The following is a 1,153,433-nucleotide window of genomic DNA, read 5'->3' on the forward strand; positions in this document are numbered from 1 at the left end:
GACTTCACAATCTCAGGCAGAAATAATCTGGGAAGCAGAGGATGCATTTCAGATAAGTAAGAGTACACATCAGCAATTCTAAATAGCAATAAAAATTTCTTAGTCTTAAGCAAAAGCTTAAGCAGTTAAGGTTAAAGGAGGTAAAGGCTGGGGCTTGGTTTATTCTTGGGGAAGGCAAATCCATTAGGGACAAGCTTAGAGGGAAGGGATCTGCTGGCAGACAGCCCTTTGCTGGGGTGATACAGGTTCCCTTCAGATGTAACATATGCTCTTCTATTCCCTAAAGTTTCCTGCAGCCTCAACCAGGGTCCCAGAAGAGCAAGGAACCAGTTATGGAGACTGTGCTTTGGACCTCCCTCCCTAAGTCATCCCACAAGAATTAAACTGAATTGTCCTTCAAGCAGGGCTGCTATGTTCAATTGTGCAAGGTTTTTCACTGCACAGATCCACTGGGTGATAGGCAAGTGGCATCTGAATTCCTCCCCACTTTATGATGACCAAGCTGTATCCCCTCACATGGGGCTGTGCCCCCTGCAAGAAGGGACACCTTAAGGGCTGGTGTTTAGGACAACCTAAGAACGAACTAAGTAGACATAGTAGAGAATCTAAGCCCTTTAAAGTGAGAAAATGCCTTTTCTTATTGGAAAAAAAATTATTTCCAATTAGCTCTAAAAATAAAAACATTTTGAGTTAATTTCAGCGTGCATGAGTACTGGTTAAAGTAGAATGGTAAGAGTAGTGATTCTTCACTTTTTGGTAAGATTGTGGTGTGTGAAGAGCCAGAGCCTTTATATGAGTTGGAGGACAGGGAATGGGAGAAGTGGATGCAGGATGAAATAGATAGTGTTTTTCACCACTTTGGCTTTGATTTAGGTACCATCTTCTAGGGGTATTTGTTAATCAAAATATTACTTGTATGGAATTCCCTGAAGGTCCAGTGGTTAGGACTCCACTGCTGAGGGCCTGGGTTCAATCCCTGGTCGGGGAACTAGGATCCCACTAGCCATGTGGTGCAGCCAAAAAAAATAAAATAAAATAAAAAAGAAATATTACTTGTATATGTTAATTGAAGTGCTATTTGATTTGAGAGTAATATTCTCTGAGTTTTTCTTATCCGTTAGGTATCAGAGAAAGTATATTTGTATTTCCTTGTTAAAACGGATAAAAACATGTAAAATCATATATGAACACATGGAAGAATACACACTGATAAATGAGATACCATTTTTGTTATAGCAAAATGAGAACAAGTTAATTTCCATTGAAGATAAAATAATGAGCACATTTGTGATTTGTGCTGCTTGCTCATCATCATTATGAGACATGACATTTAAGCACATATAAAATGAGACTTAGCCTGCACTTTCACATTTAAAACACTAGTTATTGTCTAGGTGGAATCTTACGCTTGCATGGCTGTACTAGCTGGAGTATTCTTCCTCCTTGACACTATCGGGCTTGACTTCCTCTCCACAAAATACGTCAGGTGTTTGCTGTGTGCCCAGCATGGTGCTAGAGGATATGCAACCAAAAACCCCCAGGGTTGCAGTATAATTAGTACATGGTATGATTAAAGCCTGTCCTCGATTTTTCTCCCTTTGTTACTGCAGTCCTCAATACTTTCCGAGATGCACCTTTCAACCACTGTCGCAAGGCTCCATATCTTGGGAAAATCATGGGCTTCTCTCTTTTGCTCTCTTTTCTGTGAAATCTTTGCCCATTCCCCTATTTGGAGCTAATTACTTCATCCCAAGTGTTTTCCAGGGCACTTCATATTTTACTTTTCTATCATAGTTATTTCTATTCATGTGTTTATTCCCCACTAGATTTCAAGTTCCCTGATGTCATGGATTCAAATGAATCCTCAACTCTCTATTCCTCATGATGTTAGCAAAATGCCTTTCTCATAGTTGGTGCTCAAAAAAAGTTTATAACATGAAATCAGATTGGATTAAAATAATGTTTTATCTGCTAACTGTTCAGGGACACAGATATATGCTGTAGAGCCAAGTTGAATTCTTGTCAGCATTCTTAATTTGTTTTCATTGTGCAGTGGAAAATTTAATGCCCGATCTCCTATTCCTGAACAAATAAACTATTATCATCATTTTCTGTTGCCTTTTCCAGTCTTGTATGTTTATAAACATAATTTCTATGAATCTATGAGCATAGGCTCATAATATATATTCAGTTTTGAGTTCTGTATTCTTTCAGATATGTAGGAGACTTAATTAAACTAAAGAGACAAGGACTTTTGGTCAATAAGTGTAAAAGTTTTGAGATTGTTGCCCCAAATCAGCCTTTTAATTCTAGTAGAAGCATGCAGAGAGGCTTATCAAGCTTCAGAAAGTACATCCTTTCAAACCTTTCTAATGGCAGTATCATAAATTATGGCCACATATATCAGGGGATCACCCCAGACTGGGATTCTTCTCCAATGAAACAGCAGTGCCTAATAATTCGAGATGAAATTCTAATTATTTCAATGGGATTATTTTGCTTCTTGGCATATCAAGCAATTTGTTTTACACCTTTACTCGTTATTGTTCATCTTTAAAGACTTAAATAGAGGAGACATGGCAGAATAGGAGTCCTGTTTCATCTCTTGTACCATTAATTATGCGATGGTAGTTTCACTGCTGATGAGACACTGAGACAAATGAATCTTGTTGGGTCTTACTCTGGTAGCAGATTTCATTCTTTATACTTCAAACAAGTTTTCTTAGAAAATCATTAATCACTAAACTGTGGATTAAATAGTGACAATAATGGAAATATGACCAACAACCAATTGTTCATGGTTGGCTTCTCCAAGGATTTGACAGCTAATTTATAAAACAAGTTATTTTTATATAGTAAGACTTCTGTGACTAAAGTAAAATTGCTTTGACAAAAATGCTCAGCATTATTCTGTAGTCTGTGGGGGAATGCTTACACAGACCTTCATCCTTCTTTCTTGATCCCCTTTTCTTGCCATTTTTTAACAAGATTTCAGTTGGTCCTGACTCATTGCCAGCATGTGCCCTTGAAACAGTTACGAAGTTTGCTAATATAAAAGACCGAAATCTCTTTTATCTTCTCAACCCAGGGTCCACAGTGGTGAGCTCTCAAGCCATATTGTGGGAAACTTGGCAAATAGGTCCAACAAAATTGCAAGGATTCTGTTGCAGGAGAGTGATGGTGTCTTCTCAATTCAGGACAGGCATACATTGGGGAGCAGTTGGAGATGGGGAGAAGGGATTTTGTGACCAGGTGGTAGAGGATTTAAAAGCCAGAATGTGGGGTTTATGTTTCATCAACAGCTCTACATGTCATCTTAAGACCACCTGTTTGGGATGCCCCTAGAGCTTGGAAAAAAAATACCCCTTCCGGATCCTTCCTCAGACTCTTGTTCAGATTCTTAGGGGTAGGGCCCTGAAATCTGCATTTTAAACAAGTGCCCCAGATGATTCTTATCCCACTTTAGGTTGAAAATTTCAGGTAAAGGAGAGAATTTGGTAACACACCATATTTGTATATATTTTAATATGTTTTGTTTAGATTATAAGATTTTTGTGTGGTATAAAGGAGAAAAGAAAGTATATTTTTATCACTTTATCAAAAACTAACACTGGAAAGATACCTATCAAAGGCCCAGTATGTCCTATAAACAGTGATATGCAGGTAAATGTTTAAGAACTAGCTCTCTGAAAGTAAACAGCCCAACTGCACGCAAGTCCAAACATGGAGTTGGAAACAAGAATGTCTATCCTTGGTTGATTGAATGCACAGATACGGAGCCCATGGACACAGAGGATGGACTAAAACATTTTATATAAGGGACTTGAGCATCTGCAGATTTTGGTATGGGAAGAGGGTCCTGGTACCAATCCCGTACGGATACCGAGGGATGACTATCCAGTGTTTATAAGGGTAACTGTATAGGCTGATGGGAAGTTATGTACACGATAACAGATATCTTACCTTAAATATAACCATTAATTATTTTCAAAGCATGTTCTCAAACATTACCTTTGAGTCCTGCAAATATTCTGTGAGATTGCCATAGAAAGGAAGATAATATCAGCTTTATTCTATAGTTGAGAAAACTGAGAGCTGGTAAATGTAAAGACTTTTCCAAGGTTACATGGCTATTAAAATGCAAAGCCTGATTTAGAAGTTTTGGACTACTGCTCAAATCATTTTCCCATACTCTGCGCTTCTACTACTTAAGCTACAGGATGCATCCAAGGGTGGCTACGTGTAAATGCTGACAGAATGATACTATGGATGTAACAAAAGGATAATTCTGAGATATTAGTTGAAGTACTTCTACAACCCAAAGTGTCCCAAGAATAGACAGGTAAAGCATTCATTCCACCCTCACTAACAATTGTTTTCTAGCCACAAGGAAAGATTAAAAGCTCAAGGAAAACAATTCAGAGAGTGGAAGAAAACTAATGAGGCACTAAAGTCACCTAGAAGAACTCTAAACATATGCCAGTAGCTCTCAAAGTGTGGTGCCTGAGACCAACAGCATCAGCGTCACCAGGAAACTTGTAGGCAATGCAAATTCTTGGACCTCCCACCACAGACCTACTGAATCTGAAACTGGGGCTGATGTCAGTGATCTGTAATCAACAAGCCCTCCTGGTGATTCTCATGCTTGCTGAAATTTGACAGGAGCCCTAGGTCTTCCCCCTCCCCAGACCCAGGAACCCTAGAGAGGTTGGAGGATCTTAAAGAAGAGAAGACCTGGGTGTCTCATTGCAAGCTGACAGTTTAAATTAGAAATAACTGAGTAATCACTAATATGATTTCATTTACTTGAAGTGACTCAATTAAGTTGTCTGCTCTTAGCTGGAATTGGGGATTTAAGATAGAAATTAAGTTTAATTTAAGGGAAATTAAATTAAACTGCATACACACCTGGGTTTGTGGCTTATAAAAATCGAGTTTTCTACCTACACTTTGGATGCGCTTGGAATTCTGTGCTGGAATGAACCAAACAGTTGAAGTGAACATACAGACCTTGGTACATCATATAGTGTCAGATTGCAGTTCATACTGAATTAAGACTCATTATGTACAGCTGTGGGGTGGGGAGGTAAAGCATATGAAATAGTAAGCCATGGCAAAATATGATCCATGTCACTTTTCCTTGGCCTTTGCACTGTCACTCTGCCCCCAGCCCCCTGGCTTTGACTTCCCTGACCTGATTGTGCTTTGTGCTTCTCCTTCAGCGTGGCATCTCACCACGGTCTTAACTAGAGTGACCAACTCATCCCAGAGTGCGTGAGATTTTCTCAGTTTTGAAATGGAAAGTCCCATGTCCCTGGAACCTCCTAGTCCTGGCCAAACTGAGACAGTTGGTCACCCTAATCTTAACCCTCTTAATTTAAGACCACGACTGGGCATTTCCTTTGCTTTTTTCACTGGCGCGGGTTGATCCCACGTCTCTGACAGGCTGGTGATCCCAGGTTTTGCTGCTCTTGGGGAACTACAGGGCAACTGGCTATTGAGAATCCCTGTGAAACAGTCACTTACTTCTTGAACTCGTAACTAATATTTGTAGAGGGCGTGAGTAGTACTTACTTTTAGCGCCATGTGAAATATCTCTTACTGTTTTGAAGATATCTAGTCATATATTACTGACAAAGCCAGGTTACTAACTGCAATGTATTAAAGCTTGGAAACATCTTCTTGCTGTTGAGTGACTTCAATTAAGGAAAATCACTAAGACTGGAATTTAAAAGCTTGGCCTGGCACTGGGGTATTGATTGTTTGGCTGATACCTGAAAGTGGGATTTTAAGAAAATTAATCCTGCCATTTGTGGAGTAGAATACAGGGGTTCTGAGGTGAAGAGGCATATAAAGGAAACAGATCTGTTATGTCAGGACTGAGATGATAAAGGCACAATAGGGAGTTAATGGTCAGAATAAAAGAAAATAATTATTGAAATATATTTTGAATAAAGAATGCATGAAGTACTAACCTGGGTGATTGAGACATTGATGATGCCATTGATTAAAAAAAATAGGCAAGTCTGAATTTAGACAATTGAACTCAGTTTTTGTATTGGTAACTGTCGGGAACTCAGATCATTCCAAGCAGTTCGAGGTTTGGGGTTAAGGCCTCAGGGAAGAGTGGGCTGCATATGCCCCTTTGTGTTCTTTTATCAAAGGTCATGGTTGAAGCCTTGGAGGTATCATAGTATCAAGAGCAGGCAGCTGAGATGAGTCACGTCAATGGCCATAAATCTTTTGGTTATTCCTCAGTATATTTTGATGCTATGTAATTAACATCTATTCAGGATTTTATTGTTGTTCCTTCCACATTATTTTATTTTATTTTCTGGCCATGCCGTGTTGCATTCGGGATATTATTTCCCCGACCAGTGATCGAACCCGTGCCCCCCTGCAGTGGAAGCTTGGATTCTTAATCACTGGACCACCAGGGAAGTCCCCCATCCATGTTATTTTAAGAGCAGAAATTTTTTTTCCTTTTAACATCTTTACTGGAGTATAATTTCTTTAAAATGGTGACTTAGTTTCTGCTTTATAACAAAGTGAATCAGCTATACATATACATATATCCCCATATCTCCTCCCTCTTGCGTCTCCCTCCCACCCTCCTTATCCCACCCCTCTAAGTGGTCACAAAGCACTGAGCTGATCTCCCTGTGCTATGCGGCTGCTTCCCACTAGCTATCTATTTGACATTTGGTAATGTATATATGTCCATGCCACTCTCTCACTTCGTCCCAGCTTACCCTTCCCCCTCCCCGTGTCCTCAAGTCCATTCTCTACGTCTGCATCTTTATTCCCGACCTATCCCTAGGTTCTTCATAACCATTTTTTTTTTTTTTTAGATTCCATATATATGTGTTAGCATACGGTATTTGTTTTTCTCTTTCTGACTTACTTCACTCTGTATGACAGACTCTAGGTCCATCCACCTCACTACAAATAACTCCATTTCTTTTTATAGCTGAGTAATATTCCATTGTATATATGTGCCACATCTTCTTTATCCATTCATCTATCGGTGGACACTTAGGTTGCTTCCATGTCCTGGCTATTGTAAACAGAGCTGCAATGAACATTGTGGTATGTGACTCTTTTTGAATTATGGTTTTCTCAGGGTATATCCCCAGTACTTGGATTTCTGGGTCATATGGTAGTTCTATTTTTAGTTTTTTAAGGAACCTCCATAGTGTTCTCCATAGTGGCTGTATCAATTTACATTCCCACCAACAGTGCAAGAGGGTTCCCTTTTCTCCACCACCCTCTCCAGCATTTATGTTTGTAGATTTTTTGATGATGGCCATTCTGAATGATGTGATGTGAAACCTCATTGTAGTTTTGATTTGCATTTCTCTAATGATTAGTGATGTTGAGCTTCCTTTTATGTGTTTGTTGGCAATCTGTATATATTCTTCGGAGAAATGTCTGTTTAGATCTTCTGCCCATTTTTGGATTGGGTTGTTTATTTTTCTGATATTGAGCTGCATGAGCTGCTTGTAAATTTTGGAGACTAATCCTTTGTCAGTTGCTTCATTTGCAAATATTTTCTCCCATTCTGAGGGTTGTCTTTTCATCTTGTTTGTGATTTCCTTTGCTGTGCAAAAGCTTTTAAGTTTCATTAGGTCCCATTTGTTTATTTTTGTATTTATTTCCATTTCTCTAGGAGGTGGGTCGAAAAGTATCCTGCTGTGATTTATGTCATAGAGTGTTCTGCCTATGTTTTCCTCTAAAACTTTTATAGTGTCCGGTCTTACATTTAGGTCTTTAATTCATTTTGAGTTTATTTTTGTGTATGGTGTTAGGGAGTGTTCTAATTTCATTCTTTTACATGTAGCTGTCCAGTTTTCCCAGCACCGCTTATTGAAGAGGCTGTCTTTTCTCCATTGTATATTCTTGCCTCCTTTTTCAAAGATAAGGTGGCCATATGTTTGTGGGTTTATCTCTGGGCTTTCTATCCTGTTCCATTGATCTATATTTCTGTTATTGTGCCAGTACCATACTGTCTGGATTACTGTAGCTTTGTAGTATAGTCTGAAGTCCGGGAGCCTGATTCCTCCAGCTTTGTTTTTCTTTCTCAAGATTGCTTTGGCTACTCGGGGTCTTTTGTGTTTCCATACAATTGTGAAATTTTTTGTTCTAGTTCTGTGAAAAATGCCATTGGTAGATTGACAGGGATTGCACTGAATCTGTAGATAGCTTTGGGTAGTATAGTCATTTTCACAATGTTGATTCTTCCAATCCAAGAACATGGTATATCTCTCCATCTGTTTGTATCATCTTTAATTTCTTTCATCAGCATCTTATAGTTTTCTGCAACAGGTCTTTGTCTCCTTAGGTAGGTTGACTCCTAGGTATTTTATTCTTTTTGTCGCAGTGGTAAATGGGAGTGTTTCCTTAATTTTGCTTTCAGATTTTTCATCATTAGTGTATAGGAATTCAAGAGATTTCTGTGCATTATTTTGTATCCTTCTACTTTACCAAATTCATTGATTAGCTCTAGTAGTTTTCTGCTAGCATCTTTAGGATTCTCTATGTATAGTACCATGTCATCTGCAAACAGTGACAGCTTTACTTCTTCTTTTTTGATTTGGATTCCTTTTATTTCTTTTTCTTCTCTGATTGCTGTGGCTAAAATGTCCACAACTATGTTGAATAATAGTGGTGAGAGTGGACAACCTTGTCTTGTTCCTCATCTTAGGGGAAATGGTTTCAGTTTTGCACCACTGAGAATGATGTTGGTTGTGGGTTTGTCATATGTGGCCTTTATTATGTTGAGGTAAGTTCCCTCTTTGCCTATTTTCTGGAGGGTTTTATCATATATGGGTGTTGAATATTGTCAAAAGCTTTTTCTGCATCTGTTGAGAAGGTCATATGGTTTTTCTCCTTCAATTTGTTAATATGGTGTATCACATTGATTTGCATATATTGAAGAATCCTTGCGTTCCTGGGATAAACCCCACTTGATCATGGTGTATGATCCTTTTAATGTGCTGTTGGATTCTGTTTGCTAGTATTTTGTTGAGGATTTTTGCATCTATGTTCATCAGTGATATTGGCCTGTAGCTTTCTTTCTTTGTGACACCTTTGGTTTTGGTATCAGGGTGATGGTGGCCTCGTAGAAGGAGTTTGGGAGTGTTCCTCCCTCTGCTATATTTTGGAAGAGTTTGAGAAGGATGCGTGTTAGCTCTTCTATAAATGTTTTATAGAATTCGCCTGTGAAACCATCTAGTCCTGGGCTTTTGTTTGTTGGAAGATTTTTTTTTTTTTTAAAGTACTTGAACTGCGTTTTTTTTATTTTTTTAATTTATTTTTATTTATTTATTTATTTATTTATGGTTGTGTTGGGTCTTCGTTTCTGTGTGAGGGCTTTCTCTAGTTGTGGCAAGTGGGGGCCACTCTTCATTGCGGTGCGCGGGCCTCTCACTATCGCGGCCTCTACTTCTTGTGGAGCACAGGCTCCAGACGCGCAGGCTCAGTAGTTGTGGCTCACGGGCCTAGTTGCTCCGCGGCATGTGGGATCTTCCCAGACCAGGGCTCGAACCCATGTCCCCTGCAGTAGCAGGCAGATTCTCAACCACTGCGCCACCAGGGAAGCCCATGTTGGAAGATTTTTAATCACAGTTTCAATTTCAGTGCTTGTGATTGGTCTGTTTATATTTTCTATTTCTTCCTGGTTGAGTCTTGGAAGGTTGTGCTTTTCTAAGAATTTGTCCATTTCTTCCCGGTTGTTCTTTTTTTTTTTTTTTTTAATTTTATTTATTTATTTATGGCTGTGTTGGGTCTTCGTTTCTGTGCGAGGGCTTTGTCTAGTTGCGGCAAGTGGGGGCCACTCTTCATCGCGGTGCACGGGCCTCTCACTATCGCGGTCTCTCTTGTTGCGGAGCACAGGCTCCAGACGCGCAGGCTCAGCAATTGTGGCTCACAGGCCTAGTCACTCCGCGGCACGTGGGATCTTCCCAGACCAGGGCTCGAACCCGTGTCCCCTGCATTGGCAGGTAGATTCTCAACCACTGCGCCACCAGGGAAGCCCCAGGTTGTTCATTTTATTGGCATATACTTGATTGTAGTAATCTCTCATGATCCTTTGTATTTCTGCTGTGTCAGTTGTTACTTCTCCTTTTTCATTGCTAATTCTATATTGATTTGAGTCTTCTCCCTTTTTTTCTTGATGAGTCTGGCTAATGGTTTATCAATTTTGCTTATCCTCTCAAAGAACAAGCTTTTAGTTTTATTCATCTTTGCTATTGTTTCCGTCATTTCTTTTTCATTTATTTCTGATCTGATTTTTATGATTTCTTTCCTTCTGCTAATTTTGGGGTTTTTTTGTTCTTTCTCTAATTGCTTTAAGTGTAAGGTTAGGTTGTTTATTTGAGATGTTTCTTGTCTCTTAAGGTAGGATTGTATTGCTATAAAATTCCCTCTTGGAACTGCTTTTGCTGCATCCCATAGGTTTTGGATCGTCGTGTTTTCATTGTCATTTGTTTCTAGGAATTTTTTGATTTCCTCTTTGATTTCTTCAGTGATGTCTTGGTTATTTAGTAGTGTATTGTTTAGCCTCCATGTCTTTGTATTTTTTACAGATTTTTTCCGGTAATTGATATCTAGTCTCATAGCATTGTGGTCGGAAAAGATACTTGATACAATTTCAATTTTCTTAAATTTACCAAGGCTGGATTTGTGACCCAAGATATGATCTATCCTGGAGAATGTCCCATGAGCACTTGAGAAGAAAGTGTATTCTGTTGTTTTTGGATGGAATGTCCTATAAATATCAATTAAGTCCATCTTAATGTATCATTTAAAGCTTGTGTTTCCTTATTTAGTTTCATTTTGGATGATCTGTCCATTGGGGAAAGTGGGGTGTTAAAGTCCCCTAGTATGATTGTGTTGCTGTCGATTTCCCCTTTTATGGCTGTTAGTATTTGCCTTATGTATTGAGGTGCTCCTATGTTGGGTGCATAAATATTTACAATTGTATATCTTCCTCTTGGATTGATCCCTTGATCATCATGTAGTGTCCTTCTTTGTCTCTTGTAATAGTCTTTATTTTAAAGTCTATTTTATCTGATATGAGAATTGCTACTCCAGCTTTCTTTTCATTTCCATTTGCATGGACTATCTTTTTCCATCCCCTCACTTTCAGTCTGTATGTGTCCTAGGTCTGAAGTGGGTCTCTTGTAGACAGCATATATATGGGTCTTGATTTTGTATCCATTCAGCCAGTCTGTGCCTTTTGGTGGGAGCATTTAATCCATTTACGTTTAAGGTAATTATCAATATGTATGTTCTTATTACCATTTTCTTAATTGTTTTCAGTTTGTTATTGTACGTCTTTTCCTTCTCTTGTGTTTCCTGCCTAGAGAAGTTCCTTTAGCATTTGTTGTAAAGCTGGTTTGGTGGTGCTGAATTCTCTTAGCTTTTGCTTGTCTGTAAAGGTTTTTAATTTCTTCACTGAATCTGAATGAGATCCTTGCTGGGTAGAGTAATCTTAGTTGTAGGTTTTTCCCTTTCATCACTTTAAATGTGTCCTGCCACTCCCTTCTGGCTTGCAGAGTTTCTGCTGAAAAATCAGCTGTTAACCTTATGGGGATTCCCTTGTATGTTATTTGTTGCTTTTCCCTTGCTGCTTTTAATATTTTTCCTTTATATTTAATTTTTGATAGTTTGATTAATATGTGTCTAGGCATGTTTCTCCTTGGATTTATCCTGTATGGGCCTCTCTGTGCTTCCTGGACTTGATTGACTATTTCTTTTCCCATATTAGTGAAGTTTTTGGCTATAATGTCTTCAAATATTTTCTCAGTCCCTTTCTTTTTCTCTTCTTCTTCTGGGACCCCTACAATTCGAATGTTGGTACATTTAATGTTGTCCCAGAGGTCTCTGAGACTGTCCTCAATTCTTTTCATTCTTTTTGCTTTATTCTCCTCTATGGTAGTTATTTCCACTATTTTATCTTCCAGGTCACTTATCCGTTCTTCTGCCTCAGTTATTCTGTAATTGATTCTTTCTAGAGAATTTTAAATTTCATTAATTGTGTTGTTCATCATTGTTTGTTTGCTCTTTAGTTCTTCTAGGTCCTTGTTAAACGTTTCTTGTATTTTCTCCATTCTAGTTCCAAGATTTTGGATCATCTTTACTATCATTACTCTGAATTCTTTTTCAGATAGACTGCCTATTTCCTCTTCATTTGTTTGGTCTAGTGGGTGTTTACCTTGCTCCTTCATCTGCTGTGTGTTTCTCTGTCTTCTCATTTTTCTTAACTTACTGTGTTTGGGGTCTCCTTTTCACAGGCTGTAGGTTCATAGCTCCGCTTGTTTTTGGTGTCTGCCCCCAGTGGCTAAGGTTGGTTCAGTGCGTTTTGTAGGCTTCCTGGTGGAGAGGATTGGTGCCTGTGTTCTGGTGGATGAGGCTGGATCTTGTCTTTCTGTTGGGCAGGACCACGTCTGATGGTGTGTTTTGGGGTGCCTATGACCTTATTATGATTTTAGGCAGCCTCTCTGCTGATGGGTGGGGTTGTGTTCCTGTCTTGCTAGTTGTTTGGCATAGGGTGTCCAGCACTGTAGCTTGCTGGTCGTTGAGTGGAGCTGGGTCTTAGCGTTGAGATGGAGATCTCTGGGAGAGCTTTCACTGTTTGATATTACGTGGAGCCAGGAGGTCTGTGGTGGACCAATGTCCTGATCTTGGCTCTCCCACTTCAGAGGCACAGGCCTGATACCTGGCCGAAGAACCAAGACCCTGTCAGCCACACAGCTCAGAAGAAAAGGGAGAAAAAAAGAAAGAAAGAAAGAAAATAAATAAGTAAAATAAAATAAGGTTATAAAAATAAAAAAAAATTATTAAAAATTGAAAAGTAATGGAAAAAAAAGGAAAAGAAGAAAGAAGAGAGCAACCAAACCAAAAAACAAATCCACCAATGAAAATAAGAGCTGAAAACTATACTGAAAAAAAAAAAAAAGAAACAGACATACAGAACCCTAGGACAAATGGTAAAAGCAAAGCTATACAGACAAAATCATACAAAGAAGCATACACATACACACTCACAAAAAGAGAAAAAGGAAAAAAATATATGTATCTATATATATTAAAAAGGAAGAGCAACCAAATCAAGAAACAAATCTACCAATGATAATAAACTGTAGATACTAAACTAAGATAAACATAAATCCAGAAAAAAATTTGATGCAGACAGCAAACCCGAAGTCTACAGTTGCTCCGAAAGTTCACTGCCTCAATTTTGGGATGATTTGTTGTCTATTCAGGTATTCCAGAGATTCAGGGTACATCAAGTTGATTGTGGAGATTTAATCCACTGCTGGGAGAAATTTCCTTTTCTCTTCTTTGTTCGCACAACTCCTGGGGTTCAGCTTTGGATTTGGCCCTGCCTCTGCGTGTAGGTCGCCTGAGGGCAACTGTTCTTTGCTCAGACAGGACGGGATTAAAGGAGCAGCTGACTCGGGGGCTCTGGCTCATTCAGGCTGGGGGGAGGGAAGGGTACAGAATGCGGGGTGAGCCTGTGGCGGCAGAGGCCGGCGTGACGTTGCACCAGCCTGAGGCGCGCCGTGTGTTCTCCCAGGGAAGTTGTCCCTGGATCACGGGACCCTGGCAGTGGCGGGCTGCACAGGCTCCCGGGAGGGGGAGGTGTGGATGGTGACCTGTGCTCTCACACAGGCTTCTTGTTGGCTGCAGAAGCAGCCTTAGCATTTCATGCCCGTCTCTGGTGTCCGCGCTGGTAGCTGAGGCTCGCACTCATCTCTGGAGCTCATGTAGGCATCGCTCTTAATCCTCTCTCCTTGCGCACCCCGAAACAATGGTCTCTTGCCTCTTGGGCAGGTCCAGACTTTTTCCCAGACTCCCTCCCTGCCAGCTGTGGTGCACTAGCCCCCTTCAGGCTGTGTTCACACAGCCAACCCCAGTCCTCTCCCTGGGATCTGACCTCAGAAGCCCAAGCCTCAGCTCCCAGCCCTCACCCACCCTGGCAGGTGAGCAGACAAGCCTCTCAGGCTGGTGAGTGCTGGTAGGGACCGATCCTCTGTTCAGGAATCTCTCCGCTTTGCCTTCTGCACTCCTGTTGCTGCGCTCTCCTCCGTGGCTCCGAAGCTGCCCCCACGCCATCCCCCGTCTCCACCAGTGAAGGGACTTCCTAGTGTGTGGAAACTTTTCCTCCTTCACAGCTCCTTCCCAGAGTTGCAGGTCCTATCCCTATTCTTTTGTCTCTGTTTTTTCTTTTTTTTTTGCCCTACCCAGGTATGTGGGGGAGCTTCTTGCCGTTTGGGAAGCCTGAGGTCTTCTGCCAGCATTCAGTAGGTGTTCTGTAGGCATTGTTCCACATGTAGATGTATTTCTGATGTATTTGTGGGGAGGAAGTTGATCTCCACGTCTTACTCCTCCATCATCTTGAAGGTCTCCCAAAATCAGGAGTAGAAATTTTAGTGATTAGAATAGTGAACTTGTTTGCAATTAGAATAGTGAACTTGTTTGCACATTAGAATAGTGAACTTGTTTGCACATGCTAATGAAGGTCTTTTAAATTAACTTTTTAATAATAAAAACATCATCAAGTTCTCAAGAGCTATTTACTGCCACAATGATAAGGAAATTAGGCTTTGAGAATACCAATGATTGTTTATTCCCTTAATTTCTATAGCATTCATAATTGGCAAAGCATTTGACCATTTATTATTTCATTTATCTCTGACTGAAACCTGTTGAGATAGGTGGTTTCATCCCGGATTTACAGGTGAGTAAACTGACGCTGAGAGTGATGGCATTGCCTGCGAAGACATAGGTGAAGTTAACTGCACCCAAGGCAGGTCTTGTGGTTCCTTGACCCGTGTGCTTTCCACAGGGCCAGATATGCACGCTGCTGATCACAGCTACATAACTCTGGTGTAGTGAGTGTTTCTTCCAGTTTTTCGCTAGCACAGTGTAGACTTCAGAAGCTTGCAGAAATGTGCCTTCATTAATCATAGAAAGACCCTCTCATTGTAGAAATTTTAGATGAATACCTTTATCTAACACTGCTGTAAGACCTTGGCACCATAATTTTCAGATTCAGTCATCTTCACTGGGAACCCATGAATAAAATCAGGCTGACTGAGGGCGGAAGAAGGCTGAGCCAATTAGAGAAAAACCCTGGGAAGCCTGGATTAAGTAGCACAAAGACGCAGATGAGTGAGCTGATGAAATTGCAACCATCACTGAAAAGCAGCACACTTGCAGTAAAACCATAGAATGTTCTGCTAACTTCAAGCAGTGGGAGTTACATAATCTAATAATTAATTGTCTGTAACTTCCAGGCCTATTAGGGAGGTAGGGAACAGACTCCAGAAGCAAATCACCAGCTTTTGAGGTGGTCAGGAATATTGCCTTAGGCATTCAGCTTTGTAATGGTAATGCTTACAAGTTGTTTTCCCTGTTAATTTTTAACCGTGGGTACAGTCCTTCTCCTACTAATGGGTATTTTAAGTGTATCTTAAAGATTTTTCACTGGTTTTTCACTCACAGTTGGAAATTGCCTAGTTTACCACAGTACTTTCAAGTGTCAAATTTGGCTTTTTTTTTTTTTTTTTTCCCCCCGAAAGACAAAGCCCAAAATAAAAGGTGACAGAATATCCCCAGCAGGCTGGAGAAAAATTAGGATCATGTGCAGACAGAAGGACACATCCTTTTAAAATAGTTTAAACTGCCATGAGAAGTAGAAGGAACCCCATTTTATGTGGATTGCTTTGAACAGACCTTACTCTCACAAAGGAGGAATATGAATTCTGTCTTGGAAAGGAAGAGGCCCTGCAACCACACAGCGTGAAGGGGAGGTTCGAGAGAGGCTGTGAGTGGATGAAGGCTTTCAGTCACCAGGGGCCATAGGTTTCATTTTGATGTACATAAAAGCTGACCAAGGACTTTGTGAAAACTTTGAGCTGCCTTCCTGACCACCTTGGTTTCTCTCCTTCACCCATAGATCAGCGTCATTGACGACCCTGTTCTTTTCAAGTGGTAAAAGAAGTTAAAAATAAAGTTCTATTTTAGATGTACCTTTGATTTTCTTCAAAAACATTTCAGATGATAGGAAAGAGAAATAGAGTGATAAATTTTAGCAGAGACCTGGCAGTCTTCTTATAGTTTAATCAAAAATGGGCTCAGCTTCAAATATATTAAGTTGCCACAGGATAATGGGAGTGCCTTTTGGGAACAGTTAATAGTTCCCGGAACTTTAATCTACTTTTATCATAATACAGGGTAAAAGTTCCAAGGTAAATAAAGACAAATAACATTTAAAGGAATATTGCATGATATGTAAGAGGCAACATATTTAAATGGATGTAATCATTCCTTGTACGGCTTGCCTTTTCTATGACATGTGCTGCATGTTTTCTCTGGATAATTTGGACTTCATCCAAGACGGCAAATTCCAGTGTTCCTTATGCATGTGGTCCTTCTCATCTCCTTGACAATGTCAGAAGAGATCTTTTAACTTGGAAATTTATAAAGGTAATAGAAAATACTATTTGGGATCTAAATGCAAGCACTTTAGAGTAAATTATTTTAAAAACGTCAAGTTATTTGTAGGTTTGTACCTGCAAATACTATACAATTAAAACTACCATGGTACTCCTCATGATTCTTCCCACTGGAATATTGATGAAAGCCTTAAGCAGAAGTGGCTAGGTTATACTCTTAGATTTCAGTTGTGATTTGGGTCTTATCTTTTGTTGTGCTGGACTTGCGTTGTCTGATGATTTCCCATTCTATACTGCATTTTCCCCTACTGAAAAAGTGCCTCCCTTATAATTATTTTCTCTTTAATCTGTGTTTCAGAGTAACATCAGAGTAAAATTTTCTTAATTTGTGTGCTAATAATAGCTTTTTATATTTTTATTTTTTGCCTTCTACTTTTTCCCTATATTCTCACTTCAGATTCTTTTCTCACATTTTCCTTAAATGTTTCTGTTGGCTGCAGTCTATACAGCACAGTTCCTATGAATCTCTTGGTCTGTTTATGTACCTTTAGAATATGAGTCTCGGTAGAAAACATAAATTTGTCTGTTTCATATTTATTGACAGAGAAGACCTTCATGCTCTATTGTTAAGTGGAATAAAGGAGCACACAAAAATACATGTTGGGTGATTCAATTTTTTGGAAAATAAATATTTAAGTATGAAAAGATGTAGAAGGTTAGATACCAAAATATTAACTGTGATTGTTTGAGAATAGTTGGAATTTTGGTGATTATAGTTTTCTTTTTATTTTCCCACTATTTCATTAATTCATCCTTTAAATGTTTATTTTTATTTTTGAATTTTCTGTATTATTTGTGTTAAAAACAAACACTAAGTGGAAAGCATATAAAAAAAGAGAAGTTCTATGGACATAAATAAATGTGAACTCTGATTATTTTATTTGACTGATGGGGCTATAAAATTTTCTTAACTTTCTTTTCTTTGGTTGTGAGGACTAAAAGTCTAATGCCTACTTCTTTTAAACTTCGGAGGGCATGGATTATATCTTTTTCATAAAGTTAGAATGGCCCATTTTTTGCCAAAGTGATCAAGGAAGGAATTCACTTTGGATATCAATTGTGACTTTACATGGGCCTGGAGAAGGCATAATTAAACAGTGATGACTTCTAGCCTCTGAGTAAATCTCAGTAGAATGGCAGTGCCTCTTCCAAACTCCACTCAGGGTGGGGACAATTCTGTTGCTGACTGAGGAGTCCCCACTTGGGAGTGTCATATTGAATCTGTCCTAAATAATATGACAAAAGCCAGAAAGATGAGATTGGGGAAGAAGACATAGAGCTAGGCTAAGATCAACCCTCACTGCTACCCACATATTTGTTTTGTTTACTTGAATGAAATATGGAGCTATTTTAAATTCCTATATAACACAATGGTATCAATAGAATGCAGCTTGGTTAAAAAATATATTTTATTTTTCTGTTTGTGATTACATTAAGCTTCCGTGAAAATGGAACACACCAGTTTCACAGCAGGAGAGGATAGATATAGCAAGACTAGAGAGGCGAGACGTTCAGGATTAGAAGAATCTGTATGGCTGAAAGTGAGGTAATGATAATGATTATGTGATAATAGTACTGTTGTGCTGTTTTATGAGGCAGTAATCCAGCTCCCAAAGCAGATAAGCTATGGGGGTGAAGGCTGAGTTTATCCCATGGAGGGCAATAGATTCTTGCTGGATAACCCAGCATGACAGTAAGGCTTTTTCTTTTTTGAAGCAAGGTCTTAAAAGTAAGTTTTAAAATAAAATGAGTAACTTCCCAAATATGAGCAAGTGAACAGCTGAGCAACAGTAAAAGAAAAGCAAATTGTGCAGGAGAGTGGGGGGCTAAGGGGGTGGAGATGGGATTCTTTTTATGCAATGAAAACTAGAGTTCTAGTAATAGGAGACAAAATTTCCAGGAACCAAAATAAAAACAAAAACAAAACCTCACTACCATACATATTGGCAGCTGAATTGAAGTGTTATTCTTTTTTTTTTTTTTTTTTTTAAATTAATTAATTTATTTATTTATTTTTGGCTGTGTTGGGTCTTCGTTTCTGTGCGAGGGCTTTCTCTGGTTGTGGCAAGTGGGGGCCATTCTTCATCGCGCTGCGCAGGCCTCTCACCATCGCGGCCTCTCCCGCTGCGGAGCACAGGCTCCAGACGCGCAGGCTCAGCAACTGTGGCTCACGGGCCCAGCCGCTCCGCGGCACGTGGGATCTTCCCAGGCCAGGGCCCGAACCTGCGTCTCCTGCATTAGCAGGCAGGTTCTCAACCACTGCGCCACCAGGGAAGCCCCTGAAGTGTTATTCTTCTAAAGAAGTATTAAACCACTGCAAAATGCAAACAGATTCCCATTCATCTTATTTTAAGTCATTGTTCATTCGTGGCTTGACAGTTGCTATATGGAAGGGGCTACATTAGTTACAACAGCAGTTATAGACAAATGGCATGTTATCCTCGGTTTCGGTGAGCTTACAGATCAGTACTGCTTAATGAGATGTTGAAAGAGCTTAATCTTCAGTTTTTCTCTCTTTTTTTAGTTTTTATTTTTTATTGTGGTATAGTTGCTTTACAGTGTTGTGTTAGTTTCTGCTGTGCAGTGAAGTGAATCAGCTCTACGTATACATATATCCCCTCTCTTTTGGATTTCCTTCCCGTTTAGGTCACCACAGAGCACTGAGCAGAGTTCCCTGTACTATACAGTAGGTTTTCATTAGTTATCTATTTTATACAAAAGTATGTCAGTTTTTCTCATGTAGCCAAGATAGACCAGAAAAAAAATCTCACTCCGTCTTGATTCCTCCTGCTTCGCACATGTATATAAGCATGTGAAGGCTTGTTTGGTTCTAGAGGAGGGATGGGATTCAATCCTCAGTCCATGTTGGTCATTCCTCCTGGGCTCTTCGCTTAGGCATGTGGTGTCAGTTCAATTTGGGTGGCTCCACTGGCTGCTGGCTTCACTCTGGGACAGCTGGGAAAATGTTGCTTCAGCTCTCAAAGCTTTAGTGTTCAGTACAAATTATTTCCCCCTCATAGGCTGCCAGCAGGCATCCTCCTGTGGTACTGTCACCTCAGAAGCCATAGTATCAGATGGGCTCATGCATCTTACACCCTGTAGAACTGCAATCCCTATCTTTTCTAAGTACCTGGAAACTATTAGACCTCCCCAAGGGATGAGGTCTCACTTCGAACACTGAGCCTCATCCACTCCTCCATTTGCACACAAAACTCTAGCTCAGTAGCTTTTGCCTTACAATGAAGAGGCCCAGTTGGGATTTGTCTTGGGGGCAACCACCCATCTGGACCATCTTTTCAGACTAATTCAAAATAACCAACTTCAAGGAGACTGAGGTTGCTTTTATGGTTACCTTCTGGGAGATGTGAAGATGCAAAAAAATATTTACAGAGTGCTTATGTGTACCAGGCACTATCTGGGCACTTGGAATCTATCACTGAACACAACAGACAAGGACCCGTGCCCTCAATGAGCTTTTGTTTGAGCAAAGGAGACGATAACCAGGACCTGTATTGAAAAGTTATCAAGTATGTTAGAGACTAGGTGTTGTGGGAAAAAAATAAAAAGTTTGAGTGGTGTGAGGGAGATACAGAGTAAAGAGCGGTTTGCCGTATTAAATAGGGTGGTCAGAGTGGGCCTTATTGAGCATGCGGTATTGAACAACCACGTATAGGCAGAAGGGAGTTAGTCGAGTGGGTATTTGGAGCAAGAACACTCTCTGGGCAGAGGAAAAACAACTAGAGCAAAGGTTGGAAGTGTGTTTGGTATTTTTAAAAATTGTGGCAAAATGCATATAACATAAAATTCACCATTTTAACCATTTTAAGTGTATAATTCAGTGGCATTGTACATTCACAGTGTGCAACCATCACTACTATGTAGTTCAAGAACGTTTTCATCACCCCAGAAGGAGACTCCATACTCATTAAGCAGTCACCCCCATCCTCCCCTCCGACCAAGTCTCTGACAACCACTAATCTGCTTTCTGCTTCTGTTGATGTGCATGTTGGCATTTTGAAGAAGACCGAGAAGCTAACGTGGGCTGGAGCATAGTAAGTGGAAGGGAGCTTAGGAGGGGAGAAAGTCAGTTAAGTAATGAAGAGCTGAATCCCCTTTCAGCCATTTTAAGTATATGCTTTTTACTCTGAATAAAAGAGAACCATTCCAGAATTTTAAACTGAGGGGTAAAAAAGCTCCATGGGAGAGTAGATTGAGGGGAGTGTGTGTGTGTGACAAGGTTGGAAGGAAGAAGATTGACTAAAGGGTGAGAGAAGATAATGGCTCTGGCAAGGTTGGAGGGGATTAGGAGGGGATTCAGAATATTAGAAATATTCTGAAGCTAACGCCAATAGGACTTGCTGATGACCTGGATTTGGGGTGTGATAGAAGAGTGACATCAAGGATTGCTCCAGTGAGTCTGACCTTTGTGATTAAAAGGATGAAGTTGCCATCAACTGAGATGGGGAAGTTGCAGCTGGAGCAGGTTTCAGGGGTGGGGGGTATCAGGGAAACAGTTCCGGCAGAGTGAGTCTGAGATGTCTGTTCATCCAAATGAAAAAGTCAAGTAGATGGTTAGATGCGTGTGTCTGGAGTTCTGGAAAGTGGCCTGGAGTGGAGATAAAAACTGGGGAGTCATTAGCACAGACATGGTATTTAATGCCATGAGAGTGGAAGAAGTCACCGGGGAACTGAATGTGAACAGATAATGAGAAGAAGCCAGTTGCTGACCACTGGGGTGCATCCTCCTTAAATGATGAGGGATACAGAAGGAACCAGAAAGGAGGAACCAAGGTAGGAGGAAGATCATGGGTATGTAGTGTTGTGGAAGCCAAGTGAAGAAAGTGAACCAAGTAGAGAGTCGTTAACTGAATGAAATGCTGTTGAATTGACTGACTATTGGATCTAGCAGTTTGTGAGGCCGTTTCAGTTGTGTGATTAGCTTGTAAGTCAGATTGGAATGGGTTTAAGGGAAAATAGGAAAAGAGGGACTGGAATAGTGAATAGAGACAAATATTTGGAGGATTTTCTTGGAAAAGAGCTGAAAGAAATGGAGGTGTACCCCCTTCTTCAGCTCCTCACTTTTACAAGAAATCATCCTCTCTTATTTTGTATATAACATAATTATATAGTTAATTCATGGGAGTGATACTTTTCTTTGCAAAGTTTCATTTCATTTTCTTCCTCACAGATCCTCAGGACAATCCCTATCATTTAAAAAGAAACATATAAATTTATGAGCAGATAGTGAGGGGTAAGAAACAGATCTGAGGGAAGAGAAAGATTCTCTTTCTGAATCACTAATCTTTTTCTGAATCACCTAGTGTTTTACAGAATAAAATCCTTTTAAAAAACTATCCAGTAAAGATTTTGTTCATGTACTTCTTATAGGTAGTTTGTAAATATTTCCACAAAAAATAAGAAAATTTGGAAAATGTAAAAGTCATGGAGGAAAACTGAATTGTCTTTCCTCCAAGCCCCTTGGGAAAAAAGGAAATTATATGCAAAGCTTATTTTAAGGCCTTTACAATGCTTAATTTATTTATAACTTAGCTAATAAAGTTTTGTCTGGGATAATTAAATTTTTAAAATATGGTAGATTAAGAAAGCAATTGCAAATTTATTAACTGAATTTGCTATTTGATGTTTCTAATTTTTTAAAATCATAAATAGGGTTCTAAAGTTGCTGAGGTTAAAATAATTTAACTTTTCGTATATGTTCTAGTAACTGAAAAGCAGATGAACCCTGGATAACCATCAACACTAGTATTACAAAAACTCATGCTGTTTTAACTAGTTTCTTCCTCTTATGAAGTTAAACATTTTTAGTTTTCTGAAAAGTAGCTATACAGTAAAGGGGAGGGAACCCTTACGTTCACTGGACTTGCTATTTTGACATGCAACTTGGTTGAACTGTTTGCAGTTTTTGACCCATCACCTTCCACAGTATCGTCTGGTGCATTGTTTCATGCCAAGCTTGTTCATTTACCCACTTAAGTGCCCAATGAGTGTTTATAAATGCTAACGGATAATTTTATGGGTGCTTGGGAACTGAGGATTTTACTGGATTGAGGCATGCTACTCTACTCTTTCATTTGATAATTGTTTTCTAACCTGAATATTTCCAAATGAAGGTCAGTTTCTTTAATCCACTACGTGAGATGGAGGAGGCCAAAATATGAGATTCAAGAGAAGTCTTAGAGAAATGGTTCTGCAAAAGTTGTCTCACCAGGCTGTGGGAGGGAGAGTCCATTTTATTGAACATTTATTGGGTACAAGTAGTTATGTGCCAAACATTGTATTCAATGTTGTGATGCAAAGATGAGAGCTAGATTTATTCATTCAGTAATTATTTATTCATTCAGTCAACATATATTCAGCATCGTTTGGATTATTCAAACAGCTATCCAAAGGCAGTCATTCTGCAGCAATTGAAAATAGAAATAAGACATTTTTTGCATTGTAATTTAATCAAATAAACTGCTATGCTACCCGATATCACTTACATTTCTAGTTTTAATCTAAGATTCAAACTTATTGCAGCTGGAATCTTAGTGATACAGTTGGGGGAAAAGCTATTACATCTGTTTTCATAAAACTCAGAAGAAAAATCTTAATTTATTTTTAATATTTCATGTTCTTTATATTTCCCTATTTCAGAATATATTTTTTAAAACAGGCAAAAATTTAATAGATTTTAAGTAGAAAACAATATTTTCATAAAATCTTTCTAAAGTATCTGTTTTTTAAGTGGGTAGTTTTACAGGTGAGGGGTTATTTCTTAAAGTTCCTTGAAGTGGGCAAACCTGTCAGTGTTTGCAGCTGCTTAAACCATCTACCCTCCCACCCCCAAATTAACTCTTCCTTATTGATGAATAATCTTTCTATTTTTCGGAGAGGAAACACCAATTAAGTAGGTAATTAGGTACTAGTGTCTTTAAGATTTCTTTTTAATACATGTAATCTTCCTTTTAAAAAATAGGTTATACCCCCTGTGCAGATGAGATGTTGTAAATATTTTTAAAGTAAGGATTTAATCCATTATAAATATGCCTGCTAATTTTAGGCAAAATTCTGCCCTAGGAGCTGAAGAAATCCAAAGAAAACTAATGTTTTTCCAGCTCTGAAGGAGGTAACAATCTAGTGGGAATGTAGAAGCACACATTATTTAGGTGGAATTGCCAATAAGATTTTAAAAATGGGAGCAGTGATGGACTATTGAAATAGAGAGGAAAATTCATTCCGTGTTTAGATGTGATACTTCTGTAAAGTTGTGAAAATGCTTTTATCTCTCTGAATTATCATATTATTGAAGTTGGGATGGACCTGTGTAAGATAAATAAGAAGGATCGTAAGAGAAAACAGCATTGAGTTTAGAGGCAACATCTAGAAGGAAGTGATTATTTGCTCCCAACTAGTTTCTTAGTAAAAGAGAATACATTTCCTGGGTGACTAAAAACACACCTTGCATGTTCTTCCAGTACAGTCTGAATCCTCAGCAAAAGGCAAAGAGGATGATTCTCACTCAGCAACCTCTCAGCTTTTATGTACCTGAAACCTTCAGTTGCTATTTGTGGTTAACACTTGCCTTTCCATCATCTCACTTTCCTCACTCCTAATTATGAGCTTAATGTGCACCTTCCTTGATAATTTGTCTCCAACAGGAAGGCAAGATTAGTAGACTACTCTGTACCTTTAGTACTTAGCTGAGGGCCTGGCATATAGTCAGTGCTCAATAAATATTTTTTAGTGAATGAATTACCACCCAGATATCAAAGCCTTTACATATTAAGCTCTAGGGCAGAATTTGGGGCAAGTAGAGGGCAGAAGGTTCTAAGAACAAATTTTTGTTATACTAGTATAAACAAATGGAAGCTACATTAGCAATTGATACTTCGAACCTTTTCTGATAGGACTTTACTTGCAATTAAAAAAAATGATGGCCAGCTTTTAATATTGTGTCAAGTCAGTGCTGTCACCTTCATTCATGAAATTTCCATTTAATGTATGGGCTTTAACAATTTGAGTGATAACAGGTGAATGACTTTGTATTTATGTGTCTGTGCCTTGCAGGTTTAGATATTTACCAATTCTGCAAACTACTATGAAGTTAGCATCAGAAACATACTTTGTTATAGTTGAGGTATGAGTTAAAAGAAATTATGTACATTGTATATACTTATGTCCCTTGAGAGTACACTTTCCAAAAATGATTCGTTGCATTTTTATATTCTATATTTTCACTTCTATCATGGTCATACAGGAAAATATCTACAAATTGTTTTATATGACAGTGAGCTGGTCTTGCCGAACACTCAGTATTTACCAGCACAGAGCAGTATAAAATAAGTAAAAAATAGTCTCTGCCTTCATGAAGTTAATGTTTCAATAAAGAAGTTGGACCCCCCAAAATTGTGAAATATATGAGGTCGTCAACAAGAGAAATGTGTAACTACAACCAGTTGCAGTGATCCTCAAATCCAGAGGGGTGGCTTCGGGCAGTGCAATCGCTGATTCCAAAAGTGGTTTGGAGAGTCATAGATCAGCTATCTGAAAGCTGAGGACTATGTCAGCCTTCTCTTCATGGGTGACATATAGTATTTGCTGTCTCATTAAAATGTGAACATCATACATCTAAATATTAGACTCAATATAATGATACAAGAGTAGTTTAACTATATGTCCTATGAAATGAACCTACCCTATCCTATTTATAGGACATTTATTCATATGTATATATATCCTGTATATATCCTAAGGTGCATGAAACATAGGAATGACTTTAAAAATACCAAAATTAAGAATAATTTACTATTGCCATGTTTTGAAGGTGCTGTATAATCCACTGCTTAACACTTTGAACTTATTTGTCTCAAGCCTGCTTAATACCAAAACAAACTCATAAAACCACTTAACTGATTATGGAAGGTAATAATATCTGGGGAATTTGTACCAGAAATCACATGCTTGGTTTATAAAATATTTATTAAAAGAGAAATTAAATTATTCATGTTTAAATTAGGGTAGGTGGGTATAACTGAGAAGTCCCAAATCTTGATGGTTTAATACAATAAAGGATTATTTCTCACCATGTCATCATCCAATTCAAGTTAGTGTTGGTGGTAGTGGGGCAGTTATCGGGAGGCTTTACTGTCCTCAGTCATTTAGGAATTCTGGCTTCTTCCACTGAGTGGCTTTGGTGTCAGGGAAGGCCTTGGAGTCCCCAGTGGATCATCTGCATCTGGCCTGTAAACAAGAGAGGAGAATGTGGAGCATTGCATTGAAGGGAATACCTTTTTAGTCCAGACGTGGAAGTGCTAGCCATCACTTTTAACTACCTTTCCTGGCCATAATTTAAGCGCATGGTTCCACCGAACTTAAGGGAGCCTGGGATATGTAACCTAGTGCTATGCCCTGGAAGAAAAGGAAACAGGATTTGGAAACACAGCATGGTCTCAGCCAGAGTGTTTAAACATGCTGCACTGACTTAAAACTTTCTGTACACACTGCTATGTTTGAAAGCGATAACCAATAACCAGCAAGGACCTACTGTAAAAACCTAATTAATTAATTAATTAAAAAACAGAACAAAACTTTCTGATCAGTTGAAATACTTCAGAATTTTCCAACTTAACATGAAGTCAGTAGATCATATGAAAGAGGAGTGACCAAAAATGTAACAAGAAGGAAGACATATCAAATTAATCGGCCAATTTGGAAGCAGCTATATTTAAAGAGATGACTATCCAAAGACAGTTCAAACAGAAATGAAAGGTGACGAATTCAGTGCCTCAACTCTTAAACTAAGTGTGATACTGTAAAGAGGTAGATATATGGGTATCGCCATTAACTGGACACGTATCCTGGGCCATTCACTTAATCGCTCTGACTTGATTGCATCCTCTGAAAAATGGAGATGATACTGATATTTGTTTTCATCCTTGCTTTGAAGCAAACAAAATCATGTATATGAGGGGGTTTATAAAATATTAATTGCTAAACAAGTTTTATTTGAGGCTACTTGCATTAAGGAAAAATTACCTCCAAGACTGCTCCTGTCATTCACCTGTGACTCATGAATTTTCAGTTGGCATAGAGTAGCAGAGGAAAGTCTTTCAAATATTGTAAAATCTAGGTTTATCTGAGGTAAACTTTGCTGCTTGTAGGAAGTATGTGGCTGAGTAATAGTTCAAAAATAGCATGTTATTTTGAGGAAGAAAATATGTTCTTCAACAAATAAAATAAGTGTTCCGAAGAATAATTTTATAGCATATTTAATCACACATCTAAAATAATTTGAATCCTGTAGTTCAGAGCACTCTGTACTTTGATATGAATTTTGAAGTGCTTTATTAACTGCGGTAGTACCAAGGCAAGTACTATTATGTAGAGTTGAATTTTTTTTTTTTTTTTATAAATTTATTTATTTATTTATTTATTTTTGGCTGTGTTGGGTCTTCGTTTCTGTGCGAGGGCTTTCTCCAGTTGTGGCAAGCGGGGCCCGCTCTTCATCGCGGTGCGCGGGCCTCTCACTGTCGCGGCCTCTCCCGTTGCGGAGCACAGGCTCCAGACGCGCAGGCTCAGTAGTTGTGGCTCAGGGGCCTAGCCGCTGCGCGGCATGTGGGATCTTCCCGGACCGGGGCACGAAACCGCGTCTCCTGCATTGGCAGGCAGATTCCCAACCACTGTGCCACCAGGGAAGCCCTGTAGAGTTGCTTTATTAGTAGCTCTTACCAACCTCTGTGAAGGAACCTGTGCCGTGAATAATCAAAACTGGAATACACAGATGAAACAATTTATATATTTAACATGCATTTTGACAAATTATGAATGTATGCTTACACACACACACACATACACATAAAAGGTAGCTGTGATTAAAAGAGGCTTGTTTCATAAGTCAAACAAATAGACAGTCCTCTCTTTGCTTTATGATGACCTGCTGATGCATGTCTACCAGGAGTTCATTGATGGGTTCATTCAATGGACATTTGAAGACTAAGTTGTAGGGATTAAGGTAAGTGTTTTCAGGATATTAACAAAAAGTACCTGTAAGTTTCTTCAGGGTTTGCAGATATTATATACAGGAAAAAAAAATGTAGTCAAAGGCAGTATTATTTTTTAAGGAGTCAGGAGGCAGATTATAAGTGGTATAAATGTGGCAGAGTGAGGTTCCTTTCAGGTTGGAGAACAGGGAAAGACAACGTCAGGAGGAAGGAACGTTTTCATTGGTTCTCGGAGGATGGATAAGATTTAGCTGTGTGACAGGCATGAGTAGTACTTCAGGCAGGGAATATGGCATGAGCAAGTCAAGGGGATGATAGAGGAGCCATTGGCAATGAGTAAAATGATTGATTTGGCTGGAGAATTAGATACATAAAAGAATTTGGGGAAATCATTCAGCTTGGAAACAGGTTGTGGCCATACCCTAGATAGCTTTAAAAGCCAGGCAGCTTTATGGACAGCTTTGATGAGACATTGATGAGTTTCTACAATGATGTGAAGTGATTAAGAGAGCTTTGAAAGCATTATTTAAAAACTCTTAATTGCCTAGGTGACTTCAAAATTATACTTGACTCTTCAGAAACCTTGTCATCTTAGCAAATTGAGGGCTTTTTTTCTCTTAATAACTTGAAGGGCTATTTTTTTTTGCCCCAGATTTTTAGATTTTTATTTCTTACTACTGTGTTGAGTGTCCAAGATTCTTATGCAATGCCACCTATTGTAAGGTTCCTATATAGAAATAGTAATGTGTTACTTAGTAAGCAGAAAGTAATATTGATTCTGACTGCATGGAAAGTAGGGTGCTAGGTGAAGTGAGGCACACACAAAAATATAAAAATATGATGTTAAAATAACAACACTGCATAGCATTTGGGAGATAGCAAAAAATAGTATAGAAAATAAATTCTTTGGGAGTTTAGAGTTGTGATTAGATTTCAGAGAAGACAGGTGGGAGAATTGCAAGGACTCTTAACCCCCAGACTGAGTGATGAGATTGATGGTTTATCATCAGAGAGTTTCAAGTAAATCAGGCAGCCAATGACAAGCCACTTCTACCTTTCCAACCAGCATTCTGTATTATGGCTCTAAGATAATCCATTGCCATCAGTAATGGGAATGATAGTGATGACTTTTGGGACCCTGATTTTCTTAAAAGTAATTTTAAGTCAGCTAATAAAAATTTAGTTAGCTGATTTATAGTTTTTATAATAGATAATAGCGGAATGTTTAAGAACTGTGTTGCATGTGTTTTCTGCTTCTTAAAATATGTCCTTTTTTCCCTTTCTACTTCCATTCCTCTCTCATTTTGAACAGGATTTTAAGTCTGTTTAAAATATATAAAAATAACAATACAAAAGCCAAAATTTAGGGAAATAAGGGCCAGTAAAAAATAAGGAAAGAAAAAGATGGATGAATTATTTAAGATGAGGTTATACATAAAATCCAAGTGCTAAGGTACTACCCATTTTCTATAAATAAAGAGCCCACATAGCTGTCTCTGAGTTTTCTAGCCGCCACAGAAAAGGGGAAAGGCCATAGTTTTATAAGATTGATATTGTCTGCAGTATAAGAACAGGCCAGTTTCTCAGAAGAAGCACCACTCTTCCTAATGCCAAGTGCAGGGAGAAATCTCTGTGACTGGTCCTCCAAGAGAAGCTCCACAGAAGTAATAAATAATGAATGTCCTCTTAAACATCCTTACAAGTAAATAGGACAAAGGTTGTCTTAAGACTTTTAAAAGTATGCTTTTATAATGATTTTGGCTGATTGTTTAATGCCTTAAATAGTGTGTGGGAAAACACTTCTATAGAGTCCGAAAAATGAACACCAGGCACAGACCGGGGGTAATTTTGAGCCAGGGCAATAAGAGTGTGATTTGCTGACCAGCAGCTTCGGCATCACCTGGGGGCTTGTTAGATATGCAGAGTTTCACACATCTCAGATCTACTGAGAATCTTCAGGGGGTTTTTGAGGAATACTGATTTCAGGTATCTCAGGTGACTTACTGGATGTTTAGATAATCTTTAATGGATCAAAGGGCACAAACTTTCAGCTATAAGATGAATAAATTCTGGAGATCTAATGTACACCATGGTAAGCATAGTTAGTAATAATGTAGTGTATACTTGAAATTTGCTAAGAGAGTAGATCTCAAGTGTTCTCATCACTCACACACATATAAAGTGGTAACTATGGGAGGTGATAGATTTGTTAATTAATTTGATTGTGGTAATTATTTTACAATGTATATGTATATCAAACCATCATGTTGTACACCTTAAATATATACAATTTTTGTCGAAAATTAAGAAGTAAAAAAATTTAAAAATATTCTCTTAAATGAGTTTTAGTTAGACCTTATATAGCAGTGGATTTGGAGATTGCCTCCCTGACAAAATACATGGAATAAAAATATATTATTTTACTGGTTAAGGGTAGATCTGATTTTTTTACATCATCCAAGTAGGGGGAAAGGTTTTAGACATTTAGATAATTAGTTATTGCCTAATATGTGTGAAGCACTATGTTTAGGTACTTTAGAGTTGTAAAGATGAACAAGACGTGGTAACTGTTTCTAAGAAGCAATCTAGCAGGGAGACTTAGTTGTAAACAAGTTGCCCTAATGAAATAAGAATCACAAGGTACAAACAAGGTGCTGTGATAGTTATTCCTATTCTACAAATTTTTACAGATGAGAAAACTTGGCTCAGAGAAATAACTTGTCTTAGCTAACAGTTGAACTCAAGCTCTGTGTGATCTTAAATGCAGTTTACACTTTTAAAATACAGCTTCTTAAAGAAAAGAAAAAAAGAAGGGAAACCCATTTTAAAAGTGAGAAAATAGTCATAAATCAGTAGGCTTCTACATTCAAGTTCACTATTCAGAGAATGTAATAATTTTGATGCACATCTTTAAGAGCAAGTGCTGTTTTTATTTAATGTAAACTGAAATGAATCCTGAAGTTTTCCTCAAGTAGGAATTAAAATTTTGCCAAAATAGAGTGTCATGATTGCAGGGGTTTTTTTCCTGAAATAAACATAAGATTTTATTGATATAGGAAGACAAGCTATTTTTATCCCTGAGTGCTGTGTGAGATTTAGTGGATTGAAGTATTTAGCAGATAGTACGTCCTCAATAAATATTGATTAAATAAAAGAATTTAATATTTACCCTTGAAATCTTCTTTGGAGCCCAATTTTACCAGGCAAGTGGAATCAAAGGAATATATTCATAATTTTTAAAATCTTACCTTCTTTAGAAATATTTCATAGTTCCATAATCCTTTTTTACCAGATATGGGCTCCCCACCTCTAAGCACTTTATATTTCAGTTGACATTGGCTATAATTTCCCCCATGTTATACTGATGTGTGTATTTGTATTTCTGCAGTAATGTAAGCCTTTCAGAGAATTTGTCGTATTTTTCTTTCCTGCGTAGAATTTAGTTAGCACTCAGGAGGCACTTAGTAAATATTTGAATGAACAATGAATGATGATCACTACAATAATTATTAGTCAAATTTATTCTAGCAACCTATGCCTCTAATCAGTTCCCAATAGCTGCCTTTTAAACCTGGTCAAAGCTTTGCTAATCGAAGGTGTTCTTTGACAGTGTTTTTGAGTATTTACAGTACTGCTGTTGAGAAGGCTAGCATTTATTGGGTGCTTATTCTTTCTCAGGTACTATTTTTAAAGCTTTTTCTTTTAAATTTTAATTTTATTGGAGTATAGTTGATTTACAGTGTTGTGTTAGTTTCAGGTGTACGGCTAAGTGATTCAGTTATACATATACATATATTTATTCTTTTTTATATTCTTTTCTCATATAGGTTATCACAGAATGTTGAGTAGAGTTCCCTGTGCTCAACAGTAGGGTCCTTGTTGGTTATCTATCTTATATATAGTAGCGTTTATATGTTAGAGCTTTAAAAACATTATATCTCAATTGGTCAGTACAGCAGTCTCAGGAGAAATTCTTATTTTCTCTTCTTTGGAGATAAGAAAACTGAGGTTTATAAGGAATTAACAATTTATGCAAAGTCATGGAGCTAGTAAGTGGTGGAGCTGGGATTTAGATTTGCTTTTAAAGCTCTGCTTACTGTACAAGGGTAGGAGTAAAGGAGTGACTAGGAGGTAACGAATGACCAGTCCATTTATTCTCAAAGAGCATAAATATACAAAATAGGCTGATTTGGGACATTATAGTCCTGTCTTCCTAGAAATTGACTTTGGCTAGGCTTATGCTTGGGAAATCATCGTCATCCAGAGCTAGATCAACATCTGTGTACAGAGAAGGTAAGAGTCAGTCCGTTAAATAAACTGAATCAGCCTTAGGATGGGTACGTTATGGCTCTAAAACATAAGTGGACATGTTGGACAACTTCATAGCTGTTTCTGACCTAACAAAATGTGTGCTAATGGGAACCCTACTCCAGTTCTCTGAATCTGGCACTGCCATTCTCTCCTACTTATTTAGGAATAGATTCTAAAGGATCACAATGTAGGCATCACAGTCCAGTCCACTGGATCAGTCTCTCACAGGATAATCACATAAGTCCAGGAACTCTCAGGCTGTAACTCCATGGGACTAATGGGTAGGATTCTCATCTTCATTCCCCTTATAAAATAAGGTATACCCTCGGTATCTAAGACACAATAGAGAGCACAAACAAAAAGGTTGCTGGCTTATAAAGAAAACAAGCATGACAATGCAAGCATGGGATTAAAATGGGTTTCCTAGGGCATACTCTTTTCATAAACACCAGGGAGGGAACTTTGTTCTTTTTCTGCTGGTGTTTAGAAGTTTTGTGGAGTGAAGGCAGTGAAGTCAGAGGTGTACTCCCTTAGTTTTTTTTGTTCTTCTTGCTGAAGTAAATGAGTGGGGACACTAAGGATTTCATGTGTGCACTGTGGCTACTTATTCTAAAAATAAAATAATACAAACTAAGCAATTATTTCTTTTGATTCACTTTAACATAGTGATTTGCTGCTTATTCATACAATCTGACAAAAAACCCCGAAATGATCTCTAGGCAAGCAGGTTGGCCCTAGCAAAGATATAAACACATCCTCTAGTGTATTCCCTTTAATAAGGTATTATTTTTAAAACCAACAAGAACCAACATGAATAATACTAAATACTGTCAGTTATAATAGTAAATAATACTAAATACTGTCAGTTGCTTTATTATTTTCTTCTTAAAATAAAACTAAGACAAAGCAATTAACTGCAAAGGGCTATATTAACCCAACTCAAAGGTTGCATTTTTAAACATGGGAGAGTGAGGAAGTGTAAAAGTTAAATTCTCATAGAAAACATTAACTCCTCTGCATTTCACCTGTGGCACATTAAAATGCATATTTAATAGCCTAATTAAACATGTACTAAGTTTAACATAACTGAATGGTTGTTAACCTGAAGCCCTTAACTTTTCCCTATCTTGGCTCTTTTGTTTATAAATTTGCACTTTACATTTCATTAGTAGATTTTCTCACTTATGAAACTTTTTTCCTTTCCAAAGAGTTAAAAATAGAGTAGTATTGTAATGATCTCTTGCTAAAACTATGTATCATTTGATAAGAGTCAATTTACTTATTTCAGAAATTTAAAATTTTTAATTAAAAAATAAAATTAATTTTATTTCAGAAAGTTAAACCTGTTGAGGTTTAATAAAATTTAGAAAGACCTATTGTATCCAACTTTGATCATCAGTCAGCTAAATTTAAGCCAGATATTATTTATTAACTAAAAGCTTTCATATGAAAAATATCACACATTAATTTTCATCATCATAACATGAAATCCAATGACTCATCTTAAAAGCAGACTCTCATTTTATAGGAATTTAGTCAAGTGGAAGTTCTGAAATGTGTGAATTGATTTTGATATGCCAATCTCCAAACATAATAATTTTCTTATTTGGCTGACCCCTTCTTATCTAGCTATATCTGGGGACAAAATGGAAAGATGACTGAAACATCCCAGAAATATCCTAGTACAGAGTCTCTGATGACTTTTAGCAAAAGAATTAGGTGTGTTTGATGTACCTCTGTGCTCTTTCTCATCCTCATGGAGAGCACTCTTAAGATGGTCTCTGAATAAGAAAGCAGCACTGGAAAGATTAAGTTATCATTTCAGAGGAAGGTCACTGAACAAGCCTGTGAAGTCAAAGACTTTGGTAATATAAGTCCTTTTCTAAATAAGCTGTGTGTGCTAAGCATGTGTGAAAACCATAAAACTTCTGGTGGGGGAGCAGGCTACAGGAGGAGATGCTGATCTTGGGAGCTTTAGAATTTTAATTTGAAGAAAGAAGCACTTTGGCATTTTCTGGACACTGTCATCTTCAAGGTTTTGTTGAAATATGCAAACTTTGTAACATTCTGACTTTTGATGCTTGGACTGGGTTCTCTGTTTTTAAAATCATCTATAAAATATGCAGAGAGAAATTTGTTCTGATGAGCATATGACCATGATTCATTCAGAGCCAGCCAGAAAAATATTAGCTACTCGAAAAAGGACAGATCCACAGTAAATTTAGTTCTGTGTCATTTAATAAGAATTCATATAGTGGATACTTCAGTGTCTTGCTTTATACGAAAATGGAACTTTTGTCAGGGCCTACTTTAGGAGAATGTGTAGAGCTGTACACATGTTCAGGAAAGGCCTGAGATGGACTTAATCTCTCACATCTACCTGACCTTGAGCTTCTGTACAAGCAGGAAGTGAAGGCTAAGGCAGAGTTGTAAACTGTCTGCCAAAGCAGGGAATCCATGCCCCAAAATGCACACAGAGCCCCTTGGCTAAGGCTGGGAGACATATTTGTTCAAGTTATTTAAATAAATCTTTTTCTAATCATTAGGTGATCACAAATCTAACTGCGTAGTGACTTCAGTGGCCACACATGACAAAATACAAACTTCAGAGAATTCAGAAAAGTCACTAAGCAAACAACAGCAGAAGCAGCAGCAGCAGTAACAACAACAAACAACCAAAACAACAAACCCTGGGGGTGAGAGAGAAATCTGATTTCCAGAGTTACCACATTCTATTATTTAACATGTCTAGTTTTCAACAAAAGAAGTATAAGATATGCAAAAAAAAAAAAAAAAGAAGAAAAATATGGCCCATACACAGGGAAAAAAGTCAGTAAAAACTGACCTTGAGGTAGCCCAGACATTGGAGTTGCTAGACAAAGAAATTAAATCAGATATTTATAAATATGTTTAAAAAATAATGGAAATCATGTTTAAAGAATTAAAGTATGACAACTATTTGTCACCAAATAGAGAATATCAATAAACAGCTAGACATTATTAAAAAGTAGAAATTCTGGAGTTGAAAAGTATAATCACAGAAATGAAGAATTTACTAAAGGAGCTTAACATCACATTTGAGCTGGCAGAAGGAAAAAATAGTGAACTTGAAGATATGTCAATTGAGATTATTCATTCTGAGGAACAGAGAAGTAAAAGAATGAGGAATAATGAACAGAGCTTCAGAGAGCTGTGGGACCCCATCAACTGTACAAACATGTGCATGATGGAAGTCCCAAAAGGACAGGAGAGAAAGAAAGGAGCAGAAAGAATACTTTAAGAAATAATGGCTGAAAACTCCCCCAAATTTGATAATAAACAATTAATGTACACATCCAAGAAGCTCAAAAAAACCACATAGTACATACTTGAAGAGAACCACACTTAGACACTTCATAATCAAACTAATGAAGCAAAAAACAGAATCTTGTAAGCAGCGAAAGGTAAGTGACTCATCAAATCAAGGAATCCTCAATAAAATTGACAACTGATTTCACTTCAGAAACCATGGAAACCAGAAGGCAGTGGGTTACATATTCAAAGTACTGAAAGACAAATTAGCCAAAAATTTTATATCCAGCAAAACTGTCCTTCAAAAATGAAGGAGAAATTAAGATATTCCAAGATAAACAAAAACTGGGAAAACTTGTCACTAGTAGACCTGCCCTATAAGACATACTGAAAAAAAATTCCTTCAGGCTGAAATGAAAGCATGCTAGACCACAATTCATATCCGCCTAATGTAATAAAGAACACTAGTAAAGGTAACTATATAAGTAAATATAAAAGACAGTATAAATTTATTTTTGTTTATAACCCTTTTTTTCTCCTGATTTGAAAGACGACTGCATAGACTATAAAATCAAGTTAATGGGCTTATAGTCTATAAAGAAATAATTTCTTTGACAATGTTAACACAAAAAAGAGGGGAAGGAACAAAGCTATATAGTAGCAGGAGTTTCATATGCTATTGAAATTAAGTTAGTATTAGTCTGAATTAGATTGTAAAATAAGATAATTTTAATCCCCAGAGATTAAGGAAACAAAAAATATTTTAAAAGAAACAACAATGGAATTAAAATGGTACACTATAAAATATCTGTCTAACATAAAAGAAGCCAGTAATGGTAGAAGAGAAGAATAAAAGAGACATGACATAGAAAACAAATAACAAAATGGTAGACATAAATCTTATCAGTAATTTATTCAGTGTAAATGGATTAAATAATCCAATCAAAAGGGAGATGTCGGCAGAATGGATAAGAAAACATCATCTATCTCTATCCTGTATATAAGAAATATAAGTTAGATACAAAGACAAATTGGTTGAAAGTAAAAGGACGGAAAAAGATACACCATGCAAACAATAACCAAAAGAGAGCTGAAGTAGCGATACTAATATCAGACACGATAGACTTTAAAACAAAAATTGTTCCTAGAAACAAAAAAGGACTTCTCATAATGAAAAAAGGGTCAATCCATGAAGAAGACATAGTGATTATAAACATTTATGTTCCAAATAATGAGCCTCAAAATACATGAAGCAAAAACTGACAGAAGTAAAGTGAGAAATAGAAAATTCAGCAATAGTAGTTGGAGACTTTTCCACTCCATTTTTAATAATGGATGGAGGAATTAGACAGATGATCTACAAGAAAATAGCAGATTTTAATAGCACAAACATCCATAAAACATTCCACCCAAGAGCAGCAGGGTATACTTTCTTCTCAAGTGGACGAAGACTATTCTCTAGGGTAGACCATATATGCTAGGCCATAAAACAAGTTTCAACAAATTTTAAAAGATTGAAATGCAAGGTATATTCTCCAACCACAAAAGAATAAAATTAGAAATCAAAAACAGAAAGAAATTTGGTAACTTCACAAATAGGTGGGAATTAAACAACACATTCCTAAATAACCAGTGGGTCAAAGAAGAACAAAAAAGGGATAAACTACATATATAAATATTAATGAATTAATTTTAAAGAAACTGTAGACATATCAGGGTTTTAAAAAAATGTATTGTGTTATTGTACTAGCAGAGTACTTTGTTTACAGCCATGGTAAAATTAGGTATGAGAGATTTTAGCTTGCTAAAAATGACTGTACGTGCTCGCTTCGGCAGCACATATACTAAAAATGACTGTACATATACTCTTGTAAGAGGGGCATGAATGTAGAGGCCGGCAATTCATTTTGAAGGATTAACCTATTTCTATTTTAGAAAAGATGATTTATTTTGAGACAGTCTTACCTATGTATGCCTGATATATGACTTAGTTCTTATGGGGAAGAATAATTTACTCTTTCACTGACATCTCAAAGCCTTTGCTTCAAATCTTGGCTTTAATTAGACAAAATTTTAAGTTGTAAGAGAAAGCTGTTTATGTAAGTGAATTTACAAATTTAGCTAAGTATGCTTTTTAAAATTTTTTTTGGTTATGTGTCCTTAAAAATTGTTGACTCTATCTAAATGGTGTTAGGCCACATCTTTTACATTTACTTTTTGCTGTATACTTTAGTGCCATTAAGGGAAAACTAGTTACTCTAGAGATACTCAAACATTGTGCATAGTAGTGTCTATGCATGTCCATTATAATGCATCATTAAGTTCCAAGCACATGTGTTTGAGTCTTGATGCTTATTGAAGAACAGCAAGAACTTTTTTTTAAACATCTTTATTGGAATATAATTGCTTTACAATGGTGTGTTAGTTTCTGCTTTATAACAAAGTGAATCAGCTATACGTATACATAGCTGATTCACTTTTATAAATAGTGAGTTTGATTTAATTTCAGTCTGTCAGGTGGTGAAAAAATGCATCCTGCAAAATTATTCAGAGAAAATTTACTCTTTCTTCAGAACAAGGAGAAATCAATATTGGGTGTTTGAGTTGAATGGTGTTTTACTTTCAATTAATAATCTCTGTGATTGTTGAAACAGGAGACCAAAGCAAAAATCACAATATGCACAAAAAGGTTGCTGGAAGCAATATTTTATGAGCTATCTGCCCATGCTATTTTCTTTCAAAGAATTTTAAGTTTGGAGATCAGACATTATTTTTTTAAAAAATCTAAATAATCATCCAAGAGGAATATTGTATCCATTTACAAATAGTTTTGTTTTTTGACAAAACTATTGTGGTATGGCTGATAAACACCCAGAAGTTTTAGTTGAGTCAGAAAGAGAGTCTATGCATATTTCTTTAGCCTGGGGGCTTGTTTCCCTCATGATATCCACCATATTCCTATTAAAAGCTCTTCTGTCATTTGTTTCCTCAACTGGAAATATTTTGTGCTTCTGGTTCTGTCTTTACATAGCTGTGTACATGGTAGACAATAAGTATTAGGTGGATACATAAATACTATGAAAACCTCAAAAAAACCCTATGAAGACAGTCTTATAGTATATTTCCAATTTTACTATTCTTCTCTTAGAACTTGATAAAATGCTGAGCACCATGAATGAACACAGTCAATCTTAATTGATGTTGGTGCTACTCTCGGCTACTGCAGTAATTTAAAATGTACATTTCTTGATCAATTAATATTTTCATGAGAACTTGGATATTTAAAAGAGCTAATAAAAACACTAAACCTATTAGAATATTCAGAAATCAAAGAGAACAGTAGAAAATCTTTTAAAATATTCTTACAAAATATCAATTATATTGTGTACTTTATAGTTATTTTTTAAGAACTTGTTACCAATTTCCGTGTTTCATTAACAAACATATAATTGATGTATAAATTGCTTGAGCTGATACTTTCTTTGATGACTATGTGTTATTTATCATGTACCTATAGAACTCAGCGCATTGAATTTTCTCCACAAAAGTTTGTTGCATAGCTTGAATTTTGTATCTTCCTTTATGGATGTTTGAGTTATAAGAATTGTGTTTCCAACTGAGTTGAAGAATTTTCACGTGTCAGAGAGGTTGTCAGAACTAAAGTTAAAAAATTTTTTTGTTGCTGAAAATCTTTGTTAGGTTTAGGCTCTTCAATTTTTAAATGTAGTTGATTTTAATTAAAGTGTAAAGAGAAAAAGAAACCATTGGAAAGATATTGGAACTAAATAATTCACTTCTGGTGAATAGGGAGTTTGCAGTTTGAGTTAATGGTATTCATTACACTAATTAAAAGCAGTGAGCCATTTTGCCCTTATTTTCCCAACCAGTGTTTTCAGTAATGGGGGGATGGGGTGGTTGGCATTTGATGTTTTATGTGATGAGGTATTTACTGATGGGCTGCTTTGACTTCTTCCTTAAATTGACAACCACTTGAAAGGAATTTATCAGACAAAAGAACAACTTCTTTTCTAGAGCTGGACCATTTATTCCAAGTTTGGGCAGTGAGAAGACAATTGAGTAGCTTTCACTGCCACCAGCTGTGCTATGGTTATTTGAACAAATAGAAGACTAAAGGAATTGTACAATCTCTTTATATACAGCATTATACAAAATCGGGACTCTTTTGCCTATTAAATATTGCATTTGTAGTTGAAAAACTTATAATTACTTAGATTTCCATTGCTGTAATGAGTTTGCTGCCCTTTGAAAGCTCACATAGGTCTATCAAAATTGAGTCTTGTAGAATTTGAGAAGGTGCTGCTGCAGGGTTTGCAGCAAATTCATGATTATTTGTCTTGCAGATGGGCATCTGTATCTATAGCTATATCTATCCCAAAGTAAACAGCTTGAAAACAAAACAGATTGTCCTAACTACTTTAAAAAATCACATTTCCTAATCAAGGAATTCCAGCGATTAATATCACTTGGCTACTCTAGGGCTTTGGAAAAAACGAGAAGTGGGTGTTTAAATGTTTTAAGAGGTAATTTTCCAAGCAATTGAGCAGGTAGTTAAAAATATGTTGTTTTCATTTCCTTGCCTGAGAAAATCCTAAAGTCTAAAGGTTTAGAAGAGAGTGGAAGAAGTTATACTGAATAGAGCCTGAAGCGTATGCTCCAGACGTGAAATCCTCACACCTGCCAATCTCCAGAGTTCATTGATCAGTATATGGAGTGATAAGAGTAGTAGTGTTTGAAGTGTGAGTACGGGAACTGTGCCATTCTGTTAACCTAAATATGTAGTTTCTTGGAGATTATTGGTGTACTCATTGATTTTTATAACTTATTAAATATTACTGTTGGGGTGAGAAGGTATCTTGAGTTTGATAGAGGTAGGCAGACTACAGGAAAGGGTAGGTCAGAGTTTCTCAACCTCAGCACCTTTTTTATTGACCTCTTGGACTGGATAATTCCTTGCTGTGGGGGCCTATCCTGTGCACTGCAGGATGTTTAGCAGCGTCTCCGCCATCTACCAACTAAATGCCAATAGTGCCCTCCCCACATGTTGTGACAACCAAAACTGTCTCCAAGCATTGCCAGATGTCCCCTGTGGAGCAAAGTCATCCCAGTTGAGAACCACTGTGCTAGATAGAGGGCTCCTGGCAAGTGATATTGGTTCTTACTCCTCTCTGTATCCTCAGTACTTATCAAGGTGCCTGGCATAGAGCTGGACCTCAGTAAATGTTTGCATAAATTTTTAAAAAGATAACTTAGAGAAGAAAGGTAACTTATTTTACTATCACCTTCTCTGCCATTGATTTCCCACATTATTAGTAGAATAGCATAGAATAAAAAAGCTCAATGCTGCATTATTTATAAAGAGCAAAAAGAAAAAATCAGAAAAATATCTGAATGCCTACTAATGTAGAAAATGGCCAAGTTAATATGGTGCATTTCTGCTATGGAATATTACACATTCATAGAATAGGTTATCTAGCAAACCTTTTAAATAATATTATTTTTGTAAAAAGTAGGTTATAAAGTTAAAGAATGATTTTTGTGTGTGTGTGTGTGTGTGTATGTGTATATATATATATATATATATATATATATATATATATATATATATAATTTTTAGGTGAAAAAACAACAGGAGGATAAATGCTAAATTATTAGTCTTGGTTGCTTCTGGCATTATGATTAGATTTTCTGTGCACCTTCTGAGTCATTATTGACAAGATGCCTTCTTTTTCTTTGGTCTTTAGAAAATCCAAATGAAAGGAATAGAAAACCAGCTAAGTCTGAGTGGATCTTATGTAGTCATTTGAAATGGCATTTTCTTCATTTTTTAATGAAAAGCTAAGAATGAATTGCAAGCTCTACTTACCATTTCTGAAATTGTTACCCAAATTTTCCTATAATTATGTTATTTGATTTTTGTTGTAACATTGTTATTTGGCAAGAACACATGTAGCATTAAAACTGATTTGGCATACTAAACATAACTGGGAAAAAATACCCAGTGTATTTCGTAAGTATTGTATAGAAGTTCCTTAAAATGTAGAAATGTAGAAGAAACAATTTCTACATAGTTTGTCTGAATTGCAAACATCCCTGTGTAATATTGATCATCTCTTACCATTATTCCTGTCATTATTTTACAGTAAAATATTCTTGTAGAAACTATAATTACGGGAGGAAATGTAGATGCTGCAAGTACACAATGTGTGACTTTTAAAAGAATTACACATTCTCAATTATTAGAGAGATTCACTTATGTGGCAATCTAGCTGCACATATACTGTAGGTATAGATGTGTACGTTTAAGTGAGATTGTACTGGAGCTATTGTGAATTAATCCAAGCTCTGTTGTCGAAGGACCTTTTAGGTATTTGCTTATTTCTTAGAAAGATCCACAGCTTAGAACATTTGGAGTTCCCAGTTCTGACTCCTCATCATCATGTTGAACCTGAAAGTTCATGTATTTCAGGCTGCCATATGTTTGAATAAGAAGTCAAAAATCAAACATTTGGCACTAGTTTCGCTCTTGCTTTCCTTTACCCAACTGTATAGACTAAGTTTGGATCCTAGAGTTCCTGTGATCTCGCATTTCGTGCACCCCATGCCTTTCCCTCAGCCTGAACACTTTTTTCTCTCTAATTCTTAAGCTTACTTCAAGCCTTAGTTTGAACAGCACTTTCTCAAGATTCTCTCTTGGGACCCTAACTGTGCTCATAGCACCCTGTATGTCCCTTGTCACAGCACTTTAATACAGGGTGATGAGTCTCTTTTTTAATGTCTGTCTTCTCCAGGAGCCTGTAAGCTTCTGTGAAAGTAGAAGTCAGGAACATTCCATTCACCACTTTAGCATCTACGAAAGTGCCCAGCACATAGGTAAAATTTAATAAGTGTTTTATGAATCAGTGCATGCCTGAATGAAGAAATCATAATTCCAGCCTCTTTAAGAGGAAAGAGTAAGACGCATCAGAGGCAATTCCCAAATAATGTAGAGTAGTACAACATTTGCTCAACAATGAGAGGGCATCAAATGCTCAGTTTTTCTTTTACTACTAAGTGTTTTGATTTGGATTATATGGAACTTTGGAAATGTGTGAATTCTAGTTGCACAATAAATTGTTATAGAATAGTAATATTCCAAATGTTTATTTATTATTTTTTTGTAGGATGAATTCTAGCTATACTAAGAATTGTAGTTTTCACGTTCGGATCAAAAATTCTCTGTTAAAAGAAACGTTATTTTTAAATCTTAACAGTGTTGGATGAGTGCTTTTTCTCATCTGGAAAGTAACACATCTTTGAGTCTCCTGATTATATTTTAACCATCTAAACGTATTAATTCTTTCTTGACAGGGACATAGTTAAGATTAAAATACATACATACATACACACACACACACACATATACACACATATACATATATTGTGTGTCTCTGTGTGTTATACTAAAATACCTTCAAGGAGTAAGAGTAATTTTTTTCTCTGGTAAATAATACTAGACCCTTTATTATGAGTCAGATTTTAAAAATGTTTGAATTTTTTCTCCCTTGGTTTTAGCTTTCTCTTCTTCATATTGTCTGAAAGGCAGCCTTCTGCAACATTTTCTTCCCCTCCTTAGACAGTTTGTCTTGAAGTCATCTCTAAAATTTTGGGTAATTCTTGGCTGAATCTTTTTCGTATGTTAATCTTAGATTAATTGAAGTTAAAACAAAATTATACCCAATAGTATGTTTATAGTTCACCATTATTATAGAATTTTACTTCTCACTTAAATGTCACAACATTTTATAGAGAAGGGGGTTAGTTTGCCATTCATTTACTCATAATCCATACACATATAAGGAGGACTAAATATATAATGAGATATGGATACAGGTATCAAGAAGATGTATTTCCATAATCAGAAAATACAATTGAAGATAACTCTAATGTTAGCCATAGAAATAAAAGGAACGTAGGAATAAATGTAATAAAACTTACAAAATATCTTCATGTACAAAAATGATCTTTAATGAAAGTCATTTGAGAAGATTTAAGTAAATGGAAAGAGATACTGTTCTCATGGATTGGAATACTCAGTGTTGTTAAGTTGTTAATTCTCCCCCAAATGAGCTATGGATTCAATCAAATTCTAATCAAGACCCTAACGGAAGTTTTAATGGAATTCGACAAGCTAATTCTCAAATTTATGTGGAAGAGTAAAGGGCTAAGGAGAGAAAAAATAATGTTGAATAAAAAGGACAAAGTAGGAAGAATGGCATTATAACATACTTAGACGTCTTATGAAATCATAATATTGTACATTGGACCAAATGTACAAGGCCAATTGGACAAGACTGGATAGCCCAGAAAGCACCAATTTATACATGGAAACTAGATATATGACAGAGGTGACATCATTGATCATCAAAGGGATGAGTTATTTAATAAATGGCACTGGGACAAAAAGTTGAAATTGTATTCCTACCTCATAAAAGCACAAAAGCAATTCCAGATTAATTAAGGATTTACATTTGAAATGCAAATTGGAGAATATCTTTATGACGTAGAGAATGAGAGAATTTTCTAAACAAAATACAAAAAACGCACTAATCTCAAAGGAAGGGGTTGATAATTATGAGCAATAAGTATAAATATTAAATTTAAAATTTGTACAATGAAAGAGAAAAGAAATTAATGAAAGACCAGGGAAAGATATGTGTCACATAAATATGACAAAGGACTAGCATTCAGGATATCAAAAGAAAAAAGGCAAAAACCCACTGGAAAACAAGACAAATGAGAATTCAATTCTATTCAGTTCTGATAAAGTGAACTTCAAATGGCCGCTAAAAGCCAAAATAGGGATCAGGGAAATGCAAATTAAAACTATATACTGTTCAATTTCATACACCTATCAGACTGACAGATAAAAAGTTCACCAGCACCAAGTGTTGGTGAGGATATGGAGCAGTATAAAATTTCACAATACTGGGGAGTATAAGTTAGTACCACTTAAGAGAGTCATTTATTCGTACATACGTATTCAATTTGTGTATTTCATAAGGGTCCAGCAATTCCTATGGGAAGTATAATCCCATAGAGATACACTTTCATTTTGTACACAAAGAGACGTGTACAGGAGTGTTTATTTCATCATTGTTTATAATATTGAAAAACTGGAATCAAACTACATATCCATCAATAGGAAATTGGATAAATGAGGTATTTTCATGCAATGGAATATTATGTGGCTTTAATAATGAATGAACTAGGCATATTATATACATGCATATATGTATTCATAATCACAGATGAGTCTCAAAAATATGTTTAGACTGCTCTGTATTGTTTAGGGTTACATACATATGAAATAAAATCAAAGACATGCTTAAGAGTAATAAATAGTAAATGCTTTATGAAACTAGAAATGGAATTAATGATAGGTAAGGTGTGTATATTGAATGGATAGCTCAGAGCAAAGTAGGGTAAGGCAAGGGGGAGCTCACCCAATAGCAAGTATGAACCTTGGCACAATAATTCCTCTAACAAAACATTTTATTTTATTTATTTATTTATTTATTTTATTTTTTAAACATCTTTATTGGAGTATAATTGCTTTACAATGGTGTGTTAGTTTCTGCTTTATAACAAAGTGAATCAGCTATACATATACATATATCCCCATATCTCTTCCCTCTTGTGTCTCCCTCCCTCCCACCCTCCCTATCCCACCCCTCCAGGTGGTCACAAAGCACTGAGCTGATCTCCCTGTGCTATGCTGCTTCTTCCCACTAGCTATCGATTTTACATTTGGTAGTGTATATATGTCCATGCCACTCTCTCACTTTGTCCCAGCTTACCCTTCCCCCTCCCCATGTCCTCAAGTCCATTCTCTACATCTGCGTCTTTATTCCTGTCCTGCCCCTAGGTTCTTCATAACCTTTTTATTTTTAGATTCCATACATATGTGTTAGCATATGGTATTTGTTTTTCTCTTTCTGACTTACTTCACTCTGTATGACAGACTGTAGGTCCATCCACCTCACTACAAATAACTCAATTTCGTTTCCTTTTATGGCTGAGTAATATTCCATTGTATATATGTGCCACATCTTCTTTATCCATTCATCTGTCGATGGACACTTAGGTTGCTTCCATGTCCTGGCTATTGTAAATAGAGCTGTAATGGTACGACTGTACCAAAGAGTTGTGGTACGACTCTTTTTGAATTATGGTTTTCTCAGGGTATATGCCCAGTAGTGGGATTGCTGGGTCATATGGTAGTTCTATTTTTAGTTTTTTAAGGAACCTCCATACTGTTCTCCATAGTGGCTGTATCAATTTACATTCCCACCAACAGTGCAAGAGGGTTCCCTTTTCTCCACACCCTCTCCAGCATTTATAACAATACATTTTAAACTTCTACATAGAACCTCAGCAAAACACGAAATCCTCTCGTTCTGCAAATACTCTTTTGAATTTCTTGGGTGATGCATTCAGCCTATATCAGCTTCTTCATATTATTTTAACATGTCTTTCTGTAATTGTTTTTTAAGTGTGGCACTTGAGTTTTCAGGACTGTTCTGAGTTGTAATTGATCACCGTACATGCATTTTGAATAGGGACATTTGTCAATGCAGCATATTATGTCTACTGACATGCCATTTCTCAGCTTGACAAAGCACCTCTAGAGGGCATAGGTTTTAATAAGAGAGAATGTATGATTTTTTTCTTCCATAGAAAGTGGGTGGTGTTACATTTTATAATGAAATAATGAATAGTTGAAATGACAGCTTATCCACCTTACTATTTTTATAAGCCAAATATAAAACTAGAAATAATGCTTATTAGCTTAGGCTTTATAATACTCACTTCAAGATAAATTCTAATAGGAGAATATTTACTAAATAAGTTTGCTTGTAGTCATAGTAAACAGTAACAAAAGTGGCTTCTTTGTCTTTTTCATCTAAATTTTTCTTTCTATATCCTTTCCACTTTTCTTCATACTCTAAATTTCTTCTTGCATTCAGTTGTATGAGCAAACCTACATTTTGAAACATGTAATTTTTGAAAACATGTAGTTTTTTATTACTCATTTTCAATTCATTTTGATACCATTATTCCTAGTTATTCAGTAATTATAGCACAGTTCTAAAATAAATGGAGGTACAAAGATGAATGAATGCATTTTCTGTAGATTCTGCCCTAGAGGAGGCCCACTTTAGTGTGAGAACTAGACAAAACACTTCGTAATGGCAAGATGTGAGCACTCAGGAAGAAGTAGGAATGATGGCGTCTGGCGTTGAGGAAACAGCAACAAGCTCTGCTTGAATGGGAGACAGTAGGCAGGGGACAAAGACAGCTGATCCCAAAAAGTGAGTGTGAGCTTGCTAGCAAAAAAGGATGGGAGAAGTGGTTGCTAGGTGGAGCATCAAGTGCAGATGAGTAGAAGAGTGAAAGGTCTTGGCCAGTTGAAAGAAAAATGAGAAATGCCATGTACGTGGAGTAGTGGGTGTTGGGAGAAAATGACAGATGAAACTGGAGAAGTGGAATTTTCATTAGTACATAGGATTTATAGTTCTTTTCTTCCATTTTGATCATTTCTGCCTGGTTCTAATATCTTGTCTCACACCACCCCTCACCCCAAACATTTCTCGGTCATTTGAACGACTCACTGGTGGTTAGTTTTCCTACTTCATTTTCTCCTTTCCTAAGAACTCCTTTTGACTGTCTTGGTCATTTCCAAATATGGGAATTCATTTCAGTTACTTAGTTCAAAAGATTTTATTAAAACGTCTTACCTTCGGTTCAACTAAATGGTTAGACAATTTACTAATTAAAAGGAAACTTTTTGTATAGTTCAACATGTTAAGAATTTAAATCAAATTGATTAATTCATCTTCTTGCTTGGTTAATTTAACCATTCCAGAGGGAAGTTTAGTGAAGAAAATTTTGTGATGTGTAAATTCATGGAACTAGTTGACTTTAGTCCTTTTCCAGGTCTGTGTCACTGCACTTGCTTCGTCCTACAATCAGGAAGGAACATCATCTTGAACTTTTCTTTGAAAAGTTCTCCTTTGAAGGAGTCTAGTTATCACTTAACCAGCCATTTCCCATTTCTGGATATTTTGGTAAATTTTCAGAGCATTTAGAAATCATACGCCATTTCTTTCAGCTTCAGGAAATTATCCTTTTATTTCAGAATTCTGTGATCTGTGAAATGGGTATTCAGTTACTTAAAACACTTCCAGTTGTTAGTTTTATGTCCAGAATGTTTGCCCTAAACAGTTCAAAGCTAAGTTTTGTTTGTTCACATTTAGCAAAATTTTTTTAAAAAACTTTGAATGGACTGCTTTATTAAAATAATGGAAGAACTTGGTAGAGGAAGAACTCCCAGAGAAGAAGTTAAATAATATAAATAGCTCTGCTGAGAATGCAACAAAGTTCTCTATTGTGCTGTTGCCACGGCAACACCAATAATTCAAAACAAGGAAATGGAGTCTCATGTTTAATATAATACAGACCTTTCCCTAGAACCTCTGTGGTCTAGGGTTTTTCAAGGATTGGAATGTTTATCTACATATGTCTAAATTTAGATATGCCCTTTATGTAATGTGGTAAAAGTGAAGTACTTAAATTCTATATGATGCAGTTATTTCTTTAGCATTTTTTAAAATTGACTTTAGAACATCAGGAATTTTCCTTGGGCATTGTGAATATGTGCTTACGGAGAGAGACATAATCTTTTATGCATTTCACATTCTATTTTAAAAGGTCACTTTGAAAGGTATGAAAGAGGTGTTTGGTAATTCAAGAAAGAAAAATGATTTTTTTTCTATTGAACGTTTAACCACTGTAACAAGAGCTGCCTCTGCTATGGAAGTAGATGTTCTATTCTGAAAGTCCAAATCTGGAACTCAAAAACATGGATGTGGAATTTTGGGAGTTTTAAAATAAACTTTGTCATTTTAGAAATAAATTAGAAAAATATTGAACTCCAATCTCAGGCATGTATCAAATTTAACTCACCATTCAATAAAGCACAACTAAACTGCAACAACAAAAAAAAGAGAGAAATTGTCAACGTTAAAACATAACACACTTTTTCCTTAACGTATTTGACCCAGCATAGTCTAGATAGAGACCTTCTTTGGACTTTAAAATTTTGTTCTCCTTTGTTAGTTACTTTGTCTTGCTGCCTGCCTGCCTGGCTTTCACACCACCAATTTTACCCTTGTTCTTACTAAAAAGTAGGCGTGTAGACAATTTTGATTGTTATAATTATAAATGAAGTGATTAGGGAAATTTTCATGCTCTGATCTTTTCTACCCAGTTACTTCATCACGAGGTTGATGCCAAATATATATCCAGTATGTGTGTATGTTCACATTTCACCCATTTAATAAGGACAGTTGTTGCCTAGAAACTAGTTTTCTCAAAGGCTTAATTCATGTACTATGTGTAAATTGGTCAAATATTATTTCTTGCATGAAACTTTTATTAAGGAATTATGACTTCATTTTTCACTTATCTCTTCCGCCTAGTGTTGAAAGGGGAATTCTGAGTGTTGAAAGGGGAATTCTCAGAGGTTCAGGAGAATAATTGTGAATCAGCCTTAAAAATGATTGAAAGGTTAGAAGGGAAATAAAAATAAAATGAAAATGTATTCATCCATTCTGCAAATATTTGTTAAGGAACTACCTCTGTCAAATATGTTTCTAGGCACTGGAGATAAAGTATTGAAAAAGACAGACTAGCCTCATGAAACTTACATATAATAAATATTTAAAGAAGGGATTTGGATAATAAAATAACCTATTGGGATTTTGTAATACTGTTATGACTCTTTCCATTCAATCATTCATTCATGCAGTATTTGCTTATGAGCAGATCACAAATTTTGTTATGTACTCTAATCTCCCTTTCTTCATCCAATTTTATCTTTTCCAATTTTTCAAAAGGAATAACATTTTAAAAATTAAGTGGACTTCACATGTCACTTGAAAGCAGAGTCAGGATTATCCATTTCAGGCCTTTGTTTTATTTTGCCATTCCCATCTGGACCTTCTTGATACTTTACTTTCAGGAAGATACGCCTGAGGAAGACCAAATTTGAGGTTCTAGATGGAACAGAGCTTTGTCTGTTAGTCTGAAACAGGATCAAGCAATGATACATGTTTCCTGAAGGATAATGAACTTTTTAAATGGTGGCCGTGCGTTTTTGTGTTATTAGTAAGCATTATAACTATTCACTGACTTCTATTAATAGATTTTTCTTAAGATGAGGAAAATATTGCATGGGTTTTTGTGGCCATTCTTCTTGTTCAGACTTACGCTTTGTGGAGCATGCTTTTATTGGTACTCTATTTGAGAGAGAGGCCGACAAAGGCTTCCATGACTTCCAGTCTTCAAATGATGAAAACTGAGCACCTGGTGAAGGATTTCAGGAAACCACTTACTTAATTGACTCTCTTTTCAAGTAAAATGTATTTCAAAGGATAATAGCCTAAGATTTGACTCCAAAGCTTCAGTGGAGATGAGAAATTCTTCTGGCTGAACTGTATAGCTAATGCTCAATTACCTTAGCTTCTATTGAACTATATTCTAAACACCTTCCTTTGTAACCATCACCTTGTGCAGAAGTCTATCTTTTTAGCCTTTAAGCAGAGCTCAAGCACTGTATTTAGACATCTGACTTGAAGACTAAAATTTGCTCAGTGAGCAGAACAAATGTTCAGAAAATAACATTTCAAGGTTAGAGTTAGTGTCCTGAATAAAATTTCTTTTCTTCTTTTTCTCCCTATTGAATATAATATAAATAATGTACCCTGACTGGCTTTCAAGATTAAAAAAATCAGAGAATAACAGTGAACTTGGAGAGGGAAGAAGGAGTAATTAAAAATTGAAGGGGCTACTGTTGAAGAATTGTTTCCCTGAATCTAAGTACATGTTTTATTCCTGATTCAATAGGATTATGAATCCTAAAAGGCTTTTAAAAACTGTATAGTAAAGCTTCTAGAAAAAGGGCCAAAATGAGCCTATAGCCACCTTAAAAACATTGAAAGAATACACACATACACAACGAAGAGGCATTATAATATCCCTCTCAGAATGGGGAGGAGAAAAGTATTTAAATATTGTTTTTGACTAGTTATAGTAATTGTAGGTTTCAATTTTTGGCCATTTACAATGTGCTAGTCATGGCATGAAGGCCTTTTATGTAATTGACCTTATTGAATATTCACAGCAATTCTATGAAATAGGCATTATAAGCCCCATTTTATAAATGAGAAAATAAAAGCCAGAGTGTTTCATAACATTCCTAAGACAGTATAGTTAGTGAGTGATAGTATGTTATGGATATTTCTCAGGAAAATCCCGAAATGGTGGCCAAGGCTCCCTAGTGTTGAGAAATGAAAATATTTCACTTCTTATGGGAATAGATGAGACTGATACATCATGATTATTATTCTTAAACAAGGCATTGCAAGGTCCCAGGACCCCTTCCAAAAAGGGAAGTCACATATTTGCACTGAGGGAAAGGGATTATCACTTGGTGAAAACTTCTTGAAGATTTCAATTCACTTGGATTGTATGTGACTTGATGAGAAACTTATCCCTTTATATCCCACAAGGCAAAAGGATGTTGTAACTGCATTGCACAGTGGGTCTATGAATCGGCCTGGGCACTCCCTCTTCTTTGTTGCCTGGTTGAGGGCATGTGTTCACTTAGTGTAGCCCAGTCTCCTTGTGGACAGCACCAGGACTGTTTAAATGATCAAATTTTCTCACCCTTGGAATTAGAGCTGAAAGAATTGTTGGAAATTCTGGATAATTTTTAGGCACTACTTTTAGAAAGGAATAAAGAATATGTGAAACCCTTTGACCTTTTTCTGATCCTTGGTGTCCAAATGCTCAAAATACATTTCAACCCAGCATAGGGAGACATTTCATAGTAGGACATAGTAAGGAGAGAGAGAGTAAATCAAAGGTGAGTTAGAGATTTATTTATTTATTTATTTTAATTTTATTTATTTATTTACTTATTATTATTTTTGGCTCTGTTGGGTCTCCGTTTCTGCGCGAGGGCTTCCTCCAGTTGCGGCGAGCAGGGGCCACTCCTCATCGCGGTGCGCGGGCCTCTCACTGTCGCGGCCTCTCTTGTTGCGGAGCACAGGCTCCAGACGCGCAGGCTCAGTAATTGTGGCGCACGGGCCCAGTCGCTCCGCGGCATGTGGGATCTTCCCAGACCAGGGCTCGAACCCGTGTCCCCTGCATTGGCAGGCAGACTCTCAACCACCGCGCCACCAGGGAAGCCCAGAGATTTATTTTTAAACTGGGTGGAATACCAAGTTTGTGTAGCAGAAAGTATAACAGCTGACTGTTATTTGGTGAAATGATTATCTTTCTTCTTTGCAGAATGGATTGTCAGTACACATCACCCAAATGGTATCTTAATTCTTTATTTACAGTTCCAAAGAATAACACTAAATTTTTATGTGAAGTATGTTGTATTGCTCTAAAACAGAGATTTTTAAGTACTAAGATATAATTCCATTTAGTCACGGAGTCAGACTTTTTTCAGAACTTCTGGAGGTTATCACCATTATTTATTGATGGGAACATTCAGCCTGGGGGATTAAATGATTTGTTCAAAGGGAAACAGTAGTAAATGGCAGGATCAGCCATATAATACTTTGAATTTTGGAAAAGTATTAAAAACAAATCCAAACAAATCTCTCAATTCCCACGTTTGTGGAGTATTCCACCTACCCCTCCACCATCCCAGGCAAAATGAGGAGGCAGAAAACCATTACTGTGGGAGTTAGACAGATATCTGTTCAAACTCTGCCTCATGTCACTCACTATACAGCTTGGCCAATTTACCCAATCTTTGTTTTCTTAAGTGCTACTATGATCTTATGAACACGAATAGAAAGAATTCTGGGAAGCTGCCACTTAGCTACTAAATATTTTTGCAGTGTAGGATTATGGGGCAGTTCTTACTTTTGTCCTCATATACTTTTTGTATTATTTGATTTTGTGATCAAATTGTTATTTGTAGAACAATTAAAACTTTCTCCCTTTAAAGTCAATAAAAATAATTTTGAATTTTATTTAGTATTTACAAATAATATGTTAAGATGTCAGTTTACACACACACACACACACACACACACATTACTCCTATTTCATATGTTTAGATCTTGTGTCCTGACTCCTGGTTTGGAAAAGATGGCCACCGTTATGTATTCAATTGCATAGTTTTTCCCATTATTTATTAACTCTTATTTAATCTTTCACTATAGTCACTGTAGAGGAGTAAAGCATGTTTATTTCTCATTTTTAATCTCCTTAATTTCATGATCCTCAAGGATTTTGTTCTTCAAGTTGTCTGTAATTTTAAGACTACCACAGTAGGTGAACTGTCTGGATTCCAAAAGAAACCTCTCTCTATAGAGCTGGACCTTGGCACTACAGAATTATCTGTAGTCAATTCTGGTCCTCCATTTACCAAATATGAAGACTTAGTAAATTTACTTAGTCTTTGGGTAAATTAGTCTCTTCATCTGTAAAATAAATGTAAGAAAACTGAACCCTCAGGATTGTTGTGATAATTAAATGAGTTAAAAATTTCAAGCATCTGGTATTATGGAGACTAGATAAAGATAAATTACTTTCCCTTTCACTTGGTTTAAATCTAGTACTCAGTATTGCTGTTGTCCCAGGTAAAATTTTGCTTATTAGTTTTGTGATAAATTGGATGTGAACTTTAGCCATCTGCTAATTTTAAGAGTAATTGAATCTCTTGTGGAGTAACTAAAAAGATGACCAGCTGATTTCAGCCTAAATATTCTGGGTTGTCAGGCAGCCTTCACTTTATCAAGGGAGAAAATAAAAATCCACAATGCTAAAGTAACAGTAAAATAAAATTGGTCCAAGAGATCAATTAAAGGGCACTGTGATACATAAGATTCTAGCACTCATGAAAAGTACAAATATTTTTGCAAATATTTTTGATGTCTTCAGATTTATTTATTTATTTTTTGCCCTGGTGTTCAAAGTAGAAAACCTGCTTTTAAAAAAAGGTAAAAAGAAGAATATAAAATTTATCTATAATCATACCATTCAGAGATAATCCTTCTTCACATTTTGGGCTTTTAAAAAAATTCTGTTTTCTATCTAATATGTGGATACATTTTACATGTGAAGTTTGAAGGTTTGGGTGGTGTGTGTGTTTGTGTTCCAAGATATGGATAATAATACATACATGTTTTTGTATCTTTTTTCCTTACTTAACATTGTATTATGAACGTTTTTAGTGTCATTAAATATTTTTAGTGTCATGATTTATAGAAGTTGTATTATAACCCAACCTATAATTATACCATAATTTCCTTTATTATTCCCCTTATATTCAGGATATAGACGGTTTGCAGTTGTTCAAATTTTAAAATAACAGTGTGATAGACATTCACTTACATAAATCCACATCTTTAATTTTTTTTCTTCAGAAATGATTCCTAGAAATACAGTCACTCTCAAAGAGTGTGACTTTTAAAAAGATTCTTGATATACTGTGACAGTTTTTTTGTCCAGGAAAGGTGTACCAATTTACACTCCCATCAGTAGTATATGAGAGTCCTTTTCACATCATATGTTGTCATCATCATGCATTAGCATCAATTGATAGGTAAAAACGTTAATCTTTAATAATTTGCATTTATTTGATTACTAGTGAAGTTGAATACTATATGTTATATTACTGAGGAAGACACACACACACACACAGACCCGAGGATGGTTTCCCTTTCTTTTTAGCAAGTATTAGATATGTTGTATTCTTATGGCAATTATAAAAATTATTTGAATATATGTCAAGAAGCGAAATCTTGGCTAAAAATAATCACTTTAGCAGCAAGTTTAATCAAAGGCTTAAAGCATTTAAAAGAGACTACATTTGGGATGCTTCCCTCAGAAAGATGTGTTGCATGATACTAGGCTTATGAGATAGCTTTTCTTATCTCCTTTTATGCTGGGCAATTGGTAATTTTGTTGTGTTTACCCTGGGTTCCCCAAAAATGTTGAACTAGCAACTTTTGAACCTGCAGACATCTGCTTTTGTCATCGAAATTGAAAGATATAACTGAAAGGAAAGATTTACTTCACAAACTGTATAGTCTTCTGATTCTGCAGAATTGAAATGAATAAACTTGAAAACATGTTTAAGGACTGAAGCTTCAGTAAACATAGAGCTTAAGACTGGAGAAAGGGTGAATTTGCTTTCAAAGTAAGCACCCGCAGGACTGTGCTCCCTAACAAAAAATAAGGTAACATCTCCAAATTATATCATCACTTCCACACCAATTACTATGATTCTAACAGTTACTTTCTATACAGTCAGTGATACATTTTTATAATTTGCAAAAAATCAGTAGTAATTGCAGACTTTTTAGTGTGTATAGAGCATGCTTTAAATGGTCTTATTAGGTATGATTTTTAAAAAGACGTTAGCTTATTTTTCCAGGATGTCAATCTTGAGGCCTAGGAGGATCACCTTTGAAACATTTCTAATTAAATAAGTCTAATTTGGGGGAAAATAAGTTTTTAAAGGAGTAAAATGTGACCCAAGTCTTCAGCAGACTGAAGGATAAAACTGGCTTATAAAGAAGAGAGGTCTTACAAGGTATTTCTTAAGCCTTAGAGGAAATTAATAAAATAATTTTATTGAATTCAAACATGACTCAGCTTCTAATATTAATTTTGTAAATAGGAAAAAGCTAATTAAATTATTCAAGACCATTTTAAAGGTTAAATTGTTATTTAGCTCATAGGGAAATTTATTTTTACCTCTTTTAAAGCCCTAGATCGACACACAATTATTTAAGTGCTTTCTGTGTTATTCATTCAGTCTTAAATCCTGCCTGTGTGAGCTCTGGCTATCTAATAAAGGAGATAAAATAATGACCTATATATCTGGAACACAAGATAATGAATCCTATTACTTGGGTACATCCCTCTTCTGATTTGCAGACAGCTTAATTTTTACATCTGATCTTTAGCCGGTGCTCGAGATGGAGCAGAATTGAGTATTTGAGAGATACTTCATTTGTTTATGCATTTCAACTGTGGTCCTTTCTGAATATCTTCAAAGAGTTTTCATAGTTACTTTCCTCTGATTTTTTAAAAAATTAAAAACTCTCTAGCATTTATTTCTTACTGTAAAACCTTAGTTCATTTTGGGAAAATTAGAAAATACTGAAGAGTAAACTAGAAAAAAAAACCATATTCATGGAGAATTCCTGTTAATTGGCATTGGCAGCTACTCCAGAGTCTATTCTATATCATTCATCTATGAATGTTTTTACAAGATGAGACCAAAGTCTTGGTCACCTGCATGTTACACTGAATATCATATCTTTGATCATATATATTTTGTAAATGTCATTACAGTGTTTTTTATTGAGCAGCTAATACCTAAAGCAGAGATCATGTCAGCCTGCAGACAAATTTTATGTAATCTGAAGAGTGTTTGCCAGTCTTTTGGAAAAGGAGATTTCACATAAAAATCCAGTTATTTATTTTCTCTTGAAAAATGGGAAGCCCTGCAGTGCTCAAAATCTGCTTGCCTGAAGTCAGTGGGAGCCAGATAGGGCTGCTGATGGTTCTTGGGTGACAGCATTTTGTACGTTGCAATCTTTTGGAGTTGGATCAACAGATAAAAAGTATTTTATTTCATTAAAACGTGTCTTACGTCCTGCACTTTCTTCTCATTTATTGCAGATATTTACACCTAGAAAACTGTTTATAGCTTCCTCAGAGGACATTAAATTTTCCCTCATCCAGAGGCACATATCTACTACTTTGTCATGTGTTTTAATTGCTAAACTCCAGAGGAAGAGAATCATCCGGGCCAGGGCCTCACATTGTGGAAGTATCTATATCCGGTAAACTGGCTCCATTCCAGACAGAATAATTTATCAACAAGTGAAACACCAGCTACTTCCCACACATCCTCTGATTGCATTAAAAATCACTCCCTTTCCCACCCAACTGATGGAGTTTGCGTAGAGTATGGAACTGACATACATTCTCTCTTCTCCTCCTCTTAATTTTGTTGAATCAATGGTTTCTGTCATCTGTTAGGTTTCTTATTAATACTAATAAAATGTTCATTCATTAACTGTCTCATGTCTATGAACTAGATATCATCACTGTCTTTCCCCTCAAGTTATGCTGTTTTTATGAAGTCGTGCTGTAGCAGGGAAGTGAGCTGGAAAACTGATTTTGTGTCTGTAGCATCAGGTACTATTTAACCAGTGGGAGGGACTGATAAAATTAGTAAGTTGACTAACCACTTCCCTTCCTTGTGGTTCTTTAATATTATAACGGATACAGAAAAGTTCAGAAGGACTGGGCTAGCTTTCGAAACCACAGCACACTTTGGCAAAGAGGGAATGCACAATAGAACGGGTAAGTTTCTTTCTTTTAATCTTTTAAGAGAACTGTGAAAAGGATATTGGGGTGGAAGTTTTAAAGTTTGATTATGCAAATAGTCTTTAGTGATTTCTGTGGAAAGATAAAGCTGTTAGGAGGAGGGAAGCAAAAGGTTTTCCAATCAGCAGCCGTAGCTCTAACAACAATAGACATTCAAGTGAGCAAAAGATTCAACTCCAGGAATGTCTTAATTGTTCCAGATAGACAAGACTGAAATATTCTGAGGGGAGGATTCTTGTATTCATAAAAGTTTTGACAAGTAAGTTCCTGCATCCTCAGTTTTTGAAATCCAGACTTTGGAATTGTCAGCAGAGGCATTGACTTACTGAGCTCAAATGTCCTTCTGGATCCTGTAACAGCTTAAGATCTTAGGTTATCTTCTCTGTGGTTGAAATGTATATTGCTTTTAACTTTTTATTTTGGTAAATCTCAAGCACAAACAAAAGCAGAGTGAACAGTGTATAGATACCCCGTGCACCTATCACACAGCTTCAAGAGTTATGAAGTCAGCACCCATGCTGTTTCATCCACACCTCTGTGGCACTTTAGTCTAGCTGAATTGCAATATTTGAAATGTGCCATTGTGAACATTGAATGAAAGAGGCCAAGAATCTCCTGAAGGCTTATACCAGTTCAGTAATGTGAGTTTTAGAGAAATATTTTTATAGAAAATTCAATTATGAGTCAGAGAAAGCAAAACCAATTTTCCAGTGGCTGCTTTACCAGTGGGATTGGGAGTAGAGGATAGTACTTCAGATCATGGACTCTGGAGCTAGACTGTTTGGGGTTCAAATTTTGGTTCCATTGCAATTCAGTGTCCTTGTGGAAGTTTCACAATGTTTTTAATGCCCCGGTTGGTTTCCTCACCTGACAAATGAAGATAATAGTAGTACTGATCTTTTCAGGTTAGAAAACAATGAGACAGTGCCTGTAAAGACTTTGCAAATTGCTGAGAGCAGAGAATGCTCAGTGTAGGTTAGTCCCACAGCTGTTTGCTGAAATTATTAGAGGGATAGTAGGAATGAGATTCATTCAAATAGGAAGCAAACGCATGCTTGAGTATACTTGGTTGTCTTCTGACCATTGTTTTTCTCCTGGTTATTTGATGATGTGAGGCTAAGAAAAATCTCCACTGAGATGTCTTTCTAGCTCCTGGGTCCAGAAAACTCTTCCCCACCAACTCTGAGTTAGTTCTGTCTGAAAAGAATGTCAAAGCTGGTCTTGTCCGTCCTCTCACTTTGAAGATGAGGGGGTAGCAATTTGTCTGAGCTCACAGAGCAAGGAGTAGTCAATCTGAGGGAAGAGTCATGGGCTTCTCTAATCCCTGAAAGGGGGTGTGTTGTAGTTTGGTTTAGGCAGCCCTGCTGAGCCTGGGAGGCTGCCTCACATCTGAGCTCATGTCCTTTCCTCTCAGAGACAGAGCTCTCCAGGCTTGACTCCACCTTCCAAAGCCGCAAGCTGCCCAGATACTGTTTTCTTAGTAATGAGGATGGAGAAGTTCTAAAGATGGCAACAGATGGGAAGTGAGGACCTTCCCTACTCTGTTCCTTCTCCATAATATTAATACAGTTACTAATAGCTGCTATTTCTTTATTTTATTTATTTTTGGCTGCATTGGGTCTTTGTTGCTGAGCGTGGCCTTTCTCTAGTTGCGGTGAGTAGGGGCTACTCTTCGTTGCGGTGTGCAGGCTTCTCATTGCGGTGGCTTCTCTTGTTGCGGAGCATGGGCCGGGCTCTAGGCATGCGGGCTTCAGTAGTTGTGGCTCACGGGCTGTAGAGCACAGGCTCAGTAGTTGTGGCATACGGGCTTAGTTGCTCCGCGGCATGTGGGATCTTCCCAGACCAGGGCTCAAACCCGTGTCCCCTGCATTGGCAGGTGGATTCTTAACCACTGCACCACCAGCGAAGCCCCTAATGCCTGCTATTTATTAAGCATTTACTATGTGCTTGATACTGCACTGGGTGATGTTTTCATAGATAACATATATAATATAGATAAGGGAACTGAGGCATGGAGAGATAAAGCAATTTACTTTGATTACCCAGCTACTAAGAGACAACCAGGATTTTGTTCCAGTTCTGTCTGACTTAACCACTTCTTAGAGCATTTGTCCATAAGAATCAGTTTACTCATACGTGTGCAATCAAAAGGCATCCACGATTTTGCTTGTAGCCTTCCTGAAGGTGAAAGTCATCAATAATCCTTTAAAGCAAATTGAATGGAAAAGCTTTTGTCTAGCAATAGACAAAATTTTTTCCCACAGTGAATTTTCATAATGCCTAATTATAAGCTGGAAATTTGTCAGAAATCTTGACAAATACAGAGGCTAGTGGGGGTGGGCGTGGAATTACCACTGTAATGAAGTAAATATTGAACTGAGAGGGTAAAAAAAGAAATGCTCTTTTAGTAAATTAACCATGCCTCAGTGGTGGATTTTGTTTATAAGATCACCATTTGTCTCTCTTGAGTTTTTGTAAACGATGGGTGAAATTCATCTAAGTCAATTTTCTAGAACATTCAGTGCTGTTGTAAAACAAATGATAAACACTGATGTGCTTCAGAAATAAAAATTGGCCGAATCTTTTGGGAGGTGCTGCAGAGAACTGGGACATGCACAGTCAGACATTTTAGAGACCTGGAATTAACTTTCAGTGCTTTTTCTTTTAGATTACTGGTACAACTGTAAAAATAGAACTAAATGTGTGAATGAAGGGAGAGGTTAATTTCACAACTTGGGAGAATTTTTTTTTTCCCTTCAGTGGAGTAATGGTGTTTAAAGAAAATTTCCTTCACTGAAAGGGACACTGTCTGGAATTTCCAGCTAAAAATGAAAACATCAGATATAAAATGACTGACTTCTCTTATCAGCAATTGGATACATTCAGCAATCTTTCATCTTGACTTTTATCTTTCCTTCATTGACTACAGTGCTTTTGTCATCTTGATAGAATCGGCCAAGCTTTCCTTATAGAAACATTGGAAGAGGTTTGAAATCCTGCTATCTTTTTACAGAGAAGTGGGGGAATAAGTGGAGTTGAGGCTGCCGGTGGGGGAGGGAGTGAAGTGGGAAGGATCATTGTTATAAAGTGTCCTTGGATTCTTAAACCTTGGAGAAAGCAAAGACGCAGTTTAGTACTGGCGACTGCAAACCATTCTTTCCAGAATTGTTCCATTAACTGTGTGTGTGTGTTTTTTTCCTCTGATATCTTTATCTCATAAGAACACATGATTCACACGAGAAAAGTAGGATTCTGGGTTGGAAATTTCCGTATCCATCTATGGTTAGAAACAGGTTCAGAAGTACCATTTAGCTTGTCAGGGTCCCCTGAGTCTTTATGCACTAATGTAATTTCTGATGGGCTTGGTCATCCCCACTGGATGACAATACCAGTGCCTTATGCTCCCAAATCCTCCATTTCTGTCCTAATATTTAACATTTGTCCTGCTTTTATGTTACTGCTGTTTGGGGATTAAAAGTTTTATTAAAAGTCTTAAATAACTAAAACATTGTTTTTCCTTGAGATGAGTTCTCTCTTTTTTGTTCTTTCAGCCATTTAGTCACAATTTTTTAGTGTCACCTGTCCTGCAGTTTCAGAGATCAATAATCACAGCTCTTACCCTCAGAAAGCTTACAGACCAGTAGGTGAAACAAAGTTGTATGAAGTGAATGAAGCTATAGTTCATAAAATATTTTCTATCTTCCTTGGACCAACTACACTGGGAAGGCAGTGTGTGCGTGGATAAGAGATAAGAGAGCCATGGTTCAAATCCTGTTACTCTGTGATTTTGGGTATCTTACTAACTTTCCTAAGCCTTGATTTCTTTACCTGCAAAATGATACCGAGCTCCTAGGAGTGTTGTATGAATCATATGATATGATACATGTTAAATATTTATATAACATGTCATATATAATTTTGGGGTTCAGGGAGATTCTCTCTTAAAAGCGGTTCACTTTAAGATGAGTCTGAATGACATAGAAAGATCCTTCTAATCACAGGGGAGCTACATGTGCCAAAATGGTAAAGAGTTTGGCCGCTGTGAGAAAGAGAGTAAAGGCCAGTGTGGTTGAAACATGTAAAAGGGGGAAAGTTGCTTGGAGGTGTAAGGAGTCCAGATTGTTCAGGGCCTAGTACTTCATGGCAGGGAGGTTGCATATTATTCTAAGTGCAATCAGAAGTGATTGAAAGTTTATGCAGGAAGTTGCATGATCTGAATACTATTTTAAAATTAGTTACAGAGTGGAGAACACAGTCTCAAGAAGCAAGACTAAGACACATGAAAACAGGTTAGAAGACTCTTAGAGTAGCCTAGTCTAGAGATGATAGTAGCCTGGAATAAGTAGTGCCAGTGGACAGAGCTGAGAGATCCAGTATAATCAATAGGATTTGGTAAGGAATTGGATGTGAAAGTAAGAATGAGGAAAATGGCAATTATGATTCTGTGGCATGAGCATCTGGGTCAAGGGAGCTGTCATATATGAAGATGGGGCAAACTGGAAGAAGAGCAGTCTTGGACATCTCAATTGAAATGCTTTTGAAAGATTCAAGGGAATATGTCAAGTGGCATGTAGATGGTATGTGAAACCATAGAAATAGATGTGATCACCTAGGGAGATGGTATGAAGTGAGAAAAGCTGAGGGCTCAGTACTCAACCATGGAAAACTCCAAAATTTAGCAGACATGTAGAGGAGAAGTAAACAGTAAAGGAATGAGTAAGTAGTAGCCAGAGAAAAGAGAAAACCAGAAAGCATAGAATATTCAGGAGAACTGAATGGTTACCCATATCCAATGCTAATTAAAGAGCTAATAAATTATCAAAAAACATCATGGAATTTGGTAATGTGAAGCTCATTGGCATACAATAAGTAGACAGAACATTTAATTTCTTTAAGATGTTATTACATTTTGACATACTGACTAATCAGTTTTACTATTGACTAATTCAATAAATATATAAGATTAATTCTATTTAAGAGTCATGTTATTTCCCTAAGTGGCAATATATTTATGTTTCCTTATTTTATTTTCATGTAACTGTACAGTATTCAGGGAATAATAATAAACTATTTATGCCAGTCTAAATTTATTTCCCCCAAAGTGTAAATTGCTTGAACTCAGCACGTTCTTCATATTTGTATTTTCAGTGTCAAGGCAGCTAGGTACTGTTGCGGAGGGCACCTCTAGGGGGTGCCATTCACATAGTCAGGTGGTTCTCAACTGTGGACAATTTTATCTTCTGGGGATATTTGGCAAAGTCTGGGGACATTTTTTAATGTCACATTTGGGACCAAATATGCTACTAGGTTTTAGTGGGAAGAGGCCAGGGACGCTGCTAAATATCCTACAATACACAGGGCATCCTCACAAAACAAAGAATTACTTGGTCCAAAATGTCAGTAGTGCTGAGGTTGAGAAACCTGACATTGACTATGATGCAGACCTGCTCAGTGCCTACCATGAGGTGTTGGCAATCATAGTTCTTGACTTGAGTTTTTCTGCAAAAGAGTAGGGATCTCTTACTGTGTTTTTCGTGGTCTACCAGTAAGTTTGTATAGTAATTAATCTTGGAATTTCATTTTTATCCTGAGACTTGGTAGAAAGAAGTGAATCAATAAAAGTAAAGTACGTTTGTATGAACTGCCTCTGCAGAATTAATTTTTAACAGAATTTGTCTGTACGGTTAGAAGTAGAAGACAGTGCTCCACCCAATGGATATTAGAATTTTACATCAGAGCTGGAACCTCTAAGTAGAGTTAGTTCCTATGCTAAAGTGTATATTAAGGAAGTCTTAATGTTAAAAAATAATTTTGAAAGTTATTAGATTCATTTTTAAAAACCCTAAAAGGTCCCATCCCTTTCTTTAAAAATAAACATTTTTTGCTTTTAGTTTATTATAAAATAGTTCATATATCTAAAATTGTGTGGAAGTATATATAAATATAATAAACTACTAGGGACACATAACCAATTTAGGAATTTGAATATGACCATTACCAATGAAGCTTCCTGTGTGACTCCTCATTCCCTTTACTCACCCAAAGGTAAACACGACTCTGAATTTTTGTTTATTGTTTCTTTAATTCGTATTAAAGTTTTACTACATATATATGTACATGTATATAAACAGGGTATGAAATTGGAGTTTTTTAAATGCTTATGTCTATGAAATTAGACCATTATCTTACACCATACACAAAAATCAACTCAAAATGGACTAAAGACCTACGCATAATACCTAAAACTATAAAGCTCTAAAGAAATAATATAGGGGGAAAGCTTCATATATCGGCCTTGGCAATGATTTGTTGGATATGACACCAAAAGCACAGGCAACAAAAGCAAAAATAGGCAAGTGGGACTACCTCAAACTAAACAGCTTCTGCACAGCAAAGAAAACCATCAACAGAGTGAAAAGGCAGCTTATGGAATGGGAGAAAATATTTGCAAGCTCTGATAAGGAGTTAATATCCAAAAAATATAAGGACCTCCTACAACTCAATAGCAAAAAAGCCAAGTAACCTGATTAAAATGGGCAAAGGACTTAAATAGATATTTCTCTAAAGAAGACATACAAATGGCTAGCAAGTATATGAAAAGATCCTCACTCTTGCTAATTATCGGGAAAATACAAATCAAAACAATGATATATCACCTCACACTTGTTAGATGGACACTAAAAAAACAAAATAACAAGTGTTGATGGCGTTGCGGAGAGATTGGAACCCTTACGCACTATTGGTGAGAATGTAAAATGGTGCAGCGCTATCTAAAACAATATGGAAGTTTCTCAAAAGTTAAAAAATAGAACTAACATGTGATTCAGCCGTCCTATTTCCGGGTATTTATCCAGAAGAATTGAAATACTGTAGTGTAGTATTACACTTAAAAAATTGTTAAGAGAGTAGATCCCATGTTAAGGGTTTTTTCCACAATTTAAAAAATAGTCTATGCCTGTAGGATGGATTGGCAAGGGGAAGAGTGGAAAGAATAAAACAAGGTCAAGGACTGTTTTAGAAATGTAGACATGTGGCTGTGAGGCTTCGCACCAAGGGTGAGAACAGTGGCACTATTAGAAAGGATTAGACATCTTTTGTGACTGTATCCATGGGAAAAGGATGAGCCTAAGATCAAAATGACTGTTTTAAACATGGTGGTAGAATGGAGGTTTTATTAACAGAAGTACAGAAAGAGACAGGGGACAAGAAACATACAGAGTGAGATTGATTTTTGTACTCTTTGCCTTCCTTCAAGAAGATCGAAGTACCATGTTCATTATCTGGACCTCTCTTTGCCATGGCAACAGGACATCTAAGAGTTTGCTCTCTCAGAGCAATTCCAGGTAGGGATATAGTCGTTGTTGAGATGGCAGAACTGGAGACAGATATTTGAGAGTCTTCAGTGTGGGATGCAAGTTGAAGCCATATGAAAGGAAAAGTAGGGACAGAAGGGATTTTACGCTTGGTGAATGTCCATAGGTAATGGTGGGATTAGAAAAAACAAAAACTATGAGCTTTTCTATTGTTTTTTGCTTATTTTTGTTTTAAAATCCTTTATCAATTTATTTCTATTCCATATGCTTCCTCTGTCTTTCTCTCTTCACAATATGCATTCTTGTAGTGGATTAACATTCAAAACTAGGTTGGATTCTTGTGACGAGAAATATGATATGGTTTGATTTGGAATTCTTATATTACTTGGAACAAGTTGTTAATCCTGTTCGAAAAGGAGTGTAATTTATCGGAAGAACCAGAAGTGGCATCAGTGCTAGGTAAAATTGTGACATCAGCAATATTTGTTTCTGGGGCTGCCATTCCCGTTTTTATTGGTTTCTTTTATCCTAAAATTTTACCTCTTCAAAATAAGAAGTTGATCTAAATAATGTGTAAAATCATTTAAAGACATTTTTTCTACCTTTTGAGCTTTTCTCTTTTTATGAACCTTCTTCCTACCTGTTAGGGCCTAAGCCTAAGGGGTTCACTCTGCTCTTTCCTCTCTCACACCCAGTTTAAAAGTTGCAGTGCTACATTCCCTTTTCTCAGAGGTCTGCTAGTTACTAATGCTAATGTGTCAAGTCTGTATTATTCACAGTAATTCACAATAGCTATTATTGGCCTAATGTCTTCACTCCCAGATGGCATCTTCACTGGGGGCTTCATGTCTGCACCTAAAGTGGAGCTTAATGGAGGACTATTCAGGAGCTGTGGCTGATGTAAGCCAAACAGGTCTATATTAGTATTATTTATTTGTACAAGTACCTTTTTGGTCCATATTTATCTAACCTTTATCAACATAACGATAGAAATTTAAGAAAGACCTAAATTTTTACATCTTTCTTACCTGACATGCTTTTCAGAAGAAATTTTTACTTTGAAAGTGGTTAACTTTCTTTTATTCAACTTATACTTGAATTAATGAACTAGGTTATTAAGTCAATTTTTATGTTTATTATGTTCCCGCATAGGACAGGCTTAGGCATATGCTACAGCTGCTGGGTGTTTTAACTATTCCCATATGAAAAGTTATACAAAAAAATAGTAAACCTGCTATTTTAGATTTATCTATAAGAAAACTAAAATTTTATTAAAAATATTACACCAGAATTTTGTGGTTTTGTAAAAACACCATGAGTGAAAACCCAGTAGATAGGAGAAATAGTATTTTATATTTACAGTTAGAACTGAATCTGTTTGGTTCAAAATGATAAGAGTTAGATTTTTAAACTTTTTTGGAGCCTAACATTTCTTAAGTTTCCAAAAGAATAAAGATATTTAAATAATTAAAATCAGTTTATTATTAAAAACTGAATTAAGATGACAGTGAAAGAACAGCCTCAGGTATGTGACTCTGCATTTTAAAGTGGTACATTTAATGTTTATGCAAGAGTAAGAGTTTTTTTAAAAAATTTATTTTAAAAAGTGATTAGCACCTTGGATGTACAGCTCCTAAGTTTTTTTTTTTTTTTTTTGTAACACTGCATAAAATTTAAAGCGTTTTTTGCTTCAAAATTTGACCTACTTAGAAAAGTTCTGGTAATTCCAATGTAATATATTCCCTCAGTTTTGTAAGCGCCTTGGGTAATGCATTGGAGAGGCAAGTAATCTCATCAAGAAGCGTAATGGACCCTATCGAATTTCAAGATATATTTTTTTCTACTACTTCTGCTTCAAATTTAGTTCTGTGTTTAATGATACCACACTCTACTGGTAAGGGTACTTTTCCAAGTAGTTTAACTCTCTTTGCATACAAATGGTGTTTTGGTCTGGCTGTCATTGCAGATCTTTTCCTTGAAATGAGGTGACATAATTTGATTTTACAGTCAGAAAAAAAAGTATTTGTTCATCTTGAGAGATTAGAGAAAGAAAGATTGTCACTGAATAAAATGCATGGCCTGACACAATTCGAAAAATGGGTTTGTGCCAGCTAGAGAAAGCTGGAAGGAACTCTTACTTGGTTGAAAAGTACAATTAGTCTGGTAGTAAAGGAAAATCTCCAGGATCAGTCATGTGGGGATTTGTAATGGAGAGGAAAGGATCCCAATTCACCTTCACCTTAGCAAACACTTTTCCCTGCTGGATTCCAGTGAGCTGCATGTTTTAGTCATAGGTGTTAAATTTTGAAGGCTTCTCAAGAGACTCTCTTGACAAGTAAAATGTCTTTATTATGTAGACTTTTATAGATAAAATACTTCAGGTCCTGAGAGATATTAAGTAACTTTCCCAGGAGCTCAGATATCACCACCCTAAAATTTGAGTCTTCTTCCTTCTACTGCTGTCTCTCTCTAGATGCTATACTGACTTTTCCAAGGAATGTCAAAAATAGGATCTGATTTTAACAAGTGGAAAGTATCCTTCTGTAAATGTCAGGTTTGCTTTGACTTACATATACCTTAATGAAGAAACACAATGAACTGAAGGATGATTTAAAAGCAGCTTGGATAAGCCACTACAAAAATATATTTAATAGTATATAAAATATTTTTCTGTGCTAAGTAGAATAAATCAGATTATAAAGCAACATATTAATTATATATGGAGGATTTTTTTTTCCAAAATAAAATTAAGACATCCACAAGAACAAACTCATTCAGTTTTTTAGTTTGCAAATATCATCTTAAGTAAATATAAGTAAATATTTTAATAAATACATATTTTAAAGTTCTTGAACTATATACAACACAAAGTATTCCAAGTAAACATGTAGTTAAAGTTAGGCAAAGCCTTATCTTGGCTATACTTGCCAGAAAGAAAAATTTCCTTCATAGTTTGGAAGACAAACATGATTTCATATATGTAATTGACAAAAAATTACTTTTAGGAGAAACACAATCATTTTACTAATGGTTATGAAACAGTTGAAAACTCTGAAATCATGGATTCTAGGTAATAATAATAAAGAATTGCTTGCACAGTTCTTCATGACCCATGCTGAGAAAAATACTGTCAAGAAAGAATTCAGTACAGTTAAATAATTTAATTTGGTTTTTAAAACTGAAGTTAAGAAATGCAAACATTTTTGTCCTTTAGGTAAAAACACTTTCCCTGCAATCAGTTTTTAAAAAATAAACTGTTTATTGCATATGCATCTGAAGACCACATCATACTCATTTTCTGTAAAATTACTTAAAGAAATACTACCTCAAGTTAAATGTTCAGTTGGAACTTGCCAGCTTCTCAACATAAGGTATCAGAATGTCTTAAGGTCATATTGTCATGAGCTATTGTCTAAGTGGATAGATATAATGTCTATATACTCAAATGGAACAAGTTAATTTAAGTGTGGTAGTTGAAATTGTGTTTTATGATAGAACATGAAATTGTCTTTATTTTGAATTTACACTAAATATAATTATAGGAAAAAACAATCCAGACACATTAGATTTTTTTTTCGCATGAAGTGCTTTAATCCTCTATTTTATTCCAGAGACATTAATTTTCATTTAGTATCCCACTGAGATAGTAAATAGCTTAATACTTTCTTTCATATTACTATCTAAGCATTTAAATGTAGAAAGAGACCAAAACTTTGACTCCTACTGCATTTGAATATATGAATTTATATATACGTGTGTATAAATATACAACAATAAACGTGTATAGAATGCGTCACCATATTATTTTTATTTGTAACTCATGAAATACAAAATAAAGAAATCAAAATTATCTGCTCGCAAGTGAGGAGTGCCATCCCCTTCTCACATTTCTCTACCAGGTATTCTTGTTCAGTAATGAGGGTGAGAGAATGATGCAATAGGAAAAGTCTACCTTGTTATTTAGGTGTTCTCAGGTGATAAGGTCTTAGCATATGTATGTTTTCCTATTCCCTCTCAACTGCCACAGAGTTCAGTACTTAAGAAGATGGATTTTGTATAAAGCTTCTACTTTAGTATTTTTGTGCATGTGCATTTGATTAAGTGATTCACTTTAATGTTTCGATGACTCTGAAGTCATATGTGTAGGTCTCTGAAATCTACAGTACTCAGATATTAAGAACAGAGGTGTCACCATCAGTTGGCAGTTTCCTTAAGTGGAAATTTCTCTTCTAACTTTAAGAGCTCAAGTTGCAATTAAGTAGACAATGTGCATGTGATTAATAGTACTCCCCAGTCTCCTTGTTTGTTTACACTCTTGGGTCAGTGCTGCTGATTTTATGCACTTAATTGCCACTTGTGACGTATGCCCATGTACACAGTTCACTAATAATGGTTCCGATGGGGACTCACTTGGCATATGTAATTTTTATGCATCATTTCAGTCAGCACATGAGAAAAAATCCAGATGATGATATCAAGTATGTGATTTTTTTTTTTTTTTTTGTTAAGTCATTGCTAATGTGTGGTGTGATTGGAGCTGGGGGTTGAGACATCATGGAAAGGACATTGGTCTTGACGTCAAGATGATCTGGGTTTTAACATAAACAATATCATTGACTAGCTCAGTGACATTTGCAAATTGAGTTTACCATTCTGAGTCTCAGTTTCCTAATCTATAACATCTACTTTGTAAGGTAGTAGTGAAGGTAAAATGAAATACTTTATATAAAGCTGGAGCCTAACCTTCCAGAAGACATAGGTAAATTGACTTTATGAGTCTCAGTTCCCTCATCTACAGTGTCCACTCTATAAGGTGATAGTAAAGGTAAAATGAAATAATTATGTAAAACTAGAAACTAACCTTCTGGAAGGCATAGACAGTGTCTAGTCTCTAGTACAGTGTTTGGGGCATTAATAAGTACTCAGTAATTCTTTGTTTGAATTAATTAAGGCACTTAGAACGGTAGGTGTTGAAGAAATATTAGTTCCATGCTTTTCTGTTTTCGGAGTTCTATATCTCAATTTATTAGCTAACAATAGTCAAAGACTTCAGTTCAGTAACTTTTTTTGGTGGTGGGGGTCCTAATTTCCCACATAATACAATATTAAGTGTGATTTTGTCAATTGGTCTTTTCATGGCTTTTCCTAAAGGCATATGATTTCACTGGATGCAGTGGCAAAAATTAGCCACTAAGAGGTTGATAATTTTTCATAGAAAGGGCAGAACATGAGTTAATGTAATTAAGTGTGTGGTAAATTTATCCCCACTGTAACATAGTCAAGTAACTAGCATAATAAGCTGTTAAGTTTTCAGAGACGGCAAAAGCGTAGCTGTGGAGTGAGACCTTAGATTCTTTTCATTGAAAACATAGGTGTTGGAGTCTACTGCAGAAAATGTTAGCTTTCTAAATCCTTTTTGTTTTTTTCAAAATGCTTTCCCCCTTGTTCCATGGAAATAAAATTGTAGCTGAGCACATGACTGACCAACTAGGCACTACAATTCTCATTCCCCATTTGAGGTAGGTATGGCCATGTGACTAAGTTCTTATGAACAGAATGTGAGTGATGTGTGTCACTTCTGGATCTGTGCTTTAAGACTTTTGTTTGTCACTCTCCATGCTCTTTCTCTCTCCTGGTGGCTGAAACCTCAAATGGTTTTGAGCCAGCTTCAACCACACATTGACAAAAGTGCTCTCAGTCTTCCAAGCCATATATTTCCAGAGAACCATATCTAAACTCTAAGCTAGAGAAAGTGTGACTCCCCTTTTATCAGCAGGTTTTCTGATCTGTAAGCCAACAGAGAGAAGTAGTTATCAACAGTCATTTGAATGACATAAAGCTCTGCTTTACCCCATGGAGGGTGCAGAGAAGCAAAGTTTCTGATCTTTGGGTGGAGGTCTAGTCAATGAGAGGATAAGACATACACATAACACACCATGTGATGTAGAACAAATAAAAGGCAATGACAATAATTGCTTAGAAGTTCAGGAAAGGGAGCTGGCACAATGGGCTGGGCTGATCAGGGAGGCTTGGAGTAGGGGTGGAGGGAGGTATTTTCTGGGTCTTGAGAGACTATTAGAGCAAGGAAAGTAACTTGAGCCAAGGTGAGTGGGCTGAAAGACCATGATGTGTTTTAGTTTGGGTTCATCCCAACCCTAAGCAGACCCTGAGGCAAGGAATCAAGTTTAAGTCCTTTATTAGGGAGGAGATTCCAGGAAACTCTTAATAAGGGAAATGAGCAAGGGAATGGAAAGCAGCCCCCAAGATAATATGATATCAAGTAAGTTGCTACCCTGAATAACTAAGGCTTAATTCTACTTGGGGAACTGAGGGAAACAGTGTACAACAGTGTACATGGTCGCCAGAGATTTTCCACCCAGAGGTAAGGGAGCAGAGGTATTTATATGCCAACTCATGACCCTAGTCATTGGTTGAGGGCTGCTGATCAGAACTTAGGGTGAATGTGGGAGTGTTCTGTCCCCAGCACTTCTGGCCACTGGAAAAGAAATACAGGTGCAGGCCGTTGGAAATCAAAGTCTAGCCAGTGTATACTGTAATGGTAAAGGCAAATAGGTATGGAGGGACCATCAACAGCATCTGCTACAGCACGTTTTCAGAAGCAAATCTGAGTGAAGTAGCTTTAGACATGTTCCCAAACTGTGTTCATGTGGTTCTGAGGTAGCAGCATTTGTAAAGAAATAAAAGATGATAGTAAGACAAGTTTAACTAACACTGAGTAATGTGGGAGTAGTTTGAAATTGACCAGTAGATTCTGGTCCTTCCACACACAGCTTTGGTGCCTCCTCATATACTGTTCTAATCATTGCTACTGCTGAATACTTTTCCCATATGCCTTTGATCAAGGCACTTCCCTGCTCACAATCCTTGGATGGATACCAATGCTGGTACGATTAAGTCTTAACTCTAGACTTAAATTCAAGACTTCCACAATCTTTTCAACTGCTTCACCAACATTTTTCAGTATAAATTCTTCACTCCAATCAGGTTGTTTACTCACCTTCCTCCTGTTATTATGGACATGTGAAACACCTCCCACTTACTAATATTCTTCCCATTCTCCTTATCCATTTCAGCAATCCTCTTTCATAGCCATCTGTCCTGGCCATATGAGCCAGCAGTGGCCTCACTCCTTATCCCTACTGCACAGATCACATTGTGATATGTCTTCTGTTTATTAACTTGAATTGTTATTTCTCACCTTTATTATTCAATTTATTTGTGTGCTTATGTCTTGGCTCCCCAGCTGGATTGTATACTCTTTGAGAGAGATAGTTCTATCCTTTTTGGGGTGGAGGAGTTTTGCTTTGAAACTGTACTGCCTGGGTTCAAATCCAGGTTCCACCATTTATGAGTTTTATGTCTGTGGGCAAGTAATTGATGCCTCAAAAGCATGGGCATTTACAGTGATCAATCCAGGAGTATAAAAAATACACATAGGTGAAACATCTGACTGATATGTATTAGAAAAGTCTCTTATTGTGAGAATCGTCTTGAACGTTGACTTTTGTGAAATGAAGGTTATTATTTAGGGCCATTAAAAGAAAGCCAAAGTCATTCTTGTTATATTATATCATCTTCTCAAATTAAGTGCTTAGCCATCCTTAGATTCTAAAAATATTTTCTAATATTATAAAATCATAACAATCAAAATCATAGTGATATTTTAAAAACAGTAATCACATACATAAGAGCAATATATATCATTGTTTATTGATATATAAAAGATATATAAAAAATATATATCTTTTCCCCCAATGATCTTGAACACCAAAGATCATTGTGGGAAAAGAAAGCTATGCATCTGTGATTCTCCATCTCACCAGATGTGCTTTCTAGGTAATGAAAATACTTGAAGTCCTGCAAAAAGCAGGAGAGAAATATTTCAGAAACTAGCAAAGTACGTATATATGAAAATGTTACAAACAAGTTAGATTCTTCGTTGAAAGTTATCCTATGATTCTGAAGAGTAATGAAAAAATTCTTTATGTATGCATAGACAACTTCTTCAATTTAAATTAAAATTTCAGCTCGTTGTCTTAGTTTATGTTTACATTCCTGACCAGCTTAACATTTTAACAGTGTTGTGAACCAGTTTTGGTTGTTAAAGACTTCTAATGAACTTGGTTCTGGTCAACTAGATTACTTAGAATGTGAAATTTGCAAAACCAAGCCTACATAGAATATTGTAAACATTAAAGAGGAAAAAATGTCACTGTTTTAGCCCTGTTTCCTTCATAGTCATGTGGGTTTGTTTGAACACATACAAGAAAGGAAAACTTTTCCTGTAAGGAAAAAGATAAACTTGAGCTCTGATCTGTAATTATTTAACCTGTTAAAAGTTCACAGCCTTATTGTTGGCTATGAATACAACCTACTTCCCCCTAAAGTGATATTTGATTTGCATTTAGTACTTGATAGTGGATTTTAAACATTCTGAAGATTTAAAAGTTTTAGTAGCCTCTGTAGATGATTGAAGATATACTACTTTGTGAGGAAAACGTGTTAGGTCTGACCTGGAGAGATGTTCTGTTAATCTTTTTCTTGTGCTAGGTTTATAACAAAAAGTAGATACTGTCTAAAGCCAGAATATGTTATGTATATTGTTGATATGAAAAGTTGCTAGCCATTATTTTCCCTCTTATTCATACTGGTCCCCAGTTTAAACTCAAATTCTGGGGATTAATGTGAGTTTTTATGGATGAACATGAAGGCAAGAAAACAGCCTATCAAATGCCGTCTTGGTGCTGTATCTTAAGGCCACTTCATAAGGCAGGTTTTACCTGTGTGTGCAGATGTAGAAACTGAGGTCCAGAAACCTCAGGAAACCTGTCCAAAGTCACACATCTGGTGAGGGGAGAATTAGCATCAACTCCAGATCCCATGCTCTTGTTTATGTGTGTTGATGTCTCTACATCAATCCACATTGCCTGTATTTTATTGCACAATTTTAAGTTTACTGAGACTGACCAGAGTTATTTGTAAGGCTGTAAGGCTGGGCTTGTTTTATACTGTTTGGGAAGAATTGAAGTGTGTCATTTCTAGGACAATGAAATGCTCAGTCCTTTAGGCAGTATTCATTTTTTCCTACCCACTGGACATTTATCCTTGGTTTAAACACCCATTTCCTTCAAGATCTTTCTAATGAGAATTTGTGGATTTTCCAAAAAATATATTGTGTCAGTGACAGTTTATTCACCTTACTTGCATAGTTCAAGGAACTGCTTGTTTAAATTTAGATACTGTTTCTGATGAAATGTTTTGACAAAGTGATACCAGCTTGATACTATTTAAAATATTTTGACAGATGGGAAAATTGTTTCAGTCTGAGTTGAGCAATACTTTATTGCAGTATTTTGCCAGTTAGAAAAAAAAAAAAAAATGGTAAAGGTAGCCTTACTGTTCCCGAAAATAACATCCTTCCATTCTCCCTGAGAAAAGAAAGGGCTCCATTCAGTCATAGATTACAATATGTGTACCGCGTATGTTAAGAATTCAGGCAGTTAAAACAAGAGGGAACATTTGGGGATTATTTCCAAACAGGGAACATTTATTGTTCTGTAAGCAAACAGCACCTAAAGAACTTTTAGGAAGGTTTGTTGCTATAGCACTTTATCAGAGCTTTCTCGTGCTCTGGAGAGTGCGCTCTCAATTAATGATGCTGAATCACTAGGATTTAAAAACTGGTTGAAAAAAATCCTCAAATCCAATTACTTTTATATCTTGAATTTTTAGAATGCTAATGTAATAAAAATATTTAAATTTCTCAAATCAGTGGCAAAGGAATAAAATACAAGTGATCTTTGCATTTTCATTATTTTAAGCAAATGTGTTAAAGAGATAGGATAAGGCAGTGGTTCTCAAAATGTAGTTGCTGAACCAGTGGCATCAGCAATACCTGGAAAACTTGGAAGAAATGCAGATCGTTAGGCTTCACACCAGGCCTTTGGAATCAGACAGTGGTGGAGTCCAGCCATCTGGGTTCTATCAAGCCTTCCTGATGGTTCTGATGCACACTGTAATTTGAGAACTACAGAGATAGAATAGAGGAGCTATTCTAGGTCTTCTTCAAATGATCCCACGGAGCTTCTTCAACGTCTGCGATGTGGAAAGAGAAGGGATTGGTGGGGAATGATGAGGGAAGTTTTCCAGGCTCCTTCCAACCCCTGACCTGTGTCAGCTCAGAGAGTCTTGGTTTTCTATCACAAGGTTTTAGGTGGGTTCTGCCACTAAACAATGTCTTGAAAACCACTGGGATACATCTTTCTTTGGAGGCCAGTGTTTGGTGGCTCAGAAAGACTTCTCAGGGTGATAGTATCTCTTTACTGTGCTCATATTATTCTATCCATGTGGTCTTGAAACTGGGTTTGGCTAGTAAAGAAAGAATTGCTGTGTGTCTCAGCAATAGCTTCATGCTCACCAGACTCCTAAGGAACATATGTGCAAATCAGAATGCCAGTTTTATTTTTCAAATTACAATGAGGAGCATAAAAATAAAAATTATACAATACTCATGTTTAACTCCTCTAGTTTATTCTTACTGTGCACAAGTTAACATTTAGAGTTGGGGATATATTTGTCCAGTGATTGGTGAAACTGATTCACTCCCCTACCTTCAGCAGAGTGCTGCAGGTGAGATGTAGAATTAATAACGGATTGTTCCTTTGAAACATGGAATCAAAGGCAAGAAAATCTGATATTTTCTCCAGGTCATCATGAACCTGTATAAATCTCCTTCTCTCTCTCTCTCTCTCTCTCTCACACACACACACACACACACACACACACACTTATTATTTACTAGATTGCTGAGGGCCCCTAAATTCAGTATCTCTCTTACTTGAAGCCATGTTATATAAACTTACTATATTATTTCTGTCTATTTTCTGTTTTTAAACATTTTCCAAATTATCATTGACAATTATTTCTGTAGATATTTTAATATTATTAATTAAACTTTAATAAGATCTATGTTTCTATGTAATTTTTTGCTACCATCAATTATATTATGATTTTACTTGTTTACTTTTCTGAGTTCTGCAGATGATAATGATGATGATGACAAAATAGGTTATCATTATTACAACAAAGATCACAGAAGGTAACAGAGTGCTTACTAAGTGCTAAGCAGTGTACTAAATACTTGGTATTTATTAATACATTTTTTCTCTCATAGTCAACCTATAACGGAGGCTTTTAAACTTTTGAACATGACCCCCAGAGAGAAATTGAGACTTAGTAGTATGTGATCCCTCTATGTGTATATTGTATATGAATGGAAAAATTCATGATAAACTTTTAGTATGTTTAAAACTCATTTTTTTCTATTCTATTTTATTTTATTCTGTCTCGTTCAATTAAAGACATGCCAGTTGTGACCCAGCAAATTGATTTTATTGCTCACACTAATGGGTTGCAACCTGCAGAATGAAAAACTGTGCTATCAGATTAGATAGTATTATTAATCCCTATTTTACATATGAGGAGGTAGACATAACAGAGTTTATGTCAGTTACCGAAATTTACTAAGTAGCAAATCCAGAGTTCAAACTTGGGCAGTCTGTCTTCAAAGCCCTTACTCATAACACTACGTCTGTCGTCTGTCGTGCCTACTAAGAACCTTTAGATTGTGGTACAATCAAGGAGGACTGTACCAAAGTAGAAGGGCTTAGAGCGGAAGGATAAACATTGGCTAGGGCGTGGCTTTGGATCCGCCTTTCCATTGAAGACAACTTTTTTTTTTTTAACATCTTTATTGGAGTACAATTGCTTTACAATGGTGAGTTATAACAAAGTGAATCAGCAATACATATACATATATCCCCATATCTCCTCCCTCTTGCGGCTGCCTCCCACCCTCCCTCTCCTGAAGACACCTTTTTTTTTTTATTTTAACATCTTTATTGGAGTATAATTGCTTTACAATGGTGTGTTAGTTTCTGCTTTATAGCAAAGTGAATCAGTTATACATATACATATGTTCCCATATCTCTTCCCTCTTGCATCTCCCTCCCTCCCACCCTCCCTATCCCACCCCTCTAGGTGGTCACAAACCACTGAGCTGATCTCCTTAAAACTTAGAATATGTGTTTGTTTGGGGAAGCTTTTGTAAAGAGGCTGATGGAGATTAATATGGAAGGGAAGTGGCTATTGCCACCAAACCACCTTCTTTGTGCTACCTCGGTAAATTTAAATAATTCAGGAAACAGTTGGTAGAAAAGATGTTTACTCAAAATTAAAACAGTCTTTGGTATGTGGAGTTTCCTGGTGAGTGAAGAGAAGATGAAATGGAAATTATTTGCATAGTTGTCAGGCTTTTTGTCCTGACTCCTCCTAGGGCATATAGTTAAATGTGAAAGACTGCTAACTTGCCTGAATATTCTTGGACACAGACATTATTCTTTCCCTAGTGTTACTAGATATGATTTTAAAATATGTATTAGATATCCAGGTACAAAATGCTAAGATAGAAAAGCTATAGAGTGAAAAGTCTGTGTCTCTCCCCCTTTTTCCTTGGTTGTTCCTCTTCTCTCTCCTGAATCAGTCACTGCTACCTGTTTCTTGTATGGTCCTTCAGAATCTTGTGCTGCGTGTGTGTGTGTGTGTGTGTGTGTGCATTAAATGCAAACATATTTTAACACATTTTCTGTGCCTTGCTTTTATTCCCCTTATAGTACTTCTCAGAGTTTGTTCCATGTGTAGAAGTGCCACCCTGCCTTCTCCTTTTTCACAGCTGCATAGTATTTCCTGGAATGGATTTTCTAAAATTTAACAGGTTTTCTATGAACAGGCATTAGGTAATTTCTAAGCTTTTGCAAGCCTCACTATTTTACATGCAAATTGCCCTTAGGGCTCAGAGTCCTCTTTGTGGTCTTTTATTCCTAGAAGAAGATTCACAGTCCTCTACATCTTCAACAGGGACTGATAGAGTTCAGACTGTTGAATAAGGTCAGGTTTGTGTCAGGAAGTTGCTTGATCTCAGTTTTCTTCACTATCTATTTTTAGCTTCTGAACAGTAATCGTGGTAAGAAATCTTCATATCTTGCCCTAGATAATTTTCTCTTGGAAGATAAAGTGGTCCCTGTGAAAGGGTTCAAAGAACACAATTTGCTAACAGTTTAGTGGGTTGATTAGGGAGGTTGTGTGTTTATTTCTAAAAGGACAAAATGTTTGTGCACTGAAAGTTCTATCTGCTTTATTCTTCACAACCACTGAAACTTTTTCAGATTTATTTTCTTATTATTCATGGACATTTGGAAAATTATGTGAAAGATGTATTTTCTTAAATGCATGATTACCTATTGCTTTGTCCTACTCTTTGAAGACTGTTCCATGAACTGCTCAAGTTTGCAAAGAAAACGTATCTTCACTCTCTGAGTTTTCTGTCATCCGTGTATTTTAAGAATGTTTTAGCCAGTTTCAGACAAAGAATATTCAATATTAGTGATAATTATATGAGAAATAGGCCAGCAAGGCAATAAAGTGGAAAGTTAGTAGAAATGTATGGATGAGTGATTTGGTCCATCCTACGTTTTTCTGACTCGATTATATTCACACTAACTCATAGATAACAAAATTGGTGCTATGTAACACATACTCTGAAGAAAACAATGCTGCAAATTCTTTGAGAAGTGATTTCAGAATTTAATATTTTCCTGTCAGGAGATTTATGACCTGACATTGAAAATTATTAAGGCTCAGATCCAAATACTTAGTTCATTTCCTCTTGCTCAGCATTTAGTAAAGATGTAGAACACACTAACCAGATATTGGTTAGCCAAGCTTGGGATTCAAGATTTGATATCCTTGTCACCATGTGTGAACTTTGGAATATTTGGATTTTAATATATGCAAATGATTTTATAATGTGTTATGTGTTAGGTGAAAAATTATTACACATGCCAACAATTTAAAATGCTACTCCTGAATATTTTATAAATCTCTGGAATAATAACATACCCTTAATGAGCATTAGAAAGTTTCTGCTTTCTTTGTTTGCTAAATCATATGGCCTCCACTATACTTAATACACTGCCTCAATTTATCCTTTTTGTGCTAGGAATTTCATGTTAAAATAGAAAATAATCAACAATCCAGATTGGACTGCAATCACCTTCACATGCAAAGTTTGATTTAGAGATATTTGATACATTTTTGGAGACGTTCCAGGGACCTATATTGGTTAATTTGAACCTATAGTTTGGTTGTATATAAAAGTAAAGTTAATCTAAGTGGACAGAATCAATACCCTTCTGAATTTAATTAGATGGCCAGCCTCCAAGCAAGAGATTATTCTTTTTAGTATCTTTCTATCCTCTTTTCTTACAGGGTGAAGTAACTCCTTTGCCAAATTATGTTGGACAGTTCCCTGGTGACAGGTACTATAGAAACTCGTAGCTGTGCTGTTAGCGGATGAGACAGGGGGGAAGGGAATGTGGGCAAGGAAGCCATTGTATTCTGGAGACAGTAATGTGCCTGCCCTATCTCCACATCACAGCCCAGCCAAGGAAACAATGTCCCATTTGCAGTGGATCTGCAGTGACTGTTTCTAAACCAAACTTGTAAATCATGATATGGTGCTTCTTTCATGCTGAAGCATTCCAGGACAGAGAGACAGGAAGAGTAGGGAAATGAATCATAAATTAGAATGGACTTGCAGTTTGAGGATACTATTTATAGTTATGTTTGATAAGGGATGCCTGGAAATGTGGCAATAAATTGAAGCTGAGGTTTTATTTCAGGTAATAACTTTCTTTTTATCTCTGTTGGAGCATGAGTAAAACAACCTAAAGGAGTTTTAGAAGGGCTAGATGGTATAACCTTCATCAGTCTTTATTTATGTTCAATGCCATCAACGGGTTTTTATGTCATTGAGAAGTAGGTTGTTTACAATGTTTAAAGAAGGTGATTTGACTCTAGCTCCATGAAACAACTGAGTTGAGTTGTTACAGTTGATACTATTGAAATTACTTGATGGGTAGATGCCTTTTTAGCAATAAATTTAAAATAAGTTTAGTAATATTTAAGTTACATGAATATATTTCTAATTTTGTGGCTGTCTTTTTAAAAATAAATGAATTGTGACATCTGCATTTTGTAATTCATATTTTCACTGTTCATGTCGTATCATCACAGATAAATATGTGTTAGGCAGCTGTTATGAGGAAGGCACAGTGGAGGATTCAAGGAAACATAAGAAAGGCCTTTGTCCTCAATGGTTCTCAGAAATCTGGTTGAAAACAACCTGGCAAAAGTACATGAAACGATTAAGTAACAATAACCATACAAAGGTTGTGGTCTTATTGTAGATGTCACGCAGAATATCAAAACATAAGGTATTTGTCTAAACCCCTGTGTTAAAGGAAATGGATTCCTTTTTATAACACTAACAAAGATAGAAGAAACCAACATTTTTGTTCTGTTTCATGTACCTTCTTAAAATGAACATTTACTGAGCATTTACCAGCTATCAGGCACTGTTTTATGTGTTCTACATGTATGAATTCCTTTAATCTTTGACATCTTATGAGATGGGTACTACTATTATTATCCCGTTGGAGTAGATAAAGGAGCTGGGGCAAACGATGATTCATTAGTTGCTCAAGGTCACAGAGCTCATAACTGAGGGAGCTGGGTTAGGAAACAGGCAGCAGGAGTTCACAATCAACACTCTTCACCTCCATGCTTTATACTGTCTCGCATTTTGCTTCTTATTAGTTGACACCTCTCTGCTTTAAGCTTAAATAGGTGTTCAGTTTGCCCTAGTAAAATACAGGCCTTAAGCTAGGATCAGATGCTTGAAATTTATTTCTGTAGAAAATGATGATATGTTATTTTGATGCCAGTGTTCACAGCACTACATAATTTAGTGATTAAATTAATCCCCTTTGGTGAGGTGGGGGCAGTTCTAGGAGGATAACCCCCTAACTCTAGGAAGTTGAGAGCTGCGTATTTATGCAAATGTGCATTTCCTCTGCCTCCTCAGTCTCCTCTCTTCCTGGGAAGATCTTTATGATTACATGTGTCACAGATCACAAGAGATTTAATCACAGCCTTGGGTGACCACACACTAACCAGGGACGTTTAGAGACTGCATGGAGGTATATTTGCTTTCAGCAGTGGTCCTTGCCCAGTGCTCCTTTTCATCTGTACCAGCGAGTCTCCAAGTTCAGCATGCATCAGAGTCAGCTGAAGGACTTGCAAAATAACCCAGATGACTGGTCCTGCCTCCAGAGTTTTGGTTTTAGTAGGTTTGAGGAGGGACCAGAGAATTGGATTTCTAAGAAGTACCCAGTCAAGGTGAAGCTGTTGGTCTGGAGACCAGACTTTGAGGGCTACTGATTCACCCTAAAATTGTAACTGAAAGGAGTTTAGGATCCTCCTCCCCTTCCTTCTCTTTGCTTTTAGGCCAGTGTTCACTCCTTGAGTGCCCAACCTTTTATTTACAAAGATTAGAAAACCTCATGAACAGCTTTCGTGGACCCTAGAAAAATTCTGGTAAGTCTCTTAATAATATAACAATCATGGATAAGATACAGCACTTTTAATAATAACTGACTGCATTTAGTGAGTGCCCACTACATTGCCAGGCACTTTACTAGGGCCCACTGTCTATGTTATCTCACGTAATAAAACAGCAAGCGTAGGGATCAGTACTATTCTTATCTTCATTTTGCGTTTGGAAACTAAGGTTTAGAAAACCACCTGACTTTCTCAAGATTACATATACAGCATGAGGTAGAGCTAAAATTGCAACTCAAATAATGGATGAATTCTAAAAGCTATGCTTTTGACCACCATGCTTTTTAAAACCCGTAGTGATGAGCTGAATTCCAGTTAGGCTTAAAGTTTCAGCACAAAGTGTCCTTCATTCTCGTTTCTCCTTTTATTTAAGCTCTTAAGCATCCTTAAATCAGCAGGGGAAAAGATTGCATGACCACAGATTTTTCAGAGGAAATGTAAAAATGAAAATTGCTGCTTGGGATATGACTTTGTCATTTATAGTGGTTCTCTTCAAATTTCCAGGACTAAAGGATTAATGTTAAGAAAATAAATTTTTGCGGTTTGCCTTTCAGTTGTTTGTTTGCTTCTGTGCCTATTTACAAGAATTTCAAGAAGAGAGTATTAAACTTTTGGGGGATATAGACTCCTTTGAAGGTCGGTTGAAAACTCTGAGCCTTCTCCTGAGAAAGGTGCACTAAACTTTGCATACTATTATTCAACATCTGTAGGCTCTGTGTGAAGACATTCACCTTAAAGACAGCACAGCAGAGAAACAAGTTGGGCTTTTGTATCTGGTAGCCCTGGGTTTGCTTCTGTCCCTTCCTATTTATGTGACCTTTGGAAAGTTATTACTGAGTCTTGTTTCTTCATCCATAAAATGGTAGTGATAAAAAGAATAATATCTAGCTAATATAAAATGCCTAGCTGGATAACTGCTACACCAGTGTTTCTCAAGCTTTAAGGTGCCCATGAGTCACCTGGGTATCTTGTTAAAATGCAGACACTGATTCAGTAGGTCTGAGGTGAGGCCTGAAATTTTGCATTTCTAACAAGCTCTCCAGGGGCCACACTTCAAATATTTTCTCTGCAAAATATGCAGAGATGTTTCTATTAATAAGTACTGTTAGGTGTGTCATATTAACAGAATATTTTCATTGATAACTTTGAGCTCAGTTTGGGGTTATCTGCTAAAATATGTACATAAAATACATATATAGTGAGAATTATGTCATTTGGAATGTTCTCATTGGGAGGTAATGCATTGTGGACTGGTATTGTGCTGCATTGTACCCCCCAAAATCAATATGGAGTCCTCTTTGGAATAAGAGTCCCTTTAAAATTTACCCATGTTAAAATATTTCTGTGTGTGTAATAGTGAATTAAAGACGTGATTGGAGGCCTTTGTGTCATGTATTTCCTTCTGACAGCTAGATTTTTTTTGAGTACAGCAATAATTTGCCATGAATTTATGATTATTCTAAAAAATAGCTTTATTATCTTCTCTCAAGAGCATTGCTCTTTATACACTTTGAATCAGGAACTGCTAACATTAAGTATGCTTGATTTCTGTCTGGTAAAGTTGAGTTTTAAAGCAGACTTTTAAACATGTTTTTTTAATTTATTTTGTTTATTTATTTTTGGCTGCTTTGGGTCTTCGTTGCTGCGCGTGGGCCCTCTCTAGTTGCGGTGAGCAGGGGCTACTCTTCATTGCAGTGCGCAAGCTTCTCATTGCGGTGGCCTCTCCCATTGCGGAGCACAGGCTCCAGGCCCGTGGGCTTCAGTAGTTGTGGCACACGGGCTCCAGAGCGCAGGCTCAGCAGCTGTGGTGCGTGGGCCTAGTTGCTCTGCGGCATGTGGGATCTTCCCGGACCAGGGCTCGAACCCGTGTCCCCTGCATTGGCAGGCAGATTCTTAACCACTGTACCACCAGGGAAGTCCCTAAAGCAGACTTTTGAAGACACAAAAAGAAAGACTATATATGAATATCTAACATTAACAAAATAGTAGAATCTCTGACTTACATGTATCTTTTCCAAGCATGTGTCTACTAACTGGTTCCAGTTTATCACTAATGACATGCAACCCTGCTGCTGATTCTGTTTTCTCTGATAACTACTGAATCAACCACTGCCTAAAAGTAATGATGAGACAGGTGAAAAGCTTCTGGCAACCTGGGGAATTGTTGTGAAGTCTGGCAGAACTTTCGTTTTTTAATTTTTATTTTATATTGGAGTATAGTTGATTAACAATGATGTGTTATTTAAGAACTTTCTACTTTAGGGAAAATCTATGGTGTAAGGCCCCACTCTGTGTTTCATTTCTTTTCATTAAACTATACTTTTGTGTTGCTGAGATTTCTTCATAAATGTTATTGTTCCACCTTGCACAAATGGCTTAGTGTAAAAGTCCTTTAAAATGATTGGTTCTACTGAAAAATTTGCCTGTAAAAGTGGAAATGGAGAGAGAAGACTGCTGCCCTATTTAACCCTAGGAAATATGATAATGGTCATCAAGAGGGGCTGTCACAAATCATGTATTTTCTTTTTTTATAAATTTATTTATTTATTTATTTATTTTATTTTTGGCTGTGTTGGGTCTTCGTTTCTGTGCGAGGGCTTTCTCTAGTTGCGGTGAGCGGGGTCCGCTCTTCATCGCGTTGCGCGGGCCCCTCACTGTCGCGGCCTCTCTTGTTGCGGAGCACAGGCTCCAGACGCTCAGGCTCAGTAGTTGTGGCTCACGGGCCGAGTTGCTCCGCGGCATGTGGGATCTTCCCAGACCAGGGCTCGAACCCGTGTCCCCTGCATTGGCAGGCGGATTCTCAACCACTGCGCCACCAGGGAAGCCCAAATCATGTATTTTCTGAAGGAATGTGCCTGCTTCAAAATAGCATGAAACTAGGAAAAGAACCGCATCCTAGCCAGCTTCATTCCAATGTCCTGGCCTTCTTGGGAGTTGTTAGAATAGAATGGTTGTCTACATACAACACTGATGTGCCAGCATCTTTTGGATCAGAGCCTTTCATGAAATAAGGGAGAATTTGAAAGGACTGTAGTGCAGGTCTAGGGATTAATTGAAAGATTACACTTTGTGTCTCATCCAATATAAAATGCTAAATAAACATCTAACCTTTTCTAAAGGTGAAATGTTTTCCCTCAAGCCAACATACTTGATCTACGCCAACACTTTATACTTGCCATGATTAGTAACAACTGGAATGTAGATGGCATTTATTGCAGTGAGTTTTTTTATTCAGACGGAATAACGAATAACTTTAGCGATTCCAAGAGTCACCTGGGGAGATGCATAGAGATTTAGACTTCCCAATTCTCACCACATTTTATTGAAAAAGAAGTATATTGCCGTGGAGCCTAAGCAGGTGGACTTTTAAACTGCTCTACCATTGATTTGAAAAAATTCATTCTGAGTTAGAAGGTTGTTTGTAGATAGCATTAACTACTAATAATTAGAAATTCTTTTCTTGAGAAAGAAGGAGGTGAAATATTGGTATTATAGACCAGGGGCTTTGACTTCAAAGAGACCTGGGTTCATATTTTGCTTCTGTCACCTACTGGTTGTTCAAAGTCTCTCTTTTACTCAGTCTCTCCTCGTGCGATAGGTGGAAATAATACTACCTGTATCACAGGGTGGTTAAAAAGGTTAAATGTAAAAACATATGCCTAACATGGTGCTTAGTACGTAATAGACTTTTTTTTTTAAACATCTTTATTGAAGTATAATTGCTTTACAATGGTGTGTTAGCTTCTGCTTTATAACCAAGTGAATCAGCTATACTTTACATATATCCCCATGTCTCCCCCTTTTGTGTCTCCCTCCCAACCTCGCTATCCCACCCCTCTAGGTGGACACAAAGCACGGAGCGGATCTCCCTGTGCTATGCGGCTGCTTCCCACTAGCTATCTGTTTTACATTTGGTAGTGTATATATGTCCATGCCACTCTCTCACTTCATCCCAGCTTACCCTTCCCCCTCCCCGTGTCCTCAAGTCCATTCTCTACATCTGTGTCTTTATTCATGTCCTGCCCCTAGGTTCTTCAGAACCATTTTTTTTTTTTTTTTAGATTCCATATATATGTGTTACCATATGGTATTTGTTTTTCTCTCTCTGACTTACTTCACTCTGTATGACAGACTCTAGGTCCATCCACCTCGCTACAAATAACTCAATTTCGTTTCTTTCTATGGCTGAGTAATATTCCACTGTATATATGTGCCACATCTTCTCTATCCATTCATCTGTCGATGGACACTTGGGTTGCTTCCATGTCCTGGCTATTGTAAATAGAACTGCAATGAATATTGTGGTACATGACTCTTTTTGAATTATGGTTTTCTCAGGGTATATGCCCAGTAGTGGGATTGCCAGGTCGTATGGTGGTTCTATTTTTAGTTTCTTAAGGAACCTCCATACTGTTCTCCATAGTGGCTGTATCAATTTACATTCCCACCAACAGTGCAAGAGGGTTCCCTTTTCTCCACACCCTCTCCAGCATTTATTGTTTGTAGATTTTTTGATGATGGCCATTCTGACCGGTGTGAGGTGATACTCACTGTAGTTTTGATTTGCATCTCTCTAATGGTTAGTGATGTTAAGCATCCTTTCATGTGTTTCTTGGTAATCTGTATATCTTCTCTGGAGAAATGTCTATTTAGGTCTTCTGTGCATTTTTGGATTGGGTTGTTTGTTTTTTTGATATTGAGCTGCATGAGCTGCTTGTATATTTTGGAGATTGATACTTTGTCAGTTGCTTCATTTGCAAATATTTTCTCCCATTCTGAGGGTTGTCTTTGCATCTTGTTTGTGTTTTCCTTTGCTGTGCAAAAGCTTTAAAGTTTCATTAGGTCCCATTTGTTTATTTTTGTTTTTATTTCCGTTTCTCTAGGAGGTGGGTCAAAAAGGATCTTGCTGTGATTTATGTCATAGAGTGTTTGCCTATATTTTCCTCTAAGAGTTTGATAGTGTCTGGCCTTACATTTAGGTCTTTAATCCATTTTGAGTTTACTTTTGTGTATGGTGTTAGGGAGTGTTCTAATTTCATTCTTTTACATGTACCTGTCCAGTTTTCCAGCACCACTTATTGAAGAGGCTGTCTTTTCTCCATTGTATATTCTTGCCTCCTTTATCAAAGATAAGGTGACCGTATGTGTGTGGGTTCATCTCTGGGCTTTCTATGTGTTCCATTGATCTATATTTCTGTTTTTGTGCCAGTACCATACTATCTGAATTGCTGTAGCTTTGTAGTATAGTCTGAAGTCTGGGAGCCTGATTCCTCCAGCTCCATTTTTCTTTCTCAAGATTGCTTTGGCTATTTGGGGTCTTTTGTGTTTCCATACAAATTGTGAAATTTTTTGTTCTAGTTCTGTGAAAAATGCCATTGGTTGTTTGATAGGGATTGCATTGAAGCTGTAGATTACTTTGGGTAGTAGAGTCATTTTCACAGTGTTGATTCTTCCAATCCAAGAACATGGTATATCTCTCCATCTGTTTGTATCATCTTTAATTTCTTTCATCAATGTCTTATAGTTTTCTGCATACAGGTCTTTTGTCTCCTTAGGTAGGTTGATTCCTAGGTATTTTATTCTTTTTGTTGCAGTGATAAATGGGAGTGTTTCCTTAATTTCTATTTCAGATTTTTCATCATTAAGGTATAGGAATGCAAGAGATTTCTGTGCATTATTTTGTATCCTGCTACTTTACCAAATTCATTGATTAGTCCTAATAATTTTCTGCTAGCATCTTTAGGATTCTCTTTGTATAGTATCATGTCATCTGCAAACAGTAACAGCTTTACTGCTTCTTTTCCAATTTGGATTCCTTTTATTTCTTTTTCTTCTCTGATTGCTGTGGCTAAAACTTCCAAAACTATGTTGAATAATAGTGGTGAGAGGGGGCAACGATGTCTTGTTCCTGATCTTAGTGGAAATGGTTTCAGTTTTTAACCATTGAGAATGATGTTGGCTGTGGGTTTGTCATATATGGCCTTTATTATGTTGAGGAAAGTTCCCTCTATGCCCACTTTCTGGAGGGTTTTTATCAAAAATGGGTGTTGAATTTTGTCAAAAGCTTTTTCTGAATCTATTGAGATGATCATATGGTTTTTATCCTTCAATTTGTTAATATGGTGTATCACATTGATTGATTTGAGTATATTGAAGAATCCTTGCATTCTTGGGATAAACCCCACTTGCTCATGATGTATGATCCTTTTAATATGCTGTTGGAGTCCGTTTGCTGGTATTTTGTTGAGGATTTTTGCATCTGTGTTCATTGGTGATATTGGCCTGTAGTTTTCCTTTTTTGTGACATCTTTGTCTGGCTTTGGTGTCAGGGTGATGGGATGGTGGCTTTGTAGAATGAGTCGGGGAGTGTTCCTTCCCTCTGCTCTACTTTGGAAGAGTTTGAGAAGGATAGATGTTAGCTCTTCTCTAAATGTTTGATAGATTTCGCCTGTGAAGCCATCTGGTCCTGGGGTTTTGTTTATTGGAAGATTTTTAATCACAGTTTCAATTTCAGTGTTTGTGATTGGTCTTTTAATATTTTCTATTTCTTCCTGGTTGAGTTGCAGAAGATTGTGCTTTTCTAAGAATTTGTCCATTTCTCCCAGGTTGTCCATTTTATTGGCATAGAGTTGCTTGTAGTAATCTCTTATGATCTTTTGTATTTCTGCAGTGTCAGTTGTTACTTCTCCTTATTCATTTCTAATTTTATTGATTTGTCTTCTCCTTTTTTTCTTGATGAATCTGGCTAATGGTCTATCAATTTTGTTTATCTTGTCAACAAGAACCAGCTTTTAGTTTTATTGATCTTTGCTATCATTTCCTTCATTTCCCTTTCATTTATTTCTGATCTGATCTTTATGATTTCTTTCCTTCTGCTAATTTTGGGGGTTTTTTGTTCTTCTTTCTCTAATTGCTTTAAGTTTAAGGTTAGGTTGTGTATTTGAGATGTTTCTTTTTTCTTGAGGTAGGATTGTATTGCTATAAACTTCCTCTTAAAACTGCTTTTGTTGCATATCATAGATTTTGGGTCATTGTTTTTCACGGTCATTTGTTCCTAGGAATTTTTTGATTTCCTCTTTGATTTCCTCAGTAATCTCTTGGTTATTTATTAGTGTATTGTTTAGCCTCCATGTGTTTTTATTATTTACAGATTTTTTCCTGTAATTGATAACTAGTCTCATAGCATTGTGGTCGGAAAAGATACTTGATGCGATTTCAATTTTTTAAAATTTACCAAGGCTTGATTTGTGACCCAAGATATGACATATCCTGGAGAATGTTCCATGCGCACTTGAGAAGAACGTGTATTTTGTTGTTTTTGGATGGAAGGTCCTATAAATATCAGTTAAGCCCATATTGTTTAATGTATCATTTAAAGCTTGTGTTTCCTTATTTATTATCATTTTGGATGATCTGTCGATCGGTGAAAGTGGGGTGTTAAAGTCCCCTACTATGATTGTGTTGCTGTTGATTTCCCCTTTAGGGCTGTTAACATTTGCCTTATGTATTGAGTTGCTCCTATGTTGGGTGCATAAATATTTACAATTGTTTTATCTTCTTCTTGGATTGATCCCTTGATCATTATGTAGTGTCATTCTTTGTCTCTTGTAGTAGTCTTTATTTTAAAGTCTCTTTTGTGTGATATGAGAATTGCTACTCCAGCTTTCTTTTGATTTCCATTTGCCTGGAATATCTTTTTCCATCCTCACTTTCATCCTCCTCCATCCATCCTCACTTTCAGTCTGTATGTCTCCCTACGTCTGAAGTGGGTCTCTTGTAGACAGGATATTTATGGGTCTTGTTTTTGTATCCATTCAGCCAGTCTATGTCTTTTGGTTGGAGCATTTAATCCATTTACATTTAAGGTAGTTATTGATGTGTATATTCCTATTACCATTTTTTTCATTGTTTTGGGTTTGTTATTGTAGGTCTTTTCCTTCTCTTGTGTTTCATGCCGAGAGAAGTTCCTTTAGCATTTGTTTTAAAGCTGGTTTGGTGGTGCTGAATTCCCTTAGCTTTTGCTTGTCTGCCAAGGTTTTAATTTCTCCGTCGAATCTAAATGAGATCCTTGCTGGGTAGAGTAATCTTGGTTGTAGGTTTATCTCTTTCATCACTTTAAATATGTCCTGCCCCTCCCTTCTGGCTTGTAGAGTTTCTGCTGAAAGATCAGCTATTAACCTTATGGGGATTCCTTTGTATATTATTTGTTGCTTTTCCCTTGCTACTTTTAACTTTTTTTTTTGAATTTATTTTTTGATAGTTTGATTAACATGTGTCTTGCCATGTTTCTCCTTGGATTTATCCTGTATGGGACTCTCTGCACTTCCTGGACTTGTTTCCTTTCCCATATTAGCGAAGTTTTAAACTATAATCTCTTCAAATATTTTCTTAGTCCCTTTCTTTTTCTCTTCTTCTTCTGGGACCCCTATAATTCAAATGTTGGTGTGTGTAATTTTGTCCCAGAGGTGTATGAGAGTGTCCTCAATTCTTTTCATTCTTTGTTCTTTATTCTGCTCTGCAGTAGTTATTTCCACTATTTTACCTTCAAAGTCACTTAACCATTTTTCTGCCTCCGTTATTCTGCTATTGATTCCTTTTAGAGAATTTTAAATTTCATTTATTGTGTTGTTCATCATTATTTGTTTTTTCTTTAGTTCTTCTAGGTCCTTGTTAAATGTTTCATGTATATCTCCATTGTATTTCCAATATTTTGGATCATCTTTACTGTCATTATTCTGTATTCTTTTTCAGGTAGACTGCCTATTTCCTCTTCATTTGTTTGGTCTGGTGGGTTTTTACCTTGCTCACTCATCTGCTGTGTATTTCTCAGTCTTCTCATTTTGCTTAACTTAACTGTGTTTGGGGTCTCCTTTTCGCAGGCTGCAGGTTTGTAGTTCCTGTTGTTTTTGGTGTCTGCCCTCAGTAGCTGAGGTTGCTTCAGTGGGTTGTGTAGGCTTCCTGGTGGAGAGGACTCGTGCCTATGTTCTGGTGGATGAGGCTGGATCTTGTTGTTCTGGTGGGCAGGACTGAGTCCGGTGGTGTGTTTGGGGGTGTCTGTGACCTTATTATGATTTTAGGCAGCCTCTGTGCCATGGATGGGGTTGTGTTCCTATCTTGCTAGTTGTTTGGCCTAGGGTGTCCAGCACTGTAGCTTGCTGGTCATTGAGTGGAGCTGGGTCGTAGCGTTGAGATGGGGATCTCTGGGAGAGCTTTCAACATTTGATATTATGGGGGGCTCGGAGGTCTCTGGTGGACCAATGTCCTGATCTCGTCTTTCCCACCTCAGATGGTCAGGCATGAAACCCAGCTGGTGCACCAAGACCCTGTCAGCCACATGGCTCAGAAGAAAAGAAAGAAAGGAAGGAAGAAAGGAAGGGGTGGGGGAAGGAAGGAGTGAAGAGAAAATAAAGTTATTAAAATAAAAAAAAATTATTGTTAAAAATAAAAAATAAAAAAAGTTAAAAAAAGCGAAAACAAGAAAGAAAGAAAGAAAGAATAGAGCAACCAAACTAAAAAACCAATCCACCAATGATAACAAGCACTAAAAACTATAGTAAAAACAAAGAAAAAAACGGATAGACAGAACCCTAGGACAAATGGTAAAAGCAAAGCTTTTGGGAAGTCTGAGGTCTTCTGCCAGTGTTCAGTAGGTGTTCTGTGGGAGTTGTTCCACATGTAGATGTATTTTTGATGTATTTGTGGGGAGGAAGGTGATCTCCACATCTTACTCCTCCGCCATGCTGAAGCTCCCCACCGTAATAGACTTCTGAAACTCAAAGTCTGGCCTTTGGATCAGAAGCAACCGCATCACACCAGGAAGATGCTGGAAATGCAGAATCTCAGGCCCCTCCTACACCTTCTCAATCAGGGAGAAGTGGTAGAGATTCCGTTGTTTAAGTATGACAAGTGCTCATAATAGACGAACATTAAATGTTAGTAGTGGTTGTCGTAAATGTTGGGTGCTTTACAGTTCTAAGCTAATAACGTTAAAAACACTTCATGGTTGAAACAAAAATATTTTATGTGTTTTTTTTTTTGTGATACTTTCTCTTTATTATTCTTTACTAACAGGAGTTTCTGTTGCTGGTGAAGATTAGTTTGGGGTTCAGTGAAACTTTCAAAATTGCCTCTCAGATCTTAAAATAGCATTTAGTTATTTCATTTTTATGTTTGTGCATTTAAACATAAATTCTAAAGCCAAAGAAGCAGTTTAAAAGTAGACACAGTGTATTTACAAATAAAAGTTCATGTAGCAACCAATAAAATGGAAATTTGTGAATATTTTAAGCAAATTGCCAGGAAGATTTTTAAAAATCAGATCAAATAAAATATTTGCAAATTATGCTATTTGTTGATACCCATAAGTTTAAAAATAAGTCTAACAAATCTGCTATATTTGCACAGCTTAAATTTTTATGGGTTCCCAATATTATGGAATGAGAAATCACCAATGTAAACACTGTGCTAAATTTAATTTATTTATTTGACTTTTACAAGTCACCAATATAGTACTTGCAGTTTAACCCTGGCAAAAACATAGAAAAGACTAAATTTAAGAGGCACTTCTATTGTGTTCCTCAGAAAAGTTTTTAGTCATCCAACTTTGAAAAAAAAAGGTAAAGATGTATTTGCAATCTAGAGCTAGGGTTAAAAATTATTGAAACGATTATTGAAGGCTTTTAAAAATCTTTGCAATTATTTAAAATAATAACGTTGCCATTTAGCATTGCCATTAACAGCAGAAAGTTGCAACATTCACCAAATATTTTGTGTTTTGTATCTTGGAACACAAACTGAGCGAGAAAAGTAATTTTCTTTTTCACATATAGAATCTATTTTAGTTATTGCAGCAGATTTTTGTTGTTGTTGACTGATTTTCAGCTCCAAGTTTTATAACCTTAACAACTCATGGTGGTGGGAACAAAAGATTTTCTCTCGCTCTACAGCCCAAGTTATTTCAGCACCTGCTGCTCACCACAGGCAGCCTGGCTTTTCATCAGCTTTTAACAGGCTCATCAGCAAAGCTGGGGGAGAAAAGTCTTGAGGACATTCAACCACATTGAGGTGCCCACTGATCATCAAGGATACTTACAGTAACAGCCTAATACATTTAATTAGCAAGTTTGAGTCTATTAAGAGAACTGTGAAGGGCGGAGTCAAGATGGCAGTGTGGGAAGATGCAGGGTTAGCATCTCCCCACAACTAGGGCACCTGCCGGCCGCTGATGGGGGACTCTGATGCCCAAGGAGTTGGGAGGAACCCCAAAGTGAACTGGCAGCTTGTGGGATCTTGGTTCATGAGCCCAGGGTTGGGCCAAAGCTCTTGTGGTGGGAGCTCTGAGTCCAAACCACTAGACTAACAGAGAACCTCAGACCCCGGGTAATATTCTTCAGAGTGAGGTCTCATGGAGTTCCTCATCTCAGCACCAAAACCCAGCTCTACCCAATAGCCTACAAACCCCAGTGTTGGAAGTCTCAGGCCAAACAACCAGTAAGTCAGGAACATAATACCACTCATTAAAAAAAAGAAAAAGTGAGACAGCAAAAAAATATGTCACAGATGAAGGAGCAAGGTAAAAACCTACAAGACCAAATAAATGAAGAGGAAATAGGCAATCCACCTGAAAAAGAATTCAGAGTAATGATAGTAAAGATAATCCAGAATCTTGGAAATAGAATGGAGGCACAGATTGAGAAAATTGAATAAATGTTTAACAAAGATCTAGAAGAACTAAAGAACAAACAAACAGAGATGAACAACACAATAACTGAAATGAAAAATACACTAGAAGGAATGAATAACAGAAGAACTGAGTCAGAAGAACGAATATGTGAGCTGGAAGACAAAATGGTGGAAATAACTGCCAAGGATCAGAATAAGGAAAAAAGAATGAAAAGAATTGAAGACAATCTCAGAGACCTCTGGGACAACACTAAACACACCAGCATTCGAATTACACTGGTCCCAGAAGAAGAAGAGAAAAAGAAACGGTCTGAGAAAATATTTGAAGAGATTATAGTTGAAAACTTCCCTAACATGGGAAAGGAAATTGTCACCCAAGTCCAAGAAACACAGAGAGTTCCCATACAGGATAAACCCTAGGAAAAACACACCAAGACACATATTAATCAAACTATCAAAAGTTAAATTCAAAGGAAAAATATTAAAAGCAGCAAGGGAAAAACAAAAAATAACATACAAAGGAATCCCCATAAGGTTATCAGCTGATTTTTCAGTGGAAACTCTGCAGGCCAGAAGGGAGTGGCAGGATATACTTAAAGTGATGAAAGAGATAAACCTACAACCAAGATTACTCTACCCAGCAAGGGTCTCATTCAGATTCAATAGAGAAGTCAAAAGCTTTTCAGACAAGCAGAAGCTAAGGGAATTCAGCACCACCAAACCAGCTTTACAACAAATGCTAAAGGAACTTCTCTCAGCATGAAACACAAGAGAAGGAAAAGACCTACAATAACAAACCCAAAACAATTAAGAAAATGGTAATAGGAACATACATATCAATAACTACCTTAAATGTAAATGGATTAAATGCTCCAACCAAAAAAAAATAGACTGGCTGAATGGATACAAAAACAAGACCCATATATATGCTGTCTACAAGAGACCCACTTCAGACGTAGGGAGACATACAGACTGAAAGTGAGGGGATGGAAAAAGATATTCCATGCAAATGGAAATCAAAAGAAAGCTGGAGTAACAATTCTCATATCAGACAAAATAGATTTTAAGATAAAGACTATTGTAAGAGACAAAGAAGGACACTACATAATGATCAAGGGATCAATCCAAGAAGATATAACAATTACAAATGTTTATGCACCCAACGTACGAGCACCTCAATACATAAGGCAAATGCTAACAACCATGAAAGCAGAAATGAACAGTAACACAATAATAGTAGGGGACTTTAGCACCCCACTTACAGCAATGGACAGGTCATCCAAACAGAAAATAAAAAAGGAAACACAAGCTCTAAATGACACAATAGATCAGATAGATCTAATTGATATTTATAGAACATTCCACCCAAAAGTGGCAGAATACACTTTCTTCTCAAGTGCACATGGAACATTCTCAAGGATAGATCACATCTTGGGTCACAAATCAAGCCTCAGAAAATTTAAGAAAATTGAAATTGTATCAAGCATCCTTTCTGACCACAGTGTTATGAGATTGGAAGCCAATTACAGGAAAAAAACTGTGAAAAACACAAATATATTGAGACTACACAGTGAACTACTAAATAACCAAGAGAGCACTGAAGAAATCAAAGAAGAAATAAAAAGTACCTAGAAACAAATGACAACGTAAACATGACAACCCAAAACCTATGGGATGCAGCAAAAGAAGTTCTAAGAGGGAAGTTTATAGCAATGCAATCCTACCTCAAGAAACAAGAAAAATCTCAAATAAGCAATCTAACCCTACACTTAAAACAACTAGAGAAAGAAGAACAAAGAAAACGCGAAGTCAGTAGAAGGAAAGAAATCATAAAGATGAGAGCAGAAATAAATGAAATAGAAACGAAGAAAACAATAGCAAAGATCAATAAAACTAATAGCTGGTTCTTTGAGAAGATAAACAAAAGTGATAAACCCTTAGCAGCACTCATGAAGAAAAAAGGGAGAGAACTCAAATCAATAAAATTAGAAATGAAAAAGGAGAAATCACAACTGACACTGCAGAAATACAAAGGATTATAAGAGACTACTACAAAAAACTATATGCCAGTATAATGGACAACCATGAAGAAATGGACAAATTCTTGGAAAGGTACAATTCTCCAAGACTGAACGTGGAAGAAATAGAAAATATAAACAGACCTATCACAAGTAATGAAACTGAAACCATAATTAAAAATCTTCCAACAAACAAAAGTCCAGGACCAGATGGCTTCACAGGCAAATTCTATCAAACATTTAGAGAAGGGCTAACACCGATCCTTCTCAAACTCTTCCAAAAAATTGCAGAGGGAGAAACATTCCCAAATTCAATCTACAAAGCCATCATCACCCTGATACCAAAACCAGAAAAAGATATCACAAAAAAAGAAAATTATAGACCAATATCACTGATGAACATAGATACAGAAATCCTGAACAAAATACTAGCAAACAGAATCCAATAGCACATTAAAAGGATCATACACCATGATCAAGTGGGATTTACCCCACTGATGCAAGGTTTCTTCAATATACGCAAATCAATCAATGTGATACACCACATTAACAAATTAAGAAATAAAAACCATATGATCATCACAATAGTTGCAGAAAAAGCTTTGGACAAAATTGAACACCCATTTATGATAAAAACTCTCCAGAAAATGGGCACAGAGGGAACCTATCTCAACATAATAAAGGCCATATATGACAAACCCAGAGCAAGCGTCATACTCAATGGTGAAAAACTGAAAGCATTTCCACTAAGATTAGGAACAAGACAAGGATGTCCACTCTTGCTACTCTTATTCAACATAGTTTTGGAAGTTCTTGCCACAGCAATCAGAGAAGAAAAAGAAAGAAAAGGAATACAAATTGGAAAAGAAGAAGTAAAGCTGTCACTGTCTGCTGATGACATGATACTACACATAGAAAATCCTAAAGATGCCACCAGAAAACTACTAGAACTTATCAATGAATTTGGTTAGGTTGCAGGATACAAAAGTAATGCATGGAAATCTCTGGCATTCCTATACACCAACAATGAAAAATCAGAAAGAGAAATTAAGGAAACACTCCCATTTACCATTGCAACAAAACAAATAAAATACCTAGGAATAAACCTGCCTATGGAGGTGAAAGACTTGTACACAGAAAACTATAAAACACTGATGAAAGAAACCAAGATGACATAAACAGATGAAGAAATATACCATGTTCTTGGATTGGAAGAATCAATGTTGTGAAAATGACTATACTACCCAAAGTAATCTACAGATTCAGTGCAATCCCTATCAAACTATCATTGGCATTCTTCACAGAATTAGAACAAAAAGTTTTCAATTTGTATGGAAACACAAAAGACCCCGAATAGCCAAAGCAATCTTGAGAAAGAAAAATGGAGCTGGAGGAATGAGGCTCCCCGACTTCAACTATACCACAAAGCTACAGTAATCAAAAGAGTATGGTACTGGCACAAAAACAGAAATATAGATCAATGGTACAAGATAGAATGCCCAGAGATAAACCCATGCACATATGGGCACTTAATTTACAACAAAGGAGGCAAGAACATACAATGGAGAAAAGACAACCTCTTCAGTAAGTGGTGCTGGGAAAACTGGACAGCAACATGTAAAAGAATGAAATTTGAACACTTCCTAACACCATACACAAATATAAACTCAAAATGGATTAAAGACCTAACTGTAAGACCAGCCGCTCTAAAACTCTTAGAGGAAAACATAGGAAAAACACTCTGACATAAATCCCAGCAAGATCTTTTTAGATCCACCTCCTAGATTAATGGAAATAAAAACAAAAATAAACAAATGGGACTTAATTAAACTTAAAAGCTTTTGCACAACAAAGGAAACCATAAACAAGACGAAAAGACAGTGCTCAAAATGGGAGAAAATACTTGCAAAGGAAGCAATTGACAAAGGATTAATCTCCAAAATATACAAACAGCTCATGGAAATCAATATCAAAAGAACAATCTAGTTAAAAAATGCCCAGAAGACCTATATAGACATTTCACCCAGGAAGACATACAGATGGCCATTAGGCACATGAAAAGATGCTCAACATCACTAATTATTTGAGAAATGCAAATCAAAACTACAATGAGGTATCACCTCACGCCTGTCAGAATTGCCATTATCAAAAAATCTAGAAACAATAAATGCTGGAGAGGGTGTGGTGAAAAGGCAACCCTCCTGCACTGTTGGTGGGAATGTAAATTGATACAACCACTATGGAAAAGAGTATGGAGGTTCCTTAAAAAACTAACTACCATATGACCCAGCAATCCCACTCCTGGGCATATACCCTGAGAAAACCATAATTCAAAAAGAGTCATGTACCATAATGCTCATTGCAGCAGTATTTACAATAGTCAGGACATGGAACCAACCTAAATGTCCATCGAGAGATGAATGGATGAAGAAGATGTGGCACATATATACAATGGAATATTTCTCAGCCATAAAAAGAAACAAAATTGTGTTATTTGTAGTGAGGTGGATGGACCTAGAGTCTGTCATACGGAATGAAGTAAGTCAGAAAGAGAAAAACAAATACTGTATGCTAACACATATATATGGAATCTAAAAAAAAAAAACGTGGTACTGATGAACCTAGTTGCAGGGCAGGAATAAAGAGGTAGACATAGAAAATGGACTCAGGGACAAGGTGGGGGAGGGCAAAGCTGGGGCGAAGTGAGAGTAGCATCAACAGATATACACTAGAGAATGTGAAATAGTTGGCTGGTGGGAAGCAGCCGCATAGCACAGGGAGGTCAGCTCGGTGTTTTGCGATGACCTAGAGGGGTGGGATAGGGAGGATGGGAGGAAGGCTACAGAGGGAGGGGGTATGGGGACATGTATATGCATATGGCTGATGCACTTTGTTTTGCAACAGAAACTAACACAGTATTGTGAAGCAATTATACTCCAACAAAGATCTATTTTTAAAAAAGTGAGAGAGATCTGTGAAGATCTTTCAAATCAGCTTTGAACACACCCCCACCCCCACCCCACCCGCAGCCCATATTATGTGCTTCTGTGAGTAGTTTGGGTTGATCAGATACTTGACTATATTCTTTATCTTCTCTCCTCCATATGCTCCATGGTTGATCTCTCATTAAATCTGCTAGTGACACTTCCATGGAAGTTGGAAATCTGTCTTTAACTCCCAGGTAAAAGAGGAGCTGTATTGTGAATGTTATGAACTCTTATTTTTCAGGACAGCAATAATGGCTGAGAATATAAAATTTTTCAGGACAGCAATAATGGCTGAGAATATAAAATTCTTTGCACTGGCTCTCCTATCCAACCTGAAAGATGTGTCATGGCAGGACCGTAACTCTTTAAAGCATCCCTTATTGTCAGTCACTTTGACTAATCACCAATGGAGGACTCTTGAATTTGGCAAACTTGGAATTTACTCTAAAAAATGACTTTTCCACTAAGTCATGGAAATTAAGGGAACTGTCATTCCTTCTGCTGACTCATTTTTATTCCCTCATTGTTCTCTGGTGCATGAGGAGGAAGGGTGCTCTATTTTGGTAGCTGTAATTTTGTCCCTCAGTGAAATTCTGAGTGGCAGCTAAGTGTGACATTTGCTCTTCCTTTCACTTTGTTTCTCTCTTTGGACCATCTCACTGTCAAAATGGTGTTGTGGGGCTTCCCTGGTGGCGCAGTGGTTGAGAATCTGCCTGCTAATGCAGGGGACACGGGTTCGAGCCCTGGTCTGGGAAGATCCCACATGCCACGGAGCGGCTGGGCCCGTGAGCCACAATTGCTGAGCCTGCGCGTCTGGAGCCTGTGCCCCGCGACGGGAGGGGCCGCGATAGAGAAAGGCCCGCGCACCGCGATGAAGAGCGGTCCCCGCACCGCGATGAAGAGTGGCCCCCGCTTGCCGCAACTGGAGAAAGCCCTCGCACGAACCGAAGACCCAACACAGCCAAAAATAAATAAATAAATAAATAAATAAATAAATAAATAAGAAAATCCTTTAAAAAAAAAAAAAAAATGGTGTTGTGGAAGGAGCACTGGGCTAGAGGTAAACCCTGATTGTTGGTCCCTGCTCTGCCTGTAGCTAGCAGTGTGATCTCAAGCAGTCCCATAACCTCTTTAGAGGAACTTTCCAATTTCCCAATTCCTGGCATATTTATCTAAGTCATGGTTGGGAGGAGGAGAGAGGATAGATAATTAGCATTGACTATAAAAATATTTATCTTAGGTTGAACCATATGCAAGGCCATTTTTGTAGGTCAGGCAGTTTCATATGGTTTAAACTACATTTGACCCTTGAACAATGCGGGGGTGAGGGGCACAGCTGAAAATCCACCTGTAAATTTACAATAGGTGCTTTATATCTGCGGTTCCACATCCTAGGATTCAACCAGGCTAGGATCGTGTACTACTATAGGATATATTTATTGGAAAAAAATCCACATATAAGTGGATCCGCTCAGTTCAAACCCATGTTGTTCAGGGGTGAACTGTAATAGATTCTACTATCCACACTTCAAGGCCTAGGGTTATATATATATATATATATATATATATATATATATATATATATACACATATATATATACACACACATACATATATATATGTATGTGTATATATTTATAACAAGTTCTACAGATTTCTTAGTGATTTTCCTACTGTCACAGTCAGATCTGACTTGAGTCTACATTGTGAACCAGATGGAAATTGTTCTTAGTATCTACAACTATTTTCTTACGTTTCTTCCCTTTCATATTATTGTCTTTTTTCCCAGGTTAAATCCAGGCCTTCAAAACCTTCATGATCTTCCCATCTTATCCATTCATCATCAGTCCATCTACCTCATTCATCTCCTTTCATGTCTCACATGTGTTTTCAACATTTATCATATTCCATGCACTATGTGAGATACAACAAGAAGAGCTCAAAACTGATGATAAACTCAATAACATGCCATATGAAATAGATGGTTTGCCTTAATGTTGCTAAAAAGAATTCCAGTTTAACCACTGAATCACTTTGTCAGCTTTTAAAGACTGTGTGTGTGTGATTGTGGAATTACAGGGTTAAGGAAATTAAATGGAAAGTGGTTGCTTGATTTGGTTCAGAGAGCACTCTTAAAATGGTAGGTATTGGTGAGTTCCAGAATGGAGAGTCCTTCTGAGAGTAACTTTATATACTGTGGCTTTTTTCAAGGTTCACATTCCTGTCTGATTTTAGGTAGCACATGAATAATGGCCTTATTAACTTCTCCTTCCTGAACTAAGCCAAGTTCCAATCAAATTTTGTGGTGAGCCTCAGGTGAGATGCACCCTGATTACAATAGAACCATATAAATGTTGGTATCCATTTTTTTAAAATTGGAGCGCTGTAACTCTTTTACAGCTTTGAATATTTCATTTAGAATTTATATCAAAAGTAGGGCAAAAATGGAAGTATTTCTGCATTCCATTATGTATTACCCTCAATTTCAAAGGGATACTTAACATTTCAAACCAGTTAAATTTATTTCACTCTTCTTTTAGGTGAGAATTCCTTTGAGATTTCTAGTGGAAGAAATGTATATCTTCCAAATCACTAAGCCTCCCAAGGTCCTTTCTCTTTTATTTGAAACATCTTCTAACAATGGCATGTTAAAAAAAAAAAAAAAACTCATCTATAAGTAAAACTAACAGAAAATCATCCCTTCTTTTCTGTAGATTTAGCAGCATTAAACACTGTTCTCCTGTAAAGTCGAATAATCAAAAAAAATTATTTTTTTGCAGTCCAGTTCTTCAGGATTTGAATATTTAAGCATTATAATTTGGATTACTTAGCTTGTTTCTTTATCATAATCACAGGTTTTGGGTATAGCAAAAAGTGTTTTGGGATATTGAGGAGGGGGTATGGAGTGTAATTTTCATGAACATAAATTATCACAGAGTAGCTAATTTTTGTGGATTACCACATTAGATACCACAGAGTCCAATTTCCTTCCAGGAGTGTAGTTAGAGACGTGTTTGGTTGTCAAGGAAAATAATTTTCAGGGTTTACTTAATGTGAGCCTATCACTTTGTATACACAGCAGGTCTTATCTCCGACTTAACAAGAGATTATATTTTCATATTGAAAATGTTTAATTCTTTAAACAGAGGCAGAGTGGTTTTTGTTTGTTTTTACCTTGACAGTATGCTGGTGTGGAATCTGCTGATTGCTGATTCCTCAGGGGCAAAGCTGCTTTTCTAGTTAGGGGCACAAGGAGAAGAAAACAGACAGATACGGATACAGGCGTACCTCGGAGATATTGTTGGTTCAGTTCCAGACCACCACTATAAAGCAAATATGGCAAGAAAATGAGTCACACAAATTTTTTTGTTTCCCAGTGCATATAAAAGTTATGTTTACATTATACTGTAGTCTATTAAGAGTGCAGTAGCATTATGTCTAATAAACAATGTACATACCTTAAGTAAAACATACTGTGTTGCTAAAAACTATCTGAGCCTTTAGCGAACTGTAATCTTTTTGCTAGAGGAGGGTCTTGCCTCCCTGTTGATGGCTGCTGACTGATCAGGGTGGTGGCTGCTGAAGGGTGGGGAGGCTGTGGCAGTTTCTTAAAATAAGACAACAGTGGAGTTTGCTGCATCGATGGACTCTTCCATTCATGAGTAATTTCTCTGTAGCATGCAATGCTGTTTGGTAACATCTATCTACAGTAGAATTTCTTTCAAACTTGGAGTCAGCCCTCTCCAATACTGCTGCTGCTTTATCAACTAAGTTTATGTAATTTTCTAAGTTCTTTGTTATCATTTCAACAATCTTCATGGCATCTGCACCAGGGATAGATTCCATTTTAAGAAACTACTTTCCTTGCTCATCCACCAGAAGCAACTCCTCATCTGTGAAAGTTTTATCATGAGACTGCAGAAATTCAGGCACATCTTCAGGCTCCACTTCTAATTCTAGTTTTCTTGCTATTTCCACGACATCTGCAGTTGTTCCTCCACTGAAGTCTTGAACCCCTCAAAGTCATCCAGGAGGGTTGGAATCAATTTCTTCCAAACTCCTGTTAATATTGATATTTTGACCTCTTCCCAGGAATCACAAATGTTCTTAATGACATCTAGAATAGTGAATTATTTCCAGAATGTTTTCAATTTACTTTGCCCAGATTCATCAGAGGAATCACTGTCTATGGCAGCTATAGCCTTATGAAATGTATGTCTTAAATAATAAGACTTGAAAGTCAAAATTACTCTTTGATCCATAGGCTGCAGAATGGATGTTGTGTTAGTAAGCATGAAGAGAACATTAATCTCATTGCACATTTTCATCAGAGTACTTGGGTGACCAGATGCATTGTCAATGAGCAGTCATATTTTTAAAGGATTCTTTTTTACTGAGCAGTAGGTCTCAACTGTGGGCTTAAAATATTCAGTAAACTATGTTGTAAACAGATGTGCTGTCATCCAAGCTTTGTTGTTCCTTTTATAGAGCACAGGCAGATTAGATTTAGCATAATTCTTAAGGGCCCTAGGATTTTTAGAATGGTAAATGAGCATTGACTTCAACTTAAAGTCACCAGCTGCATTAGCCTCTAACAAGAGAGAGTCAGCCTATCCTTTGAAGCTTTGAAGCCAGACATTGACTTTTCCTCTCTAGCTATGAAAGTCCTAGATGGCATCTTCTTCCAATATAAGGCTGTTTTGTCTACACTGAAAATATGTTATTTAGCGTAACTACTTTCATTAATTATCTTAGCTAGATCTTCTTGTAATTTGCTGTAGCTTCTATATCAACACTTGCTGTTTCACCTTGCACTTTTATGTTATGGAGATGGTTTCTTTCCTTAAATCTTATAAACCAACTTCTACTACCTTTGGACATTTTTTCCACAGCTTCCTCACCTCTGTCAGCCTTCATAGAATTGAAGAGAGTTAGGGCCTTGCTCTGGATTAGGCTTTGGATATGGGAATGTTGTGTCTTGTTTGATCTTCTCTCCAGACCACTAGAACTTTCTCCATATCAGCAATAAGGCTGTTTTGATTTCTTATCATTTGTGTGTTCACTGGAGCAGCACTTTTAATTTCCTTCAAGAACTTCTCCTTTGCATTCATGACTTGGGTAAGCTTTTCATGAGGCCTAGCTTTTGGCCTGTCTCGGCTTTTGACGTACCTTCCTTGCTAAGCTTAATCATTTTTAGCTTTTGACTTAAATGGAGAGATGTGTTACTCTTCCTTTTGCTTGAACACTTAGAAGCCATAATAAATTGGCCTAATTTCAAAATTGTTTTGTCTCAGGGAATAGGGAGGCCAGGGGAGAGGGAGAAAGACAGGGGAACAGACAAACAGTGAAGCAGTCAAAACAAACACAACTTTTATTGAATTTGATGTCTTATGTGAGTGTGGTTCATGGTGACCCAAAACAATTACAGTAGTAACATCATAGATCATTGGTCACAGGCCACCGTAACAAATATAATAATAATGAAAACGTTGGAAATATTGCAAGAATTACCAAAATGCTGATACCTAGGCTGTAACCCAGACCAGACAAATTTGAATCCCTGGGAGTGGTGCCTGGGCCTTGTATCTTCCAAAAGCTTTCATGCTCCAAGTTTTTGGGTATCAACAATGAGTAAGACCATGTTTCAACTCTCAAGCTTTTGACACCTGACGGGGAAGACCAGAGTACCCCACCATGAGGCAAGTGCTACACTTATAAGGTGAACAAATTTCTGGGGAAGCCCAGAGGAAGCCAGAAAATTATGCACAGTGGAAGGATGTCAAAGAAGTGGCATCCTGCTGGGCCTAGAAGGGTGGAAGATTTTCCCTGAGAGAGAAGGGGAGAGAGTGTGCCCAGGACAATCTCCTTTATTATGGCTCTGAGATGCTAAGAGAAAATGTGTTGATGTGATTAAAACCTGAGGTCTTTGAATCAGGCAAAACTGTGTTCAATTAGTAATTTCACCTCTTAGTGCTCTATTTTTATGTCTGTAAAATGGAGATACCCACCTCATAAGGATGAGAATTACCAACTGTATTTGGTACATTGTTGGTGCTCAGTAATGTTAACTTCCTACCAAAGCTAACCTTTAAGTGGTTCATGGTTGTGTAGGGGGCTGTATACCCTTGCTACTCACAGGGTGGTTTTCAGAATAGCGGGATCAGCATAAGCTTGCAACTGGTCACAATCGCAAGGCTTCAGGCCTCATCCCAGAACAACTGAACAGAGTCTGCATGCTAGTAAGAACCCCAGGTGATCTGTGTGCACCTCAAGTTTGAGGAGCATTTTTGTAAAGCATAAAAAGATGAATAAGAAATAGCTCTTGCCCTTATGCAGCTTAGAGGTCCCTAAAACAACTTTAGTATTTACAGAAATAATTATAATGCAGGGTATAATGTGATAAGTGACATGAGGCATCCACGCCAAATGCTAAAATACCACAGATTGTTGCAGCTCAAATTGAAAATAGTATAAAGTTCCTTTTCTGACTGATAAAGCCTGAAAGTTCTTAAAGTTACAATGAGCCCTTTTCCTTTTCTGCCATCCTCCAAATGCTATAAACTGGAAAGCTTAACATATATGTAAGTAGAAAGCTACATTTGTTTATGCTTGTTAGGACATTTGACCTACAAGTTGAGTCACTGCCTGAGAGGAAAGGAACAAAAATGCCAAAAGGTAATAAAAATGACCCACTAATGTTAAGTCTCAGAGCTGAAATAGACTCCCCAGAGAGAGATCAAGGTTAAGACAAAGCAGGTGAATGGAAATAGTACAGTTACCTTAATTTTTGATGCTCAGTGCTTTTGAAAATAAAACCCTACTTTTTAAATTCAAGAGCAGTGAATAAAACAGCAAAAATGGCCTATAATTTCCCCTGTTGACCTTAAGAATGAAACATTGATTTATTAATTATTCTCCTTTTGATAGTACTGATTTCATCTCGTCAAGTTTACCATTGCAAGTTACCAGAACAGTCAGAAGTAAAGAAATTTAGTGAAAGAATGTGATTAAACTCTGTATAATCACTACAATGTACTTATTATTGAAAGTATTAGCAAAATGAATTAGAGTGATTTATCAAAATATAGAAGGAGATGGGCATCATTTAGTATATCTGAGGCAGAGATGTGTTATGTGTGGGATTTAAGAAAAACTGCAGTCATTATCCTACTCTTGTCACCTCCAAAAAAAAACCAAAGGAGACACAGGCTAAGTTAAGACAGAAAAAATAATTTCCATCACTTGCAATGATTCAGTCCCTTCCCCTGATGAAATGGAAATTGAGTTTATGCAGAAGCAGATATCTTTGAATTTGAAGGCTATTTCAGTAATATTAACTATATCATTACATTTTATTGAATTTATAGCACATATGTTTTGCTTCTTTAAGTGAGCATATAAAATTTTAAAGTCTGGGGATATTTCACTTCAATTTGTGGTGAAACCACATGGCCTAGTATAATATAAAGCAGAAATAATAATTTGAAATAACTGTTTAACTTTTTGTCACTAACAGTTGACCCTTGAACAATGCGGGATAGTTTAGAGGCACCGACCCTCCCTGCAGTGGAAAATCTGTGCATAATTTATAGTTGGCCCTTTGTATAGGTGCCTCCTCCTTATCTAGAGTTCTGGATCTGTGGATTCCACCAAGCATGGATCATGTAGTACTATTTTACTTACTACTGGAAAAAATCTGAGTATGAGTGGACCCATGCAGCTCAAACTTGTGATGTTCAACGGTCAACTGTAATTAATGGTGTTTGATGAAAGTGAATCAATTCAGCTGGGTTTAGTTCTCAATACAGAGATGTTGTAAATAGTGAAAGTAATTTTCAGGTGACACGTTAGACCAATGGACTTCTGATATAGCGGAAGTGAAAATGTTCATGGTTAATTTTATTTAATATTATTTTTGTTATTAGTAAACGTAAAGACCTGTTATTGTCTTATTTCAAATTGCATTTTTGTCTGGTAATGGTTTTACTTTCCAGAACTTATTTCAAATTGAAATTTCCCACGTACAGTCTTCAAATAATGTATATTTGAATCAAATTTCCTGAAATAATATATTTGTCTTAGAGATAACAACATTCTTAGGATTTTTTTTTTTTACAAATTATTTTGGTTAAGGGAAGCTTGATAACAGATATTGAAAAGTATATTATTTTCTTGGCTATTTTATGCATATTCAGTGGATGCTTCACTTTCTCCTTAGGAATTACAGATTCTCAATTCCTCTTCGCCACTTATATATTTCTGACTTTGTATCAAACAATAAAATATGCTGGTATGTTTTTGGTACCTGGAACAAAGGGTCTAATTAGGAAGAGGAACATGTTCACAATGCGTGTGGTCCATCTGTCACCACCAAAATGAATATATATTTTGGATTTTTCAGCACTTTTATTAAATTGTTTAGATTTTTAAAAACTCTGTTAGAAGGGCTAGTTAAAAGTTGTATTAAGTGTGGACCATGTGTTTTTGATGGAAGTTCATCTTGGCAAGCCATTTCTTTCTAAACTTTCGTCGAGTATGGACATTTTGTGGAATGCTGAGGTCTTCACAGTTGGAATCTAGAGGAGAGCTGATGTTAGATAGTTAATTGAATGCTTAAGTCATGCAAGATATTCAGGTAAACAGATCTTTCCCTTCAATGTCCTATTTTTCATCATTTCACCAGTTTCTTATGATTTTGGATACCTCAAGACATCTATGAAAACAATTAAGAGTTGAGGGACTTTTCTTCCCCAAATTTCCCATGTGTTGATGACCCATTAATATAGATAGGTCACAATATATCTATGTTTATTTTAACTCATTTTACATTTGACTTGTTATTTATTAGACTGACTTTAGTAAAAAAACAGCTCTTTCATTTTTGATTAGTACATGAAGCTCTTATATGATTACAAATCGTTGTTTTTAGGAAAATATACTTATTTCTTAGGATAACAGAGTTATTTGCTATAAATTAAATTTAATCTGGTAACTAAAATTTTACTATTTTTGATTTCTGTATGAGACCCTAGATATAATTGGTAAAAATATTATGCTAATCATATAGATAATCTGCAGTGAAAGCTATATTTTTTCAGTAAATATTAGTTTGAGCCATGTGAAATATCTGATATTTGACCATTTTTGACTTACAGAGATGGCAGTTGCATATGGTTCAGTCTAATACTAAAAGCCAAAACTTAGGATGTTACACTAATTAAAATAATAACAAAACAAAACATGGAATGGACAGCACCTCACTCTTGGGGTACACATTTTTATGCTTAAAAAACAAAAGCTAAAGGAAAAACACATATTTCTGAGGAAATTGCTGTTTTTATTATCATCACGTAAATGTGAAAAGGCTAACTAAAACTATTAATAACCAGAAAATTGAAGGTAAAGTTGAAAAGCCTATATCAACAAAAGTTGGATACACGTAAAAAAATACATATGAGTTTCTCTCAAATAATTTTTTGTTTCCTAGCTAACATCAAACTAACTAAACTTCTTGATTTTAATTAGTGTGGAATAACTTACTGGTTATTTTAATCTACTTTGGTACTTATTTCCTTTTTTTAATTGTTACAGAATTAGATGAAATAATTTTTTGCTGCTTTGTAAAAGAGGAGATTTTGTTAGAAGAATTCTAAGGTGCCTTTCAGCAATAGGATGTCATACAAAGAGGAAAAAATCTAACATGGTTTAAGGACTATTTATTTAAGCAGTAATTATGACTGGAAAACATCAGAGTGGAAATGAGGTGTGGTTTAGAAGCCGTTTTGCTTTTTTCTGGAGTTCATTAAAATGAAATTGTAAAAACTTAAACCATGACTATTTTTCATTTTGAACTTTAGTTCCTGTTGAAATTGGAGAGAAAACCACACAGCAATTTGCGCATGCTACTAGGAGAGGTTGGCTACCCTGCAGGGCTTTCACAATGTGTCTCACTGCCTTTACTCGTTCATTTATTAAGTGCCTGTTATGTGTCATGGCTGGTCTCACAGATTCTAGGATGTGGACCTTAGCAGTGGAGATCTAGACACTTATTTGGTTAGCATATTTGGACTAGAGCACTCATGCAGAGACAGGCTTGCATTAACCAAACTCACAAGATGTTAAGGTATAAACCAAAATGCAAATATATTGGTTTACAAACAGTGGGTCTTTGCTACATATGATTTAGCATGCACATATGAACCTACTCAGCACTGTCTCACTGAAAGTTACTCTACAGGGAAAATCAACTTATAACCAGAAGGCTGCTTGGTAGTAAGGCCCTAAGAGGGAATGGAATGAATTGCATGATTCAGTGTTTGATATTGGTCTCTGACATTCTGATGCCTCCAATTCCACCATAACGATGCACCTGCCAGAGGGACCAGATTGCTCAAGATTTTGGACAAGATTATGCTTCCCTTAAACAGCGCTTGCATGCAGATTACTTCTTTAGAAGAATTCCCTTACTTTTCTCAATTTCACATTACACTTTCCTCCCTGCCTCAGTATTTTATATAAGCTTACTAACCTAAGACCTAGTACCTGGCCCCCAAAAGCACCTCAAGTTTAATAAATTGATACTACCATTTAGCTACCTACAAGATTCTCATTATTTTTGCTTTAGTAATAGTACATATTTTACTTCTGAGCTACTTTGGGTATAGTTTATCGCTTCATTCTAAGGGGTGTGTGTGTGTGTGTGTGTGTGTGAGTGTGTGTGTGTACACGCGTCTAATGGGAAGGGCATGATACCTTCCATGCCTTGATGCTTTGAGAAAATAAAAGTTTTCTGATTTTATTATTTTGCAAAAGTTCTGGATATGCTTATGCTTTTTTTTTTTTTTTTTTTTTTACTTTCTAAATAAAGATTTAGATCATGAAGTTTCTTTCTAGAGACATAACTTCAAAACTAAATGAAACTCCGAGTATCCCTAAGTCATCCCAGTTTAGTGAAGCTCTTTATGATGATAGTGAGTATGTGTGTTTTGCGGAGATAGGTAGAGAGAAACTACATTTGAACTCTTGAAAGTCATACTTCAGATTCTTAGTCATTTTTCAGGGACCTGAAACTTATTGTTGATCCTAGTTTAATCTTCACTAAATGGATGATTTTTTTCTCCTAAAACCACTGTCCAATTATTGAAATTAATGCATGTACAAGATATCTGACATGTAAATAGAACCGATAATTTTAGTATTTTGCCATAATCCCTCAAGGCAGGAGTTGGCAGTGTAGACTAATGGGTTGAAAAAGATACCCGCTTCAGAAAAACCCAAGAGAATTAATCTTTCAGAATTCTTCTGAAACCATCAACTTCCATTTTCTATTTTATATTTCTATACCTCAAGAAAAGCCAACCAAAAAGCTATTTCCCCTCCACCCTCTCCCCCCTTTCTAAAAGTAAGTCACTTTTGGTTTGTCACCCTATATAACACATACCAAAATTCAGCCCCGAATGAATTTTTGTAGCCAACTTAGAACCCCAAAATAGAAACTGCTGACAGTTCCTTAAATACAGTAACACTGGCAGGTGCCTTGGTAATAAATTCACAAGCTTAGAATCCACAAAACAATACAGTTATGCAAATTGGAGCATGTAGGAAGAATAATCTGAAATAAAAGGCAGAAGAGTAAGTTTAGCCCTGTGGCATCCTGTTTTACTAACACAGGGCAGATCACTCTGAGGAGAATCATAGGGAAATTTAAGATCAAGGAGGGAGAGATATGGACATAATAAGTAAATGAGTACAGCTTAAGCTGACCAACTAACAATTGATTTCCCTATTACCACAACCATAAACAGAAATGAGAAACTGACCATAAAGTTTCACATTGCAGGTATAAATAACAAAAGGCAAATGGAAAATAAAAAGAGACCTAACGTGATTGAAGTTATCAAAGTTGCTTTGCTTTAATTGTTCCTTCAGCATCATGCCTATCAGTCATATTCAGATTAGTTGTTTAATTTTAGTCAAATAATCAAGCATGTGATACATTTTGAATCCCATTTATTTTAAATACCCCTGCTTAATTATCTTTTACTTTTGTTATTAATCGCTGACACTTTGGTCATAATGGAAAGTTTTTTTTTTTAATGACAAGAAAAGGCAACATGTTCAGTTAACTTATTTTTAGGAAATATACATTTTCAATTAAAATTTAAAATCGCTCTAATAATCACAGACAGAAGTGGAGCTGAGGACTATGCCTGTTGTAAGGTGTGTGGTAAAATGTAACCTTTTGGACCTGTACTATGGCTTGTAGGATGTAAAGGAAATATTTAACTTTTTCTCCTTTTTGTTTTTATCACCTTTAAGTAACTCCCAAAGAAGTACAAAATGGCTGTTGTGTGCCCAAGAAAAACCCATTAGAATAATGATTATAAATTAATCATCCTATTCAAGGTGAAGACATAGTGGATGACTTAGTACAAGTTCACTGGAGATGGCACCATAACTACCCTTTATCACACCATATTCCACTACCTAGCTCTTTTGTCTGGCACTTGACTCTTAATAAATATCACCTGAAATAAAGAACAATATCATTTGCAAATTTAGTAGGCTCACAAAAATTGAGTTCAGCAGTGTGGTGGGGACCGTCATTGCAAAGTGTCTCAGGAAAGGAGGGTCTAGAGAAACCTCTAGAGTTAGATGCTAACTAAGGTCAGAGAGCCAGGACTGGAACACACATAACAGAGTTCTGTCAGCCTCAGTGTACCTTTCGTGACCACATTTTCCACGCATTCAAAAGTTTAAGCTTATTTAAAAATGGTGTCGTTTATTTTCTTTAAAGTTTTCACTAAAATTCTTTCTGGGAGAGGAGTAAGGACTTTATACAGATACGAAATAATTTTCCTGATTATTCCCTTACTTAAACATTTTCAAACTAACAACCACAGTATTCTCGTGGAAACAAAGCTGACCAGTAAATATTATAACATGGCCTGAGTGACCAGAGTTCCCCTGAGAGACTTCCTCTTTCCAGCTAAAAGACAATGTTTCATTTTTTCAGAAGTCTGTAATTTATAGCTGTGTGTGTATGTATGATTTTTCTAAAAATCCCCTCCCTAGTCACTTAAACTTGATTGTTGCTTTTCTTCTGGCATATAATTTTTCTAAGCAAATTAATGAAAAATACTTAAAATTAGTGAATACATCCCATAACTGGGCCAATTAAACCTGGGAGAATGTTGGAAGGGGACTATGGTGGCAGAATCCAAAAAAAAAGTTCTGCCCCGGCTACCCTGTCCAGGGAGTGAGACAGTATGCAAATCATTGAACATATGTAGATTTCAATTAATGTGTCTGTAAAATACTTTTTGAAAAGTTAAGGTGAGGGGCTTCCCTGGTGGCGCAGTGGCTGAGAGTCTGCCTGCCAATGCAGGGGACACGGGTTCGAGCCCTGGTCTGGGAAGATCCCACATGCCACGGAGCAATTGGGCCCGTGAGCCACAACTACTGAGCCTGCGCCTCTGGAGCCTGTGCCCCGCAACGGGAGGGGCCGCGATAGTGAAAGGCCCGCGCACCGCGATGAAGAGCGGCCCCCGCACCGCGATGAAGAGTGGCCCCCACTTGCCGCAACTAGAGAAAGCCCTCACACGAAAACTAAGAGACCCAACACAGTCATAAATAAATAAATAAAATAAATAAATAAAGTATTAAAAACTATTACATCAGGGTTCAATTTAAAAAAAAAAAAAAGTTAAGGTGATGGTTATTTAAGTGGTTGAAAAATAACACTTCTCATTTTGGCTGCTTTTTATGTCGAAGCTAAAGGAAGTTATCCCTTTTCATGTACAATAGACTGTGAGCTAATAATTTCGTTATGGGCAGAGAAATCAACATGTGCCTTGTAACACTGAGAAAGTAGAGACCTGCTCTTTATTTCAGAAGTGGAGGACCCTTTAACAAAACATCCAATGTGAGGAGATAAACTTACACAAAGATCCTGACACAAAATGTTTACTGTAGAGTGAGAAGTCTGTTTATCATGTCAAATTTAGTTGCTTATATTGTTAGGTATTAAATTATGTGCCAAAAGATACTACCACAATTTTCTCTGATCACAGTGTAATAAAACCAAAAATTATTAACAAGGTATAACACAAAAATAAACAGTTACTTGGAAGAAATAAGCCGTTAAAACCTATTGGGTCAGATGCAATTAAAACTGCAATCGTGAGTCATTTAGAAAATAATAACACTATTCAGGGGAAAAAAACCCTCCTGAAATACAGGAAAACTGTACTCACAGGCAAATATATAGTGTTAAATAATTTCACTTTAAACTATAAAATATAAAAAATATTTTAGGAACTTTTAAAAAATATGAAACTTAACATGAAATATAAAGGGGAATTGGATGAGATAAAAAACAAAATTTGAAAAAACAGTGAAAGGTTGAGTTTGTATATACAAGAACTGGTTCTTAAAAATAATACTTTAAAAACTCTGGAAATAAAACTAAGGGAAAATATGAACCGCGGTTATTTTTTAAATGAATGAAGAGGTTGAAATAAAATATAAATTTTAATAAAAATAGAAATTATAAGCTAATTCTCTGTGAAACTTGATAGCAAGAAAAATTCAGTGGATGGCCACTTATAATTTTGGAGTAAAAATGGGCAATATCTGAAATGGAAGAAATTTTTAAAAACCTTATTTAAGAATTACTCCTCAAAGTGTTTTTACCAGTAAGTTTTTCAAATTTTTAAAAAAGTAAATTCTTGTTTGTGTGAATAGAACTTGATAGAAAGTATTCCAATTAAAAATTTGAAGGTCACATAATCCTGAATCTAAAACCTAACAGAAATTATCACAAAAAATATATCTGAATTTTGAATAAATATATAGGCCAAAAGTCTAAGTAAAGTATGGCAAATTAAATTTAGCAATATCTTGAAAGAATAATTCACTTCAACCAGGATGGCTTCGTGTCAGGAATTCAACAATAATTAATTACAGAAATATATCAAAAGAAAAAAATCTTACTAGAGATGAGTAAAAAGCATGAAAAAAGTCAATACCTATTCCTAGGTGAAAATATTAATAAACTAGAAATAAAATAACCTTCATGATATAAGAAAATGTATCTAAATCAGACAGCATCATAGAGGGAAATGCCAGAGGCATTCTTGCCAAAATCCGGGTATTTTTATATTTGATGACATATTAAAGATTATTGGCGATAGTTACTTTTTCAAAGTATCAAATAGGTTTTTTTCCAGTGTATAAATGAAAACATCTGTCTCCATTATTTCCAGAAACCCGATTAAAGTAGCAATAAAAATCTAAAAGTATAAACTCACAGAAGGGAGAGAATAGGAGAGGAGTAATTGTGGAGAAGGGAGGCCAACAAATTTTGGAAGATAGGAGGATGGTAAAGGAGTGGTGACTAACTTAGAACCATGGAGGAAGCCCAAACTCAGTGTCTACAGGGAGGGTGACATTAAGAAGAAAGATATTTTGTTCCCCTAAAGGATCAAGGATTATAGGTGGGGGATGAGGCAAAGGGGTGAATATAATGGTTGGTTGAAAGTTAATATTTAAGTAGCAGGTCACCAGTTCACTCCTCTCTCTTCTTGGCCTCACCACCCTACATAGTCAGGAGACTACCCATCTACTTGCCCAGCAGGGTTTGGGGAAGTTGATTATTTGAAGAAATTAATCCATAGAGTCTTGAGACTTTGGGGCACCAGGGTTATGGAAAGCTGGGGAGAGGAAAGGCATTGATAAATAGGGGATTAAGTGAAACTATATATACTAAGTGTGAGAATTGTCCACCTACTTCCCACCTGCTGGCCAGAAGGTCTGATCTTTCAAAAGAACTTTGAACTTTAAAGAAAGAAAGAAAACCTCACAAACAGGAAAGAAAAAAAAAAAACCTCAAAAATATATTTAATGCAGGGAACAGAAGAAAATTAAAACAATTTAATAGTCTCAGAGAGATAAGAAATACATTCATTAAACAAGAAAAGGATGCTATTTTTATCCTACCATAGATCCTTTTTTCTTTTTCTTTCTTTCTTTGACTCTTTTCAAATCTTTCCACTTCTTAGTACTACATAGTCTTTATGCCACCAACAATCCTAGGTTCCAGTCTTGTGGCTTCTTCAGCTGGGAGGACTGAGACTGAGAGATCCCATCTTCTGAGTCCTCCTGGATTGTTCAAGGATGTGTTCTAAGAGTAGATCAGATGCAAGATAGTCTTGTTATAGATGGATTTGCTGAAAACCCTAGTCCAATGCAGAACGGCTGTTTTTCATTGCCTTAGCCTCTAAGATATTACTGGAGGCTGGGAGAAGAAAAGGGTAAGAATTAGACATTTCTAATTTCAAAAATGTAGGAGAAACATTATGGAAGAGATTAATGGGGAAAGTAGACATTCTCAGGTAAGGAGTGGGGATAAATGCTGAGCTGTTTATCTTTCTATTAATGCTTAGAACATCCTTCTCATAGGAGGAGGTCAAGAGAATAGGGCAGGACTACAAGCCATGCTGTATATAGAATGATTCCAATTCACCACATTCCTATCTATCAGCAGAAGTGATGAGAGGGGAAGGGATCATGGCAGATGCAATGACGGGGAGGGAATTTTTTATGTTTGGGAAGCTAATCCAAATGTAAGGGGCAAGTGTTGGTCAGTTGTGAATTAGTATAATTCAAAAAGCTGTTCAGCCACACAAACGTTTTGGGTTTGCAGTTTTTTCACTTGTTTATTTTATTGTTCATGATGTCATACAAATGATATAAATTATATAATTTTAAAAAATATGTAGCTCAAAACAGTTTCAAGTTATTTTAGGAAAGTTGGGAATTCACCTTCTCTAGTCAGAGTGCCTGGGATGGCATTTTCACCCAACTACTTGCTAACTACTGGACCTTGGATAGTGTTTTAACTGCTTGTGCCTCAGTTTCCTCACCTGTAAAACTGAGATAATAATAGTACATAGCGCATGTGGTATCAGGATAAAATATTATTATTTTTATAATAAACATTTTGGTCTCCTCATTTTATCTTCCCCTTGAGATGTTGCCTAGCTCTGATTATTCATTTGTTGTATCTTAACCTCTCTTTTTACTTCTCATGTTTTAATATGCAAACATTGATGTAAATGCAGTCCATGTATATAAGTACATACCAGCAGACAAGGCACTGTGAGATGAATTCTGTAAACAGAAGCTTGTTAACATATCATCCTATATATAGTAAATAATAATATCTTCATTTCAACGTAGGTAATTTTCACTATGAATATATGTAAAATTCTTCTCGCCGTATTTTAAGGAATTACACCGGTAGAAATTTGGTTGCAATCCTAGCCATTTGGGAGAGATTTAATTATTATTGCTAGGTTAATCTCATGCTAAAGATTTGTAGAAAGTCTCTCTCCAAGTTGAGGATGGTATGGATGTAGATGGTTAAGACTGATGATGAGTGAAATCTGAACTTTTACCATGATAATTTCATGTTTCATAAGCTGGCAAACGATTCCACTGTTTATTCCTCATCTATTTCCTTCTGAGGAAGCCAATGGAACATTAGGTTCTTGTGGATGTACTTCTTTAAAAAGTAGTGGTGCCATTCCACGTACTGTCATTATTTAAAAACTGTGACATTCTGACAGTGTGTCAGAAAGAGTGGTGGCTGTATGAAATTTACATGCCTAAGTTTGTAACTAAAACGAATTAGTCAGAGAATATTTTATAATTACCAAATTAAAGAACTGTATAATTAAAGTAAAATGAGCTCTGCATGTGCCTAGAAACATAATCTCTTAATGCTTTTGTTAGTTTTTCTCCAATGATATTACTTGTAATATATGTGTGTATATATATATATATATATAATTTATTTCAGAAATAGTGACAGAGTAAGGTTGTTTTCCAGAGATATGCAACCATTTGGAGAAATTCATGAGCAACTTACTATGCTGAATTATTTTCACATGCAATTTAGTGACTTTTAAAAGAGGAAGAGCAAATCAACCAACTTCAAATGCCCCTCTCCTTCTCATACTTCTGTATTTTATTTATAGCAGAGGAAAAACTTTCTTCATTTGTTCCTGTCAGCTGTGCAGAGGCAGTTTTACTGAAAATTGGGTAAAGAGTATCCAGAACACTTTTTAGCACTTTGAGTTAGTCTCTGGTAAATACATTAAGATGATGATTTTTCTAGCTAAGATGATATGGAGCAGCTTATTTTTTAAAGCACTCCTAAATAAAACTTTAAAAATTCCTTCAGTAAAGGGAATTTATTTTAATGGATTAATTTTGTGGAAGTGCAATGAATATTATTTATATTTTGGATTCTAATGTTATGATACTGTGAATTCTCAGTTCTCTGATCTAGAGTTTTACTCACATGGGCACTTGCTCACTCTTTAGATGGTCTGATCATGTAGCATTGTAAGACTTTAGGAGTGTGTACATTCTATGATGGACTTTATTACTACTGGGCAGAAAGCTTAGTAACCATATTAGAAGTGTTTCATTATTGGGTGTATTTGAAGGAGACTATTTAGGAAATAATTGGGCATGTGCAACTACATTCAAGAAAGATGGTGTATATTTATGAAATCATCTCTCTTTCTGAAACTTAAAGGAGATGGAAAAATACCATCTATGTTTGTGTAGAAATTATATAGCAATAAGTGATGGATAAATCACTTAACTTCTTTGGATCTCAGTTTTCTAATTTATAAAATGAAGATATTATTACCCTCTCTAGTGAGCTCACAGAGTTTTCCAAATCAGACCATGGTAAAATCAATGTGAAATGCTTGGAAAAGTGTAAAGCATTTTGCAAGTATAAGGGATTATGATTTTTCATTATTGTTTTGTTATCTAGAACTACACTAGAGTTAAGTGCCTTTATTTTATTCTGCTAAATAAGAAGGAAAAGAGAAAATTATTGTGTTTAAGGTAGTTCAGGTTTAAGAAATTAGAAATACAATGTGCACAGGTCTGTATTGAGACAAAGTAAGCTATACATAATCAATTGGATATGCAGCTTACTATGTGGCAAGTCAAAATGGGTGGTAGAGCGCCATTGCTGTTCAAAGAAAGATTACCCGACAATGTAAAAGTAATGACAATGACATTGCAGTGATAATGACAACAATAAAGATATAAGCAACAAGGGAGACCTTCAAGATGGCGGAGGAGTAAGGTGTGGAGATCACCTTCCTCCCCACAAATACATCAGAAATACATCTACATGTGGAACAACTCCTACAGAACACCTAGTGAACACTGACAGAAGACCTCAGACTTCTCAAAAGGGGAGAAACTCCCACATACCTGGGTAGGGCAAAAGAAAAAACAAACAGAGACAAAAGAATAGGGATAGGACCTGCACCTCTGGGAGGGAGCTGTGAAGGAGGAAAGGTTTCCACACACTAGGAAGCCCCTTTGCGGGCGGAGACGGGGGGTGGTGGAGGGGTGAAGCTTCGGAGCCATGGAGGAGAGCACAGCCACAGGGGTGCGGAGGGCAAAACGGAGAGATTCCCACACAGAGGATTGCTGCCGACCAGCACTCACCAGCCCGAGAGGCTTGTCTGCTCACCCGCCGGGGCAGGTGGAGGCTGGGAGCTGAGTCTCAGGCTTCAGTTGGATCCCAGGGAGAGGACTGGGGTTGGCAGCGTGAACACAGCCTGAAGAGGGCTAGTGTGCCACAGCTAGCCGGGAGGGAGTCCGGGGAAAAGTCCGGACCTGCCTAAGAGGCAAGAGACCATTGTTTCGGGATGCGCAAGGAGAGGGGATTCAGAGCACCACCTAAACGAGCTCCAGAGACAGACGCGAGGTGCGGCTATCAGTGTGGACCCCAGAGACAGGCATGAGATGCTAAGGCTGCTGCTGCAGCCACCAAGAAGCCTGTGTGCAAACACAGGTCACTCTCCACACCTCCCCTCCTGGAAGCCTATGCAGCCCGCCACTGCCAGAGTCCCATGATCCAGGGACAACTTCCCCGGGAAAACACACGGCGCGCCGCAGGCTGTTGCAACATCACGCTGGCCTCTGCCGCTGCAGGCTCGCCCCACATTCTGTACCCCTCCCTCCCACCAGCCTGAGGGAGCCAGAGCCCCCGAATCAGCTGCTACTTTAACCCTGTCTTGTCCGAGCTGGAACAGATGCCCTCAGGCAACCTACACACAGAGGCGGGGCCGAATACAAAGCTGAATCCCAGGAGCTGTGCGAACACAGAAGAGAAAGGGAAATCTCTCCCAGCAGCCTTAGGAGCAGCGGATTAAATCTCCACAATCAACTGGATGTACCCTGCATCTCTGGAATACCTGAACGGACAACGAATCATCCCAAAATTGCAGTGGTGGACTTTGGGAGAAACTGTAGACTTGGGGTTTGCTTTCTACATCTAATTTGTTTCTGGTCTTATGTTTATCTTAGTTTAGTATTGAGAGTTTATTATCATTGGTAGACTTGTTTATTCATTTGGTTCCTCTCTTCCTTTGTTTTTCTCATATATATATATATGTTTTTCCTTTTTGTCTTTTTGTGAGTGTGTATCTGTATGCTTCTCTGTGTGATTTTGTCTGTATAGCTTTGCTTTTACCATTTGTCCTAGGATTCTGTCTGTCCGTTATTTTTGTTTTTTGGTTTTTTTTTTTTTAGTATAGTTTTTAGCGCTTGTTATCATTAGTGGATTTGTTCTTTGGTTTGTTTGCGCTCTTCTTCTTTCTTTTTTTTACTATTTAATTTTTTATTTTTAATAATTAAAAAAATTTTTATTTTATAACTTTATTTTATTTTATTATTTTTTTTTCTTTCGTTCTTTTTTTCTCCCTTTTTTTCTGAGCTGTGTGGCTGACAGGGTCCTTGGCTCCGGCTGGGTGTCAGACCTGTGCCTCTGAGGAGGGAAAGCCGAGTTCAGGACATCGGTCCACCACAGACCTACTGACTCCACATAATATCAAACAGTGAAAGCTCTTGCAGAGATCACCATCTCAATGCTAAGACCCAGCCCACTCAACGACCAGCAAGCTCCAGTGCTGGACACCCTATGCCAAACAACTAGCAAGACAGGAACTCACCCCACCCATTAGCAGAGAAGCTGTCTAAAATCATAATAAGGTCACAGACACCCCAAAGCACAACACCGGACACAGTCCTGCCCACCAGAAAGACAAGATCCAGCCTCATCCACCAGAACACAGGCACCAGTCCCCTCCACCAGGAAGCCTACACAACCCACTGAACCAACCTTAGCCACTGGGTGCAGACACCAAAAACAACGGGAATTACAAACCTGCAGCCTGCGAAAAGGAGGCCCCAAACACAGTAAGTTAAGCAAAATGAGAAGACAGAGAAACACACAGCAGATGAAGGAGCAAGGTAAAAACCCACCAGACCAAACAAATGAAAAGGAAAAAGGCAGTTCACCTGAAAGACAATTCAGAGTAATGATAGTAAATAGGATCCAAAATCTTGGAAATAGAATAGAGAAAATACAAAAAAACGTTTAACAAGGGCCTAGAAGAATTAAAGAGCAAACAAACAATGGTGAACGACCTAATAAATGAAATAAAAAATTCTCTACAAGGAATCAATAACAGAATAACTGAGGCAGAAGAATGGATAAGTGACCTGGAAGATAAAATAGTGGGAATAACTACCGCAGAGCAGAGTAAAGAAAAAGGAATGAAAAGAATTGAAGACAGTCTCAGAGACCTCTGGGACAACATTAAATGCACCAACATTCGAATTATAGGGGTCCCAGAAGACACAAAGAAAACGAAAGGGACTGAGAAAATATTTGAAGAGACTATAGTTGAAAACTCCCCTAATATGGGAAAGGAAATAGTCAATCAAGTCCAGGAAGTGCAGAGAGTCCCATACAGGATAAATCCAAGGAGAAACATGCCAAGACACATATTAATCAAACTATCAAAAATTAAATACAAAGAAAAAATTTAAAAGCAGCAAAGGAAACACAACAAATAACATACAAGGGAATCCCCATAAGGTTAACAGCTGATTTTTCAGCAGAAACTCTGCAAGCCAGAAGGGAGTGGCAGGACATATTTAAAGTAATGAAAGGGAAGAACCTACAACCAAGATTACTCTACCCAGCAAGGATCTCATTCAGATTCAATGGAGAAATTAAAACCTTGGCAGAGAAGCAAAAGCTAACAGAATTCAACACCACCAAACCAACAAATGCTAAAGGAACTTCTCTAGGCAGGAAACACAAGAGAAGGAAAACACCTACAAAAACAAACCCAAAACAATTAAGAAAATGGTAATAGGAACATACATATCAATAATTACCTTAGATGTAAATGGATTAAATGCTCCAACCAAAAGACATAGACTGGCTGAATGGATACAAAAACATGACCCGTATATATGCTGTCAACAAGAGACCTACTTCAGACCTAGGGATTCATACAGCCTGAAAGTGAGGGGATGGAAAAAGATATTCCATGCAAGTGGAAATCAAAAGAAAGCTGGAGTAGCAATTCTCATATCAGACAAAATAGACTTTAAAATAAAGACTAGGGCTTCCCTGGTGGCGCAGTGGTTGAGAATCTGCCTGCCAGTGCAGGGGACACGGGTTCGAGCCCTGGTCTGGGAAGATCCCACATGCCGCAGAGCAGCTGGGCCCGTGAGCCACAACTACTGAGCCTGAGCGTCTGGAGCCTCTGCTCCGCAACAAGAGAGGCCGCGATAGTGACAGGCCCGCGCACCGCGATGAAGAGTGGCCCCCACTCGCTGCAACTGGAGAAAGCCCTCACACAGAAACGAAGACCCAACACAGCCAAAAATAAACATAATAAATAAATAATAAATAAAAATTAAAAAAAAAATAAAGACTATTACAAGAGACGAAGAAGGACACTACATAATGATCAAGGGATCAATCTAAGAAGAAGATATAACAATTGTAAATATTCATGCACCCAAAAGAGGAGCACCACAATATATAAAGAAAATACTAACAGCCATAAAAGAGGAAATCAACAGTAACACACTCACAGTAGGGGACTTTAACACCCCACTTTCACCAATGGACAGATCATCCAAAATGAAAATAAATAAGGAAACACAAGCTTTAAATGATACATTAAACAAGATGAACTTAATTGATATTTATTGGACATTCCATTCAAAAACAACAGGATACACTTCTCAAGTCCTCGTGGAACATTCTCGAGGATAGATCATATTTTGGGTCACAGTCAAGCCTTGGTAAATTTAAGAAAATTGAAATCGTATCAAGTATCTTTTCTGACCACAACGCTATGAGACTAGCTATCAATTACAGGAAAATATCTGTAAATAATACAAACACTGGGAGGCTAAACAATACAGTACTAAATAACCAAGAGACTACTAAGGAAATCAAAGAGGAAATCAAAAACTTCCAAGAAACAAATGACCGTGAAAAACAATGACCCAAAATCTATGGGATGCAACAAAAGCAGTTTTAAAAGGAAGTTTATAGCAATACAATCCTACCTCAAGAAAAATGAAACATCTCAAATAAACAACCTAACCTTACACTTAAAGCAATTAGAGAAAGAAGAACAATATAACCCCAAAGTTAGCAGAAGGAAAGAAATCATAAAGATCAGATCAGAAATAAAAAGAAATGAAGGAAACGATAGCAAAGATCAATAAAACTAAAAGCTGGTTCTTTGAGAAGATAAAAAAAATTGAAAAACCATTAGCCAGACTCATCAAGAAAAAAAGGGAGAAGACTCAAATCAATAGAATTAGAAATGAAAAAGAAGTAACAACTGACACTGCAGAAATACAAAGGATCATGAGAGATTACTACAAGCAACTATATGCCAATAAAATGGACAACCTGGAAGAAATGGACAAATTCTTAGAAAATCACAACCTTCCAAGACTCAACCAGGAAGAAATAGAAAATATAAACAGACCAGTCAAAAGCACTGAAATTGAAACTGTGATTAAAAATCTTTCAACAAACAAAAACCCAGGACCAGATGGCTTCACAGGTGAATTCTATCAAACATTTAGAGAAGAGCTAACACCTATCCTTCTCAAACTCTTACAAAATATAGCAGAGAGAGGAACACTCCCAAACTCCTTCTACGAGACCACCATCACCCTGATACCAAAAACCAGACAAAGACGTCACAAAGAAAGAAAACTACAGGCCAATATCACTGATGAACATAGATGCAAAAATCCACAACAAGATACTGGGAAACAGAATCGAACAGCACATTAAAAGGATCATACACCATGATCAAGTGAGATTTATCCCAGGGATGCAAGGATACTTCAACATATGCAAATCAATCAATGTGGTACACCATATTAACAAATTAAAGAATAAAAACCATATGATCATCTCAATAGATTCAGAAAAATCTTTTGAGAATATTCAATACCCATTTATGATAAATATCCTCCAGAAAGTAGGCATAGAGGGAACTTACCTCAACATAATAAAGGCCACATATGACAAACCCACAGCCAACATCTTCTCAATGGTGAAAAACTGATACCATTCCTTCTAAGATCAGGAGCAAGACAAGGTTGTCCATTCTCACCACTATTATTCAACATAGTTTTGGAAGTTTTAGCCACAGCAAACAGAGAAGAAAAAGAAATAAAAGGAATCCAAATCGGAAAAGAAGAAGTAAAGCTCTCACTGTTTGCAGATGACATGATACTATACATAGAGAATCCTAAAGATGCTACCAGAAAACTATTAGGACTAATCAATGAATTTGGTAAAGTAGCAGGATACAAAATTAATGCACAGAAATCTCTTGCATTCCTATATCTTAATGATGAAAAATCTGAAAGAGAAATTAAGGAAACACTCCCATTTACCATTGCAACAAAAAGAATAAAATACCTAGGAATCAACCTACCTAAGGAGACAAAAGACCTGTATGCAGAAAACTATAAGACACTGATGAAGGAAATTAAAGAAAATACAAACAGATGGAGAGGTATACCATGTTCTTGGATTGGAAGAATCAACATTGGGAAAATGTACTACCCAAAGCAATCTACAGATTCAGTGCAATCCCTGTCAAACTACCAATGGCATTTTTCACAGAACTAGAACAAAAAATTTCACAATTTGTATAGAAACACAAAAGGCCCCGAATAGCCAAGGCAATCTTGAGAAAGAAAAACGGAGCTGGAGGAATCAGGCTCCCTGACTTCAGACTATACTACAAAGCTACAATAATGAAGACAGTATGGTACTGGCTCAAAAACAGAAATATAGATCAATGGAACAGGATAGAAATCCCAGAGATAAACCCATACACATATGGTCACCTTAGTTTTGATGAAAGAGGCAAGTATATACCATGGAGAAAAGACAGCCTCTTCAATAAGTGGTGGTGGGAAAACTGGGCAGCTACATGTAAAATTATGAAATTAGAGCACTCCTTAACACCATACACAAAAATAAACTCAAAATGGATTTAAGAACTAAACATAAGACTGGACACTATTAAAGTCTTAGAACAAAACATAGGAAGAACACTCTTTAACATAAATCACAGCAAGATCCGTTTTGACCCACCTCCTAGGGAAATGGAAATAAAAAGAAACAAATGGGACCTAATGAAACTTAAAAGCTTTGGCACAGCAAAGGAAACCATAAACAAGACGAAAAGATAACCCTCAGAATGGGAGAAAATATTTGCAAATGAAACAACGGACAAAGGATTAATCTCCAAAATTTACAAGCAGCTCATGCAGCTCACTATCAAAAAAACAAACAACCCAATCCAAAAATGGGCAGAAGACCTAAATAGACATTTCTCCAAAGAAGATATACAGATTGCCAACAAACCCATGAAAGGATTCTCAACATCATTAGAGAAATGCAAATCAAAACTACAATGAGGTATCACCTCACACCAGTCAGAATGGCCATCATCAAAAAATCTACAAACGATAAATGCTGGAGTGGGTGTGGAGAAAAGGGAATCCTCTTGCACTGTTGGTGGGAATGTAAATTGATACAGCCACTATGGAGAACAGTATGGAGGTTCCTTTAAAAAGTAAAAATAGAACTACCATATGACTCAGCAATCCTACTACTGGGCATATACCCTGAGAAAACCGTAATTCAAAAAGAGTCATATACCACAATGTTCACTGCAGCTCTACTAATGGTAGCCGGGAAATGGAAGCAACCTAAGTGTGTGTCGACAGATGAATAAATAAAGAAGATGTGGCACATATATACAATGGAATATTACTCAGCCATAAAAAGAAACGAAACTGAGTTATTTGTAGTGAGGTGGATGGACCTAGAGACTGTCATACAGAGTGAAGTAAGGAAGAGAAAAACAAATACCGTATGCTCACACATATATATGGAATCTAAAAAAAAAAAAAGAAAAAAAGGTTCTGAAGAACCTAGGGGCTGGACAAGAATAAAGACGCAGACGTAGAGAATGGACTTGAGGACACAGGGATGGGGGAGGGTAAGCTGGGTTGAAGTGAGAGAGTGGCATGGACATATATACACTACCAAATGTAAAATAGATAGCTAGTGGGAAGCAGCTGCATAGCACAGGAATATCAGCTTGGTGCTTTGTGACCACCTAGAGTGGTGGGGTAGGGAGTGAGGGAGGGAGGCTCAAGAGGGAGGGGACATGGAGATATGTGTATACATGTAGCTGATTCACTTTGTTATGAAGCAGAAACTAATACACCATTTTAAAGTAATTATACTCCAATAAAGTTGTTAAAAAAAAAGATATAAGCAACAAAGATATGAGAGAAGGTTCTATTTTTTCCTGTTGTGTTCTGAGCTAAGAATTAGGCTCAGGTACCTAGTAGGTATTAATGAATATTTGATGATATTACTGAATGAATAGCATTTACTATTAGATACATCCAAAACTTGCACTTCTTTCCATGTAGCTTATGAAGAATTTATTTAGTATTTTTCTGCTTCTAGGAGATGATCATGTGTTTTTTTGTCATTTATTCTGTTAATATGTTGTCTTTCATAATTGATTTTCAGATGGTAAACCAATCTAGCATTACTGGGATAAACTCCACTTGGTTGAGGTATATAATACTTCTTATATATTGATGGGTTCTGTTTGAGGAACATTGGTTTATAGTTTTTTTTCTTGTAATATCAGATTTTGGTATCAGGGTAATGTTGGTCTCATATAATGCATTGGGAAGGAGTCACTTGCCTTCAGTTTTATGAAAGAGTTTGCATTATTTTTCTCCTTAAATATTCGGTAGAGTTCAATAGTGAACTCCATCTGGCCTGGAGCTTCCTTTGTGGGGAGATTTTTTACTACAAATGCAAATTCTTTAATAGGTATAGTACTATTCATACTACCCATTTCTTCTTGAATTTGTTAATTTGTATTTTTCAAGGAATTTGTCCATTTCATCTAAATTTTCACGTGTATAGGCAGAAAGTTTTTGGTAATATTCTCTTATAATCCTTTGAATATCTGTAAAATTGTAGTCATGTCACAAATTTGATTCCTGATATTCGTAATTATTATCTATTCTCTATTTTTCATGATCAGTTTGACTAGAACTTTACCAGTATTATAGATTTTCTTAAATAACTATTTAGTTTTCTGTATTATCTTTCTGTTTTCTATTTCATTGATTTCCACTCTGATCTTCATTATTGCCTTTCTTGTGCTTGTTTCAGGTTTCATTTGCTCCCCTATTTCTAGTTTCTTAAGGTGGAAGCTGAGATAATTGATTTGAGACCTTCCTTCTTTTCTAATATATTTATTTAGTACTGTAAAATTTCCCTTAAATACTGCTTTAGTTATATCTCACAGATATTGATGTTGTTTTCATTTTCACTTAGTTTAGAATAGTGTGTTTTTTAAAAAACGTGTATAATGTCATGCTCTGATATGTATACATTATGAAAGGAATTCCCCCATCAAGGTAATTAAAACATCTATCACCTCACACATTTAGTGTGTGTGTGTGTGTGTGTGTGTGTGTGTGTGTGTGTGTGTGTGTGTGAGTGAGTGAACAGTTAAGTTCTATTCTCTAGGCAAATTTCAACTATACCATACAGTGTTACCAGCTGTGGTCATCATGTTATACATTAGATCCTCAGACCTTATTCATCTTATAGTTTGTACCCTATTCCCAACCTCTTCCTATTCCCCCCCATCCCCCAGCTCCTGGTGACCACTTTTCTACTCTCCGTTTCTATGAGTCCAACTTCTTAAAATAGATTACACATATAAGTGATACCATGCATTATTTGCCTTTCTATGTCTGGCTTATTTCACTTAGAATCATGCCCTTCAGGTTCAACTTCATCCATATTGTCACCAATGACAGGATTTTCTTTTTCTTAGTGCTGAATAATATTCCATACACACACACATACACTCACACACACACACACACACACACACATCACATATTAGTGATCCATTCATCCGATGGCAGACAGGTTGTTTCCATACCTTGACTACTGTAAATATTGCTGCAATGAACATGGAGTACAGATATCTCTTCAAGATAATGGTTTCTTGGATATATACCCAGAAATGAGATTGCTGGATCCTATGGTTGTTCTATTTTTAGTTATTTGAAGAGCCTACATACTGTTTTTCATAGTGGCTATACCAGTTTACATTCCCACCAGCAGTGTACAAGACATGCCTTTTCTATATATTTTTTACAGAATGTGTTCTCTCTTGTCTTTTTGATAATAACTACCCTAACAGATGTGAGACAACGCCTCATTGTAGTTTGGATTTGAATTTCCCTGATTGTTAGTGATGCTGAGCACCTTTTTATGTACCTGTTGGCCATTTGCATGTCTTCTTTGGAAAAATGTCTATTCAGGTTATTTGCCCATTTTTTAATTAGGTAGGTTTTGTTTGTTTTGCTGTTGAGTTGTATGAGCTCCATATATATTTTGGATATTAACCCTTTATCGGATATGTGGTTTGCAAATATTTTCTTCCATTTGATAGGTTGCCTTTTCATTTTTTTTTGATGATTTCGTTTGCTGAGCAGAAGCTTTTTAGAATAGTTTGATGTAGTTAGTCCCACTTGTTTATTTTTGCTTTTGTTGTCTTTGATTTTGTATCATAAAATACTTTCTAATTTCCCTTTTGATTTGTTCTTTTACCCATGGACCATATAGAAATATGTTATTTGTTTTTCAAATACTTGAGGATTTTCCTAGATATTTTCCTGTTAGTGACTTCTGATTTATTACATTTGGGTCAGAAAACCTAACTTGTATGAACTGAATCCTTTTAAAATTACTGAGACTTGTTTTATAACACAGAATATGGTACCACATTCCTAGATAAATGTCCCATGTGCACTTTTAAAATGTGCATTCTGCTGTTGTTTCCTATAAATGTTAATAAGATCAGGTTTGTTGATAGTGCTATTCAACTTACTGATTTTCTATGTGCTTTTTCTGTCAATTATTTTATATCCTTTCTGATTTTCTATCTACTTTTTCTACCAATTATTGAAGGAAGAATATTACAATCTCCTACAACTGTGGATTTGTCTATTTCTCCTTGTAATTTTATTACTTTTTGGTTCATATATTTGGAAGCTCTTTTATTAGGTGTATAAACATTTAGGATTGGTATATCATATTGATAAAATGATCCTTTTATCATTATGAAATGGTGATCTTTTTCTTTAATAATATTCTTTGCTCCGGAACCTACTTTTTTCTCAAGGTCTCTTTCTATTAGTGTTAGCGTGGTATGTAGTTTTCAATTCTTTTACTTTAAACCATTTGTGTCATTTTATTTATAGTGAATATATTGAAGGCAGCATAGAGTTGAATCTTGCTTTGGTATCGAATCTGGCTATCTCTGCCTTTTAATTGGAATGCTGGACCTTTTACGTTTCACGTGGCTATTGATATGTTTAGGTTAAATCTATCACCTTGCTATTTATTTCCTACTTTTCCTATCTGTTCTTTGTCTCCTTTTTTCCTTTTGTACCTTCTTTTTGATTAATTGATTTTTACAAAATGAATCTATTTTATCTCATTTTGTTAGCCTACCATCTACAACTTTTTGTTTTGTTATTTAGTTGTTATGTTAGGGTCTATAGATACATCTTTAATTTGTCATAGTCTGTCTTCAAGTGATATTATACTGCTTCGTGTATGTAGTATGAGAGAGTTACCAAAAGTATACTTGCAATTTCCCCTTCCTGACCATTGATTGTTATTGTCATAGGTTTTTTTTTTTTACATTATTGATTGATAAACCCTACACTGTATTGTGATGAGTTTTGTTTAAACATTAGAAAAATTTTAAAAGAGATTTAAATAATAAGAAAAATTTCTGTTTTCCCACAGAGTTGTTTCAGGTGCTTTTCATTTCTTTGTGTAGATTCATCAGATTTTTCCATGTGATATTATTTTCCTTCTGTTTGAAGGACTTTTTTTCAACATTTCTTGAAGTACAGATCTGCTGGTGATGAATTCTTCTGGCTTCTCTATGTCTAAAGAAATCTTTGTTTCACTTTCATTATTGAAATATATTTTGGCTGGGTATAGCATTCCATATTGACATTTTTTTCTATCAGTACTTTAAAGATATTACTCCACTATCTGTTTCTGACATAAAATATGCTGTCATTCTTTATCTGTGTTTCTCTATACTTAAAGTTTGTCTTCCCCCACTCCCACCCCTTGGGCTGCTTTTAATATCCGCCCCCCACCTTATTTCTGTTCTGTTGAGCTTGTTGGATCTCTGAGCATATTCTTTCCATTAAATTTGGAAATTTTGGAGCCATTATTTCTTCAAATATTCCCCACCCTTTTGAGGCTTCAAATATATGTATTTTAGGCCACTTGAAATGGTTCCATATCTTGACAGTGCTCTGCTTTTTTAAAAAATTCTTTTTTCTCTGTGTTTATTTCCATAGTTTCTGCTGCTATTTCTTCAAGTCCACTAATCTCTTTTTCTGAAATGTCTAATGGGCTGTTAGTCTTATCCAAATGTATTTTTCATCTGACACATTGCAGTTTCTATCTCTAAAACTTTCATTTGGTTTTTAAAAATAATATCTTTCATGCCACTACTTAACTTTTTCAACATATGGGATACTGTTTCATAACTTTTACTTTTCTTTCCTTGTTAACTGTAGAGTTTATCAGTTTTGGATCTGTTTTGATTGATTGATTTTTCTCCTTAGCTGGGGTCATATTTTTGTCCTTTGCATGCCTGGTAATTTTTATTATGTGCCAAACATTGTAAATTTTACCTTCTGGAGTGATGAATATTTTTCGTTTTTCTATAAATATTCTTGAGCTTTATTCAAGGACACAGTCAAGTTATTGAAAGCAGTTTTATTCTTTTGGTTCCAGTTAGGCATGACTGGAGTAATGCTCTCTAGGCCTTACTATTTCTCACTATTGTGAGAAGCCCCTTGCATTTGCTGTATCCAATGTCTCTGATGATTCATGAGATATACCACTCTGGTTGGTGGAAATAAGCACTATTTCCAGCCCTTTGTGACTGTTGCACACTCTTACCTCTAATGTTGTGGTTTCCTTATACATATACTGATGAGTACTCTTGCCGATCACTCCTTCTGTATATAGCTCTGGAGTTCTCTTTATCACTTCGTGCTGCCTTCTTCTCTCTAGTACCCTCTTCTGTGAAACTTTGGTGTTCCCAGACTTTCAGCTTTTTCTCTTCAAATATGTGAGCTGGCTGCATTATTCCTGGGTTTTCACTCGCTGTACCATCACTAGCAAATCTTTCAAGTCAATAAACTAGAGTAATTTTTAGGCTTACCTTGTATATTTCACGTCTCTCAGGAATCACTATACTTTGTTGCCTGATGTCCAGTGTCTTAAAACAATTGCTCCAAATGTTTTGTCCACTTTTGGTTGTTTCAGATGAGAGAGTAAATCTAGTCCATTACTGCATCTTGACAGGAGATGGAAGTTTCTGATGCATAGTCATTTTTACGTTACTTATTTTCCTCCTTTGTATTAAGAAGCCTATTTTCTTGACTTCTATATGCCTCACTTTCCTAATCCATAAAATTAGAATTATAGTTTTGCCTACTTTCTAGGTTGTTGAGAGATTTAAATGAGATAGTATTGTAAAACATTTGATAAGCGTGTGGAAAGCCCCCAATAACTTACTTATTTTATTGTTATCATTATTTTTGTTACAAATCACATGAAACAGTTCACTTTCGATTTGTGTTAAACAAGCTTAATATTTATATTATACACAAGCAAGGGTTAAATGAATCTACTGAATGAGAGAGAAGAATCATATGTCTTGAAAGACAGGTGGTAACTTAATATAATCAGTTGGGTAAAGTTTCTTGGGAGAAATGTTGTCAAGAACCCTTAATATGGTGCTCAGAATATTCTTATGAGAATGAAAGTCTCTATGCAGACAAAAGATTCTCAGTAACAATTCACCAAGTCATTTATTTGTGATTTGGATCATCTCTGTACCCTACTTGCATTAAATCTCCTCCTGTAAAGATGTACATTTAATCCTATCTTTCTCAATTAAAGCTGGGCTCTTTAACCAAAACAAACTCAGTATCATGGGATTTTTAATGTATCTCTATTACTCATCAGGGTTTTTTATGCTTACGTCATTGGGAAACATTTCAGCATTCCCAAAGGTGAAATATAGAAGATATTTAATAGTAAATACTTCATGTCTCATGAACTTTTGGCAAGAGAGGTAATTAGTAACTTGCTATTAAAAACCTCCAAGGGAATTTATGGTATATAAATTATTAATAAACAGTTATAATATATTAGACATAATTTAATGGAAATAGTATTAGGCACAGTTCAAATCATTGTAGCATTCAGATTATCTACAGAAAAAGTTGCCTATGTGTATGGTGTGTGCAGCTCGGATGTGTCTGCAGAATGTGGATGACGAGGAGAAGGAGGTATTCCTTATATCAAAATTAAAACAAAAAATCAAATTCATACTTTCATGTTTTTGTTTTTAAATAGAATATAGTTTAAAAGACAGCAAAATATAAAACACAAAATACAAAGTTCTGTTTTGGTCCTAGCTAGAAGACTCTTTTGTTTTCTCCACTTTTCTTGGATTCGGTAAAATAAAGATGATTTTAGCATAGATTTAATCTATACTAATCTGCATTTCCTCAAAAGAATTATTTCCATTTTAGTAAATTCACCTTTATACATGTATTTATTTCCACCAAAAGGAATCATGGTGTTCTTTTATCAAAAAGTAGGAACAGATAATATTTATCACTAAAGTAATAGTCTAATATAATCTCAAAATAGTTTGGGGAAACTTTATTTTTTCAGTAACTCACCTCTGTTGGATCCTGACCAAATTATATCTACTTTTACTAGAATTTCTTTTGTAGTGGGCAATTCAATAGGAAGGTCCTTTAGCAAGGTCTTAATGAGTAATTGTTTGAGGGGGAGGGAATGGTATACTTGACAGAAAATATTCAGTTTTTTACAGAGTTCTCTTATTAAGACACTGTCCAAAATAAGGGTGTTTCAGATTATAAGTGAAAGCTAGAAATACCTTTTAAAAAATTGTTTTCCTTTTACAAGTCCATGATTAGTGTCTTGAACCCATAGGTGCAAATGTCTAATCGGATATCAGAGTAGGGACATCATTTATTCATTAGCTACTATTAGGAGCTAGGTTAGGTACTTTACATTTATTATATCATTAACTCCTTCCAACAGGCCTATAAAGTATTAATAGCCCCATCTGACAGATAAAGAAATTGAGGCTGAGAGATTATGGATATTGGCCAAGTAGCAAAGAAGGAATTCTAGTAAAGTTGTCTAGTTTCAAGCCAGATGATGGTAGTGACAATTTCAGGATATCTGTGTTCACATGTGACCTCCAGAAATAGTTCAGGTAGTTTTAGGTACTAAAATAGCAAGTCAAATTAATCTATCATTCTGTTGGTCTTAAAAGCATTTTTCTTTGCATCCAAAATTACCATTGTAAAGTTTTCAAGGAAGACAGAATCTGCATATTTTGAGCTTTTGTTTTGGCAGAAAAAAATAGGAGTTAAAAATGTGCAATTTGTTCAAAGTGCAAATATGCTGTGGCATTTTGGCAATGTTCCAAGGGCACAGATTTAACTTGGAATTTTGGTGGCTGTTACTGGGAATGTACTGTTTATCAAATTCAGTGTTAACTGCACAGTTGACGATTTTCTAGCAAAACTCTTTCTCTTTTTAACTTAAAAAATTCTTTCACCAACTTCTGAGGGTTGATAAGTAAAATCCATAAGGAGCTATGGTGTTTGATGAACAAAGTCTTTTATTAAAGGATAATCAGTGAGGTCATTCCACAGAGAGTTTGTATAATCAGAGTTTGGATGATCTGGCATCTCTCCTAAAACCACATGCCCTCACATCTTAAGGGGAATAAGAGAGGATGGAGTTTATAGCCCGTCACCGCCTTAGTGAGTGAAATAACCAGCCAGCAAACACCTGTCAGATGGTAGTAGGTGCTCCTGAGAGGTTTGACAGGTAGTATTTTAATCAGATGCATTGGTAATTCTGTAACCTGAAAGGGTTATTGTTTCCAAAGGCCAAGGTTTCCTTTCTTCTAGATAATGTTGTGTCCTTATGGATAAAATGACTTCCAATGAAACATTATGAACAACGGAATATATTTTAACCTATTGCTGAAAATTTTCTCCTGGCTTATTTCTTCATAGATTTTAGAAATTTCTCCCTCCTCTGTGCTTCAGGAGTTGTTAATTCATACAGATCATGTTAAGCATCATTTTCACTCATGTGCTAGAAAAATGTCTGATTAAAAGATCATTGACAATAGGAATTATGATCCTCCTAGCTAATCACACAGTGGAATTCTATAAATTGTTCATTTAATAAATTCTTGTTTAATAAAAGCGTATGATAGGTGAACCTAAAACTGCTCTAAAATTGTCATAATAGAAAAAGTACATGACTGTCCTCTAGTAGATTATTATCTTTATTAGTCAACAGAAGATGAAAAAAAAGACAATTCTTTGAATATTAGTAGACTAATGAAGAAATTCCAATTAGCTTATTTTGCTACCCATAATATATAGTTGAGGTATAATTCAACTTTATTTTATCTCTAGGCTAAGGCGCTAAAGAGCCTATTTATTATTCTTATTTGATTGGGTGACTGATTCTTTCCAGGTTGGTGCTGTCTATACCTTCATTCAGCATATTTCTTTTATTTTACCTATATTTTGGGGATTTTACTCCCCCTGCTGGCCCCTGGCATGCATTAGTTTTGACTCCTTTCCAAGGAATCTGGTTAAGTTGTTCCTATCTGTTTCATGCCTTATGTATAGTAATATTTATGTTCCAAACACAGCAGCAACCCCAGAAGTTTAAGGGTAGATTTTAAAGTTTTTAGGCACCGTTTTTTCTTAAAAATTTCCTAGAGAGACTAGAGTACATTGATGCTAATTTAGAAAATATAGAAAAGACATTCTGAATTTCCGATTGCAAGATGTAATTGGTTTAATTAAAAGTCTTTTGCTAAAGAAAGGTTATGTTTTTGTTCATAATGAAGAAAGTTTCTTCCTTTTAAGATAGCAGTAATTGTGCTGCAAAAAAGAAAACTGTTTGCACTTTAAAAGATTCATAAAACCTTTGAAATAGATAGCTTGATATGAGTAAATGGAGCTAGATGATTTCAAAGTACATTTACTTTGACAATGCTTTGATACAAGTACCACCCACTGTCATTAAATCTTTATGACTATTTCTTTATGAGAGAATTTGGATAATCTAAATCTCAAACATCGTTACATGCTATTGTAGCCTCTGTAGTTTTGCTTTTGTTGGATGCCTCAACCTTCATTACACAGCTTACTTTTTTTCCTTTTATTTTTGTTGGACTAAAAGATGAATATGAATATTTCCTGAGAGATATTTCTTTTAGGTTGAAGAGAAGAGCTGCACTTTTCACATCGTTCTTTTGTTGTTATTAAAAAAAAAAAATCATCTGACCAGGAAATCATATTTTTTAGGAAAAATACTCTCAGAATCTTCTTCCCATCTTGAAATCTGTAGGATGTTGCTGCTTTTGATAGGTAATGGTCAATAGGATTGGAAGATACTTTTATCTTGTACATTTATAATAGACATCCATATGTTTGATTAGTGACTCTCATCATTAATAGTCGCTGAAATCTTAAAGCAGGAGAAGATAGGCATGTCTCACTATTTGCTTGGGAGCCAGAGGATGACAGTTCAGATCATTTTTCTTGGTCCAAATAGAATTAAATAGCCAGTCTGTCACTTTACTTTGTTTCCTCTGTCTAAAGTTTTTCCTAATTCATGGGTGTGGCATTCATAGGAGGGTCTGGTGGCACACAAAGATAATATGGTACCTACCAGTCAATTTTCTTACATCATACAATGGATTGAGAGTTTTTAAAACTTCTCTTGTTTGTTCTCTGCATCACGGCGAATGAATATTTTATAGCACTTCTTTTTAGAACACAGAACTTTGTAGGAAAAAAAATACTAATTCACCATTTTAATGTAATGCCATCCACTCCTGGTTACCAGCACTGCAAAATACATACCACTCAGCAGTTGCCAAATATACAGCAATGTGTATTTTTAAAACATATTAAAAACTTTCCAAATGCAGTCTGTTTTTCCCACTCTTACCAGAAAGTGGAGAGGAAAATGAGCACTTTTTCAGCAACACTCTTAATTACGTTACCAAGAAATAAAACATGAAGAAAAGTTTCTAAATATTGTGAGACCTTGATCACAACCCCCTGCAGGGGGTTAGGAGGGGATGCTGTTTATAATGAACTCTATATAAAAACTTCCAGTATTAGAAAATAGTTTCTTAGACATTTGCTTGGATTTGTAGCTCATAAAGGGAAAACAAAACTAAAAAGAAATCCCATGTACATTGTTTTATTGCTATTCAGTTAAAATCAACAAAGGGATCTTTGACATAGTTGATACATTGCAACGTTTTTAAAATCTGTATATCAGACCCCTGTAACTTTACGAAGTAGGAAGATAAGTATTGGGTTTTGAAATGGGTAGAGAGTTGAAAGGGACATGTATTCTTCCCCTTTTTATTTTTTTTAAATTTTTAAAAATTTTTATTGGAACATAGTTGATTTACAATGTTGTTAGTTTCAGGTATACAGCAAAGTAGATAAGTTATACATATATTTACATATATCTGCTCTTTTTTAGATTCTTTTTCCACATAGGTCATTGCAGAGTATTGAGTAGAGTTCCCTGTGCTATACAGTAGGTCCTTATTAGTAATCTGTTTTATATATAGTAGTGTGTATATGTCACTCCTAATCTCCCAATTTATCCCTCTCTCCCCCTTTCTAAAAGAAAGTCTGGGTAGCAGTAATGGAATTGAATGGAGCGTGGTACAGTAACTATCCAGTGATTCTCAAAATTCCTTAGTCATACGAATCCTCTGGATTGCCTTGTTTAAAATATCTATTTCTTGGCTGTTCCACAGAAGATTCTGGGTCCTGCAGTGGGACATAGGAAAAAACACAAGCACCCCAGATGATTCTTATAATCAGGAGAATTTGGGAAACTTTTACCTGGTTTAATGAATTGTAGCAGCAATATCAGGAACTTAGACCTGAGATTCGGAGTAAAGATTCATATATTCATTTAAGAAACATTCATTGAGCACTTACTATGGACTGGGTTTGAGCACACTTTACTAGATGTGTAATTTTTCTAGATGTGTAGTTTAATCTTCACAATAGTACAGCAATATAGGTATTATGACCATTTAAATGGAGGCTGAGAAATGCAGTAATTAAAACAGAGTCTTGGGCTTCCCTGGTGGTGCAGTGGTTGAGAATCTGCTTGCTAATGTAGGGGACACGGGTTCAAGCCCTGGTCTGGGAAGATCCCACATGCTGCGGAGCAACTAGGCCCGTGAGCCACAGCTACTGAGCCTGTGCGTCTGGAGCCTGTGCTCCGCAACGAGAGAGGCCAAGATAGTGAGAGGCCCGCGCACCGCGATGAAGAGTGGCCCCCGCTTGCCGCAACTAGAGAAAGCCCTCGCACAGAAACGAAGACCCAACACAGCCAAAAATAAATAAATAAATAATAAATTAAGACAGAGTCTTATAGCTATGACAGTGAAAAAGAGAAATTATTTTAACCCAGATACATCTGTCTTCAAGCTCAAGTTCTGGCTACTAAGCCATATAAACTACTTCTGTAAGTTGAGTACAATTATTTTTCCCCAAGATTGGAGTATACAGTTCTCACATTGGCTTCTCGTTGGCTTTCTTCTCACTCGGACTGAAATTCAGAGTTCTTACCGGGGCCCACCAAGCACTAAACGATATGCCTTATGTGTTCAAGAACCTCTGCACTTCCTTTGTCTGGAACTAACTTCCCCTAGATAGACCGCACAGCTCTGCCTCATCTCACCAGAGATGCCTTCCCAGATCACCTTATGTAAGAGAGCTTCTGCTGACATACACACACAGCTATTGCCCCTTCTCCTTGCTGGCTGATTTTTCCTCTGCAGCAGGAATCAATAGCTAATATGTGCTATGCACTTTAAAATTTATTTTGTATTTTGTATTTCTCCTCAGTATAAGTCCTCAAGAACAGTGGCTTTATGTTCACTGCTGCATCCCCAGTGCCTAGCATATAGCAGGGAAATATTTGAATACTGAACATTGAATTGGAGGATGTATTTGATATTCATTATATTAGTAATTTTATAATCTTCACAGCATTACAGCTTCACAGATGATGTCTTGGTAATTATCCTAATATCATCTGTATTAGCTTTACTTTTCATAACAGAGTTCCTGACCAAAAAATATATCGTTGGATTTCACTTTTTGTACCAACAGGAATATCACTATGAAGAAAATAAAATATATTTTTCTAGATAGAATATCTGGAATGAAAGAGTTTTCTTGTAAGACTTCCTACTCAAGTAACTTAGTCGCTCTTCAGTATTAATACTCAATACATTTTCCTTACTCTTTCCTTTAGAAGCTAGAGCATTAGAATGTATGTGAGGATTAAGCATTATCCCAGTATTAGGAGGTACTCTGCGTGCTGAGGGAAAGTTCCTATGTGCTAGCTTGGGTCATTATTCATTATTATTAGTAGCATTATCATATATGTGTGGTAACGCTAATTCAATGGGTTTCTAGGGATTTTTTAACTGTCATTACTTTATCTTTTACTCTGAAGTTTGCCCTATGACAAACTGGATATATAGGTGTCCAGAACTATTGTACATGTAACTTAGTGATTTAAGGATAATTAGCCACCTTGTCTTTTCTCAAGTTCTAACAACATCATTTCATTGATATCTCAAGTAGTGTTAATGCTAATTTTTGAAAAATAATTTATTTTAGGGAGGCAGTAGTTTTGAGTATTTGAATTCCATGAAACAAACAAAAAAGAGAACTCAGGAGCTAACTGTGCACCAGGCTCATTGGCATTTGTGCAAAGCAATGTTTAGCAACTGTCAGTGGCAACATCCATCTGGCTTCCCTTTATCCCTACCTGGTCAGTTATGTGTCTTCATCGATACTGGTATTTTAATTTCTTCTTTCAGGTATCTTTTTGTTTTTCTTTCCTTCTCACTCTCCCTTTTCTCCTCACTCTAAGCTACTTTAAAAAATAATAATTTAGTGATATTTAAGATGCAAATCACTTTGGAAGTGAGAAGGTGTAAATTCATACATGTGTTTGGTGACAGGGGTTTCTAAGTCTGTCCCACTGGGGATGGTTAGTGCATTCCATAGCTATAAGGGAAAAATCCAAGTTTCCCAGAAATAAAGGTCAAGAGACATGGAACAACTCTTTTATTATTTGCTTTCAAAACAGAGGGGTTATGATTTATGTAGGATATAAGCTTATGTTATAGCTGTGCAGGTGCCGCAGCGAAGCCGTGACCCTGGTCTAATCCCCATAACGACACTGGGCATTGACCACATTTGCTTTGTTGTTACCGAGCTGCTTTCCCAGAGGCCTTTAAGTTTCTGAACCCAGCTGCTGAGTAGCTAGCTGGCCAGCTCGTGCTTCGTGCAAGAACACTGTTTTTAAGTGCAATCTGAAGTATATTTTATAATCCTTGTCTGCGTTAAATGACTGTCGGTTTGTGATGCTGGCTACGTGATTGAGTCTAAAGCCTCATATTAACGCTCTCTTTTTTAAAAAATGGGTTTAGTATTTGCTTATAAATTATGTGTTTTCTACATTTCTTTCTCGTTATAATGCAGAAAATAATCACAGTTACTTATTTTGAAAAATAGTAAGCAGTTGCTTGATATTTATAGGATAAAATATATCTTTGATATTGACTGATAAGTCAATGGCTGATTTACTTATATAATTTATTTTTACTGTGAGAAGATAGTTATTTTTTCCATAATGTTTCAATATTTTCTTCATTTCTTACCTTCCCCCTAAGATTAATGACTTAGTAAATATTTGCAAGTCATCACAAAAAAATGATTTACAATTTCGTTCTACCTTCCAGTATTTCCATCTACTAGGGTTTTAATATTTTTAAAGCTTTCTATGTGCCTTAGATTTTTAAAAACCTAAAAAGTATTACCTTTATTTTAAATCTTATTAATGCTTTTTATGATGTGAGGGGAAAATGTATATATGTAAGTTACCATTTGAATTAAGTTAAATTCAAGAAATTAAGAATCAGGACTCTGGAGGCAAAGTACTTGAGCTTGAATCTCAGCTCCATCACATCCCAGCTCATGACCTTGAGCAGTTAGTTAACCTTTCTGTGTCTCATCTGTAAAAGTTAGATGGTAATAATAATGCCGATCTCTTAGGTGTTATGATAACTAAAAAAGTTAATATTTTCAAGGCCCTACACAAATTTGTTATGTAGAGAGGTAAAGTTTAAATTTCCCAACTAAATACTTGTGATTTGATACTTTTCATTAATGTGTTTTGAGTCATTCGTACTGGTTATCACAATTTTATTATGAAGTTATTAGCTTTGTCTTAAATCTTGAAAATTTTGAATTGATAGGGAATAAAGGGAAGGTGACAATCCACAAAATTGTTCCTTATTTGAGGTGGCATGTGGGGCAGAAATAGTTTACATACCTTTGGAGAACAAAAGCTCAAGAAGAAAAGAGTTCAGAATAAATTTATGTTTTTCTCACAATAGCTGCGGGTACCCTTCAAGTCTTAGTTAAGTGATGACAACATAATTCGACTGTAAAATAGTCAATTCAAGTGTTCCTTTGTCATCTCTGAGGCTTCTGAGTTTTGTTAAAGTTTCCTTAGGCTACCTATTTAATCTGATTTCTCTGAAAATATGTACATGAATAAATAGGCTCTGCTAAACAATAACAACAAAATTAATATTTAGCATTTAGCAAAAGCTGAGGCAAATATTACTTTTGAACAGGACAAAAGGAAATGAGGTAAGATGGAAGAGCCAAGAAAATGTAATATTCTTCTTAGGGGAAAACAGTAAGTTGATTTTTAGATGTATATTTTAAAAAATATTTGAGACGGCAGGAGTAAAATTATAACGCGGATTACCTCAGCATTTGGTCCTCATATTAACTGATTAAAAGTATTTGCCAAAGAGTCACCTCTGGAGGGCAGTGCAGTCTTATATTTGTTGCAGGAGCTTCAGGTAGTTTGAAACTTTTCCTGAAGTTCACTTCAAAGATTCCTGGCCTTGTAAGACCCGAATCACTCTCTTTTAAACACGCAAAGGAGACATAAACGTGAAAGTAAAGTCTTTTCTGCTAAGATGGTTAGCCTGTTAGATTGCGGGAGGGGACGTTACCTGAAAAAGGACTTTAAAATCCCATATGAAAAGTGTTTCAGCATTGTTTACACCAAACTGGTAAAGCTGGGTGTATAAATAAGGGGCCAACTGATATTTGTCTTTTTTTCTGCTTGGTTCAAATACCTGTGAACCTCAACTTAATTATCCTTTTTTGGTCTCTTCCTTACTCAGAAATAGAAATCTGACCTTCTGTGGAAATCTGTTGACAGCCTAGACAGATGACACTGCTTAGTTGTCAAATCTTTTGACACTATATAGTGTCCTGGAGAAGGTCAGCCCCACAGGCATCAAAATATCTCCCAGTACCTTAACAAATCAGCAAAATATTTTGAGAAATGCTTTACTTTTATGAACAAAATACCCTGGTAGTTATTGGATTTGTCACAGCATCTAAGGTTTCTCTCATAACCATACTGACCTTCACGTGCTATTAAATTACAAAACCAACTCTTTATGTAATCAAACTAAAGGAAGAATGCTTAATTAGCTATACATGACCCTATGTTACAATATAGGCATACAAAAGTTATTTTCTTCAGCACTATCTAACTATTGTATAAAGAAATGTCTTTATACAATAAAGCCTGGGCTATTTGAAGTCTCAGGAGTAAAGTAATATCAGGATTTTCTTTTTCCTCTGAAGGCGATTTGAGAGCCTTCAGCAGGGGGATACCGCATGTAAAGGTTGCCTAAGATCTCATAACTTGAAGTGTCACAAAAAATATGTAGATTATGACTTTCCTCGTGAGCACAACAAATGTGCTTTTCAACCCTAAATCATGACACAGTCTTGTTATACCACAAAGAATTAAAGAATGTTAAGTAAATGACTTTTTTCCCTCCCTCTGTGCCTCTGAGGATAGTTATTAATGTCGATTCTTGCTGCTGAGTGATCCTGAAGCTACTGTCACAACCTTTTTATTCCCTGAGTGCAAATGAATCCTTTATGAGGTAATTGAAGGAAATTGATGACATTATTTTCTGTATCTTGGGTATCAACAGCATATAAATGAAAAACACAGTTATCACACTGACCAACACGTTTGGATAGAAAGGTCTCAAGCTGTTTCCTGCCTAAGCAGACTTTACACTTTTGCATTTTATGTGAAGTAGTAGGTACAAAACTTTTAAAATTACTAATACCTGGTATTAGTTTACCATCACCCAGTATAAGGGATAAGCTTTTTAGAAACACAAAGAGCCTGGACTTATTCTTTTTATTTTGTTCCTCTTTGTTTATTTTAATGTATTCACATTCAGAACAGTGACCAGTTTCATATTATTTTATTTTGACTGTTAGTATATGCACATTCTAAGCCAACGATGGCTTTAACGTTTAAGTTAAATCTCACCATTTGGGCCACAGCAAATTCTGGATTGTGTGTTTTAAGAGGGGGGAGGGAAAGCACTAAAAAGAAATTTTTTAGAAATTTTATTATAATACAGACTATAGGTGAATGATTTAAATAGAAAAGCTATTTTAAATCAGCACTACTGAATGAGTGACACTAAAAGAATGCTCATTTACTTAGCTAGGGAAAAAAAATCATCTTAAATATGGTCTCTAGTTATTTTTCTTCTCAGTTATTGCATTTGCCACTTCATTGTGACCTTACTGTGACCTTGTAGTTTATGGGCTAAAGGTAACCATTATGCAATAATGAAAATATGCAGACCAAGCTTTACCACCTAGAAAGAACTAGTTTTTTATATTTTGTTTAAATTAAAACACTTTGCTGTTTATACAACTCTGCTCCACAGTGCTTAAAAGAGGAGAGAAGCATTAATCGCAATTAATGTGCAGATTTGGGCTTTTAGAAACTGTGTTCAGTGGAGGTGAGTCAGCAGGCATTGTTATATTAATTATAGTGGTTGATTCTGCCCTGGTCTTGATTCACAAAGATACATACTGTTCCTAACTTAATGCCTTAAAGTATAAATTGCTTAGAAAAAAGGGAACCTAAAAATCAAACTATTAATACCCATCTTTGCTTTCTTGTTTGCTTTGATTTATTTTATTTTACTTATCCAGACCTGAATTTATTCTACTTCCGCCTTGCTATGATCCCGTAATCTGACCTTTGTGAAATAGGCAATTTACCATTTGGATGAGGCGAGGGAAAAGCTCTTAGGAAGGCAATAAAAAACAGAGAATACAAAAAGTATTAGAGGAGGTAAGCACGTACTTGGCACATAGGCCCCGAAATGAATTGTTACCTTCTTTGAGATCAGCCTTTGAATTTCTCCTGGTTTGCTCCTTAGGCTTGGAAATGAACTGAAACCACAGCTTGGCCTTGCAGATCCACAAAGCATATGATATAAGTAATTGTAAATGAATGGTGAAAAATCCTCAGTCTGCCTATTGCCAGTCATAATATTACCAATCACAAGTGCTTTCTTTACTCTTAAACAGAAGTGATGATAATTATCCTTGGTAGAATAACTTTCAGATAACACTGATTGCAGTCACTGTGAGCTATGTTCCAGGCACACATCTCAGAACTTTTACATCTGAAATAAACTCTTATTATCACCATTGTATGGATGAGGAAACTGAGGTTCAGAAACTTAAGTGCTTTCCCCAGGGCAATCTGATAAATTTGAGAGCAGCATGCCTGCTCCAAAGGACAGTCTGGGGCTCCAGGACCTAATCTCCAGAGAATCTGAGCTCTTGAGAGAATCTTTATTTTCAGCATGGGGTCTGTGTTGCACCACTAGTATTAAAATGTTCTTGACAGACTCAAAATGGAGATTTTTTTTAAAAACCTCATTAGCAAAGAATACTTAGGGAATAATTTAGGATTTTTGTATAGTCAATTGAAAATTGATTGCTCACACCCAATGAAGGCAAATCTAAAAACTATTAATCCTTTATAAAACCTTGGGATGTGAAACCTTGTTTTGAAATGGACTGTTGACTCATGTGTTAAAAGTACATCCATGGTCAATTTTCCCATAGATATTAGAGACAGATTTAGCATCACTCTCAAAACTGTGGAAGGTTAAATATACACTGTGGGGGACATTTAAAAGTGCGTATTTACTTCTCAAAAGTTTGTTTTGGTAAGGGATTTAACCCCCTTTTCATGACACTGATCAAAGCAGGAGGGTTTGAAGGAGAAGCATTACAAAAAGGAAGACTTGTCTTGATAGTTATGTTATGGAGTATTTAATTCCAGACTTTCATATTTCAAAAATGAAAAGAGAGGCAAATCCGCAGAGATACAAAGTTGGTTAGTGGTTTCCAAGAGCTGGGCGGGGAATGGGTATTAGCTGTAAATTGGCAGGAGGGATATTATTGGGGATGATGGAAATGTTCTGAAACTGGATTATGCTGATAGTTGTACAGCCTGGTTTAAAATTACTAAAAAAGAATCACTGAATTGTGCTCTTAAAATGGGTAAATTTATTGTATGTAACCTTGATAAAATCCTTTAAAAATGCAGGTAGAAATCAAGAAAAAAAGAAAGAAGATCCAGAATTGTTTCCGGAGAGAACTGTTTTTTGCATCGGATTCAGAACTTCCTCCGTATAATATTAATTTACTTCTCAATTTAAAGTCTGACACTAAACGTAATACATTAGGTCAAAAACCAGGAAATATAAACATCAGTGCCTTCTGCCTTCTTTCCTTTCAACTTTTTCCATTTTGGTATTTTCAAGTTGAATCATTTTCCTTGTAGCCTCTAGAGGGCAGCACATGTGTTTTTATTTGAAAGAACAATGTCTTCTCAGAAGTCTTAACTTCTTCAAGCAAACAGTAGTAACTTGCAAGCAGTAGGAGAGCCAGATTGCTTTAGATGAACCTTCTGATTTCAGGAGTTTATCCTAAGGACCTGGACAGTTGAGGGTCTTCGTTCAGCGGCTTGCTGGAATGAGTCATTCCCTCCTTGTCAGCTCTCCTTTCCACCTCTCAGTATTTATGCCCTGGAAACATCTTTTGGCCCAATAGGAGACATTGGGCACGTAGGAGACATTTCACTTGAGACTTTCACAACATTTTTCCATTGTAAGGCTTGGTTTTTAGGTAAAGACAACAAAGAACAAACTCAGTATTTGCACGTAGGGGGAGTGAGAAGATCCAGGAAATTGTGATACAAATCCCTGAACCTTATAAATTTATAAGGTTACATTGGAAGAATGAGCTATGACAAAAGGCAAAAGGCAAAATACTTAAAATTCTGTAAGAATTTTTTGAATTGTGAGACATAAGCATTCTGGGTTTTTTTCCCTGTTCTTTTCATTTAACTATGTACAGTAGAAATCAACAAATAATGATTGAAAGGGTAAATTAGTTAGCATTAAGTTATAAACTTCAGGTCATTTTAAGAAATGACTAGGCTCCTCTTTTGCCACTTGGTGGCATTTTTCCTCTGGTAATTTAATTTTTAAAATACCTACAAAGTTACACCATTCTAGGATCCCATCAACACACAGGATTTATAAGCATTGATTTTGGTGTAGGGATCTGAAACAATTTTAGGCTCCCCTCACTGTGTCTTAACTTTACTTTGGTTCTGAAATTCTTCCTACATATCCAACCCAGTTTATATGTGAAAAAGAATAGACAAAGAAAGAAAGAAGGAAACTTGACAATTGTCTGAACAGACATTCACATTGTCTGAATAAACCTCACAGTCCCATGATAAAAAAATTAGATCTGAGTGAAACTAGCAGTTAATTTTTTCTTCTTCCATTCTTCCTTTTCTCCTTTCCCTCCTCCTGTCTTCATTTCTCTCAGTAAACTTTGATTGCATGCTAAGTGTGTGCTAGGCCTTCTGTTAAGTTCCACCTATACGATGGAGAAAGCACAAGCATAGTTCCTGCCTTCGTGGAATTATAGCCAGTGGAAAAGGCAGACAAAACTACATACAAACAAAAAGTAAATGCGTCATTATGGATTGAAATCAGTTCTGAGAAGGAAAAGTAACAGTGAGAATAACTCGTGGGATCATCTTCAGGCTAAGCAGTCAGGAAAGCTGTTTCTGAGGAGATGAGGCTAGGCGGCCCCAGCCACATGAAGGATTGGGGGAAGAGCTCTTCAGGAAGGGGATCAGAGGATGAGAGGCCCTGGGTCAGGAAAGAGCTCGGCTTGTTCTAGGAGCTGAACAGGTGTCTAGGTATCTCACTGTGAATGAGGAAGGGGGCTGAAATGCAGCTGGAGGGGTGATGGGCCAGGTCAGAAAGGTCTCTGTGAAGAGCCTGGATTTGTTTCTAGGTGCGGTGATGGTTTTTAAAGGGCAAAAGAAAAAACCAGTGGCATCATCATCTGCCTGAGCTTTTGAAAGGCTCATTCCGGCTACTCTATGGAGAAAGGATTGGAGAGGGGCTCAAGTGAATGTGGGAGAAGTTAGTAGGTGGTTGCAGAAATCTAGACACAAATGACTTTGTAATTGACTTTCACTTGCATGTTGGAAGTAGAGGAGAAAGCCTCTTTTTTGTTTCTTTAAAGGTATAGTTTTCAGCTTGTTAAGCGTGGCTACATTGAGAGAGTAATGATTATGGGATATTTAAAAGTACTCTTGGAAACATTAATATCTCGTATTCTAGTTTCATGCAAAATGACATTGATTGTAAAAAGCCGAGGCAATCCAATATCCTCAAATGAGTGTTTTCTCTCTGAGGGCTAGAATTTTTAAAAATTGCTGATGAAATATGGGAACGGATGAGAACCCTAAGAACTTGGTAAGTATGTTTACATGCCGCTTAATATTATTTTGTTAGGAACTTCTCTTTTAATCAAATACACTAATAGATTGCTGAGATATAAAATGTCAAAAAAAGCCAACCCTGTGAATAAAACTAAAAACTCCAAGAAGACTTTATGCATGTGCATCTACAAATGCGTATATACTTATATTCGTGAATGCCTAAAGTACATTTGTGAATACTGCTTAGCTGTTGTATAAGTATATATTGGTGGTCTTGACATGAGCAGAAATGATATGGGAGGTTCCTCCCTGGTGGAGCAGTGGTTAAGAATCCGCCTGCCAATGCAGGGGACACGGGTTCGAGCCCTGGTCCGGGAGGATCCCACATGCCGTGGAGCAACTAAGCCCGTGCACCACAACTACTGAGCCTGTGCTCTAGAGCCTGCGAGCCACAACTACTGAGCCCACGCACCTAGAGCCCATGTTCCGCCACGGGAGAAGACACCACAATGAGAGGCCTGCACGCCACAACGAAGAGTGGCCCCCACTCGCCCCAGTTAGAGAGAGCCTGCGCACAGTAACAAAGACCCAACTCAGACATACATACATACATACATACATACATACATACATAAATAAATAAATTTATTTATTTAAAAAAAAAAAGAAATGATATGGGAAACAACATATGGGATATTTTATACTTACCACACAAGATTCCTTTCTGCTGAGGTGGTTAATGTAACATGTAATGCTAAAAATAAAAGTATCACATATCTCCATTGCAGCACCCCTGAGGACCAGAGGACAAACTCCATCCAGCATCATCCAGCATCATCACCCCCCACCTCCCCCCATTCAAAATCAGGAATATAGTGCTAACAGAGCTGAAGGGCTCAGATTCTGGAGGTGGGATACTTAGGTCCAAATCCTGCCTCTGAAGCTTACTTTGTGACCTTGAGCAAGTTATTTAACCTGTCTGTGTCTCAGTTTTCTGCTCTGTACAATGGGAATAATAAATTCACCTATCTCATACAGTCCTTGGGATGACTAAAAGAGTTGTTAAATGAAAAGCACTTAGAACAGTATCTAGCACATTTGAAGCACTGTATGTTGGTAGTATCCCAGTGGCATCAGTTAGTCACTCAAGGCTATTTGTTAAGCTGAATACAACCCAAAATGTGTCACCAGGTGCTACAGGTTATTTCTTAGGGAACATACGATTTACTGTTTTAGGCACCATCCTTGGACATGCCATTTTCTGGGCATCTTTACCCTTTTCCGGAAACTGCAGGAGTTATGAATAGTATTGCTCTCTTAGTGACCACTAGAGTAAAAGTGGACCTTTGCCTGGTCCTGCTGAGGTTGTGACTCAGCCCTGAGGACATGCATATTTTGTTTACTCTACATACTAGTTTTAGAATACTTTGAATTCGTTGTCAGAGTAAAAATCCTCATTTCCATACTCTTTTGAAAAATTAAAGATCTGTATATAAACCACTATATATAAAATAGATAAACAACAAGTCGTACTGTATAGCACAGAGAACTGTGTTCAATATCATGTAATAAACCGTAATGGAAAAGAATCTGAAAAAGAATGTATATACATATGCATAACAGAATCACTTTGTTGTACACCAGAAACTAACACAACATTGTAAATCAACTATACTTCAATTAACAAAGCAAAAATCAAAAAAATTAAAGATCTGTAAATATGGACCCACTTTTCCACATGGCTGCATTGACTGGTACTGAGCAGTGACTACTTCTCAAACACTATCTCACAGTTGGGGTGAGCTCTGCAGCCCCCTATACTCATGTGTTACCTACCTGGCTCTTGTAGGCATGTGACTTCCACTTTGGGACAACTGTCGATTGAGTGCATGTTAATAAGAGCTGTAGATGCAAAGATCCAGAAGGCACTCTCGTCTTGGGTATGGTACTGATGCTGAGGAACCCAACAAAGAGTACCGTGTAATACATTCTACTCTCAGTTGTTACCTCTCTGGATCATTTAGAGTTATGAACACAGGCTCTAGGATCGACAGAGCTAGTTTTGCTTCTTGGCTTCACCACTTACTATCTATAACTTCAGACACATATACTCTCACGGATCCTCCATGTTATAAGAATGTGAAGATTAAATGAAATAATATATGCAAAGGACCTGTCTCATAGTATTCAAGATCACGTGATTTGCCCCAGAACATCAGCTAACAGGTGGCAGGGCTAATATGTGAACCCACAATGGCACCAAAGCTTGCACCTTAAAGATTACACTGTAGCTATACTTCTTCCTTATATTGGGGCGGTGAGGGGAGATGGAAGAAGAGATATTTACTGTTATTCCTGAACTATCATTCTACTTCTCTTCTTCCTTTCACTTTCATTTCCTTGACTCTTATTCACATTTTCTAAAACTTGAGAAAGAACTTTACAAAATCACAAACAAATAGACAATAGTACAGTGACCCTCCATGTAGCCATAACCCCCACTACCTGCTTTCTGTTTTTAGTGATCTACCAAGGTAGATTTGGTGGTTTCCTAGGAAACCCAAGAGCATTTTCTCAGTCTCATTTTCCTCTCCAGTAGAGGGTCTTGCTGTCCAGCACTCCCTCCTCCTGCTGTAGCAGCACTGTGCTATCCTGTCACTTTCCTCAGTCCTCAGATCCTCCCTTTTCTATCAACTTTTTACTTACTTTGTCACTCTGCTCTTCTTTTTCTAGATTTTTCTAAGAACGTTCTTCTACTTTCTTGGACTCAACTGTAATTCCAATTTAGATGGGGAGACTACTCTTATCTCCAGTCCTGGCCTCCTACCCTGAATATATTTCTACATTTTCAATAACTTTTAAACATTTCTGAACAAACTCATCACCTCTCTCACCAAGTGGACTTCCTTTGTGTTATTATTCTCCTCATTTCCCGTAAGTGAAAGTTTTAAGTTCTTTCTCTCTGCTTTCATATTTCATCAGTCGTTCGGTCCCAGTCTTCATTGGTAACAGTTTTTAGCATCTTCTCCTTACTTATTTCCCTGCTCTATCTAGAAACATGTATGAATATCATGACTGGACTATTAAACTATTATGTTACTATTAACCTCCTGATTGTTATCCCTGCTTTAATCATTTCCCCTACAATTCCTAAAACACTGTGTTAGCCAAAAGTTTCTAGAGCCTCCCCTTTTGCTATGGAAAAAGGAAAAGCTTCAGAATCGCCATTTCCCCCTCTCTGTCCTCTCTCCAATGCCCTTCTTCTCACAGTCACTTCAATGTACTACATTCTGCACTTCTTCCAAGGTTCACTTTAATCTCATCTCCTTCTTGAAGATTTCCATGTTCTTCTCTCAAACAATAATTTTGTCCTTTTCTTTAGTTAGTACAGCACTCTTGGTCCCACTCATTTCAAAGTTATTTCACACTACATTTTTTAGTTATTTGTCTTGCTTTACCAATAAAAGCATATACTTTCCAAGGGCCCAGATGATTGCTTTCTACTTGCTTAGTTACTCCCACAGTGTCTAGCCATTTCTTTGTACATAATTCTTGATTGATTGATTGATGGATTGACTCTCACACCTGAAAAGTGGCAGAAGAATTGTATTTGTCTGATGTCAGTTTTGTAACATGTCACAGTTTCAAGCAATTGCTCAGTTCATTAGGCTTATTCCCAAATAACCTAGTTGCTAGGAGTAAAATGATGTTTCTTCTCTTCTGAGAATTGTAAGAAAGTGTTTTAGTTAGCAAAGTTGTTTTTTCCCCCTAGCTGATTCTTTATCTCTGTACCTTCTAACTATTAACAATAGCGTAATTTATAAAATATACTAAGGTTTCTGAAAGCTGGGGGGATTTATTCTTTTCTCTGGTCAAGAGAAGCAAGGAGAGAAACTGGGTTTTCTTCTCCTAAAATACTAACTTACTAAAATTATAAGTGCTAGTTGAAAATCTCAATGCATAGGCAAGTGCAAGTAGACAATGGCTGATCGCCTCTACTCCAGCCCTGCCTCTCTCTTGAACTTACCCAGACCAGTGCTTTCTACCCCTTTGAAACATCTAGTCTATTGCATGTTGATTTCTTGTTTGCATAACATTTTTTCCCCCAAGAAGAACTTAAACCTTTAAATTAAATTTCAATTTAAACATTCTCATTTTGTACACTTGGTAAATAATTACATTCAGTTATATTACACCAGGGAAACCAAAAGAAACATTCATTTCTCTATTTTGGAAGCACTTTAACTGCCTCAATAGGCATAAAATTTTACTGAGGGTTAGATTTCTGTTGAATATATAGTTAATACTACTTCTGCTTAAGGAAAAGACCTGAACTTTAATTCATAGAGCAATACTGCTGCAAATGTGTAATTTTCCAAATTGTGCATAGTCTATGAAACACTTTAATGTACTGTTTCCTTTATGGCAGAGAGAGAGAGAGAGAGAAAAACATTTTGGCAGAAAGCCAATTTATTACTGATACACTTGGGAGACTCATTGTCAGTACATGATATGCTCTTTTCCTCCAAGTCCTCCTTATTTCTTCCCTGCTCTCCTTTCCAGCTCCCCACCCTTATGGAATTTCTTGGTTCAAGGACAAGTGCTGACTCAGCATGGGCCACCGTCTTGAACTAACTTAGTGCTTTGTGCTGCTCCTGAGGTGTCACTTTGTGGGGAGCAAATGGAGCACCAGCAAATTCCCCAATTCTCTTAGGAGTCGTAGCTCTCCTCACTGATTATGAATTGTTTCTGTGAGAATAGAATGAGCTGTTAGGCTGCAAATGAGCTAACCTTTAATACTTGGCCATGTGGACTTTCAGTATTTATGATGTTCAGTACTCCTTTCCAAATTTTACTACAGAATTGCAGAAAGTAGATTCTGTTGTCACAGAATAGAAATCTGTGATGTTTATGTGTTCAACCCTAGTTTCCCTATATATCTGTGTTAGAGGCAAGTGATAAGTGTTTATACTATGTATGTAGAAGAACCTTGAGTTTTTTTTTTTTAACTGGAGTATAATTGCTTTACAATGTTGTGTTAGTTTCTGCTGTACAACGAAGTGACTCAGCTATATGTATACATATATCCCCATATCCCCTCCCTCTTGGACCTCCCTCCCCTCACCCCATCCCACCTATCTAGGTCATCACAGAGCACCGACCTGAGCTCCCTGTGCTGTACAGCAGATTCCCACTAGCTATCTATTTTACACACGGTAGTGTGTTTATGTCAGATCTAATATCCCAATTCACCCCACTCTCCCCTTCCACTGCATGCCCACACATCTGTTCTCTATGTCTGCATCTCTATTCATGCCCTGCAAATAGGTCCACCTGTACCAGTTTTCTAGGTTCCACATATATGTGTTAATATATGATAATTGTTTTTCTCTTTCTGACTTACTTCACTATGTATGACAGACTCTAGGTCCATCTACCTCATTACAAATAACTCAACTTTGTTCCTTTTTATGGCTGAGTAATATTCCATTGCATATATGTACCACATCTTCTTTATCCATTCATCTGTCTGTGGACATTTAGGTTGTTTCCATGTCCTGGCTATTGTAAATAGTGCTGCAGTGAACACTGGGGTACATGTGTCTTTTTAAATTATGGTTTTCTCAGGGTATAAGCCCAGTAGTGGTATTGCTGGATCATATGATAGTTCTATTTTTAGTTTTCTAAGGAACCTCCATACTGTTCTCCATAGTGGCTGTATCAATTTACATTCCCACCAACAGTGCAAGAGGATTCCCTTTTCTCCATACCCCCTCCAGCATTTATTGTTTGTAAATTTTTTCTTGATGGCCATTCTGACCAGTGTGAGGTGATACCTCATTGTAGTTTTGATTTGCATTTCTCTAATAATTAGTGAATAATTAGTGACGTTGAGCATCTTTTCAAGTGCCTCTAGGCCATCTGTATGTCTTCTTTGGTGAAATGTCTATTTAGGTCTTTTGCCCATTTTTTGATTGTGTTGTTTGCTTTTTTGATATTGAGCTCCATGAGCTGTTTGTATATTTTGGAGATTAATCCTTTGTCAATTGCTTCATTGGCAAATATTTTCTCCCATTCTGAGGGTTGTCTTTTCGTCTTGTTTACGGTTTCCTTTGTTGTGCAAAAGCTTTTGTTTCATTAGGTCCCATTTGTTTATTTTTGTTTTCATTTTCCTTCCTCTAGGAGGTGAGTCATAAAAGATCTTGCTGTGATTTATGTCAAAGAGTGTTCTTCCTATGTTTTCTCCTAAGAGTTTTATAGTGTCCGGTCTTACATTTAGTTCTTTAATCCATTTTGAGTTTATTTTTGTGTATGGTGTTAAGGAGTGTTCTAATTTCATTCTTTTACATGTAGCTGTCCAGTTTTCCCAGAACCACTTATTGAAGAGACTGGCTTTTCTCCATTGTCTGTTCTTGCCTCCTTTGTCATAGATTAGATAACAATAGGTGTGTGGGTTTATCTCTGGGCTTTCTGTCCTGTACCATTGATCTATATTTCTGTTTTTGTGCCAGTACCATACTGTCTTGATTACTGTAGCTTTGTAGTATAGTCTGAAGTCAGGGAGGCTGATTTCTCCAGCTGTGTTTTCCTTTCTCAAGAGTGCTTTGGCTATTCGGGGTCTTTTGTGTTGCCATACAAATTGTAAATTTTTTTGTTCTAATTCTTTGAAAAATGCCATTGGTAATTTGATAGGGATTGCATTGAATCTGTAGGTTGCTTTGGGTAGTATAGTCATTTTCACAATGTTGATTCTTCCAATCCAAGAACATGGTATATATCTCGATCTGTTTGTGTCATCTTTTATTTCTTTCATCAGTGTTTTATAGTTTTCTTCATACCGGTCTTTTGCCTGTAACACAACATACATAGTATCATGTCATTGGCAAACAGTGACAGTTTTACTTCTTCTTTTCCCATCTATATTCCTTTTATTTCTTTTTCTTTGATTGTCGTACTAGGACTCCCAAACCTATGTTGAATAACAGTGGCGAGAGTGGACATCCTTGTCTCGTTCCTGATCTTAGAGGAAATGCTTTCAGTTTTTCACCATTGAAAATAATGTTTGCTGTGGGTTGTCATATATGGCCTTTATTATGTTGAGGTAGGTTCCCTCTGTGCTCACTTTCTGGAGAATTTTTATCATAAATGGGTGTTGAATTTTGTCAAAAGCTTTTTCTACATCTGTGGAGATGATCATATGGTTTTTATTCTTTAATTTGTTAATATGGTTTATCACATTGATTCTTTTGCATATATTGAAGAATCCTTGCATCCCTGGGATAAACCCCACTTGATCATGGTGTATGATCCTTGTAATGTGTTGTTGGATTCTGTTGGCTAGTATTTTGTTGAGGATTCTTGCATCTATGTTCATCAGTGATATTGGTCTGCAATTTTCTTTTTGTGTGATATCTCTGTCTGGTTTTGGTAACAGGGTGACAGTGGCCTCATAGGACAAGTTTGGGAGTGTTCCTCCCTCTGTAATTTTCTGGAAGAGTTTGAGAAGTATAGGTGTTAACTCTTCTTTAAATGTTTGATAGAATTCACCTGTGAAGCCATCTGGTCCTGAACTTTAATTTGTTGGAAATTATTTTTTTTTTAAATTATTCTTTATTTATTTATTTGTCTGTGTTGGGTCTTCGTTTCTGTGCGAGGGCTTCCTCTAGTTGTGGCAAGCGGGGGCCACTCTTCATCACGGTGCGTGGGCCTCTCACTATCGTGGCCTCTCTTATTGCGGAGCACAGGCTCCAGATGCGCAGGCTCAGTAGTTGTGGCTCACGGGCCTAGTTGCTCCGTGGCATGTGGGATCTTCCCAGACCAGGGCTCGAACCCGTGTCCCCTGCATTAGCAGGCAGATTCTCAACCACTGCGCCACCAGGGAAGCCCTGTTGGAAATTTTTTTTTTTTAAGTGAAAGTTATTTTTTTTTTTAACTTTTTTTAAGATTTTTGAATTTATTTATTTATTTATTTATGGCTGTGTTGGGTCTTCGTTTCTGTGCGAGGGCTTTCTCTAGTTGTGGCAAGCGGGCGCCACTCTTCATCACGGTGCGCAGGCCTCTCACTATCGCGGCCTCTCTTGTTGCGGAGCACAGGCTCCAGACGCGCAGGCTCAGTAACTGTGGCTCACGGGCCCAGTTGCTCTGCGGCATGTGGGATCTTCCCATACCAGGGCTCGAACCTGTGTCCCCTGCATTGGCAGGCAGATTCTCAACCACTGCGCCACTAGGGAAGCCCAGAAATTTTTTAATCACAGTTGCAATTTTGTTACTTGTGCTTGGTGTGTTTCTATTTTCTAATTCTTCCTGGTTCAGTCTTGGAAAGTTGTACCTTTCCAAGAATTTGTCCATTTCTTCCAGGTTGTTTATTTTTTTGGTATATGGTTGCTTGTAGTAGTCTCTTATGATCCTTTGTATTTCTGTGGTGTCAGTTGTTACTTCTCCTTTTTCATTTCTAATTTTATTGATTTGAGTCCTCTCCCTCTTTTTCTTGATGAGTCTGGCTAATGGTTTATTAATTTGGTTATCTTCTCAAGGAACCAGCTTTTAGTTTTATTGATCTTTGCTATTGTTTTCTTCATTTCTATTTCATTTATTTCTGCTCTGATCTTTATGATTTCTTTCCTTCTACTAACTTTGGGGGTTTTTTTGTTCTTATTTCTCTAGTTGCTTTAGGTGTAAAGTGAGATTGTTTATTTGAGATTTTTCTTGTTTCTTGTGGTGAGATTGAATTGCTCTAAACTTCCCTCTTAGAACTGCTTTTGCTGTGTCCCATAGGTTTTGGGTTGTCATGTTTTTGTTGTCATTTGTTTCTATGAATTTTTTTATTTCCTCTTTGATTTCTTCAGTGATCTCTTGGTTATTTATTAATGTATTGTTTAGCCTCCATGTGTTTGTGTTTTTTACAGTTGTTTTCCTGTAATTGATCTCTAATCTCATAGCATTGTGGTCAGAAAAGATGCTTGATACGTTTTCAATTTTCTTAAATATTCTGAGGCTGATTTGTGACCCAAGATATGATCTATCCTGAAGAACGTTCTGTGTGCAGTTGAGAAGAAAGTGTATTCTGCCACTTTCGGGTGGAATGTCCTATAAATATCAATGAAATCTATCTGGTCTATTGTGTCATTTAAAGCTTGTGTTTCCTTTTTAATTTTCTGTCTGGATGATCTGTCCATTGGTGTAAGTGGAGTGTTAAAGTCCCTCACTATTACAGCTGTTAACATTTGCCTTATATATTGGGGTGTTCCTTATATGTTGGGTGCATAAATATTTATAATCGTTATATCTTCTTCTTGGATTGATCCCTGATCATTACGTAGTGTCCTTCCTTATCTCTTGTAACATTCTTTATTTTAAAGTCTATTTTGTCTGATATGAGAATTGCTACTCCAGCTTTCTTTTGATTTCCATTTTCATGGAATATCTTTTTCCATCCCTTTACCTTCAGTCTGTATGTGTCCCTAGGTCTGAAGTGGGTCTCTTGTAGACAGCATATAATGGGTCTTGTTTTTCTATCTATTCAGCTAGTCTGTGTCTTTTGGTTGGGGCATTTAATCCATTTACATTCAAGGTTATTATCGATATGTATGTTCCTATTACCATTTTCTTAATTATTTTGTTTTGTTTTTGTGGGTCTTTTCATTCTCTTGTGTTTCCCACCTAGAGAAGGCTCTTTAGCATTTGCTGTAAAGCTGGTTTGGTGGTGCTGAATTCTATTAGCTTTTGCTTGTCTGAAAAGCTTTTGATTTCTCCATCAAATCTAAGTGAGATACTTGCTGGGTAGAGTAATCTTGGTTGTAGGTTTTTCCCTTCCATCACTGTAAATATATCCTGCCACTCCCTTCTGGCCTGCAGAGTTTCTGCTGAAAAATCAGCTAACCTTATGGGGATTCCTCTGTATGTTATTTGTTACTTTTCCCTTGCTGCTTTTAATATTTTTTCTGTGAATTTAATTTTTGCTTGGTTTTTAAAAACATAAATCTTAGTAACTTATGTAGAATGTGGCCTAGTCATCAAAATCATGAAATAGATTCTAAACGTTGAAGAATTTGGAGATTTATCACTCATAGAGGCATGAAAAAGCAGTATGTGAGTGTATATATATACACACACACGCGTATATGTATATATTGATATATAGCTTGGAATTACTATGAGTACAAGTATTAAGTTTAAAAGCAGTGATATTTCTTTAAAAAAATGATTAAAAAGTGACCAATGAATGGTGAATTTTTTTTTGTTCACAACCCTTTTTCACATCATATATCAACTTATCATGCTGATGATTTTAAATTTCATGTACCATTTCTCATGCTGCATTTATCTCTTAGCAAAAATTATTTGTGAGTCTCATATTTGAATGTAGAGCAATCCTGAATAGTGAGAGTTCTGGCTTATGTTTTTAAATGTCAGAAAAATATGCATTGTTATGTTTAGTTTATATCTTTTAGTAAAAATCTATGCCTGACAATTACCAAAAGTGTTGAATTTATGGGGAAAAAATTTTATCGTAGATTGATTAAAGTACACAAAGGTGCCAATTTCTGACATGTGTTGATGAAATGTATTAAAATAGTAAGCTCACTAATAAGCATTTTTGCATTTTGGATTGATTAAAGAATGTTTATGTTAAGAAAAGCACATTATGAAAGTAATTACAACTATTAATTATACTAATTCTATTTATCTTTCTTAAGGAAGGATAGGATTTAATAAGGTGGTTTTTCATAAAACCTTTAATCCATGGCTTTTATTTTAGCCACGGTGGATTTTCATATAATTTCCTTAGCTAGTTTTTCTTAATGTCAAATGAGGTACATATATCTTTTGTAACTTCCTGGTGTCTGATCTCAGATACTTCTAAAGCTAATTGTGAGGATTAATGGGCAAGACTTCTGTCTAGTAATTTTGTGTTTTAGAAGAAACATGTTAATCCTAGAGAAAGAACTGATACATTTTTTCCCATTTTTCAGGTTTTGGTTTACATTAGTGAAAAAAAAAACCAAGAATTTTTGGAGACTCCTGGTTGTTCAATTTCTTAAGAAAGGAAGCATCGTTTTTTGTTTTTGTGTTTTAAAGTTTACATTTGGTGCTATGCTATGTAGATAAATCAGTGGAATCTAAGTTAGGCTTGATTTTGAAGTTCTGTTATTGATTCACTAAGTACCACTAAGTCACTGCATCTGCTTTCTATTTACAAAATGGAGATGTTTTCTGCTTCTGATTTGCCCCTCAGAAGTGCAGTGTTGTAAGGATTAATTAGAGAAGGCCAGTAGACTGAGCATTGAGGAAGGCATAAATACAGACAAAGGCCATATCACCAGGTGTCTCCTCTTCTTTGTATGTGGTTGATCTCAATTCTGAGAGTCTTGCTTTTGCATTTTTATATAAAGGACATCACATTGTGTCAGTTAGTTCCACGATTTGCATTGTAAAGATATGAACTGCCCGAGAGTTTATTTTCCTGGTGATATGCCTTATCATGAATATTTTGTTGAGTCCTACTTTTCATAAAGATTCTTCAGGTTCAGAAATTTAATTCTGAATGGATGGGCTATATCAGATTTCTTTGCAATAGCAATCCGTTCCCCCTCTCATGTTGTTCTATCAGATTTCCTGCAAGAGTATATAATCCCTCTTTTGGCACCTTTCAGTGACTTATTTTCAAGATGCAAGTTGGCATCACTGGCTTGCTCATGGCCTCTTGAACAACACTGGCATGAGGCAGGATTGCCAAAGTTAAGATCCCAGGCTTTCGAGTTAACTTGCTTGGAGCTGAATTCCTGCTCCAAGCTGGCTGTACAGTGTTCGTGATGCGACTTCAATTTACCATCTTTAAATGAAAAAATTTCTCATGGATTTTTCTGAGGATTAATTAAGATAATTCATAAAGTTTGTAGCATAGTGACTGGCACATAATAAATGCTCAAAATAATATTACTATTTGTATTAATATTAGAAATTTAAAAAAATTAGGCACAAGGAAGAATAAAAGAAGTCAGTAAGGAGACAGAAAAAGGGCAATTAGAAAGTGGGGAAAACCAGCCTGGTGTGTGTCTTGGAAGTTAAAAAAAGAATTATTCAAAAATGAGAGAGTTGTATATAGCCTTGCCACTCAGAGTGTGGTCCGTGGACCAGCAACATTGATTTTGCCTGGAAACTTGCTAGAAATTCAGAATTTCAGGCCACAGCAAGGCCCAGGGAATCTAAATCTACACTTTAACAAGATTCCCGAGGGAATGCACTTGAAAACCAGCAGATTGGGATTGAGTGGGATTTAGACTAAACAAACCATTGAATTTGTCTGCTAGATCTTAAGTGGAAAAGAGGAAAGAATGAATAGGTAGCAATTAAAGAGAGAGTTATTGATAATTCTTTCAAGGAGATTAGAAATTAATCAGGGTTGGAAAAAAGTTAAATGAAACTTTCAAAATGCAACAGAGTTGAGGGGAAATTTGTTTATTTTTATGAGCAAGAAAAGGTTGAGCAGTGTTTACACATGGAGTTAGAGTATCAGGTAGTGGGCGAAAGATTTGAAAAGGAATGAATGAATGAAAGCAAGGACAACTAAGAGATGGGACAAGGAGGAAAAACATTGATGACTGGCAAATTTGAGAAAAAATACCTCTTCTTAGGTATGTGCTACAGTGGAAAGAGTTTGAGGTCAAAAAGAGGAAAGACATATGTGTTCTAATTAGATGTCTTCCAGGATTCAAGGCTATTTGCTAGGGGTAAGTAGGGCAGGAATACAATCGATGGGTTTGGATCCATTGTGGTAAGTGAGATAGAACTAGAGTGGTACATAAATTTTAGATTCAGTGCTAACTCTGATTGATTGGTAGTGGCTGCATGGAATATCCTCTTGAGAAGGATTCTAAAGCCGATATAGTATAAAGAGTTAAGAGAGCTGTGCTTGATGAGTGGTTCCTGGCATTCATAATCAGGGAGAAGTAGCAGTGTATGCTCCACACATATGCCAACCCTGGTATAGAGGATCTCCTGGCATTGTATGAAAATTATTAGGTAGAAATGAAGGAATAACTCTAACACTAATGTATCGTAAATCATTTGTGCAGTATTATTTGATCTTTCTCCAATAACTCTTAGCCTAGGAATAGGAAATGCAGTCAAAGGAATAAAGCAATAATGAGTTTATTTTTGAAATGCCTGACTATGAGTTCCATATTTCATGCAGAGACAAATAAAGCCTGAATTTGCACAATTCCACACTCAAGAAATTGTGGCCTAATGGGAAAAACACATACTATGGAATTTGAACACCAGATCAACTACTTATTCGCTGTGTCATTGGTAAATTATAGTTAACCTGTTGCTAAAATGAAAAACTCAGTTTCCTCAACTTTAATATGGGAATAATAATATTAATTTCCAAATAGAGTTCAAGAGAAGTCAAATGAATGTAATATAATGCCTGATGCATTATCTCATGTTAGTTCTTTTTCCCCTTTTGTGTTTTCAGTTGTTTGTTTTTTCTGTCAGTTTCTCCTCTGTTTCTTCTGATTTTCTGCGAGCATCTAAGAGAACCAAGAATCATGAATTAGGATTGAATAATAAAGTGGCAGACTGGTATTCCCATGATCATTCTCCACTACTGTAATTTAATTCTTAATCTCCTTAACTTTCATTGCTTCATGTGTTATATGGAGATAAACTGGAGGAAAATCAATCATGGGTGACATTGTTTTGCAGAATAGTTGTGAGCAAGGCTGCTTCAGAAACTAATAAATTCTTTACCAAGTGCCTCTTAGAAGTAGAGATTCCATCACAGAACATGGGGTCAGTATCTTATAAGTGCTGAGAAGAAAATAATGGCTGACTTAGCCTTGGACCTTGAGAATAAAGGTTTCTAGATCATGGCAGCTGGCTTGGATGTAAAATCTAGAATTTGCTCCAGTGGAAGATCTCTGCCCCCAAATAACTTGCTACAGTGCCAATCAAGATTTGTGCTTACTCTTCCATGGGCTCGGATCTTTCAGTTACACTTGGCTAAGGACCTCCTTGGCTGATGAACTTTCACATGCGTACACTCCAAAGAAGCAGGGCTGAGAGCTAAAGGGTAGTATGCATAAATTCCACAACTACCTTTTTCTTTTTATTCTTCAAGAAAATTTAAGAACATATGATACTGACAGATGATGACATTTTTGGGCTGTTAGGCCCTTGCTACAAGGCAGCTTTCCATCTTTGCAATTGCAAAGTTATAACTTGGTTTCCAAAAGAAATGCTCATAGCTATTCACCTAGCTCATATTCCATTCTCAGTTTGAAATTCCAATGAAATGACTCTCTTATTTTTATGTAAAGGTGATGCTTTTAGTTAAATAGTCATATCGTCTATATTTTGTTTACTTTGCTTAGTTTAATAAGAAAAAAACTATAGAAAATGTTTTGGATTAAAGACGTTTATTAAAATGTCATAAACTTGGCTAGTTTTGTTAACATGCAATTCTCAACGTGTAGAATTGACTACTTTTCTAGATAACTTGTTTCACATTCTCTTCCCATCTGTATAAGATTTCTTCATTTTTCTCTTGGAATATCCATCAAAATAAGGCTTGTGCTTCTTTTTCATAAGTAATAGATATTACTTATGCAGACAAATAAGCACAGATAAGCAAAAAGAAGAAATAAAACCATATTTAATTTCATCGTTCTGAGAGAGCCATTGTTAATTCTAGCGCATTCTAAGGGATTGCAAACTCAGATACTTAGAAGGGCCAGGGTGATAACAAAGGAGCAAATCAAGCTGGATAGGGACGCTGGGACTAGATGGGGCAGTTTTTACTTATAGCTCCACTGCTTTCACACCATGCGAGAACGTGGGCCCAGGGTCACCAGTTATTACCATGTTTCGAGCGAAGAAGAGTACCAGGTTTTTTTAAATAATATTTCTCATTTTGAAGTTTGAATGACATAAAAATTAGTAAAGACCATATTCAAACCAAACAGAACAGGTATGCAGACATTTTTCATTCTTTCTTTTGTATGTATAAAATCTAATGTTAGAAATTGCAGTTATTTTTGTAATTTTTTAGTGTAAGGTTTTATACATACTTTGTGAGTATACAATGTGTAATTTATAATAAAATAAATACCACCACTACACTTAAGAACATTATCAATACATGCACTACTCTTGTGTTTTATACCAATCCAATTCCATGTTAACCACTACCCATCATTCTAATTTCCCATTCCCATTTGCTTTTTTTATAAAAAGGTGCTATATCTGCATGTACGCCAAAACAATCTTTAGTTTTGTTTGTTTTGGAGTTTTGTAAGCATAGCATGAAAATGAATGCAGTCGTCTATAACTTGCTATTTTCATTGTATGTTTTAAAATTCATTCTAAGGTTATTAGCTATAGCTGGAATTTATTAAATTTTTACTGTACTTTAATATTTTATTACACCACGTTTGCTTATCTGTTTTCCTCTTAATAGGCATTTATGTTGTTTTAGGTTTTTGCAATTATAGTCAGTACTTTTCTGAACATGCTGCCAGTGCATGTTTCCTGGTACACATGTAGCTTTTTCTTAGGATATACCTAGAAGTGGAATTACTGAGTCATAAGATGGGTACATCAATTTTTTTTTTAATGTCTTTAATAGAGTATAATTGCTTTACAATGGTGTGTTAGTTTCTGCTTTATAACAAAGTGAATAAGCTGTACGTATACATATATCCCCATATCTCCTCCCTCTGGTGTCTCCCTCCCACCCTCCCTATCCTACCCCTCTAGGTGGTCACAAAGCACCAAGCTGATCTCCCTGTGCTATGTGGCTGCTTCCCACTAGCTATCTATTTTACATTTGGTAGTGTATATATGTCCATGCCTCTCTCACTTCGTCCCAGCTTACCCTTCCCCCCCCCCCACCCTCGTGTCCTCAAGTCCATTCTCTATGTCTGCATCTTTATTCCTGTCCTGCCCCTAGGTTCTTCAGAGCCTTTTTTTTTTTTTTAGATTCCATATATATGTGTTAGCATATGGTATTTGTTTTTCTCTTTCTGACTTACTTCACTCTGTATGACAGACTCTAGGTCCATCCACCTCACTACAAATAGCTCAATTTCATTTCTTTTTATGACTGAGTAATATTCCATTGTATATATGTGCCCCATCTTCTTTATCCATTCATCTGTCGATGGACACTTAGGTTGCTTCCATGTCCTGGCTATTGTAAATAGAGCTGGGCAAATTCTCAGAAAAGCACAACCTTCGAGACTGAAGCAGGAAGAAATAGAAAATATAAACAGACCAATTGCAAGCACTGAAATTGAGACTGTGATTAAAAATCTTCCAACAAACAAAAGCCCAGGACCAGATGGCTTCACAGGTGAATTCTATCAAACATTTAGAGAAGAGCTAACACCTATCCTTCCTAAACTCTTCCAAAATATAGCAGAGGGAGGAACACTTCCAAACTCATTCTACTAGGCCACCATCACCCTGATACCAAAACCAGACAAAGATGTCACAAAAAAAGGAAACTATAGGCCAATAGCACTGATGAACATAGATGCAAAACTCCTTAACAGAATACTAGCAAATAGAATCCAACAGCACATTAAAAGGATCATACACCATGAACAAGTGGGGTTTATCCCAGTAATGCAAGGATTCTTCAATATACGCAAATCGATCAATGCGATACACCATATTAACAAATTGAAGGAGAAAAGCCATATGATCATCTCAATAGATGCAGAAAAACTTTTCGACAGAATTCAACACACATTTATGATAAAAACCCTCCAGGAAGTAGGCATAGAGGGAACTTACGTCAACATAATAAAGGCTATATATGACAAACCCACAGCCAACATCATTCTCAGTGGTGAAAAACTGAAACCATTTCCTCGAAGATCAGGAACAAGACAAGGTTGTCCACTCTCACCACTATCAGGAACAAGACAAGGTTGCCCACTCTCACCACTATTATTCAACATAGTTTTGGAAGTTTTAGCCACAGCAATCAGAGAAGAAAAAGAAATAAAAGGAATCCAAATCAGAAAAGAAGATGTAAAGCTGTCACTGTTTGCAGATGACATGATACTATACATAGAGAATCCTAAAGATGCTACCAGAAAACAACTAGAGCTAACCAATGAACTTGGTAAAGTAGCAGGATACAAAATTAATGGGTACATCAAATTTTATGAGATGATTTCAAATCATTTTCAAAAATGGTTGGAACCAGTTTATTTATACACTCATCATCAGTGACTGAGAGTTCCTGTTGCTTCACACTTTCCCCCAAAACTTATATATTCAGATTTCTTAATTTTTGTTGTCTGGAGGGTGTTAATGTGATCTTAATTTTACACTTCCCTGATTAGTATGGGATTGAGCATCTTTGCATGTGTTTATACAACATAGCGTTTCTTTTCATGAAAAATGCCTCTTTTGTCTACTTTGTCTACTTTTCTTTTGTTTGTTGTTTCTATCTCTCACTGACTTATTGAAGTCATTAGAACAGTCTGATATTAATCCTGTGTCAATTTTATGCTGCCAATATCTCTTCCCAGGTTGTAGGTTGTCTTTTCCCTTTATCATTTCCTTTGGTAAACAGAAGTTTTTAATTTTAATGAATTCAAACTTATTATTTTTTATTTAATGGTTAATAGTCTTTTATGTCTTGTTTAAACATTCTTTGATTTGAAAGGTCATAAAGATATCTTCCTGTATTTTACTCTAAAATTTAAGTTGCCTATTATATTTTACCTTTAAATCCACCTGGGATTTTTTTGTTTGGTATGAGGTAGCGATCCCATTTCTTTTTTGTGTTGCATAGGTTAACCGAGTGTCCCAGACTAATTAGGGATCTGCAGTGGTACCATTGCCATATATCAAATTTGTCACACATCAATCACATGGTTCTGTTTCTGAACTCCATTTGATTTCATTGATGAGAACATACACTCTTTGTTTATAAAGCAAAACATACTGTTTTGTTAAAATGTGTTTTATTTTCTGAAAAATAAGTTTTAATTAATTTTAGGGAAAAAAAGGCCTTCAGTTTAATTTCATGCCTGTTCTCTTCTTTCCCCTTTGTTTTTTGGTTATAAGGATTCACTCTTTCTACTGTCTGAGCTTCATGGTGATACACTTGAGTTCTGTTGAGGAAGAAAGAACATATCCAGGTTTCAGACTTGTATTCAAGGCAAGAAAACTGAACACGGAAGCCTTCACATATCCAGTGCCCATGCCAAGGAGAGACGTGCCTCTCTGTGGCTCCTGTGAGCAGGAACCGGGCTTCCAATTGTTGAATTCACTCTGCAGGCACAGCCTTATGCTTGAATATATTGCTGACACAAATCCTTATAAATACCTAGACACAGTGATTATAAATTATCTTTTTTTCCATCTGCTATGAGTTTAAAAATCTACTAGACCCATTTTTCACCCCTGAAAATCTACCACCTGGCTAAGTGCTTTCACACTACTTATATATGTGATATTTAGCGTTTTCTTTATTTTTTTCCTTGGTTCTACTTTAGCATCCTTTATGTGTTCAAAGTGAAAAGTACTCCAATATTTCCCATATCTCAGACTATAAAAAAATTGACTAGATCATGCTATGTGTCCTCTACTTTTCTGAATTAAAAAAGAAGTGAAATCCTGTTAGTGAACTATTTTAAGAGTCTGTTCTGTCTCATGGAACAGTAGAATATTGAGATGCTTACCTAAACCATTTTTTTTTGCACTTTAAAAAATTCCCTTTTAGTGAGCCCAAATTCAGGAAAAAATAATTAACAGCCTATGACATTATATTCTATAGGAGTATTTAGACTATTGTAATGATATGCTTATCATGTTATCTGAAAATTAACCAAGAGGGTTTGATTACAGATCTAGCCTCTCTTTTTTTTTTCCTTTCCCTTTTCTCTTTCCTTTCCTTTTTTTTTTTCCTTTTAAAAATATCTTTGAGTTTGCGTCCTTACCTTGAAATCTTGAGAATACTTTATCTCAAGCTTTATATCCAGTCTTTATAACTATAATGACTCCTTCAGTGGATTTTCTAATTATGAGTGGAATAAATATCCCCTAAATGCTGTGGGCTTTGCAGTAAAGGAAGCTGTACACTAGAACAATTAACTCAAGATAGCTAGTATGTTATTCTAAAAAAAATTTTTTGGAATGCTGCAGAGCAGGTCTTGAAAAGTGTTTCATGGTCAGTCAGGGAGAGACTCAGAGGAATGACTGAGGAAGTGTGCCTCTCACTGAGTCTGTCCCTCCATTATCCCAAAATGGGATTGTTTGCATCAGTGTAACTGTTGCTCTGAGGGGAAAACAAGGTTTATAGAGAATCTTTAAATCATTCTAGGGTAGAAGGAATTATAAGGTCAACTTTCCCACCACCTGCCAATGCAATAATTTTTTTTGTAGGTTCAAAGCATATTCAAGAAGAGGTTTTTGGTTTTTTTTTTTAAGATCAAGACTTGCTTTTTCAGTTCCCTTTTTTTTTTGTATCTACAATATAACTTGTCCACAGAGATAATGATACTGAAATGGAAAAAAAGTATGAATTTTAATAGATTGGAGCACAAGCTATCAAGAAAGTAATTTATTCCTGCAAACCATTGTGCATGTAGTCCTGTAGGTTCTTCAAGCCCCAAGTGGGTTACCTTCTGCCTGTTCTCACTAGCAAGGCAGTCAGTGTGGTTCTAGTTAGAATCCCATAAATCTGCAATATAATTAATTGCATATCCTTTCAAGCTAGCAGTGAAAGGAGTAACACGGGCCAGGATTTTGATGTGTTCCCATATTCTGAAATCAGCATGATGGTATACGACACTGCTGAAAACATTAATTTAGAGGGTGGCTGGAAATTGCTGAAAATATTGAACTCCAGCTTGTGAACCCAAACAGTCTCCTTTTTTTTCTACCCCTAGATCAGAGAAGTCTATGTAGTTAAAACTTCACTGCTAATCGAATTCTTTATTTCGAGTAGATATGCATAAAACCATATTTTTTTGTTTAGCAAGCTCAACACTGCTTCTTATAAGTCTGTAAATCATAAGTGTGAGGCAGTTGGATCATTCTGCTCTATAAGAAGCATATTCCACAATAGTCAGTTTTTTTATTTAACTTTTATCTAGCCCTTGCTGGCAATATACTGGATTCTGTGTGATGCATTTTGCATAAGGGTTCTATTTGGTCCATAATGGTTGGTGTAATGAACTATTTGTCCTCTTCTAGATGACAGCCAGTTGCTTAAAACCTATAATGAGATGTCAGGTGAATTGCACTGATTGGCATTGATGGATGAGCTTGTTGAAATATTGCAGGGTTTCCTGTAGGGGCATAGAGGAAAATTGCTGTTTAGAGCTTTGGGTCTCCTAAGCATTGAAACTGTAATCACATAAACAGAACCACTTCTGCAGGTCCGAGGTGTCATCGTGAATTTTCTGGCTAATCCATCCATTCATCTCAAAGGTCCAGAACTCGCGCTTCATGTCACTCTTTGCCTTTGTTCTGCACTTTGATCTTTCAAGATGTCTGTCAGAAGAAAAGTGTTTATATTGAATTATGTGTGGAAAGGGGTAGGGTGCATACTTCAGAAACTTGGCATGAAATTTGCTAAACAAACCTTGCCAGTTGCTCTGCAGCAATAATCGAGGTGTGGATTTCAGTTTAACAATACGTAGATATACATTTTTTACCTTCAAAAACAACTTTAATGTAGATGTTTAGGTGCAGAAGATTTTATTTTATTTGCTTATTCTGTAGAGTGCATCTAGCACCTTTATTAACTGTTAAACTTAATGTTAAGGAAGATTAATGAATTTTTTTTAATGAAATTTTTTTCTAAAATTCTGATGAAAGGAGTTAACTAAATGAATGCTTGGGATGAATTATCTTTTTGAGTGTGTATTTTATCTCATTGACTTCTGTATTCTAGTATAAGGTAAGATAGTAAGATACTAGTATCTAGTATAAGATAGTAAGATACTATTTAAGTATACAGTATACTATTTATACTGTATTCTAGTATAAGATAGTAAGATAAATAGGTACTATTTTAGTATCTATTATGTCTATTATAATATATGTTAGGACACACTAGGAATTCCACAACAGAATCACAAACAAACAAAATTAGGAACTAATTATGTTGAAAGTACTATACAGGCACAAACGCAGAATAAATGGGTGAATTGTTAATTGCTGCATCCTTTCACAGTGATCCTTTCTCTCTTCTCTCATATCTTTTTAATAATTATGGAATGAAAGTTGTTTTTTCCTCCTTATTGTGTCTCAATTGGTTTAAAAACTCTGAATCAGTTTCCACTGACATGATGCTATGGTCAAGAAAATATGTATTGGTTCCATTTCCCAGACTAACTTACCTTGTGATGGGCAAAAACAATTCAGAGATCTTTTGACAGCCGTCATATGTCTTTGCTTAATTTGGACACTGAAGTACTGGTGCTATTGTTATGAGATTCTTGAAGTAGGAGCAGATCTTATGCTAACTTTTGGAACCTTTTGAATTGAAATTGAATGGGACCTCCAATGACACTGATTATCTCCTTGAATCAGTTTTCACTGCAGGTGAGGCATTCATGTAATCTGAATGAGCTCAGCCAGCCCAAAGTAACACATGCCTAACAAATTCAGATTTGGTCTTTGGTGAGGCCCAAGCATTAGTATTTCTGAAAGCTTTCCTGGTGATTCCAATATGCAGACGGATTTGAGAACCACTGGGCTAGGAAGATTCAACGCAGTGGTTGCAGCTGTGGGAATATCAGACTGTCCAGCAAGAATGAATTACATGGACACCAGTGAGCCGCACAGAGCAGTAGCTTGCCCTGCTGATCTTCAGAGGGCTTTTCAATCCTGAGACCCAGGACAGGCATGACAGAGCAGTGGCTGAACCTACAGCAGAGAGCTTATGAGGCAAGAGTGATCTGCTTGCCAGGTCTGGGTTTAGACTTAGCTCAAGATCACTTCAGGAGTTAAATAAAAGTTTTGATCCTTTAAAGGCTTTGATTAGTATAGGAACCCCTTCCTTTAAAGGCTTTGATTAGTATAGGCACCCCTTCCTGTATGCCCTAATGACACTCTTAGGGTCATTCTTGAATGGTTGAAAATGTTTTTATAGAAGGGTAAGAGGGACAGAGCTGTAATTATTTCCCGCAAAATTTTAAAGATGACACCAACCTGGACTCAGACCAGACCTAGTCTAGCCCATGACTTACCAGTAATAGAAAAATCTTTCTTGAGCAGCTAAATAGCTTCTGGCCGACTTGGTTTTGTTGGATGGCTCTGGTGATTATGTTGGCAATGCTACGATAGTGGCTAGATATTATGGATTATAAGAAGAGTAAAGCATCTTGTACAGGTAGCCATATAACTAATTATTCTATCCAAAGCTGTGTATTTTAACAAACTAGAAATTTTATATCTGCATAGTCATTTGTTTACTTTGGTTCAAAACATAAATAAATTGGAGCCAAAAGTCTTGAGTTTTTTATCTGCAGTTGTAGTTGAGCTCTACTGAACATGTTACTTTTATAGTATAGTGAGAAAAGGTGGGTGTGTTTGTTTACTTATTTAAAGTTATCATTTATGCAAAGTCCATCTTGTTTCAGAAAATTTTAATGAGAACCTATAGTAAATTTTTTCTAACATGAGAAAGATAAAAGGATCATTTAAGTGTCTCTCTTTCTCAGTTTATTATTCTCATCTCTAAAACGGGAATAATAACAGTGTCTACCTTATGAGGTTATTATGATAAATGAATGGATATATTTGGAGGGTCATAATGCTGATATTAACAACTATTCTGTTGAATATTGTGTCCAAGTAATTCAGAAATTCTGATGCACTTTCTTTTATTTGAAGACATTTTTCTACTTTAATGGGATTTCATAGTAGCTTAGAGATTCCATGCAGGAAATGAGGTGTAAGTGCCACATTTGCAATGCTACTTCCCTTGAAATCCAGGTGAAACTGATGGAGCTTTGAAAGGAACACACCAAAACCTGAACTCTTGAGGTAACCCTTCTTTACAGATCATTGACATTTTTCAGCTCTGCCTTGAAAATTCATTTGTTTTGGAAAAAAACTTACGTATTTTCTCTGGCATTTAAGACATGCTAACTATTAAAGAGAAATACTAGGCTTAACACTTGTGAGCCTTTGAATTACTATTTTTGTGGTTGATACTTGATATTTTTAGAAATATGAAAAGCACTCTATAATTAGGTATTTGAGCTGAGTACTTCTAATAATAATGGCAGATATTAAATTATTGGTGCTGTAAAAAGTTTTAGAATATATGCATTATTTAAATCATAAAATGGAGTTAGAATGTGATTAGTTCTCTGTTAGATATGTTTCTTTTAGTCTGAATGAATGTTTATTCACTAAACTATGTCTCTGTCTCTCTGTCTACCTCTGTCTATCTATATATTGCATGTATATTATACACTAAATCACTATATATATATATATATATATATATATAGATTTCTCGCCCCTGTGGCATATGTAATAGGAGGCAGCAGTGTTCCAAGGAAAGAGAATGGGCATCAAAGTTAAGCAGTCAGGCTTACCCGGTTTTGAGTTTTACTTTTCCATGATTTATTAGCCGTGTGGCCTTGAACAGGATCACTTAACCGCATAGAAGTTTATTTTCCTCCTCTATAAAATGTGTGGGATAATACCTACTATGTAAGGTCGTTTGTGAGAATAAAGTAGATAATTTATATAATGGACTTGGTATATAGCAGGCTTTTAATAAATTGTCCTTTTCCTTTCCCCTTAGTTGAGCCACCACGTAGGTGGTACAGATGGGACCCTGCACATTGGCACCTGGCTAAGGGTTGAGTGGATGCTAAAATCCAGCCTGCCCTCTTTTTAATCAGCCTCAAACCCTGTGTGGAACTGCGTTCACACTAGCATGGGCTGGTGGTGGCCCTGCCCCTTAGAGCTCTGAGATGGGCATCTGAATCCAGGACTGAATCCTGCTTGGTTCTAACCAGCTACATGACCCTAGTCATGTCACTTCACAACTTTGTATCCATTCCTTCAATATATAGAGAAGGCATTAGTATCTGTCCTCTAATGCTAATCCTGATGTCATTTTTTGAAGATGAAATAGCATAATATCTATGAAAAAAATATAAAAGCAATGGTTTATGCAAATTCCTGTGTAACACAGGTTATTTTTTATGAAGAATAGGCAAGATCATACAAATGTTTCAATTATTGATATGGAGAATTATTGTTTAGTTAGCTGGGTAATTTTAAAAAAGAGGCCAAGAGATCTTGGTGACTCTTCTGGGACAGAGCTGCTGTGTGCGAAGATTAAGCCAGGATTGGGAATTAGCCTAAGGAGGAGGTGGTCTAAGAAGTAAGGCCCTCGAGGGAGTGAGAGACATGAGAGGTCGACATGAAGGGCAATGATTAGAGAACATGACATGGATGTTGCTTGGGCCAAAAGACACTGTGAAGGAAGAGGTACTCTGCTCAGTTACAAATTTTATCAAAATAAATTTAGTCTATAAATAGAATTATAGTTTCTCTTCTAAATATGATGTGAAATGTGTACATTCATAATAATTCTGTATCTGAGACATAAGTATTGTAAAAAATAAGGCTAAACTTGCTTTCATGCCATAATTATTCCATAGAATAAATGCATATTTTCCCTCATGCTTCACATGCAGAATGCTTTGATTCATTATATTTGCCATATTGCACACTCTGGCACCCTAAATTGACACATATTTCCATTTTTACCATTAAATTATTGAACAAATTATTGTATATTTCTATTGCTGCGGGATCCTGGAAATCATTAAATAATTTTGGCACCACACTGACAGTAGCTTCTGGCTATTAACCATAATGCTAATGTAATGTTCCCTTCCTTTTGCTTGAATTAAGAAAGAGCTATCAGAGTTGCTGAGGCTAAGATCCAATCAATTGCCTGGAAATTTCTTATGCGGCAAAGCTTTGGTCATCTCTAGCCTAGAACTCCTACTTTACAGGCACTCTAATTCATCAATAATGCTTTCCCTCTTTAAAAAATTGGTATCTTGATTTTCTGGAGGTTTCCTTTAAACTGAGCAGTAGTTTTACCTACAAAATGCTGCAGCTGTTTTACTTGTCAGTAATATTTATTAATTACATTAATTCCTTATTAGGAAAATTTCTTCTATTTTTTTTTTCTTTAAGAATGGAAAATATACTCAATGTCCACAAATATGCATGATTATTTTGGTCAAAGCTTAAGTATAGTAAAGATAATAATTTCAAGTCTTAAATCCTCTTATCAGAGTGAATGTGGTAAAGGTGTTTAGTATGATTTGAAATTTAAATATCAGCCTCCAGATTTCAGATGTATTTTATTCTTTTAGTAAATCAGGCAGGCTGTGGATATATATTGAACAGCTATTCTGATCAGTCTTTTATGTTTCATCCCCCAAGGATAGTAATAATGTAATGATTCATTGTTAAAGATGTCAATACATTAAGCATTTTTAAATCTACAGTTATTCATATAACGAGAAGGATTTTGTTTTTTATTATTTCTCCTGTTGTTCTCTAGATTTAAAGTAGAAACTTGGTCCTTTAAATAGACAAGGGAACATGGAAGTGGTTCAGTTTTACACGTTGAAAAATACGTAACTTTAATTCCAGAAAACCTAAAGAAGTTCTCAGATTCCTTAGTAGCTGGAACAAAACTAGTAAATCTAGAGACTTGAAAAAACAGAGGGACATAATAGCTAAATTAGGTGCCACTCTTTGTCTACTGAGCCCTTACTGGTAACACCTAGGGACTAGCAAATATGACTGGATGATTTAGTGCAGGTTTAGGAAAATATAAAAGAGATTATTAAGGTAACTAGCAGGTGACAGGTCAAAGGAGTTTCAACTGTACGAATGTCAAAGCAAATATAAATGTTCTTTTTAGTTTAAAAAATGCCACAGCTGAATTTCTGAGAGAGTAAGTCATTTAGTGTGCAGATAGATATATATTTGTGTATACATATTTTGTATTTATATTATGTATTCATTTATGTTTAGAAAATATATATTTATTTTATTTCATCGTTGATCATATTATAATATAGTGTTTTTATAATAATGCCAGATAAAAATAGCTAAGAATGGATTATATTCATATTAAGAATAATTAGGGGGCTTCCCTGGTGGTGCACTGGTTAAGAGTCCGCCTGCCAATGCAGGGGACACGGGTTCGAGCCCTGGTCCGGGAAGATCCCACATGCCGCGGAGCAGCTGGGCCTGTGCACCACAACTACTGAGCCTACGCACCTAGAGCCCGTGCTCCGCAACAAGAGAGTCCACCTCAGTGAGAGGCCTGTGCACCCAGTGAGGAGTGGCCCCCACTCAACGCAACTGGGGAAAGCCCGTGCACAGCAACGAAGACCCAATGCTGCCAAAATTAAATAGATTTATAAAAAAAAAAAAGAAGAAGAAGAATTAGGGAGGAAAGGAGCCTAACCATAAGTAGTTGAATTTTAGTAATCTAATTTTTTCCCTGTGGATGTTTACCAGAATAAAGTGAATTTTATATACATCCATATCTAACATAGATATATATTTATTTATGCACATGTGTTTATATACATATAAATATGTTTTTGTAAATGTATAGTCTCTATTTTGGAGTAAACATAGATTTTATAAAAGCAGAGCTCATATGAAAACAAAACAAAATGCCTTCACTTCAATATGTCTGAGCAATTGAAGTGATAAAGCAGATAGCAAAGAGATCTTGTTTTTATTAAATGACATCTGTATTGTTTTTAGTAGAACTAAATATGGAAAGCCTTCTCTTAATTCAATTTTATCTAAAGCTGTAATTGGTTATTTGAGCTAAGGTCACATTAGTTTTTTTCAAATGCCAAAGCGAAACCAAAGCTTGCTTTTTGAAAGATTTATATCTAAAAATCATTATTCTTACTACACATAGGGATCTATGTTTTTACTTGGCGTACAGTTATTGAAATTTATAATTTTATAACTCATAAATGACTTCTCTTTTTAGTAATACTTTTTTGAGAATCACCACTCAGAAATTTGGGTCTCTGAATAATAGAAGATGCCCTTAAGGGAATGAATATAAGAGCTATGTTGTGTTTAGTATGTCATTGATCAGTTTATATTGATTCTTAGATAAGTATAGATTGAAACTGTAACTATATTATCTTCTGTTAGTAGTTGCTGTTTGGTTCCTAGTATTTCTTTCAGTAGAGCAAACATTTAAATTTGCAATGTAGCAAAGAGGTCCCAAATTCATATATACTGGAGAAATAACTGTTCTGTCTTACAACAAGAAACCTGTTTATCTTGTGAACATCTTCTTAGGGAAATCATTTTTTCATGGATCCTTGAACATATGGCAGTATCCTAGCTCTAAATGGCTTTCTGCTCTATATCAGAAATTGAACCGAATTAGGTAAGAAATTGGGTACCCCACCAATTGTGTTTTGTTGAACTCACACACACACGCAAATCTAACTTCACAATCAGTTTTTAAATTTTAAGATTAACCTTAAGTATGCAACTCTTTTCTGTCTTTAGTTTCAGAATCTGTCACAAGGTTACTGATTGTTTTTTAATATTCATTTTTCTATTTTAGTGGGAGGACTGTATTTTTTCATTGTGTAGTTGTTTCTTTGGGACTCACAGTGCATTATTAGTAAATAATTACAGTGTCTCTGTTTCCTGACTCTCACCTGTGGTTTTTTTGAACAGATCTAAGGGCTCTCCATTCCATATAGACTCTGGGGAATAGAGAGGATTAGTTTGAACTGCCTGGACACCCTTGGATTTGTATCTTGTGACTAACTCTTATCCAAGAAAGTCACCAAAAAGTAGAAGTGATGTCCTTCATGCTTTTCCCTACCTGGAGTAGAATGAGTGAAATAACTCATTTTAGTATTGCTCTCAAACCAGTTGAGTTCCTAAAATAAAGTGTTTGATCCCTAGGTAAAATGAGACATATAATTATGCCAATTAATACAAATGCATCAAATTTCCACTTTAAAAGACAAAGGGGATCTCTCAGATTAGGCTTAAAAATAGCCTGTTTCCAAAAGGTCTAAAACAAAATGACACAGTAAGTTGAAAATCAAATAATAGGTTAAAATATATAAGCTAAGTGCAAATAGGGAAAATGATATAATAACTCGTAGAATGTAAGTCAAAAGACATTAAGTGAGAAATAAATGGACTTATTTTATATAATTTAAAGAAGCATCCACAGTGAAAACACAACTGTGACACTTTATATACTAAAAATACAAAGAGCAGCAAATTAAATTGCATTGATTAAGTTGCGTTGCTGCAGTTCGGTGATTCAGAAAAGCTAGGAAGAGACCAAAACGTTAGTTGTAAGTTTGCCAAGGGTTCATGATTAAGCAGAATATAGTTGGCTGAACAGAGAGGAGGGATGCAGCAAATTTGTGCCGGGTTTTTCCTTTGCCCCCAACGCAGTTGCCCTTGACTCTCCTGGCATAGATACAGTCCTCACAGAGACCAAAGGGAGGCTGAATTCTTGCTATGTTGGAATCTGTTTGCACAGGGGGCTTCCATCACCAATCCAGAACACACACTGAACCTCTATAAGCTTCTCTTAAAGGGGCTTTTGTTCTTTAAACAAGTGTGTTATTTGCAAAGCTGCATCCTCATCTGGGGGGAAAGAACACCTAGTATCCTGGGGTCCCCCCCAAATATCTTTACTTCCAACTCTCTGGAGTTCTAGAAAGCTGTCTCTTCATATTTATAAAGTAGAACTTTTGAAAAAGCAGATTAATTGTGTTGGAAACACAATTATTATGGGTCTTTGACAAATGGTTTAGGAAAAAGCTTGGAGGATGTAATTAATGTGGTTGAATAAATATTTCAAGCTAGAAAGAGCACAGTTTACATTATCTTAACACAAAGCAATAAAGTAGAAATTAAAATGAAGGTTTAAATAAAAAATCATGGAGACATGAAAAGAAAACTTCTTTTCTAAATTTTTGGATCAAAATGGAAATCAAAACTGTAATTACTGACAATTAAGAAAATAGTGTTGGGAATTCCCTGGCAGTTCAGTGGTTAGGACTCTGCGCTCTCACTGCCGAGGGCCTGGGTTCGATCCCTGGTCCTGGTCAGGGAACTAGGATTCCACAAGCCACACAGCACGGCCAAAAAAATATAGTGGCAATGATGAGATCATGTATCAAAATGATGGGATGGGATAAAACTACAATTAATAGGCACATTTCAGACCTATGCTTAAAAGGTAAGAAAAAGAAAGTAAACTATACACTAAATACTAAAATTTAGATGAATAATGCTATGGAAAGAATATGAAGGAAATCATTTTCAAAATAAATGTTGATTAGAGACAAATATAGTAGACAAATAAGTTGAAGAGTGCATTTTAGGAAAAATACATCCTGATACTATGTGTCTTATTTGAGGATTTGGCAGTATATTTAATATTAGAAAATATTTTAATGTTTTACATGCTTTTAGGTTGCTTGTTTCATGGGGGTTTTTATTCTTCTTTTTTTCTTTTCTTCTTTTTTTTTCTTTTTTCCTCTTTTTGGCCACGTGGAATATGGGATCTTAGTTCCCCGACCAGGGATCAAACTAGTGCCCCCTGCATTGGGAGCGTGGAGCCTTAACCACTGGACTGCCAGGGAAGTCCCCTGTTTCATGGTTTTTTGACTCTGGTATATGGACTCTTGGATAGTTTATGAAAATATTTAATGCCTTTTCGTTAAAAGACATTAAACTTGTTTTTATACAAATTTTATACAAACTTGTGGATCTCTAAGGTTAAATACAAATTTTTGTGTGGGTGATGTTTTTCTGGGTAGAATCAATATTAACATCTCAAGATGGTCTGGAAACCCCTCCCTCCCAAATTGTTTTCATTGAAACAGTAAATCACCTTGGTAAATGAAAAGAGAAAACCTACATGGTAATCTTCTTTTAGGAAATCTCCAAAATGGAGTCCATGTTAAATCTCTATTTAAAAAAAAAACAAAAAAACAAGAAACAAATTCGTTAGTTAGTTAGTTATAGAAAGATGCTTTGTTAACAGTAACAGGTTATTCCCAAGCTAATATTTAAGCATCAGTCGTATGTAATAGAGAAATACCATTGACATACTTGGTAAAGAACAAGAAAAAATAACTACCTCTACCGTGGTATTCATGAGGTTCTAGTCTCTGTATTAAGTCAGGAATCAAAATTTTGAGATATAACTCTTAGAAATATGAAGAGGACATTGCTGTTATTTTTGGAAGATTATTTTATTTCAAGCAACAGTCATTCAGCAAATATTTATTGAACCTCTGCTATGTGGCAAGCACCGTTCTAGGCACTGGAGAGCAAGTCATGCACAGGACAGGAAAGGCCCCCTTCCATGGAGTGTGTAGTTTAAAGTGGGTAAGTGGAAGATGGCAATAAAGAAGGAAACAAGTGAGAAGATTCCAGATAGAGATCTAATGATTTCAGCTATGATGTCATTGCCTACCTAGAAAGTCAAAATGTGTCAGCAGAAAATTATTAGAAATAACATTAGGGAATAGTAAGTTAGAAGGATGTAACATATGTATAAAAGTGATAGTTTTAAATAATCATATAGAAAATGTAATGAAAAAATATCTCCATTCATGATAGCAACAAATAATATAAAATATATAGGAACAAACTTAACAAAAAAGTACTGGACATATAATGAAAAAATCTAGATATGAATGTGTATGTATATGTATATCATGTATGAATACACACTTTTTTTAATTAAGAGAATGCATGACTAAATAAATAGAGCTACTTATGTTTCTGGCTAGAAGGGCTCATTGTTGTAAAGATAATCTTCATTTTTTTAAATAAATTTACTGCTACTATAATCCTAAAAAAATTCTTTAGGACACTTTTAAAGAGAATATGACAATCATCTGGAATAATAAACATTAAAGACCAGCCATAAGTAATTTGATTAAGAAGGGATATAAAAGTGTACCTGGGCTACAAGATGTTAAAATATATCAAAAAGCTGCAAGGGGATTGAGCTGGAAAATGCAGAAACCAATTAACTAGTGCAAGGATGGCACATTTGTGGGATAGTTACCATCTTCTCCTATCTTCCTCCCCATGGCAATCATTCCGTTATAAGTTACCTGGGCGCCCTTCCCTGCTGGGCCTGGACATGGTCTCAGAATACTCCAGGCAGGCACTGTTAGGCCATCGAAGTTGGTACATGAGTTAAAACATATTGGCACCTTGTTCTTGTTCAAGTATGTGATGAAAGTGGCATTTAAATTAGTAAACAAAGGAAGGATTATTTCAGAAATGATTCTGGAAAAACTGGCTGCCTTTGGAAAGAATATTTAGGCCTTTACTTCACATTATAAAAATAAATTCCAGATGGATCAAAGGATTGAATGTAAAAAAGAAAGCAGGAAAGAGCTTGACGATAACATAGATATTTATCTAACATCAAAGTAATGTAGGTCTCTTTAGCATGAAAGCGAAGGAAGAAATCAATAAAAGAACGGATGGAGAGATGAAAGTACTCCAAAATTTTTCATTTCTGTAAGTCTTAAATGTACTATTTACAAAACATACTTGGAATGTTTTACCATATTTTGTAAAATATTGTTTGAAAATATGTATATATACTCAAACACATACATGCTGAAGAGGTTAGATTGAAACATACAAAAATATTTTCAGCCATTCATTTAAGGTAGCGAAATTATGGATAATTTTATTTTTTTTAAATTTCTACAATAAATATGTTATCCTAAAAAGGAGTATGTATCAAATTTGTGAAGGGAAATGTAGGAAATTCATATTTTAAGAAATCTAATATTCAGTAATTTTCTCATACATCATTTCTGAATTCCCTTAACAACCTCTTGAAGTATGTAGTAATATTCCACTTTTAAACTTCAGGGACCTGAGGTTCAGTGAGATTAAATAAATGCCCCAAGATAACTCAGGTAGGAAGAAGCAGAGTTGTGGTCTGAAGCAAATGTTTATCTGATCTCATAAGCCATTGCCCAGCATCAGTTATGGATGTCTGTTCTGCTTGGTGTCAAAATTAGATAGAAGGAAAAAAAGGTTAAGCTGAAATTCAGGCCTGATCTTTCAACAGCAGAAAGGGGCTTATTTTATCCTACTTTCAGTGCCTGTTCCTAATTCCTTCCACATACCTCCATTTAGTCCTTCAAGGGGGTGTGAGGTAGATGCTTGTCTCCTATAGATGGTGTTAGGCTTTTGGAAACAAAATATCACAGTTGGGTAAAAAGTGAGCTCTTTCTGTTCTTATCTACCATTTGCAAATATGAGTCTATGCTTGAAGATGATCCTTCGATTCTTCTTTTTCTGGCTCAACGAACTTGTAAATCTTGTATTTGAGTTCTTGTGGTTGCAAGAGTGTTAATATTGAAAAAGAGAAAGTTTATTTCCTTATTACAGACATTCTGGAGCCTTTAATTCTATGTTATAGGCACCTTGCTGCAAAAAGCGGCTAAGTGATGGAACCAAATGCATGCATTACAGCTCCAGATAAAAATAAGCACTCTCAAATGCAGAGGTATTATATATAGTTAATTTTACTAGATGGGTGTATCTTCAGTAAATCTTTCTTCTCTCAGCATGCATACTTCTCAAATCCCATCATTTTCTTTTTGGAGAATAAAGAAGTGAATATATTTATGTTATAGTATCCTAGTGAATGTAGCCAGTTTACAGTTTGAGTCTAGGATATGTTAGTCTACTAAGGTAAATTTGCATATATTTTGGAAATAATTTTGTGTGTTTCATGATTGATACGTTTTATTGTTCTCTGGCCTGAGTTTGGGACCTTTTCTGTTCTTCTGTTCACGGGGGAACACTATTTGAAAACATCTAACTAGATATTACAAATTTCAAATTGCTTAAAAAAAGGATCATGGTTATATTTAGGATATTGTTTTTCTGGAACTATTTGCTGATGGCAGTTTTCTTCTAAATTGGCTTTAGAAAATATTTCTAAATAGCATGATTGTGACCACTGTATTTTACAGCCTCCCAACCTGCACAAACAAACCCAATGCACTGAAGCTTCTGATCCTTTTATTTTTAAGTACAGTTTATAACATTGCAGCCATTATTGACATTACAGAGCCTTTTGCTAAGCTCTTTCCTTCCTTCCAAATTTTTAACAGCTTCCCCACTGCTTGTCAAAAAAAGGTCACAATTCATGTAGCCTAAGGCTACCTTTCAAACCACTTTTATTATTTAATGCGCCCTTTGTTCCAGCAAAATTGTACTATTCAATATTCAGCTGATAAGATGTACTCATTTTCTGTTTCCTTTGGTCATTATGATTTTGATTTCCTGGTTTATCTTCTTCCTCCATCTCTCTCTGGTGAGATCTTAACCTGCCTTACTGGCCCGGCTTAACTCATCATGAAGCTTCCTGTCATTCCCAGTTCTGAATTCCCATTCATGGCTTATTTGTACCTCTGATACCATATGCCAGGTTCATACTGTTTGTAAGTTCTCTTTCTGGCCCAGCTAAGCCTGTGACAGCCCCGTGCTGTACACCCTGGGCCCCTACATTGAGTATCTGCAGTTCTCCCACTTCTTTCTCTTTTTCGTTTCATAAGATAATTCCTCCTTCCTTACCTCATTTGGTTTGTATTTTCCATTCACTCCAGTTTTACATCTTTAAATGAGGTCTTATTTTCATTGGAGATCTCATTTTGTAATTCTTATTTAGAAGTGGTCTCTCCAGGACGTCTTTGGCCCTGTGCATGTCATTTATGCCTTTTGGGGCCAGAAGGACCTTGAGACCAAACCATAACTTGAGACCCAGGTAACTCTCACCTTGAACCTGCCCTGCACATGGCCCCACCTACCAGAGGAGGGGAATTAAACACGTATGAGAATATCCCACTTAACACTGCCATTGCGGTATCTGAAGTGCTTCCCCAGTCCTCTTTGTGGAGCCTCATTAGGATAATAGAAGTGCCCTTTTCTAATGAATTCCCAGCTGGAAAGGAGTGTTCAGTCTCTTCAGCTTCAAGCAATCTGTTCCCACTCCTATTCAGTCCCCAGGGTGAAGAAGATTCTAGACTTCCTTCTTTAGCCTTTTCAGCTCTTTTACTGAGTTCTACTCGTGGAATTTAGTCCTAGTCTCTTGAGACACACCACGTGGCCAAATCCATTCTCTGCTTTTGGCAGAGACATCCCTCCTGGGTCCTCTCCCTTTAGCTCTCTCTCCATTTTCCTCCCTTCCCTCAACTCAGCAGTCATCAATCTTTTTATGTCTTTGTACCCTTCTTGTGTCTGGCCTTTTAGGGAGATTGTTAGTCTCAGATTTGTCTCTGCTGATAGATAAGGAGTGGTGACCTTCAGCTTCTGAGGATAAAAGGAGACCTAAAGAGGAAGAGTATCTCCTGCTCAAAAGAGTGCCTGTCTCTACCTTTGCTTTAAAAAGCTCCCTTTTTGTAACTTTAACGTTTTCTATATTTCAGCATGGGGTGGGTCAAGGGGGAAGCCTGCCCTGTCACATCGTTTCTGTTCATAACTAGTCTTGCTATATTCATGTTTATATTTCCAGCTGGTTCCCAATGAGAAGTCTTGCACGTAGAAGGTGCTCAATTAAATGCTGGATTCATAATCTTGTCCATTTCTTTTTAATTCCCACATCTTATTCTCTCCTGCTATTATAGAATCTGAGTATAATTAAATCCTTCTCCAAATTGTCTGTGTTGTATTTCTCAGTCAGAAGCTTGCAAAAAATATTTTAAACAGTTGTCGTGTGGGCTTTTCCTGAAATGCCATGTCACTCCAAAAGTGATACTCTGCTATTTTGACTACTCATAGAAAATGAGGAAGGAGGTAGGCTGAACAGAGCGAAATTCCAACTGAAATTAGTACTTCTAGCCAAATCAGTGGTGTAGGAACATTGCTTCTCTTTAGAATTTTAGAAATAACTAAGGCGATGTGAATTTTTAAAAACCTTTCCTATCAGTGGCAAAAGAAAATGATGAAATGATAATAATGGTAGTTGGTGTATAGGGATAAATTATTGATAAAAGCGTCTCCTGTCTTGGCATTTTTGATACTAATCCCAATAGTATGATGTGGTTATATGCTTTGTTAGAGATTGTGTGTGTGTGAGTAATATAACAAATTATATCAACTCATTATTTGAAAAAAAACTTAATTTTTTTTTGGTTTTAAAATTAGGTTGCTGGGGCAAAAGAAAAAAAAAGCTTTCCATTCACATTATATTGTAGTAACTTAGTGATTTCTGAATTATTTCAGTGCTTACTGAAATTTTAGTTTTAAATTCTAGTAAGAATATTTTAAATTATACATAGGAGGTGTGGGAGTTCATCTTATCCAGGAGAGAAGAATCTGTTTCATTTAACCAACTTAACCATGTGGGATTGTTTTATGAAAACAATATAAATATTCTGACCCAAAAACACCCTGGTGTGTTTGTCTATGTGGCTAAGGTAATCAAATGATACTTCTTCTCAAATTGTCCCCAGCGTATTTTATTTATGTTCTCAATGGCTCCTGCTGCAATCCTCTGGAAAGTTCTGCCTGTTCATGAGCCTCCACGAAAACATCTGCGGTGGGCAAAGGGGAAGGTGCCCAGTGTCAGGGCTACGTAGCTTTCCCAGCCCACTTCCCATTAACATAAGTTTGGAGTCCCAGTATTGTTTCACACAGCTTCCGAGGACTGAAGAGAAATGAAGGAAGAAAAGTTTTTGATGACTAGCGTCAGAGTGCCTTGTAGAAATTCGGATAGCTACTTCTTTTACCAGAGGCTCCTAGTTTCTTTAACAGTTCTCTCAGAAATTTAATCGGCTTCTGATATATTGCTTCCAGTCAGTTCCATGGCCACTCTCAACGTTTTTTTAAACACAGTTAACTCTGCTTTTTATCTTTCCTTCTATCTTCTATGCGTCTTTTTTTTTTTTTTCAAGCCTTGATTTTTTTGGTTAGATTCGACAGATATAAAAGGACTGTGTCAAATTTTTATCAATGTTTCTGTCTCTTGCTCTTAGGTGCTATCCCCCTCTCGTTGCAAACCAGTAACAATTGTTCATTTTTTTTTTTAAACATCTTTATTGGAGTACAATTGCTTTACATTGTTGTATTAGTTTCTGCTGTATAACAAAGTGAATCAGCTATACGTATACATATATCCCCATATCCCCTCCCTCTTGCATCTCCCTCCCACCCTCCCTATCCCACCCCTCTAGGAGGTCACAAAGCACTGAGCTGATCTCCCTGTGCTATGCGGCTGCTTCCCACTAGCTATCTATTTCACACTTGATAGTATATATATGCCCATGCCACTCTCTCACTTCGTCCCAGCTTACCCTTCCCGCTCCCCGTGTCCTCACGTCCATTCTCTATGTATGCGTCTTTATTCTTGTCCTGCCTCTAGGTTCTTCAGAACCACTTTTTTTTTTTTTTTTTAGATTCCATATATATGTTAGCATACGGTATTTCTTTTTCTCTTTCTGACTTACTTCACTCTGTATGACAGACTCTAGGTCCATCCACCTCACTACAAATAGTTCAATTTCATTTCTTTTTATGGCTGAGTAATATTCCGTTGTATATATGTGCCACATCTTCTTTATCCATTCGTCTGTCGATGGACACTTGGGTTGCTTCCAGGTCCTGGCTATTGTAAATAGTGCTTCAATGAACATTGTGGTACATGACTCTTTTTGAATTATGGTTTTCTCAGGGTATATGCCCAGTAGTGGGATTGCTGGGTCATATGGTAGTTCTATTTTTAGTTTTTTAAGGAACCTCCATACTGTTCTCCATAGTGGCTGTATCAACTTACATTCCCACTAACAGTGCAAGAGGGTTCCCTTTTTTCCACACCCTCTCCAGCATTTATTGTTTGTAGATTTTTTGATGATGACCATTCTGACCGGTGTGAGGTGATACCTCATTGTAGTTTTGATTTGCATTTCTCTAATGATTAGTGATGTTGAGCATTCTTTCATGTGTCTGTTGGCAATCTGTATATCTTCTTTGGAGAAATGTCTATTTAGGTCTTCTGCCCATTTTTGGATTGGGTTGTTTGTTTTTTTGATATTGAGCTACATCAGCTGCTTGTATATTATGGTGATTAATCCTTTGTCAGTTGCTTCGTTTGCAAATATTTTCTCCCATTCTGAGGGTTGTCTTTTCGTCTTGTTTATGGTTTCCTTTGCTGTGCAAAAGTAGTTTCATTAGGTCCCATTTGTTTATTTTTCTTTTTATTTCCATTTCTCTAGGAGGTGGGTCAAAAAAGGGTCCTGCTGTGATTTATGTCATAGAGTGTTCTGGCTGTTTTCCTCTTAGAGTTTTATAGTGTCTGGCCTTACATTTAGGTTTTTAATCCATTTTGAGTCTATTTTTGTGTGTGGTATTAAGGAGTGTTCTAATTTCATTATTTTACATGTAGCTGTCCAGTTTTCCCAGCACCATTATTGAGGAGGCTGTCTTTTCTCCATTGTATATTCTTGCCTCCTTTAGCAAAGATAAAGTGACCATATGTGCGTGGGTTTATCTTTGGGCTTTCTATCCTGTTCCATTGAGGTATATTTCTGTTTTTGTGCCAGTACCATACTGTCTGGATTACTGTAGCTTTGTAGTATAGTCTGAAGTCAGGCAACCTGATTCCTCCAGCTCAGTTTTTCGTTCTCAAGAGTGCTTTGGCTATTCGGGGTCTTTTGTGTTTCCATACAAATTGTGAAATTTTTTGTTCTAGCTCTGTGAAAAATGCCATTGGTAGTTTGATAGGGATTGCACTGAATCTGTAGATTGCTTTGGGTAGTATAGTCATTTTCACAATGTTGATTCTTCGAATCCAAGAACATGGTATATCTCTCCATCTGTTTGTATCATCTTTAATTTCTTTCATCAGCGTCTTATATTTTTCTGCATACAGGTCTTTTGTCTCCTTGGGTAGGTTTATTCCTAGGTATTTTATTCTTTTGTTGCAATGATAAATGGGAGTGTTTTCTTAATTTCTTTATCAGATTTTTCATCATTTGTGTATAGGAATGCAAGAGATTTCTGTGCATTATTTTGTATTCTGCTACTTTACCAAATTCATTGATTAGTCCTAGTAGTTTTCTGGGAGCATCTTTAGGATTCTAAAGATCTACATGATAGTATCATGTCATCTGCAAACAGTGACAGTTTTACTTCTTTTCTGATTTGGATTCCTTTTATTTCTTTTTCTTCTCAGATTGCTGTGGCTAAAACGTCCAAAACTATGTTGAACATTAGTGGTGAGAGTGGGCACTGATCTTAGTGGAAATGGTTTCAGTTTTTCACCATTGAGAATGATGTTGGCTGTGGGTTTGTCATATATGGCCTTTATTATGTTGATATAAGTTCCTTCTGTGCCTACTTTCTGGAGGGTTTTTGTCATAAATGGTTGTTGAATTTTGTTGAAAGCTTTTTCTGCTTCTATTGAGATTATCATACGGTTTTTATCCTTTAGTTTGTTAATATGGTGTATCACATTGATTGATTTGCGTATATTGAAGAATCCTTGCATTCCTAGGATAAACCCCACTTGATCATGGTGTATAATCCTTTTAATGTGCTGTTGGAGTCTGTTTGCTAGTATTTTGTTGAGGATTTTTGCATCTATATTCATCAGTGATATTGGTTTGTAATTTTCTTTTTTGTAGTATCTTTGTCTGGTGTTGGTATCAGGGTGATGGTGGCCTCGTAGAATGAGTTTGGGAGTGTTCCTTCCTCTGCAATTTTTTGGAAGAGTTTGAGAAGTATGGGTGTTAGCTCTTCTCTAAATGTTTGATAGAATTCACCTGTGAAGCCATCTGGTCCTGGACGTTTGTTTGTTGGAAGATGTTTAATCACAGACTCAATTTCATTACTTGTGATTGGTCTGTTTATATTTTCTGTTGTCTCCTGGTTCAGTCTTGGAAGGTTGTGCTTTTCTAAGAATTTGTCCATTTCTTCCAGGTTGTCCATTTTATTGGCATATAGTTGCTTGTAGTAATCTCTCATGATCCTTTGTGTTTCTCCAGTGTCAGTTATTACTTCTCTTTTTTTCTTCTAATTCTGTTGATTTGAGTCTTCTCCCTTTTTTTCTTGATGAGTCTGGCTAATGGTTTATTAATTTTGTTTATCTTCTCAAAGAAACAGCTTTTAGCTTTATGATCTTTGCTATTGTTTCCTTCATTTCTTTTTCATTTATTTATGATCTGATCTTTATGATTTCTTTCCTTCTGCTAACTTTGGGGTTTTTTTGTTCTTCTTTCTTTAATTCCTTTAGGTGTAAGGTTAGGTTGTTTATTTGAGATGTTTCTTGAGGTAGTATTCTATGCCTATAAACTTCCTTCTTAGAACTGCTTTGGCTTTTTAGGTTTTGGGTCTTCGTGTTTTCATTGTCATTTGTCTCTAGGTATTTTTTGATTTCCTCTTTGATTTCTTCAGTGATCTCTTGCTTATTTAGGAGTGTATTGTTTAGCCTCCATGTGTTTGTATTTTTTACAGTTTTTTTCCTGTAATTGATATCTAGTTTCATAGCATCGTGGTCAGAAAAGATACTTGATATGATTTCAATTTTCTTAAATTTACCAGGGCTTGATTTGTGACCCAAGATATGATCTATCCTGGAGAATGTTCCTTGCGCACTTGAGAAGAAACTGTAATCTGCCTTTTTTGAATGGAATGTCCTATAAATATCAATTAAGTCCATCTTGTTTAATGTGTCATTTAAAGCTTGTGTTTCGTTATTTATTTTCATTTTGGATGATCTGTCCATTGGTGAAAGCAGGGTGTTAAAGTCCCCTACTATGATTGTTACTGTCGATTTCCCATTTTATGGCTGTTAGCATTTGACGTATGTGTTGAGGTGCTCCTATGTTGGGTGCATAAATATTTACAATTGTTTTATCTTCTTCTTGGATTGATCCCTTGATCATTATGTAGTGTCCTTCTTTGTCTCTTGTAATAGTCTTTATTTTAAAGTCTATTTTGTCTGATACGAGAATTTCTACTCCAGCTTTCTTTTGATTTCCATTTGCATGGAATATCTTTTTCTATCCCCTCACTTTCAGTCTGGATGTGTCCCTAGGTCTGAAGTGGGTCTCTTGTAGACAGTATATATACGGGTCTTGTTTTTGTATCCATTCAGCCAGTCTATGTCTTTTGGTTGGAGCATTTAATCCATTTACATATAAGGTAGTTATTGATATATATTTTCCTATTACCATTTTCTTAATTGTTTTGGGTTTGTTATTGTAGGTCTTTTCCTTGTCTTGTGTTTCCTGCCTGGAGAAGTTCCTTTAGCATTTGTTGTAAAGATGGTTTGGTGCTGAATTCTCTTAGCTTTTGCTTGTCTGTAAGGTTTTAATTTCTCTGTCGAATCTGAATGAGATCCTTGCTGGGTAGCATCATCTTGGTTGTAGGATTTTCCCTTCCATCAGTTTAAATATGTCCTGCCATTCCCTTCTGGCTTACAGAGTTTCTGCTGAAAGATCAGCTGTTAACCTTAGGAGATTCCCTTGTATGTTATTTGTTGCTCTTCCCTTGCTGCTTTTAATATTTTCTCTTTGTATTTAATTTTTGATAGTTTGATTAATATGTGTTTTGGCATGTTTCTCCTTGGATTTATCCTGTATGGGACTCTGTGCTTCCTGGACTTGATTGACTATTTCCTTTCCCATATTAGGGAAGTTTTCAACTATAATCTCTTCAAATATTTTCTCAGTCCCTTTCTTTCTCTCTTCTTCTTCTGCGACCCCTATAATTCGAATGTTGGTGTGTTAATGTTGTCCCAGAGGTCTCTGAGAGTGTCCTCGATTCTTTTCATTCTTTTCTCTTTATTCTGCTCTGCAGTAGTTATTTCCACTATTTTTTCTTCCAGGTCACTTATCCATTCTTTTGCCTCAGTTATTCTGCTATTGATTCCTTCTAGAGAATTTTTAATTTCATTTATTGTGTTGTTCATCATTATTTGTTTTCTCTTTAGTTCTTCTAGGTCATTGTTAAACGTTTCTTGTATTTGCTCCATTGTATTTCCACGATTTTGGATCATCTTTACTATCATTACTCTGAATTGTTTTTCAGGTAGACTGCCTATTTCCTCTTCATTTGTTTGGTCTGGTGGGTTTTTACCTTGCTCCTTCATCTGCTGCTTATTTCTCTGTCTTCCCATTTTGCTTAACTTACTGTGTTTGGGGTCTCCTTTTCGCAGGCTGCAGGTTCATAGTTCCCATTGTTTTTGTTGTCTGTTCCCAGTGGCTAAGGTTGGTTCAGTGGGTTGTGTAAACTTCCTGGTGAAGGGGACTGGTGCCTGTGTTCTGGTGGATGAGGCTGGATCTTGTCTTTCTGGTGGGCAGGTTCAAGTCCGGCAGTGTGTTTTGGGGTGTCTGTGAACTTATTATGATTTTAGGCAGCCTCTCTGCTAGTGGGTGGGGTTGTGTTCCTGTCTTGCTAGTTGTTTGGCATGAGGTGTCCAGCACTGGAGCTTGCTGGCCGTTGGGTGGAGCTGAGTCTTATAGTTGAGACAGAGATCTCTGGGAGAGCTCTCGCCAATTGATATTACTGGGGCCGGGAGGTCTCTGGTGGTCCAATATCCTGAACTTGGCTCTCCCCCCTCAGAGGCACAGACCTGACAGCCAGCCAGAGCACCAAGACCCTGTCAGCCACATGGCTCAGAAGGAAAGGGAGAAAGAAGGAAAGAAAGAGAGAGAGAGAGAGAGAGAGAGAGAGAGAGAGAGAGGGAGGGAGGGAGGGAGGGAGAGAAAGAGAGAGGGAGGGGGGAAGGAAGGAAGGAAGGAAAAGAAAGAGAGAGAGAGAAAGAAGGAAGGAAAGGAGGGAGGGAGGAGGAGGGAAGTAAAAAAATAAAGTTATTAAAATAAAAAAAATTATTAAAATAAAAAAAATTTTAAAGTAACAACAAAAAAGAGAGCAACCAAAGCAATAAACAAATCCCCCAATGATAACAAGAGCTAAAAATATACTAAGATAAACATAAAAATCAGAAACTAGTCAGTCACATACAGCAAACTCCAAGTCTACAGTTGCTCCCAAAGTCCACCGCTTCCATTATGGGATGCACACAGGATTCTTGGTGGCTGCAGCAGCAGCCTTAGCATTTCGTGCCTGTCTCTGGTGTCCACGCTGATAGCCTCAGCTTGCACCCATCTCTGAAGCTCATTTAGGCAGTCTTCTGAATCTCTTCTCCTCACGCACCCCGAAACAATGGTCTCATAGCTCTTAGGCAGTTCCTGGCTTTTTCCTGGATTCCCTCCCGGCTAGCTGTGGCGCACTAGCCCCCTTCAAGCTGTGTTCACGCAGCCAACCCCAGTCCTCTCCCTGGGATCCGACCTCCAAAGCCCGAGCCTCAGCTTCCTGCCCCCGCCTGCCCCGGCAGGTGAGCAGACAAGCCTCTGAGGCTGGTGAGTGCTGGTCGGCACCGATCCTCTGTGCGGGAATCTCTCTGCTTTGCCCTCTGCACCACTGTTGCTGCACTCTCCTCCGTGGCTCCGAAGTTTCCCCCCCACCCACCTCCCGTTTCCACCAGTGAAGGGGCTTCCTAGTGTGTGGAAACTTTTCCTCCTTCACAGCTCCCTCCCAGAGGTTCAGGTCCCATCCCTATTCTTTTGTCTCTGTTTGTTCTTGTTTCTTTTGCCCTACCCAGGTACATGGTGAGTTTCTTTCCTTTTGGGAAGTCTGAGGTCTTCTGTCAGCGTTCAGGAGGTGTTCTCTAGGAGTTGTTCCACCTGTAGATGTATTTCTGATGTATTTGTGGGGAGGAAGGTGATCTCCACGTCTTACTCCTCCGCCATCTTGAAGGTCCTCTATGCATCTTTCTTAATTCAATGGTGGCCATCATGAATCCACCTGAAACAAAGGCTGGGGAAAGTGGCAGGGGTGGCACTAGCTACAGTCTTATTTTCATCACAGCATTAAGTATTTTTGTTTAATTGGGAACTTTTAATTGATTTTTTTGTTTAAAACCTTGTACAGTTATATTTATTTTTGGTATTTGGGGATCAGAAGCAGTCTTATTTTTCAATCCTGTATAGTCCTAAATTTCTGAACTCTCTACGCCCTTTCATTTCTGTCTCCAAAATAGTTAAGTTTTGTCTGAGCTCATCTCTTCCTTGTCATACCTTGCACTAAGCATCAAGGAACAAATAATAGACACCGATGTCATGGCCTTTTGCAGCTTCTTCCTCTAGAACTTCAAGTTCACTAGGCAGTTGCATTGCCTTTTGAGAAACTGTGGGCTTCAGTCTTACTAAATGTTTTTTTGGTGGCATGAACCACCAGCTTTCCAGTTGTTAAATCTGTTTTCTTGCTACTTGATTCTGACCGCTAAGCCAATCTTAAAGTTTTGGGCCTTTGTTATCGTCCCATTCCATTTCCAGTGGTCAATTAATTTCTTCTTGAAGCTAGGCTGGGTGTGATAACAGAGAGACCCCAAAATGTCAGTGGATTACTTCAATAAGATTTTATTTCTCATTGACATCAGAATCTTTGGGTTATAGGAGATTAAATCAGTACAACATCTTTCCTCTCCTATGGACCCATAGTGATGATAGTTTTGAAATCTTTCACACATAGCTTCCAGTGTTACCCAAGCACTGGGAGAGAGACAGCATATGGAGGGCCACTCATGGTCATTCTGTAGAGGCTAGATTTGGAGTAGCCCAGGTCACTTCTGCTCACATTCCATTGGAGAAAATATTGTTGTTTCATGTAACTGCAAGGGAGGCTGGGATGTGTATAGTAGGAGGAGAGAAGTTTTTAGTAATTAGCTGGTAGTCTCTGCCACAAGACGTTGGGAAAGAATTTAAGTGTGTCAAGGATATGCGTAAGAAAAAAGAATACAACTACTGGAATGGCAGTTGGACTTAGTGACTAGATGATACAGGACCAAAAGGCAAAAAAGAAACTGTGACGTAATGATTACTATCATGTGATATTCTGGAAGATATAACTATTCTGATTTTTTTAATCTAGCAAAGGAAAGGGTGGTTAATAAAAGTTAGTCTCTATGTTTATATGCTTTAAAGAGTGTGTGACTTCCTGAGGATATAATGTTTTATTTATTTTGGCATTTTGTGAATATGACTAACATGTTCTCTACACACATCAATTAGTGTAGTTGTTTTGAAAAAGTAAGGTATTTTTAGATCTCAATTGTGCTTGCCCCTGGAGAAAGAAAGACAACACACAGACACACACACACACACACACACACACACACGAATGATTGAGGAGGGAGGCAGTGGGGCATGGGCAAGCATGAGAATGAAAAATTTGTTCAAAGGTTTGACCATGACTTTCCTGGCTTTTGTGGGGAGAGAATATAGCTATATTTAAAAGTCATTCTTAAATAGTGATGAAATGATGTTTGTGTGCCTCTCGGCAGCTGACTACTACCTGGAATAAGCTGCTAGAACTGGAGAGGAGGTCTTAGGTTTCTGCAGAATTTTGTCTATGATCCTAGTAGGTCAGCGTGTTCTGTCTCTCACGGAACCACGAGTTCATAGCAACTCTGAAGGTTTACTTCTGTTCTTAAATGTTTGATTTTATTCTTGCTTCTTGCTGTTTCTTTCTGCCACCTCCCAGTCTAGGCGACTTGGCATGTCATTTCTGAATTCCAGCAGTAGTTTTGTAATGGCAGTTAATGTGTCTCCACTTCAGTATATTCTGTACCCTGCTTTTTCCTGCTCATAAAAGCTGAAATTACTGTACATTTTCCATAGGGTACCTTTCAAGATTTTTCACTCTCTGTGCCTAGACAAGGCATGGCCTAGCAGCCAGAGATCTTCAGTTGTGGCTTCAAGTTCATGGCAATCAGCTGCATGACCATGGAGAAGTCACTTAGGAGACTCTAAGTGTCACCAGCCACTCTGTAAAAAATAACTATTTATCGGTCAAAGAAGTTAGAAAACATTGTGCACTGTATCTTTTTCTTAGTAATAAAAGATTGCATGATAGTATATTTTAAAGGTTCTGAAAAGCCCTGCCACAAAGCGACCTGTTTACCTGGATTTAACCCTGCATCCTCCTCACTGATTGAGCATCAGATCCTTTTATTCACACATCACTATTGATACTACAAGCAAATTAGCATCCCCAGAAGACACACTAGTGAACTACATTTGATGGCATTAAGAACCTTCCAAAAATGTCTCCACTTTGTAAAATGAGGGGAATAGTACCTCATCAGGTTGTTTTCTGGATTATGTGAATTTATCCAAGTTAATGCTCAGAGCCAAGCATGAAGCCCAGCATGAAGTAAGCCGTTCGTGAATGTTGCCTGTTATTTATTATTAGTCACTATTTCCTCCATGTAACTTTTCCTTTCCCATACTTTTACCTTCACTTATGTATTTTCCCTTACAGTAAATGACTTTCTCATCCTCATAATTTAGCTGACACCTTCTTGAACGAGGTAAACAAGATAGAGTGAAAAGAGAGCGGTTGTCAGATGTATGTTCTCATCCCAGCACCACAATTTACAAGTAGTGTCTCCTGAGCGAGTTTCTCAGTCTACCTTGACTGTAGATTCCCTGCAAACTGGGATTATTATCATGACCTACAAGTTTGCTGTGAATCCTCCGTTATACATACACACACTTACACACACACAGAATATGTGTTCTGTGTAGGTAGCACTAATCTCAGTGACTGGCACATATAGGTGTTTGGTAAATGAAGACTGTTGCTATTATTGTAATTTTTATATTATTAATTTAAATCCTAGTCTCATGTTGTCACTTTCCCTGACCACTGTTGTCCAAGTAATGTGATTTTTCTCAGAACTGTAAGAGCTTAACTTCTGTGTGTCACACATCTGCATCATTTTATTATTGGCATTTTTAATATTCTGCCCTATTATCAGTGAAGGCTTTGAAGTTAGGGACCTACATTTCATGCTTTTTATTTTGTTAGAGGACATGGCATTTCACTTTTCACATAGGAGGGCTCAACTGCATGTAGTTTAACCTCAGAAAGAGCCAGAGGAGGGCCAAGGGAAACAGTTGAATATACTTTCCTGCTGACCCTCTTTGTTTGCTGGACTGTGTCATTCAGGGTAAACGGTCCAGTAGAAGGCTCAAAAGGCATGAAAGACGGTAAGTGCTGAATGTAGGTTTAGACATGACTGACAAAAAATAATTGAAAAGAGTAATAAAATAGACAAAATTCTGCCAAGATTTATTTTTTAAAATGTGTGGAGATACATGTAAATAGCATTAGGAAAGGGGTTGGGCATAATAATACTTTGGTAAGGATATTAAAATCATAGGGACATAAAAGCTATGTGTCACTAATTGTAAGAACAGATAAAATTGATTTTTTAAAAAGAAAAACATAAATTGATTCAAGATGAAAGAGAAAACCTGTGAATCAGCAAGCAGTAAAGAAATTAATTCAGGCCAAGGTAGAGAGTGAATTAAACTAGTAAAGTTTATAAGACCTATCCTGGATGAAAGATAAAATGTAGAATTGGTGAAAATTAGAATTAGGAGAAAAAAGAGTTTTGGAGAAGAGATCATTTTGGTGTGAAATGATTAGGGACGTTTCCATAAGATAGATTCGACCTGGATAGTAAAGGAGAAGGGTGGATAACAGAGATTTGAAGAAAATAGGCAAAGTTACTAACCTCTTTTAAATCAGGAATGCTTCTCATATTATTTTCGTTACCTTTCTGGATATTTGAAATATTTCTAAGTTTAAAACTAAGCTTTTAAAAGAATGGATGAAGTGAGGTGGGAATGGGAAGCAGAACACTTCATCTGGGGTAGATTTTTGTTTAGAGGGGCAGGAGGAGAGTAAGCTAAAATTAAAGCCCCCGAATCTTTTAGTATTGTGTGAGCCTTCCATTTCCCATTCCTGCTACTCTGACAGAGCTGCTCTTAATACCCTAGATGCTGAAAGCCTGCAATGTTTTTTTCTGTTTTTTTTTTTTTAAGTGAAATCATTTTGGCCTTGCTTTCCTCGGTTATGGGAAATTGTTTCAGTGAAAATTTCCTACAGGCTGCTTAAAAGCAATGCGTGGAACAATGGGCCTTGTGGGAAGTGAAATGCATGTGGGGAAGTGCTTAGCACTTAATGTGAGTTATTTTTACTTCCATTCATAGACATGTCTCAGTGAAGTTCAAATTATCCCTTGGACAGTAGAAGGCAGTCTGTTAATTTAAAGCTAGACTTTTTTGGTTCCATAAAGCCAAATTTAGGATAGATTTCAAAAGCTAAATAAACAACAGTCTACCTCCCCATTAAAAATGAGTGTGTCAGGTTTCTGTGTACTTAAGTCTTTAAATAATCTCCACTTAGCTTTTCTACAAGGGGCCTTAAATATTTAGGAAGAGGCTATCCTTTCCAATCATACCTTGTTTGTGAAGGGGATGCTGAGAGGTGGGGGCTGTCTTAATTTTATTACTAAAATTCGGTAGGTGTCTTGTTGATTTTAACAAGTTAAAAGGAAGGCTGGGAAAGTTGTGCATATTGGGAGTGGTGTGATTGTGAAATGCTGAGAGGCAGCAAAGGCTGAAATCCTTAAAGATACTGCTCAGCATCATTTTTCTGTAATGCCATAAAATATTATTTTGAAAAATTGTTGGAGGAAATTAATGTTATACTTTATAGCACTGGTTCTCAATCTTGATTCTTAATCAGAATCCCCCTGTGAAGTTCTTAAAAATATGTATATTGCGGCTGGGTTTTGGAAATTCCAATTTAGTAGTTCAAGGGGATGGGGCCCGGGTGTGTGTGCACGTGCATGTGTGTGTGTATCTGTCTGTATCTATGTGTGGAAAATTCCACAGCTTATTCTGAAGCAGATCCAAGGATCAAAGTTTACCAATGTACTAAATTCCTTCTCTGCGGAAATTCATTGTTTCAGAGCTACACTCTGCAGATTTCATGCATGCCAAGTTGTAATAGGACTACTACTTATGTGACTGCAAAGTAAAGGTTTAGCAGAACTGTTAAATATATGAGTGTGTTGATTCTTACATCAAAGGACACTTTACAAATCCATCAATAACATAGTTATTTATGTATTTTTAAATTGTTATGTATTTTAGTTTTTAAAATTTTATTTACCATAATTTAACAAAATTTTAAAAAATCCCTGAGTTAAATATACAAATATTGGGAAATTTAATAATATTCTGATTAACATGATAGTTGACATGATTTACAAGAAAAATTTCTGTAAAAATGATAGTAATTTTACAATGTGGATTTAAATGGATAATTGCACTATGTTTGACATCCTATCAAGAGAGGATTATTTTAGTTAAAATACTGTGGGGTATAGAGGCAGTTACAATAAACTGGACAAACGTGATAGTAGAAGTAAGTTCAGGCCTTGAATCACTGTCCTACCACTAGCTGTGTGACCGGGCAAGTAATTTAACGTTAAAATAGGGCTAATTTTATCAACCTTACAAAGTTATTTTAAAGATTAAATGAGATAATGTATGAACTGCTACATAAGTATGAAGCAGTATCATTAATTATTTGGACTGGGACTCATTTTGTACAGTTTCCATATTGGAAGATGATGTACATATGTATTGGGTGTATCACGTGTATGTAGGTTGTGGAATTGCTGAAGAAATTAATTATACCAGACATTTTCACATTTACATTTTTAGCAACCTAAGCCTTCCAAAAGGGAATTGTTGTAAATATCTCTGCACTCTTTTGGGAAGGAGAGCATTCTTTCTTAGAGCATTCTCAGGTGTGGTTCTCTGAGATTGGATTTCTTCAATATTACTTATGATTACATAAGAGATGGATTCTATGTGTTGGAAACTTGACATTGCCAACACATAGCAGACTTTTTTAACATGAATCTTTCAACCACTGCTTCCCCAAGGCCATTATAATATTTCAGAGAAGACTGAAGCTTCTAATTTTGCTTCACAATTCTAGAATTGTAGAATTTTGTGTTGACACCATAATATTTAATAAAAAATTTTTTAGTGAGAAAACCTTGGGAGAGACCTTCTTTTGAAAATTTATATTTTGGCCTGGTAGTTGATTCTACCTTAGATTATGTTTTCTCACATGATGAATTACAATGTTTTGAATTATACTTTATATTCTGTTAGGAAGGATGTAGGGAAAAGACAATCTTTTAATACTATTACTAGCTAAGTAGATTTTCCTGACAATGACTGTCAAATTGTCATTTCCCCAAATCTCCCTCTCATTCCCCACCCTCCCTTCCTTCCACAAATGTTTATTGAGGGACACTGTGTGCCAGGCACTATACCATGCACTGGGAGTACATACAAATGAAACCACAAAGTTCCTGCTCATATAGAACTTACATTCTCATGAGGGAGACAAACAATAAATAGGTTAAAATTATGTATAAGATGATTGCAGAAATGGTAAGGACTAGGCAGGTACTAGCAGGGTGCTGTTGTAGAGGGAACAGGAATAGTATAGATGGGCTCATGCCATTGCATGAGACCCGGGATGTGCACATAGGTTATCAATATCCCGAACAGCTTAGAATCAAAGAGGATTTGATATTTCCCTCTCTCATACCCTCCCCATACATTCTCCTCTGTAACTTTATTTAGCCTTTGAGGCTTCCCTTGCCTTTTTATTTGAACTTGATTCTATCCCTGTAAGTTGTTTTAAAGGATGGAGGTCAAGGTGTTAATTTTTACCCCTGACCGGCACTCTTCAGAGATGATGCCCTTAACTTTCACACTCCTTTATGGAGACCAGGCTTAAAAGTTCCAGGTGTCTGATTAATGGTGATAATTGTGTTCCGCCAATACAGTAAAGACAGCTAAATACTGGAATTTTACCTGGGAAAAGTACTTCAGTTAGCATGTTCTCCTTGGAAATACAAGCTCTCCTGATTCATTTTTGCTTACTTTGATGGTAGAATTAACTTGGGCTGATGGTTGTCATCTTGTCCTAAAACAAATTCCTTTGGTTTCTTTTTTTTAATCTTATGATGTAATGCCCTCCCTCCCTCATTGACTCCCCCCTCCCTTTTCTAAAGAGAAAAGTCAATGTTATGTTGGGGGAAAAAGCATTTTTGTTTCCTATCTTTGGGCAGAAACAAGAAGGGAACAGAGGGAATAGATTTGGGATGCAGGAAAGTAGGTAATTAAGGGAGATAATGGATATGAATGGAAATAGAAGTATTCAGGTATAAATGGTTGAAGGTGTGTGAAAGAGAATAAGGGCAGAAGGGGTAGTCATTGTATGTTATTGTTCATATAGTTTTCATTTCTCAAGAAAGGAAAATGATACTGAAAGATTAGCACTAAGCTGATTAAGAAATTGGTGGTGAAAACACCGGTGTATTTTCAACTCAGAGTGCACTGAGAGGCGAGCAAATACTTGTTTATTACAGAAAGAAAAACATGTCACAGAATCTGGAAGTGGCAGTCTGAAATCAATAAAGCTCCTCACTAAGTATGATCGCCATAGAGATGATTTCCTAGGTGGATTTTGGACAGGTGGATCATTCATTTTATTTAGTGTTTTAGGAAAATTTAAATACCATCACCTCCTGAGAATACATCAAGGTTCCCCTCCTCTCTATGTTAATCAATGTCTTTGAGAATGCGAGATTCTTTTAATGTTAACCTAAGCCAGACATCATTAAGAAATGCAATATCCTTTTAAAAATTCATGAAATATATGGAAAAATTAAAATATAAGTGATTTTAAACATTCTGCTTTATGGACATACATTCTCTCTGACATTCCCCCTTTATTACTTGATAACAAAAGTTAGTTGTCATGAGGTTTACATCAGAAAAGAAATGACAAAAAATTCCATGTGCCCAATTATTATTGACTCCATATGTAGTACTAAATCAATCAGGAGGGCCAGAGAGGGAGCTTCCTGAGTTGTAATTTTCACAAAGTCACAAAATAGCAAGCCTCCAAACCAGGTATAGTGTAAAATATTTCATCCTGGGATGAGGAAACTGGAAGGGATTTCGATAATAATGAATCCAACTCCATCATCTTACAGGTAAGGAATCTGAAGCCTACTGAGATTAAGTGCTTGTCTAAGGTTACAATACAAAATCTTAAATTCCAAGTTTACTCCAAAGTAAATTTGTATTTCTGAACCGTAATCCTAGAAGATATCCCTTGTGGCTTCAATTTATGACTGTTTTCCACAACTGATTCAAAGAACCGCGCCCTTCAACTAACAGTATTTTAAAGTAAGCAAAAAATACTCAGAACACTATTCAAAAAAGGCATATCACAGATGAGCATTATTTAATAAGGAACTCATCAGATTTTTGATTGATTCAGTATTTTTCACATTTTCAATTGTCTCCTAATTTTCCCTATAGAGAAGAAAGTATTTTCAATGTGAACTTTGATGAAACAAAACAAGATTTTGTTCTTGGAAAACCCCTACTTTAAACCTCAGAAAGTAAAACACTGCCTTAGAGTTGAGTTTATTTTTCTTGTTTTTTTTCTTTTGTCTTTTAACAGCTTAAAATATTTGCCAGCTTCCTTGCTCAGAAGCACTGTGGTGGACTTTATAGATCCTTAGATTTGACAAGTGGAAAGACATAAGATTGAGGGTGTGTTCCTTTGCTCAACTCAATGGTTGAGCTCTGTTAGCCCACTGGATTCTTTAGGATATATTTCAGCCATAATTTTATCATTTAAGTGTGACTGCACTGAGTTTAGCCAATTCTGATACATTTTTAAGAAGAATGTGCTGCTGAGCTAAGACTCTATATGCCATATTTCAGCCTCAAGCAGATTTTTATGACAGAGTAATGAACCCCTGGAAACGGGTTTATAATGGAAAATGCAACTTGACCTTAAATACAGGAGCCCAAGTGCACCTTACAATACCACGCTTTTTGAAACACACAAAATCCTTTTCTCCCAAGGGTGGTGTCACAGGAGGAAGGTGTATAATAATGGTTGTATTTACCATAAATACCTAACATATTTTATGATTATTTGATTCTATTAAAAAATTTCACCTTATAGATTTTATTAAAGCTGCCTATGGGCAAAGTTATTGCAGTTGGATTTCTTTTCCTATGCCTACTGGTCTCAGTGGAAAGAAGCAAGCAACCCTTATAAAAGGCTTTAGTTTTTAGTACGTGGTTAATAAAAAATAATTTCCTCTCCTTTGGACTTGTTCATGAAGCTGAAAAATAACTCCCCAGGTCAGTGGTGTGTGGCAAAGCTAATTTCTATAAGCTTTTTATCAGGTGGTACTGAGTAAAACAATATGGGGAAACCAAAAAACCCACCCTTCTGTACTAAATTTACAAGGGTGAGAGTTATTCCCAGTGTCACAGAAAGGGGGGGAAAATGACACTTTTCTCTTCCAGATTTCTACTACAACCACAAAAAAATTCTGAGATATAAAGAGTACAGAAGGAAAAATTAAAGTGTATGAAAAATTTCAGCTAAATATAGATTTTAAAATCTGACACAAATGGCACTCATTGTTTGAGACACAATAAAACTCAGCTTTCACTTGTTTGTTGACAAGGGAACTTCATAGTAGTAAACGTGAGTGAGGCCACGCATATCATAGCAACCCAGAAAGTGGTTGTCATTCAGCTCTTTCCTCCACAAGGCTCCTTTTCCCCAAGCATCACATTTTCTCAGAGGAGCATCATGAGAACATTCTAATCAACAAAAATCAGGCTTCTTCCCTTTAGGTTCAGCAGAGTGTTTGCTGTGTGTCTTGCAAAGTATGACAGCAAGATACTTCATACCCCTTCTGTCTCTCCAGGATATTCACAGGCCACTTTCCAGGAAAGAAGCTGGGAGCAGGGCTGCGTAACACACCCAGGCACCTGTATAGCAGCCAGCCCCGATCCCAGTAAGTTTGAAGTCCCATTTCTTTCTCTACTTCTTCAGGCTGGGGAATCATAAGAATGAGCAGCAGCAATGTTGCTTAGGGGGTAATGGATCCCCTTTTTTACCATCCTTGTGTAAAAGCACCCAGGGCATCCTTACACTGGCTTATTCCCCTCAGAGCCCAAAGGAAGAATTAGAAACTGCAGGGATTTGGAGAGGTTGTAGGTGAGTCTTTCTTGGATTATTTTTATTTCGATGGTTACTGTGGATATTGGGAAATGACAGTATTCGATAGAAGTAGTAACATGCTACTTTGGAGCCATGTCTTGGATGAAGGTGAAAAAACAAAAACAATTATAAGGTCTTTGGTGGAATGTAACTAAAGAACTTATTTCCCGTTTTAAAATTCAATTTTACAATAAAAAAGTAAAGGCATGTGGTGTGCAATTGTGAGAAGGACTTTTGATCATCATGTTAGAAACATAAATTTCTGAAACACTATTGTCTAGCAGCTATAGACTTGATTGGGATAGTGATTGGCAGGAAGAAGGAGACATCCTTCTACTGATACGGGAGACAAGTGTTAAGGATGGGTGTGGAGTCAGACAAGTGTATTGTTGTGGGAGCCCAAGGTTGGCAGTGTTCCCTCCCATCAGATGACCTCTTAGTTTCTCTGTGAAATAGACATGTGGACATTCACTGAGAGGGTGTCCAAGAGGTGTGAATGGGAACTTGAAAGTTAGTGGATGAGTTTAGTGGACAGTTTCTGCAATGAGGGAGGATGCTGACAGTGAGACAGAGAAAAATCAAGAACCCTGCATCAATTTATACATGGAATAATTTGAGTCAAGTAGAGCAGGATGGAGATGAATTAGGGCTGTGCTGGATAGGTGAGGCAGAGGAAGGAGAACTTAGAAATGTGATGGAAATAATTAGGCCTGGAAAAGGAAGAGTAACCTTCATTGATCAGCTCCTTCAAGAACTGGAGATTGTGTCGTGTAAATCAAGTCTGCATTTTGCAAAAATAACTTTGCCCTTAGGTTTTCTTTCCCTAATGGAGTGGGGCATGAGTGTTTAATTTAAACGATCGGATGTTAAATAAACACAGCAGTCCAATTTGCGTAAGCTAGGCTGAGAAACCTTAGTTGTGGTATGAAAATGATGGGAAATGCTTAAATCTAAACTTAATCATTTTTAGGCTGTTTCTGGCTGTTCTGGGGGAAATAAGTCTTCCTATATTTTGCCCAGCTCTAGTTACTTTTAGTCCTTTTGGCTGTGGCATGTCAAATATTTGCTGTTTGAAAACTACTTGGGATTGGAATTTTTATGAAATATTGTGCATTTATTTAAAGTATGACACAGTTATGATTTTACAGGCTAAAACAAAATGACCTGATGGCCTCTTCCAGGGATGAATCCCTGAAAGGGATTTGTACTCAAAGAAAGGACAGCTCCGTCCTAATCTTTATGCATCTACTGGGCCTGCCTTTTCACCTTTGCATAGTTGCTTTGAAGAATTCTACAGCTGTTTACCTCAATTGGAGATGTAGTTGGGGAGAAGAGGTGGGAGCAAATTGCTGGGGGTTTGGATGGCCTTGTTCTCCTGTAAAAGACCCAGCTCTTCTGGACCTTCTCTCACCTGGGATCTTTGTGCTTTGCATAATAATACTTAGTGTCTCTCTCGTTTAGGCATATTTAAAGTGATAGAGCTGGCGTGGTCGTGATGGTGACAGGAAATAGCTCTAATGCCTCAGCAAGTATTACAAAGGCAATGAACAATGCTCTGTCCTCTTGTCAAAACCATGCTCAACAATCTGCAGTGGTTTTGCCTTACTTGCATCTTAGAAAACTAAACTCATTAAATGCATGAGCCTTCAAAGAACCCCATTGCTCTAACCCTATCCTGTCCTCCTTTGCATTTTTGTTCCTCGCCACCCAGCTCCCTGTACTTCTCTTGGCCAGAGTTACTGCTCATAGTTCACAGTCTGTCATTACCTGCTTCTGGGATTTATTTATACAGGTGTTTCCTCTGACCCTCTTTCCATTTTGCATCCTATCAAGATTTTACCCATTCTGAGAGACCCAATTCAAGAGAACTTTTGTGTAGGAAGGTTTCCTTGATTTTCTCAATCAGTTTCTTCTTTCAACTCCTATCAGCCTTTATCCATACAATCCTTTGTGGCGCTTCTTATATTTATTTCCCAATTTATGACTATATAGTTGTCTAATTCCTCACCTGCCAATCTCTTTTGTAAATTCCTTAAGTATCTTTTTAAGAAAGGGAATGACTAATATTATTAAACACCAATCTTGTATGAAACACCCGTGGCTGATGTGGGTTGGAAGATACAAAAAAATGACATGCTTTCCTGTTCTTCAGTTCTCAAGGATCTTGTAGTCTAGCCAGAAGTATGACAGGTAAGCAGATCATATCAATATAATGTATTATAATAAGTATAACAAGATAGGCATCTCAAATTGTTCTAAGAAACTAAGTCACCTAACCTGGGTAGTAAGCTCAGAAAAGGCCTCCTACAGGAAAGAACTCTTGAAGTAAATCTTAAAGGTTAAATAGGAATACCAGTCAGGACAGGAGCAAGTTCTGGGCTGAGGAAAGAGCCTGAGCAAAGGCACAAAGGCATGAGACATAGTGTGTAAAGGCAGCCATGAACTTTTCAGAATTAGCAGAGTATAAAATGCAAGATTGGGTGAGGTAGGGGGTGAGCCTGAGTGGAAGACAGGAGCCAGTTCATGCAGGCTTTTGTTTGCCTAGCCAAGGAACTTGAATTTTATTCTGAATGTGTTGGAGACCCATCAGAAGGTTTCAGACATGTGAGAGGCATGATAAGATTGTTGGTTTAGAGAACTCACTCTTGCAGCAAGGTGGATAATGGATCTGGAGATGGGGGGACTGGTTCATATTTGTGATTGCTGATGGTTGGAATGAATTTGTAGGTATAACAGCACCTAAAAAAGTTGAATGGAAAGTTGTTTTTCTGCCCGTCTTCATTGGTTAGGCATCTCTTTCAAGAACAAACTCAATAAAGCACCATATACATTGTTAACCTTCAGAGAGAAAATTTGGGGTGGCATAGCTAGTCTAAAATAAAATCCACGGGAAATCTGATGTTCTAAACACAGTGATTATATAAAATGCTGGCTTGTGGCTTAAGCAAACGCAATCATAGAATTGCACAGCTATGAGTCAGAGTCAGCTTGGTCCTTAAAGTCCTTGCTTGATAGCAAATTAGTGGCTTAGGGAAATATATTTACATTTCATTTCTTATTGTACATCTGATTGCATGTTTTGAGAGTTGGATACAAAATTTCTTTATTTACAAATTTGGAGTAGGGAATTATATTGACTGTGTGTGCATACAGACTTAAGTTTCCTAGTTAGGTATGTAAATCCAGTGAGGTATATCCTTACGTGGTAAGAGATTGCTAATTTGCCATTTAATTTCAAATAGAAACATATGCAAGATACAATAACGAAATTTAGTTACTCTTATGGTTAGTTAAATCGTCATTACTGTAGAATGGCATATTAGGTCTTATGATTTGATCAGTAATAATTTATTTGTGGGAAGAAGAACAGACAACTATTTTTTAAGTATTTCTTTCCACGTGTTCCCATGTTTCTATCATAAAGCTTAAGCACCTTATTACACTCATTATTTTCCTGTATCTTTCATCTAGATTGTGTGTACTGTGAAGGCAGGGTCTGCTATATATTTGCTTTTAACCTCAGAGTTTAGCACAGTGTCTCATCAAGTAATTGCTCTCTATATACTTGTTAAAAGTGAATGGCAAAATGAATTGAGTAAATACATATAAATAAATGAATGACTAAGTGAATAAGTAAATGAACTGTATATGAATTGGCTTCACTCATAAACATTTATTGAGTACCTACTATGTCCCAGGCTCTGAGCTGATGCACCAATGGTTCTTACCTTTAGAGTTCTTGCTTTCAAGAGCAACACATCAAATAATTATAGAAGAAACCATGTAATTAAGACGTCCCATAAATGTTGTGAAGGAAAAGAAGAGCTTGCTATGAGGGTACTTAACAGAGACTTGACCCACCCTAAGGAGGTCAGGTAAGCTTTTTTGAAGAAGTAGCCTTCGAGCTGAAACCTGAAGAATGAGTAAGTGTTGGTTAAATAAAGAACGGAGAGACCTTTCAGGCAGAGGAAAAATTTTTTGAAGGTTGAGGACTGTAGGAGTGTGGCATGTTAGGGAAATGGAAAGGCTGATACAGAAAAGGGAATGGAGTTTGATCAGAAAATAATAAGGGCGAGGCACTATATGTGGATACGATTTTCTCTCTCTCTCCCTCATTCTATCTCAATCTCTTTCTTTGTCAGAAATAATACATCAAGAATGACTATCTGCAAATACATGAATTTTAATTGTTTCAAATTATTCACCAGAATAGGCTCCCAGGAATAATACATAAATCTTCTTAGATGAATCAAAAGAAACAGCTTGGTTACATGCCTTAAAAATAGTCATGCAACTATATAAACTATATGTCTGTAAGCAATTAAAGGTACATCAATAAATGTAGGACACAGCTTAGATAGTCTCTTATTGAAATCTCTGATCACTGTATATACTGGGTTGGCCGAAAGGTTTATTCGGGTTTGTCCATAACATCTTACCAAAAAACCGGAATGAACTTTTTGGCCAACCCAATATTTCTGTCTAAATCTCCCAAAGTCCAAGATCTGATTCTTGTTTCTTTTATTTTAGATCTCACTTCCATCTAAATCTGTTGGAGAAGACCCAGCTTTCCTAGTTTTCAGATTTTATTGACTTATATATTAGGTTCTTTGCTCTATTTCTAGAATAACCTCTGAGTTTTACTTGATCATCTCTTTTTGTGACCCAAGAATCATTTCTTCTCTGCAGAAGGAAAGTATACTTTGAATATCCCCTGCAGTATCCTTGGTTTACTAGGGACAAATAACATTGTATGTTAAATTTTTGCTTTTCTTTTGATTCCATTCTGAGGTCTTAAGCTACTGTAACAAATCTAAAAGGGTGACATATATTTAGGCAAAAAAGAACCCCAAAATATGTGACTAACAAGCAGGAACAGGAGATTCAAAGGCAGTGCCCAGCCTTCTGTGATTGGTCAGTTCAGGGAGTAATACTCTGACCAAAAAAAAAAAAAAAAAAAAAGACCCATCGCTCACACAGTCCTAGCACAATGTGTCTAGGCATTTAGTAAATTACATGGGGTTCAAATTCTTGAAACTCTATGAAGCATTCGTGAGTTAAATGTAAGAATATCGGGGATGCCCAATTCCACAGAACAATAGTAAAGCTGGCAAAAGTACTTTTCAGATTTCACCTGGGATGGTGCTCTAGAGATGGTTAAGGAAAAGGATAATGCTATCCTCAGTTGTTAAAGGAAATCTGATTGTGTTTCCTTTTGTCTAGATATATAAATTCTGCAGAAAATTTCTTTATTTGGGTAGATTGAGATCCTCTAAGATTAGACCCTAAATTATTTTTCAGACAGAGATAGTGAAGTCACAAGAACAAATGCTTTGGAGTTTAACAGAAGTGGGTTTGAATTCTGCCATATTCAATTATGTATCGATGGTCAAGTTACTTAACTTCATACTTGCCTAGTATTTGCATCATGAAATTATTGGGAGGATTAAATGAGATTATATATATGTATAATGTATTATATATATAATCTCATTATGTATAATGAGTTATTATTATTTGTGTGTGTGTGGTGTGTGTGTGAATTTAACGCTAGGAAGATGTGAATTCTCTTAAAATCAGCAAATATTGAAAACTAGCCTAATGGTTTGTCCTCACTAGATTAGCAGATACATGAGAGCCAGGTTGTGTTGTCTTTTTTATCACTGTACCTACAGTACCTAGTTCTTGAGTTACAGGAGGCACTCAATAAAATAAGAGTGAATGAAAGAACTACTTCTTAACTTGTGTCTGTCTGTTGGCTTTCACATAAGCAGATATTCTCTCAGCCATAGAAAAATCAGATATCATATAATACCTCTACTAGCTTTCTGGCATAAATCTTTTAATTACCCTCTTATGCGGCTAGTTCACATAAATAAAACACCAGAAAAAGAAAATGGCTCTGCCTGGTATTGTAAGTTCAGAAAAATAACCAATTTCTTAATATGGTAGTAATTCCTAGTATGACTGGCTGGGCTGGGACTGAAACCAAGGACCCTGACACTAATGGGCCTCTTACGAAACTTACATAGCCTGAAGTCATCTTATTGGAATGTCGTTAGTAGCCATCACCATTGTTACAGGCAAAAATTGGGAGGCTATTTCTTTCTTGCAGTGCTTTCTTTAGATTCCTGTATTTTGTGGGCCCCACATTTGAGACCATGGTTTGGATATTTATGTAAGAACGAACAGTCCTAATATATATATAACAATTTCTAATGCAGCCCCTAGGTAAAGAGAATGAAACAAGGCACAGACCTGTAGTACAGTAACACTAGGAAAGGCACAGATTGAGTTTGAAACAAGAGTGACCTAATCCAAGTACAGTCCTTCGGGTGGCAGCTTTTTGGAGATAATCAGATCTGTTTCTAGACCTGCACATTTTCACTAACTTTTTGCCCTCCGTAAGGACATGATTTTTGATATATATTTGTGTGCTTTTACTTCTTGATGACCTGGGTAAGGATTCGGGCTTGGAATATAGTTGCCTTGGAAAAAAAATCCAAAGGAATATTTTCTAGGTTTTGCTGACTGTGCCTCGGAAGCAAACGAATTATGGTACAGGGCTGGAACTTCACCTACTTGTTAATTAGCAGGTTAAACTTTTATGAGTTTCTGGTACCCTGGCAATACATGGCTATTAAAATTTGCAGGTGGTTCAAGGGGAGAGAGATGTAAGTTCCTGTGCTAGTAATATATCATAAAAGTGTGTATTTCATGTGCCTGTTGTGAAAGTGGAGACTTTAATACTCTTTCACAATATAAGCTGATTAAGGAATCTTTATGGTTCTCATTAACTATGGGTCTTTTTTCATAGAAAAGTGGAAAGTGTAATGCTTATAGACAGAAGCATAGAAGAAAATAATTAGCCACAATGGTACCTCTTTGAGACTAACTAAAAGCTTAGTGACACCCTCTGCAGTCACCTCTCAACCCTTGGAAACTGCCCTTGTTTCTGAAGTTGATTCTACTACATGAAGTGCTGTAAATCTCATGCTTTGATTTTTCTCCTCAGAAGACAGTGTTTGCTTAGTTACACTTGTGTTATATTTAAATGTTAGCATACTTCCTTTTTTGACTCCACCTTTTCATCACGAACTGTGGTGAGCGACATGATTCCACACAATAAACTAAATTCTGGAAAAAGTAATGTGATTGTAGTTTTTTGAAAGCTATACTGTCTTATGTTTTACATTTGGTTTTAGGGGAAAAGCCCTCAAATATTTGCTAAATTAGGCATTTCCCCCCCAAACTTAGAAGTAGCTCGTTGTAATTAAGGTTATAGCTTGTTTTAGCACGGGGAAATAGTGAAATGAATTAATTTTAGTTAAGAAAAGGGTAGAAAAATGAACAATAGAAGATATTTGTTTTATTTTTCATTTTTAATTCCACATTTCTCTTTACCCATTGTGGCCAAGGGTGGATTCTGTTTTGTTTCTCTAGGGTTAAATCATCATCTAAAAATAACTCTTTTGGAACATTAGATTATGATTGAGTTTTTTCATTCTGTTGGTGAATATATCAATATAATGTTTTAGTTTGAACGTGCTGCATCCATTTGTATGTGTTGCTGAGAAAGAAAAACAGGCAAGGATGGTAGGATTGGGCAGGGGCAGGGGATGGGGATGTAAGACAGGGCGGCATGCTGTGGGGACGCTGAGGACCAGGACTGCAGTGGGGCATTGGGACGTGTTAATGAAGAAAGAAACTTGTGCTGGATGGACACTCCTGTTGGGGCTTTTAGTTCTGATACCAGTCTTAAGAACCCTGTTTCCAAAGCTCTGTGTGCCAAAGCTTTGTAGTTTGTTTTGACAAAGAATGCTTTCTGAGCATGGCAGTTAAACATACACACACACACACACACACACATATACACACATACACACACGTAACACTGCTAAGATAATATATTTTTATAAGGACTTGAGCATCAATTTTATGGCTTTCTTTAAATTAGCTTAATTTTTAAAACCTCATTTTCAAATGTGTGACAATAGAGTATACACTAAAATTGAAAGGAGTAGAACTCTTTTAAATACTCGTTCCCTTCACTTTTACTTACTTTTATTTTTTGTTTAAGGATATTTCGCTTCAGGAAGGAAGAATTACAGGTTCTTTCGACCTGATGAAATGCAAGAGGATGAGAACAGGGATGCATTTCAAGACTTCTATCTAAAACTTTTTTAAATGAAAAAGTACTCCAAATAATATTCTTATCAAGTTGATAGTCTTAGAACAATGGTAAATATAAGCTTTACAAAAAGTGTCCTCTTTTTGGTGAGGGGTACAGGAAGCAAACTCCCTTTTGTGGGAAAGATGTAAAAAAGAAGTCAGCTTCAGAGAATTAGAATTTAGTCAAGGAAGTATTTGCGAATCAAAGCCTAGTTTTGGAAATCCATCTCTTGCCAAGAGAAAAGGTGCTAAGCTGCTCAGCCAGAAGCAGTCTGCAGCAGAGGCTTGTCTGTCAACGTTTGGGAAGTGCTAATAAGCTAATAAGCCAAGAGTTCCAACGCAGGGTATTTGGTGTATCCACAGAGTGGTGGTGGATACCTCACCTTTGGCAAAGATCCAAGTCAGTCCACAAAAGTTACTGGGGACCTACTTTCAATATATGTATGTTTTTCACTGGGTGCCTGTCTGGGAGAAAAATTTATTTGAAAATAGCTGATAGGGATATGTCTCATCTTACCTTATATATTCTTTATCTCCTAGCCAGGAAAACTAAAAAACAAAAAAATAACTCAATGAGAAAACTGTAATAAATATAAAAGAAATACAGATGGAGTACACCAGTCAGAGGAGGAGACTGAGGCAGGGGTTTCACCGAAAGATGGCTTCCCCGGGGCTCTAAAGGATAGTGGTGGTGATTGCTTGCAGCTTTTTTGGCAGGCTTTGTGCTGTGTGCCTTGTAACGGCTTATTTTCACCACTTAGTCTTATAGGAAACCTATGATGGAGAAATGCTTGTCCTGTTGGATGAGGACCCTGAAGTTCAGTTGAGTGAAGTGGCCTGCTGGGCATTGCATCCCCAAGAGACTCATTCTCATGGCTGACTTGCTGCAAAGCCTGAGCTCTTTACTACGTGGCAGAAAACAAAGCTAATGTTAGGCAAAATTAAAAATATATGCCACATGTGATAGGGACACATATCCTGTGTTTTCATTGTTCAACTGTGAGATTTAAAATTATATACAAATTAGAAGAAATGGCAGTCTGACAAATGAAGACTCTTCATCTAGTGAAAACTTGAAAAAGTTAAAACAACAGAATGATATGGATAATTTTTTATCTGTATTTAAAAGAGTATTGATTTTTAAAAATATTTATTTATTTATTTGGCTGTGCCGGGTCTCAGTTGCGGCACGTGGGACCTTTTTAGTTGCGGCATGTGAACTCTTAGTTGTGGCATGTGGGATCTAGTTCCCTGACCAGGGATCAAACCCGGGCCCCCTGCATTGGGAGCACAGAGTCTTAGCCACTGGACCACCAGGGAAGTCCCTAAAAAAGCATTGATTTGAAAACCTTTAGAAACTAGCATTATATGAAACAGTTTAAACTATGTCAATAACAAATGTCACTTCAAGGTTTTAAAATATGGCCATCGTCAGATTAACTAATGACAAATATGATTTAGCTTAAGAAGCAAATTGTAAAACTTATGGATCAGTAATATATATCTGCTACTGTATCTATCTGAAAGCATTTATTAGGTTTAACTATCAACTTAACTATTAATTATCACCATTATTTGAAGGACATGCAAAATAATAATACCCAGTTTCCACTATGACTTGATATTTCATGCAATGATATCACAAAAAGGAAAGTAGAGCAGGAGGAAGTATAAGCATATCAAACTAACTTGAGGAAAAAGTATATGATAAGTACAATATACTACTAGTTCTCTAGGTTTAATTTAAAAACTTTAGGAAAAAAGAGCAGAATTCCTGGAACTAATGATTGCCACCTGGAGTTCATCTCTGGATCCCTAAGGGTCCACCAACTTAAGATTTTTTGTGTGCTTATTAATGTTTAAAAGTCCTAACATTAATTATTTTACTCCAGTTAGGGCTACACAGGAATTAACCAGTTGAGCTTTTTTACTCTTTATTGTTACATTAACAAAGTATGATAACCTCTGTCATATATGGTAGAAGCTCTGATAGGCTGTTACATGTGTCTTTATTTATAAAACACATAAAACCGTATTAATTCTTACTCCAAAATTTGCTTGCTAGGCAAAATCTTCAAAATAAATGTATACATAGAGGGGTAGATAATAATAAAGGGTATAATGAAAAGGCTGGGGAATCACTCTTCTGTACACTTAGACTTTAAAAGAGTAAAATAACATCGCATATCTCTGTAGAACCGAGCCTGGTGTTTATGCTGCATAAAACTCCAGATATTTAGCATTTGGGTTATTGGTTAATAATCATTAACTCTATAGTAGATGCTGTGTCTTAGTATTAAGCTAAGCATACTTTAATATTCTGCACTTTTTCTTCAATATTGTGTAAGCCACTTGTGATGAGATTTAAGTGACAGGGCTAATAAACTCACTTCAGACTAAGATCACACATGAGAAATTTCAGCTCAAAGGAAATTAGAGGGCCAGAGGGAAGAAATTAGGAGTAAATTAATGATGTTTTAAAACTGAGGTATCATAGCTAGAATGCTGCTAAGATATTAAAATACTTAGGCATTTTAGAAACATGGTTATTTGCTTTTATTTTTTAAATGTATTGAAGTGAAAACTTGAAAAATATTTGAGTTAAGCAGAACTTTCATATTTCCTTAATTTGTTAAAGAAAGAAATTTAATTTCATTGTACTTTCGTAAAGATGTAGCAAGGATATTTACCGTTACGTTACATGGTGTCCCTTTTGTAATATTCGCAGGATAAATTCTTAAATTCAGGATGGGGGGATTTGTTCTATTAAAGGAACTAACAAAAAAAAAAGGAAAGAAAGAAGTAACTTTTGTAGTTTTTTCTTGTCAAATAGTGGGAGATATGTCTTCTCCATCCTTACTCTCCATTTTTTTGTCTTGGCCAAAAATGGTTTGTATAAACTACCTAGAATTGATTGTATAAGCTACTTAAAATATCTTTTATATATGTGTAAGGAATGAATTGTAAGTAAAGAAATGACCTCTGAGATATCACAGATTTTTGCATGTTTTTTTCTTAGTTAAATAGTCTGTAATGAGTAAACAAGTTATTTGGGCAGTATATTAACAATATCAACATTTACTTTTATATACTGAAAAACATTATTACAGTGGATACAAACATTTCTTAGAAGAAATCAAGAAAAAAATATAACAAAGAAAGAAGAAAGGCTATTTGTTATTTCTGGAGACCATCCTGGTTGGATTTATATTTAATGGAGATATAGAGGATAGTTGATATTAATGCTTTTTATCTAAACTTCTTGCTTGCTCCATCATCATTTTAGAGAATAATCTTATTTGAATCCTTTATATTTGATCCTAATTCTATGTTTTTCATGCCTTTCTACCTTGCCTCTTCATCCTATGACCTGTGTGCCTTTCTTTTCTCCTTGCTTTGTAGTTTCCCATCCTTCTCTTTGTTTTCCCATCTCTTTCCTCTAATTTTACAGATGAGAAAACTGATGCTTAGAGGCATTAAGTAGCTTGACAGAGTTTACACAGCTGTTAATTGGTCCAAGCTAGGGAAAGAACTCTGATCTCCTGTCTCCTGGTACTGCTTTTCTTGACTTTCTAATGGAGTTATTGCTTAGATCAGAAGATGATGCTGATAGATTGTGGTGTTTTCCCAATTGCTTACTGTGTATGAGTTTTCCTGTCTAAACGAGAATTCCATAGAGCTAATTTCAGCCAGTTCACAGGGGCACAATTGTACCAGTTGTTAAAATATTGAATTATTTTCACACTGGCTAATAAGTAGCTGCTGAGCAGCCTCTCAATTGTACCTCATTTTGCTTCAGCAGCCCCTGAATATCCTTTAGGGACCACTCCCCAATCTGCAGGACCCTCATACTTTGGCCCAATAGCAATCAAAGTGAGGCATTTAGCTGCTGACAGTTAGATAAAATGATTACTGAGGCACTTCAGGTGTACAGAGCTACACTCGCTAACATATTTGTCTTTTAGGTTTGTTTCATTCTTATAATGATGAGAGGGAAAATTTAATCTGCTAAAAGAATGCTGATTCCAGGTTTTGCTTATTTTGATTCCTCCTCCTCCTCCTCCTTCTTCTTTTCTTTCCTTCTCTTTTTGCAGTGAGAGATGTGAAAGCAGTGTCCAGAGACGTATCATGCTAGATCATTTTAGCAGCTATATCTACTTAAAGTTTTGCAAATGTGTTCCCTTCAAAGATCATTTAAATGTTTTGATTCTGAAGTAACTCAAAGTGTATATATATATGTGATTCTCAGTATCAAAATATTTTTGTCTCTTTAATGTGTTATTGGTGGGGTATTTTTTTGCTTTGTTTTTATTTAGTTTGTCAATAGGGGAATTATATTGATTGATTTTCAAATATTAAACCATCCTTACATTTTTAGTATTAACCCTACTTGATCATGATATATTATTCTTTTTATATATTCTTTAATTCCGCTTGCTAAAATTTTATTTGGAATGTTTGCCATTAAATTCATAAGGGATATTAATCTATACTTTTCTTGTAACGTGCTTGTTAAGTTTTAGTATCAAAGTAATGCTGGCCTCATAGAAGGAGTTGGAAAGTATTACCTCCTCTTTAATTTTCTGGAGGAGTTATGTGGAATTGATATTATATATTCTTTAAATGTTTGATAGCATTCACAAGTGAAGCCCTTTAAGCCTGGAGTTTCCTTTGTGGGAATGTTTTAAACTAAATATTCAATTTCTGTAATAGACGTAGGTTACTCATTTCTTTTTGAGTGAATTTTGTTAGTGTTTCAAGGAATTTCCTTTAAGGTGTCCAATTTATTTGAAACAGGTTGTTCAAAATATTGCCTTATTGTCTTTGTAATAGTTATGGAATCTATAGTGATGTCACCTTTGTATCTTCTTTTTCCAAATTTAAACAACTTGTTCCACTATCTTCTTGTTCATATTGTTTCCAGTGAGCTGTCTGCTTTCATTCTTAGTTACTCTGTATGTTGTGTGTCTTTTCCTCTGGACTTATAAAATATTTTCTCTTTATAATTGATTCTGAGTAATTTGATTATGATGTATTTAGGTGTAGTTTTCTTCATGTTTCTTATACTTGGAGTTCAGTGAGCTTGGATCTCTGGGCTTACAGATTTCATCAGATTTGGATAATTTCCTTCACATATTTTTCTGTCCCCTTCCCATTTCCTTTGGGGATTCCAATTACACATATATTGTATTAGACTGCTTAAAGTTGCCCCATAGCTAATTGATGCTTTATTATTATTATTATTTTATTTCTTTTCTCTCTGTGTTTCCTTTTGGATAATTTCAATTGCTCTGCCTTCAAGTTTACTAATCTTTTCTTCTGCACTGTCTACTCTGCCATTTATTCCATCCAGTGTATTTTTCATCTCACACTTTGTAATTTTCACCTCTAGATGTTCAATTTTTGTCTTTATTATATCTTCCATATTTCCACTTAATTTTTTTAACATGTAGATTACAGTTTTAGTGACTGTCTTAATCACTTATCTGCCAATTTTAACATCTGTTTCAGTGCTTGGGTCACTTCCACTTGATTGGGTTTTCTCCTCACTATAGGTCATACTTTTCTGCTTTTTTGATTGCCTGTAAATTTTTTATTGGAAGCCAGTCATTGTGAATTTTAACTTGTTGGATGGTGAATATTTTTGTATTCCTATAAATCTTGCTTTGTTCTGGGATACAATAAACTGTTACATGTAAACAGTTTTATCCTTTCAAGTATTACTTTTAAGGTTTTTTTGGTAGAGATGGATCAGTGTTTAGTTTTGGACTAATTATTTCACAATACTGACACAACATCATTTTGGGTACTCCTCCCAATGCTCTTTATATTATGAGGTTTTTTGGCCTGGATGATGGGATCAGGCACTATTCCTAGCCTGTGTGTGCTAGTCACTGTTACCTCTAGGTTTTCAAGTGTTCTTTCCTTGACTCAAGCAGTTTCTTCACACATGTGTAGTGATTGGAACTCTGCTGAATACTTAATGGAAACCCTTTGTTGATTTTCAGAGTTCCATCTCTGTGCAGCCCTCCTCCCTCCAATACTCTGTCCTGAAAAGTCTAGCTGCTTTATTCTCCATGGAATCTCAGATCTGTCTTCTCAAGTCTGGTAGTCCATCAGGCTCCTCCTGGGCTTTCCCTCTCTGTGCTGTTGCCTAGAAACTCTCTCATGGCAACAAAATTGGACAGTTATAGGCCTCGCCTCCCTTGTTTTCCATCCCTTAGGATTACTATCCTTTGTTGCCTTGAGCTCAGGATCTTGAAAACCATTGTTTAAGTTTTTGATTTTGTTTGTTTCAGGGTTTTATTTGTTCCAGGCAAAAGGATAAATTCAGTTCCTGTTAATTCATCTAAGTTGAAGTTCTTTGACAATTGATACGGAGCTGAGGTGGGAAAACTTTGGGACTGGATACCAAAGTTTCAGCCTCAGAAAGTAAAACTAGGGAGAATAAATCCTAGTATTTTGGCTGTTGGATAAGTATTTATATTAATTTTTTTTCAGAAAATAAAAGGTTGTTCATTAAAAAATTATAGAAACATACAAAACAAAAAACTACAGCCACATGAACATCTAAAGTTTTCTTCAATAAATTAATGAAATAAAGTGATTGTGGGCAATCTAAAAAATGATGTAGGTGGTTCCCAAAGTCATATTCATGGGTGAGTACTTATCTTTAAGGATGTTTTCACCAGACCGTAGAAGAATAAGAAAAATGTAGAGAGTTTTTCATAAAACTAAATTTATTCCATTTCAAAGACTATTTTTGACTATGTCCTTTCTACCTTTTTTGTGATAAAGTTCCATGCTTTATTTTTTATTTTATTTTATTTATTTATTTATTTTTTAAATAAATTTATTTATTTATTTATTTATTTATGGCTGTGTTGGGTCTTCGTTTCTGTGCGAGGGCTTTCTCTAGTTGTGGCAAGTGGGGGCCACTCTTCATTGCGGTGCGCGGACCTCTCACTGTCGCGGCCTCTCCCGTTGCGGAGCACAGGCTCCAGACGCGCAGGCTCAGTAGTTGTGGCTCACGGGCCCAGTTGCTCCGCGGCATGTGGGATCCTCCCAGACCAGGGCTCGAACCCGTGTCCCCTGCATTGGCAGGCAGACTCTCAACCACTGCGCCACCAGGGAAGCCCTCCATGCTTTATTGACTTTATTATGATAGCAGATGGATGGTAAGGTATTTTGTTTTGTTTTGTTTTGTTTTTAAAGTAATTACTTGGCAAAAGTAGGAGTAGGCCATCCTATGTTCACTCCCCATAAAATTTTCATTTTACTGCTCTGGGTACTCCAATAGTCTGGAAATACCTGTTTGGCTATGCGCAAATACTTTAGCTCTACTCATTTTTATACAAATAGTGATTACCACAAAACTTTATTCAGGAAAGCTGGTAAAGTTTCTCTTTTTGAGCATCCCTTTACTTGAAGATAGTATGTTTTGCTATGTACAGCTCACAGAATCTTTGTGGACAAGGGGACATATTTGAATGGCCAACCTGGGTCATCTTTATATTTCCTTGTTTTTCTTTACTCCATAATGGCTATGCAACTCAATTCTTTCCTCAGTACTTATAAGCAGTATTTAGAGACTGATGATTGATTTTCATTGTTTCCCAGTATTGTTTCTCTTTATTATATGACAAGAAACCAGGAATTGACTTGGTTTCTTCCCTCTCTGACATCAACATATGGCCAGTATATTAGAATTCTCTGGAAAAAGAGAACAAATAGGATACATACAAATATATATAAAGAGATATATACATATATCTATATCCCTATATATCCTATATATCCTATATATATCCTATTTTGTAGGATGAGCCTGGGTCTAAAGGTCTGAGAACCAGGATGTCTGAAGGCAGAAAATGGATGCCCTAGCTGAAGCTAAAAAGAACAAATTCACCTGTTCTCGGCCTTTTTGCTGTACTTGGGCTCTCAACAGATTGTATAATGCCCACTAGTATTTATTTGTTCAGTATACTGATTCAAATGCTACTTTCTTCCGGAAACATCCTCATAGACACACCCAGAAATAATGCTTTACCAGTTAGGTGAGCAACCCTTAGCCCCGTCAAGTTAACACATAAAGTTAATCATCACAGCCGGTGAGAAAAATATCTTTTCAATGATAACAATAATGATAATACTATTTCAATGATGATAATAATAATAAAACAACTTTGTGAGGTGGCCATCATAATTCTTATTTTATAAATAAAGAAGTTAAGTCTTAAGGAAGGTAAGTAACTGCTCAAGATGTCACAGCTAAGATAAAGCTCTAGATAAGACTCCAGCTCTGTGTTGGGAAAAGGCAGTGTCCCACTGCCTTCAAGTGAGGAGATGAGTTTCAGTGTTTTCCAAATTGTGGCAATATGTTCCTCTCCAGACAGTATTCAGAATCTCCAAAGAGGAGCAAATGACTCTATTCTATGCACAAATTATTTATTGCTTCTGTTATTATACAGAGCTTTTTATTTAAAGAGGAGAATGTTGCTAATGATAAATTATACTCTGTTGTTGAAATAAACCTTTTATTTATTTTTTAATTTTTTTAAACTTTTTATTTTATATTGGAGTATAGCCAATTAACAATGTTGTGATAGTTTCAGGTACACAGCAAAACGACTCAGCCATACATATACATGTATCCTGAAAAGGCTTGAAAAGCAAAGGAAACAGACATTCCAAAAGAAGCATGACCACGACCTGTTTTTTTTTTTTAATAAATCTTTTCTTTAACTAAGATCTCCTAAAAATATTTCCATTTTTATAAACGCATTCTGGTTTCTTTGTGAAAATGGCTGCAAGGATATGTCACTGGGTAGTTTCATTAAAAATTACGAGTGTTCACCATTACTGTGAAAAGTTCCTGCAGCCTGTTTCCTGCACTTGGGGAAGGGTGCAGCTTTCCAGTGATGGCTGCCCATGAATCTTGGAGACCTGCACCTGCAGATTCCAGCCACAGGCACAAACAGGCACTGTGAGAACAGCCCCCATTCTGTAAAAACGAAAAGGTCTGCTGTTCTACAGAAATGTTTAGGACAGAGAAGCGAACCTCAATGAGATACACAAAACCCATACACCACTGAGATTAGATAAATTGCTGGAGTTGTTTAGAAGGCCAGGCAGGAATAAACATTCTCTTCCTAAATGTAGTTTCCCCGCACTTGGGACAAGCGTACTATCTGATTACCCGGGATGATTTATTTATCTTTCTAGACTGTTGACATGAAGTCTGAATTCAGGCCCAGGAATAGGTGTACTTCCTGTTGTTATTTTGTTTGCAGAAATCACTGACTTCTCTCGTGTTACTTTTTGTGATTGCTGGAGCTAACAGTATTGAAGTTTATAGTGTGCTATATCATCTGTAATAGTAAAGTCATAGTAAATCACTCTGGATTTGAAGTTTAGGTCACGGCATAATAATCCACAATGAATAGAGTTCCTGCTTTATTTATGGTTTCATCTACAACCTTGTATCAGTGATACTTCAGTTTCTTCTTGATATAGATTTTTCATATAGTTTCATGATAACTTGTAAAATTTATGCTGCAGGATAAGTAAACTCTTTGGAGTACTCGTTCATTTATTTGTTTATTCTTTGACTTCACAAATTTTTATAATATGTCTAATCTCTGCCAGACATTTTTGTGGATCATGGGGACTCAGTGATGGAAAAGAAAGATGAGTCCTGCTCTTGTAGAGCTCATGTTTTAATTGAGGGGTAGAGTGGAGGGGAATAAAACGAACAAGAAAATATCAGGTAGGAATGTTGCTCAGGAGAAATTACGACAAACTGAAGAAGTCAAGTGTGGCCGCAAGCCTGCTTTCAATCAGGCAATCAAGGATGGCCCCTCCAAGGAGGTGGCATTTAAGCTAATGCCTGAATGAGAAATAGACTGCTGTGCAAAGATTTGATGGAGGAGCATTCCAGCCAGATGTAACAGCTAGTATAAGGATATAGCTATACTGTGGACATGGTGAGACACACATCATGTCACCTTGACTTCTTTTTTTTTGTTTTTAATTTGTAATATATTTTATTTAACCTACTATTTAAAATATTATTTCAACATATAGTCAATGTAGCAACTATTGCGATCATGTCCAAAATATTAAGTGGTTAATCAATATAAAATTATTAATGAGATTTTTACATCATTTTTCATACTAAGTTTTCAAACTCTGGTGTGTATTTTACACTTACAGCACTTCTCAATTTGATCAATAGCCATATGTGGCTAGTGGCTACCTTGACTTCTTACTCTGATTTGCTTTCACTTTGACTGTTCAGATGTTCCTTCTGCACTCTGTGCCTTCCCTCTCCCCCTTCAAATTTGTGTATTCTTAATAAAAACTATATTATTAGGGGACTGGAAAAATACTGCTTTAACTAATTGATTCTGTAGTGTTTTCAGGAAATTATTCCACATTTAGAATAGTTTTACAAAATGATTTAATTTAAAAGTAGCTACATAAGAAACAGGTAGATTTCAAAACAGTTCCCCCCAAATCTTTGATCTCCAAACTTTCATTAAAATTGGCAAATGTAATGTCCCTTAAAAACACAAACAAAGAAAAAAATGCAATGCTTTTTCTCTCTGGAAAGATAAAGGGAACTTTTTCCCAAATGAGGTAACTTGGAAGCTGGGAGACAGATTCACACATTCATAACATGAAACTCCCAGGGCATCGTTTCCTAAATTATTTCTTTCACTGCCCTCTTGGTAGCTCAGTGTCACGGATGAGTGAGTTTACCTCACAAGTAAGCAGTTAGCTCCCCAAGAACAGACTCTTAACCTTAGCTCGCCACGTGATTAAACTCAGAGTGAATGCAAAAGATTAATGAGGGCCCTGAGTGAAAACAGTCTCTTGTAAGGACGGCACTAAATCTTGAAAGTCTGGTTGTTATTGTTTGTGGAGGCTGAGTCCTGGACCAACCCCAGAAGGGATCATGGTGGTGGTGGGTCCTGGTTTGAGTATTATCTTTAATGCCTTGACCCTGTTTTTCTGTGGCTGGCATAATGTCATTCTTCTTTGTAATCTATTTTTAGGAGTCACAACATATTCTTGCATTTTCTCAGTGTATCTAAATGTAGATCTTATCAATCTACTTTTACTCCACTTATTTTCCCAGATGATAGAAAGAGGACACATTCTCACATTTGGAAGTGCATGCTTTAGTTCTGGTATATTCTCCCTCCAAGTACACTAAAGACTTTTTTTCCCCTAGTGTCGGTCTTCTAATGGACAATAAAATGGTGAGAAAAGAATCTGTAAACTCTTCCCATTCTCCTCAGTTTTTCCCTATCTTGCCACTTTTTTCAATCCTATGCCATTTTAGTAAAGGAAATATGAAGAGCGATTGTTGGGAAGAAAGGATATTAAGGAGAAGCCATTGACAACTAACAGTCAGCCAAGTAATCACAACAAGAAATTTAATATTGGCAGGTAAGATAGCCTGGTTGGAGATTGCATATGCAAATTGTGAATAGATTATAAACAAATACTTATTATACACATGAGGAAAATCTGAATCGACTCCACTTTACCCAGTTTCCGTCAATTGACTACTAGTGGTGGTCTCCAAAGAGCATTCTAATAGGCCAGAATGAGGCATTGATTTTATAAAACAGAATCTTCAAAGGAGGGGGAAACCAAGCCTGTGGGGAAGGACAGCAAAAGTCTGGCAAGAGGTCATGGGAAAGGAAGGAATCACCGTGGGGTTTGGACTTGGAGAAAGAAGTAGCAGCAGTCCACAGCCCAACCTGTCATTAGCTAAAAAACAAAAACAAAAACAAAAACAAAAAACTGCCACTAACCTCAGAATGGATTAAGTTGAAGGTTATTTTTTCCCCTCTCTAGACTCATTTCCTATCTGGAGTTTATGTTAATAATTTCACTGCTTCTCTACAGTCCTGAGTTTGAGGAGGGAGGGGCTAGATCTTAAAACTTTCAATCTAATAGTACTGTATATGACCCCAAAGTGTAATGTGGAAAGATTTCTACTGAGCTAATAGCTACGAATACATCAGTTTTCTATCAAAAGTTACTTTATAGCAGACTGCTATTGGGTAATTGAGATACACTTTACTAAAATTATAACAGGTTTAAACTAGTGGTTTTTATTAATATTTGTTTTTGTTTTTTACGATCCAATTACCCGGAACACTACAGTTTATTCAGAACCGGTATCTTTTTATTTCAAAAAAGACATTGATCATTTTTATGAATGTTTAAAACTTTTAACAGCTTTGTATGGTTTTGCCGAGTGAAAATTTCAACAAGTGTCTTGATTTTTTTTTTTCTTTTCTGGGTAAGTTGCTGTGCTTCATTTGTACCATAGAAATTTTCTATTCTATATATTTCTCTCTCTCTCTCTCTCTCTCTCTCTGTCTGTCTATATATATATATATATATATATATATATATATATATATACACACACTATATATACACACTATATATTTATATATACTCTATCATATATATTTATATATTCTACCTATGTATTTATATTTATCTATCTATATAAAGAATTTTAGAAAATCAGTAATCTGAATTTATTTCTTCTCTGACAGTATTGAGAGAGTTTACTTTCTAGGTACTAGATGTCCCATTAGGAGAAGGCTTTATTCATGAAATAGTATAAGATGCTTAAAGCAGTTGCTTTAAAGAACAGACTTAATTAACCACTATTTTCATTTTCATATATTACAGTTACTGGGACACTATGCTGGGGTATAGTAGACTTTCCCTTTCCCTACTTTCCTTCAATGTAGTAATTAAATTTCCTATGTAAAAAATTTTTTTGATTATTTTGGAGAAATAGAGCTTTCCTCCATTTTGGCTTTGGTTTTTCTAGTTTCATTTTACAAGGCACAAGTAATAATAGTTTTTCTTTAAATATTTGTTTTCTTTTTTCTCATTTATAAATTTATTTTTTACTGAAGTATAGTTGATTTACAGTATTAGTTTCAGGTGAACAACATAGTGATTCAGTATTTTTATAGATTATACTCCATTAAAAGTTATTACAAAATAATGGCTATAATTTCCTGTGCTGTACAATATATCCTTGTTGCTTATCTATTTTATATATAATAGTTTATATCTCTTAATCCCATACTCCTATCCTGTTGCTCCCCCTACCCTCTCCCCACTGGTAATTAGTTTGTTTTCTAGATCTGTGAGTCTGTTTATGTTTTGCTTTAAATATTTGGAGGACAAAATGAGTAGGAAAATGTAAAGTTTGATATAAATTCTAGAGGTTTTAGTTTTTTATGCTTACTGATATGTAGTGCTTATATGGAGGTTTCATTTTTCAGAGTTCTTTTTCTTTTTCTTTTATAATGACAACATTCCTCAGAAGAGGAAAGCATTTAGCATTATTTCTATTTTGCCTTTACAGATGTTGTATGATTATATGAGTTTTACAAAAAGGTCATCAAAAAATCTAATGTTGTATTCCCCCCCATTAGGCTTTAATAGTTAAATGAAATGATAGCAATGATAGTAAACTATTTTGTGATTTTCCAATTAAGAATGTTTTATTCTGTATTCAGATTACTCATATGTTATATGACAGAGTTATCTGTGGTTTACTTAAGAAAGACTTAATGAAAATATTATTATGAATTTTAGTCTCTAGGGATAGTAAACCCTCTCATTTCTTGTCATAAGACAGCCTTCAGGAAGTTGAACCTTTTTGCTTTTAGTAAAATTAATTGGACAGGAATTTGTAGACAGCTTGTAAGATTGTGTCCAGGTAGATTAAAAAATTTCAGAAACAGGCAAAATTATTATTGACAAAATTATTTTTGCCGAAAATTTTGTTCAAGCAAATATAGAAATAGTTGTAAAATGACAGTTTGCATCCGAGATGTACCACAAGCACTCTATTTTGAAATTGGATAGGAGCTAAGATTATCCAGCAAGTACTCATCTCATCATGAAAGAAAAATGCTGAGTTGAAGGTGGCGTGACACATTTCTCCATTCACAGCTGAGTGGGCAGGTGACACATGTTAGAGAGAGAGCTGCTTTCTGATTTTCCTGATAAAGCTTGTCAACTAAATTGAAGTTTAGATTTTGAAAATATCAAAGTGGATGACCTCTTTGGCATATTTTAACATTTAACTAAGTCTTACACATGGCTCCAGAAGGGGCTCTTCCTTTTCCAGTTAATACTAAATTACCAGTGCTTTGGCAGGAAGAATAAAGTGCTATGTGGGTTATGATTCTGGAGAGTTAACATTTAAATACTCATTATACATTACATTTATAGAAAATACTAAGAGGAAGTTTCTCCCTGGCAAGCTCCATCGAAGGTTGTCTTTTTAGAATCAACTGCAAGTCTCTTTAACACTGTCCTTGTGATCTGTGCATATAGGTTGAATCATCATATGTCTTATAAATGGGTCCTTTTTGTACATTAGTCATTATATCCCCTCCTAATGAATTCATGTCAACTTGCCTTCTACCAGGCCAGCATATGTTTTTCAACTTTGGGAAGAGACAACAAAAGAGAAATACTTTCGCACTCTGGACATGACTGAATAGTTGCCGGCTCTCAGTGGGAAATAGACCCCATATAATTAGCATGGTGATATGTGGATACACAATTGCCGACACGCAGATTCACTTTTTTGCATTTTATTTTAGGTATTAAAACATGTATAATATTTCTTCTGAATAAGTCAGGCATAATTAAGAGCCACATGTGACTAAATCAGGAAGGGTGATTTCAGGGAATTGATTGGCATACATCGAGAGTTTTAGAAAAGAACTGTCAGTGGTTTATATTTATTATCTTTTGTTCATGGGGCCCTCTGAAGCCAGCTGCTGTGCCAAAGTCCTTTGTCATTCTTCCTCTCCAACTTCTAGTTTGCCAAGTGAGTTTCCACATCAGTGGCAGCACTTACACAAATTCTAGTACAGTTTTTTTAATCTTAGTGAGAAGCATAGAATCTGAACATTTTACTAAAGTGCAGTGACAATGGTACTTAATATCAAGCAGCAGCTTTTATCCAGGGATATCTATAGAATTTAAAATTGAATTGGCCCAAATTATTTACAAGCATTAGGGGCACTGGGTTACCATACTTAGACCAGAATTTATTTGACATTTGAACACCCTGAAAGGAAATGTGAATTTTTCATCTAGCATCTTCAAAGAGTATAAAATGACTACCACAGGCCTATAATAACCATACAGTTTATTCACACTCATATACACAATCTTGGAATTACTTTTATTTACCACTCTCATCCTTATTTCAAGTCTAGTTGTATACTTTATGAATCCACAAATGATTGCCTTTATTGAAGGGCTTGTGTTATTCAAGATGACTTGTAAAGTTTACTCAATCCTCCCTAGCAAGGGAAACAGGAAATTCCAGAGAACGCTAGACTCAGCAAACCTATAAAATCTGAGAAAGCAGACCATTATTTCTGGAGACATTTCACATAACACTTTGGGAAGCAATGACTAATTAGTTTTTGGTCTTAACAATAGCACTTTCAGGGGCCTTTTTTTTTTTTTTTTCCTTTCATAGCTTTCATATTAGGAAAAGAAGAAAAGTAGCTCTGAAGGATGAAATATTGGCAATGTATGCACTTGCTTCTCTGTAGGAGCTCAACTCTGATCCTTAGTACAATTACCTTCATTGCCTGGCTGGTATTAGCCGGCTGGAGAGTAACAACCAATTGTTGCAGGCACTACAACATCCTAATATGCTTTCCCTCTAGTAACTGACTGATTATTTCAAATTGAAGGCTCTGTTCTATTCGTAAATTCCTGTTGTAGTAAGTCAAGCCCTTAAAGAAACATAGGTGCTTGTTCATGCCTGGAGTCTCATCTTCTCCAAGGCAGTACCTTGCCTAGCCACCCAGCTACAACTGCCGGTGAATACTTAGTCATTATCAGGGATAGGATTTATTCTGAGTTCTCTCAATGTAAATATTTGCATGCTAAATCTTCCTTCTTCCTGTCTTCCTGCCTCCCTTCTCTACTTAATAATTTACTCATTCATTCTTTTATTCGGTTTAGGATTTCACTTTCCTATATCTACCTTAACTGGGACAGTTTTCCCATTGCACAGCCAGTCTGTCATTGAATCCTATTAGCTCCACCTCTATAATCCTGATCCTGAGCCTGGTCTCTACCATGTCTCTTGCATTACTGCAATACTCTAACTGATCTCTTTGCTTCTATTCTAAATTCCGTGGCCTCCCACCTTGCCCTGGTTTATTCTAAATCTGGCAACCCAAGTGCGCCTTTAGAAGTCATACCATGTCTGTCCTCTGCTCAGAACTCTCTAGTAGCTTCTCATCTTTCTCAGAGTAAAAAGCAAACATGTACCCCAGAGCCTGTAAGAATCTGTGCCTCCCCTCATTCTAATTCATCTCCTGCCACTCTTTCCTACCATGCGGGCTTCCTTGCCATACTGCCAACATGCCAAGCACAACCCACTTTGGTGCCTTTGTATGTGCTACTCCTGCTGGTCAGATAGATAGACCTTATATCCCAGATATCTGTGTGGCTCTCTGCACACATCTTCAGAGCTGTGCTCAATTGTCACCTTCTTAGAGAGACTTTTGCTGACTGCCCTGTATAAAATAGCAGTGCTACCCCTGCCACACCTTACCCCACCCGTACTCCTTTTCCCCACACCCCACATGCATTTATTTGGTTGTTTATAGTCTGTCACCCCTGAGTAGAACATAAACTTCACAGAGGCAGAGACTTCGTTTTGGAACTGCTGTATACCCTATGCCTAGAAAAATATCTGCCATGAAAAAATGAATAATTGATAAGAATTAGTCTACTTTCTCCTCATTTTCTTTCCTTCGTCCTATGCCTCCCACCACCACCTTCCTTAATTCAGCCGCGCGCTCATGGCTCAAGAACATGGTATTTTGTTTCTCGTTAGTTACAAATGCATTATTCATCCTTCCACGCCTGTAGAAAAGTTACTTTTCTTTTTAATGTTATTTATTTTTGGCTGCGTTGGGTCTTCGTTGCTGCACATGGGCTTTCTCTAGTTGCGGCGAGCGGAAGCTACTCTTCCTTGCGGTGCGCGGGCTTCTCATTGCGGTGGCTTCTCTTGTTGCGGAGCATAGGCTCTAGGCGCCCGGGCTTCAGTAGTTGTGGCATACGGGCTCAATAGTTGTGGCTCGTGGGCTCTAGAGCACAGGCTCAGTAGTTGTGGTGCACGGGCTTAGTTGCTCCGTGGCATGTGGGATCTTCCCGGACCAGGGCACGAACCTGTGTCCCCTGCATCGGCAGGCGGATTCTTAACCACTGCACCACCAGGGAAGTCCCGAAAAGTTACTTTTCATTGGATGTTGGTACTTCTTTTCATGTTCTCAATTACAGATGGCCAGTAGAAGTTTGAGTTTGTGTGTGTTTTAAACTTTCTTTACACTGTAATGTTTGTAATAAAAACAAAGAGGAATATAGATTACATGTCTTTGATATTCTTTCCCCATATTGTTGCAAGAAATTCAAGAATGAATGCAAGGCATGTAGTTTAAACTTGGAGAGGCAAAAATTCAAAATTTCTTTGAACCAAATCATGGAATCCCTATGCTATTTGTTGATAGATGCATTTCCCATTGAGTCTGAGAGCTGACATCAAATATAGACTCTTCTAAATACACTAGATTCTTCTTTAAATTATTTTTTCAGTAGTTAATTAAAATATTTGAAGAACTCATTTCAGTTGCATTCAAGTAAAATTTCCTAAGAGATTACTATGTAAAATAATACCGATAATTTATGACTGCTTCTGGGGTGTTAGGAACTCTTATAGGCATTTCACACATTAGTTCATTTAAATTTTAAAAGTTATAACAGTTCTAAAATGTAAAGAATATCATCCTTATTTCACATTAGGAAACTGAGGCTTCTGATCAGTTAGTTTGTCAAAGTCCAAGAGCCAGGAATGCAAAAGCTGGAAGTTGTCTGAGTCTGAATTTAAAGCTTCTTCTCCTAAACTAGTGTTTCTCAAAGTTGTGACCACAACATACAATAATAAACTAATTTTAAATTCTGTTTATTTGCATACATACATATAATTGCAACGTAAGTTTCATTAATATAATACCCTCACCATATGTAATGGACTCTGATATTTTCTATTCTGTTCTAGCCTAGCCTAGCCTCCCCAAGTCATGCCATGCCTTGCCTCTCCTTTTCTCTCCTCTCTTCTTCTGTCCCTTCCATCTCCTCCCCCTTCCTTCCCTTCCTTCCCTTCCATCCCTTCTTATCACATCCCACCCCATTTCATCCTGTCCCACAACCCACTGTATCAGTGTTATGATGCACACACTGTTCTAGAAACTGCTTCTATATTCATGAAGCACTGTGGATACAAGATGCAACAAAATGAAACCTTAAGGAACCTGTAAGAGGATGGAAAGAAATTAATGGTTAGATATAGTAATCATTTAAAATAATATATTAAATTTCAAAGGCCTTTGACTTTTTTACTTCTCTGAGGTTACAAAAGTAGGAGAGATTCCTTGGATTTCTCCTCTCATATTTTTTAAAAAATATTTATTTGGTTGCATTGGGTCTTAGTTGCAGCAGGGGGGCTCCTTAGTTGTGGCTCACTGGCTCCTTAGTTGTGGCATGTGAACTCTTAGTTGTGGCATGCATGTGGGATCTATTTCCTGGACCAGGGATCCAACACGGGCCCCCTGCATTGGGATCGCAGAGTCTTAACCACTGTGCCACCAGGGAAGTCCTGTCTCCTCTCATATTTTTAAGGGTCCCAGCCTGATAAAGCCAGGAGAATTGGGGAAATGACTCCCATAATATGGTCATACCATGGCTATGCAACTTTGCCATTTATTTCTTCCAAGTCCATGACACTCATTTTGATACCTAATCAAAAGCTGTTATTCTTTAATTTTGTGGGTATTTTTAATACCTATGCATTATATCCCCAGTAACACTGTAAACTCCAACTCAAGGAACGACCAAATGAGATACTGTGAATGGGTTTTGAAAACAGAAGGCTAAATACATGCAATGAATCCTTGCTGATGTATAATCATCGCTGCTAGCATTATTATTATTCTCTTCTACCCCTATGATGTCTTAAAAAGTAAATGTTAAATCACTGCCTGTTGTATTGATGAATGAGGGAATTATATACTGGTTTCAATACTGTATGATACATTTGATGGTGAGTGACTGTGAATTACATATCAATTTCTCCATATTTCAGCATTAATTTCTTTATCTATTGTGAGAAAATCATTTATTCAGTTTATTCAACAAAGATTTATTGAGAACTTGGTAGGTATAGAAAGAACACCGTGCTGAATTCCATCTCTGCTGCCTTCATCATAAAATCAGAATTCCTTAGTGTGTCCTTTTTACCTCTTCAGTCTTATCTCTTGTGCATTTCTGCTTACATTCTCGCTGGACAAGTGCTATTTGAAGGGTTCTGAATAAAACATGCATCCAGGCCTTTGTGCCTAAGCGCAACTGTTTAGTCCTATTTGTCTGACACATCTAATTATGTCTTTCACAATCCGTATCTATCAATTGTTGCTTTCTTTCTCCAAGGGAGTGTCAAGCTTCCATTCATCTATCCATCTAGCCACTTAACAAATGCTCACCCACTAGACTCCACCTCTGAGCTGGGTAGTGGTGTTACAGCGGCCATCATGACAGAGTCTCTGCTCTTGGGAAGCACCTTCTTGCTCTCTGCTCCCACTGCCAGCTCCCTCTTCCATTCCTCTGTTGAGTATGTTGTTTTGTAACCATTATACTTATCTGTTTCTTCTGATAGATTATGAACTCCCATGAGGGCACATACGTTAACTTATCTGGGGGGGGAATTTCCAGTGCCTAGTAAGGGGTCTTGCACGTGGTAGACAACCAGTAAATCCTAAATTAATGAATGGAAAAACTTTTGTGAAAATTGGCATAGATTGCTCATCACAAGCCTGGTGATGCAAGCTATCCCCAGCCTCTCAGATTTGGGGCTTTCTGATTTACTTCTGTTTGCATCTTCACCTAGAATTGGGAATAATACTACTTTCCACATACTGAACATTAAGGATTATGTTGGAAATGTGAATGTTCATTTTTTGTGCTTGAAACATCTAGAAGGAAGGGTTCTGCACAAGAGGATCAAAGTCTGTGGTTATATGGATTATGTCAACAAGATTTAAATAAATAATATTTGTGCCACACTAGAAGTACTACTACTAATATATATACAATACTTATTTTGATGGCTATTACATATTTTCTTTGAAGATATTGAAGTGATATATGAGAAGAAGTAAATTTTTAAAAATCTGTTACTGCTGAAGTCCGTATTATTGTTCAGTCACAGTTTGATTGAAATGATATTTTTTAGGAGATTTCTACTCCAGATAAAATTGTGCAAAGATTATTTTTTGGTCACCTATCCCAAATGTTTAGGTAGTGATCTTAATGGAAAAAGTCTGTAGTTGTTGAAAGTTAGTATAAATCTATCAGAAACTCTTGTGAATGATGGTACGGTAAATGGGAAAAGATTCCTCAATTCCATTCATTTTTCATTTAAAAATTCATATGTAGTTGTTTTGTTTTCATACTAATTTCAAGATAGACTGATCTTTAGAAATCCATCTGTCTTAAGTTTAAGTTGTGGAACTATCATGAGGGACTGTTTGATGTTTCACATATACAATAAATAGTTCATTTAACTTCTTTGCAAGGAAAGGGGTATAAAACATTTAACATCTGCTACAAATGGTTGTACCTTGTAAATTGTAAGTTCAATATATAATGTTTTCATAAAAATTTGCATTGCTAAATGAGGCTTTATTTTTATATACAATTTATAGTTCCAAATCATCCATGTGTTAGCAGTAGCCAGATAATGAAATGTAGATGGTGGTTTAGCATTGTTTATTTATTGAGGCAAGAAGTAGATGGATAAGGAATAGATTTGATATGATGCAAATAATAGGATTGATGGTCCTGAAATCCAAACTCTGGTACGTATCATTTACTGATGAATAAATCTAACTATACAAATACCACTTACATACATATTATTAACTGATGATTCTCTATAGGATGAGGCTAATGTGGGCAAGAGGGATTTCTAAGGCTCTCTTCCAGTGGGACTGGAGGTTTTATTTACTAGTTAAAACTCTGTAAATCTCTTCCTAGCACTGGCAATTCAGTATCAGATTTTTTGAGCTGATTTTAATTAAAGTTGATTTTAGCCTCAATGTCACTTCATGTGAAGCTAAAATGGTCTGTGGAAAGTAGTCTTTTATGTATGAGGGTAAAAGAAGAATTTTAAAAGCATTATACGGGTATGTGTGTGTGTGGTATATGTGTATGTTTATATATGTATAATATATTCGAGAACACTAAGATAAAGCCAGCCAAAAATATCATACAGCTTTTTTGTTACTGTAGTTCGTTTGAGCTCCAACCAAAGGAACTCCGGCCAACTGAAGTCAGACCCTCTGAGTCACCAGTGTATACCTATGTGACCATGGACAAATCACTTAAACCCTCGAGTTCCTCTGTGCTCATCTGTAATCTGTTTTTTTTTTTTAAATTCCTACCATCAAAATATATACTTCAAAAGCCATATAGAAAAAGATTACAAATTTGACATGTTGTAGACTGACAGAGAATATATGTAACATATATGTTAGATGCTGGGTAAATATATACCATAAATCTATAAATAACATATAATTTGTTCCTACAGATCACTAGACAAACTCAATGCAAACATGGGCAATGGTTATGCAAACAAAATTCATAGAAGGAGATATGCAAATGGCCATATGACATACACTTAAGAAGAAAACATTACTATGAGATACCTTTCTTCACCCTGAGCATTGGTAAAGCTTTTTAAAAGATTGGTATTACACAGTGTTGGTAATGGTATGGGGAACTGGGCACTCTGATATATTATTAGAAACATTTTGCAGGCCAATTTGTCATTTAAAAATTTAAATATAATACTTGGCAAGCGATTGGACTTTTTAGACTCTACTTATACATCTACATATTTATACATTTGTGCAAACTCATGCACATAGGCTTTTTATTTACAATCACAAGGTGATTGGAGAAGGGTTAAATTATGACATATCTGTAAATTAGGATGTGATAGAGATGTGTATCTAGACATGGAAAGGTCCAAGACATTGCAGAAGTGAACAGAAATTATATGCTACGCCTATTACCTATCTATCTGTCTAGCTATCTATCAATCTATCTGTCTATTTATCTGGTGTGTGTGTATGAACATAAATACTTAGTTGACAGGGGCATCTGGAAGCATACACAGCAAACTTAACAGTTGTTAATCCTGGGAGGGGGGTAATTTCTCTTTTTATTCCCTAAACTTCTAAATTGCTTTAACTTTACAGGGCTAAACTTTTAATAATATTTTAAAAACCAACAGAAGTTCTAAATTATCCCTGCCTATATCCCTGCCTATATGCTATTAAGGTCAAAGGGAATTACTGAATGTAAATTTATTTTTGAACACTGCAAGTACCAAATAGTAGATATAAAGTGTATGCATGTCATGGTATGACTTCATCTTTACTATCTGGACTTATGTAGAATGTGTGTCATGTAATTTTGGATGAATGTGAATAGCCCCCACTTGACAAGCACTTAATTTATACTGCATAGTTCACTACTAATTGGATCTGTTGGTTTTGAATAATGCTAAAATTTCTCTTCTGGTAATTGCAGAGAATTAAAATGGGAAAGTTGCCACATATCGGAGTTTTCAGTCAATCTCTCTGTCTTTTTCATTCTCTCTCTGTCTCACTTTCTCTGTAACTCTGTGCACTCTGTTTCCTCCATTCTGCCTCTTTCTTCGTCTCTTCTCTCATTCTCTTAAATTCTAAAAATATTGATAGCCTTATATAAATACTGGAAGAAAATTGTAATTTGACTTCCTAACAGTAATGCTAAACTTTGAAATGTTTAAAATTGGTTAAATCAAGGCAACAAATTAAACCCTGACTGACTGTCAATCTTATTATAGTCTCTCACTTATATAAAAACTCAAGATCTTTTGCCCATTTCATTTCTACTCCATCAGGTTCCTAAGAGCCTCTGCAGTGAAGATGCTAATATGCCCACTACCACTGTTTCCTCTTCAGTCCTCTAAGAAACCCTGGGCATTTCTTGGTCCAACAACCTGAGAGGTCCTGGCCTTCATTACTGTTGTCTTCTCACTGATGAGGAGACCTATTAGTATTATAGTTTGAGAAATCAATTTACTGGGTTGAGACCATCATTTTTAAACACAGGATCGAAAGTAACAGAGTGCACACAACATGTTGTAAGGGAAGTATTATTTATAAAACTATATTTTCTCTCTCTCACTCTTTTTCTCTCTGAGGCTGATGATTCTCAAAAGCCATAACAACTACATTTGCCATAATAAACAGACATAAAATATGTAAAGCTAGAATCTACTTGATCCTTTTTCTTACTACAGCCTCGTATGTATCTTTTATGAGCCCTGATACTCTTATATGTAAGTGCCATCTTTTATGAAAGCTGCTTGACCTTTGGGCTTCCTTATTAATGTTTTGGAAACCAATTCCATAATAAGAGTTAACGATATAGGCAGTGCCTTAGGAGAAAGATCTGGCTTCTAGTTCCAACTTTACCTCTCTTTGCTCTTGGAGACTTTGGCAACACGATGAACTTCTCTGGACCTTGTCCTTCATATATAGAATGGATAGAGTAATATCAAATGTTAATAAAAACTGAAGGAGTAACCCAGATAATGAATCAAAGGCCTTTCTAGGTCTAACGTTTGTGTGTCTAAGACCATGCCATTCTATTGCACATGAAAATATCATAAGCTCTTTCATATCCAGTGCTATGTAGACATTTGGCCAGTTTTCTTTTTAACCTGTTAGATGACTTCACCCATATCATCTGTCAGCTCTTACTGTAATATTTTACTTGGACATTTGTCATTTTTCTTTCTCTCCATTTTGGATTTACTCTTATCTTTTGTGAGTTTTTTTTAATATAATTTAGCACTTGTGTGCAAAATACTAAATTCTTAAATAAATATATTTAGAAAGATTTAAAAGTACACAAATGTATACGTATATGCACATATAAAATCTATTTTTTAATGTAGTAGTATGACACTTCCTTGGAAATAATGCGTTGTGATTTATTTCATCTTTTACTTTCACACATGCATAATATAGGTTGCAAATTATCTTACATTCCAAAGACATTTTTCAATATTCACCTGTTTTGAGGTGAGCCTCTCAGGAGACTTACATTTTAGAAATCTAAAACAAAAGAAAACAAACTATGTAAGAGCCCTCCTCTTTTACCCATCTTCTATTCAGAGAGGCATTTGTAAGTTTGAAAGGGCAGCAGAGTTACCCAGGGGAAGTTAATTTTCACACAAATTTTCATTTCCCAATGCAGGGACTCTTCAAAATGAGAGCAAATTAAAGGTAATAGATGACCAGTGACTATCCTTATGTACACTGATATTATACACAGGATTTCTTTCCTATCAACATTTAGCATTTTCCACCCCTGTATTAGTTGTTGTGATTGGGTGGGAAGAACTATTTTTTTTCCCTCTGTCACACTCATTTCTCTTACAAGATACATTACTTCATGCAGATTAAGATTCACATTGATGCTTGGAAATAAGAAATATGAAACAATAGAAAAGGCCAAATACACCCCCAAACACACACACCCCCCTCCCCAATTGCTAGATTCACTTTCCTGCAAAGCTGAGACTTACACACAGGTGATCGTGGTACATCCTCCTCTCTGCCCTCCCACTCCTACTTCCCCTAATATATTCCTGTATTCATCTTTATCTTCATTGGGGGGGGTGGTCCACAGTCAGTTAAATACCTTGGATTTTCAATGGGTTTGTAAAAGCCTGCATTATCTGAAATACTGCAATTCTCAGAGTAATAAAACTAAACTATGTTTATAATAGGTTTTATCCTTTTGAGTGGAAGTTTACACCATACTACTACTTTGAAATATCTATTTATAATTTTTTTATGCTGTAGCACCATGGGAAATCTATATTTTTTCCTTCTCTCTAGGGTTTTCAATGGTTGGGTAGTCAAGACAGTGCCTGGTTAATTAGCAGCTGGTTTGTCCACATCCCCAGAGTCTCATTCAGTCCCAGCCCAGACACAAATGTACAGCTTCAAACCAGGGAAGGTGACTTTGATGTGGGGCTGATATGATTCTCAAGGGGGCATATTTGAGGATTCAGCTACAATGTATGCCGCAGACACCCAGGCTGATGGCTGATTGACTCCTAATATCTGAATTATTCTCCTGAACCAGTACAACTCAACGGGAGCCCCTGATTTGCCAGGGTACCACAGATAAAGAATTCACAATAGTCCCTGCCCTGATACAAACTCACATCCATAGAACTGAGGTAGAATCTCAGTAATCACTGACTAGCCGGGGATGATAAAGCCCAACTTCACTTAAAGGGGTTTATTGACTTGAGATTTTTCTGAAGGAAACTCCTCTCATTGCTTTTGATTATAATTTCCACAGGGATCAGATGTTATATTTTAGCATTAATTTTGTGTACTATGACATCAGGGAAAATTATTTAGTAATTTAATGTAACTGTATTTTCTCGAACAGAAAATTAAACTGAAGAAAACCAATGGGTAAATAGTCTCATTTCTTTCATAAAACCAGGTTGGAAACTGTTATATTACAGGGAGCACACACATATACCTCACAGAAGGAAATAGAGTTCAATAAACAGGAAGTAAGCACTAGTGATACACTGAGGATGCATTTTTATTTTTAAGTTTTGGCTTTTCAGGTGTTAGTTATGGTCCATTCTAAAAAAAAACATGTTATGCTTTAATAATAATAATAATAATATTAACCCTGGAAGTAAATATTAGCGAAGCTCTCAAGATACATGTGTAGATAGATAGATAGATATAGATATATATATATTAAGACCAAATGTTTAACTCTTGTGTCAACTAGCAGAACACCACCCTTCATTTATAAAATAGAATGTAGGAACTTAAAAATGCTTTGTATTACAATAGAACCCAGTGTGAATTTGTACACACACACACGCAGATGTTACAATCCATATATATATACATATTTATGCACACACATATATACCCACACACACATATATATGCAAATGTATGTATGTATGTTTGTATGTATGTATGTATCTTATCTAGCAGGAGAAGAAAAGCTTCATTCTGGCTATGGCAGTTACTAAGGAAGATAGTGATTTACTATCAACATCAATAAAGAAATAAGTCTCTGAATAGACGTCTCAGTCTATATTTTCTGCATACTAAGTGGCGTATCTTGTAAATAAAAGGGGAAACTAGATCACTATATTTTTATCCTCCAAGCACTGTATATCCCATACTTATTTGAGTATATTTAAATTGCTATTTCCAAATATATTTATTATTTTTAAGCATATGGGATGAGATGTTGGTTTCCTAGACACAACAGAGTCTGGTTATTTGACTTTGTTGGAACTTCTTTTTTTTCCTTGCATGTTAATAGTTCTTCACTCTACGCCATGCCCAAAGGAAGCACTAGTGAATAAATAAAATAGTGCCAACTGTGATTTTAAGATAAATGTTTGGTACCAAAATATAAGCTGTGAATGATACCACAATTCTGTTGTCATTGTTCAGAAAGTGGGGTTTTACTAACCCCTCCTGTTGTTCATTAGAATCAAGTACTGTTTATCATTTTTGTCATAATACGACTTTCATCCACTTAATTTGTAGGTACTGAGAATAGAACATATTATCTTTCTCATCTCCTTCGTTTAATGATTAAATTTCTCTAGAATATACAACCAATGTAAGATTCAGGACTGGAAATGTTAGTTAAATGTGAGTTTCTCAAATTGTGCAAGAGCTTAATCATTCTCTGACCTAAGAAGGTTATGCCCGCCCCCATCACCAATACAATACACCACTTTTCCAAAGTTCGCTTTTTTCCACTTCGTTATTATAAAAAACTTACATACCTGTTTTCACTAACCAAAAGAAATTTGAAGAGGATTTTCACATTTGTGAAAAAAGGCTAAAAGCTAAAACCAAACAGCGTTCAGCATTTGTTTTGCAGTGAGTCTAAGAAGTGCAGGAGCAGTGAGAGTGGCGCCACCAAGCTCCTTCCCAGGGAACCACACTCAGTGTCTCAGCCTCAATCCGTTATCGCTTTGAACTGTGTCTGTGAGCGTCTGTGCTTGATCTCCACTTAATTTGTGCGTCAGTTAGCAAGATGTGTTCTAAGGTGATTGTTTTTTTGCTTTACGCCATTACAGTTTACTAAAGGTTTCATAGGAACTCTCCACTTTCAGACAGCTGGGAAAAGCTGTACTTGTATTACAGAAAAGCAGGAGGTTGCATTCGCCCTATCAACTGTATAAGAATTCACAGCTGCAGAAAAATGAATTATGCATTTTCTTAAGACAATAATCATATCATGGCAACGGATTACATACTTAACTATAATCAGCTTTCACTAATCATGGAAGGTAAAATTAGCTCTATTAGTTCAAGTCACAACTTTCTTTAAGTAGTAATATAAATCCAATTATATTGAGTTATTTTAACTTTTTTTGGTGATTACTCCATTGTTTTCACTGCAAGCTATTTTGAATGAGTTGTGTAATTTGTTTATATATTTACATTATGTTCTATATGGTGGTGTTAATCGACTTTACATATTTGACATTTTCTGCTCACTAAATGAGTTCCCTATGTTTTTATGGGTATAATTAATGCTAAAAATATATATATATATAAATATATAATATATTATATTATAATATATATTTTAGCATTGCTAAAATATACAATGCTATAATTGTGTTGACATTGCATATTAACATTATTAAAAAAAGAAGTACCTGTGATAATATGAGTTGATGTTCACAGAGCTTTCTGAGCCTTTTTCTAACGAAAATTTAAACTCAATACTGTTCATCAGTGCCAGCAATTGTTTTTTTGTGTGTGTTATAACCAGGCCTATCTCTTCCCAAATGCCTGGAGGCAGAGCTGTTTACAGGGAGTTAGAAATGAAGGCATTGTTTTGAAACTTCAGCCTGCCTGAATCAAATACTCCTTTTATGCATGGATAGTTAAATGGGTAAAAAAGATAGTTGACAGCAATATATGGAAATATCCTGACAAAGTGATTTGACCTTTTCATTAGGTGCTGGAAATAAAAAGAGAGAATAAAAAGAAGACTTTTATTTAACCTTTTGAACAAAAACCTGCTTACAAGTCAGACACATCTTGGGTTTGTGCATGAGCTACTGATGGCATAAAGGCTCATTTGCTCCTTAAATGAACAAAATTTGAGCACAAGGAAAGAGAACCATTCCCTGGTATGAGTAAGCTCTATTTAAAAAGTGTAGCTCTCTACTTAAAGAGAGTAGGCCTGGCAAGGGTCTGTCATTGGGCCAGCCAAGAGGATAATATGCAGAGACATTTAAATTCAGTGGGACAAACACTACCCTTTGTTGGCTCCCACACTCAGACACATACACAGAGCTTCCACTAAAGTTAGAGAACTGTATCTAATTTGGAATTCAGAAGATGGCCAAAAATAGTTTATTGTCATATTCAGATTTTATTCATGGCTTTCTAGGTTGGTGTGTGTAACATCACTTCTCTAAAGCCAGCCATTCATCAGCATTGGTCACTATTCCTTCACATGCCAAGGTTGGGGGTGGGTTTAATAAAGAGATTAAAAAAGAATGTGTTTAGCACAGATTTGACAAGACTCGAAAAAAGAAAAAGGTTAGGGATACATTTTGGAGTCAAATCTTCTCCTTTACTCTAACCCTGCTCTTCATGTAAACCATATTTTAATATTTGGCGTATTTAAATTACAAAAATAATAGATGTGTATTACAAAAAATCATGTTATGAGTAAAAACAAAACTAAACTAAAGCTCTCTTTCTGTCTGTACTTCTACTTCCTTGAGGAAAGCACTGTTAATAATATGGTTCTTTCAAACTTTTTGCTATTCATTTACAAATATACAGTTGTGCTTGTGTGTGTTTGTGTGTGTGTGTGATATGTATATTTTCCTGCAAGATGCTTTTTTTTTTTTAACTCAGTGAAATATCAAGGGCAACCTCATATGTTGAAAGCTGTAAATACTCTGTTTATTGGGCTTCCCTGGTGGCGCAGTGGTTGAGAATCTGCCTGCTAATGCAGGGGACACGGGTTCGAGCCCTGGTCTGGGAAGATCCCACATGCCACGGAGCAGCTGGGCCCGTGAGCCACAATTGCTGAGCCTGCGCGTCTGGAGCCTGTGCCCCGCGACGGGAGGGGCCGCGATAGAGAAAGGCCCGCGCACCGCGATGAAGGGCGGTCCCCGCACCGCGATGAAGAGTGGCCCCCGCTTGCCGCAACTGGAGAAAGCCCTCGCACGAACCGAAGACCCAACACAGCCAAAAATAAATAAATAAATAAATAAATAAAAAATAAGAAAATCCTTAAAAAAAAAAAAAAAAAAAAAAAAAAATACTCTGTTTATTTTAACAGTTGCATGTTACCTATGTGATTAAATTTTTTCCTAATGTTGGGTTTTAGTCTGTCTCCAATTTTTCTCTATTACACACAAAAAATTGCCCCAGTGAATATTAATCAGTGAATGCTTATGAGCACGTGAGCTTTACATTAAAAAAAAAATTCCCAAATGTTTGGATAAATGTTGAATTCCCATGTTGATAGATTATTTCTTGCAACCCTAAAAATAGTATGGGATTATTGATGTATTTAAAATAATGAAAATGTTTATTGACCTTAGTGTATCTACGGCATTGTTGACCTTTTGAAATCCAAATCTAGATATGAGTCAGTGGTATGAAAATAAAAATAGGAGAGAGTTTAAAATGATTTGTGATAAAATATATTGACACCTGAAATAACCTCATGTGAAGAAATACTTCATCGTGCTGTTTATTGTAATATTATTCTTATATTTCACAGAAACATTTCTATCCCTTGCCAAAATCATGGTCTATAATATTACTCTATTTTTTTAACTAGATTTTTGGTTTTGGAGGTAAAAATAAATACTGATAAGCTTATGCTGTTTATAAAACAGAAGAGAATAAGATGTATTGAATTTAATCATTGTAGAACCGTTTGTGTTATTAGTTCATTTGGGAGAAAAACAAATGCAGCTATGCCCACCACTCCGTTTATTCATGTGTAGCATAGAATTTGAAATACATTAAAGCAAACATCAAAGTAATGACTTTATTAGTCTTGCAAATTTAAATTATAAAGTTCAAATTACTTTCATAAATAGGAGAAATGTTTATATTTTCAGTGCTTATAAACTATATTTTATTATCCAGACTGAATATTGTAGCAGGAATTTTATTGTTAATCACCATATACAACTAAAAAAACTACCACACATTTTAGGAAATCCGTAAGTTTGGTTGTTTAAAAGTCTCCATTGGCTTCTATTATGTACATATTTCTATTACAATATATAACTGGAAAAACACAACTAGAGTATGTCCAAAGGAGAGTAGTTACATTACAGAGGGTCCTGAAACTATGTCATAGAAAGAACTGTAGAATGATCTGGAGGTATTTATCCTATGAAGAAGAAACAACCATAACTGTTATAAACTATTTCAAGAGCTCTCACGTGGAAAATAAGCTAAATTTATTCCGTGCAGATGCATAAAGCAGAAAAAAAGACCAATGAGTAGATGTCGAAAGAGAAGCAAATTTCACTTTTAGTCTAATCCTTACGGATATTTTCTGCTTATACAAATAGTATGTATTTATTGTACAAAATGCAAGAAAGTACTAAAATAAAACAGTATTACTTTTGATCTCACCACCAAGAAATAGTTTGGTATATTTTCTTTCAAGATTTTATTTGTGTACAATACTCAAATTAAGTGGTCATTATTAGACTTCTAACAGTTATTAGCTGCATAGGGAAGAAAAGGAAGGTATTATTTCTCAGCAAATTGAATATTCGTAACATTTATTTCCACTCAAAAATTCCCACTTAGCATCACTTTTTTTTAAACTCACCCATTCAGTCAGTTTCCTTCTTAGTCAGTTCTGCTGATTTTTGTATACAAGTTAGAAAGGACTGTTTTCAAAAATATAATGCAAATAGGTGCAAAGTCAAATTATGGTTTTTGGAAAAGATTAAGGATTTTATTAACTCGCTGAGAATGATGTTGGAAAACAGTTTGAACAGCAGAGCTTCTGAAATTCTGGTTGAACTTAACCTGTTGATAGTCCAATAAGAGGACACCTGCAATATTTGTGGCATGGTAGATGCTTAAAAAGAAAAGTGAGGGGCAGGGAGGATAATTTGCTTGTAAGAGGAGTAAGAAAACTCTAGGGGAAGTTGATAGAGCCCTAGAGTATTTTGGCAAAACTGAAAACTTTGTTATGGAACTCACCATGTTTTCTGATACAGTTGAGCTCAAAACAGTTTATACTAAATCTGAACATATGCATACCTTATGACCCAGCATTACACCTTTAGCTACATACCCAGTAGAATTGTGTACACCAAGATGTGTTTACGAAAAATATGTGTACAGTTTATTTATACACTTTATATTACTAATAGCCAACAAGCAGAAACAAACCAATGCTCCTCAAAATTAGAATGGATAAATTGTGATATATTCATGTAGTAAAACATCATGCAGCAATGAAAATGAAGGAGTTATTATCACATACAATAATATTTGATGACCCTTACAAATATAATGTTGAAAAAAGAAGCAAAACACAAAAGTGCCTAGTATATAATTTAAGTTTTACAGTGTTAAGAAACAGGCAAACCCGATCTACGGTGTTAAAAGTCCAGCTAGTAGTTACTTAGAGAGGGTTAGCGACAGAGAGGGCCATGAGAAGGGCTACTGTGGTTTTCAAACTGTTTTATTTCTTGATCTGGCTGGTTTCTTGAGTGTGTTTGCTTTGTGTTAATTCACTGAGATCTACAGGTATGGTTTATTCACTTTTCTGTATGTATGTAGCATTAGAATAAGAGTTTATATTTAAAAAGCTTCATCACATCCCCTCCAGAAAAATCACAACATTTAGTCACTTTTTGTTCGTTATAAGAAGGTGCTCACATATATACAATGGAATATTACTCAGCCATAAAAAGAAACGAAATTGAACTATTTGTAGTGAGGTGGATGGACCTAGAGTCTGTCATACAGAGTGAAGTAAGTCAGAAAGAGAAAAACAAATACCATATGCTAACACATATATATAGAATCTAAAAAAAATAAAAGGTTCTGAAGAACCTAGGGGCAGGACAGGAATAAAGATGCAGATGTAGAGAATGGACTTGAGGACACGGGGAGGGGGGAGGGTAAGCTGGGACAAAGTGAGAGAGTGGCATGGACATATATACACTACCAAATGTAAAATAGATAGCTAGTGGGAAGCAGCCGCATAGCACAGGGAGATCAGCTCGGTGCTTTGTGACCACCTAGAGGGGTGGGATAGGGAGGGTGGGAGAGAGACGCAAGAGGGAAGGGATATGGGTATATATGTATATGTATAGCTGATTCACTTTGTTATAAAGCAGAAACTAACACAGCATTGTAAAGGAATTATACTCCAATAAAGATGTTAAAAAAAAAGAAGGTGCTCAGAGTTATAACTAAATTTTAATGACCATATATTAAAATCAACTTATTTGTGTATTTGTTTATTTTTGAGAGAAGGTCCTTCCCCCTTCCTCCTCCCCATCTTATTGTGAAATTTGTGTTCACTAATCACCTCTGGTATCTCAGATAATTAAAATCTCCAATTTATTCTGCCAATATGTCAAATATCCTACTTTTTATATATAAGTTTCACCTATCATTCTGCTGTTGCCATTTTCCATGATATTAAATATTTCATTGACTGAAAATACCAAAATGTATTGACCATTTCCTTATTTTGGGAAACAAATTATTTCCAGTTGAAAAAATACTTTCTAACAAAGATGTTAACAAATGAAACAGGTATCTCGGAAGAGTGTGGTCCCTTTATTGGAGACGTTCAAGCTGAGGCTAGTGGCCACTTATTGGAAAAAGTAGGGGGAATCACTGACACTCCAGTGCCTAACAAATATTAAGCTTTTCAAAAATGTCTGTGGAATGAATTAATGTTTTTGGAAGTCCTTCCAACTCTGATCGCCTAGGATATGTGAGCAAGCAAAATCAACAAAAATATTGCGAAATATTCACTAACTGAGGCTAATCAGAGTATGACGGTGCCTGATTCTAGTTATGACATCCACATCTATGATTCCTGATTCAACTCCAGTGCTTTGATATGTATTCTTCAACTTTGCCTTTGTTTTAGAGATAGAAGATCAGCACTGTTAATATTGCTGGGAGCCTTTGCTTTTGGCAAATGGTAGATAAGTTGTCTCAAAAATAGCTTTATCTCAGTGGCAGAAGAATGTTTAACAGAGCTTGTACACTTTATTTTTATTCTCCATCACCCTTGCATAGTACTAGTTATAAGGCAGATACTTTTAGTAACCTTCCTTGTATGACCCAAGTATTTTGTAAGAGTAAGCTATGGTTCCATCATTATTGTCATTCTTCACTTAGCCGTGTGTGAATGAACTTAAGACTTTAAGAAGTAAGTGCTTTCTTATTTCAAGAGTGGTTTTTTTTTCTGTTTTACTGAACGTGGAGGTCCAACACTGAACCGTACTTTCATTGTTTCTTCATATTTACAACATAACTAATATTATTATTTAATACAGAACTTTTTATTCTATACTTCTTTTCTTTATATTTTTGAGAAGAAGTAAAGCTCCAGAGATTATAGTCCAATGGGTCAGTTTCTTAATCAGAAGGAAAGGAGGGTTTTGATTACATATCCCTTTGAGTGCAGTGCAACGAGACATACACAATGAAGGGGAAGGTGTCAAGGAGAAAGAAAGCAGTAGAGGTTAAATATGTGTTTCCCTGTGCATTTATGTTAATAGGTGAGCTATGCATACTTGTATATGTATATGTGTATGTTTGGGTGTATACACATATAGACAGACAGGTAGGTAGACATGCATAAATAATGGGGAATCCCAGCTGACCGGAGTAAAGAGTGTACACATCCACATGTGGAGTTCCCAGACAGAACACATTACACATTTCCACATTATTTGTAACCACTGATTTATCTGGATATAGCTATACTTCTTGGGAAAAAATGTCTGCCGTTCAGCCCTGTTGGTGTATTTGGTCAACTGTGTGATATGGGGTGGCTTAGAGAACATAAGGCAAATTTTAGGAAGGACTTTGTGGCCCCAGGAAAGAATTCATCCAAAGGAAGAAGTCTGGATCAGAAACCTGGGTTCAGTGGGGGAGCTGGGCCACTGGAGGGAATTTTGAACTTGGAATCAGTATGGTGGTTTCACTGAATCTGCCCCAATCCAGCAGTCCTTATGGTAGATGCATATCCCTAGTTGTTAAGGTCTGTGTGGAACTGAAAGAGATGTTGCACAAAAGTATTATGTGTTTCTATATGGAATCTTGAAAAAAAATGGTTGTGAAGAACCTAGGGGCAGGACAGGAATAAAGATGCAGATGTAGAGAATGGACTTGAGGACACGGGGAGGGGGAAGGGTAAGCTGGGACGAAGTGAGAGAGTGGCATGGAAATACATACACTACCAAATGTAAAATAGATAGCTAGTGGGAAATAGCTGCATAGCACAGGGAGATCAGCTTGGTGCTTTGTGTCCACCTAGAGGGGTGGGATAGGGAGAGTGGGAGGGAGATGCATGAGGAAGGAGATATGGGGATATATGTATACATTTAGCTGATTCACTTTGTTATACAGCAGAAACTAACACAACACTGTGAAGCAATTATACTCCAATAAAGATGTTAAAAAAAATAAAGTGCATAAAAAAAGTACTATGTGTATTAATACTGATGAATATACCAGAGATATGAAAATACCAGAGATTTACAAAATCAGAGGTTTTTAAAATTTTTTGAGCTAAAGAAAAGCCTTTGAATTAATAATTTGATGAATTGCAGTTCTTCTTGGGCAATGTAATTAACCTCCTAATTTAGGTGGGTCACTATAATTTTTAGATTAAAGCTTTGGAAAATTTTATAATAGCAGTATTTTATGTTTGTGTAATGCTTTACAATTTGCAAAGTGTTCTGTTTTCAGATACTTTACTTCGTAATATAAATAGGTCAAGTATTGCCTCCACTTTCCATTTTAGGCAACTGTGCCTTAGAAAGTTTAAATTAGTTACTCTAGTTCACAAAGCCAGTAAAGTTGGAAGTCAGACCCAAGTATTTGGACTTTTACTTTAAAATTCTTTCTTTATGTTACATTAAGTCCAACATAATACATTCTTGAAAACAGTTAAAAATATACACTTATTACTCGATTGAGAACCTGTGGATAACAGGAAACTTGCTTAATTTCCTAATTAAACAAAATTGTCTTCCACCTTATTATGCAGATGTTATTTTCAGCATTTATCCTAAAAAAGTGCAATTTGATAATTAACTAATTACACAAGTTTTATTTAACAATTCTGTTGATCTCATTACTGGGTTAAATATAATCATTTTTCTTTAACTGTATGAGGTAGAACAGTACAAATTAATTTTCATTGTGGATCTTGGTTCTTGCTGACAACAAATAGTCAAAATAAAAGGTTTCTTTAACCTAAAAATGGAGGAGGATGGCATCAGAATTTACTTTCTTCTTAACTGATTGCTAATTAGTTGTCCCTGAGCACACAGGTTATACATAATTCACGGCCTTCTGGTGTCTGAAGTTTTTGTCTTTCTTTTTCTTCTTCTAAATCTGAGTGTCTATTTGCTTCATTCAAAGCCCAATATTTGGATGATAAAATGGAGTCAGGGATATGGAAGTGAGTATAGGAAAAAGATGAGAACTCTATTGTAAGAAACTTAATATTCTGTAACTCAAGTATAGTCATGTAAAGAAAATAAAAACAAAATAACTCCTGCTTTTTCAAGTTCAAGTTGATATTTAAAATATTTTTTAAAATATTAAGTCTAACTCAATGACTCCTGTAAAACTTGAACTAGAAATACTTATGACTGTGATATCCTGAGTCCTTTTTCCCACTAAATGTGAAATTTTAGCCAGGTCATTGATTTCATTGCACAATCAAAAATTCCTGGTCTATTAAAGCATGTAAACGAAATGAAGACAAACAAAAGAATTTTGGATTGGTGTTTATCTCTTCTTCTCTAAACGCAGAAGGAAAAATTCTGACAATGAGGATCTGCCAGCCAGCTCTGTGCTTTGGCAATAATCAGAATAAAAAATATTATAAATAAGTGTTTTCATGTACTTATTTTCCAAGGGATGGATCTGAGCACAGAATCTATGTAGACCCAGAAGAGAGTGTGAGAAGAAAGGGCCAGGTTGGGGATGTAGCCAGCCGCCTAATTACACTAATAGGTTCACAGCACAGTTGGGTCACAAATTGTGTTTCTAAACTTAGGAGATGAATCTCCACCATAAATTATTGAAAAGCACTCTGTGGTGCTCCACTCTCCATTCCCCACAAATTAGATTACTGAGAGCTATAAAGCATCTTTAGAAAGTATTTTCCTTTCTGTTTTAAAATTTTCCTTCATCATCAATTAGTGTCAACTTTGAAAACATCAGCTATAACCAGAAAACATGAAATCAAAAGATAAAGAAGCAAGGAAATTATTCCTAAAAGAAGCAGAAGCATATTGTTTAACCTGCTAGGGAGAGTTAACTTACTAATGAAATATTTGTGTGTTTCTATATCCCAAACTTCCTTAGGATAGAAATGTAATAACATATTACATACATATAGTCCCCAGATTTCATCTCCATGTTGATATCTGTTGTGAAATAAGCATAGTTGAACTAGAATAAGTTTTGTGAAGACAATTCATTCTGTAACATAAATTAACCAACTTGCATTATCACTCCACATTTAGCTTTTTTTTTTTTTTTTTTTTTCAAACATCTTTATTGAAGTATAATTGCCTTACAATAGTGTGTTAGCATCTGCTTTATAACAAAGTGAATCTGTTATACATACACAATATGTTCCCATTTCTCTTCCCTCTTGCATCTCCCTCCCTCCCACCCTCCCCATCCCACCCCTCTAGGTGGTCACAAAGCACCGAGCTGATCTCCCTGTGCTATGCGGCTGCTTCCCACTAGCTATCTATTTTACATTTGGTAGTGTATATATGTCCATGACACTCTCTTACCCTGTCACATCTCACCCCACCCCCTCCCCATATCCTCAAGTCCATTCTCTAGTAGGTCTGTGTCTTTATTCCCGTCTTGCCACTAGGTTCTTCATGGCCTTTTTTTTTTTTTTCCCTTAGATTCCATATATATGTGTTAGCATACTGTATTTGTTTTTCTCTTTCTGACTTACTTCACTCTGTATGACAGACTCTAACTCCATCCACCTCATTACAAATACCTCCATTTCATTTCTTTTTATGGCTGAGTAATATTCCATTGTATATATGTGCCACATCTTCTTTATCCATTCATCTGTCGATGGACATTTAGGTTGCTTCCATGTCCTGGCTATTGTAAATAGAGCTGCAATGAACATTTTGGTACATGACTCTTTTTGACCTATGGTTTTCTCAGGGTATATGCCCAGTAGTGGGATTGCTGGGTCGTATGGTAGTTCTATTTGTAGTTTTTTAAGGAACCTCCATACTGTTCTCCATAGTGGCTGTATCAATTTACATTCCCACCAACAGTGCAAGAGTGTTCCCTTTCCTCCACACCCTCTCCAGCATTTATTGTTTCTAGATTTTTTGATGATGACCATTCTGACCGGTGTGAGATGATATCTCATTGTAGTTTTGATTTGCATTTCTCTAATGATTAATGATGTTGAGCATTCTTTCATGTGTCTGTAGGCCATCTGTATATCTTCTTTGGAGAAATGTCTATTTAGGTCTTCTGCCCATTTTTGGATTGGGTTGTTCGTTTTTTTGTTATTGAGCTGCATGAGCTGCTTGTAAATCTTGGAGATTAATCCTTTGTCAGTTGCTTCATTTGCAAATATTTTCTCCCATTCTGAGGGTTGTCTTTTGGTCTTGTTTATGGTTTCCTTTGCTGTGCAAAAGCTTTTCAGTTTCATTAGGTCCCATTTGTTTATTTGTGTTCTTATTTCCATTTCTCTGGGAGCTGGGTCAAAAAGAATCTTGCTGTGATGTATGTCATAGAGTGTTCTGCCTATGTTTTCCTCTAAGAGTTTGATAGTGTCTGCCCTTACACTTAGGTCTTTAATCCATTTTGAGTTTATTTTTGTGCATGGTGTCAGGGAGTGTTCTAATTTCATACTTTTACATGTTCCTGTCCAATTTTCCCAGCACCACTTATTGAAGAGGCTGTCTTTTCTCCACTGTATATGCTTGCCTCCTTTATCAAAGATAAGTTGACCATATGTGTGTGGGTTTATCTCTGGGCTTTCTATCCTGTTCCATTGATCTATATTTCTGTTTTTGTGCCAATACCAAACTGTCTTGATTACTGAAGCTTTGTAATATAGTCTGAAGTCAGGGAGCCTGATTCCTCCAGCTCCATTTTTCGTTCTCAAGATTGCTTTGGCTATTCGGGGTCTTTTGTGTTTCCATACAAATTGTGAAATTTTTTGTTCTAGTTCTGTGAAAAATGCCAGTGGTAGTTTGATAGGGATTGCATTGAATCTGTAGATTGCTTTGGGTAGTAGAGACATTTTCACAATGTTGATTCTTCCAATCCAGGAACATGGTATACCTCTCCATCTATTTGTATCATCTTTAATTTCTTTCATCAGTGTCTTGTAATTTTCTGCATACAGGTCTTTTGTCTCCTTAGGTAGGTTTATTCCTAGATATTTTATTCTTTTTGTTGCAATGGTAAATGGGAGTGTTTTCTTAATTTCACTTTCAGATTTTTCGTCATTAGTGTATAGAAATGCAAGAGATTTCTGTGCATTAATTTTGTATCCTGCTACTTTACCAAATTCATTGATTAGCTCTAGGAGTTTTCTGGTAGCATCTTTAGGATTCTCTATGTATAGTATCATGTCATCTGCAAATAGTGACAGCTTTACTTCTTCTTTTCCGATTTGGATTCCTTTTATTTCTTTGTCTTCTCTGATTGCTGTGGCTAGGACTTCCAGAACTATGTTGAATAATAGTGGTGAGAGTGGGCAACCTTGTCTTGTTCCTGATCTTAGTGGAAATGGTTTCAGTTTTTCACCATTGAGGACAATGTTGGCTGTGGGTTTGTCATATATGGCCTTTATTATGTTGAGGAAAGTTCCCTCTATGCCTACTTTCTGCAGGGCTTTTATCATAAATGGGTGTTGAATTTTGTCAAAAGCTTTCTCTGCATCTATTGAGATGATCATATGGTTTTTCTCCTTCAATTTGTTAATATGGTGTATCACATTGATTGATTTGCGTATATTGAAGAATCCTTGCATTCCTGGGATAAACCCCACTTGATCATGGTGTATGATCCTTTTAATGTGCTGTTGGATTCTGTTTGCTAGTATTTTGTTGAGGATTTTTGCATCTATGTTCATCAGTGATATTGGCCTGTAGTTTTCTTTCTTTGTGACATCTTTGTCTGGTTTTGGTATCAGGGTGATGGTGGCCTCGTAGAATGAGTTTGGGAGTGTTCCTCCCTCTGCAATATTTTGGAAGAGTTTGAGAAGGATAGGTGTTAGCTCTTCTCTAAATGTTTGATAGAATTCGCCTGTGAAGCCATCTGGTCCTGGGCTTTTGTTTGTTGGAAGGTTTTTAATCACAGTTTCAATTTCAGTGCTTGTGATTGGTCTGTTCATATTTTCTATTTCTTCCTGGTTCAGTCTCGGCAGTTTGTGCATTTCTAAGAATCTGTCCATTTCTTCCAGGTTGTCCATTTTATTGGCATATAGTTGCTTGTAGTAATCTCTCATGATCTTTTGTATTTCTGCAGTGTCAGTGGTTACTTCTCCTTTTTCATTTCTAATTCTATTGATCTGAGTCTTCTCCCTTTTTCTCTTGATGAGTCTGGCTAATGGTTTATCAATTTTGTTTATCTTCTCAAAGAACCAGCTTTTAGTTTCATTGATTTTTGCTATTGTTTCCTTCATTTCTTTTTCATTTATTTCTGACCTGATCTTTATAATTTCTTTCCTTCTGCTAGCTTTGGGGTTTTTTTGTTCTTCTTTCTCTAATTGCTTTAGGTGCAAGGTTAGGTTGTTTATTCGAGATGTTTCCTGTTTCTTGAGGTAGGCTTGTATTGCTATAAACTTCCCTCTTAGCACTGCTTTTGCTGTGTCCCATAGGTTTTGGGTCGTCGTGTCTCCATTGTCATTTGTTTCTAGGTATTTTTTGATTTCCCCTTTGATTTCTTCAGTAATCACTTCGTTATTAAGTAATGTATTGTGTAGCCTCCATGTGTTTGTATTTTTTACAGATCTTTTCCTGTAATTGATATCTAGTCTCATAGCGTTGTGGTCGGAAAAGATACTTGATACGATTTCAATTTTCTTAAATTTACCAAGGCTTGATTTGTGACCCAAGATATGATCTATCCTGGAGAATGTTCCATGAGCACTTGAGAAAAATGTGTATTCTGTTGTTTTTGGGTGGAATGTCCTATAAATATCAATTAAGTCCATATTGTTTAATGTATCATTTAAAGCTTGTGTTTCCTTATTTATTTTCATTTTGGATGATCTGTCCATTGGTGAAAGTGGGGTGTTAAAGTCCCCTACTATGATTGTGTTGCTGTCAATTTCCCCTTTCATGGCTGTTAGTATTTGCCTTATGTATTGAGGTGCTCCTATGTTGGGTGCATAAATATTTACAATTGTTATACCTTCCTCTTGGATCGATCCCTTGATCATTATATAGTGTCCTTCTTTGTCTCTTGTAATAGTCTTTATTTTAAAGTCTATTTTGTCTGATATGAGAATTGCTACTCCAGCTTTCTTTTGATTTCCATTTGCATGGAATATCTTTTTCCATCCCCTCACTTTCAGTCTGTATGTGTCCCTAGGTCTGAAGTGGGTCTCTTGTAGACAGCATATGTATGGGTCTTGTTTTTGTATCCATTCAGCCAGCCTGTGTCTTTTGGTGGGAGCATTTAATCCATTTACATTCAAGGTAATTATCGATATGTATGTTCCTATTCCCATTTTCTTAAATGTATTGGGTTTGTTATTGTAGGTGTTTTCCTTCTCTTGTGTTTCTTGCCTAGAGAATTTCCTTTAGCATTTGTTGTAAAGCTGGTTTGGTGGTGCTGAACTCTCTCAGCTTTTGCTTGTCTGTAAAGGTTTTAATTTCTCCATCGAATCTGAATGAGATCCTTGCTGGGTAGAGTAATCTTGGTTGTAGGTTTTTCTCCTTCATGACTTTAAGTATATCCTGCCACTCCCTTCTGGCTTGCAGAGTTTCTGCTGAGAGATCAGATGTTAACCTTATGGGGATTCCCTTGTGTGTTATTTGTTTTTTTTCCCTTGCTGCCTTTAATATGTTTTCCTTATATTTAATTTTTGACAGTTTGATTAATATGTGTCTTGGCGTGTTCCTCCTTGGGTTTATCCTGTATGGGACTCTCTGTGCTTCCAGGACTTGATTAACTATTTCCTTTCCCATATTAGGGAAGTTTTCAACTATAATCTCTTCAAAAATTTTCTCAGTCCCTTTCTTTTTCTCTTCTTCTTCTGGTACCCCTATAATTCGAATGTTGGCACGTTTAATGTTGTCCCAGAGGTCCCTGAGACTGTCCTCAGTTCTTTTCATTCTTTTTTCTTTATCCTGCTCTGTAGTAGTTATTTCCACCATTTTATCTTCCAGGTCACTTATCCTTTCTTCTGCCTCAGTTATTCTACTATTGATCCCATCTAGAGTATTTTTAATTTCATTTATTGTGTTTTTCATCATTGCTTGGTTCCTCTTTAGTTCTTCTACATCCTTGTTAAATGTTTCTTGCATTTTGTCTATTCTATTTCCAAGATTTTGGATCATCCTTACTATCATTATTCTGAATTCTTTTTCAGGTAGACTACCTATTTCCTCTTCATTTGTTAAGTCCAGTGTGTTTTGAGCCTGCTCCTTCATCTGCTGTGTGTTTTTCTGTCGTCTCATTTTGCCTATCTTACTGTGTTTGGGGTCTCCTTTTCACAGGCTGCAGGTTCGTAGTTCCCGTTGTTTTTGGTATCTGTCCCCAGCGGCTAAGGTTGGTTCAGTGGGTTGTGTAGGCTTCCTGGTGGAGGGAACTAGTGCCTGAGTTCTGGTGGATGAGGCTAGATCTTGTCTTTCTGGTGGGAACGTCCACGTCTGGTGGTGTATTTTGTGGTGTCTGTGGCCTTATTATGATTTTAGGCAGCCTCTCTGCCAATGGATGGGGTTGTGTTCCTGTCTAGCTAGTTGTTTGGCATAGGATGTCCAGCACTGTAGCTTGCTGGTCGTTGAGTGAAGCTGGGTCTTGATGTTGAGATGGAGATCTCTGGGAGATTTTTGCCGTTTGGTATTACGTGGAGCTGGGAGGTCTCTTGTGGACCAGTGTTCTGAAGTTGGCTCTCCCACCTCAGAGGCACGGCCCTCATGCCTGGCTGGAGCACCAAGAGCCTTTCGTCCACACGGCTCAGAGTAAAAGGGAGAAAAAATAGAAAGAACGAAAGAAAGAAAGAGGCTATAATATAGTGAAGTAAAATAAAGCTATTGTAAAGCAAAGCTATACAGACAAAATCTCACCCAGAAGCATATACATATACACTCACAAAAAAAAGGAAAAGGGGAAAAATTAATATCTCCTGCTCCCGAAGTCCCCCTCCTGAATTTGGGATGATTCGTTGTCTATTCAGGTATTCAACAGATGCAGGCACATCACGTTGTTTGTGGAGCTTTAATCCGCTGCTTCTGAGGCTGCTGGGAGAGATTTCCCCTTCTCTTCCCTGTTCGCACAGCTCCTGGGGTTCAGCTTTGGATTTGGACCCGCCTCTGCGTGTAGGTCGCCTGAGGGCGTCTGTTCCCTTTTTGGAGGTCGGACGTTTTCTGCCAGCGTTCAGTGGGTGTTCTGTAGGAGCAGTTCCACGTGTAGGTGTATTTCTACTGTATCTGTGGGAAGGAATGTGATCTCCGCGTCTTACTCTTCCGCCATCTTCTCTATCCCACATTTAGCTTTTGAGCTATATATATTCACCACTTTCATCAATAAGATTCGTGAACCTGAAATGGAGTTGGTAGAAGATATTAGAAAATAAGATTATGAATGACACTACCCTAAATTTAAGGTTTGGCCACTCTGCTTAGCTTATGATTTTCTTCATGCCCTCTCTTTTTCTGTGTCTATAAAAATGGGAATAACAACTACTTTTCTCTCCTTACTTTAAATGAGATGATCAGTAAGCTGTGAGATCAGTCAAAATTGTTTTTCAGATTCTAAATTGAATATAGAGCAATGTGCCATTTAAGGTCTCTGATTGCAAGTTTAAAACTGTCCAGTGACATACTGTGCTCATGGATTAGAAGAATTAATATTGTTAAAATGACCATACTACCCAAGGCAATCTACAGATTCAGTGCAATCCCTATCAAAATACCAACGGCATTTTTTACAGGACTAGAACGAATAATTCTAAAATTTGTATGGAAACACAAAAGACCCTGAGTAGCCAAAACAATCTTGAGAAAGAAGAACAAGCTGGAGGTATTAAGACCCTTGATTTCAAATTATGCTACAAAGCTAAGTCATCAAAACACTATAGTGCTGGCACAAATACAGACACGTAGATCAATGGAACAGAAATAAAGCTATGCTTGTACAGTCAATCTATGATAAAGGAGGCAAGAATATGCAATGGGGAAAAGAGTTTCTTCAATAAATGGTGTTGGGAAAACAAGACAGCTACTTGCAAAAGAATCAAACTGGACTACTTTCTCATACCATATGCAAAAATAAATTCAAAATAGATTAAAGACTTAAATGTAAGACCTGAAACCATCCATAAAACTTCTAGAAGAAAACATAAGCAGTATGCTCTTTGACATCAGTCTTAGTAATATTTTTTTGGATCTGTCTCAGGCAAGGGAAATAAAAGCAAAACTAAACAAGTGGGGCTACATCAAACTAAGAAGCCTTTACACAGCAGAGGAAACTATCAAGAAAATGAAAAGGCAGCCTACTAAATGGGAGAACATATTTGCAAATGATATATCTGATAAGGGCTAATATCCAAAATATACAACTCATACAACTCAACAAGAACAACAACAAAAAACCCAATTTAAAAATGGGCAGAGGACCCGAATAGGCATTTTTCCAGAAAAGATATATAGATGGCCAACAGACATACGAAAACCTCATTCATCATCAGGGAAATGCAAATCAAAGCCACAGTGAGACATCACCTCACACTTGTCAGAATGGCTATCATCAAAAAGACCACAAATAAGAAGTGTTGGTGAGGATGTGGAGAAGAGGGAACCCTCGTGCACTGTTGGTAGGAATGTAAATTGCTGCAGCCATTATGGAAAACAGTGTGGAGATACTTTAAAAATTTAAAAATAGAACTACCATACAATCCAGCAATTCTACTTCTTTCTGTTTCTGAAGAAAACAAAAAAAAAAATAATTGAAAACATATTTGCACTCCTATGTTCATTGCAGCATTATTTACAATAGCCAAGACATGGAAGCAACCTAAGTGTCTATCTATAAATGAATGGATAAAGATGTGGTATGTATGTGTGTGTGTGTGTGTATATATATATATATATATACATATATATAATATATAATGGAATCTTATTCAGCCATAAAAAAGAATGAAATCTTGCCATTTGTGACAGCATGGATGGACCTAAAGGGTATTATACTAAGTGAAATAAGTCAGAAGGAGAAGGACAAATACCACGATTTCATTTATATGTGGAATCTAGAAAACAAAACAAACAAAAACAGACTCAGAGATACAGAAAACAAACTGGTGGTTGCCTGAGGGGAGGGAGAAGGGGGGAATGAGTGAAATAGGTAGGGGAGACTGAAGTACAAACTTCCAGCTATAAAATAAGTCACAGGGATGTAATGTACAGCATATGGAATATAGTCAATAATACTGTAATAACTTTGTATGGTGACACATGGTAACTAGACTTACCATGGTGATCATTTTGTAATATGTAAAATACCGAGTACTATGCTGTATACCTGAAACTAATATAATATGGTAAGTCAATTATAGTTCAATTCTAAAAAAAGAAAAAACAAACAAACAAAAAGTGTCCAACTCAAACTGGCTAAAGTTAAAAGGATAATTATTGGCTCACATGACCAAAAGCCCTGGACGTGGAAAGTGCTTCACATATAGCTGTATTCAGGGGTCACAAAATGGTTGTTTCCATGCTCAGTTTTGCTACCTGTGGTGTTGGCTTCACACTCAAGTTTTATGTAATAGTAAGGATGCGGTACAACTCAAGTGTCTACACTTTCTGAGATCCTAAGCTAGTAGGAAAAATAAGAATCCCTTTCCCAGGATTCCTTGCAGATGCTCCTGAGTCTCAGAGGTTCTGATGAACTCACATGTCCATTCCTCAACCCTTTTCTAATGAGCAAGAAAAGAATAGTTTTTTCAGATCTTGGAAAATGTGTATGCAGTTCTGCTTTCATTTTTTCTAGTGTTTTTTTTTTGTTGTTGTTTTTTAATTTTTATTTATTTATTTATTTATGGCTGTGTTGGGTCTTCGTTTCTGTGCGAGGGCTTTCTCTAGTTGTGGCAAGTGGGGGCCACTCTTCATCACGGTGCGCGGGCCTCTCACTATCGCGGCCTCTCTTCTTGCGGAGCAAAGGCTCCAGACGTGCAGGCTCAGTAATTGTGGCTCACGGGCCCAGTTGCTCCGCGGCATGTGGGATCTTCCCAGACCAGGGCTCGAACCCGTGTCCCCTGCATTGGCAGGCAGATGCTCAACCACTGCGCCACCAGGGAAACCCCTCTACAGTGTTTTGAGTGAACTATTTAATGTTCATCCCATCCATTTCTACCGCCTTACTCTTTTAATTTAGGGTAAAATAGAAAGAACTGTCATTAAATGAAAGGGAATAGGCTTCTCAGAGAATGTATGAGTTAAGGAATAAAATTTATGGGACAGTAGGAAGGTATTTGCTTTTGAATTTTTAACTTAACTTTTCAAATTAATTGTGATGTATGGTTTTAAGAAGAATAATCTCACTTTTCTTTGGCTTTTAATTGTTTCTTTCTGAATAGTTACTGCCTGCCTCTGCGTAGGTGACCCATCATATTTACCAATTGGTTGACTTTTGCATATGGACCTTAATAGTCTCATAACTATATGAGATAAAAATCTGCTCTAATTAACTTCCTCTTTTACCAACTGAATTTGACATCTTTGTTAAGACATTAGTGAATTCTAAAAATTACTAAGTTTACAAAGAGCACCATTTTTTTGATTGGTCAAGAGTATTATTAAACTGGCTTCACAGTGTTTGAACTCACAAATTTTCAGGTGATAAGAATTTTTAAATTGTTTTTTCTTTGCTCCTGGATGGGTCTTATTCTGCCATATAGGAGCTAGATCTCTGATATTGGAAGAGATCCTACATGTCTAGCTGAACAGGACACATGTATACACAAATGCAAATGCAAATACTGACACTGAGGAATAAGTGCATGTGTTCTTTCTCTCTCTCACTTTGAGGTTGGGTATGGGCACGTATGCCTCAAATGGGGTTGGGTTTTATAAAAATGTTACGGATGAATCACATTTGTTTTGTTGTGACATTTGCTGCCTCACCTTCAAAGAGTAGGTGCAGTTGCACTGACAACTCCTTGGCATTTTGCCCCAGGGAAGTGCTACATTATCAAAAGAAGCAGTGCCAGTGTACTGGCAATTAAAATGTGGACATTTGACCATGATTTTCAGGAGAAAATGATCAAAAGAATACACTGAAGTGAAAACCTTAACTAGGCAGAGTCATCTCTAATGAATAAGAGGGAAGCTCTTTTAGGCTTGGTAACTTAGATGAGCATATGTGAAATATATGGCTAATGTTTCTAAAAGAAAATGGTTACTAGGAAACTATGAAAAGACCCCTAATTATGTTATCTCCAGGCTATACCAATAGATAGAGAATTCAGATCACTTTGTGCTAAAACCAGTACTAAGTAACCTGCTAATATTCTTAATACTCTTGAGGTTTGTTTCTGCAGCAAGTGAGATTTACTGTCCTTTTAAGGATTAGATAGCAATTCGAAAATACTGGATTTAACTCAAAGTTCATAACCAATGCTATTGGCTGAATTTTGGTGTCCTATTGCAGTCTTCTAAAGGTAGCAAAAGAATATCTTGACATAAATATAAGTGTTTGTTGTTTAGTTGGCCAAGACTTCGAATTAATATATGTTAAGCTCTTGACCTCTACCTGAAGCAGTAACAAAGAAAGAACTAAGGATATTGGCTCTGGGCTGCCACTCCCATGGAGGGTGTTTCCTTATTAAACCTGACTGTCCTACTCCGTAATTTAAAATCTTCCCACAAAGAAAATTCCAGGCTTCACCAGTAACCTGTTCCATAAATTTAAGTAAGAAATAACATATTATTCCAGGATCTAGCTCCTACCTGTCAGAGTAAGACCTGTTCAGTGGCAAGAAAAATCAAGTTAGAAGTTCTTATCACCTGAAAATCTGGGATTTCAAACATAGTGAAGTCAGTTTGACAGCACTTTTGATCAATCATTAAAATGGTGTTCTATGTAAATTTAACATTTTTTTAAAAAACACCTCCTATGGGTTCTCGTCTCTCTGTTGTAATTTCTTCCCTAGTAGATGCAGACCTCACCCTGTTTCGTTGGTTGGTTGGGAGTTGAACAGAGCATGAATGGGTGATTTTCTTTCCCAGGCTATTGGTCAAAGCTGTGGTCAGTACCAACTTTGGCCAAGACATGCCTGACCCAGTTCTGCCAAGGGGTTGCTGTTGGAAGCTGGCATGAATCTGAGAAGCAGGGTTACCAACTGGGCAAAACTCTCAGGTTGGTTAGGTGTATTTTAGGGTCTTTTCACCTCTCCTTACTCTTTTTCTTTCTTTATTTACCTCTTACATCAGGCCCTTAGATTCCTTCTTCCCCTTAGTCCCAAGTGCTTGAAATCTGTTACTTCCTACTAAATTTAAACAAACAAGTCAGACAGAGGTAAAACTGCTAAGATGATTTTAAAAAGATACTGTAGAGGGGTAGGAATTGGGTAGGAAAGCAAAAAGTTATAGTAAAATAGTAAGAGTGAGATAAAATAAATTTCTAAGAAAAAGATGAACAAATAAATAAAATTGCTTTTTGGCAATATACATGCTCAAATGTTTGAGCTCAAATATTTTCCCTGTTTTTTTGCGGGGGCTGTTTTCTGGAGAGGCAATTTTTTAAACAGGTAAGATAAGCTTCTTTACTGACTATAATTGACTAATGGTAACCATAGAAAATGGCCCTTGGCCTCCAATTTTTGCTCCCTTGCCAGTGAATCAGTCTGCCTAGGGTGATGATTTAATTTTCATGGTGTTCAAATTACAAATTAACATTTGCAAGTGTAGATTTGGGGGATTGTGCTGAAGCCTAATAAAGTTCTCTTAGGATGGTGTGCCCCCTTGGGCCACATCATATAACTTCCTTATTAAAGTGAAAGGAAATTGCCTTTTAGTTTTCTTTTTTTTTTTTTTTTATATTTTTTTATTCAAATCACATTTATTTTAAATTTATTTATTTATTTATTTATGGCTGTGTTGGGTCTTCGTTTCTGTGCGAGGGCTTCCTCCCGTTGCGGCAAGCGGGGGCCACTCTTCATCGCGGTGCGCGGGCCTCTCACTATCGCGGCCTCTCTTGTTGCGGAGCACAGGCTCCAGACGCGCAGGCTCAGTAGTCGTGGCGCACGGGCCTAGTTGCTCTGCGGCATGTGGGATCTTCCCAGACCAGGGCTCGAACCCGTGTGCCCTGCATTGGCAGGCAGATTCTCAACCACTGCGCCACCAGGGAAGCCCTAGTTTTCTTATAACATAGCAAGTCCTCATATTTGAGAAAGGCATCCGTCTAACCTCTAGAATCTTCAAACCTCATAGATATTCCTGTATCAAAATATTTCAGATCTTCAGTTTGCACAGTGCTTATGGATGAAGTTAACTTAAAATGATTGAGAAGGTCAACAGTATGTTTGCTTCTGATAATCTCAGTTGTTCATGAGTACAATGTATAAATCTAGTCCATCACCATACAGATGATACTTTAGAGTATTACTTGCGCTTGTCCTTGGAGTTTAACTTTTAAGGAATGATAAAAAGGAAACAAAGCTTTGGACAGTGTCCAGGCTTGGTTTCAGGGCAAAATAAACAATTATTTCTTGAATTACGTAAAATTTTGTGGAATTACGGTATATAACAACCACATTTGGAGGGCAAAATTCATAGGTTTCTATATTTTTATGGTTTTCAACTTTATTTTATGGTATCAAGAGTGGATTTTCCTGAACCCTAATAGAAAATATTTAGAGAGAAAGACTACTATCTTTTCCTGTAAGGGAGATTCAGCAGAAAAATTATAAAAACAACCTAATGCTCTACTGTGACTAACATTTGCAACTCAAAATGTTTAATAGACTCTGGAAAATAAACGATGGTTTCTAGAGAAGAGTGAAAAAGCCAAAAAGAGAAAATCTAATTAGTGGCACTCTATCTGTGGGGAACCCTATTAACTGTGGAAAAGAATAACAAAGTCAGACAAAGTCTAGCAAAAAGTCTCACGTGTGTGTGTGTGTGTGTGTGTGTGTGTGTGTGTGTGTCTACGTACATACATACACATACTTCTCTCAGACATACGTGGATTTTGCAGTCAGAATAAATTTGGAGTCCTAAGTATTTGGTTAAATGCTGGAAACTAATACCAAATTGATTTATAGAATGTAAATTAACATTTTTTTGGACACAGATTGATCCTATTACGAAGTTATAAAATTCAAGCAATTTAAAAATAAAAATTTGTTATGCAGTCAGTGCTGAAGTGGATATTGGTAATTTTAGATAAGTTTAAGTGATAAAAGGAGGACTTTGAAAGTTGTTTCTTCTGAAATTGAAGGAATTAAAAATATTTTGCTTGTAATTTTTTAGAAAGACAAAAGATCTCAAAAAGTTTTAAATCTGATATTTCCTAACATGTTTACAAAATTGTAACCTAGTAATATAACATTTGCACATGGTTTTGTTAGCAGCAGTATTATGCTGTCTGCTATCTGATAATAGGATTCCTATTTTTTATTATATAAAAATAACACTTAAATTGGTACTAGGCAAAGCAACTGCTTTTCCTATCATCTTATTTTTATTGGCAAATTTGTAATGAAATTGTCACTTTGTTAACAGTTACATTGCCTACTTGTATCTCCAGGGCAGCATCTGAAGAGCTCCCCCAATTATTTTAAGATCACTTTTACTGCATTACTGTTAAAAGATTTTTTTCATAAACTTTTGGAAGAAATATATTTCCTTGTTTGATATTTGTTCTTCAATCAAGCCAAACTCAAAACTTCTGTTATTTGTTTTGCTTTATTTGGGGAGCTTATCAGTACTGTCTAACCGTAGGATTAAGTGGAATTTAAGCAATTTTAGCAAAAGCAGTCTTTTAGGGGAAATAACTGTCTCTCCTTACCCATTTATTGTTTATAAAGTGCATGTGGCTGGGTAAAGGGTTTATTCAACTGTGGTTAGGATGCTCGGGACTTTGTTTGTTTTGTATAACAAACAAAGTAACAAATTTTGAATACATTGAGTTACTTGATTAAGAAATATTATTTATGATACTATATGTTTAAACTAATATGACTTTAGTCAGTTTTATATGATGATGATGATAATGGCTCACAATAGGCATGCTTATTATGTGCCAGGCACTGTGCTAAACATCTTACATAGATTATCTCATTTATTCCTCCCAAGTGTTATTATATTGGAGTGAGAAAACTGAGGCCTGGAGAAATTGAGTAATGTGCTCATGGTCACTGTATTAGCAAGTGGTCATGCTTTACTAAGTACCTCTTATTATCATTTAATACTGTCTCTCTCCTGGTATTGAATCAGAAACCTCAGAGTTTGAGACTTTTATTCTTAACATTTAAAAAAGAATGGGCTGGAAATTATAAATCTGTCATATAGAGATATATCTTAACCTTTGAAGTAATGATGTTATAGAAATTCCATTTACACAATCACCACCCCCCCCAGAATTTAATCTCTGATATCATCTTTCTTGTATCTAGACTTCCTGTTCTTATCCATTCTTTATGTAACTGCATGATATTACCCTGATGCAGTAGTCTCTCCTTATCTACCGTTTTGCTTTCCACAGTTTCAGTTACCTGTAGTCAACCCCAGTCCAAAAATATTAAATGGAAAATTACAGAAATAAACAATTTGTAAGTCTTAAATTGCAAGCCCTTCTGAGTAGCGTAATGAAATCCCGCCCCGATCCCATCTGTCCCACTCAGGAGATAAATCATCCCTTTGTCTGGCATATACGCCCTGCCTGTATTCCCCACCCTCCCACTAGTATAGGGAAAAACATACAGTTGTCCCTCGGTATCCATGGAGTTGGTTCCAGGACCCCCATCAGATACCAAAATCTGATGCTCAAGTCTCTTTATTTATGTCTGGATTTCACTTCATATATTTTTATAGGATTTTTGCTATTATGTTCATGAATGAGGCTAGTTTATAATTTCCTGTCTTGAAATCCTCTTGTTAGATTTAGTGTCAGGATATATCTGCATAATAAGTTGATAAGTGTTTTCAGAATTTTCTATTTCTAGGATAGTTTAGTGTTATTTCTTCCTTAACACTTTGGTACAGTTAATTGGTGAAGCCTGGAATTTTCTCTATGGGAAGATTTTAAATTGTGGGTTCAGTTTTTTTAGTAGTTATATGACTATTCAGATTTTCTTAGTTATTCATGTGTCAGTTTTCTATGTTTTGCTTTTCTAGTAATTTGCCCATTTTATTTAAATTTTCCATTGTTTTCTTTTTACCAGAAATCCTTTGTATGTTTGAATATTTAGCTATCTGCTTTTTTATTCCTATTTTATTCTTTGTGTTATAACCCAATACTACCTCACTTATTTTCTTGCTCAAATTGTTATAGCTTTAGTCATTGGGAGGTGTAAATTTTTAAAAATCTCTTTTCCTGGTTAGAATATAAACTCTGTGAGGATAGGTATGATGCCCACTTTATCCGAAAAGGTTAGCAAAGAGCCTGGCACCTAGTAGAAATCAGTATTTATTTCTCACAAAATCAGTTCATGACTGATGAATGAATGGAACCCATAAAAATGAAAAAATAAAACCATTAAACTTATCTAGTGTTCAATGATTCCTGAGTTACCTTCATTTTCTAAGTGCTTGGTTATTTTTAAATTCCGCTGAGCTTCCAGGCTACTGTATAGGGGAAAGTCAGATGATACAAAAATTTAAAAAACAAGTAAATCTCTGTATTGTCAGACTATACACGTTTAGAAGGATAAGATCATTGTTTTCTTGGGTATGTCTCATTTTAGATTTTTATTTATACTTCTTAGTCATCCTGCCATTCCTTCAAGTTTTATAGTCACCTACTCTACATTGATTCACACCAAGTATAATTGTGGTAGCCTCAGTGTTCTTCTATAGATGGTTTGGTAACTTTTACTTTTACTTAATTGGCCAGTGTGACAAAATTGGTCACTTCATTGGTTGGTGACTTTGAGAAGAAGCTGAGAAGATATTTCTTTGTGGAGCAATATATATATCCATAGTTGGCTATGTGTTGACAGAGAAATAGTCTTAGCTTATTTACAGTGTTCTGCCACTTTCTCTTCAGGGAAGAGCAGTACATTTTCATGTTCAAATTTGGGAACTTCTATCATTCACCATCAAGTACAGATCTCATAAATCAAAGAGCAGTTTTAAATGTCATATTTGTATGTGCTATTTCTGGGAAACACCAGATACAGTGTTATTTTGGGAAACTGTGGGTTGACCTTGCAAAACTCACATTAACAAGGAAAAAAGCACATTTTAAACAGTGACACATCTAACAGTGGGCTTAAAAGAGCAAGAGAAAGTGTGTAGGTGTTCAATAGTAACAACCTAGTGGTACCACATTGTATTTCATGAATGAGAGCAATTCACAAAGTTCCCACAAATAGGACCTAGTGCAAGGACATAAGTGTCTAGTAGCTTTCTTTATCATTCATTCTACCAACACTGTACAAGTCCCTACTAAGTACCAGGTAGGATCCTGTTTGCTGTGAGTATGGTACAATTCCTTCCTGTGTGTGGCTGAGTTTAATAGGGGAGAACTCAGCTCTTATAGTTGTATCACTCATATTGTTTATTTTAAAACTAATGAGCTGTAGGTAAGATAAACTTTGAGAATAAAGTCATGTCACCTAGATAATGTGTCTTCTTGTATTTAATAAACCACTCACAAAGAGGACTGTAAGGAGACATGTCAGAAACTTAATAGAGCTGATCTCCTGTCTTGCTAATTAGTAGTGATTTTATGTGTTCTATGATTTCTAAAACAAGTACATATTTCTTTTAATTTAAGAAATAAAAAAACAAAACAGAAAGTCACTTAAGTTTCTAAAATTTGCAAGGATATCTTTATGTTTCCTTCAATTTACTTTCACTGTGCTTAGCCAATTATGGATTTTCTGTTTCTTAGTATTACATTTAAATTGATTTTTTTTTTTGAAAAATCATTAAAATGCAGAGGTAGAAGAAACTTTCACAACAAACATTAGATAGCCCGCATGAGAATCTCTTAAGACAGAGGTTGACAGGGGACTTCCCTAGTGGTCCAGTGGTAAAGAATCCGCCTTACAATGCAGGGGATGCAGGTTCAGTCCCTGGTCAGGGAGCTAAGATCCCACATGCCGCAGGGCACCTAAGCCCACACACCACAACTACTAAGCCCGCGCACCTCAACTAGAGAAGAGAAAACCCTCATGCCACAACTAGAAAGAAACCTGTGTGCCTCAAAGAAGACCCGATGCAGCCAAAAATAAATTAAATAAATAAATAAATAGATAATAAATAAATAAATCTTTTAAAAAAAGGAAAGACGGGTTGACAAACTGTATCTATAAACGGCCAGATAGGGCATATTTCAGGCTTTGTGATCCGTACAGTTTCTGTCACAACTGTTCAGCTCTGCTTTTTAGCAGGAAAACAACCATAGACAATATGTAAATGAATGAGTGTAGCTGTGTTTCCATAATACTTTACTTAGAAAAACTGGCAGAGGTGTAGATGTGCTACAGTTTGCCAATCCCCTGACTTAATGGCATTTGTTTAAAATGCAAAGACCTAGTTCTCATACCTCCCTGAATCAGATTCCAGAGAGATAAGCCCTTGGAACCTGCACGTTTACCCAGTTGCCAATATTATTATTGTTTACTATTTACACTTAAGTTTGAGAACTTTCATCTCCTTTACTTCCTGGGATACCTGAGACAGCAGTGTATCTCTGCAGTATCCCTGAGGGACTTCCGTTTAGTTTGACTACTTTGAAGTTTGTGGAGCATATGTTTACCAGGTGGAACCTCTATTTTAAATAATTGACAGAGAAAATATGAAGGGAAAATGTCTGTTGAGTTAAAGCCTAAAAATGGAAACTCTAAGAGAACAAAGATCTTTTCTCCCATTTCCTGCTGTAGGGTCGGTGCCTGGTGTGTGTGAGGGGGGTGTTGGTAAATATATATTTGCAGACTGAACTGAACGCACTTTCCTATTGCTTCACTCTCAGCACACAACGATGCCCTACATCCAAGTGATTTGACTGTCCCTGTATTTGATATCCAGGCAGTCGAGTTCTAGCCATACCTTTCCTTCTTTTTACACCATAGTTCTAGTTCTTATCCAATGTTCCATCTCTTTTGAATAATCCGGGGTTTATGAATCTTGCCCTCCAATATAGTGTTTTTCCAACATTCATGATTCCAAAGCAGGATGACATTTATAAGCAGTGATAATTATATTAAAGATCTTTTGGCTGTGATCAATAGAAATCAATATGGCCAACTTAACCAAAAAGGTATCTATTAGGAAAATGAGTTCGGTGAGATCTCAGCAACAGGGGTCTGTGGACCTTCTCTCTGGAATGCCACCCAACATAATTCAGCTCCCAGCTTTTTCCCACCTCTGGGTCTTTGCACACGCTGTGCTCTAAGCCAGTTTTAAATTCCTGGAGAGAGATCGGGATTGACCCAGCTAAGGTCAGGTACCTGTTATTTAGTTTAATTACTCAGCCACTGGATCAGGGGTACCATTAAGTAATCACCTCTGTGGAGAGAAAATCAAAGACTATTACCAAAAGGATGTGGGAGTGGGATAAAGAGTTGCTAGGAAGACTCAGCTAGTTTAGACAGGCTAATTTTGGTGCCTTTTTAGAAAAACCTGTAAATGACTATTTGGACTCTGGTGTTCTAAAGCCTGTTAAATTCTGCTACTAACCAGGCTGCAGACCTGAGAGAGGTCCATGCCAATATTCTCTCTATACTGCTGCTCTGCTGTGGGCGGTGTTCTTCTGTAATTGCTGTGGACTTCCTCTAGACCTGAAGATTTAATTTGGAGCCCTACTTTAGCTGCCTTTAGCTGGAAAATTTGATTTTCAGTCCTGTTTTTGCTTTTAGATATTTATTTATAGTATCTATCCCTGCCTACTTACAAGAAAAGACTGTTACTGGCAGGTCTCAAATCAAATTCCTTGGTAAGAAATGGCACAGATAATATTCAGACCACTCCCTCCAATCTATTCATCTCAGGTTCTGTCCCTGATTAGCGGCCACCCAGACAGGCACTGCCCCATCAGGGTACTGGACTGCTCTGCACCGTGAGGGCTCTTAGAACAAAGTTCTTTCCTACTTATAGCCCTGTCTGACCCATACCCAACCTCTCAACCTCTCTCTGTTCTGTTGTCGTAATCTGCAAGGATTGACAGATTCTGACTGCTCTCCCCTCCAAAAGCATCTTCTTTACCTCTCCCCACTCCTTTCTGTGCTGTAGTTCCACTGGCCTGCTTTCTGTTGCAGACACACAGAGGTCTATTCTCTCTGCCTGGAATGTGCCTTCCCCACATATTTACAAGGCTGGCTCCTTAATATTTTTCCGATCTCAGTTCGTCACCTACTTTAGGGAGAGATGCCCTCTCCACCACCCTTTCTGAATGGCCCCTGCCTCCTAAGTCACTCTATATCCCATTACCCTCTTTTATTTCAATGTTTCAGTGATCACTATCTGGAATCCCACTTCTTTGTGAACATATTCATTGTTTGCTTCCCCCCAATAGAATATAAGCCCCCTGAAAGCATGAATTTCGTCTCTGGTCTATCTCAGGTGTTTACAACAGTGCCTGGTGTATAGTAAGTGCTCATTGATCAAAAGAACAAATTAAGGCCAATTTGCAATTTCCAAATAATCTTTGATGCAAAACAATCCATGTGCATATGGAATGTATCAAAGCCAGGGAGAGCAAAGTTAAGCAACCAGCACCTTTTAGATTGTGGGGAGCTGAGATCACTGGACTGACTGAATCTCTGGTCCTAGAAACAAACATCCATTCAAAGAAAGATGTTGGGCATTTGCAGCAACTTTTATACCTATGCTCTTGGGTCACCCTTCTCATCATTTGTGCCAGCTCTGTGTTTGCAGAGCTCACCAGAGAATTTTACCAGTCTGGGAAGAAGTAAAATGTGGTAGGTGTGATGGAAACTTAGCACAAGGCATACCTCTGACTAACTAAGAGCACTTATTTTTGGTGCATCCTTTCATAAGACCCAAACATTTCTATTTTCTGCTCGGTTGACAGTACCTATTACACAGCAGCCTCACAGGTCTCTATGGGACAATATTTTTTCCACTCATGTACATGTGCACGTGTGCATGCACACACAGACCAGCAACTGTACCTTTGAAAAATGTTGCACAAGCCTAGCCATGGCTTAAGCCACTAAAATGACCTCTGACCTTATAAGGGGGAATTATTTTGGAAAATTTTGAGCTAAAGGTAAGGACAAAAGATACGTTGAGTTTTCTTTAGCAACCTTGATTTTCCTCCCCCAGTAGCTATTCTTGGGCAGCATGCTTAATTATTCATAGCTATTTCAATGTATAATTTGTTTACTTCTCACTGACTAGAGCCTCGTTATAATGTTTCCCATAGAGCTTCATGCTGATGGATCAACCTGTTGGTGAAATTATTTTAAATAGCTTTAAATGGGTTTAAAATACTTCAGAAATCAAACTCTTTGGCCTGTTTGGAAAGAGTGTAAGAGGGACATTATGCTGTATTAGCCGCACAATAAATAATGTAGAGTAAATAATAAGGCTCGTGTATGAGTTTATGGTGTTCCATACGCATCACTTAAAATGCAGAAATAAAACAACTAGATCTTAACTTGCCAGGCCCAAGTGCTTCTCAGCTTCTTATCCTGTGTTATTTTAGACCTTCTGATGGCATCCCAATTATTTGTCCTGAGAAGACTATTTCTGTCTTTTTGCCCAATACTGATATGAGGCTTGGCTATATCTCACAACTTTTTTGTGTATGCATGTATGGAAATATTCTAAGTAAGCTAAATTAAATGAAAAAAACAGCAATGAAATGAGGTACAATGTTAAAAGGAGTATGAAGTTCTTTGTATTATTCTTGTACCTTTTCTATAAGTTTTAAATGATCTAGATAAGATGTTAAACAAAATGTCAGCGATCTTCAGGGCAGTCAGGGTTGAGCTTTCCCATCTCAGGTATCCACCTGTAGCAGCCCCTGGGGCATCTGTTTTTCCCTGGGAGATCCCCAGCCACAGTAATCTCTCGGGAAGGCTCTGCTAAGCTGATGAAATCAGAGACCTATGGAAATGAAATTTAAAGAAATAAACGTTTGTATCTAATTTTTAGAATGCATCAAAATGATGCAGAGGAAGTAAAATTGTATAACAATAGCATTTTAATATATTCCTCTATTTGTATACATTGTATTATTTTTGACCTACAGTTTTTTCTTTTGGGGGAGGTAGGCAGATTTATTACCAAATTTTAATAAGCTGTTACATTCTCAAATAATTTAAAAGCAAGTTTGAAATAGGTAATGATTATTTTATATGTTTATTTTGAGCTGAAATTCCTATTTTCTAGTTTCAGGATATTAGAGAACTACTTCTTAATAAAGGCAACACTAGAAACCTGAAAGTCAGAGACACAAAAACAGTGAGATTTGAAATGATGCATAACAAGAATCTGGAATACCCAAAGGAAGAAAAGTGAATGAGAATTGCTACTGGAGGAAAGGAGGGAGGGAGAAAGGAGAGAGGAGGGATGGAGAGAGGAGGGGAGGTGGGGAGAGAGAAGCAAGGAAGGAAGGAAACAAGGAGAGCGGGAAGGAGGAAAAAGAGGAAAGAAAGAAGAAATGATCACAAGAAAGAGAAATCCATAAAGACACAGTGTACAAATATTGCTGTCTTCACTTAGTAGGAAGTATATAATGTAATTGAAAGGCAATCAAATAAGTGTTAATAGAATTTTTAAATGATGTTCATCATATGGTGTGAATTTACCCTGCAGGTTTATGGAAGCTCAGGCTGCTAGCAAAGCCAGGGACAGTGTCAGGATCAGTTAAGAGGCCTTTGCCTAACCAAGCTTGGAAGGATCCTGCTTTGGTTAATAGCCAGGCCTTCATCTTCCCACCCAAGGAAGCTGCTGCCTTAGTAACAAATCTCTGAAAATGGACCAAGATCCCTTTCCTCTTCTGGAAGTACCCTTGAACCCACACAAAGTGTCATGTCACAAAATGTTCTGCTTCTGGAACTAGTGTGGAACAGCTCTGTATTTGGAATGAGTGAGTTAAATTCTCTGAGTCATATTTTTAATGGAGATATAAGAGTTAATTTTACAGAAGGTACCATGCTTCTTAGAAGCAAGGCTCTGGATAAATATTTTTAGTTACCATCCCCTCTGTCTCTGGAGATATCCTACTATCATTATAAGAAATTTTTTGGATTATTTTATAGAGAGCTTCATTTTGTAGCTCCACACAAGGCAAAGGTGGCAATTGGACATTAAATCAATGCCTTAGCTGTCAGCATGGAGATGCATTTTTTTTCTAATCTTACTAACACTCTAGCCAGTCACCATGCCTCCCCAGTCCATGCAGCTGCATAATTATACATCAGATCTCCAAAATGAATTAGTTTATTTTTAAAACAGCTAATTGCCTTAGTGGAGTCATGTTTTACCAGAAGCACAAAAGGGCTTTGTTCGTTGCAGGGAAATTTTCTTCTGGAATGACTGTGTTAGGCTCTAGCTTCTGTAAATGTCAGTCATAAACAGCAACATATCAGCAAAATTTACTAAGATCACTAATATTCCAGAGCACCCCATTGTGATTTCAGCATTATTTACTCTACATGTAGCTCTATGTAATCTTCAAATGAAAATATCCTACTTAGGAATGTTCCGGTACAATGATATGCAATGGAGCCCTGTTACGTGTGTGTTTTCTATAGCACAGTTTAGGTCTCGTCTCTTGAAACCCAACTATGTATTTATAAGGCAAACTCTCATTGATTATTTGGTCCCCATTATGGGTGATAGGCCAATTCTTTGAAATCAAGAATTCTCTCTATTATAGTCCCAAACTTAAACTTTTGATTTTGAATGCTATTTTATTTAACTAGAAGCAGGTATATTTCGATTATGTCACTCTGCAAGGGTAATGTTTTTAGAAAACACTGATTAAAGATTGTTTGCCATGGTAGCACTATCAACTACAAGTGTCTGAGGGTATCCCCACAGGGTAGCATTACCCTAGCAGATTCACATCAACAATGCCCACAAAGACAAATGGATTCAACCAGAATGTCACATAAATAATCCCAATATAAAGTATTACACCAGGGAACAGTACCCTCATGACCTCTGACCAGCAAATTCTGGGAAACCGGATTATAATTAGAAGGATGATAGAAGAATGTTGACTGAAACCAATGCCTTTTAGTTATATGGTTTGAATGTTTAATAGCATGAGGCTAAGATGATGGGATGGATCTGCCTCTGTGGAACCCAGATGTGGCAAGACCACCACAGAGAGCCTCGGATTTGGCCCCAAACTCAATATGACTGTTTCCAAACTTCCCTGCATTCCCCAAAAAGGCAAATTTAACTTCTCACACTTTAAAGCATTCGTGAGAATTTCAGACTGCTACAGAGTATGAGAGTAGAGCCTAATGAATACCACACAATAAAACTTCATTTAAAAATCCTTATTAAATATCTTTCTTTCCCTAATATTCCCCTCTAATATTAGCAGCCAGTAACATTATCTCTTTTTTTATGTGTCTTTTCTTTTTTTTTTTTTTTTTCCATTCTCTATCCACACAGCCCCTGGAATATATTGTATTGTCCTAAGCAATTAAGCTCTGGCTCCAGTTTTGTATTCCCACCCAGAAAAGCAAAGCCTACAGTTAGCTAAATCCTCCTTTTGTTTTCAAAGTTTTGCTGTTTAAGTTTGCCACCTGGAGAGTTCATCTTCCACGCCAAATCACTTTTCAAAGTAGTCACCTAATAATTCCTAGGAAAACATTCTGCTGCTAAGAAAAATAGGACTTCCTATTCCTAATTATAAGAATTTACCAGTCTCTGGGACTGAACCCCCTGCCCCAGAGCTGAGCTTAGGTGGGCCCAGACAATGTTCACCTCTGTGTTCCATGTTTTCTCTGACTCCAAAGATAACATAACATCCCTTCTAATGGATCTTTCATTCAGTAGATTAAAGTAATTAATTATATTACAGTCAACTGATACTAACCTGAAGAGTATATTATATATTATCATGTTTGAGTTAGCTCACTAAGAACTTGAATATGAGAGAATACTAGCCTCCAAGAGCTAACTTGGCCCCCATGAACTGACAGTTTAACAATGGACAATAGATGGCTAAAAGCTGTCCAGGAAAGCCTGATATTCAATGTCAAAATTTCTAAATTAAGGCTGGCAGAGGAGGTAATTAGTTCTCCATACATATTAACAAGCAAACAAACACATACATACATATTTATTTCAGGAACCAGAAGACTATATTTACAAAATACAGTTGAGATGGGGTAGTTATTAAGGTCAAACTGTGTACCTATGGAGAAAATACTTTTTTACTAGTAAAATACATTTTTATAATTTAAGAGCTTTTAGATGGTCTCAAAATTCCTTTCCGGTTAGACTTCCTAGCAGTCATGAATCTTTGAAAACTGGTGAGGAGCTTATCACTTGACAGATTACAGGGGTGAGGTTTCCAGAATTTAATGTTATGTTGGTTCTTACTATTTGCCATTATTTTCAAATTGTGTTTATCTCAGACATTCATGAAAATCAAGGCACTTTAGAATAATTATAAATTTTCTTTGATCTATTAATAACCTTTCACAGCATGTTGCTACCTTCTGCCCTTTCTGCCAGTGGTATATTTATTCAGATATTTTAAATAGCAGTTCCAGTTGTTTTTATTTTATTAAGTTAAAATGTGTTTGCCTATCATGGCTGTACCCGCATTTAATAATTCTTGCTTTTGACACTAGAGACAAAGATCAGTCAATACTTTAATTGCCTGAGGGCTAAGCTTTCCTTAAAGTAGTAATCATCTTTGGCAAAGATATTGTACTTTTAAGTGCAATTTATGCATTTACTAATTCTGTGCTGCATTCTCAAGATGATGGGCTGCACATTAGCTCTTTCCTTTTATGTTCCATTATTTAATTTGGGAATCAACTTTTATTTCAGGTGCCATAGTAATTTCTCATTGTTGACAGAATTACAATAAGAAAATCTTGAAAAGAACATATTTAGTTTAAATTAAGCAAAAAAGAAAAGAGAAAGGTAAGCTTAGACAAGATTCAATTTAGGATTTTACCCAGAATATTTAGTTGCCTTAGAAAATACAAAGTTTTGCCACTTCGAATGGAACTTTCTTCAGAAAATCTAGCCTTCATTAGTGTTTGTAACAAAGGTAAACTTTTGCTGTCAATGTGTAAAAGTTCTTATTACTCAGTATTCTTACCAATACTTGGTATTATTATACTCAATTTTTTACCTATCTGCCAGATTTATAATTGTATCTCATTGTGGATTAATTTATTTTCTGATTATTAGTAATCTTGAACATATTTCATACTTAGACTGGGCATCAGAGTTTCCTTTTCAGTGAATGCATCTTTTTATGTTTGCCTACTTTATTACTGGGTTTTGTGTTTTCTAACTGATTTGTAAATATTGTCATTATATTCTAAATACTAATCATTGGTTGATTAAATGCACAATGTTTTCTCCCAATGTGTCATAATTTTTTTTTCTTTTTTAATGGTGTGTTTGCATAACAATTGTATTCTTGTGTCATATTTATGAATCTTTTATGATTTGTGATTTTCTGGGTCTTTTTGGAACAAATGTATTCCTAATCTGAGGATGTGAACAATATTCTTTTATATTTTTTTCTTCTAAAACTTTTAAAGTATGCTCTTTGTATAGATTGTTAATCTACTTGGCGTTGATTTTGTGAGTGTGTGTGTATAGTTTAATTTCACAGGGTTCTAATTTCAAGGGATCTAATAGTTTAACATAGAGAACAAGTTATCTAAGCACCATTTATTGAGGATCTCCACTTATCTATGGTGCTAGCACTGACACGTGTAAAGTTATGTATATGCAGGCCTAATTTTTGTTGGTCTATTATCTTACCTATTTGTTTATGAAGCAATAATATAGTCTCTTTTGTTTATGAAGCAATAATATAGTCTCTTTATCATAACTTAACAGATAAGTCTTGAAGAGTGGTAAGGCACATGTTCTCATTTTGATCTCCTTCAAAATTTTCATGACTCTCCTTGGAGCTTTGCTATTTCATATAAATTTTAGAATTAGCTTGTTGAGTTAAGGATGATATTACTATTCTGTTTATTTTTTTCTCTCCTTGGACATACTCTCACTATTAATTTTTTTATTTCTTGTCCCTCATCTACAACTTTTAAGTGAAGGGCACTTTATCTAATTTAACCATCACTAAGGGCACTTATTAACATTAATATTAATATTTTAATGTTATGTAATATGCTAATGGCTTATTATATTACACAGTCTTGAGTTGGGTAAGTAGGCCTGTATGTGCCAATACTCAGTTATACTGAGTTGCAAGGCTTAGAGAAGTTTTAAATCTGCTAATTTATTATTATAAATCTTCATGATATTCATAAAGATATTTCTTATCCTTTATTTTGTGAATTCATCTCTTTTTTTAAATTGGAAATTATCTGTTTCTAGCAGCACCCTTTTCCTCTTTCTGTTGTTTTCTTTTTTTCTTTTGATCTCTTGTCAACCAACTTGTTAGCATTTTGTCTAAAAGTAAATTGATTTTGAGTAAGGGTTTAAGACATAATAAGTAATTAGTTACTATTCATTAATTAAATATTATGTACCAGCGTTTGTGTTAGACGTTTCATATGCCATCACAGCAACACTCCTGTTAGAGACCTATGGTAATAGCCAATGTGTCAGTAAAACCGAGGACAATTTGCCCCAGCTCACAAAGTCAAAATTCCCTGTAGTCAGGGTTGAATCTGTGTCTTTGCTTTTCTCCCTGTGCCAACCTGCCTCTAATGCATAACAAGGTGTTGAAATTGAAGTTTAATCAGAGACACTGTGATGAAATATTTCTGAAGCCAGACAGCCTGATCCTGAGGAGGGATCAGTACCTTCCCCTGTCCTGTGACCATGGAGTTCCTGATTTGCCAGACAGGTTCTAGGAAGGGTGGGTGAGTAGGAAGGAAAGAGGTACCCTGGGGCTAGATCTGGAGGAGTCTCTCACAGGTGGCTGTGGTGGGCTGGGGACAGCACCCCCATCAGAGCAGTGGACTGAAGGGGAGAAAATAAAGGGAGTTTTAAGATGCTCAGTCTGTTCTGCTACAACTCATGTTCCTGTAACAAAAATTAAATCAAATTTGATCGGTAAATAGGGGATAATAAGAATATAAAGTGATTGTTGGTTCATATGAGATTTTCTTTCCAGGCATAGGGAACTGGAAGAGTAGAAATAGAATAATAACTTGCAGTAAGAAAAGGAAAGGAAAAAGCTATTGACTGGGGGCTACGTTGCCAACAGGAGCCATCGTGACTCTATTTAAGGAAATAAAAACTAGTGCCTGCGTCCCTCACTGCAGATGCACTTGCCGAGCTTCATTCAGCTGGCAGCTCACGGCAGGAGGCTCTTGCCCAGGTGCTCTGCTTCCCTCAGTGCTGGCTCAGTTCCCACCACCCCTCCACGCACATCCCCGTCTATTGTTTTGTGCACTTGTCCACACTGTAGCAGCTTCTGGCCAAGCTGAGCTGTGGTTTTGGTGTTTTCGGGGGGATAGGGTGGGAGGGTCCAACTTATTTCCCCAATTAATAATGATAAATATCAATAATAATATTAGATGATGACAATGATGATAATGAAGTTAGTGGTACATTTACAAAATAACATAGGCTTTGAACAGTTTCCTGATAACCCTATCATCTCATAAACTTGTTATCAAGGGTGCCTATTTAACAGAATATGAATTTTCTCTGGAATTCAATTATTGTGTTATAGCTGATGCATGCATTGTTATGGGCCTGTTGTTCAAAACTTATAAATACAAGGCTTAATTTACTTGGATATTACTCTTGGGTTAATCAAATGCATATCCTTAACCAAACACGGCTGTGAACTACTGAACTCTATGGGACAGTTTTATGTCTAAGGTTTGTACTTGGCTCTGTTTACTTACAGTACCAGAGTTTTTGTCTCCAGTAGTCAGATTTTATCCCCAGCATCCATTACAAAACCTAGAAAATCTCTTTTTAATTCAGGGCTTTAGAAAAATCATAAAATCCTTGAATGTGAGTTGATAAACTGCACAGCGATTTATTTTACTACATAAAGTAAGGAAAATTATATGGGACAAATGATGATTCCTGATAGGAATCTTCAGTTCCTGTCTCACCTTTACCATGTGGAGCCAAAGCCAGGTTAGATTTCTTGTCTTGCACAGTCTGAAGGCTGGTGTTTCTCGTCTGGGTGGGCCACATTATGGCCTGATTTTTGTCTGGTTGTTGCTTCCCCACGTTCAAGACCCTTGCTATTATTTGCAGAAAAATGATTAGTCTCTGTGTCTGTAATTGCCTGTGGGTCACTTTAAGTGCCAACTCTCCACCACTAGCATTTCTAAAAGGGTTTTGTTTTCCTCCAATATGTTCATCAAATGCCTGATTGCAAGTTGAGTATTCCTGAGGCATGATCACGCAGCCAGGAGCCTGTCTAGTTCTGACTGTGCTCTGCATTTTCTCTGTAAAGTTGGGGCAACGAAAAAGATCAGATTCTGTTCTCTCTGGCAAGAAGAGAAAGAGTCTGAATTGAAAACAGGGGCAGAACCATGGCCCCTGATCTTTTGTAATGAATGCCAGCATGCCCTACCACACTGTTAAAGGGTCTCCCTGGCTGTCACATTTCAGGGATACATTTTTAACTATTTCCCCTCTATATGGATATTGCATGTATTGTTACCTTGATCTCAGCTATCTTCCAGCACTAAATACTTAAGATGTTATTCTACTATTCAAATATTAGAAGTTAATGTGACAGAAGAACAAAAAAATAGTATTAGGGGATTAAAAACATGAATTATGAAGGAATACTTTTCCTCCATAATTATGAAGGAATAGTACCCCTTCATAATTCATGTTGAACCCCTATTTATTTATTTTACCTTATTTTTTTTTCTGGGGCTACATGACACATTTTTAAGGACATAGTCTTAGGATTCAAAGGACATGATTTCCATTCCTGGGCCACAAGATCAAACTGTTCCAGAGGGAACACTGGCACCCAGGTCTGCTTGGCTCTGCACCTCATGAACTTTCCCTGTTCTCACTTCTGGTCATGCTCCGTTCGCTTGAACACCTAAGGCCCTACTTCCCAGAAGCCTTTGAAAGAACGAATATTTGTCAAAGGAAACAATATTTATTGTATAAATATAGGAAACTCTTAAAGTTAAAAACAGAACAAAGGCTAATATATGTTTTAAGGCATTGATCAGAAGTGTTATTTTTGCTACTGCTGCAGTTTTCCCAGTAAGAAAATTATACAAAGAAAAAGACACTGAATTATGTGTTTGATATATGCTACAAAGAAAGACGAAAGAAGGGGGAAAGAGTATGGATGCTAATGGGTGAGAAATATGTGCTTAGGTTTGAGGCAAGAAAAAAACTGACTTCTGATTTCTATGTGAGAAAACAAAGGCATCAAAGGGTGGGGTGTGAATGAATGTCCCAAAGAGCAGGCTAAGATTCCTGAAGTGAGGGAGAGATCATTCTATGCAACTAGAAAGGACATTTTAAGAAGCACTGATATAAACTGGTTTGCAGGGCAGAAATAGAGACACAGATGTAGAGAACAGACGTATGGACACCAAGGGGAAAAGTGGCTGGGGGGATGGTGGTGGTGTGATGAATTGGGAGATTGGGATTGACATGTATACACTAATATGTATAAAATAGATAACTAATAAGAACCTGCTGTATAAAAAATAAATAAAATAAAATTCAAAAAAAAAAAAGAAGCATTGATATAATCACTTTTGGGACACAGTGGTTTTGAAGAACCTAATGAAATATGTGACAGGTTTAAAAAAAACAGGAAAATGAATGTTAAAAAGATCTATTTGAAAGTGGATGTGTTCTGATTTAGTCAATAGACATCATCGTTGTCGTGATCCTAGGAAAATCCTGGGAAGAGTGTGCTTGGAAGTAAGAATGTCCATGTTACCTAATGTGTCTTATTCAATTTACCCCTATGTTAAGAAGCTTTATCCTGGAAAATCAAAATTGCTCTTGGATATACATAGCAACTTCTGGGGATTTTATTTTTCTAGAAATAAAATTTAAAATTTTTACAAATCAACTTCTTTCTGTCTTTTCCATCAAATTTTCTAAGACTGATGCTACATTGCTATCTCTTAAAAATTCAAAGTTAATAGATTTTATTATTAGAAAAGAAGATATATCATGAATGTCTATACGTTATACTCAAGGGCACAGATTCAAAGTTTTGAGTATCATCTTAATCTTGCTGTTTCTTATCAACTGATTAGATCATATACATTTGGATGTCTGAAAGCCAATATACTCCACTATTTAATAATTGTGCTAGTTAAACATTCTTGAGATGTCATGATAATCCATGATTCATTTGAAAATAGCAAAAAGACTACTTAAGGTTTACCCTAGACTGGATATTAAAAAATATGACTATAGGTGTCATACCATAAGATGCAAAGGTAGCCTCATTACCATAGCTGTTGAGATTAACTATGGGTTCTCATTTCTCATTCCTTATATTGGTTTAAGGTGGTTTTTTTCTTTTTCTTTTTTTAATGTAATGCTCTACATATGGTTGATCCTGTTGATTTGTTTTTTAAAAATTTTTTTCTTTTTTTCTTTTTTTGAATTTTATTTTATTTATTTTTACATACAGCAGGTTCTTATTAGTTATCCATTTTATACATATTAGTGTATATATGTCATTCCCAATCTCCCAATCATCACACCACCACCTCCACAGCCACTTTACCCCCTTGGTGTCCATACATTTGTTCTCTACATCTGTGTCTCAACTTCTGCCCTGCAAACCGGTTCATCTGTACCATTTTTCTACGTTCCACATATATGTGTTACTATACGATATTCGTTTTTCTCTTTCTGACTTACTTCACTCTGTATAATAGTCTCTAGATACATCCATGTCTCTACAAATGACCCAATTTTGTTCCCTTTTATGGCTGAGTAATATTCCATTGTATATATATACCACATCTTCTTTATCCATTCATCTGTCGATGGGCATTTAGGTTGCTTCCATGTCCTGGCTATTGTAAATAGTGCTGCAATGAACACTGGGGTGCATGTGTCTTTTTGAATTATGGCTTTCTCTGGGTATATGCCCAGTAGTGGGATTGCTGGGTCATATGGTAATTCTATTTTTAGTTTTTTAAGGAAACTCCATGCTGTTCTCCATAGTGGCTGTATCAATTTACATTTCCACCAACAGTGTAAGAGGGTTCCCTTTTCTCCACACCCTCTCCAGCATTTGGTGTTTGTAGATTTTCTGATGATGCCCATTCTAACTGGTGTGAGGTGATACCTCATTGTAGTATTGATTTGCATATCTCTAATAATTAGTGATGTTAAGCAGCTTTTCATGTGCTTCTTGGCCATCTGTATGTCTTCTTTGGAGAAATGTCTGTTTAGGTCTTCTGCCCATTTTTGGATTGGCTTGTTTGTTTTTTTAATATTGAGCTGCATGAGCTGTTTATATATTTTTGAGATTAATCCTTTGTCCATTGATTTGTTTGCAAATATTTTCTCCCATTCTGAGGGCTGTCTTTTCGTCTTGTTTGTAGTTTCCTTTGCTGTGCAAAAACTTTTAAGTTTCATTAGGTCCCATTTCTTTATTTTTCTTTTTATTTCCATTACTCTAGGGGGTGAATCTAAAAAGATCGTGCTGGGATTTATGTCAAAGAGTGTTCTTCCTATGTTTTCCTCTAAGAGTTTTATAGTGTCCAGTCTTACATTTAGGTGTTGAATCCATTTTGAGTTTATTTTTGTGTATGGTGTTAGGGAGTGTTCTAATTTCATTCTTTAACATGTAGCTGTCAGTTTTCCCAGCACCACTTATTGAAGAGACTGTCTTTTCTCCGTTGTATATGTTTGCCTCCTTTGTCATAGATTAGTTGACCATAGGTGCATGGCTTTATCTCTGGGCTTTCTATCCTGTTCCATTGATCTATATTTCTGTTTTTGTGCCAGTACCATATTGTCTTGATTACTGTTGCTTTGTAGTATAGTCTGAAGTCAGGGAGTCTGATTCCTCCAGCTCCGTTTTTTTTCCCTCAAGACTGCTTTGGCTATTCGGGGTCTTTTGGGTCTACATACAAATTTCAATATTTTTTGTTCTGGTTCCGTAAAAAATGCCATTGGTAATTTGATAGGGATTGCATTGAATCTGTAGATTGCTTTGGGTAGTATAGTCATTTTCACAATGTTGATTCTTCCAATCCAGGAACGTGGTATATCTCTCCATCTGTTGGTATCATCTTTAATTTCTTTCATCAGTGTCTTATAGTTTTCTGCATACAGGTCTTTTGTCTCCTTAGGTAGGTTTATTCCTAGGTATTTTATTCTTTTTGTTGCAATGGTAAATGGGAGTGTTTCCATAATTTCTCTTTCAGATTTTTCATCATTAGTGTATAAGAATGCAAGAGATTTCTGTGCATTAATTTTGTATCCTGCAACTTTACTAAATTCATTGACTAGCTCTAGTAGTTTTCTGGTGGCATCTTTAGGATTCTCTATGTATAGTATCATGTCATCTGCAAACAGTGAGTTTTACTTCTTTTCCAATTTGTATTCCTTTTATTTCTTCTTCTTCTCTGATTGCTATGGCTAGGACTTCCAAAACTATGTTGAATAATAGTGGTGACAGTGGACATCCTTGTCTTGTTCCTGATCTTCGAGGAAATGCTTTCAGTTTTTCACCATTGAGAATGATGTTTGCTGTGGGTTTGTCATATATGACCTTTATTATGTTGAGGTAGGTTCCCTCTATGCCCACTTTCTGGAGAGTTTTTATCATAAATGGGTGTTGAATTTTGTCAAAAGATTTTTCTGCATCTATTGAGATAATCATATGGTTTTTCTTTTTCAATTTGTTAATATGGTGTATCACATTGATTTGCGTATATTGAAGAATCCTTGCATCCCTGGGATAAATCCCACTTGATCGTGGTGTATGATCCTTTTAATGTGTTGTTGGATGCTGTTTGCTAGTATTTTGTTGAGGATTTTTGCATCTATATTCATCAGTGATATTGGTCTGTCATTTTCTTTTTTTGTAGTATCTTTGTCTGGTTTTGGTATCAGGGTGATGGTGGCCTCATAGAATGAGTTTGGGAGTGTTCCTTCCTCTGCAATTTTTTGGAAGAGTTTAAGAAGGATGGGTGTTAGCTCTTCTCTAAATGTTTGATAGAATTCACCTGTGAAACCACCTGCTCCTGGACTTTTGTTTGTTGGAAGATTTTTAATCACAGTTTCAATTTCATTACTTGTGATTGGTCTGTTCATGTTTTCTATTTGTTCCTAGTTCAGTTCTGGAAGGTTATACCTTTCTAAGAATTTGTCCATTTCTTCCATGTTGTCCATTTTATTGGCATAGAGTTGCTTGTAGTAGTCTCTTAGTATGCTTTGTATTTTTGCGGTGTCTGTTCTAAATTCTCCTTTTTCATTTCTAATTTTATTGATTTGAGTCCTCTCCCTCTTTTTCTTGATGAGTTTGGCTAATGGTTTATCAATTTTGTTTATCTTCTCAAAGAACCATCTTTTAGTTTTATTGATCTTTGCTATTGTTTTCTTTGTTTCTATTTCATTTATTTCTGCTCTGATCTTTATGATTTCTTTCCTTCTACTAACTTTGGGTTTTGTTTGTTCTTCTTTCTCTAGTTCCTTTAGGTGTGACGTTAGATTGTTTATTTGAGATATTTCCTGTTTCTTGAGGTAAGATTTTTTTGCTGTAGACTTCCCTCTTAGAACTGCTTTTGCTGCATCCCATAGGTTTTGCGTCATCGTGTTTTCATTGTCATTTGTCTCTAGGTATTTTTTTATTTCCTCTTTGATTTCTTCAGGGATCTCTTGGTTATTTAGTAATGTACTGTTTAGCCTCCATGTGTTTGTGTTTTTTATGTTTTTTTCCCTGTAATTGATTTCTAATCTCATAGCATTGTGGTCAGAAAAGATGCTTGATATGATGTCAGTTTTCTTAAATTACTGACGCTTGATTTGTGACCCAAGATGTGATCTGTCCTGGAGAATGTTCTGTGTGCACTTGAGAAGAAAGTGTAATCTGCTGTTTTTGGATGGAATGTCCTATAAATATCAATTAAATCTATTTGGTCTATTGTGTCATTTAAAGCTTGTGTTTCCTTATTAATTTTCTGTTTGGATGATCTGCCCATTGGTGTAAGTGAGGTGTTAAAGTCCCCCACTATTATTGTGTTACTGTCAATTTCCTCTCTTAAAGCTGTTAGCAGTTGCCTTATGTATTGAGGTGCTCCTATGTTGGGTGCATGTATCTTCTTCTTATTATATCTTCTTCTTGGATTGATCCCTTGATCGTTATGTAGTGCCCTTACTTGTCTCTTGTAACATTCTTTATTTTAAAGTCCATTTTATCTGATATGAGTATTGCTACTCCAGCTTTCTTTTGATTTGCAATTGCATGGAATATCTTTTTCCATCCCCTCACTTTCAGTCTGAATGTGTCCCTAGGTCTGAAGTGGGTCTCTTGTAGACAGCATATATATGGGTCTTGTTTTTGTATCCATTCAGCAAGCCTGTGTCTTTTGAGTGGAGCATTTAATCCATTCACGTTTAAGGTAATTATCGATATGTATGTTCCTGTGACCATTTTCTTAATTGTTTTGGGGGTTTGTTTTTGTAGGTCTTTTTCTTCTCTTGTGTTTCCCACTTAGGGAAGTTCCTTTAGCATTTGTTATAGAGCTGGTTTGGTGGTGCTGAATTCTTTTACCTTTTGCCTGTCTCTAAAGCTTTTGATTTCTCCATCAAATCTGAATGAGATCCTTGCTGGTAGAGTAATCTTGGTTGTAGGTTCTTCCCTTTCATCACTTTAAATATGTCAGGCCAGTCCCTTTTGCCTTGTAGAGTTTCTGCTGAGAAATCAGCTGTTAACCTTATGGGAGTTCCCTTGTATGTTATTTGTCATTTTTCCCTTGCTGCTTTCAATAATTTTTCTCTGTCTTTAATTTTTGCCAGTTTGATTACTATGTGTCTTGACGTGTTTCTCCTTGGGTTTATCCTGTATGGGACTCGCTGCACTTCCTGGACTTGGGTGGCTATTTCCTTTCCCATGTTAGGGAAGTTTTCGACTATAATCTCTTCAAATATTTTCTCGGGTCCTTTCTCTCTCTCTTCTCCTTCTGGGACCCCTATAATGAGAATGTTATTGCGTTTAATGTTGTCCCAGAGGTCTCTTAGGCTGTCTTCATTTCTTTTCATTCTTTTTTCTTTATTCTGTTCCGCAGCAGTGAATTCCACCATTCTGTCTTCCAGGTCACCTGTGTTCTTCTGCCTCAGTTATTCTGCTATTGATTCCTTCCAGTGTATTTTTCATTTCAGTTATTTTATTGTTCATCTCTGCTTGTTTGTTCTTTAATTCTTCTAGGTCTTTGTTAAACATTTCTTGCATCTTCTCGATCTTTGCCTCCATTGTTTTTCTGAGGTCCTGGATCATCTTCACTATCATTATTCTGAATTCTTTTTCTGGAAGGTTGCCTATCTCCACTTCATTTAGTTGTTTTTCTGGGGTTTTATCTTGTTCCTTCATCTGGTACGTAGCCCTCTGCCTTTTCATATTGTCTATCTTTCTGTGAATGTGGTTTTTGTTCCACAGGCTGCAGGATTGTAGTTCTTCTTGCTTCTGCTCTCTGCCATCTGGTGGATGAGGCTATCTAAAAGGCTTGTGCAAGTTTCCTGATGGGAGGGACTGGTGGTGGGTAGAGCTGGCTGTTGCTCTGGTGGGCAGAGCTCAGTAAAACTTTAATCTGCTTGTCTGGTGATAGGTGGGGCTGGGTTCCCTCCCTGTTGGTTGTTTGGCCTGAGGCGACCCAACACTGGATCCCACCCAGGCTCTTTGGTGGGGCTAATGGCGGACTCTGGGAGGGCTCACACCCAGGAGTACTTCCCAGAACTTCTGTTGTCAGTGTCCTTGTCCTCAGGGTGAGACACAGCCGCCCCCCGCCACTGCAGGAGACCCTCCAACACTAACAGATAGGTCTGGTTCAGTCTCCTATGGGGTCTGTGCTCCTTCCTCTGAGTCCTGATGCACACACTACTTTGTGTGTGCCCTCCAAGAGTGGAGTCTCTGTTTCCCCCAGTCCTGTAGAAGTCTTGCAATCAAATCCCGCTAGCCTTCAAGGTCTGATTCTCTAGGAATTCCTCTTCCCGTTGACGGACCCCCACGTTACGAGGCCTGACGTGGTGCTCAGAACCTTCACTCCAGTGGGGGGACTTCTGTGGTATTAGTGTTCTCCCGTTTGTGAGTCACTCACCCAGCAGTTATGGGATTTGATTTTATTGTGATTGCGCCCCTCCTACCATCTCATTGTGGCTTCTCCTTTGCCTTTGGATGTGGGCTATCTTTTTGGTGAGTTCCAGTGTCTTCCTGTCAATGATTGTTCAGCAGTTTGTTGTGATTCTGGTGCTCTCACAAGAGGGAGTGAAAGCATGTCCTTCTACTCCACGATCTTGAACCAGTCTCCTCTGGTTGATCCTGTTTTGAGTGATATACATATTTTAAATGAAATGCCTGAAGGTTTTAAATGACATTTCCTACTAATGTTTTCTCCTAGCTTATAAAGGGGAAATACTAACTTATGTTGGAGAATTCCCTATCATTTAGTCCTCAGAATATTAATTGCTCCTAGACTTTAGTTTCCTTTAACTAGGTTTGGGCTCCATCAAGTCAGTACTTAATTATTAATAATTCACATAATCAAAAAGTAGTAAATTTTAATCCAAGTAAGATATTGACTTTAAAATAATTCAGTTTTGCTTCCAAATGGTCCCTTCGGCTTATCAGAAGTACTTTTGAAAATTTCCTTCAGATATAGCCAAAATAAGAAGACAACCATCCCCACTTCATTACCAAAAACAGGTTGTTATAGCTTCAGATGAAATTACTAATATTAGCTTATTGATTTTAAAATACACAGTCACTGCCATCTGGAACAAAAACATTAGCTGGGGGGAATGCATTGTGGATTGAAGGTATTCCTAGGTTTCGATTAAATGACAAGAACAGATGTAATTCAGTGTACCTAGTGAAGGTTCTGTGTTTCATGTGAGTTTTCTTATTAATCTCTGTTCCTTATATTAAAGTATCTGATTTGACCTTACAAAGTAAACATAGAAAATAGCCTGGCATATACCAATCACCCTCTTGTTCGTTATTTCCAGTTCTTATTTTGCAGTTAGGAATCAGTGAGTTTTTGAATACACATGGTTTGTTTAGTCTAGAGAGTTAAATTAATATAATGAGAATTTCCATTCTAATTTTTCTTATCTAGCTTATATATACTCATTATTTTTCCTTTAGGAAACAGAAACTAATGATCTTTATATTCTGTTTTACAGTGTTACAGCTGATCTTGAGAAATAGGAATTATCTTAGTTCAGAATATAGAAATCTAAGTAGGCCCTCAATTATTCACTTCTTTATTAATATAATAATAGTGTGCAATATTAATAATGTGCACTAATAATAATAAGTACAGTGTACCAGGTACCTATTATTTTCTTGTCATAATGGTAGATATTTTATATTCACTATTTCTAAATATTAAAGCAACATTGCAAAGCAGACGTTAATATTCCCATTTTTAAGATGAGGGAATTGTGACTGAGAAATGTTAAGTAACTTATACAAGCTATACAGCTCATGACTGCCTAATAGTGACAGAGCTAGAATTCAAGTCAAATTCTGTCTGAATCCAGAGCTTCTTCTCCATTTAATAAGTCACATGATTTTGAATGTTATGTAGTTGCCCTTCATGTAAAAGAGATTCCATGGTCCTCATGAATCAAATATAAATTAATATCTGAAGCCTAAGTGTCCAGTTTACAGAATATATCTCTCTTTCATTTAGAAAATATGTGAACACAAAGCCCCTCCTTAAAAAGATTTAGACCATGTAGGATCTCTTTAAAACTGAAAAGGAACCCTGCAAGTCAGTGAAAATATAAAGTGGAACTTCTTTTGACTAGAGCTTTGATGCTTTTATTATTTATTTGTTTATTTTATTTATTTTTGGCTGCGTCGGGTCTTAGTTGCGGCACACAGGATCTTCACTGAGGCATGCAGGATCTTTCGTTGTGGTGCGTGGGTTCATTGCAGGCTTCTCTCTAGTTGTGGTGTGCAGATTCCAGGGCACGTGGGCTCTGTAGCTGTGGTGCATGGGTTCCAGAGTGCGTGGGCTCTGTAGTTTGTGGCACGCAGGCTCTCTAGTTGAGGTGCACGAGCTCAGTAGTTGTGGCACGCGGGCTTAGTTGCCCCGCAGAATGTGGGATCTTAGTTCCCTGACCAAGGATTGAACCCGCATCCCCTGCATTGCAGATTCTTTACCACTGGACCACCAGGGAAATCCCGCTTTGATGTTTTTAGAAGAGTCATTTCACTGTGTCCTGTAGAATAATTGCAACAGGATCCAGGCTGGCCATTAGAGCCAAGGAGAGCCTTAAGAGCATAGGAAAAATTGCTAAAATTTCTGAAATTTCATTTCACATATATCCATTTAACCAACACAGGTAGAGTGCTTATCATTAGGTTGGGCAGTGGCTTAGGCATGTAGATGAATGACAGATCTCTATTCTTGACTTTCTGAGGTCTAGTGTGGGGAACAGACATGTAACCAATGTTAAAATATCCAATGATTTATGTTATGGTAGAAGTAAGGACAGAGTTAGGTCCTCTCGTTCATGGCAGCTCAGGTCAGGGAAGGCTTTTCTAAGGAGATAAACTTTGGGCAGAGTTCTGAAGGATGAAATGGATCTACTACTTTTTTGCTCTTGAGAAGATGGTGAACCAGCAAGGGCCACTATCTCCCTTCCATGAACTTAGCAAATATGAGATTTTATGGGATGAGTGGGAAGACAATTCAGAAATACGCTGTCTATTAAAGCCATACTTAAAATAAAAGGATTCAAAGAGTAAAAGTAAAGGGATAGAAAACTGTATATCATAGTAGTTGAGGAGACCAATCAAGGAATCTGGAAGAAATAGAGAGTTTGAACAGACCAATCACTGGTAGTGAAATTCAATTTGTAATTAAAAATACTCCAAGCAAAACAAACTCCAGGACTGGACAGCTTCACAGGGGAATTCTACCAAACATATGAAGAAGATCTAATACCTATCCTTCTCAAACTATTCCAAAAAATTGAAGAAGATGAAACACTCCAAAACTCACTCTATGAGGCCACCATTACTCTGATACCAAAACCAGACAAAGACACTACTAAACATAACTACAGGAAAATATATTTGATGAATATAGATGCAAAAATCCTCAACAAAATATTAGCAAACTGAATCCAGCAATATATAAAAAGGGTCACATACCATGATCAAGTTGGATTTATTCCAGGGACACAGGGATGGTTTAATATTTGCAAATCAATCAGTGTGATACACCACATTCACCAAAGGAAGCATATAAATCACATGATCATCTCAGTAGACACAGAGAAAGCATTTGACAAAATTCAACATCCATTCATGATAAAAACTCTCATCATAATTGCAATAGAGGGAACATATCTCAACATAATAAAGGCTATTTATGGCAAACCCACAGCTAACATCATACTCAATGGTGAGAAATTGAAAGCGTTTCCTCTAAAATCAGGAACAAGACAAGAATGCCCACTCCCACCACTACTATTTAACATAGTATTGGAAGTCCTAGCCACAGTAATCAGACAAGAAAAAGAAATAAAAGCCATCCAGATTGGAAGGGAAGAAGTAAAACAGTCACTATTTTCAGGTGACATGACACTTTATATAGAAAACCCTAACGTCTCCACAAAAAAATTAGGGACTTCCCTGGTGGCACAGTGGTTAAGAATCCACCTGCCAATGCAGGGTACATGGGTTCGAGCCCTGGTCTGGGAAGATCCCACATGCCGTGGAGTGATAAAGCCTGTGTGCCACAACTACTGAGCCTGTGCTCTAGAGCCTGTGAGCCACAACTACTGAGCCTGCATGCCACAAGTACTGAAGACCATGTGCCTAGAGCCCGTGCTCTGCAACAGAGAGAAGCCACTGCAATGAGAAGCCCGCGCACCGCAACGAAGGGTAGCCCCTGCTTGCTGCACCTAGAGAAAGCCCATGCGCAGCAATGAAGACCCAACGCAACCATAAATAAATAAATAAATAAATTTATTTTAAAAAACTATTAGAACTAATAAATGAATTCAGCAAAGTTGCAATATACAGGATTAATGTACAAAAATCTGTTGCTTTTCTCTATGTTAATAATGAGAAAGAGAAAGTAAAAAAACAGTCCCATTTAATACTGTACCAGGAAGAATAAAATACCTAGGAATAACTTAACCAAGGAGGTAAAAGACCTGTACTCTGAAAACTATAAAACATTGATGAAGGAAATTGAAAATGATACAAAGAAATGGAAAGACATCCCATGCCCATGGATTGGAAGAATTAATATTGTTAAAACGGTCATACTACCCAAAGCAATCTACAGATTTAATGCAATTTCTTTCACAACACCTGGGACATTTTTCACAGAACTAGAGCAAATAATCCTAAAATTCATATGGAATCACAAAACACCCCAAACTGCCACAGAAATCTTAACAATAAAGAAAAAAGCTGGAGGTATCACCCTCCCAGACTTCAGACTATACTACAAAGCTACAGTAATCAAAACAGCATGGTACTGGCACAAAAACAGACACAAAGATCAAAGGAGCAGAATAGTGAGCCCAGAAGTAAACACAGGCATCTACTGTGAATTAGTCTACAACAAAGGAGGCAAGAACGTACAACAAAGAAAAGACAGTCTCTTCAGTAAATGGTGCTGGGAAAACTGGACAGCTATATGTAAAACAATGAGGTTAGAACATTTCCTCATACCATATACAAAAATAAACTCAAAATGGATTAAACACCTAAAACCATAAAACTCCTAGAAGAGAACATAGATGGAACACTCTTTGACATAAATCATAGCAATATTTTTTTGGTCTGTCTCTTAAGGCAAAAGAAATAAAAGCAAAACTAAACAAATAGGACCTAATTAAACTTACAAACTTTTGCACAGGAAAGGAAACCATCAACAAAAAGAAAAGACAACCTATGGAATAGGAGATAATAGTTGCCAACGATATGATCGACAGACTTAATATCAAAAACATATAAACAGCTCATATATATAATGGAATATTACTCTGCTGTAAAAAAAAAAATGAAAACCTGCCACTTGAAGCAACATGGATGGACCTAGAGAATATTATGCTTAGTGCAGTAAGTCAGACAGAGAAAGACAAATACTATATTATATCATTTATATGTGGAATCTAAAAACTAAAATGAATGTATGTAACAAAAAAGAAACAGACTCACAGATATAGAAAACAAACTAGTGGTTACCAGTGGGGAGAGGGAAGGGAGGAGGAGCAAGATAGGGGTATGGGATTAAGAGATAACAAAGTACTACATATAAAATAGATAAGCAACAAGGATATATTATATAGCACAAGGAATTATAGCCATTATCTTGTAATAACTTTTAATGGAGTATAATCTGCAAAAAATATTGAAGCACTATGCTATACACATAAAACTAATATGATATTGTAAATCAACTCTACTTCAATTAAAGAAAGAAAAAGGAAAAGCCAGTAGTAGAATGCAACTGATATCACACACACACACACACACACACACACAGGACAATATCAGGCAAATAAATGTGCACTAAAAGAAAGTCTGTTATACTAATTAGAAGCAAAATAGACAAACATTTTAATGAACATAGAAAAATATTATATTCTCTTAAAATGAAAAGGAGGATAGGAAGGAGGAACCAACATGGCAGAGTAGAAGGACGTGCTCTCACTCCCCTCTTGTGAGAACACCAGAATCACAACTAGCTGCTGGGCAATCATCAACAGGAAGACACTGGAACAAAAAAGATATCCCACATCCAGAGACAAAGGAGAAGCCACAATGAGATGGTAGGAGGGGCGCAATCACAGTAAAATCAAATCCCAAAACCAGTGGGTGGGTGACTCACAGACTGGCGGACACCTATACCACAGAAGTCCACCCACTGGAGTGAAGGTTCTGAGCCCCATGTCAGGCTTCCCAACCTGGGGGTCTGGCAACGGGAGGAGGAATTCCTAGAGAATCAGACTTTGAAGCCTAGAGGGAATTGATTGCAGGACTTCAACAGGACTGGGGAAAACAGAGACTCCACTCTTGGAGGGCACACAAAAAGTAGTGTGAGCATCGGGACCAAGGGGAAGGAGCAGTGACCCCAGGGGAGACTAAACCAGACCTACATGCTAGTGTTGGAGGGTCTCCTGCAGGGGGTGGGGGTGGCTCTGTTTCACTGTGGGCACAAGGACACAGGCAGCAGAAGTTCTGGGAAGTACTCCTTCCAGTGAGGCCTCGAAGAGTCTGTTATTAGCCCCACCAAAGAGCCCAGGTAGGCTGCAGTGTTGGGTTGCCTCAGGCCAAACAACCAACAGGGAGGGAACCCAGCCCCACCCATCAACAGTCAAGTGGATTAAAGTTTTACTGACCTCTGCCCACCAGAGCAACAGCCAGCTCTACCCACCACCAGTCCCTCCCATCAAGCCTCTTAGATAGCCTCATCCACCAGATGGCAGACAGCAGAAGCAAGAAGAACTACAATCTTGCAGCCTGTGGAACAAAAACCACATTCAAAGAATGATAGACAAGATGAAAAGGCAGAGGGCTACGTACCAGATGAAGGAACAAGATAAAACCCCAGAAAAACAACTAAGTGAAGTGGAGATAGGCAACCTTCCAGAAAAAGAATTCAGAATAATGATAGTGAAGATGATCCAGGACCTCGGAATAAGAATGGAGGCAAAGATCGAGAAGATGCAAGAAATGTTTAACAGAGACCTAGAAGAATTAAAGAACAAACAAACAGAGATGAACAATACAATAACTGAAATGAAAAATACACTAGAAGGAATCAATAGCAGAATAACTGAGACAGAAGAACGGATAAGTGACCTGGAAGACAGAATGGTGGAATTCACTGCTGCGGAACAGAATAAAGAAAAAAGAATGAAAAGAAATGAAGACAGCCTAAGAGACCTCTGGGACAACATTAAACGCAATAACATTCTCATTATAGGGGTCCCAGAAGGAGAAGAGAGAGAGAAAGGACCCGAGAAAATATTTGAAGAGATTATAGTCGAAAACTTCCCTAACATGGGAAAGGAAATAGCCACCCAAGTCCAGGAAGTGCAGCGAGTCCCATACAGGATAAACCCAAGGAGAAACACGCCGAGACACATAGTAATCAAATTGGCAAAAATTAAAGAAATATTACTGAAAGCAGCAAGGGAAAAATGACAAATAACATACAAGGGAACTCCCATAAGGTTAACAGCTGATTTCTCAGCAGAAACTCCACAAGCCAGAAGGGACTGGCCTGACATATTTAAAGTGATGAAAGGGAAGAACCTACAACCACAATTACTCTACCTGGCAAGGATCTCATTCAGATTCGATGGAGAAATCAAAAGCTTTACAGACAAGCAAAAGCTAAGAGAATTCAGCACCACCAAACCAGCTCTACAACAAATGCTAAAGGAACTTCCCTAAGTGGGAAACACAAGAGAAGAAAAGGACCTACAAAAACAAACCCAAAACAATTAAGAAAATTGTCATAGGAACATACATATCGATAATTACCTTAAACGTGAATGGATTAAATGCTCCATTCAAAAGACATAGGCTTGCTGAATGGATACAAAAACAAGACCCATATATATGCTGTCTACAAGAGACCCACTTCAGACCTAGGGACACATTCAGACTGAAAGTGAGGGGATGGAAAAAGATATTCCATGCAATTGCAAATCAAAAGAAAGCTGGAGTAGCAATACTCATATCAGATAAAATGGGCTTTAAAATAAAAAATGTTACAGGAGACAAAGAAGGACACTACATAATGATCAAGGGATCAATCCAAGAAGAAGATATAATAAGAAGAAGATATATGCACCCAACATAGGAGCACCTCAATACATAAGGCAACTGCTAACACCTATAAAAGAGGAAATTGACAGTAACACAATAATAGTGGAGGACTTTAACACCTCACTTACACCAATGGACAGACCTTCCAAAATGAAAATAAATAAGGAAACAGAAGCTTTAAATGACACAATAGACCAGATAGATTTAATTGATATTTATAGAACATTCCATCCAAAAACAGCAGATTACACTTTCTTCTCAAGTGCACATGGAACATTCTCCAGGATAGATCACATCTTGGGTCACAAATCAAGCTGCAGTAAATTTAAGAAAATTGACATCATATCAAGCATCTTTTCTGACCACAATGCTATGAGATTAGAAATCAATTACAGGGAAAAAGACGTAAAAAACACAAACACATGGAGGCTAAACAGTACGTTACTAAATAACCAAGAGATCACTGAAGAAATCAAAGAGGAAATCAAAAAATACCTAGAGACAAGTGACAATGAAAACACGAAAATCCAAAACCTATGGGATGCAGCAAAAGCAGTTCTAAGAGGGAAGTCTACAGCAAAAAAATCTTACCTCAAGAAACAAAAAAAATCTCAAGTAAACAATCTAACCTTACACCTAAAGGAACTAGAGAAAGAAGAACAAACAAAACCCAAAATTAGTAGAAGGAAAGAAATCAAAAAGATCAGAGCCGAAATAAATGAAATAGAAACAAAGAAAACAATAGCAAAGATCAATAAAACTAAAAGCTGGTTCTTTGAGAAGATAAACAAAATTGATAAACCATTAGCCAGACTCATCAAGAAAAAGAAGGAGAGGACTCAAATCAATAAAATTAGAAATGAAAAATGAGAAGTTACAACAGACACTGCAGAAATACAAAGCATCCTAAGAGACTACTACAAGCAACTCTGTGCCAATAAAATGGATAACCTGGAAGAAATGGACGAATTCTTAGAAAGGTATAACCTTCCAGGACTGAACCAGGAAGAAACAGAAAATATGAACAGACCAGTCACAAGTAATGATATTGAAACTGTGATTAAAAATCTTCCAACAAAAAAAAAAAAAAAAAAAAATCTTCCAGCAAAAAGTCCAGGACCAGATGGCTTCACAGGTGAATTTTATCAAACATTTAGAGAAGAGCTAACACCCATCCCTCTCAAACTCTTCCAAAAAATTGCAGAGGAAGGAACACTCCCAAACTCATTCTATGAGGACACCATCACCCTGATACCAAAACCAAACAAAGATAATACAAAAAAAGAAAATTACAGACCAATATCACTGATGAATATAGATGCAAAAATCCTCAACAAAATACTAGCAAACAGAATCCAACAACCCTTTAAAAGGATCCTACGCCACGATCAAATGGGATTTATCCCAGGGATGCAAGGATTCTTCAATATAAGGATTCTTCAATATACGCAAATCAATCAATGCGATACACCATATTAACAAACTGAAGAATAAAAACCATATGATCATCTCAATAGATGCAGAAAAAGCTGTTGACAAAATTCAGCACCCATTTATGATAAAAACTCTCCAGAAAGTGGGCATAGAGGGAACCTACCTCAACATAATAAAGGCCATATACGACAAACCCACAGCAAACATCATTCTCAATGGTGGAAAACTGAAAGCATTTCCTCTAATATCAGGAACGAGACAAGGATGTCCACTGTCACCACTATTATTCAACATAGTTTTGGAAGTCCTAGCCATAGCAATCAGAGAAGAAAAAGAGATAAAAGGAATACAAATTGGAAAAGAAGTAAAACTGTCACTGTTTGCAGATGACATGATACTATACATAGAGAATCCTAAAACTGCCACCAGAAAACTATTAGAGCTAATCAATGAATTGGTAAAGTTGCAGGATACAAAATTAATGCACAGAAATCTCTTGCATTCCTATACACTAATGATGAAAAACCTGAAAGAGAAATTATGGAAACACTCCCATTTACCACTGCAAAAAGAATAAAATACCTAGGAATAAACCTACCTAGGGAGACAAAAGACCTGTATGCAGAAAACTATAAGACACTGATGAAAGAAATTAAAGATGATACCAACAGATGGAGAGATATACCATGTTCTTGGATTGGAAGAATCATCATTGTGAAAATGACTATACTACCCAAAGCAATCTACAGATTCAATGCAATCCCTATCAAATTACCAATGGCATTTTTTATGGAACTAGAACAAATCATCTTAAAATTTGTATGTAGACACAAAAGACCCCGAATAGCCAAAGCAGTCTTGAGGGAAAAAAACGGAGCTGGAGGAATCAGACTCCCTGACTTCAGACTATACTACAAAGCTACAGTAATCAAGACAATATGGTGCTGGCACAAAAACAGAAATATAGATCAATGGAACAAGATAGAAAGCCCAGAGATAAAGCCATGCACCTATGGTCAACTAATCTATGACAAAGGAGGCAAAGATATACAATGGAGAAAAGACAGTCTCTTCAATAGGTGGTGCTGGGAAAACTGGACAGCTACATGTTAAAGAATGAAATTAGAACACTCCCTAACACCATACACAAAAATAAACTCAAAATGGATTCGAGACCTAAATGTAAGACCGGACACTATAAAACTCTTAGAGGAAAACATAGGAAGAACACTCTTTGACATAAATCTCAGCACGATCTTTTTAGATTCACCTCCTAGAGTAATGGAAATAAAAACAAAAATTAAAAAAATGGGACCTAATGAAACTTCAAAGCTTTTGCACAGCAAAGGAAACCACAAACAAGACGAAAAGACAACCCTCAGAATGGGAGAAAATATTTGCAAATGAATCAATGGACAAAGGATTAATCTCCAAATATATAAGCAGCTCATGCAGCTCAATATTAAAAAAACAAACAAGCCAATCCAAAAATGGGCAGAAGACCTAAATAGACATTTCTCCAAAGAAGACATACAGATGGCCAAGAAGCACATGAAAAGCTGCTCAACATCACTAATTATTAAAGAAATGCAAATCAAAACTACAATGAGGTATCACCTCACACCAGTTAGAATGGGCATCATCAGAAAACCTACAAACAACAAATGCTGGAGAGCGTGCGGAGAAAAGGATACCCTCTTGCACTGTTGGTGGGAATGTAAATTGATACAGCCACTATGGATAACAGTATGGAGGTTCCTTAAAAAACTAAAAATAGAATTACCATATGATCCTGCAATCCCACTACTTGGCGTATTCCCAGAGAAAACCATAATTCCAAAAGACACATGCATGCCAGTGTTCATTGCAGCACTATTTACAATAGCCAGGACATGGAAGCAACCTAAATGCCCATCAACAGATGAATGGATAAAGAAGATGTGGTACATATATACAATGAAATATTACTCAGCCAAAAAAAGGAACGAAATTGAGTCATTTGTTGAGATGTGGACGGATCTAGAGACTGTCATACAGAGTGCGTAAGTCAGAAAGAGAAAAAGAAATATCGTATATTAACGCATGTATGTGGAACCTAGAAAAGTGGTATAGATGAACTGGTTTGCAGGGCAGAAGTTGAGACACAGATGTAGAGAACACACATGTGGACACAAAGGGAGGAAAACCGCGATGGGGTGGGGATGGTGGTGTGCTGAATTGGGCGATTGGGATTGACATGTATACACTGATGTGTATAAATTTGATGCCTAATAAGAACCTGCATTATAAACAAACAAACAAACAAAACAACTAATACTAAACTTTCTTTGGGTTATTTATATGGAAATATGTTAATATAAATGTTTCAGACATTACATGAAATTTCTAAAAATCTTATATGTTCTGGTATAATAGATTATAATTCTAGTTATTACTTTAAAGTGTATATCTCAGAAATAACTAAATTTCCTTGTCAATTGCATTATTATGAACTTTCATCAAATCTTTAACCATGGTCATTTAAAAAAAATAATATGAAAAGGAGTTTCCTAGATGGGAAAGAGTGGAAAAGCATTATGGATTACAAGAACAGCATGTGCAAAGGCATGGAAGAATGAAGGATTTGTGTGGGTAACACCAAGAAATTGTATGTTTGTGAATTTTGAAAAAGAAAGTAAAGGATTAATTTACTAAGTCATGTTGTGGTCAGAACATGAATGGCCTTGGAGGCCATGGTTCTTTGTTCTTGGCACTAATTTAAGGGTCCTTAAATAGGAAAGATTTCATAACCATTGGATGTCTGATGAACTTAGTGATATAGCCAATTGCAAATGTTTGTACTTTAATTATATGCCATTGCTATAAACAGTTTTGATCAGTCAAAAAATAAGTACAGTATATTTTGGCTGCTTGCTATTTCTAAAATTTGGTAGTTGGCACCCAAGTAGATCGAATTATGAAGTCAGAATTTAGTTGCAACATTAAAAGAAAATGTTGTTGCTATTTTCGGAAGCAAGCATCCCAACATTCTCTTGATTTAACTTGGTGATAGGTAATAGTTTGGTATGGTAAATACCACTTGATCTTTGTGGCAAGAAATGGTGTTTCTGGGTTTATTTTCTGATGTCTGCTATACTTTTATTAGCATGTGGAAATTAGTCTTATTACAGCTCTGAAATGTAGTATCCATCCAGGTGCTAACTATGACTATTAATTTTAGGTGATCAGAATCCCATTTATTTCCAAGATGATAAATATTAAAGGTATAGCTACATAATAATGAAACACACTTTGTAGTATAATATAAAATTAAAAATTTGAGGCATACCAAATAGCAAAGATTAGAATGCTAATTTTACTTAATTGGAATTCTCCCAGAATTTTTATTTTCATAGCCGTATAGCCAAAAATAGTGTTTTTGTCTTGAAACTAAGATTTCTACTAAGAGTTTGTGGTCTTATAAATACCTTGCACATACAGAGTTTGGTAAACATAGCATAGGTTAGCCAAGGTTATACAATTTGAAATACAAACCAGTATTTCAAAGTAGATGCTGTTAAAAAGAGAAAATGGTCTTTTCATACCTTGAATATTAAATGGTCCTCTTCAGTCTATTTGCAAGTTTAATTATTCTCATTTTGAAAAAGTATTCTGTAATAATAATGTTTAATTTGAAATTGGACCCCAAATAGATAATTTATTTATACCTTTAGCCATCTAATCATTGCTTTGGAAAGAATGGTCTTATCTACTGGTTCTCAAACTTTACTGTTCCTCAGAATCACTGAGAGGGCTTGTAAAATTCAGATTCCCACCAGAGTTTTTCATTTAGTAGTTCTGGCCCAATAAGTTGCATTTCTAACAAGTTCCCTGATGATCCTGATGCTCTTAATCTGCTAAAAATAGAATAAATCATGGATCAGCACATCCAGTTTGAAGGGAAGAGTTAGAGAAGAAATGATTTTCAACCAAAGCAAGGCCAACAATTCTAGAGGTTTGTTGAAGTTGTTGTTTTGTTTTCTTATGGAACAGTCTCCTGGAATTTCACTGCTGATGTGTTTTCGCAGACCCTTTGGGTCCAGGCAAGATTTCCTTATCTGAAGATCATTTGGTAACCAATTAGGTTGTTATAGTACAGAGGAATCACTCGTAAATTTAGTGTCCACTATTTAATAAGAAACAGAAAATTCAGAAAAATAAGCTACTTAGTTCAAAGTAAAAATTCGTACATTATACTCTCCCTCTCCTTCCTGTTCCTCGGGGGTCTAGGAATCAAGTCAGTTGCCTGCAGGCAAGTGTGTATAACTTTACTGATGTGACAGTACTTTGAGAAATGTGAGGATGGGAGAAACAGCAACATGAGTGAGAAAGAGTGAGCGGGGGACTTACAGCTCTTGGTGAGTAATTTGTAGCTTTCTTGTAAAGCACAATTCAGTACTTCAGGCAAACAAGTTTTAAATCTTACTGCACCTGGATTCTAGAACCATAAGATTTGGTACTGCATGAGAAGTCTGTGCCTGATTACAGATGAACAGAGGATGTATTATTGTGCTGGAATAAATTAGGTTATACTACCTCCTTTGCTTTTTTCCGGTGGAGTCTTCAGTCATGTTATTTGTGGAAATATTTTGATGACATGTAGATTTTTTAAATCTATAATTTAAATTTTTAATTAAAATTGAATTTAAATGTTTATTTTTTTTTGTTTTGCCTATATACCCATAAAAAGAATTGGAATTATCATAATTATTCTTGAATGACATTTTGCATTAGGATTCGATGCCCATTCCCATTTTTTATTAAATTGGGAACCTGGTTTTTTGCCCTATTCTTTTTCACTTATTATTTGAATAAATGTAAAATATAATTAGATCAATTTCCAAAATGTTTATTAAATTGAAGTAAAATTTATTATATTACAATTTCAAAAACTGCCCAGCTATTCTAGGCTGACATTTGTATTAGCTTCCTACTGTTCTTATAATATAAAATTTATTATCTTTTTTCCTAGTCAGTAAAATTGGTTTTATAAATACCTAGAAAGAAACTTAGTCACATTTCTTTACCAACATTGTTGAGATGGTATGAGAAGCATTACCTCAACTTTCTTAATATTTAAATTATTGGATAATAGATGTAATCAATATACTTGGTGGTAGGTATTAATAATGCTATCTTTTCCTCCCAGAAACAAGTGGTATCTATTTTATGATAAGCGTCCAATGTCTTTTCACTCTAAGTTTTCATTATCAAGAGTTGAAAGACAAGACTGCTAATGGCAAAAAATGCTGAAAGAATGCAGGGATGAAACATGAATAAACCTCAAATTAAATAACTTGGTCAAAATGAAGAAGACCCATTATTTATACTGTTCTACGTGGATTGCCCTCTCCTGGTACCTCTGAGAATGGAGAATTACTAACTCTTTTGAGTTTTATTTTATTTTATTTTTTATTATTATAAAAGCTTTGAGACTATTTTTTGTAAATTGAGGGCATAATTTAAATGTAAAACGACAAGAGATGTATATTACGTCAATGCAGATGGTCCCCAGTGTCAATGGTTCTGTTACCGAACCGAGTTCGTCCTGCCCGACACACAGCAAGCCAGAACGCTGAAACACTGGAGATGTGCAGCAAAGAGAGGGCTTATTCGAAAGGCAGCCCAGCGAGGAGACAGCAAAACAAATCTCAGAGGCCAAGGGCTAGGGATATCGATGGAATAAAGAATAAAGAAGCAGAGTCGTCTGAGGCATGGGAGGCATGGGGAGCTTCGGGAGCGTGGGGAGCATGGGAAAGGTGATTGGAAAAAGGTGCGGTAATTGTCTTTAGGTGCTGGTGTAACCAAGCTACAGGCCTCTGCAAGTTCAAAAGGTCACCTCACGGGCCCTCGGCATGCCCACTTGAAGAGTCCGTGGTCTTACCCAGTCTTAACCACCTCGGCTCAAACCACATGCAACTGACTCCAAGTTCCTGGAAAACTACTCAGGCAAACATCTTATTGTGTAGACCACGTGCTCTTGGAGGACATGCAAATCTTAAAACACCTTGATCAGTCCAGGCAGGTGAAATGGATTTGGCTAATCATTACACAGAGTTTCAGTTCCATTTACGATTTTTCAACTTTACTATGGTGCGAAAACAATATGCATTCAGGAGAAACCACAGTTGAAATGTCAATATTCTATGAAGATGCTGGGCAGCAGCAGTGAGCCACAGCTCCTAGTCTGCCACAGTGATCACCGGGTAGATAACTGATACACTTAAAGCCATTCTGTCTTTCACTTTCAGCACAGTATTCAATTACACGAGATAGTCAATACTTTATTATAAAATATGCTTTGTGTTAGATGCTTTAGTCCTCCTGTAGGCTTCTGTAAGTGTTCTGAGCATGTTTTACAGTAGGCTAGGATTAGCTATGATGTTTGGTAGGTTAGGTATATTAAATGCATTTTGACTTAATGATGTTTTTCATTTAGAGGTTTATCGGGAAGCAACCCCATCTTAAGTCAAGGAAGATCTGTACTAGGATTTTTGCTGTCCCTCTTATGTTTATCACTAGTTTTACATATTCTGTTTAAAACCACTCTGAGACAATTAAGAGTGATTCTATTTTTCATAAGTAGATAATATTAAAATTTATTCTCAATATCTCAGATAATTATTTGCATTGTAAGGGACAAGATGGTGGACTGGAGACCATGAATGCTAGACCTACTTGGCTAGAGTACCTGTTAGAAACTAAGCAAGTCTCTTCAGTCATAACTCCATTAATGAGTGCCTTTGCATCTTTCATAACCCTCTAAAAAGTCTCTTTACTTTCTTCATGTGTAAAATAGGGAGATCATTTGTACTAGATGAGTGGATTTCAGTTATTTTTTTCCTTCCTTTCCTTTCTCAGCTTTACTGAGGTATAGTTGACATACAGCACTGTATGTTTAAGGTGTAGAGCATAATGATTTGACTTACATACATCATCAATGACTACCACAATAAGTTTAGTGAGCATTCATCTAATATATCATCTAATATAGGTACAAGATAAATTGAAAAGAAAAAAAATTTTTTCTTGTGATGAGAACTCTTGGGATATACTATGTTAACAACTTTCATATAACACATAGCAGTGTTAATTATATTAATCATATATTAATTATGTATTATATAATAATAATATAACTATTATGTTGTACATTACATTCCTAGTACTTATTTATCTTATAACTGGAACTTTATACTTTTTAACCACCTTCATCCAATTCCCATCCCCCTACCCCTCACCTCTGGTTATCACAAATCTGATCTCTTTTTTTCTTTATGAGTTTATTTGTCTTGGAAGTATGATTGACCTACAACACTGTTAGTTCCTGGTGCACAACATAATGATTGGATATTTCTATACATTACGAAATGATAGCAATGATAAGTCTAGTTACCATCTGTCACCATACCCCATATTTTTTTCTTAATTTTATTCTTAATATAAGAAGTCATTATTCAGAACAAATCTTACATACCCAAATCTAAACAGATGAAAATGAGGCTGCCCTTGTTCAGGGAAGAACGTCTTCTGGAGAACACCGAGTCAACTCCCAGGTACCTTGGCATCCTGGGCGACAGAGAGTTTGGACATCATTATAGACAATCTCTAAATTTCCTCCCAGGTCTAAAATGCTGTGGTTGCTTACATAATCTCTGAGATAAATTGCCAGATCCACAGTATTTCCATCCCTGGAATTTTATACACCAGTTTCTTAATTGAGTGAAAGTTTACTTGCAAAAGCAGATGGAATTAAACAGTTTTTCCCATTGACAGGAACATAAGATTTTCATGTTTAGCTTAAGTCAAATGTAATTTGGAATAACTTTTTTATAAAAATTGTTATAATTTATCTGTTCAAATATAATTGCACAGTAAGTAGGAGTTAATCTATGAAAGTAGGAAAATTCAGTGCCATTTTCTTCAGCTGTGAGTTATCTGCCTAATGACTTAACATGCTTCCTCCTTTTCACCAAAAGTCTGTCTCCGTGTTCTCTTCTGCCCCACATTCTGCTTGACCAAGATCCCTCCTTCACCTGATCATCCTGGGAACCTTGAAATGCTCTGCTGCTTCCCCTTCCTTCTCTGTTGCTACTAATGCTTTAGGAGTTTTATTTTTTTCTTGCTGATCTAGTTTAGAAAAAGGAGAAGAGCTCCTATGACCAGTGGATTTTTCATTTTGGGGTTTGCTCTTGGGAGTGGCTAGATGCTAGCAACCCAGTTTGTGATGCAGAATTTATTTCTCAGATAGAAATGATGTAAACTGTACACCAGAGACCATAGGATTTTTAGTACTAAATACTATAGCTCATTTACAGGTGAATTCCACAATGTGTGTTGGTCTGGGAATCTATCAACTATTACAAATGCTATTTCTATAGAAAAGTGAGGTCTGTGTTTCAGGCAATCAATGTAGAAATGAATGCAGAACATTCATAGTTGGGGACTGACCATATTTATTTATTGATCCACAGGTACATATAATCTGTAATTCTGCACCATCCATAAGAAAGTACCAACATTTTCTTTTACTTTTGCAGGTGAATTGAATTTAGCCTGAGAGGCTGAAATAGAGGGAACGTTTTTAGGTCTAAGCTGAGCTGTGTGCATATATATATACATATATATTTTTTAGATATAATAGAAACTGAATGCAATAAAATTGATAGGTGGTACTAAGATGACATTAAGATTTGTGAAACAGGACAATTGCCTTACAAAAATAGCAAGTAAAAAATCAAGCTAGTCCTTCATAAACATTTTATTCTGGGGTGTGCTTGTTTTCTGAAACTACCTCTACTAAATCTCCTGTCAGTCTTAAAACTAGAAGGCAGAAAAGCTTCTAGTGCTACAGCCAACTGCAGTGTAGCCAGAGAAACAGGCAACAAAAATAGAACACCAGGATTGCTGAGCGTGGGTGAGGCAGAAACCACATTATGAGCAAAAGCTTCCAGTATTATTTTAGAACCAATACAGAGCTCTGCACTTCTCTCCTCTCTCTTCCAAAAACACATACTACAAAAATAAAATGAAATGAAATGTATGTGCATTTGCCCTCTTAGAACTATGATTCTTAATTTTTTTTTTCCCCTTCCTTTCTTTGGAAGCGAATCGCCAGTATGGAAACAGTGTGTAAAGCAAGCTTGGAGGGAGGAAAGAGTTAATTGCTTTTAAGGCCCTGCAATAGAGAATTATGGTTTGAAAGATAGAGGCTGGACAGCTGGGTTTGCTGGGGTATTTTTAAATGCATTAATGCAGGCTCCAATCACTCGGCCATGCTTGACCTATTTTTGGCTCAGGCCGACCATTGTTCTATTTCTGTGCCTGTGGGCCATGCTGTTGTTGATTCATATGCAAATGCATTATCACTAGCTTTAGCCAACTTGAGCTGAGAGAGACCAGAGAGGGGGAAGAGACACACACAAACAGATAGGAGAAGGGCACCGGCTGAAGCCACTTGAAGGACTGACTGACGGTTCTTAACAACGAAACTCTAGCAGCGTGAGGAACTAAAAGCCAGGTTTAATTGGTTTCTTTTTCTCGTGGGTAGAGTTAATATTTTTCTACTTATTTTGACAAAGCAATAACCCCGAAGCACATTCCTAGTTCCCACCTGCTTTTAGTTTCCGGTGTAGCCTAAACTCCAGAGAGCCTTAGCATCCACTCGGTCCTTTCTGCTTTGTACACAGGTTGGTAACGTGGGAAAAGTGCCCAGGTCTTTTGAAAAGTGTGTGTTAACAGAGAGGAAACCATTGTTGAAGCTGATCCTCTGCTTCTTTTCCTCGGGGTGGAGGGAGGACCAGCCAGGGTAACTCCTGGGGCCCGTATACTGAGCAGCGATGAATCTTTCAGTAGCTGAAGTAAGAGTGATTGGAATATGCTGCAGACAATTTACGAGACTGACTCGTGTTTTTCTTCAGATGGGGTGGCTGGACGAGAGCAGCTCTTGGCTCAGCAGAGAATGCACAGTATGATCAGCTCAGGTAAGACCCTTTTTTCATAACTGAGACCTTTTACGTGTGAGAAGGGGCTGACTTGGGAAATGAAGCTCCGGAAAGCACCTCTGTTAAGGGTTTGCTGCTTTTTGGTGTTGATGTTGCTATTTTCTTGGCGTCTGGAGGGTTTTAGATCCCTTCCATTACTGTTTCTGTGAATATTCAGTCTGCTCAGGGACAGGCTGCTTCTGAATGAAATCTCTAAGCTTCTGATGAAGGATGGGACTGAGATAAGTAAAATGTACTTGGGGGTGTTTTGCCTGACTATGCCACTAGAAAAAGGAGATCTGTACTGATTGTAAGCGTATTCTAATGGGACTTTAAAATAATCAGGTAAGTTCATATCGGGGCCGCAGCTTACATTGCAGTCTCCTCTAGACGGATGATTTTATATTTACAGTGTGCCTACAGAAGCACATCTATTTATAGACCTACCTTCTGAAATGTGTTTGCTACAGGAGTTGTGAAGGTAGTTTTAATGTGGCTTTTTCTCCTAAGCCCAAAATGAAACTGCTTAAGGATGAAATAAAATTATTATTAGCAGATGGTTATTTTAAGTTTCTTCAAAACATTTGGGGAGTCTAGCATTGTCAGGCAGATGCGACGGCATAACACACATATAAAGGTGTTATATGCAGGTGCAACGTTTTAAAGAATAACTAACAGATTCCGATTTTTAGTTTCCCCGTGTATGTGCTTGTGCCTTCAAGGAGCTGTGCTGATGGAAGATGAAGCTTGTCAACTTTATCAATTTCTGTTTGTTAAAAGAGCAGACTCTCCAGGCGACGGCACATACTTGTAATTGTTGCTTTTCATATTTATTCCCTACAGCTAGTTCCTAAAGCTTGGGGGACTTTTTGTTTTGGTTCTCTTCTGAGTGCTTCCATCTAAATTGGCTTAAAGTTCTCCCTCACATCTTCTGTGTTCCTATGTGCACTTAATCGTAATTATAGATCACCACCTAGATTTCCATGATAAGAATGCGGCATAAAGCAGCGTTTACTTGTTAGCGCTAGAATGGAAAGAAATATTCCACAGGTTGGCATAATGTCTGTTTTAGTATTGAACACCTTCTCATCTCTGGATCTATGTTTGAAGCAAGTTTTCTTAAACCTTGGTTACTTAGGACGATTTTAAGGTCCTTCTGTTGACCCCAATTTTTCAATGAATCAGAATAAAATATCAATTTTGTGTAATTTGGTGTGTTTACAGTTAAGTAACAGGACTTACATTAATTAGTAGTGCCTGCTTATCGAAAGTAAACGTACCAGAATTTCATTATGGTTTATTATATCTTTGTGGCTGTAAAGTTGACAAAAGCTTGCGGGGGGGTCAGCCGGCATGTCTCTGATGGAACTGGTCACTTAGCATTTTATTTTTTAAATATCCATCAACTCTATGAAAATTACTATTTTAGATGTCTTTTCAGTACTACACTTTTTCCTTTTAGTCCTTACCTCTGTGTTACAAGTTTACTGTTGCTTTCACGTAGTAGAAACAAAGCTGTGCCTTTCAAGCAGATACTGTCTGCTGGCATTGAACCTTGCTACAGGTGTTTGCAAGCTTCCCTGTTTCTCAGCGTCTTTGATAATCATACATAAATTTACTCCAATTTCAGTTGAGATTGCAATTTTCCTGACATTTAATGATTTTTATACAAAGCAACAGTATTTTCAAGCAGGGAAGCGCTTGAGACTGTCTGCGCTATTGTCAGTTTTACAGGAAGCAACATTTAAGCACCAGCTGTTAATCGAAAAGTGATGTCAATTGACATCAACTCCCAAACCTGTCTGATAATAAATAAGGAAACTCCAAGTTCTACTTATTTTTAAAATTTGAAACATAAAAACATTTGCATTCTTCCCACCATGTCCTGTAACATTTGATTTTGTTTAATATATTATTATATGCCCTTAAATTTAATTCCCCTAGTTTTTATTGTATACTTCTGAGACAGTGGCTCTCAAAGGTGGCCTCACCAGGAGTATTTTACAAAATACCGATGTCTGGGTCCACCCCTAGAGTTTCTGATTTAAATGGTATTAGAAACATCCTGGACATTGGGATTTTAAAAATCCTGAGCAATTCTAATATGCAGCAAACTTTGGGTATCACTGATACAGGGGAAGGGGGAGGAGATGGTGATGCTGGTGACCCGTATCAATAGGGTTTGCCCTTTACGTTAATTGCTAAATTAAGGGTGTGTTTGTCCACATTTAGCTACAAATCTTGTTCAACTAGCTTTTGGACCAGTGGCAGGGATGTGATTGATAGGCTTAGAAATGGATGGAGTCTTTGGATCTGAAAGAGAAAAAGATATATTGTAGCAGTGCAGGGTGGAGGGGGCACTGCTCCAGGAGTGGAAAGCTCTGTGTTCCAGCTAGAGCTCTGCTGCTAACCAGTTGTGGAACTGGTTTACTCACCTGTAAACTGAAGAATAATGATGTCCTCCTGCTTACCTCTTGGCATTTCTGTGAAATTCAAAGGTAACATGTCATTAACGTGTGCACTCACTGTTATTATTGCTATTTTTAATGAATGAACCTGGGTTTCTAGCTCTTCAATACCAAGGTCTATCTTGCTCAATGAGCCAGAGGAGCTAGATTGCATGTCACATGGGGAATGACTTTTAGTTTTGATAAATTTTCTTTAGTTATCTTATAAATCAGCTTTTTGTTTTGTTTTTCCCTGCTCTGATAAGAATTAAATTCTTTCCTTGGGCAAATGATGACTTTAAATCAGAGTAGCATGGGTATGTGTGTATTTTCTGTGAAATGTCTTCTTAATAGCCAAAGGCAAAGAAGCTGCAGAATATGTAATTGAACAGTGAGACCCCAACAGCAGATTTCTTGAGATTAATTGTTTAAAAAGCTTTGTTTTGTTGTTAGTCGTTGCTTTAGAGTTCCCATTTGTTTTTCTAGTTGTATCGGATACTATGCATTAAGCTAGATGACTTTTTTCTTCAGAGCTCTTTATATACTATTAAATTGCAAGTGTTTTATATGGTTCCATTTTTTTCCCCTAATATTGACCCAGCCAGGCTAGACATCTAAAGTAGAATTAGGTTCTACAATGTAGTCTGTTAATATCTTTTTAATAAAAAGCTTTGTAATATTGAATCTCGGAATTTGGTACGAGTGACACATTTTGCCAGGTCAGTCTCCACTTTTGTGGCTTGTGTGGGCCAATATAAGTGATACCTGGCAGAAGCTGAAGCATGTGCAAACATTGACTCAGGTCACTCAGCAGTAGCTGGCAGAATTCGGGGTGTTCTGTTGCCAGGCATGTTGCTTAATGCGTTGGACAGCAGAGCTTTCCAGACAATACTGGAATGATTATTATGAAAGAATTTCCTAGAGTTTGTACAGCACCAGTGTAAAATACGTTTACAATAAGGAAAAGTCGTGTTTTCACTCTGCATTCTTATTTTTGGGTACAAAAGAAAAACATTTAAATCCAAATTCTGAATTTCTTTTAAGGAAAATGTTTCTTCACCCTTTCAGAATCCTTTTATCTCCGTGGTGTGTATTGTCGAGGGAAAAGGAACATTTTAGATTCAGTAGTCATTTATGTCTACTTGGAAAGCAGAATCTAATTATGAAAATGTAAGTCTGTGAAATGCTCCTGTCATGTCAAGAATCACTTCTGGTATTCCCCATAATTACTATTTTTGCTGTTCTCTAACTCAGGTTATCTTCACTTACAAGGCTGTTATCAATTGAAATATTTGATACGTAGCAATCAAAAAGCTAGATATAAGTAGGCCCATTGAGAATGGGGACAAGAATGAGTATTTTTTTTTCCTGTGGGTGACACAGGTGGCATAATTGTTGCTATGTGCTTTAAGTAAGAAAATTCAATAAAACCCCTCACAAGAATATAATAAGCCCAAATTCTGAATTTAAAATGGTGAGTTTTGATTTTGGAGATGAGAAATTTGGAAATGTATGACATAATGTCTCACCACAGATAGATGATGAAGTGACCCTAAAATAGTATAAGCCAGCAACCCACCCCCAACCCCATACACAATACTCAGCACTGACTGAGCGAAGAAAATATGACCTAATGCAACATATCTCAGAAACTGGTAGTCAAGGGAAAAAGGGAAGCAGGGATCTTTGATCAGAACAGAGAGACTTAACAGGGCCTGAATCCTGTTCTTCCTTAGAATTTTACTGACAAGAGGACAACTTCCTGAAAATTCTCACTAACGTTCCCGTATCTGGAGAGAAGCAAACTGAGTGGATATCCTCAGCTTTTGGTGGCGGTGGTGTTTTTTCTTGTAACTGAGGAATAGTAGAAAGGATTCTGGAAGAGAAACTGGTGAAATGGAGGAAGGTGAACAAACGCTGCGTCTCCGGAGAAATGAAGACTTCAGAGCAACACTCTAAATTGGAAAAATGACCCATAGCTCTTTGCAATGAAATACCCTTCCCCAGCTAATCTTATAGATCCCACCAAGAAAGAAGAAAATCGACTTCACTGAATCCATGGAATTGTCTAATAACTGCTCCCCACAAATAGAGCACCTTAATAGGAAAATAAATTCCATAAAGTAAGAGTTCAGAGATGAGATGATATTGATAAAACAGTAGAATGGGATGGAAAGGATATTTTAGGTCTAGGGAAACAAATTTAGAATGAAAACATGATAATTATAGAACAGAAATACTCATTAGAAATAGCGGGAAACAATAGGCACCAGTGACAATCTTTACCAACAAAGGGGAAAGGCTGGAGACAGAGGGAATGAAAAAGGAAAATGGATTAAAGCAATTGGAGAGAAGTCCATAATAAGAAAGACAAAGACAATGTAATGAAAAGATTATTTATGTCCTTGAAGTTGATATTCCAAAACGTTGAAATAGAAGATCACTTTGTAAAAATGAAGAAAGATTATTTCACTGAAAAGGAAACAAGAAAAAGAAATCTGCAGATTGAAAGAACTCCCGTCTTTTAGGAAAATTTGCTGCAAGTGCTCAGCACAGAGACATAGCCTAACTGGGCTATTGAATTTCAAATGATAAATAATTCCTCAGGGGTTCAGGCAGGTAAGGCAAAGATCTACGGTGGGGGAGAGGGAGGAGGAAGGGAATGTGTGAAACTCTAGAAGGCTTATCAAACTTATCCAGCACTCAGTGCCAGAAGATAATGGAGAAAAATCTCTGAAGCTGAAAAAGAAGTACAACACAGTGTTCCACCCGGGGCAGATGTTATTAAAGTATAGAGAAAATAGGTAGGCAAGTTCGACATTCTCAAACATGACCTAGACTGCTTGACAGGGAAACCCACTCGATGAAAAAATGAGCTTGAAACAAAAGCAAAAAATGAAATCCAGTCGGAAGTAGAGAAAGCATAGTAAGGTTAATGGGGCAAAAATTGAATCCTTTTTAAACAACTATGAGATTGTGCTTGTAGGAGAGAAAGCAAATTTTATGAAGTAGGGCAATGAAAAAATATTCATAAAGCTCTCATCCATATGAGGCACTGGGGAGAGGTGAAATGCAAGGATGTGTGAAAGTGCTAATATCATCTCCTTTCTGAGCAGGGACAGACTCCCTGCTGCTTAAAATAGAAACACGTGGTTAAAAAAAAAGATCTAAATACTGATTTCTTTTTAGTAGTGTCTTCATTTAATCTTAGAGATATCTTTTTGGAAATAGTACCTCATATAGGAAGGAAGCATTTAGTATGTTTATAGTCCCTTCAGTTACAGTTTTTCATTATTAAATTCATTTAAATTTAATGTTTTTTAAATAAAAGTAACTTTGGTGATATGATCTCATTTTATGAGTATATTTTATTTACCAATATCCCATAATAATTCATATATAAATAGAAGGAAATCAGGAAAAACTGTGTGTGGTGGTGGTCGAGGAGGTGGTCGGAGGGGAGCTTTGGTTTCCATTGTCATAAGTTTTTGCCTTGTGTATGAATTTTTATAATATGCATATATTTTCTAAAGTGTTTCTTACACACCCACACATGAAGCTACTATGCCAAAATACTAACAGTGATTAACTGTAAGTAGTAGGTATATAAGCTAGGTTGTCTCCCATCACGAGTAACAGAAAATCATATTCGAAGTAACAATGACAAGGGAATTTATCATTTAGTGAAATAGCATGGTACTCAGGCAGCACCAGGGTGGTCAGTAATAGCAACAGGTTCTTCAAACTGTTCTCTGCTGGCCTGAGAGTTTGTATCGTCCTAAGTCTGTTTCCTCCAATAGTCTCAGATTGATTGTAGCAGTTCCAGGCATTGTCTACATGCACGGTAAATTCCAGAGACATAGATGAGAAAACTTTGCTTCCTTGGATGTTTTCTTAAGGAAGGAAGTTTCTTACCCCAAATTTCTCTAGCAGGTTTTCCTTCATAACTTATTGACCAAAAGAGCATCATCTGCCCATATATTAGCAAGTCATTGAAAAGAAGAATGAGACCCCTATGATAGCTCCTTAGGACCATGACTGAGCCAGGGAGGGTGGAGGCTACAGCTAATAATCTAGTTTTTATAAGGAAGAAGAAAGGGTGAGCAGAATAGATGTTGGCTAGGCACCACAGTATTTGCTACAGTGTTTGTTGGTGGTTGGAATTTTCTTCTTTGTAATTTTCTTTAGTTTGTAATTTCTCAAAATACAAATAAGTGAAGGAAGTGGGCTATGTAATTTCTCTTTCAGTTGAATTGTTACTTCATTTTCATGAAGATATGCATCCATTTAAACACCAATAAAAATTTTTAATAGTATTGAATAGAAATTAATTGTGGAAGAAGACTGGATGCCTCTAGGTTGCAAGTCATTTTTTTAGAAAGGAGGAAAATCAACATTGTGGACTGGTGCATTACAAGCATTTATTAGAAATTTGAGTAAAATATTCATTTCTTGTTGGCTTTGAGGGATACAGAAAACATTAACAGAAATTTATCTAATAATATGTAAACTTTTCGGTATATTAAGGAGGGTTTTCTTTAAAATATTCAGAATACAATTTCTTTGCCAGTATGTTGTTACAGTTATTACATTTTCAGAGTAATGAACACTTTTAACAATCTGGGATGGTAACTACATTTTAACATTTTTTTTTCCTGAATTGGAATACTTTGAAAACAATTTAATTGGAATAAAAGCCCATGAAAATGACTTTTAAAACAAGCCTACTTTAGATGAAATTCAAAGATATTTTGGCATGTGCTTCAAAACAGTGTGTCAGTGCCATGGTCTATCCCATTCTTCAAAGGAAGTTGAGGTGCTAGTGGTTATTAGCTTGGGAGGCGAAATGCCCTTAAAACGGACAGTTTTCCCTTTTGTAATCTTGGGAGATTGACAGTTGGGATATGAAAGGACAAGAAAATACCTTGTTCCCACTAGTTCCATTCTTCTTCCACTAAGTCAGTTGCACAAAACAAATTTAATTTAAACAAGTGTTTTTACAATACTAAACGAGTATACTTTTAAGTGTTATCAGAGAACATTTTGTTTAGGTGCTTCATGAATACAAAACTAAGTCATTCTTATGTTTTATAAAAATATCAGTTCTATTCATTATTTCCATGCTAAATTTTCCATAGTGATGGGCCTTTTATATATGGTGTTTTAAAAATACCCAATAATTAAATCCAATGAAAACTACGTTGAAGGAAGAAGGAAATTTACCAAACCACAGAGTGTAACTAGTCATTTACTTGTGATTAAACTCTTTGCATGTTGATAAGGTTGGAAATACCCCAGAACTTCACTTTTTTGCTTCTTCCCCTCATGGTCTACCACTTGTGTTTGAGATGTTCAATTCGTAATTTATATTCAGTATTGACACAATTGTAGCCATGTGGATGTCATTTTCAATTATTCGAGGTAAGTTTTGGTGGATGGCTAAGGCACGACATTTCCAAACTCGGTTAAAATATGAGAATGCCATGTAGTTTTTTCAAAATTCGAAATTAAAAGCAAGCAAAAAAAGAAACCTGGGAAAATTTCGCTGAATTTCCATTAAATTACATTGTGGCCTGGGAGTTCTTGCTTTAGTAGAAACATGTTTACCCAGAAAGTTTTCAGGGAACTCCACATGGGGTGAACTAGAAAAGCTCTTGGTGAATTGAACTCGATTTTAAGTTTTATTTGTGGTGATGTTTTTTGAATCTGCTTACAAATAGAATTCAAGTATGTATTTTGAGTCTGTGATTTTATATCAGGAACTACTCATTTTAGATTAGAAATAACAATTATCAGTATTAGTTAACATTTTTGTGGTTTTTCTGCCACATTCCACTCTGATCTGATCCAGTTGTTTAGTCTCAGTTTAGGAGGTCAGTGATTGGACCTATATATTCTCACCTTTTTTTAAAAAAATCATTGTCATTCTTATTATTGATATAATGAGCTAATGTTTCAAAGCTTATTTGTACCAGGCATTGTTTTATCATTTAATACTCTTCACAGCTTGAAGAGGTATACAGTAGTTGTAGCATATTTTGCAGATGAGGACATAGTTTCAGTGAACTTACTGATGGTTTGTCATCATGACTAGGAGCTGGCAGGGTCAGGTATGAACTTATGCTTGTTTACCATGTCCCTGCCACTTTTTCTCAAAGAGAAAAATATTTAGCATAGGATAATGTTTTTCACATCTGTTTGGTGCTAAAAATGTGGAGTCAGCTGTACTTGTAGACAAACATCTAGGTACACTTCTTAGTCCTGGGAGGTTTACAGCACACATAAGCAAATCTGTTGAAAGGTTTTCTGGAACAGCCTTACTTCACAGTTCCAGAGCTTGATAATTAAATTGGAGTAAGTTAACAAGATTCCGAGCTGAGACCAACTTAAGGCAACCTCCAGAATTCCGTGAGATTGATAATACATGGAGTAATGAGCAGACACTGTGGACAGAACCAATATTCCCAATGCAGTTTGCCATTGCTCACAGTAACATCTCACAAAGCATAAAGGTAAGGTTTATACCACTTCAGAAGAACACGATTATTAATGTATTTTAGCTGGAGAAAGTTTTTTTTCCAAATGTTAGCTCCGTGGGGCTCAGTTTCTTTCAACCAAAGTATTTGAATTATACCCACCCTGGTCTTTACCTAGAAATGGGGGCAAGGAGAGGTTAGTAAAGTTTGCGTCTCCACTCAAGTCCTGCTTTCAACATGCAATGTCAGATTTTTGAGCCAAGGAATGATCTAACAAAATTTAGATTCTGCCTATTTTGAATATATATTGGTCCAATTTGGGTCCAATTTGGACATTTTGGGTGAAAATTGGATGGAAGTGTCCAATTTGATATTACATTTTTCTTTATCTTAAGTTAAATTTTATTTCTTTGGATGAATATTGTATGTTCTATAGGTGGCTTATGCATAAAATTCACCAATTAGATGCTAATCCAGATATTCAAGACCCAACTCTTTGGTTTCCATCAACTGATTTTTATAATTGTTTGCTCTGAGGATCTCAAGCCATCTTTATGAATCAATACATTGTAAAAGCATTATTGATTGTCATGTTAATGACCAACATAATTTATTGCCTTCCTAAGGGAAAGAAGCTTTCAGAAGATCATTAAATGCATTAAAATCTGCAAATGCCCACATGTCTGTGGCTCTCTTTAGCAGGCTGACTCCTTTGGGTCAGTTATTCTTAGCTCCGTATTTCTATCTTATGGCATCGCAGGTCTAAGATTAGCTTGTTAGGCGTTATCATGCCATCTGAGTTACCTCCTAATATAACTCTACACTGGAATGATTATTTATAGAAAGAGCATTCTGTCATTTTTGGGTTATTTCTAGTAGTTTAAATAAAGAAGAATAACATTCAAGTGAAACCACAGATTCCTTCCTGCTGCCAAAACAACATGATAACTGTCTGCTTAAGGGGCAATAATGTTTAAATGTGTGCTTAGGGTGATTGCAGAATTCTTTTTATCACTGCCACTCTGACAGAGAGGGGAGGCCTTCGGATAGTGATGTATAATGCTTATGGAAAGGCAGAGAGGCAGCCTTGATGCTTTCTGTCACAGAGCACAGAAGACTCTGGTTGATGATGACAACATGAGACACTCAGGGTTTATTTTTAGAAACAGACATTGCTAAGCTCTCTGTTTGGTGTTAATATGGCTCATAAACAGGGCTCCTTGCTGTTGACCCTTCCAGTGAAAATGGCATTTTATACACCCATACACACACGCACAACCTTTTTTTTTCTTTTTTTACTTTGCAAGAATGACTCTGTTATTAAGAAAAATATTAGAAAATTTTAAAGCTAGTAAGTCTAAATTCTATTAAATTCCTCTAGTAGATATAGATTATTTTTAAAATCCCATGAAGATTGGGTTTAAGAGATGGTTTATGAAAGACAATTGCATGTTTTAAGTACAGTAAATATACAGGTTGGCTATAAGGTGTGGAAAAATAGGTGAATATGCATCCTAAATGACTTTTAATAATACATTACAATGCCTGTAAAATATATCATCTGTGCTTCTGGCTTTATTGTGGCAATATATAAAATAAAGCTATAAAAGATTATAATTACGATGCATTCATGTAAGTTACTGATTTTAAATAGATGAAATAAAATCTTAATATATTTTTTTAAAAGTTGATACAAGCCTCTATTAGTTGTTTTCGTATACCTAACTCTTGATGAGCCCAACAGATTTCATGTACAGTAAAATGTACAGTTTCACATTTGAGAACTATTATCTTACTTAAACTGTGCACTTAATTCAGAACTTAGTAATTGATATTTTGCTTTAAAATTAGAATTGTTATTTTAATCTGTTAAATTTACATTTCGTGTTTCCTGATTATTAACTCATCATTAGATGATGAAAATGTTAAAGTGGTATGTTTCATATTACACCTTAGTCAAAATGCTTTAGAATGAATAATTTAGAGCTCTGTAGGAATATTCATAATTTTGTTACCAATTATTGACTGAAAAAACATATTATCTTTTTAAAAGATAAATATTTTTGTGCTTGTGCTCAATATAAGGAATCCACTGATCATTAAGAATTTGCAAAATGATGGACAAAAACAGGAAACACACAGCAATTCAAGTGTATTCTCAAAGAAGCCAAGATGTAAATAAATTCAGAGGGTGGAAGTAGAAGCAATTATAGGCACCAGTTGCATCCCAACCACTCTTAATTAGCAGGTTGAAGGTTTGGGGAAGGTGATGTAATTGTTTGAAGCTTTGGAAGCTGAGGCAAAACAGTCATTCATCTGTCCATCTTTTCACTCAAAAATATTTGAGAGTCATCCATGAGCCAGGTACTGTTCTAGGAATAGAGACTCTACCTATGAAATAGGACAAGGAGGCACATGGTAGACTGTTCAATTGAGTGATGGATGGATAAGGCTACTTTAGATAGTAATAAGTACTAAGGGAAAACAAAATAGAAAAATGGGGTAGAAAGTGACTGGTAGCAGGGGTGGTATTAGCTATGGTAGTCAAGTAAAGCCTTTTGAGGATGCTAAGATATGAAGGACATCTTCCCAATGAAAGTAGATTTTCCATCAACAATGCATTTGGGCTAAGCCAAATAGAATGAAAGCACAGTTAGAAAAGAACAGAAAATGTTATGGAGCTGTTTTAGCTTCCACTTGCCTTATGTGAAGAATGGGGGAACTTTTATCAGCATGTCAATCAGAAAGCCCCAGGGAAAGGCTGTTGGCTATGATTCTCTCTAGTTTCCAAAGAGACTGTTGAATCAGCTGAGCTCTTCCTAGGATTAATGCTGTTGACTGGAAATTAAGGACCTTGTAGAACTCCTTACCTTTGCTCCTTCCTAAAGATTCATCTTTGCCTCTATTCAAACTCTTACCTCAACTGTGCTGAAACTTCTTACCCAGGCAGTATGAACCATCCTAGTAGTTTAGTGAATAATTCCTCTTCCTTGGGGGCCAAAAAGAAGGGGAACAATATGTCCTCATAGGGAAGAAGAGAAGTCTGAGAACATTTTCTCATGAACACAATATTGCACATTTTTTAAGGGGTATAAAATACAGTATAAATTACAGTATTTATTGAGCGCCTACAGTATGCCAGTTACTTAATTCAGGGAAATCATGGGTCAAATAGCAACCTTGTTAGGTGGCTGTAGAACTGTAACTTACAAACAAAATGTTTGGAATACATAATCTTCCTTGTGTTGGCTAGTGAATAGATTTGTGACAAATTGTTGCAATAGTTGAGCAAGGAAGTACTTCATGGAGGTGATAGACCTATTTTTAAAAAAGAAGAAACAGCAGTGTGCTGGGAGCTGTTTTCCCCACATGTTCTGCTCTCTCATGGATAGGGAACAATGATGGTTACACATAGTAGAATGCACAAACATTTTTGAGGGACTGACACATTATCTCACATGCTTGATGCCTCATGGGGTTTTCCCTCAACATTCCAATTGGTCTAAGTCAAATGGAATGAAAGCACAATTAGAATAGAGCAGGAAGTGTTCTGAGGCTATTTTAAACTCCACTGACATGCCTTGTGGAAAGGATGGGGAAACCTTTATTAGCGGGTAGGTGAGAGAGCCAGGGGAAGGCTGTCAGCTACAATTTTTCTCTAGCCTCAAGAAGACTGGGACTGAGCCAGACTCCTGGCCAACATGCTTTGTTGGATTCACAGTGTAGCTGTGAAAAATAGTTAACAGCTACCTTCTTTTTTTTCTCCAAGGATTGTCTTATTCAGTCAATATTTATTGAGTACTTGACAGCTATATTTTTAAGCTAGATTTCTTGTTTATCTGTTATTATTGTTTATATATTTAATCAGCTCTTTCCTTTTTCTGAAATATCCTTCTGCTTTATTCCACCTAGTATTAACTGGAGAAATTCTAACTCTTGCAAAGCCCAGTTCAAATGTCTCTATATCTCTAAATTTTCCCCAATCCCCTGCAATACTTCCCTAGTCATAATATTAATCTCTCTTCTCTCCTCTCTGTCTTCTCTCTCCTCTCCATCCCCAATAATCCTTTATTACTCCCTTAGAACATGCCCATTTTCTGTCTTATACTGTGGTTATTTATGTACGTGTGTCTCCTTCCCCCCCCCCCAATTAGTTATGTGCTCCAAGAGGAAAAGGATCATGTTTTACCTCTATTTTTATTCCCTGCAGTGCCTAGCACATAATTGATCCCTGAGACTATTTTTAAATGAATGAATGAATGATTAATTAGTACAGTGGTATTGTACACAGTCTGTTTTTGATTTTTTGAAATGTTTCCTTCTTTTATGTAGAAAATAAGTCCTCAGTTATTTGTAAATTTGAAAAATACAGACTTTTGAGGATGTTAGAAACTTTGACTCAAAAATTTAAATTATTCATTATAGAATGTAAGTCAAGAATGATCCCCAGTGCTTCGACAATATGTATATGAACCTTTAAATGTTTCAATTATTCTTAACAAAGGGAATTTTGGAATATTCTTACTTGAGTTGATTTTTCAATGAATAATACCAATAGAAATTTCATAAGATATGTGTCTGCATTCAAAATGTTGTGTGAAATAGCTAATTTAAGACTGCCTGAATGTAAATGCACTCTTTTTTATCTAAGGAGAAGAGTAAATTTGGTTGTGCAGATGATTACAGGTGTACTTTTATATTATTCAAACACCATTTCACATTTAATCCTATTTTTCTCTTTGTGATACTTTTTATGTAAAGACAGTTTTCTTAGATAAAGGACAAAAATGAATGGATTTTTGGGTTAACAACAGTATCAATTTGAAACATTTCTGCACCTTGCATTGCTATTTAGAACTCATCTTCATTTTTTCAGTCACTATTTAATTGGCTATGTTCTTTGAGAAGGGGGCAATGAAAGAAGATTTTTTTTTTTGTAAACACTTTACTGATCAAATTTTGAATGCCAAAGGTATCAGTAATTTTAAAAATTATCTGAAGTAAAATGTCAGAACAGGGAATTCACAGAGTGAGATACTAAGGAAAAACAGATGGAAGGAATGAATCAATCTGTATACAGAGCTATTCAAGGAGAAGAATGAAATAAATATATTTATGTCTTAGTGGGAGAGGAATGATGAAAAGAATAGATATAACATATGTGGGGAAAAGACACATAATTTTTTGTGGTAGTCCTTTTGCCCTGGTTTAGGTGTGAACTCAGCACAAGTTAGGATAAATTAAGGGCATTAAGGCTCAGAAAATTAATTGAGTTGGTTAAAAATATAAATATGAGCCAAAAAAGGAGTTGGATAATAAAACAAAATTTTGCAACCTAGCCATTGAACTCAGCTTAGTAGAGCACAGGGAATGAATGCATGCCCATGTTCTTTCAGTGACTTTGCAAATGCTGCCAATTGTATTTTCTCATCATTAGGAATCCAAGTTAAGTTTCTAAGTGCTGTAATAATCATTTTGAGATGGAAAAAATCAGGGTTGGTTGACCTTGGATTCAGAAGTTTCTCATTCTTATATTAACCATTACCAAGAAATAAGGATTAGTTCAAGCAAATTTCCAAAGGAATATAATTTTAAAGCTATAAACACAGTAAATTGAAAACACTCATTTGTTTTCTTTTCTGAAGATGAACAAAAAATGTTAAAAAAAATTACCTTGTTATCAACTTAACCTAACTTGTATAGTGTAAGAAGGAAAACAGTATAAACAATCTCAGGCAACTGATGATTAAACATAATAAAAACAATGCCCCTAGTTTAAAATCACTTCCTTCAGATTTTAATCGAGTCAACTCTCACTATTCATTATCCCAATAATTAAATGAAAATTACCTCCACATCATTATCCTGGAAAGATTAATGATTCTTTTAAAAAAAAATTTTTTTTCAGCAGATAGTGCTAAACTTGAATATGGATATAACTTTAGAAAACCTTATGAGTTCATTTTTAGATGACTAGAAAATATATTAAATTGCTTTGTAGACAAGGGAAGAGAACATCTTTCTATTTCATTATCTACTGCCCAGTCATGTTCCTTGGGCACTGAATCAAAATGGAGTAGAGATTATTTTTATGCTTCACCAATCATATATGTGAGAACCATTTTTCCCACACCCCTGCCATCACTGAATATTGTCAGATTTTAGATATTTTTACCAAATTGAGAGATGAAAAATGGCACAACATTACTTTTTTATGTGAATTTCACTGATTACTGGTGGAGCTGAATGGTTCTCATATGTTATTAGCCATTTGGATTTTCTTTTATGGAGAAATAATTTCACCAGAATGCTTAAAGGGAAAAAGTCTATGAGTGAATGTCACCTGTCAACAGACTAAAGGAAAAACCAATATGATCATTTCATTAGATGCAGAAAAACATTTGATAAAATGCAGTACCTTTCCAGAATAGAAACTCTACTAAACTAAGAATAGAAGAAAAAAGTGTTATAAACCAAAACCCTATCTGAAACTTTATATTTAATGGTAAGATTAAAACACATTCTCTTTTATGTCAAGAACTTTGTCTTTGGAGGTCCTAGTCGATGTTCTAAAACATAAACATTCAACAAGAGATATAAGATTTTTAAAGGGAAAGAAACTTATTGAACTAATAAAGAGGTCAGTTTAGGTTGCTCAGTACAAGTTCAATACAACATAAAAAATTGAAAAGATTGTTTGATGCCAGAAATAACCAAGCACAAAATGTAATAAAAATGATAGCATTTATAAATACCAACTGAAATTTTTATGGAGAAATTGATAAAATTATTGAGGACATATAAGAAAACCAGAAAAAAATTAAGTTATTCCATGACCATGAATAGGAAGACTACTTTTAAAAATTAGTTATTCCAAAATTCATCTATAAATCTCTTTGTTTTTAAAACAGCTAACTTTAAAAAAAAATAGACCATTCATAATTCAAAAGTCAAATGTACTTAATATGATTATATAGTAAGTAACCTGTGTGTTATTATATAGTCTGTAATTCTCACTTCTTTTCCATTTCCAGCAGCCATTCAGTTCCCTGCTTCAGATAGCCTGATATCAATTTCTTCTGTTTTTTGTATGTTAGTACAAATTCAGATAAAATCCTAACAGGGTCTGTCAGAGAACATGGCATACTAAATTCTAAAATGCTAATGTAAGAGTAAGTGTGGCAATTTTGTAAAACAACAGATTAGGAGAAGAAGGGTAGCTACCAAGTCATACAAAGTTGTATTAATTATGATTGTTTGGTTTGGGCAGGGACACCGTCACATAGATCAAAGGAACAGAATACAGAATTATTTTTAATATCTTGGTAGATGGCAGGCAGAGTTTGCATCACAGATCAATGTCAGAGGACAGACTATTAAGTAACTGTTTTGGGAACAATTAATATATTTAACTTGTAAAATTACAGTCAAATGATGTTATATTCAGTATTCTATTTTTATAATACCATTGTTATCCTGTCCTGTTGGACAGGTTACAACTTAAACTTCTGTAAAGCCAATGTATTGTGTAATGTGTGTAGGGTCTTGCATTTTATGGAGAGATGAGAAGTAATTTTATGAAGATATGGGAAGAATTTTAGTTAATTTAACTAAATTAGGTGAGAGAAGTACTCAGTGTTTATATAGCTCCCCAAGTTTCAAAAGATAATTTAAGATTAAATTAAATAAAAAATTCAGATTTAAGAGTACCATTGAGTGAAATAGAGGGATGGTAATGCAGTCAAGTAAAAAAGGTAGATAGCAGCACTGTCCTGAGGCCTCATCATACAGCAGCTGCTGAGTAGTGCCTAAGAAGACCCATGAGGAAGTGATTTTTTTCCTAGTTTTACTGAGAAATAATTGACATACATCACTGTATAAGTTTAAGGCATATAGCAGGATGCTTTGATTTACATCTGTTGTGACATGAGTACCACAGTAGGTTCAGCTAACATTCACCTTCTCATGTAGATACAAAAAAAGAAAAAAGGAAAGAATAAAGGAAAACAATTTTTTCTCCTTGTGATGAGAACTCTTACGATCTACTCTCTTAACAACTTTCCTGTGTGTCAAGCAGTGATAGCTGAAGCCATCACATTGTACATCACATCCCTAGTACTTACTTATCTTATAACTGAAGTTTGTACCTTTTGACCACCTTCCTGCAATTCCCCCTCTTCCTCCAGAACACTCCCCCCAACCCATGCCACCACCATCTCTGGTAACCACAGGTCTGATCTCTTTTTCTATGAGTTTTTTAAAATTCCACACATAAAAGTGAGATCATACATTATTTGTCTTTCTCTTTCTGACTTATTCACTTAGCATAATGTTGTTGCAAATGGTGGGATTTCCTCATTTCTTATGGCTGAATAATATTCCATTGAATTGGGTTGGCCAAAAAGTTTGTTTGGGTTTTTCTGTAACATCTTACAGAAAAACCCAAATGAACTTTTTCAGCACCCCAAGGTATGTATGTGCAACTTTTTTGTCCATTCATTGTTTGTGGACACTTAGGTTGTTTCCATGTCTTGGCCATTGTAAATAATGCTGTTCTGAACATGAGGGTGCAGATATATTTCTGAGGTAGTGTTTTTGTTACCTTTGAGTGTATTCCCAGAAGTGGAATTGCTGGACATGTGGTTGTTCTATTTTTAATTTTTTGAGGATCTTCTGCACTGTATTCCACAATTTACAATCCCACCAACAACAGTGCAGGAGGGTTTGCTTTTCTCCATATCCTCGCTGGCGTTTGTTATTGCTTGTCTTTTTGATAATAACCATCCTAACAAGTGTGAGGTGATAACCTATGGTGGTTTTAATTTGCAGTTCCTAATGACTGGTGTTGTTGGATGTCTTTTCATGTACCTTTTGTGCTTTCATATATCTCTTTTGGAGAAATGTCTGTTTATGTCCCTTGCCCATTTTTAATTGTTATTTGTTTTTTTGCTGTTGAGTTGTTTGAGTTCTTTATATGTTTTGGATATTAACCTCTTATCAGATATATAGTTTGCAAGTATTTTTTCTCCTATCACAGGTTGTCTTTTCACTTTGATGATGGTTTCTTTCGTTGTGCAGAAGCTTTTTAGTTTGATGTAGTCCAAATTGTTTATTTTTTATTTTGTTGCTTATGCTTTAGGTGTCATATCCAAAAAAATTATTACCAAAACCCATGTCAAGGAACTTTGTTCCTATGTTTTCTTCTAGGAGTTTCATGGATTCAGGTCTTACATTTAAGTCTTTAATCCATTTCAAGTTAATTTTTGTGAAAGGTATAAGATATAGGTACAGTTTCATTCTTTTACATGTGAATATCCAATTATCCCAGCACCATGGAGAGACTTTTCTTCATCAAGTATTCTTTGCTCCCTTGTCAAATATTAGTTGACTGTGTACACTTGGGTTTATTTCTGGCCTCCAGACTCTGTTCCATTGACTTGTCTTTTTTGTTAATGCCAGTACCATACTATTAGTAGTCTTAGATTATAGCTTGAAATCAGGAAGTGTGATACCTCCTGCTTTGTTCTTTCTCAGGATTTCCTTGGCTATTTAGGGTCTTTTGTGGTTCCACATAAATTTTGACTTTTTCTACTTCTGTAAAAATAATGCCATTGGAATCTTGATAAAGATTGCATTGAATCTGTAGATGGCTTTCAGTAGTATTGACATTTTAAAAATATTAATTTCAATCCATAAATGCGGGATACCTTTCCATTAATTTGTGTCTTTTACAGTTTCTTTCATCAATGTCTTGTAGTTTCAGCACAATCATCTTTTACCTCCTTAGTTAAATTTATTCCTAAGTATTTTATTGTCTTTGATGCTATTATAAATGGATCCATTTCTTTATATTCTTTAACAAAATTTTTTTGTTAATGTATAGAAATGATAGTGATTTTTGTATTTTTATTGTGTATCCTGCAACTTTACTGAATTCAGTGATCTAACAGTTTTTCTTGTTGTTGAGTTGAAGATTTCCTATACATAAAACCATTTCATCTGCAAATAGAGACAAATTTTACTTCTTTCTTTCCAATTCTTATACCTTTTATTTCTTTTTCTTGCCTGAGTGTTTTAGTAGGACTTCCAGTACTGTGTTGAATAGAAGCTATGAGAGTGGGCACCCTTTCCTTATTCCTGATCTTAGAGGAAAAACGTTCGACCTTTCATCACTTGTGTATGATGTTACCCATGGATTTGTCATATATGGCCTTTATTATGTTGGGATATATTCCTTCTGTGCCTGATTTGTTAACTGCTTTTATCATCCAAATGGATGTTGGATTTTGTTGAATGATTTTTGCATCTGTTGAGATGATCATGATTCTTTCTCTGTTCAATCAATGTGATTCATCAACATTGCGTATGTTGACCTATTCTTGCATCCCAGAGATAGAACCCATTTAATCATGGTGAATGATCCTCTTAATGTGCTGTTGAATTCAGTTTGCTAGTATTTTATTGAGAATATCTGCATCTATATTCATCAGGAATATGAGCCTATAGTTTTCATTTTTGGTAGTGTACTTTTCTGGTTTTGGTATTTGGATAATGCTGGCCTCTTAAAATGAATTTCAAAATGTTCCCTCCCAAAAAATCCTCTTTGATTTTTTTGGAAGAGTTTGAGAAGGATTGGTGTTAATTCTTCTTTAAATGTTTGGTGAAATTAGGCAGTGAAGCCATTTGGTCCTGCACTTTTCTTTGTTAGGAGATTTTTTCTTACTGATTAAATCTCCTTACTAGTAATTAGTCTATTTAAATTAGTCAGATTTCCTATTTCTTCCTGATTTGGTCTTGATGAGTTGTGTGTTTCTAAAACTATTTCCATTTCTTCTAGGTTGTACAGTTTGTTTGCATATCGCTGTTCATTGTAGGCTCTTATTCTTCTTTGAAGTTCTGTGATATCAATTGTAATGTTTTCTTTTTCATTTATAATATTGTTGATTTAGGTCTTTTCTTTTTTTTTCCTTGCTTAGTCCAGCCAAGGGTTTGCAATTTTGTTTAACTTTTCAAAGAACCAACTCTTAGTCTGGTTAATCTTTTCTATTGTTTTTCTGTTCTCTTTTTCATTTATGTCTGCTCTGATGTTTATTATTTCCTTTCTTCTGTTAACATTGGGCTCAGTTTATTCTTTTTTTTTGGTTCCTTAAGGCATGTAGTTAGGTTATTTATTTGGGATCTTTCTTGCTTCTTAATGTAGGCTTTTATTGCTATGCCCTTCCCTCGTAGAAGTGCTTTTGCTGCATCCCATAAGTTCTCATATGTTGTGTTTCCATTTTCATGTGTCTTGAGAAACTTTTTAGCGTACTCTTCAATTTCTTCTTTGATCCAGTGGTTTTCAGCAGAGTGTTGTTTAATTTCCATGTGTTCATGAATTTTCCAGTTATCCTCTTTTTATTATTTCTAGTTTGATGCTATTGTGCTCAGAGAAGATATTTGTTGTGATTTCAGTCTTCCTGAATTTGCTAAGACTTGTTTTGTGGGCTAACATATGATCTATCCTAGAAAATGTTCCATGTGCACTTGAGAAGTATGTGTATTCTGCTTTTCTTGGATAGACTGTGCTGCATGTGTCTGTTAGGTTCATTTGATCTATAATGCTGTTCAAATCCACTGTTTTCTTACTGATTCTCTGTCTGAATGATCTTTCCATTGTTTAGAGTGGAGTATTAAAGTCTCCAACTATTACTGTCTTGTTTATTTCTCCTTTTAGCTCTGTTAGTTTTTGCTTTATATTTTTAGGTGCTCAGATGTTGGGCAAATAAATATTTACAATCAGTTTGTCTTCTTGATGTATTGACTCTTTTATCATTATATAATGACCTTCTTTTTCTCTTTTTATCATTTGTAGGTTGAAGTCTCTTTTGTCTGATATGAGTATAGCTGCCTCTGAGTTTTTTTTGGTTACCATTTGATTGAAATGTCTTTTTGCATCTCTTCACACTCAGTCTATGTGTGCCTTCAAAGCTAAATTGAATCTCCTGTAGGCAGCATATTGTTGGATCTTGTGTTTTTATCCATTCAGCCACTCTCTGTCTTTTGATTGAAGACTGTAATCTATTTACATTTAAAGTAATTATTGATGGGTAAAAGACTACTGTTTCCATTTTATTATTGATGGGTAAAGACTACTGTTTTCTGGTTGTTTTGTAGATCTATTGTTCCTTGTTTCTTATCCTTCTGTCTTTTTTTGTGTTTTGATGTCTTTTGGTATCAGTGTGCTTTAGCTTTTTTATCCTGTTCTTTTGTGTAGTTACTACAGTATTTTCCCTTGTGGTTACCATGAGGTTTACATTAAACATCTTAAACTTATAATGACTAATTTTAAACTTACAACAACTTAACTTTAATAGGATTCATATACTTTTACTTCTTCTCTCCCTCACATTTTAGGTTATTTCTCTTATAATTTACATGTTTTTTAATTGTCTAAAGACAGATTATTGTTTATGGTTATTTTTGTAACATTCTTTTTTAAACTTTTAAACTAGAGTTGTGAGTTATGCACCATTTTTACCACATTGCAGAATTTAACTATGACTCTATATTTACCATTAGCAGTAAAATTTACTCTACCTTTTTTTTGGTATCATGTTAATTAGCATTCTTCTACTTCTTCTCAAAGAACTCCCTTAAGCATTTCTTATAAGCAAGGTCTGGTGGTAATGTACTCCCTCAGCTTTTGTTTGTTCAAGAAAGTCTTTATCCCTTATTCATTTCTGAAGGACAACACCTTTGCTGGGTATAGAATTCCTGGTTGAGAGTTATTTTCTTTCAGTATTTTTAATATGTCATTCCATTCCCTCCTGGCATGAAAAGACTGTTGAGAAATCTTATGATAGTTTTACAGGGGTTTTCTTGTATGTAACTTCTCTCTTTTCTCTGCTGCTTTTAAAATTCTTTGTCTTAGGCTTTCAAAAATTTAGTTATAATGTGTCTTGGTATAGCCCTATTCAGGTTCGATCTATTTGGGATCCTTTGGAATTCATGGATCTGGATGTCCATTTCTCTCCCCAGGTTCAGGAATTTTCAGCCATTATTGCTTTAAATATATTTTCTGTCACCTTCTCTTTCTCTTCTTCTGGAATTCCCATAATATGAATATTGTTTCTTTTCATTGTGTCCCATAATTCCTGTAGGCTTTCTTCATTCTTTTTCATGTTTTTTCTTTTTGCGTTTCTGACTGGGTAATTTCCAGTCCTATTTTTCAGGACACTGATTCTTCTGAATGGTCAAGTCTACTTTTGAAATGATTGAATTCTTCAGTGATTGTATTTTTCAACTCTAGGATTTCTGGGGGTTTTGTTGTTTTAATCAAACTGCTCGTTTTGTTCATGCATTATTTTCATAATTTCATTTAGTTGTCTATCTGTGCTTTCTTACAGTTCACGAAACTTCCTTAAGAGAATTATTTTGATTTCATTGTCTGACAGTTCATAGATCTCCATTTCTTTAGATTCAGTTATTGGAGCTGTCTTAGTTTCCTTTCGTGGTGTCATATTTACCTGAGTCTTTATAATCCTTGATTCCTTATGTTGGGATTTGCACATTTGAGTAATAGGGCTCATCCCCCAGACTTTACAAGTTTGCTTTGGCAGTCAGTTTTTCACCAGTCAGCTCAGTTTGGTTTCTGGGTGTGTCTGCTGGTAGTGTCTTTGGGCAGGTGGGTCCTGCTATTATGGTCTATTTTGGGGCAAGGCAACTGTTTCAGCTCTGAGGATGGGGATGGGGGCTAAGAACAGTTGGATAGGACTGCTGGCTTGGTTTCCTACCCAAGTGAGTCTGTAGGATGGGCTCCAAGGTGGCATGGGTTCTCATCAGGCTTGCTAGATGTTTGAGGTTGGGTTCTATGTTCAGTAGGAGATGGGACTATGAATTAGCTTGCCTGCCCTGGCAGGGTAGCAGGCCAGGGTCCAGGGGCTGTACAGCTTTGGGGCCTGTATCATGCCTGAGTATATACTGAATTTTCTGTTCAGGTGAGGCCACTAGTTTTGCTCTGCCACAGATCATGCTCTCTGTTCAAGTGCCACTGTATGTAAGGCTATTGAATGGGCTACACTGTATGTAAGGCTATTGAATGGGCTACACTGTATGTAAGGCTATTGAATGGGCTAGGAAGCTTCCCATGTGCTTTTGTTGGACAGGCTGAAGACTGTATTCAGCAATGAGTGGGGCTATGAATTAGATTTCCTGCCTGGGTGCAGTGGAAGAAGCAGCTCTAAAACCGTAAAGCTGTTTGTTGTCTTAACTCAAGCTGACCTTCACCCCAAGTTCCCTAGTGGAACAGGTCCACTGGCTTTGCTATGCAAACTATCACTTCTGTCCACCTTCCTCTTGGTTTGAGTGCCAGTGGACTGCACAGCTTTCAGGTGTTTTCACCAGCTCTTCTGGTCAGATGGGGCCAGAAGACTGACTCCACAGCAAGTGGGGCTATGTCTCAGCCCCCTTGCCTCCGTGTGGGTGGGAGGGGACACTCCAGGCTACTTTCAGTTTCCCAAATGGTTTCTCCAGTTGGGATGGGCTAGGAGCTACCCTCAGCCTTGGTATGAATTAATCCCCCTGCCTGTGCTTAGCACACAGCAACCTTTCATGCCTAGTACTGCCTTTGCCGTGGGGGAGATCAGCTCTGCTTGCCTGCCTCTCAGCTGGAGTGCCACTGGAGCTTCCAGAAGTTGTTACCAGCTCTTATGGTCAGATGGAGCTGGAAGGCACTCCTCACAGTGGATGGAGCTGTGACTCAGCACCTTGCCTGGAAGTTGGCAAACCAAGCTCTAGGGCCTGCAAATCTCTTTGTTTAAGGGCCTGAATGAGGCAGATCTGTACCCCACCAAATACCTGGTCAGATGGCACCACTGACTTGGTTCTGCAGATGAGCAGAGCTGCTGGTTGAGATTACCACTTTGGCACTGCAGGAACGAACTCAGTCTTTCAAGACTCCTGTGCTGGTTGGTGCAAGCCCCTCCCCCATTCTCCATCACATTGAGATTCCCGGTGATTGAGCCCCATAGATTTCCCTGCAGTCATCATGGTGTGAGATCGGAGTAGGGGCTCCCACAAAGTGACTCACAATGTTAAGGGAGGCTCCTTGTCCTCCCTGCATTCTCTTTTCCCACTGGAGGCTCAGGAGGCTCAGGGGAGACTTCTCTGCGTGGTGCTGTGCTAGCCTGTGGGAGGGGCAATGTGGTCAACACGTAGCTGCTTCTCTTACCTTCTCATGCAGTCTGTCTTGGTCTCTGAGGTGCAGAGGGTGTTTCAGCCTCACTCCTGTGCTCTAGAATTCTCTCGGTGCTGTCTTCTTGAATAGATGTTAAGTTTTTTTTCTTCTGACTGGGAGAGGAGTCAGGAATGACTTATGACACCCTCTTGGTAACCATAACTCTCCCCAGGAAGTGACTGTTAAGCTGAGGCATGAATAACTAGAAGAGCCCAACCATACAAAGATCTAAGAAAAGGCATTCCAGGCAGAAGGAAACCAGTGCAAAGGGACCAAGTTTAAAATATATATTTGGCTCTTTTCAGAATGAAGGCTAGCATAGCCACTGCATTTTCAACAAAACAGAGAGGAAGGATGAATGGTTAGGCAGGGGCCACTTGAATAGTGCATCCAAACTGTCTTTTGCAATAGCCATAAAATGACCAATTTTTCATATTCTGAATTCAGAATTTCATAAGCGCTTCAGTGTCCTACACCAATATCTGATAGTTTGTCTTCAGAAAGCACCATTTGCATGCTGAAGGAACAGAAGGTTCTTTATCTTTTATTTTTCCATGCATACTAGAAACGTACTGAATCTAATTCTAGTGCCAGTACATGCAGGAACAATTTAAGTATTGCATGACATAGTAGATATGAAATCGGGAAGACTGGTCTATCTGTTCATTCATATTTTTATGAACCTAGTAAAGGTACTAAAAGATTTCAGGAATAGTAAAACTGATGAAGAAACACCAGTTTCTGGTCTCAGGAGCATATACTTTCTGGGTATTTTATCTCAGGGTCTGCCATTCTTTGTGTGAAGGTAGGTTATTTAGTTGACTGCTCTTGGCATATATAAACCATGAGGGGGTTGCCTAGATTACTGTTAGGGTCTCCACTAGTTCTGAAAATGTCAGAGATTTGCCTTTTTAATTCCCTGAAACAGATCAGACCACAGACAACGTCTTTCTTGTATACCAAAAGTAATTTTGATTCAGCAGGCAAATTGCCACAGTAATGTGTTGGTCTGATACTGTCAGTTTATAATACTTTATATTTTAGGCTTAGAAACTCATTCTGTTCTAGCTTATTTTAATTTTATTCTGAATCTTGTGCTGCGTCCGACAGGTTTTGAATGTCTTACCTTTTCACAAAAGCATTGTGGTCCTGTTTACAAAGAATTATTCATTAATTGTTATGATTTATCTAGCTTAATTTGATACTTTAAAGCATTTGAATTATTTTTTATTTTCCTGTAGCGAGAGTCATGGCATTCTTCTAATAGAAATAGAAGAGAAGGAAAAATATAACTCTGGACTAAACTCTTTGTAGCTTAGAACCAGTTATTATTTCTCTTTTAGTAGTGAAGATTATCATTTTACTGTTAGAAATGTAAGGTTTTATCATCAGTCTTCATTTTTTTCTTTCTGTATCCACCCAGTGACTACATTTGAATTTTCTAGATCTCACTTATAATTTCACTTTTTCACTTTTTAAAGTTAGATCTTATTTTGGATTAATAAATAGAGCAGAAACTTCAGTTTAAATAACACCATAACAAAAATTATTATAAATAAGCAGAAAGTTTGTTAAATACCTCAATAAATATTACCTATTATTGCTGCACATCAGCTGCTAAAAAGATAAGGAACAATTTCCAGTTGTCTTTTTTGCACATTCATTTAAATCAAAATAATTTTCTTAGTAAAAAACAGTATTTTGGACTAAGTGCTACAGAGTCCTTAGGAACTGTTTTACTCATAATTTTTTCTAACCCCAGTTTATAGTTCATAGTGGGTAGACTTTAAAAAGAGAGAGAGATTACATTGGTTATTGGTTCTAAAGTCATATTTTATTGAGTTTTACACCTACTCTGGGTGATATTTAAATGATGCCAAAGCTACATGTTGCATTCAAGATAACAACAGTATTTTTTCTTTCTTTCTCATTCCAATCTTTTGAAATGTAATGCATGGAATTTTTTTTTCATATGTTAAGTGTATCTCATTGCTGAATATAGTGTTCCTCACTGAAGTATTCACTTCTTTGCCAAAAACACATCAGTCATTCACAAATATTCAGTACTCTGAGAATGAAAATTTATTTAGCTACTTGTGTGGTTGGTGAAAGCCAGTTTGCAAAGATTTCTAAAGCCACAGTGTTAGATGTATTATTTGGAATCTAGGACTAAGTATTAGCACCCGGTGTGTGAGGTAACATTCTAGATATGTTGGACCCTGCAGGCTATGATATTCTAGACCAAAATTTGTAGCTGGTTAATGGAATGATGTTAATCAGCCTTCTATTTTGTGGATGAGATAAAAATTCATTATAATTTTGGAGAACAAAATCGGTTCCACCCCTGAACACATTCATTAACATTTGAAGAAAATATCTATAAGATAAAAATAGAATCCCTGAATTAATTGACATGGAAATTCAAATAAGAAAACCTAAGACTTAGAAGAATGCCTCAAAAATAAAAATTACTCAATGAATGTTTGTGGAATGAGTAAATGAATGAATGAATTGAAAATTATCCATTTACAGCAGCTGATATTTAAATTGCACACACACCTTTGAATTTTGTATTGAATATGTTTCTCAGCCCATTATACTGCGTTATCTAAGCATAAAGATATACAAAGAATATATTTTAAGAGTCAATCTTTAATTTAAATGAAATAAGGTAGAGCTTCTCTTCCTTTTCCATGATCTTTTTATTAAGGATACATTATTATTTTTATGAATATTAACTATGTTATACTTAAAATGTGGAGATCCTTCAATAACACATAAGGTTTTGGGGGGCTGTTTCAGTGAAAAGTGGCATTTGCAGCTGTGATTTAAAATCTTTGTCCTCCTGCAGGTCTCCTTCTAGCAGGCCACATTATGTTATCCAAATTTATTATTTATAATATAGTTAGTGAATAAAAAATCAGATGATCACGCTTGTTACGTTAGCTTCTAAAGCAAGTGTTAAAAAGATCCTTTGGAACGATTTCTTTTGTGTGAAATATATTCAGTTAAGTTCATATCCGTAGAAAATGTAGTTTGGCCCATAAGAGGCCAAATGCTTGAGTCTTTAGTATGTTCTGGGTAGCTGAAGTTATTAGAATAGTATCTTTCCAGAAAAGAGAATATTTCCTCACAGTCCTACTCAGTAACCTACTACCTGAAAACACTTAATAGGAGAAGCCCAACTCAACCTTCCTCTACCCCTTCAGAAAAGAGCCCTAGAGAGTGCTTTGTGTGTCAGGTTGAAATTCTAGATTAGTAAATTGAGCATCTGATCTGGCATAGCTGAAAAATGAAACATCTTCTGGCATAATAGTAAAAAATTACATAGAAAGATTATTTTAAAAGACCAACATCAGATTTCAGGCTTCTTTCTCTGAAAAAATATCAGCCAGCATTCTCTATAATTTTGATTTCTCTTTAAATAAACATGAATATATAGTCTGATTCCTAATTTCTTGGCTCAAAATCGATGACTTCACACATGCAAAAATTCACTTTCTAATGTTTAAAGACAAACATATTTGGAAAGGTTATGATGTGAAGAGCACCAAGTGCTTATGAGCATTGATAGGCTTTGCCTTCATGACTGCTTCATTTCACTGCTTTCTGACTGACTGACTTTCTTCCTTCTGCTCGCCCTTCCTCCCTCCCTCTGTCTTCCTTCCTTCCTTCCTTCCTTCCTTCCTTCCTTTCCTTCCTTTCCTTCCTCCCTCCCTCTCTCCCTCCCTTCCTTCTCTCTCTCTCTTTCTTTCTCTCTCTCTTTCTCCCTTCCCTTCCCTTCCTCCCTCTCTTTCTCCTTCCTTCCTTCCACAGCATCAATTTACTGCCTCTCAGTTTCTATAGGTCAGGAGTCTAAGCACAGGTTAGCTGCATCCTCAGAGCTCCCAAGGTTGAAATCTGCATGTTGCCTGGGGCTGCATTATCATCTGGAGTTCAAGACCCTCTTCTTGCTCGTTCAGGTTGTTGGCAGGATTGAGTTCCTTGTGGTTGTAGGACTGAGACCCCTGGCTTTTTGTTGGCTGTCAGCTGGGTTCATTCTCACCTACTAGAGGCTACTCTCAGGTGCTTCCATGTGGCCCCCTCTACCTTAGCAATGAAGAAATTCCCTCTTAAGCATCAAATCTCTCTGATTTATTCTTCTACCAGCAGGAGAAAACTCTCTTCTTTTAAAAAGTCCGATATGATTAGTTTAGGCCCACTTGGGTAGTCCATCTTAAAGTCAACTGATTACTAACCTTAATTACATCTGCTGGTAACCTAACATAATCATGGGAATAACACCAGGTAGGGAATGCCATGTGAACCATCTTACAATTATGCCTTCCACAGTAAGTTTTTAAAAAATTATTATTGTCATATACATTCTTCTGGAGTGATCTCTTCCTTCTACTCAGTTTCAGCTATCAGCTCTATGCTGATAACTCACAAATCTCTAGCTCAAGCCCCAGCCTCACCCCTTAGCCTTTAGATCTAAAGGCTAACAACAACTCCCACTGTCCATTTGGAGGCCCCAATACAGTATTTTAGAGATTGGAAAATGAGCTACCTGCCTTTGTTTCTGTGAATGATAAAAACTCAAAGAACGCATTATGAAAATGAGTTCTGAGGATGTTTTATTTCCTTGCTACTCTCTACTTAGAGGTTCATGTAAAAGTACAATCACTTGCACTTGGTAAGAACCCAGAACTTTGGAAATGAATGAAAGGGCCAGCTCTGTAGATTCAGTGACTGCTTTGAGTGATTTCCTACCATCCATGCCTCCTCTCTGCCACTCGCAGAGTCTAGCACAACTGCTCTTATTGTTCTTCTATACATTTGTTCTAAAGAATTAGCTATTATCCATTAGACATTGTATTCTGCCTTTGGTGTTCTCTTGTTGTCAACCAGGCTTATCTTACTGCTAATTTGATCATTTGTCAACCTCTAGGGACAAGACCTTGCAGGTTGAGGAGTACAAGTGAAACCAGGGTTAATTAAAGAAAAGGCCTTTATTCCTCTTTTCTTCCATTCTTACCCATCTGTTTCCTGCAAGGATTATGACAGCAGGGTGGAAAGTGGGTTTTTAAAGCCGATCTGACAAGAAGCAGGGCAGTGAGGACAAGAATCTTCTTTCACATGCTAAGGAACTCCTGACTATACTTCTGAAGTAGACGTTGGAGTGACAGCTCTTCTGGCTGAAATGCAATTTTTTTGTTTTAAAAATACAAATGATTCTCTTCATTTTCTTTTCTCAGTTCTTATACTCACATGCTCACATTTACAGTGTTATACAGTATATTTTCCATTATGGTATACATATATTTTCCATCTTTTTCCCTTTTGAAATAACATGAGAAAATTTCACCATAGACAAATAGTCACATATTTTTTATGTCTTAATTGAGCATTTAAAAGGGCATTATTCCTTATGATTTCACGTAATCTCTCATTTTATTGGGATCTATCATCTCTATCCACACTGACTTCTATAAATGAGTCACTTTTCTATCTGAACCAAAATCAGGGATTTGAGGTGAATCAAAAAAGGACCTGGAGAGCCCAAGGTTCCATAAATGGGCTTTAGGCAGTCCCTGAATCCTGTGAAATTGTACACACACTAATACATTTGTGTACATGTGCATTTTTCTTGGGAGACTGTCCATTCTTGTGTAATTCTCAAAGAAATTTGTTACCCCAGTAAATGTAAATAATCATTTTTAGAAGGGGTGATAACAAATTTGGCTGTTTGGATTCTCAACCCGAGATCAGAAGACACAGATTAAAAGGCAGGGTAGGGTCCTAGAGCAAGGGGGCTTACCCACAGCCACAAGGCACAATAGCAAGCAAGAAGAACCCACCCCCAACCCAAATATTGAGAAAGAAGAGGTAGAACTAAGCCTAATTCCATGAAGGCCAACCATTGTGCCTAATAAGTCCTAATGGAACCACTGTGTCACAGTGCTGTAACCAATGGGCTCAAAGATGACCCTGTGTCTTCCAAACCGTGGGCATTTTTAAAAGCAGGAATATATCTGATCTATTTTGAAGAGAGTGAAACTGTAAAATGGAATTTTAAAAACTATTGAGTTGGCCAAAAAGTGCCTTCAGGTTTTAAGTAAAAATAAAAGACACATTTTTCATTTTCACCAAGAACTTTATTGAACAACGTATTCACCCTTTTGTTCCACTACCTTCTGCCATTTTTCAGGCAACTTCATAATTCCATCTTCCCCAAACTTTTTATCTTTTTGAGCAGAGAACTGTTCCAGGTGTCTTTTACAGTCTTCCAAGGAATTGCAATTTTTTCCATTAAGAGAATTTTGTAAAGACCTAAATAAATGGAAATCCGAAGGTGCAGTGTCTGGTGAATACGGCAGATGAATCAGAACTTGCCAGCCAAGCTGTAACAGTTTTTGCCTTGTCATCAAAGAAACATGCGGTCTTGCGTTATCCTGATGGAAGATGATGCGTTTTCTATTGACTAATTCTGGATGCTTTTCATCGAGTGCTGCTTTCAGTTGGTCTAATTGGGAGCAGTACTTGTGGAAATTAATCATTGGGTTTTCCGGAAGGAGCTCATAATAGAGGAATCCCTTCCAATCCCACCATATACACAACATCACCCTCTTTGGATGAAGACCAGCCTTTGGTGTGGTTGGTGGTAGTTCATTTCGCTTGCCCCACGATCTCTTCCATTCCACATTATTGTACACTATCCATTTGTCATCGCCCGTCACAATTTGTTTTTAAAAAATGGAACTTTTTTTTACGTTTAAGTAGGGATTCACATGTGGAAAAACGATCAAGAAGGTTTTTTTTGCTTAACTTATGTGGAACCCAAACATCAAAGTGATGAACATAACCAAGCTGGTGCAAATGATTTTCAGTGCTTGATTTGGATATCTTGAGTATGTCAGCTATCTTCTGAGTGGTATAACATTGATTTTTCTCAATTAATGTCTTGATCACTATCAACTTCAACTGGTCTACCTGACCTGGAGCATCATCCAGCGAGAAATCTCCAGAACAAAACTTTGCAAACCACTTTTGACATGTTTGATCAGTCACAGCACCTTCTCCATACACTGCACAAGTTTTTTTTTGCATTTCAGTTGCATTTTTACCTTTCTTGAAATAATAAAGCATAACATGCTGAAAATGTTGCTTTTTTTCTTCCATCTTCAGTATTAAGGTGGCTACAAAAAAAACACCAGTTTTGATGTCTTTTTTTTAAATGCACACTGATATGACAGCTGTCACATACAATCTACCAAAATTGTTTAGAATGAAGTTAAAGACAACTAAGTGCTACTAGAGTCATCTTATGGGAAAAAAATGAATGAACCTTTTGGCCAACCCAATACTTTGAGAGAAACCTTTCAGCCATCTGGAATGCTATTCCCATATGAATTGAGATAGGTATATGAGGTTGAGGAATGTGTCACTTGCCACCTGATGGAAGATGAACCTTTACGGCCAGAAGCCCAGTGCCTGGTTTGTTAGTTTTATACACATTTGTGGGCTCTGTTAAGTGACTGAGAAACACTTTGTGTAGGATGAATCTCAAGCTTAGCTTTGAGGCCCTACTTCATAGACCAAAATGAAAAAGGTGCTAGCAGAAACTATAGTTTAGATATTATGCATTGGGGAAAATATTTCTATCTATATTAATGAGCTTATGAGTGAGGTTATCACAACTCATTCTAGGAAATATCTCTGCCAGTGTAATCCTATCTATAGAGAGTTAAAAAAAAAGAGTGATGTTTGACTTGGCATTAAGTCAGAAACAACTTATATGACAAATGATGCCACTATTTTTCACTAAATGACAGACAGATGGAAATGTATCCATGTATCTAAAACTCAAGAGGTTAAACTGTAAGGTACAAATACAAACTATAAATAAACTTAAAAATATCAACTCAGCAGAAAGATGGTCAAATGTGTGAAGAACACAATCACAGAAAAAGAATAAAAAATGGCCAATAAATAAATGAGAAGATGATCAGTCTAAGTCTTGATTAATACATCAATGAGGTGCCACTTTTGTTTTCATTATATTAGTAAAAATAAAAAGACTCATAATATCCATTAATTAGGGTTTAGAGGAAAAGGACACCCTCATATTAGTGGAAGAGCATACTGGTGAAATTTTGGAGGTACATAAATTGCAGTACTGTCAACGTAAAAAATGTACATATTCTGCAATCCAATAATTCCACTTTAAATGCTGTACTGAAATACTTGTCCAAATGCACAAGAATATGTGTACTAGGGTATTTATGTGCAATGTTATTTAAAGTAATGAAATATTGAAAGTGGGTTAAGTATTGCATAATACAAAAATCAATTGCCTTAATCCATACTCTGAAATGTTAGATGTCATTAAAATTAATAAGTAATGTCTGACTATATTAAGAATGGAAAATTGGAAGAAAGGGCTATTGTTGAGTGGGAAAAACTTCAAAATGTATAGCCATATACATATAGGATTGTAAGCTCAACTAATCTTTGTTGTTGTAGGAGCATAGAAAAGTAGTAAGAGTATTTGAATCTGAATAAAAATTACGAGTTAAAGAGAAATTTTAAAAATCCATGATGTATAAATTTAAAGTAAGAAATTATTTTTATGTCAGTATGTTAACTTAAAATTGAAAGTATTAATAAATTTACCTCAGTAATAAGATTTATACATACCTATGAGAGCCTTTTGATGTACATCAAAATACTAAAGTAATGATGCTAGGTTTTAATTTTCATTCTGAAGACCACCTCTCACAGATTTTTACTTATAGTTTATTATACTATCTTATTCTCCCTTCTTTACTTTAGATAGAGCTCACAATTATAGAAGTGGGTTACCTGTTACTTTCAGAAATGTCACTCATTATTAATATCACTTTCCAGCACAGAAAAAATTTTAGCATAATTAGAGGCAACCAGCCTGCTTAAATAGAATTGGTTAAGTTATAAAATTCTAAGGGAGTGTGATGAACTAAGTAGACATATGTAGTTAGAGCTTTCTGTTCTGCTTTTTTTCTCAACTGCCCTTCTGTTGAATATGGTTTTCAAATTGATGCTAGGAAGTGTAAGTAGTACTCTTTGGACAAATAAGATCTTCATTTCTATAGTGATAATATGTCAACACACATTTTCCAAAATAACGGTCCAACTACCCTCAATGTCTTGGAAAGAGTTACTTGATACCCAGAAAGTGGAGTACAACTTGGTTGGACACCAAGCACTAGGGGCTTTATTAAAGAAGATAGCCGGGAGAGCTGGAGCCCTGCTCTGCTGTGTTGACATGTCTAGAGCTCAGAATAAAATTGAGTTTCCTGCTTTAGCCATAGCTGGGTCTTAAAATAACCTGAAGAAATTATAGTTCTGATTACATAGAAAGTGAAGGACTTAGAACATTCTCCTAATAAAGCCATGAGAATGACACAAAGCTTAGTCATCAGCAGTCCTTCTCTAACAGGCATTTTAGAGAGAAAAATAGAGCTTTGAAATTGGATAATTTGATTTGAAATCTTGCCTAATTATTTTAGGAATGCAGAAAACCTTTCTTTTTGGCCAAAAAAATAATGATCTGGAATCCAAGTATGAAAGAACAGGCTTTTAAAATGTTTGATATCTCCAGTAATGGAAAAAAAAAGCCATATATTTAAAGTTACATTCTGCTAGAAATCTCATTCTTGGATGTCTTGCTTTTTGCATTTTGAATGGAGGAATTTAATGTAATTTCCTTTTGGAAACATGGCATTGGAAAAGTTAGATGAGATGTTTGATTCTGTGTTGGAGCCTATCTACTAGGGCACAGATTTTAGGAGCAAAACACTTCTTGTTTCATTTTAATTCACAAAGGGAGATATCTGACTTAACCAGATGCCTTGAGATTTGTCACAACATGAGATTTTTTTATATGGATTCAGTGCCCAGTCCTCCATCTATTTGATTAGCACACCATGAATAAAATAAGCAAAGTGGATAAAGCCTTTAACAATTGCAGTTTTTCAAAAAATTATCACTATTACTTTTCACTCTTACTATGCTGTCCCCAATGGCATTTATTGCCACACTTCCTCACCACGTATATTTGTATGCCATTGCTTTCGATTCACATAGTGTTTGAGTTGTAGCCGTATCAATAATATAAATGACCATAAACAGTATTCTAGGATTTCCAATTTTAAGGAAAAGGACAATAAAACAAGTTAAAGAAAGCTATAGTAAGATATTTTCTTTTTACTTATAAATTAAAAGAAAAACATAAGATTAATAAAACTTTTTGATTAATATCTTGAAATGGTTCCTGTTATTTTTACTACAAAGTTAGTCGGACCGTCACAGAATTTTTCCATTTTACATGAGATTCAGATTCAGCTAAGCCTTAGCAAAGTGCCTTGAAACAGGAGGTTGAATAAACATTTGTTGAAAGGAAAAATCAGTTATTGAAATATTGTGTCTTCTGTTATCATTCTTGAGAAATGGTGGTGCGACAGCTTAGTAGAAGTGACTAACAACTACATACATACAGAAGACAGGATGTAAGTCTCCAAGGTAATCAAGACCATCAGGAGGATGTTAGACCAAAATTAACACCAAGAGAAATGTGTTATGCATATATTACAGCCCACGTGTGGAAATCTGTTCGTTTATAGAGAGACTGCCTCTCTGTGAATGGCTAAGTTGGCTCCTCCAAGCACAAAGAAACACTTAGGGCCATTCAGAAGTAACAGCCACACACTTAAAGATTTTAAATCATAAAGAGTCTGATCAGTAAGTCCATATTTAAATACAGAGATGGAAATTTTAACAAAGACATGGTAGGAAGGTGAAAAACTTCAGGGGTAAACCTCCAGGCTGAGAAATTCTGAGGATCCAGAACCTTCTAACAATACACTCAGAGCTCATTCCCAGCCGTCTGGCCACATTTTTTCATTTCTTCTCTTGATCCTGAGGATTGATCACCTACTCCTAGTCAGATTCTTCCCAGGCCTACAACAGGACAGGCCATAGTATCTTAGCTTTCACTCAGATGAATCATAAACTTCATTTGCTAATACTGAAAGGAGAAACAGACAGGTTATATACAAACAAACAACATATGTCTGTCATTTCTTGCCCCATCTCATTTTTATTTAGACCTTCTGGTGAAGCAGTTGGAATGAGGACAAGGATGTATCTTAAAAAGTAATAATAACATTCCATGAATATCAGTTAAGCGCTTTGAACTTTAAATGTATGGTATTTCATTTGTTTCTCCCTAGGATCCTTTTTGTAGGCGGTAAAAAAAAAAAAGTGAGGAAACTAAGCTCATAGAGGCTGAACAACTTAAATTAAGAAGTATTTATGGGGTTGCAGAAGGCAGGGAATTGGAGGAAGGTAGTTAAAAGGTACAAACTTCCAGTTATAAGATAAATACTAGGGATGTAATGTACCACATGATGACTGTAGTTAACACTGACGTATGGTATATAGGAAAGTTGCTAAGAGAGTAGATCCTAAGAGTTCTCATTACAAGGAGAATTTTCTTCTTTCTTTTTCTTTTAATTATCTCTATGAGGTGATGGATGTTAACTAAACCTATTGTGGTAATTATTTCACAATATGTGTAGATCAAACCATCATGCTGTACAGCTTAAACTTATACAGTGATGTATGTCAATTATTTCCTAACAAAACCATAAGAAAAAAAGAAGCACTTATGGATGCCCACTGAATTTTTTAAGTGAATGGTGCAATGTCTTGCTTCCAGAGCACACTGTCTAGAATGGAGAAAAAAGGCAAAGTAAACAGAATGCAATAGGTGCCCAAACTAGAATATGCAAGATTGAGAAGACCTGGAAAAGCTTACAAAGAAGATCACTGAAGGGAAGTTCTGTGTGTTTGAGGATGGCTGGAGGGCTTGATCTATATATACTGTTGCTGTGGTAGGAGATGAAGCTGTAAAACAGGCAGGAAAAAGATGATTAAGGACCTTTAATTCCATGCAAAGATGGTGACTGTGAACCTCTAAAGGAGTTTAAGCAGTAGAGCTGCACAATAAGAAATTCTTCTTGGAAATGTAACTTTGGCTGCAGTGTAAAGTGTAGGACACCCCTTAAAATGGGTTGTGTAACTTTCGTTCAGCCTGTTAACTATTAACTATAAGTGTCGGGGCAGAAATAGTGAATGAATAATGAAAGGGAACTGGAAGTCACAGAAATCAAGAAATTGGGAATTGATGCAAAAGGTAGAAGAACAAATCTAGAATGACTCTTAGATTTCTAACATTCGTGACTGGGTAGATGTGGAGCCATTATTCATTTATTTGACAAGTATTTTTTGAGTGCTTTTTATGTGCCAGACATTGTCTCGGTGCCTAAGGTAGACGAGGGAACAAAACAGACTTGTATGTACGCTTGCCCTCATGGAACTTGAAATCTACGGGTGTGTGTGTGTGTGCGTGTGTGTGTGTGTTTCTTCCCATTGCTTGTCTTGCAACCCATCTGGACTGACAGACGTACAGTGGAGGCTGGTGGGAAAAATTGACCGATTTTCACTGAATGAGGGTTGGGGAAGAATGAGAGCAGAAAAACCTTAAGCAGTGAAATCATAGAGGGGAAAGAAGCCCTGTGGAAACTTCAGCATCTGGCTGGGTTCAGCATCTCAGAGTAGTCAAATATGAAAGCTGTGTGGAAATCGGGTTTTGGCATGCACACATATATCTACATGTATACATATATTTACATGTATAGTGCATATGAGAAAGCTAATACATATATAATTAACTGCTGTATTTCTTTGAGGACTGAAAGTTAACAATTTTTTTATGCTTGAAGAGAACTAACTATAGTCTTTAAGAATTGCAGGGATTTTTAACTCAGAATTACTAGTCAGTTGTAAATTTCAGATGCAGACTATTGCTTTTCTCATTGAAGGGAAGTGAAATTGCTTCAGCCATCCATCTACTTTGTGATGAGGCCTGCTATCAGAGCTGTAGTTGAGTGGGGCTCACTCTCTACTATTTTTAGTAGTTTGTCCAAGTTAAGGCAAGTACACAACTTGTACACAGGTTGGATTCAGGATAACAGGTTATTATGTTTTGTGATTTCAAGATATTTCGGCCTCAAACTAATAGGGTAAAATTTTTTTTTTTAAGTATTAATGCAATTGAAGATAAAGTTCAAGCTTGGGGGAGGAGGAAGAGAGTAGGCATGTATATTCTCTCTGTGTGTCTCTCTTGTGATTGAGAGACAGAGGGAGAGATTTAGAGAGTGAATTGGAGTGAACAGACATGAATTATAGCACTGCTTAATAGAATATTACCACCTCAACACCTGGCTTAAAGTATGCATGAAGATTTCTAGTAAAAGATTTTGAGTAAAAGGAGATTGTGATAAAATAGAGGTTTAAATATATATGAAATAAAGATAGAAAAGTATGTATACAGACAGAAGGTTGCTTTTCTAAATATTATGTTATGCTTTTAATACACTACCCAAGAAATCTTAGGAGACTCCAAAATCATTTTGAGATTTAATGATAGTGACATGTACGTTTTTAATGTGTCATTCATTACAAACTAGAAAAGCTTAATAAATCAGCCTGAATCAGTAAAGTGTCATAGGTTTGCATGCCATAGTATGCTTCCTCAATTGTTCTTATAGGACAAAAATTACTAATTATTTGATAAATTTAAGCTCATAAAAAAGGTGTTGACAGCTTGAAAGGACATGTAATGACTTGAACGGAGACCAGATGTAACACTATAGCAAATCATATTGGGGACTTAAAAACCACTGATTAAAAAAATGTCATTGGGGCAGATATTTTAAAGTGACAAAAATACCAAAGCCTTTGTTTCTTTGGTCCTTTCCCTACTTGAAATTTCGTAATCACTTTGGTGATCACAGAAGATGTATCTTTTAAATTACTGAGTTTGAGTATTTAGAAAATAAATCTAATTCTGTCTAAAAAACTGTAATCCTTTAATTCTTTTGCAGTCTTTGGTAAAAATAATTCGTATGGATATTAAATAATGTTCCTTCTTAGCCATTTTGCTCAATTCATGTTTTTGTGAACACTGAATTGTTTTGCAGAATATATTAATGGTGTGATGAAAATAGGATCGCTCGTTGAATATAGGACTGTTTCCTGTAAACTGAGTCTGGCCTCGGAGAGCAGAGTTGGATGCTTACTGCCTATTCTCTAAAGTTTGGATTCTTTGGTCTTGGTTCCATCTCACTTTGAGAACGTATAGCTCCTGGACTGTTTCTCTGCAGGTGTCATTGACTTTCTGCATATGATTTCTGGTTCACCTAAGTCCTAACTGCCAGTCCTGCCTCTCCTGCAATCCATTCTCCCTTGCCACCTAAGACATAATGTTCTGTGGTTGCTCCGTTTTGTCTCTTTGCATATCACTCAAAATTGTTCTGTACCAGATGAAGCTCACTGTTTTAGGCACTATTTAAGGGGCACGTGAAGAATCACTTCCCTCAGGAAGCTGCAGTCTTCACGGGAAAGGTTCACAAAGTATATAATGGATAATTATTATATGAACTTCGTTTTACATAAAATGTTGTTGGAATTATATAGCAATATTTTAAAGTTACTGTTTGAGAATTATTGTGTCCTGAATCATCTTTCTCCTAGACTGATGCATAATTCCTCCCCCTGACCACTCCTCACACTGAAAAGAAGCATGTTGTGAACACTGCAAAGTAAACTATTAGAGTTCAATGGCCATCACGTAAAGGTACTGAAATATTAAAAAGATGGTATTTTATGAGCAGGGGAAAATTTTGTCATAGAAATTTCAACTGACACTGTCTTTATTACTATTCTGTATCTACATCTGAAGACCTAGACTCTAGTAGTTGTAATACAATAGGTGTAAAAGGTGGGGAAAAGCCAATTCTTGTCAACGTGGCACCAAACATTATCAAAGCTAATCTCTTAAGGGTGTCAGAGAAATTAAAGTTGCCTTTGGCTCCATGTTATAAGAACTGACTGAAATTTCAAACTACCCTCAGTAGCTGACTACATACAGCAGCAGGAAGCCTTCAATTAACTGCATCAGTTCTATTTGCAGTACAAAGGATCTGTGGCTTAGGATAGCCTACATAACTTAAACAGAAAAAAACTCAACTAGATCTTAACAGTATCCTGAAGTACAGCCTGAGAGAAAAAGATACAGGGGGTCAGTCAGGAGCATGGGGGATAGTAACTAACTCAAAGGCAAAGAGCTCTTAGGTGGAGCTTTAGAAAATGTTCTATCTAGTCAATAAAAAATTCAGTGAAATTTTGTTTGAAAAAAGATAAGCCAGAATGTAGAGCAACATTCTACATTTTAGAGATTATAACAGTAAAAGTCAGCAATAGTGATATACAATAATTTAGTAGAGAAAAAAGATGAACTTTTAAAGGAATGGGGGTAGAAGAATTCTTGAGGTTATACATAGAAAATCACATGGATTTGATAGTGAGAGATCATTTGCTTTTGATTCTGAGTCTGATTCTGTTTCTAGGACTACAATTAAAATAACGGAGGAACATTAAGAGAAAGAATTAGAGCGTGGTAGTTGTTCTAATCTTTTACTCTTTGAAGCTATAGCTTACACTAATTTTTCAGAAAAACTTGTTGGAGACTTGCATGTCTTTTGCATAATTTTAGTTAAAGCTGAATTATCTAAATTTTGTCATTTTTGTTCTTCCCGTTTTTCTTCCCTCTCCTTCTGCTTTATAGACCATGTCTAATTAAGTAAATTAACATTTTTGAAAAAAACTTTAAGCATTGAGAAAATTTGGGGGAATCTCTGGGTAATGTCACAAAATTAGATTTGAAAGTCACTGAAAGAAATATTGTGGCTCAATAAGGAAGTTGTTAGGTTTGTGATAATACTGAAAAAAATCTGTAGTTTGGTTTTCTCTAAATTAAGGTTCACAATACAAAAGTCATTCTGAGAATTGTAATTAGCATTTTAAAAGTCTGATATTTTGCACAGAATTTGGTAATTATTTTTGGTAAATGATTTTTACAGAAAATGTTCCAGCAAATTAAAATAAAAATCTTTAGGGAGCCAATGTATGATTTTCTGTATTGATATATTTATGTAAAATTTAAATGGTAAAAAATGTAATATATTATTTTTTGAGTTCTGAACTTATTGGGATATTTATGTTATATATGTCTCTGTATAGATGATAATAAAAAATAATTTTGACTAAAAATGGTATTCCAATGATAGTTCATGGAAACTGTCTTCTATACAGATTATAGTTTTCATGACTTATTCTCTATAATAATTTTAAGTCAAAATTTTTTTTCAGAAAGTAGATTTTTGGAGCCGATAAGTAAAAATGATAAATACCAGTGTAGCATATTAGAAGAAGTGTTGTGTAGCATATTAGTGAAGCATCTTATATATAAGTAGAAACAAAAATAATTAAGGTAGACCAATATATTCATAACCCTAATGGAGGAAATGGAATAAATTCTCTTCTGGTTCTTCAGACCATATGGACATTCTGTTTTTTTACTGAAAATTCTGAGACACGATCTGTAAGATTAATGCTTATTCTTCTTTGGCCCTTTACTTGCTTTGTAATAGTCTCCAACTGAGCATTAAAAATGACTTAATGAACTCATAATTATATACTTAGGAGCATTCTCTTTGGTAGGAGTTTCATTCTAGGAAGTCACCTTTAAAAGTGGTACAATGTTTCCAATATATAAGTAATTTTGCACTAATAATATTAATAATAACAGTAAATTTTATGGTAGTGATAGATACACAGAAGATAGGAATCAGTTTACTGGGGGTTTAATATGGAATATAGCTTATCATCTTTCAGCATATGAAGCATTAGAAGATAATATTTTTCCATCTCCTCTGCTCCTCCCTTCAACTTCAGCAATTTCCTGCCCAGTCTAGAGCTCGTATGTTTGGAATGATAGATATTGCCAAAGGAACCACATCAGTAAAAAACCTGAGGTAAAATGGCTATTTCAGTCACAGAGTTTTACTAGGGTACTTGTATGACTTTTCTATTTTCTTGTTTGATGTCTTTTGTCCTTCCATTCTCTGAATCTCTTGAATCCCAAACATTTGTCTGGCTGTAAAGCCTTTTTCCTTATATGACTCAATATAAGAGGACTTTAAACAGCGAAACAAAATAACAATGACTGAAAAATGTCTGTAGCCAAGAAGAAAATTAATAATAGGAGGCAGGAAATAACCAGAGAGGAAAAAAAAAACCGTTTGAGTGGTGGTGAAATGTCTTTGAGGTAACCCTGCAGGGAGAGATACCTCTCACCTCCTCCTCTTTTTTTACCTGCATCACCCTCTGAAGGCCTTCAGTTGATGTAGGACATAAAAGCAAATCAGAAGGTGGTAGGAAATCAGCAAGTGAAGAAGGGGAGGGATGGTCCAGATCAGAATGAGGACAGAGATACTACTTTAGTTGAGTCTGAGTGTAGTTTCCATCAGACACTTAGTTTGGAGGAATCAGTGGTTAACACGTGAATGCTCCTCTAGATTTCCAATATAGAAACCAAAGCAGACTGAGAAACTTAGCAGACCAGTCCCTAGGATTTGTTAAAGGAATTTGAGAATCTTCCACTGATGCCTTTAACTTAACAGAAAAAGAACCGATGATTGTGCATTTTGTGTATTTTTGCTCATACCCAACATGTACTTTGTTTCATAAATAAGCCTATTTTTTTTTTTTTATATTCGCCATGTATTTCTTCTTTAGGTCTTTTTTTTTTTTTAATTTATTTTTATATTTATTTTTGGCTGTGTTGGGTCTTTGTTTCCGTGCGAGGGCTCTCTCCAGTTGCGGCAAGCGGGGGCCACTCCTCATCGTGGTGCGCGGGACTCTCACTATCGCAGCCTCTCGTTGAAGAGCACAGGCTCCAGACGCGCAGGCTCACCAGTTGTGGCTCACGGGCCCAGTTGCTCCGCAGCATGCAGGATCCTCCCAGACTAGGGCTCGAACCCATGTCCCCTGCATTGGCAGGCAGACTCCCAACCACTGCGCCACCAGGGAAGCCTAATAAGCCTATTTTTTTCTCAGTTATTTCTTTAGTTGTTTTTAGAATTTGGAAGAAAGTCCATTCATATATTTTTGAGGAAAGAGACTTGTACTAGTTGGATTGACCAGTTTTTAAAATCCTTACGTGGTTTCCACTGATCTGATGTGGTACATGATTTGCCGTGACATCCATCCTTTTAAAATGAATGATAAATTCAACATTTTGCTCCGTTCGTCACATTACTTATCCATAAATTTTAATCTAATTTCTAATTACTTTTTAAAAAATACACAGTGCTTTCAGAATGGTCCAATGATATAATAATATATATTCTACCTGAAAACAACATTGTTAACATCCTATGGAAGCTGCTCCTGGAATTGAGGGAGACTGGTTCATGTGAGGTTAGCCAGTGCCATGACTGCTTCAGAACATAAATAACATTTTGGGGCTTCCCTGGTGGCGCAGTGGTTGAGAATCTGCCTGCTAATGCAGGGGACACGGGTTCAAGCCCTGGTCTGGGAAGATCCCACATGCCACGGAGCAACTAGGCCCGTGAGCCACAACTACTGAGCCTGCGCGTCTGGAGCCTGTGCTCCGCAACAAGAGAGGCCGCGACAATGAGAGGCCCGCGCACCACGATGAAGAGTGGCCCCACTTGCCACAACTAGAGAAAGCCCTCGCACAGAAACGAAGACCCAACACAGCCATAAAATAAAATAAATAAATAAATTAAAAAAAAAAAATAGTCACAGCAACATTTATTAAAAAAAAAAAAAAAAAAAAGATAACATTTTACATACTAGTAGTGTTGAATGAAAAATGATAACCTTACCGAAAGCCACTTCTACTGCTGTGTGGCTCCAACAAATGATTTGTACATTTAGTGAGATTTTTTTTCAGGGATTTTTTTCAGCTAATGTAAAATCTAGGGAAAAAAAAAAAAAAAAGAAACTCTTGTTGAGCAGTCTCTGAAAGGGTGTGAAGTTTCTTATTTTACACTCGTTAACTTTTTATTTTATTCAAAGTGCAGAAATAGGCTATTGGTCATGCATCATAAACTTACCACCTGGGTCCACCCAGCTTTCTGAGGGATTTTCCCTAATGTCACAAACTTCTGAAGATGTATTTCATGTTTGTAAAGGTATTGGGTGCTTAATTTTATATATATAATGGGCATTTTTGTGTGTGTGTATATAAAATAAAATGTATGTGCATAATACTTGCATAAATATTGAGAGTTTAAAGATGTATATGTATGTATTGATATATGTAGATGTATGTATATAGTTTTAAGAAATCAAATCAATCAGTATTGAAAGCCTTATAATAAAAAGAAACTGTTCTCTCTCCAGTTTCACCTTACTCCTAGTCCATATTGGCCAATTTTAGCAATTTCTGACTTTTATGCTTTGCATGACCTCTATATTCTTAAATAATCTACTTGATTTATTTACTTTAAACGTGTCTGTTGACTTATTGATGGTCATGAGAATAGCTCACTAATTTTCCTCTTCCCTCCCCCACTTCATAATATAGTTATATCGATGTTCTTACTTCTTCTGCTTATTATTACTATTTTAATTTTTTACTGATGCTTTAAACCCAGGAACAATAGGTTCTTCTCAGGTCTTCAGTTGGCTGAGGTTGTATGCAGATTTGAATGATTTGGAATGTAAGGAAAACTACAATGTGGTAGACTAGCAAACTGTAAACACCATATAAATGTGCTTTCTTAAGGAATGCGGTTTCACTCAAATTACTGTTTTAGATAAGAAAAGAATTTAAACCACTTGACATAAACTAGAGGAAATTGTTAAATGATTTATCTTAATTTCTTCAAATTCTTTCCTCTGATGTGCATGTAATTAAGAACCAAATAAGAAATGGACTCTTAAAAAAAACTTTATAAACTTAAAAGAAAGTCACCTTTTTTTCTATGATTGAAAAAAAAGCAAACACCCCTAAAGTTAATGCATGGGCTCTATGTTGCTTTTGACAGTCTTTAGCCAAATTGATGCATTTCTTGTAAGTAAGAAAATGGGGAGGAGAAAAATAAAATCCTCTGTTTCCTTCCTACTTTTCTTCTGATGCATCAACTCTGCACATGTAATTCTGTCTTTATGTGCTTGTGTAAGCACAACTCAATGCCTTTAACCTCCCAGAACTGCCCTTCTGCTCTCTGAATTATATTGAACTCAACTTCAATGCAAACAAGTAAAGGAAATGTTCCAAAAGTTGATTCGTGATAAAGAATGAACTCTGTTTTGTCAAAATTTTGGTGATTCTGAAAGAAAATATTGTAAAATAGAGTTTTTTTGGTCCAAAGCATTTTGTTTGCTATTGTGTTTTTATGTTTGAAGAATTAAAGTATTTCCATACTGAATGATCACATTTCAGCTACTATATCAGAAATTCTGTTGTCTACCATGATATCATGAGTTCTCCTAAATATATATTTCTAAAGCTAGATTAAAATTTTTGATTAGTTCAGAGTATAGGGATGGGAAGAGAAATGGTTTGATTATTTAAAATATACCGATTCTCAAAATTAATTTGTACTTTTAAGTTAAGTAATACACCTTTCATGGAATATCATAAACATTCGTTTTATCCCTCCTCTCTCAGCTCTGATGTTAACCATAGTGAGAGCTGTCCAGGCCTTAACACCAACTTGAATTTCAAGTTCTCCATGAAGTGAGTAAGATTATTAGAATGTGATATATTAATTCTATATAGTTTTTAAAAATCGAAATAAGGCATATATTTAGTTTAAAAAGTAAGAAAACTCTTATAATGAAAATAGCTGTCCTCTCCTCTGCCTCTCTTCAGTTTCTTTCTCCAGTTTACAGGGGTAATTACCTTCAGCAGTTGTTCCTTCTTCTGGTCGGCTACCTTAAAATGTCTACATAATGTGCTCACATAGAAAATTCTTAGTGTATACATTTTAAGCATTATGTATTATTGTTTCCTTGCCCAAGGAGATGAGGAAGTTCCTTCCAATACCCATTTATATATACACCCACGAGTGTCCGCACGCCACATGTCCATGCACATATGCACACACACGTGCGCACACACGCACATTTCTTCTCCACCCTCCCCAGCAGTTGTATCAAAGTGTTAAGTAAAATCAACTAGTGTTTAAACGACTAGTAAAATGTCGCTTATTGCTGAGCCAGCTGTGCCTATTTTCTTTTTCAGTTGTGCCTTTTTCCTGGAGTTCATTGTAAATTTACCCCCTATTTGTCTGATTTTCTGTGCTTGAATACCTCTGCTATGTGCTTATAAAAGATATTTGCCATACCTGCAACATTTCCACTCTGTCTCTTCCTAGAGTTTCCTACCTTTTGTCACTATTGCGAACTGTTTGTTCTCTAGGCGTTGCACCCATCCTGGGTCTTTTCCTCGGCTGTCTGTTTCAGTGATCCCCTCTTTCTTGGATCCTTATGGCTTCTTTATTGGTTTCCCCATTGTTTTTATTTTTGGAAGAACATCTTAAGGTATCTTATATTTATTGAATTCTTACTTGTCTGAAAGTGTCATTTTTCTCTCTTTATAAGTGATAGATTTGTGTGGCTGGGCATAGAATACTAGTTGAAAATCATTGTGAATTCCGATCCCAGTTTGATTCTATTTCTTTATATGTGGCTTCCCCACCCTCTTTGGAAGCTTTTTACAATCTTCTCCTTATCTCTGTTCTAAAATTTCACAATTATGTGCCTTAGTCTTACTTTATTCATTTTGCTGAGTAATTCTGTGGACCCTTTCAGTTTGGAGGCTCATTTTCTTCAGGGTTCTCTCTTTTTTTTTTTTTTTTTTTTTTTTTTGAGAATCATCCTTTTTCCAAGTGTCCTGATCTAATTTTAATGCACGAAGTAACTTCCTTAATTAGATAGAAGATATTATAGTCAATCAAATGTTTATTTTTCTACTTGTACTTTGTGCTTCCCACCCCTGCCCCCGGCTCCCCCAGCGCCCAACTTCACATTTGTTTTGCTCTCTCCTGCACATTGGGAACTATCATATTTATGAGTGAGCATTTGTATACTGCAGTCATTTGTAGACTAGAGGGCTTTCTGTACAGGAGGCCTGAGTGGTTAGCAGTCCTTTGCTTGGGTGTGCGTGTGTCTGTGTAGATGTAGTTAGGGGGAAATACTAACATACAGGTATCTTTCGTTTTCTTCTCCTGAGTTGTTCAGTGTCCCCAGGAAAGAATCTTCCAGGCTTCTGTTTCAGGGGAATATGCCTGGCTACCAGAGCTCAGGGAGTAGATTGGCAAGTAGACTAGGCAGACTTGCGCTCAGTCTGCAGCTTTTCAGCTCTACCTGTGTCCCATGTTTTCTGTTAGGGCTGTGGGACCCCAGCTCAGTTCAGTTCATCCGGAGAATGCCTCTCTAGTGTTGTAGCGGTAATGGGCCTGGTGCATGTGGAGGGTGGAAAGGGGCATGGAGAGGAGGAGAAGTCTCTTGGCTGTGAGAGAGAGGACATGGTAGTTTAAGTGCTCTGTGATCAGACCTGAAACCAATCCCTCTGCATTTGACCCTGCACGTGACCACTCAGCTTCCTTGCTGCCCGTGCCCGCAAGCTCTGAGCCTCTGGGAATTCTCTGGCCTGGGGCTGACGGCTCCTCCCTCCTGCGGTTCCTTCAGTGGTGCCGGCACCATTCAGCTGAGCTCTTAATCAAGCACCGTTCAATTCACTTTCCCCTTTCCACGTTTCGTTGAACTCTCCTGCTCATTTTTGTTATCTCTGCCATTTTCTTTTCCACTGTAAGTTTAAAGAATTTTAATTCTTCCACTGCCATTTTATGGCATTTCTGAAAGGAACAGAAATAAATGTATTTGGTCAATCTGTCATTTTTTATTCAGAAGTCACGCAGTTTTAAATCACCCAAAATTAACATTATTGATATTATAGTTGATGTTCTTCTTCTTATGATTATTGGAAGCATGAGGTATTTTAAGATAATAATACTGGAACGTTTCTAAGAAATCTTCTAAAATCGATTACTGAAGAAGCCTGTTACAGCCATGGACCTTATCAACATCTGTAATTTTAAGGAGGATGTCCTAAGATTAAAGTTTGTGGTGGACATCTGTGATCTCTATCAATAATGCATTCATATCTCCATACATTCATTTCTTTATAAAAGCTCATCCACCCAGAACTCAGCTCTCCAGCAATCTCATTTTACTGGTAACAAATGCCAGAACAAAGAAAGTATCAGAAATGGCTTTGAAACAACACAAGCTTGTATTTGAGTCTGCAAATGTTCCTCTGGGGATAGCCTGTAAGGGCCTTAAGCAAAAAAGCATTTACTTCTATTTCATAACCCGTTATAATAGCTTTTGAAATGTACATTCCAAATACACAGAAGTTAGAAAACAAAATACAAGAAAATGAGAGGAAAGCATTCCAGAAGGCAGAAGGCAAGAAATGATCTATGAAATGCTCAACCACAAAGAGACAGGAGAAATAGAACTGATGAACAGAGGAACTCAGATTCCTATTAGGAGCTTGTAATTGAAGCTCTCGGTGCCCCGCCCAAATCTACCAGGGCTCTACCATTTATGTTAGCTGGTGGGGCTCTTGCCAGCATAGATCTCTCTCTGCCTAAATTCTTTCTCTGGTAGCTTGAGCCTACATCACATGCCTGTTACAGGTGCATGACAGGTCAGAAGTGCCAGAGAATTAATGCCACCAGGAACTAGCTCACAACCAGTGATTGACAGGAGTTGATGTGTAAATATCCTAGCTTCCTTGCCCCTTGGTTGAGTAAGTCTAAAGAATGTGTTGTGCACTGGCAACCAGAGGCCCCCAGAGAGATGAAGCTCCAGTTGTCCACCGTGGTGATTTACTTATTTCTTTGCTGCCCGCCTTTATTGTCCCATTTCCCTTCTCTCCTACTGGCGTTTTGTAGAATCATCTCCCAGATAAACTACTTGCACTACAATTTTTGACTTAGGTTAGGAGAACCCGAAATGAGTAAGGACATTTTAGAGTTGGGGAACAATGATATATTCTTCAGTAGGACAGTGTGATATGTACGAAAAGTAAAATATCTAATTTTCAGATGATGCACAGTCACTGAGGAAATAATCAGTTATATTCAATATGTTTTGTTTAAGAACGTGAGAATTATGTGTATATTTAAGAAAGATTTTCCATTTAAAATAGCTAATCTATTTCAGGTCCAGTGTTTGACTTTTATCTATACAGAAATTTAAATCATCCTGAATGATTCATTTGATTAGAATTCTAGATATCCAAGATGTTATTGTGCTAATTAAAACATGTGTGATGTTAAAGTATTTTAATAAATTGGGGATCGTTAACTTAATAGTGCTCAGTAAAAAGCCTACCTAAGTCTCCAAAAATTCATGGAAATATGCTAGTGAAGGTATTAATGAAGTTAATCATATAGTTGCTACTCGCTACAGAAGCTTCAAAAAAAAGTTTTTTTAAAGTCATACACCTATTATGAAATAAATGCTGACATGAAACACTGTGAGTATATCTGTGTGCACTCTTCCTCAGCTTCTCCTGGAAGTTAGTTTCCTAAAATATCATTATTGCCAACATGTTTCCACATTCTCCTAATCCTCCTGGGATTATCTGAAATATGGGACAAAACATACTTTTGCTCAACTACAGAAATTTAATTAACATGAATAATTGTAGGGCAGACATTTTAAGTGTAACCTGAATAAGTTATCCTCTGTGCTTCTTTTTCCTGATATCTCATCTTCTAACTGAAAAAGGGTGGAAGAGATTGAGGAATAGACTTTTGGGACAAGTAGAGGAGAGAGCCAGTTCTCTCTGCCAGGAGAATGGAGGATATTTATTTGTTGTTGTTATTTCTAGAGGAATGTAAATGAATGAAAAAGGAGAGAAAAAGGCAGAGAGAAGTAATGAGAGAGCGAAACCAATGAACTAAAAATAGACTTGTTGCATATTCATATTTCACAGGGTTTTTCTTCACTCTTTATCCCCAACTCTACAAGAAAATCAGATGCCCACAAAAAGTCCACGAGTGAGTGGGTTTGTTTTTATAGGGATCAAAAGGATAAATGGTTTTTTAAAAATTTATGTTAACAACAGGATCAATGCCAGGGCATGGATGAAAGTGAAAAATGCAGCAGAAAACAATAATTTAGTGGCGACAGGAAGTTAAAGCCAGATGGCCCTGGGAATTCCCTTAAATAGGAGGGAACATCATTGGACTTTGCGTATAGAGGGAAATACAAGTCCAATCCAATCTGACCTAAAAGTTATAGGGGGGAAAAGTTAAGGGTTTGGGAGACGTGGCTAATATCTGAGTGTTTAACCATTCAGTGTCCACAGACTTTACAAGTCTTGAAAATGCTCAAATCCTGAAATTGAGCATTTCATTTTCAGCCACAGGTTGAAGAGGTGGACTATCATCTTTCTTAAGGCCTCAGCTGATGGGCGGGCAACACCTCTAGTCCCTCTGTAACTCTAAGGCTGTGCTTTCAGTGCCTGGAATGATCTCTGCTCTATGCTGTGCTCTGCAAGCTATCAGGCCACTCATTCCCCTATAGCCTTGATTGTACGGAGAGAAAAGAGCTATAATATCTTTTCCCCTGACAGTTCTCTGCTATTATTTTCTGTACTTCTCTGGCATTCACCCTCTGAATTTCTCTTCTGGTCTTCCATTCACTTTCATTCTCCCATGGGATCTCTCTTTCCCCATAGTCCTCCTCTCCCAGGTTTGGTGATGTTTATCTTTGTTGTCTGGTATCCCCATGGATGACAGGTCCTGTCTATCAGTTTGCTGATCACCACATAGCTCAGCCACAGCCTTATGAAATAAACACGCTAGTTCAAGTATGTTGGTATGTTGAGTTGGAAAGGTAAAATATAAGACTTGCATACTTAGTGAAAGGAATAAATTGCTTCACTTTTGTTGACACTTATTTTGGAGTAGATGAAAGGACAGTCTGGTAAGGTCAGAGCATGTGTTTCAGAATCAGATATTCATGGACTTGAATTTTACTTCTACCTCTTACTAATTAAGCACTATTTAATTCCAACAAGCCTCAATTCTCATATAAAATCAGGATGATAGTACTTGTCTGGTGTATGTGGTGAAATGGAAAGCACCTTTCACATGATAGGGTTGTGGATAAATTAGGCTTGCAATAGTTAGTCATAATAAGAATGTTAAATTAGTGACTCAGTGGCTGTCTCAGTGAATGGAGTACAGAAAGGGGAAAAGAGTAATGTTACAGTGGAGAAACCAGGCAGAAACCTCCTTAACCAAGTGATCAAGGTGAACCTCACCAGTGATAAGTACGAGGGTCTCCTATACTTAGGTGGATGTGATGAAAAGGGTATTTCACCTCTTCATGTTCTTCTCCAAAATTCGTATCCTCATTCTAATAATGCAAAAAGAAAAAAAATCAGACAAACTCAATTTGAGGAACAGTCTAGAAAACACTTGAGCAGTAATCTTTAAAAAGCATGAAGATCATGAAAAACCAGGGAAGACTGGACAATGGCACACATCAGAGGAGATTAAGTAGACCCAGCCACTAAATGTAACTTGGGACCTGGACTGGATCTTGAACAGTTAAAAGGATGTTAATGGGAAACTGATGAAATCCAAGTAAAATCTGTAGATTAGTTCATAGTATTGTAGCAATATTAATTTCTTAGTTTTGACAAACATCCTATGGTTATGGAAGATGTTAACATTAGGGGAAGCTGGGAGAAGCATATATGGGAACTCAGTGTATTATCTTGACAAATTTTCTGCACATCTGAAATTATTCCAAAATAAAAAGTTTAAAAAAAATTTTTTTAACATTAAAAAGTAAAACTTCAGTGACAGAGGACGGATCAATGGTTGCCAGTGGTTGGGGTAAGTGGAGCATAAGGGAGTTTTTTGGGGTAATGGACCTATTTTGTATCCTGATTGTGATTATAGTTTTTTTTTTTCATTTAGCAATATGCCCTTAAGATTTTTTAATTAATTTTTTATTGGAGTATAGTTGATTTACTATGTTGTGTTACTTTCTGCTGTACAGCAAAGTGAATCAGTTATACATATATCCACTCGTTTTTAGATTCTTTTCCCATATAGGCCATTACAGAGTATTGAGTAGAGTTCCCTGTGCTATACAGTAGGTTCTTTTTTATTTTTTAGACATTTATTAAAAGCTTCAATTTCATTTATTTATTTTTTATACAGCAGGTTCTTATTAGTTATCTGTCTTATACATAGTAGTGTGTATATGTCAATCCCAATCTCCTATAGTTATATTAATCTATACATGTGCTAAAATTCGTAGACCTACATACCAAAGGAGTCAATTTTACCACATGTCAATTTAAAAAATAAAACAGAAGGAAAGAAAGAAAGAAAATTGAATGGGAAGAATATGCTTTAGGGTACAAGAAAAAAATTATAGATTATAAAGTTAGAGCCTTGTTTCTTATTCTATAACACCAGCATCATCAAACTGATAAAACCTTATTAAATATTTTTGTTCTTTCATTTAACAAATATTCATTGAATCCCAGTGATGTGTTGGACACCGTGCTGAGGCTTGGAGGTACACAAGAACTGGACATGTTCTAGATATTAAAACAGGTCCTTATTCCAAGATAGGCCAACACATATTATAAAAAATTCTTGTGAGGAATCAGGGCATACACTTATGAGGAGTTAAATGGCATACATATTTACAAAATATTTCAAGATAACGTACTATATTAAGCAAAGTGAATTATCATGACATAAGTTCAGAGGAGATGTCAACATCCTTAGATGAATAGGGAATTTTGACGAAGGAGGTACATAGAACTCTGAAAAGAGATTCCTTGTCTGTGGTTTCAGACTATTATATTTAGGAAAGGAACATTTAAACACCATAATTTTTTTTTTTAATTTTATTATTTATTTATTTATTTATGGCTGTGTTGGGTCTTCGTTTCTGTGTGAGGGCTTTCTCCAGTTGCGGCAAGCGGGGGCCACTCTTCATCGCGGTGCGCGGGCCTCTCACTGTCGCGGCCTCCCTTGTTGCGGAGCACAGGCTCCAGACGCGCAGGCTCAGTAATTGTGGCTCACGGGCCCAGTTGCTCCGCGGCATGTGGGATCCTCCCAGACCGGGCTCGAACCCGTGTCCCCTGCATTGGCAGGCAGATTCTCAACCACTGTGCCACCAGGGAAGCCCCCATAATATTTTTTTTGTTTCAAAAATTTATACTACATAGTTTTGTCTCCCTAAATTTATATGTTGAAGGCCTAAAAACCCGCAAGGTAATCTTATTAGAAGGTGGGGCCTTGTGAGGTAATTAGGTTTAGAAGAGGTCATGAGGGTAGGTCCTCATGAAAGGATTAGTGCCCTTGTAAAAGGAGAGCAGGGATTCTGCTCTCTTTCTCTCCACCATGTAAGGGTAAAACAAGAAAGCAGCTGTCTGCAAACCAGGGAGAGAGCTGTCACCAGACACTGGCACCTTGATCTTGGACTTCTCATCCTTCATAACTATAAGAAATAAATGTTTGTTGTTTAAGTCACCCAGTCTGTGGTATTTTGTTACAGCAGTCCAGGCAGACTAAGACAAAAATTATATTAAAATAACCAATATGAATGAGCATTTAGTATAGAAAACTCTTATAAAGACTTTACATGTATTAACAACATGATCCTTACAGGAACCCTAGGAGATAGGTACTATTATTTCCCTCAATTTAGAGAGAAAGAAACTGAGTTGCCAGACAGTGAAATAGCATGCCTAAGATCGTACAGCTGGTAAGTGGCAGAACCAGGATTTGAATCCAGGTGCCTCATGCCAGAGCATACACCCCACCTCACTAAAATACATGGCGTTGATAGTCATGGTTTGTTTCTTTTTTTTTGTTTTAAGCTGGAAATAAGCATGAAATGTTTCAGCTATCCAAGAAACCCTGATTTTTCTGAAAAAAAAACTACTTTAAAATACAACTACTTAGAACACACTTTTTTTTTCTGGAAGCAAATAGCCTTTGCCATGCCCTCCGTTTGGCACCCTGCTCGTTGCTAACGTGCATGGATGAGGGCCTGTTACTTTGCTTCCTGCCAGCAGAACATGACCTTGGCAGCCTGGCGTGCCAGCCAAGATTCCAAATAGCAAAAGTAGCAGTTAAGTTCCTGAAGAAACTCTTTGAACCACTAAGTATGCCTTGCCTTGTCCATAGACACGTCCATAGATACGGCAATAGTCCTTTTACGAGGTGGCTCATTAGCTAACGGTTCTAAGTGTGGCTTAATTGTCTCTTAGTTTGCTCACGATGTGCTTGTAGTTCTAATACATTATTTCCTTAATTTTGTGTTTCTTATTGTTGGAATTGCCTAATTTGTCTAAAATAATTCCATTTTGTGTTACTCAGCAATGACCCATTTGCTTGCAAGCATTTTGGTGACAAACATAACAATTAATTATATGGGATTTTGTTTTGCATTATTTTTGTTGGAACAAAAACAGGAATTCTAATTTCTCTGTACAATTACTGCAAAACAAGGGTGCTCTATAAATGAATTATATGTGGCTAAATGTTCAATTTTTATAGTCTATTTAATTCTGAAAGCTTAATAACAAATTTGATACAAGCTGCCAGTGAACAGAGATGTAGATAACAGGATACGTTCACAGTAATCCATGAAAATATAACCCTTTTATGGTGTGCCTCTATATTGTTTATGCCAAATCTTTCTCTCTGACCTAGACCACTTTTCTGAGTTCCAGACTCCATATTAAATATATCCATTTAGTTGGAGGTTCCCAGCCTCAGTACTACTGACATTTTGGGTTCGCCAGTATTTGTTGTGGGTGGGCTGTCCTCTACATTGCAGGATGTTTAACAGCATTCTGGGCCTCTGTCCATTAGATGCAAGTATCACCCCCGCCTCCTCAATTGTGATAATCAAGAATGTCTCCAGAAATGGCCAGATGTCTCCTAGGGAACAGTATCATCCCCAGTTGAGAACCACCAACTTAAATATTCTAGAGGCTTATGAAAGTAAACATGTACAAAATTCAACGCATTTTCTCCCTCAGATCTTCTCCTCCAGAGGAATTAATAGCATGTGTGAGGCAAATCTTAGCTCTCTCCTTTAATACAACTGTGTTAACTTGATCAAGGTACTAACTTCTCTACACCTTAGTTTCTTCATCTGTAAATATATTCATAAAACCCCCTTCATATGACTGTTGTGATGATTAAATGAATTAATATCAATACATGTAAAACATTTAGAACACTTCCTGACACATAGTATGCTTAAGTTAATAAGTGTTTGCAATAATAAATGAACACTGTTAAGTGTTAGCAATATTTGTACCATACAGTAAACTCTTGATTCTTCTTTCCAAAGGACGTGGGCAGACAATTTAAAAAGGGAGATACTGAAGTGACAATAAATAGATGAAATAATGTTCAACATCATTAATAATCCAGAAAATTTTTAAGAGGCATCCTGATGTACTATTTAAATCTATTAAAGTTGGAAAGCTTTAAAAAATACTCTGTATCGGTAATTGTATAGCAGAAAGACACCTATACACTGTTGGGAAAATGTGTGGCTATATTCTTCCTGGAGGATCACTTGGCAACACATATTAGAGCTTTAAACTATTTATAGCCTTTAACAGTAAATCTAGTTCTAGAAATTTACCCTGAGCGAGTAATGTGCTCAAAAATTAATAAAGAAGTATGTTGATTACTCTGTTATTTATGATGACAAAAATTAGAAGCAACTTTAAAAACTCAATAATAGGGGAATGATGAAATAACTCATCGTGTATTTGTCATATATTAAGTAGGTATCACATTTTCAAATAATATTTATAAAACTGGACAAATGCTGTAGGGCAATTCCTGGTTCAGAATGCCTCCCTCACTTTCAAGATAAGACATTAAAAAATCTTTAGGTGTGCAGTAGCATGCACACATTAAACACTCACCTTTTAAAGTTACTTTTTTGGCACCCCCTCTGCCTACCTATCTAGCCGTTTATTCTCCCTAGGTTTCCTTCCCAGTTTCCCAGCACCCACGCATTATGAAATCCTGATACACCATAAATAGAGGGGCATCATCTGTATTTGAGAACCACAGGGAAGATTCTCGTGGACGTATGAACAGTGAATTTGCATGAGTGGAGACACGAAAGGACTGAGGACTGCTGCCCAGTACCCCAGCTCTGCTGGCCTGCTTACAGTTTCCCGAACAAACCTTGCTGCTTCATTCACCCTGCTGAGCTTTGACCCGCCCACCCATTTTCCTAACTTGGAGAGCTCTTCTTCCCTTTCTCCTTTTGGCTTCTCCTCAAGACCGACGTAAAGCATCAGCTGCTGTAGGAAGCTTTCCCTAAGCCACCACCCCATTCAGACTTACGTGTTTTTTTCCCTCTGTACTCGTGTAGCACAGCATGCAGACCTGTTCATTCATTCATGCATTCCCCTATTCTGCTATTCAGAATTTGAAATCTACCATAACACCCTGTGGGTCCACATGGGAAACTGTAAGTTTGGGAACTGTAGGTTTAGTGCAGAGGTTCTCAACTTTGGCCCTGCAGACATTTGGAGCTGGAGATTTCTTGTTCTAGGGGTTGCTCTGTACATTGCAGAATGTTTAGCAGCGATGCACCCAATAGAAGACAGTAGGATACACCGCTCTCAGTTGTGACAATCAAAAATGTGTCCAGACATTGCCAAATGTCCCTTGGAGTGCAAAATTGCCCCTGTTTGAAATTCACGGGTTTGATGGAAGGAATAAGTGAGTCAGTCAATCAACATTTCCAAATTTGAATGAACACACAAAGACATCTGCCAAACACCACGTGCACTACCAGCTGAAGGTAGGACAGAATCTAATCTGGTTCTAAGGTTTGAGAAGTTGCGCAGAGCCCAAAAGGTGTTAGGTTGTTAGGGCATAAATATTTATTAAGTTGTTTGGAGCTGGCAACTCAGTAAACTCAATCAATAGGTATTTCTTTTGGCTTAGGAGTATAGTTTAAAAAAAATTACTGAAGTGCTAAGAGCACCATGAAGGAGAAAGTTGGGAACTGCTGTGCTAGATTGAAAGTTCCTTGGGAATAGATACCTAAATTAGTACTTTATATCCCCCTCACATAGCACAGTCATGGTTCAAGTGTGATGTGTGAGATGCCAAGTGGACATCCAGTGGAGGTTGTAGGAAATTTAATAAATATAGATTGGCGGGCACGGAATAAATGAATAAAGGGGACACGTGTGCACTGTAATGTCAAGGTAAGGATATGGTAACTAGTGAAATTCTACCTACTGGTTCACTGTATGCTAAGATATAGATATACTAAATATCCCTATATTTATATTTAGTCAAAAACATAGAGGGAAAAAATGCTTGGCTTACTTAACTCTTTGGCCTGTGAATCTCTAGATTATAATTTCTTGATTTTAGTCCTTGTAAGTTTACTTCCTCAGATTACATTGAATTTTTTTTTCTTACCACTACAGAGTTCTATTCTCACTTTCATTATGCATATTGACACAACTGTGATCTTATTCTGTAGGAATATGTAAGAGGGAACAATTTGAATATCTCCTAAATTTTTGGCTGCTTTTCTTCCTGTCCCTTTTTGCCAAGCACTACATGCCCTTGCCTAGTGATTACATAGATGCTGGAAAGAGATGTTCTCCTTAGACTTAGTAATTTTATTTTTTTTCAAGTAAAAAAGAATCTTTTTAGTATAAGAAAAAGATTAAAGACTATAAAATTACAGAAACATCCTTGGTGTAGCAGAAAGAAGTTGGCTTTTGGAAAGGAGTATCAACAGTCCTCTGCATCCCACACTCACTGAGGGACATCTTAAGATGCTCAGCCTCTTTGGTTCATAGTTTTGCCATCTGTAAACTTGGAACAAAAATTCTTACCTCTCAAAGTTGTTGTAAGGATTAAACAAGTCAGCCAATGGCAAGTACCCAGCCCCGAGCCTGACCCCAGAGGAGATACTGAATAGATTTGTAGCTTCTCTCTGTGCTTCAACCTGACCCATCCTGGTACCTTCCTTCTCCTTTCTCTTGTTTGACTTAATCTACGATGAAGCCAATAGAACATGTTACCATTTTAGAATAGACAAGATTTTAATTTTCTTGATATTTGGTGGTGTTTGATGGTATGTTTCCCCTTAACGGAGTGAAACAGTAGTGCATTAGAAAATGTGGACACATCCACAGAACGTCCTCCAGCAGGAGCAGAGCTGGAGAATGGCTGTGTCACCAGGGACTCATTCCAGTTTTCCCCACCTGAGAGCATTCACAGTGAAACTTCTGCCTATTTCTCTATTCCTTGGTCTTGCTCAGTTGTTATAGCTAGTCTGGAAGAATCATAGACCCCCATGGATAGTAATATTCCAAAATCATCAGTAAAGCTAAATTTATATAGTAGGTCTAACTTCTACCAGATCTTTTTACAGAGTTGCTAAAATGCAGCCTGACTGAAATCTGGCTTACTTAACTTCCTCAGAAGAGTTTACCAGGTACTAGCCCTGGTGACAATTCCACTGCCCTTCCCCTGCTCTGCTGTTTTGCTTTGGGCTGATGCTGGCAAACATCATTTCCCAGGCTCCGTTGCCACCTGTTTCCTTCTTAGGTTCAGCCAGTGGGAAGTACTGGGTGGAGATTGAAGGACAGATGGAAGAGTTCCCACCTTGACCCCTTCTCTCTCTCCAAGAAGCTCTTCCCTCCATGGCTCCATATCTGTCCAAATGGCTGCATTTCCTCCATGGTCCCAGATCAAATCTCACAGCTCTGGCCTTGTCCCCACTAAGGGTGGCACCTTGGTGGCCGCCTGGGTTTCTGGTTCCCTTATGCCAAACCCAGCTTCTGGGCTCTAGCGTAACATGTCCTCTCTTTGTCACTTTGATCCTTTGAGGCAGTAGCACTTGTTAAATCTCTGGGTTACCTCACCTTCCTCTGTTTTCTCTTTTGTCTCTTCCAACATTTTTCCAAGTAATTCTGCCATATTACTTTACTGAATTACCTCGCATGGGCTCTGTTTCCCTGAGTGGTCCCTAACTAATACAATGATGATGATAATCTTTCTGCAATTGCTGATAATGAGCAGTGTGATTGAAGGATCAGAAGACCTAACATTCAAAAGAAATTTAGGAATAACACAGAGACTGGAACCTTACTCATAAACACAGGTTTAACTTGCTAAAATAGACGGGTTTTAATTTTGTGACAAAGGATTCATACAAATAAAAAGCTTTTAAATTGTCAAAAAGAATGTGAGGTATTTGTCACAGTGAGAAAGTAACTTTGATTTTCAGTAAAATAGAAACTACTGTTGAACCTTATAAATATATTAACAGAGAATCCATTGGTCCATGTCCTACTGAGCGACAAAAGGAGACGATTTGCCCCTGAAGCTTTTTTGTTCCTTGGATCTAAAAGCCAGAATGATGTGTGGGGTATGTGTGTGTGTGTTGGGGGTAGGTGGATATAATTTTATAATAATATGTACTACATGCATCTACAGAATAAATGTGCATGGATGAAAGTAGGATGTACATTTATGTATACTTTTTATTTAAAATTGTTTTTACTTAAATGTTTTTCTGATGAAGCAGAGAAAGGTTTAAGAGATAAAATAAGTGGATGACAGACTAAAGGCAAAAACAACAAAAAAGAGGGATTTTTATTAGTCATTTCAGTATAGTTATTATCTGTTGTGTAATGAGATCTTGCATTTATTTAATTAATAAATGTGTATAATATGAGAATGTGTGCAAAACGCTGACTATATTAAAAAAACAACACTTTTGCAACTACATGTATGACAAAGGATTCTAGATAGCAAATAGGCACATGAAAAGATGCTAAACATCATTAGCCATTAGCAAAATGAAATTAAAACCACAATGAAATACCATTATACACTTATTAGAACAGCTAAAATTAAAAATAGTGACAATGCCAAATGCTGACAAGGATACAGGGAAATTGGATCACTCAGATATTGCTGATGGGAATGTAAATGATACTGCCACTCTGAAAACCAGTTTGACATTTTCCTAAAAATTATGAAAATATACTTACTGTATGACGCAGCAATTGCCCTTCTGGGAATTTATCCTAGAGAAATTAAAACTCATGTTTACACAATAAAAATTGTACACAATTGATCATAACAGCTTTATTTGTAAATGCTCAAAAGAGTAAACATTCACAATGTCCCTTGACAGGTGAGTGATTAAATAAACTTGTGTGGTAGGTCCATACCATGGAATACTACACTGCAATGAAAAAGAATGAACTAATGATACAGGCAACATCTTGGATTTATCTTAAGGGCATTATGCTGAGTATAAAAAGCAATCCCAAAAGATCAAAACAACACACTGTATGATTCCATTTATATAACATTATATCAGGGTTAACTTCCTGCTTTTGAGGTAACTATGTAAGATATAATCACTGGGGAAAACCGGGTGAAAGGTGCACAGGAATCCTCTCTAGTATTTTTGCAGTTCTCTTTGACTCTAAAATTATTTCAAAATAAAAAGGTTTTTTTTAAAGCCATTCTTTGCACACACACTATTGTTTGTTGGAAAAGGGTTACTTTGAAGTAAATGGGGAGTGTAGTTATTTCACTTATTCTGGCCAAAATTGTTTGTCTGTTTCTGTGTAGGATTTTGAGAGTTCTTCCTTTTCTCATTCAGGAATATGCCCTCACTGGTTCTGGCCTTCTGACTAGTGCCTTTGCTTTCAGAAAGGCAACATTTTTTACCATTAGTTAATTAATTTTATTGTGATTATAATTTGGATATATGGCTCCTTTGAAAACTCTAGACCATTTCAGAGGTATCTCATTGTTCTTTGGGTACTCAGCTGGAGTTTTTTTGTTGTTTCATTTGTTCTTTCACAGATTAGAAACAAAAGCAGAGTCAGTGATATTAGCTGGATTAGATAGTAAAACAGAATAGACAGTTGCCATACCACCCTATTCTGATCCGTTCCATTCCATTCCATTCTCTGATTTCCCAGCCTATTCTGTTCCATTCATGCTATCCTATAAATGTTTATTAAGCATCTGGTATATGCCAGGTATTATTCTAGGTGGCCTGGCATGTAGCAGTGAACAGAGCAAACAAAAAAATGCTCTCCTAAAGCTTATATCCCAAGAAGGGGAGTCAGAAATAAAATACACATAATACATAAATAAACTTTGTAATATGTTATAAGTTAGTAGGTGCTATGGAGAAAAAGAAAAAGCTAAGCAGATGGGAGGTATAGGGTTGGGAGGGAGGGAAGGTTATAATTTCCAAACAGGATAAGTTATGAGAAATTGTGTGAGAGGTAAAGGATTTAGCTGTAAATTGAACTGAGGGAAGAGTTTTCTGGGAAGTAGGATGGGAGGTGTCTGGAATGTTTAAGGAACAGCAGGGAAGCTGTTGTGGCTGGAGCAGAGTCAGGGAGATGAGATAAATTGGAGGCGGAGTCAGAGAGGAAAAGTAAGATCTGATCACACAGGGCTTGTGCGGGTCATGGCTTTTACTCTGAACAAAATGGCCAGCCAGTGTAGGGTTTTCAGAAGAGGATCACGTGCTCTGAATAGTTTAGGACCATGGTAATCTCACTGAGAAAGACACTGGCTTACATCCTACTGTTAGCAGTGGAGTTAGAAAGTGGTCATATTGTTGACACCCACCGCCTCACAAAAAATAAGGATATTTTGAAGGTAGAGCCAATTGAATTTCCTGATTAATGTGATATAGAGAGCATGAGAGAATGGAAAGAAGGAACTCTATCCTTCTTTCACCTGGAAGGATAGAGTTGTCAACACATGTGGAGAACAATAGAAATGGGGTGGTCTGAGGGGAATATCAGGAGTTCACTTTTAAATATGGTAACTCTGAGGTATATTTTAAACATATTGATACAAGAAGACATTGCTTGTCAGCAGGTGGGTATATGAGCCTAGAGTTCAGGAGTGAGGTCCAGACGGAAATATGTAATTTAGTGTTGCCAACACAAAGTGATATTTATGATGAGATTAGATGAGTTTACCAAGGGGTTGCCATAGATTGAGCAAAGAACCAAGGACTAAACCCTGGGAAACTCCAGAATTAAGAGGTCGAGGGGGAGAAAAGGAACCAGTAAATGGGACCAAGAAGAAGCAGCCAGTCCAATAGGAGGAAACCTGAGGGTACAGTGTCCTCTAGGCCAATTGAAGTATGTGTATCAAAAGGCTTCCAAATACTAACGTGTATCTGTTACCATCAGTGTAAACGGGCATGATGTGATTCAGTCTTGCTGTACCCCTACTTTTAAAAAACTCTATTTTTATCCTGGGAAACAAGATCGTTGTTGTGAAAATTTATCATGCTAAATTCTTATTCTTTTATTGCTCAAGTTTCAAACACAGAATCAACATTAATTTAAATTGCTTTAAGAACTGGGTTTGGTGTTAGTAGTTTCTCTATAGTGATTCTGTGTTTATTTGACCCGATATTTACAGTAAATGATGGTGTGATGTCTTGATAAGAAGCCCATTACCCTTATTTTAGGAGGCTAAATTGAAATGTACTCTTTGTGTAATTATTTGAGGAAAAAGAAATTAAGCTTCTTATCTTTATTATGGTCATTTTTGTTATTGTTAGCATCTTTTATAAATAACACTGTTTTTTCATGTTTCATTTTCTCTTGTGCCTGTACATGTTAAAAGATTAAGCATTTGACTTGGAATTATCAAATAATCCTTTGTAATAACTGTGATTTAAAATTATACGGGAATTTATTTCAAGCAGTGACTAATATATGGAAGTTTACATTCTTCTTATTGAATTTCCCATATATTTTATTCAAGGATATCAAGTATTTATATACCAAGTACATGAAGGATGATAGGTGAAAATAGAAATTATTAGTAACGCAATTTTGCTATCTAGGAAAACAGCTAGATTCTCAGGCTTAAAAAAATTTTTTTTGAGCCTGCAGAATATTTTACAATTAATTTGCATGCATTTTGTGTATATTTACGTTGCCTTTGGCTTGTATTCTGCAGTGCAGGCTTCTGAGTTGCCACCTCATGAGCAGGCTTTACACTCCCCACAAATTACTGTAACAAAGTTAAAATTTTTTAAAACCTACAAACCCAATGAACTGGACTGCTGAGAAGAACAGAGCTGAATAAACACAAGCTTCCCTTTTTGCAGTGACTGTTCCAAACTAAGCAGAAGCTGCTTCTTTTTTTCAGGGAAGGGAGAATAATGACCCGGTTTTCTTTATTTTTCCGGTGAGCAGTTTAACTGCTACCTCCGTTTGGTGTATTCTCCCACTCCTTTTATTGGAATGTGGCGTAACTGTAGGTATGGCACTCTTTACCACAATGTATATTTTCTTTACCACAATGTATACTTTGAACCATATTTACCGATGCAAGCTATTTAATTTTTGTCTGAGGTGTAGTCTTGAAGCAGTTGTTCAGAGAGAAATTCGACACTAAAGCTGGAGGTACAACCATTTCCAGGCATTTAAGTGTGTGTATGTGTGCTTGTAGAATTATCATCAAGGAGAAAAGATTATTCTCCCAGATGGCATTACCTTAATAGAAACTGCTAATATGCACATGCTTGAAAACCATTTCTAATCCAAGTGTACTGGCAGCATATTATTTTCAGACGTGGTTGAATGAACTGTTTGAACCTTTTATTTTATTATTTTCTACTTTTGAACTGGACTTTTGGAAAGATAATAGCTCTCCCAAATAAGTTATTTTTTGAGTATTGTATGTGTGTGTGTCCCTTTGTGTGTGTTTGTGTTGTGTATAAACCCTTGTATATTTTGGCATGGCAGAAGTCAGCAGGAAGGCTCCAGGGTTGAGGCTGCTTTCATCCTATGTTATACCCTCACAACCTTCCTGTTTTACGATAATTCTGAAACCTAATGCTCCTGCCACTTTTAACTCAGAACTGTGTTTATTTGCCTGTGGCCTGTTTTATTGTGAAATAAAAATCTTAAGAACCCTATGTTTTAGGGTGTTTTTTCCCCAAGAACAGTACGGTTGTCTTAAAGGCTAAATGATTGTGTTTTAACGGTGTGTAAAGATTCAGTAAAAAATAAATCAAGGCCATTTTGTTTTAAGAAGAAATTTTTAAAGGTCATACATGCTGCAGACTTCAAAAAGTCCAATGACACAATTAAGAACAAACTGTACTTGTGTGAACGAATCGTTTTATTCTGCACTTTCCATAATGTGTTAAGTCTTAAGCTTCAGAAGATTATGCTTCAATTCCAGGTGACCATTGGTAGAGGATTAGAGCCACAATTAGTTAAAAATAAGTTTTCGCAGATCTTGAATGTCTCTAGGAATTTTCCCCCTGTGGCACGTGATAGAGGGAATTATACTGATTTGCTTTCTGTGCCGATGTAAACAGGTGGCTGTCATTGATTTTTTTTTTTTAAACCAGATTTTTTAATATTTTATTCAAATCACATTTATTTTAAATTTATTTATTTATTTATTTATGGCTGTGTTGGGTCTTCGTTTCTGTGCGAGGGCTTTCTCTAGTTGTGGCAAGCGGGGGCCACTCTTCATCGCCATGCGCGGGCCTCTCACTATCGCGGCCTCTCTTGTTGCGGAGCACAGGCTCCAGACGCGCAGGCTCAGTAGTTGGGGCTCACGGGCCTAGTTGCTCCGCGGCATGTGGGATCTTCCCAGACCAGGGCTCGAACCCGTGTCCCCTGCATTGGCAGGCAGATTCTCAACCACTGCGCCACCAGGGAAGCCCGGCTGTCATTGATTTTATTGCACAGGCTGGCAGCTTACAGCCTCATCATTTTCTGGTAGTGCCCCTCATGGTGATGCGTGATAAGTAGTAAATAATGAGACAGTGAAGTGCTTTGAACATTTTAATTGTTTTTGAAATCTTACTACTTTTCATGTTAATCTGTCAAAAGGTATTTACGTTAATTACATATCTAGCATCCATGTGTTCTAGATGTGATGAAGGTAACATGTAAAATACCATTTTTGTCCTCAAGGAACTTCTGGTCTGGCTCAGCATGTCTTAAGAAGGGAGGGTGGAGCGCTACTGGCATTTTAGGTGGAACAATTCTTTCTTTTGTGGGAGTGTTCCTCACAAGTTAAGCCTCCCTGGACCCTGACAAGTGAATGTCAGTGGTACCATTATTCATGGTGACAGTGAAAAATATATTCGTATATTTATCAAATGCCCCCTAAAGAGGCTGTTAACTACACCTCTTCCTCCTGAGAACAGTTGGAGGCGCTAAAGTATACCCTATATGGATAGAACGTGATTATAGAACTCTGTTGTTGAAACTATGTTAAAGGAATGATACAAACCATAAAAGTTTAGAAAAAACAGGGGAAAAGGCTGCACCTATTTATACCAAGTTATATTACCAATTACTCTCGAAGCCCATGATGATCCTTCTGCTATGACTATCCTCTTTTTTTGGTCCTTATTTTTTATTTTCCTGGCAAATTCCTACTCATTCATCAAGATAAACTGCATTGTTATAGCTTCCTAGAAGCCTTTGGTAACTTTCTCTTTTCTCAGATATGAGGTTGGGTGATTCCTGCCTTTATTCTTACAAATCCTTAAGCATATCTCTACCATTGTCTTTGTCATCATTTTGACATCATCTGTTATGGGTCAGTCAGTTCTGGTGGCTCAATAGCGTGTATGCTTATTGTGGGCAGGAACTATGCTATACATCCTTCCTACTGATTTAAATTCTGTGGTGAGTACATGTTTAATGAGCTGACTTGATACTTGACAGGTAAATGATGGAAGCACATAAAGTTGGGTAGTTTCATTGTTTCTTGACATCAAATTTAAATTGTGTTTCAAAGTCTCCTTAATGTTTAACTCTACTCATTTTAAGAAAATTTTCTTGCCTTGCTGTTGGAAATGTAATTTGGTACAATGCTTTCGGAAAGTCATTTGGCAGTAGGTATCAAGAGATTTACAAGTTCATGGCATTTGATTTATTAATTCCATTTCTGGGAACCTCTCCTAAGGAAACAATTGTAATTATAGGAAAAGCCTTTTGCACAAAAGTCTCCATTTCAGCACTGTTACTAATAGCAAAAAATCGGGAAGTCTTTAAGAAGTCTGGCTAATAAAAATGGGACTTTGCTAATTTTCAAAAAAACAATTCTAGTGGACAATTTGGGGGAATTATGTGTGAATATGATCTGGCTTTTAGATGAGATGAAATTATTCTGAAAAAGTAAGATGGAGATTGTTAACCCATAAAAATAATATAGCTATAAAATAATATGCATACATTATCTCATTATAATATACATATACATACACAAATGCATACACACAGATACGTATATACATAAAAGATTCAATAGGATATACTAAGATCTTAACCAGAGTAACCTCTGGGTATTAGAAATTGATGTTTATGTTTTCTGATTTTTTTGTGTGTTTCCTAATTTTCTACAATACCCATTACACAGGTATAATAATAAAAGGATATTTTTTAAAAACAAGGAACTGAAAACAAATAATAGTGCAATAGCTTCACAATGGTTAAATTAATTATTATAGCTCTACGTTCTCGATTATTTCATTATATTTAAAGACAGCATTTATGAGAAGCTTTAGCAGCACGATAAAAATCTTTCTATCATAATATACAGTGAAAAGAGCAAGGTGAAAAAGTTTTTATGTGGTTTGGTCTCATTATGTACATACTACAAAAGTAGATCTCACAGTTATTGTTTCTAGATGGTAAAATGGAGTTTTCTTTTCTTGCATTTTTAATTTTTTATAATATATAATATTTTTATTTGGAGAAAATATATATATATCATCAAAAATTCTATTAGAAGAGCTCTAATATGTGTTTCAAAAGTTTTAGGACATTGTCTTAAGAAGTTCAAAAAAGTTGTAGTTGCAAATCATGACTGTATTTAAATAAAAATAACATTTCATACTAAAACTATATATAGGAGAGAATTATATTATGTCTTTTGTAAGGATAGGGTAAGAATCTACGAACTTTTTATAGGCAAAAATGGTTACAAAGATTTGTATAAATTCAGCATAAAGACAGGTTCCTTAATACTACTTTTCATTAAATCATTCATTCACTCATTCATTCAGCAATTGCTCATAGAACATGGATTTTAGTGCTGGGTATTCAGAAATAAGAAATGTTAAGAGGAGACATAAAATTGAATTGTCTTACCTTTTGCCCCAGAATTGAAAGGTTAAATTTTCTTAGGACAGCAATACTGTATGTGATCAAAAGTCCAAAACACCTTTACTATATCTGAGTAATATTTACTGAATTTCCAGATGTTCTTCTAGCTCTTTAATTAGGTTCCCTGGTTTCTGTCTCATTCCAGTGTTGAAGTCAGCAGCCAAATGCCACATATGGAAAAACGTTCCTCTGGAAGTAAATTGAATATTTTTAAATTTACTGTCACTTATCCTAATATTTAACTCAAGAAAACTTCTGTTTCTCAGTGTTGCTCTACAGATCTTCATGTGTCTGTTAAATTGTTGGTGATGCTACATAATTCAGCAGAAAACTAAATGGATTCTACCTCATTTAGAATGGTTTTAAGGGTAAAGTGATAGATCATTCTTTGGAGTAATTAAATACATCTAATAAGTACCATTTGACTTCTTGTTGGTTTAACCACCTTTATTTGCTTCCCATATGGTAAATTCAGAAACCTATTAATATTACTATTTATTCAGAGGGCTTCTGAATATCTTTTAATGAGAAAAATCTATCTAGGAATAGTAGAAAATTATGGAATCCAGTAGATTCAGGAGGAATTTTTAATGGATCTCATTAACATTTGAGTTTTAAGTTGAGAGAATATTCTGTGCTCATTTCCCAGCTACTTTAGGAATAGTATGATTATGGTTATTTTTAAACCTAGAAGAAGCTATTTTGGAGTCCTTGTTAGTTCAACATTCTAGATCTATTCTCCATGTGATATTGACTTAAAATTTAAAAAGCAGATGTAGGTCAAAGGAGATTCTGCAAACACTTTCAGTGTTTTATCCTGGGGCTTTGACAACTTTAAAGCAATGGCAAGATGATGAGTCTTTTTAATATCGAACCTGGTAAATTTTAAAGTCATCTCTTTCTAAATTTTCTCTATTACAAGTGAAAATAAAAATCTAATTATTATGCTTGTTCTTTATTTCAGCAATGGTTATCTATTTTGTCCATAATACATAGAGACAGAAACTTAACATTTCATGAAAGATAGACCTCATGAAGCATAGACAATAAAATGTTAATAGGGATTTCTTCTAGGAGTGGTAGTGGGAGGTAAGGAGTGAGAAAGAGGGATTTGGACCTTCTACTTTATCTCTTGTACTGTTGATGTATTTTGCCATGAATACACTATTAATTTTATAATTTAAAACAAGAAGACAAAATTTAATTAATTTATTTATATACAAATTATAAGTTTATATTTGGCTTTTGGCATGTTATGAGCTTAATAAATATTTAATTAAATTTCGGCATTTATTTGCATTTATTTTTATTTTTACAAGTGTGCCTACCATCTGCTGAACTTGAAAGGATCTAGCATGAAAAAGTTTTTAACAATATATGAGACCTGGAATAAACAAGCACAAATACTTTAGACATTTAAAAAAGCTGTTTAAAGAATATTCTCATGTTTGTTCAACTTTGGCCTCCAGATGCTGAAAGCATTTCTTTTCATAATAAACCAAAATTACTGGATATAATCTTTGCCATGTAGAATTTCATGTAATCAGTCATCTTTTCTGACCCAGTCATTAATGGTTATTCTTCTCATGTTTTACGTATTTCATTTTCAGAATCCTCAGAAAACACACTCATTTTCCTACTACTAAAAATAAACAAACATAACAATTTATTCCTAAGTATGGTGTATTTCCAGTTATTGGTGTTTCTTTCACAGGCTATGGTAAGTAAAGGAACTGGAGAGATAGAGGGGTAAAAGGTGACAAGAATGATGTCCTGAAACTTTGTTTTGCCAAGGTCACCTAACAGCTATACATCAGGGCTCATTTCAAGACTATTTCAGGACTAATCCCCTGAATTTATACACCATACTCTACAGATATGGAAACTGAGGTTTGTGCCTTACCTAACACACTAATACTTGGTTCTAATAATGCCAAGATCATGTGGGCTAATTTTTTTCCCTCACAACTATTGTAACTTTTACATTAAACACTTGGGATTTGTAGGGTACCAACAGAAAACCAACTTAAATTTCTTTCCCCTCTGCCCATTCAAACTAGAACTGGAGGAGATGTCTGACCCAACACTGGGAATGAACTGTAGGCCCCATGACTTTTCTGTTCATTATCAGATAATTAAAGGTACTCAACACACTTTAGCCTTAGATTGTTTCAGTTCAGTAATTATCAATGTATGGTAACAATCAAACTTTATTCAAAGTAAAAGTTTCTCAACTCAGCTTAGATTAGCTGCATCAATAAGCCTGAAATAGAAACGAAAGGCATGGTCACCTTCCCTGTTTTCTTCAGCTTTTTGCTTTTATCCCTCTTCTGTCAGCTTGATATGGGGAGCAGGGAGGAGAGGTAAGGACGCAGGAACGGTCTTCTGTGTTGGATTCTCCTGTGAACTGACATCCCTGCTTCGGACAGATGATTAAAGTTGCCTGTTTCCCTTACAGGTGCTCATTAGGGTTCACTCACCCAGTTTCCTGAACTAAGTGAAACACCCCACAGTTGGCCAATTAGATGCTCCCTCATTCTTTGGGTACCAGCCTGTACGCCTCTGGAGTATCCTTGCTGAAGTGTCCTCGACCAGTTAGGTGTCCCTCATAGGCAGATTGTAAGACAGTCCTGGGCCAGTCTTGTCATCCTCTTTCTCTCCTGGCCTAAATCTGCTCTACACAATATACACCTTAGACCTGCTCATCAGGTGTGCCTTCTTTCTCCAGGTGGACTCAATTACCTTCTTATTCTTTAGATTTCTCAGACTTGAGTCACAAACCAGTCCACTTTGTCTCCAAAACTTCAGGAAACATACCAAGTTCTCCAAGTGTGTTCTTTCAAGCCCTTCTCATTAATCTTAAGGTGAGGGACATCACTAAGGAGGAGGGGGTGGGATGGGGAATACATACATCGACACTCTTCCTCAAGAAACTCTCCATCTCTTTTCTCCAATGTCTTGGCCAGTTTTACTGCAGCTCTTTTATACCTTTGAGTGTTGAGGAGCCAAGGGTTCCCACACTGGTTTTGTTTATACCTTTGCCTTCCTGCATGGGTGATCTAGAATGTGGGAGTAGTTGATACTCATTTTCCAGGGGTCTCAGCCAAAGTAGAGACAACTATTTAGTAACAGCTTTGGGAATATAACTTTTGAAAAACTTTAATGTAGTCTGTGAGATACATTTGCAATCAAATATCTCAGTCTAAAGTCTGTTTGTTTCGTACGTGCTTGTCAGAGCCAGTCATGATAGCTGCCCTACTTAAATATAAGCTTAGACACCAGAGGTTAGCAGAGGTGATCCAAATTGTATTGTCCTGTATTTATTTCGATGGATTATTCATTCACTTGAATAGATAATACATAACATGATATGACATCTAAAATACGTAGAAGAATATATAATGACAAGTGCATTTTCCTTGTGCTTGAATATCCCAATCACTCTGCCTTACCAAGAGGCAAATATTGTATTTATTAGTTACTTAAAAATTAATTTGCCTAACATTTGCAGAAATCTTAAAGGTCATGTGGATAATTTATAGAAAATAATGTCCTAATTGTGCTCAGACTGATTTGACTTAGCTTTCCGTGTATGTTACCTCTCAGCTGAGAAATGTTGAGTATGGAACGTAACTGTGCTAAATCTTGGTATTCCGTCTGTAAAATGGAAATCGTAATACTGAAGACCTTAACGAGTTGTGGAGAATTAACTGAGCAAAATAGATTTAAAGGCAGTAGTACAGTTTCTGTAACAGAGTATTCACTCAATAAATATTAATTTTTTGAGTCTCAAACTCTGTCATGTAATATTAGCTTCCACTTCCTCCTCTCAACACTCAACACTCTGCCATCCACATCCTTTGTGTGCCTCTGTGACAATAATTACTTGAAGTTTCCTGCACATACCCAGCTCCAGAACTTTGTTGTGTAAAAGCATGCCCACGGTGCCCTGTGCATTATCTCTGATATCCCGCTTCCTCACTGTAGTGTAATTGAATACTGTTTATTTTTCTCCCCACCTTAGTGCTTTGTTCAACGTTTTGTCACTCGGTGCAGTGATTGGCACTTAATAAACGGAATGTATTTGTGGAATGAGTGCATGCACAAATAAAGCAACCTCACTGAGGGCCTGTTCTGTTTTGCTAGTGGGGAAATGGACAAAGGTGAAATATTTACATTGATGACAGGAGTATTGTGGGGACCATGGGACTTAGCTCACCTAGTGTCACAGAGGAAACATCAAGGGGGTGGGAAGAAAGGGGTTGTTAAGGAGAAGGTAGGGGGCAAGGGGGAAGGTCATGGTCTGATTATACATTTAGGAGTTTTGCTTGGACCTTAACCTTGATTTATCCTCTCGTTCAGGCATTAGAAAGAAAGTGGCTTTTCAGTTAAGAAATTGGAGGCTTGAAGCAGACCACATATGTTCCTTCATACTGTATCAGTTAGCCCCAGAAAACCTAAAGTGTCAGGGGGGAAAAGGAACAAGAAAATGAATCATTTTTCTCGATCACGTGAAAGGTCTGATGCCTTGATTAAAAGGATGGAGTCAATACTGTGGTGGCATTTTAAGTCCCTGTTTTCACACATTCTGCTCCAAAGAAGCTGGCGATAGTATGTATTGAATGAAAAATATAATCTTAATAGCTTAAGGGAAAATATTAATAAGGCATGGGCAACTTTCACTTTGCATACTTTAAAACTTCTGTATGTTATATTTCTGGAAATATAACAGTTCCCAAGTGATTGTCTTTTATATTTCCGAAATGAAGAAATATTTTGTTCTATATATTAACTTTTTGTTATTTCTAGATCTCAGTATATTTAAAATTTTTTATTCAGTTATTTTAACAGCATAATTGAGATATATCATAAAAATTCACTCATTTAACATGTATAATTCAGTGTTTTTAAGTATATTCACAGGGTTATGTAACCCTCACCACAATCTAATTTTGAATACTTTTGTCTACCCTAAAAAAACTCATACCCACTAGCAATCATTTCTCATTCCCACTTTCCCTCTCCCAGCCATAAACAATCATTAATCTATTTTTTGTCTCTGTAAATTTGCCTATTTTGGATATGTGGTATAAATGGAATCACAAAATATCTAGTCTTATGTGGCTAGCTTACTTTGTCCGGCATAGTGTTGTTAAGGTTCATCCATGTTGGCATGTATCAGTACTTCACTTATTTTTACTATTTAGTATTACTGAATAATACTCCCTTGTATGGATATGCCACATTTTATTTATCAGTTCATCCACTGATCGACATTTGGGTTGTTCTGTCTTTTGGTTATTATGAATAATATTGCTGTGAACTTTTCTGTACAAGTTTTTCTGTTGGATGTGTTTTTCATTTCTCTTGTTGTATACACCTAGGACTGGAATAGCTGGGTCATAAGTGTTTGTCAATACTTGGTATAATCTGTCTTGTTTATTACAGCCATTCTAGTGGGTGTGAAGTGGTGTCTCATTGTGGGTTTGATTTGCATTGCCCTGAAGACTAATGCTGCTGAGAATCTTTTCAAGTGCTTATTGGTCATTTGTATATCTTCTTTTAAGAAATGTCTTTTCAAGTTCTTTGCCCATTTTTTTAATTGGGTTGTTTGTATTTTTGTTGTTCAGTTTAACTCTTACAAATTTATTTATTCTGGATACTAGATCCTTATCCGATTTATAATTTGTGAATATTTTCCCCCATTCTTTGTATAGATGTTATCATTTTCAGCACAAACGTTTTAATTTTAATGTAAATCTATCTTTTCTTTTTTTCCTTTGCTTGTGCTTTTGATTTTGTTATTTAAGAAACCATTGCCAGGATCCAAGGCCACAAAGATTTACTCCTGTGTTGTCTCCTAAGAGTTTTATAGTTTTAGCGGTACACTTACGTCTGTGATCAATTTTGAGTTAATTTTTTGTGTGTGGTGGAAGGTAGGGTTCCAACTTCCTTTTTTAAAAATTTTATTGGAATATAATTGCTTTATAACGTTGTGTTAGTTGCTGCTGTATAACAAAGTGCATCAGCTGTACGTATACCTATATCCACATATCTCTTTCCTCTTGCGTCTCCCTCGCACCCTCCCTACCCCACCCCTCTAGGTGGTCACAAAGCACCGAGCTGATCTCCCTGTGCTATGCGACTGCTTCCCACTAGCTATCTATTTTACGTTTAGTAGTGTATATATGTCCATGCCACTCTCTCACTTTGTCCCAGCTTACCCTTACCCTGCTGTGTCCTCAGGTCCTTTCTCTATGTCTGTGTCCCAACTTCATTTTTTTTGCATCTCGATATCTAGTTGTCCTAGCACAATTTGTTGAAAATACTGTTCTTTCTCCTTGAGCTGTCTTAACACTCTTGTCAAAGAACAGTTGACCATAAATGTAAAGCTTTGTTTTTAGACACTTAGTCCTATTTCATTGATATATACACATGTTCTATGCCAGTGTCTTGATTATTATGGTTCTGTAGTAAGTTCTAAAACCAAGAAGTGTGTCCTCCATATTGTTTTTTCTTTTCAAGAATGTTTTGGCTATTGTGAATCCCCTTCCATTTTCATATGAATTTTAAGATCAGCTTGTCAATTTCTGCAAATAAAGCAAAAGTAGGAATTTGACAGGGATTGCATTGAATCTGCGGATAAATTTGGGGAGTATTGCTATCTTAGTAATATTAAGTCATCTGATCTATGAACATGGGATGTATTTCCATTTATTTAGATCTCATTTAATTTCTTTCCAAAATGATTTATAATTTCAGTGAACAAGTGTTGCAGTTATTTTGTTTAATTTCTGCCTAAGAATTTTATTCTTTCTTGATGTGTAGGTCATTTTTATTGACCTTTTACTTCGTTTGATTGTATTTACTGATCAAAAGTTTCCCAGAGTTTCTAAATATATTATAATATGGTTTTGTACAGTTAGAAAACATATTGATGACTACAAAATAGTTTATTGCCATTTATGTGCTCCCCACTTTTGCCACCGAAAGATTTTGCCTCTTTAAAGAAAATAAAATTATATGTTCTTTTGACTTATAATTTTAAAATTAACAAAAAAGTTCAGTGTTGCTGTAACAATGCTACCATAATCTAAATATATCAGTGATTTTTTTTTTTTTTTAATAATGAGTATAATTATGTTTTTAATAAACTTCAAGTGACTAAAATATCTTTCCTAGGGATCATAGCATCATTTAAAAATAATCTTTTTTTTTTGTAGCATAATGTCTGTAGCTTTCACATATCTTTTTTCCTTATTATTCTTAGTGTTTTTATGGTCACAGAGGGTACATTACCACAGTGCCTTTTGAGGACAGAAGAGATCAGAAGAGTTTGGTTTTGACACTGATGCCAATTTAACCAAATAGGTTGAATACCCAACCTCTAAATTTGAAAATATAAACTGAAAAGTGTATAGTGTAGTGTGAGAATGTAGTGTGCAAAGTATATCTAACTTTTCTTATATTTGTCTTTGATGTACCTAATTAACAAAGTAAGAGAGCCTTACTCCTGGGAGGCTTCTGAGGGTGTCATTGAATTTCACTTTTGGGCATTTTCAAAAATATAGGGAAAAGATAACCTAAAAAATGATTTATTCTTCTTGGACTGCATTATGGCATTACTTATATCTTGCTGTCAGTGCCATTTTAAAGTTTAGACCCTTCGATTGCTTGGATTACTAAGGTTAGCTAACAAGCTATTAGAAATGTAAACTTAAGAGAGAGTCATTTCCTAGGATGTGAGAAAGGAAACTCTTTATCACCCTCTTCTTTTTCCACCTAGATTTTTGCTCTATTTAAAGGGTTGCATGTATATTATTTTACAAGGAAATGACCATGCCAAATGTCCTTCTTATATCAATTAAAGTCAACAAATTCATCTGGGGCATTGACCTTGTGCCAGACATTGAATGAGGTACAATGTCTACACTGGCTCCTGTCTCTTCTATCACTGGGATTAATAATCCTTTTCTATAGTTTCAGTCCCACCTGAGATTCCTGTTATAAGAGAGGAAGAAATGAAGAGTTTTCTTTGTTTTCTCTGAACCTAGTACCTTGGTACATGTGTACCTGTCGTACCCTCAAGTTTCCAAGTGCTAGGCTTTCTTTCTATGAGTTCCTTGTATTCTATGTGGGTTGCCTTTTACTGGGGCCCCTACCCACTAGCAGCCTCATACCTTGCACAGATCATCCAAGTTTGTGTGGGTTCTGGAAAGGGTCTCATTTCCCTTCTGTTCCTTCCTCTCTGGGCTTACCTTTTGGTTAATTGAATGTACTTTCTTGACTTGCACTCTATAAAAACATTCATATTTGGTACCAAGTCTTCAGGCAGCAGCACAGAATACCTGTACTCCCAAACTTAGTTGTCCAAAATCTAAATTATAAATCTCCTAAGGCTTTGCTATTTTATTCTGCACTTACAAAGATTTCTATTTTTTTAAAAATCTGAACAAAACAGTATAATTTGTCCTTCAGTTAGATTGTAAATACTCTTCAGTAGTCTTCATTTCTTTAGTTAATTATTTGCCACTTTTTGATCAAAGTTAAATGGAATGTTAAGTCTAAGTGTAATCATGTGTAATCATGTGTAATCATGATAAAATCCTTCGGTTTTGGTTATAATTATTTTACAGCACTCTTCTTCAACATGAAGTAAAATGAGGACTCTATTCCTAATTAGGACTTTAGGAAAATTTTGTGCAAGAACCTAGGAATTATTTTGAATCTTAGCCCTTCTTCTTTCTTTTTTTTTTTTTTTTTTTTTTTCCACACACACACACTGTATTTTATTTTTACAAGAGATAGATAGACTGACACCAAGCATTGTACATGGATGACCACAACAAAAGCAACAATGATTGCAATTACCAAACATGAAACACACTTATACTATGTCATAATATTGACATTCAGTCCAGTAATCCTCCACTGTAACAGCTCCTTTACTTTGCAGTGAAAATTGATTTGCATATTCTTCTCCTCTGAGTCCTTGTGGGATTTTTTTTTTAATTCAGACAGAAAGTCACAAAAATTATACTCATCCTCATCAGTTCACTCAGTCCCATGTAATTAATTTCTTTTTTTTCATCTTGATCTTTTGTTAGCACTTTTATGAGTTCATCAGTTTTTCATTAGAGTTCTGAAAATGCTTATTCATTCAGTTCAGCAGTACAGTCAGTTTTTTTTTTTTAAAGAATCCTAGTTGTTTCATTCAGTTGGTCTTCCAGTCTTGCTGACCGTACCTTGAAGACATCTCTTAAATTCATCCCTTTCTATTCTGTGTTCGGTACCTTAGTTATTCAATGGTTATCTTCTTGTCTGCTTTTGTTGTTGCTGTTAGCTTTTTAGTTATTTCTCCATCCACCATCCTCTTAATATCTTGTACTCAGGAGCATTTCTTATGACCCCTATAGAAAGAATTGTTACTATTTCTGTGATTTCATAATGTATTTAAGGTGCTTATTAGCACAATACATTTCATAGAGAAAACTCTCAAAACTTTGCACCCATCAACATCCCTAATTATCTATTCGGATCGTTAAGTGTAGAATTTATCATATTCTATACCTTTTGTATATTTTCTCACCATTTCTTCCCTCAGATACCCACCCTGCTTAGATTGTAAATCTTTTGATAACAACAACTAGTTATTACTCCTCATCTTTCTATTTTGGGGGCCTGCATTGTTTAGAGGTAAGAAGACTGAGTTAAGTTTTAAGAGTAAAACTGAAAAAAAAATTGTCCATGATTATAAATTAATTAATCTGTCTTGCTTTCACATCTGTCAAATAATGGATAGTATTAACCTTGTGAGAGCTTTGTAATAAAATATTACAGTTTTCTTAAGTTTGAGGTGGTCCCTTTTTTGAGTTGCTTATTCCTCTTAGGGTTCCAAATATATATGTATTTTAAGAGAAGAATTGTATTTCTGGCTTTATTTAACAATTTGGTTTTATCTGTTTGCATAATGAGGGGAAGCTGGCACTTAGCTATCCAAGCTAAGTAAAAAATAAGTGCTCGATTCTCATGTACAAAAACAGAATCTGAGATGCCAATATTTAAAAATAATTTTTCATTCTGAATAACAATTATGTGCTCTACAATATTTGTATTCCTTCCAATTATTTTGTACCACATGCTTATGGTATTCATTGGATCTCTATTCCTAAATCTTTTGGTTTAAGGTACTAGTTTTGTACTAATATTTTGCTAATAGAATATAAAAATGCAATTCAAAGTATTCATGATTTCAATTTTATACCTTTTTCCTTGCAAGACATGCAAGTGCCATTCTTTAGAAAGTTATTTTTAAGCACATGTTTGGGCTCCACTCTTCCCTATGCTTTCCCTTATCCTTTTAAACTGTAAAATCCATGAATGTAAGAACCATGTTTTCGTTTTCTATTTTTCTCAAATGCCTAGGCCAGCATTGAGTGAATGTATTTTCATAGTATCCCATGGTTTGTTTATCATATAATTTAAAATTGAAAATCCAAATATTTTTCAAAGGGAGGAGAATTTCTGAAAGTAGTTTTTTTCTTAGCATTTTAGCATCCAAACTCTGCTTGCTCACAAGATGACTTAATCAGCACCATATCAGAGACAGCTTGCTGTGTTTACCATTGTTAGTTGGGCCAGCATATGTCCAAAACAGTTGGAATGAGAAAAACAGCATTGACTTGAAGCCAAATTAGAGAGAGGAGGAAAAAAAGAGTTCTTTAGCTATTGAACAGGACCAAATGCTTTGGACAGTTAGGGTACTTCTGTAGAGAAAAAAAAAGAACGATTCTTTTAGGGGAAAAAAAAAAAACAAAGAAACCCAAAGCTTAGTTCATATCTAAATGCACTGAAATAATTAAAACAAGTAAATTGATGTGTGATGGTAATTTTACTTGTATAAACCTTTGCAGGTAATGTTATTTTTATACATTAACCAAAAAAAAGAATCCTAAGATATTTAAATTGTGGGTAATTTTTTTTTTTTCAGTTTTACTTTTCAACTTTAGTTGGTTTTCTTCTTCCTAATTACTGGCAATTTTCTGTTACCTTATTAAGCAATGTGGGTGCCTTTGACTATCCATTACATTTCATGGGATCAGAATAATCTTTCTGATTTTTGTCAAATTGAGTACTGTATTGCTCTGTAGTAGCACTTTTGAGGAAAATGTTTATTCTTATTTTCATAAGTAATTAATAAAACAAAATGTAAATACTGTGTTCACTACACCTCACTGAGAAACAACTCTTGTAGAAAAATAAATACGTTCTTTGAAATAGAAAATGGAAAGTGTGTTTTGCTGTTTATAATGGAAGGTTTGAAAAGTTTCCATACACCACAATCAGGGAAAAGAATAATTTTGACCAAAATTGAGTTTTATATCTCAGGCAAAGCATGCCCTAGGATAATTTTTAATTAGATAAAGCTTTTCTAAAGGAGTTCCTGCTTTCCATTCTCTGTCATTTTCTTCTATTTGGTAGGCATCCCTCTCTTTCCTCCTAGGACCCCTTGCTTTCTCTATGGTCAGACCCTGCCCTGCTGCTTATTGATTTACCCAAAGAAGTCAATGAAGGCAACAGGAATTGCCTATCTAATGAGACAGACTTTCTAATAGAGACTAATATATATTCTATAGATTTGAAGGTTGGGAAAGAGTAGCCTTGGCCCTAAAACAAGCCTTGAGATCATTACTTCAGCCTCTTAGTTTTTATTTGTCTTATACATGAAGAACCCAAGGTCCATGGAAGTAGAGTGATGAAGATTAGAACCAAGGACTCAGTTTTCTTTCTGCCATGTTCTGCTTCTCTCCTTTGGCAAGATGTTGGGTATTAGCCAGTGATTGAAAGAAGATGGACTGATAGATCGATTCATTTATCTATTCTCTAAAACAACTGTGTCCCATGATTGTGAGAATCAAGTAACACCAACGCTTGGTTTTAACAATTTGATGTCACTGATGAGTTTGGTGAAAGCGTTTTCAGAGCAGCGTAGAAGGTGGGATCTAGGTTTGCACCCTGGGACCTGGAGGTGAGAGTAGACAGAGGAGGGACGCACCTTGTGCTGAGAATCAGAATCACTCAGGCCCTGAGGCTTGGTTATCAGGTCAAGTGTGTCAGGCCTGGCTTCCTCTTTGCTGAAGATGAGTTTTTCTTAGGAGGTGCCTTAGTCATTTATGCAAATGGACATCTGTTGTGCCAGCCCCACCTGCTCTCCAGACATGCCCAGAAATTTCTGAACCTTGACTTTGACTAAATCCTGCATCCTGCCAAATTTACCTTGAGAGGAATAAACCCAACTGAATGGCCTACATAAATCTTAGAGAAGCATGCCTAACGTGGCAGGTTGAACTTCCTCACTGACCTAAGGAATCACATGGGATTCTGTCTCCTTATCTCTCCCTCTACCCCAGCAGGGAGAGGAAACCTGAAAAACCACTATAAAAGTGGCTTTTCTCTTAGGATAAAGAAAATTTTCATGTGTTTTTGTTCTCTTTTGTTTCTTTTTGTTTAACCAAGGTAATATTTACTTTTTTTTTTTAATTTGAAGGATTATAGATACCAAACTGCTGAGTTAAAGCATTTAAAAAAAAACTAGAACTTAAAATTTTGTGTAATAAATGAGTTCTCAAGTTGCTGAATCTCAACTCATCTGATCTAAGTTATATTACGAATTTTGTGGAAAATAAAATGGAACCATTGGATTCAGAATGGCTTTGGTAAACTCTATGATTAGCAATATATTTCCTATAATCTTGGGTTACATTAATTTAAAATTACATTAATATCTGGAAGGACATTTGGGTAACTATTTTTTTCCATAAGTTTTTTTTTTCCTTACAATGCCTAACTAGTAGGTCTATTTTGTTTGAGGCACCACATTTCTTTAGTGGTTTGGCTGCAGATCTATCACTAGGATATAATAGCCAACCTTGTAGTAGGTATTATTGTAGCTTTGAGGTACATGTGCTGTTTCTTTAAAACCTCAAGGTTTTAAAATATTCAGTACAAACTAAATCAACCCACACATTATTGACAACAATTTTAACGTCAAATAAACACAATATCCTGTAATTTCTAAACATTCCTTTCCTAAACTCATTCAAATGTTCACATGTTGATTTCTGTAAGATGTACTGGCCTTGTGTGTGTGTGTGTGTGTAGTATGAGGAATCATATATCAACTGCTACACAGATGGGAGCAGTCTGTGTCCTTTTCTTTTTAGTAAAAGAAATTTCAATTGAACAAATATTTGTTCTAGGTCTAGCTTCTAACATGCAGAGTCTGTTATCTTTGCCTCATAGAAAAGAGATAAGTTAGAAGGAGAAGCCACCTGAATCTTTAATATGGAGTATGATACAGTGACTTTCATTTAGCGTTATTCGAAGTTAATATTTACCATGATTTTAAGTAAGCAAGATAAAAAAGTAGCACTTAAAAAAATGTTGTGTATGTGGCCTTGGAAGTTTTCACTCTAGCCTGTCTATTGCTCATTATCATCACCTGTAAAATGGGAATAATGATTGCTATATTAAATGAAAAAACTCCATGCAAAAATTGTAGCTAGTGCTCAGCATACATTCCTCACTTTAAAATGTCATCGTTCTTACTTATATTTTTGTTTTCTAGTTAACTGCTTAATGCGAAGAGCAAGCAACAAAGCCTAAAACTAATATATTAGTCCAATAAAAATACTTAGAGCTACTTTTACATGGATTTTTCCTTGTTAGCGTAATCTGCTTCCTAATTATGTTTTATTTTAGATGAAATAAACTATGGTAATTTTTAACCTTCTACATTATACCAGTAGGGTAGAGAGTAGAGAGGTAGCTTAGGCATTGGATTGTCAATGGGAGGTATCACTGTATGAGAATAAAAAGTAGATGTAGATTCTCTGCCACGAGGTTTGGCAGACTTTTTCAGTCAGGGCAGATAGTAACTATTTTAGGCTTCGCAGCCTGTACTGCCTCTGTCACACTCACTCTGCTTTTGTGGTGTGAAATCAGCCATAGACAATATATAAGTGAATGGGTGTGACTGTGTTCCAATAAAACTTTATTTGTGAGCACTGAAATTTGAATTTCATGTAATTTTCACATCACGAAAGGTTTTTCTCTAAATTTACTTTTTCACCATTTAAGAATGTGAAAATCATTCATATGTAGCAGGCAGTAAAAAAACAGGAGGCAGGCTGGAATTGGCCCGTGAGCCATAGTTTGCTTACCCCGGCTCTACACAGTTACGTTCATTTTTAATGCTTTAAATTATTTCTTATACTTTTGTTTGTACAAATTGTATATACCACTTCAAATTGTAGACTGATTATCTCAAAGCTGTGCTTAAAATATTGAGAAGCATTCTGTAATGCTGACAGTTCTCTGAATACAGCCTATTTCTATAAGCAGATACTATGAGTTCTACCAGAAATAGAAATTTTAATGACAGGCTAATTAAACAGAAGAGAAAAATTATTACATTTTCTTATGCCAAATTATGAATATCTTTAAGGCACATATACTGTCACATTGATTTCTCTTTATATATTTAAAAAAATTAGATTCTTCTGACAATTTTAGGCTCTTCTTTGAGATAGACCCTTTCACTTACCTAACAAGTTGTGCCTTAATGGCTAGTGTTCATCTTTTATAATGCACAAGGAATCATGAACCAAAAAAAACTCTGAAATAAGAAAAAGATAAACCACCACAGTCTATCCTGTCAAATCTTTCCTCATACTGTCAAAAAACAGCTGCCTCTTCCTTTTTGTTACTGCTTTCTTTCTTCAATTAAAAAAGTAATCTAAAAATTTATGAACAATGCATTCAAGTCTCATTAACAGTTTACAGTTAATATGATTCAGTATCTCTTTCTGAAACAATCCAATGTGATTTAGTTAATCAAGTACTAATAATAACTTCATTGCTAGGCAGTCTTTACCTGTGAGTTAGTGGATTTCAGATTAGAGAGTAAGATGAATTTTTAAAAATTATATAGACTCAACAGAAATTTCTGTAGCTAAAAGAAAAGGGTGAAATACTAAATTTGCAATTCCTAAATACAGAATTGTTTCTAAAGAGAGCATTGAAACACCTGAAAATTCACCAATGTGTTAAAATATGCAGAAATGTGTTCCATTACACATTTCTCTATGGTATATATTGGCTGTTACAAGCAAATGCTTTCCTTTTACCTCTAAAAAATATGTAGTATTATTTTAACAAAAAACTTTTCATTCTCGTTTACCTCAAGGCAAACTTCAAGGTGAACTGTGTAGAAATTAAATTGGATACCTGTTTTGTAGAAGTCAAGGAGAATAATAGTGGAGTGGCCAAGACCATAGACTCTGCAGCTGGTTGGTGTATGTTCTAATTCCTGTTGCACCACTAAGTAGCCTCGTGACCTTGGCCAATTTCCTCTGTGGCCTACATTTTCCTCATTGGTGAAATGAGGCTCATAATTGTGTCTACCCCGCGAGTTACCAGATAGCACAACCTTACAGTGTTGTAAAGAAGGATAAATGAGTTAACATTTCTTTTAAAGCATTCAGAACGGTGTGTGGCACGTCGTAAGTGCTATATTGGTGTTGGCTCCATAACTTAAATTAAAGCAAAACAACTCTCCAGACCAACCAACACTATGGTATTAGTCTTTGTTCTTACCCAAGTTTAGAAAGCTAAATTTGGAATCAGCGTAGGGAAGTCACATTTCATTAAAATGCTCAAGGCCTGAAAACTTCGCATAATTCCAAGCTTGCATAATTATTTTAAAACTCATATCCGAAGCACTTCTGACAAAGGATAGTGGGTAGTTCTACTTATGAACAAGAGTGGTGCCACCCTGTGGCAGTAACATAAACACGGGTGCCAATGCAGTTATCTGGCTCGATTTGAAATTATGCAATTTTAGATGATTTTTTTCTTTTTTGGCTGCGTTGGGTCTTTGTTGCTGCGCCTGGGCTTTCTCTAGTTGCGGCGAGAGGGGGCCACTCTTTGCTGCGGTACGCGGGCTTCTCACTGCGGTGGCTTCTCTTGTTGCGGAGCACGGGCTCCAGGCGCAGGCTCAGTAGTTGTGGCTTGCGGGCTCTAGAGCACAGGCTCAGTAGTTGTGGCTCACGGGCCTAGTGGCTCCGCGGCATGTGGGATCCTCCTGGACCAGGGCTCGAACCCGTGTCCCCTGCCTTGGCAGGCGGATTCTCAACCACTGTGCCACCAGGGAAGTCCCAAATTTTTATTTTTTAACATTAACTTCCACCCCCAAATTGTATGTACAAAGTGAAACTTTCTTATTTCCAAATCATACATTCCAAATTCTCATAATTCCATGAAACAGTAATGCATTTTTCTTTGAAAGAGAACTAATGTAATTTGCCCCTGATTTGAATTTAGCAAATAAAGAAATAATGCTGTTAGAACAGTGTTTTTCAGTTGAATTCCGTGGAGTCTGGATTCCTAAGGGAACAGGCCAGGGAGGAAGTGAGTGGGTGGGACATTGGCTCCTACTTAACAGTTGCACTCATGCTGGTTTTATACGTTGGGACTATTCATAAGTTTTTATTTGAAGAAAGTGTCCAGCTGTTTAAAGAAATGTTTTTGCTTTTTAAAAGTGAGTGCAATCCTGTATTAGAATGTTTTAGTGGGACTTTAAGACTTTTGTTTTGTAATAAAGATTTCCTCAGAACTTAGAAAACAACTGAGATCTGGAGAAGGGGGAAAAAAACCAAAAAGGTTGAAGTCCTAGTCCCATTGTGCAAAACTGAAGATTAGAGAGTAGAAAAGGAAAAGACATGGTTTAAATCAAAGAGGAAAATGAGAGAAGCATCATGCATGGCATTTCTGCTCTTTTTCTTTCATACCTTCCAGCAACTTTTAATATATGCTCTTGTCTTAAATATACTAAGCATTGAAGCTTTCAGAAAATATTGGAATATTTTTTAGGTTAAAGGCAATTGTTTCTTGCTGGCAGTACACAAAACCAATAAAAGCTCTTTTTTTCTCTCAAAACAGAATACAGTTACATACTTCTGCACACAAGGGTTCCTGATAGAGGAGGGGGAATATATTCTTTGAAAAAAGTCTATTTGCCAAATAAACAAATGTAATTTGTTCAAAAAAAGTGTTATTAGAGTGGGTTATCTGCTGAGAGAATCATTTATTCAACCAATATTTATTAAACTTATATTACATGTCAGGTGATGAACTAAGTTCTGGAGTTAGAGGGGAATCCCCTGTCTCACATACTAAATTTTCATAATGAGAAGGAAGTTGTGTTAGCCATTTGCAAATAGTAATAATTTAGTACTTGTCTGTAACCTAGGAAAAAATATAAGTTGTAGAGAAAAATATGGAGGAGACAGTTTGTCCCACCTTCGTCATAGTTCTTACAGAAGTCAGTTTGCTGTACATCCCAGATGATGAGTGGTATACATGGCTGAATAAGTAACATTTTTTAGATCAATACCTGTATTCCCTATTTCACAGCACTAACATTTCTCATCTACTGAATGTTTCATTTACAGGTATCATTATATCTGATTAAATTTTTGTCTCAAATTACAAAATGATATGGATTAGGTTCTTAGCTCCTATTACCTTGAAGTCACGTAAATTGGTTTGATTTTGTTCCCATACTGCAGGAAGCTCAATGAAGCTTCTGCTTGGTTCTCAAATAGTAAAGAACTAGCAGACACTGTGATACTTTAGAACTAAGTGGGTATTACAAATGAGTTGGCAGTTCATGTTGGTGTTATGGTTTGTTATGACTGCTTAATTCAAAAGCATATTTGCAGAGAGGGAATTTGAATTAAGTAAATCAAAATAGTAAGGCTTTGATTAAAAAGTTAGCTTTCTTTAGCTTAAATGTTGATATTTCAAGGCCTACTGATATTTTAGTCATTTGTGGTTATTTTTGTTTCCTGTTCAGACCCCTGGGAAATAAGAGAATAGTAAATAAAAGCTCTGATTGCTTCTTGCATTTATTTTCTTTTCATTTATGCCATGTATTAGTGCACCTTAAAGAAACTGTAAACATGTGTAACTTGAACAGAATCACTACCAGGGAGAATTGTATTGCTGGACTAATCAATTTAAGTAATTCTTGTTCTAGAAATTATTTTTTCAAGTTTGATTAATTTATTCTTTATTTCATTATGATATAAATATTAACAGTGGAAAATAAGCTAAGAATATTTATTTGTATTACTAAAGTGAAATTTGGGCAACATTGTCATCAAACTGAGGTTGTATTGCTTGTTTTTCCATTTCCCATTTTTGATGTTAGCCACATTCAAATTGAGTAATTTACTTTTTCAGAAAAAAATACGCCTTCCAAGTCTGCAATGATTCTACGCATTTCAATGAAGAGCCTTCAATAAAAGGCACTTCAATATTTTTTTTAAAATCAGTTATTGGATATTTTAGAGAAAATATTAAATAACCTTAAGACGATTTATTCTTTTCTATCAACATTTAGTAATTCTTCATTTTTCAAATTGGAGATTTGAAAAATATTCTTAGCTTATAGTTTATCAGTTCTGTTCTAGTTTTCTCATAATATAACATGGGCTAATCATTCATGAATTAGGCCTTACTGTTTAGATAATTCAGGATTGTGGCTTATTCTTGGTGATCTCTACTGAGGCAAACAGCATGATGGGTAAGTTTTATTTTACTCAGCGCTCCCTTACTGCACCTTGGTGGTTGTCACCTGTCAGCACACTGAGTTTTAAGAGATAACTTGGGGTCTGGGAAATGTGAAATGACATCTTAGGTGGAAAAATTTTTGAGATTGCTTTTTTCAAATACTTAATCACTTTTGCCAGAAACTCATTTACTTATCAATAAACAGTCAATGTTTACCTGGATTCAGACAGTCAAAAAGAACTAATAAGTAACTGTTTTAGGATTTTAATTGGATATGTACATATGTGTTTCTAATTTTATTACCATATGATTCATCACTATCACTCATTCATTTATTCCTTCATTCATTTCAGGTATGCACTGAGGCATTACTATGATTTTATGCTGTGCCAGGCACTGAAAATGTGGTCCCTCTTCTCAAGGAGCTTAGAATAATGGTGAAGGGAGTCAATTAAACAAATACTATGAAAATGAATTGAAAAATTTAATGAGAAAATACAATAAGATACAAAAAGACATCCTACATCAAATCATTTTTAGCTAAGACACGAAGGATAAGTAAGAATCAGTACAGAAAAATGGGGTGGGATTGGAATTTAGAAAGAGATAATGTATATGAGAAATCTCTGAGATTTCGGAGAGCATGGTGTGTTTACGGACTGAAAAGAAGATCGGTGTGATTCAAATGAAGGGAGGAGAGTAGGGGGTGTTGAAGCTGCAAACATGGGCAGAAAGCACATCATAGAGGGATAGGCCATCATGTTAAAGATTGGGGTTCCACTGATGGGTGTTACCCAGGAAAGTGACAGAGGGCTGCTTTAGTAAAATAGGCAGTGGTAGTGGAGAGAGCTTGATGAATTCAAAAAATATTTAAGAGTAGAAAAGATTGTTTATGTTGATTGGGTATGGATAATAAAGGGAAAGAGGAGTCAAATATCACTTTCATGTTCTCCTCTGGGTGCACAAACTGAGACCAGAGGTACTGGAGAAAGAGCAGAGTAAGACAGGTAAATGAAGAGTACCAGTACTACTTATACATATCGGTGGCAAGTTTAGAATAGATGTTTAGTCTGGAGACAGAATTGTGACCATAGAGGAAGCAAATAAAGTCCTGGGAATGGAAAATATCACCATTGAGAGTCCTGGAGGGAAAATAGAAGAGGGCCCAGGTGGGATTCTAGAGCACCAACATCATTGCCCTTAATGCGTCATGTTTTCTACATTGGTTTATGGCTTGATGTGCATCAACACATGAGTTCCTTGAAGGCAGTTCCTTCTCTTGTTGACTAAAAACTGTTTTGGCAATTAATATGGCTTTACAAATATTTGCTGAATAAAGGTGTAAATGAAAAGTGATATGTCAACCTATGATACTTTAAAAACAGTGATATCAATGTTATTTTAGATACACACAGCCCTAAACAGTCTAATACTTTCTTTAGATAGTATTAATTATATTATACTTAAGAATTTATGCTGCAATGTAGTTATTGAGGCAAAGAGCTAGAGGAACAAAATACAAACAGCATGCTGTGATATAACAAATAAGATATAATGGGTAAAAGTGTAAATAAAATTACAAAATTGGATTTCTTTTGTTCCAAATCAGTGTTAAAAGAAAGGGAGTGAGAGGTGATAACAGGATTTCAGAAAAGGAAATATCAAGGTGGTTTAAATGAATGTAAATCAATTCCATGGAGTTGAAGGAAGAAGAACATTTAAGTTCTGTTTCTTTCCCAAAGCCCATGGATTCTACCTGAAGAACTCTTTCTTCAGGATCAACGTAACCAATGATGAGGAAGTGGCAGTGAAGCTAGAATCACAAAAGCTAGGTATCCCCCGTTGCTGTACCAGAGCAAACTTTAAGATTCTTCATGGTGGGATTGACATCCCACACATAAAGGTGTATCAATAAGACAAAGACTGTAAGTGATACTTATGGATCTTCTTCCATCCATTCTCCAAGACCTCTCCAGTTTCTGTTCAAGAAGGCTCACAGTGAAAACTGTACTTGCGTTAGCTGACCAGATCATCAGTAGAATTGCGTATGTGCATATGAAGAGTTTAAGACACAGTAAACCAGATAACTTCCTAATTGGTAGTGGGTGTCACTGTTATTATTCCATATTGATTTTGGTTTGGCCAGAAAGTACAGAAATGACAGGACAAGGCAGTACATACTATACAGAGCGGGTAATAATCTCTCTGACACTACCTGTCAAACCAGCATAAGTGAACATCTTGGTATTGAGCAGAGTTTCATAGATGACGTGGTATCATTAGGATACATGTACACATATGTTAATAGAACCAGCCTGTCCTGGCGAAGGCTGCAAAAAAGAAACAAGTAGGAAAAGATTAGTGAAAGATGTCTATTCCTGATGAAGTTTCATATAAACTCCTGCAGAGTTTCCCATGTACTTAAACTATTATTAAAGGCTATACTTTGAAAAAGTCTGGATTACATGTATCCGAGACAGCTATTCCACATTCTTTTTTTTTAAATTAATTTTTATTGGAGTATAGTTGCTTTACACTTTTGTGTTAGTTTCTGTTGTACAGCAAAGTGAATCGGCTATACGTATACATATATCCCCTCTTTTGGGATTTCCTTCCCATTTAAGTCACCACAGAGCACTGAGTAGAGTTCCCTGAGCTATACAGTAGGTTCTCATTAGTTATCTATTTTATACATAGTATCAACAGTATATAATGTCAATCGCTTTCTCCCAGTTCATCCCACCACCACCCCTTTCTCGCCATTGGTGTCCATATGTTTGTTCTCTACGTGTGTGTCTCTATTTCTGTTGTGCAGATAAGATCATCTATACCATCTTTCTAGATTCCACATACATGTGTTAATATACGATATTTGTTTTTCTCTTTTTGACTTAACTTCACTCTGTATGACAGTCTCTAGGTCCATCCACGTCTCTACAAATGATCCAATTTCGTTCCTTTTTGTGGCTGAGTAATATATTCCATTGTATATATGTACCACATCTTCTTTATCCGTTCCTCTGTTGATGGACACTTAGGTTGCTTCCATGTCCTGGCTATTGTAAATAGTGCTGCAGTGAACATTGGGGTGCATGTATCTTTTGAATTATGGTTTTCTCTGGGTATATGCCCAGTAGTGGGATTGCTGGGTCACATGGCAATTCTATTTTCAGATTTTTAAGGAAAAAAAACTCCTCTATACTGTTCTCCATGTCCACATTCTTTTCTGAACCCTGAACTAATGACAGGCCCACATATTTGACAGGATGATGTTAAAGCACAAAACAGCACAACAGGCAGCCTTTTCCCATGGGCGGAGTCTGCAGGCCCAAAGATTTCTGTGCAGGAAAGGAGGAACAAAAGAAGCTGAGCAGATGATCAGAGCAACATTTGTTTCTCCCAGATCTGGAAATTGTTATTCATACGTCCACCTGCCAGTGGTGTGGTCAACTATTTCTTGGTGTAAGAACTTGTTTTCCATGTAAACTGGCCCTGGGCAGCACGGGTGATGCTGTATCCTGAATATTATTGTAGCTGCTGTAATTGTGAATATTAACTGAGATAGTTAAACATGGTTCCATTTTTTGTCACATGTCTTCAGGTTTCAACTTTTAACTGAATTGACACATACAAATTGGTGGCGAGATTGTGCCTGTGCCTTTTTCCTGTGTGTGAAAGCCTGTGCTTTACACTGCACTGCTTCGGGATCTCATTCAGAGGAACAGCGTGAACAGTCTTTAACCATTGTTGTGATAGTTGTAAATGGTCAAAATTTGCATTCTTAGAATTTTTCCATCCATGAGGTTTGCGAGTTATTCACTTAAAACACTCTTAAAATGGATGGTTTCTTGTTTGTAACCCAGCTGATAAAGAAGCAACCAAAGATTCCTGTTTTTGAACATATGAAAATTCTCCCTACGTACCTGAGCTATAAATAATAGCATCTAAAGTGAAAAATTAAGAAACATGCCATGACTACTTAGAGTATCCTTAGTACTTTGATTTAACTCTTTAATGGTCTGGGTATTTAAAAAAACATATTTATCAAAGAAATTTAGTTACAGCTGAACAGGTGTATATGTTGCTGAAATAAATGTAGTTATCATAAGCATCTATATGAGCTGAGATTTTTATTTTGAAATGGGAGCTTTTTTGTTTCCATGTTTCTTAAAGTAAAAACTATTTCTAAAAAATTGCATGAGTTGATAAGTCCTAAGTAGAGGAAGGAATAACTATCAAAGAGTAAGTAAGAAAAGACACTGAGGAAAGAACGAGCAGAACTTTGTAAAGTGATAATAAGACTAAATATATGTGGAAATGTTCTGACTGGGTATTTGCTATTAGAATAACAATAAACATGTAGTATACATATATATGTCACATGTATTAGAAATCTCAGACAAATAGGGTGAGTCCAAATAAAGTTATGAGATCTGTTAAGAAAACAGGATTTGTTTATAAGTAATGCTAATGCTACTGTTATCGTCAGCTTTCTTCTAACTTATGTATCACTGGCCACCTGTTCTAAGTAATTTGTAAGGAATTTGCATGTTCCTAGACAAGAAATGTTGTTAATAGTGATGATTCCATTTCCTCACTGTTAAAATTGGTTGTTAATTTTTCCTTGTTAGTTGATTATTTCTAATTATGATAATACAGCAGCTGTGGACAATGCCCTTTCTTCCACATTCTGTGATGTGTAAGTGACTGTAACTTGTTGAAACTCAGCCCTGGTATTGTGTTACTATTATTGCTCCTGGGGAGGCTTATTAGCCTGTCACAGAAGATGGAAGAAAAATCCATCATTCTTTTTGGAATACGATGAGCCTTTGTCACCCACAATGCAATTAATTTTAAAAATAGAAAGAATGGCTGTGATATGATTATGATTAACCAGAGATGAGCTATTGTCCAAGTAACAGGAACTAATCCAGCAGGCCAGAGATGACCTACACAGAACCATCAGTTTGCTGATTGCCATTTCTCTCTGGGTTTGATGAAATATTCATGCCTTCGCTCTCCTCTCTGCAAGCACTATTGATTTCTTGTGTAAACGCTGCTATATTTAGTCTAGACAAATGGAATGTGGATTGCTGCTGAATAAATTGGATGAAAGACTGGGATCTTGCCTGCCTCTTTCTCTCAGTCTTGGGCAATTATTTATAATCAAGAGCAGTTTTTGTAAGTTGAGGGTGATTTTTCACAATTTAGTGATTAGTCTCTGAACAAAGGCAAGCAGTTAGACACAATCATTTCTGTTGGGATAGCAGGTTAAGAAGTCAAATTACCCTTTGAGGCTTACACTAGCTGTTTTGGAGAGTTCTGGGGCTCTTTTTTCCTTATCTCTTTTGGGTTTTTTTTTTTTTTTTTGGTGGGGGGGTTGACGGTTATAGTTTATGGATAATAAGAATGCCAGCAACAAGAGACCCCAGGGTCTCTTGAAATTTTACATTTTGCCTTTATAGGGTTAAATTTGTTTATTGAGATGTCCATGTAAAAACTGAGGCTTTAGTTTGGCCTTTTTAATGTAAAAGTGAAATATATGCTTAACAGCCACTGCTTTTGGTTGGAATAACGCCAACTCTATAAATTAATGCTCAAAATCTCACGTTACTCCAGAGCCTTAATTGAAAGTTCTACACTGGACCTTCTGACCAAGAGATCTTACAGGCCATCTTCCTCACTTAGTTCCAAACTTGTCACAATTATTATTTTTCCTTTTGTAAATATCATGTTTTAGAAGACACTGTCCCCCAAACTATGGTTTATTAATAAATTGTTTTCCCATTTTCATTAAACTGACATATACAGCACTGTCAGTGCAAGCTCTTCTGATCTATACATTGAAAAATCACCAGTGTCAACAACCAAGATTGATACCAATTCCCCCACTCCACCCCTACAAGCTGACGCACACACGTGCCTGTACACACACATGCCTGTGTGTACACACAGTTCAGATGATAAGCAAGACATTGTTTCATTTAGTGTTTGAAGCCTTAACTTCTATAGAGAGAATTTATGTTAGGCTTTACTGACTTGCTGAAAATATCTCTTAAATTCGCATGGAATATTAACTTTGTAGTTTCCAACCTGGACTCTTCAAATTTAAGTTACTCAGAGTAGGAGTCACAGCATTAGATACAATTTGTAAAAATACGGAAAAGTAGAAGGGGGAAAATTATTCATATTTCCACCCAAAATACAACTTTCTTTTGTTCTCTAATCTCACCAGTCTTTGCTGGTAGAATTCAGAGACTGATACCATTAAATCTCCAGTAGAATATATGCTCTATGAGGGCTAGAATTTTTTTGTCTTTTTGTTTTACTACCGAACCCAAACATCTAGAATCACCTTGGGAATTTAAGGTTCTCGGTAAATGTACATTGACTAAATTAACTTCTTTTTTAAGAGTTATCATAGGGTATATGTCATTTTTATTATTGTTCTTTCATTTAATGTTGTAACAACATTTTTGATGTTCCCATAAACATTATTTTTAATGATTGCATATTTTTCCATGAAATGGATGTGACATATTTTACTAGACATTTCCTTGTAGTTGGTGATTTCAATTAAAATAATAATACTTCAGTAAACAGTATGACATTGAACTGTTTCTTCCTGTTAGTATTATCTCCTTAAGATATATTCCAAGAGTTGGCAAACCTGAATCAAATGGTAGAAATACTTAATGCCTCTTGACAGATATCACCAAATTGTGATATCACGTATCACTTTTTCAGAAGTTTTAAACCAACTGGCGGTGCCACTTGCAACATATAATTGTCTACTTGGTCATATGTTTACCCTATACAACGGGGTGTTGTACATACACATATGCATATATGTGAATCATATATATGATATTTAATCATTAGAAAATGATGCCTTATTTTTATTTAAAATTTGCATATCTTTACTAGTGAAGGTGGATTTTTTTTTAGTTGTTTGGCTATATTTCTTTGTTTTCTTGTTTCATAATTTTTCTAGACATTTTAGTGTTTCTATTTTCTAATATTTAATAGAAATCATAAACAATTTTATTTTCATACTGGCTCCATATTTTTGTTTGGTTAGCCCCACAGTGTTGATGATTTATTTTAATACACAGGAAATTTCTGTTTTTACATAATTTTTTTAGAAAAAGCATTTATTGAGGGATGTGCTATATGTTGTCAGTCTTTGAGTGGATTATCACATTTAATCCTTTTAACAACTCTGTGTTGTTATTGTTAATGGTAATTATCTCCATTTTGCCTATGAGGGAACTGAGACCCAGAGAACTTAAATAGCACACTCAGGATAAAAGTTACCCTGAGGGTGACACATCCTTTTAAAAGTTATGGGAACAGGCATTTAGATTCTTTTAAAAGATTTTATTTATTATTTATTTATTTTATTTGTTTATTTTTGGCTGCATCGGGTCTTAGTTGTGGCATGCAGGATCTTCGTTGAGGCATGCGGGATCTTTCGTTGCGGCATGTGGGTTCTTCGTTGTGGTGTGTGGGCTTCTCTCTAGTTGTGGCGTGCGGGTTTTCTCTTCTCTAGTTGTGGCACCCAGGCTCCAGGGCACATGGGCTCTGTAGTTTGTAGCACACGGGCTCTAGTTGAGGCACACGAGCTCAGTAGTTGTGGCGCGCGGGTTGCCCCACAGCATGTGGGATCTTAGTTCCTTGACCAGGGATCGAACCCGCGTCCCCTGCATTGTAAGGCGGGTTTTTTACCACTGGACCACCAGGGAAGTCCTAGGCATTTAGATTTAGAGTAGAGGTTGAAAATTGGCAGCCTGAATATCAAAGTCGATTTATAGAAGCATTTTTTTTTTTTTGGTTCCAATAGTTTTTAAATTTTTACAATGATTTAAAATTGAAAATTAGGTGACTTCTGTCTACGCTGGGTCTGTATTTTCTTTCTACTCACCATTTCCCACATTTTAGCATGCATATTTTTACTTTTTCTTTGGTAGGTCCGGTAGCCCTACAAATACATTATTTTTAAAACTTTACTTCTTAAGGAATATATCTTAGAATATATTTTCTGACTCTGATTACAAACAAAAATGTTTGCAAGTGTAAAAATTTAGTTGTGTTAGAAGTTCTCTAATATAACATGGCATCTTTTCCTCAATAGAGTTGCATTTTTTTTGACTTGAATTTGGTAAGTGGTGCAATAGAATAAGTTTTATGAACAACTTTGATATCCGTGAATCTTTGGAGTCATCTCTTTGAAAAATGGATATGTGGAAGATTTCACAGCAGAGTACAAATTTCTGGCTGAAAATTAGCCTGTGGTTCATTTTATCAAGCCTGATATACAGAAGACCTTTTACCATCCTTGTGAAAAAAAGACGAGATTTGTTGATGTAAAATTTGTCTAATGGGGTATAGTGTCTTTCACTTTTCATTTGTTTCCAAGTCAGTGTGCTAATTTTCTGTCCTCTATCATCCATCCTTTTTTTTCCATCTCTCCAGTTGATGTAAAGTCAGAGGTTCCTGTGGGCCTGGAGCCCATCTCGCCTTTAGACCTAAGGACAGACCTCAGGATGATGATGCCCGTGGTGGACCCTGTAGTGCGTGAGAAGCAACTGCAGCAGGAGTTACTCCTCATCCAGCAACAGCAGCAAATCCAGAAGCAGCTCTTGATCGCAGAGTTTCAGAAACAGCATGAGAATTTGACACGGCAGCACCAGGCTCAGCTTCAGGAGCACATCAAGGTAGCAAACGTTTCTTTGTCTCTGACGGTTGACTCAGGGAGCCTGCACCATAACATGGGCATAAGAGGGAACAGTGGAGGGATATTTCACTATGAAAAGATACGGATGCATGGCTGGGAGGAAACTTTGATTGTACTAGTGAAAAACCTGGGTAAGTAAAAGGAATCCTGGCGAAAAACCTGCTTTGCTTCTTGGAGAGGAGCCTCTACCACTCTTTTTTCTGTTAGTTTACAGCATCAATAGTAAGGAATAGTAACTTCCCACCCTTTTTCAGATTCTCTTCTACATGATTTTGTCCATTTGCCCCATCTACTCTCCACCAAGAAGAACGATGAGCCTGGAAAGACCCATTTTATATTTCTAATAAATGTATGGATACCAAGGGGGAAAGGGAGGGGGGGGAGAGGGGGTTATTGGGAGATTGGGGTTGACACATATACACTACTGATACTATGTATAAATAGGTAACTAATGAGAACATACTATATAGCACAGGGAACTCTACCTAATGCACTGTGGTGACCTAAATGGGAAGGAAATCCAAAAAAGAGCCATATATATATATGTATGTATGTATGCATATAGCTGATTCGTTTGGCTGTACAGTAGAAACTAACACAACATTGTAAAGCAACTATACTCCAATAAAAATTAATTTTAAAAAAAGAATCTGCATATACTATTTACCAGAGAGGATAAATTAATCCCTTTATGTGAAGAGAGAGCCTTTTTTTATTTTTGTCTTTGGTCTATAAGTAGATGTTCTGAGTGCTCTATAAGTAGATGTTCTGAGTATGTCCTAATCTTCTTTATGGAAAAGACCTCATAATGTATACATTCAAAATATTAACATAATGAAAAGCTCAACAAAATTGTATATAAAGAAACTGATACATATATTTTCAGTGTTTTTATATAAGTCTAATAGACTGTAGATAAGAATTTATTGAAAGAATTTTGGGAGTAGTTGACAATTTGAGACCCAAGTTGTTTAAATTATTCTAGGAGAAATATGTCCATATCCCACAATTATGTGTGCTGGAGTATTTATTATCAGTGTCTGTGTATCTATTTATTCTCTTGTATCCTCAGAGATAAATATTACTTAAGCTTTATTTGTAAAATGTCTTTCAACTTCTTGACAAAAATAATTAAAACAAAGCTATTTTGGTCTGGCTTAGTAGATGTTTAATTTGAATTTGTTGTGACAGTAATATAAACTAGCAAATATTTGTAATAAGTCCACTTTTATGTCCAACTCCTTCAAAAATGACTTAACTTATGTTAATTTATTAATATAATAAAGTATGTTATATTATTTCATTTTTATTATATTGTATTATAGACACTTGGTTTTTTTTTTTTTGCTTTTACATTTTTTTTAATTTATTTTTTTATACAGCAGGTTCTTCTTAGTCATCCATTTTATACACATCAGTGTATACATGTCAATCCCAATCTCCCAATTCATCACACCACCACCACCACCACCCTGCCACTTTCCCCCCTTGGTGTCCATACGTTTGTTCTCTACATCTGTGTCTCCATTTCTGCCCTGCAGAAATTGATCTTTTCAGGGTAAGAGAGTGTCATGGACATATATACACTACCAAATGTAAAATAGATAGCTAGTGGGAAGCAGCCGCATAGCACAGGGAGATCAGCTCGGTGCTTTGTGACCACCTAGAGGGGTGGGATGGGGAGGGTGGGAGGGAGGGAGATGCAAGAGGGAAGAGAAATGGGAACATATTGTATATGTATAACAGATTCACTTTGTTATAAAGCAGATGCTAACACACTATTGTAAGGCAATTATACTTCAATAAAGATGTTTGAAAAAAAAAAAAGAAATTGATCTTTTACTCACTTGCAAATAAAATACAAGCACATTTATGTGGGGTTAATATAGATAACTAATCTATGTTAATATTATATAATTTTACCACATTGATATTACAGTGTCTGAGAGGGTAAAAATGCTTTTTCTTTCCTATGTTCCTTGTTTTATATTTCCTTAGCCTGGAAGACCTATTTTAACTTATTTTCAGAAAAAGGCTCTTTGATACCTGATATAAAATGTAATATTTTTTTCCTTTAACTAGTGAACTTTACTAAAAGACGCTTACAATATATTGACCCATAAGATACCTTAAAAATAAGAGTGAGGATTTTAAGTCTCATATGGAATCCTGGTTGTATTTTGCAGTATAGGAAACCTTCATTTAGTTTATAGACTTACTTTTGAGTGATTCTGGAACATTTTATTTCAGTTTGACCTTTGAAACAATAATAGTAACAATAATGTCCAGATTTCCTTCTTCATTCATTCTAAGCATGTTAAAATGGCAATGATGAATGAGTAAAATTTATATTCTTCCCCATACTTGAAGGTTTGTTTCATTTTGCTGTGGTATGCAAGTCGTGTTGCCCTGAATATAGGGCGATACTGATAAGTTACAGCTTTAGATAGTTCTTTTCATTTATGTTTGATGCCTTTTGTAGTTATAAAGATCAACATAAAATTTTTTTAAGTAATTAATTGTTTGATGTTACTCAAAAGTTAATAGTAACAAGTAATTGTTACTTTACCCCAAACAACGTAGTATATAGCAGGTTTATTGACACCTAGAAAATATTGGAAAAGGGGAGGGAGAAAAGTGTTTGGAATTATTTTCTGAAGTAATAAGTTGCTTTTTCAGAAACTAAAGTCATACTTAAAATTTCCCTTTAAGTTTAGGAAGTTTCTTTGCTTTAAAATTTTTTAAATTTTATTGTTTTATATTTTTTATGCATAGGACTAAAAGTTGATGCTTTTAACATTCATCTAGATTTTACTTTTATGAGGAAGACACAGCATGATGCTTTACTTATATTAGTGTTTTGAGTCTTTGGCTTCTATAATCATCTGTTGAGTTAGATGCTGTTATCCCATTTTTCCACCTAGTAATCTGAGGCAGAAACACTGTAACTTGCCCAAGGCTACACAGCCAGTAAGTGGGTGCTCCAGGATTTGTAATCTTGCCTCGTCTACCTCCAAAGCTACTACTTCATTCTGCCTCTGTCTTGGACTGGAACATGAAACTGGAGTAGTGAAGTTTTGTTTCTTTTTTTTTTTTTTTTAACCTCATTCCCGCAATCTTTGAGAATAGTAGCTGTGGAAATTAAATCGGGTGCTTTTCTAATTCCTAAGAGAGATTAATATTCAATTCCATTGGGGCTTTGGGTGAAGCAATAAATCAACTTGATCAACCCCAATATCTATATAGAATTAACATTTAAGGCAAAGTTTAAGCAGAATTATGAAATTTTTGGTTAGAATGGAGTATCTAAAAACACCTATTAAGAGACTGGTGGATCAAATCCAAAATGTCAAAGATTATAATTTGAAAAGTAACCAGAAATGCTTCTGGCCATGTCCTTCTGGGACGAGTGAAGCCATCATGCTTGACATGCGGAGTTGGCTTCCTGTTGCTCCACAGTGACTCTGATGCCATTCCATATAACTTTTTATTTTTGTTCTGTTACTGTGCAGTGTAAATATCAGAGTTTTAGGCACCTGTCTCATATAAACAGCAAATTACACTAACTTCATTAGTATTTAGAGTTTAAAATAGTAATAATAAGCAAAATTATTATTGTTCAAACTTACAACTTAAATTTCATATCATTTTGAACATGATGCATGAGGGAGATTATTCCTCTGTCTTTTTTTTTTTTTTTAATAACATACACCCAGCTGTTACTAGTTCTTCTTCTTATTTTTTAAAGGAATTCCTTTATTTTTATTATTTATTTATTTATTTATTTATTTATTTATTTTTGGCTCTGTTGGGTCTTCGTTTCTGTGCGAGGGCTTTCTCCAGTTGCGGCAAGCGGGGGCCACTCTTCATCGCGGTGCACGGGCCTCTCACTATCGCGGCCTCTCTTGTTGCGGAGCACAGGTTCCAGACGCGCAGGCTCAGTAGTTGTGGCTCACGGGCCTAGTTGCTCCGTGGCATGTGGGATCCTCCCAGACCAGGGCTCGAACCCGTGTCCCCTGCATTGGCAGGCAGATTCTCAACCACTGCGCCACCAGGGAAGCCCTCCTCTGTCTTATATATGAGGAACCAATGCTCTGAGTGGCTTAGTAAGTTGTCTAGATCTCGTATCTAGTAATGTCAGAGCCTAGTAGAACTCAGTCTTGAGTTATTCCTCAATGGGCACATTTACGATTATTCCATGTCTATTTCTCAGTCTGAGAGAAAATTGACATCTCAAAATGGTTATTAAGAATGCTTTATATTCATGATGTACATTATGTGGAAGTGAATTCAAGGGATTCAGACAGCCAAACAACAGTGCATCAAAGTGTAGTCTGATGGAAGTGATTTCTTCTTGACCAGTCTCTAATCTGAAGGGTTTTGTGTGCTGAGTGAACTAATTAGACTTTGCTATTTTGAGAGAAGATCTTGTTATGGATATACAGATTGCATTCATCTATTGAAAACCTTCTTGGAAGGTTTTGAAATTTTTAGCCTTCATTTTATTTCAGGTAGATTTCCCCCAAATTAACTCATATCTCACTATTCTATTCAGTTTGATTATGTTCACACAATTTCTCAGGATAAGAAGTGAAGATTTCAGTTGTTTATGTTGCAAGGGAATTGGTAAAACAGACTTCTGGGAAGTTCCTGCCTTTCTTTGCCTGTATCATGTATTTCAGATGCACAAAGAAAAGTTACTCAAGGAACTGAAGAGCTGAGTGAATTTGGTAATATTGTGATAGGATGGCGTAGGTGTTGAAACTACCTAAAAACTTGCTTGTTAATGACCTTAAGACCATTTATGGCATTAGTTGCTTGTCTTTAGATTTCAATAATATACCAAAAAATGGGTAAAATGTAAATACAAATAATTTCCAAAAGCTCATAACCTTTCGATTTTGGTCATTGATGACTATGAAGCCTAAAGAAATTGCACACTCTCATGTCTTTCTCTTCTCGCAAGTTGCAACAGGAACTTCTAGCCATAAAACAGCAACAAGAACTGCTAGAAAAGGAGCAGAAACTGGAGCAGCAGAGGCAAGAACAGGAAGTAGAGAGGCATCGCAGAGAACAGCAGCTTCCTCCTCTCAGAGGCAAAGATAGAGGACGAGAAAGTAAGAGGCACCAGGGTAAAAGATGGATCTCTTCCCTCATCTTTAGCTGATGGTCATTCAGAAAGGAGCCTGATAAAGAGTGGAATTAAACTTGTCAAAATTGTCTGTGTTTAAGTAAAAGAATACATTATGGACCTAAATGTAAAGCTTTGGCATTCACATATCAGCTCTCTGCGTTCAGTCTACAAGCATCTCCAGAAATAAACATAGCATTGTTTGGCAAAGATGCTCATTTCTGTTGCTTTGAGCCTTAAAAATAATGTTATACGAATGTATAACGTAACGTAATGTTATACGAATAATGTTATACGAAGGCAATATAACTATGCCATTGTGTTTAATAATAAACTTACTTGCACATTACTCCACCATACCTTCCTCCTGCTCAAGTAATAATTGCTCTTCAATAAGTCAAGCCTTGTCTCATTTAGTTTTCAAGTACCCAAACTTTGAGAAGATTTAAGGTAGAACTTTTGTTTTAAAAAAAAAAAAAAAAAAAAAAAAAAAGCAACTATCCACAAGAGGGAGACAGATCCAAATAATTCCCCTGTATGAGGTCAGTTCAAAATCAGGTCGTAGCAAGGTTTAAAATGTGATGACTTAAACTGGAATTGTCAGCAATATTTATTTGTTTAATGCTCAAAAGTGCTTTTTTAAAAAGTTTTTGAAGCTAGCAATTCAGAAGAGCTCATTTTAATTTGCTTAATCACTTATATGGTCCCCCAAGATTCTTGACTTTTAAAAAGCAGTGTTCTGTTCCTCAGCAGTATTTTTTAAAGCTTAGGAAAAAATTAGTATTAATTCTGGGAATCCCCTTTCTGCAAAAGCAATTAAAGAAATCATCGAAGGTCTTTTGAAAATTGGCAGTTGAAGCAGTAGTTACAAAATATTACTATGTCATTTTCTAAAGCCTGTTTAGACTCTGGTTTCTTCTTTTAATAGGAAAACTTCATATGCTGTGACGAGTGGTGTTACTTCTTAATTTTTGCTAAATATTCCAGAGGCTTGAAAGGACAGAACTGCAAATCACCATCTGTTTCTGTATGTGTGTGTTTCAGGGGCAGTGGCAAGTACAGAAGTAAAGCAGAAGCTTCAAGAATTCCTGTTGAGTAAATCAGCAACAAAAGACACTCCAACTAATGGAAAAAATCATTCCGTGAGCCGCCATCCCAAGCTCTGGTACACGTATGTTCAGTGTTTGGCTTTTTTCATTCCCAGGGGTAAAGATCACAGGTTCTCAATTCAGCCAACCTGGGCACAAATCTCTGGCCTGCCAAGTTCTCAGCTATAAGGCCGTGGGCAAGCTTCTCAAATTCTCCAAGGCTCAGGTTTTTACTCTGTAAAAAGAGGACGATAATAGTACCTGCCCTCTAGGGTTTCTGGGAAGGTCCTGTGAAACAATGTGGTAAAGTATATAACAGAGCCTAGCTCTTAAATAAATGTTAGCAAGTATCATCTTGAGGGCTAGAAAGTATTATACATGTTCTTTGCCAAATGAATAACTGACAAATGTAGGGTGGGGCATAGAAATTAATTCATATTTTGCATTTTTCTATTCTCAGATGGTGCATCTGATATCTTTACAATAATTTCTGAAGATTTGGCTGGTTGAGATTTTATTTTACTTGGCTTGAAATAAGATGGAGATCTGAATTATTTTTAAAAGTCCAGAAGATTTTTGACTTAATTTAAAAAAAAAGAAAGAAAGAAGAGTAACTGATATATCTAAGGCTTCAGTGACAAGTTTACCCGTGCCCACCTCATATCATTTCTTCCCACCCTGTAAAATGAGAGTAGATTGGCTTTTAACACACACGCTGACAACATAACATACTGCGGTATTACAGTTTTTTATGCAACCATCTTTCACCAAGTCTAGTAAAGAGATACTGTGCAACACACAATTCTTCTTTCTGTAAAGTATGAAGGAGGTGATATTTTTAAAAAATCAGGAGAAGAACTGATGGGCAAAGCATATTTGGATAATAGACTAACAGATCATAGTTTCATCTCATATTTTAAAAATATGTTTAGGATTTTACACTTACATATTTTTTAATCACATGATAAGGATAAGAGAGTAAAAACTTGATTATTTGATGCTCTGTTACATTGACATTTCAAGCATGCCAGGAGTTCTATTTAAAGAGTTATTGTTCTTATAATTCTATCTTACAAGTATCTTCCCTTCTCTGCATCCAAAAAAAAAGATGAGGCAGATTCCAGAATGCTATATAAATATTTTTTAATGGTTTACATAATTTCTATCATGCATGTCAATTGACTTGAGAAACCAATCCCTGAAGAAAATTTTCACGTGTTCAATCAACATCAAAAAGTATTGAAAAAGAAATTCTGTTTTATTACCTAAAATTACATACATAATTTATAACTAACTCATGTTCCTTCTAAGTTAAAACCTGTTTTAAGAAAAGATAATACCTTTTTTTTTCTTCTTAAGTGGAAACAACTACATGCAAACAACTTGTCAGCTGAAAATTCTTTAGCTGTTCCCTTGGGTATATTCGACATGGCTCTCAAATGTTACTTAGGAATCCTTTTTTTTGTACTGAACTGAACTTCAGTAGGGTCCAACTCCTGGACAGCCATAAGTCATTAATTTATGAAATCTGAACTTAATACTTTTTGCCAGTTACGGCTAGATAAAATATCCTTACACCAGGTAATTCTTGAGAATGTTGATTCAAATAAATAATATTGGTAGAATCATCATGGTGGTGATACTATGCCCTATCTATGTTTTCTCCATATATAATGATTATAGATGTTTATATCCACTGGGTAATCTATGTTCAGTCCTAAGCTATTCTCCAGTAGCACAATTGCATCTCTTTTACTGTATTAATGCAGGAAAGACCAAAGATTTTAAAAGGTCAGGTTCATATTGAAGAAGGATGTGTCTCCAGTCTTTACCTTGAAACCTTTATTTTTTTTTTTATTTTTTTTTTGAAGAAAACAAAACTTTATTTTCTAAAAACGCTTTCATATCTAAATTGTTAAAGGTATTCTTCTTTAGAACATGAAGCAAAAGCCAGAACACTGAATGACAAAAATTAAATGCTTATTTAATTAGTTATTTAAATAAACACTGATTTGGCAAAAATTTAATTAAAGGGAATAGTTGCTTGTACATACACATAATATTTATTTCTGATAATTCTATAGTGATATAATCAGTAAAATAATACTCATAATTCCATTTTTGCTAGATCATTTTTTAATGAAAGGAATTCAATAAAACATTTTACATTCAGTACTTAAATTTATTTTCACAGTATCAAGTATAATAAGTTTTACTTGTTTACTAACTGTAGTGGCTTGAATAGTATTCCCCAAAAGAGAAGTTTGGAGACCTGTGGCTATATGCACGGTACTGTCTCTCCAGTAGAAAGGCGCCCTCATGTACTCTCATGTACTACCTAGCAGTTTTTTTTAAATGAAGTCCTTCTGTATGTTTACTTTTACCTTGGTTGTTCTACATTGTTGACTAAAAAGGATTCGGATGATGACTTTCCCACTAATATGGCTCTTAAGAAAACATACACAATAATCTCAGATGTCAAATCTCAGGCTCTGGGTAAATTCTCTCCTTTAGTGACGCAAACTTTTCTATGTGACTGTGTGACCAAACACACAGTGGGCATTCTTGGGCATCCTGCATCATTCCATAACATACTGCTAAATTGAACTTCGTTACATGAGGCTGTGGTTTGTACACACTGAAAAGAAAGAACATAAACACAGCTGAGACATGTGTTACAGCATGTGCAACCGATTATTGCTGACCAATGTGCAGTAAAAACTCAAGGGGAAGTGGTGAACCCTCTTTTTCTTTTGTAGGGCTGCCCACCACACGTCATTGGATCAAAGCTCTCCACCCCTGAGTGGAACGTCTCCATCCTACAAATACACATTACCAGGAGCACAAGATGCAAAGGATGATTTCCCTCTTCGAAAAACTGGTAAGTCAGTTCCACAAGAAGACTCCACTTGCTCTTCCATGACCTTCCTGCAGCTTTATTTTGCCATACCTGTAGGGGAGCGTCGAAGGATTTGAATCATAGCTGTCAGGCTCTCTCCACCTCTGCCCTCAGCATAAGCAGACGCGCGCGCACACACACTCCTATTTCTGCGTCAGTTCATTCAGTATATTATCAAAGTAGCTTTTTTAATTTAAAGGTTAGTCACATTTGGGTTTTAGACAAATTATTTTCTTATTAGCAATAAAGAGAAGAATTAAAGAAAATAGAAATTTGATTTCTCAGAAAATTTCAATCTTCTCCGTTAATGAGGACCTCTGTAATTTCCTCCATTTCTCTGATTTTCTTTTGAGCCTCAGCCATTTACTACAAAAATGGAAATAACAATCTTTTCCTCCCACTTTTAAAAACCTTAAATTTTGATTGTTTACTAAAACAGGTAAGGCCAAGGCTAGCTCCTGAGTAAGTGACTTGCCTAGTGTCTCACAGATTATAGGAGAACTCGTGGTGAAGCTTTGTAGCTAATAATCTCATGTTATTGTATTAAAATTTGCTTAGGGGAACTGGGACAATGAATCTGTAATAAATTTGGAATTTAGTAAACAGCTCTATGACTTTACAGTCTGTGTTTGTTTTCCCATATTCCTTTTTAGCCCTCTGGTATGTGCATATTTTATGTGTTACATGCTCTTACCTCTATAATAAATATATTTAAATTTTAGCTAGGTAGAAGCATAAATAGCAGTTGTATACATTATGTTCTAAATCTTTTGAGATTTTCTAACTATAGTTCTTTAGAGGAAGTTGTAAATTTAAAAAAATTTTATAACCACAATTGATGTGAAAAGATATTCAGAGCAGAGAGTTTGGTCCATTGTATTTTACTCAGATCTACTTGAAGAACTATAGATCTGTGTAATTTGTATATAAAATCTACAGAGTGAAAATGATTTCCAATAATTATATTCATTTTTCCAAGCAATTTTGAATAATTAAAATGGATATAGATTGTAAAAACACGTGCTGAAGCTATTTTCTGTCTTATAATTTACTTCTAGCATAATGAAGATTTAAAAATAAAATCAATCATGAGTAAGAATTTATTCTATCATCTAGCCCGTATTGTACCAGGCACTGAGGAAGGATGGCCAAGTATTGTAAAGCAATTTGTGCCTTTTTATTTTAATAGCCGAAAGATGTTCACATTTCTACTATAAGATATCAGATATAGTAAAATACTTCAATGGAAGGCTATGCAAAGGAAAGAGTGAGTTTTATGTATTGCATGAGAATTTCACACTCTTATCTACAAATCAGATTGCCTTTCATGTAAATAAACTTCTCTGGGATAAAAGGAACAAAGCAAAGAGTGAGCCTCCACATATTTCTAAAACATGGCATATAGTTTATGAAAATTGATCCATAAAGGACATGGGTTTTAGAGTGCGGGGACTTTGATCTGCAGCCTTGACATTTAGTTGCACCAATGGCATGTGTAGGAACTATTGACAGAGATTATGTGAATATTGCCCCAGGTCTTAGGGCAGTGACTGGCATTCAAGAGCCTAAGGAGTCACTAAAAGGAAAGAAAACACAAGTCCCCTTATGGCAGGAGGTTACTGATGAGTGATATAGTTACATTTAGGGAGAAAGACTTCTACCCTGCTGTGCACATAGCCTTTGAATATATTCTTACCACTGGGAGATTGAAAACTGACTGCAGAAGTGACACTGAGTTTGAAAAGTAGTGGCATTTGGAACCAGTAAGCATCCAGAAAGCAAATTTGATCTTTTTCAATACTTAAGGACAAGTACTAAAAACCCATACTTTTGTGTCCCACTGTTTCCATGAGAACGGCTTAGGATTTTTCCTCTGAAGAATGAATAGCAAGCTGTTAATTTATTCTTGTAGAATTTCTCAGTCCACAACACAATTCAAAGAGAAATCCTGCTTATCATATACCTTACAAAATTTAATTCAAATCTGTACTAATATGAAACTCATCTTCTGTATCTCTTTATGTGATATGTAATAATAGTGAAAAGGTACAGCCCTTGTCTTTTCTAGTGGTGTATTTTCTGTATTTGCCCATTACGTTAAGTTTCTTCCCTTTATATCGAATATCTGATATTTATGAAGTGTCAGGCTGCTGATCTGTAAAACCAAACATTTTCAAGCATTGTACCAATAAAGTGCTTGAACAGCCATTAATACTTTTATATCTCTATAGGGGTTTCAAAATATTCCTTATTTCAATTCCTATTGTCTAAGAAAAGTATGATATAATTAAATACAGATGTTTTCTACACATCTAAATACTTAGAGATACCCCTCATTAATTACAAATAGGTGAAACTCTTCAAACTTTTATAAATATAATCCATTTAGTATATTTCCAGTGCACGTTGAGAAAGTTTAGATGTATATTTGCACTAAATAGAAGAGCATTGAAATATAGGCAAATAATTTTTACTTCAGCATTTGTTGTATTTTAGTGACTCAATAGTTATTACAAAAAAGTAAACAATAAAATACTATCATAGTTAAACTTATGTGATAATTAGGGAAACTGTATAAGATAATTTTCAAGTAAAGCTTTATCATATTAAATGAAATCTAGAGGAGTGGCATTGATCATATAATATAAATACCAGTACAGCCGTAATAGAGTGTAGCTTTTCTATTGGGCCCTGATTATCACTCTCTGAGGTCTACTTGAATTTCATTGAATTCAATCTTAGATTTAAAAGAAGTTTTTAAATGGATTCTATCTTTTGATCTGCATATAATACTAAATACTTTCAATTTCTTTTTAACCTATGTCAGTACTGAATTGCCAATATGCATTAGCAAGATTTACGGGAGTAAAGCTGGAACCAAAGTAAGAAAAGTTCTAATGACCTTAAAATGATTAAAGTGGCCCCAGGGGTGTTCCCTAAGCAGTGAGCAGAATTTGGAACCTCTCGTGACCTCTTAGGACTCAGACAGTGACAGCCTAGGAACAGTCAACCATAGAAGTCTCATTTGCCTGCAGAAATCTGACCTTTGTCATGCAAAGTGGACCTTTACTTCCTTCCCCTAAGGAGAATCATAGTTGCTCATAGCATTTGGGCTTTTTGGAAACCTCAGAATAATATGAATAGTTACCTCTAATCAGGCCCATTCCGAATTCACTTTTCTTTTAAATGTAAGTATTGAGAGTCTTTTGCTCCTTTTATAACAATGAATGAACGTCAAAGGCTTTCATAATTGGTTCTGAAGTTAAGAATAAAATAATTTTTAAAATTTTTTTATTTATTGCCCACACTTAAAGTAACACTTCCTTTTAGAATTACCCTCTGTGATTGCTTTTGTTCCATAACACAAGAATTTGTTGATTGTGAAATTTGGATTATTTTACTGAACTTTAGGTTTTGGCTGCAAATTCTATCATGCTGTAGTAGGTGATTTTTTTTCTCTAATATAATGCTCTGTGGGACTGATAATAAACTATAAAATAGAGAAAGGAAGCTTCTGGGTCTGGGTACTTTTGAAATAGTACATATTTCTCACAAAGATGCTGCATATGTGGTGACTTTGAACTGACCTCCAAAACCATTTGAATTGGATTCTGTTACAATGAGTGTGTGTGTGCATATGTTTCATAAAATATTATGGTAAAACATTCTAGAGGTTTTATGCTCCATTGTATTATTGGGGTCTTACCCAGTGAACTTTGCCTTTCTTTGAGTGTTACGGTCTTTCCATTTAATACTTCTGAACAAAGTGAGCTGGCTGGCTAGATTCACCTCTTATAGAGCACAAGCCATGTAAAGCTACAGCTTGGCTTGGGCTAATAGGACTGTTCCCGCCCCACTGAAATATTCATTCTAATGGTCAGCAACACTAGAATAGGACTCAAAGATGGAAGGGGTCCAAACATAAGTTAAGGTTTTAGAAGGCCAATGTCATTTTCCACACTGAGTAATTGGAAGGAAGGCGGAGATGAGATATATAACTTTATACATCTCCCTCAGTATAGCAGTTAGAAGTTATGTTGTGATACCTTGGTGACTTTTTCAAGTTATTATAATCCAGAATTAGTACAAGGAGATTTTTAAACAATGTTTTAAAATCTCTCTTGCTCTCTCTCTCTCTCTCTCTGTCTGTCTCTCTCTCTCTCTAGCTCTGTGTCTTTCTCATAATACACAATCACACATGCATGTGTACACATGGACATGCACACACATTTCTGCACAGACAGCACTAAGATAGCACTTACGTTTATAAAAATATTCACTCAGAATTTTATTCCAGATTGACCAAAACTGGAGTATCTTTATATATCTTAGTACTCGATCTTAGTTCCATTGTAGTGTCTCTTCTTGCTTAAAATTATTGAAATGTAATCTTTGTAATAGGTCTTACACTAGTTTTCCCAGAATTGAGAAGCAATGTGGCGCAGTCACACAGGCTTTGAATCTACCTACCAGCTTGAAATCTGGATCCTCAATCTTGGGAAATTTACTTAACCTCTTTAGGTTGTGATTCTCTCATCTGTAAAATGGGAATAATTTTTGTACTTGGTTCATTCAGTTATTTTGAGGATTCGGTTAAGTAATGTATGTCATGCACTTAGGATCATACCTAGGACTTAGGAAGGGCTTAGTAAATCTTAACTTTGCGTTTCTAGTTGATAAGGAATTGAGTTTCATTTATTTTCATCAGTGAAAACTAAATTGCTTATTGTTGTGGAAAGTCTTTTCAAGGACTTGTATTCTGCCACCTTATTGATAAAATGAGAAAACTGAGGAGCAAGTGATAAACATTTTCACGTTAAGCTATCTGCCGCTTGCAATGCTAATCTCAAGATGGGAATAAAGGGCTTTGTTAATTTTGCATATTTGCTGGCATTTGGGAGCATAGTATGGTGTCAAAAAGTAGCAGCAGATTTGTTTCTTTCCTTTACCATAGGAGGAGCTCTTATTAATGCTCCGTCCTCACTAGAGCCAGAGTTTTAATTTCTGCCGTTGACTTCATTTTAAAATCAATAGACTTTAATTTTTAGAACCGTTTTAGATTTACAGAAAAATTGACCCATAGTATAGACGGTTCCCATATTACTCTTCCCTCTCTGCTGTAGTCTCTGCTCTTGTTAACATCTTGCATTAGTGTGGTACATTTGATACAATTAATGAATGACTATCAATACATTATTATGAATGTAACCCATAATTTACATTAAGGTTTACTCTGTGTGTTGTAACGTTCTATTGATTTTTACAAATGTATATGTCATACCGTGTACCCACCATTACAATATAATGCAGAATAGTTTCATGGCCCTAAAAATCCTCTGTGCTCCATCTGTTCATCCGTCCTTCCATCAACCCCTGGTAACCACTTATATTTTTACTGTCTCTATGGTTTTGCCTTCTGCAGAATGTCATATATTTGGAATCATATAGTATGTAGCCTTTTCAGACTAGCTTCTTTCACTTGGCACTATGCATTTAAGATCCCTCCATGTCTTTCTGTGGCTTGAAAGCTCTTTTTAGCACTGAATAATACTGCATTATATGGGAGAGGCCACAGCTTGTTTAACCGTTTACCTATTGAAAGGTATCTTGGTTCCTTCCAAGTTTTGACAATTATGAATAAAGTGGCCCTAAACATTCACATGTAGGTTTTTGTGTGGATGTAGGTTTTCAGCTCAATTAGGTAAAAGCCTAGGAGTGCAATAGCTGGATTTTATGGTGAGACTATGTTCAGTTTTGTAAGACACTGCCAAACTGTCTTCCAAAGTGGCTGTACCATTTTGTATGCCCACCAGCAGTGGATCAGAGTTCCTGTTGCTCCACATTCTCACGAGCACTTTGTATTTTCAGTTTAGTGTTCTGGATTTTAACCATTCTAGTAGGTATATAATGGTTTCTCATAATGGTTTTAATTTGTAATTTCCCAGTGTTAGCATGGTATATCTTTCTTCATCCCTTTACTTTTTTTTTTTTAATTTATTTTATTTGTTTATTTATGGCTGTGTTGTGTCTTCATTTCTGTGCGAGGGCTTTCTCCAGTTGCGGCAAGCGGGGACCACTCTTCATCGCGATGCGCGGGCCTCTCACTATCGCGGCCTCTCTTGTTGCGGAGCACAGGCTCCAGACGCGCAGGCTCAGTAGTTGGGGCTCACGGGCCTAGTTGCTCCGCGGCATGTGGGATCTTCCCAGACCAGGGCTCGAACCCGTGTCCCCTGCATTGGCAGGCAGATTCTCAACCACTGCGCCACCAGGGAAGCCCCCATCCCTTTACTTTTAATCTGTGTCTTTATATTTTAAATGGTTTTCTCATAGACAACATATAGTTGTATCTTTTTTTTCTTAACTCACTTTGACAGTCTCTTTTAATTAGTGTATTAGACCAGTCACATTTAAAGTGGTAATGGATATAGTTAGATCAATGTCTACCATGTTTGTAACTGTTTTCTCATCATTGTACTTACTCTTTTTTTTTTTTTTTTAATCTTCCCTTCTTTTTCTGCCTTCTCTGGTTTTAACTGAGCATTGTATATGATTCCATGTTCTCTACTGTCTTAGCATACCAGTTGTACCTCTTTTAAATAAATTTCTGTGGCGGTTTCCTTAGAGTTTGAAGTGCACATTTGTAGCAAATCTATACCCACTTTCAAATCACACTATACTGCTTAATGGGTATAGGTACTTTATAACAGAGTATTCTCAATTCCTCTCTTCCATCTTTTATAATTTTGCTGTCATTAACTTCACTTTCCCATAGTGATATTCTTATTTTGAATAGTCAATTAGTCAATTAAAAATAAAAAAAATAAAACATTTCATTTTACCTTCATTTATTTCTTCCTTTATACAGCTCTGAGTTTCTGATTTACATCCTTTTTTTTTCTTGCTAAAGAACTTTTTAAAATATTTCTTGCAAGGCAGGTCTACTGGCAACAAATTTCCTTAGTTTTTGTTTGTCTGAGAGTTTTTATTTCTCTTTCATGTTTAACAGATAATTGCACTGAATACAGAATTCTAGGTTGCTGGGGTTATTTCTTGCAACACTTTAAACACTTCACTCGCTTCTTGCTTGCATGGTTTCTGACAAGAAATTTGCTTCAGTTCGTATCATTGTTACTTTATAGGCAAGATGCTTTCTCATATCTTCTGGTTTCTCTTAAGATATTCTTTGTCTTTGGTTTTCTGCTGTTTGAATATGATGTGCCCAGGTGTCCAGTTTTGGTATGTATCCTGTTTCATGTTCCCTGAGATTCCTGTATCTGTGAATTCCAGCCATTATTCAAGCAGTCTTCTGCTTCGTTCTTCCGTGTTATTCTGGGTTTCCCATCATGCAAGTGTTAACATCTTTTGTAACTGTCCCAGATTGGGGGAGCATTTTGTTCTTTTTGTCATTCTTTTATTCTTTGCCCTTCAGCTTCAGGAGTTTCTGTTGACAGGTTTTCAAGGTCACTGGTTCTTTCCTCAGTCTTGTCCAGTCTATTAATGAGCCCATCAAAGACATTCTTCATTCTGTGCTTTTGATTTCAGGCATTTCCTTTTGGTGGTTTCTTAGTGTTTCCACCTCTCTGCTTACAGTTACTCATGTGTTCTTGCATGTTGTCAACTTTTTCCATTAGAGCCCTTAACATTTTACTCATAGTTATTTTAAGTTCTCTGTCTGACAATTCTGAAATCTTTGTCGTAACTGAATCTAGTCTGATGCTTACTTTGTCTCTTCAGACTGTTTTCTCTTGCTTTTTGGCATGCTTTCCAACTTTTTGTTGAAAGCTGGACGTGGTCTATTAGAAAACAGAGATTGATGGGTTAAGCTTGTGGTGTGAGATTTTATGTTAATGTGGCTGGAACTGGGCTGTGTTTAACATTTGCATAGCTGTAGGTGCCAGAGGCTTTAGTTTCCTCTAGTTTCCTTGGTTACTGTTTGTTTGTTTGTTTTGTTTGTTTTTGTTTTTTTCTTCCCCTGTTTTGGGGTTTCCCTAAGAACTCCTTCATAAGCAGTGTCTTGCAGCTCTCGCATTTGCAATCCACAGTTATTATACTGGAACCCTGTTAAAATGGTGGTAAGACATTGGGGAGAGACAGTGTTCTATAATCTTATAATTAAATCTCAGGTTTTTTTTTAGTGGAACCTGAGTTTGTGGTCTGTGACCTCCAGAGCTGTTTCTTAGCTTCTTTTTTTCAATCTTTCACTTAATAAGTGAGATAGGAAAGGTAGAAGAGACTGCGGTTGGCTAATTGCCCTACCCTCCAGGTCAAATAAAGTTCTGGTAAAATATTTTCCTTTGGAAGGCAGGTTTTGTTACGTAGAATGCTCTAGGTATATTTGAAAATTGTACTTTTCTCCTGGTGTATTTCAGAATGACTGCTTTTCTCTCCTCCTACACCTCTACTCCCTACCATCACTTATACAGGAGGGGATTCTTCACTGATCTTCACTGAGAGAACCTGGTCGGGTTCTTGTAAGTCAAACCTGTGAATGTGTACAGGCCCTCCCCTGAGATTGGGCCCCTGGAATTTTTAACTCTCAAGCTAGTCCACACTCAGGCTCCAGCAACTCATCAAAATTAACATCTAAGTGTTCCTACCGGTTTCTGGCTCCAGTGGCTTCTGTTCTCAGTAAGTTGATCTCAGCTGTGATTGTCAGTATTTTTCTGTCTCTCCAGATTTTGGAGTGGCGGTTTGCTCTGAGACCTCAATTCTCTGATGAATCTAAGAAAATCGCTTTGATTTTTAATTTGCTCAGCTTTCTTCTTGTGGTGAGGATGGCAGTGAAGATTTCCAAGCTTTTTAGGTGTTGGAATTGATACCAAGTCAGCCACTGACTTTTAAACCGGTAAAATACTTTCAAAAAATTTTAAAAACACAACTTTACAACTTTTTGAAGTGACAGATTCATATTTAAGCAATAAAATTCTTACCAATTAATTATAATCGATTTTTATAAGATTATAAGTCATCAACGATTGACTCTCCTTCTGTTCAGTGTGATCATGACTAACAAATCCATGTGCTAAAAATACTATGACAGAGAGAGGATAGACTGAAATAATTTTAAATCACATTTTGGAAGGAAGGCAATACTTTGTGTTAAAGTCTTTGCCTAATGATTCATTCTATGGTATTTTATTCTGTGCCCTCTTCTATATGTCCTCTTTCTCTTCTCCTTAATAGGAATCAAACACTGCATTGATTTTTGCTACTTTGAGAATAAGTTTGATGAAGTATTGGGTTGGAACAGAGTATAAACGACTGTGTAAGCAAGATTTGGGAATTATAAGGACTTTTTTCCCTGTGTTTTTCTTACTTTTCTCTTCATATCAAACACTAGAGGTTTGATGAGGTAACCACTTTTTAGCCCTCCAAAATTTAGAAAAATCAACTCCTTTTTAAAATAAGATTTAATTTTTTACATAGAAAAATTACTTTTTAAAAGAAGGCTTTTTGATAGATTTAATTATTTAGATTATGAAAAGTTAGCCATTTTCAACTACCATTATTTCTTTGATATGCATTTTTCTCCAGTTTTATTAAAATATACCTCACATACAGCACTGTGTTAGTTTAAGGTGTACAGCAGAATGATTTGACTTGCTTGCTCATTTTTTAAGCAAACATATCTGAATGGATCTAATGCATAATATTTTATAGTTTAACTAACACTTTTTTACTTTTCATTTCTTCCTTAGTGGTACACGAGGTAATTGTGCCTGTTACAATTGATAAATTACTGTAGTAGAATTAAATGGTGTAGAATAGTAAGAATCCTTGTGATAGAAAAAGAATATAAATTTGTAACGTGATTTTTCACTTTAAAGCATAATAGAAGTTAATGTTCCTAAGAATTTTTGATTCAAAAGTTAGATGTATGGTTATGTTAGAAACAAGGGACAAATGGTTTAAGTTTCACAGTTCGATAAAAGAGAAGCTGGTCTCACAGATTGTGTATGTGGTATGTATGGTGACTAGTTGGAGCTAAGAGCAAGTGTCAGCTGAGAATTGTTTGATAATCAACCTTGTAAGAACTTTGAACATCTAACTAAAATTATTTGCTTACGGGGGAAACTAGTGTGAAAAAGCTAATAGAGCCTAGAAAGACAAAGCTTGGAAAATAATCGCATGGTTTGGAGTTAGATCTGGCTGAGAATTCCAGCATGGTGCTACCAGTTAGAGCTTTGTGACTGCGGGCAAGTTACAGGACTTCTCTGAGCCTCAATTTTTAAAGTGTCAAGAATGGAAAATATTTGGCTTGCTGGATTTTCATAAGCAATAAAGATACTTCATGAACCTGCCCAGCACAGTGTCTGACATAGCAGAGTCTCTGTACATATTGCCAGTGCGAGTTACTGAGAAGAATGATGTGGCATTAGTAGTAGGAATTATTAGTAGTAGCCACATAGTATAATTGTAAAATAATTGGAATGGCAAAAGGAGTCTAGAGTTGTAGTCTTATGTCACTAATGTATGACCTTGAACATATTACTTCATGATTTTGGATCTCAGATTTCTTGGTTAAATGACAGATTTGGACCAAATGATTCCTAATATCGTGTATAAGTCTAAAAAGGAACTATATCACCATGTTTCATGAAGAGTAAGATAAGAAAACGTTAATGATTTGAAGAACATATAAATGAGAAATAAATGATGGTGCTTTTGCAGAATTGTATCTCAAATTCATTATAATTAACTGTAACAAAGTCTAATGACATATTTTTCACTCCCCATAAAATGCTCAATTAGAAACAGGCAGGACATTTTAGATAAGATTGGAATGAGAAATTGGCAAAAAATAATAATTAAGACTTCAAAAGCATTTAGCCATCTGTTGTATAATCATGAGAATGATTGAAAAATGACTCCTAATTTGTAATATTCACAGTTATATAACTTGATACACGGGAAAATATTCTGTGCAAATATATGCACTTATATCTCTAGATACATCTAATGAAATAAATTAAAAGATGAAAAAATAAATGATAAAATATTGGTGGTTATATTTTCTTTAAATTTTCAGCCCCCCAGTGAGCTACTTTGAAATGAAAGTGTCCTTTATGGTAAAGAAATCTGCTGGAAACCATTATCTGTTTGCTCAAAAACCTTCTTAGTATTTAAGGTAGCACATAATAATGGTTTTACCCTTGCATGCTAGATTTTTCATCAAGTGACCTTAATTTACCCAGAGTTATCTCTATTTCTGTCTACCAATTTCTTCTTTTATAAAACTGTTTGCTTTTGAGCTGATATTTATTTTAATGTTTATACTGATCCCTCCATTGTTTACTACATATCCATATACAAGATAAGTTCAAAAGTCATTTTTCATAAAACTTTCATTCTGACAGTTTCCTTATCTGTATTCACTTTTTGCTGTAATTTTTGCTATAAAAGCTGGCAATCATATGTCAATTATTATGTATCATATTTCATCCTCTTGTTTTTATCTTGTTCTTCCCAATTGGATGGTAAAAATGTCCTTTAAGAGAATGTTTGTCACATCTTCATTCCTTATCTGACAAACCACACTTTGTGCTGGGCCTATTGGTGGATATTAAAGAAATTAATCTGAGTAACAAAGGATTTTTGCCATTAAGGAGCTCACAGTCCTCATAGTGAGAGGCATGTTGATTGACAATTAGTTTAATTTAGCTTTTGAACCACCTTACTTCTTAAGAAACTACTGTTTCATATTTCCATGTTATAAACATTCTTGAGTAAAAACAAAGACCCAAACCACCTGAAGAATGTAGATAAGAGAAGACATTGATATATTAGTTTTTCTAGTTTTAAGCTTTCAGTGTATTTAATTGGAATTATCTGTATTAATTTTATTATCACATTTTGAAGTAGGTAACACAAAAGAAATTCTCAGAGGGAATTTATTAGCCTGCTACAACTGTACATATGTGTTTTTTTGTTTGTTTGTTTTATTTTTGGCTGCGTTGGGTCTTCATTGCTGTGTGCGGGCTTTCTCTAGATGCGGTGAGTGGGGGCTACTCTTCATTGCAGTGCGCGGGCTTCTCATTGCGGTGGCTTCTCTTGTTGCAGAGCACGAGCTCTAGGCACGAGGGCTTCAGTAGTTGTGGCACACGGGCTTCAGTAGTTGTGGCTCGCGGGCTCTAGAGTGCAGGCTCAGTAGTTGTGGCACACGGGCTTAGTTGCCCCACGGCATGTGGGATCTTCCTGGACCAGGGCTTGAACCCACGTCCCCTGCATTGTCAGGCGGATTCTTAACCACTGCACCACCAAGGAAGTCCCCATATGTGGTTTTTTGAAAATAGAATAGCCTAGTCCTGCTAAATAGATTATTCTGTAATAATGGAAAAAGTTCTCTGTCTGCACTGTCCAATTCAGTAGCCACTAGGCAAATGTAACCACTTGAAATTGAACGCAAAATGTGGCTAGTGTGGCTCAGGAGATAAATTTTCATTGATAAATTTTGAATTTAAATGTAAATATTCACATGTAGCTAGCTAGTGACTATCATATAGGACACTACAGGTATAGACCAAGGCAGGCACACATGTGGCCTGAGTGTCACTACAAAATCCCTTCAGTGCCCAAGGCAGACATCCCAGTCACAGCAAGTTCTTCCCTAGAAGTTTGGACATAGACTTAGAAGCATTCTAAATCATATCACACAAAAAAGGTATAATGTCTGAGCAGAACTGTATTTTCAGGACTCAATTTTTAAGAAGCAAGAAACCAGTACAAAGAAGCTTAGTTTAAAAAAAAGGATTTGGAGGATTCACTTAACTGAATTTTCTTAGTGTCTAGGTGCTTAGATGATGTTAGTTCAATGTGTTCACATGTTGTTATTAGACATATGAGTTCCTATCCTGCTTCTGCTTGACTTTACATACAGTAATGCTCTCTCCTAATGGTGACAAGGATAACCCAGTACAGCCCTAGGCTTACCTCTTCCCTGCTTAGAAAGAACAACAAAAACAAGCACTTTCCCCCCAAGTAATTCCTTTTTTAAAAAAAAATTGTTATTGAAGTATAGTTGATTTACAATGTTGTGTTAATTTCTACTGTACAGCAAAGTGATTCAGTTATACATATATATACCTTCTTTTTCATATTCTTTTCCATTATGGTTTATCACAGGATATTGAATATGGTTCCCTGTGCTATACAGTAGGACCTTATTGTTTATCATTCTATATATAATAGTTTGCATCTGCTAATCCCAAACTCCCAATCCATCCCTTCTCCGCCCCACTTCCCCCTTGGCAACCACAAGTCTGCTCTTATGTCTGTGAATCTGTTTCTGTTTCATGGTTAAGTTCATTTGTGTCTTATTTTAGATTCCACATATAAATAATATATGGTATTTGCCTTTCTCTTTCTGGCTTAGTATGATTATCTTTATGTCCCTCCACGTTGCTGCAAATGGCGTTATCTCATTCTGTTCTAATGGCTGACTAGTATTCTACTGTGTGTGTGTGTATGTGTGTGTGTGTGTGTGTGTGTATGTATATATGTATATATACACACGTCTTCTTTATCCATTCATCTGTCGATGGACATTTAGGTTGTGTCCATGTCTTGCTATTGTAATTCTGATAATTCCCAGGACTGACTCACCTGAATAGCTTGAGTCATGTACTGGCCCTGAGTAAGTCACTCTCAGAGACAGAGAAATTATACCGGGGAGAGCAGGTGGGGAGCCTGCCTCACTTGCCCACCCTGGAAGTTTGGTTGGAGTTTATAGCAGCTCTCAGATGGACTGGACTGAGAATGAACCTCTAACCAGCATTCATCCTTCTAAAGGGCAGCTCTGATCCTATTAACTCCCGTCTTCAAAATTATGTGTGGATTTTCACAAATGCCTCAGTGCACTCTTCAGATCTGGGATACCTACCTGTTCTTCAAAAGTAATTTTAAACACTGAAATTTATAGGAAGTTTTTTCCAAATCCTCTACGTTCCCTGCCCTGAAGCCCTGATGTTGAAATTTTTTACAGTGCATCTCCCTTAAAATGCCCTTGCTACCTATGCCCTGCATAAACACTGCCCTTCTATAATATATTATTGTAATAGTTAAATTTAACTCCAATAAAGATATATAAAAAAGAATTGCTTAATTTCTAAAAAAAAAGAAAAGTTAAATTTATATGGTAGTAATAGTAATACTGGTTTCATGTGCTAGATACTATTTTAAGTATCTTATCTATATATCATACTGGTTTCCATACAATAACTCTTGAAATACATCTTATTATTTCTCACCAGTTTTATAGACAAGGGAACAATCACAGAGAGGTTAGTAATTTTCCTCAATTCTCATTTTATTTATATGAGCAGGAAGTGCAGTGCCAGGCTCAAAGACAGGAAGTTTTATTTCAGTACCTGGTCTTTTGGCCCCTATGTTTTGTACATAAATAAGAGGTATCTAGTATCATTGAAAAAGGCAGTTTTGCTAAAGTTAAAACACCACGTTGATTCATCTTAATGTAGCGAATTATAACAATTTAGACTGTACCATTTATAATTTAACTTCAGTCCAATGATGAATAGCGTTCCAAATATTTTAGAAGTAATATGTTTTGATTATTCTTCATAATTTCAACTACTAAGGCATTTTTCATTAAAAGCAAATTATTTAAAACCACAAATTGATGTGTTCTTTCTACATCTAAATATTTAAACATTTTTAAAAGATAAACTATTCCAGAAGTTAAATATCATTTTAAGTTGGATCTTCCTAATGTTTTTGCCACAAATATAAGAGCTAATTTATTGATCAATGACAGAATTCTGAGAAACTGAAAATATAAAGTTAGTACCAAAATATGATACTTTGCAGTCACTATACAAGAAAATAATATCTGCTAGATTTCTTTAGGGGAATAGATAAGTTTGTGAATACAGATGAACTAACAGACATTAATTTATATGAATTTGAATATTCCACATAGAAGCAATTTTACTTTTTAAACTTGTCATGTTATTCATTTATAATATAGTTATAAGAAAAAAGATATGAAGAATATTTTTCCAGCTTTTAAAATGTTTCTTAAAGACATATCCATTATATTTTCCATTACCGTTACATATATATGTAAAATAACTTTCCTTTGGATTTATCACTAGGATCATGTTTGTGTTTCTTGAAGAATTAATATACTTACTGCAACTATATAATTCTTTGTACTTTTCCTTTTTCTCTGACTGTCAGAAACTAAGCTATTCAACTTGTTCAGTTGAAGTAGATTTATTTACAGTTCTCTAATGTTGGACATTTAAAGTATTTCCAGTACTATTGGAAATAATTTTGCAGTTAACGTTATACAAGTTCTTCGTTGGGCAAATTGATTACTATCTCTACAGGATAGATTTCTAAGAGTATATTTTCGGATTCAAACTCTATCTGATCTCAGCTGGCCTCAGCCTGCACTGGCTTGAAGCAGGGTTTCAGTTCCCGGCCAGTGATTGAGGTCGGGTCACGGCGGTGAGAGCACCGAATCCTCGCCACTAGACCAGTGGTCAGTGACAAGGCCCTGGCCCTACGACTTTGCAGAAAAAGAATTCCCACAAAGACAGAAAGTAGTGAAACACGTAAAGTATTTATTAGGAGAAAAGAGTACAGTACATGTGGATAGATACATGGCAGGCTCGGAGAGCAAGAGTCGCGCCCTTGTGGCAGTTTGAATCACTTTTATGGGGCATTTCTTCTGGATTTCCTTTGACCAATCATTTTGATTTGCCTGGTTCAGAGTCCATATCTGGTGTATCTCAGGATCTTCCCATGTGTGTGTGCATGTCTTAGCCAAGATGGATTCTACCGAAGAGGTCTAGGTAGGTTTGGCCACTTGGTATCACTCCCGTTTTGACCTCCAAGGAGCCTTTCTGTGCATGTGTAGTCGGGAAGGTCTCCTGACTTCGAGAATGAGGAATATGTGGTCTCTTATCTTCTTTGTGGGCAGGGCCCAGCCTCCTCTCTCAATTGTTCTGTTATTCCCGTCTCAGAATATCGGTCCACAGGAACGAACTCAAACCATTTGCCCTGAGGGCCCATCTGTCTCCTGCCTCAAATCTACTAAATAAGATTTGTTTAACCTCCCACCCCTAACAACAGTGAATGAAAATGTCTATATCCCTGGACCCTAAGCTATCCTGAGTGACATTATTTTTTTTAATTACCTGTTTAATGTATACCATTTATTGAGAGCATCTTAAAATTCCTTTAACAGTGGCATAACATAAATAAGTTACAAGATTGCCATTGCAGTTTTAGCAGAAACGGAAAAAATCTGAAATAATGGGCATATATGACATTTCTTGAATGGACAAATGTTAATAGAGAAATGTTCCTAATTGTGGAATTCACAGATTTTATAATTTGTAAACGTATAAAATTTATACTTAAAAAACTCCAGAAATGTTCTCTGTTGCTTTTATAGCTCAGTATGATGCTTTTTTTGATTCAGATGACATATTAAACTAATTTCTGCCTTCAAGATAAGTAGTCTATTTGTGAAAACACATAGGATAAATACAAATGGAAGACATGTCTGTTTATGTATTTATTTTTATTTTTTAATCATTACCAATTTTATTCCCCCAAAAGATTTCATTATGGATATAGAATATTATATGATTAAGATCATAACATGTTTAAAGTTTTTAAAGTTCTTGAGAGTTTTAGAAGCAGATAGGGAAGTCTTAGTGGAGAGAACTGGTTCACAATATTACCTCAGTAATGGTTAGGTGGAGAGTTAGGGAAAAGCAAAAAAAGGCAGAGTGCTGAGGAGTGAGCATCTTAAGGTGGAGGACCTATTTTATACAGCAAGGACAGAAACTTTTGCTAGATAGTGTAGTGCCAGATCATGGAAGCCCACGCAAGACCCAGTTTGCAGGAATTCACTTTCTCTTGAAGCCTAGTGAAAGAAGAGGAGCAAAGAAGTCAGTGCAATACATTTTTATATATGAGATTAACATGAAACAATAAAAGCTTGAGAGAGATATGTGTTGGTTATTGTGTGCCAATCTGAATAAAAAGAGAGAATGGAAAGCAGACAGGGTAGCTAATTAGCTTTTATAAAAATTAACATTCACAGAGCTTCTAAATGTATCCAAGTTCACACTGCTAGTAAACAAAAAAGGTAGAATTCTAATTCCAATCTTTCTGACACCAAAAAGTGTAGGTATTAGCATAGCACTGTAGATTTCACTAGAGATGGAAAGGATGATAAAAACAATCAGTGTAAAGGTAAAGGTGTTGCAGAAGGTAATTCCTTCTGGCTTGATAGGAAAGTTGATGATTTTTTTTATTATACTGATGAAAGGTGGGAATAAAACATACAAAATAGAATTAAAGATCACTGACTGAAAATTGAAGTTTTCTTGGATCACTTACATAGAAAACTTAGTAAGGTTTGGGAATTTTTGACCTCTTTAGAAGAGAAAAGGTATGTGTGTGAGAGAGAGAGAGAGAGAAGCAGAGAAGAAGCCGAGAGGAAGAGAGGGAGGATATGAATATGAACGTTTAGAGAATAGAGCAGGGAAAGAAGGTAAGGAGGTGGAGAATTCAATGACAAAGAGCTCTGGTACAGAAGGTAAGAAGAGCAATGAAACTTTGGTTATTTCAAGGAAAGGTATTGGAAATAACTTTCATTTGTTTAGAAATAAGTTAAGTAAATCATATAATCCAGAGGTGGTATTGGGTTAATCCTAGAGATGAATGACGTGAGAACACAGGAAAATATTCCGTCAGAGAAAGGAATGGAGATGCTGCCACATGAGGAAAGACCATCACTATTGAGGTCTCTTCTCTCTTAAGGAAAATGTTAAAGACAAAAAAGTCAGGAAGTTTATGGTCACAGTGAACTTTTGAATTTTAAAAAATTGCAGTATGTTAAAGGTTGAAACTTTAGGTTGATTAGAAGGAAGTATTATTGAAACTTTTTGGTAGAAATTATATTAAAATATATAGTCTAAAGGTTTATATGCTTAATTTAAAGTTAGGGCACAAGTCTCTTAGATAGCTTCATCCACCAGAGGGCAGACAGCAGAAGCAAGAAGAACTACAGTCCTACGGCCTGTGGAACAAAAACCACATTCACCGAAAGACAGACAAGTTGAAAAGGCAGAGGGCTACATACCAGATGAAGGAACAAGATAAAACCCCAGAAAAACAACTAAATGAAGTGGAGATAGGCAACCGTCCAGAAAAAGAATTCAGAATAATGATAGTGAAGATGATCCAGGACCTCGGCAAAAGAATGAAGGCAAAGATGAAGACGATGCAAAAAATGTTCAACAAAGATCTAGAAGAATTAAAGAATGAACAAACAGAGATGAACAATACAATAACTGAAATGAAAAATACACTGGAAGGAATCAATAGCAGAATAAGTTAGGCAGAAGAACGGATAAGAGACCTGGAAGACAGAATGGTGGAATTCACTACTGCGGAACAGAATAAAGAAAAAAGAATGAAAAGAAATGAAGACAGCCTAAGAGACCTCTGGGACAACATTAAAGGCAACAACATTCGCATTATAGGGGTCCCAGAAGGAGAAGAGGGAGAGAAAGGACCCAAGAAAATATTTGAAGAGATTATAGTCGAAAACTTCCCTAACATGGGAAAGGAAATAGCCACCCAAGTCCAGGAAGCACAGAGAGTCCCATACAGGATAAACCCAAGGAGAAACACAACGAGAGACATAGTAATCAAATAGGCAAAAATTAAAGACAGAGAAAAATTATTGAAAGCAACAAGGGAAAAATGACAAATAACATACAAAGGAACTCCCATAAGATTAACAGCTGATTTCTCAGCAGAAACTCCACAAGCCAGAAGGGAGTGGCATGATATACTTAAAGTGATGAAAGGGAAGAACCTACAACCAAGATTATTCTACCCGGCAAGGATCTCATTCAGATTCGATGGAGAGATCAAAAGCTTTAGAGACAAGCAAAAGCTAAAAGAATTCAGCACCACCAAACCAGCTCTACAACAACTGCTAAAGGAACTTCTCTAAGTGGGAAACACAAGAGAAGAAAAGGACCTACAAAAACAAACCCAAAACAATTAAGAAGATGGTCATAGGAACATACATATTGATAATTACCTTACGTGAATAGATTAAATGCTCCAACCAAAAGACACAGGCTCGCTGAATGCATACAAAAGCAAGACCCATATATATGCTGTCTACAAGAGACCCACTTCAGACCTAGGGACACATCCAGACTGAAAGTGAGGGGATGGAAAAAGATATTCCATGAAAATGGAAATCAAAAGAAAGCTGGAGTAGCAATACTCATATCAGATAAAATGGACTTTAAAATAAAGAATGTTACAAGAGACAAGGAAGGACACTACATAATGATCAAGGGATCAATCCAAGAAGAAGATATAACAAGAAGAAGATATATGCACCCAACATAGGAGCACCTAAATACATAAGGCAACTGCTAACGGCTCTAAAAGAGGAAATTGACAGTAACACAATAATAGTGGGGAACTTTAACACCTCATTTACACCAATGGACAGATCTTCCAAACAGAAAATTAATAAGGAAACACAAGCTTTAAATGACACAATAGACAAGATAGATTTAATTGATATTTGTAGGATATTCCATCCCAAAACAGCAGAATACACTTTCTTCTCAAATGCGCACAGAACATTCTCCAGGATAGATCATATCTTGGGTCACAAATCAAGCCTCAGTAAATTTAAGAAACTTGAAATCATATCAAGCATCTTTTCTGACCATAACGCTATGAGGTTAGAAATCAATTACAGGGAAAAAAACATAAAAAACACAAACACATGGAGGCTAAACAGTACGTTACTAAATAACCAAGAGTTCACTAAAGAAATAAAAGAGGAAATCAAAAAATACCTAGAGACAAAAGACAATGAAAACACGACGATCCAAAACCTATGGGATGCAGCAAAAGCAGTTCTAAGAGGGAAGTTTATAGCTATACAAGCCTACCTCAAGACACAAAAAAAATCTCAAATAAACAATGTAACCTTACACCTAAAGGAACTAGAGAAAGAACAGACAAAACCCAAAGTTAGCAGAAGGAAAGAAATCATAAAGATCAGAGCAGAAATAAATGAAATAGAAACAAAGAAAACAATAGCAAAGATCAAGAAAACTAAAATCTGGTTCTTTGGGAAGATAAACAAAGTTGATAAACCTTTAGCCAGACTCATCAAGAAAAAGAGGGAGAGGACTCAAATCAATAAAATTAGAAATGAAAAAGGAGAAGTTACAACAGACACCACAGAAATACAAAACATCCTAAGAGACTACTACAAGCAACTCTATGCCAATAAAGTGGACAACCTGGAAGAAATGGACAAATTCTTAGAAAGGTATAACCTTCCAAGACTGAACCGGGAAGAAATAGAAAATATGAACAGACCAATCACAAGTAATGAAATTGAAACTGTGATTAAAAATCTTCCAACAAACAAAAGTCCAGGACCAAATGGCTTCACAGGTGAATTCTATCAAACATTTAGAGAAGAGCTAACACCCATCCTTCACAAACTCTTCCAGAAAATTGCAGAGGAAGGAACACTCTCAAACTCATTCTATAATGCCACCATCACCCTGATACCAAAACCAGACAAAGATACTACAAAAAAGAAAATTACAGACCAATATCACTGATGAATATTGATGCAAAAACCCTCAACAAAATACTAGCAAACAGAATCCAACAACACATTAAAAGGATCATACACCATGATCAAGTGGGATTTATCCCAGGGATGCAAGGATTCTTCAATATATGCAAATGAATCAATGTGATACACCATATTAATAAATTGAAGAAGAAAAACCATATGATCATTTCAATAGATGCAGAAAAAGCTTTTGACAAAATTGAACACCGATTTATGATAAAATCTCTCCAGAAAGTGGGCATGGAGGGAACCTACCTCAACATAATAAAGACCATATACAACAAACCCACAGCAAACATCATTCTCAATGGTGAAAAACTGAAAGCATTTCCTCTAAGATCAGGAACAAGACAAGGCTGTCCACTCTCACCACTATTATTCAACATAGTTTTGGAAGCCCTAGCCATATCAATCAGAGAAGAAGAAGAAATAAAAGGAATACAAATTGGAAAAGAAGAAGCAAAACTGTCACTGTTTGCAGATGACATGATACTATACATAGAGAATCATAAAGATGCCACCAGAAAACTACTAGAGCTAATCAGTGAATTTGGTAAAGTTGCAGGATACAAAATTAATGCCCAGAAATCTCTTGCATTCCTATACACTAATGATGAAAAATCTGAAAGCGAAATTAATGAAATACTCCCATTTACCATTACAACAAAAAGAATCAAATACCGAGGAATAAACCTACCTAGGGAGACAAAAGACCTGTATGCAGAAAACTAAGACACTGATGAAAGAAATTAAAGATAATACCAACAGATGGAGAGATATACCATGTTCTTGAATTGGTAGAATCAGTATTATGAAAATGACTATACTACCCCAAGCAATGTACAGATTCAGTGCAATCCCTATCAAATTACCAATGGCATTTTTTACAGAACTGAAACAAAAAATCTTAAAGTTTGTATGGGGACACAGAAGACCCCGAATAGGCAAAGCAGTCTTGAGGGAAAAAAAAGGAGCTGGAGGAATCAGACTACCAGACTTCAGACTATACTACAAAGCTGCAGTAATCAAGACAATATGGTACTGGCACGAAAACAGAAATATAGGTCAATGGAACAGGATAGAAAGCCCAGAGATAAACCCACGCACCTATGGTCAACTAATCTATGACAAAGGGGGCAAGGATATACAATGGAGAAAAGACAGTCTCTTCAATAAGTGGTGCTGGGAAAACTGGACAGCTACATGTAAAAGAATGAAATTAGAACACTCCCTAACACCATACACAAAAATAAACTCAAAATGGATTCGAGACCTAAATGTAAGACCGGACACTATAAAACTCTTAGAGGAAAATATAGGAAGAACACTCTGGCATAAATCACAGCAAGATCTTTTTTGATCCACCTCCTAGAGAAATGGAAATAAAAACAAAAATAAACAAATGGGACCTAATGAAACTTTAAAAGCTTTTGCACAACACAGGAAACTCTATAAACAAGACGAAAAGACAACCCCCAGAATGGGAGAAAATATTTGCAAACAAATCAAAGGATTAATCTCAAATATATATAAACAGCTCATGCAGCTCAATATTAAAAAAACAAACAACCCAATCCAAAAATGGGCAGAAGACCTAAACAGACATTTCTCCAAAGAAGACATACAGGTGGCCAAGAAGCACATGAAAAGCTGCTCAACATCACTAATTATTAGAGAAATGTAAATCAAAACTACAATGAGGTATCACCTCACACCAGTTAGAATGGGCATCATCAGAAAATCTACAAACAACAAATGCTGGAGAGTGTGTGGAGAAAAGGGAACCCTCTTGCACTGTTGGTGGGAATGTAAATTGATGCAGCCACTATGGAGAACAGTATGGAGGGTCCTTAAAAAACTAAAAATAGAATTACCATATGATCCAGCAATCCCACTACTGGGCATATACCCAGAGAAAACCAGAATTCAAAAAGACACGTGCACCCCAGTGTTCATTGCAGCACTATTTACAATAGCCATGTCATGGAACCAACCTAAATGCCCATCGACAGATGAATGGATAAAGAAGTTCTGGTACATATATAAAATGGAATATTACTCAGCCATGAAAAGGAACGAAGTTGGGTCACTTGTAGAGATGTGGATGGATCGAGAGACTGGCATACAGAGTGAAGGAAGTCAGAAAGAGAAAAACAAATATCGTATATTAACGCATGTATGTGGAACCTAGAAAAATGGTTCAGATGAACCGGTTTGCAGGGCAGAAATTGAGACACAGATGTAGAGAACAAACGTGTGGACACCAAGGGTGGAAAGTGGTGGGGGGCAGGGGTGGTGGTGTGATGAATTGGGAGATTGGGATTGACATGTATACAGTGATGTGTATAAAATGGATGACTAATAAGAACCTGCTGTACAAAAAATAAATAAAAATTTTAAAAAGTAAAAAGAGGGCTTCCCTGGTGGTGCAGTGGTTGGGAATCCGCCTGCCAATGCAGGGGACACGGGTTCGGGCCCTGGTCCGGGAGGATCCCACATGCCGCGAAGCAACTGGGCCCGTTAGCCACAATTACTGAGCCTGTGCGTCTGGAGCCTATGCTCCGCAACAAGAGAGGCCGTGATAGTGAGAGGCCCCCGCACCGCGATGAAGAGTGGCCCCCGCTTGCCACTACTAGAGAAAGCCCTCGCACAGGAACGAAGACCCAACACAGCCAAAAATAAATAAATTACTTAATTAATTTAAAAAAATAAAAAAGTAAAAAGAAAATATTGCGGAAAACTAAAAAAAATAATAATAATAAAGTTAGAAGGAAATTAAAGATGAGTAAGGGTTGAATAGGTATTTAGTGATTGAGATGGTCAGGGAGTCGTCTTCCTCTGACACTGAATGTAGTCTGCTTTGCTACGTCACAGAATGGAGATTGCGAAGGATGAAAAATATTGGGAAGATCAGTTCTTAAGTTTTGTTATTCTTCTCAGTTTCAATAGCAATCTTCTAATTTAATCTGTTCCAAAGAAAGAGGTAATTTTCAAAGTTGCCCCTTTCAGTCTTGCTTAAGGAGATGGGAGAAGAGAGAAATGAGAGCAAATTTCTATTCAGCACTTACTCTGGGCCAGAAACTGTGCTCAGTCTGATTAAGAGACCATGGTTGCTTTCCAGGAGCTAAGTGACTTTGCTCAAATATCCCCCTAATGCAAGCATCTTCTAAGTCTTCTGATTAACAAGCTTCTTCTATGATGTTCCAACACTCAAAATCAATCCTTCTCCTAAAAAAAGGAATTCAAAAGAAAGAAAATTTTAAATAAATTCTTCTAGTTTTTTCTAACCTTCTTTTGTTGTGAAAATTTGAGTTTATTTCATCATCACCTATATGAATGAGATCAGAATAACATTTACTGAGCATCTATTCTATATTAGTTATTCTGCTAGGTTATGGTGTTATAGAAATGTGTGTATCATCTGATTCAGCTGTTTCTCTGATGTATCAGTATTAAAGAACACCAGTAATTTACGAGTCCCCAAGTCAGTGGATTTTTCTCAGGTTTCCTTTTTATCTTTTGCTGCTTTTGACCCCAGTGACCAACTCTTCATCCTTCAGATTTTAACTTTATGTGCTGTACTTCCATTCATCTGAGTTCCGTCTCTATTTTCATGACTATATCCTTTACATCTGCAGCCCATGAAACATGGGAGAAGAGACAACTGGACTCTAGAAATCCTATGTTTCATAGGCTGCAAATGTAAAGGATGTAGTCATGAAAGATGCATGTTTTAATTTTCCCATGTTATAATTATGATCATCCTCTTAATGGCTTTAATTCTAGTTTCTGTTCATTCTAATCAGTAGGTATCTCTGATGGTAGGGCTTAACCCAGCTTTCTCATTCCTACAGTGAACAGACTGATCAAGACCATCTTCACATTTTTCCTTTAAGTTCTTTCTTTTGTGATCTAAATCCACATCTCTAATTCTCAACCCTTTTGTAGATTCCAGGCTGACATTTCCAAATTGTCCTGCAGTTGGTTTAACCTACCAGGTTTAAACGTTGACCCTCCCATCTTCTACCTCAAGGCTTGCTCCTCTTCCTGATTTCCTTAGTTCTGCTAATACCCCTCCCTGAATCATTCAGGTTTGACCACTGGATTCCACTTTGGCTCCGTCATCTTCTCTCTCTTCTTGTCCAATCCATCACCAGGTTAAGACCTGTTCCCCTACCAGCTCTTTCTCTTTTTTACAGTAGGAATCATCTTTTCGGATAAATTTCCCGCCCCCTTAATACCTCGTATACAACCTTGCACAGAGCAAGTGCTCAGGAAATTTTCGTTAAAAGGAGCATCTCATTCTCTTTCTCGTCTAGCTGCTGTCAATACTTGTTCAGAAATGTTGAGTCATAATTAAAGCCAATAAAATGAGAATCAGAGCAACATTCTCTTTTTTTCTACCCATAGCTTAAGTACAACATTTAAACCACCTGAATTCGAATCAACTGGTTAGAAAAACAATGCTGTTCTTCGAGCCCTTATGTAACATAAATTCAGTGAAAATCTGCTCAAACCAAACTCTAATTAAAGGTTTTAGCTGCCAAATAATATGTTCTGGTTAAAGCCAAGTTAGTATTATGGAGTGTTTCATGAATAACAGCACAAGCTTTATACTTTGCTGTTGATTTTCTCATGGGGAACTCATGTAAAGGAGAGTGATACCTCCCTGTTGACTTTAACTTTTAGAAATGCAAAGCATGCTGAAATTGTACATAATTCTCTTCTAAAGAAAAGGAAATAGCATTTCAGTGGTTTTCCTCAGTGTCTTACTGAGTTATGGTAGAGCACAATTATGTCTGTTAAATTGATTTACCAGATGGAAGGTTACATTTTATATTTAGCTGATTAAGTTGTAGGAGAGTAGAATTATATCTCATACCATAAAGATCATACGTAAACGTAAAAATATTTTAATTAACTACATTTTGAAAGTGACTGATTAGAGGTCTAAACTGTTTTATTTCACTCCTTTTAGTTACATTGCACCAAAAGGGGAAATCGTTCTTAGAAATGGGCCTTATCATACAGTTATTTGGCTTATTAACTTAATACCTCAAATGGAATATGTTTTTTTAAAAAAAAAGTAAAATGTTCCCACTTCAGTGAGTTTTGGAAATTGCTTGCTTTTGACGCTATTTAGAATGTACAAAGTACTCAGCATTTGGGGGTTAAAATAAATGATCCTTAACTTACACACTTATGGAACGTTAACAGAAAAATTTAAAAGAGAAAAGCTACATTTTTGTATTTTTTTCTTTTTTGGATATTTTTACAAATAAGTAAATATATTAATAAAAGCTTTACTTTTTATAAAAAATTATATCTGATCAAGTGTTAAATATTAATTTTAAGGAAATTATTGTCTTGGTATTTTTGCTAAGCAATGGGCATATATCATTAATAGTTTTCTTTAATATCCTACTTCCTTACCTAAAAACAATACAAAAAAATATAGCACAGTGAAATCTGATCTAGTCAGAACCAGTATTTCAGGATATTCAGACTTCCAAAGCAATGCCAACTTTGGAATTTATTAGACTGCTGTATTGACTTCTTATGACTCCTGTAATAAATTAGCACAAACTTAGTTACTTAAAACAACCCATATTTATTATCTTACTATACTGGAGATCAGAAATCTAAAATGAGTCTCACCTGGCTAAAATTGAGGTGTTAGCAGGGCTGTGTTCCTTTCTGGAAGCCCTAGGAGGAAGTCTATCCACTTGCTTTTGTCAGCTTCTGAGGGCCACCCACACTCTCTGGCTTGTGCCCCCCTTCCATCTTCAAAGCCAGAAATGACTAGGTGAGTCTTTGTTGCCTTGCATTACTCCCGATACTCACTATTCTGCCTCTTTCTTCCATATGTTCAGAGGATCCTTGTGATTATATTGAGCCCACCTGGATAATCCAGGATAATCACCTCATCTTTAAATCAGCCGATTAGCAATCTTAAATCCATTTGCAACCTTAATATCTTTTTTACCATGTAAAGTGACAGTCACAAGTTCTGGGGAGTGGGACATAGACATCTTTGTCCTGGAAGTATTATTCTGCCTACCACAACTACTTAAGAGTTTTATAGGATGATGTTTGCTAAAGCATACCTTGATTTACTACCTCTTTACCTTTTTTTGCGGGGTGGGGGGGCCGTGCTGCATGGCTTGTGGGATCTTAGCTCCCCAACCAGAGATTGAACCCACACCCTCGGCAGTGAATGTGTGGAGTCCTAACCACTGGACCACCAGGGAATTCCCTCTTTACCTTTTTGTTTGAGGTTTATTTAACCAGACAATCACCCAGAGAAAATTGGCTAAATAGAAGGTATTTAACTGAAGGTCTGTCTAGAGATGGTCTCTGGGTGACCTTAATAAATCCAAAGGCAAAATATTACCTTTTACATCATTCTCAAATAGATAATAGTGTTTCCTTATAAATATGTATTATAAAGAAAATTTATGATAAAGATAATAAAGCTGTGAATTCCATCGAGGCAGAAGTGAATTACCAAGAACATTCCAGAACCATGAAGTTTACAAAGTCAAACTTGCAAAAGAAAATAAATAATAACAAGACCTGCCCAAATGACTTGGAAAGTTTTGAAACAGGAAAAGAAGAGCAGGAAGCAAGTTGGCATTTGAGCTGGGTGGAGGACAAACTCCTGTTGACCAGAAGTCAGTGATGTTGCGCCATGGCAACTAGATGTATCTCAGGGGGTTCTGAAGGGCCCAAAAGACTAGTGGTTGCACCTAAAGACTTGAAATTATATTGAAGCTGATAGCAGTTCTAAGCAGCAGTAATTAAGCCTTAAAATATATGTACATGACTAGACTGACCAGAAAGCCAGTAAAAACTAAACTGAACAATGTGATTCCCTAAAGAGACTAATGGAACCACTTCTACATATGACCTAATCCAGAAATCTGGCAGTCACACTGAGCTACTGGCTCCCCTTCATCTCATCAGATACAAGCTTCCGTCATTGCTTGCTCTTAGACTTCCTCTTTCTCATCATGTCTTCTGTTGTAGTTCAGTACCCATTTCGTCATATCCCCATTCCAAGTATTGACCATTCTCTGATTTCAGCATAGCCTTGTCCAGTCAACCCTATGTCTTTTTAAACTTTAAATCTAGTCTTCCTATCCTCCTACTTACATGTCAGTTAATACCTCTTCTATTATGTACAAGGCTAAAGTCCTTCCATGGCAAGCACAAACTCTCTTTTTTCACCCTCCCTCCCTCACCTTCCCCCCTCCACCACCTCATTCTCCTTTGTCCTAACAGTACCTAACAGTTTGCAGTTCCATGAATAAGTCTTTCTGTTTCACACTCACACAAGCCATTTATACCTGGTTTTCCACAAGGTCCTTGCTAAAATGTATGCTTGAGTAATTCATACTCATCTATCAGTGCTCAGCTGATACATGCTTCCCTTTGTTAAGCTTTAGTTGGTGCCTTCCCATCACCCACCAGGCTACCCTAAATACTCACTACATTCTTTATGCCAGTATATATGCCCAAATATACCTGGACAATTCTCTGTGCATATATGTCTATATTAAAATTAAAATTCTCTACTTAGCTGAGAAGTTTCTTAAGGTTAATATCTATAGCTTGTTTTGTATTGTATCCCCAGCATCTTCAGAGAGCTCATATTAGGCACTGAATAAACTTCTCTTATAGGAATAAATAAATATATAGAATAAGATAGGAGCTAATATACGTCTCTTTAGGTATTTAAAAATATGGGCAGATTCTTCATGAAATAATTTTTAAGAATTTAATTTGCAGTAATATTTTGTAGTGAAGAGATTGCTTTTGGATGGCTATCACTAGGCAAGTCAGAAGGAAAAGTAAACAGAATAACAGGTTAGAGAATGATGTTATAGTTTTATGGGAATGAACTGAAAATTTTCTGATAAACATCAGAGACAAAAAAATTAAAAGTCATACAATTGAAGAAAGTAAGTTATATGGCATTCAAAATTAGACGGTGATTTGCTCTATTTACTATTTATCATTTTAATCAATACTCCTGAACTCTTTAAGGTCGGGAGAATGGATGATATTGTCCATATTTGCAGGCGTAAATACTGAGGCACAACGACATTAAATAATGCTTTACCCAAATCACACAGTTAGTGTGGTACAGTCAAGACTGGAAAACAACTCCAGACTCTTATGAATATAACCAGGTAAGTTCATGCTGAGAGCACAAATGCGTACAATAAACCTTAGGTTTATGGTATACTCAGGGAGTTATTAGCAGATAGGTGTTAGTTTTCTGGACCATACCATCCCGACTATAAGGTTGTTTTCTGGGAAAAATTGTGTGCTGTTCCAGCATGTGCCCCTATAAAATAGCAGGGCTGCCCCAGTGCAGATCTTACCTGCTAAGATGGTCCTTGCCCTGCCATGAAAGCAGTTCACACCTATGTTTATACATGTAGCTCTTATAAAGTGTGTGGGTAGAAAGTATGTTATAAGTTTTACATCCACAAATAAAACTACTTTTTGTGACATTTCTATTCAAAAGAGTATATAAAAGATACATCTAGTAGAGGAGGTGAATAAAACTATAGAGTGCTCAGTGTAATTTTTGTGTATGTGTACACAGACCAGATTAGTTCATTACTTAAAGAAGATTAATAATGTAATTAATTTTCAATTCTATTTTTCAGTATGAAATTTTAGAACTCAAGAGGACTTTTAGAAAAAAAAATATGAATATATCTATAAATACAGACTCCCCGCAGAGTATTACATTATTTAAGCTGTGAAATACTTGTTCAGAAATAAGACTTTATTATAAACCCTTAGGCTCTAGGTTAAAAAACATTATTTTAGAAACTGTATTGAAGAAGATTGAAACGTGCTCCTAATCAAGTTTGTTTTATTGAAGTCATAATTCAAAATTTTGCTATATTTTCAAAATACAGATTTTCAAAACTTATTTTTGCTTAGGTAAGTAAAATATTTTATATTTGAAAAAATTAAAGTGTATAAAGGAATTAACTTTGAAGGTATTCTAGACTGTATAGGATGTGGATTTCCTTGACTCCAAAACCTGGTATTTTTGATGCTTGCCAGAAAAATGAAATTCCTTCTGCATTCCACACCTGATCTATAAGACCTCTTGCCATAAAGTTCAGCATCAAGAAATTCTTAGAAATTAAAGAAGTTGAAGTTCAGCTAGTTCTCTTCTCAGCAACGTTTGAAACCTGGTCTTTTACTGTAAGTTTCCCTTCATGCTTGGCTATATGCGAGCATTCATTTTTTTCATTCAACAGCTGTTTATTGAGACCCACCATGAGGCTATGTAGTTGTTCAGTCCTGAGAGTAGACACAGGAGTAATTGTTGCATTTACTATTCCGAGTGCTATGTGTGGTAATTTCAGTGAAACAGTGAGGGTTAGAGCCATATTGCAGTGGTTTGAGGTTAGGAAGCAGTGGTGGCAAGTGTAAAGCTACTTAAAAAAAAAAAAAAACTTGACTGTGAATTAAAGTATAAATGCAGACAGTAGCTAATAATATCTGTATCTCAGGAGGGCTTATTTTTATCTGAATGGGAAAAATCTGAGCATGTCTACATGCTGAGAAGAAAGCCAGCAGAGAGAGGGAGTTTGAAGTTACAGATTGAGTAACCTCTGTTAGTATTGCATAATTTAGCTAAATTTTGCTTGGCATTTAATTTTTTTTAAATTTATTTTTAATTTATTTTTATTTTTGGCTGCATTGGGTCTTCGTTGATGTGTGCGGGCTTTCTCTAGTTGCGGTGAGCGGGGGCTACTCTTCGTTGCAGTGTGTGGGCTTCTCACTGCGGTGGCTTCTCTTGTTGTGGAGCACGGGCTCTAGGCACGAGGGCTTCAGTAGTGTTGGCATGTGGGCTTCAGTAGTTGTGGGTCATGGACCCTAGAGCACAGGCTCAGTAGTTGTGGCGCATGGGCTTAGTTGCTCTGTGGCACATGGGATATTCCCGGACCAGGGCTTGACTCTGTGTCCCCTGCATTGGCAGGCGGATTCTCAACCACTGCACCACCAGGCAAGCCCTGACATTTATTTTTGAAGCTTTGTCTTCCACTTAGTATCCTTTCCCCACCCTGCTAGCATATTTAATACCCATCCCTTACATTTGCCAGCATCTTCCCCTGGACAGGGTTGTTTCCTCAGCCTAGAACTGCACTTCCCTCCCACCTCTGCCTGTCAGGATCTCTCTGTCCCCAGGATTTCCCCTCAAGGCAAATGAATCTCTGCCTCCCAGCCCCAAAGCTCTGCTTACACCTATCACATGGCATTGATGACAGTGTGTCATTTGGTCTTGCTAGACCAGGAATGCCTAGGAGAAAGAGGCTCTCTGGTCTATCTCTGAGACAGTTGCCTCAGCACTTAACACACCCCTTTTCCCATTCATTGACTCATTCATTCAATAAATAACTAATGGGTTTAATCTATGTGGTAGGTACTGTATATGTGCCGAATAAACAGTGGACATGTGTCCACAACAGTGGACATAACTAGACATGTTCCCACTACTCATGGAACTTGCAACTTTGGTTCTCGGTATTATTTAATAGCTCTTAAACTTAATTAAACAATGGAACCAACTGAAAAGAAAGTTTCATTTTAACTATAAAAAGTGATGAAATATATCTCATTATTATTATTTGCTTATTATCACTTATTATTATTTGTTTCTGTCCAGAATCACATTGTTTGATTAAAGTATCTCATCTGTTAAAAAATGGCAATTTGTACTTTAAATGTCATAAAAATTTTTTAAACAGTTATTTCTTCTTCTGTCCTAGTATTAAAAACAAAACCAAAAACCCAGCCTTGAGTAGCCATTTGTGTATTCATTCACTCAGTAGACTTTTTCTGAGTGCTGACTAAGCCAGCTGAGTACCAGGCACTGCAGAGAAATACTGTGAGGAAAAGGAAACAGGATTCAGCACAGAGTCCTGCTGCTGGGCTGAGGAAACTCAGTGCCCTGTCGTGGGCTTTTGAGCTTTAGAGGTGCCTGCTCTGGCTCACGAGATGAAGCATCCACAGATGCTAAGGGAGAATACCAACCCAGAGCTAGCAGCCCTTCCACTCTAGACCGAGCTCCTGTTAACCAGGACCTCCATTTTGTTTTCCCATACTGCTCTGCGCTACTTCCCGGGACTCCGTCATACTCTCTGCCCTTTATACCCACTGATTTTTTTTTTTCACAAGAAAGTTGTTGTCATTGTTGTTTTCATATGAATTTAATTTCTGTTTACATTGATGGAAGGAAATACAAATGGACATGTAGATTCACAACCATGTGTGCTACTGTGCTTCGAAAGCAAAGCATTGTAGATCACCTAAATGCCCAAATGTTATCAAATGCTTACATAAAATATTGCATATTCACATGTAAATATGGCTGAATAATATATGGTATATCCACATAATGTATTTTTAAAAGACTATGTAATTGCTTGGGAAAAGATTCATGATAGATTTTTAAATGAAAAACAGAATAAATGTAATCATTTCAAGGAATAGATAATTACTGGGATAATTACATAGTACCTTATTAAGTGAACAAACAAGATATTATTATAAATGTAATATGATTCTCATTTTCAAATACTTTTATAAATACAACGCAAAGGATACATGAGTAGGGTATATACTCAGTTTGTCCTGTTTCCAAAAATTTCAAACATGCATGATTCACATAATTAGAAGAAAGCAATAAATGTAATTACAAAACACTTTTCAGAAGATCACACTATAAATTGAGTAACATTTACCAATGTGCGTTTTGAAGAAGAATAATTCTCTTTGAACAAATAGACATAATTAGCGTGTTCTAAATAAGAAGATGGATGGTTGTCTACATTAATATTTCTGAAACTAAAAGAAGAGTATTATAATTTGTCCAGGAAATTGCATTTATATATTACCATAAACGTGGCTAGCTATTAGAAGCTAAAATTTCCCAATAACTGGTTTCTGAAAAAACTTTTATATATATACATATATACATATCATTAAATGATTGTGATTAGAAAGAGTTAGACTAGACATTTTGCTTCTCAATATCAAAATGTATAAAATCTGACTCATAACATTGAAGATTCATATTATCCAAGCCCCCAAAAAAGCATAAGTTGTATTAGATTTACTATATTTTTCTGAATGCTAATTTGAAAATACATGGCCTTTGTCTAGTTATGAGATTTTTAAATTAGAGTAAGCTATATCTTTATTTTTATTTTTTTTTAACATCTTTATTGGAGTATAACTGCTTTACAATGGTGTGTTACTTTCTGCTTTATAACAAAGTGAATCAGCTATACATATACATATATCCCCATTTCTCCTCCCTCTTGCGTCTCCCTCCCACCCTCCCTATCCCACCCCTCTAGGTGGTTACAAAGCATGGAGCTGATCTCCCTGTGCCATGTGACTGCTTCCCACTAGCTTTCTCTTTTACATTTGGTAGTATATATAAGTCCATGCACTCTCTCACTTCGTCCCAGCTTACCCTTCCCCCTCCCCATGTCCTCAAGTCCATTCTCTACATCTGTGTCTTTATTCCTGTCCTGCCCCTAGGTTCTTCAGAACTTTTTTTTTAGATTCCATATATATGTGTTAGCATATGGTATTTATTTGTCTCTTTCTGACTCACTTCACTCTGTATGACAGACTCTAGGTCCATCCACCTCACTACGAATAACTCAAATTCGTTTCTTTTTATGGCTGAGTAATATTCCATTGTATATATGTGCCACATCTTTTTTATCAATTCATCTGTTGATGAACACTTAGTTTGCTTCCATGTCCTGGCTATTGTAAATAGAGCTACAATGAACCTTGTGGTACATGACTCTTTTTGAATTATGGTTTTCTCAGGGTATATGCCCAGTAGTGGGATTGCTGGGTCGTATGGCAGTTCAATTTTTAGTTTCTTAAGAAACCTCCATACTGTTCTCCTTAGTGGCTGTATCAATTTACATTCCCACCAACAGTGCAAGAGGGTTCCGTTTTCTCCACACCCTTTCCAGCATTTATTGTTTCTAGATTTTTTGATGATGGCCGTTCTGACTGGTGTGAGGTGATACCTCATTGTAGTTTGATTTGCATTTCTCTAATGATTAGTGATGTTGAGCTTCCTTTCATGTGTTTGTTGGCAATCTGTATATCTTCTTTGGAGAAATATCTGTTTAGGTCTTCTGCCCATTTTTGGATTGGGTTGTTTTTTTGATATTGAGGTGCATGAGCTGCTTGTAAATTTTGAAGATTAATCGTTTGTCAGTTGCTTCATTTCCAAATCTTTTCTCCCATTCTAAGGATTGTCTTTCTTTTTGTCTTGTTTATGGTTTCCTTTATTGTGCAAAAGCTTTTAAGTTTCATTAGGTCCCATTTGTTTATTTTTGTTTTTATTTCCATTTCTCTAGGAGGTGGGTTAAAAAGGATCTAGCTGTGATTTATGTCAGAGTGTTCTGCCTATGTTTTCCTCTAAGAGTTTTACAGTGTCTGGCCTTACATTTAGGTCTTTAATCCATTTTTAGTTTATTTTTGTGTATGGTGTTAAGGAGTGTTCTAATTTCATTCTTTCGCATGTAGCTGTACAGTTTTCCCAGCACCACTTATTGAAGAGGCTGTCTTTTCTCCACTGTATATTCTTGCCTCCTTTATCAAAGATAAGGTGACTATATGTGTGTGGGTTTATCTCCGGGCTTTCTATCCTGTTCCATTGATCTATATTTCTGTTTTTGTGCCAGTACCATACTGTCTTGATTACTGTAGCTTTGTAGTATAGTCTGAAGTCAGGGAGCCTGATTCCTCCAGCTCTGTTTTTCTTTCTCAAGATTGCGTTGGCTATTCGGAGTCTTTTGTGTTTCCATACAAATGGTGAAATTTTTTGTTCTAGTTCTTTGAAAAATGCCATTGGTAGTTTGATAGGGATTGCACTGAATCTGTAGATTGCTTTGGGTAGTATAGTCATTTTCACAATGTTGATTCTTCCAGTCCAAGAACGTGGTATATCTCTCCATCTGTTTGTATCATCTTTAATTTCTTTCATCAGTGTCTTATAGTTTTCTGCATACAGGTCTTTTGTCTCCTTAGGTTGGTTTATTCCTAGGTATTTTATTCTTTTTCTTGCAATGGTAAATGGGAGTGTTTCCTTAATTTCTCTTTCAGATTTTTCATCATTAGTGTATAGGAATGCAAGATTTCTGTACATTAATTTTGTAGCCTGCTACTTTACCAAATTCATTGATTAGCTCTAGTAGTTTTCTTAGCGTCTTTAGGATTCTCTATGTATAGTATCATGTCATCTGCAAACAGTGACAGCTTTACTTCTTCTTTTCCAATTTGAATTCCTTTTATTTCTTTTTCTTCTCTGATTGCTGTGGCTAAAATGTCCACAACTATGTTGAATAACAGTGGTGAGAGTGGGCAACCTTGTCTTGTTCCTGATCTTAGTGGAAATGGTTTCAGTTTTTCACCATTGAGAATGATGTTGGCTGTGGGTTTGTCATATATGGCCTTTATTATGTTCAGGTAAGTTCCCTCTATGCCTACTTTCTGGAGAGTTTTTATCATATATGGGTGTTGAATTTTGTCAAAAGCTTTTTCTGCATCTATTGAGATGATCGTATGGTTTTTATCCTTCAATTTGTTAATATGGTGTATCACATTGATTCATTTGCATATATTGAAGAAACCTTGCATTCCTGGGATAAATCCCACTTGATCATGGTGTATGATCCTTTTAATGTGCTGTTGGATTCTGGTTGCTAATATTTTGTTGAGGATTTTTGCATCTATGTTCATCAGTGATATTGGCCTGTAGTTTTCTTTCTTTGTGACATATTTGTCTGGCTTTGCTATCATGGTGATGGTGGCCTCGTAGAATGAGTTTGGGAGTGTTCTTCCCTCTGCTATATTTTGGAAGATTTTGAGAAGGGTAGGTGTTAGCTCTTCTCTAAGTGTTTGATAGAATTTGCCTGTGAAGCCATCTGGTCCTGGGCTTTTGTTTGTTGGAAGATGTTTAATCACATTCTCAATTTCAGTGCTTGTGCCTGGTCTGTTTATATTTTCTATTTCTTCCTGGTTGAGTCTTGGAAGGTTGTGCTTTTCTCAGAATTTGTCCATTTCTTCCAGGTTGTCCATTTTATTGGCAAGAAGTTGCTTGTAGTAATCTCTCATGGACCTATGTATTTCTGCTGTGTTAGTTGTTACTTCTCCTTTTTCATTTCTAATTCTATTGATTTGAGTCTTCTCCCTTTTTCTCTTGATGAGTCTGGCTAATGGTTTATCAATTTGTTTATCTTCTCAAAGAACAAGCTTTTAGTTTTATTGATCTTTGCTCTTGTTTCCTTCATTTCTTTTTCATTTATTTCTGATCTGATATTTATGATTTCTTTCCTTCTGCTAACTTGGTTTTTTTTTTTTGTTGTTCTTTCTCTAATTGCTTTAGGTGTAAGTTTAGGTTGTTTATTTGAGATGTTTTTTGTTTCCTGAGGTAGGATTGTATTACTCTAAACTTCCCTCTTAGAACTGCTTTTGCTGCATCCCATAGGTTTTGGGTTGTTGTGTTTTCATTGTCATTTGTTTCTAGGTATTTTTTGATTTCTGAAGTGATCTCTTGGTTATTTAGTAGTGTATTGTTTAGCCTCCATGTGTTTGTATTTTTTACAGATTTTTTTCCTGTAATTGATATCTAGCCTCATAGCATTGTGGTCAGAAAAGATACTTGACACAATTTCAATTTTCTTAAATTTACCAAGGCTTGATTTGTGACCCAAGATATGATCTATCCTGGAGAATGTTCCATAAGCACTTGAGAAGAAAGTGTATTCTGTTGTTTTTGGATGGAATGTCCTATAAATATCAATTAAGGCCATCTTGTTTAATGTATCATTTAAAGCCTGTGTTTCCTTATTTATTTTCATTTTGGATGATCTGTCCATTGGTGAAAGTGGGGTAAGTCCCCTACTATGATTGTGTTACTGTCGATTCCCCATTTTAAGTCTGTTAGCATTTGCCTTACATATTGACGTGCTCCTATGTTGGGTTCATAAATATTTACAATTGTTATATCTTCTACTTGGGTTGATCCCTTGATCATTATGTAGTGTCCTTCTTTGTCTCTTTTAATAGTCTTTATTTTAAAGTGTATTTTGTCTGATATGAGAATTGCTACTCCAGCTTTCTTTTGATTTCCATTTGCATGGAATATCTTTTTCCATCCCCTCACTTTCAGTCTGTATGTGTCCCTAGGTGTGAAGTGGGTCTCTTGTAGACAGCATATATATAGGTCTTGTTTTTGTATCCATTCAGCCAGTCTATGTCTTTTGGTTGGAGCATTTAATCCATTTACATTTAAGGTAATTATTGATATGTATGTTCCTATTACCATTTTCTTAATTGTTTTGGGTTTGTTATTGTGGGTATTTTCCTTCTCTTATGTTTCCTGCCTAGAGAAGTTCCTTTAGGATTTGTTGTAAAGCTGGTTTGGTGGTGCTGAATTCTCTTACCTTTTGCTTTTCTGTAAAGGTTTTAATAACTCGGTTGAATCTGAATGAGATCCTTGCTGGGTAGAGTAATCTTGGTTGTAGGTTTTTCCCTTTCATCACTTTAAATATGTCCTGCCCCTCCCTTCTGGCTTGCAGAGTTTCTGCTGAAAGATCAGCTGTTAACCTTATGGGGATTCCCTTGTATGCTATTTATTGTTTTTCCCTTGCTGCTTTTAATATTTTTTCTTTGTATTTAATTTTTGTTAGTTTGATTAATATGTGTCTTGGGGTGTTTCTCCTTGGATGTATCCTGTATGGGACTCTCTGCACTTCCTGAACTTAATTGACTATTTCCTTTCCCATATTAGGGAAGTTTTCAAGTATAATCTCTTCAAATATCTTCTCAGTCCCTTTCTTTTTCTCTTCTTCTTCTGGGACCCATATAATTCTAATGTTGGTGCGTTTAATGTTGTCCCAGAGGTCTCTGAGACTGTCCTCAATTCTTTTCATTCTTTTTCCTTTATTCTGTGCTGCAGTAGTTATTTCCACTTTTTTTTTTAATTAATTAATTAATTAATTTATGTCTGTGTTGGGTCTTCGTTTCTGTGCGAGGGCTTTCTCTAGTTGTGGCAAGTGGGGGCCACTCTTCATCGCGGTGCGCGGGCCTCCCACCATCGCGGCCTCTCTTGTTGCGGAGCACAGGCTCAGCAATTGTGGCTCACGGGCCCAGTTGCTCCGCGGCATGTGGGATCCTCCCAGACCAGGGATCGAACCCGTGTCCTCTGCATTGGCAGGCAGATTCTCAACCACTGCGCCACCAGGGAAGCCCCTATTTCCACTATTTTATCTTCCATTTGTGCATTCTTCTGCCTCAGTTATTCTGCTATTGATTCCTTCTAGAGAATTTTTCATTTCATTTATTGTGTTGTTCATCATTGTTTTCTCTTTAGTTCTTCTAGGTCCTTGTTAAACATTTCTTGTATTTTCTCCATTCTATTTCCAAGGTTTTGGATCATCTTTACTATCATTACTCTGAATTCTTTTTCAGGTAGACTGCCTATTTCCTCTTCATTTGGTTGGTCTGGTGGGTTTTTACCTTGCTCCTTCATCTGCTGTGTGTTTCTCTGTCTTCTCATTTTGCTTAACTTACTCTGTTTGGGGTCTCCTTTTCACGGGCTGCAGGTTTGTAGTCACTGTTGTTTTTGGTGTCTGTCCTCAGTGGCTTCAGTGGGTTGTGTAGGCTTCCTGGTGGAGGGGACTAGTGCCTGTGTTCTGGTGAATGAGGCTGGATCTTGTCTTTCTGGCGGGCAGGTTCCCATCCGGTGGTGTGTTTTGGGGTTGTGTGACCTTATTATGATTTTAGTCCTCTCTGCTAAAATGTGGGGTTGTGTTCCTGTCTTGCTAGTTGTTTGGCATAGGTTGTCCAGCACTGGAGGTTGCTGGTCGTTGAGTGGAGCTGGGTCTTAGCATTGAGATGGAGATCTCTGGGACAGCTTTCGCCGTTTGATGTTACATGGAGCCGAGAGGTCTCTGGTGGGCCAATGTACTGGACTCGGCTCTCCCACATCAGAGGCACAGGCCTGACAGCCGGCCAGAGCACCAAGACCCTGTCAGCCACACGGCTCACAAGAAAAGGGAGAAAAAAAGAAAGAAACAAACAAATTTTAAAAAAACAAAATAAAATAAAGTTATTAAAATAAAAAGTAATTATTAAAAATAAAAATAATTAAAAAGTAATAAAAAAAAGAAAATATCAACCAAACCAAAAAGCAAATCCACCAGTGATAACAAGTGCTAAAAACTATACTAAAAAAAAAAAAAAAAAAACGGACAGACAGAATCCTAGGACAAATGGTAAAAGAAAAGCTATACAGACAAAATCACATGCAGAAGCACACACATACACACTCACAAAAAGAGAAAAAGGGAAAATATATATATTTCTTTGCTGCCAAAGTCCACCTTCTCAATTTGGGATGATTTGTTGTCTATTCAGGTATTCCACAGATGCAGGGTACATCAAGTTGATCGTGGAGATTTAATCCGCTGCTCCTGAGGCTGCTGGGAGAGATTTCCCTTTCTCTTCTTTGTTCGCACAGCTCCTGGGGTTCAGCTTTGTGTTTGGCCCCGCCTCTGCGTGTAGGTCGCCTGAGGGCATCTGTTTCCTGCCCAGACAGGACGGGGTTAAAGTAGCAGCTGATTCGGGGGCTCTGGCAGAGACCGGTGTGATGTTGCACCAGCCTGAGGCACGCCGTGCATTCTCCCTGGGAAGTTGTCCCTGGATCACGGGACCGTGGCAGTGGCGGGCTGCACAGGCTCCCGGGAGGGGCGGTGTGGAGAGTGACCTGTGCTCGCACACAGGCTTCTTGGTGGTGGCAGCAGCAGCCTTAGCGTCTCAAGCCCATCTCTGGGGTCCACGCTGATAGCCGCGGCTTCTGCCTGTCTCTGGAGCTCGCTTAGGCGGCGCTCTGAATCCCCTTTCCTCACGCACCCTGAAACAGTGGCCTCTTGCCTCTTCAGCAGCTGCAGACTTTTTCCTGGACTCCCTCCCGGCTAGCTGTGGCGCACTAGCCCCTTCAGGCTGTGTTCACGCCGCCAACCCCAGTCCTCTCCCTGCGATCGGACTGAAGCCCGAGCCTCAGCTCCCAGCCCCCACCCACCCTGGCAGGTGAGCAGACAAGCCTCTCGGGCTGGTGAGTGCTGGTCGGGACTGATCCTCTGTGCGGGAATCTCTCCGCTTTGCCCTCCGCACCCCTGTTGCTGCGCTCTCCTCCACGGCTCCGAAGCTTCCCCCCGCCCCTGCCATCCCCCATCTCCGCCCGCGAAGGGGCTTCCTAGTGTGTGGAAACCTTTCCTCCTTCACAGCTCCCTCCCAGAGGTGCAGGTCCCGTCCCTATTCTTTTGTCTCTGTTTTTTCTTTTTTCTTTTGCCCTACCCAGGTACATGGGGAGTTTCTTGCCTTTTGGGAGGTCTGAGGTCTTCTGCCAGCATTCAGTAGGTGTTCTGCGTGAGTTGTTCCACTTGTAGATGTATTTCTGATGTATTTGTGGGGAGGAAGGTGATCTCCATGTCTTACTCCTCCACCATCTTGAAGGTCTCCCTCACTATATCTTTAGATCAACTAGATAAGAGAATTTACTTGTGTTCCCAAAGTGTCTTTTCATAATTGTAATGATCATTTGATTGAACAGTTCACACATGACAAGGAATACTACAGTGTTAGTGTAAAAGTGACTTGGGCAGGAACTACTCCAGGAAACCTAATATTCAGAAAGGACATTCAAAATAGAGTGAATGGGTCATAGATTATACCTGCTTGGTTCTAAGTGACAGAGTGTCAGAATATGGCAGCTCCAAGGTAGCCCTGTGGGTGGGAAATAGCAGGAGAAATCCAGGAGAGAGGGAGGCTAGGTTGATAAACTGATAGATATCTAGTCCAGTAGGGAAGAATAGACAATGCCAGAGAAGGGATCTGACACTGGCTGTGGAAGCTTGACCTTCACCTATGATTGTAGTGCTAAACATGGAGGTGGAATTGTTGAGTATCTTAAATATTCATTAATATTAAGATACATTTCTTAATCTAGTACTTAATCTTGATAGATCATTAATGATCTTAATTAATATCATTAATCATTACTCAATGGAAACATCTTTCTTTTCTCCTTATGATCATATCCAATGAGAATGAATAACTTCTTTATACCATGATACGTAGTTATTGAATTTTTGTCTAAATTACTGATGTAAAGAATATTCATAAGTTAAGATTAAAAATGAGCAGAAACAAAATGCACAAAGTAGGTAATCATTCTTAGTAAAACAGGATGTATTTAAGACATAGAGTAAGTAGAGTAGAAATTATAAACACGCAAGTAAAAAAAGTGCAGAAAGTATGGAAAGTCAGTTATTAACCATAAAGTATTTTAAATACACTAAGTGAAATATCAGAAAAGGACCATCATTATTTTTGTTGTTGTTATAGATACTATTGCCCTAAGCAAAAGGAGTAAACCACTTTTAGCCTTCTATCCCTCTGCTTACATTTTAATTTTATTCGTTTTGTTTTATTTTAATATAAGTTTGGTGGTCTTATATGTGGACACAATTAAACATTCGTTTATTCAACATCTCTCTATTGAACAACTTTTTTGTGATGGCCAGTTGAGCTAGGAATTTCATTCTACCCCTTTAATCTTCCACCATGATGTATCCATATATATCATCTACCGTAGATGACAAAATGATTCATGGAGATCAAAAAACTCACCCAGGTTTGCTGGGTGTTAGTACATGAAAAAGTTAGCATTGAAATCTGAGTCTAGTTTGTTTGTGTCAGAGTCCCATTTGCTCCTGCAAAAGATAGTTTCCACGTTCGTATGTGTGTACACATGCAAAAATGACACCTCCACACTCAAATACATGCTCAACACACCAATCTCTTAGAGAAATGACAAGTCTGGGCCTTGTCACTTACTGTGCCTTAGAATCCTAATTTTTTAACTTGTGCTTCTTCTACCTAACTTTTCTATTTCTTTCCCATTGTTTATTTTCATACCCACTGATACCTAAGTTCGTTCTGCACCATGGAGATCAGTATGAGAGGAAAGATTCAAATATATTTAACTCATAAGGCATTCTTCACATGTTTTCTGTTTCCTTCATTCACTTTTTTTTTAAGTGAAAAGAGAAAAAGGTTTTAGTTCTCTCCTCTTTACCATTGTTTTCATTTAAATATTTATAATCAATTTTTTATGCAGTGTTTTCATCTCAGCAAACAAATGCATGCAGATGGGCACACATGCACTAAAAGCTTGCCTTCTGTTTTTGTGATTAATTGAGATGTAGAGAGTGATGGGTGTGGGGTAAAAATAGAAATGCAATTAGTGCAGCTAGGCATGAAATACATTCAAATACAAGCAGAATGTCTCCCCAGTTAGTGATCTCTTTCTGGGCTCTTGAGGATTTTCCTCCCATTAGTAAGTCACTGGAATGGAAATCTTCAGCCTTTGGGGATACCAGAGCATTAAACATGGAATTAACTCTTAACTGCAAACTGAGTCAGCTCAATAGGTCATTAATTCTACTGCTTGGGTATATATCATGCTGAGCTTTGGTGTGTGGGCTTCTGAAATGTTAGGAGTGAGTTTATAAAGCATTGCAAGAACTAAATGATGGTTATCTATCATTCCAACCTTTGCCTTCACCACTTAGATACTAATATATCTGGTGACTCAAAATCAGAATTGAAATGCAGGCAAAAGCTTTTGCTAAAACCAATGGATTTGGGCCTTTACTTAGAAAAGTTGTGTATTGTATATTTTGAGAAAATAAATTTATGTTGCACTTTATAGAATATGTGATTCCTAGGTTTTACAAAGCTGTGTCCTCAGTTAATAAAGATATCACCGTGCCTCAAATATTATCCTACCCCAAATTGAGAATCTTTCTGCATATCTTCATAACCAGTAGAAGTTGACTAGCTTTGCTTTGAATGTTTTAAAATAAATTTCTAAGTATAAAGTGTATTGAAATATTTAATATTTTAAGCCACCTATAGCACTCCCTGATTTCTGATAATATTTCTTTTCTTCCCATACTCTTTTACATCCTCTTTGAGAATCTCCAACAGATACTATTATCTCCTTTGATCATCCCAGTGTAGTACAGTTATTAACAACTTGCATTTACTGATTGCTTACCCAAGGTTTTTCACACTTGATGATACTGATGTTTGGGTCCAGATAATTCTTTGCTGTGGGGGCCTATCCTGTGCATTGTAGGATGTTTAACAGCATCGCTGGCCTCTACCCACTACATTCCAGCAGCAACTCCCCATACTGACAATCAGAATATCTCCAGACATAGCCAAATGTCCCTTGGTGTCACAATCCTTGCTGGTTGAGAACCACTGGTTTATCTTCTACTAGACATTATTTTGTTTGAGTCTACAATAACTTTGTAAAACATGAAGGACTGTGTTAATCAGAGTCTTGGCAGGAAACAGAACCTACACAATATGGGTCATAGACTCTTACGAAGGGACTGCTTACAACTGCTTAGGGATGTTGAGGCACCCAGAAAATAGCAACAGTGAGAAGCCAGGGCTAAAGAAGCAAGGAGAGGACATAATGTTGCTGGAGTGCTGGGAAAGCTGAAGGTGTGGAGCAGAGCCCTCAAGAGGGAGATGAAATCAGGAAGGGACAAAGCTACACCTGGTGATGCAGCACTGTAACAGAGAGAGCATAGGATACCTGGTCTCTCACTCCTTAATTCTTTGATCACTAGCCAGTCCTACTAATAGGTTGAGTCCAGATGAAATCCAACCAGCAAAGAACTGAGTGATGCAGTCCCAGGATTCGGTCCCATGAACTGAGAGAAAGAAGGAAATGGAATCTGTTGGAGCATATGGAGGGGAAAAAAAAAAAAAAAACCTATCTCCATTTTAACACGAGAAACTGAGATTTAGAGATATAAAGTAATTCATCCAAAGCCAAAGACCTAATGCGTGAAGTGAAGCGGGCATATAAAGCACATCTATTTCACTCCATGCACTACAAAGGTATCTTCATTGCTTATTTGCATGAATGAGCGGACTGATAGTAGCTGAAAGATGCAAAACCAGGACCCAGTTCTCATTCCTATTCTAATGTTCACTTTTTTTTAATGTTGTCACTGAAAGATATTTAAGAGCTGTATATCCAGCCCATTCTCATAGACATGTAGGAACAAAAGCTATCTGCCCACCTGTAAAAGCTTATGGAATTCTAGGTTTCATGTAGAATGTTTAAGTGGCATATGCTGATTTTCCAAGCTGTTGGCGAATTTTCATCTTGATTGCAGAAACTCGGGCCCAGCTGGTGCAATGTGTTAGGAGCAGGAGGACTGGACTGGGAATCAGGGGCTCCGGGGCCCAGCCCTGGCTCTGTCATCCCTAGTGTAACACCCCCGCCACCAGCAGTAGCAGCAATAATAAAAAGTCCGTAAACCTTTTCTTCCGTTTTGCGTTCACCCAGATCTCCGCAGTTATTCTCAGGTATCTAATCCAGTGGCCACAGTTCTGTGAAGTAAGGAAGGTATCAGAGTTTCATGTTTCACAAACGAGGAGTCAGGCTCAGATAGTACTAAAGTCTCGCTGAAAATCGCGTAGCTGGGAAGTGTGGTCCCAACTCCACATATTCCCGCTGAAAACACAGTGCCTTTTCTCCCCCACCTTTGAAATGATGAATCAGTCAGTGCACTTCCTCTGGAGAGCCAGTCCGTAGTGTTGAATCTGTTAGGCTTCATGATAAAGTCATGTCTAGATTAAAGTCTGAGACTCTGTGATTTTTGTCCTAGGGTTATAAGCAAGGTGGCAGCAGGTACTAATCTGGTTAGCACATAGGGATTCCTCATTTTTTCCTTTCTGGGTTTTAGATGGAATATATTTATTAACCTACAGCTTTTCAGAGACAAAATTGGTATTTTAAAGGCATTTAAAAATAAATATATACCAGGGGGTGGGGGTGGGGTGGAATCTAAGTAAATTAATACAGTTCCATTTTTTCCCCTTATTCATGGGTAAGTTGGATGCTAGTAATTCAGACTCAGCCTTCTCTACTAAGATAAAGTGAGTTGAAGGAAGCTCTGGACTCCTGGAAGGTCTGGCAAGAACCTTAATCCTTCCCCCAGACTATTTCCCTTCTTTGCCTTAAGGTGGGAGGCCCAGGAAGTAAGACATTTCAGGTCTCTAGTCACTGAGCTTCTTGTACTCAGTCCTGATCTCTGCCCACCTCTCCTGCCCATTTTCTACTTTTACAATATTTTCAGCACCGCCTCTTTATTTTTACTTTTCCAGTATTTTCAGGCATAAAATCAGGTGTAAAACACAAAAAAATTAACTTTTTTATTTTACCTATCCAGTTCCAAGAAAATCTAAGATTCTCAGTCCAAGGTAGAGCTAAAGAAAAGGGAAAAAGAGAAGAACAAAGAAGAAAGTAAAGTATAGGATTTTGAAGTCAAAAACAAAAAATAAATAAATGAGTAATAAAAGATTGTATGTTCTACGTTTGATACTCTCTGTAGTTTGGCAGAATTATAAAATTCCTTCAAAGAAATCATTTTATCTGATCCAGAATTATAGCTACATTATAACATTGTATCTGATGTAGATGATTAGTAATGCTTTGGAAAAGCAGTTGTATAATTGTTATACTGTTCATACATAAAGAAAGGTGGAAGAGCAGCATTTTCAGTATTTAGAAGATTAGAGTTGAGCTAGGTTACCTGGGTACAGATCCTGGCTTCATCCCTTTTTACTTTTGTGACCTTGGCAAGTTACTTTCCCTGTCTGGGTTTTGGTTTCTTCATTGATATATTCAAGGTGTAAATAGAATCTATCCCATATGGATTTTTATGGTTGAAGAAGTTAATATTGACAAAGCTTTTAGGACAGTAGTGGAACATAATAATCACTATGTGAACGTTAGTTGTCATCAGAAACATTGTTTCCCTAATCATCATCATCATCATTATCATCTCCACCAGCACCATCATAATCACCAATTTCTACTACAGAGTCAATCCAATGTTTCCATTCTTCTAAAGTATAATCACTTAAAAACCTAATAAATAATGACTAATTATAGAGCATCGCTATTTAGGATAGTTCAACCAAAGAAATAGTAACGTATGTATGAATAATGTGCATTCGTATTTTGCAACATATAACCTAACTCAGAACTTTAGTAATAAGACTTGGCCACCCTTCCTTTCTAATTGATTGTGTACTCACTGTATACAAAGGTTTATTCATAGTGATTCTACTTGGTTTTGTGTTGTTATACCGAGTATATTTTCCCAGGATTTCAGGTTCGAAACTACTGACAATGAAATATTTCAGGAGTCAGAATCAGACATAAATTATATGCTGCAGAGGTGTCTTCTTATTACCAGAAGTCAGCCTAGAGTCTCTAAAATCACATTAAGGTACTGTTTTTGTGGTTATTGAGTTTCACCCTTGAGAGAATTGAAAGGACTGACAATGAAGTGTAATAAATCTTACTCTGACCCAGACATACTCAGTCATTTAACTTCCCGTTAACAATCCCAATTCTGCTACCTAAAATAAGTCGAAACATATTTTTTCTCCTTTTTCACTTTACATTTAGAGAAGTAGAAGAACATTTCACATATTTCATAAAAATAATTATGACATTTGTTTAATTAATTTACAGTCAATGCCTTATTTACATGCTTGGGGTTTTACTTTGAGATGAGAAGGGACTATGAAACGGGTGAGCCGTTTTTTATACACAGGAGCGATTGGCTCTCCATTTTTTAATTTTTATCTATTTTCTTTGTCTCAATCCCCAGCCTCTGAGCCCAACTTGAAGGTGCGGTCCAGGTTAAAACAGAAAGTGGCAGAGAGGAGAAGCAGCCCCTTACTCAGGCGGAAGGATGGAAATGTTGTCACTTCATTCAAGAAGCGAATGTTTGAGGTGACAGGTAATTGAGGACTGGGCAGATATACAGTAAAACATGCTGCTAGTAGGAATGAAAAAAAAAAAGTTTAGAAAAATATACCTGTTGTATATTAAAAGTTATTTTGAGGAGAAACATTTCTCGAAAGGAAATTATATTGAAAACTCACAAGTAGTTCAGTAAACCTTGCCATGCATTCACCAACTGTGTTAAACAGGAAATGAATGAAAAACAGAACTGTGTGTCAATAGGCATAACTAGGGAATGCCAAAGCTCACCTTAATCTTTTCAGAAACAAGCAGTCCATTTTGGGAATGCCAACCAGGAGAATATAACTTTTAATGAAATTTGATCAGAAATGCGCAGAGGGAGGCCCAAGAAGAACACTTCCCCCATACTCAGACATGAATGTACAAAATACACCTGGGAAAATTAAACTATGTGGAACAGCAAAACCTTGACTTTTCAACAAATTTACAGAACTCATAAATGACTTTATGTGTTTACTAGTGAACTGGGACTTATGGCAGGAGGGGGATATATTGCCTTTTATGAAGGGAAAGAAACTGTCATTTTCACTAGTCTCAAATGGAAGAGTTCTTATTTTTTTAGCTGCCTGGTTAGTAGTGGGGTGAACAGGTTAGGAAATTCAACCTGATGTCTTACAAAGCCCTCTAGTCCCATTTGTACCTGGTCTGAAATTGGAGAAGACATAGGGATACCAGAACCAAAAAGGCTAGCCAATACTGACTACTGTTTATCGAGTACCTACTTAGAGCTATGCATTGTATCTGGTCATTTCCTTTGGTTGCCATCAATAAAGAAATGGTAATCTACAACCATTTGTCTCCATCCCTAAGGAAAATTGTGCTTATACCAATATAGTCAGTTGGTATTATTTCTCCAAGATCAGATCTTATTCTTCGCAAGTTTTAACAAATTATTTGTTTTCTAAATCTTCTTTGGTCATGATAGTGTCTAGTTTAGGGGGACAGCATGGAGAAGATTGCAGAGGTAGAGGCAGAGGTGGAAAAGTACAGAATACTAATGACACAGTGCTTTGACAGGCTACTAGGGCAAAAAAATGTTTAGTCTTCTATTCAGTCCTGACAGATTAATATGTTTATCTGAGGGAAAGTATTGGTGGGAAAATTTTTTCTTGAGAGATAAGAAATATTAAATAAACAATTACTTTACTAGAGTTTATTTTCCAATATCAAATATAATCACTAATTTTGACCAATTGAATTCTAAATTTAGAGTTATAGACTTTTTTTGCCAAGAAACTTATATGTATTTTAGTGAGTAAAAATCTTAAGTAAGTTTTCATAATAGAGGTCCTTGGTGGGGTTGGGGAGTTGGGGAGTGAATCTGTTTTAATGAATGTAAGCAATAATGAACATATCAATTGTCTAATGTAACGAAATATAGGTGATTTTTCTAGTGGGAGAGAGTAGGTTCTCTCATAACAGAAAAACTTGAAAATAGAAAAACATATATATTGCTTTTTTTGTTTTTTTAGAATCTTATTGTTTAAGGTCATATTTATTTATCCCAATTTCTTTTCTATTTTCCTATTAATCTTTTTCTTGATCATAACTTTTTTCCCATGGTCACTTGCTCGTCCTTACCAAATTTCAGTGGAATTCAGCTCAATGCTTATCTGAGTAGCAATTAATTCTCATTTGTAAGGGTTATGATTTGCTAGAGTTCTACTAAGATTTCTTTACTTATGAAATATCATAATTTTCTCTTTCTAATTTTGTGATATAATAACTCCCCTTTTCAACTGAGGAAAAAAACAGGTATTTGAAGAGACCTGTACATTTATTAGACACACATTGCTGATCAATAACCTGGGACTCATGGATGCTTTGGTAGATGTTTTTAACTGGTATGTTGCAGTTATTCTAAATGTCTTTGGAGGATCTGAACTACTGAACACACAGCTTTCTTTACCTGTACTCCTTCCCCTTTCTTTGCCAGCTTTCATGTAATTAGGATGAGCTCTGTTTGGATCTTAATACTAATTATTTTTGCTATCGAGTCAGAGACCACCATAGCATCATAGCAGTTGAATTACCACTGCTTTTCTTTTTTCACCTCTACCTCTCTCTTCCCTGTTTCATAGGTTCAAGTGTTTGCTTCTTCCAAACCCATGCCACCTCTCTCTTCCCAGTAATTGACATGGGAACCACTTATCATCTTCCTCTTTTTCAAAGCCAAGAGTTTTCCGCCCCTCCCCACCCCCAAAGCCATGTTAATTTAAAAATCTAATATCCCTGTGACTGCAACGTCTTCTCCTCCACTCTTCCCTTCTCCACTGACCCCGTTTCATGAGCTGCTCTTATTCAAGCCCCAGTTGTGATATTATTTCTTCTCAGAGATTTTTGTCAGTGTTCCCAGAAAATCAGTTGCTACCTCCCCTCCCAGACCCTATCCAGCGTGATGCTGTAGAATCCTGTTGTAGGTTTTGTTGTCTTGAATTCTAGTGCCTATCATAGTGATTTCTACATAAGGAAATACTTCTGTGTAAGTATCACATAAAATAATATAAATAACGTAATTTTAAATTGACAAGACAATGTTTAAAAGTAGTTTTCATTTTTATTTTTGTTTTTTTAAAGACAGGATACAGAAATGGGACTTTAATGAGAAGTCAGTGTGTAGTCATATAGGAAAGACAAGAGTTAGGAGTCCAGGGGAAGGAAACTCTTGAAGTATTTTTTTTAATGTGCATCTTCTTTGTTAAAAGAAAAGTAAACAAGAAAGAGGCAAATATAAAAGTAGACAAATCAAATGTAAGCAAGATATATAGACCGAAAGGTAGTGAGCAATATGTATTTAAGAATTTTATATCATTGACTTGATGAAATCCCACAGTCGGTAGGTGGCAGGGTCAGAATTCTGTCACCAGTCTCACATTCTTTCCATTGGTACTGCACTTCTGAGTAGAGAAATATTTATAATAACAAGTTGAAAGTAATAGGTGTTCCAAGGGAGGGCAAGCAACTATAGCCTGAAAATTGGGAGCGTCCATTCACGGGTGACAGATGGTATGTGAGCCAGGCTTTGAGTATAGAGGTGGGATTGGACCTTCAATGAAGTAGGTGGAGGAAAAGGAGGATAAAAAAGCATGAAATGGGAAAGCGGCACATACGGAGAGTATGCGATTTAAATTTGACTGAGTGCAGAGTTCAGAAAGGGCAATAGTAGGAAATAATGTTAGGCTCCATTTTGGAACAGAGGAACGTAGTGAAAGTTGTCTTGCTGTGATCTATCTGGCAACAGTTTAAGGAAAGTTTGGAGAGACTGACTGCTGTAGCAACTCAGAAATACAGGAGACTTTTGCTATAGTCCATGAGAGAATAATGAGGGCTGAGGGATTAAGCTGAAATCATTGTAGTCAGAAGTAGATGAGAAATGATGTAAAGAACAAAACGAAATAATCTAGTAATTGATTAGATTTGGAGTAGGGAAGGGAATGAGAATGACTGTAAGGGTAGTGATAAACAGAGGTAAGCAGAGCACATTTAATACTGAAATACACTGAGTTTGATACACATATAAAAAGAGATGAAAAATGTCCAGTATTCCAAAGGGATTCAGGCTAGAAATTATGAGAAGGAAAGACAAGAAATAAAAGTTTTATGGGAGTGTTCTGCCTAAAAATGATAGTATGATGTCATAATTTTGAGTGATTTTGACAAGGGAAAGAGAAACAGGATAAGGCTACAAACTTCGGTGAATATCTACATTTAGGAATTGGTCGAAGGAGGAAAAGCCAGAGAGATGGAAAAACAAACATGGAAGTGGAGAATCTTCTTGTAGAAAGGATGAGGAGAATGAGAACTGTTTTGTCAAAAGCCTTCAAATTTCGGGGTGTTCAAGAGAACGACTGCATTCCACAGTGAGCAAGCTAGATTGCCGGGTCTCGAAGAACAAGCACACTACTTCTCACAAGTTATTAGCATGCTTTCAGACTAGAGGGACAATTCCAGTGGAAAAGGAGGACCTGAAGATTCAAAATAATTGCTGGAGCAGAATTCTAAAGCAAGTGTTAAGGGGACTGGGTCATGGGTGAGGGTGATTGTGCCCGCATTGGAGCGGGAAGCAGAAGAGAAATGCTTTCACTTTTACACGGGCAAGGAGAGTGTGGATAACAAAATCATGAGGTAGAAAGAAAAGTCACTGATAGAAATCATGTCAGAAGTTGTCAGTCTCTGAGAAGTGTGAGGCCAAGATCATTTGTGCAGAGCTGAGTAGACAAGGTATAAGGATGAGGCACCTAGAAAAATGTTCAAATGAATGAACTATGGAAGGTGATAGGGGATTGATTAGAGCTCAACAGATAATTTGCCAAGGCTTGATAAGATGGCCTCTCTTAGCTATATTTCTAGGAACTGAAAGTTTCTATTTCATTAATTAGATATTTTAGTAAGTGCATTACTTCCTTTGTAACTTGAAATGTGTGTGAATTTTATATCTGAAGATGACAGAGATGATCTATATTGTTGTTATCCAACTCTTGCTAAAATGAGTTTCTTGTTATATTGGTGTTTAAAATTGAACATATTAAATTTAGGCAACTTCTCATCTTCTGGAAAATAAGTTGGGTAGAGTTAAGGTTAGCCAATGTTGTACAAGGCCATCAATACAATATTGAGATTTTATCTTCTATTGTATTTTCTTCATACAACTTTGACTAAGATGTGCTGTAATAAGGTACAGCCTTAGTAAATTAAATAAAGAGCCATTTATAACATAGCATATAAGCAATTTTTCCACACACAACAGGAATGGCTCCAGGCCTCATTTGTTGATGGCATGTTTTTATGAATTATGCAAGTCCATTATCTCTATTACTTTATTTTTTCGGTAGCACAAGAGCAAGTAAGAGAAGATTACATTCCTTTTTTTTCCCCCCCCTAATCAAAAGCTTCTACAATCCTCTCTAACTGGATATCTCCACTTCTGTAAAATTAATGAATACTACGTTGTATTTTTAGCGGTGAAAACAAAGGAAAAAATGTGGTATGGAAATTCAGAAATGTTCCAAAATTTTTCACAGTTCTTTTTATTTTGTCATTCACGTAGGGGAAGAAAAACAATGTTCGCTTCTGTATATTACTTAGAGTATAACTGCAGTTCATCTTCGTATGTTTTTCATGAGTGTATTCGTACTTGACAATGTTTTTCAGAATCCTCAGTCAGTAGCAGTTCTCCAGGGTCTGGCCCCAGTTCACCAAACAATGGGCCAACTGGTAATGTTACTGAAAATGAGACTTCGGTTTTGCCCCCTACTCCTCAGGCTGAGGTAAGACTCATTATTTTGGTTCTTGTAAAAGTTAATCCTCGATTAGCCCGCTAAAACGCAGTGATATTTCTGAATTGAAGTTTAAAGCCACCCATTCTTAGTTATTTTTCTGATAGGTTTATAATGTGTGGAACTGAGTAAACTCAATCTGATTTACAAAGTTTGGGTGACAGTCATGGTTTGAAAATACTGAAGTGTAATCCTCAAAGAAACCACTCTTAGTGATGCTGAGTATATACTTCCCAGCAGTTGTGCAACTCAAAAGTCCTTCTGCGTGGTTCTTGGTTATCCTGATGGGAGTAGACCCATCAGTAAGTAAAACAACGTCATGCAAACCTCTCAGAAGAACAATTGCCCAACACAAGTTAGGTGTTTTATCCAATTGACCTGAAGAGTAATGAGAAAACTGTTGAAGTATCATAGTTGAGGAACACAGAGCTCCACTAAGCAAACATGTATTAAGGACCTACTGTGTGCCAGTCATTTTGCCTGGCAGTGGGGATATAAGGATAAATGATATATGAACTCTGTCCTTGAAAAATGAAAGATTAAAGGAAACTGGTCTGAAATAACACATGATTTTTTTTTTCTGACTGTATGCAGTCAACTTTAGTAACATTTGTTTTTTGGCACATGATTTATTGAAACCAGTGATACAGCAATAGAGGAAAGTAAATTTGTGAGTCAGCAAGAATTTGTCTATGTAGTTTCTGTAGTAGGCTAAGCAAAGGCAACAGCCACTCCTGTGGAATCAGCTGTTTTGGAGTCACCATCAATCGACTGAAATTCTCAATATTTCTTTTCTGTCATTATAATGCCTCCTTACCATACATTGCTCTATGCAGGGGAAGCTGGTGTAGTAACTTCTCATATATAACTGTGACATGCTTCTTCCATTGTGTTTTATAGAGTCATGATCCTTTGGGGCTGAAAGGGACTGATCAAATCTCTGATTCCTGAATCATCTCTGTAGCTCTCCTGATATGTGATTATCAGACTGCCACCAGAGCACTCTTTATTCAAAGGGAACTTGCTTCACTGTCTCCTGGGGCAACCTAGTTGATTTTGGATGGTTAGCTTGACTGACAGAAATGTCTTCTGTACCTTACGCCAACATCTGTGTCTGTAACTTCATACATTCACACATACATGTATAATAAATTATTTATAAGTTATAAATTATCTGGCCAAAATATAAGGGAAGGTTGTCCCTGATAAGGAAAGGACTGGAGCCAGTGAAGTCACTTCTTCACTGAGGACATTTGTGTACTTGAGTCTTGAGTTTTGGTTTTCAGAACCTCACATAACTCTGAAGGGAGAGAGAAGGCAAAGCCCAGTACTGACCAAAGAGGATAATCTAACAGGAAACCATTCAGACCCAAAGACCCATATCTGTGCTACATTGGTGAGTCCCTCATCCCCACCCACAGAGGTGTCTTGATGTAGACCAGAGCAGGGGCAGAGTCTTTCCTGGAGAAGTTGTAACCAGAAGCTAGCTGTAGCCCGAATTTTCATAACCTCAAACTGTTAATTTAATTTAAAGTGCCCCAGATTTTTAGTTCCCTAGGTATCTGGAAAAAAGCAAAAGTAAATTCTTTCTAGAGGAATACACATTCATTTTAGATTTCAAAATTTTCCCTCAATTTTCCAAGGAAAATGAGCAGAATAGATAGATGCTCTGTTGCTTATGACCATCTTTCAGCTATGTGAAGAATACAATTCAGGCCGCTACGTTTTCTCCTGTCCTCCATCTATTTCTTGTTTCTTACCATCCTATTGTCCCTTTCTCATCTTCATTATTCTTTCTAAAACATGATACCAGGTGGAATAAATACTTCACATATATTTGTGGCCATAGATGTAAGTGGGATTCTTGGACTATTGGTTACAGGTATTGTATTTCTGTTAGTGCAGTTATATCTCAATATCAGTCAGTTTTCTGCAACCCTTTAATCAATTTCCAGAAAAAGAACAACTTGGTCACAAATATTTCTAAAAAACTTTAGATTTCCATTTCCTCTCAGTTTGAAGAATGTGTTTCAATTGCAGAAACACTAAAAGATCTGGGTTCTAAATAGGTTCTGGATGAATTCTGTATCCTTGGAAAATGAAAACACACTAAACCACGTTCATTCAACAGCATTTATGATTCTTAGAAAAGCATTGTTAGTGCGAAAAGGTGCGGAAGACCACTTACAGCTTGATAGTATTTTGTTAAGTTCAGAAAAAGGCAGTACGGTATTTTGATCGGAAAAACGTATGTAATAAAAGTATATTTTAAAAAAGCGAGGGAGTGATGAACACAGAATTTAGCATGGTGGTTACCTCTCAAGGGGGGGAGGAAGGCAATGGGGGACATGGTTTGTTACTAAAGATGAAGATACATATAACCCTTCATTATAAATACAAACATACGCATATAGCACTTAGTACAACATCAAGAAACAACCAAGCAATACATATTCATGAGACTGATTATAAATGGGAAAAGGTGAGATTTTGTCTTTACTTCAAGCTTTTTAAAACCTGTTAAATTAAGTTGAGTGTCCCAGATTGTGTGACCCTATCATTAAATTTCAAAATATATACAGTGGAGAATGTAAATTAAAGGAATTTGCTTTTACTATTTTAATCTGTTTTATATTCCTAAAACCTATTGCTGATACCTAAACACAAATATCTGTTTATATGCCCCAGCTTTTCAGCTAATTGTTGACATATTCTTTCCTTCCACCCCCACCAGTTAAAAAAAAAAAAAAAAAAAAAAACAGAAGGAAATGTGATTGAATGGAGTTTGAAAGAGTAGAGGTATTTCTTCAGGTCAGTGACAGGATGTTCACCTCCAAAGCTGGAAAGACTAGTTCAAAAGCAAGCAGTGACTTACCTCATAATGAATTAATTGTGTGCCTGAACTATGATCCAAAAGACCAGGTGGGCAGACCTTTATGCACTGATGGGTAGCCTCTCCGTGGCCCAGAACAAAAAATTCAACCCTGATGGCTAACATGTGGTTTTCTGCTGCATTGCATTTACAGAGGTCTGTAGCATAATTCATACTGGAGAGGTGAGGAGACAGCAGAATTCAGACTGAAACTGTCAGCAAATTAATATCCTTGTCTTGTAACACCAAATATTTCCACCTAAACTAGAGAAAAGAGCAAAAAACAATGTTTTTCAGCTAATTTTGGATTAATCATTTTGAATTTAGTATGATGTTTACAGACATCTTCTAAGATTAATAATAGCATGTGATGTCATACCAACAGAAATATTTGGGGGTATGAAAAATTCACATCATTACACTTTCAAAAATCAAATTAGTTGCATACTTTACCATTTATAAAATAGGCTTATTCTACCATCTTTGCTTAAAATAGTGTAACAGTGTACATTTGAATCGACTCTCTGTTCTGTGACCTGGAAGTAGAAAAGCATGTCACCTAATTCTTTCAGATCCCATGTAAACAAATGGGATTCTACTCCCTTTTTGCTGCTTAGGAAATAGGAAAGTAAGGCTGTATTTCAGGCTGATCTTGAGGCTTAGGTAAAAAGAAAATTTTCTCTCTCATAATTCATGTGTTCTGCATAATTTAAATAAAGGTTAAGACAGAAGTAAGAGGAGAATTTACTTGTAAGTCCAGGCTAAGGAAACCGCACATTGCATTCAGATGTATGGGTCTTCCATTCAGAAGGCTCCCAAGGAACCTGGCTGCAAAACCAACTACTTTGTCATCATTGGTTAAGTTGCTGAACTTGCCCTGAACCTCAGATTCTTTATCTAGTGAAAGGTGGTAATAACTACCCCAGCAGCTTTGTGGTGGGGAATCAGTGTTTGGAAGGCAGGTGGTAAATTGTGAAGGGCAGAACAAGTTCATTTTTTGTTGTTGGTATCAATACTGACTTCTAGTAGGGAAGACTCATTAGTATGTTTGTCATCAAGCCAGCAAATCTCACGTAAGAGTGAACCTCCATCTGCTCTGGCCACTTCTGTTCCATTTCTTCAGTTTCTTACATATGCTCAGTCCCGAACTCGGATCACTGGAGCTACTTGCTTTACTCATTTGTAAACTTGGTTGGGGAGCTGAAACCTCAGGAGTTTCTATTCCCAACTCCAGTCAGAGATGTCTTTACCTATCTAGTTACTTTATTGTTAATACTGTGGGCCTGTGGGTTCAAATATGTTTCCATGAATATCAACACCATTATTTTAGATTTGGTAGATTTATTTGATAGCTATTTTAACAGTAGCCAAGCCGCTGGTTTATTTCTAGTTGAACATTAGTGGCTGGCTCTGCTATGCTATTTTTTAAATAATTTTTTCCAGCAGATACAAATGATTTTAAAAATGGATTCTAATAATAAGGTTAAGTACTCTAAAATCATCTGAAATGTCACTTGTTTTGCCCCAATCTCCCATGACTCATCTGCCTGTTGTTTCATAATAGTTGTTGGTGACGTTTGCTGTAAGTGTTATGCTCCCTTCTGAGTGGGTGTAGAGCTATGGTTTTAGATAGCTGCAAATAAGACCCTCCTCCCCCCCACCCCCCAGGGGAAAGGAGGTTGCTATGACACAAGAATCATTTACTAGGAATAACATGAGTCAATAATGTAAACCAAGACCTTTAACAAAACATCAGTGACTTTTAAATGCAAAGGAAGCCCTGTCAAATGATAATTTTTTTTTCCTCCAAACCATTTTAGTAATACATTCTTGGGTGTCCAGTAAAAATGAAAACTTAGAGATTTTTACTGCCTAAAAAAATTTATTCATCACATGGAGATTTTAATTTTCTATCATCAGCTGTCTGAAAGGAGAATGGAAAATAAATACTATACTGAAAAATACCATGAAAGCCGTAGGCAAACATTAAATGCTTAAGAGATTTTTTTAAATTTCTTTGTTTACTTGTTTGTTTTTAATGTGGTTCTTCTTTTTATTTAGATAATCTAGGTTTGGGGATTTGGAACCTTTTAAAGCCAAAACAGATTGAGGCTTACAAGCATGTCTTCCTAGATGCCGCTCTAATAGAACAGATATTTCCTGATAGATCTAGTCAGAGGTGCTCCAGTCTTAGGCTGAAGGATCTGATGTCCAGGGAAGGTAGGCAGCTACCCAGAGTCATAAGCCAGTGAGTGGTAGAGCTCAAGTGTAAGATGCTTAGACCACTCTCCTTTACACCATCCAGACTGCTGCTCACCAAAACCTTGTAGATACTTATATTCTTTTTCTAATGTTTCTAATGCTCATGCGTATTGTAGATAATTTTGAGCATGCAGTAACTTGAAAATTCTACATTCACTTTTTCTATGAGCCTCTTAAAAAGTGGGTGATTACATAGTTAGTATTCTGTCAAGGGTCATCTGTTGACTTCTTTGTCTTCTTAAGAGCAAGAAAGGAATTCTCCTCCCTCCCTTCTTCCCTCCCCCCTCCCTTCCTTCCTTCCTCAGTATCTCCTATCTCCACATGCATTTTCCTTGCCCCATATGCAGCCATTTTCTCCTGTATTTTTGTTTGCATGGGTTCTTACATCACACATGTATTTTTTGCTTTGTGCTCATGAATTTTGGGGGATATAAATGGCATGGTGTTATCAATCTTATTCCATTTCTTATTTTTATCACTTAGCATGTGATAAAAATAAGACTAGCTCTTTTTAGAGCTAGTCACATCATAATGGATGCATATGCCTAATTGCTTTTAATCAGTGTAATAATCCATGGCGGGTACTCCTGCATTTTACCTACCTGTTCTCCAGTTGGATTCCTCAGTGACCTCCAGTTCTCACCCACCACCAAAAAATGCTTTAGTGTATATCCACACTCATCACTCTATACCTAACTGAGAATTTCTAGAGCAGCAGGAGAACCTCTGGGCCATGGTGTACAGTGCTGAAATATTCGCTAGAATTGCTACACCAGTCCACAGTCTCACCAGTAATGTGTGATGGTTTTTACTTTCCGAAATCCCTGTGACATTGAACATTGTCCATTTTTCTAATTTTTGCCAATGTCCATTTCGTAAGAGAATTTGAATCTTTTGATTGAAACTAAGGTCTTCTTGATGTCAATGGCTAAAGAAATAGCTCTACTGAGAGACGTAATTTTCAGCTTATGTGTATTTTATTCACCTGAATTTCAAATATTACCCATAATATAGGGTTCCAGTTGCCACGATGGTGAGAAAAGTAATTAAAATTTGAAGGTCATTATTAAAATATGGATAGGCCTCCCCTGCCCCGACACCTGGCTCAGTCATATCCCTCTTCCCAACATCATGCTCTTTCTGGTGAAATGCTAGTTACCCATCAAAGCCTAGTTTAAAATCGACAACCTGCTCTGTGCCATTGAAGTGTTTTGTTTTTTTTTTATAAGTAATAATGACAATAATTATCTTTTTTTTTAAATTTATTTATTTATTTATTTATGGCTGTGTTGGGTCTTCGTTTCTGTGCGAGGGCTTTCTCTAGTAGCGGCGAGCGGGGGCCACTCTTCATCGCGGTGCGCGGGCCTCTCACTGTCGCGGCCTCTCTTGTTGCGGAGCACAGGCTCCAGACGCGCAGGCTCAGTAGTTGTGGCTCACGGGCCTAGTTGCTCCGCGGCATGTGGGATCTTCCCAGACCAGGGCTCGAACCCGTGTCCCCTGCATTAGCAGGCAGATTCTCAACCACTGTGCCACCAGGGAAGCCCATTGAAGTGTTTTGACCATACTCTAATTATAGTAATTATGACAGGTCATCAGAGCTAGTTCTCTACTTTTCTGTGCACCCGAGTAGCATGTGAATTTACATGGCCTAGGGCATCTTTGTACCCCGTCCACCCAATTAATCTAACTTAATTGTAATTAATTAATTGTTTTGTGAATGTTAAGCAATAGCCATTGTACATTTAATATTTCCATTTTATCTGACTACAGCAATCATTTATGCTTCTGAAAAATTTTTAGATTAAAACCATCTTTTGCATGTTCTAAGGTATGAAGCATTGGCATCTTAGCACAGCACTGATTTAAGGGCTGCATCGGTTTCAAAACTGCTTCCTGGAAAAATCCTGGCCTTGCCTGGAAATACTTGTAAGCTCACCACAGTACTAAGGTGGGGTAACCTTCCAGCCTTGCAAGAATGCTGGTCGGGATCCTTCACTATCTCAGTGAAATGGTCCCTCTCACCATCTGTTCATCTGACTTTCAAGTGTGTCTGCACCCTTTTAGCAGTGTACCATACAGCTCTGGTTTCTTATTAAGAAACATTAACCTGGAACAGATAGCCTGCTTCTATCAAGAAGTCAAATTGAGGGGACTTCCCTAGAGGCGCAGTGGTTAAGACTCTGCGCTCCCAATGCAGGGGGCCCGGGTTCGATCCCTGGTCCAGGAACTAGACCCCACATGCATGCCACAAGTAAGAGTTCACATGCCACAACTAAGGAGCCAGCGGGCCGCAACTAAGGAGCCCACCTGCCACAACTAAGACCCAATGCAACCAAATAAATAAATTTTAAAAAAAATCAAAGTGAGGAAAGTTATATTTAAAGAAGATAATTTGAGAAAAACATTATTTCAGTTAAGTCATTTGTGATTTTATCCATTGGAAGTTTATGTAAATGCTGTGCTTGTTTCCTTATCTGTAAATTGAAGGAAATAAATTTTGTCCAAGTCTCTGAAGTTCCGTGATATGATATATACCAGTTAGCCTCTGTGGGAAGAACCAACACTACCCCCCAACTTGGGGGACTTTGGACTTTCCTTACTTCCTCAGGAATTGTCTCCATGACTTGAAGATCCTCACGTCTATATAGTCACCAGGGCTATTGCTTTCTTCTCACGCCAGGCTAGCTGGCTCCCCGTTGTACACTTTCATTCTTTTCCATAAGCCCCAGGGCCTGATTGTGCTTCCTGTTTTTCTCTCAAGCTTCCTCCTTCTCCATACTTTTTTATGGTTCCCTTATCCTTCAGTAATGGCTGCAGAGTGGTGTGTAGCTTCTGCAGCAGTACCTGACAACAAATCATCCAGCCTTGATCGGTTTAAAAGTTTTATTGCTGATCCCACTGGGAACCAGAATTAGGGCAATCACTCAGTTCCTTCATCCATAACAAGAGCACTAGATTGCTGGAGAGTGCCTGGAATTGGGAACTAGGAATTAGGTTAATGTCCCAAAACTCCCTGGCATAGGACTTGGCACATGGTCGGTGCTATCCTAGGAAATGGTACCACTCAATTTTGCTATGAAGCTGCAGGGGTCTGAAGTCCCATAGTAAGAACATTCCCAAGTCCCTTCACTTTTGTCAGAGCCCCTGTGAGCAGCCAGTGTGCTACTGCAATTATTACACCTAAGAAGAAACCTTTTTTTCACTTTAGTATAGGTTTGCTTCCTACGATGAGGTAGGAGGATGTCGCCCAAGTTCTGACTGGAAAACAAAGATAACCTCTTTTGTGAGGTTGGGGTAACTTTTGGTGTCATTCCCACAGTGCCTGTCAAGTCTCCGTGCTGTGGGAAGCAGATACAACCTTGAATGAATGTTGTACATGATTTAAAGTAATTATTTTTCCACATTTATTTCTCTTCCATAAATACACATAAGCAGATGAAATATCCTTTTATTATAAATGGCTGCTTGCTGCCAATAAGCTAGTTAAAATATTTTTACTTCCTCATACGTTCTTTTTGTTCTTGTTCAGATATATTCTATATTTAAAAATCATGGTAAAAATATATCAGTATAAGCAAAATAACTCATCTTTTTAAATTAGAGCAAATATACAGCTGTTGTTGATACTCCTTAAATAAAATTGCAGTCTCATACATTCTGATGATAAAATCTTTTCCAACAATCTTCATGGGTTTTTGACAACTTTAATTTTGTAAAGGGTTTCATATAAACTCAATGTAATGTTAAAAATTTCAATATACTTCTTGCTTTCCATGTACAAATATCTGACTTGTTCTTCTGAGAAAAAACAAACTCTGAGTTGGTTTGGAATTCCAAGTTGCAATGAGAAAAGTCCACCTTTAGCTTTCTGTTCTTATTATGTTAAGGCTACGACTCATCTCCAAACAAACGTATGATTGAGGTGATGTTTTGGAATAACATCCTGTGTTTTGGTGGTGCATCACTCTTCAGTGACATTCTGAGGTTGCATTGTATTAGCACATGATATTTTCCCCAGTTAATTGATATCCCAGGTTTGTCCAGGGGAAAATCTACCGCTCCCCCAAACATACTTGACAAGTTATTATATTTACTTTAGTCAAAGCCCGTGTGTGCAATATCCCTCTTGGAGGTGGTCTATTATTGGAGTCCCATATGCTTTTTGTTTGGGAAGAAAGCAGTCACTGTGTCATACTGTTACATGGAGTATTCTTTTTCAGGGATGTTGTTCCCTTGGGGACCATATCAGGCCAGAGTTCCTTAGTCTAATAAGACCTTTGTAACTCTTATTGTATAAGAGTTCTGGGAGGGAAGCAAGAGTTAAACAGAAAATGTAATTCAAGCAACTATATTAGGCCACATGTGCGAAAACATGACTCTTAGTATTGGATTAAAAAAAAGGTTATTTGTTGTAAAAAGGACTCTGATGCCAAAATTTTCAAGGTATTTCAGTGTAAGTGAAGACTGTTGTGGCCCAGGGAACTCACACAACATTTTAACATTTACTTTAGTTTCTAAAGTAAATATGTATGATTTATAAAACACCATACAGAGTTGTCTTTTCACAAATTTTATATTTTAAAAAAGATATAATTAATTGTTAAAGAGGTCCTGTATGGTGATATTTAAGATTTTCTTGTGTGAGTTTTCCCATCAGCAAAATGATGTTTAATCCATATGAGGATAATGATTATAGCAACATTACATACATATTCATCACGCAGTAATACAAAAATCTGTACTCATAAGAATTACTCAATTTAATTGTCGTACTTTACCAATTGATGACAAACACACTGATTATATTCCATAAAGGTAGAATTTTAAAAATGAATTTTTTCCAAATGAACATAGAAGCTCTTTCTTCAGATTATACAGTTACAACTGATGAAGAAATTTTAAATTTATTACATATAACATTTTTGGATACAGAAGTCAAAATACTTATAAGTTCTTAATTAAAATACTTAAATGTTTTGACAGATTATGATAATATAAAATCTGTTTTCTGAAATGAGAACATTACAGTAAAATATGTGATATTGTGTAATATTTTGAGAGTCCCCTTTCACTTGTTTTTTTTTTTTTTTTTTCACCAGAAAATGGTTTCACAGCAACGCATTCTAATTCACGAAGATTCCATGAACCTGCTCAGTCTTTATACCTCTCCCTCTTTGCCCAACATTACCCTGGGACTTCCAGCAGTGCCAGCCCAGCTGAATGTAAGTCATTACCCTGCAACAGCCTAAACCAGCCCAAGGGATATTTTCATAGGGAAACTCTCATTCTTTTCTTGTATATTTAGACTTCAGGGAAACTTGGTAGTCCACTTCTCCTTCACTGTTTGCTGAGTTGTTCAAAGATGTTCAGTTTAATTTCACATTAAAGAATCATGCTGGTTCATATCATAATATATAAAAATAATAACTAACATTTATAGCTTTTAAAAAAGAAAGCACTGTCCAGGTATATTATTTTGGTAGCTCCACCCAACCATCCTATGAAACAGAGATTACAGAACACATTTTTACAGAAGAAGCAGCTGAGACTTGGAATGCATAAAAGCCCAAGATCACAGACCCAGCAAGTAGCAGACCTGAACCTCAAGTCAGGCCATTGCTGAGAGGTGCAGCATCTGAAGCACAGCAGCATATGTTTAAAGAATTTATTTTGTGAATGACTTTATTTTGAGAATTTAGGTTACTGACTCTGTGGTACTGAAGAATACATATCTGGAAAACCTCTCTAAGAACAATATTAAACTCTTGCCTGGAGATTCAAAGTGAATCAATTACTTTAAAAGTCCTGACAACTGAAATAGGATCTTTTGGAGGTAATTGTCCTACTAACAGAAGACAGCAATAATTATTTTATGCATATTCCCTAAAATAATATAAATTTCAGTCATTGTAAAAGATTTGTAAACTTTACCTAGATTAATTTATCTGTGAAAAGTTAGTAAATTAAATTGTACTTATGCAGAGGTCATGTGATGCATTTGGTTTAAAGAGAAGTTTGTTCCAACCCTTGGCGCCAATTTTGCCAATTTTTAGATGCAGGTCTTCCACTGAGTCCATCTTGTCAAATTCACATCTTTTACAGTATGCTAACATTAAGAAATCATAAAGAGTTGACCATTTTGTGACTAATTTATTTTCAAAATATGAACCCTGTCTATGGTATGCTACTAGTTTATGCACAAGCACACCTACAGGTGACATTTTTAAATGATAAATTTTATGATTGTGTTCAATACATATTATAAAACCAATCTAAGAGGTACCTTACTGTATTTGGTATTTTTAATAGAGTAGAATGTTACCTTATGTGATATAGTAATCTTATACCAGTGAGGAGAAAGCAAAATTTGGATGTTGTTTTATATTTGGAGATGAAAGAAGACAGGCTTAAAAACACTGAATTCAGCTATGCCCCTGAAATTCCACATGAAGCATTTGTAAACAGTTGGCTCTAGTGAAAAGAAGAAAGAAATTAGGGATGAAATAAAATGTACATATTTATGGATGATATTTTCAAATCTTCACTTATTAAAAATTATTTTCTTCTGTTCCTATTTTTTCCTATCTCTTCTGATGATAAGCAAATACTAACACAGAAACTTATGACATGTGAATAGGCCTTTTTTTTTTCCTACTCTTTTTTTGCATGTTCTAAGTCACTCCTACCAGCTAACACAAACATGCACCACTTTTAATGTGGTTGGGGAGAATTTTTTCCCAAAGGACCAAGTACTAAAAACCAGACCATTTAATGTTTCAATGGTAATACAATTTGGTACCTTTGGATGAATAAACCAGTGTGGTTTGGATTGAAGTTTCATTTTTCTTTGCTTCCATTTTGGTGTGGATGAGGCCATCACAATTAATTTTTCAAGCTTAGCATTGCTTTGGCAAAGGGATCTCTAATATTCTAGTTCCCCACTGAGTAGTGGTAAATTTTAAGGAAAAGAGGCCAGGAGAAGGAATCACTTCTAGATTAAACATTGCATTGACTCACTATGTGACTAAGACAAACCATTTACCTCTTTGTCCTTCAATTTCTCAGTCACTGAAAATTGCTTTGCTTCCCTGGTATACAGTAATTTTGAAAGATGAAACATGAGTTTTGAAAAGAAACATGCCACATAATTTTGAGGTATTAGACCTCTGCTTTTGTAATACCAAAATGACCACCATTCATTAAGTTCTTTGAATAGGAGAATTCATTATTACTGTTGATGATATAAATATTATTGCCTTATTACTGTGTTATCATATATTTCAAGTTCTTAATAGCATTTTTATTTGATATCTAATTTCACTTGTAGTTTATTTTATTAAACAAAAGTATCTGGAGTGTCATTTTCAATATTTAAAGATTTGGGAATCTGTTATGAATTAATATAAAATACTTGTTTAAATCAAATTCCTGCATATTTTATATAACCTTTCATTGACTTATCTCAAGAATTTTATTTTAAAAATTAAATACTGGAAACCCACAGCTCTGTGAACGTATTAGAGGACGTATAGAGAAAGGGTGAATTGTTCCTTCTGCTTGAAACTCCAAAATTACGGATCATTTTATCTCCAGCTTCTTAATCCCTATTGTATAGCCATTAGCTCAGTGATTTGAATAAATTTTACTTTTCTAATATACCTTTTACTATAGCAGTATATTAAACTATTTTAGAAATAACTCTCTCAGTTATTAAGCCTGAAATTAACATGATTTTTAATGTTAAAAAAAGTTTTATTTGGGGTTCAGTATGATACCCAATACTAAATTGTCTCCAGTGCTTCCGCTCTATTTTTGTTTCTCCTTTGTTAGTTCCCTTAGTTCACAAGACATGGTGTTATCCATTTTCCCTACTCAGCCATTGGGTAAGGTAGGGCTTTTTGGTCGGGGGTTAGGGGGGGTGGGAATTATGGAATAAGAAACTAATCTAATGATTTACAGACCTAATGACCCATATGGATGAAAGCGGATTAACATCTGTATTATTTCTTGACACAGGCTTCAAATTCACTCAAAGAAAAACAGAAGTGTGAGACCCAGACACTCAGGCAAGGCGTTCCCCTGCCTGGGCAGTATGGGGGCGGCAATCCGGCATCTTCAAGCCATCCCCATGTCACTTTGGAGGGAAAGCCCAACAGCAGCCACCAAGCTCTCCTGCAGCATTTATTACTGAAAGAACAAATGCGACAGCAAAAGCTTCTTGTGGCTGGTAATTCATAACGGCACCCTTTGCAGGTTATTTTAGGGCTTTCATTTTATCAGCAATTCAATGTAATGTCTCTTTAACTCGAGACCTAGTAAAGATTCACAGTGTCATACATAGGTCTCCCTGATACCTAGTACTGTGGAAAGACTGTTGTCTTTATTTATTCCTCTAGATCCATGAAAAAAAATACTCACCTTATTTAACCTTCATACATACCAGAGTGGACTATTGGCGAGTCATTGATCAGATGCATGTCTGCCCAATGCTTTGGCACTTTTGCCTTCACCCCACCCAACCTAGCCTTCTGATATTTGCCCGGTAGTATACTACTTTTCGTCAAACTTATCCCATAGCTATTTTCTGTAGCTTCTTTCTTAAATTGTGTATGTGTCGGTGTGTGTGTACATATATACATGTACATATATATTTTTTTCAGGTGGACTTCCCTTACATCCTCAGTCTCCCTTGGCAACAAAAGAGAGAATTTCACCTGGCATTAGAGGTACCCACAAATTACCCCGTCACAGACCCCTGAATCGAACCCAGTCTGCACCTTTGCCTCAGAGCACATTGGCTCAGCTGGTCATTCAGCAGCAACACCAGCAATTCTTAGAGAAGCAGAAGCAATACCAGCAGCAGATCCACATGAACAAGGTAAGTCCCCAAGCCACGTCAACATGCCATAAACACTGGTGTGGAAATTGGGGTTTTCTTCACCGATGTGTGCATACAAGAGAGAATGCTGGTATCCATCACAGCCAAACGGAGACTGCCCTCCTGGCCCTGCTGTCAGGGCTCAAGGACACCGTCACATTATCACTGTTTTCTCCATCACTACATGCGTAGGACATTTGTAGCAAAATTGAGGTCCTACATTAGAAAGTCTTTTATGATTGGGTACCTATCTTAATACAGAAGCACATACAGGCACGTGTGTGCAGAGCCCCATTTTTTGTTATTGTAGTAAAGGTGTGAGGCAGAGTTGAAGTTTGCACAGGTGCTAGCAGCTATGCCAAGGTCGGCCAGTTAGGTATTTCTCAGCAACTTCTATGTATGCATGTTATATTTATTTTTTAGTATGCCCTACTTTATTCCAGTCAGTGTTGAAGCAGTTTCTCAGAAACTTGTGGTAGTTTCTTTCTGGCAGCCTTATTGTGGCTGAAATGAACAGCAAATGCCTGAATCACAGCACATCCTCAGGAGCCCTCCTGCTGAGCAACCACAGTCATCCTAAAATAATGGTATCAGGCAGGCCAGCAAAGCATTTTCAATAAACTTGTAAGCGAAACTGGTCTGTACAGTGTTGCCACTACTCTCTGCTATGGTAGCCTTACAAAGTAGAATCCTCTCATTTCTGGAGAATGAAAGGTCCTGAATATCAAAATTCTATCTATTGTCCTTTGTTACTATATCACCTCCAGATATCTTGTAGAGACATTATATTGAGAAACAATGTCCTGTTTACTGATAACTGGATAGCTAAAAATTGAATTAGTATTTAAATGCTTTATTGTACTGTGATATAAACAAAACAAAATCTCATGGGAGAAGGTCTAATCATCTTTCTAATAGCAAGAGAAGGGGGTCTTTATCATGTGCTCACCTTATTGCAGGTGGGATTAGAGATGTTCTCTCCTCTTTGGCCTCCATCTTAACAAGGCAGAGCCATGCAGGGAGGGAGCATGGGCTGAAGACCACAATACTGAACACAAATTCTCCCAGCCCAACCCTTTGCAGCATTCAAAGATGACGTGTATGTGTGTATATTGGGGTTCAGGGTGGTTGGTTGTGCCAGCTGCCTCTCTTATCGTTTGCTGCACTGCAGATTGTATTTCACTATATTTCAGACTCTTTCTATAGCATCACATTAATACCTGTTTTATTGCTACAGCATTTCTCTAAATTTGTCAGATTGTTTTGGGTAAAATCAGTCTTGTCAGAGGAGAACCAACTTCCTTCTTGTATAATGGCATATAATACTCCTTGTCTTGAATGTTATTCTGCATGTTTACTACCTTATGGTAGAGTTATGTTGGTTGGTTTGTTTTGTGGTATCTCAGCACTACTTAAAACTACCAGGTATTCTTGAAACATTGTCCAGTGTGAGAGGAAAGACTGGGAATTCTAGTTTTCACCTCACAATATTTTGATCTGGAGTTAAGTTCATTTAGAAAAGTAGTATTGGATTGTTAAGTCTACTTTCTGCTACTCGGTTCTATTTCCTAGAAATATGTGGATGTGCATATTCTATTATAGGTAAATCAGGTAAATTGATCCCTTTGAAATCATCATCTACAGATGAGTTCTATGAATACCTTTAAGAACACTTTGGAATACATTTTTTATGACCTGGAGTTGCCACTGCTTCACACTCAGATGGTTTGTTAATATCAGAATCTTTGTATATTAGTATCACAGTCGAGATTTTGACAGGCAGATGCTAACCTCAGTCACATGGAAGAAACTAAGATGGAAAGCAGGCATTTGCATTTTAGCAATGAGAAAAGCAAATCTTATCAGAGACCTTCTCCCATGTGGAGCTGATTCCTTGGAATCTGTTAAGAATTCTTCCCAAAATTAGAAACAAACCTATACTTTTAGGTACATGTTTGTACAGTGGTTTGATTATTAAATCTTGTCTTAATTAGGCAAAATGAAGCCCAGAAAACTTCAAAGTACAAAGCTGATCTTTATATATTAACCTCTCTCAACTTGGGTGTTTAGATTACTCAAGCAGGTCTCTACTTGGCTTTTCTCCATGTATATATTCCATATGTTTAATCAAGATGGCATATGCACACTGGGTATTCTCCAGATTTGAAAATATTTCACCTGCCCTCAATTGTCTAAGGAAATAGAGAAGAATCTTATTAAATAAATCTTGAACTCCATCCTGTTCCATGGTATTCACAATAGAACCATTAATAAATGAATTGCTACTGTTCACCCTCCCCCACGAGGTAATGAAAACATTTAGTTCACATTAGGAGAAGGCCAAACTTAGATGCCAAAAGATAACTAGTTTCTATATAATAATATATTTATGTGTACTCTAACCATTTTGAATAACCATTAATGAGAAATAACCACAGAAACTTTAATATATGTCGTTCTATTCCTATTATCATGGAAGAACCTTTACTGAATCCATTCAAATTGGAGCCACATAGCTGGCATCATAAAAGCATGGTCCTTTCTCTTGAGATACTTATTCCAGCAGGAAATATAGGCACACATGAAGACATAGGTGTGCAGATGACATATTTTAAAATGTCTTTTCCTTTTATTCCCTCAGCTTTTCTTTATGGTTCTTTTTTGAGGAATTTAGGAATTTTGAGGAAAAATGGAGTGAGAAGAAAGAAAAAATAAGTAGGTTTATCTCTAAACTTACATCATATTAAATATGATTGGCCTTCCTGGTATGAAATTTTTAATGATTTATTTGAATTGCTAATAATCTGTAGAAGAATTAGAAGCAAAGCTATACTTTTCAGAACAGTTTATACAATGATTGACTTATTAAATTTTAAAGACTTTCTCATATCTTGCTATTATTTGACTGCATTTATGAAAGCAGTCATTCATGCTTGTTATAACTATACAATGTAAATGTTATTAATCATACTAAACAATTTACCTACCTGTTACCTGATACTTTAATGACATTTACATGGGAAATTTGTGTGTGGTAAGATGTTAAGCCTCATGTAATTATGTTGTAAGTGCTTAATAGCTTAGCAGAAATACCGCAGGAATGGGTTTATGTAGCATTTGTATTGCTGTATCTACCAGTAAATAATGGGGCAAGCTTGAAAAATGAATGAAAAATGTCAGAATGATTTATCTCTGCTTCTCAGTTTGTATATTCTGTTTTCACTGAAAGAATTTTGAGGAGCTTAACCGTAAGAAAATCATGGCTTACAACATTTGTTCTTTGGTTTGTTTTTTGGTTTTTCTTTTTGAGACATTTAAAAAATTCAGAAATGCATTTAAACAATTTATATTACTAATATATAGTACCTTCATGTTTCAAAAAAAACAAGAGTTTTTTAATATGAGGATTTCAAAAGAAAACTGTTGCTTTTGCCACTATCTTTTGATTTTTTTATTAGAAAAAAATGGTTTCTAAAACAGAATTTTCCTTGTAAATACAAAATAGCAAACAAAAATATAGGAGGGTATTGATAATTTTCTTCTGAACCCTTTTCAAGTTTAAATATTGCCACAGATTTTCTGGTAAAAACTATGATGAAAACAAAATACCACAGTTACTTGGACGTTTTTATGATTTTTGAAGGAGTATTCTGACCACTGCCTAATTAATAGAAGGGTAGATCTCTAGTCACATCACTCTCTGAATGATATACAGAAATTTTCCAGAGTATATTCAGGCATTTTTGTTGTGAGATAATTTGACATAGATCTCTGCCCCCTTCCAAATGACAACATTATTCTTTGAATTATTTCTCAGTTATAGTATTAATAGAATAACATTGGTTGATGCCTAATGGTTTCTGTTTTAACTAGAATTTTAATAACTTTTCTAATACCTATACTTTTCATATTCATTCCATCAAATCCATATGAGAAGAAATTTTAAGAAAATTATTTCTTCATTCAGTACTTATTTGAATGAAATAATCTATGCAAGTATCCATTTAGCAAATCATTACTGAATTCTTACTTGGTACCAGACACTATTTTAGGCACTAAGAAAACAACATTCATTATCCTCATGGAGCTTACCATATGGGGAGCAGGGGACTGAAATATTCCAGTAAACAGTAATACAATACGATGTTTTAAGTATTAGGATAGGGGACATGAGGAAGGAAATTGTTTTCTTGGAGGAAACAAGATTTGAGACTTGTTTAGTTCTTCTCAGGATTATCTTGTCCTTTTTACATCTTTTCCTCTCCCTTCTCTCTTTGTCTCTCTCTCTCTCTTTCCTTCCCTGCCTCTTTCTCTGTTTCTCTCCCTGCCTCTCTCCCTCTCTTTCTTTCTTTGTAAAATGCTCTGTGATAAATGCCTTATGCATTCCTATGACTGGATATCAGCCAACACTTAAAAAAACCCCACATAAATCATGAGATGATATCTTATACGTGTCAAGGTTCACTCTAGATATAAGTATTTATTATATATTTATTACTATGATACTTAGGCGTTTTGACATGAGTGCTATTTTATCATAATAAAAATATATCTAAGACAAGAGCAGTAAAGGGGAGGGCGGGCAGATGTCCTACATTGCCCTTATTAAAACAGGTAGATTTTATGTCTCACAAGCAAGGCATGAATATAGTTAAGCTCAAATGCTGGCACGGAGCTAATGGGGAGCTTTCATCAGTTTTGGAAGAGAATTTGACCCTTTATTTGAGTAGTATCTATTGTATTCCTTTTCTTGACATAATTTTCTAACATAAATGTTACATTTTCTCCATAACCCCTCATGATTCATACCCACTCCTTGTCCCCAGTAATCCATCCAGAGCAACTCAAGGGAGAATATTCTTTCATGCCTGTGGTCACATACAAACATAGCATGGTTGTGTGTGTGTGTGTGTGTGTGTGTGTGTGTGTGTGTGTGTGTGTATTTTTCCTTATAAAGTATCCCTGAAGGCAGCACAAAAATATAACTGTTTTGTGCACTCTTAAGCAAAGTGTATATTTTCCCAAGGAAATTAATTTGAACAACAATTATACAGACATTTACAATCCAAAGAGTTTACATATTTTGAAGTCACACTTCATATTAGTTTATTTTAATAAGAGTATTTCTATCCATGCCTTACTTGTAAGAAGATTAATATTTTAAGGATAATTAGGTAAGGACCATGTACCAATTTTTGCTCTTTTGCTACACCTATTTCTCCTAGTGTATCTTTTCTTCCCTATCTTTTATACAACATGCATCTTTCCAGAACCTTTCCCATAGGGAACTTAGGGATAGGATCATTTAAATGATGCCAGCTCTCTTTTATGTGTAGGATCTTCTATGAGCTGGGACACCATGCTAGCATTCTTATGTGTATCATCTCCTCAAACTATAAGCACACTTTTTTTCTTACTCTCAAGAAAGTTAATTTAAAAGGGCTTAAGTAAGCTGACTGAAGTGGCTAGGTTAGTAGTTGACAGAGCTGGGATTCCGACATAGGTTGTATGACACAAAAGCCTGTCCTTAACGTAAACTTAGGCTTATGATTTCAATGTTGCTTTTATCACTAAGCAGGAGACAAGATTTTCCTAATTTTATTTTTGCCAAAAAGTAGGAAACTTACAATGAAAAACAAGGCAAACAAACCAAAAAAAGGAGGGTTATCTTATTTTTTAGCTATTTGTTTGGATTTGCCAGGAAGGAGAAATCCCATTTCCTGACCTTGCTTCCCAGTTCTCCACTCATTGCCCTCCATCCAGTTACTCACTTGTATGTCTTTTTATATGGACCCAATGGTGGGACTTTCAGATATCCTGTTGACTTTCCAGCAATGCAGTGTGAATGCAGTACAGAGCCAACTCCAGCCAGGCCACACTTCATTCCTTTCTTCTGTGTTGTACCATTGCCATATTTTTTAGACTGGGCAAACATCTTGTCACAGGAGTTCTGAGCAAGCCTGAAGCTGAAAGTCAACTGACTTCATCAAGTTCAACTGAAATGCAAATGTTGGCATCTCATCTATGGGTGGTTTGGAAAATGCCTTGTTTTAAGTTTTGAAAAATGGATGAGTAGAAACTTGAACTGGGCTTTCATTTAGGAAAGTAGGCATTACTGTTGTCAGGTTTAATTTCTCTCTATCCATTTGACAGCTTGTTTCCATGCAGAGTCTTTAATCACCAATTTAGGATTACATTTTGCCCATTAGATGGATAGTATGTCCAAAAACTTTAGCAGGCATTGAAAGGCAGTCTTAATTTTATAACAGTAAAAAGCCTCCTAGATTATTTATCTATCTATAGAGGTTTATAAAAGAAACTTTGACTTTACCCTTAAATAGATGCTATTTCGACATGATTAGCCCAATGTAAATAGATCCTTGTAGGTATGTATTGGGCTTCAAAAAAAAAAAAACTACTTATGCTGCAATACCGGCTTACATCATCATAGAAAATTCATATAGAAGCATTTCACTATATAATTACAAGTTGATGGTTTATAATATACAGAAAATGGCTTGTTGCTTTATTATTAGATGTGATGAAATCCTGTGTTTGGAAAAGAAACTAAATGACCATTTCAGTGGATTAATGTGTAACATTCATAAACGTTCCCAGTGCTGCTTTCATAACTTGAAGACCAAGGGAAGGACCTTGACCTTTCCCTTTCACTCTGCACTGTTAATCTAGTCAGAGACGCTTTTATTGAATGAGAAAAACAATAGTTGGACATGACTATGAGGTAAGAAAATAGGGGAAAGAAAAATATCTGGGGAATTAGGCCATGTGAGTGGTTTGACTGATGTTGATTCCAGGAGTTCAAAAGGAGAGGGAAGCTAAATAATTTGGTTGTTTCCCAACCTTGACAAATAGTTTCATTTGACAGAATGAAATAATTAAGTCTTACTAAGGAATTTTTAATATAACTAAGTGATTTGTGGACATGAAAACCACCGATGTGTAGCAGTCTCTTTGTTACAGATTTTGGTTGCTTATAAGTGCCTGATTTTAGGGGTTTTTTCCTCTGTATCTTTCTGCTCTTTCTCTAAATATTTATGAAGACTGAAGGATTATAGTGACCCTGAAATGTCATACAGTCTGGAGTATTCCCATTCCTTCAGGCAGAATTGCATCCAGGGCTCTGCTCCCATGTCCTAAATATATCGTTACTCTCTTGCTATCAACTTAGTTGTATCAACCAGCAATAAAAACTCACTTCTAAAAAATAATTTCCTGGCATGGAATAATTGGTGCTCCACAAAGATTTATTAGCAACTATTTTGCTGCATCCTGGAAGTGAAAACAGAGAAGGCATGTTTTTCCCCTTGAATGGCTCATAGACCTGCAAATAGATAATTTTAATCAAAGATAGTTCTACAGAATGCATAGTTCATATGAATTGCAAAATCTAGAATGCTGGGTAGCCTTTCCAAGAGAAGTTTCTGATGCCCTGCACACTTATTTATTTGTTTTGCGACTTTGGCCAAAGTGTCATACCTCTTTGTCCACTAATGCTCTAATCTGCACACTTTAGAGGTTTATAGTGAGAATTACATGAGAGGATGTACTGAAAGTGCTTTGTAAACATAGTAAGAAATCCTTCCATTTAACACAGTATTTATATTCTTATATAGCACTAAGAGTTATATCTTACCAGTTATGTTAATGCAAATGGCTTTCCGGAAGTGTAGAATATTTCTAAGACACACATTTTTCACTTGCCTCAATATTGCATCAAGCTACTTTGTTGTAAACCAAACCACTAAATTTTGTTCCAGCTCTTCCTTGCATCTTTGTATTCATCATGAAGCTGACCTTGTTTTCTCTTTGGAACAATATTATGGTTAGTTATTGAATTTTTTATTGAGGTATAATTCACACACTGTAAAATTTATTCCTTTTGCTGCGCAGTTGAATGAGTTTTGACAAATGTATATCGTCATATAATTACTGCAATCAAGATATAGAACAATTCCCTCAACTTCCAAAATTCCCCTGTGTTGCTCTTTTGTAGTCAATCCATACTCCTACCTCCAACCCCTGGCAACGTACTTGAATTTTTGACCATGTAGGGAACATAAAACGAATCCCAAGTATGAAGGATGGTGTATTTTAAGAGCATGCAGACATCAGCCCTAAATGATTTAAACCATAAAACATTCAAGCAAGAAGAGACATAAGGGATTCTTTGCAGAGGTCACAAGCTGATAGTCTATGGACTGGATCCATTCCATTGAACTGATGTCTTTGGCCTGGCTGGTGTCTTAAAAAGCATTCAAGTTTTTGGTCAATCATTTCAAATACAAATCTGGATTTCTGGCATTGCCTGAAAAATTGAAAAGTCTGGCTACACTGGGCCCACTTTTCCATGTGGCAATTATTGTCTGGGGTTTACTCTTGGTTGTCTTTTTTAAGTAGCGCTTGCACTGCTATGCAGTTTACCCAAGCAAGGGATTGAGGGGAGAAAGGGAGATGTTTATGAGTCAAGCGGTCAGGAGCTCCCTGGCTTTGAGATCTTGTCTATTCTGAGCCACAGTCCAAAATCACCAAGAGTTAGCAAAGAAAATAAGCATGCCTCTCCTCACTGTGCCTCTATTCATTACCCTTAAAGAAGGAAAAAAGAAAACTTTAAAAGAAAACATACTGTCAACTGAAGATCAGGAAGGAGATTATCAGGGAAAAATCCTATTATGTAATATAAAAGGACATACAATTACACAGTGCTCTAAAAGAGGGAAAAATAGCTCATTTGTGTTCTAGTTAAGAAAAGCCCCTAATAGTTCTTGTTACACTCTCTTCCTGAGGATTTTATGTTCTGAAAGGCCAGTCTTCCTGTTTCCACTTTTGCCCACCTAAATCCAATCTTCTGTAGCAGCCAGAGAGATCATTTACAAATGCAAATCAAATCATGTCAAGGGCTTCCTAAAAACTCCCCAGTTGCTCCTTATTGTTTGTAGGATAAAATCAAAATATCTTTTCATGGCCCACAGGCTCTTGCCCCGTCACTGACCTTATCTCCGACTCCCTACCCGTACTCGCTGAGCTCCCACCACGTTGGCCTTCTCTCCAGTCTGTGAGGAGTCTCCTTCCATCTCCTGCAATGAACTACTAGCCACAGTTCTGTGTGGAATGTTCGACCTCCAGGTGTTCTTATGACTCGACCTTGGTACTGGAGTCTCCCTCAGCTCAAACCTCACCTCTTCAGAGCGGCCTTCCTTGCGCATCCAAATTGGACACAGACGCTCACTCCTTCCCCCATTATTCCCTATCACATTTAGTTCCACTCTTCAGTTACTTATTTTTTATTTCCCCCTGAGAGACAGAATCTTGCCTGATGGACCTCTCTCTTCCCAGGTCCTGGCACATAGCAAGTGCTCAGTAAAAATTTGTTGAATGAATGAAAGGGTGGGTAACTTTCTCTAACTAGCCAGGAGGAGGAAATTTTCAGTCTCCTTTCTGGAAGTGAACACATAATTGAGTTATTGGAATATTAGGATGTTTTGAGAGCAGAAGAAAGGATATTTTAATTGCTGTCATTGTTTTGGATAGTCATTTAACATTATAAAAATAAACGCATTTTTATTAAGAATTCATTTGATCCCTAGATTAATTTTATATCTCTTCAATATTGGCAAGAAAGGGTGTTTTTCAGTTTAGACTTTGAATTTATCTGAATAATGGACCAGTACTTAGAAAATCTTTCGCTCTTGTTATTTAACTTTGGTTCTTCTGGTTTTTTCCCTAAAATGCACAGAAGCAAAATGACATGTAGTATTTTGGCTTGAGTCGGAGTTCTTCTCTAAGTAGACCTCTTGATTTGAAAGCCCTCCAAGCTCTGGTTGTTTTTGAGAACAGTTGGTACATACCTAATCTATTTGTGAATTGAGGCAGAATTTTATCATTATTTTTAAATCTAGTTTCCTTGGAGCTTAAGGGAAGGGTTTTATTTTCCAAAAGAAGTATTTTACATTTATTTAAAAGAAAAAAAAAAACTTATGCTATTGCCATTCCCCAAGTAAAATCTGTCTTAAAATCTGAGGCAAAATAAGGAAGTGATGAATAGGGTTGAAGGTCATTTTGCATGGTTTAATTCAAACACTTGTGCTGAATGGTTTGTTGACAATTTCAGAAAATCAGATGTCTATCAGAAACAGATTTACTCCTTATATACTCCTGTTCTTAGTTTGATATTCCATATCTAAAGATATTTGTGGGGACATGAAGGATTTCTGTGGCTAAAGTTAAAAATATAAAATTTAAAGATATTTTATTCAAAAGCACTATGCTTATGTTGGTTTCTAGAATTTTATCAAACAATGTAACTTATACAGAGATGGACTTAAATGGGTTAATGTGTAAAGATTAGCAGCACAGCCTTTAAATATTATTTAATGAATTTTACACCATTTGCCAATAAATTATATGATGTTCAGCATGGAATTATGTTGAACATCATATAATATAACAAAGTCCAAACATTGAAATTGTGGACTTGCTATAGTTATGACCCTAGCAGGGATTGATAAGAATTCAAGAGCCGAGTTATAATACTTGAAGCTGTGAGCAGTTTGGATAAATTATCATGCTATCTGGTCTATAAAATCTCCAGCGTAAGTGTGTATAGTGTGTGTGTTGCAAACCCAGAATGGTGATGGACCGCCTGCAGCATTCTTAGTGTTTGGTACAATTGCTGTACAGTAGCATGGAGAATACAGAGACATGCTGACAGATGAGGAGAAGCACAGATAAAAGGAGTAGAAGAAGCTGCTCAGCCATCATCTTCTTCATCTCAGCTGGGTTCCCCACCAAAGTAACTCACCTGGTGTCAGACGAATGACACACAGTGTGTTTTACAGATGGGGCCTCAGCCGAGATTCACGCAGGCTTACACATTTATCTGTCACACAGATGTTTCTTCTTGTGTTTTCTAGCCAGCAAGGCAACAGCTCAACTTTGCTGGGGGATCACCTCCAGATGTTCAACCAAAGAGAGACCCTGCCACCCCACTGAGAGTAAGCAGACAGCTTCTCCCTGCAGCTGGGGCCACTCAGCAACAGTACAAATTAGAAAAGGGTTTGCTCATACCTTCTTTGTAATGGTCACATTTGTAGTTCAAAAACACATAGAACACAACATAGTCCCAACACTGGATTTCCTAGTAAATAGTCAGAAACTTACAAATAACAGCAAGTAACTTTTCACTTTAAAAATCTGAAATACGTCAAACCTGGCAGGCAGGTTTTCTGTGACTTTTGTTTGCAGATTTTCTTGATGTTTATTGCTAATTTTTCCACTCCGGCAAATTTGACTGTTTAAATAAAAACAGCTTGAGTCAAATATCTAAAAAAAATAAGTGTAGGTTAACTCCCTCTGTGCATTTATATTTTGCAAAACGGTCTCCAGGAGATCCCATTTATTTCTTTTGTATTTTTTGAAACTTCACAAAGAGCATGTTTTATTCCATAAATGGTGAAAAAGTAGTAGTTGTTATTCACGTGGATACTGGCATTCGCCTCATAACCTGGGGAAAAAAACGTGTCAAAGCTTTGTTGCTAAGCACTAATTAAGTTTTCAGATATTTATGAAGACAAGTGAGAGAGAAACAAGGATAAATCCTAGATTTTCGACTCGTGCAACTGGGTAATGCTGTTTACTCAGATGAGAAAAATTAGGCGATCAATACATTTGGGTGCAACGGGAATAAAGGTTATCTTTGAGCTACTTAAAGTTTCTGATGCCTATTGGATATTTTAGATCTAAGTGATGACGTTAGGTAAGCAGCTGAATATGCAAGTTTGGAGCTCAGGGGAGACATTGGAATTGTTTATATGAATTCAGTTGTCATTGGAATAAAGCTGTTTGAGAGGAGAATGCAAAGTGGAAGGGTATAAAAAGTTCTAGGTGTCTTCTCTTTTCTGGAGATGACTCGGCTTTTACTTGGGCGTGAAATTCCTTCTCTGTAAAATAAGGATTTGAAGAATGATATTAGAAAATTTCCAATTCCAACATTTTATATCTATATGATCTCCACTCATAAGTCACCGTTTTGTGTCAAGAAGCATTTCTTTTACAAACCCATAAGGAATTCTGCCTTTGGAAGAGATCATTTTGCTGTCAGACCTTCTTTTCCAGTTATCACAGCATTATCCATTCTGGCACTTTTCTCCCTCGTGTTTCCTTCCGTCCAGCAGAAGTGTAGATGAAGCCAGAGGCACTGGAACAAACAGTATTGTTTCTGTGTTGTACACTGGAAATTGTTATACACACTTTCATGTATGTCACTATGTCAGTGAGGTGGTAAATACCAAATGTGATTCATGGACTAAATGATATGATTTCTGGGTACTCCGGTGACCTCAGAAATACATTAACAGATCGGATTTTCTGTTAAAGGTTTTCTGTTAAAATGTACGTGTGATTTATTCTGTAACCACTCAGCATTTTGTCAGTATTAAAGATTTTCTTTGACGTATTTGCTATCTGTAGGAAATTATATTTCAGTAAATTCACATACATCTTATCTGGTCTTTGGCTGCACCACTGTTAGTAATATCAATCTCTTACTTTCAAAGATGCTATGATTTTGCCATGTTTTCTTTTCTAAAATGCTTCATCCTGACTGCACCTGCTAATATCCTATTTCAAGTGCCACTGGATTTGGTATTTATGCAGTCATTATTGACTTTAACGAGAGAGATTTCAGTCAAATAGTGTGGATGAAAGCCTAGTTGGCGAGAATTCTAAAGAGAATGGGACAAGAGAAATGAAGACAATGAAGAGAAATAACTCAAGAAGTTTTACTGTGAAGGAAGGTACATAATGGGTTTGGGGGGGTGGTCAAGGGAGGTTTCGTTTAAAATGGATCATAAGACTGAAGGTGTCCAAGTGGAAGTACTCCAGCAGAGATGGGAAATGAGTGATGGAAGACAGAGTGGATAACTGCAGGAATGGATAGGACCCAGGGCATTAAGCTGAGGGGTTGACTAAGATAGGGCTGCAGACCTTTCTTTCACTGTAACAGGAGGAAGAGTGAGTGGGACAGCTTGGTAGCAGAATGTTGAGTTTCTCTGGTGATGCTTCTATTTGCTCACCGAAATAAGAAGCAAAGGTAGCAGGAGTGAGGAAGAGGTCTGGATATTAGAGGTTTGAGGAGAGAGGAAGTAATTTGAAATAGTCATTGAAAGAGTGGGAGAAAATTAACTAGAGAAATGTACTAGGATTTCCAGGCAGCACTGAGGGTCCGTTTGAGGGTTGTGATCGCAAATTTGAAGAAAAACACTCAGCATGACTGTAATTTGTTTATTTGTTTCCTAGCTTATTCAGCTGCTTGGGTTTGGCAGGGATTTAGTATTAACCAAGGTTAGAAGTCTTACTTATACAGTAAAATCCATATTGAAAAGGGCAGGGGAGTTGAAGATAATAAGCGAGTGATTTTTATTGATGGAGAATGGAACCTAGTCCAGCAAGGAAGGAAGTCGGGGAACGAGGGCGCGCGGTGATGGGCAGTGAGAATGTGGTAGGCTCAGTAGCTTGGAAGACCCTCCAGAGGTGAGGAATGATTGGGGTCAGAATATTCTGAGGGTGAGCCAGAAGAAAGAAATGATGTTTGAAATTGAGGTTTAGGAAGAGTGTACAGTTACCAACGAAGACCAGGTCATTGAGAGCTGAGGGGTGGAGGACCATTGGAGGTTAGGGGGTCAAGGCAGTGAGAGGCCATGCTGGAACTGAAGCTGAGGAGAGAAATAGCAACAGAAAAGTCTTTTTACTTAGCGGGTGGCATCTGTAACTTCCTCTTGGTTATTAAATACTCCCTGTAGTCAAACATCCAGAAGCTGGATAAGATGCAGAGTCACCCACAGGAAGCAGGAACTTTTGACGTGGCATTTCCTGGACACTGGTCATGTGCTCTCTGGCTGACCTTTCATGAATGGCCTTTAGTTCCTGTCCTGTGGCTACACATCCCATAGAGTTTTTTTCTTCTGCCCTCACAGAGGCTCTTATGGGCAGGATCCTTTGACCACCTTGTGGAGGTGTCCCTGACCCACCAGTATCCTTGGCCCATCAGCTCTGATGAGCTAGCTCCCGGGGACCTTTCCAGCTAAGCTTTGGTAGTGAGAGGGAGAATTTCTACAGCTCGGTAACCATCCATCCATAAGATGAATTGCAGCAGTCTTCTGGCAGATAGTCTGAGGGGCTCTTGCAGCCTCCTTCACCTGACTAATACTTCTTCTAAGTAAATCTCTTCTCCCCTCAAAATCCTCTAACCTGCTCTTGTATGTCATTCTAGGTGAGTGATGGAGGTCAAAGTTGCAGGCCTGGCTGATGACCTCTCTGTCTCTCTCTCTCTTTCTTTCTCTCTCTCTTTCTCTGTCTCTCTCTCTCTCTGAAAAGTGAGTGGGTGTTTGTCACATAATATTCTTATCCCTGGTGTCCCAGCTAAAACTGGAGCTTTTCAATTAAAACCCTGCTTGTTTTCTGTGGTGTTAGATGTTTTTTCCCCTAGCCAATTAAATGGAATTTTACAATTGTGTAGTCAGAGTTCAGGAATATTACATTGTCTCTTTCCTCCAAAATCTCAGCAGTGTTCAAGTTATTATGTATTTAAGACAAGAAGAGCTGATAAGTGTTCACGATTGGTACAAAAGTCCTGCAGATAGTTTCCTAAAAAGTACTTAAAAACCTTTAAAGCATGGTGGGATGAATGTTCTCCATATACTGAATGTCCAGGAACAATAGACGTTAGATTGTAGGCACGAAGGAAATTAATATTTAAGTTTACCATCTTCATTTTGATATGAGTTTTGATTGGTATGTATTCTCTTCGCTTGATCATGTCTAGTTTAGGATTAGTGATGTTTAGGTCTTATATGTGGTTTATCCTAAGTTATATTTTATTTCTCTAGAAGCTTATTCACAACCCAGATATATTATAAACTGTGTTACCCTCTCCAAAATCGTCTTCCAGCTTCCTCTCCCCGTCTTCCTGTGCTCAAACCCCACTGGCCTTTCAATGGCTCAAATGCACGGGGCTCCTCTTTCAGTCCACACACTGTGCCTTCTGCCAGAAGTGGTCCCTCCCCTGATTCCCTCTCCTTACACACACCCAACGACTTCTGTCCCTCCTTCATCTTTCATGTCTCAGCCTAAACATGGCCCTTCCTCAGTGAAACCTTCCTTAGTAGTCCACACTTCCCCTCCTATACCAACTAGTGTGTTTTCTTTTAACACCCTGTGTTTCTTTTTTTTTTTTTCATTTACCACACTTGAAAAGAAGAACAAATTTATGTATCTATTTGGTGCCTTTCTAACACTCTAAACTATAAGCTCCATGAGGGCAGGGCAGTGGCTGTTTTCCCAGTGCCTAGCAGGGTGTCTTGAACATAGTTGGCACTCAGTAAATATTTGTTGAACAAATGGATGAAAACTCCCAGGATAATTCTACTACAGTGAAATTGAAAGGCTTTGTCAGCATATGCAGGGCCATTTGAGGTTGTGAGGATTGGAGGAATATCTAAGAGGTTAAGACACCCTGCAAAGTTTGAGTTTTTATGTATTCTAACTCTACAGTATGTGTTTGGTTTTAAAAACATAGTTAGGTGTGAGTGGGAGGTAAATTTGAATTTTTCATAGAAAAATCTGTATTCATGATTTTTGTGGTGGTATTCTAACCGTGCTGCTCATTATAATAATTGGCGTGTTGCTTACATGGGCACTGACTCAGCAGAACATTCTAACCACTCTTGAAAACACAGTTCAAGATCTGCAGATGATCAGTCAATAGGGTCCTTGTCAAATAAAACAAAAAGCCTACACGAGATGGAATCATCGTGAGAATTGTTCCCCATATTCTGAGCTTTTATACTATGGCATTTTGCTATTGTTTAAGTTAGGTGTGTTGTCAATTATTTTTTAAAATTATAATTCATACACTTCTGAAGATTAAGTATGATTTAATTTACAAAATAAAAGGTCTAAATAATAATTTTCAAATTAAAAAGAATTCCTTGTTTCCTTCCTGTTATTTAATTTACATTTGGATATGTTTATAAAACATTTTTAGTGCTGTCAAATTTTTTTTAATTCCACATCTTTTTAAAGTTCAGGATTTCAAAATCAGTATATCCATGTTTTAGAAGTATATAGGAAGGTCTTTTATCATTTGACCATTTAGGTATAGGAAAATTAATAGGCAAGAAGAACTCTTAGCATTTGTGCTTCTGTCCTTTACAGTGGTTGCCATTTGTTGGAAAATGAGATTGTGAAAGTTTCGTTGTTTCCATAGAAAAAATTTATTATTTACTTTTTTCCAAAAGAATGATCTATCTTTAAAAACCACTGAAAGACTTCATTCCCTGTCTAGGACACCAGTACAATATGGAATTGATGGGACTGCTTCAGATTTAGTACTACTGAGGAAGTTTGTTGCGTACAAATTCATTCTGAAACGAATGTTCAGAGATTAGACATCAGAGTGTACTGAAGTAGAGTCATAAGAAATCAAAGTGTATGTTGCTGCTCTGTTACCACCAAGAACTATTGAATTTTGAACCCCTGAACACTCTCTTCTAGCTGCTTTCGAAATCTATTGAACAACTGAAGCAACCGGGCAGTCACCTCGAGGAAGCGGAGGAAGAGCTTCAGGGGGACCAGGCGATGCAGGAAGACAGAGCGCCCTCTAGTGGCAACAGCACTAGGAGTGACAGCAGTGCTTCTGTGGATGACACATTGGGACAAGTTGGGGCTGTGAAGGTCAAGGAGGAACCAGTGGACAGTGATGAAGATGCTCAGATCCAGGAAATGGAATCTGGGGAGCAGGCTGCTTTTATGCAACAGGTAATAGGCAAAGATTTAGCTCCAGGATTTGTAATTAAAGTCATTATCTGAATATGAAATGCATTGCAGGTTTTGGTAAATGGATATAATTTCCTATCTGATTATATCTCTGAATGATTTGACTTTAGTGTTTAAGGATTCTAATGCAGATATATCTTTATATAGATCTTTCTATATTCTGATCTCTATATAGATATCAAGGTTTCATTGAAACTCTACTGGTAAGGAAATACCTGTTACACTAAAATTATACTACATCAGTATCCAAGTAATAGGGTTTTAATTCATCCCAAAGCCTGCCCCACCAATTACTTCTAAGGAAAACGAACTCACTGTTGTTTTTAGTTTATCTGTTGAGATCAGTGACTGCTGGATATAGTTTCCCAGTCTGATCAATGAAACATTCTATTAGTTCTTGATTTTTTTGATATGCAGAATTCAATTTTCACATTGTTGTATATAATGTATCATACTACAGTCTTGAACCCTGTTAAAGGTAGTCAGCCCTTCCTTCCTCTCTCTTTTTTGTTAAGTGAAATGTTCTGGTTACTATGCCAGTAGTCCTAGGTTATTGTATAGATTGCAACTGAAAATTTTAGGAATAGAGGTGGTTTTAAATATATAGATGCAAAGTACAGCACAGCACTATTTTAAATATTACATTATGTCTCACCTAGTACTGCTCATTTCGTTTTTATCCTGTGTTATTTGATGACATTGTTTATTGAAAAAGATCAAATGAAGCAGATGCAAATGTTGGCAAGAAGTAATGTGCAGCATTATGGTCCAATCAGATACTGTATTGTATCTACAGTTGTGGAAAACATAGTAACGGTGTGATTATTATCTGATATGAAGTCAAAAGCATGTTTAAAAGAAGAAGGTGTATCATGTTTGATAATCATTGTCACTAGGATCTCTTTAATATAATTCCATAATGACACGGCATATACCATACTATTTTGGCAAATTAAAAAATTAGGAAAGTTAGGTTTAACAAAAGAATCTACTTGTACATAATGCACCTTCAGAAGGACTATGTCCTTTGATGTTATGAAATGCAAACAACTTTGAAGGCAACAGTAGACTGTTTATTTAAGTCAGTTCTTTGTCAGGTTCCTGCTGTTCTACAGAAAACTGATTCTATGAGGCTGAACAGGAAATGCCTTGTGGAAACAGGAAGTCCAAGTGATTCATGTACTGAGGAATGTAGGGAAAAAAAAAAACGGAGGATAGTGTTTTACTCTCTCTGTTTTTAAAGGGCACTCTATGAATTGATTTATTGTCTAAGAAAATAACACCACAAGTAGGGAAATTGTTAAGGAAGCTTTTCACTGGAACATTTCCTTCATACTCCCTTTTGATATGTTTACCTTGTTTTATAGGTTTACTTTTGTTAAGCTAGTTAAAGATTCGTTGTATTAAGACCCCTTTAATATGGATAATCCAAATTGACCTGGAATCTTTGTGAGGTTTTTTTCTATTAAAATATTTATATTTCTAAATCCGAGGCATTTTAAGGTGTAGTATCCTGTTTCAAAGGAGATATAGCAGTTTTGCCAAATGTAGACCTTGTACAACTGTATGTTACTGGCACGTGTTGTTTACATTTTGCTGTGACATTTTAAAATCTTTCTTAAAAAAGGTTACTGCTAAAGATACATTATCCTTTTTTAAAAAGTCTCCATTCAAATTAAATGAACATAAACTAGAAGTTAGAAAGTTTAAAACATTTCCATATAATGAAAGTCCTGATAATTTGACAAATAGCTGTAATAGGCAACACTTCCTACTACCAACATATTTTGGTTAGTATATTCCTTCAGATTAAAATGACTTTTTGTCAGTTGTTTTGCATTAAAAATATGACATTCCTAAGATAAAATTGTTTATTTTTCCCATCTCATAAATATACATTTTCTTTAAAGTCTTTTTTCAATCTCATAAAAAAGGGATAGTGCATCTTTTAAAATACATTTTATTTGGGGAGGAACATGTGGCTGAACAGCCTTTTGTATAATATTACTGCAAAGATATGTAATCACAAACAAAAAAAAACCTATTTTTTATAATGTCATTTGAGAGAGCTTCATCAGTACAGTTGGTGGACGTTAATTGTTTGAATTTGATAGTCTTTGAATTTAATCAAGAAAACTACCTGGAACCAGTGAAAAGGAAAGCTGGACTTAAATAATCTTAGAGCTAATTGATAAATGTCTCTTTTAAAATCTACTGTATTTATTATAATTTACACCCTTGAAGGTGATCTCTTGTTTTGTGTTGTAAATATATTGTTTGTATGTTTCTCTTCTTGCCTTCTGTTATAAGTCTCTTCCTTTCTCAAATAAAGTTTTTTTTAAAAGATCCCCTTTCATACATATGGCTTTGTGTAAACTTGATATATTTAATCGAATTTGAAGCTCATGCACTAGGTCTCATATACCAAAATATATTGCCATTCTTTGTTGAAACAAGAAAATAAAGATCTTTCGAGCAGTTACTTCTAATGCCATTAAAAATAATAAATTCAACAATAGTGACTTTAACCTGTTTACATCAGCCATTACCACATAGCAAACACATGTAAAATTTGTTGCAGTTTTATTTTCCCCGCGTGGCCTTTTTCGTATGTTATCATCTTTGATGTCAACTTCTAAATATAAAATTTTATATAAATAGATATCAGTTCCTAACTTTGCTCAACTTAAAAAATTATTTTTAAAAAGGTTAATATAATCCCTTGAATATATCAAGCACTCAATAAAATATTTAAATGAATAATTTTCTGTGTATCATAATAGTTATATCTATTACAGTAAGGACCTGACCTACAAGTATAAAGTGACAGTACATAAATTTAAAGAGAAAAGAGTAATTAAATGACCTCCCCTTATATGGAAACAATTATTATAATAGTAGTGTGAAGAACAAGGAGCCTGACTCAAGTGAAGGGAACCAGACCACATACATCCAAGGGTTCCTTTTCCTTTTCTGGTCAGTTGCAAGCAAAACTTACTAGTCAGTACTTCATAATGTGTTACTGTGTATGTGGTTCAATAGGTTAAAAATATTTGTTTTATATTCTTTGATTCTCTTTAAACTTCAATAGTGTCACATGAGGTAAAGCTACTCTAATTCTGGAGCTAATATCATTGAGTATTATGAAATGGATTATCATTGCATAATGCTATAAACTAGATAATTTGGTCAGAATTGTGGAAATACCATTGATGCTAGTCATAATTTCCTGAAAATTGTCTTTGGACTATAAAATTACAAAATTAACTTGGTACTAGAGATCCTCAAAAAAGAGTTGGAAGAATCAATTAGATAATGATTTTATACTGTGTATCTGATTTACGAAATGTACAGGGACTGATAACTGCATCAATATTAGAAACTTCTTCTTCAGGAAAATAGTTTTTGCCAGGACCTGCGGTGAATAACCATTAGATTTCCTCTTCTGATAGTCTAGAGCTGCCTTCTCCCTGGTGAAGGTGGCTGCTGAAATGGAGACTGCTACTTTTCATAGTTCTAAGAAAGACAGTTTTTAAGAAATTTTTATGTTGTTTCATACTTCTTTTTTTCTAAAGTATGTTAAAAAGGAATTCAGACACTAAACATTTTCTTGAAGCCTAGTACTCAACGGATATATAGGAGGACAACAGCATTTTTTTTAATTTGGCATTCCTTTGTGATTTTTTTCCACTAATGGACATATACAATTGTGGGTGTGTAATTATGGGTGAACAATGATAAATAATCCAGGTGTACAAATTATAAGCATTTATAATCAGGGACTTAGAGATACTAGAGAAGGAGTTTGAGAGGTAGATTACCATTCCCTTTATTATTGGTCATTCCTCCAACTGGATTTTAGAGGGAAAGTAAGGGGTGGGTGTGTGCAGGCAATCAAAGAACTCAGGCAAATGAAGCAGGATATTGGGAATATGACTTTACAGAACTAATCTATCTAGGTTTTAAAAGGTCTCTATTCTCATTTAAAGTAACTTCTTTAAGGCTTATAAACTGTAGGGTTTAGACAATGCAACTTTGGGGGACCATCTTGATTTACAAAAAGACTTAACTATTGCAAATATATAATGTACTAGGTATTGTTATAAGCACTTTACATCTTTTAAAGCATTAGTCCTCACAACAACCTTACAAGGTGGATATTATTGTCCCATTGTAGAAATGAGGGCACTGGGGCCCAGAGAAGTCAAATCAGGTCAAGATCACCCAGTTAGTGACAGTCTAGCTCCAATTTGAACCCAGACATTCCCGCACCAGCCCTTGTTCTCAGCCTCTACCCCTGAGCTGTATTTGTGCAACAGTTCTTCTTACATGTCCAAGTTTATTAAATCATTAGCACTTTATTCTCTCTCTCTCTCGCTCGCTCTCTCGCTCTCTCGCTCTCTTTGTCTTTGCCCATCAGAATTTCCAAACTGTTTTGAATCCATTTTCTCTTTCAGTCATTGCTGTAAGTTAGGAGATCAGGACTCTTTTTTTATTCTAAATCACAGATGAGCAATCTAATTCTTGTACATTATGTTCAACTATTAGAATCATGAAAATTTGTGAGCCTCTTTTTCTCTGACCAGAGCCAGTCCTGAGATGGGGTGACACAGCGACTGCATTTGGAATTAACTTTTTGGGGGAGTGAAAGAGACAAGATTTCAACCATCTCACAGCTCTCCCTTGCCACTTCTTACCTTTATTCCCCAGCGAAGGGGAGGAGACTTCAATTTCTAAGCAGTCAGGACACTGCCTTTAAAAACTTTTTTGACGTATCAAGGATGCACTTGATAGTCACTTTGACATAATATAGTCTGTATATAGTGTTGTAAAAAAAAAAAAAACAAGGATGTTTGTCTTGAGTTCTAGACCTCCTAAGTGGTTTTCCTATTGAAAGGTGCATAAAAATTGTCTTGAGGGAAGATGTTGACAATTGAGATTCCTGACCACACCCTGCAGAGGTTCTGATCCTGTTGTACTGACTAGGAGCCCAGGAATCTACATTTTTCAAGCCCTTTGGGAGAGTCTGATTCAGAAACAGTGCTCTGGAGATGGCCAGGGGCCCTAAACCACTTCTTAAAATATGTCTTGATTTTTAATAGCTTTTACCTAAGATTCTTGGATTCTCTGATTCATTGTTTTCATAATAGACTGTCTTGTATTTCTTGTATATTGTTCTATTTCACCTGCATGTTAATTATAGGTCAAGTATAGTTGTAGTATAACTATCGGTTACTGTATTTACTGCTATTACTTCTTTGATAGTGTTTGTCCGTTTTGCTTCTCTCCTCTAATAGAATAATTTCCTAGTCTATTATGGAGTTTGCCAAGACCTGGCAAATTATTTTTCCTCAGAATTTCTGAGCTATTGTGGTATGTTGTTTTTTGTTTTTGTGTTTTTTATTGAGATAAAACTCATATAACATAAAATGCACCATTTTATCCATTTTAAAGTGTACAATTCAGCGGTTTTTAGTATATTCACGATGATGCGCAGCCATCACTCCTTCCTAATTCCAGAACATTTTCATCAACTCAAAGAAATTCTGTACCAGTTAAGTGGACACCCTTCATCCCCCACTCCTCCAACCCCTGGCAACCACTAATCTACTTTATGTTCCTATGGATTTTCCTTTTGTGGACATTTTCATATAAATGAAATCATACATTATGTGGCCTTTTGTGTGTCTGTGTCTGGCTTCTTTGACTTTGCATAATATTTTCAGGTTCCTCCACAGTACAGCGTGTATTAGTACTTCTTTCTTATGACTGGATAATATTCTGTTGTATGAATATACTATGTTTTGTTTATCCGTTCATCAGTTGATGGGCATTTGGGTGGTTTTCACTTTTTGTATGAGTAATGCTGCTCTGAAAATTCGTGTACAGATTTTTGTTTTAACATGTTTTCAGTGTTTTGGGGTATATAGCTAGGAGTGGAATTGCTGGGTTATATGGTAATTCTGTTTAAGTTTTGAGGAACTGCTAAATTGTTTTCCAGGGTGGCTGAACTATTTTATATTCCCACTAGCAATCTATGAGGCGTTCCAGTTTCTCCACATCTTCTCTAACACTTGTTATTTTCCTTTTTTTTTTTCTTAAATTGTTGCCATCCTAGTGCATGTGAAATGATAATTGTTGTTTTGATTTCTGTTTCGCTAATGACTAATGATGTTGAACATTTTTTTCATTCATTTATTGGATATTTGCTGATATTTGCTTATCTTCTTTAGAGAACTGTCTATTCAGGTCTCTTGCCCATTTTTTAATTGGCTTGTTTATCTTTTTTACTGTTGAGTTGTAAGAGATTTTAAATATATTCTGGATACTAGACCATTATCAGCTATATGAGTTGCAAGTATCTTCTCCCATTCCGTGGGTTGTCTTTTCATCTTCTTGATAGTGTCCTTTGATGCACAAACATTTTTAATTTTGTTGAAGTCTATTCATCTATTTTTTCTTTTGTTATGAACATGTTGCTTAATCCAATGTCACAGAGATTTGCACCTGTGTTTCCTTCCAAGTATTTTATAATTTTATAACTTACTTTTAGGTCTTTGATCTGTTTTGAGTTATGCACATTTTAAAATATTCTTCCATGCTTTTGTGTTATTTTTAAAGAGATAAGAACTTACTGATTAATGAACTCCACTTGCTCATCCATCATCTTCATTTTCCTCATTCCTAGTTGATTTTGGTCTTGCTTTTCCACCATTCCTGGTGTTGTCTCTTGTTGCCTTCTAGCTTTTGATGGTGCTTCTTTTTTTTTTTCTTCTCAATTAAATGCTACAATCTTGATGTTTAATATAGCTAATATAAACTGAGGAAAATATTAAGTTTATTTTTCTGTTAAGAAATGCTTTTTTATTTTTCCTGGTGATCTTTAAAAGCTAAAATCAAAGTTATTTTTCTTCATTTATGTGGCTTTAAAATTCTGCCCAGGTTACTCATTTTTACTTATGTCTACGTTGCACTTAAATTGTATGTTGAAGTTATTATGTTCAAGTCTTTGATCTTTGTTCCTCTGTTGACAGAATTTCTGCAAAGAACTGTGTATTTGTACTTCCAAACTGGTAGCCACATGTAGCTAGTGAGAATTTAAAATGTGACTGGTACAAATTGAGATATGCTTTAGTGTAAAATAAACACCAGATTTCAAAGACATAGTGTAGAAATATATTAATACTTAAGTAATGATGACATGTATTCTTACATATTAAAAGATAGTATATTTTAAATATATTAGGTTATATAACATTATTAAAATTAATCTTGCTTTGTTTTACCTCTTTAATGTGGCTATTAGAAAATTTAAGATTATATATTTAGCTTACATTTGTGGCTCACATTACATTAATGTTGTACAACACTGCTTTTAGATCATCTTTCTCTCATGTTAATAGACAGATCTCACTACATCATTTCAGAAATAGGTAGGCTATAAAATCTGAACGATGAGTATTCGCTCTTGCCAGTATCTTTCTGTTGCTGTAATTTAGTCTAACATAAAGGTATAAAATGTTGTGTTAGAAGAGATCTGTGGCATGTTAATCGTTTAAGGGCTTAAAGATCTCTTTCTTTTTTTACCTTAAAGACAACTCAAAGTCTATCACGTGTTTTATTAATACTGTCAGTCTTAAAGACAGTACACTCATTGCTCCACTCTCATCTCAAAGTTAGTAAAAGTTCATCCTCTGTAAAATGTGCTGTTTTTTCTCACTCTTCCACTTCTGTCTTTGGAACCACCATTTAGACTCTGGGATGGATTATCCCGAAGTCACCTTTGATCATCTCCTCTTCTTTATCTCTTATAAGCAGTTGGTATTCCTATTTCTGATTTCCAGCCATCATATCTCTTCACTCTCTCTTTGGCTCTGCTTTCCCTAGTCACTAACATAATTAATATTAAAACAATTTTTTTTTTATCATTGCAAGAGCTTCCTTCCACATCAGTGTCCTCTTTACACTAATTCAGTTAACTTACTGTGAAATTCCACTACCACTTTCCCATTCTCTGTGGCAGAACATACAGTAATATCTTCCTAATATCTTTATCTAAATGTTATCATCGAACTTCAGTCCTCATAATTCGACCTTTATATTCTGACCAGGCACTTATCCCTCCCAATCTAACTTAATCACTTTCCATGCAAAGCAAATTTCCAACTTGGGATTCCAATTGCATGAGTTTCATCAAGCTTTTTTCACTATCTGGAAAGCGCTTAACTTCCTTTTTCAAACCTTTCTCTGCTTTCTCCTTTATGCCACCTCTGATTTCCCTAACCCGCCTGAATTATTCAGTCAACTTAGAATCACTTCCGTACAATTTACCATGTAGTTTTTTCTTTCATTATTACCTTTTGCCTTTTGAAGCTAGGGAAAATATCAGGGTTCCTGGAACCACACAAGGAACCTATGAAGTTCTCAATTAAATGCCATTTGAATGACTTTTGTTTTACATTTCTCTTATTCAGATTCCTTAATGGCTAAAGGACATTTTCTTCCCTATTATGATTACAGGTTCACTTTTGTTTTCTAATGTGAAATGTAGACTCATTTTTTACTTGTTGGACTATTTCTTGTGCTGAATGTCTCCATTAGTAACATTTTCTTTAAGGTGGCTCTAGTAATAATCGTTACTGTTTAATTTTCATTTTCACCTAGGGGTAAATGATGGAAATTTTTTTCTTGATGAATTTATTATTTGATATTACTCAGAACTTACTAATTGATTTTTCATAATTTGTATTCTATATTAATCATTATTCTGTTATAATATCTGACACACATTTTAGATAAAAATACAATATCTCAATTTTCATGGGCTCTTTATAATACAGGCATATGAGAGATATTGTGGCTTCAATTCCAGACCACTGCTATAAAGCAAGTATCACAATAAAGTGAGTCACATGAATTTTTTGGTTTCCCAGTGCATGTAAAATTATGTTTACACTATAGTCTATTAAGTGTGCAATAGCATTATGTCAAAAAAATGTACTTAATTTAAAAATAAAGCTGTCAAAAAAAATGGCGCCAGTAGACTTGCTAGAGGCACAGTTGCCACAAACCTTCAATCTGTAAAAAAATACAGTATCTTCGAAGTGCAGTAAAGTGAAGCACAATAAAACGAGGTATACCTGCATTAATTTTTCTATATCCATGTAATCTATATAATTTTTGAAAGTTGGAGCTTGGAAAGAAAACAAAATGATTCGTACTAATCTTAGAGAGTAAATCAACCTCATCTTTATGCATATTTAATTAAGGAAAACTATTTCTGAACCTGGAAATTATGTGTTGTTTTGACTATGTATACAAAAAACTTGAACAGTGGCATTTCTCATTGTCTTTGAGATCCATGTGTGAAATTGCATTATAGGTGTAACTGCCTAGTGGTGACAATGCTGATTCTGTAGACTGACTGAAGGAGTTCCAACTCTCACTTCATCTACCAGCAACTCCACCTCCAAATTACTTAGTTTTGCCAAGCCTCAGTTTACTGGTTTGTTAAACGTGATTAACAATTGTAATATTTATTAGGGTGTTATGAGGCTTAAATGGGTTAGTCTGTGTAAATACCAATGTGTGCTAGCAAAATTGAAGCAGAGTAAAAATTAGCAAAAGCTAGTAAAATCACTATTAATAACATGACTAAGAACTTCTTGGAACTTTAGTTACTTTCTTCTCCTTGGTTGGAACCTACCTCACACTCAGTTTCACTTTTTAATAATGTATAACTTTCTCTTCAGTAAATAAAAAACCAGAGAACAATAACTTCCCCACCTTTTCCATGTCCCAGCACACTCAGAAAAAGGCAATAAATATACAGCGTAGGTCCCTGCAGGAGGCGGCTTGGATTGCCCCTCCCTGTCCCAAGGACTGCGAGTAAACAGTCCAGAATTTAATTGATTGAACTGCAACCCTTTCATGACTCGTCAGGCAATACCCAGGTTGGATTGTTCTTTGGGAGACCCTGTGAGTACATGACTTCTTCCTCTCATCCCCTTTCAATCTATCTCCTTTTATCTCCCGTAAAAAGAACCCCAGATTTTTTTCTTCAGATTTCAACGAAGGAGTCATCAAATTTAAATCAACTCTAGGTATAAATGATCCACATGATCTTCGTGCCAAAGAGTGTATTAAGATAATATATTGATCAAGGGAGGGTCTTCGGATAAGCTGTCTATGCCCAGCTCTCCTCTACCGTTAATTCCCACCCCATTATCAGCACCAGGAAACAAAACTCTGAAAGTCTGCCTTGCCAGTAGCCTACAGGACAGATTCTCTTCTCACATTTGCATTGGGCTGTGTCTTTTTCGAGGCAGCATGAAATAAACGAGAGTAGTGAAATTTCTGTGTCTTTGCTTTTTAACAAAATGATCTGAGAACATTTTCCTTTGGTGTGGGAAGGGGGCAAGAGGGGGTTTCTATTGTCTCCAGTTTGCTGAATGCTAAATTCATTCCATCTTGGGACAAGAAATCCTGCAATGATTTCTTCATCTTAAGTGAATTGCTTCCTGACTTTGAATAGTCATTAGTCCTCTCTATTACTTTCATTTAACATGATAAAGATGACTTAACAGTATATTTTTTTGTAGCTTAGATATGTTTTGGTCATGATGGTGGTGCTAACAAATCCCTTTTTTTCTTTATACTTTATGAATTAAAGTAAATGTAACATTTAGTTTTCTGGTGCATATTTTAAATGATTTGATTTTTATTTTATTTCTTGAATGGCCTGACAAACTCGTGAAAATATCCAACTTGATTCCTTTATTTTGTATTTTCTTTACCTCATACACATTTTAAGTATTTTTATATATCTTACAGCCTTATATATGTACAGTGGTTAGTTGTACTTCAATATAATACTTTTTTCTTTAATTTTTGAATTCTATTTTATTTATTTTTTATACAGCAGGTTCTTATTAGTTATCTGTTTTAGACATATCAGTGCATACATGTCAATCCCAAACTCTCAGTTCATCCCACCACCACCACCCCCCTGCCCCTTTCCCCCCTTGGTGTCCATACGTTTGTCCTCTAAATCTGTGTCTCAATTTCTGCCCTGCAAACCAGTTCATCTGTACCATTTTTCTAGGTTCCACATTTATGCATTAATATACGATACTTGTTTTTCTCTTTCTGACTTACTTCACTCTGTATTCCAGTCTCTCAATCCATCCACATCTCTGCAAATGACCCAATTTCGTTCCTTTTTATGGCTGAGTAATATTCCATTGTATATATATATATATACCACATCTTCTTTATCCATTTTTCTATTGATGGGCATTTAGGTTGCTTTCATGACCTGGCTATTGTAAATAGTGCTGCAATGAACATTGGGGTGCATGTGTCTTTTTGAATTATGGTTTTCTCTGGGTATATGCCCAATAGTGGGATTGCTGGGTCATATGGTAATTCTATTTTTAGTTTTTTAAGGACCCTCCATACTGTTCTCCATAATGGCTGCATCAATTTACATTCCCACCAACAGTGCAAGAGGGTTCCCTTTTCTCCACACTGTCTCCAGCATTTGTTTTTTGTAGATTTTCTGATGATGTCCATTCTAATTGGTGTGAGGTGATACCTCATTGTAGTTTTGATTTGCATTTCTCTAATGATTAGTGATGTTGAGCAGCTTTTCATGTGTTTCTTGGCCATCTGTATGTCTTCTTTGGAGAAATGTCTGTTTAGGTCTTCTGCCCATTTTTGGATTGGGTTGTTTGTTTTTTTAATATTGAGCTGCATGAGCTGTTTATATATTTTTGAGATTAATCCTTTTTCCGTTGATTTGTTTGCAAATATTTTCTCCCATTCTGAGGGTTGTCTTTTCGTCTTGTTTAGAGTTTCCTGTGTTGTGCAAAAGCTTTTAAGTTTCGTTAGGTCCCATTTGTTTATTTTTGTTTTTATTTCCATTTCTCTAGGAGGTGGATCCAAAAAGATCTTGCTGTGATTTATGTCAAAGAGTGTTCTTCCTATATTTTCCTCTAAGAGTTTTATAGTGTCCGGTCTTACATTTAGGTGTTGAATCCATTTTGAGTTTATTTTTGTGTATGGTGTTAGGGAGTGTTCTAATTTCATTCTTTTACATGTAGCTGTCCAGTTGTCCCAGCACCACTTATTGAAGAGACTGTCTTTTCTCCATTGTATATCCTTGCCTCCTGTGTCATAGATCAATATAATACTCTTTTAGATAGGGAAGCAGATTTAAAAAGCTGAGGTTTCCCCCCCCCCACCCCCCCCCAGAAAGAGGCTTTCCTGGAGATTTAAAAAATGTTCCATTTCTAAAGGTCTGGATTTTTTTCCATCATAATTTGGATTAAATTTTTGAAATGAGATTTTACTTTGGTTACTTTAACTGCCTAAACCATATTGGTTTTTTAATCTACTTTTTTTGAAGTATAATTTACGTACAAAAATCTACTTATATATGTACATTTGATGAATTTTGACAAATGTGTACACCATGATCTAGGTATAGAATATTTATAGCACACTAAAGAGTTCTCTCTTGCTCCTTTTTACTCAACCCTCCACCCCAACTCTCCACTCAGCCACAAGCAATCCTTCATCTGTTCTCTGTCACTGTGCATTAATTTTGATTTTTCTAGCATTTCATATAAATGAATTATATAAAAAGAGTCTGTGATATTTTCAATTTTTTTTTTTTCAGTCAGAAAATGCTTCTGACATCCATCCATGTGTGTATCAGTAATACGGTCTTTTTTTAATCTCTGAGTAGTGTTCCATTGTATGGACATGACATGATTTGTTCATTAATTGACAGAAATTTAGTTATTTCCAGGTATAGACAATTATAAATAAAGCTGCTATGAATATTATATTCAAGGTTTGATAGACAGTTGCTTTATTTCTTTTGGGTAAATACCTAGGAGTAGAATTACTGATTTGTATGTTATAAGTATATGTTTAGCTTTATAAAAAACTGCCAAAGAATTTTTTGATGGGGTATTTTACAGTGTCATCAGCTATGTGTGAGAGTTCCTCTTGCCAACACTTGGTATTGTCAGATATTTTTTTTAACTTTATATATTCTAGTGGATGTGTAGTGTATTCTCACTGTGGTTTTAATTTGTGTTTCCCTGATGTCTAATGATGTTGACCATCTTTTCATGTGTTTATTGGCCATTTGCAGAGCTTCTTCGGTAAACTGTCGATTCAGCTATGTTGCATGTTTTTTGCTTGGAGCATCTGTCTTTTTGTTATTGGGTATGGGAGTAACATATATTCAGGATACAATCCATTTATAGATGTATATGTTGCAAATATTTTCACCTAAACCTACAGCTTGTCTTGTATTTTGAAGAGTAGAGTGTTTTAATTTTGATATGTCCCATTCTGTCAATTTTTTCTTCTATGGTTAGTGCTTTATGTCCTATCCGAGAAAGATTTGCTTTTATATTTTCTCCTTCTAGTTTAGTTTTTACATATAGGGCAAAGAGACATTTTGAGCCATACAACTTTGTGTATGAACTAAAGAAAGGTTGAGATTCATTATATTACATAGGTAACCAAAGTTTTCAGCACCAGTTTTTGTAAGGATTATCATGTTCCTTTGAATTATTCTCGTGCCTTTGTTAGAAATCAGTTGAACATATATATGTGAGCAAACTTCTGAACTCTTTCCTTTATTCCACTGATCTATATGTCTAACTCTACACCAAGGTCACAGAATCTGGATTAATGTTGCTTTACAGCAAGTCTTGAAATCAGATAGTGTATTTTTCTTCTGCTTGTTTTTAAGATTTTCTTGTTATCCCTGGTTTTCCACAACTTGATTATAATTTGCCTCAATGCTGTTTTCTTTGTTTGCATCCTGCTTTTGTTCACTGAGCTTCTTGTATCTGTGGATTTGCATTTTTTTTTAATTTTGGAAAATATCAGGCATTATTTTTTATAATATTATTTTCACTCACTTTCTTTTGGGACTCCAGTTACACCCGGGATAGACTGCTTGACACTGTCTCACAAGTCTCTAAGTCTCGGTACATTTTTTCTTATTCTTCATTCTCTCTGTATTTGTTTGTGTAGTTTCTGTTGCTGTACTCATCTTTTCTTCCTGGTAAATAAACTTCTTTTAGTCACACCCAATAAATTGTTCATTTAAGACATTGCATTTTTCGGATCTAGAAGTTTCATTTGGTGCTTGTATATATTTTCCATTTACCTCCTCATTATATTTATGTTTTCTTTTAAATCCTTGAGCATATTTATATGTGTTTGTTTTAAAGTCTGTTTCTGCTCATTCTATTCTCTGCCATTTCTGTGTCTGCTACTACTGCTTAATTTTTCTCTTGAATATTGTTCATGTCATCCTACTCCATTTACTGTGTAGTAAATTTTCATTAGATGTCTGATAATTTAAATTTGTCTTTCTTTAAACAATATTGATCACTTAAACCTTTTCAAGACTCGTTTTTAAGTTTTGTTGGAGCAGGTCTATAGTAGCCTTGACTCTAATCCTGGTTTTTCTCTCTCACTAATTGGTGAACTCTGGGCCTCTAGTGAACAGTCCTAGATGTTTACAGGGATGAATGACCCTAGGGAGTTATCAATCTTAGCCTAGGGCCCTGGGGCAGGGATGAGGATGGAAAAGGGAGGATGGGACTCAGTAAAGGTATGAAGAGATAAATACAACTATCCTGGGGAGGGGGAAAGAGCTGCTTTAGCTCACTCTTAGGCCTTGGCTTCACTTTAGAAGCTGGTCACTTACTGGCTTCTATCAAGTCAGTTCTTCTGTGTGGCTTGACTATTTTCTCTTAAGCTTTGAATTTCTTGAATTTTGGCTATCTTTACACTCAATTCTTAATTTTGAAGGCATACATGGGGGAACAATTGTTAATAATTTCTTATCGATTTCTGGCATATATACACGAACATAGTTTGAATGGGCATTGCTAACCCATGTATATTAGATGAGTTTTGGCATCCTACAGTTATATAGAATAAGCCAAGTAAAAAATAATAATACCAACTAATTTTCAAAAACCTTTCAAACCTCAGTTTAAAGAGTTAGTTCCACCCCTCTCACCCTCCCTCACTCCCTCCCTCCTTTCTTTCTTCCTCCTTGCCTCCCTTTCCCCAACTGACCCCCCCTTTCTTTTTTTTTTTGCATAATCTTGATCCCAATAAATTGAGTGTGTTTTTGTAGTTAAAGATTATACTATAATCTTATTAGATCATTGTCTTGAACAAAAGCCTAGAACTCAATGGCAAACTTAGAGAAAATTGTGGTATTGGGTGAGAAATTGTGGGAAGCATGGAAGAAGAGTTTTCTGAAGAGATTCCAAAGGCTCTATTCCTTTTTCAATAGATCTCCTAATTTCAGTTGTGTAATGGGGAGGGAGGATATAAAATTGGTGGAAAATGAGCAATAGATTTAATTTTAACTCTGATTCAGAAGTATTGAGGTTTTGATTTAATTTTGTGTAGAAATGTGTCCTTAAAGCAATCAGAATATTGGCTAAAGTAAAAATGTTGGTAAACCTTAGGGGGGTTTCTTTTTCATTCTTTTTAATTACCATGGGTTTTTCGATAGCTCCTAAAGTGAATTAGGAAGTTCTTAGGCATTTGGCGTTAAAGTCCAGGCCCAGGGAGTTTATGTGGATATGCAACTTCTGATTCTTGGATGGTGTGTTGATACTGTATATTTTTTAATGGTTACATTTTCCTTGACTAGTATAAAAGATTTACTGTTACAGTTTGTGTGTGGCCAGGCCATGGCATATGGGAAAGCTGTTTCCTGCTATTTAATTTAATTAGCCAAATCACGTGCCAGCCTTCGGGCATGTCACTCTGGACCTCTGAGGCTCTTTGTCTGTCAAAGAGATGGACAATATCTTGGCTTTGTTTGGTTGCTCCGCATGCTGCAGATAAAACCACTGAAATTCTGACTGTTTGTTTAACCAAATCTTTGCATTTTTACCATTTGGCTTTGATTTTCTTTTTAAAAAAAATGATGACATTTTGGCCTTGGGAAGGTGAAAAAAAATATTGAGGATACGAAGAAGAGCTGCTGCTCTTCGTGGTTTAATATTGGGTTGAGAATGTTATCATTTTCTAATCAGAAATTTTTAGTTAGTTTGTCACTACCTTGTTAGTAGAAACTCAAGACAATTATTATTGAATTATTTTAACCCTAACTTGGCTGACAAACTGTGATTTTAAATCAAGCTTTTTTTCCCTTTTTTTGTTCATGAATATATTTAATGTGACTTTTTTTCATCTTGCAAAATCTCTAAATCTTTCATTGTGAATTTGTTGTTGAATAAGAAAATATTTCATTTGATATTTTGAACGAGAATATTTTAGTTTAGTTTTGGTTTCACGGAAAGGACAGTGGTTAAAACATTCAATTACTTCAAGACTTGTTCCCAATATTTTAGTCTTTCTTTCAAGGTCAAAGATATTTTTAATTTTTTTAATTGATGCATTCAAATTTTAACAATTATCTTTAATTATATTTAAGTCACTATTCCTAATATTTTTCAAGCTTTAAAATTAGTGAAGAATATTTGAAAAGAAACAGAAGAATAAAAATTATATTCTGCAACTGATTTGCAATGAGGACTTTTGCCTAAATTCCCAGCTGAATTAACAGCAACTTCCATGAGTCAAAGTGACTTGAACAAGGTAATAAACACATCTGAATATCCACATTTTAAAATTAGGTGTCCCGGATTTGAGATTCTTAATTAATTTATATACATGCACAGTTCAGAACTTCAAGAGGATTTGCATGCTTAATAATGCACTGAGAGAGTTCAATTCAATTACACTGAGCATTTAGTCAGGGTGTACTACTATCCTAGGTGTTCCTCTGACATCGCTTGGCCTTTGGAGCAATGCTTAGGATGTATACTGAATACATGACAGTCAGTCTCTAAGGAAATATCTTTGTTCTAAAGCTAATAGATCTATTACATTTGAGTAGATGAGGAATTTTTGAGAAAGTTTATTGCAGATTTCACTTTGATAGAATTTGCAAATAAGATCTTTACCTTTGATCATTTTTTAATTAAAAAAAAGTTAAGTGGTAAAGAAAAAGGGAATTAAAACCTAAATAGGTAAATCCTCTTAACCAACATGATTCTTACAACATAATTTACATTTACAATACAGACATTTGTAATGGCCTCATAGTTAATATGGGCCCCATATTATGAGCTACATAGATTTTGAATTTTGTTTAAGGGCAAGAAAACTTCAACAACAAAGTGAAAGCTGTGCTTTTTATCTTCTAATGCTTTTCATGATCAGTTCTTCAATGTAATTGTACTTAAATATTCAATATTGTATCTATTTTCAGATTCATTATTATATTCTATTGTTCCTTATGTATGACTAATTTTTCACTTAATTTTCTTTTAAATCTATGTTAAGAGTGTGATTTTTCTGAGGCCACGCACACACACCACCACACATTGATTTTAGAATGAAGTAGTATCCATTCAAGAGAATCCACATTGCTGGTAACTTTTTAAGAATGAATATATTTTTAGTATCAAGAAACACTCGTATTCTCTACAGAAAATAAACTTATGGCAGAAATACAGTCATTTTTCATAAAGCTCTGTTTTTCAGTATTGATGTTTTGTTGAAAATGTTATAGACTATAACATGATTGAGGTTTGAGATGAAATTAGCAATGAGGTGACAGTTAACTCAGAAATAGAGATCTTTTTAAGATTTTCTAAGGAAAGAGTATTTGTTATTAACTTAAACAAAGACTCTTGAATATAGGTACAACCTGGTACAACTTGGTTTCATCTAGAAAATGTAACCCTTGTAAAATTCTGGTATTTTTTACAAAAAAACCCTGAATAACCACGGTGAAAGTAATTATGAGATTTCAAATAGATATTTTTTCTGTCTTTATTCCTGTCCTGCCCCTAGGTTTGTCAGAACCTTTTTTTTTTTTTTTAGATTCCATATATATGTGTTAGCATACAGTAAGAAATCACATTTTTAATTGTTATATTTCAACTCTATTTGTTACAAGGTATAGTTATCAAAATTTGAGCCAAGATATGGGGGTTGAGTTTTCTAAGTGTAATTAAGTATAAGTATATGTAAATATGCTTCCATTTACGGAACTTTTTTATTGTGGTAAAAAAAAACAACATAAAATTTAACCTCTTAACCATTTTTAAGTGTGCAGTACAGTAGTGTTAATGATATGCACATTGTTGTACAACAGCTCTCTAGAGTTTTTTATGCTTCAAAATTGAAACTCTATACCCATTGAAGAACTCTCCAGCTTCCCCTACCCACTAGCCCCTGACAACCACACTCTACTTTGTTTCTATGAGTTTGACTATTTCAGATGCCGCATATACGGTATCACACAGTATTTATCTTTTGTGACTGGCTTATTTTACTTAGCATAATGTCCTCAAGGTTCATCCATACTGTAGCATGTGGCAGAATTTCCATCTTTTTTAGGGTTTAATAATATTCCATTGCATTTTTTTTTTCTTTATGCATTCATTCATTTGTGGCCATTTAGGGTGCTTCCACCTCTCGGCTATTGTGAAAAATGCTGCAGTGAACATGCAGTTGTCTCTTTGAGATCCTATTTCCGGTTCTTTGGGATATCTACCAAGAAGTGGTATTGCTGGATCACATCATGATTACTCTTTTTTTTTTTTTTTTTTTTTGAGGAAAGTTCATATTGTTTTCCATAGGGGATGCAATATTTTACATTTCTACATATAGTGCACCAGGGTTCTAATTTCTCCACATCCTTGTCAGCATTTGTTACTTTATGTTTGTTTGTTTGTTTTGATAGTGGCCGTTTTGTTGGGTATGAGGTGATGTCTCATGTAGCTTTGATTTGCATTACCCTTTTGATAGAAATGTTGAGCATCTTTTCATATGCTTCTTGACCATTTGTATATTTCTTTGGAGATATGTCTATTCAAGTCCTTTGCCAATTTTTTAATCAGGTTGTTTTATTGTTGTTGAGTTGTAGGAGTTCTTCATATATTTTAGATGTTAATGCCTTGTTGGATATATGATTTGCAAATATTTTCTCCCATAGATTGCCTTTTCATTCTGTTGATTATTTCCTTTGCTGCATAGAAGTTTTTAAGTTTGATATAGTCCAATATGAGTATTTTTTACATTTATTGCCTGTGATTGTGGAACTTTTAAATTTTTTTTCAAGTTTTATTTACTCTAAAATAAGAGAGTAGCAATAACTCACTCATGTAGATCAGAAAAGCAATTGTGATCAATTTTATTGCCAACTAAGAACTTTCATCAAAGCTATAATGAGTTACTGAAAGCACCTTGATTAACACAGCAACTGATACTTTTTAGGTGATTTAAAGGCATCTTTTGAGCTATGTACTAATAATTGTGTTTTTTCTTTGAGTAAGTTATCCAATTTTTAAATAATGCCTTTCTTAATTTTAAAGATAAGATCAAGGTCCTAAAAGCTGATATGGATTGGTTATTCTTCATTGGTCTTGGGAATTTTATTTCCTACCCCAAAGGACAGTTGGCATATAAAGTAATCTGACACATAAATACATATATGGATACATATTAACATATGTATGTATATATTTATGTGTGTGTGTGTGTCTGTATATGTATGCGTATATATGTAACCCAGCCTGACATATAAAGATAAAAAATATTTAAACTTTTATTGACAGCTATCAGGCAGATAGACCATGTTGAATGTCCATTTTATTTTTAAAATTTCTCTTTTCTTTTTTCTTTTATTTTCATATGATTTCCTTCAAAGTTCTTTTTTCTTCTTTTTTTTTAAAAGGCTGTTGAATGTTTAAATATAATAAAAAAGGTCAAGTGAATACTGATTTACTATTTTTGAAACAGAATTGACAAATAGATTTTCACCTAAAGGAGAGAAGATGGGAGAAACACATTCTATACTGACAGAGTTTTTGATATTCCTCATGAGTGAAAATAACCCAACTAAATTAGTCATAAAATATATGCAAAAATAGTGTTTGCCTGTATTTAAAGATTTATAGAAAACAATGTAAAAATAGTACAGAATAACAAAATATTATTGGCAAAGATGTTAGATAATGAAAATAACAACAATAAAGGTAGTATGTTTGAGAATTAATTAAATGCCTGTCACCTGGCCCAGCAGTTTACATGTATCATTTAATCACCATCTCTTATTTACAAATGAAGAAATGTAGGCTTCATCAGTGAAACAGTTGCCTAAAGTCATACATCTAGAAAATGATAGAGCTCAGATTTCAACCTCAGTCCAAATCCAGAGAGGCTGAGAGATGGTTTGGAGTCTCACAGCCAATTTGTGATAATGTAACAGAGACTAAGATCTGACTCACAGACCATTGAATAAATTCAACTCATAATTCCTTCATCTGCATATCAGAAAGACATTCCTACTACGTTAAATTTTTAACCAAGTCTTTCTAACTCCTCCCAATTATTTTGATGAGAATGTGCTAGCACTTGTAGAAAGAAAAATCAAAGGTGAAAAATGAAAGCTAATTAGAGTCAGGATGTCATTGTATGAGTGTCTTCACAGTTGTAGCCCTGCTTTTTTTCTTTGTACTAAATATATTCCTTATTATCATTTAATTCTTCTATTTAACTCTAGTTCATAAAACTTATTGGTCAAGGCTTAGAAGACACTGCAAAATGTCATTTATGGCATCCTCAACTCTTTAATGCTTACTTTTCATACTCGATGTGAGATTTACTTTATTTACTAAATGTGTTTTTGATTTACAATATGTTTATTCCCTTTGCCTCAATATATATAAAAAACAAAAATTTAAATACTTAACTTGGCATAACTTCTTCGCAATTGGCTCAGATATCCTTAACCTGCCCAAGGGATTATGCAGTCTTAACTCTGTCTACCAACATTTATACAAAACCATTCCCTCTCTCCTGTTCATAATTATGCAGCACTAGGTTTAAAGAAAAGGTTGGAATCCTCTGTCTTTTGCATGTAAAAATACTCATGAAACAATGTTAACTAAGCTAGTTTAAGTCTTCATTTCTTTATTTGTTAATTCCTTATCGTGCATCCATAATGTGTAGGACGTTGTTTTAAGTGTTGTGTATGATCCTGCCTGGCTCCAATAAGTTTATAATCTGGTAGGAAGCAGGTACATCACATATACAAATATTATCAGATAAAAGAAGTTGGGTATGTATGATAGGTACAGGTGTAGTAGTACTTTGGGAGTTCATCTGTTTATAACATAACTGTTAGAGTTTGAATTTTCCAAATGCCCTCTGATTTAATATAAATAGTTAATGAACATTTATGCTTTTCCAATGCCATCAAAATTCTTAATTTAGCTTTGTCAATATTATTTGTATGTGTATGCATTTCCTAGGTCAACACACTTTCCAGCACAGGCAGTAAGCTGTTCAGTGTATGAGCTAGTAAGTAGTCTTAGCTCAATTGCTTTAAGTAAATATAATTTACATAAACCTTCCACTCACGTCACCCGTCATGCTGGTTCCCTTTATGTATATTTGCATGCAAAACCACAGACTAGTTTAAGATTCTTGAAACAACAGATATTCAAAGATGTAAGATTTAATTATGACAATATTTTTAAGTTATAATTGATCCTATCATAGAACTCCCATTGATGAGAAAGAAATTTCAATATTGGGGTAAATAACACCTGTGCTATTCAAAATTAGTGAATTTTGTATTCTTTCATTTTTACAACTCAAGGCATTTTAGCAGATGTAATAAATCATTTTTTTGGCAACCTAGTCAATAGTCACGTAGCTTTAATATTCACTGAGAAATAAAACTTTTCAGGATATGGAGAACAGATCCAAAGAGGTGACCTCAAGGGCCCAAAGGTTAATTAATGGCCTAAGATAGCCTGACTCAAAATAAAAAGGAATTCAGAAAGGGAGGGAGCGGGGAAGCTGTGTATTTCTTCAGGGTTTCACAGCTAGTTAGATGGACATATTTTATTATGTTTTCTCACAAGGGAGACATTTTCCTCCATTGCATGTTGAGGTGTGGTCTCTTGTAATAAAGATCGTTTTAGTCTTTACCCAATAAATTTTCCCCATTATCTACTATAAAGTCTGGCTAGCTACTCTTTACTTTATGGAGTTTTTCCATAGTGTAATGTGTGAAGGAACGAGGTGGCTATCAGATTTCTCTTTAAGCTAAGTAAAAACATGGAAACCCCACAAACAGCATACATAACTTGAAAATTGAATAAAAGTAACAATATGTGTGAGGTTATGTATATATACATCTATACACACACACATTATGTGTATATATGTGTATATACTGTATAGAGTAATTCTCTTTTTCTATTCGTCATTTTGATATCATTCTATTATTAATTCCCTTAAGTTTGTTATCAAAAAGGGGAATAAACAATAGGATTTCAAAAGCAATACCAAGGAGTATAATATTCTCAGAGAGCAAGAAAAGACTGAGGGGAAATGCTGTTGTATAAAGCTACCAGTGACACAGGAAATGCTTTCCCGCAACCTAAATAATAAATGCTCCATTTCTAGTGTATTTATAGACAGATTTTATGAATAATATGTATGTGTACAAAAGATGATTTGCTTAACTCCAATTCCAGTCACATATTTAAATCAATTGTTTTAGAAGTATTAGCACATGCCTACGTATATTGCTGATATTATCTCATGGTTTCCCTTTTCTTACTTTGATCTTGAATTCTGGGCTCACTTCTCAGAGAGGGCACGTCACTTTTTTATATTTACCTCTTTGTAAATTTCCTTCTTCCAGTACACAATTACACACCCTGCAAGTGCTTTCAAATAGGCGGTAATTGGTTAGACAACTAGATCCAACTGCTTCCACCAAAAAACTAGAAGAAGCATACATCCAGGGGAAATGTCTTTTCGTTTATCTTTAAATTGGAGCAGGGCAGAGGTCACTAGCTGAAAGGAAGTCAAAATGACAAGGACCCTAACAGTTGCAAAGAAAAGTTAAGACAAGTAAATATCTTTCCATGAGACTCTTGGACTGTTGTTAGCTACCTGGCACAGACCATTTTCTATTGAAATAAATTAAAATATCACTGACTTAGAAAAAGTAAGGGAAAGGTAGTCTAACTTAATGGAAGTCTCAATTACAGTCTACTTTAAAATTGATTTCATTTTATTGCTTCTAAACCTGCATTCTCTCACATAGTTTAAAACTAATATGTAGGAGCAGCTAAGTTAAAAATAGGGTTCACAAACCATATTTTACGTTGAAAAATAACTTGTCATAAACATAAACACCATTAATACATAAACATTTGTTGCTAGAGCCTGCCTGAACCTCTAGGAAGGAATCCTTAATTTGGATTTGGGGAATTTTCTAAACATTGTAACAAGTTCCCAATAAATATATTTTACTCTTTCACGGTGGAATAAATAATGAGCTAAATTAAGACATGGGAGGCAGCAGAGAGATTCCAAGTACTGTGGCCTCCATTACAATTTTCAAAATCCGCAAATTTTGAATTTTCAAGTAGGCTTTTCTGATAGGGTATGGCTGAGAAGCAGTTTCACAGGGGTCAATGGCAATTGCTGCAGAAAATCTAAATGGTCAGAGTGGAATGATTCAAATTCGAGAGGAAGAAAAATAGTTATAACCAAAGGATCCCATCAGAGCATTTTAGAAATGCACTGAAAATGTTCTAACCAAAGGGCAGTGCTTGATATTCTTGGAGAGATTTTCACACTAAGGGTAAAGCTTTTGTTGGTTTATGGGTTTACAGCAATTGTTGGTTCTAGCCAATTGTGTGCAACCATGGTAGCAATAAAGACTAGTGCTTAGCATGATGGATTTATGGTCAGTGTTTTGTTTATGGCCATTAGGATCATGAGCAGTCTAGTTTCCTTTGATTTAAACAGGATATCGTTGGTTTGGTTAGTGGTATGTTTTCCTGTGGCTATGGCTGACTTCAAATAAGCATTTTTAACGTACTTGCCAACTCTATCTCTAGGGAGAGGGAATAATCCAAATTGTCCAAATGTTGTTAAGAAAAGGAATCACATTCTTGGATATATTGTGTAAAGGAGGATAAGAATTCCATCATGATGTGTTTAAGGCATTCTTCCATGGTTAATTTTATCACCTTAAATCAAGATTTATTGACATCAAACAGCAGTATTTCATCATATGGCCTGAACATCCTTGAGAAAGGCATAGAGGCAATGACTGGAATGAGGCACCCGCTTGATAAGCAGCCCTGCCAGTTCATTTCCAGCACATCGCTGCCTGTTTGTCATCTCTTTCTGCAAGAGCCCCCTTATCTGATGGTAAAGGAGGAAAGTTTTATTCATATTTCATATTCAGGAAGGCTAGATGTGAACTGAAGTGCATTTTAGCTTTTGAGTATATGTAGTACGGAGACATTACTGGCAATAATATGCCAAGATGCATTGGCTGCAATTTGCAATTTTATGAAACTCAAGTATTTGCAAATCATAGCCCACAACTGTTCATAGATTGTATGATAGGACTATTGGGATATTTTATTTTTGTTTTGTAGGCTATGTCCATGTTCTCTTCCTCACTTAGAGATCATTTTGGATTTTTGCTGCTGTTCAGAAAGTGAGAAGCTCTCTTTCTGTTTTCACCAAAGTCAAATTGCTAAAGTACCACTCATGCAAAAAAACGTTTCTATAATATATATTATGCATTAATTTCTTCCTAGAGAAAAGACAGTTGTAATTATTTGGAGAGAAACTGATCTTTTTTTAATTTATTTTTTTTATTAGTTATCTGTTTTATACATATTAGTGTATATATGTCAATCCCAATCTCCCAATTCATCCCACCACCACCCCACCCCACTGAAAAACTGATCTTTAAAGTTGAACAAAGATAGGGTAATGTAAATAATTTTGCAGACAAGACATAGTGTAAATAGCTAGTATACTTCAGCATTGTGCCTTTTTTTCCTATTAAAAGATATATCAGCTTTGATAATTAAGTTGATTAATGTCCTTTTGGAAACTTGCCTGTTCTCACTTATGAAAAAGGCATATTTCCACATTATCTGGTACCGTGTGATTATAGTTTTCCACTAAGGAATTATAGAGGAAAGTTTTTAAAAATTACTGATATTAAAAGATATTTGTATAATCCATATTTATTTCTGAATGATTCATGTGACATTTTCCTATCTTGGAAAATCCTGAGGGAAAAAAATGCTAATTTTATTTAGTTTACAATACTTACACATGTGTAGAAAGTCTTTTCTTACCTGTGAATGGGACCTACATAATAAGTGGTGGAGAAAAAGTGACTGAGATAGGTTTTGAGAAATGGCAAACTGTTCAGATCAATTTGTGGACTCAAACTCAACTTGCTGCATGTGAGGGTTCTCTTTTGTATCCTAATAGAAAAAATATATATATATCTGCAATGTAAAAATTTAACGTGTCCCAATTAATGCTGAGAAGATGATCCAGAAGTTTGAATGCGTTTTCCCAAAACTTTTCTGAGGGGTTAGTCACTTTGCATTGCTCTTTTTGATTTTATATCCATTTTAGTACCAAAGAGTAGAGGGACTGAAGTGAACAGAAACTAAATTATATGTTGATTTTTCCATGGAATATTAATACGTTGTTACTTTGAGATGGAAGGAGTTGCTTGGTGGTTTCTCGCTTGGTAGTATTCGGCTTGTAGGTAAACAGGAGACCACCTCTGACATGAATGCTGATTTCCAACTGCTCTTTAACATAAATTTCTTTTGGTTGTTTCCAAATTTACCTTTGATTAGTATCTTAACATGTATGCATTCCCCATCTTACTCTGTTATAAATGGCAGTCCTTGAGAATGGGTAGAGTTGTGAGTAAAATTATCATCGATTGTGCTGATTTGTCCATGCTAGAGAGAATTCAAATTAGCATAGTCTGCAGTGGTAAAAGGTCAAACCATTAGGATTGCAAATGCAGGGTAAACTATCTCGATCCTGATGACCTTACATGACCTAGGCACACCAGAGAAGCCACTAAAGAGTTTCACCAAGAAAGAACAGTTTTTTGCAACACAGTTTAAGGGAAGGAGGGAGGCCTTCGCAGTGAGCACATCTTCTGTATGAATCCTGGCTCCGTCACTCCCTTGTCCTCAGAACTCTTAAACTCTCAATCTCAAGTTCCTCCTCTATGAGATGGAGTTGATAACATCTATCCTCCTGAGGTCGATGTGAGCTTTAGATGAGACGGCATATTTCAGGCTCATTCACAGAATGAACTCAGGTTACCACACTTACCTTAACTTACCACACTGACTTACCACAATGGTGCTCCGTGTGGTAAGTCCAGGTTGGAAATGAATGAAGTATCACTTTCCTTACGAGCAAATGGTTGTAGAAAGGCTGGATGACTTCAGAGATAATTTTCCAAACTGTGTTTTTTGAAACATCAGTCCAGAGAAAATTTTGGAAACTCTGCATTTGATGTAAGCTTTTTGGAGACACCCAATATACTATAGGAAATTAATGGCTCTGATAAGTCCTGCCTCAAAGCAACTTATTCATGTTGTTTAATCGGACATTGAAAAATATGACCATGACATTTTTCAAAGTTACTGTTCCACTGAACATACTTTTTGAAACATTGACCTAGGACATTAGCTCCTCCCATCCCAGTCTTTAGGTAACCTGTAATTGAAATGAAATGTAACCTACAACAAACCACCTCTCTTAGCTTTCTTGTGGCATGTGGGAAAAAGAAGATTTGGGTCTAAGTCCATTTATCTTAGACCACATTTGGCATTCCTCATTAATCTCTCTTTAAAGAGACTTTGTGGGCCACAAAAAAAAACAAATGGAGATCTGGTTAGTATATAATACTTTCTCAGCATGGTGTGGCTAAGTTTGGTTGTTTGCTGATTTTCTGTATAAAAAGGGCACATAAAGCTTCCAGAGCTGACAGTCTGGTATCTTTTGCAAGCAATTTATAAAAGTACCTATTTATACTTTATCTTGAAAAAGGAAGCTCATCATTTGGGTACTAGTAAATAATGAATTGTTTTTGTCCTACCATTTTTTGGAGAAAAAAAACCTACTTTATAGTTAGATGTTTGCAGTGAAAGAAAATAGCCATATTTACTAGCTGGTGATAAACACATTTTCAATGTCATATCTTGTCTGCTAATTTGTTTGGCTTTTTAATTTGTTATTGCGGCAAAATATACAAAACATATAAAGTAATTTATTTTTAAATGGTAGCTGAGAATGAAAACTAGATCAACTTAGATATTATTAAAGCCTTGGGACCCATAGGAAACAATAAATTGTGATAAGGGTCATATCTGAGACTTGTTAGAAGGAGAGACAATCAAATCAAACAAAAATATCTTTATTTCTATTTTTCTATTTATTGCAACATTTTCCTAATGTTATTAGAATTCTAAGCTAAATTTATAAAAACCAACAACATTCTTTGATTATTGTGTACAGAAAATGCCGTTGAATGGGAGAATAGATTAAATTAAGACTTTGAATTATTGAGTAAATATAATACCATTCATATCAAGAAGGTCAATATGTCTTTATAGGATTATGTGGTGTATTTGTCGCAACCAAATATTCAATATTAGAAAAGCAAGTGACATAATTCACTTTTAAAGAGAAAAGTAAAAAGTACCACCTCCTCACCCCCATTGGAAGGAGAGAGAAGAAAAAAAAAGGAGAAAGAATAGATGCTTGTAGCCTAGCAGCAGCACACATCAATCCGTTGTCCAGTAGGGGCTGCTCATAGAGCAGGAAGGCTGATTCTTTTAGCTACATGTTTCACGACTTCAAGGAGGCTGGGATTTCAAGGCCACTCCAATGTCTGTACTTGAAATAACCTCTTCACATACTCCTGAAGTGACCCAGCCTCTGATAACTACTCGAATAAAACAGTATGTATAAAATTAAAGAATCATTAAATGAGTCATTTGCATGGTGTCATCTGCCTTAAAATGCCATGTTACACACCACATAACTGCATTTCCAAAAAAGAATCAAAGTGTTGTTAAATTGTTTTTAAACACAGATTTAGAGAATGAAATGGGGGTTAGTAAACTAGTAGCCAACTAAAGCAAAACAGGCTGGAATGTTGGTAACCGATTGTGGACACAGGATCCAAGCAAAACATCTTGAATTGCTAGTACCATAATAAATTATAGTTTTCACATTTGTACTTTGCAAGTGAAAACAGCACTAAGTCAAACTTGTGAAATAAAGACCCAACGATGGTATTTTAAATTCACCCGCACCCATGGCGACTGGGGAGACCTGAGGCATCATGGAATAAATTGGATAACCGAGGTTGAGTAAAGAAAAGGCCAAGGGACAGACCCTCTGTGGCCAAAATGCAACTGTAGATGGGAGAAAATGGCTGAGGTAGGCAAAGGGTTAATTGCCACATAGAAACTAATGAATGTGATGATTTCTTCTCCTCACAAGAAGACCCAAACCACTTCACCTAACACCCAAGGGGCTGTTATCTCATTTTCTTCAGACTTAATTTTCTCTCTTTAACATAATGAGATAAAAGGCTGAATGGGGTTAGTGTCCCGGGAGTGTTCAGAGGGCAAGAAGTGGTCAAGAACTGGTTTATCTCCAAACTTCATTAGCCTATTAGATAACCGATGCAGGGGACCCCAATTAACGTAAGGAATGAGAGACTTCTAAGGGATGAGGGTCAGTCCTCACAGTAATGGAACTTGGCCTCCTGCTTCAGAAAGGAGATTGGAAAATCCCCTTGGTGGAGAGGTACTCTCCTGGGTGGAGATGATGGGCTGATTTATTTCTCCCTGGTGTCCTGGAGTGTATCTGCCCTGATGACTCCCTTGATCTTGACATCAGTCACTTTGGAGTCAAGATAATGAAAACTGCATTAAAGAGGCCCATCCAGTTTATGCAAATGGAACTTTATCTTCAAAGAGGCCATATCCTTGGAAGAGTTTCTTTGCTATTTAAAAGTATTAATAAAATGTGTTCAATATTTTCTCCGTTCTACTCCTTGTTTTCACTAATTTACGTAGGCATGGGGGTGAGCTTTTTTTTTTTTTTTTTTTAAACCCAAAGCTTTCTTGATGTTTTATCTAAGAAAGTCAAATCGTATTTAGTTTGAAGATTGCTGTATGGAATTAGCAAGGACATGAGTGAGGCATAAGCATTATTCTAAACAAAAGAAGTCATGCACTTTAGTGACTTGGGACTGGGTCTCTTGAACCAAGGTGACTGGAGGAAATTGAGTTTTGCACTTGAACAAGCGTTCTTAGGGTGAGAGGGCAAAAAGGATAGCGCAGTTACACCCGCAGATGTACCTTGGGCTACCACCCTAATTAGAAATGAATCATGTTATGTCTGTACAGGGACTCTTTGGGGAAGGAACATGAGATAATGTACACGGAGGAAATATTGGAATTGTGGGGGAGCTTTGTGTTTCCCTATCTTTTCTGCCATGCCATTTACCAAATAATATCAACATAAATATCAATATTGACAATAGATGAGGATTGTGTTTACCTGACTCAGTCCATGTTTATTCGACGTTTTAGCAGATTGATTTTGAGTGTATGTTTCCCTCGAGATACACAGAAAGAGCCTGTTACACAGCCTAGTGACACTTTCAATAACCAGAATGGGACTTCGAGAGCAATGGTGAAAGAATGAATAGAGTTTGCTCAATAATCTCTCTGGTGTTTTCAAAATGTTGCCAACATTAGAGATACAAGATTTATTTTTACCTTGATGTCAGGTCCGTGTTCTTTAGTATTCTGAATTTGGAATGAATGGCTTGTTTATGACTGTGTAACAGAAGCTTATCCTCACCTGAACTTTAACAACAACAACAACAAAAAAAAAACGAAAGAAAGAAAGAAAAAAGAAAAGCACAATCTTAAGAATTGTTCCTTTTCTTGAGAAAAATCACTTATCTAAAGAATAATGTCTCAGTTTTCTCTCGCATTTGTATTTATTTTCTTGCTAGTATTTCGCATATATTGTACCTAGGTGGTAAAATGTTCCTGTGAATATTTCACAGACAACTATTTTGCTGAATGCACTCAAACTGTTACTTTATTTTTGAAAGTTAGAATCTTTAATATCTTTTCTACCAACACTATACTGCTTTAAGAAATATATAGTTAAAATATGATAGAATGCTTTTGCTTTTAATATCTTTTTTGTCTTTTCAACCAGGTAGTGATCATTCCCTGGATATGTTTACACAGTATTCCAAAATGATAACTTCTTTCAACCAAACAGACTTTTATGTCAAACTAATCACTGAAATAGATTGGCTGTGAAATTATAATTATCTTAAAGCACCACAAAATATAAAACTGTATTATAGTTGCATATTTATATAACTATATTATAATTACATGTTGTAATTATTACATAGTAGAATAGGACATAGTATATACTATGTGGTTATCTTATAGCTATATAACCACTATGATGATTAACCTGAGGTCATTCTTATTACTACCTGAATGAGGAATTACAGGGCTGTACAATTCCAGGTGGTATTCACAATATTAAACAACCATTTGGCATGGGCAGTGATCAAACTAAACGGATAGGAGCGGTAACAATCTTACATGCTCATTGAACATTATCAGCCTTGGGCAAGAGATATGACTACAAAATATTGATGGAGTAATCATTCTTCCCACAAACAAACAAAACACAACTTTGCGAGGAGAAATAACAGAAATCAAGAGAGTTCTTTTGCTAATGAAGACACAAATGCAAGGTCTTGGAGTTGGACTAAGAGTAAAAGACTGCCTGAGGTATGCTTTCATTCAAATCCCAAATACTGAACTTGGAATAATATCCTTCTCGAAATGGTCTGGTAGTTTCTCTTCAGCAGCCAGTAAGTCCTGGAGCAGCTTCTCTGAGATTTTGTCAAGTATGTCAAGGCAGTTGTTCATCATGGCAAGGCCTAGACTATAAGAGATGGGATCATTGGCGTGCCTTTTACATTCAAAAGGCCTATGTGCCTTCCTACTCGTTTGTGTATTTTCCTCCTCTTTTATTTTTTATTCAGAAGGAGCACATAATCTTTGCAGAAAAATTGGCAAAAACAGACAAGTATAAAAACGGGTGAAAAATCACCTATAATCCCACTACCCAGAGGCAAGCACTGTTAACATTTTTTCATGTTTCTCTTTCTCTCTCATTACCTCATTGTTTTGCAAAAATGGGAAATATTTCTTTCTTTGAGTCACATCTAAAGTTTTCGGTAAAAATGTTGTCCCCTTCCAACTCCTTTCAACTGCAATGCCACCTACAGTAAGACTGTTTAAAGTGGCTAATCTTTTAGATGCTGATATTCCTAATGTGTTCAGATGTCTATTATCTGTCCCCTGAGCCACCAGTTTTGCTCAGTCTTCATAGGACCTGTGAGGAAATTCCTCTCAGGGATCTTAGCATGAGCCAAGGTTCAGAGTTCAAGCGTTCCTTTCTCTGGTTCAAAATGGAAGTAAGCAGATGTTTTTTTGGTATGCCCATCACTGCCAACATTTTCATTTTATGATTGGAGAGCACACAGCGAGTGTGGCCAGTGTTAAAGCCTTGTCTTAAAAAAAAGAATTTTAATGGTAGTCGTGGAAATGTCTGGTGAACCCTAAACACCTCGTGCGTGAGCCAATGATATCATGAATAATGCTAAAATTAGAGCCACTAGGAAAAGATGCACAAACAAAACTTATGTGATTATTAAATCATTGAAGCGGGAGAGAAACTCATCCATTATCATAAATACAGATTACAGCCCTGGGAACATTTCACTAAATACATCAAAAGTATGTTTTGATCAGAAATTAATATATGCTCAGCAAGTTGATAATGTAAGCCCTGTGCTCCCCCTCTTCCTCTCCAGTGAATGCCTAAATAAACTTTATTTTGCAAGTTGAAAGGACCTTCTAAAATTCCTCATTCTTAATGCTCTAAAATGCCCGGGTTCAGAAAATTAAATTACGCCATTTTTATCTGTTCGAGATCAGCTCTGTTTCCTCCTTCGCTTTGTGTTTACTTTCCTGCAGTAGCTGACATCAAAATGTTTTCTGGAATGCTGGGACTAAATAAGTTATGCTTAACTCAATATCTAATACAAATAGCCCTGGGGAGCTTCAGCGACACAATCATAAAAGCTATAGTTTCTTTTAATAGCTTGCCACACTTTGCCGATATAGTATTTCTCTAATCACCAATCTTTACGTGCCTTCCTGACCTTGCAGCTCTCAGCCCAAACGGCTTCGTGGTATCAAAGGCCTATGTCATTGGAAGAGTGAATGGCTTTCATTTTTCCCCTTGAAACTTCCGGTTCCTAGCATCTGTAAAGAATTACTCCGAGTGGTGTTTTGCTGCCTTGCGGCCACTGCCCTGTCCAATGGAAGTGACTTTTCCCAGAAAGGTCACAGTGGTCAGTAATAGGTGGATATTCAGGGAGGAGGCAACTCTGATTTCTCTGGGTTTGTGTTACAATATTCACTCTTCTTGTACCACATTAGCTGTTAAAAATCCAAGTCGCATTTCATTTGCAAAATATTTCAGCAAGGAAGGGTCCACTCTGTCACGTAGGAAGGCTGAAAGGATTAGCAACAAGTTTCATAAAGTCATCCTATCTGTTGGGAAAAAAGTAAACTCCCCATTTGTACCTTTGGGGAAGATTACTTTTTGATGGCGCACATGAATTCATCTTCAGAATATGTTACCCTACAGGATCTAAAAAGCACACACAAATGCATGGTACTGCAGTAATTGAGGAATCGCAAATCTGCAGATTCTGTCCTGTAACTCTGTCAAGTGGGGCAACCATTGAGACGCAGGACTTCTGATTCATGCCTTATTTTAAAACTGAATTCCTCAACACCATTATGTTTTAAGTCTTCTGTGTAGTCGGTAGTGCGGGACTTCATGAATGTATTTCTAGACTACCGGCTTACACTGAAGTCTGGGAAACGGAAAACATTTCCAAAAGTTCCAATAATTGAGTTGTTCTCAAATAATTTACTACCTTCTCTGCGCATGAGAATCTTAAAAAAGAGAGAGAAATGGGGTGAGGGGGGACAGAAATAATATAGAATACTAGTAAGGGCTGTGAAGCAATTTGATATGTTTCCAATGAGGGATTTTTTGTTGTTAGTTTTTTTTTCTTTTTTAATGAGAGCTTCTTATTTATTTTTTTAATTTTTAAAAAATTTTTGGCTGCATCATGTGGCATGTGGGGTCTTAGTTCCCCAACCAGAGATCAAACCCGTGCCCCCTGCATTGGAAGCAGGGAGTCTTAACTACTGGACGCCAGGGAAGTCACCAATGAGGGATTCCTAACACAAGTAAGAAATGTGTATTTAAAACAATCAGTGTAGAAGAACATGATTACAAAGTACTGATTACAAATTCAGAAGTACTTGTATGGCATGCAATTTCATCTATCAGTCTATTTATTTATACAAAATCTGTACACGCTTTTACTACTGTAATGAATATCTGCTCACCCCTGGGAATGTCCACGATTTATAATTTTATCTAAATTTCTTGATTTGTTTCCCTAAATGGTTCTTAGAATATCATTTTATAGATAGTCTCCCATTGATTTCCAGTTTATGCTAATTTATTTTATATTTTATATATATTAATATTACTGAGGATTAAAACTAGAAAAAAAGAACTCCTATAATTCCATGAAGTCCTTTACTATTTGGTTGCGTTTTCTTTAAAGTCTTTATTTTTTTCTTATTTTATATATAAAATACATAGAATCCTTACAAAATTGAATTCATAGTAAATGTACAATCTTATAAAGTGGGATTTTTTCTGTATCCACTTTATTTAGCATTGTTTCATGTTACTAAATATTCTTTAAAACCATGTTTTTCTGGAATAGCCAGAATACCTATTTAAAAAAATAAGTCTCACAGATGATGGTGATAGAGTAACAGGCCAGCTTGTTCTGGCATTGGAAGCTACAAGAAGAAGAAAAAGTGTCTCCTTTATGAAGTACCAATTCTGAACGTTTTGAGGTCTTAGAGCAATTAGGGAATTTGGATGTTTCCTTTACTTGCTCAGCCATGTGTGTATGTTAGAGAGAGAGAGACAGATGACAGACAGGAGACAGAGAGAAACAGAGAGACAGTATTTTTGAAGTCTTTGAATTTATGTGAAACACACAGAGTCTTATGAATGAACTGCCTTGTCCTTACTATCTTAACTTGACACTCTCTGAAACCTCTCCGCATCCCCTGTAGCCTTTGGCATAAAGATTGGTGACCGTGGGATTGTCTTTCTAGAATTTAGTTTCCTGAAATTAACTGAGATAGCTAATGTATTTATCAAGATGATGAGTGAGGTCGTCTCTTAGCTCTGTGAGGTAGGAACAGTTTTCAAGCACTCTAAGCCTTAGTTGGATTTATATTTACATTTTTGGCAGAACAGTATTGAGTTGGTTACATTTTGCTCTGTAACAAACTAGCTTAAAACACAGTGCCTTAAAACAGTTAACACGGATTATTTCTCATAAATCTGCTGATCAGCTGGTGGTTCTTCTGTTCTAAGCCAGCTCAGCTAGGGTGGAATGGTCTAGGATGGCCTCCCTCACTGTCCCTCTGGGAAAACAGCCATGGCTGGGAATGCTGGGGTCTCTCTCCTCATGGTCTCTTATCTTCTGGGGGCTAGCCCTGGCCTGCTCATACAGTGTGGCACAAGGGTTCTCAGCACCCAGAAGCGGCATGCCCCAGTGGGCAAGCACTTTACAAGTGTGTGCTTCTATCACACTTGCTTTTTATTATCTCATTGGTCAGAGCGCATCGCATGGCCAAACTCAATGTCACCATGGGAGGGGGCTATTTCACGGCATGTATATAGAAAGGGTGATTCACTGCGGCCCTTACTGCTACGTTATACCAGCACCGTCTCCTTAATTTCTGAAATCCATTTCAATTAGACAAATACAGGACCTAATTTTAAATTGTTAATAATTGTTTCATTTATGTTTCTGCAAAATTCACATGAGGGTCAATACACCTGAATATATAGAAACTTATTTTTGAAAAGAAACATGGCATAGCGTTTTTTTTCTCTTCAAGCAAAACCAAAACAAAACAAAAATCCCAACCCTGTGAGAGAATTAGACTTTCTCTCAGCTTTGCCCTATCATTCTAGTCATTTGAGCTACTTAGGAGAATAATGAATGCATGTGTTTTAACACAACTGTGATCTGGCATAGCAGAAAGACATTTTAAAATCTCTTAAATAAACAGAAATTACCCTGTTATGCCATGTGTTTAAAAAAATACAATTTACTGTACACTACTACTATGAAACTCCACTGATTACATGTAGTTTTAGATGAAGGCAGTTTCTTAAGGATAAATGATTTTATTATCAGCTCTTAAATATATTATATATATATATATATATATATATATATGTATATATGTTTTTCCATATATGTTTTTCCTAACAGAAAATGCCATGCTGTTTCAAAGTTGTAATTTTTCCCTTATTAGAATCAATTACAAATAGTCTTCTCATCTTGGGAAGACAGAACCCTGGGTAATTTGTAGATAAAGGCATCTCTCAATAACATGCCTAGTTCATATATGAAATCGATAGGGAACATCCATTAGATGTCCGGAGACATTCTAGATTCCCACAGATCTGTGATATCCTGTCAATAGGACTTCCCTACACCCATCTGGAGAGGAGGAGCATGTGTACTAGGGACAGACTTGGGTTAAATTTCTGGCTCTGTTAATTACTGTTGTAACCTTGAGCAAAATCCTCTAATTTTCTGTGTTTCCACAGGGCTGATGTGGAGTTAAATAGGCGGCAACTCAAAGGGTCTGTAGAAATTTTCAGTGTTAGTTGCCTTTCCTCCTCCTTTTTTCACTCTTTCTTTTTACTATTTATTGACTTCATCTACTGAAAGCAGTTGAAAACTTCCTGATAAGTTGCACGTCAGGCTTTTTGGGAGCAAAGAAGGAGACCGGGAGGGTGACTCTGGGTTAGTCTGAACGTTCCTGGCCTGAGTCAAGGGACGGGCTGTTGGCGCCAGTGCCAGACCCATCTTTCCATGGCTGTTTCCTCCTCCTTCCAATTTTCCTGTGTCTGCTTTTTCAGAGACTGCTGAATTTTGTTGCATACTGATAACCAGCTTGCTCTGCCTGCCCCTAGTGCTATTATTACTTCAAGGAAAAGGCACTCTGGGGCTATAATGAGAACTTAAAACACATCAGCAAAAGCCTTAAGGGAGTTTACGGATACACCGGTGCTTGCAGCACCTCCAGAAAGTGGACGGGGTGAACAGGATGAGAGCCGGCGACAGTCTGGGATGCCGCCTATAAGGCCTTACCGTTTCTGTGACTTAAATTTGTGTTTTCGCTAAACATTAGCTGGCTTAATTTGTCAGTGCGTCGGAATCAAAAACACTTCAGGACAACCATAATGCTACCCTGAGAGAACCCAGGGACAAGCTAATTAGGAATAAAGAGGTGAGATGGAGAAGAGTGTGTATCTGGGTAACTTCACAAGGTGAAATCCCCACATGGGCGGTGGCAGCTCGGAAATCTGCATAGTAACAAACCTGTCACAAATCAAGGACAACTCGATGGAACAATTAGAATTAACATTTCGCTCTGACATTTATCAAAAATCGCTGCCCACATTTTACTCTTTGCAACAAAAAACTGTGGTTTTGTCCTAACATTTAGTAAGCTGTTGCCTAACTTTAAACATCCATTTGTAAGATAGGCACTGCCTGCTACAAGAGTAAAGTTACATCTTTTGAAATCCTTACCTCCCATTTGAATACTACACTTATTCCATTTGAATGACAATTACATATTTTGAAATATATACATACTGTCTGAATCCTACACTTATTCCATTTGAATCACAAATGCTTTAGGAATTCAAGAAAATATTATTTTACCGTAGATAACATCTGTTTCAATGACCTCTTCTTCAAAACCTTTTTCATTTTATTTTTTCCTAAAACTCTCTAAATTGAATGAAAGAAAACCAGGTACTCTGACTATATTATATATTTTTTCTTAGTTAAGAAACCACAATTCTGATTTTCTAATGTTCATTCACTATAAAACAATACTTTAGATATTTTATTTCTGAACAGAAGCTCAGAGGACACCAACAAATTGTGATATTTATAAGATATTTTGATATTTTGTAAGCTGTAATGTAATTATATCCCTGACTTCCTGTTTTCATCACATTGTAATAGATATTCATATATCAGGATGCACAAATAATTAATTGTGAAATTAAATAAAATACATCAAAAGTTACAATGAGGGTAAAGGGCCATTGTTAGATGTCCAACTGTGCAAATTAATAAGAGATCTTTAAGAAGATAAAGACATGGTAGAACAAACCTATGTTGGCATTGCTTTGTCTGAAGTTCTTGCCCACTTTTCTACACAGAGGCACACGCTGGTATGTTCCCAATTCCATCTTTTTAATATCATCCAATTTTTCAAGACCTAATGAGCTAAGGCATAAAATACTATAGCATATTTACAAAGGATTCCAGAGTGTAAGCGTTGGAGAGAAAACATTGCAATGAGATTAGCAGACGGGTCTGAACACAGAAGGCGGGAAGACTGTGACGTCGACCCCCTAGACCTCCCCCTCCCCTCTGGCAGTTATATTCCTACTTCTTCCTCCAGACAGAACAATCCAGATGTGATCTGGAGTTGCTCCTCCACTGTTTCCCCTTTCTCCACAACACAGGCACACATTCAGTCCATTACTAATTTTAGCCACTTCCTTTGCATATACCCCGGCCACACCCTGACCTTGTCCTGCCTTGACTAATGTGGCAACCCTGCCACTCCTGGGCTGGGGCAGGAGGGCAGCCGGAGAGAAACAATATCAAAAACAGCCCTTTAAAACAAGAAGCATACCCTGCTTCCATGCACATAGCATCCGTTACATCCTCTCGAGAGCCCAGGAGTGTCCTTGCTGTCATTAGGACCCAGTGGCACCTGCGAGCTCTTCCTGGCCTGCCTGCAAGCACAGCCTTAGCAAGATCTAACTTGCCACACACGGAAAAAAGGGAGTCTTAGGAGCGCCAAGGCAAAGCTCTTAAGCTGCCCCTACTTTTGCTTATACTCTTCTTCCTCCATGACTTGTTGACTTTGGAAGATTTGGGACTTTCCTTGTTTAAAAATACTAGGAATATTGTGGGGTCCCCTTACCTTTTGTGACTTTAAAGAGTTGGCATTTTTCCATGTACTACCTAAAGCCTTACTGCAATCCATTTCTTCGTCCAGAATTTTAAGAAGGGATTCTAACCACTTAACTGCATTTGTAGGTCCAGATTCTCCTTGAATGGTTGACACATTCTCAATGACAGCCACATCCTTGGGTGACAGTTGGATATTCACAAATGACATTCTCCTCTGCTTCAACCATGATTTTCTATTCCTTTTAGGTACTTCAAAAGTAAGACAAAAATAGAATTTGGAACAAGTAGAAAGTCAAGAGTTTGCCTGAAATATAAACACATCAGTGATTTCAATACCTGATGAAACACTCTAAACCTGACTTTATATATCTCAGCAGTAGGAGGGGTATTCTCTTGCATATACACAGATTAGATAATAATTTTTTAACAGTCTATATAGCCTACCTATGACTAGCAGTTAATTACTAAACTACAGTATAATAAATTAAGATAGAGGGATAAAGAGGAGCAAAAGATCAATTTCCATTGGTTAAAAGGCTTTCAACATTTTATAGACAATGGAATACTTTTGTTTTATTTTTAGAAGTTTACTTATTTTTTTTATACAGCAGGTTCTTATTGGAATACTTTTTAATTACTATGAAGAAATGGACAGATCTGTGCTATCCAATAGAAATGTAATGGAAGCCACATATGTGATTTTATATTGTCTAGTAGTTACATTAAAAAATAAAAAGCAGGTAAAATTATTTTAAATAATGTATTTTTACTTTACTCAATATATTTTACCCAATACATCTAATATGTTGTCAGGTTTCATGATAGAATAACCTGGTGAGATCCTGTGTTTAAGGACATTAAATCAATATTTACTACCTAACTATCTATCTACCTACGTATCTATTTATTTATTTAACTACAGGAATCCAGGTCCTTTAACATGCTAATTAGTGTTGTGGATCCATAAGCATGGGGTAGAACAGGGTTTCCCAACCTAGGCACTACTGACATCCCAAAATGTCAGCCCAGTAATTCTTTGTTGTGGTGGGCTCTCCTACACATTATAGTATTCAGCAGCATCTCTCACTTCTACCTACTCGATGCCAGTAGCACCTCTTCCATATCGCCTCACCAGCTGGGACAACAAAAATATTTCTACACATTGTTAAATGTTCTTTGGGTTGCAAAATTCACTCCCCCATTGAGAACAACTGGAGTGTGTGGAGTATGATTCCTCTCATTTGCTCACATCTGCTTATCTAAATAGGTCTGCATCTTGTATTCCAATGATTAACTGAACTTATATATCCATGCTTATTAATTGAATTGAATTAATTTAAAGCATTTCATACCTCTAGGCATTATAATGTATTTCACTGGAGCAAAACATGAACCTACACTTAGTAGCTAAGTTAATCCTGTAGTTGAAAGGAATAATCTCATTGATGTCTGGGCAGTCTTGTGTCCTTGAAGACCTAGACCCTAATCCATCTGTTTGAAACCTTTCCCCAGTCTTTCCCATGTGATTGGAAAACATCCTATCCCTCTTGCCTCCGCGCCAACCAGGTCTTTTGTTCACATATGGTGAAAGATCTAGCTCTCCTGAAAGTTTTCCTTTTTTGCTTTCCTCTCCCTGAACTGTAATAAATTTCCAAATTGCTGCAGAAAACCTAAACATTGCATTTGTATAGTTAAGTTTCCATATGCATGCTGACTGCCTGTTAGACTCATTTCTTTCCTCCAAAATTATAAGCTCCTTGAGGTTAAGGACTTTGCCAATTTTTAATATCCACCATGGATTAAGGAAACTTGTTAATAATACAATATCTGCTTGGTGGGTGAATAAAAATTGAATCATTTATGTGCTGGACACTGGGCTGGGTGATGGCAAAAAGTGATGAATACACAGGTCCTACCTTACACTTGCAAAACTCACGATCTAGCACAATGGTTCTCAATCTGGGGGGGATTTTGTATCCAGGGTACCTTGACAATGTCTTCAGACATTTTGCATTCTCACAACAGCGGGGAGGTTGCTACTGACACCTAGCTGGTAGAGGTGAAGGATGCTGCCAAACATCCTTCAATACACAGGGCAGAGGCCCACAACAGAGAATTATCTGGCCCCAAATGTCAATAGTGCTGAGGTTGAGAAACCCAGAAAAGAGGAGGGCAAGTCACCAACAGTTTAAATTAAAATCGATACATGCCATGATACAGTTAGGTATGGGATGCCATAAGAGCTTAGAAAAGGGAAATAATTCAGAGTGCATGACTGAGAGGGAGAAAAGTCTTCCTAGAGGAGATAAGCAAAGGTTGGATGTGCAGGTTTGAAACCAGCAACATATGAGAATGAAGGATGAGGCATTGGTTACCCCCAGGAAGAAAGTATAGAGATAAAGCCAAGAGGTAGGGATGGAGCTCCAGGAAAGCAAACTTTCACAGGCAAGGCCAGGAAGAAGAACGTGCAAAGGGGCTGATGGTGAGGAACTAGAAGGGCGGAAAGCAGGAAGATGGTTTCTTTCCAAGGGAAATAGAAGCCAGATAGAAGATGGTTTCGAGAAGGGAATCATCGCTAACAATGTCAAGTACCTCAGAGAGGCTGAGTGAGATAAACCAGAAAAGTCTCTTTAACATTGGTAAAGAGTCATTGGTAACTTTAATGAGAGAAATCTCAAGGGAAGGAGGTAGAAGATAGATTGTCTTAGGCGGAGACGTGAGTGGGAGGAGAGAAAAAGTATGGATTTGTCTTCAGGAAGCATGTTTATGATTATTTATAGAAAAGAAAAATTGAAAACAATCTAACAGTCTAATAAAGAAGGCATTTAAATGGTTACAAATATAATGCAATAATGTACAACCACTAACAGGCATGTTTGTGAGTATTTAAGACTATGGAAAAATGGTCACAAAAGTGAAAAAAAAAAAACCAAGATGTGAACCTTTGTGCAGTATGATGCCCTTTTTTTTTTACAGGTAGTGAAAAATAAAACGAAAGAAACAAAACCACAATATTAGCAGTTGTCATCCCTGGGTGGTGTATATTATGGGTAATTATTATTTTCTTTGAAAATCTTTATTCTCCGAATATTCTAAAATGAGTGTGTATTACCTTTAAAATCAGAGGGAAGACATGTTTTAAGAAGCTTGGCTGAGAAAGAAGAGAAAGTTTTGCAGTAACTTGAAGAGAATACAGGGAGGGTTAAGGAGTGTGTGTGTGTGTGTGCGTGTGTGTGTGCGTGCGTGTGTGTGCGTGCGTGTGTGTCTGTGTTTGAGTTGGAAGCAATGAGAGCATTTTTGTCTGTTGAGGGGAGAGGAGAGAGCCCGTGCACCTTGAGAGGTTGTAGATACAGGAGCATGGATGATTGATGGAGCACGTCCCTGAGGGAGCGGGAGGGGATGGAATCCAGATCACAGGTGGTGGGATTAGTCTTGGCTAAGAGGAGAGACATCACTTCAACTGAAAAATGAGGAAGAGAGGTAAGGATGGATGTGGGTGCTGATAAGAATGTAGAGGAGGGGGCAGGAAGTTGAGGGAGTTGCTGTCTGTTGGCCTCTATTTCCTTTGTGAAGTAGAAGGTGAGGTCATTTGCTGAGCGGGGTCAAGGGTTTATGGAGAATGATGGGCATTTGGAAGGGCTGCTAAGGGGAACGAGGGAGGCAGGGGACTTGGGACACACAGACAGATTGTCCAGCTAACTTGAAAGACCAGCTGAGGCTGAAGACTGAGTTTTGAACGAAGGGCACCTGCTTCTGTAACCACGTGGCTTTCTCTAGCAGCACTCTGTAACATTAATCTAAAAATTAAGAAAGTAAATAGTGAGACTGATCAGAAGGTTGTAGATTTAGGGGGAGGCCCTGCAGAAACACCATTATTTCGAGTGCTTGGCGTGATAAACAATGGAATTTATGCCGGAAATAAAGAGACAGAAATCAAGCCAGAAGAGAGCTGAAGGGAATGGAGGTCGCAATGAAGCCTACAAACGGAAGGAAGGGGAGACAGGGAGGGAGAGAATTTGAATAATGGGAGGTTGGGCTAAGCATGGGGTATTGGGAGGTAAGATTCTAGGGATGAAGGATTACTACGTGGAGGTGAGAGTGGAGGTCAGCTGGTGTCTCCATGGACTCTCCCTGCTAGGATGCTCGCTGGACAGTGAAAACACAACTTCTGGTCGTGTATAAAACGCAGAAACGCTTACACAATCATACAAAAATTTCATGTAGATGAAAATACTCTCTCCCTCCCTCTCCCTCTCTCTCCCTCTGTCAGTCTCTCTACAGACACACACACAAACACACAGACACACACACACACACACGTATGCATGTAATTTGGAATATTATTAAGAAAATAGCATAGGTGTTAAAACAGACTGCACACCAAGCAAAAAGAACACTGGATCTTGTTTCAATTCCATATACTTAATTGCTCTATATCTTGAACAAGTCACGTTCACATTAGAAAACAATTATCTCATTGGTAAAATGGGTTAAAGTAGATCGATTTAACAAGTTTTCTTTAAAGAACTAGATCAAAAGTTTAAAATAGACCTCAGTTTTGGAAATTCCAAATACTATAGTTTAATTTAGTGTATATTTCTTGAGCACTACAATATGTGATTGGAGAATCTAACAGAGAACAAAACAGATGGACTCCTCTCCCTCACAGGTTTAGAAGCAAATGGGGGAGTTTAATAGATATTGTACAAATAATAGGACACCTTCCTTGTCCTGTGATTCTGTTCTCTACCACATCCCAAGACTTATGTTGGGGTTCTGCCAGGGCCCTCCTAGACACAGATATGTCTCCTGAGATACATCAGGGATAAAGGATTTTGAATATTTGTGATCACAATTTGTTAATGTTTCCTCCTATATTACTTTTATATCTATTTGATTATCTGAAATCTTGAATGCAAGTTTATAATCTCACTTCCAAACTGCTATTTTCACATGCCTATACACACAGGCACATGCACAAATGTATACAAACACACACATATAAACATGCATATGCATACACACATACATATACACACATACATATTCTGGGAGGAAACACTTAAGTATAATCAAAGCCTAAAAGATTTTAAATATTCAGAATATTAGCCTATCAGTAGTCAGCATATTAGACATAGCATCTAAATACATCTGTCCATCTAATAGATGACTAGCTTCATACCTAGGAGTTGAAAGTACGTCAAATGCTCTTTGATGAGCTAAGAAAAATTATAAGGCATGCCTCTCACAAAACCACTGAGTTTAATTAGCAACACAGAGCACACAGAATAGAGAGAAAAGTCCATGTAGCACATTTTATTGCTTAACTATTCAGTGGTAAAGTTAGCCAGTTATACATATGTATGTACATGTGTTTATTTATTCACATAAATACATATGAGTTTAAAACTAATGCTTGTAAATAACATACATTTCAAATTGGTATACAAATTGGACTTTCTAATGTTAACAATTTTATTTACTTGTAATTCGATTACTCTCTGCAGGTATAGTAATAATTGTTAATATGTTCTGAGTACCCAGAATGTGCCAAGCACTGTGCTAAATATTTTTAGTGGATCATCTCATTTAACTGTGACAAAAATCTCTACGAGGTAGATACTATTATTATTCAAAATTTACAAATTGAAAAAATGGGACAATTGAGGTTTCAAAAAGTTAAGTAATTTACCTAACATTGTACATCTGGTGAGTGATAAACCCAAAGCAGTCTGATTTCAGAGCCCATGCTCTTCATCATTGCTCCCTATCTCCCCCACGTAATCATCTTCCCAATTCATCAAATTTTGTGGATTCTGTCTTCTAAATATTTCATGGGTCCATTTTCCTCTCTTCAACCCACTGCTGCAATCCTGGCTCTGACCACATTCAAAAAGATTACTGCATATCTCTGGTAGTCTGACTCCTTGGGTTCATCTGTAACCCATGAGTCTGGCCAGTGGTTACAAATTAGGTCACATTAGCATCAAGTACCCACCTTCTGCTATCATGATAGTCCCTAGCACCGTCATTCTGGAAAAAGCGCCTGACTCACTGCCTCTCAAGTACTTCTGGGTATTCCTTGAGGGAGTCTCGCATGTGTTCAGGAATGAGTCTTTGCTCACGTGAGAACGACCAACACCTGCCGTGATCTGCCATGTCTACACCCACCACCCACACTTCGGTTGCTGCCTCCCAGGTCCTCAAAGCCTTACAGTCCTCAGCGTGCAAAATGGCTCTTCGTTGCCTTTAGCCCCTCAATTACATCTTCAGCCAGAAATGAGGACAATGGCCTCCTTCAAATTCTATGCCCCATTTTGCCACAGGAGGCACAAAAGAACAGCATTTGTGACCTAAATCTCACAGGGAAACAGCTCATTCAATCTTTACCTGAAAGCCTGGGCTCCTGGAGCTCAAATAACCACTCACAAGGGCCAAAGAGCAGACTGGTTTGCTTCTCCCTATTCCTCATCTTTTCCCATCTCTTCTCTCAGATCTCACCAGAATTCCTCCTTTTTCCTTCACCAAACAAACCCAAAGCAAATTCATATCAACCAGTGCAAAGGTCCAATGGATACAGGGGACAATGGGCAGGTGAAGGCTAGGCGGTTTACCCACTGACCCACTGGTCATGGCTCATCAGCTCTGCCAACGGCCAGTCTTTGAATCCCCTAAGTCCTCCTTCCATGCAAATATAATCATGCTCTTCCACTGATTAAAACGTACCAATGAGTGCTCATTGTCTTCAGAATGAAGTTAAAATTCCTAAAAATGGTTAACAAGGTTTTTCATTAACCAGACACGTTCAGTTTTCTTCTCCTCCCTCATCTGTTGCAACCTCCTCCAACAACCTTACTTCAAACCCCATGTTCTAGAGAAGGACTGGACTATGGCAGATGGAATCATTGTAGGACAGGCTAATAGCAGTCCATGGAGCTATTGTAGAATGCCATATTTACCAATTCTGCAAATTTACAATAATGCCTCTTTTTTTGGTCAATTTAAAAATAACTACTATTTACTAAAAGCATGATTTTAAATCTCTCTTGGGTATAACTCATAACAAATTTACCATCTAATAGTGATAAGAACTCTTTCAGCCTTGTGAACAAGTATTATTATTATTTACTTTTTGGCTGAAGAATCAAGCCAAAAAGTAAAGAATCAGCAGATGAAAAATAACACTGGTAAACACTGGGTATTGCAGGTTCATTGACATAAATCAAATATAATAACTTTGGTGATAATTGAATATAACTGCTTTTAATATCTCATTCATATTTATTGCATATTTTCAGGTTTGTATTATAAATATAATTTTTCAATAGCAATTTGTAATATTCTGAATGTATAATATGTGCATAAATGTGAATATCATAACATTATTTAAATTTTTCAGAGAGATAAAATAACTTTTAAATTGAAGAGTTCATTCATGTAAGCCAGGAATTTATATTGGTGAATGTACTTTGTCTCTGCTCATTCTATTTAGAACTGATTCCATTATACCAAAGCCAAATTACCAGACAAGATTTTAAACTAAATTGTTAAGCATTGTCTAATATTATATTATCCATTTGTTCTTTGTAGGCATTTTAAGGTTTTTTGCTAATACTTATAGTTGTATCCCCTTTTGAATTTTAAAAAGAAATCTATTGGTCTATATTCATAGAAGTAGGAATGGATAAATGCTGATCAATTAACATTTTAAATGAGTTAAGTGTAACAAATGGGACAATCTCAGGGAATACAGAATCACTGAAGATCTAGAGTAAAAAGAAAACTGGGAAAACTTTTTGGAATTGAGAATTATTATCATTTTGCTTTTAAATTGTATGAAAATAGTCATTTCTGATATATACAAAAAATTCTTACAACAGGCAATAAGATGATTGTACCTGCTTAAGTACTCATTTGTTATCTCAAGCTGCAAATGGGAAGGCCTTCTTATATACCATCAGAATGTTATTAACAAACATTGCCCTACTTATTAGTTTCACATTACAAGGTTAAGGAATTAATTCCAAATGATGTCTGATATTGTGGCTATGCTCTGGTGAAACTGACCAAACCATTATAACTACAGCTAACATCACCTAGTGTTCAATATATGTCAGGCACCATTATGAAATTTGTACATTTACTCTGAATCCCATGCTCTTTTTATGAACTTTAGTTTGCTAAAGAAGTTGCTTGAAAATTATCTACCCTAAATAAAATACAGGTTATTATTCTGCTGGAATGATCATTTCAAAATACAAAGCTGTTCTTATCAACCAGCTCCACTAAATGCCCAATCCCCAGGCCCAAATCCTTGGGAGCTTAAAACTATTCATTGACTTGCCATTGCTCTTAGGATTAACATTCAGCCTCTTTAGATAGAACGCCTCCTTCAGTCTCAGCAGCCTCCTCTCATTATGAATAGCCACGCTGACCTGCACCTGTTCCATGGTACTTACCAGGTACCCTACCGCCAGGGCCACTCTGAACATGCTGTTCCCTCCACATGGAACATTCTTCTTCCTCTCTTTGTCAACTTAAATCCTTCTCATCCTTCATCCTTTGGCTCAAATATCCCTTCCTTGGAGAAGCTTTCCTTGACTCTCTTAAATTAGGACTCCATACCACCCTTTCGCAGGCCTTACCTTGGTTGCTCTTTTATATCTCTTTGTGCAGAACTTTGATGACTATTTGTCTCCCTCACTAGACTGTAAACTCCACAGGGGATTGACTGTTATCTGTTTTGTTCACCATTGTTTCTTCTAGTATCTAGACACAGTGCCTAACATCTAGTAGACTCTTAGTACAGTGAATGAATGAACAAATTAATTAAATTCCACCAAAGTCAAGAAATGATTACAGAGTTGTTTTAAATTCTGGTGACTTTTTTGTGATATTTATTTTTAGGTTTGAGCAAATATTTACAAAGGCATTCCTTTCAAAAATTAAACATCAAATTTGGAGGTGTGCTATGTTTTATTCATCTTAGCAAATTTACCCTAGGATTATTGTTAAAGGTCTGGTTGTGGAGGAAACAGCAATTTTCAGCTCTAAACCTACAGTGACAAGTGTTTATTCTATTTAAGATGCTTTTTTACATGCTACAGGTTGAGCTGTGTGCTTCCTTAAACGCTTGTCTGTTTTAAGCAGAAAACTTTCTGCTTTAAGAGGATGCATGTGGTAAAATACCAAAAGGAATACAGGTTAAACAGTATTCTTTCTCCTTCTTTTTTTGTTAGCCAAATATTTTAGCAGGGAGCTACTAGTAATTGGCTCTAGTTCAGTGACTTGAGACTTGGAATATCTTGCCTTTGACCCATGCATGCTTTGGGAGAAAGACTGAAATGGACATAATGTTACACATATTCTGGAATTTGACATTTTTGGTAATTTTCACACAAACAATTGGATCTGGAGACAAGTGGTGAAATATGGTGATTCCCTTAATGTTGAGTTCAATAAGATACTTTTTCAGGCTGAGAGATGAGGGTATAAAACTTTAAAGCCTGATTCTGCAAGAGTTCTGATCCTACTCACTTGACCAAACTTGTGATATGTTTGAACCCAAGGGTTTCCAAAAAATCCATTCACAACACATTGTTAAAACTGGCTTATTAATAGAGACACCCAGAAGTTGTAGTTAGTGGGATATTATTTTGGCACTTACTGCATTTTTTTTCTTAGAGCTGTGATTCACAATATTTTTTAAAAAAATTAAGGACCTTTCTGATGAAAGCTATAACTGTGTCTCCAGAAAATTCACACGTGCACATACTCATACAATTTTGCACACAATTTCAGGGGTTTATTTCCACTAGAATTCTTCCAGAGATCTTAGACTGAGAACACCTATCCAACACAAATCCATCTATTTCATGTTTCTTAAGTAGCAATGATTTATATTGCTTGTCATCTCTCTGAGCTGTTTTATATCTGGACTCTAATAATCAAAAGGGAAGAAGAAAGGAAATGCTCAAGAGATTCATCATGGTCAAAAGAAACCTCTTTCTCCCTTTTCTTTATCTTCAGGCTATTATTTCTAGACCAGAGCTCTATTGTTCATGCTGTACTGTTCACTGGCTACCAACCAGACAGAGGATACTAGTCTAGGCCATTGCACAATTTCATCTTCCTCTGGGCTGTTATGTAATGAAAATAATTTCAACCCACTCTCTTGAACATTTTTTTTTCTACAGGCAATTGTAAAAATGTAGAAGCTGAAAAGCAAATGAAAGAACAAAAATGTAACTTGTTTTCTTTACTTTTTATTTTGAAATAAATTACTCATTATGGACTTGTTACTTATTTAATTTCAAAATTCAAATGTGGTTTCTTTTGTTTTCTGTAGTGGAGTAAAATCCCCATTGGTTTAAAATGGTCATTTTCCAAGATTGCTCCAAAGTGGCTGGGTCTTAAACATTTCTAAAGCAACCAGCCTTTCACAGATATAAATGCATATATAGTGCATTTATATCTGTGAACATAGATATAATGCATATATAAATGCAGATACAGTGCAACTGAATTAGTAATTTATTTTCTCCTGGAACTCATATCTGAGGATATCTATAAGTGAATCTGAAGCAATATATATACTCTGTACATAGGTAGTAAGTTTTACCAACATTCTACCCAGCTGAGGAACGATGTTAATAGGTTCAGCTTCACAGCAGGTCAATAGCAGTATTAGAATAAACCTTTAAGCCTCAATCCAGAATCACAGGTTAACTACACACCACACACATTCCCACTGTACATATATATAAACACTGGTTACACCTGAAATCAGTTCCCTGTTTCTGCTGATGCTTTAGCTGAAAGCTTTGTAGTATTTGGATACCCACAGCACTGCCTTGTGAGTCATATTATTGTTTATTGATTCCTCATGATTTGAAAATGAGGGTATTATTTAATATACAAAATTGTACCCTTCCTTTGTGCTTTTTTGTATAATTGTTTGCTGGCATGAAAAAATATGCTAGACCAAGATTCTTGTTTGGAATGAGAAGAACCTAAGAAGAAGGGAGTGGGACTGACCTGACCTCACTGGAAATAACCAGTCAGTACATGAGAGCAATAAGTCAGCTACCTTGAGCCTGACCTCTGCTACAAGGGGCCACCACTTGGCACTGGAAGGAAGGTTGGTAGAGAAATAGCAGTAACCTCACTATTAATCCAGCTATTAATCCACCTTCTCCTGGATTGTGTGCCACTCTTGCATACTAGAATTCAGAAATACTGCCCATTGCTAGGGGAGAGGGGGCATAATGAAAGTCTTACATGTTTGTTAAAGGCACCGTCTATCTTATCAAATTTTTACTTAACAAGAAAGGAGCCCTCTACCTTTCAACTCTTATGCATAGGTCTAAATTTTTTTTATCACAAGCAATAAAAAATATTTTAGCATGTACTTATACACATAATCATTACATAGATATACAAAGAAATATAAAACACATTTTCACAAATTATATAAGTGTACCACTACATCAGTATATTATATATATTACAAAGCGTGCACAAAAACAGAAATTAAGAAAGGTGCGATAAAAATTAAATAAACATGATCTGTAAATACATGTTATCTTATGAGGTAGCCTTTTATACTATGATGAAAATAGTGTTATTTTTAACAACTTTTTTATTGAGATGTAAATCACAGACCATATGGTTGACTCATTTCAGTGTACAATTCAGTGGCTTTTAGTATATTCACACAGTTGTGCAACCATCAACACAGTCAATTTTAGAACAATTTCATCACCCCCAAAAGAAATTCTGTGCACATTAGCAATAATTCCCCAATGCCCCCGCCTCAACTCTAGGGAACCAGTAATCTACTGTCTCCATAAATGTGTCTATTCTGGACATTTACATAAATAGAATTGTACAACACATGGTCTTCTGTGACTGTCTTCTTTCATTTAGCATAATGTTTTCAAGAGTGCATCCATGCTGTAGCATGCACCAGTGCTTCATTACTTACTTTTTCTTTCAAATATGCAATACAGTATTATTAACTGTAGGCCCCATGCTGTATATTAATTATATTCCCAGGACTTATTTATTTTATAACCGTAAGTTTGTACCTTTTGACCACCTTTGCCTCCTCCCCGCCACCCACCAACGTGTACTCTGCGGCGCTCTGGCGGGGCTTGCTGGGATCCTGATGGAGAATTACTGCGGGCCTCCAGAGGCCTCCTGGGGGCGCTGGTGGGGGGAAGATGCGCAGTCGCAGCAGCGCCCGGCTTCCCGCCCCGCCCCCGCCCCCGCCCCAGCGTCTCGCATCGCGTCCAACGTAGGCAGCGCCTACTTCCTCACCACCCGCCAGATGCCCTGTCGGGACCCGAAATCCTTCCTGTAGCGTTCGCGCCAGGCTGACCCCGACCTGGACTCGGACAAGGGTGCAACCGGTGCCTGTTTAACGCACAGCGAGCGCACCTGTTTGGAGCCCGTGCTGAAAACTCTCTGAGACTCCGAAAGCTGGTCATTAACAAAGACCTCGCGGAGGATGGAGCGTAGGAGGAAGCGGAATTTTACCACATCACCTCACTAGTGACACTTGTAAAGGACAGAGAGAATGGGACAGCAGACTATCACAGGTGCGGGTGAAGCATGCGTACCGCCGGCTTCAGTTGAAGAGGCGCTCACGCAGGTGGCGTCCATCACGTATGAGGGCGGGAAATTAGAGCACCTGGGCAGCATCAGGTCTTCCTGCAACTGGGGGAGTGGAGCCCAGGCCGAGTTCCTCTGCGTGCCCTCTAAAGAGCTTCAAGACTCGCTGTCCGGCCCCACAGTGAGCCCAGCGAGAAAGGCTTTTTGCAAGAAGGATGTAAGAAGCCACAGGGCTAACAGCCGAAGAAGTCTTTTATCTTTTCCCAAGATGCAGCGAACCACCTTCTCAGGAAGTTTGGCCGTGGGAAGAGACCTGCGTTTGACGATTTACCTGGAGATCCAGGTGTGAGTCCTTTTCTGCCTCTTAAGTTGATGCTGAGTCACGGGACCAGCCGTCCGAGGCCGCATGCGCGCTTGCACCGGAGGCCTGCTGGCGGTGGGCGTCCCTTGGGGGCCCTCCCTCGGCTTTTCCAAGTGCAGCCCGGGCCTGAAGCTTCCGAATCACCGAAGATCATTAAAGGCGACGTTCTTGGTGCTACATAAACAGTCCGTCATGCAGCGTGGGCCTCCCTGGTAGGCAGTGGCCGCAGCACCGTGGCTCTGGGGACTGAGTCCGCGTCCGCGGTCAGGCTCCCAGGTGGGAACAGATGGCGGTTTCTCCCGGCGTCTGCGAGCCGCTCCTCAAGAGAGGCGGCCTCCGCCTTCACTACTCCCCGGCCTCTGCTCTGGGGCTGGGCCTCCTTCAGAGCCAGGCTCCTCCACCGGGACCCAGGCCTGGAATCACGGCCAAGGCTTCTCAGTTGTGTATTTTCCTGGCAAGAGACCTTTGCATCCTTCTTTCCCAGGGTCCATAGACTACCCAGTGTTTGTACTTTCTAGAAATGCCTGCAAGTGTTGCGCCGTTTTGGAATGATCTGTTGCATCATGGAAAGGGAGGCAGAAGTTTGGCCACGTCTCTCCCACCCACAGGCTCCTGGGGGAGCCAGTAGCCCTGTCGATATGCCTCTGTCTGGCCTGGGATGGAAGTCGGGGCAGGGGCCTGGCTTTTGGATTCCCAGAAGAACTTGTGTATGCATGCTTCGAGAACAGACGGCTCACCGGGTCGTGGGGACTGTCAAGAGTCTGGGGGACCTGGCCCAGATGAGCGGCTCTTTGCTTCTTGACCTCTGGCTTCCCAGGGGAGCTGTGCACACTGATCACCCTGGCGGCCTGAAGGTAGGTCAGAGGTTGTGACCCGTCTAGTTTCAAATGCTTCTGGAGACTTCTGCCTGTGCCCCTTTTTCTTTTCCATCCCCCCAAACCTGATTAACCAAGTTCTTCAGAACCTAGGACTTAAGTCCTCCTCTTTGTAAGGTCTGTTGTATGATAAATGTTTGGCCTCAACATTTTATAACATGCTTTTCTATAGGACACATTGAAACACCAGCAGACCAGTTCTCCCCAGTGGAGCCCCAGGAGGAGGGCGGCCTGCCGTTGGCTTTGGGGTGTCCCCTGTGGGGAGCTGCCGGCCACTTTGCCCTTGTTTGATCTACGACCCTGGCATAATACATAGGCTTGTCTTTTTTAAGGTTTGAAGATATTAAGAGTTAATGCAATAAAATTTATTCTAGGAGGATATTTATACTTTTTTAGGTATTTGTATTTTATGAGCTTGCAGTTTAATACCTAAGTTTTCCCCTGAAAATAGCAAGGATGATTGTGGTTTTGCAAATGAGGAAAAAACAAAACAAAAAGTTTTTATGGCTGGATAGCATTCCATTGCATAGATATACCATATTTTATTTATCCATTCATCAGTTGATGGATATTTGGGTTGTTTCTACTTTGGTCTATTATGAATAGTGCTGATATGAGCATTCATGTATGAGTTTTTGTGAGACATATTTTCATTTCTCTTAGGTATATACATATTACTGAAATTGCTGGGTCATATGGTAGCTCTAAGTTTAGCTTTTCAAGGAACTGCAGAACTGTTTTTCAAAGCGGCTGCATCATTTTGTCTTCCCTCCAACAGTGTATGACAGTTCCAATTCCTCCACATCCTCACCAACACTTGTTATTAGCTATCTTTTTTATGGTAAACCATTCTAGTTGGTATGAAGCTGCATCTTATTGTGGTTTTGATTTGCAAATCCCTGACGGCTAATGATGTTGAACATCTTTTCATGTGCTTATTGGCCATTTGTAGATGTATTTTAGAGAAATGTTTATTCAGAAACTTTACTCATTTTTAAATTGGGTTGTCTTTTTATTATCGACGCATAAGAATACTTTAGACAGGCTGGGTACAAGTCTCTGATCAGGTATATAGTTTGCAGATATTCTCTCTGATTTGTGTGTTAACTATTTACTTGATGGTGTCCTTTGAAGCATAAAAGTTTTTACTTCTGATTATATCTGTATTCTGGGGAGGGGGGTCACTGTTTTGGGCCTTATATCTAAGAAGATTTACTTCTATATTTCTTCTAATAATTTTATAGTTTTAGCTCTCGTATTTATTCTGTGATCCATTTGGAGTTAAGTTTTGTGTTTCGTGTGAGGAAGTGGTTCAATTTCATTTGCCTGTGGGTATGCAATTGTCCCAGCTCCATTTGCTGAAAGACTGTTCTTTCCCTTTTGAATTGTCTTGGCACCCTTGATGAAAATCAGTTGACCATAAATGGAAGGGTTTATTTCTGGGTTCAGTTCAATTCCAATTCTATATGTCTCTCCTTAGGCACACTGTTTTGATTACTGTAGCTCTGTATTAAGGTTTGAAATTGGACTCTCCTCCCTGACTTAGGATATCTCAGAGAGTTTGTGCTGTATGACCCTTGATGCAGGGACTGGGTGTAAATCCTACTGTCTAGCCATATATCAAATATTAATATAGTTAATTTGCTTTCTTGTGTTTTTATTTAAAAATAAAATACGAGTAGAAGCTCTGCTATTTTCTTCTGCACTCACTGGATGCATGTGTACTCCCAACTTCGGAGACCACTGCTCTCAGGTACCATATTTGGGTTCTATTCGGCACTATACCAGTTTTTAGCCAAATGTCATCACCCAGTGGCCCACCCCTACTTCAAGCCCCAAGGTAATATTGAATTACTTATACACACCCAATAACATCTCCAGGAGAGTAGACTTTCTCTGAAACTTCATCTCAATCACTCTGTTCTAACTGTGGTTCTAATTGGATAAAATGATTTTTCCAATACACTGGTGAGTTAAAAACAAAATACTAGAGAAAATCTTAGTGACCTAGAGTTGCTGATAGGTTTGGGTTTACCAAAGTGTTTTCTGACACAATGTGAAGAAGAAAACAAGAAATTTAAATTACATTGAAAAAAATTAGGTAGATTTATCAGCTCAGTCAAATACATGAGAGAGTCAGATTTTTCCCCTAATCTTAGACTAGAAGCAGTTATATTTCTATGATATAATATATACATTCTCAACATTTAGTGAGCCCTTGTGTTCTGGGCTCTAGGTTTAGGACTGAGAGTATGAAAATGCAGTTGGGTTTCTGTTCACAGGTATCTAGTAGTCTCTCTTTTTCCAAGTCCAAATTAATATCCATTCTAATACCCTTAGCATATTTAACCACTTAAAATATTGATATCACAATAAAGTGTAACATTTGAAAATAACTTTAAAAATAGAGTTAAAAATGCTGCTTATTAGGCAATTTGGAAAATACAGGTCAGCCAAAATATTAAGAAAATAACAATAAATCAGTCATATTATCAATACTTAGAAATGATTGCTTTTAAGTGTCTTTATGTTTCTTTAGTTTCTTAAAGTTTGCACATTTAAATTTGTTTTTTCTTCTGTTCCAAATAATCATTTCAAGTTTCCAGTTTACATTTTTCTGCACTAATTTCTCAGTCCTTTCAGTATCATTGTTTTCTCATTGAGATGAATTTAATGACAATATGTTGAAATTCTAAAGACAAAATATACTTAATTGTACATTTTATTGTATTCATTTATCAATCAGTGCAATCTAGTACAAATTAATTGATATCTTATGAATATATGACCTAAAAGTAAATTAGCATACTTAAAGTTACTAAAAAATATATTTTTCATACTTATTTTTTTCTCACCTACTTTTACTTTTTCTTTATTTCTTTTTTCTCTTATTTTTTTCTTTTTGTATTTTCCAGTGAATCTTTGTTCCCTCCCTACAAAAACTTAGTCTTTTCAATAAAACCAATTTTATGTTATAATAATATTGGTGTTTTATATGTGCCAATTTATTAAACATTTAACACTTATTTTAAATGTGTTAATATACAGAAAAAATAATAAAGATTATATAATGAACATCCATAACATCCAGCTTGAGAGATAAAACATAATATATATAAAGTTTACTATGTATCTCTTTCTTATTTCATCCTCCTCCCATTCCTTCTTTTCTGAATTTGCTTTTTATTTTTCCCATGCATTTCTTTATATTTTTATTATATTCGTATATACTTAAACAATGTATATTAACTTGTATATTTTTTTTTTACTTGCATATTTTAAACTTAAATAATTGACTTCATATACATTTTTTGCTGGCTTTTTTCACTCATTCACCATTTATACTGTAGGTTTACTGTCCATCTTCACTGTTACTAAATATTAGTCCATTGTTCTTTAAGGTGGTTATAATGATTTATTCTTCTACAAGCAGTCTATGAGTTTCTCTTGCTCTATGTTTTCTGTAATGCTTGGTATCATCAGACTTTTAAATTTCTGGTCAATCTCATGAGTATAAATTGGTATCTCATGTTGGTTTTAATTTGCATTTTTCTGATTACTAGTGAGGTTTTTCTATTCATGTGTTTGTTGATTTATTGAAATATTTTATTATTTAATCTGGGAATTTCCTGTTCATACTTTCTGTTCATTTTCTGTTCCTATTTATTTTTAGGAGTTATATAGGTAACGTAGACATTAAACATTGCATTATTCTATGTTTTGCAAATATTTCTACCCAATTTCTGGCTTGTGTTTTTCTGGCTTATGATGAACAGAAGTATTTGAATTTCTTTCCTTCCTCAAGTTTAGAATGATATTCTCCATCTACTTCCATAAAACTTTAAAAATTGTGCATTTACATTTAAGTTTTTCATCCACTTTCAGTTGTTTTTTGCATGTAGTGTTAGGTAGGTATCTAAATTCGTTGTTCCCTTATGGATAACCAGTGTTCCCAACATCGTTTATTGACTATTTTTTGTTTACCTGCTACTCTGTAGATCATCTCTGTTATATATCACAAGTTTCCATGTACTCATGGGTCTGCTTCTAGGCTCTCTATTCTCTTCCGTTAATCTATTCTTTTTTTAAAAAATTTATTTAATTTTGACGGCGTTGGGTCTTCGTTGCAGTGCGCGGGCTTCTCATTGCGGTGGCCTCTCTTGTTGCGGAGCACAGGCTCTAGGCACGTGGCCATCAGCACTTGTGGCTCGCGGACTCTAGAGCACAGGCTCAGTAGTTGTGGTGCACGGGCCAAGTTGCTCTGCGGCATGTGGGATCCTCCTGGAGCAGGGCTTGAACCCGTGTCCCCTGCATTGGCAGGCGGACTCCCAACCACTGCGCCACCAGGGAAGCCCGTTAATCTATTCTTGTGCTAATATGTCTTAAGTAATTTAGTTTTTAGTATGTACAGATATCTGGTTGGGCATATCTCCCCAACTTATTCTTTATTTTCAAAATTCACTTGGCTATTCTCTGCCTTTGCTCTCCTATGCAAAATTTAGAATCAGCTTAAACATTCCAGAAATTATAGATTCTTTTGGGAAGAACTGTTGTCTTTATGATAGTGATTCTATCACAAAATATAGTGTATCTTTTCATCTACCTAGCTTACATCTCTGACTATAATGTGGTCCTCATATATGATTTGAATAATATTAATTTCTCTTTTTTTCAGTAAAATATATGTAACAGAAAATTTACTGTTTAACCATTTTTAAGTGTACAGTTCAGTGGCAATCAAGTATATTCACATTGCTGTGCAACCATCACCATGAACCATCTCCAGAACATTTTTCTCTTCCCAAATTGAAACTCTGTAGCCATTGAACAATAACTCTCCATTTCCCCTTCTTGCTAGCCCCTGGCAACCACCATCCTACTTTCTGTCTATATGAATTTAGTTACTCTAGGTGTATTATATAAGTGGAGTCACACAATATTTGTCCTTTGTAACTGGCATATTCCACCTAGTATGGTGTCTTCAAGGTTTATCCATGTTGTAGCATATGTCAGAATTTCCTTCCTTTTTAAGGCTGAATAACATTCCATTTTAAATATTAATTCTTTAAAGTTTGTTGACACCTCCTTTATTGTATTGGTCAATTTTGCAGTTGTTACATGTGTGCTTGAAAGAATATGTTTGGCTGCAAGTTTCAATATATCACCAAGGAATTGTGTTAATTCAAATCTTTTGTAACCTCACTCATTTTGTTATACGTTTGTTATAATCTCCTTCCATGATGTTGATTTTTCTTTATAGTTTTGCCAATTTATGCTTTTTACATTTTGGGCCCCTGTTATTAGTTTTAGAATTGTTTTTTTGGTTAATTGAACTTCTGTATTATTTTATATATACCTTCATATGGTCTCTAATATTTTCCCCATAAAGTCTATTTCATCTGGTTTTAACAGGGCTGCACAAGGCTTTTACGTCTTTTTGTTGTTGTGTTGTTAGTATTTTCTTATATCATAGAACCTTTTAATTTAATCTTGGTCTGCCAAAGAATATAGCCTTTGTACTTTTGAAATTCAGTTTGACTGTCTTCATCTTTTAACTGGCAAATTGAGTACATTCACATCAACTGTGTTTAGTGATATGTGGGAATTTGTTTGTAGCATCTTATTTTGTGAATTATATTTGTACAGCTTTTTCAGTGCTTCATTTTTTTCTCCATTTATTTTTAGACTGATTGCTTTTTTGTTTTGTCTCTTTCTAAAAATGTTTGTCTACTTTATAGTTTGCATGTTATTTCTGTTTATTTAATAGCTACTTTTAAATTATTAACATGCATATTTAGCTTTTAAAAGTCTAAAATTAACCAGTATTTCCACACCCATACTGAATAATACAAAGACTTTAGAACATGTAAATTCCCACTAGCCCTTGGCATCTTGTAAGATAATCTCTAGGGATATTTAAGATTCTAATTTTCTGTAAAAGCAAGACTTCTTAAATTTAAAGCACTGCAAACCAAAAAGAAAATTTAATTTTCTCATAATGCCAAACAAGGAGGAACATATTCTTTAAAGAAATGGCTTTAGAAACAGAATTTTAATATTTTTTCTAATTATTTTCCCATGATCCTTTTTCCTTTATTTTTAGGTCATATCTTTTATTAAACTAATTCAAATAATTTTGATTATTTCAAAGATTAAACACTATAATTTATGATTTCTGTATTTGCTTTTGCTGAAATTGCATGATGATATTGATTATAGCACACAATGAGTAATATGTCTGGAAGCAAAGGTAACCATCCAGAACAAAGTGAAAACCCAGAAGCCATAAAATAGGTCCCTGAGCAGTGGCAACAAGAAAGCAAAATAAAACCAAACAGAAGCAAAATAAAAAAATCACTGCTATCACAGAAAAATAGAACCTTGAAGTCTCCTTAACCCAGGGGCTTTATCATTTCATAATCTCCATTAGCAAGCCCTCTCAAATATTTAACTCTAAGCAAGAACATTGTGCCTGCCATACAGAGACCTATATGTAGAGACCCACTTTCCAAATAGATGGCAATGCCTATGCCCCACAGCTTAGGAAGGCCCAGGCCCCAATGACATTGATGTCCTGCTAGGCATCATTGAAGAATTTATAAAGTAGAGGCATAATAACTCTTCACTGAAAGTACTTTGCAACTTTTATCAGTGGGAGGAGACAGAAGATGTCCAGGCGTAGTGGCCTTACGCCACTTCATATAGAAAAGGTTGTTGTACACATCTCAGTAGCCTGACAGAATGTCCCTGAATAACAGTCTGGCAAAGTAACCAATCAAAACCAAGTCCCTAGTTAAATCACCTGAAAAAAGAAAGACCATGTATGCATAAGAAACAGGCTCAAAATACTACATATATTTAAAAAGTATTTTAAACAAGAATGCTTTCAGGGGATGAGGGCATGTTTATTATTCATTTATTAGGCATGACACATTTTCCAAAGGCACTCAATAGATGACAGGTTAATTTGGGTATCCATGCAATTTTTAGTAGCACTAGGTTCTGAACTGTTAGATATTTTATTTTTCTGATGATGCAAAAGAGAGACATGCATTTTTGTCCTTACTTCGAAGTATGGGAAATAGCCATGAACAAAATTCTCTCTCGTTAAAATTGCTAATAGAAAAAAATGTTTAATGAAACACTTTTTTAGCTATAAAAATACTATCTCAATTTTCAGCCTCATGAAGGAAGCTTTTTATTGGTAAGGAGTAATATCCATCTGAAATAAAAGTGGCCTACAGTTTTGTGATACTTTGGTCACTAATATGTACCATAATAATCAGTGCCTTACTGGATTGTCAAGATTTGCCCTATACATTAAAAGCTATATTTCATTTGTAAAGGCATATAATTGTAGTCAACTCTTTTGAAAGTGAATAAACTTTTCTCTCTTTTATAGTCCTTTTTTGGTAGAAGGTTCAAAAATATTTGATCCATGTCTGCTCTTAGAACCAATGATTATGAATCTGTCCCAGTGAAGGGTTTGAAAGGTTCAACTATTTATTTTAAATAACATTTGCCATTTTTCTTAATTGTGATATGCAGAAAGTTTGGAAACCGCATAAAAGCACAAAGGAAAAAAATAATTCTCAAATCACTTGTTTCCCTCAGCTCTTGGCTCCATCACTAAATAACTTCAGAGTATAGTACTTGGATAATTGTTTTGTCTGTTCTCTATTTTCTTATATTTTCATTAGCCATTCCTTGGTTCTTTATATAATGATTGCTTATAAAATGCTTTCTTGTTTTATCCTTGTAGTGAGATCTTAAAGATGGCCATGTATCTCCTTTCTATTCATGTATTTATTCAAGATATATTTGTTAACACCTACTATATGTGTGAAACACTGCATGGGAATATATGATTCAGTAGGCAAAGCTCATATCCTTATGGAACCTCCTATTTATGGACAAAGTGCTTGAATTTGGGTGTCAACCTATAAGATCAGGAGCCATGCTTAACTCACTTTCCTATCTATACAACCCAGCATGGGATCTATCAGTATTTTCTATCTGCATGCACAGTAGATATTGGAAGGACACTTACATGTGATGAATAAATAACTACTATTGAACAAGTAGTTGTTTGTCTCTTACCTACATTGCCGTATTCCTAATAGTATGGATAAGTAGATTAGATAAGTAGAATTGAGTAAGTAGAATTTGCTTGCCTGTTTGTAAAGGTCTGTGTTGAGGTGTAACATTTGTATCTTGGTTATGAGGTAGCAAACTGTAATTCCATTATCTCAAAGGTTCCTGTGAAGTCCAAGTAAAGCAATAAATATGCTTTATTAGCAAAGAAAGAAAGAAGGTGGCAGTGGTATTTACATGGAGCTCTTACAGTATTGAGTTATTCATTAAGAGGTAAAACATTTAGTAACCCCAGTCATCTAAAACATGGTTATGTTATTTGAAAAAAAACATGGCCTTTAACTCTCAAATATCTGTTACATATGCTTTTTTAAAAATTAATTAATTAATTAATCTATCTTGGTTGCATTGGGTCTTTGTTGCTGCGCGTGGGCCTTCTCTAGTTGCGGCGAGCGGGGGCTGCTCTTCGTAGCGGTGCACAGGCTTCTTATTGCGGTGGTTTCTCTTGTTGCAGAGTACGGGCTCTAGGCGTGTAGGCTTCAGTAGTTGTGGCACGTGGGCTCAGTAGTTGTGGCTCACGGGCTTTAGAGAGCAGGCTCAGTAGTTGTGGCACACGGGCTTAGTTGCTCCGTGACATGTGGGGTCTTCCCGGACCAGGGATCGAACCCGTGTCCCCTGCATTGGCAGGCGGATTCTTAACCACTGCAAGTCCCATGTTACATATTCTTAATGCACAAATAAATATTTAGCTTCGAGAAAGCATAAGAAAAGATACAAAATGCAGCAGAATATAAGTTCACAGATGATATAGATCCAGTCCCTGGTTCAAAGAGCTTTCAATATTACACATGGAAAGATGATTTCACACACACCACACACACACACACACACACACACACACACACACACACACACACACACACACAAAACCTATCTAGAGCCTTCTCCCCACTTTGCATCTGGCTAATGGAATTTATCTTTTACATCTCAAGTTAAATGTCACTTTCTTAAAGTTCCCTCAACCTCTACATTAGGTTCTTCTTGACAGTTTTTCATGGTACTCTGCATTTTTCCCATATAGCACTCATTATATTTATAATTACATTATACTTAGAAATATTTAGTATCTGTCTCCTCACTAGACAATAAACATAAAAAAGGCTCAACACACCTGCAAAGTGTCTGGCTCAGAGTGTGACCTCAGTAAGTAGTTACTGCATGCAGTAACTCTAAAATATAAAAGATGGTGGCAGGGAAATGGAGAGAGAAAAACAAAGTGTGATGGGAATGTAGTGGAGAGGGAAAGTGCATGTAATATATGGTCTTGAAAAGGTTCCATGTAAAATTTGAAGAGGACTTTAGAGGTAGTGAATGGTTGCTGAATGTGAAGCTTCATGGGCACACCTAGAGGGGGTGATACAGAAAAGATAGATTGGAAGCACGAATGATCAGAGCCAACATATCCGTTAGACACAGTAGACACTGTGCCCAGAACCCATGATACACTAAGGGGTCCCAAAAATGTTAATTTTTAATCAGAAAAAATGAATATTATAATAATGATTCCAATGTATGCCAATATTAGCCTAAAATTTAATTTTTAATATTTTTTATACGGGAAAGAGCCCATGAATGCAGCCCTGGGGATGATATTTGTTATACAGTAGATAGGATTTGAGCTGGAATCTGAAAAAGGAATAGAATATCTAACATTGAAATTCAAGTTGGCCTCACTTAGGGAGATTCCAGATGACAGGCTGGTGAGGTTCTTCAAACTTTGCTTTAACCTTCACAGACTTTCTATCAGCTTTTTACTTATAGGAGAGCTTTAGGAAGAGAATTCTTGCAGGAAAGAATTGGATGGGTTGATTTTAGAGGTAGGGTAATCAATCAAGGGCCTTTGCATTAGTTTGCATTATAATAGAAAGAGACAGAAGGGATAGATATTACAAACATCCAGGTATATATTTACCCAGGCATTTTAGATCACATGCAGAAGAGCTCATTTTCTCCATAGAAAACTCCCAAAGTCATAATTTCACATTTACATTCCCTGTATAAGTTTCATGAGGGGAGGAACCATGTCAATCCTACTGCTGTACCTTAGGGAATTGAACATGGAGATGCTCAAGAAAACAAGAGATTTAGACTCCTGTAGATGTGTTAAAACTATTAGAACTAGAACTACATCCTGGCCAAATCATTCTAATCATCAAAGCAAATGCCCGGAGCTCAATGATGTGACAAATGCCTTCCAATTGATTGATGGTTCAGTTATTCTGCAGAGCAAAACTGAAGTAACACCATATACACATACATTAATTATAACTTATTTTAAAGTTAATTTTAAAGGATTCTTAACTTTTTTCTAAGTTGGGGAATCTCTGTCTCTGGTCTATAACTAAATATATATTCATAGTCAACTCATTTTTATATACAGCATTAACTCATACAGAGAAAGTCATACTGACATAAAACCATGTAATATGCATTGAATACAGTTGTGTTGTATATAGATTTGTTAGCATTCTCACTAAGTAAATAATTTGTACACTAAGGATGTACCAAGCCTTGTGCTAGAGGAACACCACCCTAAGAAGAAGGTTAAGGCAGGGCCTTACTAAGGAGAGGTGATGTTTGCATTCAGTCTTAAAACAGTACATGCCTGGCAGGTAGACCAAAGCAGAAGAGCATGTACATTTTAAGAATTATAGCAATTAGGCTTGTATTTAAGAGGCTTTGTTAACCTTTTGGTGTATTAGTTTCCTTTTCCATGGAACGTGATGATCATCCTTTGTACCACTGTTCAGCTACTTTTCACGTTTGTTGGGAACATGGAAAAGGAGACAAACATAAAAATCAACACGAAGGTTATGAATCCCCTGCTGTTGAAGAGAGGAAATATTCGGTGTGTAACATTGATAGTTAAATTAACCGCCTGTCTCTATTTTAGAGATTGTCTCTTTTGGAGACAGAGGAATAGACCAAGTGAATCCTTCAGGAGCTTCCAAATTCTGGCTCTTTGATTTCATAACTTGAGAAGTATGAAGAATGATAATGCTGTTAAATCACTGAGATTGTATTTAATACTTTATAAAGAAACTAAACCTTTTCATAGTACTGAGATTACACCATGCAACCTATGAAAAATTCCTTATTCTGTACCATTATATGAAGACTGAAAGCTGTCAAATATAGTCATTTAATTGGCAATTCTTAGGCTCCCATAAATGTCATTGACAATATTACTGACATAAATTCAAGATAGGGTTTTCAGAATTGAGCCTCGTTGGCGGTTTGAAAGCAGTTGAATTGTTCTCCCGCTTTGCGTTGTAACAGTTCTGGGGCTGTATTCAAAACGTTGGTATCAAGGTAGGAAATGAGTCTACGTCAATGTTCCCCTTGAGGTTAAAGGTCTGTTTCTTTCAATCAGTTCAAACTGACAGGCCTCCTGCCATCACCTCCTCCTTAGCCAGGCAGACAGGCCCTGGCCGTCAGTGTGAAAACATCTGTTGAATGGATTTATTGACTAGATCGTGTTTTGTTTCTCCCTTTCTCTATTTTTTTTTCCTTCACACCGTTTATTATGTCTCTGACCTGATGAACTTAATTGGTTGCCATGTCACTCTCAGTGTCTCCCTTAGTGCTTGTCTCACGTTTCTTTCTACTGTGCTCTTCTCTCGACAGCAGCCCTTCCTGGAGCTGCAGCAAGCACGTGCGCTCTCGGTGCGCCCAGCTCAACTGGCCGCGGATGGCATGGACGGATTAGAGAAACATAGTCTTGTCTCCAGGACTCATTCCTCCCCTGCTGCCTGCGTTTTACCTCACCCAGCAATGGACCGCCACCTCCTGCCTGGCTCTGCAACTGGTGAGAATCCCTCAAGACTCTCCCTAATAGGCAGGCTAAATACACTGTTCTTGTAGGATTAAGCGATTTAAATGCTCTGAATAACTCCAAGAGCAGAACACTCCATTTTAACCCAGTGCAACCCGAATTTTATGAGATTATATTGGCCACAAGACAAACAGCACATCTGATAAGTCTTGGGCTTAGTATTAATAGCCTCATAAATTGTTATCATTCAAGGGCCTGGAAAACACATCAACAGGTGCGTGGGTCCCTTTTGGAAACAAAAATCCCTACAACATTCTTTAGCAGTGTTCCTCAATCTCTTCCTTCTAGTAGTCCTGGCCACTAGGAAATTTATGATGCTGGCTTCATTTGAGTCTGAAGAGTGCCCCTCTTCCAGTTTGTTTTTTTTGCTGTTTTGTTGGTGTCCCTGTTTTCTTCTGACTTTCCATACAAATGACTCATAGGAGACAGTGGTGCCAAGGCAGACCTTGTTTAATTCTACATACATGAGTTCCATTCCCATTTATTATGGCACAGATGGGTGGGCTATTTGACCACCCTCTTCCTTTGCCTACAGCTGTGTTTGATATTTCAGAACCTGGCTACAGAGGAAAACAAACCGGATAATTCCAAGGCCAAAGGAAGGTCAAGTCCGGAACACACACAAAAAAAGGGTGCTGTTCTCTCACAAAGGAGCTGTACCATAAATATCCATGTGGATAAATACTCCTTTAAGCCTGCTGGCCCCTGTTCTTGTTCCGTGCTCTCAAACTGTGGCTCATCAAATGAAAGATATTCTAGCCCTAAGGGCTCATAACTTGGATGCAGCAAGGGGAGAATTCAGATGTACCTTCCCCCAAAGTCTCTCACAGGTTATCTGATTTATTTTTGAAGCAGTTTTTAGGATTCAGAGTTTGTTTTTGTGGCTTCTGTGACCTCAGGCAACCCTTTGTGCTTGGAAAAGTTAAAATACTTTTTCTGAAATCACGTTCCCAAGCCTTGATATCATCTTTTATTTAAAAATCAATGAATGAAATGGCAAGTTATTTAACTTTGACAGACATCTTAATAAGTATGCATAGGAGCTACTTTTTATAATGTGTTACACCCCAAGCCAACATTCCATACTAGGAGCTACAGTCGTTATATTTGGATATATTTCCTTCACCACATTAGCCACTGCCTCTGACCCCTCTATAACTTGGAGCAAAGCAGACCTGCCCTGGTATCCCAGATGACCCAGGACTGCAGCCCACTTTTTAATATCTGGTGTAGGTACATCAAGAAAAATCAAGTGGCATTTGAGTCACTTTGAAGTCACATGTTCTTTGAGAATATTTAGCTTTTTTTTTTTTTCCAAAAGAAAGTCATAAATCTTAAATACTCAGTGGTTGTTCCACTAAAAAGTAAGGAAGAGAAAACAAGTTGTAAGGGTAAGCGATTTGCTTCATGTCATTCTCTAAGAGCTATACATTTTGAAACAACTAAAAAGTTACTCAATACTAAACTCACATAATTTTCAAGGCACAACATTCAAACCTGTACCCTCCATGTGATCCTCAACAGTCAACTAGAGTAGCCACACCATCCCCTTTTTGTAAAGAACAAAGCAGTGGTCCAAGGGAAAAATGTGGTCTGAACTCAGTCAGCTGTTGAAAGACGATGTCCCTCGTCCATTTCCTGTGAGAACTTGAATGGACCAAGAAGCAGACTAAGATGCAGCCACTCCCTGGTGGCCCTACAGAGAGCCTGGTTGAGGATATTTCTGGATGCACAAGAAGATGACGCACCTGCTGTAGTGCTAATGAAGAACGTGTATTGTAGAGCCAGGTTGCCACATATTCAAATGAATTTTGTTATATTGGAATATGAGTAATAATACTCAACTTTTATATCATACTGAATTTAAGAGGTGCTTTTTTCATTCTACGTAAAGCCAAGGCATGGTGTTTGTATGAGTTCTGATGACTAAGGAAAGGGCAAGGTGTGTCATTTTCTCTGCCATAGTCTTCCTTTCTACTCAGCTGTTCCTAACAGAGATGAGGCTTGGTCATGGCTCACAACAGACCATTGAGAGTAGATGAGATAATTGTGCTAAGTTTATACCAAATGGGATTCATTGACACAAGAATTTAATGGCAAATAAATTTGACTGGCTTTATCTTCCCCATCACCCAGTAGCATTTAAGGTCTTCTTTCTCCCAACACTAGGTTCCTTTACATATTCTGTGAGTAAATTCTTTCTTTGTAACATTATCTTTTTAAGTCAGTGTCTAATGTGAAGTAGAATTATAGTGCTCAAACGAAACCAATGTTTATGAAAGCCATTACAAATAGTTTAGTTAAAAGAATTTTTAAATTGATGTCTAGTGGGTGGCACACTGTGACAGAAAGTGAAATACATTTGAATATTTCAGTGTGAGAGTAGCAAAACTGACCTTTTTTCCTGTTTTTTTTTGGTTTGTTTTTGCTTTTTGTTTTTTAATTAAAGATACTTTCCCTAGTCAGGCAAACTCCCATTAATCCTTCAGGTTTTAGTTTACGTGTTATTTCCTTCATGAAGCCTTGTTCGGCCAGCTAAATCCAAATTAAATCAATTATGATCCCTCATAACAAACTGGATTTTTCACTGAAAGATTGTAATTATTTATTTTGGGGATTGTGTTCAGATGGGCTCTCTGTGCGGGAAGAGATTGTGTTTTCTCTTCTCTCTAACCCTAGCACATAGGTATATATGGCTAGCCCAAGGAGGGTACTCAGTGTATGTACTTACTGTATAATAAACAAATGAATATCTGAATGAAATGAGAGTAAATAGACATGAATTACATGCAGCTACACACAGAAAAGATTATTGGTGTGTTAAGTGAAATTTGGGAGTAACACATATTTTTTTAATTTAAAAAAATGTTCATGGAAAGTAATTTGGTAAATTTGGAAAACTGAAAAGGAGAATCACCTATTATTCTATCACTCAGAGGTAACCATAAGTAAACTATACATTTATTTATTCCAGTATTTTTTCCTCTTCCTATGTGCCTCTCTTTAACAGAGTAAAGAAAAGTTATATGTGTGTTTTTGTTCACATCTGTGTGCACGTGTATATCTGTAAATATGTATATGTGTGTGTGGGTAATCGTGTGTGTGTATGTATATGTGTCTGCATGTGTTTATGTGTGTGTTTTAAGACTTCTCAGAGTAACTAATGTTACCACCTGTATCAGAATGGAGAGATTAATTTCATTTGGGTAGATAATCAGTTTTGAAGTTACTGTCCTCAAATATATGTGCTTGAAATTTCTCCTGAAAAATTCCTCCAAAATTTGCTTATCTAATTCTCACTGAAGATGATAAAATAGCTATCTTTTTTATTTAGGAGATTAAATGGACTTGGTCACATATATGTTATAACATTTATTAACATAAGTTATAGCATATATTTTTAAAGTATATATTGATATACATTAGTTATACATATATGTATATGTATATATATATTTTTTTAATTAAAAAAATTGTTTTGGCTTTTTCATGCCTGAGAAAGTCATCCTATTAACTTCACACACACTTGGACACAGACTTACTGGGGCACATTTTTTGTCTGGAAATGTGGTTAAATGCTCAAGTATTTGACATTCAAGAGGAGAAATCTGAGGTTAGCACTGAAGAGAAGTTGGAGGCCATCTTAGTATGTGTTCCTTTGTGGGCAGCTTGTTCATTCTTTTCTGGTGCCTCATAGTGTATTTTCTTTATCCTGTTAATCCAAAAAACAAAACCAAAAAAAAAAACAACCCCAAATTTCTTTATGATGAGCATTTGCAGTTACATACTCATGTACATTGACTCTTTCTATTTATGGAAGAATTCTTCAATTATTCCGATTATTCAGTTAAATCTGATTTCTTCCTCGAGAACAGTCTTTTTGTTCAGTTTTCTATTCTCTGACCTCCATACTCTCTGTACACCTCTAAGTTTTTACTTAATGGCACTTATCTGGTTTTCTGAAATGTGAATTCCTTTTTTGTTCTCCAGTGTAGGTTTTAATTTTGCCACTATGTATTTAGTTTTCTTGCCATCCTCATTTACCTTACTCATCTTTCTTTTTACTCATTAATTTAGCTTGATTTCTCCTTTTAGCTGTTGGCTCCTATTTTATAGGATCAGTGTCTTTTGACATTTGAGGATCTCAAAAAGTTTCTAAAATCTAATTTTTGTTCCTATAGTAAATCAAATTCACTGATCTAAGTAGTATGAATGATGTTTCCTTTACAGTTTCTGTAACATATTCTCATAGGCCCAGTTTTTTGTTTTTTTGTTTTTTATTTTCTTCTGCTCACTCAGTCTTTTAAAAAAAAATATTTTTTTGAAGTATAGTTGATTTACAATTTGGTGTTAATTTCTGCTGTAGAGCAAAGTGATTCAGATATATATTTTCCGACTTTCGTTTCATTATAGTTTATTATAAGATATTGAATGTAGTTTTCTGTGCTATACAGTAGGACCTTGTTGTTTATCTATTTTATATATAGTAGTTTGTATCTACTAATCCCAAACTCCTAATTTATCCCTCCCCCCACATTTCCCTTTTGGTAATCATAAGTTTGTTTTCTATGTCTGTGAGTCTCTTTCTGTTTTGTAAATAAGTTCATTTCTATCATTTTTTAGATTCCATATATAAGTGATATCATAAGATATTTGTCTTTGACTTACTTCAGTTAGTATGGTAATCTCTAGGTCCATCCATGTTGCTGAAAATGGCATTTCATTCTTTTTTATGGCTGAGTAATATTCCATTGTGCATATATACACTACATCTTCTTTCTCCATTCATCTGTTGATGGACGTTTAGGTTGCTGCCATGTCTTTGCTGTTGTAAATAGTGCTGCTATGAACATTGGGGTGCATATATCTTTTGGAATTAAAGTTTTATCCAGATATATGCCCAGGAGTGGGATTGCTGGATTGTATGGTAACTCTATTTTTAGTTTTTTGAGGAAGCTCCATACTGTTTGCTATAGGGGCTGCACCAATTTACATTCCCACCAATAGTGTAGGAGAGTTCCCTTTTCTCCACACCCTCTCCAGCATTTATTATTTGTAGATGGCCATTCTGACTGGTGTGAGGTGATAGATACCTCATTGTAGTTTTCATTTGCATTTCTCTAATAATTAGTGATGTTGAGCATCTTTTCATGTGCTTTTTGGCCATCTGGTGTGTCTTCTCTGGAGAATGTCTGTTTAGATCTTCCACTCATTTTTTTGATTTTGTTGTTTGTCTTTTTGATATTGAGCTGCATGAGCTGTTTGCATATTTTGGAGATTAATCCCTTGTTGGTCACTTCATTTACCAATATTTTATCCCATTCTGTGGTTTATCTTTTCGTTCAGTTTATGGTTTCCTTTGCTGTGCTCACTCATTCTTGAAAGCTGGAATGTAGAGTGATCTTTCCAGATATTTGCCAGTAAATACGTAGTGAATTGTGTTTGACTTCACTTTTTCCCAACTTACATACTGGATGAATCTCCTCGGTTATATAGTTGAATGGCAACACTTAATCTAATTCCCAGGTTCTAACAGACTTTCATATAGTGTTAGTTGGAAGCCCTAGGATGGAATTTCTTCCACCCACTTCCTTTTTACCTGCTGATACGATGATTTACATAAACAAACAAATCTAAGCCTTAGAAAAAGCTCCTTACGTACTCAGAGGCACAATTTAGCAAGTTTTAAACAATTATTTTTGGATATTTCATTTGCCTGCTGGACAAATCAAGTTTCATACATAATTAAAATTTGTATTATCTGGAGGGAACTTACCTCAACATAATAAAGGCCATATATGACAAACCCACAGTCAACATCGTTCTCAGTGGTGAAAAACTGAAACTATTTCCTCTAAGATCAGGAACAAGACAAGGTTGTCCACTCCCACCACTGTCATTCAACATAGTTTTGGAAGTTTCAGCCACAGCGATCAGCGAAGAAAAAGAAATAAAAGGAATACAAATTGGAAAAGAAGAAGTAAAGCTGTTGCTGTTTGCAGATGACATGATACTATACATAGAAAATCCTAAATATGCTACCAGAAAACTACTAGAGCTAATCAATGATTAGTAAAGTAGCAGGATACAAAATTAATGCACAGAAATCTCTTTCATTCCTATACACTGATGATGAAAAATCTGAAAGAGAAATTAAGGAAACACTCCCATTTACCATTGCAACAAAAAGAATAAAATACCTAGGAATAAACCTACCTAAGGAGACAAAAGACCTGTATGCAGAAAACTATAAGCCACTGATGAAAGAAATTAAAGATGATACAAACAGATGGAGAGATATACCATGTTCTTGGATTCGAAGAATCAACATTGTGAAAATGACTATACTACCCAAAGCAATCTACAGATTCAATGCAATCCCTGTCAAACTACCAATGGCATTTTTCACAGAAATAGAACAAAAAATTTCACAATCTGTATGGAAACACAAAAGACCCCGAATAGCCAAAGCAATCTTGAGAAGGAAAAACGGAGCTGGAGGAATCAGGCTCCCGGACTTCAGACTATACTACAGAGCTACAGTAATCAAGGCAGTATGGTACTGGCACAAAAACAGAAATATAGATCAATGGAACAGGATAGAAAGCCCAGAGATAAACCCACACACATATGGTCACCTTATCTTTGATAAAGGAGGCAAGAATATACAATGGAGAAAAGACAGCCTCTTCAATAAGTGGTGCTGGGAAAACTGGACAGCTACATGTAAAAGAATGAAATTAGAACACTCCCCAACACCATACACAAAAATAAACTCAAAATGGATTAAAGGCCTAAATGTAAGGCCAGACACTATTAAACTCTTAGAGGAAAATATAGGCAGAATGCTCTATGATGTAAATCACAGCAAGATCCTTTTTGACCCACCTTCTAGAGAAATGGAAATAAAAACAAAAATAAACAAATGGGACCTAATGAAACTTAAAAGCTTTTGCACAGCATAGGAAACCATAAACAAGACGAAAAGACAACCCTCAGAATGGGAGAAAATATTTGCAAACAAAGCAACTGACAAAGGATTAATCTCCAAAGTTTACAAACAGCTCATGCAGCTCGACATCAAAAAAACAAACAACCCAATCCCAAAATGGGCAGAAGACCTAAATAGACGTTTCTCCAAAGAAGATATACAGATCGCCAACAAACACATGAAAGGATACTCAACATCACTGATCATTAGAGAAATGCAAATCAAAACTGCAATGAGGTATCACCTCACACCAGTCAGAATGGCCATCATCAGAAATCTACAAATGATAAATGCTGGAGAGGGCGTGGAGAAAAGGGAACCCTCTTGTGCTGTTGATGGGAATGTAAATTGATATAGCCTCTATGGAGAACAGTATGGAGGTGCCTTAAAAAACTAAAAATAGAACTACCATACGACCCAGCAATCCCACTACTGGGCATATACCCTGAGAAAACCATAATTCAAAAAGAGTCATGTACCACAGTGTTCATTGCAGCTCTATTTACAATAGCCAGGACATGGAAGCAACCTAAGTGTCCATCGACAGATGAATGGATAAAGAAGATGTGGCACATATATGCAATGGAATATTACTCAGCCATAAGAAGAAACGAAATTGAGTTATTTGTAGTGAGGTGGATTGACCTAGAGTCTGTCATACAGAGTGAAGTAAGTCAGAAAGAGAAAAACAAATATCATATGCTAACACATATATATGGAATCAAAAAAAATGTTATGAAGAACCTAGGGGCAGGACAGGAATAAAGACGCAGACGTAGAGAATGGACCTGAGGACACGGGGAAGGGGAAGGGTAAGCTGGGATGAAGTGAGAGAGTGATATGGACATATATACACTACCAAATGTAAAATAGATAGCTAGTGGGAAGCAGCCGCATAGCACAGGGAGATCAGCTCGGTGCTTTGTGACCACCTAGAGGGGTGGGATAGGGAGGATGGGAGGGAGACACAAGAGGGAGGAGATATGGGGATGTATGTATATGTATAGCTGATTCACTTTGTTATAAAGCAGAAACTAACACACCTTTGTAAAGCAATTATACTCCAATAAAGATGTTTAAAAAAATTTTTGTACTATCTGGTACTTTGATTTAAGTGTTCCTGTTAAAAGATATTATAACAAATAATTCAGGTATTAGAATGTAAAGAGTATAGTAGAAATAGAAAAAAACTAGGCAGGATAAACCTTATGGATAGATTAGAATGATGGATTGAAAGTATAACAGCTGCTGTGGGTATGACTTAGAGGTTATTAGAAATGACCCTTACTTCAAAATAGCTCCATGTATCCATTTTAGTAATTCTACCAATTGCAAGCCATTTTTTAAAGATTTTTTTTTTATTTTTAAAAGGTCATCTTTGACCTCCCAGCCCCGTATTTTTGTTTCTTCCTTACCGTACAGAGTCTTAAAAAAACATGTCATAAAAGTATATTCGTAAGTACCTCACCTTTACTGCTAGATCATAAGTTAAATGTAATAAAATGAAGTTGCTGGTACCTGGATCATTGTGAGCGTTCAATGACTGTTTACTGAACGTGCGTCTTTTAGGAAAGATATTATGTTATATATAATTGTGTTGTGCTTGGTTCAGTTCTTTGGCCCTGAAAAGTGTTTAATATGTGTTGTTGAGCAAATCCTTAGGAAGGTGTGAAACCTCAGGCATTAACCAGAAAAGCAATGTGAAGTTGAATGTTAAGAACTTGTGATCAGGATTAGGATTTCTAGGTCTAAAGATTCTAGACTCAACTTTCCTAATAGACCAAGGTGGACTCAGCCTCGCAATCATATAAGATTGGGCATATACCTGAAGATACGAATGGTTTCTATGACTAAATAATGACTTAACTACACACAGTGATTAAGGAACGGGAAAGATGCTGCACTTTGCACTTCCTCATTTAATAAAACTGAAAGCCAGAGAAAGCACAAAGTCCAAGCTTATCTAAAAAAAATATCAAAAAATTTTAAGAGTTTTTTTTGGTAGAAAATAAACTACTAGAGTTTAAAATTCAGGTAAAGCCTTTATGTTAAGACTCCTTTGTGTATTTTCTTAAAACCTAATTTTAACTCTTGTCCCATTGATTGAGAGAGATTGATCCATTGGCTTATGTTGTAAGTGGCAACCAGTGGGGCAGAAAGGGTCAAAGAAAAGTAGAATTCCATATGAATCCCGAAGAGAAGAGCAGGCTTGTTTCTCACCCTATAAGTTTTTGTTACTGGAGAAAAAGGAAAAAAGAGAGAGGAAAAGAATGGAGATGAAGGATGAGGTTAAGTCTCACCTTGCAGTCTACCTGTTAACACCTCTTTGCTAGGCCATTAAGATGAGTAAGTGGAGGTTTGGGGTTCCAGACTTTATTTATTTTCTCTTAAATTCAAATGTCTTTCGAAGAGTTCCTGGACTTTGTATTATAATCTCCAGATACTTGACAGTAAATTTCAGCTACCATAACCTGTTTAATAATTTTTTTTTTTGACAGTGGCTTATGGAGAAAATTTTGTTAAAAGAGGAATGGTTAATGTGGAGGTGAAGTTAGATATGTCAAGAGATGAAATAGTGAAAAAAATAAGCAACTTAATGATTAGAATCTCTACTTTTAAAGAATATGTTTTCAAAATGAGGGAAATACTGTATTTTATGTTTTCATATTAATCATTAATATATCCTTTATGCAGTGCAAAACTGGTTGAAAATATGTTAAACAGTTCCTGTTATGTAGTAGCAACTCATAAATAAATACTTGATATATCTGAACTGTGGAGACATGTCTTATATACCATTGTAGTTTTTTAAAATAAATTTATTTATTTATTTTTGGCTGCATTGGGTTTTTGTTGCTGTGCGTGGGCTTTCTCTAGTTGCAGCGAGTGGGGGCTACTCTTCGTTGCGGTGCGCGGTCTTCTCATTGCGGTGGCTTCTCTTGTTGTGGAGCACGGGCTCTAGGCGTGCGGGCTTCAGTATTTGTGGCACACGGGCTTCAGTAATTGTGGCTCATGGGCTTTAGAGCGCAGGCTCAGTAGTTGTGGCTCACGGGCTTAGTTGCTCCGCAGCATATGGGATCTTCCCGGACCAGGGTTTGAACCCATGTCCCCTGCATTGGCAGGCGGATTCTTAACCACTGAGCAACCAGGGGAGTCCCTATCATTGTATTTTTAATGTCACTTTTTACGCCTGCTTCCTTTTTTTTTTCCTGCCTTGCCTCTTGTCTCCCTTTTGAGTTTATTTAAAAATATTTATTCATCTCTTTTTTATGCAAAATGCCATGTAGAAATATAATGAGTAAAATAAATGCCTGTATTAGAGGCACTTGCCAGTTGGAAAATAAGGCACATAAAATAAAAGGTAGAACATTAAAGAAATAAGGCTATAAAAACTTCAGTAGTCCAATGAGGTCCACCAAGTAGGTTCATCAAGGAGGTCTTTATAATGGAGATATCTGAGTTAGTTCTTGCATCAATCCATTGATTTATGTTTTTCATTCATTTATTAAAAGTACTTTTGAGGATCTACTATATTCCAAGCATGGTTTACAGACACGAAAAGTTCAGAGGTAAACAATACAACTCTAGTCTGTGTTTTCATAGATCTGACCAGATAGTAAAGAAAATATACAATTAACAATATTATATAACAATTACAGAATTGTGCTAAATGTTCCGAGGAAGACCTAGAAGAACTAGTAGAGCATATAGTAGGAGATCTAATTTAGAGATCCCAGGGCATGCTTTATTGAGGAAGTGACATTAAAACAATTTTGAAGAATGAATAGGTATAAGCCAAATGAAGGCTAGAGTTATGGGGGCAGGAAGCAAGAATTTTTGGCATAAATGGGATAGCATGTATGACGATCCTAAGGCTGGTATGATTTTGAGTCTTTTGAGGACTGGAAGGTAAACCTTTGTGGGAGAAATAGAGATCAAGTGAGGGAAGAGTATGAGATGAAGCTGGAGAGGTGGGGAAGGGCCTATCTATGCTGCCTTGAGAAATTTTAACCTCATCTGTGAAGTCACCAAAGGGTTTAAGCAAAGGTAGCTACTGTTAAGTGCCAAATAGAATAGAGTGAAAGTCAGATAGCCAGTTACAAGGCTATCTCAGGAGTTCAGATTAAAGATAATAGTACCTTGGATTTTGTATGGTTTTGGCATTGGAGTTAAGAAGAGAGTGATTCAGTATGTATCTTCCAGGGAAAATAGACAATACATGTTGGTTCATTGGAGAGGGAGTGTCAAGAGGACTGTAAGATTTCTTCTGTGAGCAATGGTGGATTATGATATCCTTTACTGAAATGAGGAACAGTGTGTGAAGTTTAAGATTATGAGCTCAAATCTATGATAGTCTCACTTTATGAAAACAAATGCAGATTTTGGAGGGGCAATTTAGACAAGTGTGCAAGTGTACCGCTCAGAAGGGAGATCAGCACTGAAGATGAAAATTTGAGAGTTAGGGGCACAAGGAGGGATTTTGAAGCCATTGTGTCTTAAGAATCAATGTTATGCATCAAGAGGGTATCATGCTGAGTGAAACACGTCAGACAGAGACAGACAAATACCCTGTAATCTAAAATCTAAAAACAGACTCAAATGTGTAGTTGCCAGAGGGAAGGGGGTTGGAGAGTTGGGCCAAATAGGTGAAGGGGATTAAGAGGTACAAACCTCCAGTTATAAATAAGCCACAGGGGTGTAATACACAGCATAAAGGATATGGTCAAAAATATTGTAATAACTTTGTATGGGGACAGATGGTTACTAGACTTACTGTGGTGATCATTTTGTAATGTATGCAAATGTCAAATCACTATGTAGTACACCTTAAACTAACATAATATTGTATGTCAGCTATATTTCAATTAATAGAAAAGAGTGGATGTTATTTGGGCCAGCAAAATGGTATTTTTTTCCTGGACATAATTTTTGCCACATGGTTCCAAATACACATGTCATTCTGCTGCATGATTTTAATGCAGTCAGGGACAAGTATTTTCCCCTCTTGAGTAACAGGGACAAGTATTTTCCCCTCTTGAGTAACATTCCTCTAACACAATAATATAAGGGAGAATAAAATGCATTAATTGAACCTACTTTATAACACTAATTGCTTGTATAGTATCTGTTCTTGAATAGATACTTAGAAATTTCTTATGATGGATTCTTCTGCCCTCACTCCATGCCCCCAGAGAATGTATTTTGATGGTAATTTATTGGAATATTTGATTGGTTAAATAATTTCTTATGTCAGGCAATTTTGTAAATAACATGTTTCCCCCCCCAAGGAATCGGGTTAAGGGTGGAAACCTTTTTATAGTAATTATTATCTAATTTGTTGCTTTAAAGAGCCCTACTTTATATATCCCTAATAGTTCACTTCATCAAATGTTTATAAAATCTTCCCCATCAAAGGGTCTAACTGAAATATGAAATGTGTTAACTCATGATAATTTAAAAGCAGAGTTTGTTAAGTATCTGTGTGATCTCTACTAAAGGTATTGCAGCTGACCTACTCATTTTTTAAAAGAAACACTTCAGTGTTTCACAATCTATATTACAGATTTTATTTTATTATAAAATAAGAAGAAACTCTTTCTGCATAACTTTGAAGAAATTGATAAGCAGAATAGGCAAGCAGTTGGAAACTCTTCCAGTTTATTACAGATGTAACATGATCTAAAGTAAGGCTAGAATTACTCTTGAAATAAATTCACAATTTAAAGAGTCAGCTCATTTTGTGGCTTCACTGATAAAATTGAAACCTCTACTGAATTGAATTATCTGTCTAAAAATGCTTCATAATAATTTAAGATACTGGTAAAATTACAGTATTTTTTTAAACCTGAAGTTTCTTAAGTATCACCATCTTTATTACTTTACTACTAAGTAAGCTAGGGTCTGAGTACTGATTAATCCATGAGTTGACTTCTTTGCATATATATCCAGATCCATAGAACTAAATAGCTCTGTGTGCTTCCTGGGAATTTGTGGATATGTATTATTTCTCTATTTGTAAATTTATTTGGAAAAGAATGCCTTTTTTGCAGTAATCTTATTGTCATGTAACTTGTATCATTCCTTTGTATCATTACTCATCTTGTGCTGTGTTTTCTTTGTCCTGAAGGAATTGCCTATGATCCTCTGATGCTGAAACACCAGTGCATTTGTGGCAATTCCACCACCCACCCTGAGCATGCTGGACGCATACAGAGCATCTGGTCACGGCTGCAAGAAACTGGGTTGCTAAATAAATGTGAGGTAATCCTGAATTGGCCACACTCTTTTACTTACTTAAATAAATCATGTAAAGAGGCCAGTATTCACTTGGGTAGGTGTAGAAAAATGTTAACTCTGTAGTACAAACACCATGATTGATGAACCATCGTAGACATTAGTAGCATAGAACTTATAACCTGACACTGGGCTGGGCACACAGTGGGTGCTCAGTCTATGTTGATGGACTGAGCAGCTGCCTGATGTATGTGCTATTACTGCAGCGTTTTGCTGTACACACGGTAGTATTCTAGGTATCATTTATTGCGTTAATTTTCTGAGAAACTCTTCGCAAACTGTTAAGTGCTAAGTAGTTGTTATTTCTTGTTATAAGCGATACTCTGAACTGACGTATATGCCGATTTTGCCTCATGGAAATGAATAGTTTTAAAAGATTAACTGTCTTCTTACCAAGAAAAGTCACTTCTTTTTATTGATGTTTAGATTCATTTCTGTAGATTCTTGGTGAGTCTCATTTTTTATTTAGAAAAATTCATTTCTTTAGGCTTTCAAAAGTTAAAAGTAAAAATGTTATCAGGTCAAAAAGACTCCCATTGTCAAATCTGCAGAATATATAACAACCAGCAGTTGTTTGATTTAGTTGCTGTAAATGTCCAAAGTTGCTTAAGATCCAGTAACAGTCTATATTTGAGTCTAAAACGTTTTTAAAAGAAAAATATCCCCCGTGTGTTTTCTTACATTACCTTAACATTTATTGATCAAAAACACTTTTTCTTGGGTCTATATTCTGTTCCAGATGTGTTCTAGGGATTAGAATTATGGAATTTCACAAGACAAACATGGTCCCTATTCTTATAGACTGATAATTTAACATGTTGCGGAACATATTTGGTTCTGTTATCCTTCTTTATAGAGCAATGAAGGGAATCTAACTAGTTCTTACCAGTTTGGGAAAAAAGTAAATGGATAATATTGATATTTTGACCATAGTTAAGTCAGAAGGAAACTAATACATTGAAACCATATTAAATTCACTATACTTTGATAAAATAAAGACAATCTTTTGTGACTACTTTTGAGTTAATTGAGTTAACTGATTTTGACAATCGAAAATGTAGTCAATAAAATTCTATTCAAAGCCAATTTACTTTCAAGTGAACCTGTAAAATATTTCAGTTGAAACAGAGGTGCCAAAGCAGACAGACTGTTTCTTAGAGTCAAGTGCACTTGCCTCTATTCGATAGCAGGAGTTAATTCAGTCTGATCTTTCTTCTCTGCAAAGTACTAAAAATAACTGACTTTTGAAGATGCAAACTCATTCATTCATTCATTGTGTTCATTTCTAAGGATAAATTATTTTCTTTATTGATTTTCTCTTTTGAAGGTGAACTATCTATCTCATCTTACAGGGGAATTAAACGGTTATTTTCTTTACATCAAAATATAGATAATGTCGATGGGTCATTCAGCAGTTGGGGTTGTGAATGAATACGTCAGAGCAGTGTATACAGACTTAGTTTCAGAAGTTTTATTATGTGTTGATAATAGAATTATCAAATGTTTTTCATATGTAGAGTTCTGCTTTTGATTAAATGTATCCTTTACCTAGAAACCCCAAAGTGAAGGAATTTCAGCTAGATTTATTTCTCTGGTTCTTTGCTGAGTGAAAGTCTATTATTCATATTTTGCCAGTAGCATCCATATTATATGGCAGAAGGCTTTCACATTCTTTGGTAAATTTTAGAGTTATCTTCAAGGTTTCCATGTTTTTGATAATGCAGTTTGGAAGCCAAACCACTCTATTGTCTGCACAATCCTATGTGGAGCCGGTAAAGTAAACCATCAAGGAGACTTACTTGTGGTAGACTAGCCTTAATGGATATTTATTCAGGAGAATGTTCCTGTCTCACCTTCGCATCTACTGTAGATGTTTTCTAGCTTGGCTATCTCTCTTTACTTTTGCAAGGTGAGGCATTGCTGTTTACATTTTTTCACTTTCAAGTCTTTGTTATATCCTGAAGCCCTGCCCCAACTGCTCCAAATTAGCAGTGCCTGATCACAGCCTCAAATGCATTGTTAGTTTGTGATATCCCTTAAATCTGTTACCTGAAGGAACACTATTTATGAAAGGAGCAAAGTGCAGAAGTAAATGGAATGTAATATGGTTCACACTGGTCTTAAAATTTTAAAGTCTATTATCCCTTTGTGATCAGTCTTCTTTTTCAGTTCCTGGTACATCACATTATTTTAGTCTTGTATTATTTGAAACCATGAAATTCAGTTTATACAACAGCACTGCTGATGTGACATCAGACCCAGGATGAAATGTTAGAAGAACAGTGGGCACCCCACAGTTGAGTGAGAATGAGTGAGTCTATTCCAGTCCAGTCAGCAAATATGAGTCTCTCTAGCAAACAGTCACACAATTAACAAATAACGCACTTGAAAGCCCAGATTGGCAGATCGGCTCTTAATGAAGACCAATCACAAAAGTCTGATCCAAAACTTTAAAAATGCAAACAGAACACTCTTTTTCCTAACATAGTTTAAGAGCAGTTCAGCAGGTGTTTGCTTTCCTAAGTGATGGAATTGTTGCCCATATTATTTATTTGCTCCTGTGTTATCAAAACATCTATGACTTATGCTGACCTAATCCAAAACATGCCATAGAATTTCACTGGGACAGGAGGTAAGGAGTCTCAATTCTGCTGGCGTACAGAGAAAAAAATACTTTCCTCAGCCAATGGAGTAGTCAATGTTGCAATTAAACAATGATTATGATAGAAAAGATGGCAATTTTAAAACATTAAAAGGGCTTCTTTGTTTTTAAACAATAGTCTGATCCACAAATCAAACTTATGTATCGTTTCAATTCATTTATCAATGTAGAAAATTAATCAAAATGGATTCCTTCAAAGGTTATTGTTCAGTGTTAGAGTTGACCTTAGTCCTGCCATTAATTATCTGTGTACTTTTGTCAAATCATTTAACCTTAGTGATCTTTGGTTTTCCCATATGTAAGCTGAGGGTGTTAAGCAGGATATTTGCTAGGATCTTTCAGCTCTAAGATCATATGAAATTAGATGCCTAAGAAGTTAATTTGGAGCATAACACTTTCTTTGGTTAAGAGTAGACAAAATTTTTAGGATGTTTTCGTAAACATATTGCTTTTAGTTTGTAAGCTATAGTGTAAATTGGCTGTGATTACAGTCCTGATTGGCAGCCAGAGAAAACATTAGTCCTTATTATATTAGATTACAGTGGTTACCTGGGTTAACTTCTTTTGGCATGACGTGGCACTGATTTAAAAAAATTGAAGTAGTTAATAGTCCCTCATGCCAACACCATTTAATTGTTTCCCCTATTGAATCATTCACACTGAGTGTAGTGATTCTGTTGGGAGTAAAAAGCAAAACCAGCAGCTTTCTTGTCACCATAAGAAGTGGGTCTGGAGGGGTCATTTGGTGTCCTCTTTGGGAATAAGCTCTTGGATTAGGTAGCCAGGTTTCTGAAGTGTGTGTGCCCCTGAAGAAAAAGATGTGCTCTTCTGTGCTTAAAAAATTGCAGAGGTTGACCCATCATCTGTTAGAAATGCACTTGCAGTTGTTTCTCCAGAAGTGCTCATGACTCTCGGCCCCACCAAGCCACCCACAGACATTTGCTTGCTCTCACATTTGTTTTGAGAATAATATCATTTTATAATGCTTTTGTTGGATTACACATTATATGGAATTTGCATTGCCTCTTTGTGACTAATATTGAATAACTTTGTTTCCCTTAATTCATAAGTAAAAACCATAAGCAACATACTGGTGCTGAAATGTTTAACTCCTTTATTCAAGTGCCAACACAAAGTAATTACAAAACAATTCTGGGACACAGAACCAAGCTACTGTTGCCCCTTCTGGGCCTTCTCAGCTGTTCCAATGAAAAAAGTGGAGAGCAGGTTTAGTGTAAAATCTTAAGATGCCAGGGAGCTCAGGGATAGGGTCTCCAGCACACTTTCCTGCACACACAAGTGATTTTTAAAATACCTTTTGTAAATCTAAATGAGGAAATATAGTACTCTTTTGAGAAACTCAATTTTGAAGTGTGCAAGTTTTCTGACTTGAAGGTTACAAAGTACTAAATATTGCAAGTTAATGGAAATTCAATTAAACATTTGTTTTATGGACTAATCTAACTAGATGGCAGCACATAACAGCTTACTGTTTTGTTTAGTTTGCAAAAAACTTGTGTGTGTGTGCTTGTGTCTTAGAATCTAACCAGAAAGCAATAAGAAACTCAAACAGGGAATCTTGTGAATTGTCTCTAAAGGATATGGCAGTTATGGAAAGAAGTACAAATGATCTAGATGTGATGAGTAAACCAAGGTGTCATTATTCTGAGAGAAATTTGTATAACCCAGTAGAGTGGACCCTGGCAGATAAATAACATTAAAAATACCCGTACAGCCCATAATCAGAATTAAGATGATTTGGAATTTTTTGTTTTGATTTTGATTTCTGCAAAAAAAAAAAAAAAAAAAAAAAGGAAGAATTAATGTGGAAAACAACCAATAAAAGGAAGTAAGACAGGCTGCCCTTCTGAGTCCGTTTGGAAAGTGATACAGGATTTTTCTTTTTTAAACAGCAGCATTAAAACTTATTAGCAAAAAAATGACTAGTTATATGGATTTGAACTATCTGAAAGTTGTTGTGCTAAAGTAACAAAATATTTATTGTGACAAATTGATTATTATAAAAAAAATGCTTCAACCCAAATCAGTAAAATGTTCATTACAATGTTTAAAAAAATAATTGCAACATAGGAGATTCAGTTGCATAAAAATTGTGAAAATTGAGCCAGTTACACTGAGGCATAACATTTTTTTCTTACTTTCTGATGAGCATAATGGTTTGAAATGAGTGGACATAAAACTGGAAAAAAAATACATAGTACATACGCTTTTTACCACCCAGACATTTGTTACTGAATGGACTTGCTGTTTTCTGAAGTACTTTTGAAATTATTCTATGCCCTGAAATATTTGTAAATAAATTGTAATGACTGAATCAAGCAGTATTACATGCAAGTAGATGGCACTTGTCATTTTGAAGATCAGATAAACTTTTTTTTTTTTTTACTCTCCAACCTTCTCTCTGCCAACCATTTATTTTAACTATTCCATAGTCCCAAATGTTGGTTAGTACAGGGTCAGTATCTTGGATTCACTTATGAGAAGGAAGAATGGACAGCTCCCTCTAACATGTGGTTCTTGACCTAGGTTGCCCATTAAAATCTACTGGGTGGTTGTCAGTTTCTAGATGCCTAGGTTGTAACCAGACAAAGTTAACCAGGAGCTCTGAAGGTATGACCCAGGCATTAATACCTTTTAAACTTCTGCAGCTGATTCCAAGGCTCACCAATGTTAAAAATCAACAGAAACTCAATTTCTTAACATAAGCTTAATGAGGTAGAGACAAAGAGGTGAATGGAGTCAAATATTTGGAGATGGGAGAGTAACAAAAGTAAACATTTACCTGAGAAACAAAGGTGGTATTAACTCAGAAGCTTCATGCACAAATTTAATTTTAAATTGGGAAAAATGTTCTTTATTTTGAAGTTGTCATGGGATAGGAAAATGAGTTCTAAAAAATTCTCTTATTTTTCAAATATAATTAAGCATTTTTAAAAAATGGGCTTCAAGGAAAACCTAGCATCTTTTTGAAAACCTTCATAGTGAGATCTCCTCTCTTGCTTCAACCATGGTAATTTATCATTTCAATTATGATATTTGCTTGCCCAAGGCAAATCTATAAATCAAAATAAGGGATATTTTATTGAGTGTTGTGTATAAGGTAATTTCACATAGCCATTTTAGGGCTTACCATTTTCACTTACCATTCTAGGGCTAAAAGTAATTTGGTTAAATCTCCTTATGTTTATAGATGAAGAAACAAAGCTCCAGAAAGTTACCTCATAGCAGGCTATGGGCACGTTAAGGACATGTGACAGTCAGAACCCACAACTCAGGGCTCCTGACTTGCAATTCACTTTCTTTTCATATGACTGACAGAAAGGACCAAGAGCTTGTTGGACTGCCTGCTGGCTTAGTAGCCACCTTCCTTCTTTCATTCCCCTTTCCTTATAAGAAAGACTCTGAGGAGAACAGGTTATTAGATGATGAGGGGTCTATGGAAGGAGAGAATGCAGTGCGGGGAGGGTATAGAAACTATCTTCTTTGTAACATTTAAAGAAGCAGTTGGTTGTAGCGTTTGAAAACTCCAGTTGGTAAGCTTGGGCATGAGCAATGAGACCAGATTTTTTTGTGTTTGTTTAAGAGAGGAAAGAGTATCGACAATAATGAATAGGTGTGAACTGATTCGTTAAATATTAAGAATGGGATTTGTAACAGAGGGTAACTTTGACAGTCATAAGTCGTTTATGATTCTTTACTTTAAGTCTGTAAGTCTGCAGCCCTGCAGATCTTTGTAGAAAAAATAAAAACGCATCCCTATATTTAGGGACACTGGATGAAATATTTTCAGAAAATGAGATATTTCAGTGGAAATTCTTGCCTAATATGTCACCACTTTGAAAATGATTAAAGAAAATGGGGTCTCCCCCAGCAGAGGCAGGTACTTTGACTTGTCAAATTTAAGTTGGACATTTTCTCTTAGTTTGGAACTGCCACAAAATAAGCCCTTTCATGTCCTCAATAATACCAAACCAATGCAATCCATCTGTTCTGCTAAATTATTTCTAGTTCCCTAACCAAAGGCACTGCTTTTTCATGCATTTTATCATGATTTTATGCCCTTTATTATATTTTACAAAAGGTTCTGATTCCTCCAGGGCCAATGAGAACTGATTAGGACACTGGCCTCAATCCAGGCTTTGAACAGAGGAGGGGAAGGAATAGAACTATTTCCTTTTTTCCCTGCTCCTTGGCAGAAAAAAATATGAATCTATACCGTGTGTGTGCTCTGTGTGTGGGTAGGCTGCATTTTATCCTGTCACAGTATGACTTTGTAGATCATGTTCAGAACATTCCTTCTATAATCAGGTTGCATTAACAGGCTTTAATTCAGAACGACTACTTCTTTCGGAAAAAACCAGGGTGTGTTGTGATACTCAATGATACAGTCATTTTGAACAACTTTAGTCAAACTTCAAACGTAAATGTATACTGTTTGGGGCTCTGATCTAATAAATAAGATCATATTCCTCGGGTGCTTAGCACAGTGTAGGCGCTCAGGGCACATGAGTTCCTTTCCTGTTTCCAAGGAAGAAACTACTTGAGGGCAAGTCACAGAGAATGGAAATAGAATAATGAATACCTCCTACATGGCAGCGTTCCTTTACTGAGAAATTGAAAGAAGAGCTATAAGCTTTCTTTCTTAGACTTATATTGGCAAGTTACTTAAGACCTGTATTTGGATCTCAAGTGAGAAATACCCAGGTGGAGACCCATGCCGTCCTTTATAGGCATTGAGTGTCCAGATATACTCAGAATTCTCAAAAATTCTTTTGGTCAGAATCATAGATGACTTTAGCTAGGCATCCTGCAGGCTAAATATCTCTGAGAACGGAAATCAGTATCTCCCTAAATTACAGTTATCAGAGCACTTTATCCTATTTTGTGACTCACTGTGCTCTTGACCTTTGGCTCAAAAGCGCATCATGAGAGAAAATTGAAGGAATAAAGGGTACACAGGAAATAGAAAAGATGGGAAGGGATTAAACGGAACTATCTATATTTAAGCATAAACACATAACTTAATAAATTACTGATGATGATACCAGAAAATGAAAACGGTTGGAGATCTCAATTTGAGAGGAAAAGTAGAATGTGACAAATTTAAGACATCTGATAATAGTGAGGCAGAACGAACTACTGGAGATCCTCCGTGTTAAGAAAGAAGGAGAGCTGGTGCTGTTTCAGAATTTTTAGCTTAGACATCCACCGAGTTCCCACAGCAGTGCCTCTTGGAGGTATAAATCTCAGAGCATGCTTTCTCCAGGTCCTTTCTCCAGGTAGAAACATTTTTTCATATTGAACTGGTTTTCACTGCCCTCTTTCTGTAGAAACATGTACACCCTTGTTTGTGGGTCTTGTTCTCCAGCGGCCTTAAACGCAGAAAGTGATTGTTAAGAATTAGTGCTTATATTTAGGGTAAATATTTTTGTAAAGAAACATATTCTATAATAATAAAAAGAGCCATTGTAAAATACTTCCTGGGAATCAAAAAGAAGCGGGGTTGGGGGCGAAGAAATCAAAGGAAATACTTGTATACTTTGTTACATTTTAGTAGTGAGGGGGAGGACTTGGGTATACCAAAAAGGAATACTCTTAGAATAAGTGAAAGCTAAATAGGCTGGGCCAGATGCTCTATCCTTACTGTTAGTTAACTGATATTACACAAGGGAATGACCGAGATTCAGCAGGTGTTCTCTTAAGATTTATCAGTTCTTGAGCTACTGTCAATAATTGAATCTTGTTAGCAGATTATTTTTCAAATGTGTGATTGAACATTCAGCCTGAATACTAGTGGGATTGTGGGAGAATGAGAAAGGAGTTAGGACAAGCATGGAATGTATGCTATGTAAATATATATGACTAGTTTGTGAAAACATAAAGATATATTTATTACTAATGGTGTTTAATGTTACACCAGAGGCAAAAATTCAGTGTAGAGCTGAAAAATATCTTTATAGAAAAGGAGAAAGGGAAAAAATGATGGAGCTTTATTTATGATAGTAGTCCAAACATGGGTCTGACAGTTAGCTACAGAGCTGGCATTGCTTAAGATAAAGATGTTTCACTGTATCAGCGTATAAGATGTTAGTGGCTATGGATTTCATCGACTCATAGAAGTGAGAGCTGGAAGCCCTGTTATTTCATGGTGTTCACTATTCTGCCAGACTAGGACCGGCTGACACAGTCTGGTTTCCAGCGTTCTGCTCATTCCAACATTAGATGTCTCAGACCATGGAGTTACTACTAGTTATCTTGGGGGATTTTCCACCAGCTGAAATCTCCCAGTTAAAATGTTTCCCTTTAATAGTGACTTAGAACTTTCTCTTTCTCATTACGTGTCATTCTGTTTCTTTGGTTGTTCTGGTCTTCCATAAATGTCTCCAAATTTAATGTTTACCAGCAAGCCATCTAGGTCAATAACATGTTTGTTTATTGATCAGAGCAGTGGTTGACCAGATGGCCATCATAAATTTGCCCTAGTCTTCAGCATTACCTACCTGGTTTAATTTTAACATTCAACACCTACCTGGGAATAATTTCTCTAAAGCATATTTTTATTGTTCAGGAAATGTAAATGGGGTGTCAAACGCAGGGAACTTCAGTGCCATCACAAAGAAATTCCATAAGCATTTGTTTATTCAGCACATGATGGCACAGTGTCAAGAAGTTTCTGTTTTACATCACTCCTGTTACCTTCTTCTTACCCCTTGGGTCCCTCACCATTCCTTTCTCACTGCGACATGATGATTTATTCTCAGTGACAAGCACCTCTACCCAGTAAAGCTCTAGGAAGTGTCAGCGTATCGAGGTTCTCCCTGCCTGCCCCCTCAGGGAACCACACAGCAGCAGCCATATCACCTTAAACCAGGGAGATTGAGCGTGGAATTGTCTTGGTCCTGAGAGGTGTCATTGTCACCTTATGTTTCCACGTCAACTGGTAATTCATGGTCAGGAACATGAAAGGACAGGATTCCCTGAACAGATTCTCTCTGAATTTTACTGTAGTTCTCTGCTAATATATTACCTTACAAGTGTCTTGTTGTGATAGATATTTTAAGTAAAATATTAATATGGTTTGGGTAGTTTTAGGAAAGCAAAGCAATTTTTAAAATAAGGCTAATTAACTTCATACACCAGCACGTTTATTGGGCTCAAAGATGTGCCTCCTGAGAAATGTGACCAGGAAGAACACTTTGTCCATTGACTGACTGAGATTTAATTTATGTACAGTTTTGTCTATGTTGAAGGACCATTCTTTGTTAGCTGAAGTGAAAGTTTCTGCCTAGCATGGGTGTAAAAATATTGACCGAGTCTGTAGAGTCTCTCAAACTGTCTCTGATTAAACAGCAGTTATTGTTTTTGCTTAATTTCCATTCTGCCACAGACTAATGCTTATATAAAATACATTAAAAATGAGATACTGCAATAGTGAAATAAAAATTGAAGACATACAAGACTATATTTGATTCAACAGACATAAAAATACTCTGTCAGATTACTATAAAAGTTTCTAAATATTTATTCTCAAGCTTTATGCAGACCTCATCACAGACCATTCATAAACACTTCCTGAACTGTTACCGATCCCAATGTTACATATTTTGAGTGACATTGGTCTAGATGAACACTGTTGTGAGGTGCACACACATGATGTGATCAGCATATGGGTAATAATCAAATACATTAAAATGTATTGGTATTTACTTATGTCCTTTAAGAAACAATAAGGAATTTGTTTCAACAAGTTCTTTGGGTGAGTGTAAAGTAAGGGTTGAATTTACTTGTTAGCTAAGCAATAGCTCCTGTTTGTTTTTAAGTTGGTACTTTTACAAAGGAGTTAACTATTAATTATTATTAATTTTTAATTAATTATTATTAACTTTTTTGTTTGATGCTTTACATAATTATTGTATTTCATTTGTTCCTCACAGTAATACTCTAAGGTAGACGTTATCTTCTTTTTTTTTAATAAATTAATTTTTACTGGAGTATAGTTGCTTTACAATGTGTTAGTTTCTACTGTTCAGCAAAATGAATCAGCCATTCATATACATATATCCCCTCCCTTTTGGACTTCCTTCCCATTCAGGTCACCACAGTGCATTAAGTAGAGTTCCCTGTGCTACACAGTATGTTCTCATTAGTTATCTATTTTATACATAGTATCAATAGTGTATATGTGTCAATCCCAGTCTTTTTTATAGATTTTTTTCTTTACGCCAAAGAAGAATATGCTTAATGTCAATTGCCCACTTAGGCATAAGCAATCCATTGCATCTGAAGCTTGCAGACACTTACTTTTCAAATATTATTATGGTACCTTGTTAATGCAAATCCGTGTCACCCTCCTACATGATGAAACTCCGACCATTATTCATCAGCTTAAATGTGACTTGGGGGTCTTGTGTTCTCCTAAATGTTGTCAGTGAAGTACTGTAGGTTTCTGCTGTTTTCTTTCAGCGAATTCAAGGTCGAAAAGCCAGCCTGGAGGAAATACAGCTCGTTCATTCTGAGCATCACTCACTGTTGTATGGCACCAACCCCCTGGATGGGCAGAAGCTGGACCCCAGGACACTACTAGGTCTGTATGGGCCTCCATTCTACTGGGAACAGCACATTCCAGCACTATCATTAGTCAGTGCTGCTGTCAGTTCAGAATACTTGGCAAGCAGTGAGACAAAAAAATCAGCTTTTCCAACAGCACTGCTCTGTGGAATGAGTCGTTTACAGCAGGAGCCAATGTAGATTAAGAAAATCCTACATTAGAGAAAATGACACTGCAAGTTTCATGATGTTTACTTTCATTTGAATAGCATTTGTTCACTGTGTTTTAGCTGACAGGAATAAATGCACTGTGGAGTTTGCTTGCTTACATTTTTAAACTAAAAAAAATAGTTTTCACGTTCTTTTTGCAAATTTATTTTCACCTTTCACATTTATTTTGTGTCTTTCAGTTCTTTTTTTCTATGACCTTAACAGACAAAGGGCATAATACAACTTATTTTAAGTGAAAACTCCTTACTGCTACACCTAGAACACTGTATTTTATAGTAAGATTGCATTTTAAATCTTAATGTAGTCTATGTAATGCATGTTTCAATTATGGAATTCAATAGCAGTTGACAGAAGTAGAAAACTAATAAACATAATCTGTAAGTTATGATTTTTCAAAACTTTATTATCAGAATTTAAAATCAAATTTATGTTTCACAGTTTTATATAGACTTTATATGAGTGATAGAAACAACAGATTTTGAAGAAAGTTCATGACAAAACCTAATTTTAACTGAAACAATCTATTAATTATGTTTATTCATAATCTTTTACAATGGAATAACAATACATGACATGGCAATGTATGACAAAAAGATCATGTTTTAAGTTTTTTAGCTAAAGAGGCATTCGAGGACTTTTTCTTGTCCCTTTCTTTCAAATAAACCTATTGTGTCAGTTCCAAATTTTTGGACTCTTTCACGCAATTCAGTATTATTTCAAAATGATTTTATATTAACTGGTCCTAAACAATTCAGAAGCAAGTGTATGATATGTAGTAGGCAGGCATCTTGGAAAGCAATTATAAGGGGAAATTAACAGTTACCAGTTATAATGCTAAAAATCTGCCCTTTTAAAACAAGTGGCAGGCATCCCTAAATTTATGAAGTAAAGGTATATGGTTGAGTGTGTGTGTGTGTGTGTGTGTGTGTGTGTGTGTGTGTGTACATGCATGCAGGGCAGGGAGAAATTGACAGAAAGGGGAACACAGAAAAATTACTCAATTTTTAGAAAGCATATTATGAAAATTTGATGATGAAAATCAATTTGTATAGTAGAATTAAAGTTATATATGGACTTCCTGGTGGCGCAGTGGTTAAGAATCCGCTTGCCAATGCAGGGGACACGGGTTCAAGCCCTGGTCTGGGAAGATCCCACATGCCACGGAGCAACTAAGCCCGTGCACCACAGTTATTGAGCCTGTGCTCTAGAGCCCGTGCTCTGCAACAAGAGAAGCCACCACACTGAGAAGCCCACACACTGCAATGAAGAGTAGCCCCCGCTCACCGCAACTAGAGAAAGCACGCACGCAGCAACAAAGACCCAATGCAGCCAATAAATAAATAAAATAAATTTATTTTAAAAATAATAAAATAAAATAAATATTTAAATTTCTTTAAAAAAAGAATTAAAGTTATATAGTAACATAAAGGACAGTGAGTCAATCTAAACATGTATAATCTGTGTGTTTTTTTCTTCTTTCTGTTGAAGGAATTCATCTCTGCACATGCAGATCTTTACATAAAGTACTTCTTTTGCTGTGGATACTGTCATAAATGTCCTTATTTTAACATGAATTAATAACCCCACCCAGTTTACCAAAATGATGAAGTAAACCAAACAATAACTTTCATGGTCTTCTGCGGTCGAAATACTGATGCATTTTAAAGATAGGAAGCTATGTCCATTTTGATTATTGTTAATTTAGTTAAGAGAAAACAAGTAGAAAAGCTTCCCTATTTCTTTTCTTTTCTATATTTTTAAACTAGGTCTCAAACTATTATTCAACCTAAGCATAGGACTAGGTACTTTGGATTTAGTTAGGATAAATTTACACATAGGTGTTTAGGTGTTCCAAGACCACCATTATTCCACATTTTAAGAGAAAGGACATATTTGTAAAAGAAATGAAATTTAAACTCTGGCAACTTTGAACTGTTTTACTTATGAAACATGGCAATACCACTTTTTTTTTTTTTTTTAATCTATTTATTTATTTATTTATGGCTGTGTTGGGTCTTCGTCTCTGTGCGAGGGCTTTCTCTAGTTGTGGCAAGCGGGGGCCACTCTTCATCGCGGTGCGCGGGCCTCTCACTATCGCGGCCTCTCTTGTTGCGGAGCACGGACTCCAGACGCGCAGGCTCAGTAATTGTGGCTCACGGGCCCAGTCGCTCCGCGGCATGTGGGATCTTCCCAGACCAGGGCTCGAACCCGTGTGCCCTGCATTGGCAGGCAGATTCTCAACCACTGCGCCACCAGGGAAGCCCACCACTTTTTTTTAAATGAAATTTGACACTTTTGAGAAAAACTGATTTTCTCAAAACACACATATCATTTAAAGATTTGATTATTTAGAAATGAATTCTAATACATAATTTAGAACTTGGACAGAGGTCCTTTTCAAATATGTATGCAATGAAAACACCAAGTACCAATTATTTAATTTTTACAGTTTTAATCCAAATGGCCATTTATCTCATTAGTTTTGAATATTTAATGTGAGATAAAATTCATACAATTGATGATTTTAGAGTTAACTTTAGATACACATGTGGAGTTCCATAGGCACCTCTCAGGGATCAGTGTAACGATGTCCGCCTTGAGTGCAAGCTACAGGAGTAAAGGTAACCAAGGATGTTGCATTGCTAGGTCTTGATATCGAGCACTAAATTCAACTTTGATGATGCTTCTGAACTGTATCAGTTTCTCTCATGAATCCAGAAACTTGGCCGATTTTCCTCAATTCAGGGTCTCAGTTAAAAATCCCATTCTTTTAAAAGTTTAACTTTTCATAATTTTTTGTTCTTTGTGAAATTTGAATTCTTGTGGCTTGTTTTTTGTATCTAAAAGACCAGATTGAAGCTGCCATGTATGAATGTGTAGAAATTCATAGCCATCAAGATATTTTTCTCCCTCTTTATCCCTTTCTTTTTCTCCCACACATCCTCTTCTTCATCTGATCCCTCCCAACACAGATGGTGAGGGAGGGTTTGTCAATTGCACACACACAGTAAATTGAAATTTATTCAATTCTATGAATTCTCTGAATTTAATTGATACTACTACTTTTGATAGTTATGTTCTGGAGTTAGGAGGAAGGATTTAAACAAAAGTTCATTATGACCGGACCCATCAGTCTTCGTATGTTGACAGACATCTATAGCTTATAAAATAATTAGATTTGAAAATGGGCAGCATTTATCTCTTTAAATACTCTAGACCCTGTAAGGTGACACTTTTAAAACATTCTCTTCAGTCATTTCTGGTGAGAGGTTTTCCTTAGCATTAATATTCCTGTCATTCTTACTGCCAGTTTTCGTTATCTTGTGGCTAGCCAGAGCTCAGTCCATGGGTGAGGCAATATAACATTATTAAAAAATAAATTGAGTCAATTCAGTGAAATAAACATTTTTTGCATACTACTAAATTTAAATTATTGATTAATTTGGTTGTTTAATATTATTTAAACGGTACTAAACTAGATTCTCCTCAAGTATTAAATCATTTATTTTCTGTATTTGCTTAGAGTTTAAGAATTTTTTAAATTACTTTAAAAAGTACTTCAGTACACTGTAATATTATCTTTAACCTTTTTCACTGACTATGGAATGAAGAGTTCAGACATTAAAATATACATTATTATATATTTTAATTTCACATATGACATGTGAACACATCCTTGCAAAATATTCAGTGATACAGAAATATCTTTGTTATGAGGAACAACTTAAGAAAACTTTTTACCCCTCCCCAAGCTATCCATAAAATTTTTTATGTATCTTTTACTGATGTCAGTATTCCAGTTTTAATATTTTTTCATGATTTGTTTATTTTTTTTGTTGACTTTTCATCTTTTTTCCATGAGGCTCCTTATATATAACGAGATATCTTATTTTTTCATTTGCACTTACATTTTTCTTTATCATTTTCCATCTGTTAGCAATTGCATTTGAAAACTGAACTTATACAATTTATTGTTTTCAAAATAAACTTTCTTCTGTGACAGTAAAATCTATTTAGACTTTTACTGACATAATGTGAATTCCATCACAAACCTGTTTTCAATTTTCATTATTTATTTCATTGATCATCAGTAGAACAAATGAATTAGGATAAGTGAAATGGAGGTTTGTACCTGGTTCTACCACTAATCTCCTGAGTGACCCATATGAGTCACTTCAGAGCTGTTTAACTATGATATAGAAATGCCCACTGCCTTTCCTTTAATTACTTTGCAAGACAAATTTTAGTCTTGAGGTTTAGGAGTAGTAATTTTTTGTTTTCTCTATACATGTAGTAGATAATGTAGAAAATCAAAGTGCAGGTAAACAAAAATGATTAAAACTTCCATAAAATCTCAATTCCAAAAGATAGTCACAAGTAAGATTTTGGCATTTACTTTAAAGATACATTTATATGTATATTATATAGATCCCCAAAAGGTTATCTTTTTTATAGTGATTTGTGACTTATTTGTTTAAAAAATTGTGAATGTTGGAGAGGTTTATAGTATTCTTGGTCTTAGCTATATCTGAAGTAGAACTTAAAGATAAGTCTGTATACTTGAATAAATGCTTTAATATTTGGAGCATGTAAAAAATGACAGTGTATTTCATAAACTTTGTGGCTCAAAACATTACACTGGAAGGATACACGTAATGAACAGCTGAGTTATTTATGATAAGTTATAAACAAAAAAGATATTGTGATAAACATCCTGTAGGGCAGTTGAAAAAAATCTTGAGACTCAACTTTCATAGGTATGTGTTTGTTCATGTGGGGTAAAAGACTCTGCATGTAATAATATATGCATTAATTTGGTTTGAGTTCTTAACTATCTAAAATTTGATCAGTTTCCTTCTGAGTCAAATGATAAATACCATGTGACATATTATGTGTTAATAGACACCAAAAAATTTTAAAACTGTAATTATATTCCAATTTATATATTTTTTCATGTCTTCTTACTGTGTAGGTGACTCTTCTCAAAAGTTTTTTTCTTCATTACCTTGTGGTGGACTTGGGGTAAGTATGAGTTTGTTTACTGCTTTTTTAAAAAAATTTTTTATTGGAGTATAGTTGATTTATAATGTTGTGTTAGTTTCATGTGTACCGTAAAGTAAATCAGTTATACATATATCCACTCTTTTTTAGATTCTTTTCCCATATAGGTCATTACAGAGTATTGAGTAGAGTTTGCTGTGCTATACAGTAGGTCCTTATTAGTTATCTATTTTATATATTGTAGTGTGTATATGTCAATCCCAGTCACTCAAATTATCCCCCCCCTTCTCCCCTGGTAACCATAACTTTGTTTTCTACACCTGTGACTCTGTTCTGTAAATAAGTTCATTTGTACCATTTTTTTTTAGATTGTACATATAAGTGATATCATATGGTATTTGTCTTTCTCTGTCTGACTTACTTCACTCAGTATGACAATCTCTGGGTCCATCCATGTTGCTGCAAATGACATTATTTCGTTCTTTTTTATGGCTGAGTAATATTCCATTGTATATATGTGCCACATCTTCTTTATCCATTCGTCTGTCGATGGGCATTTAGGGTGCCTCCATGTCCTGGCTATTGTAAATAATGCTGCAGTGAACATTAGGGTGCATGTATCTTTTCGAATTATGGTGTTCTCCAGATATATGCCCAGGGATGGGATTGCTGGATCATATGGTAGTCATATGTTTAGTTTTTTAAGGAACCACTATACTGTTCTCCATAATGGTTGTACCGATTTACATTCCCACCAACAGTGTAGGAGGGTTCCCTTTTCTCCACACCCTCTCCAGCATTTATTGTTTGTAGATTTTTTGATGATGGCCATTCTGACTGGTGTGAGGTGATACCTCATTGTAGTTTTGATTTGCATTTCTCTAATAATTAGTAATGTTGAGCATCTTTTCATGTGCTTTTTGACCATCTGTATGTCTTCTTTGGAGAAATGTCTATTTAGATATTCTGCCAATTTTTCCATTGGGTTGTTTGTTTTTTTGATATTGAGCTGCATGAGCTATTTGTATATTTTGGAGATGAATCCCTTGTTGGTTGCTTCGTTTGCAAATATTTTCTCCCATTCTGTCATTTGTCTTTTCGTTTTGTTTATGGTTTCCTTTGTTGTGCAAAAGCTTTTAAGTTTAATTAGGTCCCATTTGTTTATTTTTGTTTGTATTTTCATTACTCTAGGAGGTGGATCCAAAAAGATCTTGCTGCGATTTATGTGAAAGAGTGTTCTGCCTGTTTTCCTCTAAGAGTTTTATAGTATCTTGTGTTACATTTAGGTCTTTAATCCACTTTGAGTTTACTGCTGTGTATGGTATTAGGGAGTGTTCTAATTTCATTCGTTTACATGTAGCTGTCCAGTTTTCCCAGCATCACTTATTGAAGAGACTGTCTTTTCTCCATTGTATATTCTTGCCTCCTTTGTCATAGATTAGGTGACCACAGGTGCGTGGGTTTATCTCTGGACTTTCTATCCTGTTCCATTGATCTATATTTGTTTTTGTGCCAGTGCCATAGTGTTTTGATGACTGTAGCTTTGTAGTATAATCTGAAGTCAGGCAGCCTGATTCCTCCAGCTCCGTTTTTCTTTCTCAAGATTGCTTTGGCTATTCATGGTCTTTTGTGTTTCCATACAAATTGTAAACTTTTTTGTTCTAATTCTGTGAAAAAATGCCATTGGTAATTTGATAGGGATTACATTTAACCTGTAGATTGCTTTGGGCAGTATAGTCATTTTGACAATATTGATTCTTCCAATCCAAGAACATGGTATATCTCTCCATCAGTTTGTGTCATCTCCAGTTTCTTTCATCAGCATCTTATGGTTTTCTGAGTACAGGTCTTTTGCCTCCTTAGGTAGGTTTATTCCTAGGTATTTTATTCTTTTTGATGTGATGGTAAATGGGATTGTTTCTGTTTACTGCTTTTAAATAACATAAACTTCCAAAAATATATCCTTTGATTTATCTGGTCAGTTGTGTTTAAGGCTGTTTCTCAGTAAAAGTTATGCTGGACTTCAGGTTATTATGGCTACATAATTTGTAGGGCTCAATGCCAAATGAAAATAGAGATCCCTTTGTTCAGAAATTATTAAGAATTTCAAGATGGCAAAAATACCAAAGTTATCCAAATATGGGGCCCTGCTAACTATAGGTTCCTGTGTGAAGCCACTTTGCTAGACTTTTATATTGCTAGAGAAAAGGTAATATGAGAGGGTTTAATGTAGTTTCATAGCAGAATTCAGTTTTTAGTAGAGTCATACTGAGTATGCATATGCATTATATTCCTGGTAAAAATGGCATAAACTTCACAAAGCACTTTGCATTGTGGGACATTTTGTTTGTGAACCTCCTGAGGCCATTTTTGTCTTCAATAATTAACAAAGCCTTTTTGACCCAGGATATTTATACCATATTTCAAGGACAAATTTGTTCAAATCCAACAACGTATGAAAAAAAATGTCTACATTTTTGTGGATGATTAGAACATAGCCTATAACCTGCAGTCTATTTAAAGTTAACCCTTACCAGTAACAAGACATCATCCTGTAGAACTGAGTGCTAACTCATGTTAGGACAAAGTAATTCTAGATCAGGTTTCCAAGGACTAAGGAACTTAAGTCAGTTAAGTTTCTTAGATATTGAAGGAAAGAACACAACTAGCCCTGAGTACGTTTTAGGCGATATTTTGCTATAACTAAATTTTATACAGGGAAATCCCATACATTTTCAGCTAATTCTGTCATTTTAGTGATGCTAGATTTTGCAAGGATAATCTTTCTATTCCTTCACCTGTGACTCTGCCTTCTAGAAATAAAAATGGCAACTACAACCAATATCCATTTGGACTTTACAGTTTACCAACATGCACCTGAGGTTTGTAATAACTTTATAACATAGTCGTAATTATTAACACCATTTTGCCGATGAGAACCTGAAGGCTCAGAGAAGTGAGGTTATTTTGCTGAAGTTACTTAGTAAAGGCTGAAAGGCTGAAGGTATGAGGTTGACGTGCATGTCCATGTGGAGGAGTTCCAAAAGAGCATTTTAGGTCCTTCCAACGCTCTCATCTTCAGCAGACCAGCCGCAGCCCCTGGAGCCTAGCAGTGCATCTGTGTGGCTCATGTAGTGTGGTCCCCTTGATGGCAGCTCACCAGTGAGCTTTGCTTTTTGACTCCTAGGACAGGACAGTCACCATCGCACATTAATCCATGCTCATTTTTTTGCAAACCTCCAGTGAAGCCAGGGGCTTGCAGAGTCATTCTAGAAAGCAGAGAATTGACTGACTTTTTAAATGGGTTTCATTGGTTTTTGCACTTATTTTCTGACATCCCAAGTGGCCATTTTTAGAGAATGGCTGATTACCTACAAATGAGGCAGAGAATGAAGCAAAGCTAATGACTACTTAGTGGGTATGGTGATGGGGAGGAAATCAAAGCTGTGAAAAGAGTGGTGATCATCAAACTCCCACTCACTTACAAGTACATTTAATTCATGATCCAGAGTTGAAATGAGGACAGTTCCCTAGGACCCACTTCCCAAGTCTAACCTCTGCTGTGCCTATGACTCACTATGCCTTGAACGTAAAATACATGTACTCAACTGTGCCGAACCCATACCAAGTAAACTTCTTATTCTTTAGCAAGAACTGCTCTAGTAAACTCTTAGAAGTACCCAAGGAATGAATAGTGACTGCTGCTTCTGGCACAGTGGGTGTCATAGAATAACACCTAATCAGTATGGTGGCAGCAAAGGTGGTGGATAAATCTAGCTTGCACAAGCAGAAGCAGGAAGAGTAAGACTGGATTAGTTTGACTCCATCACTGCTGGAAAGCGCTGGAGAGAGGCACCTCTGTTTTTCAAATTGGCCTATAGGTCTCCTGGTGGTGTTTATGTACGTCTAGGTGAGTGTGTATGTGCTGTGTGGTGTATACCTGTGCTTGTTGATGCTCTAGAGAACTAGCTTGATTCAGTGTTTTGGGGTTTTTTTTTTTTAGGAATCAGATTGTGTTCTTAGACATTCAGGAACCATCTTGACTCCTAAGATCTTTGGTTTTGATATAAGTCCTAAGAGAAACTCTGGGTCCTGTGGATTTGTATCCATCTAAATTTTTACCTCCAGGACAGTCCAAGACATATTATGTATACAAAAGACACCCGGTATGGACATGGAGTGGCCCAGCTTGGCAACATGGGGGCACACCAGCAAGCTTGGAAACCACTAAAATCGCTTTTGTCTTAAGGCATTTCTTCCGGTTCATATTATCTAAGATGAACCCATTGGTTTAAATTCCAAAACAACACTTAATGCTCCCCAGTTGTTGGGATAAACCCCAGTTGCCTAGAATATATACCTTCCTACCAGATGGGTTTAATTTATACCTACTGAATGCTGATGGATTAATTGGCTTTTGAGGGGTCTGCCTGGCACATTATGAAATTTAAAAAATCTCTACCTCTTATTAGATTTTCCTGTGAAATTGCAGGTGATAATTTGGTCAAGTAGCTCAATGGGTGAATGGTAATAAGTTGCTTTAAAGTGTGCTCTCCGGAATTGCATTTTGGACAACAATCTCAAGGTTTCCAAATTCCTTTGTGTTTGGTTCTCATTTTGTTTCGTTACTATGGCATGACTCATTTCTGATTACTGTGTGATTGCACTGCAAGAAAATGCACCAACTGAAAAGAGCATTTTACCAAATCCCGGACCTTGGTAGTCATATAGTGAAACAGATAATTAAGGGACTCTGGAAACAAAAGCCAGTGCCGGACCACTTTAGTTCTCACTCCTCAGGGTATATCACTAAAAATAGTGATCATTTTCCTGGCCATCTGACCTGCTGCTGTGTGAAGAAATCTTGAAGTCATTTCTCAGCCTTATTTTTCCCTCTTCACTTGATAGGCCACAAAAAAACCCACAAAAGCAAGGACGAGCAGGCTTTTATGATAATGTCGTCATCAGCTCCCAGCTTCAAACGCTTCTGCGGCTTTTGAGTTGTCATTTATAACTTGGAACTGAATCGACCCATAATTCCCCTGATACACTTAGAGAAATTGATAACAGACTCTGCACTTCTTTTATGGCTCGGAGGAGGCAACTCCAATCACATCACTATTGGCAGGCAATATTATTTTTTGACATGGTTGTAAAAGTATAAAGGGGCTTATGGCATTTGTTTAGATGAGGAATAGGCTCTCAAGCTGTGCTGGGGTTTACAGGACCAGATTAGTGAGAAGCAAAGGGAATATGATGTTTGCAAACAGGATATGATTTTATATATAAGTTTGGGTTTCATGCTCTGTTCCCTGGGGAAAGCCGTGCAGACAGCAGAGAATTCCACTTTTATCCTACAACAGACAAGCTCCTAGTGCCAAAAGGCAGAAAAATAAACGTGGTCAATGGGCAGTGTCAGACCCTTGATTGGAGGAGGAGGAGCTGTGGAAGAGGCAGAACAATTCCCTAGGAGGAATGAGGAATTGCAGAGCATGGGCAGAATCTGGGCCTGCCTAACTGGTCAAAGAAGTGCCAGAAATGAGGCTCTGCGAGGTTTAACTGAGGCACCTTCTCCAGCAGCAGCTCAGTCAGTCCGTGAACATGACACTGGCTTTTTATTACAAACTTTTACTCTGTCCATATTCTCTTTGATTACACCTAGATCTGGCACCCTATGAGGCTTACGGATGTCATTTTTTGTGATTTTTTTGGGAGGGGGAAATAGGGAGAAGGATTAGGTGATAGTGTGGAGGTAATTTTAGGCTCATTCCAATTGCTCAGAGGTTTTCAGGAGACATTTTAGTTACATACTAACTCTACTCCCTACAGAGGAGGCAGGTTTCGATGAAATGTGTCAAATTTTCTTGAATTTCGTCAAATTAAAAATGTAAGCTCTCCCTTCTGATATATGAAATGTACATATATATAAATACTATATATATATATATATATACACACATATTTTCAGAAGCAAATTCTATTCTTTCACTACATTTATAACTTCATATTATTTTCCCATTTATTATATGCCACATTGGTCCTCCACATTCATTCCCCCAATGACAATTAAAGAAAGTTCCAGTGGCAAGCCTTTCAAAGACAGCTTTCTCTATCGTCAGGAATGCAAAGACTAATGAGACAGGACTACTTTTCCCATTGCTCATAGCCTTTTCACTGGGCTGATCTGGATAAACATGCTGTGGGAGCACAGAGGAGGGAGCTTCCAGAACAGAAAAGAAAGAAGAGGGGTGTGGAGGTTAACTCCAGCAGTCGTAAGCTGAATATTCAAGAACAATTAGGAATGAACGTGTGTGTGTGTGTGTGTGTGTGTGTGTGTGTGTGTGGTGTGTGGTGTGTGGTGTGTGTGTGTGTGTGTGTGTGTGTGTGTGTGTGTGTTCGGGGTGGGTTATGACTGTGGAGTAGCAGGGAGGCATCCAGGCATTAACTGTTTAGGCTCTCATAACACACCGTATTTTTGACAAACGCACTAAGCAGTTGTCGATTAGTAGGGAATTTTTTTCCTCAGATAAAAACAGAACCAAAACCTAACGCTTATGCCAAAATTTGGATATTCCTGAAATTTTGATAATGATTCAGGAACCCCTTCCTCTTATCTTAAGTATATGCATCGTGTGTTATTCCCACCCAGTTATCCCACGCAGGCACAATGCCTCTTGTTACATCTGCAGAAAGAGGAGGGAATGGCATCTGTTTCTCACATGCATAATCAGGATAATGTTGATTTCTCTCATATGAATGGTCAGCTCAAACCTGGCTTGCAATCAGTGTTTCATTTCCTCCACTGCTGCTATCAAAGATGCATCACAATCCTCTTCCCTCCAGCACAATAAGAGGATCCACCCTGATTTGGAATCTCTCTTTTCCTCATCTCCCTTTCTAATTGTATTTGGATTTTCATTAGTTTTAAACTTGAGGCAAATGATACTAGCAGGAACACCCCAGGGCACCTGGAAAAAGTAAAACAGATAAGCGGCCTTAATGAAATTGTTTTGAGAATTTTGTTTCATGCTGTGGATTCCACAAAAAGATCATGTTGCCCCAGACTTGGAAAATATAGTACAAAATATTATGCAAGCCAGGAAATTCTTTCTAAATAACAAAGGAAGTTTCCAGTATTGCATAAATTATGCTAATTGTGTATACTCAGTGATAGTTGCAGGGAAATAGACAACATTCCCCACAGAGATAGACATACATACATTACTCTATGTTTACTGTGAACTGTAAAATTTTATAGAATCTTTAAATGCATGATGTCCATTGCAGGGAAGAGGAAAATTAGAAATGAAAACCTTAACTTCCTCCTTAATTCACTTAACTGTAGCATGCCATCAGTGATTAAATTCTTTCGATTGCTTTGACATTATGGCTAAACACAACAGGATGCATTTTGGGGTTTTTTGGGGTTTTTTAAATTTTTCTTTTTTTTTTTTAAGATTTAATTTAATTTTTATGTTTTTGGCTACGTTGGGTCTTTGTTGCTGCGTGCGGGCTTTCTCTAGTTGTGAAGAGTGGGGGCTACTCCTCGTTGCGAGGAGTGGGGGCTACTCTTCGTTGCGGTGCATGGGCTTCTCATTGCGGTGGCTTCTCTTGTTGCGGAGCACGGGCTCTAGGCACGCGGGCCTCAGTAGTTGCGGCATGCGGGCTCAGTAATCGTGGCATGTGGGCTCTAGAGTGCAGGCTCAGTAGTTGTGGCACACGGGCTTAATTGCTCCGCGGCATGTGGGATCTTCCTGCAGCAGGGATCGAACCTGTGTCCCCTGCATTGGCAGGCGGATTCTTATCCACTGCACCACCAGGGAAGTCCCGACAACAGCATGCATTTTGAAATTTCATTTTCTTATTTAAAGTAAAAATACATATAACAAAACTATTAAAAGTCTTCTGTTGTCAAAATGAGGTAGCTTAGAAATGCTATCATCAAAGCTTTACACATGTGTTTTTTACACTCGGGGCTACAACACCTGTAAAAAATGACATATGCAACTATGTCAACCAAAGTAGTGTCAGTAGTAGGGAAGAAGAAAATATATTCATTTCTGGAATTCCTTTTTCTGTCATTCTTCTCTCTTCATTTTCTTTACTGGCCTATGGTTCTTGATTATAAACATTCAGACAAGAAAAATTGCACCTTGGAGTCTGCAGTTGCTGAAGGTAAATGGATTTGATGAACTTCAGGCTTCTCCCTAACTCAGGAAATCTATGATTCTATGAAACAAAAATTCAGAAATTAAAACATACTAGAATAAATTTGAATATACATCACTGATTGTCAAGAAAACATAAAACCTTAGGTCCAACAAAAATTTAGAGCTGACAAAGGAAATGAGACTACCTAGGAAAAAAGAATCTTTGGGACAGCTTCTGTGTTGTGCAGCCTGAAATGCAGATAAATCCAGACTCACCTCAGACTTTCATTTTGATGTGAAAAAACTGCACTTATATTTTCCCTTTGTCATATTTCTACCCTGTTTCAGGTCCAGATATTCATCCTGTAACTAATATCTAATACATAGTATTGATATATCATTACTGGATTTGTCTTCGCCAGGTATTTTGACAGAAAGTTTAATAAAGTATAACTCTTACGATTCTCAAACAATACACATAGTTTTCCTTACAAAATCCAAAACTAAAATAAATTAGTTTACTGAATGCTTGAGCCATAGTAGGCAGTTCACAGCAGAGTTCCAAGGACTTATTCATTCCAAACCCCCAAGTAGAATGCATAGCTCCAAACTCCTAGGCCAGCAGCATCATTATCACCGGGTCGTGTTTTATTTTTAAATATAAAATAGTAAGTAAAATAAAGGTCTTGAAATACAGAGCGATGACGCACCTTAGCAATGAAGCATATACATTGATTCATTGTTTTTATCGAGGCTAATAAGACTATTGAAGGGTTAATACATTTGAGAATGATATGCATCCAAAACCATTTGGTTTATTTATGCTTTTATCATATTCTAAATGATATGATTTATATGGTCTCTAACTAATATGTACTGTGGATACATTGTTATCCTTTATTACAATCTTTAAAGACTTCTCAAAGTGATTCTATACCATTTTGAACTGTGATCATTCAATGCCAGGAGACTTACTACTGACTGTGTAACTAAGGCCTTGTAGTCTACAGAAAAAGGAAACTGAGGCTCAGAGAGGAGAGTAACTTGCTCAAGTCTCATAGTTAGTAGGTGGTGAAGTATAATAGAAGTCTCCTGATTCCCAAGCTCTTAACCACAGTTCTGTGCACACACAACTCACCATAATTTCAACCTCACATGATTGTCAGCACTCCTTTCCCAAATGAGAATAACCCTAACCGTAAGAAAAGCAAAATTGTTTCTTTTGCCAAGAACATTCTCTTTTTAATTGAAATTCCTATAAAGTATTAAATCCATGAACTCAGACATCATTAATTTGGGGTAAAAAATTATGTAGCTGTATACAGCATTTCAACTCTAACTGGACCACCGAAGACTCTCTGGCCTTGGAGGAAACCACTGTGGAATGGGTTAGAGAGAATCTCATTTCACACACCGACTGAGTCAGAGTTAATTTTATTAAGTTGCTTTTGGTAGGAGTGGGGCACTAACATGCATTGTTTAGTGAATAAAAAGATCAGCTTATTATGAAATACCCTTTACACAGTATGTACATCAGATTAAATAAAGAAGCAGCAGGAAAATACTGATATGATATTACTTGGCTGTAGCTCTAACTCAGTCTTGGTAGGACTGATCAGCAGGTCACTGAAATTGTGAATAGCAACAATGGGAACTCTCATGTTCCTTCACTGACCACATAACCCACAGGAATCCATATATTATTTGTCAAATCCTTTAGTCCACTGGTATCTTAACTAAAGATCCTGAGTCTCAAGATGTAGCACTTTGCCACAACAAACATGTTACTTCACTTATTCTTGTTATTGGCACGCGAATAGCAAAGGGATATTTTTCTGAAGACGAAGAGTGACTAAAAATTGCACATATAAGGTCAGTAGAGCTGCCAGAAAGCAGTCGATCATACTGGGAGGGGGTTTGTAGTAGAGCATTAACGTACATGGCCTGCCCCTTGTCTCCTCCAGCTGCTGCATTAATAGTTCACGCCTTCTTTCCATATGGAATGTTGGTCACAGTGTTCATTCATCATATCCATGGTTTTCCTTGGAATCTGAAGGTCCTCCCTGTAGTTGCTCTGTTTCTTTTTCATCTCACCATGACTAAAGAAGCTAAGGTGTGGGCATTATAACCTACAAGTGATCCCAAGGGAATGGGCTGTCATTCATGTGTTCCTCCCAGTGTTGAACAAAAGAGAGAAAGCATGTGGTTTCACCCACCCATTGTCATCATAAATCCATCCCAGCTCCATTTCAAAGGTCTCAGGGTTTCAGCAGAACATCTAACATGAAATGAATACATACATTCAAAGAGCTGGCATGTTGTATCACATAGGAGAGGGGAGAACACCCATTGTTACAGGCTGCGGAGCCAAATGAAGAAGAACCCAATAAAGAATGCCATAGCTCCTCAGCCCAGAAGTAGGTCTCTCATCATTATACTACAGAGGAAAAAAGTGATGGTAACCCAGAGTTATAGTGGGCCTCTCAAGAGGTTCTGAAGTGTTGCTACCTAGATGACTGCAGAACTATCCCTGAGAGGTTTTATGATTTTAGCGGATATGTCCTTCTGCCCAGCCCTAGAGTCAGAGAAACCAGCGATGCAGTCTCTGTTAATAATTATTTCATTCATGTGAATCTCAGTTTCTTTGTCTGTATAATAGGGATAATGAAGCCTCTCTCATTGTGTTATTGTGAAGATCAAATGTAATGATGTAGGTTATCAGTGACAGCTGTGTCTATAGAATGGCCGCTTCCCCACTTTGACGGGTGGCCCTAATTTTTTCTCCTTTTGCAGAGAATAAATAGGCTGCTGTCTCAAGGGTGTGAGTTAAAAGCTTCTTCAAAGCTCTGAAACCCTGGGGTCTCATAGGATGCACCTACCCAACTGAGGTTCTACCATTAGAATCCTGGTACTGTAAGGAGACTAATAAGGAGGGGGAGGCCACTGTTTTTAGAAGCCCCTGTGATGAAGCACATGGGCAAAGAACCTTGATTTAGGAGTTGGAATATTTGGATTCAAATCTCCACACTGTCACAACTTGCAAAGTGTTTCTCTGACTGTGAAGTGTAGAATCTGATTCAGCAGAACTGGATGGGGCCTGAGGTTCTGCATTTTTAACAAACACCCATGTGATGTTAATGCTGCTCATCCATGGACCACAGTTTGAGTGACAAGATCCTATATGACCGTGAATGGACAAATCATTTCATTTTTCTGTGCTTCAGTTTCTTTACTTCTTTTAAGTAGAGGTGATTAAGGAAATGTACTTTATCTTTCTTCTTGGGGACAAATGTGACATACTTGGGGATCTGGTTGACTAAGACTTAGATAAGCAGTCTGTCTCCTTTGGGCAAATAGTTACAGGGCAAGGAAGTTTCTATGAGGGGCAGGGGTGAACCATGACAGCAGAGGTCCAGGGTGCTAGGGGAAACTCCAGGCGATGCTGGATGCCAAGCCAGGGAAAGGAGGCACCTGATTCTGGCAAATGAAAGCTTCAGGTCTAGGGGTGACACTGACTGAGGAAAGAAGAATGGTTCTTCACTCAATTGTGTATGTAATACAAGACCTAAATGGAAGAGGGATTTTTATGTCACATTTTATGTTTATTTAGCCACAGTAGAACACTGTCAAGAGATACATCACTATGGAATGAATTTGTTTTCATTCATTAATTTATTCCCTTTACAAAAATTTATTAAGCATCTATTATGTGTCAGACCCTGAAGATATAGACACCCGTAGCCCTGCATTCACGGCGCTTGACACTAGCTTTCATGGTATATCATTAAGAAGAGATCTACAGAACAAACAATAAAGAATATCTTTTTTTTTAACATTTTTATTGGAGTATAATTGCTTTACAATGGTGTGTTAGTTTCTGCTTTATAACAAAGTGAATCAGTTATACATATACATATATCCCCATATTTCTTCCCTCTTGCGTCTGCCTCCCTCCCACCCTCCTCCCTATCCCACCCCTCTAGGTGGTCACAAAGCACCGAGCTGATCTCCCTGTGCTATGCGACTGCTTCCCACTAGCTATCTATTTTACGTTTGGTAGTGTATATATGTCCATATATACACTATCACTCTCTCACTTTGTCCCAGCTTACCCTTCCCCCTCCCTGTGTCCTCAGGTCCATTCTCTAGTAGGTCTGCGTCTTTATTCCCGTCTTGCCCCTAGGTTCTTCAAGACCATTTTTTTTTTTTTTTTTTAGATTCCATATATATGTGTTAGCGTACGGTATTTGTTTTTCTCTTTCTGACTTACTTCACTCTGTATGACAGACTCGAGGTCCATCCACCTCACTACAAATAACTCAATTTCATTTCTTTTTATGGCTGAGTAATATTCCATTCTATATATGTGCCACATCTTCTTTATCCATTCATCTGCCGATGGACACTTAGGTTGCTTCCATGTCCTGGCTATTGTAAATAGAGCTGCAGTGAACATTGTAGTACATGACTCTTTTTGAATGATGGTTTTCTAAAGAATATCTTTTAAAGTTCATATCTGTGTCAGTCCACTGGGGCTGCCATAAAAAAATACCACAGACTGGGTGGCTCAAGCAACAGAAATTTATTTTATCACAGTTCTGGAAACTAGAACTCTAAGTTCAAGGTGCTGGAAGGATTGGTTTCTCCTGAGGCCTCTCTCCTCGACTTGTAGGTGGTTGCCTTCTCTCTTGTGTCCTCACAGGGCCTTTTCTCCGTGTGTACACATCCCTGGTATCTCTTCCTCTTCTTATAAGGACACCAGTCCTATTGGATTAGGAACCTACCCTGGTGACCTCATTTAACGTAAATTACCTCTGTAAATGCCCTGTCTACAAATATAGTCACATTGAGCTTCAACATTTGAATTGAGGGTGGGGCGGGGGCAATACAATTAAATCCATAACAATATCCATGTGTAGGGTTGACTTTGATTGAAATCCCAGCTCTGTGCCTTATCAACTATGTAACTTTAGTCAAGTTACTTAACCTCCTAAACTCAGTTTCCTCTTTTGTAAAAGTGACTATAATACATTTTTTAAGCTATCATGGGGAATAAATTGAGTTATGTTTGTAAAATGTTTAACACAGTGTCCAACACTTACTAGGTATTCTTACTGCCCTGTATCTCTTTCTTTAGATGCTGACCAAAGATATTTCCTTTTTTGCTTTCTTTGGGTAATAAATTTGATTTTACTACCTCTTGCACTGAATCTACTAATAAATTAGGTTTTTCTCTCTCGAATCTTTGCTACTCCCACCCCCACTATCAGTATTCCCAGAAAGAAAATATCTACTGGCATCTTCAGTTCTAGCTGTAAGAGTGGAGGCTTGATGATAGAAAAATATTGAACTTTTCAAATATCTCTTAAGTGGATAAAAGGTAATTATTCTATTCCCAAAACGGACAAATAAGAAATTTGGCTTGCAGATTCCATTATATGTAACATAGAGTTTAAAACTGACTAAGCTATGTAGATATATTAAAGCTAAAATGTCTTAGAAATCAAATCACGCTAAAACAATTTCAGTGATTTTAAAATATTTGATAATTTCTAAGTTACTAAGATGCTGTATGCAGAAATGTCTGGTCCACAATAGATGATTCATTTAAAAATTACACTTTACCTGATGCAATGCAAAAGTTGAAAAGATATTGAATTTCTTTTACAGTTAAACTTTTATACAACATGCCTAAAATGGTACAGAATAAGTACGATGATGAAAAACCTCAGTTTCTTTGTTGAGTCTGGTGTCTGTCAGGAGGTTTCTAGGGGCATCTGATCATTATTTAAAGTTTAAACTCAATTATTCAGAAATGCCCTGTGGCCCTAGAAGCAGCATAGCATAGCAGCAAGAGCTTACTAAACTGCTTAGTAGTAGCCAAGGAGTTTTGATTCCCAACTTTCAAGGGGAAATATTCAAGGAATCCAAGGAGCAGTCCTGTACCATATTAACCATGCACAGTGCATATGAAACTTGTTCTGTTAATGGGCACAATAGTATTACATTTAACTCTGGGAATATTTCCGAAAGGAATCAACAAGCTGCATTTAGACTATATAAAGGAGACTGTGCCTAAATTCCTTTTCTTCTAAGTCATTCTCTTTCCCTTTTAAATACTTTCAGTACAGGTAGCTTAATTTCTATCACGTGCAGCTTTTCAGAGCCTGCGCTTTGTTTCGGGTGCCAATGATTGAGCTATGCTGGATGTGCTTGGAAAAGGCCCACATTCATTCAGGAAACTCTAGTTGAACTAGATCCATATGTAGCTAAAAAAAAAATGTAGCTTTGTGATTGGAGGTAGTTTCTGGCTTCCAGCATTATCACATATGATTTTTGTTTTTGGTGTACTGCAGAATAGAAAGTAATTTTGGAACAAAACTCTGGAATTTTTTTTTCTTAGTTAGCATTTACTCAGAGCTTACTGTACTATACTTTCATCATTGTGTTGTACTGTGGTAAGCACTTAACATGCATTGACTAATTTAATGCTAATAAAGGTGGAAGGTGGTATTATCTCCATTTTTCTTAAGGCTTGGAAGGGTTAATGAACTTGTCCAAGTTTGAACAGCTTTTAAGTGGAAATGGTAGTTTTCAAGGTCTCTAACTCATAGGTCAACAAAAATAAATAAGGTGTTATTGTACTAAACATTGATGGTGCCCTAAGCAAAAGCTACCACCCAAAAGAATGGGATAAGGTAGAGGAGACATTGTCTGAAGATTGGTTCCTTGGAAGCTCTATTAAAAAGCTTATTAGAGGACTGTTACCCTCTCAGGCCCTTCTGGCTCCACAGGTTCTGTAGTTTTGTTTCTGTGGCATCTGCCTTAGTTTCTGTTAAGCCAGCATGCTGTGGGCTTGGGCTAATGATTGTGGTGCAGAAAAAAGAACGAAGTATTATCTCTGACCTGCCGGGTTTTAATGCCACAACTAACCACGTCTTCTGAGTGTGGGTCCCTACAGTGCCCCCCAAAGAGGGAGCCCCGAGAAGTCAGTCCCTGGGACAGTCTGGGAACAGACTGGAAACAGACCGTCCATCGTCTCCCATCTCCACTCTCCTTGTGCTCAGCGTGAATTAGAAGGGTCGGTACCGGGGCTTCCCTGGTGGCACGTTGTTTGAGAATCTGCCTGCCAATGCAGGGGACATGGGTTCGAGCCCTGGTCTGGGAAGATCCCACATGCCGCAGAGCAACTGGGCCCGTGAGCCACAACTACTGAGCCTGCGCATCTGGAGCTTGTGCTCCACAACAAGAGAGGCCGTGACAGTGAGAGGCCCGCGCACCGCGATGAAGAGTGGCCCCCACTTGCCACAACTAGAGAAAGCCCTTGCACAGAAACGAAGACCCAACACAGCCAAAAAACAAAACAAAACAAATAAATAATTAATTAAAACAAAACAAAACAAAACAAGGGTCAGTACCACACCCCAGTTTCAGATGCTGTTCTCCAGTTGGTCGGCCATGTGATCTGGTGCAGTTTTCCTTTAAAAATGAGCAATATCGTAATGACATTGAGAGCAGAAGTACACAACAGGTAAGATGGTTCAGTAAGCTATAATTACACGTGCATTGTGGGGGAGACCCTCAAGATGGCGGAGGAGTAAGATGTGGAGATCACCTTCCTCCCCACAAATACATTAAAAATACATCTACATGTGGCACAATTCCTACAGAACACCTACTGAACGCTGGCAGAAGACCTCAGACTTCCCAAAAGATATATATATTTTTTTACTTTTTCTCTTTTTGTTAGTGTGTATGTGTATGCTTATTTCTGTGATTTTGTCTGCATAGCTTTGCTTTTACCATCGGTCCTAGCATTCTGTCTGTCCGTTTTTTGGGGTTTTTTTTTGTTTTTGTTATATACTATAGTTTTAGCACTTGCTATCATTGATGGATTTCTTTTTTGATTTCGCTGCTCTCTTCTTTCTTTCTCTCTTTTATTTTGTCTTTTTTTATTACTTTTTAATTTTTTAAATTTTTAATAATTTTTATTTTTTATTTTGTAACTTTATTTTATTTTATTTTATTTTTATTTTTTTCTTCTTTTTTCCCCCTTTTATTCTGAGCCGTGTAGCTGACAGTGTCTTGGTGCTCCAGCCACATGTCAGCCCTGAGCCTCAGAGGTGGGAGAGCTGAGTTCAGGACATTGGTCCACCAGAGATCTCCCGGCTGAACCTAATATCAAACGGCGAAAGCTCTCCCAGAAGTCTCCATCTCAATGCTAAGACCAAGCTCCACTCAACGACCAGTAAGCTGCAGCGCTGGACACCCTATGCCAAACAACTAGCAAGACAGGAACACAACCCCACCCATTAACAGACACGCTGCCTAAAATCATAATAAAGTCACAGACACCCCAAAACACACCACCGGATGCAGTGCTGCCCACCAGAGACAAGATCCAGCCTCATCCACCAGAACAGAGGCACCAGTCCCCTCCACCAGGAAGCCTACACAGCCCACTGAACCAACCTTAGCCACTGGGGGCAGACACCAAAAACAGTGGTAACTACGAACCTGCAACCTGCGAAAAGGAGACCCCAAACACAGTAAGTTAAGCAAAATGAGAAGACAAAGAAACACACAGCAGATAAAAGAGCAAGGTAAAAACCCACCAGACCAAACAAATGAAGAGGAAATAGGCAGTCTGCCTGAAAAAGAATTCAGAGTAATGATAGTAAAGATGATCCAAAACCTTGGAAACAGAATGGACAAAATACAAGAAACGTTTAACAAGGACCTAGAAGAATTAGAGAGAAAACAAGCAATGATGAACAACACAATAAATGAAATGAAAAATTCTCTAGAAGGAATCAAGAGCAGAATAACTGAGGCAGAAGAACGGATAAGTGACCTGGAAGATAAAATAGTGGAAATAACTACTGCAGAGCAGAATAAAGAAAAAAGAATGGAAAGAATTGAGGACAGTCTCAGAAACCTCTGGGACAACATTAAACACACCAACATTCAAATCATAGGGGTCCCAGAAAAAGAAGAGAAAAAGAAAGGGACTGAGAAAATATTTGAAGAGATTATAGTTGAAACTTCCCCAATATGGGAAAGGAAATAGTCAATCAAATGAGGAAGCGCAGAGAGTCCCATATAGGATAAATCCAAGGAGAAACATGTCAAGACACATATTAATCAAACTATCAAAAGTTAAATACAAAGAAAAAATATTAAAAGCAGCAAGGGAAAAACAACAAATAACACACAAGGGAATCCCCATAATGTTAACACCTGATATTTCAGCAGAAGCTCTGCAAGCCAGAAGGGAGTGACAGGACATATTTAAAGTGATGAAAGGGAAAAAACTACAACCAAGATTACTCTACCTCACAAGGATCTCATTCAGATTTGACGGAGAAATTAAAACCTTTACAGAAAACCAAAAGCTAAGAGAATTCAGCACCACCAAACCAGCTTTACAACAAATGCTAAAAGAACTTCTCTAGGCAGGAAACACAAGAGAAGGAAAAGGCCTACAATAAAACCAAAACAATTAAGAAAATGGTAATAGGAACATACATATCACTAACTACCTTAAATGTAAATGGATTAAATACTCCAACCAAAAGCCATAGACTGGCTGAATGCATACAAAAACAAGACCCATATATATGCTGTCTACAAGAGATCCACTTCAGACCTAGGGACACATAAAGACAGAAAGTGAGGGGATGGAAAAAGATATTCCATGCAAATGGAAATCACAAGAAAGCTGGAGTAGCAATTCTCATATCAGACAAAATAGACTTTAAAATAAAGACTATTACAAGAAACAAAGAAGGACACTACATAATGATCAAGGGATCAATCCAAGAAGAAGATATAGCAATTGTAAATATTTATGCACCCAACATAGGAGCACCTCTGTACATAAGGCAAATGATAACAGCCATAAAAGGAGAAATCAACAGTAACACAATCATAGTAGGGGACTTTAACACCCCACTTTCACCAATGGACAGATCATCCGAAATGAAAATAAATAAGGAAACACAAGCTTTAAATGATACATTAAAGAAGATGGACTTAATTGATATTTATAGGACAGTCCATCCAAAAACATCAGAATACACTTTCTTCTCAAGTGCTCATGGAACATTCTGCAGGATAGATCATATCTTGAGACACACATCAAGCCTTGGTAAATGTAAGAAAGTTGAAATCATATCAAGTATCTTTTCTGACCACAGTGCTATGAGATTAGATATCAGTTACAGGAAAAAATCTGTAAAACATACAAACACATGGAGGCTAAACAGTACACTACTAAATAACCAAGAGATCACAGAAGAAATCAAAAGGGAAATCGAAAAATACCTAGAAACAAATAACAATGAACACACAATGACCCAAAACCTATGGGATGCAGCAAAAGCAGTTCTAAGAGGGAAGTGTATAGCAATACAATCCTACCTCAAGAAACAAGAAACATCTCAAATAAACAACCTAACCTTACAGTTAAAGCAATAAGAGAAAGAAGAACAAAAAAACCCCAAAGTTAGCAGAAGGAAACAAATCATAACGATCACATCAGAAATAAATGAAATAGAAATGAAGGAAACAGTAGCAAAGATCAATAAAACTAAAAGCTGGTTCTTTGAGAAGATAAACAAAATTGATAAACCATTGCCCAGACTCATCAAGGAAAAAAGGGAGAAGACTCAAATCAATAGAATTAGAAATGAAAAAGGAGAAGTAACAAATGACACTGCAGAAATACAAAGGATCATGAGAGATTACTACTAGCAACTCTATGCCAATAAAATGGACAACCTGGAAGAAATGGACAAATTCTCAGAAAAACACAACCTTCCAAGACTGAACCAGGAAGAAATAGAAAATATAAACAGACAAATCACAAGCACTGAAATTGAGACTATGATTAAAAATCTTCCAACAAACAAAAGCCCACGACCAGATGTCTTCACAGGCGAATTCTATCAAACATTTAGAGAAGAGGTAAACTTATCCTTCTCAAACTCTTCCAAAATATAGCAGAGGGAGGAACAATCCCAAACTCATTCTACGAGGCCACCACCACCCTGATACCAAAACCAGACAAAGATGTCACAAAGAAAGAAAACTACAGGCCAATATCACTGATGAACATAGATGCAAAAATCCTCAACAAAATACTAACAAAGAGAATCCAACAGCACATTAAAAGGATCATACAGCATGATCAAGTGGGGTTTCTCCCAGGAATGCAAGGATTCTTTAGTATACGCAAATCAATCAATGTGATAAACCATATTAACAAATTGAAGGAGAAAAACTATATGATTATCTCAATAGATACAGATAAAGCTTTTGACAGAATTCATCACCCATTTATGATAAAAACCCTCCAGAAAATAGGTACAGAGAGAACTTACCTCAACGTAATAAAGGCTGTATATGAGAAACCCACAGCCAACATCATTCTCAATGGTGAACAACTGAAACCATTTCCTCTAAGATCAGGAGCAAGACAAGGATGTCCATTCTCACCACTGTTATTCAACAGAGTTTTGGAAGTGTTAACCACAGTAATCAGAGAAGAAAAAGAAAAAAAAGGAATCCAAATCAGAAAAGAAGAAGTAAAGCTGCCACTGTTTACAGATGACATGATACTATACATAGAGAATCCTAAAGATGCTACCAGAAAACTACTAGAGCTAATCAATGAATTTGGTAAAGTAGAAGGATACAAAATTAATGCACAGAAATCTCTTTCATTCCTATACACTGATGATGAAAAATCTGAAAGAGAAATTAATGAAACACTCCCATTTACCATTGCAACAGAAAGAATGAAATACCTAGGAATAAACCTACCTAAGGAGACAACAGACCTGTATGCAGAAAACTATAAGACACTGATGAAAGAAATTAAGGATGATACAGACAGATGGAGAGATATACCATGTTCTTGGATTGGAAGAATCAACATTGTGAAAATGACTCTACTACCCAAAGCAATCTACAGATTCAGTGCATTCCCTGTCAAACTACCAATGGTCATTTTCACAGAACTAGAACAAAATGTTTCACAATTTGTGTGGAAACACAAAAGACCCCTAATAGCCAAAACAATCTTGTGAAAGGAAAACGGAGCTGGAGGAATCAGGCTTCCGGACTTCAGACTATACTACACAGCTACAGTAATCAAGACAGTATGGTACTGGCACAAAAACAGACGTATAGATCAATGGAACAGGATAGAAATAAACCCAGAGATAAACCCATGCACATATGGTCACCTTATCTTTGATAAAGGAGGCAAGAATATACAGTGGAGAAAAGACAGCCTCTTCAATAAGTGGTGCTGGGAAGACTGGACAGCTACATGTAAAAGAATGAAATTAGAACACTCCCTAACACCATGCACAATAATAAACTCAAAATTGATTAAAGACCTAAATGTAAAACCAGACACAATAAAACTCTTAGAGGAAAACATAGGCTGAACACTCAGCAAGAAGATCCTTTTTGACCACCTCCTAGAAAAATGGAAATAAAAACAAAAATAAACAAATGGGAACTAATGAAACTTCAAAGCTTTTGCACAACAAAGGAAAACATAAAGAAGACGAAAAGACAACCCTCAGAATGGGAGAAAATATTTGCAAATGAAGCAACTGACAAGGGATTAATCTCCAAAATTTACAAGCAGCTCATGCAGCTCAATACCAAAAAAACCAAACAACCCAATCCAAAAATGGGCAGAAGACCTAAATAGACATTTCTCCAAAGAAGATGCACCAATTGCCAACAAACACATGAAAGGATGCTCAACATCATTAATCATTAGAGAAATGGAAATCAAAACTACAATGAGGTATCACCTCCCAGCAGTCGGAATGGCCATCATCAGAAATCTACAAACGATAAATGCTGGAGAGGGTGTGGAGAAAAGGGAACACTCTTGCACTGTTGGTGGGAATGTAAACTGATACAGCCACTATGGAGAACAGTATGGAGGTTCCTTAAAAAACTAAAAATAGAACTACCATACAACCCAGCAATCCCACCACTGGGCATATACCCTGAAAAAACCGTAATTCAAAATACACATGCAACCTAAGTGTCCATCAACAGATGAATGGATAAAGAAGATGTGGCACATATATACAATGGAATATTACTCAGCCATAAAAAGAAACGAAATTGAGTTATTTATGGTGATGTGGATGGACCTAGAGACTGTCATACAGAGTGAAGTAAGTCAGAAAGAGAAAAACAAATATCGTATGGTAACACATATGTAAGGAACTAAAAAAAAAAAAAGGTTATGAAGAACCTAGGGGCAGGACAGAAGTAAAGGCGCAGACGTAGAGAATGAACTTGAGGACACAGGGAGGGGGAAGGGTAAGCTGGGACTAAGTGAGAGAGTGGCATGGACATATATACACTACCAAATGTAAAATAGATAGCTAGTGGGAAGCAGCCACATAGCACAGGGAGATCAGCTCGGTGCTTTGTGACCACCTAGAGGAGTGGGATAGGGAGGGTGGGAGGGAGACTCAAGAGGGAGGAAATATGAGGATATATGTATATGTATAGCTGATTCACTGTGTCATAAAGCAGAAAGTAACACACCATTGTAAAGCAATTATACTCCAGTAAAGATGTTAGGGAAAAAAAAGCTTATTATAAATTCTGACAATTTCTCCAAATCCTGGGGTTATGGAAACCTCTAGGTACAAACTACTGGTGTAATGCTCAGACAGTTATTGGTAATCATTTTCTCTTGGGACAACTTATCTTGATAGGGCTAATTTATTAATAAAACTTCTAATACATTCCTAATTTTACCTCTGGCTTCAGCTTTTCTTTCTTCCTGTCTTTCCCAAATAGAGCTCTTTCTTTGTACAATTTGGCAGGAAATTCCTTTCTCTATGAAATCAATACTTCTCAAATTATATGGTGAAGAAAGATTTTTGTTTGCTTATGCTTTATTTCCTACCTGTCGTAGAGCAATGCTTTTGTAAAATGCATTAGAATAGAATTACTAAAATTGAGATACTAAAATATGCAAAATAAAAAATTCAGTTATTTTTTACTAGATTCAACAGGTATAAAATTATTCTAAATGGATTGCTACAAAAGTTTCTAGACGCTTGCTTGTGTTTATCTTGCAGAATGGGAATAGTCTGTGGACCACTGTGGTTACCCGGGCCATACTTTGAGTAGCAGTATTCTAGACCAGTTGTTCTTGATATGGTTGAATTTAAATCTGCCATCTTGTTAGTTGTTTTATATTTGTTCCATCTTGGTTTTTGTTTTTTGTGTTTTGGGGTTTTTTGTTTTGGTTTTTTTTCCCCTTTTTCTCTCTTTTCCTGCCTTCCTTTGGATTGAATATTTTTTAATTGTTTCATTTTATTTCCACTGTTGGCTTAGTAGTTGTACCTCTTTATTTTTTTAGTAGCATTTACAGTTATTAACACTTATCACAGTGTGCTTTCAAGTAATATCACACTACTTCATGTATTATGTAAGAATCTTACAGCAGTTTATTTGCAACCCTCTCCTCCTGTTCAATGTGCCTTTGTTGTCGTCATACATTTGACTTTTACATGTACCATAAACTCCACAAGAAATTTTTATTATTTTTGCTTGGGATAGTCGATTATCTTTTTCAAGGGAAAGAAAATAAAAGAAAAGTCTCTTATATGTGCCTTCATTATTATCACTTTCAGCACTCCTTATTTCTTTGTAATAATGTGTTATTCTAAGTTTCCATCTGGTGTTATACTGTTTTTCCTTAATGATTTCCTTTACCATTTTTTGTAACTGAGGTCTGATGGCAGTACAGTACCTCAGCTGTTATTTTTATGAAAAAGCTTATTTTATCTTTTAAAGATATTTTTTAAAGATATTTTTGCTAGTATAGAATTCTGGGTTGACATTTTTTTGTTTGAAATCTTTGATGTCATTCCATTGTCTTCTATCTTAAATACTTTCTGCTAAGAAATCTGTTATAATTCCTATCTTTGTTCAAGTTTATATAATGTGTTTATTTTCTCTGGCTGCCTTTAAGATTTTTTTGTTGAGTTTTTAACAGTTTGTGATGTGTCTAAGTATGTTTTTTTTTTGTTTGTGTAATTGATTTTCTGGTGTTTTTTTTTTCTAGTTATGCTTTGAATTTTTTGGATCTGTGGTTTCATTATTGTTGAGAAATTCTCAGTCACTATCCCTTCAGGATTTCTTCTGTCTCGTTTTCTCTCTCTTTCCTCCTTCCAAGAATCCAGTTATACCTGAGTCAGACAATGGAGGTTACTTGATTGTCTTGTGACCTCAACTCTCAAATACCTCCCAAATTAATATTTATCAGCATTTTTCTTTTTATTAATTTTAGGTTGGGTGTATCATTTTTTGTAGCTTTCTTTATTCTAAACAATAGATTAAATTTAAACCATTTGTTCTTAACTTGTGTTCACAAACTGCTGAAGGGCCATGAGTTATTTATTACAAGAAGCCTGTGAATTCATACACACACCCAACATTGTCCTTGGACTGAATAAATATCATGTGTCAAAAATATGGGGCTACATTTACAAATGCATGTAGGTATTGCTGCAATTAATATGCTTGAAATTAATTTAAAATCATTGCTGAATTATAGATAACTTTCACCATGAAACATTGCTCAAATAACAAAATTTAATAGTGCAATAAAACTCTTCCATAGTGCTGTGAATATTTTGAACATTTACTTCAAGTGTTAACCTGAGCATCCATACTCTAGTCTTTTTCTCAGGCAGAGGCGAGAGTCCTTTATAAACACACCAGGTGTAGTATACTCTCCAACTGCCCCACCCTCAGAAATCTCCTTCAGTTAGGCCATGATCTTTGTGCACAAGAAATAACCCAGCTAGTTCCTTGGACATACATTTTTGCCTTTTCTGCCTTAGAAATTTCAAACTGTGTAAAAATAAGTCACCCTGGACAGCAGGAGTTACGTACTGGCAGCCCAGTAGCCAAATTCAGCACACTGATAGGTTTCTTTTGGCCTGGCTGTGAATTTTTTTAAGTGAATTCTTGTCAGTATTTAAGATTGAAAAATTGTACCTGACCCTCCCACCTTTTCCCCATTTACCTTATATTATGTTATGTCTACATTACCAGTCTGGCCCTGGGAGTCATTAGAATATATAGCTACTGCTATAGTCCTACTCTGCATCACTTCTGTATGCAAGTTTCTCCAGCCTCATTTTTTTTAAAATTTTTATTTATTTATATTTATTTTTGGCTGTGTTGGGTCTTCGTTTCTGTGCGAGGGCCTTCTCTAGTTGCGGCGAGCGGGAGCGGGGGCCACTCTTCATCGCGGTGCGCGGGCCTCTCACTGTCACGGCCTCTCGTTGCGGAGCACAGGCTCCAGACGCGCAGGCTCAGTAGTTGTGGCTCACGGGCCCAGTTGCTCCGCGGCATGTGGGATCTTCCCAGACCAGGGCTCGAACCCATGTCCCCTGCATTGGCAGGCAGATTCTCAACCACTGCGCCACCAGGGAAGCCCTCCAGGCTCATTTTTGGTACTTTGTCCCTGTTTATGGACTCGACTTATCTATATATTGGTCATCAATCCCTTTAACACCAAGAAAGTTCTTTATACCCTAGTTAATATTTAAAGTATACATGCTGCAGATCTGAGAAAGTATTTTAGGGAAAAAAAATTGCTGCTGTTATTGCTATTTTTAAAATCATAAATTACATGACAGTGTATATTATCTAGTGACAGATCTATCTATGGATAATTCACTTACTTGGGACTCTGATTATTTGGTGAACCATGTGTCACTTTTATTTTTATGTCCCTTTTTATATGGCCATTCTCAGAGCAAACAATTTAAAAAAAAAGAAAAGGAAAAAACTGAAAGCCATTAGGTGCTTATCCAAAAGGTTTGTAGAAGCACAGAGACTTCTGAATAAGGCAGGGCACTCAGGAAACATCTTCATTTCTTGGAAAATCCTAACCGTGGAGTTTTGGTCATTTTAATTCTTGTTTCTAATTAATAGTGACATAAAGAAACTGTGAAAACAGTGGTTTTTGAAATGTTATACCTAGTTCTCAGATGCTCAGAATCTATTCCAAAGGAAGTGAACATTTGGAAGGGTGGATATACTCGGAAACAGCACTTCCATATGTGTACTCAACAGAATGAATCATGGTCTCTCAAAGGCCTCAGGCTATCTGTGTACTCCCATCCTGCCATATGTGCAGGGACAAACCCAGCATCCTTATGAACAACCATTCATCAAGGATCTGGCTTTTAACAAGTAGAAATTGTCCCTTTCTTTCCCTTCCTTCCTTCTTTCCTCCCTCCTTCCCTCCCTCCCTCCCTCCCTTTCTTATTTTTGGTATAGATGCCAATAATCACATGATATCCCTTGATGTTTTATTTTGCCACTGATATTGTATAATTATTTACTTTTTGAAATCTTTAAAGAAATTGCAGTCGCTTTCTTTGATATATTAAGGAAAGATAAGTTGAAATTGGAGCAAAAGAATGGGAAGAACTGTGAAAAGTTTTTACTGGCTCTGTAACTAACATTTGTGAAACTTAAGAAACTGAAAAGAGCAGAACAGTCCTTAAAAATAAGTTTATATTAGTGTTGATTCTATTCGGTGGACAGAATTATTTGGGTAAACTCAGGAAAAGGATAACATTGATAAAAATTATTCTTGGTTGTAGTCCAAATAAAAAAGCAAGAGACAAAGCACAACTTTAGAAAGTAACAGTGAGAATATAAAGTGTTTACCTCCCTGTTCCCTCTCTCACCTATCCTTCTCTGTTGTCTCTGAGCTTTGTCTCTGCTTTCTCATTTTGCTTGTCCTTTCTTCCTTCCCTTCCTCCCTCCATCCCTCCTTCCTTCCTCCCTTCCTTTCTTTTCCTTTTATTCCTGCCATATTTCATAAAAGATTTGAAGCAGCTTTTAAAACAAACAAACATGAACTCTGTGTGTGTGTGTGTGTGTGTGTGTGTTTTAACGTAGGTGTGGTAATCATTCAAAGGTGAAAATACCATGAACCAGGAATGAGGTTAGCATATAAAGTGTGCACTATGGTATCTACTGCTTTTACTAGAGAAGGACCACAGATTTGGCTTTGAGATTTCTAGAAGCCAATATGAAGAAAACAGCACTGTTGTTTATAAGGTTCTCAATGTTTCTAGGGCAGGATTTCTCAACTTTGGCATTATTGACATTTTGGCCAGATAATTCTTTGTTGTACTGTCCTGTTGCACTGTAAGATGTTTAGCGGAATTCCTGATTTCTACCCAACAGACGCCAGAAGCACACCTGCCCCCTCATTTTTGACAACCAAAAATGTCTCCAGAAACCACCAAATGGCCCATGGGGGGCAAAACCATCCCCATTGGGACACTGCTTCAGAAAAATGGCAAGCAAATCACAACACTCAGGAAAAGCCCAGCTATTCCAAATACAACTTGGGGTATTTAAATTTCTTGAATATTTTAGCAACTTTACGTGATAGAAGTTCAATACCTTTAAAGATAAAACATTCATGTAGGTCTTAGCTGATTTACTTCATTAGGAAAATCTTTAATTCTACAAATATGATATCTGTTTTTTTAAAACTTATTATTTATTTAGTTTTTAGATTTTGATTTGACTAGCATAAAAATCAATATGAGTTAAGAGCTTATCCTCTTTTTTTCTGGCTTCTCATTCCTGCTCCACTAATTACTAGCTGAATAACCTCTCTGAATTTCATATACAAAACTGCTTAATAATAGCATCTATGTCAGTAGTTGTGAGGATTGTATGAGTTAATACAGGCAAAGAGCTTTTCACAGTGGCTAGATCTTAATAAGTACTCTATGAGATGACAACTCTTATTATTATTGTCATTATTATTTATAAATAATAAAGACCAGAACTTTGTAGAGTAAGGGAATAAATAAGAATAATAAAACTGAAAACGTGAAATGTCCATATTAGTTTTCTATTGCTTTCTCTGTATATTTCCTGAATTGCGTTCTGCTTTGACTTCAAGTGAATGAGATCACATTTCTACCATTCCTGTTCTATAAGTCATGTTTGAGTCAGCAGTCCTTCTTATCACCCCTCATCCTTTTTCACTACTACTGAGACAGATTACAACATGATGTTCTTCTTTCAGATGTGTATAGTGTTATCTAGTGGCTACATTTTTATAAAGAGGTGTGTAACTAGTGCTTTTTTTGGCCCTTACTCTCCCTCCTACTACACTTCCTACGTGTCTCCTTAGAGAGAGCACCTTCCTAATTATTTTATGAGCTTCAGAAATGGCTAATATGTATAATCACTGTCTACTTCTGAATTGCTGATTTTCCCCCCATATCATGTTCTTTCCTTTTCTTTCTTTCTTTCTTTTTTTTTTTAATCAGTGAGGTCTGTTGGCCTCTGCTGATTATTCCGAGGTTTTCACATTGCTAGTTGCTCTGGATTTTTTGAGGTCCATAATGAAGTGGAGAATGTGTCTATTACTCTCTTTTAACATTATAATTTTCCAAGTTGATACCAAAGTGTTTTACTTCAATCTCATTTTTTTTTACAGAATTGAAAATGTATTGCCTATTTCAGTTTTTCCTTACAGCTTTCTCTATCACTTTACCCTTTTCTACCCTGCTAAATAGACGTGAGTGGCTGGGAGTAAAGGGTAGGAGGATCTCAGTGCCGGATTCTGTACTGTCTTCAGAATTGTGTCTCTTCCTCTTTTAACTAATCTTCCTTATGGGCCAAGCTTGTATGATTCTCTACCCTAAAGCATATTACCACCTTATCTCCCCACATTTGCTCAGTTTCTCACACAGAAAGATTTTTTTTGTGGGACACCTTCAACTCATGTTTCTGAACCTCGGGTTTTGGACACATGTTGGGTCCAGACCCTCCTACATATTTATAAAGTGATTTGAACTTTTGGGGAACTGTTTCCAGATTGAAAGATTTTAATTCTGGCAGTAAAATAAGACCTCTGTGGACAGTTACTCAGCAGACTACTAAAGCTGCCTTCATGTTTTGTGCACTAGTTACATTGTCAGAAATACTTGAAAGTTGAAAGCATATTGTTTTTTTAGAATAGTACATGAGGAAAAGCCTGGTGCACATTCCAGGTGAATTCTGAGGGGGGCAATAAGTTGCATATTGCTACGTTAATTCTAAAATACTATTATACACCACCAGCCATGTATGCAGCATAGCCTTGGAGAATTCTGCCCAGGATCCTGGCTAGACTCTTTTCCCTGTCATCCAACAGAGTACATTCCTGACCTTGAAAATGGGACACAGAATGATCCGTGCTTACTCATATATGTGATAAATAGGCTCTTTCTTTTTTCTCCTAATTATGCTGATCTTCTCTACAGTTAGTAAGATATCAGTCTCTTTGAGTTTGAATAGCCTCCTTTCAGTTTTAAAATTCTGTCTCTTCACGATCAACTTATTATTAGACGCAGTCTCTTTAGGTAATTGCTCTGTCTCTCAGCTTCCTCTCTCAAGGTGGCATTTGGGTGTCTGAGGGAGAGAGAGAGAGACCTGATGGGGTCCTTGGATACTCACTGTCCTCTGGATATTCAGGTTTCCATGGCAACCTCCTTAATCTACCTGATTGTTGCTGATTTCCCAGCATTTAAAACTGAGGTCAGCAGCTGAATTTCTCCTGGTTTCTGATTTCACTGCGAAATGGAGCTTGGTGGGGTTTGCAGGCTCCAACAGCCTCACCTCGGCTCTCCCTGTGCTGGGATCTTCCTGAGCTTCTGCTGTGGACTTCATTTGACTCCAACCATAGTTACTCTGTTTCAGGGGCTCTCCCATAGCATACACTTGGAAGACTGTGGGAGCTTGAGGCTTCCATTCCTACCACACAGGACCCAAGAGCATCTTAGGAATGCTTCAATCTGAACTTCCATTTACTTTTCACACTACTCCTTAGCCTCTTTAATGTGGTGCCCACACTTTGGTATAGACATGGACTACAAAACTCCTAAGTGTAAATGACACCAAAGATTTGCTTATTATCTTGTCAATTTACCTAACACATTTTCCTCTCTCTGAGATGTGCTCACTTACCATTCTTTACCTCCCCTGCTTCTGTCACAACTCTTCAGTTTGCCTTTCTCCAATATCTCATCACCATAAAGGATGGCTTCCAGCTTTTTCTTCCTGTCATCATATCCTATCTATAGCCTAGGTCAGCAAGCCCTCTGCTTGGGTGTCACAGGTAGAAAGAGTCTCTTCTCTGAACTATCATTCAGAGAAGCAGTGATAGCATTGTCTTGATGCTATCGCTAGCATAGGATTATAATCCGAGAGCACCAAGCTTAGTTTTTAATATGTAAAGGAGTTTGGAAAAAAAATCTTCGTTTACCACAAAATCTGGATTTTTATGTGTATTTATGAAAAATCTTTGTTTTGAATGTCAATTTCTTTATATTTCTTTTATATCAATCCTAATCTCCCTTTGATCTCATGTATCACTGCCCCATAATAATGCACATGTAATATGTATAAAAGAGATACTAAGAACCTGCTGTATAAAAAAAATTTAATTAAAAAAAATAATGCACATGTACGTGTGTGTATGTGTGTATTTGTACACGCACACGCACACATGTCAGGCAGAAGAATGAATTGGTGGGCAGACCAAGGGGAAGTAAATGTGGTGCATGGAAAAAACAAAGATAAAACACATTGATTTTTTTCAGATTATAATAGTTCTGGTTTTAAAAATTTGCCTTGCATCCCTTAAGAACTTTAGCAAGATCTTAGTTAGCAGCTAGTGTGGTCAGCAGGATTGCTTTCTGCTCCACTGCCATTTCTTTCCCCTTTGCTGGCCTAATCTATTATAATTTACATTATTTTACGTGTCCAGAGCCAACTCTATGCCACTTTTCTGATAGCTCTACCTTCAACTTCCAAATGCTAGAGCACCTGTCTTCTTACAGTTCTAAGCCCTTCTGGTCTCTACTTCCACCATTATTGTATTGCCAGCTCAGCTCCTTAATCCTGTTTATGTATATCCACCTGAGGTGAGTTTTTCTTGTTCTTTTCCTTTCCTGTCCAGCCACTCAATATCCCATTCCATGCCAGGAACCACCATCATTTGATGGAGTCAACCATCCTTTCTTACCTAGAGTTTTTACCTACTGTCAGGAAGTCTTGCACAGTTGAAATCAGCTCTCGTATGAAGGAGATCTTCTTGACACTATCACAAATATAGGGAAAGGTTTTTGACAATCTCTCCAACCAATAAGAGGGACATAGGGGGAGAAGAAATAACTTTTTGCCATTGAGAATGGCCGGAAGTGGATTTGGACATCTCTTCTAATGGTCGGGATTATGTAGGGAGAGTTCATGAGTCACGCATCCTTTTTTACCATTGGAACTCTTATTAAACTATAATATGCCTAATACATGTGGATAGGTTTTGGTAGCTAATTTTGGCAGCTGATGTCCCTGAAACACGATTTGGAACACAATGTCTTAGGGAAATATGCTTATAAATTGACTTATAAACAAGCTTTGGGGATGTAACCTTGTTATAGGCTGAATTGTGTTCCCCCAAAATGAATATGTTGAAGCCCTAACCCTTATGTGATTGAATTTGATAGGGTTTTTAGGAGGCAATTAAGGTTAAATGAGGTCATAAGGGTGGGATTCTAATTCAGGAGGGTTGGTGGCATCCTAAGAAGAAGAAGAGAGAGATCAGGCTCTCTCCATGTGCGCTCACTGAGGAAAGGCCATGTCAGGGCATAGTGAGAAGGCAACCATCTGCAAGCTTGGAAGAGAAATAAACCAGACATTAGATTGGCTGACACCTTTGTCTTGGATTTCTAGCCTCCAGAACTGTAAGAAATAAATTTCTGTTGTTTAAGCCACCCAGTGTATGTATTTTGTTGTGGCAGCTCAAGCTAAGAAAACCTTGTTCATACATTCAGAATTAAATACAATTACTCATTTATGAATAGGTTATATCTACAAAACTTACCACTATTACCACTTAGTTATAAGTTAAATGTACATAAAATATAGGTTAAAGTAGTATTTAGAGAAATGTTTTTTATGTTTAAATACAAGCAAATAAATGAATGATAAATCCCATAGATTCCTAAATAGAACCTGTTTAGGGATAAGCCTAAATTTTGGATGTGGTCAAAACTTCAAGCATCCATTGAGCATCTGTGTGCCTGGCACTAATCAATAACCATATCCTTATTTTTTTTTTTTTACATCTTTATTGGATTATAATTGCTTTACAATGTTGTGTTAGTTTCTGCTTTATAACAAAGTGAATCAGCTATATGTATACATATATCCCTTCCCTCTTGAGCCTCCCTCCCACCTTCCCCATCCCACCCCTATAGGTCATCACAAAGCACTGAGCTGATCTCCCTGTGCTATGCGGCTGCTTCCCACTAGCTATCTGTTTTACATTTGGTAGTGTATATATGTCCATGCCACTCTCTCACTTCTTCCCACCTTCCCCTTCCCCCTCCCCCTGTCCTCAAGTCCATTCTCTACGTCTTCGTCTTTATTTCTGTCCTGCCCCTAGGATCTTCAGAACCATTTTCTTTTTTTTTAGATTCCATATATATGTGTTAGCATACGGTATTTGTTTTTCTCTTTCTGACTTACTGCACTCTGTATGACAGACTTGAGGTCCATCCACCTCACCACAAATAACTCAATTTCGTTTCTTTTTATGGCTGAGTAATATTCCATTGTATATATGTGCCACATCTTCTTTATCCATTCCTCTGTTGATGGACACTTAGGTTGCTTCCATGTCCTGGCTATTGTAAACAGTGCTGCAATGAACATTGTGGTACATGACTCTTTTTGAATTATGGTTTTCTCAGGGTATATGCCCAGTGGTGGGATGGCTGGGTCGTTTGGTAGTTCTATTTTTAGTTTTTTTAAGGAACCTCCATACTGTTCTCCATAGTGGCTGTATCAGTTTACATTCCCACCAACAGTGCAAGAGGGTTCCCTTTTCTCCACACCCTCTCCAGCATTTATTGTTTGTAGATTTTTGATGATGGTCATTCTGACTGGTGTGAAGTGATACCTAATTGTGGTTTTGATTTCCATTTCTCTAATGATTAGTGATGTTGAGCATCCTTTCATGTGTGTTTTGGCAATCAGTATATCTTCTTTGGAGAAATGTCTATTTAGGTCTTCTGCCCATTTTTGGATTGGGTTGTTTGGTTTTTTTTGATATTCAGCTGCATGAGCTGCTTGTTAATTTTGGAGATTAATCCCTTGTCAGTTGCTTCATTTGCAAATATTTTCTCCCATTCTGAGGGGTTTCTTTCATCTTCTTTATGTTTTCCTTTGCTGTACAAAAGCTTTTAAGTTTCATTAGGTCCCATTTGTTTATTTTTGTTTTTATTTCAATTTCTCTAGGAGTGGGTCAAAAAGGATCTTCTTGCTAAGTGTTCTGCCTGTGTTTTCCTCTAAGAGTTTTATGGTGTCTGGCCTTACATTTAGGTCTTTAATTCATTTTGAGGTTTTTTTAGTGTATGGTGTTAGGGAGTGTTGTAATTTCATTCTTTTACATGTAGCTGTCCAGTTTTCCCGGCACCACTTATTGAAGAGGCTGTCTTTTCTCCATTGTATATTCTTGCCTCCTTTATCAAAGATAAGGTGACCATATGTGCGTGGGTTTATCTCTGGGTTTATTTCTATCCTGTTCCATTGATCTATATTTCTGTTTTTGTGCCAGTACCATACTGTCTTGATTACTGTAGCTTTGTAGTATCGTCTGAAGTCTGGGAGCCTGATTCCTCTAGCTCCGTTTTTCTTTCTCAAGATTGCTTTGGCTATTTGGGGTCTTTTGTGTTTCCATACAAATTGTGAAATTTTTTGTTCTAGTTCTGTGAAAAATGCCATTGGTAGTTTGATAGGGAATACACTGAATCTGTAGATTGCTTTGGGTAATATAGTCATTTTCACAGTGTTGATTCTTCCGATCCAAAAACATGGTATATCTCTCCATCTGTTTGTATCATTCTTAATTTCTTTCATCAGTGTCTTATAGTTTTCTGCATACAGGTCTTTTGTCTTCTTAGGTAGGTTTATTCCTAGGTATTTTATTCTTTTTGTTGCAGTGGTAAACGGGAGTGTTTCCTTAATTTCTCTTTCAGATTTTTCATCATTAGTGTGTAGGAATGCAAGAGATTTCTGTGCATGAATTTTGTATCCTGCTACTTTACCATATTCATTGATTAGCTCTAGGAGTTTTCTGGTAGCATCTTTAGGATTCTCTATGTATAGTATCATGTCATCTGCAAACAGTGACAGCTTTACTTCTTTTTCTCCAATTTGGATTCCTTTTATTTCTTTTTCTGACCGGTGTGAGGTGATACCTCACTGCAGTTTTGATTTGCATTTCTCTAATAATTAGTGATGTTGAGCATCATTTTATTTGCCTCTTGGCAATCTGTCTGTCTTCTTTGGAGAAATGTCTATTTAGACCTTACACCCATTTTTTGATTGGGTTGTTTGTTGTTTGTTGTTGTTTTTTTTTTTTTGATATTGAGCTGCATGAGCTGTTTGTATATTTTGGAGATTAATCCCTTGTCCGTCACTTCATTTGCAAATATTTTCTTCCATTCTGAGGACTATCTTTTTGTTTTGTTTATGGTTTACTTTGCTGTGCAAAAGTTTTTAAGGTTTTGATCCCATTTGTTTATTTTTATTTTCATTACTTCTGGGGGTGGATCAAAAAAGATCTTGCTGAAATTTATGTGAAACACTGTTCTGCCTATGTTTTCCTCTAGGAGTATTATAGTGTCTGGCATTACATTTAGGTCATTAATCCATTTTGAGTTTATTTTTGTATATGGTGTTAGGGAGTGTTCTGATTTCATTCTTTTACATGTCACTGTCCAGTTTTCCCAGCACCACTTACTGAAGAGATTGTCTTTTCTCTATTGTATAGTCTTGCCTCCTTTGTCGTAGATTAGGTGACCATAGGTGTGTGGGTTTATCTCTGGGCTTTCTATCCTGTTCCACTGATCTATATTTCTGTTTTGTGCCAGTACCAAACAGTTTTGATGACCATAGCTTTGTAGTATAGCCTGAAGTCAGGGAGCCTGATGCCTCCAGCTCCATTTTTATTTCTCAAGATTGCTTTAGCTATTCAGGGTCTTTTGTGTTTCCATACAAATTGTAAAATTTTTTGTTCCAATTCTGGGGAAAATGCCATTGGTAATTTGATAGGGATTACATTGAATGTGTAGATTGCTTTGAGTAGTTTAGTCATTTTGACAATATTGATTCTTCCAATCCAAGAATATGGTATATCTTTCCATCTGTCTGTGTCATCTTTTATTTCTTTCATCAGTGTCTTATAGTTTACTGAGTACAGGTCTTCTTTCTCCTTAGATAGGTTTATTCCTAGGTATTTTATTCTCTTTGATGTAATGGTAACTGGGATTGTTTCCTTGTTTTCTCTTTCTGATCTTTCATTGTTAGTGTGTAGGAATGCAAGAGATTTTTGTGTATTAATTTTGTATCCTGCAACTTTACCAGATTCATTGATGAGCTCTAGTAGTTTTCTGGTAACATCTTTAGGATTTTCTATGTATAGTATCATGTCATCTGCAAACAGTGACAGTTTTACGTCTTCTTTTCCAATTTGGATTCCTTTTATTTCTTCTTCTTCTCTGTGCCATAGCTAGGACTTCCAAATCTATGTTGAATAATAGTGGTGAGAGTGGATATCCTTGTCTTATTCCTGGTCTTAGAGGAAATGCTTTCAGTTTTTCACTATTGAGAATGTTATTTGCTGTGGGTTTGTTGTATATGGCCTTTATTATGTTGAGGTAGGTTCCCCCTAATCCCACTTTCTGGAGAGTTTTTATCATAAATGGGTGTTGAATTTTGTCAAAAGCTTTTTTTGCATCTGTTGAGATGACCATATTGTTTTTATTCTTCAGTTTGTTAATGTGGTGTATCACATTGATTGATTTGCATATATGGAAGAATCCTTGCATCCCTGCGATAAATCCCACTTGATCGTGGTTTATTATCCTTTTAATGTGTTGTTGGATTCTTGTTGTTGTAATTTGTTGAGGATTTTTACATCTATGTTCATCAGTGATATTGGCCTGTAGTTTTTTTTTTATGATATCTTTGTATGGTTTTGGTATCCAGGTGATGGTGGCCTCGTAGAATGAGGTTGGCAGTGTTCTTTCCTCTGCAATTTTTTTGGAAGAGTGTCAGGAGGATAGGTGTTAACTCTTCTCTAAATGTTTGATAGACTTCTCCTGTGAAGTCATCTGGTTCTGGACTTCTGTTTATTGGAAGTTTTAAAATCATAGTTTCAATTTCAGTACTCGTGATTGGTCTTTTCATATTGTCTATTTCTTCCTGGTTCAGTCTTGGAAGGTTGTACCTTGCTAAGAATTTGTGCGTTTCTTCTAGGTTGTCCATTTTATTGGTGTATAGTTGTTTGTAGTAGTGCCTTATGATGCTTTGTATTTCTGTGATGTCAGTTGTAACTTCTCCGTTTGCATTTCTAATTTTATTGATTTGAGTTCTCTCCCTTCTTTTCTTGATGAGTCTGTCTAACGGTTTATCAATTTTGTTTTTCTTCTCAAAGAACCAGCTTCTAGTTTTCTTTTGGGGTTTATTGATTTGTTTTATGTTTGCTTGCACCCCCAATAATTTTAAATCTGAAGAATGAGGACTTTCTATGGCACCTGTAGCTATGTAATGGTTGAAAATTGGTTTAAAAGTATCCAACACAATGTAAATGTTTTTTATTTTTTAGCTTGAACAACCATTTTCCTGAAGGCTGTATCCTCATGAAGCTCAAATAACTACTTACTTACAGTGGTTTAGTAAAAAAATAAAACTCTCAATTTAGAGGGTAAATGATTAGGTTCTAAGGTTCATTTGATGATTCCTTTACTTTTTAGTTGATAGTGTTGACCATGATGGTGTTGACTATGACATGGGCTGAATGTCCTTAGAAAGTAAGTGTTACTTCAGGAGTATGGTAGAAAGGCATGTGTTGTCAGGGTCAGAGCTCTGTGTGAGGGTCCTCAGACCTGCTGGGTAGCCTCTCTAAGCCACAGTATGTTCGTTCAATAACCACTTCTTAGGCCTCAACTATGTGTTAGGCATTACAAAAATGAGTGTAATAGCTGAAATAGTAGTAGCTAACAGTTGCATATCACGTACTCATTTAATCCTCCCCAACCTCATATGCAGATGGCACTTTAAAAAGCTGGTATTTCATTGGTAAGAGAAAGCACAGAGTTGTTAATTAATTGATTGCCCATTGTCATTCACCTTTTAGTGGTGAAGTCATAATTTCACCTGGACAGTTTAATTCCAGAATCTTCTCTCTTTACCACTTTACTGTTGTTGAGAGAATCTTAATATTCTATTTATTTATTTAGTGTTCTCATTTATTATGTATTTACTCATTGTTCTTAACAGAATTTAAGTTGTTAAGGCTGTCATGAGAAAAAGCATGTGAAAATGCTTAGGAAACTGCTTAGTGCATTGTGAATGAGTTATTATTTATTGTGTTTGTTCCCTGTCATTAGGCCTCTTCAATTTAGTTCTTCTTTTTAAAAAAATTCTGTATTTTGTGTCAGAGTTCCCTTCTTTGAGCCATTTGAGAAGTCTTGATATTTGCACAGTCACAAATTTCTTTATTGCATTTCCCAGTGCTCCAACTGTGTCCTAAAATAAGAGACTTCTACAGCTTGATACTGTTATTTTGTTATATTATGACATATTTATACATTAAAAATATGTAACATATATGACAATTATAAACCACTACTATTGCACTTTTCTTGTCCTTGTTGTAAATGTTCTCTTAATGCGTCCCCAAAAAAAGAGTAAACAGCATTTTATAAAGGTAAATCCAAAATATTGGTTCATGCTTTGTTTTGATAATAATGTTCTCTAGTATAGGAGCAGCCATATATTTTAATGGCCTATCTAATTTTAATAATACTAGTTTGCACTGACTAGCTGCCAAACTGTACTAAATGTTAAGCTTCTACTTTGAAAGTCAAATCTCTCCTTGCAGTTGAGTGTTGAGAATATTTTAAGTGTGAGGACCACACACTCCCTCCATTTAGTTGGAGAACCTGAACTGCGGTTGCTCCTTCCTCCTCACTGACTGCTACTGCTACCTGCCTAATAATTGTTTTTGGCTCCCCGTAAACCTGCAGCCAGAAAGGTATTTGAATTTTCCCCCTCTAGCACTTGCAAATCCGATTTTTATGTATAGCTAAGTGCTCTTAGCTTTCACTCTATCTACTACTGGGGCCTGGTTTCTAGCAAGCCTGTAGCTACGCCAGATCTGGCCTATGTAATGCTGTTTGTAATGAGAAATCTAAACAGGGAACGGCAGTGAGGCATGGCAGGAATGTGTTTCCATTGGAGAAGTCAGTGTAGAGAAAAAGTATAAGCAAAGCCGTGTGCAGAAGGCCTTTTCAGCTGGCCAAGACAGAAGACTAATGTTATTGTACATAGGCTGTTACCGTGCCAGCCCTTCCTCACAAATTTGCTTTCTCTCTCTCTCCCCTCTCCTGAACCTTCCTCCCCCCTCCCTCTTTCATCTACTCCTTCTCCTTCTCTCCCTCTCTCTTCTGCGGGCTCTGCTCACTGTTTGCTCAGGTGGACAGTGACACCATTTGGAATGAGCTGCACTCGTCCGGTGCTGCACGCATGGCTGTTGGCTGTGTCATCGAGCTGGCTTCCAAAGTGGCCTCAGGAGAGCTGAAGGTGAGGTCTGGATTGCATTAAGTGTGGGAAATCCAGAGGAGACGCTGAAACAGAGATGTTGTTGTTTGGGAATTGTGGGGAGTGTGGTGTGGTAATAAAAGGAAAGGGGCGGAGGGAAGAGGGCAAAGAGATGGCCACTAAGGTGTGATAATAACTAGTGTGTAGGTAGGTAGTAGCTGATCGTGCTCCCAGGGCCTTCCTCTCCTTGGGGAAACTCTGCGGTTAGGGCACTCTGGTGTATTTTTAAGAGCATAGAAATGGTGAGTAAAGCTATGGTCCAGGTTAAAAATACCCAGTATATACATACCAGTCATGCCCTCCTGGGATTCTCTTTTGAAGCGACATAAAACATATGATTACTGAGTACTGTGTATAAGCTCAGAATACCACCCAGAGAGAAGGGGTTGGGGGTGGGGAGAAAGGTAAATATCAGATGGGAAGGATTGGGAGGAAGAAGGAAATTGTTGACTAGAAGGGTAATGATCCAGAGTATGTTTTTCCATGAAAGAACTTCAGAAATGAACTACGCTTTATTGTTCTTTTCTTTCTACGGTCTCTTCTTTTCTACATCATGTGAAAAGAACAATGTCCAAACCCCAACGTTTCCCAGTCTAAACAATTTATAAAAGCCAGAGACCTGACAGACGTTGACATTTTATTTGGTATTTTAACAGTGCTATTTAAAGGTATACCATGTGCATCTTGAATGCAGTTGCCCCAATAAACTTTGTTGGTGCTAACATAGCTTTTTAATGCACTGGTTCACACACTTCATAATGAAATCTGGGCAGTGATTGATTTGGTATTTTTAGCAGTTGTGGGGCTTAGGGGAAATATATTGTAACCAACAATATAGGCACTGTGAGTTTTGTTCATCTAAAATAAAATCTAATTAGGATTATTTTTCTTTATGCCTAATGAATTTTTATTCAATTACACCTGACTATTTCACTTGTGATTAAAAATGCAGGGTAGGAATGTGCACTTTACAATGCATTATCTGCCCCAGAAGTCTTTGCTCTAACTCTTTAAGTCAAAACCTACAGAAATAGCATTATGATAAGGTGGGCTATATTTAAAAAAAAAAAAACAAACAAAAAAAAAAATATATATATATATATGCGCCTCATGTTAGGTTGACATGATCAGCATTAGGATATTAATTGCTCATCTCAGGAGATTTCTTAGGCCATTAATGTGGTGCTTAATACTCAGTCTTTACCTTTGATAACGAGCTATTGAAAAGAAGAAAGGAATCAGCCTTATGGAGAGGTTTTGGCTCTCTCTCAGTAGCACTTGAGGAATAATTCTTCTTGTTTGAATATGTCACTTGTAGCACTAGAATCAATTGACATTTTTAAAGAAGTATTTGAGAGTCTTATTTTCAAAAGAATTCAAATGACAGACAGCAGCCAGGCCACAATATTATAATTTTTAAAAGATTATGCTGGCACAGACCCACTTAATAAAAAACAAAAATGATTGTTAGCATTTCACAGTTTCTAATTGTTTTGATTTTGTTGAAGTTTAATCAATAATTCTGAAACCTTCTCAAGTAGAATGCCCACATATTACACTCAAAATCATCATTGCTGTTAACCTCACAGTGCAGAATTGCCAAATGTATGTGTGAAGAGTGTTGAACAAAAACCTGATTATATTTTTTAGGAGGTAGTCATTTAAAATAGCCAACTACAAACAGAGTGTCAACAGTACATAGTATGGACATGCTGACCACCAGCTGTACTAACTAGCATTGGCTGTTTATGTTAAGATCAAGGATTCATACAAATGCTTTTCCTCCCCTTGGTTGAGAAATCAGCAAGTATGATTAAAAAAGAGAAGAATAGGGAAAAAGAGCCAGCATAAAAATCAAGAAACATTGATCCAGGCTCTGCCACTTAAATGCTGTGTCACTTGTGGCAAATCACTTAATATCTCTAGGCCTCAGTATCTCGTTCCACAAAATCAGTAGGGTAGAATTGATAATGTTGAAGGTTGTACCTGGTTTTGACATTCTGAGCTATTTGCAAATGAGACGTGGATCTGGTTATCAGTTATATACACCATGACATACCCAATAGTAGATATTCCACAACTGATTTCACCTTCCTTTGCTGAATATTCCAGGCAGTGTAGCTGGTTTATCTTTCTGATTGTTAGCCCAAAGTAAAAGTCCAAGACAGGCAGGACCATAACAAACGGACTAGTGCTGACAGACCCAGAGACTGAATCCTTTTGTTGCCAATAATTTGATGAGGCCTATGGGAATACCACTGTAGATAGCCAAGAATTGCAGTAGGTAGCCATGTTCAGGGACCTCTAGCTAACCAAAAATGTTACTCAGTGTCTACCTGTTCCAGACTCCAGTATGACTGGGCAGGTACACCTGCTGGCCAGGAGCATTAACACTCATGGCTGTGGAATCACTTCATTCAGATCTAGGAAGAAAATAGGGAAGCTTATCTGAGGACACTGGTAAGTTATCCTCTGATAAGAGATGTGAACAAAGAAAACTTTAGTGTTTTGTTGATCATTTTCTGCATCTACATTCAGTTGTCACATGTTCTACCTCTTTCTCCCAGTAAATCTATAACTTGAAACAACATTGACATATTGAAAGACTGCATTTTGCGAGTCTGCACTCATTTTGCTCGGAAATCAGAGAAGAATTAAGAGCTTTATTTCAAATAGGGTGGGCCTGGATGGGGTGCTGAACTGAGAGGTTCGAGATAGCTGGAGGGAGGTCACCAAACTCGTAGGGGATGGGGACCTAGGAGATAAGAAGGGCGCCCAAACAAGGAAAATGCCAAAGGCAAATTTCATTACCTGGAATTTTTCCTTGATATTGAGCTTGATCATGATTGTTCCCCTGACTTTTGACAGGGTCTGTCCTTTCTTCACCTGCAGATACTAATGGGCTAAAGGAATTAGAGGTATAATCCAGGCACAGGGAGTGGGTCTCATGTTGATGCTTAAACTGAGCGTGTGCAGCAAACTACAGCAGTAAGTGGGTGTATTTTTTGCACAGCATGGACATGCTCAGTGGAGTTCAGTGGAAATTATGGGGACTTCCAAGTTTTCCAGGTTTTTAATAAGATACTTTAAAAAACCCATGCAAGTGGAAATTTCTCAAACCTACAAATACCCAAGTTGGCTATTTCTCAGAATCTAGAACTAGGGAACATAAATATTTTGGAAATGCTGACATGTTTGTTGTATTGGAAACTATAATTGGAAGAATAGTTATCTCAAAATGGTTTTATTGTTCTAAAGGTCATTTAAGGAAGTATGTCTAGAAATAGAAATATCTTTAAAAGATGAGCATTTTTCAAGTTATAAATATTCAATACTTCGTTCAAAAAATGGTGCCAAATATCATGTTGTACACCTTAAAGTATATAATTTTTATTTGTCAGTTATGCCTCAATATATCTGGAAAAAAATGATTCAACAGTTATCCAGTTTTACTGTAAGAATGCCCTTTGATGCTATTTTGGCAATGCTGTAATTTCATAAAAAAGTAAAAATTGCTTTAGTTGTCTGGAAATTTTTGTCAAGAAAATTCCCACCTGATTATCTGAAAAATGTATGGATTTCTTTACTGTTTGAATGGATATTGTGATACCATGTTGCTAATAATACCTGCCATTCATTAAGTATCTACTCTAGGTTGGGCAGTTTACATGTAATTTGTCATTATTCTCACAACGTCCACCAAAAGTAAGTACCACCAATAGGATAGCAGCTCAGAGACATCAAGTAACTTTTTACGATCCTGCACCCAGTTTAATAAATGGCAAAGCCTGTCTAAGTGTCACAATCCTCTCTTCTCTTTCAATACTTGATAAGGAATTTCTTGTAGAGGTAGCACAAATATGTAAGAAAAAAGGGGTTAAAGCTATCTTTTTAAAATAGTCTAGATTCTTTCCTTTTTATTACTCTAAAACATTTAATACAGACAAAAAAATAAGGAGTTACATTAATAACTTACAAATCATAATAATATGGTTGGATGTGAGCCCTTCATCCAACTAAAGAAATAGTACTGTGCTAACACTATTAAAGTTCTTTCAGTACTTATCTCATTCCTATCTTTTGACCCAGGAGTAATTATTAATCTGTTGTAATTTTTAAATTATTCCTTTCCCTTTAATAGTGTTAACCATATGTTGTAGATCTTTATAAAAAATGGAATCTTATTGAGTGTGTTATTCCTCAGATTTCTCTCCCCCAACTTAAAATCATGTTATGAGGATTTATCCTATTTACATAGCTGTGATTTATTTGTTTTCCTTGTACATCATAATTTGTTTATTCATTCTTCTGTTGGACAGTATAGTTGTTTCCAGGTTTTTGCTCTTTTGATCAGTGCTGCTGTGAACACTCTTGAACTATGACATAACTAAGGGTAAAATGGTAAGCTCCTAGGATAGAAACATAATAAATTTCAGAGAGTAATGCAAGGTAGAATTCCAAAGTCATTTTGCCACAATGACATCAGCAAAAATAAAAATTTAAACCTCTGAAAATTCTTCACTCCATGAAATCAGTGACAAAACTGGCAAAATTTATCAGAATTAATTTTTAAAAATCTTTTATTGGAGTATAGTTGCTTTACAATGTTGTGTTAGTTTCTGCTCTACAGCAAAGTGAATCGGCCACACATATACGTGTATCCCCTCTTCCTCGGATTTCCTTCCCATTTAGGTCACCACAGCACTGAGTAGAGTTCCCTGTGCTATACAGTCTGTTCTCATTAGTTATCTATTTTATAAATAGTAGTGTATATATGTCAATCCCAATCTCCCAATCCCTCCCACCTCCCTTCCCCCCTTGGTATCCATATGTTTCTTCTCTATGTCCGTGTCTCTATTTCTGCTTTGCAAATAAGTTCATCTATACCATTTTTCTAGATTCCACATATATGCATTAACATATGATACTTGTTTTTCTGACTTAATTCACTCTGTATGACAGTCTCTAGGTCCATCCACGTCTCTACACATGACCCAATTTCGTTCCTTTTTATGGCTGAGTAATATTCCATTGTATATGTACCACATCTTTATCCATTCCTCTGTTGATGGATATTTAGGTTGCTTCCATATCCTGGCTATTGTAAATATTGCTGTAGTGAACATTGGGGTGCATGTATCTTTTGAATTATGGTTTTCTCAGGGTATATGCCCAGTAGTGGGATTGCTGGGTCGTATGGTAGTTCTATTTTTAGTTTTTTAAGAAACCTCCATACTGTTCTCCATAGTGGCTGTACCAATTTACATTTCCACCAACAGTGCAAGAGGGTTCCCTTTCCTCCACACCCTCTCCAGCATTTATTGTTTGTAGATTTTTTGATGATGGCCATTCTGACGGGTGTGAGATGATACCTCATTGTAGTTTTGATTTGCATTTCTCTAATGATTAATGATGTTGAGCATTCTTTCATGTGTCTGTTGGCCATCTGTATATCTTCTTTGGAGAAATGTCTATTTAGGTCTTCTGCCCATTTTTTAATTGGGTTGTTTGTTTTTTTTTATATGGAGCTGCATGAACTGTTTGTATATTTTGGAGATTTCATCCCTTGTCAGTTGCTTCATTTGCAAATATTTTCTCGCATTCTGAGGATTATCTTTTCCTCTTGTTTATGGTTCCCTTTGCTGTGCAAAAGCTTTTAAGTTTAATTAGGTCCCATTTATTTTTGTTTTTATTTTCATTACTCGAGGCGGTGGGTCAAAAAAGATCTTGCTGTGATTTATGTCAAAGGGTGTTCTGCCTATGTTTTCCTCTAGGAGCTTTATAGTGTCTGGCCTTACATTTAGGTCTTAAATCCATTTTGAGTTTATTTTTGTGTATGGTGTTAGGGAGTGTTCTAATTTCATTCTTTTACATTTAGCTCTCCAGTTTTCCCAGCACCACTTATTGAAGAGATTGTCTTTTCTCCATTGTATATCCTTCCCTCCTTTGTCATAGATTAGGTTACCATAGGTGCGTGGATTTATCTCTGGGCTTTCTATCCTGTTCCATTGATTTATATTTCTTCTTTTGTGCCATCAACCATAGTGTCTTGATGACTGTAGCTTTGCAGTATAGCCTGAAGTCAGGGAGCCTGATTCCTCCAGCTCCATTTTTCTTTCTTAAGATTGCTTTGGCTATTCGGAGTCTTTTGTGTTTCCATACAAATTGTAAAATTTTTTTGTTCTAATTTTGTGAAAAATGCCATTGGTAATTTGATAGGAAAAAAAGAAAATTACAGACCAATATCACTGATGAACATAGACACAAAAATCCTCAACAAAATACTAGCAAACAGAATCCAACAACATATTAAAAAGATCATACATCATGATCAAGTGGGATTTATCCCAGGGATGCAAGTATTGTTCAGTATACGCAAGTCAATCAGCGTGACACACCACACTAACAAATTGAAGAATAAAAACCATATGATCATCTCAATAGATGCAGAAAAAGCTTTTGACAAAATTCAACACCGATTTATGACAAAAGCTCTCCAGAAAGTGGGCATAGAGGGAACCTACCTCAACATAATAAAGGTCGTATGTGACAAACCTGTAGCAAGCATCATTCTCAATGGTGAAAAACTGAAAGCATTTCCTGTAAGATCAGGAACAAGACAAGGATGTCCACTCTCGCCACTCTTATTCAGCATAGTTTTGGAAGTCCTAGTCATGGCAGAGAAGAAAAAGAAATAAAAGGGATCCAAATTGTAAAAGAAGAAGTAAAACTGTCACTGTTTGCAGATGACATGATATTGTACATAGAAAATCATAAAGATGCCCCCACAAAACTAGTAGAGCTCATCAGTGAATTTGGTAAAGTTGCAGGATACAAAATTAACGCACAGAAATCTTTTGCATTCCTATACACTTACAATGAAAAATCAGAAAGAGAAATTAAGGAAACAGTTCCATTTACCATTGCAACAAAAAGAATAAAATACCTAGAAATAAACCTACCTAAAGAGGAAAACAACCTGTACTCAGAAAACTAAAGATACTGATGAAAGAATTCAAAGACAACACAAACAGATGGAGAGATTTGCCATGTTCTTGGATAGGATGAATCAATATTGTGAAAATGGCTACACTACTCAAAGCAATCTACAGATTCAGTGCAATCCCTATCAAATTACCAATGGCATTTTTCGCAGAATTAGAATTAATTATTTTTAAAACCCAGGAAATTAGCCAAAAGCTTGTAACATCTCAGGAAGCATGTATTCAAAAGAAAACTGGCTAAATCTTCATGAGAACAGTGAACATTGTGGTGTTTTAATTCACCCTTTCCAGTTCCCCAATAGTCTTATTCCCAATGAAAACCAGTAATTTAGCAGTCTCCAGACAGGGCAGAATGGGGTTGAAGCTTCTTCAAAGCCTCATTCCCAGAAAATTTTCATTATTTGGCCTGTCTGGTCCTTCAGTACAAGTTTTCAGTTACAAAGTTGTCTTTATTTGGCTGGACTTAGAGTGAAAAGCCTTTTCCTCAGAAGCACTTGTTGAAAAAAATTAAAGGTAATTGGTTAACTTACGGCTGCCTGAAGTGGTGGACAACAGTAGAGAAAACAACAAACTAACTGAAAGCTTCCAGAAAAAACTGGGGAATGAGATGTGCATAAGCGCTATGACAAGCCCTATCAGACTCCTCAGAATCTAGAAGGGCATGTGTCTGATAGGGCTGTGTGCATACTCAGGGCTGTGTTCACACCACAGTCAGGAAAGACTGAAAGGCCCTAAAGTCTCATCTCAAGCTGACTTTGAGGCTCTGCTGATACCAGAAGTAAAGGCCAAGGAAGAGCTGCCAAGGAAGAGCTGTGAGATCTCTGACCCAGTATTGAAAGTGTGTCCAACACACATGGGCAGGGCCCCTTATAAAAGGCTGGGGACTGTTGGTTCCAGGCATTTAAGGAAATCTCTGTCTGATTATTAACTGACCAGCCACTGAATTAAGCAAACAAAGACTTCAGTCCCACACTCAACATAGAATACAGTCTTTATAGAATTAGTTCAGAAGAATCAACAAGCAAAGAAAACAACAATGACAAACCCTAGGGAGTGGTAAAAATCTGATTTCCAGAATTGTCATATTATATTGTTTAAAATACCCAGTTTGCTACATAAAACTATGAGAGATGCAAAGAAGCACATGAATTCACATGAAGAAATAATGAGCATCTGTAAAAGTAACTACATAAATAAATATAATTGATACTAGAATTGTATTTTTTGTTTGTAACTCTTATTCTTCTCAGATTTAAAAGACAACTGCATAAAACAATAACCGTAAATCAGTGTATAAGGATGTAGTTTGTATAACAGTAGCAGCATGAAGTAGGGGATTGGGAATGGAGCTATATAATAGCAAAACAAAGTTTTTGGATACTGTTAAAATGTGGCTCATGTCTGAACTAGATTGTTAAAAGTTAAGATGCTAATTATAATCCGCTGGACAACAGGCAAGAAAATAGGTCAAAAATATGTTAAAAGAAATGACCAGGAAATTAAAATGCTACACTAGAGAATATCTATTTAACTTAAAAGAAGACAGTGTAATGGAGGAGTTGAGGAACAAAAAAAGGTGACATATAGAGAACAAATACCTAAGTCATTGTGCCAATTTCAAACCCCACCAGCAGCACATAAGAATTTCCAGGGCTCTCCACTTCTGTCTGTATTTGGCATTTTCAGATTTTTAAATGTTTGCAAATCTTACATGAAAATATGCTCGGGCTTCCCTGGTGGTGCAGTGGTTGAGAATCTGCCTGCCAGTGCAGGGGACACGGGTTCGAGCCCTGGTCTGGGAAGATCCCACATGCCGCGGAGCAACTAAGCCCTTGAGCCACAACTACTGAGCCTGCGCGTCTGGAGCCTGTGCTCCACATCAAGAGAGGCCGTGACAGTGAGAGGACCGCTCACCGCGATGAAGAATGGCCCCCACTCGCCGCAACTAGAGAAAGCCCTCGCACAGAAACGAAGACCCAACACACCCAAAAATAAATAAATTAATTAAAAAAAAAAAAAAAAAGAAAATATGCTCAATATCACAAATCATCGGGAAAATGCAAATTAAAACCACAGTGAGATGTCACCTCAAACCTGTCAGAATGGCAACAAATAATGAATGTTGGTGAGGATGTGGAGAAGAGGGAACCCACATACACTGTTGGTGGGAATGTAAATTGGTACAGCAACTATGGAAAACAGTATGGAGGTTCCTCAAAAAATTAAAAATAGAACTACCATAGGATCCAGCAGTTCTACTCCTGGGTATATATCCAAAAAAGCAAAAACACTGAATCAAAAAGATACATTGAACCCTATGTTCACAGCAGCATTATTTACAATAGCCAAGATATGGAAATAACCTAAGTGTCCATCAACAGATGAATGGATAAAGAAAATGTGGTATATATAAACAATGGGATATTACTCAGCCATAAAAATGAATGAAATTTTGCCATTTGCACCAATGTGGATGGGGCTGGAGGGTATCATGCTTAGTGAAGTAAGTTAGAGAAAGACAAATACTATATGTTTTCACTTGTTTTTGGAATCTAAAAAAAATCAAACAAGTAAATGTAACAAAACAGAAACAGACTCACAGTTACAGAAAATAAACTAGTGTTTACCAGTGTGGACAGGAGCCAAACCAGGGAAGGAGATTAAGAGGTACAAACTCCTAGGTATAAAAGTATAAGGATATAATGTGCAGCATAGGTATTATCGCCAATATTTTATGATAACTTTATTTATTTTTGTAAATTGGAATATGATTGCTTTACAATATTGTGTTAGTTTCTGCAGTACAGTGAAGTGAATCAGCTATATGTATAACCATATCCCCTCCCTCTTGGACCTCCCTCCCCCCCCCATCCCACCCATCTAAGTCATCACAGAGCACCAAGCTGAGCTCCCTGTGCTATACAGCAGGTTCCCACTAGCTATCTAGTTTACACATGGCAGTGTATTTATGTCAAACCTAATCTCCCAATTCGTCTGACCCTCCCTTTCCCCTCCGAGTCCATACGTCCATTCTCTACATCTGTGCCTGTATTCCTGCCCTGCAAATAGGTTCATCTGTACCGTTTTTCTAGATTCCACATATATGCATTAATATATGATATTTGGTTTTCTCTTTCTGGCTTACTTCACTCTGTGTGACAGACTCTAGGTCCATCCACATCTCCACAAATGACCCAATTTCATTCCTTTTTATGGCTGAGTAATATTCCATTGTATATATGTACCACATCTTCATTATCCATTCATTTGTCGCTGGACATTTAGGTTGTTTCCATGTCCTGGCTATTGTAAATAGTGCTGCAGTGAACATTTGGGTACATATGTCCTTTTGAATTATGGTTTTCTCAGGGTGCGTGTCCAGTAGTGGGATTGCTGGGTCATATGGTACTTCTACTTTTAGATTTTTAAGGAACCTCCATACTGTTCTCCATAGTGACTGTATCAATTTACATTGTCACCAACAGTGCAAAAGGGTTCTCTTTTCTCCACACCCTCTCCAGCATTTATTGTTTGTAGCTTTTTTGATGATGGCCATTCTGACTGGTGTGAGGTGAGACCTCATTGTAGTTTTGATTTGCATTTCTTTAATAATTAGTGCTATTGAGCATCTTTTCATCTGCCTCTTGGCCAACTGTATGTCTTCTTTGGTGAAATGTCTGTTTAGGTCTTCCGCCCATTTTTTAATTGGGTTGTTTATTTTTTTGATATTCAGCTCCATGAGCTGTTTGTATATTTTGGAGATTAATTCTTTCTCCATTGCTTCATTTGCAAATATTTTCACTCATTTTGAGGGTTGTCTTTTCGTCTTGTTTATGGTTTCCTTTGCTGTGCAAAAGCTTTTAAGTTTAATTAGGTCCTATTTGTTTATTTCTGTTTTTATTTTCATTACTGTTGGAGGTGGGTCAAAAAAGAACTCGCTGTGGTTTATGTCAAAGAGTGTTTTTCCTGTGTTTTCCTCTTAAGAGTTTTATGGTGTCTGGTCTTACATTTAGGTCTTTTATCCATTGAGTTTATTTTTGTGTATGGTGTTAGGGAGTGTTCTAATTTCATTCTTTTACATGTTGCTGTCCAGTTTTCCCAGCACCACTTATTGAAGAGGCTGTCTTTTCTCCATTGTAAGTTCTTGCCTCCTTTGTTGTAAATTACATGACCATATGTGTGTGGGTTTATCTCTGGGCTTTCTATCCTGTACCATTGATCTGTATTTCTGTTTTTGTGCCAGTACCATACTGTCTTGATTACTGTAGCTTTATAGTATAGTCTGAAGTCCAGGAGCCTGATTCCTCCAGCTCCGTTTTTCTTTCTCAAGACTGCTTTGGCTCTTCGGGGTCTTTTGTGTTTCCATACAAATTGTAAAATTTTGTGTTCTAATTTCGTGAAGAATGCCATTGGTAGTTAGGTAGGGATTGCATTGAATGTGTAGATTGCTTTGGATAGTATAGTTATTTTCACAATATTGATTCTTCCAATCCCATAACATGGTATATTTTTCCATCTGCTTATGTCATCTTTGATTTCTTTCATCAGTTTTATAGTTTTATGAGTACAAGTCTTTTGCCTCCTTAGGCAGGTTTATTCCTAGGTATTTTATTCTTTTTGTTGCGATGATAAATGGGATTGTTTCCTTAATTTCTCCTTCTGATTTTTTGTTGTTAGTGTATAGAAATGCAAGAGATTTCTGTGCATTTTGTATCCTGCAACTTTACCAAATTCATTGATGAACTCTAGTAGTTTTTTGGTGGCATAGTCAGGATTTTTTATGTATAGTATCATGTCATCTGCAAACAGTGACAGTTTTACTTCTTCTTTTCCAATTTGGATTCCTTTTATTTCTTTTTCTTCTCTGACTGTTGTGGCTAGGACTTCCAAACTATGTTGAATAAGAGTGGCAAGAGTGGACATCTTTGTCTTGTTCCTGATCTTTGAGGAAATGCTTTCAGTTTTTCACCATTGAGAATGATATTTGCTGTGGGTTTGTCATATATGGCCTTTATTATGTTGAGCTAGGTTCCCTCTGTGTGCATTTTCTGGAGAGTTTTTATCATAAATGGGTATTGAATTTTGTCAAAAGCTTTCTCTGCATCTATTGAGATGATCATATGGTTTTTATTCTTCAATTTGTTAGGGTTGTTTATCACGTTGATTGATTTGCATATATTGAAGAATCCTTGCATTCGTAGGATAAATCCCACTTGATCATGATGTATGATCCTTTTAATACATTGTTGGATTCTTTTTGCTAGTATTTTGTTCAGGATTTTTGCATCTATGTTCATTAGTGATATTGGTCTATAATTTTCTTTTCTTGTGATATCTTTGTCAGAGTTTGGTATCAGGGTGATGGTGGCCTTGTACAACAAATTTGGGAGTGTTCCTCCCTCTGCAGTTTTTTAGAAGAGTTTGAGAAGGATAGGTGTTAGCTCTTCTCTAAATGTTTGTTAGAATTCGCCTGTGATGCCATCTGGCCCAGGACTTTTTTTTGTTGGAAGATTTTTAATTACAGTGTCAATTTCATGACTTATGATAAGTCTGCTTTGTTTTCTAATTCTTCCTGGTTCAGTCTTGGAAAATTGTACCTTACCAAGAATTTGTTCATTTCTTCATGGTTGTCTATTTTATTGACATATAGTTGTTTGTAGTAGTCTCTTTTAATCCTTTGTTTTTCTGCAGTGTCAGTTGTGATTTCTCCTTTTTCATTTCTAATTTTATTGATTTCCATCCTCTCCCCCCCCCCTTTTTTTTTTTGGATGAGTCTGGCTAAAGGTTTATCAATTTTGTTTGTCTTCTGAAAGAACCAACTTTTAGTTTTATTGATCTTTGCTGTTTTCTTCATTTCTATTTCTTTTATTTCTGCTCTGATCTTTATGATTTCTTTCTTTCTACTGAGTTTAGGTTTTCTTTGTTCTTCTTTCTCTAGTTTCTTTACATGTAAGGTTAGATTGTTTACTTGAGATTTTTCTTGTTTCTTGAGGTGAGATTCAATTGCTATAAACTTCCCTCTTAGAACTGCTTTTGCTGGGTCTTGATGCTAAGATGAGGACCTCTGGGAGACCTCACTCTGATGCATATTCCCTGGGGTCTGAGGTTCTCTGTTAGTCCAGTAGTTGGGACTCGGACCTCCTACCGCAGGAGATCAGGTTGGACCCCCGGCTTGTGAACCAGGATCCCGCAAGCCACGCAGGGTGGCAGAAAAAAAAGAAGGAGCAGAACAATAACAAAGAGTAAAAAATAAAATAAGATTAGAAAACTAAGAGATATGGTAGAAAAAATTAAAATATGGATGAAACAACAACCAGAAGTTAAAACAGAACCACAATAGCATAAAAGAGAAAAGAAAAAAAAAAAAGCTAGAAAAGGCCTTGGCTGTGGGGGGTGGGGTTTAGGCAGGGACTGGGTTTTGTCTGTGGGCAGGGCCTATGTTTAGGACCCACAGGGCTGGAAAAATCCCTGGGGGCGGGGGCCATGGGGCTTAGGCTCAACACAGCAGGAGGGACCCAGGAGTGCCTCTGGCCTTGGAGGGCGGAGGACCAGGTCCGGGACCCCAGCAGGCTCCCTGGGCCAAAGTGGTCAGGGGAAGTGCTAGGCACGTTTCCCCCCCATCCTCTGATCTGGGAGGGTCCCTCCCCATTGGCCTCTCTTCTTCTTCCCTACCCTCCCTCCTACGCCCCTAGGACCCCTGTGGCTGGAGGGGGCCCCAGAAGGCAGGGGACCAGACCCTCAAGCCCAAGAGGCTTCCCAAGGCCGAGTGGGCTGGGGAAATGCCCAAGGCACTTCCCCTGATCCCTCGGTTCTGGAGGGTCCCCCGCCACTGTCCGTCTCTCCTCTTCTCCCCCCACCTCCCTCTTATGCCCGTAGGATCATTGCGGCCCAGAGGGGGCCTTGGAGGGTTGGGGATCCGGCCTGGGAGCCCAGCAAGCTTCCCGGGGCCGAGTGGGTGGGGGAAACGCCCGCCACGCCTCCCCTGATCTTCCGGTCCTGGAGGGTCCCCCCCAACCGTCTGCCTCTCCTCTTTTTCCTCCCTCCTCCCTCCCACGCGCCTAGGACCCATGAAGCCAGAGGGGGTCCTGGAGATCAGAGGACCGGGCCCGGGAGCCCAGCAGGCTTCCCAGGGCGACTGGGCTGCGGAAATCCTAGGCGCACCGCCCCCTGATCCTGCAAACCTCCACAGGGTCCCTCGAGGTGTGGGAACCCCTCCTCTCTCCCAGCCACCCCTCAGGGGCACCAGTCATGTCCATCCTCCATTTCTCTACCCCCTCACTCCCCCCCACATCCTACCCGGTCGCTCTGGGGTTCCTCCCGTCTCCTTGGGCGTCAAGGTCCCCCACCAGTGTCCGGCAGGTGCCCTAGCTGTGGGAAGACACGAACTCCACATCCTCCCATGCCGCCATCTTGACTCCGCCCCTATGATAACTTTAAATGGAGTATAATCTATAAAATCTTGAATCACTATGTTGTAAACTTGAAACTAATATAGTATTGTGAATCAAATATACTTCAAAAAATAAAAATATTTTAAACATATATTTTTATGTATTTATAAATTTAAAATATATATATTTATAAATTTGAAATAAATAATAACAAATATTTTAAAATAAAATAAATGTTTGCCAACCTTGTAGGTATAAAATGTCACCTTATAATGAACCTCTGTTTTAGATATGGACAAAATAAGATCGTTATATCCTTCTTAAACCTTTTATTAATATTTATGCCTTATCTCAAGTAAAGCCTTTTGTCCTCAGTTATATTTGTATGATATTAATATAGCATTCTTAGTCTTTTTTCTTTCCTAGTATTTGCCTAGTTCATTACTTACCATCCCTTTACTTGCAGAGTTTCTCTTTTCTATATACTAGGTCTGTCTCTTATAAATAGCTTAAGGCTGGATTTTGCTTTCTAATCTGACTGTATATTTTAACTGAGGAGTTGAATTTGTTTCCATTTATTATGGTTGATAGTATACATAAATGTATTTCTATCATAGTTTGTTTTTTCTTTGTCCTACCATTGTGTGCACCCTTTCTTTCACTCACCCCTTGCTTTCTTTTCAATTGAAATGTCTCATTCTATGTTACTTCTAATTTTTAAAACATACACAAATTATTTGTATTATTTTAGTAATTATCATTTAAAAATTTAACCTATTTAAGAAATCTTAAACTTAATTACTTTATTCTCTTCACTAACAACACAGGAACTTTAGGATGTTTTAAAGGCAATTATCCTGTTCTAATTTTATGCTATTATGGTATAGTACTTTAGCTTTATCTCTTTTGTAAAAGTAATATCAGCAGTGAGACATTATTAAACTGTTTATATCATCAGTGTTTCATTATACTTTCCCACATATTTACCATTTTCCTTATTCAACATTTATCTTTGTATCTAAAACTTCCATTTCTTGTTTTCTTTCTTCCAGCACATTTTTAGAAGTTTCTTCAGTGACAGTTTTTCAGTTTTTGTTTATCTATGATATCTTTTTGCCCCCATTCTTGAAAGATAGTTCTGTTAAGTACACAGAGTTGACAGTTTCTCTCAGCACTTTGAAGATCCTCCATGCTTTTCTGGCTTCCAGTTTTGATGTGTAAAATAGCAGTTACCATTCTAATTATTATTTCTTATAGATATTGTGTCTTTTCTCTCTGATTGTTTCTAATGTCTTCTTTCGACTTTGATATTTGTATTTTGCTTCTAATGTCTTCTTTCAACTTTGATATTTGTATTTTGCTTTCCATGTGTCTAATAGTGGATTTTACTGATTCAAAATTGTTTAAAATATATATTAATAAAACTAAAGTTTAATGTAACCCTGTAAGGATACACTGTGATAAGTCACCTGCATCAGACTAAAAGTAACCTTGCTGATTTCAGTCATTAATTATTCATTTATAAAACAAATATATGTAGAGCATATTTTCAGGTGAAAATTTGTACTATGGAGAAAGAACAAAGCATGAAAAAGAATCAGAGCGAGACTGAGGGAGAGGGCTACCTCTGTTAGTTTTTGTTGTCAAGAAGGCCTTAAAGATTGTTAAGGAGAGATTTGAGGTAAATGAAGTAAGGGAAGAATCATATAGAGAAGTGGGAAAGAGTAGTCCAGTCAAGGGAAAAAGCAAATACAGAATCTCTCTTGTAGAGTGGAGTAAATAAGTCTTGACATGTTTAAGGAACTACAAGGAGGCCTGTGTGTCTGGAGTTACCTGCAGAGGGGCTACCAAGAGATGATGTTAGAGAGATAGTCAAGAGCCAGATAATGGGTTGCGTGTGTGCGCACGCACGCACACACACAATTATTTAGCATACATATATATGCATATGTAGATACCATTAAAAACTAAGAGTGTATTTCTAGCTTAGAGAATAAGCTAGATAGTGATAAGGATAGTGATTACAGTTTTAAACTTCTGATTATAGATAAAGAAACTAAATTGCTATTTCAAATACATTTTGCCATCAATTTGGCCTTCCTTAAAATTTTATACTATTTTCTAACCTAAAATTGTACATCAAATAAGGTATGAAATGGAGTATTTGTGTTGAGCCCAATATTGACCAAGGTCCCAAGCTGAGGACAGTGGATGTTAATTATGTATGATAGACACCTCTTGAATGAACTCATTAAAAGATAGTCAAATAGGCCTGCAGTTATCTTACCTAATCCAGTTTATATACCTGAAGACTAGATAAAAGAGATGTGATTGATGGAAGATTCTTTAAAAGGGATTTAAGTATTTTGGCTCTTTTGCTCTGTTCCGTTCTTTGCTTTCCCCAACATAAGCCAAATGGTGAAGGAGTCCAAGGAAACTGCTTATGTCTAAAAATGGAAGGAGTGGCTTTTCAGTCCTTAGCTTGATACATGGTGAGTTACAGAAATTTGTAGGATCATTCTAGACTACTACCAGGGTGGGGCATGAAAGAGTTCACTAGGGGGACTGATGTATGTATCAGGAGTTTGGGAGCTGTATAAAGATAGAAGAATGTCCAAGCTTGTCACCTAGAGAGGGCAAAGTAGAGAGCTGGCTGAAACTGCCATGTGGGTAGGTTGAAGAGAGGAGGGTGAGCAGCTGTAGTGAAACTCACACTGTTGGTAGGGCAAGGACTTTAAGGACTTTTTTTCCTTGTGGACCAGTGGACACTTTGGATGGAAGCCAGGTCTGAATCATCTCGGAAGTATCTCACCAAAGAGGTCTACCTTTCAAGACAAAAGCCCCTCAGAAGAATATGACTGGAGATGTTTGAAAAAGCTGATGAGGGCTTGTAAGGTCAACCAACGAGTGCATTGCCCACATTAGTGAACTTTGCAGACTGGAGGTCGCTGACAGTGTCTCTGAAGAACTTGCGAGTGCTCGCGTTGGAAGAGGGACAACGTTGGATCTGCCATGACAGAGGGCATTTGAGGAATCCATACAGATCTCCAAATTGCACTGCTAATCCAAAGTCTTCATCCTTTTTATTCTTCCCACTTTCCACAGCTGGAAGATCCATAAGCACAGCATGAAGGTAGTAGAGCAAGAAAGGAAAAAATATAAACCGTATGGCCTCCTCCCGCAGCACACATAGATTTTCACCCACTGCTGGTCCCTGATTCTGTGGGTCAGCAGGTCAGTGGGGAAACACTCTCAATTCGATGTGACATTAAAGAGTTTTTTTTTTTTTTTTTTTTTTTTAAAAGGATTTTCTTTTTTATTTATTTATTTATTTGTTTATTATTTTTGTCTGTATTGGGTCTTCGGTTCGTGCGAGGGCTTTCTCCAGTTGCGGCAAGCGGGGGCCACTCTTCATCGCGGTGCGGGGACCGCTCTTCATCGCGGTGCGCGGGCCTTTCTCTATCGCGGCCCCTCCCGTTGCGGGGCACAGGCTCCAGACGCGCAGGCTCAGCAATTGTGGCTCACGGGCCCAGTTGCTCCGTGGCATGTGGGATCTTCCCAGACCAGGGCTCGAACCCGTGTCCCCTGCATTAGCAGGCAGATTCTCAACCACTGCGCCACCAGGGAAGCCCCGACATTAAAGAGTTTAACTAGACTGAACTGGACTTTTTAATATCTAAAGATGAGGTGTTCCTATAGCTGAAAGTGATCTGAAAAGCTTTGGAAGATATCAGATAAAAACTGAAGAAAGCTTAGTACTGGGAGAGAAATAATGCTATTTCCTTTCTATACCATTCCTAATGTAACCCTAATATATGGTGTGTTAGTTTTCTATTGCTGCTGTAACACATTACCACAAATTTATTGGCTTAAGACAATACTAATTTATTATTTTCAGTCCTAGAGGTCAGAAGAACTCTACAGGTCTCACTGCAGCCCTGCTAACACCTTGATTTTAGCTCAGTGAGGCCTGTACACTTCTCCAGCTTAATCAGGTTTTGGCTGAATTCATTTCCATTTGGTTGTGGAGACCATGGGGTCCCCATTTGCTGACTAGCTATCAGCTGGGGGCTGCTGTCAGCTTCTACAGGCCTCTCTCCATTCTTTGCACATAGCCCCTATGTGTCAAAGCCAGCAAGAGGGCCTAGAACCCTTCTCAAGCTGTCATTTTTGTGAACTTTTTCTATCATTGCAACTCTCTCTAACCCTTTAAGAATGCATATAATTTGAAGGACCACCTATATAATGCTGAGTACCTTTTCCATCTCAAAGTCTGTCACAGTAATCATATCTGCAATCATATCTTTTGTCATTGAAGGTAATATTCACAGATTCTGGGAATTAGGAGGTGGACATTTTTGGGTGACTTATGTCTTCCACAGTTACTCAAAATTCAAAGTAGATTCCTTCTTTAATGTTCTCACTGTATATGGCTGTAAGCTATTTAATAATCACTTGAGATTTTTCAAAAATAGATAATTTATTTTTTAATCAATGTATAGTGTACATTGAATTGAGTGTACAGATTTTCAAGCGTATGAGGTCGTTTGACAAATGTCTATACCTGACTACCACCACAAATTATCTGATATTTAAATCACCCCAGAAAGTTTGCTCATGCTCTTTGGTAGTCATTTTCCTGCTTAGGCAGACACTGATCTGATTTTTCTGATAGTCACCTAATTTTTCCTGTTATGGAACTTTATATCCGTGGCAGTATATAGTATGTAGAAATTTCTCTGTGGCTTCTTTCACTTAATATAATGTTTTTGAGATACATCCATTCTATTGCATGCATCATTTAGCTTATTAACTTTTATTGCTTAGCAGTATTCTATTCTTATTTAAATTTTCTTTATTTTCTTTAAGATACAAACAATATAATTTCCCCTTAGTTTAAAAATTAAAGTTTCTACACTCTTAAAAAAACTAGTGATAATTTTAAATGGCAGGAGCTATTAACTCCCATTTTGGTAATTGCTGACTTACCTCATTAAAAGTTAATCTGCTGCCAAATTTGTAAATTAATTTTTTTATTGAGTAATTTTTGAGTAATTTTATTGAGTAATTTTTATAATTTTTATATTAATTTTTTATTGAGTTGATGTACAATTTATAAATTTCAGGTGTACAACATAGTGAGTCACAATTTTTAAATGTTATATTCCATTTATAGTTATTATAAAATATTGGCTATATTCCCTGTGTTGTACTATATATCCTTGTAGCTTATTTATTTTGTACATAGTAGTTTGTACCTCTTAATCCTCTACTCCTATCTTGTCCCTCTCTCCTTCCCTCTCCCCACTGGTAACTGCTAATTTGTCCTCTCTTTCTGTGAGTCTGCTTCTTTTTGTTATATTCACTAGTTGTATTTTTTAGATTTCCCATACAAGTGAAATCTAAACATACAGTGAAAACATACAGTATTTGTCTTTCTCTGTACGACTTATTTCACTTAGCATAATACCCTCCAAGTCCATGTATGTTGCTGCAAATGGAATAATTTCATTTTTTATGTCTGAGTAATATTCCAGTGTGTGTGAGTGTGTGTGTGTGTGTGTGTGTGTATTCCACATTTTCTTTATCCATTCATCTGTTGCTGGACACTAAGGTTGCCTCCATATCTTGGCAATTGTAAATAATGCTGCTATGAACATATGAACATTGGGGTGCATATACTTTTGCATATTAGTGTTTTCATTTTTTCAGATGTATACCCAGGAGTGAAGTTGCTGGGTCATATGGTAGTTCTATTTTTAGGTTTTTGAGAAACTTCCATACCGTTTTCCATAGAGGTTGCACCAATTTATGTTCCCATCAATAGTGTACGAGGCGAGGGTTCCCTTTTCTTCACATCCTCGCCAACATTTCTTATTTGTGATCTTTTTGATGATAGCCATTCTGACAGGTGTGAGGTGATATCTCATTGTAGCTTTAATTTGCATTTCTCTGATGATTAATAAGCAGTATTCTGTTTTATGAATATTATGCAATTTGTTAATTCATTCCAGTTTTGGACTATTATGAATAAAACTGCAATGAAGATATTTTTCAAAGTCTCTCTTTAGGCATATGTTTTTATTTCTCATTGTTCAATGCCTAGGATGGAAATAATTGTTATAGGGTAAGTGTACGTGTAGCTTTATAAGAAAATGATAAACTGTTCTCCAAAGTAATTACTATTTTATCTATAGAATCTGTAGTTTTGTCATCACTCTCATTCCTGAGAGTGGAAATTTGTGCCTTCTTTCCTTTTTTCTGATCAGCATGGCTAGAAGTTTATCAATTTTATTGATTTTCTCAAAGAGCCAGCCTTTGGTTTCATTCATATTCTTTATTTTCTATTTCACTGATTTGACCTTTATTATTTCCTTTTTTCTGCTTACATGGGGTTTTATTTGCTTATCTTCTAGTTTTTTAAGGTGGAAGCTGAGTTCACAGACTTGAGACTTTTCTTTTTTTCCCAATATAGGCATTTAGTGCTAGAAATTCCTTTGTTATTACTTTAATAAAAATTGTATATATTTAAGGTATACTACATGATGATTTGATATACATATGCACAGTGAAATGATTACTACAGTCCATACAGTTAGGCTAATTAACATATTGATTTGGGGTTTGTTTTTTTTTTAATGGTGAGAGCACTTGAAATGTACTTTCTAAGCAAGTTTCCAGTATTCAGAACAGTATTATTAACTATTTTAAATTTCTTTTTAAATACTACTTCAGCTGCATACTATACATTTTGGCATGTTGTGTTTTCATTTTCATTATGTTCAAAATATCTTCTAATTTCCCATTTGACTACTTCTTTGCCATATGAATTATTTGGAAGTGTGTTTCTTAGTGAATGACTCTTTGGGGACTTTTCCAGATATCTTTCTCTAATTGATGTGTGATTTAATTCTACTGGAGCCAGAAAATATACTTTGTATGACTTGAATCATTTTACATTTATTGAGACTCATAACAGTGTAGTTCTCTTTATCTTCCCCTTACCTCTGCATTATTTTATCATATATTTTACTTTTACACATGTTAGATATCTCCACAGTAAATTATCATTATTTTTGCTTTAATAGTTGACAGTTTTTAAACAAATTTAAAGTGTTTGTGTGTGTTTATGTGTATGTGTGTGTGTGAGAGAGAGGGAGAGAAAGGAAGAGAAAGAGAATATGTACATATATGATATAAAGATAACTTATAAAATGTCTTTTATATTTGCCCACATATTTAATATTTCTGGTGTTCTGTATTCATTTGGGCAGATCCAGGCTTCCATCTGGTATCATTTCCTTTCAGGCTGAAGAATTTCCTTCAACATTCCTTGTATTGCAGTTCTACTGGCAACTGATTCACTCATCTTTTGTTTATAAGAAAATGTTTTTCTTTTCCTTTAATCTTTGAATGATAATATCATTTGATATAAAATTCTGTGTTGACAGTTATGTCACACTTTAAAGATATCCTTCTGGTATTTTTTCTCTTTCTTGATAATGAAAAATCAGTTGTCATTCTTATCATTGACCTCTATAATTTAATGATATAATGCATCTTTTTTTCTCTCTGTCTTCAAGACTTATATTTACCTTTGTTTTTTAGTAGTTTTGTGATTACATATAGATTTCTCTGTTCTTATCCTGGATGGAGTTCACTGAGCTTCCTGTATTAGCTGTTTTTAATAAAATTTGGAGAACTTTTAGTTAGTATTTCTTAAAATATTGTATTCTACCACATTCTCTATATCCTCTGTTTCTTAGAGTCCTATTATATGTTTACTTGATCAGTTCACACCATCCCACTGGATATTGAGGGTCTGTTCATTTTCTTCAGTCTTTTTTCCTCCTCTGTATGTCTATTTGGCTAATTTCTCTTGACCTATTTTTAAATTCATTGTCCTTGTCTTCTGTTGTGTCTAAGCTGCCACTAATCCCATTCAAATACTTCTTCATTTCCCATTTAGTTCTTTTTCACAGCTTCTAGATCTCTTTTGAAATTCTCTTCTTTACCATTATATTTCTCTTCATCATCTTTTCCCATAGATGCTTTAATATATCTATCATAATTATTTTAAAATCTTTTTCTAGAAATTCTAATTTATGAGTCGCTTGTGAGTATGTTTCTATTACCTTATTTTTTACTTGATTATAAGTCTTGTTATTTTGCTTCTTTGTATGTCTTGTGATATTTGATTATATGCTAGGCATTGTGTTTAAAATCCAGTAGAGGCTACACAGGGCTCGTTTCTCTGGAGTTTAATTCTTTTAAAAATTTATTTGTGTTCAAAGCTCTTCAGTGGTAAAGAAAAGCATATTTTTTTGGTTTATTCACTGATTTATTTTTACTTTTGCAGGACTGAAGTGTTTTCCACATCCTTTTTCCTTCTAATCAGATGTGGATCTCCAAAACAAATATATTTTTGAGAGGATGTTGAAATTCTCTCCTGTTGCAAATTTTCTCTTCCACACTCATAAGGGACAAATGCAGATGATTAGGATGGGATCATATTGACTTATTTCTCCATTTGGTTTTTCAACATTAATGAAGGAAAGGACAAATATGTTACTGATATACTCTCCCTACATCCACTGAAAATAGCTGTCAAAACATCAGAGAAAGGGAGAAACCTTGGCAGTTAAATGTTTACTCTTGTGGAAAACTGCCTTGTTCTTGACCTTCTCACCTCCTGTTACAAGTGCTCCAACTTTTTCTGAAAGGTCTTAAATTAGCCAACTTTGGACTCATTTATACCTCTGAATAATGACAAACATACAAATAGTTAAAAGCTCTTAGATTAAGTAAAAGGTGAGCCTACCTATTACTCATATTCTTTGCTCAGGAACCAAGACTTGTTGCCTAGTTGGCCTGCCTGTTCCCACTGCACAATTTGCTTCTTTCTAGGCTTTTATTCTGCCTATCTGCTTTTCTGATGGATAATATTTCAATTTCTAGTTTGTAGTTTTAATTGCCTGACCCATGGTAATTGAATCTGCCTATTTCCAGTCTTTCCATCTGGTTCTTGGTTTTGGACTGTCCAGATTTCATTACTTGTATGTGGTTTAGCTCATACTGACTAAAAATTGCTACATATTCCTTCAGACTCTATCTACATCTCTCTCCCCTCTAAACCGTGCTGAGCTCTTCTCCATCCCTGACACTAACTTTATAATTTTAGTCAAAGTCCTGATGATATTTTAAAAATAACTTAGATGGGAAAGAAAGCTTCCTGAAGTAAATTCCAGTCTCACATTTAGCACTTGTTTGCAAGGTTTTTTACTGCTGTATATTCACCTCTATATTTAAAGTATAGAACAAATAATATGTAATGGAAAAAAAATCTTCCAACTAATTTATGTTTGTTTTTTATCTTTAATAATATTAAATTTGATACCTGCTGGTTTATGTATAATGCAGATGTTTCCTTTTTTGTTTCAATCTCTGCAAAAGACATTGTTTGGCTTTTTGATACCAGTGTTCAAATCACACGTATCATACATACTTGGTGAACGTAAGTCTTTTACACCTTTGTAATTTTATATGGCAGTAAATTTCATACACACACACATACACACACACACACACACACATACATATGAACTTACAAAATGAAAAGTCTGGCCAATTGAGTTGGTGTTCTTAGTACATAATGCTATATAATTTAATTTCTTTGCTTGAAATTTTGATTCAGTTGCATAGTTTTGACTGAATTGACCAATTTACTTGTTGGTAGCTATTCTTGTTATAGTGTATGGCCATGGAGAATTAGAATTTAATACAAGAAGAAAATTTACAGTTAGAGGAAGGATAATATGGCCAAAGTTAAAAATTGTCTATGTAAAGAACCTAGACATTTAAATAATAGTTATTAAATGTACATTGCTACTGTAAAACTTTTGAAACTTCATATATATAATTGAATAAATGTATGTATACACCGAAAGATACCAGGAACATTAGATCCGCTGTTGATTGAATGTGAATCTGCTGTAGTAAGATGTGAGTATAATGATAAAAGTGGTATTATCATGGGGCATTTGTTGAGACAGTCTTTGTCCTCCAGTGTTGTCTGTGCTCAGGTCTTGGTCATTACTATTATCTTACTATTATTATACTATCATACTGTTTTAATTACTATTATTATAATGTCATAATATTATTTTGTGCTATTATCTTCTTAGAAGGCTGTGATCATCTGTCTTAAAATTTTTTTTCCTGGTTCTTAAAAACAAACATTCTTTTGCCCTAATTCTATTTTTTTCAGAAATTTTTCATACTGAGGTTCTATTTACATGATGAAAAAAATACCTGGTTTTTTTTGGTTTTTTTTTTGGGCACTGTGGTCCAAAAACCAGTCATGTTTCAAAAAGTTCAGGAAATTGAATTGTTGGGTCTTGTATCAACTGAAACCACTGATTGATAAACTAAACAGATTGCTTTTAGTAGGTTATTATTGCCTTACCAAGACCCACATCCTGATGATTCTCACCCCCCAACAGAAACTTCTTCATAGTGGATCCATTGTTATTATTTTCATACGGGGCTCAACTTAAATTATGTGTAATATAAGCACCATCAAATGCCCTGTCTCCTTTCCACCAGGAGACTGGTTTTTCATGAATGTATTTATTCCTGTCTATAGCCACATCTTTGCCAGGCTCAAGGCTGTAGGCATTATGGGCCACAGATGCCAGGCTTCCTCAGAACTGTTTTCCAGTGCTGTCATCAAGCTCCTTCCTTCAGGGAACAGGGCTGGCAGCTGTGCATATGCTTTGGGGTCTACCATTCAGTTAAACTGCCAATGCTAGGCTCCTGTTTTCCTGGCTCCCTTGAGTTCACTCAAAGAAACAAAATGGTATTCCCATATGTCCATTATTGTTTTCTTGGCAAATCTCCCTACCTCCTTTAACCTCCCAGATTCTAGTATGTAAGAGACAAACTTTCTTTGTCAAACTTCCTTCCCTCAGACGCTGTAGACTATAATAGCATTGATTCTAAAGCAAACTGTCTTTTTAGAAAGTCTTTTTCGAGGCTGAAGTTGACTAGTTTTAAGGACTATAATAGTGTATTCCAAAAATATGCATTCTGGTGAACTGCAGTTAAAGGCAACCCAAAATGATTTACTAATTTGAATGTCAAATTTTAGAGTTGGTTCAGTTATTATTAGGAGGTACCCATTAACTGACAGTTCAGGCATTTTGCAATATAGTGTTTTATCCTCATATTCCTGTTAAATTCCTTCTTTTCAAAAAGAATCACAACACTAGATTTCTAATTTTTATATAGAGAATTAATAATAAAGGTATTATACAGTACTTATTAGAGACTTGTGAAATTAAGCAGAAGTGGATAAAGTGTAGCATTTGTTAGTAATACGTCCCTAGGATGATATAATTTGATCCCCTCTCTCTTTCTGATAAAGACAGACAGGGTATGGCAAACCAACTATTTATGACATTTAATAGACATAATTTTTTTTACTTCTAAATAAGATTTTATTCCAAGAACTTAAAGGTGGGAAGTGGAAATATTCTACTTTCACACTATTGTTGCCATACTATAAATCACGTGGAACTATTTCATCACAGATAATTAGTGTAGCTGAAGAAAAAGACCTCAGAATACACCAAAGATTCACAGTTGCTATTCAGTGGCAACTTTGAATGGGACCTGGTATAATGCATGTTAAACAAATGATGAGCTGTATCATATCCCTGTCAGTCAGCTCAAGATTGCAGGTTATTTAACAGCTCATTAACAACACTGCTGTCCCTGAGCTGGTCCTGAAAAGTGGACTCTGAGCCAATTGTTGCATAAGTTCCTACAAGGTAAACGGAAGTGGGGGAAGCAAGGCAGGGGAGTGATTATCTGTTTTTCCTTTCTCTGCTCTTGAGTTGGTTTCTGATCATCTAAATCCCCACATCCATTACCAGAGAGTGAGAGGCAGGGAAGGTAGTATTAATTCAACTTTCATGTATGACCTTCACCTAAAATTTTAACATTCAGTGATATCAATAAAGATACTGTGAACAGTTTCCATTGAACAATTTTCAGTTTCTTTAGCCTAAAGAAATGGACTCATACAACAATGTTGAGTGTAACCAGCACCATTTTGGATGAGGAAGCAGAGTTGAATCAAGTTCAAATGAACCATCATAGATGACCCACAAGGTGCTAGGGAATTCTGATGGATGCTTTTGCCTTATTTGACTCTATCTAACAGGGGGCAGGGGGTGGGGGATGAGGAATCCTTATAAATGAAGTGCTTACTATAGCAAGATGAGCAGCATTATTTATGTTTTAAATCCCTGTTACAACAGATAGCATTAGCCACCTCCCTCTGCCAAAACAAAAGAACAACAAAAACCAAAACAACAACTGAAAACTGCAAACAGATACAACAGACAACACAAATACTTCAAGTAATGATTTTTTAGTAACAAAGTTTTAGTATAATAGGAGAACTTAAGATCTTCTATCCAATTAAATCTTTTAAAAGCATTATGTCTTTACCATGTTTCTGATTTCGTGATCTTTGTGCAACTTAATATAAAGAACCAGAAGTTTATTACTATACATAATTTTATTAAATGTGTGAAACCAGCTAATGCATGCTTATTTTCATTACTCATTTGATCTGTCATCAGGTAAAAGACTTGAACACTTGGCAGACACATTTATTGAGATGTTAGAAAGGGCACTTTCAAGCAAATTGATTTGTTAGGAGATAAATTATGCTATCCTAGTATTGTCATGTAAATTGCAGATTCTAGCTGCTTTCAGCTCTTCATTTTACTAGAGCCAAATAGCTTATGCTCTGATATATTTGATAACTATAGTTAGGTTTGAATATCAAAGTAGATTAAAATATCTCCACCTATTCTTAAAAAAATCAGCCTACATATAGGTAAAGAAATATTTCTTAAAGTCAGTTTCAAAATTGATAATGCATGAGTATAAATCTGGGATAGCTGGGATTTTGGTTTCCAGTGAAATACTTCAAGCACATAAATCATTGCATATGAATTTCCAATTCAGCAAATGTATTGGAAGTAATAATTCAACCATCACAGAGTTTTTCCATGCTCTGGTTGGTTTTGATACATATTATTTCACTGAGGATTGATACTTTAGTACACTTAGAAATACTTTGGTGGTAATACTTAGGCATTGGGAGGTAATTACTGAGCTCCAAATTAGTAATGCACTTAAAGAGAAATTTTAAAAATAGAATCCCAATCAACTGGTCTGACATGCTCAATTAGTCTTTGGATAGTAGGCAGTTATATTATACATGAGACATTTTTCTCAGCAGGACAAGTTTCTTTGATTTTGTTCCCAAAATAGAGTTACATTTGAAATATTAAGTAAAAATACAATATTTGATCAACTACTTCTAACAAAGAAACACAATCATCTCATCTCTTGTCAGTTTATAAATATCACATAGACTTTCTGTACTCTGCTTTGCAGTTATGCTTTTATAAAGAATGTAAGTCAAAACTAGTAAGTGGCTAACGGGACTCCTGGGTATTACAGGTAGTATTAGTTTAAGCTCTGGTTCATAGCTTAATATCTTTGGAAGTGTATAAATAATCTTTGCTTTTCTCCTTTGGATTGGCTAATTCTGCTATACAACAAGTTATTAACTTTCTACTTCATTCTTATCAGTGGTGATTAGGCCCTCATTTTCCATGATTTCTGAAACCTAAATTACTCTATATAGGTTGGAATTAGTAATGGTTCTTACTATCCATTGAATACCTACTAGGCCATGGGGTTGTCAGAGAAATGAAAATATATATTTCTGCTGTCCATGAGGCCATCTTAATAAATGCAACAAGTAAAATGATCAGATTATTTTGTACTTTGCAAATTTTCAGTTCCCATCAGTTCCATGGGAATGAACTGCGCTATGTAGAGGAATTTGAACTTTGGTCACGCTGAGTAGAAAAAAAAAAAGAACGTTTAAAACGGTTCTAGTGATTTGCTAACTGTCTGCCCTTTACCTGCCTGGGGAAGGTTTCACTATGCATATAAGGAATACACAAATAAGTTTGACATTTTAGGAAATTTGAACAGAAAGTACAGATTACATCTGTTACGAAAATAGACTAGTTTTAAATGATTGGATTCCTTTCCATCTCATTCAAATCCATTTTACATATAGACAGTGTCATCAGTTCCCTTTGCTGGATGTCACATGGCTATCTATGGTGAGCAAATAGTCTCCTGCATATCCCCATAGGATAACACCAGAGAACACATTCTTCTTCTCTTTAACGAAAGAGAAGCATCGGTAACACTCATCTAAACAACAACAAAATAGGGATGTGAGCACACTCAGTATTTGAAATGTTAATTGTTAGTGTTAGTGATGTTCAAACACTGCCAAAGCTCTATGATTAGTCGTGTTCATGACTGAAGAGAATGTAAAACTTGAAAAGACATTTTAAAAATTAGATTCTTAGGATAAAAATTACATCACCATTCAATTGTTATAAATCCACAGAAAAGTAGTTTGGCATGCATTTTCTTAGATTAACTGCTTGGTCTGCATAACTTTGAGTAAAATATAGAGCAAAGAGCTTTTTCATGGAGTAAAGTAGAAAAATATTCACAATTGTATGGAATAATACAGCATTTGTAGGTTTTACTACTATACTCTGAGATGCTCACAAGATAAAAGAGATTAAGAACATCATATACACTCCAAATTTTGAGAAAACAGAATATTTCTTCAAAAAATGAAAATGGCTATCTATATTATTAGCATTAGATGAGAAAATAATAAACCGAGCCCCTGAATCCTGTATTATATACAGGTTTTCTCATAGTTTACTTTGTGAGGCTAGTAGATTATTGAGGTCTTGGAAAATACAGTTTATTATTTAAAAGGCTCATTGAAAATACTGAAAAATATTCACTGAAGATATATGTTCTTTTTTTAATTGGAATATAGTTGATTTACAATGTTGCATTAGTTTCAGGTGTACAAGAAAGCGAATCCGTTATACATATACATATATCCACTTTTATTTTTTTACATTCTTTTCCTGTATAGGTCATTACAGAGTACTGAGTAGAGTTCCCTGTGCTATACAGTAGGTCTTTATTAGTTATCTATTTTATATATAGCAGTGTGTATATATCAATCCCAATCTCCCAGTTTATCCCTCCCCCTTTCCACCCTGGTAACCGTTTTGTTTTCTACATTTGTGACTTTGTTTCTATCTTATAAACAAGTTCATTAGTATCATTTTTTAAATTCAATTCCACATATGAGTGATATATAGTATCTGTCTTTGTCTGACTTACGTCACTCAGTATGTAATCTCTAGGTCCATCCATGTTGCTTCAAATGGCATTATTCTGTTCTTTTTTATGGCTGTGTAATATTCCATTATATATATATGTACCACATCTTCTTTATCCTTTCGTCTGTCACTGGACATTTAGGGTGCCTCCATGTCCTGGCTATTGTAAATAATGCTGCATTGAACATTGGGGTACATGTATTTTTTCGAATTATGGTTTTCTCCAGATATATACCCAAGAGTGGGATTGCTGGATCATATTGTAGTCCTATATTTACTTTTTTAAGGAAACTCCATACTGTTCTCCATAATGGTTGTGCCAATTTACATTCCCACCAACAGTGTAGGAGAGTTCCCTTTTCTCCATACCCTCTCCAGCATTTATTGTTTGCAGATTTTTTGATGATGGCCATTCTGACTGGTGTGAGGTGATACCTCATTGTAGTTTTGATTTGCATTTCTCTAATAATTAAATATTGAGCATCTGTTAATGTGCTTTTTGACCATCTGTATGTCTTCTTTGGAGAAATATCTATTTAGATCTTCTACTCATTTTTTGATTGGGTTGTTTGGTTTTTTTGATATTGAGCTGCATGAGCTGTTTGTATGTTTTGGAGATTAATCCCTTGTTGGTCGCTTTATTTGCAAATATTTTCTCCCATTCTGAGGGTTATCTTTTCGTATTGTTTATGGTTTCCTTTGCTGTGCAAAAGCTTTTAAGTTTAATTACGTCCCATTTGTTTATTATTGTTTTTATTTTAATTACTCTAGGGTGTGGGTCAAAAAAGATCTTGCTGTGATTTATGTGAGTGTTCTGCTTATGTTCTCCTCTAAGAGTTTTATAGTATCTGGTCTTACACTTAGGTCTTTAATCCATTTTGAGTTTATTTCTGTGTATAGTGTTAGAGAGTGTTATAATTTCATTCATTTACATGTAGCTGTCCAGTTTTCCCAGCACCACTTATTGAAGAGACTGTCTTTTCTCCATTATATTCTTGCCTCTTTTGTCATAGATTAAGTGACCATAGGTGCGTGGGTTTCTCTCTGGACATTTTATCCTGTTCCATTGATCTATATTTCTGTTTTTGTGCCAGGACCATACTGTTTTGATGACTGTAGCTTTGTAGTATAATCTGCAGTCAGGGAGCCTGATTTCTCCAGCTCCATTTTTCTTTCTCAAGATTGCTTTGGCTATTTGGGGTCTTTTGTGTTCCATACAAATTGTAGAATTTTTTGTTCTAATTCTGTGAAAAATGCCATTGGTAATTTGATTGGGATTGCATTGAGTCTATAGATTGCTTTGGGTAGTATAGTCATTTGACAATACTGATTCTTTCAATCTAAGATTATGGTGTATCTCGGCATCTGTTGGTGTCCTCTTTGATTTCTTTCATCAGCATCTTATACTTTTCTGAATACAGGTATTTTGCCTCCTTAGGTAGGTTTATTCCTAGGCATTTTATTCTTTTTGATGCAATGGTAAATGGGATTGTTTCCTCAATTTCTTTCTGATCTTTCATTGTCAGTGTATAGGAATACAAGAGATTTCTGTGCATTAATTTTGTATCCTGCAACTTTACCAAATTCATTGATGAGCTCTTAGTAGTTTTCCGGTAGCATCTTTAGGATTTTTCTATGTATAATATCATGTCATCTGCAAACAGTGACAGCTTTACTTCTTTTCCAATTTGGATTCCTTTTATTTCTTTTTCTTCTCTGATTGCCATGACGAGAACTTCCAAAACTATGTTGAATAATAGTGGCGAGAATGGACATCCTTGTCTTGTTGCTGATCCCAGAGGAAGTGCTTTCAGTTTTTCACTGTTGAGAATGATGTTAGCTGTGACTTTTTGTCATGTATGACCTTTGTTTTGACCTTTGTTATGTGCTAGATTCCCTCTGTGCCCACTTTCTGGAGAGTTTTTGTCATAAATGGGTGTTGAATTTTGTCCAAAGCTTTTTCTACATCTGTTGAGATGATCATATGGTTTTTATTCTTCAGTTTGTTAATGTGGTGTATCATATTGATTGATATACGTGTATGGAGGAATCATTGCATTCCTGGGATAAATCCCACTTGATCATGGTGTATGATCCTTTTAATGTGTTGTTGGATTCTGTTTGCTAGTATTTTGTTGAGGAATTTTGCATCTGTGTTCATCAGTGATATTGGCCTGTATTTTTTGTTTGTGTGGTATCTTTGTATGGTTTTGGTATGCAGGTGATGGTGGCCTCATAGAATGAGCTTGGGAGTGTTCCTTCCTCTGCAAATTTTCGGAAGAGTTTCAGAAGGATAGGTGTCAGCTCTTCTTTAAATGTTTGATAGAATTCGCCTGTGAAGCCATCTGATCCTGGACTTTTGTTTGTTGGAAGTTTTTTAATCACAATTTCAATTTCAGTACTTGTGATTGGTATATTCATAGTTGCTGTTTCTTCCTGAAGATATATGTTCTTGAGCTACGGAAAAACCTCGGTCAGGTGGTATCATGTACAACAAATATCTGTGCTGGACAATAAGGCAAAACAAATGGAAAAAATATAGAAAAATACAAAACAAACTCCTTGTCAAGAGACTCAGAATCCAGTGTGAAAATCAAATATTTCCATAAGAATAAAAAAGTCATTTTAAAGCACTTTCCACAATAGTTCATCAAATCAAAGACTCCATTAAGTGTAAAGAACAAAATGTTTTATGTGCTGCTAAGAAGATGTTACAAAGTCTAATAGGCAGCCTCCCATAGAAAGGTGGGATGCAAAAGCTGGAACCTTGAGAGAAGGAAGTACTTGTTGCTGAGGTGAGAACAAAGGACCAGAGGGATAAAAATTAGGATAATATGTATTCACAAATTGTTTTATCTTTATTGACCAGTAGTCACTGTGTAAGTCTACAGGCGCTATGTAAGTCTAGAAGATAAAAAGGTGAGCCAAGTCATAAAGTGGTGACCCCACTGTGGGGAGTAGGGGTGTGGATACTAACCGTATAAATCACATTAATCAAAAATAATGAATCAGATAATCATACTAATGAGTGTATTGTTACAAACTAAGATGAGTTCTCAGAAACAAGGGTTGGCCGATCTCTAAGAGCACTTTATAAAGGAAACTGTTGGTGACCTATGGAGGCTCAGAGACGGTTTTCCTGGAGAAGTGATGTTGGAGTTGAGATGTGCAGATCAGGAGGCATTATCCAGATAAAAGAGAGGGTAGGTAAGTGGAAGATATTCCACACAGATCTAGGAGCATGTGCAAGGGCTTATGGCTAGAGGAAACAAGGCATGCTGGAAGAATCTGAAGGTCAGTGTAGCTGGAGTGGAGAAACCAAAGTGGATGGTGGTATAAGATGAAGAGGTGGCAGAGAGGGAGACCTTCAAGATGGTGGAGGAGTAAGACGTGAAGATCACCTTCCTCCCCACAAATACATTAAAAATACATCTACATGTGGAACAACTCCTACAGAGCACCTACTGAATGCTGGCAGAAGATCTCAGATTTTCCAAAAGGCAAGAAAATCCCCACATACATGGGTAAGGCAAAAGAAAAAAGAAAAAACAGAGTCAAAAGAATAGGGATAGGACCTGCACCTCTGGGAGGGAGCTGTGAAGGAAGAAAAATTTCCACACACTAGGAAGCCCCTTCACTGGCAGAGAAGGGGGGGTGGCTGGGGGGGAAGCTTCAGAGCCACGGAGGAGAGCGCAGCAATAGGGGTGCAGAGGGCAAAGTGGAGAGATTCCTACACAGAAGATTGGTGCCAACCAGCACTCACCAGCCTGAGAGCCTGTCTGTTCACTTGCCAGGGTGAGCAGGGGCTGAGAGCTGAGGCTCGGGCTTTGGAGGTTGGATCCCAGGGAGAGGACTGGCGTTGGCTGCATGAAGACAGCCTGAAGGGGGCTAGTGTGCCACTGCTAGCCGGGACGGAGTCCGGGAAAAAGTCTGGACCTGCATAAGAGGCAAGAGACCATTGTTTTGGGGTGTGCGAGGAGAGGGGATTCCTCCCCTGTCTACCCACAGAAGGCAGAGCACCGCCTAAACGAGCTCCAGAGACCGGAGCAAGCTGTGGCTATCAGCTCAGACACTACAGACGGGCATGAAGTGCTAACGCAGCTGGTGCAGGCATCAAGAAGCCTGTGTGCAAGCACAGGTCACTATCCATGCTCCCCCCACCCTGGGAGCCTGTACAGCCTGCCACTGGCAGGGTCCCATGATCCAGGGACAACTTCCCCAGGAGAACACACGGCGTGCCTCAGGCTGTTGCAACGTCAAGCCAGCCTCTGCCACAGCAGGTTCGCCCTGCATTCTAATTATAAGTGCTGTAACCCGGCATGAGGAGCCAGAGCCCGCTAATCAGCCTCTGCTTTAACTCCATCCTCTCTGGGGGGGAACAGAAGCCTGAGGGCAACCTAAATGCAGAGTTGGGGCCAAATCCAAAGCTGAACCCCGGGAGCTGTGCGAACAAAGAAGAGAAAGGGAAATCTCTCCCAGCAGCCTCAGGAGCAGCGGATTAAATCTCCACAATCAACTTGAGGTACCCTGCATCTGTGGAATACCTGAATAGACAACGAATCCTCCCAAAATTGAAGTGGTGGACTTTGGGAGCAACTGTAGACTTGGAGTTTGCTTTCTGCATCTAATTTGTGTTCTGTTTTATGTTTATTTAGTTTAATATTTAGGGCTTATTATCATTGGTAGATTTGTTTATTGATTTGGTGGCTCTCGTGATTTTTTTTAATATATAGATATATATTTTTTTCCTTTATCTGTTTTTGTGAGTGTGTATGTGTATGCTCCTTTGTATGATTTTGTCTGTATAGCTTTGCTTTTACCATTTGTCCTAGGGTTCTGTCTGTCCATTTTTATCTCTTTTTTGTATATTTTTTAGCACCTGTTATCACTGGTGGATTTGTTTTTTGGTTTCATTGCTCTCTTCTTTCTTTCTTTCTTTTTAAAAATTTTTTAATTACTTTTTATTTTTTTAATACTGTATTTTTTATTTTTTATTTTAATAACTTTATTATATTTTTTTCTTCCTTCCTTCCCTCCCTCCCTCCCTCCTTCCTTTCCTTTTCTTTTCTTTTCTTTTGTTTTTTTCTCCCTTTTCTTCTGAGCCACGTGGCTGACAGGGTCTTGGTGCTCCGGCCGAGTGTCAGGCATGAGCCTCTGAGGTAGGAGAGCCAAGTTCAGAACATTGGATCACCAGAGACCTCCCAGCCCCACATAATATCAGTTGGCAAGAGCTCTCCCAGAGATCTCCATCTCAACGCTAAGACCCAGCTCCACCCAACGACCAGCAAGCTCCAGTGCTGGACACCCCATGACAGACAACTAGCAAAACAGGAACACAACCCCACCCATTAGCAGAGAGGCTGCCTGAAATCATAATAAGGTCACAAACACCCCAAAACACACCACTGGATGCAGTCCTGCCCACCAGAAAGACAAGATACAGCTCACCCACCAGAACACAGGCACCAGTCCCCTCCACCAGGAAGTCTACGCAACCCACTGAACCACCCTTACCCGCTGGGGGCAGACACCAAAAACAACAGAAACTATGAACCTGCAGCCTGTGAAAAGGAGACCCCAAATACAATAAGTTAAGCAAAATGGGAAGACAGAGAAATATGCAGCATATGAAGGAACAAGGTAAAAACCCACCATACCAAACAAATGAAGAGGAAATAGGCAGTCCACCTGAAAAAGAATTTAAAGTAATGATAGTAAAGATGATCCAAGGACCTAGAAGAACTAAAGAGCAAACAAACAATGATGAACCATACAATAAATGAAATTAAAAATTTTCTAGAAGGAATCAATAGCAGAATAACTGATGCAGAAGAACGGATAAGTGACCTGGAAAATAAAATAGTGGAAATAATTACCACAGAGGAGAATAAAGAAAAAAGAATGAAAAGAATTGAGGACAGTCTCAGAGACCTTAGGGACAACATTAAATGCACCAACATTCGAAATAGGGATCCCAGAAGAAGAAGAGAAAAAGAAAGAGTCTGAGAAAATATTTGAAGAGATTATAGTTGAAAACTTCCCTAACATGGGAAAGGAAATAGTCAATCAACTCCAGGAAGGACAGAGAGTCCCATACAGGATAAATCCAAGGAGAAATACTCCAAGACACATATTAATCAAACTATCAAAAATTAAATACAAAGAAAAAATATTAAAAGCAGCAAGGGAAAAGCAACAAATAACATACAAGGGAATCCCCATAAGGTTAGCAGCTGATCTTTCAGCAGAAACTCTGCAAGCCAGAAGGGAGTAGCAGGATATATTTAAAGTGATGAAAGGGAAAAACCTACAGCCAAGATTACTCTACCCAGCAAGGATCTCTTTCAGATTCAACTGGGTAATTAAAACCTTTACAGACAAGCAAAAGTTAAGGGAATTCAGCACCACCAAACCAGCTTTACAACAAATGCTAAAGGAGCTTCTATAGGCAGGAAGCACAAAAGAAGGAAAAGACCTACAAAAACAAACCCAAAACAATTAAGAAAATGGTAATAAGAACATGCATATTGATAATTTCCTTACATGTAAATGGATTACATGCGCCAACCAAAAGACATAGACTGGCTGAATGCATACAAAAACAAGACCCATATGTATGCTGTCTACAAGAGACCCACTTCAGACCTAGAGACACATAAACAGACTGAAAGTGAGGGGATGGAAAAAGATATTCCATGCAAATGGAAATCACAAGAAAGCTGGAGTAGCAATTCTCATATCAGACAAAATAGACTTTTAAATAAAGATTATTACAAGAGACAAAGAAGGATACTACATAATGATCAAGGGATCAATCCAAGAGGAAGATATAACAATTGTAAATATTTATGCACCCAACATAGGAGCACCTCAATACATAAGGCAAATGCTAACAGCCATAAAAGGGAAAATCGACACTAACACAATCATAGTAGGGGAAACACCACTTTCACCAATGGACAAATCATCCAGAATGAAAATAAATAAGGAAACACAAGCTTTAAAGGATACATTAAACAAGATGGACTTAATTGATATTTATAGGACATTCCATCCAAAAACAACGGAATACACTTTCTTCTCAAATGCTCATGGAACATTCTCCAGGGTAGATCATATCCTGAGTCACAAATCAAGCCTTGGTAAATTTAAGAAAATTGAAATCATATCAAATATCTTTTCTAACCACAACACTATGAAACTAGATATCAATTAGAGGAAAAAAAAATCTGTAAAAAATACAAACACATGGAGGCTAAACAATACATTACTAATTAACCAATAGATCACTGAAGAAATCAAGGAGGAAATAAAAAAATACCTAGAAACAAATGACAATGAAAACACGATGACCCAAAACCTATGGGACGCAGCAAAAGCAGTTCTAAGAGGGAAGTTTATACCAATACAATCCCACCTCAAGAAACAAGAAACATCTCAAGTAAACAACCTAACCTTACACTTAAAGCAATTAGAGAAAGAAGAAAAAAAAAAACCCCAAAGTTAGCAGAAGGAAGGAAATCATAAAGATCAGATCAGAAATAAATGAAAAAGAAATGAAGGAAACAATAGCAAAGATCAGTAGAACTAAAAGCTGGTTCTTTGGGAAGATAAACAAAATTGATAAACCACTAGCCAGTCTCATCAAGAAAAAAAGGGAGGAGATTCAATTCAGTAGAATTAGAAATGAAAAAAGAGAAATAAAAATTGACCCTGCAGAAATAAAAAGGATCATGAGAGATTACTACAAGCAACTATATGCCAATAAAATGGACAACCCGGAAGAAATGGACCAATTGTTAGAAAAGCACAACCTTCTGAGACTGAATCATGAAGAAATAGAAAATATAAACAGACCAATCACAAGCACTGAAATTGAGAATGTGATTAAAAATCTTCCAGCAAACAAAAGCCCAGGTCCAGATGGCTTCACAGGCGAATTCTGTCAGACATTTAGAGAAGAGCTAACATGTATCCTTCTCAAACTCTTCCAAAATATAGCAGAGGGAGGAACACTCCCAAACTCATTCTACAAGACCACCATCACCCTGATACCAAAACCAGACAAAGATCTCACAAAAAAAGAAAACTATAGACAAATATCACTGATGAACATAGATGCAAAATCCTCAACAAAATACTAGCAAAGAAAGTCCAACAGCACATTAAAAGGATCATACACCATGATCATGTGGGGTTTATCCCAGGAATGCAAGGATTCTTCAGTATACACAAATCAATCAATGTGATACACCATATTAACAAACTGAAGGATAAAACCATATGGTAATCTCAATAGATGCAGAAAAAGCTTATGACAAAATTCAACACCCATTTATGATAAAAACTATTTAGAAAGTAGGCATAGAGGTAACTTACCTCAACATAATAAAGGCCATATACGACATAAAGGCCATAAACCCACAGCCAACATCGTTCTCAATGGACAAACCCACAGCCAACGTCGTTCTCAGTGGTGAAAAAGTTAAACCATTTCCACTAAGATCAGGAACAAGACAAGGTTGCCCATTCTTACTGCTGTCATTCAACATAGTTTTAGAAGTTTTAGCCACAGCCAAAGGAGAAGGAAAAGAGATAAAAGGAATTCAAATCGGAAAAGAAGAAGTAAAGCTGTCACTGTTTGCAGATGACATGATGCTATACATAGAGAATCCTAAAGATGCTACCAGAACACTACTAGAGCTAATGAATGAATTTGGTAGAGTAGCAGGATAGAAAATTAATGCACAGAAATCTCTTGCATTCCTATACACTAATGGTGAAAAATCTGAAAGAGAAATTAAGGAAACAGTCCCATTTACCATTGCAACAAAAAGAATAAAATACCTAGGAATAAACCTATCTAAGGAGACAGAAGACCTGTATGCAGAAAACTGTAAAACACCGATGACAGAAATTAAAGATGATACAAACAGATGGAGAGATATACCATGTTCTTGGATTGGAAGAATCAACATTGTGAAAATGACTGTGCTACCCAAAGCAATCTACAGATTCAATGCAATCCCTATCAAACTACCAATGGCATTTTTCACAGAACTAGAAAAAATTCCACAATTTTTGTATGGGAACACAAAAGACCCCGAATAGCCAAAGCAATCTTGAGAAAGAAAAACAGAGCTGGAGGAATCAGGCTCCCTGATTTCAGACTATACTACAAAGCTACAGTAATCAAGACAGTATGGTACTGGCACAAAAACAGAAATAGAGATCAATGGACTAGGATAGAAAGCCCAGAGGTAAACCCATGCACCTGTGGTCACCTTATCTTTGATAAAGGAGACAGAAATATACAACGGAGAAAAGACAGCCTCTTCAGTAAGTGGTGCTGGGAAAACTGGACAGCTACGTGTAAAAGAATGAAATTAGAACACTCCCTAACACCATACACAAAAATAAACTCAAAATGGATAAAGACCTAAATGTAAGGCCAGACACTCTAAAACTCTTAGAGGATAACATAGGCAGAACACTCTGACATAAACCACAGCAAAATCTTTTTTGACCCACCTCCTAGAGTAATGGAAATAAAAACAAAAATAAACAAATGGGACTTAATTAAACTTAAAAACTTTTGCACAGCAAAGGAAACCATAAACAAGATGAAAAGACAACCTTCAGAATGGGAGAAAAGATTTTCAAATGAAGGAACTGACAAATGATTAATCTGCAAAGTATATATACAGCTCATGCAGCTCAATATCAAAAGAACAACCAAATCAAAAAATGGGCAGAAGATCTAAATTTACCTTTCTCCAAAGAAGATATACAGATTGCCAACAAACACATGAAAGGATGCTCAACATCACTAATCATTAGAGAAATACAAATCAAAAGTACAATGAGGTATCACCTCACACCGGTCAGAATGGCCATCATCAAAAAATCTACAAGCAATAAATGCTGGAGAGGTTGCGGAGAAAAGGGAACCCTCTTGCACTGTTGGTGGGAATGTAAATTGATACAGTCACTATGGAGAACAGTATGGAGTTTCCTTAAAAAACTAAAAATAGAACTACCATGTGACTCAGCAATCCCACTAGAGGATATATACCCTGAGAAAACCATAATTCAAAATAGTCATGTACCACAATGTTCATTGCAGCCCTATTTACAATAGCCAGGACATGGAAGCAACCTAGGTGTCCATGGACACATGAATGGATAAAGAAGATGTGGCACATATATACAATGGAATATTACTCAGCCATAAAAGGAAACGAAATTGAGTTATTTCTAGTGAGGTGGATGGACCTAGAGTGTGTCATACAGAGTGATGTAAGTCAGAAAGAGAAAAACAAATACCGTATGCTAACTCATATATATGGAATCTAAAAAAACAAACAAAAACTGCTTCTGATGAACCTAGGGGTATGACAGGAATAAAGACACAGATGTAGAGAATGGACTTGAGGACATGGGGAGGGGGAAGTGTAAACTGGGAAGAAGTGAGAGAGTAGCACTGACATATATACACTACCAAATGTAAAATAGGTAGCTAGTGGAAAGCAGCTGCATATCACAGGGAGATCAGCTCGGTGCTTTGTGACCACCTATAGTGGTTGGATAGGAAGTGTTGGCAGGAGATGTAAGAGGGAGGCAATATGGGGATATATGTATATATATAGCTGATTCACTTTGTTATACAGCAGAAACTAACACAACATTGTAAAGCAATTATACTCCAATAAAGATGTTAAAAAATAAATAAATTTAAGAAATGCAAAAAAAAAAAAAAAAGAGGTGTCCAGAGGCCAGATCATTTGTGCAATGTGGTTGGTCTTAAATGCTTGTTCTTAGGTGTCAGAGTGTGTGAGATGGAATCCCAGCACTGTCACTTGCTAGACATGAACCTAAAGCAAGTTCTTTAGTCTTTCTGTGCCTTCATTTGCTCATTTGTGATATAGGAATAATAATATTATCTGCCCTCAGATATTTTTGGATTAAATGAATATCAAATATTGGAGTTTATTATTTTTCATATTATTATTTGCATTATATTATTTTTGTGTTATGTATTATAGCATTATAATATAATACTATTATTTGTCATTTTGTTTTTGTTTATTTTGTTTATATTAAGAGGAAAAATAAATACGTTTTTTTCTGTGGTGGCAGTGATCTAACAGATGAAATAATTAATGATATTGTAGAGAGAAGGGGAAACTATAGGTACTATGTCCTTGAATAGGTAAGAGAAGCAGCACAGGGGAATTAATTGCCCTTAGATAGTACTGGGGACTAGTAAATGGATAGAGTTTATTACGGAAGGATGAGGAAATTTTATTCTAATTGCTTCCATTTTATAAGTGAAATAAGAAGCAAAGTCATCACAAAGGGTAAAGGGTGAGTAGGGGTTAGTGGAGATTTGAAGAAAGAGAAGAGGGTAGAAATACCATACAAAAGGCTTGGAGAGTTAATCGACTAAGGAATATAGTATGATTGCTGGGCATCATGAAGAGCCTACTGAGATTTCCAATCATGAATTTAAAGGAAGCCCAGGCGTGTGGGTTTTATATATGCTTAGGTGCAGGAACAGAGCAGATGCAAGTTGTGTTTAATCAGAGTTAGAATTTTACCAGGGGAGTATGTTGAAGGAAGAAAAGGACAAAGTGACTAAAAGTATGTTGTGGACTGAATATTTGTGTCCCCCAAAATTTATATGTTGAAGCCCTAACTCCCCATGTGACCAAATTTAGAGAAAGGGTCTGTGAGGGAATGATAAAGATTGCATGATTTCATGAGGGTGGGGCCTTAATGCAGTGGGGTTGGTGTTCTTATAAGAAGTGGAAGAGACAGCATAGTTCTCTCTGTGCTTGTATACATGCACTCAGAGAATGGCCTTGAGTGAGGACTCCAGGGACAAAGGAGATGGAAGCCAGGAAGAATGCTCTCGACAGAAACCAAACCCTGCCAAACCTTAATCTCAAATTCCAGCCCCCAGAACTAAGAGAAATAAACTTATGTTGTTTAAGGCACCCAGCCTGTGGTATTTTATTTTGGGAGCCTAGCAGACCAACACACCGGGAGAGTATGTTGGAGGGAAAAAGGGACAAGTTGTCTAAAAGTATATGCAAGGAAGTAAATATAATAATGGACTCTGAAGTCTAAGTCAGATAAGGAGGGAAGGGAACATGGTGTTGGGGATTGAATGATGTACATCAAAAGTTAAGTAAGGTCAGGACTTCCCTGGCAGTCCAGTGGTTCACCTGGTCGGGGAGCTAAGATCCCACATGCCTCGTGGCCAGAAAACCAAAACAGAAAACAGAAGCAATCTTGTAACAAATTCAATAAAGACTTTAAAAATGGTCCACATCAAAAAAAATTTTTTTTTAAAGTTAAGTAACGTCAAAAGATTGGAAGTCCCAGTGCTGCTGAAGCCTCAACTGGAAAATAGGAGAGTAGGAGGGTAGGATATTTGACATTGAGATTTTGGCAGAGGTGTCGTTATTTATTGGTAATGGCAAGGTCTAGGAGTATGGCTGTAAACAGAAGACAGATTTATGGAAGGCAAGGAGTCAGAGAACTAAGAAATGATATTGAATAGATTTTCTGTGTGGTTATTGAAATCGCTAAGAAATTAACTGAGTGATGGAGACAAAGGCAGAAATTCCAAAGGCAAAATATTCAAGGAATGGATACAGATATAAGTACACAGATTTGAGTGACATTTAAAATCAAAATCAACAGGAATTGGTCATGAATTAAAATGAGATAGAAGAACAATAGGGAGAGGGAGCCATTAAGGATAACTCACTGGTCCCTGACTTGAGCTACTGGATGAATCATGGTATCATTGGTAAGTTAGGGAAGGCTGCGAGAAGATCAGGAGTTTGATCTTGGATATTCTGAATTTGAAGTGACCTTGGGATATCCCAGCAAAGATATCAAGGAAGTGGGCTGGTATTTTGGTGCTCAGAGCAGGGTTCATCCTGGAAATAAAAATCTGTGAAGTATCTGATGATGGGTGGTAATTGAATTCCGTGAGAGTTGTGCCATTGCCTACGAAGTGAGTATAGAAAGAGGAGAGGAGAAGCCTAAGACTGGGCCTTGAGTAACTTCAGTATTTAATGAGCAGATTGAGGAGTATGAGCCTTAAAGGAGACTGATTAGGAAGTTGAAAGAGAGATAAAGAAACCAGGAGAGTATGAAGTCACAGAAGCCAAGGGAAGAGAATCTTTTAAAAAGGAAGGTGTAGCCAGTAGTGTTGAAAGCTAATGAGACCAAGTAGCCTGAGAGCATAAAAATCTCATTAGATTTAATGACATGGAGGCTATTGGTGACCTTAGTAAAAGCTTCATTAATGGACTAATGGAGGTGGAAGGTAAGTTAGAGATAGGTGACTGAGGCAGAGGTGAGGAAAAGCCAAAAAGAGAAAGCAGGATAGACCATGTTTTCAAGATTTTTAAAGGCGAAGAAAAGACATGTGGCAGTTAGAAGGGTCAATCAAAGTAAGGATGGAGATGTATATATGTATATGTATAGTGTGGGTGTGTGTATTTGTATTGTCTTAGTTAACATATATATAATTTTATTTTCAAGATGGCAGGAACTTGAGCCTATTTAAATCTTGATGAAATGTATATAATTGGGAATTTTAATATAAATTTAATATGTTAGTGAGGAAAACATAAATGATAGTGGAAAAGTAGGAGGGGATGGTATCCTAACTGCAGGTGATAGATTCTAGGAGGACTAACAACTTCTCTAGTGCAAAAGGAGGGAAAGAGAGATGGACTACCCCAGGACTCAGTCATCTTGTGTTCTATCTTCTTCTGGGTGATCTAATCCTTTTTTACAAGAAAGTGTTGTGGAGGGTTGGTGCTGTGGGTTTCATGGTCTCAAAGCAGCCATGAGAAAGGAGAACACAAGCTCCGTCTTCTGCTGCAGGCAGGTTGGTGAGATGTGAGAGAGGAAATAGCTACCACCTGAGCATATTATGGGAGAAGCAGCCTTGCCAGGTTTCAACTAAGGAGAGGCAGGGGCCCCTCAGAAAAGACTTGGAAAATGTAGGGGAGTTTGCCATTCCTGAGAACACAGTGGAAAGTTTGGGTGGATCATGATAACTAAGAAAATATTTGTTATTGGCAAGAAGATAATTTTCGATCTAAAATCAAGTAGTTGAGCAAAATGGTAGCGGTAACGAAGAAAACTGTAAAGTGAAAGGCAGACCTTTTTGTTCAAGGAATTTGGCCGTAAGAGAAAAGAAGAAGATGGAATTAAATTCTATTTGGCTTTTTGTCTTCTATAATCTAGCTAGTTACCTGTGCGATTTCACTTCCATTTTGTTCCTTAACATGAACTCTATTCAGGTTCATTTTCTGTACATAATACTTTCTAAAATCCTTTTTCTCTGAGCCATGTTTATGCTTTTCCCCCTGCCCAGAATACCATTTAAGTCATTTTTCACCTTTATGAACACAACTCTTCTTGTAAGACCCTTTAAAATTTACCTCTCAAACTTTCTCTTTGTTTTATAGTATTTTTTCACTCTGAAATAATTGACGTTTGTTGTAAAACCATTTGGAAAATACTTGAAATTATAAATTAAATATAATCCACATAATACTGTCGCTCAGATATATCATGCTGTATGTATTATTTTTAACACCAGTACTTGTAAATTGCTAAGTCTTTTCCACTAAATATTTATAACAAAATTTTAATGGCTCTCTAATATTCTGTGGTATAGATGTAGCATATTTCATTTAACCATTCTCCTAATATTAACCAACTTAGATAATTCCCATTTTTCCTATTGTAAATAAAACATTATCTTTTACATAAATACTTGTCTACACAATTAAAACACCTTTAGAGCAAAAATCCTTTAAGTAGATTACTAGTTCAAAGGGTAAATGTTTTATAAAGGCTCTAAATGTATAGAGGTAGATTATTTTCCAGAAAGACTATAATAAATTATCCTCCTGCAGACATCATTTATCAGTATATGGGCACCCCTCCATTGTCAGCATGGAGTATTTTTAAAAGTTTTAATTTCCTAAGTGGAAAAATGGCTTCCCATTGGGATTTTCATCTGCTTGTATTTGATTACTAATTAAGGTGAATATTTTTTCTTATATTTATTGATTACTGGATGTTTTCTTCTTTGTATTGTCTAGTCATGCCCTTTAACACACAAAACATAGTATTTTTAATTGAATTATAAAAGATCATTAGTATTGCTAATCTAATTGTAAAATTTTGTTACATGCTAATTATCTTGCCTTGTATTATACTGGTTGTTATTTTCACCCTAACTACTGTTTTCGCAGTAAAATACATCACACATATCTAATCTTTACAGAATTCTCCATTCTCGGAAGTCATGTAGCACTCTAGAGTTTCACTCCACAATCTTAAAATTGCACTCTCTACTGTCTTGTGTTGTTCATTAATAGTTTCTTTTGTATTAATCTTTTATAGCCACAGAGATAGTAACTTGCTTAAGAACAAGAATAGGGAATATGTTTATCATTATTCCTAGATTTGTAATTGGTATTGTGTTATTGACTTCTAATTTGCTTCTGGGATTATCATTATGTATAGACCCATCAAAATATATAGCAAATTAACTCATTGTGTGTTAATTACCATTATGTTCTAGAAAAATTTATGTACATTTACAGCCGTTGGGAATAGGTTATTTTTCTTGAGACTATCTTTATGCTTGTAGTAAGATTTGGGAAAAAATATCCCTGGGGTATATTAAAATTATTTCAAAAGTTTTAGGATTGTATATTAAAGAAACATTCTGTCGTGAGCATGTTACTTGTATCATAGTTAAGTGAAAGGTGGTGTGAGCCATCTGATAAATGATTTCTTTTTTCACGTCAAGCAGCCCAGCTTTTCTGAGCATGCTGGCTTTGCAAGGATTTATAGTTCCCTGCCTTCATGCTGGAGTTACTTCAGCTTTCCGTGATGCATTCCAACTAATCTGGAGGTTAAGGCATTCCTTGATCATGGATAGATCTGATTGCTACTCAGCCCTGGAATTCTTTATAAAATTCCAGAACGTGGGCTAGAAATTGACTTAGGGAATCCAATAAAGTTGCAAGTCTTGGCAGTCATCCAAGCTAAATTTATAGACTGGAAGAAATATGGGCTTTCCATTGTTCTCTTTTTCACCTTTCTGGGGTTTCTTTTGTGTGTATGTGAGTGTGTGAGTGTAAATTTATCATTTTGCTGACGTTGGAGTGGAAATAATCATTGAGGAAATCCAGCTAAAGAATTTTCACTTTGGATCCTCCATGGTCTTTCCGAACTTTGACCCAAACCTGCACCAAGAGTGAATTTGTTCTCCCTCTCTAGGATGCTGGTGTCATAAAATAAGAAGTTGTTCTTGAAAATGAATCATGCTAGTATAACAGCTGATGTACACATTTGCCAGCTAGGTACAACTCCCAAATCCCCGTTCTTCCCCTGGCTCTGTGGGAGCCTTCTTTTTGAGACATGATCTGAGAAAATGTGATCATACGTATTGTTTCTGTTCATTCTGTGAAATGGTAACGGGGGCAAGAAAACAAGCTCTGAAGCTTCTTACAGATTTCAGTCTTTTTGTGTGTGCCTGATGCTCTGTCGTACGTGGAGATCCAAGCAATCCTCTCCTATCTGATCAATGAAAATCTGTCTTGTTCTTACAGAATGGATTTGCTGTTGTGAGGCCCCCAGGCCATCACGCTGAAGAATCCACAGCCATGTAAGTACCAGGGACTGTTGCCCATCTCCAAGCGCCACGGTTCCTGGCGGTCACCTGCCCCGTGCATGTCTCTGAAGCCTCTAATTGTTAGCAGATGGACTGAGAAATCTTGCGAGGTACTCCCAGAAGCAGATTTATGGCTTCAGAGATCATATAGCATTTTAAAAAATGCTCTGAACATTATTTATAATGGTTTTCCTGGCTGATTTGCTTTCTTATTTCTCTGTTCTTCTCTATTCCGCAGGGGGTTCTGCTTTTTTAATTCAGTTGCAATTACCGCCAAATACTTGAGAGACCAACTAAATATAAGCAAGATATTGATTGTAGATCTGGTATGTATTCCTGGCCAGAGCTGCATTTTCAGTGACTCTAGATAAAAGGGAGTGAATTTGTATTTCTCTGTTAGGTTGCCTTGCTTTTCGCACTTGCAAACAACTGAAGGGTGTGTTTCCTTTGAATGTGGAAACTCATTAAATTCAGGATTGCAGTTCTGAAACCATAAACATTCACGTTTCACTTTCATGGTGTTAACTGCAATTTAATGAGAAGAAGGCGCAGATCAGGGCAACTTTTATGATGCTTAAATGAATTGATACTTCCACAGTTAAAATAACCCAACAGAACCTGAATTTACTTTTCCCTGCAGAATATAGACTTTAAATAGTCAGAAGTGCTGGAAAGAATGCTGTTGCTTTGGTAACCAATTGGCCACTTCCCCTGGTTAGCAATCATGTTGCTTGTTGTGCAACAGTGGTATTATTAAAACAAGTCAGCATGTCATTTTTTTCTGAAAAGATCTCAGATCATGTATGCCAGTTTGGGATGACTCCCGGCAGGAACCCTGAGTGATTAAAAGTCAGAGGCATTAGATTAGTCTTGCATTTTAACATGATGCATTCTTACACAATAGAGTTATAATTTGTTTAACAAATGGTTTGTTTAAATGCAGATGACACTTGGCAGGTTGTCTATAGTATATTTGTGAATAATGAGCTGGAGATCTGCCCCATACAAAAGGACCAACCCAGGAAAGGGCGAAAGAGAGCTGACTGGTGATTTATGAGCCCCGTTTTCGGTTTGCCTCCAGTTCACGAGGAGGTGTAATAGGTTGCCTGACAAAGCATAGACAGGAAATGAACCCTGGCATCCAAAGCTAACCTGCTACATCTGCACTTAATTAATTTTTGCAGGTGATAAAAGATTTAAAGGCAAAATATGTTAAAAGTTTTTTTTGAAGTGCAAGGCTTAATAGTCTAAATCTTGTTCATATCTGCACTCATAATTAAATCTTATTGGGAAGTCGTGGCCTCCCTGTCCCGCCCTCCGATTCAGTTAAGCAGGCACACCAAAGGGTTGAGAGAGCACAAACCAAGCCATGTGAAGAAATACTTAGTCAAGTTAAAATGAAGATAAAAGGAATGAAAGACTGATAACCATTTGTACTGTTTGGTAGGAATGGTTATTTTCCACATCCTGCAGTGTAGCCTTTCTGCAAGTTCTTTGGTGCTGAGAGTATTGAAACCCAACTTCCCATGTATTTTCCAAACATGCTTAAATTTCAGTATAGGTCATAGTTCAACATTAAAGAAATGTGTTGAAGGCCTAGATATACTACAGCAACAAGGTCTTAAAATTTTACAAAAATGAGGACATCAGTACCTATTTTCCCATGTATGTACAAAATGACGTTTTAAATAATTAATAATCATTGGCTTGCATGATTTATAAGATGGTAAATTTAAAAAATAATTTAGTATGTTCCTAGAACTCTTAAGTTTTGCTCGAAAGATAAGCGAAAAACCTGAAGAAAGGGTAGCAGATGAAGACCAAGGATTGTGGGAAAATTTTTCTATGCTTTCTAAATTTGTCACAATTATTCAGGAAGGAGATTGTTAAGCTGTCACCCTATCCTTAAGAATTTTTTAGTATTACTTTCTGAGGAATCTCCTCTTCTATGAAGATAAAAACTGTTAAGAGGCTCTTTGAAAGCACATTTGTGACATCCAAACTCTAAAGCAGTGAATTGTACAAGAGACTTGAAGGCTAAAATGCCTGGCTTGTGATAGATGAATATTTTGTACCTCAGAGGATTTGTGTGTAAGGTTTTGTTTTTGTACATGAATGTAAGAATAAAAGATTGTTGGATGTAATTTGATATGATTTATAAATTAAGTTGCTTGGTAGCTATAAGGAGTGTCCTGTAAGCTTACTGGCCTTTATTATGAATTTGCTCCATTATCCCACGTAAAGGATACTGATTTCCCAACAGGCTATAGTAAAAGAGAAGTTTTTGTTTTATATTCTCTAAACATATGAAGTTCTCTCCAAAGGGTTGCCTCTGAGATCACCACCAGCCCGCATATTCTTACTTTCAAGTCTTCCAAATTCTGCAGCTGCAGGGATACTTTGAGGAAATTCCCCTGTTTCTTCCAGCTGCCGAGAAGGAAGTTTTAAAGTGCCACGTGGCGCTGAGACATCCGTTCTCCCTGGCTGACAGGTCTGTTCTGCAAGTTAGCAGAGGAAAAGTGAAGGTTCTTCAGTGGCAAAAGAACTTCATTCCTGCATATACAAAGTCACTAACTTTAGCTAAATGGTATGAACCAGCTCCATCAATTCCTGGGCCAACAGAAGGCAGAGCTACTCCATTGTTTCAGCAGCTAGATTCCACATTTTTTAGATGCCTAGTAACAGAGAGCTCTAATTCAGCCCCTATTTGAGGCCACAGCCAAATATCAGAGGCGTTGAGTATTGTAGGCAGGAATGATTCTAGTTGATCTGTGGAGCTTATTCATTCCAGTTCTCCTTCTGGGGAAGAGTCCAAAGATATGCAGATTGGTGAGGAGAGAGAGCAGGTGCACTTGCTTTTCAGCTTGCAAGAGACTGGCCGTTGTGTTCAGGGCGTGAACCTGTCCTAGAAGTAGGATTTGCCTGAATGACTCAGGTAGCTTTTATGTAATGTGACTTTCAGTTGAAAATAATATGTTTTAGGGTATTTTCATTAAAAAAAAAAAAAAGACACTTCAAATGTCCATAGATTTTAGGCAATTCCATTTTTGGTCAAGCATCAAACTTGACCAGAGGATTGTCGCAAGTGCCAGTACTAAATAATTATAAGTGATAACGTTAGTTGATAGAATATATAATTTATTCAGAGCTATTTTAACATTGTAGTGAAAACATGTTGGCTCTAAATCCTTGTATAGAATAAATTTTCACAGTATATCTTTAACCAGTAAAATAGCGAAATGATTTTTCAGTATTTCCCAGCAAATCTTAGATACAAGATCTATTTTGAGGCTGTTCATGATTTGGTTCATTTCCTTACTATAGTAAGTCCTCATAATCACCAATAATTGTCTTATATTGATCTAGTATATATTTGTTGCTATGGAGAAAAAAATCCTCAGATCATATCTGACCAGTAAGTAGTTTGTATTTATATTTTCAGAGAAACTGGAAAAATACTCTCAAGATTATAAGTTGTTGCCCAAAACAAAAGGCACATTTGGACTTACCTTTGTCTCTAAATGCTTTGTGAATATAAATATGGAATCAAGAATTATCCAAGTATTTTTAGAATGGGTTTGTGAAGTTTAATGAATAATGTCTGTCGAAACCTTATTGTGCTATGGGCAAGAGTATATTTCTTATTCTGAAATTTATGTAACAATAAGCACCCAACACATTTTTGAAGAACATATTATTTTATATCTAAGACAAATTATTTCTTATTTGACCTTCTCAGATAAACCTTTACAACATCAAGGCAATATTTTTCTGGTTTTCAAACTGTGGATGTATCTAGGCCCAGAGCAAAATTTTTCTTACAACGCTGACTAAAAATTCTATCCTGTAGTAGAAATGCAAACATTCTATCATTGTTATTTTTCAAAATATTTTGTTTGTCCATCCTCTAGGTATCCAGTAGCAAATTCAAGACATTGTGGGTTAAGTTGTATCATTTTTGTTCTCATAAAGGAAAAGTTTTGCTATTTCCTCCTTCCTTTCCTTTGAACATTCAGAAATCCAGGAATTAATATATATATTTTTCAGTAAGCTATTTTTTTTCCTGATGTGTGTATGCCTTTAGTCAGGACAAGTTTCTGGAAAGATGCCTTTCTTTCCAAATATGTTATGATTCCTTAATTGATTTTGGAAATGTGTACTATGTAAAAGGGGGGAGGATTAGTGTATGTCTACACTGTGGATAGCAAACTCACTGCAGGCTTTTAGAACCTACCAAAAGGAGGTTTTGGTGGTGTCTACTGAGGGAGTTCTGGGCTGGAGGTTGAAGTGGAGACAAGTTATATAAACCTCAATAAGGAGCAATAATGACCACCAGTCTCACTTCATAGGTTTGCTAAGAAGATCAAAGAGATAATGAATGTAAGTGTAAGTTAACAGCATAATGGTTATGAGTTTGGCCTTTGGAGTGAGAAGTGGATTCAAGACCCTGTCTTGAAAAATAACTGAAGCTCTCCAAGTCTCATTCTACTTACCTTTTAAATCAGCGATAATATCATATACCTCATATAAATGTTAAATAACCTATGCAAGATATTTAATATGGTACCTGACTCAAAAATTGTAGGAATCATTATTGAAAATAGTGTGATTCTTACTGATATAAAATAAAGTATAATGTAAGTAAGTAGTTACAAGTGACCAATACTTTTTTATAACAGAACCTGAAACTATAAATGTTACACATCTAGCAGTAATATTATATTAAATACAAATATATAGGTTTTTCACTTTTATGAGTCATTTATTTTATCTTGTTCAGAAGCTATTAGGAACCATATTAACTGAGACTCTTAACACTTGGGGTCTTTTAGTAAGGACGTTTTTAAAAATGCTATTGGTTTTATTTTTCCTATATCTTTTATCAATTCCGGCATGTTTATATCATAAAACAATTAGAAAAAAAGAACTATTAAGTTTTGAATCATTATCAAATACAAATGTCCTAAGAATTTTTTTTCTTTAATTTTAATGAAACAGGCCCTTTTTTTTTCCTGTGGTAAGGCGGAGTGGTGTGGAGAAAGAAAATATAGGAAGAAGGAGGCTGGGAAGAGAGCCATAATATAATATTAAAATTAGGCAAATTGGACAAGATTGCATAAAGGCTCATGCCATCTTTCTGCTTTCACCCAAATGATTTAATAGCTAATGAGCTCACGCTCCTGTGTCTTTGACTCTTGCCTTCACGATTTTACCAAAATAAAGTATGAAGTCCTTTTTGCATCTGGCATCTCTTTTGAAGTCATTCTAACTGCTGAGGGACTGCTAACTGAATTGAACGCTTCAAGAAAGCCAATTTACTCAGCTGGTTGCAAAGCCTTTGACCTTAATGGTGGGACTTGGCAAATCAATGCGTACACGTATGTTTAGTGTTCTGTCAAGAATTGCGAAAATGCTCTGTAAGCCATAGATCCTTCTGCAAAATACTAGTTTGTAGTTTAAACATTAGTCTTTCTTCAGAGGCCAATGAGGCTAGTTAATTAAGCCTAAGGGGTTATGAACTGTTGGCAGTTAATAAGTCATAAAATTCCTCCATAAAACAGGATGCGAGATTCCATCACTGAAGCAAAGAGTACAAAGGGCCGGTGTATAAATATCTAATTGTACCAAAGGACTGGGCTTTCTCAATGACTGCTCATCTGGAGTCTCCAGGGCATGTTTGCTGTGGTTTCCTGATTTTTAGAAGCCAGTTTAAAAAATGAGTGCATTAAAGGGTAATTTGCCTGAAAGTTCAGGAAGTAAAGGGGGTGGTGTGGAAGCAAGCTGAACAGGAGAAAGAAAGAGGGACATACAAGACAGAAAATGAGAAGGAGGGTGGGGTAGAAAGACAGGGAACTAGAAATTAGAAAAGTTGTCTCCACACAGAGTGAGACGCAACTGTATTTGTCATCTGTTTTTTTTTTTTTTTTTTCCCTGTAGGATGTTCACCATGGAAATGGTACACAGCAGGCCTTTTATGCTGACCCCAGCATCCTGTATATTTCACTCCATCGCTATGATGAAGGGAACTTTTTCCCTGGCAGTGGAGCCCCAAATGAGGTTCGGTTTATTTCTTTAGAGCCCCACTTTTATTTGTATCTTTCAGGTAATTGCATTGCATGATTACCCCTAATTTTCTTGTCCTTTGCTGGTGTTTTAAATTACACGAGATTACTGAATTGTCCCACGGGACCAAGAACCAGTGCAGAACAAGTGCATAACCCAGAGCACTGGTTGTCAAGCAAAGTTGGGCTGATTTGACATGTTGTTTGATGTTTATTTCAAGAGCTCACATGTGTTTGTTTTCCTCTCTTCTTGCTTCTTCCCTGTGCTCTTCTCTACCCACTGTGGTGTGGTTTTTCTCTTCCTAGGTTGGAACAGGCCTTGGAGAAGGATACAATATAAATATTGCCTGGACAGGTGGCCTTGATCCCCCCATGGGAGATACTGAGTACCTTGAAGCGTTCAGGTTGGTACTTCTTTCTCTGAAAGTGGAAAATTAGAAAACAAATGAAACAACACCAAATGTAAAAGAGAAACGTAAATTTCTAACTAAGGTAAAGTAGCTAAAGGAGTCATTCTATTAAAGCTCCAAAAAATGTTTGGTTTGAGGGACCTGAATATTGCTACAAAGCCACTTAAGGAGTATGTGTACCAAAAAAAGGTACATCAAGACCTAGTTGTAGTTATATAGGTATGTTCGCCAATGGCCAGGCATGTTCCCCTCCTTCTGCAAAAAAAAAAAAAGGGGAAAAAAAGGTTTTATTATTAAGTATTCTGGAAAATTCTCCCTATTATGACATATGATGTGATTTATAATGGACATTAGCGTATTAACCGCTCTGGGAATTCCTTCACTACCTATTTAACTTTTTTGAACAGACATTTCGCAAACTTCACTGGACTAAAGAATTTTTTGCACATATTTTTACATTTAGCACCACTTGGCATTCTTAGTTCCAAGGAACATTGGCCTAGGCAATCTCATTTCATGGTTAAGTAAATGGCTTTTCCCTCTTGTAATATGTGTATTTTCCCTCTCACATTAAAACACCAACTGATTAATTGGTTGTTGCCAGTTTCTTTAGAAAATGTAGGCAGTAATTAAAGTGTATATTAATATATACGCATTGCTACTTTTTTTCTCAAGAGCTTTAAAAATTAGTTGAAACAAGAAATACAATAAATTAAAAGTTTTTGTTTTGGATATAGTTTTTTAAGGCATTTATTCTCTGGAATTAAAATTTTGTTCATTGTTTGGAAAGGTCTCTGTTTTAAGGGAAATAGCAGATTATGTCAATATGTGCCTCACTTGCAAAATTTTAGGAGATTTTAACCTATTGGTACTGCGTGAATTTTGGATGTTTTGTTTATTTGAAGCAAAAGCAAACAACTGCATGATAAGAAATTTTTGAAGCATTCTTTTCTTTGGCTAATTTACCAATTGTAAATTCCCAAGGGAAGAATCCTGTCGACAACGCATCTGAAATACATAAGAAAATTTTTTAATCAGTAAAGTTTTGATGGGTTTCTGTTGTCCTTTGTATCATTCATACTTAAATTTCTCCTTTGGGAGTCATTTCTCATTTGAAAACAGGCCCAGGAAAAATGATAGAAAATTGCTATTTTTAAGAATTTACATTAAAATAAATATATTGTCTTGATATTTGAGAAAAATTCTCATATTTCAGATTTGTACTTTGAAAACAATGTACATGTTCTATAAATAGTACATGTATCTTTACTATTTATAGAAAAAAATAGGTGAAATAAGTTTATTTATTTTGACTTGGGTTGTCTATGAAGCTATCTTGCGTTAATTAGCAGTAAAAGTAAACAATTATATTAAGAAACTATAGGGGTTTCAATATTATGAATTATTTTTAACAAAACATTATTAATATTTTTAAGGAACTCTAATGGGATAATAGATTTTTATATTATCTCACATATGAATTTATTTGTCTGTTTACCAAGTTGACCTAGTAACTTACATGGTAACACACATTAAGTTCTCAACTTTACTATAGCATATGATCATAGTCATTGGTCTGCAACATAGAATTACTAGTTTTTTATTATCATAATACTATCTGTGTTACTGTAGCTTTACATAAGAATGCATTATGCATTCACAGCGGGGAAGGATAATTAATATTTTGTATCTATTTGTTTTCTCATGACAAAGTTAATGGTAGATGAGATTTTTTTAAAAGAACCCCTTTGAACACAACAATTTCATTAAATAATGTGAAAACAGATATTAAGTGTACATTATTGATTTTTTACTGAAATGGGAAGTGAATCAAGTGCTCCTTGAACGTCCCCAAGAATGGCAGCTTCTCTTTGCCTGGAATGTGGACCCTTTATTTTAGAAAACTTTTTTAAACTTCCCAGTGCGGTCACCATATCCAGACTTAATTAGAGGAGAAGCAGCATTATTTAGCTAGGCTGCAGAAATGTAAAATTGTGACTTTTAATGTTCACAGTTATTTAAGACCCAGATTTAAACTATAATAATTCTGTCAGTTTTTAACTGTACTATACCATGTCTGCTTGCTGCTCAATGTGTATAACTAGAAGTACTTGTAAACTTTTGAAGGAGGAATCAAGAAAAGTAAGTCCTTCATTCAAAAAATATTCATTGAACACTTAGTATATGCCAGGAACGATGGCGAGCACTTGGAATTTAGAGCCAGTTTGCTCTCAGGGAACATAATAGAAGTGATACTTATTGTTCTAGTGAACAGATGTCCTTAGACATAGGATAAAATGATGAATTCTTCCTGAAGGGTTTCGGGAAAGGCTTCATCAAGTATCGTTCAACCTGTGCCTTCAAAGATGAGTGGGAGTTTTCAAGGGGTAAAAGAATTGGAGTAGGGGGATTCATACTAGGCAGAGGGAATAGACTGTGAAAAGCTTGGAGCCGTAAAATGATCTTGCTCTGTGGGCTCAAGAGCATGAGGGTGGGATTGCATGGCAGGTATACAGATCATACTTCATAAAGTCTTTTGCAGGCAAAGAATGCCCATCTAAATATATAAATTTCTTTCTAATTTTGGGCTCTAGTGCGATAGACTCCCAAATAATTTTTAATGTAGTATTATTTTATAAGCATGTCCTTCTTAATATAATCCTTTTTCTAAGTATTGAAACTAAAGCTCTTTCTGGCATCTGTGCGTGGGTGCGGAATACAGAGGTTGGGAGAAGAGTAAATGGTACCTTCTCTTTTTTCTTAATTTTTAATTGTTTCTGGACTATGATAAGTATCTTTGTAAGGAAAGCCTCTCTGAAACTCCATTTGTAATAGGTTGTAAGATGGCTGCTAATTTAAAATCTGCATGTATATCGCCTTTGTGGTCTCTATTATGTGTTTTTCTCTGTGGCAAAAAAAATTGCAGGCAAACCAAACATTTTCGTGTTTGCTGTAAGTTTTAAAGATAGTTTTAAAAATACAATAGAATATCTAAATTAGTTCAGATAATTCGTTGTTTCTTCCTTGTAGTTATCATTCATCTCTGCAATAACTGAAGGTTATGATTCAGATTTTTCTCAAGAGTTCTAAAACTCTTCAAATAATTTTAAATATCTTCTATGTTCACCTAAAATGTATTTCTTAGGTTATCATTTTATTAAATAATTATGGGTATTTGTATTAAGGTCTTACCTGCCAGGTTCTAGATTATAAATTTCATAGACATCATGGCTATTTCTTAAGTGGTTTGTATAAGCCACAGAACTACTATATGGAAGGGCCATGGTGTGGCTCTAAAAATCTATGCTCTTTCTATACCACCACACTGCTACTCTCTTCTACTGTTCATGACTTAAAAGACTAAGGTGTGATAAAGCATAGTGAACTTATACGGAAACATAAGGCCTTCTACCCCAAACCTAAATCACAAATGGCTAGTCCACAGCATGGCAGAGAAGAGCTATTAAGTAATACTGGCTGAATGAATCAACTAATAAATAAATAAATCAGAGAAGAAAGGGGGAGTAATACACTACAGTAGAAGCATTGGAAACCCCTGAGGGACCTGCATGAATCCTATCTCTCGGTCCCTCAAGGAGCATGCTTCACAAAGAACTCTGGACACCCATTCATTTGCTTATAACAGTTTCAAATGTCTTCTCTTCATTCAACAAATGTGCTAAATGCCTGCTTAGCAGCTTCTGTTCCAGTCACTTCAAAATATTGCTCCAATGGTTCTGTCTTATCCATAATCCCTAGATGAGCGCTGGACACATTTTTTTCTAAAGATTAATTCTTTAAGAGTTCTATAGATGTTAAAGTGGTTATTTATATAAGAGAATTTATTTTTTGTACAATATTATATGTTACAGGTGTACAGTATAGTGATTCACAATTTTTAAAGGTTATACTCTATTTATAGTTATTATAAAATGTTGGCTATATTCCCTATGTTATACAATACATCATTGTAGCTTATTTTGTACATAATAGTCTGTACCTCTTAATCCCCTACCTCTAAATTGCCCCCCTTCCCTCTCTCCACTGGTAAGTACTAGTTTGTTCTCTATATCTGTGAGTCTGCTTCTTTTTTGTTCTATTCACTAGTTTGTTGTATTTTTTTAGCTTTTTCATGTAAGTGATATCATACAATATTTGTCTTTCTCTGTCTGTCTTATTTCACCTAGCATAATGCCCTCCAAGTCCATCCATGTTGCTGCAAATGACAAAACTTTATTCTTTTCTATGGCTCAGTAGTATTCCATTGTGTGCATACACACACATACACACACCCTACATCTTCTTTATCCATTCATCTGTTGATGGACCCTTAGGTTGCTTCCGTATCTTGGCAGCTGTAAATAATGCTGCTGTGAACATTGGGGTGCCTGTATCTTTTCGAATTAGTGTTTTTGGTTTTTTTTGGATGTGTACCCAAGAGTGAAATTGCTGTGTCATATGGTAGTTCTATTTTTAATTTTTTGAGAAACCTTCATGCTGTTTTCCACATTGGGTGCACTAATTTACATTCCCACCAACAGTGTGTGCGGGTCCCCTTTTCTCCACATCCTTGCCGACATTTGTTATTTGTGTTCTTTCTGATGATAGCCATTCTGACCGGCGTGAGGTGATATCTCATTGTGGTTTTCATTTGTATTTCTCTGATGATTAGCGATGTTGAGCATCTTTGCATGTGTTTGTTGGCCATCTGCATGTCCTCTTTGGAAAAACGTCTATTCAGTTCTGTCCATTTTTTAATCAGGTTATTTGGTTTTCTGATGTTGAGTTGTATGAACTATTTATATATGTTGGATATTAACTCCTTATTGGTCATATCATTTGCAAATATTTTCTCCCATTCAGTTAGTTGTCTTTTCATTTTGTCAATGGTTTCCTTTGCTTTGCAAAAGTTTTTATGTTTAATTAGGTCCCTTTTGTTTATTTTTGCTTTTATTTCCTTTGCTTTAGGAGACAGATCCAAAAAACTATATTGCTATGATTTCTGTCAAAGCGTATTCTGCCTATGTTTTCCTCTAAGAGTTTGATGGTGTCTGGCCTCACATTTAGGTCTTTAATCCATTTTGAGTTTATTTTTGTGTATGGTGTTAGGGAGTATTCTAATTTCATTCTTTTACATGTAGCTGTCCAGTTTTCCCAGCACCACTTATTGAAGAGACTGTCTTTTCTCCATTGTATATTCTTGCTTCCTTTGCCATAGGTTAATTGACCGTAAGTGTTTGGGTTTATTTCTGAGCTCTCTATTCTGTTCCATTTATCTATGTATCTGTTTTTGTGCCAGTGCCATAATGTTTTGATTACTGTAGCTTTTATAATAGTCTGAAGTCAAGGAGAGTGATTCCTCAAGCTCTGTTCTTCTTTCTCAAGATTTTTTAGGCTGTTCAGCCTCTTTTGGGTTTCCATACAAATTTTGAGATTATTTTTTCTAGTTCTGTGAAACATGCCATTGGTATTTTGATAGGCATTGCACTGAATCTATAGATTACGTTGGGTAGTATGGTAATTTTAACAGTATTAGTAGTTTGTTCATAGTGGGCAAGATAATATGTATCTCATGCTTCTAATTGAATCTAATGAGGAAAACATCTCCACGTGTTTAAAAAAAAGAGTAGCAATTTCCAATGTAGAAATAAAATATTAGTAGTCCCTCATATTATGCATATTTTATTGGATAGAAAAATAAATGAATGAATGAGTGAATGAATGACGATCTCTGTGGATTTTTAATTTCAAAAAATAGGTATGAGCCCTTTACATTTGGAAGGTATTGATGAAATAATAAATGACTCATTTGACACACACTGAAAACAAGCTAAGAGAGTGGCTTAGAGCTGTTGATCTCGGTTCCTTAGATGCAAACAAGTTGTGATTTTTAAAAAATTACTGCTCTCCAGGCCAACGTGTTTATAGTCTGTAGCTACCATAATTAATATTTGTTCATGGTAAGGATTTCCAAATACAAAGGGTCTGTAAATATCAGGTCTTCGGGCATGTTCACCTCTGGGGGAAAACTCCTAAACAGAATGCTTCTGTTTCACCAAGGTTGTCAGTATGACAACTGAAAAAGAGGGATTGAGCGAGTTATCTAATCTAGAAGATAAATATCTAGTCAAAATATATGTTGTTATTTCTATTGTAAACTAGTTGTTTTTTCTTTTCATTGACTTATGAAGTATCTCTTTAATCAAAATGTTTTTGTACTTGCAAATGTAGCCTTTGCTAAAATACTTTGACCATATAACCAATAGAATGTTTAAAAATTAGCATATTTGTTATGAAGTCAAAGCAGCTGAATCAGTTGGACATATACAAAGAGCCCAAACAGCCTATATCTCTTTCCGTTGTCTTTGGTTTATACCTGTTTGCTTTAATGATATAAGCAAATTTAAAATCCATTGATACAAAACTGTGACTGAAAACTTGACTAGATAACATCTATTCTCAGTTCATCTGTCACACTGTCAATTGTATTGTAGATACAGCATCTTTAAAATAGAGCTTCCTATGATTTCTCCTGTTTGCGGCAAAAATAGAAACATATACATTTAACTTGAGAGCAGAGAATAGAGCCCTTAATTGTCATATTCATAGAGCAGCTAGCTATTCCTCAGACAACTAGTCAGTAATGGTTAGCTTGGAGTTTTCTTAGAGTGGTTGAATTTACCATGGAATGATAGTAGATAATTTTGGGCAGTGAACATAAATAAGTACAATATTTTATTTTCTCTTGTTTTATCAAACATATCATTGTTGTTATAACTAATTTTAGAGCACTGACTTCTAAATAGTCTTGTCATATGCAGAGACTGAAATTTAGAGGTTGCTTAATTCTGTCTGAGAAATGAGATGGGATCATAGTAAATATTTATGTTCTCTCGTTGGTAATGACAACTAAGTACATATTTTTATGGTTATTCTTATTTTTATCATATTTTAGTGAAATTTCATGGTAAGAGAATGGAAAGTAAAACTATTATAAAAATAATAACATAATATAATGATAATAATATCATAGTAATATAGAAATTCATTGAGGACTTTTGCCAGTTGCTCATTTCTTTTCATCTTTACAAGTTGTTGAATTAAGTGCTCCCAGTTTCCAGATGAGGATACCAAGCCCCCCTTGAGTTCAGTAGGTTGGTTAACCTGATGTCACATAGCTGGTTAACGGTGATCAGGGACTGGGTGGCAGTAAGTGTGAGTGTAGAGACAGTACTCCTTTGGCCCTAAGCTATAAACTATAGTTCCTCTGTCAAGAGTAGGGGTAACAAAACAATAATAAAGTGAGAAATTCTTTGCCATTGCATTTTAGTATATCCAGCATTTATCTTCGACATCTAAATTGGTAATACTATTTTAAAATTGAAAATTACTCCCTGATTCTCACTACCCTTGTATCATATAATAATTCCAAGCCACTTCTCTTTGTGCCTTTCCTCATGTGCCACACTAAGCCTATGAAATAACACCCCTATAATTTTTCTTCCTTTTGATAACGAGACTGTTTACAGTGGAAAATATATTTTTTCCTTTTTTGTTAAAAGAAATTTTTTTTTTATTATGCACACATTTAGATATTTTTGGAATGGGTATGTGATTGAACTTGAGAAAACCCAAATTAAATTTTAATAGAACATAGACTGATAAATGAATGCTTAGATCCAATTTTGAAATAAAGAATGATTTGTTGTCATCTAGAAATCATACTCAATACTGCAAAATGATTTGGGGTCTTATTGTGTCTATAAGAACTGTGGTTGATGCTTCCCAGTCTTGAAATGGATTTTCAATTGTTAATGACAACCAAATATATTATGCTCATGATAGTATGTATTTTCCCAAGGATGTTGAAGACATTTTGGGAAAGAGGGTGGAATTTCTTGAAGCAATTTGCCAATATGAAATACTGTACATATCAAATTGGCCCTACTACCATCTTTCCCAGACCATTTATCATAGCTCACAAATCAAGCCCACATTTTCTCTTTCTGCAAGACTTGGCTAATAAAGAAGATGTGGGCTTCAAATCCAAACTTGTCAATCAATCTTGGGAACAAAGCAGTAATGATTTTCACTATTGATATTTTATTTCAATGAAGAGCAATACATATGAAATTACTGCTGGAGTGATCTACAATTTTATTCATTGTGCAGATTCTGTTCTTTATATTCAGCATGTAGAGATGTTTCAAGAAGTTTTATCAGAATAGGTCAGAAGAAAAAGATCCATAGGAATAAATTTTAGAAAGCTGTCAGCTCTATCTGCTCTTTAGTTTCAGCAGTAAGTATAGTTTAAGAATAATTTTTTCTCTTTCATCTGTGCAACATATTGTACCAATTTTCATCAAAAAATTACAATTTCTATAGGTGTGTGTCTCTAGATACCCTTAGAATTTTGCTCTTTGACCCTGGGAGTAAATTGATCTTATGCACACCTGTCTTCCTTGGGAAACTTGCAAACTTCATTTTTGAGCTGAGCATCAAAGAGATATGATATTATTAGACAGTATAGAACTCAGGTAAAAAGTCCAGGAAGTATCTTGAAGTGCTTGAAGTTTTGAAATGTGAATTATATTATCTTCTGTGAAGAACTATTTAAAATAGTTCAAATGCAAGGCATAGTTTTTATTATTATTTTAAAAGGTCAGATCAACTGTAAAAATTTTAAGACAACATTTTTCCCTTCTGACTTAGAACAGTTTTAAAGCCAGAAATTTCCAGGAATTTGTGTAGCAATTATACAGTTTTCCAAATAATAAGGACTAATTAAAAGAGTACCTATGTTCTATTAACTTTTCCCTAGCACTTCTCTCTAAGAAAGAAAGCAGTTTGCGTGACTAGAAATGATTTGTTTTTATTTTCAAGATGGAACAGTGGATTACAAAACCCTTGCCTTGCACAAAATCCTCCCAACATATGTGTAATACTCAGAGATATCAGGAAATGAAAGTTTTCTACGAAATATTATTGTGAAGCTTTTTAGGCCAGAAATAGCAGATCTTTTGGACTGTCAAGCAGCTCAGATCAGTTCATCAACTTAAATCATCTCATCTAGTAGTAATGGAATTGGTGTGCAGTTAATTATGATATGACATAGCCAGAATGGAAGATAAATATAATTAATAAACTATGGAGTCTCACTTTTTTCACAGTTTTAGTGAATATTTTAAGATTATGCTTCATTTACTGGTAAGATAAAACCAAATAAAAGTCACTTATCCTGTATTTCATTAAGCAACTATTTATTAACCAAATTTCAATGCCTTTTGTTCTTCATGTGTTTTCTTGAAACTGAATAATTCCCCTCCATTTCCATGATTTCACACCTGAAGTTTACTGTAACTAAGTTTGAGATGACAAATAATGTGAAAAAAGAGACAGAAGTTTGTTTTAATATACCATAAATGTAAATTTGTAATCTTTTTTTCTGAGCTAGATAAATATAATGTTTACTAATAGAAATTTACCTATTAACTTTTCCAAGTAAAAGGGTCCACTTTGGGAAACTCGTGTTCAATAGGAAGTCTGTTCAGGTATTACTTCTGAGGTTCAGGGCTGAAGCTTACACCATTTTCTGGTAGGCAGGACTTTCAGATAGTAGTCCAGGTCTTTGCATGACATCAGGTATCTGAATGATAGATTCAGTTTTCCATATTTCATCCCAATGATTTGATGTCATGTAGATGAAACTTGTCAACATTTGTTCCCATTTATATAGACATTTAAACTCCTCTGGCAATTTTATAGAAGGGTGAGGGCTTGTCCTTGTAACTCTTATAAATCTGTCCATCTTTCTTATGGGCGCCCCAGTTCTGGGTATTTGTTGTCTAAACGTTTTCTACTCCAAAGAGCAGCCCTGTTGTTGTGAAGCCATACGGAGGTCAGCAGGCTTATAGACTGCATAACTCCTAATAGGAAAGGCTCAGCAAAGTAACATTTTTGCCATTATAATTCATATTTTGCAATTTAAAAAGTGGGTGGGAGGGGAATTCCCTGGCGGTCCAGTGGTTAGGACTCCATGCTTCCACTGCAGGGGGCTTGGGTTTGATTCCTAGTTGGGGAACTAAGATCCCACAAGCCATGCAGGGCAGCCAAAAAAAAAAGTTTTGAGAATACACAGTCTGAGCCTCAGGAGAAAAAATTAGACATTTTATCCAAAAGAAAAAAAAAGTGGGTGGGAGAAGGGGGGAGATGGATGAGTGAGTCACCTTTCAATCTCAGCAGAATTTTAAATCCATCTGCATCTCAACTTGGGCATATTTTGCATCCCCAAATAATTGCAGAAATGGCCGTCAAAAAATAGCCTCTACATATTATCTCATGTATTAAAGATATATATTGTTGTAGTTGAAAACAAAATATTGGTTCACCTAGGATGTATATTTTTTGTTGTTTCATAACTTCTTGAAATTCAAGCAATATTGGAGTTACTGAAATGGACTGAATTTCAGAAACAAATGAGCATTTTTACTCAGATAATAGTGAAAGCTAAGATGTGAAGGGGAGTTTATTTACAATCCAGATTAAGAATGGAGCTGGCACAGATTTATAATTTAAAAGTTTTATAGCCCAAAGAAAGCTTGATCTTCTGTGCTTTCAGTTTCAGAAAAAGTCTCTTAAATGTTAAAGTTGCCACATTGGGCCTCTGACTTTGCTTTGTATACCCAAGTCCTCTCCCTTGTATAAGTTTCTGATACTGTCACTTCCCTTTCATATTCCAGGGCTTCTAAATTGAAAATACATTTGCAGAAATTATTCAGTGATGCCTTTTTCTGCAATAAACATAATTTTTCCAAGTGACTCAGCAGGTGAAAAAGGCAGGGACAGAAATAATAAAATCTGGGGTGTGTCATATTTTATTGATTCAGTTTAGTTATCTGATGAAATTCTAAATTACTCAGAAGACTGAAGTCTGTCAGAAGCTTAATATTATTGCCCTTAGTTTAGTTATTTGAGGATATGACAATTGATACAAATCAAATACAGGATCCAAATGAAAAATAATAATTATGAAAGAAGGATCACTCACTTGTTAGTTTACTAGTGTCAATTTTTTGAAAGTAAACAAATTACTATTTTGTGTCTTCTAAAAAAGCAATGATATATGTCTATATAGATATATAGACATAATGTTTGACACAGTTCTCTAAACATGCTTTTGAAGAAATTAGAATGTAAAAAGATCATCCCATTGTCAGAGCTGAGCATGAAATCCTGTACCAAGTTTGAAGGCCCACTTTAAAATTTTGTTGTTTTATAATACCTTTGGAAAAGCGTATTGTTCCTTGTAAAATACCCACATATTCTCCTTTGGTATGGCTCCAGACTGTAACTGAACCACGAGGTTGCCCCCTGGTGCTGTACATATTGTTTAATTGTTTGCCTTTGGTGGATGTTTTTAATTAAAAGCCTATTCTTTAGGATAAGACCAAAGTGTCATTTTAAGAACAGCAGAAGCAGAGCTGCTCCGTCCCATAGCTCTTTTTCATAAGTGTGTTAGTGAACACTGGATGCAGCTAATGAGCCTGCCAACATTTTTTCTTGTAATACTTCAAAAAGAGCAAGAAGAACAACAAACAAAACCCCGGATTTTTATTTTCCTCCCATAAAACATGACTGCACTGGCCAGCAGAGCTGTGAGTTTGAATGGCTGTGCCCAGGGCAGTAGGGAAGAGAGGTGTTTGTCTGCTGTGTATGCTCACCCGCTGCTCTGTCTGTGTCTTGGTCCAGGAGGAGGTCTAGTCTGGCGTTACATGCACCTTGGTGCGCATGGCCAGGTCACGCCCAAGGAGCTTGGGGGGCAGGGAAGTCCATGTGTTAGGAGGGCCGTGGTGGGCTTCCTGGGGTGTTCAGCAAACCCATGTATGCTGTAGTGTACGTCGCAGCTACAAAGAAAGTTCTTAATGTCCTCCCCCTCCCCACAATCCGGTTGTAAGATAAGTATCATTCTGAAGTTCTCAGATCACTCTGAATATAAATTAGGTCTGGAAAAAGTTATTAGTCTAATGATTTTAATTCTAAATGTTCTCCCTGAATATTTTCTTCTCTGAAGTGGCATCATCATATCACTCACTGATTTCTCAGAAGTTGGCTCTGGAAAGAATTCAGTGTTCTCTAGCAGGTCCTTGCCACAAAGAGCGAGCAAGAATTCGATTAGTCTTCTTCCCAAGCTAGTCTTCCTGACTGTGACCCACCCTCAGGCAAGAAGCTTGAAGGCAATGTACCTTGATACGATTTCTAGGACTTAAATGATCTCATTAAATTCCAATGCTAGATATCATGTTGACATTTGAGGAAATATGATTATTGACAAAATGTAAGCCTGTTATACACTGTATCACTTCAAAAGGAGAAAGGCCATTAGGCCATAATTACATCAGAACGGTATACACATTTGGCTGGTTTATAAACTGTCACTTTCAGAAGTACCAAGACATATAAAAGTCTCCAAAGGTTCCATTATGACCCTATTTCCAACAGTCTTCTCTGACAAACTAAATAAATTACTGCATGTATTGGACCTTTGAGGCTTGGGGCAAAGAATGGAAAAATTATTTACAAAAGCTTGAAAATATTTAATCACTAGAGGCAGGGGGCAACGGTGTTTTAATTAGCAGGTCCTCGGGCCATTGGCTGACTGGAGGCTTTCTCAAACAACCACACAAATGCACTGAATAGCTGTTTGCCAGCCTTAGGGTCAGGTCTGAGATGAAACAGATAAGATAATTGGCTCTAATGAAATCCAGAAGGCCTTGGCTTTCTTGTTTGAGCTTGGATTTGAAAAGTGCGTGTGGAAGTGAGGCTTAATTCAAACCAGAACGGAGCTAGGCCCGCTTCTTAGTGACTTTGATATTGTTTGAAGTTCTAAAAGTGTTCGCCACACCACTAGCCTGCTGGGCTGGGCCTCCCTGGTACCCTTAATTACTAAGCTTTATTGCTGACTTTACTACACAGGAAAGGGGCCATTATATGTTCCATCAACATCAGCTCTTCTCAGATTGGAGGAAAGGGCAGGGTTAAAGGCCACTGTAGGAAGGCAAAAACTTCACTTTGAGGTAGTCAGATCATTTACCAGTGTTGGATTTCACCGTTATGCCCATACATTCCTTACAACACAGAAGCCCAATTTCCATTTTTTAAACAAGTGATTACTTTTCAAAACATTTTTGTTTGTTCCTGTTTTTTTGCAGAGAGAACATTTATTTTTAGGGGCTGAAATGATTGCACCTGATATATTGGACGGAAAAAAAAAAAAAAAAAAAGTAACACCTCCCAATTAATCATCACACCAGAAAGGTCTGGTTGGATTCTGTAATAAGGAGGATGATTATTAATGCTCCTTTGAAGTGGAAATAAGTGAGGAACCCTCCTGTGGTGTGAGAGTTGTCCTGACACCCTGAGGAATAAAGACCCCTCAGGAGACTCTACAAAATTAAATCCCAGCTTCTAGAGTCTCTCACAAAGGGGTTATACAAAAGCGCTCTCAATCCAGTTCAAAGCCAAGAAGCAGAAATGAGGAAGTCTCCGTCTTAGGGGTTGGCTACAGTGTCACCAAGCATTCTGTCCTCTGCAAGCTTGCTGCTGCTCTGTTGCCTTTGGTCCATTTGGTAAAGATGGATTATGCATCTTAGCGAATTAATAATTATTCAAGCCTTAGCCCTCTCCGGCAAGGAGATCTGGTCATGCTATGAAAGCCAAGGGACGTGGAGTTCAGGCCTATTTCCTGCCCTACTTATCACGTCTTGGGTAGGAAAGTCATGAGTGATACCATCTGACTTAGCTCTTTTTGAAATAAAAACTTAACTATTTTTGCCTTATTTCTGTTAATTTGACATTAGTGTGTTCTGATCTCCCACACGATCCTGGGGACCATGCATCCAGTACTCCTATCTGAGTATTCTTACGCGTAGGCTGGACTGGGCATTAGCTCTCCACAAGGATGATGTGTCTGGGCCTAAGTAACCATATGGAGAACCCAGGGAAAGCAGTATTGAGAAAACGAGACTGAGCGTCCACTTCCTAACCTCCTAAGAGAAATTAAGGAGGCCCTTGACAGATTTTTTTGTCAGTGATGAACATGTCAGCTCAGATCAAAAGAAAAAAAAAGTCTTAGAGTACTCAGCTAATTCAAAATATATTTTTTTATTAGGCACTGTTATTGACTGAATGCTTTTGTCCCCCCCCAAATTCATATGTTGATGCTCTAACCCCCAATGTGATGGTATTTAGAGATTGGCCCTTTGGGAAGTAATTAGGGTTAAATGAGGTCATGAGGGCAGGGCCCTGGTCTGACGAGATTAGTGTCTTTATAAGAGACACCAGAGAGCTTTCTCTCTCTCTCCCTGAATGCATGTACCAAGGAAAGGCCCTGTGAGCACATGGCGAGATGGTGGCCATCTGCAAGCCAGAAGGAGAGCCCTCTACAGGATGCAACCAGGACGGCACCCTCACCTCAGACTTTCAGGCTCCAGAATCGTGAGAAAATAAGTTTCTGTTGTTTCAACCACTCAGTCTATGGTATTTTGTTATGGTGGCCTAAGTAGAGTAAGACAGGCATCACAAAGATCTGGGAGAGCAAGACAGTCCAATCATAGCTCTAAATTTGAGATACCAGTAGAAGTATTTTCCACACTACGTTCTGCTAAGCACGAGATACAGGGGATAATAATATGCATTTCTCACCAATAAGAAATATCCTTTGGTGAAAAATCTCCTCTTGATAATTTGCAAAAGCATATTAAAGAGTTTTAGAATTCCAGTAGTAAGGAAATCTTAGATTATTTAACACATTATTTCCTCAAATTACTTGAACATGGAACTCTCCATTTCCCCAGTTTCTTTCCCCCAAAAGAACTGCAGATACCACAGAAACTAGCATTCCATAGAACATAGTTTGGGAAATCCTGATATACAGGGAGCAAAGTTAGTTGGCACTTTAGACAGTTCATTATTAATTAAATAAACATGATAATATAAAAGTAAGTAAAATATATCTACCCTTTAGATTCCAGCAATCAATCTAATATAAATAAGTGCAATATATAATATAATATTTCATTATCAGATAAACTGAGCACTTGGGTGAGCCATATTCTACAGACTGTCTTCTCCATTTCTCACTGGTTGCATCTAGATGGTTCTTAGATAACACATGGTCATAAAGACAAAGAAAGAAGGAATGAGAAACAGAGAATCAACAAGAGAGGGAAAAGGGAAAAGAGGGTCAGTTTCCTTTGATATCACTATTAAATCATCCAGTGAATTTTCTTAGGGTAATGTTACTGCCATTCAGAATTATAGCAAATTGGTGATATTTTACAGTCACTGTGTATATTTTGTTTCAGTTTAAATATGTGCACATATCTCCCAAACTTATTAGATCAGATATGACACATTAAAAACATGGATTTGTTTTTTTTTTTAACTCTTAAAATTAGCAACTAATTGCAGTGTGAACACATAATTGGTTTTATGGGTAAATCCATTTATGGACTTAAGAAATATTAAAGCCTCATTTGTTATTTATGACTACATTTTGCTGAGGGAGAAGAGGGTAAATTAGTTTATCTTTATGTCAATAAGAGAAGAGTTTCAATTAAGTAAATACCTTTCATGATAAGAAAGCACACCCTGAAATAAGACAATAAGAGTTAAACTATATTACTTTTCCTGGTTAAAAAAGAAAGTGGCTTTGGGAGTGGATCCTGGGGTATCATGGTGTGGTAATGTCATTTTGTTTCCAAAGATAATATTTCTAGATGTACATATGTCCTGAACTTTATCAAAGCACAGCTATGGTTATCACATATTTATTCAAAAGATAATTATGGCTATCAGAGCAGTAAATCAGCAAAGTCCTTAGTTGTTTGCTTAAAATGCTCTTTTGTTTTACTGGATGTTTAAGTACTCAACCAATGTCTTTAGGATATCCATGTAGGTTGAATTATATAAGTGAAAGAAAAACGCCTGCATAAGAACACAAGAATAAACCAAAAAATTATTTATATCAAAGCATTCAGAAGTCATTAATAACAGTATGACACACAAACCTTTGTGACATTTAATAGATTCAAAAAAAGGAGAAAATGATTTTCTTGAATAACAAAAGAATGCAGCTTTCCTTGGCTGAATTGACCCTGATTCCAACATGCCAGGTATGGGATGTGTTTGGGAAACTATGGTGTGGCTGGCTGGAAGGCGCCGTGTTCCATGTAATGCGGACTCTTGTACTTCTTGTTCTGGGAGAGGCAGAAGTGTGACACTTCTCTTCCCAAAATGACAGTTGAGGGAAGAATTTTTCCCTAGAATAAACCTACAGAATGCTTTCCTCCATGAATCGTCAATAGATATTTCCTGGGCCCAATGTTAAAGAAGTATCTTTCTTCCCAAAGCTCAAAAGCCCTGCATCTACTGTAATGGTTTATTTGTCCTCAGACATCCTTATGAATTGGACAAGGTACTTATGAAGATGACACAGGAAGTTAGTGTCAGGGCTAGAACAAAAGCTTGGATGTTCGCTCACCATTCATTCAAAATGGGAATCTAAGTGTATTCCCAAGACAAACATGAATGGATTTAGAAATATACTTATTTTAGAAATATATATATTTTTAGAAATATACCAGCCACTCAGCAATGCCGTCTTCCCTTCTGGCAGGCAGATATATGCCTGTGGGGGGATACCATAGAAACTGAGGTTTATTGGAAACTTATTCCCAGATACAACTCTCCTGACACGGCTGCTGAGGGGTGCAAAAACGGCACAATTGTGTTCTGACGGACTGATCAGTTTCGTAATTCAGCCTTTGGGGCTTGAGGTATCTGTCATAGGTATGGATGTGCATAAAGCTGCCTTACAAGTAACTGACCTACTGTGGGCTCAACTCTGGGCTAGTTGCTGTGGAGGAAAATGCAGAAGTATCCAGCATTTTCCTTGGAGAAGTATACAATCCTAGTTGGGAGTGAAAGTTACTATGAGACAGAGAATCAACAAAGGATAAAATATTGACCATGCAGTAGGAGAACACAGATAAGGGAAAGAGATGCTACTCCAAGCCTTCTAAGTAGCCCCCGCTTCTGCAGGTGTCCAGGGAAGGATGATTTCACACAACACAGGCATGCTATCATTTCTACTCAGAGTCAGACCTCAGTTTATGGGTCTCATTCAATCTTCTATGATTATGAGTACTCTCTTTCAGAGAAAGAATACCAAGGAAAAAAATTTAAAATAGGTACAAGGCCTTGGAAAAGGTTCATGTGAATGAGGGACTCTGAAAATTAATCTTCTTAGTTTGATGGTAAATATGCCTTGGTATATTTAACCCTAATGCCTTGTATTGCCATTATTTAGAATGAAACAATGTACAACATATCATGTAATGAGCCTCAGATAAACTTAGTGGCTAATCTAGCTAGGGATGGGAAGCAGAGAAACTCTAAAAAGGTTGAGAATTTCATAGAGAAACTGCACTGACAGAGGATGGTCTTGACGTAAAAATTCAACTGCGATACGTTTTTCATCCTAGGGCACATGCCAAGGAGATCAAAGTAAAGGATTTTTTTCTCTCTTTCCAGTGTATGTTAAGGCAGACTTTTTTTCTAAATAAACAGGATTCATCAAGGGAAAATAAAGTCAATTCAAACAAAACAAAGTGCGGGTGGGACGAGCAATCAGTGTTTACATGGGGAGCACACACTTTTCTATTGGTTTTGGTGTGAAGGGTCTGCACCTGTTTGTGAACGTGTTCAAAACCGGGACTGAGGCAAGTCCCTGAGCTGGCCTGACTCCGACTTTCCTCCGAAGGGGTAGAGTTGCTTTAATGCAGTTCATGTGTAGGGAGTTTCATCTTAACCAGAGTGATTTATGTTAATGAAATGAAACAGAGAAAATACCCTTGACATCCTAGTCTCCTTTTAAAAATATTAAATAAATATGTCCAGGACTTTTGTATAATTATATTTATTAAAACAAATGGAAGACTTCAATAAACTCCAGAATAAATTTGTAGGTGACCCTGGGTAGGGTTAAATCCATTAGGAAAAAAAATGAGTTTGGGGGTTCCTTACTGATTCTGAAAATTCTAAACAGCCATTAAGATCAGACAATGAGCATCAGTTTTAAGGTAATTTATTCTGTAATTTTGAATATTCTTTTGTCTGGATTTTGCAAATTTAGTCCCCAAATCATGATTCACAAAATATATTCAGAGCATCTTTATAAATCTGATATTAAGCCTCCTTAACTACCTCTTTGGAAATTAAGTAGTGTCATATTTACCTTTAAAGGATCTCTTTGGAAATGTTACAATTTAAGAGTTTCGTTTCTAGTGTTTGTTATTACTAATATAGAACTAGTCATTTTTAAGACTTTTTAAATATTTATTTTATTTAATATCATTTATTTTTGGCTGCATTGGGTCTTTGTTGCTGCGCACGGGCTTTCTCTAGTTGTGGCAAGCGGGGGCCACCCTTCGTTGGGGGTGTGCGGGCTTCTCACTGCCGTGGCTTCTTTTGTTGCGGAGCGTGGGCTCTAGGCACACGGGCTTCAGTAGTTGTGGCACGCGGGCTCAGTAGTTGTGGCTCGTGGGCTCTAGAGCACAGGCTCAGTAGTTGTGGCGCACGGGCTTAGTTGCTCCGGGACATGTGAGATCTTCTCGGAACCAGGGCTCAAACCTGTGTCCCCTGCATTGGCAGGCGGATTCTTAACCACTGCGCAAGCAGAGAAGCCCAGAACTAGTCATTTTAATAGAACTTATAAAGCAGCAGAAAGACTCTTTTCAACTCTTAGATTTCAATAGAGTATATTTACCTATTCCTATGTAACACTATTAAGTAATTAATTCCATGGAAATCAAATTAGTCAAATGAATAGATTTTTTTAAAAAATCAGTTGATTGGGATTTTTCTCAGAAGTTACCGAACTGAAAAAACATTAAAGAATAATTCACATGTCTGGTTATCTTAACTGCTGATTGAATTGTAATTTATCCAGCTGATTGTGACATTTAGAAAAAACAGAATTAGCCCAGGAAAAAGTTTACTCACTAGGAACATATTGACATAGTTTTAATCCACTAGTATGAGTAAACAGTAGTCTATTTTTGGAAGACTTTTTGAAGTAAAGATTAAGGGAGTAAAACTGAATAATATTTTTATTTTTAAATATCTTTTTGTCCATTGATGTGGGCAGATTTCACCAGATATGTACCAGAAATGTGCCTAATGTGATTTATCTCGGCTATTTGGTAAGCATGTAAGGTAGCAGCTACCTACCAATATGCAGGACAAGAAAATAAAATGAAAAGGAACTTTTACAACACATTTCTGAGAAATGCCTAGTTCTATCTGCTGTCGATACGTCATTACACTGCTATCCATTAGTAACTGAAATATTATATATTCATTTTTGATGTCTTGGATATAGATATTAAGTGAATGATATTCTTGTGGGACTTGTGGTATTGATGGTGATTGTGATGATGTTGGCGATGGTCATTTAATGTGTCCTGAGACTGTTATTGTATCTTATAGCATAGAAAATAAGTCTATGACACTTCAAGAACATTATCAATTAGACAGAAAAGGACATCAGTAGGTGAGTAAAGAAAGGATAGAAATGGCTAAGTGAAGACCAATAAAAGGAAAGAGACAAAAGGAAGTGAGGACAGAGTACAAACACTTAAGAATGAAATGCTAAAATAAAAGCAAATTAATGGCAGAAGATGTGAAAAGCCTAATAGGGGAGTAAATAATCAAATCAGGGGTAATTTTTAAAAATGAGTGAGAGTAAGGACCCACTACAGCAAGGAAAAAGCAAAAATATTAAATACCATTTTTTTCAGTTGCTACTGCTACATTTTATAAAAATTGGTCATTGACATTTATCATGGTCATTGACATTATAGCTTTTATGGTCTGTATGTTTTGTCAGTGCATTTAAACCCTCCAAAGAAGGCAATGTGGTCAGTGTCTGTACAAATTAGTCAAGTCTTATGTTGTGATTGTTAAATATTTTGAATATCATCAACGTTTAAAATAATGCTTTTATAACATAATGGGAAAACAGATGCAATGGTTTGCTAAAGTGATTGATGTCAGATTTCAGAGATGGATGGAATTAGCTAGAAGGGATCCTTTAATCCCACCACACTCTTCTCTCCAAAGGCAGAGTCTGAAACTAGAGAAGTAAAAGTACATGCCTCCATCACACAACCAGTGAATGGCAGAGCCTGGTTTCAAACACAGCTGTCTGACTTCAAGCCCAGGGCTCTTTAAACTAGATTACATACAGCCCATTTTTCTAAATGTGCATCCCCAAAAGATCTGTCGTGCCCCAGCCTTGTTTTTGTAAAGAAGGGAGTTTGAAAGCTTGACTAATTGATTAGTGGCTATCTTCTGTGAATCTGACATAATCGTACATGTTCTCTATGTAGAGAAAAAAGTTGCAATACATATGTTTTTTCATCCGGCCATTGTCAGTAGCCCTAGTCTCCTTATTCCTATCATTTGAAGAGACCATTGTGCTTGAAGACTTCGCCGTGAACACTCCTTTCTTGCTTGCCCTCTGCAGATACTGTTTATAGTTCACTGCACCCACTGTGTTTAGAAATGGTGGCTGTGCTGAACTTGGGCACTCCTTTTCAGCTGCCTGTGGTTTCACCACTTCTTAATACGTTAAATTTAATTAGGCTGTGGTTGCTAGCCCCTTGCTTTTTTGCTTGCCATTCTGTCGGTTAATGTTTCCCTCGTATAGGTCAGAAGGCATAGGGGGAGGGGAGAAAATGGGGAGGGGTGGTTCCTTAGCCAGATTCAGGTCAAGCTGTCTAACCAAACGGTAGCTGATTCTACTACTGACTCAGTCTCTGTTTCCCAGCCTCTGTAGTACCAAGAGACCTTTGCAGTAATGGAAACATTTCTTCTTTCACTCCTGTGCACTGCCATCCCTGACTTCATGCAGAGAAACATGAGGGGCAAAATAATTGTAAGCATTACAGCCTTTCACTCTAATGACCTTGACTCTGCACTGGGATAAATGTCTAATTACCAAGAATTCAGCACAGACCACATTAGCAAGGCTGATGTTTGCTTTGCACACAGACCAACATCTGTTGTATCTTTGTAGTAAGGGCTGTTGGTTAGGGGAGCTGAATCCTGCTGTTCTCTTAAAATGCATGTTTTAAACAGAAGGTGCTCTTACAACATTTTGGTCTTGAGAGTTATTGCATCATAGGTTCAGGCAAAAGACTTGTAGCCCCCAAGAAACTGAGTAACTGGTTAGATTTTGAATCTAACCCGTAAACTAACCCTAAAAATCAGAATCCATTCCCTAAATAAACCTTAACAATCAGAATGCATTTTGCTATTTTGCACATTATGATGAGCAGTCAGAGTTGACCACGTGGCAGTCTTCTCACCACTCATGGCCACTACATAGAAACAGCTTCCAAAGGGTGTCAATGTGATTGATTTTAGAAACTATGTAGATACAACCTCTAGTTTTCTTTTTTCTCCTGAACTCTGAGTGGGTAAGAAGAAGTCTGTTTTCTACAAAGCATTAGCATCTTCCCTTAATTTCAGTTTGTTAGTTTGTAATATAAACGATAGGAAACAAAGAATTTCATGTGCCTTTTCCTTTGGAAATACCACAGCAATTTAATCAATTGTTTTCCATTAACATTTTTCTGGTTAATGTGAACAGTATAATCAAGTGTAACGTCAATTTGGGTTCAAACTATTTCTGTTTGGGGAACCATTTTCTAGTTTGCCACAGTATTGTAGAACAGGTTACCTAATTACCTAAATTATTGAGATCCTGAGCTTAGGAACCAGACCGCCTGGTTTCAACCCTCAGCTCCTCTACTTACTGCCTGTGCGACCTTGGGCAAGTTAGTTAAGCCATCTGTGCCTCAACTTTTCACATCTGCAAAATGAAAAAATTAATAGAAATACTTTCCAGGATTCTGTGTGGAATAGATGAATTTATATAAGTAAGGCACTCAGAATAGGGCCTGACACAAACTAAGTGCCATTTGCTATTCTTATTACTATTTTGAAATAGGCTTTCTAAAGTGTTAAGGCCACACTCTGTAGTTACAATAAATACCTAGAGAAGAATTTAGATTAAGTCTTGTACTCTGCTTTTATATTGCTTCTAATCTTTAATAGTAAATATCAACATACATTTAAGGATCTAATCAACTAAGTGCTTTGCCTCTGTGTAAGAATTATGGTTTATTTTTATCAGGACACTAGCAAAATACAGATTTTCTGTTCTTTTCCTATCTTTCAGGATGTTTTGTTCTTGGAAAAGATTCTAAAGAGTTTTTTTTTTTTTTCCTTCAAGAAAGAATATGCTAATTGATTAAAGACTTGATCTCCAACTTCTAATGGAAGTCACCACAAATACATTTTTAAAAGCTATACCTGGATATTATATTATGCAGTATAATATATTCTAAGAATTACACATCACATTAGGGTGTCACAATTCTCAGTCACATAAAGTGTAAATCTTCCTGGAAACTAGGTGAAAAATACACTGTGAGGGTCAGAAGCCTCAGAAAAGACTGCCTGAAAGGGGCTGTAACCAGAGATTTCTCTTCTCCAGGACATTTTCTCCCTGCTCCAGCCATACCTTACAATGGGCTTCTAGGGCTTCTTTAGAATCCATGAGGATGCACACCAATATATGCATAATATACATGTATCATGGGCTATAGGTGAATGTTGTTGTAGAATTGTTTTAGGCCAAAGTGTTTGTTTTGAAAATAGCTCCCTATGTCTAGTTATTTAGATATCATCATCATTCATTCAAATTGCTTCCATTCTATATGAAAACTATTCTTTAGGATAGTACCTGTTTATCAAATCCAAAGTACCAATGACTTTTTTTGGCCTATTATCATCTTTCTCAAGCTCATGGTAACTTGATAATATCTGTCTTGAAATTTGTATCCCTCTTGCTTTTTATAACGCTGTGGTCTCCAGGATCTCTTCCTATAATTTTAAAGGCTTATTCTCTTTTGTTTTTTCTTATCTGACTTCTTCCTTCTACTCCCCAAAAGGTAGAGTGCCCAACGTTTTGTTTCAAGTTCCCTGTATGTCTAGGAATTTGACCCCAATAATAGAAGGGCTTATATTCATAACTTGTGCTGGTACCGAGAATATAATTATGTTAGAGAAAAGTTGGAAAACGGAGCTACAAAAGGATCATCACCCATAATCCTTTTCACAAAAGATAGTGTAATGATTTTAGGATGAATATGACAATATAAAAATTCTGGCATTTAATTAACAATATAATTATATTTTGAGTAAATATTAAACCTTCATTTAAATTATGTTCCTTTTGAGGAAATTAAATTGGAATCCTTGTAAGATTTCTAGAATTTTGACTTTGATTCTGGTTGCAAATGCCCATTGGAGGAATTCTTTGTTGTTCAGAAGCCATCTTAGTCATACTAATCTAATGTCTCAGCTAAAAGATGTAATAGTAGAAAAATATGTATATAATGTTTTTATAGAAATGTATAGGACTTTTAAAATAGCATTTTCTCTTATATGATCACATTTAATCTCCCAAACTCTGGGAGGTAGTATTTTTTCATCCCCATTTAATGAAAGAGAAAATATAATAAAAAATCTCTGCTTATTAGTAAATGTGTAAAGTGATTGTAATTTTTAATTACTAGTAATACTGACAAATCTTTTATACTATCTCATTACAAAAGTAATACTTGTTCATTATAGAAAATGTGGAAAATAAAGGAAAGTGTAAAGAATAAAATAAAAATATTTCTTAGAATCCCAGAGTATAGGTGTAATCTCTAATAATTTTGTGTATTTTCATTATCTTTCACATGTATTTTGACGCCTGCATTTTAACATCAGCACTACAAGCATTTTCCACATGTCATTAATTATTCTTTAAAACATAATTAAATTCAAATTATGAATATAAACCCTTCTATTATTTAGGTCAAATTACAATGTAATTTCTAAGAGCTACATAATATTATTTACTCACTTCCCTAATGATGGACATTTAGCCCATTTTCAATTTCTCATTATTTTTAATATAGATCAGACTTAAGTTTGTCTTCATTAAATCTGACTCTTTCCTTAAAGAAAAAATTGTAGAAGTTGAATTATGAGTTAACAGATATGATGATTTTTTTAAGTTTCTTGGTACAGACTGCCCAATTGATTTCCAGAAAAGATCTTAAAAATTTATAACCCCATCAGTAACACATGCAACTCCCAATTTCAACTCACCTTTACCAATATAAAATATTCGTGTTTTTAAAAACTACTTTACCAACTGATAAGCAGGAAATGGCATATTTTTTGTTAATTTACATTTCTCTGATTACTAATAAGGTAGATATTTTTTCAAATATTTAATGGCCATTCATATTAGTTCATTCCATGTCAATTCTGAATAGTAGTTTTAAAGAACCGTTTGCATTTTTAAGAATATTTAGTTGAATACATAAATTCTTATGAATGGTTGCTTTAAATTTTTCAAAAGAGAACAGTTTTATTTTGTATTTCATCTTAACTATCCTGTATATTTTGTTCCAGTTTTACTAGGACTGTGTGCTGTAATGCCAGTTATTTTTCTGTTGTTTTTTTTTTTTTTTTTTTTTAACTCAAATCCCTTCTTAGGTATAACTCTTAAAATTGCTCCTTGCTATCCATCCCCACTGCCACTACCTTGGCTGAGGCGTTTATTATTTTCCCTGCCACCTGTCTCATTGCAGTCTGGTCTTTTCTCGCCATTACTATCTTTCCCTAAAGCAAGGGTAGCATGCTGTTTCCCACTTTAATGATCTCGGCGGGATCATGGTTGTCACACCATAAAGCCTATATTCCTTAAAAATAAATAACAGTCTGATTATTCACCGTCTGGTCCTACATTCTTCTCCTACCTCTCACTCTTATCTTTTCCTTTCTCTCTTTGATTCTTCCGATCCAGTTTTCAACTCTTCACCCCCATGCCAGTCATGATTCAACTCCACTGAAATTTTTACCATTTTCTCTACGTCATGGCTTCTGTAATTCCATGAATTATACATGCTGTTCCCTTTGGATATATTTTCTTCAAATGGATAACTGCTTTTCTTCCTTTGAACTTGTATTTTTTATACTGTGAGTTGCAGCTCATTAAAAGGTTATAAAGTCAATTTAGTGGGTCAAGACTGGCATTCTGGGAATGGAATGGAATATAGTAGAAAACGTTAAGAGTGTAAGTATTATTTTATGAAACTTATGTTTTAGCTGTGTGTGTGTATTGGTTTAAAAGTGAAATGTGTTTTTTGCTGTTGGTTGTTTTTTGAGGATTTTGGAATCTACTGAGCCACTGTTTAAGCACCCAGCTCATATTATTTTATCTATAAAGCCTTTCCTCTATTCCCAAGGGACAATTAATAACTTCCTTTTCTTTATCTACATACATAGCTATGTTTTTTAGAGTACTTATCATTTTGAATGGGAGAAAAAAATCTGTATATGTATAAAAGAACTTATCACTTTGAACTGAGGGAAATTTGTTTACAGATCTGTTTCACACGTGCCATGTGAGCTTCTTAAGTATAAGAACCTGTCTTTGTAGTATGGAATACAGCCCTTTGCAAAGAGATTCAGTGTAGATCCTCAATGCATACTTGGCCAGATAAAGAAATGAATGAAAAAATGAACAAATTGATGAATAGACGACATTGTCAGAGTTAGTTTAGCTTCAGCTTTGTTTTCAAATGGGAATGTGACATGTAAAACCAATTTGAAATATTTTTAGATATCTGCTACTTGGGAAGGTTTTTAAAAGTAAATTAAATCTTTTTTGATATGAGGGTGCGGAATTGCTGTACAGATGACTGTAGAGGATTATTTGGTTGTAAGACAAATATGCATGCACAAAAGAAGATTAGTCTTCAAGCTTTTTATCCGTTGGAATCTGGGGTTCTGCCAGGTATTCAGCAGCTCCTTTAGTATGTCACTTTATCACTATAGTAGCATCCGTGAGCCACCATAACAACCAGTTTTTTTAAAAAAGTTAGAATAATCAGTCAGATAGCTAGCTCTTTGTGTATACGGAGCCAGACGTCTGGTTATTTGGAAAAGTGGATGATCAGATATTTTTTCACTTCTTATATGGAATTTTTGAGTGTACTTACAGATTGTTTTCTACTAACTCAAATGACAGTCCATAGTTTAACTCATCAGTGGTATGTTATACTTTTGTCATAACTAATAAAACAGTAAATGTCAATTAATCTCTCAGACCACCATGGAAAGTCCATACTTATTGATGGAATGAACATTGTGGTTGCATGTGCCTGGAAATAAGTTGCTGCTGATTAAATGTTCACAGCCAGCCTTGGTTCTACCGTCTCCTGTAAGATGGGGCGTGGCATACCTGTTTTACTTCTAATTCACAGAAACATTGAAGTGATTAGTTTGATACACATGATACGCCTTTATCTCCTCATAGAATCATAGCATTTAGAAACATTAATTTTTCATCCAGTAATGAAGTTAAAAGAAGTGAAATTGTCAAGTTCCTGAGAATACGGTCTTTGGAATCAGACAGATCTTGGTTTGAACCCCAATTCATGCTGTTACCTGCTCAGTCACCTTGGATAAAACTTTTTTAACTTCATTGAGCTTCCACTATCTATAAAATGAGGAATCAAAATACATAATTTCTGATATGTTGTAGGCATTATAGCATTAGAGATAATGTATAAACTAACTCCATGCCTGGCATATGGTACATTGTCAAAATGGCTGATAATTTTGTTGTTGTTGCTAGAAGGAAAGAGTTAGCTTGCCTCCAACATAAATGAACTATTTCTTTATCTTTGGGGTAAATCCTACCTTCCTGTCATTTTAGATATGAATAAAATTAGAACTCCTTAATCTTGGACTGGTCTCCTAACTGAGGAGATAATGACTTGCACTTCAGAGCTCCATTCAGCTCCCAAGTCCTTCCTTCCTTCTCAGTCTCTTTCTGGCTGTGCCTCAGGGATTTAAATTACTAAATTAACTTGCCTTTAGTCTTGTTCATCTCGGATTGTTACGCAATTAAAAGAAAAAATCTTGATGATGCTGCTTCCCTCAGAAAGGCCACATCAAAAGGTAGAGTTCACCAAAAATAATACACACTTCTTCCGAAGACACAAACAGTTCCTTGAAAAGGATGTCATTCTGTAATTTGTTTTGTGAATTCTATAAACCACAGAACATTTACTTACAGTAAAGTTTGACCTTTCTTTTTCTTTCTTATTATGCCTACAAAGCTCTATCTTCTCTTCTTTTGAGAAGAAATGTAAAGGCTAAAATTCTCTTCAAAGTGCTTGTGTGTGTGTGTATGTGTATTCTCAATTGGATTTTATTAGAATACTGAGTTTAATGTCTAGCCAGGGTGCTTTGGCTTTATGTAATAATATTTTATGGAATACAATCACTTGTGCAAAGACCAAAGAGAGGCTCATTTAAAACTTTACAAAAAAAGAATATTCTGTGCTCATAGGGTGATGGGAAATGCAATATGTATACTAAGCTCCACATTGTACCCCACTGAAAGCAGAGACATCCCTATGACTGATTTGATGGTAGTAAAATCTCTTTAGGGATTTTTTTGGATAAAGAAAGTAATAACAAGAAGTGGGCACATAATTAAGTTTCCAAAGTGCACGTGTCACGAGCATCTCATTGTCCCTCTGGAGGGGAAATTTACTATGGACTTAGGTAGACATTTGTCCTGCTATGAGCCCATTTTTTTAAAAAAATCAGCATTTCCGAATTCTCTAAACAATTCTCTGCTATTTGAGTTATAAGAACATTTTACTGTCATTTGTGTTCTATTTTCATTATGGCAATATTTTACAACCACCAGGTTGCTATAGAAATGAAAATAAACAAAGGTTTGGAAAGATACATGTTGCAGGGGCCTGTTCTGCCTCTCTTGCCTGCGTATGTGGACGGTGTTCTCTCTGAATGGACTTCCTTCCTCAGTTATTCAGTTGGTCTTCACCTAAGGAGCAAAGGTGAAAAATTTGTGTTCCGATATGTTTTTCCAAATTCTTCTCAAATTATTTTCATGTCTTTTAAGAATAAATTGGTCTAAAAAAGACAGACAAATTAGAAAAAGGAAAGAAAAGAAAGGAAAGAAAAGAAAGAAGGAAGAGAGGAAAGAAGGGAGGAGGGGAGGAAGAAAGGAGGGGAGAGAGTAAAGGAGTAATAAGGTAGGCGGATGTGAGAGAGAGCGTAAAGTCTGCTGTGGAATTAGCATCTTTGTAGGTGCCCACTTAACCATAAGGAAAAACCTCATTCTACTTGGATAGCCACAGACGGTTTTGAAGGGGTTCATGAAGGAATCAGTTATTGCAGTGCATTACCCTAGGGAAGATCCTAGTCCTTTCTATTTGGGCTCAGCGTTGGTTACCTGCGACTGGGTACTTTGTTAATTGGATAGTGGCACAGCAACTGTATCTTTCCAACCCTAGCTTTTACAAATTAGGAAGAACTGATTTAGCAATACTTATAGAACTAAGGACATAAGACCATCTGTAAGTTACTGGACCCACATTTGGCATCATAATAAAATATTTCTTGAAAATCACTGTTGCAAAATTATAGTCACATTTTGGCATATTAAAATACATGGTATTTATATACTTTCATAAAATAATGACTAGAAAGGGACACATATAAACATATATACATTTCTTTCTATATTTCAAAGCAAAAGAACGTTCATTTTAATAAAATTTAAATATTAACTCTTAAATGACGTCTAAAAACTCCAAACTAATTATGTCTCCTAATTCTGGTTTGTTAATTTTTCTAAACCAAATTTCAATATAGAGTTCAACCAAAGCAAATCTCTTAATTCTATTATCACTGTGTTTTTATATGGTAATTAGATAAGAATCACTTTATCCATTTTGATAGACTAGCAATCTTATAATTTTTCCCAGCTTGCTATACTTGAGTATAGGATTTTGCCTGGGAAGCTAGCATCACTCCACATTCAGAGAAATACCAAATATAATGGTATAAATATAATAACATGACACTCACTGGCAATGTCCCAAACCAGGAAGAGCTACCATTGAGAAGGATTTTTCTCTGAACTCTCAGCTCAGAGAAACATTGAGTAATATCTCGGAATTAGTCAGAACTATTACTGGTTCTATGACACATCTTAAGCAAGGAAAGTCCCTTAGTCCCTTAAAATACTCTTTTTTTTAACAGAATTCTAAAATTAACATTGACATTTTAATGTACTAAAGCAATGTAAACTTACTAAATGTCACATTTAAAACTGTAATTAAAAGAATTAACTTTATGGACTAGGAATATATATATAATTAGATATTATATACATATATGTGTATATATACACACACATATATATTTAGTTAGAATATATATACTTATATTTTCCTAGTTAGAATATATTGTGTGGTATTATGATATACACACACACATTTAAATGAAGAAATATAATAAGATTTAGACCTATTACGCTAACTTTTGAAATGCGCTGTTTTTAAATAGTTTCCTTATTCTCATCAAGGATTCAGCCTTTTAAAAACACAGCATACTGAAATTAACATCAATGTAGCAAAATAATAATATAAACTCATTAGATGTCATATTTAGAACTCTAGTCTCTTTAAAAGTACTACTTTTACAAAATTTAAAAAATTCCACTCTAGGAATTTAGCTCATAAATACTTTGTTCTTGCTGTGAAGTAGTTTGCTCTCGACTGTAGAGTCCAGAGTCATCAAAGGAAAGACACACCTCAGAGGTGACCTGAAAAGATAAGGGCAGATTGGTTGATATGTAGCAAAGATTTTGATCAGAAAGGATGTTGAGCTTGAGAAAATGGTTTTTCTTTTCTTTTTTTTTTTTTCAGTTTTATTGGGATACAATTGACATGTAGCATTGTATAAATTTAAGGTGTATAGCATAATGTTTTGATATATGTATAAATTGCAAAATGATAACCACAATAAGATTAGTTCACATCCATCACCTCACATAGTTACAATTTTCCCCCCTTGTGATGTGAACCTTTGAGATCTAGTCTCTTAGCAGCTATCAAATATTCAATACAGTATAGTCACCATGCTGTACATTATATACTCAGAACTTATTTATCTTATAAGTAAGTGGTTTTTCTTATCAAATGCAAGAGAAAGAGAATAAGAAGGGGAAAAAGCATCACTTTGATGTAGTACCTCTGAGACATAACAAATCATGTGAGAGATGCATTTGACTTTAGAGACCATTTAAGTGAATCTCCTCTCCCTGCCCACCCCTCCCCCCACCCCTGCCATTTTACAGTTGAGGAAAATAATAGTCGAAGAAAGTTTACTAAGGTCATACAATTAAGAGCAGTGCCAAGAATAGAAACTGGATGTCTTGAGTTGGAGTCTTTCTATGCACTACAGTTGAAGCCAAATAATTCAATTTCAAGATGGCAGGCAGTAGAAAACATTGCAGAGTTTGGTCCCCTTCTTTGAAGGCTTTTGGAGAAACCTCATTTCAATATCTATTTGTGAAATGTACAGAAACTTCAGGAAGAATGAGAGACCAAGAAAACCTGAGCTGAAAGCACAAAAAAAAATCACAGGAACTATCATTTGACATTTCATTCAACACCTATTTATTGAATATCTAACACATGCTAGGCACTCTTCTATGTCCCTGGGGTACATCTGTGAACAAAGAGGCAAACAGTTTCTTCCCTTGGGGAGCTTGTGTCTAGTAGAGAGAATTAGACAATAAAATAAACAATAAACACAGTAAGTAACTCATGTATCACTTTAGAAGATAATAAGTGTTATGGGGGAAAAAAATCAGAATAAAAGAGTTAGGAGTGACAGAGCTGGGGAATGTCTTAATGAGAAAATTATATATGAGCAGAGATTTGATTGAGGTGGGGGGGGAGTTAGTCATCTGAGGAAAGAGCACTGCAGGCAGAGGGAAGAGCTGTTGTTAACCCCGATGGCTGGAATGCGTCTAGCATATTTGTGAATAGAGTTCTGGCAGAGAGTGGTAAAAGATGGGCTCAGAGAGATGCTAGTCAGCCTCCTTGTGCAGAGACGTAGGTCATTTAAAAATACTTTTACCCTGAGAAATATGAGGACCTAATTAAGTATGTCAACCTGGCTGCTGTGTTGAAAGAATAGAGAGTGGGTTGGGGGTGGGGTGGATGGTAAAAAGAGGTAATAGGGTACCTCTTAGGAGGCTGTAGCTGTAATCCAGGTAAGAAATGTAGACCTAGGCCAGGGTAATGATAATGGAGGTGTTCAGATGTGGTAAGTTTCTGAATAGTTTGAAAGTGTAGACAACAGGATGTCCTGATGGGTTGGACATGGGTCTGAAAGAGAGAAAGGGAGCTGCCAAAGATGGAAAACCGAATCAATAAAGAAAAAGGAAGATGGTGCAAGAGAGAAAGGAACAAAGTGTGTGTCTGTGTGTGTGTGTGTTGACTGTGTGAGGAGATGGAGGGTGAAGGTTAAGGAAGAAGAGCAGGGCTTACTCTGGTTGGTGCTGGTGGAGAACACCAGTTATACTTGGTGTGTTTAGAGCTCCCAGCACTGGCCCTCTTCCACAAATGCCCGTGATAATCCCTTCCTTTGGTGCCTTCCCAGAAGGGTACTGGTCCAGTGGTGAGTGAGGTGCTGGGGGCCATCCTGAAGCCCAGCAACCACAACTGCTGCCCGGGATCTTTTTAGCAGCTTCTCTTTGATGTGCTGCCGTCACCACTTCTCCAAGCATGAACTGTCATGAGGCGTTTTCCTTGGGAGCATTCTTCTCCTGCACTTTGTACACAAACATGTACAGATGGATGAAAAAGCATGCGTGCTATAATGTGCATTTTAATTTTGTAAGAAAAATCTAAAAAGAAGTCCTTGTAGCATTTGAAAATGTTTAATTTTATAATCTGATGCTTTTAAGCAATGACCTACAATTAAACTATAAAGAAAAACGTAGGCTTGGATTTTCACCTATAATTCATATTTGCATGATTATAATGTGCCATTATAAATTATACAGGGGATCAGAATCTGCCGTCTCAGAGGTCAAAAAGACCTCATCATTCTAAAGGACACTTTTAAATACTTTGCTTAATTGATGAGGACAGAAATAATGTAAATCGGATCATGTCACTGTCCTGCTCAAAACTTTCCAGTTTCCCTTCTCATTCAAAACGAAATCCAAAGTCCTTAAAATGGCCTATAAGACCCTACACAAACTAGCTTTATGTCACTTTTCTGGCCTCACTTCCAACCATCTTTCCTTTTATTCACTTTGTGTCAGTCACAGTGACCTCCTTATGCCGACTTGAAGACACTGAAGACCCTCCCACTTCAGGTCCTGTGCGCTCACTATTCCCACAGGGCAGTACTCTTCCCCCAGGATTCGCTTGCCCTTCTTCCCCACTTCATACCGTGCAGTTCTCTTCACTGTCCCCACCTGAGAGCATCCTTCTCTGTATACCCACATCTAAATGTGCACCACCTCCCATGACTTTGTGTATGTTATTTTCCCTCTTAGTCCTTACTACACACTTGCTTATCTATTATCTGTACCCTTTCTTTTCCATTAGTATGCAAACTCCTTGAAGGCAAGAGAGCAGACTTTGTTTGCTCTTAACCCTAGCCTTGCAACAGTGCCTGGCACATTGCAGGTGGTTGGTTAAGATTTGGTGAGTGAGGAAAGTGAATGGGATGACCTTTGTCATGCTTTTATACTGTGGTCTACTCCAGTTCTGGAAACACTGGACACCACCCTTCCTCAGCCCCTGGTTTCCTCAACATCAGGCTCTTCTGGTTCCGTTTCAGACATGTAGGGCCTGGGATCTGGGATACAGACTGCTATCTGTATCTATCCTCTGCTATCTCTACCTTATATACACCACATGCTCCAGAAATATCAGACTGTTTTCACAAGCCGCAATGTCCTTTCAGATGTCCGTGCCTTTGTCCTTGCTAATCCATCTGCCTGAACTGTCCTCCCTAATTTTTCTTCTTACACTGGTGTCCGAATTCACTTTTCATGTCCCTTCTTTGGGTGAACTTTCTTCATACTGCGTTCCTCCCTATTGGCTACCCACTCCCTTATGTCTCTTGGTACATTGTTTGTGCCCGAATTCGTAGCATGCTATACTGCAAAGACATGTTTCCCCTCTGCATTTCCTCCTAAGTTATGAACTCCTTGAGAGCAGAGCTTCAACTTATTCATTTATTTGAATCTGGGCACAAACCCAGGGCCTCTCACATAATAGGAGCTCAATAAATGACTTCTGAATGAATATAAAAATATTGTTGAGTAACTCTATAAGGTAAAATGCTTTGAAATGCTTTTAATTTCGAGTTGAAGGCTGTGGAGCCAAGCTTTTTGTTTTCCTTAAAGCCAGAGCAAAGCAGGCTCCCCTGCACAGAGCATGCCGAAGGAGTGGGTAGCATAGCATACTGCTGACTCAGCACACGCCAAGGTGAGTCATGGGAAATCACTAGTGGAGTTCTGCTTAGGCACAGCACATGACTCAGCGTCAGTGCCACCAGTTCTTTGGCCATTGACTAGAGATGAAATAAATCCAGAGATCTGATTCTAGCTGAGGAGGTTTTGAATTAGAATCACATTTCATGGAAGGAAATCCAGAATGGGATTCTTTTCTCCTTACTGTGTTTAGTGTCTAATCACATGATCTGTGTCTCCCTTTATTATTATTACTAGTAGTAGTAGTAGTAGTAGTAGTATTCTTGTCTCCATTTATTTTTACACGCTCAATGTACTCTCTCTAGCATGAGTCTTACCTGGGGAGAGGACATGCAGTAACAGAGAAGGAAGGTTGCTCTCCAAGGAGAGCATGACAATCTCCAGTGGTCAGGTGAAGATGAAACAGCACAGATGCCATTATTATTGCTTCAGTCATTTGTTTTCTTTTCTTTTTTTTTTTTAAACACCTTTATAAGAGTATAATTGCTTTACCATGGTGTGTTAGTTTCTGCTTTATTACAAAGTGAATCAGCTATACATATACATATATCCCCATATCTCCTCCCTCTTTTTTTTTTTTCACACACACACACACTGTATTTTATTTTTACAAGAGATAAATAAACTGACACCAAGCATTGTAAATGGATGACCACAACAATAGCAACGATTGCAATTACCAAACACGAAACACACTCATACTATGTCATAATATTGACATTCAGTCCAGTAATCCTCCACTGTAACAGCTCCTTTACTTTGCAGTGAAAATTGATTTGTATATTTTTTGCCTTTGAGTCCTTGTGGGTTTTTTTTTTTATTATTCAAACAGAAAGTCACAAAAGTTATAATCATCCTCATCAGTTCACTCAGTCCCATGTAATTAATTTTTTTTCATCTTGATCTTTTGTTAGCACTTTTATGAGTTTATCAGTTTTCCATTAGAGTTCTGAAAATGCTTATTCATTCAGTTCAGCAGTATAGTCAGTTACCAGAAACCTGTACTTGTCAGAGTCTTTTCCATGAATTCCTTGAAGATGAAACCCTTTTATAGGAGCATATTTGCAAAAGCATCAGAGTACACCCAGAACTGTCTGTAAATGACAAAAGACTTAAAAATGACCATGGTTAAAGATTTGATGAAAGTTCATAATAATGCAATTGACAAGGAAATTTAGTTATTTCTGAGATATACATTTTAAAGTAATAACTAGAATTATGACTTATAACATTGTACCAGAACATATAAGATTTTTAGAAATTTCATGTAATGTCTGAAACATTTATATTAACATATTTCCATACAAATAACCCAAAGAAAGTTTAGTATTAGTTGGTTTTTTTGTTTGTTTCTTTTTTATACTGCAGGTTCTTATTAGTCATCAATTTTATACACATCAGTGTATACATGTCAGTCCCAATAGCCCAATTTAGCACACCACCATCCCCACCCCACCGCGGTTTTCCCCCCTTGGTGTCCATATGTTTGTTCTCTACATCTGTGTCTCAACTTCTGACCTGCAGACTGGTTCATCTGTACCGTTTTTCTAGGTTCCACATACATGCGTTAATATACGATATTTGTTTTACTCTTTCTGACGTACTTCACTCTGTATGACAGTCTCTAGATTCATCCACATCTCAACAAATGACTCAATTTCGTTCCTTTTTATGGCTGAGTAATATTCCATTGTATATATGTACCACATCTTCTTTATCCATTTGTCTGTCGATGGGCACTTAGGTTGCTTCCATGACCTGGCTATTGTAAATAGTGCTGCAATGAACATTGGGGTGCATGTGTCTTTTTGAATTATGGTTTTCCCTGGGTATATGCCCAGTAGTGGGATTGCTGGATCATATGGTAATTCTATTTTTAGTTTTTTAAGGACCCTCCATACTGTTCTCCATAGTGGCTGTATCAATTTACACCCCACCAACAGTGCAAGAGGGTTCCCTTTTCTCCACACCCTCTCCAGCATTTGTTGTTTGTAGATTTTCTGATGATGCCCATTCTAACTGGTGTGAGGTGATACCTCATTGTAGTTTTGATTTGCATTTCTCTAATAATTAGTGATGTTGAGCAGCTTTTCATGTGCTTCTTGGCCATCTGTATGTCTCCTTTGGAGAAATGTCTATTTAGGTCTTCTGCCCATTTTTGGATTGGGTTGTTTGTTTCTTTAATATTGAGCTGCATGAGCTGTTTATATATTTTGGAGATTAATACTTTCAACGTTGATTCATTTGCAAATATTTTCTCCCATTCTGAGGGTTGTCTTTTCGTCCTGTTTATGGTTTCCTTTGCTGTGCAAAAGCTTTGAAGTTTCATTAGGTCCTATTTGTTTATTTTTGTTTTTATTTCCATTACTCTAGGAGGTGGATCACAAAAGATCTTGCTGTGATTTATGTCAAAGAGTGTTCTTCCTATGTTTTCCTCTAAGAGTTTTATAGTGTCCAGTCTTACATTTAGGTCTCGAATCCATTTTGAGTTTATTTTTGTGTATGGTGTTAGGGAGTGTTCTAATTTCATTCTTTTACATGTAGCTGTCCAGTTTTCCCAGCACCACTTATTGAAGACACTGTCTTTTCTCCATTGTATATCTTTGCCTCCTTTGTCATAGATTAGTTGACCATAGGTGTGTGGGTTTATCTCTGGGCTTTCTATCTTGTTCCATTGATCTATGTTTCTGTTTTTGTGCCAGTACCATATTGTCTTGATTACTGTAGCTTTGTAGTATAGTCTGAAGTCAGGGAGTCTGATTCCTCCAGCTCCGTTTTTTTTCCCTCAAGACTGCTTTGGCTATTTGGGGTCTTTTCTGTCTCCATATAAATTTAAAGATGATTTGTTCTAGTTCTGTAAAAAATGCCATTGGTAATTTGATAGGGATTGCAATGAATCTGTAGATTGCTTTGGGTAGTATACTCATTTTCACAATATTGATTCTTCTAATCCAAGAACATGGTATATCTTTCCATCTGTTGGTATCATCTTTAATTTCTTTCATCAGTGTCTTATAGTTTTCTGCATACAGGTCTTTTGTCTCCCTAGGTAGGTTTATTCCTAGGTATTTTATGCTTTTTGTTGCAATGGTAAATGGGAGTGTTTCCATAATTTCTCTTTCAGATTGTTCATCATTAGTGTATAGGAATGCAAGAGATTTCTGTGCATTAATTTTGTATCCTGCAACTTTACCAAATTCATTGATTAGCTCTAGTAGTTTTCTGGTGGCATTTTTAGGATTCTCTATGTATAGTATCATGTCATCTGCAAACAGTGACAGTTTTACTTCTTCTTTTGCAATTTGCATTCCTTTTATTTCTTTTTCTTCTCTGATTGCCGTGGCTAGGACTTCCAAAACTATGTTGAATAATAGTGGTGAGAGTGGACATCCTTGTCTCATTCCTGATCTTAGAGGAAATGCTTTCAGTTGTTCACCATTGAGAATGATTTTTGCTGTGGGTTTGTCATATATGGCCTTTATTATGTTGAGGTAGGGTCCCTCTCTGCCCACTTTCTGGAGAGTTTTTATCATAAATGGGTGTTGAATTTTGTCAAAAGCTTTTTCTGCATCTATTGAGATGATCATATGGTTTTTCTCCTTCAATTTGTTAATATGGTGTAGCACATTGATTGATTTGCGTATATTGAAGAATCCTTGCACCCTGGGATAAATCCCACTTGATCGTGGTGTATGATCCTTTTAATGTGTTGTTGGATTCCATTTGCTAGTATTTTGTTGAGGATGTTTGCATCTATATTCATCAGTGATATTGATCTATAATTTTCTTCTTTTGTAGTGTCTTTGTCTGGTTTTGGAATCAGGGTGATGGTGGCCTCATAGAATGAGGTTGGGAGTGTTCCTTCCTCTGCAGGTTTTTGGAAGAGTTTGAGAAGGATGGGTGTTAGCTCTTCTCTAAATGTTTGATAGAATTCACCTGTGAAGCCATCTGGTCCTGGACTTTTGTTTGTTGGAAGATTTTTAATCACAGTTTCAATTTCATTACTTGTGATTGGTCAGTTCATATTTTCTGTTTCTTCCTGGTTCAGTCTTGGAAGGTTATACCTTTCTAAGAATTTGTCCATTTCTTCCAGGTTGTCCATTTTATTGGCATAGAGTTGCTTGTAGTAGTCTCTTAGGATGCTTTATATTTCTGCAGTGTCTGTTGTAACTTCTCCTTTTTCATTTCTAATTTTATTGATTTGAGTCCTCTCTTTTTCTTGATGAGTCTGGCTAATGGTTTATCAATTTTGTTTATCTTCTCAAAGAACAAGCTTTTAGTTTTATTGATCTTTGCTATTGTTCCCTTTGTTTCTATTTCATTTATTTCTGCTCTGATCTTTATAATTTCTTTCCTTCTGCTAACTTTGGGTTTTGTTTGTTCTTCTTTCTCTAGTTCCTTTAGGTGTAAGGTTAGATTGTTTACTTGAGATTTTTCTTGTTTCTTTAGGTAGGCTTGGATAGCTATAAACTTCCCTCTTAGAACTGCTTTTGCTGCATCCCATAGGTTTTGGATCGTCGTGTTTTCATTGCCATTTGTCTCTAGGTATTTTTTGATTTCTTCCTTGATTTCTTCAGTGACCTCTTGGTTATTTAGTAACGTATTGTTTAGCCTCCATGTGTTTGTGTTTCTTATGTTTTTTTGCCTGTAAATCATTTCTAATCTCATAGCGTTGTGGTCAGAAAAGATGCTTGATATGATTTCAATTTTCTTAAATTTACTGAGGCTTGATTTGTGACCCAAGATGTGATCTATCCTGGAGAATGTTCCATGCGCACTTGAGAAGAAAGTGTAATCTGCTGTTTTTGGATGGAATGTCCTATAAATATCAATTAAATCTATCTGGTCTATTGTGTCATTTAAAGCTTGTGTTTCCTTATTTATTTTCATTTTGGATGATATGTCCATTGGTGTAAGTGAGGTGTTAAAGTCCCCCACTATTATTGTGTTACTGTCGATTTCCTCTTTTAGAGATGTTAGCAGTTGCCTTATGTATTGAGGTGCTTCTATGTTGGGTGCATATATATTTTTAATTGTTATATCTTCTTCTTGGATTGATCCCTTGATCATTATGTAGTGTCCTTCCTTGTCTCTTGTAACATTCTTTATTTTAAAGTCTATTTTATCTGATATGAGTATTGCTACTCCAGCTTTCTTTTGATTTCCATTTGCATGGCATACCTTTTTCCATCCCCTCACTTTCAGTCTGGATGTGCCCTAGGTCTGAAGTGGGTCTCTTGTAGACAACATATATATGGCTCTTGTTTTTGTATTCATTCAGCAAGCCTGTGTCTTTTGAGTGGAGCATTTAATCCATTCACGTTTAAGGTAATTATCGATATGTATGTTCCTATGACCATCTTCTTAATTGTTTTGGGTTTGTTTTTGTAGGTCCTTTTCTTCTCTTGTGTTTCCCACTTAGAAACGTTCCTTTAGCATTTGTTGTAGGGCTGGTTTGGTGGTGCTGAATTCTCTTAGCTTTTGCTTGTCTGTAAAGCTTTTGATTTCTCTATCGAATCTGAATGAGATCCTTGCTGGGTAGAGTAATCTTGGTTGTAGGTTCTTCCCTTTCATCACTTTAAGTCTATCGTGCCACTCCCTTCTAGCTTGTAGAGTTTCTGCTGAGAAATCAGTTGTTAACCTTATGGGAGTTCCCTTGTATGTTATTTGTCGTTTTTCCCTTGCTGCTTTCTATAATTTTTCTTTGCCTGTAGTTTTTGTCAATTTGATTACTATGTGTGTTGGCGTGTTTCTCCTTGGGTTTATCCTGTATGGAACTCGCTGCGCTTCCTGGACTTGGGTGGCTATTTCCTTTCCCATGTTAGGGAAGTTTTCAACTATAATCTCTTCAGATATTTTCTTGGGTCCTTTCTCTCTCTCTTCTCCTTCTGGGACGCCTATAATGCGAATGTTGTTGCATTTAATGTTGTCCCAGAGGTCTTTTAGGCTGTCTTCATTTCTTTTCATTCTTTTTTCTTTAGTCTTTTCCGCAGCAGTGAATTCCACCATTCTGTCTTCCAGGTCACTTATCCGTTCTTCTGCCTCAGTAATTCTGCTATTGATTCCTTCTAGTGTAGTTTTTATTTCAGTTAGTGTATTGTTCATCTGTTTGTTTGTTCTTTAATTCTTCTAGGTCTTTGTTAAACATTTCTTGAATCTTCTCGATCTTTGCCTCCATTCTTTTTCCAAGGTCCTGGATCATCTTCACTATCATTATTCTGAATTCTTTTTCTGGAAGGTTGCCTATCTCCACTTCATTTAGTTGTTTTTCTGCGGTTTTATCTTGTTCCTTCATCTGGTATATAGCCCTCTGCCTTTTCATCTTGTCTATCTTTCTGTGAATGTGGTTTTTGTTCCACAGGCTACAGGATTGTAGTTCTTCTTGCTTCTGCTCTCTGCCTTCTGGTGGATGAGGCTATCTAAGAGGCTTGATGGGAGGGACTGGTGGTGGGTAGAGGTGACTGTTGCTCTGGTGGACAGAGGTCAGTAAAACTTTAATCCACTTGACTGTTGATGGGTGGGGCTGGGTTCCCTCCCTGTTGGTTTTTGGCCTGAGGCAACCCAACACTGGAGCCTACCTGGGCTCTTTGGTGGGCCTAATGACAGACTCTGGGAGTGCTCACACCAAGGAGTACTTCCCAGAACTTCTGCTGCCAGTGTCCTTGTCCCCATGGTGAGACAGAGCCACTCCCTGCCTCTGCATGAGACCCTCCAACACTAGCAGGTAGGCCTGGTTCAATCTCTCCTGGGGTCACTGCTCCTTCCCCTGGGTCCCGATGCACACACTACTTTGTGTGTGCCCTCCAAGAGTGGAGTCTCTGTTTTCCCCAGTCCTGTCTAAGGCCTGCAATCAATTCCCACTAGGCTTCAAAGTCTGATTCTCTAGGAAATCCTCCTCCTGTTGCCAGACCCCTAGGTTGGGAAGCCTGATGGGGGGCCCAGAACCTTCACTCCAGTGGGTGGACTTCTGTGGTATAAGTGTTCGCCAGTCTGTGAGTCACCCACCCACCATTTATGGGATTTGATTTTACTGTGATTGCGCCTCTCCTACTGTCTCATTGTGGCTTCTCCTTTGTCTTTGGATGTGGGGTATCTTTTTTGGTGAGTTCCAGTGTCTTTCTGTCGATGATTGTCCAGCACCTAGTTGTGATTCTCCAGTCATTTGCTTTCTAGCAAAGAAATACGTGTACAGATCCTCAGTGGGCCCTCTTTATCATTCTCCTATGATATATATACTACTTTGGTCCTATGCCTCTCTATTTCTTGGATTTACTTCCTTGCTTTGTAGAAGTACATTCTTAAGTGAATTATTCAGAAAGAGTACGGTGGAATTAAACTTCTGAGTCCTTACATGTCTTGAAGTATGTTTAAGTAACATACTTTAATCCTAGTATGTAATGGCTGGAAGTAGAATTAAAGATTAAAAATAATTTTCCCTCAAAATGTAAGGACATTCAGTGTTGCTGATTAGGAGTTTAATGCCAATCTCATTCTTCATCTCTTTTTGAGGATGACTTTTTTTTTTAAGGATCTCTGGGGATTTGAAGTTTCATGAGAATATGTCTAAGTGTGTATATGTTGTTATACGTAGAGCTTGGCACTGGTTAGACTTATCACATCAGGAGACTTGAGTCATTCTTCAGTTCCTAAAATTATCTCCTGCTACTAGTTGAAAATTTTCCCCTCTCTCTTTCTCAGGATTCTCACGGACCCTATTATTCAAATACAAGACTCTATATTGATCGTTTATGTCTGTTTTCCCACTTATCATTTTATATTTTATCTGCTTCCTTTTATAAGGGACTACTTCAATTTTTACTTTTTCAGATACCTTACTAATTTATGCAGTTGCAGTTTTATCTTTAAGTGCTTCCCTTGTTCTTTAATTGTTCTTTTTCATAACAGCATATCTGCGTTTTAGCTAAAATGATTTCTTGAATCTCTTTGAGAAGATTCTTTCTGTTCCTGAACTATCTCTGTTTTGTCCAGAGTTGTTTATGTTTATTTTAAACTTGTTTTTCTTCATAATACTGTGTCTCCTTATATATGCTGGGATATTCCTAACTTGCCATTGATATTTATGAAAGTAGTAACTGGTATCAGTTTTCCCTGTGGTTGTGTAAATGGGTCAACTGGGAGCTCTGTGTCAGCCACTGTGGGTTAGAGTGTATGGACCGCCAAATCCCACTTAGGGTTAGCATTCCAGAAGATGGCTCATGGTCTCTGTATCTCCCTAAATGACTGTACATGGGGGACAGTATCCACATTAGAGGGCTTGGCTTTCTCCAGACACATCCTTTTCTTAAGAAAGAATCATCTAAATGTTTTGTCTGGGTTGCTGGCATAGAGGAAAGGTAATTAAGGTGTTGAGCTATAGTCCTGGTCTTCTTAACCAGCTAACATTTTTAAATTTCTTGTTTTCAGTCCTGCCTCTTTTTCCTTCACCATACCTGTTTCTTCAGTGGGGTTCCATTGGGTAGAGTGCCTCCCATCTCTTCTGTGGTAGCCTTCTTTTTGTTTCATTGTTTTAATATGCACCCAATTTCCCTTTTCTGGAAATTTACTTAAAATATCTGTTTGTTGACAACCCTCACATCCTCACTTTTTGTTATACATCTATTCACTTTTTTGGATTCTGATACTTGGTAGCATTTTATTTTAAAATACTATTGGACTTACAGAAAAGTTGTAAGAATAGCACAGAGTTCCTGTATGCCCTACACCCAGCTTCCCCTCATGTTAAAACTTACATAACCACAGCACAATTATCAAAATTAAGAAATGAATATTTGTATAATACTGTTAGCTAAGCTACAGATTTTATATGGAACCGAAGTTTTCCCATGAATGTCCTTTTTCTGTTCCAGTATCCAATCCAGAGCCTCACATTGTACTCAGATGTCATGTCTCCTTAGTCTCCTCCAACCGGTAGCAAGTCCTTAGTCTTTCCTGACCAGGACTTTTAAAGTGTCCTGGTCAGTTTATTTTGTAAATATCCCTCAACTTGGGTTTGTCTGATATTTTCTCATTATTAGATTTGAGATTGTATGTTTTTACCAAGTATACTATAGAACTGATCTGCCTATCTCAGGGAGTAGTGATGTTAATGTCTTATCACTAGAGATGTAAACTTTGATCACTTTATTACAACAATATCTTGTTCAAGTGGTTATTTTCTGTTTCCCTCATTTCTTCTATACTTAATAGTTGAAAGTTTTCCTTAAGCAGAGCTATTTCTTCTTTTCTGTATTTATTCTATTATTTTTTAATCTCTGTAAGGATTCTTGGATACTTACTTGACTCTATGGCTTATAATCCAGTACTATCATTGTTTATTTTGTTCCTCAGATTGTCACAGCTTTGGCCATTGGGAGCTCTTTCACCTTACCTTATATACCCTACTGACATGCCCCTATCTCTTTGAGCCTTTCATTGTTTTCTATCACCAGAAGATGTTCCAGAAATACCTTGTATTTTCCCTGACACAGTCCTGGGATCAACCACTTCTCCAGGAATCCCTGGATCCTTTTTTTGTTGTTGTTTATAACATTTTTATTGGAGTATAATTGCTTTACAATGGTGTGTTAGTTTCTGCTTTATAACAAAGTGATTCAGTTATACCTATACATATATCCCCATATCTCTTCCCTCTTGTGTCTCCCTCCCTCCCACCCTCCATATCCCACCCTTCTAGCTGGTCACAAAGCACCGAGCTGATCTCCCTGTGCTATGCAGCTGCTTCCCACTAGCTATCTATGTTACATTTGGTAGTGTATGTATGTTCATATATACACTACCACTCTCTCACTTTGTCCCAGCTTACCCTTCCCCCTCCCTGTGTCCTCAAGTCCATTCTCTAGTAGGTCTGCATCTTTATTCCCATCTTGCCCCTAGGTTCTTCATGACCTTTTTTTTTCTTTTTAGATTCCATATATATGTGTTAGCATACGGTATTTGTTTTTCTCTTTCTGACATACTTCACTCTGTATGACAGACTCTAGGTCCATCCACCTCACTACAAATAACTCCATTTTGTTTCTTTTTATGGCTGAGTAATATTCCATTGTGTATATGTGCCACATCTTCTTTATCCATTCATCCATCGATGGACACTTAGGTTGCTTCCATGTCCTGGCTATTGTAAATAGAGCTACAATGAACATTGTGGTACATGACTCTTTTTGAATTATGGTTTTCTCAGGGTATGTGCCCAGTAATGGGATTGCTGGGTCGTATGGTAGTTCTATTTTTAATTTGTTAAGGAAACTCCATACTGTTATCCATAGTGGCTGTATCAGTTTACATTCCCACCAACAGTGTATGAGGCTTCCCTTTTCTCCACACCCTCTCCAGCATTTATTGTTTGTAGATTTTTTGATGATGGCCACTCTGACCGATGTGAGATGATATCTCATTGTAGTTTTGATATCCATTTCTCTAATGATTAATGATGTTGAGCATTTTTTCATGTGTTTGTTGGCAATCTGTATACCTTCTTTGGAGAAACGTCTATTTATGTCTTCTGCCCATTTTTGGATTGGGTTGTTTGTTTTTTTGGTATTGAGCTGCATGAGCTGCTTGTAAAGTTTGGAGATTAATCCTTTGTCAGTTGGTTCATTTGCAAATATTTTCTCCCATTATCAGGGTTGTCTTTTCATCTTGTTTATGGTTTCCTTTGCTGTGCAAAAGCTTTGAAGTCTCATTAGGTCTCATTTGTTTATTTTTGTTTTAATTTCCATTTCTCTAGGAGGTGGGTCAAAAAGGATCTTGCTGTGATTTATGTCATAGAGTGTTCTTCCTATGTTTTCCTCTAAGAGTTTGACAGTGTCCAGTCTTACATTTAGGTCTTTAATCCATTTTGAGTTTATTTTTGTGTATGTTGTTAGGGAGTGTTCTAATTTCATTCTTTTACATGTAGCTGTCCAGTTTTCCCAGCACCACTTATTGAAGAGACTGTCTTTTCTCCATTGTATATTCTTGCCTCCTTTATCAAAGATAAGGTGACCATATGTGTGTGGGTTTATCTCTGGGCTTTCTATTGATCTGTATGTCTGTTTGATCTATATTTCTTTTTTTGTGCCAGTACCATACTGTCGTGATTACTGTAGCTTTGTAGTATCATCTGAAGTCCAGGAGCCTGATTCCTCTAGCTCCGTTTTTCTTTCTCAAGATTGCTTTGGCTATTCGGGATCTTTTGTGTTTCCATACAAATTGTGAATATTTTTGTTCTAGTTCTGTGAAGAATGCCCGTGGTAGTTTGATAGGGATTGCATTGAATGTGTAGATTGCTTTGGGTAGTAGAGTCATTTTCATAATGTTGATTCTTCCAGTCCAAGAACATGGTATCTCTCTCCATCTGTTTGTATCATCTTTAATTTCTTTCATCAGTGTCTTATAGTTTTCTGTATACAGGTCTTTTGTCTCCTTAGGTAGGCTGAGTCCTAGGTATTTTATTCTTTTTGTTGCAATGGTAAATGGGAGTGTTTTCTTAATTTCACTTTCAGATTTTTCATCATTAGTGTATAGGAATGCAAGAGATTTCTGTGCATTAATTTTGTATCATGCTACTTTACCAGATTCATTGATTAGCTCTAGTAGTTTTCTGGTAGCATCTTTAGGATTCTCTATGTATAGTATCATATCATCTGCAAACAGTGACAGCTTTACTTCTTCTTTTCCGATTTGGAATCCATTTATTTCTTTTTCTTCTCTGATTGCTGTGGCTAAACCTTCCAAAACTATGTTGAATAATGCTGGTCAGAGTGGGCAACCTTGTCTTGTTCCTGATGTTGATGGAAATGGTTTCAGTTTTTCAACATTGAGGACCATGTTGGCTGTGAGTTTCTCATATATGACCTTTATTATGTTGAGGGAAGTTCCCTCTATGCCTACTGTCTGGAGGGTTTTTATCATAAATCGGTGTTGAATTTTGTCAAAAGCTTTCTCTGCATCTATTGAGATGATCATATGGTTTTTCTCCTTCAATTTGTTAATATGGTGTATCACATTGATTTGCATATATTGAAGAATCCTTGCATACCTTGGATAAACCCCACTTGATCATGGTGTATGATCCTTTTAATGTGCTGTTGGATTCTGTTTGCTAGTATTTTGTTGAGGATTTTTGCATCTAAGTTCATCAGTGATACTGGCCTGTTGTTTTCTTTCTCTGTGACATCTTTGTCTGGTTTTGGTATCAGGGTGATGGTGGCCTTGTAGAATGAGTTTGGGAGTGTTCCCCCCTCTGCTATATTTTGGAATCTCCTTTTTCATTTCTAATCCTATTGATTTGAGTCTTTTCCCTTTTTTTCTTGTTGAGTCTGGCTAATGGTCTATCAATTTTGTTTATCTTCTCAAAGAACCAACTTTTAGTTTTATTGATCTTTGCTATCGTTTCCTTCATTTCTTTTTCATTTATTTCTGATCTGATCTTTATGATTTCTTTCCTTCTCCTAACTTTGGGGTTTTGTTGTTCTTCTTTCTCTAATTGCTTTAGGTGTAAGGTTAGGTTGTTTATTTGAGGTGTTACTTGTTTCTTAAGGTAGGATTTTATTGCTCTACACTTCCCTCTTAGAACTGCTTTTGCTGCACCCCATAGGTTTTGGGTCATCGTGTTTTCATTGTCATTTGTTTCTAGGTATTTTTTGATTTCCTCTTTGATTTCTTCAGTGATCTCTTGGTTATTACATAGTGTATTGTTTAGCCTCCATGTGTTTGTATTTTTTACACGTTTTTTCCTGTAATTGATATCTAGTCTCATAGCGTTGTGGTCAGAAAAGATACTTGATACAATTTCAATTTTCTTAAATTGACCAAGGCTTGATTTATGACTCAAGATATGATCTATCCTGCAGAATGTTCCATGAGCTCTTGAAAAGAATGTGTATTCTGTTGTTTTTTGATGGAATGTCCTATAAATATCAATTAAATCCATCTTGTTTAATATATCATTTAAAGCTTGTGTTTCCTTATTTATTTTCATTTTGGATGATCTGTCCATTGGTGAAAGTGGGGTGTTAAAGTCCCCTACTATGATTGTGTTACTGTCGATATCCCCTTTTATGGCTGTTAGTATTTGCCTTATGTATTGAGGTGCTCCTATGTTGGGTGCATAAATATTTACAATTGTTATATCTTCTTCTTGGATTGATCCCTTGATCATTATGTAGTGTCCTTCTTTGTCTCTTGTAATAGTCTTTGTTTTACAGTCTATTTTTTCTGATATGAGAATTGCTACTCCAGCTTTCTTTTGATTTCCATTTGCATGAAATATCTTTTTCCATCCCTTCACTTTCAGTCTGTATGTGTACCTAGGTCTGAAGTGGGTCTCTTGTAGACAGCATATATACAGGTCTTGTTTTTGTATCCATTCATCCTGTCTATGTCTTTTGGTTGGAGCATTTAATCCATTTACATTTAAGGTAATTATCAATATGTATGTTCGTATGACCATTTTCTTAATTGTTTTGGGTTTGTTATTGTAGATCTTTTCCTTCTCTTGTGTTGCCTGCCTAGAGAAGTTCCTTTAGCATTTGTTGTAAAGCTGGTTTGGTGGTGTTGAACTCTCTCAGCTTTTGCTTGTCTGTAAAGGTTTTAATTTCTCCATCAAATCTGAATGAGATCCTTGCTGGGTAGAGTAATCTTGGTTGTAGGTTTTTCCCTTTCATTACTTTAAATATGCCCTGCCACTCCCTTCTTGTTTGCAGAGTTTCTGCTGAAATATCAGGTGTTAACCTTATGGGGATTCCCTTGTATGTTATTTGTTGTTTTTCCCTTGCTGCTTTTAATATTTTTTCTTTGTATTTACTTTTTGATAGTTTGATTAATATGTGTCTTGGCGTGTTTCTCCTTGGATTTATCCTGTATGGGACTCTCTGTGCTTCCTGGACTTGATTAACTATTTCCTTTCCCATATTAGGGAAGTTTTCAACTATAATCTCTTCAAATATTTTCTCAGTCCCTTTCTTTTTCTTTTCTTCTTCTGGGACCCCTATACTTCGAATGTTGTTGCGTTTAATGTTGTCCCAGAGGCCTCTGAGACTGTCCTCAGTTCTTTTCATTCTTTTTTCTTTATTCTGCTCTGCAGTAGTTATTTCCACTTTTATTTTCCAGGTCACTTATCCAGTCTTCTGCCTCAGTTATTCTGCTATTGATCCCTTCTAGAGAATTTTTAATTCCATTTATTGTGTTGTTCATCATTGTTTGTTTGCTCTTTAGTTCTTCTAGGTCCTTGTTAAATGTTTCTTGTACTTTCTCCATTCTATTTCCAAGATTTTGGATCATCTTTACTATCATTACTCTGAATTCTTTTTTAGGTAGACTGCCTATTTCCTGTTCATTTGTTAGGTCTGGTGTGTTTTTACCTTGCTCCTTCATCTGCTGTGTGTTTCTTTGTCTTATTATTTTGCTTAACTTACTGTGTTTGGGGTCTCCTTTTCGCAGGCTACAGGTTCGTAGTTCCCGGTTTTTCGTATTTGCCCCCAGTGGCTAAGGTTGGTTCAGTGGGCTGTGTAGGCTTCCTGGTGGAGGGGTCTAGTGTCTGTGTTCTGATGGATGAGGCTGGATCTTGTCTTTCTTGTGGGCAGGCCCATGTCTGGTGGTGTGTTTTGGGGTGTCTGTGACCTTATTATGATTTTAGGCAGCCTCTCTGCTAATGGATGGGGTTGTGTTCCTGTCTTGCTAGTTGTTTGGCATATGGTGTTCCTCACTGTAGCTTGCTGGTCATTGTGTGGAGCTGGGTGGTGGCGTTGAGATGGAGATCTCTGGGAGATTTTTGCCGTTTGATATTACATGGAGCTGGGAGGTCTCTGGTGGACCAATGTCCTGAACTTGGCTCTCGCACCTCAGAGGCACAGCCCTGACGCCTGGCTGGAGCACCAAGAGCCTGTCATCCACACGGCTCAGACTTTTGGGAGGTCTGAGGTCTTCTGCCAGCGTTCAGTAGGTTTTCTATAGGAGTTGTTCCACATGTAGATGTATTTCTGATGTATTTGTTTGGAGGAAGGTGATCTCCCTGTCTTATTCTTCTGCCATCTTGAAGCTTCTCCCCTGGATCCTTTTGTTGAAGATTGATGCTAACTGTGCTGTTTGCTACTGTGCTGTCATTGCTTTTAGGAAATACAAAATAACCCATACATACACACATATCTAAAGGTTTTACTGAGTCTGTTTACCTGATATATATTTAAAACCATGAGTTCATATGTATATTTTTATAATTTTCTTTCAGTGGGATATTGGGAAAAGATGAGGGACTAACACATATGCTTTGTTTGCTGTCTTTTACCAGAAAATCCAATAATTCAGATAAAATTTTAAATGAATGCCTTTGAGGATTTGTTCTATTTAAGAAAAGTTATATTATTTTCCCCACTCAGTACTCCCAATATGTTTTCAGTCTTTCAAACATGATAGATCTTTTGAATAAAAATCAGTCTAGACTAACATAAAAAGAAGAGTGCAAACACTTGCATGTACATTGCTAAAATATTTGCCACAGTAAGGAGATCTGTGGAGTCTTAGTCTCATCAGTTTATCAGAGAACTGAGCATTAAAGAGTTTAATACTAACAATGGGAAAATAAATAAGATTCAGTTCAAAATTTAGCACATCTTTAAGCCAAACAGTATTTGCAACATGGTAGACACTCAGTCCATACTTGTTAAAATGCCTGAATGGACCTTATCAATATCACCACCAATAAGCACCTGTTGTCATGGAGTTCCTCAGTACCCAGAATATCTTGTAGCATAGCATTACACAATTCTTATAACCGTTCATCACTAACTCATTCAACAAACAGCTACTACTCGGACACAATTCTAAGCATGTATATTTTTAAATGGAAGGAGTTTATCAAGTGATGTATTTTTTTCAAATTTTCCATTTTTCCTTACTTTTTGGAGTGAATTCGAGTGTATAGGATTAGTCTTGTGAAATAGAGCATTTTGAAAGCCTGTGTGAAATTGTAAAATCCATGTTTGTATATTCAGGAATAACATACATAACACATGTGATACTTGCTTCGGACAGAAACTAGTGGATTCTGAATATTTGGAGATACGTGGCATATCTCCAAATAAACATATTTCCTCTGTAAGTGGGTAAGGTCTTTGTTAACAAAATAGTTGCATTGGAATAAAAACCTACTCCAGTCCATACCAACTTTCCAATTGCAGACCAAATTTCTATTTTGTTCTAAGGTTAGATCTTTTTTTTTTTTAATTTTGGCAAAAATGGACATTTATAAAAATGTTTTGTTGGAGGGAATGGTTTGTGTCTCATCCTCTTTTTTATTTTATGCCTTCATTTTGATGGAGGCATCCAATACCTTCCTTTGATGTTTGTGGGAGATAATATCTTTTTGTTTGATATTTTAAATATCTGAAACTCTATCATCTATTCAGTTTTGCAGCTTAGATGTATATGAGATTATAATTTTTTTAATATTTTCCTTAGACTTTCCTTCATAAGATAATTTCCTAAATGGGTCCTTCAAGTTTCTTGCCTATTTTTCACATCTCCGTTTTGTGTTGTACTTTCTGAGAGAATTTGTCAACTTTATCTTCTAAACAGTCTATTACACATTTTTTTTGCTGTTTCTTCTTTTTCTTAATAGCACCCTCTTTTCATTTCTTAGATGTACTATCTTATGTCTTTGAGGATAATCCAAATTTCTGTAATTATAGTCTCTTCCCTGCACTTTCTCTTGTTTGCAGAGTTCCCTTTCGTTTATTCATTTGTTTGCGTGTTACTTTTCTTGTCTTTCATGCTAGAAACTTTCTTCACACAGTCCATCATATTGGAGAAAGGGGCATTGAAAAGTTAAGTGAGAGCTCTGTATAATTGAGGGGGCCTTTTTGACTGGTGAATTCACCATAGGAAAATAGAAGAAAAAACCTGACTGTTGGTCTGAGTGACTCAGAAATGTCAGTCTCTGTAGGTATTTTCTCTTTGGCCAGTTTGTTCTTCCAGGAAGACAGGGAAAAGTCAGCTTGCTTTTTGTGGCTCCCTCTCTGTAGATTTACACGTATGCTTCCGCTTTCCCCTCCGTAGAGCATCTGTAAGTTTCCCATATTCTAAAATTATGTTGGCAGACCTTGTCTCCTGTTCTATCTTTGTCTTTCAAAAATATATACATAAATATTTTATATCCATATGTAGAGAGAAGCCTTTATGGAGAAGGTAGTAAGTGAGCTGTGCGTTGAAGGATGTTTATCCTTCAATTAATCTTAAAAGTATAGATTGACTGGGGAGGAAGAAGAGTAGGGGAAGAAATCTTCCAAAGAGATGGAAAGGAGATGGAAAAGTATAATGCATGGTTAGTGTAATGCATATGACTGAAGGGACAGCATTGCTTAATCATCTACCTCCATATTTTCCTAAGAGGAGTGTTTGTTCTCTAAGATTGTACATAGGATTAATCAAGCTAAATAGATGGAGTACCTTGGTAAAACACTCTTGATTCTTTGAGACAATTTATTCCAACATCTAATATTCCAACAATATACATAACATGGCTATTTCACACATATGAAAAGTAGTGACTTCATAACATGTGACACTTTTGTAAAAATTATTGGTATTATTAGGAAGGAAATGTATTGAATATCTCTCCTGATAATGTAGCTGTATTAGAGATTCTTAATTTTACTGAAGAGTAAAATAATGAAGTTGTACATGCTAAACAAAATTAAAATTTTCACTTAGTTTCACAGATGGGCCAATTCAGGTATAAGTAGCTTTCCAAATGTTGGCAAGGCTACCGTGGAAGTCACTTACATGTACCTTTCTGATTTTGAAGGATTGAACTTTTATACTTTTATGACAGTAGTACAGCTATGAAAGATATTTAATTCATTTTAATCTCTACGTAGTTAAGTTTCAAATAAGTATTTTTTTTATTTTATAACGTGAACAACTTCTTGTTTACATGCAAAAAGGTTTAAGTATAAAACCAATATGTGGTCATTGTAAAATATCTGGGAAATTTGCAAATATAAAAAAGTTAAAAGAACTTAATTATGTCATCATTCAAGGATAGCTATTTTAATATTTGGTCTAGTTGTTTCTCCCAAACACACAAAAGAGAACTTACTACTTTTTAAATTCCCTGTAGTGTGAACTATTCCCATATCATTAAATAGTCTTTGAAATTTTGAATTTAGATCATGGCACACTGGTCTTGAAACCTGCACCAAAAAACCATTTGGTTTTATACAGCCCAGTAGCATCCACTAGTCATTCTCTCTCAAATCCAGCTCTGAGGAGGAAGGGGTTAGGGAAGGCTGAGAAGGCTGAGGAGGTAAGTGCTGAAGTGTCTGAGTGGGACCAGCAGGGGCTGCTGTCAGGGATGAGACTGCCACATTCCTGGTGTCTCTGACCTTGGACTCACTTAACATTATAATCTGGATTCTATTAAAGGAATTTCGTGTTTTTCCTTTGCAAGAGTCACCCCCTACCACGACAAACATTTTAAAATGTTTCTTTAAAAAAGTTGGAAAAGCAACTTTTTCCCGAAAGAAATTTATAGTTCAAATTTACACCAAGTTCTCACTAACTGGAGCAAGCCGGGTTTTCACTAAAGCTTCGACTTTCCTCTGTAAAACATTAGTCACTCCCTTGGAAGAAGCAGTTTTTTTATAGGCAGTGGGATAAAACAGCCACAGATGTTCATGTAATATGACGGGCTTTAGAATGTACCTGCAAAGCATTTTTTTTTTTAATTCGGAGAAAAAAAGATGAAAGAAAAAAGACTGAATTGGGATGCTAAAATAACAGTGATTCAGTATTAAGAAAATGATAAGTTTTTGGTCCATTCAAATAGTGTTTTCTTTTCCCCTTTTCTTTATTCTTGGGATGTTCTTGAGGTTGTACCAAGACATTTTCACTGCACAATTTTTAAAGGTATTTGCCATTCCCATGGGTAACTGGTTGCCTTTTTACCATGCAGGACTATAGTGAAGCCTGTGGCCAAAGAGTTTGATCCAGACATGGTCCTGGTTTCTGCTGGATTTGATGCATTAGAAGGCCACGCCCCTCCTCTGGGGGGCTACAAAGTGACAGCAAAATGTAAGTAATAGACATCATTTTTTACATGTGAATGGTAACTTAGGTGAGACTTTCAGAAATGATTTTAGATGGTGTTTACTGCTTTGTCAGATTCATTCCTCTGTAGAAATTGGCCTTTAAGAAAAACAAAGTTAAATCATTGCCTTTGGTGGGCTTGAAGGGACATTTCAGAACCTTTGGTTTTTCAGGGGTTGTGTTTTGCTATTTAAAGGCAGAAGTGATAGGGCTTCTGTTTAAAATATGTTAAATGACTTGAGAGGTCTAGAAAAGCTAACCGGCTTTTGCAAGTAGAATGGAAGTCACTGCATTTATTTCATTGTATATGGGGTAGAAATAGCTGTTTCCCAATAATGCTATGCTCTTCTAGGTTTTAATACAAAAGTGTAGTTCCCCTTGCTCAGAGGTTCTGTACATGCCTATGGGCAACGATCGGCATCTCTACTGGTATTCTGTTGTTCTGCAAAGGTTAACTTTTTGGCTGTATCCCTTAGCAGCTAGACACCAAATGAACAAATGAATTTTGTGTCATATTGTATTTGAATAACATGACCTAATGGAATCTGGCTATAAAGAGTCTTTCTTTAAGAAGAATTTCCGTGCTCTCCAAGTATGAAAACAAGGCCTATGTATAGTCCACACATGCAGATGTATGCTGGCACTCTGGATATATATTTTTAAAAAAAGATGAGGGAAAAAAGCAAAATTACACCAAGAATAGTATCCACTATTGTGTATTTTAGTGGGGGTTGAAAAGAAACAAACTGAAAACAACCCAAATAGTTTTAAGTGAGAGAGATGTGTTTGGAGCAAATGTGTTTTATTAATTTGAAAAGAACCAAAGAACCAGTATTATGCCAGCCTTTGTTTTAAATTGGCTTTACATGTGACAGAGTTTTCTGCACCTTAATTCTTCCAGTAACATTGTTAGGTAGTAGCGATTTTTAACATCTGTTATTTACTCAGCGTTCTTGGTGCCTTGTTGTCTATTGAAAATATATTGAAAGAGGCAGCTCTACAAACACAAACAAAGCATAATTCACAATTTTGGTAAAATTGAATAGAGAGGTATTTGTTCATATCACATATCTTTATTATCCTTTTTCTTTGTGGAATCCCCCTCACATGGAAGTCAGTCTTTTCACTGCAGATAAACCTCATTTGGGTCAAGACTGGTGAATAGTTTAGTCTAAATAAAGGGTAAAAAAATGCTTGTACCCTAAATTGAGAAAAACCCAAACAATAGAAAACACATGGAGCAAAGATGGAAATCTAGAAAAGGTGTCCCTTGCCATTAAATCCAAGAATCTCCCTCAAAGGGAGGAATGTCTATATTTGGGTCTTTCTCCCTGCCAAGGGGAAAAGTTGTAACAAGTCTGAACTAGCTGGAAGGAACTAATCTTTTTGTTTGCTTGTTTATTTGTTCATTTTTTGCCAAGTCAAATCCAAACTCAGATCTCAAATGTCATCTTGGAAGTTTCTACCTCTTGTTAGCTTTAATACAATGCACCAAGACCTTCTTTATGTTGTGTTTCCTTTATCATTTGGGGGGATGCTCTTCATTGTTTTCTATCCCAGGATAAGTTTATCTATAATTTCTCCAGTCCCCCCCGCCACCCCTCATCTATTTCTTCTCTTCTTTGCCTTTTCTATTCAACAGAACATTGCTTCCTTACTAGCTGACTTGTTTCCTAAGAAAAACACAGATACAAATTTTAAAAATTGACCCTTTTTTGAGTATATGCAGTTTAATAAGGAAAAGATATACAATGAGGAGAGGCAATCTTAGAACCCAAAGAGGCTGTGGTAAAGGCTATCTAAAACAGTTCACGTATTTCATAGATGAGAACATGAATTTATTTCACCACCTGAAATACTTGGGATTAAAACCCAAGTGCTTATCCTGAATTTGTAGTTAGATGAAATTGCATAAGCTTTTACTGGATGTTTTCCACAAAGAAAAACGTTTCATAAAATGCATGAGAATAGAGAACTTGTGTGCACACTACAGAGGCCATTTTGGTGCCCAAGACCCTTAACCACAAGCAGTCTGTGACAGACACCGACTAGTCCCATGCTACTTAAATGAAAAACAGCAGGACATCATATATGAGCAACTTTTTGTATAGCTCATCTCTTGCAGGTCTCAGTTTGCCAGCTATGTTTTCTAGAGATGCTGCCATACTAACTGGGTAGAGGTTAGGATTACTGGACCATTGTATAGTTATTCCCCAAATAGCACACGCCTGGGTCTCTTTTATTCCTTTCTAACCACCTGTCAAATGCATTTTTATTGCTTTGGTCTGAACAGACAATTAATATTGGTCCTTCACTGTCCCATGCCAGAAGTCATTCTCCATTTGAGGAGAGCCCCAAAATGAGGCTAGAAATGGGCTAAAACCTAAAGTAAAAAGTAGGTAGAAATGAAAGAAACACACTTCTTTCCCATTCCTGCAAAACCCACCCTTGCCCGAAGTAGAATGTTTAAGGATTTTAGAGAGTAGTTTGGAGGATACTGTTTTGTCAGAGATGCCAAAATTTTGTCTTAGCACATTGAATAAATCCTCTAAAAAACTTTTGTTTTATAATTCTGAAAGGAAAAGATAAGTCAAAATAACAAATGTTTTTGTTTTTAAACATCTAATTAATTCCCTGATTTTTTTTTTTTTAAGTATTGGTTGATACTTTGACAAAAGTCTCAGCTCACATACAGAGGTAATTTAAAATTAAAGTTGATTCTTGGCTAGTAGTATTTTTCTTCCTCTTTTCTCCTCTCATCTCTTCACATATTGAACGTTCTTTGCTGTGAGAGGAGAATACAAATATTCAGATTTGTTTGTGCTGAAGTTTTAAATAAATTATCTGAATTAGTTATTTGAAATCTATGCTGTTCTTTCAATTAACCACCAGGATTAAGGCCCAAGCTGAATGGAATGAGTATCTTTAGTGTCCTGCCCTAAACCTTACATCAAACTTTACCTTAAAGTTATCAGTTTATCTTTTTAAATACTCTTGTTTGGATCTTATTGTCTTCAGGTTACAGTTTAAGAAGTTTGGCATAACAAGTAAGTGCCATGTTCAAACAGTAAAATTGAGTAAAATTGATTCACCATATTGGAGCACCCCCTGGCTTAACCGTGTTGTCACCATTAAAAAAAAAGTTTCTTTAGTTCAAATTCATTTTACAACAAAACATATTTTTTCTTCCTTTTCAATACACCTGTATATTTTCCGTTTTCCATGGCTTCAGGTAGTGAACTCATATGTGCAAATTGCTTTTATCGTGTGAGTAAGAACTTTCCTTTCTTTGGAATAATGCAAAAATCATTGTGAGATGATAGCCATGTGTGATTAAAAAAAACAAACACATGCTCTTTTTATAAACAGAGCGTAGTTTTATAGTCCTTGAGATAGAAACCACCTCCCTCAGCCAATACACAAGTGTTATTTTGACAAACGAAGAATAGATAATAGTTGGGGAAAAAATCAAATAACATGTCTCAGAGTTTTGAATTACCATCTTCTCCTTGATAGAATGTTTTATCCTTTTTAGTGATCCTCTCATTGCTTTTTCCCTTGTGGAATGTCTGTCAGGGAGATACACTATTGTGGGGCAGATACCTGTCTAAATGAATTGGTACTTAGCTGTGAGTTAATCTTAGGGAAGGACAAAAACTCCTTCATTGGTTAATTCTCCAGAAATAAGTCTCTAAGAAGTTGAGTGCTAAGCCAGTCAACAAATAAGTGCCAGGAAACAAGTTCGTTAAACATATGAGGCTATGCTGATCTACTTCATCTGCTAATGATGGATGTTTGTGCTTCTCTCGTGCATATTCAGGAGTGTCTGGTTCACGATGTCCTCTGCCTACACATTTTATTTGTCCATAGAGTTGAAGGCGGACTGAGCCAGAACTATAAGTAGATTTTCATTTTTACTTGTTCTTCCCTCAGTAATGATTCTGCTTTTACCTTAAAATGTCCATGGCTGTCCGAGGTCTCTGATTTTCTCCCCATTATCAAAACCTGTAAAGGACTTGATCATATTCTCTGTGTGTTTTATTACCTGGTTATACTTTTTTTAAATGAGTACATTCCAGCTAGTGTGTTAGTTCTGTTTGGCAGTTGAATCTTTTATTATTTTTCTGCAATTGTGGCAACAATGCTTTGTCTTCTCATAATAGAATTTCTGGCCACAGCAAACAGGTGTGGAGAAAAGAAGTGTCTGGAAGACACCTACCAAATGCCACTTCATGAAAGATCAACCTTAAACTTAAACTGCTTCGGTTCTTTTATATTAGGGTGGAAACTGGGGGAATATCATGCTGGTTGATTATTCAAAGTATCCTCCCATCCGTCTACCATCAGATTAACCTCTCTTATATACTTCCGTGCTGTGTCCTCAGAAGCTGGACCAGCACCTGGCACATGGTCTAAGTAACTTTATTACTTTTTTTAATGAGTAAAGGTAAAATGAACCCATGATTTCTTAGCTAAGTCAGACCCTTTCTTCCAGTATATTTGATGCTTCTTGAATTGGGAGTTCATGATTATTTTTGGTTTTGGTATTGCTGTCCCTCTATCACTGCTACTTATTTTCAGGTCTTAGACCACATATTCATAACTCCCATAATATTTTAATGAACACAAACCTGTGTTTCTGACAATGGTCACTTATTCAATATCCCCTTTAATAGAAATATTATTGAAAATAATGTAAATATTAAATGGGGAAGTAATGATTTCCTTAATAATGGGCCTTGGGCAGAAGCACTGAGTATTAACAACTGCTAGAATCTAGATGGTGAGAAAACTCATTTCATCTCTCCTCAGAAAAACAGGACAGGGGGAGAGTGACTCCTTTAAATAGTATACCTGAAATAAGTGTGAAAAAATATGGGAGAGTGCAGAAGAGCTCGTTTGGGGGGGCGGGGTGGTCAGAAGATCTGTGTTTAAATCTCAACTTTGTTCCTCATTAATTTTGTAATCAAGTTAGTTTCTTAATCAGCCAAAAAAAACAGTAGGAGAGTAGGGAAATAATAATTATACCTACAACATAAGGAATAAATGATTAAGCATTATGAGGTAATAGTTTTGAATTTTATTGTGGATATCATTTCAACAATTCTAAACATTCAACAGAAGTCTGAGATTTTAGATGATGTATTTGAACACAAAATGCACAACACAAATGTAAGAATTTTATACTCTTATTTGAAAAAAATGTTCAGAATGGTCCTAGGAAGCTATTCAGGATTCTAGGTGAATAAAAAGCGTATGTCCATTCAGTTAAAAGTCAGGTTAGGAAGAGAAGTACCTTTGTCTCACATTTTCATATCCACATGCATTCTCACATTGTAATTAGTCTGGGGGCAATTGGAGTAAATTACAATGCTTTTTAAAAACATGAGACATCATTATATTGTAGTGAGGATAACTCAGGCACTGCCTGCCTAAAAACTCTGCAGTTTGTCTTGGTATATTGAGGTGCGCTTGGATCTTGACATTATTAATATGCTGATGCAGAAGAAATTATCCAGTGGTGCATTTTTAGCAACTGAACTATCTGAAACACAGTTAAGAATCAGAAAACAAACAGAAGAACTTCTGAAATGCAAAAATTGATGCAGAAGGTCCACTTATAAATGTATAGACATGCATTCTTGCCCTTACTGAGATTCTGCTTACTTCTTTACATATGTAACTAGCATACTTGATTATCTGATTTTCCAACTGCCGCAAATTTAAGCAATTGTTTGGAAGTAGATGTAGATGAATGGATGGTGGGCATATTTCTGTCTCACACGTTCTTAAATTTGAGTCTGCAGGCCTCCTGGGAATCCATGGATAGAATTCATGGGGCTCATGAACTTGGATGGGAAAAAATTACATTATTTTTACGAATCCTGCCCCTTATTAGCTGTATGAATTTAGGAATGTATTTTCTCCCATTATAAATATAGGCAACAAACCATAGCAATATCAGTAAAATAGGTAGCCTTGTCACCAATAGAAATGGCAGCTATTTTCATATCACTTTACTGTTGTGTAAATATTTCCAATGATCAGTTATTCTCACCATTACTTTGAAGTGATGATGTATGTCAGACCAGCTGCTCATTTAGTTCTTTGATGCAGTAATATAGAATTAGACGTATTACACCATGGCTTTCCTCCATATTTTGGTTGCTCCTTTCTATAGTAGTTTATTTTGTTTTCTGTGTACTTTATTGTGTACATTTTAAAACATTCTGAGAAGGGGTCCATAGGCTTCACTTCAAATACACACACACACTCAACGCACACACACACCCACGATCTTTACCTTGAAGCAGAGAATAGTTTGTCTTTCTACTTGCTGATTGGCTTCTCCCATTATGCCTGGCATAATTGTTTTGTTATATATTACTGAACTTTGCAGCAAACAATAAAAAAAATGAGTGTTCAGTTTTTCCAAAGATTTCTTATCTGTAAAACAGACTTCAGATATGTGTTGCAGGGCAAGCTAATCTTCATGTCTCATAACTGGAAGTCACACCGACATTATAAACATCATATCAAGGATTTGCACATTGATATGTCATCATTTTAGAGAGAATAAACTAGTGTAATTTGGGAAATCAGAAATTTTGTCTAAAATCATGCATCCATTCTAAATTTTTTTTATTTTGGGTGATTTAAAAGATGTATAATACAGAGAATTATATAACAACTTTATTACTTCCACTATTCAGAATTGGCAGCAGCTGAATATTTTTATTATGTTTACTCCAAATCTTTTGTTTATAAAAGAAATAAAAATTGCAGATGAGTGAGGACTTCCCTTTAATCACTGAATCACTATCTCGAAGTCTTATTCCCATTCCCCTCATAACCACTGTCATAATTTGTGTACTTTCCGGTACTTACACACACACACACACACGCGCGCGCACGCATGCAAACACACGCTATACAATATTCTTTTAGTGAGTATGGTTTTTAATTTACCATATATAGCAGAAGGTATTTACGTTATTCTGTACATATAGTTTAAGGAAGTTGCTTTTTTTCATTTTTAATGTCTTTGTTTTGACATATGCTCATGAATGTTTATATGTCCTTTTAATTTCTCTATACTGGGCCATTATGGACAGACACCATAGTGTACGTTATCTATCCTCCTATCAATGGACCTTTACGTTGTTTCGGTTCTCACTATCGTGAATAGTGTGGAAGTGAACATCCCTTCCCAAGTCTCCTGTTGCCTGGGTGTTACCTTACCTGACTTTTTTAGTCAGTTTGGGCTTCTGTCTCTTTTTCAGTATGAAGCACTTAAAAACATGGAGGGAGGCAGCTGAAGAAGGAAAGAATGCCTTCTACCTTCCATAACTATTACTCAAACTGCAGTCCATGTCCCTTGTCTCACAACCACATACACCCACAAATCTACTCTTTTCCTCTTCTCTTTACCGTTTTACACTTTGTATATACACCCCTTCCTTTCAAGTTAAAATTGGCAGAGAGGCTATTGGGTACTAAAATTCTTCAAGTCTCATCCAAACTTTAAGGAAAAAAGAATGGGCTAGAAATCATGTGATAGATAGATAAAATATTATAATTTTAAGGTGTTTTCAAGCAGTACTTTGGAAATTAAATTGAAATTGAAAAGATGGGCTACTCAAAGCCCATCTGACTGGCTGTGCTGTGAATGACTGTGGAGGGCACCATGGCTCTGAGGTTGAAAGCACAGGCTGGTCATCCAGTACACAAGTCATAATCCTGGTCTGGGCCCTTAGGAAGACCACAGGAATGTCATTTCAACGTCTTGAAGATTGTTTTCTTACCTGGGAAGGGAACATTAATTTCTTTCTGGCAGTGTTGTTTTTATTGATGGTACAGTAATAATACCTACTGGAAATCGTTGAGTGTTTACTCTGTGCTAGGCACTGTACACAATACTTCCCTGCATTTTCTCATTTCATTTTTATGATTAAATGAGATAATACATATGAAGCACTCTTTTTTTTTGTACCCTGCAATCATGGGTTTAGCAGTCACGTAACTTCCAAATTTAAAAAAAAGTGACAGAAAAATTAAGTGACTTGCTCACAGAGCTGAGGAATAACAAAAACCACAACTTGATCTCATGGCTTTTAACTTCCAGCTCAACATATTTTCCACTTGGCTCAATGGGTTATTAAAAATATCCCAGATAAATAAGTAGAGTTTTTAATTACTGTAGAAGCTTATCCCAAATTGAGAAAATACAGAAAAAATAAAAGCAAATTTTCACAACAAAAATGTTCTTATTTAAATAAAATTCTCCAAGTCAAAAAAGTAACCAGAGCTCTTTTAACATATGGGAACTTACCATTTTGCAGACCACGTGCACTGTTTTTCATGAAGCTTTCTGTGCAAGAACTAGTTAGGGACTCATTTTGTCTTTGGCTCAAAATTTCTGCATACCAGTACATCTCTTTGTTGTGCTCTTAAGCAAGTACATTGCCCCCTGCAAAGACAGGGGGAAGTGGATTTACAGGACATTTATATTCAGAAATGTCTTATGCAACATGGCTTCCTTATATGTAACTAACAGTCAGTATAAAGAAGCAGCATAGTTAATTAAGAAGGGAAAATGTCAGCATATAAAAAATTTCAAATCTTAGATTTGGGAATGATTTTATTTTTAAATGACAAGCAAAAGATTTATTCAGTGAGTGCTCCATGTTTTACTGTTACCCTGCCTTCATTTTCTCACTCAATTGCCTGTTTCCTTATACCACATGACAGCTCAGATACCAAATTGTAGAAGAATATTTTCCATCTGCAGTGCTTAGTTACTGATGTCATGAAACAATCCTTAGGCTACGATGACTACTGCTTAACTTTGAAGAGCAAAATTACTGTAACTGTACCATAACTGGGGCCAGGTCAACATTGCTTTTGAAAATAAAATACGTACATCCTGAAGGAGGATGCCAGCTGCAACTGTACAGTAAAATACATGCTATATTTCATTGATACTTTTTCATACTTTAACATGTCTGAATTGGAATACCTCTTACATTTGATGACATTTAATTGTTGGGTGGGCAGTGTTTTTTTTTTTTAATTTACATAGTGGTTTGTAAAAACATGGTCACAATTATTTTGTGCTGTAATTGATGACACCTTAGATTAAATGAAATATGTAGTATTTTACTTTTTGACATGTTGTTTTAAAAATCCCAGCCAAAAGCCATACTAAAATTATAGCTTAGATTTCCATTTTATATTTCCTTTACAGACTTCCAATGATTGAATAGAGTCTTGAGAAAGTAAAAATTAAAATAATAATATAATATAAAACAACCAAAAGTATTATCAAGGAGAAATTTCAGGTAGTGGATTCTCTTAATGGGTTTGCTTTTAATTCAGACAAAAAATTGTTTTTCCTTGGCCTGAAATCTATATGACCGTAGGCTCTGACCCTTTATCGTGATGATCACGCTAAGTAAAATTGGTTTCCAACTCATTTTACAAATCAAATCAATACAATGAAGAGTCAGGTAGTCAAACGATTTATTAAGTAATGTCATAGGTTGGAGCCAGTAGTGTAAGGGTATGGGCCACAGCTACATGACTGATAATTATCTACTAGCACATGTGAGGCTGATGAAGTTATCATGGAAATTACGGGGAATGAATGTGTACTTTCCTCTTACAGGAAGTTTTCCTCACACTGCTCTCATGGGCTAGAGAATCACTACCATCTAGTACCATGGTTTCCGAACTAGCAGGCATCAGCGTCACCTGGGGGATTTGTTAGGTGTGCTGGGCCCCACTGTTAGAATTTCTGATTCATTATGTCTGGAGTAGGACCTGCAATTTGCATTTCCTACAAGTTCCCAGGTGAGTGCTGATACTCCTGGTCTAGGGATCACACTTTGAGAACCACGGGGCTAGTTATATAAAGAAAGGACATAGGGCTTGGAATTAGTTGATCTGTATTTTGGGTCTAATTGGCAACCAACTCACTTTTCTGTGACTTAATATTCTTGTCTCTCAAACAGAAATAGTACAAATTATATTTGTTTTGGCTAAGCATGGGGCTATTATGAGAATCAGATGAGGTAATGAACTTGAAAAGATGCTTTGTAATATATGATACTGTAAATATGACAAGATATCAGTGATATTGTACCCATTAAATTTGGGGATATTGTTGTTTTCATACAAGTAAGCCGGGTTCAGAATTCTAAGGTCAGAACAACTTTGCATTCTTAGATGAAAATATATTCTAAATATTTAGTTATTTTAAAATGTTTAACATATTTAAATATTTAAAGATATTTAAAAACATCTGAAATAGGTAGCTATTGTTGCTTTTTATAGGGAGATGGCTAGAGTCCCACATATCTCTTTTCTCCCTGAATCTTTTTCAACAGAACCTCCAGACTTGTCCCAGGTGACACTGGGGCTCATGGCCACAGATAAGTCACCAGGAATTGTGGCAACTGTCTTAACACAAATTCTTATGATTCCGGAGCATTACAGTTAATGAGCCTCCTCTGCCCAGTATTTCCCTCAGTCACTTCCATGGACTTCCCCTTATCTCTTCACCTAAATAACATAATTGTTACTCAGTAGAGTACAATGAACTCTACCAGGTCCCTTGGTAGAAAGAGTACTTTAGAAATCAGCTTTCTCCTAAACAAATAACAAGTGTTGGTGAGGATGTGGAGAAAAGGGAACTTTCAAACATTGTTGGGATTGTCAACTGGTGCAGCCACTATGGAAAACAGTGTGGAGGTTCCTCAAAAAATTAACAATACAACTGCCATGTGACCTAGCGATTTCACTTCTATGTACTGTATTTACCTGAAAAAAACAAAAACATTAATTCAAAAAGATACATGCACTCAGTGTTCATTGTAATGCACTCAATGTTCATTGCAGCATTATTTACAATAGCAAAGATATGGAAGCAACCCAAGCGTTCGATGATAGACGAGTGGATAAAGAAGATGTGGGGTATATGTATAATGAAATATTTTAGTCATAAAAAAAGTATCAATAATTTTTCCATTTGCGACAATATAGACGGACCTAGAGGGTGTTATGCTAAGTGAAAGAAGTCAGATAGAGAAAGAGAAATACTATATGATCTCACTTATATATGAAATCTAAAAAACAAAACAAACAAAAAAAACAAAATGAAAACAGAGTCTTGGATACAGAGAACAAAGAGGTGGTTGCCAGAAGGGAGGGGATGGGAATGTGGGTGAAATAGTGAAGGGGATTAAGAGGTACAAGCCTCCAGTTCTATAATAAATAAGTCATGGGGATGTAATACACAGAATATAAGAATCTTATGATTCTTATGTAATCATAAGAAATATGATTAATTATATTGTAATAACTTTGGGGATGGATGGTTACTAGATTTATCATGGTGGTCATTTTGTAATGTATGCAAATGTCAAATCATTATGTAGTACACCTGAAATTAACATAACGTTGTATGTCAACTATATTTCAATAAAAAAGAATTGGTTGAAAAAAAAGAAAGAAAGAAGCTTTCTCCTGATCTCAGAATTTGATATATTTTCTTTTCTTTTTTTTTTTAAATAAATTTATTTATTTTATTTATTTATTTTTGGCTGCATTCGGGCTTTGTTGCTGTGCGCAGGCTTTCTCCACTTGTGGCAAGTGGGGGCTGCTCTTCCTTGCAGTGCATAGGCTTCTCATTGCGGTGTCTTCTCTCGTTGCGGAGCACGGGCTTCAGTAGTTGTGGCGTGCAGGCTTCAGTAGTTGTGGCACGCGGGCTCCATAGTTGTGGCTCGTGGGCTCTAGAGCACAGGCTCAGTAGTTGTGGCGCATGGGCTTAGTTGCTCCACGGCATGTGGGATCTTCCCAGACCAGGGCTCAAACCCATGTGTCCTGCATTGGCAGGTGGATTCTTAACCACTTTGCCACCAGGGAAGCCCCCAGAATTTGATGTATTTTCAATCAAACAATATGAAATGTGATGAGATAGAGATGTATACTTTTCTTCCATGTTGTTTTTAAAATGCCATACTTATTTTAAAGAAGTTTCTTCATTCCCTCCCCAACCTACCTCTAAATCTTAGTACCAGCTTGTTCCATAAGAAATTGTCTGGATCTAACCAGATTGTAAGCTCTTATTTATCTCTTCCTATCATTTCTTCAGATTTTTAATGTGTAGAATTTTTCAATCTAAATGAGTCACCTGCATAAAATAATTTGATGTTTATTTTCACATTGGAAGCGAAAGACAAATGCCTAGGGTTAGGAACATCAGTTTGTAAATCTCTGCTTCAACTACTGCATATTTCTCTAATGTTGAGCCTTTATTCAGGAATGACTTAGGTGGAGTCATATATAACGATATAAATGTATAGGTAAGGTCTTCATTCCCTACTGTTTTCCTCTTTTCTCTGCCTTGATAGAATGTGTCTGTAACTGGAGGAGCTGTCTGCTTCAGAAATTATTTTACCAAATCATTGACCATCTATTGCAGGTCATCCCTATGCTTAATATTCTTTTCCTGCAACTACAATATAATTTGCACTTCCTACCATACATGACCTCTTTCCTCTCTCTACGTGACCCTATTCTCCTTGGTCCTCCCCTTTGTTCATTATGCTCCAGACTTGCAAATCTTTCCATCTCTCAAACTGGCCAGACTCCTGTCAGGTCTGTGCATAGGATATTCCTTTTGTCTGCTACCCTCTCTCCTTCAGTGTTCCCTGGCTGTTTTCTCAGCTCAGATATTATCCTCTCAGAGAGTTCTTCCCTAACCACGTGTCCACCCCCACCTCCCCACATCATCCTCTATTGCTTGCCCTAATTGCTATTTGCCAAAACTATGCAATTTGAGGCTATTTTGTATTGTTAACTATTTATCCCCAGGCCGAAAACATCTCCTCACTCACTGTCCAGACTCAAAAGATATTTATTGACTTTCATTTATTGGATGATTTTTCTCTTAAAAAAATCAAATGACCTCATTTAAAAATGATTTAAATTCTGCAAAGTCAATCTATTTTTTTTCTTTTACTTGAAAAGTTTGGTAAATGGGTGTATATTCAAGATATTTTCATAAGCATCCAAGTTGAACTATGTTTGTTGCTATTAAGAAAAAGAAAGAAAAGAAACAATAACCAGACTAGCAGGCAGTATGAGATAGTGGTTCAAAAAAGCAGGCTCTGAAGTGTACCTCTCTAGGATCGACACTTGGTTCTGACACTTTTCTAATTGTGTGACGTTGGGTAACTTATTTTACCTTAGTGACACTCAATTTTCTCTTCTGCAAATGGGACTATTTCATAGGTTTGTGAAGATTAAATAAAACAGCCCATTTTCACCCTAAAAACTAACATTTAGTAGGCCCTCAACAAATCTTAGCCAGAATTATATACTCTTAAAATTTTCATGTGCCTTGAAGGTGCTCTGGATTACAAGTTTAATACATGCATAGAACACTACACTTGTTGGAATTGAACAATTCTGGATCTGTGTCTTGATAACAAAATATAACTATATGGCTTTTAAATACTTCAAACTAATTTACAGATGAAAACAGCAATAATTAGCAATTGTTAACAAAATGCATGAGTCTGTAGATTTTGGGGGATCACATCTGTTGGTGGAACAAATCTCCCAGACACCTACATAACAAGGAGTCAGTCTAGCTAGACAAGCTCATATAGGTAGTACAGGCTAATGATATCTGGGACAAAGAGCAAACTTCTTCATTTAGTAAGAATTTCCATAAACACCTAAAAGATTTTTATGTGCAAAAAAAAAAAAGACTCTTCATGTTGCTTAAGATAAAAACAAGGAATAAAACTGAGGGAAGGGACTTCCCTGGTGGCACGGGGGTTAAGAATCTGCCTGCCAGTGCAGGGGACACGGGTTCGAGCCCTGGTCCAGGAAGATACCACATGCCGCGGAGTAACTAAGCCAGTGCACCACAATTACTGAGCCTGCACTCTAAAGCCTGCATGCCGCAACTACTGAAGCCTGCGTGCCTACAGCCCGTGCTCCGCAACAAGAGAAGCCACCACAATGAGAAGCCTGCACACAGCAAGGAAGAGTAGCCCCCACTGGCCCCAACTAGAGAAAGCCCACACACAGCAATGAAGACCCAGTGCAGCCAAAAATAAAAAACTGGAGATTGGTTCAAGGTGGTGGAGTAGAAGGACGTGCTCTCACTCCCTCTTGCAAGAGCACCGAAATCACAGCTAAATGCTGAACAATCGTCGACAGGAAGACGCTGGAACTCAACAAAAAAGATACTCCACCTTGAAAGACAAAGGAGAAGCCGCAATGAGATGGTAGGAGGGGCACAATCACAATAAAATCAAATCCCATAACTGCTGGGTGGGTGACTCACAAAATGGAGAACACTTATACCACAGAAGTCCACCCACTGGAGTGAAGGTTCTGAGCCCCACGTCAGGCTTCCAAACCTGGGGGTCTGGCAATGGGAGGAGGAATTCCTAGAGAATCAGACTTTGAAGGCTAGTGGGATTTGAATGCAGGACTTCTACAGGACTGGAGGAAACAGAGACTCCACTCTTGGAGGGCACACAAAGTAGTGTGTGCATTGGGACCCAGGGGAAGGAGCAGTGACCCCGTAGGAGACTGAACCAGACCTACCTGCTAGTGTTGGAGGATCTGCAGAGGTGGGGGGTGGCTGTGGCTCACCGTGGGGACAAAGACACAGGCGGCAGAAGTTCTGGGAAGTACTCCTTGGCATGAGCCCTCCCAGAGTCTGCCATTAGCCCCACTAAAGAGCCTGGGTAGGCTCCAGTGTTGGGTTGCCTCAGGCCAAAAACCAACAAGGAGGGAACACACAGCCCCACCCATCAGCAGACAAGCAGATTAAAGTTTTACTGAGCTCTGCCCACCAGAGTAACAGCCAGCTCTACCCACCACCATTCCCTCCCATCAGGAAACTTGCACAAGCCTCTTAGATAGCCTCATCCACCAGAGGGCAGACAGCAGAAGCAAGAAGAACTCCAGTCCTGCAGCCTGTGGAACAAACACCACATTCACAGAAAGACAGACAAGATGAAAAGGCAGAGGGCTATGTACCAGATGAAGGAACAAGATAAAACCCCAGAAAAACAATTAAATGAAGTGGAGATAGGCAACCTTCCAGAAAAAGAATTCAGAGTAATGATAGTGAAGATGATCCAGGACCTCGGAAAAAGAATCGAGGCAAAGATCGAGAAGATGCAAGAACTGTTTAACAAAGAACTAGAAGAATTAAAGAACAAGCAAACAGAGATGAACAATACAATAATTGAAATAAAAAATGCACTAGAATGCAGAAAATTATAGGACACTGATGAAAGAAATTAAAGATGATACAAATAGATGGAGAGATATACCATGTTCTTGGATTGGAAGAATCAACATTGTGAAAATGACTCTACTACCCAAAGCAATCTACAGATTCAATGCAATCCCTATCAAACTACCACTGGCATTTTTCACAGAACTAGAACAAAAAATTTCACAATTTGTATGGAGACACAAAAGACGCCGAATAACCAAAGCAATCTTGAGAACGAAAAATGGAGCTGGAGGAATCAGGCTCCCTGACTTCAGACTATATTACAAAGCTACAGTAATCAAGACAGTTTGGTACTGGCACAAAAACAGAAATATAGATCAATGGAACAGGATAGAAAGCCCAGAGATAAACCCACACAGCTATAGTCAACTAATCTATGGCAAAGGCGGCAAGGATATACAGTGGAGAAAAGACAGCCTCTTCAATAAGTGGTGCTGGGAAAATTGGACAGGTACATGTAAAAGTATGAAATTAGAACACTCCCTAACACCATACACAAAAATAAACTCAAAATGGATTAAAGACCTAAGTGTAAGGCCAGACACTATCAAACTCTTAGAGGAAAACATAGGCAGAACACTCTATGACATACATCACAGCAAGATCCTTTTTGACCCAGCCCCTAGAGAAATGGAAATAAAAACACAAATAAACAAATGGGACCTAATGAAACTTAAAAGCTTTTGCACAGCAAAGGAAACCATAAACAAGACGAAAAGACAACCCTCAGAATGGGAGAAAATATTTGCAAATGAAGCAACTGACAAAGGATTAATCTCCAAGATTTACAAGCAGCTCATGCAGCTCAATAACAAAAAAACAAACAAGCCAATCCAAAAATGGGCAGAAGACCTAAATAGACATTTCTCCAAAGAAGATATACGGATGGCCAACAGACACATGAAAGAATGCTCAACATCCTTAATCATGAGAGAAATGCAAATCAAAACTACAATGAGATATCATCTCACACCGGTCAGAATGGTCATCATCAAAAAATCTAGAAACAATAAATGCTGGAGAGGGTGTGGAGAAAAGGGAACCCTCTTGCACTGTTGGTGGGAATGTAAATTGATACAGCCACTATGGAGAACAGTATGGAGGTTCCTTAAAAAACTACAAATAGAACTACCGTACGACCCAGCAATCCCAGTACTGGGCATATACCCTGAGAAAACCATAATTCAAAAAGAGTCATGTACCAAAATGTTCATTGCAGCTCTATTTACAATAGCCAGGACATGGAAGCAACCTAAGTGTCCATCATCGGATGAATGGATAAAGAAGATGTGGCACATATATACAATGGAATATTACTCAGCCATAAAAAGAAATGAAATGGAGGTATTTGTAGTGAGGTGGAGTTAGAGTCTGTCATACAGAGTGAAGTAAGTCAGAAAGAGAAAAACAAATACAGTATACTAACACATATATATGGAATCTAAGGGGAAAAAAAAAAAAGGTCATGAAGAACCTAGTGGCAAGACGGGAATAAAGACACAGACCTACTAGAGAATGGACTTGAGGATATGGGGAGGGGTGAGATGTGACAGGGTGAGAGCGTGGCATGGACATATATACACTACCAAATGTAAAATAGATAGCTAGTGGGAAGCAGCCGCATAGCACAGGGAGATCAGCTCAGTGCTTTGTGACCACCTAGAGGGGTGGGATGGGGAGGGTGGGAGGGAGGGAGATGCAGGAGGGAAGAGATATGGGAATGTATGTGTATGTATGGCTGATTCACTTTGTTATGAAGCAGAAACTAACACACCATTGTAAAGCAATTATATTCCAATAAAAAAAAAATGCACTAGAAGGAATCAGTAGCAAAATAACTGAGGCAGAAGAATGGATAAGTGACCTGGAAGACAGAATGGTGGAATTCACTGCTGTGGAACAGAATAAAGAAAAAAGAATGAAAAGAAATGAAGACAGCCTAAGAGACCTCTGGGACAACATTAAACAGAACAACATTTGCATTATAGGGGTCCCAGAAAGAGAAGAGAGGGAGAAAGGACCTGAGAAAATATCTGAAGAGATTATAGTCAAAAACTTCCCTAACATGGGAAAGGAAATAGCCACCCAAGTCCAGGAAGCGCAGCAAGTCCCATACAGGATAAACCCAAGGAGAAACACGCCGAGACACATAGTAATCAAATTGGCAAAAATTAAAGACAAAGAAAAATTATTGAAAGCAGCAAGGGAAAAACGACAAATAACATACAAGGGAACTCCCATAAGATTAACAGCTGATTTCTCAGCAGAAACTCCACAAGCCAGAAGGGAGTGGCATGACAGACTTAAAGTGATGAAAGGGAAGAACCTACAACCACGATTACTCTACCTGGCAAGGATCTCATTCAGATTCGATGGAGAAATCAAAAGCTTTACAGACAAGCAAAAGCTAAAAGAATTCAGCACCACCAAACCAGCTCTACAACAAATGCTAAAGGAACGTTTCTAAGTGGGAAACACAAGAGAAGAAAAGGACCTACAAAAACAAACCCAAAACAATTAAGAAGATGGTCATAGGAACATACATATTGATAATTACCTTACGTGAATAGATTAAATGCTCCAACCAAAAGACACAGGCTCGCTGAATGCATACAAAAGCAAGACCCATATATATGCTGTCTACAAGAGACCCACTTCAGACCTAGGGACACATCCAGACTGAAAGTGAGGGGATGGAAAAAGGTATGCCATGCAAATGGAAATCAAAAGAAAGCTGGAGTAGCAATACTCATATCAGATAAAATAAACTTTAAAATAAAGAATCTTACAAGAGACAAGGAAGGACACTACATAATGATCAAGGGATCAATCCAAGAAGAAGATATAATAAGAAGAAGATATATGCACCCAACATAGGAGCACCTCAATACATAAGGCAACTGCTAACACCTATAAAAGAGGAAATTGACAGTAACACAATAATAGTGGAGGACTTTAACACCTCACTTACACCAATGGACAGACCTTCCAAAATGAAAATAAATAAGGAAACAGAAGCTTTAAATGACACAATAGACCAGATAGATTTAATTGATATTTATAGAACATTTCATCCAAAAACAGCAGATTACACTTTCTTCTCAAGTGCACACGGAACATTCTCCAGGATAGACCACATCTTGGGTCACAAATCAAGCTGCAGTAAATTTAAGAAAATTGAAACCATATTAAGCATCTTTTCTGACTATAACGCTATGAGATTAGAAATCATTTACAGGGAAAAAAATGTAAAAAACACAAACACATGAAGGCTAAACAATACATTACTAAATAACCAAGAGATCACTGAAGAAATGAAACAGGAAATCAAAAAATACCTAGAGACAAATGACAATGAAAACAGTACGATCCAAAACCTATGGGATGCAGCAAAAGTAGTTCTAAGAGGGAAGTTTATAGCAATACAAGCCTACCTCAAGAAACAAGAAGAATCGTAAATAAACAATCTAACCTTACAGCTAAAGGAACTAGAGAAAGAAGAACAAACAAAACCCAACGTTAGTAGAAGGAAAGAAATCGTAAAGATCAAAGCCAAAATAAATCAAATAGAAACAAAGAAAGCAGTAGCAAAGATCAATAAAACCAAAAGCTGGTTCTTTGAGAAGATAAACAAAATTGATAAACCATTAGCCAGACTCATTAAGAAAAAGAGGGAGAGGACTCAAATCAATAAAATTAGAAATGAAAAAGGAGAAGTTACAACAGACACCACAGAAATACAAAGCATCCTAAGAGACTACTACAAGCAACTCTATGCCAATAAAATGGACAACCTGGAAGAAATGGACAAATTCTTAGAAAGGTATAACCTTCCAAGACTGAACCAGGAAGAAACAGAAAATATGAACAGACCAATCACAAGTAATGAAATTGAAACTGTGATTAAAAATCTTCCAGCAAACAAAAGTCCAGGACAAGATGGCTTCACAGGTGAATTCTATCAAACATTTAGAGAAGAGCTAACACCCATCCTTCTCAAACTCTTCCAAAAAATTGCAGAGGAAGGAACACTCCCAAACTTATTCTATGAGGCCACCATCACCCTGATACCAAAACCAGACAAAGATACTACAAAAGAAGAAAATTACAGACCAATATCACTGATGAATATAGATGCAAAAATCCTCAACAAAATACTAGCAAACAGAATCCAACAACACATTAAAAGGATCATACGCCACGATCAAGTGGGATTTATCCCAGGGATGCAAGGATTCTTCAATATAAGGATTCTTCAATATACGCAAATCAATCAGTGTGATGCAAGGATTCTTCAATATAAGGATTCTTTGATATACGCAAATCAATCAGTGTGATACACCATATTAACAAATTGAAGAACAAAAACCATATGATCATCTCAATAGATGCAGAAAAGGCTTTTGACAAAATTCAACACCCATTTATGTTAAAAACTCTCCAGAAAGTGGGCATGGAGGGAACCTATCTCAACATAATAAAGGCCATATATGACAAACCCACAGCAAACATCATTCTCAATGGTGAAAAACTGAAAGCATTTCCTCTAAGATCAGGAACAAGACAAGGATGTCCACTCTCACCACTCTTATTCATCATAGTTTTGGAAGTCCTAGCCATGGCACTCAGAGAAGAAAAAGAAATAAAAGGAATACAAATAGGAGAAGAAGTAAAACTGTCACTGTTTGCAGATGACATGATACTATACGTAGAAAATCCTAAAGATGCCACCAGAAAACTACTAGAGCTAATCAATGAATTTGGTAAAGTTGCAGGCTACAAAATTAATGCACAGAAATCTCTAGCATTCCTATAAACTAATAACAGAAGTTCAGAAAGAGAAATTATGGAAAAAACCCCATTCACCATTGCAGGAAAAAGAATAAAATATCTAGGAATAAACCTACCAAAGGAGGTAAAAGACCTGTACTCAGAAAACTGTAAGACACTGTTGAAAGAAATCAGAGATGACACAGATGGAGAGATATACCATGTTCTTGGATTGGAAGAATCAATATTGTGAAAATGACTATACTACCCAAAGCAAACTACAGTTTCAGTGCAATCCCCATCAAATTACTAATGGCATTTTTTACAGAACTAGAACAAAAAGTCTTAAAATTTGTATGTAGACACAAAAGACCCCGAATAGCCAAAGCAATCTTGAGGGGAAAAAAATGTAGCTGGAGGAATCAGACTCCCTGACTTCAGACTATACTACAGAGCTACAGTAATCAAGACAATATGGTACTGGCACAAAAACAGAAATATAGATCAATGGAACAGGATAGAAAGCCCAGAGATAAACCCACACACCTATAGTCAACTAATCTATGGCAAAGGAGGCAAGGATATACAATGGAGAAAAGACAGTGTCTTCAATAAGTGGTGCTGGGAAAACTGGACAGCTACATGTAAAAGAATGAAATTAGAACACTCCCTAACACCATACACAAAAATAAACTCAAAATGGATTAGAGACCTAAATGTAAGACCGGACACTATAAAACTCTTAGAGGAAAGCATAGGAAGAACACTCTTTGACATAAATCACAGCAAGATCTTTTGTGATCCACCTCCTCTAGTAATGGAATAAAAACAAAAATAAACAAATGGGACCTAATAAAACTTCAAAGCTTTTGCACAGCAAAGGAAACCATAAACAAGACGAAAAGACAACCCTCAGAATGGGAGAAAATACTTGTAAACGAATCAATGGAAAAGGATTAATCTCCAAAATATATAAACAGCTCATGCAGCTCAATATTAAAGAAACAAACAACCCAATCCAAAAATGGGCAGAAGACCTAAATAGACATTTCTCCAAAGGAGACATACAGATGGCCAAGAAGCACATGAAAAGCTGCTCAACATCACTAATTATTAGAGAAATGCAAATCAAAACTACAATGAGGTATCACCTCACACCAGTTAGAATGGGCTTCATCAGAAAATCTACAAACAACAAATGCTGGAGAGGGTGTGGAGAAAAGGGAACCCTCTTGCACTGTTGGTGGGAATGTAAATTGATACAGCCACTATGGAGAACAGTATGGAGGTTCCTTAAAAAACTAAAATTAGAATTACCATATGATCCAGCAATCCCACTGCTGGGCATATACCCAGAGAAACCATAATTCAAAAAGACACATGCAGTCCGATTTTCATTGCAGCACTATTTACAATAGCCAGGTCATGGAAGCAGCCTAAATGCCCATCGACAGATGAATGGATAAAGAAGATGTGGTACATATATACAGTGGAATATTACTAAGCCATAAAAAGAAACGAAATTGGGTCATTTGTAGAGAAGTGGATGAATCTAGAGACTGTCATACAGAGTGAAGTAAGTCAGAAAGAGAAAAACAAATATCGTATATTAACGCATATATGTGGAACGTAGAAAAATGGTACAGATGAACCAGTTTGCAGGGCAGAAATTGAGGCACAGATGTAGAGAACAAACGTATGGTCACCAAGGGGGTAAAGCGGCGGGGGAGTGGGGCTGGTGGTGTGATGAATTGGGAGATTGGGATTGACATGTGTACACTGATGTGTATAAAATAGATGACTAAGAAGAACCTGCTGTATAAAAAATAATTAAAATTAAATTTAAAAAATTAAAAAAAAAATTTTTTAATTAAAAAAAAAACTGAGGGAACATTTCTAGTGATGATTGCAATTATACCCCATCCATTGTGACTGATTATCTTTTCAGAAGCAGATTTTCTTTATAAAGTAAGGAAATTTACCACAGTATAAGAGAAAATATTTATTTTTGAACAATACTATGGAAATTTATCTTTGATAGTACTATGATATATATTTTAAAGTAAGACAGAAAATTGAAAGATAAAAGCATAGATAGAGGTCGAGATGAAAAGACAAAGGTAAGCCTAGAGAGACCGGACTTAATTCAGCAGTGCCCTCAAGATTTAATTTATTTGGCCAACCATTACTTAACTGTAACAGTGTAGGTATTTCGGCAAGTCTGTCTGATCTGGGTTTCATAGCACATATTTGAGCACTGTATAAAATCCAGTCATCTCATTTAGAATCACTTATCTCAAATTCAAAATGTGTTGCCAGCTCTGTTCATTTATTTGCAGTTTTCTGGATATAAACAGTTTCCTCAGATGTTTTTATTTCTTTCAAAGACTTCTCCCCACAGCACTGTCCTTATGCACAATATTTCCTTCCTGTTTTAGGGTAATCATCTAAATAAGGCACACATGAGTTCCTAAAATCACTTTATTTTCCAAGTAGCCAGCAGAGGGAAACGTTTATTAAATGTAGCTAATTTCAGTAACTGAGAGGCTCCTGAAGGGCCCAAAGAACACAGAGGAGTGTCAGGCTACTTGGGTCGGTTCCTGGAAGGTCATCTACTTTAAGAGCTGCATTTTATTAAGCACTGTGCTGGTTATTGGGACTGTTCCTGTTGTTTTACTCAGTAGTCTCAGGGGGACTGTTTGGCACTAGGGTGCAAAATGGGATCTCAGCAATTAGGAAAAGACACCACTGCAGGTTCTGTAAATCGTTGAGTACCAGCCTTAATAACTGATAAGTGCCTGGCCAAAGAAATAGCCCAAGGTTGTTCAGGAGTGCATCTTCTCACTCTTTCCAGTGGGCCTGCCTCATCTATCCATCTAGAGGCAGCTCTAGAGCCACCTCGCACCTCCGTAGAACAGAGGCATTGGTGCTATAGCAGCCTGGCAGATCTCTGTGTGAATGGATCTGTTCCCCCTGGGGTTAGGAGGCAGAGAACTTCCCACTGGTCTGCTTTGATTTTGATGACTCCCACGTCAGAGAAGGAAAAATGTGAAGAGCACAATGTTAAGTAACTTTTTGCTTTCAACCAAAGCCACCATTTCCACCTCGTTTTCCTAGGTCTGATGACTCCTTTTACTTCCATGTAGCAATCAAGAAAAAGAGGGAAAGGAATAAGGGGACACAGTGAATATTAGAGTGGTATATTGGAAAGTACACTAACTAGGAAGTTAGGCGACCTGTGTTCTCATCCTTATTCAGACACTAAATATCTGTTTAAAGAATTGATGTTTCCAGTTGTCAACTGTAAAATGAAGTATTTGGACCAACCAATAGAATGCTTTAAAGTTCTCTATCTAGCATAACAAGAGCTGCAAGCATTTAATAAGCACTTTCAGTCTATAGTAAGCACATTACGTTTACTTTTTTAATCTTTATAGCAACACTGCAAGATAAGCAATATTGCTATGATCCCCATTTTATAGATGAGGACCCTAAAGCATAAAAAAGATAAGAAATGCCAGATTTGTAAAACAGCTACAGTCGGGATTCCCAGGTGGTCTAGCTTCAGAGCTGGTCAAATGTATTTTTCTGTATGTGTTTATATCAGAAATTGACCTTGAAAACAAGGAGAGGCAGGGCCAGGACATGCTTAGGACTTGCATCACCGTAGGGATCCAAGTTTATTAAGTTCACCCCTTTGCTTACATCTGTCCCCTCCCCCTCTCCCCTCTCCCCTCTCCCTCTCTCCCTCCCCCCACTCACCCTCTCGTTTTCCTATTCTTTTCCTTTCTCTCCTGGAAAGTGATTTTGGGTGTTGAAAGCATAAAACTCTCCAACATGAAGGACTTGGGCCCTTCCCTGCTAGGACAGAAAGAGGTAAACCTGGGTCCCTGTGTATCTATTCTCTCATGATGCTTTAGTAAAAGGTAAGTAAAGGAGCAATACAAAGTGGGAAAAGGAGATTTATTGCACAGAAACAAATTCAGAGGGCTAGGGAAAGTGTATTTGATTTTGTCCCAGACATATAATGATGTTAAATTTTCCACACGTAAGATTGATGGAGCTTCCTTCTTGGTAGAGAGATGAAATTTACATTCTAAGGATAATTACTGTTGAGTTGAAGAAGATTAAATTTATGTCTGATCTTTTATTTTTTTTCTCCCAGCCTATTACTTAATTCTGCTCATAGTTGGCCATTTTCCAACTCAGAGTTGAGACTCTCTCTCACCTGAGTGTTTAGAACCTACACAGGGTTTCAAGTAGGTAAAAACATTGAAGGAAAAAAAAGGAACCCTAAGTATCTTTTTCATCAAGGCAGTGACAGTAGACAGAGACAGGCATATTTAGGGCTCTCTCACTGTGTCCTTGCCCTGGTGATAGCTGTGTCAGAAAGGAGAGGGAAAGCTACAGACTCTAAACAAGTGGTGTTTATCTGCAAAACCAAGTCATTCAGGATGACCACCTGTTGTTGCACAGTTTAGGATTTGCACAAAGGGCTGCGGGGTGGGTGGGAGCTAAACCATGTAACCCGTGCTCCCTTCATCAACCAAATACCATGGCCTGCATCATTGTTTAGTCAGGAAAATGAAACCAGAATGGAAAAAATTGCTTAGTTCATTCAACAGATATATGTTGGGCATTGACTATGTCCTGGGGTTACATCAGTCTAAAAAAATCAGAACTCTCTGAGCTCATGCAGCTTATATATCCAAGCTGTGCTGTCTAAAAGGGTACCCAGTGGCCACATGTGATCATTTTAATTTAAATTAATTAAACTATGTATTTTGGGCTTCCCTGGTGGCGCAGTGGTTGAGAATCCGCCTGCCAATGCAGGGGACACGGGTTCGAGCCCTGGTCTGGGAAGATCCCACATGCCGCGGAGCGGCTGGGCCCGTGAGCCACAATTGCTGAGCCTGCGCGTCTGGAGCCTGTGCTCCGCAACAAGAGAGGCCGCGATAGCGAGAGGCCCGCGCACCGCGATGAAGAGTGGCCCCCGCTTGCCACAACTGGAGAGAGCCCTCGCACAGAAACGAAGACCCAACACAGCCATAAATAAAATAAATTTAAAAAAAAAAAAAAAATTAAAAAAAAAACAAAAAAACAAAAAAAAACTGTATTTTAAGTGCTCAGTAGCCACACGTAGCTGGCTGCTGCCACACTGGACAGCACTGATATAGATCATTTGCATCATCGTGGAAAGTTCTTTCGTAGAGCATTTACTAAAGACTAAACCAAATAAATAAGTAAACATATAGTACATTAGGAGTTGATATGCTATTAATAGAATTAAAGTAGGGGAAGGATCAGGTTATGCTGGGAGAAGTGAGACTTGCAATTTTAAAAAGGATGGTCAGAGATGGCCTCGCTCATAAATGACGTTTGCATGAAAACCCAAAGGTAATGAGGAAGCAAGCTGTGAGAGCATTCGAGTCCTGCGAATAGACAGGGCAAAGGCCCTGAGGCAGAGGTTCATTGGAGTGCTCAAAGAGCAAAGAAGCAAGGGGGACTGAGGTAGAGTGATGTAGGGAGAGGAAGGTAGAAGTGATGAGGAGTGGTTATGCTCTGATTTATTTTAAAGGTAAGTGAACTGGACTTGCTGACAGACTGGCTCTGGACTAACGGAGGGGGTGAGGGTAGGGGAGAAGCATAGCTCCAAGGTCTTGGGTGTGGACACCAGATAGAATGGAATTGATGGTAACTGAAATGGGAAAGGTCATGGAAGCAGGTTTGAGCTGATGATCAGGTGTTCAGCTCTGCACACAGATTTGTAAAGGTTTCCTAGACATCTGAGTGGAGCTGTCTACAAGGCAGTTGGATGTATGTGCTTTGAGTTCAGGGTAGAAGTCAGAGCTAAAGATATAAATGTAGTTGTTATCAGCATGTAGATGGTATTTAAAGCCATGAGCCCAGATGAGATCACCTAGGGGGCAAGTACAGGTAGGTAGAGAAGATACCTAAAGACTGAGACCTAGAATGCTCCAGCATTACAACATCAGAGTCGTTAGGAGGAACCAGGTGAGGATTGGTTGATTTTCACTAGCTAGTGTCCTGGAACCCAACTGAACCCAAGAGGAAAGCATTATCAGCCCTGTGAAATGTTGTTGATGGGGCAAGTAAGATGAGAACTGGTCACTAAACTCAGTAACAGGGAGGACACTGCTGACCTTGTCACTAAGGGCTTTGATGAGTTAAATCCTGATTAGAGGAAAGAATTGGAGGAGAGGGATTGAAGACTGCATGTATAGATTCCTCATCTTTTGAGGAATTTTGCTCTAAAGGGGATCAGAATAATGGAGCAGTAGGTGGAGAGAGGAAATAAATGAGCATTTAAAAACATAATATTAGTAAAATAACAGTATATTTATGTGGTGCTGGGGATGATCTAGTACAAGGTGAAAAATTGATACTGTTATAGAGAGAGGAAAGAATTAATTTCTGGGGAAATTTCCTTGAATTTAAGAAGGGAATGAGATCTTAGATACATGGACAGCTTGTTCATGGTAACAGTAGGAAAAGCAGAGCACACGGGTCCAGATGTTGGCAGGTGCTGGAATGTAGTGGTAGGAGATTGATGAAGTGTGCTTCTGATTGACTTCTTCCTCAGTGAAATAGGAACCAAGGCCATCAGTGAGAATGAGAGCAGGGAGGAAATTTTGGAGGTTTGAAAACTGAAGAGAAGATAATGACATAAGTAGCTAGGAGAGTAAAAAGGCATCTACAGTAGCAGAAGGTGACATGGAGCAACTTTGAGGGCCCACATAATTTTCATGGTCATTGCTTCAAAGTGAGACAGTTCAGCATAGTTGTGTCATTTTCACCAGCCCTGTTGAGCAATAGAGTTTAACCAAGGCTGAATTAGAGTGAAAGAGGCAAGGCAGTGACTATCTTATGTACTATGAATTCTAAACCAGTTAAAGGAGGGAAATGAGTATAAGAGGAATGAAAAACGGATAAGATCAATGAATTGCCGATCTCAAAATTATTGCAGTTGCTGTAGTAGTAGGAGTAAACTGAAAAGATAGGCAGTGATGATAAGAGATGAGAGTGCTTAGAACTGATATTATGGAAGGGTTCTAATTATTGCTGAATAAGAGGATCCAGGCATGATCATGAGTGATTTCACTAAATCCTGTTCTAAAAGATCAGTTCACGTAGGGAGTTACTTTAAATTTTTATTAGTTCAATGCACACTTTGTCTAAATTAGAGTGTTAATCTCTTTATGAAAGAAGAAAATTTTGATAAGATATAGTCAGTTGGTGCTTACATTTAAAAATCAAAAATAATAGGGTGGCATGTTCCCCTCAGGTAGCATCAGATGGATCTCTGGCCTGTTCTGTTTTGAAGCAAGACAGTGCAATGTTGGGGTTTGCATTTGATCAGAATAAGCTTCTTGTTCCACTCAATTTCCAAGAGTTTTCAGAACAGAAACTTCAAATACAAGCCGAGTAATAATAAGCATAATTTAATTATTCTTAGCTACTTTCTTCATTAGTAAATTTCTAAAAGAGAGGAATGGCAGTGTCCTAGTGTGGATTCTGTACACCTTGACTGTACAACTATAAAGAAACTATGGATCTATTTGTCAGGGAAACCTCAAAAAAGAACAGGTACCTGTTTCATTAATGCAAAAGGGAAAAATCAAGAAGACACTTTTCCGAATAGGTAGGAAGTTCTAAGTGTTATTTATAAAAGAAGGAAAATATAATGAGATACAATCATTTGATGCTTACATTTAAATTTTATTTTCCATTAGAGTCTTATTTATTTTAAAATAAATGAACAGGGACTTCCCTGGTGGTCCAGTGGTTAAAGACTTCACCTTCCAATGCAGCGGGTGTGGGTTCAATCCTTGTTTGGGGAGCTAAGATCACACATGCCTCGTGGCCAAAAAACCAAAACATAAAACAGAAGAAATATTGTAACAAATTCAATAAAGACTTAAAAAAAAATGGTCCACATTAAAAAAAAAACTTTAAATAAATAAAATAAAATAAATGAACAAACACATTTATTCTTGAGACGTAAATGTGGACACATTTCTGCCTATTGATTTGAAGATTTGTTGGCAGTCAGTGAAAAAAAATAGAAAGTGGACAATTGCTTTAAGACCTAAGAAAAATGTGTACATTCTCTCCAACTTCACAAAGACTTTGATAAAACACTCAGTTTGGTCAGGCAGGATTCATCCACCATTACCTTGAAAAGTACGAGGTAGAAACTTATCTTCATTAAGTGCCACTGAATGTCTGGCATCACATAACTAACCAGAGAATTCAGTAGCTTAGGGTCCATGGGATGCCTCAAGTTCAAAGGGAATAGAGACATCCTGTTTGGTGTTGTATTTCACTCATGCTGTTAAAACTGCCCAGACCTCCTTAAGTGTTTTCTTTTTCAATCTGGAGCATGATCTTCTTTGTTCCTCACGAATAACACAAAGCATAATAAAACCCAATGTCAGACCAAATAATTTTCACAATGCGTCACAAGATTTTATTTTTAGTTATAAAGGTTTTTCCTTTTGTGTAAAATGACTTTTTGTTAGTGATGGTGAAAACGGGTCACATACCACTCCTGAGGACCTGTGGCTTGTTAGAGAAGAAAGAACAGTGCTTCAGTGACCAATTCTGACCCAGTACATTCAAAGTGCAAATTCTATTACTGAAATTTTCAGTACACAGGATGTCTATTGAGAAACAATGAAGGTAGGTAAATTAAGCTCTAACGTGTCCAATGAAGAAATTCATTCTCAGTTCCTGAGACCATAAACATGAACAAAGAAAAAATGATTTAAACTACCTCTACATTCAGTGACATTCTAAAAGATTTAGCAACATATGTTCATTCAATGCACAAAATTCAGATGCTAGTTTTTTTCTAGTATAAAATCATGACCTGTGACTTCGTTGAGTGTCTCAAAGCTTGTTTTCATTAACCTTTCCTATTTTTAAAATTTATATCATGGAAAAAAATGCTGGCTGAACAAAATCTGGTCTGACTGAATTTTTCAGAAATGGCTTTAGTGATATTTTTCTACATATTTATAACAGAGGGTGATAAATAAATATGAAAATATAAGTCCTGTTATATGTTAGACGTCTATGGAAACTTGGCTGCCATTTGGAGAGAAATTAATAATATTTCTTATTAACTGATCACTTATTGAGTAATTTCTGAAACCTAAACAGTGTTCAGACTTGGGAGAATTCATGGTTTATCAAAACTCTGGGACTTTACACATTTTCTCTTTGTTTTCTTAGGGTATATCTATAAGAGAATAGATAATATCACATGACTCCTAAAATCCAGTGTTACAGTTTACCACAAATTGTTTAAAGGATGCTGTGTGAGGGCTTCTGCTACCTTCTGCTACCTTCACCTGCAGAATATCAAATGATCAAAGTTGTAGGTCACATACAATTTGACGATGTTCTACTGGAGAAGGTCTGGTTAAACTGCTTGATTGAGCAACCAAAAAGGATGAATAATGGGCTGTAATTCTCCGTATAATATTTTCTGAATTATTTTCCATTTAAAATTGTATTTGCAACTTGTTACATATGTTAAATGGATATAATTAAATTTTAGAAACGATAAGACAAATGTTATTTTTCCCCACTCAAATATCCTTTAAAAAAAAATTTTTTTTAACAAAACATTGTCCCACCCCGCCCCATTCCAGCTAAGTCTTTGCCACCAGTGAACAGTGGCATGGATCTAAAGCTAAATATTAAAAGACCATGTCCATGTATGGTCTTCCTAGATTGCTGCTTTTTACTGTCATTCTTAAAATGTCTCCTCTGAATTAATCTCTTTAGGAATAAAGAAGGATGATAATACCATGTAAATTTTTGTATGTGTAGAAATTAGCAAAGCATATTTTATGCATTTAGAGAAATCACCTCTTCTGGAGCATGAACTTAGACGTGACTACTGTCCTTACAAAGCACTATTTCAGACATTTCTTGGTGGAGCTACTACCTTTTTTTAAAAAATATTTTATTTATTTATTTATTTATTTATTTGGTTGCACCGGGTCTTAGTTGTGGCTCCCCGGCTCCTTAGTTGCGGCAGGTGGGCTTCTTAGTTGCGGCAGGCGGGCTCCTTAGTTGCGGCTCACCAGCTCCTTAGTTGCGGCGTGTGAACTCTTACTTGTGGCATGCATGTGGGATCTAGTTCCCTGACCAGGGATCAAACCTGGGCCCCCTGCATTGGGAGCACAGAGTCTTATCCACGGTGCCACCAGGGAACTATTTCTTAATTATTGAATCATTTGTTGATTCTTTTGTTTCATTTAAAACCATTTAGTAAGTCTTTAAATACAATAAGTAACCATATTAAGAGAGATATGTATACAACTATGGTAATATAGATGTGAAATAAATACTTACAATAACCTATGGGAAAACAGATGAAGTAGATCAATTTACCTGTTTGAGGAAAGAAAGATCTTGCTGACAAGGTAACTTAAGTATGGCATGAAATGTTGAGTGGTATTTGGCCAGATGGCAGACAGCTAAGGAAATTTTACATAAATGAAAAAAAATTCTAATATTTTCATGAAAATAATGAGTGGCCTCATGTAGATAATGTTCGGAGTATGTGAACAAGAATGATTAAGAAAATGCATTATCTCTGAGGGATTTTTTTTTTTGTGATCACAAAACAAAGTGAGTTTTGGTAAGCAATATTGAGGGAAACAGTATCTTATTTTATTTAGGTTACAAACTCACAAAAAGACTCTGTGCCTCTATGTACATGTGTATGTATGTACATATGTATGTATGTACCTACTTATCTTATCTATTTATCCATCTGTCCATCCATCTGTCATCATTCTACCTGTGTTGGAATTCACTTATACAATATTTGAATTGAAAAAGGGAATAATACTTTTTCCTCGAAAAAAAAAGTGACTCTGATTTAGCTCATTGGTGTGACAAATAGGACTGGTATTGCCAATTCTATTGTATGGTGGACATTTTCCATAAATTGAATAAGCTGGGTCAAGAGGTCTAATATTTTGAAGAAATATTTTTAAACTACTTATACAATATGTTGAAAATACATCCTTTAAAAATTACTAGCTCTTAAAAATATTAGACATGCTCTTAAAATACACAAGAGAGTATAGAGTTTTTAAAATTATGTTAAGATTATGCTACCAAAAAGTATAAAGATTGCTGAGTTAGAAAGTTATTGCATGGGGAAAGTTTCCAAAGTATGGACTTAGGTTTTGGAATCTCCACCAAGCAAACTGTTATTAACGAGAAATCATGTTTTAATCTTAGGATGTATTTGCTATGGTTTCGCTGATTGAAAACATAACTTTTGGATGAGCTATCTAGACTGTTCTTTCTCAGAATCAAAATGCGAATTCATTGTCCTATCAATAGAGGGCACTTTCTTTGTTGTGTTTAGATTTGAACTGAACTCTGGTAAACAGCAATCAGTATGATTGAGTTCACTCGATGTCCTGGTGTTACCACTGGCATCACTTATCCTGAAAGTAACTCACTCTTCTATACCTGAATATGAACTTGATTTCTTCTTTTTCGTTATCTTTCCTGAGATTCATGAAGAATCTGACAGCATAGGCTAGTTGTGTTAAAGATATTAATAAAGGGAGACTGTCATCCACTAGTAGCAAATTTCAACTGACCTTGTATTGATTAACTAAATCATAGTTTTAAATTTTTATAGGCCCTGGAAGATACAAATTTTAATTGTTTTGGTCCAAAATTAAAATTGGTAGCATTTTAATATATCCTTTAGAAAATGCGGTGGCTAACTTACAAAATAATGAATATGAATACAATGGGTTAAAAATATTTAAAATCATTGTATAAGCCTTGAATTATTCAGTGTAATTTGTCACCTGCCAAGTTGTGTGGATAAAGACAGATATCGACATTAATCACATTTAATATTTAATAAGCTACACACTCAAGTAATAAACAATTTTATATTGAGTTTGAAATATTAACAAAAAATTCAGGTTTCTGTTTCTTATTTCCAGATCTCTAAAATTGAGACTGTTTCGTGTGTTTTCTGAAATGAAGCATTCTTTGAAATGTTCATAGCATACATAACTACTTGAAAGATGACAGAGGAGGGATTTCTTTGCATATAGATCTCAAACAGGGAGTTTCTCTAATTAAAAAAAAAAAAAAAAAAAAGTCACACAATACACTCAAAAGAAAGCAAAGAATTCCAGCAGCACAGCGTTCCAGGGTGTTTCCCTTGCCAAAAGGCTGTATGAGTTTTATGAATACATACTTGAATTTTGTTTTAATTGTGATAGTCTTACTTTTAAATCTACAAAGAACAACTCAAATCCCCCAGTACACACACACACACACACAGACACACACACACACACTCACTCTCTTACGTCTATACATACTATCATTATTTAGAGCATTAAGGTAAATAAACTATGTAAAATATGTATCATTAGGATTGGGAAAGCTCTTATTGGTGACAGCTGTAGCATGAAATGTACTTGATCCTGGGATGGTGTGAAAACGATGAGTTAGCTGATTCAAGAACAGATGGCCCCTATTCACCCCATGTGGCTAAACACACAAATGCCAACCTCAGAGACGCCTTACCTTTGCCCTGTCTGTCCCTTCTAGGCTGGTTCTGTTATATTAGGGGTTATTGCCTTCTTGGCCCTCCCTGCAATCAGCTTTTGAAGTCCATGGCCAAGAAGGCAGCGTGAGACACCATTATGAGAGAGGTGTTTGCTTAAAGATATAGTCTGAACAAGATCCCGTGGACCCCTTGATAATCTAGCAGGGAACCACAAACTCCAGCCAATATCTTCTAATCCCCTGAGGATTCAGAACTGCCCACCATAAAAACATAATGGGCTGTTTATCTGAGCAGCCAGGAGATAACATCTTAAAGTTACAGTCTGGGTTACACTGGTGACATAAAGCAATAAGAAATTCACATACCTCCCTTGCCCTGGGAAAAACAAAATGCGAACAGCCCAGTATAGATACCAGTGGATGCTCCTTTCTCATGCTAATGAGAGTCACAGTTTTCCCAACATTTTTCTGTTAAATAAATTAAATATACTTGGGAAGGAATGGATGGACCCCGCCCCTTTCTCCATTTGCATGCCTTATACTATTTTTGAAGTTTGGGACTATGTTAGGAAATATTCCCACTGGCACAATCAAGTGAATTTTTGTGGCACATTTTGACTTCAAAGATTGCTTAAATTCTGTGACATTAATCATGATTGTCTAATAAAATACTACAGTGATTCTCAACAAGATGTTTTATTCCCAGGGCTCCCATACTGCAACAGATCAGACGCTCATTATTACATATGTGTATGTGTGTGTGCGTGTGTGTGCATGTGAATAATATATTTTTTTCTGTGGTCCTTTGTTTCTCTGCTGGGGCAGAATTAAAATATCTCAAAGTTTAAAAATTCTTCTCTAAAGGCCTGGTATTTGTCTGCATTGCTGACATTAGGAAAAAGAAAAGCTAGACTTGATATTTAAACTATGTCGATTGAACACATAATACAGTGGAGATTTTAGAACCATTTGTTTCTAGTGAGCCCGTTTGTTATTATCAGTCAGCTGGGAGAATCCTATGCCTATACAGGATTTTCCTTTCCCCTTAAATAAATGAATCTCTGTGATTATGGAAAGGGACCAAATTAACCACTTAGTTGCTAGACTTCTCCCCACTGGATAATATAGGTATTTTAGCCTATATAAATATGACCATTACCTATGTTTCAACCAACTTGGTTCATTTTAACCATTTCCTGAACATTCAATAGGATTGTTTTCATAACTAAGCTTATTTAATTATAAAAATAGGCTCCATGTATCAGTCTAATATGCTTAATCTAATCTTTTTCATCCTCAGACCTGCATGTATACATTTCTGATCTATTGTATTTAACAAGTAGCTTTCTTTTCCATTTCTCCCAGGGGTAAGTCACATGATTTTACGTCAGACTCAGCTTAATCAGAAGCTTTGCCTGCTCTTACCTATTTATTTTCTTCTACCTTTTCAACAAAAACATAAAATTGCTCTGAAAAGTATAGAAATAGCTTAAGTCACAAGTGTGTTGCGCTGTTCAGTAAAGCTACCTTCATGAGAGACCGCCCCTTGAGGCTGAAGCCTCTGGAACTGATCTCAAAGAGAATATGCTCCATCCCAAACCATATTCCTTAAGGATGACTGAAAAGTGAGAGATCTGCTCTCCTTGGGCATGTGCACTATGCTGCTTTCTCTTACAACTTGAAAACGTTTTATTAGCTTTAAGAATTTGTTTAATCAAATCCCCGTGGAGGTCCTTCTCACTCCTGGGGCTATTTAGTAAAATATGGATTAGGGCAAAGCGCTCTAATGTGTCTTGCGGAGAGTCATCATGGGGAGAGCCACCAAGGGATGGGGGAGAGGAACAGTCTCCAGAAAACAGCTTTTAGCCAAAAAGAAGGAGAAAAATGAGGCTTTGGCAGGAAAAGCTCCTCATGTTTGAAACAAAACTATGAAAGAAAGTATGTCAGTAAAAAAGATTTCCCCAAAGATTCGTTTGGAATAGAATTTTCAATATAATGAAGATAAAGCACTTTTTGAGAACCCCCTCTAATAATATTTCATTCCTAATAGAATTGCCTGTGAGCAGCTGAAACAAGGGCAGGGGAAGATATTTATTGAATAAATTACATCGCTGAAATAAATAAAAATATACTTACCTCAGTTAGACATCTTGTTGGATTTCCTAGAATGTACTAATTTTGCTGAGTAATCAAATTAGCACATAACAAAAGAAGAACACTTGATTTTAGTACCTGAGGAATAGGAAAGGTTGGGAGAAAGAAATTTCACACTGCAAGTGAAACACTTCTCTACCCTAAATGTGTTAGCATTTTAAATTCAGGAGTCTCACTGATCTCGTTCCTCGGAGTGTTTTCTAGCGAGAATAATCATCTACAGGGAGGGCACTTATTTACCTACGGTATTGTGTGAGGGATGAGCAAAACAAGTTGTGCACAGATAACCCCTGCTTGTAGGAAAGGTCACTCTGATATAATAAAGCATGATACAGAGTTATTCAGGGAGAAAGGAACAAATATATTCGGCAGTTTGCTTGCATGAGCTATTTGCAAACAATTTACATGTTTAGGCCAGAGAATAAGTTTATTGATCACAGTAGGAGAAAGGGAACACTTTGAGAATTGATGGACTTTCAGCCTGGGGGTTAATTACAGCAAGGGCTGTGAAACTAGGCAAACCTGGATTTGTGTCCTGACTCAGCCTTGTGTAAGCTACATGACTTTAGGCTAGTTGTTAACCTCTCTAAACTTCAGTTTCCTCATTTATTAAACAGAAATAACACTATACTCATAGTTCATGTAAAACACTTGCATAGGGCCTAAGCAGTGGTAAGTTAGACCAGAATTACTAAATCGATCATGCTCCTCTCGAGCTTTAATCCATTTTCATCTTTCTTAACTTCTTTACTCCATGGTCTTCCTCTTGCCAGTCTTACAAACAGACCTCCAGTAGAATTTCCTCTCTTCCACTTTCTGAAGATAGGCATAGAGTTTCTGTTTTTAACTTTCTTAATTTCCTTTTTTATCCTTATCTCACTGAGTGCCAGTATTTGACCATGAAAAGGGTGAGTTTTCATATCCTTGCAGGAAACGTTGTTTCCTTGTCCTTCTTGCCAGCCGTTCACTCTCATGTCTTCAGTCATCTTTCTACGAAATACTCTCGTACGTCTTACCTACATCTTAAACTAAAATGCAGCTTTTATTCATTCCTAAGGTCTCTTCTCCCTTTCATTGTCAGTCACCATTAGTCAAGAATGTACCAGTTGACTCACTCTGGTTTGCGATCTTTGTAGTCCAGCACGCTGTTCCTCTCTCTATTTTATCAATCTGGAGTCACTTTAATGTTTCAAGTGGAATTGGAGCCAGATACCTCATATTCTGCTCACCTCCACATGACCTTTACACAACTGGCAAAGGATCTAGAATCAGTATAATGCTGGCTACGACTGGGAACAGAGATTCTGCTGAATGTCCGAGACTGAAATACTCATAATTACAATAAGCATGATTCCTGTCTTTCCAAAAACACCCAACAATTGGAACACGTACAAGCTTTAAAATACCTTGAATAATTTGTAAATCAACTATACTTCAGTAAAAAGGAAAATGAAGAAAAGAATCCTACCAATTAAAACAAAAAAAAATTCCTTGAATAAAAAATATTATTTTCCCTATTTTTTTTAAATAGATAAAAGTTATTTTCTAATTTAGTAAGAAGTAGAACTTGACTGAAATGGTCAGGTTTGTTTTCTACTTCATATGTGCCTACCATGTAAGTAGAAGATAATTATGAAAGACACACTGTTCTTCACACTCCCAGTATATTACAAAAGGAGAACGAGCCTCTCTCCTTGGCTTGCAGATGTTTCTCTTTCTTATAAGGACACCATTCATATTAGATTAAGGCCCCCCTAATGGCATCATTTCAACTTAATCACCTTTTAAGGATATTATCTCCAAAAATGGTTACATTTTGAGGTACTGGGATTGGGACTTCAACATACGAATTTGATGGGGGACACAGTTCAGCCCATAATATCCTCATGGAGATTAATGTCTATTTGGAAGAATAAGCAGTATATAGCAGGGATGAATTTGCTGTACACCCTTGGATTCATAAAATATTGCACTGATTTATTGTTCTAAATCAAATTTGATCTGGCTTTGAGTTTCCCACTTGCTCGATCCTCAACAAAGGTCAATGGGGATCCCTCTAACCGTCCCCAAAGTCATGCTGAGACCTGAGTGACAGGGTAAAGGGGGCTTCCGTAGTTAAAGAGTTTCATGGGGGGCTGTAGCCTTCAGTCCATCACGGTTGCTGTTGTCCACTGTCCAGGCTCATGTGATCCATTTGAAGGCATGTATTTTCACTCACGCTGTGCCAAGCTAGGGCACAGGGATGTTTTTTGTTTTCCTTCGGCTCCTAATTTCACAAGCTCTTGGAGTGTTCTGTGGCTGTCAATATGCGTATGCTGCCCCATCAGCACTCCTGCCACTTCCAGAAAAACTGTCAAGGGAAGGTAAAGTTCCCTATCATTTCAAGAACCTAGTCTTTCATTTAGGGAATTTTATTTTATTTTATTTTTTTAATTAATTAATTTGTTTATTTTTGGCTGTGTTGGGTCTTTGTTGCTGCACGCGGGCTTTCTCTAGTTGTGGCGAGCAGGGGCTATTCTTTGTTGTGGTGCGCGGGCTTCTCATTGCGTTGGCTTCTCTTGTTGTGGAGCACGGCCTCTAGGCCCACGGGCTTCAGTAGTTGTGACGCGCGGGCTCAGTAGTTGTGGCTCACAGGCTCTAAAGCACAGGCTCAGTTGTTGTGGCGCACGGGCTTAGTTACTCCGCAGCATGTGGGATCTTCCCGGACCAGGGATCGAACCCGTGTCCCCTGCATTGGCAGGCGGATTCTTAACCACTGCACCACCAGGGAAGTCCCTCATTTAGGGAATTTTAAATGCGTGCATTATTCTCTGTTTGCTCCCTACTTCACCTCTCCAACCTTCTCTGTGCCCACGGAGATCAACCTTTACAGTCTGCAGCATCAGGGTCCCTTGATTCCAGATGCATGGAGCCCATGACGGTATTGGCAGGAGCTCAGACGGCAAGAGGAGAGAGAGACTGGAGTGTTTATTCCCTGACAGCTCCTCCTACTCCCACCCGGCCTTGGGCAAGGGCAACGTTCTTCTGCCTCAGATCACAGCTTCTCTCAGGTGGCCTTTTCCCCACAGCTCCAGATTGTCTCACTCCGTCTCCTTGCCCCCCAGGCCTAAACGTTGCAATGGCTTCCCACTCGTGCAAGTATCACTCTAGCCTCAGTAAAACGTCCCTTTGTTAAACTCTGTTCTCACACCCTTTGAGGTGCCATCTGCTTCCTGAGGATGCAGTGGTGAGAATGAGAAAGATAAATTCACTGTCCTCATGGAACTTACCTCCTGCGAGTGGTGAGGGTGTGGGAGTCAATGAGCAAACAAAAAGTTAAACAAACGTGGGTAGTATTAGTAGCATCAAGTGCTAAATGAAAAATAAAATCAGGCGACATGACAGAGTGACACGATGGCTACCTTAGGTTTAGGATTCTCCCTTTCATCTCTAAGAAACCACACCTGGAATTGGGCCAGTTTCTCTCCTTTCAACTCAGGCTCCAATCCCGAATTCCCTCCCTCTCATGATGATCTATATTAAATCATCTTGTAAGGCTGGACTTCTAAACAAAAATCTGGCCGAGATTGTCTTCTGGTATCTGGCAGCTTCTCATTTCCTCTGAACCATGAAAGCCATCAATAGCCTCTGAAAACCAAAGAACCTAGCACTCAGAACCCAAAGGCCTGGGATTTCTCTGTGAAAAGAAGTGGGCAGCGTGTATGTGTGTGTGTATGGGGCAGGGGTGGGAGATGGGGGGGAGGTCCTGGAAAGAAAATACTGTCATTTTCCCAAAAGGAAGAAAAGGCACTAATTAACATCTTAATAGATTGTTTTTCCATATACATCTGCAAGAAAATTTAAACTAATAGTAGACAGGATAACTAAACCTTACTAACTCTGGTTTTATCATATATATTTGGATTTATTCCAGTGCTAAAATTCTATGAATTTATGTTTTTTGTGTGATAAGTGAGTGACAAAAATAAGTGCTCTAGGCTTTCAGAAGATCACTTCAAGTCAAGATGGTCAGGAATAGGACAGGTTTTATGAAGAAATGACATTCCAGAGATTCCATGGGCTGTCATAGACTCCCCTTACTGTGATGTTTGCCCTCTTCTACATAAAGTTCTCCTTTCTGTTTAGCAGAAAGACCTCAAATCCTCAGCCTTTCCTTTCTCTGTAACGTGCTCAGTGGATTCTCTGCCCTTCCTCCCACTTTGGCTAAATCGTCTGATCCTTGAGCTTCAGCAGATATGTCCTCACCTCCTTGAAGAGCCTCCTTATTTCCCAGCTGGAAGAACTTGCTCTTGTTAACTGCTCATTATACTGTTGGCATCTCTTCTCTTGCTCATCCCCTTATCTCTGTCTTGTTGTAGTCTATGACCTTGCCTTATGTCTCTTATTGGCCTGCAAGCACTTGAGAATCTAATACAGCATCTTAGAGTAGGTAAATGTACACCAAGAATACCTTAGCTCTTATAAGATAGATAAGATGTATTCAAAGCTCCTTTCCATAGAATTTGGAAAGCCCATTTCTCTCCCCAAGATTATGAAGTATCTAGGTTTGTGCTGGTGAGGATAGTGAGATATTTATAGTTTCACGGATGTCTTAAAGGTTTTAAGCTCTGGAAAGCTCTCATTTGGATCAGTGAATACCAGAACTCTTGCCCTAGAGATGGGAGAGTTTAGGTATAAACCTGGGGAATGAGAGAATGTGGGATGAAAGAAAGATCTCTCTTTCATCTTCACATCAGGATCATCCTCACATGAAAGAAGAAACCAACTCCATGTGCATCCAAAGGCTTAGAAACTGCAGGCAGATGCTATGAAAACAAGCTCCAATAAAAAAAACCAAATGATCCCAAGGGTGTAGAATCCATCCTGCAGGATGTAGTTCTATTCAGCAGATGGAAAAGGTAGAGAAGGAAGGAGGTTCTCACACAAATCACTAAACACTCTGATTTGTTAAATGTTTCCCAGGTAAAATAGACAATGCACAGATTAACTGTCTATTAAAAACGTTTGTCACTAGGTGAGGAATAATAGGAATTTTAAATTAGTTAATTTGCAAGTGATGAAGTTTTGTCTAAAAAGATTTTTAAAGAGGGACACATCATAAGATTCTATGATGCATATCAAGAGTACATCACTCATGTTATTCCCAGTTAAGTCATGCTGCTAGTGTAAGAATTCCCCACAGATGTTGTGGTGTCATATTATTTGACAGCCAAATTTGATTACAGGTGGGTCATACCGCGACCTCGAAGAGCAAAGTAGAATCCAGCAATGATGTCATTGTGGTCCATCCGTATGAGAAAGGCCATAGATCTTTGGAGCCATAGCTAGTTTATTCCTTGGAGAAGAGTAGACCAGTGATCCTCTGTCATGCAATCCAGTGATGTGAAACCTGATAATCCTGGAAAGAAAACAAAATGCACCAAAGCGCAACATGCATGGTATATGAGGCGTTTAGAGTTTACTTTACTCTTGGTAGTGTAGTGACTATTGGTAGAATAGTGATATCCTGAGAATAGGTATAAGTATTTAAGGTCATTTTCTGCATCATCCAGATACAGAATAACGTTGAAAATGAAGGTTAAAGGTGATTTCCATAGAATTGGTTCTGATCAAATTTGTACCTATAATGTATGCCATAGTCATAGTATATTTTACTTTTTATATGTAGTATACATATCTAATATATTTTAGATACTTTTACAATATTTTCCGTGATAGTTTATTTTATTCTAAAGGAAAAAGACATACTTTCTTACACTGCCTCTTAACATATGGAAGAAAAATATCCTCATATGGAGCCCATTTTTAAATGTTGCATGGAATTGTTGGTACTTCACAAATGTATGTATATTTTTTAAAAAGATTAATATTCTAGAAGTAAGCATAATATAAAAGCTAAGAGCCACACCAGTTACACTGTTTTTATATAGTCAGTGCTTGGTAATTTTTCATTGACTATATAGATATGAACTTTAGAATATATTTCGATCTAGCACAATAGCTGAGTGATCTTTGGGAAGGTATTTCTTTTTCTGTTTTCAGTTTTCTCATCTATGAAAACCGTCGTAAAAACCCACATGTTTAGGTTATGATAATTAAATGAGATAATGTTTTAAAGCTTTTTAAAAGCTACGAAAGTATATTAAAAGTGGGAGAAAGTATTATTATTACGTGGTTTTCTTCTTCATCAGTAGGTAAGAAACCTCTAAAAGTGTGTTATGTGTCAAGTTAACATTTTCACTGGAAATCAGCCTAATTCAATGAGTCTCAACCAGAGGTGATTTTGTACTCCAGAGGGTGTTTGGCAATGTCTGGAAACATTGCAGCTGATACAACTAGATGGTGCTACTAGCATCTAGTGGGTAGAGCCCAGGGATGTTGCTAAACGTCCTGTAAGGCACAGGACAGTTCCCTATAACAAAGCGTTATCTGATCCAAAATATCAGTAGTGTGGAGGCTGAGAAATATTGGTCTAATTTTTAATTTTAAAAAACTTGTATGTGTCATTAATTGTAATGATTCTAATAAAAATTAGAATAATCTCCTTGCTAGAATTTGGGATAAGACAGATTTGTGCTGAACCGAGGTAGGCCTGAGATTTAGGTATTTCAGTTTCACTAAGGACGTGCTCATGCTCTCTAAAAATGATGTTACACAAGAGCTTAGGTGGTATGTTTATACTGATGTTCTCATCCCTGTACTACAGATAATACTAGTCTTAAATATTAGGAAACTACCTAAAGAGGAATTTTCAGTGAAAAAGTTCTATTTAGTTGTAGCACATACAAATGAAATTTTCTCTGCTTAGAAATTTTCTATTTCTCTTTTGGGCATTGAGGGGAATATAGCATTCTTGAGAACTAGACCAAAGGCTATGTAAGTGTATATAAATAATGCAGTCTTTTCAACACATGGCTAATTTCCATGGTCAGACTTTCTCCAGTTCTTATCCAAATCTCTTCCACATCCCTTCTGGAGAAAGAGATCTTAATTTTCTGTCTAAAATCTGTTTGTATTCAAGACAGTCATTCATATCAGAATAATAGAATTTAAACTACTTGACAGAGAAATGTTTTTCATTTGTAGATGGAGGCTGCTGTCAAAGTAGAATGAGAGGAAGTTTGGCAGCCCATCTGATGATTATTTAATACTTAAGGGATTAGGCTACTTGACATACTTGGTACCCCCCTTCCAGACACTTAACAGTCCAGGATTCTAAGGTAATGACATAGCAATAGACACTTTACTCCCTTCTCCTTTAAAAAAAAAAATTATGTACAATTTTCTTTGTTTCATTTGGACCACGTGTGCCTGATCCAGTGCCAGAAAATAAGAGGAATCTTATACCAACCTTCCTAATTACTATTGACATCACGGAGTATGTAAATTTTCATTAAAGCCTTGAGAGGTGGTTCAGTAGATGTGAAAATGCAGTTTTATTCTAGGCAGAAGAGAAGTTAAAACCCTGGAAGCTGGGAACGTAAAAAGAAAGTCAATATGTTGAATAACAGTGAAGGGATTGAAAAATAGCATGCAGTTAAGGAGGTTTGAGGCGTTTCAGGCTGTAGGCACGTGGAAATAGTAGAAATAATTACACGTATTCTCATTCTCCCCTTCAGTGCTACCCGCAAAAGGAAGACTGACAAAAATAAATTTCAGCTTCCAATTCTTACTTGAATTTACCCACGATAAAATATAAAGTGATCATTGTAAGTTGTAAATTAGGTATTTTGAATAATTTAGGTACAGAGGTCAATTAGTGGTGCAGGTAAATGTTGGAAAGGTAGCTCTCCAAAACAAACAAACAAACAGGCCTGTGGTGTAATACTCCCACGTGGCCAATTTCAGCTACCAAAGTGAAGTCACTAACACAAGTTGAGAAGAGATATGCAGTAGCAAACTGTTACATAGTATTTCCACCAGAGGAATACAATAGATATAAATAACCCCAGGAGCATATACAGTAGCAACTGTGCTGAAATAATTAGGAAATGATGAGTTTTGAGTATTTAATACCTTTGTTTTTAATATAAGTTTTAAATTGTAAGTTTATATAATATTTAATAATGGCTGTGCTTGCAGAGTCTCTGAAAGTTTAGCTACCAGTTCTCAGAAGTGAGTATGAGCTGACCAGTGATGGGGATAGTTCTTTCAACTTCCCACATTACTTTGCTCTATGGAGTTGGAACTTGACATAAAAGATGATGAGTAGTCACTGAAGGTCAGTACTTTGGATGAAATCATCATTTTTGAAATTTTGACCATTAAGAATATAGCAGAGAAGAAACCCTGCAGGAGAAATTTCACTCTAACAATGGAAAGAGGTAGAATAAAGTATAGCAGTATTAAGAAAGAGTATAAATATTAGAATACTTTATATGATAAAACCAATACAAGATTTACAGAAAAAATATAGAAGGAGGAAAATGATTGGGAGGACTAAGAATCTTTTAGCCTATTCATATTTGCATGTAGATTTTAAAGGGGCTGTTGGATTACACAATTCATGTGCACCTTGTTCAGGTAAATATGTATGACCTCTGAATGACAACATTAAATCAGTTTGTGTGTGGTGTGTGTGTATGTGTATGTGAGTGTGTGTGTGTGTGTGTGTTTTCAAATTTGGCATCTACCAGACAAAATTTGAAATGCAGTTTTTATTAAGAATCCTTGAAACCTTTAGTAATGATCTTTTGCAATTAGAGCATGAAAACGAAGTAGACATTTTCTCTAGACTGCCTGAAAATTTAAGGTACATTTTTGTCTTTCTGCCAAGAGAATTGGGTACTTTAAGAGCTAAACCCTATATTGCTATGGCTTTTATCAAAAAGTTTCCGTTTAATGTATTACTCTGGATTTCCCAGTTCCTTTCTTGTCTTCAGAAAACCACAATAAACTATTTTTAGTTGATTAAAATAAAAGTAGAATGCTTCATCTTGGAGGAGAAAAGAATAACTGAAGATCGAGCTTAAAGGGAAAAAAAATTACAAAAAACTATGTGCCACAAGGAAGCTTTGAAAACAAAGCCCTAAAAAAATGAAAGAATGACAATTTGTAAATCAGGGGTCCCAAAGTTCTGTTTCGTGATTATGTTGCAGTTTAATTTCTTTATATCTTTATGCCATTGTTAAAAAAAAAAAAAAAAAAAGCAGCCAGAACTTCAAAGGGACTCTGCATGTGTTCCGAATCAGGGCTTCAGAGCTGATGTCTGACAGCCCAGAAATTAAAAGGAAATAAATGTGCTGTTTAAACTCCCATTTTTTCCAACAACAACAACAACAAAATCACCTTTTCTGTATTAAGAGTTTTTTTTTTTTTCTTCTTTGCTAAGTTTAAAATTCTGTCCCCTCAGATATTTCCTCATTTGCCAATTACGGGCCTGGGTCCATGGAGTGCAGCATTCTCATGGACTTCAGAGGGAATTTTCAGACAACCAGAGGGGATGTCAAGACATTGGGATCAGCCTTTGTGACTTTTTCTATACGTTAAAACAGATTCCCTCCTCAAAAAAAAAAAAAGAAAACAGAAGACAAAGAACCGTAGTTGTTAGGCCATGCCCAAACACCTGTGTTTGACTGTTCTTACATTTTCTTGGGATGACGGAAACAGACATCCCAAAGAACAAAGACAGGCTCAGGATGGTTTGTGTTTGAAAGTGCACTAGCGTGGATACGAAACGTCAGTCAGCAGCCAGAAATTTGGCAGCCATTTCTTGGAGTTCCGAAGAGAGTAATTAGAGTTTGACCTGGAGAGTTCTGCTGCATGGGGGTAAAGATGAATCTTTCACTCGGGAAGCATCATGGATGTAAAGGCACTAGGTTTTAGTTCCTTTACAAATGAGAAAGTGAGGACGCTGCATCTCAGAGTGGCAACATGATTTGCTCAAGATAACACAGTAAACTGGTGTCGAATTTTGGTGAATTCTATCCTATGGCTAATGAGGGCTTTAGAGAGAAAGGGGCACATAAACATTTTGGGTTTAGGTGGTGCTTTCTACCTCCCCATCAGAACCATTATTCTCAAACCTACCTCTGCCTTCCTCTTTTAATAGATATTAGCAAACAGCCAGGAAATGTGGGCAAACAGCAGCAGCCAGGAGCAAAGGGTTTCCCCGCCACATCTTTGCAAAGAAAAGCAAGCCACCCTGGGAATATGCTAGATTTAATGCGCTTGGGTTCTTTCTCTCATCTCTCACATGCCATCTCATAGTCTGCACATCTGGCCTGCAGAGTATCCCAGAATGTTTATTTCCGGACCTGAGAGGCTTTCCTGAGCACTGCTCGGGTAGAGTCCACATTTTGTTCAAGTTAAGTTACATCTCCAGAGGAAGGAGACGATCCACTTCAGTATTCACATTACATTTCAAGTTCTGCAAGCACACGTGGTGGAGAGAAAAGAGTCAGTAAAGGTGAGCTGAAATGCTTTCAAAGTTCACAAATATGAAATCTTCCTACATTCCTTGGGAAAAAGCACAGAGAATGCCAAAGCACCGATCTCCCTGGCTCGACTGTCACAATGTTTGCAGTCAGTCAGGACTAAGAACTCAGATCCAAGCATAGGCACTGCTCAATCTAAATGTCCCTTTGGACATGAGAATGAGGAACACTGGCTTTTTATTTATTCAGTAAATACTACTGTTTTGGTTTGGATGACATGTCAAAAATTGGGATGTTGAACAACTCTTTCAGAAATTCACAATTAAATTGAAAATAAAAAAGACATGCAAGAAAAGACAGTACCTGGTTAAGTGAATTCGGCAGGGAAAATGTATAGTGATCAGGGAAATTTCTCTAAGAGTAGTGACGGGGGCAGCAGAGCTGGCTCTTGGATGATGAATTAAACATAAATAAGAGGAGAAGGGAAAGCAGATGGAAAGAAAGACATAAGTAAACACATCACATTTGCTCTCTCCAGCAACCATTTGTTGCACTTTACTGTGTCCTCACATTGTGCTTAAGCAGAAATGTGCAGTCTTCCATGTATTCACCCTAATCTCAAGTGTTATTTACTCCCAATTCACCGAAGAAGAAATGGAGACCCAGGAAAACTAAAGAACATGCCTGAGATGTCACTGGTGGCTCTTACCCAAAGCAATCTCCAGAAAGAAAGCATCTTTAGGATCGTCAGTTTGACAATATGGCATATTGGGGCCTGGATTACCAAACCAGGTAGTTTGAGCATTGTCATTGGCAGATGTTAAGGGGGTTTTAGGAGGAGAAGCTGTGGAAGATGGATCATGGAAAATATTTAGACATGTTCAGTTAGAGTCAAGTGTGGATGTGTAAAGAAATGCCCTACTGGGCAATTTGTGAATGAGAATTAAATCTAGAAAAGGAGGGTAAGGAGAGATGGAGATTTCAGTCTTTGACTTAGTGATTATGGATGTAAATGATGTAGCAGTGAAAGGATTCACTGATAGACAGTGTTTGCAGAGGAGGAGTGGAGTACTGAGGGCAGAACTCTGGGAGTACCCACACTTCTCAGGTGGAAGGAGGCAGAGGAGCCCGCAGCTAGACTCGGAACAGGAAAGGAAGGAGGGAAACCTGAGAGTATGGTGGCGTAAGGCCAGTTGAAAAGAGTGTTTCATAAAGCAGGGGAGAAAAAATGTTGATACAGAAAGTCAGTATCGTTCAAGAGACAATCTGTAGACTAATGTAATTAAATGAGATATTTATATAAATGATTTACACTTTTCCCCACTTATTTATGCTAAGAGTAGATATAAGAATTCCAGGCCTTCTTCAGGTGATCATTAAAAATTGCCCCTAAATTAAGCCACCAAAATAACCATGCTTTTATTACCTTTCCTTGTTTATTGTCTGTCTCTCCTCACTAAAAACTTAGTATATCCTTGGGTGATATATTCACACACAGCCAGTTTGACCATATAGTCCTACAACTGCTGCAACCTCAGTTGTTTCACCCAGAAACAAAACTTCAGTAGATCCAATTATTTGACTGAATCAACCAATTGAAATGATGAAGTATCCTAGGAACCTGCTTTTCCTTTTATGCTCAATGATGGCAGTTGGGATTCGCCAGAGTTCTCCTGTTAATAAACTTAGTTTTAATTTAATTTAATTTATGGGCCCGAAAAGTTGTTTTCCATTAAGAATCATGGCTCCTCAAATGTAGTTGTCTGGTTGGTTGAACGTAGGCCAAGTCTTTTTGTTTCATAGTATTGCATGTCTCAGATCCTCTATTCAAATCAAGCCTTGCACTTAGAAGTAGTAGGTAATAAAGAGACAAGTACAACATAGAAAACTTTCCTCAATAAATACTTGAGGTAATAAATAGTCATGATGAACTTAAAGGCCTAATCAACAGAAAATTCAGTGTGCTTAAGGAAAATTTTATTATCTTTAGAAACATGAAATCAAAAGGGCACTAATGTGTTGTTTTGCAACTTATTGTTTCCCAAGAGCTGCCTATTATCATTATAACCTAAACTATTTATTTATCATTAGTGGAATGGCTTCTTCATGTTGGCATTTCACTCTTTATAATTTATCATAAGAGTAACCAAAATGATGGTAATAAGGTTCGGTCTTAAATGTGAGTTAATAATTTCCTTTAAGACTATATTTTGGGGGAGAGCCAGGACACAGTTTCACTTGAGAAGGCTTCCTAATAGAGGAAAAAGGCTTTTATCATTCCAGAATTAACAAGTTATATAACTCTTATTATAATGGGTCACTTTTTAATGAATTTTGTAAAAGTTAACATTTAATTATTGAGATGAGGCCCCCATGCCTAAAACTTTCCTGATAAAGACAACCCACTGACATAAATTCACCATGTAAGAACCCTTCTTAAAAGTATATTTCATGGAGACCAGAAGGAAGAGGAGAATTGCACTTAAAAGGGAGAAATGGATATAACACAGGGCAGGGAAAGGGTGAAATACCAGGTTGAAATTCTACTTTGTATACAATTTCATGAGAGCCCAAACCTGGAGTAACAATGAAGTCTATTATCTTTATTTCGATATCTGTTTGTCTTGCTGATAAGCAAAATAAAACTGGATCTATTTTGCTTGTTTCTTGGTATGCTTAAATTGTTGATTACTACAAATATCAAAGGATCAACCCAAATGGCAGAGCTGGAAGGACCCTTCACGATCTTGTAGTCACATGGCTCTGAAACGTAATTCGAGGGCCTTATTTTAAATGCAGAGTCTGGGGGACTTCCCTGGTGGTGCAGTGGTTAAGAATCCGCCTGCCAGTGCAGGGGACGTGGGTTCAATCCCTGATCTGGGAGGATCCCACATGCCGCGGAGCAACTAAGCCCATGTGCTACTACTACTGAGCCTGCGCTCTAGAGCCCGTGAGCCACAACTACTGAGCCCGAGTGCCACAACTACTGAAGCCCACGTGCCTAGAGCCACTGCTCCACAAGAGAAGACACTGCAATGAAAAGCCAGCTCACCGCAATGAAGAATAGCCCCCATTCGCTGCAACTAGAGAAAGCCCGCACGCAGCAACGAAGACCCAACGCAGTCAAAAATAAATAAATAAATACATTTAAATGCAGAGTCTGGGTCTCACCCCAGAGATTTGGATTTTAACTTGTTCGGGAATGAGTCTCAGGAATCTGCATTTTAATAAACACCTACATGATTCAGATTAGCCAGAGGTTAACCTCACTTTAAGAAATACTTAATCCAACCCCTTTAATTGACCTATAGAGAAATTAAAACCTAGAGATGGGAATTAGCTTTATCCAGCAGAACTCGAATTTAGTTGGTAACATTCTTTTTTTTTTTTTTGGCTGTGCTGGGTCTTTGTTGCTGCATGCAGGCTTTTCTCTAGTTGCGGCAAGCGGGGGCTACTCTTCGTTGCAGTGTGTGGGCTTCTTATTGCTGTGGCTTCTCTTGTTGCAGAGCACGGGCTCTAGGCACGCGGGCTTCAGTAGTTGTGGCTCGCGGGCTCTAGAGCGCAGGCTCAGTAATTGTGGCACACGGGCTTAGTTGCTCTGCGGCATGTGGGATCTTCCCGGACCAGGGATCGAATCTGTATCCCCTGCGTTGGCAGGCAGATTTTTATCCACTGCACCACCACGGAAGCCCCGATAACATTCATTTTTATTGTTGATTAATGTTACCCAAACTCAGAATCAGTAGTGCCACACTGGCTCTGTCACTGATGTTTCACAAGATAGACTAGATAATCTTTTCTAGAAACTAACATTCCTTAGGCAGTAAGACTCAACAGATGTCTTGGGTGGATTTAAGGAGCTGGCAGAGAACATCTGGCTATCTCTCAAGAGAAGTCATTTTTCCTTAATGAATTTGAGGTTGAAAGTTTTTATGATGAGTTACACAACTCTTTTGAGACATAATAGTTATGATAAAAGGCACATTCCTTTAACAGTCATTTTAAATTTCTTTTGTCATCTGTTATTAGTTAGGTAATTTTGGTCACTCAGTTCTTTTTTTTTCTTGAAGCTATGACGCTTTTGATTGGGATAAGAAGAATGCCAGTGGTCATACCTTAATAAAATTCCCACATTTTTCAGTTATGGATCAGTCTGTTAATATCCAGATTCTGCAATTTTAACTATTTTTGGTAAATCTGTACTGACGCTTTAAGGGAGGAGCGATAGACTAGACAGGTGCATATCTGAAGTGTATTCCAGCTTGACTCCCAGCCTAGTGTATCTGTAATGGTCTTTAGTTTGAAAATTGGTTGCCTAATTTCATTACAGACTCTTTTTTTTTAATTTGTTATTTATTTATTTTATTTACTTTTGGCCGCATCGGGTCTTGGTTGCAGCATGTGGGGTCTTTGTTGAGGTGCACAGGCTCTTCATTGTGACGCACTCGGGTTTCTCTCTAGTTGTGGCTTGTGGGTTTTCTCTCTCTAGTTGTGGCGTGCAAGCTCCAGGACCTGTGGGCTCTGTAGTTAGCGGCACACAGGCTCTCTAGTTGAGGCGGATGAGCTCAGTAGTTACGACATGCGGGCTTAGTCGCCCCGCGGCACGTGGGATCTTAGTTCCCCAACCAGAGATCGAACCCGCATCCCCTGCATTGTGAGACAGATTCTTTACCACTGGACTACCAGAGAAGTCCCTCATTACAGACTCTTATTGAAAGACATCCACGTTCTCCCAGTTCTGATGATTATGGAATTACCAGCAGATTATGCTCCTTCATTTATTCTGATACGTAGTCCAGACTCCCAGCTAGTCCCCGAAGTCCTGAAAACTCCTCTTTATCTTTGATTTACCCATTCTGACACTAGCCTCTGCTTAGTTCACTGTGTCCACATTCAATGCTACAGTCTTGTCATCTTTCAGATCTCTTAAGTGCCTTGAAGTATTTGACCTAAAAAGCCACCACACTCCCTGAAATACTCTGTTTTTGCCACGTTTTAGAGTATCTTATGTAAGTTGGATATTGGGCCTCATTGTGCCTTAAGATGCAAGACCTCTAGCATGATCTAGGGAAGACTCCTTTTTCATGTTCCACACCTCCAGCTCGGGAAAGCAGGAAAAAAGTACAGGATAAAAATCACGATGCAGTGTACTCTGGAATATTTCATTCCTCCCCACCCCCTGCCCCAAAATGGTAGTTATACTCATACACTGATGGATATGTGAGGAAGTTCCTATTTTCATCTACCTATAATTCAGTCAACGATTTTTTTTTTTTAATGGCAGGTGGGAAGAGCCTATAACAGACCAAAGCTACTTTGATAACAAATATTTAAAATAAACACTTTTTGGTTTCATGTTGGCACGTTGGCAAGTTGAATCATGGCATTTGTAAAGATTGTATAGGATTCTGGCCACAATTGCACTATAGATTTTCTACCACAATGTTGGAGAATAGGCTACTTTTTTTTTAAAGAGCTACCTTACTGGTCTTACTAGATTCTCATGGGTTTTGCTAAATACTATACTTTCCTTTGTAAATGTTCTTTAAATATTTCAATTAAATAGTGATTTATTTTAAAAATCAGCGATAACAAATGTGTAATAGAAGCCAAGTATTACAGAATGCTTAATCTTTGACAAATACATTCAGAGCCATTTCATATTTATTTAATATACAATTGCTGTCTAATTTAATCTAAATTAAATGGTTGCTTGAAACCTATAATTCAGAGGCTTCCTGAACCTCCTTTTATGGCAAGAAAAATACGAAATCATCAGTTTTGCCCCGAGGGTAGAAACTTATCTTTTAAAATCAGGTATTTTTGTCTTGAAATTAAAAACCTGGGTCATTTGGGAAATGGGATTCCAAGGAAATGTTTTTGGCAATGAGACTTATGTCCATTGAGACATGGGTTCGAGCCCTGGTCCGGGAAGATCCCCCATGCCATGGAGCAACTAAGCCCGTGCACCACAACTACTGAGGCTGCGTACTGCAACTACTGAAGCCTGTGTGCGTAGAGTCCGTGCTCTGCAACAAAAGAAGCCACCTCAATGAGAAGCCCACGCACTGCAATGAAGCGTAGCCCCCGCTCGCCACAAGTAGAGAAAAGCCCGCACGCAGCAAGGAAGACCCAACACAGCCAATAAACCAAGTTATTTTTTTAAAAAAAGAAAAAAAGCAATTAGTCATGAAGTAACCACAAGGACAAGTATAGTAGATAAACCTTTTGGCAGTGGTCACTACAAGAGTTGCCATGACCATCATTATCTGAGCTGGATTTGGGGAGTGCCATCATGAATTAATGCTATAGCAACGTTGAAAAGCAAGCTTAGTTCCAAGGGTTAATTCGAAAAGGAATTAGGGGTTTTAGCAGGGGGGCAAGTAATATATTTCTTTTCGAAGTGATAATACCAGAAAATCAAAGTAGATTTTTTTTTTTTCCTGAAAATCAGTTTTTATGAATGTACGTTAAAGCTTGATTAAGAAGAATGGGTAACAGTTATTAACATTTGAGGAGTGTTATTCAGGCACAGTTGGTGCCGTGACTGTAGCATTAATACATTGAACTAGCACTTCAGTATGTGGATTCAAACACAGCTGAGAGGTTTGAAGGACACGTGCTGGAATCAACAAACCACTTCCTTATTACAGCTTTGCCGTTGTCTGTGTTGCTTGGGCAAGTTAATTTCTTTTTAACTCATTCCCCCACTTGGGCAGTTGTGATGATTAAATGAGATAATGTGTTTCAAACACATAGCATGGTACCTGGTAATGGTAGCTCTCACTAACATTAGTTTCTAAGTGATGTAAGGAAAGGGACTATCTTTGTTATGCTCAAAACTATATCCTCATTGGCCAGCACAGTTCCTGTATTCTACTTTCACTCTGTAAAACTAAATTAATGAAATTCCTTGCAAGTTTCATAGAACTGTGTAAGAAACAGTCTGTGACAGGGACTTGAGTTTTCTTTGTGGCCTGTTACATTTCTTTGGACCTAAACTTTTTCCCTGGTTGCTCCCCCAGCCAATCTTTGAGAAAGATTTTTTATGTGTACTGGCCACAGTATTTTTTTTTAAAACATTAGGAAAGGAAAATAGTTATTCTGTAGTAGGTATATTATAAGAGCATGACATTTTTCAGGGCTTTGCTTTTCTTTACTTTTCTTCAAAAATTGCTCTCCAGTATCACCATGGGCCCTGAATCCAGAAAGTTGGGTATTGTAATTTAAGAGTGTGGACTCCAGAGCCAGAAGGTTTAAATCCTACCTTTGCTGTTTTACCTTGGACAATGTGCTTTAACCTCTCTGTGTTTACTTCCCATCTCTAAATTGAGAATAATGGTAATACCTCTTTCATATCTGTGTGTGTGTGTGTGTGTGTGTTGGCTGCGTTGAACATTAAATAAGTTGTAAAGAGCCTACCCTGCAATAAGTTCCACATACACTTTAGCTGTTAACACACATTCATCCAGGTCTATAAAGTCAGCTTCAGGTCTCTCTACTATTTATACGTCAGTCATTTAATTAACATACTGAGAATGCCAAGCACTGTACTAGGCATTGGATATACAAAGCCAGGTAAGATGTGGTCCCTGTTGTCTAGCAGTTTATAACCTCGTAGGGTGAACTCACAAATTAAGGACTATTGAGAGAAATCAGTGTGAAGAGGGTACATAGAAACAATTCTGCATTGCCCAGGGGGCTCAGGATGTTGCTTACACTAAATTTAAAAGGTGAGTAGGAGTTAGCTGGATGTGGACAGGACATTTCATCAGTGGAAGCTCAGAACTGTGGGCATTGTTTGGTTGCCGTGTTCATCAAATTGTATAAATTGTTACGTTTAAGTCAAGGGAAGAGTAAATGTGGGGACATGACAGAAGATGAAGCTGGAGAGAGAGACCATGTCTTGAAGGCTTTGAATTTAATCCTGAAAAATGTGAGAAGCCAACGACAAGTGGTTGGGTGGCTGGTGTATGGAGGTCACTGCCCTCTGAAAGTGAGCCTAGAATTTTCTGCTGGGATGCTTGCCCATCTCCAGGCCCAGGGTCTTCTCCTAAGTTGTACGCTCTTTCAGCTGTATAAGCCTTGAGCACAAGATGCGTTAGTTAGAAAAGCCTTGCAATGTCCAATTTGACGTGGCCAGGGATCATACAGAGCCCTTGGTTCTTTAGAAGAGTTCACAGTTCTAGAAATCTCTCTGCCTGGAAAAGGTCACCTAATTTACATAAACCCGGGTTCATCCAGGACTGGGATTCTCCTGTTCTTTTCAACAAAGTGACCCACAGATTTTGGCTTTGGTTCAGGGTAACAGAGAAGCTAGCAGCACTGACTCTATTTGAAGTATCTCATCATGACTGAAAATTCATCATAACCTTATTTGCTTCTAACAACGCACTTTTTCCAGATCCAGCAGACACTTTGTTCAGGCATTGTCAAGGTATATGTCTTATTCCTCAGCATACTGGCAATTGGCACTTAGTGGGGGAAATGGGTGGAGAATAGCGAGGACAGATGAACCCTTTGGGCACATGGTGACATGCATTGGTTACTTCATCTTATTCTAAGTGAAAAGTAAACATGCTTTATGTGTGTGGGTTTTTCAAAAATCATTTGGGGCTCTTCTCACTTATTTTAAACAGGCAGTAGGGTCAGTGGTTAAGGCCTCAGAGTCTGAAGCCTGAGTCCTGACATTACTATATTCTAGTTGTGTGACCTTGGGAAAGTTACTCAACTTCTCTTTGTTTGCCCCTCTAGAAAGTTGGATACTGTCTGTAGCTACCTCATAATGTTGCTGTGAGGACTGAATGAAACATCTGTATGAACCCCAGGACCTGGCACAGGATAAATATTTTAGAATTGTTCATTGTTGTAGTTACCATTACTATTCCAACTTTCCTTACACTTTCAATTTTACCTCATAAGCTGTTATTCTGTTATTGATTTATCTTATGCCTATAGTATATTCAGGGATATGTAAACATTTATTAACTCAAAACACCATCCTTTTTAAAAAAATTAATTTATTTATTAATTTATTAATTAATTTATTTATTTATTTTTGGCTGTGTTGGGTCTTCGTTGCTGCCCGCGGGCTTTCTCTAGTTGCAGTGAGAGGGGGCTACTCTTTGTTGTGGTGCACGAGCTTCTCATTGCGGTAGCTTGTCTTGTTGCGGAGCATGGGCTCTGGGTACTCAGGCTTCAGTAGTTGTGGCTCGCGGGCTCTAGAGCTCAGGCTCAGTAGTTGTGGCTCATGGACTTAGTTGCTCCACGGCATGTGGGATCTTCCTGGACCAGGGCTCGAACCCGTGTCCCCTGCATTGGCAGGCGGATTCTTAACCACTGCGCCACCAGGGAAGCCCCACCATCCATTTATTACCTCACGGTTCTGTTAGGTCACAAGTCTGTGTAGACTCAACTGGGTTCTCTGCTTCTGGTCTTACAAGGTTGACATCAAAATATCAGCCAGGCGGGCTCCTTATGCTGGAGGTTGTAAGGAACAATCCTCTTCTGAGTTTATTTAGTCCCTTGCAGTTGTAGAACTGAGGTCCCCATTTCCTTGTTGGCTAGAAGCTACCAACATTCCTCCTCACATGGTCCCTTACATTTTCAAACCATCAGTGGTGCATCAAGTCCTTCTCATGCTTCAGATCTCCCTAACTTCTTATAATACCAACTAGAGAAAACTCTGCTTTTAAAGGGCTCATGCGGGACTTCCCTGGCAGTCCAGTGGTTGAGACTCTGCGCTTCCACTGGAGGGGACGTGGGTTTGATCCCTGATCTGGGAACTAGGATCCCGCATGCTGCGTGGCATGGTCAAAAAACATTTTTTTTAATTAAAAAAAAAATTGAAGGGCTCATGCGATTAGATTATCTTAGCCAACCCCCTCCAGTTCCCCCTGACAGTGCCTGAAATCTTCCCTTTGATTTACTCAAAGTCAACTGAAACATCTTTTTGCCATACCACAGGAGTATATATTATATGCACAGATTTCATCCACACTCAGAGGAGACTGTATTATACAAAAGCAAAAGTTATTGGGGGTCATTCTGAGATTTCTGCCTACCATACTATCTAATTGAAATGGAATAAAGTAAACTTAAATAGAATACATTCATTCCATATTCATTCATTCTTTCAATAGCATGTACTGAGCATCTACTATGTACCAAGCTAGGTGCTAGATTTGAAAGTATTAATTCTGGCAATTTATTTTTTCGAAAAAATTTTAAAGAGTAGGATTATCTGGAAATATGGGTTCCTGTTCTCCAAACTTACTTTTCCATTCCCCATTTTGCTGTCTGGAACTGTAATATATATGGTCCTATGTGAGCATAATTGAGTAATTCTACAACTAAGTTTACTAGTAGAAAAACCAAATGAATGAAAAGAATGATACCATTTAGAATACTTTGCCTGCTTACCTAAGAGAGCTTTTGAATCATGAAGAGGGCTGATGGGCTGGTGAGGAATTAATAGTTATTGATATTGCCTATGTTTCAAGTGCTGGGCGGGTGCATTTTACACATATTATTTCACTGAAACTAACCAACATGACTGTTCCTGTATCAGAAGTGGGAAGCTGAGGCAAAGATATACAAATGTATAACACTGCAAATGTTTGAATATGTCCTCTATTATCTTCTGAGTTTCTTCTAAACAGATGTATGTCTTCCATCTATTAAGCTTTATAAAAATGTGTTTATTTTATAACAATTATCTTTCTCTATGTCAAATTTTATTTATCTGTGTATGTGCCCCTTATATGTAATTTCTCTGGAAGCAGCAACTATATCTTATTCATCCACGTATTTCCCTAGTTATTGTTAGAGTGTGTGCCCAGTAAATACTGGTTGAATTTGAGTAGTGCAGAGTACTGTAATGGGATCATCATTGCTTAGCATGAGTCTGTCCTGCTCTTGTTCCATCCCACTTGGCCAATTTTGCGTGAGCATCGATGAGAGAATAGATCCCATGTGTTTAATGCATTATTGAAAACAGCAGTAAAAGCTAGTGATTGGTAAATCAAATCGCAGTTGGGGTTTGGCAAAAACAATTTTGTTGAGGGGTGGGAAGGAATGGTCCTATGATATCCAAAAGCATTTTCTAGGGATTTTTATCTCCTCACTGGTTTTATATTTGTGTATTTTAAGGGAAATTTAATTCACATGTTTCTGGATCATTTACACTTAACACACCAAAGCAATGATTTGTAAAAGCCATTTGGTGTCTGGGAACTCTTTTTAAAGTTCCTTTTGAACTGGAAATCATGTCTGAAAAAATGGGCAGTCTTAATATCTATTGGGTTGGCTGAATAGTGGGAAATGCTTTGGGGTCTCACCCCAACTCTGTAGTTAACTATTTGCCTTGATAATTGACCTTTCTGAGTCTTAGTTTCCTCAACCTTAAAACGAAAGGATTGGAGTATTTAATCTTAAAATTCATTTCTAAATCTTAAGTTCTATGATTAAACTCTTGTATTCAAAAATATAAAAACTGAATACCTGCTATGTGCCAGGTTCTGTTCAATGTACTGTGTTTATATTTTATTGAGGTGGCTTTTTATGATTAGGTACTTATTTCAAACCTGTGAGGTAGAATAAATAATCTGTAGTTATATTTACAGGTGAGAAAACTGAGGTTCATGTATTTGAAGTATAAGATTTATATATAAAACTGTGGCACATAGTAGGCATTTAGTAAATAAACTGTTGATTTGTAGATAGATGGATCATGGATGGACAGATGGATGGGTGGAGGAATGGTCAAAATGCCAGTCAACCTTTCTTGCCATTTTATTCTCAGGAATTCCTGAAGATAAATATTTTTTAATTTCATTTTTCCAAAATACTGGCACTGAAGTATTCTCTTGTCTCAGATTTTGTTTAGGATACAAACCAACTATTCATTTGTTTTCAAAAGGTGCTGAGAATATAAAGTTACTTCCTGGAGCATCACTGAGTGGGAACAGTAAAAGGATTTTTACTGTACTTGAAAGTGCCTTCTTTAAAACATATGCAGTATTTATAGGGCTGCTTGGCATAAGCCAACTGAAAGATTTAATGATAATAATCTCCTTAGTTCTTCTAAAATTGATTTCCAGTTTCAATGAACTTGAAAAGAGTCCTAGGACATCAAATAAATAAAGATCTTAACGTGAAATGAATCTTCAAAATATGTTCATAAATTTACATTTTAAACATGACCAGAAAATATATACCTTCCCCATTATTAAGGTGATGCTTTAATGAAAAATTTTCATTTGCATGAAATAAACCTTTTTTGGCTACAGATGAAAGGATTTTATGGTAGCGACAATGGTTTTGTGAGTTAAATGATCCCAACATCATCAGGAACGAATCACAAGTGCCTACCATATGAATTACAGCATCATAATTCTTAAAAAGGTATTTCTGTGGAGACCATTCTTCCCATCTGCAACAATCAGCTTCTGCTTTGAAGTCCTGCTAGGGAGCCTCACAATACATGAGCCAGCCACATGCCACCCAACCTTCTCTCTCAACTTGAGTTTGACTGCATTTTCCTAAAGAACAACATGGTAACTTAATGACTAAGGGGTTTAGAGAGGAAAATGACTACAATTTTTGTAATTACACTTTACCGTATGTTCATTCTTCCGTTGATCTTTCCTGGACATAACTACGGAAATTTTGCCAGTGGATGTGCAAAACTAAATGGCAAATTAAAACGGGACAAAAGTGTCTGACTCCATTGATCCCTACTATATTGAATTTGCAATGAAGCCTTCACAGATATTTTAGGACCAAATGAAACTAACCTGTTAAAAAGTGAGTAAAACTGTTATTGAGGCTTTTTAACCATATCAGAGTTACAAAAATTGCATAAATCAGTAACGTATTAGGTGTCAGTATTTCTCAAGAGACTGTCACTGCTGCTGACTCACTCCACTACCTCTGCTAAATGGCACTGTGGGGTGGGGGATTGCCTCTATCATTCTTGCTTTGTTTACTTGAAGCTTTCCTAGGCAGACATAGGAAATAATAGTGAAGAAGCACTTGTAGTGAATGGGAGACTGATATCAGAAACGTTAGGAGATTTACCAGTAGAAGTGAAATGATTTCTAATCAGTCATTTTGTGTCACTATTTCTTTATTAATCAAGTGAATCATGACCCAGGTACCTACCTTTCTTGGGAGTTGGCTGCTGATTCTGGAGTGTGATTTTTATAGGAGGGCAAAATAGCAGTGGTTAACTACACTCTAAGTTGGAGAGGAGTCCCTCTTCAACCTACAGCAGAAGTCCCTCAGTGTTGGCCTCCCTAGAGAGTTCTGATACACTACATGTTTCCAATTTCATAATAAAAACAGACTTTCTAAGAGTATCTCATTTCTCTGAGCTTCTATAAGAATGTTTCAGTTATCCACAACAGGCATTGCTGAACGCACATGAATGAAGTTTATAAAGTTTAGGAACTTCATTCCCATCTTGCCATCATGTGCTTTAACTATTTATGTTCTATCTCATACTCTGGTAAAAAAGAAAAGTTAGCAGTAAAAAAAAGCAAGCCTCTTTTCATCCTATAATAATACGTAATAACACTAGAATCAGATAAGTGCTTCAACCATACAGGAGGATATTATTTGCAACCTTATATATAAAGCTGAAAACTAGTAATAATTTAATATCTAAAAACAGAGAATTAGTTGGTATATTAATACATTTAAAATGATATTGCAGAGTATATGAAACATGTTTTCCACTATATTTGTATTTGTAAATGTAAATTTAAAAATTACAATATGATCCTGTTTTATTTTAAAAATACACAAAAACTACAAGCATGAAATACCACAAAAGTGGGATTTCTGGTTCGTAGGACTGGATTTATAATTATATAAATTATAATTATTTTATTAATATTATTTATTTAAAATATATATAATGTATAACAACATATATCATATTTGTTATATATTACATAATTTTATTTGCCTTTTTTTTTCTATTTTCTATTTCCACATTTTCCACAATGAACATGTATTAATTTTTGTTTTGAAAATAGTTGTTTTCAAATGGAAATTAAAATAAAGTTAGGGTTGTTTCCTTGCACTACCAATATTCTGGGAACTTTGTGGGAAACATTAGGGAGAAGCATTATGAGACATGCCATTCTGAAGGGTGAATCCTTTTGTGTTTTATGGCTTAGTTATTAAATATATATCTAAAGGTTAATCTTTGAGGCTTCCTAGAGCAACTTTTCATTTCAAACAATTTCTCCAAACTTAATAAAAATGCTGACACTATATGACTTCTTTAGCAGAAATAAACCCTCATAGAATTTCGGGAAATCACAGTGAAATTGGTCATTTGAAGCACTACCATATTTACTGCTTATTTAATATTCTTTTCAGAAGCAACAAAATTAAGTTTGCTTCCAGTGAATCAGAGGATTTCTAGCTGAAGATGCCCTTGCAGTTCTCTTCCTCAGTGGTGTCTCAGTCTTGGTAGTTTACCAGTTCAGTGTGTTTGGTCATCAAAAAAAAAAAAAAGATTTGTTACAGTGTACCTTCCTTCTTATGCTTATAATAATGCTGATTTAATTAAATTAACTTAATGCTTTTTGAAACAACCAGGTTATATATAGTATTCTTTAGTGTAGTGGCAGTAGCAGTAGTACAGTAAGTAGTAGTGATAGTATTTTGTTAATGCCTAATTCTAGAAGATTTTCTCAGAAGAGCTTAAGGTGCCAACTTTCACTTTGAAAAATATTTCTTCAGAGTATTCTGTCATAGTCAATGCACATGGTAGGGACAACTTCTGAGGCTGATTTTCACTGAATATGTATCATTTCCAGTCACTAACCTGATCCTGCCCATCTTGCTGCCCCAGGCAACCAGGCTCCTCCCTAAGTACCCCACCCTCTAAAAAAAATTCAGCAACAAAAGGTATACGTGGACCTTAAGAACCCAGTTCCACCCCATTTCATATCTGTAATTGCTTGAGCTCAACATGCACCGTGTTATGCAGACTTGATCGCTTCTTTCCCATCAACCCTCCCACTGCAGACTCTCGAACCTCCTTGAGGAAAACCTTGCTGGCGCTATGCTCTCTGCTATAATTTTTCAGCTGTACAGATTCAGTTTGTTGTGACAAGTAGGATGAGCTTTTGTGCTTTTGTGAAGCTGGAAGTAAAAACTATTAAATGAAACTTGTAATTATGCCCATTAAAATTATGTTACAAAACCTCTCAAATAAACACACATACACGCACGCACGCACGCACACACCACTGAATCTTCTTTTGCTCGTGTCCAGAAAAATAATACCTTGACACTGGTAGCCACACTTAGCTTTTCTAATCCCTCTTATATATGTACAGCAGTAATGGACACAGTAGAACTCAGGTTAATAGAAGTAAAACGTTGTTCTTAAATTCCTTACTTTGATGGGAAGAGAGAGCTTAGGCCTCGTAGAAATTTTATGTCTTTACTTCACTTGAATGTTTTGTGCAAGGATAACTCAGAGTTCAGCTGCCTCAATCTGTGGCTTCCAGAGATCACATGGGTAACATGTGAATGGAAATAAACCCTGTAGGTAAAAGAAAGAGGAATTTGGATAGAGATCAAAGATTAGCTTCATTCCATTCTTTCCTTCCACTTTTTACTATCCCATCTAAATTTGGTATTTTACGGGACTTTTTTTTTTTTTTTATTCCCAAAGGAAAGAGTGAACTTAAATCAGATTTGAGACTTTATCCCTCCCCCCCACCTCCTTTTTTTAACCCATGTGATTTGATCCGCTCAGTAGTAACTTTAGATAATTGAATTCTCAATTGCTAGGAACCTTCAGTATGAAAGGTGTGGCATACAGGCTTGATTTATTATTATCTCTTTTTAAGTTATCACTGTAGCCATGGTTTAGGTTACAGGAAAAGCTGTTCAGAATATTTAACAATATGATTAGCAGAAATATCTGTCTATGAGTATTATGAGTATTTCTTGCTCATTTATCTTCTAGAATGGAATTACTTACTATGTGCTATTAACCCTGACTTAGGCCAAGAACGTTTCTAACTCTGCATTACACATTTTCTGTAAGCTTACCGTTCTTTTTACAGCAGTCGGGTAAGAAGGTGGAGCTTAATGTGTTCAGCCTCATTCCTAAATGGCCTGTGGAAAAGATTCTTATTGGTAACATCATGAGGTCCATAGAAGTGAAAAACACAATAATGCTTAAAAACAGTTTTCACCTAATTTTTAAATCTCTTTTAGAATAGTTTTTGCCAAGTATTTAGAAACATAGGGTAATTAAAGTGAATATTTTGACTTCCATCAAAATAGTAGCTAAGTGGATAGAATCAACATTGAAGTGCTGCAAGGTAATGGGGAAATGAACTCACCTTGTTCATAGTTAACCTCAAGTGCTAGACCAGAGCTGAAATTCTAGACAGCTCTGGTTTATTGAGTAGATATATCTCAAAGCATTCCAAGGATTAAGATGATACTATTTCATTGTTCTAAAATGGAAGCAACTTAGTTTGGTTTTAGGGTCTCATTGCTTGACAATTTTATAGACTTGCATTACTTCTACCAACCTTGTCCTGAAAATTTACTTTCTTTTCAAACAGAAACCCACAATACCTAAGAGAAGAACAAGGTCAGGCTTGAAAGCAGCCTAGATAGGCTTGCAGACCATGCATTTCCACATTCACGATAATTCTTTCAAGTTTTCATGGATATAGAAATATTGTAAATATTTTAAGTATTATATAAATGAGGGAGAATGAAATAGTCTTGTACTTTAGAATGGTTAATACAAGAAGCTAAAAATTTGAATTAATGTAAACACTGAAAAAAGAGTAACAAAACTATAGAGACAAAGAGGATCATTGGTTTGCAGGGATGGGGGGGGCGGAGAGGAGGGATGAATAGGTGCAGCACAGGGAATTTTAGGACCTTGAAACTAATCTGTATGATGCTATAATGGTGGATACATGACTTTATGTGTTTGGCAAAGCCCATAGAACTATACAACACAAAAAGTAAATCCTGGTCCTAGACTTTTGTTAACAATAATGTATCAATACTGGTTCATCAACTGTAACAAATGTACCACACTAATGCAAGATATTATTAATAGGGGAAACCACAGCAAGGGGGTAGGGTAGCATATTGGAACTCTCTGTGCTTTCTGCTTAAATTTTCAATAAACCCAAAACTGCTCTTAAAAAGTCTGTTAATTTTGTTAATGTTTTGGTTTTTTTCCTTCCAGTTTTTTTGAGATATAATTGATATACAAGTATTGTATAAGTTTAAGTATATAGCATAATAAATTGACTTATATAAATCATGAAATGATTATCACAGGAAGTTTAGTGAACATCCATCATCCCATATATGTAGATATAAAATTAAAGAGATAGAAAAAAATATTTTCCTTGCAATGAGAACTTTTAGGATTTACTCTCTTAGCAATTTTCATATATGACACACAGCAGTGTTAATTAGATTTATCATGCTGTACATTACATCCGTAGTACTTATTTATCTTATAACTGGAAGTATGTACCTTTTGACTGCCTTCATGCAATTCCCCCTCCCCCCAAACCCCACCTGTGATAACCACAAGCCTGATATCTTTTTCTTTATATATCTGTTGAGTACATTGGGTCTCATGTGTCTATTAAAGCCAAAAGACTATCTTTAGAATTATGTTTGAATTCCTTTCTCTTTTTTGTGTGCGTATCTATTGTAGATTTTTGGTTTGTGGTTACCATGAGGTTTATATATAGCAATCTAAATATAAATATGATTATTTTAAGTTGCTGACCTCTTAAGTTCAAACACATTTTAACAACCCTGAATTTTAACTCCCCTTCCCACGTTTACTGTTTTTGACATAATATTTTACATCTTTTTGTTTTGTGCATCCCTTAAGTACTTATTGTGGATATAGATGATTTTACTTCTTTGGTCTTTAAACTTTCCTACTAGCGTTATACGTGGCTAATTTACTACCTTTTCTATATATTTGCCTTTACCAATGAAACTTTTCTTTTCATAATTTTCATATTTCTAGTTATGGCCCTTTCTTTTTCACATAGAGAAGTCCTTTTAACATTTCTCGTAAAGCTGGTTTGGTGGTGCTGAACTCTTTTAGCTTCTCCTTGTCTCTAAAACTTTTGATCTCTCCATCAAATCTGAATGAAAGCCTTGCTGGGTAAAGTATTCTTGTTTGTAGGTTTCTCCCTTTTATTACTCCAGGATCAGCAGGTGTGTCTGACTCAGGCTCCTTTCAAATTACTGTTTCTGCCCTGGGTCCTGGAGAGTGTAAGATTTTGTGTGTGCCTTTAAGAGTGGAGTCTAGGGACTTCCCTGGTGGCGCAGTGGATAAGAATCCGCCTGCCAATGCAGGGGACATGGGTTCGAGCCCTGGTCCGGGAAGATCCCACGTGCCGAGGAGCAACTAAGCCCGTGAGCCACAATTACTGAGCACGCAAGCCACAACTACTGAAGCCTGTGCGCCTAGAGCCCATGCTCCGCAACAAGAGAAGCCACCACAATGAGAAGCCCATGCACCGCAACAAAGAGTAGCCCCCGCTCACCACAACTAGAGAAAGCCCACGCACAGCAACGAAGACCCAATGCAGCCTAAAATTAATTAATTAATTAATTAATTAATTAATAAAAAAGAGTGGAGTCTATTTCCCACAGCCCTCTGGCTCTCCCCAAAGTAAGCCCCTCAGAGCCAAACTTTCTGGGATCTTGGCTTCCCAGTGCAGGACCCCCAGGCTGGAGAGCTCGATGTGGGGCTTGGACCCCTCGCTCCTTGGGGAGAACCTCTGTAATTGTAATTATCCTCCTGTCTGTGGGTGCCCACCTAGGAATATGGGTCTTGACTATACTGCATCTTTGCCCTTCCTACCCATCTCATTGTGGTTCCTTCTTTATATCTTTAGTTGTAGATCTTTTCTGATATCCTTCTAGTCTTTCTCCTCAATAGGTGCTCTGTAAATAGTTGTAATTCTGTGTGCCCATGGGAGAAGGTGAGCTCAGGGTCTTCCTACTCTGCAATCTTGGCCACTTGTTTTCAACAAGTCAATTCAGGAACTTGTGGGCCGCTGAGCATCTGAGGATCTGGGAGCCCAGTCCAGATGTGTTATGCTGTAGCAACACATCTGTTAACTGCTTTAAAAATATAATTGTTTTAAAAATTAAATGTTTATGTCCTGCATGTTCTTAAAGCCTATTTAAAAAATGAAATGCCATATTGAACACATGGTTATTTTTTTTTAATTAATTAATTTATTTATTTATTTATTTTTGGCTGTGTTGGGTCTTCGTTTCTGTGCGAGGGCTTTCTCTAGTTGCGGCGAGCGGGGGCCACTCTTCATCGTGGTGCGTGGGCCTCTCACTGTCGCGGCCTCTCTTGTTGCAGAGCACAAGCTCCAGATGCGCAGGCTCAGTAGTTGTGGCTCATGGGCCTAGTTGCTCCGCGGCATGTGGGATCTTCCCAGACCAGGGCTCGAACCCGTGTCCCCTGCATTGGCAGGCAGATTCTCAACCACTGCGCCACCAGGGAAGCCTGAACACACGGTTTTATATATTTTCATTTATCCTTCTTTTTTCAGTAGTGCCTGAAATTGAGCAGGTTGATGAAATGTTAAAATTTTTTAAATATTAATTGAGAGACATTTACATTTGGCAATATGAGTGACTGCATATCCTGAAATACTCCTACATGAAAATATCAAGACTACTCTTTTAAATTTATGGATGACTTCCAAAAAGATGAAGAAAAGTGAGCAAATACTATAGCTGTTGGCCACCCTGGGCTATCCCAAAGTGTTCAGTTGGAGAAAGCTTGAACATTAATAGACTACTGCATACTAGAAAGGGGAGTCAAAGCTTTGGGTCTATGAAGGGAAGGGTTTTGACTGGAGACCAGAATAAAAAAGGGAATGTCAAAGGGCCAACTCTAAAGAAAAGGATAAATAGGAGAAAAGGAAATACTGCTGAATAAAACAACAAATTGATCTTAGCTATGGCTATCAGTAGAGAGAATTTCACAGGGAATGGAAAGGGGAAAAAAAAAACTATATTTTTTTTCTATGTCAATTTGTAATCAAGTTTTGGGGTCCATATTTATATTATCTATGCATTAAAAAAAAAAAAAACAGCCCTTGAGTCTAAGAATTTAAAATTGATCTTGGTTGGTAATGTTTCAGCCATCCAGCAGAAGCAAACAAAATCACACTCAACTTAAGTTTCAAAGATAAGTATCACATTCAACTCAGGCTTCCAAGCTTTCTCACATATAAAGTTCTGATTAATATGAGCTCAAAAAAATTCAAAAAACAAAGGAGAATTAAGACATCATGAGGCTGAATCATCAGAAACAAAAAATAGTAAAACTAAGCCATAAAGACTTCAAATAGCAGATACAGAAAATAAAATAATGTCTAAAGAAATAAAAGAAAGAAATAAAAACATGAACCAAAAGTAAGAAAATATAAAAATGACTAGGAAGTTACGAAGTATAACCAAATAGAACATCTAGAATTGAACAATGTAATCACTGAAATGAAAATATCTGTAGAAGTATAAATAGCGGAATAGATACATCTGGAGAGAGAAAGTCTGGAAGATAGATCTGAAACAAAAGTACACATAATGCAGGACAGAAAGAAAATATGAAAGAAAACTTCAGAGATGTTGAGGATACAGTAACAATGACTACATCTAATTGGAGTTCCAACATATGATAATAAAGGTAATAAATAACTTTACTGAATAAATTTGAACACAAAAGATAGAAATTTCTAGAAAAATATAACTTAGGAAGATATTGAAAACACAAATAGTCCTCTAATCTCTAAAGAAATTCTCAATAGATAAAAATCTTCCTCAAAGAAAACACAAGAGTCAAATGGTTTTACAGATGATTTCTACCCAACATTCTAGGGTCAAATAATAGAAAAAAGAGGGTCTGACCATAATAAAATTCAACATGGTCAATAAAAGAATGGAAATTTATAGATTAACCCCTTTCATAAACATAGGTGAAAAAAACTTCTAAACAAAGCATTAGTCAAACAAATCCAGCTTTGTATCAAAAAGATAATATATCACAACCAAACTTATTTTATTTCATAAATTCAATGATGGCTAAATATTTGAAATATTAATGTAACTCACAACAGTATGAAATTATAGGAGAAAACCCATCTCATCTGGTATAGTAAAATAATTAAATTCAACATCTGTTTATAATAAAAACTCTAATTTGGAGTAGAAATAGAAAGGTTCCTCCTTATACTGAATGAAACCACAGTAAGATGCTATCATTCATCCACCCAGTTGGCAAATCATACCAAATAGTGGCAAGGATGTGACTAAACTGGAATTCCAATATATACTGCTTCTCAGAGTGGGGATTGATAATAGTCCTTTGGAAATGATCTGGTATTATTTAGCAGGTTTTAAGTCATGACAATTTCACTCTGCTCTTGCACATGTACACCAGAAGACTGGTATAAGAATGTTCATGGGGCATTTTTTTTTTTTGGCCGCACTACACGGCTTGTGGAATCTTAGTTCCCCTGACCAGGGATGGAACCCCCGGGCTCACGGCAGTGAAAGCGCAGAGTCCTAACCACTGGACCTCAAGGGAAGTCCCATAGGGGCATTTTTTGTAATAACACAAAACCTAAATATTTGTCAACAGGAGAATGGGTAAATAAATTCTTCTATACTCGTTAAATGGCCTACTAGACAGCATAGAACTGTAGCTACATGTATCAACAGAGATGAGCTAACAAAATGTGTGAAAAGAGCAAAGTGCAGAAGTATAAAACCATTTTTGTAAAGTTCCAAAATAAGCAAATTAACAATGGAAAGCAAAGGAGTTATAAACATAAACTCAGGATCCTGATTTCCCATAGTGAAGAGGAATTATGTTATTAGAGAGAAGCATACAGGGGGCTTCAAAAGTATTTTCCTTAAATTGGAAGGTGAGTGACCATGTGTTTGTCGTATTATACTTTATAACATAAATAGATATTATTTTTTGCATTTATCAACTATGTCATAGTAAAAGAATGTCTGTAAAATCTAATGTGATAGTTAAGTACTTTGAGGTGATATATAGAAAACTTCCTTTTATAATGAAGGCAGATGATGGAAACAGGAAAGAAATATTAAGCAAACGGAATTGTTTACCTTATTAACAGCCAAACACTATTCAAGTTTTTCATCCAGGTACACACAGAATGTGTTGTGAAAGGCAGTAATGTGCACTGGTGAAGAACCAAAACGACTGTTGCAAATCTTAGTTGTGATACTTCTTAGCTGTGGGATCTTGGGTTTTGGTGCCCTCATTTGTTAAATAGAGATACTAATAGGACCTAATTTATCAAGTTATTGTGAGTTAAACAAGTTAGCACATGGGAAGTGCTGAGAAAGGACATATGCAGAATAAATGCTCAATCAATATTAGATTCTAGTGGTCAGTTAACTTTTAATTTATACTTTGAAATGTTCTGTTTGCATTATGTTAGGCTTTGGTCATTTGACGAAGCAACTGATGACACTGGCTGATGGACATGTGGTGTTGGCTCTAGAAGGAGGACATGATCTTACAGCCATCTGCGATGCATCAGAAGCCTGTGTAAATGCCCTTCTAGGAAATGAGGTAAAAAAATAAAAGTACAAAAGAGTAGGGGTAAAGGACCAGGAATGTATGCATGCATATTTTTTGTCTTTTTTAAAATCACATGAACTCAGAAAACACAATGTAGCTCTTACAATTTTAAGGAAGAAGGCAAGCCTTAGGTAAGAAAAGTTTACATGTTCTCATGTTATACGCTATAACTTTTGCCCAGTTATGGAATCCATATAGTACTCCCCTCAATCAGGTTATTGGCAGACCTCAATAAAGAAGTAAAGATAACCCTTGGGAGGAAATGGTTTGTATATTGATCTGGCTTATGAGCATTGAAACACTGAAAAAGAAATAACTCAAAGAGAAGTTCTCTTAATATTTTCTGTAGGATTATGTCAGTTCAGGGGGGAAAAAAGCTTTTGAAAAATATTTTTTCAGCTTCATTAAGGTATAATTGGCAAATAAAATTATAATGCATATATCTAACATATACAGTTATGATTTGATATGCATATACATTGTGAAATGATTCCCTCCATTGAGTTCATTTAACACATTCATCACCTCACATAGTTACTTTGTTTTTTGATGAAAATACTTAAGTTCCACTCTCTTAGAAAATTTAATTATACAAGACAGTATTATCAGTTATATTCACCGTGTTATACATTACATCCTCAAGCCTTATTCATCGTATAAGTGAAAGTTTAAAAACTTTTACCAACCTTTCCTTATTCCCACCCCCCACCCAGCTCCTGGCAACCCCCATTCTACCCTCTGTTTCTATGAGTTCAACTATTTTGTTTGTTTGTTTTTGGTTCTACATAAGTGATACCATGTAGTTTTGTTTTTTTTTTCTCTGTCTGGCTTATTTCACTTGGCATAATACCTTCCATGTTCATCCATGTTGTCACAAAAGACAGAATTTCATTCTTTTTTTTAAGATTGCAAAATATTCCATTGTGTCTGTGTATGTGGGTGTGTGTGTATTACATTTTCTTTATCCATTCATCTGTGGATGGACACCTACATTGTTTCCAAACCTTGACTGTTGTGAATAGTGCTGCAATAAATTTGGCAGTTCAGATATCTCTTTGAGATAATGAAATAGTGATTTCATTTCCTTTGGATATTTACCCAGAAGTGAGATTCCTGGGTCATATGGTAGTTCTATTTTTAATTTCTTGAGGGACCTCCTACTGTTTTCCACAGTGACTATACTACCAAGAATGCACAAGGGTTCCCTTTTCCCAACATCCTTACCAGCATTTATCTCTTCCCTTTTTGATAATACACGTCCTAACAATATGTGAGGAAGTATCTCATTATGGTTTGATTTGCATTTTCCTGATCATTAATGATGTTGAATACCTTTTCGTATACATGTTGGCCATTTGTATGTCTTCTTTGGAAAAACACATATTCAGGTCCTTTGCCCATTTTGAATTGTGGTATTTGGTTTTGCCTGTTTGTTTGTTTTGCTATTGAGTTGTATGAATTCCTTGTATATTTTGGATACTAACCGCTTATTGGATATGTGGTAAATATTTTTTCCCATTCAATGGGTTGCCTTTTCATTTTATTGATGATTACCATTGCTGTGCAGAAGCTTTTTACTTTGAGGTAGTCCCACTTGTTTATTTTTGCTTTTGTTGTCTTTTCTTTTGTTCTCAAATCCAAATAACCATTGCCAACAGCGATGTCAAGGAACTTACCCCCTATGTTTTCTTCTAAGAGTTTTATGATTTCAAGTCTTACATTTACGTCTTTAATCAATTTTGAATTGATTTTTGTGTATAAGATAGGGATCCAGTTTCATTTTTTGCATATGGCTATGCAGTTTTACCAACACCATGTATTGAAGAGACTATTCTTTCCCCATTGTATATTCCTGGTTCCTTTCCTGAAGGTTAATTAATGGGTTTATTTCTGGGATCTCTCTTCTGCTCTATTAATCTATATGTCTGTTTTTAATGACAATATCATACTGTGTTGATTACTTATAATATAGTTTGAAATCAGGAAATGTGATAACTCCAGCCTTATTCTTCCTTCTCAAGATTGCATTGGCTATTTGGGGTTCTTTTGTGGTTTCATATGAGTTTTAGGATTTTTTTTCTATTGCTGTGAAAAATGCCTTTTGGTAAGTATTGCATTGAATTTATAGCTCACCTTGGGTATTATGGACATTTTAATTATATTAACCTTCCTGTTCCATGAACCTAGGATATCTTTCCATTTATTTGTGTCTTCAATTTCCTTTATCAGTGTCTTAAAGATTTTTGTGTGTAGATCTCTCACTTCCTTGGATAAATTTATTCCTAAGTAGTTTGTTTTTGATGCCATTGTAAATGAGATTTTGTTTTCTTTATTTCTTTTTCAGATAGTTCATTGTTAGTGTACAGAATCACGACTGATTTTTCTGTGTTGATTTTTTTATCCTGCAACTTTGCTGAATTCATTTAGTTTTAACAGCTTTTTGGTGGCATCTTTAGGGTTTTCTATATGTATCATGTCATCTGTAATAGTAACAGTTTTACTTCTTGTTTTCTGATTTGGATGCCTTTTATTTCTTTTTCTTGCCTGATTGCTTTAGATAGTATTTACTTACAGTATTATATTGAGTAACAGTGACAGGAGTGGGTATCCTTATCTTGTTTCTAATCTTAGAGGAAAAGTTTTCAGCTTTTCAACATTGAGTATGATGTTAGCTGTGAGTTTCTCATATACGGGACTTATTATGTTGAGGTACCTTCCTTCTATACCAAATTTATTGAGAGTTTTTTTCATGAAAGGATGTTGAATTTTGTCAAATGCTTTGTCTGCGTCTATTAAGATGATTATATAATCTTTATCCTTCATTTTGTTGATGTAGCTTATTGCATTTATTTATTTACAGATGATGAACCACCCTTGCATCCCAGGAATAAACCCCACTTAATCATGGCATATGATCCTTTTAATGTACTGTTGAATTCAGTTTGCTAGTATTTTGTTGAGGATATTTGATCTCTGTTCATCAGGGATATTGGCCTGTAATTTCTCTCCTTGTAGTGTTCTTTAGTGGCTTTGTTATCAAGGAAATGCTGACCTCCAAAAATGAGTTTGGACATCTTACCTCCTCTTCAATTTTTTGGATGAGTTTGAGAAAGATTGGTATTACTTCTTCTTTAATATTTCATGGAATTCACCAGTGAAGCCATCTGATTCTGGACTTTTCTTGGTTGGGAGGTTTTTGATTACTAATTCAATCTCCTTACTAGTAATTTGTTTGTTCAGATTTTCTATTTCTTCGTTATTCAATCTTGATGTGTTTTTTGTTTCTAGAAGTTTATCCATTTCTTCTAAGTTATTTAATTTGTTGGCATATAATTGTTCATAGTAGTTTCTTATGTTCCCTTGTATTTCTGTTATGAATTGTAATGTCTCCTCATTCATTATTAATTGAGGCTTTTCTCATTTTTTCTTAGTCTAGGTAAAAGTTTATCAATTTTGTTTATCTTTTCATAAAACAAGCTTAGTTTTATTGATTTTTTTCTATTGTCTTTTTAATCTCTATTTTATTTATTTCCACTCCGATCTTTGTTGTTTCCTTCTTTCTACTAATTTGGCCTTAGTTTATTCTTCACTTTTTAGTCTCTTGAGGTGTAAAGTTAGGTTGTTTAGTTGAGATCTTTCTTTTTTCTTAATGTAAGCATTTATCACTATAAACTGCTCTCTTAGAATGGCTTTTACTGCATGCCATACATTTTGGTATTTTGTGTTTCCATTCTCATGTGTCTCAAGATTTATTTCTTTTGATTTCTTCTTTGACATATTGATTGTTCAGTAGCATGTTGTTAAATTACTATCTATTTGTGAATTTTCCAGTGTTTTCTTGTAATTGATTTCTAGTTTCATGCTATTGTGGTCAGAAAAAATAATTGGGATGATTTCAGTCTTTTAAAATTTGCTAAGACTGGTTTTGTGGCCTAATGTATTATCTCTCCAGGAGAATGTTCCATGTGTGCTTAAGAAGAATGTATATTCTGCTGCTGTTGGATGGAATGATCTGTATATATGTCTGTTAGGTCTATGCCATCTAATGTAGTTTAAGTCCAGTGTTTCCTTATTGATTTTCTATCTAAGCTATCCGTTGTGTTATATCCTCTTGGTGAATTGATCCCTTTATCATTTTATAATGATCTTCTTTGTCATGTATTACAGTTTGGGGGTTAAAGTTTATTTTTTCTGATATAAGTATACCTGCCCTGCTTTTTGTTTCCATTGGCATGGCATATATTTTCCATCCCTTCACTTTTCAGCTTGTGTGTCCTTAAACCTGAAGTGATTCTGTTGTAGACAGCATGTAGTTCTGCCTTGTTTTTTTAATCATTCAGCAACTCTATATCTTTTGACTGGAGAATTTAGTCCATCAAATTTAAAGAAGTTATTGATATGTATGGGCTTACTGTTGCCATCTTGTTGTTTCCTGGCTGTTTCATAGTTCTGTTTTTCCTCTCTTGCTGTCTTCCATTTGTGAATTGATGATTTTGTGTAGTGGTATGTTTTGATTCCCTTCTCTTTATCTTTTGCGTATCTACTATAGGTTTTTGCTTTGTGGTTACCATTAGGCTTACATAAAACTTCTTATAGTTTTAATAGTGTATAATATTTTAAGCCAATAACATCTTAATTTTTAATGCTTAGAAAAGCTCTACATTTTTATACTTTCCTCCCACAATTTATGTTTTTGATGTCAAAATACACATTTTTTATATTGTGTAATCATTAAAAATTATTGTAGTTATGGATTATTTTTAATACTTCAGTCTTTTAACCTTTACACTAGAGTTATAAGTGATTTACCCACCACCATTACAATATGAGTATTCTGAATTTAATTATAAAAATATATATACATGTATGTATATATATACATGTATGTATATACATACATGTATGTGTGTGTGTGTGTATATATGTATATATAATATATATATACTTTACCAGTGAGTTTTATATACTTTCCTGTTTTCATGTTACTAGTTAGCATCCTTTAGTTCAGCTTGAAGAACTCCCTTTAACATTTTGTAAAGCAAATCTGCTGGTGATGAACCCTTTAGCTTTTGTTTGTCTTCAAAACTTTATCTCTCCTTGAATTCTTAAGGACAGCTTTGCTGGGTGAAGTATTCTTGGTTGGCAGTTTTTTCTAACTACACTTTGAATATATTATCCCATTCGCTTATGGTCTGCAAGTTTTCTGTTGAAAAATCCACTCATAATCTTAATGAGACTCCCCTATATGTAACAAGTTGCTTTTCTCTTGCTGCTTTTGAGATTCTCTCTTTGTCTTTAACTTTGACAATTTAATTATAATATACCTTGGTGTGTGTCTCTTTAGATCCATCTTGTTTGGTATTCTTTGGGCTTCCTGGATCTGGATGTCTGTTTCTTTCCCCAGGTTAGGATAGTTTTTAGCCACTATTAATTCAAATACACTTTCTGCCCCTGTCTCTCTCTTTTCCTTCTGGGACACCTAAAATGTGTATGGTGGTCTGCTTAATGGTGTTCATTAAGTCCTTTAAGCTATCTTCATTGTTTTTCATTCTTTTTTCTTTTGCTGCTTTGATTTGATGAGTTTCACTGCCTTGTCTGAGTCCCCTGATCTTTTCTTTTATTTGATCTAGTCTGCTGTTAAACTCCTTTATTGAATTTTTCAGTTCACTTATTGTATTCTAAAGTTCTGTGATTTCTGCTTGGTATTTTTTAATATTTTCTTTCTCTTTGTTGAAATTCTCACTTTGTTCATGCATTGCTCCCTGACCTTGGTGACCATATTTAGGACTGTTATTTTGAATACTCTGTGGGGTAAATCACTTACCTCCATTTCACTAAGGTTAGTTTCTGGAGATTTATCTTCTTTTGTTTGGAATATATTCCCCTGTTTCTTCACTTTCCTTGACTTTCTTTGTTGGTTTCTGCACATTATAAAAACACCCACCTCTCCCAGTCTTGATAGACTGGTCTCATTAGGAGATGGACTTTGTCTATCAGCCCAGCCCAAGCTCCTGGTTACCTCTCAAACCTTTGTGATTGTCCAAGCCACAGTCTTTGTTGTTAGTGGCTCCCAGTAGTTGAGGGTGTGCCCAGACCTATTAGTGTCCATAAGGCAAGAATCACAGTCAGCACCTAGAAGTAGGCTTATTAGAAGCTGGGTGGAAAGTATGCAGTCAAACCCCTTCCAACGAGAAACTGTGAGATGGGAATTTTTGCCTTTCCTTCTACACTGAGCTCGGGTGTGTTGACATGAGGGGTACTCCTGTGCCCATTTAAAACTTACTGCTTTGTTTGCTACAGTCCTGTGGGACTAATAAACACATGCTCTATTAGCTCTCAGAGCTAGGTGTTTTGGGGTCCCATCCTTCAGGTCGCAACCATAAAACTTGTGGTGCTAGATATGTGGACAAGCTCCTTCCATGGAGACACTTGGTGACTTGGTTTTATTGTTGGAGGGAACCAGAAGAAGAAGGCAGGAGAAGTGCCCACCAGCTATTGAACGCTCTGGGGAGAATCACAGTCAGCATCTTGATGTGAACTAATTAGAAGCCAGACCCCTCAGGCAGCAGCTTATAAAGTATGTAGTCAAATCCCTTGCAGAGAAAGACTGGGAGATGAGCATTTTTGCCTGCTCCCTCTGCACTGATCCTTGGGAGGATAGCTATAGTATTGGTAGTAAGTGCTCACATACTTAAGAACTTCTTCTTTGTTTGCTATGGTCCTATGGGACTCAAGAAACCAAGCCCTGTTGGCTTTCAGAGCTAAGTGTTTTGGGAGCCCATTCTTCTGGTGGGAGCCTTAAAAGTTGGGGTGCTAGATGTATAGTCCAAACCCTTCACTCCTCAGGGAGAAGCTGGGAAATGAGTGTTCATGGCAAACGTGTATCTAAGAATTTCCCACCCATTTTGATATGGGTATTTTCTCATTTGCTCAATGTGTAGTAGTCACTCAGCTAGTTTCTTTCAAGGGAATTGCACTGTTTGTAGCTATACATTCAGTGCATCCATGGGAGGAAGAAAATTCAAGAGCCTCCTGTGTCACCATCTTGGTCTGGAGTCTTAAAAATATTTATAAACTCTTCTTTTCAGTCACCATTTGTAAATTCTTTAGGCTGAGAGATACATACTATTTCCATCTTACAGATGGTGATAGTGAGTCTCAAAGAGGTTTGAGAAATCCATTCAAAGTCATGCAGCCAGAATGCAATAGATCTAAGACCTGAACTTGAATTTACATTGCCAAAGGTCATTGTTTTTTCTTTCACATCACATAACTAAATTGCAACATATTTTTCTGACTACTCTGGAGAAGACTTCAGGTCAAATTACCATTAGGTTCACTTCCAGACCATGGAAAGCTTTTGGACAAATTAATTGCAATTCAACAAATATTTCAAAGTTTATATGCATTCATTAATATTATCATATCAGTTCATTTATTTTTATAGTGAATGTACAGAATGTTACAGCTACTTTATATATTTTGCCTTTTTTCACAAACTCAAAATATTACTTTGCTTATAAAATAAACATATACAAAATCATTTAAAAAATCTATAATTCATACTGTTCTTTTAAAGTAACTCATGTTTTCACCTGTAGTATTTATGAAGGGGAAAAAGTATATTTTCTTCTGCACACTGAACACATAAGTTTTATTGTCATCATTGTCTTACAAACCTATGATGCTTCAATATGATTATTGTGCTATATTTATTTAAGTAAATATGTACATTTTTAATTTGAAGGAAAATATGAGACAGAAAACTTGAGCACTGCTCAAGTCTTTAACTCTGTTGTGTAATACTAGACAGCACAGTAACTCAAAGGATGTAACTATCTGGTGATTAATGTTGTTATTAGTGGACTGCTAATTCATATCACACATAGGTCATGGTGTCTAAGATTTTCTAAATATTAGAATATTTCTGAGATTCCTATGAATAAATAACATCAAACAGAATGTTGAGGTTTTATTTTTTGTTTTTTTTGTTTTTCATTGAAATAAGGGAGTGCAAAAAATGAATACTACTTCTACCTTATCAGTTAATGTTGGGCTGTTCTGTTTGCCTACCAGATAACATATTTTGCATATTCACCTATATTCTCAAATTACTTATTTCATTTTAAATATAGAAACATTTTAAGGAAGTAGACTGGTTTTAATATTTGCATGCAGAGGCTTACACCAGATGTGCAGAAAATCACAGTATGTTGTGGATTGTGGCTCTATGGATGATTGACCTGCCCAGAAAGAAATGTTACCCAGTTGCAAAAGCCAACTACTTTTCCAACTATGTGAAAAGAGATTATGGATTTCACTGGCTCTATTTGAACACATTCATTCAAATGAGATTCTATCTCTGTGCTCTTGTAATCTCTGCACTTGGCCCACTCCCTTCTTCCAAGGGAGGATTTCCAATGAAGATGGAATAATTTTTCCTGTGGCCTCTTTCTTTAAAAGATGATTGTATTTCAGGACAGATGTAAGTCAGTTGTATGGAGTTACATGTTTTTCTTAATTTATCTGAATTTACTAAAAAAGCAAAATGGATGTGTTTTGTACCTTCCTTCCCTTGTATGCTCATTTGACTAGGATGTCTTTGATCATTTTATTATATGAGCTATACCTAGAGATCAAAGACACTGTTTTCATAGAACAGTTGCTGACATTAGAGGGATGTCACCTAATTTAAAGTTTGAGACCTATGCCTTTTCTCTATGTTTTTAGAAAGACCAGGCTTGAAATAGAGGAAGGGATAAAAGTACCATTGGCCAATCTTAAACATGCCCACATGTGTGTATAAATGCTAAAAATTCCAGTAAGTGATAAACTAAATGATTTTTTTTGGCTACAATGACTATTGAATCAACTTCAATTATCTGGATGTCTTATAGTAAATTTGATTTAGTTATTATAATACCCTAAATACTACCTGTTCCTTTTCATTGGCTGTCTTCAATTACATAAGCATGATCTAAAATTTGTTCATTAGGAACTAAACAAGAGAGATTTAAGTAATCTATGTCTTTCTTTTTTAATTGAGATATCTTAGGGATATAAGCAAAAATATAGATTTTTCACAAAATACTTTAAGGGTAACAGATGGATTTGGTATATTGAACTTTGAAAGGTAAATTTTGGTGTGTCAGGACTATCAATACACAGAGAAACAAAGCTAAGAGAAAGAATGATTTTCTTAAATGAAAAATGGAAGAAAAATACATATGTGTTGTACATTATAATTCATTTGAAAAAAGGAAATGAAAATGTAATACTTGAAACAACTTATGAAACAAAAAGTTCTTCTCTCTTTCATTGACAATATAATTTATAATCCATGGCCTGGTTTTCTGTATTTTTTTCCAGTTCAAAGGTCATCATGACTGACAGCATCACTACACTGAAGTTTTAAGTTTCATTCCCTTAGAAAAACTAATATATAAGGCATAGTGCTTGTACCTCATCATTGAAAAAAAGTGCATACATGTCGTTTTCATAGTAGTTAGTACGTGGTAGGCTCTAGGTAAGAAAATAAAAAAGGATGTCTTTCAGGACACCAATTATTGCAATTTCAAATCCCATTTTCCCTCCAAACTCCCTTTTCAAGTGATTAATAGGGCAATTATAACTTATTATCTGGGATTTCACTTTTACAAATAACAAAATGTAGTAAAGCTTGAGCTTAAAACATTGGCAGAACATACACTGGCTTCTCAACACTGAACATGCAATTGAACTCAAATTAGGAAGGTCAAGAAGGGCTTTTTTGAGAGACTCTGCACTTTGTCAGATGTATTTATTCATGTGCAGAGGATTTAGAGTTCATAAACATTTTGCCAGTTTTTTGAATGCTATTTCTTTTCCTTGTTGTTCTTGGCCAGGCCATGTCAATACAGCAAAATGCTGCTTCATATGGCTTATTATCAGCAGAATAATATGTATTACATAACCCAAAGGGATTGTAAAATCAGCAGGAACTCTTGGCTCTGCATCTCAATGTAGATACATAGATGGGTACCACAAACTTGATTTTTTTAAAAAAAATTAAGTTATCTGAGTGTTACACCCAAAATAGGCATTTCTTCTTTTTAAATATTTTTTTTTTATCATGAAAGTGATCTAGTTAGCAAAACATCTCTTAACTATTCTTTTAAGAAATATGCACAAGGTCAGTCAAAATAATATACTATTGGATTAAAACTAATTTGAGCATGATACAGGAAATGCCTTGAGGCAACTGATTTTGAAGACATACCAGAAGTCCATTTTTTTCCTTTTTGTTGGCAAAGTTCAGGACTTAGATTTATCAGTCCAATCACTGTATGATGAATATTTTTGAACTTCTTTAATGAAGCACTTAGAAACTCCAGCTTGAGGATTGTAAGAAATTAAAGTGACTATCTAAATGTGAAGAATCAGGTTGCTTGGACTAGCATCAGAGATACCTATGTGAATAGTCACATCGTTTGTTAGTTATAGTAATAGAAACATCTGTGAGGTTCTCAGAGACACTGATTTTGGTAATCTGCATTTGTGCTGGCTGGCAAACAATGTCACAGTTGCTTTAAGGCCACATTTGCCTACTGTTATGCAAAGCCAATTAGCAGCACCCTGGGTTGCTTCCTCTGAAAGAAATTTTCTTAGGAGGTGAGAAAAGCTTAAGCAGTTGGCATTCCTATGGAATTTAAAATAAAAACATTGAAAAACCTAAGATAGGTAAAAGAAAGGAGAGTACATACAGCACAAAGAGCCTTGAGTAGTGAGTTGAGAACATGGCCATTAAAAGACCACCTGTCAAAACAGAATAAATGATTGTTTTAAGCTTGTTAGAGAAAAAAAAAATTGCCATAGACATGGAAGCTGTTGAGATGATACTACAGCCTCTGGTACTGAAGGTTCTGCACTTAACATTTGAGTCTATAGCATGTCTTTTCTTGATCTCCCTCACTCTTACTAAGGTTTGGCTTCTAGGCCTTTCTTCCTTCCCTCCTTTCTCTCTCTCTCTCTCTTTCTTTCACTACTTGCCTTCCTCTCTCTCATTTCTCCTCTTTTTGTAATAACTGCTATCTCCTGTTGACTAGGCTCAGCTGCTTTTATTTGACTTGATTTCAGCAACAGTGGCTACACTTAGTGATTGTGTATGTTTATAATCTTTCCAAGATGACTTTTGCTCTAAAGGTGCTGAAAAATCTCTTGAATTGACTTAAGTGTTGACAACCACCACTGAGGTGAACTGTTGAGATGTTGTTGTATGAGTTGCTCATCAGGGGTTTGTTTGTATTAGATTTTGAATGGATGAGCCATTTTACCATCTTTTTCATCCTTTAGATGATGTATGCCTGACTCCATCGGGGAATTGGTGTGAATCTGGGAAAGCTTACAAGCTCCTAAATAGTTGCAAGTCATAAGTCGAGAAAGGGAGAAGTGACTACAGGGAAAATGTGTGATAATCCAGAATAATGTTTTTCATGGTCTTTTCTTAGACTTTGAAACCTATCCGCACTCTGAAAAAGTGTATGGATGATCTAAAGAGTTAAAATGTTTTGGAAAATATTATTTGAAGATATTCTCTGTTGTATTGATAGATATAGCCTATGAATTTGCATTTCTTAAAAGCTTATGAGAAGTAGAGCCAAAGTGATTGTGGAGTTTTCTGTTTATCTGTTTTAGCAAATGCCAAATAACCTAGAAGTTATCTGGATAACTCAAAACTCCATCATGCAGATCTTCTGTACTGATTGTCTTTAGGCTTTTTAGAAGGTGTTAAAAGGAATTTGGGCTGGGAACCTGGACACTTCATAGGGTTCTGGTTACCAATAAAAGAGAGAAAGCATTTCTTTTCAGTGGTGAAGTAAACATGTTATGATATTCATTTGTCTATTCATTCAGTAGTCTTTTATTGGACATCAATTTTATACCCGTAAGTTCTGATACAAGTGAAAGTAAAAGAAATATAAACAAAGTACTTTGGGAGTGTAATGTAGGACCCATTATTTTTAACTGTAAGGATGGAGGAATATTTTAATAGAGGAAGTAACTTTTAACTTTGATCTTGAATAAAAATGATAATTTGACAAGCTGAAATCAAAGCAAAGAATTTCTCTCTTGTAGTGGAGATACATAGATAAAGACATTAAGACTTCTTGGAATTGTGGATGACTCTTTTTTGGGCTTGTTTGTTTGTGGCAGAGGAGAGGATACTTTGAGTGGAATAAAAGTGAATAATGAGGTTGGATCAGTGGAATGGAATACTGTAAGGAATTAGAATTCCTGTGGACAATACAGAAGACTTGAACAAATGAGTCCCATCCTTTGTGGTAAAATAACAACAAAACAGTGTATGCGTTTTGAATAAGGCAATCTCATGCAAAAAAACAAAAGTTTATTAAGGAAATAATTGTTAGGAACAATTTCCCCCAGATTATCAACAAACAAAATAATAGCCTATTAGTGATATGTTAGAGCTGTCTCTTAATGGCTTGTGAGTGCTAAGTGTGTGTATCTCTGCTCAAATCTGAGTTCAGTGATATCACATTGTTAGCTTGAAGTAGGCTATGGTGGGAGTATTTACACCATGGAAATCAGCAAATGCTACAAATTACAGCTATTTTTTTTGACAGTCAGCTGTTAAACATTTACCACTGTACCACTGCTGCATGATATGAAACAGGTCTTCTTAGCAGAAAAGTCAATATTTCAAACACAGTATAGTAAAAATCTCTTTATATAACAAAAAAATTAAGGAAAAACAGTTTAAAACATGCATATCGGCAGACTGAAATAGAGAAAATAAAAAAGCAAATGAGGGTAAGACAAACAAGAATAAAAGACAGTGAAACATGAGGAGTTACAAAGTATAATTATCAGATTTAAACTTATTTGCAAAACAGGGACAAGGAAACAAGATTTTTTGCATATAGGATGAATTAAGCCTTTTTAATAACAATTGATGTCTAGACTATGGACATTACATTAGGAAACTACACATAAAGCACTGACCGCACATCTCTTAAATGTTATTGAAACTTCAGTTTAACATGCACCTTTTAATATATATAGTATTTTCCTAACTCAACTGTGTGATTTGGAATATTTTCTCATTATATTGCATATTTACACTCTTACCTCAATGTTTAAACAAAATATTGATAGTGTGAATTATCCAACTAATTGTATTCATTATTCTCTTTCTAATAGACCACTGTGCCTCCTTCTTTTTACCTTTAAGTTCATTTTTAATTATTTAGCTAGTTATTGCCATAGATGCTTAAATATGCCATTATGTCCAAACTTCCCATAGTTAAGTATCATGGAAACTGTGGTATACTATTTGGATATGATAGTGGATAGAGGCACTTCCTCATAGTCTTCTTCCTTCCATTCATTGGCCAATATATTGTATAACCTACATTTATCTAAGCTGGGGTAGTTTTGGATACAACTCAACTAATAGAATAATAAGCATGTAATAATCTCAGAGTCTAGCCCCGCTGTCCCTCATATTTTATTAAAGGAATTCCTTCAGTATCTCCTGTGAGCTGAATGGCCATGACTGTACCCTTTGCCTCTTGGTCCTCCTGATAGTCTCATAAGACTTGTTAGGTTTATATCACTTCTCTTGGCCAGAGATGTATCTTTATTGCTGTGTGATATCACCATTGTCTATATGAAGGTAGGTTGCAGGCAGACTCAGTCTGAACAATCGCAATAGTCTGTCAGTATAGTAACTTAATTATCAGTAGAATCTATTCTGCTTTACTTTTTTTTCCCATCTATTTGGTCAAGAATTTTAATGACTCCAAGTGAGTAAAAGGGGTTATTTTGAGAATGACTCATGAATCACAATATGGATAAAATTATATCCAGGTTTACTTAAGCAATCAAATTAAACATATACAACTAATTGCAGGCATCTCTAAGATAATTATTTCAATGAGAGCTGAGTTTTAACCACCAATCCCTCCTCACTAGGGAATCCAGAATAGTTCATCAGCATGGAGAGTCAGGTCTTCACGGCACTCTGCTTCTCTTATCCTCTTGGTCTTGATCATCATATTCTTCCAACGTTCCACAAGATCTTTGATCCTGACAACTGAACCTTTTCTGCATTTTTTTTCTGAGTTGCTTTGCATGTTATAGGGGACTTTCAGTTCCCTTTATAAGTGAATTTGAGGCCTGTATCTAAGAATGTAACTTGTTCTTGCTGCAAAACCTATAATCTCACTTTTTTTCTTAGATGCACCATAATATAGTAGAAAAAGCATGGACTCAAGAACCAGACTTAGTTTCCCTATTCCCTTATGTCATAAAACATATTCTCTTTTTAAACTGCTTTTAATGATAAGATATAATATTCATACAGAAAACTGCATTAGACATGAATGTACAATGCAACGAAATATCACAAATAGAACACATATATAACTATCAACCAGGTCAATAAACAGAATAATGTCAGCACCTCAGTAGATAACATACACACTTTTCCAATCAGTACTTCCTTTCTCTTTTCTGAAAGTAACCAAATTTCTGGTTTCTAACATAAGATTTTAATTTACCTGTTTTTGAGCTTTGTATACATGAAATCATATATATATATACACACATATATATATGATTATATATATATAACTTCTTTTGCTCAACATTGTGAGATTCATCCATACTTGTGCAATAAGCTATAGTTTATTCATTTTCATCATTATATAGTATTAGATTCCATAAAAAGACTTTCCAGGACAATGTCATGGTTTATTTATCTATTCTACTTTTAATGAGTAGAGGGAATTTTTCTAGTTTGGGGGCTGTTGTGAACAGTACTGTGATAGACATTTTATAAATGTTTTCTGGTACATTTGTACACACATTTCTGTTGAGTATATATCTAAAAGTAGTATTGCTGGGTCATGGGGTATGCATGCATTTAATCTTTGTAGATAATACCAAACTGCTTTCCATAGGGGTTGTCACAATCCATACTCTATCAGCAGCATATGACTATTTCCATTGTTCTGTGTCCTTCCAAAACTTGGTGTTAGCAGTCTTTTAAAATTTTAGACATTTTTGTTGTGTGTGTAGTAGTATATCATCATGCCTTTGCTCTTCCAGAATACTAATTAACCAAAACAGCTCTTCATCTATTCATTATTTGTACATACCATTTTTGAAGCACCTATTCAAGTTTTTGTTTACTTTCAGATGGACATTTTCTTACTTATTTGAGCAGTTCTTCTTTTTTTTTTTAATAAATTTATTTATTTTATTTATTTATTTTTGGCTGTGCTGGGTCTTCGTAGCTGCCCAGTCTTTCTTTAGTTGTGGCGTGCAGGGGCTACTCTTCATTGTGGTGCACGGTCTTCTTATTGCAGTGGCTTCTCTTGTTGCAGAGCATATGCTCTAGGCACGTGAGCTTCAGTAGTTGTGGCACGTGGACTCAGTAGTTGTGGCTCATGGGCTCCAGAGTGCAGGCTCAGTAGTTGTGGCGCACAGGCTTAGTTGCTCTGCGGCATGTGGGATCTTCCCAGACCAGGGCTTGAACCCTTGTCCCCTGCATTGGCAAACGGATTCTTAACCACTGTGCCACCAAGGAAGCCCTGAGCAGTTCTTTATAGATTCTGTTGTTGGTTTCATATGTTGAAATACCTTGTCTGTCTTTTTACTGTCTTAATCATGTCCTTTGATAAATAAAAATAATTTTCAGTGTAGTACAATTTATCAATCATTTCCTTTGGGATTAGTTCTTTTTGTGTTCTGTTTACATATTCTTTCTGTATACCCAAAATCATGAAAGTATTCTCTCTATTCTCTTCTTAAAGATTTTTGACTTGAACATTCAGATGTGCAGTTCTTCAGGAATTGCATATGTATATGGCATAATGTAGAAGTCAAGTTTTTTTTAATGTGGATATATAGTTGATCAAGTACCATTTATTGAAAAGGCCATTCATTCCTTATGGCTCAGCAGTTGTATCTTTATCCATATATACATGGAGACTCTAGTCTTTTCTGCAGGTCTCATTATCTATCCTTGAGACATTATCAGACTGTCTTCACTTACATAGTGTTATAAGCAATCTTGATATCTAGTAAAACAAATCTCCCAGTTTGTTTTTCTTCAAGACAGTCTTGGTTACATTTGTCCCCTTTGTGTTTTCATATACAATTTTAGAATCACCTTGTGCAATTTCACAAGACACATATAAATGGATTTAGTTCACCAATAAAAGCAAAGATTATCACATAGTAATAAAAAGTGCTGTTTAAAGGGACACTTTCTGTGATATAGTGATAAAGTTTGAATATAAATAATGAAGAAAAGGGACTTCCCTGGTGGCACAGTGCTTAAGAATCCGCCTGCCAATGCAGGGGACACAAGTTCGATCCCTGGTCCAGGAGGATCCCACATGCCCTGGGAGGATACCACATGCCGTGGAGCAGCTAAGCCCGTGCGCCACAACTACTGAAGCCCACGTGCCTAGAGCCAATGCTCCCCAACAAGAGAAGCCCCTGCAGTGAGAAGCCTGCGCACCACAATGAAGAGTAGCCCCCACTTGCCGCAACTAGAGAAAGCCCATGCACAGCAACGACGACCCAATGCAGCCAAAGGTTAAATAAATAAATAAATAAATAATTTTAAAAAAATTTTAATGAAGAAAAAATTAAACTACATTAACTTACTGAATGAAAGCTTACATGGCTGTATAAGTATCACTTAAGTGGATGTTAAGACAAAAAAAGAACTAGAGTTAAAGATGCTTCATAGTGGTAAAATATTCTATTAACTGGATAAAACAACTTAAAATTGTGTTTTAATAACACAGCTTCAAAACATATCAAGCAAAAGTTGAATGAAACAAATGGAAAAAATAGTTAATACCACAATCATAGTGACAGACTTTAAGACACCTCTTTCAGCAGCTGATAGAGAAAGAAGACAGTAAAAAAGGGGGGTTTGTATAAGACTTAAACACCTTAATAAACCTGCCCTAATTGAAATAAATAATAGGCTTTACCCAGTAACTGCAGAATATCATTCTTTTCAAGGACACATGTAAAGTTTTCAAAAATAGACCATATTTGGGGGTATAAAGCAAGTTTCAGTAAATTTCAACTAATGGATTTCAAACAGAGTATAATCTCTCATCATAGTGAAACTAAACTAGAATCTATATTATATAACAAATGGAAAGATATCCCACGTTCATGGATTGGAAGACTTAATATTGTAAAAATGCCCTTACTACCCAAAGTAATCAAGAGATTCAATTACAATTCCTATCAAAATCCCAATACTGTAGCATTTTTTACAGAAATAGAAAAAAAATTCTAAAATTCATATGGAATCACAAAGGACCACAAATAAAAAAGCAATATTGAGAAAGAAGAACAAAGTTGGAAGCATCATATGTCTTGATTTCAAAATATATTACAAAGCTACAGTAATCAAAACAGTAGGGTACTGCCATAAAAACAGACATACAGACCAAGGGAACAGAATAGAAAGTACAGAAATAAATCCACACATATATGGTCAACTGATCTTCAAAAGAGTGCTAAGAATACAAAATAGAGAAGGGATAATCTCTTGAACAAATAGTATCAGGAAAACTAGATATCCACTTGTAAAAGAATGAAACTGGACCCTTATCTTATACCATGCACAAAAATAAATGGGTAAGGAGTTAAATACTTTAACATAAGACCTCAAACTATAAAAATCCTTTAAAAAAAAATAAGGGTAAACTTTTATGACTTTGGTCTCAGCATTGATTTCATGGATATGACACCAAAAGCATTGGCAACAAAACAGAATAAACTAGTGGGACGCCATCAAACTGAAAAGCTTCTGAACAACAAAGAAGACGTTCAACAGAGTAAAAAGGCAATCTATGGAATGGGAGATAATATGTCCAAACCATATATCTGATAAGGTGTTCATCTCCAAAATATATAAGGAACTCTTAACAGCTCAGTAGTAAAATATACTAAACCTGATTTTAAAATGGGCTAAGGACTTAAATAGACATTTCTCCAAAGAAGACATACAAATGGCCAACAGGTATATGAGAAATGCTTAGCATCACTAATCATCAGGGAAATGTAAATCAAAACCACAATGAGATATCACTTCACATCTGTCAGAATATCAGGATGACGATTATTTAAAAAAAAACAAAACCCAAAGACAACAAGTGTTGGCAAGGACGTGGAGAAATTAGAATGCTTGCATTCTGTTGGTGGGGATACAAAATGGTGCAACTGCTATGGAAAACAGTATAGAGGGCTCTCAAAAAATTAAATATAGAACTACCATGTGATCCAGCAAGTCCCACTTTTGGGTATTTATCCAAAAGAATCAAAATCAGGATCTCAGAGAGATATTAGCACTATGAATACTGCAGCCGTATTCACCATAGCCAAGATGTGGACACCAGCTAAATGTTCATTGACAGATGAATGGATAAGAAAATGGTATATACATACAATGGAATAGTATTCAGTCTTTAAAAGGAAGGAAATTCTGCAATATGCAACAACTTGGATAAACCTTGAAGACATTATGCTAAGTGAAATAATCCAGTTGCAGAAAGACAAATACTGTATGATTCCACTTATATAAGGTATATAAAATAATCAAAGAGTGGAATGGTGGTTCTCAGCAGATGAGGAGAGGGAGAATTGGGGAGTTACTAATCAATGGACATAGTGTTTCAGTCAAGCAAGATGAATAAGCTCTAGAGAACTGCTCTATAACATTGTACCTATAGTCTTTAATAGTGTACTATACACTTAAAAAATCTGTTTAAGTAGTTAGATCTCATGTTCAGTGTTCTTACTACAATAAAATTAAATTAAAAAATAAAACAAATTACCAATGATGTAAAATAAAAAGATGAAGTATAAAACAAAACTTTAAAAAAGTGGTTGTATAATTTGAAATAAAAAGATAATTGGAAAATCTCATATATTTGTAGATTTCAAAATACAATCTCTTATGTGTCAAAGAAATCACAGTAAATTTAGCATTTTGAGCTGAATAATTATGAAAATATGAAATATCAAAAGTGTAATATGTATAAGCTGAATTTAGAAACACATGTAAAGCTTTAAATGTATATACTAGAATAGAAGAAAGTTTAAAATTACAGATAGAAACACGCAACTCAAGAAATTAGGAAATCAAAGCAACAAATTAAACATGAAGTGAGTGACTTAAATATAAAGAAACAATGAAATAAAAATAAGCGTACAATATATACGAATTAAAATGTCAAATTTTAGTTCTTTGAAACAATTAACAAAATTGATAGCACTCTAGAAAGACTGATTGAAAGAAAAGTCATACATTAACAGCACTCTGAATGAAAAAAAGGACTTTACCACAGATTTTAATGTATTAAAATGATTACAAGAGAATATTTAAAAAAAAAACTTTGTGTAAAAGAAAATTGAAATTTTATTTGAAATGGAAAAATTCTTGTAAAAATAAACTGAATCAAAAAGACAGAAAATTTGAATGCTACCATAATTAACAAAATTGTATCTTCAATACCAGATATACCAACAGAAAACACCAGGCCCATATAGCTTCACCAGTGAATTCTGCTCATAATTTATACTGTTTTAGAGTAAAGGGGAAGATGGGAAGAGAACACTTCATAACTGATTTTTGAGGCTAGTATACTATTGACACCCAAGCTCAAAAGAACATTATAAGAAAAGAATATTACAGGAAAATCCTGCTCATAAGCATAGCAGTTAAAACCTGAAACAAAATATTAGCAGTTCATCATTATCTTAAAAACCCATAATATAATTGTGTTTAGGCCAAGAATGTAGGATATTAACATTCCAAAATAAGTTGTTATAATTCACCACATTAAGAGAATGAAGAAGAAATATAACCATTTCAATAGATGTTTAAAAATTTGTTGATAAATTAGACACTCAATTATGAACTACTTTCGATAAACTGGGAATAACTTATTAGCTTGATAAAGGATATCTACAAACATCCTATAGTATGCATCAGATTTAAAGGTGAAACATGAGAATTTTTCTTTGAAATAAAAAACATAACAAAGATATTCACTCTTAGTGCTTCATTTTAACATTACACTGGTGGTCCTAGACAGTGCAATAGGGTAAGAAAAAGAAATTTAAAAATATAAAGATTGGAGTGGAATAAATAAATCTCTTGTTATTCCCAGAAGATATGATTGTATAAAGTCTATACAAAATTATTTGTTTATACATCATTGGAATTAATAAATTAGTTTAACAAAATGGATGGTTAATTTAAAAATCAATTAAAACATCAATTAAAAATCAATTATTTTGATTTAAAAATGAATTATCTCTTGTTTTCCCTATTCTTTTCATCTAAAAACATGCCCTGATTATGGCAGACAACCAAGTGGAAGAACGTATTCCATGTAGGTCTGTTAGCTATGGAGAGCCAAATAAAGCCTATCTCCCCATGTTTTCTTTTAATTAATCATTCCTCCATTCATTCAACATTTTTTTAAAATGCCTATTATATACCAGGCTCTATCTTTGCCTTTAAATTGCTCACAACAAAATAGAGAATGACACACATGGCTGACTACAATATAATGTGTAGAGTAAACAAGAGAATTTGTGTGGAAAGGAGACAAAGAGTGGAAGCAATTTGCTCTATCAGAGGATTTTAGAAAAGATTTCAGAGCAGGCAGTGTTTGTGTTAGTCCTTGAATGATTGAGTAAGGTTTCACCAATTCAAAGAAGGATAGGGAAAATAAAATTCAGAGGGAACAGAATAAATAAAGGTATAAGAGTATGAAAATACTTGGCATATTTGGGAAACATAATATAAAAGCTAAGAGTACTTAGTAGATCCTTTGCTTGGTTGATGTGTGCATCTGTCCTCTTGTATCTGTTATATTTTGCAAAATCTGTTTAGCTTTTTTTTCCTGTTCTTTTCTGAATCATGAAAATAATAGAGATGATTTTCATGTCTCATAAGTACAAAGTGAGTTTTAAACTTCTACTGGAGCTTCTCCAAGGATGATACCCTTGCCTATTTCCATAAATGCATGTTAGCCAACTAAAGTGATTTTTGATGATTTAAATGATCTGATTCTACAGAATCTGAAAATTATTTATTCACAACATGATAATGGCCCCAATTTTTATGGTGTTTTAAAATAGCTGTAGTACTTAGAAATTACATGGTATGTGCAATTTAACAAACATCTGAATCGTTTCAATAGGGTATTGCAACTTTCTGTAAAAGATGTAGAAAAATAAATATGCCTATACTGAGTCTGAAAATTTATATAAAGAATTGCTGTAAGTAATGATTGAATTTAAGCTTTAGATATAGGAAACCTAGATGAGAGCTTCAAATGCCAAGAAGTTGTGTTAAAATCATCTAGTGTATCTTATAACTCTATTATTACTTGATGGAATTGTGCAACAAAGACAGCGTGATGGGTGTGTGATATTTCCTACATCTGCATCTGTTTGATCTTAGTATAACTTGTGCATGCAGAAGTTCTCTGGTTTGCATAAATTACTTCCTTGTTTATCTTTTAATAACTCTTACTAACATTGATTAGCCTCATTGCCAGTGTTTTTGCTACATCTTATCGGCCAAACTAGATATTGAACACAGCTTTACTGTATATTCTTATTTTTTGCTCCAAAGTTATAAAATATGACTATTTGTTTAATATTATTTTATTACAGTTAGTTATTAGATTTTATTAATAATGACCAATACTCATAAATATTTATTAAATAGATGCTTCAGTCAGATGTTTTTAGTGCTTATAACTGTGAATTATTAAATCAACAAACTCGTTTAGAAAAGACAACTCAATTCTGTGGTCCCTCTATACAAGGTTTTAATATTATGAAAACAGACTCTAAATGCTGCTTGCCTTCTTGCCAACTGAGAGTATTACCCATTACCTTCTCAGCAGAGCTACTAGAGAAAAAATAAAGAACCTACATTGAGAACTTTCTGAATTCAGCTCTGTGTGTATACACTCAAAATGAAACAAATTGGGGCAATTTACTGAAGGTTAAATCCTCTAAATGACATTCACCTAAAATATGCAGGGAAATGGTTTGGGAGGCTTAAATTATCAATGTAATTGCCTTAATTCTCTAGGTTGCTTTCATAAGTAGACACAACTTTATCGTATCTAACTGACAATTCCAAATTGGAGGTTTAGGGTCGTTTGTATTTTTACTCTCAACACCCTGCATCAAGTTTACTTTCTACATAACCCAGGTCCTAAAAATAGCCCACAGACCTAATGTGAGAGCGTTCCAGAAGTGAGGTTTTTACATTAACGATCTGCCTGTAGCTTTCTTTCCAGTAGCCAGCACCTTTCCGTTTGTCAGCATTTTACCCTGAAGTCGCAGGAAAGCTTGTTTAAGAACTAAATATGCTCATACTACGTTGTGCTTTTATTCTTAAGTATTCGAACATAAAGTGATATTTCAGAACATTTTATTAATAAAGTCTACCTGATTTCTATTAAAATTTTTCTCTAAGCCCTGGGAGAGAAGTGAAAGGAAAGATTATTTATGATCAAGGTAGCTCAACCCTGTCTAATTCTTGAGTAAGAGTTTTCCAAGTAACCTTCCGTTTATGATTCAGCAATTCCTCTGAGTTAAGAGGGTGTTACTAGGATAACATATTTTTGAAGATACTATCTGAAATACCAGATTTTTAAAAAATGATTTTTAACAAATTTTAAGAGTTTAAGATTGCAGAACCTTTCACTGACACTGTGGGGGTTTTTTTTTCCCTCTCGCCAAACTGTACTGCAAGTAAACCTTTTGATGTTTTAAATGTTTTTCTTTGGCAGCTAAGAAAAACACTCTGGAAAGTTATATTTAGTGAATTTACCCATGTATAAATATCCCTGAGCTAGTCTGTTATCCTATGGCATCTGGAAGAAAGGTGCTATTGTTTTAGATTCCATGATTAAAGTATAGAATAATCAATTCAGAGAGACCCTGGGGGGAAGATTCACTCACACATGCTGTGGAAACTTGGAATCCCTGAGTTTTTCAGTTTTTTTCTACAGATGAAGAGACATAGATGGGTTCATGTTTTAGCACAGTGTCTAGTGACATCGTTTCCCATTCTTGCCATGTAATAGTTTGGCCTATTTGAGACTACTAACTTTATTTATTTATTTTTTATTTATTTATTTTTGGCTGTGTTGGGTCTTCGTTTCTGTGCGAGGGCTTTCTCTAGTTGCGGCGAGCGGGGGCCACTCTTCATCGCGGTGCGCGGGCCTCTCACTGTCGCGGCCTCTCTTGTTGCGGAGCACAGGCTCCAGACGCGCAGGTTCAGTAGTTGTAGCTCATGGGCCCAGTTGCTCTGCAGCACGTGGGATCTTCCCAGACCAGGGCTCGAACCCGTGTCCCCTGCATTGGCAGGCAGATTCTCAACCACTGCGCCACCAGGGAAGCCCGAGACTACTAACTTTAAATTTTCTAAGAACACTTTTTTGTTGTTGTTAATCCCTTTTTACTATTACTTTCCTCGCTTTCTGGGTCACAGTAGCTGGACAGCTATTTTGTTTGCAAGTGCTCTGCTATGCAGCTTGTCCTGCTCCACACCAAGCCACGTCACCAAGGTATTCCCAGGGAGGCATCATCAGATTTAGTTCTGCCAGAACACTCCATAAATTATTTAAAGCTCTTCTTCAGTTCTTGCAAAACAATGTTTGCTGAGCTTCCCCATGAAAAATCAGTGTAATGCCAGAAGATCAGGATAGATTTGCAAGACAGGAATTTGTCCTGGTGCTTCCACATGGCTATCTGCATAGATGCGAATACAGTGGAAGTTAAATGAAAATGTACAGTTATTTTACTTCTGGTTTTATTTGAGCATTTCCTCTACTACTTATTCAATAGCAGTTGAATAAGAGCAGCTATGTCTCGTGGCGTTCTGCTATGAAGTGTCCAAAAGCGTAAGGTAGTTAGGTGTAAAAACACCACAAAAGTATGGATAATAGACTGCCCACCTTCTGTCTACTTCAACTTCCCTGAGGTTTCGTTTGCAGGGCCCAGCTGCATATACAGACATGATGGAATTTGGTTTGTCAGGAACCTACAAAAATGACACAAATAACTCGGATTTTTAATGAATAATACACAGACATGCACCTGCTTCAGGGACTTCATAGATTAGTTTTGTGACCAGTAGAAAATCCCCTTGGAATTCAATTACATTGCTGCAAAACAGAAAATAAAACTGGCTACACTTTTGGAACTGGTATCAGCAAAATGTTAAGTAGTTCTTGGAGCAGGCTTTTTTTTTTTGGGTTGTTTCAATTTGGTTTGCTTCTGTCAAACTTACTATAAAGTCATAATGTTCTGCTCATATCATTATTTACCATTCTTGCAGCTGGAACCACTTGCAGAAGATATTCTCCAACAAACTCCGAATATGAATGCCGTTATTTCTTTACAGAAGATCATTGAAATTCAAAGTATGTCTTTAAATTTTTTTAATATTTCTCATAAGGTGTACTAATTAAGCTTATATTGAGAATTAGAGCACATGAAAAATATATTTGAGCTTCTCAAATATAAGGAATATATTTAAAGTAATTATAATTTCCACATATTTTGTATTCATACCTAAATGTGTTGTTGCCTTGCTGTTAATGTGGCAATCTTATCTCACACTGATAACGAAATTCAGAGACTCTGGATTTAGAACCTTGTTTTTCTCATATTTTCCAAAAGTGTTTGGATATTTTTCCATTACTGCCACTAAGTATCTACTCAGAGCTATGAAATTAACATAGAAATTGTGATTATATTGTCCAATCTTAACTGAGGTAAGTTATCTCCTAGTGATGTTGGAATTCACCAGTCATTTACTGGTTTTAAGTTTGTCAACAGAGGAAAAAGTTCACGAGAAAGCCTACTAGAAAATCCAACTGAACAAAAAGGAAAAGTCAGAGACTTTTTTACCATCCCAGTTCCTTTCACATCACTGTTACTTTCTCAGGAATTATTCTTTTTTAGATGATAACATGCATGGGTGTGCGCGTGCACGCATGCACACACACACACACACACACACACACTGAAAGCAAGCACAAATTGACATGAAAGTCAGCATGAATGGGAAAACCGAATGGCAAAATTAAGTGTGAAGGAGGATCAGAAAACCCTTAGCTTTGCTACTCTTTTGTAGAAGCATTTTTTAACACCGCTGGCGAAGCCACCTTCCATCTATCTCTGAGTCCTTGTCTTTGCTTGCTCAGTAGTAATTTGGAGATATGGTTGTGACTGGGGTTCTATGTTATCGGTTCATCTGGTGCTGGGGTTCTATGTTATCGGTTCATCTGGTGCTTATGCAATCTAATCTAATACTTCATTAAGGTCACCAGCAGCATGTAAAATATCTACTTTTTACACATACAATTCTTTTTTTTTCTGAGTATTGTTTTTCCATTATACACACAGACTATTAAAAATTATTGTTCCTATGTATATTATGATCACATCACTTTCAATAAGCATTCTTAAATACTTATTACATGTTGATACATGATAACTTGAGCACTTATCAAGGCAAGGCGCAGAAGAGGAATAAGGCAGTTTCTAGCATTAGGGAGTTTACAGTACAGTGAGTGAGAGGCACTAAAATAGATCATTTCAATAGAAGTCACAACATGCACTGAGATCATGGACAAGAAACAGTCATTTTCTTAAGTCCCTTGCAGCCAGGAGAAGTACTGCAAAGTGAGGAAGGTTCAAGGAAGGTTTGAGGAAGGCTCCTTGGTGGTGATAGGGCCTGACCTTGGTCTTAAGGTCTTGTTACCCACCAGGGTTCTTGGCCTCCTTAATCAATAGAAATTGATCAGAGGCCAGACAAGAAATTCAGGCTAGGCTTTATTGGGGCCCCTGCTGCAGCAGCTGGGAGCGAGAACAAACAACAGATTCCTTTGTTTGCTCAGTCGCGGAGGAGGGTGGGTAAGCTTGCTCTTTATATGAGGTTGAGGGTAGGGGTGTGTCCAGGGGTCGCCTGACCTTCCACTGCATGATGGTTTTCCTTTCACCACTGACATTTTTGAGTGACTTGTACAGTCTACTTTAGCCAAACAAACCTGTTTGACTCTTGAAAAGGATTCACTGAACTATCAAAATTTGCTGTATATAAGAATTCTGCCCCAGTGGGTTGTGAATCTTTGTCTTTTGCTCCAAAATGCATTTCAAACACCCAACACTGACCATTTCCCCCATTTAAAAATCTATTTCTGGGGCTTCCCTTGTGGTGCAGTGGTTAAGAATCCGCTTGCCAAGGCAGGGAACATGGGTTCAAGCCCTGGTCTGGGAAGATCCCACAGGCCACGGAACAACTAAGCCCGTGTGCCACAACTACTGAGCCTGCACTCTAGAGCCTGCGCACCACAACTGTTGAAGCCTGTGTGCCACAACTACTGAAGCCCTCGCACCTAGAGCTCGTGCTCGCAACAAGAGAAGCCACAGCAATGAGAAGCCTGTGCACCACAACGAAGAGTAGCCCCTGCTCGCCGCAACTAAAGAAAGCCTGCGTGCAGCAGCGAAGACCCAGTGCAGCCAAAGATAAAATAAATAAATTTTTTTTTAAATCTATTTCCTCCTAAACTCATATTGACGATTCCACCCAGAGCTTGTTAATCCAGTACTTCTGTGAAGTCTCCGCACTAACGTGTAGATTTTAAGTGGTATTTTTATTTAAAATTTTTCTATTATTTGAGTTTTTGTGTGTTTTATGGTCTTTCGGTCATGGTTCCTTAATTATATGATAATCATCAAGAGGATGGAACCGTGTCTTCTCACCCCCACTTGTACCTGCAGGCAGGGTTGGCACCAGGGACGAGGTTTGAAGTGCGTGGAAACCTGGGAATTGAGAGTTGGAAGATTCGAGCAGGATTTATTCGAATAACTCTTCAAGTCCCTAGGGAACCAAAACTTGCATCACAGAGAGCTTCTGAAGAAGAATTCCTCCTTCTGAGTCATGGATACAGTATATGGTATAGTGGGTACTGTTGTTGGCTACTCAGTAACTATGTGTTACTCATGTCTACTCAAAAGAAGCCTGGTTTCACACATGAATCCTTGCCACCAGATACACTACAACTCAGGGGAAGATGAACTTATGCCCAGCTCCAAAGGAGCTGTTCTTAGTCCAAGGCTAAACTTGTCAACCCACTTACCAGTGATTAGTTAAGGAGTGGGTACTTGACCCAATTCTGGCCGGGGAGAATCCGGGCTGGCTTCATGGGCTTTCAACCAGTGTAGTCACCCAGGCCCCACACTTAGAAGGGCCCTACGCATGGTTTAATGCTGTTACTCTTGCTGCCTTAAAATTCTCACTAATTTGTATTTTGTGACAGGGAGCCCACGTTTCATTTTGCACTGAGCCTTGCTAATTATGTAGCCAGTCCTGATGAAAATCAAGGCGCTGGTGATGCAAAAAAATTATTTACCAAAAAAGACTGAGAGTAGCATCACCACAGGGAGAACTCAAGCTGTGGTTGAGAAGGAACTGAATGGTGGGTTGAGGTTGTAAAAGGGAAGATAAACACAAGATAACAGTGATCTCTCACCAGTTGGGACATAGGGTGAAAATTTGTACAGAGAAAGTGCTTCAGTACTGTGGCTTTGACCACTGTGTGGTACATTTTTATGTGTTTGTCTGAATTGTGTGTCTTTGGGGCTACTCTTTTTTTTTTTTTTAAACGTCTTTATTGGAGTATAATTGCTCTACAATGATGTGTTAGTTTCTGCTTTATAACAAAGTGAATCAGCCATACACATACACATATCCCTATATCTCCTCCCTCCCACCCTCCTTATCCCACCCCTCTAGGTGGTCACAAAACACCGAGCTGATCTCCCTGTTTGCTAAGTGGCTTCTTCCCACTCGCTATCGATTTTACATTTGGTAGTGTATATATGTCCATGCCACTCTCTCACTTCGTCCCAGCTTACCCTTCCCCCTCCCCGTGTACTCAAGTCCATTCTCTACGTCTGCGTCTTTATTCCTGTCCTGCCCCTAGCGTCTTCAGAACCATTTTTTTTTTTGGTATATATATATGTGTTAGCATACGGTATTTGTTTTTCTCTTTCTGACTGACTTCACTCTGTAGGACAGACTCTAACTCCATCCACCTCACTACAAATAACTCAATTTCGTTCCTTTTTATGGCTGAGTAATATTCCATTGTATATATGTGCCACATCTTCTTTATCCATTCATCTGTCGATGGACACTTAGGTTGCTTCCATGTCCTGGCTATTGTAAATAGAGCTGTAATGAACATTGTGGTACATGACTCTTTTTGAATTATGGTTTTCTCAGGGTATACGCCCAGTAGTGGGATTGCTGGGTTATATGGTGGTTCTGTTTTTAGTTGGGGCTACTCTTTCAGGTTAAAGAAACAGAAAGGGGTTGTATAAAGTCTATAAAGCAATAAAATAAAGTGGTATTTCAGAGTAACAAACTTCATAATGGCTTGGAAAATCAAAATTGTGGGTACCTGACTTAACAAACAATGCTATATTTCCTTAAAAACTATAAAATTGTACTCTCAATTTTATTTTTCTCTGTTTTATAACACACTTCCATTTCACATGCTCGTGTAGAACTCCAGGCCCTTGATTAGGCTCCCCATTTTGCCTTTGGCAGGGAAGGTAGTCAGGACTCACTAAAACGTTGTGGATCCCAGTGCAGAATGAAAATGTGTAAATGCTTCCTTGTTAAAAATGTTTAATAATTTCAAGAAGATGCCAGCCGAGCATTGAAACAAGCCTGAGAGCCCTTCTGAACATGGGGTCCTTTGCAACTGCACAGGCTGCCTGTTTATGAAGCCTGCCTTGAAGGTAGCCTTTGTTTAACAGAGGAACCTTCTCTTCACATGTCTCTGAGTGTCAACCAGGTGCCTCCTTTCAACTTAAGGAGGTGTTTGAATTTCAGCTCACCCCCTAGCCCAGGTTCGGAAGGATTCTTTTGTGCCAGGGTTTGGGACTACTGTATCAGAAAAGTATGTAAATGTTGAAAAACAGGCCTTGTAGCATGTGGGAAACATTCAGGCAGGTTGCTAGATATCCTTGTCCCAAGGCAGACGGCAAGGTGCTGACAGGCCTTATGTGAATTTCTTTGAGAACTGAGCCCCACAGCTGAGGGTATGCAGGTGCTGGAGGCTGTGATTAGCATTGGCCCTTTGCCTGGCCACATGCACGTGAGTATTTTGCAGCAGGACCATCCCTGTTGTCCTGTTCTTGTTCATATTACTTATTTAGCTGAGAAGAAAAGGCCTTACAGGGCAACAGCAGGGCACCTATTTCTCCTGACAGGTAAAGACCCCCCCGCCGCCCCGACAGGTCAGGGTCTGGTTTTATCTTCAGATGGTGGGTGTATACAAAGATCAGCCATCTCTAAAATAACAAAAGGGAGGTATGGACAAGAAGCTTCATGTTTGCACATGCTGTTCACTCTGCTAACAAAGTCTTCTGCCTCATCCCTGTTAAGTTTTCAAGACTTAGCTCAGATGTTATCTCTTTTGGGAAGCCATCTATGAATCCCCATTCATCCCTATTCTAGATTAGGTACATTTCCTGGGTGCTTTCATGGCAGAGATTGTTTCTGCTGATGTTCTTTGTTTTTAATCGCTGTGTCCTCTGCACAGTTCTGGAACGTTGTAGGTGCTCTGCAAATGTTTGTTGAATGAATGAATCAGCCAGTATGTCAGTATTTGCCACACTCTTTTTTCCTTAGCCCAGATTGACTTTTTAACTAAGGTTATACTCCTTGGTTAGCTCATACAGAACAAGAGATTAAGAAGTGCAGGCAAAATCTATATGAGAGCCCATTTCTTCACTCTCTTTCACAACCCACAATGATGAATCATTTCTAAGTTAGAAAGAACATGAACTTGCTTGTGAGCTACCATTTCCATCGCTAAGCTTGGAAATAGCAGTTCTAAGAGTTGACTGGCCAGCTGTAATCACCAACAAGCAATGCCAGGTAAAAGTCAGCCCAGAGTAGGATAAAGGACCCTCATATGTATATATGCTTTCCTGAAACCCATCCTAACAACTCACAGTCCGTTGAACTCTTACCTTTTTCTACATAGTATGGTGAGAAGCGAGATTCCCAAATGTCATGTTTTATACTAGTCCTGGCCCGTGATAACACTTTCACTGATTTTGAAGGGAAGAACCATGAAGTGAGTTTTCCACAAAACTAAATTTATTTAGTTTGAAAGACTGTAATTTTAAGTTCGAAAAACATATAATGAATGATGTTGATATTGATCTATGAAACCTCAAAATACGAAAACCACAAGTATATAGTCATGGTTTCCTTTTATTTATTTAAATTTTTTAGTAAGAAGAGTACTCCTTTTAAGTGTCAACCAATTTTGTAGACCTCCTGCATGATAATAACGATAATCATAGTATCTTTTGATTTGTGGATCAAGAAAATATATATGTACACAAGGATTTGAGGATTCTTTTAAAATTTTGCTGCAACCCTCCAGTGGTTTGCAGCTGATAAGTTGAAAAACACTAGTGTGGAGGGTTTTAAAATGATACGAATTTCAGTATAATCCTCACCAGCCATGTGACGATGAGCTAGCCACTTAACTTTCCGAAGGAATTTCCAGAGGAATGACATAACATATCAGCACACTGCTTTTCTAAAGTGGTGCCACTGTGGCAACAAGATGGCAGATCAGAAGCGGAGTCGTAAAAGAACAGTAGGCAGTTTTTCCCTTTACCCCCACTTTCATCTTTTTCCCACTCTAGGAATTCTTCCCTTGTTTAGTAGATTGAGGTCTTCTTAGAATTCCTTATTATGCCAACCACAGGAAACTGGTGACCTAGGCCAGAATGAGGAAGAGACAGTAATTGCAATGTCACCATATGTTTTTGTCAAACTTGTTGTATATCAGTGGAGGAACAACATCCATGCCTCCTGCGTATAAAATTTGTCACTATGGCTAAACTTATCTGTATTTTTAAAAACTCGCCCACACACAGGACACACATTATTATTTAGGACAATGAGATTTGCATTTATGGTCTTCCGAATGTATCCAACTTTTGAGACCAATATGAAAAGGGATATGATTATCTCATTGCAGGAGAATACACCATGTAACTATGTAATTGACTACGAGGTAGTCAGTTATCCACACGGTTCAGGCAGCTACAAGGGGCAGAGCACACATTTTACCCATTCTAGAGAAAAAAAAAAATGAAATCAAATTTTCTCTGGGAGATCCAAGGCAAGTATAGCTGACACCAACTCCTTGTCAGAATTCTGCTTAATTTATGTTTTTATATGTGTTATTGAGTGAATGACTTCTTCTTCCTCTTCCTTTTTGTTGTTATTCTTTTCCTTCTCCCCCTCTTCCTTAATCTGCTTCTCTTATTACTACTATATATCCTCAGTTCCAGAAACTACCCTTAGAAGTAACAACTGATGTTGGAAACAAACAAAGGAATGTTAATTTTGTTGATTTCATTTCCACTCTATTTCCAATGGAGATAACTGCTGGTAAAAATAAAATACAGACACTGTTGATGTTGTATTAGAGTGGATAATCAGAGAAGGTGCTATCCAGTTCTCTTGGTGATTAAGAGATCTGGATAGTAATTAATGAAAAAAAGCTATTAAAGTAAGATAAAACTTGCTCTAAAAATGGCAGTCATTTTCTTCTTTTATGTGAAATATTCTCAGCCATCGCCTTCCACTACTTTAATACCCTCTACATACCCCCTTCCCAAGGAGAAAGGGCATTTACATCAGACGATGCAGGAGAAAATCAGATTGTTTCTAATCTGAAAGGAATTTGTGTACATCTCTTGTTGTGAGGAAACTGTCCAAGATTTTGATCTCATGGGGCTGTGCACACAGATTAAAGGATTGTTTCCCCAGATGGCAACAAGCACTGCATAAATCATTTCACTAACTCTCTAGCTTCTTGACTCCACACCCAAATGCTAACCCGCACTCAGTTTTTCTTCTTTTTGTCCCTTCTTGTTTTGATTTTCTACCTTTTTTCCTTATCTCTCTGTCTTTCCCTCACTCCTCCATCTCCATCCTCTTGAGACCCAGGGGAGAAGAACAAGAGGTATGCACGATGTTGAAAATGGGCTTTTAACTCATAAGGATTTAATGATTTATTTCAAGCAGGGAAGGAACACGATCAAACCTGCATTTCAGAAGATCACTATGCCTGCAGTAAGGACAGGAGATTTAGCAGAACTTACTGTCAAATGTGAGCAGTTTAATTCAGAAGTAGAGTTGGCTTGGTATGTAATTAATAGGCATGGAGAGGATTAATGATTTCTAAGTTTCAGGCTTGGACAACAGAGTAGATAGTGATGTCACCTCCTGTGATGGGGAACAGTAGAGGAAGAAAAGGTTTGCAAGGAAAGATGAATATTAGACTTAAGAAAAAGAAACTGCTGATTGAAAGGCTTAAAATTTGGAGAACCCATCTTAAATATCAGTTTTCTCCACAGTAAAGTTATGGAGGCATATTGGATGAAATTATTTACACAATGCAAACCGTGTAAGCTGTTAGCAAATAATAAAATAACAATTACTGAGTGTTTTCAGTGTGTCAGGCACTGTTCTAAGCACTCATTAATATAAGTTAAATCATTTAATCTACTTAACAACCCTATGAGGTAGGTACTATTTGCATTCCCCTTTTACAATCACGTAAACTGAGGCACATCTAGGTTAAATACTTTGCAAGGACACATAGTTACTAAATGGACAAAAGCAAGATCATAAACCAGCCATTTTAGCTCCGGAGTCTGTGGTGTTTGCCATTATGTTATTCTAGCTCACAAAGAAATTCATTCCTTTTGCAATTTTTTGTATGCACTTTTTTCTATTTCATCCAAAAGTGACAGGTTTAGGGGGGAAATCAGTTAAATTGAAGATTTAGAGTTTTGGACATTCTGGTTAATTGAGGTTTAGCCTCAGTCAGTTCTGGAAGGGCAGTGCCAAATTGCAGGGAGCCATGGAGCTATGAATCCACTCTGGAGTCCCTTGTAAACTTGCAAAATACATCTAATCACAAAAAAATGCAAGGATTGGCAGAATTTCAAATCCCTGCCCTGCTGAGTTTAAAACCCTGACTGTTGTCAGGTGTGAGCTGCTATTTGTCATAGATTTTTTGGCTTTAGACAGAGGCCTTGACGTTGCAGCCCTGGGCCAGGCCGACCTTCATTGAAGAAAAGCAGCGTTAGACATTTTCCCACTATTAACCCCGCCAACCCTTGCTTGTATCAGAGCCAGGTCAACCTTGTACACATGGCTTTTTGAAAGTTGATTTTGAACTTCTAATTAACCATTCTCTTGAAATGTTGAGACTCTGATTATTGTTTGCTGGAGCACTAATACTAGAATATACCAGAATTAAAAGGAAAACCTGCCATCTGCTTAGAGACTTAACTTGTCTGGATTTTTGTTTTTAATTCCAACTACATCTGTAATTATGAGTTTTCCTTCACTCATGTTTCTACTAAGGCAAAACTAATCAAACCAAGAGTCTAAATAAAACTGTGCATCTTTCTAGGACTGAAAACTCTTTAAGGACAGAAATGCTTTCTGATTATACTCAGCTGTTAGCACCCAGATGCACTTCACACACATGCAACGCCATTACGGTGTGCTCGAAGGTCAAGTTTGGGGAAGATCATTCGTTAGGTATTTATATATACATTAAACACACACACGCACAAACATAGATTATATATATGTATATGTATATATAAAGTATATATGTATATATAATCTCTAGTCCTCACACAATTCTGCAATGCATAATTAGTTTCCTCATCTTGTTCATGAATAAATTGAGGCTTAACAAGTTTAGATCACTTGTTGGAAGTCTGTCAACTAATAGCACTAAAACCAACATTTGAACCCTGGTCTGGCTATGCTTTCAAAGCCCACTTTCCTTCTGTTAAAGCATATGACCTTCCTGTTCCCACTTCATTTTACAGATAAGAACAGAGTTCCACCAGACTTCCTGTTCCCAAGTATCCCAGGATAGACACTAGAAGAGACCTCTCCTAAATAGCTTCTGCATACGTTAAAACAGACTATTTTAATCCATTAGTGGGCTTCCTAGAACATAAGGGAATATGAGCGAAGAAGAAAACATAAGCTGAAATTTAATAGGGAGCGAGCAGTAATCAATAAGTAACAAAAAATGGGAGAGTATCCCTGGGGCAAATGATGACATCAGTGCTATAACTGCACAAAAAAGCCTAAGGTCTGCATCAAAGTTAGGGATATGAATTTGATAGATACTAAAGAGGTTTTGTCTTCCTCCTCAATTCTGGAGGAAGCAAATACAATTCCTTTCTGGAGGAAGTATCCCTAATTCAGACCCTCTGTATATGCAGAGATCAAATTCAACAAAATACGAGCTCACGTAAATAAATACATACATAGTTAAATAAATGAATAAAATAAAATGCACGAGGACACAAGCCACTAGGGAAAGTCAGCAGAAAAGAGAAACAGAGAATAATAAACCTTGTTTGTGGGGTTAAAATGGTGGAGGGTCATAATTTCAAGTAATGATAATAGATTTTAAATATTCATTTACTTTCACTCCTCCATAAAACTACACTAAAAATTAAGAGGATCTTTTTCTGTTGTTTTGTTTTGCTTTGTTTTGTTTTGTTTTTAAGACATACACTCATAGGGATGAAGAATGCAAAAGGAAATAATAGGAACCTGGAGAGCAGATGACCATCTGTTACTGTCTTAGCAGACCCGAAAAAAACGAATTATAAACCAGTACTAGCAGGCATATCTCTGCCAGAGAAAGATACATCAGACGCGTATAGAATTGTTGACCCACACACCTAAGACTTTGTATTTTATTTCATTTATTTTAATTTGTCATTTTTTTCTAATTCATTATCCCTTTCCTTTCTTCACTTCTATGTCCAGCTTAAAAACAATAACACTTAAATCCGTTTGCCCTTCTACCTTTAATCTGCCTTGAAAATCTTGCCCTTTTACTTTACCAGTCTAATGAAATCTCAACCCTGAATACAGTCTACAGGGAACTTCCTCTAACACTGGACGTAAATAAACAGGTCCGCTTGAGATTGTCATGAATCATAGCAATTTGATTTCCTGTAAATTTATGAATACCAAACTCAAGTGGGCCCGTTATAATCCTGCTGTGTTTCTCTGGTCAATTTTCACTGCCTCTCTCAAACTACTTTTTCAAATTTCACTCTCCTCAAACCTCCATCTGTCTCACCTTTGCTGGCAATCTCAGCAATAAACTTTTCTTAGAGTAAATTGCAGCTACCAAACTGCTTTCTTTGAATTGTTCATTCTCATCAACAATTAAACAACCTAAAATCTCTCATCTTAAAAAACAAACTCCAACAACCTCACTCCTTCCCCAGTTTACCATCCTATTTTTCTCAAACCGTCCAGGAACAAATTCTTGAAAAAGGTTTCTATCTAGTTATCTCCATTTTCACAGCTAGAAATCCCTATTGGAACCACTCTATTCTGGTTGCAATTTCACTGTGGTCACCAGTGGCATTTCTACTGCCAGATTTAAAATGTGATTTTATTGAACTTTATTTTGAAATAATTTTAAGTTTACAGAAAACTTGCAAATATAATACACTATAGAATTCTCATATAACCTTCCCCTGGCTTCCCTTAAGTTGACATCTTGCAAAACCATAGCACAATTAGAGAAACTAAGAAATTAATAGTCATACAGTACTGTTAACTATAGACTTTCATTGGATTCTACCAGTTTTTTCACTAATTTCCTTATTCTGTTCCAGAATTCAGTCTATAATCAACACATTGCATTTAGTTGTCATGTCTCAGTCTCCTCTCAACTACAACAGTTCTTCAGTCTTTCTGTGCCTTTTATGACCTTGACACTTTTGAAGAGTACTGGTCAGTTATTTTGAAAAATGTCTCTCAGCTTGGGTTTCTCTAATGTTTCCTCATAATTAGATTGAGGATATGCATTTTTGGCAGGATTACCACAGCAGTGATTCAGTATCGTTCTTAGTGCATCAGATCTGCAGCACATAACGTCAATATGTTTTATTATTGGTAAGGTTAACCTGGATCACTTGATTAAGGCGATCTTCAGTATAAAGTTAGAATATTTCCGTTGGAATTAATAAATATGTTGGGAAGATACTTTGAGATTATGCAAATATACTGTTTCTCCTCAAACTTTTGCCCATTAATTTTAGCAGCCATCAGTAGATCTTGCCTGCAAAAATTATTACTCTGGTGTTCCAATGCCGATTTTCTATTTTCTTTACTCTGTCTACATCTCTTACTTGGAAGTTATCTGTAATGAGGAACTGTCCTTTCTCTTCCATTTACTAACTTATTCATTATAATATTTATGTCAGTATGGACTCATGTATATTTATTCTATGGGTTATAATCCAATACTATCATTATTTATTTTGTTGTTGAAATTGTTCAAGCTCTGATTATTCAGAGCTCTTTCAGGCTGGCTCCTATGTCCTTTTGACTTGGCTTCAGACAAATACAGTCTAACATTCCAATCTCCCAAAGTCTTTGAATCCCTTCCTCTTCATTAAACCAAGGTAGGTCTGACGTTTCTAAATCACTTCCTGTGGGCCACCTTTTGGTCCATGTTTTACCCAACCAAACAAATGAAGTTAGAACCCTTCTTAACTCTTCTAGCTGCAGCATTAAATGCAGAATCTCTGCTTATTGGGCCCATCATCCTCTACCTAAATGCTTTTCACCCTACGTATTCTTTCTTAAGTATATAATACGGATAAGTGATTTCAACCCTCTTTACTTCAGTTTTCTCAACTGTAAAATAAGGAAAATGAGATTATCTTACAAGGTGGTTTTGAAATTATATGAAATTACATTTAGAGCACATTTTCATAGGCATATCATAGGCAATTAATATTTCTTATCATTTTACTTATCGTTGTTTTCGTCCCAGACCATAGCTTCATAGTCACCTCTACGTGAATAACTCCAAAATTTCTATCTTCAGGTCAGACCGCAGACCTGAGTTCCAGATGTTTCCTAAACTTCTAGCTCAGCATCTTCCCCTAGATGTCGCAAAGGCACATCTAGTCAACATGCCCAAAGCCAGTCATTATTTTTGCCCCAAACCTCAACCTCTTCCAGGTTTCTTGGTCCAAGTAAGTGGCACCACTGTCCTTCCAGTTTTGCTAGAGAGGAATCTAGGAGTTACCCTTCTTGTTGTTCTTTCCAGTTCTGTCTACATCCAATCCATTACCCCATCCTGTTTGTTGTACTCCTTAAACATTTCATTTATCCAACCAATTATTTCTGTTCCCATGGCCACTGTCCCAAATCAGGCTTCCATCATCTTTCTACTGTACCATTTCTATATGCTACAAAGTGGTCTCCCACATCCAATTTTGGTTTCTCTATTTTTGTTTCTCTAACGTGCTGCCAGAGTGATCTTTTACAAAATAAGGCATATTCGTCTCTCTACCTCCTTGCTTTGAACCAGAGGTGAGCAAATTTTTTTCCGTACAATGCTAGACAGTAATTATATGAGGCTTTGTGTTTCAACTGCCTCACTCTTCCATTGTAGCAAGGAAGCGGCCATAGCCAGTGTGTAATGAACATGGCTGTTTTCAATGAAACTTTATTTACCAAAAAAAAGGGTGTGGGACCAATTTGGTTTCTGAAAAAGGAAAAATCTGAAACAAGTGGTTTCTGGATGGGATATTAAAATACCGTACATCAACCAAAACACCAATTGTAAAGGACACCTAAATTTCTGGCCTGGGAGATGGAGGGAGAGATATTCAACGTTTCTGCCACCTGATGCACCAAATAGGTACGCTGTAGTCACAGCTTGTGACATGCATGAAGCCACCAAGCTGTCAGAAGGTGGGGTTGGGAGGAACGTGGGGAATCAGAGGTTAGGAATGGATAAAATGCGTTCCAGAAATAGAGAGGGAGCAGAATTTAGTGCTCAATTGTTGTTTCCCAAGAAAGCTGACAATGAACATGTAACTTTGCACAAAATGTTTATCAGTATTGATCTTTCGTCATGGGGATATAGTGATATCATGAGTGACATGAACACTGAAGACACAATGATGTTGAATCAGTAGTAGTATCCACTTTAAAATGTAGTCATTATTAAAAACAAAACAAAAATAAAAACTAAGGCCACAGGGGACAATGTAACAAGTGCAGTTGCAGAAGGTGCATTTAGGTATTACTTATGAAGCATGGATTTTTATTTAGATAAAATGACAATGCATTTAGTTTTTATTTTAATTTTTTAATGAGTTTTCAATTTCAAGCATTTTTTTTTCTTCCGGCTCCAAAGTGAGTTAATAGTTGTTATTTGTTGACTCCGCTAGAAGAATATCTTGGTTGAAGATGCAGTGTCCTTAGGATGCTACAAACAGAAAAGTCAGTTAATTCAAATAATGGTTTGATATTTTTCATTCAATTCATGGAATTAAAGTTTTTGGAAATAAATCTGCCAAAAATAAAACTTAGGGCATTACTATGAATGCTGTTATAAATTACAGTGAAAATCTAACACTGACGATACAATCTTGATTTCATATTAATATGAAAATTTAAATTTTGCTGGAGCATAGCTTAATCTTAAAGAACACAAATGCATTTGGCATTGATTACATAGTACCAAATTCCTTAACTTTTTATAAATAATAAAATATAATTATAAATTTAATAAAAATGTATTTTGAAATCCCTAAAAACAAAACCCAATAAGCTTGATATTCTATCAATGAAAGTTTATGGTGTTCTCAAAATTTAAAATAATTTTTTATAAACACAGGGTAAAATACAATTAAATACAAAGTTCTTAAAATACAACCAATATTGATGACAAAGAAACACGTTTGGCATGGCAGTACAAAATTTCTCTCTTTGCTGCCCATTATCAACCATACTTTAGAAATGTTTGAAATGACTATTCTGCAATAATATTGAACTATTTTGTAAGTGAGTTTTCTGAACTTTGATTACATTTTTCTAATCAGTTAGAATTCGCTAATCAAAATATTCAATAAATGGACCTCTGAACCCACATATGAAGGAATAACTACTATAGGAATTGCCTGATGATCAGAAATAAAAGTAAACTAGGAAAAACACACATATGAAACTTTTTAAAATTTATTGTATTGATGTATAGTTGATTTACAATGTTGTGTTAATTTCTGCTCTACAGCAAAGTGATTCAGTTATACACATATAGACATTATTTTTCATATTCCTTTCTATTGTGGTTTATCACAGGCTATTGAATATAGTTCCCTCTGCTATACAGTAGGACCTTGTAGTTTATCCATTCTATATATAATAGTTTGCATCTGCTAATCCCAAACTCCCAATCCATTCCTCCCCCCACCACCCTTGGCAACCATAAGTCTCTTCTCTATATCTGTGAGTCTGTTTCCGTTTCATAGATAAGTTCATTTGTGTCATATTTTAGATTCCACATATAAGTGATATCATATGGGATTTGTCTTTCTCTTTCTGACTTAACTTCAGTTAGTATAATAATCTCTTGGTCCATCCATGTTGCTGGAAATGGCATTATTTCATTCTTTTTTATGGTTGATTAGTATTCTATTATATATATGTATCACATCTGCTTTATCCACTCATCTGTTGATGGACATTTAGGTTGTTTTCATGTCTTGGCTATTGTGAATAGTGCTGCTATGAACATAGGGGTGCATGTTTCTTTTTTAATTGTAGCTTTGTTGGAATGTATGCCCAGGAGTGGGATTGCTGGATCACATGGCAACTCTAGTATTTTGAGGAACCTTCATACTGTTTTCCATAGTGGCTGCACCAGTTTACATTCCCACCAACAATGTAGGAGTGTGGAACTCTGTTTCTGGACACCGGACAGCAGGCATTGAAGGCCTGTGATCCTAGCAGGAAACAAACAAGGAAAGAGAAACAAAATCATTCCTACAATTGCTGGAGCTTACTGATAAGAGGCAAGTTCCAGGCTGCAGCATAGGGAGAGAGAATTCAAAGAGTGTAGTGGTTTTTCTGAGTAGAAAATGAAGTGATCAGAGTTTGGGGGGATTGAAGTGACTAGAATTTGTGAGGCAGAATACTTGCGATAAAGTTGCTGCACAAAGAAAGAGCTCTGGGTATCTGTACAAGAGTTTCCTTAAACCACTGTCTTACTTACATTTCCATACATGAGGTGAAACTCCACTAGGCTGGGGAACTAACCAGTGGAAAACAGCAGGTTAAACAATTCAAGGAGTTCAAACAGAACTGGGAATAGTTTGCATTCCCACTAGCCAGAGTGGAAAGACCTTGTAATATACAAGGCATCATGTAGAGATATCAAAATGGTTTCATCTTAGTTATAGAGCTAAATTAACTTTATACTAAAGCCTGCTCTGGAGTTAGTTTAACAAAGAATACAAGCAACCTCAAAAAGTTCATACTGATTGCAAGCAATTTAACTGCATGCCCAAAGTCCAATGCTTTAAAAGAACACAGCAAAATTCAACAACCAAAAATGTTCAAATTAACAATGTCAAGCATCCAAATGAAAATTACCAGGCATACAATGAAGTAGGAAACTATGACCTAGAACCAGAAGACAAGTCAGTTAACAGAAACTGACTCAGTAATGCAAGGTATGATGAAATTAACAGATGAGAATGTTACTTCCAATGTAAACAGGAAAGTGCAAACATAATGCAGAGAAAAATGAAAAACAGAACATGTAAATGGAAGTTTGAGATAGAAATAAAATATTTGATATTAAAAAATTCTGCAACCTAAAAGGATTAATGGCAGATTATAAACTACAGAAGACAAAAGAAAAAAAACAAAAACAGTGAAGTTGAAGAACAGAAACTATCCAAAGTGAAGAATAGAGAGGAAAATACTTTTAAAAAGTATATCAGTTATATATTGGACAACATCAGTCAGTTCAATATACCTATAAGTGGAGTCTCACAAAAGGGGGGAATATTTGAAGAAATAATGGGAAAATGTTTCATAAATTTGCTGAAAACTACAGATCCACAGATCCAAGAAATTCAGTCAATCACCAGCAGAATAAATATGAATAAAATCACACTGAGGAACATCAAAGAAACCAGACAAAAGGAAAAGCATATTACATTCAAAGAAACAAAGATAGAGATGATAAGATAAAAAAATGATAAGAAATTTTTTGTTTTGGCCACACAGTGCAGGATCTCAGTTCCGTGACCAGGGATCGAACCTGTGCCCCCTGCAGTGGAAGTGTGGAGTCCTAACCACGGGACCACCAGGGAATTCCAATAAAGAAATCTTTTGAATCTCAAAAGTATTATGTTAAGTGAAAGATATTAAAGACTACATAGTATATGGTTCCATTTCTATGAAATTCTAGAAAAGGCAAAAGTTGTGCTGTGGCAGAATTTTAGTGGTTGTCAGGGGCTAAGAAGGAGGGTAAGAAATTAACTCCAAAGGGCCAAAAGTAACTTTTTGGGTTGAAGAAAGTATTACATATTTTGATTGTTGTAGTGGTTATCATAACCTGCCCTTAAAGTTGGTAAATTTTATTGGCTGTATACACTATAAATGAAGCTGATTAAAAAATAGTCATGAAATGAAGCAAAAATATAACCTTTGGAACTTTTAAAGGATTGCAATTACAGGAAATAGTATTTGCAAAAAGGAAAACATTTAAATTGATCCCTATAAAAGCAAAGGAATAAATGAACAAACTGAAGGATAAGAACTCAAACCATGTACAAGATTTGATTTTGAAAATCTGTAACTAGGCTTTCAAAGATATATATTTGTTGATAGAATCATTGATAAAACTATTCTCAGCTGGATAAATTTATATTCTGTTCTGGAATATAATGAAATTTAAGAAGTCATATGATTTTGCAGCATCTAAATTTGGTAAATAAAATTTGAAGTTATAAACGGAGAAAACTTTTTTGATAAGTTCAGCTTACATAAAATATTTGCCAAAGGTACTCTGAAAGGAGGAACAAGACAGTAGTCATGAAAATATTTGGTATGAAATACTCATTTCAATATTTTGAAAATTGGAAGTGAAAATATTTCACATTTAGTGGATATTGCTCTGAGCTTACCAGATAGCACTGCACTTGTAGAGACAGTATTTGTCAACGAAAAATATTATAGTCTCTCAAGAAGAGTAAATTAAAGACGCCACAATTTAAAATTTATTAACTCTAAAATTCTGCTTTGAAGAAGATTTCAGGCAATTTTATGAAAGAGTCTAAAATATTCAGACCACGCTGAAACAAAAAATACCGGTGATACTCTGTCAGTGAGATATATGACCACAAAACTGATTAACACGTGAACGTTTACCAAAACTCATAACAGTTTGTCATTTTCTAATGTCTAGATAATATTTTGAAAGTTGGTTACTATGCTTTGGCATACATGAATTGTGCTACTTCTGTATTTTAGAATGAATAATAATTAGTTGTGACATTTTTTGAATAGTACTATTTTATAGGCCCACTGATATAATTTGTCGACTAATAAGTAAATAGTTGTATAACATATAATTTTTAGCCCCATTTTAGCCTCAAAATTGCCCCAACATGAATGAAAAATTACCTAATCACTCTATTCATACACCAGTTTCCAATATATCTTTATTTTTGCATATATACAGTGCTTAGGATCCCAAGAAAGTTCTCCATCTAGCTAAGAAATACATCCTTTTTTAAAATTTATTTATTTATTTGTTTGTTTATTTATTTATTTATTTTTGGTTGTGTTGGGTCTTCGTTGCTGCACGCGGGCTTTCTCTAGTTGCAGTGAGCGGGGGCTACTCTTTGTTGCGGTGTGTGGGCTTCTCATTGCGGTGGCTTCTCTTGTTGCAGAGCACGGGCTCTAGGCGTGCAGGCTTCAGTAGTTGTGGCTCGCGGGCTCAGTAGTTGTGGCGCACGGGCTTAGTTGCTCTGCGGCATGTGGGATCTTCCGGGACCAGGGCTCGAACCCGTGTCCCCTGCATTGGCAGGCGGATTCTTAATCACTGCGCCACCAGGGAAGCTCCAGAAATATATCTTAATGAACCTGAAAGACAGAGACCACATTGTGGAACTCCTGGGCTGCCAGTGGGAGCATTTACTGTTCTCTGAGGATTTAGTATTCTGAAATGGGAGCAAAATTAACAGACTTTTGTTTTAGAAGGACTCTCATAGCAATGTGGGTGATAGATTGCATGAGAATAGACAGGAAGAATGCAGAAAAGAATTTCTCTTTAAAAAGAGCTAACAGGCTCTGAGCTCTGGAGAATCCATGAATCTAGGCCCCTTGTAAGTCCCACAGGTGTTAATAATCTCTAAGGTTGAAGGGATAGGAAGAGGTTTCGGTCAGCGCCAGCTTCTTTTCCTATGGGAACATGGTACATAATGACAAAAGAGGACATCATTCAAGTGGCAAGAACAAATTTGAGAAGTGACTCCAAGGCTCCCAATGATGATGGAAGGGGGAGGTTGTGGCATCGGGAGCTTTTCAGAGTCTCCAAGGGCTTTGGTTGGGAAAACGTTTGGTGGATAGGTTATTTCTGACACAGACCTTCATGTGTCAACAAGTACCTCTTTTTCCAAATTGATCATTATCAAGAAAAACCTGGTTTATGCTGAAGTCTGATTACACAGTACCTGCAAGACGTCCTCTCATGGCTCCTATCTGACCCAGTGACACTCCATCTGAGTCCCCCACCTCTAACTCTTGACTGTCTGCATTCCGTTATCTAGTTTTTACCTTTATTTTAGATTCATTCTTTGCTTTACCTCTACAAGGCAAAACACAAACGCAGAACAATGAAAGCCAAATAATTCCCCCCCAGAAGTGCTGAGAAGTGGGAAGATTTACGCAATGGGAAAAATGAAGAACGATAGAGAGGATATGATCAAAGAGGGAGTGTGTGTGTCCAGTTTTAATGGAAAACCCCTCTCTTCTGCCAGTTTTGTTGCCTTAGGAGAGCAACACAGTGGTGGCTGGTTACTAGTATTCTGCTTTATGAACAGCAGCTCCTGAAAACTCTGGCAGTAAACCTTGCTTCATTCGTCTAACTTGCTGATGGGGCTATTACTCTCATGCCAACAGATAGGATTTTTCTTGCATATATGTTTCTGTAGGGAAAAAAAAAATACCCATCACATGAAAATATAACCCATAAATCGTAGGGTTTGAATTGGCCGCATACTGCACAGGCTTGCTATACCTACTTGCATTTTAATTATTCTTCTTTAAAAAATAGAGATAGTGGCCTATAAATGCATTATTAATGTAGAATATTTCCCTTGTTTTTATAGGCTTTGCTAAAAGCCATGTTGAATTTAAAGTTTTGGGTTATTTCTGAGTGAAGCACCTCATACATTTGGATAAAAGCCAACTTCTAACATTTAATCTTAACTTAGCAGGATATTTTATACACATTAAATTTTATTGAAATGGTCTCAGCTATTTAAAATCTGTCTCACTACTCACATGCATAAAGTCTAAACTTTGAAGAATCATTGTCAGTCATTCTGCTGAATGATTCTTATTCATGATTGTCCTTCTGTCCTGATTGTGTTTGAGGAGTAAAGATGTTTCTTGAGGAAGAAGTACAATTCTTGAAAATTGAAGCTCTTGGCTATTCTAGATGTGCTATATTATCTAAAAGTAAGTTGTCCACTCACCTCTTCAAGGGTTCATAGGCTCACAGAAAACTAAAATTTTCTGCCATAACAAATTTATTCTAATATCCAAGAGTGATACATGAGATCAGAAGAATCACAATCATTGAGAATTAGAGCAGGAAGAGACCTTTCCTTATCATCAATCCCACCACTGTCATTTTATAAATGTGGACACTGTGCTCCAGAGTGATCCAAATGATTTCTCTGGGACTAGTATGGGGTCCCAATTTATAAATCTCGACTCTCAGGGCTCCCTTTAGAGCCCGAAATACTCAGAGAAAAATTTTGCACGGGTAGCTTGGTCAAAAGATATAATGGTGACTCTGGGCAACTCTTGGCTGTAATTGCGTGAAACGGGCCTCTGATTCTCTTCTCAGTTAGGTACCTGGTTTAAAGAAAACAATCCATGTGGACTGTAGGACCTCTAGCTATACAAGTCTGTGATGGACAACCCTACAGGCTTCAGAAACTTGGGGTAGGCTCCACAGGTTCAAAGAGCACTGTGCCTAATGGTGCCTTCAGCTAGGTGGTGAGAAACACATCACTTTAAAAAGGGATACTCTACAGTGAGCACTTGTCTCCAGTTTCATGATAGCTTCATCAGTGAAGCAACGAGGTACTTGCAATAGACTATGAGAAATGAAAGTAATGAGAAGTGAAGAGTAGAAAGAACTAGTCTCAACATGGTTGTCTCACTAGGTGCAATAAACCCATGCCATAAAGTCAGTAAAAGGTAGATCAACTGAGTCACATATCTAAGGAGCAAGGGTAATTTGTTGTTACCAAACACGATTTCTCTGGTAAAGGGAAGAATATATATATAATTGTTTTGCCATGTGCCTAATTCTTTTAAGTTGAGATTTTCCTATATTGAGTCTGTTTTTGTATTTTTAGGGGTAGTGGGAGGGTGGTAGAGAAGGACTAAATAAAGGAGGACAGCTGATTACAGAGGAAGAAACATTTTGGGAGTCAAGCAGTCCTGGGTGAGGATTTCAGCTCCTCTGCTTTTTAGCCATGTGACCTTAGAGAAAAATTACCTAACAATGCCTACATAGTTGTCATGAGGAGTAAATAAAATTATAAATGTGAAAATACCTAGCACAGTCCTTGGCACATATTGGGAACTCAGTAACACGAGTTTCTCTTTCCTGTAATTTGTAACATAATTTAACCTAAAAAACCACCTGTTGTTTATTTGTCAGAGGCCTGATATTAGTCACTCTAGAGAAAAATGATGACTTCCAGAATCACCTGCTTTGTGAATATCACATGCTAAAATAACGATTAATAATAATACTTTGTGAAACTCATTACATCTGAATGCACTTATAGATAGAATATGACATTTCCAACTTGGGTAAGATGATAATGACATTGTGATATAGAGAAATTAGGGTCTTGGAATGGAACTGTCAATTCAGAGTTATCTTTCAAAGTTGAGAGAGGTAGGAGGCTATTAAAGAATAAGACAAGACGCATTTCCATTGCTCACCTCCTAAACCTCTCTTTAGTCCATCTCTTCATTTCTATTCTGTCACTTTTAGTTTAGACGTCATCATTTCCTGCCTGAATTTTTGCCAGGAGGTGAAATTGGTTTTCTTGCCACCACTCTCACCACCTGCTAAACCATCATCCATAATCTCTCCAGAAGGATCTTTGAAAAATTTAAACCTGATTCTCTGCCTCTTCTGTTTAAAATGGCCCCTCATCACCCACAAGTTGAAGGCCAAGATCACTGGCATGTTATTCAAGATTGTGTGTTAGTTAGCCCATGCCTACACCATAGCAGTCTCTTGCATTACATTCCATATTGCCTGCATTCCACTTGTGCCTAGCAGTGGACTTTGTACCCCAGTGAACAACAGAGACTTGAGTATCTGCACATTTGTGTGCATTATTTCCTCTTCTGGGGATACCTCATCACCACCATCTTCCTCTGTTTCAGCTTGACTAACTTCTGATGGTCTTTCAAATACTTGGTCAGGTGTTATTTTTTCTGGCAAGTGTTCTCTTGCCTTCTTGGCATCAAAAGTATATGTTCTTCTTATTTCCTCTTAGGATCACATGGGCCTTTTCCATACAGAATTGTCATTGTTTGTTAACTAAAAGGGCTTTCTCAACTAGACCTTGAATTTCTTGGTGTCGGGGAAGCATCTTTGTGTCCTCAACATCTGGCACAGCCTTAGCTTTCAAAAAATGTTACTTTGTGGGTTCATTCAGTTAGAACTGGTATCATTTGGTCCAAATTAAAAGCTTTATGATTATGAGTTTGGTCAGACTAGGTGATCACAGCAAGTAAAGTAGTAGTAGTAGACAACTATGCCAGAAGGTTCTGTCGACATGGGGAGTGGATGGGAGACTGGGTCTCCTCCCCTAACATGACATGACATCCATTCCTTTGTGAAGCAGTAGGATAAGGAGAGGCCAATCACAAAATGTTAGTTATAGCTGGAAGGAATTTGAGGCCATCCCACTGTTTTTGAGAAGCAGAAATAAAGTGCCAAAGAGCCCTGCCAGCATAGGATGGTTAGTGGCAGAGCTGGGTCTAGAACTGAGTTATCTTACTCCCCAGTACAGTATTCACCCATTTGTCTTTTCTACTCTAGCATAACTTTATTTTATTTTAATTTGGGGGGGGGGGGTGGTGGAAGTAAGCTACTTTGCATGCCAGCTTCCCTCTTAACTGGTCAGGCTGCCGAGATACTGCTTACCTGGTGAGTCATGTCAGCACCTAGGGAGACTCTCCTGCTTTGATATGGGGCTATTCAACGCTTCACAAAAAAAAATAGCTTAGGGGCTGCAAAAAGGCTGTTGACTCTGCTCTACTTATTTATCCCACTGGCATGTTCTCATGAAATTACCTCCTATTTTCCTCTCATTCTCCTTCCCTGCCTCAAAAAAAGAAACATCCGTATAACTTATGGAAGGGCTCCAACATCAGCCAATGCATATATTAAAGTTTTAAATCAATTATTGTTCTAGTACACACCCTGGGGTTGAGAAAGAAAGAACATCCAGGACTAACAAACCTGATTGTTCTGGCAAAGTTGCCATTCGATTCATGCTGGCATTTCTGGGCTTTTCTTTTCCTTTAATATTCCAACCTCATTTAAAAAAAAAAAAAAGTTAATGGCTCAAGTAGCAATTTTTAACATTACTGTTTCATTCAGTTTCTTCATAAGACTTCTACCTCCCAGTCTCTTGAGGATTACCCAGAGGGCATGATGCCCAGAGTTTGCTTACTTAGTTGCAGAGACAGCTGTCAGTCTGATAGTGAGTTCATTAGACTGTGGATTATTCCTCACTTTATTAACTTCTGAGCAAGGGAGAGACTCAGGCTTGGGAATATGAGCACTTCACAACTTGGCATTCCAGATTGAGAAAAACACTTAATCATAACAGTTAAGAAATTAAATTACAACTGTGTATAACATTGTGAATTTTAACCTAACAACTACTCTGAGTTGGACCTATACAAGTTTCTGATTAACACCGTTGAACTAAAATTCCTATAACATATGATGCATGGGTCTTTGTGTTTTTTAGGCAAGTACTGGAAGTCGGTAAGGACGGTGAGTGTGCCGAGGGGCTGCGCTCTGGCTGGGGCGCAGTTGCAAGAGGAGACAGAGACCGTTTCTGCCCTGGCCTCCCTGACGGTGGATGTGGAACAGCCCTTTGCTCGAGAAGACAACAGGTATGAATCCTACATGGGGGGAATCATCAGGGTCAGGAACATCCAGGCTCATCATTAGCGACTGTGAGCCTCTCTCTAGGCTCTCCTTCTCCTGTCTCCTCCACTTCCACTTCTCCGAAGCCACAGATGCCACAGCACATGCTGTCGGCTGTCAAGAATTCATGTGTTTCATTCTTGATGAGAAACACAGAGGTGGAGCATGTGTTTACAGTTCACAGAGAAATAGAGTGATGAGATAGCTGGTCCTCGTTGGATAATTTAGTGCAGATCATTATGGAAAAAGCTTCTTGTGGGCTTAACTTCTTTCCTTAGTTATCGCTATTTTTCAAGATGTTCTTTCTCTTTCTCTCATCATTTCGAAGTTACTGATATAACAAAGGGGAAAAAGGAGAGCAAAACCTGGAGGTATGGCTTGTCAGTTGGGTAGCCTTATATGACTGTCTGTGAGGTACAACTACTGGATAAAGATGAAAGTTACCTTCCAAGGAGATAGGAGTGTGTATAAAGGAATGTGTGGACCGGGGTCTGATTTTATTTTACTTTAGGATAAGAAGGAGTTGATTTTAATTAGTCTTCATATGAATAGCTTTCAGGAAAAAAAAAAACATAAAGATAACCTAAGATTGAGCTTGCTGCTTCTCCTTTTAAGAAATGTTTGTCAGTTTGTACATTTTGGTGTTCAACAGACAGTGCTACATTCAGGATTTCTTTTAAGTTTACTATGACCGAAACCACCCCAAATGTACAGACAGTAACATTGGTGCTCTCTGTGGATGACTTCAAAGTCAGTCACATTTCTTCAATTTAAAAATGAATAGGTGAGCTTTCACTAAAGCTCTGCCAGCTTGCACTTTTAAATTGCTTCTGAGAATGAAATCGAATTCCCTCCGTTAATAACATCACCATTAATTATACAGATCCTGCTACTAGTACATAGGTTGGCAATTTTCCCAAGAATGCACAGATTTGAACAGTTTTAGCTTTTCTTGCTTTTACTGGGTATTCAGAGTTTAATGGATTTAACATCTTGCTTTGGTCAAAAGCAGGAGATACCTTGAATACCTTGAATAAGAGATTTCATTTTTATGCAATTGTTTTTTCTTACTATAACCACTTAAAAAGAAGATTACCAGTAGGGAAAAAAAAAGTTGTACAATATTGTATTAAAAGACATCTTCATATGGGCATCTGGAGCATAAGGGTAAACTTATTTTACATCTTCGATAATATGAACTAACCCCCTGCTGTTCCCAGCTAAGAACCAAACCAAGTTCATAATCCAAAGGTGTTGCAGTTATTCCCAAGGCCAAATACAGTTAGTTGTCTGTCATTTGAGGGCTGTAAAACTAAGGAAACTAACATCTGTTAGTGCTGGATATATAAAGGAGCGTAGCTATTCTTTAGAATTCATTTAGTATAGAGAAACGAAGCTAAATTCCAGCCCGAGTGAAATGAATTGTAAGTAATTTTTCCCATTAAATTGCAGGGCTTAGAATAATAAAGAATAATAAGTCCTGTTGTGAGCCCCACATAACATAAAAATCTCAGCACTTTGGCAGGAACTGGCTCTATAAGCATGCTTGTTTATCCTCAGGTACACAGTGTGCTTGACTCCTGATAATCTATAGGGACTTGACCCTGGCTTCAGTTCACAGTGATTTTTAAGCTTCATCTGATGACAGAGAAAGAATGGGAATGTTTTGATGTACAGGGAAACAGAGTTGAAGCTTGTGGCCTGGATTCATGTTTCTTTATCAGTTTTAGACAGATTGTATCTATTTTGATTGATTTTTCTTATGGGAAGGAAAATGGTTTTGCTTGAAATATTTTCTGTGGCTTTGAACTCACTTTTTCAGCAGAGGAAAAGAAAAATTCTTCTAGAACTGGCTTTTGCATTTCTATTGAACCATGCATGAATTTCATCACAGAGAGTCAGACAGGGAGAACCCTTAAAAGCCACAGAGCATTTATTCTTTTCAGGGGAATGCTATCAGAATTGTCCCCCTACTCAGTATAGGAAAGATGGCTTTCACAATGAGGTAAAGAGGTAGAAATGTTCTTAGGCCTTTGTTATGAATGCAATGTTATAAGTACACAGGAAATTGAAAAATTAGAAAAATCAGAGAACTAAATGGATGGAAAAGGGTGAAGGCAAGATTCTTTTTATAGGAAAGTCTTGCCAGTTATTTTGGAGAATATATTGGTGTTTGGAGTGAGATGACTCATTTTGTACTAAGATTTTGGGTAAAGCAGCTCTTTTCCTGGCCAACTCATATCTGACTCATTTACCACTAGTGAATAAGGGATAAAATGCTCCTGGCTAAGAACCATTGTAAGTATTTTTTGTTCATTTTGGGGGGGCGGGGTGTGAGGGAGATGACAACACAGTGCAAATAGTCATTTCATTTTTATAACTCATTGATGGACCATGAAGAATAAATTATTAGAAAAAGGCTAGGGATTCATTTTGGGGATGATTGACTGAAATACAGTTTTCAAAACATAATTTTCAGGTGGCAGAGGACTTAAGCAGGAACAAAATGACTGGTGGGTCAGTAAAAAAAACAACAAAACAAAAATAAAGGACAAAAAACTAAGTGGGGTCAAGTTATATGTTCAAAAAAAATTAAATAGATAGGACTAGTCACATATAGCATATTGTTTAGAAGACAGAACTGTGATCTTAGTTTCTTTCTTGATTGTCAGGAGACTGTACCTTTAAAAGATTATAGTTTGCATTGTTCAGATATCTATTTCAAATGCTTCTACTTTGAAAAGGTCAGTTCAATATTGAGGTTTATTCTTGGATACCAGTTCGCGCTCTGCTGAAAATCAAGAAAAAGTTTTCTCTGGCAATCAAGACTTTAGAATGATCAACTCTTAAGTTACTGGGAGCATATTTACACTCTAGAATTTCTGACTCTCTCATTTTTTAATCAAAACAAAAACTGAAAGTTAGGTTTTCAAGTGTCACTTTATTGATTATAGTGTGAGTCACATTAGATTTTCTTTAATACAAGAGGATCTGGTCGTTTCTGAATCATTTCATCTTCAACTTTTGCCAACTTTTCTCATGAATTAGATGGTTTCAGTCATTATATGACACAGAAGCATGAGAAAAATATATGATTCTGAATCTGGCTATTTTTTAAATTAATTTTTATTGGAGTATGGTTGCTTTACAATGTTGTGTTAGCCTCCACTGCACAACAAAATGAATCAGCCATACACACATAGATATCCCCTCCCTTTTGAACTGCCCTCCCATTTAGGTTACCACAGTGCATTAGGTAGAGTTCCCTGTGCTGTACAGTATATTCCCATTGGCTATTTTGTTTTTTGAATAACTGTCTTATTCATGAATATTTTTTAAAAGTATAATAAGCTAGAAAATCCCAAGTATCATCTGCCTTAGCTTTGAATGGTCTATCAGTAGTGCCAAGGACATTGATAACCCCATTTTCCTGTGTCTGGAGATTTATATAGAAATATAGACCACTCTTAAATACACATTCGCATCTAATAGAAATACAGCTTTGTTTTCCATGCTTTAGGATTGTCTCTCCAAGGCTTCTGGAAGCTAAATGTTGCACTGATTATTCAGGTCTCTGATTTTTCTCTCTGGTACCGTTATTGTGAGCACCTGTTTATCTAAACAGGCAAACATTCCAATATAAATTTTATTCTTAATTTTCATCCAGTGTCAACAATACCTTAGTTGAAAAGTGGGTTGAGATTTGGAAGCTCCTGGTAAAAGAAAGGAGCTCCTTTATCTTCTTTTCCTCTTCCTCCTGGGACCATGATTTTACCCCTGTGTTCAGTGCCTAACATGTGGTCTTGGGGCATGTGTGAATTCTTAGTATGTTTGTTAGGGATTAAATCCAGTGCCCGATGTATTTCAGGGTTCCCTTCTGAATTGTTTACAAATAAGTGTTTAATTGGAAAAAAAGAAACACAATGCACTAGAAGCATAAGTAAAATGAGATGCACGGTAACTTTAGCTTCCCATCATCCTCATCTTCATCTCAACTCCTTCAGTCCTGTCTTCTTACCACTACAGAGGAAGAGGAGGTTGTGACTCTGGAATCAGCTTCCCTAGGTTCAGATTCCATCTCCATCTTAATAAGTGTTGATCAGTGGCAAGTTACTTATCTCTCTGGGCTTTACTTTCTTTGTCTTTAAAATGAAGGGAAAATTTCAGAGGGTTTTGAGGCTGAAATAATACATGTTAAGAACTTAACACTTGACACAGGGTAAGTACTCAATATTAAGGTTGACTTTTGTTATTTTTTTCTTTTTCCTGCTTCCTCAGTTTGCTCTATTCTTTCCCTCCCTTAATACATTGTTCATCATCCAGGGATCTATAATATTAGAAATAGAGAGGCTGTACCTGGGCATCTATATGTTTAACTGTTCATAGGTTAAATCAATAGTATAGTCATTAAAAATAAGAGATTGATAAATAATCGCTAAGCAATAAATTGATTCAGTTAACTAAGCTGTGGTTAGCTGACTTAAGAACTTTCACAATGCCCAATACATTGTAGGTAATAAACAAATACTTATTGAATGAATGAGTCCAAGACAGACAACAAGACATTGTTAAAATAGTAACAGAACAATTTGTAATGATATCTGAGGTTTCTTTGTCTCCTTGTCTCTATGTACTATGTTTTCTGAGGGAATCAGTGTTTTTCTCTTTTACAAGAGTTTTCAAAATGTGTATTTTACATTTTTCTTCCATAGTACTAATTGACAGTGTCCATTTTCAGATATGTTGGCTAACCAGAATCCATAGTACTCATATCATAAAGATCGATTGACTGAGGAGACATGATAACGGTGGGAAGGGAAAGCGAAGTGTCTGAATGGAGAAAGGAATTGTCTTTCGTGAGGTGGAGGGGCTATGGGAGTCATGCTGACAGATTACAGGATTATTCTGCAACTTGCAGAATGAGGAGGGAGAAAATCCGGTTCATTTATTCTTTAAACATTTTCTGATTACTTTTTATGTGCCAGACAAAGTGTTGGGAGTCAAGGTCACAAAGCTTCCGTGGAGTCTTCAAAATATCCACATACTTCAAGGTTGTATTAGTTTTCTATTGCTATCTTAACCAAAAAATTACTACAAACTTCGTGGCTCAAAATGACAAAAAGGTCAGAAGGGTGACAAGTCTCTGGGCTAAAATATAGTGGTTGGCAAGATCTTTTCCTTTCTGGAGGCTCTAGGGAAGAAACTGTTTCCTTGCCTTTCCCACTTTCTAGAGGCTGCCTGCATTCCTTGGTTCATGACCCCCTTCCTCTGTCTTCAAAGCCAGCAACTTTACATCTGTCTGACCTTTCTTCAGTCATCACATCTCTCTCTGACTGAAAGAAAAAAGCTGGGAAAACTGGCTTAAAACCAGGAAAGTTTCTCTGCTTGTAAGGACTCATATGATTAGATTGGACTCACCAGGATCATTTCTCTATCTCAAGGTCCTTAACCTTAATCATATCTACAAAGTCAGTTTGGCTACACAAGGTAACATATTCACAACTTCCAGGGATTAGTACATGGACATCTTTGGGGGCTATCATTCTTCCTACCACAGGATCAGACATGAACGACCAACTATTGTAAATGATAGGTCATTTGATAGACCGAGCTCCAGAATCAAAGAAGACCTAACATAGGCCAAGAACTGGGGAACAAATCACTGAGCCAGGGTAGAAAAACAGAGGATTTCAACTAGTGAATAAGAACAAAGGCATCCAAGATACAAAAAATAGCTTGAGCAAACCATCTATTTTTAATTTTTATTTTATATTGGAGTATAGTTGATTAACAATATTGTGTTAGTTTCAGATGCACAGCAAAGTGATTCAGTTATACATGTATCTATTGCTTTTCAAGCTCTTTTCCCATTTAGGTGATTACCGAATATTGAGTAGAGTTCCCTGTGCTATACAGTAGGTCCTTGTTGGTTATTTATTTAAAATATAGCAGTGTGTACATGTCAATCCCAAACTCCCAGTCTATCCCTCCCTCCGCCCCTGCTTCCCCCCAGTAACCATAAGTTTGTTCCTGAAGTATGTGAGTCTGTTTCTGTATTGTAAATTAGTTCATTTGTGTCATTTTTTAGATTCCGCATATAAGTGATATCATATGTTATTTGTCCTTCTGTCTGACTTACTTCACTTACTATGATAATCTCCAGGTCCATCCATGTTGCTGCAAATGGCATTATTTCATTCTTTTTTATGGCTGAGTAACATTCCATTGTATATATGTACCACATCTGCTTTATACATTCTTCTGTTGATGGACATTAGGTTGCTTCCATGTCTTGGCTATTGTAAATAGTGCTGCAGTGAACATTGGGGTGCATGTATCTTTTCGAAGTATGGTTTTCTCCAGATATATCCCCAGGAGTGGGATTGCTGGATCACATGGTAGCTCTGTTTTTAGTTTTTTAAGGAACCTCCATACTGTTCTCCATAGTGGCTGCACCAATTTACATTTCCACCAACAGTGTAGGAAGGTTCCCTTTTCTCCACACCCTTTCCAGCATTTATTCCTTGTAGACTTTTTGATAATGGCCATTCTGACTGGTGTGAGGTGATATCTTATTGTAGTTTTGATTTGTATTTCTCTAATAATTAGTGATGTTGAGCATCTATTCATGGGCCTCTTGGCCATCTGTAAGTATTCTTTGGAGAAATGTCTATTTAGGTCTTCTGCCCATTTTTTGATTGGGTTGTTTGGGCTTATTTTTTTATATTGAGCCTCATGAGCTGTTTGTAAATTTTGGAGACTAATCCCTTGTCAGTCACATTGTTTGCAAATATTGTCTCCCATTCTTTGGGTTGTCTTTTCATTTTGTTTATGGTTTCCTTTGCTGTGCAAAAGCTTTTCAGTTTAATTAGGTCCCATTTGTTTATTTTTGTTTGCATTTCCATTACTCTAGTAGGTGGATCAAAAAAGATCTTGCTGCGATTTATGTCAGAGTGTTCTGCGTGTGTTTTCCTTAAGAGTTTTATAGTGTCCAGTCTTACATTTAGGTCTTTAATCCATTTTGAGTTTATTTTTGTGTATGGTGTTAAAGAATGTTCTAATTTCATTTTTTTTTTACACTTTTCCTAGCACCATTTATTGAAGAGACTGTCTTTCCTCAATTAATTATATAGTCTTGCCTCCTTTGTTGTAGATTAATTGACCATAGGTACATAGTTCTGACTTGCATTTCCCTGATGATTAGTGATGTTGAACATCTTTTCATGTACCTGTTGATTAGTGATGTTGAGCATCTTGTTGTACCTTGTACCTGTTGGTCATCTATATGTCTTCTTTGGAAAAATGTCTATTCAGATCTTCTGCCATTAAGGGCTATTGCGAATAAAGCTGCTATGAAGATTTGTTATTGTGGAAAAAACACATAACATTTACCATCTGAACCATTTTTAAGTGTACTGTACAGTAGTGTTAATAACTACATGCCCATTGTCGTGCAACATATCTCTAGGACTTCTTTTTTGTCTTGCAAAACTGAAACTCTATTAAACAACTTCCATTTTCCCCTCCCCCCAGCTCCTGGCAACCACCATTCTACTTTCTATTTCTAAGAATTTGACTACTTTAGATACATCAAATAAGTGGAATCATGCAGTATTTGCCTTTTTGTGACTGGCTTACTTCACTTAGCATAACTTTTTTTGTCAAGGTTTATCCCTGTTGTAGCATATGACAAAATTTCTACCTTTTTTATGGCTGAGTAATATTTCATTGTATGTGTATACCACATTTTCTTTATCCATTCATCTGACAATGGACATTTAGGTTGCCTCCACCTCTTGGCTACTGATGCTTCAATGACTATAAATGTGCAATTATCTCTTCAAGATCCTATTTTGAATTATTTTGCATATATACCCATAAGTGGGATTTCTGGATCATATGGTAATTCTATTTTTAATTTTTTGAGGAACTTTTTTTTTTTTTTAAATATTTATTTATTTATTTATTTTTGGCTGTGTTGGGTCTTCGTTTCTGTGCGAGGGCTTTCTCTAGTTGTGGCGAGCGGGGGCCACTCTTCATCGCGGTGCGCGGGCCTCTCACTGTCGCGGCCTCTCGTTGCGGAGCACAGGCTCCAGCCGCACAGGCTCAGTAGTTGTGGCTCACGGGCCTAGTTGCTCTGCGGCATGTGGGATCTTCCCAGACCAGGGCTCAAACCCGTGTCCCCTGCATTGGCAGGCGGATTCTCAACCACTGCGCCACCAGGGAAGCCCCCTTGAGGAACGTTTTATACAAGACTTTACTTTGTGAACACAAGCACTCAGTTTTCTTTAATGTACACTGAGGAGTGGAGTTGCCAAGTTATAGGAAAGTCATATGTCTTACTTTATAAACAAAACTTCCAAACTGCTTTCCAAAATGGCTGTACCATTTTTCATTCCCGCCATCAATGAATGCCAGTTCCAGTTGTTTTATATCCTCACCTGCACTTTGTATAATTGTTCCTTATAGTTTTAGCCTTTCTAGTGGGTATGTGGTGATAGTCCATAGTGCTTTCAAAATTCCTCCGAAGAGCCATATTTATGTCCATATCAGGTCTTCTTGGAACATACCCTCCCCTCCTTCTGTTTGGAATACTTAGCTTGTCTTCCTTCTCTTCTCACTGACCCTTCACTGGCCTTCCCATTGTCTTCCAACTTACCTTTTAGATCTCATATCAAATATCACTTCCTCTTCTTGGACAATTTTCACTGACCCTCAATCCCAAAATTAGATCAGGTTCATCTGTTATACTGTATTATGTCTCCCTATAATTCCAGTACCTAGAACACAACCAGGGTGCATCACAGACACTCAGTAATTATTTCTTCAGTCAATGAAAACTTCAGTAATCTGGGGAATGCCAGCATTGGTGGAGATGTGGGGCTCTGGAGCTCTCATAGCTGTGGGAAGGTAAACTATGGCAGCATTCTGAGAAGCAGTTTACTACCATTTTTAGTATACACAAAACATATAACCTGGTAATCTTGCTCCTGGGAATGTATATTGAAGACATTCTCATCTCGGGTAATTAGAAGACATGTACTAAGGAGTTCACTACAGCTTCTTTGTGGGGGGTAGAGAGGAGGAGTCAAACCCAGTGTCCATTATTGGAAGAACAAATGGTTAAAATGTGGTGAAGGTAGACCACAGAGGAGATGCCATGTAGCACTTGGCCGCTACAGACTAGATAAACATAATTGCTTACAGTGATGTTTATGTAATAACTACACTACTGGGTGAGAAAAGTAAGCAACAGAAATCATACATGTGTGTATAAAGATAAAACAAAAATATACACTCATAAAACAATAATATATAGCTTTAAAGAACACCCTATGAACAGATAACGTACATAACAGGAATTAGCTCTCTGTCGCCTGCCTCTTGCGAGAGCACCGGAATCACAACTAACTGTGGAACAGTCATCGACAGGAAGACACTGGCACCCCCCAAAAAAGATACCCCACATCCAAAGACAAAGGAGAAGCCACAATGAGACAGTAGGAGGGGCACAATCACAATAAAATCTAATCCTATAACTGCTGGGTGGGTGACTCACAAACTGGAGAACACTTATACCACAGAAGTCCACCCACTGGAGTGAAGGTTCTGAGCCCCACGTTAGGCTTTCGAACCTAGGGGTCTGGCAATAGGAGGAGGAATTCCTAGAGAATCAGACCTTGAAGGCTAGCGGGATTTGACTGCAAGAGACTTCGACAGGACTGGGGGAAACAGAGACTCCACTCCTGGAGGGCACACACAAAGTAGTGTGTGCACCAGGACCCAGGGAAAGGAGCAGTGACCCCATAGGAGACTGAACCAGACCTACCTGCTAGTGTTGGAGGGTCTCCTGCAGAGGCCGGGGGTGGCTGTCTCTCACTGTGAGGACAAGGACACCGGCAGCAGAAGTTCTGGAAAGTACTCCTTGGCATGAGCCCTCCCAGAGTCCGCCATTAGCCCCACCAAAGGGCCCGGGTACACTCCAGTGTTGGGTCGCCTCAGGCCAAAAACCAACAGGGAGGGAACACACAGCCCCACCCATCAGCAGACAAGCAGATTAAAGTTTTACTGAGCTCTGCCCACCAGAGTAACTGCCAGCTCTACCCACCACCATTCCCTCCAATCAGGAAACTTGCACCAGCCTCTTAGATAGCCTCATCCACCAGAGGGCAGACAGGAGAAGCAAGAAGAACTCCAGTCCTGCAGCCTGTGGAACAAAAACCACATTCACAGAAAGATAGACAAGATGAAAAGGCAGACGGCTATGTACCAGATGAAGTAACAAGATAAAACCCCAGAAAGACAACTAAAGGAAATGGAGATAGGTAACCTTCCAAAGATTTCAGAATAATGATAGTGAAGATGATCCAGGACCTCGGAAAAAGAATGGAGGCAAAGATCTAGAAGATACAAGAAATGTTTAACAAAGACATAGAAGAATTAAAGCGCAAACAAACAGAAATGAACAATAACTGAAATGAAAAATACACTAGATGGAATCAATAGCAGAATAACTGAGGCAGAAGAATGGGTAAGTGACCTGGAAGACAGAATGGTGGAATTCACTGCTGCAGAACAGACTAAAGAAAAAAGAATGAAAAGAAATGAAGAAAGCCTAAGAGACCTCTGGGACAACATTAAATGCAACAACATTCACATTATAGGAATCACAGAAGAAGAGAGAGAGAAAGGACCGGAGAAAATATTTGAAGAGATTATACTGGAAAACTTCCCTAACATGGGAAAGGAAATAGCCACCCAAGTCCAGGAAGTGCAGAGAGTCCCATACAGGATAAACCCAAGGAGAAACACACTGAGACACATAGTAATCAAATTGACAAAAATTAAAGACAAAGAAAAATTACTGAAAGCAGCAAGGGAAAAACAACAAATAACATACAAGGGAACTCCCATAAGGTTAACAGCTGATTTCTCAAAAGAAACTCTACAAGCCAGAAGGGAGTGGCATAACATATTTAAAGTGATGAAAGGGAAGAACCTACAACCACGATTACTCTACCTGGCAAGGATCGCATTCAGATTCGATGGAGAAACCAAAAGCTTTACAGACAAGCAGAAGCTAAGAGAACTCAGCACCACCAAACCAGCTCTACAACAAATGCTAAAGGAACTTCTCTAAGTGGGAAACACAAGAGAAGAAAAGGACCTACACAAACAAACCCAAAACAATTAAGAAAATGGTAATAGGAACATACATATTGATAATTAGCTTAAATGTGAATGGATTAAATGCTCCAACCAAAAGACACAGGCTCACTGAATGGATACAAAAGCAAGACCCATATATATGCTGTCCACAAGAGACCCACTTCAGACCTAGGGACACATTCAGACTGAAAGTGAGGGGATGGAAAAAGATATTCCATGCAAATGGAAATCAAAAGAAAGCTGGAGTAGCAATACTCATATCAGATAAAATAGACTTTAAAGTAAAGAATGTTACAAGAGACAAGGAAGGACACTACATAATGATCAAGGGATCAATCCAAGAAGAAAATATAACAATTATAAATATATATGCACCCAACATAGGAGCACCTAAATACATAAGGCAACTGCTAACAGCTATAAAAGAGGAAATTGACAGTAACACAATAACAGTGGGGGACTTTAACACCTCACTTACACCAATGGACAGATCATCCAAACAGAAAATTTATAAGGAAACACAAGCTTTAAATGACACAATAGGCCAGATAGGTTTAATTGATATTTATAGGACATTCCATCCAAAAACAGCAGATTACACTTTCTTCTCAAGTGCACAAAGAACATTCTCCAGGAAAGATCACATCTTGGGTCACAAATGAAGCCTCAGTAAATTTAAGAAAACTGAAATCATATCAAGCGTCTTTTCTGACCACAACGCTATGAGATTAGAAATCAGTTACACGAAAAAAACCGTAAAAAACACCAACATATGGAGGCTAAACAATACGTTACTAAAAAACCAAGAGATCACTGAAGAATTCAAAGACAACATCAAAAAATACCTAGAGACAAATAACAATGAAAACACGACGATCCAAAACCTATGGGATGCAACAAAAGCAGTTCTAAGAGGGAAGTTTATAGCAATACAAGCCTACCTCAAGAAACAAGAAAAATCTCAATAAACAATGTAACCTTAAACCTAAAGGAACTAAAGAAAGAACAAACAAAACCCAAAGTTACCAGAAGGAAAGAAATCATAAAGATCAGAGCAGAAATACATGAAATTGAAACAAAGAAAACAATGGCAAACATCAATAAAACTAAAAGCTGGTTCTTTGAGAAGATAAACAAAATTGATAAACCATTAGCCAGACTCATCAAGAAAAAGAGGGTGAGGACTCAAATCAATAAAATTAGAAATGAAAACGGAGAAGTTACAACAGACACTGCAGAAATACAAAGCATCCTAAGAGACTACTACAAGCAACTCTATGCCAATAAAATGGACAACCTGGAAGAAATGGACACATTCTTAGAAAGGTATAACCTTCCAAGACTGAACCAGGAAGAAACAGAAAATATGAACAGACCAATCAGAAGTAATGAAATTGAAACTGTGATTAAAAATCTTCCAACAAACAAAAGTCCAGGACCAGATGGCCTCACAGGTGAATTCTATCAAACATTTACAGAAGAGCTAACACCCATCCTTCTCAAACTCTTCCAAAAAATTGCAGAGGAAGGAACACTCCCAAACTCATTCTATGAGGCCACCATCACCCTGATACCAAAACCAGACAAAGATACTACAAAAAACGAAAAATACAGACCAGTATCACTGATGAATATAGATGCAAAAACCCTCAACAAAATACTAGCAAACAGAATCCAACAACACATTAAAAGGATCATACACCATGATCAAGTGGGATTTATCCCATGGATGCAAGGATTCTTCAATATACACAAATCAATCAGTGTGATACACTATACTAACAAACTGAAGAATAAAAACCATATGATCATCTCAATAGATGCAGAAAAAGCTGTTGACAAAATTCAACACCCACTTACGGTAAAAACTCTCCAGAAAGTGGGCATAGAGGGAAACTACCTCAACATAATAAAGGCCATATACAACAAACCCACAGCAAATATCATTCCCAATGGTGAAAAACTGAAAGCATTTCCTCTAAGATCAGGAACAAGACAAGGATGTCCACTCTCACCACTATTATTCAACATAGTTTTGGAAGTCCTAGCCACGGCAGTCAGAGAAGAAAAAGAAATAAAAGGAATACAAACTGGAAAAGAAAAAGTAAAACTGTCACTGTTTGCAGATGACATACTATACATAGAGAATCCTAAAGATGCCACCAGAAAACTACTAGAGCTAATCAATGAATTTGGTAAAGTTGCAGGCTACAAAATTAATGCACAGAAATCTCTTGCATTCCTATACACTAATGATGAAAAATCTGAAAGAGAAATTAAGGAAACACTCCCATTTGCCTTTGCAACAAAAAGCATAAAATACCTAGGAATAAACCTACCTAGGGAGACAAAAGACCTGTATGCAGAAAACTATAAGACACTGATGAAAGAAATTAAAGATGATACAAACAGATGGAGAGAGATACCACGTTCTTGGATTGGAAGAATCAATATTGTGAAAATGACTATATTACCCAAAGCAATCTACAGATTCAATGCAATCCCTATCAAATTACCAATGGCATTTTTTACAGAACTAGAACAAAAAATCTTAAAATTTGTATGGAGACACAAAAGACCCAGAATAGCCAAAGCAGTCTTGAGGGAAAAAAACGGAGCTGGAGGAGTCAGACTCCCTGACTTCAGACTATACTACAAAGCTACAGTAATCAAGACAATATGGTACTGGCACAAAAACAGAAATATAGATCAATGGAACAGGATAGAAAGCCCAGAGATAAACCCATGCACCTATGGTCAAGTAATCTATGACAAAGGAGGCAAGGATATACAGTGGAGAAAAGACAGCCTCTTCAATAAGTGGTGCTGGGAAAACTGGAAAGCTACATGTAAAAGAATGCAATTAGAACACTCCCTAACACCATACACAAAAATAAGCTCAAAGTAGATTAGAGACCTAAATGTAAGACTGGACACTATAAAACTCTTAGAGGAAAACATAGGAAGAACACTCTTTGACATAAATCCCAGCAAGATGTTTTTTGATCCACCTCCTAGAGAAATGGAAATAAAAACAAAAATAAACAAATGGGACCTAATGAAACTTCAAAGCTTTTGCAAAGCAAACTACAAACAAGACAAAAAGACAACCCTCACAATGGTAGAAGATATTTGCAAATGAAGCAATGGACAAAGGATTAATCTCCAAAATATATAAACAGCTCATGCAGCTCAATATTAAAAAAACAAACAACCCAATCCAAAAATGGGCAGAAGACCTAAATAGACATTTCTCCAAAGAAGACATACAGATGGCCAAGAAGCACATGAAAAGCTGCTCAACATCACTAATTATTAGAGAAATGCAAATCAAAACTACAATGAGGTATCACCTCACACCAATTAGAATGGGCACCATCAGAAAATCTACAAAAAAATGCTGGAGAGGGTGTGGAGAAAAGGGAACCCTCTTGCACTGTTGGTGGGAATGTAAATTGATACAGCCACTATGGAGAACAGTATGGAAGTTCCTTAAAAAACTAAAAATAGAATTACCATACGACCCAGCAATCCCACTACTGAGCATATACCCAGAGAAAACCATAATTCAAAAAGACACATGCACCCCAATATTCATTGCAGCACTATTTACAATAGCCAGGTCATGGAAGCAACCTAAATGCCCACTGACAGATGAATGGATAAATATGGATAAAGAAGATGTGGTACATATATACAATGGAATATTACTCAAGGAACGAAATTGGGTCATTTGTAGAGGCGTGGATGAATCTAGAGACTGTCATACAAAGTGAAGTAAGTAAGAAAGTGAAAAACAAAAATCGTATATTAATGCATATATGTGTAACCTAGAAAAATGGTACAGATGAACCGGTTTGCAGGGCAGAAATTGAGACACAGATGTAGAGAACGTATGGACACCAAGGGGAGAAAGCGGCAGCGGGGTGGGGTGGTGGTGGGATGAATTGGGAGATTGGGATTGACATATGTACACTAATATGTATAAAATGGATAACTAATAAGAACCTGTTGTATAAAAAAAAAATTTTTTCAAAAAAAAATTCCCCTCTATCTGTGAACCTATGAAACTAGAAAATAAATTATGAATACTAAATAAAATGTTTTAGCTGAAAAAAAAAAACCAGGAATTAGATTGCTTGCCTTGGAGAAGGAAGAGGAAGGTATAGGGATTAAATTAAATCAATAAACCAAGAGGAAATGTGTCTTTAAAAATAACATTATTAATATAAATTAACAAATACTGCTTTAAAAATCATAGGAAATACCCCTTTAAGGGAAAATACAAGAATTTAATTTTATGCTGTATTTTGTCTCAAATTCTTTCTTTCTGCTTTTTATTTTTGCAAATTATCTAAACTACTATGACTGCTGGACCTAACTGATCCTTCCCTTAATGTATGAAATCTTTGCCCTTCATCAGTAAAGGACCATCTATGTTCACTTCTACTTGCTATAGTAGAAGTTTGTGTCTTTCAATCAGCTGAACTATTGTACTAAAATTTATCTTTGAATGTTTTATTTTACACTTATTCCTGACCTTCTTATGTCTCTACCTCACCTAATTGCAAAAGGAATTAAATCCAAATATTGAAGATTATCTCTCCCCTTCACCCAGCCCTTTCCACTTTTTTGTTAATCAAGATAACCTTGGTATCTGTCTATAAATGATTGAAGTGGGGAGCCCCCCACATTTTCAGAGTACTGCTTCTCACTCTTTCACCAAAATCAGCCATTAAAGGGTCATCCCTGAACAGTTCACTTTCTAAATGTTTCATGAAGATGACTATTTAAATTAACTTAAAAAAATATGTAGACATATAACAGTTACCTAGGGACAGGGATTAAGTAAAGATAATACTACATCCACTGAGAGCTATGGATATGAGAACACCCAGAGAGCAGGTTGGGGATTATTATTTCAGTTTTAAAGAGAAAACTGAGAATCTAGGGACGATGACTTGCTCAAAGTTAAATTTTAGAAAATGGCAGAGCTGGGACCTAAATACCTCTACCTTGTGAAATCTACCTTGAAATCCAGGATATTTTCCAACTTGCTATACTAGTAATAAAACTTCTGTGTTGCAAGACACTGAGAGATTTGGCTGGTTATGTGAATTTGTTTCATTAGAATGTGGCAGCAGTTAATTAACTATCTTCCAAAAAAGTGGTTAATATGAAATGACTTTGAGGGGAGGAAAGCGAAGAGAAGCATCTGATGGAAAGCTTTATATTGTACCTGAAAGTCCCCATGTTTCAACAGAAGAAGGTCCATTTTTGCAGTGAATGGTTTGTGCTGAAGACACTTTGCTTACCTCCTCAAAGCCTAGGCTGGATGTCTGGAGAATGCACAGACACTTACCACTGTCTGTGAAATTCCAGCCACAATTGAGTCCTGGATGTGGGGGAAAGATCATCTTGCTGTGGCTTTAGGTTAGAAGTAGGAAAATTCAGATGGAGGGAGTATCATAACCAAGATGGTAGAACAGGAGAACTGAGCCTCTGTCCCCACACAAAGATCAATAATTACACAGCTATCCATGAACAGAAACAGCCTTGGGAGAGCTCAGATGTCCACTTAGAAACACCAGCAACACAGTGGAACAAAAAACCTGAGACTAACTGGACAAAAAAAGGAAGAACAGCTTCATTTTGCCTGTGTCATCCCATCCTCCAAGTTGGCATTGCTCAGCACCAAGAGGGAACTCCCCAGGTAGAAGGAGTTCCCCTCACTGGCAAAGGGAAAACAGGGGTAAACAACCAGCTTCCCCAGCCTTTTGGGACACTGCAGGAAAAGACCCACTTCAGATTCACCTCACCCAGAGAGCAGCAAAGCTGAGGTGTATAGAGACGGCTAGGAACAGGGAAGAAGGGCATGGGGGCTACCAGTATCAGTCATGCATGGGAGCAACCATAGTTCCTAGTGACCTGCTCTTCAAGGACCCCAGCAGCTTTCACCACTGAAGAAACCAATGGCCAGTACAGTCACCTTTGACCCCCCTGCAGATTTCACCCTTGAGGTTTGTACCTCACTGGTTTTCACGTTCATGGTCACCAACTGTCTGAGTCCCTCCTCATCCCCTCCCTGCCACACACACACAGCTTTGGACCCATACTGGTGATCAGCCCCAGCCTCTGTGGCTGCACAAGTGCAAGACGCCCACCGAAACCCTGCTCTGCACCTCCACGCTGCCAGCCTGACTCCCATCACCAGCCTCCACTGCTCTGTGCCCGCCTGTGGCAAGAGCTGCAATCACGGAAGTCCATGCTGACAGCCAAGGCCCCCACAAATGCCTGTGGGCCAGGATTCAGTCCTGTCTCCCGTTACCGGCCTGAACCACAACTTCAGCTAGCTCCTCCAGCTGTGTATCTGCACCCCCCCCCACCTTGGCCCAACTCACATCACAAACCTCTACTACCAGGCTCACACCTGTGGTGAGACCCTTCCTCCATGGCAGTGCACCCCTACAGCCAAGGCCTCCAAAACTGCTATGGGCCCACATCTGGCCCTGACTCCTGTCACTGGCCTGCGCTGCTGGGCTCAGTGTCAGTTAGCTCCCCCAGCTATGTGCTTGCACCCTGCCAGCCTGAGTTCCAACACCAGACTCCATTATCATGGCCCCATGGAAAGACCCTGCAATCACAGGAGTGCATGCCCAGAGCCAGTGCCCCCACAGCTGATACTGTACCTGCGGTTGGCCCTGGCCCTTGCCACTACATGTGTGTCTGAAACTGGCCCTTGGCACTACACAGACACCTGAAGCTGGCCCTGCAGTCAAGTGTGTGAACCACTGGTTCCAGCCACTACAGCACCTGCCCTGGTCCCTAGCTGCTGTATCTGAAGAAGATGCTGAAGACCCCCAAAACCGTCAGTCCAGGACCCCCACACACACCATAGTACTCACCAAGGGCCACATAACTGTCATTGTTGTGGACCTGAAAGGCCTGAGCCAACAAGATATCATGCCTCCCTGCCCCAGAGCCACAGGGATCACGAAGAGGCAGGGAAACATAACACCACCAAAGGATCACAGTAAACTTCTACTAACTGACCCCAAAGAAATGGAGATACATGAATTGCCTGAAAAAGGATTAGAAATAATTTTTCTAAAGATGCTCAGAGAGTTGAATTACAAGAGAACACCGATAAACAATTTAACAAAAATCAGGAAAATAATACTAGAACAAAATGAGAAGTTCAAGAAAGATATAGAAAACGTAAACAAGTACCAAAACAGAAAGTTTGTATCTGTAGAATACAATAACTAAATTAAAGAATTCAAGAGAGTTAAACATCAGACTGAACCAAGCAGAAGAGTCAATGAACTTGAAAAGAGATGATTTGAAATTATCCAGTCAGAGGAGCAAAATGAAAAAAAATAAAAAACAAGAAAGGGGATATAGAAAGCCTGTGGGACTTATGAGACACCATTAAGACAAACAACCTATGAATCATTAGAGTCCCAGGAGGGGAAGAGAGGAAAAAAGGAAAAGAAAGCTTATTTAAAGTAATAATGGCTGAGAACTTCCCAAACCTGAGGAGAGATTTGAACATACAAGTTCATAAAGCTAATAGGTCAGCCCCAAATTTCAATCCAAAACGATCTTCTCCAAGACTCATAATAAAACTCAAAAGTCAGAGACAAAGAGAATTTTAAAAGCAACAAGAGAAAATTTTTCTCTCTTACAAGTGAACCTTCATAAGCCTATTAGTGGATTTCTCAGCAGAAACCTTGCAGGCCAGGAGAGAGTAGGATGATATATTCAAAGTGCTGAAAGAAAAAAACTGCCAACCGGACTACTTTACCTGACAAAGTTTTCCTTTAGAAATTAAGGTGAGATAAAAAGACTTTACCAAACAAAAAAAAAAGTTGAAGTAGTTCATCACCACAAGACTTTCCTTACAAGAAGTGCTGAAAGGAGTCCTTCAAGCTACAAAGAAAGTACGATAACTACTAACATGAAAACATATGAAAATGTACAACACACTGGTAAAGGTAAGTATATAGTCAGATTCAGAATACTCTAATACTATAATATGGTGATGTGTTAAACACCTAACTCTAGGATAAAGGTCAAAGGACAAAAGTATTTTAAATAGCTATAGCTACAGTAATTTGTTCATGGATACACAATATAAAAAAAAAATCATGACATCAAAAACAAACTATAACACACCATTGTAAAGCAATTATACTCCAATAAAGATGTTAAAAAAGAAAAAAACTATAGACAGGAGGAGTAAAAGGGTAGAGTTTTGTATGCAATTAAAGTTAAGTTGTTGTCAGCTTAAAATTAGACTGTTATGTCTATAAGATGTTTCAAGTAAGCCTTGGGGTAACCACAAAGCAAAAACCTACGGTAGGGCTTCCCTGGTGGTGCAGTGCTTAAGAATCCACCTGCCAGTGCAAGGGACATGGGTTCAAGCCCTGGTCCGGGAAGATCCCACATGCTGCAGAGCAACTAAGCCCGTGCACCACAACTACTGAGCCTGCACTCTAGAGCCCACGAGCCACAACTACTGAGCCCGTGTGCTACAACTACTGAAGCCTGTGAGCCTAGAGCCTGTGCTCTGCAACAAGAGAAGCCACTGCGATGAGAAGCCCATGCACCGCAACAAAGAGTAGCCCCCACTTGCTGCAACTGGAGAAAGCCCACGTGCAGCAACGAAGACCCAATGCAGCCAAAAATAAATAAATAAATTTATTTTAAAAAAAAAAAAGAACCTATAGTAGATAGCTAAAGATAAAGAGAAGGGAAATAAAGCATACCACTATGGAAAGTCATCAATTTAAAAGGAAGACATTAAGAGAGGAAGAAGTGAACAAAGTACAAAACAGCAAGAAAACAATTAACAAAATGGCAATAGTAAGTTGTTAACTATTAATAATTATTTTAAATGTAAATGGCCCAAAGTGAAGGTATGGAAAAGGATATTCCACGCAAATAGAAACCAAAATAGAGCAGGAGTAGCTATACTTATATTTGGAAAAAAAATAGACTTTAAGTCTAAACTGTAACAAGAAACAAAGAAGGTCATTATATGGTGATAAAGAGATCAATTCATTAAGAGGATACAATAATTTTAAATACATATACACCCAACATCTGAGTATCTAAACACATTAAGCAAATACTAACAGATCTGAAGGGAATAATATAGACAACAGTACAATAATAGTAGGGAACTTCAATACCACACTTTCTACAATGGATAGATTACCCAGGCAGAAAATCAATAAGGAAACATTGGACTGGATCTATACTTTATATCAAATGGACCTAACAGACATATCCAGAGCATTCCATGCAACAGCAGGAAAATACCTGTTCCTCTCAAGTGCACATAGAACATTCTCTAGGATAGGTCATATGTTAGGTCACAGAACAAGTCTTAGCAAATTTTAAAAGACTGAAATCATACTAAGTGTCTTTTATGACCACAGTGGTGTGAAACTAGAAATCAGTAACAGAAGGAAAACTGGAAAATTCACAAATGTGTGGAAATTAAACAACACATTCCTGTTTAACTAATGGATCAAAGATGAAATCAAAGAAAATCAAAACTTACCTTGAAACAAACAAAAATGGACACACAGCATAACAAAACTTATGGGATGCAGCAAAAGCAGTGCTGAGGCAAATTTATAGCAATAAATGCATACATTAAAAAAAAAAAAAACCTCAAATAAACAACCTAACTTTACAGCTTAAGGAACTAGAAAATGAACAACAAAGTAACCGCAAAGTTAGGATCACAGAAATCAGAGCAGAAATAAATGAAATAGATAATAGAAAAGCAATAGAAAAGATCAACAAAACTAACAGTTGGTTTTTTAAAAAGATTTTAAAAATTGACAAACCTTTAAATAGACTTACCAAGAAAAAAAGAGAGAGGACTCAAATAAATAAAATTGTAAATGAAAGAGGAGACATTATAGCTGATACCACACAAATACAAACCATCACAAGAGACTACTATGAACAATTATATGCCAACAAATTGGACAACCTATAAGAAATGAGTAAGTTCCTAGAAGCATACAATCTACCAAGACTAAATGATGAAAAAAATAGAAAATTTGAACATACCAATATTGAGTAAGGAGATTGGATCAGTAAACCAAAACCTCTCCAAAAAGAAAAGCCCAGTCCCAGATGGTTTCACTGGTGAATTCTTCCAAACATTTAAAGAGGAATTAACACCAGTTCTCAAACTCATCCAAAAAATTGAAAGCCTGCTCTCCCTCCCCACCCAAAACCTGGGAAGGGAGCAGGGCCAGCCCAGAAACTGGTGTCTAACAGACATTACCTGTCACAGCTGCCTTTCACAAGGTCCCACCTCCCAGACTCACCATGGGACCCAGAACTCTAGTTACCTGCCTGTGGCCTTGGGGTAGGTGACAATCCCCCTTTCTGGTCATCTGTATCTGGTTGTTTTTTTTTTTTTTTTTGGCTGCATCAGGTCTTAGTTGTGGCGTGCAGGCTCTTCGTTGAGATGCACGGGCTTTTCTCTAGTTGTAGCACATGGGCTTCTCTCTAGTTGTGGCGCATGGGTTCCAGAGCACTTGGGCTCTGCAGTTTGCGGCACGCAGGCTCTCTAGTTGCGGCGCGTGGGCTTAGTTGTCCCGCGGTATGTGGGATCTTAAGTTCCCTGACCAGGGATTCGTCATTTGTACCTGAATATCTGATTTACTGATTTAGGGAATCTATCACTCCTAAACTCATTTTATGCAGCCACTACCCTGATACCAAAGCTAGATAAGGATACTGCAAGAAAAGAAAACTATAGGCCAATATCCCTGATAAACATAGATACAATAATCCTCAGCAAAATACTAGTAAACCAATTTCAACAGCATATTAAAAGGATGATACACCATGAGCAAATGGGATTTATCCCTGGGAGCAAGGATGGTTCAACATATGCAAATCAATGAATGTGATACACCACGTTAATGAAATAAAAGATAAAAATCATTGTCTTTTCAATAGATGCATAAAAAGCAGCAACAAAATTCAACATTCTTTCATAATAAAAACTCTCAACCAAATTGGGTATAGAAGGAACATACTTCAACATAATAGAAGCCATATATGACAAACCCACAGCTAACATCATTCATACTCAACAGTAAAAAACTGAAAGATTTCCCTCTAAGATCAGAAACAAGACAAGGGTTTCTTAACATGATCCTGTACTTCTATGTAAAAAATCCTAAAGACTCCACCAAAAAAAAAAAAACTGTTAGTAATAATAAATGAATTCAGTAAACTTTCAGGATAAAAACTAAGATCTGTATACCAAAAACAGTAAGATCTGATGAAAGAAATTGAAGAAGACACAAATAAATGGAAAGATATTCCACGTTCATGTATCAGAAGAGTTAATATTATTAAAACATCCACACTAGTCAAAGTCACTGATAGATTCAATGCAATCCCTCTCAGAATTCCAATGGCATTTTTCACAGAAATAGAAAAAATATCCTAAAATTCAGTGGGATTACCAAAGACCCTGAATAGCCATAGCAATCTTGAGCAAGAACAAAGCTGGAGGCTTCACACATCCTAAGTTCAAATATTACAAAGCTGTAGTAATCAAGAGTATGGCATTGGCATAAAAACAGACACATAGACCAATGGAACAGAATTGAGAGCCCAGAAATAAACCCTCACCTATACTGTCAACTAATATTTGACAAGGGAGTCAAGAATACTCAATGGGCTAACAATAATCTCTTTGATAAATGGTGTTGGGAGAACTGGACATTTATTCATACACAAAAGAAAGCAACTGGACCCCTACCTCATACCACTCACAAAAATTAACTGGAAGTGTATTAAGAACTTAAATGTAAGACTTGAAACTATAAAACTCTTAGAAGAAAACAAAGAAAAAAAGCTCCTTGACTTTGGTCTTTACAATTAATTTTTTGGATATGACAACAAAAGAAAAAGCAACAAAAGAAAAAAGTAGCCCCTGCTTACCGCAACTGGAGAAGGCCCACGTGCAGCAACAAAGACCCAACGCGGCCAAAAATTAAAAATAATAATAATAAATAAATAAATTTATAAAAAAATATGAGCAAGTGCAATGACATCAAACTAAAAACTTTTGCACAGCCAAAGAATCAACAAAGTGAAAGGGCAACCTATGAAATACAAGAAAATATTTGCAAACCATATATCTGATAAGGGGTTAATATCCAAAATATATATGGAGCTCATACAATTCGATAGCAATAAATAAGTAAATAAATTAACTCAATTTTAAAATACGAAAAGGACCAGAATAGATATTTTTCTAAAGAAGACATACAAATAGCCAATAGGTACATGGGAAGGTTCTCAACATCACTAATTATCAGGGAAATGCAAAGCAAAACCACACCGAGATATCACTTTACATGTGCTAAAACAGCTTGCATCAAAAAGACAAGAGATAACAAATTAGTGAGGATATGGAGAAAGTGATCTATTTGCACTGTTGATGGGAATGTAAATTGATGCAGCTGCTATGGAAAACAGTATGGAGGTTCCTCAAGAAAGTAAAAGTAGAACTACCATGTGATCCAGTAATCCCACTTCTGGGTATATATCCAAAGGAAACAAAATCACTATCTTGAAGAGGTATCTGCACTCTCATGTTCATTGCAGCACTATTTACAATAGCCAAGACAAGGAAACAACCTAAGTGTCCAGTGATAGATGAATCGACAAAGAAAATGTGGTACATACATACAACAGAATATTATTCAGCCATAAAAAAGAAGGTTCAACGTGGGTGAAACTTGAGAGCATTATGCTAAGATAGAGAAAGATACATACTATATGATCTCACTTATATGTGAAATCTAAAAACATTGAACTCTCTCTATGAGATGATGGATGTTAACTAGACCTATTGTGGTCATCATTTCACAATATGTGTAAGTCAGACTATCATGCTGTACACCTTAAACTGATACAGTGAGGTTTGTCAATTATTTATCAATAAAACTGGAAAAAAAATGTTGAACTCATAGAAACAGTAGATTGATGGTTAACAGGGGCTGCGAGATAGAGGAGATGGAACGATGTTGGTCAAAAGGTACAAGCTTCCAGTTATAGGATGAATAAGTTCTGGGGATCTGATATACAGCATGATTACTACAGCTAACAATACTGTATTGTATACTCAAAATTTGCTATGAGAGTAAATCTTAAATGTTCTCATCATAACAACAAAAATGGTAATTATGGGAGGTGAAGGATATATTATTGTGGTAAACATTTCACAATATATACGTGTATCAAATCGTCACATTGCCTTAAACTTATACAATGTTATATGCCGATTGTATCTCAATAAAGTTTGGAAAAAGTAAATAGGAGAACTCAGTCTCCATTGGAGTATCTAGTTTGAGGATTCTATACCTGTATAATCCACGTATTCTCAAATGTAAATAAGTTTGCATGTTTACCTATAAATCAGTTTAGTTACTTAAATGTTTTCCTTAATTTAAAAATTTTCTTGTGGGAATGCTGATAATTTTAGTTTGGAAAGATTTCAATAGAGTATGACTCATTTAAATAGCTTTTATCTTATATAGCAGCTCTAAACACTTTCTCACAACCTCCTTATCCAGTATACTGTTGGACAGGCTATAACTTCCTAAGAATTTTTTTTTTTTAAGTATTCCACATGGACTCATTTGGAACTCTCTCCTTTTAGTAATGTTAAATAATGAATACCTAATATTTCTCATTCTTTAAAGGATGCATTAAAATCTTTTTTATTACTATTCCATGGATAAAATCTTTCAGTGTTTTAAATTTATTATAAAAATGCTAAATTAAAATGGCAGCTACCTTATTTGTAGATACATAGAAATCTTGGTTTTTTCTTTATATATCTATAAAATAACATGGCTAAATTGTTCACTTGTCTTCATTAACAACAGTGTTCTAAATATAGCAATTTGTTCTAATAGAAAAGTAATTCATTATAGAATACTGGCAAGTAGAAAAACAGTATGAAAAAGAAAATTTAAACCACCTACCTATATTATTCCACCACCCAGAGAGAACTATCTTCCCAATATTGCGTTTCCTTACGGTAGCATAGACATAACTCTGTATCTGTGTACCATTCAACACAGTTTTATACATATGTTAGATGATGAGGGGACAAATCCAGAGTTAAATAACTACTGCCTCATAGTGTGTATGGTTTGGAAGTCCGTTTTATCTCCTTTATTTTTTTTTTTTTTAACCTTCACTAATTCTGTAAGGAACATCTTTTTACCTCACGGGTTTTAAACAGGAAACCACAGCTTCACAGAAGTATAGTTACAACATGCGCAGTTGCAACATGAGCAAATCGCAGAGCCCAGACTCATACTCAGTTCTCCCGGTATCTCAAACCCCAGCGTTCTTCCCTCAGCAATCCAGCTACCTCATGCATTTGGATCCCTGCTACAATTTGTCCTTTTGACTAAATTAAAGATCATTCTAAAAGTTTGCCTTAAAACACCCTCAGAGTGTTACTAAATTAAGGCTAAATCTCAAGTATAAATTTTCAAGCAATTAGTTTTGGTTTTGCCAGAGCATTACACCCCTCAGATGACGCCGAATAAAAACTATTTACACACTGCCATAGTGCGTTTCTTGTAAAAAAAACGTTGGGTCTGTAGCAGTGATTTGCTAATCAGATTCAGAATTTGATTTGAAATGCCTCCGGCAGGCAGCCAATCCAGTTATGAAAGAACAGAAGCAAAAAAACCAGAGCCCTGGTGAGTCTCCTCCAGAAGCTAGCTGGGTCCCTTGCTCTCGTTAGCAAGCTGGTTCCATAGGAAATCACTGTAATTGCTCCTAAAATAAAGTATCATAGTTAATTTTTTCAATAAATTATTGGACCGTACTAGACACAAAACATGTACATTTTGGAATCTAGAGTTATAAAATATTCTGACATGTTTTAATATAAACAGGAACATTTCCAATGATTGCTTGGATCGAAAATGTTTTTCCACTTGACATTTGTTTATACTTCCTAGGAAAGAAACTCTATTTATGGATAACTGAATAACACAAATAAACATCAGAGAGAGCTGAAAAATCAGCTTTGATTATGCATGAAAATCTACAATGTCATTGTGTACTCGTATGCTGTATTCTGATTGCCTGTTTATTTTTACAGAACTGCTGGTGAGCCTATGGAAGAGGAGCCAGCCTTGTGAAGCGCCAAGTCCTCCCCAGCCTTCCCCACCCCCGATATTTCCTGTGTGTGACATCATTGCCTATCCCCCCGCCACCCCAGCACCCTCAGACATGTCTTGTCTGCTGCCTGGGTGGCACAGATTCCATGGAACATAAACACTGGGCACAAAATTCTGAACAGCAGCTTCACTTGTTCTTTGGATGGACTTGAAAGGGCATTAAAGATTCCTTAAAAGTAACCGCTATGATTCTAAAGTTACAGTAAACCACCATTGGAAGAAACTGCTTCCAGAGTGCTTTTAATATGCTGGGTGACCCACTCCCAGGCCCAGAGTATGAACTAGAAACATCCAGTACAGCGTTAGGTACTGTTAATTACAGATGGTATGACAGCCAGCGAAATTTTGGGCAAAACCTGAGAAATCTCATTCCTGACATTCTGATCAGTTTTTTATTGGGAACTTTTTCGTCAAACAGTCTTAAATTGTTTACAGGATTTGCTTTCAGCTATGAAGGGATAGCAATTCCCGACAGATCACGGGGTTTTTTTTGTTTTGTTTTGTTTGTTTTTGGCCTTTGTTTTAACATATGGTTCAACTCTTGCTAGGAAGAGTCCAAGATGGAGGAACCAGGATGAGGCTTTTTTCAGTGGAATAAACCACACTGTATCTCAAAGTCCAATGCCAAAGCAACCTCACACATTTTATGTAATGGTGCAATATTTTATATCACATTTTTTGAGAAAAATTACCCTGTTTCCCTAACATCCCTCTCTGTGTTCTCACACACAGGAGATTCGCAGTTGATTTAGGATGAAGTCTCCTTCCTCCCTCATACACCCCTTGCTCTGGTGACAGTAGCTCTGAGCATATGTTCCACGGAGGATTTTCAGTGTCTTTGAAAAGTGCGTAACTTTTCAAAGGCCATCTTAATTTGTTCCAAATCTATCAAGAATTTATTCTCTCACTTTTATTTTTCTGCTTCCCATCACTTTCTTTCTTCTTGCCTTTCATCCTTCCTTCCTATAAAAGAAGACGAGGATTACCCATAATCTCCCCAATTACTCAGGAGCTTTGAGGACTCAGTTTATTTTCTTCCTTCCCAGGTTAACACAGCTGCTTGGTCTGATGCGTTCTTTTAGCTGTAAAACCATTGAGGGCTTAAGCAGTGTTACCGAATTTTCTAGATCTTTGAAATGTGTTAAGGAAGGCATTGCTTATTTGAAGTCACCTTGAATTGAGTTAACCTTGAAGTTGTGCCTTCATGTGAAAAAAACAACACGAACTTAACCTTTACACATGTTGCCTTAGTGTCAAAGGCTAAAAATATAGGACATTTATTTCTGAGATTAAAAGCAACTTACTAAATATAAGTAGGTTATCCCCCTACCTCCCAAAATTCTATTTCAATGTATAACTCAGACACCTAAAGACATTGATGTAGAATACCTCGCAGTATTTAATATCTGACAATGCTTTCAAAAGAGTTGATGTTTCTTTTTATATATTTTCCTAACTCAAAGGATATATTAAAGCCATAAGTGAAGATTGTCATGCTTTTATTCAAAAATCTGAAAGAAACCTTAATTAAAACAAGGTTTTAGGGAAGGCCATGATATGAAAGATATGGGACAATATGGTTTTAGTTAAAGAGGACTCCAACCTGTAAATCAAAGATGAAAGATTTCACTCAAGTAGAATTATATAACTCCCTTTTGTTATACAGTCAGACCATATTTTTCATGCATTTGGTTTTTTTAGGATTACCATTTTAATTTTAAAGACTTTTATTACATATACAAAAATGGCTCAATACTTGGTTTAACATCTTAGAAATTTGAGACACCCTTTGAAATAGGAAATCTGAAATGCAATGTAACTCAGTATTAGTTAAAAATTACTTTCATTGCATAAGGGTAAGGTCAATCTAGATTCACAATAGTAATGAATTTTTTCCATGACATTTTTAGAGAAATTCATGCCAATCATATTTGCTAGCTCTTGCTGTTTTTGCTGTAATTACTTGAGGAGATTTTACTTAAAGAAACCAAAGGCTTAAAAAAAGAAGACAACCCCCACCCTTTAAAAAGGAAAGCTATAACATACGGTAAGTGGAAACATAATTGTGACTTTTTAAAATCAACTTCATGATTACAAATCTCTATTATTCCTCTCAGTCCTCGCAGATAGTTTTTAGATTTTGAATAAGAAAATGAAACAGTATAATGCAAACATACTAATTTACTGACGTTTCCTGCAGTCATTTTACCACATATTTAGGCATAGCCATCAATCTGATAAAGCCAAATCAGTAGGCCATCTCCAAGGTTATTTAGATTTAAAATATGACACATTAATGAGTTAATCACACATCCTTCCAAGTGATATGGTACCCAATTGGTTGCAGTTAGAGTCTTTAGGATACATAGAGAGGCAGATAAACTATGGAGAGGATTAATCACAGCTGAATGTAGTTGTAAGAACAGAATGCCAGCGCTTTTTGATTATATCGTTACAAGATGTAATGTAGCCCTCAGGGACAGAATGGAGGCTTTTGGAGAATATCAACACTTCTTTTGAAATAGAACAGTACTTTTTAAAAGGGTAGTTTCACTTGGTATAGTTTTCTTCACTTATACATTTAATTTTTATTGCTCACAATAGTTCCCAGTAAGAGTCTGTTAGAAAAACTCCTCTCTAAGCATTACCAATAATATATCTCTTTCTGATCCATGCTTTGAAGGATAATCACATAGGCTTTCTCACAACCTCACAATAACTCATATATGAGGAATAAAAATAAAGGTTTTTGAGAAATCTATTACTAAACAATGCCAGGACTTTAATAAGATTTGATAATAAGTCCAAAAAGAAAACGTAAGAAAATATTCTCAATTATATAGTACAATCTGGGGTTGTATATTAAATTGAAAACCGGACAGTTTTATTAAATAATAAGTAAAATGGACCTCAAATGGTAATAGAGGCTATTTAATCATTGCTTAGTAAATGAGAACATTTTGAGATGAAATATTTTTAAATATTTTAGCAAATTTACAACATCAATAGTGGAGATAGAAGGCAGCTTTTGGAGAAAAGAGATACTTACGAAAAACTACTGTAAGTCGCATTTCCATTATCAACTGTAGGAACTGAAATCTTGCCTTCAGTTTTGACTATAACCCTTTGCAAAACTGTCCCACACCTCTCACTGGCAACATGGTAGATTTGAAAGCAGGACATCACCTCACAGGAACATTTCAGAAACTACGGGGCTGGTCTTGCCCAACAATTCAGTACTGTCCTATTTCCAAAGGTCATTCTCAAAGCTTTGTGGATTTACTAGGTTTCTTTACAGATTCCATATGGAAGTAAAATAAAATGATCAGTGGAAGTTCTCCTGGGAGAAAATTTCTCTCCAATCAGCACTTTTATACTTATTTTTTATCCTAGCATTTATGTTTAAGAATTTATTTAAATATTTTTTTACTGTTTATCTTTGGAAAGTTTACTCTCAGTTTGTCTCAGTGGAAGTATTAAATGCCTAATAACCACAAAAACAAACAAGCCAAAGGTTTCTGTCTTAAAAGTGATTCATTCTGAGCTTGAAATAATCACTCTGTCAAGAGTTTGACATTGTCACTTCTAGCAGCATCTATCTTAACATTCTTTTCCTGCTTCAGGAATGAAATCACTTGACTTACTGAGAAAAGAGAAGGAAAAAAACGAAAAGATGTAGGAAACAACACACCTGTTCAACCATTCCATAAAGAGGGCATTTTCACCTCCAAAAGAAATGAAAACCAGATGATGTATGCTAAGAAATGAAGGCATTTTATTGTTGTCTTCAAAACTGATCATCAGTATGGTCATGATCATCATCAAATATGTCTTGTGTTCACAAAGGACACAAGTATATTTTGGTCTCCAGCAGTATTTTGTACTATTCACTGCCTTTTGAATGAAGTATCGTAAGTATTACATCATCTTCATCAACACCCTCACTAAAATATGTAAGTGCCTATGTGTGGCTTCTTTCCTGGTCATATTTACATTGAAAATCATAGCCCTTGCCTCCTACCAACTTGCTTTTACTCCATCAGTGCTTCATGAAGCACGGCATGATTGTCATGTGACCAGAGTATAAATTTTTTAGATGAACATGGTATACTCACACAGGGCTGTAGAACTTGATTTCTCCAAATCAACTGCAGTCTGTTGTTTTTTCTATGATACACCTGGCAGGTTTTATGTAATAGTTTATGCAACACCTGAGTCAGTTATTAATATCCTGCAAATAGTTGGGTCAGACAGTTGAACCTTAGACTCTTGATCTGGGGCTGCTTCGACTTGACCTCAATGATAGGGTAATAGGGTTGTAACAGGGTTGAAACAATTTCTCAAAGCATCTTAATTCTCAAACTGGAACACTTAGTAAATATGTGGTGAATTCACCGTACAGTGCCAATCTTTCTAACCAATAATTTCCTTTCCACCCCTCTCTCCTTCCCTTATCCAACTGCCAATGCAAAATTGCCATATCTAAACTATCAGAATACTTTCTTAAATCTCTACTTTATGTTTCCTAAGTTGAAGCAACCTTGGCAACTTATTTTGAGACATCACTAGGTATGCTTTCTTTGTGCCATTTCATATAAACACTGTAGTAGATACCTTTTATCTTCTTTTTTATCTCTTTCTTTCAAGAACCACTTGACTTTTTGCTATTCTTATCTTAAAAGATAAATCAGGTTAATGTGTTTTGGTCTACAGTCTTGGACCTGGCATTTGTTTCATTAATACAGAATTTTTTTTTTTTTTTGTCTCAAATATAGTTTTCCACCGTTCTTGGTACTACCTAATTGTCTTGTGCTAGTTATCACATAGAAGATTGTATACAGACTTTTCTTGCCCTCTGGATGATGTTTTATGAGTCTAACCCACAAGCATAAATTCCAACCATAAGAAAAAAATGACAAAAGAGAAATTTTTAAATCAATATAATTTGGAAGCAAGATATTTCCAGACTATTCAAAGAAAATTGAAGTGCTTTTATTTTTCTGTTTGGGCCTTAGGTACATTAGAGCCAAATGTTGCAACATCAAATAAAACAAGGAGGGTCAAATGTGTTGTGGGACATTGTGGCCATGCCCTTTAGGCTTCATTGTGGTGCCTTTTCTTGGAGTTGGCATTTTATGACATTTGATAGAGATCTTGCAACAATATCTGGCTATTGCTTTTACTAACTTAAAACTGAGTAGAAATGGAACAATTTTTTAAAACATAAGAATTAAGAATTCTAAAATCTGAGGAGGAATGGCACCTCCTTACGTATGCAAAGATTGCTTTTAGATAAAAAATCTGCATATGCTCTTTCTAAATTGTAAGATTCTTAAACTCTTTCTGGGTAAGCAGAGCTGGGTTCTATGAAACTGTCCTTTCAGTGGTGATTGGGTATAACAGGCATGTTGTTAAAAGTGAGTGATCATTTTGTAGATTATAGCCTTGGCAGTTTGTGTCATTTGAAAGCAAATATACTGATATTTTTAAGTAAGGTGGGCAGAGCAGGCAGAAAACCAATATTTATCACTCTTGTGATTAAACACTCTAGACCAGGCTTGTTGATGTGTATGCCAATAATCTGGAGTTTCTGGCTTAGTATAAAATTAAAATGTTTTTTATATTGTGGTCTGATATCTGTTTCTGTAATAAGATCAGTTTGTTGTCCTCTGTGCACCAGTGGTTTTGCCCTTAATTTTTTTGGCTAGCATTTACCAAAATCTTTCATCCAGAGCTGCTGAGAAAAATACGTGTTGCCAAACTTCTTTTCTTAAAATTGTGCTGCCAGTGATGTTTTCCCAGATGTGAAAGATAATTATCTAATAAAGGATTAATACCTAATAACAATACCATTGTTGAACATGCTCACGGACTGTTCACCTTCTATCTGATTCCTTTTTATGTATTTGAAAATATTGAATGGAAAATTCAATGGCGTGTTCCAAATTATTGTTGATGTTGTTAATGTCATGATTCTCCTTAAGAGTGTGAAAGATCTCCTTTTGTCTCGTGTTTTCTACTGAATTAGACTTTCCTCTAGTCCTAGTGTGAATAAAAGCTATTTGAAATAAAAGTGTTCTTATTTTTCTGCCTCTTTGGTGCCTACCATTAGACTCTGAATACTAGTTATTTGACAAAATTTGTTGAATAAATATTACTAATTATAAATTACTGTGACACTGTTCCACTTTCAAAAAATTAAAAGGTTACTTGCAAGTAAACTCCCTTTATGGTGATGTGAGAATTCACAAAAGAAGAAAAAGTAAATTAAAACAGAGTTGCTTTTTGGACTTCCTGGTGGTCCAGTGGTTAAGACTCTGCACTTACACTGCAGGGGGTGCAGGTTCGATCCCTGGTCACGAAAGTTCTGCGTGCCGCATGTTGTGGCCAAAAAAAAGCAAGTTGCTTTTTGAATGTAAGCTTCTGGTCAGGATAAATAATAAGACCTAACACTGATTAAGCACCAACTATGTGCCTGTTACTCTACTGAGCACTGTACCAAAATTATATCATCCATCACATGACTTCTACATCATGTATTATTATTCCCATTTACAGATGACAGCATGGAGCAAGGAAGAGGCTAACTCCTTTACTTGCCCATTGTTACAGATAGTAAGAGGATTAAATCCCTATCTGTGTCTATTTAGCTCTACAGTCTGTCCTCTCTGCAAATGGCAAACATGGCATGTCAAAGATGGCATACTAAAAGCATTCTTTTTAAAACTATGACTAACCTTCAGAATAGACTGTGTGCTCATTCTCTGCTAACCTTATGATTTTATTAAATTATCATTTTAAATGGATCTGGTAATTGCAGCTAGGTTTGTACACTAAGTACAAGTTACAAAACAGTTTTTTTTTCCTCCCTATTTCAACATCTTTCTTTAATCTAGCCAAGAACTCTAAGATGTCTTTGGAATACATATTCCAAACACTTTTGAAATCTATTCCAACGACCAATACTTATTTTTGTATTTTATAACCCCCTGCAATGTTTAACAGTCTAAAACATAACTGTTTCCAATGGACAATGGTTTGGGTTCCTTCTGGGAAAAGACAGTAATATTTTGTCTAACAGAAAGTAAACTTGAGATGGAGTGGGTGGGCAGAGTCGGTTTCAATGGTAAACACCTTTGGTTTAATCAGATATGTCAAATGGCAAATGTTACTTCATGGTTCTTTGTTTCTTTTAAGTTTTAGTGGTGAAATGATAGCAATTGCAAAAGTGGAGTATAAGCAAAAATAAGAATGAATGTTGTAGGTTTTTTTTAAGTGATTTGTAAATAAAAATAGAAGCCTAAAGAATTTCTTCCTCTACCTGACACTTTTAGAGTTAGGTCAAAATACTTCCAAATATTATAATTACTTCTCAGCTTTGTAATATTAACATCAATATCAATTGCTGTGATTCTCCCAGGTGACCACAAATGGATAATTCCCCACATATCCTAATAAGTACTTTGGAAAAAGCTGATTGCTCTTCTTTCAAATGTCATAAGAATAGAAAACAAGATTCAGGGAAAGAGATGAATGAATTCCCTTTTTAAAATCTTTTAAAACCTGGAGATAAATAGAAGAAAGATTGCATTTACCTTAGATCAAGTAAAATTTAAAGTTCTTAGTGTATCTAGAAAAGCCACTATTTGGGACTTCCCTGGTGGTGTAGTGGTTAAGAATCCGCTTGCCAATGCAGGGGACACAGGTTCAATCCCTGGGGGTTCAATCCCTGGTCCGGGAAGATCCCACATGCCGCGGAGCAACTAAGCCCATGCGCCACAACTACTGAGCCTGCGCTCTAGAGCCCACATGCCACAACTACTGAAGCCCACGCACCCTAGAGCCCATGCACTGCAATTACTGAAGCCTGCGTGCTCTAGGGCCCGCATGCCCCAACTACTGAGCCCGCATGCTGCAATTACTGAAGCCTGCGTGCCTACAGCCCGTGCTCCACAACAAGAGATGCCACTGCAATGAGAAGCCCACACACCGCAACGAAGAGTAGCACCCGCTGGCCGCAACTAGAGAAAGCCTGTGCGCAGCAATGAAGACCCAACACAGCCAAAAATAAAAATAAAATTAGAAAAAAGGAAAAGCCACTATTAATTCTGTATTGAAAGCTTATCCAGTACATTTAAAGTTTTACATAGTCCCACATATATATTTTGCTTTTTCCTCAAAAGAATTTTTCCCAAAAATGATTTTAAGACTTAAAATGTGATAAAGTAAATCAATTTAATGATGTAGTAAAAATAATTTTTTTATAAATTTATTTATTTAGTTATTTATTTTTGGCTGCATTGGGTCGTTGTTGCACATGGGCTTTCTCTAGTTGTGGCGAGTGGGGGCTACTCTTTGTTGCGGTGCACGGGCTTCTCATTGCGGTGGCTTCTCTTGTTGCAGAGCACAGGTTCTAGGCGCATGGGCTTCAGTAGTTGTGGCACGTGGGCTCGGTAGTTGTGGCTCACGGGCTCTAGAGCGCAGGCTCAGTAGTTGTGACGCTCAGGCTTAGTTGCTCCACAGCATGTGGGATCTTCCTGGACCAGGGCTCGAACCCACGTTCCCTGCATTGGCAGGCGGATTTTTAACCACTGCGCCACAAGGGAAGTCCGTAAAAATAATTTTAATAATAAATTATATATTTATGATTATTTATTCTTAATTGGATGTGAAGACTAATGTCCATGTTAAATGTGGTTGTTTCTTTTAAAAATGTACATTTTTAGTACATTATTTTTAATTTTTCTCTTTGCTTAACGTTAGTTTTAGCTGTTTTATTTATTCTAAAAAAATTAATATTTATTAAACACCCTGTGTTCCCATTTAAATCTCAAAATACTCTTGTGAGGTGAGTAAATTAATAGATGAGGAAATTGAGGCTTAAATACCAGAAAAAAAAAAAGCCCATCTACTTTACTGCTACCCAAAATATTTTATCCAATGTAGTCAACATTCACTGAATGCCTACTATGGCACATATATTCAGTATTATTCTTGTAATAGCATGGAGAATAGCAAGAAAATAGGTAATATAACTATATAAAAGAAATGAAAAATTCATTAAAGCTCCCCCTTCTATAACTGCAAAAGAAATTGAATCAGAGATTTGAGTTTAGAATAGTACAATACTAAGGCTTTAAAAAAAGTTGTGACCTGTTTTTTTTCTCCATAGAATTATAACATAGAGGCAGACATAGAATACATTCAAGAAATATTTGTTGTCTAAATTACGTATCATTATATTCACAGGAAGATTTGGGCAAAGATCTGTTAAGAGAGTAGATACGATTTAGGGTGTTTGTTAATGTCCCTTTCATCCCTAATGTCTACCATCCTTAATGTCAACATTCAATTAAAAGTATCTAATGTTGAGAATTAGAAAGATAGAAGATTAGATTTGTAGACATCCTAAAAATCCCCTTAGAAATTGCTTTCTAAATTGCAGTCATTTGCATTTCTCTCAGTATTTCTTTTTCTTAAAAAATCAGTTAATTATAATTTTTGGTACATCAAGCCCCAGATAATCAAGTTCTTCAATAACCACTTCTGGTTTATTTCATTTGCCCTTTAATGAAACGTAATTTTCAACCTCTTTTACTTTTCAAAGCACTAATCTTAATAAGCAGTACTTTCAGTTCTTTCATCAGAACCCAAACCCTGATAGACTATAAGACCCTCATCAGACAGAATGTATTTATAAGGGGTCTCTGTGCCATTAAAACTATTCTGCCATTTTGAAGTTATAATTTCCCCAGTTTAAAATTTGGCCCATACTTAACTAAATGCATTCTAACTTCTTTCTATGGTTACATATATGTCCATCTCTTGCAAGAGACTATTAGGTTCAACCCAGCAATCCCACACAGCCATAAACACAGATTTGCCGTTGGTGGATATTTATGAAAGGATTGTTAGATGCTATGAAATAGTTCCTTCTTGTCACTACTCCGTTTAAGCTCAGTGGAAAGTGAATGGAAAAGTATATGGAGCCCTATACTATAATCTGTGTTACAAAATCATTGTCCTCTCTGTTGAGAGCAAGTTGAGTCAAGTGTTTAGAGCTTTAGGAAACAAACCTTTAAAAGCAGGCAAATACATAAATCTTATTTACTCTACAAAAATTCAAATTTGGTTGATGTATTTCCAGAGGATTCCCAGAGAAGATAATGCAGAACTGGAAATACACACTTTTGGTTTCCAGACCCATTTCTACAAAGAACTAGCTTGTGACAATGGGTAAATTTCTCATGGTCTTAATTCCCATTTTTTCATCCTTTAATGCTTTCAAAGTTAAACATTCTACTTCTGTTCTTTTAGGAAAGTTATACATGATGTTCCTATTATTTTAGTGATTACTCATATTATTGACTTGACTTAAAGTCAATTATCTTAGTCATACATCTCTACTTTCCTTTTTCAGAATACAAGAGCCTTAAATTACATTGATTCCTATATACCCTGTTTTATCTTATGTCTCATTATTGTCTAGTATTTACTTTCACCTTGTTTGAAACCTTAAATTTATTTAAAACAATTGTTATATATCAGTGATTAATATTTTTCCATTTACAACAACAATAGTAGTAAGTCAATAATTATTGTTTCGTCATGTTTGCCAACTTCTTTGCACAACAATTTTGCTTGCACCCATTTTCTTTCTTCTTTCAGGCTTGGAGTGATTAGCTTCCATTTTCCCTGTCTAAAATGTATTTTTTTGGGCCTCACTCTTAAATGATATGTTGGCTGGGTATAGAATTCTAGGTTGCACTGTGATAGCATCATCTTATTGTATTCCTAACTCTACTTTCACTATCAAGATGTCTGCAATTGCCTAGTTATCATTCCTTTGAAAGTAATCTATTTTTTCTCTCTAGATCTTTTAAGATCTTCTCTATGAGTAGGTATGATCTTTGTGTTTATCCTGCAAGGGACTTAATGAGTTTTCTAAATCTGAAAATCAAATTCTTTCCTCTATTCTGGGTATTCTAGGTTATTTATGATTGGTAATAGCTCCCCCTATCTTCTATTCCCTTCTTCTCTAGTATTTAATACAACTCTTGTTAGACATATATTGATAGGCCTCACTCCGTACTTTTTCTCCATAAACTTGCCTTTTACATTTTCCATTGCATTGTCTTTTTATACTTCCCTCTGCATAATTTCCTCAAATCTTTTCAGGCCTAATTTTATGCATTTCTATACTATGAATTTTAACTTTCAAAGACTACATTATTCATTTTAAAAAGATGTATGCACTTCTTTTTCAATATTCCACTATTCTGGTGTCTTATTTTCTTATTACTTATACTTCCTGTTTTACATTTCAATCATCTTCTACACATTTAGTTTATAGTATCTATCAGAGTTCTCTATGGCCTCAAGTACTTAGGCATTGCTCATATTAGTTTATTTACTCTTCTGAAAAAATTTTGTTGTGAATTCATCTTCAGTAGGCTTTTACCTGTGGGAATTCCATGTTATCTGAATTGAGGACATATCCCTCTTTAGCATTATTATATTTTCTTCTGGCAGAGATCCCAGGGGTTTTACCACTGACAATTTTTCTGCTTATTTTGCTACTTATGGGTTCTTTGACCATATGACTAACAAGAATATAAATAATAAATCTATGTGCAGGCTTACCACTTCTCAGGAGAAACTTTCTTTCCTCCCGAGTAGCCACAAAAAACTACCAGCTTCCTTCTTGTCATTCTGTTGTCAGTGGGCTTTTTTTTTTTTTTTTTTTAGTCTACCCTACCACTTAGGGGGCAGCCTTTCAAGGATCCTAGGTTAATTGTGAACATGTGTGTACAGGATAGGTTTCACAGTTCCAATTCTCTACCTCAGGAAGTTCCAAATACTCAACTCCTATCTCTGTATAGGTATTAAAACATAAGCCTTTGAGTTACTTGTACTGGCAACTCCCCAGAACCCCATCCCAAGCCAATGGCAGAATTAGCTCTCCCACCTGCCACTCTTATTTTCTGTGCCTTCTTCATTCCTGGTACTTGGAGGTTTTCTTAGTTTTGGTGAACTTATCCATACATTTAAAAGAAAATTTCATTGAGCATTTCTTGATCTTTATGACAGAAGTGTTGCAGCTTAACTGGTCCTTCACACTGACAGCATTAGAAGTGGTTTCAGGCTCTTTCTATGAAATGAGAGCATCGGATATCTAATCTGTGTGCTTCCCATTAGCTCTGATACTGTGTGAATTATTTATATGCATGAAATTTATACTTTAGTTTCCGAAACTTCTGGTCATTCCATTGCTTAAGGGAACTCCTCACTCTGGGAAATGAGTAGCTACTACCATAAGAGTTTTTCACAAACTAAAATGATGAAAGGGTTTGCCAGCTGCTTCAAGAGAGAAAAGAAAGTTAGAAGCACATAGGCCATCAGCAGAGGTGTGACTACTCTTAATTATTAAACTGCCTCTGACAATGCAGTGCTGGTAGTCCTTTCTTTGGTGTGTATGCTTAATCTCACTGTTGGCTGCAAGTGAAAAGAGGAAGAAATAGTAGTGAGTACCACTTGCCTGAACCTTAGAAATGAGGATAGGGTTACATGGGCAATATTTTCTTTTCTCTCAAAACATGACAAGGAAACAGACACCCATCACATGTCAGAGAGTGAAAGATTTGGGCTAATGCTTGGCAGGAGCATACATAGCTGAGGTTTCATTTCTTTGCTCTCTAGTACATACTGTGGCCATGTTAAAGTTCAGGCTTCACATTCCTTTCTGGTGAAAAAGGGATTTAATGAATATGCTACATGTTCTTCTAGATGCTAAATGACATGCATCTTCCTCTCATTTTGGCTACCATTCTTTGAATACCTTGGATATACTGTCCGTGGGTATCTGTCCAACTAAAAAGTACTTACTGAGAAGGAAGAGGAATCATTGCTGTGGGACAAAAACATTTTCCCTCAAAAAAGAATGTACAAGCACACAAAAAAGATGTGGGATTTTTATGAATCATATCCTGTAATTTTTCACTTTTTTCCAGCTACCTCCTTCTTAGAACAGAATCCAAGAAAACCAAAGAAAACTATTTGTGCTGTGAGCAAAAATTTTGCCAAATTGAATTACATAATTCATCTAGCAGATTTGATGAGTTCCTGGATACAATTTGCAAATTTGCATTTCGCGCACAAGGAAATAAGGCATTTGTTATATATGAAAAAACACTGTGCTTGTTACAAAACCATATTTTGTAACTGCTCAGGATTGTCTCTGTATATATGTATAGTATATATACTTAGGCATGAAACTTGGCTGTTTATCATGTACACTTCAGGATATTTGACAGTGAACACAGTGAACTATGGAATCAAATACGTGAATTACTAGAAATTCAGCATTTTTATAAAATTATGATACTAAAATATTCATTAAATATATTCATTAAATATGACTGATCAACTTTCAAAACACCCAGGTAAACCAATATACTCACTTCAATGTATCATACTTGGATTCACTATATGTTATCCCTTACTTTCCAAAATAAACATTCTAAATTATGAGAAGGACGGTTGATGTCAGCAAGATGGTAAACTAGGAAGCTCCAGGCACTCATTTCCCTACAGAATTATCAAATAAACAACCATACACTGATTAAGATAACTTCATAGGAGATTTGGAAACTAGCTAAAAATCTACAGCAGCCAAGAAAATGCCCAATCAAGAAAAAGCCACATTCAAGCAAGATGATAGGAAATTTCCCAGGGCTTTTTACTCACCTTTGCCCCATCCCCTCCACGTCCTTGCAGCAAGGACAGAAGGAAGTGGACTGTCTTAGTTTGCTCAAGCATCCATAAAAAAAATACCATGGGGACTTCCCTGGTGGCGCAGTGGTTAAGAATCCGCCTGCCAATGCAGGGGACATGGGTTCGATCCCTACTCCGGGAAGATCCCACATGCCACGGAGCAACTAAGCCCTTGCACCACAACTACTGAGCCTGCAGTCTAGAACCCACGAGCCACAACTACTGAGCCCTCGTGCCACAACTATTGAAGCCTGCATGCCTAGAGCCCATGCTCCACAACAAGAGAAGCCACCGCAGTAAGAAGCACGCACACCACAACAAAGAGTAGCCCCCACTTGCCACAAACTAGAGAAAGCCCGTGTGTAGCAATGAAGACCCAACACAGCCAAAAATAAATAAATAAAATAAATAATAATTTTTAAAAAAATACCATGGACTGGTTGACTCAAAAAACAGACATTTATTTCTCATAGTTTTGGAGGCTGGGAACTCTGATATCAGATTGTCAGCATGGTTGGGCTTTGGTGAGGGCCCTCTTCCTGACTTGAAGATGGCTGCTGTATCCTCATATGGTGGATAGAGGAAGCTCTCGTGTCTCTTCCTCTTCTTATAAGGGCACTTTTCCTGTTGTGGGCACTCACCATGTGACATCATCTAAACCTAATTACCTTCCAAGGGCCCTACCTCCTAATACCATCACAGTAGGGGGTTAGGGTGCCAACATTTGAACTGGGTGGGAGGGAACAAACATTCAGCCCATGGCATGGCCCAATTCCCAGTTCCCTCTCTCGGGCTGGAAAGAACAGAGTGAAATTTGCTTGCAAAGTTCAGGCCTGTCTGTGGGATTCCCAAGGAACTGGAATCTATCTTGCCTGACTTGAACCTTAGTCAGGAAATGGTGGCATAGCTTGGACATCAGACTGGAAGCCACAGAAGTCAGCGGTGGGCACTATGGTGTGTAAAAACTGCAGATGGACTGCAGACCTGTCTGTGGATACCTACAGACAAGAGATTGATCATGGGTAGAGAAATACAATAGAATATCTAAGGACCCAAGAAGAAATTGATGTGTGACGGGGAAACTAAGCCATTTAAAAACAACCAGGGGTGACTGGCCGTCAAGATGGAGTAGAAGGACGTGAGCTCACACTTTCCTACAAAAACACAACTAACTGCTGGAAAGGAGTAAAGAAAAAAGAAGGAAAAGAAATGAAGACAGTCTAAGAAACCTCTAGGACAACCATTGACAAAATAACTCTGGAATCTATCAAAAAAGATACCCTACATCCAAAGACAGAGAAGAAGCCACAACAAGATGGTAAAAGGGGCGCAATCATGATAAAATCTAATCCCATACCCTTCGGGTGGGCGACCCACAAACTTGAAAATAATTATACCACAGAAGTTCACCCACAGGAGTGAAAGTCATGAGCCCCACGTTAGGCTTCCCAGACTGGGGGTCTGGCACTGGGAGGAGGAGCCTGCAGAGCATATGGCTTTGAAGGCCAGTGGGGTTTGATTGCAAGAATTCCACAGGACAGGGGGAAACAGAAACTCAACTCTTGGAAGGTGCACACAAGGTCCTGTGCACACCAGGATCCAGGGGGAAAAAGCAGTGATCTCATAAGAGACTGGGCCAGACCTACCTGCTAGAATTGGAGGGTCTCCTGTGGAGGCAGGGGGCGGCTGTGGCTCACTGCGGGGACAAAGACACTGGCAGCGGCAGTTCTGGTGAGTACTCATTGGCATGAGCCCTCCTGGAGGCTGTGATTTCCTCCCCAAGACCTAGCCCCACCCAACAGCCTGTAGGCTCCAGTGATGGGTGCCTCAGGCTAAATAACCAACAGGGTGGAACCACAGCCCCACCTATCAACACACAGGCTGCTTAATGTCTTCCTGAGCACAGCCCTGCCCACCAGAGGGACAAACGCAGCTCCACCCACCAGGCGGCAGGAACCAGACCATCCCACCAGAAAGCCTGCACAGCCTCTTAGACAGCCTCATCCACCAGGGAGCAGACAGCAGAAGCAAGAAAAATTAAAATCCTGCAGCCTACAGAACAGAAACTGCAATCACAGAAAGTTAGACAAAATGAGACAGCAGGGGGATACATCCCAGATGAAGGAACAAGATAAAACCCCAGAAGAACAACTAAGTGAAGGGGAGATAGGCAATCTACCAGAAAAAGAATTCAGAGTAATGATAGTAAAGATGATCAAAGATCTCAGAAAAAGAATGGAGGCACAGATTGAGAAGATACAAAAGCTGTTTAACAAAGACCGAGAAGAACTAAAGAACAAACAGAGATGAACAATACAATAACTGAAATGAAAAACACACTAGAAGGAATCAATAGCAGAGTAACTGAGGCAGAAGAATGGATAAGTGAGTTAAAAGACAGAATGGTGGAAATTATTGCCCTGGAACAAAATAAAGAAAGAAAGAATGAAAGGAAATGAAGACAGTCTAAGAGACCTCTCAGACAACATTAAACACACCAATATTCACATTACAGAGGTCCTAGAGGGCGAAAAGAGAGAGAAAGGGCCTGAGAAAATATTTGAAGAGATAATAGCTGAAAACTTCCCTAACATGGGAAAGGAAACAGTCACCCAAGTCCAGGAAGCACAGAGACTCCCAGGCAGGATAAACCCAAGGAGGAACACACCGAAACACACAGTAATCAAATTGACAATAAGAGAAAAGTAACAAATAACATACAAGGGAACTCCCATAAGGTTATCAGCTGATTTCTCAGCAGAAACTCTGTAGGCCAGAAGGGAGTGGCATGACATATTTAAAATGATGAAAGGGAAAAAACTACAACCAAGAAAACTCTACCCATCAAAGCTCCCATTCAGATTTTACAGAGAAATCAAAATCTTTATAGACAAGCAGATGCTAAAAGAATTAAGTTCCACCAGACCAGCTTTGCAACAAATGCTAAAGGAACATGTCTAAGCAGAAAAGAAAAGGCCACTACTAGAAATAAGAAAATTATGAATGGAAAAGCTCTCCAGTAAAGGCAAACATAAAATAAAGGTGGGAAATCATCTGCACACAAATATGATATCAAAACCAGCAATTGTGAGAAGAGGACAGCACAAATGCAGGATATTGGAAGTGCATTTGAAATTAAAAGACCAGCAACTTAAATAATCTTGTTTATATATAGACTGTTATACCAAAACCTCATGGTAACCACAAACTGAAAATCTACAATAGATACACGTACAAAAAAGAAAAAGGAATCCAAACACAACACTAAACAAAATTTTCTTTCATACATGTTCCTTTAGTCATCAAATCACAAGAGAACAAAAGAGGAAGGGAAGAAAAAGAGACCTACAAAAACAAATCCAAAACAATTAAGAAAATGACAATAGGGGGACTTCCCTGGTGGTCCAGTGGTTAAGACTTTGCCTTCCAATGCAGGGGGTACACGTTTGATCCCTGGTCGGGGAGCTGGGATCCCACATGTCTCGCAGCCAAAAAACCAAAACATAAACAGAAGCAATATTGTAACAAATTCAATAAAGATGTTAAAAATTATCCACATCAAAAAAAATCTTAAAAAAAATAAAATGGCAATAAGAACATACATATTGATAATTACCTTAAATGTAAACAGATCAAATGTTCTAACCAAAAGATACAGACTACCTGAATGGATACGAAAAAAAATAACCCATGTATATGCTGTCTAAAAGAGACTCACTTCAGACCAAGGAACACATACAGACTGAAAGTGAGGAGATGGAAAAAGGTATTCCATGCAAATGAAAATCAAAAGTAAGCTGGAGTAGCAATATTCATATCAGATGAAATAGACTTTAAAATAAAGACTGTTACAAGAGACAAAGAAAGACACTACATAATGATCAAGGGATCAATCCAAGAAGAACATATAAGAATTATAAATATATATGCACCCAACATAGAAGCATCCCAATATATAAGGCAAATACTAATAGCCATAAAAGGAGAAATAGACAGTACCACAATCGTAGCTGGGGACTTTAACACATTATTGACCAGAGACGTATTAATACGTCTTTTGTTACCCGAATGTTATTGGCCAGAGATGTATCAATACATTTTTAGAGTGCGATACAATTAACATCACCGTGAAGTTATTAGAGCTTAAAATTGACGACGGGTTCATTTTACAACTTATGATAGTCATTATCATTCACATTTTGCTCCATTACGTTTTTGTTCCAAGCTTGTGTATATTATAAATGTAAATTTTCAAAAACGACGCATTGCAAAATTTTGAGTGAAGAAGAATTTTTCGGTGAATTTTATGCAGATACGTGCTCTGATTGTCCAAGCAACGTATATACTAGTGTCTCAGAAGATAACAGTCTTCAGAATATAGTTCTGAATCAGATGATGTGAATATTAGACCAATAAAAAGACAAAAAACTTTAGTGATTGATTCTGATATGGAAAGTGAAAACGAAACTCACAGTGCTGGAGAATGCTCCTTTGCTTCTACAGAAGAGTGGATTGAAGACAACATTTCACAAAAATTAGACTTTACAGGTGTGTCAGGTGTGAATATTGAATGTAATAACCCACAGAGTGTTAGTGAAATAACAGAATTAATTTTTTGGCCAGCCAAAATAAAAATCGCAGGCCACAGGCATTAGTTTCTGCAAAAATCCCCTGGTCAATAATGAGTTGACACCCCAATTTCATCAGTGGACAGATCATCCAGACAGAAGATCAATAAGGAAATATAGGCCTTAAATGACACATTAGACCAGATAGACTTAATTGATATTTATAGAGCATTCCATCTAAAAGGAACAGAATACACATTCTTCTCAAGCGCACAGGTAACATTCTCCAGGATCGATCACATGCTGGGCCACAAAGCAAGCCTCAGTAAATTTAAGAAAATTGAAATCATATCAAGCAACTTTCCCGATCACAATGCTATAACATTAGAAATAAATTACAAGAAAAAAAAATGTAAAAAACACAAATACATGCAGGCTAAACAATATCCTACTAAACAACCAATGGATCACTAAAGAAATTAAAGAGCAAATCAAAAAATACCTAAAGACAAATGAAAACAAAAGCACAACGATCCGAAACCTATGGGATGCAGCAAAAGCAGTGCTAAGAGGGAAGTTTATAGCAATACAATCTTACCTCAGGAAACAAGAAAAATCTCAAACAACCCAATCTACTACCTAAAGCAACTAGAGAAAGAACAAACAAAACCCAAAGTTAGCAGAAGAAAATAAATCGTAAAGATCAGGGCAGAAATAAATGAAATAGAAACAAAGACAACAATAAAAAAGATCAATGAAACTAAAAACTGGTTCTTTGAAAAAGTAAACAAAATTGATAAAATTTTAGCCAGACTCATCAAGAAAAAAGGGGAGAAGGCTCAAATCAATAAAATTAGAAATGAAAAAGGAGAAGTTACAACGTGCACCACAGAATTACAAAGGATCATAACAGACTACTACAAGAAACTATATGCCAATAAAATGGAAAACCTAGAAGAAATGGACAAATTCTTGGAAAGGTACAATCTTCCAAGACTGACCCAAAAAGAAATAGAAAACATGAACAGACCAATCACAAGTACTGAAATTGAAACTGTGATTTTAAAACTCCCAACAGGGATATTCCTGGCAGTCCAGTGGTTAAGACTCTGCACTTTCACTACAGGGGGGAACAGGTTCAATCCCTGGTTGGGGAACCAAGATCCTGCATGCTGTGCCACATGGCCAAAAACAAAAACAACAACGAGAAAACACCCAACAAACAAAAGTCCAGGACCTGATGGCTTCACAAGTTAATTCTATCAAACATTTACAGAAGAGTTAACACCTATTCTTCTGAAACTATTCCAAAAAATTGCAGAGGAAGGAATACTTCCAAAGGCATTTTACGAGGCCACCATTACCCTAATACCAAATTCAGACAATATCACTGATGAACATAGACACAAAAAATCCTCAACATAATACTATCAATACGAATCCAACAGTACATTAAAAAGATCATACACCGTGATCAAGTGGGATTTATCCCAAGGATGCAAGGATTCTTCAATATTTGCAAATCAATCAGTGTGATAGACCACATTAATGAAATAAAAGACAAAAATCATATTATCCTCTTAATCGATGCAGAAAAGGTTTTTGACAAAATTCAACATCCATTTATGATAAAAACTCTCCAGAAAGTGGGCATGGAGGGAACCTACCTCAACATAATAAAGGTCATATATGACAAACCCACAGCAAACATCATTCTCAATGGTGAAAAACTGAAAGCATTTCCTCTAAGATCAGGAACAACACAAGGATGTCCACTCTTACCACTATTATTCAACATAGTTTTGGAAGTCCTAGCCCCAGCAATCAGAGAAGAAAAAAGAAATAAAAGGAATCCAAATTGAAAAAGAAGTAAAACTGTCACTGTTTGTAGATGACATGATACTATACATAGAAAATCCTGAAGATGCTACTAGAAAACTACTAGAGCTCATCAATGAATTTGGTAAAAACTACTAGAGCTCATCAATGAATTTGGTAAACTTTTTGCAGAATGCAAAATTAATGTACAGAAATCTCTTGCATTCCTATACACTAAGAAGAAAAGATCAGAAAGAGAAATCAAGGAAACAATCCCATTTACCATCGCATCAAAAAAAATAATACCTAGGAATAAACCTACTTAAGGAGGCAAAAGACCTGTACTCAGGAAACTATAAGATACTGATGAAAGAAAAGAAAGATGACATAAATAGATAGAAAGATATACCATGTTCTTGGATTGGAAGAATCAATATTGTGAAAATGACTATACTACCCAAAGCAATCTACAGATTCAGTGCAATCCCTATCAAATTACCAATGGCATTTTTCACAGAATTAGTGCAAAAAATTTTACAATTTGTATGGAAACACAAAAGACCCTGAATAGCCAAAGCAATCTTGAGAAAGAAAAGTGGAGCTGGAGGAATCAGGTTCCTTGACTTCAAACTCTAATATAAAGCTACAGACATCAAAACAGTGTGGTACTGGCACAAAAACAGAAATATAGATCAATGGTACAGGATAGAAAGCCCAGAAATAAATCCATGCACCTATGGTCACCTAATCCATGACAAAGGAGGCAAGAATATATAATGGAGAAAAGACAGTCTCTTCAATAAGTGGTGCTGGGAAAACTGGAGAGCTACATGTAAAAGAATGAAATTACAACACTCCCTAACACCATACACAAAAATAAACTCAAAATGGATTAAAGATCTAAATGTAAGACAGGATACTATAAAACTCTTAGAGGAAAACATAGGCAGAACACTCTTTGATATAAATTCCAGCAAGATCTTTTTAAACCCACCTCCTAGAGTAATGAAAATAAAAACAAAAATAAACCAGTGGGACATAATTAAACTTAAAGGCTTTTCACAGCAAATGAAACCATAAACAAGATGAAAAGACAACCCTCAGAATGGGAGAAAATATTTGCAAACGAAGCAAATGACAAGGGATTAGTCTCCAAAATATAAAAACAGCTCATGCAGCTCAATATCAAAAAAAAAAAAAACAACCGAATCAAAAATGGGTGGAAGATCTAAATAGACATTTCTCCAAAGGAGACATACATATGGCTAAAAAGCACATGAAAAGATACTGAACATCACTAATTATTAGAGAAATGCAAATCAAAACTACAATGAGGTATCACCTCACAGTCAGAATGGCCATCATCCAAAAAATCTACAAACCAAATGCTGGAGATGGTGTGGAGAAAGGAAACCCTCCTACACTGTTGGTAGGAATGTAAGTTGGTACAGTCACTCTGGAGAACAGTATGGAGGTTCCTTAAAAAACTAAAAATAGAGCTACCATGTGATCCAGCAATCCCACTCCTGGGCATACATCTGAAGAAAACCATAATTCGAAAAGATACATGCACCCCAGTGTTTATTGCGGCACTATTTACAATAGCCAGGACATGGAAGCAAACTAAATGTCCATCAACAGAGAAATGGATAAAGCAGATGTGGTACCTATATACAGTGGAATATTACTCAGCCATAAAAAAGAATGAAATAATGCCATTTGCAGCAACATGGATGGACCTAGAGATTGTCATACTGAGTGAAGTAAGTCAGAGAAAGACAAATATCATATGATATCGCTTATATGTGGAATCTAAATAAGGCAAAGAATGAATTTGTCTACAAAACAGAAATAGAGTTACAAATGTAGAAAACAAACTTATGGTTACCAGGGTTTAAGGGGGGCGGGGGGTGGGGCAGGAAGCGATAAACTGGGACATTGGGATTGACATATACACACTACTATATATAAAATAGATAACTAATAAGGATATATTGTATAGCACAGGGAACTCTATACTCTAATGGCCTATATGGGAAAAGAATCTAAAAACGAGTGGATATATGTATATGTATAACTGATTCACTTTGCTGTACATCTGAAACTAACACAACATTGTAAATCAACTATACTCCAAGAAAAATTTTTTTAAAAAATGAAGGGAAAATAAACACTCATTTAGACATGGAATAAAAACAAAAAAACATAAACAAATAAAAACACTGGCACAAAAACAGAAATATAGATGAATGGAACAGGACAGAAAGCTCAGAAATAAACCCACACACCTATGGTCAGTTAATCTACAACAAAGGAGGCAAGAATATACAATGGAGGAAAGACAGTCTCTTCAATAAGCGGTGCTGGGAAAACTGGACAGCTACATGTAAAAAAATGAAATTAGAACATTCTTTAACACCATACACAAAAATAAACTCAAAATGGATTAAAGATCTCAATGTAAGACAGGATACTATAAAACTCTTAGAGGAAAACATAGGCAGAACACTCTTTGACATAAATGGCATCAATTATCTTTTCTGAGCTGTCTCCTAGATGAATGGAAATAAAAAGAAAAAAATCAACAAATGGGACCTAATTAATCTTAACAGGTTTTGCACAGCAAAGGTAACCATAAACAAAACGAAAAGATACCTCTCAGAATGGGAGAAAATATTTGCAAACAATGTGACCAACAAGGGATTAGTCTCCAAAATTTACAAACAGCCCATGCACTCAATATCAAAAATAAAAACAAAAACCCAATCAGAAAATGGGTAGAAGACCTAAACAGACATTTCTCCAAAGAACACATACAGATGGCCAAGAGGCCCATGAAAAAATGCTCAGTCACTGATTATTATAAAAATGCAAATCAAAACTACAATGAGATATCACCTCACACAGGTCAGAATGGCCATCATCAAAAAAATGTACAAACAATACATTTGTACAGTGGATTTCTCCAGCAATCCCACTCTTTGTCATATATCCACAGAAAAACATGGTTCAAAAGGATACATCATCCCAATGTTGACTGCAGTGCTGTTTACAGTAGCCAAGACATGGAAGGAACCTAAATGTCCATTGGCAGATGAATGGATAAAGAAGATGTGGTACATATATTCAATGGAATATTATTCAGCCATTAAAAAGAATGAAATAATGCCATTTGCAGCAACAGGGATGGACCTGGAGATTATCATATTAAGTGAAGTAAGGCAGACAGAGAAAGACAAATATCATATGATATCACTTATATGCACAATCTGAAAAAAAATGAACACATGAACTTATTTACAAAACAGACTCACAGACTTAGACTACAAACTTATGGTCACCAGCGGGAAAGGTGGGGGTGGGGGGGAATAGATTGGGAGTTTGAGATTGACATGTACACCCTGCTATATTTAGAATAGATAAAATAGATAACAAACAAGGACCTACTGTATACCACAGCAAACTCTGCTTAATATTCTGTAATAACCTAAATGGGAAAAGAATTTGAAAAAGAACAAATATATGTATATGTATAACAATCACTTTGCTATACACCTGAAACTAACAAGATTGTTAATCAACTATGCTCCAATATAAAATTAAAAATTTTTAAATAAATAAGTAAAATTCAATAAAAACTAGATTGTAACTTGTAAAAAATAAAATAAAATAAATAAATCAACCAGGAAATAAAGGGTAGGGGGGAGAAAAGTATATACCCAGGCCCAGACAGAACACATGTCCAGAAAAGATTTGAGAATACCTTAAGCCTTCACCACAGGCTAATCTCAAGAGTCAGGAGTTCACTAATTAGTAAAGGTCTTCCACATCAGTCTACAAAGACTGAGAGAGATGGCAATTTTTTCAAATGCCCGTTTTTAAATGGTCACAAGGCACATAGAGGAAAACATGGCTAATGTAAAGGAACAAAATAAATCTCCAGAAACAGTCTCTGAAGAAACACATGCATCAGGGTTACTAGACAAAGACTTTAAAACAATGTCTTAAATATGCCCAAAGAGCTAAACGAAAACATGAACAAAGAACTAAAAGAAATTAGGAAAATGATATTTGAACAAAATGAGAATATCAATAAAGAGACAGAAATTATAAAAGATTCAAAAAGAAATTCTGGAGCTGAAAAATACAAAAAAATGAATTGAAAAATTCACTAGAGGGATTCAACAGCAGACTCAGAGAGGGAGAAAGGGAAACAGCAAACTTGAAAACAGGTCATTTGAAATGATCAGTTCTGAGGAACAAAAAGAAAAAAGAATGAAAAAAAGTGAAAAGCGCCTAAAGGACTTACAGAACATTATCAAGTGGACCCATATATGCATTATGGGAGTACTAGAAGGAAAAGAGAGAGAAAAAAGGACAGAGAGATTATTTGAAGAAATAATGACTATCATATGACATCACTTTATGTGGAATCTAAAATCTGACACAAATGAACTTATTTACAAAAGAGTAACAGACTTACATTGAAAACAAATGTATGGTTACCAAAGGGGAAAGGGGGTGGGCGAGGGATAAATAAGGAGTTTGGGATTAGCAGATACAAACTTCTATATATAAAATAAACAACAAGGTCCTACCGTATAGCATAGAGAACTATATTCACTATCCTGTAATAAACCATAATGGAAAAAAATATAAAAAAGAATATGTATATATATGTATAACTGAATCACTTTGCTGTACACCAGAAACTAACACAGCATTGTAAATTATACTTCAATTTTGAAAGAAAGAAGGAAAGAAAGGCTGAAAACATCCCAAAATTGAGGAAAGACATAAATACACTAATCCAAGAAGCAGAATGAACTCCAAGCAGAATAAACTCAAATAGACCCAGAGGGCAGTTGAATGATATGTGTTAATTGCTAAAAGAAAGGAAAAAAAAAACCTTTCAACCAAGAGTCTGGCAAAACTATCCTTCAAAAATGAGTGAGAAACGAAGACATTCCCAGATGAAGGAAATTTGAAGGAGCTCACTACCACTAAACCTACAAGAAATGCTAAGGAGTTGTTCAAGTCAAAATGAAAAGAAATTAGTAACTTGAAGTCATATGAAAATAAAAAGCTCTCCAGTAAAAGTAAATAAATGTACAAATATTAAAAAACAGTATTTGTAATTTGATTTGTAACTCTTTTTGTTTCCTACAGGATTTAAAAGACAAATGCATTAAAAAATGATAAATCTATATTAATGGGTACACAAAATATATAGATGTAATCTGTGACATCAATAACATAACTGGGGGTTGCTATAAACAAGTAGAGTTTTGTATGCATTTGAAGTTAAGTTGCCAACAATTTATGATAGATGGTCATTATTTCAGGATATTATATGAAAACCCCATTGTAATCACAAGGAAAATATCTATAGAATATACATAAAAGGAGGTAAGCAAGGAATCAAAAGGTGTCACTAAAAAAAAATTAACCATATAAAGGCAATAATAGATTAAGTGACAAAAAGCTTTAAGACATACAGAAAACAAATGAAATGGCAAAAGAAAGTGCTGCCCTATTAGTAATTACTTTAAATGTAAATGGATTAAACTCCCCAACCAAAACATGTAGATTGATAAAATGGGTTAAAAACAAAAAACAGGATCCAACTACGAGCTATCTATATGAGACACATTTTAGATCCGAAGACATTCGTAGGTTGAAAGTGCGATGACAGAAAAAGATATCTCATGCAAACAGCAACCTAAAGAGAGCAGAGATGGCTATACCTACATCACACAAAATACATTTTAAGTCAAAAGCTGTCACAAGACAAAGAAGGACACTATATAATGATAAAATGATCAATTCACCTGGAAGTTATAGCAGTTATAAATATACATGCATGGAACGTCAGAGCACCTAAATATATAAAGCAACACAACATATGAAAACTACAGGATACAGTGAAAGCAGTGCCAAGAGGGAAATGTATAGCTTAAATACTTTCATTAAAATCAATAATCTAACTACATCTTGAGAAACAAAAAATAAAAGAACATATTAAATCCAAAGCTACCAGAAGGAAGGAAATAATGAAAATAAGAGGAGAGATAAATAAAACAGGGAGTAGAAAAGAAAGAAAATCAACATAACCAAGAGTTGGTTCTCTGAAAAGGTCAACGAAATTAATGAACCTTTAGAGAGATTGACTAAGGAAAAAAGAGAGAAGACCAAAATAACTAAAATCAGAAATGAAAGAGGGGTTATTACTACAAATTTTATAGAAATAAAAAGGATTTTAATAGAGTACTGTGAACAACTGTACTCCAACAAATTGGATAACCTGGATGTAATGGATGAACTTTTAAAAACACATAACGGTACCAAGACTGAATCATGAAGAAACAGAAAATCTGAATAGGCCTATAATTAGTAAGGAGAGTAAATAATCAAAGACCTTTTAACAAAAAGGTTTTCTACCCAAGAACAAATGGCTACACTGATGAATTCAACCAAATATTTAAAGAACCCTTATCCTTCTCCATGTCTTCTGAAAAACTGAAGGGGAGGGAGCACTTCCAACTCATTCTATGAGGCCAGCATTAACCTACTATCAAAACCAAAGACACTAAAAGGAAAGAAAATTACAGACAAAAATCCTCTCTGAACAGTGGTGTAAAAAATTTCAACAAAATATTAGCAAACAAAATTGAACAGAACATTAAAAGGGTTATACACCATGACCAAACAGGATTTATTCCTAGAAAATAAGGATGGATCAACATACAAAAATGAATCAATGTAATATATGACATTAACACAATAACAGAAAAAACCTACATGATCATCTCCATTAATACAGAAAAAGCAGTTTACAATATCCAACACCCTTATGACAAAAATTTAACAAACTAGGAATAGAAGGAAAATACTTCAACATAATAAGGCCATATATAAAAATCCACAGCCAACATCATACTTGCATTATTCAGGGTTCTCCAGAGAAAACAGACCCAATTGGAGATATATGTATGTACGTTTGTGTATTATTATTATTGCTATTATTATTATTATCGATTGACATGATTATGGAAGGTGACAAGCCTCAAGATCTGTAGTTGGTAAGCTGGAGTTCTAGGAGAGATGATGGTGTAGTTCCAGCCTGAAGGGTGGTAGGCTCAAGACCCAGAAAAGGCCAATGTTTCAGCTCAAGTCTGATGGCAGGAAAAAAACTTATATCCACACTTGAAGGCACTCAGGCAGAAGAAATGCCCCTTGCTCATGGGTGGGTCAGCCTTTTTGTTCTCTTCACACCTTCAGCTGATTTGATGATATCCACCAACATTAGATAGGGCAATCTGCTTTCCTCAGTCTACTGACTTGTGTGTAACCTCATCCAGAAACACACCCAGATGACTGACCAAATGTTTGGGCACCCCATGGCCCAGTCAAGTTGACACATAAAAGTAATAATCACAATACTCAATGGTTAAAGTCGGAAAGCTTTTACTCTAAAATCAGGAAAAAAGTTGTCCGCTTTCATCACTTCTATTCAACATAGTACTGAAAGTCCTAGCCAGAGTGATTAGGCAAAAGAAAGAAACAAAAGAGATCCAAATTGGAAAGGAAGACATAAAATTATCTCTGGTCACTAATGACATGATCTTATATGTAGAAAACTAGATTCCACAAAATCTGTTAGACCTAATTGAATGAATTCAGCACAGTTGCAGGATACAAATTAATACACAAAAATTAGTTGTGTTCTGTATAGTAACAATGAATAATGCAAGAGGAAATTAAAACAATTTCACTTACAGGAGCATCAAAAAGAATAAAATAAATAGAAATAAACTTAACCAAGGAAATGAAAGCCTTGTACACTGAAAACTGCACTTTCTGAAAGAAAACAATGAACACACACAGAAAAGGAAAAACACCCAGTGGATTGGAAAACTTAATATTGTTAAGAAGTCAATAATACCCAAAGCAATTTACAGATTCAATGCAATTTCTATCTAAATCCCAGTGATTTTTTTTTTTTTTGCAGAAAAGAAAAAGCCATTCTAAAATTTTTATGCAATTTCAAGGGATCCTGACTAGCCAAAAACAACCTTAAAAAGGAAAAAAGTTAGCGGTCTCACACTTCCTGATTTCAAAACTTACCGCAAAGCTAAGGTAACCAAAACAGTGTGGTACAGACATAGTACAGACATAGAGACCAATGGAAAAGAATAGACAGCCCAGAAATAAATCCTCACATATTTGGATGAGTGATTTTCTACAAGGGTATGAAACCATTCAATGGGGAAAGGACAATCTTTCCAACAAATGGTGTTAGGAAAATTGGATATCCACATGCAGAAAATAAAAATTAAAAAATTGAAGTTGTACCCTTAATTTACACCATATGTGAAAATGAACTCAAAATGGATAAAGACCTAAACTTAAGAGCTAAAACTATCAAAGCCTTACAAGAAAACACATGGGAAAAAACTACATGACACTGAATTTGTCAATGATGTCTTGGACATGGTACTTAAAGCACAGTCAGCAAAAGAAAAAATAGGTAAGTTAGGTTTCATCAAAGTTAAAAACTTTTGTGCATTGAAGGGCACTATCAACAGAGTGAAAACGCAAATAATGGAATGAGAGAAAATATTTGCAAATCATATATCTGATATGGAACTGATACTCAGAATATATAAAGAATCCTACAACTCAACAACAAAAGAACCTCTTTTTGTTTCTTTTTTTTTGGCCATGCTGCGCAGCATGTAGGATCTAAGTTCCCCAACCAGGGATCAAACCCGTGCCCCCTGCATTGGAAGTATGGAGTTTTAACCACTGGACTGCCAGGGAAGTCCCCAAAAGAAACTGATTTAGTAATGGGCAAAAGACCTGAATAGATATTTCTCCAAAGCTATACAAATGGCCAATAAGCGCATGGAAAGATGTTCAACATCATTAGTCATCAGAGAAATGCAAATCAAAACTACAATGAGATACCACTTCATACCCATTAGTATGGCTATTATTAAAAACAAAACCCAAAAAACAGAAACTAACAAGTGCTGACAAGGATGAGGAAAAACTGGAACTCTTGTGCATTGCTGGCGGGAATATAAAACAGTGCAGCCACTGTGGAAAAGAGTATGATGATTCCTCAAAGAATTAAAAATAGAATTACCATATGATCCAATAACTCCACTTCTGGATATATACCCAAAAGGACTGAAAGCAGGGTCTTTTTCTTTTTTTTTTAAACATCTTTATTGGAGTATAATTGCTTTACAATAGTGTGTTTCTGCTTTATAACAAAGTGAATCAGTTATACATATACATATATCCTCATATCTCTTCCCTCTTGCGTCTCCCTCTCTCCCACCCTCCCTATCCCACCTCTTTAGGTGGTCACAAAGCCCCGAGCTGATCTCCCTGTGCTATGCGGCTGCTTCCCACTAGCTGTATATTTTACATTTGGTAGTGTATATATGTCCATGCCACTCTCTCACTTTTTCCCAGCTTACCCTTCCCCCTCCCCGTGTCCTCAAGTCCATTCTCTAGTAGGTCGGCGTCTTTATTCCCGTCTTGCCCCTAGGTCCTTCATGATGAAAGCAGGTTCTTGAAGAGATATTGGTACAACCATGTTCATAGCAGCATTATTCATAATAGCCAAAAGGTGGAAGAAACCCACTGACAGATGAATGGATAAGCAAAATGTTGTGTAGACATACAATAGACTATAATTCAGCCTTTAAAATAAATGAAATTTGGGGACTTCCCTGGTGGCACAGTCGTTAAGAATCCACCTGCCAATGCAGGGGACACGGGTTTAAGCCCTAGTCGCTAGCCCTGAGCCCCAGCCCTTAGTTGCTGTGAAGCAACTAAGCCTGTGTGCCACAACTACTGAGCCTGCGCTCTAGAGCCCACGAGCCACAACTACTGAGCCCACGTGCCATAACTACTGAGCCCACATGCCACAACTACTGAAGCTCACACACCTAGAGCCCATGCTCCACAACAAGAGAAGCTGCCACAATGAGAAGCCTGCGTACTGCAACAAAAAGTAGCCCCTGCCCACTGCAACCAGAGAAAGCCCGCGCACAGCAACAAAGACCCAACGCAGCCAAAAATATAAATAAATAAATTTATTAAAAGAATAAATGAAATTTTGACACATGCTACAATATGGATGAAATTTGTAGACATTATGCTAAGTGAAATAAGCCAGTCACAAAAAGACAAATGCATGATCCCATGTATATGAGGTTCCTAGAGTAGTCAAATTCTTAGAGACAGAAAGTAGAATGGTAATTGCCAGGGGCTGGAGGGAGGGGGAAGTTATCGTTTAATGCGTACAGTTTCACTTGGAGATGGACAGTAGTGATGGTTGCATAACAATCTGAATATACTTAACGCCACAGAACTGTACACTTAATTGTTAAAGTGGTAAATTTTATATTGTATATATTTTACCACAATTTTTAAAAATTCTCAGTTTTTCCTAAAACTTTTGGAAAATGTTCAGAGTTAGAGTACTCAGGTGAATGAGAAACTGTAGGTGGGCAGATTGGAAAGAATGTTGGCAGCAGCTCATTGATATAATACTTATTTAACTTTTGACTTCACTCTCCCAAGTGAATTTAATGTCCAAATAAATTTAAGATGCTGGACTAAGAGCTCAGAAGGTGATAGTGCAAATATTTTATTTCCAATATTCACAAGATACTTTTAATATTATTGTTTATTGCACTGTTATTTTGCAAACAATATATATAAACATTACAAAGGCCTTTATAAATAATGCATGAGAATTAATACAACAAATATCCTTGTAGCGTAAATACCTGACATTAAACCTTTTGGTTGTAAAAAGTGCCTGACATTGAGCTTTTGATTGCTGAGGCATCCATTTCAAAAGATATCCGTCTTGAATAAACTTATTGCCAGCTGTATGACACAGCTACAAACAAAACAACCAGATAAAGAATTAGGCCACCCCACCCATAAAGTACCGTCTTTCAGAAAACCCTGCGTCACCTAGACTACTTGAGTGACCCCGCTTCTCCCTTCCTGCACTCTAATTCCTGCTCTTATGCTTTAAATTAGCCAATAAAGAATGAACTTGTAAAACCCTAGACACCCCAACCTCAGACCCTAATAAAGGCAGAGCCCCAGGTCTGTGTACTCTACTCACAACTTTGCTGTGTGCCCTCTGGCATGCTGTGTACCCTCCAGGACCTGTGAGTAATAAATCTTGTTCCTCAAACCTCCCTGATGGTTTCTGCTGAAGTACATCCCACAATCATACTAAGAACGACAAGGGCCACTTCAGCCACACATTAGGAGAAATGTCTGTGGGGGCCTGCTACAAGTAACAGTGGCCAGAGGTAGTGCCCCAGGCATTCCTAGCTGAAAGCATCTCTATCCATAGTTAGGACCCACACAAAAATCCTTATCAAAGTCATTTGCATATCTGGTAGGAAGGAGTAAAAGATTTGTTTTCTATTCTCAAATATATCACCAGATTTAAAATTTTTTTGCTTTGCTTCAGTATTTCTCTGGACCCAATTTCTACATTAGAGGCTATTGTGAGAATCTACTCAGCAAGTCTGATAGACTATTACGTAGGACTCTGTGCCAAAGCAATTCCTAAACTATATCAGAGCCATTCAGCCCTTTGCCCCAAATTATCACCTTCCCAATCATATAGCAGACATGTATTTAACCTGAAGAAAGTTATTAACTTCATAAGGAACAGTACAAATACCCATACAGAAAGCCATGTATTAAATTTAAACTCATTTATCTATAGGGTAGTGTGTGCAAGGAGAACTTAGAAGGTAGAAATATCTAAAAATGTTTGAAGAAAAAGCAACAGGAGAGCAGCAGTTTTAGAAAACTGAAAGAACTAAGAATAAACTTCTGCTTTATACCATCACTGTAGAAAAATCTTTGAAATGAGGAGCTACATAGTACCCTTTGCTATGATTAATAATTTTTCTTCTAGTAAAAAATGGAATCTCTTTCCTTCCTGTTCATCTGCACTGAATCAAGAATTTTTAGTAGAAAAAAATTTCCTTATATCCATCTAATCACAGAGAAAAAAAAAAAGAAAAAAAGTCTATGGTCTATTGAATGATTTCATTTGAAGCCAACTACACTGAAAACAAGCAGTCTTACTTTCCAAGGCTCTAAGAAGTTGTGAAGCCTGTGCAGATTAATATATGATAGATACAACACCACTGCATATTAGCTGGGGATTTCTCTACAAAGACCTTCTCTCCTTGGCAGTTGATACAGTGGGGTTTTCCTGCATTTAGAAGGAAGCACTGTCCGGAATGTTAATTCAATAACTATGATTGTTGTGAGCCAAATCATATCAAGGGGTAGTCTGACTGGGCAGCTGCCTTGAAAGCCAACTATAAAATGTACTAAAATATCACTGGAAAAAAGTAGTAATATGATGCCAGCTAATGCAGATTTCCACATGGGACTTCTTACATAACTGGCAAGAGGTCAATTGGCCCCGATTTCCCTGAAACAGATAGCATCCCAGAGTGGAAATAACATACACTCATCACCCTCACTAGCCTGTCTCTATTGAGCATTTTTGCCACAGATATGTGTAGGTTATGCGGTGATACTATAGGGCTTAATTCCCAGGACCAACAAAGCCACAATTTCCAGCAGTTGGCAGCCTCAGGGCAGCTTACCAGGGACAGGTGATTTATATTTTCATTTAAAAATGGAAACCATTTAATTTGTCTCCAAAGAATAGATTTAGCTCAGAAAATCATAAAAGAAAAGCAAAGAAGAAAAAAATCAGAAATACCTTGCCTGTGTGGAAGCTGGAAGTAGAGCAGATAGTGGGAAAGAAAATTTAAACATTCTCTCTGTCTTTAGTGACTATGATGAGTGACTGATGCTATATGATAATGAGTAATGGAAAATTCGTGGAACAAAAATAATCCCAAATAATTTGAAATGACATGTCATATTCTGTCCAAGTAATAAATTCCTAATTATGATGATAAAATGTATTAATAGAAAATTTGTTTACCTCTAACTCTAATAAAGAAATGTTTTTAAATATTTAAATTAAAATATTAAATATAAGATACAAAATTAAGCAAATCATAAAATATTAACTTGAATAAAATATTGAAATATTTTAAATCATTTTGAAGTAGCCCTCAACAATTAGTCTAGGGCTTCCCTGGTGGCGCAGTGGTTAAGAATCCGCCTGCCAATGCAGGGGACACGGGTTCGAGTCCTGGTCGGGGAAGTTCCCACATGCCGTGGAGCAACTAAGCCTGTGCACCACAACTACTGAGCCTGTGCTCTAGAGCCCGTGAGCCACAACTACTGAGCCCATGCACCACAACTACTGAAGCCCACGTGCCTAGGGCCCATACTCCGCAAAAAGAGAAGCCACCACAATGAGAAGCTTGCGCACCACATCGAAGAGTAGCCCCCGCTTGCCACAACTAGAGAAAGCCTGTGTGCAGCAACGAAGACCCAACACAGCCAAAATTAAATAAATAAATTTAAAAAAAAATTAGTCTAGGACACCCACAATGTCAGTCTAGCCCTAGTTGTGAGAATCGATGTTATAAAACACCTTTATTAAATGCATGTCAATGCAAAAACAGTATCTGAAAATAATTAGAATATGAGTAGGAAACAGCTAAATAATTCACATCCTTCTTGAATGTTGACTTTGCTGTTCTTTTAGAGGTTTTTGAGGTGGGATTATAACTTTTGGCCACAGGGTATCACTTATCCTACTGCCATTGCAAAACTGAATGTCTTCCTAAGCATCCAGAACATAGATAATTCATGTTTAAGCTATGGCCAATCAATAAAAGGAAAATGAAAACAAATTATATAAAACCACATATATGGAAAACAAAAAATAAGCTATAGTTTATGAGTATGTCAATAAGAACTCATCAAATTATGTACTACTTAATAGGATTTAAGTACTTCCTAATATGGAATTATTCCCCAGGTTAGATGACAAAGGCAGAGACAAGGTCTCTATACAACCACTGTAAATATCCTTTGTGTTACCTCAGAGAAAAAAGCCTATACTGCTATGGGAAGCCTTCTCCAATATGTCCCCATTAGACCTTCAGGTTCTCAGAGCTCTTGGGTGTTAGCATAAAAGACAGATTTTTTTTTTGAGGTCTTGGTGTTAATACTGATCAGGAAAAAAAAATGATATTGTGGTACGATGGTAGAATGAGGAGGTAAGAAAGCAGGATGGTAGACAGGCATGGGTGGCCAGAATTAGTTGGTTACTCAGGGTGCTGTGTGGGGAAGGCAATAACCGTTGGATATGGAAGGGTTTATAAGACCAACTTGTGACTAGAATAAGCCCAAATTGTTGGCACTCTTTACCCCAAAAAGATTCGCAAGCTGTGGGTTTAGAGAGGCCAAGTTGGAAGAAGGACAATATCACAGAAAGTAAAGTGGTAATAAATTTTCTTGACATAATAAACACTAGTAAAACTATACAAAGAACTGGATTCTGAACTGGAGAACTCTCATCCAGAATGATGGAGACAAGTTGAAAGATTTTCAGACTGGGGACACAGAAGTTATATGAACATTAGGGAAAACAATGAAATGAACAAATTTTATATGAAATTTTGTCTAAGTAATGGACATAGGGAGGCCTTGTCATATTCCTACATATCTTTACCCAATGTAGTAATCAGATTTTTCAAGTTCTAGAGAAAATCCCAGCAAGCTGTCTTCCGCCCTTTGGAATGTTCTGTGGCTTCAAATGTTTTCCTGTTTTAATCCCTTGGAAAATTTGTATAAAACAATAACAGATTTTACATTTTAGCATCAAAAATAGAAGGTAATTACTTAGAAGTTTACAGCACTAACTTTAAAAAGACCAAAAATAAAAGTTACCCTCCACAACATTTGCATAGTGTCTTATATATAATAGATGTTGAAAAAAGTTTATTGGATGAATGGTCTCTTGGTTGTCCTAGGCTCTCCACTTAATGACCTTTCGGTGGTATGGAGTGAAATCCCTGTGGCATGGCATGTTTAGTCGGGAGGGTTATTTTAACATAAAATCAGGCTAAGAGAAACTGACAGAGCCATGAGTATGCTTGTACCACCCCAGGTCACTCACTTTAAATCACTACAAGTCTCTCTGAATCTCTGTGCTTCATATGTCTTTTTGCTCTTTGAAGAATTTTATTTTTCTTTTTATCTTATACCTATCAGTTTATGTGATTTGATTTTATGAAGGATGAATAGTCCTAATTTCTGCAGTGCTAAACTTAGAAATGAAGCTATCAGGTGACTTATTTTAATGGGCCAAGGGTGGGGTCTGCTCTATGTTTAATAGGACTGCCTTTAAAATATCATTAAAAATGGAATCTGTCTTGGTGCAGCCACTATGGAAAATAGTATGGAGGTTCCTTAAAAAACTAAAAATAGAGTTACCATATGGTCCAGCAATCCTACTCCTGGGCATATATCCAGAAAAGATTAAAACTCTAATTTGAAAAGATACATGCACCCCAATTTTCACAGAAGCATTATTTATAATAGCCAAGACATGAAGGTGACCTAAGTGTCCATCGACAGATTAATAAATAAAGAAGATGTGGTATATATATACACAATGGAATACTACTTGGTCATAAAAAAGAATGAAATATTGCCATTTGTAGCAACATGGATGGACCTAGAGATTATCATATTGAATCAAGTAAGCCAGACAGAGAAAGACAAATATCATATGATATCACTTACATGTGGAATCTAAAAAATAATACAAATGAAGTTATTTACAAAACAGAAACAGACTCACAGACATAGAAAACAAACTTATGGTTACCAAAGAAGAAAGAGATGGGGTAGGGATAAATTAGGAGTATGGGATTAACAGTTATACACCACTATATATAAAATAGATAAGTAACAAGGATTTACTGTATAGCACAGGGAACTATATTCAATATCTTATAATAACCTATAATGGAAAAGAATCAGAAAACAATATATATATGTATAACTGAACCGCTCTGCTGTATACCTAAAACTGACACAATATTGCAAATCAACTATACTTCAATTAAAAAAAGATCTGTCTTTATAGACAATAGCTCAGAATTTGTTATTTATTTATTTATAGAAGTTTGGTTTTACATTAAATTTTATTAGTTTATTTTTGGCTGCATTGGGTCTTTGTTGCTGTGCGCCGGCTTTCTCTAGTTGTGGTTAACTGGGGGCTACTCTTCGTTGCAGTGCGTGGGCTTCTCATTGCGGTGGCTTCTCTTGTTGCGGAGCATGGGCTCTAGGCACGTGGGCTTCAGTAGTTGCAGCACGTGTGCTCAGTAATTGTGGCTCAAAGGCTCGAGAGCGCAGGCTCAGCTGTTGTGGCACATGGGCCTAGATGCTCCACGGCATGTGGGATCTTCCCAAACCAGGGCTCGAACACATGTCCCCTGCATTGGCAGGCGGATTCTTAACCACTGCACCACCAGGGAAGCCCCTACATTAAATTTTAAAATGCAGTTACTTTGCAATTGCCTTTATGGAGTATCCAAGAAAATCCCAGTTCTCTCTAGTCTTCCAAAAACTCCTCGAACAGTCCTGATTCCTATGAGGTCCCCAATTTGTTGGGAAGAAGTGTTTATTTAATCCTAAATTTTGTAGTTACATGATAGGTAAGCATAAATAAGTTTAGTTACTAACTAAAATGAGGTTAGAATTTCTGAACTGGACATATTATTGCTTCTTCCCCCTCCTCCCACCTTTTATACTACTCTGTGAATAGTAAGTTGAGGTCACTTTAATCATTCAATAAATCGTGGACATAGGAATAGTAATAACTGAGCAATCTCAATTGCAAACATCTATAGTGAGCTTACAAAATGCCATGCTCTGTGCTAAGCAAGTAAAGAATTTAACCCTTACAACCACACTATGGCATAGGTCCCCAAGACAAATGATAATTTTCCTGTTTTACAAATGAGAACACTGAGGTTTAGTTAACATACCTCGAAGAGTCCCATAGCTAGTAAATACCAGAATCTAGAATCTAAACCAAAGTCTTCAGTATTATACTTCATTTATACTATGGAACTGAAGTATACTTACAAATCAAGTTATTAATAAGTCTGAATGTCATTTAGAACACTTCATACCTAAAACCTAGGTTGCAAATGAAGGTGGAGGCCAAAACATGCTCTCAACCAACTACTGCTCTACTTTATACTTTGGCTTTATGTGCTATTTACTAATACTAATGATTTAATTTGAAGAGGAATGAGGCACACTGTAGATATGAAAGCATCGGTCCATTGTCTACACAAGAGTCAATAACCTTTCCCTACTGACAGAGCTCTTAGATTGTTCAGATGGTGCCTGCGGTGCCTTGACCTCAGAGACTTTGATTCTTACCATAGCTCAGGGAGTAAATCTCCATTGCTCGAAACCATTGTAGTTATCTGATTTTCTTTGGTCAGTTATTAGTCTGGAAGTAGTCATGTGACTTACTTCTAGCCAATAAGATATAAGAGGAAGTCTACCGCACTCAGCTTCTAGAAAGGCTTTTTCTTTCTCAGTAAAAAAGGAACAGACATGGCTGGCAGAGATCTTTGCTCCTTTTCCTTTCTTCTTGCCTGGACTGTGGACATGCTTGTTGGTATACAGGTTGTGTTGTGACCAAGAAATGACAAACACGAGAATGAAGACAACATGCTAAGCACAGCAATGCACAAAGGATGCAGAAAGACCTAGATTCCTGACACTTATCGTTGAGTGTCTGCATCAGCCTTAAGCAGCTTACCATTGACATTCATGTTTTAAGAGGGGAAAAAAAAACACCCTTATTTTTTTAAGCTGTCATAGGTAGATTTTCACTTATCTGGAGCAGAATATATTGCGAACTGATAAAAGGTCTCAAAACATGACCGTTACAACATGTAACTGGCAGGCAATCTTTGTTGATATATTTATCAAACTAAAAATCACAAGCCCTCAAACTTTTGCTGATCCTACCCCTGGGTACCAGCAAGCTCTTTCTCATCCTGAGCTAGACTCTGTGCCTTTGGATTCAGAGGAAAGAGGGGCTGCAGAAATGACTTGTAGCAACCCTGGGTTATTCGTTTAAGTCCTGAGATATCATAGACTTTAGGCTAGCAGGTTGCTTTAAGATTTTATGATACAGTTTAGAACAATACATACCTAGAATTTTGTAAAGAGTCCATATTAATGTTGTCAGAAATGACTGTGGGTGGGCTTCCCTGGTAGTGCAGTGGTTGAGAATCCGCCTGCCAATGCAGGGGACACGGGTTCGAGCCCTGGTCTGGGAAGATCCCACATGCCGCAGAGCAACTGGGCCCGTGAGCCACAACTACTGAGCCTGCGCGTCTGGAGCCTGTGCTCCACAACAAGAGAGGCCGCGACAGTGAGAGGCCCGCGCACCGCGATGAAGAGTGGCCCCCGCTTGCCGCAACTAGAGAAAGCCCTCACACAGAAATGAAGACCCAACACAGCCAAAAATAAAATAAATTAATTAATTAATTAAAAAAAAAAAAAAAAGAAATGACTGTGGGTAATCTGAAAAATAACTTAGAATGGTAGAATTCTGTAAGCATGAGACTTACTGAAGACAGGTCCCTTACTGATTATAAATTTTTTAAAGTTAGACTTATGGGAGGGTTCACCACTTTAGTATCTTCATGACAAAACATTTTCAGTTTTATTTCTGATACGCAATCTGATTTGCATGAATCCCTTCCCACGCCAGGGTTTACTTTATTAATCTGTAATATTTCCCCACAGACATTGTAATAAGCCAAATAAAGAAGAATTTGGGGAGCTTCTCTATATTTAGAAAAGTTAAGAAAGTAAAACAATTTCTGAGAAACATATTCAAAATTCTTGAAAGGCATGTTAGGTATTTAATTGAATTTCAAAGTGCCTGGAAACAAGGGTAAGGTACATTTACAGAGATTTGTCTTTTTAAAAGAATTTCTTCCCATTTGGTTTGACATATTTTTGTGTAAAACTTCTAGTTTATATAAACTATAATTTCCCAAAATAAAATATATAAATATAATGCTTAATATTGCCAAAATGTCATTTGTTTTTCTGACCTTGAAGAATACACCATAGTGTCAACACAAAGAGCATGAACTTGATATGTTTATCGTTTTACCATTTGTAGCTAGATAAATGTAATTATTTCAGTGGGTGTACATACACATATGTGTGTGTGTGTGTGTATATATATATATATATATATATATTAAACAGTAAGATCTTATGTGGCATGTACTATGGGGAAAAGAAAAAGTAGATTAGGACAAGGGGAATCAGGAGTTAACAAAGAAGAGTATGAAAACTGCAATTTTAAATAGGGTGATCGAGGTAGGCCTTATTTCCATGGTGTAAATACTCCCACTATGGTCAATTTCAAGCTACCAAAGGTTTGAAACTGGCTTGTAAAATTCCTGAATATTTAATAATTGACACTTATGAACTGGTAAAAGCTGGCTCTAGAAGAAAATTTGAGCAAAGACTTGAAGAAATTGAAGGTGCTCGCTTACATCTGGGGAAGGAGCCAAGCTTACATCAGGGAGAGCAGCTAGAGCAAAGCAGAATCTAGAGGACTTGAGGAACATCAGGTAGGTCTGTATGATGGAGCACAGGAAAGAAGTAACAAGGGGGAGAGATCAGATTCTGTAGGGCCTTGTAAGCTTTCCAAGGACTTTGATTTTCACCCTGTGCGAAAAGACAATCCATTGCAGAGTGCTGAGTAGAAGAGTGGCATGATCACATTCTCAAAGGATCAGTTTGGCTGCTTTATTGAGAATAGATTTTAGGAGAACAACTTGGAAGGAGGGAGACCAGTTTGGCAGCTAAGCCATTAATCCAGATGGTGATGTTATCTTTTGAAAGTAGAACTAATGGACTTTACTAATGGATTGCATGTATGGTGCTGGAGAAAGAGAAGAGTCAAGGATGACTCCAAAGTTTGGGAGCTGAGAACTAGAAAGATGGAGTTGCCCCTGAATTAGATGGAGAAGGCCGAGGGTGGAGGAAACTCCAGGGGAAAGATCAGAAGTTCTGTTTTTACTGCTTGCCTTTGAGTTCTCTCAGGTTGGAGAGAACAGAAGGGATCATAAAGGGAAAATGAAAAGGAGGAACAAAGTGGACAAAAATTAAGGGAGGGTAGTGTCCTAGAATCTATGTGAAGAAAATGCATCAAATACGGATTCAATATCTTTTCTTATTGAGGTGCATTTTTTTCAGAATGACTTTTTTGCTCACCCTAAGTACATGGCATCTAGGATTTAAACGTATAGGATATTCTAATTAAATTATGTTTAGTTGGAGATAATACCCACTTACTATAACAATGATCAAGAAATAGCATCTATTTTAGCAATTTTAATTTGATTTGCATTTAGTTCCAAAAGGAATCTGAAATCTTTTATTAGGAATTCCACTATTAAATCAGAATTTTATTTTCATTTCTTTTATGTTTGGGGACACACAAAATTGAACTAATCATAATCCTTAGTTCATAACAAACTTTTAGCACTGCATGGTCTGCTTTTATTTATATAGCTATTTATATATTTGTATTTATCACCCATAAGCCCCCACCTAAAATTCAGCACCCAAAACAAAAGTTAGGACCTCAAAAATTACTTGATCTAACAATATTGTTTGCCTACCATTCCATTCTTTTGGCTTCTTCTCCCCAAAATAAACATCCTCTTGAATTTTAGGTTTATCATCCTTCCCATGCATTACTTTTTTATAGATTTAGTGCATATATAAGGATTCCTTTGAAAGTATATCTTATTTTATTTTAGTTCTTTTTAATTTATAAAAAAGATAAAATGTTTACTATTTTGAGGCTTTTTCATATATCATATTGCTGAGTTTCATATACATTGTTTTATGTTTGAGTAGTTTATTTATTTTGACTGCTGTATCCATTCATCCATTACTGAATTGATGGACCCTTGCATTGTTGCCAGATTTTGCTAGTGTGAAAAATACTGTTATGAACATTTTTGTACATTTCTCCTGTTGGCTATGTATCTGCTCCATTGGTCTCTTTCTAGCCCTGCACAAATATCACACTATCTTAATTACTATAACTTTATGATAACTTTCAGTATCTTATGAAGCAAGTTGTACCAATTTGTCCTTCAGCTTTATCTTAGCATTTCTTGGCCATTTGTTTTTTCATGTAAATTTTAGTATCTACTTGTCAAGTTCTACAAAAATTTTGTTGAAATTTGGATTATAATTGAGTGGAAACTAAATTAGTTGGGAATAAGAATTGGCTCACTCACTAATGGGGGCTGGCAAGTCTAAAATCTGCAGTCAATGCCCCACTTCAAGTCTGAGTCTGAAGGTTTACAGACTGCTGTAGAACCAGGAAAAGTCTATGTCTCAGTTTGAAGGTGATCAGGCAGAGAATTCTCTCTTATTCAGGGTAAGGCCAGCCTTTTGTTTTATTCAGGCCTTCAACAGATTAGATGAAGCCCACTGAAATTATGAACGGTAATCTGCTTTATTCAGTCTACCAATTTAAATGTTAATTTCATCCAAAAATACCCATACAACAATACCCAGAATAATGTTTGACCAAATATCTGAACACCCCATGGCCCAGTTAACATGTAAAATTAACCATCACATTCATCTACTGAAATGATCCCATGACTTTCTCTTGTCATGTGTTAGTATGATGACCTGCAATTGATTTTCTAATGATAAGTTATGAATTATTTTTATACACATGACTCAACGGTTTTTTGACTAGTATTTTATCACATTTTTGCATTTATCTAAGTGAGATTTACCTATTATTTCCTTTCTTGTACCCTTATCTACATTTGAAAATACAGTTATTTAAGCCACTTAAGATGAATAGGGAGTGTTTTCTATTTCTCTCTTCTCTGGAGTAATTTGTATAATCTCAGCTTTTTTGTTTCTTGAGTGTTGTAAGAACTTGCCTGTGAAAACCATTTAGACCTAATGTTTCCTATTTGGGAAAATGTTTAACTACTAATTTAGTTTCCTTTATGTGGTTATCAAGACCATTCATATATCTTATATTTTAGTATTACTTTTAGTTAGTTACACCTTCCTAGGAATTTGACCACTGCTGTTAAGTTTTCAAATTTAATGATATACATTTCTTCATAATTTTCTCTTACTATATGATATTTACATCCCTTTCATTATTTTAATAATGATTATTTATGCCTTCTTTCATTTTCTTAGTCTCTTCAAAAGTCTATCCATTTATGAGTCTTTTCTGAGATTAAACTTTTATGTTTTTTATTTCCCTGAATCAGAGTTGTTTTCTATTTCTGTAACGGCCATATAGTAAATATTTTCAACTGTGTGTTATGGAGACCATATGGCCTCTCTAACAGCTACTCAACCCTGACATTGTGGCGTGAAAGCAGCATGGTCAATACTAAATGAACTGATGTGACTGTGTTCCAATAAAACTTTATTTACAAAGACAGTGAACTGGCCTACAGGTTACAGTTTGCCGACCTCTGTAACCTCTTAATTATTTCATTAATTTCTGCTCTTATTTAATTATTTATACTTTCTTTGGGAGTTTTCTGTGATTTCCTTGGGTTATCTAGCCGAACGCTTAACTCATTAATTTTTGGCTCTTTTTGGTACATAAAAATTTACCCCTTAAAGTCCAGTTGAGTCCCTCTCTTTAAAAAGTGAGTTAAGTAACTTTGTGGATAACTTTTTTATCAGTGCAAATACATACAGATCCTACTGCATGCAGTTTTGATAATAACTCTGTAGAACCAAAGAATGTCTGGCCTTAGAACACAGGATTTGCTACATGATTCAAAGGGAAGGGCAGATATCTTCAGGCAAAACAGTCCCTGAGAATTAAGGTATTATCTAACAGAAGCTATTAGACACAAAACAAACAAACAAAGGAGCAAATAGAGATATGGAAACCCAGAAATGCAACAAATTTGTATTGTGCTTACTGCAGGTTAAGTTCTCTGAGAGCACAGGCTGACATGAAGATTTTGGGAATTAATACCAGTGGAAGGGAGAGGAAGGAAGCAGCAAGGGCCAGAGGGGAAGTCAGACTGGGCATGCAGGTCCTACAAAGCCTCAGCCAACCCCATAAGGAGGTCTGGAATTAGAAGAGCCCCTCAGAGTTATCCAGCACTGAGCTGAAATGGTGAAGCTTTTATGTCACACTGTGACCAGTCACTAGATGTGGGTTGCCTCTGGAAAAGTGCGACTAGGGCCCAGACAATCCTCTGTAGCTGAGGAAAACCCCGAAGGGGCTGACAGTGGAAGTGTGCCTGCTGACAGACAGGTTATATGTCCTCCCACGAAATGATGTCTGGGCCCACATGTCCTTGTCCACCACAGCACTCCATCTTTATTCCTGACATCATGTTAGGCTCTATGAAAGGTGCCCTTGGGCATGCTTTTTAGAATGTCAGTCTAAGAAGATGGGCACATAAGTTTTGGTTCAATTTTTAATATCCCTGAAGCTTCCACTACAATGATTCACCTTGATTGCCAAGATTCACCCTGATCTAGAGACTGAAGTCCCCAATTCCCTGGAAATTGGTCCTACCTTACTGACAAATTTTGCAGTGTTATTCATGATTTAGGTTCTCCTTATCAAGTGTACACATGTGTATATTCTGCCAAAGAAAGTAAATGCCAATAAAGGATCACCATCACACAGTCAATTAGAAAAGGTTAAATTGCCAAATGAGGAAACAAAGATTTTCTCACATTCCTTAACTCTGAAAAATGACATCTGCTTTTTGAGAGAAGAAAATTACATAAAATACATGAAGTTTTATCACAAGCATTTTAAAGATGCATGTAAACAAGGCCAAGGAGTAGACTGAGCTTGTGAGAGGTAAGTAAGGAGGATTGTTAAGAATGCCACTGTCACATGTAATTTGAGTACGTTCCTTTTAATAATGTAAAACCTAGTTTTATGAGTATCTAATAAATGAATGACTATTTTTTAAAATTTCTGCACTATTTTCCACTCCTTGCTGGGTGCTGATATTTCAAAGATGCAAATATCATATGATTTCTAGACTATGACAAGATTACATTAATAAACGTTCCTGGGAAATGTTCTCCCCTTATATTTTCTTGTTGTGTGTGTGTGCCCTGAAAAGCAAGACATGTTTGCCTTCTGTGACTTCTTCCCCGACTATAAATAGCTTGAGGTAGGATAAGTGAAATGAAATACCAAGTCTTAGATTCATCGAAAATGTTTAGCTTAGACATTTGTAATCTATAAATTTTGTAAACCAAATCCCAGGATTCCGGTGACTTAAGAGTCACCAGTATGTGCAGAAGTTAGTGGTGCAGTAGCAGTCAAGGAGTGTTCAGTATCTTCTATGCCATGGCCTAATTATATTTTCCAGTGTCTAGATGCCACAGGGCAGAATACTTTCTGCTGCACATAGTGTGATTTTTTGTGAGCTCACCATTCTTCTGTAAAGTGTTCTTTCTTGTCTCTAGAATTCATAGCCTCAGCATTTGTTCTCTGTGCTCTATCTTGTCTAATTTTTTAAAACCACAAATTATCTTTTAAATTGTACCAAACCTGAAAAATAATAATAATAATAATATGGTGAATATTCTAACAACTGACAGATTTTGGCTCTTTTAAAGAGTATTGTTGATCTTTCTCTATGCATTATTTTACCTCAAAGTGTATATCATACTGTAACTCAGAATGTAGTTGTCTTGATTGATTTGCAGCCAGACTGACAAAAACCACGACAGTCATGGCAAATTCTCCCAGTTCCACTTTATGGAGTGTTAACTAAGAAACGTAATTTTGACATTTTAAAGACTGGGCCTTAGGTATTTTTCCCAAACCACCCTATCCGAGGGAGAGGAAGTAATTCCTATTAACCTATAGGACACTTAATTGGGAGGACTGTCTAATTGAGACATCTTCCAGAGACTCCATTTAAACATAATGATGTATAATGGCAGTAACTGCCACTTAATTAGGAGAGTGATTCTGCTACATCTGAAAGTAACCAAACCGTTGAAGGGTTTTGCTTTCCTATTAAAAAGATAAATTTCCTATCAGCTCAGGAATTTTATTTTTACTTTTCTAAACTCTCAATTCCTGTGATATTGAGGTACTAGTATTTTAGCCCCACTGCTATTCTGAAATTCCAGTGAATAGGGGACGATCAATTTAATTAAGACATTTTTTACTTGGAATATTATCTTGGAAAATATGAGAAAAAGATGAAAATGACCAAATATCTATGCTGTGCCAGGGGCCATGTTACGTATTTAAACATATAATATCTCCTTTGATATTCACAAGATATTATTACTCATGTTTTAAAAATGGAGAATCTGAAGCTCAAAGAACTTAACTGGCTTGAGATTACATAGCACACACACACTAAAAAAAGAAAAGTCCTAGTGAACTGCAAGCCTCAATCTATTTGATTCTTCCTTGTAGATATGGGTTCTTAGGGTTTTAACAAGTGTTAATATGGTATTAGCTAGGATCCACAATTTTTGAACACCCATGATGAATAAAGAAGAATAACAAGTTGTATGCTATTCCTACACTCTTTCACTTGTCAGTTCAAAGTCTATTTAATGATTCATTTATTTGTAGACACAGTTCATATTTTCTCACATTCAACTCAATTCTGGTCGGTGAAAGCGAAAATGGAAGAATATGACAATTAGGTTGAGAATTATACTGCTGCCGCCACTAAAAGTGCATTTTCTAAGAAAGATGGGGTAGAGTAAAAAATATTATTTACCTAAGATCTGAAGGCACAGTCCTAACCTAGAATGTATTTTTAGGTTTTACTGAGGCCAGCAATCTTTCTCCCAGCCTAGCTTTCTGAACACAAGCAATAATACACTAGGTTGTACCTACAAATCTTCCATGCTAATGGAGGTCTTTATGTTGGCTTCCAGAGAAATTACACATACACACACACACACACACACACACACACACACCCCACTCTACACTCCGTTATCCCAAAGAAATAGCTGTTATTAGACATTCATGATTTGTCCATTTATCAGAATTAAGTAAAAAGAGTGGAGGCAATTTTCCAAATTGGACCTCCAAATCTTCTGTTTAGGAAAACAAAAATCAGTTTGCCTGTCTGCATTGATAAAATTCCCTTGTTAAGTGCTTAGTTCTACATTTTGCTTTACCTGTACAGACATACCTAGAATAAAGCCAATAATAGTAATTATATGTCTACAAATTTTTTGAAACTCAGTGTAGTTTTCTGTAAATTAAATCAAAGAAAGGACAAAAATTGGCTCCAATTATTATATTTATCCATTATCCCAACTCATAAGTAATGGACTACTTTAGTTTCTCATTATCCAAGTGATCATTTCTTCTGATTTTTCTTTTCTGATTAAAAAAATATGAAATAAACCCTAAGATTTTGCTGGAGTTATGGGACTTAAATATTAGGAAGCAAAATTCTGTAACGCTGAACATGAATATTTATGTCAGGGTCATGCTTGAGGCTTATTTATTTATTTTTATAATTGATAGTTTTTAATATAGTATAAATTATCATTCAAGTCATATTACAATGTTAAATCTCTTTATCCAAAGTTAGAAAACATTTAAATAGAAGGCACTAGAATTTTTAATTAGCTTCCTCTTGGTCTTTCCTGGATTTATTCTTTTATTGACTATATTTGGCATATAACATTGTGTAAATTTAAGGTGGACAATATGTTAATTTGATATATTTGTATATTGTAATATGATAGCTGTTGTCATGATATTTCACAGCTATATTGTATCACGTAATTACCTTTCTTTTTAGTGGTTGGGATAATTAAGCTTTCATCTCTTAGCAAACTTGAGATATATTTAGAACTTGAGCAAATACAGGGTCTTACAGGAAATACATTTTTCTGAGCAATTGAACTCCCTTAAATAAATGTTGCCTAAAAACAATAATACGTATACAAAACAGAAGCACCTATATCCATTTAGGTACATTAAAATAGAGGGTAGGTTACTTTCTGAATTGGATACTTTAGCATTAGGCAAAAGGACAACTGATTAACTTGATCTGGTATATCAATGCTATCACAACATTATGCAGTATTCATTAAAAACCATATAGTCAACATTTTTGGGGGCCAACCTCTGTGTGAGATAATGGGTGTAAGAACACTCTTTCTTACTGATGAGTGTCCTGGGCAAAAGAGGAAATAGGAAGGGCGAGTTGGGGCCATTTTTTTACTTGAAAGAACGACTGCCAGACAAACTGGCTCTTCGGCCATGGATATTTAGCAGACATTTTCCCCAAAATTTACCAAAATGGGCTTGTCACTCCAAAACAATTGAAAATGTTTTTTGCCAATGGTAAAATTCAATCTTTCAAATAAAAATTCTGAATTCTAGAAAACTTGCATTAACCACTCTGAGTTTGACAGCTTTCCAATACTTAAGACTTTCTGGATGAGACTGGTGATATTAATGAATGTGAGTTTTTTATTTTGTATAATGGAATGTGTCAACATTTGGAAGTTCTGCATAAATTGAACCAATATTTTTCAAATGATCAATGCATAATGTTAAAAAATCATACATTGGTAAAAGATCTATTCAAAGTACAAGATAGACTAATAGATTTTAATGTATAGTAACAGAGAAGGAAAAGTACACTGATGTGGTTTCAAATTCCACACTGAAACTAATCTTTAAGATACGACTATTGTTGGGGCTTCCCTGGTAGCGCAGTGGTTGAGAATCTGCCTGTCAATGCAGGGGACACGGGTTCGAGCCCTGGTCTGGGAAGATCCCACATGCTGCGGAGCAACTGGGCCCTTGAGCCACAATTACTGAGCCTGCGCGTCTGGAGCCTGTGCTCCGCGACGAGAGGCCGCGATAGTGAGAGGCCCGCGCACTGCGATGAAGAGTGGCCCCCGCTTGCCGCAACTGGAGAAAGCCCTCGCACAGAAACGAAGACCCAACACAGCCATAAATAAATAAACAAATAAATTTAAAAAAAAAAAGACCCGTAGGGCATAATCGCTAAAAAAATAAATAAAATAAAAATATGACTATTGTTCAGTTTTGGTATATTACCAAAGAAGAATGTTGCCAATTATCTAAAAAGGCTAGTAAAATACTCCCAACTACATTTCTTTGTAAAGCCAGATTTTTACCACATATGCCAATCAAAACAACACATTGCAACAGACTGAATGTAGAAGCAGACTTTAGCTGTCTTTTCTTAAATCAGATATCAAGAGATTTGCAAAACTTGTCATACCATGTCACTTTTTTCACTACGTTTCTTACTCTTAGAAAATACAGTTATTCTCTAGGAAACTATGTTCTAAGTTTTCCTATTTAATAAAGTAAACATTAATACATATAACCCAGATAAGTAAAAACTCTTTGGGGAGCTCAATAATTTCTAAGATTGTAAAGGGTTCCTGAGACTAAGAGTTTGAGAACTCTAGTTTTCAAGAGAGATTCTGACTATCCAAGAAAGACCATAAAAAAGAAGAAAGGATAGAAGTCAACGTGGACCATTCATGAGATAGTTGTCTCTCTGGTTGTTAAAACTCTGTCAGAGTTATTTTTGATCCCAATGTTCCAGAGGCAGAGGGGGCTGAAGATGAACTTTCTACTTTCGTGTTGTTTCAGGGAGAAAAGCCAAGCAATTATATTATGCATTGCTGAGATAGAGTAAGAGTAAGCACTAATAGTGGGAGGTAGAAAACAGGAGGGAGGCCTGAAGGAAAGGAAATAAGAGGTCTTCTATTGTTCCAGGTGAAGCCTCAATAAACCCTGATAATAAAACTGAAGCTAGGAGTGGCGTGAACTCAAAGGAGGAAATAAATTCCATTTGAAGGAATATAAAGGATGGCTCTGAGATTTCTGGCTTAATATCTGAGTGTATTGTATAAGAATTATTGATACCCAAAAACCCCTATAATATTACCATTAAGCTCTAGCTTTCTGCCTTCATGTGATTCTCAAGATTTCTACCTATAAATCACAAACCAAGAAGTCCCTGGTGTTCTGTGATTAAAACATAGGATAGCATGAATATCAAAAAGCATCTGCTTAACTTTTTTTTTTTTTTAAACGGTGAAGAAACCAAAATCTTGAGCAGTGAAATAACTTTCCTACATCATAGCAGAGTTAGACTAAAATCCAGGTTTTCTCACTCTTGAATCTGCAGTTTGTGTGAATATAAAGAAAAACTACACCTTAAAATTTTATCCCAAAGAGACCAAGAGATTCACTTCATCCTAAATCATCCAAATAGCTTTGAGCAATGTAAATGTTCTGCAATCTAGATCTGAATTCACTGGGTATGTCAAAGCTATATTAACCAGAAGAGACCGGGTTTTCCATATGAGATATTTTAGAGAGGAATGTCAAACATCATCTACATGTGCAGCCTAAATCTTATTTCATTAATTCCATCTGCAGCCACTTTTGCTTTTTCCTATATAGTGTAAGTCACTTTTTTTCCCCCTTAAATGTATTGCATACACCCATGTTTATGATGTGGCAGTACTCTCTCAAGTATTATAATGCTAGTTCATTTCCATGCCCCAATTAATAAGTCACAATAATGGTACAACATGCAATCCAGAAAACACTTGATTCTCCATATTAAAAGAAAGAAACAGGGTGTGGATAATTCAAAATGGTGACTAATCCAAAAGACATTTAAATTTGTAATGTGCCCTGTGCTAACATTAAATATGGACATAATTATTTTTTGAAAGTTCTCTTCAAACAAATGAAGTCACTCTCTCAATGTTTTCCTTTTCCTTGTTTTTGGTGTTTAATTATCCATACCCTATCCCATATCCTCCCTTTGGTATACTTTATGATAGTTATGTCTAAAATCTTCAAAAGGATCCTTATTTTAGAAATATGAAGAATCTGATAAATTACATAGCTGAGATAACAGCAAATATTTACTTCAAATATAGCTATTTTCTTATCCTTCACCCTTAGTACTTATCCAATGATCACAGTAGTCTTATTGATCACAGTACTCTTAACCAATGGGCCTAAATTCTGCTTCAGAATTCTTCTCAACACACAACTCCCAGACAGCTGTGTTGGACTAACACAAGAATTCAAATCGATTTTACACTCCTGATCTACTCAATGATGCTTTTCCCAATGATGCTCACTCCTTATCTGATAACACACAGTTGGTTAGCTATACAACTAAGTCTAGAATGCAAAACTCCTCATTCCAAATCTGTAATGCTTTTTGTAGCATCTTTTTGCATCAAAAGTCGTGCTTCTTTACATTTGAATTAGCTGAGTTATCTCAGTTAACAAAAGTTATATGAATGTGTGTAACATAACTGCTACATGTTAAAATTACAGTAAGATTTGTTTCTGAAAATTTACAGTAAGGACAAGTACAGTTAACTTATTGTTTATCTTAAATCATTCTTAATTTGCCCATGCTTTCATATTTTCAAAGAACATTATAAAAACTAATCTTTTGCAAATAATTTTTCATTTAAGTAATATATTTTAATATTAAAAGACCTTAAAGATACTTAAAACCCAGACTCAGTTATCACTCCCACATGTGTATCTATCTGAACTATACTGTTGGATGTAGCAAAGACTGGCTAATTGGTCATCAAATCTGTTTCCTCTTTCTCCTGAGCACACAGCTAAGCCAGTGTTACTCAAAGTGCTGGTCCACTACTAAAAGCTTGTACCAGAATGTAAATCAACAAACTTCACCAAGAAAGTTGTAACTGTACTCAGCAGTGTCTTTAGTGACATAAATAGTTAATTCACATCCAGAACAAGTTTCTGATCTTATCAAAGATCAGTAAGAAATAGTTTATAGATGGGCAGTCAGTACATGGACCACAAATTGAACACCACTGACCTAGACTATAGTCTCCCTCGCAGTAAGTTCTAACCACTGCAATGTGGCTGGAGAAAAAAGGTCCATCATTTCCAGGGCTGCAGACATAAATCTCCCATGTTCCCTCCATTATCCAGTGACTTTGGAAGCCATGTGGTTGAAGATGATGTAGTTAGGCAAAGAGCCTATATCCCTTAAATAACCCACATAAACACTTATACTGAACTTTATGTGTGCAAAATAAAAATTACTACTATGTTAAATCACTGAAATTGAGCAGATTATCTATTATAACAACTAGAAGAGCATCAACTACTGGAGTGCATAATACAGCAATGTTTAGATGTTAAGATTTTCAATCAGAAATAATCTACTTTACAAATCAATTGTCTATTTTTTAATGATTATTTCATTTTCAAAAAGTCAGGGTTTAGTAAATTAAGATTAAATTTTAAACATTTTCTTATTCATGAATATCACATTTTACTTTACTGTTTTTAAGACCTAAAGTAAGGTTTTCAATTTTCTCCAGCAGGACTCACCTGCCACTTTGCAATGGGAACAAGCCAACTACAAATGGCCTGATTGGGGTATATGCCCACATTACTTTTCTTCAGACACTCTGACGTGTACGTCCTATGTGTAAAGAGACTGAATGTATCTCTACCACCTAGAATAGACTAGGCTCTGGATGACTATTTGTTGAATGAGTGATGAAATCAATGCTGTCATTTTTCACATACACATTATCAGCACACCCTTCCATACTGAGAAAATTGTCTTTTAATTGCATGATACATAGCTTCACATTTTATGCTTAGATTTGCATTTGCGCATCTTTGCCTCATATAATGCATAACATCTTTTCTTAATGTTAGAACTCCGCACAGAACAAAGGCCCTCTTCATTCTGTAAATTATACCTATTACTCATAGTATACACAATAATACTAGCCAAAATTTATTGTGTCAGATGAGTGCTTTCAAACTAGTGTCACTATTCCTCATAATAAGTCTTCCAACAGGCATTATGAGGCCATGTTATCGATACAATGAAAAACTAAGGATTGTTGAGAGTACCTTGTCAAACAATGTGAGTTTTAAAGAACAACTGTGATTTGTACTCCACAGGCCATTATCTTTCTACCATCTCATTCCACCAACCACATTGACTGATACAACCTGTACACGTCCACATGTCCTTAATATGATTTTGCTGCACATGTTATTTGTGATAGATACCACTTAATTACACTATTCAACAGCCAGTGAGACAGGCTAATTTCAGGAGTTTTCTACATGATGAATACTTCCTCTTCTGCATGGGAACTGGGTGTGTTTTAAGACCTCACTATAGGTATCCTGTTTACCAGTTGGGATGTGATACTAGTATACTTATCAAATGAACAAGTGATTCTGTCTGTGATAAGTCCAACCTCTGACAAAAAGAAGATCAAAGCACTGGGTAGTTTCTAGGCTTTTAGCTTACTTCCCAATCTCTTAACATAAATCACATTTAGTTTAGTGATTAAGAGTTTGGGCTCTGAGGCCAAGCAGAGTCAGATTCCAGGCTCAGATATTCCATTTACTGGCCACATGACCTTGTACCAATTTCATAACCTCTGTGGGTCATCAGTTTCTTCAACTTTCTATTTCACGGAATTGAGATTAAATAAATGAATGCATATAAATCAGTTAACAGTGACAAGCAAAGGATAAATGCTAAATAAATACATTATTACTGGTCTAGATTTCTTGTTTACTAATTTCTAGTTTTGCATCTTTGACTCTTTCACTGGAAACTGCCCTGTTCCGTAGGAAGAGGATTATGGTAGTATTTTTCCTGTTTGGGTAGATACATGGAACATGGAACTAAAATCCAATTAAGCATAAAATGGGGGAAGAAACCTAGGTAGAGGAAAATATTGAGGAATGTAATAGGAATCCCACAGAGTGATTTAAGTACCCACCCTAGTGAATATGAAAAGGTATGCAAATTGATAATTAGCTTTTTAAATGTTTTATATATGGATGATAATATTTATGGGCCTTTGGCATGGGAGTGGCTCAAAGGAAAGAGGACCCACCATTATTTTTAATTTTAATTTGTGTTTCTTTTATAATAATACCTAAAGATGATGTTATGAGACTGATGTTTTAAGTCCTTCTTATCAGTTGTTCTAAATGTTTTCAGCAACTAGAAAATTTAATATTATTTAAAATCACTCATGCTAAGGGCATTTTAGGAAATGCTCCCAATATGCTGCAAATCCATGTTATGACAGAAAAACTAAACAGAAAGTGCTATCCAAACTGACTGTACAATGATAAAACAAACAAATAAAAAAAGACAAGAAACAGTGTCAAAAACTGACAGTTGGCAAGGTGTTAGCATTTAAACAGTATCCACCCAATGAAATGTTTTATTAAAAAAAAAATTGTTTTTAAAACAAATTCTGTCATCTTGAGAAGATAATTCCAGAGTTTCCTGTCTCCTCCACTTTGTAGGACTTTGTTTTCTTCAGTGTAGGAGAAAAAAGACAAACAGGAATTTGTTTTTTTAATGTTAAGTACATCTAAATACAAACCAAAATTTTTTAAAGTAGCATGAAAAATTATTGGAATTCTTCAACTAACCAGGTATTTAATATATTCATGAAATTCATCCTTTTATAAGCCTCAAACAGAAAAATTTATACAAATCATCTAAAATATTTTTATAAAATACTAACTCAAAATTTGATGGTCATAGAAAATAATTTTATATAGAGCATATTTTGCATTGCTATAAAAATAACTTTTGCTGCAATGCAAAGTAATATAGTTGGAAAAAACAAATTATGAAAAAAATACCCATAATCATACCCATATTTTTTAGCCTTTTTTGTATGAATATTGTAAAAATTCATAGTTAAGATTACATATAATAAAAATTTTGCATCCTGCTTTTTTTCACTTATTATAACCACTTTCAATATCATTAAAAATTCTTTCAAAAAATAATTTAATTGTTACATAACATTTCAACATATGACTGGGTGTTAACATTTTCTACTATAGAATATTAAAGACAATTCTATTCTTGATATTATAATTAATTATATACCAAATACTGTTATGTGTAAATTCTTATTCACATTTTCTGAAAAAAAGTCTCGTAACTATCATTACTGACCCAAAAGGGAAACAGTGAACATCGCTGACATGCCCTTCAGTACTGTTTAACAATCAGGATAGCTTTGCTAATCTAAGACATGAGAGTTGGAACTTTTTAAAATTTACATTCCCTTGATTACAAGTGGGGTTGAATTTTTTTCACTATCAGTTATATTTATTTTATCAACAATTCATTGCTTATGACCTTGATTCCCTTTTCCTTTCAACTGATCTCAATTTAAAAATACTTATATACACAGAGTAAGACACTTAGAACAATCTCTATGTGTGATTCTCTACTTAGAAGTTCTGCTATTCAAGTCAAGAATATGTTTAGATTTTCTTCACCTCTCCCAAATCACCTTGTTTCTAAGGCTAAATCTTGTTATTAATTGTTCATTAATTTATTTGTTCCCATAAAGTTACAAAATCTACAAATGTTTGGGACTTCCCTGGTGGTGCAGTGGTTAAGACCGCCTGCCAATGCAGGGGACACGTGATAGATCCCTGGTCTGGGAAGATCCCACGTGCTGCGGAGCAACTAAGCCCGCGCGCCACCACTACTGAGCCTGCGCTCTAGAGCCTGCGAGCCACAACTACTGAAGCCTACATGCCTAGAGCCCGTGCTCCGCAACTAGAGAAAGCCTGCACACAGCAACGAAGACCCAACGCAGCCAAAAATAAATAAATAAAATAAACAAACAATTTTATTTTTTAAAAATCTACAAATGTTTAAGAAAGCATAGTGTTATAAAGACAGCTTGAAGAGTTATAAAAGAATCATTTTTAAGGCAACAATTTACACACAGTAAGACCCTCAAGCTTCTCATATTTGCTAAAGATATTTCCCAAATTTTGTTTCCTAATTTTACTTTTGATTTCTGTATATCAGACAAACACATATACTTTGTGTTTGTTGATATTTTCTTTTGTAATTACTTCCATTCATTTGAGTTAAGAAAGTCTGTAGAGATCAGATAGATATTCATACTCCTTTTCTTTTTATCATTTAATTGTTTCCTTAATCCTTGAAAAAAAATTTCAGCTATGGTATGAGGTAAAGAACTATTTTTTTTCAAATATCTATTCATTTTTTCTGAAATTATATGATTAGTAATAAATCCATCATTGGTTTTTAATTTTACCTTTTTATATTAAACTCTTATGTCCATATATATATATCAAGACCAATATGAGTAGATAAACATATGTTTGTTATAATTTTCCATTCTACTTATCTATTTTTTCCCTGAAATCACACTGCTTTAATAATTGTAGCTTTATATTTTAATGCCATCCTTTTGCCCACCTCCTTTTTCTCAGAATTCTGTTTAAAGTGTGCTTTGTTGCATGTTGTTACATGTTGTCATGGAAATTTAAGGAAATAATATATGATTGTCCCATAATTTAATCCCTTATACTTGGAAATTTGGGTATTTGTGTTATTCCATTTTTTTCTTTCTGTATAAACAATGATGTGATTATATATTCTTGGAGAGAATTCATTGCACATACACCTAATTAATTTTGCATATGCATTCCCAGAGATGGAATTGTTGGCCAAATTTACACATACTTTAAAGGCATTTTATATGTAGTGGTCTTGGGCTTCCCTGGTGGCGCAGTGGTTGAGAATCTGCCTGCTAATGCAGGGGACACGGGTTCGAGCCCTGGTCTGGGAAGATCCCACATGCCACGGAGCAGCTGGGCCCGTGAGCCACAACTACTGAGCCTGCGCGTCTGGAGCCTGTGCCCCGCAACGGGAGGGGCCGCGATAGTAAAAAAAGGCCCACGCACCACGATGAAGAGCGGTCCCCGCACCGCGATGAAGAGTGGCCCCCACTTGCCGTAACCAGAGAAAGCCCTCGCACGAACCGAAGACCCAACACAGCCAAAAATAAATAAATAAATAAATAAAGTAGCTATATATGTAGTGGTCTCAAAAAGAATGTAATAATTCATATTTCTAGAAACTGTGCAGGAAAGTAACTCCTTACATTCTTGTAAAAAAAAGAAAAAAATAAAGCTAATATTTAACAATGGCTTATTTCTTCCCAGGAACTGTTCTAAGTATTGTAGTATATTCACACACTTAGTTCTCACAATAACTCTTGAGGTACTGATTGTTATTTGACCCATTTGCTGAAATAGAAAAAGAGGTACAGAGAGATAAAGTAATTTGCCCAAATTAATCTAACTAGAAAGTGATTATCAGTATTTAAATCCAAGCACTTTGAGCCATACTCTTTTTCTAAGTTTTATCTCTCTCTATATATTATAGATATATCAAATGCTATTATAATTTGCAAGGCTAAACATTTTTCCTGTGTTTACATATCATTTTCAGGAAGCATCTGCCTCATGTGCCCCAAAAAGCCTCATTATGTGAATAATAAACCTTTTCTAACTTCTTTGTGTGTGTGGCATCAGCAGTCTCAACGCCTGAACCCAATTTTGTATGAGAGATCCACCTTGTTGATGGGAATGCCCAAAATAAGTTGTTTCTTTTTTGGGGGGTAGTATTTTGAATAAAGCTGCTATAAAAATTTACATTTAAAACTTTGGGTTTATATATGCTTTTACATTCTCTCAGGGGAATAAAAAAAGTAGGAATAAAACTGATGAGTCATATAGTAGGAGAACAATGAACTCTGAAAGAAACTACCAAACTATTTCCTAAAGTAATTATATCAGTTGTATTCTCAATTACAGTATCTGAGACTTCCAGTTGCTCCACATTTTTACCAGCACTTTGTACTGTCAGTCTTTTTAAATTTAGCCATTTTAGTGAGTAAATAGGGCATCTTATTGGGGTTTTAATTTGCATTTCCCTGATAACTTGTGAAGTTCAGCATCTTTTCATGTACTTGTTTATCACTGGTAACTCTTTCTTGAAGTATTTAATATCTTTTGTCTATTTTTTCAGGTTGATTTTTCTTTTTATTATTGATTTGTGTAAGTTTTTAACATATGCTAAATTTAAGTGCTTTGTAAGATATACATGAAGTGAATGCTCTCTCTCAGTCTGTGACTTGCTTTTTAATTTTCTTGGTGGTGTTTCTTTATTCTAATTGGTATGTCTTTTATTTCTTTTTCTTGCTTTGTGTAAATATTTAAGACATCCAGTATAATACTGAACAGACTTGGTGAGAACAGAAATCCTTCTCTAGTTCCTGATCTTAAGGGGGATAGTATTCAGTCACTGAACAGCAACTATGATATTAGCTATAACTTTGTAATAGATGCCCCTTATTAGAATGAAGAAGCTCCTGACCACTTCTAGTTTGCTGAAGTTTTTTTTTACCTTCAATGGTGTTGAATTTTTTCAAATGGATTTTTTTTTTGCATATTTTGAGATGATCTTTTTTTCTTTTGTAGTTATATATGTAATATAGTGAGTTACATTGATTAATTTTTCAAATGGTAAACCAACTGTGCATCCCTCAGTCATGGTATATATTGTACTTTCTATATATTGCTGGAATCAATTTCCTAAATTGATTAGGATTTTTTTTTAAAGCTTTTCCCATCTATGTTCAGAAGGAATATTTCCTAAAATATCTTTTCCTAAAATATCTTTTCCTAAAATACCTTTGGGGGCTTCCTTTGGTGGCGCAGTGGTTGAGAATCTGCCTGCCAATGCAGGGGACACGGGTTCGAGCCCTGGTCTGGGAGGATCCCACATGCCGCGGAGCAACTGGGCCCGTGAGCCACAATTGCTGAGCCTGCGCGTCTGGAGCCTGTGCTCCGCAACAAGAGAGGCCGCGATAGTGAGAGGCCCGCGCACCACGATGAAGAGTGGTCCCCACTTGCCGCAACTGGAGAAAGCCCTCGCACAGAAACGAAGACCCAACGCAGCCAAAAATAAATTTAAAAAATTTAAAAAAAAAGAGTCAATTTGTATTTGTAACCTAAAATATTTAAAAAAAAAAATACCTTTGTGTGTTCCTGGTATTAAGATATTACTGGCCTCATAAAAAACTTAACGACATTTGTTTTCAGGAATATGTAATAAATGCACTTTTCCTCACACCAAGTACAATTTAAAACTCTGGGTGTTATATATAAAACAAACATAAGAAGGTGGAGAGAAGGCACACCAACTAGTGACATCAGGACCCAGGGAATGGCCAGAGGGGTGTAAGTGGAGGCCTACTGGGCACGCACCTACCCCTATCATTGGGGTCAGTGGAAGCCAAGTGAAGAATCTGGACTCCCACTGCCATCTGGCCGTAATGATGTGGCACCCTTCATCACTCAATGGAATGGTATCAGAGAAACCTTGCTAAAACGCCAGATTTAAACAAAATGGAACAGTGTCTTGTAACACAGTACCCACACTGTCCAGATTTCAATCAAAACTCGTGTCATGCAAAGAATCAGGAATATCTCAAACTGAACGAGCAAAGACAATTCAACAGATGCCGACACCAGATGACACAAATGTTGGAATTATCTGACAAGAATTTTCAAGCAGCCATCATTAAAATATTTCATGAGCAATTACAAATACACTTGAAATAAATGAAATACACACAAAGTCTCAAAAGCAGCAGAATATATAAAGAAGCAAATGGAAATTTTAGAAATAAAAATGACAATAACCAAAGTAAAAAACAAAAACTCAATGGATGGATTTCATCTCCAAAATGTAATGAGTTTGGAAGTCATCACTCCCATCATTAAACCAGGAAAAAATAAACTAATCAAATCAAAAATCAATGGGTTTTCTTGGACCCATTAGAGAAACGAGTTCTAAGAGCAAATCACCATCCTGAATCCGATGAGAATCAGGTGAATCCAGAACATTACAGCTAAGATCTACTTACCTGAAGCAGAAGCAGGTGGAGTCATAAACTGGTGGTAACACTGACTGACAATTTTAATGAATTGTTGGAGGCTGAATGAGGACTAGTGTGAGAGTGAGAAACCCTTGGGGGCTATAGTCTTGGCGGGGAGGGTCTCTCACACTTTTATGGGCTTACCTCCAGGAACCCCACTAAGTCCTTATGGTGAAGAGCAGAGAAAGATCCCTTTGTGACTCTGGCAGGGAAGGTGAAGGATAATCATTGTAAAATATCCTCTCAGTGTTCTCCATAAGAAGGTTTGCTGTCCATACTCTCCAGGGGAAAAGACTTTACCAGAGCCAGATCTCACCTGAGGAAAGGGCATTTCTCCCACTCCAGCCCCCTCTAGACTTTTTATCAAACCTAAGGGAGAGGGGAACAGCTAAGAAACACTTGTGAAGATCAAAGCTTATGGTCACAGGCCCACTAACAGATGGATTTAATCAAACAATTATAGAACACTTTCCCCCCATCCACACCTTGCCACCATAAAACAGGGCTCCAGTATAATAGTAGATTACAGCTGAACAAGCTGCAAGACAGACTCTCTAAGGAGGAGTACTTCAGGACGCCCAAAGTCAACAGGGAAGAAAAGAAAACAAGGCCAACCCCTAGTTGGGGTGTGTTTAATGTTAACATAAAACCTCACACTAAAGGCCTATTTACCTTAGTTCCTATTACTGGATATGTCATACCCAGGTTTCAACAACAATAAAAAAGTCACAGGGCATGCTAAAAGGCTAAAAATCCATAATCTGAAGTGACAAAGCAAGCATCAGAACCCAACTCAGATATGACATGGATTTTGAATTATCAAACAGAACAGAGAATTTAAGAAAGAATAAAAGAAAATACTAGAAATCAAAAACATCATGCTTTTTGGTTCACTGACCTTCTCCATATTGTTGACACTTGTTCTTCCCTAGCTTCTTCTGCTTAATTTGGAGTTAATTTGCTCTCCTTTTTCTTGTCTTGTTTAGGCGAATGCTTGGATCATGGATTTTAGACCGTTTTTCTTTAGCCCCTCTTTTTTTCTTTTAGCCCCTCTTTTTTCCTTTTAGCCCCTCTTTATCCCTGATAATATTACTTGCCATTAAATCTACTTTGTTAGATACATATAATCACTACAGTTCTTAGTGTTTACATTGTCTTTTTCCATCCTTTTACTTTTAATATCCAATGTGGAGTACCTACAATAATACATGTATTTTATTTTCACATATTATAAGACATCTCTTATAGACTGCATTATAGTCGGGTTTATGTATCTAATTCATTCTTATAATCTCTGCCTTGTAATTGGAACGGTTAGGAGATTGCCCAAGATGGTGGAGTAAAAAGAACCTGAGCTCACTTCCTCTCATGAGCTCACCAAAATCACAACTTTCAGCAGAACAACCATCTATGAAAAAGACCGAAACCTACCAGAAAAGAGCTTCCACCACTAAAAACATAAAGGAGAAGCCACAACGAGACGGCCAGGAGAGGCAAACTCGTGATATATTTAACTCCCACACCCTCAGGTGGGCAAATCACAATCTGGAGAATAATTACAGTGCACTGGTTCTCCCACAGGAGTGAGAATTCTGAGCCCCACGTCAGGCTCCCCAGCCGGCCGTCCTGCACCGGGAAGACGAGCCCTCAGAGCATTTGGCTTTGAAGGCTGGCGGGGCTTAATTTCAGGAGCCCCACAGGTCTGTGGGCAAGAGAGACTTCCTCACACAAAATCTCACGCGCACCGGGACCCAAGGCAAAAAGCAGTAATTTGATAGGAACCTAGGACAGACCTACCTGCTGGTGTTGGAGAGTCTCCCAGAGAGGCTGGGGTGGGCGGCTGGGGACGCAGACGCTGGGAGCAGCCATATTTGGGAGCTTGTTCTACTCGCGCGTTTAAGTGGGAAGCCTTGCTGGCTGCACCAGGGGACCCTCCCTCTCGCTCATTGGACCGAGACCTGGCCCCGCCCAACAGCCTGCAGGCGCAGGTGTTGGGACACCTCAAGCCAAACAACTAATGGGGTGGGAACAGAGCCCCACCCATCAGAAGGCAGGCTGCCTAAGGTCTTCCTGAGCTCATAGCTGCCTCTACACAGGGCCCTGCCCACCACAGGGCCAACTAGCCCCATCCACCAGTGGGCCGACAACAGCCCTGCCCTCCAGGAAGGCTGCACTAGCCTCTAGACCAGCCTCCATCCACCAGAGGGCAGACACCAGACCCAAGAAAATCACAATCCTGCCCCCTGAGAACCCAGCCTGCACACCAGCCGGCCAGACCCTACCGTGAGACCAGCTGGGCCCCAGCCCTGCCCACTAGCAGGCCAACACAAGCTTCAGGATACCCCGGACCCCATACCCAACTGTGTTAGGAACTGCCCCCCCATCCCCTCCAACTAGCAATCTGACACCAGCTCTGGGATTCCTGGGCCTGGCAGCCAAGACCCAGCTCTGCCTTCCAGTAGTCTAGCTCTAACCCCAAAACCTGGCTTCACCCACCAGTGCGGGGGCAAAAGCCCCAGAGTCTTCTGGACCCTGACTCTGCCCACCAGTGAGCCAGCACTAGCCCTGGGGCCCCCTGGGGTTCTGCTTCAGCCACCTCATGACCAGGGCCTGCTAACCAGCACCAGCAGCATCTGTACAAGGCAAGGCCTGACAACCAACTGGGCTCGGGGCCAACCAAGCCTACCAGACCACCCACATACTCAGCCTGCCACAACAGAAGGACCCATGCAGCCCTCTTAGGGGGAACCCCTAAAGCATATTGCTTGTATTACAGGTACTCATAGGACACCTCCTACAGAGGCCACGTCTCCAAGGTCGAGAAATGTAACTAACCTACCACATTCGTAAAAATATACACAGCAACTTAGACAGAATGAGGAGGCAAAGGAACATGTTTCAGATGAAGGAACAAGATAAAACCCCAGAAGAACTAAGTGAAGTGGAGATAGGCAATCTACCCGAGAAGGAGTTCAGAGTAATGATCATAAAGATGATGAAAGAACTCAGGAGAAGAATGCACAGAGCAAAAAGTTCGAAGTTTTTAACAGAGTTAGAAAAGACAAAGAACAACCAGAGATGCAGAATGCAATAACTGAAATGAAAAATATACTAGAAGGAATCAACAGTTCACTAAATGATACAGAGGAACGGATGAGTGAGCTGGAAGATAGAGTAGTGGAAATCACTGCTGCTGAATAGAAAAAAGATTGAAAAGAAATGAGGACTGTTTTAAGAGACTTCTGGGACAACATCAAGCACAGTAATATTCCCATTATAGGAGTCCCAGAAGGGACTGGGAGAGAAAAAGGGGCTGAGAACATATTTGAAAACATAATAGCTGAAAAATTCCCTAACCTGAGAAAGGAAACAGTCACCCAAGTCCAGGAAGCACAGAGTCCCATACAGGATGAACCCAAAGAGGAATGCACCAAGACACACTGTTATTAAAATGACAAAAATTAAAGATAAAGAGAGAAATTAAAAGCAGCAAAGAAAAAGCCACAAGTAACATACAAGGTAACTCCCATAAGGCTATCAGCTGATTTCTCAGCAGAAACTCTGCAGGCCAGAAAGGAGTGGCAAGATATTTAAAGTGATGAAAGGGAAAAGCCTACAACCAAGAATCCTCTACCCAGCAAGGCTCTTGTTCAGATTTGATGGAGAGATCAAAAGCTTTACAGACAAGCAAAAGCTAATTGGAATGGTTAGACTGTTTCCAATTAATGTGCTTTCCAATATGATTTTGTTTGTCTACCATCTTTTCTATTTTTCCTATCTTTCATTTATTCATTTTTTTCTCTTTCCTTACCTAGTTTTAAATTAAGTGATATCTTATAGTTTTCAAAATAATCTGTACATTTGGCTCAATAGCTATACTTCTTTTATTTTTATTTTTTGTTTGGGGTTCTGTTTTGTTTTGTTTTTTTGCTTAAATTTGGTGCCAAGGTTTTTGTTTTGTTTTGATTTTTTTAATGGTCGCTCAAGAGTTTACAACATGCATCTTTAACATGTTTCAATCTACCATCAAGTAATATTATACCACATCATGTAAAAAGTAAAAGCTTTACAGCCTTATGCTTCTACTATCCCCTCCTATTGTAAATATTATGTTGTTGATTGAATTTTGTTGTCTTCCTTTAAAGAGTATTGAACTTCGTTTCGTTTGGGAGTTAAATTATTTGCAGATCAGCTTGATTATCTCAAAGCTCAGTTTTAAGTTATATTAGGGCAGGTCTAGAGTATCCTTTACTCTGCATCTAGCTTAGCTTTACTATTAAGTCAGTGTATTTTAATACCTAGTAATGTCCCAGGTGTTCAACAAGGTCTTTGGCTAGTTGGAACTCAAATATCCCCCATTCCCATGTGAGTTCTAGGAATTGCTCAGCTTAGAGCTCCGAGTAGTTTTGAGTCTGACCTCATGAAGTTTCATCATATACATGCATGGTTTAGTAATCAGTCACAGACTCCAGACACCCCAATGCAGACTCTTATGCTCCTTTTCTATTTAGCCACCTCCTCTCTGGTATTTTGTACTTTCAGTTGCCTCAGTGTCCTAGAACTCTGAACTTTTTCCTCTACCCAGCAAGACTTTCCCTGGGTTCCTCCTCCCTTCCAGAAAATTTCTTCAGGTAGAAACATGGTACAGTCTAAGGTTCATTTTGTTTCCCTACTCTTAAAGATCACAGTCCTGTACTGTCTGCTCTCCAACATCTGAAAATTACGGTTTCATATATTTTGTCCAGTTTTGTAGTTGTTTATATTATAGAAGTAAAGCACAACTGGGTCTGATTACTTTTTCATGGTAAAAGCTAAAGTCCCTGAATTTCCTATTTTCTGTCATCTACAGTGTAACAGAGTGGTGTAAATCCCAATTTTACTACTGCCTAGCTAGGTGACTTTGACCACTTGATTTAAGTTTGTTGAACTTCCTTTTCCTCACCTGTAAAATGGACATAAAAATACCTAAACTACTAGTCCCTTCTGCTTGTTGAGTTAAATATGTTAATAAACATATCTAGAAGAAGCATTTAAATGTCGATTTTCATTCTCCTTCCAACAAAACTGACTATGGAACAAGACCATTTCATTAAACATCAGAAATATAAAAAGCAAAATTTTGTGATATCTGTAATGTAAAATGTTCCTTTATGCTCCTGTGTCTTCAAAACACATGCTACGTACTGATTACAACAAGTATCCTAAACTCATACCTGAGCAGACAGTTCCATATGCTTATGTAGACACCAAATATAAACAGAATCAATTTTGTGGAGGCACACTTGGCTTCTTTATGATTATAATCATCATATGAGTGAGATTCCTAGAAGCTGTGAAATAAAAGCATTGTATTTGCACTTTCTCAAATAAGACCATCCTTGGCATTAAATTAGGGAGTGCACAAAACTTGTTAAGGGGAAACAGATCCGCATCTTTAAGAATCAATATCTAAAATATTTATAATATTCAACACACAATTTCTGATCATCTACTATGTGCTAGTGATTATTAGGTTCTGGAGGAACCAAGATAAACAAGATATAACCCCTCAAGATTAGGAAAGATCAAAACAATAATATTTGGAAAGTGTCATAAATTGTATAGGTAATTAAGAGGGAAAAATGTAAAATCAGAAAACAGAACATGCAGTTACCTTCTTACACTACTTCATAAAGGCACAAGGTGGATTTCATACTTTGCATATTCCCTTCCATCCAAACTAAAAAATAAATAAAAATCCAAGGCTCCCTCTAACATTTCAATTTCTATTATATATATATATATATATATATATATATTTTTTAAAGTAGACAGTGTGGTTCACTTTTTTTTTTTTTAATAAGTTATTTATTTTTAGCTGTGTTGGGTCTTCATTTCTGTGCGAGGGCTTTCTCTAGTTGTGGCGAGCGGGGGCCACTCTTCATCGCGGTGTGCGGGCCTCTCACTATTGCGGCCTCTCTTGTTGCGGAGCACAGGCTCCAGACGCGCAGGCTCAGTAGTTGTGGTTCACGGGCCCAGTTGCTCCGCGGCATGTGGGATCTTCCCAGACCAGGGCTCGAACCCGTGTCCCCTGCATTGGCAGGCAGATTCTCAACCACTGCGCCACCAGGGAAGCCCATATTATATTTTTTTATCCACAAAAAGTAACTGGTTGAGTGACTGAGTTAATCTTGATGATTAGGTTCACTAGGGATCTGAACCCATCATTATGAGGATGCTTTTAAATAGCTTAAGTCCTTCTTGGCATCTAAGTCTTTGCTATTGGAAGCCACACAATATGAGATATGAAGCAATTAAATGGTAACAACATTGAGGCAACCATAGTAGTGCTACTCAAAGGATAAAATGGCACCCTGAAAATCAGTTCATCATCAAAGTAAGACAGAGTCATCTCTAAAGAGGCTTTAAAACCCTTATTATCACAGCATCAAACTCTTAGCCTTCTCGCATCTTCTTTAGAGTCATAAAATTATATGAAGTAGTACTTATAACAATATATTGTTGTTTGTAACATTTATACATGTAATATCTATAATGATAATATCACAAAAAGGGGAAAGAGAATAGAGCTCTATAGGAGTAATGTTTCAATATCTCACCAAAATTAAGTTAGTATAAGTCTAATTTTGAGGAGTTAAGATGTATAAAGTAAGCCTTAAGCAACCACTCAGAAAATAATTATTAAAAATATAATGGAAAGAAATTTAAAGTAATTAAAATATTACATTAGAAAATATTCAACATAAAAGAAAGCAGTGAAGGAAGAATAGTACAACAAAAGAGAAAAGAGATATAATAGAAACAAAAAATAAATCAGCAGATGTAAATCCAACTATAATAATAACATTACACGTGAATGGATTAAGCAACTCAACCAAAAGGCAGAAATTGTCAGACTAGATTGTTAAAAATTCCCAACCCAAATACAGTGTCTACAGGATACACACATTAGTTTCAAAGACACAAATAAATTGAAAGTAAAAGAATGGAAAAGGATATATCATCCAACAGCAACCACAAGAGAACTGGAGTGGCTAGAATATCAAGCAAAATAAACTTTAAGACAAAAAATGTTACTAGAGATAACGAGAGAAAAATTTTAATCACAAGAGGGCAAAATCACCAGGAAAGTGAAATAATTATAAACATATATGTACCTAGTAGGATTGTAGCAAAATACATAAGACTTGACAGAAATGAAGGGAGAAATAGAAAACTCAACAATAATAGAGACTTCAATACCCCATTTTCAATAACGGATAGAACAACTAGGCAGAACAAGGAAATAAAAGACTTGAGCAAAACTATAACCCAATCATCATTGGACCTACATATCCTTGGGTTTTGCATCATGGATTAGACCAACTGTGGATCGAAAATATGTTTTTTTAATTCCTTAAAGTTCCAAAATGTAAAACTTGGATTTGTCATGCACTGGCAACTAATTACATAGTATTTACATTGTAATTACAACTATGTACATAATATTCACTTTGTATTAGGTATTATAAGTAATCTAGAGATGATTTAAAGTATACGGGAGGATATGCATAGGTTATATGAAAATATGATGCCATTTTATATAAGGGACTTGAGCATCCTCGGATTTCAATATCCTCAGGGGGTTCTGGAACCAGTCCCCTGAGGATACAGAGGGACCACTGTAGACCTAACAGAAATCTATAAAACCTTCCACCCAACAACAGCAGAATATTCCTTCTTTTCAAGTTCATATGAAACATTCTTCAGGATAGACTATATGTTATATGTTAGGCCATACAACAAACCTCAATAAATTTGACAAGATAGAAATAATATGTATGTGTGTTCTGACCACAGTGGAATGAAAACAGAGGTCAATTATAGATAGAAATTTAGAAAACTCAAAAATATGTGAAAATTAAATAGCACACTCTTAATTAACCAATGGGTCAAAGAAAAAATCAAAAGGGAAATTAAAAAATACTTTGAGATGAATGCAAATGAAGACACACATATCAAAACTTATGGGCTGCATCTAAAGCAGTACCTATAGGGAAATTTATACCTGTAAATTCTTGTATTAAAAAAGAAGGAAGATAAGAAATTAACAATCTAAACTCCCACTTTAAGACGCTGGATAAAGAAGAGTGAACTAAACTTAAAATAAGTAGAAGAAAGGAAATAATAAAGATTACAGTGGAAATTAATGAGCTAGAGAAGAAAATATCAATGAAATCAAAAGCAGGTTCTTTGAAAAGATCAACAGGATTGACAAACCTTTAGCTATATTGACCAAGAAAAATTTTGAGGGCTCAAATGTATAGAATCAGAAATGACAGAAGGGACATCACTACTAAATTTACAGAAAGAAAAAATAATTATACAGGAATACTATGAACTGGTGTATGCAAATATATTAGATAACATAGATGAAATGGACAAATTCCTAAAAGAAACACAGACTACCAAAATTGACTCAAGAATACACAACCTGAATACAACTAAAAGAAGAGATTTAATTAGTAATCAAAAACTTCCCAACAATGAAGAGTCCAGGCTCAGATGTCTTCACTGCTGAATTCTACCAAACATTTAAAGAAGAATTAGTATTAATTTTCACAAACTCTTCCAAAAAATAGAGAAAACACTTCCCAACTCAGTCTGTGAGACTATTTTTATCCTGATACCAAAACCAGACAATCAGGAGAAAACTGTACACCAATATCTCTTATGAATATGGACATAAACTCATCAACAAAATACTAGCCATCTAGCAACTTATAAAAGAATTATACACCATGGCAATATGGGATATATCCCAGAAATACAAGGTTGGTTTAGTATCTGAAAATCAATTAATGTAATATACCATGTCAACAGAATAAAAAACAAAAACCACATTATCATCTCAATAGGCTCAGAAAAAGCATCTGACAAAATCCAACACCTTTTCATGATAAAAACACTCAACAAAGTAGGAATAGAAGGGAATATTGTGAACCTGATAAAGGGCATCTACAAAAAAATCCACGGCTAACAGAATGTTTAATGGTAAAAGACAGGATGCTTTCCCCCCTAAGATCAGGGACAAGACAAAGATGTCAACTCTCACCACTTCTATTCAAAACTATAGCAGAGGCTCCAGGAAAACTACGTACTATAAGGAAATAAAAGGCATCCAGATCTTGTCTGTAGAAAATTCTAAGGAATTTAAAACAATAAACATACAGACAAAAAAACTAATACAACTAATACATGAATTCAGCAAAACTGCAGGATCAATACACAAAAATCAGTAGTGTTTCCATACACTTGCAATGAACAATCTGAAAGTGGAATGAAGGAAAATTCAAGTTACAGTAGCATCAAAAATAATAAAACGGTTAGGAATAAATTTAACAAAAGAAGTCCAAAACTTATTCTGAAAACTACAAAACACTGTTGAAAGAAATTTAAAATATCTACATAAATGGGGAGGGGGGAGGTCCACATTCAGGTATTGGAAGACTTAATAGTTAACGTGGCAATACTCCCCAAATTGATAATAGATTCTATGCCCTCCCTATCAGAATCCCAGGGACTTCCCTGGTGGCGCAGTGGCTAAGAATCCACCTGCCAGTGCAGGGGACACGGGTTTGATCCCTGGTCCAGGAAGATCCCGCAGAACAGCTAAGCCCGTGTGCCACAACTACTGAGCCTGCACTCTAGAGCCCGTGCTCTGCTAGAGAGAAGCCACCTCAATGAGAAGCCCACGCACCGCAACGAAGAGTAGCCCCCTCTCGCCACAACTAGAGAAAGCCCGCAGAGCAACGAAGACCCAACACAGACAAATAAATAAATAAATAAATAGAATCCCAGCTAACTTCTTTGCAGAAATTGACAAGCTGATTCTAAAATTTATATGGAAATTCAAGGGATTCTGAATAGATAAAACAATCCTGAAAAAAGATCAAAGTAGGAGGATTCACATTTCTCAATTCCAAAACTTAGTACAAAGTAACATTAATCAAGGCAGTGTGGTGCTGTCATAGGATAGACATACAGATCAAATGAATAGAACTGAGAGTCCAGGAATAAACCTATGTGTCTACGGTCAACTGATTTTCAGCAAGGGTTCTAAGACCATTCAGAGGGGAAATAATAGTTGTTTTGACAGACGGTACTAGGACAATTTGATAGCCACAGGTAAAAGAATGAAGTTGGGCCCTTAACTCACAACATATATAAAAATTAACTGAAAATAGATCAAAGACCTACATGTAAAAGCTAAAAATATAAAACTCTTAGAAGAAAACACAGGAATAAATCTTCATGACCTGGGATTTGGCAATGACTTCTTATATATGACACTAAAAACTTGAGCAACAAAAGAAAAAAAAGAGATACATTGGACTTCATCAAAATTCAAAATTCTTGTGCCTCGAGGACACTATCAAGAAAGGAAAAGATATTCCACAGAATGGAAGAAAATATCTGCAAATCATATACGTGGTAAGGGACCTGTATCTACAACATACAAAGAACTCATACAACTCAATAACAGAAAGACAAATCACCTAATTTTAAAATGGTCAAAGGATCTGAATACACAGCTCTCCAAAGAAGATATATTACAATGGCCAGTAAGCACATAAAAAGATGCTTATCATTAGCCGTCAGGGAAATGCAAATCAAGACCACATGAGACAGAAGTCTGGAAGATGGCGGAAGAGTAAGACACGGAGATCACCTTCCTCCCCACAGATACATCAGAAATACATCTACAGGTGGAACTGCTCCTGTAGAACACCTACCGAACGCTGGCAGAAGACCTCAGACCTCCCAAAAGGCAAGAAACTCCCCACGTACCTGGGTAGGGCAAAAGAAAAAAGAAAAAACAGACACAAAAGAATAGGGATGGGACCTGCAACTCTGGGAGGGAGCTGTGAAGGAGGAAAGGTTTCCACACACTAGGAAGCCCCTTCACTGGTGGAGACTATGGGTGGCGGAGGGGGGAAGCTTCGGAGCCATGGAGGAGAGCGCAGCTACAGGGGTGCGGAGGGCAAAGCAGAGAGATTCCCGCACAGAGGATGGTGCCGACCAGCACTCACCAGCCTGAGAGGCTTGTCTGCTCACCTGCCGGGGCGGGCGGGGGCTGGGAGCTGAGGCTCGGGCTTCAGTCAGATCGCAGGGAGAGGACTGGGGTTGGCGGCATGAACACAGCCTGAAGAGGGCTAGTGCACCACAGCTAGCCGGGAGGGAGTCCGGGAAAAAGTTTGCAGCTGCCGAAGAAACAAGAGATTTTTCTTGCCTCTTTGTTTCGTGGCGCGCAAGGAGAGGGGATTAAGAGCGCTGCCTAAACGAGCTCCAGAGACGGGCGTGAGCCGCGGCTATCAGGGCGGACCCCAGAGACGGGCATGAGATGCTAAGGCTGCTGCTGCCGCCACCAAGAAGCCTGTGTGCGAGCACAGGTCACTATCCACACCTCCCCTCCCAGGAGCCTGTGCAGCCCGCCACTGCCAGGGTCCCGTGATCCAGGGACAACTTCCCCGGGAGAATACACGGCGCGCCTCAGGCTAGTGCAACATCACGCCGGCCTCTGCCGCCTCAGGCTCGCCCCGCATTCCATACCCCTCCCTCCCCCCAGCCTCTGTGAGCCAGAGCCCCCGAATCAGCTGCTCCTTTAAACCCGTCCTATCTGAGCAAAGAACAGATGCCCTCAGGCGACCTACATGCAGAGGCGGGGCCAAATCCTAAGCTGAACCCTGGGAGCTGTGGGAACAAAGAGAAAGGGAAATCTCTCCCAGCAGCCTCAGGAGCAGAGGATTAAATCTCCGCAATCAACTTGATGTACCCTGCATATGTGGAATACCTGAATAGACAACGAATCATCCCAAATTGAGACAGTGGACTTTGGGAGCAAGGATATATTTTTTTTTTCCTTTTTCTCTTTTTGTGAGTGTGTATGTGTATGCTTCTGTGTGTGATTTTGGCTATATAGCTCTGCTTTTACCATTTGTCCTAGGGTTCTGTCTGTCTGTTTTTTGGGGGGTTTTTTTAGTACAGTTTTTAGTGCTCGGTATCATTGGTGGATTTGTTTTTTGGCTTGGTTCCTCTCTTATTTTATTCTTTTTTTTAATTACTTTTTAAATTTTTTCTAATTTTTAATAACAATTTTTTATTTTTTAATTTAATACCTTTATTTTATTCTATTTATTTATTTTTTCTTTCTTTCTTTCTTTTTTTCTCCCTTTTATTCTGAGCCATGTGGATGACAGGGTCCTGGTGCTCTGGCCGGGCATCAGGCCTATGCTTCTGAGGTGGGAGAGCCGAGTTAAGGACATTGGACCACCAGAGATGTCCCAGCTCCACGAAATATCAAATGGCAAAAATCTCCCAGAGATCTCCATCTCTAAGCAAAGACCCAGCTCCACTCAACGACCAGCAAGCTACAATGCTGGACACCCTATGCCAAACAACTAGCAAGCCAGGAACACAACCCCACCCACTAGCAAAAAGGCTGCCTAAAATCATAATAAGGTCACAGACACCCCAAAACACACCACTGGACGTGGACTTGCCCACCAGAAACACAAGATCCAGCCTCATCCACCAGAACACAGGCACCAGTCCCCTCCACCAGGAAGCCTACACAACCCACTGAACCAACCTTACCCACTGGGGGCAGACACCAAAAACAACAGGAACTACGAACCTGCAGCCTGCGAAAAGGAGACCCCAAACACAGTAAGTTAAGCAAAATGAGAAGACAGAGATACACACAACACATGAAGGAGCAAGGCAAAAACCCACCAGACCAAACAAATGAAGAGGAAATAGGCAGTCTACCTAAAAAGGAATTCAGAATAATGATAGTAAAGATGATCCAAAATCTTGGAAATAGAATGGAGAAAATAAAAGAAACGTTTAACAAGGACCTAGAAGAACTAAAGAGCAAATAAACAATGATGAACAACACAATAAATGAAATTAAAAATTCTCTAGAAGGAATCAATAGCAGAATAACTGAGGCAGAAGAATGGACAAGTGACCTGGAAGATAAAATAGTGGAAATAACTACTGCAGAGCAGGAAAAAGAAAAAAGAATGAAAAGAACTGAGGACAGTCTCAGAGACCTCTGGGACAACATTAAACGCACCAACATTCGAATTATAGGGGTCCCAGAAGAAGAAGAGAAAAAGAAAGGGACTCAGAAAATATTTGAAGAGATTATAGTTGAAAACTTCCCTAATATGGGAAAGGAAATAGTTAATCAAGTCCAGGAAGCACAGAGAGTCCCATACAGGATAAATCCAAGGAGAAACACGCCAAGACACATATTAATCAAACTATCAAAAATTAAATACAAAGAAAACATATTAAAAGCAGCAAGGGAAAAACAACAAATAACACACAAGGGAATCACCATAAGGTTAACAGCTGATCTTTCAGCAGAAACTCTGCAAGCCAGAAGGGAGTGGCAGGACATATTTAAAGTGATGAAGGAGAAAAACCTAAAACCAAGATTACTCTACCCAGCAAAGATCTCATTCAGACTTGATGGAGAAATTAAAACCTTTACAGACAAGCAAAAGCTGAGAGAGTTCAGCATCACCAAACCAGCTTTACAACACATGCTAAAGGAACTTCTCTAGGCAGGAAATACAAGAGAAGGAAAAGACCTACAATAACAAACCCAAAACAATTAAGAAAATGGGAATAGGAACATACATATCGATAATTACCTTAAATGTAAATGGATTAAATGCTCCCACCAAAAGACACAGGCTGGCTGAATGGACACAAAAACAAGACCCATATATATGCTGTCTACAAGAGACCCACTTCAGACCTAGAGACACATACAGACTGAAAGTGAGGGGATGGAAAAAGATATTCCATGCAAATGGAAATCAAAAGATTTTTTTAGAATGAAGACTATTACAAGAGACAAAGAAGGACACTATATAATGATCAAGGGATTGATCCAAGAAGAAGATATAACAATTGTAAATATTTATGCACCCAACATAGGAGCACTTCAATATATAAGGCAAATACTAACAGCCATAAAAGGGGAAATCGACAGTAACACAGTCATAGTAGGGGACTTTAACACCCCACTTTCACCAATGGACACATCATCCAAAGTGAAAATAAATAAGGAAACAAGCTTTAAATAATACATTAAACAAGATGGACTTAATTGATATTTATAGGACATTCCATCCAAAAAAACAGAATGCACATTCTTCTCAAGTGCTCATGGAACATTCTCCAGGATAGATCATATCTTGGGTCACAAATCAAGCCTTGGTAAATTTAAGAAAATTGAAATCGTATCAAGTATCTTTTCTGACCACAACGCTATGAGACTAGATATCAATTACAGGAAAAGATCTGTAAAACATACAAACACATGGAGGCTAAACAATGTACTAATAACCAAGTGATCACTGAAGAAATCAAAGAGGAAATCAAAAAATACCTAGAAACAAATGACAATGGAGACACGACGACCCAAAACCTATGGGATGCAGCAAAAGCACTTTTAAGAGGGAAGTTTATAGCAATACAATCCTACCTCAAGAAACAGGAAACATCTCAAATAAACAACCTAACCTTGCACCTAAAGCAATTAGAGAAAGAAGAACAAAAAAAACCCAAAGTTAGCAAAAGGAAATAAATCGTAAATATCAGATCAGAAATAAATGAAAAAGAAATGAAGGAAACGATAGCAAAGATCAATAAAACTAACAGCCGGTTCTTTGAGAAGATAAACAAAATTGATAAACCATTAGCCAGACTCATCAAGAAAAAAAGGGAGAAGACTCAAATCAATAGGATTAGAAATGAAAAAGGAGAAGTAACAACTGACACTGAAGAAATACAAACGATCATGAGAGATTACTACAAGCAACTCTATGCCAATAAAATGGACAACCTGGAAGAAATAGACAAATTCTTAGAAATGCACAACCTGCTGAGACTGAACCAGGAAGAAATAGAAAATATGAACAGACCAATCACAAGCACTGAAATTGAAACTGTGATTAAAAATCTTCCAACAAACAAAAGCCCAGGACCAGATGGCTTCACTGGCAAATTCTATCAAACATTTAGAGAAGAGCTAACACCTATCCTTCTCAAACTCTTCCAAAATATTGCAGAGGGAGGAACACTCCCAAACTCATTCTACAAGGCCACCATCACCCTGATGCCAAAACCAGTCAAAGATGTCACAAAGAAAGAAAACTACAGGCCAATATCACTGATGAACATAGATGCAAAAATCCTCAACAAAATACTAGCAAACAGAATCCAACAGCACACTAAAAGGATCATACACCATGATCAAGTGGGGTTTATTCCAGGAATGCAAGGATTCTTCAATATATACAAATCAATCAATGTGATACACCATATTAACAAACTGAAGGAGAAAAACCATATGATCATCTCAATTGATGCAGAGAAAGCTTTTGACAAAATTCAACACCCATTTATGATAAAAAACCTGCAGAAAGTAGACATAGAGGGAACTTTCCTCAACATAATAAAGGCCATATATGACAAACCAATGTTTGTCATATATGGCCTTTGATATAAGCCAACATCGTCCTCAATGGTGAAAAACTGAAACCATTTCCACTAAGATCAGGAACAAGACAAGGTTGCCCACTCTCACCACTATTATTCAACATAGTTTTGGAAGTTTTAGCCACAGCAATCAGAGAAGAAAAAGAAATAAAAGGAATCCAAATCGGAAAAGAAGAAGTAAAGCTGTCACTGTTTGCAGATGACATGAGACTATACATAGAGAATCCTAAAGATGCCACCAGAAAACTACTAGAGCTAATCAATGAATTTGGTAAAGTAGCAGGATACAAAATTAATGCACAGAAATCTCTGGCATTCCTATACAGTAATGATGAAAAATCTGAAAGTGAAATTAAGAAAACACTCCCATTTGCCATTGCAACAAAAAGAATAAAATATCTAGGAATAAGCCTACCTATGGAGACAAAAGATCTGTATGCAGAAAATTATAAGACACTGATGAAAGAAATTTAAGATGATACAAATAGATGGAGAGAGATACCATGTTCTTGGATTGGAAGAATCAACATTGTGAAAATGACTCTACTACCCAAAGCAATCTACAGGTTTAATGCAATCCCTATCAAACTACCACTGGCATTTTTCACAGAACTAGAACAAAAAATTTCACAATTTGTACGGAAACACAAAAGACCCCGAATAGCCAAAGCAATCTTGAGAACGAAAAATGGAGCTGGAGGAATCAGGCTCCCTGACTTCAGACTATACTATAAAGCTACAGTAATCAAGACAGTATGGTACTGGCACAAAAAGAGAAAAATAGATCAATGGAACAGGATAGAAAGCTCAGAGATAAACCCATGCACATATGGTCACCTTATCTTTGATAAAGGAGGCAAGCATATACAGTGGAGAAAAGACAGCCTCTTCAAAAAGTGGTGCTGGGAAAACTGGATAGGTACATGTAAAAGTATGAAATTAGAACACTCCCTAACACCATACACAAAAATAAACTCAAAATGGATTAAAGACCTTAATGTAAGGCCAGACACTATCAAACTCATAGAGGAAAACATAGGCAGAACACTCTATGACATAAATCACAGCAAGATCCTTTTTGACACACCTCCTAGAGAAATGGAAATAAAACCAAAAATAAACAAATGGGACCTAGTGAAACTTAAAAGCTTTTGCACAGCAAAGGAAACCATAAATAAGACCAAAAGACAACCCTCAGAATGGGAGAAAATATTTGCAAATGAAGCAACTGATGAAGGATTAATCTCCAAAATTTACAAGCAGCTCATGCAGCTCAATATCAAAAAAACAAACGACCCAATCCAAAAATGGGCAGAAGACCTAAATAGACATTTCTCCAAAGAAGACATACAGATTGCCAACAAACACATGAAAGAATGCTCAACATCATTAATCATTAGAGAAATGCAAATCAAAACTACAATGAGATATCATCTCACACAGGTCAGAATGGCCATCATCAAAAAATCTAGAAACAATAAATGCTGGAGAGGGTGTGGAGAAAAGGGAACCCTCTTGCACTGTTGGTGGGAATGTAAATTGATACAGCCACTATGGAGAACAGTATGGAGGTTCCTTAAAAAACTAAAAATAGAGCTACCATACGACCCAGCAGTCCTACTACTGGGCATATACCTTGAGAAAACCATAATTCAAAAAGAATCATGGGGCTTCCCTGGTGGCGCAGTGGTTGAGAGTCTGCCTGCCAATGCAGGGGACACGGGTTCGAGCCCTGGTCCGGGAAGATCCCACATGCCACGGAGCAACTGGGCCCGTGAGCCACAATTACTGAGCCTGCGCGTCTGGAGCCTGTGCTCCGCAACAAGAGAGGCCGCGATGGTGAGAGGCCTGTGCACCACGATGAAGAGTGGTCCCCACTTGCCGCAACTAGAGAAAGCCCTGGCACAGAAACGAAGACTCAACACAGTCATAAATAAATAAATAAATAAATAAATAGAAGAACGTGAATTTCTAAAAAAAAAAAAAAAAAAGAATCATGTACCTAAATGTTCATTGCAGCTCTATTTACAATAGCTAGGACATGGAAGCAACCTAAGTGTCCATTGACAGATGAATGGATAAAGAAGATGTGGCACATATATACAATGGAATATTACTCAGCCATAAAAGGAAACGAAATTGGACTATTTGTAGTGAGGTGGATGGACCTAGAGTCTGTCATACAGAGTGAAGTAAGTCAGAAAGAGAAAAAGAAATACCGTATGCTAACATATATATGGAATCTAAGAAAAAAAAAAAAAAGGTCATGAAGAACCTAGGGGCAAGATGGGAATAAAGACACAGACCTACTAGAGAATGGACTTGAGGATATGGGGAGGGGGAAGGGTAAGCTGTGACAAAGTGAGAGAGTGGCACGGACATATATACAGTACCAAACGTAAAATAGATAGCTAGTGGGAAGCAGCCGCATAGCACAGGGAGATCAGCTCGGTTCTTTGTGACCACCTAGAGGGGTGGGATAGGGAGGGTGGGACGGAGGGAGATGCAAGAGGGAAGAGATATGGGAACATATGTATATGTATAACTGATTCACTTTGTTATAAAGCAGAAACTAACACACAATTGTAAAGCAATTATACTCCAATAAAGATGTTAAAAAAAAAAAAGACCACATGAGATTCCACTTCATACCCACTAGAATGGCTAGAATCATAAAGTCATAATTATAAAAAGTATTGGCAAGAATGTGGAAAAATTGGAACCCTTATGTACTGCGAATGGGAATGTAAAATGGTGAGGCCACTTTGGAAAACAAATGCAGTTCTTTAAATGATTAAACAGAGTTTTTTTTTCTTTTCTTTTAAGTATTTGTTTATTTATTTATTTGTGGCTGTGTTGGGTCTTCGTTTCTGTACGAGGGCTCTCTCTAGTTGTGGCAAGCGGGGGCCACTCTTCACCGCGGTGCGCGGGCCCCTCACCACCACGGCCTCTCCCGTTGCGGAGCACAGGCTCCAGATGCCCAGGCTCAGTAATTGTGGCTCACGGACCCAGCCGCTCTGCGGCACGCGGGATCCTCCCAGACCAGGGCTCGAACCCGTGTCCCCTGCATTGGCCGGCAGACTCTCAACCACTGCGCCACCAGGGAAGCCCTAAACAGAGTTTTTATATGACTCAGCAATCCCACTCCTAGCAATATGCCCAAGAGAAGTGAACACACACACACACATATATATTTACAAACTAAGACTTGTACATGAATCTCTATAGTAGCATCACTTATAATAGCTAAAATGTGGGAAAATACCAGATTTCCATGAGTGATAAGTAGATAAACACAACCTGGCATATCCATACAATGGGATATCATTTGACCATAAAAATGAGTGAAATACTGTTATGTGCTCCATTGATGAACACTGATGACATTGATGAACTCCAAAAACATTATGTTAAATGAAAGAAGCCAGTCACAGAAAACTGCATATGACATTATTCCATTTACATGAAATGTCCAGAATAGGCAAATCAATAAAGACAAAGCAGATTGGTAGTTGCTTAGGGCTGGGGAATATAGGGGCATAGGGAGATGTTAGTTAAATAATAGATGGTTTATTTTTGAAATGATGAAAAGAATCTAAAATTGACTGTTGTAGTCCTTGCATATATTTTTGAATATACTAAAAAGCTTTGATGTATGCACTTTAAATGGTGAACTGTATGGTATGTGAACTATAGCTCAATAAAGCTGTAAAAAAAATCTACTTTTCAACATACCAGTTGTAGAACTGAACAATATTTAGAAAATTTGAAAGAATCTTTGGCCAAATATTTTTCCCCTTGAAGTCTTGAGTTAATAATACCTCTGTTCTGACTCATTTACATGTAATTCATCAACATGGTTTCTAAGGAGGCATTTGATGTCTAAGGGGACTGATGAGCTTTTAATCTGGTGAACCTTGGTTGGATGCTTTTCTTTTTTCCCTCTGAACCATGATGTTGTGCTTGACGACATTAGTTTTAACTTAGTTCTGGAAAGGTTCACTTCCAGTTCCAAACTCAGATCTCAGGAATTGCAAGGGAGTCCTACATTTGGTAAAAATGCGGAACATGTTATTTCCTTTGGTTTGAATGATGAAGCAAGATTACATGTGACACTGATGAGTAAGATAGCAAGTTCAAATGCCTGGAGTTTTTAGCCATATGTAAAGTAATACATAGCACCCAAAACATGCTTTGCACTAGTTCTTTTTCCTGTAGCTGGGGCAGTGGTGGGGGGTGAGCAGGGATGCCACATGGGTACTTCCTAGAAGAGGCAAGAGGGACAGTCATAGTGTGTGCTTCTGTTAGCTTAGTCTCACTCAGTGACTCTCTGCTGGCCCCTTATATGAGTTATGTCTGTGGGAGAGTAATAAAAATAAAATGCACTACGGAGAAGAGACAGTGATTTTGGTGCTCAGTGGGGAAGAGAAAAAATGTGATGTTATAAATCTCATGTTTAATTGTAGAAACGAAGTGAAGCAGAGACACTGACTCAGGGGTATTTAGGAGCCATCAGTGGCCTCAGATTCCCCAGTGCTCCATACTCCTCCAAACATTTCTTGGAGTAGCAAGCATGGTATTATCCTCAAGACATAAAATGATGTACTAGTTGCCCTCAACCCGAAAAGTTTACTAGGTTTCTCCTGTTGATTGTGTTTGAATGCATTTAAGAGGCCAGGAGAATTGTCAAAAGAAGTGGTACGGCTTGCAAAGAGCGGTATACAAGATATATTTCATATCCTCCTATTTTTCTATTCCCCTACGTCTATACCCAATGGCAACAATTTCAAAACTCTTTGCAAAAACTTGCCAAGGAGTTTCATTTCTAAACCAAACTAGAAACTAACCTGTTAGTGACTGTGTGGTCAGTAACCAAGAAAATAGGGGGCTTTATTTTGTTAGCCCTAAACTCTTAAGTAGTCAGTAAGGTGGTTTTTGTTTTTTGTTTTGTTTTAAATATTTGAAAATAAGGAATCACATAAAAGATTTGTAGGATAATGCTTGGTCCTAGATGTCAGATAGGTGACCTGGCCTAACTCCTCCTCCGACCCAACAGAAAGAAACCTTCCTATTATTATTAAGTCAGAAACAGTTTTACAATCCTTCTCATTGCTGAGGATTAGCCATCCTTACCTCACCTGCTCCTGAGTGACTCCAAGTGAATCAGATTTACCAAGGGAAGGGGAAGAGGTACAGGGGAGAGGCATTCATCCCAGTGACCTAGTATTATTAAGGAGTGGAGGTCCAACCTCCTACCCTCACTACACACATATATACTTACACACACTTTTGAATCTGCGAGTGTGGCTGGGAAAGGATTTAAAGTGTGGGAAAGGCTAATAATGAATTCAGACTTGAGGTAGCAAGTTTGTACTGTTGACTGTGCTGCAGCCATGTTGTCATTAGAAAGCCGAGAGAGTCTCAGCTTCAAACATGTGTAGAACTGAGAGAAGAAAATTTCAGAGATAGGGCTTTTCTTCCTTTCCTCAAAAGCTAAGAGTATTTTTTTTCATGTCTTCTGTGATGATAATAATAACCACAATAATAACAAGATGGAATAGTGATTAGGCAGTATGATGGGATAGACACTGGTTTAAGTCCTTTACATGGATATTCCTATTTAATTTGAATACCTCCTGAGACACATACCATTATTGCCCACTTAACAGACTGAATGTAGAGACTGAGTGCCTTGTAAAACATCATCTTGCTGAGCAGCCACAAGGGAGATTTGAATCGAAGGAACAGACTTTGGAGGCTAGAATTAAATATGGAGAACAAAAAAATTTGATTTACTTTTAGATCTTATTATGCTTTTGGCTGGGAAGAACAGCTTCCAGTCATATACACAATATTTAGTTTATAAAGCATTTAAAAAAAAAAACAGATGAGACTGGAATTGCAGATTGATAGAAATTATATTAAAATGATGAACAGGTCCTACATAAAATTAAAAGAAAACAAGTCTTCCTGCTGAAGAACCATCATAGCAGAGTCGCTGCCCAAAATGAGGTCAATCATATGATTTAAACAATTCCTCTAGAGAATGGGAAGGGAACATGAAGAAATAGGAACATTTAAAATATTTTTTAAAAAACCTTCTAGAGACTTGAGAACAATACAGCTTTCACAATGTGGGAACCAAGTCCCAAACTGCCACGTTGCCTTTGGGGGTAAAGACACTTAACTGCGATTTTGGATGGATAACAAAACAGCCTGTTTTCCTCTTCTCCTACCTCCCCCTGTAATAAATAGTCAAAGATGCACCCTGTGAAAATACTGCATTTGGGCTTTGAGGCCATATGCTAACACTGAGAATCTGAAATGGGCTGACTCATGCACCTTGTGAATTTTTTCTTCATTGTTCTGATTAATAAGGTTAGCTGAAGTCAAGTTATGCGAAAATCAGTTGAGAAAAGATGGATGATTTCTCTTTCTTTTCAGAAAATACCACCCAGCTTTTAATGACAAATGCTGTATTTACAACAACAAGCCAATATTTTGTTTGACTTTACTGAGAAGGAAAGTAGAATTTTGACAAATTTTTTATCCTTTTCAAAAAAGCAAGATATTTTAAAATATGATTTGGTTGTAATTAGCCATGTGTCCCCAACCCCATTAGAACGCCATTTTGACTAGAGACGAAGTTGGGTGGAGGTGAGGTCATAGAGCTTTGAACCTGTCAAACTTAAATTGAAATCCTGGCTCGGTCAGTTAATGGCTGTGAAACCCTGTGTAAGTTTACTCAATCTCTCTGAACTACATTACCTTATTTGTAAAATGTGGATTATATACATCACACTGTGAGTTACTTTAAGAATTAATGTATATATGCCTAGTATATGCTCTAACTTATATTAACAACTGATCATTTATCTGATGAATTGATTGGCTCACAGGTATGTCTGCTAGTCAAGATGATCCTTGATCTGACTGAGGCTGCTACTAGTTTTAAGTTTTTTATTATGAACTGCTTTAGCTAAACAATGCACCTATGAGAGACCCAGATATTTTTTGTTGCTCCTGCAATATACAGAATACATGATGAAATAGGGAGTAACTTAGAGCTCTAAATTTCTAGCCTCTAATGTCTAACAACAACCTTGCTACTTATTCATGAAATATTTACTTAGCTTTCATTCCATGGCTAACACTAGGATTACACAGGTGACCAAAACAGACAATGCTCTACCCGCATAAAATTTACATATGGGGAATGGACGGGGATGAGAGGGTCAGAGCTAGCAGGTTGGAGAGGCAAGAAACAAAGGCTATAGGGAAATATAAGGCAAAGTTATAGATGAGGTTATGGATTATTTGTGTGGCTTCATCTAAGAAAGAACAGATGTTTGAAGTAACTCTCCCCTTATACAATGAAAAAAAATGTTTTTTAGGTTATTTAAATTTTATCATCTTTGGTGTCCACTTCTGATTTTACTTCAGTCTTTGCTTAGTTTATTTAATCCAAAAGTCTTGTCAAGATATCCCCTAGGAATCCCATCTGTAATTGTCAGGATTGTAAATTGAATACATCTTAACTTTTCTGCAATGCCAGCTGGAGTTAAGGGAAGAGATTTCTTCTTCAAGGTATTTGAGGCAGAATTTTTCAATAGACTTTAGCAAAAAAAAAAGGGCTCTGTGACGGGCTGAGTTGTGTCCTCCCAAAATTCATATGCTGAAGTCCTAACCTCCAGTACCTCAGAATGTGACTCTATTTGAAGACAGGGTTTTTAAAGAGGTAAAATTAAATGAAGTCATTAGGGTGGAGCTTAATCCAATATAACTAGTGTCCTTATAAGAAGTGAAGTGTAGAAACGACCTAAGTGTCCATCGATGGATAAATGGATAAAGGAAATGTGGTATATATAGATACAGATATAGATTGATAGGAAGGTAGATAGATAGATATTAGAAAATTACTCAGCCATAAAAAAGAATGAAATCTTGCCATTTGCAACAACAGGGATGGACCCCAAAGCCATTATGCTAAGTGAAGTAAGTCAGACAGAGAAAGAAAATATGTATTCCACTTATATGTGGAATCTTAAAAAACAAACAAACAAACAAAAAACAAGCTCATAGATACAGAGAACAGACTGGTGGTTGCCAGAGATGGGATGGAGGGTGGGAGAAACGGGTGAAGGGGGTCAAAAGGTATAAACGTCCACTTACAAAATAAATGTCAATGAGATACAATGTACAGTATGGTGATTATTGTTAATAAAACTGTATGGCATATTTGAAAGTTGCTGCAAATAGATCTTAAAAGTTCTCATCACACACGCAAAAAAACGTAACTATGTAAGGTGAAGGATGTTAACAAGAAATGGCGTGGTGATCATTTTGCAATGTATACAAACATCGAAGCATAATGTTGTGTACCTGAAACTAAGATGTCAATTATACCTCAAATATAAGTGAAATACATAGAAATACACAGAAGAGAGGCCATGTGAAGACACAGGGAGAGGATGGCCATCTATAAGGTGAGGAGAGAGTCCTCAAAAGAAACCAACTCTACCCCAAGTGAATCTTGTACTTTTAGCCTCCAGAATTGTGAGAAAATAAAGTTCTGTTGTTTAATCTCAGTCTGTGGTCCCTGTTATGGAAGCCCTAGCTAACTAATACAAGCTTCAAAGTAATATGAAAGCCATTTAGCCCATTTGCCTACTCAGTCATTTACTTTTCAGGTTATCTGACTTCAGCTCATAATAAAGACATAGAATTATAGGTGTTGTTTAAAATTTATGAAAAGCCTCAGTCTTCACTCTCTAGGACCAAAGATGTGCTTTCCTACTCCAACTCCCTTGGTTTTTTCCCCCCCCCATTTGTCAGAAAGGTAAGGTATCAGACTAGGACTAGGCCTCTACATTTCTTCTTTATAAAAGAGGAAAATCATTCAGAAAAAAAATGACATTTCTATTTTGATTTTTGAGGTCTTACTGGAATGCAATATAAAAATTACATTCTATTTTGCAGAGGAAGAGATAAATCTGAACTGCAAAACTATCCTAGTGGAGATTGAAAAAAAACTTTGTCCAGTAATTATTCCTTAATTTTCATTTCTCTCTCCTGTACTATCCACAAAAACAAACAAACCAAAACAGACAACAAGGGTAACAGGTTACTAAACAATATCTGTCTGCAGGTGATGATTTGGGATGGTATCGGCTAGTTCTTTCTCATGGATACCTCAGAGTTTAACAGAAAGTTGAGAATGCTGGACCAGCAGAGCAGGAAATTCCTTACAAGCCCCCACTTCCACATCTGCTGCCTCTTTTTTTTTTTTTTTTTTTGCTGCCTCTTTTTAAATCCATTGACTGTAGAGAACAAACTTATGGTTACCAAGGGAGGAAGAGGGGGTGGGACGAATTCGGAGATTGGGATTGACATATATACACTACTATGTATAAAATAGATAACTAATGAGAACCTACTGTATAGCACAGGGAGCTCTACTCAATGCTCTGCAGTGACCTAAATGGGAAGGAAATCTAAAAAAGAGGGGATATATGTATACGTACAACTGATTCACTTTGCTGTACGGCAGAAACTAACACAACATTGTAAAGCAACAATACTCCAATAAAAACATATAAATAAATAAATCCACTGACTGAAGCTCAACAGTATCCCCAAGTTTCCTCCAATTCATCTGTCAGTTAGCAGCTCCCGGCCAGTGACCCCGTATTTTTGGTAGATGAAAGACCTGCAAATCCTTTTTGCCAAAAAGATTAATACTGTCAAAATGTTTGCAAAGAGGTAATGAGAATGGAACACTAATCATATACAGTCTATGCCACACGTATACATACAGTTATCAGAGTAGTACATTTGTAAAGTGCTTTAAATATCTAACTTCTTCTTAAGCATTCACTCATATCATCCTCAAGACAACTGTTTCAGTAAGTAGGCAGTTATTGTTCAGGTCCTGCTGACTTCTAAGAGGGTGTGAGAGAGGGGTAGACTAATGGCAGAGATGTCAACTGACTCAATAAACAAATAGGTGCACCTAGAACCCAGGTATACTGCTCCCCATCTAGTGCATTCAACCATGTAAAAGTACATAAGAGCTGTGCTGATGTGCACACATTTGACCTTTTTAGACAATGTGAATATATCAGCAATATTTTTTAATCTGCTGGTTTGACTGAAATTACTGATCAATCAAGTGAAAAGAGTTACTGTGGTTGTAGATGTAACCATTGCCTTGGGGGGGGGTCTGTAGTATCTGGGACACAGGTGTGCTTTGTTATGTGAGGGGGATTCAGGGCAATTAATGTTTTCTTTCTCCTGTTGCCTATTTAGCACACAGCAAGGCTGGCCTGTTCCAGAATCCTCATGTGATCCTTGATTGCATTACAAAATATGATCAAAAGACTCCACCTCAATGGGCATGATTGTGCTGCTTGCTAAACTCAATGGCAATTTATTTAAATATGATACTCTGCAGGAGAACTCCTTCAAAGAAAAGGCACAACAGGCAGTTTATCATTTCCATGCGAGGCATTTCGAGTTATTGCCTCTTGAAAGCATTGGGGAAACAAGGATAATGCTGGTGGAAGAGTTAAAATGTGACATGATCATAAGACCCACTCTCTATGAACAATGCTAGTTATGTCCTAGAGTTAATAGCTTGGTGGTCCCTTCTTAACACAAATCAGCCTTCCAAGCAGAGGAAAGAGATGGGTGTGGGTGGTAAGGAAATTAGGAGCATGGATTCTAGACAATAATGCATCTGAGATAATCGAGTGATGCAAGCACATTACTATTCAGTGTGTGGCAGAGTACCGCTAATTCACTAAAAAGCTAAGTCAGGCAAATATAAATTAAAGCATGTGCAGGACTGGATTGTAAAAAATAAGAGCAATTAGCATTGCAGTATGTGCACATCTGCAATAATCCTGTTTGATGCATCTTCTATTAATTAACTTTATTGGAAGAAAAAAAAAATCAGGTCAACAGAAGGAAATGCACAGCTTTTGGCCACTACAAAGCATTTCCAAACATTGACTAAGTTTGCCATGTAAATGTGTCAAATGTCCTCCTTTAAACCTAGAATAGAAAAGCAAAATGCCTCTTATTTGCAAAGCTGTGATTTTTTAAGCCTACAAAGTTTAATTTTTAGAAGAGCATTATGACAGCTTATGTTCATGTACTCTTTTTTCTACCTGGTGATGTGCTTCCTGTGTTTATGAGGGAAATTATGTTAAAATTGAATAATTTTATTTATTTACATATGAACTGCAACCCAATCAAATCTATGATTTGGAATATGTAATATGAAAAATTATAATTATGCTCCTGAATCTGGAAATACTTTATTGTATAATCTTAATTCAACAATGTGTTTTAAATATTTCCATATTCAAATATAGAAAACAAGATTTTAGATCTAAACTAATATATATGTAATCAACATAGAAAGTATTTTTAGGATGCAACAATTCTTTCCAAAGTATAAAAATAATTTAATTCCTAGTTTAATAGGCTGTTAAATATTTCTCACTAACTATTTGCTATTTTACCAGTATTTTCTGAAATCACTAGTATAGGGAGGAAAATTAGCAGTTTTCAATGAATTGAATTGTTTACTAAGAAATCAGTATTTCTTAAATATATCATTGATTATGTCTCATTCTTACGGTCAGTTTGCTTTTAACACAGATCTCTAAAATAAAAATTGTATTTGGGGAGGTAATGTTTATATCAAAAAGCAAAAATTATTTTTCTTAAGTAAAATTGGAAGTAATCTATGATTTCTAATTTATGTAAATTAATCTTTATTTTTCTGATTCCAAATGGGCTTACTTTAAATAACTGATAACAGTTGGTTTTCACCACCTTTCTTTTTCATTTACAAAGAAGGTAAATAATATGCCTGTATATGAAGCAATATATTAATTAATTATCATTGTTTATTTCTTTTGACAAAGCTCCAGCTCAACAGAAATACTTTTAAAAGTGCACTATTACCATTATATGACGATGCACTTCGATAATGCCATCAAGGGTATACCTATAATTCAAGAACTGCCAGTCTTTCTATATTTGTAGTTTTTAAAAATTTAAAACATTGTACTTAATCCAATAAGATATTTTGCTGTAAATTAAGCTTAATCGTGATAATAAATTGTGTATTTAATAATTTATTTTAAAATAAAACCACTTTAAATACTGATATTCTTATTAAAAATTCAAAATATGTTTTCTGAACTAAATGATAATTAAATTTTAAAATGCAAACACGCATTTGAGGAAACGTGTTATGCAATTTAATACAATAGAATAACAAACCAGATGAAATGTTTTCATCAATAAAAATTTGCTCTCTTGACTGATTTATGAATTTCAGTTTTTAGATGATTATATGTAAGATAATGTTTGAAAAAAACTATAAAAATATGTCACTACAACCATTGAACTTTTGCCTTCTGTGTTATGTACATAAAGGAGACTTTTTTCCTGAGACCTAATCTGTGTGAATAGCCTGAATCTCTGGCCTCTGAAGTGAGATCAGTAAGACAGATGGACTTGAAAGTATTGCTTCCCCCATACATTATAAGCAAAGATTGTGCAAGTGAATATTACTTCCAAAATCTCATTGGAGAATATCATTTTTGTCAAGTTCATATGGTTGAATGCATCTACACTACAGATCAGAATCTACATTGTCATTTTAGAATTTGTGACTTTTGTCTAGGTATTAAGGTTAGACAAGAATTGATGTTTACAAAGACTTATTTCATATTAAGGAAATGTGATTAGTGTCTGAGAATTGTACTAACCATGTGTGCCCTCTACCATACCATCTTGCCAATACTTTCTTCTTATTTTATTTTTGTAAAAAATATTTATTATCTTTTTTTTTTGTCTGTGCCAGGTCTTAGTTGCGGCACACATGTGGAATCTAGTTCCCTGACCAGGGATCGAACCCGGACCCCCTGCATTGGGAGTGCAGAGTCTTAACCACTGCACCACCAGGGAAGTCCTGTCAATACTTTCTTTTTAAAATTCTTACATATATGTGGACTAGGCACTACCTGTCATTCTTCAGAGGTCCTGGAGTCCCTTGGACATAGAGCCAGATCAGAGCTTCCACATTAACTCTCAATTTCCTGGCTCTTTCAGGGCTTCGGCAGACTCATAATGTTTCTTTAACATTGGGTTTTTTTGTGGTTTAATATTTCTAAAAGCAGTAAATTATTTCCAGTATACGTAAAAAAGACAAATTTCTCTGTGGTTAGTGACCACAAAACAAAACAAGAAACAGAAATACTTCAGAGCACGAATCCTAAGAAAAGTTTCAACTTTTAAACTCTTACTTTGATGTCATATGTGAAAAAGGAAATTTTGATAAAGAATTGTGAACTACTATGTTAAAGAAGCCTTGAAGCTAATATACATTCCTATGTCTCTCATTTTCATTACCAATAATAAGCATGCTAATTGTTAGGTAAACACACAAACTCATTGTCTCTCATAGGCATATAGCATAGCTATGAGCTGCTGAACATGATTAATATTGACTAGTAAAGATATCTTATGATTTAAGATAGACTTAATCTTCAATTTAAGGGATTTATAACAAATAGGTTTTTTTAACAAGAAAGTAAAACTAGTAGCAAATGAGTTTTTAAAGCAATGAGATGTTACTGATTCATCACTGCTTTTGTATTTGCTCCCAGATCTCATTATTATTTTTGTTTTTAATTATAATAATTTGAAGTTCAGAAAGAGTTTCTGGATTTTAAAATAATGCTTCCACTTCACAATTTTTAAGTGATACTTTTAGAAAATATATTTTAATTGATCTTGTAGATTTAAAGTTTGGCAACTGATGGAGAAAATTTCTTGACAAGCTAATTGACAATGGTAATTTAAAACTGTATTTATTGAAGCATCGTTAGAGATATTAGATCATAGAATGACAGAATGATAATGCTTGTGATATAATTTACCATGCTCCCCAATTTTAGAGAACCGTATGCTCAGATAAATTCAGTTAATTGGCAAACAGCACAGCTAATAAGTGGCGGAGCTTAGATTAGACTTGCTCTTTTTTTCATTTACATTCTAAACTAACTTCACAAGTGTAACTTTTATTTGGGGCAAAATTAATAATGCAAGAGGATGTTATAACTTCAAAACAAAGATACATAAGTGAACGAAAAGAGCAGCATTAGGGGTTTCATTACTCTATACAAGAAAGAGGAGAGAAAAAAGCATGCTTAGATTATATGATAAAGCAGCAAGATTTTCTGAGCATCTTTCCTTGTTTCATGTTGCTAAACCTTCACCTTCTTTCTCAAATTTGGCCTCATTCATAGAGAGAGCACTAAGCAATAGAGATTTTGTGGGAGAGGGAGACCAATAATGACAAAATGCAGTTCAGATTCTAGACTCTCAAACTCAGGCAAAGTAAGATAATCAAGTTTTTTACTTTTTTCCATCATTGCTCCTGCTTTTTTCTGCATATTTTTTCTGGAGCAGATCAAAACTAAGCTGAGAACCTAGATGGTATGTACAGATAAAGAAAATGGGCATATCACTTAGAGATTTTTATCCCTGATATGGTAAAACCAATGTTATATACAGAACAGCTTTTTCCAAACTTTCTAAATTACATATTTTGGATCTGAGAATTCCTAAACCTAGAAAAATAGGAAGACACAGACCCAAGATTTATTTATTTATTTATATATATATATATATATATATTTATATTTATATATATATATATATATATATATATATATGGCTACCAGTAAGATGGACCAATGACAGCTTTAGGATATATGATATTAGAATTGTTCTAGAATCTTGCTCTGACTTTTTGTGATAATCCTGTATAAAAGATAGGTTTCACTTTAGAAACTCAAATTGAATAGTAAATAAAGAAAAGAAAAACAAAACAAATAATTTTTTGACTAATAAATTATTTTGCTTCAAATGTATAATTATTCTCAGGTGAAAACTACAGTCTCATTTATTATGAAGTCCTCTCTATTAAAAGACTTACATATTCCTTCCATTAGCTCTTCTTAATGGAATAAAATACAGAAGTTACTTTACTTGCAAAAGCAGAGTTGGGATCCCTGCCCCAAACATGACAATGAGTTTTTAAGCTAAAAGTAAATTATGATATGGTGTCCCAAGAGGATACTAAAACATTAATGTTAAGTAGAATATCACAGTCAGAACTGTCAAACACTGAGTTAACAGTAAATCATATAGTGATGCCAAAGAGGAATAATCCAGACTTCAGGGATCTTCAGGCTAATAACTATGATGCTGAAGCAAATGACTATGTTTGGAGACAATGAGGCAAAACAAAATTCCAGGAAAGAAAAAAGAGAGTCATAAATAAGATATAAATGAAAAATGCTTTTAAGTTTTAAAATGTGCACATGGCTTAAAGAATATATATGTATATTCATTCATATATATTTATATATAATACGTAAAACATCATACCTATGCTTCCTGGCTGAGATCAACACATGCTCTCTTATTTAAAAGGAATGGAACTTAAAGATCACGCTTCCACTTTCTATGTGTAAGGGATATTCCTTTTTTTTTTTTTTTTGACTCACTAATTTGACTAGAAGTTGTGTGATTTTTCTGGAGAAGTAAGACTTCTTTTTGTTCAACATTTCCCAAGTTGCTACTCTATTCTCCTCCCTTGCATTGGAATCTTGTCTAATATGCACAAGGGTGCCATTTCTTAGAGGTGTTCATTCTGAAAGGAGAAGAAGCAGATAGGTGGGATGTCAAAGAAAGACAGCCATGCTAATGGTCTGGTAGATGTTATGACTGTTTCCAGCAGTAACAAAGACTCCACTGTGTGCCCTCAGGTAGGTCACTTAACCTGCGGTGTCACAACTGCTCCACCTGCAAATTAGATAATCACCTTTGCCACCCATCTTCCTCTCAGGGTTGTTTTGAGAATGTCATAACTGGTCATTTGTTTGATCTATTTAAGAAACACTCAATGCCCTTGGACCTCTGAATGTGCATACCCAAGTGCAAGCTCAGTTATGAAACTACATCCAACAGGAATGTTTCCTTACTGAAAGAGACAAAGGGCAGCCAATTGAAGAATGCCAGACCCAAATGACATCTTGAAGGCCTTTGAGATTCTCAGATGAAAGGCTTTATATAAAAATAAAGTATTGTTATTACCTAGGCAAAGAAAAATGCATGCGTTTTTCTGTCAGTGTTCAAAAGCCAAAATATAGCGGTGCCCTTTGCTCCCCTTTGATATTTCCTTCGCATTTAGTTTGATGACAATATAGATAAATCCTCTATTTGGTGCCATTGGACCTGGGTTACATTTCAGTATGTGGAAAATGACGAAATGAAAGAGAGAAGCCTTTGAAAGAAAGTGAAAATAAATGTAATAGCCAAAAGCCAAATAATAGTCAAAGTATATTTAAAGTCTATTAAAGAGCAGCAGTCAGGGTATCAAATGCACACTCTCTCATCCTCTGTGGTCAGCCTACTATGTGGACCACCTGCCTTAAATTACACAAATTCACCGCATCCCTGGAGTGAAGGCGGGAAGGCAGGAGAAAAATGGGGGTGGAGAAGCAGCTTTCTCCATTCATACTAATCATACCAAATTTTAAATATTTTTCAAATGCCTCTTTTCAATTCACAATCAATTATACTTCAATCTCTAAACCGCCACTCTTGGGTTTGGAATATGTGTGCATACATGCAATAAGTAAGTAACTTGGAGTTTCAGTTTTTTCAGTAGATACTGATTCACATGTATTGTTTAGTTATCAGTGATTATGCTGTTTTAGGAGGCGACAGGGCAATGTAGAGCTGTTTATGGCACAGGAATATAGGCAAATGGAAACCCCAATTGGCTGGAGCAGGAGAAGGTACCCTTCTGGGTAGACTGCCCCAGTTTGGTTAAGAAGCACATGTGGAGAGTCTGAGTTTGGATCTTTCGTAGAAATCAAGTGGAATCAATTTCAGAGACATGAAAATGCACTGATAATAAGCTAGCCAGATTCCTTATTAAAGTTGACAATGATTGCTTTTGGGGTGCCAAGACTGCTACGTATGGCTGTGAGGGATGTTCACTGAACAAAGGCACTTGTCCACGGGGAAATGAGGCCTGAAATCAGCCCCACTCTGACTGCTTTTACAGGCGAGCCATATGCCGCAGGGGGAAAAAAATAAAAGCTTCCCTTTACATATTCACACAAAGAAATCGCATAGGACAATGGCAGCTATGGGCTCCAAACAGAAAGACACTCTAAAACACTTGAGTTGAAATAAATGTCTGAATATCAGTGTTTTAATAAATGTCTTATTTTGTGCTTACTTGGGTTTTCACTCTAAACATAAACCTGAGAGACATGTATATGAATTCCTCCGCTATAAGAGTATGGGACTGTCATATTGTCGTTTTTTATGTTCTTTTACATGTGCTTCTCTACCTCAGTTTCCCTATTAGTATAACGGTGATGTTAGTTCAAATCAACAAAAATGCCATGTGACAGGTGCTAAGCAAGGTGCTGGGATTTTAACAGTGAGCTGGATAGGCATCTGTCTACAAAAGTATAAAGTCTAATAAGCAACTATTAATCTACAGGATTTTGCTACAGATTGATGAATGTACATTGAAAAGAAATAAAAATAGCAAAGGCAAAAAAAAAAAGTGTTCTCTCACTCACTCTACTCTCTTTGTCAAGTTTCCAATTTTAGAATGCTAAATGGAGAGGGACCAGGTTTGCCCCTCCACTCCTATTCTTCCACACTTAGGAGAGTCCTAATTTTCTGCACTACTTCAGAATAGCAAACAAAACTGGGGGCGAAGTAACTACTGTAAGGGCCTCTGTGCACACGCAGCAAATAGCCACAGGTGAGACCAGCCTTCTGTGATTAGAGGCGCTTTTGTTTGTTTATGATGGGCATGACACAGTCACTTCCACATAGGCTTCAGACGTTAGAGAGAACTTCAAGAAATGTTTGTTGACTGAATAATCATGCATCTGTTTAATTTAAGGCAGTATCATAGTGGCCACCCACACAGCCTGTCACTTGGGGAAAAGTGCTTGGGAAAGAGTGAACATTTCGAAATTGCTTCTGCAGATATACTGATGTTTCACTCTAGCTGTAAAATCAGACAACTGGGTAGATATATTCTAGGAGTAAGTGAGAGTCACTTGTGGCCATATATTTGAATAAGTTCACACACTCTTTACCTAGGTTGTTATTTTTCTGAATTGTGCTACCTATAATCTGATTTCAAGTTGTTCTTTGCATCAGTAACTCAGGAAAACAAAACCCACTAGGAAAGCATGTCAGACATGAGAATAGCATTGTAGATCACAAATTCAAAAGGCCTCTGGGAACATCTGTACAGAGTAGGAAAACCCACTTATGATGACTCTCCTTTGGTTTTGCCTCATTCCATAATCACTCCATGGGGCAAACTGTACTCCTGGTTTTTCTACCCAACAAACAGTTTCTGCACATGCTAGTTAAATTATCTTTCTTTCTCCAACAGTCTTGAATTCATAAGAGTATTCTTAGTGGTAATTATCCTTATAAAAGGCAAAAATAATGGTCTTGGGGCATTTTTCCACAAACAAGGCTTTGTATCAGTAATTGTAAAAATCAAAATAAAATAAAAAGTACTCTGAAAGGTACACATATTCATAATATTACTATTGGAATTTTTAGTATAAATAAAGACATACTCATTTTCATTCTTAGGAAATGAAAAGATAAAACAGCTAAATAGGATCCTGGCCTTTACAATTTACCAGGTGTTATGTCTATGCAGAGTAGTGTCCAGCCTCATTTATCAGTCGTGGTCTTGTCTACTTTGTTTATGCAAGACTTTGTAGTAAAAGAGAAAGATAGTGAGCCTTGGAGGATAGTTGCTTAGCTGGAAGAAATGGGTAGTCCTAGTACACAGGCCAATTCTGGAGTTTACTAACCTGCTTAAAATCTTAAAATCACGCCCCCAAGTAGAGGAAAAAAGCACTGGACTAGGCCCAATTAGTCTTGGACAAATATCCTAAACACTCTGGACTTCAGAGTCCTTTGCCATAAATTAAATGGTTGAATTAAATGAATCTAAACCTTGAGAGAAATGGTGACTTCATAGCCACGGTAGAGAGCCCACTGGTAACCAATCAAGGAAGATACGCAAATCACCATCAGGCTAAAATTGACCCTGGGAACCTGTTGTCTAGGGAAACAGATAACCAGGTACCCAAAGCAACTCTTGAAGGCATTGTGAAATGAACCACAAGGAAAACTGGAAATAATGACAATGAAGTCAAAACGACTACCAATATCAGGATTTATCGAAGGATTGGTCCAAAAGCAGTAGCCAACCAGCAGATTAACCTGCAATTCAGCAGTTAAAGTTTGCTGTCATTTCTTAGAACTCAAAAGTCCTATGTAAGCTATAAGTGGAAAAGAAGCTGCAGCTCATAAGTGGAAAAAGAGATTATTCCAAGTCTCACGTGGGTCTTGCTCATCCCAGCCAACTACAGAACCAACCTATGTCACCACAGAGCCGACACCACCTATGTCACCTTCCAGTGTAAAGGGCCATCTCTCAACACGGCAGAATTATAGGTTGAAAGAATATTTGGATGAAACGTTTCAGAAGGCAATTTGTGTTAGCTATTAAAAATTTAAAATGGCCACACCAGTGTACACCTTCCCTCCTCCCCCCAATGAAATAACATTTGCTATGGTAGACATGACAGTCTTCTACAGAAAATAAATGCCAAACACATAGGAGTTCAACACTAATTTCTCCTTACACAGAATACACATGACCCCTTTGACCACCAACCTGTCTTTCATGCTAGTTTTAGAAACCTGGTCAGAAAAAATAAAAATTTCTGTGGCTTGTGAAACTTTTTGGGGGGGGGGGTATAAGGTCTTGACCAGCAAATATGAAAATATATTGTTTGGTTTCCTCTCAATATCAATACTTAGTATCGCATTTTGGGTCTTGTAAGTGCTCCCATATGTTTCAGAAATAATTAAATTTTTATTGACATTTTGGCCTGCCTCCTAAAGATGAATATCCTTCAGCTGTTAAACATTTGATAGGATTGAAGTTGGGAAAGTTTTTTATTTAATATTTTTATGCTCTTGAATATATACATACAGAAAAGACAAGAGGTGACCTGAGTCTTTTGATATGGTGATGGGAACTCAAGGAAAAAGCAGTGACTTTCAAAAACTCTCAAGCTGCCCTTTGAGAGAGAGGAGGGGATAATCACTACACCTTCTGTCATATGATTAAGCTTATCAAATCAGGATCGGTTCTACATAAGCCAATAAACTGATCTGGTTCCTTGTTTGGTAACGGTAATGAAGAACGAAGAAAACTTATGCATTGGGAAATAAGGTTTTAAAAAAGCCTCTCAAGTTAAACCATTCTCTTTCACCCAGGAAATCAGCCTTCTTTTCCACTGGGAAAACAAACCTCTGACCTTCAAGTTACTAACGTCGAAGGGACACGGGAGGAAGGGGGGTAAATGTTCATCAAAAAAATACTGAAATGGTCAGACACTGTTCCCGAAATATACAGATTCCCAGCCTTGTGGGATTCTAAGCAAATAACCAGACTATCACTCAGGCCCAAACCTTCCTCTGTAAGCAGACATTTGCTAGCGGTGCCCTGGCCTCGACCCTCCTCACCGCTGGTCTTCAAGCCTGCGCGGCTAATTCCTTCCGTAATTTGCCTTCACCTTGGGAAAGAAGAAAGAAAACAAAGTTTCTCCTCCCCAGTTCCCAATCTGTTACACCTCGAAAGGAGAAAAAATGGCTGAAAAACCTCCCTCGTTTCCTCTGGGAAAAGCGTCCGCTGGAGGCTACTGTGGGTCGGGCCCACCTTTAGCTTCAGGTTGACAAATGTCTTTAGCGCGTTCTCAGTTCTGCCGGCCTTAGGGGTCCCCTAAAATCGCGCTAGTGTCCGCCCTGTCTGACCTGCCCCCCTGCAGCGGCGCACATTTCAGCTTTTCAGCTTCCCGGTGGAGCTCACAGTAATTGAGTCGGGAGGGTTATTTTTCCTGGCCTCGCTTCGCCGTCCAGAGACGGCAGGGAGCTTTCGAGAAGACATCGCCTCCTACCCCCTGACGCCCCGGCAGCTTCTGAGCGCCGCCCGGGCCTCCGCCCCGCGGGAACCAGAACAGCGATTCTCGCGGCCGCGGCCAGAGGCTGAGGCCGGAGGGTGAAACCACCAGGGGTCCCAACGGAGGGCTTATTCCCGCCCCGCTTCACATTTGGGGTCAAATCGTATTAACACCAAACCATCAACGGGGCGGGAGCAGGTGCTTAATTGCATAAAATAGCTAACTGCAAGAAACTAACTTTACAGGCGGGTGACTTGGTTTCCCTCCGTAGCTTTGTCATCATAAAAAGAAGGGCCCTCCCTCCTCCTTAGTTGGAAGGCGGGGAAAGGTTATCAGCTGCTCCAGAAGAAGGCTGGTGCACACTGTCAGTTTAGCGTGGCCGGCAGGCGGGCGCGGTAGGCGCGTGGGCTCCCGGTCCGCGCGGCTCTTGAAGGCAGGTTTCCCTCACCCCTGCCTGGAAGGTAAGAGCTTTGGCATCTGGAAGTGTCAGAAAGGAGCCTTTCGCCATAAATCATCCTGAAAAGCATTCAAATCAGACAAGCGTCTAGAGACCCCTTAGACACTCGACCCCCAAAATCCTAGATCAAAGTGCAATTCCTGGAACCATAAACACCTATTATAAGCAAAATCCTGCTTATCTAGAGGATGCTAAAACCGAGGAAACAAGAAGGGGTAAGGGGCATTGCCGCTGTAAATCCCCCGCACGAAATTCACAAACCTATCTTTTCTTAACATTGTCAACTGCTTTCTTGGAGACAGCCAACCACAGCGCTTCTAAACTCGCCCAATACGCGTTTCTGGAGTACTCCGAACAGCTGGCGGGAGCGTTCTGCACGCGGGACTGGACATTCACTTTCGCTTGTTTTTTCAACCAGCAGGAGCAGGTGCGGGAGAGTCCGGGGTTTGGGACGTGGGAGGCGGAGAAAAAAATCCACTTGGTGCTAGTTTGGAGGACAGCAACCACTCGCTACCTACGACTCTAGCGCTGCAAACCTAGTTGTTCGAAACGTAACACAACTCCGAACAGAAGACACCCGCCCAGGCAATTTCTGCTCTCGCTGAACTCCCTGGGTTGCGTTACATTTGCACCGTAACACTTTGCAAATTTCCGAGTTCTCGCAAGAGGGATCGTCAGAGGGACGAGAACACTGAGGGGACCTGGAAGGGAGATGTCTTCGATTCTGAGAGAGCAATTTTCTCGCCTCGGAAATGAAAAGACCCCAGCTCTTTCCCACGAATTCCTTGGTCAATCCAAAATCTACCGATTGTACTGAAATCTCAAGTCTGGATGGAGCACGGATGGCCGGGCCCGGCGTCTACGGCGGAAGCTAGGGGGTGGGGTGGGGATGGGGGTGGGGAGGACCGGGCAGGAGAGACCTCCCCCCACATACATCCCCTGGTGGGAGACGCGCTGGGCGCGCGGATTCCGCGAGAGGGGGCGTCATGATCCCCGCGGGCTGCGAGCGGACACCGGGGTTGTGATGACTCGACACGTGTCTTTTACTCCTCACAATCCATTTCTTACGCGTGATTTACGAAAGAAACTCTTTGATCAGGCTCGGTTTTCTCTGTCCACTACTTAGGACAGACGCGGCTGCTAAAATGCCTCGTCCCAGCTGCCTAAAAGTTTGCCCCCCCCCCCCCCGGCACTTCCCAAATGCTGTTTCTTTTTCCCTGGCGATTCCTCACCCCCTGCCTCTTCGCTCCCCTCCCCTCCCCCCAGCCCCATTTGCTCTATTAGCTGCAGTCCCTCCGGGTGTTTTAAATCAACAAAAAAAGCTCCGGGCAGGGTCAGCTGGGAGCCAAGGCAGGCAGATTTGGGGCACGCCATCCCCTTGGTGCCACAAGTGTTGGGGTCCTAACAAGGCTTCCAGCCAGGGACCGGGAGAACTTGTTCCCAAAGTGCGGGGGCCCGCTTTCGGAAGGGAGAAGGCGAAGCCCTCGTAGTTAAGTCCCCGGGGGCCTGGCTTTGCTAATAGAAGGGACCAGAGTCGGGATGCAGAGGGCAGCAGTCCACGGTTATCTGCGGGGGCCGGGACTCACCGGAGCAACCACTTTGGCTTAATTGGGGAGGAAAGGAGGCAGCGGGAGAAGGGGGAGAGGGGATCACGTTACACAGCCTCCTGCTCCCTAATAGGTAAAGGAAAAGCGGAGTCTCAGAAGCGGTTATTAATAGTAGATTTGTGTGTGTGTGTGTGTGTGCGCGCGCGCGTGGTAGTAGTATTTCATTAAAACCATATCCTGGAACAAAGAGTTGTTCTTTCATGTTTCTTTGTTATTACTCCGACAGGAGTTCTAAAAACAGGATTTTCCAAATCAAAGGATCCCTGGAGTCTTCTGCCCCCTCCCAGCCCCCCTTTCCTTCACCAAACTGCTCTTGGTATCATTATCCCGGTAAGGATCCTTATACTCTTGATTTAGCCGGAGGACATTTAATAGCTGACTGGATTAAATATTGCAGACTCCAGCCTGGGCCATTTGAAAATCCGGGTCGTGGACTTGCCTAACTTCAGAGAAGGAAAACTGATCTATGAGATGTGTTTTAAGTTTCACTCAGTCGGGGCCTGGAAAAAAGGAAGAGGAAGGATTCTCTGCTCCAAGTCTCTTTTATACGTTTCAAAGTTAGAAGTTTTAAAAGGTGTGTATTGATGGGGTGGGTAGCAAGAGGAGTCAGGGAGGAATGAGGCGAGAGGCAACCTTAGCAAGAGACGAACTGAAATTTCCTTCTTCCATGATGTGAAAAAGGGCTTTAAGAACATTGTAAAGAATGCTGCTCTGGAAGGTAGGGTTCTGCCCCAGGAACGCAACACTGATTTAGGGGTGCATCAGCAGACCTCTCTGAAGGATTCATTGTCATTGCTAAGCTTGCAGGACTGAGAAGGTCTGTGTTTGCTGCATGTTGGCTTTCAACAATAGTAACAATTCTTTGATTGGTGTAAAGTTTCAGGAACAAAAGAGGAAAAGAAATGTGGACTGTTTTGTCCAGTACTATGTTTAGAAATGGAGTTCTGGAAGCCTCAGAGGAAAGCTTTACATAGCAGAGTCAGCAAGTTGGGGTCCAACCCAACATTCATCTAGGCTGGGCAAATCCAGAGGGTCAGGATCTGAGATCTTTGTCCAGGGCACTTTGGGGGCTATCACCAGATATGTTATGCACCCACAGGTGGTAAGTCAAGGTTAAGTTCCTCCAGGGATGGCTAGATGGGTATTTAGATTAAATGCTATAGAGAGAAAAGGTATGTCTGTTTATCTGGTCTTGTGCATTTTAAAAACTGTTAACCCTTAAAGCTAATGTGATCACTTTGGATCTATTTCAATTCTGACCACACCTTTGGAAATCCAAAAAGGAATAACGTAAATTCTGACAGTAAATTTACATTTAATATTGTGGAAAAAATACTCCAACTTTGAATTTTTGCTTAAAGAAGAAAGCTGAATGGGTGGCTATATAATAACTGTAAGCCAGGTGCAATGTCAATTTAACAAAGACTTAGGAATAGTGTTGCATTTAACTGAAGAGCCACAGCACAGTTCATTTAATGTACAACCTTAAAGTTACTGTCGACAAATATTTAAAACCTTAACATGGGCAGAGACCCAAGCCTGTGCCACATGGTAATATTCACAGTAACATCTATGAACATCTCTCTTGAAAACAGAGAAAGGAATTAGACTGTTCCACAACTGGGCAACTGCTAATTCATTTTAATTTTGTTTATAAACTGAACTTCCTTCTTGCATGTAGGGTAAAAAAAAAAAAAAAAAAAGCCCTATCTGTACAAGTCATTAAAAAAAAAAAAATCCTTTCAACCAAACCAATCATTTAACTTGGTGAAATCCCTACCCTGTCGGCAGCAGGGATCCCCAGAGCTCTGGATCCCGCCCCAGGAGGGAGGGATCACCCGCTCATCTTTCAGCCCATCCAAGCATCTTGGAGGTTTAGGGTCTGTCAGGCCTGGCATTCCTTCGCTCTTCTTATCACTCTCTACCCCTTCAAAAAGGCAATTGATTAGTTTCAGCTTTTCCAAACCGAGATCCGATATGTTTCTCAGGATCAAACGTCTTTGAGAAGCCAAGAGAGTAACGTGGGGGATGGGGAATGTGAAGAAAGAAAACACGAGCAGGAAAGAAATTTGCCCTCCATCCAAACCATCCACACCCAAGACACCTAGAGGATGGGGGGCGGGGGGGGGTGATGGGGGGAGTGCTGCCCAGAAGATTGGATCGTGACTTCTGGAAGACGCACTTAGGATGTGTCTTCCCTTTCCGGAAGCAAATATTTAAAGGAGAAAATAGATATCTAGAGAAGGAGGTTGATGATTTATGCCTGGATTTTCCCTCCAAGCATTTGCCTCCCTTGGATTTACAGGCGTGTCCCCATTTGCAAGTTGTACATCTGTTCTCTTCACGTGACATTTCATAAAAGCCCTAACATCTGGGCAAGATAAACTTCCTTCAGGTACCTGCTTAACTTTTCACTTGTCACACTCACGTCACCCCAGGCGCGTCCCTTTCCCCCTCCCCGCCTGCCTCACTGGTGGGGTCTGTGGAACGCTTTGTTCCAGCCCCTTTCGCTGGGACCCCCATCCCCAGATGGTCCCACATCACCCGCTTCCCAGCGCCAACCTTTGCCAGGGCCAGTCTCTTCCGCAGACACCCCGATCCTTGCGTCTCCCGCCTCTGGTTCCACTGTGCAGGTGAGAGAGGGCACCATCTTGAACTCAAGGAGAAAACTCCTATTTCCTTCGATTCTGGCTTTAGACCAAAAACAAACAAAACAAAACAAACAAACAAAGAAACCTGCCTAATAAGCAGCAGGCAAACTCGCGCTTAGATTCGACCCTCTCATACACATCCATATATACCTCAGTGGAATGAGTAATAGGGAGCAGCTGATTTTGATGATTGTCTTTTCGCTCTCTCTGGTAGATGTTTAAACTGCATGTTTTACAGAAACTTAATTTCACTTGCTCGCAATCTCCCCTCCCCCAAGAAGGCTGCCTTCTAGGATGAATGTTTTTAGAATCGCTTTTTCTTTTCCTAATCTGGAATTTTGTTCCTCTGGCTTCAGCCTAAATCGCACGCATAAGTACGAAGACACATCCACAAACTTGAGAGGGGAAAAAAAAAATAGAAGGAAAAGAAAATAGTCCACGTAAACAAGAAAGACGGCAGGCAGTTGGAGGCCCTCGCTGCAGCAAACCCCAAACGATCTCATTGCAGGGCGCCCACGAAATCCCGGCTATAATTGAGTGTTTTCTTTGAGGTTTTCTGACCATGTGCTTTTTACCATGGTTACTGTGACTCTGATACGAGAAGCTGGATATTCATTATGATCCCGTCCCATCCTTTCCCCAAGGCTTATCTCCGTGGTCCTTATAAAAGAGAATATAAAAGGCGGAATTTTGTGCCAGTGATTTTAACCTGCCCCAGCTTCCAGTGACCTGCCACATGCTCCTTCTTACTTTATGGACATCTGGGAATTCCATACATGCCTTAAACTCCAATTACACACCTTCTTCAAAGGACACGTGCTTTGATTTGCTGAGAATATTAAGTGGGCTCACATCCTGGGGCCTTGGGACAAAAGCGAATGGAAAAATGTATCCCGTGCCCTGTTTACTAGGTCTATCTTTTGCTGTTCAGTAAGTAAGGATCATTCATAATCCTGTTTGCATTTTCGAGGTGCCTGGCAAATAGTGGGGTGATCCGCTTTCAGAAATTATGAGGAAACCTATTTCTCCTTCCACTTTGCCGATACACTTTCTTTCCACAGTCGCCGCTGCTGGGGGTGGGACACGCTTTACGACACACCAGTAGAAAATTCTGGAAAAGTGGCCCGCGTGGATCCCTCTCCCGACCCCTGTTTGTCGCTAATGCGGTCCTGTCTCTGGAAATATGAGGTTGGGCCTTTGCCTGACTCTCTTGCTGCTGCTGCCCTTGCTACCGCTGACAGTTGGAGCCGCCTCCTCCGCGCAGCGGCCTGACGCTGGGCCCGGGGCTGGGGCCGTCCGCGCTGTCCCAGGAGGCCACGGACACGGTCACTCTCCCCACCGTGCGGCCGCCCGCCACCCACGCAGGGGAGTCCGGGCCCGCGCCCCCTCCCGCGCTCGCCGCAGGTGAGACTCCCGCTCCCCACGGAGTTCTGTTTGGGTTTCCGTGGCGTTTGTTCCCCGCAGGTTGGTTTGTTTTTCTTCAAATTACAGATGCAGGGAAAACCGCCTGACATCATGAGAGCGGGACAAACGCTCACTTTGAAGGATTCCTGGGCAGGACTTCAAGTGAAATCATATGCCTGAGAAGAACTTGATACCGGTCTAGAGAAAATAACCAGCTCTGAGTCTGCCAAACCGTGGAATGTGCAAAATGCTCTACTTTTTTGCAAGAGGCCAAATGTCCCTTAAAAAGCTCCATTATGAATATGAGCCTGAGGACCGAAGGAGCAAGAAGCTTGTGTCGGTTGCTGAGTGTGGGGGAAAAGTACACACGTTGTGTGAGTTTCTGCTCTTTGACGTTATTTTATTAATATGTTCCACTTTGGGGAGGGTACCTGCAACTGTGCATGAATTATCATCTGTGCATGTGTTTGTTAGCAAGTGTGTGCACAAAGAGGGGAAATGTGTGTAATGGGAACAAAAATTTACTGCTTTATGACTGAAGGCTGTCAATCCAACGAAATTAAAAGCAAGATTAAAAAATTATGTGCACAGTAAAGGAAACATTCAATTGTTTAGAATTCACCCAAGACAATTTAATACAATACTTTCCCTTCAGTGAACACATTCTGGCTGAAGGGTAAAGACTCCTGGGTCCAGAAATCGTATTAAATTCTCACTTCTGAAACAGAGGTAATTCATCCTAAATGTCCTTTAAATAACAATAGGTAGGAAAAATAAAATGAAATAAAATGAAAATAGGAAATATTGATAGAAACACAGGTGCCTCATTTCTATTCTAAAAACGAATTGGCACTGTGGTGTGTATGGGGTGGGGAAGGTTGGGCATACACATATAGTCTGGCAAGCTGAAAATTGTATTCTAATAGTTAATATTTTCCACCATGAATCCTTCTCATTCAAAGTAAAACTATTCACCACCTTTCTTTCATTCATTTATTTATCTGAAAATCTCGGGGAAAATATTACCTTCAGTTTAGTATTTAGTATTACTCAACATAAATGTGGCATTTGATTTTCTTCCAAGTCTTTTCTCTTATGTGAAAAGTGGAGAGAACAACACACACACACACATGCACACACACACAAAGAAAAAAAAGGCAAATGGATGGCTACCGTTTTTGAAACTTCTAGTTTCTACATCATCAGAGGTTAAGATAGAAATTACCTTCTCAGCAAGGATGGTCAGCTCCATTCTGATGTACATCAAGAAATCTGAAATATCAAATAGTCAGGCCAAGCTAGTAACAAGATTCCTCCATGAACAATTTAGAAAATGGAGGTGGTTCAATGACACACACAAAAGAGAGAATTACCATCTTGATGATCTCCCTCATCCTTCTAGGGCACCCTCTTTACATTTCTGCTCTACACACACACACACACACACACACACACACTCCACAAAAAATCAGTTTCCGTCTTGTTATTTTATAAAGGACTATCAGAATCTAAAAAATTATTTCCCTAAGCTTTCACTAATCTTTTAATATAAGTAAATTCTACAGGCTCCTTATTGTAAAACATGGTCTAAAATACTCACAATAATAAATTTACAATATTGTTATGTCAGCATTCTATGATGTGTGGAGAGGGGGAAAAAACCTTCAGGCAATATAATAACCTCAACCTGAGCTGAGCAAACACTATCTGTTTGGATTCATACACTTATTTGCCACAGTCATTATTTGAATTAGGCAGCAAAATTATTTGCCAGTTTGAAAGCATCCCTAATTATACTTGAAGGCAATAAACTGGATACAAAAGTTAAGAACTTAGGGATACAAAGTCACTATTTCTAATGTTTTTCATTATAAAAGCCAGTATTTTTCTGGCCCAGAAATAACCAGAATGAAATTAAAAATCAAGCAACATTTGTCCCTGTTACTCCTTTACTTAACTAAATCAGATTTTGTATACATGTAAGTAACCAGGGAAAAATTCTGTGTAATTTTGGATATTTGCTTATGAACTGACCAGAAAATGAATAGCTATAGCATTTAAAACTGTAACTGTTCCAATAGTTACCAAAGATACTGAAAGTTCAGGTTCTTTATTGTGTTCTACTCCACAGCTGTATGTACTTTACATATAAAGAAGGAGCATGCTTCCCAAATGGACAACATCAACATGGGAAAATATTCTTAACTTTGGCTTGTCTTCTTAGCAAACTTAACATTAAATGTCATTCTCATTCATGAAAGAAGAGTTAAGCGAATTACTTTATAAATGGAATTCTGTCATGCCAAATTAAACTTTATTTTCTATACATTTGTATTCATTTATATGTGTATAGATAGATAATTTTGATAACACTTTATGCATCCCTTCACTGAAATAAACCTGTTATTTAAAAATCCTCATAGAGTAGAAATCATGACAAAAACAAAGAGAAAATAGTGCTGAGTTCGTAGTGCTTATTTGCATTTAACTGTTTTACAGCTGCCTTCTCAAAATATAAGCAAGAGAGGTGAATAACTATTAAGTTTTTGCTGTCTGGGGACCTGATAAGAGATGAAGGGGAGATGCTAAGTCCACTGAACACCCAACAGGAATAATGATAAAGCTGTCTTTCTAAATAACATGCCTGTACCTGTCAGTAACTAGTTTTGAGTTTTTCACTGCTTTGTTTATATTAGTGCTCCCTCACCCTCCTGGGTGTCTCCAGAGTTAAACAAGCAGGTTTTTACCTCCAACTTAATCCTTTAAAAATATAGACCAAACTTTAAGGTTCTGACAATTTTCAACCATATTTATTTATTGCAGAAAAATAATATACAAAGATATTTACAAAACAATCATAAAAATATGAATGCATTTAGACACCGGATCTATTTGCATTTTACCATGGGTCATCAATAAATAAATAGAGTGTTGTTTTTGTATTTTAAGTTTTTTTTTTTTCCCTCAGAGGAAGAATGAAAAAAGGAATTAACTGACTGTGATTTTGCAAGTCAGTTTGATCCCAGTATTTTTATTTCTAAAGGTGTTCTTAAAATTCCTCTGATTGTTACCATTTTAAAATGGAGCAAGTCCATAATGATGCCTTTCCTTTCAGTGGCTGATTGGCACGACCTCTTGAGAATGCATGCATGAAAAAATAAAAATAAAAACATTCTTCGTCAAAAAAAAAAAAAAAGGAACACAAACAAACTGTTCAGACTTCTATCAGAATGTAGAGGTGTGAGGATGGTGCCGCTGCCCGTCCGGGAATCACTGTCCACGGGCCTGTCTCGCTTTCTCTTTTAAAAGTGCGCCCCACGCCCTGTTTCTTTGAATTTGGATTCTGCTCTTCTAATTTCCAAGAAAACCTTTGGCATATATATTTATTTTTAATTATCCAGCTCCAGAGTCTCTAGACTGTCCATTTTCTCCTTCTCTGGAAGCAATGACATCTGCAAAAACCCAGAGGGGGGAAAGTTGGTTATTGTTTAGGTCTCTGTGGCTGTTTTCTAAGACTAGTGAGCACTGTTCTTATCACCACCACGGAGAAATTACGCTGAACAACCTGGAAGGATTTCAGCCCAAGGGCAAGAGGAAGTGGGTGGGCGGAAAGGAGGAGGTGGAATTTGGAAACATTTGTTTTAAGGAGAACGAAAACTTAAAGCCAAAAGAAAGGGAGGCGCTGGCAAGACTGTCCTTATCCAAGACCCTCGACTCTTTCTCAGTCTTCCTCCTGTCTGTCACGCGCACTCACGCACACGCACACCCCTCACAAGGGCGCATCCCTCTCTCCCTAGCGGGGACTAAGCTGCCTTCCAGGGACGCTCGGGAGATGAGGTGGCGGTGCCAGGTGGGGTGGGAAGGCTGAGAGGGGAGTAGGAGACGGGGAGGAAGGCGAGGCGGACAGGGAGCCGCGGCCCGGCCGTCAGTCGGTCTGCCACCTGAGCGGCGAAGGGGCGCAGAGGCGCCGGGTCCTTACCTAGGTCTCCGGCCCTGCCGAGGGGGTGGGGAGCTCCGCCTGCTAGTGGGACGCGGACATGGACCAGGCCCCCTCCATCCTCCAGACCGAGAAGGCGTAACTGAGCCGCTCGTGGGCCACATAGCTGCAGCTTGCCATCTTGGAGTCCAGCTCGTCGCTCTGTAGGACCTGGTAGAGGAAGTCGATATACCTGGCCGCCAACTTGAGGGTCTGGATCTTGCTCAGCTTGTCCGAAGGCAGCGTGGGGATGATCTTCCGCAGCGCGGCGAACGCCTCGTTCAGCGACTGCGTGCGCTGGCGCTCCCGCACGTTGGCCATGACCCGCTGCGTCTGCAGCTCCTCGTAGGACTGCGGACTCCCGCCGCCGCTGCTGCTGCCGCCGCCGCCGCCGCCGGCGCCGCCGCCGCCGCCGCAGCCCGCAGACTTCTTGCCGCGCTTGCCTTGGGCTGGGCTGCCAGGCTCCTCGCCGCCTCCGACGCCCCCGCCCGCGGCCCCACCGGGCCCCGCGCCGCCCCCAGCGCTGCGCCGGCTGCTGCGCCGCTTGCGCCCACCGCGCTTGCCGCTCGGCGGCTGCTGCCGGTCCGGCTCCTCCTCGCTGTTGCTCAGGCTGTCGTCGGCCGGCGAGACTGGCGAGCTGGACACGTCCTGCATCATCTCTCGGGCGGCAACGCGCGGCCTCGCAGGCCCGGGGCAGAAGGGCGGCCCGGGGAAGAGGAGGAGAGCCTGGCGCCTCAGCCCGCCAGCTTCCCTCGCGCGCGGCGCCGGCCCGGGCGGTGCGGACCGCGGAGGAGGGAGCGGGAGGAGGGACAGGGAGGATCTCCGCGGGGAGGGCGCGCGGGGGAGGCGGGGAGGGAGGTGGGAGGGGGAGGGGACGGTGTGGATGGCCCCGAGGTCCAAAAAGAAGGCGCCCAACGGCCGCACGCACACCCGGCTCGGCCTCCTGGAAACGCTGCCGGTGCCGGCGAGCCCGCGAGGTGTCTGGGAGTTGGGCGAAAGCTGCAGACTTGGAGGCTCTTATACCTCCGTGCAGGCGGAAAGTTTGGGGGCAGCAGTGTCATTGGCCTGACGTGGGGAGGAGGGACTTTTCGAAGTTTTATAGGAAAGTTTCCGCTTTCCAGCCCCCCTTCTCCGTCCCCACCCCCGTTCCTCGGGGTCTAACAATTCGTCCTCCCAAACCATTCAAAAACGACCTGGCCCAGGCAGCCGGCCCCTCTGCCCGCCTCCTTGCTGCCCTCCCCCTTCCCTCCCCGCCACCCTCTTCCCGCGGGCGCGGGGCGATTTCCTTCCGCGCCGGAGCAAACGGGCCGCGCCCCCGCACCCGAGCGCAGCCCGGGGAAGCGGCCGGAGGGTACCATTCCCGCCGCCTTGTCGGCCCCTCCCGGAGTGGCTGTGACAGCAGCGGCGGCAACAGCTTCTACGCAGTGGGTGAAGTCTCATCTCGCCTCAGTACCCTCTAGGTCCGTGGCGCGATTTGGGACGGCTGGGGCGGGGGGGACTGGCAAGAATACCGGCAACGGCGGAGCCCACCCGATGGTCAGGTAGACGGGCCCCTCGAGTCCCAAGGGCCAAACCACCGTGGCTGGTCCTGAGGTCGTGGGCGTTTCTGAAGACGTGGCCGCGCAGGGGACTGCAGAACTGCGCCCCGGCCTATTCTCTAACCCTTCCTGGAGAAGCATCTGGGCCTTTCTGTTCCCTCCACAGTGTCTCAATCTGACGTTTCCCAACACCCAAAGGACTACACCTCCGACGGTGCTAGAAAGAGGCAGATGTTCATTCTCCCGCGGAAGGCAGTCCTGTCCTTGGAGAAGGCAGCAGGGCCGGAGTGGGGCAACGCGGGGTCTTCGCCGCGGCCCTGATTGTCTGTGCTGCTAGCCCAAGGTGGAGTCCCTGTGGCCGTTTGATCCCCACCCCACTCCCAGATAAGGCCCTGCATTGTGACCTCTTAAAGGTCGGCTCTGAGAGAGTGAGATGGGGGCTCAACATTGCCTGGACACGCGGGGCTGATGGTTGCGAGAGCCCCCTTCCCCACCCCACTCCCCTCTCCTAGGAGGTCCAGTGAGCCTGTTCCGCGCGCCCCAAACGCATTCCAATCGTTTGGACACTGACATTTTAAGCGTTTCTACCTAATAAGTCACAATGAAGAGCCCCGAAGAGGGTGTTAATGCAGATTCTGTCAAGTCGGAAGCAAGAAAAGTTGGTGAGCTGGAAAGGAAGGGACGCTGCCGTGGAAGAGAACCCCATCTTTGCAATGCTAGATTTTTTTTTTTTTCCCTTTTTGGAACGAGTTGGCAGAGAATAACCGTTTCATGTTCATTCTTTAAGTTGCAAAGCAAACCAGAGGTGAAACGCAGTAGTTTTCGGGGCAGATTTGGGGGTGCGGAAGTTGCGTGCCCTGTGCTCGGGTACCCTGCTCAGGCCGAGGTCTGCTCACGCTCTCCACGGTTTGGACTCTAAGCCGGGAATTAACTCAGCTAAGCTTCCCTTTCTGGGCCCGACCTAGGGTCGAGGCCCACGGTGTCCGGAGGAGGAGGCGGGAGCTCAGGCGACGCGCGGGCAGGCCACGTGGCTGTGCCCCACTGAGGCTCGCAGCTTCGGTCCCGGCCCCGGAAACCCGGGGTCTGGAGCGCCTGGGGCCGGTTGAAGGGCTCAGCCTTCCAGGGGAAGTGAGAGCAAGCAGAATCCCTTCCGCGGGGGGCGAACAAGGCTAAGCTTTCATGGAAGGGGCGACCTGCAGGGTTTGTCTATCACTATTCTTAGAAATATTTATAGACAATGACCACAGCGTCCCAACTTGCCTGCTTTTTGAGTCGCTGCTATATTTTAAAATGAATGCCTGTCTGAAAATCAGATTCTACTTGACCTCCACTTAATCGTTTACAGTCAGGTCTTCTTAAAGCGCCCTCTGATAATTCACTCCTGTGATTGCATCTTCTGCCTATAGGATTTGATCTCTTGGAAACAGTTAGAGAATAGGCAGAAATCATCTTTTTATCTTTTGTAAATCTGAATCGCAGAGTATTCCACAATTCTTATTTGAACGTCGCTGCAGGATTCTTGAAAAATTTCAACCTTTACCTATGTCTGTGAGTTTTATTTTTTTTAAAGATCAATCTCAAATCTTAATTTTGTTTTGTTTTTTTCCCCTTCAGCTGAATACTCAGAAATAAAGAGATCAAATAATTGGACTCTTTCCTTTGTGGCTATGGGTAAGCAAGACAGGAAAGTGTGGGCAAAGTGTAAAGGAAACCTTACCTGCCCAAGGGGAATTGGAGTTGGGGGCGGGGGTACGAGGATGGAAATCGGGACGGAGACGCTGGAGGAGAAACCGAGTCCACGACAGCGCAGCAGCCATTAGTTAGCCCGACTTGCAAAGTCATCAATCTCTAAGACTAGTTCTGTTTAAAGTGAGCCCAGCCCTTCTCTGGGCACTCAACTTCTAGGGGATAAAGAGCTCCCGGCCACTGAATACAGGGATCCCCGGGAGTGAGGCGACGCTATGGATGCAAGAATGCTTAAAACAGGGTTTAAAATGAATGAACTAAGCAGAACTACCCCGGGCACGGACTCTTTTTGATGGAGTCACAATGAATGACTTTAGTTCTGAGGAAAAAAATTTGTCTTGTACTCTTCGAAAGACTGGAAAATGAGGATGAGGGGTTTTGAGTATTTAAACGTTAGTATTGAAGCAGAAGGTTGAAGCTTGCCAAATTACCTCTCAAAACATGAGGCTTGATGCTCCCTACTTTGCAAACGTCAACATTTCCTGGCCTGATTGTCCCATCTGTATTCTACCTAACATTTTATGTAACAAATTTCTTATCCACACTTGCTGGGGTAAGAATAAAGGCAAACTCTCTTTTTTATGTGCTGAAGAGCCAAGTATAATTCTTGATATTTTGTATATGCAATGATAATGGTACCTTCCACAATATTTGGTTTAACATGAAAGCTTACTTAGTTCTAAAATCCTAATTTCAGGCTCTTTAAAAGGGGTCTTGGGAATTTTCCTTTGGGGCTAAACTCAGCCTGACTTAAAGGACGTCAGTGGAAGACTACCTTCTTTGGGAATACTGGATTCATTGGAATTAAATCATTTCATCTACTTCTGAAATAAATGCCCTAAAAAATTAACTGAAAACAAAACAGTTTTTCTTTTGCACTTGGATAATTCAAAACGAGCTTTGTTTTCAAACTGCAAACTTGGCATGTTCACAGTCCTTCCTGAGGAATGTGTGCTGTGTTAAAATAGGAAAAAAGAATACTGTTAGAAAAACAGAGTTAGGAATCTCATACTCAGCATATGCAAAAAGTATGTATATATCTGTATTCCTACAATATGAATAGGCACTGGCATTCTCCTAGCAACATTTATAAATACTTTTAGAGAAGGAAAAGAAACACATACACTATAGAATGTTAGCAAGCTGGTACATTTTAGAGTTGGGATTTGCACAAAAGGCGAGCACTTGAATCTGTTCCTACTGTTTCTCCTCAGTTTTTGGATGACTTACCACCTGTTTGTTGGCTTAGAGTTCTGCGAAATAATTTCTCTGGATTGCATGAATGAAGCACAGGAACATTCACACAGAAGGGGGCGCAGATTGGAAAAGGCTGCATTTGAGTGCATCTCAGTTGAGATTGTACATGTTAGATTTCATCTTGTTTTGAACACTTCACAGGGATTGCTTAGTTTGATATTTAAATGAGAGAATTTTATCAAAGTGGAATATAAAATTTTTATCAGCACGAGTGACTTGCATAACTCTATGTGAAAGCAGATTCTTTTTCAGTGACACAGGTAGCTTTAAGGATGTTTGTACACCTTGCCCTAAAGAGGTCATTCTCTTTCTCTTTTAATGACAGTTTAATTCATGAATTTAACTGATTCTACCTATCTCTTTCTGAATTTCTTTAAGAATAGGGATCTAAAATTATGAAATTTGAAGCTTTCAATCCAGAAATAAAATGAAAAGTATAAAGCACAAGAAATTGAGTTGCCAAGAGCACCTCAAATGAGCAAATCGAATTTGCAAATAAATATTAATCTTTAAAGTATCTGGCATTCTGCAGTAAAAATTAGGATGGGATCAGGGGACATAATATGCCAAACTTGTAGGGAGAGAAGAATCAGAGTGTGGAAAAGTATAGAGTCTTCAAGAGTCTCCCCCCAACCCCTTTTATTACCTTATTGGGTATGCATGCTAGAAAGTTTGTGGCCCAGCTTTGCTGCCACTTAACCTTGTTGAAATATGCTCTCATTTATTTCAAAGTTACCGGAATGACTGAAGAAATAATGTAAGAAATACACAGTTATTCATAGAGGCTTTTTATCATGGCCACAATTTTCCTACATAGTAATCATTTTTTCTCTTCTTTTTAATCATCTGATGATCAAGCAATTTAAATATAAGTTGAATGATTTACATTCTGTGTTTTTCCAGCTAAAGTTCCCTTTCTGATTACTCACAGCTTTCATCTCTCTTCACTTCAAGGGATTTCCTTTTTTCACAAGTGGCTTTTCCTGAAGCCTTAAATCCTATTTCCATTGTTTGGATTGATTCTTCCTGCAAAAACATGTTGTTTTTGCCAGTGACCACAAGAGGACACAATTTCCCAGAGAACTTTGTTGAAAAAGACACAGAAGAGGAAAGCTAACAAAATAGCAAAAATACTACACAATCAATGAATGTCATTTGGGGAATGTCCATTTGATTTATGTTACTTTTATTAATTTTTAAAAACATAAAAATGAGTTGGCATTCAGGCTTTAGATTTTTTGGAAGACTTTATCTTTTTTCTTTATTGTAGAGCATACAAGAAAAGCATACATTTAAGAAAATACCTTTTTTTTTTTTTTTTTTTTTAGAAATTCACGTTCTTTTATTTATTTATTTATTTATTTATGACTGTGTTGAGTCTTCGTTTCTGTGCGAGGGCTTTCTCTAGTTGCGGCAAGTGGGGACCACTCTTCATCGCGGTGCGCGGGCCTCTCACCATCGCGGCCTCTCTTGTTGTGGAGCACAGGCTCCAGATGCGCAGGCTCAGTAATTGTGGCTCACGGGCCCAGTTGGTCCGTGGCATGTGGGATCTTCCCAGACCAGGGCTCGAACCCGTGTCCCCTGCATTGGCAGGCAGATTCTCAACCACTGCGCCACCAGGGAAGCCCGAAAATACCATTTTAACAGAAAACATTTATTTTACATTAGCAAATTTTTTTACGAAACAGCATTTTGTTCAAAGGAAAAAAATTCTTTTTATATTAGCAAATTCTGTACAAAACTCTCAGTGACCTGGAATTCTACTTTTTAAATTTTAGAGCCATGTTTGACAATGAAAAACAATTTAAAAAATATACTGCTATTCCAAAATGACTTTGAAAGTTTGAGTTTTCTGCCTGGGCACTTGGGATGTCTTTACATGAAAAATTACATGGAAATCGTTTTATGGTCTGTCAATTATATAAGAACTAAAATTATTTTTCCAAGATATGGCAAAATAGGATATGTTTAAGGTATTGACTCAACACTTCCCCAGAATTATGATATACAATGTTTGATTTAAGATCACCTTCCTCTTTCTTACTACTTTTTCTCAAAAAAAGTTTTCAGAGTATTTGATTACTTTATAAATTAAGGTAAATTAAAATAAATTATGTTTTGATATTTATCTGGAAGAATTTTATAGTTCTGGTGGAGTGTCATGACAACCAGGCTGGGAAATCCCTGCTTCAGTTAGAACTCAATGCTTTTGCTTTGCATTTGTGTCTCTTTGAAGATACATTTCTAATCACATTCTCTGAGACCCTGCTGGAGGGACTGAGGAATGGACCAAAAGACCTAGAAGAAGAAGAAAAATCAAGAGAGAAGGAACAGAGTAAAAATAAGGAGATCAAGAGAGAAAGAGCAGAGTGTGGAGAGAGGTGAAAGAGGTAGCTGGACCAAGTGAGGAAGACTAATAGGGAAAAAGAGAGAATGAGGCTTAGAAGGTAGGGGGAATAAAAGTCTTAAATGACAAGAGAAAGAAAGAAATTAATGAACTTAGTGGGAAATAGAAAAGCACTGGGATTATTTGCCTCAGTTTCTGCTCAAAGAGACCATTGCAAGTCGTTGCCTGTCCCTTGGTATAGGCATTTAGTTTTATTTATTTTTTTATACAGCAGGTTCTTATTAGTTATCTATTTTATACATATTAGTGTATATATGTCAATCCCAATCTCCCAATTCATCCCACCACCACCCCCACCACCGGCCTTCCCCCGTTGGTGTCCATACGTTTGTTCTCTACAATTGTGTCTCTATTTCTGCCTTGCAGACCAGTTCATCTGTACCATTTTTCTAGATTCCACATATATGTTAATATACGATATTTGTTTTTCTCTTTTTGACTTACTTCACTCTGTATGACAGTCTCTATGTCCATCCACGTCTCTACAAATGACCCAATTTCATTCCTTTTTATGGCTGAGTAATATTCCATTGTATAAATATACCACATCTTCTTTATCCATTCGTCTGTCGATGGGCATTTAGGTTGCTTCCATGACCTGGCTATCATAAATAGTGCTGCAATGAACATTGGAGTGCATGTGTCTTTTTGAATTATGCTTTACTCTGGGTATATGCCCAGTAGTGGGATTGCTGGGTCATATGGTAATCTATTTTTAGTTTTTTAAGGAACTTCCATACTGTTCTCCATAGTGGCTGTATCAATTTACATTCCCACCAACAGTGCAAGAGGGTTCCCTTTTCTCCACACCCTCTCCAGCATTTGTTGTTTGTAGATTTTTTGGTGATGGCCATTCTGACTGGTATGAGGTGATATCTCATTGTAGTTTTGATTTGTATTTCTCTAATAATTAGTGATGTTGAGCATCTTTTCATGTGTTTGTTGGCCATCTGTATGTCTTCTTTGGAGAAATGTCTATTTAGGTCTTCTGCCCATTTTTGGATTGGGTTGTTTGGTTTTTTTAATATTGAGCTGCATGAGCTGTTTATATATTTTGGAGATTAATCCTTTGTCCGTTGATTCATTTGCAAATATTTTCTCCCATTCTGAGGGTTGTCTTTTTCGTCTTGTTTGTAGTTTCCTTTGCTTTGCAGAAGATTTTAAGTTTCATTAGGTCCCATTTGTTTATTTTTGTTTTTATTTCCATTTCTCTAGCAGGTAGATCAAAAAAGATCTTGCTGGGATTTATGTCAAAGAGTGTTCTTCCTATGTTTTCCTCTAAGAGTTTTATAGTGTCCGGTCTTACATTTAGGTCTTTAATCCATTTTGAGTTTATTTTTGTGTATGGTGTTAGGGAGTGTTCTAATTTCATTCTTTTACATGTAGCTGTCCAGTTTTCCCAGCACCACTTATTGAAGAGACTGTCTTTTCTCTATTGTATATCCTTGCCTCCTTTGTCATAGATTAGTTGACCATAGGTGCGTGGGTTTATCTCTGGGCTTTCTATCCTGTTCCATTGATCTATATCTCTGTTTTTGTGCCAATACCATATTGTCTTGATTACTGTAGCTTTGTAGTATAGTCTGAAGTCAGGGAGCCTGATTCCTCCTGCTCCATTTTTTTCCCTCAAGATTGCTTTGGCTATTCGGGGTCTTTTGTGTCTACATACAAAAATTTAAGATTTTTTGTTCTAGTTCTGTAAAAAATGCCATTGGTAATTTGATAGGGATTGCACTGAATCTGTAGTTTGCTTTGGGTAGTATAGTCATTTTCACAATATTGATTCCTCCAATCCAAGAACATGGTATTTCTCTCCATCTGTTTGTGTCATCTTTGATTTCTTTCAACAATGTCTTACAGTTTTCTGAGTACAGGTCTTTTACCTCCTTAGGTAGGTTTATTCCTAGGTATTTTATTCTTTTTGCGGCAACGGTGAATGGGATTTTTTCCTTAATTTCTCTTTCTGAACTTTTGTTATTAGTGTATAGGAATGCAAGAGATTTCTGTGCTTAATTTTTTATCCTGAAACTTTACCAAATTCATTGATTAGCTCTAGTAGTTTTCTTTAGGATTATCTATGTATAGTATCATGTCAACTGCAAACAGTGACAGTTTTACTTCTTCTTTTCCAATTTGTATTTCTTTTATTTCTTTTTCTTCTCTGAGTGCCATGGCTAGGACTTCCAGAACTATGTTGAATAATAGTGGCGAGAGTGGACATCCTTGTCTTGTTCCTGATCTTAGAGGAAATGCTTTCAGTTTTTCACCATTGAGAATGATGTTTGCTGTGGCTTTGTCATATATGGCCTTTTTTATGTTGAGGTAGGTTCCATCTATGCCCACTTTCTGGGGAGTTTTTATCGTAAATGGGTGTTGAATTTTGTCAAAAGCTTTTTCTGCACCTACTGAGATGATCAGATGTTTTTTCTTATTCAGTTTGTTAATATGGTGTATCATATTGATTGATTTGCATACATTGAAGAATCCTTGCATCCTTGGGATAAATCCCCCTTGATCATTGTGTATGATCTTTTTAATGTGTTGTTGGATTCTGTTTGCTAGTATTCTGTTGACGATTTTTGCATCTATATTCATCAGTGACATTGGTCTGTACTTTTCTCTTTTGTAGTATCTTTGTCTGGTTTTGGTATCAGGGTGATGGTAGCCTCATAGAATGAGTTTGGGAGTGTTCCTTCCTCTGCAATTTTTCGGAAGAGTTTGACAAATATGGGTGTTAGCTCTTCTCTAAATGTTTGATAGAATTCACCTGTGAAGCCATCTGGTCCTGGACTTTTGTTTGTTGGAAGATTTTTAATCACAATTTCAATTTCATTACTTGTGATTGGTCTGTTCATATTTTCTATTTCTTCCTGGTTCAGTCTTGGAAGGTTATACCTTTCTAAGAATTTGTCCATTTCTTCCAGGTTGTCCATTTTATTGGCACAGAGTTGCTTGTAATAGTCTCTTAGGATGCTTTGTATTTCTGCGGTGCTCATTGTAACTTTTCCTTTTTCATTTCTAATTTTATTGATTTGAGTCCTCTCCCTCTTTTTCTGCTTGAGTCTGGCTAAAGGTTTATCAATTTTGTTTATCTTCTCAAAGAACCAGCTTTTAGTTTTATTGATCTTTGCTATTGTTTTCTTTGTTTCTATTTCATTTATTTCTGCTCTGATCTTTATGATTTCTTTCCTTCTACTAACTTTGGTTTTTGTTTGTTCTTCTTTCTTCAGTTTCTTTAGGTGTAAGGTTAGATTGTTTATTTGAGATTTTTTCTTGTTTCTTGAGGTAGGATTATATTGCTATACACTTCCCTCTTAGAACTGCTTTTGCTGCATCCCATAGGTTTTGGATCATCATGTTTTCATTGTCATTTGTCTCTAGGTATTTTTTGATTTCCTCTTTGTTTTCTTCAGTGATCTCTTGGTTATTTAGAAACGTATTGTTTAGCCTCCATGTGTTTGTGTTTTTTACGTTTTTTTCCCCCTGTAATATATTTCTAATCTCATAGCGTGGTGGTTGGAAAAGATGCTTGATATGATTTCAGTTTTCTTAAATTTACTGAGGCTTGATTTGTGACCCAAGATGTGATCTATCCTGGAGAATGTTCCATGTGTTCTTGAGAAGAAAGTGTAATCTGCTGTTTTCAGATGAAATGTTCTATAAATATCTATTAAATCTATTTGCTCTATTGTGTCATTTAAAGCTTTTGTTTCCTTATTAATTTTCTGTCTGGATGATCTGTCCATTGGTGTAAGTGAGGTGTTAAAGTCCCCCACTCTTATTGTATTACTGTCGATTTCCTCTTTTATAGCTGTTAGCATTTGCCCTAGGTATTGAGGTGCTCCTATGTTGGGTGCATATATATTTATAATTGTTACCTCTTCTTCTTGGACAGATCCCTTCATCATTATGTAGTGTCCTTCCTTGTCTCTTGTAACATTCTTTACTTTAAAGTCTATTTTATCTGATATGAGTATTGCTACTCCAGCTTTCTTTTGATTTCCATTTGCATGGAATATCTTTTTCCATCCCCTCACTTTCAGTCTGTATGTGTCCCTAGGTCTGAAGTGGGTCTCTTGTGGACAGCATATATATAGGTCTTGTTTTTGTATCCATTCAGTGAGCCTGTGTCTTTTGGTTGGAGCATTTAATCCATTCACGTTTAAGGTAATTATCGATATGTATGTTCCTATGACCATTTTCTTAATTGTTTTGGGTTTGTTTGTGTAGGTCCTTTTCTTCTCTTGTGTTTCCCACTTAGAGAAGTTCCTTTAGCATTTGTTGTAGAGCTGTTTTGGTGGTGCTGAATTCTCTTAGCTTTTGCTTGTCTGTAAAGCTTTTGGTTTCTCCATCGAATCTGAATGAGATCCTTGCCGGGTAGAGTAATCTTGGTTGTAGGTTCTTCCCTTTCATCACTTTAAATATGTTATGCCACTCCCTTCTGGCTTGTAGAGTTTCTGCTGAGAAATCAGCTGTTAACCTTTTGGGAGTTCCCTTGTATGTTATTTGTCATTTTTCCCTTGTTGCTTTTAATAATTTTTCTTTGTCTTTAATTTTTGTCAATTTGATTACTATGTGTCTCAGTGTGTTTCTCCTTGGGTTTATCCTGTCTGGGACTCTCTGTGCTTCCTGGACTTGGGTGGCTATGTCCTTTCCCATGTTAGGGAAGTTTTCGACTATAATCTCTTCAAATATTTTCTTGGGTCCTTTCTCTCTCTCTTCTCCTTCTGGAACCCCTATAATGCGAATGTTGGTGCGTTTAATGTTGTCCCAGAGGTCTCTTAGGCTGTCTTCATTTCTTTTCATTCTTTTTTCTTTATTCTGTTCCACGGCAGTGATTTACACTATTCTGTCTTCCAGGTCACTTATCCGTTCTTCTGCCTCAGTTATTCTGCTATTGATTCCTTCTAGTGTATTTTTCATTTCACTTATTGTATTGTTCATCTCTGTTTGTTTGTTCTTTAATTCTCCTAGGTCTTTGTTAAATATTTTGTGCATCTTCTCGATCTTTGCCTCCATTCTTTGTCTGAGGTCCTGAATCATCTTCATTATCATTATTCTGAGTTCTTTTTCTGGAAAGTTGCCTGTCTCCACTTCATTTAGTTGTTTTTCTGGGGTTTTATCTTCTTCCTTCATCTGGTACATAGTCTTCTGCCTCTTCATTTTGTCTATCTTTCTGTGAGTGTGGTTTTCGTTCCACAGGCTGCAGGATTGTAGTTCTTCTTGCTTCTCCTGTCTGCCCTCTGGTATATGAGGCTATCTAAGAGGCTTGTGCAAGCTTCCTATTGGGAGGGACTGGTGGTGGGTAGAGCTGGGTGTTGCTCTGTATAGGCATTTAGTTTTAAAAATCCCTGTCATTTTCACCCCAATCATAACAAAATGTAAGGAACAAGGTGGAGGACCAGGAAACTTTTAATTAACGTTGGTCTTAATCTAATAGTTATTTAGTATCACAGTAAAGATAGTAACATATTGTGATCACTGGATCTCAGGATGGAAGCAGGAAGATATTTGGGGGAATACTGATGCTGTTATTCCATGAAAAATGCTATGAATCATATTGGATTTCAGAAATCTTATGTGGTTGCTAAGGCTCCTAGCTCATTATTTATTTTCCATTTGACCTCCACGATGAATATCAAACTGGGTGTTTTTCCCTGTAATTATCCAGGATGAATGCCTTTGCCCTCCCCACCTCAGATACCTCAGGGAAAGATATAGCAGTAAGTGATGAGTCTTATTTTCACTCACCACTACTCAAGACCTTGAGAAATTGTAAGGTTCTGGTTCTGCCTAATGATCCATTTGGGAGACCTGAATTCTGGTTTCAACTGGCCCTAATTACTTGCAACACATTTATTCTTTTGTAATTTAACCAAAATGCATCAAAATCTCTAATTATTTTAGGTGCTGTGAATTAGAAGATTTAGTCTCTAACATCAAGCATGTCACATTCTAATGAGAAATAAAACAGGACCATATTGGATGTCACCAAACGGAGCCTATTTAAGATCTCATAGATATGGGTGCCTCATGAATATGGGGTTCCCTGAGAGCTTCATGCTTACATAGTCTTTCTGTCCCTTCCTACTTACTTTAGTGATGTCTAAGAAGTCTCTCAGGTTATTTATTTTGATACTTAATATTATCAATTCTCCTTGTTGCTCTTATTGTGTTTAGCAGAATTGGGTATTCATAAGTAATGCAGCAAGCATAAATTGCAGTTTTCCTGAAATGCATTTTATCTCAGCTTTAGTCTTGAAGGATGACTACGGGTGAACCAGGAGAGTAGAAAGGGTAGGAGGAAAGAGAGACACTGGGAGGGGCATGGGCAAAGCATGGAGGCATGAACATGCATGGCCTTTTCAGGGACCTGTAAAGAGTTTTGTATGGTTGGAGGTAGAATGGGTGTGGAAGCAGCCAGAAATGATATAAAATTTAGCTCACAGTAACACTGTGTGCTCTGCTAACTAATTTGGGTGTTATTCTAAATGCAACCAAAACTGAAGAATGTTCAGCAGGGTAAGGACATGATCAGATGTATATTTTAGATGTGTATTTTGGTCTGTGGACAGGCAGTGCAGGGAATGTGATTAGATTTAGGAAGTGCTTGCATCAACCTACCATGTACACAATGTAAATAACATTATTTTACTTATGAGAACTTACACCATTGTAGTATCTATGGGGATATGGACAGGATAATATAAAGCTGAGAGAAAATGACTGGATTTAGGGAGATTTGGAGGCATCAGTTTCCTCATCTGTAAAATTAAGTAATTGGTTGATAATTTGAAAAAGTTGAAACATGTAGAAAGGATTTTAGAAATTATCTAGTCTGACTAGTCAGTTTTATAGATGAAGAAGTTTTCTCTATGACTGCTTATAACTCTAAGTATCTGGAACCTGAAAGCATTTTCCAAAGTGATGAGAATGAGTTTCCTTCTAGTTCTGGAAACCACTTGTGGCCAGTTGTGGTCCTAAACTGTTGTGCCAAAAATGAGTAAAAGAGGTGGTGAAGTGGTTCGGGGGGGCATAAGGGGCTGCCTCCAAACACCACCTTCTACTTCCCATAGTCATGCTTTAAATCGATCGCTGGTTACTCATTAAGTTGGGGCCTGGCATTGTCCTCTCCAGGCTCCTCTTTTAGATGGCAAAGTCCCCAAAGTGAGGTAACACATTAGGTCACTAACACTTTCGAGTGAATGATATTGTATGATGTTTTTCTCAAGAAGGGAGTGGCTCAGGGTAGCAGAAGGACAGTGGGACATATTAAAGAGGACGGACTGAAAGGCAGGGGAAATTGTGAAAAAAGGCAAGTTGTGGTAATAGGGCCTTTGCGATTTTTCCAAGTGTGGGCCTTGGACTGACACCATGGGCTTGTCCGAGCATTCCATGCCTGTTATTCAGTGTGGCTGAAGCTATCCAGTTCTGTCTTTCGGATTCAACTCTAGATAGATGGAGCACAATGAGATAATGAGGAAACCAGAGCCCAGTGGCCTTGACTCATCATCTCAATTTCTGTTAAGGTCTTAGAACCTTGAAATGTGTCTATCAAAGGTCTTAGGGCCTTGAACTCTTCTATTTCACTATCAGATATGTGTTAAGAGCAAACAATAATCCATGATCTATTTGTTTTAACTACATATAATTGGCCTATTTAGATGTAGTTGTGTTCAAGAGTAGAAACATTTCCAGGGAATATGAAGTATATGTAGTGACTGAGAAAACAAAAATATCCAGTAATGGTCATAAGCACCCTTAATGGCAATTTTAATTTCACAAACTAGTGTTTGGACTGAGGAGAAACAACTGTTAAAAATACACTAAAGAGAAAAACAAAGATGTTAATACTGAAGATATCAGCAGGCTTGGACTATCTGAAGAGCAAATTAATTCTATTTATTTTCTAACTGGATCTTTCTCCAAAATAGGCTACAGTCTGATATAATTATTAGGAAAAATAAACTGTACTTCTAGGTTTATGTAACATTTATTCACTATATTTTCATTATACTGATTCTTATATGAAAATTATTTTCATTATAGTGATTCAGATATTTTACAGAAATTCATTAAAATATTTTACAGTACCTTGTTTAACACATTTTAAATGGGAGAGAGAGAATTTCATGGCAAATTTTGGTAAAACAGAATGACTACTGGATTTTATGTGTGAATACATCAATGACAGAAGCTGAAATCACAAGTATGCTTTAGCTTTTGTCATTTCTGTGAGTTAATAGATATGGCAGAGGATCATATTATTAGAAATAATGGAGTAAGTTCATTGAATGAAAGCAGAATAAAAATAGGAATCTAGGTAATTTCCCTAGATTAAATTAAATTAGTTGATGATTTTACTTTAATTTAATATTATAAAATTCTTAAAACATAACAATTGCAGAACTGGAGAAATGGCTTCAATCACTTGAATAAAATCACAGACTACTAGGGCTAAAAGAAGTTTTATAAATCCAGAGCACTTCTTCCTTTTCTGGCAAGATAGAGTGGCCAAAGAGAACAGTGTAGTGAATGATGGCCCAGATTCTGGAGCCAGTCAGCCTAGGCTCAAATATGGCTCAACTTCTCACCACCTGTATACTTTAGATATGTTACTTACCCCTCTTCGTTTCCTGTGAAAGGGAGATGCATATCATTAGGTTGTTGTGATGATAAAATAAAGCCATCACTCCTAACAATTTTAAATGGTGCCTGGCACTTGATATGTGTTTTATATTATTATTTTAAATGAGGACCAAGTTATGCAGTACCTTGTAGACTGAGATGAAGCATTTGCACTCAATTCTAAGTACAAAAGGAATGGTTTAAAGGGTAAATGAAGAAATGAATTGATGATCCAGTTCTGTTTGAACAGCAACTGTTCCTTTATTCTGGTCTCACTCCTAAAGACTCAAGGTTCAGGGTAGGGACACTAATTGGAGGAGGTTCAATAATTTATCTATGCACCAGCTGCCAAGAAATGCTACGAGGAGGTGTATGACCCCTTCAGTTTCAGTATTGGGTGGCATCTTGCCTGAGCTAGAGACTCTCATATTCAATTCTCCACTTGATGCTACAATGTGGGTTTCTCACAGACATCTTAAACTGATTCGTCACTCTCAAATAACTTATTCCTTACACCCCTGCAAATTGGTACATTTCAGTAATTTATCTAATTGTTTAGCTTAAAAACCTAGGAACCATCATTAATCCCTCTGTTTTCCTCAGCCCACCCTCTCCTCCACCCAGGTGATCATGAGGAGTACAGTCTCCCACCAAGACTGACAGACTGGGTATTCAGGCAATAGTAGGAAGTTGGTTTGGGTGTGGTGCATTCAGAACTCCAATAGAGATGGCATTTCCAGAGTCCATAGCATTGAGACTATCTGTACCACAGTTTAGTGTTGAGTGGCTCATATCGGAGTGTGTTTCATTTGTATTAGTATTTTCTTCCCAAGTAGCCTAATTTCCATAAGAAACTAAGCTCTCCTCATATTCCTGATGGGCTCCTTAATGTAAAAATGAGTACTCCATAAATAATTGTTTATTGATTGTTATTCTTTTAAAAAAGTATAAAAATTACAAGTACTTATCATAGGTCAAATATTCCTCAATTTACCTCAGTGTTACCCTGAACGTATATTTTAGTCAATATACTCCAACGAGAGTGAAATGGAGTAATATCTATTACTCAAAGATCAGAGATTAAAAACAGTTAGGTTGAAAATATTAATTTGGAGACCGTTTCCTCCCACAAATATTCAATCAAGTATTACTACTAACTTGATTCTGAAATTATTCAGTAAACCTATCTGGTCTTGCTCACCCAAATGCTGTAGCTAATAGTTAGGACAACGTTTTATTTTGTATAGGAGCACCAGAGGGACATGCACAAATATTGGTGAGGAGGGAAAAAAACTATAACTAAGCAAAAATTATCTGTAAATTCTCATTTTATTTCCTTTAAGAAGCTGAAGCAGTTGACCCTGAGCTGGAAGAGAAGGAATGCCTTACAGCTCTGTAATTTCAAAGAGCCAGAGGTATGTGTAATAAAATAGTTGGGAGAAAGTACTAAGGACAGTGCCCAATCTGAGGCTGTGGCAATTAGAATAGGAAGGGTTGTGAGTTCTTTGCTGAAATGTCAACCCTGTCCTTTTCTTGATTCCATAGGATGGCACAACCATTTAAAGAGTGGTCCATTCTGGCTATCATATGAAGATATCACTCCACCACAAGTGTCAGAACTCAAAAGTATTCACTTGACAACATCTCTGTGTAGCAGGAATAGTGCTGACCCAGTAATGTGCCAAGGTCAGTGGCATATGGACTTTTCTTTGGGGAAAGAGAAACTAGTAAGGAGACTACTATAGTCATCTAGGTGAGCGCTGACTGTGACCTAACCTGGGGTGGTGGCAGTGGAGTTTAAAGTGGAAAATAAGCGGTTATATTCTAGATATATTTTGAAGGTAGAGCCAACAGGATTCACTAAAGATAAGATATAAGGTGTGTAGGAAAGAAATCAAGAATGACTCTAAGGCTTTTTATTTGAGCAAAATAAAGGGGGAGTTGGCAACCACTGAGATGGAGAAGGTCATGGTGGAGCACATTTCAGGGAAGATATAGAGTTCAATTTCAGACATGTTGAATTTGAGATGTCTGTTAGACATCCAAGTGGAACTGTTGGGTAGGCAGTTGGACATGCAGGTCAGGAGTTTGTGAGAGAGGTCTGTGATGGAGATAAAATTTGGAATATATCAGCATATAGACAGCCTTTTCAGGTATGTAACTGAAGGAGATTGCTATGGGAGTAACAGTGTGAGAGGAAGAGATGAGGACTAAAACCAAAGGGGGAAAAAAAAAGATGGTGATCACTGTGTTGGAGAAAAAATAAATCAGAGAAGGGGTTTAGGGATTGATGGGAAGGGTGTAATATTTGTGAAATTAGAAATAATTCATTCTCCTAAGAAGATACTAGGACAAATTGGGAAGACACAATAATCAATAATAAAAAACATAAAGAAAACAATTCTCCAGAGTAGGAAAACAAATTAACAGAGTTCATAGACTGGAATGGCAAACTGTATTCCAGGCAAAGTGACTAAAAACAGATTCATACCCATAAATATTCTTAGAAAATTTTTGAATATTGAAGATACAGAAACCATCCTATAGGTATCCAGATAGAGAACATGGATTACTTATAAAGGAGTGAAAATTGGACTACTTAGATCTTCTCCATAAGAACACATGCCAAAAGTATGTTGTAGTCCAAGAAGTTCATATACCCAGCCAAAGTCACATTTACACATAAGAACAAGGATGGAAGCACTCAGAAAATACCATTTTGCCTTCTTAACAACAACAAAAGGTCAAATATATTCTTAGCTTACTGAGAATGACACAAGAACTGTGGTGAACAATGATATAAGGAAGCACAGCAATTTAAGCCTAATCAGTTGTTATAAAAAAGGCAACAAGAGTGAGTGCAAAACTAAACAAAAAAATTTTTAAAGGAAAACATCATATAAAAATATTATGTATTTATAAATATACACTTAATTCTAGAAAAATATTTGAGGTAGATGACATAAATATTAAAAAGCCAGCAAGAAGACATATATTAAAAATAAGTAAGATAAATTAATCAAAAAGAATAAAAAAACAGGGTATATAAAGTAAAACTTAGTTAAGTTAGCAGAAGAATGTATATCTGTCCTATGTATTTTTTTTGAGGATTTATAGCTTATATTTAAGAGTCCTGGGACTCTAGGAAGCTAGTTATCTTTCTGTCCTATGTATTTTTTAATGGTGGATTAGACACATGGCTCTAAAAAGACTAGTATACAATGTAAACAGGTGTCACAAACGATTGTGGATCCACAGGATCCATGAGGAAACACACACACACACACACACACACACACACACACACACACACGCACACACAGTCCAGGAGAAGTCCAACTATTCCTGGTACTGTGACCTAAAAAAAGTTTCTTCCACTTAAATTCATTGGAGAAGGAAGCATTGGGTATCATAAAGGACAATATCCTTGACAACATCTGTACATTAAACCCAATAAATTTCATAGAGCTGTTCTTTTTTAAAAAATGTCATTTCATATAGGTTTTATGATATTATGGTGGCAAAAGTCATTTACTAAAAGTAATTTTTTGCAAAGGCTTATGTTTTTCTGATTGTGTGGTTTAATCTTCTTACAGATTTTTGAGATCTTGAATAATACATATACTTCAGTAAATACTGTCTGTCTTAGCTGAGATATTGAAAGTTATTGAGAAGTGATTTTGAGGTTGTGCTCCCTGAAATTTGGTAGTAAAATGTGGTAATATAGCTTACCAGTGAAGTGATATATTCTTGAGAAAACCATTGAGCCCAACAAAATCTTAAGTGGAAGACTTTTGCTTAACTTGAAAGCTTTGTTACCCCTAGTTGGAGGCAAGGGTATAGCAATTAATAATTAACCAACTTTTGTACGTTAGTACTATTAGCCCTATACTGTCAAAGAGAAAGTCACAGCAGCAGATGGACTAAAAATAGGCCAAATTTCTTATAATTTAAAATTTTGATTTTAGATTAGGTATATTTGACCTATGTTTTTTGAAAACTTTTATTGCATTCAAATTTATGCTGTTTATACTGTCATAGAATGAAAATAACTTTGAGTTTTGTTTCATAATGTAGACAGCTGATTTTTATTCTATCACATTTCACTTTCTCTTTCATTTTGTATAGTTAGACTGTTTTTACCCTCTGAAACATTGGAATTGTACCTTGTGAGATAAGGCTAGAGTATGTGGAACTGAGGTATGTTTTAAACTGGAGTGCAGAGAAGGCATAGTGTGTAGCACTCATATCAGGCTAACACGCTCAGAACAATTTCAATTTGGCCCCTGCCTATCTACTCTGGACTTAGGCTTAAAAACCTTTTGTGTAATCTGAGGTCATTCTGTCCCTTCGTGGTCCACAATATTAATGAGACCTTATTATGTGTCAGGAACTGTTCCAAGGCACCTGGGAGGAAGAGACATATTAAATGGGATATGGCACTATAATAAAGATATAGTGGATTAAACAAGGCAGTTTGTTTTATGAAAATTTTGGTTAGATGTTACAGGTGTGGTTCAGTGGCTCAGCCAAATTGGAGATTTAACTTCTTACTTTACTATCCTCAAAATGTGACCTTCCATTTCATGGGCCAAATGGCTACTCCAGGTCTCACTTCCATTTTGCATTCCAGCCAGTGGAAAAGAAGAAAAGCAAGGGGAAGACATGTCCCTCTTTTAAGGGACCTATCTAGAAATTATGTGTGACTTCTGTTCATATTCCATTCCTAGATCTTAGTCACAGAGCCACAACTAACTACAAGTGAAACTGAAATGTAGTCATTAGCTGGATAGCCATATCTTCATGGGTTCTACTGTTAAAGGAAGAAGGGGAGAATGGATATTGTTAGATAACTAGGTCCTTTATGAAGCAGTGACCTAAACAGTCATGATCCTTGGCTTCAACCTGGCTCTGAGCTTAGAATTTCCTCCTTTAGACCTAGACGTAGTCATAGTCTGCACGCTAGGTATACAGCTATTTTACCCAGCCTGCCAGTGCTGTTTTTCCCAGCAGCCTCAACTTAGGGCCATTTAAGTACAAAATAACACGGAACTTGCAATATATTAACTATATATTTTTTTCCATTCCATTCCAATAGCTGTTATTTCTAATACTCACATCCAATATCTGCACGAGTTGGTTGAGTGCATGTCCCTCATTCTACTATGAGCTCTTTATTAGGCAAGATATCTTAACCAAACTATAAAATTGTGTTGAGAACAGAGCCAAGTCCATAGTAAGCATCCAATAAATATTTGATAGATTTTTGTTGAATTGGTAATGAAAGTTAGCACAAGAACTGGATGCTGATCAGAGAAAGAAAACTCAATTGGATCCAACCCAATTTAAATGTAAACTGAGCCTACATTATCACTACTTTTCACCCTCTCCTCACTATGACATTTATGTGCTTGTTTAGTTTAGGGCTACACATAAGAATGACCATAAACATTTGACTTGGGAAAGGGAGTCAGGAAACTGTTCACCTTCTTGATCATTTTGTCAACCCCTTTCTCCCAAAGGAGATATTTATGTAGCCCAATAACTTCACTAAACTGTAATAAAATATATCTTCATGTTTTCTTTCTCTATAATTTCTGTAGAAAACATATAATTTGCATGCATTTTTACAGAAGAATCTTAAAAAGAAAAGAAACTTTTAATTTTACATGCTAGCATATAAAATACAGTCAGTAAATCCAACAGACAGTGACAGCACGAAAGGAAAAAAAGACTGTGGGGGGAGAGAAAGAGAGGAGAAGGGAAGCAGGAGGGATCTGTAATGATTTTAGATTATTATTATTATTTGGTTATATGAAGCCACTTATCCTTGCAACATGAATGATAAATGAGCAACTAGTACAACTGTAATACAGTACAATACATTGAAAGCCAATTACTAATGATACAGGAGCATTAAAGAGCAACTATAACTAAATCGTAGAAAATCAGAGTATGAAGGAAAAACATTAGATTTATGAAAGAGTGAAGTGTACTCTAAAGAACATCCGCAAAATCAGAGACATAATAATGGCATTATACTTTAAGCTGATGAAGAAAATGTTATAAATCATATCTTCTGACTTGGAAATTCTCCCAATGGTTGGAATTTTATTTCAAGAGAACCTCTATTTCTGAATTAAATGCCATAAATCTGAGAATTGTATTCACTTTTGTCACTTGATCCGTTTGGTAATAAATTTATGGTAAGCCTCCATGAAAAGTTTCCAGCTACCCTCAGATTCATAGTTAAGGTTAGGGTGAGTAGTACTCTTTCCTCTTAAAAGGTATTTCCTTGGAGTTTGTCTACACTGTCCTTTTGAAGCTCAGACTCAGAATCTCTGACCTTGGTGCTGCTTTTGACGTTGTTTTGGGTTCCGTGGCTGTGACATTATAACTTTTGCAAATTATTTATTATACTAGTATTGCATGTAGACAAGAACCAGCCTTAGTTTTCAATCCAGAAGTTGTGTTTTTTCCTTTGTTGAGATGATGAAATAAACATCTTTAGAAACAAATTTTCTCTGCTTTAATGTTAAAGTTTCACATTTAGAAGTTCATCTCAATTTAATTTTAATTTTGTCAAAGAGCAGGAAAATAAAGTGAATAAAAGGAGAAAAATCCCTGAAAGTAACTCTAACCAGTAGCACAAGGATAGTTATATCCAATTTGACTAGTGGGATGGACCTGGCCAAAACACAGGATAGATTTATCTATTAGTCATATATTTTTCTTGCCTCCCCACTTTTTTTTTGCTACTCCAAGCACCATAAATATGATAAATATCATATATAGGGTCTTTAGCTGACAGAATACATCATGATTAATTATGAAACAGAGACTCTAATGAAATTCAGCACCTGAAGGAAATACCAAAGATTATGCAGTCTTGAGGTGGTAGCCTTTTTATTATAGCATCAGGCAGTAGGAAGCTATATATGTATGTCACACACACACACACACACACACACACACACGTGTATTTCTGAAGCATTTAGAAAAATAGCCCAATTCAGATGCAAGAAATTATTTCTTTCACACCCTATGAACATAAAGCAATAATACTACAGAAAATGACACTAGTGGAACATATACAGATAGCATGAAATAGAAATCATCCCAGTAGCAACAGCTATTTTATTTTAAAGATGGTATAAATTGAAACCATAGGAACCAACAGAAACTCTTAAAGGAGCCCTTCAGTTTATGCTTTAAAAAGTGCCTTATTGAGCTGAACACCCAAACAATGCTGGGCTGCCTTTGCAAGGAGAATATGCAAGCCTCCCGCTAATTGACATGGGCATGGAGCTACATTATAGCAACATTTGTCACTGTTACCTCTAGAGAAGGAGGCAACTGGGTCAACATTTGGCTCCATTGTTAAGTTTAAGCTTGGACAAGATATTTTAACTAATTTGTTTCCTTATTCATAAAGTGGATATATAAATATTCATTGTAGTATTTTGTAAGGATTGGATGACATAGCTTATGTAAACAGCTAGTGCATAGTAGTTGTTCAATTAACTCACTCCTGTCTCAGCTGGCTTTGTGTGCGGTTCCTCACTTAGCCCTGGGAGTGGGTTCAATAACTCAGTTGAGCAGTCCACAGGAAAGAAGGTGCCTATGAAAGGTGAGGCCCAAAACCAGCCAAACAAATCAAATTGGACTTATTGCCCATTATTTTTCAATTTGCTCTTTGTGTTCCTTTTGACTAGTCGTGAAGATAATGGAGCTGGAAAAGAGTAAGTAAACACTGTTGTTTTGGGTGGTCTTTTCTCTTTAGAATTCACCCAGATTTTCAGTCTCAATGACTGATTAATTTTTTACAATTAAATGAGAACAAAGAAAAATTGTAAATACTATGTAACATGAATGAATCAACAGACAGCGTTTTGTTTTGTTAGAGTTAGCTCTCTAGGGGCTAATACGATCATATTCTAGGTATTAATTTAGCTTAAGTGGCTCCCACCAAAACTGTTTTGGTTTCTATGGAGACTCTTTCTCTGGTTTACTGGTATATAACTGTTTCCTCAACTTTTCATTTCCTGAAATAGCACCAAGTACAGTATCTAAATTTTGACTAATATAAATCAAAGCACATGCTTTCCTTTCAGTAAAGTCCTCTATTTCAACATGCGTGCAGGATTTTCCTTTTTAATGCATTAGACATCTGTTATTGCTAATGGGGATAAAATGTCACATGTTAAAAACAATAAAAGTTATTAAAAGCAGTGCAGGTTTTAAATATTTTGAAATTATTTATGTTAGAAGTATAATTTTTTTCTTTAGTTGTATGGTAGAGATTTCAAACACTGAGGATAAAAAGTATGTGAAAGTGAATATGTGTATGAACATGCAAATATGATCATATAAAGCTTTTATGGATCACATTTATCAGGTTATAATGTACACTTCTAAAAAGTAAAGTAAATATTAAATATTACACAATCTCCATATACCTTTACTCACACGATCACATGCACATTCATGCATACAAACGTACACACATTGTGTTCCCATGGGCTTAATAGGAGCAGAGCTATGATACTAATTGTTTAAAAGCCATAAATTTCATTAGATATTTGAAGTGTATTCCTGACTAATCAATAATGTCTTAGCATTAATATAGTTTACTGTAGCTATTTTAGTTGGATGTGTCTCTTTGTGTGTGTGTGTGTGTGTGTGTAATTACAGGTGAATTCAACTGTGTTTAAAAGAAGGAACACCTCAGCATTTTAACTGAATTTCCCATTTCAGTGTCAATGAAATTTAAGTCATATTTGCTAAGTACTTTTAACTTTTAACTTTGTATTCAATTAACTTCAACTTCCCTTTTGGGGGGACTGTGGGAATACTTGTTTTATTGAAGAAAGAGTTATAAATGAAGATCAATCATTTCTCAAAACCCAATGATTTCATTTATATAAAAGAAAACAAAAATGGGGAAGCAAATTGAGGTTGTTTGAAATCAGGATCTGGGTTTTCCTGCAGGAAGAGAAGGGCAATAACCGGAAGGAATCATGAGAGGGAACCTCTAATATGCTAGTAATGTTTTGTTCTCTAGTATCTAAAGAAAAGTATTACAGAATATCACTCCTAAGCATGTAAAATACCTAGTCTAAATGTTTTAAGCTTAGAAAGGCAAGCATTCTCACGTAAGTAACAGCATCCTGCCCTTCAACTAAGAGTAAAACTTACAAATTGTATTGTTGTGTGGCTATTTTTAATTCAAAATAATTTTATGATTTTTCTCTTTTTTCATTCTTTGTGGTGATAACATTTAAGATTTACTCTCTTAGCAACTTTTCTAGTATATAATACAGTATTTTAAACTATAGTCACCACGCTGTGTATTCGATCCTCAGAACTTACCCATCTTATAAATGGAAATTTGTACCCTTTGACCAACATTTCCCCATTTCCTCCACCCCACAACCCCTGGCAACCACCATTCCACCCTATTTCTATGAGTTTGGCTTCTTTTTAGATTCCACGTACAAGTGAGAACATACATTTGCCTTTCTCTGTCTGACTTATTTCACTTAGCATGATGCCCTCAAAGTCCATCCATCTTGTTGCAAAAGGCAGGATTTCCTTCTTTTTTTATGGCTGAATAACATTCCATTCACATCTTCTTCAACCATTCATCTGTTGATGGAAATTTGTTTGTTTCCATGTCTTGGCTATTGTGAATAATGCTGCAACGAACATGGGGGATGCAAATATCCGTTCCAGATAATGATTTCATTTCCTTCAGATATATACCCAGAAGTGGGATTACTGGATCATACTGTAGTTTGATTTTGAGTTTTTGAAGGAAACTTCATACTGTCTTCCATAGTGACCACACCAATTTACATTTCTACCAACAGTGCATGAGGGCTCCCTTTTCTCCACATCCTTGCCAACACTTGCCATTTAACAGGTGGGAGGTGATAACTCATTATGGTTTTGATTTGCATTTCCCTGATGATTAGTGATGTTAAGTACCTTTTCATGTACCTGTTGGCCATCCGTGTGTCTTCTTGGAAAAATATCTATTCAGGTCTTTGGCCCATTTTTAAATTGGATTATTTGTGTTTTTGCTAGTGAGTTGTATGAGTTCCTTATATATTTTGGATATTAACCCTTTTCAGACAGATAGTTTACAAATATTTTCTCCCATTCCATGGGTTGCCTTTTCATTTTGTTGATTGTTTCTTTTGCTGTAGAGAAGCTTTTTAGTTTTATGTATTCATACTTGTTTTAAAATAATTCCGTTGTTTTTCTGTTTTCTGTCTACAAAAGGATGATAGAAAACTGGAAAAATACAAACAAGTACAAAAATGACCAGTTCTTTTATAGCATATATAAAAAGAACATTTATAGATAAAAGTATGCCTACATACAACTTATATCTTTACACACATTCCCATATGAAACAGAAATGAAATCATGCCTCGCATATTGCTTTCTTTATAAAATACTTTTTTACTTATTTATGTTAATAATCTTTCCATGGCACAAACTATTTTGTACATCATCCTTTCAATGACTGCAACAATTTAAAATAAGTACTCACATTTTTAGACATCTAGGCTGTTTTCTATATTTTGACATCAAAAACAATACTGAGATGCATATTTTGTAGTCTAATCTTTGTACATAATTTTGATTATTTCCTTAGGCTAAATTCCTACCAATGAAATTTCTGTAAGCAAGCCATAAGAATCCACAAAATGTCCTAATGCTGTAAAATATGGCTTAGATCTTCCTAACCAGAGCCAAGGTTCAGAGAGCATTCTTGAATCCTTTCTAACTCCTTTCTTGATATGGTAAATTACCTGAACTTCAGATACTCTTGAATCACTCCAAGAGGAAGTAGCTCTGCTTCCAGGGAAAATTCTGTTTTTCTCATTGAGTCAATGACCCTCATCTAATCAATGAATGTTCAGTAGGTTTCCTGAATGGCAATTCCAGACACTTTGTTTTCTACAATTGGCTGGCAGCTGGTCTTGGTAATTATATTCAGGCCTGATATTCTTATGTGGGGCCAATGCTCAGTCAAAACCTGGAGTAATTCTTGGGCTTGTTTTCAATATATGCAAAGACACTGATACTCACTTAAATACCTGTTTTAGTGACAAGTGATGGAAACATTAAACAATCATTAATATTATAACATATGAAGTATTCAAGAAAGAGATGACAGTTAGTAGAAAACGAGCAAAGCTACCAGCGTATGGAGGAAAAGAAAGAAAAATAAAACCTTTTTAGAGGTTTGATCTGGGAGTAAAAAATTTTTACATATGTACCATCCATTCTAATATACACGTGAAGGTATTCTGATGGAAGTAATTTTGTATGTATGCATGTTCGTATGTATGTGAATCATACAATGGAGAGAGGGGTTATAGGTACAGAAGTAGAAACTTTGAGGCTGTCCAGGGTAAGGTCCCTGAGGTATGGTGTATATTTTCATGTGGATGTAATTTGGGAAGATTTTTGTTGCATTTTGTTGTGTAATGCTTTGAGTTCTGGGCATATTTCAGCCTGCTTCATGTTAACTTTAGAAGTAGTTGATTGAATTTGATGAAATATAGTACACTAAAGTTTAATTTGTAGTTGTGTCATCTTGAAACAAAGTGGCACCCAATATATATATTTTAACTGAGCTCATCTGCTCTAATTTTAATGGGCTTCAGTGAGATTAGGCAAATGAATAGTGATGAAAGAAATGGTGTGGCATGTTCAATAAGATCTACAATTAACAAAACCACTACTTGTCAAATGCTTGTTAACTACAGTCACCACATTTTTTCTGGTCAAAAATATGAACCCATGGTGAGAATATTTGAAACTGGGTATGTTTCCCAAGTCGGAAAAGTTTTAGTAAAGTTCAGAGGGCCCTTCAAATAAGACTCTTGAAGTTGAATCAAAGCATTTAAAAGGAACAAGATATTTAATAATTATCCTTTTAACTTTCTATGCAAGGAGGCAAATTTTTCATATAAAATAGTAGATATGAAAAAAAGTTACCTATTCTTAAATGTTGAGAAATTATGTGCAAGTTAAGGCCAACTTTATCTTTTAAAAACTGATGTTTAAATTGCAAGTAAATCTAGGCCAAAGCTGTTCAGAGATTTTGTACAAATCCACTAGTGTTAGAGTGAAAAGGAACCCGTGTGAATAAAGAAGATAAGTCCAAGTGCCAAATTTTCAAAGACTGTAAATGGCAGAAGTAACATAGGATGTCCAAGGATGCATTTTGGAACCCAACGTCCCCCTCTGCTGCTCTAAAGAGGGGTCTTTTCTCTTTTCTTCCTGATTCCTTTCTGTTGCAGGTGGTAGCCACTTAACCTTCCTGGGTGCACAAGGACTCCTATGTCCCTCAGAAAACCTAACACAAAGCATGGCCATGCTATCTCATTCCGGTTGACTAGGCTGAGTGAGTCTCAGGTTTTCGGATTTCACATCAGCCATCATCAGGCATGCATAAATGCTTAGTACATGAGGCAGTCCTACTTCTCAATTACTTTCACAAATACAGCAGCTTTCAAGATGAATTTGCTCAAAAAAAAATTACTAGAGGATTTACCAATTGAGCTATCACTTTTTCATATGAAAGCTTTTTATGCAAAATACAGAGATTATTTTAGGAATGCAGGATTTACAGTGACCTTCCTGGCAGACCAAAGATTACAATTATGTATGTCATGGACCAGAAGCCTTACCCTTAAATTTTTATGTTTTTAAAACAAAACTAAACAAAAACACTTTATTAGGGCAACAAATTAAATTGCGCACAAAATGCCATGCTAAAAGACTAAGTCTAAAAGACTTTGATTCATTTAGGAGAGACAGGACAACTATTTAATATTCCTTTTATATGTGTTCTCATGAGTCCTTCTTAAAAGGCTGAATTGTCATTTTGCTCTGCATACACATTCAACATTGAAAGGGCATAAACAACAATTACAATATTGGCTAAATATTTATTATGCATGAGGCACTGTACTAAGCACTTTACATGATCTCTTATGATACTTTTTTTAAAAAAAATTATTAGCACCTTTAATTATTATTTATTTATTTGGCTGTGTTGGGTCTTCATTTCTGTGCAAGGGCTTCCTCTAGCTGCGGCAAGCGGGGGCCACTCTTCATCGCCGTGCGCGGGCCTCTCACTATCGCGGCCCTTTTGTTGAGGAGCACAGGCTCCAGACGCGCAGGCTCAGTAGTTGTGGTGCACGGGCCTAGTTGCTCTGCGGCATGTGGGATCTTCCCAGACCAGGGCTTGAACCCGTGTCCCCTGTATTGGCAGGCAGATTCTCAACCACTGCGCCACCAGGGAAGCCTCTTATGATACTTTTAAAAACCCTGTGTTAATTATTTCCACTTTACAAATCAAAATACTAAAGCCCAGGAACTTTAAGTGAGTTATCTAATTTAGTAAGTAGCACAATTAGGATGTGAAGCTCCTCACTACTGTAAACCCATACCTGAGAATGTAATCTGGCCTAGAATGTCAACATGGACCAAGGGACATAGAATCAGATACTCAGTTCTTGACTATGACCTTTAGGGGTACAGTACTGGTTTTTATTCCAGGACCCACACAGTACCGTGCACAAACTTGGTTTCACTTTATGGAATACTTAAAGAAAAATTGTAGAACATGATGTGAATCAAGTGTATGTGAATGTCTCCCTGAAATTAATGATAATTTACATTTATAAGGTGTTTTATAGTTTCAAAGTAATGTCAAAATAATTACCTATTTTTTCACTTTTTATTTTGAAATATGTACTTATAGACTCACAGGCCATTACAAAGATGGTGCACAGAGGTTCTGTGTACCCTTCACTCAGTTTCCTCCATTAGTTAGATCGTATATAACTACAGTACAGTATCAAAACCAGGAAATTGACATTGGTATGAAATGATATAGTTCTATGTCATTCTATCACATATGTATATTAGTGTAACCACCATTGCAATTAAGATACAGAAATATTCCATCAGGGATCAGCTGATTTTAATAAATCCACACTGATTTGGAAAGCATATATTTAATATAATGTCTGGGCTGCTGACAAAATAGAACTCCTTTGAATGAATTTAGTTCATTTTTTTCAGATTTAAAGTCACTTCCTTTTTAATATATGTTCTATTACAGTAGCAGATTAAATTAGGAAGTTTTGGGGGTATATTGGGGGTTTACTGCTCCACTTAGAAGGATGCATAGACTAGGACTAAATGCTGACACTTAAATATTCCAGGAATAAGAAATTTGGGAGTATAAAAAAATTCATTTCATTTTTTACAGCTTATTTTAAAGCATTATATAATGAGCCCTGCTCTTTATATATTTTATGCTTTCATGTATTACCATTGGTGGTGAAGTTGATGTCTTCTTCTTTGAGTTTTCATTGCCATAGAATTGGAAGGGATATAATAATAATTATAGTGACGATGACGTGTATTGTAATAGTAGTTACCATTTACTGCTGCTCACTCTGCACCATTTAGTCTGTATACATATTTCAGTCAACTCTCATAAAAGCCCTATGAGACTAATGTTATTATCTTTACTTTAAAGATGAAGAAACCGAGGGTCAACAAGGTTAAGAAAGTTGTACTAGCTTTCACAGCACTATGCTATGTACCTGTGATTCAAACCCACCTCTGTCACATTCCAAAGCTTGTGTTTATGTTCATCAAAAGAGTTTTTTCTCTTCTCTTCTGGCAGGATTGCACTGAAGCCACCTGAGGAAAGTCGTGGCTTTAAAATATCCATAGAAGATTAGTTCAGAGACTCTTCAAAAAATTCCACCAGTGGTCCACCTTCTCCATTCCATTGCAGCGACTAAATCCCTCTGCGTGATATGCCCATGCCTACATTTCTGATCATCAGTAAAGATGAAGAACATTTACTAATTTTTACCACACTATTTCTACTTAAATACAACAATCATACAATCGTTCACAAGTAAACTCAGACCCTGAGAGTTTGGTCTCTGAAATCCTTGACTGTGTGTAAATCTTGGCTTCACTATTTATTAGCTGATTAACTTTGGGAAAGTTATTTAACTTCTTTATTCTAAAGTGTTTTCATCACTAACAGAGTAATAATAATGTCTATAGCCTGAAATTATTGTGAGAACTTTAATAGTTATCAACATGTGCTGTCATGTAAGTAAGCAATACAGTAGATAATTATAGACATTACTAATTATTATAGATATTACTTCATCCAGACCTAATAATCCAATTATTCTCTTGTTCTCCTTTAGACCATTTCTAGTTTCTCCAACATTTCACTAAACTATGGGATTAAATGTAGCCAACATTTTACTAAACTCTAGGACTAAATACAGTCAATCAGTTTAAGATCTGACCAGTAACAAATACAGCCTGTGAAGTTTTGAAGAAGTTACAAAATTATCTGCAGTAAAATAACTGTGTAATCACATTCACCATTCATTCATTCAAATATATTTACATGATATTGTTGTCTTTATTGCTCACCAACTGTTTGTTTTATTTCCATATTCTCATAGATATTTTCCTCCTTTTTGAAGACTGGAGATCATAAAAAGCTGTCCATAACAGCTGCTTTGAGATCATCTACATTTGCTGGCTGCAGTTGGAAATCTCCTTCACAGAGCCTTAAATAGAAGGTTGTAAAATTTGGCCTTTGAGGGAGCCAGACTGTACCAGCCTTTTGTATAATTTATCATCCACAGAGTGTGTTAAGGTGCTTTTGATCTTGAAGGCAGTATCTTTCAAAGAAACGTGTTGCTTACATGTGACCATTGGTCCTTTATAGGAATCTCAGTATCATGCTGATTTCCATAGGTGAATGAATTTTTAAGATGGTAAACTGATGACTCAGTTTACTTGAGAGACTCTAGATCTTGTTGAAATCCATTCAGAGGATCAAATGAAAGAAAGTATGCGAAGGGTGCTTTGAAAACAATAATGTGCTAAGTAAACATTTTATGATGATAATTATGACATTTTATTATGATAATTCCCAGCATATTCGTCAAACTCTTGACTTCACTGAATATTAAAAGTTCTTTGCCTTCTGCAAAACTGAGTGGAATTCTACCAAATATTAGCTGTAAAGAATGTTTAAAAATACATTCATACTATTCTTTGCATTTCCTACACTTCCTTATGGAATGCGTTTTAGGCACAGAACTAAAATTTGGTATCACAGAGAAAGTTGTGGAAATTTATAGGCTTTGGTTTATAGAGACTTGAAGAAGTTTTTCCATCTTTCTGGTATTTTATTCCTGTCAGTTTGCATTGCTTCTTTCCTTTCCTTCTCTTCCTTCGCCAGGTTTGGTTTTGAGCTTTGGATTCAAAGAAACCCCAAAGTCAAAACAAAATGGTCAGAACTGCTGACTCTTGTTTTGTAACCTTTTTTAGTCAGGCATTCACAGGAAGAGAGAGCACTGACCAGAAACTGGGACTAACTTCACCCAAAATGTTGGGAAAGTTCAGGAACCTTTGACTGAACTTGGGCCAAGATATAGATATATACCAACACTTTTCTAACACATTTAAACTATAATTTAATCAAGTAATATCACCCAATAAGTAGAGTTAGTACTTAAAGTTCAATATTAATCTGCCAGCTATTTTTGATAAAAATAAATCTAAATTAAATATATCTAAATAAAAATAAAAATAATCTAATTTATATTTTGTATTAAATAGAATCTCTTGGTTTTAAAAGTTGCAGGTACATTTGGGAACCTCACACGTGAAGTATACCTAAGTGTCTTCATTAACTTTGAAATTTTCTTTGAAGATTTATAATTACAAAAAAACGTTATGCTAAACTGTGCTTTATCAAGTTTCATATCAAATTTTTGAAGCTGTTATAAACCTTCCACAATAGTGTTTTTATAATGGAAATGCTGACAAATGCAATAATAAACACAAATCCCAGGGTCTTAATTGTATGTTCATGCAGGAATTATGCATAATAGCATAAAATTTGGTTCAGTTTCCAGTGCTAATTTTGCCAAAATCTGTTTTCACATTGGGTAACTATAAAAGATGATCAGCCTGAATGGCTGCCTGTTGATGGCAAGGGCTTTTGATTATTTTTACTTTCCTTGGAAAGCCTGATTATCTTTCAAATATGATTTCATTTAGATCTTTTTTTTGGTTTACATATCTGAATACTAATAGTAACCTGATAGTTATGGGGAACTTAGTTTGAGACCAAAAGGCAGTTTTCAGTCAGTAAAGAGTGTATAAATAAATCGCCTCCAAGCAATGTCTAAAATGGTATTTACATTCCAAATGTCCAAATTACTTTAAGATTTCAAAAACCAATTATTACAATTTTCCAGCAGTAATTGATACCCTTAGGATTTTTTTAACTGTTGGAAGGTATTGAAAAAACTATGCTGATATTTCTATCAGTGTTGGTTTAGAAGGTAATAAAGAATAAGACAATTTTAACATAGGATGTGTTAAATACTAAAATCACTTGTATTAAAGAGTGCACTGAATTTATGGATCTAACATGGGAAAACTAAAATTATCACGTTACTTAGAAAAGTTGAGTGTCAAGACATTGAGGTGTGTGGATTCATATTCGAGATGCAGATAATTTTGCTTTATCTCTATGGATGATTTGGTATAAGGAATAAGTCAATCCATTTTTTTTTTCTGTATTTGTTTTTTTTGTTTTTTTGTTTTTTTTGGCCACTCCGTGCAGCATGCAGGATCTTAGTTCCCCGACCAGGGACTGAACCCATGCCCCCTGCACTGGGAGTGTGGAGTTTTAACCACTGGACTGCCAGGGAAGTCCCCATTTCTCTGTATTTCTGATCCTTATTTGGCTTCAAATTACTCAGTTAGTACAATGATTAAGAAGAAATCTTAAGAGACTTTACATTTTAGAGCAGCTTCTAAGCATATAAAAAAACAAAGAACGAAGCATTTATGAGCTGTAATAGTTTTAAGAATCGTGGACATAATTTTAATAATAATGGGAAAAACCTTTTTATTTAGAGCTTCTTTGCGTATTATTACTATACTGAAGAAGTATTCACTGTAGGATATCATGAGCTTACTAAGAATATAACAGAATGGTTCAGAATATGAGGCAGAGCATTACGGATGATGGATGGTTGTATTTACTCTTCAGGACCCGATGATTTTGGGGTCCTTTGTCTACGCAGTTTTTTAGAATTTCTTATTTTCAAAATTGGTTCTTTCAACAAAATATTAATGATTCCTAAAGTTGAATCTTTTTAGAAAAACTTATTCATCACTTGCAGATTTTAAAAAATGATGTTTAATTCTTAGGAGAACTTTAAGTGGGAGAAGGAAGGGAGCTTCTATAAGCTCTTTCAATTTTGAACCCATTCACCCTATGTGTAAAACGTCAACACACCTTTTTAATTGAATGAATAAATAACTGGATAAACATGAGGGATTGATGGAGCCACTTGCACTACAGAAGAAGTTGGGGAGCAGAATACTGTTTGATGATGAGTTGAGAAATAGTTATTTTTCTTTGACACATTGAAATGAGTAATTTTAAATGTGTCTTTAAAAATACAGGTATGCTAGTCTGAGTCAAAAAGTTGTCTAGAAAAAGAGGAGAAAATGAGTAATTTTATTTCATAAAACTGATACAGAGGTCATTGTCCAAACTTCAGTTTATTTTAGTAAAGGTGCTAGAGAATTAAAAAAAAAAAATACACTCCCTGGTTTTGTTGTTGCTTGGTTTAGTTGGTTACCTTTTTTTCTTTTACCTGTTTATCCTGATGTTCTTACGGTAGAGGTGGAAACAATCCTGGTGAAAAGATACTCAAAATAAGAAATCATCTTTGGGAGGGTAGTCATTTCAGAGCTAATTCAGTTCCTATAGATAGGAGAACTAGGAAAAGTTTTAAATGAAGGTGTATGAGAGACAAGAAAATTGCTGTAATTCTGGTGGGAGGGAGTGTGAACTGGCAGATCTGCTTGGAAGGCATTCTGGCCATTTGTAGCCACAAACTTAAATGTTCACTTGATGCAGAAATTTCACTTCTAGTTACCTAATATCAGGAAATTATCACAGGCAGAGAAGGCATAAGAATGCTCTTGCATCATCATTTATTTTTTTAAAAAAGAAAATATCTTAGCTATCCACTTGTAAAGGATTGGAGTTTGGTTGTGATACACGGATATAACAATAAAATACAATGATTAGAATTACGTTTGAATAATATTTAAAGTCAAGGGAAAAGTGCTCATTCTATAAGGCTGAGTGGAAAAAGATAAATTCCAAAACTATCCCAGATTTGTTAAACACATTGAATTTATTTCTGTATAAGAAAAGACTAGAAGGAAATAGATAAAAATGCTAACTGTGAGGTAATGAGGAGTGATTTAAATTTTATTTCTTGTTTAAACTTTTATTTTCCAAACTTTTTAGGATGAGTATATATTACTTCTTAATAAAATGAATTATATTTCTAAAAGTATGATAGGGAGACTTGTGTGTGTCTGTGTGCCCCCGTGCAAGGATGTGAGAAGTGAGAGCAAAATAAAGTGTTGGAATAACAGGATTTATTTTTAGGATTACGGACTTTACAGTTAGGTGGGCATTATTCATTCCGCTTCCTCTCCTCACTTACCTACTCCTGTCTGAAGAACCCCAGTTCAGGTGTTAGCAGGTCGCCCAGAAGGAAGAACTGTGGAATGGCAGACCGTCCAAACTCGAGGGAGCCCCTCAGCATGGTCCTGCTTTAACCTCATCTCCATCGCACACATTTTGGCAAAGTGGAAGAATGCATCTCCTCCTCTAAGTTTTGTCTCTCCTGTCCCTAGATGCGAATAGAATATAAGCTATCTTTCCCTATCTTCAGCTAAAAATTCGAAAGTGCGCACTCAGGTGTAGCTGCCCCTGGGAGGACCCAGCCCTTTTCCCCCCTGTAGGCGACAGGTGAAAGCACCCGCGGGCGGTAAAGGCTCGGGGCGCCCAAGACACCCTGTAAACCCAGGTGCACCCCCAGCTCGTAGGCCGGAGCAGTCACCTCTGGGTTCAAGCGTCCGTAACAGGGTTGCTGTTCTGAGACTAAGGGGAGGGAAAGGGAGGGGGAGGGAAGGAAGGGGGCGGGGATAATGTTCCTTTTTAGACGTCGCCCGTCCCTTCGACTCCCCTTCCTTTCTCGTCCCCTTCATTCTGCCTGTCGACGGGCCTAAGAGGACCGGAGGAGAGATCCGGAGCCCCTTGGCCTCTCAGAAGACCCAGTACCGCACTCCTCGCGGGTTTCTGGTCCAAGGCCTCCCTAAGAGCACGCCCGGAGCGGAGTGCCTGCCTGGGATGGCTGAGCACCGATTCTTGAGGCTTTAAAAAAAAAAAAAAAAAAAAGTAGGAACGCCTCTTTTACATTTACATTAACACACACACACACACACACACACACGTAAGGAGGGAGATATGGGACTCCATAGAAGCCCCCGAAGTCTGCCTTTTCGGAGAGGATTAGCTTCCCCCCGCCTGACAAAAGCTGCTTTGGGGCGTGGGCCTCGACTACCCCAACTCCTTCTTAACCAGTCCTAGCTTGCCCCGCCCGCTCCTGCCCCATACTCCGTTGAGAGCGATCGCGTATATATTAACTCTACGGCTTCCACGCTTCTCGAGGGCTGTGGGAATTTTATAATCCAGAACCAAGCTCCCGAAGGCCAGACGTTCTGTCTTGGAGCGTCCCTCCTGGCCTTCCAGCCACACCCACTGCCGGGTCCCGAAACACCCCAAACCCGCGCGCGCCCAGGCGAGGAGGGGGCAGACACTTTCATCCCACACTGGCTCAGCCGGTTTCCTTCTCGAAGCTCTCCAAGAGCTCGGTCATGAAGGAAATGTAGACGATGGCCAGGCGTAGGGTCTCGATCCGAGACAGCCTCTTCTCGTAAGCAAAAGTGGGTACCTTCCTCCGCAGCTGGTCGAAGGCCTCGTTGAGGTTGAACATCCGCTTCCTCTCTCGGATGTTGGCGGCTTGGCGCTGGGCGTACGTGATCACTCTTTTCCTCTTGGGGCGGCCCAGCAGGGAGGCGCCTCTCCCGTGCTCCTCTTCCTCCTCGTTTCCCCCCTCTTCTACTTCACCCTCCTCTTCCTCTGGATCGTCCTCAAAACGCGCCAGACTCCTGGGTCCTTCCTCTCGGAGCACAAGGTCCTGGTGGTCTCCATAGGGGACCCCGGGTGCGAAGTCGCAGAGAAGAGGGTGCCCCGGGGAGGCTAGGGACAGGTCTGCGACGAATTCCAGCACGGTGGCGTCCACGCAGCTCTCGGGATAGGCTGCCATCGCATCGGCTTGGACCTGCGTCTCATCGGTTTCTCGAAGGGAGGGGCGAGACTGGTGATGGGCTTCCTGATAGCCCTGAATCTGATGGGTCACCATCACCGAAGGACCAGGGGACATTAATATTTATAACCAAGCTGATAACAGGATTAGTTGCACCGACAGGGAAGGCTCTGACAACGTCGCTCCTCTCGAAACTGATGGAAGAAGACAAGCTTGAGCACGCATGGAAGACTCAAAGGGACAGGCCTCCAATTCTGCGATCCTTTTCGCTGTGCCACCTGGGACAGTTCCTTCTTGGCAACAACTCCCAGCCCTTACCTGCTGTGCTTTTTGTGTCTCTCCACACCCCCGCAGCCAACTAATATTCTTCAGGCTCCTTATCTCATGTAGTTTTTTAATTTAGCTTTGGATTTTCAAAGCAAGGATGTTTTCCACCGCTCTGGCTTCTCCTTGGCTTCAGAGTAGGAGTCCTGAATCTTGCCACCCTAGGCTGCCAGTGGGTGTGAAACAACTGCATGTGCTTTTAATGATGTCCTTAAGAGGGGCCCTGTCTGCCAGGGGTCGAGGGGAGCTGTTTGTCTGGTATCCCAGTGCAGCGGCTACTGAAAGGCAAGATCTTCCATTAGCTTAAGTAAGCACGGTAGGGGGGCCGAGAGTGCATTCCCCAGAGTCGCTGTTGGAACCGGCTTTCTCTTTCCACTGGGTCGTAAACAGCTCTCCTTTCGCTTTACCAACCCTGACTTCTAAAATCTGTTTTGCTGTAATCAGTCTAACAATTGAGGTACTTGACTTTCCTTTCCTAACCCTATCTCCCACCCATGTAAAGGATTTTACTTAGAGGGCAAAAGTTATGATAGCAATAAAACGAAAAAGGGAAGCTCAGAATATTTCCACCCAGTGTCCTTTACTGTATAATCCCAGCATGGGAGGCAAAGCAAACTCTCCCCCCACAAACAAAACAACTTCAGTCTCTTTTCAAAACTGCGATTCACCCTTTGATAAACCAGTTGGTCGATCAGCTCACCCTCTGTTGAGAAGTCTTTCAAATTTTAAATTGCTGATCGGTATTCGTGAACAAAGAATAATCCTGACACTTCTACCTGGTTTGTTTTCCTCATTACCAGCCTACAGGATTTAAGAGCGGAAACTATACTGTTCTGCATTTTATTTAAGAGAGATTTTGGTTATCTTTTTTTTTTATTGAGATGAAAAAAGACTTTAAATTTGGATACCGAAAATAAAATTTTACTGATTTCATACTATCTCATATATATTATATATATATATATATATATATATATATATATATATATATATCTCAAAGAAGGGTTCATTTTTCCTTCCTTTTTTTTCTTTTTTTTTTTTTTGCCAGTAGCTATATTTATTTAATTATTCTGTGTAGGGATTTTTAAGAAGACATGGTGGGGCAGAACAACATGGTAGAAAATCATTTTAAAGATGTGTTAGAAGAAATAGCCTAAAAAGATGAGTACAGAGATGCCTTGGTTCAAGGGAGAAATACCTAGGACATCAATTCTTATTAACAAGGTAAGTTGTGACTATGATGGTTAAGTTAGTACATTGGACAGCTCCCAGAACCGCTTATTTCTAACAAACAGGTAAGCACAATTCCTTTTCTTTTTCCTAGCCTTCCGGTGAGTACTCCCAGGTACTATTAAAGCAATAGCATCTTGTAGTCTTCTTTTTGCTTTCTTCTTCTTCTTCTTTTTTTTTTTAACCCATTTGTGTCTAGGTTCTCCCTTGCTCTTTTGTCCTTTAATTAGTTTTCTTTTCTCTTGCCTGTGTTTACTCTTCACTCTCCAATTTGCATTGTGATAACTCAGGCAGAAAAGAATCAAAATTAATGTTCCTGAAAGATGTAATGAGAATGAGATCTTTGATTATGATTACCTATTTGTATTTTAGTAAACTTCTCTCAAAGAGAAGACTGAAAAATAAAAAAAGAATTGGAATTTCAACAGTGGCTAAGGAAAAAGTAAATGGGAGGATTAATTTTTGTTCTGACAAGCAGTAACATTCTTTCTAACTCTTGTTTAACTTAATACATTGTTAAGCATTTGGATAAATTTTATAGTTGATTTGCAGTTGTTGAATGTTTCTCATGACTTATTTTTTCCTTTTAAATGCATACATAAGCGGAATAAATACCTCACCTAGTGAGAATCTAGTTCTACATCAAACATACATTAGGACATTTAATGAAGGGAAATATGGTAGAAATTTAAATTTAAAATTTAATAAAATAAATGTCAGAAGCTATCATGAGACTCTAAGAGACACTTGTCTTGGACTAAAATTCTTTATGATTTTTTTTTTTTTTTTTTTTTTTAAATTCACATGAGGGTCAATACACCTGAATATATAGAAACTTTTTTTTTTTTTAATTTATTTATTTAATTTATTTATTTATTTATTTTTGGCTGTGCTGGGTCTTCGGTTCGTGCGAGGGCTTTCTCTAGTTGCGGCAAGTGGGGGCCACTCTTCATCGCGGTGCGGGGGCCGCTCTTCATCGCGGTGCGCGGGCCTTTCACCATCGCGGCCCCTCCCGTTGCGGGGCACAGGCTCCAGACGCGCAGGCTCAGCAGCTGTGGCTCACGGGCCCAGCCGCTCCGTGGCATGTGGGATCTTCCCAGACCAGGGCTCGAACCCGTGTCTCCTGCATTAGCAGGCAGATTCTCAACCACTGCGCCACCAGGGAAGCCCATTCTTTATGATTTTATCTAAGGGAATGAATATTTCAACAATCACATCACAAAAGAAACTGTAGAAAAATTAAAGGAACCAATACACAGGATTGGGTTGAAATTGGGTTGAAATTCTCTATAAAAATACTAGAGAATTTATTAAAATGTTTAATAGGCATGCATATAGCAACTATTTAAAAATACTTTCTCTTCAATTTTATCACAAAATCCCAAGATAAACATTTCTGTTTGTACCACAATAATTTGTTTATCTTGTAAGGCTCTAATCATGGTGACATAATCAGAGAAAAATGTTAAAATCTAAGTTATCATGATTGAATCTACTTTTTGTTTATAAATATAATTATTTATGGAACAGAAATAAGTGAAATTGTTTTCTCTGCTTATTTTGAAACATCTACATTATTAAAAAAAAAAGGTTTTTGTGGATATTTGGTTCCACAGCAAATATAAATAGTAAATGCAGTAAATTTGTAAAGTACTATGTGGTTTAAAACAGTTCATTTCACTGGAAGGAACCATTATTTTCATTTCTAGATTTGAAAGAAGAAACATTTTTTAAAAACCCAACTGAGGATTAAAGGACATTAAATTCAAACTTGATTCTTTTGGGTTCCAGGCCTATAGATGTTTTATAATTATTCAGTGACCTACATGGAGGCTTTTGGAAAGAGTTTGATAAGCCCTCAACAAATTTTGATCAAGATGTTTCAGGAAATGATTACGAAATGACAGTTTTGCTTAGTTTATTACCTGCTTTATCTCTGTTGGCCATCCCAGTTAAACATTAAACATTTTGTGTATACAGATGGTCCCTGATTTACCGTGGTTCGACTTAAATGATTTTTTTGACTACTATGGTGCAAAAGCAATACACATTCAGTAGGAACTGTACTTCAAATTTTGAATTTTGATCTTTTCTCTGGCTAGTGATACACAGTATATGGCTCTTGCAATGCTGGGCAGTGCATGCAAGACACAGCTCCAAGTCAGCCATGCTATGGTGAGCGTATACAACCCATACACTTAAAACCACTCTGTACTCATACAGCCATTCTGTTTTTCACTTTCAGTACAGTATTCAATAAATTACATGAGATATTCAATACTTTATTATAAAGTGAGCTTCGTGTTACATGATTTTGCTCAACTGTAGGCTAATGTAAGTATTCTGAGCATGTTTAAGGTAGGCTAGGCTAAACTATGATGTTCAGTAGGTTAGGTGTATTGAACACACTTTGACTTTCAATATTTTCAATTTATGATGGGTTTATCTGGATGTAAGCCCATCATAAGTTGAAGAAGAGCTGTACTATTATCTTGTATTCAGAATCAAAGCAGAAAAAACAAATGACCAGGAATAACTTGAGCAATAACTGCTAAGGGGGCTGGAGCATGGGATTAAGAGTGTTAAGGAGAGAAAAGTAGATAAAAAAGTATCCAGTGAGCAAAGCAAATACCTAACTCTCCCAAATTTATTAAAACTCTTCCCTTCCTTCCCTTCTTCATGCCCCTTCTCTTATTCTTACAGAATCATTAGGCAATTTTTGGGAAAATGATAAAATAAAACAAAGGTAAATGTTTGTCATGATTGCAGGGAGAAAAGTCTAAGAAACACTCCCTTAGCTGACACAGAGAAGGGGCCTGCATTCTCTTCTTAATCCATTTCAATTTATGCATGGTTTATGGCCTTGGCTGATTTTAGAGTTAGGAGAATGTATATGCATCTATTTTATTTTTCTATTTTAGGTAAACTATTTTTTTAAGTTTAATACATATACTTAAAAATTCACCAGTCATATATGTGCAGCTTAATGAATTTTCATAAAGTAAGCATACTCATGAAACCTCTGCCCAAATTGGGGAGTAGAATGCACCACTGAAGTTAGAGATTATGTAAAAACAGGTAAATATTAAGTATATGGCTTGAGACCATTTCAACCTCTCCCACAACATCGTACCTATATCATGTCACAGAACACTCTCCAAAGTATCACTCTCCAAAGTATTATTCTTGACTTCTAAGATTAATTTTGCCAATTTTTGAGCATTATATAAAAATAAACTGTGTACTCTTTCATGTCTTTCACTCAACATTTTAAAATGGGATTCATGTATATTATTCTCATTGCGGAATAGTGCTTCATTGTGTGAATATATCTTCTACTGTCTATGGGCATTTGGGTAGTTTCCAGTTTTTATCTATTACAAATAGCAGTGCTATGGTTATTTTTGTACATAACTTAGGTGAGAACATTTATGCATTCCTGTTTTTGTATATACCTAAAGTAGAATAGGTTATGTATATGTTCAGCTTTAGTAGTTATTGATAAATTATTTTCCAAAATGGTTGTAACAATTTATACTGTCACCAGTGATGTACTAGAATTCCAGTTTCTTAACATCCTTGTCAATAGCTGGCATTTTCAAGCTATTCTGAAGATGTGCATGTATATCACATTGTGGGTTTGACTTGCATTTCCCTCATGAAAAATGAAATTGAAAACCATTTCTTATTGGCTAATTGGGTACTGGCTCCTTAGTAAAGTGTCTGCTCAACTGTTTTGCTAATTTTTATAATTATTTATTTATTTATATATCTATTCAGCTATGAGTCCTATGTCATATATATGTATTAAAAATATATTCTCCCTACTCTGTGGCCTTTTTTTTCACTCTTAATGACTGTCTTTTGTTGAAAATAAATTTTAACTTATTTTTATTAAGACAAATTTTTTAGAGCAGTTTAAGGATTACAGCAAAACTGAAGGGAAGGTACAGAGATTTCCCATATACATCCTGCCCCTACACATGAATAGCTTTCCTCATTATCAACATCTCCCAACAGGGTGGTACATTTCTTACAACTGATGAACCTATACCGACATATCATAATTACCAAAGTCCATAGTTCTATCTTAGGATTCACTTTTGGTGTTGTACATTTTATGGGTTTGGATAAATGTATAATAACCTGTATCAAACATTATAACAGAGTATTTTCATTGCCCTAGAAATTCTCTGTGTTCTGCCCATTTATCCCCCATTACCCCCCAGCAATCACTGATCTTTTTATTATCTCCATAGTTTTGTCTTTTCCAGAATGTTATATAGTTGGCATCACACAGTATATAGCTTTTTCATATTGGCTTCTTTCACTTAGTAATATACATTTGTTTTCTCCATATCTTTCATAGTTTTATAGCTCATTTCTTCTTTGCACTGAGTAATATTCCCGTGTCTGGATACTTATTTATCCATTCACCTACTGAAGGACATCTTGGCTGCCTCCAAGTCTTGGCAATTATGAATATAGCTGCTACAAACATCCATGTGCAGGTTTTTGTGTGGAGCTAAGTTTTCAGCTTCTTTGGATAAATGCCAAGGAGCAAGACTCTTGGACTGTATGCTAAAAGTATATTTAGTTTTATAAGAAACTACTGAACTGTCTTCCAAAGTGGCTGCACCATTTTGCATTCCCAAAAACAATGAATGATAGTTCCTGTTGCTCCATATCCTCACCAGCATTTGGTGTTGTCAGTATTCTGGATTTTGGTTGGAAGTTTTTAGCTTGAATATAGTCCAAATTATCATTTTTTTCCTTCATAGTACTATTTATGTCATGTTTAAGAAATCTTAACCTATTCCAAAGTGATAAAGACATTCTTTTTTGTTTTCATCCAAAAGCTTTTTTTTTTTTTTCCTCTCACATTTAGAACTTTAATCAACCTAGAAGTGATTTTTTCTGTGGTATGAGTAACAGAGGTGGTGGCCAAGATTTATTTGGTTTTCAATTGGATATCCAATTAACACAGCAACATTATTGGAAAGCCCATCCTTTCCACATTAAACTTATTCATTATATGAAAATATTTCCAAATAAAATGAGCACCTTTTCTGTCTTTAGAAGCTCTAGGAAAAAATTCAAGAAATGTAAAAGAAAATCAATTCTATGATTTGAATACATTTAGAGTTAAGAAATTCTTACTTACCTTCAAATTAACACCTTTAATTAACATTCTAATTAAAATCCTGAGTTCAAATGAAAGCAAGGGCTCCCCAGAATGCCATAGTTCAGAAATTGGCAAACTTTGTTAATGGAAAAAATAATTAAAAAATTTAGGCTTTTTATAGGTCATACAGTCTCTGCTGAACTAGTCAACTTTGCCTTTATAGTATAAAAGTAGTCATAGACAAATGATAAGAATGGTTGTGTTCTCTAAAACTTTGTTTACAATATTTGGCAGTGGGCTGGATTTAGCCCTTGGACTTTAGTTTGCCGATCCTCGCTCTGGTTAATGAGCCTATCTCCACATTCCCTGTGACTCTTAATATGGAGACTTGCTAAGATAAGGCACTCAGAAATATAAGTGAATATAAAATTGGTGAGCATGTATCTTGTTTATGTGTGTATATGTGTGTGTCAGGGAGTGTAAAAATGCTCCTGAAGCAATTGAATCTGTAACTAGTGTCTTTGAAATTATACTGAGGTGCTATAGAGTAACAAGAAGAGGCTGGATGGGAAGCATACATACCAGGCTAAAGTTACCACTGCAGAGATTAAAGACTTATCTCTAGTCACTGAAAACAAATGCTCTGCTGATGATCTGCTCTTTAAAATATTAGTATTGCTAGGCCCTGGGTGAAATACATTTAACTAGGAATAAGTAAGGAAGAGATAAAGTTCCTGGACAGAGCAGGCTTCTACTTTGTGAATCGCTTCTCATTGTCAAAATTCATTCATTCAACGAAGAGGGCAGCTGTTATCAAGAGGCTTAACCTTTCCATCCTTATTTCCACCTACACACCCTCTTTTTGCCATAGATAACTTGTGGCAGAAACTGCTCATTGTTCTCCAGCATCTACTTAACCTTTTTCCTTTTAGTAATAGACCCACCCACACATATTTTAGCTGAGTCCCACTAAAATTATGACAATGGGTTAAATGAGAAGTGATATATGCAAGTTCAAGTTGGTCTCTTGAAACCTTTGCATTCTACTTTGTCCTTTGCCTTCTTCCCACAGCCTAGAATGTGGTTGCTTTCGTGGTGAGCTAGCACTGACCATATAGACAAGGACATCGCCCTATGGCAGGGGTTGGAAAACTTTTTCTGCAGAAGGCCAGATAGTACATATTTTACGTTTTGCTGATCTCTGTCACAACTACTCAACTCTACCGTTATAGTGTGAAAACAACCATAGATAATACACAAATGAATGGGTGTAGCTGAATTCCAGTAGAATTTTATTTACAAAAGTAGGTGCCAGGCAGAATTTGATTCTCAGGCTGTAGTTCGCTGACTCCTGCCCTAGAGGATGGCAAAGCAACAGGAAACTGAGACTTGAAATGATTCAATGAAGCAGACCTGAACCTCTCAAATACAGATTAACACGTGAGAAAAAAATATATTTTCAGTGTATCTCAGATCTCTTTATTATAGTGGTGTTTTCTGCTGGCACCTAAAAAACTAGACCATGATTTGAAAGATTAGACAGATATGTTACTTTATATCTAGTTTTAAAGTATCATATATAAAAACTGCTTAAAATTGGTTATTAGTTTTTTTTGCCTCAGGTTTTTCCTCTTTATAGGAAATAATTCCATTTGTTAGCCATTGGAGTAAATGTATTTTCCAGATTTTTGAATATATTAGTTCTTAAATTAGTTGTCGTTTGAACGCTCTCCAAATTCTTCACTTCTTTTTGAAAAACATGTAAAATTAGAGAGGTGTGAAGACAAAAATATCCCTCAGGATGTTATAAAATACTACCCCTAAATAACTTCCTTTTTTTCCTCATTTCCTGTACTATATTTTTGCATGTTATTTTTAATTGTGACTTTCCTTTGTAATAAATGTTAGGAGTTTGACACTCATCCTTAAGTCCGTAAGTTCTCTGTATATTTGGAGATTAATACTATATGTGTAGTTCTGCAATTTAGTAATTTTCAGTTTTTCCCATTATACTATTCATTTATGATATGGGGAAAATATTAGTATTAAGTTGAAACATATGCAACTGCCAAAAATCAAACAATTTTTAAACTAAAAAAATGAGCAATTTAAGTTGGTTCCATGTAATATATTCAGACTCCTACTTAATAAGAAAATGAAATTAAATATATTAATATAATGAATGTACTAATCACATCAACACATACAAATTATAATCTGTTATTCTATTGCATACTAAAGTTTATTGCACACTAAATTTTATTTATTTATTTATTTATTTGGCCATGCTGGGTCTTTGTTGCTTCACGCGGGCTTTCTTAGTTGCAGCGAATGAGGGCTACTCTTTGTTGCGGTGCGTGGGCTTGTCATTGTGGTGGCTTCTCTTGTTGTGGAGCAGGGGCTCTAGGCATGAGGGCTTCAGTAGTGGCAGCACGTAGGCTCAGTAGTTGTGGCACGTGGGCCCCAGAGTACGTGGGCTTCAGTAGTTGCGGACTAGGGGCTTAGTTGCCCTGCGGCATGTGGGATCTTCCTGGGCCAGGGATCAAACCCGTGTCCCCTGCACTGGCAGGTGGATTCTTAACCACTGGACCACCAGGGAAGTCCCAACTGCACACTAAATTTATACATTTATTTATTTATTTATTTATTTTTGGTTGTGCTGGGTCTTCGGTTCGTGCGAGGGCTTTCTCTAGTTGCGGCAAGTGGGGGCCACTCTTCATCGCGGTGCGGGGACCGCTCTTCATCGCGGTGCGCGGGCCTTTCACTATCGCGGCCCCTCCCGTTGCGGGGCACAGGCTCCAGACGCGCAGGCTCAGTACACACTAAATTTATATACAATGTTTTTCAACAAATTCTTATTGAATGCCTATGATGTGCCTGATCCTTGCAGCACTGATCTAAGGGTTTGGAATACATCAGTGAACAAGATAGGAAACACAAAAAATTCTTTATTGTGTTGAGGGTGGTAAGTGCTATGGAAACAAACTGCTTAGTGTAAGTGGGATCATGAGTGCTGAAAGTTGGGGACAGGTTGCTCTTTTAAACACGGTTATCATGTACAAGTCTGATTGGAAGGTGATATTTGAATAAATACTTGAAGGTACTAGGGAGCTAGTTAAGTGCATGTCAAGTGAGAGAACTGACATTTCAGAGAAGATAAAGTAGAAGGATGCCTGGGATATTGGAGGAACATCACAGAGGCCATTAGACAGAATTGAGGGAAGGAAGAAAATTAGGAGATGAGGTCAGTGTGGTAGTATGAGGCAGGGTTTCAGGACCCTTGGCTTCTACTATGTAAGGACCTTGGCTTCTACTTTGAGTAAGATGGGTATCCGTTGGAGCCTTTCGAAGATTTACTTACTGTTTAAAAAAATCCCTTTGGATAATGTGTTGAGGATAAATTCTACAGGGAACAAGAAGGAGATAGGGAGACCTGACCAGAGATTCTTACAGTAGCCCAGGTTAACAGTGGTCTCTGTAATGTGCAGTTGTTATATTCAGGATATATGCTGAAGAAAATTCAACAAGATTTGCTGATGAATTGTACATGGAGTACAAAGGAAAGAAGAGAGTCAAGGGTGATCCCAAGGTTTTAGCCTGAGCAATTGGAAAGTGTTGTGACAACTGAAATGAGAAAGACTCCAGGAAGAGCAGATCTGGGGGAGGGTGAAGATCAGGAAATTAGCTTTGAACATCTTAAATTTAATGTATTTATTAGACGGTCAAGTGGAGACACTGAGTAAGTTTCTATGTCTCTCAGGGTAAAAGTCATCACTGTGTCTTAAAAGGCACTATTTTACATGATACACTATTGTCTCATCCCAACACCTGTGAGAACTTGTCTCTTGTTATTTTCCCTCCTCCCTCACACTGCGTTAGCTATGCTGGTCTCTTTGCTGCTCCTGAAACATGCAGGCACATTATGTGCCTCAGTGCCTTTGTATTTCTGTTGCCTCTGACTGCAGTGCTCTTCTCTCAGACATCCACATAGCTCACCCCATCTCTTCCTTCTGGTCCTTGGATAATACCAGCTTACCAGAGAAGCACTCCCTGATCACCCTGTATAAACTAGTACTCCCCCTCCTCTGCCTTGCACTCCCTAACCTTCTCACCTTGCTTTATCTTTCTTCATTGCACACAAAGTATGTGACACAGTATATATCTACTTTTTCACTTGTTTTACTTTCAGTTTCCCTCATTAGAACATGAACTCCAAGTGGTAACCATGGCAATTAACTGCTTGGATTTCTCTTTTAACTGTAGGGATTGCAATTAGCCAATATTATCCAAAAGCAATGCCTTAGGGATCCACAGCAGCATTCAAGGTGAGGTCATACTCTTTCTGGCCAGTCTCAGCACATAAGGCATACTAGGCCCTGGACATTTCTGCCCAGTGGGGGACTTCTTCAATAGAGAATATTTGCTCCAGAACTCCCTACTGTGTTTGCTGAGCTTTTGTCAGCTCCACATCATAGTTTGAGGTTCTTCTTGTGCACTCCTCATTCCTCTTATCTTTTTTCTTTTCATAGCTGTCAGATCAGTATTATGGTCTCAAGCTTTTCTCAGCATAATTCTGTTATTCCCGCTTTATCTTTCCCAGGAGTTACCACCCTCCTCCCCCAAAATGCAACCACCACCACCACCCTCTTGCACTTCAAACTCAATCTCAGTATCTCCTTTCTAGAGGATCTAAACTGACGGTTGCTACTAAGAGTGTTCTGAGCAAGTGGTAAGTGGGATTGGAATTTGGGGAGTGCATCACTTGCCATCCTGAGTGGTATGTGAGACACAGTTCCTGTACAAAGTGGTGGTCCATTTGCTAAAACTTTCACTGGTAGAGACTAGGAAGGATATTCTAGTGGAAGGGATTACCCTGGGTAGTGTAATGATGCAGACTTTTGAAAAGCATGAAGGATGCAATGCATCGAAGGACAATGAAATGGACTGGCTGTTAATAAGCTGCAATGATATCGTAGTGAAAAAAGGATAATAAAAATTTCAATCAGTTTACAGATGACTTAAAATGAAGTGTGGGGCTTCCCTGGTGGCGCAGTGGTTGAGAGTCTGCCTGCCAATGCAGGGGACACAGGTTCGAGCCCTGGTCTGGGAAGATCCCACATGCCGCGGAGCAGCTGGACCCGTGAGCCACAACTACTGAGCCTGCGCGTCTGGAGCCTGTGCCCCGCAACGGGAGGGGCCGCGATAGTGAAAAGGCCCGCGCACCGCGATGAAGAGCGGTCCCCGCGCCGCGATGAAGAGTGGCCCCCGCTTGCCGCAACTAGAGAAAAGCCCTCGCACAGAAACGAAGACCCAACACAGCCAAAAATAAATAAATCAATAAAATTTAAAAAATAAAAAAAATAAAAAAGGAGATACTATTCTTTTAAAAAAAAAAAAATGAAGTGTGAAGGCAAGAAGTTCTTATCTCCATCAGTGGGAGAGCAGAAAAATTTGGAAACCAAATTTAGGACTCAATTCTTAGAGTTGTTGAGCTTCAAAGACAGCAAAGGTCTTGCTGAATTACAAACTTTGGTGCCATGTGGACCTTTGGAGTGCTCAGGGATCAGCAGATATGAAGCGCGGTCACCGTCCTCTGATGAGCAGGAGGAAAATATATGGAACTCAGGTGATCCACTTCGGTACCTCTTAGCAATCCCTTATCTAATTTTGAGTGAGGAGGAGATTACCAGACTCAGACTCGTGGAAAGAGAGTCTGAGTTACATCATTAGATAAGCCTCTAAGACAAGCAGAGATGGTAGCTGAGGGTGGGAGGAATTTAGAATGGAGAGTGGAAAAGGAAGAAAAGGCGTACCAGTTGCAACCACAAGAAGAACTGCAGTGATGGGGTTATAGTTGGTTCTATTAATCTCTCTCTTCCAAATTTCTGCTCAAAAAGAGTTCAACTGGCACCCTGGAGGAGCCACCACTCAACACACGTATGGAGAGGTGAATCCATGCGGCACAGAGTGAACTGTGGTATCCATGGAGATGCAGTGCTCAGATTTCCCTTCTAGAAAGAACATATTCAACTCTGAGGAGTGCAGTTAGCTGACAGTCTCCCGTCGCACTGTAACTCCCCACTGTATGGACTGAGACACTGTCACATCTGCATCACAGTCTAATGTTCTCTCTGCTCAGTTCTGCTTCCTCACCTCTTTCATTTCATGAGTGTCTATCTCTACCACAGTCTGAAAGCTTTCTTGCCAGTTCTGCTTCCTCTCTCTTTATGTTAATATTTCACAGGCATTACACCCCACTCCCCCTGCCCTCACACACACACACACACACAATTAGCCTTTTCATTCTTAATTGGGCCTCAGCATCTGCTCCTGAAGGATCCAAACTGACTTATTCCATGAGGACAGGATTTTATCTTTTTCATTCTTAGCTGAATCCCCAGTGCCTTGACTAGTATCTTCCAAGTTATAGGCATTAAATAAGCAGGATTTTGAAAGCTGTAATGTGAATTACATATAATTATCTCCCTTCTCATTAGACTGTGGGCTTCTTCAAGACCATAATAATAATAATAATAATAATAATAATAATAATAATAATAATAATAATAATAATAAATGTTGTTGAATACTTACTATGTGTGAAGTGCTATGCATGCATTATTTCATTTAATACCACAACCTTATGCAGAAGATTCTCTCATTTTTCCATTTTCCAAATGAGTCTTAAAATGGTTGTGATCACAAATGTGTGAATGCTCACATCAAGATCAAACATAGGTCAGAGCCCAGGGGTTTGATTATCAAGTCACAGTATTTCCCACTAACTCATGTTGCAACCTTTCTGATATCAGCACCTAGCACAGAGTCTAAGTTAATATTTCCTCAACAATCTTCAGAGTCTTTCTATGAAATTTACACCTTCAATTTTATTTGCATTTTGTTTGGAAGCTTTTTGTCACCTTTTTCTTCCGTGAAGAATAGTGTATTGAGCTCACAAGATATTTTCATTAAATAACTTTCTTAAAGTAAGGATACCAAGGGTGTCATTTAGATTTATTTCTGTCCTATATTATCTCTTCTAAATTTAAGTGATTTACTTAAGCTTAAAAATGCTGGCTGTATCAGAACTAAACAACTTTGAAGTGAAAGGCTCCCTAACCATTTTCCTGCTTATTGACTCACCAACCTTCCTTGGGCAGGGTTTTCTGGTTATCCTACCACTGTCTTTAGCCTTTTTGTGGCTGCTTATAGTTATCATTTGAGGATTATGGACTCTCCATATTGGTTAGTATCATGAATGGAGAAAACCATCATCTTGGTGGAAGCCATTACTGTCATTATCTCTGTGGGTCCTGAAAGATGATGATCCTCTAGAGCATTCTCACAAGTGTCGCTCTAGGCCATGAGAAAATTCTAATTTTCAAACAAATATCCCCTCATCCCATCCAAGTGGCAATTATGTCATATCAGTCATCTTATTTGGCAAAGTGGTTTGTTACACACTTTTGTTACTCTCTTCTTAGACCTCTTTCACTATATTTCCTCAGGGTATCACATAGTTCTCAGATCCAAATTTGAGCCTGTCCTGCTTCCGTCCTTTAGAGCCACGTTGGCTCACCCACACTCATTAACTTAAAGGATGTTTAAAACTAAGTTGCCACACCCACCGGTGGCCACATCAATAGAACAATTTTCAAGTCTCCTTACATCTTCTCCCACAAACATATGCAGTCTCATTTTATTTCTCTATCTCTCCAGGCTTCAAAATGTAGTCTCTGTTACTCCTACCTGGATTTATGATTGTGTTCTGTGGATATGATCTGTTATTCCTCTCCATGGTCCTTTGAAGTGGCTCTTGGGACCATTACCTCCAGATTGGTTATCTTCAGTCAGAATCCGCTAGGAAGAACATGATAAATTTCTTTCAGTTCATTACAAGGTGGAGTTACAATATGGTAGACACATTGAAGATAGCAGAAATGATTAGATACTATACTTAGTTTTAAGATTCTAGAGAAGAAGAATGGTCAAATGGTTTTTTAGTTTCTGTGTTTATTATTCTGAATTTATCATTAAATTAAATTTATTGTGAATTTATTTGTACTTTATAGGTAAAACAAGACTGGCAAGATTTGTTTTGTCCTAACACTAACTCACAGTCTGGTGACTCTGACCTTGTTTGGATATCAGGTTTGGACTTGGCACGCTATGGAAACGAAAAACTGTGTAGGGAAAGTGTGAGCTGGTTCAGTGCTGCCCTTGTTATTAATAAAGTAAACAACATTGAAAGCAATACCATAATGTTGTTAGCCATTGTCAATTTGCTTTCTCTCATCTTAGAATAAACATCCCAAACACATACAGTATTACAATAGAGTGGGCCTCTGGTTCCTTAAGACTCTTCTGGAGTTCCACGCTGGGCCTTTTTTCTCACTCGTTTTGCTCTCCTCTTCTTGCATGTTTTATTCATTGACCCTCAGATCTCATAATGAGCTCCCTTTCATTAGGACATGGGCTGTATCCTAACTGGTACTATAATACGAAGCTTAAAAAGGGTCACCTGGAGGTTACAGCCCCGCTGCGGCTTGAGGGCCGGAAGCACGTTCCGCGCGCGCGCGCGCATGCCCTCTTCCTTGCGCTTGCCTTGGCCCGCGATGAGAGCAGTGCGTGCGCAGGCACGCACCCACGGGAAGAGCGCCTTGTACGCCAGGAGTGCGCTGCTCCGGCGGAACAGGTAGGCCAGGGTCGCTGCAGGTGCGGGCGGGAGCCGGGCAGGACGCCGACCCACCTGGCCCGCTACAGGCTGACCAGGATGGGCCTCGAGTGGCCGTCTCGGGATTGAGGAGTTTCAGAACGGGGGCGCCCGACGTCCCTCGTCACCGGGCTGGCTCAGGGCGCTGAGTGGCTGACTCATCTCCCCACCGGTTAGTCCCTTGGTTTTGGTCGCAGTCTTCGGAGTGGCTTTGGGGGGCGGCGTCGCTGGGGTTGAGGTGGGCCTGGGACTTCCGGGTACGGCCGAGGCCTTCTGTTAGCCCGGCCTGCTGGCTGGGCGGTGGGAGTGGCAACATATCGGTGTTAACCGTGCACATGCTGGGTGGGGTTGGCAGCGGGAGCGCGGGGTGGGACTTGAGGGGGTTGTCAGCGGGTCGCGGGCGAGGGACCACGAAGCCCTCCACGTCTTCGGTTGGGTCCACGGTGCCGGGAGCGGCAGGCGGCCGGGGTCTGAGTCGGACAGGGTGGTAGGGACTCGCTGACGGACGTGGGCGTCGTCTTCTGGGTCCCCGGAGCACCGGCCGGCTCCTGGGACCTGGCACTGTTGTCTTTTGGCGCTGCCGAGGGATGCAGGTGCTGGCGCCATGCGCGCCTTGGGGCGTTCCAGGCACAGGTCTACGTCGTGCGTCCTGCGCGTCGGCCGCGCGGAGGGAGGCGCAGCTCGGCCTCTGTGGGGCTGTGGGAGGTGGCGGCAGCACCTGCGGGAAGGAGGTGGAGAAGGACTGTCCACTTCCGCCGAGTGTGGGAGCCCCACTCCGTGGGCAGCGAGGGCGTGGTTACTGTGGGATACAGTACTGTTGAGTTCTTCGCTCTTTTCTTTATAGGCATCTGTTTCAGACCAGGTATCTCCTTTAGTATGTCTCGGCCCAGACCAAGGCTTTTTCTTGCATTGAAATAATCAGTTTTGCTTTTCATCATGAATACCCAGAGGGAGCAATTCTTGTTTTTCCGATAGGATGTGGCTATGGTTAATAGCTGAGTAAAGCAGTGGATTACTTTTATTACCTCAGTAAAATATTGGCCTGGAATGTTCCATCTCAAGGTTCTCTAAGCAGAGTGGGTTGATTTTGATGAATGTCGTAATCATTACGGGATGAAGTTTTACATTTTACAACCTAAAATATGCCACCTTTAGGATTTTAATTTATTTAAAGTTATGAAGAATTAAAGTTCATAATGTGCTACTACAGTCCTGAACAAATCAACTGAAATTTTTTGTAGTAACAATAATTACACTGGCCTTTGGGAAGAGCACAGGGCCTCTCTTTAGTCTTCCCCTTACTTCATTCCCTAGGAGAAGTAATTTCTGGTGCAGGTTCTAGGACATTTTATTGGACACAGTCCTAGTGGGTAAAACTTGCACAGGTGGAACTTCTGCTCACGTGAGTATTTTCTTCTCTTCTTATTTCTCTTCGTTAGGTATGTGAAAGTTATGAGAGTGCTGGAGCCCTCACATGTCAACTGCCCTCTGATCTTGCTCTCCTTCCTGACTCTCTAGGTCTTTTTCCCCCCCTGGTACTGGGGGATGGGGGGTGTACTCTAGACAGACCTTAATAAACAGAAATTGGAAAAATACAAAGCTTGGTTTTGAACTTAGGACAACAATTCTCATTTGACCTGTAGACCACCTATCTCAGAATGACCTGCTAGCTAAAAGGTAGATTCCTGGACTTATCCTAGAGTTATGGAATCAGAATATCTGAGAGTAGACTGAGGTTGACCTATCCGGGACATTGTTGTGTATGTTAAAGACTTTGATTCATGGCTTAGGTCTAACAGTAGTTCTCAATCCTGGCTGTGTATTAGAATCACCTGTGAATTGAAAACTATTGATAGTGGGATAATATTACGGAAAAACTAAATCAGCATTTAAATTGAATTCCCCAAGTGACTCTAGTATGCAATTACAGTTGAAATTTATTGATTAGGAGAGCGGTATTGCCTAAATAGTGAACTCTTTGATTTTCCTTTCTTTCTGACTTTATGGTATATGGTTTAATCAAACTTAGATTCCAAAGAATCAGTTCAGTAAACACTTACAGGAAGAAAGATGAACTGCATTTAGAATCAATAATAACACAACTAGAATATTTGTGTTGCTCTACTAGCCTGTGAAACTTTGTTTTATATAAATTGTAAAAATAAAAATACAATCATATTAAAGTCAAGTTAGATAAATTTTATGCTAAAAAACGGAATAGGTTTTTAGACATATTTCACCAAAGATTGCCCCCTGAGCTTTGAAAGAAAGTGATTAAAGTATCACTTAAGTTGAAAAGAAAAATCTTTTCCAGCCATCTTATCCATATTGTGGTTAGTGATGGAAATCTGATGCATAAAGTCCTGGTTACTGCAGCTGATGGTGAGTGTTTTCTTATCACTCTTCTATTGCCAGGACATAATCAATGCTCAGATCAATGTTCTGTTGAATAAGTTTGTGTATCAGGTGATCTCCTAAATGACTTCCTGGGGTTCTTAGGTATGCTGCATCATTTCTTAATGGATTCTAGCTTCAGTCATCTCACATGCATATATGCACACGCACACACACGCACATGCATCCACACACACAGTGTGCCGAAGGATGTATATTTATCTATTATAGTTACTGAATTGTCATTTATGAATTTTAAGTCTATGGTGATGATAATTTCATTGAACCTGAGTATTCATTTCACTGATGTGTTGTAGCCTTTTTTTTTTTTTTTAAATTAATTAATTAATTTTGGCAGCGTTGGGTCTTCGTTGCTGCCCACCGGCTTTCTCTAGTTGCGGTGAGTAGGGGCTACTCTTTGCTGCAGCGTGTGGGCCTCTTATTGCGTGGCTTCTCTTGTTGCAGAGCACAGGCTCTAGATGTGCAGGCTTCTTTAGTTTTGGCCCACGGGCTCTAGAGCGCAGGCTCAGTGGTTGTGGCGCACTGGCTTAGCTGCTCTGCGGCATGTGGGATCTTCTTCCCAGACCAGGGATCGAACCCATGTCCCCTGCATTGGCAGGCGGATTCTTAACCACTGCACCACCAGGGAAGTCTCTAGCCTTTTGGTTTTGAAAACAATAGAAATGATAATTTAGACAATTTAGATAATTTAGAGGGAAAAATCGATAGTAATTTCTATAATACAATTTTTGGATCAAGTGGCCAAAACCAAATCTGAAATTATCGCACATAGAATATATTTTATTCATCACAGAGCTCAATTTCCTAAGAATCTTTTCCATAAAGGGAAGGGGAAACGTACATGCATCAGTCTTATCATTCTGTCTTCGTTGATAAATAATGATAATCATGAAGATGTTAATTTGTTAAATTTGACTATTAATCTTTTTATTGCCGTTAATCTATTAAATGCTTAAACAGACTGGTGTATAAATCAATGGCTGGATATGGTTTTTATAGTTAAAATGCTAAGCTTAATAAAAATTATATGGGCTGAAATAATGCTAAATGTAGTCAGAAATTATTTGCATAATACAGAAAATATTACAGAATGCTATACAAAGAGTACTTAAAATATATAAAACATACTGAGGGCTAAATAATATTTCAGACTCATAAGAGACTAAGAGCCCATCATCTATAAATAAGGCAGAATTGAGAAATTAGGTAGTTTAATGCGTGCCTATGAATAAATTTTGAGGCTTTAAAACCAGATAAGGAGATTTTTGTTGTGATTTCAATTCCCATCTTCACAAATCTACCCCAGTCTTGTATTGCTTTGATTCACTATCAGCAATTATCTCCAAATGTCCTTGAAACTCATCTTCATCTCTTTTAATCCATGGACCATATTACTATCAAACTAAATAACTTCTCTGATATTTCTGCACACAAAACCTTAAATTTGCTCAATATTTAATTCTGTTATTCATATGATGTGAAATCCTTTGATTACCATTAAAGACCTTCCCAACTTTCTCTGTCTTCTAACTGACCATTAAATCTCACATGCTCTCTCTTAACCATGTCAAGAATATACTTTCTCATTCCTCATTATTTGCCTTTGGTCATGGTATAACTCGCATCCTCCACCCGTGACTTACATTATCTCATGCATCTGCCCGAAATGTTTCACATTTCCTAACTGGTCTCTGAATGTCTTAACCCACTGTAACACCTTGCATTTCATTCTGGTTCCATTCTTAGGTTGGAATTAGAAATCTGTGATATGATATATGAGGTCTTCAGTAATCTGATCTCTGTCAACCTCTCCAGTTTCATCTCTCACCTTTTCCCTTGTTCTAGACATGCTTGGGCTTTTAAAATTCCTGGGATAGGCCACAGCTACTCTTCAGGCCTTCTGACATGGGACATTCTCTGCACCCCTAGTGGTATACCACATTTTTCTGGGTTTTTTCCCCAGTTCTCCAGGTAGGAAATAAAACTGATTGTGTAGCTAATGCTCCTAAAAAAAATAGGATTTAAAAACAATCCTCAAAGTCTTTCTGTATCATACAACCTGTGAACACCTAACTAACCACCATGCATTTCTTCAGTGATACCACTTAAGTAAGTTTAATTTTATGTATATTGAGACAAAATCAAATGCTACTCAAAATGGATCTTAGGCTTAAACATAAAACCTGAAACTGTAAGATTTCTGTATAAAAACATAAGAGAAAATCTTTGTGATCTTGAGTTATGCAAAGATTTCTTAGATATGACTCCACAAGTATCCATAAAATTACTAAATTGATAAGTTGGACTTTATCAAAATTAAAACTTTTGTTTCAAAAGATACTGTTAAGAGAAAGATAAGAGAAGCTGGAGTCTAGGAGAAACTATTTGCAAATTGCGTATCTGAATACATGGGAAATGTATTTAGAATATATTAAAAATACTTTCAAAGCTCAATTATAAGAAAACAAAAATAAAAAGCTGGGCAAATTTTTGGATTCTAACAAAGAAAATGTATTCTTGACAGTACATACATGAAAAGAAACTCAACGTCATTAGTCAGTACGGAGATACAAATTAAAACCAAAAGATAGTACTACATACCTATCAGAATGGATAAATTAAAAAGACTGACAGTACTAAGTTTTGGTGAATATGTGGAGAAACTAGAACTCTTATGCTCTGCTAGTTGGAATGTAAAATGGTATGTCTACTTTGGAAAACAATTTAGCAGCTTCTTAGAAATTTAAACATAACACTTACCATATGATCTAGCCATTCATTCTTAGGTATTTACCCAAGAGAAATGAAAATATGTGTATTGTACATAAATGTTCATAGCACCTTTACTTTAATAGCCCCAAACTGAAACTATCCAAATGTGCATTGTCAGAAGAATAAACAGTGGTATATCCAAACAATGGACTACTACTCAGTAATAAAAAAGAATGGACTATTGATACATGCTACAACATAGATGGATCTTAAAATAATTATGCTGGGTTAAAGAAGACCGAGCAAAAGCAAGTACATATTTTATGATTCCATTTATATAAAGTTCTAGAAAATGCAAACTAATCTAAAATAACTGGTTGCCAGTGAATGAGAGTATGTAGTTGGGAGGGAGGAATTACAAAAGGACATTTGGAAACTTGATGGTGATGGGTATCCTCATTATTTTGATTGTCATGATGGTTGTTACAGATGTATACCTATGTCAAAGGTTACCAAATTGTATTTAAATAGGTGCAGCTTATTAAATGTCAGTTACACATCAATAAAGCTGCTTTACCAAAAAGAAAAAAAAAAAAGTATTCCTAATAGGCAGAACTTTCCTTGAGGTATTTTTCTAGCTTTCCTGAGTTGGTGAGAGGTGTGATTACTTAGAAGACTGTGATGCACAGCCAAAAGTGAGAATCACAAACCAGGGAATTGGAAGAGTGTGGCTTCTAGTGGCTTGAGATTAGATCTGAGTTCTTGAGGTACAAATGTGGGAATTCTCAAAACCTTAAAAGTTATCAGGTTAGAATTCTGGTCCGTGATCCAATTATGCATTTTTTGAATTCAGTCTCCCTGTTTTGTGCCACTGGCGATTTAGTGAGATGGCTTTGTACCCTGTTGTTTAGATTATATATATATATAGCACTTAATGCAGGTAGAGTGTTGTGGAATCCAATTTGTAATGACCTTAACTGGTTTTAGTAACTCTGGAAAAGGCCTTCATATCATAATTTTAAATCACTGTTTTAGTGGAACACACATACTGAGCACGCTTTTAGAAATGTCTTGGTTACATTTATATTCAGTATATAACCTAATGCAATTCTTATCCTAAACTTTGATGAAATTTAATGTTGATTCTATTATTTTTAAAGCTTGTAAAGCCTCTCTATGTGGAGAGCAATTAAATGTAGGACCAGTGGTTTTAGTAAATAGACTAAAAAAAAATGAAAACCACATAACCGAAGTAGTTATATAATACTAAATAAACTTTCTGAAACATATTTTTCAGGCTATATTCAGTCCCCAAAGCATGGAATCAGCAGTTTTCTCATGGATTATTTTTTGATGGTTTAATATTCTGGTCCTTACATGACTGAAATTATAGTTGGAGATCGTTGAAATTTACATTGCTGTGAAAGTCCCTTCCTTTTCTGTTCAATGAGTATTGTGTATGATTAATATGACGGTCTTTAATGTGCTTCATGTTAGGAAGATTATTATTATTGATATTGAAAAATACAAATAATTGCATTTTTAGACACATAGAACAAAATCAATTAGTATTTTTGACAGAAATAGTATTAGATATGTTTCCCATCAAACATGACATCAATATTATTATAACATTTCTCACATAAGCAGTATTAGGTGTTGTCTTCTTAACAATCAATAATGAGATTCTCTCTAACTTTTAATAATTTGGTGGGGCCATTCTTTTTTTTTAATTTTGTTAATTTAACATCTTTACTGGAGTATAATTGCTTTACAGTGTTGTGTTAGTTTCTCCTGTATAACAAAGTGAATCAGCTATATGTATACATATATCCCCATATCCCCTCCCTCTTGTGTCTCCCTCCCACCCTCCCTATCCCATCCCTGGTGAGGCCATTCTTAATAGGCTATAATGATTAATCCCTTTTCAAAAGAGTATAATAGATTTCTAAGCAGGAGATTGTTTATATCTGAATATTTGTTGCTTACCTGAATTCACATTATAAAGTTAAAATACCGTTTTATCTTATGGTTTCACTTGTGCTCATTTATGCTACTTGAATCCTGGGCTAGCAGTTTGTAAGGAGTAAACAAATAAACCATTTTTCCCTCCAGATATTCATATTTTGAGCATGACTGCTTACTTGTACTAATTGGTATCATTTTCAGTATCACATTGACCTTTAAAAACATATTTATTTTGTATGAAGACTAGCTTGCCAGTTTTACTCTCAATTTTTTTGGGGGTCATATCTACCTCTTTATGTCTATTCTTCTCTTTAGTTCAGGTGTGGGAGGTAAATCATCTTTCAGTGGAATAAAAACTCTAACCAATCAGGTAAGACTTTCCAGAATTTTCCAAAAAAATATTTGGATCTTAGTAGGTAAATCATATTTCACTACCATTCTGAATTTCCAAGTTAAGCACTCTCTCTGTCTCGTGTAGCTTGAAATAATTTTTAATTCTTAATTTTGTTTAAATATTTAAAAAATTTAATTATTGTTTTCAAGACTTTTTACTATTTGCTCTCTCCTTGTTTTTGCTAGTTATATGCTCTAGAGCATATAAAATCAACATAACGCAAGCCACATATATACCTATACCCTATAGCAGTTTGAGTCCAATCGGGAGACAGAAATCACATAGTGATTTAAATAGGGGATGTTTAATGTAAAGAATTGTTAAGCTAAGAAAGGAGAGTAAATATGAAGGTATAAAGAGAACTCTACAAGGTGTACTCTAGAGCTGAGGGAGAGTACTCAAGGAAGGATAACCTTGGGGGGGGCGGTGCTACTCCAAGGCTGAGTTTCAGACTCCCTTGGAGAAAGTGTGGTTTCAGCCCACTGGATGGCCAAGAAGTTTCCTGGGTTTCCTGGGCCAGAGGTGGTCCATTGTCTTTGAGCAGCAAGAAACAATCCTTGGAAGTATTACGGAGACACGGTTGGTAGGCAGATGCTCAGAAAGAGTTGAGGCACTCTTATGGGTGTGAGAAATGGAACATGCAGTGTCTCTATTGGAAGGGAAGGTGATCACTAGGTCTGGGGTGGGGCTGTGAGGTTGCTGAGGGACTCTGCACTCTGAATATCTATCTAGAGCAGAGTGTCACCAGGTGTCCTCAAACATCCACACTGCTGATGGCTGTTCAGCGAGAGCAAGATAAAAGACAAAAGCTCAGCAGTCAGAATCAAGGGGAGTCTGCTTCATCCTGCAGTGTTCCTCTAACACCCTCAACTTAAAAGTATGTGGACAGTAAAGGCAAAATGCTTTAGGAATCCAGTCCGTTATCACAGAGCAAGTACTGAGAGTGTATTTGGAGCTCAGAGGCAATAAGTTAATAACTGACACATCGCCACATATAAAAAGAAGCAGGTGAAATTAATTTTAATGTATTGAATATGTTATATCAAAATATTACCATTTCAACAGTTAATCAATATAAAAATTATTAATGAGCTTTTTACATTATTTTTGTACTAAGTATTCAAAATCAAATGTATATTTTGCACTTACAGGACATCTCAATTTGGACACAATTTTCATTGGATGAACTTGAGCCATATTTAAATTTCATAAAATTTACAGTTGAAAAAGAAAATTCATGTAACCAAATTGTTCCAGATATACTTAAAAGTTTTCAGAAAAACTTGAGAGCCCCAATCATTTTCCTTTAACATTCACGTTTGTGAAACTCATCTGTTTTAGAGGAATTGATGTGAACACATATCAGTTTCAAACCTGTGTCTAAGTTAAGTAAGTTCACTAATTGTTGTGTTAACTCAGTATCAATATTGAATTCAAAAGGGTATTACAGAATTGAAAATTAACTGAATTTATCACTCTCAACAAAGTTTTCTTCAAATTTTTAATAGGTTTGCAGCCAATTTACATAATGCTGTCAAAAACAATTAAAATCTGCTTATAGAAAAATGTATAAAAGCGTTACTAGTGATTGTATTATGCAGTTTCAATTTTAAAACATAAATTCTCATACCTGTCTAGTTATGTCATAAATAAGCTTTTCCTTTACTTGGTGATTCAGTTCTCATTCATTCATATGCAACGTGATATGGATTATAATTTGATAAGCAAGAAACCAACTAGGCTTTTAAAGAAACTATACTAACTTGAATTTAAGGAACAGAGTCATTTTATAATGAAAGGAGGTCTCTGGGTCTTCAACCTTCTACAGACATGAATCAGACGGAGAAAGTTCTTCAGCTCTAAACGCAAGCCAGAAAGCAGGGCCAATGGTCATGGTAAATCACTCTTAGGCAACTGGTCTGGATTTAATCAAGGAATTGGAAATATGCATTTAGCTGTATTTCAGAATTGTAATAGATCTGTGATTGACATGAGCCTTCCTTTACCCTTCCTCCCTTTTTTTCCCTCAATATTTTTTATTGTGGTAAAATACACATAACATAAAAATTACCATCTTATCCATTTTAAATGTACAGTTCAATGGCATTAAATATGTTCACATTGTTGTGCAACCATCATCAACATCTCCAGAACTCTTTCCATCTTGCAAAACTGAAACTCTATACCCATTAAACAATAATTCCCCATTGCCTTCCTCTCCCAAGCTGTGGTAACCACCATTTTACATTGTGTCTCTTTGATTTTGACTACTCTAAGTACTTCATATAAGTGGAATCGTACAGCATTTGTCTTTAGTGACTGGCTTATTTCATTTCACTTAATGTTCTCAAGGTTCATTCATGTTTTAGCATATGTCAGAATTTCCTTCCTGTTTAAGGCTGAATAATATTCCATTGTTTGTATATACCACATTTTATTTATCCATTCTTCCACCAATGAATACTTGTTTAAGCTGTTGCGAACAATGCTGCTATGAACATGTGTGTATGGATATCTCCTCAAGACCTTGGTTTCAGTTCTTTTGGGTATATATGCAGAAGTGGAATTGCTGGATCAAATGGTAATTCAATTTTCAGTTTTTTTGAGGAACCACCATATGGTTTCCCACAGCAGCTATACTATTTTATATTCCCGCCGATGGTACAAAAGGTTCCAATTTCCCTACATCCTTGCCAATACTTGTTATCTTTTGTTTTTATGATGGTAGTCATCCTAACATATATGAGGTCGTATCTCATTGTAGTTTTGATTTGTATTTCCCTAATGATTAGTGATGTTGAGCATCTTTTCATGTGCTTAGTCACCATTTGCATATCTTCTTTAGCGAAATGTCTATTCAACTCCTTTGCCTATTTTCGAATTGGCGTGCATGTTTTGAGTTTTAGGAGTTTTCTGTATATTCTGGATGTTAATAAATTATCAGATATGTGATTTGAAAATTTATCCTATTCTGTGAATTTCCCTTTTAGTCTGATGATAGTTTCTTTTGATGTACACCATTTTAAAATTTTCATGAAGTCCAGTTTGTCTGTTTTTTCTTCTGTTGTCTGTGCCTTTGGTGTCAAATCCAAGAAATCGTTGCCAAATCCAGTGCCATGAAGCTTGCCCTATGTTTTCTTCTAAGACTTTTGTAGATCTGGGGCTTGCAATAATGAGCAGAGATACTATAAAAATGACTACCCACCTCTTTGCACCTTTTTGATTAGAAGTAGTAATCAGTGGTCAGAGCACAGATCCCCAATACTTGGAGGCAAAAGTCCTTTTAACCCACTGTGGGTCTTGCAAACTGTGCCCAGGCTGCTCCTGGAAAGTGTGCATGGCTGCCTGCTGTGGAGCTGGGAGTTGGATTGGGTAGCTGTTATTGTGCTAAGAGCTGAAACTGATCAAAATTAACTGATTTACTCTCCAAGCCTTCTCCTAGGAGTTACAAACCCTCAATAGACTCTGGAGTGCCAGAGTAGTTATGCCAGGCAGAATCTACTAGCGCAATTGTCTAGATAGGGAAACAGATTTCTTGGGCTTCCTACCTCATCATCTTCGCAGAATCCTCTCCAACTTAATATGACTTTTTGATAAGTCTCTTGAAGTGATTGTTTGGACATAGGCCAACATTTAAAATAGGTTTTAAAGAATCCATTAACTTGAGCTGGAAAGGTGAATAAATCATGGAAGGCTAGCAGGCGCTTTTGATTCCCTCCTAAAAATTATTATTCTAATATAACTAATTTTTATGTATACTGATGTTCTAATAGTTTTATTTGTCCAATATGTCATTTAGCTAATAACTGGTTGTATTTATCAATCTCTAGATTTCGTGAAGAGGGCCAAGTCAAACATAACTACCCAGTTTATGACAAATTATTGCCATTGGTCTGTGAAAAGTTTCTCTGTTTATTTGTCTGTTAAAAATTATTCCATTTTATCTGCAGTTTCCCTCTTATATCCTCACCCTTATGGGCAACCTTAGAGCGTGTTTGAGGTGTATCCTTCTGTTTGTATATATTCTTATTAAAAACTATATTGTTGTGTGGATTGTTAGTTTACATAAATTGTACTGTTATATAGATCTAATTTTGTTTCTTGTTTTTCTCTATTCAGCACTTTAAAAAAGATCTGTTACTCCTTTTATATCTATTCAGTATTTTCCCTGTTGCCACACAGTAGTTTATAGTATGCATTTACACACTATCTGTCTTATTTCCCAGTGGCAGACTCAGAGATCTCCTATTTCTTATCATCACAAACAATCCTCATGTACTTCCCTTATGGACTGGGTCATAAATTTTATTCAGCATAAAACAGCACTGTTAATGCTGCATTTGAGATAGCCTACATTCATATATGTAACTTTAAAGACTCATATCCTATGTTTCTCCCTGGGAATTTAAATTAAAGGCCATAGGAAGAAACCTTTTAATCCAAAATTAAGGGGCCACTGATTTTCCCACAGACTTACTAATGAAGTGAATCAAACTATTGTGGTGTGGTCTAAATTCTGTGTCAATATTGAGTATTGTTTAAATAGTCATTAAAAAATACTTATGGAAAGAAAAATTCTCCCATGGAAGTGTATGAAAATTGTTGTTATCATTATAAAGTCATTTGAAAGGAGCATATTTTTGCTATGCAGTCTATCATAGTTTCTTACTTTAAAAAATAATTTTAAGTACTGTGAAAGAATTGCCATTTTCCCCCCTATAATCTTGAATCTGGGCACCTTTGCCAATTCATCTGGGCTGAGTTGAATTTATGATCTATAAATAACCATCCATTAGATTTTCGTACTAGAGGCTAACATAAATAAGTACACTTGGAACACTGGTCAACATTATGTACTCTAGTTATTGGCTAATTAAAACTTAAATTTCTAATGGAAAATAATTTCTAACTATGGACATGATTAAGCATATTGAATTTCACTGCTTTTTTACTTCTTTTAGAAATTTGGGAAGTAAATTTTTGTTTTCAAAATAAAATTTGAGATTAAGGATTTATTTCCAGCCAGGAGTTTAGTATTATAGACTAAAGGTGGTCACAGATTATTTGATCTTTCTCCCATTGAGATGTAAGGTCTCTTCTGCACCTCTGTGATTTCTTTGATTAATAGAATGTGACAATGTGACCTTGTGTCTGTTTCCAAGCCTAGCTTTTAAGCAACTGTCAGTTTCCAATTATAATTTCTTGAAATGCTCATTCTGAGGGCAGCCAGCTTCCATGTAAGAAGAAGACTAATTGTGCTTCATGAACCATGCTTAGAAGAAGCCCAGGTGACCACATGGAGAGCCCAGTGAATGTTTAGTTTGCCCCTAGTTGTTCCAGCTACATTAGCACAGGCATACACACGTGGGTGAAGAAGCCTCAGATGCTCTTTGACTGTAATCCAGTAGGAGACCCCAAACAAGAACGACTTCAGCTGAGCTCAGTCAACCCACAGAACAATGTAAAATAAATAACTGTTTTAGGCCATTAAAGTTTTGAGGCGATGGGTATGCAGAGTTAAACAACAGGAACACTTGATCTCCAAATTGTTGCTCAGGCTTATGGGATTTTATGGCAATTGTGTGAAAATGAAATGTGTCATTGGGGTCATGTGTGCTCTTTTAACTAAAATTATTTATTTATATCTATGATAACTAGGACAAGTAGCAGGAGATAATGAGTAGTTTCTCAATGTAAGGACTGGGCAAAGCTTGAAACTTATTATTGCAGTGATCTATTGATCAAAGAAAACTAGGAAGAAAAAGAGACAAATGTGTTTGCAATTGCAGATAAATTTGATAGCCTGAAAATGGTTTAATTCTTGTCATGTTAAAGAGTATATTTCCCAGAAATTCTTTCATCACCCTACAGGGAACATTCAGCATTTCTCTGTGGGACTCTATAGATTTGTGAAGTTTTTATTTTGTGAGATAAATTTTTATTCCTTTCTCTATTTGGGACTGTGTGTATGTTATCAGAATATGTGAAATTTGAACACAGCCTATTCGTATATTTTCAAATGATTGAATTTATTTTTGCAGTAATAGTGGTGGTGATTTCCATTTCAAACATGGATGTTCCCTTAACACACATTAAGACCATGTCACACTCTATAGTATTCCAAAAAGGAAGGTGAACTGTATTCAAAGGTAATAAATAGCTATAACAACAAAGGATGTAAACACCTCATGAAACAAAAAGTCTCTAGTCATGTGAATGACTCGTGGCTAAATATTTCAACAGGATCAACCTTTGTTTCTTTGATCTTTAGGTTTTTACTTTTGAATATCCACACCTGGCATCTGCAGTAAAATACACAGCATCTGGATTACAGAATGCAAATAACATCCATTCAGGCAAACCTTTAAGAATATCTGCTTTGGTATCTGCCTCACGCATTAGAAATAAATTGATTTGGACTGCAGTAGGCACTTTATATGATTTGGGGGGTCAACTTCTAACATTTTTTTTGGATGGACCTATTATGTCTCCCTTCTTGGTATTGAATAGGATATTTTACTCTTCTCAATATCATTTTAGTACTAAACAATACTAATCTAGCATATTTAGTAAGAATGATGAGTTTTGCTTAAGTTTCTGTGTACCATTTCTGCTTTAAACAGATTTGTAAAACTCAAGAGAGAACCATTCATTAGCAAGATACTTAAACATTCCCCTTATGTATTGTCTGCAGGTTTTAGGTACCTTGGAAAAATGTAAAAATTTGAAACAAGCCAACAGATTTTTTTCCCAACTGTATACGATTATGACTTTTTTCCCCCAAAAGTTTAATGGAAGTAGGGGTAGAAAAGTGTAGGGACTGGCAAAAAACAGAAGAAGGCAAATATTAATTGTTGTGTATAATTGAGTAATGTGCCTTAGAGGCAAAATGTTTCTGGTTCACATTTTATGTTAAACAGACAACTTTGTGACAGTGCTTCAGGAAAACTTGTAGATCATGTTCTCTTTAAGTGGATTGTTAAACTTATATATAATAAAAGCGATTGTAGGTTACTCAAGCAATTTATAGTAATAACTTTAAGGTCTTTTTTACTGAAAGCTGTTTGGTTATTATGCATTTACATGTGACTGATGCAATTGGGTTATGAATTTTTATTTCTATTCTAACCTGGCCATTGTTTAAAGAGGGTATGTTAAGAAAATATTATATTCAAAGTGAATAATATTATATACAATTAAAATCTATTCATTCAGGTAATGCTTTAGGTCTTGTTAACTTTCCCCCATCCCTATTCATCTACATATCCAGATGTTTGATGTTACATGTGATTGTATGAAAGCTCTGATCTGAAATCCTATGGCTTACTGGATTACCCTTTGCCCACATGGTTTAAATTAATAATAAAAAAATGAACCAGGGCAATCTTGCAACAAAAGAACAAGACTTTATTGTATAACAAAATTGCAGATGTGGAAAGGTGTTTATAATAAAGACAATATTTCTGTTTCATAGAGCATCTGGAATGCTACAGGATCTCTAAGTTATCAGGAGCTAATGCTAGACAGCCTTGGTTTGTGATTAATTTAATATTCAGAGAAACTTTTTTTTAAAGCCTTGTGCCATTCATCATCATAATGTCATTTTTGCAATCCTAAAATGATTTACAAAGTCAACTCTCCCCCCTAATTTCTAAAACAATATTAAGACATCAAAAAGTTTCAGATATAACTTCAAAGGGCAGCCAAATCAGAGATTTCTGGCTAAGACAGTTTAGATCATTTAATATCCTCTGGTTTTCCTAGGATTAAATTACAGCCTATAGAATTCTTGGAATCTGGCTAAGGAAGTATTATATAATATAGCATGGCAATTTTGGGGAGGCTGGCAAAGGACTACACAGAGAAGGAGATGCCATCTTTTCAGTTTATCAACCTTTCAGCGAGTGCTTGTGAAATGTTAAGGGTAAGAGAAGTTATCCCAGTGTGAATAACAAGCTCTGATAACTGGAGAAATGTTTGTATGTAAGCTCCGGATGACATTTATTTGGGGACACTTACTTTCTTCTTTGTAGTCATCACACTACAAGGAAGCTTATATTCAAGGAGTGAAGTTACGGCTCATGAATGAATATCTGAGGCAGGAACCAATAACAGGAACTCATTCTGGCACAGCCACGAAGGCAGTTCTTCCAAATACTGTGGTTTTCTAGGGACAACAGTGAGTGCTGGTTGCTTGTGTAGTGCTCTGACGTGGCATGCGAGAGAATCATACCACACATCGTTATGGCTGCAGGAACAACCTCATATGTAACCACTGGGTCTCTCTGAGGAAATTTAGCATTTTCTAAAAGAAAAACATTCAGCTTGAAGTTGAGCTGGTAAAAGAAAAGGTCTGTAAAACAAATGTTAGTGCTCTTAACTAAACTAAAATATAAGTGATTGTTTGGGGAAATAACCTGTTGGGACTTTCCACCCCAAACACATGCCTCCAGGAAGGTTAGCATGTTACAGGTTGTGATGTGCACAAAAGCAAACTCAGTCACTCTTAGGATAATACATACTTATAAACAATATTTTGGTGACCTCAGTCTACACTGTTGGTCTGATAATCAGGTTTGCTTCTATGCCTTAAGTTGGCTATGAATTGTACAAACAAAATGCACTGAAGTTTACATGATTTAGAGAGAGAGACTAACAACAACAGAAAAAGGTAGACAATTACAGGAAAAATTAACAGAAAAATTACTTCTCACAAGTTTAAACTGATTTAAAATTTAAATGTATATGTATTATTCCTAACTTCAATGTTTTGTGCATGTGCACAAGAGCATCAGTACTCTTAATCCACAAAAGCATGACTTAAAGTGATTAAAGTGTGAGATCTGCTTAAAATTCAGTGCATGTAAACCATAGTCTTAGGAAACCAGAGTTCACTTTGTAGATATATTTCAATTTGGCATAACTAAATAGATCCAAACCCTTATTAGTTCAAGCTGCATTTTATTCTGTTCCCAACATGTGTTGATCCTCCCAGTTTATTTTATTTGCACTTCACATTCAGATATGTATTCCATCAGAATCTGATTACTCTTTTATTTTTTTTAAAGGGTTGAGAACATAACTCTCTGTTTGCTTTCGCATAAAGTCTTGTGTAAATTGCTCTGTGTCATATTTTGGGGTTCATTTTTTCCCTTGCATCCTTCCATGTAGTTACTTAAAATTTCTTTGTGTGTGAAATGGCTAAAATAAAGGAAACCATAACAGCACATTCAAAATTGCAATAGGGATGAACATTACATCAGTATCACTTTTCACATTCTTTCTAGAGTAATTCTTTTTATTCACTTTAAAGATAAATGAAAGCTGGTAAAGAGGGAGCAGGTAGGGGTAGGGAATGAAAGCACAAATAGATTAGAAAGCAGGATAGAGATACAAAATGGGGTTAAAGACCCAATAAAAGAGAGGTGGCTACTGAGCTATGGTTGGAGCTATGCCATATGCTTTCCCTAAAGATATTAAAATTATGATAATAGAATAAGGGTGGGTAGAGAAGAAGCAGGCATATAAAATTGGATGTGGCTTCAGGGAGTTCATCAATGATAAAATGTTACCCTCTTGCCTTTAGGTCACAATCCTCCCACCAGTTTCTTGTGTATCTGCTAGAATCTAGATTATTTTATTTTATTAAAAAATTCATTTTCCTCTCTGTTGAGGTCACACACTAATGCAGACCAAGAGGAAAGGATAAACGTGTCCTATTTGTAATTACATATTTTTAAGCAAGATTTTTGAAATCTTGGTTTAAGGAGGCACTTGTTCTTTCTAAAAGGTGCAGCTTATGCCTCAACTCTGTTTGCTGCTATGAGGGACTGTGAGGTCTGTGTAACTGTAGCTAACTCCTCACGTGTGAATAAGAAAACAGAAATGTTAGTTTCTTGTTATTAAAAAATACAGTAGAAAATTCAAAAGCATATATATGTTTTTAGTATTATGCAGTTTATTCCAGATATCTTCATATCAAGGGCAAACCTAATTAAATCACATGGTAACATCATAATTTTCTGCCTGGATATGGAGACAACATACAAATTCCTTTTTTTTTTTTTTTTTGGAAAATCCATCCTTTGGAGGATGTGGAACCAAATAAGATCCTAGATTCCAGAGTGAAAGAAATAAGACCTCATATTTTCTTGATTCTGTCAGTTCTTCTCATTTTGTCAACTCTCTTGAGGATTGGCTGTCAAACACAGCTGAGGGACATTAGAACACATCTTGTATATGAATTGTCTTCCACTGTCTGATTTTTTAAAAATCTCATATATGTTATTAAAGCAAAAGGATATTAATTCCAGTGATTACATTAAGGTGGTTTCTAAGGCATTGCTGTAAGTCTTCTGCATTTACACAGGTTTCCTCATAAGCATATGTTGTCAGGTGTGTGAATTCCATTTAGATTATGTTTCTTAGAACCAAACATTCATTGACAAGAACATGTGTGCCAAATGCAAATATTTGATTTAAAGGTAGGATTTAGCAAGATTTTCTGTGTCTGTTTTGCAGGAGATTACCTGTGAGATGGTTCGGGAACATACCTTTTAAAAATCAATTAGGAGCCCCTTGATAAAGAGCCTAGGTAATGTTTGTCTGTCAGATGTTCAGCTGGTATGTGTATTTGTTGGAAGTTACTTGGACCTAATGAATCACACAGCTTCTGATATAAGGAATCTCTACATTGTTTTAGGTTGGACTACTTTTTTTTTTTCAATGAGAATTGGACCATTTTTTTTCAAATCAATAAAAGAATTTTATGATAAGGAAAAATGATGGTGACATATGAAATGTGGAAAGACCACAACAAAGTTACCTTTCAGACTAAATATGTCTCTTTATAAGTCTTCATCAAATGTTAATTTTGAAGAGAGCCCCATATAAAGTAAATTTATGGCCCTAACCAAATGGTTTTAGGTTTTTCAAGTGACAGGAATGAATTTTCTTTGTACCTATGTGCCTTTTTGGTTAAACATAAATATATAGAGGTTTATATGAATTAATACAAATGACTCAGAAGCCAATAAATCTCTCCTTAATTAAAATAAATAAATCTAAAGAGTCTAGACAACTTAAGATTTGCTTAGACTCCCCAGTCACTATTCACAAGAGAAGATACAGATATTGGTATATTCATTCTCTCCAAAGACATGTGTTACCCAAGATGACCTAACATTGAAGACCCTTTCTTTGTAGGTAGTTGCTGATGTCTAGGTTTGACTCTTGTGTTGGGCAACTGCAGAGGCTGGTCTGGACCCTGAGTTTGTTTGTGAGGAGGTGCCAAAGACCACTGCACTGTGCTCTGTTTTTCTGAACAACATTAAAATTCAATTTCAGAACTTTGTTTTAATAATATGTAAGAGGCCAAAGAAGGGTGCCAACAATGTGACTCATTTGAATCAGATTATCTTAGGCAGGTCCACACTGATGGAGTTGCCTTCTAGACATAGCCTTGCTAATGTCAAGTCTTTTTCCCTCTTTTGGAGCTCTCAGTTGCCTGCCCTTTGCAACCAGGTGTTTTACTTTTTAAGAGTGATTGTCTTCCTCCTTTTTCAAGTGGCTTAGTGGTCAGTGATTACTTGAGGGGAGCACCAGGGGTATCTATACCTGTAAAGTCTAGTAAAAGCTTTGAGGATTTCATGAATCGTAACAGTGGGATCTTTGACAAACTGAAGTTTCTGTGTAGACTTTCTACTTCTTTAAAGGAAATATGTTCCAGCCTTCAAAATCCCTGGTGTATACTGCTAGTGACTTTTGAAAACTAAATTTCTATTTTAATTAAATCCTTGCTTGGAAAAATTAGAATTTTTGTTTTATGTTAATATGTGTTTAAATATGTTAAGTGGTATTACGTGCAAAATAATATTATATTTATTCTCCATCTACTTTGCTTGGCCAGGTGTGTGTGTGTGTGTGTGTGTGTGTGTGTGTGTGTGTGTGTAAGTAAGTAAATGTTTTTCTACATTGTAGTAAGTATGATTTCAAGACATTTTTTCCATTGGACACCTTAACTGTCTTAGGGTCTACCAGACAGTGCTTCTAAGAGGTTCTTTAGGCTTTTGATAAAGTTGAAAAATAGAATGCAATTAGATAAGGATAATAGTGCTAAGCTGTATTCCATGAGTATTTCTTCTAAGGAGAGGAAATGAAAACAGAATCTTCTGGAGCAGAGAACATCTGTTAAACATGGTAGGCAGATAAATATTCAGTGGATGGCAAACTGTTGCTGAGGAGAAATTGTGAATTAGGATAGAAGGATAAAAGGAGGTTGACAAGGATCCACATTTATCCTTTATGGATACCTCTGTATCTCTCTATTAATTTATTTAAAATAGCTTCCTATATTTTAGGCATGGTGCTCTCTGGTCAGCAACAATCACTGTCTTACTTCTTCCTTCATGCACTTGATTCGTTTGTTCGATTCTCCTCATTCTCATTTTGTTAACTATGACATGGTACTGCTTTTGTTGTTTTACTCAACCTGCTCCATAGTGGTCATTAAGAAATTATGCAGAAACTTTGTGCGGTGGTGGGAGAACAGGTACTTAAGTTTCTTTTCAGGCAATCTGGAGGTTAGGAAAGTTGTCTAGAAGGTAGATCTGAGGAATAGCAGTATGTCCATATAATAAATGTGCAGAGTTTTAGATAAAGTGACAATGAGATATAATGGCAAAAACATTGACTTGGAAAGCGGGATTCCTGAGACGTATAGAATTGGATGTTACCACTGTGTGGTATTGAAAAAGTCTGTAATATTTTCTAGCCTCACTTCCATCCTCTATAAAATGTAAAGGTTGGGACTTCCCTGGTGGTCCAGTGGTGAAGAATTGGTCTTGCAGTGCAGGGGATGACTGTTCGATCCCTGGTCTGGGAACTAAGTACCACATGCTGCGGGGCAAATAAACCCGTGCGCCGCAACGAAAGAGCCCATGTGCCACAACGAAGACTGACACAGACAAAAAATAAATAAATAAATACATTAAAAAAAAATGTAAAGGTTTAGTTAAATGGTCAGTAGGGTCCCTTACGTTGTAAAATTTATTCTATTATTTTAGAATACAACCTTAGGGAGTTGAACATCTACCACTAACGTAATTATTTGATGGATTAGGAACTTACTATTAATTCACATTTTGTAAATTAAGTTATCAGACAGGACTCCCTAAGGATATCTGTTTAATTAATTTTTAAGAATCTTGGAATTGCCATGCAATATGACTACTGAAAATTCTAGGACTCATTAATAGAATGTATGTGTTTTTAAACACCATTGAGAAAAGTATGAAATTATTCTCATTGTTATATCTCAGTATCTACAAGAAACAAACTTTCTTGGAGTCATTTAAACTCACTTGTTTTTTGAATTTCTCAAAAGATAAGAGTTATATGTCAATTTCTTTTATATAACAACCATTTATTATTATTGATAACCTTCTTCACATTCTATGAATTCACACCTCTGGCTCTCTCTTCTCTACAATAAATAATCTTTTAAAATTGTATTAGCCAGTTTAAGGGATTTTCAGTGAAGCTAAGTGATCTAAAATGAATGTTTTGAGTAATTGTTACTTAGTGAACTTCACTGTATCACAGGGCATAAAACAGAAATATGATCTCCTTAATTTTGATTCTGTTTTCTACATGTTCCATAACTTCCTCCATCAATACAACCAAAGCAGCTGAAAGTTAGAAAACTGTGGTACTTGTCTTCAAATCCCTTTGCACTTAGGTAGTGGGTGTGAAAACAGAAATGTAAGAAACAGAACATGTGTGATATATGAATCAAAGTGTAGGGGCTGTTTGGTGTGAAACAATGTGATCCTTGTAGCTCCTGCTAATGCATCATTCAGCAAATGCCTGAAGAAGACAGTTTTCAATGGCAAAAACAGTCTCCTGGAAATAGACCCTTCATTCAGTCCCTGGCATGAAACTTTATTGGATGAAAACAAAGGAATATCTTTTATCTCATGAACTTCATACAGGTGCCTGTAATTGGATACATAACAAATACATGGAAATGAATTTGTTCACATCATTACTCGTTTTTCTGCAAAACTAGCTGCTCTCCATTTCAGTTAAAATTCTTAACAAGTCAAGGTGTCACATGTAGCACATGGAAACAAATAAATGTGGCTAAGGTATATTTTTAAAGGGTGTAAATTAACTGGTTTTGCTTACCTTGGGCTCCAAAATATGTTATAGTAATTAGGTAGAATTCATACAACCCCAGACATCTGAACATAAATACTTGGAAGTATTTTTTAATCCACAACTGATGAAGGTGGTATGCTTAATTGGTGAGAATGACCATTTGTCATTATAGTATAAGTGATACAGATTTCTATTCAGTTAACCTAAATATTATTATATAACAAGTTACAGAGGAAATGCTGCAGATCTCATATCATTTTATTCAGTAACTGGTTAAAATGGGTATGACTAAGAAAGTATGGATAAAAGAATTAATTGTTCAGTTTGGGTCTTTCACAGGTATTTATGACCTTTTTCTGTGTGTTCCCACCTTGCTTATCTTCTGTTCTTGTATGCCTGGTTGTATTTTTTGTTTGTTTGTTTCATTGACCCTGTTTCTATCTGCAGAAAATTCTTTATACTACTGTAATTGCTCTAAGATCTCTAAATATTGATTAATACCATTTCTATGGAAGTTTTTTTTTTTTCTACCCTCAGTAAATCCTGCAGAATATCCCGAGTCATTTATTACTCCAGCATTTACTTTGCTCAGTTTGTTCAGCACCATAGGTCAACTTTCTAACCAGAGCATCAGTGTTCTCTGCTTAACACCTCTGGTCATTGGAAAGAGTCTGGAGTCAGAATGTTCTGTTTCTCCTGATTGGGGCCAGAGGTGAAACTACATCCTTCTTTGGATGGTCTCATGAAACAAATTATGTTATTCAGTTCAACAAAGCTCAAACTCGCCCTCCTTCGATATCATCCTTATCTCCCACCTAAAGACTATCAGAAATGTCACTATATAACAGTTTCACCACTTCTGGTCCCCCACATTTTCCAACCTCCTTTCCCATTGCCAGGGCTGTGAACTACCAAGTCCAGACCTGTTGACCTCACTTTTGCATTTATTGGTTCACTTTCTTTTTCTGGGAATGTTTTGCTTGTATTTCCCCTAGGCTGTATACCCTGTGTTCTTTCAGAGAGCCTTTTCAATTCCCCTTCCATTGCTCTTTGTATCCACCGGCTGGTTGCAAGAGTAGACAAGTGGTGGAAGCTCTGTTGGAATGTTTTTTTCTTTCTTCTACTTATGGATAATTTGACTTTGGAGTCTTGTCTGTCTAATGCTGAAGCCATAGGTCCTGTGTGGGTTTATTCTTATTCTTGTTGATTTTATTGTTTTGGAAGAGTGAGGAGGAGATTCAGAAATGGTCACCCTGTTCTCCAGGCCTCCAATGATTATATTTTTAAAAAAGATATCATATGGACTTCTATATATTGTTGGGCGACTAAATGATATCATGGATGTACAGGTTCAAGCATTCCATCTAGAATATAGGTGCTTATTAGATGAACAAATGTTAGTTTTCTTCTATCTTGTAGGGGACTTTTTGAGGACAATATGAGGTAATACACAGGACGTATTTTGTAAGCTGTATGGGCTTCATAATTGGCATTTTTCATTATTACCCATTCATGTGTTTACTTCTTCTAGGCCCAGAATTCGGCTTCACACCTCTAGCCAAGTCTAAGCCCTGATTTTTTTTTTATAGAGTGAGATACTGTTCCATTAGGGTTTTCAAAACTGATATTAAAAAAAAAAGAATAACACTTTCAGAGATTGCATATGATTGGGACATGCTACATCTTTTTATAAGCATGAGAAGAGTCCTTGGCAGTTAGAATGCCTCCGACTTTTAATCTCAGCTTCACCTCTGAACAGCTGTTCATGATGGAGAATATGTGTTTTTGTAAGCTTTCCTGAATTATTTTTTGGAACAATATTGTGTATAACATGAGCAAAGCAACACAAAATAATTAACCAGCTTTTTGTCCTTTTTTGAGTGGGGATTTATACTAACTGGTGACTAAACTTACAAACTCTTTAAAAACTTTAGTTTAAAAAATCCTAGGTTAAGAAAGTAAGTTATCTCAGGATTTCTCAGGGCCCTTGGGTAGTTCATGTGTGTTGTGGATTCCCACAAAGGAGTTATAGTATGAGTGATTGCATTCATTCATTCATTCATTCATTCAAGAAATATTTTTTAGTGTCTTCAGTATGGCAGGCAGTGTTCCCATTTATTCAGACTTAAGCAGAGAAGAAGAAGGCAGAGTCTGTTCTCCATGGCATTCTCTTATACATGGTGTTCTCCATTGACGCTGTATTTTTTTCCTTAGGAATATCTCCTGGGAGTAACTATTATTCTGCCCTCATTATTTAAGTTAATATTATATATTTTCCATTTCTTTGCTTCTGTTTTCACTCTTATTTATAGATACACAACCCCCCAATCATTATCATAAAGGCTAACAGCAAGTATTTATTGAATACCTATATGCTAGTTATCATACCTAAATAAACGTTGAGTTCACGAACTAAAATGACACGGCAAAATGGTACAGCCCTACTTATCTCTGACATTACTTTTTTCCTAATTCACTTTTCCATTATTTATCATTGTATTTCTAAACTTCCATTAAGCTTAACATTTACACATTGGATTGTTTTCTTGGGTATGTATTTTCTTTTAAGTTTCTAGTCACTGGAGAATTACAGGAATGCTAGACAATTAAGGGTTTGATTATTTTGGTGCCTGATCATCTTAAGAAATGATTTTGTGTTCCAAAGCCAAGTTTGGCCAAGAGTGGAGACCAATAGCATGGCTTATTTGGAGCCTCGAAAAGTTCCACAAAGAAACTATTGCTTGAAAATAATGTAGAACTGAGAGTAGAGGTGCTGGACCAAGAAGATGTTTCATCACCAGAGAGAGAAACAGGTTCCAAACAGTGGCGGTCCGAGGAGAGTTGTTGATGGCCATTGTGTCAAAGTTCTCATTCTTACTTTTCATTGACAGGGAGCTGGCACGCATCTCAGCTGTGTCAGGAAATGTGTTTTTGACATTTGAGAGGTGAGAAGAGAGCCAGGAAGGAGACTTTGGGACCTCTTAAATGATTACACAACTTAAGCCAGATTCTTATTCTATAGAAATAGTCATACTGAGTTGTAAGTTTGAAAATCTGGTTCCACTGTTTTATATTCTCTAAAAAGCTTAACATTTCTTCTTATTTTATCCAGCAACAGTAATGTGCTTCACCTGCATTTAGCGTTATGAAGTAGATATTTAATAGGATTAAGTAACTGGGGCTTTTGTGCTCTGATACAGCCTTTAATCATTACAAAAGACTTATCAATACTATTTTGGAATGATTTTACTCTCTTATCAGCAGTATTTAGCCAGTCAAAAGACAAACTGTGCCTCTATCCTTTTATTTCTGGATTCAACACAGTGTTGTGGAATAAAAAAGCATTGAGTTATAATTCTGTTAAGGTTGGGTGCTATTTCAAATTTAGTTTATAAGTACTTTAAAAATTAAAACTGCTTCAGAATTAGGTCAAGCTATTGTGCATTTGTTTTTGTGCAGTAATTTCTGCTTCTTACTCAGTAAAGGGTTGTGGGGTTAGTATAAGTAATCCTTCCTTCTCTCTCTTCATGCTCTGTGCTCAGGATATAAACAAGCAGGGTGTGTGCTGATTCAAGGAAAGCATTTTTTCAAAAGGGCTGCTGCCTGCTCTGCCCCATCCGTGTTGGGGTCTCAAGATAGCGGCCACAATTTTGGTTGGTTACAGCAGGCTGAGGAATTCTTCTCCCTAACAAGACATGAAGGCAACACTCGATAGTAGATTTTATAAATTGAACAAAAAGACTAGTTTAAGATGAATTGAATTCAAACAAAACAGCAAACAGTCTGGTGTTGACTACCTGCTCACTCACTGGAATATTTGTGGCGCACATGGTCCCACACCCTCCTCCAGTCACCAGCCCGGTTTTGGGTCTTCACTTCCACCATCTGTACTGGCCCACACAGCTCACAGACCTGTATCCTACTGGTCACTTCCTTGAACCCCAGCCCATATCCTCATTGCAGAGCGCTTTGTTTATGTCTGCAGTTGGCTCAGATGCCATCTGTGAAGCATCGAGCTGTTGTGCCTGTATTTCTGCTGGCTCCAGTTATTTCTCTTCCTATTTTCTATGTGTAACTTTTGGGAAACAGATGTTTTTTCAGTGTGAATGATTTTGCTCACACTTAGCAAAAATTTACTTGCTACGGAAGGCCTTCTGGGACTTCGCTGGTGGCGCAGTGGTTAAGAATCCGCCTGCCAGTGCAGGGGACACGGGTTCGATCCTTGGTCCAGGAAGATCCCATGTGCTGCGGAGCAACTAAGCCCATGCGCCACAGCTATTGAGCCTACGCTCTAGAGCTCACGAGCCACAACTACTGAACCCATGTGCCACAACTACTGAAGCCCGCGCACCTAGAGCCCGTGGTCTGCAACAAGAGAAGCCACTGCAATGAGAAGCCTGTGCACCGCAACGAAGAGTAGCCCCCGCTCGACGCAACTAGAGAAAGCCTGCACACATCAATGAAGACCTAGTGCAGCCATAAATGAATAAATAAATAAATAAATCCAGTTCTTCAAAAAAAAAAAGAGGCCTTCTGCATTTGGGGTAAGTGGGACTTTGTTGACCTCCCTCAATTTAGGCAGAGAAAATTTTGGCTCTAACTTGCATGTTACCTGGATGACAATTTGTTTCTTATATTCCTTGCAAATTTTTGTTTCTTGGAATGTTTCCTACCTCTTGTTACCAAATCCACCAAGCTGCAGCAGAGGGGATTAAAACTGTTTCACTTGCTTTCTAGGCAGCGGTTTTGCTAGGAGGGTGGGACTTGTGAGTATCTCTGTCAGGAAGCTGTTTATTACAGACTGCTTCAGAATTTCCTAAAGATTATTGTTGTTACCTAAAGGGTAACAGCGGGATAAATATTGGCTACATTTTTGTCCCCTGGAAATAGTTTTGGGAATGTGTAGAGACAACGAGTTAATATATAAAGTACATAGAACAGTCTGTGATAACACGGGAAGTGCTGTGTAATTGTCAGGTATTATCAATGTTGCTCTTTTTAATCTCTTTGAAGCTATAATGGAACTACTGATGTAGTAACCAGAGAAAATGTATTTTCCCGTAAAATAGGCTTGTCATAGAAGAACTCAAGGAAGCAATTAGTGTTTCCACTGCCAAAACTTCCACTTGCCATTTATAAGGCTATGTAATTATAAAAAAACCTTTCACCTAAATTTTTTCTTCTATATGATGTTTAGAAGTACTTTGTCATTTTTCTTCACAAGAAGTTTTCTCATTGAGGCTTTTTAGATGTGGATTGTGTCTCTCAAAGTACAGAAATGGTAATGTAAGGAATATGTGCCTGCTTTATAAAGGAAGGTAGTATTTCAAGTAGGTACAACAGATAAAGGAACAATGGTGTGAAGGTTTTATTTGAGTCAGTGGCAGCTTGAAAGGTTTATTAGCAACACAGCTAACATAGGCCTGGATTCAGAGTCCGAAGATCTGAGGATTGCTACTAGCTTGAGCTTTGTATCAGTCACTTAACCTTTGTTTCTTCTCCCTAAAAAAGAGGATAATATTACTAAACCAAACCAAGAAGGGACAGAGGAATGTTGATATGTAAGGATTTTGAGTGTCAAGAGTCTCAGAAAATGTATTGTTTATTTTTTCCCCCATAGTATTTGAAAAAATGTTAATCTTTTCCTTGTTTTCCAAAGTTCTGGATTGTGTTCTAGTGGACCCCATCAATTATGACGCCACATCTTAAAAAAAAAAAAAAAAAAAAACTTCAAAATGAATATTATGAGGTGACAAGCAGATAAAGCCTTCTAGTCAAGAATTTATTTTAACATTAACTCTGTTTTGGTTTTGGTTAGAGTTTAATAATGTCCTTTAAAATTATACCTAGAGTCATAAATAACTGATATTTATGTGGCATTTTATTATTTTGCAAATTCTAGCACATGTAATCGCACTTAAACATCACAAAAACTTTGTGTGAAATTTCTTGAGGAATTTGGATTTCAGAGTGATTAAGTGTCTTGCCCAAGGACACACAGCTGGTAAGAGGTAGATCAAAATATTCCAGCTTCAAATCCAGTGCCCTTTCCAAAATCCACCACAGCTTCATCAAAGACAAAAAGACATTATCCCTCAGACTTCTGTCTGATGAGCCTTATGATCAACATGCATTATACTAACACAAAACCTACGTAGTGAAGTTAATGATAAAATAATGATTTGATCTCCAGATGGTCTTCCCAAACCACCTCTACCTCCACTTCCCCAACCCCAAACTTTCTATTTATCTTTAATAGGCAAACACGCTTCTTAATTTACTTGAACATTTTTTTTTTGCTCATGCATTATGAAATTATGAATTTGTGGCTTTTATTTTTAACTCAATCTAGAATTGGTACTTTTTTTACATGATGTTCTCATATGTAACAAAAAAAATTCTCAAACACATTTTGGCAAAGAAGTGGAGGAGTGATTTGAATTATAATACAGCTGGCAAAACTGTAAGCATCATTGGTAATTAAGTCTAATTTGAGTCAATGTTTATCATTCAGTGCCAGCAATGTTATCTGATCCAGTTTCCTTAGTTCTTGATATTTTACTGTGCTTCACCTCTTCATTCTATTTGCTGGCATTGACTATTAAACACTTGAGCTCTTTAAATTGGGGGAGATTCTGTTTAGCTCTCTCATACCTTTCAAACATTTGCCTGTGAATTAACACATGTTGTTTCTAAGAGTTATGTTAATAGAAAGAAATGAATGGCTGCCATGAAGTCACGTGTGCTCTGTGTTTGACCCTTATTCTCTTTTCTTTATCTGCCTTTAGCCTTTTAAATTATAAAAGTGCCATGATAACATTAACTGACTTTTAAGAAAACACATAAATTTCCGTCCTTCCACCCTTCATACAATGGGTTTTCTTTTCTGGTTTAACTTTATGTCTTCCTTGTACTTCGTACACTTAACGAGTGGACAGGCAGTTCTGGCTTAGCCCTTATTAGAATACCAGTTGCACTGCGTTGTAATTGGCTGTTTGCTTATTGGTCTCTCCTTCTAGACTGCAAACTCTTGCAGGAAGAAGGCTTTATTTGGTTGGAATTTTTACCCCCAGCTCATAGAATGATATCTGGTACATGTAAGTTAATCATTAAATGTGAGTAAACGAATGACTTTCGAATCAAGTGAACCGTGATAGTATTCCTATTTCTTCCCTTCCCTGACTGTTTTCCTTTGGTATGATACTGAGTATCCATCTATAAAATGGAGGCAGTGATATTATGCTTAGAGACTACCAAAAGAGTTCATTAGACCAGCTCTTGAAAGTTTTTACACTGTGAAGTATTCTTCAAAAGATGATTATGCTAATTATCATAACTTTGTATCTGTGTGTTTTACTTCTCATGAGTATACCATAAAGACTTTTTGCTTTAGTTCAGGTCTGTGTTATTGCAATAGCAAGGTAACTAGCCTCTGTGTGCCTCGATTCCTGCTCTTTATTCCACACTGCATCTAGACTAAGCCACTGAAAACATAAGATAGGATTGTCAGTTCTTCACTTCACACCCTTCAACAGAGGCTTGTCTGTCTTGTTCATCCTCACATCCCCAACCCCCAGGCCAGTGCCTGATATCTGTGCCTTTGGTAGTTGTATATCAAGCATCTGGAGGCCTCCAAAGAAGGGCATAAAAAACTATTATCACGTGCCTCTTGCATATCTCTCCAGCCTCCAAACTCACTCTAGCAAGACTTGGACACATATCCAGGAGTGCAGTAGTAAAGAACAGTGGGGAATTTCCCAAATGGCCAATGCTTTTTCACACCTCAGTGCCTTTGAGTATGCTCTCCTTGTCTTCCTAGAAGGCAGTCTCCCTCCCCCACTGAGGTATTTGTCAAATGTTTATCCCTTACAGTGCAGCTTAACATCAGACTCCTCTTCAAAGCACTTCCCTTTCACCTGGCAGAGGTTTCCTGTTATTTGAGCTCTCAGAGCACATTGCTTGTAAGCATTATCTATACAGCACGCAAGTAATCTGTAATAATTGTTTGCATGTGTTTTTTTCCTAACTAGATGATGAGTTCTTTGTGTGGAGCCTGAAATGTAATGCCTATATTTCTTGCACCTAATGGGGTCCTTGGTACTCCATAAGCACTCAATAAATGTTTCTGGAATGAATTATTATACAAGCTTTTTAACTATAATTTCATGGGCAACATTATATTCTACCATATTCTTCTACTAGAATTTGCTTTACTATTCTCCCTATTGTGGAAATTTTGGAGATTACCAAACATTCTACATATAGATTCTCATTTCAGTTGAATTTTTCACTTAGGGTAACTTCTCAGGCAATATGAATATTTAAAAATAGAGTTTCTGATAAATAATGCTTTACAATTGTTAGGTTCAATTAGAAAGAAAAAAATACTTTTATAAGCCTATTTTTCAGGCAGGTTCTTTATATACACACATACATAGTCAAATACTTAAAATGCTTAGTTATCCATGTAAAACGTGAAATTTATGTGCATATGTGACTTTAATTTATATAATGAGTATATAAAACAGAAAGCAAAATAGCAAAATGGGTAACTAGCGTGACTGGGCAATTCACAGAAGGGGAACTATGAGTGGCTTTCAAGTGTGTGAAGAAATGCTCAAACTCATTAGTAATGTAAGAGATGCAAATTATTATATCAATAATCATCATTCACTTCAATCAGAATGGCAAAAATTAAGGAAGAGGGTATTTTTTTTAACTTTTTATTTTATATTGGAGTATAGTTGATTAACAGTGCTGTGATAGTTTCAGGTGTACAGCAGCGTGATTCAGGTATACATATACATGTATCTATTCTTTTTCAAATTCTTTTCCCATTTAGGTTGTTACATAATATTGAGCAGAGTTCCCTCTGCTATAGAAAGAGGGTATTATTAATTATTGGCAAACGTGGGAAGGCATAATTTTTGTGCACTGCTAGTCCACGTGTAGACCAAAGCAGTCATTCTGGAAAGAAATCTTACAGTACTTAGCAAAATTAAGTCTACTTCTTACAGTATTATTTGTGGTACCAGGGAGACGAAGGAAGCCTAAATGTCTAATGCAAGCAAACTATATAAGAAATGGGATGGATGCAAATTATTACAATGCAGCAGTTAGAAGCAAAGGGACTGAATGACATACAACAACATAAATAAATCATAAAAACATATATTGAGTAATAAAAGGTAAGAAATAGAATGCAATATATACTTACACTTTCTTATACGCCCTTTTCTTTCTCATGCTTAATGGCAGTGAGGTAATATGATTACAGTTTTATATTATCCTGCTAGCAAAGTGGAAGCTTCTGTAGTAGTGTTTCATAGTTATGCAACATGTTCCAAAGCTATAATTGTTTCTTGAAGAGCTAGATATTAAAATAAGTTTATTAAAAGAAAATACGATAGATATCCCCCCTACAGTATATGACTGTGAAAAGCCGCTCTTAATAGTTAAAACTATATTTGTTGGATTGCTACATTTTTAAAGCATTTTTCTTCTCTCTGAGAAGATATGGAGGGCAAAGGATTAAGGAAAAATAATTATAAAATATTTTAACTTCTTGATTTATTTAAGAAACCAAGAGATCGATTCTTTTCTTTTTCATGGTATTTTTACATGGATTACTTTGGTAAATGTTTTCCACTTTCTGTTAAAATGTCATTTAGAGAAGGTGTTAAACTGTTTTTAACTATTATAATGGTAAACTGGGTGGCAAAGATAGAGCATAGAGAGTAGAGGAGATCGCAAAGCAGAGAAGCTGACAATTTTGTTGACAAATCTAGAAGTTTATATATGATTCACTGTTTCTGCCCTTCACGTTTCTCCAGTTGGAAGTTATCATGGGTGAACATGGTCAAAAGATATAAATATCCAGTTATAAATAAATAAGCCCTGGGGACGTGCTAAACAGCATGGCGACTATAATAATACTGTATTGTATATTTGAGAGTAGCTAAGAGAGTAAGTATATCTTAAAAGTTCTCACCAAAAAAAAAAAAAGTGCATTTATGTGTGGTGACAGATGTTAACTAGACTTACTGTGGAGATTATTTTGCAATATAGGCATACCGTGTTTTATTATGCTTCACTTTATTGCACTTCACAGATAATGTGTTTTTTTACCAATTGAAGGTTTAGGGCACCCTGTGTCAAGCAAGTCTATTGGCATCATTTTTCCAACATTTGCTCACTTTGTGTCTTTGTGTCACATTTTTTGTAATTCTCACAATATTTCAAAATTTTCCATTATTATTATTTTCTGTGTCTTAAAATAATAAAAACAAATAATAAAAATTATTAACAACAAATAATTAGTATTAATTAATAATAAATAATTTATCTAATTTTAATAAATATTAATAAATTTATTTTAATAAATTATTAATTTAATTTAATAATAAATTTATTAATTAATAATTAATAAAAATAAAACAAAGTATTATTTTCTATTGTAATCATTTTGGGGCACCATGAACCACAGCCATGTAAGACTTAATCAAAGTTAATCAAGAAATGTGTGTGTTCTGACTGCTTCACCTGGCTGTTCCCTTATGTCTTTACCTGTCCTTGGGCCTCTCTACTCCCTGAGAAACAGTAGTATTGAAATTAGGACAATTAATAACCCTATAATGGCCTCTGAGCATTCAATTGGAAGGGTTACGTGTGTCTCACTTTAAATCAAAAGCTAGAAATGATTAAGCTTAGTGAGGAAGGCCTGTTGAAAGCCAAGAGAAGCTAAAAGCTAGGCCTCTTGCACCAATTAGTCAGTTGTGAATGCAAAGGAAAAGTTCTTGAAGGAAATTAAAAGTCCTACTCCAGTGAACACAGAAATGATAAGAAAGTGAAACAGCCTTATTGGTGATACAGAGAAAATTTTAGTGGTCTGGATAGAAGATCAAACCAGCCACGACATCCTGTTAAGCCAAAGCCTAATCCAGAGCAAGGCCCTAACTCTTCAAATATGTGAAGGCTGAGAGAGTTGAGGAAGCTGCAGGAGAAAAGTTTGAAGTTAGCAGTTTGGTTCATGAGATTTAAGGAAAGAAGGCATCTCCATAATATAAAAATTGCAAGGGGAAGCAGCAAATACTGATGCAGAAGCTGCCGTAAGTTATCTAGAAGATCTAGCTCAAATTACTAATAAAGGTGGCTACACTAAACAACAGAATTTCAGTGTAGATGAAACAGCCTTATAGTGGAAGAAAATGCTATCTGTGACTTTCATAGCTAGAGAGGAGAAGTCAATGCCTGGCTTCAAAGGACAGGCTGACTCTCGTTAGATGCTAATGCAACTGGTGACTAAGTTGAAGCCACTTCTCATTTACCATTCTGAAAATCCTAGGGCCCTTAAGAATTATGCTAAATCTACTCTGCCTGTGCTCTGTAAAAGGAACAATAAAACCTGGATGACAGCACATCTGTTTACAAAATGGTTTGCTGAATATGTTGAGCCCACCTACTGCTCAGAGAAGAAAATTTCTTTCCAAATATTACTGTTCATTGACAATGCACATGGTTACCCAAGAGCTCTGATGGAGATGTACAGTGAGATTAATGGTGTTTTCATGCCTGCTAACACAACATACAGTCTGCAACCCATGGATCAAGGGGTAAGTTTTGAATTTTAAGTCTTGCTATTTAAGAAATACATTTCGTAAGGCTATAGCTGCCATAGTGATTCCTCTGATGGATCTGGGCAAAGTAATTGAAAGTAAATCCTTCTGAAAAGGATTTACATTCTAGATGCCAATGAGAACATTCATGATTCATGGAAAGAGTTGAATATCAACATTAATAGGAGTTTGGAAGAAGTTGATTCTAACCCTCACGGATGACTTTGAGAGGTTTAAATTTCAGTGGAAGAAGCAACTGCAGATGTAGTAGAAATAGCAAAAGCACTAGAATTAGAAATGGAGCCTGAAGATGTGACTGAATTGCTGCAGTCTCATGATAAAACTTTAACAGATGAGGAGCTGGTTCTGTGGCTGAGTAAAGAATGTGGTTTCCTGAGATGGAATCTACTCCTGATGAACATGCTATGAAGATTGTTGAAATGACAACAAAGGACTTAGAATATTGCATAAACTTAGTTGATAAAGCAGTGGCAGGGTTTGAGAGGATTGACTCCAATTTTGAAAGAAGTTCTGTGGGTAAAATGCGATCAAACAGAAGTGCATGCCACGGAGAATCATTCGTGAGAGGAAGAGTCCATCGATGCAGCAAACTTCATTGTTGTTTTATTTTAAGAAATTGCCAAAACCACCCCAACCTTCAGCAACCACCATCCTGATCAGTCAGCAGCCATCAGTATTGAAACAAGACCCTCTACCAGCAAAAAAGTGTGACTCTGAAGGCTCGGATGATGGTTAGCATTTTTTTAGCAATAAAGTATTTTCAATTAAAGTATTTTGGAGGGATATAATGCTACTACACACGTAATAGACTACAGTATTTGGTAAACATAACTTTTATACGTACCAGGAAACCAAAAAATTTGTGTGACTTACTTTATTGTGATATTTGCTTTAGTGTAGTGGTTGGGAATTGAACCTGCAATATCTTTGAGGTGTACTTGTATGTACAAATATCTAATCATTATGTTGTATACCTGAATTTAATAAAATGTTATACATCAGTTATTTCTCAATAAAAAAGAAGTTATGGAACAGAAGCAAGAAAAACTACAATCCTGCAGCCTGTGGACCAAAAACCACAGTTACAGAAAGACAGAGAAGATGAAAAGGCAGAGGGCTATGTACCAGATGAAGGAACAAGAAAAAACCCCAGAAAAACAACTAAATGAAGTGGAGATAGGCAACCTTCCAGAAAAAGAATTCAGAATAATGATAGTGAAGATGATCCAGGACCTCGGAATAAGAATGGAGGCAAAGATTGAGAAGATGCAAGAAATGATTAACAAAGACCTAGAAGAATTAAAGAACAAACAAACAGAGATGACCAATACAATAACTGAAATGAAAACTACACTAGAAGGAATCAATAGCAGAATATCTGAGGCAGAAGAACGGATAAGTGACCTGGAAGACAGAATGGTGGAATTCACTGCTGCGGAACAGACTAAAGAAAAAAGAATGAAAAGAAATGAAGACAGCCTAAGAGACCTCTGGGACAACATTAAACGTAACAACATTCGCATTATAGGGGTCCCAGAAGGAGAAGAGAGAGAGAAAGGACCAGAGAAAATATTTGAAGAGATTATAGTCGAAAACTTCCCTAACATGGGAAAGGAAATAGCCACCCAAGTCCAGGAAGCGCAGAGAGTCCCATACAGAATAAACCCAAGGAGAAACACGCCGAGACACATAGTAATCAAAGTGGCAAAAATTAAAGACAAAGAAAAATTACTGAAAGCAGCAAGGGAAAAACGACAAATGACATACAAGGGAACTCCCATAAGGTTAACAGCTGATTTCTCAGCAGAAACTCTACAAGCCAGAAGGGAGTGGCATGATATACTTAAAGTGATGAAAGGGAAGAACCTACAACCAAGATTACTCTACCCAGCAAGGATCTCATTTAGATTTGATGGAGAAATCAAAAGCTTTACAGACAAGCAAAAGCTAAGAGAATTCAGCACCACCAAACCAGCTCTACAACAAATGCTAAAGGAACTTCTCTAAGTGGGAAACACAAGAGAAGAAAAGGACCTACAAAAACAAACCCAAAACAATTAAGAAAATGGTCATAGGAACATACATATCGATAATTACCTTAAACGTGAATGGATTAAATGCCCCAACCAAAAGACATAGACTGGCTGAATGGATACAAAAACAAGACCCATATATATGCTGTCTACAAGAGACCCACTTCAGACCTAGGGACACATACAGACTGAAAGTGAGGGGATGGAAAAAGATATTCCATGCAAATGGAAATCAAAAGAAAGCTGGAGTAGCTATACTCATATCAGATAAAATAGACTTTAAAATAAAGAATGTTACAAGAGACAAGGAAGGACACTACATAATGATCCAGGGATCAATCCAAGAAGAAGATATAACAATTATAAATATATATGCACCCAACATAGGAGCACCTCAATACATAAGGCAACTGCTAACAGCTATAAAAGAGGAAATCGACAGTAACACAATAATAGTGGGGGACTTTAACACCTCACTTACACCAATGGACAGATCATCCAAAATGAAAATAAATAAGGAAACAGAAGCTTTAAATGACACAATAGATCAGATAGATTTAATTGATATATATAGGACATTCCATCCAAAAACGGCAGATTACACGTTCTTCTCAAGTGCGCACGGAACATTCTCCAGGATAGATCACATCTTGGGTCACAAATCAAGCCTCAGTAAATTTAAGAAAATTGAAATCATATCAAGCATCTTTTCTGACCACAACGCTATGAGATTAGAAATGAATTACAGGGAAAAAAACGTAAAAAAGACAAGCACATGGAGGCTAAACAATACGTTACTAAATAACCAAGAGATCACTGAAGAAATCAAACAGGAAATAAAAAAATACCTAGAGACAAATGACAATGAAAACACGACGACCCAAAACCTATGGGATGCAGCAAAAGCGGTTCTAAGAGGGAAGTTTATAGCTATACAAGCCTACCTAAAGAAACAAGAAAAATCTCAAGTAAACAATCTAACCTTACACCTAAAGAAACTAGAGAAAGAAGAACAAACAAAACCCAAAGTTAGCAGAAGGAAAGAAATCATAAAGATCAGAGCAGAAATAAATGAAATAGAAACAAAGAAAACAATAGCAAAGATCAATAAAACTAAAAGTTGGTTCTTTGAGAAGATAAACAAAATTGATAAGCCATTAGCCAGACTCATCAAGAAAAAGAGGGAGAGGACTCAAATCAATAAAATCAGAAATGAAAAAGGAGAAGTTACAACAGACACCGCAGAAATACAAAACATCCTAAGAGACTACTACAAGCAACTTTATGCCAATAAAATGGACAACCTGGAAGAAATGGACAAATTCTTAGAAAGGTATAACCTTCCAAGACTGAATCAGGAAGAAACAGAAAATATCAACAGACCAATCACAAGTAATGAAATTGAAACTGTGATTAAAAATCTTCCCACAAACAAAAGTCCAGGACCAGATGGCTTCACAGGTGAATTCTATCAAACATTTAGAGAAGAGCTAACACCCATCCTTCTCAAACTCTTCCAAAAAATTGCAGAGGAAGGAACACTCCCAAACTCATTCTATGAGGCCACCATCACCCTGATACCAAAACCAGACAAAGACACTACAAAAAAAGAAAATTACAGACCAATATCACTGATGAATATAGATGCAAAAATCCTCAACAAAATACTAGCAAACAGAATCCAACAACACATTAAAAGGATCATACACCACGATCAAGTGGGATTTATCCCAGGGATGCAAGGATTCTTCAATATACGCAAATCAATCAATGTGATACACCATATTAACAAATTGAAGAATAAAAACCATATGATCATCTCAATAGATGCAGAAAAAGCTTTTGACAAAATTCAACACCCATTTCTGATAAAAACTCTTCAGAAAGTGGGCATAGAGGGAACCTACCTCAACATAATAAAGGCCATATATGACAAACCCACAGCAAACATCATTCTCAATGGTGAAAAACTGAAAGCATTTCCTCTAAGATCAGGAACGAGACAAGGATGTCCACTCTCACCACTGTTATTCAACATAGTTCTGGAAGTCCTAGCCACGGCAATCAGAGAAGAAAAAGAAATAAAAGGAATACAAATTGGAAAAGAAGAAGTAAAACTGTCACTGTTTGCGGATGACATGATACTATACATAGAGAATCCTAAAACTGCCACCAGAAAACTGCTAGAGCTAATTAATGAATATGGTAAAGTTGCAGGTTACAAAATTAATGCACAGAAATCTCTTGCATTCCTATACACTAATGATGAAAAATCTGAAAGAGAAATTAAGGAAACACTCCCATTTACCATTGCAACAAAAAGAATAAAATACCTAGGAATAAACCTACCTAGGGAGACAAAAGACCTGTATGCAGAAAACTATAAGACACTGATGAAAGAAATTAAAGATGATACCAACAGATGGAGAGATATACCATGTTCTTGGATTGGAAGAATCAACATTGTGAAAATGAGTATACTACCCAAAGCAATCTACAGATTCAATGCAATCCCTATCAAATTACCAATGGCATTTTTTACGGAGCTAGAACAAATCATCTTAAAATTTGTATGGAGACACAAAAGACCCCGATTAGCCAAAGCAGTCTTGAGGCAAAAAAATGGAGCTGGAGGAATCAGACTCCGTGACTTCAGACTATACTACAAAGCTACAGTAATCAAGACAATATGGTACTGGCACAAAAACAGAAACATAGATCAATGGAACAAGATAGAAAGCCCAGAGATTAACCCACGCACCTATGGTCAACTAATCTATGACAAAGGAGGCAAAGATATACAATGGAGAAAAGACAGTCTCTTCAATAAGTGGTGCTGGGAAAACTGGACAGCTACATGTAAAAGAATGAAATTAGAATACTCCCTAACACCATACACAAAAATAAACTCAAAATGGATTAGAGACCTAAATATAAGACTGGACACTATAAAACTCTTAGAGGAAAACATAGGAAGAACACTCTTTGACATAAATCACAGCAAGATCTTTTTTGATCCACCTCCTAGAGTAATGGAAATAAAAACAAAAATAAACAAGTGGGACCTAATGAAACTTCAAAGCTTTTGCACAGCAAAGGAAACCATAAACAAGACGAAAAGACAACCCTCAGAATGGGAGAAAATATTTGCAAATGAATCAACGGACAAAGGATTAATCTCCAAAATATATAAACAGCTCATTCAGCTCAATATCAAAGAAACAAACACCCCAATCCAAAAATGGGCAGAAGACCTAAATAGACATTTCTCCAAAGAAGACATACAGACGGCCACGAAGCACATGAAAAGATGCTCAACATCACTAATTATTAGAGAAATGCAAATCAAAACTACAATGAGGTATCACCTCACTCCTGTTAGAATGGGCATCATCAGAAAATCTACAAACAACAAATGCTGGAGAGGGTGTGGAGAAAAGGGAACCCTCTTGCACTGTTGGTGGGAATGTAAATTGATACAGCCACTATGGAGAACAATATGGAGGTTCCTTAAAAAACTAAAAATAGAATTACCATATGACCCAGCAACCCCACTACTGGGCATATACCCAGAGAAAACCATAATTCAAAAAGACACATGCACCCGAATGTTCATTGCAGCACTGTTTACAATAGCCAGGTCATGGAAGCAACCTAAATGCCCATCAACAGACGAATGGCTAAAGAAGATGTGGTACATATATACAATGGAATATTACTCAGCCATAAAAAGGAACGAAATTGAGTCATTTGTTGAGACGTGGATGGATCTAGAGACTGTCATACAGAGTGAAGTAAGTCAGAAAGAGAAAAACAAATATCGTATATTAATGCATGTATGTGGAACCTAGAAAAATGGTACAGATGAGCCAGTTTGCAGGGCAGAAGTTGAGACACAGATGTAGAGAATGGACATATGGACACCAAGGGGGGAAAACTGCGGTGAGGTGGGGATGGTGGTGTGCTGAATTGGGCGATTGGGATTGACATGTATACACTGATGTGTATAAAACTGATGCCTAATAAGAACCTGCAGTATAAAAAAACAAACAAAACAACTAATACTAAACTTTCATTGGGTTATTTGTATGGAAATATGTTAATATAAATGTTTCAGACATTACATGAAATTTCTAAAAATCTTATATTTGTATTTGTATGGAAATATGTATGGAAATATGTTAATATAAATGTTTCAGACATTACATGAAATTTCTAAAAATCTTATATTTGTATTTGTACGGAAAAAAAAAAAGAAGTTATGGTTATCTTCAACTAGTCTATCTTACTGACTCCTAGATTTATCCAAGGTTATTAAGTTATGTGGAGTCTCCCTTCTAAATCTCTTTCTAATCAGTCTCCTCTATTTCACCATAACGTCTCTATTTAACTTCTTCCTTAGTTTCCTGGCACAGCGTCCTTGTTTTCGTCTCTCCTCACCGCAGTCCATCTCCCCAGTTATTATTTTTCCATTGTCATTGACTTTCTTAAAGCTAGTTTTCCTGTTCCCCACAAGATCGAGTCTAGACTCTTTGTGACGGCATCCAAGACCCTTTGCAAAGTGGCCTCATGCTCACTTTCTGCTTCCATCCTCCAGCACGCTTCCTGTACGGTGCTCCCTGTGCCTAAACTTGTGCCATCATCTGGAGAGTGTGCAGTGTGTTTAGCACCCAACAGAAAATGATCCCCCCTATGTGAAGCTGCTCTAAGAAAAGTAGGACACATCCTGTGAGTTTCCATTATGCTTTGTAAATGCACCTATTATCGCACTTAGCAAAGTATACGTATTGGCATAGGAGTCCAACTTCCCAGGAAGAGCTCTACATAATCTGGCAGGGCTAGTGCAAGTATTTAATATGTATTTCTTTAGAAAATTATTAAGATACATATCTTCCTTGTAAATGTAAAAGAGAAAAATTACTAAGTGTTAGGAACCTTTTTTTGTGAGAACTGGGAGGGCTATCTATCTGTCTAACATCAGTTTATCTCTATATCAGTTCTTTCTTCTGAAAAAAGAGGCCAGAATAGATGATGAAGATACTTCAAATCTATTTCCTCCTACTTTTCCCCCAACAAATAAGTATATATCAGCTAGCCTTGAAGATGTGTCTGTGTATAAAACCTAAGTCACTGTATTTACAATGAAGAATGCTGTTATTTATGCCACAGATCTTTCACCTTAAAATTCATTCTATTACAGCAAAATTGGACTGAGGACTTCTAAAGTCACCTAACCATAGATACACAGAATAGGAGTCAGATGTTTGAAAGTTCCGCTGAGTTCTTTTTAAAATACTGTGCTTGTGTTACTTTATAATGAACTTAGATTAAAGATACAACTGTAGGCATGAAGGAATGTCCTTACTATTACTATGATTTTGAAGTATAAACAACAAAACTGGGGCTCAAACCATTAAATTGTTACATTTTGGTCCTTTTCTAGCTCCCTTTTGGGTATAAATAAGACATTGTTTTTATGTAGTTTGCAGAGTTCTCTATAACCTTAATGGGGGAGATTTTTTTTTCTGTCATTTGTTTAGACAAAAAGACAACTGGTAAATTTAGGATTTCTTTGTGGAAAGTCTCTGTAAATGAAACTAATGAATCTTGATTCAATAAACTTGAATGAATATGTATTTTGTCATAGTTGAATGATCTAAGTACTCTGAAGTCAGATGTGCTTTCAAAATACTCCCATAAATGTAAATTCTTAATTATGACCATTTTTAGGGTATTTATCTGTCTCCTGGTGGTTGTTACTACTTTGCCTCTTTTATATGTTTTGGACAGAGAAGGAAACACAATGCTTGCATTCCTGTGGTTGCTATAGTAATGGAAAAAAAACTGCAGCTGTGATTGTAGACTTGAAGAAAAAGACTGAGGTAATTTCGGCCAAATCTCCAGCGGCCCTGGAGACTTAGTAAATATTAATTGTGAAGAAGAAGGCTCTTGCTCTCATTCTCTGGTAGTTTTTAAAATTTTATATAAGAGCCAGAAGTCATTATACTGAGATAAATTGTGACTCATTGTTACAGCCTCTAATTGCATTCCTAAGGTAGGTTGAAACATTAGCTAAAATTCTAAGCAGTAGAATTTTGCATGTGACTTAATGAATTCTCTGGCTAGAGCTGATAGTCTGTGATGCAGAAGAAAAACTTGTGGCTTGATTAAAAAAAAAGTTGTTGATGTAGGTTTCCTCACAGAGCAAAGAACTACAGTTTTTCCTCAGATGTTTCTTGATTAGTTTTTTTTTTTTTTTTTTTTTTTTTTTTTTTTTACTGAATTGGTATTCCATTTTAGAGTGCTCTTTGGACAATTGCATGGTCCATGCAGAGCAGTCTTAGTGCAAAATTCTTTCTGTATTGCATAGAGCCCAGCCACTATGACAGCCCAGGGTAACAAAGACTAAAATCTTAGCTGATGCTCAATAAATACTAACTCCTGTCTTTATTGTGGTTATTATTATCGTTGTTTTTGTAGTGGCAGATGTTATATTGTTATTGGTTTTGTTCCAGGGGTAGTGATCTGAAAGGAGTTCGGGGGTCAAGTTTCAAAAGTTGAAGGTGAAAGTCAGCTGTCATAAAGACAGTACAAATGCCAGTTGAGCAGGCAGGGGTATCCGAGAGTGGTGAGCAGCCATGGTATTTGGTGGGTTTTCATCAGCACATATTTATTGTGTTTACCATAGAATAATTTTCCTTCCTGCCCAAGCTAGGATCACAGAGGATTTTGGATTATATTACTATAAATGATATAGTAATAATAATATAATATTATATTCCTATGTATTAGTAATAATATAGTATTACTATGTATAGTAATATATAAATAAACCATTTCTCTTTATATAAAATATTATATAATAATAATTAATATATAAATAATAAAATACTGTTTTAGCGTAATTTGAGAAGCACCACGACAGAGGCATGTTTAGGGTGCTACACAAGCACAGAAGAGGGGAAAATGGAATCAGAACTTTATAGAAACAGTATGAAAACTTGGTGGTTGAGAATGGACTCTAGAGCCAGGCTTCCTAGGATTAAATCTCAATTTTGCCATTTCCTCCTTGAGCAATGTTGGCTATGTTATTTAATGTCTCTGTTTCCTTTTCTGTAAAACATGGATGAGTACCTAGTTTACAGGATGTTACGAAGAGTGTGTTTGCTGTAAATGGAGATGAAGTGAATATATGTCTGTCTATTTGTCTCTTTATATATATATATATTAGAATAGTATCTGGCATACAGCAAGTGTTATATATGTTTGAGGAGGTATTATGATGAAAGTTGGGCCAGTAATATTTCTGCTGTCAAACAGTTTGCTTATTTTAATAATGTTTTTATTTATTTTAAAAAATATTTATTTATTTATTTATCTGGCTGTGTGGGGTCTTAGTTGAGGCATGCAGGATCTTTGTTGCGGTATGCAGCATTTTTCATTGTGGTGCGTGGGCTTCTCTCTAGTTGTGGCACGCGGGCTTAGTTGCCCCACAGCATGTGGAACCTTAGTTCCCCAACAAGGGATCAAACCCGCGTCCCCTGCATTGTAAGGTGGATTCTTAACCACTGGACCACCAGGGAAGTCCCCCAAACGGTTTATTTAATACCACAATCCTGGGCCTTCTGGTTCCTTGGCTTCAATGGGCACTGGAAGCCAGGAACAATGGATTGGAGGTTTGGATGTAGCTCTATAGATGGGGGGTGGGCACCGTTCTCGCACTCTTGCAAGACACAAGTAATTTGATGTACACTGTTCAAAAGTACCCTTAGGCATTTCAGATTAAAAAAATAAAGAGGTTATGTATAGGGGACTGAAGAATATTTGGCCAATGATTTCAAGGCCTGATAAAGCTTAGTAGGGTTATTGCCGCTTAAGATTTAGTACTCTGTCATTCAAGTCTTATAAAATGTTTTAGTTTTAGTATATTCTAGAGGCATTTATGTCACACTTAATTGATTCCATAAATTCAATTTACATGAGTCTAACTTATGAGTTAGAATGTAAATTTACTTCCCTCTGCAAAGAACTTCAATGGCTCCTAATTTCTTATTGGGTATATTCCAAAGCTGTCAGAATTCTTTGCTCTGTGATCTGACTCAAGCTACTTCTCAACCTCATTATTATTTTCTATCTAAATTCATGACCTTCAACTGAAAGATAAGAAGATGCCATTTATGCCCTCAAGTGCTCCAGTTTTTTAAACAAGGACTTTAAAATCATTAGAAATGCGTCTCCCATTTCTTTTGTGCTAAGCCTTCCTATGTGGGTCAGGCATCAGCAGCAATTGATAGCAGTTGGTAGGTTTGATTAACTAAAGATCGACTTTTATTCACATCTCGTGTACATGGTCTAGAAACATATCTGATTAGCCATAGCAGTTCTTCATTATGCTGACCTTGTGTTTTCCAGCAGGAAGCTGTCAATTGCTAATGTGCATCTCTACTTTTTGAGACTGATAATGGGCCTCAGAGTTTTCAAGGGCTCAGCATTTTCTAATCATTTCGTGAAAAATGGGGTGTCATTTGTCCTATTGCAAAAAATCTAAGTGTAGCTTCTGTGGAAAGAGTCTCAGATGTGTTGTGCTGCTGCAACAGTACAGGATAGAAGTGTTTGTCTTTTTCCAGTATGTGTCAAACTATTATTTTCTCTATTGACTAATGCTTGAGACTGGCTTTGAATTATCTCTTTCTAGAATCTGTTTCTTTAATGATTTTGTCTAAATAATTCTTCTGTGCTGTTTCGCAAGTCTTCAGTCTCCTTAATGAGATGAATTACATAGAAGCATTTTTCAAATTCACCTACTTTCCTCTGCAATGAAGAGACCAGCCTAGGGCTTCCCTGGTGGCGCAGTGGTTGAGAGTCTGCCTGCCGGTGCGGGGGACACGGGTTCGAGCCCTGGTCTGGGAAGATCCCACATGCCGCGGAGCAGCTGGGCCCGTGAGCCACAATTACTGAGCCTGCGCGTCTGGAGCCTGTGCTCCGCAACGAGAGGCCACGATAGTGAGAGGCCCGCGCACCGCGATGAGGAGTGGCCCCCGCTTGCCACAACTGGAGAAAGCCCTCCCACAGAAGTGAAGACCCAACACAGCCATAAATTAAAAAAAAAAAAAAAAAAAAAGAGACCAGCCTACATGATTAGGCAAGATGTGGTTCTCTTGGCAGCTGTATTGCTGGGACTCATGCTTAACAAGCACTAATTTACTAATTCATTCATCACTTATTCACTCATGCATTCAGACATTCACTGAATATTTCAGTAAGGCAGTCACTGTGCTAGAAGGTGGCAGTCGTGACAGAAAGAAATTTTGACCACTGTGAAGAGGCCCTGATCTCAAGAGACAAATACATGAACTAATAATTATGACATTCTTTAAATACTAATAAATCATTTTGAGGGAGTCCTTTGCAGTCTTGGGTATCAAGACTTGGGTTATTTTATTGGTTGAATCGGTAAGATTTAGTGACTGACTGGATGTTGGACAAGAAGGAGAGGCAATAATGTGTGACATTAGGATAATGCCCAGATTATGGCTTGGGTATCTGAATGGAAGGGTATATATCCTGCAAGGAGTGATTCTTTGTTCAAACATATTTCCTTTACATTTTAAAAAAAAATTGATGTTTTAAAATATTAAAATTATTTTAGTATGGCAGTTGCAGAAACAAAACTTCTGAGTAAAGTTGTTCAGTTATTTAACCTCTCTGTGTCTCAGTTTGCTTGTCTTTTAAAAATGTTTAAAAAATCATGGGAAAATAAACATCACACAAAATTTACCATCATAACCATTTTAAGTGTACAGTTTAATAATGTTGAGTGCCTTCATGTTGGTGTGCAGCCAATCTCCAGAACTCTTTTCATCTTGCCAAACTAAAACTCTATACCCCTGAACAACAACTCTGCCTCTCCCCCTTTCCCCAGCCCCTGACAACCATTCTACTTTCTATCTATTTGAACTTGACTATTCTAGGCACCTCATATAAGTGGACTCATACAGTATTTATCTTTTGTGACTGGCTTATTTCACTCCCCAGAGTATTCTAAAGACTCATATGCATTGTACCACGTGTCAGAATTTCTTTCCTTTTTAAGCTGAATAATACTCTGTTGTATGTGTATACCACATTTTGTTTATCCGTTGCATCTGTCATTGGACTCTGGTTGCTTCTGCCTTTTGGCTATTGTGAGTAATGCTGTTGGAAACCTGGCTCTGTCAGTTTTCTGATCTTTAAAGTCCAGATATTGCACCTACCTCATGAGTTTTTTTGTGAGAATCAAATTAGTTGATTAGTATTTAACATAACGATTTGCATGAAACAATCACTGAGTGATTTTTAGTTATTTTTACTGCATCTGGGTGAAAAAGAAGTAAAGATCAGGAGTCGGGGAGGGAAGGATGCCTTCTGTGTGGTCTTGGTGCACGGGACTATAAGACTTATGAAGCTCAACTCGGGGAAACAAGATTGAAGCAGTCTAGTTAGGGCACCCCTCCATCCACTTCCCCCACTTCTGTTCTGACCTGTTTCCAAGCTTACCATACAGCAATTTCATTATTCATACTGCTTTTGATGTAGACCAAAGTTTAATTTTTAAACTAAGAAGAGGATCACATTGCAAAGTATTTTGAATGTTGAGGAAAGGTTATCTTACATGAAATTTTAAGCTTTTTCATTTTATGATTCAAGCACATTAGTGGTTACAAGACCTGAAATAGACACATTTCAATGAAAAAGCAGCCTAAATGGTAGTTGCTTTCTGGCAGATAGGGGAATTTAGTTCATATCTAAATATGAGCTTTGTTTATTTTTATCAGATTACCAACTCTGCAAATTGGATTAATGTGTAATTTTAAACATGGCAGGCATAAAACTTCATAGAAGGGTTTTATATTTCTAGCATTTCCATCTTATTGAGTTATTTTTAATTTTTAAACTGATGTTGGATAATGGCATATATTTATTCTCTTTCCAAAATTGACATATAAAATAATGTTATTTCTTTGATAGACTCCTTGAAAGAAATTGTCTAACGATCACATCTGCCTGAAATTTGCAGCTGACAGGAAGAGAAACTGAAACTGTTAGGAGTTTGTGAAAAAAATAAGGCCTTGGTGAGGAGATTTCCTTGTTTTCCCATTCCCAAGCCCACATGATTTTAGATCTGTGTTCAAGGTCACTGATGGACCCTTTAACTAAGCTCAGCTCTGGGCTCAAGGCCAGTGGTTCCTGGGCCTCTTCCATCAGTCTGTCTTTTGGAGTAGGGAATAAAAATCTGAATTCAGCATCTGTGTAATCCCTTCCTCTAGCTTCACATGTCCCTCTATAACTTTCCAGCTTTTCTTGTCATTCACATCTCCAAGTGACAGCTTTTGGCACTTCCAGGTCCTTCCACTAGTGAGGTGTAAAGGTGTAAGGATCGTCACACATCTCATCCCTGCTCTCCAGCTCTTTAGTTCACAGAAATAAAGAAGTCTCTGGGGGAGAGACATAGTATAGCATAAAAAAATGGTTGCAGTAGAGTTTGGAAAACACAACTGAATGTGGTAATAGTATGTCTTTCTATGAGCTAGAGGTCATAATTTGTTTTGGTTTCTAATTTGAAGAAAACCAAGCAACATAGCACAGACATAACAAATAGAACCATGACATATATTTCATAGTGTACATAGCTGATTTTATCCAGCTCCAGGCTCTATCACATTTCTTTGGGATGTTATATTTGAATGCTAGAGTGGGTACACACTGTGATGGTGACTGGAGGGTGGAGTGGGGAATTCTATGTATTCTCGACATGGTATTCCATTGGGGGAGTTGTATTTTCAGAGCCTGCCATTAACTTCAAGTGTCCCAGGAGAAATTTTATTGGATTTACTTTAGTCAAAACAGCTGAAGTGCTTTTCTGAGACGATCACAGTCCTTAGATGATCTCAAAACTGTTCCAACGTTTGTATGATCCCTGCTGACTCCAAGACTTAATTGTGCAGTTCTTTACTCTGGGATGCAGGTTATACCTGGCAAAACGTAATCTATCCCTTTATAGTGGGAGCCTTATCAAACCTGCTTGGCACAAGTTCTGGATGCAATCACTCTAGGAGCAACTCTAGTTGCTCTAGGAGCAACTTATTTTTAAAATTACATGGATGACCAAGAGGTAGAATCTCCATTTTATCAACAGGGTGGCCACAATAACTAGTATCAAGATGGCAAATTCACTGCGTGTAATTCGGTTATGATTCTATCTATCAAGAAATCAATTTTACATTTATATTTCTTGTTTCAGTGTGTTGGTATGGATATATGAAATAATGCTTTATATTTTTGAAATCAATAAAGATTATTAAAGTAATGTTAAACAGCTGAAATTATCTGGAGCTAAAGAGCCTGACTAGTTTCCCATTCTGGGAATCAGACTTCTTATTTTAGCAGACTTCTGGCCTCAATTCTACGTACTAATATTCAGTCACAGAACATTTAGTTCAAGCTTAAAGGAGATTCATTAAAAATGCACAAAACTAGCCAGAGTGCCATGCACAAATTTTTCAGATAATTGTCTATATTTACTGTACCTTTACTGACTTTTAAGACCTTTTCAATGATTTTAAAGGCAATATTATGATTTGTTTAAAAAATGTTGATAAAAATAAGCCTAAAAATGATTATCCCATTAATTTTCTAGACATTATAATTATTATAATTCTAGAAAAATATTTAGCACTTATATCTGTAAAATGCTTTATTCACTAAGTTTCTTTTTCAGCATGATTTAGTAATTATTCTCAGTATTAAAACTCTGTCTTATCACCTCAAGGTAGCAAAGTGAATGTTAACATTCTAGTTCTGCAATATGTATCAATCCTTTATATGTACCAAACTTAATATTTCACTGAATTTGCAACTCACTTTGCAAAAATTCTCCTATATATTTTTTAATTTAGTTGTTATTTTATTTTGGAGTATAGTTGATACAATATTGTGTTAGTTTCAGGTGTACAGCAGAGTGATTCAGTCATACATATACACATATCCATTCTCCCTCAGATTTCCCTTCCCATAGAGGTCATTACAGAATATTGAGTAGACTTCCCTGTGCTGTACAGTAGATCCCCATTGATTATCTGTTTTATATTTAGTAGTGTGTCTATGTTAATCCCAACCTCCTAATTTATCCCTCCCCACCACGTTTCCCCTTTGGTAACCATAGGTTTGTTTTCAAAGTCTGTGAGTCTGTTTCTGTTTTGTAAATAAGTTCATTTGTATAATTTTTTTTCGAGTCCACGTATAAGTGACATCATATGATATTTGTCTTTCTCTGTCTAACTTACTTCACTTGGTATGATAATCTCTAGATCCACCCATGTAAATAGCATTATTTCATTCTTTTTTTATGTTGCAGTAATATTCCATTGTATATATGTACCACATCTTTATCCATTCCTCTGTTGATGGACATTTAGGTTGCTTCTGTGTCTTGGCCATTGTAAATCGTGCTGCAGTGAACATTGGGATGCATGTATCCTTTCGAATTATGGATTTCTCTGGATATATGCCCAGGAGTGGGATTGCTGGATCATATGTTAGTTCTATTTTTAGTTTTTTAAGGCAGCTCCATACTGTTCTCCAGAGTGGCTGTACCAATTTACATTCCCACCAACAGTGTAGGAGGGTTCCCTTCTCTCCACACCCTCTCCAGCATTTGTTGTTTGTAGACTTTTTGATGATGGCCATTCTGACTGGTGTGAGGTGATACCTCACTGTAGTTTTGAACTGCATTTCTCTAATAATTAGCAATGTTGAGCATCTTTTCATGTGCCTCTTGGCCATCTGTATGTCTTCTTTGGACAAATGTCTATTTAGATCTTCCACCCATTTTTTGATTGGGTTGTTTGTTTATTTGATGTAGAGCTACATGAGCTGTTTGTATATTTTGGAGATTAATCTCTTGTTGGCCACTTTGTTTGCAAATATTTTCTCCAAAAATTCTTCCATATTTTGAATTGGTTTAGTTTAAAAGTTGCATGCACATCTTAAGATCTGTTGATGAAACAGTAAGTGAAGGTTAGCATTGTGAATATTCTATAATTCTTTATTATTCAATTTTATCTGACACGTTTATTTTAATATATATGCCTTTATTATAAAAGTAGTTAATATTTATTGATAAAATGAAAAAATGTATAGAAGAATAAAGAATAAATAAAAATCATTTATCACTTTAATTACCACATAATATTTGGTTAGAATTTAGATGTGTTTTACATATATTCATAAATAGGGTAATCTTATTAATATACATGGCTTTTTATGTATCTTTTCGTCTATATGTATTACGGGTATGAAATTGCTAGACATCTAACTATACAAATATATACATATATTTTTCCTATTCACATGAATCGTGAGGCAAGACTACCTGCGTCTGTATTCATATAACATGACTTTTCTCTGTTCCTCTCCTTTCCACTACCAACAGCATCACACAGCTGATTGGACTAGGGTGGGTAAGTGTCTGAATCAGGGCCAACAAAATCTTTCTCTAAGGGATCTGGAATTGGAATGAACAGATTCCATCCTCATACTTCTTAGTCTATTGAATAGAGGAAAACCAAATGTTTTCTGACATACAGACCAGAAGGCAGAGGAAGTCAGGTGGCACCACGATAAGAGAATAAGACAGGCCAACAGAAAGGAGCAGAATCCAGAAGCGGGGAGAGGATCCTAATTACTGTGAAGGCCATGGTTAGTGTATTTCCAAGGTTTCGCTAAATTCCTGTCTTTGGTCTTCATGGTACATTTTCTTTTTTGCATAATTGACCTGGGGTGTGTTCCATTTTTTTTAATATCAAAAAAACCTTAATTAGTATGTTATTTCTATAAACTGCTGTTTCATTTAGCAATATATTATTGACATTTTCCCATCTTATTAAATATTTTTTCTGAAAATTTATTTTTACATTGTGATTATTTGCTTATCAAAATTTTCAGAAGTGCAGGTGCTCAAAGTGTATGAATATTTGTACAGCTATTTGTTAATGTTTAATAATTATTTTCCAGAAGGATTTATGAAGCAGTGAATTTTCTTGCAGTTTAACAAGTGTTGGATATTATCAGTAAGGATATTTTAGGTTGACATTTCAAGTTAATAATAAGTATATTTGAAAACATAATAATAATGGAAATAGTGTACCATGCACAAATTTCTTAGATTTTTGGAGCACTTATAGTTTAAAATTAAATTTTATCAAAATATTAAATTTGTAAGTTTTCATAAGAAAAATTGAAGCCTGAAATATAAGATGTAAAGAAAACCAATAATTTAAAAAAGTGCAACCTTGCAACGAATTAAAAGTAAGTGTAAGTATTTTTAAAGAAATATCTAGTTAAAATGCTGAAATTCTGGTTGTTTTCCTCTGTGTGGAGAAAAATTACACATACAGTTACCAGTCTGTAGTTGGTCATCTCATAATTCTTTAGACAGTTATAAAGACCTCAAGTAGAAGAGGTAAATCCCCTTAAGTAATGTTCAGTGTTGAGTAACTAGCTTTTCAAACTATGGACAGTATCCATCAAAATAAAATGTGTATATTGACTGAACAATCTATGATGTAAAGATAAGTATAAAAGGATATTTATTACAGCTTATTTTTGATACCAAAACCCACATGAAAATGGGAAAAATTTGAATTTCTATTACTGATTGATTAAAATATGATATAGCTCTATTATGAAGTGTTATATAACCTAATCTGTACATAAAAAGCTACATATACATACATATGTGTATCCGTGCTTGTATGAGCATAGAAAATTGTGTTGAAGGATATATGTAAAAGTGTTAACATCTGTTACTTCACAGACAGTGAGATGGGAGAGAGGGAGAAAGAGATTATAAACATTGTCTTTACACACTTCTTTATTGACTTATTATATGTGCATGATTGTGTAATTAGAAAAAAACTTGAAAAAATGTAAAGAAAAAATAAAGAAGTTAGTGTAGATCACTTATTTTAGGAAAAAAATGCTTGTTATCTGATTTTTGCTGTTAACTACCCCTCCCCAAGAATTAGACTTTTTAAATTAAGTTTTTAATTGAGATAAATACAGATCCACATGCAGTTGTAAGAAATAATTCAGAAATTCTGTGAACTTTTTACCCAGTTTCTTCCATTGATAACATCTTATAAAAACTATAGTACAGCATTATACCAAGATATTAAGACCACAGATCTTATTCAGAGTTCCCAGCTTTACATGTACTCCTGTGTGAGTGGGTATATTTAGCTGTAAGCAGTTTTATCACTTCTGAAGGTTTATGTAACCACCAATGCGGTCAAGATACAGAACAGTTCCAGCACCACAAGGATCCTTCTTTTATATCTACACCTACCTTCTTCCTCCACCTTGCCTCTAATCCACGCCAACTAGTATTCTGTCATTTATTTCTGTAGTTTTGTCATTTTAAGAATGTTGTTTAAATGGGATAACACATTATGCAACCTTTTGGGACTGGCCTTTTTTACTCAGTATTAGTCCCTTGAGAGTCATCAAAGTTGTCGATTGTGGCAATAGTTCCTTCCTTTGTATTGTGGAGTCATATTCCATGGTATGGATATTGCCAGTTTTTTAACCATTCACCCACTGAAGGACTCCTGGGTTGTTTCCAGTTCATGCCTGTGGGAGTGAAGCATCTGTGTACATTCATGTGTAAGTTTCTGTGTGAATGCTAATTTTCGTTTTTCTCTGATGAATGCCCAGGAGTCCAATTTTGGGTTGTATGTTAGTTGCCTGGTTTTTTTTTTGTTTGTTTTTTGTTTTAACTGCCATTTTCCAGATAGGTTGCACTATTTTACATTCTTACCAGCAATATATGAGTAATCTTGTTTCTCTGCATCCTCACTAGCATTTAGTGTGGTCATTATATTTTTATTTCAGGCATTTTTATAGGTGTTCATTATGTTTTACAGGATTTTAGAGGTGGAAGGAACCTCAAAAGGCTTTAAGTAGCAGGGGTTATATAGATATCTAAAGCAGAATTTCAGTTCCTCATATTTTCTGAGTCTTTCCCTGAAAAACTGAAGCCATATATCACTGTTACTGCCTTAGGTAAAGCATGAAAATGATAAAATTCCAATTCTTTCAACAAATCCAGCAAATATTTATTGAGTGTCCAATATGCAATAAGCAATATTCTAGGTGCTGATGCTATAGGAATGAATAAAATTAAGTCCTTCATCAAATGGAAAGTATATTATTGTTGAGGTCTGAGGGCACTTAATAAATAACACCCCCTTCAACCCTAATTGATTTGAAAACAACTGAAAGGCACAGGAGTCAAGAAAACTCGAGGTTAAAATGTGTCCTAAGTTACCGACAAAACCTTTTGGAGAATATGGCTCAGTTTGGTGGAAATGATGGACTTCATATCACTGTACTTAATCTTAAGCCGAATTATTTGCATGGGCACAAGAAGTTCTTGAAAAGCACAGGCAACCACCCCAAAGTGCTTCTTATCAGGGAACCACCAGTACATATGTTCTCTGAGGTAGGAATGTCCCAAAGAGAGGATTCAGAAGGCTGGGCCATGTATTCTCAGGTTCCCCCTCACAGCACCATCCTCTAGACAGAGGAAGGGATTTTACTCTAGTGGAAACTCCTTCACAGAGAAACAGAAGGACTGGGGAATGGGAATTCTCTCCTAACGATTATTACCAATAATACTACACTAAGATTAAAAAAGAAATCTTATCATGTTTTTCATTTAACCTTCCAATTTGTTATATTCCTTTTATTCTGGAATACTTTGGGTACTATTTGCAGACCCCTCATTGCTTTTCTTAAATATAAACACAGAGTCTACTTTGAAGGTTGATAAAGAGGAGTATGAAGAAAATCCAAGGAGAGTGGCCATATGTTACGAATTAGACATATATTTACTTAACTTATATAATGGGTTTGGGGTTTGAAGGAGTACAATAAATGTTGCTCTTCTTTTCCTTCTGAGTTTGAAACCAGTTTAGAGGAAAAAAAACACTCAAGTGGATAGATAGCAAAGTATAAGATTAATGCAGGTAAATGATGTATTACAGGATGTGGCAATGATCAGTTACCTAGTACTGAACCTCAGAATTATGCTTACCCACCAAGTTACAGACAACTTTAAATGGTCACAGATGTTCCCACATGGGAGTTCTTGTAAAATGTATGGCTTGGAGGAGCAAACCAAAGTGCATACTCACTGCAGGCAAGGAGATTCTCAAATGGCGGAAAAGTTAGTAAGCTGAACTATGCAGGGCTAGTTTCTTGTTCCACATCTTGTCAATCAGAAGTGTTCAGGGGAAAATCTCACCTTAGGGAAATGTAAATAGTAAGGAATAAATATTTCTTCCTAAGAGTAAATAAATTACGACTAAATTCTGGGGAGACACGCTGATGGGTGGCTTTTCAGGTCAAAAGTATATAATTAAACTAGAGCTTAGTATACTGAAAAATGATGGTAGAGGAAGCATGAAGAATAAGGACAAAAAATGTGTAAGGTTAGTTGTGAGTGCAGGCAGGTATGTCAAAAATTAAGGTAAAGTTGCTAAAGCCTTCTGTTACCTGCAAACATGCAAGTAGATACTTTTATTTGCCAGTCAGTATATGAAGTTGATAAGTTTTATGTTCATGAAGTCTTAAATTATCAATAACTTCAAGGAGAGTCTTCATAATTAGTGAAATATAATTACATAGGTGATGACTCATTAGTGATAACTGAGATTTGCTGCATGTCAAGGGACAATGAATCAGGGATTTTTAGACATAATTAGTTTTGCCTTTTAATGTTCTTTCAGTTACTATTTAGAATCCAAAATATATATCTCTTTTCTCTAATCTCTGACAAGCAAGCTACCAAAAATTGGATCAGCATAGATTGGTAGAGTTCCAGCTTTTGCAAATTTTCCAGAAAAGGGAAAATGTCCATAGCCTTTTGTGAGAAACCAAATCTTAAGAGTGTCCCAGTCGCAAATGTGTGTAAGAGTCATCCCTGGAACTTGTTAAAAATGGATAATCTAAATCTGAATATTCTAAAATCTGAATATTCATTATGAAGTCCTATCATTTTATTCAGTTTACCCTGATGTTATGCATCTACCAGGCATGAGGTGGGAAATTCACATGGATTAATCTTCAGAGGTCTCAGTTATTTGCAAAAAGTGCCAACTTTCAGCACCAGTGGAATGTTGGCATTTAAAGAATGCTACTACCACCGTACCACGAAAACAGTTGCCAGGAGTAAAGTAGCTTAATAAAACTACATGTTTTATCCATGGAGAGTTTCCATCAGCTTTCCACTATTTTTAATTTCAGCAGTTTTTAAAATAACATTTGAGATTGAGAGTAAAACTAAATTCAGTTACAGAAGTCTTGAAGACATAAAATAGAGCACTCAAACTGAAAGATGAAGTCCTAAATTCTTGGACTCTGTGCCAGTGGCTTTAGAGCCAAAGGTGAGATTTTGTGGCAGTAGTATCTCTTATTTATATTCATTTCTCTTGAATATTCATTTTCTCTTATTCAGTTAAAAAAGAATGGCATCTGACTTGTGGCCTAATTCCTTATCATCAATGTAATTTTCATTTCATTTTGGCTGAGGAGACGGTTTTTTAAAATTAAAATCTCTCACTGTTTTTCAGTCAATTACAAAGAAATGGTGTCCACAAATCTAGCTATACTATGAATTTACCAGAACCTATGGTGCAACTTTAAAGACTGTTGTTCCTGGAACTAATGACTCTTATTACCACATCTAGATGTGTGCCCAAGCAGACCACAGCACAGAGGGTAAGTCATTCCTCCTTTATTCATGGTGGCAGAAGTTGCCTCCAAACTAATCCTGTGGTGGTCTTGATTGCTCCGCCATTTCAGGCCATGGCCCCTTCATTTAGTACGTATGAGGGAAAACAAGGTTTTTGGAATTTTGTCCTTTTATTATCTTTTCAGAGATCCATGTATTCTAGACCTTTGAATTACGTATGATAGATTTTTTTGAAATCTTATAAAGTAGCATGAGATTTTGTTTACTATGTCTTACTCATGGACTGCATCTTTGTGGTAAAAGCTTTAAGTGCCGTGACATAGTGGTAAATATTTAGGTGTCAACATTTTTTAATAGTCATGTCATAAAATATCATGTTTTAACTCTCTCCCCTAAACAATCTACTGCGTCAGTCTGAGCATCATCATACTGATTGCACCTTATAATAATTGACCTCATATATTGCTAGTTGCTGAACAGAGAACTTTCTTTTATTTATCTCATAATTACATTGATCAAGTTGCAGAGTTTCTTTGTTTTCATCATTTCACCATTTAAACAGGTCAACACATGCTAATCCATTATACAAATGAAAAAATACTCTTACATGATACTTGTTCTCAGTTTTTTCCTTTCTTGATTTTTCTTCTATCTTTCATATATAATTTTGGGGTTGATTTTTATCTTGTTTTGAGTTGTCTTGAATTTCACCCAGAATTGCATCAAACAATATATAGGTGAAGATGTCTGATATGGGTTGATAAAAGATTATGTAAGAATGATAAACTTTTGTTTTTCACCCATCTTGTTGACTGGCTTTAATAGGCCTTTTCTTCTGCAATGGTATGTTGTTAACTTCTGTAAAGAAGAGACTAGAATGTCTTCTAGATTTTATTTCAAGTCACAAGCAGTATTTTAGAATCAAACACTTTATAGTAATAGTTTGGGTTAATGATCTTAAATGCACTAATGTGATCACATTAAAATACGTTTGTTACTCTTCGCTTTACTTGCAGCATCACTAAATCCTTCCTTGAGTTTATTCCTCGTCCTCCTGCTGTTCTGTTTTACTATACAGTTTTATCTGCAGACTTGGAGATTTACTCTTGTTACTTACTATTTAATCTTGCTCTCTCTCAATAAAATTATAAATATGTGCAAGTAGTTTAATTCCTGTCACCTCCTTTTTATCCTCAGTAAAAGAGTTGGGTGGGCTAGTTAATGCCTAGGATGCCATCCAGCTCTGAAAGTGTATGGTTTCCTCAAAATTGGAATTGTAAGTTGTCTGAAAAATTATTTCTGTGTATTTATCTAGAGAAAACAATTCCATATCAGTGAGAATGAAGTTTCTTATAAATGTCATTTGGATTGGCATCTTTTCTAAGAATTTTTATAAACTCATTAGTAGATTAATCAAGTATAATTTCCACTGACTAGAATTATGTTCCTTTCACATTATAGAGTGTATTTAATTTGCTTGAGTTGCGGTTCATCATAATAGATATTGTGTAGAGAATGGAAAATGCCTTCTATCCTATAACACAGCCGTGTCCTTCTTTTAACGTGCAAGGGTTACTGTTGTCACCCAAATGGGATGTAGGGTTAAACTACATCTACTTGTTGAGTTTCTTAAAGACAATGATCATGTTTTTTCCTTTGCTATTATCATACAGTATTACCAGTACACGGTAGGTGGCCATGGTTGTTAGTGGAATTAAATTGGATTACTTACGTTATTATTTTTCTACTACCTCTTTTCTCTCTTCTTCTCTTTCTCCCCCACCGTCGTTGTATAAAATAGGTAATTTAGTACAGAAAGATGAAAACCACTTTTCATTGAGTGTCAAAATACTGAGTTAGATTAGTAGCTGTGCAGTCTTGGATAAGTTATTTCTCTCCTGTGGGACTAGATTCTTCATCTATCAAAAATTGAATTAAACTAAACCTCAAGTCTCTTTCCTATCTACATTTCCATGTTTCTAGACATCTATTTTTTTGTTTAAGTCAGCATTTCCAAGATTTATTTGACTATGAAACGTTTCCTTTTCTTTTTTTTTTTTTTCAATTTCTGATAACCTGATATTGACCCTTAGAAACAAGTGTTTGAGAAACACACTTTGGGGAATGTTGATGCTGTTGGATGATATTTTCGTATGTGAAATGGTGTGAGTTTCATTCCTGGTAGTTCTTTTTATTCCAGGGATTTGCCTCTATTTGAACTAGTTATTCATTGCCACCAGGGAGAGATGATAATGTCAAAAACGAAGACAAAGATTTTTCAATTTTAGAAGTTAAAGCTTTTAAGTTGGCAGTGCTTAGTCCTGAAAACATCAGTGTTTCTAATTTATACTATGACTAGGAGGCTGGAAAGGCTGGACATTGCTGTTAAGAGTCAATTTTTCCTCCTCTGAGTATATAAAGATTCCTTACCTGGAAGGCAAAATACTTTGATGCAGTGTATGTCTGTGAGAAGGGGACCTGCTTCCTGATTGAGTGCTATTGGGAGATAAAAACTCCAGAAGCATTTTGGGATTTGAAAGTAGCAAGAACTGCTGGGGTGACACTAGGGAGTAACCAAGCCCTGTAGTAAGCCTCACATCCAGCAATGAGGTGGGAGTGGAAGAGTAAATATGGTTATGGGTGGATTTCTAGGTATGTGGTCATGAAATGACCACCTAATTTTCTGTGTACAATATGGCAAAGTATTATGAGTTGAATTGTGCATCCTTCTCCCCAAATTCATATGTTAAAGTCCTAATAGCCAGGTACTTGAGTTTCTTACTCAAGCAGGGTAACTTGCTTTCTTTGGAAATAGAGTCATTACAGAGATATCAAGTTAAAATGAGGTCATTAGGGTGGGCCCGAATCCAGTATGACTCGTGTCCTTATATGAAGAGGAAATTTGGCAACAAACATACACACAGGGAGAATGCCATATGAACAGTAAGACAGAGATCAGGGTGATGTGTCTACAAGCCAAAGAACACCAAAAATTGCCAAGAAACCACCAGAAGCTAGGGGAGATGCATGGAACAGATTCTTCCTCATAGCCTTCAGAAGGACCAACCCTGCTGACAACTTGATCTTGGACGTCTAGCCTCCAGAACTGTGAGACAATCAATTTCTATTGTTCAAGCCTCCCAGTTTGTGGTACTTTATTATGGCAACCCTAGCAAAATAATACACAATGGGAAGAGAAAAATATTTTTAATTTGCCCAAGAGGGATTCAGAAGTATCTGATGGAAATCAGGACCTGAAGAGAACTTGTGATAGATGCATAAGAGTAAGGACCAGATAAGGCACAGTACAACTTTGGACAGAGGTAGACAGAGGGCAACTCACTCATTGATCTAACGAGGTTGCTGTCACGTCATTGTCTGTGTGCTACACTATAAAGCTTCTCCAGCTCCAGGTATTTAAAAATCTCCGATATTTATGTAAAGCCTTGTAGAAGGTGGCAAGGGAGATGGAAGAACTTGAAATAACTGAGATTACCTGGAATTGAGCAAAATTATATTTTAAGGTAGAATTGGGCTTAAAATAGATAATAAAATTATAGAGAACTAAAATAATTTCATTTTGTGCACACCAGAATTGTGGATTGAAATTTATGCTCTCAGTATTGATTTTAGTAAATATTACATTCGACCTAACAAATATATATGTCTGTCAAGAGCCACTTTCTGTAATATGCAATTTGAGTTATCAAAAACGAAGAGAGATGAAGACAATTTAAAAAGCAATCAGATGAATGTGGAGGGCATTATGCTAAGTGAAATAAGCCAGACAGAGAAAGACCAAATACTACATGGTGTCATTTATATGTGGAACCTAAAAAAGAAATTGAGGACCTAGAAACAGAGTAGAATGGTGGTGGCAGGGGTTGGGGGAAATAGAGAGAGGCTGGTAAAAGGATACAAACTTTCACTTATAAGGTGAATAGGTCTTAGGATCTAATGTATATAGCATGGTGACTATAGTTGATAACACTGTATTGTATAACTGAAATTTGCTAAGAGAGTAAAACTTAAATGTTCTCACCAAAAAGAAAAAAGAATAGGTAAATATGTGAGGTGATGGATTTATTAATTAACTGGATTGTAGGAATTCTTTCACAATATATTTGTTTATCAAATCATCATGTTGTACACTTTATATCAGGGGTCCCCAGCCCCCGGTCCACAGACCAGTACTGGTCTGCGGCCTGTTAGGAACCGGGCTGCACAGCAGGAGGTGAGCGGCAGGCGAGCGGGCGAAGCTTCATCTACCGCTCCCCATCGCTAGCATTACAGCCTGAACCATCTCCCCCCCCGCCCCCGGCCCTGTCCGTGGAAGAATTGTCTTCCACGAAACTGGTCCCTGGTGCCAAAAAGGTTGGGGACCTTTGCTTTATATCACAACTTTGTTTGTCACATACACCTTAGTAATACTGAATAAAATAAATACATCTTAGAATTGACCCCTCTCATCACCTCCACTGCTACTATCCTGGTCCTATCACTCTGTCCCAAGGCACCATTATTCTCATTAGGTGATTGTAATAGCCTTTTAACTATTTTCCCTACTACTATATTTACCCCCCTTTCAAACTAGAATATTCACAACACAGTACCTAAGTCATAACACATCACTTCTTTGCACATAACCTTCCAATAACTTACATTTCATTGTACATAACATTACCTACAAGAGACCCTATGAAACAGCCTCAGGCTATATTCCTGACCTATTTTCTTCTGACTTTCCTCACTTGTACTAGCTTGCCCACACTGTCTTTGCTGCTCCTTTAATGCATAGTCATGTTCTGTACCTTTGTTCTTTGTATTTGAAAATGTCTTCCCCTAGATTTCTACATGGATTTCTACTTCTTTCAGATCTTTGACCAAATGTCATATACTCACTCACATGTCTAAATTTGTGATTTCCTACCATAGCCTTACATCTCTGACTTCTTCCAATTGTACTTCTCAGCATCTTTTGACTGTATTAGTTTTCTAGGCTGCCATAACAAATTACCACAAACTTGATGCCTAGAAACAACAGAAAATTTGTTTTTCACAAATCTGGAAGCCGTAAGTCCAAGGTATTGCCAGAATTAGTTCTCTCTGGAGGCCCTGAGGGAGGATCTGTTTCATGCCTCTCTCCTAGCTTTTGGTGGCTAGCTTCTCCTAGCCTCCCTCCAAGCTGTTGGCATTCCTTTGTTTAGGGCTGTATAACTCTGATCTCTGCCTCCCTCTTTACATGGCATTCTTTTTGTGTCTCTGTATCTTCCCCTTTTGTGAAGACACCTGTCACTGGATTGAGAGCTTCCCCTGCAATCTATGATGACCTCATCTCAAGATTCTTAAGTATATCTGCAAAGGGTTTTTGTTTTTTCAAATAAGGTCACATTCATAGATATTGGGGATTAGGACTTGGACATATCTTTTTTCTTTTTTTTTCTGCGGAGGGGGGGTTCACATACTGACCCACTGCATTAACTTAGTATGAATTTATTTATTGGTTAATTTTTAGTCTTCCCCCATTAGAATGTCAAGTCAATGACAACAGCGATTAAATATGTTTTGTTTATGTTTGTGCCTTCACCAATTTCTGTCACATAATGGCAGCATAATAAATGTGTTGAATGAATAAAAAGAGAAAATATGGACAAGACATAGGGGTTATCAGTATAATTCGAGCCGAAAGTAGAAGAACCAGGAAAGGAGAATTTGAAAAATAGGTCAGACTAGTGTGAAGAAATATAGAGACTCGTGCCCCTAAAGTTGAAAGAGGCCCGAAAAGAGACCTCCTACTGATTTGAATATTGGAATTCTGTTGGTGCCTGGGAATATCTTCATATTACTTGGAAATATGTCCAAATCGGAGGCAGGTTTTGGCTGTGTATTCTGGTATCTTTGTGGCTACATCACCACCTTGTTATATGACAAGATAAAACATCAAGAGGGAAATAATCTCTGCCATTGGATTAGAACTCATCAACCTTGTTTTTTAGTAATATTCTTGTGGGATCTTTTACCTTCTAGACCCATGGACTTGCCAGTCTACCTATACAGAGCACAAACGTTAGAGCTAAAGGAATAGATCCAGTATGGAGTCAGGTTGTTCTTGTCTGTTAAAGTCATGCATCTTTCAAGGCTTTATTCCACATACTTAAAATTCTCCTGGTCAATCACCCTTGTTTTGTCTCCATGTGCTTTGTTGAGATGACATGATCAGCCATTTTCACAAGGCTCTCACTAGTACTTGGGAATCCTTAGCTATTGGCAACACTCCCACTAACAGGAATCACTTATGGAACCCTGCTCAGAAGATGGATGCTTTCTGGCATGACCTGTCTCAGCCATTATCTTCTCCCTCTCAAGATATTTAGGTATCTCTACCAACCACAAATACCTTTGACTCAAAAGGAGTTATATCTCTTTGTTTACTAAAGTTTACCCAGGTTCTAGATTCAATTTATCTCTACCAAGACATGCCCTTTCTTTTGCCTTCATCCTTAATCTCTTCTTTCCTTTTGTTTTCTTTTTGGTTTCATGTTATCCATGCCCTGAAAATAAATAACCTAAATAACTTAAATAAAACTCACTTAACCTTAACACTGTTGAATAACAAAAGTTCAACTGAGAAAGTTTGAAGATGTAATTGGCTTTATTAAATGATTCATGAAGTGGGCAGCATCCCATCTAGCAAATAGAAAGGGCCTCCAAGGAACTGTACAAAATGGAAGGCTTTTATAGGCAGAGAGAGGATTACCACATCTTCCTTTGGGGGATGGAAAGGGCTTACCTATGTGGCAGATCCCCTCATTGGTGCTGACCAAAAAATTCCAGACTGACTGGTTTAAACTACATTCCTGAGGGAGGTTGTAACGGTGATTAGGTTAGGTATTAAGCCTTGGGCTGATGACATGGACTTAGCACAAGTGACTCCACTTGGGCCCTGTTGTCCCTTTTTTAACACCATCCATGAATATAACTATTTTTTCTTAATTCTTTGCTTCGTGCCCAGATATCAGGTAGGAACACACTAAATGGTTGCTCCAGAACCTCACTACTCATTCAGTATTTTCAATTTATAATCTGGCTTTTCCCACCAAACCTTCTACTGAAACTGAATCTTAAAGATGAATGATAACTCTATACAACAACCCTCGCAGAATTTCTGTCTTATTCCCTATCTTCTTCTATTCTGTTATAGCTACTGTCACATGCTTATATCAGGTTTTTTTCCCTTCTTTACATTCACTGCTCCTTTTCCTCTCTCTAAGGGAGACAAGCAAGAAAGTGAGGAGGGACCTAATAGTTATAGATGGTTACCTATATACAAGGCGTGGTGTTATGTGATTTTATATATCTCATCCCTTTTACTCTTCAGAATAATTCTGTGAGGAAGATATTTTTCCACTAAAGAAGTTTTAGAATTTTTTTCAAAATCACACAGACTTTGGTGGAACCCAAATCTGAACCCATGTCCTATCTTTATTCCATTGTATCGTGACCTCATATGCCTTTTCCTCTTCCCACTCACAAAACATAGGTGTCCCTGAAGTTGTGTCCTCTGCCTTGTTTAGTTTGTGATGTTTGTTCTCAATGTCTTGGGCTTATATGCAAATGGCTCCAAAATATATATCTTAAACCCAAACCTGTCAAAACCCCCAACTTCCCTCCCTCCCTCCCTCCCTTCCCATCTTTTTCCTTCCTTTCTTCTCTCACTCCCTCCCTCCTTTCCTTCTGCTCTTCCTCCTTCCCTCTCTTCTTTTCTCTTTTGTTTTAAACATTCACTGAGCATTCACTATATGCTAGTTACCATGATAGGTACTTCACATGCATGGTCATACTCTCATTGCACACTTGTTAGTAACTCAGTTTTAAACAGGAGGAAAGAGAGGCTTAGAGAAGTTGTGCAACTTGCCAAAGGTTAAACAGCTAGAAAGTATAGATCCAGGTTTGGAGCCTCTTATCCTCTGAAATCTTTTCACACTTTCTAATGCTGCTGAGAGATTACTGACTGTTTTCTGAACGTGCACACTGCTTTCCCATTGCTGCCTTGTGTATGATGTTCCCTCCTATTCTGTCAGAATTCTACACACTCCTCAAGGTGATCTCTGGTGGACTGTTCCTGAAACTCCTTGACTGGATGTGATGTTTTCTCCTTTCCCAGCCTCATAGCACATTGCATCTCATGCATTCAGTTTTCTGCGTGCACATATATATTTTCTTCATACAACAGTATAAGCTCCTTGAGGTAGATAGTCTTTCATACACAGTAGGTGCTCTCAATAAATCTTGTTGAATTGAGGTGAATTCCAAATGAGCAGTGCGTTTTATTTTTAAAAACAAATGAACAAATATAGCAATCATATATTTCAAATGTGGTATTACTAAGATAACAATGAAACGCAGAACTAATTTTCATTATAACTTAGAGATTAATGAAATGTAGACTACATTAATATTTATGTATGTCATGGCTTTGTAGTTTGCTGAATTTCTTTTCTGATTACTCTCCCATCCAAAGGATAGGGACTGCTGGAAAACCTTCCATTGCTAACATTTACAGTGTGTTGATTGGAAACAAGTTCCAAATGGCAGTGAGCTCATTATATGTGATGGTATTTTAATGTCTCTTTAATTTTTTTTAGTAATTCCCTCCAAAAAAAAAAAAATCCAATGAATGAATTCCAAGTCTGTTGTCAAACTTCCCTAATATAACTAAGCAAGGCAACTAGAAGGGTCTGATCGAAAAAGGTTGTTTTGTATTTCCTGTTTATTTCTGTATTCTTCAGTTTCCAGCTTTGTAGGTCAGACTTAAAACATTTACATGGATGCAATTCCCACAGTGAGTCATGGGAGATTGGTATGAGGGGGATTGCAGCGTGGGTATAAAAGAATTGTGTTTTGCCTTTCTTTCCTTTATTCTCCAGCTGCTGTTCCTTAAATAAAACTTTAAAAATAACTTTTATAGGGTGGTTAATACATTCCTACCCTGTGGGGACAGGCTACATTCTCAGCTGCCCCAGATTTTAAGCAGGCTCTAGTAATTTGGGTAAAGAAACCGGCTCTTGTCTTGAGTCTTGAAGAATTGCCAAAGGGTCAAGGCCAGAGCAAGGGAAGTGTGGGCACTGGTGAACTTGCATTCGGCACACTTTTCCCTGGGGGCTGTAGGAGAAGGGAGGGGGCAGAGTTCAGGTGGTGAGGAGTGGGACAGGGTTGTAGGGCTAGTCTGAATTTTATGAGAGAAGAGGGAAAGTCACAGTTCTTAAATTTAGAAGGTCCTATGCCTTTCTCAAGTCGTTTCCTTTATCATTCCTTGAGTTGCTCTTTTTTGAGTTAAACTTGGATATTGGGCAAACTGGGGGGGGTGTTGCAGCAGATACTTATACCCTCACTGTGACTCCATAGGAAATCCATGTATGTTTAAGTTTCCCAGTTTTCTTAGAGGAGGAAGCTGGGCAGAGGTATGTTGGAGGCTCTAAAATCACATTGGTCCTTTATGTAAAAATAACTACCCCTGAACACACAGGTGGAGCAGCCCTGTGTGCTCTCACACCTGCCCAGCAGGCCCCAGGTAGAGATGCTATTGAATCTGTGAGGCTGCTGGTTTGGCTGTTTGTACTGCATAATTCAATACCCTGCTCTGTGAAAGAGATTTGGCTTTCATTGAAAAATCCGGCTTAAAAGTGGGAAGGAGTTTTGGACATCAGCTACCTGCTTCTCCCCAGCCCTGAGCATTTATACCATGCGCATTTTACAGATGAAGGAATAGGTAGGGTATAAGAAGAAAAGTGAGCAGATAATCTACCTTTGTTAAGTGTCTTCTATGTGCCAGGCACTCGTGGGTATTCAGTGTCACCTCCTATAAACAAGATTTACCTCACATAAGACCAAACAAATAGGTATTATCACCTTCATTTATAAACTTAAAAAGTGAAGTCCAAAGGAAGATAAGAAACTGAAGCATTAGTGAGATATTATGTTACTCATGATTGGGTCTTTAATATGCTAGTGGGGAAGGGTGCACAGGATTGCTTTGGCATCTTTATTTCAAGACGCTATCAGCTTTTATAGCACTTTATAATTTAAATAGTCTTTTTACTTATGCTATTTTGATTTTCAGAATAATTATGTGTGGTGTGCAGAGCAGACATTATTATTCCTATTTTACTGATGTATATACTGAAGTTCAGAGATTTCAAGTGATGTTCAGGTTTATGGAGTAAAGGCATCGGCCAACATGGAGGTGTTTCCTGACTTCAGGCTGCCTGGGCACAGTAGGTGTTGAGCACTGTAATAATCATCTACCAGATTTCTGCTTCTTGTAACTTTTTAACAGAGTTTTTACCTGGTAAAAACTAATGCATATGCCTATAGAAAACTCCCCAAAGTCCACCACATTAGATTATCATTGTGGTCTGTTTTTTTTTTTTTTTTCAGTTTATTTTTCTAGGCAAATACAAATATGTAGAAAAGTGGGATTATACTTTATATATTTCTCCTACTTTTTCACATACTATTGTGTTTCCCCCCATAGTCACATTTTATTTATATATATAAATATATATATAACAGTGTCTAGTGTTACGATAGTAAATTTATACTTTAGTCATTTCCCTACTATTGTTTTCATTTTTGTACTCTAAGAAATACAGTTTTTAAATGTTTACCATAATCTTTTCTTTCCTTCTAATTGTTTTTTTAGACCAGATTCCTAGAAATTAAATTACTAGGTCTAGGGGTGTGATGGACATCTGTTATCTTTAAGTGCACAACATCCATTTCCCTTCTCCTGGAAGTAGCACCTGGATTTTTTCTTGTTAACTACTTACCCTATACTCCATCCCTATGATTTAAGCTCTGATTCAGGCATGATGAACCCCACACCTTGTTTCTATCCCAGGAAGCTGAACCTATTCCCTGACCATAGTGATTGCTTCAGAGAGGAGCAAGTGTGACCCAAGTCATGCCAATAAGATACAATGAGGTGTTATCCTGAGATTTTACAAAAAGCCATTGGGAAGTTGAGGTCCACTTTTTAAAATTTTTATTAGAGTATAGTTGATTTACAGTGTTGTGTTAGCTTCTGCTGTACAGCAAAGTGTATCAGTTATACATGTACATATATCCACTCTTTTTTAGATTCTTTTCCCATATAGGTCATTACAGAGTATTGAGGAGAGTTTCCTGTGCTATACAGTAGGTCCTTATTAGTCATTCTGCTGCCTCGTAAAGTTGGTAGAACAGAAACCTAAAGTGCACCTTGAGGGAGAGCTTGCCTGAGGGGAAAAAAAAGCCATCACAGTTGAAAGCAGACCTGATATGGAGAGAGAGAGAGATGCATAAGCACAAGTTAGAGCACTGGGATCCAACATGAACACTGCTGGAATTTTCACCTCTCTGAGCCAATCCATTCCTTTTCTCATTACAGCATTTTGAGTTGGGTTTCTGCACTTGTAAGCAGAAGTGCTGATTTAGTACAGTAGCTCAAAAAGGTATGACCACATACGAAGGTCTTTATATGTGTTGCAAAATTAGTTTCTGACAGTGCTACCAACCATTTAGTACTTATTTCTATGTACCAATATTGGCACAAGTACTATGTATCAATATTTTAAATTTGAAAACATTCCTTTACATTTCTAGACTATTTTTTACATGTTTAATGTCCTTACGTATTTCTTCTCAGATTTGTCTGGCCTTCTGTGATTTGCCTGCTTTTACTGTACTTTGGGATGTTAGCATATTTCTCCATTTTTTTAGAGCCCTTTTTGCATTAAAAATACAAATAACTTTCATATATTTGTGTCATATTTGTTGTGGATATTTTCTGTTATTTTTTTATGAAAGGCACTAATGCTACATATGTATGAAATGCTAAGTATGTAGTTTTCTTTTTTTGTCATAGAGTTTTTACTTTTAGGATATCTTTACCTTCCCAAGATCAATATTTTAATAGTTGCATTTTACCTCATTTTAAAATTTAGCATGTACTTTTTTTGGAATTTATTTTGGTAGATAAAGTAATTTTATTTAGGAATTTTCTGAATGCTAGTCACAAGAATTCTGGAGCTCTTAAAAGGTAGGCTGTTTCTTACCCTGAATGTGGGTAAGAAATGTGGGACATTCAGGATGCCGCCATGCTTCAGGGAGAGACAGGGAACTAGGGTGGGCATGCCATTGGGACTCTGTGTCTCTGTTTTTCTTCTCTCGCCTTTGCTCTCAGTGCATTTCCTCATCCTTTTCATTTGTTTTCCCTACTTCCTTGTCCCAGTGGGAACTGTCTAACCATCCAGAGAAAGACTAAATCTGGCTGTCACTCCCAACCCAAATTCCCAGGAAAGTGACCGTGTTTTTGTAATTTGGATACGGTGCTTCATGTTGCCCTGAAACAAGGTCACGTTGGATGAACTCTGGCTTCTAGGAGTCCATTCTCTGTGGATCAGATTCCATATCAAAGAATCAGGGGAAGGATAGTTACCAGGGAAGGGGAAATATTTTGAGCTGGGGAGACAAACAATAGGCAAGTGGTCATTATAGAGATAAAGGCCTAACTTGATTATTTCCCACATAGCTTTTCTAACAACAAATATTGGTGCTCTATGCCTTCATTATTGATTTATAATTTTTGCTTTGTCATGTATTAAACTCATACGTGTGCGTGAATGTTCATGTTTCTGGACTAAGGTTTTCTGATATGTTGGTCTCTTTGTCAGTTCTTACAGCAATTTTTGTTTCAATTCTTTATGGTAAGATAAATTTCCCTTTCTTCTTTTTCTTTTCCAATTTGTTATACATGCATTCTTCCATTTATTTTTCCAGGAAAATTTTGTTGCATATGGGAATGCAATATTTTTATAGTAACTATTCTAACTTCTTAAAGAAAGCTATCATTTTTATTCTTTTGTCTTATACCTGGCCACTTTTCTAATGTCTGGTATTCTAAGAAATTTGCAGTTTTCTTAGAATTAGAGTTACACTAATTATATACTTGTTAATAATAATAGTCATTTAATCTTTTTCCTTCTAATTATACCTTTTATTTCCACTTTATGTCTTATAGTATTAGTCAGAATGTCCAATAAATCAATGATTATGTTAATGGGTGTTGTTATGAGCAAGAATAAAAATTGATATTGACTGACACCATGTGTCAAGTGCTATTAGAAATTTGTGTGAATTATCTTATCCACTATTGTTATTCTAATTTTGCTGATGAAGAAAAAACTGCAGCTTAGAGAGATCAGATTACTTGACCAAGGTTACATATCTCATGAATGGTGGAACTAACATGCAAAAACAGGTCAATCTGACTCCAGTAATCATTTTTGTAATGATTATTTAGACTACCTTCTTTAAAAAAGGAAAGCCAATTTATTATTTGAAGGTATGCTTATATACTGAGAAAACTCAAGAGAGTTTCATAACGAAACAAGTGATTTTTGCTGTTCTAAAGTGGTCACTGGTAAAACTCTGTCTTTGGAGTCTTTTGTGAAAATAATTAATTATTTTTGTAACCTCCCCCATGGTTAATGGCCTATTCAAGTTTCCTGATGTTTTTGCGGTGGTTAATGTTGATAACTGCTTTTTTTCTCCTACAAAATTCTCAATATAATTGAGAATTATGTAATTACATTGAATTGTCCTTCTGAATTTTTATTTCAAGAAGGAGCCATGATATTGTATTCAATAGATAGCTCTGCCCTTAGAGTGAAGTGCATAGGTGACAGATGAATCTCAAAAGTTCTCTTTTTAGGTGAGAAGAAAGGAAATAGTATGCAATTGTTAAATCATGTGCCAAAGGATTTCCCTTTTCATTCTTGGTTTAAGAAGGCTAATGTATGCAAAAATTGCCAACTGAGTGCAAACCTTGTTACCTTTTTGGCATTTGAGCACAATTTTACATTACAAGTCATTGCAACTTGATTTTTTAAAAAAAATAAACAAACAATGCCAATAATAATTGAGGTAGGTCCCTGTTGGCATATTATCCAAATAGGTTAGCATAATAACTGTGCAGTTAGTATACTCTGTAACCATATGTACATTTATTTTCAGGGTGATGGGGAACAGATTAAATGTGCAGGGAGAACACCTACTGGAGTGTGCCAAATATACAATAGGGCGGACTGTGTCAGTCTAGTTTGGCATATCCTGTGTAAACCAGAGACAGGTGTAACTTTCTAGAGGGGCCCTCTGGCGTTCTTCAGACAGGAATCCTGGCAAACTCAGGTGAGCAGGATAGGCCTTGGATTGATTGTATCTTCTGTATGGTTGAAATGTAATAATCAGTGATTTTATCAATAAAGCAGATGGAAATTTGCATTCAGTTTTGTAGCCACTCTAATTGTATTCTAGATAAAATAATGCATTCGCCTGTTGGTATTTTGTTGTATTGACAAAGTAGTTTATGTGGTGGAGAGTAGTGAACTTGGAGCTGAGTTTTGTTCTTAACTTTGACACCAATTTTAGTCTTTGGATGTATACTTTATCTCCTTGAGTTTTATTGTCTCATCCGTAAAAGAGGTAATGCTACCTACCATGCAGTCAAAGGAAAAGAAAACAACGTTATAACATTATAAGATTAAAAAAAGACATTTTATGGAGGATCAAACCAAAAGGCCCAGAAGGTTTAAATATCTTTCTTAGGACACAGTGCTCACAATAGAACTCAGGTCATCATCTTCTTCCAGTAGATCCCCTTCTAGATTCTATACCCTCAGTGGCATTGACATGTCTTTAACTAAAGCTGCAGCAGCTGTATGAATCTTACTTGGTAGACGGGTTAATGATGCTATTAATTTTGTAAAACACATACATTTCTGTGTTTGATTTACAGATCTTTATACATTCCATTAGTGACTAAAAAACTGTATTCATAATAGTAGTAAAATGTGAAATTAATGCATTTATATCTATTACTTTCTGATGTTTATGTTAAGAAAAATTGGGTAAAAATATGATAAACATATGTGGCAGATTGTATTTTCCAAAGATGGCCACATCTCCCGTTCCATATTCTAGCTTTACACTATGATTTTGAGAAGTGAGTCTATATTCCTTCACCTTGAACCTACCTAGACTTGTGACTACACTGAAGCAACACTCTGTGACTTCTGAGGCTAGTCCTAAAAGGTACAGCCTCAAACACTCACAAAGAAACCCTGAGCTACTATGGAAGCAGCTCTATTTCCCAGAGGCTGCCGTGCTATGAGGAAGTCCAAATTAGCCTGTGTGGACAGACCCCATGGAGAAACTCTTGAGACTACATGAAGACACATAAATGTATGGCTAGTCCCCACCTGTTGCAATTCCATTTACTATGTGATTGAAATCACAGCCCACATCAGAATCACTCCGCTGAACGCTTTCCACATTTCTAAATTTCAAGATCTCCCATGGTTTAGAAGCGAGGCATTTGATGGGATGGTCTCTGAGAAATAGGCCATTTGAAAAATAGTTGTGCCTAATTTTCTATTTGAAGTTATTTGCGTGGTTGTAGTAGAAACTTTTACCTCCTCTGAGGCAGCTGCTTCACTGTCTTCAGGAAAATCTATAGTACATGAGTGGTTATTTTTAATGAGTGGTTTTTGTTTTGATTTGTTAGAAATTACAGAATGTTCTAATACCCCATCTGGGTTGATGCAGTGTAGACAGGGACAGAGAACTCAGAATGTTCAGATAATGCCAAACTGAGTTCATTTAGTGGTAGCAGCTACTCAGATAGGCCAGAGGTTTGGGAAGGTATTACTCATCTAGAGGACATGGAATGAGTGAGTGTTCAGATAATGTAGTTGAGATCTTAAGATGTAAGTGGATGCCAGTTGACATCTGGCCTACATGTGTTACACAACTGATGCTCATCAACAAGCTATTATTGAACATTACTGTGAATGGCTGTCTAGGTGTTAATGCATCCTGGGTATTGAGACTGAGGTAGCATTTCCCCCCCAACTTTCTGTAAAACTGATCATATTTGAATGGAATTGTCTTTATTTTGATTGTTACTATATTTCTTCAAAACTGTTTCTTTAATCATAAAAGTGAAATCTTGATATACATTATTTTTTCTTACTCTCCATATAAAGTTCAGTACTTGAATACATAATGTATGTCATAGCTGTAAATATTCAAATCTTATTTGCCAGTTTTATTTAAAAATTACTTTTAAACTTTACGAAAAGTGTGCCATAAGACAGCTATTTCTACAAAACTTATCCCATCATTTTAGGAAATAAAAATCTGAAAATATCACTCTAGTATATAACTGCCTCCATAAAAAGTAGCAATATAAAGCTGAAAAATATAAGGATCCTCCTCAGATGCATAAAGATTCTACAAATAAAGTACTGAAGTCATTTATAAATGCTTTTATAATAAATGTCAGTAAAATAGACCCCACACTACATCATTTCTGATGAAACATTAACCATGAATGTACCTGAATGTACATAATTAGACAGTAACTCTGAATGGTGTTGATGGTTCATGGATGAAGCACTGGAGAGATTCATGTGGCAAAGACATTTTATTTCTACAGCAGCTAATCTTGACTTTACTGAACAGGCTCCAATTCTTTATCTCTGAAATATAAAAGTGCCTGTGGCACCTGTTATTTTATAGGGTGCTTATATGGGCTTCTGGCTTTTTCCTCAATTACATTTACATTTAGAATTATGTGTGGCCTATGTGTAACCTCACACCATGAGTTTTAAAGTTTTATCTAATTTAATAATCACTTTTTGTACTAGAAAGTAATTGCCTAAGTAGTTTCCTTAATTAAATTTTCTTATTTTTGTACATAATGTATGGTGAACTCATTTATACAACCATCACATTTGATATATGTGCTCTAATTTATCTATAACTTTTATTTTCTGGCTGAGGAACTGTTGCTTTTTAAAACCGTTCCATTTTCTTTTCATTTCTATCAACAAGGCTAGCTCTTGGCATTATTTGGGATTTTCCACAGGGACAATGTTTTATTCACTTCCCAAGACTTTTTTAAAACATTGGGGGAAGGAGACAAACAAACTTTGAAGTTAGCACATTGAAGTGAGCTATGGATACTTTGGGTGGAAAGCAAGCATCTAAATCCACACGATTCAAATTTGTAACTCAGAAAAATATACTTTAGTTTCATAGAATTTTAGGAATTGTTTTTAAGATTTCTTACTAATAGTTTAAATTGAAAATGTCAATTACTCAAATGCCATGAGCGTGCTATAAAGTTAAGACCCATATCAAGGGATTTGATAATCACTGGGAGTAATAAATAACAGTTTTGGAGCCATTGTCAATAGTTGATATCTAAGGTCTGTCCTAATTGAGAAGTTGTTCCCTTTTCTCTCATTTAAAGAGGAAGGAAAAAAATGCTTGTGCCCTCTAATTTCATCCAAAACCTTGGAAGAGACACTCTGTCCACTTCTAAAATCTGGTTCTGGGAGTAAAAATGAAAGTATTTTAAAATTCACGCTACACTAATTATAGGTGCAACTTTGAAATTTCTGCTTCTCTTAGATTTGACAAATGTTACTTAGTGTTTTCATAATGACATAACAGTTTTGTGTAGCACACAATCAAAATGTCATTATAGCATATTACCCAACCACTGAACACGCCATTCTTTGCCAGGGAATCTTTTCTTAGTACATGTGTTTCAAAAGCACTTACTCTGTAAATGAAAGATTAAGGCTTAGCTGACCTACATTGAGCTGTGGGGATTTAAAATCCAGGGATCAGTCATCTTGGTTCTGCCTCAGTTCAGTTATTTTTTGGATGACTCAGTGGATTCATTCCAGTTTTCTGGACAAAGAAAATCTTTCATGCTTGCTTAAAAAAAAAAACAAAACCCCAAATGAAAACAAACAAAAAAAATGGTGAAATAAGCAAGCATGATTAGATGATCCTCTTTTGAACAGGATACTGCAAGTAGCTTTTATTTTATATTCTGTTGAAAGAAATTGGAAATTCTGTTGCTGTCTCTTTAGTCTCACTGGTGATTGACAGAGAAGTCCCAAGCAGATGTATAGTTTTATTTGGAAATAAACCTGTTTTCACAAAAGCATCTCCTTTCAAGCTATGGCTTGCGTTTCATGGCATTCAACTTGTCTTTCTCCCAGGCCTTGAGATGAATGGAAAACTATTTTATCCCTAATTTATGAAGAACCAACAGCAGAGAGACACAACATAGAGCCATTGCATGTTTATTTAAGTCCTATAATTAATGAAATAACAAATATGAAACCTTTGAAGAGTCCCCAGTAGTTATGGAATATTTAAAATATAATTCTACATGGAGGAGTCCTTTTGTAAAAGTCTGCATGATGTCCAATTCTGCTTGCTTTTTACGAAAAGAAAATTATTGAAAATATCTTTGGAATTTTAAATTTTCATTGGAAATGAAAAATGCGATTGAACTTAAGAACACTTTTGACTCCAAAAGAAAACTAATTTTATGTAGCAATTTGATTACATATTAAGACATGATGAAAATATACAATGACAACAACCTTCAAAATACACTTATTTTTCTAGCAAATTTTATTTGAAAATTCATTGTGTATTAAAGGAACTTAAAAAAGAAATAAAGTAATTAAAATTTAAGGTTAAACTTTTGACAAACTTTCAGTAACCTTCATAGAAAAAGAAACAGTGTAGACTTCCTTTTTTCGCTGTGATGGAATAATAGTGAAACCAGATTTACTGCCTCACATTAAACAACTAGAAAACCAGACAAGATATTTGTGAAACACCAGATTTCAGGCAATGGCCAAAAGGTAACACAGAACATTTATCCATGAGAGAAGGAAAACAAACTATGTGATTCCTACAACTGCCCCAGCTCGTGGCCTGGAGTTTCCAAGAGGTGGTGTAGTTAAGAGAAACCTCAGCAATGCTCAGAGGCCTTGTGAAGTTGAGAAGACAGAGTTTGAGGAGACCAAGTCACCTAGATTTGAGAGCAATTCCGATGTAAGGGCACAGCACGGACCTGGAGCTCTAAATATCTGCAAAGGATCCACTTGAGGCTCTAGCTGAGTACTGCTCTGTACATACATGTAAGGAAAGTATATGAAACTAAGAAATGAACCAACAGAAAGGAGTAGGTAGAGCAATTTCTGGAGCTCACATGAGGCTGGGTATAATCCACACTGGCACCAGCCAAAGTGGAAACATCTAATGTATAGGACATTGCGTAGAATCCTCAAAAATGTATTGCCTTAGTGCTAGAACAAAATTATACTCAATAAAAGGCTTTACTGTACTTGTTCTTAAAAAAAGATGAAAAGCAAGCCTCAAAAGATAGAATTCTATTGAAGTTAGCTGCATCCCCAAATAAAGCCACGTAATATTTAAAGGAATACAACAAAATCCCAATAAATAAAATCCGTAATTCCTGGAACCCAATAAAAAATAGGTATGCAAATAAACTGGGAAATATGGTCCATAAGAATTAGAAGAGTTGATCAATAGAAATAGACCCAGAAATTATCCAGATGACAGAAATTGTAGAAAAGGATGTAAAAACAGCTATTATATATTCCATATATTCAAAAAGATGAAGGAAAAATAAACATTAAGAAGCAAGAAACAGATATGAAAAAGACTGAAATGAATTTCTAGAGATGAAGACTATATTTGAAATAAAAAATGCCCTCAAATGCCTTAATGAATAACTGGTTCAACATTGCAGAAAAGTCCTTTCAAATTGAAGTTATAGCAATGGAAAATATACAAAATAAATTACAAGAAGAAAAAACCTGAAAAAAATAGTACAAATTGACTTGTGGGGCAGTATTAAAATGTTCTAACACATGTGTTATTAAAGGCCAGAAGGAAGTAGTAGGGGAACATAAATGATAATGGAATAGATAATGGCCAAAAATTTTCCAAACTTGTTGAAAACTATAAAACCACAGATCCGAAAAGCTCAGTGAACTCCAAGAAGAAAACGTATGAAGAAAAGCACACCAAATCATATTATAAACAACTATCTAAAAAGCAGTGATAAAGAGACAAATTTATGAATAGGCAGAAGAAAAAAAGGTGTTATACACATGAAACAAATATAAATATGACATGGCAGAGAACCTTATGGATAAAATACCGGACTCTGAGGCACTCCCATGTTGCCTTCGATATAACAGCTGTGCGGCTGACAGGGTCTTGGTGCTCCAGCTGGGTGTCAGGCCTGTGCCTCTGAGGTGGGAGAGCCGAGTTCAGGACATTGGTCCACCAGAGGCCTCCCGGCTCCATGTAATATCAAACAGTGAAAGCTCTCCCAGAGATTTCCAACTCAGCGCTAAGACCCAGCTCCACTCAACAACCAGCAAGCTACAGTTGCTGGACAAACAATGCCAAACAACTAGCAAGACAGGAACACAACCCCACCCATTAGCAGAGAGGCTGCCTAAAATCATAATAAGGCCACAGACACCCCAAAACACACCACCAGACGCGGTCCACCGGAAAGACAAGATCCAGTCTCATCCACCAGAACACAGGCACTAGTCCCCTCCACCAGGAAGCGTACAAAACCCACTGAACCAACCTTAGCCACTGGGGGCAGACACCACAAACAATGGGAACTACGAAACTGAAGGCTGCGAAAAGGAGGCCCCAAACACAGTAAGTTAAGCAAAATGAGATGACAGAGAAGCGCAGCAGATGAAGGAGCAAGGTAAAAACCCACCACACCAAACAAATGAAGAGGAAATAAGCAGTCTACCTAAAAAAGAATTAAGAGTAATGATAGTAAAGATGATCCAAAATCTTGGAAATAGAATGGAGAAAATACAAGAAACGTTTAACAAGGACCTAGAAGAACTAAAGAGCAAATAAACAATGATGAACAACACAATAAATGAAATTAAAAATTCTCTAGAAGGAATCAATAGCAGAATAACTGAGACAGAGGAATGGATACGTGACTGGAAGATAAAATAGTGGAAATAACTACTGCAGAGCAGAATAAAGAAAAAAGAATGAAAAGAATTGAGGGCAGTCTTAGAGACCTCTGGGACAATATTAAATGCACCAACATTCGAATCATAGGGGCCCCAGAAGAAGAAGAGAAAAAGAAAGGGACTGAGAAAATATTTGAAGAGGTTATAGTTGAAAACTTCCCTAATATGGGAAAGGAAATAGTTAATGAAGTCCAGGAAGCACAGAGAGTCCCATACAGGGTAAATCCAAGGAGAAACACACCAAGACACATATTAATCAAACTATCAAAAATTAAAGACAAAGAAAAAATATTAAAAGCAGCAAGGGAAAAAGAACAAATAACATACAAGGGACTCCCCATAAGGTTAACAGCTGATCTTTCAGCAGAAACTCTGCAAGCAAGAAGGGAGTGGCAAGACATATTTAAAGTGATGAAAGGGAAAAACCTACAACCAAGAGTACTCTACCCAGCAAGGATCTAATTCAGATTCGAAAGAAATTAAAACCTTTACAGACAAGCAAAAGCTAAGAGAATTCAGCACCACCAAACCAGCTTTACAACACATGCTAAAGGAACTTCTCTAGGCGGGAAACAGAAGAGAAGGGAAAGACCTACAAAAACAAACCCAAAACAATTAAGAAAATGGTAACAGGAACATACATATCAATAATTACCTTAAATGTAAATGGATTAAAAGCTCCCACCAAAAGACATAGACGGGCTGAATGGATACAAAAACAAGACCCATATATATGCTGTCTACAAGAGACCCACTTCAGACCTAGGGACACATACAGACTGAAACTGAGGGGATGGAAAAAGATATTCCATGCAAATGGAAATCAAAGGAAAGCTGGAGTAGCAATTCTCATATTAGACAAAATAGACTTTAAAATAGAGACTATTACAAGAGACAAAGAAGGACATTACATAATGATCAAGGGATCAATCCAAGAAGAAGATATAACAATTGTACATATTTATGTACCCAACATAGGAGCACCTCAATACATAAGGCAAATGCTAACAGCCATAAAAAGGAAAATCGACAGTAACACAATCATAGTAGGGGACTTTAACACCCCACTTTCACCAATGGACAGATCATCCAAAATGAAAATAAATAAGGAAACACAAGCTTTAAATAATACATTAAACAAGATGGACTTAATGGATATTTATAGGACATTCCACCCAAAAACAACAGAATACACATTCTTCTCAAGTGCTCATGGAACATTCTGCAGGATGGATCATATCTTGGGTCACAAATCAAGCCTTGGCAAATTTAAGAGAATTGAAATCATATCAAGTATCTTTTCTGACCACAATCCTATGAGACTAGATATCAATTACAAGAAAAAATCTGTAAAAAATACAAACACATGGAGGCTAAACAATACACTACTTAATAACCAAGAGATCACTGAAGAAATCAAAGAGGAAATCAAAAAATACCTAGAAACAAATGACAATGAAAACACGATGACCCAAAACCTATGGGATGCAGCAAAAGCAGTTCTAAGAGGAAAGTTTATAGCAATACAAGCCTACCTCAAGAAACGAAACATCTCAAACAACCTAAGCTAACACCTAAAGGAATTAGAGAACGAAGAGCAAAAAATCCGCAAAGTTAGCAGAAGGATAGCAATCATAAAGAACAGATCAGAAATAAAAAGAAATGAAGGAAACCATAGCAAAGATCAGTAAAACTAAAAGCTGGTTCTTTGAGAAGATAAACAAAATTGATAAACCATTAGCCAGACTCATCAAGAAAAAAAGGGAGAAGACTCAAATCAATAGAATTAGAAATGAAAAAGGAGAAGTAACAACTGACACTGCAGAAATACAAAGGATCATGAGAGATTACTACAAGCAACTCTATGCCAATAAAATGGACAACTTGGAAGAAATGGACAAATTCTTAGAAAAGCACAACCTTCCGAGACTGAACCAGGAATAAATAGAAGATATAAACAGACCAATCACAAGCACTGAAATTGACACTGTGATTAAAAATCTTCCAACAAAAAAAAAAAAAAAAAAAAAATCTTCCAACAAACAAAAGCCCAGGACCAAATGGCTTCACAGGCAAATTCTATCAAACATTTAGAGAAGTGCTAACACCTGTCCTTCTCACACTCTTCCAAAATATAGCAGAGGGAGGAACACTCCCAAACTCATTCTACGAGGCCACCATCACCCAAATACCAAAACCAGACAAAGATGTCACAAAGAAAACTACAGGCCAATATCACTGATGAACATAGATGCGAAAATCCTCAACAAAATACTATCAAACAGAATCCAACAGCACATTAAAAGAATCATACACCATGATCAAGTGAGGTTTATCCCAGGAATGCAAAGATTCTTCAGTATACGCAAATCAATCAATGTGATAAACCATTTTAACAAATTGAAGGAGAAAAACCATATGATCATCTGAATAGATGCAGAAAAAGTTTTTGACAATATTCAACACCCATTTATGATAAAAACGCTCCAGAAAGTAGGCGTAGAGGGAACTTCCTTCAACATAATAAAGGCAATATATGACAAACCCACAGCCAACATCGTTCTCAATGGTGAAAAACTGAAAGCATTTCCACTAAGATTGGGAACAAGACAAGGTTGTCAACTCTCACCACTATTGTTCAACAAAGTTTTGGAAGTTTTAGCCACAGCAATCAGAGAAGAAAAAGAAATAAAAGGAATCCAAATCGGAAAAGAAGTAAAGCTGTCACTGTTTGCAGATGACATGATACTATACATAGAGAATCCTAAAGATGCTATCAGAAAACTATTAGGACTAATCAATGAATTTGGTAAAGTAGCAGGATACAAAATTAATGCACAGAGATCTCTTGCATTCCTATACACTAATGATGAAATCATCTGAAAGAGAAGTTAAGGAAACACTCCCGTTTACCATTGCAACAAAAACAATAAAATATCTAGGAATAAACCTACCTAAGGAGACAAAAACCTGTATGCTGAAAACTGTAAGACACTGATGAAAGAAATTAAAGATGATACAAACAGATGGAGAGATATACCATGTTCTTGGATTAGAAGAATCTACATTGTGAAAACGACTACACTTCCAAAGCAGTCTACTGATTCAGTGCAATCCCTATGAAATTACCAATGGCATTTTTCACAGAACTAGAACAAAAAATTTCACAGTTTGTATGGAAACACAAAAGACCCGGAATAGCCAAAGCAATCTTGAGAAAGAAAAACGGAGTTGGCGGAATCAGGCTCCGTGACTTCAGACTATACTACAAAGCTACAGTAATCAAGACAGTATGGTACTGGCACAAAAACAGAAGTATAGATCAATGGAAAAGGATAGAAAGCCCAGAAATAAACCCACGCACATATGGTCACCTTGTTTTTGATAAAGGAGGCAAGAATATACAATGGAGAAATCATAGCCTCTTCAGTAAGTGGCGCTGGGAAAACTGGACAGCTACATGTAAAAGAATGAAATTAGAACACTGCCTAACACCATACACAAACATAAACTCAAAATGGATTAAAGACCTAAATGTAAGGCCAGACACTCTAAAACTCCTAGAGGAAAACATAGGCAGAACACTCTATGACATAAATCACAGCAAGATCCTTTTTGACCCACCTGCTAGAGAAATGGAAATAAAAACAAAAATAAACAAATGGGACCTAATGAAACTTAAACGCTTTTGCATAGCAAAGGAAACCATAAATAAGATGAAAAGACAACCCTCAGAATGGGAGAAAATATTTGCAAACAAATCAACGGAGAAAGGATTAATCTCCAAAATTTACAAGCAGCTCATGCAGCTCAATATCAAAATAACAACCCAATCCAAAAATGGGCAGAAGACCTAAATAGACATTTATCCAAAGAAGATATACAGATTGCCAACAAACACATGAAAGTATGCTCAACATCATTAATCATTAGAGAAATGCAAATCAAAACTACAATGAGGTATCACCTCACATCAGTCAGGATGGCCATCATCAAAACATCTACAAACTGTAAATGCTGGAGAGGGTGTGGAGAAAAGGGAACCTTCTTGCACTGTTGGTGAGAATGTAAATTGATACAGCCACTATGGAGAACAGTATGGAGGTTCCTTAAAAAACTAAAAATAGAACTACCATACAACCCAGCAATCCTACTACTGGGCATATACCCTGAGAAAACCATCATTCAAAAAGAGTCATGTACCACAATGTTCATTGCAGCTCTGTTTACAGTAGCCAGGAAATGGAAGCAACCTAAGTGTCCATCGACAGATGAATGGATAAAGAAGATGTGGCGCATATATACAATGGAATATTACTCAGCCATAAAAAGAAATGAAATTGAGTTATTTGTAGTGAGGTGGATGGACCTAGAGTCTGTCATACAGAGTGAAGTAAGTCAGAAAGAGAAAAACAAATACCATACGCTAACACGTATATATGGAATCTAAAAAAAAAAAAATGTTCTGAAGAACCTAAGGGCAGGACAGGAATAAAGATGCAGACATAGAGAATGGACTTGAAGACATGGGGAGGGAGAAGGGTAAGCTAGGACGAAGTGAGAGAGTGGCATGGACATATATACACTACCAAATGTCAAATAGACAGCTAGTGGGAAGCAGCTGCATAGCACAGGGAGATCAGCTCGGTGCTCTTTGACCACCTAGAGGGGTGGGATAGGGAGGGTGGGAGGGAGACGCAAGAGGGAGGAGATATGGGGATATATGTGTTTGTATAGCTGATTCACTTTGTTATAAAGCAGAAACTAACACACCATTTTAAAGCAGTTATTATCCAATAAAGATGTTAAATATTTATATATCAATATGACAGCAGGCTTCTTGTCATGAACTATGCAAGTGAGAAGACAGTAGAGCAATATCTTAAGGCATTGATTGAACAAAAAACCTCTGTCATCTTAGAATTGTATATGCAGCAAAATATCTTCCAAAAATTAAGAAAAAAAAAAAAAGCTCAGTCAAATAAAAAAAGAGGGAGCTCATTGTCAGCAGTCCTGCACTATAAGAGATGTTTAAGGCAGTTCTTCAGACAAAATATGATAACAGATTGAAATTTGGATCATCATTTAGGACCAAGGATCACTGGAAATGATAAATGAGTCATTAAATATAAAAGAGTTTGGCTACATATTTTAAAAAGTCTTTAAAATATAACTGACTAGTTAAAGCAAAACTAGTAATAATATATTTTAAAAATTGTAACATGTAAAAGTGAAATATATAGCAGTAATAGCACAAAGAATGGGAGGAAGTAAATGAAGTATATTGTTTTCAGGTTCTTTTAATGTTGTGAAGTGTTATATTATTTAATGAAAGACTTTGACAAGTTAAATGTGCATGATGTAATCATTAAAGCAACCAATAAAAAAACAAAATAATTTAGATAATAAGCAAATGGTGATGATAAAATGGAATCACACCTAAAAATTTCAGTTAATCCAAAAGAATACAGGAAAAGAAGGAAAAGAAGAACAAAGAGTAGGTGGGACAAATATAAAACAAATAGTAGTATTCCAAACAAAGCAATAAACACACTAAATGTAAATATTCTACGTACTACATTTAAGACAGAGATTGCCAAATTGGATAATATAGCAAGACACAACTATATGCTTTTCCCAGAGAACCTTCTTTAAATATAAAGTGATAGAAGATATGCTGTGTCTTTATAACCTCCTATTTACTAATTTTTTATTACTCATTACTTTGATATATTACTCTTTTCTTCTGTTCTCTGTGGATACATATTTCCTTCCATATTTCCCATCTTTATATTTGTCCTCCTTTTCTTATAATGAGGTTGGGAGATGTTCCATGAAAATTTTTCTTTTAATAAAAGTAACTCTTCCTGTTTCTATTTTCTGCCCATATCTGAAGGTATTGTGCCTTTGAATGAAATTCCATTGTTTGCTAAATGGAAAATATGAACCATAGCATTGTGAATAATGGTTAAATTATTTCAGTAAGTTCAAAAAACATATGCAGGTTTTGTTTTGTTGTTTGTATGTTTTGAAAATAAATATCGTTACTTTTATACTACTCTCATCATGTGGAATTCCATGTACTATAACTTCACATTTTAAAGGCTAATGATTTTTAGCTCATTTTGATAAAAAGTTCTGTCTTGTTTCTGATAACTTTCTTTCCTAGACTGACTGAATTTTAATACTTATATTATTCTTTTAGCCTTGTGTGCAGTTTGAGTTTACTTCTTGGTATTTATATTGAGCCATTCAGGCTTCTTCCAAATCACTTTTCAACCAGGGAAGTGTGTTTTCAAGACACAGGTCAAAGTTAAGGGTCCAGATATGCAATTTTGTCTTTCATTTTTCTTACGCTTTTACTAATCTGATTTCGATAACTGGCCTAGACCTTAATTACTTCTTTCTTCTCTTAGAAGCCTGTGACGCTAACATCTAAATTATGTCGGGACACATAATGTAAAAATAATTATCTTGTATTATTACAAAAGTGATAATACAAAATACTCTTCATAATTACAAAATAGTCATAGGACCCTAGAGGAATGGTTTCATAGTTGCAAATATAAAGAATTTTGTTTTTTAAAATATGCTTATATTTACACATAGAAAAATACCTTTATTGCTCAGACAAAAGCAACGGTACTTTAATAAATTAAGGGTTTCTTAAATGGAAAAATCTCTGTCCTCCTAACACAGACTATGTGTCTTAACTTTACTTTGAAGACTTTGATTAATGTAGTGAATGTCAAATTTTAAAAGATACTGATTACAGATTAGATTCATTTCGTAAATTCTGGTGTGTTTTTTTTTTCCGTAAAACTCATTTGAAAGGCATATTAAAAATGCAGATTCCCCCAAGCTCTGTAGAGATTGTTATTCAATAGATTTGGTGTTATGCCGAAGAATCAGCATTTTTGACAAGCTCCCCAGATCTTTCTGGTGCTTGTGGTCCTAGGACACTTTGAGAAACACTAAGCTAGACTTTCTGAGCTTTACAGACAATGGTTAGTGATTCTTAAAATAACCTGCACCATCCTGCTGCAGTGATTGGCAATATAGGTTGGAAGGATCCTTTGATGAACAAGGCAGTATTTTCCAGTGGGATAAAACATGTCTGTGTTGTAGTTCCACTTCTCTTTTGCCTAAATGACTTGCTCCAGCTTGCAGTTGAACTGAGTGCAAGCTTTCCTCCTCTCTTCCTTTTCCACTATTTAGAAGCCAAGAGGGACTTTTCCTAATATACATTGATAACAAGCATTTATTAACATGAACCTGGAGTAACTTAAAAAATAAATTACTTGACATTTTATCACTTTGCTCTGTGTAAGGGTGAAGCCACCACTCTCACATGTGTTAGGATTGGTCACTCCGAGCAAAGACCTAACCTCTCTCAGCCCCAGGTGGCTCATCCATAAAGGAGGAGGCAGAGAGGGATTTGAGAAGATGGCGGAAGAGTAAGACGCGGAGATCACATTCCTTCCCACAGATACAGTAGAAATACATCTACACGTGGAACTGCTCCTACAGAACACCCACTGAACGCTGGCAGAAAACGTCCGACCTCCAAAAAGGCAAGAAACTCCCCCCGTACTTGGGTAGGGCAAAAGAAAAAAGAAATAACACAGACAAAAGAATAGGGACGGCACCTGCACCAGTGGGAGGGAGCCGTGAAGGAGGAAAGGTTTCCACGCACTAGGAAGCCCCTTCGCGGGCGGAGACTGCGGGGGGCGGAGGGGGGAAGCTTCAGAGCCTCGGAGGAGAGCGCAGCCACAGAGGTGCGGAGGGCAAAGCGGAGAGGTTCCCGCACAGAGGCTCGGCGCCGAGCAGCACTCACCAGCCCGAGAGGCTTGTCTGCCTCCCCGCCGGGGCGGGCGGGGCTGGGAGCTGAGGCTCGGGCTTCGGTTGGATCGCAGGGAGAGGACTGGGGCTGGCGGCGTGAACACAGCCTGAAGGGGTTGGCGCACCACAGCTAGCCCGGAGGGAGTCCGGGAAAAAGTCTGCAGCTGCCGAAGAGGCAAGAGACTTTTTCTTGCCTCTTTGTTTCGCGGCGGGCAAGGAGAGGGGATTCAGAGCGCCGCCTAAACGAACTCCAGAGAAGGGCGCGAGCCGCGGCTATCAGCGCGGATCCCACAGCAACAGGGGCGCAGAGGGAAAATCGGAGAGACTCCCGCACAGAGGCTCGGCGCCGAGCGGCGCTCACCAGCCCGAGAGGCTTGTCTGCTCACCCGCCAGGGCGGGCGGGGCTGGGAGCTGAGGCTCGGCTTCCGTTGGATCGCAGGGAGAGGACTGGGGCTGGCGGCGTGAACACAGCCTGAAGGGGTTGGCGCACCACAGCTAGCCGGGAGGGAGACCGGGAAAAGGTCTGCAGCTGCCGAAGAGGCAAGAGACTTTTTCTTCCCTCTGTGTTTCGCGGCGGGCAAGGAGAGGGGATTCAGAGCACCGCCTAAACGAACTCCAGAGAAGGGCGCAAGCCACGGCAATCAGCGCGGACTCCAGAGACGGGCGTGAGACGCTGGGGCTGCTGCTGCCGCCTCCAAAAAGCCTGTGTGTGAGCACAGGTCACTCTCCACACCTCCCCTCCCGGTAGCCTGTGCAGCCCGCCACTGCCAGGGTCCCGGGATCCGGGGACAACATCCCCGGGAGAACGCACTGCGCGCCTCGAGCTGGTGCAACGTCACGCCGGCCTCGGCCGCCGCAGGCTCACCCCGCCTCCTCTGTACCCCTCCCTCCCCGCGGCCTGGGTGAGCCAGAGCCCCCGAAGCAGCTGCTCCTTTAACCCCGTCCTGTCTGGGCGGGGAACAGACGCCCTCAGGCGACCTACACGCAGAGGCGGGTCCAAATCCAAAGCTGAACCCCAGGAGCTGTGCGAACAGGGAAGAGAAGGGGAAATCTCTCCCAGCAGCCTCAGAAGCAGCGGATTAAAACTCCACAAACAACTTGATGTGCCTGCATCTGTTGAATACCTGAATAGACAACGAATCAGCCCAAAGTCAGGAGGTGGACTCTGGGAGCAGGAGACATTAATTTTTCCCCTTTTCCTTTTTTTTGTGAGTGTATATGTATATGCTTCTGGGTGAGATTTTGTCTGTATATCTTTGCTTTACAATAGCTTTATTTTACTTCACTATATTATAGCCTCTTTCTTTCTTTCTTTCTATTTTTTCTCCCTTTTACTCTGAGCCGTGTGGATGAAAGGCTCTTGGTGCTCCAGCCAGGCATCAGGGCCGTGCCTCTGAGGTGGGAGAGCCAACTTCAGAACACTGGTCCACAAGAGACCTCCCAGCTCCATGTAATACCAAACGGCAAAAATCTCCCAGAGATCTCCATCTCAACATCAAGACCCAGCTTCACTCAACGACCAGCAAGCTACAGTGCTGGACACCCTATGCCAAACAACTAGATGGACAGGAACACAACCCCTTCCATTAGCAGAGAGGCTGCCTAAAATCAAAATAAGGCCACAGACACCCCAAAATACACCACCAGACGTGGACGTGCCCACCAGAAAGACAAGATCTAGCCTCATCCACCAGAACTCAGGCACTAGTTCCCTCCACCAGGAAGCCTACACAACCCACTGAACCAACCTTAGCCACTGGGGACAGATACCAAAAACAACGGGAACTACGAACCTGCAGCCTGTGAAAAGGAGACCCCAAACACAGTAAGATAGGCAAAATGAGACGACAGAAAAACACACAGCAGATGAAGGAGCAGGCTCAAAACACACTGGACTTAACAAATGAAGAGGAAATAGGTAGTCTACCTGAAAAAGAATTCAGAATAATGATAGTAAGGATGATCCAAAATCTTGGAAATAGAATAGACAAAATGCAAGAAACATTTAACAAGGATGTAGAAGAACTAAAGAGGAACCAAGCAATGATGAAAAACACAATAAATGAAATTAAAAATACTCTAGATGGGATCAATAGTAGAATAACTGAGGCAGAAGAAAGGATAAGTGACCTGGAAGATAAAATGGTGGAAATAACTACTACAGAGCAGGATAAAGAAAAAAGAATGAAAAGAACTGAGGACAGTCTCAGGGACCTCTGGGACAACATTAAACGTGCCAACATTCGAATTATAGGGGTACCAGAAGAAGAAGAGAAAAAGAAAGGGACTGAGAAAATATTTGAAGAGATTATAGTTGAAAACTTCCCTAATATGGGAAAGGAAATAGTTAATCAAGTCCTGGAAGCACAGAGAGTCCCATACAGGATAAACCCAAGGAGGAACACGCCAAGACACATATTAATCAAACTGTCAAAAATTAAATATAAGGAAAACATATTAAAGGCAGCAAGGGAAAGAAAACAAATAACACACAAGGGAATCCCCATAAGGTTAACATCTGATCTCTCAGCAGAAACTCTGCAAGCCAGAAGGGAGTGGCAGGATATACTTAAAGTGATGAAGGAGAAAAACCTACAACCAAGATTACTCTACCCAGCAAGGATCTCATTCAGATTCGATGGAGAAATTAAAACCTTTACAGACAAGCAAAAGCTGAGAAGAGTTCAGCACCACCAAACCAGCTTTACAACAAATGCTAAAGGAAATTCTCTAGGCAAGAAACACAAGAGAAGGAAAACACCTACAATAACAAACCCAATACATTTAAGAAAATGGGAATAGGAACATACATATCGATAATTACCTTGAATGTAAATGGATTAAATGCTCCCACCAAAAGACACAGGCTGGCTGAATGGATACAAAAACAAGACCCATACATATGCTGTCTACAAGAGACCCACTTCAGACCTAGGGACACATACAGACTGAAAGTGAGGGGATGGAAAAAGATATTCCATGCAAATGGAAATCAAAAGAAAGCTGGAGTAGCAATTCTCATATCAGACAAAATAGACTTTAAAATAAAGACTATTACAAGAGACAAAGAAGGACACTATATAATGATCAAGGGATTGATCCAAGAGGAAGGTATAACAATTGTAAATATTTATGCACCCAACATAGGAGCACCTCAATACATAAGGCAAATACTAACAGCCATGAAAGGGGAAATTGACAGCAACACAATCATAGTAGGGGACTTTAACACCCCACTTTCACCAATGGACAGATCATCCAAAATGAAAATAAATAAGGAAACACAAGCTTTAAATGATACATTAAACAATATGGACTTAATTGATATTTATAGGACATTCCACCCAAAAACAACAGAATACACATTTTTCTCAAGTGCTCATGGAACATTCTCCAGGATAGATCATATCTTGGGTCACAAATCAAGCCTTGGTAAATTTAAGAAAATTGAAATCGTATCAAGTATCTTTTCCGACCACAACGCTATGAGACTAGATATCAATTACAGGAAAAGATCTGTAAAAAATACAAACACATGGAGGCTACACAATACATTACTTAATAACGAAGTGATTACTGAAGAAATCAAAGGGGAAATCAAAAAATACCTAGAAACAAATGACAATGGAGACACGACGACCCAAAACCTATGGGACACAGCAAAAGCAGTGCTAAGAGGGAAGTTTATAGCAATACAAGCCTACCTCAAGAAACAGGAAACATCTCGAATAAACAACCTAACCTTGCACCTAAAGCAATTAGAGAAAGAAGAACAAAAAAACCCCAAAGCTAGCAGAAGGAAAGAAATTATAAAGATCAGGTCAGAAATAAATGAAAAAGAAATGAAGGAAACAATAGCAAAAATCAATGAAACTAAAAGCTGGTTCTTTGAGAAGATAAACAAAATTGATAAACCATTAGCCAGACCCATCAAGAGAAAAAGGGAGAAGACTCAGATCAATAGAATTAGAAATGAAAAAGGAGAAGTAACCACTGACACTGCAGAAATACAAAAGATCATGAGAGATTACTACAAGCAACTATATGCCAATAAAATGGACAACCTGGAAGAAATGGACAGATTCTTAGAAATGCACAAACTGCCGAGACTGAACCAGGAAGAAATAGAAAATATGAACAGACCAATCACAAGCACTGAAATTGAAACTGTGATTAAAAACCTTCCAACAAACAAAAGCCCAGGACCAGATGGCTTCACAGGCGAATTCTATCAAACATTTAGAGAAGAGCTAACACCCATCCTTCTCAAACTCTTCCAAAATATTGCAGAGGGAGGAACACTCCCAAACTCATTCTACGAGGCCACCATCACCCTGATACCAAAACCAGACAAAGATGTCACAAAGAAAGAAAACTACAGGCCAATATCACTGATGAACATAGATGCAAAAATCCTCAACAAAATACTAGCAAACAGAATCCAACAGCACATTAAAAGGATCATACACCATGATCAAGTGGGGTTTATCCCAGGAATGCAAGGATTCTTCAATATACGCAAATCAATCAATGTGATACACCATATTAACAAATTGAAGGAGAAAAACCATATGATCATCTCAATAGATGCAGAGAAAGCTTTTGACAAAATTCAACACCCATTTATGATAAAAGCCCTGCAGAAAGTAGGCATAGAGGGAACTTTCCTCAACATAATAAAGGCCATATATGACAAACCCACAGCCAACATTGTCCTCAATGGTGAAAAACTGAAACCATTTCCACTAAGATCAGGAACAAGACAAGGTTGCCCACTCTCACCACTATTATTCAACATAGTTCTGGAAGTCATAGCCACAGCAATCAGAGAAGACAAAGAAATAAAAGGAATCCAAATCGGAAAAGAAGAAGTAAAGCTGTCACTATTTGCAGATGACATGATACTATACATAGAGAATCCTAAAGATGCTACCAGAAAACTCCTAGAGCTAATCAATGAATTTGGTAAAGTAGCAGGATACAAAATTAATGCACAGAAATCTCTTGCATTTCTATACACTAATGACGAAAAATCTGAAAGTGAAATTAAGAAAACACTCCCATTTACCATTGCAACAAAAAGAATAAAATATCTAGGAATAAACCTACCTAAGGAGACAAAAGACCTGTATGCAGAAAATTATAAGACACTGATGAAAGAAATTAAAGATGATACAAATAGATGGAGAGATATACCATGTTCCTGGATTGGAAGAATCAACATTGTGAAAATGTCTCTACTACCCAAAGCAATCTACAGATTCAATGCAATCCCTATCAAACTACCACTGGCATTTTTCACAGAACTAGAACAAAAAATTTCACAATTTGTATGGAAACACAAAAGACCCCGAATAGCCAAAGCCATCTTGAGAACGAAAAATGGAGCTGGGGGAATCAGGCTCCCTGACTTCAGACTATATTACAAAGCTTCAGTAATCAAGACAGTTTGGTATTGGCACAAAAACAGAAATATAGATCAATGGAACAGGATAGAAAGCCCAGAGATAAACCCACACACATATGGTCAACTTATCTTTGATAAAGGAGGCAAGCATATACAGTGGAGAAAAGACAGCCTCTTCAATAAGTGGTGCTGGGAAAATTGGACAGGAACATGTAAAAGTATGAAATTAGAACACTCCCTGACACCATGCACAAAAATAAACTCAAAATGGATTAAAGACCTAAGTGTAAGGGCAGACACTATCAAACTCTTAGAGGAAAACATAGGCAGAACACTCTATGACATACATCACAGCAAGATTCTTTTTGACCCAGCTCCCAGAGAAATGGAAATAAGAACACAAATAAACAAATGGGACCTAATGAAACTGAAAAGCTTTTGCACAGCAAAGGAAACCATAAACAAGACCAGAAGACAACCATCAGAATGGGAGAAAATATTTGCAAATGAAGCAACTGACAAAGGATTAATCTCCAAGATTTACAAGCAGCTCATGCAGCTCAATAACAAACAAACGAACAACCCAATCCAAAAATGGGCAGAAGATCTAAATAGACATTTCTCCAAAGAAGATATACAGATGGCCTACAGACACATGAAAGAATGCTCAACATCATTAATCATTAGAGAAATGCAAATCAAAACTACAATGAGATATCATCTCACACCGGTCAGAATGGCCATCATCAAAAAATCTAGAAACAATAAATGCTGGAGAGGGTGTGGAGGAAAGGGAACACTCTTGCACTGTTGGTGGGAATGTAAATTGATACAGCCACTATGGAGAACAGTATGGAGGTTCCTTAAAAAACTACAAATAGAACTACCATACGACCCAGCAATCCCACTACTGGGCATATACCCTGAGAAAACCATAGGTCAAAAAGAGTCATGTACCAAAATGTTCATTGCAGCTTTATTTACAATAGCCAGGACATGGAAGCAACCTAAATGTCCATCGACAGATGAATGGATAAAGAAGATGTGGCACATATATACAATGGAATATTACTCAGCCATAAAAAGAAATGAAATGGAGGTATTTGTAATGAGGTGGATGGAGTTAGAGTCTGTCATACAGCGTGAAGTAAGTCAGAAAGAGAAAAACAAATACAGTATGCTAACACATATATATGGAATCTAAGGGAAAAAAAAAAAAAAGGCCATGAAGAACCTAGTGGCAAGACGGGAATAAAGACACAGACCTACTAGAGAATGGACTTGAGGATATGGGGGGGGGGTGAGATGTGACAGGGTAAGAGAGTGTCATGGACATATATACACTACCAAATGTAAAATAGATAGCTAGTGGGAAGCAGCCGCATAGCACAGGGAGATCAGCTCCGTGCTTTGTGACCACCTAGAGGGGTGGGATGGGGAGGGTGGGAGGGAGGGAGATGCAAGAGGGAAGAGAAATGGGAACATATTGTATATGTATAACTGATTCACTTTGTTATAAAGCAGATGCTAACACACTATTGTAAGGCAATTATACTTCAATAAAGATGTTTGAAAAAAAAATAAATAAATTACTTTAATGATATCTTAAGATCAGCTTTTCTAAAACATAAACCTAAACCATCATAGTATATATCCTTAAAAAATTAATTGCCTACTATCTAATAGACTCACTAGATTTTTTTTATATCTAAGAACATAGTTTTACAGTTAATTTGTGTGAAGGAGTATCTGAGGACTTAAAATTGTTTAAAGGCAGATATTCTAGAATAAAATACTGATTCTGTTCCCATATTTAAAAAATATTTTAAAGTAATTATTACTTTCAGGTTTCTTTCATGAAATTTTATTCAGACTGCTCATTTAAAAAAATGGCTACAATGATAGTTTGATAACATTGATTTCTATGGAATTATGGAATTATATATGCTAAAATTAATGTATATTTTGTGGGATAAAACATTGGGTACTTTATTCTCCATTGTTCCATGGCTTAAAATTAACTTCACATTATTTTCTGAGAGTGTTATCTTTGTTGAGGATGGAAGGCTATGTACCTTTTAGTCTTTATTTTATGAGAGAATATCAACTTGGTCTCCTTTTAAGATTAGGAATCTCCCTTTAACTGGCAACATCTATACTTATTTGTCAGAAAGTAAAACTTTGGGATCTCTGATGTCTAATATTAATCAAAAGCTCCCTTTCAAGAAAAATAAAAATTATATTTATGGAGAATTACCTGAAGGACATGCCATTTGTTCATTCTCCTTTACTAACTTCCTAGGTGGTTGAAATGTCTCTTTCTTGTGACTTTTAAAAATCATTTCATACAGCGCTCTTATTGGAGCTTAATATTTTCTCTTTTCCCTTCTGTACCTCTTTTTTCTGAAAACTAAGTTTAATTAATTGTGAAATAGTTTAGACATTTCAGAGAATGACAAGATCATTATTCCACTACTAGACATTTCTTAAATGCTAACATTGTGGGTCATATTTGCTTCAGACCTTTTGTGCTTAAAGGATGAAGCATCAGAGATAAAGTAGGAGTCCTGGACCCATGTCTTGCCCTATCTTCCCAGATGTAATGACCATCCTGAAGTTGCTTGTCTTTCTCCCAACCATGTTTTTAGTTTTTATATTTTTTATCGTAAAGGTGTGTATTTACAAATATGGAGTATATTTAGTGTATTTTAATTTTTACAAAAAACTAATGCAGATATACTGTACTTGTTTTCCTGCAGTCTTTTCACTCAACATTATATGCTCTCGATGAACTTATGTTGACAAATTATACATTCTTTTTAACTGTCATGTATATAGCATTCCATTGTGTAATAAACCAAATTTTTAATCTTTTCTTGTGTTGATGGACTTTTAACTTTCAAAATTTTTGATATTATTAGTGATCTAATAAAAATCCTTGTATACATCTCCTTGAGTAAGAAATACCCTAAGTTTCTTAAGGCTGTAAATAGCTGGATCTTCACTGTTACTACATGCCACATTACTTCAGAAGAGTTGCTTCAATTTTATTCCCTCTTACTGGAGCTTACTGTTTTCTCTTTTTCTTTTTGACTTTTCCTTTTAAAACTCAATTGGGAGTTTGGGATTGACATATACACACTGCTATATTTAAAATGGATAACCAACAAGGACCTACTGGATAGTACCGGGAACTCTGCTCAGTATGATGTAACAACCTAAATGGGAAAAGAATTTGAAAAATAATAGATACATGTATATATATATAACTAAATCACTTTGCTGTACACCTGAAACTAACACAACATTGTTTTTGTTTTTTTGCTCAAACCCGTGTCCCCTGCATTGACAGGCGGATTCCCAACCACTGTGCCACCAGGGAAGTCCCCACACAACATTGTTAATCACCTATACTCCAATATAAAAGAAAAGGTTAAAAACACCCCAGAAACAAAAAACTAAAGTATGAAATAATTTAGGCATATAGATTATTTCAGAGAAGGATCAAATCATTATTCCACCACTCACACATTGAAAATGGAATTTTAAAAGTGTCTGTTTCTTTACTTCTTCACAAATGCTTAGGTTTGCATACTTTTAAATTTTTGCCAATCCAGTGGATGTAAATGGGTATATCATTATAGCTTTAATTCTCGTGTCTTTGTTTACTGTTGCTGTTATCTTACTACCTTTACAGGAGTATTTTTTTCGATTGATTTTTAGTGTTTTTCAAAAATAATCATACATGGGTTGGGGCTGACAGTATTTTCTCAGTTTCTGGCTTGTGTTTAGATTCAGTTTGTGGTACACACTGAAGATGTTCATTTTGTGGAGTCGAATGAGGAAAATAAAATGATTGTCAAGAACATGGGCTTTGGATCAAGTCCTGGTTACATGTAAGTTCTAAGACCTTGGGCGACTCAATTAGCCTCCCTGGGCCTCATTTGTACAGTGGGGATAACAATAACACCTGCTTCAAAGGTTTTAGTATAGCAGTATGGAGAAGGTGCCCACTATATATTAGACGTTATAATTTTCAAAATATTTCTTTATGAATTTTAGTTTTTGTGGCATTAAAGAAATACTTCCCATACTGAGGTAATAAATGTATTCTCTTACATTTTCTTAAAAATTCTTTAATGTTCTATGTTTCATATTTACATTTGTATTTAGATCCTCTGGAGTTTACTTTTATGGATGGTATGCAGTAGGGATCCAACTTTCTTCCCTATAGTTAGTTAACTACCCCACTGTTATTTATTTTCTATCCTGTCATTTCCTGGCTGATTTATAATGCTACCTCTGTGACATAACAAGTTCTTATGAATGTATATGTATCTTTCTGCATTCCCTGTTCTGACCTATTTGTTTAAAACATGAATTATTACCATGCTTTTAAATTTTACTTTTGCTTCACTATGAGATTTGATATTTGGTAGGGCAAGTCACTCTTATTTTACTTCTTTAAACTTTTCTTGGCTATTTTTGCCTTTCTTGGTTAACTTTGCCCTTTTGTGTAGATAGCTATGCATTATTTATTCAGAAAATTATTTTCTATGCAAAGTAACAATTTAGTTTTCTCTTTTCCATTTTCTTATAGTTTCTATTTAATTTCCTTGCCCTAGTTTAATTATGAGTGTTTCCTATTCATTTTTGGAATACTCTATTCAACATGATATGTGTGGATTTTACTGTTTTTTTGAAATCCAGGCTGAAACTATGTATATTTCAATAGGTAAGATTGATTTTTTTAATACTTATTTTAATTACTGATGTATTTGGAATAGTTTCAACCATTTTATTTTGCAGTCTCTACTTTCCTGCCCCTCTTGTCATGTCTTCCTGACTTTAATTTCTCTCTAGTGGTATGGGAGTTAAGCATTTGCATTTGAATTAAGAAGCCTAAATTTAATTACCCTTTTGATCCTTCTCTGGAACCGTAAAATAACTCAAGAATGCCTTAACTCTGCTTTCCTCAATCTTATTTTTCCCATTATTTTTGTCAAGTATATTAGTTCCCCCTTATATTTACTTATTTTTAAATATTATAGCAAGTATTTATTTTTTCATTCAGCAAATATTTATGAATACATATAGGCAAATGATAGACATATCTGCTCTGAGTTTACAAGGGTGATCAAAACAAACCAACTCTGACTCAAATGCACGTACATAAATGTAAGTAAGTAAATATATATATGTGTATATATATATAAGGGGGGTTTTCTGCTTTTATTGTTAACAAAATCACGTGAGTGATTTATCATGCTGAAGAGTTTTGTCTGCTTTGTGTCATCTTAATAACCTTGTAGAAAATAACAAATTAACTTGACTTTAGTGTTCTTTTTGATTTATGTGGAACTGTTCTCCTGCATGTTCCAGAGCCTTTGCTCTTGAAGTGGCTTAGTATTTGTCCCTGTTATTTGCTATTCTTTTATAATTGTTTGACTACTTCCTGGAATTTTGATTTCTCTGTTTTTTATTTTATTTTAGTTTAGTTTTTAGAATCCCTCCCTAGCTGTGGGTCAATGATTGTGTTTCCTTTCCAAGGAGAAAGTACATTTTCAGACTCCATTAAAGATGCTCTGCTTGCCATGTTTCTCATCTCCTGTATCCATATAAGCAGTAGGATTTCAAGCATCACACCCTTGAACCTACACATGGGTTGAAACTCCCATGAGCTCTCTCTTCTGCTTACCACTCTAGGTTTGATTTATCTCTATAATTCTGGAAACCAGGATTTCCCTTTTTTTTTTTTAAAGGCCCACCATGTGTTTGTTTTAATATGATTATATTTTATACAAAATTCTTATGTGTTAATAGCATGAGAAAAACTCATCTGTGGTCAGGCTTTCACCCTGTGAGACAACTATCTCTGGTTTCTGTATAAGTGAGATGAATTTGATGGATGACTTTTTGCTTCAATTTTTTTAAAGGTACTTTTGCTTTCAGTGTGGTGACAAAAAGTGTTTTCCCTTGAACCACCATGCACTTACAAAAATACATAGTTTTAGTAGTAATTTTTCCACAAAAATAAAGCTTATAAATGCAACTTTCAGATGGCTTTATAGAAACCTGTGTACTTGGGTCTTTGGTCATAATAAATTGGTGTGTCTTCAGTATCTAAAGGCAACCTTAAAGAAGAACCTGTCAACAAAAGAAGCAGTTTGTCAAGAATGACAGCTGGAATTTCTCAGCCTCCAGTGGCAGTTGCTGAAATCAAGTCAACAGCCATGTCAGTGGTAGAATCCATGGTCGAAGTTTATTTGCACAAATCATAGAGATATAAATGTTTAAAAAGACACACTTCTTTATCATTTTGAGCAGAGATTCTCAAATTATTCTACAGAAGTATCTCTCTCTCATGCTTTACTTTAAAATGTAGTGACAACCCTCAGAATGGGAGAAAATATTTGCAAACAAAGCAACTGCCAAGGGATTAATCTCCAAAATATACAAACAGCTCATGTAGCTCAATATCAAAAAAACAAACAGCCCAATCAAAAAATTGGAGGAGGACCTAAATAGACATTTCTTCAAAGAAGACATACAGATGGCCAAGCTCAACATCACTAATTATTAGAGAAACGCAAATCAAAACTACAATGAGGTGTCACCTCACACTGGTCCGAATGGCCATCATCAAAAAATCTACAAACGATAAATGCTGGAGAAGGTGTGGAGAAAAGGGAACCCCTTACATTGTTGGTGGGAATGTAAATTGATACAACCACTATGGAGAACAGTATGGGGGTTCCTTAAAAAACTAAAAATAGAACTACCATATGACCCAGCAATCCCACTCCTGGGCATATACCCTGAGAAAACCATAATTCAAAACGAGTCATGTACCAAAATGTTCATTGCAGCTCTATTTACAATAGCCAGGACATGGAAGCAACCTAAATGTCCATCTACAGATGCATGGATAAAGAAGATGTGGTATATATACACAGTGGAGTATTACTCAGCCATAAGAAGGAACAAAATTTTGCCATTTGCAGAGATGTGGATGGACCCTTGAGTCTATCATACAGAGTGAAGTTAAGTCAGAAAGAAAAAAACAAATATAGCATATTAACACATATATGTAGAATCTAGAAAAATGGTACAGATGAACCTATTTGCAAAGCAGAAATGGAGACACAGATGTAGAGAAGACACGTATGGACACCAAGTGGTGAAGTGTATGGGGGGGTGGGATGAATTGGGAGACTGGGATTGACATGTATACACTACTATGTATAAAATAGATAACTGATGAGAACCTACTGTATAGCACAGGGAACTCTACTAAATACTCTGTGGTGACCTAAATGAGAAGGAAATCCAAAAAGGAGGGGATGTATGTATACATATAGCTGATTCACTTTGCTGTACAGCAGAAACTAACACAAACATTGTAAAGCAACTATACTCCAAAAAAAAATTTTTTTAAAGAGGTTGAAAAAATAAAGTGTAGTGACTTCTGCTTTCTACTTCATAACTCTGTTCAAATTGTTTAATTATTCATTTGGTGTTTTATTTCTCCTCAATTTTTTCTATGATTATACTTTTAGATAGATGTGTGACAGCTATTTTGTGGCTTCATATATTCCCTTGGTATTTCCTTATAGATACATATCCTGTTTGAAAAATACAAGTTTAGATAAGAGTACTTTTTGATTGCTTGAGCAATGCAATATTAAGATAAAAGATTTGAAGATGACTGCCATGTTATTCATATATTGTAGAAGTTTAGGAGAATGTACACATTCTTAGAAGTCCAAGGACCCTAGAAATCATCAAATCTATTCAAGTGAGGATGTAGGGGAAAGGGAAAACTTAGTCTAGAACTTGTGATAAAAGCACTTGTCTTAAAATCTTTGTAAAAATACAGTTGAAGTATTTATGGAATACTTTCTGTGCCAGACACTGTTTTAAATTTTTTTGAATGAATGAACATGCCTAATATTCAAAACAAAACTATTACAAGTTATGTCCATATAACTGATGAGCAGTCTGTGGGAGAGGGAAGGGTGAGTAACTTGCCCAAGTTCACCATGACCAGTAAGTGGCTGAATTAGGATATGAACATATTCAGATCCTGGGCTCTCACTGGTTAAGAATAAAACAAGAATAGTTAAATAGAGATGAGACTCCTATGATGTCTCCTAACTCCTGATTCAGTGCTCTTTACACTGTATTTATTTATTGTGGATACCACATATAGGTTATTGATGTCCATTACTTTCATTTTGCTAAACGGAAAGAAAAAAAATTTGCACTTCACAGATTTGGGATTTGGAAGGCACTCCTACCTAGCAACTTAATCTTCAACATATTTGATATGGCTGTTACAATGGGAATGGTGAGAATTAAATTGTCATTCTTTTTTTTAACATCTTTATTGGAGTGTAATTGCATTTTTAAACTCTTAAACTGTGCTTTAGTTCCTGGGAAGGCAAAGAGACTTTTGGCCATGAAACACCGCAAAAATAACCCATCTAATAAGCAACTGAGAAGTCATACCAAAATGTAGAAAGAAAGGAATATGGACAATAAAGAATTGAAAAATATAATTACTTAACCTCTCAGAAACTACCATCTTTTTGATAAACTTCTGTGATCAGCCAATCCAGTAGTTCAGTCAGTTTAACATTTTGTTCTTGGACTTGCCTGATAAGTAAATTTATGGGTTATTTATTAATGTTCAAGTGATTTGCCACGTTTAAAGCAAGAATAGTTGAAACTCCCTGTGATTGTCTGAGACAGATAGTAAGTCCACAGTGATCCTCTTCCATAATTGTAGGGTAATCACACACTGGCTTGCACACTAGTAAGAAATGTCTTAGTTAATTGGGATCCTTGTACAATTGGTCAGGTTTGGATATTCCTTCTCTTGAATAAGAGGGTGTTTAGCTTTATTTATGATCCTGAAAATGCATCTTTCAATTCTCAATTGTAAACTGGTTACCACAAATGCTATGTTCATCAGTTCCGTAACCTTATGGTAGTAACATTGATGTACCAAGAAAGCTCATCATTGCCAAAACTGTACCACAGATCTAGAAGCTATTTAAATGAGAGCTCCAAACCGTTTTATTTACTTTTAGAAAACAGTAACTTAGAACTGAATGATGGCCTTGAATTGTGTTGTTACAAATGCATTTTGGTTTAGATGATATGGTTCAATTTTTGGCACTTAGAAAGCATTAAAATTCCCTCATTTTAACTTTCACTGTGTAAAAAATTGTGATGGGATTCAAAACAGTAAGATTTAATTAATTTATTTATTTTTGGCTGTGTTGGGTCTTCGTTTGTGTGCGAGGGCTTTCTCTAGTTGTGGCAAGCGGGGGCCACTCTTCATCGCGGTGCGCGGGCATCTCACTATCGCGGTCTCTCTTGTTACGGAGCACAGGCTCCAGACGCACAGGCTCAGTAGTTGTGGGTCACGGGTCTAGTTGCTCCGCGGCATGTGGGATCTTCCCAGACCAGGGCTCGAACCCGTGTCCCATGCATGAAATGCAGGCATAATAATGCCTAGCAATAGACATAAAGTAAGGCTTCCCTGGATGTATAATCAAAACTTTTTGCCCTGTTATGTACTCTGTTCAGCATTTTGAATGAAAGATTTACTTAAGGCAAAGGCAAAATTCCAGAGCAGCATTATGTTATTCTTTTGGCCCACAGAGTCCAAAGTTGTGATTGGACAGACCCCACAGAGTTGAGCCTGAGACAGTATTCCTAAAGGTATAAATTACAGGCCTTGCTAGAGTTCTTTTTAATTTGCTCATAAAGGGTGGGGAATGCTTTTAAAGTAGTGCATGGGAATCACCTAAAGATCTTGTTAAAATGCAGATTCTGATATGGCAGGCCTGGAGTGGAGCCTGAGATTTTACATTTTTGATAAGCCTCTGGGTGATGTTGATGTTGCTGGACCCTAAAATAATTTACACCTTTGCTACTCAAAGTTGTAAATTATTTTACGGTCTCCATACATCTTTTTTTTACCTTCACACATCTTGATTACCTCTGATTTTAGCACTGAGTACTCATTTTATCAAATTAATAAGCTATGTCACTAGTTTCAACAATAAAAACCCATTTTCAATATCCAGTAACCTAATTAGTGAAATGTTGGCTGTTGATCAGAGACAGAAATTTTAGGAAGGCTGTGTAGCCACCTCTCAAGTTTAGCCCATTCTGATAGTATGCTGCATCTTTGAGGCATTTAGACTGGGTATTTTTTTTTTTTAACATCTTTATTGGAGTATAATTGCTTTACAATGGTGTGTTAGTTTCTGCTTTGTAACAAAGTGAATCAACTATACATATACATATGTCCCCATATCCCCTTCCCTCTTGCGTCTCCCTCCTACCCTCCCTATCCCACCCCTCTAGGTGGTCACAGAGCACCGAGCTGATCTCCCTTGCTATGCGGCTGCTTCCCACTAGCTATCTGTTTTACATTTGGTAGTGTATATATGTCCATGCCACTCTCTCACTTCGTCCCAGCTTCCCCATCCCCCTCCCCGTGTCCTCAGGTCCATTCTCTATCTCTGCGTCTTTATTCCTGTCCTGCCCCTAGGTTCTTCAGAACCGTTGTTTTTTTTTTTTTTTTTTTTTTTAGATTCCATATATATGTGTTAGCATACGGTATTTGTTTTTCTCTTTCTGACTTCACTCTGTATGACAGACTCTAGGTCCATCCACCTCACTACAAATAACTCAATTTCATTTCTTTTTATGGCTGAGTAATAGTCCATTGTATATATGTGCCACATCTTCTTTATCTATTCATCTGTCGATGGACACTTAGGTTGCTTCCATGTCCTGGCTATTGTTAATAGAGCTGCAGTGAACATTGTGGTACATGACTCTTTTTGAATTATGGTTTTCTCAGGGTATATGCCCAGTAGTGGGATTGCTGGGTCGTATGGTAGCTATATTTTTAGTTTTTTAAGGAACCTCCATGCTGTTCTCCATAGTGGCTGTACCAATTTACATTCCCACCAACAGTGCAAGAGGGTTCCCTTTTCTCCACAGCCTCTCCAGCATTTATTGTTTGTAGATTTTTTTGATGATGGCCATTCTGACTGGTGTGAGATGATATCTCATTGTAGTTTTGATTTGCATTTCTGTAATGATTAGTGATGGTGAGCATACTTTCATGTGTTTGTTGGTGATCTGTATATCTTCTTTAGAGAAATGTCTTTTTAGGTCTTCTGCCCATTTTTGGATTGGGTTTTTTGTTTTTTTGATATTAAGCTTCATGAGCTGCTTATATATTTTGGAGATTAATCCTTTGTCAGTTGCTTCGTTTGCAAATATTTTCTCCCATTCTGAGGGTTGTCTTTTTGTCTTGTTTATGGTTTCCTTTGCTGTGCAAAAGCTTTTAAGTTTCATTAGGTCCCATTTGTTTATTGTTTTGACTTCCATTTCTCTAGGAGGTGGGTCCAAAAGGATCTTGCTGTGATTGATGTCATAGAGTGATTCCAAAAGCTTAAGCTTCCATAAACCAGCATAGTTAATTTCTTAAAAAAGATTTAAAATAACAGTTGGAAGACCTTCAGTAGGATTGAAGAGGCTCTGCCTCTGACATGTTTGGGTTCTTAGGTCAGTTATTTAATGTTTTTGTCATTGTGCTTTTATTTGTAATATAACAAAGCACATCCCTGCATTGTCAAGATGATCAAATGAGTTGATACGCATAATATGCTTTGGCAAAATAAGGTGCAATAGCAATGCATAAAATGCCCAATTCACATTTAAAATAATATTCAATTCGTTTTTTAATTTTTATTGAAGTATAGTTGATTTACAGTGTTTCAACTGTGCAGCAAAATGGTTCAGTTATACATGCATATATATATATGTATGTGTGTGTGTGTGTGTGTATATGTATATATATTCTTTTTTAGGTTCTTTTCCATTATAGGTTATTACAAGATATTGAGTATAGTTCCCCGTGCTGTAGTAGGTCCTTGTTGTTTATCTATTTTATATATAGTAGTATGTATTTATTAATCCCAAATTCCTAATTTATTCCTCCCCACAAAGAGAAGTAAATAAGATAAAACGTGTCTTGATAGACTCTAGTATTTTTACTGTAATTCCAAGTTTACTATCATTTTCTTGCACAGTACTTAATCTTTTATTAATGCCATCCAGTGTATTTTTCTTCTGAGGCATTGTATTTTTATCTCTAGAAGTTTGATTTGGGTATTTTTATATTGTCCATACCTTTCCTTATCAGGCTCTTGCTTTCCTCTACCATAATTTCTTAAATATATGGAATGTATTTGTAACAGCTGTTTTAATATCCTTACCTGCTAATTCCATCATCTCTGTCATTTCTCGATCTACCACTATTGACTGGTTTTCTCCTTATTGTTGGTCATATTTTTCTGCTTATCAGAATGCTTAGAAATTTTTGATTGGATGCTAGTCATTATATTTTTGATACTTTTATATTGAAGCCTAATTTTGTTTTTTTTATACTTCTTTAAATATGTACGGGCTTGGTTCTGGGATTCATTTAAGTAACTTAGAAACAATTTGATATTCCAAAGGATTGAGTTTAAGCTTTGTTAGGCAGGACCAGAACAGCCTTTAATCTATAGTGAATTTGGCCCCTTTTTTTTTCTAAATGTAAAAGTCAGGTTTATTGACATATAATTTACATACATTAACATTCACTGAAGTATACAGGTCTGTGTCTTGACAAACTCATACAGTCATGTAACCCCCACCACAATCAAGATATAGAACATTTCTGCCTCCCCAGAAAGTTCCCTCATACCCCATTGTAGGCAACCCTCTCCCCACCCTTAACCATTGGCAACTACTGCTCTGTTTTCTGTCCTATAGTTTTGCCTTTTCCGAAATATCTTATTAATGGTCCATATAATATGTAGCCTCTTGAATTTGGCTTTTTTCACTCAGGTCAATATGTGCATCAGTAGTTTGTTCCTTTTTATTGCTGAGTTGTATTCCATTGCATGAATATACCACAGTTTATACATTCACCAGTTGAAGGACATATGGGTTGTTTCCAGTGTTTGATGATTATGAATAAAACTGCTGCAAATTTCTGTGTACAAGTTTAGAATGCACATATATTTTCACGTCTCGTGAGTAAAAATATCTAGTAGTGGGATGGCTGAGTCATATGATAAGTGAATGTTTAATTTTTTTTTAACATCTTTATTGGAGTATAATTGCTTTACAATGTTGTGTTAGTTTCTGCTGTATAACAAAGCTATATGTATACATCAGCTATACAGCTATAATCAGCTATATGTATACATATATCCCTATATCCCCTCCCTCTTGCATCTTCCTCCCACCCTCCCTACCCCACCCTCTAGGTGGTCACAAAGCACCGAGCTGATCTCCCTGTGCTATGCAGCTGCTTCCCACTAGCTATCTATTTTCCATTTGGTAGTGTATATATGTCCATGTCACTCTCTCATTTTGTCCCAGCTTACCCTTCCCCCTCCCCGTGTCCTCAAGTCCATCCCTACGTCTGCCTCTTTATTCCTTTCCTGCCCACTATGGAGAACAGTATGGAGTTTCCTTAAAAAACTAAAAATAGAACTACCATATGACCCAGCAATCCCACTATTGGGCATATACCCTGAGAAAACCATAATTCAAAAAGAGACGTGTAGCGCAGTGTTCATTGCAGGACTATTTTACAATACCCAGGACATGGAAGCAACCTAAGTGTCCATCAACAGATGAATGGATAAAGACAGTGTGGCACATGCATGCAATGGAATATTACTCAGCCATAAAAAGAAATGAAATTGAGTTATTAGTAGTGAGGTGGAAGGACCTAGGGTCTGTCATACAGAGTGAAGTAAGTCAGAAAGAGAAAAACAAATACCGTATGCTAACACATATATATGGCCCCATTTTTGAGGCTGTTCCTTTTAAAGCACTCTACTTGTTACTCCATATGTTGAGAAGGTATTTCCACTCTGGCTAACGAGAGCATAAATTATAGTTGGCCCTATGGTGTCCCTACTGATTTTACTGCTGCTCTCTGTTTTGTGCTTCTTTTCCTGACCTTGGATGGTTACCCTGTGTCCATCATTGATCACTATACAGGTGAAGACTCAAGGGAAAAGCTCTGTGGATTTCCAGATATCTGTCTTTATGTAGCTCACTTCTCTTCAGTGCTCTGCCCTATGAATTATAGATGCCTTGGCTACCTTAAATTTTAAATTGTATGTTACCAATTTAGGGAGGCTGCCAGGCTCTATTTTGCGTTCCTGTGCTTATTTATTTTGTCTTCTTAGTAATCATTAATTTATGCTACATTTGGTCCAAGTCTTGAAATTATGCTTCTTATATTTTGCCTGAATTACTGAGTGTTTAAGGCAAATGGACCAACATGTTATTCCACCATATCTGAAAGTGAAGGTACAGATTTGATGATCTTCAAAAAATATTCACTATCTTGTAACCATCACCTCAGTCAAGATATAGACTAACAGTAAATAACAAGTAAAATTTTTAAAGTGAGTGTATCTTAAAAAAATAGTATTCAACTCTTTATAAATCATCACAGGTCGCTTTTCATGGTCATAAACCCATCAAGATATTGAGGGAAAACACAGTTGTCCTTTCTTACTACCTCCCATTGTTTTAAGAAATAATGATACATTATGGTTGGGAATAGAAACAAAAGTATAAATGTAAGTCATAAGGATGTGTATAGATTTGGCTTGTTCAGTTCTCAAAACTGAGAATTCAGAGAATTTAGAATAGTGAAGCCCAGATATTCCATTTTTAACATTAGAAAATGTAACCATGAAATCTAGTTTTCCTTGCGTCCTGAAGAGGGAATTGTTATCCTCTTTCTTTTGTAAGGTTTGACCCTCCTGCCTGGATGAAGGGTACTTATGCCATATAAATGACCATTTGTTTTAGATTTAAGTGGATGGATATTTTCTGTTCTTTTTTCTTTATAAGTAGGATAACAGACATTATGGAAAGTTTCTTTGAAGTTTTATGTTGAGTACTTCTGCTAAAGCTCTCATTTCCCTCTCTTTACTTACTGCCTTTCCATTATGATAAATCACTGAAATTTCATAGGCTTATCCTTACAACAAAACTATCATTCCCTTCTTTCCTCTTTTTATTTTTCTTTTCCTTCTATGAAGTTTTGATGACTTAGATGACTTAGACTACACTTGCTACTTCGAAGAGTAATGTTATATATAAGTAGATTTTGTTACGTTATATATAGAAGTTTTTCATCTATTAAGCATGGATTTCCCCCTCCAAACATGTCACCTGTGAATCATATGGTAATTGTGAAATACGTGTTGAATACTAGTAAAATGAAAGTAAAAAGACTCAGCATTTTAAATTTACCTTAGTCTCACCTTTCTACTTTGTCACTGTATCCTTCAATTACTTTACTTACCTTAAAACAATGCTGAGCTGAATCTTCAGTATACTAGACACAGCTTATAACATTTCCCACATGCATATTATCCAGTGGTAATATTGCTCTGTATAAAAGCTATCATGAGTTTTATTTATACTTTTTCACATTTCTGATTTTCAAAAGTACATGTATTTTATGCCACTGTCATCTGAATTGTTTTTGTTTCTTCTGTATGATCCATAAACGGTTAATTGATGTGTAAAGTGCATATCTCTAAAAGGTCTGTAAATATTTACTATAAAATCACAAAAACAAAGAGTAAGTACTTACAGTTTGATTCACATGATATTAAACAGTATTTGCCAAATCACTATACAATGGACCAAAGTTATTATTCCATTTTAAATAAAATTATATAATACCCCATTTATAAATTACTGAATAATAAGGCTTTAGAAATCTAATTGCTACTATTGCAATTAGTATTCATTTTCCAAGAAATCAACCTATGGATTAAAAATGATCAAACTCTGTGTTAGAGAATAAAAAAAGAATTTCATCTCTTGGGAATTAAGGTGTCATAAACAATACACTTAAAAAATTGATATAAAGAAATATTTCTGAAATTTTCCACAATTCCCCTTGAACTGGATTCAGGAGTAAATTATTTCTGTGAATTGCACTCTATCAAGTTGCTGATAAGTCAGGTTTCCAAAGTGTAAATGTGACACAAGGAGGAAGCCTTGGCCTCTGTATGTTTTTTGTTGTCAGGAGCCTTGTTTTATTTATCTTTATATCCCTTGTGTCTGGTGTACCCTGGAATAAAGTTGTTTCTCAATAAATGCTTGATGACTGAATGAGTGAATCTTATCAGTGTATCCAGGAGAATGAGTATTCTGTGATTATTTTCTCTACTGCAGTTATTTTTCCTCAGGGAAGTGATCCATTTTGTAATTAAAGCTCCACATACAAATTTGAATATTAGGGTAGATATATTTGCCTACTTGTTCACATTTGTAGTGGTCTGTATGTTCTGTCATATTTCTATATTTTTCCCCATGGCACTATAGATCAAAAAGAATATAGTGGAAAGATCTAGCTGCCTGTCTCTTTTTTAAAAGTATGATTATTAAGATCTAAATAATAACAATTGCAGGTTTTGTTGTTGTTGTTGTTAATTAGTAGCCAAATAAATATCAGGCCCAGTGTGGTTTCTGGACATTCCATTAAATTAGATTAATCACAGTCCTTGGTTAATGACACTGTCATTCTTGATTTATGAATGGCCACATTTTAAAAAGCATAATTAATCAACATGAAATGAACACCGATAAACTTACTATGTAGCCAAAGAAGCAGGTTAACAGTATGTTATATCTACTTCTGTGTTGCTCCTCTATCCCATCTCTCCTGGTCCTCCCATCAGAATTGACAATTATCTTTACATTTGTGTTCAATGTATCCTTGTTTATTTTTTACTTTTAAATATGTAAGCCTAAATAGTATATTATTTAGCTTTATTTGGTTTTGGATTTATAAAAGGGATATTGTAAATACCATGTGTTTTGATATAAATCAGAGCTAAATTGTTGTATGCTTGTAATTAATTCAAGTATTTTTAATTCTACAATTATTATATTATTCCATGTATTTCATTAGACTCTATGAATATGAACCAAAATCTAACAGTATTTCAGTTTGGGGAGGGATTTCTCATTCTTTGGTGAAAATAGACAAACTCATAGTTACTATATAATTTGACAGAGAAAGGACACCAAATGCCTTATGATATGTACTAGGAGGAGGATTGAGTTGAACCTTGAAGAATGAACAGGCTTTACTTAAGCAAGTGGAAATGGCATTCAAAGCTTTTTCTATGTTTGTGTGATTTATGTATACTGGTGGCATAAAATGAATCTGGAAAGGAAGTTAGAGGCCAGACTTTGAAAGGCTTTGAAAGCCATAGAAAGAGTTTGGACACTCCTCTGTAGGTTAGGGAGTCTGGGAAGATTTAAAGAAGAAGAAGGAGAAGGAGAAGAAAATGATCAGTTTTGTTATTCAGAGAAATTACTCTGGTAGCAGTGTGGAGGACAGGTTACAAAGAAGTCAGACATAGTTTCCAGGCTATGGCAGTGGTCCAGGTAAGAAATGTGGAGGAGAGACAGAGGCAAGTTGATGGAAATAAGTGAGAGATTAATAAGGAATTTTGAAGAGAACATCAATAAGACATGTTTACCAGTGTAAATGATTGGTGGGAATTATACTGAAAGGTGAGAAATTTAAGACTTGCAGCTTTTTGGATTAGATTACTGAGTCACTAGTTGGACCAGTAGCCCAGTGTCGGGAATTTTTTGTATAGAGAAAGTGTAGTGAGGGACTGGGTTGGGGTGGGGTATAGGGGGAGAGTTTAGTCTAAAACATGTTGAGTTTTCTAGAACCTGTAAGACAGCACCTAAATGTATAGCTGAATACCTTAAAAAAAGGCACTATGGTAAGAGTTCTGAAAGAATCAAAATTAAACATTTCTGAGCCTCAAAATTTTTACTCTCAGGGAAGGAATGATACAAGGATTGAAGACTCTCTAAGGTGAGACAGAATATCCTAGGTGACATTGAACAAGAATACACAGTGAATAGAGAAATCCTATTCTATTTGATCAGGATGGACTGCATGAGTGAGATGTTCCTTGAGGTTCACCTTGCTAGATCATGAGTCTTTTAGTTAACAGAGATGTTGGTGAAGGAGGGAAGTACAGGAAACTAGAGATGAACGTAACAAAGTGTGGCATGGTATACAGGCAGGAAGCATGGAATATATTTAGAAAGCATCCCGGCCCTCATTTTGACTACAATATAGGGTTCCAAAAAAGAGTAGTGAATGATGAACTTGAAATAAAGATTGGGACCAGATTCCAAGGGACTTTGAATGCTAGGCATTGTAGTTTATTTGGTTGGCAACTGCATTAGGGATTGGAGCTCTAAGCTTAAGAACGGTTTTAAGGGTGAACTGACCATATCAGAATTTCACTGGGGAGGATAGAAAATGACTGAGGATCCTGTTTTGGAGCCTATTGTAGCAATTCATGAAGAGAAAATGAAAGCCACAAAGGGGCAATAGAAAAAAGGGAGAGGACGTATGTAATTTCAGGTTGTTTTTAAAGTAAAAATGAAAGGAAGGAGGGAGTCAAGGATAGTTCTAGGAGTTTGGGTTAAGCCTTTGATGGGAAGGCTGTGTGGATCTGGGATGTTCCTAGATGTCTGTGTGTTGGAGTGAGTTTATGGCTGTAGGTGATTGGGAGGAGATAACTTCTCTGAGAAGGAATAGTTACCCAAAATAGCAAAGCCAGAAAAGATAAAGACTAAGAAAAAATAATTGAGTCATTCATTACCTTTGAATGAATGGATATATTAAAATTGTGGGCATAGAGGAAAGACTGAAAAAGGACATGAGATTTTCCCATTACTTGTAACATGATTTAGTTAAGAACACATATTTTCAAGTTTCTTTCCAACTCTAATGTTCTTGAAGTCTAAGATTCTATGAATCTTAAAATCTCAAGAGATTAGGGAGTGGGTATATAGAGGTGTTGTGTACAAAGATGGCTTGATTACATTTGTGAACAAAGGGCATTGGTCAGCAGAAGTAGAGATAGTGACGAAGCAAAACAGAAGTGAAGATGGTTTAGGACTCCTCCAGACGGAGGAAGGGATGCAAGCTAAGCCAGAGATGGGGACATTTGCTATGGTAGGTTGGCATGGTAATTAGCAGTGAGGAAAGAGAAGATGGATAAAGATAAGGAGGGTTATAGAAGGTATTTGAGGTAGTATATTTGATTGGGCTCAGACATTGCAGTAAACTAACAAGTGAGGTTTCTTTTCTGGGAATGAAGGGACATGGAGAGGGAACTAGAGGGGTCTGAATAACATCTGCAAGTACTGCTAAGGAATGTGACGGCAAGAGGAGATGCAGTGAAAATTGCCAAGCAGCAGTGAGGGCATAGATTAATTTGTGTCTACATTTGTCTTTGCCTGCATGAGCTCTCTCTATTCTGTATTTACTTAGGCAGACAGTGATAATTCAGAATGTTTAAAAAATACTCTTTCTGGTGAGTGTAGGGATAGATGGACATCTCTTTCCATAGCTCTCTTCACGAAGACTGAAGAACACAGTGACATGCAGGCTTGTCATGGGGCAAAAGGTGTTTGATATTGCTTGGAAGGAAGATGATGTTTCTTTGATCCATTGCATTTCATTTAGAGGAACAGGTATAGGTAAGTTATTAGGATTTTCCTCACCACCATCAGCTTAGCCCAAATTACCATAGTCAGCAGCATCTTAACATGCAGGGTGAGACACCCCAAGCCAAACCTCTTCTGTTATCCAGATTTATAGACTCTCAGGCATTTAAGAGATTAAATATCTTAAAATATTGGCCACACATAAAGGTATTTTCTTCTCAAAGATGAAGATTGTATAGGTAACTTTATATACTTTTTTAAATTAGAAATTCATGCACAGGTAGAATATATAACATTTAGCCTTTTTCAAAGTGAGTAAAGTCTTTAAGAGCTCTTTTTTTTTTTTTAACATTTATTTATTTATTTATTTATTTTATTTTTGGCTGTGTTGGGTCTTCGTTTCTGTGCGAGGGCTTTCTCCAGTTGCAGCGAGTGGGGGCCACTCCTCATCGTGGTGCGTGGGCCTCTCACTATCGCGGCCTCTCTCGTTGCGGAACAGAGGCTCCAGACGCGCAGGCTCAGTAGTTGTGGCTCACGGGCCTAGTTGCTCCGCAGCATGTGGGATCCTCCCAGACCAGGGCCCGAATCCGTGTCCCCTGCATCGGCAGGCAGACTCTCAACCACTGTGCCACCAGGGAAGCCCCTAAGAGCTCTTTTAGAAAAATCCTTTCTGTCAGTGACTACCATAACTTCCTTTATTTGGAGTCACAGCTGGGAACCTGGAGCAGGGTCAAGGGCACATACCATTTCTTAGTGCGAGTGGATCCCCAGTAACTGGACTTCAAACGGTGCTGAGTCCATGTTCCTTGAAGACCAAACCGGGACTTGTGTAGCATTTAACAAAATAATACTCCCTGGACAAAATCGAAGTCTCAAAATGTAGACAATGTGCAATCTGGACCCATTCCACCTGCTTTCGAAAGCTGCCAAATGTTTACTCTCTTCTCATTTTGTCCAGTGTTGTGTTTTCACTCATAACACATATTTTGCACCAAAAATAATTTAGTGGCTTAGTGGGAATAGAGTCATAAATGAGGAGAACATGGAGAAACTGCTGGCTGGTGGAGCAGCTCATGATTAATAAATTGTGCAACATGTGACTTGGCAGCTCTTTGATTCACCAGCAGAGTCCCCTCCCTTGTAAATTCTAGTTGGCTTTCCCATACGTTATTATGTGGATTCCTTATAACCACTTCCCTTTCTGATTTTCCAGAGACAGGGTATAAAGTTTCCCTAAACGCCAATAAAATGTGAAATCTTATCCCCCTCTTTAGGCTGGCTTTGTGTAGTCATCTTCTAAAATAAGAACAGCAAACGTCTTAAACGTTGCTATTTTCTATTTTTATGTTCATTCAGTAGTTACAGTTCTTCATAACATCACAGTTTTCATTTCAACAACAGTTTGTTAAGTTTGGGGGGATGAATATTGAGAGAAATTGTGTTTTCTTTTCTCCTTTAAAAATAAAATTGATTTTACATACCACTGTGAAGATAAATCTACATCTTTAAATTAGTATAGATTATACACTAATTACTCTACCTAATCAATATTTATATGTGAATGGACTTGAATGAAATACATTAACTTCAGATCCTTCAACATATAATCTTGGTTTGCTAGTATATTCCTGAAACAGCATAAAAACACTGGGGTTCAAATGTTGATTTTGTTGACATAATCAAAGAATATTTGTTTTTTATGGAGGCAATAAATTCAAGCATTGTTATTAACTGTGACACATTAAAAACAAGGATTCTTTACTATACCGTACTGAAAGATTTGTTGACAGGCTTTTAAGAGGAGGTTTTCATTGTGAGCATTGGAGGAGTGGAGGGATATAAATAGCTTTCATCATGTGCAGTGTCTTCTGAGAATAATTTCTTTTTCTTTCTTCTTCCTTTTTTTTAAAGTGGAACTTTGGCAAGGAAAAGCCTAAAATATATATATGGCATTACATCATTTGTATTAAATCATTTTGTGTTTTGAGGGCCTTCTAGATTCAGAGAGTAGAAATTAGTTAGAGTGAAAAGATAAATTGTTCAATATGTCTAAGAGCCTCAGAATCTATGTTCCTCGTATCAGAAAAAGTTCATGGCATATTTATATCAGACCTGCAATGTGTAAGCCTTGAGTGTTTAAAAGTTACCTTGGAATTAAAGTGGAGAAACAGGATTTGCAAAAGAGGTTTAGTAAATTTGGGATGAAGATAATGTAGCTTCACTGAATTTTGATTTCTGTTGTTCTCCACAAAAGTTAGGTAGCACAGGTCATATTTTAAAATTTCTGATATGGTTTTCCCTTTTGTATTTCTGGATACATGACTTTTATGCATATTACATTTGAGCATTTCTCTGTCTCTGGAGATTGGGCTTGAGGTGGAGGGTGGTATGTAGATTAGACACATTTCTAAAGAGAGAGAGAGAGACTTTAAGCGATATTTAGCTACACTTTTGCAAGAAGATAATAGGCTTGAGAGCCGAGTTTGGGGGAAAAGAAGATTGTCCAGATTTCTTTAGCTCACATTGTAACCAAAAGTGTGGGTCCGGCTGCTCGCTGCTCAAAAGCCATTGAAGAGGCAAGGTTGGTGGAAAGGAAAGTTTGCTTTGCTTCAGATGTCGGCAACCAGTTGGGGAGGGGGCGCAGGGACGACAGACTCCTGTCCAAAGGTCGACTCCCCCCACTGACAACCAGTGAGCAAGAGTTTTTATAGACGGAGGGAGGGGGCTGCATGTAGAAACAGCACAGTCAGCTCTGACAGTCATCTTGAAATTGGTCGTGTGGTGGTCTGACCAGCGTCATCTTGATTGTTTTAGGTACAGTTAGTCTTCACTTCCAGGGTCTCTTTGTTTGCATTTCTTTGAGGCTAATTTTCAGAATTGTGGCAGTTTATGTCATGGCTACAGTCTGGTGGTCATCATGTAGTTAACTTCTTACACCTGTGAGGGTTTCAGTATCTATAAGACAGCTCACAGGATATGGCTTAGAATATTATCTATAGCCCTTGAAGAGGAACTAAAGGTCCTTGACTTTAGTTTAAGGACTAAACTATTATTATTTAGTCTTGTTGAACTGTTTTCCTTTGTTTCTGCATTTTCTCACTTCTCTGATTCAACTTATTCTTTGACTAAAGTTTTTCCACAGACAAAAGTCAGGCTGAGGATGGGGGCAGGGAGGTGGCAAGGACCGTAGTGCTCTGCTCCATTTCAATGTTAAGATGTCAAAGATCCAGCCTGGAGGACCCATGCGTAGAGTTGGGCCTTGGTGTAGATAGGATGTCCCTTCTGCTTGTCCAAGCAAGGCACTTTCCTGGTAGAAAACAGATATGACTTGTAGAGAGCAGAAAAAAATATCCTCTGGCCTCAGAGAAATGTGGAAAGGATTGGAGATGGAGGAAAATGAGAAGAGAAAAGTAGTCAGATATGTGTCCCTAATTCACCTGTCTGCTGACGGAAGAGGAGTTGTGTTATACAATTGGGCTGGGACACTGAGAACAGTAGGCTGTCACCCACTTCCCCTTTTTGAAGAGATCACTGGGCAAGAGACACACCAGCATGGGGCAACTTGGCCTTAAGAGGGCAGTGCAACATAGACAGTTCTGCTGGTGCACCTGAGCCTCCCAGCCACCCATGGGTCTGGTTGCTGAGGTGAGATCCAGTGAGCCTGCTGGGTGGGGTGGGGTGAGCCACAGCAGAGGCTGAAGTGGACCATCAAGCCAGGGGCCAGCTGAAGACCCACAGAGACCTGAGTAGGAAACCTTTTATAACTGAGGGGAAGGTCAGCAAAGATCAGGTGGCCCGCGTGTTCCTGGGGAAATGCCCTTGGCCCAAAGAATGGGCAATGAGCTAGTCAGCTGTGGAGTTTAGAAACAGAAGCCAGCAGGGTGCCCAGAAACCAGGTGGATTGGGAGCATTATACTAGGAACAAGTAGGTACAGCCACTGTGTGTATGGATGTCAGTTTAGGGAGAGGGTTGGCATAGGGGCTGGGAGGGGCGGTGCCCAGGAGTCATATAAGGTAGGATACTCTACTACCTAGAGACTGTTTACATGTGTGCATCAGACTGAGTTTTAAACCAGATAAAGCCAGAGTTTAATCTCCCCCCTCCCTCCCAGCCACCTATTAGGAGTTTAAGAAGAGAATCAGCTTAATTATAGGCTGAATAAAGGAGCTACATTTTCTCAGCATATTCAAGGATTACTGACCCACCTATAGTTTGAGCAATGCTCTGTACAAATTGCTAAAATTGCTGGATGTTCACTGAGCCAGCATCACCACTTCTGAATTCCCAAGCGTGTCATGTGATGTCATATCATGTCTTTTACTATATAGGAAAGCAGCAGTAAAAATGTCACTTCTTGTACTTTTAAAAAACAAAATAATAAAATCTTCCATAACTCCTCTTTGCAAGTACTAGAAGTCACAAACTGATGGTTTGTGGGTCGTGTCAAGCTTGTATATATGTTTTATTTGACCTATACAATGTTTTTGTCAATAAAGGTTATAATTAAAATTAGGATATTTCAGAAAATAATAGATTTCTGGCTACTATTGAAAAGATTTGAAGGTCTGACAGCACGGTGCCTGGATTCCTAAATGTCACTCATTGCTAGAGCTGAGTATCGCGTGCCCATTTCATGGACCATGTGCTCCACTTTGCCTCTGCTCTATACTGTCTCCACCAGGTGAGCTTAACTCATGACCTTGTTCTCCCTGGAACTCTTTCACATTGGTTTTGTGACTGATGCATCCAAAGGATAAATGTGTGCTTTCATCCTATACCCGAGCTCCACCACAGTGGTCACTGAACCTGTATTCTGCCTCACCTTTCATTATCTCCTTATAAGTCTCCTCTTCTTCAAACACAGCTGCTAATCCTTCACTTGTGTTTGCCTTACCCCATTCCCTTCCTCATGATGTTTGAGCCCTACCCCTCCCCGCTGCCGACTCTCTCTCTCTCTCTTTCTCTGTCTCTCTCCCTGTCTCTTTTTAGCCTAATTGAACCTTCCGAGTAAAAGAGTTAAGTCAAACCAAGACCACAGACATTTCCTTAAGATGCTACTGTATGTGAGGCATTGTGTTGAATGCTGCTGGGATACAGTCCCATAAGGACATTGTAGTATCTTTGGGCATATAACACATAAACACATAAAAATTAAATATATGGAGCATTAGATAACAGATCACTAGAATGCTGTAAGAGATACGATGTAACAGTATAACCGGTGGTGCCACTGAAATCTGTATGAGTTGCCCACATCATCTGCATCTCTTTAGGATATAGAATTAGAATCCTAGTTTTGTGTCATGGGAGAGGAACTCCATTAATTTCAAGGGTGTCACTAAAATCTCAATTTAAAAAATTATTCATTTAAATTGAAAACAAAATCTTAAGAACTAAAGCAGTTAACATCAATTTCCACCTCAGTTCCATGAATGTATACACACATAAAAATACATAATGAACATTTACTAGAAGTTAATAAAGATTAAAAGCATGCATGTAAATTTCATGGTTTGAATTTCTTGGTCAACGGTTCTTCAAAATTTTTGCATTTTAAAACTTGATGTTAAAACAGATATAGTTTTCTTATCACTTGTTAAAGTTAAAATCATGATTTTTTTTCCTCAGTATATCAAAATTGTCCTAAAAGAAATATGAGGAATATGTTCTTCTAGGAAACATGAGGAATTGTTTTCTTCCTGTCACACTGTCAGGACTTACTTCTCTATGCTTAGACCTAGTTAAAGAAATTACAAAGATATCCTGCTGGTAAGCAAGTTAACTGCTAAATAAGGCTCTAGGGTTAAAGGTTAACAGGCATGGCTTCAACAACAACTTTTTAAAATAGACATGCATTATACCCATTAGCCTAAACACCCTATTATATGTCATATTTGGTTGTATTTTATTCCATTTTCCACCATTCCCACCTAAGAAAATTGTTGTTCCCTTAAATTCCTGGAACTAAGTCACTATTGTATTCTGAAATTAGTTCTCTCTATTGGTCATAATCACATCAGGCATTTAAATTATTATTTAATTAAAATTACATGTAATAAGATATAAAGAGAGTTTTATTTAAGTGGAATTAACTCTGATATCTTTCTTTTTATTGGTCTTAACGAATTACTTTACTTGGTGAAAATGAAAGAGCATCTACCAAAAGATTATTGTACCTAAAGTATACATGAAAATCCATTTATTTCAGCCAACCTAATGAATAATTAATGTAGGTTAATTAATTAATCTTACTGGAAGCTATCCTCTGGGGGTTAATTATGACCATCCATCTACGCGTCTGCCATTGCTGAGGCAAAGGAATAAAGGCATTACCAGTAACTGGAAGGTTTAGAGTCTTCCACAGTCATATTTACATACTGGGAAGCAAAGGCTATTCATGTTCCTATCTGAATAGACCATCTCTCTCAGTTTAAAAGAAGTGGGAAAAATAGGCAGAAGGAGTTCAAGAATGCTCCTTTTCTCTATCACTTTCCCAAGACACTACTGAAAGCTTATCAGACCTTAGTCGAAAAATCCCTGATCCTTACCAATCTGTTGCTTAGCAACTAAATCATTCACTCCTTTCCCCTTTGGTCTACTCACCTTGCAACCTGAAAGACTGAAAAAAATTATCCCATATGTGCATATTAAGCATAGGGGCATCCAGATTCACAAGATTTTCATAGGTTTAGGGACATGTCAGGAGAGTAGCTAAATTTGAATGCTACCCAGGGTAACTGTGATGAAATGGGCGTTAAGTGAGTTTTAGTAGCAAAATTCTATCAACTGGAATGGTAATTTTTATAAAAATTATTTAATGGTCCTTGATTTCCAGACTCATTAGAAAGTATATTTCCCTGGAAAAAAAGACAAAGAGGATCTTGTGGTTACTTTTTAGTGAACAACTAAAAAGGATAATCCTGAAATTCTTAAAAGTTGGTACCTAGAATAGGAACATAGTGGGATTTTTTTACAAGAGCTAAACTTAACTCAAACAAGGAAAATGTGTATGATTTCCATTTTATTTATGAAAACTTTTATTGTTTACAAAACACAAAGAAATTAAGATTTTAAGAGAAACATTTTACATCTGCATGTATCATGTATACTCCTTACAATTTTCCTCTTTTTTTTAAACTTAATTCTTTCTAAACTTCCAAGTTTCTCTAAACATTTACTAGGGCAGAGGAGACTCTCTAGATATAAATGTAAAAAAATGCATAATTTGAAAAAAAAACACTCAAATCCACAAACACATCAGTAGAGTAAAAAATGTATTGCTGATAAAATTTTCTTATCCAAATATTTGTAAACTGTTTTGCCAGAATAATAACAACCATCACAACAAAAACCAATGGAATAAGCTTTAATTTGGGACCACAAGACTGTGTAAAGCCGACTCACTGATAATTACGAATTAGGCAGAATTGTGGTTAGCTTAATGAAAAGACTCGAAAGTGTGCCAGGCCAATGGCAAAGGACCTAAATCTAAAGACAGACAAGCTTTTCTTGATTACAGTGATTACATCATGGTCATTAGAATTTAAAGTAACTAACCCAAACACAGACATCATATCTTCATTTGATAGCCGTAGTCTAGTAAATAGTGGGAAAGGATGTTATGTATGGATTAAGCTTGATGAAATGAAAACAGACATTCTTTTTGAACCTGTCTGGCAAGGAAAATGAAAACTTCAGAATCAGGCAGTAAAGTTAACTTTTAAAGCTCAGTCTCTTTGATTGGAAGGGGTCTGTGTAGTGTTTTTGGCTATTCTTTGTTTTATAGGGAAGCCACTGCAACAAATGGCTTTGCATGACTCGTTCTCTCATGCAAACCTATAGTCAAGTAAGATGTTTGAGATCTACTTTTGGGAAATTAGGACAGTTAGTATTTTCAGATTTTCAAAGTATAATGAGGTGTGAGCTTTGGTTCAATATTTGTTTTCTCATCAACTGTATTACAATTAAACCTCAAGTGTGAGTTTTAACTCTCCAAAGGTCCATCCTCAAACAGTCTGCAGGGTCCTACCCTGCTCTGCGTGTAGACAATTCATGCTGAGAAGACAAATGCTTTGCTCAGGGGAAAGGGATGCATTGGGTTACAGTTAGAGCTACATACATGAAAGCAAGCCTATTGACCTCTGATCCTAAACTCCCACTTCATAGCACTACCTGTGGGAACACTGTCTCAACTAGAAGAGCAACTATTTAGGAAAATGAGGGGAGCGAGGCAAAGAAAAACAAGGCATAGAACATAAAACGGCATGGTGAAGTTTCTCTGTATTACCTGTTTTACTTATAGAAGACCCCAGCTTGGTTTAAGAAAATACAGTCTTTTTTTAGTAAAAAAAAAAAAAAAAAAAAAAAAAAAGAAAACGTTAAGAAAATGAAGCCAAGAGTTACAAGACTTACATACCAACCACATTACATAATTTTAAGGAAAAACATTTGATAAGACAACCTGTGGTCTGAACTTCAGTAAGACATTCAGTGTAAGTAAAGAGAAAGAACGCCCTTGTTAAAATCAGCTTCATCATTATCATCATCAAAAAGCATTTATTGAGTGTCTGGATGCACTGAGCATCACTGAACCTACTATGTTTAAAGTACTTAAGAAAGGAAACTAAATCTTAATGTAAACACAGCTCAAGTAACGTGACTTGATATCAGTTCCTTAAATTGCACCTTAAAGAAACCATTAGGTTGTTTAAAGAAAAACTATATAGAGACTACATGTGAAGCCTGCATGTTTTATCACTTTGGTAAATAAGTGGTGTCATTTTCTACTTTACTGAAGTTTCAGAATGGTCAGAGGGACCCACAAAAGTTTCACAGCAATTCTCAGATAAAGTTTTATTACCACAGTGTACAAAAACATGGATTAATTTTCCAAAATGCATTTTCTTGAGTCACTTTGTCTTGAAATAAAAGTCAGTCAAACTTGCAGAGTTTTACATTATCTCTTGTCCTAGCATCTGGCACAGCCATTGCCAGGTTTTCTTCATAGCACAGAAAACAGGCATATATAATGGCATTGCCCAGGAACTTTGAAGTCTGTTAAGATACCAAGGACCTGAAACCTTAGTCTGCTCAGATGGAAGTCAGGCAGGTGGCCGTGTCAGTAAGAGTGCATGAAAGCCTCAGTGAGCAAATGCACATGTTCGCGTGTCATTTAGAACACTGGGTCCCAACTCATTCTTATTTAACTGATTTGGGCTAGGATCAAGCAGAAGCATTTTATAAAATCTCCCTAGGTGAATCTAATGTTCACTGTGATATGGTTTAGATTCTTTTATCTATTCTAGTCGTTAAAGTGATATTTCTTATACTGAAGTGACTATGTACTTTTCAAGTAGAATAGAGATCAGAACGATTGTACCTCTAAGGCATAAATAACGTATTCAACCTCCTAGATACCTGTAGAATCTGGTCACTCTTATTTTGCCTGTTAATCCGTGCAGCCATGCCATGGTAGATAAGAGAGAAAAGGAGCTCTAAATTATATTGAACTGGTCACTTAAAAAGGGGTAAATTGCAGTGCAGATCATAAAACTTGGTATTTGTGTTGATAAAGTATTCTGTGGATAAAGGTCAAGTTGGGTTCTGGTTCTAAGGAATCCAAGTGGGGATACAGGGAGATGCCTTATCCTGTATCGACCCAACGACGAAGACCCAACGCAGCCAAAAAGAAAGAAAGAAAGAAAGAAAGAAGGAAAGAAAAAAAAAAAAAGGGCTTCCCTGGTGGTGCATTGGTTAAGAATCCACCTGCCAATGCAGGGGACACGGGTTCAAGCCCTGGTCTGGGAAGATCCCACATGCTGCGGAGCAACTAAGTGGGTGCGCCACAACTGCTGAGCCTGCGCTCTACAGCCCGTGAGCCACAACTACTGAGAAAACAAATACAAACAAACAAATAGAGTTTGAGGAAACAAGAGAGTTAAGCACTGAAGAACCCAGGGGCTAGTAAGGAGGTAGTGGGCGAGGAAGCCATACTAATAAGCAAGAAGGTCGACTTAGACAGATGAAGGATAACCTGGAAACAGAGGCCGTGTTCTTAGCACTAAGAAATAATATTCATGCTTCTTGTGGGGCCTAGGTAAGCATCAAGAGTGGAACAATAAGGTCCGGGAAGTGTATAAAAATATATGAAAGGGAAGACTGAGGAGTTAAAAGTCAACCTCAGTTCTGGGTCACTGGTTATTCCAGAATCTCATTGATCAGGTAAAGGCAGTAAAAAGATTAATGATTCATGTGCATCAATTCACTATTCCAGTTTACATACATTGTTACATTTATTTCTCATCATAATTACAGATAAACATTTTTATTCAATTTTTTCAGATGAAGAAGAAACTGTAAATTCAGTGATGTTAGTGAACTTGTCCAAGGTACATACCTATTAACAGTAAAATTAGATTTGAACTATCTGCTTGTATAAATGCTAGGTATTTCATTGTTTTATATATTATTCCATTAAAATATTTGTACTCCAGAATAGAAAGTCAGGTAATAAGTTATAAAGTTTTGATGGTTTTGGTAACATTTGTGAAAAACTAGAGTTGTTCTTGCTCATTTTTCATGTTTTTATATTTTCACACACTCATTTCCTTTTCTTACAGTTTTGCAAACTTTGCAATGTATATATATCTATAGTATATATCTATAGTGTGCTAATATTTGGCAATAAATGCTTAAATTTTGTAATAGTAGTTTGTAATAACTTCAGTAGAATTAAATATATAAGAACAGCATTTGCCTTTATCATGCAGTGAATATCTTTAACGGTTACGTTAAATGGTAACAAAGTTTCTAAGAGTGTATGATTCTGGGAAAATTTAATGATAGGATTTCAGGTTTGGTTTAAGCACCATCCAAGCACCAGCTAAATTACTGAGGTTTCGTTTTATTAAGAATGCAGAATTTAAAATATAAATATAATTCTTTTTAACCATAGAAGTTGTCTGGATAGGAAATGACTGTATATGTTCACCAATCCAAAACCTAACATATCAAGCTTGGGAACTCACTGTTTATTCATTCCTGAGTGTCTTTTAAATTTTCTAATATGCTAATATTTGAATTGAGACAAAATTCATAAAATCTTTGAAAAGTCACCTTTTTGTGTTTTAAAATAAATGTCTGCTGTAGAAGGTAGCATTAATCCCAATCAATAAGTCAACCAGAGTTTATTAATCCTTTTCTACTTACTGAATGTTACTGTATGCTCTTGAATGCTCAAGAGAAGGGTGATAAGACCCACTTCTTGGTCTCAAGAAAACAAGTACCAAAAAAAACCCAAACCCTAAAAAACAAACAAAAAAGTGAGTAATATAACATAGCATTAAGTAAACAAGTGTTTAAATATGTGGTAGATACTTTATTCCCAAGACACGGAGGAGGCAAAAAGTAAGGCTTGAGAAGGGTTTATAAAGGAACTAGCATGTTAACTAATGCTCAGCAAAAGGTATTATTTAAGGAAAGGTGGCAATTGCTTTTTAGGTATAAAGGATGGAAGTAGGAATGTGTGATGACTAGCAGGAGTGAAGTGCTCATTTTAGAGAAGTGATACTGGAAATAGAAAGTAAGCTAAGGTTATGGAGAGTCTTTAATTTCCCTCCAGTGTTTTAGACTTGGAACAAATTGCTGGAGTATTTTAGATAGGAGCTATTCTTAAAATGCTTTTTTTGAAGAAGATCAATTGCATAAAGTTTTGCAGAATGGCTTGGGTCGGGAACACAGTATGTGGCAAACTTGAATGACAAGTGCCTGAGGAGTTAGTGCCATAAGGGTAGTGGCAATAGAAGGAGAAAATACACCTTTTTGTGACACCATTTTTTCTATTCCATATTTTTGCGGTGAAATCATATTAAAGGTTATTTTGAAAACAGAACTATCACTTTTAACTGTTCTACTCAAATACAGTAATTATCATTTTAAAGTATGCCCTCCCAGTCTTGATGGTTATATGTATGTTGACATTAACGGTATTCAAAGAGGTATAAAATTAAAATTTTTTCTTGTAGTAGTGTGTATATATACTTAAAGTTTTCATTATTGCTAAGAACCAAAAGAAATTTTGAAGAAAAAAGGGAAAATTGAATACCTGAATACTGGGGATGTAAATGATAGAAAAATTAAGTGTGGTTCCAAAAAGAATTTGTAACAGTGGCACAAATAATAGAATGGGAGCTGGTTAGTGAGTGAATATTAAAATTCAATTTTGGACATAGTGATAGAAGTTGAAAATATTTCAGAGACAGTTGGACACGAGACTAGAGTTCTGGTCTGGAGATGTAGGTTTGACAGTGGAGAAATAGTATGGCATAGATGTTTATGTTCATACAAACTCAGGGTTTATTACGATTATTTTCATTGATTATCTAGGTGACCTCAGGCAAGTTATCTAAGTCCTTTGGGATCTTCGCATTTAAAAAAATATATTTATTTATGTATTTATGTATGTATGTATGTATTTATTTAGCTGCGCCATGTCTTAGTTGCGGCACACGGGATCTTCGTTGCCATGTGCAGGATTTTCGTTGCGGCATGCGGGATCTTTAGTTGCGGCATGGGGGCTCTTAATTGCGGCATGCGGGATCTAGTTCCCTGACCGGGATGGAACCGAGGCCCCCTGCATTGGGAGCATGGAGTCTTAACCACTGGACCACCAGGGAAGTCCCTCTTCATATTTTTAAAAATAAAAATCTGTCTTTCAGAATTTTTGGGCCAGCACTTTGTAGACACAATTAAAATGTTAATTATTCTGCAGAAATAGCAATTATAAAAAATTGTGGCATCTCCTTGTTATTTCATTCTAATTGAACATTTTTCTTGGCATAATAAGGAGCACCATCATGAGCCAATATGAATTTTCTTTTTTTTTTAATCAGGAATGCTCTAAGGTGGGCAGTTTGGCTCAATATGTATAAAACCATCTATTGGTTTGGCATAAATCTGTTCTAAACTAGATGACTGAAAGAACAAAGAAGATCGTCATATATATTATTTTGTTTTCCCTAAGTTAATTTTCCTTCAACAATATATAAACCTTCTGTCAAAAGACATTGCTAATGTGAAACGTCTATATTTACAAAGCTGTCTGAGAAATGAGTAATGAGAAATGGTGATTTCTGTGTATCTGGAATATGCCTATCAGAAATGATACTTGATGAAATGTGAAAATGCTGATTAATGAAGAAGAGATTGGACAGGTCTGGGAATGCAAGATAGCTTTGTACTCCAGGTTGCATCTGAAAGCAAAGTGCAGGGGGAAATGTTCTGCTTTAGCCTGTGAATAAAAGAACTTCAGTCTCTGTGACTGCCCATCTGGCATTTTTCACCAGCACCAAATTCATTAGGAATGATTAGTCCTTTTCTCCAAACCCCTCACTCAAAATAAGTAAATAAAAGGAGAGTTTGGGCAGTAAAAGATCAAGGAACAGTATCTCTATTCTGAGATGTCCTAAAGTTCTCCTGATTGGTCAAAAGCTAAACAAGCATTAAAGAAGGAGCTACATGATGAAAAGATGAATTCTCAGTAAACATCTCCAATGTTATGTTCTATTTAAGGTAACAGAGAATTTAGTTGAAGTAACTCACATATATTGACAATTTGTCATGTGAATTTAGATTTAAAATGATGTGGAAAAATTATTTTTACTTCTTTTTTTCTCTACCTCAGCCACAGAGAAAAATATTTACGGGTTGTTTTATTGATCAACTTATCTATGATAGAAACTCTCAGTATATATATAACTTGCTTTTTTTAGCTTAGTTCTTTATATGTAAAATATTATATTAAAATATATTTAATGCTAAGTCGTCATGTGGTTATAATCATTATATTGTTTGATAATATAAAGCCAGCAGGATTCCTAAAGGTTTTAGTAACCATCTTCAACATTTATGAATCAACAGGCAACTCTAGATTTTAGAGCACATTTTTAACTTGAAAACTAGAGTGAGATAGATAGAGAGAGAGAATTTAAGAGTAGATTTTCCCCAAGGATATCCCTAAATCATTCACTTCTCAGAAGTTGCTGTTTTAGAAAGTGCTTTCTGAAGAAGATGACATAATATGGTATGCCTAGACTAAAACCAGGATTTACAAAAATGTTAGAATCCTTGCTTCGATTTTCTGATTGAATGCATATGAGTTAAATATTAGACATTAATTATAAGAAATGAAGATACACAGTCATCAAAATACTACAGTACTATACAGCCACTTTAGTATTAGATTTAAATATATATTAGTTAATAGTGCTGAGAAATACTATGAGTTGCTTTATCAAATTCAATAATATAATATCTTTTCTTTTACTAAATATTGTCTCATTCATCCCTGAGTAAATTCCTTTTACATTATTTGTTGCTATCCTTAGTTCTACAGTTTTTCATCAGGATTCAACGCATTATTAGAGTTATAGTAATCACTAGTGTTTAAATCACTTTTCCTAGCCTCAATATCTATTGTGTTTCTATTATGTAAACATTGTGGTTCATGTAATAATAACATTACCTTTGTGTTGGCTGCTAGAAAACTCAGAGCCAAATATATAGCCCACTTCTAAAATGTTTACAAGACTTAAGGCTTTCTTTTCATATATTAATTTTTTCCCTAAACCTATTTCCTTACTCTTACTTTAGTTACATTATATATTTCTGGATACTGTTCTGTACAGATTTGTATATGTAACTGCATATTTAATACCATAAACATACACTCTTTATAAGACTGCTTGTCTACCACATAAAGAACATGCATTCTGAATAGCGTGATTTAGAGAGCCACGTAGCTTTTGTTTCCTTGGGTCTGATTTGTAAATATGTTCCCAAATACAATATTTTCAATATTGTTAGAATTTTTTTAAAAATAAAAGGGATCTAATGAAAATGCTATTTACTGAGCACTGTGTTAAACAGTAAATATATATAATCTCAATTTGCTCATATAATAACTTTATAAAGGTAGGAACTATTTTTATCCCCATTTTACTGATCAGAAAAATGAGGTACAAAACTTAAGTAACTAGGCTGAAGTTACATTGTAAGTGATATGACTGCAATTAAAAACCTTGAGCTCCACATTCTTGTAAAACAAACCACTCAGGAAGCAAGTAATTTTCATGTATCTGGCATGAACCTGTAGTATTGATGGCCTACAGCTTTCTTGGTTAATTCTGCCACGGAGAGATTAATTTTCTGCCGTTGGAGTTCACTGAATACCAGTTGTCCCTCATCTTTTCCAAATTTGCTAAAGACTAACCAACGTGTGTGTGTGTGTGTGTGTGTGTGTGTGTGTGTGTGTGTGTGTAGGATGGATAAGGGAGAAAGGATTTTAGAGGAAGTGAATTTTTCACAAGACTGGGGGATGCAGAATACTGCTGAATATGATCTCCTTGCCCTGGGAATTATTCCTTGAAAGCTCTAGGGAAGAAAGTATATGGTACCAGAAACGAGTTTTTGGGCATAGGTCATCATTCAATGTGATGATTTAGGAGTTGGGATTTCTGATTGGAATTAACTTGTCGGGGGCACACTGAAGTCTTTTTTAGGAAAGGGCTCGGTCTTTCTCTGATGGCATTAGCAGATTGGGAATTTAAGTTGTTGCTTTAAAAAGAGAATCACTAACTGCCTAGAATGAGAACTAGCAGAGTAAAATGTTAGTGGTGATACATGTCAATATTTCCTTGATAAATTGATTATTAATAATTGTGGCAAAATTAAAATTTGTCAGACATTTGTGGTAAAGACTGTGCTGATTCTTGTTTCACCTTTACCTTTATCAGGAACCTCCCATGATGATAATTTTCTGTCTTCATTGAAGGAAGCATCTGTTGCCTAAAGTACTAATAACCCAAACAAGTCCATTTGAAGTCTGTTGAAGCTGAGTCTTTTTAATAGTTATTTTTATTTGTTTTAAAGATTACAAATAGGCAATTCATCTTTGAAATGGGAGCAAGTTTTATAACTTTATCTATTAATGAAAGCCAGAAGTCTCTGAACTATCCTACCTCTTGGCCATTTAAGTGGCTTGTGATAAACTATAAATCCTCTTTTCATCAAATGTTCTAGAGATACATTTTCCTGACGTCCATAGTGAGTTGATAGCTTATCTCTGCAGGGGCCATGATTTAGTTTTGCAGAGGTAGAAGAAAGAATTGCCAATACTTAAAAAAATCTGATTTCCATCTGGGAAATGTGGATTCTCCATTCACATAGCTGTAAAACATCTATGAATAAAAATGTTCTAGCATGAGACCTCAACAGTATGGGATAAAGACTATTAGATTGGAAGTCAACAGCCTTAATTAAGTTGTTGTTCTAGGGTAATGGCAAGGTAGCCTAATGCCTTAATTAAGTCTTTTAATTTCTCTGGGGCAGTTATTTTCATTTGTTTTTTTAAAAAAGTGGTTTTATTTGAGAGGCTCCTTTTAAAAAACAATTGAAAGTAATAAAAAGCTCAAAATAGGTGTATGAGTATAACAAATTTAAAGATTTAAAACACTGACTTCTGTCTGTCTTAAACTTAGTCTTATTTATGAAGGAATTTGGTATCATAGTTTGCTTAAAGGTAATTATCTGGGGGAGCTGAAATTTTATTTTCCCAAATCTATTAGTTATTTCAAATTTAAGCTAAGATAGGCTTAAGTAAATAAGTCAAAAACCAAAAAGAAAAGGAGATGAGCTTAATAAGATTATTTTCAGGATTTGTTTGTATCATATTCAAAAGTTATAACTTAATTAACGAAAGCTACAGCTCTAAAAGCACATATAAATTCCATTCATTTAATGTACCTCCATCCCTACATCCCCATCCACCTCTGCTAAGTCAGCAGTTTCAAGACTGTAACATTTGCTGAGACTTGAATTTCCAAATCAAGTTATTATTGGTTTGCTAGTGTTCTTCATTTTATTGAAACTTTAAGTTGACATTCAAGAACAATTCACCCTAACATTGAAAAAAATATCTTTTCCAGTTTTCTTAAATCTTACTGCTATTTTGAATGCTGTCTAGGAAAGAAAACAGATTACAACTTCTGATAACATAGGAAGAAAATGTTATTATCACAGCTTGAAATCTGTTAACAGGGACTTTCTTTAAGGAACAAGCATTAAAGTATAACAGAAATTTAATTACAAGGAGATTTTCCACTTGTCAGAAATATCTGCATTAATGTCAGTAATAACTACGATGAAGAGACTATTGTCTGGTGCTGCAAAAAAGGGAAAAGATGAAAGAGATCCCCATAATCCCTGTTATAGACACACTAAAGGGTCATCGATTGTTTAGATTTTCTTTTGGATAACGCTAAACAAAATATTGAGTAAAAATATTAAAACAGTGCTCATTTATTAGTATCATGTTGATTGTCAGTGTTTCACCAGGAAACTGTTAGAGCTGCTGTTTGTCTTTGTGGTCTGATATGGATGAAGGCAACCAAGTATTTAATATTTGTGGGGAAATGTGACAACTGTAGAAGGTTATTAGGGTTTTATTTTTAATTGATTCTTTCTTTGCTTTCCACTCCTAACTTCAGTACTTCAGTATTGCTTATAAAATGAGCTTCATGAGCATCATATGAGAAATCCAGATACTAAATTTATTTAGAACCTGAATCTTAATGACACTGCAAAATTAGGGTCAATAGAAAATTCCCTGGCAGGTCAGATAATGTTTTCAAATGTTCTGGCTGTTGGTCCTCTTGCCGCAGGGAACAGAAAAAAATGTTAATGAAATGGATTTCTTATAAGGAACCAAAAGTGTTCTTATGAATTAAATTTTGTTATCCATCTAGCATCTCTTGGAAAGAAGGGAGCACTTTACAGAGCCCTCACTATGTGTGAAACTCTTTACATATATTATTTCATTTGTCCTCACAACACTTAGACGTACAGATATAATTATGCTCTTTTAAGAGACTTCAGATAAGTAAAGTGCATTTCCTAAGGTCATCCAGCTAGAACACAGTGGAGCCATGAATGAAATGTAGGTCTGCAGAGTTCATATCCCATACACTTAACCACAGTGTTTTTTTAGCAGCTTGGTGGGCAATTTCAGATATACCCTGAGACAAATTTCCAAAATAATAAAAGCGAAGCTTTTATCCAGTGCTGCACAACCAACAGATCATGGGTCCCTGGGGGACATCCAAGTTAATATAAGGCATCCTTGAATTCAAATATTCAGAAAGCATTATTTGTAGACAATAAAAATGTTGCATACTACTATTTATTAAATGTAAATATATGCATTGTGAATAATAAAATATAAGTTCAATTTTTTTATTGCGGTATAGTTGCTTCACAATGTTGTGTTAGTTTCTGCTGTGCAACGAAGTGAATCAGTTATATGTATACACATATCCCCTCCCTCTTGGACCCCCATTCCACCCATCTAGGTCACCACAGAGCACCGAGCTGAGCTCCTTGCGGTATACAGCAGGTTCCCACCAGCTATCTGTTTTACACATGGCAGTGCACATACGTCAGTCCCAATCTCCCAACTCATCCTCCCTCACCCCTGTGTCCACACATCCGTTCTCTACATCTGCGTCTCTATTCCTGCCCTGAAAATAGGTTCATCTGTACCATTTTTCTAGATACCACATGTATGCATTAATATACGATATTAGTTTTTCTCTTTCTGACTTCCTTCACTCTGTATGACAGACTCTAGGTCCATCCACGTCTCTACAAATGATCCAATTTCGTTCCTTTTTATGACTGAGTAATATTCCATTGTATATATGTACCACCTCTTCTTTATCCATTCATCTGTTGATGGGCATTTAGATTGTTTTCATGTCCTGGCTGTTGTAAATAGTGCTGCAGTGAACATTGGGGTGCATGTGTCTTTTTGAATAATGGTTTTCTCAGGGTATATGCCCAGTAGTGGGATTGCTGGGTCATATGGTAGTTCTATTTTTAGTTTTTTAAGGAACCTCCATACTGTTCTCCATAGTGGCTGTATCAATTTGCATTCCATCAACAGTGCAAGAGGGTTTCCCTTTCTCCACACCCTCTCCAGCATTTATTGTTTGTAGCTTTTTTGATGATGGTCATTCTGACTGGTGTGAGGTGATACCTCATTGTAGTTTTGATTTGAATTTCTCTAATAATTGGTGATGTTGAGCATCTTTTCATGTGCCCCTTGGCCATCTTTGTGTCTTCTTTGGAGAAATGTCTATTTAGGTCTTCTGCCCATTTTTTGATTGGGTTGTTTGTTTTTTTGATATTGAGCTACATGAGCTGTTTGTATATTTTGGAGATTAATCCCTTGTCAGTTGCTTTGTTTGCAAATATTTTCTCCCATTCTGAGGGTTGTCTTCTTGTCTCGTTTGTGGTTTTCTTTGCTGTGCAGAAGCTTTTAAGTTTAATTAGGTCCCATTTTTTTTATATGGACCTCTTTTTTTAAGTCTTTATTGAATTTGTTACAATATTGCTTCTGTTTTATGTTTTGGTTTTTTGGCTGTGTCGCATGTGGGATCTTAGCTCCCCGACCAGGAATCAAACCTGCACCCCCTGCATTGGAAGGCGAAGTCTTAACCAGTGGACCACCAGGGAAGTCCCAGGTCCCATTTGTTTATTTTTGTTTTTATTTTCATTACTCTAGGAGGTGTGACTTATGTCAAAGAGTACGCATGTTTTCCTCTAAGAGTTTTATAGTGTCTGGTCTTACGTTTAGGTCTTTAATCCATTTTGTGTTTATTTTTGTGTATGGTGTTAGGTACTGTTCTTTTTTTTTTTTTAAACATCTTTATTGGAGTATAATTGCTTTACAATGGTGTGTTAGTTTCTGCTTTATCACAAAGTGAATCAGTTATACATATACATATGTTCCCATATCTCCTCCCTCTTGCATTTCCCTCCCTCCCACCCTCCCTATCCCACCCCTCCAGGTGGTCACAAAGCACCGAGCTGATCTCCCTGTGCTATGCGGCTGCTTCCCACTAGCTATCTATTTTACATTTGGTAGTGTATATATGTCCATATCACTCTCTCACTTCATCCCAGCTTACCCTTCCCCTTCCCCGTGTCCTCAGGTCCATTCTCTACGTCTGCATCTTTATTCCTGTCCTGCCCCTAGGTTCTTCATAACATTTTTTTTGATTCCATATATATGTGTTAGCATATGATATTTGTTTTTCTCTTTCTGACTTACTTCACTCTGTATGACAGACTCTAGGTCAATCCACCTCACTACAAATAACTCCATTTCGTTTCTTCTTATGGCTGAGTAATATTCCATTGTATATATGTGCCACATCTTCTTTATCCATCCATCCGATGATGGACATTTAGGTTGCTTCCATGTCCTGGCTATTGTAAATAGAGCTGCAATGAACATTTTGGTACATGATTCTTTTTGAATTATGGTTTTCTCAGGGCATATGCCCAGTAGTGGGACTGCTGGGTCGTATGGTAGTTCTATTTTTAGTTTTTTTAGGCACCTCCATACTGTTCTCCATAGAGGCTGTATCAATTTACATTCCCACCAACAGTGCAAGAGGGTTCCCTTTCCTCCACACCCTCTCCAGCATTTATTGTTTCTAGATTTTTTGATGATGGCCATTCTGACCGGTGTGAGATGATATCTCATTGTAGTTTTGATTTGCATTTCTCTAATGATTAATGATGTTGAGCATTCTTTCATGTGTTTGTTGGCAATCTGTATATCTTCTTTGGAGAAATGTCTATTTAGGTCTTCTGCCCATTTTTGGATTGGGTTGTTTGTTTTTTTATTATTGAGCTGCATAAGCTGCTTGTAAATTTTGGAGATTAATCCTTCATCAGTTGCTTCATTTGCAAATATTTTCTCCCATTCTGAGGGTTGTCTTTTGGTCTTGTTTATGGTTTTCTTTGCTGTACAAAAGCTTTTAAGTTTCATTAGGTCCCATTTGTTTATTTTTGTTTTTATTTCCATTTCTCTAGGAGCTGTGTCAAAAAGGATCTTGCTGTGATTTATGTCATAGAGTGTTCTTCCTATGTTTTCCTCTAAGAGTTTGATAGTGTCTGGCCTTACATTTAGGTCTCTAATCCATTTTGAGTTGATTTTTGTGTATGGTGTTAGGGAGTATTCTAATTTCATTCTTTTACATGTAGCTGTCCAGTTTTCCCAGCACCACTTATTGAAGAGGCTGTCTTTTCTCCACTATATATGCTTGCCTCCTTTATCAAAGATAATGTGACCATATGTGCGTGGGTTTACCTCTGGGCTTTCTGTCCTGTTCCATTGATCTATGTTTCTGTTTTTGTGCCAGTACCATACTGTCTTGATTACTGTAGCTTTGTAGTATAGTCTGAAGTCAGGGAGCCTGATTCCTCCAGCTCCATTTTTCATTCTCAAGATTGCTTTGGCTATTCGGGGTCTTTTGTGTTTCCATACAAATTGTGAAATTTTTTGTTCTAGTTCTGTGAAAAATGCCAGTGGTAGTTTGATAGGGATTGCATTGAATCTGTAGATTGCTTTGGGTAGTAGAGTCATTTTCACAATGTAGATTCTTCCAATCCAAGAACATGGTATTTCTCTCCATCTATTTGTATCATCTTTAATTTCTTTCATCATTGTCTTATAATTTTCTGCATACAGGTCTTTTGTCTCCTTAGGTAGGTTTATTCCTAGGTATTTTATTCTTTTTGTTGCAATGGTAAATGGGAGTGTTTTCTTAATTTCACTTTCAGATTTTTCGTCATTAGTGTATAGAAATGCAAGAGATTTCTGTGCATTAATTTTGTATCCTGCTACTTTACCAAATTCATTGATTAGCTCTAGTAGTTTTCTGGTAGCATCTTTAGGATTCTCTATGTATAGTATCATGTCATCTGCCAACAGTAACAGCTTTACTTTTTCTTTTCCAATTTGGATTCCCTTTATTGCTTTTTCTTCTCTAATTGCTGTGGCTAAAACTTCCAAAACTATGTTGAGTAATAGTGGTGAGAGTGGGCAACCTTGTCTTGTTCCTGATCTTAGTGGAAATGGTTTCAGTTTTTCACCATTGAGAACGATGTTGGCTGTGGGTTTGTCATATATGGCCTTTATTATGTTGAGGAAAGTTCCCTCTGTGCCTACTTTCTGCAGGGCTTTTATCATAAATGGGTGTTGAATTTTGTCAAAAGCTTTCTCTGCATCTATTGAGGTGATCATATGGTTTTTCTCCTTCAGTTTGTT

General features: G+C 36.7%; 3 protein-coding genes and 3 pseudogenes across 13 annotated transcripts; 3 read left to right on the plus strand and 3 right to left on the minus strand.

Moving 5' to 3' along the window:
- The first annotated feature begins 297,745 nt into the window (after positions 1 to 297,745).
- Positions 297,746 to 870,195, plus strand: HDAC9 (histone deacetylase 9). 11 transcript variants are annotated; one of them, XM_057549729.1, is made up of 26 exons: positions 297,746 to 297,914; positions 298,315 to 298,377; positions 391,873 to 392,114; positions 397,101 to 397,251; positions 398,310 to 398,436; positions 401,113 to 401,234; positions 447,780 to 447,911; positions 453,089 to 453,204; positions 463,447 to 463,569; positions 466,364 to 466,574; positions 467,008 to 467,225; positions 483,795 to 484,058; positions 547,939 to 548,116; positions 561,262 to 561,395; positions 572,575 to 572,695; positions 577,862 to 577,911; positions 615,684 to 615,791; positions 662,189 to 662,244; positions 662,489 to 662,576; positions 668,188 to 668,307; positions 668,619 to 668,716; positions 721,216 to 721,334; positions 789,113 to 789,246; positions 813,674 to 813,758; positions 837,580 to 837,727; positions 864,115 to 870,195. In XM_057549729.1, the coding sequence occupies exons 2-26, from the start codon at positions 298,356 to 298,358 to the stop codon at positions 864,152 to 864,154; spliced, it is 3,207 nt and encodes a 1,068-aa protein (XP_057405712.1). In that variant the 5' UTR covers positions 297,746 to 297,914; positions 298,315 to 298,355; the 3' UTR covers positions 864,155 to 870,195. The 11 variants fall into 11 exon arrangements, with proteins under 11 accessions (XP_057405712.1, XP_057405702.1, XP_057405703.1 ...); XM_057549719.1 differs by lacking the exons at positions 547,939 to 548,116; positions 561,262 to 561,395; positions 572,575 to 572,695; ... (9 more) ...; positions 837,580 to 837,727; positions 864,115 to 870,195 and adding an exon at positions 478,157 to 478,237 and having other exon boundaries at positions 297,760 to 297,914; positions 398,310 to 398,430; positions 483,795 to 486,563; XM_057549720.1 differs by lacking the exons at positions 547,939 to 548,116; positions 561,262 to 561,395; positions 572,575 to 572,695; ... (9 more) ...; positions 837,580 to 837,727; positions 864,115 to 870,195 and adding an exon at positions 478,157 to 478,237 and having other exon boundaries at positions 297,761 to 297,914; positions 397,110 to 397,251; positions 483,795 to 486,562.
- On the plus strand, positions 385,073 to 385,901 carry LOC103011549 (casein kinase I-like; annotated as a pseudogene).
- On the plus strand, positions 534,473 to 535,267 carry LOC130708618 (BTB/POZ domain-containing protein KCTD5-like; annotated as a pseudogene).
- Positions 870,196 to 968,855: 98,660 nt separating the features above from the next.
- Positions 968,856 to 970,848, minus strand: TWIST1 (twist family bHLH transcription factor 1). Its single transcript, XM_007164904.2, has 2 exons — positions 970,047 to 970,848; positions 968,856 to 969,519 (listed from the first exon to the last, which is right to left on the minus strand). The coding sequence occupies exon 1, from the start codon at positions 970,698 to 970,700 to the stop codon at positions 970,089 to 970,091; it is 612 nt and encodes a 203-aa protein (XP_007164966.2). The 5' UTR covers positions 970,701 to 970,848; the 3' UTR covers positions 968,856 to 969,519; positions 970,047 to 970,088.
- A 35,581-nt stretch (positions 970,849 to 1,006,429) lies between these two features.
- FERD3L (Fer3 like bHLH transcription factor) lies at positions 1,006,430 to 1,006,921 on the minus strand. The gene has a single exon (XM_007164865.1). It carries the CDS (start codon positions 1,006,919 to 1,006,921, stop codon positions 1,006,430 to 1,006,432), a length of 492 nt encoding a protein of 163 aa, XP_007164927.1.
- A 15,207-nt stretch (positions 1,006,922 to 1,022,128) lies between these two features.
- LOC130708565 (microtubule-associated protein 1S-like) lies at positions 1,022,129 to 1,022,919 on the minus strand (annotated as a pseudogene).
- Positions 1,022,920 to 1,153,433: the final 130,514 nt, after the last annotated feature.

Source organism: Balaenoptera acutorostrata, chromosome 7 (genome assembly GCF_949987535.1).
Source record: "Balaenoptera acutorostrata chromosome 7, mBalAcu1.1, whole genome shotgun sequence".
Classification (NCBI taxonomy): Eukaryota; Metazoa; Chordata; class Mammalia; order Artiodactyla; family Balaenopteridae; genus Balaenoptera; species Balaenoptera acutorostrata.

Coding starts and splice junctions, on each gene's coding strand:
- HDAC9 (XM_057549729.1), top strand. CDS start 298,356: ATGCACAGTATGATCAGCTCAG. Junction 447,912..453,088: donor GCGAATGTTTGAGGTGACAG/GTAATTGAGGAC, acceptor AATGTTTTTCAG/AATCCTCAGTCAGTAGCAGT. Junction 548,117..561,261: donor CCTGCCTGGCTCTGCAACTG/GTGAGAATCCCT, acceptor TTTGTCCTGAAG/GAATTGCCTATGATCCTCTG.
- TWIST1 (XM_007164904.2), bottom strand. CDS start 970,700: ATGATGCAGGACGTGTCCAGCTCGCCAGTCTCGCCGGCCGACGACAGC.
- FERD3L (XM_007164865.1), bottom strand. CDS start 1,006,921: ATGGCAGCCTATCCCGAGAGCTGCGTGGACGCCACCGTGCTGGAATTC.